At 38.3% G+C, this 1,111,322-nt stretch overlaps 41 protein-coding genes and 2 long non-coding RNA genes across 62 annotated transcripts; 13 read left to right on the forward strand and 30 right to left on the reverse strand.

Moving 5' to 3' along the window:
• The first annotated feature begins 2,846 nt into the window (after positions 1–2,846).
• ankrd67 (ankyrin repeat domain 67) lies at positions 2,847–15,977 on the forward strand. 2 transcript variants are annotated; one of them, XM_022679791.2, is made up of 5 exons: positions 2,847–2,991; positions 8,604–8,878; positions 10,366–10,918; positions 13,650–13,946; positions 15,559–15,977. In XM_022679791.2, exons 2-5 carry the CDS (start codon positions 8,625–8,627, stop codon positions 15,727–15,729), a joined length of 1,275 nt encoding a protein of 424 aa, XP_022535512.1. In that variant the 5' UTR covers positions 2,847–2,991; positions 8,604–8,624; the 3' UTR covers positions 15,730–15,977. The 2 variants fall into 2 exon arrangements, with proteins under 2 accessions (XP_022535512.1, XP_007232156.1); XM_007232094.4 differs by having other exon boundaries at positions 8,623–8,878.
• LOC111194783 (uncharacterized) lies at positions 2,964–18,547 on the reverse strand. 3 transcript variants are annotated; one of them, XR_007440637.1, is made up of 4 exons: positions 18,204–18,547; positions 15,135–15,221; positions 6,324–6,456; positions 2,964–3,052 (listed from the first exon to the last, which is right to left on the reverse strand). It is a non-coding gene; the product is annotated as an uncharacterized LOC111194783 (long non-coding RNA). The 3 variants fall into 3 exon arrangements; XR_007440635.1 differs by having other exon boundaries at positions 3,019–6,456; XR_007440636.1 differs by lacking the exons at positions 2,964–3,052; positions 6,324–6,456 and adding an exon at positions 10,820–10,907.
• A 3,594-nt stretch (positions 18,548–22,141) lies between these two features.
• Positions 22,142–31,809, forward strand: ccnl1a (cyclin L1a). 3 transcript variants are annotated; one of them, XM_007232092.4, is made up of 11 exons: positions 22,142–22,501; positions 22,699–22,773; positions 23,845–23,954; positions 25,898–26,018; positions 26,322–26,386; positions 28,317–28,416; positions 29,168–29,272; positions 29,406–29,547; positions 29,702–29,810; positions 29,969–30,067; positions 30,861–31,809. In XM_007232092.4, exons 1-11 carry the CDS (start codon positions 22,244–22,246, stop codon positions 31,276–31,278), a joined length of 1,602 nt encoding a protein of 533 aa, XP_007232154.2. In that variant the 5' UTR covers positions 22,142–22,243; the 3' UTR covers positions 31,279–31,809. The 3 variants fall into 3 exon arrangements, with proteins under 3 accessions (XP_007232154.2, XP_049339250.1, XP_007232155.1); XM_049483293.1 differs by lacking the exons at positions 29,168–29,272; positions 29,406–29,547; positions 29,702–29,810; positions 29,969–30,067; positions 30,861–31,809 and adding an exon at positions 26,661–26,674 and having other exon boundaries at positions 22,158–22,501; XM_007232093.4 differs by lacking the exons at positions 28,317–28,416; positions 29,168–29,272; positions 29,406–29,547; ... (1 more) ...; positions 29,969–30,067; positions 30,861–31,809 and adding an exon at positions 26,661–28,028 and having other exon boundaries at positions 22,159–22,501.
• Positions 31,810–50,151: 18,342 nt separating this feature from the next.
• Positions 50,152–206,331, reverse strand: lekr1 (leucine, glutamate and lysine rich 1). Its single transcript, XM_022679792.2, has 13 exons — positions 206,213–206,331; positions 201,236–201,318; positions 183,722–183,936; positions 145,464–145,583; positions 126,522–126,685; positions 120,020–120,205; positions 109,759–109,840; positions 95,539–95,616; positions 87,136–87,339; positions 71,952–72,045; positions 64,820–64,984; positions 63,959–64,171; positions 50,152–53,043 (listed from the first exon to the last, which is right to left on the reverse strand). The coding sequence occupies exons 1-13, from the start codon at positions 206,214–206,216 to the stop codon at positions 52,723–52,725; spliced, it is 1,929 nt and encodes a 642-aa protein (XP_022535513.2). The 5' UTR covers positions 206,217–206,331; the 3' UTR covers positions 50,152–52,722.
• On the forward strand, positions 113,027–114,238 carry LOC111194784 (uncharacterized). Its single transcript, XM_022679793.2, has 2 exons — positions 113,027–113,328; positions 113,415–114,238. Exons 1-2 carry the CDS (start codon positions 113,083–113,085, stop codon positions 114,078–114,080), a joined length of 912 nt encoding a protein of 303 aa, XP_022535514.2. The 5' UTR covers positions 113,027–113,082; the 3' UTR covers positions 114,081–114,238.
• A 38,617-nt stretch (positions 206,332–244,948) lies between the features above and the next one.
• On the reverse strand, positions 244,949–283,179 carry LOC103046797 (TCDD-inducible poly(ADP-ribose) polymerase). Its single transcript, XM_007232089.4, has 6 exons — positions 282,955–283,179; positions 277,738–278,533; positions 259,729–259,915; positions 257,947–258,134; positions 251,498–251,758; positions 244,949–247,003 (listed from the first exon to the last, which is right to left on the reverse strand). Exons 2-6 carry the CDS (start codon positions 278,523–278,525, stop codon positions 246,556–246,558), a joined length of 1,872 nt encoding a protein of 623 aa, XP_007232151.2. The 5' UTR covers positions 278,526–278,533; positions 282,955–283,179; the 3' UTR covers positions 244,949–246,555.
• Positions 283,180–325,477: 42,298 nt separating this feature from the next.
• Positions 325,478–326,122, reverse strand: LOC107196896 (cyclin-dependent kinase 5 activator 1-like). Its single transcript, XM_015600979.3, has one exon. The coding sequence runs from the start codon at positions 326,120–326,122 to the stop codon at positions 325,478–325,480; it is 645 nt and encodes a 214-aa protein (XP_015456465.3).
• Positions 326,123–329,645: 3,523 nt separating this feature from the next.
• ssr3 (signal sequence receptor, gamma) lies at positions 329,646–333,991 on the forward strand. Its single transcript, XM_007232086.3, has 5 exons — positions 329,646–329,925; positions 331,679–331,805; positions 331,921–332,019; positions 332,805–332,936; positions 333,695–333,991. Exons 1-5 carry the CDS (start codon positions 329,793–329,795, stop codon positions 333,759–333,761), a joined length of 558 nt encoding a protein of 185 aa, XP_007232148.1. The 5' UTR covers positions 329,646–329,792; the 3' UTR covers positions 333,762–333,991.
• An 89-nt stretch (positions 333,992–334,080) lies between these two features.
• Positions 334,081–587,318, reverse strand: kcnab1a (potassium voltage-gated channel subfamily A regulatory beta subunit 1a). Of its 3 annotated transcripts, XM_049483592.1 has the most exons (15): positions 587,217–587,318; positions 582,631–582,709; positions 422,540–422,583; positions 402,239–402,276; positions 393,217–393,296; positions 392,978–393,022; positions 387,017–387,061; positions 379,222–379,265; positions 372,700–372,786; positions 353,044–353,129; positions 349,661–349,781; positions 343,896–343,990; positions 343,659–343,779; positions 340,956–341,044; positions 334,081–339,699 (listed from the first exon to the last, which is right to left on the reverse strand). In XM_049483592.1, the coding sequence occupies exons 1-15, from the start codon at positions 587,278–587,280 to the stop codon at positions 339,610–339,612; spliced, it is 1,128 nt and encodes a 375-aa protein (XP_049339549.1). In that variant the 5' UTR covers positions 587,281–587,318; the 3' UTR covers positions 334,081–339,609. The 3 variants fall into 3 exon arrangements, with proteins under 3 accessions (XP_049339549.1, XP_049339548.1, XP_007232147.2); XM_049483591.1 differs by lacking the exons at positions 582,631–582,709; positions 587,217–587,318 and adding an exon at positions 537,858–538,228; XM_007232085.4 differs by lacking the exons at positions 582,631–582,709; positions 587,217–587,318 and adding an exon at positions 486,354–487,055.
• Positions 334,081–766,126, reverse strand: LOC125804584 (uncharacterized). The gene is made up of 2 exons (XR_007440702.1): positions 765,985–766,126; positions 334,081–337,444 (listed from the first exon to the last, which is right to left on the reverse strand). It is a non-coding gene; the product is annotated as an uncharacterized LOC125804584 (long non-coding RNA).
• Positions 590,388–602,590, reverse strand: LOC103029583 (vomeronasal type-2 receptor 1). Its single transcript, XM_022679794.2, has 6 exons — positions 602,277–602,590; positions 599,525–599,816; positions 597,949–598,830; positions 594,582–594,809; positions 594,313–594,436; positions 590,388–594,157 (listed from the first exon to the last, which is right to left on the reverse strand). The coding sequence occupies exons 1-6, from the start codon at positions 602,516–602,518 to the stop codon at positions 593,067–593,069; spliced, it is 2,859 nt and encodes a 952-aa protein (XP_022535515.1). The 5' UTR covers positions 602,519–602,590; the 3' UTR covers positions 590,388–593,066.
• Positions 614,209–653,956, reverse strand: gmps (guanine monophosphate synthase). The gene is made up of 16 exons (XM_022679796.2): positions 653,631–653,956; positions 646,527–646,705; positions 643,019–643,133; positions 639,911–640,008; positions 639,662–639,765; positions 635,931–636,124; positions 632,942–633,107; positions 632,012–632,163; positions 630,346–630,519; positions 628,793–628,898; positions 627,855–627,970; positions 626,947–627,072; positions 621,938–622,053; positions 620,789–620,919; positions 619,230–619,402; positions 614,209–618,214 (listed from the first exon to the last, which is right to left on the reverse strand). The coding sequence occupies exons 1-16, from the start codon at positions 653,655–653,657 to the stop codon at positions 618,113–618,115; spliced, it is 2,079 nt and encodes a 692-aa protein (XP_022535517.1). The 5' UTR covers positions 653,658–653,956; the 3' UTR covers positions 614,209–618,112.
• On the forward strand, positions 660,297–677,107 carry slc33a1 (solute carrier family 33 member 1). Of its 2 annotated transcripts, none has more exons than XM_015600826.3 (7): positions 660,297–660,390; positions 662,161–662,923; positions 664,444–664,646; positions 668,464–668,648; positions 670,209–670,326; positions 670,937–671,152; positions 673,015–677,107. In XM_015600826.3, exons 2-7 carry the CDS (start codon positions 662,203–662,205, stop codon positions 673,180–673,182), a joined length of 1,611 nt encoding a protein of 536 aa, XP_015456312.2. In that variant the 5' UTR covers positions 660,297–660,390; positions 662,161–662,202; the 3' UTR covers positions 673,183–677,107. The 2 variants fall into 2 exon arrangements, with proteins under 2 accessions (XP_015456312.2, XP_007231608.2); XM_007231546.4 differs by having other exon boundaries at positions 660,299–660,551.
• On the forward strand, positions 677,994–688,279 carry c18h3orf33 (c18h3orf33 homolog (H. sapiens)). Its single transcript, XM_007231545.4, has 5 exons — positions 677,994–678,224; positions 679,401–679,460; positions 683,602–683,755; positions 686,146–686,306; positions 687,635–688,279. The coding sequence occupies exons 1-5, from the start codon at positions 678,117–678,119 to the stop codon at positions 687,905–687,907; spliced, it is 756 nt and encodes a 251-aa protein (XP_007231607.3). The 5' UTR covers positions 677,994–678,116; the 3' UTR covers positions 687,908–688,279.
• plch1 (phospholipase C, eta 1) lies at positions 696,836–846,910 on the forward strand. 5 transcript variants are annotated; one of them, XM_049483588.1, is made up of 25 exons: positions 696,836–697,194; positions 720,390–720,496; positions 776,288–776,434; positions 782,268–782,511; positions 788,006–788,135; positions 789,561–789,731; positions 795,466–795,559; positions 801,778–801,981; positions 802,174–802,294; positions 805,875–806,046; positions 809,977–810,084; positions 812,304–812,465; positions 818,501–818,563; positions 823,961–824,058; positions 827,357–827,454; positions 827,851–828,030; positions 831,999–832,106; positions 832,210–832,334; positions 833,174–833,258; positions 834,514–834,660; positions 835,965–836,044; positions 837,488–837,547; positions 841,199–841,562; positions 842,987–843,014; positions 843,380–843,467. In XM_049483588.1, the coding sequence occupies exons 2-24, from the start codon at positions 720,442–720,444 to the stop codon at positions 842,995–842,997; spliced, it is 3,027 nt and encodes a 1,008-aa protein (XP_049339545.1). In that variant the 5' UTR covers positions 696,836–697,194; positions 720,390–720,441; the 3' UTR covers positions 842,998–843,014; positions 843,380–843,467. The 5 variants fall into 5 exon arrangements, with proteins under 5 accessions (XP_049339545.1, XP_049339546.1, XP_049339542.1 ...); XM_049483589.1 differs by having other exon boundaries at positions 842,990–843,014; XM_049483585.1 differs by lacking the exon at positions 842,987–843,014 and having other exon boundaries at positions 696,837–697,194; positions 843,380–846,910.
• A 3,336-nt stretch (positions 846,911–850,246) lies between these two features.
• Positions 850,247–858,840, forward strand: LOC103040346 (extracellular calcium-sensing receptor). Its single transcript, XM_007231544.4, has 6 exons — positions 850,247–850,477; positions 852,441–852,717; positions 854,445–855,278; positions 855,930–856,139; positions 856,473–856,596; positions 857,455–858,840. Exons 1-6 carry the CDS (start codon positions 850,308–850,310, stop codon positions 858,357–858,359), a joined length of 2,520 nt encoding a protein of 839 aa, XP_007231606.4. The 5' UTR covers positions 850,247–850,307; the 3' UTR covers positions 858,360–858,840.
• Positions 858,841–865,610: 6,770 nt separating this feature from the next.
• Positions 865,611–870,006, reverse strand: LOC103046178 (extracellular calcium-sensing receptor-like). Its single transcript, XM_022679798.2, has 6 exons — positions 869,740–870,006; positions 869,209–869,500; positions 868,277–869,077; positions 867,918–868,148; positions 867,092–867,215; positions 865,611–866,891 (listed from the first exon to the last, which is right to left on the reverse strand). The coding sequence occupies exons 1-6, from the start codon at positions 869,955–869,957 to the stop codon at positions 865,993–865,995; spliced, it is 2,565 nt and encodes an 854-aa protein (XP_022535519.2). The 5' UTR covers positions 869,958–870,006; the 3' UTR covers positions 865,611–865,992.
• Positions 870,007–873,136: 3,130 nt separating this feature from the next.
• LOC111194788 (extracellular calcium-sensing receptor-like) lies at positions 873,137–877,605 on the reverse strand. Its single transcript, XM_049483640.1, has 6 exons — positions 877,332–877,605; positions 876,925–877,216; positions 875,930–876,727; positions 875,553–875,783; positions 874,974–875,097; positions 873,137–874,406 (listed from the first exon to the last, which is right to left on the reverse strand). The coding sequence occupies exons 1-6, from the start codon at positions 877,547–877,549 to the stop codon at positions 873,508–873,510; spliced, it is 2,562 nt and encodes an 853-aa protein (XP_049339597.1). The 5' UTR covers positions 877,550–877,605; the 3' UTR covers positions 873,137–873,507.
• A 2,122-nt stretch (positions 877,606–879,727) lies between these two features.
• On the reverse strand, positions 879,728–886,118 carry LOC125804594 (uncharacterized). Of its 3 annotated transcripts, XM_049483641.1 has the most exons (6): positions 885,960–886,118; positions 884,082–884,187; positions 882,723–882,935; positions 881,527–882,615; positions 880,819–880,987; positions 879,728–880,486 (listed from the first exon to the last, which is right to left on the reverse strand). In XM_049483641.1, the coding sequence occupies exons 3-6, from the start codon at positions 882,931–882,933 to the stop codon at positions 880,360–880,362; spliced, it is 1,596 nt and encodes a 531-aa protein (XP_049339598.1). In that variant the 5' UTR covers positions 882,934–882,935; positions 884,082–884,187; positions 885,960–886,118; the 3' UTR covers positions 879,728–880,359. The 3 variants fall into 3 exon arrangements, 2 of the variants coding, with proteins under 2 accessions (XP_049339598.1, XP_049339599.1); XR_007440716.1 differs by lacking the exon at positions 885,960–886,118 and having other exon boundaries at positions 884,082–885,932; XM_049483642.1 differs by lacking the exon at positions 884,082–884,187.
• Positions 886,119–895,811: 9,693 nt separating this feature from the next.
• Positions 895,812–899,970, reverse strand: LOC103034808 (extracellular calcium-sensing receptor-like). Its single transcript, XM_007231525.4, has 6 exons — positions 899,691–899,970; positions 899,274–899,565; positions 898,237–899,034; positions 897,910–898,140; positions 897,284–897,407; positions 895,812–897,148 (listed from the first exon to the last, which is right to left on the reverse strand). Exons 1-6 carry the CDS (start codon positions 899,909–899,911, stop codon positions 896,250–896,252), a joined length of 2,565 nt encoding a protein of 854 aa, XP_007231587.3. The 5' UTR covers positions 899,912–899,970; the 3' UTR covers positions 895,812–896,249.
• Positions 899,971–906,584: 6,614 nt separating this feature from the next.
• Positions 906,585–910,446, reverse strand: LOC107196860 (extracellular calcium-sensing receptor-like). Its single transcript, XM_015600813.3, has 6 exons — positions 910,210–910,446; positions 909,793–910,081; positions 908,751–909,545; positions 908,386–908,616; positions 907,964–908,087; positions 906,585–907,887 (listed from the first exon to the last, which is right to left on the reverse strand). The coding sequence occupies exons 1-6, from the start codon at positions 910,425–910,427 to the stop codon at positions 906,989–906,991; spliced, it is 2,556 nt and encodes an 851-aa protein (XP_015456299.3). The 5' UTR covers positions 910,428–910,446; the 3' UTR covers positions 906,585–906,988.
• A 3,921-nt stretch (positions 910,447–914,367) lies between these two features.
• Positions 914,368–924,248, forward strand: LOC125804585 (SH2 domain-containing protein 4A-like). 2 transcript variants are annotated; one of them, XM_049483594.1, is made up of 5 exons: positions 914,368–914,523; positions 914,761–914,822; positions 920,988–921,078; positions 921,859–921,992; positions 922,117–924,248. In XM_049483594.1, the coding sequence occupies exons 1-4, from the start codon at positions 914,385–914,387 to the stop codon at positions 921,879–921,881; spliced, it is 315 nt and encodes a 104-aa protein (XP_049339551.1). In that variant the 5' UTR covers positions 914,368–914,384; the 3' UTR covers positions 921,882–921,992; positions 922,117–924,248. The 2 variants fall into 2 exon arrangements, 1 of the variants encoding a protein (XP_049339551.1); XR_007440703.1 differs by lacking the exons at positions 914,368–914,523; positions 914,761–914,822 and adding an exon at positions 919,235–919,287.
• A 6,769-nt stretch (positions 924,249–931,017) lies between these two features.
• LOC103035129 (extracellular calcium-sensing receptor-like) lies at positions 931,018–935,111 on the reverse strand. Its single transcript, XM_022679801.2, has 6 exons — positions 934,849–935,111; positions 934,453–934,744; positions 933,403–934,200; positions 933,022–933,252; positions 932,513–932,636; positions 931,018–932,400 (listed from the first exon to the last, which is right to left on the reverse strand). The coding sequence occupies exons 1-6, from the start codon at positions 935,067–935,069 to the stop codon at positions 931,502–931,504; spliced, it is 2,565 nt and encodes an 854-aa protein (XP_022535522.2). The 5' UTR covers positions 935,070–935,111; the 3' UTR covers positions 931,018–931,501.
• Positions 935,112–939,480: 4,369 nt separating this feature from the next.
• LOC107196884 (extracellular calcium-sensing receptor-like) lies at positions 939,481–944,406 on the reverse strand. The gene is made up of 6 exons (XM_015600824.3): positions 944,163–944,406; positions 943,625–943,916; positions 942,630–943,427; positions 942,116–942,346; positions 941,542–941,665; positions 939,481–941,310 (listed from the first exon to the last, which is right to left on the reverse strand). Exons 1-6 carry the CDS (start codon positions 944,375–944,377, stop codon positions 940,412–940,414), a joined length of 2,559 nt encoding a protein of 852 aa, XP_015456310.3. The 5' UTR covers positions 944,378–944,406; the 3' UTR covers positions 939,481–940,411.
• Positions 944,407–947,964: 3,558 nt separating this feature from the next.
• Positions 947,965–955,342, reverse strand: LOC103045872 (extracellular calcium-sensing receptor-like). The gene is made up of 6 exons (XM_015600815.3): positions 955,052–955,342; positions 954,211–954,502; positions 952,070–952,900; positions 950,815–951,042; positions 950,495–950,618; positions 947,965–949,531 (listed from the first exon to the last, which is right to left on the reverse strand). Exons 1-6 carry the CDS (start codon positions 955,297–955,299, stop codon positions 948,618–948,620), a joined length of 2,637 nt encoding a protein of 878 aa, XP_015456301.3. The 5' UTR covers positions 955,300–955,342; the 3' UTR covers positions 947,965–948,617.
• Positions 955,343–957,819: 2,477 nt separating this feature from the next.
• On the forward strand, positions 957,820–963,695 carry LOC103045576 (extracellular calcium-sensing receptor). Its single transcript, XM_007231561.3, has 6 exons — positions 957,820–958,067; positions 958,836–959,145; positions 960,110–960,922; positions 961,525–961,752; positions 962,375–962,498; positions 962,620–963,695. The coding sequence occupies exons 1-6, from the start codon at positions 957,841–957,843 to the stop codon at positions 963,522–963,524; spliced, it is 2,607 nt and encodes an 868-aa protein (XP_007231623.3). The 5' UTR covers positions 957,820–957,840; the 3' UTR covers positions 963,525–963,695.
• A 5,540-nt stretch (positions 963,696–969,235) lies between these two features.
• LOC111194789 (extracellular calcium-sensing receptor-like) lies at positions 969,236–973,597 on the reverse strand. The gene is made up of 6 exons (XM_022679802.2): positions 973,371–973,597; positions 972,858–973,158; positions 971,966–972,739; positions 971,561–971,782; positions 971,311–971,434; positions 969,236–970,978 (listed from the first exon to the last, which is right to left on the reverse strand). Exons 1-6 carry the CDS (start codon positions 973,568–973,570, stop codon positions 970,065–970,067), a joined length of 2,535 nt encoding a protein of 844 aa, XP_022535523.2. The 5' UTR covers positions 973,571–973,597; the 3' UTR covers positions 969,236–970,064.
• A 9,058-nt stretch (positions 973,598–982,655) lies between these two features.
• LOC111194792 (extracellular calcium-sensing receptor-like) lies at positions 982,656–986,621 on the reverse strand. Its single transcript, XM_022679812.2, has 6 exons — positions 986,382–986,621; positions 985,889–986,189; positions 984,704–985,477; positions 984,211–984,432; positions 983,966–984,089; positions 982,656–983,652 (listed from the first exon to the last, which is right to left on the reverse strand). Exons 1-6 carry the CDS (start codon positions 986,615–986,617, stop codon positions 982,739–982,741), a joined length of 2,571 nt encoding a protein of 856 aa, XP_022535533.2. The 5' UTR covers positions 986,618–986,621; the 3' UTR covers positions 982,656–982,738.
• Positions 986,622–988,102: 1,481 nt separating this feature from the next.
• Positions 988,103–991,918, reverse strand: LOC103045267 (extracellular calcium-sensing receptor-like). Its single transcript, XM_022679811.2, has 6 exons — positions 991,661–991,918; positions 991,071–991,371; positions 990,115–990,900; positions 989,592–989,816; positions 989,369–989,492; positions 988,103–989,085 (listed from the first exon to the last, which is right to left on the reverse strand). Exons 1-6 carry the CDS (start codon positions 991,894–991,896, stop codon positions 988,172–988,174), a joined length of 2,586 nt encoding a protein of 861 aa, XP_022535532.2. The 5' UTR covers positions 991,897–991,918; the 3' UTR covers positions 988,103–988,171.
• Positions 991,919–993,552: 1,634 nt separating this feature from the next.
• LOC125804546 (extracellular calcium-sensing receptor-like) lies at positions 993,553–997,531 on the reverse strand. The gene is made up of 6 exons (XM_049483379.1): positions 997,301–997,531; positions 996,857–997,157; positions 995,864–996,649; positions 995,346–995,570; positions 995,139–995,262; positions 993,553–994,830 (listed from the first exon to the last, which is right to left on the reverse strand). Exons 1-6 carry the CDS (start codon positions 997,510–997,512, stop codon positions 993,917–993,919), a joined length of 2,562 nt encoding a protein of 853 aa, XP_049339336.1. The 5' UTR covers positions 997,513–997,531; the 3' UTR covers positions 993,553–993,916.
• Positions 997,532–999,334: 1,803 nt separating this feature from the next.
• On the reverse strand, positions 999,335–1,003,592 carry LOC103035652 (extracellular calcium-sensing receptor-like). Its single transcript, XM_022679984.2, has 6 exons — positions 1,003,319–1,003,592; positions 1,002,849–1,003,149; positions 1,001,884–1,002,669; positions 1,001,501–1,001,725; positions 1,001,258–1,001,381; positions 999,335–1,001,094 (listed from the first exon to the last, which is right to left on the reverse strand). Exons 1-6 carry the CDS (start codon positions 1,003,567–1,003,569, stop codon positions 1,000,181–1,000,183), a joined length of 2,601 nt encoding a protein of 866 aa, XP_022535705.2. The 5' UTR covers positions 1,003,570–1,003,592; the 3' UTR covers positions 999,335–1,000,180.
• A 1,990-nt stretch (positions 1,003,593–1,005,582) lies between these two features.
• LOC111194793 (extracellular calcium-sensing receptor-like) lies at positions 1,005,583–1,009,252 on the reverse strand. The gene is made up of 6 exons (XM_022679816.2): positions 1,009,014–1,009,252; positions 1,008,551–1,008,851; positions 1,007,640–1,008,425; positions 1,007,259–1,007,483; positions 1,006,923–1,007,046; positions 1,005,583–1,006,632 (listed from the first exon to the last, which is right to left on the reverse strand). Exons 1-6 carry the CDS (start codon positions 1,009,244–1,009,246, stop codon positions 1,005,719–1,005,721), a joined length of 2,583 nt encoding a protein of 860 aa, XP_022535537.2. The 5' UTR covers positions 1,009,247–1,009,252; the 3' UTR covers positions 1,005,583–1,005,718.
• A 1,929-nt stretch (positions 1,009,253–1,011,181) lies between these two features.
• LOC111194791 (extracellular calcium-sensing receptor-like) lies at positions 1,011,182–1,023,394 on the reverse strand. Of its 3 annotated transcripts, none has more exons than XM_049483376.1 (6): positions 1,022,666–1,023,394; positions 1,014,569–1,014,869; positions 1,013,663–1,014,448; positions 1,013,236–1,013,460; positions 1,013,035–1,013,158; positions 1,011,182–1,012,368 (listed from the first exon to the last, which is right to left on the reverse strand). In XM_049483376.1, exons 1-6 carry the CDS (start codon positions 1,022,899–1,022,901, stop codon positions 1,011,455–1,011,457), a joined length of 2,586 nt encoding a protein of 861 aa, XP_049339333.1. In that variant the 5' UTR covers positions 1,022,902–1,023,394; the 3' UTR covers positions 1,011,182–1,011,454. The 3 variants fall into 3 exon arrangements, with proteins under 3 accessions (XP_049339333.1, XP_022535530.1, XP_049339334.1); XM_022679809.2 differs by lacking the exon at positions 1,022,666–1,023,394 and adding an exon at positions 1,015,069–1,015,346 and having other exon boundaries at positions 1,011,183–1,012,368; XM_049483377.1 differs by lacking the exons at positions 1,011,182–1,012,368; positions 1,013,035–1,013,158; positions 1,013,236–1,013,460; positions 1,013,663–1,014,448; positions 1,014,569–1,014,869 and adding exons at positions 1,018,526–1,019,821; positions 1,020,603–1,020,726; positions 1,020,800–1,021,024; positions 1,021,289–1,022,074; positions 1,022,199–1,022,499.
• A 117-nt stretch (positions 1,023,395–1,023,511) lies between these two features.
• LOC111188222 (extracellular calcium-sensing receptor-like) lies at positions 1,023,512–1,034,462 on the reverse strand. The gene is made up of 11 exons (XM_022679810.2): positions 1,034,263–1,034,462; positions 1,033,817–1,034,105; positions 1,031,977–1,032,792; positions 1,031,562–1,031,857; positions 1,030,547–1,030,954; positions 1,028,389–1,028,679; positions 1,027,906–1,028,206; positions 1,026,567–1,027,352; positions 1,026,129–1,026,353; positions 1,025,898–1,026,021; positions 1,023,512–1,025,756 (listed from the first exon to the last, which is right to left on the reverse strand). Exons 1-11 carry the CDS (start codon positions 1,034,460–1,034,462, stop codon positions 1,024,843–1,024,845), a joined length of 4,650 nt encoding a protein of 1,549 aa, XP_022535531.2. The 3' UTR covers positions 1,023,512–1,024,842.
• Positions 1,034,463–1,040,686: 6,224 nt separating this feature from the next.
• LOC103044641 (extracellular calcium-sensing receptor-like) lies at positions 1,040,687–1,046,121 on the reverse strand. The gene is made up of 6 exons (XM_022679817.2): positions 1,045,827–1,046,121; positions 1,045,147–1,045,435; positions 1,043,658–1,044,473; positions 1,043,307–1,043,531; positions 1,041,861–1,041,984; positions 1,040,687–1,041,769 (listed from the first exon to the last, which is right to left on the reverse strand). Exons 1-6 carry the CDS (start codon positions 1,046,024–1,046,026, stop codon positions 1,040,868–1,040,870), a joined length of 2,556 nt encoding a protein of 851 aa, XP_022535538.2. The 5' UTR covers positions 1,046,027–1,046,121; the 3' UTR covers positions 1,040,687–1,040,867.
• A 527-nt stretch (positions 1,046,122–1,046,648) lies between these two features.
• Positions 1,046,649–1,051,218, reverse strand: LOC103044334 (extracellular calcium-sensing receptor-like). The gene is made up of 6 exons (XM_022679814.2): positions 1,050,997–1,051,218; positions 1,050,571–1,050,859; positions 1,049,296–1,050,105; positions 1,048,809–1,049,033; positions 1,048,358–1,048,481; positions 1,046,649–1,047,733 (listed from the first exon to the last, which is right to left on the reverse strand). Exons 1-6 carry the CDS (start codon positions 1,051,200–1,051,202, stop codon positions 1,046,829–1,046,831), a joined length of 2,559 nt encoding a protein of 852 aa, XP_022535535.2. The 5' UTR covers positions 1,051,203–1,051,218; the 3' UTR covers positions 1,046,649–1,046,828.
• Positions 1,051,219–1,052,967: 1,749 nt separating this feature from the next.
• On the forward strand, positions 1,052,968–1,057,442 carry LOC107196882 (extracellular calcium-sensing receptor-like). Its single transcript, XM_022679804.2, has 6 exons — positions 1,052,968–1,053,285; positions 1,053,560–1,053,857; positions 1,054,673–1,055,506; positions 1,055,690–1,055,911; positions 1,056,112–1,056,235; positions 1,056,333–1,057,442. The coding sequence occupies exons 1-6, from the start codon at positions 1,053,062–1,053,064 to the stop codon at positions 1,057,226–1,057,228; spliced, it is 2,598 nt and encodes an 865-aa protein (XP_022535525.2). The 5' UTR covers positions 1,052,968–1,053,061; the 3' UTR covers positions 1,057,229–1,057,442.
• Positions 1,057,443–1,060,045: 2,603 nt separating this feature from the next.
• On the forward strand, positions 1,060,046–1,064,609 carry LOC103044051 (extracellular calcium-sensing receptor-like). Of its 2 annotated transcripts, XM_022679803.2 has the most exons (6): positions 1,060,046–1,060,404; positions 1,060,774–1,061,071; positions 1,061,370–1,062,203; positions 1,062,611–1,062,832; positions 1,063,033–1,063,156; positions 1,063,255–1,064,609. In XM_022679803.2, the coding sequence occupies exons 1-6, from the start codon at positions 1,060,055–1,060,057 to the stop codon at positions 1,064,148–1,064,150; spliced, it is 2,724 nt and encodes a 907-aa protein (XP_022535524.1). In that variant the 5' UTR covers positions 1,060,046–1,060,054; the 3' UTR covers positions 1,064,151–1,064,609. The 2 variants fall into 2 exon arrangements, with proteins under 2 accessions (XP_022535524.1, XP_049339331.1); XM_049483374.1 differs by lacking the exon at positions 1,060,046–1,060,404 and having other exon boundaries at positions 1,060,423–1,061,071.
• A 522-nt stretch (positions 1,064,610–1,065,131) lies between these two features.
• LOC111194790 (extracellular calcium-sensing receptor) lies at positions 1,065,132–1,075,244 on the forward strand. 2 transcript variants are annotated; one of them, XM_022679808.2, is made up of 6 exons: positions 1,065,132–1,065,275; positions 1,071,435–1,071,732; positions 1,071,949–1,072,782; positions 1,072,930–1,073,151; positions 1,073,872–1,073,995; positions 1,074,090–1,075,243. In XM_022679808.2, exons 2-6 carry the CDS (start codon positions 1,071,460–1,071,462, stop codon positions 1,074,983–1,074,985), a joined length of 2,349 nt encoding a protein of 782 aa, XP_022535529.2. In that variant the 5' UTR covers positions 1,065,132–1,065,275; positions 1,071,435–1,071,459; the 3' UTR covers positions 1,074,986–1,075,243. The 2 variants fall into 2 exon arrangements, with proteins under 2 accessions (XP_022535529.2, XP_022535528.2); XM_022679807.2 differs by lacking the exon at positions 1,065,132–1,065,275 and adding an exon at positions 1,070,568–1,071,024 and having other exon boundaries at positions 1,074,090–1,075,244.
• Positions 1,075,245–1,079,066: 3,822 nt separating this feature from the next.
• Positions 1,079,067–1,083,843, reverse strand: LOC111191709 (extracellular calcium-sensing receptor-like). Its single transcript, XM_049483689.1, has 6 exons — positions 1,083,450–1,083,843; positions 1,083,075–1,083,357; positions 1,082,166–1,082,981; positions 1,081,846–1,082,067; positions 1,081,610–1,081,733; positions 1,079,067–1,079,980 (listed from the first exon to the last, which is right to left on the reverse strand). Exons 1-6 carry the CDS (start codon positions 1,083,650–1,083,652, stop codon positions 1,079,067–1,079,069), a joined length of 2,562 nt encoding a protein of 853 aa, XP_049339646.1. The 5' UTR covers positions 1,083,653–1,083,843.
• A 3,393-nt stretch (positions 1,083,844–1,087,236) lies between these two features.
• Positions 1,087,237–1,090,397, reverse strand: LOC103025769 (extracellular calcium-sensing receptor-like). The gene is made up of 6 exons (XM_049483743.1): positions 1,090,173–1,090,397; positions 1,089,780–1,090,062; positions 1,088,866–1,089,681; positions 1,088,541–1,088,762; positions 1,088,335–1,088,458; positions 1,087,237–1,088,233 (listed from the first exon to the last, which is right to left on the reverse strand). Exons 1-6 carry the CDS (start codon positions 1,090,373–1,090,375, stop codon positions 1,087,320–1,087,322), a joined length of 2,562 nt encoding a protein of 853 aa, XP_049339700.1. The 5' UTR covers positions 1,090,376–1,090,397; the 3' UTR covers positions 1,087,237–1,087,319.
• A 5,963-nt stretch (positions 1,090,398–1,096,360) lies between these two features.
• On the reverse strand, positions 1,096,361–1,099,513 carry LOC103036480 (extracellular calcium-sensing receptor-like). The gene is made up of 6 exons (XM_022667315.2): positions 1,099,315–1,099,513; positions 1,098,907–1,099,189; positions 1,098,000–1,098,815; positions 1,097,676–1,097,897; positions 1,097,394–1,097,517; positions 1,096,361–1,097,292 (listed from the first exon to the last, which is right to left on the reverse strand). The coding sequence occupies exons 1-6, from the start codon at positions 1,099,509–1,099,511 to the stop codon at positions 1,096,379–1,096,381; spliced, it is 2,556 nt and encodes an 851-aa protein (XP_022523036.2). The 5' UTR covers positions 1,099,512–1,099,513; the 3' UTR covers positions 1,096,361–1,096,378.
• A 6,913-nt stretch (positions 1,099,514–1,106,426) lies between these two features.
• On the reverse strand, positions 1,106,427–1,109,706 carry LOC103043427 (uncharacterized). The gene is made up of 5 exons (XM_015600807.3): positions 1,109,505–1,109,706; positions 1,109,164–1,109,353; positions 1,108,118–1,108,663; positions 1,107,838–1,107,952; positions 1,106,427–1,107,322 (listed from the first exon to the last, which is right to left on the reverse strand). Exons 1-5 carry the CDS (start codon positions 1,109,696–1,109,698, stop codon positions 1,106,562–1,106,564), a joined length of 1,806 nt encoding a protein of 601 aa, XP_015456293.3. The 5' UTR covers positions 1,109,699–1,109,706; the 3' UTR covers positions 1,106,427–1,106,561.
• Between the last annotated feature and the right edge of the window lie 1,616 nt (positions 1,109,707–1,111,322).

Consider the following 1,111,322-nt stretch of genomic DNA (forward strand, 5'->3'; position numbering starts at 1 on the left):
AAAAAAATAATGCGCATCTGTACCAATACTGCTAACTCTTCCTAAAATCATTACTTACGATATTTTGGTCAAAAATGTTGGTAAATTCCTATTAACAGGCTCTATGTTTTTAAGGATGAACACAAAACCAAGTCCAGGCCAAAATTTAGGCTGATTGGGAATTGTCACGGATGACCCAGGCAGGGAGACGAGGAGGCGGACAGAAGTGCAGGTAGGGTGAAAATAAATAATAATTTAATAAATAAATAACAAGAAAACAAGGAACAAGTAACATGAAACAAAGATACACAAATAACCAATAACCAAGACAAATAAGGGGTTAACGATAACAAAACAGGGAGACTAAAGAAACAAACGAGTAACTGAAACAAGACTAAAATAACTAAACAGAACAAGGATAACCAAATAATAAAATAAACCAAATACTAACAAACAAGGAACTAAAACAAGACAGGATTAACTAAACTGGGCAAGGAAGAAAAGAAGCAAAATAAACAGCAAGGAGCTAGAAGTAGTGATGGGTCTAATGACCCTGAAACCTCGACACATGCGCCGAGCTGTCAAGGCGAAACCCCGTGTCGGTGCGCGTATCAAGTTAAGGAAAACCACGTGACCGATACACTTCCTGTATCGTTTGGTAGCGATGGGTCTGACGACACTGGAACCTCAGCGCATGCACCGAGCAAACAAGGCGATCCCCTGTGTCAGACCGCGTATCCTTTTAAGGAAAACCACGTGACCGATGCATTTCCTCGCGCAGTTGCTTGCAATGACTTTCTTAGTCCAGCAGATGTCGCCATTAAGTGATACAGCAACACAGTTTCAACACAGTGTCGATACAGTTTGGGAAATGTTAGTGATGGGTCTGACGACCCTGAAACCTCGACACATGCGCCGAGCTGTCAAGGCGAAACCCCGTGTCGGTGCGCGTATCAAGTTAAGGAAAACCACGTGACCGATACACTTCCTGTATCGTTTGGTAGCGATGGGTCTGACGACACTGAAACTTCCGCGCATGCACCGAGCAAACAAGGCGAACCCCTGTGTCAGACCGCGTATCATTTTAAGGAAAACCACGTGACCGATGCATTTCTTCGCGCAGTTGCTTGCAATGACTTTCTTAGTCCAGCAGATGTCGCCATTAAGTGATACAGCAACACAGTTTCAACACAGTGTCGATACAGTTTGGGAAATGTGCCATACACCCAATGAGGCTTCATCTGCCCATCACTAGGAAATGTGCCATACACCCAATGAGGTTTCATCTGCCCATCACTAGCTAGAAGTAAAACGAGATAAACACTGAACTAGGAAACGGGATATGAAAACACAGAGAACCGCTGAGAGACAAAAAGACATGGGAAGGTGCAAAGACCGACCGAGACAAAGTGGCAGAGGAGTGCTTTATAGTAACATGAAACACACTAGAATTGGAAACACCTGGGGAAGGGGCGGAGCTACAAATGAGAAACAGGTGGAAAAGTACTGAGACGGGAGACACAGGGGAGCACAGGTCACGTGGGGAACACACACAGAGACACGAGACGAGGCCAAGATGTGACAGGAATTTTGATCTTAATAATTGTTTGCAGAGTCAGAAATATATACGCAATGGATGTGCAAGCATTTGTGCTGGGCTTTTATCACAGGGCATCTTATAATATGATATGATATTATCGCAAGATAATTCTGGAGAATACTGGAGATGATAAAATAAGCAAATACCAGAAATTACCAATAAAACCAATATTCTTAATCGTAGGTTTACCCTATTGTGGATTGATGAAGCAACAAAGTAATTAATAAACAGCAACAGTAAGCTCCCCCTGCAGTTTATGTAGTGTAATTCACTTTCACACCACTGCTATAAATACAAATTGCACTTTGAGTGCCCCTTATGAAAAACTGTAACAAAGAGTAATCTTACAAGATTTTACAGAATTATGATGCAATAATGTTGCTTTAACCTCCTACGACCCGAACTCTTGCATGTCATAATTTTTTTATTTCTCTTTGCTATTTGGGCTAATTAGCACCTAATTAGTGTAAAAACAAAGAATTATCTTTTTACAGGATGTCGTTTCTGAGAAAATGAGGACTTTAGTTTTATTTTTCGGTAGAAAACAATGAAGTTGCAATTAGTTATTATGTGGAAAACATGTATTTTGTGCAGGAACACAGAAGCATTTTTTGCCTGAGTGCAAAACAAAAGTAGAAACAACAATTGTGCTCCTTTGAGCAATATGGCTCATTTAAAACGCTGCTTCAATACGAAGAAATAACAAAGTAACAATCATAAACATTTATTGTATTTACTGTCTACTTACATTACTGAACAAAATTGAAACTGTAACGTGTTAAACTCTTCTGCCACCACCAGGTGACAGTATAATGGCCTCATACGAGGACACCAGGCCCTTGTGGAGCAAAATTTAATGTTGTGGTCTAGACAACCCAAAATGTTATGTTTACAACATGTGGACACCAGGTCCTAGGAGGTTAAGGCTGCTTAATTATCTTAATCTATTTTTTAACTTTCATTTGTATTCATCATTTTAAACTTCTAAAATCTTACCTTCTTAACACTGGTTAGTAAACCACATTCAGCTGCTGTTCACATAAAAATTCCTCTATACGTATAGTCTTTAAGTAATACAACTCTTCCTTTGGATCTTCTGGTGTAGTGTATGTGCATGTACCACAGCACTGTCAGACATGCGCTGTGGCTTCATTTCCAGATCCAACTCACACTGCTCTCCCCCTCCTTCCCTCCTCCCAACAACATGCCATCAAATAATAGCATCAGCCTCTGCCGAAAAACCAGCTCTCTCCATAGCAACCTCACAGGGACACGAAAAACACGTCCAGGGTGGCAGCAGGCGGAGCGGACAGCGTTTCAGCTCGGTGAGGAGGGCAAGGTGTTCCAGATCCTGTTTAACAGATGACAGAGGGGAGATGATGGACCACCTGCTGCTGTAGCTGCTCTGAGAGGTACTGTAACTTCTGTCTCACTTCGTCCCCAGGGACACACGGCACAGCGAGATCCTGGTTTCTGAAGAGTTTAAAGTGATAATTTAGTGAAAAATGTGATTTACACTGTTTAACCCCCAAACACCAAATACAGGCAACCAGCCAAGACATGATTGATTGATGATTGATGGATATCAGCATTATTCACAGTATATGCCTTAATAATTAATTAATATTAATTAATAGTCTTGAATCGAGTATGTAATAAAGTTGGGTATAAGCTCAATATCAGCAGATATTGGAGGGAAAACGCTAAATAAATCTGAACTTTTTGAATGTAATTAATTGAGTCTTCCTTCCTGAGAAGAGATAAAGTATTAAGGTGTGCCCCAATATTAATGTACTGCCAAGTTTTTGGGTTTGAATTATGTTAATTTAATAAAACTGTCAAAGTTGATACAGTATCATACAGTATATCCATTAAACAAAATCAGAATTGGTAAGATTTTGAGTGTGCTTATTAAGAATGCTGGTACCCCAAAATGCAATGTGAAGCAAAAAGGGAGGAGCTAGTTTCATGTGGACCAATTGTTGCAATAAATGGCAGCAGTGACAGTGGTGGAAAATTTTATAGGAATGTCTGTTGACAAATCAAAACTTTATTACTTTCTGATTACAAATCAGTATGTGACAGGATATTTCAAGTTTTGGCCTTGTTTCAGTATTCTGTGAGCAACTTTCAAGCACTCTTTGGGCCATTTTTGCTAGATCTGGCAACTCCGAAATGCATTAAAAAATAAATATAATGTAAAACCCAAGTCCTCTCTTTATTAGACAGCCTATGCTAATCTAAATACACATTTTAAAGCAAAATTATTTTAGAATTGGTAGGTTATGATCCTGGGCTCCTCGTACACTACGACTATGTCAGTTTACTTGTCAGTCATCTTTCCAATGACAATTTATCCACTCATACATGGCCAGTTTCTTATCTTTTTGAATGAGGAGAAATCAGATATAATATTCTAATAAAAATTTTTAGCATTTGGATCCATGATGCAAAAAAACGTGATTTCAAGCCTATAGCAGCCCTGCTTTCCTCCACATGCAGCATAAACAGCAAACTGATTGGCTCTTTTAGTTAAAGAGCGGGACCTTATCCTTAAACGAAGGCTGGGTTGAGCATTAATTGATATAATATTAATTGATGTAATTGATATTCTTTACTCTAAAGCTGGTATGTTAGTATGTTTCTATAGTTTTTTGTGCTCACATAACACATTCAAACTGTTAAGTTTAGCATTGAGTATATACCTTTTAGTATTAGTATTAGTTTTAGTATGCAGTTGTGATGGATGACAGCCTACTGTTTTTACAATTAAAGCACCTTGATATAAAGTTTTGTGTTTTTTAAACCACTGTCTGTTTTATAGATATCAGTAAGCTAGAAACTATGTAGCAGTGTAAGAAACCATTTACTAAACAATTGAGCATGACTTTTAGACATGTTTGTGTTGATTCAGGTGGTAGTAACTGGTCTAAATAATCTTAGACAGAGGAATTTGAAGCAAATGTGTGATGATGTTGGCATGCAGTTTGCATGACCCTGCCGGAAATTCCATCTTAAGACCAGCTGGCAGATGATTTCAGATGGTCTAAGCTGGTCTTTGATGGTCTAAATGGTGAAAAAGCTGGATACCAATATGAAAAAATACCCTAAACTGGTAAGACTGCTGGTTAACCAGCTCTTGGCCAACAGAGTTTATGTGGATTCTGGTCATGCTGGTCATGATGGGTGACCAACTTGATGCTGCTACTCAAATTCTGGTCATTCTGGTTATTGGAATTTTTGGAATTCAGTGCTTCTTAGCTCCTCCCATTGTTTCACTAATGTTTGTAAAGGCAGACTGCGTAGCTAGGTGTTTGACTTACACAATAACACCAATAATTAAGATGTGTGCGTCCCAAAACTTTTGTCTATATAGTCTAGTTTATATAATGACTGCTAACTGATGTGGTATAAGTAAATTGTAAGCTACATCTCAGATAACAAAGAACGTTAGAAGAAGGTTAGCCTGTAACGTTATAGAAATAATGAATATAGAAATGTGTTGCATAATATTGGTTTGCATCCTAAAGTTTTAAGAACATTCTTTACACAATGTTCCCAGCCAGACCAATACCAACATTATGGAAAAGTTAAAAGCAATAATATATAAAGTTGTAAGAAAAAGTATGTGAACCCTTTGGGATTACTTGGATTTCTGCATAAATTGGTCATTAATTGTGTTCTGATCTTCATCTAAGTCACAACAATAGACAAACACAGTCTGCTTAAACTAATACCACACAACAAATATATGTTTGCATGGTTTTATTGAACACAACATGTTAAAATTTAGAGTGACGGTGGAAAAAAGTATGTGAACCTTTGGATTTAATAACTGGTTGACCCTCTTAAATAACTAGAAAAGTTTATGGAAAAAGTTCTACTCACCCACAATCGTTAACTGGGATGAGACTTAGAGCTCCAGTGCAAATAATGACTACAAATTTAGACATCCTTTCCATAGACAAACTTTTCTTTGATGACTAATTGGATTCATCACTATACTATATTTCTTTATGGGCATGACTAAGAAGGCTTTATATAAACGAAGAGTCACTTTGTCATTCGTTTAGAACTAATTTGAGCTCTGAAGTCTTGCCATCAATTCTTATCCCCCATATGGTCAAAAGTGCACACGATCCAATTTTAATCGATAACGAATAATTATTTGGACTCCATGTCCAATTACACCCTTTCTATGACCTCAGCACACAGTAAGACTGTGTATGTAATGCCTCCTCACCTTTTAAAAAGCTCTACAAAAGAAAATTAGATTTGATGCAAGAGCTATTAATAAGCTTTGGACTCCACTTATCTCTGTCTTTATAAATTCCTTTAAGCAGACTGTAATTATAAGGATGGGATGTAACGTTCAGCACTGTGAGGAACATTTAGGAATAAATAACAGTGCGAAGGACCTGCTGGATTGGCTGTTGTCCGCCCACGCGCTTCCCAACTCCCACACCATGACACGCCACTCCCGCCTCCTGCACCCCCACTGCTCACAGCGCTGCTTGGCTTGCACACACTCTCATTCACTGGCACAGTGTTATATAGAGCCTGGCTGTGATTTTGTACGAACACTGTGTACTCTTGCATGTGTCTGTGTATTTTGTGTGGGCATTTTTGGTATTTTTCAAGACATTGCAAAAATCCTACATTTTCTTAGATTTAAATAGCATCTTTACAGACATGTATGTACATATAAAAAGGCCCTGTAAATTTTTTTTTAGTGCATACTTACAGAGGTAGTGTTCCTCTTGGTGAGAGATCGTCGACTGCTGTAGACTAGAACCGTGTTGTCATTTGTTGTTTGTGATGAAACGGTCATGTTTGACTGTGGAAAACTTGTGGTGACTGCATCCATATTGTCTTTTCTGTGGAGCAAAACATTGCATTAACTTCTACAATTTTCCCCAACAAAATTCTCCTTTCACTCCAACCCTGCATTTACACGGACCATAGACATCTAATACATAGACGCCACATAGCCTGCCTCCTGGCGTGTCAGTGTGGCCGCCATATTGGCAACCATACGTCCCCAGTGCATTAATTTACACTGAGGAAGGTGAATAATACACCTATAATAATCACAACTTTTACCCGATTTTCACACAGTTTGGTTTGTTATAAAAAGCAAAAATGTAGTAATGATACAGGACGCTGTTACACATTATGAATATTAAATATGAGCTTTCATGCTGGAATACTTTATATTATGCTCTTTACCAAAGACAGACATATGCAATGGCATATTAATACGTGTATAAATTAATTAATTTTATATTTATATGTACAGACACACACATATATGCATAAGCTAGCCTACCCCAAGCCTGCAGTACCAATGGACCTTAAAATATTAAAATGTTGAGTTATCTAAAACATAAAGTAATATGATAATATAAGGCTATATTTAGGCTAGTTGTACTACAGAGGTTCCAATATTACACCAAACAACTACTACCTCACAGAGCAGAATGTGCTTATTCATACTCATGATACAAAGTTTTGTTTCATGGAAATGGACATTTCTGTAAAGCAAGAACATAAGACCATATCCTTTATTAAAACAGATACTCTTACTGTTAATTTACAGATATTTTTTACAGTGTAGGATCTGTAAAGGAAGTAGTTAATAGGACTATCGAAGTAGTGAAAACCAACACAGCATGTAATCAGTGTAGTTTAGAACAGTTGAAATATATAATCAGAAAAACAACAACAAGGATTAGGAATAGGAAAGTTGTTCCAGAGTTGAGGAACTTTGGTAAAACATTAGACAAATTATTATTATTATTATTATTTTTTTTTTTTTTACTTTTTAGCAGCAAACAAAATGTGTCATGCTTTGCCCCACTCTCCCTGAGTTACGCAAGACCTTCATCTAAAATTTTGGAGCGATCTTGAAACACCATGCCAGGAAAATGCATGAAAGCCGCTTTAAAAAGTCATTCTGCTCAGTCATGGCCACAGTGTCTCCAGATTGTATTACAGCATAAGAAACAGAGATCAGTGGAGTCCAGCCAGCTTTAACTGGGAGATTTAGAACATGACCAATAGCTGTTGGCGCAGTTGGAACAATGACATTATGCATTATGTAAAAGTACTGCAGTGATTTATCCTAACTTGGAGATTTATCTAACAGAGAAATGCGGCCCGCGAAGGGTGTTGTAGTTAAATAGATGATGATGGACCTGAAGCACACCTGTTAACAATCATCGCCACCTGCTGGACGAATGTGTTTTACCACATATTTGTTGCATGTTTAAGAAAGTCAAAAATAAGAACAGAACAAATTACAGTGATTAGCTATACATTAAAACCAGCAACAGGTGAAGTGAAAAACTAATGTATGAAACTAATCGAAACTAACCGGACCAAATATATTCAACGTAATCGTGAAACATAGTGCCAACTCTGGGTTATATCAAAAGAAATAGAATTAGATTCAAATCAGACACAAAAACTATTATGTAGAGGGGACAGGTGTGTCACTTTAATTTTAAACGTCTTTTTAGCAGATGAAAAAAAAACTAATAGGCACACATTCTGTACATATTTTTACTTTTAGGGGTGCTGGGACTTATTTTAGGAGTGCTTGAGCCCCCCTAAAAGGGGGTTGCGACGCCCCTGCATGATGTTATATATTTTGAGGTTTTGATGTTATGGCTGATTGGTGTACATCAAAATAGGGCTGTCTAAAATATATGCCTACAGTATGACACAATAATTAGCATCTCTGCCATAACCTGTGGTCACTTATGGTACTTTATTCACCAAAGATCCACAGGGGGCAGCATTAGCTGATTTTCATTATGTATACTTGCTCTCAGCTAGATTCACAGAAGCAAAGAGATAAATAATTGATCAGTAAGTGTTTTTGTGTGTGTAGCATATTAATTATAGCTGTGTCTGAAGTGCATGTCACCATATTTCCCATTGCTTTAACATATTCCTATTATATTGGAAAGCTTATCCTCTTTTCAGAAAGTCTTTTCGCAGACAGTCTTATCATTTCCAGATATAACTTGGTCGTGCAGGTATGATGGCGTTTGCTGGGCCTGAACTGCAGTGGAAGTGGACAGCGTTGCACGATGCTGTATCTCTGCATGCTGTGGAGAGGAGGATAAGGACGGCTGCAGCCGCTGCTGCTGTGAGCAGACAGTGGAGGCTCCACAGCCGACCCCGGCCCCAACACACAGTGCTGGATGAGCGCAGGCTGCACCATGCTGCCTGGGAGGGCTGTCTGGAGCAGGTGAAGACCCTGCTTGAACGAGGCATTCCTGCTAACTGCCAGTAAGCAATGACGTTTAAACAAGCAGTTTTTTAATTTCTGTATTGTTCACAAGGGCTGGGGAAAACCACTGATGTCCCAAATAGATTTGATTCAACAGATATGAATTAGTTTAGGTTTGATTTATCTTCAATTGTTACAGGAGAGGGAGGTGGTGGATCCAAGTGCAGGGCAGAATGGAAGGTCTTATTTTAATTATATATGTTTACTCAGGTATATTTATAATGATTTGTATAGTTGATGAATTATGCTTTAACATTATTTATATTGTCACTTCTTTTCATACTTATTTGAAACATAAATAATGTGTGCATGTGGAAAGATTTGAACTAGCCGGAGAGTGAGTTGAAAAAAATTGCCTCAAAAGAGGTGTAGAAAAAAAGGCGGGAAATTGAACAAAGGAAATGTCTTTAGGAATTCAGCTCTCAGTCTGACAAACAACCCCCTTACACTTAACCTTGTCTTAGGTTTCTTTTATTACTTTCTTTTCTTGATGTATTTTTTTTCAATACCCTCTTTGACCAGTCAACCCTCTCTGCAAAGGGGATTCTGGGAATTTAAATTTCATGCCCTCTGTCGCCAAGCTCCCCTGCTGGTGGCCAGTGGTGCAACACTGCATTTCACAACAATAACAGTTTTAATTGTAAATAAATAAATAACAAATAAAAGACAAAAACAGGCATTTTAACAATAGCCCAAAATATATTATATAAAACAGAAAATCTCTAATAGAGAGAAGAATACTCCTGAGTGAATCTAAAATAAATGGGTTCAAACAGAGCAATTGATCAAAATCCGAGTTTATAAATGTTTAATTATCAAACAAAGAGATCTAAGGTGACCAAAGTGGTTGGCCAGCATGACTGCAAAGATCCACCAGTATGACTAGAATGACCACACTGATCTCCTACCTAATAAATGATTTGGTCTCATTGATCATGCTGATAGACCAGCTAAACTAACAAACTTAATTGAAAACATACACTAAGCTGATCAACATCTTAATCAGTATGCTTACCAATATACAGTATTTTCTTGCCTGGATGACCAAGTAGTTTACCACCTTTACCCTCAATAACTAACCAACTTTAGTTATAGCACTCTGCAAAAATATATGTGAAAAATGATGATCAAGTGAAATCCTCTCAAATTCAGTATAAATATTTAATTCTAAAATGATTAATGCTGTAATAATATCAGAAATAATAGCTTCAAACCTATTTATGTGATTTAATCTAATAAACGTTTTTCATGTATTGGCAGATAATTTAGTTTGTTAACAAGAAATAATGGTTAAAATAAGCCAATGCCAATACAATAAGATGAAATTCAATTCTATCAACAATGCAAAAATAAGAAATTGCATATTTGTAAACTAGATTTAAGAGGAATTCACTTGATAAAATTGAAAATTGTGTTGTGCAAAGGCTGGCCTTGAGCTGTATTTTCAGCAGGACAATGCTTATATGCATGCTGCTATCCATTCCAGAGACCCTCATGGCTGGACAGCTGCCCACCACGCTGCTTTCCGAGGCCACCTGACGCTGCTCAGATTTCTGCTGCAGGGTGGAGAGATGGAGGTGAACTGCCGAGACTTCTTCAGCTGTACCCCGCTGCACCGCTCCTGCATGGGGAGCAACACCGACACCACAGAGTACCTCCTCCAGAAGGGGGCGTCCCATGAAGTGCGCTCCAGCTGTGGTCAGACCCCCCTGCACCTGGCAGCAGCTAGTGGTAACCTGGGCTCAGCACGGGCTCTGCTGCAGCACCTGGCTGCTCCTGACCCGCAGGACTTCCACAGGTGGACGCCGCTCCACTGGGCGGTTTTCGGGGGCTGGGGAGATGTGGTGGAGCTCCTGCTGGATAACGGGGCAGATGTGGAAGGGGCCAGTGGTGGTGGGGTAACTCCGCTACAGCTAGCAGTAATGGTGGGCAATGAGCCGGGTGTGAGACTCCTGCTCCATCGGGGGGCTGATGCCAACCTCAGAGGCTCGGGTGGGCGCACAGCGCTGCATCTGTGCGCCTGCTCAGCTGAGAAAAAGGTGATTTCAGGATTGTTTTTATTTTAATTGGGTGATATTTTAACAATTCAATTCAAAAAGATACAAAAATATATATAAATAGCTAAAAAAGACGTTTAAAGAAGTATAAAGATGTACTTCATATGTACCTACAATGCCAACTAAGAAAATGCTAATTGCAGACAGTACAAACCCTATTCCTACATTTCAGGCCTGCAAAACATTCCAAACAAATGTAATGGAAGAAATGTAGGTGATAAGGATAAAATATATATGGTAAGTAAGTATATTTAAGGAATAATACACAAAATGGAGTGCTGTAATGTGTAAAATTGGCACTGCTGTAGATCAGCACAGCAGTGCTAATATTACACATTACAGTACGAACCTCAAATGTATTATTGCAGTCATACCACAGTTCCATTATTGCTGTTTATCAAAATATTTTAAATTAAGGACGAGAACAAAAAAAAAAGAAGTTCTGTTTGGTTATAAAAACTCCACAAGGTAAAATAGTTCCATTGCTGCTCTGCTTGTAGCTGCACTGTTTGGCTTGTAAGTGCTGCATCATTGCTAGGTTACCTGTATTATATGTGGTGGAGTAATACATGGAGAGCTTGGGTTACAGTGCATTACCAGCTGATAATGGCACTCATAGAACACCTGTCATCCAATCACATTGCAGAGTCCGAACTAACTGTGGTAGAATATTACTTTAGCCAAACAAATAGCCAATTATACTATCCCCTCATGCAAGACCAGTCAGTGACCTAATTAATAAGATCTCTGATGCTACAGGCTCAGAACTAAAGATGAAAAGGACCAGACTGTTATAAAAAGTGTCCAAAATCCAGACCATCTGTTATGGTAGAGGTGTGTCACTTGCAAAAGAAAAGTGCATTTAAGTATATATTTTAAAAGTATACTTAACATGGAAAAGTAAATACATATAGCATTAAAATTAATACATAATGTACTATTTTGAAACAACTTACGACAATTTAAGTATATTGCAATTGTAATTAAGCTATATAACTGAGCCTGTGTGGACTACTAGGGTACAGCTGAAGGCCTGTGATGGCCATTATCTGGGTTTTGTTCAGGAATTGAGTGGGGTGGGCCTGAAGCCCAAAGCACCTTTTGTCTCCCAAAGGGCCTGTTGATCACTGAAAGTAAGATCAGCAGGGGTCAGAGATTACAGAGGTCTGTCATTTGCATTTGAAGGCAGTCGAGGTAATTGGTAAACTATCACCTATTCAGGAGACTAGGAGTTCTCACCTTGTAGTCTGTGGTCTGATAATGTGTGAACAAAAACCCCAGGCTTCTGGTCATTTAGGACTGAATGGCTCCAGCCTTACTATACACCCTGATTGATGGACCTATATGTTATATTCATGTTATATTCATATTTATTTAGCAGACCTTTGCTTTCCATTAAAAAAAAAAAATCTTACCTGCTTTGAATATGTAAATACGAATACGAGTGCAAAGATACCACTGAGCTTAGTTGTCTCTTTCTAGAATTGTGAGTACATTTTAAGTACAGAAGCATTTGACTCATCAGTCAACTTGATTATCATTAAACTGTTTAAACTATTTAATCAGCAGGAATCTGATTTTTATAGATTTTCAACACAGTGTCATTACATCAAAAGTCTGATAATGTGTTAAAACTGAAAATTTACTAAATATTACAATACAAAATTGACCAACAATTAAGACACTGTTGATTTAACCTCTACATTTGACACAAATAAGATTAACATATCTCACCGTCTTCTACATGTTCTCTACTAGAGGAAGTGACATCATTGATTGTGGGTCACGTGTTTTATTAGATACAACTATTTGCAGATTTTTATGCAGTTTCATTATCAGTGGAAACTAAGCTGAAAAAAAAACAGTGAACATTGGTTTAAATAGGTTCATGGTTGTTTATTTGCTTCACAAAATTAGTCCTGTTCTACTGGCAGGACTTATCTACAAGACTAGACAAGCTGTGTGTGCATTTACCCTGCTAACAGAGAAAGTTATAAGAACATTTAGCAGTGTTTTAAAATGGTTCCGGGAAAGTTAACCTGTAATCACGTTACAGAAATAATGTTACATAATAATGGTTTGCATCACAACGTTATTAGACATATAAAACCTTTATCAAAACATTAAAAGTAACATTACCAAAACTAAAAATAAAAAGTGATGCGGCAGTGACGTTACAGAACGTTAAATAAAAACTTCATAAGAACATCCAGGAAACATTCTGAGTGAACATTCTAGACTATTAAATGTAACATTTAGAAAAAGTTCTACTAAGGAAAAACTGTTAGCTAAATATACATCCCTTTTAGCAATGGGTGCATTAGAAGGGGAGTACACAAACATTACGACATACATTTCTATTTTTTATTATTAGTTGTAGTATTTGTTATTTATTATGTCATTCTAAAAAAGGTTTTCTGCTATATATCTCACTAACGCTGCTTTGCAACGTCTGTGGATCTAAAATAATCTGTAAGGACTTCATGTTTATCTCCTGGCCGAGCTGTTTGTACTGTGTAAATGCCACTGCCAAGTGCTTGGTAGAGACTCAAGGTCTCTTTGCCCTTTTGGCTTGGCCATGCTGTCAGTGCATCATCGCAGTGCAGGGTAACAGATGGTCTTCTGGGCGTGTGAAGCTCTCTCGCTCTCTCCTGAGCACTGTTTGATCCTCCTTCCTGTTTCCCTCCTTATTTCCCTCCATTTCTCTGCTCAGATCCTGCAGCATCTGCTAGCAGCTGGGGCTAAAGTGTGCGTTCGGGACGGGGAGCAGGCCGCTCCGCTACACCTGGCCGCCCTCGCCGGCTCCAGGGCGGTGGTCCACCTGCTGATCCTGAACGGAGCCGGGCTGGAGGACAGGGACAGTCTGGAGATGACCCCGCTGCACTACTCTACGCTGAAGGATAACGATGAAGCTGCTAAGCTCCTGCTGCATTATGGGGCACAGGTGGACGCTGCTGAGAGACTGGGGAGGACTGCGCTGCACCTGGCGGCAGAACGAGGCCACTGCAAGGTGCTGTACTGCTGGCACTGACACTATGTTGTGCTGCATGGTGTTTGAGTGTATAGTGTGATGGTTGAAGTGTAGTGATTGTCACAATTCAGTTACAGTATGTGAAAACTAGGGATATAGTACTTAAGCCCAGTCTTGGTCCTAAGAAGGAGCTGTCTCTGTCTTGTCTCAGTGTCATTTGGACTCGATCTTGTCTCAATCTTAATGTGAGGTGGACTCGTAAATTGTTGCTGACAGAACAGACTTCTGCTCTGTATATTATTTAATGTTATATTTTAGAAAATATTCTACAAAATATGTAATATAAGGATATATGTCAGATCAATAAGTCTCTGCCTTGGACTCCACTACCAAAAGTCTTGGCTTTGACAACAGCACTAGTGGAAAATGTGTCTACTATTTTTAGATGCTTTCAAAATGCTACAATATGTATAAAATTCCTATTCATTACCACAAAAAATGTAGAATAAAACAGATTATTTACATTTATACAAATACACACAATAATTGCTAAACAGCAAAAGAGCCATGAGGTCATTTGATTTGGCCTGCTACTGCTAGAATGTTACTTTGACATACCAAAAGTCATGGGACAGCACTATTTAAACTGATAATAAAGTGTTACCTCAGAAGATGACTTGGGAACAGCCACACAAAGGTCAAATCCAATTTCTCTTTTTTACCCCTTGTTTTAGATTGTAACCTTTCCCTTTGACATAGAGTTTTTAGTAACTTCTATTTTCTATTTTTCCATTCCACCTTAAATGCTGCTAAATGCTCCATTAAAGGTGGAACAAGAAAGTAAGCTAGCTAGTTAGCTATTGAGGCAAACTACTACCAAGTTTATATGCTTTTTATGAAGAAATTGGTCATAAAGCATTGAAACTACACATTAAACTTAAAAAAAATATATATATTTTTTTACAGGAAAAATACTTATTTATGGGTTTTATATACCCCTAATATAATATTTATATATAATATACCCCCCACTCCTCCAACCTATCAGTACACCCTACCCCTAGACATGCACAAGCAAAGTACTAAGTGGTAGGGCAAGGGGTGGGCCTAAAACTGTTAACTTCCAATTAAAGCCATTGTACAGAACCACATGTGCAACACACTTAAACATTGTGCTGCCATCTCTTTCGCTAATAGTTTTTTGTCAGCTGTGTGGAGCTTACTTACTTTTGCAGTCTGCCAAATAGCATGGTAGGATATTTAATGATGCAAGAGATGTTCAATGCTGTATGCCTATAGGGACATCTTGAAAAGCTTAAGAAGGAGTGAAACAAAAGGAGTGCAGATTAGAAAACCACACTGTATACAGTATACACGGCAGGCATTCAAAACGTATGTTTATTGTACAGCTATTACAATAGCTATTACAGCAGAAAATATCATGCATCATTTGGTAACCAGTTGGTATAGCATATATCATGGAGTCCCACATGGTTCTACTGTAGGGCCTATAATATAAACCTGATATTAATAATTACAACACTGTAGTTATCACTGTAATCAACTGAGGTGTGCACTAGTAGTAGACAAACAAAATTTGAGAACCACCAATGGATGTACGGTTTTCATCATCAGCCTTTGTGATCTACAGGTCCTCAGCGTTCTGCTGGAGAGCGGTGCAGACCTCTCACTCAGAACCAAGTGGAGGGAGACAGCGGAAGACGTGGCTAAAGTGCACGGGCAGTCCGGATCCCTTCACCTGCTCCAGCAGCACAGCAAAGCTCCAGCCAAAGCACAAACTACAGGCCGTGATACCACATGACAGAGGGAGAGAGAGAGGGCAACAAACACCAGCCAGTGGGAGAGCTGGGTTTAGGGGGGAGTTTAAACACAGAATCTACAGGGTTGTAAAATGTCCAGAGAATGTGTACTTTAGTGACAGTATGGGTACTACGTTAAAATCTTACTCAGTCAAAACTCAGTTAAAGGAATTATGGAGCCATAAATATGCCTGACTGAATATCAGAATAGATCCAACTTTGAACACACTTGGATTTATATATATATATATATACGTATATATATATATACGTATATATATACGTATATATATATATATATATATATATATATATATATATATATACGTATATATATATATATATACGTATATATATATATACGTATATATATATATATATACGTATATATATATATATATATATATATATATATATATATATATATATACGTATATATATATATACACTGCTCAAAAAAATAAAGGGAACACTCAAATAACACAATAAAACTCCAAGTAAATCAAACTTCTGTGAAATTAAACTGTCCACTTAGGAAGCAACACTGATTGACAATCAATTTCACCTGCTGTTGTGCAAATGGAATAGACAACAGGTGGAAATTATTGGCAATTAGCAAGACACACTTAATAAAGGAGTGGTTCTGCAGGTGGGGACCACAGACCACTTCTCAAAACCTATGCTGTCTGGCTGATGTTTTGGTCAGTTTGGAATGTGGGTGGTGCTTTCACACTCGTGGTAGCATGAGACGGCCTCTACAACCCCCACAAGTGGCTCAGGTAGTGCAGCTCATCCAGGATGGCACATCAATGCGAGCTGTGGCAAGAAGGTTTGCTGTGTCTGTCAGCGTAGTGTCCAGAGGCTGGAGGCGCTACCAGGAGACAGGCCAGTACACCAGGAGACTTGGAGGAGGCCATAGGAGGGCAACAACCCAGCAGCAGGACCGCTACCTCCGCCTTTGTGCAAGAAGGAACAGGAGGAGCACTGCCAGAGCCCAGCAAAATGACCTCCAGCAGGCCACAAATGTGCATGTGTCTGCACAAACGGTTAGAAACCGACTCCATGAGGATGGTATGAGGGCCCGACGTCCACAGATGGGGGTTGTGCTCACAGCCCAACACCGTGCAGGACGCTTGGCATTTGCCAGAGAACACCAGGATTGGCAAATTCGCCACTGGCGCCTTGTGCTCTTCACAGATGAAAGCAGGTTCACACTGAGCACATGACAGACGTGACAGAGTCTGGAGACGCCGTGGAGAGCGGTCTGCTGCCTGCAACATCCTTCAGCATGACCGGTTTGGCAGTGGGTCAGTAATGGTGTGGGGTGGCATTTCTTTGGAGGGCTGCATGTGCTCACCAGAGGTAGCCTGACTGCCATTAGGTACCGAGATGAGATCCTCAGACCCCTTGTGAGACCATATGCTGGTGCGGTTGGCCCTGGGTTCCTCCTAATGCAGGACAATGCTAGACCTCATGTGGCTGGAGTGTGTCAGCAGATCCTGCAAGATGAAGGCATTGAAGCTATGGACTGGCCCGCCCGTTCCCCAGACCTGAATCCGATTGAGCACATCTGGGACATCATGTCTCGCTCCATCCACCAACGTCACGTTGCACCACAGACTGTCCAGGCCGCCTGTCCGCCACCTCATCAGGAGCATGCCCAGGCGTTGTAGGGAGGTCATACAGGCACGTGTAGGCCACACACAATACTGAGCCTCATTTTGACTTGTTTTAAGGACATTACATTAAAGTTGGATCAGCCTGTAGTGTGTTTTTTCACTTTAATTTTGTGTGTGGCTCCAAATCCAGGCCTCCATTGGTTAATAAATTTCATTTCCATTGATGATTTTTGTGTGATTTTGTTGTCAGCACATTCAACTTTGTACAGAACAAAGTATTCAATGAGAATATTTCATTCATTCAGATCTAGGATGTGTTATTTGAGTGTTCCCTTTATTTTTTTGAGCAGTGTATATATATATATATTAATGGAAAAATTAATGTTTTATTTGTTTGGTTGTAGTTAATAGGGTGTACTGGTTTTTGCTTAAGGACTAAGAGCCAAGAGTTTCATTAAAGATTAATATATTTATGTATATTTAATATATATTTAAATGTGTTGGATGGTCAAATGAGATTCAGATGTGTATTGATGTAGTGAAAAACTGGACAAAACCACATATTTAGATATTTTGGTAAATATTTTTAAATGTTTATTTTTATTTTTGTCAACAAAATGGGAGAGAAAATATCATAATTTAACTATATATTTCACTATGATTGTGTTGAATTTGTGCACAATATTATGAACTGATTATATGATGTGGTATTGGCTTCTGTCATTGCTTTCTTTATAAGGGTTTATTTGTAATGTTAGCTGTGTCTGAAACTGTGCCCTATTCACTATATAGTAAGTGCAGTTCTTCAGAGTTAACCAATTTTGCTGTGGTGTCTGATATGGGGGCCATACATTCACCTGGCTAGCTGCCGCGATGAGTTGGTTACATATGGAGGATCATACCTGCCAAATCAAAAAAATATTTAGAAATTGAATTATTACAAGTGGAAGCAAACAAAGAAGAAAAGAGGAGTATAAAAAAAGACAAGTAAATAAATTAATAAGGGCCATAAAATCATAAACAAATTAATAAATTGAACAGAAATAAATAATTAAAATAATTACAGCACTTGTATATTTGTACAGTTTATTCCTTACATTCCTGCATTTATATACTCTTCAATGTATTTGTTTATGTATTAGTTACAATTTTCTTATGCCTATATTAAAGTATTTGTATTTTACTGTACGTATATTTGTAACTTTTCTTCAGTTTATTCTTTCATTCTTTGTTTCATTTATTTATTCCTGAACTTTTATTACAAATATTACATAATACAAACATATATACATTGAATAATACATAAATGCAGAAATGGAAGGAATTATATTGTAATTGTACAAATACATACTGTAATTGGTTTATTTATTTATTAATTTCTAGGCTGAATTTATTAACTTTTTATAGCTTTTTTGTTTGTTTGTTTCCAACTGTATTGATTTTGTTGTAACTCTTCCAAATTAAACTTAATTTTTTATCTTTTTTAACACAGAATCTAAGAAAACATATATTTAACTATATATTTAGATACTGATCAATCTCAGGCAGCTTTGCGTGATTTTTTACAAAGTTTCTAAGCCGAAGATGGTTAACTTTTTTCTGTTACCAAAACTCATGTAACAATTAAAAAGCATGTTTAAAAGTTAGTCAACTAATTTCTTTGATTTTCTCTCAAGAACTTTTTATTTTAAAGAAATGGCTAACTGCATGTTCAAATAATGGATATTTATGACAAGAAATCCCTATACATGCAGGCACATTGTATTTTTCTGGAATATGCAAAGCCATTTTTATCTTTTAAAGAAGACCCAAACCTGAAATTGATAAAATGTATTATCATGTGATTTATTAAACAAATAGGTAAAAGTGGAAAAAAGTTATTTATTTTTTTCTAGAAAAAAAATTATTATTATTATTATTACTATTAGGAGCACAAATAAAATGTGTATTTGAACTTAAATATTATGAATTTATTATGCAAAAAGCATATATGGGATTTGGAGTCGCACAACAACGCAAAAAAAATACATTTCTGAAGGATTTTAATACTTATATTTCCTGGTAAAGTTTATAGTTAAAGAGTGGGGACAGGTAGCAAATGTTCTAAGTATGTTTCAGTGTTCCAAGTGTTCTTTATTTAGTGTATAAGACGCTATGCCTAATAATAAAATGTATTTTAAAAGTTATTTTGTGTGCACATGTATTTTCCTAGGGACAGAAATACTCTATAATAGTAGAGTACATGTCCTCTCAATAGAGTTAAATCACTGTTCTGTGTTTCAGTGTTTTAGCTCTGGGGGGAGAGACCTCTGTACTGTTAAATATCTCACTCACACTGTCTGAAGAAGCACAACCGCACCTCGGTTTAAGGCTCACACAGACGGAAATACACCGGTTTCTACGAATTAAGCTGCGCGTCGCCCTTTAAACCGTATTAAACTCAGTGTCTTGTTGTCGTCAGGTCCATATATAACCCGGGGCCTGTTCTTCTCCTCTGTTCCCGGAAACCGTCGCCCTCCGCGGACTGACGTCACGGTCACGTTTCGAAAGCAGAGCCGCGGAGGGATACACTCTGCCTTCCGCACCCGCTTCCCGCCTTCGACGTCACGGGAACTAGTTTCGTGACTCAGGCTAATTCAAAATCGCGAAATATCAGAAACGGGTCCAATAATACAAATAAACACAATAAAAACACAGAGTTTATCCCTTTCACTCGTTTATATCTTAATACACATGATTTAATTAGAAAAGCCTGTTTTTCATGTTTCATGTATGATATTTTGGCTTCATCAAAAATTAAGAAATGATTAAACAACTGTAACAATGTTCTTGGCAATAAATCCAAAGCCTGTTAATTTCTCTTTTAAATTTGTAAGGAACATGCATTTGTAGGATAAGAAGCAGAGCTGAGTATGTGGGCTGCACCCATGAAAAATTAGCGAAATCGTCTATGCCATTTTCAAACAGTTTATTCTGTCATTGACTCGTTCGCTGTTGGATGATCTGTTGGGTGTCATTTTGTTGGGACGCCCACTTCACGGCCTGTCTCTGATATCCCCAATTATATGGAACTTGGCCATCAGTTTGGAGATACTGCTATTATTATTCTCACTCCAAATAATGATACAACTTGGTTTTGGGGAACACCAGGTTGAAGTTGCCCAATCATACAGGCCCTATCCATATTAGCCAAACATGGCATTATGCTGATGAATGGAGCAGACACCTACTTACCACTGTAAACAGGCACCTGATCGGTGATGCCCTGGTGGTACCAGAAGCTCAAGACAAGAGTCAATAGCAACTGCAGAATAAGCTGTTTGGCAAATTTTTAGGGGTGCAGTCCACATACTCAGCTCTGCTGCTCATCTTACAAATGCATGTCCTTACAAATATACTGTTGTTAGAAAATGTATATTGTAAACAAAATATATATTGTTTTAAAAAGATAGACTTTTTTTGATTGACAAGCAATGGAAATAAACTGAGCTTTAAACAAATTGTGTTACTGCACTCTCTACTGTAGCATTTATACACTTACACACAGCACATTCACACTTTCATCATAATAACTAAAAACGATACAGAAACACAGAGACCTCTGTAACTATTAAAGGTCTTTTCTTTAGAGAAGTTACAGATAAATCCAAAGAGCGGTGAGTACTGGAGTACAGGAAGAGGTCTGGCTGACCCACATGGCAACATCGCTCAGCTTAACATTTTTTTAGGGATAGAATTTCTATAAAACTAATTAATTTAAAGCTATGTAGTCTTTGCCTTGGTGTTTTATGGTAAATTGTTGTGCCTGTTGTGAATTTATATTAAAAAAATCACATTTTTTATATTATGAACCAAACCATTCCTCTGATTGTGGAAACTTGTGTCTCTCCACTCTTCCTCCAGATTCTGCTCCCTTTATTTCCAAATGAAATGCAAAATTTACTGATGGTCAATGATGGTTTGGAGAGACATGTTATTTGCGGGTGTTGGTCTGCTGTGTCCAAAGTCAGTGTAGTGTTTTTTCAGCATTTTCTTTTCTCTGCTTAGAACTTTTATGAAGATGCAGATTTAATTTTCCAGCAGGACTTGATACACTGGCCACACTGCCTCTTATATACAGGCCCCACTCTTATATACGGGGTTCCTACGGTAATTAAAAACCTGGAAAAGTCATGAAATTTGAAAATAGCAATTTACAGGCCTGGATAAGTTTTGGAAAAATAACAATAACCAGAAAATTTTGGAAAAGTCATGGAAGTTGTGTCTACAAATCTTTTGTTTCATTTTATCGATAAAGAAAATCTCTTTTGAGCGAACAAATACATTAGATCAGAGTTGGTTCAGTAATTTAGCCCTACACATTGGAGCTTTCAGGATCTGACACACATTTTATTATTAAATATTGGGTTTCAACATATTATCTGACTCATATATACTACTATACCTACTATAATCAATTTTTACTATAGTTTTAATTGATTTTTGTTTTTATCGTTCATTTCTGCACTGATGTTTTTAAAAATCCCATGGTCATGAACAGTTGCCTTAAAGGCATGGAAAAGTCATGAAAAAGTAATGGGAAATTATGGGTTAAAAGCTGTATGAACCCTGTATATAATATGGAAATTTTCTGAGATTCTGACTTCTGGGTTTTCCTAAATCGCGTATATAACATATGAGTTTCACATTTTGACCTGATTACTGAAATAAAGCAAATTTTAAGTGAGGGACTAGTGTGTAAATATGAGCCGGCCCTATATCGCGCGGATGTGTACACTCTCCCCTCCTCCTTCTCGTGCTGCTGCGCTGCGCGGCTGCTGATCTGATCTACGTCAGTGCCGGTCGGTGGGTCCGCTCGGTCTGTTCTTCTGTCTCTGGATCTGCTGAACTCGCGCTGATGGAGGCCACGATGGCTGCGACTCCGGCGACCACCGCCACCCCTAACCCGCTGCCCGGCGGCGACGCGGGGATCCTGATCGGGGACCGGGTTTACTCGGAGGTGTTTCTGACCATCGATAATTCCCTGATCCCGGAGGAGAAGCTCACCCCGACCCCCTCCATGCTGGACGGCCTGGACCTCCACACCGAGACCGACCTCCGCATTCTGGGCTGCGAGCTCATCCAGGCCGCGGGGATCCTGCTGCGACTGCCGCAGGTAAATAACGGGGGGAATAAACCCGCCGAGCGAGGGCTGAACCGGGAGTAACCGGCTAGACCCGCCGCCGCCGCTAGCTTTAGCATTAGCGCGCCTCTCCTTTAGACAAAAACAAAATGGCGGTCTCTCCGGGTTCGGTCTTAATGTGCGGATTAAAGCTTGAATTTCTGTCTAAATGTGGTTTATTCATTTTACAGGTTGCCATGGCGACGGGGCAAGTCCTATTCCACCGGTTTTTCTACTCCAAGTCGTTTGTGAAGCACAGTTTCGAGGTAAGGAGCTCAGCCGGCCGGCTGTGGGGCTGAGGGTTTAGATAGTTATTCAGGCCCGGCTGCGTAAAACCAACGCAACACCACCGGCAGCCATATTAGACAGCGCGGGGAAAGCCAGCGCGCATGCGCACACACTTATTCACACTTACTAATACTCACTCGTATGTGGCATAACGTTCTAAAGTCTAGACAAATGACACACAAGTTAAATTATCATAAGGTTATAAACCTTATTTTCCTCTTATTATATTAATAAGCATTGTGTCACTGTTGGATTACTTAGCTTTTTTTTAGCAATGATTATCTCGATCAGCCTTAACATTTAAATTTTTTTAAGTAATTGAACTTGATAATAAGCACAAAAAGTCACCTGAACCTGAGTTTTTCTTAAATTAACTTATACTTCACTCATTCTGAGACGTAGAAATTGCTTAGTTTAAAAAAGCATACCAAAGAATAGCTTAGTCCATTAGACATCTTATTGGTTATCACTAGTAGGATGTTCCATTTAGTGATGTGCACTAACTAGTAATGACAGATCTATTAACCTATAAAGGCATTCTGACTAGACATATTTTAAAAAGTATATTTTTGATTATTCATGTGCTGCGCTCTCATTTGCAATGACTTTTTTATTTGAATAAAAAAACGACCCTATTATTCAGCTATAGTTATTTATAGAAATGTTATAGTAACGATTCTATATATCTTTACTAAGTTATGAACGGACGATATGGCCAAAATTTTATCATGATGACAGGTCTTAAATTCGGTCAGAGGGATATTCTGCTGTAAGTAATCACACACTGTTAGAGCTGGTTGATATGGCAAATATTACGTCACATATGTTGATACGATAATATTATTTTTATTATCTGATAAACTATAGATAAAATGAACAGCGTTTCAATCTCACGTAATTGGGGCACTAACAGAAACTTAAAACACAATTTATGCAGATTTGTACAGTTCAGAGTTTGTTCTTCTGCCCACTCTCATTTTGTGGCCTCACTGCCTCTCTTGGTTTTAGCTACATCCTATATTACCTCACTGTTTCTGTTCCCTCCTCAGATTGTTGCCATGGCCTGTATTAATCTGGCCTCAAAGATTGAAGAAGCCCCACGTCGAATAAGAGATGTCATCAACGTTTTTCATCACTTGAGACAGATCAGAGGCAAAAGGTGAGCAGTCTAGTGCTTTTGTTTTGTCACATTCTCGACTGTTTCTTCTGTTTGTTACCTGTACCAACAACCTCCCACCTTGACAGATATGTTTCATTGTGTAACATTTAACGTCATCACTTAACATAAGTGAATCAGGTATATTTTAAACATGTTTACTGTGACTAGTCTCTGTGCCTTTGTTTTTTTTTTATAGAATGTCTTGATTTCAGTGCCTTTTTGTTTGATTTATGTACTCTAAACCATTTTAAGACTTTTCAGTTTCATCATCAGTCATAAGTTGATAGTAACAGCAAGGTAGTAATCTGCTTACCTGAGCAAGATAAATGCATCCTGAACACTCAGTACATTAATCAAGCAGTATTGAAAACTATTTTTATATATCGTAGTAATGTTTAAAAAAAAAAGGGATAAATTTAAATTATAAGTGGGTAGGGTTGGGTGATAGGTTTGTTCAACTGAGTAAGAACTGAGGTATTAACTTGAATTCTTTTTTCCCTTGCAACCAACTAACAGCGACCAGCTACATTTACCAAAGCCTGGGTGATGTGGAATGGTACGTAGAGATGAAGCAGTCGACATGGCAACAGTGAGCGAGGTGTCGCTTCCCCCCGCTCCCCTGGGAGACGCCAGTGGTCTGAAAGCGGTCACTGGGAAATCGGGGACGACAGGTTGGCCGCTGGTCCCGAAGCGCCTGGGTGACTCCTGTGTCTCAGTTTAAGTTTTTTTCTGTCTTTGCTAACACGGGTGATGAGTGATTTATATAAAATCATTTTACAAGCCAAAAAATAGACAAACCCACCTCATATCACAGCTTTCACAAAAACCACACACCTCAGATTAGCCAGTTTTAGTTGTACGATTTAAGACAGGGAAGTTAGCAGGGCTGTTTATACCAAACACTTCATCCTGCATCCTCGCTTGTGATCATTTGTGTTCCCACACTCTTTGGACTCACATTAGTTGTATAGTTAGTTGTCCACACAGTGTAATGCTCAAATATCTTTGGCACAATGAGTATGTTGTCTACTTGTATGTTGTTGTGAGTTCATGAAGTTAGTCATGTTAACAGTGAATTTTGAAAGCTCTCAAATAGATATCAAGCTTTGTGCAGATATGTGTATATATATTTTTTAGTTTTTGTTTGGTCTTACTATAGTGCATTGTATTTAAATTTTTATAGAGCCAAGAGAAGTAGCAGTATTTTCTATTTATTTTGACTGTCCTTATTTTTTCGGAGAACATTTCTTCTCCACTCTATTTTATGAGCAAAGTTATTGTAGTTTTGTTTTAAGGAGTTCTGTCATTCATGTTACATTCTCATTAGTTTCGTTATTCGCTAAATGTATAAGTTAAGATTTTGTAAGATTTGTGTGTTGATTGAATTGTGACTAAACGTTGGATTTGTGTTTTGTTTGTATATTTGGTGTTTGTTTTGCAGTTTGGTTTTATTGTCCTAAAAGAGGGCAATGTGAACAGTGTCTGGTATTGGAATCTTTTTTTTTAGAAAATTGGTAATAGGTAAAATATTTTGAGTGTTTTGTAGCTCCATTGGCTATAGTAGGTTACAGTAGGTAGGTACAGTCACTAGATCACTAGACACTGTTGTTGTTGTTGGTCGGCATAATTAGTGTTTTCTCTCAGGATTGTTTTTTGTCTGGTCTGACTCGTGGTCATGATTCATTGTGCAAAGGTGTCGTTTTTGCAAAAGCTGTGATGTGGGAGAAGGCTGTTTATTCCTCACTTGTGGCAGGACTAAAAGATTTCTACTGAAATTACAGGAGTCAAGAGATGGACCTGTTGCCTTTAGTTGGTTGGAAGGGCAAAAAAAGCAATTATTTTATTTACAAAAAAAAAAACAAGCAAAAAGGCACTGTGTCTGTGGTTGATAAATGTTTGGGTTGGGGGAAACAACTTTTTATTTTCGTTCCTTTATGAATCAGGAGTTCAAGTCCATTGATACTTGATCAGAACTACATAAACACGAAAAACCAGGTGATCAAAGCCGAGCGGCGTGTGCTGAAGGAGTTGGGTTTCTGCGTCCATGTGAAACATCCCCACAAGGTGAGTTAAAGTCTCTTTGCCTTACACGTCACTCGATACTCGATAGTAGACTTAATAGTCTAGTTATAGAGGCAGTAGCAGTGCAAGTCTTGAAAATCCTGTTCCTCTAGAGGATCCAGTGACCCAGCAGCACAGCTGCGCCCTCTTTATCTCTGTGTGAAATTTACTTTTAAAAAGCAACTATTGACGTAAAGTGATCAGACTCCAGTGCAGCTGTGGTTACCACACCTGTGCACAAATAAACCCCGTGGGGGTCAAACCGCACCCTGCTGTGGCTTAACGTTCCGTGTCGTCTGGTTTCAGATCATCGTCATGTACCTGCAGGTCCTCGAATGTGAGAAGAATCAAACTTTGGTCCAGACAGCCTGGTGAGTACTTTACCCTACTCGATTAGGAGTCTAGACGCTCTTCGTGTTCCCAGCCCACTAAATAAGCCTTGATACTGTAATTTTTCTCCACTCCTCCCCTCCCCCTTTATACACTTGATGGACTTGTTTTTCTTCACTCAGACATGTCTGTCTTTTATTTTTCCCTTTATTTCTTTTTTTATTCATGGCTTGAGTCTATAATTTCGTGAATGAAATAAAACAAAATGGAGATCTCAGTTTAACTTTGTCCTTTCTCTCTACTCTTTGATTAAAGGGTAGTCCATGATGGTAAGTGTCATAAAGAACCTCTGAACTCTGCTCCTTCAACCACATGACCCCAGGAATCTCCCCCCATTGGCTGCCCGTTTCGAGACGGCCAATCCAGTGAGAGCTCTCTGCCCGAGAATCACTGAAGGGGGGCCTTTCCATCTGGCAACATCATCTTGTTTTCTTGGGGTTGTCCAAAAGGATTTGTATTTTGTTACATTTTATTTTTTGTCTGAACTTCTGAAGTTTTGAAATAAATGCTAGCACAGATTATTTTTTCTTTTATTTTTTTATATATTAAGCACACTTTACCACTTAAGCAAGTAGATATTCTGCAGTAAAAGTGCTGTTTTAAGAGTGTATGTATTTTCTTATATCATTTTTTTTCTATTATTACTATTTATTTATTGTCCCCCTTAAATAGTCATGTGTGCTTGTGTGTTCACACTGATGTGGTTTCTAGAATTGTCTTCCAGGGATCGCCATCCTGCTCAGGCTTTGCCTCCAAGGATCCATTTTTTTTTCGGCTATTCCCTTTTCTGTGTTGATCAATTCTAAATGACGAGTAGGAAATCAGGCTTCTACATTTAAGCAAACAGCTTTAATTAAGTATATGTTTTAAAGTAAATCATCATCAGTGTAGTGTTACTATGCTTCCTGTTTTTTGATCTATTGGATTGTCAATGATAAATGCATCATTGTGCAACACTCCCACCACCCATCTGTCCCTGTGTCTGTTCAGAACACTTCGTAACCAATCTCTAGCAGTTTTAGAACTCCATGCCTAAGACTACCCATTCAGTCAATCAGTCTGTCTATGTTTTTCTGTCTGGTAGTCCGAGCTTAACTTTGACTCAGTCCTGCGCTGCTTTGGGACACGTTAGTCTATGCTCTGGTGGTTGCTGCTGCTGGTGCTCTCTTAGTTTTTAGTCTCTTGCTTTTGGCTCTCGTTTCCCCAGCAGACAGTGCATGCCTGATGCTGCGTGTCAAGTTGCATGCCATCATCTGTGTTCCTGTCCTTTGTCCTGTGAAGCCTGGAGACCCCTGTGTTGCTCTAGTCCCCCTCCACCTCATTTCACTTCACAGAGGACCATGCCATTTGCTTACGGCAATGGAAAGTCAATCTATCGTTGGCTTGGTGGCGCAGTCTCTTGCTTCTTGCAGGTCAGGCAAAAACGGGCGAGATTAGATGCTTGCAGCAGCAATGCAACTCCAGAACATACAACCTGTTTTGTTATGAACACGTTGTAGTAGTGACTGTGTTTCTCTTTCTTTAGTTTTCTTGCATGTGATGCTGTAATAGGTCAGAATAGTTTTTATTTTTGGACCTCATTTCCCTGATGACCCACGCAGGCTTGTTTGTTGTGTACATGTTCAGAACTCCAATGAACCATTCCAGTGTGAACACTCCCTCCATCTGTTCTGCATGTAATCTCTGTACACGGCAAATGTGGAGGCTTCCAGGAGTAAAGAGAGTGAAAGGAAAGAGAGGGAATGGACAAAGCTAAACATGAGTCTCCTTATAAATGTTTCCTATTTGCACTGCATCATGAAAAGGGGAAGGGAGGGGAGGATGGTGTCTCTTGTTTGAGGGAGGGGTGGGTTTCAGTGGTTGGAGCTTAGGGAGATGTGGCAATTTTGTGCTTCACCTTTTGTGTTACAGGAACTACATGAATGACAGTCTGCGCACCAATGTGTTTGTGCGGTTTCAAGCGGAGACCATCGCCTGTGCCTGTATATATCTCGCCGCCCGAGCTTTACAGGTACTACTCGCAGTGTAACTGTCATCACCTCTTCCCATTTCTGAATACTGAGAAGTTCAAAACTCATAAATTTAGTGAGCAGCTTTTTTTTTAATTGTGGCCACATGACTAAATAGTTTAAGCTAAAAATCCTTATGTAACATATGACCCAATTTCATATCCTGTGTTTTAGCATTTAGTTCTAGAAAATCACGTCAGCAAAAAATATTTAATTTAAATTACAGCATTTTAATGGTTGGAACAGAGCTGTAGAAGCTAAAAAATGCACTTTTAAAAGAGTTGGTATATCTCCAGCTCTAACCCAGCACTCCTACATTCTGTTAAAAAGCTCAGATGAACAAACACACATGATGTGGCCTCTTGGATTAAATGTATGTAGTGTTTATGTAAAATTATTATAAATCTTTATAGTAACACTTAAGTAATGGTATATCAATTACATTACAATACTGCAGTAATGAACATTTCAAGTGGTTAAGTGATGTCACTACTACTTATTGACACTAGTTTAGACATTATTAAGTAATGTTGTTACGTACTGTAAGTGTCAGGTAAACTTTGCTACTATACCTTGAGACAAAGCTATTAAGTAAGAAAAGCAGAGCAATTTGTCGCAGGTTAATAAAGATTTGGTGCTGTATGATCCTATTTTTCATATTTTTAAAGAATTATCGTCCTTGTGATGAGTGTTGTTAGGCTGCAGTTGTAGCTGTTAGATTGTGTCCCTCACACTGTGCATCGTATGTTTCAGTTTCCTCTTCCATCTCGGCCACACTGGTACCTACTTTTTGGAGCCACAGAGGAGGAGATCAAAGATATCTGTATTACCACCTTGAAGCTCTACACAAGGAAAAAGGTAGGACTTTATTTCATGCATACATTGACTTTTATGTAAATGTGCATGTCAGATTTTCTTTTACTGTGTGATGTGTGTATGTATATTTTTGTCTCTCCTCATATTAATGGCATCTGTTTTTTTTTTCCTCTAGCCGAACTATGATCAGTTGGAACGCGAGGTTGAGAAGAGGAAGGTGGCTCTGCAGGAAGCTAAGCTGAAAGCTAAGGGGCTGAACCCTGACTGCACACCAGCTCTTTCCACGCTTGGTGGCTTTTCTCCTGGATCCAAGCCATGTAAGACCCACTATCTTTGATTTAACTGAAGTATAATGTAAATACTTTTGTTTTTGTTTGTTTTTAAGCTTCAGCAATAACATCATATGATTCATAGTTTTAGTTCATTTTCATGTGTCATGATTTTTTTTTTTTTGTTTGTTGCTACTGGCAGCTTCTCCAATGGTGAAGGCTGATGAGAAGTCTCCAAACCCTCAGATTGTGAAGACTGTGAAGAAAGAAGCTGAGGATCGGTCCCAGGGCTCTAAGAGTCCTCATAATGGGTAAGGGCTCATTGGCTGATTAGCAAGTCTGTTGTAAGGTGGATCAGGTGTGTTTGGGCATAGAATACCTGAGAATCTGTTTAGATAGCTGGTTTTGGAAGCCACTGGAAATGTGTTGGAATTGAGCCTGAGCTGCTTTTCTTCTGTCTTCTCCACAGGCTAAGGAAAGAAAGTAAACTGGGTCGTAACAGTAGAAGTGGGAGCCGATCTCGTTCCAGAACTCGATCACGGTCCAGGTCACGCTCTCCAAGACGACAGTAAGCACTTGTCTTAACTAGGCCTGTCTTATCAGTTTAGTGCATAATGTGGATAGGACCTCAATTTTGGCATTATTTTTGTATGTTTTATTCTGGGAAAATATACAGCTACCACTAAAGACCACTACAGTTCCTAAAACAGTTCCTCTAATGTTGCTATTTACAGGTATATATTTGAGTAAATTTAAAATGGTTGTTGTTTTATTCTATAAACTATGGACAACATTTCTCCCAAATTCCAAATAAAATAGTCATTTAGAGCATTTATTTGCAGAAAATTAGAAATGGCTGAAATAACAAAAAAGATGTAGAGCTTTCAAAGAGTTCAGAAATTAATATTTAGCCCTGGTTTTTAATCAGTTTTCATGCATCTTGGCAAGTTCTCCTCCACCAGTCTTACACACTGCTTTTGGATAACTTTATGCCTTTACTCAAATTCAAGAAGTTTAGCTTGGTTTGATGGCTTGTGATCATCCATCTTCCTCTTGATTTATATTTAAGAGGTTTTTAATTTTGTAAAATCAAAGAAATGTATAATTTTTTAAGTGTGGTCTCATTTTTTCCAAAGCTCTAAGTTTTATGTCTCTTTAAAAGAGTGCGATTGCATTTAAAATTACATTATTCCCGGTTAGTTCTGGGACAATATATCATCCAGACAATAGTTATTGTTACCGATCTGCATGTAACATTTTAGCTTTCTGCTTAAACTCTGTATGCCGCATTTAAATAGATTTTTAAAAATACTGCTGTTTAACTGGTAGTTCATCTTCTTTTTGTTTGTATTCCTCTTTAGTTACAACAACCGGCGCAGTCGTTCAGGGTCCTACAGCTCCCGCTCCCGTAGCCACTCGCACAGCCGCAGCCCGTCACCGAGGCGGCATACCAACCACGGCCCCCCCTCCCCTCTCCTGCCGCACCTGAAGTCCAAGCAGCGCTCGGATGATAAGGTCCACAGTCGCCACAGCCACAAGAGGAAGCGCTCGCGCTCTGGCAGCAAACCGCGAGGGGAGCGCGAGAGGGAACGGGACAGAGAGAGGGAGCGGGACCGCGCCTCGTCTGACCTGAGCTCCAAAAAGCATCGGCACGAACGAGGTGGTGGCAGCGGGGGTCACCACAGGGACCGCCGGGAACGGTCACGCTCATACGAGCGATCACACAAGAGCAAACACCACAGCAGCAGCCACTCGAGCCACAGCCGCCATCGACGCTGAGAAACGCAAGCAAAGCTGTCTGAGTGAATGAATGCAAGTTCGTCTGGCTATGTGCGTCGAGCGGGTCAGAGTTTAACGCCAGATCTGACCACAATCTCCCTCATTTTACATTTTATTTGTTTTTTTGTTTTGTTTGTTTTTTGGTAAATCTTTTAGTTCAAATGTAAAGTGAAGGACTTGAAATACATATTTACAGTGTAAAGAGATTAAATGCTGACATGTTGCAAAGAATGCTTTGATTTATAAAAGCATCATTTTGTTGAAGTGTTTGGGGAGGGGGGAAGTGAATAATTTAAACAATTATTTCAGGAAAGACTTCAAGACTTTGCACGGGTATAGCTATATTTACAGAACGTGTTTCCTCTACAGACAAAGAACACGATTTCCCAAGGAATAGACCATATTTTTTTACAGCAGGATGCAGACTTTTTTTCTTCAATCGTGGTGACTTTGTTACACTGGTTTTAGTCTGCACGTGTTCACGTTGGATTTTTACTCAATAAAAGGAAAAACTGACTTATTCTTACTGTATTGATGTCTTTGTGTATTTCTGTTTTCCTGAGACTACTAGAACACTCACTTTCAATAGTTTTTTTTTTTAAGACCACTGTTAGAATTTCCTCTTAGAGCTATAGATACTGGATGCTACTAAGTTTTTTTTTATTTTTTATTTTTTTTTTTTTATTAATAATAATAGAAAACAGTCCAATGTTTAAATTGTATGGAGGTGCAGTTAAAATTCTCAAGTAAAATATCCAGTTAACTTACGTGGGTTAGAAAGCACTTTAGTTCTGGGTTTGTTTGAAAGAAAAGTAAATTATTACTGAATCCAGGATGAGTAGAATGCCGAGTCACAAGCTTTGATTCATTTATACTGTGTTATTCACAACTTCCAGTCTAATTTGCTGGTTAATGGGCATTTAAAAGTACTGATTATTATTAATTTAATGGTAGGAAAAACTTTGCTTCTCTGCTGATCACACGTAAACACCAGACACATTGTTTTGTTTGTGTGAAATATAGTTGGCTATAATCTGAGGTTAAAGCGGCAGCTTTTTTTTTTTTTAAAGCAGAAAGAAAATATATTACAGAGCAATTTAGATTTAACTAGCATTAAAAGTACTTTTTCATATGCTCTGTGCAATTACGCCACCTTAAGACTGTCACTTTAACAGTAGTATTCCTGAGTTAGAATATTAAAATATATAATTAATGGTATACGTGTGCTGGCACGGCCATTCCTGCAACATATATATTAATATTAATTCTCAAAAACAGAGCCAAAGTGATCTGGTAGGCTTTAATTAGATTTTTTTTTTTTTTTTACTTATGTACTTAAGTCACAGGATCCAGCACTGTTTGCTGGTTATCTAAGGTTCACGTCACAACACATTGGCAAAGACAAAATATATGCTAATTAAACAAATCAAAATGAGTGAAGTAACACCTAAATCAAGCAAAAAAGTCACTGTTTTTGGACACAAGAATCACCAGTGAAGTCGACTTTTAATTGATCTTGTAATTCAGAGGATCCAGTGATATTCAGGTGTGAAATGTACACAGAATAAGACGTACAGGGTTCTGAACAGATATATTTACCAGATATATTAGTGTAATAGAGGTGGGTTTCTGAAAAGCCCATTCATTTTCCTCATAGGGAAAAAAAACGCTTAGACACGGAAGCTATATGAGGACTACAGAATGACGCATGACTTCAGTGCTCTACTAAAGTCACAGCACAGCTGCAGGGATCGGCAGGAGACTCTTTTCGGCGCAACACCAGCAAATTCAGTGGCCGTGTGTTCTCACAGCATATTACACACAGCTGATCCAACTAATGAAGAGCTGAGGTTGTGTTGCAGCAGGAAATCACTAAAACAGGACAGCGTTACTCCCGAACCAGCTTTAAATGCTGAATCACATGTTATCAGTGTAGCTGAGACGAGTGATAGTGGCGTGTTCGGCTTTTCTGCGTGATACCTGCACATCCTGATTTCACACCCTGATTATACTGACAGACCAGCTACACCAGTTAATTTAAAATACATCATTTACTGCTGCTGGAGCTCCTCATTCAGCCCGTTTACTCTACAGCCTTTCTGGATTTTAGAGCAGTTTGTTTATCTTATGAAGAGTCTGATTAAGTTTATTAGGCAGTGAAATAAATTAGAGATGGTTGGTGTTTTTGGCTCGTTCTTTTAGTTTATTAAGCCTTGTTAAGGTTTGACATTATAAAAGATTTGTGTGGAAAGAAAACCCACATTAAGCCTTTTTACATGAAGTGTTTTAGAAGCTTTGTTTAGCAGAGTTAGCTCTGGGGTTCTGGAGTAACACTGTCCTGCTAGTAGTTTTCCTGCTGTATCACCTCAGCCAGGGCAGATAGTTAGTTGATTAGTTAGTTGATTATTTGGATTAGGTGTGCTGTGATTAGTACAAACTAATGACAGTAATTAAATACTAAACCCGTGGGCAGCGCTGCTCCTGAACTGAGAACCACTTAAGCTGCTACCGTCACCGTTCTAGTTTGCGAACCTAATTTTGAACCGGTTCGCAATGTTTCCACCAACAAAAGTAGGTTCTGTGTTCTGTCGAAATGTCCTACCTTATCAAGCCGTGATGCTCTAATGTATGTTTAACTGTAAAAATACAAAAGTACTATTTTAGTGCATGTACCCAGGAAAATTCCAGTAGATGTACGTTATTAGATTTGGATTGCATAAATCATTGTATCATGGCAAAGTTATGGCAAATAGAGCTCATTAAAACTGCTTTTATATTTATTTATGATAGTAATTGTAATTTTACATTTTTTAAACCCCCCTAAAAAAGATGAATTATAAATAAAAAAACACGAGAAATAATTAAATTGTGTAGTTCAGCGCATTTGCAGTAGCTTTGGGAAGCATGTATCGATGGGTAGGACAATTCGACAGAACACCGGTGCTGGTGTCAGGTTCCCGAACGGTTCTTTGCAAAAAAGCAGATTCCGTTCTGGCTCCAAAATCTTGCTGATCTGGAACCAGCGAACCTGTGACACCAGCGGCCAAAGGGCGGGGTGTTGAAGCGTCTCCGGTTGTTTACAAACCTCACCTCCATTCACCCACATTCACATACGTAGTGAGTGACTGCTTAAAGCAGTGGAAACACGGGCCAGTTCTTAAAAGGTTTGCAGGTTCGGAGGAACCGGCTCTGGCACCAGCACTTTGTTGGTGGAAAAGAGATATTAGTGATTTTCCACCGATGTAGAACCATCACTGTTCTAGTTCGCAAACCTAATTCTGAACCGTTTGCCGTGTTTCCACCAACAAAAGTAGGTTCCGGAACCAAGAACGTTCGTTCGCAGCATCTGTGGCCGTGTCTGAGAATGCCCAGAGTTCTGCTGAGGAAACAGTGATTACTCTCGATTTGGCGTTCTCCAGAGTTACAGGAAAAACTTGAAAGGAGCACTTTACTAGAGGGAGAGAGGGAGTATACCGGCGTTTTATGATTTGCTAGACAGCGTGCTGGGCAGTAGGTCATCTAACCAGATGACGGCGGCGCTAAATTCGACCACAGCAGCGTCCATTGCAACCCTGGCTTTCCGACTTCGTCCACATCAGCTAATAGTGCTGGTACGTTTACTGATGTGGCGTTTTGACGGTTCAACTAAAACTGGTGAAAACGTGGCCCGGTTCACTGAAAAGCACTGCTGTTCTTATAAGTCTGTTAAGAGGAATAATAATCCAAAACGTGATCTGGTCAGAGTTGGCTGCAGTAGCGCAGAATCGAGTCCGCTGCCGCTGTGCTGTGACGTCTCTGGCATTTTTCTAATTACGACTCCTAAACGATCTCGTAATTCAGAGGATCCAGTGATGTTTAAACATATTTATTTAGGTCAGAACCTCTTAGACACGGAACCCCAAATATGAGCATAAACAGCATGGCGCCGACTACAAAATGATTTTGCTCAGTTGTAACACATGGTGCTGATATTTATCAAAACAACAAAATGTACACTTACTCTTTTTTAAACATTACATATTTGCGGTAGGGGTCGACAATATGATCATAAATTAGTTTTCTCAGTTGCTTTGATGCATTTCTCAAATTAGAATTAATATTTGCACCACACTGTAGGCATGTCTTAATACAGTATGTATAAACAGAACCACCCAATGGATGAACAGATAATGCTCATACTTCCCTCTAAATCCTTTGTTCATTACCCAAGGGTATGTATTTATGTCAGTAAACTTGTCAGATGCATCAAAATAAAGAGTTCTTCAGTCATCGATTATGAACATGTGATGATGTATCAGTTTACCCTATAAGGATTTACTCAGTGCTAGTGTTTTGAATGCTAGCTTCAATTGATGCTGTATTTAGGTGTTTTAATAATACAAAGTGCAAAGTTGCAAAAAGTGCTCTGTAAATAAACACGAATTATATTTGTTTTAAATCAATAAATGTACACCAGACATGCACATCATCTTATTTTCAAAAAGGAAATGTTTAAAAAAAAACATTACCTTTTTGAAAATAAGAAATCCAGCAGAGGGAGCCACTGCATCAGGAAAAATCTTATTTGTAGTTGGTCTGAGCTGCTCCCATTAAACTCCTCCTGCCAGCCTCAATTTAGATCACCTAAATGGCACAGCTACAGCTGCCAGCTACTTCTCACTGAAGCCCCTGTTTAAAGATAGAAATACTCAACATGGATTCTTCATTTAATATTTTTTTAAATCTGGGCTGTCATTAGAGCTTTAACATTTTATGCATATACAAAAAAATAAAACAACTAATTAGCAATTTCAGTTAAATATATCATATAGCGGACAAACAGTGATATTTGAGGAGTTGCTTAAATTTGGCCACCTCATCAGAAAAATGATATCAATATTTAGTAGATCCTCCTTTTGTAGAAATAACAGCCTCTAAATGCTTCCTACAGCTTCCAATGAGAATCTGGCTTCTGGTTGAAGGTATTTTGGACCATTCTTCTCATAAAACATCTCCAGTTCAGTTGGGTTGGCAACCCAAGTGAGCTTGGCATTTGTGGAGGAGTCTCTGGTGTGTGTGTATATATATATATATATATATATATATATATATTATTTACATTGTGCAAATTAATTGTTATTATTTTAAGTTAATAATGTAATTATGATGCCCGACCTATTTGAAAGTACTTTGTTTTACTGCTTCATTCATATTAGTGACTTAAATTTTACCGTCAAAAATTTGAGCTGGATCAGTGTGTTTCTTTTCAATTCAATTTTCAATTCAATTTTATTTATATAGCGCTTTTTACAACAAAGGTTGTCACAAAGCAGCTTTACAGGAAAAACAGGTCCACGCCTCTTATGAGCAGCACCACAGAGATGCCAATTTTATGGTGACACAGTGGCAAGGAAAAACTCCCTTTAAGAGGAAGAAACCTTGGAAGGAACCAAGACTCAGTCAGAGGAACCCATCCTACTCGGGTTGACCCGCTCAGTACAAACAAATAACAAACAACAAACAAATAACAGAACAAAAACAGTACAGAGAATTAATGTGAACTATGGCTAATATAACAGGTACTAATTTATGAATATAAGAATGTGATGGGCACAAACTATAGAGCTATGGCTAATACAGAAACAGATACTGAGTGTGTTAATGGTAATCAGTGCAGGGTTGCAGAGCCGGAGAACGACACAGCGGGCAGTGGAGAGCCAGGCTGGGAACATCAGGAACAGGGCATCTCCATACATGTAAAAGAGATAGATAGAGAAAACAGAAAGGAAAGAAAGAGAAACAAAAAGCAGAAGTTAGAAGGGCTGTGTGATAATTCTGAGTAGAAGGACAGGGCTGATTCCTGAAAGCTGGAACCACAGACGGACGCATCCAGGAAGACCGGCCGGCCAGGCGTCTCAGCACATGTGAGAAAGATAGAGAGAGAGAACAGAGAGGGGAGGGAAGAAAAAGGGGTTAGAATGGTTTTATAAAACTCTGCTGGAGTGGGATGGGCACTGGTAGCAGCAGCTCAGGACATGGGGAGAGAAAAAGAAAGCAGATGATTAGGACAGGGTTTATATTTGCTGGATAAGCTGTAAGAGGAAGAAAATTGTAATGAGACATTACTCAAAAGCTTGAGCAAATAGAAATGTTTTGAGTCTAGATTTAAAGATTGAGAGTGTGTCTGAGTCCCGTATATTAATAGGGAGGCTATTCCAAAGTTGGGGAGCTTTGTAAAAGAACGCTCTTCCTCCTGTATAGTTTTTTCTAATACGCGGGACTAATAACAGGCCAGTGTCTTGGGAGCGGAGTGAACGCGGCGGATTGTAAGGAGTAAGGAGTTCCTGTAGATAATGCGGGGCCAGACCATTAAGGGATTTATACGTCAGGAGAAGTATTTTATAATCTATACGAAATCTAACAGGTAGCCAATGTAGGGATGAAAGAATAGGTGTAATGTGATCGAACTTTCTAGCTCTGGTAAGCACTCTTGCGGCTGCATTCTGAACTAGCTGGAGTTTATGGAGTAATTTATGTGGACTTCCAGCCAACAACGCGTTGCAGTAGTCCAGCCTGGAGGTTATGAATGCATGTACCAGCTTCTCAGCATCTTCGAGAGAGAGTATACTGCGGATTTTAGCTATATTTCTTAAGTGGAAGAATGCAGTTTTGACTATGCTACATATGTGAGCATCAAACGAAAGAATTGGGTCAAAGATGACCCCAAGGTTTCTCACAGTTTTACCAGGTATAATTAAGTGACCGTCTATGTCTACAGTATTAACATTTATGTTTTTATCAATATTAGGACCTAATAGAAGGACCTCAGTTTTATCAGAATTAAGTAAGAGAAAGTTGTGTGTCATCCAATTTTTAATGGCTTTAATACAGTCTGTTATTTGATTTATACAGAGCTCCTCGTTGGGTTTAGCAGATATGTAAAGTTGCGTGTCATCAGCATAGCAGTGAAAGTTAATACCATGCCTACGGATAATTTTACCCAGTGGTAGCATATAAAGAGTAAAGAGTAATGGACCCAGTATTGATCCTTGAGGGACACCATATTTTACTCTAGACTGATAAGAGCATTCGTTATTTAAGTAAACACACTGGAATCGATCTCTCAGATAAGATCTGAACCAGGTGAGGGCTGATCCTTTAATTCCTATAAGATTTTCTAACCTATCAAGTAGAATAGCGTGATCTATGGTGTCAAAGGCAGCACTTAGATCTAGCAGTACAAGGATGGCATTACTGCCCCTATCAAGAGCTGAAAGTAAATCATTAGTTACTCTAAGTAGAGCTGTTTCAGTACTATGGTTTTGTCTAAATCCAGATTGAAAAACCTCATGCATACTATTACTTTGTAGATACAAGCGCAGCTGGTTAAACACAATTTTTTCTAGGATTTTGGCTATAAAGGAAAGATTAGAAATTGGTCTATAATTAGCAAGCTCGCGGGGGTCCAGATTTGGCTTTTTGATAATGGGCTTAATGACCGCCAATTTAAGAGAATTGGGTACGTAGCCCATGCTAAGGGATGAATTTACTATTTCTAGTAATGATTTTCCCACCTTTGGCAGTGCCTGTTTCAATAATTGTGTGGGTACTGGATCTAATATACATGATGTTGATTTTGATGAGTTAATTACACTAAGTAAATCTTTTTCTGTAACCGGGCTGAAACACTCTAGGTGTGTCTCAGAGCTGGAGCAGCATTCATCAATATCTATAAGTAAATTTTGGGGGTGATACTGAATTTTTTGTCTAATGCTATTAATTTTATCATCAAAGAACTTCATGAAATCATTACTATTAATGTCGACAGGGATAACGGAGCTAGTTTGTTTTTGACTGCCGGTGAGTTTAGCCACAGTAGTGAAAAGGAATCTAGGATTGTCTCTATTTTTCTCAATAAGCGATGAAATATACTGGGATTTTGTTTTAATTAGGGCTTTTTTGTAGTCTGTGAGACTATGCTGCCATGCTAGCCGGAAAAATTCTAGTTTTGTGTGTCGCCATTTACGTTCAAAGTTACGAGCGGTTTGTTTTAATGTACGTGTGTGGTCATTATACCACGGTGCTAGCTTTTTATCCCTGATTCTTTTGACCACAAAAGTCTTATCTACACCCAAAATGCGACAGTAACACTGTATTCCACTGTGTTGTGGTTAAACGTTAGCGATTAATCGCAAGTTTACATACAACAGGAAACATATAGGAAATGGATCTTGGATTATCCTTGAAATCCTTAATTATCCCTCGGTTCTGTTTATGATCTACAAATGTGTCGCAAACATTACAGGGCCCAGCACACCTCTCCATTCCGAGGAGCCACAGCAAAATCCAGCTGCTCTTTATATCTCTCCACACATCAATCATCTTTGCACTATTCCAGAACCTCACTGCTTAGTCTATCTATGTATAAACGTCTAGGCCTGTCCCCAACATGATAAAAGTTTAGCTCAGTCTAATACAGCAGACAGCCTCTGCACCTTTCCTCTCTTTCTCTACCTTTCTCTCCATCTCTGTTTTTTTTCCTGTGCTGTGGTGATGTACTCAGTCTTCTCACTCATTCAGCCAGAGAACAGTGTGCGGGCAGCCGCCTCCGCCGTGTCAGAGGACAGGAACATATCTCTCCTCTCGCCTGTGCTTCTCTCTCTCTCTCTCTCTCTCTCTCTCTCTCTGTCTCTCTCTGTCCAGAACGCCTACATGAACCTTTATTCATCCTCACTGCGATACTGAAACTGGCCTAAAGCTCAGTCGCAGACCTGTCTGCGTCTCCAGTCTCATAATACATTGGACAGATGTTATGCTCAACTGCTTTTTCTGATCTGCTGTTCGTGTTGAGTGATAGCTCACAAAATATTCATACCTTAACCTGGTTCACCTGACGGATCCCAATACCATATGTTGTGCCAGTTCACAGCTTTTCTGAACTAGTTCAAGTTCAGTTCATACATGCTCAAAGTGAACAGTTCACGTTCAAATTTCACAGTTTTAATTCTGAACTACTAGTTCAAAGTTCAGTTCATTTTACTTTTTTCGTGAGACATTCAAATAAATACTTTTTTTTCACACTACAAGCTAGAAATCACTATACGTTCTTTGAAACTGCTCGTTGTAGACATTTGCTCATGACACTGCAATTGTGGGTTTCTTACCAGGTGAAGAGGAGAATCGGTGTCTGTCTACGTACATCACTTCCACTAGCCATTTTTTAAGATTGCAGCTCTTTCTCTCACTCTCGTCATTGGTCTCTCTCTCTCTCTCTGTATCTCTCTCGCCCTCGCGCTCACCACGTCGTTGCTCCTTTCTCTCTCTCTCTCTCTCTCTTGCCCTCGCGCTCCACGCTCTCCATGTCCTTGCTCCTCCCTCTCTCTCTCTCGCTCTCCTCGTCGTTGCTCCTCTCTCTCTCTCTCGCCCTCACGCTCTCCGCGTCCTTGCTCCTCCCTCTCTCTCTCTCTTGCCCTTGCGCTCTTCTTGCATTATGTACCCATGTAAACTGCAAAAAAACAATGAAAATTGTTCTTCTTCATGTGATTTTCACCTCAGTTGAACAAGAAATAATACAACAAACTAACATTACAGTAAATGAATTGCCTCACGTTACATTAGGCTTCTTGTTAAAAGTTAGTCTACAAAAAATTCTAGGTGAACCCTATTTCAGGTCAAGATGACTACTTTGCACTTCTGCACATGCTCAGTTTGACTCTTCAGTTGAACGGGGTCTAGTGAGCAATTATGCAGGGGTTATAAAGGAGAAATCCAGAGTAAAATGGACTTTTCGTGAAGTAAAACATGATAAAAAGTAGTACTTACCTTTGATGAATAGCACACCTCCGTTCTCCCACAGTGTTCCCAGATCCTGAAATTTTAACAGTTTGTCCAAACACCCCTCAGACTAGGCGACACAGGGTATAATTTGCCCGATAAATCCCTTATTCCACTGCTATCCAGGCTCAAAGTTGCTCCACACCTTCTTGCTAGAATCCGAAAGAGCCCTGACATTTAAAATGAGACGTTAATAACTTAAAAAGTGCACAAGATGCTTATTAAAACCACTGTTTATGTCACGTAATGGTAGCTTCAGCTCCGAGCACTGCCATCACTGTACTGATAATAAAACAAAAGCAGGATAAACTCTTTTTACCACAAGACAAGCATATAAAGCTTCAAAAAGCATATAAAGCTTATAAAGGAGACAATTTCATCTTGGCACATGCTCTCCACAAGTCTTTCACACTGCTTTAGAGTGACCTTAAAGCCACTCCTGGCACAAAAATGGACGCAGTTCAGCTTGGGTTGATGGCTTGTGACCATTTATTTATCTTCCTCTTGATTATATTTCAGAGGTTTTCAATAAGGTTTAGATTTGGAAATGGGGCTGACAGGGGATGACAGGATCTTGATCTGGTGGAAGTTCATCCACACCTTAATTGACATAGCTGTGTGGCATGGAGCATTGTATTTTTTCATTAATTTGACTGTTACTTATTTTCTGCAAATAAGTGCCAAAAATGACAAATGTTTTTTATTTGCACTTTGGGACAAATGTTGACAGTAGTTTATAGAATAAAGCAAAAGTACAGGCTACTCTCAGGCCTCAGGAGCATAGCACAGCAACACAATTTCAATATGACCACTATTCATTTATTCTGGTCTCATTACAGGGAATATAATAGGCTGAACTCCAAGCTTTTAGGTCAAAATTTACTCTGATCATTAAAAAAATCTATCCTAGTTGCCCAGTAAAACCTGAGCTGTTTTCACTGTTGGTGAGCTAAAGCTGAAGAGATGAAAGTGTGTTAGATGGTTTAGAAATGAACTGTGTGTCGTTAGAGCGCTGGAAGCAGTGCGGGGGCAGAACTGTAAGAGATGTAAAAGCGTTCAGGCCTGGGGCTGAACATAACACATGTTTGCACGCACATACACTCTTTCGTGTCAGACGAGAAGCAGGTGGGTAATAACTAGGTGTAATTTCCATTTCCTGAATGCATGTAAAGAGGTGGCTGGTAACTGGTTCCATTTACTAATGGAAGTTTCTTTGCAGTACAACCTGATAAACCCTTTCAGTGTGTTTCATAGCGACTGTTGTCGCATGTAGTGTTTTAAATGATCAGTTGTTTTTTAATTCACTGATGACTGACAATTATTCTAGCTAGCGAGGACAACTGGCTACAGGAAAAGGAAAAACAGTGAAGTTTATAGAGACAGCAGTTAACTCAACAGAGTTGAATTTTTGCGGTTTTCACTCCTGATCTCAGGTAAAAGTAGAGCTAACTAACATTCATAGGAAATTCTCTATTGCTGACCGCTCCACAGTGCTGATATAGTCCCAAAAGATCTCAACTAAACACCAAGCAAACCACATCTATAGCCCCATCTGAATAAGATTATTTTCTCAGGGGAACATCTGTGAAAAATATTTTACGCTTCTACTCAGTGATAAAACTCTTGCATCTGGACTGCAATAGAAAAAAACAGTGAGTTTTTAGGCTTTCTCTGTCACATGACATCGCTTTCAGTAGCTCCTCCATTTTCTCTTGCTGTTGTGTTTACATAGATCTCAAAGTGTGATTACGGTGTGTGGCAGTGGACAAATAGCTATTTGTCAAAATGCAAAGAGATCTAAGTCCGGACGGGACTAAAATTACCGGAGGAACACAAAGTTCAGCAGGTAATTCAGCCTGTAATTTTCTCAGAGGACGTCTGAGAAAAACATGTACATGGTCATACTGGACGGGAATAAAATCACAGAGGACCCACCATAAAAGAGAAAATTATCCCAGGACCCCCTGAGAGACTATCCAGTCCAGATAGGGCTTAAGACAACCTGCAAGCTTTTGGGACAGAAAGGAAAGACCTTTTCCATATAAATCAAGTGCAGGCAGGCAGTGGTCTTTCCTGTCTCTCTGTAGTTTGTTTTTCCCTCGTCAAAACAAGAAACGAGTGTGTTACTTTGAGGATTCCCCCCCCTGGTTTGGTTTTACACAAGAAAAATTGCAAATGCAACAAAATGCAACACAACAAACTATGTGAGAACGCTGTCTCCTCTGATTGATCAGAGCTGTCTGGAGTGAAGCTAGAAAATAAATACAGCTATGTGAAGCACTGAGCTCCGCACCAACCTGCTTTTAGTGTAAAAACAGCTTAGCATGGAACAGCAGCAGAGACAGCTTTAGTTCATTGCTGTAGTAATTATTTGGACAATAAATCAGGTTAAACTGCACCTGAACAGCCGTTTAGCTCAAATATAAGGAGTATGTTTAATAGTTGGGTCAGATCGAGGTCGGATCACATTCTCACCACAAATGAACAGCTCTGGAGTTTGGTTGAGACCGAGACGAGACCACCTTCTCACTCGGGTCGCCTGCCACACAAACCAGAGTGTGAAAACACCCTCAGATGTCATTAGACACTTTTTATTTTCTCTACAATTTAGAAGGCCAATTACTCAACCCACTCACTAGGCGTCCCTCTATCACTAGTGATGCCCCCATTACAGTATGAGGGTGAAGACTAACACATTCCTCCTCCAATATATGAGAAGTTAGTCACCACCTCTTTTCGAACTGCAGCTGATGCAGCATTACTGGGTATCCAGCACCCTTGGAGGACAGTAAAGTAAAGTACAGTAAAGTGTGCTCCCTCAGACTCCGGCTGCTGATGGCAAGCAGTATGATCTGCGACACAAATTGACATTTCTCAGATCATAGTGGCGGCACCTTATTCCGCTAGACCACTCAGAGCCCTCCTTACTCTGCGTTCACACTAGAACATGACTAGTCGCTCGTGTCGCCCCGCGTTTGTTGCTTGTGGGCGTGTCAAAGCTCAACGCACGCGTATATCATGGTCCAGGTTCCGAAAAGAAAAAAGGCACAAAAATTGTGTATTAAATATTTGTATTAAATATGTGTTTGATAACTAAATTAACAACACTTAAATGGTTAAAAATAAATAGATTTTAATATGACATGGTGAATTTGGTGTTTTTTATGTATATATTTATGTATATATACCTTTACCATCCAGTCATTATTATTCCTGCTTGAAAAATATACATTTTGGAGGGAAAATATGGTATAAATATGAGGAAACGCTCGGCCACTTTACTCTGCAGCTCCCGGGCTTTCTAGACCCTTGGCCGTTTCTGTGTGGTAGGTTTATTTGCATGAAGTTGAGAACATTTCGGAGATAACAGGAATACAAAAGGTGGCCAATCTTTCAAATTGTTCTTGGAAGCAGAAGTGTACTTATCTTTATTTGAACAGGGTTGCCCAAACCTTCGCACATAGCCGGCAGCATCTCTCCAGTACTCCTCTATTGCGTAATGATCTGTAGGCATTCTGAACCCATCTGTTGACTGCAGGGATGGTGATTATGGGTGTAGGCAGGAGGAGCTTAGGAATGCTGGTTAATGACAGTGCATCTGACAAAAACACACACACACACACACACACACACACACACACTTCACACACACACACACACACACACACACACACACACACACACACACACACACACACACACACACACACACACACACACACACACTTCACTCTTGACGCATGTACATTCCGGCTTAACAATGATCATATTTATGGAGTAATTTTGAGCGAGGGCGTGAAGGCCTGTGTGTGTTGGTGTGAGCAGAGTGTGTCACGAAGGTTACAGAAAGAGAAAGCTTTCAGGAATCAGTCTCACGATACACTTTTGTCCTAATTGAGGATTAGTCACACAATTTCCCCCCCCTCCCACACACACACACATACTCTCTCTTAGACAATAACCTTGGCCCTATTTTCTACACGTACGCTTTCAACAGAAGATCTTTTTTTTTCCCCAGAACCATCTCTTCCAGTGTCTTGTTGGCTCTTTTATTAGTACATCTAATTAGTGTGTGTGTGTGTGTGCATGTGAATGTGTGAGTGTGTGCATGTTGTTTTATCGCAGTGGGACCTTTCTGTAGAGGGCAGGGGAAAAAAATAGCAGGCTGTTTTTCTCATTGATGTGACGGCCTATACAACCCAGGGGTTTCCGTTTTATACACAGCTGTGCTGTGAAAACAGCAGTTCCTATTCATCCTGCACCTCACGCTTATGCAATGCACACACACACACGCAGGCACACACACTCTCTCTCTTTTACACGCAAGTGGAGCACTAATAGTGGCGCTGTAATAGAACATGGTCTATTTTAGGAAGGGGGACACTGTGGTTCTTATTCTTAGTGCAGCCAAAAATAATAATCATTGACATTATTAATTACAGGATAATAATGATTTCTAGTGTCCACTTAACCAGCTTCATCTAAATTTTAATATATGTATGATATATGTATGATTGTCACCCCATGCTCTCAAAGCTCAATGCATGGGGGATTGCTCAATGTATTTACTCATCTAGCCCACACCTCGTCTGGCAGTAGTCCTATTCTATTGGCAATACCTCTGTACAGTAATTAGACAAACTGTTTGTTTGAAAACAGTGATTTCTGTACTGGATACTGGTCTCGAGTTACCTTTGGCGTAGCTTTCTTTTAAATAAATTGATTATGATGGTGGAACATTCCTTATGTTATGTTCCTTAATCCACAGTGTCACGTGTACCACAGAAATATGTCATAGAAGGCATTACTACCCAAAGTGGACAGTGCAGTTGTCACGTCTTAGCCTTGTCTCATGTCTCTGTGTGTGTCCCACGTGACCTGTGCCCCTGTGTTCTGTCTCAGTACTTTTCCACCTGTGTCAATTTGTAGCTCCGCCCCCTAGCCCCAGGTGTTTCCACTTCCCTTGTGTGCTATAAAGCCTTCCTTTGTCTCTTGTCCTTCGTCGGTCTTTGCACCTTCCCATGTTGTTTTGTCTCCCAGCGATTTTTTTGTATCTCTAGTTCTAGTTCCTTGCCTCTTTTAGTTCAGTGTTTATCTTCACGTTTGTTTCTTGTTTATTTCCTTGCTCCCTAGTTCCCTGCTTAGTGTTTTGCTTCTTGTTGTTTCTCTTGTATATATCCCTGCCCTGTTTAGTTTTGTTTATTTCTCGGTTATTCTTGGTAGCTTCTAGTTTCTTGTTTATTCCTTGTTTATGTTCTTAGCTCTGTTTTGTTTCTTTGTTTATTTACTCCCTGTTTGTTTATATCATTAGTACTTCTTGTTAGTACTCTCATTAGTTTGTTTAGTTTATGTTCTCTATGAACCTATACAGACATCAAAAACTGATATCATTGCTTTTCCTGTAAATTACCTGCTCGGCACCTTCTCAGCATGAACGCAAAGGTCAATTTTCTACACTAAGAGGTGCAGAAGTGTTGCACGGTTAAAAATTCAATCCGCCAGAGCACATCTGCCATTAAAGCTCCACTAGGTAGGATTGAGATTTTGTGCTTGTGGGCTCCACCTACAGTTGTAGAGTGTAATAAATGTTTCAGGTGGATTAGTTTCTCTTTCTCGTTTTCTGGCTTTCACAGACATATTCACTCTCTTTCCAGCTTCTGCCAGAGTGTCTGTATGTTAGTTTGTAAAGAATGACCAGTAGAACTGTTAGAACTAACGGTCGGAAAGCAGGTTGCAGTTCTTGCGAGCGTTGGTCGCGGCCACCTCGGAAAACTTACAGAGTCTAGTTTGAGCTCAGAGGAGCTCCGGCACAGACACGAGAGCACCACTATTCCTCCTATTACACCTCAATGCAGCGCTGCAGTGAGTTTCAAGCTGTAATTTTAGTTCTTTAAAAAGATCAAAAATCAAGGAAATCCTACCTAGTGCTGCTTTAAAGGGAATGACAAGTTGACATGCTGATGGTTTATACCTATGAATAATAACATAGTATGACTTGACTTGCGAGCATTTTAAGCCAAGCATCGCATACTTTTCACGTCATTACGACAACAAAGACACACAGACACACCCTAAATCAAGCTGCACGGTGCACGTTGAAGGCTTGTCTATAGACTGATAAAATAGGACCTAGAGTTACTCCAATAAAAGCAGGATACATGGTTTTTAAAGGTTTTACTCCACTAAAATCCACTTTTTCTTGTTCTTTGTGAAATACTATAGGTCTCTCTGAGTTGTACATGCATGTATATGCATGCTGCATATGAAACTGTTTCTCAGACTCTCTTGTCTGCAGTAGCTAGCAGGGCTAAATAGAAACACCTTAGCACTCACATGGCTCAAATGGCATTCATTTATACTAGAGACCACAACTACACATTTTAAAATGAATTAAAAAAAAATGATGGAATGAGACCTTTAATATTTAATACTAATATGAGACCTATAATATATATATATATATATATATATATATATATATATATATATATATATATATATTTTTTTTTTTTTTTTTTTTATTATGTTTTTATTTTTTATTTCAAGTTTTTCCCCTTTTCTCCCCAATTTACACAGCCAATTACCCAACCCACTCATTAGGACTCCCCCTATCACTAGTGATGCCCCAACACACCAGGAGGGTGAAGACTAACACATGCCTCCTCTGATACATGTGAAGTCAGACTCCGCCTCTTTTCGAGCTGCTGCTGATGCAGCATTTCCGAGCAGCCAGCGTGCTTGGAGGAAAGCACAGGGGCTCGGTTCTGATACATCAGCTCACAGACGCCCTGTGCTGCAGACATCACCCTAGGAGTGATGTGGAGAGAGCGCCATCTACCCACCCGGAGGAAGCAGGGCCAATTGTGCTCCCTCTAAACGCCGGCCGCTTGATGGCAAAGCTGCATGAGTGGGGGTTCGAACCTGCGACCTCACGCTCATAGTAGCGCTGGACCACTCGGCGCCCAATTCTTGATTTTTTTGAGAAAGATACAATGAATGAACAGATGTCCCAATACTTTTGTCCATATAGTTAGCAGTGCTAGACAAGCCATTCATACTGTTCCTTAGCTCTTCTGCTGTTAGATAGTCCTGTTATTTGGCTGGACCCTCCCATACTGTTACTGGCCTAAATATAATGTGACTGAGATTGGCAGAAGGACAAGTGTACACACACACACACTCACACTCACGCAGAGGGGCTTCTTTTTCTTTCTGGCAACACTTGAGTGACACGCACAGAATCACACGTACTGTATCAAAGCCCATACACAGAGGAAGAGCTGGCAAGGCTAGGGGGCAGGAAGTGTGCAGAGGGGCCACACGCCGCACGCTACCGTCCAGGATGAAAGCAGTCAACGTCAAAGGTCAGAACGGCATCTGGGTCACGGGTTGGTGTGCGTGTGCAGGTGGCACATCGCAGCGTGCCCGCGGCGGCGAGATAAGGAACGTTAACTAGGAGGGACAACCTTCCTCAAACACACACACACGTCAGTCAGGAAGCTGATGTGTGCCCATGCAAATAACACCCTTTGATCAAGGGTATTTCCTCACAATTCTCTCTGACACACACACACACATACAGACACACATGCAAGCACAGATGCACAATCAAAAGTGTAAAGGCATCAGTTCAAAATGTAAAAAGTTGAATGCAATGAAAAAAACATTTACACAAAGAAATAAAACAATATATAAGCAAATATGCAATCAATCCATGTCCACAGATATGCCAAAAGTCATGGGATTGCAATACATACATTGACCTTGAATTGTCAGAGTACAGAGTGCAGCCTGGGATTGCACAAACCTGTATAGGTTGTGAGGTCTTAACTTGTGAATAAGGCTGGACACTGCCTAGTGTGCTGATGGCAAGGCGATGTTAATTATACAGTGAGTTCGAGCTGGAGTGAGGCCTGAATGATGATGAATAGGACATTCCATTTCTGAATTGTGCTAGCATTTAATCACGTGTGTTCTTAAAACACATCATAGAATACATTATCTCCCACAGTGGACAGTGCAGTGGGTGGTAATGATTGTAACTATTTGTCTCACAAGTGCGAGAGCAGAGAAGAGACAGATATAAGGAGATCTGAGCAAGGGCAGCAGCAATAACAACCCGAACAATCACGTTTTTGTGCACTATTAAGACCACAAACACTATAAACTATTCATGAAGTTTTAATCAGATTTTATCAGTGATTTAAATTATGCTTTTGAGTCTGAATTTGACCTTCAGTTTTGAGTAGTTTGGTCTGTCCCCATTCAAACAGACAGGTGTCAGGTCTTCTATGAGTGGAGATTAGTGCCTGACTATATTGCAAAGATGGCCACTAACAGAAGAGGCTTGCTAATAAAGACTGATAAATTGCTTAAATAGACCTAAATAAAATCAAATTTAACTAAATGCAAAACTATTTTATTTACATGACCATTAAATGAATTATGAATGAAGAATTGTTGTGCAAAGCAAGTAATATAATAAAAAACATAAATTAACTTGGCATAATTACAAAAGGTTCAAGTCTAATTAACTCAAGTTTTCAGTAAACATTATTAAAGAAAATTTGAGGCAACAAATAGTCTCAAATTATTTAAGTAAATACAACATATCCAGGTTTACAGTGTGGTCACAAGGGAGCAAAAGAATGTGAAATGGGGGAAAACAAGGGTGATGGGCAGATGGAGAAACTCAAGTCAAATCAACTCATGTGTGCTGCTGTTCTCCATGATAAAATGATGATCTTTCCGCACGCTCATCTTCAAATTTAGCAAAAGCAGAGTGGACAAGAGAGAAAGGAAAAGAGAGCAAGAGAGAGAGATATATATATAGAGAGAGGAGGGGTTCAGCATGGAAAGAGCTCATGCATGGAATGACTGATGTCAATCACACAGGAAAAACCAAAACAGACGGACGGAGACCGCTGGGGAGAATGTGTGCGTGTGAGAGATGAATGGGCGGTGTGTGAGAGCATCAGTGTATGTATTTGTATTTATACACTTATGGGGTCTGAACATTCTCTGGCAGACAGAACAAAGAGAAAGATATGACGACATTGGTTCTGGCTGAAATGCCATATGTATTTTAATTGTGAATAAGAGCATGCAGGTTTTGGGGCTTTTACTATACCAAGGTATTGGATTAAAGACAAGATTAAAAAATAGGCATATAAAGACAGTATAACGCAAAAAAATAGGCCACTATTTTCTTGTAAAATAGCGTACAAAACAACGTAAGAAACAGAGGTCAAGCAGTCTAGGGTCATACACTGTAAATGCAAAAGTCAGGGAGCAGGATAAGGCAAAGTCAAAATATATCAGTAACAGAAGACAAAACAAGAAAATGCTTTGCATGAAAGCTTGAAAATTAGAATCAATACTCGGAAAGGACACAAAGGAAGTGAGGGGTATCTATACACGGGAAAACAGGTGTGAACAATCATTAGCTTGGTGAGCTGGAACGCTGTAGTGTCACATGAGTAGAGTGTGAGAGTTTCGGTTAGAATGCATGAGTCCAGAGTGACAAGTTCAGGGTTTAGGTCGTCAGGACTGACAAAGTTTACTTTTTGTCCAAACGGTACAGACACAAAACAAAATTAAACACTGCCACCAATCTTTACACACTGTATAAACTATTAATAAATCATTGATAGTGTTTTTAAATATAGATACAGTATTGAAAAGCAGAATATCATGCTACTTCAGTATATCAGTATTTTCTGATCTCTATAAATAACATTACAATTTCGTGTTATTTCCACTAACATTTCCAATGCATTATAGGACCAATTTTTTCATGCATTTTAGATTTTATTTGGACATTATATTTGGGCTTTATATTCGAAACGCAACCATAATTCATAATTCTTTACAAATGCATGATAAATGCAGTCTTTAACAAATGGCCTAAGAATTTGTTACAGCAGCAAACACTTTTTTAGCACAGTCCCTGTAAATACTGTACCATATCTCTCTCTTTCTGTGTGTATGTGTGTGACTGCGTGACAGCTCCAGGCTTGTGTGTTGGTTGTGGGAGGCAGCGGTTGGGAGAGTGTGTATGTTTGTGTGTGTGCGTGAGACAGACCTTTGGTCTCCTAGTTATGTGCGAGTGTGTGTCGGGGGAGAGTGTGTGAAAAAAGAAAGACCTTGTAGAAGGCTGTTGTTTGTCCGTGTAAGTGTGTGTGTGTGTGTGTGTGTGCATGTGTGTGTATTAATGAGCGCATTTGTGTACCAAGGGAGGTGGGGAGTGTTTAGATGTGTGTGTGGCTTGGGATCAGTTGTCACGCTCTCTCTTTCCTGTTCCTCTGAGAGACAGAGAGTATGCGTGCATACTTCAGTGTGTGTGTGCATTTGAGACAGCTCCAGATGGATGCCCTCTTTGCCTATGTATGAGTGTGTGTGAGTGTGTGAGTGTGTGTGTGTTAAATTCTTGTGAGTGATGCTTTCTGCAAACGACTGTATATAAGCATGGAAAGTGCCACTACAGGTCTAGTGCCTCTGCTGGCTGGTTGCAGTATGATAACTGCCCATCCCCGTATGGTTTAATAAAAAATAGCCCCCACTCATTTTTCTCCTCTAAAGTGTCTATCTCCAGTATCTCTGCTAATATTACCATATTTTAATTTTACCCCAAGAAACCAGTTTTTACGCCTTATTCTTCTACATCTTGAGAAGGTGGGCCAAACTAGTGCTGCACGATATTGAAAACAAATTAAATTTTTTCTGCAATATATATCATGATATTAAACAATGAAGGACCCATGATGTCACAAGCCCCACACCCAACCGCGCGACCGATCAAGAGCTGAGTCAGCGCTGAGCACTCAAAACCCGAGGAAAACAAAACAGCAGTAATCAGCCCTTAAATCAGGCATTTAAATGGATTTTTAAAAAGATAAAATAAATATGTGAATACAGCTGTAACTGGAAATATCTGCACAAAACTGCTGGACTGAGGTGCACAGCTTTCAACACATGCCCATGTTTACAAGCACGTGCCCAACCATGTGGATGGAGGCCATGCGGTTACTCCTGCACCGCACAATAGTCACATCGTCCTGCAATGTGACTATTGTGAATGTGCACATCGCGATGGCGATTCTTAAACGATATATCGTGCAGCCCTATGCTACGCTTAGGAAAGACGTGATTGACAGCCTTGGCTGAAAGAGATTGGTTGTCTGCAGAACCCACACAGCACCCTTTCTGTTCATTTTATGGAACAGCGTGGAACTTACATGAACTGCATTTTTCTGTTGAAAAATTTGCTGTTCAATGAAGGCAGTCTGAGACACATTCTGCTCTCTACTATGCAGACTGAACTGGAGTCACGGCATCCAAGTTTTTTACAGTCAATGCTTTCTACAATCCAAAAGCCCATCAATTTTTTAAACACTAATGTTGCATTAAAGAAATTTAATGCAACATTAGTAGCCCACACATGGAATCAGGCATGGTGTTAATAAGTTGCAGTTTATCTGCTCCCTCACTGGAGAATACACTTTAGAGGAGAAAAAATAGATGAATAATGGGCAGGGTTGTTCTGCCTATGAAACGTACAGTATTTGAATGGGCGAAACTTCACTATTGAGAGATGTTGCGCTGTCCCTGATAAATGGCACCTCTTGAGCCTCAGCGCTTGTTCTTCCTGCCCATGGCCACGCTGACCCGCTGCCGTGCCTCGCTGACTGAGAAGCCTCTGTCTGTGTGGAGTCTGGGCAGGGTGTGTGTTTTAGAGGAGGGTCCATGCCAGGACGCTGTGCTTTTGCCCCCGCCGACCGTGTCTCTGACAGCTGGATGACTCAGGCTGGGGAGGGAGGGCTGAGTAAGGCTCTGGGGGTCGGTCACTGTCCTCCTGAGCCCTAGCAGCTGCTCTCTGGCCAGGGTCAGGGCAGCTGTGAGCTCAGCTCTCTCCTCACACTCACGCCTCACCGTCTCCTGCAGCAGGGCGTTCTACAGACAGAGAGAGAGAAAGTTTGTTGGTCTTTGAGATAAACTGAACATTAGGAATCTATGGGCAATTTCAAACCTAAAAGTCAAACCCAGAGTCCACGTAAAGGTTCATGTGTTTGTAACATTGTATAGAGAACATTCAGTCCAGTTAGTTCTGGTTTAACACTGAAGTTTAGCAACTAATCGGACAAAAAAGAATTTCCTACATCCTGTCTTCAGCTTCTATATGGCTGGAATCTTCATATACTTGATTCTCATTGGTTTGTAGACTGATATAAATGGTACACATAACACATCTCTTTTACTAGCTATTTGTTTAAGTCTTGGTGCATCCCAGTCTGTTTATGTTCCACAAAGAACCATGGACTAGCCTCTCTCTACCTAGTTAACCCTACTGATCCAACCAGACTGTATTTGTGCATTGTTGTTTGACTGGTGTAATTGTGTGCTGTCTGTTTTAAGTTTAGGTGGCTGTTTTGGCCAGGCTTCTCTTGGAAAAGAGATCATTGTGTCTCAATGGGACTGACCTGGTTAAATAAAGACTAAATAAAATAAATAAAAATCTAGCTGATGAGTGTTCCCTTCCCAAGAGGAAAAAAAATAGCAGATAAAAGGAGGAGAAAGCATATACAGTATATAAACTGAAAAATGGACCTGCATAAAAGCTATGACATTTTTTGGCCCATTTACATAACACGGAAGGCAAAAGGTGTGAAGTGAGTTGGTGTAAAGGTTACACTAAGTTAAAATCGTATCTGTTTTTCTTCTTTATATATAATTTTATTACAAATTTGTGCCCATTTTCTCCCCAATTTACATGGCCAATTACCCAACCCACTCACTAGGACTCCCCCTATCACTAGTAATGCCCCAACACACCAGGAGGGTGAAGACTAGCACATGCTTCCTCCTCTTCAGATACATGTGAAGTCAGCTACTGCCTCTTTTCGAGCTGCTGCTGATGCAGCATTGCTGAGCAGCATCACAGCACATATGGAGGAAAGCGCAGTGACACGATTCCAAAACAACAGCTCACAGACGCCCTGTGCTGCAGACATCACCGTAGGAGTGATGTGGGGAGAGAGCACCATCTACCCACCCAGAGGGAGCAGGGCCAATTGTGCTCCCTCTGAGCGCCGGCAGCTTGATAGCAAAGCTGCCTGAGCGGGGGTTCGAACCTGCGACCTCCCGCTCATAGGTATCTGTTTTCTTTTACATTTCAGATTGCAGCGACTCGGTTCCAATACATCAGCTCACAGATGCGGACATCACCCTTTGGAGTGATGTGGGGAGAGAGGGTCATCTACCCATCCAGAGAGAGCAAAGCCAATTGTGCTTTCTCAGGGCTCTGGCAGCTGATGGCAAGAAGCATGTCCGGGATTTGAAAACAAAAAAGTTGACCAGTGTGCTCATGACAAGGTGACGTGAATTATAAGAGTTGGAACAAAGTCTAATTGGGAGTGTCAGATGGATGGGACATTACATTTCTGAAGTTAAAATCATTTAACTTTCCTTGATCCACATTGCCACGTGTGTACTGGCAAATGTCATGGGACAGAAAGTAGCATCACGTCATTTGGCATGCCAGCGTGTAGTGGGAAAAATATTCAAATATGTCTCCTATAAATGCTAATAATGAACAGCTTACATACTGCAGTGTGAAGTACAGTAAAAGAAGCGGGCAGATGTGGCATCCTGGGTGCAGTGGGTTTGCGTGTTAGTCGACTCTCCTCATGGCCTGATCAGCATGATCTGATTAATTAGGGGTGGAGTGTTTGTGTGTTAAGTCAGATGCTCCTGTGTCTCTGTGGCTCTCAGCACTGTTAGCGCCCTGCTGGAACTATTCCAGAGCAGCTCGGAGCTGCCGTGCGAGATACTCTCTCTCTCTCTCTCTCTCTCTCTCTCTCTCTCACACACACACATATGTATATATCCACAATTTTCTTTAGAGGGGTCAAGAAACAGTCTCCTTGTGGTCTTCTCACACCCACACATCAGACATCAGACGTATCCAAAATACACACACAGAAACAATTTCATCAGCTCAACCCCCATTCACAGGAACACCCTATGTACACACACACACACACACACATACAAAACCCACTCAACGTTATTGTAGGCCCCTCTCACACAGCCAAGCCCGCAGACATGTGTGTGCCACATTGAGACCATTACTGTCTGCACACTGAGTGAAAAACTGCACCTCCATGTGGCCACACTCAGGAATTGCAGCACTGCAATACAGCCCAAAGCTTGAAAACAACTAACCCAGCAGTGGAAGGCAAAAAGAAAAACTTCTAAACTCCTTTCCAGCTGCTCTCACATCTGGATCCAGCAGAACATCACTTTAGGCTAAAGGAATACGGTGAGACGTGTCTTAGCATTCATCCATAACTGCTAGGTGACACCTGTGCGGTTGTGTGATTCATTACTAGTGCATTCTGGTCATGTGTGCAAGTCCAGGCTATATCAGTGAGAATCTGAGACATTTTGTGGGGTGTAGGTTAGCTAATGGTGGCTAAAACATTACATTTTTTGCTGTATACTTTTAATACATCTGCTCTTGGTATTCAACATCCATCTTCAGGCCATTTTTCTCCATTGTTCATGGTAAAACGCGGTAATAGCGGAGGATTTGTGGTCCACGCCATTGTTGAGTGTGGTTTTACTTCCAGTTCCTCCCATCACAGCCTCACTTTTAATTAAAAATGGACGTATGTCTTGCTGCCTTTAGAATTGGGGTAAAATATGGTGCCTACAGAATGGGACAGTCCTTTCCTAGGGACAGTGCACATGCCTTCAGAATGGTACAAATGTTTATAGTGACAGACTTATTCATGGGACATAATATTAGTTCGTATTATTTTAATTAATCTAAGTGCACTGTTTTTCATAACTTCACAAAACAATTTTGAGTTTCTGTTTTAGCTATTTCATTTTCAATATACAGGCTAGACAGATACCACTCTGAAAAAAAATAAATAAAGAGATCACCTAAAAATAATGTTTTTCTTTGGTTTTACCAAATTAAAAACCTCTGGAATATAATCAAGAGGTGATGGTCACACGCCATCAAACTGAACTGAACTACTTGACATTTTGCACCAGGAGTAAACGCATAAAGTGATCCAAAAGCAGTGTGTAAGACTGGTGGAGAAGAACATGCCAAGATACATGAAAACTGTGATTAAAAATAAGACCACTTAAAAATTATGAGTTTCTTTGATTTTACTAGAATCTAGAATATAATCAAGAGGAAGATGGATGATCACAAGCCATCAAACCAAGCTGAACTGCTTGATTTTTTACACCAGGAGTGGCATAAACTTATCCAAAAGCAGTGTGTAAGACTGGTGAAGGAGAGCATGCCAAGATGCATGAAATCTGTGATTAAAAAACAGGTTTATTCCACCAAATATTGATTTCTGAACTCTTAAAACTTGAAACTATAAATTTGAACTTGTTTTCTTTGCATTATTTGAGGTCTGAAAGCTCTGCATCTTTTTTGTTAATTCATTCATTTCTCATTTTCTGCAAATAAATGCTCTTAATGACATTATTTTTTATTTGGAATTTGGGAGAAGTGTTGTCCGTACTTCATAGAATATAACAGCAATGTTTATTTTACTTAAACATATACCTATAAATAGCAAAATCAAAGAAACTGATTCAAAAACTGAAGTGGTCTCTTATTTTTCTTTTTTTTCCAGAGCTGTATATATATTTTTTAAACTTTAATAATATGTCCATGCTTTATTAAACAGTGATATTTCCCTTGGTTTTTGTGACTTGAGCTAAAACCACGAAAAACACGCTCCTGCTGACCACAGTCCAACATTATTTCCACTGTTATGAACAAACAATGATGTTTTCCTTTCAACTGATTTAATCCTGAAACCCAACAAACACACAAACACTTGCACACACACACATACAGATCTGCTCACGCTTAACTAAGCATACACTAGTGTGTGTTGTGTGTGTGTGTGTGTGTATTGTGTGTGTGTGTTGGTAAAGGTTGAACTCTGTGAGGGCATCTCTGTAGACACGCTGACCTTTTCTTCACTTCTGGTGTACTGTGTGTACCCACACACACACATACACACACACCAACGGAGTCACTGGGCATCAGAAGCAGCCAGTCACAACACAGTGGTGGAGAGATGGTGAATCCTGCAGTGCAGCCTCTTCCTGCCCCCTGTCACCTCATATAGCTCAGCGCTACCCTGGCACTGCCACTGGAACGGGCACACAGGGGCACAGTCTGGTGTGTGTAACTGAACTTTACTTGCCCCCCATCCATAAATGCTTTGTTTCATATCTACTTATGTGAGACTGGACAAGGTTTGAACTGGTGTTGTGTGGTATACTGGTTTATCCGGTACACTGGTTTTAATTTTATGTCTGGTATGCATTTTTCATATATCTCCATACTACTAGGAGCACTGCAGTGGTGTAACACTGCCAAAGAGCCATAGTGTGTACATATTGCTAGCTAACACTAGCCAGTTAGCATAACAAGCTAACATAGTCTGGACAAAATCATCTGATATACAGTAAGAACAGCAAGTTTTTCTCTCTGTATAGGTGTTTGAGTAAGTTTGTACAACAAAAGGTTCTCCAAAAGTGATAAGTGATATTAATATCAATCCAAAGGAAATTTGAGTAAGTGGTCTCTACTGTGCAGATTCTGGTGGTTTGATGAGATGTGATTTTGGCTTTATTTCTGTACAATAGATACAATAGATACAGAACTTAAGGGACAACCATGTTGTACATTCTTAAATACAGTCATTGGTGCAAACAGATAGACAGACATTCCTAGGCCCAATCCCGTTTCATCCCTTATCCCTACTCCTCTGTTTTGCATGTGCACGTCTAACAAAGAAGGAAATTGTAGGGCTAAAATTTTTTTTAGCCCTCTTAAAACAGAGGGCTATGAAAATCACTGGCAAGATAGCAGCACAATAGGCAGCCAAAGAAACTCAGAAATCTTTGTATTTTTCTTGTTAAAAATTATGAAAACCACATTGTTACCATAATTTAATGTGTAGTTTCAAATGGTTTGGGCTATTGTCTTCATAACAAGCATAAAACAATTGCTAGTAGTTCATTGAATGGGAAAATAAATAAAATGTAAGCTAATAAATACTCATTTTATCATCCCATCAAAGAGGGATTAACCTTAAGCAGCAGCTAGGTTGCTGAACTTTAGAGCTCCACTGCTATATATCTGTATTGGGTGCTTGAAGGGTTGTCCCAATTCTTAGAGAGAGGATTTCAAGGGGTACAAAAGAGTCTTTAGCTTCCATGAAACAATGGCAAAAGTAACGGGACACAAAATTGATATTCAGCATAATATAAACTGAAATTCTGCCATGTCTTTCTTCTTATTAAAACTAAACAGTAACAACTACCCCAAAACAGATCATATGGAATGACAGCCGCTGAGTTGAGACGAGTTGAGATGGGTTGAGAAGCAGACCGTCAGAGTCAGATCTAATACCAGAGCCAGGAGAGGAGCTTACGGTGGAATTCTTGGCTGCCTGTGGCTCATTTCAAAGCAAATCGTACTCTGTATACCTGCACAGACATCAAGAGCCAGAGAAATGAAGCTGAGCTCTCAAGGTTCAGACAGAAACCTGCTCCTGGCCTCCTCTCTCTCAGGCACTCCCAGACTTCACACGCCAAACCTGAGCCATCTAACACGCTTCTGAAACCAGCAGAGGAGGATTAAAAAAGCAGGACTGAAAAAAGACAAAGGCAGAAAGAGTGGGAGAGAGATGAAGAGAGAGAGAGAGAGATACAAAGAGCGAGAGATAGATGGACACAGATCTCTTCTAAAGGATGAAACATGAAATATCTTCAGGCACTGGTTTAATGTCACGGTCAGATCTTCGGTAGCTTTCATGTAGCCTTAAAAGGGAGGGAAATAGACATTTATCTGTGTAAGGAGAGATAGAGTGAGTGAGAGAGAGACTGAGAGTGAGCGAGGGATGAGGCCTGCATGTGCTAAGGTTGGTATGAAGAAGTGCATGAGCTGTAAAATTTACGCCACGACTACATGAACTGGAGAGGCGCATCGGTGGGTAATGGTGGGAGAGACTGGGATTGGGGATTAGGTTACTGGGATTGCTGCTGCTCTGTGAGTGAGAGAGAGCAAGAGAGAAAGAGGGAGAAAGAGAGAGAGAGATAAGTCTGTTTGAGGCAATTCTGCACTGACACGCATGCCTATATCTCCAGGGGGCAGTCTGTGGTTAGAGTCACGACAGTCGCTCAGCTGTCTCGCTCTTTTTTTTCTCTTGCTCTCACAAAAAACTTCTCCTCTTACAGCTGTTTGCTGCCCTCTCCCCCTTGCTCTCTGCTCTTCTATTTTTTTTGTTCTCTCTCTCTCTCTCTCTCTCTCTCTCTCTCATTCACTCTACCTCACTCTCTCTCTCTTTTGTTTGTATGCTTTCTCTTATTTTCTTTCTCTTTCTCTCTCACTTGTCTGCTCTTTCCCCCTCTCTTACTCTCTCTTCCCTCTCTCTAATCTGTCTATTCTCTCTCTCATTTTCTTTCTCTCTCCCTCTCTTACATATGTATGCTTTCTCTCATTTTCTTTCTCTTTTTCTCTCACTTGTCTGCTTTCTCTCTTACTCTCTCCCCCTCTCTCTAATCTGTCTACTCTCTCTCTCATTTTCTTTCCCTGTCTCTCTCTCTCTCATTCAGTCTCCCTCTCACTCTACCTCTCTTTTGTATTTATGCTTTCTCTCATTTTCTTTCTCTTTTTCTCTCACTTATCTGCTCTCTCTCTCTCTCTTAGTCTTCCCTCTCTCTAATCTGTCTATTCTCTCTCTCTCATTTTCTTTCTGTCTCTCTCTCTCTCTACTTTAGCTGTCTGCTGCTCTCTCTCTACCTCTCTTACATATGTATGCTTTCTCTCTTTTTCTCTCACTTGTCTGCTCTCTCTCTCCCTCTCTCTAATATGTCTACTCTCTCTCTCTCATTCAGCGGTCTCCCTCTCACTCTACCTCTCTTTTGTATTTATGCTTTCTCTCATTTTCTTTCTCTTTTTCTCTCACTTGTCTGCTCTCTCTCTCTCTCTCTCTCTCTCTCTCTTACTCTATCTCCCCTCTCTACAATCTGTCTACTCTCTCTCTCTCTGTCTCTCTCTCTCATTCATCTGCTTCTCTTTCTCCCTCTCTTACATATGTATGCTTTCTCTCATTTTCTCTCTCGCTTGCTTTTTCTTTTAGTTGTCTGCTCTCTCTCATTCAGCTGCCTGCTTCTTTCTCTCTCTCTCTTACACCTGTCTGTTCACTCATTTTCTCTCTCTCACAGATATGATTCAGCTCCCGCAAGGCTTAAAGTTTACCATCCCGACCCAATCCACCCAAACTCTCACCACCCCACCCTAATGCTCCCTTAACCCTTAGAAGTTGGACTCATCATCAGTAATAACAGAATCTGCCAGTCGTTTAATATATATATATATATATATATATATATTAAAGGCTTTTTTTATATTACATATTTTACACAGTGTAACATTTAACAGTCACTTAAAAACAGTCACATCATTTTAAAAACTCACACAGACAAAGGACAAACTGACACACACTCACACACAGACACAGGACAAACTAAAGGGTGCAAGATAGGCTGCCTCCATCTACAGCTCTGGAAAAAATAAGAGCCCACTTAAAAATGATGAGTTTTTTTTTATTTTACAAAATGTAAAATATGGCATTTAACCAAGAAAGAAAGATGGATGAACAGAAAAATCAAACCAAACTGAACTGCTTGAATTTGTGCACCAGGGGTGACATAAAGTTATCCAAAAGCAGTGTGTAAGACTGGTGGAGGAGAACAGTGTTCATTTTCCTCAAATATATACCTATAAAAAGCAAAAACAAATAAAAATAGCAAAAAATATCAAAAACACTGATTCAGAAACTGAAATAGTCTCTTAGTTTTTTGTCCAGCGCTGTATATGATGTCTCCTTGCTGCTGTGGCAAGTCTCCAGTATCTCGTGTGGCAAACAGGCAAGTATGTGAACAGTTACATTCACAAACAGCCGGTTGTATATGGGAACACATTGTCAAACAGCAAATAAAATCTCTGTAAACTTGTGGTTGTGGGAATGGGACCTGGTTTAATCTCCAGGATGAGTGTCGGTGGCTCAGGTGCCCTCGGGTGTTGAGGGGGGTCAGTAGTGGGATTATATGCCCATACTGTTCATAGAACAGGATATATTACATTAATGCACAATTCAAGTTGCCCATTTGATCTAGCCATTGCTCTCTATCTTCAGCAGAGTGCAGTTTGGAAATGAAGAGTGTGAATGAGCTTAGCAGACCGGCCAGTGTTCTATTCTGTCCTGTGTCTGTGTGTAAAGGCCTCGGCATACTTCCAGCGAAACAAATTTCGTGAGCATTGCACGAAGTCAAGCGCGCTTTCGCGAGCTTTCGAGCTGGCATACTTTCTGCGGCTTCGCTTTGCCTGTCTCGCATGCTCCACAACTGCAGGTGGTGCTGTTACGTTAGTAACGCTTAGTTTCATGACTACCGGAAAACCATCGCGCTCTGTCTAAACAAGTTCCGGTATGGCAACGTGTGAAATACTCGAGGTGTATAAACATACCCTAGAAGATTTCTTCAAAATCGTCCATGTTTGTTTTCTTGGCACGCCTCTTTTTTAACGACCAATCATAGCCTTTGTCGCGTTGTGTCTTCGGCCGTGGAGTTCGCCCAGCTTCCATGTGCACGACACGGGGAACGAAGCCCCTGTGCGACGTCCGCGTCTGTTCGTTTTCTCCGCAATTACGTCACATTGTTCGCTAGAGCCACGCGAGCGTCGTCTCCGCATGAAGTATGCCGAGGCCTTAAGTCTGTGTCAGTTTGTCCTGTGTCTGTGTGAGAGTGTGTGTCAGTTTGTCCTGTGTCTGTGTGTGAGTCTGTGTCAGTTTGTCCTGTGTATGTGTGTAATTCTGTGTCAGTTTGTCCTGTGTCTGTGTGTGAGTCTGCGTCAGTTTGTCCTGTGTCTGTGTGTGAGTGTGTGTCGGTTTGTCCTGTGTCTGTGTGAGAGTGTGTGTCAGTTTGTCCTGTGTCTGTGTGTGAGTCTGTGTCAGTTTGTCCTGTGTCTGTGTGTAATTCTGTGTCAGTTTGTCCTGTGTCTGTGTGTGAGTGTGTGTCAGTTTGTCCTGTGTCTGTGTGTGAGTCTGTGTCAGTTTGTCCTGTGTCTGTGTGAGAGTGTGTGTCAGTTTGTCCTGTGTCTGTGTGTGAGTCTGTGTCAGTTTGTCCTGTGTATGTGTGTGAGTGTGTGTCAGTTTGTCCTGTGTCTGTGTGTAATTCTGTGTCAGTTTGTCCTGTGTCTGTGTGTGAGTGTGTGTCAGTTTGTCCTGTGTCTGTGTGTGAGTGTGTGTCAGTTTGTCCTGTGTCTGTGTGTGAGTCTGTGTCAGTTTGTCCTGTGTCTGTGTGTGAGTCTGTGTCAGTTTGTCCTGTGTCTGAGTCTGTGTCAGTTTGTCCTGTGTCTGTGTGTGAGTGTGTGTCGGTTTGTCCTGTGTCTGTGTGAGAGTGTGTGTCAGTTTGTCCTGTGTCTGTGTGTGAGTGTGTGTCGGTTTGTCCTGTGTCTGTGTGAGAGTGTGTGTCAGTTTGTCCTGTGTCTGTGTGTGAGTCTGTGTCAGTTTGTCCTGTGTCTGTGTGAGAGTGTGTGTCAGTTTGTCCTGTGTCTGTGTGTGAGTCTGTGTCAGTTTGTCCTGTGTCTGTGTGTGAGTCTGTGTCAGTTTGTCCTGACGTGCTCTTCGTTTTCTCTCTCTCATTGTCTGATCAGTGTGTGTGTGCTGATGCAGTGGCAGTGCTGGGTTAAACTACACTCTGACTGTAATATCCTCTGAGGTAGAGCTCCTGCCGGTATCAGATCCTTCTGCTGTCACGCTGAACACATGCTGGAACACAGTGCACTGAGGCAGTGGTCACACAGTACCTTCCACAAGTAATTGAACAGTGAAGTCAAAAGTTAGATTTGTGCAGTACTCAATGAAGCTCTATTAGAGTTGGGCAATATAAAGGTAATACTGTATACCACAGTGTTAAAACCTTTTAACAATATATTCAAACGAGGATGATATTTCAGAAATCCGATGACGAGTCCGACGTGTCAAGTTTCTGTCTCTATAGTAACAGGCAAAAATAGCTTATTAATTCATTTGCAGTTAGGATGGCCACAGGATGGGGGCGCTCTCTTAATTTGAGTCGCTCTCTGAAAAAAGGTTGGATATTAAACACAGGATTGTTGTTTTTTTTCTCACTGGAGTTGATGACCTCACTAAAAAGTGAAAGTGAAGGAAGTTAAGGAAAGTCACTAAACCTGGGTAAGTAAAAATGGTAAAAATGTTTCAATCATTAGACTGAGGGTTTAAAATTCACCTGTAAACAAACTAAACTTTGTATTTAATCATTGTTCCATTTAATAATAACCCAGAGTTTGATTGTATTGTAACCACAGGAGGTAACCACACAAGGTAAACACAGGATTTGTGCAGTTTATGCAAATGGAGAAAAAAGCAGGGACTCGGTTCCGACACATTAGCTTACATACGCCTTGTCCTGAGTGACATCACCCTTTTGGAGAGATGTGGGAAGAGAGCACCATCTACTCACCCAGAAAGAGCAAGGCCGATTGTGCTCTCTCAGGGCTCTGGCAGCTGATGGCAATATGCATAACCGGGATTTGAACCAGCGATCTCCAGAAAAAAATGTTTTTTCTTAAGAGTAACCCCTGTTTTTTTTTACTAGTGTAAGATTAGACACTTTCACATCTTTTTTGGGAAATTATAGTGATGGTGACCAGCAGCAGGGCACCTTTATACATCATAAAGTAGCTAAATAGATTATTCTACATGTTTGTTTGTGTGTTTGTGTGTCCTACCTCTTCTTGCAGGGCTGAGGTCTCGTTTCCTAGCTGCTGGAAGTCTCTTAAGGTCTGCTGCAGCTCAAGCGCTCCCTGCTGGTGCTCATGTATGTTACGCTGGGCATCCTTTCGGACCTGCTGCACCTCCTCTTCTCGCTCACGCACCTTTACCTCCAGAGCTGACACCTTTACCTCTAGCTCGTGCACTGCAGATTGCACCAGAACAGGTAGCTGAGCAAAGAGAGAGAAAGAGAGATAGAGAGATGCTCACAAGCATTAATGCACACAGTTTGTATAGTTTGGTATAGTCACTGTACAGAAATACTGCCTATTAAATAGGAATAAAGTAGTGGAACTGTGTTCTTTGGAATGAAGGAGTTCCATCCAGTACTTGGGAGCTGAGGATGAGATAGGGAGGTGATCATCTAACATTTTGAGACTGAATATAATTTAATCCTCACAGCAATGCTCCAAAAATGCACTTCTTCCCGGGACAGTAGACTCAGTTAATTTGACAAAAATTATAAACTCTTTTTAATACCCTTTACATCTCTGGAAAAAAAAGAGAACACTTAAAAATAATGGATTTCTTGGATATTACCAAACTAAAAACCTCTGGAATTATAATCAAGAGAAAGATGGGTGATCACAAGCCATCAAACCAAGCTGAACTGCTTGAATTTTGCATCAGGAGTGGCATACAGTTATCCAAAAGCAGTGTGTTAGACTGGTGGAGGAGAACATACCAAGATGCATGAAAACTGTGATTAAAAAAACTGGGTTATTCCATCAAATATTGATTTCTGAACTCTTAAAACATTATGAATATGAACTTGTTTTCTTTGCATTATTTTGTGTGTGTATGAGTGTGTGTGTTACCTGCTCCTGCAGCTGCTGGTATTCAGTTTGGTACTTGGTGATGAGCTGTTGGTGTTTTTGTCTCTCAGTGTCAAGCTTTAGCACAGTGTCTCTCCTCCACTCTCTCTCTCTCTGATGCAGGAGCCTCTCTCGCTCAGCCTGCTCCTGCTGCGCACAGGCCTCTAACTACACACACACGCACACGCACACACACACACACACACACACACACACACACACAACACAAAAAGCATCAAGCAGTTTTTTTTTTTTTTTTTTTACAGAGAATGGTTTTGATGAAAATGAATAGAATAAAGATTTCATTCCACATCATTTTGGAGCTTTTAAATTGGTCCATTCATCATGGAATCATGACTCAATATAAAGAACAACTGCCAAATTTGCATTACCTCAAAGAGTGAAACACAGAAAAATGGACATACAAGGTTTCTGTAAATATATATATATATATATATATATATATATATATATATATATATATATATATATATATATATATATATATAGTACATCTATCCACGTGTTAAGCATACAGAAGTAGCACTGCCTAGTTTAACACTGACATTATGCTTTTAACTGCTTTCAGAATAAGGGAACAACAGGGTAGACTACATACCATCACTGCTGAGCAGAAACCTATTATCTCAAAAAAAAAAAATTTACTGGAGAAAGAAAAAAATAGGTATTTAAAAATGCATAATTTTTCCTTCCAGTCATTTGGAGCATTTCTACCAGTATATTCTGACACAATTCTTGACACATAACAATTATTGTGAATTATATCACATTTTATATATATATATATATATATATATATATATATGATCATAAAGGCACAGTACCATAAACAGCAAAAAGTGTTGGATACGGTCCCTTTAATGCTGACCTTCTTCAGAAATGGAACTCTTTTGCCTAAAGTGGGAACTTGAGTATCAGTAAAGGGGAAAAACACTTAAAACAATTATAAACAACAGAGACTGGGCTGGTGGCACACAATGCATTCTTTGCTGACTATGACCAAGGCCACCATGTTGTGATTTAGTGTGTGTGAGAAACACTGGCTGTGTGATGGTAGATATTGTGTGTGTGTGTGTGTGTGGGAGAGGGAGAAAATGATTGTGTGGATGGAAAATAAAAACGTGTGTAAGAATGAAACACATGAGTGGAGCCGGGTCACGGATAGGGGACTGTGTGTCTCAGTGTGGGTCTCAGGGAGTCAGTGTGTGTGTATATGTGTGTATGTGTGTGTGTGTGTGTGAGAGCAGGAGGATTTCAGTGCTGTGTGTGTGACTGTTTGGCTGGGAGCGGAGGTCCGTGTCAGCTACAGGAAGTCAGTGGGATTTTTGGGCAGAATCGAAAGGCATTCCTCTTAAAGCAGCTGCCGTGCCGAGGGCAGACCTCAACTGCCTCCACACAAAATACAAATTATAAAAATAAAACAAATAAAATGAAGCTCTGGACAGCAGGGGTGTGAGTCTGCTTGTGTGCAGTGGGTGGATTATCCTGTCTTTGTGGCGTTTCTTCTGCTATTTAATTGAAGGCTTTATAAAAGCATTATAGCAGCCCTGTTGGCCAGTCATTTAATAGAAATACCCTTTGAACTTGTACTCAATTAAATTCAAGTCAATTAAATTTATACCGCTGTTATACACACATACACACATAAGTGTATAGTATAAAACACTTTTAGTTTTGTTAGCATCAAAATACTGTGGTTTTAAATAATGTGTTATGGCCCAAAATGTATTCAACATTAGCCACATTTACTGAGGCGTGAAAAAGTATTTGCCCCCTACAGATTTCTTTTGTTTTTGCTTTTTTTTCCTACTGATTTTTTTTAGATTATCAAACAAATATTTATATCAGATAAAGATAACCTGAATTTAATAGAATTTTACCTTTTATAAATGATCATTTTATTTATTAAAGGAAAAAAACTACCCAAACCAATCTAGCCCTGTGTAAAAAAAATTTCCCCCTAAACATAAGTCCTGGGGATCCTCAAGATGTTTGTTGGTAAATGTGAGATGGGTCGTTGTGTTCTTTTTGGTCAGCAGTGTTTTTTGTCCTGGAACTCTCCCAAAGATACCATTTTCCATCAGACTCTTTCCTATTTTAGAATCATTAACACTGGCATTAACTCAGACATATGAGAATGAAGTGCAGTTCTTTTAAATGTTGCTCTGGGCTCTTCTGTGACCTCCTGGATGAGTCGTCCATGCCCTTTTGGAATAATTTCGGTCGGCCGGCCACTATTAGGAAGGTTTACAAGTGTTTTTTTCCATTTTAGAAATGATTGGTTTCACTGTGGTACACTGAAGTCCCAAAGCCTTAGAAATGACTTTGTAACTTTTTCCAGACTGATAAATGATCACTGACTTTGTTTTCTCATTTGTTTTTGAATTTCGTCAGATTGTGGCTTAATGTGTTTTTTTTTAGATCTTTTAGCGGCTTCCTGTTGTCAGACAGGTTCTATTTAAGTGATTCCTTGATTCTTGTATCTAGTGAAATTAAACTATTGCTATTAATTAGTGTTGGGAGACCCATTAGGCAAATAAACAATGCCAGGAACCATTAGTTATATTAACTTTGGTTATACTACCTTTTAGTAAAATAAGTTATCAACACGTTGCATTTTACACCTAAATAGTAGACATTAAATAAACGTAGCATGAAAATAACAGTTATATTTATTTCCTTTTTTTTAAGGCAACTGATTTCCCAAATTGTAATAAGTAAAATCAACTTATCAAATATTGGTCAACTGTGATACTGGTTAATAACTGACTGAACTACACAAATGAGGTAGGCACAATGTAAAAAATATTTTGTTGGACCCCTTAGATGTATTTGGTTCACATATAACATGTTATTGACTTTCACTGATAATACAGCTATCTCACATAAATTAAATGAGACCAAATAAAAAAAAAAGGTGCAATTGTCAATATATTGTTTTTAAGTTGGTGAGAGTTGCACCTTACCTTTACCTCAACTAGGTATATCACATCACCTTGCTATGAGAACACTGGCCAGTGTTCAGTCTCACTCACAAGATAACACCTCTCACTCCAGGCGTGAGCATTTCTAAGCCACCCTATGAGGTAACACTTTAAGATGTACAAGATTTATGTTCTGCTATCCCATGACTTTTAGCATGTCAGTAGTGCATTAAAACAACTCAGTTTTAATATATCATTATTTTAATAATTATTTGAATCTATTTAAGGACAATATTCTTACATATAAACAATCCAATGAGCAGTAAATCACTGTATACCTACAACTGGGTCATTTCTCTCTGTTACAGACAAATTTCATCAAACATCAAACTGCTGTAAAGCCACATGATATCCGCCTGTGCTTTTCATGGCTAACCTGAGATTAGCATAAACCCAAATAGGTTCCAGAGTCTGAGTGATCTGGGTCATCCTGCCCTGCCAAGATACTGAAATAACTCATGATTTTTGGGTTGAGCTACAAGGGCAGGATGACCCTAGTGCATTGAGGACAACTTCAAGACCTTTCTGAACGCCTCTTTATTAGGATTCCAAGGTGTTCTGTTGCTGTGCCTCTCTGTTTGAGAGAGGATTATTTGGAATGCGCTGCTATCATCTTTTAGTCTGGTAAAAACCCTGCTTCTTTCATCATGTAGTATTTGTATATAAGAAGTCATGCGTGTCTGGAATTGGAATTTTTGCATTCCAAGTAAATTTAAAGTTACACATAACGATCTAAACTAGAGTTTAAGGTAGAAGCAAAATAATTTTCTGTTAATGAAATATTGCAATGATATTCCAGATGGTTATTATGGTTGTATGGTGTTGGTAGATGTTTGCTATGGTGCTGCTGACCTGCCCAGTGGTTACTAGGTGGCTGGTATGGTGTCTCTATGTGGTTCCTATGGTATCCTAGGTGGATGGGTGCTATGGTGTGTCTATGTGTCTATGGTGATTGCTATGGCATTTTAGGCCGTGTCACAACGTTGCTTAGTAGCTGCTAGGATGTAGTTATGGTATGCTATGGTATTCTAGGTGGTTGCTAGGGTGTAGCTAAATGGACATTAGATGTGTGCTACAGTGTGTCTATGTGGCTATGGTGATTGCTATGGCATTTCAGGCAGATGTCACAATGTTGCTTAGTAGCTGCTAGGAGGTTTCTAGATAGTTATTGTATGCTATGGTATCCTAGGGGGTTGCTAGGGTGTAGCTAAATAGACATCCGATGGGTGCTACAGTGTGTCTATGTGGCTATGGTGATTGCTATGGTATTTCAGGCAGATGTCATGATGTTGCTTAGTAGCTGCTAGGATGTTCCTAGATAGTTATGGTATAATATAGTATCCCAGATAGTTATTGTATGCTATGGTATTCTAGGTGGTTACTAGGGTGTAGCTAAATGGACATTAGATGTGTGCTATAGTGTGTCTATGTGGCTATGGTGATTGCTATGGCATTTCAGGCAGATGTCATGATGTTGATTAGTAGCTGATATGATGTTCCTAGATAGTTATTGTATGCTATGGTATCCTAGGTGGTTGCTAGTGTGTAGCTAAATAGACATTAGATGGATGCTACAGTGTGTCTATGTGGCTATGGTGATTGCTATGGCATTTCAGGCAGATGTCATGATGTTGCTTAGTAGCTGCTAGGATGTTCCTAGATAGTTATGGTATGCTATGGTATCCCAGGTGGTTGCTAGGGTGTAGCTGCTATGGCATTTTAGGCAGATGTCATGATGTTGCTTAGTTGCTTAGTGCTACAGTGTGTCTATGTGGTTATGGTGATTGCTATGGCATTTCAGGCAGATGTCATTATGTTGCTTAGTAGCTGATATGATGTTCCTAGATAGTTATGCTATGCTATGGTATCCTGGGTGGTTGCTAGGGTGTAGCTAAATAGAGATTAGATGGGTGCTACAGTGTGTCTATGTGGCTATTGTGATTGCAATGGCATTTTGGGCCGATGTCACAATGTTGCTTAGTAGCTGCTAGGATGTTCCTAGATAGTCATGGTATGCTATGGTATCCCAGGTGGTTGCTAAGGTGTAGCTACAATGGCGTTTTAAGCAGATGTCATGATGTTGCTTAGTAGCAGATATGATGTTCTAGATAGTTATTGTATGCTATGGTATCCTAGGTGGTTGCTAGGGTGTAGTTAATTATAGACCATTTCAATGAGGGAAAACAATAACAAAGCTACTGCGCATGTCTGTTCCTTCGACGCTTCCGGTGGCGCTATTTTCAAGTATACAGCTGTCAAAATGAGAGCGCATATTTCGCTCCCGAACACAGAACAAACACGCTATAGTCAGAAATTAGTAAAAAGTGATCAAACCTCTTCTCCTGATCCTTTTGATAAGGATTCAAGAGGGACTTTTTTTCCTCTGATTTAAAACGCTTGCCAGAGGTGACCTACCCAGATGTGAATCACTACCTTGTTGAAACGGAGTTTGTTTACACCAGACAGGCAGTGAAAGCGCACCGCAGTTTGGACGCTTATAATTACTTTCCCAGTGGAAAAGTTGGGAATATTTGTTCCTATAGTAGAGAGGGCATCACTATAGTGTATGGTGAGGTTGTAGCAAGTCAAACGCTATCCAACACGTACTCTGCATGATTTATAGATAAGAAGGAGGGAGAAGTTGTGAGCGGACACTGTAACTGTATGGCAGGTTAACAGTGTGAAAAACGAAAGCAGGCGTGTTTACTAAGAAGGACCAAAAATGACATAAGTATAAATAAATAAATGCAATTAATGTTGAAATATATAAATATCTAAATAAATAAATAAATAAATAAATAAATATATAAATAAAAAAATACACGTATAAATAATTGTATAGGTAAATAAATAAATAAATACATATGGGGAAATGTGAAAATAAATCAATAAATAAATGTAGAAATGTTAAAATAATAAATAAATAAAGAAAAAAATAAATAAATGAATAAATACATAAATGAAAAAAAAAACATAAATATTGAAATAAATAAATGCACATATAAAGGAATAAATAAATAAATATATAAATAAGAAATGTAATTATTCATTTATCTATTTACCTATACAATTGTTTATGCATGTATTTATTTATATACATATTTATTTATTTATTCATTCATTTATATGTGCATTTATTAATATATTTATTTCAACATTTATTTATTTATACATTTATTTATTTATACATGTATATGTGCATTTATTTATTTATACTTCTACTTATACTTGGTCCTCCATAGTTTACTTGTTAAAGGAAATTGAGAATCTGCTGGTAATGACCTGATTTTCAGTGTTTGTGACTCTCAGATTAGATGAAGTTTGCAGTCATGTTGCAGCAGTTATTGTGGCTGTGGAACAGTGTGTAAGGGCAGGTTTAAATTAAATTACATCCGCTGTTTTGAACGCTGTTTACAGCAAAACGGAAGTGTCCTAGGAACATCTACGTCACTTCCTGCGCTCATGAATATTCATCTAAAATGGTCTAGACATTAGATGGGTGCTACAGTGTGTCTATGTGGATATGGTTATTGCAATGGCATTTCAGGCAGGTGTCACAATGGTGCTTAGTAGCTGCTAGGATGTTCCTAGATAGTTATGGTATGCTATGGTATCCCAGGTGGTTGCTAGGGTGTAGCTGCTATGGCATTTCAGGCAGATGTCATGATGTTGCTTAGCAGCTACTAGGATGTTCCTAGATAGTTATGGTATAATATGGTATCCCAGGTGATTGCTAGGGTGTAGCTAAATGGACATTAGATGAGTGCTACAGTGTGGCTAAGGAGATTGCTATGGCACTTCAGTCATGATGGTGCTTAGTAGCTGCTAGGATGTTCCTAGATAGTTGCCATGGTATCCCAGGTGGTTGCTGGGGTGTCTCAGATGAATGTTCCATTGTTTCTAAGTGGTTTCTGTGGTACTCCAGTTTGCTGGTTGAGTGTTCAAATGTATTTGTTTTGTCAATACAAACTAAGAATAAGATAAAGATGAAGATGGTGAAAAAGATGACAACAGAAGCATAATATAAATGTGCAAATGTGCAAGAATAATAATTTAATGTGCTCCAGTCAGTGCAACAGTAGATTCCCTCGCTAAAAAATAGGCTCATCCATATTAAAAACACCTCTTACCTTTGACCTCTCCACATCAGCGGCCTCCAGTCTCCTTCTGAACACGTCCTTCAGCTCCTTCAGCTGCTCTCTGTGAGCACGATCCAGCTCCTCCCTGAGGAAGCAGATGTTGTTATAACCCCGAGCACACGAGCAGCAGCCGGGCTAACCAGCTGTTTTTAAATGCACAGGGTAACGGCTTCAACCTGAGCGAGCGAATTATCAAATCCGAACGTCCTCCAAATCTGATGAAAAGCCCCGCGCTCATCTTTGATTTGGAGGGCCCGCATGCTCTCAGGAGAATTAGCATGCTGCGGTCCATTTCAAAGCCTGGCATCAGCCTGCTCTTTAATACTGCAGGTTATAGCACAGGGATATTCATATCACTGGGCCTGGAGGAAGCCCTGAACACACACACACACACACGAATACACACACATATGCATACACAAAGACTTCAAAGACCCATCTGAGGAGCTTCACAGATATGACATATTTGCATACATGAATACTCTGGCCTGTTTGATCTTATGGGGGATAAAGAGATCCTCCACTGTTACCCATCTGCTGCCAAATGTTTTTCTCTGTGTTTTTAAACCCAGGGCTAATGTTAGCACTACAATGAAATTGCCTCGTGGGAGACAATGTGGAGGCTAATCCTTTAAACGTGGCTGACACAGTGCTAGCAATAACAATGCCTGGAGCAACTGTATGCATGAACAAGGGTCGTGGCAAAGGTCAAGAAAAAGACAGCAGATTTTGGACAGTCCAGACTTCTACAAAAAAGATGTAAAGTTTGAGGCAAGCTTGTTTATGTAGTTCTGACTTCTGTGTCTGTTTTGGACTGATTTACTTTCTTTAAATGTTACTTACATTTGTTTCTTCCTAAATAAAGAGTAAGTAAAGAAGTAACTTTTTCTTCTGGCCAATGGAGATGTCCTACTAGATCCTGAGTCACTGCTCTGCAGGGTAAGCCTGGATAAATTGAATATAATGCCTTAAAGTTTTTAAGTAATATTTACTGAAAACTTGGAGTTAATTACACAAAGAACTTTTAGTTTAATGCCTTTATTTGTATTTTGGTAACACTTTATAATAACTTTCATTAATATACCATTAACTAATGATTAATTTCTGTTATTTTTCACATTTTAAGAAACTAAAAAGTTGCTATCACATTGGTAAATAGTAATGAACGCATTGGCAACATGAACTGCAATTGATAAATATTTGCCCAGTTTTAAATTTGCATTTATTAATTTAACAAAGCATTAGTTCATCAGAATTTGAATATTAACATATGCTCACACACAACACTTATGTGTGAGCATATGTTAATATTCAAATTCTGATGAACTAATGCTTTGTTCACATCTACTGATCATTAGTTAAAAATATATTAATGAAAGTTATTATAAAGTATTCTGCAGTCAGGTAAATAAAATAGGCTTGTAATTAGTCTTCTCTTTGACTTAATTTAAGTAAAATACAGATGAAGAAAGAAAAGGCTGTAGAGAGAACACTACAGTATAGAGCCTGTATAGAGTATAGAGAATGACAGTTGGATTTGCACATCCGTGTCATCAATGGCAGACATGTGCTTCTATTTTTTGTTTTAATTTTAGAAGGGGCAAAGCTCCTAACAAAATCACCTGCCTTGCCATGATAGGAATTAACTTCTGACTGTTAACTGTTGTCAGGGTTCAAACCAGCCTGTAGGGCACCTGTGTTTTTCATTGCCAAAATAGCAATAAGCCAGAAATTTACCTAAACACACCTTATATCCAGACCACCACCCATATCGGCGCAGATATATTTGTATATTTGCTCCATCGCTATTTAAACAATGCAGGTACACATCATGAAAATAGACTGCTGGCAGGGTGTAAGATAGCAATGATCATGATGACTTGCCTTGCATACGGTGTAAGATATATAAGCCCATAGTGTATCTGATATGCTGTGCTTCTTTATTTTACAATGAGGGAAACGTGATTGCCACCATTTTCATCTCTATATCTAGAATTGCCAGTATAATATCCTAGACTCATGATAAACATGAAGCTATTGACTTTTTTTCATGTCCTGCTTTACATACTATTTCCACAGATATGCAATATAAGATCAGTGTGCTTAATAGATAAATAGCTAATATTACACTAAAAGTGTCTCATTTGTACATTTTGGTCTATTTGGTTATCTACTTTAATGATTTTTTATGTTTGATGATGGTTCATGTCAAATTTATGCAGAATTATAGAATTTCTAAAGGGTTCACAGACTTTTAGCACTTACATTTTTAACACTTGAAGAGCGGGACCCCTCAATTACCTCTGTGTATTTTGCACACTGTATAAGTCACTTTTTTGGCAGTCCATTTTTAAGGCAGTGCATGATGAGTTGTGTAGAGTGGGAGACAGACAGCACTGATGGAGCCGAGGCAGTGGCGGGTCTGGTGACGGGGCCATCAACTGGAATGACAGTTTAACAGCTCCCTTTTTCACTGAGGCTCAAACATTCCATCTAGCAGGCACACACACACACACACACACAAACACTCGCACTGTGACAAAAACACTTCAGCCACACTCCTTTGCGTGATAAAGGATCCCTCAAAATATAAATAGCCCAAATAAAGCCTCTCAACCATGTCATCACGCAATACACACACACACACACACACACACACACACACAGCCACTCAAGTGCGGCTGGGTCAGCATACCTGTGATCCTGCAAATTCCTCTGATGACATTTACATCCAGCAGTGTCGTCTCATATTAACTAAGTAGCCTTCATAATATTTATACTCTAAATGTGTCTGATATTTGCCCGACATGCCAGCTCTTATTCATACCCACTAAAACATGAACCATGCTCCCCAGAGAGAGAGAGAGAGAGAGAGAGGGAGTTAGAGGAGAAGGGGGAGAAGGACAGGGAGAGTGGGATGAATGTGTCATCTTCATGGTAGGAACGTCTGGGTGATGGATCGTGAAGATGGCCTATATTAATGTTACATATGTCTGGAAGTCCTACCAGACTCTGACAGACTCTTTCAGGCTGGACCACGGGTTTGTCTCCTGAAATGAAGCCTGGAATGGCCTTGGATTTTTAGGGGGGATTTTGGGGATGGCAAGGCAAGGGGGGGGGTGATGTTTTGGTGTCCTGAGATAAGCCCTGTGATGTCTGCGGCATGCTCTCTAGAGATTTGATGAAAAAGGCTCTCAGGGAGCTGGTGGATAAATGGGTAATGGGCACGGCACTCTAAAGTATGGACATGGCTTTCAGCACATCACTCGGAGTCTGTGGGATCAAATCAACTGTAGCACATCGAAGTGGCAGATTCAACCCAAACACTGACAGAAGAGAAGGTTGGCATGTGCTGGGAAAAGTGCTCAAAGAAGTTGAGCGAAAAGAAAATTCTGAATTTATAGTAGAACTATGGGGTTTCAATATTAGAATTAATTGGCTTACTGAATAATTGTCCTCTTTTGAACTCTGGTTTGTCACACATAATGTTGTGTGCATTGCAATACTTTGAGCAAAACTGTCCTCTTACACTGCTGATTAAACCTTCACACTCTGCTCTTACTGGTGCAATGTGCAGTTAATGAGGATTGGCCACCAGGCTGCTCCAATTTAGCCACGAAACCTAAACACACTAAAATGACAGGTGTTCATTGTCCAGCCTCTGTATATGTGCAAACATTTTTGGACACCCCTTATGATGATTGCATTCAGCTACTTTAAGTTGCACTCATTCCTGACACAGATGTGCAAATGCACACTCACTGCAGAAAAGCAATTCCAATAGAATAGAATATGACTTTCTGGTGTTTAAAACCTCTCAGAATCGAACATGGTGGTTGGAAGAGGTGAGTTGAAGATAAGAATTGAAGATGAGGTGAGATGGCCCAAAAGGGTCTTCTCTGGACAGTAGAGACAGTTACCCAAACAAAAGTAGGACAAACTTTTTTAATACCCTTAATTTTAGAAAATAATAATAATTGAGCAGGTGTCCCAATACTTTTACCCACATGTTGTAGACAGTTATTCAATAATGCCGAACTGTGTGTGTGTCATGCATCAATGTGAACAATAACTTGTGGACTTTATTAGGGCTAAAGGTGTGTGCTACTCAGAATTGCCATTCCACCTTAAAATGTGCATTTGCTCCAGAAGAGTCAAAATACCACTACTGCTAAAATTAAGGTGGAACAGGAAACTCTCAAAAGAAGGTGGTGAATAATTAGACAGATTTAGTCTCATAAAACGTCTAATATAAAACAACAGTGAGCCAGGCCCGATGAAGATGCTGCACTGCTTTAACATTTAACATTGTTTTGTTTAGAGTCATTTATTATTATTAGATATTTGGAAAGTTTACTGTACTATCCTGTACACTTTTAAAAAAGGGCAAGTGTGCGGTCAGATCACGCTGATTGGATGTTAACGCTGAGTGTAAACAGGGCCTAATTGTGCTGAGAATGAGTTCACTCACATGTCCAGAAAACAGGCAGTCTGGCCTCGTTAGAGGAGAATGTCTGTAGGCAGCAGCGTCTAATTAGCAAAGAGCCACAGATTAACGTCATTAACGAGAGACAGACAAGCTGCTCTGACTGACAGATATATCATTAGACACCCTGTCAGAGAGAGAGACAGAGAGAGAATGAGAGAGAGTCTGTAACACATTTAGAGAGAGAATGACCAAGAGAAAGTGAGAGAGAGAGAGAGAGAGAGAGAGAGAGAGAGAGAGAGAAAGAAAGAGAGAGTTAGAGGCAGAGGTAGAGGCAGTGTCATTCGAGAGAGAGATACAGTTAGATATAGACAGAGGTAAAGGCAGTGACTCATGTAGAGAGAGAGGTTGGCCTTGTGTTACATTGAGAGAGGGGAAAAGGCAGTGTCATTCAAAAGAGAGATAGAGTTAGATATAGACAGAGGTAGAGCATGTGTCCCATTGAGACAGAGAGAGAGAGAGAGAGGCAGACTGAGAGAATTAGAAAAAGATGTAGATGCTCTTACACATTTTTAGACAGATAGAGAGAGACACACACACATTTCAAAGCAGTGGTTAAGGCGGAGAGTGAGAGATAGAGACATAGGCCATAATACATTCAGAGAAGCTAAAGGTGAGCCAGGCAGAATGAGGGAATAAGTGTGTGTGAACCATGTTACCAGAGACAGAACTCAAGCACACACACACACACACACACACACAAACACACTCTTTCTCAGGCGCAGACTGAATGACCTCAGGTTCCCTTCAGATTACTGGAACAGACTCACATACAAAGATGGAGAGCAGAGTGGAGAGGCTGAAGTATTTGGATTTTTTGAGATTGGGACATGGGACTATTTTTAATATTTTGTCCCATGACTTTTGTCACATCTCATGTAAGCTAAAGAACACTGCACTGATCTGTAGGATATGAATGCATGAAGTTACACTTATATAGTGCCTGTCTAGAAACCCAAGAACATATTTAAAAATTATGTTTTTTTTAAATGCAGCCATTTATACTCAGTACTCATCAAAACATGCTTGTGAGAACCGGCAACCACTCTCAACTGGAATCCATATCTGGGCATACAGTCATGCACACGTACATTAGAGTATCTTATTTTTCTGGGCAATTTAGACTACGCAATTTACCTGATCTCCATGTTTTTGGACTGTGGGAGGAAAACAGAGCAGCCCGGAAGATACCCACACAGACCCAGGTGAGAATATGAAAACTCCACCTATATAGGGACTTGAACCCAAGACCCCAGTGCTGGGAGGCAAACGTTCTAACCAAACCCCTGCACTGAATGGGGAGTTGCTTGTCTGTTTTAATGGACAATTGATATGAGTATGCTCTCCCATTACTTTTGGCATGTTAGTGTTGTTTGGATGAATAAATGTACTATGTCCTCAAAGTCATTGATAAGGTTTTTAGAACACTATGCAGTTTGACAAATTGTTGGGGCATGTCTTGCTGGAGCAACTGTGACCAAGACAGCGAGCCTTTGTTATGCATCAAGAGCCACGGTATCCAGGGTAATGTCAGCATCCCACCAAGAAGGACCAACCACATCCAACAGGACTAACTGTGGACGCAAGAGGAAGCTGTCTGAAAGGGATGTTTGGGTGCTAACCCGGATTATATCCAAAAAACATAAAACCACGGCTTTCATTGTCCAACCCCTGTAGTTTACATCATTCACACTTTCAGTACCAGCTGGTTCTTTGCACATTGCAGTGACCAGCCCCCCTTTAGACTGGGAGAAACCCAGCACCATGTTCTCACCAGCAACAAGACAGGGTAAGTCAGGGTTAAGAGCAGCTTAGTCTCTGATCTGCATTTGTGGTGATCATCTCAATGTCAAGACCTTGGGTTTTAGCCATCTAAGGCATCTAAAAAACACACACACACACAGTCACACGTGTGAATGATGAGACTAATTTGGCTGGCCTCCTCTTAGCCCAAGGGAGTCATCTAATCCAGGCCTGGTCAATGTAAGTGGAAAAAGGGTATTAATCCATTTCCGTGCTGCACATGATGGACCTGCAGGAGCCCTGTCAGCACGCAGGGCCAACAGCCAAACTGGGAGAGATTAGGGACAGAGTCCCAGTGTGAGCGCACCTGCTGGAAGAGCCTGACGTGACCTGAGATTCCCTCACACACTCTCAAGCTCAACCTCCCGTACAAATAAACTGACATGCTACATGTCTATAACCAGGAACTAATATTGTGTCTCATGACCTTTCTCATTGTTGAAGTGAGTAGGATCACCATGGCTAGACCCAAAAGGCTCTCACACAAAGAGGGCCTTCAGAGAAAGATAAATTGAAAGCTGAATTATTTGGGCACAGTAACAAAAGACATGTTTGCTAGAAATGAATCACAGCATTTGAGCACAACAGCCCATACTTAAAAACTTTGGAACAGAGCTGGGTTCAGCAATGGGTGTGTTCAGGAAAGTAGTTGAAGGCATTCATTCCCTAGGAAGGATGTCCACATGCCACACTCAGACATCGTGTCATTTAATTCTAATTGACATTGAAATATTGTTTTTATTATTCTTTGAAAGTAAACAAGTAAACACTCCCTGATTGAGACCGATGAGATGCTTCAGAGAATCAAGGCTACAAACACCCATTTGTCATGCTAAATTTAATGCGTGGCACGTCCCTGTTTCTCTTATTAATGCTCGTTTGATGAACAGTGACATCACTCTCATCTCTAAAACAAAGGATCACTTTTTTGAGCTCACCCTCTCTACCTCCCCCTCCATCTCTGTCTTGAGCTCGGTTAGCAGGTGTGTGTTGGGTTGCTGGGTTGCGTAGTGTGTGTACGAGAGAAGGGTCTGTGTATGGTCTGTGTGACCCCCTCCATAAGCATGTGAGTCCAGACAGCGAGCCGCCGTTCACCACTGTCACGTTCTGCGCTGCCCTCACTCTCCTGCTCTGTCTCTCCGCACTGCAGAAATGTCAACAGCTCCATTGTGAGCGGGCCGAGCGGATGAAAGAGGCCGTTTGTCCTCGCCACTCTCTCGTTACACGCGGGTGATAACAGCCGCGCAGCCGAGGGAGCAGGCGTGCGTGTCAAAAAGGGGGCACCGAGCGTCCACCCCAGGGGTCAGACAGGGTCACGTGAGGATGCCGGGGCCGGCTGAGCCTGCGTTCTGTTCCAGTAAACAGACAGACACACGAGTTTTCACATCATGAGAACATCTTCAGAGGTTATTAGTTAGGGCTGGGCAATATGGTCACATATCACACATCATCTTATTTTACTGTCCTTATTATTAGCTTCACTGAGCAAATAGGAGCACTTTGTATTCTACAATTATATGAAAAAAATGATGCATAAAATTTACATTCAAAAAGATTTGCAACTTTCTGCATTTGCTTTTTTAAAATAAATTTAATTTCAGATAAATTTAAGTAACTTCAACTCGGTTTCAAGAGTTAAACGTTACATCCTTTTTTTTATTAAATTTTACTGAATTTATTTTTGCGGAATCAATCCTTTCTTTTAGTATCCTTTACTTAATTTCTGCGTACAATATTACCTAATTACAATTACTTCATTTATACAATATTACACAAATAATTTATGAAACATAATATATAATAATTCCTGAAATTCAAATATTTTTAGTTAAAACACACATAAATGAAGTAATTGTAATTAGGTACAGTCATGAAAAAGTTTGGGCACCCCTATTAATCTTAATCATTTTTTGTTCTAAATATTTGGGTGTTTGCAACAGCCATTTCAGTTTGATATATCTAATAACTGATGGATTGAAATGAGGTTCAAAAGTGCAAAAGTATGGGCACCCTTATCATTGTATTGATTTGAATACTCTTAACTACTTTTTACTGACTTACTGAAGCACAAAATTGGTTTGGTAACCTCATTGAGCTTTGAACTTCATAGCCAGGTGTATCCAATCATGAGAAAAGGTATTTAAGGGACTTGCAGCATCCTTCACCAACTTGCAGGCGGTTTAGTGTCTTCAAGACAGTCCAGGGTTGGTCATGACCAGAGGCAAGGCTTTTATTTGGAATGATTCCTCTCAACATCCACTGGGCTGCTTAGGCTATTCCACTGATTGAGCCATTCAGTGACCCTGGCATTGGCTGCTGTGCTTATCACCAGTGCGACTGTGGCTTCCAATAAGCTTGAAAAGACGTTATTTAATGACTAGTGATTTTTGCCCTGTGGATTTAAGGGGGACAGGTGGTACTGGATAGTTTTAGTGCACCCAGTCACTATCCTGCAAGTCTTATTTAGGATTAGGTTGATTCTGTGGGCATGGCAGGATCTTCTCCACACTGGGCAGGTGTGCTCAGCAGTAGAAGAACACAGGGCTAATGCTGTTGTTCACAGCGTGCTTGTGTAGGCTCAGCACTTGGAGCTTGTTAGTTGCCATAGTAAGCTACTTCTGGTGGAGAACCTGGCTTTGTCTTCTTGCCAACAAGAATCAGGTCTTCCTAGATGCAACGACTATGCTTATTTGACTAAGTTGTCGTTATTTTCAGTGTAATTCAGAGCCTAAATCTAAAGTTTAAAAGCTGAGAGAAAAGCCTGAGGCTTCTTAACACCTGCAGAACATGCAGCTGCAGATTACTGGAATAACTGTCTGTATTAACAGACTTTAGCTGATCTCCCCATTTAGCAGATCAAGATTAAGCTTTCTGCATTGTGATCCATTGTCTTCAGTACACAAGCATGTTTAATTAGATTATCAACTGATCATCTGTGTTCTAATAGATATGGACTGGAATATTCTGGAATCATCATTCTACTGAACATTAAAGGCAGAAATGATACAATTAACTTCCATTAAATTGATTTTCTTTGTTCATCAACAAACAGCATTCAATCTACATTATGTTACATACCTTGTGTCAGACTTGCTGTAAATGTTGGATGATACACTGTAAGATCTGTGGGATCAACTATACTAAAAAATGTGACAAATCAAGGTGGTTTTGATTTTGAATTATGCAATGGGCTTCAGTACAAAAAAAGCAGCTGTTTTTGCCATTTAACTCCTTTACTCCCTTGGCTGAAATGCTAAAAGTTAATACTAGGCCTACCAAAGAAGTGGAAAAGGCATATTTTATTATATTTATTTGTCCTTGTCCTTGATATAGTTTATCTTTATCTTTTATGTCATAAACTAGCAAATAAAAATAAAGCATGTCATTTTTTTGTTTGTTTCACAAGCCCTCTTCATAAATGGAACTTTAGCAAGTTTCATTCTGATAAAAATAATAGGGGTGTATATAAGACTTGTTTATGCATTTACACAAATAATGTAAAACATTTAATCAATGCATTCTACAGGACTTTTAAAATCAATAGTCTCATGTGCCTAAAAGTACTGAGACATCTGTACAGTTTATAAAATCAAATCTACTAAAATGAGTCCTACTTTTCCTACTTATGTTAGAATAACTAACTATAACTATATTCTACTAGCTTTCTACTAGATTGGAGCACTGCTGTGAGGATTGCATCTTGAAAAAGCTCATTTTTAAGTAACCAAAAGCAACATTTTAATGTTGATGTGAGGCTAAAACAGAAAAAAATACACTGTTTTTAAAAATATGTCTAGAGAGACATTTTCTAACAGCTTCTAGCTATTTTCTGCTCAAAGTGTGATTTGCGCTTACAGTATAGGAGTTAAAGTGAATTACCCTCTTCAACTGTAGGGGAAACCCAGGAGCAAATAAATACATATAATACAACTCCTTGCATACTGCTGCTTTAACCCCTTAGCAATCCAATGCTTATTACATACTATGGTGTTTTATTTAGTAATTACAGGCTTTCTGTGTCAACTGATTCATGCAATTCTACGATTATAGAGGTGTATAATGACATTTTAATGAGCAGTTAAGGGGTTAACAGGCAGAAACCCAAAATGTAATTGGCTAGATTAGATGTGGCTGGGTTAAACACTGCCTGCACTTGTATAAAAACAACGATAACAGAAAAGTCGGGCGGAGAGTGTGTTCAGGTGGGACAAAAGCAGAGGGGCAGGGCAGAGGTGATTAGAGGCACAAAGAAGGCTGATGCAGCAGGCAAACAGCTGGGAATACACAAATTTACACACACACACACACACACACTGATACACACAGAGAGCACACCCTGTTACCACCAGGTGATGATAAACAGGTAAACCTCAGGAGACTCGGGCAGAGCACGTATACAGGGCAGATCAGACAGCAGCTGGGACGCAACAAAACCACACAACCACACACACACACACATACAGTGGAGACGGAGTAGTGTAAAGCGAGGGTGTGAGGAGCCTGAGAATGTAACAGTCAGCGAGAAACATCACTTTATTCCTACTGTAGATTCACAGGTGTGTAAAAGTGCACGGGCAAGGTCAACGACACAGAGAGACCAGACAGACAACAAACAACAGCTGGGAAACGACAAAAGAGCACACACACAGACATACACACACACACACAGGTACACAGGTGGGAATCGCTGCAATTAAAGCCTAATAAAGGACAGGGCAGACTGGAATTGCAATAGAGCTAACCTGGAAAACAGGTGGAGGAGGAGAATAGACTAAGAAACAGAAAGCAGGTTCTGGAAGAGCTGTGAGAACTGGCACAATGCACCACTACACACACACACAAACACACACACACACACACACAATGACTATGGCCTGACTTGACCCCATTGAAAAAAATTTACATAAAGGGTGAGAGAAAGAAAAAGAGAGCACTGAGAACTGCATTTTACACCTGAAACTAGGGCTGGGCCACATTGTAAAAAAAAATTATCTCTAAATTCTACAAATATATGAAGAATCCTCAATTAATTATTTTAGTTTTTACATAACAACAGCAGACAGCACCATTTAAATTGATGTGTAAGCTACTGTGTCCTTTATATAAATTTAATTTTAAATGTATTTGTTGTTTTTTACAAATACTAAGCAGCCCTCTTCAACCTTACACTTTTATATTAAACAAGGTGTAAATATAACCTCATTGTATTTCAGTTAAGAAAAAGTGTAAAATATGAAAATCACCAAAACATAAAAGAGTTCTTCTACTGAGATTCCCTCTGGCAGCTTTTACAATCAAATTAAAACTGTAATTTGAATAACTTTCCAGCCGTACCTGAAACACTTAAAAGGACCACATGTCATGTCAAGACAGGAGGAACTAGTATGTGTCACATGAATTTCTGCACCAGGAGTGGAGTGTGTAAGACTGCTGGAGGAGAACATGCCATGATGCATGAAAACTGTGATTAAAAACCAGGGTTATTCCATTGAATATTGATTTCTGAACTCTTTAAACTTTATGAATATGAACTTGTTTTCTTTGCATTATTTAAACCTCTAAATTTGTTTTTTCTTATTTCAGCCATTTCTCTCATTTATTTTTCGCAAATAAATGCTCTAATGACAATATTTTTATTTACAATTTGGGAGAAATGTCCATAGCTTATAGAATAAAACAAACAAAGCTCATTTTACTTAAACATATACCTACAAATAGCAAAATCAGAGAAACTGATTCAGAAACTGAAGTGGTCTTTTAATTTTTTTTCCAGAGCTGTATGTTTAACAATGGCTTATGGCATATGGCTAGAATCATCTGTGTGAACAAAGAAGCGACGCTGGTAGAAATCACATCCACATTTAATACTGGAGAGCCCACACACATATCCCACAGGTCAGTGCTGATTTCTTTAGTGTCTGCTGGAAATGGCAAAGGTCACGGGGCATGATACTAGTATGGATTACATGACTTTTTTTTATGTTAGTCAATGAAGAAACGAGTGTACACCATATACCAGAGATACATACAATGAATAATTAAATACATGACAATGCGATGCAGGTACATCCGATAACAGAATGTGTGAAGAAACAAATTGTGTAAAATTGCAAAATCGGTGAGCTTCCCAGAATGTTTGTTCATGGAGGCCAACCGCCCCCGCAACAGACCCGATAGAACGAGTAAGGAGTCTGTAATCGAGGCAGACTGATGAGCTGTTAGTGACAGGTGAGCAGGCCCTGACTGGTGTTACAGACACAACAAAGCCAGACGAACATACTCAGACGAACCTGCAGACATTATCGTTAAAGTCTACTGACTGCTCGCTTACGAAATTGCAGCCTACTAAAACTGTCTGTCTGTCTGTCTGTCTGGAGGATGCTTGATGTGAACAACCTGAGCTGTGTTTAATGTTCTGCGGTGGGAGCTCCGTGCCCACGTCTGTGCTGAATGCTATGGTTTAATGGTTGTTGTTATGGGGCTGTTTGTTTGCAGGTCTCTGAGGAGTGGGTGCTTTAGCAAGGAGTCTTGCTCCAGCGGTCGTGCTGTTCTGTGGAGATGTGGGCCGTGGACCGAGGGAGCGCAAAGAATCACAGATCAGGCCAAGACAAGCCCCGTAAACACAGAGACAGAGATCATTACTTCAGCAGACACCTAAAAAAATGTGTTTCTGTCTAATGTGTCATGAGTGTAAGTATTGGGACACCTGTTCATTCATTGCTTCTTTTCAGCTCATCCATGTTTCTTCCATAATCAAGAGCATTAACCCTAGAATGCTAACGCTGGGTGATTTTCACGCATACAATATTTTCATGTGTTTTTTATTGTGTTGGTGGTGCTGTATGAGTTGCATGGGACTTTGGGTAGCTTCAGGGCGCTCACTGATGTTATTAATGTCATGGTTGATTCCCTCCTCCCATCTATGTTTTTTTCAAGAGGAATGCGTTCAGATGATTTTTATCTGACATTAGTGATGGAGAGTAACATATTTTATGGGTGTAATTTACCGATTTTAGTGTTTGTGTGTTTAAATTAGGCGCTCACATGTCTCAGTAATGGGTGGACCAAAGACCAAGCTCCCAGCAGTATTCTTTTATATTAGGACATTACCTTATTTCCAAAATTTCATCCATGGTACACTGTAAGCTCAAATAAGTTAAATTTACTTAAAAACAATTGAGGAAACCCGTTTCCTTAAAAAAGTTAAGTAATAGGTAATGAAAACTTAAGTTAGCATAACTTAGAACATCAAGTTATTACAACTAAAGGCAAAGTTTACTTAACTTTTTTAAGACAGTCAAATTTGCTCAATTTTTTTAAATAATGGGGAATGAAAACTTGAGTTAGCATAAATTAAAACACCAAGTTATTACAACTAAAGGGGAACTTGATTTATTTATAAGGTAGCCCAGGGGAAATCACTACACACTGATGTTGAGTGTTTGTCAGAAACTGTTGGACACACCCAGTATGCAAATAGATTGTGACAGAAGCCAATGGAAAAGAATCTGTTAATGGCAACAGACTAACAGACGTCTATTATAAGTTGGTTCAATTCAAAGATCTCAGTTTGAATGTATAATATGTGCCCACAAAAGTTCAACTAACTCAAAATAGTTGAGTATTGTTAAGAAATCTCCAATTTTATGTAAAACAGAGTTCAAACAACATATTGGGTTTACAGTGTACCTTTTTTATTTGATGTGATGTATGTTGTAAAATTAAAGAAGGGTTCCAAAACTAGTCATACAGTGCAAACTCAAGGTTAGTGATGTTGTTACTAATTTTAACGTCAGTTTTCTAGGGTTAAAAACAAGTTTGACCCCCAACTACGCCTTTTGACATCAACATTTTCTATGTTTCTGTAAAGGATTTGGTTTTGGAATACTGCTTTCAAGAACTGATTCATGATTTAACAAAGTGCTGGATGGAGCTCCATCACTCTGGAGAACTGCACAACTCAGTGATAGGGCCTCTACCATTCTAGCCGACTCCAAGCATTGGGCATGGTGACCTTAGGGTAATTAGTAGCTGCTACAGAGCATTCATTTTTATTGACAGTGTCTGTCTATGGACTGTCTACATACCAAACTGTTTTCAAAGGTTCTTAATGCTCGAAATGCCACTTTAAAAAAAATCTTATAGTGTGGGTATGTGATGATCAAATGATGATTAAGGACCATGGATGCTTGGACACGGAGGTGTACAGATTCATAATGGCATCCTAGGGCACATTTACTCACATTTCTTAGTTTACAGAAGCTTAATTTGCAATAAATCTGGCAACTGGAGAAACATTTGCTGTGTGTGGGCGAGCATTATCCTGCTGAAAACTGTCATTAGAGGCAACACATGTGGCTACCAGATCACTAAACTGCTAACTGTTAGTGTCCCTTGTATAACTACTAGGGCTAATAGACTGTCGTATGCAATGGCAAACCAGATCATCCCACCAGTAGCTGGGGCAGTGTGTCACTCTATAGCAAAGGCAGGATTGAAGTGCTCAATATCAGGTCTCCATACTCAAACCCACCCATATTGGATCCAAAAGAGTCCATAGATTCACTGCTAAAGACAATATTGTTCCAGTAAAATGAATTTAAGTGCATTGTAGGTAGGAGGTATGACTAGCAGCCCTCAATCTCTCACCAAGAGGTACACTACCTAAAAGTAGTACCTGAGAGCCTTTTTAAAGAGAAGCAGTGGAACATGTCAGTGCCCCCTTGTGGCTAGACCCATTGTCTAATCAGACCCACCTGTAATCCTTTACATAACTGCCTGAGACATAACTGCAAGCAGATCTGGGGATCCCCCAGCAATCTGTGGTACGTTATTTATTTTGTCAAGTGTTCAAGTGTTTGTGTGAGACTGTGTGTATGAACATACCTCCCCTGCTGCAGAGTGGCGGAGTGTGCATGTGCGAGTTGCAGGGCAGCTCTAAGCTCCTCCCCCTCGCCCTCTGCTCTCTCCAGCTGCCGGGTCGCCTCCTCCTCCTTCTGTTGCCACACCAACAGCTGCTGTTGCAAAGACTCGCATCTCTGTTTGCATGAAGACCAGCTCGCCTCCTTTTCCTTCAGGTCCAGGGACAGCCTGTAGGAGGGTGTGAACACACACGTATGACAATTAGTACACACTCATGCTACACTGTACACATCCAAACCAGACTGTACACACTCACAGGTGCATCAAAGGGGATGCATAAGCAGATACACTACATGCCTAAATATTTGTGGACACCTCTGGATCCATTTATCTAATTCAGTGTACACAACGCAAAGGTGTAAATGCACACAGAAGCACAGCTTGTCAAATACCTGTAGAGAAGTTCCACCAATAGAAGAGGACTGTAGTGAACTGTAAAAAGGATCATGGAGCAGCAGTGTATAAATAATGATCATGAAGTGTGTGATGGTAAAGAGCTTGGGGAACCGTGCCCAGCTAAGCTCCACTGGACCGATTAGCACAACTGGGCAATAAAAGCAAGAAATCTCGGCCTTTACAAGAGAAGAGAGTGGCTGAGGCAAAGACCGTCTGAACAGAGACACTATCGTTATTTTTAAGAGACTAAAGCCCCAGTTTAGCAATTTTTATGTTCTTTTGAGTTGTTGGTGGGGGATTTTGCCACATTTAAGGTACAGTTAAGTTCACTCAAAGCCTGTCTGTCTCTCTCTCTCTATTGCTTCCTGATTATCGTGCCATAGTGCCCACAGCCCTATCCCCAGGGGTATGCTACACTGGTGGAGAATGCGGACTCTACAATGGAGCACAGTGCAGGGTTTCCTCCTGGAGCCTAGTAGGGGTGTGCCATATTGTATGGTATGCAATAATATCGCCAAAATTTTTCAATATCGTGAATAATATTATACCCTAAAACATTGTGCCATATCACCCACCCCTAATTATCACATCAGGCTGACAGATTATCTCTGTCCAGTATCATCTTTTTTTTTTTACTATTTTACTACTGGATATACTGAGATATTTGGAGTGCATTATTAATAGTACTATGGCATTCTGGATCATTGACTTCTGTCATAAATCTGAATTTTTTTTTTTAAATCTCAGTTAAGTTAAGGGTGTGCCATATCATATCGTATGCAATAAGAAAATGTAATATTCATTTTGGTGCAGTAGTGTATTCTTGAAATCCTTTTTTTAATTCAGTATTTCATCATATCGGCAAGAGTATCGTTATCGTGAAAATACCATGAAATTGTGATATTATTTCAGGGCCATATCGCCCACCCCTAGAGCCTAGTCATCATGAAGATTGCTAGAGCCCCAGTCACACAACACATCGAGGATAACAGAAAACCTGGAGTGGATCCATCAGCTGCAGCAGCAGGCCGAACCAGATCGCCAGCAGTGGCCGTGGATCCCCTCCCAGAATTGAACTGATGTGTGGTGCCATCAACCAAAGCACTGCAAGGTGGAATACAAGCTCACCGGCCCAAATTTCTGCTGTTGCATCCATCCTGACAAGAAACACGAGCTGCTCTACGACCTACATGGCAACAATGGCGGAGAGGTCTCCATTAGGGTCTCTGAAGATGGACTCCCCATTGCTACCCTCTACACACATTAGATGCAGGGTTCCCTGTCATGTAACATAGTCCTGGCCAGCCCCAAAGCTCTACTTGACAGCATCAGCCAAAGGACGAGAATGGCTCACCAGGATCTGGGGGTTGATGCTTTGGACAGCTTTGGACAGATTGGACTTTCCCAAAGATGCAGCACTTGTGGTCACATGTAAGGACAGCCCAGTCTTCCTAGTGACCAAGGGCTGAGTGGAGGCCAGGCTGAGAGCACAGAGCCTCCACAGGCCATTAGCCAGCAAGGAGTGTAACCATGGTCTCGATGGCCACACAGTATCCCTGGTTGTGGTGAAAAGTGACACAGATTTTTCTGTCCAGCTTCGTTGGATGCACCAATGGCCATCTGCCCACCAGGTGTGAATGAGTGGGCCCATCCCATTGTTCTTTAGGCAGTAGGGTCTCAGGGTCAAGCAGAAACACATCTACTACATTCAATGCAGTTGACGTGCATATCCTGCAGGTCAGTGTGACATGGCTATCATAGCTTTTATGGCTTTCACATGTCATTTGACAGGAAACACTGTGGTATGTTAGTTTATATTCACTCTGTAACGCTGCCCTAAACTGGCTGTGCCCCACCCTGTGTCTGATTACTGCTCTAATCTGTGTCTAGTTATACTGTGTGTAAGTTTCTAAGTGTGTATATAGAGTGTGTGTATATATACCCTGCTGTTCTCATTGTTTCTCCGTCAAGTCTTGTATACTCGTTAGCTGCAATCCTGCACTTTGTTTTGTTCTCCAGTGCAGCTTGTCAAGATTTCCTCATGTTTTCTCGGGTTCTGCTCTACAATTATGGATAAACCTGTCATTTAGCTGTCCGTCTGTATTTTGACCCTTGATGAGGATTTGCTTCTGTTTCCAATCAGTGTGCTATGACTCTGGAAAAGCCTAAAAACAGAAAGAAGCCTCAGTGCAAACACTCTATACTATATAGATAGAAGTATTGGGACACTTGATTATTTATTGTTTCTTCCTAAATCAAGGCAGTTTATAGTTAAAGGAGAACTCCGGTGTAAAATGGACTTTTGGTGTTTCGCCAGGAGGCAGGTTATGCAGAATCTATGTATATATATATGTCTATGTCATTATCAGTACCGTGATGACGGTGCACGGAGCTGAAGCTAGCATTATGGGATGGAAAAGGTGTTTTTTAATAAGCTTCTTGTGCACTTTTTAAGTTATTAATGCCTCATTTTAAATGTCAGGGCTCTCTGGATTCTAGTAAGGAGGTGTGGAGCTACTTTGAGCCTGGATAACGGTGAAAAAAGCGATTTATTGGGGGAAATTATGCCCTGTTTGGACAAACTGTTAAAATGTTTGGATCTTGATGTGCTATATTAATAAAAAGGTAAGTACTTTTTATCATGTTTTACTACAACAAAAGTACATTTTACATCAGAGTTCTCCTTTAGTAGAGTAGAGTAAATAGTTTTTGTCTATATTGTCTAGGGATGGTTCTACTAGATTTGGAAGCATTGCTATTAGCATTTGATTGCATTCAGTTTCAAAACTGTTAGGATGGTCAACTGATAATAATTAACACCACTCATCCCCAAACTCCCAACTCATCCCAAAAAAAAGTATAAATTGTCCTTGATGCCTTTTGGTCTGAAGCACAAGGAAGAGCTGGAATACTGATTCATCTGATCACAAAACATGTTTCTACTGTGTGATGGTTCATCCCAGATGCATCCAAAACAAAAAGTTGATGACACTTCTGGCCATGGTTAAAATACTGTAAGGTTTCTAAGGCTTCTGAAGCTATTGTTGAATGCCAATTAGCCTTTGCATTGCATTTTACATAGTAAAAATCCTCCTTAACTGTGTTTGAGAGCTAAATAAAGCATCAATTTCTGATCTCGCAAAAGCCAATGCAGACCTGGATGAGTTTTGAGATTAAAAGATACTTTCGGCCTTTATTTACAGAGATTTGTTTGGTGACTGAATTCCAGTGTTAGCAACATTAGCCAAGACTCTCCCATTGTAAACAAAAGAAGCACATGTCAGTTAACACACACGTCTTAGCTGATGGACTACATCTGGGTTCAGCGATCAATCAAGTTCATTTGATTTTTCGCCAAAACTACTTCTTTAGGTTCATGTATAGATTCAACACACCTATGCGCAGAAGCTATAAGCTACTGGCCTGATATTTATGGACATGTTGTGTAGAGCAGCGGCTCTGGTTGTAATAATACAGTAATAATGCTGGTACTTTCTGTCTCCAGGTCGTTGTTGAGTTTGATAGGAGCTTGTGGTGGGGCTAATGAGAATGTGCAAATGTCATGGATAAACAGTTCGGTGAACGGAGCGCCGGCCGCATCTGGAATTCACAAACAAGCACTGAAAACGGTAAAGCTTCACACATGTTCGATATAAAATCTCCCATCCAGAATGAAAGTAAGCTGGGTAAGACACATTCGCGCACACACACACACATATCTATACACCCAAAAACACATGGGATGTGCGTGGGTTGAAGGGAACACTTAGATGGGGGAGGGCCCTCTGAATGGAAAGATGAAGGAGTCTAACGTGTCAGAGTGTTGGGAGAGGTGGCGGTGGGTCAGATTTAAAACAGATTAGACGGGTGGGCGTCGTCAGGATAAATCATTTGTGTCTGTGATGGGCTGAACTGCTTCAGAGGGTCCCCCGCTGAGGAGTGCTGAAAATTAAAATGGGCTTTTGGAATGAGTAATGTTATTTAAAGTGCGGGTATGAAAGAGCCAGTAAGTGTGTGTGTGTGTGTGTGTGTGTGTGTGTGTGTGTGTGTGTGTTGGTGTGTGTGTGTGTAACCTGAAGCTGGGTGAAAGTGAAGTTCTTCCATCTGCCACCGCTCTGGCTCACACGCAGCTGGAGCTCAAACACACCACAGAGTTTAATATCTCTACAATATATATCAGATCAGTGCAGACAGAGAGAGAGAGAGAGAGAGAGAGAGGGAGAGAGGGAGAGAAAGAGAGAAACAGGGCAGTGGGGAGCAATACATAAGATAAATGTAAGACTAATAAGAGAAGTACTAAATTAGACAAGGTGAGAAAAGAGAGCTGGAAAGAAATGATGGGTAGAAAATGAAAGAGAAGGAACAAAGAGAATGAATGAGAAGAGAGTGAGTAAGAAAGAAGATAATATTGTAAAAGAAAGGCATAACAATAAAAATCAAAGAGACAGAGTAAAAAAGGGCAATAGAAAAAAATAGATAAAGAGGAAGAAAAAAGAGAGAGAAAAAAAAGAAAAATAAAAGAGAAGAAAGAGACAGATACAGAGAAAAAGGTGGAAGAGACAGAAAGAAAGAGAAGCCTCTGACTGCAAGGTAAAGGGGTGAAAGACGAGAGGGGGCAACAAAAGAAGGACATAAGATAAAAAGAGAGAGAAGAGGGAGAAAAAATAGAGACTGATACAGAGAAACACAGAAAAAGGAAAACAAGCAGACAAATAAGGGGAGAGAAAGTGAGAGAGATTGTGTGACAGACAGGAGAGACAGACCAAAAAGGGAGAGAGAGACACAGAGAAAGACATAAAATGAAAGAGAGGGAACAAAGAGAATGAATGAGAAGAGTGAGTGAGTGAGTAAGTGAGAGAGAAGAGAAGATAATAATGTAATGAAAGACATGGAGAAATAAAAATCAAAGAGATAAAAAAGGGGGAAAGGAAAAAGAGAGAAAGAAGAAAATTAAAGGCAGAAGAAAGAGACAGATTTCGAGAAAAAGGTGGAAGAGAGAGAGAAAGAGAAAGAGAAGTCGCTGACTACAAGTTAAAGGAGAGAAGGATGAGAGCAGGAAACATAAGAAGGACACAGATAAAGAAAGAGAGAGAAGAGGGAGAAAAAAGAGAGATGAATGAAAGAGAAAATGAGACAAGAGAGAAAGAGAGATAATACATAGGATAAATGTAAGACAGATAGAAAAGGAGAAAAGAGGACAAGAGATAGAAAGAGACTGATACAGAGAAACACATAAAAAGGAAGACAGGCAGACAAATAAAGGGGAGAAAACATGAGAGAGAAATAAGGACTGTGTGACAAACATGAGGAGAGAGACCAAAAAGAAGGGAGAGAGAGACAGACAGACAGAAAATGAGAGACTGAGGGAACAAAGAGAATGATTGAGAAGAGAGTGAGTAAGAGAAGATAGTAATGCAAAAGACAGACATAGAGACAGAGAGAAAGAAAAAGAAAAAGAGAGAAAGAGAAAAAAGATTAATTAAAGGCAGAAGAAAAAGAGACTGATACAGAGAAAAAAGGTAGAAGAGACAAAAAGAAAGAGAAGTCTCTGACTGCAAGGTAAAGCGGAGAAGGACATAAAGGGCAAGTTAAGAACATGAGAGAGAAAGAGAGACTAAAAAAAGAGGGAGAAAGAAATGAAAAAAAAAAATCATATATATGTAAATACTGAATATTGGAATTAATTGAAAAGAAGGGAGAAAGGAAAAGAGAGAGGGACTGAGAGAGAGAGAGGGTGAGAGGATGGGAAGGAGTGAAAGAGACAATGTGAGAAAAGAGAGATGGAAAGAGACACAACAAAGAGAGAGAATGATTGCAGAATTAGAAAGAGAGAGAGACACAGGGAAGGACAGATAATAAAGAGTGAGATAATAAAGAGAAATAAAAAGAAATAGACAGATGCAGATACAAAAAAAGAGGAGGAGAATACTTGCAGAGGAGTGTGTGTGTGTGTGTGTGTGTGTGTGTTTATGTGTGTGTCTTGCTTTATCAGGCTGTCATCTGCAGCCTCCCTCTTTTCTAGCTCATTTCCTCTCGTTCCTCCGGTTCTGTTCTTTCTCTCGATGGGGTTTCTTCATTAACCATAGGCAAGGTTTTGAACAGAGCTGATGAAAAGGTCTGCATCATTTCCTCATCAACGCTCTCTATTACATCACCAGTCAGTAAACAATCACATGACTGTGATGATGATGTAATACGTCGCACTAATGAGGAGCTGATTCCTCCCATTCCAACCCATTCAGCTCAGCTAGTTTTAACTGGAGCTTCTCCACTTCTGCACTCTCTCTTCCGTCACTGCCACTCTCACACACTTCTCTAAAGTCTGATGTGCAGTATCCACTGGGAAGACTCAGACACACACACACACACACACAGCTGGCAGCATCTCAAAGCCTCAGCAGGAATGTGCCTCACTTCACGCAGAAGTGCTTACAGATCAAACCCACTGTCTATATATGTCTCTATGACACACACACACACTTACAAACAGTCATACACCCTTAGGAACAATAATGCAGCACACTATAAAGAATGAAAACACCACACACACTCACACACTCATCCTCAAGGACAAAAACAGTACACACACACACAACAAAAGACACTGAAAGACTGCAAGACTTTACTGCAAGATTTACTTGATTCAAAATATGGACAAAAGTATTGGGACCCCTCTCGAAAATGTTCGCAACCCATTTTAGTTTTTTTTTTTTTTTCAGAAAATGCAATATTTTTTTCCCATGTTTTTTTTGTAATTACACATGTTATTATACACGTTTATTTTCTTTGTGTGTATTGAAATAACACAAAAAAAAAATCAGAAGAAAAAAAAGGCAAATTTGACATAATTAAAAATAAATAAATAAATGCAAAAACGTGATGGATCAAATTATTGGCACCTTTTTTAAAAAAAAAGTGTTTGTAAATAACTTTTAGCATGTGCTGCTCCTTTAAACTTACCTGTGGCAAGTAACAGGTTTGGGCAATATAAAAAAAAAATCACACCTGAAACCAGACACGGTTGACTCATTTCTTACAATGTGCACACAAGCATAGAGCAAAAAAAAATAGGAGAAGAGAACTGTCTGAAGACTTGAGAACATTGATGAAATGTTGCACCTTGGGTTAATCCGTATGACAGAAAAGCAGCTTCACTCAGGATCCAAAGAAACTCAAGCTGCCCTGCAGGCTCAGGGTGCATCAGCCTCATTGCACACAACCCATCAACATTTGAATGAAATGAAACCCTATGTCAGGAGACCCAGGATGACCCCACTGATGACATTCTAGACAGTGTTTTTGAAACAAAGCACAATGTTATCTAAATCCCACTTAAAATTGCAGCTGACTTCAGTTATTTTTCCAAAGGGTGTGCAATTAAATATTAGATTTAAGGTGCCAATAATTTTGTCTGGCCCATTTTTGGAGTTTTGCATGAAGTTATATCATGTTTGGCTTTTTTTCCTTTTGCTTTTTGTGCTGTTCCATTACACAGGAAATAAACATGTGTATTACAAAACATGTAATTGTAATTATCTTCTGGGAGAAACAAAGCTGATAAGGTGCATAAGGTCAATCAAAAGCAGTGTGAAAGACTAGTGGACAGCATGACAAGACGCATGAAAACTAAAAATCAGGAACATTCCACCAAATACTGATTTCTGTAATCTTAAAAATAGCATTTGTTGTCTCTAAATTAATATGAACTTGTTTTCTATGCATTACTTAAAGTCTGCAAGCATGGAATTTCTGCAAATACATTTTTTTATTTGGAATTTGGAAGAAACATTTTAGTACTTTATCAAATAAATACTTACTTTACTTAAAACATATACATAGTAAATTGAAATAGTGAAATCGGTCTTTTTTAAGCTGGTCTATTATATTTTTCTGAACTTGTATAGGATGATAAAGGGAATAAAGGGAATATGATGAATCCAGTAAATGTAATGCAGTTCTAGTTCTTTTTACCTTATTATGGTGGCACTCTGTTCTTCAATCTGCTGCTGCTTCTTAAAGCTTTCCTCCTCTTCTTCCTTCTGTCTGCTCCTAGAATAAAACAAAAAGGCAGGCTGTAATTTTATATTCAATATTAGATCACTGGAAGAAGTTGAGAAGTTCATACTGAACTTTACTGAACCAGAAGTTCATATCACTACAATGTTCAGAGCAGAAATTATGAATTTTTAGTTTATGAAAGCATTTTTGTAGAAGGAATACACTTTTTATCTTGCAAATTGTTGAAATAAAAATGGACAGAATGGACATTAAATGGAAATATACTAGTAATAACTATAGACTATTGTTTTTTACACACACACACACACACACACACACACACACACACACACACACACACACACACACACACACACACACACACACACACACACACACACAGCATCTCTAAATCCTCTTTCGTGCATTGTGACTGGCTGGCTAATGGAGTGACCTTCCTGCCACACGCAATCAGGATCTAGGCTAAGCTTTTCGTGTCTGGGCCCCGTCTGAGCAGCCAGGGGCCGCCAGGGGTCCCCCGTGTTGTTAAGAACTCTCTCCCCTGCCAGCAAAACCTCTTGGCACCTGTGATTAACATTTCAACCCCTAACATCTGAAAACAAACAAAAAAAAAAAAATTATTTCACTATGAATGTGTTGCTTCAATGCTGTTCTGCTATTTAATGGTATTTGATCACATTATTCTTATTTATTTCATATTAACTTAGTGAGCTATTAGTATTCAAATATTTTTTTAATAATTGAACACAATTTGCTTTGTGTGTATAACTGGAATTTATCGACTATTTTGTTTAGTTTATTTCAGTTAATCACATTATTATTTTGTAGCCAATCACAATTATTTACAAAAAAATGTGTAAATAATCACAATTGATCACACTTTTGTGCGTATTATCTTGATTACTCTTTTTGTTCATCTCTGTGTGTAGTCAATCACAATTATTCATAACATTTTTGTCAATAACCAACATAAATCACACAATTTTAACGTAGTTCATCCTAATTAACCACACTATTTTGTGTGGATAACTGAAACTATTTAAATTATTTTGTATAAGTCATCTTGATTAATCTAATTCTTTGTGTGTAGCTAATTGTAATTATTAACAAAATGTGTAGTTCATATCAATTTATTTGTTGGTAGTCAGCCACAATTATTTGCACTATTTTGTGCAGTTCATTTTGAATTTTCACATTATATTTTTATAGTATCCTTAAGACACCATTACCAGACATTATTGAGCAGCCAGCAGCACTGAGGAGAGTTCTCAGACGGTAAATAAAAGAGTTTAGTTAGTTAGTTAGAGTCTGCAGTGTGGAGCTACGCTACATTAGAGCATCAAACATGCCATAATATATGACACTAAATCAAACTATAACTCAAAATGCCCTGTTTTACTCCTGGGAGAACCAAAAGCATTTCTTAGTTTTTAATCCAGCACTGAACAGCACGCTCAGAACTGAGTACAAACAGGCTCAGATCAAGATCATATTGGAATTGGTTGATACTCAGCATTATCAGACTCAGATTGGATCAGAAGGCAAAAAAAAAAAAAATCAAAACCACATTAGCTAAACACAGCACAAGAAATGTCAGTTTCTCTTCATTAGTGACTGACAGGCTCTGGTCCCTCCCTCTCTCTGAAGGTCAGGGTGGAATGGAACAGTGTTCCCGGCTCGGGGTTGTTTTGTTCGTTGTCAGTAAAATATCTCCATCATGGCAGCAGCAGGGCTGCCCCAAATCAGCCTGGAAGAGTCAGTCTCGCCCCACGGGGTCTGGATCTGCCCGGCTTAGTTGGGGCGGGTGTGGTGGGGGGAGTATTTGCTGTGTTACGCCTGATGGTCGTATCTACTGTTTTGTTGTTGTTATTGCTTATAGTTGGCCGGAAGGTTCTGCCGAGCGCTGTGCCACGCTGCTATCTGACAGCGGGTTAAGATAACCTTTTATTTCCTCGCCTTTCACATGCCAGCAAGGCACCAGAGATAAGAGAGAGACAGGGAGAAAGAGAGAGAGAGAGAGAGAGAGAGAATAACAACATGACCAGCATGTACGAACAATCAGACTAGTACACACACACATTACATCTACATTCAATGCAGGAGACAGAGCGCAGAATTCTTTAGCTTCCATAGGCAAAAGTTACGAGACACCATATTAGTTCCTATACACTATTAGGATGTAGCATTTTAGAATGAGGCACACTGCAGGACAGGAAATAAGAACAGAGTTTAAGTACTGTATTTTTCACACAAAGGCACACTTAAAATGATTTCATTTTCCCCAAAATCTCCAGTCAGGTTGTAAGGAGCAGTAAAGCTGAGGTGAAGCGATATACAGGAGTTTCAGTGAAGTTTCTCCAGTAGCCCTAGCATTTCCTGCTAACCATGCTAAGCGCTAGCTCTTTCGCCATTCAGAGGTAAGTATTATCAGCCTGTAGCCTGGTGCTAACCCCAGCTAGCACTGCTGGAGTAGCATTAGCATTAGTCACTAACCGCACTAAGCGTTAACTCTTCGCCGCTCAGAGGTGAGTATTATTAGCCTGTAGCCTGTTACTAACTCTGTCTAGCACAGCATTAGCATTAGTTGCTAACCGAGCTAAGGGCCAGCTGACTTGCTGCTCAGAGGTGAGTATTTTTGGCCTATAGCCTGTGTGTTAACTGTGTTGAAACAAGCTACGTGGAATGAATCACTAGCTCATATTGCACTGGCTTACCGGAACACACAGGGTTGCTCAGTGTAGCGCTGTCAGGCAGCGTTAGCTGCTAAGCACGGCTAGCCCTAGCGGTTAGCTGCTAATGCTAAAGCTGCTGCACCCTGCCTTTGTGAAAATCTAAGCTTATTGTAAATAAATGGATGCACTTTACCCACATAAATTCATAGTAAAAAGTTATGGGAAACCGTACTAGTTCCTGTGTACTATTTGGATGGAGCATTTTAGTGCTGCCCGTTTACGTTGAAATAAAAAAAGAGTATAATTTAGAATGAGGCACACTGCACAACAGCAGATAAGACCACCTTCTGAGTTCACCTACTGTATTTCATGCACTATAAGGTGCACTTAAAATCCTTTAAGTTTCCCAAAAATCATCAGTGCGCCTTATAATCTTGTGTGAATTCTTTCCAGTCAGGTTGTAAGGATCCGTAAAAGCCAGAAAAACACTGGGTATGTGGGTATATTTAAATACCCATCCCTAGTCTTTCCCCATCTTAATACCCTTTGACACTCCAGTACCCTTAGCATTGATCTCTCACCCCCATCTGTCTGTCTCTCCCTGCCTCTCTTTGCTATAATAACAGTAGATGCTGCTCTTTGAGGTTCGGTAATTGGGACCAAATGGGAGCGGGAATCTGTGGCATGTGAGGGCCTTCTGCTCCGAATGCACACAAACACACAAGCACGACCATCAGGAGTCACGACATGCAAGAAAAGAGAGAGAGAGAGAGAGAAAGAGTGGTGGAGCTAAAAGCGAAATATGCAGTTCCTCTCATGTCGAGTGCTACCTGACCCCAAGCTGATCAGTCTCGGCCTACACACTGAAAACAGTCAAGATGTAATGTGGGGAATTAAAGCTAAGATTAAAGTAAAAAAATAAATAGAAAGTTTGGTAAACCAAATAAATACATTATTGTTTTTTTTTATTTATTTATTTGAGAAATAATGTTAATTTATTTGTAGAATTTAGTTTCTCCTCACCAAGTCTCATTATTTTAAACAATTTATCTCAGCAATAAATACGTTTTGCTGTAAAAGAACAGATACAGGTTACCTTAAATCCAGTATAATAAAACAAGTATGGCTCATTATGAGAAAAAAAGTTTTTTGTGAGATTACCATTATTAAGTTCTATTTTATACAACCTGGTTTTGGGTGATAACTATAAACAATCCTAGGCAAATACAGCTGAGTTTCTTTGATTTTACCAAACTGAAAACCTCTGGAATATGATCAAGAGGAAGATGGATGATCACAAGCCATCAAACTAAGTTGAACTGCTTGATTTTTGCACCAGGAGGGGCATGACATTATCCAAAAGCAGTGTGTGAGACTGGTGGAGGAGAACATGCCAAGATACATGAAAACTGTGAATAAAAACCAGGGTTATTCCAGCAAATATTGATTTCTAAACTCTTGAAACTTTATAAATATGAACTTGTTTTCTTTGTATTATTTGAGTTCTAAAAGCTCTACATCTTTTTTTTGTTATTCCAGTCATTTCTCATTTTTTGCAAATAAATGCTATAAATAACTTTTTTTTTTATTTGGAATAAATAGCAAAATCAGAGACTGATTCAGAAAGTAAAGTGGTCTCTTATTTTTTCCAGAGCTGTATAGACACTATACTGAATATTTGAATGTCTTGATACCTCACCAGCTTTTTGTTGTGTATGCAATCAAATCCTAACAGCAATGTTCCAAAATATAGTGTTAAACCATTTCTGGACAGTTGAAGACTTACTCCAAGACTTACTTGATTTTTGGAAGAAATGGAAGAATGTTGATGGACAAATTGAGAATGAATTTTCCAATAAGTTCATCTATATGGTAAACAATATATCGGTGCTGTCCAATGAAAAACAAGTAACTTCACAATTTCTCGTTTTTTAATTTACTACAAGATTTTAACACACAAACGGTCCCTTCTAATGTGCCAAAATATCCTGATGAATATACCAATAGAAAACCTTAAAAATTACTTGGAAAAAAGTATTTTTATATTGACTTACATTAAAATTAAAGAAGGTTATATCTTTTTCCTGTAAAGTTGCAGTTTTGAAGATACATTAATGTCATTAGACAGCTACGATATTCACATGTACTATTGGTGTCATGCACAAAACCTTGTATCTCCAAACTGCCACTTTCAATGGAAGTTTAAAAAATAATTTATTTTAAGTTATTTGAAGCATTTCTATTGGTCCATTCATCATGGAATTCTGACACTATATAAAGAATTCATGTTATATCTTGTGCAGTTTAGAAAACAGTGATTTAAGGGGTCTGACTGTAACACTATGTTTCCAACTTGTCTCAAATGCAGTCAAACAGCTAAGACATGTTTGGTATCTTGGTTACAGGTATCATAGCTACAAGGCTAACACAGCTATCAAGCATTGGGAGTGTATGGACACCAGTCAGCATTATATTACTGCTAACCACAGTAGCCTCGCAGCTCTAGTAAAAAAAATGACGAACAGACACTGAGCATGTCCTGACTAAAAGGGGAGACAGGACATTTCATTATCTGCCCTGCTATCTCTTCAAGATAGAAACAGTGAAACGGCCGAGGGTCATCAGCAGTGAACTTCAACAACATTTCTGTGTAGAACTACTTCACGGAAGAGTGCAGTGTGTAGATGACGTGTGTGTGTGTGTGTGATTGTGAGTGTGTGTGGGTCCTCTGGAGTCTGATGGTGCAGTCATGCATAACTACTGGTATGCCTGCAAGGAATTTGTGTGTGTATGTGTTTCTTAGTCTACTGTCTACCATATCTCCACAACAATACTGAACGAAAACTATCACTATCACTTTGTCCCTCTCTGTCTGTCTCTCTGTCTCTCAATCTGTATGTCTCTCTCTCTCACTTGCTCTTTCTCACTCTATGTCTCTCTCTTATTCTGAAAGTCTCCCTCTTTTTCTCTCTCTCCCTCTCTGTCTGTCTCTCTGTCTCTCAATCTGTATGTCTCTCTCTCTCACTTACTCTTTCTCACTCTATGTCTCTCTCTTATTCTGAAAGTCTCCCTCTTTTTCTCTCTCTCTCACTCTGTAAGTTTTTCTCTCTGTCTCTCTCTCTCACACACACAATCTGTATGTCTCTCTCTCTTTCTCTCTCTCACTCTGTAAGTCTCTCTCTCACTGAAGTCTCTTGCTGTCTCACTTTCTCTCACTCTCTAAGTCTCTCTCACTCTGTAAGCTTCTGTCTCACACACACTGTCTCACTCTGTCTGTCTCTCTCTCACACACAATCTGTATGTCTCTCTCTCTTTCTCTCTCTCACTCTGTAAGTCTCTCTCTCACTCTGAAGTCTCTTGCTGTCTCACTTTCTCTCACTCTCTAAGTCTCTCTCACTCTGTAAGCTTCTGTCTCACACACACTGTCTCACTCTGTCTGTCTCTCTCTCACACACACACAATCTGTATGTCTCTCTCTCTCTCTGTAAGTCTCTTTCTCACTCTCTAAGCCTCTCTCACTCTGAAAGTCTTGCTGTCTCACTTTCTCTCACTCTCTAAGTCTCTCTTACTCTGTAAGCTTCTGTCTCACACACACTGTCTCACTCTATCTCTCTATGTCTCTCTCTCTCACACACACAATCTCTTTCTCACTCTGTAAGTCTCTCTCACTCTGAAGATTTCTTGCTGTATCACTTTCTCTCACTCTCTAAGCTTTTGTCTCACACACACTGTCTCACTCTGTATGTATCTCTCTCACACACACTGTCTCACTCTGTATGTCTCTTTCTCTTACACACACTGTTCAGTTCAGTTTAGTGGTGCTTTTTTAGCATGAATGTAATTACATACACTATTGCCAAAGCAATTAATCATACAAGTAAACAGATATTAGAAAATAATAATAACAATAATAAAATAAATAAATAAACACTCTCTCACTCTGTATGTCTCTTTATCCTCCTCTTTTACTTTGTATGTCTCTCTTTATCTCTTTATCTCTGTATGTCTCTCTCTAAAACCCTGTATGTTCCTCTCACTCTTTATCAGTCTGTCTATCTTTCTCACTCTGTCTGTCTCTCTTACTCTTAAGTCTTTCACTGTCAGTGTCTCTCTCTCTCTCTCACTCTGTACCTCTCTCTCTGTCCCTTTCTCTGTATATGTCTCTCCCTCTCTCTCTCCCACTCAGACTTCGTATGCGTCTTTAAATTACCCTTAACCGTTTGTGTCGTGTTACAGGGTTACCACGGCAACAGGGTGCCTCGGCAACACAAACAAACCTGTGAGATGTGTGTGTGTGATGTGGGGTTAGAGGTCGCTTGGTTGTTATGGGAACACACACAGCACACAAACAGCCCTCTTTCCTTCCATGATCTGGAGATATCAAAGCTTTGTACATGGACACCCACACACACACACACACACACACACACACCATGGCCTGGAATCCAACACATAAAGCAGTCTGACAAAAGTCGTGTCTGAAGGTAGATCAGGGTCAGCAGGTCAGAATCTGGCCCGGCCCGGTTCTCCTGCTCTCTTTAGAGAAGTTTAGTATTAGTAACAGTTACACAGCATTCTGTCTAGGAATGTTGTAATCCAATCTAGGCATAGTTTAAGCTACTTTAATTCCAAACTCTGCTGAACCTTTGCTATAACCATAGTGTTCAGAGTGCCACCTGGTGTCCTTAACACACCCTAACCAGACAGCAGCACTGAGGAGAGTTCTCAGAAAATAAATATAAGAGTTTAGTTAGTTTAGTTGAGTCTCTAGTGTAAACCTATTTTTCAGTGGAGCATGAAAACATCCCATAATATCTGGAACTATATAAAACTATAGCGACCTTTATCATGATTACATCTCTGCTGTTTGTAACAAACGAAACTGTGTGAAAATCGGGTATAAAATGGAGAGTTGTGATTATTATAGATGTATTAAACACCTTAATCAGTGTTAATTAATGCACTGGGGAGCGCTGGACAGGAGAGCTTGCTTTGCTGTGCAGCCACATCTTGTAAAGTGTCCCATAGCGCCACCTGCTGTTCTGGGGTGATGCATTTGTACGAGGTAGGGTGTATTTGTGAGAAAATCTCAACCCGAGTTTGTGACTCTGCTAAAAGTGTACCAAAAGTCACGTAATTTACAAATGGGCTGTGCGTGTTCGTGAATCATGACACGGCACTGTTTGAAAATCATGTTTTATTTGTTTTATTTATTGCTTTCTGCATTTGTAAAACATGTTATATTTGTTTGTTAAAAGTAATTTATTAGAAAACAGCTGTGTATTTATTTGAAGTTTACATGTATATTTACAACCATCAGGTTTTGTGTTTGAAAACACACTGTGTGTGTTAGATAGTCGAGTTTTGTATTTATAAATGTGTTGTGTTAGTATCATATTTGCAGAATACGTTTTCTTTATTTGCGTAATTTTGGCACTAATTTAGCTCCATAGATTACTACAGACTTGTAGCTCTCCAGCCCAGAGGGTTGTTGAACCCAATTGCAGAAGGAAAAATAATAATAATAATAAATAAACACACTGCTCCTCGCGAGAGATTATTTACTGGACTTGAAGAGCTTAAATTGCACAAATAAACAGAAAAATAATATTCTAAAATGTTTGTCTGGTGGTGTATATGTGAGGGATAGATTGGGTATGAAAAATTAAAAAAAAGAACAAACGTAAAAAAAAAAAGACTGAACTAGTTGATGTGTCTGAGAGCACTGGGCCACAGTGAGTAACACAGTGAGGGTCTGTGGGAGCGAGGGAGGGAGGAACAGAGAGCTGGAATGACAGAGGGAGGTAAAGGGAGGATGGATGAAGTGCAAAGCAGCTCAATCTAGTCAGCAAAAAGGTTTCATCCCTTTGGCAGGTCAAACAGCCCGAAAGAGAGAAAGAAACAGAGAGAGAGAGACAGAGATGCACTCACAGCATAAGTCCCTGCAGTGATAAGAGAGCACATTTAGATATACATTTCCACTAAGTGTGGTAAAAAAAAAACGTCTTGGCGGGGAAGGTGGAATAAAATAGCCTCTCAGTGTCAGGAACCGAGATGGATGGGTGTTACCCAAGTGAGCAATCCTCCAACAGCGGCTCCACACACCCACAGAGTTTAAAAACACATTTGACCGGTGTCAGAACCGGCAGATAAGAACGGGCAGAGAGAAGATAAAAATGGCTCTAATGGTCTTTGAGTTGGCGGCACTTTGAGGAAGTGAGCACTACAGTTTTCTTGGGATGAAGATAGATAGAGAGAGAGGAAGAGAGAGAGAGAGAGAATCTTGACATGGCCCAGACTTCTCTATCTCCTTTCTATTTCTAAAAATGGATGATGACAGCATGTCTCTGTCTGAATCATCTAAGCTGCAAACAAGTGCTGGAGTGTTGAGTCCTGAAAAAAAAAAACTTCACTCAACCCTACTGTTGTATTTATACCATGGTACTCATGGGCTAGACTCTGGGACAGGTATGGACCTAAATCAATTTAATTAAGGTCTTAAAGTTTAAAACATTTGAGAAACGTTTCACAGTCTGTCTAAATTCACATTATCCACTTTCATCCTGTGGTTAATCTTAAAGAGAGTAAACACAATGTAAACAGTAACATATGTGAAATTCATGGCAGCAATGTCTTCTGAAAAAATGTTGCTAATCTATACCAGATAGCTAATATTCATTAAAGTAATAATAGCCTAGTTCATACTACACAATTTTAGCCCGTTTTTTCAGCCACAGACTGTTTTTTGTACCCTGTGTTTAGTTCTTGCATGCATTTAGACCTCACGTGCATTTAGTCCACGCATGTGTCTTGTCCTCATATGTGTTTAGTTTTCACATGCATTTGATTCTTGCATGCATTTGATTCTTGCATGCATTTTGTTCTAGTGTGCGTTAAGTTCTTGTGTGCATTTGTTTTTCGCATGTGTTTATTTCTTACATGCATTTGATTCTTGCATGCATTTTGTTCTAGTGTGCGTTAAGTTCTTGTGTGCATTTGTTTTTCGCATGTGTTTATTTCTTACATGCATTTGATTCTTGCATGCATTTTGTTCTAGTGTGCGTTTAGTTCTTGCATGTGTTTGTTTCTCGCAAGCATTTATTTCTTACATGCGTTTAGTGCTTGTGTGCGTTTGTTTCTCGCATTCGTTTATTTGTCACATGCATTTAGTCGTTGTGTGCATTTGTTTTCACATGCGCTTAGTTCTCACGTGCGTTTAGTCCTTGTTTGTGTTTGTTTCTCACATGCATTTAGTCCTCATGTGCATTTAACTCTTACGTGCACTTGGTTGTAAGGTGCATTGAGTTCTTGCTTGCATTTAGTTCTCATGTGCGTTTAGTCCTTCTGTGGTTTTGTTTCTCACATGCATTTAGTCCTCACATGCGTTTACCTCTCGCGTGCACTTAGCTGTAAGGTGCATTGAGTTCTGGCCTGCATGTAGTCCTCGGGTGTCTTTGATTCTCATGTGCAGTTATTTCTTGTGTGAGTGTAATCCTCGCATGCATGTAGTTCTTACGCACATTTAGATTTGGCTTGTGGTAAGTCCTTGCATGTGTTTAGTCGTCACATGCATTTAGTTAATGCAAAAAAGAAACGTTGACCATAAGAAGATTAATTTCTGGAGGAGTGGACTGAACACTTATTTATTATGTGTTTATTAAGTAGGCTTTTAAAAAAGCACAAAGGCAACATGTCTAATTTGTAAAAAAAAAAACATAGACACTGTGAAGAATAGAATCGTGAGGTTCCACAACTTTGAGACCAAACATATTAAACTTTACACAAAATATGCAAGTCAGAATCCTCACAAACGAAGTTTTACAATAGTGTCTTCTTCTGGTCATTACAGCTTTAGTTTCTTCCAAGTTTAACAAGACAAGGTGTATTTTCATCACTAAATTGCCGTGCTTTTTTGCACATACACTACATGTCCAAACAGAGCTGGGTTCTCTGGAATGATTGTGATATTTGAGTGCCTCTAGTTTACACAGTCCATAGACACTTGCGTCTCCAGCTTTTCTTCCAAACTGAAAGTTAATTTTATGGCATTTGTCACCACTTTAGTGCAAAAACATCCTCTACCCCACAAAATTCACTCCAACTCAACTCATACTAAAATTAGCTCCATCCCTCACTGCAGAGAATGATGGAGTGGAGAGTTCCACTGCTCCACAGGCCAATTCTAATGGGCTTTATAACCCTGTAGCCACTTGACACAGGGCATGGTGACCTTGTGCAGTTGCTTAAAAGCGGCCCATTATGCTGGCAAAGCTTTTCTACTGAGATTATACAAGCTGTGTGAAGGCCTGTGCCAGCCATAAGTGAACATTATGAGTTAGATGAATACACACTATGACTATGATTAGCACTGTACTTATTTAAGGCTTCATTTCAGAACCTTATTAAAGGAAAAAACTTTGATAGAAAAATGTGTACAGCTGGGCAAAAAATGACTAATATACTAAATATAGTATATATTTTTAATTATATTAAATATTAATCCTTTCAGACCCTGTGTCCATTACAATGGACATTATGTATTTTCTTTTTTTTTTTGTTTGTTTTAGGTTTTGTTGCACTTGACACTAATTAAGACTGTTGTCCTTCAGAATAGACCATAAACCAGCCAAGGGTTTACAAGCCAATGAAACAGTAGCTGAGTTCCGCCCACTGCACTGGAAATAGAAAGCAAATCATTGAGATGTTAGGAAATGGGAGCACTAGAACCAACAAGACAAAGTACGAGCTAATTTTTACTAATTTAATATAATTTAAACACTAATCATGTTTATTTGACAGTTTAGGGATGGCTCGTGAAATAAAATGTACATTTAAATTTAACAATATATAAATTAAAATGAAAAAAAAAATAGTTGTTTTATATAGATTTTATAATAGAATATTACGTGTCCTCTTTGGTGCTAATTACAGACCGAAAACAGCATTCTTATATTTTTCTATAACTCGAACATACAGCTTTGGAAAAAAAATAGAGACCACTTAAAAATAAAGAGTTTCTTTGATTTTTACCTAATTGAAAACCTCTGGAATATAATCAAGAGGAAGATGGATGATCACAAGCCATCAAACCAAACTGAACTGCTTTAATTTTTGCACCAGGAGTAAAGGCATAAAGTTATCCAAAAGCAGTGTGTAAGACTGGTGGAGGAGAACATGCCAAGATGCATGCAAACTGTGATTAAAAAACAGGGTTATTCCACCAAATATTGATTTATGAACTCTTAAAACTTTATGAATATGAACTTGTTTTCTTTGCATTATTTGAGATTTAAAAGCTCTGCAACATTTTGTTATTTCAGCCATTTCTGATTTTCTGCAAATAAATATTCTAAATGACAACATTTTTATTTGGAATTTGGGAGAAATGTTGTCTGTAGTTTATAGAATAAAACAACAATGTTAATTCTACTCAAACATAAAATTTTACTCAAATAGCAAAATTGGAGAAACTGAAGTGGTCTCAGTGTAATTTGGGTCTAAAAGGGTTAAATATAAGCTAGCTGCACTTTTAGGGTATTTCCCTGATGTAGTAAACAGTACTGAATTACGCTGTTGGAGATGGTGAAATAAAGTCATCTTTATTTATTTAATGACAAGGTTTCCAAGACACAGTTTGCACTAGAGCTCCCCGGGGAATATAAATATGAACCTATTGGCATCATGCCTGATGACTAATGTGTGCTAAAGGGCTTTAAAACCCCTGAGTATTGAGCTGTGGGGCAGTGGAACTGTGTTCTCTGGAATAATGGAGCTCAATCCAATACTTTAGGGATGAGTTGGGGGGGTAAGGGTGAGGTAGGGTGGTTATCATCCAACATCCCGACCTTACTAATTTGTCTCTTGCGACTGTATGCAATCAAATCCTTACAGAATTTTCCAGAATCGAGTAGAAAGTGTTCTCTGGACAGTGGAGACAGTTACTCCAACAAAAGCAGGTTAAACTCTCTTTAACATACTTGATTATGTCAGAAACAATGAATGAGAAGATATCCAAATGCTTTTGTCCATATACTGTATTTCTCACATTATAAGGCACACTTAAAATCCTTCAATTTCATCAGTGTGCCTTTTGTATGAATTTTACCAGTCAGGTTGTAGGGAGCAGTAAAGCGACTCCACTGTAGTACAGCATTATACAGGAGTTTCAGTTTAGTTCTCCAGCACCGGGGCTGGGAAAGGATTAGCATTAGCATTAGCCACTAACCTCTATTTCCCCATTCAGAGGTAAGTATTATTGGCTTTGAGCCTGCTGCTAACCCTGGCTAGCTCTTCTAGAGCAGCATTAGCATTACACACTAACCACGCTAGCTCTTTCACTGTTCAGAGGTGAGTATTATCGTCCTGTAGTCTGCTGCTAACCCTGGCTAGCACTGCTAGAGCAGTATTAGCATTACCTGCTTATTGTTAGCCGCTAATGCTAATTCTCCAGCCTCAGTGCTGGAGAAATTCGGGAATTTAAGTTTACGGTAAATAAATGGAAGTGCTTTACTCACCCAAATAAACAGTTTTTAAAAAGAAAAATCTGTGTAGCGCTCATTTGACTTTTTTTATTACAGTTTTGTTTGCATAATTTTGCTTTACTCAACTTAGTTAGCTACCCCCGCATCACCCCCAGTGGTGAGCATTTAACACAGACTGAGGTCTGTTGTCCAACAGAATTGACATTTATTTGCCAAACAAACAGCAGCTTAGCCCCGCCCACTGCATTGAACAAAAAAAAAAAAAAAAAAAACATTTTGAGTTATTTTTACTGCTTAGGGATTATTTGTGAAATAAAAAAGTTATATAAAATAAAAATCACAATGTTAAACAAATGATTACACTTCAATTACAATAACAATACAAATAATATATGTATTTTTGCAGTGCATTACGGATAGAAAACAGCATTCTTCTTTTTTTCATATTTATCATCACTGGAACATAATTCAGGTCTGAAAGAGTTAAAATGCGTCTTATAATCCAGCGCTTTATTTTTCAACTTGTAGTGCAAAAAAACGATGGAATAGGTACATTACTAAGCCACGTCAGCTGAATGATAGTGCTAAAGTTAGGCCTGGTTCTGACCTGCTATTCACCCTCCTTATTACATTCCACCTGGTCTGTATGTCTGTGTGTGTGTGTGTGTGTGTGTGTGTGTTGTACTATATTAGCCATCGTTCACAACCTAAGTATAGATGTGACAAGTGATGGAAAATAGTTGTGAATGTGAGAATAAATGTGTCTGTTTACGTGAGTGTGTGTCTCTCTGTGTGTGTGAATTAATAAATGTAGCGAGAGTGTATAAGTCTGCTCATGTGCGGGAATGTGTGTGTGGTGAGAGAGTGAGAAAGAATGTGAGAACGAGTGTCTCACAGAAAAGCTATGTTATTTGTGTGTGTGTGTGTGTGACAGGGTGGTAAAGCATGTGCATGCCCTTGTAAATGCATGAGGCTAGACAGGTGTGTGTGTGTTTAGGTGTGAAGGTGTGTACACTCACTTTAGAAGCCCCTCCACACGCTCTCTCTCACTGAGACTCCTCTCTGACTCATCCCGCAAGACCTCCAGCTCCTGCTTCAGCTCTAGGAGAAAAATGACACTCTAAAATTAGCCAATTAAAAACAAAACAACCAATAACATCTAATAACACTCACAGATATGATATAAGGGGATTCAGAATGTGTTTATTAAACATGCATTAAACAGATATACAGAAAAAACAGATACATTAGGAGAGAACTCCTAAGGAAAACTCTGGTGTAAAATTGACTTAGGTGTAGTAAAACATGATAAAGAGTAGTAACCTTTGTTGAAAAGCTTTCTGAGATCCAGTAATTTTATTCCGTTTGTCTAAACACCCTTTAGACTGGATGATATGGGCCATATTTTGCCCCTGCAGATAAATAGCTTTTTACACTGTTATCCAGGCTCAAAGTAGCTCCACACCTCATTGCTAGAATCTGGAGAGCCCTGACATTTAAATCAAGGCATTGATAACTTTAAAAGTGCACAAGAAGCTTGTTAAAAACCACTATTTACAACCTGTAGCGTAACCTACACCTCTGGGCACTGCCATCTTAAAGTAAAGTCATGATCAGTACAGTAAAAAAAAAGTGATTTTTCTGCAGAGGCAAAATCCATTCTCCATTCTATCCATTCTAAAGCATGTTTGGACAAACGGAATAAAATTACTGGATCTTGGAAAGCTGCGGGAGAACAGTGGCTATTCAACAAAGGTTAGTACTCTTCATCATGTTTTACTACAACCAAATCAAGTTTACACCGGAGTTCTACTTTAAATTTAAGAATATTAATACACAATTCGTTTACCAGTGTAATTTAACACTGGTACATTTACTCATGGCTGGTTTTATTTTGCGTAGAGCGGGTGGGCTGGGTCTGGAAGAAACTGTGTTTTTATTACGAACTGATGAGTTTTTATGTGCCAGAATGTCTTCTTTTTATGCAAGTGTTTTTAGGACCTGGCAGTTATACTTGGTGGAGAGACAGGCCTCCAGTATGTCCATGTACTGGTTTCTTCAAGAGCCTGTGGTCCATGGAGCCCGCCTGGCCATCGCGGAAGGTTCCTTGTCCAAAAGACTGATAGAGGTGGGACTAGTTACTGTGGAGCATCTCCTAAAGACTGTTGGTACGACCCTGGATGGTGTGGAGGAACTGGCTCACAAACTGGGAATACGGTCAGTCAGGGTCGTCTCTCAGATGCTCCGCCCGGATCCCCTTCAGCTCTTTAATTCTCCATCTTTCCTCCCTTTCCTCTGCTCCGCCTGATAGCTGATAATACATATTTTACAGCATCTCTCTCTCACTTTCTCTCTCTCTCTATCTCTCTCTTCCTGAAAAATATGCTATGTACAGTTTAAATAGCAAAGACACTTTAGTGATCTGGAAGTGAGGTATGTTCAGGTAAATTTCTGCCCTATTGCTATATTTACAAAAGAAAACAGATGCACCACTGACTGATTTTAACTCTGACTACTTACACAAGCTCCACGATGCGTGGATCAACATAGATTCAATGCAATTGTAACTCATCTATTGACAAAAGCATCCAGATAAACAGGCGATCTGGCAAACATGGCTGTCCCCAGTTGATGACTTTTATTTTTTTACATTTTGATGCAGCACAACAATTTGTAGTGGAACAATTCATAGTGGAGATGCTGTGGTTTCTAAACTTCATTGTGTATATGAATATTATGTGGATATACATTGCGTTTCATAAACGTGGCCTAATACTTCCATTTGGCAAATAAACAGGACTAATTGAGCCTATCGGGAACAGAAAAGTGCAGAGAAACAGCAAAACACACACGCACACACACACACAGCAAGTCCAGCAGAGCCTGAAAAGGTGAGTGGCTGCTCCTTCCTGCAATGCAGCGCAGAACGAGACGCCCTGACCTCTCTCTCTTTCTCTCAGATTCAATCTCTCTTTCTTTCTCTCTCTGTCTCAAAGCCTTCAGCTCTCTCTTTATTAGCCTTTGTCATCTTACATCTCTCTCTTTTTAAATCTGTCCTTCTAAAGCATTTCCAAAACAACCATGTTCTCTTCATAAATATTTATTCCACATCTAAATATAGTGAGTTTTGATCACACTGCTAATACGTTACTAAAGCCAGCACTGTATGCTGTGTAAACTCAATGTAAATCAATACAGCAGTGCTTGAAAGTCCACATTTCAGCATAAATATGACCTAAAACATAATTAGATTTTCACAAAGTCCTAAAAGTAGATAAAGAAATCCCAGTTGAACAAATAAGACAAATATATCATACATGATCATTTATTTTTTTGAGGAAAATTATCAGATTTTACATATTTATGAGTGGCAAAGTAATCTTCAGAGTTAGAGAGATGAGACCAAAATAGAATGTTTTTATTTAAATGAAAAGTGTTATGTTTGGAGAAAGGAAAGCACTGCATTCCAGCATTAGAATCTTGTCCTATCTGTGAAACATGGTGGTGTAAGTATCATGGTATCATTTAGGCCTGCATTGCTGCATCTGGGCCGAGACAGTTTGCCATGATTGATGGAACAATGAATTTTGAATAATATTAGAGAATTCTACAGGAAATTGTCAGAACAAGACAATGACTCTAAGCAAACAAGTTGTTGGCACTTTTTAACTGCACTGAACACGATTCTCTACATAACACACAACAATCTGAGATAAAGTCACATGTTTGCCATGTCAAAACACTGCCATTCAACATGACAAAACATGAGCTAATTGGACGATATATGTGCCACCTGGCCAAACACCTCATTGGTTAATTGTTGGCACTTCAATCAGGAGGTAAGCACTATAAAAAGCCCACAGGTGAGCCTTTCTTTTATAACAACAATGGAAGCTGCTGCAGAGGGAAGAAGAGGCAGGGTAAGAATGAGAGGTGGAGGAAGATTTAGAGGTAGGGGTAGAGCTGCTAGAGGAATTCAAGGCCAAAGAAGACAACTTTCAAATGAAATCAGAGCAACCTTAGTTGATCATGTCATCAACCATGGGGTGACATCCGGACGTTTAGACTGGAGAACAGGTATGTAACCAAAATTTATTTCACATTATGTGGTACACCACATGTCTTAGTTGGGGGTATCAGTTGAGTGACACCTGTTTTTTTGGCTACTATGGCTGATGTCATGCACTAACTGTACAAATTTCCTGATTATTTTCCTGTACTGTGTGTGGAAATACCTTTTAGGCAGCATTGTCCAAGCCCTGTATATATATATATATATATTTTTTTTTGTTTCTTTTTTCTAAAGGACTGAGAGATGCCACCATGATGGAGGAAGGGGCCAAATGTTCACCGCGGTACAAGAAGCTGCCATTGTAAACTTGGTTAGGGCAAATAATGAAATCAGATTACGAGAAATTCAAAGCCACATCATCCAAGAAAACACAATATTCAGCAACATTCAACAAGTCAGTCTTTCTACATTGGCTCGCATTCTCAAGCGAAACCAAATCAGAATGAAACAACTTTATAAAGTGCCTTTTGAGAGAAACTCTCAAAGAAACAAAGAGCTCAGACGAGCATATGTGGATGTAAGTACAATATTGACTACAGCACACATTGTTTACCAGCGTACTGGATAACACCATGTTCACTGATTTTTGTTCTTTGTTTTTAGACAGTACTGGAAATGGATGCTCATGCAACTCCACATGAGTTCATCTTTATAGATGAGGCTGGGTTCAACCTAGCAAAGACCAGAAGAAGGGGAAGAAATGTCATTGGCCACAGAGCAATTATAAATGTTCCTGGCCAACGTGGTGGGAACATCACAATGTGCGCTGCCATCTCCAATATGCATGGTGTCCTCCACCGCCATGCCAACCTTGGACCATACAACACAGCCCATATTCTCACATTTCTGGGTAGACTCCACAACATTCTCATACCAGAGCGAATGAATGACGCAGACCGTCACAGAAACAGGTACGTTGTAGTATGGGACAACGTGAGCTTTCATCGTGCAGCCACAGTCCAAAACTGGTTTGCTGACCACCCACCATTTCTCGTGCAATACCTCCCACCATACTCACCATTTCTGAACCCCATAGAAGAGTCCTTTTCAGCATGGTGGTGGAAGGTATATGTCCGGCAGCCCTTTGTGCGCATGACTCTTCTGCAGGCTATGGAAGAGGCATGTGATGAAATTGATGTGGGTGCAATTCAGGGATGGATAAGGCACTCAAGACGCTTCTTCCCTCAATGTCTGGCAAAGGAAAATATTGCCTGTGATGTGGACGTGGCATTGTGGCCAGACCCAGCTGTACGGCAAGAAGCTGTCTAATTATTTTTCTTGCCTCTTTTTTCTATTTTTTTTCTTGCAGATTTCTTTTGTATTTTTTTTCAGTTTATTGTTTTTGTGAGCATATTTTTGTTTGTTCCAATGTATTTCTGCTGCATTGCATTGACTTGTTTTACTGAACAATAAAATATTCAGCAGCATCTGTGTGTGTCTGCATATATTTCTGTGCATGTGAACAATCTGTATTATGGTTAAGCTTACTGAAGGTGACAGTGCTTTTCATTATACCCAGCAGTGTGTAGATGGTTAGACAAAAATCTGGTAACCTGAAGGAAGTGTGTCTTAGTTGGTGCAAAAGTTTGATTTTGATAATGCTGTATTTAGTTTTGCTTGCAGTGCTTCATTTTGCAGGATATATAAGGTGTTTTGCAGTTTGAGTGTGTGGTTTCGTGAATTGTGAAAAAACTGTAATAGGCTAGAATTCCTCCAAATTTGTGTGTAGGACTGATCAAAAGTTACCAGAAACATTTAGCTGCAGTTATTGCAACAAAGAGTGTCCCTGAAAAGCAAGGCTTCACATATTTTACCACTCACAAATATGTAATAGTGAATAATTTTCCTCAATAAATAAATTACTCTTTCAAATGACTGTAAATCATTCTAATCGTCCATTCATCATATTTGTTACACCAAATAAAGAACTGTTGGCATTTTCAAAGGTAAAATAATCATACACAGTTTTGTATAGTAACATGTTAACAATATATGCAATTACAATTATATTGTAACAGTAATTACAATATTACTCTCTGGATTAAATTATTAATCATATATCATAACACATTATTTAAATATATAAAGGACTTCATATAAACTGGGACCTGTTTTCTTTCTTTCTTTTTTTTTGCTGTTGCTTCTGTTGCTGATTGAAGTGTAGCTGTTTTTATTATGAGCGATTAAAGAGCAGAGAAAAAAGAGAATAGCAGGATGAGGAGGAGGAGAGTGAGAGTGAATTAAGCAGAACTGGGCTGAGTGTTCCTTCACAAAAGAACAGCAGGACCCTTCCTGCACCTGCGGCTTAGAAGGAAGTGTTTATCCTGGCCGCTGAATGTGTGTGTGTGTGTGTGTGTGTGTGTACGAGGAGCAGTTTGTTACCGCACATTCACATTGTATCCCTGCTTGGCCTCAGAATTAACTGTGTGTATGCTTGTGGTAGAACCTGGCAGGGCTGGACCTGCTGTAGGTCGTATTGTTCTGTCCTGTGAACATTTGTGTGTGTGTGTGTTTGTGTGAAGTGACCGTCTGGCTGGATGACCGTTGTTGAAAGGCTGAGTCAGTGTGGTGTGTGTGTGTGTGTGTGTGTGTGTGTGTGTTTATTCCCTGATGAAAGTGCTCTCTGCTGTGCAGACCGTGTCACCCTGACATTTTCTCTTCAGGGGAGAAGAGGCTTATGAAGCAGAGCTCTTTCTGAACTGCAATACGCTGATAATTGCTTTCTGGTCACCGTGACATGACCAGAAGAGGCAAAAAGCAAGAGGTGCAAACACACACACACACACACACACACACACACACACTCAGAATGGCACAGCTTTATACTTTGGCAAATCATCGGGTCATAAACAAACATCCATTGTGTAATGCATGTTTAAATATTATATATTTAGCTCTGAAAAACATTAAGAGACCACTTCAGTTTCTGAATCAGTTTCTCTAGTTTTGTTATTTATAGGTTTATGTTTGAGTAAAATAAACATTGTTGCTTTTTAAGACCTTTTTGAGACCTCAATAAATATAATTTAAGAGCCAAAAGTGTAGTCATAATTCTGTTAATTCTCTCCCTGATAACGTTAGCTAACTTTCTCGCCACTAATGTTTGCTAGTTTTCTGCTAACCCTAGTTCTATTCTTGGTAACGTTAACTAGCTCGCTTTAGCTAGCAAAATTTTGTATGTGAGCTAACTTGATGCAAATTTTAGTTAGCTTGCTGCTAACATTAGTGTGTTAGCTAGCTCACTGCTAATGTTAGCTAGCATTCTGCTAATCTTAGTTCTATCCCTAGTATGTGAGCTAACTTGAAGCTGTTAGTTTGCTTGCTACTAACATTAGTGTGTTAGCTAGCTCGCTGTTAATGTTACCTAGCATTCTGCTAATCTTAGTTCTATCCCTAGTATGTGAGCTAACTTGATGCTAATGTTAGTTAGCTTGCTGCTAACATTAGTGTGTTAGCTAGCTCTCTGCTAATGTTAGCTAGCATTCTGCTAATCTTAGTTCTATCCCTAGTATGTAAGCTAACTTGAAGCTAATGTTAGTTAGCTTGCTGCTAACATTAGTGTGTTAGCTAGCTCGCTGTTAATGTTAATCTTAGTTCTCTTCCCGGATTAGATGTCTATGATAGGCCACTGTGTTTTCCCACCGGCAACATTTCTCCCAAATAAAAATATTGTCATTTAGAGCATTTAGCTGAAATAACAAAAAAAAAAGATGCAGAGCTTTTAGACCTCAAATAATGCAAAGAAAACGAGTTCATAATATAAAAATAAAGTTCAAAAAACTTCAATAAAGTTTTTTAAAGAGCTCAGAAATCAATATTTGGTGCAATAACCCTGGTTTTTAATCACAGTTTTCATGCATCTTGGCATGCTCTCCTCCACCAGTCTTACACACTGCTTTTGGATAAATTTATGCCACTCACTGTCCTTCACTCTATTAGACAGTCCTATCTATAGCTGCTCCACCAGGCCTGATTACTTATTTGTAGAATAAAAAAAATCACTTAAATAGAACCTTTCTGAAGCAGGATCTCAAAAAACAACACATTGCGCCGCAAGGTGAGGAAATAAAAGAACTGATGGGAAAACTAAGTAATTGACATCTATCAGTCTGTAAAAGGTTACAAAGTTATTTCTAAGGATTTGGGACTCCATCGGATCACAGTGAGAGCTATTATTTATAGATAGATAAAACATAGAACACTGGTGAACCTTCCCAGGAGTGGCTAGCCGACAAAATTTATTCCAAAATGGCATGAAGAACTCATCCAGGAGGTCACAAAAGAACCCAGAACAATATTTAAAGAACTGTAGGTTTCTCCCACCTCAGTTAAGGTCAGTGTTAATTATTTAATAAAATAAATTGTCTCCATGGAAGAGTTTCAAATCAAAAAACACTGCTGACCAAAAAGAACACAACGGCCCTTATCACATTTACCAACAAACATCTTGATGATCCCCAAGACGTAGGGAAAATATTATTTGGACTGACGAGACAAAAGTGGGCAAAAACACATAATTTAAAAAAAAAGCACACCATACTAAATGTAAAACATGCATAGTCATGCTTGAAAACCCTCTAATGTGGTTGAATTAAAACAAAGAATAAAAGAGTGGATCAAAACTCCTCCTCAGAGATATACAAGACTCATTGGCAGTCAGTAAAGCTTGATTTTCATGTTTTTCACAGCACTCTATATGGTTAATGCTAAAGTGTTGAGGCATTCTTGAGTTATTCAGCTGAGAAGACGATAAGGTGAGATTTGTGTGTCAACCGCGGCACCTTCATAAGCACGTCACTTTAAAAAAATATATATATAAGATATACGATGCTTTGAGCTTTAATTAATGTAGCTAATTAAATAAACAAGAAAAATTCTTGATAATTTTTTTTTTATTTGGGGCATTGCTCGCCCCTAATAACAGCTATGTGAAAGTGCAGTGAAAGTGTTTCAGTGATTGTAGCATAAAGACACCTGTCTGGAAGCTCCAGTCGCTGGTTAATCAGTATTCCTTGGCAGATTTAAACAGGTGACATCATTCATCGACCAGGTGATGCAAAGCTTTGAAATTTGCATCAGCTGGCCTTTCCCAAAGATGGCTGTGAACAAGCCGTAGCCCACTAGCAAGCTAATTAAGGTGTGGGATCTGGCTAAAAGTTATCAGAGTGCTTGATTTCCACTCACTTAACTTAAAAGAGTGTCCAAACTTGTAATACACTGTATTTATATATATAATCATAGTATAGCCAAACCTAACTTTTAAACCTTTTTAAATCTCTTTAGTATTCCTATGAAGCATGTACTATTGTAAAATAAAACAAAATATACAGCTCTGGGAAAAATAAGAGAGCGCGTTAAAATGATGTGTTTTCTTGATTTTACCAACTTGAAAACCAATTTGGAATATAATCAAGAGGAGATGGATGATCACAAGCCATCAAACCAAGCTGAACTGCTTGAATTTTTGCACTAGGAGTGACATAAAGTTATCCAAAAGCAGTGCGTAAGACTGGTGGAGGAGAACATGCCAAGATGCATGAAAACTGTGATTAAAAACCAGGGTTACTCCACCAAATATTGATTTATGAACTTGATTTTTTTGCATTATTTGAGGTTTGAAAGCTCTGCATCTTTTTTTTATTTCAGCCATTTCTCATTTTCGACAAATAAAGGCTCTACAAGTTAATTTTACTCAAACCTATAAATAGCGAAATCAGAGAAGCTGATTCAGAAACTGAAGTGGTCTCTAAATTCTTACAGAACTGTGTAAAAAAAACATTTTTTTCCTGAAAAGGTATAAAAACAAACACACATACACAAACACAGTCTGATACACACCCTCCAGCCAGTGCTATGTTTTCAAGGTGGGAAAAAGGCACTCGGACAGCTACACTCTGTGTTCTCGGTTCTTAGGCAATAAATGCAATTCTCTGCATGACATTAACTCAAACACTACTCGCTCTCTAGCTAAGCATTACATCTCTCTCTCCACCTTTCTCTCTCTTTCACTCTGTAGCAGCAGGTTCCAGAAGCCGCAGCTCCTGCGCATTAGCTGGTGGAGGTTACAGGCTCTTGGCTGGCTGACAAGAGCAACATTTCCCGAGTGTTAAATGCCCCAGCGAGACTTCAGCATGAACGCAGGAGGGCTGCCAGAGGAATCAGCGGGACGAAGGACAGATTACTCCCCCACACACCTGTCATACACACTAATACACACACACACATACACATTCGCAAACTCACAAAAGCTACCTTTGTAATGTTTCCATGTCATTTCTCATTTCTTACTCAATTAGACCAGGATTTAACAGACATTTTAAAAAATACAAATAGATTAAAACATTGAGTGTTGACGTACTAAGAAGTAGCAGATAAAATGTGAGATATTTAAGCAATTATACACAAGAGGCAGTGATATAATGTGTGCCTATGACCGCAGCACAGCAGTGCCAATATTACACATTATAGCACAAACCTTAAATGTATTATTTTGATTGTACCACAGTTCCATTATTACTGTTTATTAAAAGATTTTGGGTTAAAGAGGACGAGAACATATGTAAAGACAATCTGTTTGGTCAAAATTGTTTCATTGCTGTTCTGTTTGTAGCTGCGCTGTTTGGCTTGTAAGCGCTGCATCATTGCAAGGTTACCTGTATGTGGGGGAGTAATTACACAGAGAGCTTCGGTTGCATTTCAGGTGCATTACCGGCTGACAACGGCACTCACAGAGCACCTTTCAGCCAATCACATTGCAGTCTCAATTATACTGTGGTATAATTGGTAATAAACTGTTGCTAATATTTACGTATCTACGTACGGTATGTTATATTGCCTCTAATTTATAGAGAGTGTTAGGCTAAACTTAAGTGTGTTAAATGTAATCTATGCTGAGTGTTTATTCCTGTATTATATATTTGTATTGTAGTGTATATAAGACATTTCAGTATTTCTAGACTGATCTCTCATTTCTCACTGTTCTAGACTGATCTCCTGATTGACATTGATTGATTAAAAGAGGTGTCCACAAGTATTTGGACGTATAGTGTAGTTTCCAGTATATCAAGTATATTTTTGAAGTAATTTTGGCACAGAAAATAGAGTGTTAATGTTAAATGTACCTTCCAAATGTACAGTTTTTGTTATTATTATGTTATTATGCGTGTGCAGGTAGTTTGTACAGATACTACTAAGCATACATTACTCACTCTGGATGTAGGACTGGGCCTGATGGTTCTGTTTCTGCAGGAGCTCCTGTTTCTGGACCTGGTTCTCCAACCTCTGAGCTTGAAGAAGACTGGCATTCAGGCTCGACTGCAGCTCCTGAACGTCCTCCTGAAGTTTTACAAGCTCAGCCTCGGCCCTGTCCACTTCCTGCTGGAGTGCAGCTTGCTCTGAAAATAAAAAAAAGTATTGGATTAGACTGATTGGTGGTTGTCTTGGTGTTCTATGGTGGTTGTTATGGTGTTGCTTTAGTATCCCAGGTAGTGGTTTTGGCACTGCTTACTGGTATGTAGTTACTATGGTTTTGCTAATGGTTGTAAGGTTGTTTGATGTGGTTGCTAAGTGTTGCTAAGTGTTGCTAAGTGTCTGTATGTAATGCACACATTTCAAATATTACAAGCCTAATGTTGAATCTATATTAAAATAAATGCAATTAAAAAAATGTTTTGTTATATAGTGCTGACATGCCCTGATGTTGCTGATTTTTTTTTTTCTACTGCAGTAGGCAGGGCTAAGCTACTGTTTTATTGGCTGGTTTATGATCTATTCTGATTGGCTACAGGTCTTAATTAGTGTTTTTGTGCAACAAAACATTAAAAAAAAGAAACTACATGATCTTCATTGTAATTGACACAGGGCCTGAAAGGGTTAATACACATCTTTTATTGAGCAAATAACCACTTATTGTTAATATTATAGTTTCAAATTTGAATCTAATTTTCTACAGGTGTATTTGGCATTTGCACACTACTGTCTCCACAAATAGTATAAGGTAGTATTGTGTTTTCTACTGAAACGTCTTACGCATGACCTCCAGATCACACTGCAACTGTTGCTACGTGCCTCGCCGAGCCAAAAACAATATCGTTTATGTATAACTCATTCGTTTATGAAACAAAACAAAAATCTGTCTTATATCACTGAAGAGTTGATGAAAACACCTGTCAGACCTGTGAGTACGAAAAAAAACAACAACCAAAAAATAGCAATGAAAAAATTACGCAATGCAGAGAGCAGCAGAGGCTTTTCTTTGACGCAGAGAAAATGCCAGAGTGCTTTTACTGCTGCAACTGACACAGGCCTTCTAATATCAACAAAGCTGCTAATGAAACAGCCAGACACACACACACACACACAGCGGTGTTACTAAAGTCTGGGCTTGGCACACTACTGACTGACGTGCCACAGTTCAAAGTATGGACATGGATACGCTACTGTTTTAACTCTTTCCCGCCCTCACACACACACACACGTTTTGTAAACGTGTGTGTCTCTTTCTTCTCAACCTCCACCTCACTCTCTCTTCTTCTGTACCTCCTCTCTTAGTTTCTTCTTTCATGCCTTCCGCTGTCCGCCCTTTTCCCTACCTCATATTACACCCTCTCCTCTCCTTCTCCTCTCTCTCTTGAACTTTTCTTTCCACATATATCAACTCTCTTTCACCTCTTCTCTCTAGCTCCTTTTACACACAGAGAGACCTACAGTATACTGTACAGTGGCCTGTTTAGCCTTGCGTATGATATACATCTCGGCAAAAAAATAAGAGACCACCTACAAACTGAGTTTCTTTGATTTTACCAAATTGAAAACCTCTGGAATATAATCAAGAGGAAGATAGATGATCACAAGCCATCAAAGCTAGCTGAACTGCTTTAATTTTCACACCAGAAGTGCAGGCATAAAGTTATCCAAAAGCAGTGTGTAAGACTGGTGGAGGAGAACATGTGATTAAAAAACAGGGTTATTCCATCAAATACTGATTTCTGAACTCTTAAAACTTTATGAATATGAACTTGTTTTCTTTGCATTATTTGAGGTCTGAAAGTGTTTGTGTGTGTGTGTGTGTGTGTGTGTGTGTGTGTGTGTGTGTGTTTAGGCTGCAGTACGCTGCTCCTCCCTGTCAAAGTGTCTAGACTTGTCTCAGACTCTATGAGCTCATGGTTAGTACAGGGCCAGATGCTTCAAACAGTACAGCATACAAGTATACCTTAACCAAGAACCTCAGTTCTCTACCTCACTACCTCACCAGCCCCGACTCTACTGCAGTTCCTCACCAGCTGACTCTACTGGACGACATCACCAGTGCTGACTCTACTGCATTAACTCACCATCCCTGACTCTACTGCAGTCATTCCCCAGCCCGTACTCTAGCTCAGTATCTCACCAGGACTGACTCTACAGCCCATCCTCACAAGCCCTGATTCTACAGCACTACTTCACCAGTGCTGACTCTACCTCAGTACCCCACCAGCACTGACGCTACCTCAGTACCCCACCAGCCCTGACTCTACAGCTCTACCTTACCAGCCCTGACTCAACCTCAGTACCTCACCAGCACTGACTCAACCTCAGTACCTCACCAGCACTGATTCTAAAGCACTACCTTACCAACCCTGACTCTACAGCACTACCTCACCAGCCCTGACTCTACCTTAGTACCTCACAAGCCCTGACTCTATAGATCTATTTCACAAGCCCTGATTCAAATGCACTACTTCACCAACACTGACTCAACCTCAGTACCTCACCAGCACTGACTCTACAGCACTACCTCACCAGCCCTGACTCTACCTTAGTACCTCACAAGCCCTGACTCTATAGATCTATTTCACAAGCCCTGATTCAAATGCACTACTTCACCAGCATCGACTGCAATACCTCACCAGCCCTGACCATACAGCTTTACTTCACCAGCCCTGATTCAAATGCACTACTTCACCAGTGCTGCCTCTACCTCACTACCCCACCAGCACTGACTCTACAACACTACCAGATCTGAATCTACTGCATGACCTTTTACCTTGCTCTTCTCATTCTCTTTCTCTATCTTGCTCTCTGTCTCCTCCTTTTCTACCTCCTTTCTTCTATTTCTGTTTTTCATCTCTACCACTCTCTACTTCCTCCTACCTCCTCTCTTGTTTGTACCTCCTTTCTTCCTCTTCTCCTTCCCATCTCCACCTCATCTCATCTCACTTCCCTCCTTTCGTTCTGTTTTCTTTTTTCTCTCCTTTTCTTCTTTATCCTTCGTCTTCTTATCCCTCTTTATTACTCTCTTTCTCTCTCTCTCTCTCTCTCTCTCTCTCTCTCTCTCTTTCTTCACATAACGACGGAAAGTAGGCAGACAGGTAGCAGCACATAATTGCACACCTACGCCCATATTGGTCTGGCCTGGCCTTCACCCGCCCACACACACACACACACACACACAAACACACACACACACATACACACACACACACACACACACACACACATACACACACAAACACATATACACACAAAACCCACAGACTTGGAGTGAGTGTCATGGCCCGGAGGCTATTCTCCTGATATATGATGCTAGTGGGAAAGCAGCTGCATCTCATGGCTCAGGACAAAGACAGAAACACACACACACACACACATTTAAAGACAGTGGCGGAAAACGTATATAGGGGAAAAAAAGCTATTTGCTGCAACACTCAACACTCCCTTTAACTCCTGAAAACAAAATACCTGTGCCGTGTTTCAGAGCGTCACGGCTTTTTGGACCCACTCAACTCTGAATGACACACACATACACACACACACATGCATAAGTGTGTGGTTTGGCAGGAAATTGGCAGCTGTAGAGAACGTGCGGCAGGGTGAGAGTGGAGCTCCACCCCGTGGGGTGAGTTTGAGGTGAGCTTACCCGAAGGCATCCAAATCATCTGTTAAACAAAACTACCCCAACCAGACACACACACTCTCTCACACACACACACACACTACACTCACACATGTAGGAGCAGACGCACAAACACATAGAGTATGCACACAAACACACACACACACACACCTCTGTTTGCGTTTGAGAAATGTGAAATGATTTGCATGCTCCAGCCCCAGCGATGCTGCACTAAACAAACACATGCATGCAAACGGCAGGACTGCAGACGCACAGAGCATCAGAGCGTCAACATCAGCAGCACAGGTCTGACAGAGGGGATTCAGATGCAGCAGTTTAGAAATATTAAAATAATAAAACAAACAATAAAACAAAAGTTTTATATGTGTATGTATAGCAGGGGTGTAACGGGACAGTTATTCACAGTGGCACAGTATTAGTATAAATATGGTCATTTCACAGGGGCATGGCCACAACACACACTTGCTTGTTTCTTTCTCTCACTCCCGCTGATGTATTGAACTGTGGGAAAATTTTAAAACCCATGGTCTGTTAAATAATTTCTTTATTAATTGCAATTGGAATAAAATGATTAAAATTATGGTGAAGATCTCATGATGCACTGAATCATTTCCTAAAGAATGATAAACAAATACACATTAATTGAAATTTGAGATGTCATCATAAACTGAATTCTTTTTTAAAGACTGGTAACAAATCGAAATTAATTGAACTGTGCAGATATTTCACTGTGCAGTTAATATTTTAAAAACATGGTTATCAAATAGAAATTAACTGAGATTCCATAATGCAATAGATAACTTCCAAAAGAATCTTAATCAAATCGTAGTTTAATTTAGATGCGTCTTAAAAAATATATCATTTTTTATGTAAAAAAAGCTAATGGCTAATACAAATACAGATAGTGGCAGCTGGTCAATGCCCCCCCCCCCCCCCCCCCCCCCCATCAAGTGATCCAGAGACGGAAGCTTTCAGAAGGAAAGCTATAGGATCAGAGTTCTAGCGATGTGGAGCACTAGTGAACTAATAAAAAAAGTTAGAGAATAACTTCACAAACAGCATTGTTTAATTGTGTGCATTTGTGTGTGCATGTATGCTTAGCGTCTGGTAGAGCGGACAGAAAGTGGATCATACCTTTTTTCTGTGGCGAGTGTACACTGCTATATGTTTGTTCGTAAGATTTTAACATTTTTTAGCTTATCAGCTTAAGTAAGCAACAAAAACACTTAAAAGGGTCTAGTTATGCCCATTGTATTTAGTTAATTTATGCGTAATTGTGAATACTTTCTGTTTGTGGGGTGTCGGCCTGGTGGGAGTCAATGGAGCTCATTCAACTTTTGGTAAACTTTTGGTGACCTGAGGCTGCAGTTTGATTGGGCTACGTCAGATTTTTGACAGAGCTGCGTCACAGTCTTTAACATTCTTGATGCACTGAATCATTTCCTATTGGACCCTAACTGAATCAAATCATGGCAATTTGTGAAATCTTCTAAATCCCTGAATCATTTACAAAAGAATTGTAGTTCTGAGGGCTAGGAGTAACAGCTTTTACTGTAAAGTTATAGCACTCTCACAAAGGCACAATGAAAACACTCTCATGCTTTCTGTCCCACTCACTGTCGCTGTCAATCTGTACTCTCTCCATATCCTCTCCTCCCTCTCTTTCTCAATATATCTCTCTCTCACCCACACCCAATCGCTCCGACCCGACCCGTTCTAACTCCCACACTCTGATCTGAGCTCTCCCAGACCCATTACCACCCTGTCACACACCCCTCACACCCCCACACAGTATCATTACACTGCAATTATCTCAGCACCCTGAGTACAGACAGAACATACACACACAAACACACACACACTACAACTTCTACAAAGTTCTCATATGCAGTTACACCGTTAGGTCTAAAATAAGTTCATAATAACAGGGATATGCAGAAAGCTTTGTGCTTCAAAAATAGTCATAACACCTCATTTCAAATAATGTAGTCTAATCTTATTCATTTAAAACTGATGTGCGTAAGTTTTGGGATTTGGGGCCCTTTCTGGTGAGAATGGGTAATTGCACCGAGCATGTGGAAGTATGTTTTTAAACAGGGTGAGTTTTTTCTCCATTTAAAGCGGATAAATCTGACTCCTGATACGGTTGTCAATTTTGTCAGTGTAAATAAATGAGCTACTGAGGTCTGAGTTTCCCCTTCTGAAGTCTCCAATGCTCCACCAACAGCTCAAGTTGAGTAAAACTGAGCCGGATCCTCTTTAAGAGGCTGCACGTGTGACGTAAGTACGTAAAGACGTGTGACATGGCCAGTAGAAGAACTTACGCGAAAAGTGACCCGACACCCCAGTTTTTAGAATGAATATATTAGGCTTAACAGGGATGATCGTTCCAAAACACTGGTACCATTAAACACAATTTTTTATCCCTTCTCCACCCACTCAGAAATGCTTCTGTTTCAGTTTAGAAACAAAATACACACTGCCACTTTGACATTTAAAACATTTTAAACCAAATTACTTCAAATGAAACTACTCTACAAATCCCTTTCAGTGTGTTAGGCTCTGGATATGAGGTGGGGTGGTGACTACCCAACATCTTTACTAATGCTCTTGTTGCTAAATGCAATCACATCTTTACTGCAAAGCTCCAAAATGTAGTAGATCTATTAGATCTATTAAAGCCTGCTCTGGACTGTAGAGATAGTTACTCTAATAAAAGCAGGATTAACTCATTTTAAGACCCTTGATTTCAGAAGAAACAATGAACGACAAGGTGTATAATAAGGTTTGGTACAAAACAAGTGTGTGCTGGTCACCTGTAGATGCAGTACAGCAGTGCTGTAGGATCTGTGCTTTACTGGTCTCCCACTGCTCTGAGTACAGAGTAAGCTGCTGCCTCACGTCCCCCAGTTCAGCAGCTGAATCCCGAAGCAAGACCAGAGCCTCCCGCAGAGTTCCACTCTGATGCTGGCATACAGCCCTGAAACACATACAAACACATGTTATGTAGATAAAAGAGTGCCCTCAAAATCACATCACAATTAATTTTTACAATTTGAGGACTAAAGCAAGTGAGTAATCTAATATTTGCATGGTTTATTTTGTCCCATTCTTCCTGCAAACATGTAATCGGATTTTTGGGGATGAGGCCCTTCCATACATAAGGTGCACCAGATTATTAGGTACATTAAGCAAAACAAAACATTCAATTAATTCAGACTTTATTTAATTCGTTAACATTAACAATAACTATAAGTTTAACAGTTGTGTGATTTCAGCATCAAGATAGTTAGCGTAACTCGACCCGGCACTGCCTCCTTCTTCCAAGACATGCCAAGTCCCACCTTGGACGAACACTTTATTCTCGCAAAAATACCTTTATAAAATATTATTTAAGTATCGCTAACATCATAATTGTAATCACCTGTTTGAAATCGCATCAATATTTATTATTTACTTTATCACAAGCCCTTAATTAACCTGGTATCAACTTCTTATGGCAGGAAATGCAGTAATAGATGTACAGCTCTGGAAATAAACAAGAGACCACTTAAAAATTATGAGTTTTTTTGTTTTTACCTAATTGAAAACCTCTGGAATATAATCAAGAGGAAGATGGATGATCACAAGACAACAAACTAAGCTGAACTGCTTAAATTTTCGCACCAGGGGTGGCATAAAGTTATCCAAAAGCAGTGTGTAAGACTGGTGGAGGAAAACATGCCAAGATGCATGAAAACTGTGATTAAAAAACAAGGTTATTCCAACATATATTGATTTCTGAACTCTTAAAACTTTATGAATATGAACTTGTTTTCTTTGCATTATTTGAGGTCTGAAAGTTCTGCATCTTTTTTCTGTTATTTCAGCCATTTCTCATTTTCTGCAAACAAATGCTCTAAATGACAATATTTTATTTTTGGAATTTGGGAGAAATGTTGTCTGTAGTTTATAGAATAAAACAACAATGTTCATTTTAGTGGACATAACATGAAATATCTTAGGATCAAACTGTCTGTAATGAAATAACAGTCCACACTTTAAAATGTTCCATACTGTCCCCGTCTTTTCTGCTCTGTGGTTGTAATATTTATAATCTCATTGTGTACTAGCACAACTTGTACCCATTTTACTTCATTTTTAGCTCAAAATAAACAATAACACCGCCCTCTATGTCAGCGTGATCTGTCATATTTCTGCTGGTGTGAGGGAGGAAGCTCCAGCCCAGTTGAAATGGGCTGCAGTGTTATGTCACGCTGAACTCCTGACGTCAGCCAGCCCCCGTCCAAAACAAGCACATTACATTATCATCATGAGACAGGGTCAGATCAGAAGTGCCTGACTGGTCAAAGAACAAACACACACACACACACACCATTGAGCACACACACAAAACAGAAACACACACTCAGAAACATACCCAAGCTTACACTCACGCTTAAGGCATTCACTAGAGACACTATAAGAGTACACCAGCAACTAGCGCTCCCAGCATCGCCCCATAAACAAACATACACAAACACACACTCATCCTCTGGCCTGGGTGCCATGGTGAGAGGCAAACAGGATTGCAGGGAAAGGATAGGCAGGATAGAGAGAGAGAGAGAGAGAGAGAGAGAGAGAGAGAGAGTAGAGAAAGAGGACAGTAAAGGTATATTCACACAAGTGCTGCACAGTATATTGTTTCAGCATCGTCATCGCAAAGTGTAATAGTCACATTGTAGGAGAAAAAAAAGAAAAACATCTGATTTTGAGGAAAAATAAAACTAATTACAGAGAGCCCTACCAAGGTCACAGAGGGCAAATGAATACATTACACATATAATGCCAAAAAAAAGCTTAATCCAAAAATCCAAAAGGCTCAAATTAAAATTTTTATAACTATCTACTAGGCACATTATATAGCTCTGGAAAAAGATTAAGAGGCCACTTCAGTTTCTGAATCAGTTTCTCTAAGTATTGCTATTTATAGGTGTATGTTTGAGTAAAATGTTGTAAAACAATGTTGTTTTATTCTATAAACTACAGACAACATTTCTCCCAAATTCTTAATAAAAATACGGTCTTTTACACTGAAAAAAATGTGGAGTAGGATTTACTTAAAAAAACCTTGTACACGTTTTACACACAGAAATACTAAGTAAATTTAACATAGCATTTTTTTAAGTAAAATTTACTTGCATCTCCTTACAGTTTTTATTAGTAATACCAAAGTAAAATTTACTACTGAAAGCAAGTATTTTTTACTTAGTTATATTTTGATTAAAAATTACTAGTAAAAACCTTGTACACGTTTTACACACAGAAATACTAAGTAAATTTAACATAGCATTTTTTTAAGTAAAATTTACTTGCATCTCCTTACAGTTTTTATTAGTAATACCAAAGTAATATTTACCACTAAAAGCAAGTATTTTTTTACTTAGTTACATTTTGATTAAAATTTCTGGTAAAAAACTAGTACACATATTACACTAAAAACTCCAAGTATTTTGTTAATAATGGGCACTGCTTAAAACACCTCCCTGAAAAATGAAGACACACAATATCCACAAAATATAATTTTATTTTTAAACACAAAACACACAGTAGTGCTTGAAAATATCAACCCTTTTATTTGAGGCAAAGCTACAACGTTTACACAGCCACCTCATGGTGGGACACCTAGGGTAAAAAATAAAAATAAAAAACTTGTAAAATTATATTTCTGGTGCACAAACGCACATGCGCGCACACACACACACACACACACGCACGCACACAAGTAATTACTGAGGCAAAAGGTGAAACCCCCGCGGAAAAGCGCTGGCCAAGGGCATAGTTACTGAGGCAAGTAGCTAATGCTAGTGAGGGCCATATACTACACAGTAAGCTCGGCTAGCCTCGTGGTAACTGAGCCAAGTAACGTAAGAGAACGGTATTCCGTACACATTTTCGGTATTTTCCGCGTTTGAGTGGATATTACGAAAATACCCGAGTTCAAATAGGCTGCAGTGATTGGCTAAACTATGGAATATCTGCCTAGCAACCAAAATAAATTTTGATTGGTTACTTTTGGACCAATAGTTTTAAAGAAAACCCCAAAAACTGACCTCAGTCCTGTCACCAGTGTGCATCAGTATTCCGTACACCTGCAAACAAACAGGCAACGGTGTTCCGTACACCTCAGATTTCCGCTCGTGGTGGCTGTATTTTGCAAAACTTCACCACCTTTAACATATGATCTTAGACTGACATAGATGCTTAGTAAAGTGTTTGTCAAATGGATTTGATAAGTTGTCTATGAATTGAAAATAAATTGTGCTGAAGCTGCAGCACAAAATCTCAGCTGTCTATGAGTGGTGAAGTGGAGCTGGAGTAAGCTCGTTTTTAAAGTAAGTTATAAACAATGATTATTAATTCCTCAATCAAATATTACAACAAATGCTGTTAGTTGGATGCTTAACGTTGCATTTTGGGTGAAATGCGATGTTAAAAGTGGGTAAAACCATACGTGAACTAGTCGATAAAGTTTTCCCCACCCCTTAGCCTCAGCGTTGTTAACCCTTCCCCACCCACCCGTTTTCGGCGACGCGGGCGGTTCCTCCCTACCTAGCGGAATTTCAAGAGAAAACACAACGTGGATGGTCACTGACCTGTTTTAATGGAAAGAGGACGGGTTGACAATGACCCCAGACATTATTTCAAATATAACAATAGTTTATTATTAAGTATTTTATTGTTTAAATGCTCAACTGTACGGAATACTGAAGTGTACGATATACCGTTCTCTTACGTTAGCTAATTCTAGTGAGGGCCATAGACTACACAGTAAGCTCGGCTAGCCTCGTGGTAACTGAGGCAAGCAGTTAATGCTAGTGAGGGCCATATACTACACAGTAAGCTCGGCTAGCCTCGTGGTAACTGAGGCAAGCAGTTAATGCTAGTGAGGGCCATAGACTACACAGTAAGCTCGGCTAGCCTCGTGGTAACTGAGGAGTTAGCAAATGCTAACGGGAGTCATATAATACACAGTAAACATGGCTAGCCTCATGGTAACTGAGAGGAGGTAGCTAATGCTAGCGGGAGAATAGACTAGGGCACTTTGTCATAAAGCTGGGGGGTTAGCTAAATGCTATCCGGAGAAATTAGCAAACAATAGCGGTGGCCAGGCGCCGAGTTAATTAGCCGCGGTAGCTAACGCTAACACGATACCGGGGCGGCTCATATTACACACAACACACTTATACCCATATCAACACTCTTATACCCATATCACATTATACACTTCAACATTTACTTATTTCCCACCTGGATAAAAGGATGAAGAAAGACGCGTTCAGCAATCATCTGACAGGCAGTACCTGTTATCCCAGAGCCACACTCTAGCGCCCCGCATTAAGTTGGGGCGTGTCTAACGTCTGACGTCACACGAGCGTTCTTTTGGCAACATTTTACTTGAATTTCTTTAGTTAATGTAATGATGACAACATTTCAGTAATTTTTACTACAGTTACTACAGTTAAATTTACTGAATGTATTTAACTAAATGGGAAGACACACAATTACGCAGAAACTCCAAGTATTACACTGAATTATACATTACATTTTTGAGTAATTCTCAGAATTGATGTTTTCATGTAGAAATTACTTTAATTGTCCTTGTTGTATTTACAAAGTCAAAAAATCATTTTTTACAGTGTAGAGCATTTATTTGCAGAAAATGAAAAATGGCTAAAATAACAAAAATACCTTAAATAATGCAAAGAAAACAATTTAATATTCATAAAGTTTTAAGAGTTCAGAAATTAATATTTTGTGGAATAACCCTGTTTTTTAATCACAGTTTTTATGTATCTTGGCATGTTCTCCTTTACCAATCCTACACACTGCTTTTGGATAACTTTATGCCTTCATTCCTGGTGCAAAAATTCAAGCAGTTCAGCTTGGTTTAATGGCTTAGTGATCATCCATCTTCCTCTTGATTATATTCCAGAGGTTTTTAATTTGGTAAAATCAAAGAAAAAAATGATTTTTAGGTGGTCTCTTATTTTTTTCAGAGCTGAATATAAATATTCCAAACATTGATATACAGAGTGCATTATTATATCATTATGTTAAATAACTATGTCTGGAGAAATCTTACTAATTTCTAAATTCTTAATAATATTAAAATATATGTTGAAAAATCTTTTTTTCAAATATTGTTCAGCCCCAATTCACACCGCACCAGCAAAACAAAAGGAGTTTTCTCCTCCACCATCAGCTAACTTTGGGGAATGTATGTCACCTAAGGCATTTTCACACCTGATAGTCTGGAACAGAGTCCGCATCAAGGTTCTTGTACACTGTGTACATTTGGTTCTGTCAGTTTTAATTTCAAAGTGTTTAGTGAGCAGAGTAAACAACCACATACTGTGGTCATCTGATACGTGGGCTATGTCTCTCTATATTTCATTTTGGTTTCAATTGGTTTGTAGGATGTTATCCCTGCTGGTGATCCCGAGAAAAACACATGCTAGTACCCTAGTTAATGCATAGTTAATGCATTAGACAACCATCATTAGGGTATATTTTTTCTGGATGACTTGCTTTGCCAGGTGTTGTGACAAATTCTTGCTCTCTGTTAGAATCCGACTCCCTTCAACGTACAGGTGTGTCCTGCAGCAGAATGAAAGTAAAAGAATATCTTCAGGTTCCTCTTACTGTTACAGTAAATAAATTAATTCCCAGTCTAAGCGTTTGTGTCCATATTGATCTATGTGTGAGACATGCCTGCACACAAAGGGTAGTCGGATTTCAGCAGACAAACCAGACCATGGTTTAATAGATTCGGACCGACACAACCTCTTTTGGCTGGATCAAAGTTTTAATATTTGGTCTTGACTGTGGTTCACAGTCCCTTTCACAGCTGCTCCTTTGGTTTGGATACAAGCTGAAAGTTTTCAACCAATTTTTTATCATTATATGTGAAATCTTCTCTCTTGTTCTCAGATCTTGGGAGGTATACAGCAGTAAAAAAAGTGGGATTCAAATCACTGTGCTCATATTGTCATGGTTCGGCTTTAGAACATAGTTGTTGTAAACACCCAGCATTATATACAGTGTAAATGGCAATGTTAGTATCCTAAACATGTAAATCTGTAAATACCTCATTTAAAAATGAATTAAAATGATTAGAGAAGTGTTAATGGTATCAGAATTGTTCATATGAATGGGGATTGGGAAATTGGCCTTTCAAATGGGATAGAAAATGGGAGATAATTAGAAATAAATCTGAAATGTGTCTTATTGTCTCAATCAATACGTCTTCATCATGTATTTTAAGGTCCTTTTTTTATGAATCTAAGAGTGCTTGCGTCGTGATTTTGGTACGTTTATTCAAACTTTTCTGAAGTGCAGGAGCATTCCAGTTATCTGTACTCTGGACCACTGCAGATGTGGAATCTTTCCGCTTCTGGTGCCATGTGTAGGGTCACATGTGACACATGAAATTGTGCAATGTGAAAGCAAAGCACCAGTGATTATTAGCTCCTTCCTCAAAAAGAGCCCAGAATCAATCCTGGGTGCAGACCCAATTATTCATGACAAGTGTGGAACGTCCTTTTGGGAGTCATTGGAATGGTATTATTATTATTTGTTTGTATGGTTTTAGCAGTTGATCAGCTGATCTGGTTGGTTGGTCCTGTGTTCAGACCCACTTACAGCCTGCTGCCACTCCTCAAAACTTTACCTACTTACCTACTTACAGACCTTCTAACAGCTTCTACAGAAGCTTTCCTCCCTCTGAACCTCCTGCAACTCCAGCATCCCCTGCATCATGTTCTCTCTACTTTTTATTCTTTCTTTCTTTCTCTCTTCTCCTTCTTCTCCAATTCATTTTCTCTCGTTCTCCACCCCCCGCTTCCCCCCTCTCTCTTCCCTTTCTCTCTTTCTGAAGTGTGTCTGGGCAGCACATGTCCTGCTCTGCTTTCATGCGTGCGTCTGCTCCGCCGCTGACCTGCTTCTACCAGAGCTCCCAGAATGCCACACGGCCCGCCCCAGAAAACATGACCTCATCCTTCATCAAAAGCGTCCTCAATATTAACCTTCATCACACTCTCCTCCTCCTCCTCGCTCTCCTACTCCTCCTCCTCTGCTGCTGTGTTCTTTCTCACAGTCTGATTGCTCTTTGTTGAAAGAAACAGCTTTCTCTTTCTCTCTCTCTTATTCTGTGCCTCTCTCACTCGCCCTTGCCTCTGAACTGCCGTGGCGTAGTCTATAATCAGCTGTGACCCTTCTGACTCCTGAAAAAGCCAGAGCTCACGCTACAGCGAGGCCGAGAAGAGCCGCCGCACATACCTTAGCCTGCACATGTGGAACACAGACACACACACCAAAGCAAATATGCATCAAATGCGAGCAAGTCTTTCAGTGTGTGTGTGTGTGTATGTGTCTAGAAAAGTGGAGCACTTAATTTTGCTTGATTTCAGACAATTTCCACATTAATAAAACTGAAAAACATTGGCAATTATATGCATTTTCATATGTTCATATTTTATAGTTAATTAATATATTAATATATTAATAATAATGATTAAAGACTGAAAAATAGACTAGAAAAGTTATGTTTTGATGTTTTATTTAATATTTACCATATTTGAGAGCAAGAAGAAGTGATTAAAAGAAAAGTAATTCCATGCTTAAAATAACACAGAATGGTTCAAATTCACTTCCAGGTATTCGTTATGGTTTGCTTTGTGATTGCTATGGTTTTCCAAATGGTTGTAGCTGTTTGCTATTGTGTTGCTAAGTGGTTGCTTGGTGGTTTCTATAGACTCAGAGTTCCTATGTGTTTGTTATGATGTGGCAAAGCTTTTGCCATGTTTTCTTAGCTGGTTGAATTGGAGCTGATAAATGGTTACTACATGGTCACTACATGGTTACTACTAGGTTACTACATGGTTACTACTAGGTTACTACATGGTTACTACTAGCGCTGATAAGTGCTTGCATTGGTATCTCAGTGGTTAGTCAAGTCAAGTAGTTTTATTCTCAATACTTTGAAAATTAAAATTCTCAGCAAGTACAGAAAATAAGATTACAAATAATCTTAAGAATGGGAGACACAATATGTACAATACAACAAGGACACAGATAGACATGCGTGAGACTAAAGACACAAGACAATAGTGCAATAGTGATGGGGAGGTGATTAAAGAGGGAATGACAGTACAAGTATGAACAGAACCCGTATAACTGTAGTGCAAATATAGAGGTACAGTATAAAGCTTAAGTCTGGTAAAGTAAATGAGAGCGTAAAGTTAGAATGGTGTTGCTGATTCCCAGAATCATTCCAGAGAACTCAGTTCCACTGCTCCACAGCTCAATGCTGAGGGGCCTCATACCCCTCTAGCCCATGCCTTAAACATTGATGAAATTGACAATGATATGGAACAGGAGCTAGTATCGTGTACCATGACTTTTGCCAGGTCCCTTGGGAGCTAAATAAGGCTTCACTGACCTGTGGGATATGGGTGGTGTGGGGTCCTCTTCAACTGAATATTAATGTATAAGACTTCTGCCAAGACAGTTCTAGTCAAATGCCACCACCAATCTTTATCACCCACTGTGCTGTCCACTTTGGGTGGTAATGCATTCTATGATGTATTCCCGGGACATTGTGACACTGTGTGGATCGAGGAATGTTTAATGACCACACTACAGAACTTCAAAAATGGAATCTACCATCCATCTCAGTACAACTCCCATAATTCATGTCACCCTGCCATTAACACGCTAGACAGTGTTTAACCTTATACTTAACTAGATAACACCTCAAAACTCACACAGGTATGAATTTTTCCAAGCCTTTTCCCTGAGGTAACACTTCAATAGTTACTGTAAATTACAGGTGCATCTAAAAAAATAGAATATAATTGAAAAGTTAGTTTTTTCAGTATTTCAGTTCAAAATGTGTATATTGTGAATATTATATACATGTATTACACACATGTATTTATTTTATTGTTGAAAAATTAACCAATGAAAACCCAAAAGTCAATATCTCAGAAAATCTTTATATTATATAAGACCAATTGTTACTTTTGGCAGTGTGGGCAATGTGCCAAGTCCTGCTGGAAAATGAAATCTGCATCTCTAAAAAGGTTGCACGAAGCGGTGTAAGAATTTCAGGGAAAACACTGCACTGCACTGACTTTGGACTTGATATAACTCAGTGGATCAACACCAGCAGATGACATGTCTCTCCAAACCATCACTGATCATCAGTAAACTTTACATTGCATTTCATTTGGAAATCAAGGGACCAGAGTCTGGAGGAAGAGTGGAGCAGCAAGAGTGGGCTTTTCTTTCACACACACACAGACACACACACACACACACACACACACACACACAAACACACACACACACACACACACACACACAGAAACTCAAACACACCAAGATCCATTAGGGAGTCAGAGCAGTCTCGGGCTGGGTTAGCGAGGGACCGGTTTCATCACTATGTGATTTGCTTCTCGGCTGTGATGAATCTGGTGGCAGTTCAAAGATGTAAAGGCTGCTTTAGAGAGCGTCTACTTAAAAGAGTGTGTAGTCTGAAGAGTGTGTGCTTAAAAGAGTGTGTGCTTAAAATGGTGTGTACTTTGGAGTGCACTTTACCATCTTCAGAGGAACAGAGAACATCAGACGGGGAGGGGGGAAAAAAAAGTCGAGTTGAAAGACTCGACTCTCATTTATCAGATCCAGAGCACTGAACACGGCATATACTCTCTCTCTCTCTCTCTCTGCCAATCTCTTTCTGTTTCTTTGTTGCTCTCCCTATCTCTCTCTCTCTTTCTCTCTCTCTCACACACACACACACACACACACATAAAGATCACACTCTTGTAACGATCATAGTCTTTTAGATAAGCCACTACGGGAGCAATTCCTCCCTGTCCACCACTGACACGAAGCCAGAGAGAGATAGAGACCGAGCAAGAGAGAGATAGAGATAGAGAAGAGAGAGTAATAGAAAGAGAGAGAGAATAAGAGAAAGAGAGAGGCATTTTAACATACATGAAACATTAGTGCCTCCACCCAGGCAGCAGTGAAGTGGGAACACGGAATAGACATGGTGTTTTCGCAGGGACACTTTTTGACGGCGCGCAGGGTCAGAGCGCACTGAACTCCATCCCTACCCAAACATCTCTCTAATCATACTGCTCCAGTGTGAGAGACAGGACAGAACGCCCCACACCACACACTCTGTAATAGCACTCACTCCCTGCTGCAGAATGCCTTACATCAAAACACGCAAAGATAAATGCAGTGGATAAAACTAAACTAAAAAAGGAGAATATCATAATCAGTCATTATTTTTCATTGCCAATATAGAGATATGGTCCTGTTCCATTGGCAATACTTGTACGGGAACTAGACAAGCTGTGTGTGTGTTTGTATGTGCATTTGCATATCTGTGTCAGCAATGAGTTCAGCTGCAATTGGCTGCATGCAGCAATTAGCAGGGGTCTCACCAAACAATTGGCAAATACAAGTTTAATAAGTTCAAGGACTGAGAAACAAAAACATGAGGATACTAATCAAATACTGATTAAGGCTAGGCCCCACTTCAGTGTTTAAATATACCCCCTTTAAGTTCATTTGTTCCCAGAAAAATGTGTAATATATATTATACAACAGTTAGTTCCGACCTCGCAATCTGATTGGTTGAGAAGTGTTCTAATCGTGCCGATATTTGTGATAACAGCACAGCCTTCTCACACTAAATCTGAATCACTTCACAGACCGCCCAGCCAATGCACGCTCGCCTGCAGTGCTGGTTTGTCTTTTGTGGAAAAAAAAGAGTAAGAAAATCCATCAGTTACCTCGGCCGCAGTCTGATAGCTGAAACAGTAACCAGCCAAGCTGGCTAAGCTAATGCTAAGATAAACCAAGCTACACTAACCTAACCACAGTCCAGCCAGCTAGCTAACCAACACCACCCAGCAAAACAGGCAGAAATGCTTTCAAATGAAGATGACTCCACGGAGCAGGAGGAGAGTTTCAGCGTTATTATAAGGCCCCCTTAATTCCTAATTTTGATTTTAAGCTAACATATAAACCATATGCAGTTTTGTAGCTACAGTTCTGTTACAGGAACTACTTTTTTAGGCACAGTTTGTAATAAAGCATATTCATTATACATGTTTTAATGTTTTATTTTCTTTATTAATTTTGTAAAAGAAAAATGTTGTACAAAAGCAATATAACTTCTATTGCTTAAGTGTACTACTGCTTTTAGTATACCCTGATTCAATCATATTGGCCTGTATTATGATCACTTTCACTATTTTTCATGCACAGAACACCATCATACACCATCAACTTTTCAATTCATAGCTGTACATATGGATGTGCTTAAACTGTCTGGACCTTAACACTGAACATATGCCCATCATCTACTCACGTTTATAACTCATAATCTGTTTCTGCATTTGCTATAGCTCCACATTATCTCTCTGCCCATTCGTTTTTTTACGTTATTTGTTTGTGCTGTCCTGGTCAACCAGAGGAGGATGGGTTCCTTTTACTAAGTCCTTTTTCCTTGCCACTTTTGCCACCATCACTGTGGTGTTTACTCATAAGAAGCTTGGACCTGTATCTCTGTAAAGCTGCTTTGTGGAAATATTTGTGGTAAAAAGTGCTATATACATACACTTGGATTGAACTGTATTGAATCATGCTGGTTATAAACCCTTATAACAGTGGTGGAGTCAAATGTTAAGATTACAGCCATAGTGTCCTGTTCAATAGTTAAATTAACAGCTATCTAACTAGAAGTTAATTAAATTACAAGCAAATTAACCAGCTTGCTAACTTGACACTGTCCTCATGCATTAAAACATGTTTATTTTTTTGTTTTCTGGTCACCTCATATACATACTCATATACATATAGCATTACCTCCAGTAACCAATACACAGGAACACACTTTAAGTTACGTAGTGCACAGTCCTCAAAAAAGTTTCCATCAATTATTAAATTAAATAAAGCCTACATACTAACCATATCATTCAGTGTTCAGATAGTATTTATTTTAGGTGCAGCAGATACTAGCATTGAGGCTAATGTGCATAAAATATAAGATGTTAAATTCAACAATTAAGCAGATAAAATAAGTGCAATCACAATTTACAATTTACATTATGCACTTGTATTTGTTACGAATGAGCAGGGGATGGACGTAAGTGCAGTTTATATATTTATTTAAACAAACAAGATAAATCAAACAGTAAACAAAAACGCGGGTAACGCAAAAACTAACAAAAAAAAAAGGCTAGGATGAAATAAATAAATAAAACACAGAATAACTATAATTACACTAGAAACAAATACTTAACAAACTATGAAAACTAACTACAATATCAAGACAGACCTGGATACAGGGGACCACGGAACACAAAACTAGAGTACACGGAAGACAAGGATACAAAGATACAAAAGATACAAAGATACAAAAGACTCGACACTGAACATCCAAACAGAGGGGCTTAAATACAAGAGGAGAGTGAGAAACACCTGGGCTAGGATGACGAGGGGGCGGGGTTATAGACAAGACACAGGTGAGAACACTAATAGCTAGGGCAGGGCTGGGGCGGAGCTAGGGTGGAGACAGGTACAAAAACAACAACACAAGCACATGGCTGGGAACACTTGACAGGAAAACAGAGGGGCAGGAGCACAAGAGACCAAATAAGGGAGAAACAGAAGACAGACATGGGCTAAAGTGTTACAGTATTAAGGTCATGTTCATCTGCATTTCAAAGCAGCAATGTGATTAATCAACCTCTGATTGAAGTCAGGCATGTTCCTGACTAGATCCTTCTCCATGGAAACCATGAACACTGCCATGGTCATTTCTATTCTTTGTAATGCTGAAAAAACCTCTCTCAATTTCAGCCATTGTTGGAGTGGTTATGATGATGTTTAACAGGGTCTCAGAACACCTGAAGGTTAAAGGTAAGCAGCAAGACCTATTGTATTGGAGTAGGTAATAGGGATGTGTGATAAAGCCGAATAGCTAGCTTAGCACAATGCTAAGGTACTGCAATGCTACAGGTGAGACTGGTGAGAAACCTTTAACAACAACTAGTGTCTCATAATTATTACGAGGTGCTCCCTGGTCCTAATTTAAGTGGAAGAAGAAACTGGAACCGCTCTAATGGGTCCACTCCACTCCGGTGCAGAGTGGTACAGTGTCATATGACACGTCCTTGGTGATTATTTAACCCTCAGTAGTGGAAAACCTACCCAGGTTACGTATGACACAAGCATATGTAAGAGGCAATTGTGAGGCCTCTGAAACCATTCAGGTTGCATTGAAGGTTGGTGCTTTATTTCTAGGCCATGGTTTGGATCAGCTTTGTGTTTATATTGTAAATAGCCAGAGACAGAGACAAAGACAGAGAGAGTACAAGAGAGCACAATTGGTCACAATGATGCCCTGTCCCCCCATTATTCCCATTATAATGCTGATTGGCACAGGCATCTGTTGGCTGATGTGTCAAAGCTGCAGATTCGGGACTGCCTAGTGATGCTGCATTGGCATGAACTGGAAAATACGTGTAGTATAACTACACTATAACTATAAAATCAGAGGAGACATGTGCTTTTCCTCATGCTTGTAGTGTTGGGAGAATTGCAAGTATTAGAAAAAGTCCTAGTGAACAGGTGAATTAAATTATGGTACCACTTTAAAATAATGCTCTTTTATAAAGGGTTTATAAATAGCTTGTAAATGAGTTCATTAATGGTTATTATTAGGTTATAAATCATTACTAAGCAGTTACAACACATAAATAGAAGTGACAACAATGGCTGCCGTGTACCAAATACTGATTCCACATTAATTTATAATCTTAAACCTCAGATCTTACTAGATGCTTATCTTCCTTTGTCTTTTCCATCAGTCATCATTAACATTTCAGTTAATATTCATAATGACATATTAAATAACTAAACTGACTTTCTATATTATTTTATTACATATGTTTAAAAAAGTATTTACACTGTTGTTCCTTCTATTTATGTGCTGTAAGAGCTTATTTATGTTTTTAAAGTATGTACAACCTAATTTATAAACATTAATAAATTCCTTTTTGAACTCATATTTATTAACTCTTTATAAAGGAGCTTTAAAGTGGTTAATAGTAATTAGCTGTCAATACTCCATATGCACAAGTAGCACCACCCAATGATGCTTTAAGCAGCTATCAGCCATAGGTGGCAATGACATCACTGGGGAGTAAACTGCCCAGCGCTTGATGAAACAGCCAGCGCTTAGAAAGCTGTGCCACTCCAGATCCCCTTTGCTACGTTGTTTTTAAGTCTTAATGAGCATCATTTTTTCAGTTCTCCTGAAATTGTTTGTTTTCCTGCCAGGTTTTAGAGCTCTAGCTGCTGTAGACAGTACTGTGAGATTTACAGTTAGCTGTGTGGCACTCAGACCAATATTTAACTATATAAACAATTGTACAACATTAATTTAGACAAGCAAAGTATGAGATTCCAGTCTGGCAGCATAAACAAAGCTTGTGGATTTAAAGTTACACAACAAGTACACTGTGAATATACTGATTAACCCTCTTGTTGAACATCAGCACTTCACTCTACTAGCACTGTATGTCTGGAAAGACCTTGATGCTTAGAATGTGTGTGTGCATATGCATATACAGTACATGGTGTGCATGTAGTGTAAGAACACTTACACTAGATCTACTTTTCCAAACAGTAAAGATGTTAAAGTTATGAAATAACACATATGGAACTGTGCCGTGACCGAGATTCGTTACATCAAAAATGGTAAGATCCCATCCATCTTCTATATTAGATTCTTCAAAGTAGCCCCCATGCTTTGATGTAGATTTACACACTCTTGGCGTTTTCCCAAACTGCTTTGTGAGAAGCCTCCTGGGACACTTCTCCAACAGCCCTGAAGATTCCCCTGAAGCTGAATATTCTAGATACACTGAGCACTTGCTGGCTACCTGAAAACCACTTGAGGAAAGAACAGGGCTTTAAAAATAACTTTTTTTAATGTCAAATTCAAATGTTTTCAGTCTACAGCAGAAATAAAGGGATCTGCCTCACTGTTCCAATACTTTTGGAGGGGACTATATACAAACAGTTGCAAGAAAAACTATGTGATTTGACTTGTATGAAGCTGGACAGACAGACGGTCTACAAATGGAGAAAGTTCAGCACTGTTGCTACTCTCTCTAGGTGTGGTTGTCCTGTAAAGATGACTGCAAGAGCACAGCACAGAATGATCAATGAGGTAAGGAAGAGTCCTAGATTGTCAGCTGAAGACTTACAGAAATCTCTGGCACATGGTAACATGTTGACAAATCTACAATAAGGAAAACATTTCATAGGAGGAATGGATTGCCGTCATCAACGGAAAAATGAATTCCCAAGTTTACCAAAACATTTTGCAGGAAAACTTAAGACCATCTGTCCTCCAACTGAAGTTCAACGGACGGTGGATGATGCAACAGGACAACGACCCAAAACATAGAACTAAAGAGGAATGATCCAAAATTCCTCCTGACTGTTGTGCAGGTCTGATCTGCAACTACAGGAAACGTTTGGTTGAGGTGGAGGTTCAGCCAGTTATTAAATGCAAAGGTTCACATACTTTTCCATCCTCATTATGAATGTTAACATGCTGTGTTCAATAAAACCATGCAAACATATATTTTTCTTGTGTTGTGTTAATTTAAATAGACTGTGTTTGTCTGTTGTTGTGACATAGAGGAAGATCAGAACACATTTAATGACCAATTTATGCAGAAATCCAGGTAATCCCAAAGGGTTCACTTACTTTTTCTTGCAACTGTATATTCCTGATCACACTGTAAAATAGACTTTGGGTAAGTTTCCCATACAGGGTTAAGCCTGGTCATAGACCGTATGTTTTCAATTAAAAATGTTGTGTGGTCCAAGACTAGACTTAATCCTTTTTTTGAGAAATTGCCCCAAAATATCCAGTTTTGTAGACATTTGCTCATCCAGCATTTCCTTTGTAATAACAGCAGGTTTGTTCCCTCTTTGCAGCAGGAAATTGTAAAGCCTTCTGATACAGTGTATATATGGTGTGAGAAAACGTGATGTGCAAATGTGTCACTGCTGGTCCAGAAAGCATAAATCAGAACCTTTACAGAACCCTGAGGAACAAAGGAGAAAGAGAGAGAGAGAGAGAGAGAGAGAAAGAACAAGTGATAAAAAAGCATGGGGAAGAGGACGATTAACGGAAAAACCCTTTCCACTTCAAACTGAAAACAGCGTGCTGACACGGCCTTTGTCACGCCAGACACACACTCACACACAGACATTTAGCCCACATCCTCCAATACAGCGTGTCCTCCAATGGGCTGCTAACCCAACCCACTGGAAAATGGGGTGCACTGAATTATCAAACATAACATTTTATCGAGATGTGCTAGTCCGCTAATTAAAGCTTGTGAAACATCGTTTAATTTTAAATTGATTAATTTGGCCAAAAAATTAAGGAACATTTATTAATACAGAAATGTTTGGTATTTGAGTTGTATATATTTGCTATAGCATTTCTGTGAGGATTTAATCAGTGACAGGAGCAACTTAAAGTAGCCAAATTCATTCATTAGAAGGTGTGTCCACAAACAAATGATATGTATACTGACCTATCTGATTTATTCACCATTATTTGCAGATGCAGTGCCACGCGTTTTCAAAAACTGCATTTTTACTCACATCCTATCTGGATTATTCAAAAACTATCTGTACAGTATTTGCCCTTCTTTAAAAATATTTTTATTTCAGTCCTCACAGAGAGACGAAAACACTTGGGTCAATAGAACCTCATAAAGGAACACATAATGAATTATGTAGTAACTTAAAAGTGTTAAACAAACCAAAATACTCTGGTGATATACTGGTGATTCTGATTAATTTATCCTGTGCAACAGAACAGCTCTTTTGCTTCCATTCCTGGGGCAGTCCTGATGAGAGCCAGTTTCATAATAACATTTTTGATTTTCTTTGCCACAGAACTTTTTTTTTTTTCAGATTGACTGACCTTAATTTCTTAAAGTAATTTTTACTTATGTCACTAGTTCTTGCCATAATATGGATTAGAACATTATTCAAATTAGGCTATTAACCGTTTACCAACTCTACCTCTTCACAACTTTACAACTGATGATCTTAAACACATCTTTTAATTAATCTACAATGCTGAAAAATGTAATTGCAGGTCACTATAAAGTAAGTAGGGGTGGGACAATATATCAGTATCACGATATAGCATATGGTTTTAATCGTATCAAAACGTGGCATCAAGTATCAACATGTTCATTGAAACTCACAAAGATCTGTCCCAAATTTTTACGTAACTGAAGTTACTGCTTCATTACTCCACATGGTGGCGCTAATCAAATGAATAAGGTCAACCTGTGGCGAAGAATATTGGTTGTCAAATTCCGTAAAAGTGACACCAATAAATTCATAATTTCTGGTATTTGCTTATTTAGGAGTATTTTATCCTCTTCAGTAACACAGATGACATAACGTATTGCAGAGATCACAATATTGTGGTATCATCATTAGCTTGGCTAACATATTGTGAGAGTATCTCATTGTGAAACGTGCAAGCATTGTGATGTCAGCATTTTCATAAAGTTTCCACAAAGAATTTCCTGAATCCACGTTTTCCAAAATCTCCACCTTGCAGTTTTATTTTTCATATATATATATATATATATATATATATATATATATATATATATATATATATATATATATATATATATATATAGTTTTATTTCTAATTTTTATCCCTTTTTTTGCCAATTTACCCTTTGGAGTGATGTGGGGAAAGAGAGCGCTATTTACACACCCAAATTGCCATTATGCTCTCTTAGGGCTACGGCAGCTGATGGCAAGATACATGAACAGGATTCGAACTTGGGATCTCCTAATCATAATGGCAGCACTTTATAGCCCAAAAATTGCATGGTTTAAAAAAACATGTGGGTACCACTTTAAAATAAGACTACCTTTATAAAGGGTTTGTAAATGGTTTACAGTTTGTTAATGATTACTAATTAGGTTGTAAATGCCTTACAAATCATTAATTACAAGTTATAACACATAAGTAGAAACGGCAATAATATATATGGCTGTGGGTTCACTCTTTGGCAAACAACAGGTCATTGTTGCCCTTTCTACGTATGTGTTATAACTGATTATTAATGATTTTTAAGGCACTTACAACCTAGTTAGTAACCATTGATAGACTGATTGTAAACCATTTATAAACTCTTTAAAAAGGTAGTCTCATTTTAAAGTGGTACCAAACCTTGATTAAAAAAAAATCCAGATATATTTGAATGAGGCCTAAGATGCGGATATCCCTCGCTGTTCTTGATGGACTATAAAAATCCAATAAAGTAAATTCAGGGTCAGCTGCAGCACTCGGCTGTTTTTCTCTTCTCTATTTCTGCTCTCAGTTTCACACACATTTACACACATACAGACACAAACAAACATTCACACAGGCACAAACACACGCAGACACACAGTTCTTTCCCCATCTGCAGTGTTTTTCCTGTCGTGCCGTGGTCATGGCGGCTACTGTGGACACTCCACACACAATCTCGCCAGCTCAAAGCTTTTCTTCTTTTCTCTCTGTTCTGTCATTCTCTCTTCTTTTTTACAGATGAGAGAGAGGTACTGTTCTTTCCTTTGCTTACCTGAGTCTCGAGCGGCTGCTGCGCTCATTTGCTAGGTCTGCTCGTGCTTTATCCCTTTGCACCTTCACAGCGTCCAGCTCACAACTCACTGTGGACACCTGCTGCACCAGATCCTTCACTCTGAGGAAGACAGAAAGATTCAGAGAGAGAGAGAGAGGAAGAGAGAAAGAGAGAGAAGCTTGTTGTTGACAGGAGGTGGTAATTATTATGTTGTGCTCTTTATATGGAAGAATATAGCTGGAATGGAAAGCCTCTCATGTTAATTTTCCACATATAAAACGTTATATGCCTCTATCTTTGGAAGTGGAAGAGGCTGAATGTGGAGGCAGATTTCTGCTGAGGGTTCCAGAGAAAAGGACTCTAAAGTCTCTAAAGTGACAGGAAATTGCATGCCAAAGCTAAACATTAGCAGAAGTAGTGGGACAACCCTGTTAATTACTGAATTCGGGTGTGTCCCAATACTTTTTTCCATTTAGTATATATGTCATATTAAATTAAAGCTGTATTGCTTTAGTTAATGCCCCAGGTCCAATAAACCGCTTGTGTATGGGCTTAGTCAATTTTGGCTATAGTTGAAGCTTTTTTGTACCTCATATCTTGAGTTTTAGGGAATTTTGTCACATATTCTAAATAAATGAATCCGTATCCAGGACCATTTTTGGGCTCATCTGAGGGCCAAGAGGAACATTTTTTTTTTAGCTGTGGACTGATTGCATAATTCCATACCTCTCTTTTTCTCTGAGTGAATAATTGAGAACGCTTTGGTCATTTGCTGTTCTTTTTTCTATTTTACTCTTATAAAAAAACACTCACACAGTGAGGAACAGCAGCAGGAGTTCCTCATATAAAGTGCTGTTCTAATATTACCTAATGTTTTTGCAGGTAGGACAGAACGAGACAAGCATTTGTCTCCACAGAGCTGAGTTACTGCCACTCCAGCTTTTTATGCTAATTGGCTAGTGTAAGCTGACGGTGCTGTTGTACGCAGTGCTCCATAGCACTTGTAGTGGTATGGCTGTATGTGAAAAATGCATATTGCAGGGGAATTTAAAACCGTTAGACTGGATTAACCGATATACCATCCAGCATTATTAAACTGCAGTGACAGTTTGTGGACAGTTACATCGTTTGAAATGAACATATATATATATATATATATATATATATATATATATATATATATATATATATATATATATATATATATATATATATATATATATACATATATTTGTTTACGTACCATGCTGTTAAAAAAGCAGTATAAACGTGCCTTACATTTTCATGTACTCACAACAAGTGCACGTGTGTGAATGTGAGTAAGAATAAAAGATAAGATTAAAAATAATAAATGTTAACATACCCATATCTACAGCAGTTATCTCCAAGCTACTAAGCTAAAACAATAACGCAATATTGTACAAACATCAACATTATCCCTTACACTTGTTCTCAAAACCAATGAACATTCACTTCCTTCTTAGTCTTCATCTGAATGAATGATGTAAGATTCAAAAAGTACAATATTGCCAAAGTAATCCTTCTCTTTATTTGTGTTATTTTACTGACAAACCTATTTAGGTAGCTTTACCTATAACCCTAATCAAACAAGTGATGGAAGTATGTAAAATGAGAATCCGAAAAAATATATGTTTCTTTCCTAGATTGTCTTTGCAGACAGCATAAACACAAGCTATTTCAGGTTCTGTCTGCGCATTTTCATTTAATTTATTAATATACATCCATATTTCAGCCTTGCAACTTTACAGGAAACATTGAAGCTCAGCTCGCTGGGATCACTGAATCACTTTAATTTTTATATTTCTAGGCACATTCAGAAAGCCTGTGTTCCCTGCTTCATGCTTCCCTGCTTCCCTGCTTCCCATGCTTCCCTGCCACTGCCAAAAGTAATTGTTTTGAGACACTGATTTTTGGGTTCTCATTGGCTGTAAACCATATATTCATTAGCAATAAAAGAAATAAACTCTTTAAATACTGTCAATCACTCTGTGTGTAGTGCATCTATATGATACATGAGTTTTAAATAAAGTATAATAAATAAAGTAACTTTTCAATGAAAATATTTTTAAGATGCACCTGTATTTAGGTTTATACTGTCTGAAATGAAATAAAGTCAAAGTAAATATAAAATATATATATATATATATATAAATATTTATATACATACTCAATTATTTAAAAAATGCTTTAAAATCTTGTTAGTAAAATAATGCCATACACTTCCCCCCTATCTCTCTATTTTTGTGCACGAGAAGGAAGAAGCTTGTAAATGCTGCAGTCAGCCTGTGAGAAAGCTCCTCGGGTGTTTAACAGAGGCCTATATAGGCTGACTTCCTCACAGCTCTTTTGTGTTAGGAAATTATGGTATGTATGAGGTCATGTCCCAGCACACATGCACGCACATGCTTGCCGTGGAAAGATGATTAGCCTGTCTTGATGCAAGATTCTTACATGAGCCACAAACAGGAATTGATGTGACAGCACGGTGGGAAAACACCAGAACATCTCCTGTTCACAGTTCCGACAAACAGGGACGTGGCTGAACACATAGCGTACACTCCAGAATAACCCAGCCTGGATTACTTCCACAACCCAGCAGAGCTGCGCTACTGCATACCCCAACACACTGGATTAAGCTGACCCAGCACTGCTGTGTTATACAGTATAAATAGCTCGACATGCTGAAGTTATAGTTACCATGACTGAGGACTGGAATGTTTTTTCATTTTTTTTGTATGTATACAAAATTATATTTTCAAAAGTATCGGGACATCTGCACTTTAATTTCTTCCTCTGAAATCAAGCATGTTAAAAAGAGCTTTTCTTCTTTTTAGAGTAACTGTCTCTACTGTCAAGGGAAGGATTTTAATTCATCAGAACACACTGTGGATGAGCCTTATTTACAATGTAGCTGAGCATTACACAGGAGGGAATAAAAACATAGTAAGAATACATGGATTATTAAAAAGTAAAATCATAAAAATACTGTAAATGTAATTAGAAATTGGTACCTAACCTTCAAACGATAAAACAAACAATTTCAAACAGGCCTACCAAATCAAATAATTGAATAAAAAAACTAATAATAAAAAAATGAAAAAAAAAATGAAATAAAATAAAGTGTACATGAAATAACTAAAAAAGGATAAATGTATTATTAAAAATAAAAACATAAAAAATACTATATGTTTTATTATAAAATGAAGAACAATAAAACAATATAGCAAACAATTTCAAACAGGCCTACTAAATAAAATAATTGAATAAGAAAACAAAACTAAACTAAACTAACTAACTAAAAAACTAAAAAATAAAGTAAATACTAAGTGTAAATTAAATAACTAAAAATGATAAATGTATTATTAAAAAAGTAAAATAAACAATATCATAAATTTTATTAAAAATGAATAATTAAAAAGAAAACATTATAACAAACAGTTACAAACAGGGCTACTTAAAATAATTGGATTAAAAAACAAAAAAATAAAAAAAAATAACTTAAATAAAATAAAGTAAAGAATAAGTGTACATGAAATAACTAAAAAGGATAAATGTATTATTAAGTAAAAACATAAAAAACTATAAATTAATTAAAAATTATGAATACAAATAAAACAATAAAACAAACAATTTCAAACATATAAATAAATGAAATACTTTCATTAAAAACAACTAAAAATAGACAAAATAGATAATGAATGTGTCACAGCTTAGCCCATGTGTTTCTCTCTCATTTGGTCCCTTGTGCTCCTCCCCTCTGTTTACCTGTCATGTGTTTCCCAGCCATGTGAATCTGTTGTGGTTTTGTACCTGTCTCCGCCCTAGCTCCGCCCCAGCCCTGCCCTAGCAATTAGTGTTCTCACCTGTGTCTTGTTTGTAACCCTGCCCCTTTGTTATCCAAGCCCAGGTGTTCCTCACTCTCCTCCTGTATTTAAGCCCCTCCGTTTGAGTGTTCAGTGTCGAGTCTTTTGTATTCCTGTTTTCCGTATATGTGTTCACCAGTTTGGTATTTTGTGGTCTTTTGAATCTCTGTTTCTTCAGTCCAGGTCTGTTGTTTTGATTTCTTAGTATGTGTTCCAAGTTTGTTCATTTTGTATTCTAAGTGTTATTCTAGTTTTTCTGTTTCTTGTTTGTTTAGTTAAGCTTAGTTTGGTTCTTAGTTTTCTTAGTGCTTTGTTTTTGCGATACCCGTGTTTGTTTTCTGTTTTGTTATCTTGTTTATTAAATAAATATATATAAATATCTGCACTTACGTCCACCCTCCTCATTCGTAACAGAATACTAGACAGAATAGTACATGACCTAACTAAAAAACATAAAAGGAAAAACTATGAAAAACAAATATACCAGTAATGCAATGTAACATAATAATAGAAAAAAAAACAAATCACATTAATATCAAAGCAATACAAATATATTACATAATGCTTAAGATTTTGGAGTACTGTTGTGAGATTTTGGTTTTATTCAGGTACATGAGTGCTAATGAGGTCAGGGTGTTGGATGATCACCACTCCACCTCATTCCCAACCCCACAACTCATCTCAAAAGTATTGGATGGAGCTATACTGTTCCGGAGAACACAGTTCCACTGCTCCACAGCTCAATACTGAGAGGCATTATAATCCTCTAGCCTAGCTGTGCTAGCTATGCTATGCTGCTAGTGCCATGGTTCATGTTTATCTACCCCAGAGAGTCCTATTCTATTGGCAGTTCCTGTCACAGGGACTACACAAGCTTTTGGTGTGCATTTGCACATCTGTGTCAGCAATGTGAAGTGGATACTTTTAATCATTAGATAAGATACACAAACATTTGAATATATACAGTAGTGTATGAGAACAGTTCTGGCACTGGCTAAATCCTTTCCTCAAGATTTCAATAACACAATACGTTCCAGCTCTTTCAGCCTGTGCGGAACTATGGGTTACCCAGCACCATCAGAACACAGCATTCCCAACTCAGCCTACCCAGATCTGGCTGCTGCAGTAAAGCAGAGCTAAATATAAACCAAAATAGAGATTACTAAACATGAAATCAAACAAAATGAAACATTTGCTCAGATTTTACCTAATTTTATTTTAAGGGTTTTAAAAAATACTTTTTAAAGTATGTATTAACCACTCAACCTTTTTAATAGCTCAGTAAAACCACCCAACGACAATACATTTAGCTCAACAGTGCTATTCTAATCATACATTTACTTCAGTGCTGCAATTTTAATCATATATTATTTACCTATTTTAGTAATATAATCACCTCAGCAGAACTGAATTTATCTTATTAGTGCTATTTAGGTCAATTGTAACTCAAATTCACACAGAGAAAGGCAGCCATTCTCTTGGTAAACAAACAAGGCTAAGGCTAAGTTAGCTCAGCTTATGTTACTATCTTATTTTATGGCTCATATCTTTCAGCAGGAAAACAGACAGTTTGTAAAGTTGTAATAAACTAATACCAAATGTAATAAATGATGCTAATTTTTTTATTTTGTAGTATTCGTGTATATAGTGCAAAAAATAAACTTTTTTTCAGCTCCCTGTCATCCCTTCTTACTCACTCTCTGCATTGTACACAGCGGTGTCTGGGGCATGCATTAAAATAAACTTGTGGTGTCAATCGATTAAATCATTTAATCAGATAAATCATAACAATATTCTGTGATTAACTGTGATTAATTGCACATGTTCTTCTTAAGACACAAGTTTTTAAAGTGGATATTTAAATGTAAATAAAAGAATGAATGCAAGGAATCGATTATATTTATATCAATTATATTTAGATTAGTGTGTCAATCAAAATACTAGTATATACTTGTATGTTTGAGGGGATATAAAACCAACATGTAAACATCTCAGCTTTGTTGTAAGTAAATCTGAATTAGAACTTAATTTTCTGAGTATAGAAATCTCAGAAAGTGTTTGGTATTGCACACATGCTTACAGTAGGGGGATGACCATTTAAATAGCCTGGGGGTTAATATATAATGTCCAGTATTTAGTAATGGGTACACTGTCCCTTTAAGAGCTCTTTTTGCTAAGTGGCCAGACATGTGTGTAGCTACACTGAGAGCGTAGAGAAAGTGTGTGTTGTATTATGGAGACCATTGGACCAAGCTCCTTTCTTTTATTTCTTTTATTTATGTACCTAACGGCATAAATGTGCTTTGGTGCTGCATTGGTTCATGTATTAACTAATAAATAAGTAAGTCAAATACCACCAGAGCTAGTCTAAGTGTCCTATCTGCTCCATGTGCTTTGTGTTTCACCTGCCCCAAAGCTTATCAAACATCTGGGTCGGAGCTGGAAGTCTGAACCGAGACCGACTCTGGAGTGTACCAACTGGAAATCGCACATGGGGGATGTCTCTCTTATTTTGTTGTCCGTGTTGGAACTTTTCAGTCATTCAGCAAGAAAAAAAATATATGCATTGGGTTCAAACATAGTAACGTAATTAACTGCATAAAAAAAACAATGCTTTACTGATTCTAAATTTATTGCCTGCGTTAACGTTAACGTTTAAACAAATCATTATTCAACCTTTCACCTATACAACCTTTTTTTGTTGCTATTTTTCCACAAATAATTTCAGTTGGTAAATATTCTGTAGAGTAGAAAAGGGAGAACCTCTGTGAAAGTGAGGTTAATTATACACAAGGGTCATTAGAGTGCCCTTAATCCCACCCTAAAAACAACCAAACAGTGCTTAATCAGTCAAACATTGAACTCCATCGAACACTCCACAGACCTACCCAAACACATCTCCATCTTCTTACACACACACACACACACACACACAATTGATTCAAGCTGTTCTTCCTTAACATCAGCCAAGCAGGGCCGTAACCGTCAAACCCAGGGGCGATCTATCGTTTGTCTATGTCCACAGTCATTTATGTTTCTCTCACTCTCTTTCTCTCACACACACACACGCGCAACACAAACATACCGAAGCACATGTGCTCTCAGACAAAAGCAATCAACCCAGACAAACAAAGCCCAGGAAGAATAGAGGGAACAAACACTTCTTCACCAGTCTGACCCACAATAACAGGCAAAGGACAGGCCTGCATCCGTCACACACACCTAATTCTGCACTCTGCGTGAGAGGAGAACAGAGAGACAGCGGCATGTGGACAGAGAATTAGATACCAGCTGTTCACACTCTGAGCCACGCACTTCCACACCCAACTACTGCTTCCTTTCGCATGCAAACTACATGCAGGCAGCAGCGCTCGGCTGCGAAAACACAGGTATATGGAAACTAAATTACTGTTTTTACATTCATTGATAGAAGCAAAACACGGCAAGAAGTTCATGGATAAGTTTTAGGAATAGGGGGAAATGAAAAGAGGCTCTATTACTCTGTTGGAGCCTCTAGACTGGATACAAGGTGAGATGGTTGGGCATGCAGGCATGAAAGTTCTGTATGGCATCCTGCAGCACATTCACCCTGGACAGGGGGAAAAATAATAATAATAATAATAATAATAATAATAATAATAATAATAATAATAATAATAATAATAATAACTGATTATTAATCATTTTTAAGGCATTTACAACCTAATTAGTAACCATTAATAGACTAATTGTAAACCATTTATAAACACTTTATAAAGGTAGTCTTATTTTAAAGTGGTACCAACTGGTTTTTAATTACAGTTACAATCTTGACATGTTCTCCTCCACCAGTCTTGCACACTGCTTTCGGACAAATTTATGCCACTCTTGGTGCAAAAATTCAAGCAGCCGAGCTTGGTTTGAAGGCTTGTGATCATCCATCTTCCTCTTGATTATATATAATTAGGTTTTCAATTTGATAAAATTAAAGAAACACATCCTTTTTAAGTGGTCTCTAATTTTTTCCATATTGTCAAATTTTCAATTAAAGGCAGAAGGCAGAGGCAGAAACCAACATGCCGACTCATTTGGTAGCTCTGCACTCTTCTCCCAAATGCAGTGCATCTCAGATCACCTTCATTGACACTTTAAAATCTTGGAGAAAGCCTTCTCAGGACAGTAGAGACAGTTACTCCAACAAAAGCAGGATAGATAAACTCTTTTAATACCCTTCATTTTAAGAAGACACAATGAATAAGCAGGTGTCCCAATACAATGACCATATTGTGTATGAGAGCCCAAAAATATTAAGTTTCACATATGTTCACATGTTATCATAGCACTGAGCTGTAAGCAAAACGTGTGAGTCTATGGAAGTGTCTGGCCAGCACAGCTTATGTGGAATGTGTGTGTGTGTGTGTGTGTTGGTGTTGGTGGTGGGGGGGGGCTACAGTAGCACTGGCAGATGTTAGCATCACTATGTCCTAGAATGGAGATGAGTGTGGGAGTCATACACACCCTGTCTAGTTAGTCCATATATAAAGTCATAAAGCACTACAGAGTCAATGGTTTGTGTGTATGTGTGAAGTGTGAGAGAGGAGATAAGAGTCGTGATAACAGGCTGAAAATCGCAGGCTGAAACCACGTTGGCTGCCGTTTTGCGTGTGTGTGTATATGTGTGGTGTGTGCATGTCTGTATATGAGCATACGTGGGAGGAAAGAGAATCGTGATAACAGATAACACCTGCCGGTGGCTATGGCCGCAAATGTGTGTGTGTGTGTGTGTGTGTGTGTGTGTGTGTGTGTGTGTGTGCGTGTGAATTGCTGCATGTATTCCAGTAATTTGGTATGAACATGTGTTGGAGTGGGGTACTTGAGCAGCTGTTCAAGAACATGTATGTGTGTGTGTGAGAGAGAGAGGGAGAGAGAGAGAGAGAGAGAGAGAGAGAGAGACGGAGAGAGAGAGAGATTAAAGGAGAGTGAGAGAGAGAGAGAGAGAGAGAGAGAGCATGGTCATATATGCAGCTCTGGAAAAAAAAATAAGAGAAACTTATTAACTTAAAAATGATGAGTTTCTTTGATTTTACCAATTTGAAAACCTCTGCAATATAATCAAGAGGAAGATGGATGATCACAAGCCATCAAACCAAACTAAACTGCTTGAATATTATCCAAAAGCAGTGTGTAAGACTGGTGGAGGGGAACATGCCAAGATGCATGAAAACTGAGAATATTTCTATCTGGAATTTAGAAGAAATGTTGTCTGTAGTTTATAGAATAAAACAGTAATGTTAATTTTCTCAAACATATACCTATAAATAGAAAATTCAGAGAAACTAATACAGAAACTGAAGTGCTCTCTTTATTTTTTTCAGAGCTGTATGCTATTGTGAGATTGTAAGAACCCTTGTGATTTCCTTAACCTGTGGAAATACACTGCCCAAAGTGTAGCCTCTAAGAGCATTTTATTGGGCAGTGGTGGAGGAATATTTAGGCCCTCTTGTGGCAAGATCCAGTGTTTATTCAGACCACATCAGTAATTATTTACATATCTGCCTAAAGCAAAACTACAGGGGAGGGAAAAAGTATTTGCTTCTTTGCAGATTTCAGACATCTATATCAGACAAAGACAATTCGAGCAAATACAAAAAGCTGTTTTTAAATAATAATTTAATTTATTATGGGAAAAGGCAATAAAAAAAACTAGCTCTATGTGAAAAAGGGATTGCCTCTTCGCATCAAATAACATTTTTGGAAAGTTTAATTTCACTTGGCCTGTCTCAAATTTCCCAGAAAACATCTTGATGATCTTTAGAGCTTGCTAGGAGGGTCCTAGCATTATATTACATAGGTGTTTGCTTGCGTGGGTGGTATAAGTTTGCTAAATGGTTATTTGTACTTTATATAGGCTTTATATAGTCTTACTAGCCTTATAAAAATAACAAAAAATATTGTTATATATTGTTTAATTCTTTTATATTTTGTTTCATACTCTATAATAATAGAATACTATAATAATGTCAAGATGTCAGAATGCTTTATCTACTGCATTTTTTGTCTCTTTCACGTCTCAGAGGGAACAGATACTTAAACCCCCCCCCCCCCCCCCCCACACACACACACACACAGCCCCCCCGAGGCTGCCTTTTCCCTGATCTGGCTTGCTGACCACTGGGGACAGATGGGTGAGTGGTAAGAGTCTGGACAGCTAACATGGGCACGCACGAACACAGACATGCAATGCAGCCCAGACGTACAGTCCACACGCACATTCTTATCCACTCACTCGCTCACATGGGCCGACAGACAGAGACAGCGGAAAACACGCACATATATACATGCACACATGCTTGCATGCATTCACACAGACATGCAAGCTGTGAGCTTCTCCACACACACTGGTATTTGTTGTTTAGAGCCTCAACAGTGACATATTGGGGCAGATTAGAAGTGGGCATTATGACAATATGTTACAGTTTTTAGTGACTGGTTAATCATGTTTTTGAAAACAGGGCTCCTTTTGTCAGAACAGTACAAACAATTCACACAGTCACACATACATAGGAAATTATTATGTTTTTAAATGATAGACTTTCGAAACTATACAACTTATAAAAACACAATGCTTTTTTCTTATGATACATAACAGGTTCAAACCGAATCTGTCTGAAAACTCTGGACAAAATTAAGAGACCTCTTCAGTTTCTGATCTTGCTATTTATAGGTGTATGTTTGAATAAAATGAACATTGTTGTTTTATTCTATAAGCTATGGACAACATTTTTCCCAAATTACAAATACAAATAGATGCAGAGCTTTCAGACCTCAAACAATGCAAAGAAAACAAGTTCATATTTATTAAGTTTTAAGAGTTCGGAAATCAATATTTGGTGGAATAACCCTGGTTTTTAATCACAGATTTCATGCATCTTGGCATGTTCTCCTCCACCAGTCTTACACACTGTCTTTGAATAAATTTATGCAAAAATTCAAGCAGTTCAGCTTGGTTTGATCGCTTGGCATCATATATCTTCCTTTGATTACATTCCAGAGGTTTTCAATGTGGTAAAATCAAAGAAACTCAGCATTTTAAAGTGTCCTCTTATTTTTTTCCAGAGCTGTATTCTTGATTTTACTTTATTCACAGGCATTGTTAGAATAAAATACATGTATGAGCCAATCCCACACATAACATTAGTATTGTCCACTGATGGAAATACAGTAGTACAGTAATCCTCTCCATACTAAAACCATAATAAATGCATTAATATGCATGTCTGAAGATTGCATTTGGCATGGAAAAACACATTATATTACGTATAATCACATAATATTTGTGGAGAAAAAATAAAACAAAAGCATGAATTTGGAAAATAAATAGATAAATAACACCCATTAAGAGCAATGAATTCATGCAGGATTGAATCCGAAGCTATTTGCAATATCATTAGAAAAAATATTTTATAATTTAATATAAATGTATAGTAATCCATAGTATACTGACTTAAACCTCCAGACATCATGTCTTTTTATACTGTTATGCCTCCTGATATGTGTCTAGATTTGCAGGTGTGGTATTATGGAGGGTGGTGCCTTAAAATGACAAAGAAAAGACATTATGTTAGATTTTAGTGTGTAGAGAGGTGTGTTTGGTACTGTGTAAAGTTCTGATAAAAGTATGATGATAGGGAAACTGTTTATAATCCAGATCTGAGCTAAAGTTTGTTTCTCTAATTGTGTGATAACACTAATGTTAATCTGTAAGCAATTGGAAAAACTGTATTGGTTTTATGATAAACCATATCATACTATGCTTGTTTAAGTTAAAGTACCATTGATATTTTTAGAAATGTATAAAAACTGAGCAACTCAGCAAATTTCTAGGGCAGTTTGGTCCAAATTCAGACTGGATCTGAGCCCAGCTTCCCATTTTACGTTTTTAGCCTACAGTGACTGAAACTGAATCGCAGTAAACATCTTTTACGCTGGCTGTGCTGAAACTCAAACTGCTGACTAATGAAAGTTTATCAGCCCACAGGAGCAGCTCCATGCCGCACTGCCTGTGATCTAATCATTATTGGGCAAGTTGCAGAGCTTTCACTGGAACTGCACTGTGTCTGTACCACAGAATGATCAGCCACTGATCTACTCAGCATACAAAGCTGAGGTAATCACCCCTTTACGCTGATTTCTCATGAATTCATGTAGTCATTTTTGGAGCACTGAAAACAAAGACACCCTTCTAATCACAGTTCTAAAGAAGAACAAGAGGTGCAGTGTTGTCCAAAGTGTAGATTCAGCTGAAAGGAGGTTCTAGAACCCTGTAGGGAGCCTCTAGCCTGGATGCAAAATGAGATACGGTTGGGCATGGAGGCCTTTATCAGGTTCTGTATGGCCTCCTGAGGCACATTTATCCACAGATGTTGAAGATCCTGCACCTACATAGGTCGCTGATGCCATAAATGCTTGATTGGTGATAAATCTGGTGACTGGGCAGGCTTAGAAAGTGTTGCAGTCTGGAAAATAATTCATGGGAAACCCTTGCTGTGTGTGGGTGAGCATTGTCATGCTAACAAATGACAGTTGGAAGCCCTGCACTCTATATTCTATACTCTATACCAGGGTTCGGCAATTAAGTTTGGCCGCAGCCAATTTCCAAAATTTTCCAAGCCATTACATGGTGGGCCACAAAAGAAGAAAATCTGTTTTGAAAAATGCAGTGTAATGGGATGGAGTGCTACAGACTAATAGAGGGTTGTTGAACCCAATTCAAGAACAGTTTATCTCAAAGCAGGTAAACCCAAGAAGAAAGGAAAAAATTAAATAAATAAGGACACCGCTCCTCACATGGGATCGAATCCGTGTCCCCAGGGTCGCGATCCAATACACTACTGCTGCCCATGCTAGTGAATTAGGACACGGAAAGGGCAGAAACTAAAGTTACACCAAGTTCGACAGAGAAACAGGGGAATAATGTGAACAAAAAGCTCACCAAAGAAGCTTTTTTTTTCACTATCATTCATTATAGTTCAAACAACCTCACGGGCCAGACGTTTCATGCTTGCTAGCATGTTGTAGAGGATATCTAGCAGTAAATGTTCTCTCACCAAGAGGTACACTACCCAAAAGTGTATTTCAAAAGGCAGTATGAGAGGGTGTATTATGCTCTCTTGTTCCAGTCCTAGGCAAGTCCCAAGGTGAGTTATCTTTTGTCAGAAAGTGTAAAAGTCATGAATCAGCCTGTAGCCCGCTGCAAACCCCAGGCTAGCACTGCTGGAGCAGCATTAGCTTTACTCACTAACCGCACTATATTACTCGCTAACCGAGTATTGTCGGCCTGTAGTCTGCATGTTTACATGTTAAAATAAGCTATGTGGATCAAACAGCTAGTTAATATTCCCCCTGGCTTATCCAAACTTTCAGGGTTCCTCAGTGTAGTACTGTCGGGCGGCATAAATGCTAATGCTGCTTAGTGAAAATCTGGAAATCTAAGCTTACTGTAAATAAAAAGGAGCAATTTACTTACTCTAATAAACATAATAACATCAAGCGCTCATTTGATTTTAAAAGATTTTTTTCTTTTTTAAGATTTTTTTAAGAAAGCTTAGATTTACTGCTGAATTAAAAGGAAAACATGGCGAAACCTCTGTTCCTTACTTGTGTCACATAATGTGCCTTGTAATCCGATGCGCCTTATGTATGAAAATAGATCAGAAAATAGATGTTTATTGATAGTGTGCCAAATTATCTGGTGCGCTTTATAGTGAGAAAAATACGGTGACAAAAACAAACTTGTACTGTGTAAACCAAAATCACTATCTAAACGGATGTGCAGCAGTGGCATGAAAGGCCCACCCTAACTGATGGCGCATTGCTTTGAACTGTATAAAGCTCGTTGTGTCCATATTAATGAGAAAACTTTTTTAATTACGCTAGGAGCTCGGCTCCATTAGCACTAAATCTAATCCTCAGTAATTGGATGTGAAGTCATTCACTCTGGTTGCACTCCTTCAGAATGACGAGCAAATTACAAGGTAATGTGAAAATTACACTGGGGTTTACATGCAAATATCAAAGGGCAGGAACGTGAGGAGCGTGTGTGTGTGAGTGAGGAAAGTGTGTGTGTGAGAGGAAGAGTGTGTGTGTGTGTGTTCCAGAGTACTGTCCTGTCTTTGGTTTTTAGTGTTATTTGCTTGAGTCTAGGCATTGCTATGGCATCAGTCCTGGCAACCAAACATCATAAAAACAAAACACGATGAGATAAATACAAACACACAGGTGACAGACAGACAACCAACCACAAAGACACACACACACACACCACACACTCATGTACATACTCTCTCTCAGCAGCACGTGTTTGCCGTCTGAGCTGTTTTAATAGGAAAAGTTCCACACAGGCAAAGACACACTTCCCTTCCCTGAAGCAGAGTTTTTTTGTTTGTTTGTTACAAACCTCATGCGAGCTCCTGGAGAGCCTGGATAAAATATGAAAATCATATGCATCACATGCTCGTAGCCTCAGAGCTAGTGGTGTTGTGAATTACGGATAATCCGTGAACTGTACAGATTGACCCCTACGGATGGGGATGCATGTGAATGTGAATCACAGATTGATTGCCATATTTTAAAGGAGCAATATGTTCTTTAATGCCAGTAAATGTCATACAAAAGCACCAATATTTTAGATAAATAAAAAAACATATTTTTCGCAGTATAAGACACACTTAAAATTAAAATCGTTTCATTTTCCCAAAAATCGTCACAGTGCCTTTTAATCCAGTGCGTCTTATATATGAATTTTACCAGTCAGGTTGTAAAGAGAAGTAAAGCCACTCTGCTGAAGTACAGTAGTGTTTACACAGGAGTTTCAGTTTAGTTTTCCAGCACCGGGGCTGGAGTAGCATTAGCATTAGCGGCTAACTGCTATTTCCCCATTCATAGGTTAGTATTATTGGCCTGTAGCCTCCTGCTAACCTCGGCTATCACAGCTGGTGTAGCATTAGCATTACCCGCTAACCGTGCTCACTATTACCCAGTTCAGAGGTGAGAATTATCGACCTGTAGCCTGCTCCTAACCCCGGCTAGCACTGCTAGAGCAGTTAGCCGCTAATGCTAAGGAAATTTGGTAATCTAAGCTTACTGTAAATAAGCGAAAGCGCTTTATTCTCCCTAATGCTGCAGATAAATCTGTGTAGATTTACATCCAGCGCTCCTTTGATTTTAAAAGAAAGTCTTTTTTAAATTACAGTTTTGTTTACTTAGCTTAGCTTTACTTAACTTAGTTAGCTACCCCCCCTCCAACACCACCCGAGACCTGCTGAATTACATGTTTCTTATAGTGTCTCTTAAAGTGCACCTTATGTATGAAAATAGACCAGAAAATAGATGTTCTTTAATGGTGCGCCTTATAATACGGTGCGCCTTATATTGCAAAAAATATGATATATCTGTTAGCATCATGCCTCTGACCTTGCTGCTATATATTACTTCTTGTAAAGAACATACACAAGTACCTGACAGTTCTTTAACATATCAACAGTATGTTGAGATTTTCTAGAATTTCTGATTTGGTTCATTTCTGGTTTGTCTTCATTACATTTTGCAACTAATATTTTAAAAGCTTCTTTTTAATATCCTTCACCAACTGAAGCCGTCTATTCCCACTGACCACCAAAGTGAGATGAAGTTCACAGTGTCAAAATAAGTCATTACTACTGTACAATTAACTATGTTAAAAAGCCACAAATACAAACCAGCACATAGACCGTATTAACACATAAAATCACTTATACAAATGGGACATGTCAAAAAAAAGTCACAAATAATACAAATGTGAATCAGTAAAACAAAATGCTTTCAAACCTAAAATTGCCTCTTTTTTTTTGCTATTGGAATCTGTGACCAAAAACTACATTCGGATCATGAAGCATAAGTTTAGTAATCTGTTAAAGCACTACTTGCAGAACATGAGCACCACAGAGCACCACAGCTGTTTATACTGTCCCTGTTGTCATCAACGCCACCACTGGCACAAATCTGGCATGAGGAATTCAGAACCGTGCGAGTGTTGTGTATGTGTGTCACAGCTTATCTCCGTGCTAACAGGAGCTGCTGGAACATTCATCAGACAAGTCAGGGGGAAACAGGATTACACACACTGACACACTAAAAAAAGTCTTTGTTTCAGTCTTGCTGCGGTACACTAAGACTGCACAATGTAGCATTTATTAACTCTTATAATTCCATCATCCTTTACCAATGCAAATATCAGAAAGTATCACAGATTAGGCATAACTCTTATAATTAATGTAGCTATATATACACATCCATTCATCATTCAATTCTGATACAATGTAAATAACAACGGCCAGATTCACATTATGTCAAAAATGCAATGTACAAACAAACAATAGCTCTAACAAGACCAGTTACAATAATGATGTAATTGATGTAATACAATATATGACCACACATGACCTCAATAATCTTTGCTGACAGTAATATTGCCCATCGTGTTTACTTATCAGAAAGAGAGCATTAACATGTACGAGTTGGAATATCAGAATGTTGAAATGTTTGTTTAAAAACAGCTTTTATATTTTATTCATATTTTATTATAAAAAAATTATATTCCACTGTCAAAATATTTTTAATAGTTATTAAAAGTTCTTTGTTCTTGTGTATTTTTGTCAGGTAGGAGTAGGAAGGAGACGAGGAGACTTGACACACTAGATAGTGATTTATTAAACAACAAACAAAAAACAAAAGAAAACAAAAAACTATACATGGGGATTGAAAAAACAACGTAATCTTACTGACGTTAGGACGTACAATCACGGACAGGGGAAACAGGTACAAGGGGTCTATTTATACGCATGGACAAGGACAGGAAATAGGAAACACCTGGAACCAGGTAACAAGGGGGCGGAGCTACAAACAAACAGGTAAGCACACAGAAGACAGGGGTGGAGACACACGATAAACACAGGGCATTGACAACTTTTCGCATATCAGTAGCACGAAATGGTCTTAAAATGTTCACAGTATTGTGACTAGCGCTCAGAATCACAGGGCACCAGAAGTGGCATAAAGTTTTTCAAAAGCAGTGTGTAAGACTGCTGGAGGAGAACATGCCATGCTGCATGAAAACGGTGATTAAAAATCAGGGTTATTCCACCAAATATTGATTTCTGAACTCTTAAAACTCTATGGATATGGACTTGTTTTCTTTGCATTATTTGAGGTCTGAAAGCTCTGCATCTGTTTTGTTATTTGTTATTTTTCATTTTCTGCAAATAAATTTCCTAAATGACACTATTTTTTTGGAATTTGGGAGAAATGTTGTCTGTAGTTCATAGAATAAAACCACAATATACATTTTACTCAGACATATACCTATAAATAGCAAAATCAAAGAAACTGTTTCAGAAACTGAAGTGGTCTCTTATTTTTTTCCAGAGCTGCATACAGTGGGAGAGTGTGATACTGTATATGTATTTGAATTGTCACAGTAGGCTCCAAACTGAAAAACATTGCCTGTGTCCCAATATTTTGTCCATACAAGTTACTTTAATGTAGAAACACAATAATACATTAGCGACCCCTCAAAATCAAGGCTCAAAGTGTTTTTCCACAAGATCCACCAATAACAGTAGCATACAGGAGCCTCATTTTTCTAAACAGCTATCTTCCTGTAAACTCTGTCTGCCAGTGTGAGGAAATGAAGGGTGGCATGCAAAAATATTATTTTTGTGGTGACAGCCACCTTCTGAACAGAAAGAAAAATACGACTATACAGGCATGTGGCTTTTTGTCTATGAGCGGATTTTTATATATTCCACATCATTCAGCAATCAGCTTCCAATCCCACTGACAGGAGACCCACTTCACTACTGGGTGTGAGTGAATTATCAGGTTACAATCTGTGCAGTACTCTCACCAGCAGGTGTTAATTGGATTGTTGCCTAATGATGGATTTTGATGAGTTTAAAATAACAAATCAGAAACAGCCCCAACACAGCTGTCACAAACATGATCAACACAAGCAATCAGTAAAAATCTTTAAAAAAATATTTAGATTAAAAGAATTATAATAATAACTTGACCACAACTATTCTCATTCAATATGTTTTATTTATTTTTTACTATTTTTTACTTAGTAAAAAACTTACTTTTTTTTACTATTGTTTAATGCATATTGTGGTGTTTTAATGCAGTTTTCTTTATAGAAAAATAATGGTAAAGTATTAGTTTATTCATATATTAAAACCCCTGTATTGTGATATGTATTGCATTGCATGAGTGATTACCATTAAAAAGCCCTAAATATATGCACAATAATAATAATAATAATAATAAACAAAAAGGTAACACTTTCTTCAAAAGTATAAAGACACTCTATGTAATATTCTAAATATATTATTAATCGCTCATGAATTATTCTGGTCTTGAATATAATATTGGTTATAGTCACTTATAATGTTTTATAACAGGTCTTTGTGCGCTTCAAGTAAAGTGGCACACTTTTATTGTGGGACTAGATCATTAATGATAGATATACACTATTTTAACATACATATTATAAGCACAACTTAAAAAGTATTATGATAACAAGTCATAATGCATGATTACGGTGGCCGAGAAAGCCCAACGCAGTGCAAATTGAAAAGCGCTGCAAAAGCACAAAACACATCCATCAAAATTACAACACAGGCGCAGCAAATAGAAAAACGCGCTGCAACTAGAAAAACGCGCTGCAAATAGAACCACAACACAACGGAAGTGAGTCACAACACAACTGAAATTTTCCCGGGGGCCCTTAAAAGATACTGTACCAGCTAAGCTGCGTCTTCAGTAATGTCTCGGACTTCACTATGTGTACAAAGGACAATAAGTGGCAAACAAGGCGTTTTGTGAAGCAGAACTTTTAATAAACATAACTTACTTTTCAGAAGCTTGTTTGCCACTTATTGTCCTTTGTATACAGCTGGTACAGCATCTTTTAAGGTCCCCCGGGAAAATTCCGTTGTGTTGTGACTCACTTCCGTTGTGTTGTGGTTCTATTTGCAGCATATATATTGAACATTCTTAGGTTAAAATAATGCAGGTTAAACTTACATTACTTATTTAGAATTGAGCGTTACATAAGAGGCATAAGACATAAGAGGTCAGTCAGAAACTTAACTGTACCTCTGATGTATTTATATGAATTAAGATGGGCTGGGTGGGAAAATCCTGGAGGCTGACATGTATGTGCACTGTGTGTGTGTGTGTGTGTGTGTGTGTGTGTGTGTGTGTGTGTGTGTGTGTGTGTGTGTGTGTGTGTGCGCGTGTGTGTGTGTGTGTGTGTGTGTGTGTGTGTGTGTGCGCTTTACTGTTCTTTCATCTGGTAATATGATATCACTTTTAAAGTTCTCTGCCATGCTGAGCTTGCGGTGAGTAGAGGTCAGCTCACTGTGTGGATAAGAGTGTGCCGTTACCCAGCAGCATGCTCCCTAACACACACACACACAGCCCACACACACGCACACACACACAGACACACACATACATATGCAGCACTGTCAGCACAATGCCCACTCGTCTCCTGTTTGCCTGGTTGCTAACGGTAACAAGGAGAAGACAGGAAAATAACAGTGTTATTGAAATCTAATTACCACACAAAGCATCCTAAGAGTAATTGGCCCCTAAATTGGCTTCTTTAGTATTCGGGATATTGCCCGTGACACACACACATAATACACACACACACACACACACACACGCGTATTTCTGTCATCACGTCAACTGTGGCCCCAATTACAGCAGTCAGGACGCAGCGTGATGCAGTAAACCAGATATGACATATGACAGTCTGCTAAACTACGCAACTCCCCGAGCCTGAATCAGAAAACAGTGCAATTAGGAGAAAGGACGGGATGAATTACTCTGCAGGTGCACATCCCCACATGCGTGTCTGAGAGAGAGAGAGCGTCAGCGCGCATGAGCGAGACTGTTCACGGATTCTAACATCATAAAGTCATAATCTTCAACAGGAGAAGGGCCTGGAGATGTGGAAAGCTGGGATGTTTAATGTGAACTGGGGTCAAAACACAAGGCGTGTTTTGTTCCATGGAAAACAGAACCACCCCCCACCCCACACACACACACACACGGGGCTGATAATATTCCAGAACACTGTACTCAACAATAATGCACTACTGTGCTCTAACCTGGGACCAACCCACGTCCCCCAAACAATGCTGCTGAACAGTTACTGGTAAAATTACCACATTAACAGTTATAGCAATAACACAGTAACAATCTATAATAATACTACTACTATTTATTTTTATTTATTTAATAGTTTATTTAACATTACTGTAAATGCACCAGAATTAGCCTAAAGACTATTTTTCATCCGTTGTCCCTGGACAGATCTTGAAATTGTCTACCTAAAAACAACATGAAGATTAAAATGAACAATGCAAATATAAAAGAGCAATAAAACAGATATATCACAGTGTGTAAGTTTGCTAAAATACAGCTGTAGCTAAAAAGACAATCTATAACTAAATATACTTTTACTAAAGGGAAAAACAAACAAACAAACAAACAAACATTTAAATATATTATATTATATTATATTATTACTATTATTACTATACTATTACACCGAGTGTAATCTGATCTCTGATACAAAATACTCTCAGAACAACCAAAACAGTAACCAAAACACGATTACATAGCTTACAACATACATATTTAATAACCAATGCCTCAGACAAAAAAAATACCACAATAACCTTGGCAATAAGTAATAATATTTTTTTACTTTCAAGTTCTATTTATTTTATTAAGATTTTTTAAGATAAGCTTATGAAGTTTCTTACATTTAGTAGAAAAAAATATGTGAACAGTAACTTACCAATACCCTGATTATTTATAAAATAATAACAATAATAATGTGACAAAATATAAATTGTAACAAAATATAAATAATCCCACAAAAAATACCATAAATCTGAAATGCAGACTATTTAGTGCACATAAACAGTCACACAAACAGTTTATAAATAAATAGCAATAAATAGCAATAAATAGCAGTAAATAGCAAAACAAATACGAAATAGATTTTAGAGTTTTTTTATTGCTTTAATTATTCCTTGTGATATTGTATGCATACTATATGATATGTCACACACCTGGTTACAAACTGCAGTTTTACAGTAGTTTTTGGCATTAAATACTGTTACAATGCCTGATATACAAAAAAGAAATCTTAAATTTTTTGTGATTTTAATTATACTATAATCACTTTTTTTATATTTTTATATACTACAATCAAAAATAAAGAGTGTCATTTTTAAGTTCTATTAGTTGCATTTCTAAACATTAAATATCTCTAATGGTTCAGATTCCACACATCTGCCTCTAACATTCAGGTGTTCTAGATGTTCTTCAGCACCAGGATCAGGTGGGTCAGATTAAGGTCAGAGCTTATTTTATTAATAATACATGCATGCTTTCAAACCCAGAGAAATCAGATGTGCTGAAGACCTGATCTGAGTACTGTGTTGTAACTGGGTGTAACTGCTGATTTCTTATGGGTGGAGGGAAATGAGATGGTGCAAGCATAATTAAAGCATAGTATGCTGTATATGAGAGGCTGTGTGTCATAGTGATTTCACAAATCACTATAACACATATCACACATCAAGAATGAGATGTTGGAATAAAACGTATTGTGCCGCACCCCCAGGAACTCCCTTAAAATGCTGAGAAAACTATTCCTGCTGACTCTATTTTTTATTTACCTCATATATGTACAGTACATGATTATGATATTACAGTGAAAGGATAGGTATATTTGAAAGACAGCTTTAGTTCATGTTGCAACTGGGCCCACACACCCATAGATTGCTGAACTGGGGTTGGTTTCGCAAAAACAATCAAATTTAAGTATGAGTTAACAAAGTTCTTAACGTTACGAAGCTTTTAGGAAACACACACCCTGGTCTCACTAATGCCTGATTGGTGATGAATCTGGCAACCAGGCAGGTCAAGAAAATTTCTATATGGTTAAGATATTCCTGTGAAACTCTTGCAGTTTGTGGGTGAGCATTATCCTACTGAAAGAATGCAAGTTGGGACTATGAGAGACAAAATCTGTGATACCACTGACCTGATACCACTGAGGTTTCATTATATCACAACTAGAGGTGACTGACTGTTGTATGCAATGGTTCTGCAGATCATCACACCAGCAGTTGTGGCAGTGTGTCTCTCACAGCACCACAAAGTCTTCACACTCAAACCTAACCATAGTCAGACTCCAAACAGAACCTGGATTTGTTGCTTAATGCAAACCTTACTCCTAAAGATTTCAAGCGATTTGACTGTTGCAGACAAATGTCCAGTGTTGGGATAAAATCGTAAGAGTCTTCGTAAGAATCGTTCAGTCTAAGGTGGTTAGGATTTAATCATTTAATAATCTCGTAAATTTTAAGACTTGGCTTGCGCAAATACTGATGTTGACAATGTCAACAATCAATAGGAGAGCTATGGGAAGCCCCAAGGCAAGCGCGGGAACGTTTGCAAAACTGGACATGGATGAGACTCCGGCGAAGTCTCGGAAAACCTGGCTCGGAAAGCCACAGCTCTTCTGGAGTGTACAAAAGGAGGAGAAACTGGTGGAGTGAGTAAGAGTGTCTTTTTGATGTGTCTTCTCTGTATAATAATAATAATACAAAAATAATAAAAATAATCTTAGAAAGAATCTAGTTGCAGTGTTAAAAAAGAGTCCCTCTGCAAGATCCCCAATTTTTGTAAATTCTTAGTCTGTGACCAAAAAGTCTGTGAGTTGTCTTTAGATGTGAGAGGGTGTCAGACTTTAGTCTTTTCACAGTCTTTTTGAAGTCATCTAGTGTAAGGATAGCATTAGATGATATGGTTCCAGTCTGCAGCAATTCAGGATTCTCATTAATGACAAAACTGCAAATGAAGGTGGAAGGGGCTGACAGACTAGATCCTGACAATTCTGCTTGTCTCAGTACAAAATTGCTCCCCTTTGAAAGTCTGTAAATTGGGCAAAACACCTTTGAGTGCACTGTAGAGGCTTGCTTAGCAATTAACGATCTCTCACCAAGGGGTACACTACCTAACGGAAGCGGGGAAGCAGTTTTTGCTCTCTTATGGCAATACAGAGTGTCTAATCTGACTTTGTCTTCTGTCTTGAGACATAACTGCATTAAGGTGGTTTTGCAGCAAATTTGGGTATATTCTGTTTTGCAACAAATGTAGCAGAATAAATTAGGGTTATTCTTTCTCTATATAGGTAAGGAATCAAACCTTACAGAATCTTAAGTACCCGACAATCTAATAAATCTAAAAAAATCCATCAAAACTGTCAAAACAGATTTTTAAAATCTTTCTTATCTTTCTACGACCAAATCCTCGCGTGCTAAAGTAGAGGAAACATCCGGCTAAAGGTTACAGGTCACTGACAGGAGTATGGGCAGCTGTCACGCTGCAGAGACATTGCAATCCTGTCATCTAAGCTTCCATACATCAGCCAAGTCTCATTATCCCTCAGTTGACCCTCTGACCGTCTGCATTAACTTGATCCTGGCAGAGGGCCTTAAGACCTTCGTGAGGAAGCCTTGGGTTCACAATGGGGGGCAATCGACCCTTCTTATATATCCTGAGAGGCGACATCAAACTGATGGAGGGTTTCATTTAAGCCCAGAAGGTGGGCCAAGGGCCACACGCACACACACACACACACACACACACACACCCACATAAACACAGAGCAGGTCATCATGTGGCCACTGTGTGACCTCAAGGCGTGCAGAGCATGCAAATGCTTCGAACACCCGCTGCTCCAGACGACCACAGAAAAACCCACCACACACACACACGCCCCTACACAACCTCACAAACATACCCCAACTCACACACACATATACGCTACTCAAACACACGCAGGGTGCTGCAGTCAGCTTCACATGAACACATTTACAGAGAATTAAACAGCGAGGAAACCAACTTCAGCTCTTTTACTTTGATTCAGGGGTCCAGCCACAGCTGGGGGGCTCTCTCCATTCATTTTGGTAAGACCACAGCTCTGGCACGGTGCAGCTCTGCACACACACATGCTCAGTTAACCAAAGCGGTCAGAAGCAATTCAGCTGAAGCACAGCTGCAGAGAGAGGACTCACTTGATTTACTTGATTAAAGTCTGTACATCACTTCCACATGGAGTTCACACACAACATGAGGTGGGGCAGAGACTCAAAGCTTTACGGAGGGGTAGCAACCACAGCTGCTTTGACTGACTGTAGCCCACTTTACCAAGGGGTAAAGATCTTTAATTAAATAAATTCTATTAGATTCTACTCCGTTTTGTTTAGTGCTTTCCATAAAAGGCATTGTTTTGTGACCAAGACAGATACTTTCAGTTCTGTTCACTTTGATATGATTCAATACAATTCAGTTCAATTCAAATGAGCTCAAATGTTTCAGGTATTGAAAAGTACATATTAAGTTAGTAGCTAACCTGTACATTTGAGTTAATAGCACCACTTTTTACCTGTACATTTGAGTTAGCTGGTGAACTTTCTTCCTTTACATTTGAGTTAGTAGCTAAGCTTTTTACCTGTACATTTGGGTGAGTAGCTTAGCAGGGTAGCAGCAAAACAAATTTTTCCCCCTATGCATTACATATGCATGCACATTCTACCATTAGAATTGATTTAGTAGCTTTTTTTACCTGTACATTTGAGTTAATAGTTATAATTTCTACCTGTACATTTGAGTTAATAGTTTTACTTTCTACCTTTACATTTAAGTTAATAGGTAGGTTTTTTTCCTGTACATGTGCGATAGTAGCTAAAAAGTCTACCTCTACATTCAAGTTCTACCTTTAGAACTGAGTTAGTAGCTAAACTTTCTACCTGTTCATTTGTGTTGTAACTAAAATTTTTATCTGTATATTTGAGTTAGTAGCGAAACCTTTTTACCTGTACATTTGAGTTTGTAGCTAAATAATCTACCTCTACATTTGAGTTAGAGTCTACAGCTAATTTTTTTTCAATACATACACATTTTACCTTAAAATTTAAGTAGCGAAACCTTTTACCGATACTTTTGATTTAATAACTATATTTTCTACCTGTACAATTGAGTTAGCTAAATATTCTATTTTATTATACTCTATTAGCTAGGTTTTTACCTGTACATGTGCGATAGTAGCTAAAAAGTCTGCCTCTACATTTGAGTTAGCAGCTATTTTTTCCCCTATGCATTAACTATGCATGCACATTCTACCTTTAGAATTGAGTTAGTAGCTAAACTTTTTACCTGTACATTTGAGTTAGTAGCTAAACTTTTTACCTGTACATTTGAGTTTGTAGCTAAATAATCTACCTCTACATTTGAGTTAGAGTCAACAGCTTAATTTTCTTTTTTCCAATTCATACACATTCTACCTTAACATTTGAGTTATTACCTAGGCTTTTTAACTGTTCATTTGTGTTGGTAACTAAACTTTTTATTTCTACATTTGAGTTAGTAAACCTTTTACTGATACTTTTGATTTAATAACTATATTTTCTACCTGTACAACTGAGTTAGCTAAATATTTTATTTTATTATACTCTACTATATTTTATTCTGTTTAGTGCTTTACAATAAAGGAAAAAACTATGACAGTTTCATTTTTCATCAAATTCAGTTCACTTTGATTTGATTTGATTCTGGTTCGATTTAATGTAATTTAATGTAATTACATTCAATTCAGACAATCCAGCTCTTTTAAAAACAGGCCTGAGATAGTTAAAAAAACTTTTTTTGTTTTTAATACAACAGATTTTAGAAGAAACAATGAATAAGAGGGTGTCCCAATACTGACCACATTGTGTATTTTTAAAGATTCTCGTGACAGTCAGTTAAATCTGCACACTCACTGGCTATTTATTAACTGTATGGTGTGTGTGTGTGTGTGTGTGTGTGTGTGTGTGTGTGTGTGAGAGACACTGCGATTGTCTCTGCACTCCCTTTATAACTTCCTCAAAGAGAACATTAGCACTGTCCAGTGTGTGTGTTTGAGCGTGTGCGTGTGTGTGTGTGTGTGTGAGAATGAGCAAGTGGATGTTCGTGTAAATCGTGTGGAGAACAACAGAGCGCCCACGTTCTGCCCACTTCCACTTCCTTTATAAACCACAAACGGATTGTGTGTGTGTGTGTGTGTATGTGTGTGACTGCGTTCCTCACTCAGACACACCACATCTGACACACATTCTCTCACACACTCTCTTGCATGTGCGTGCATACATTTACACACACACAGGCAAAAACAGTGAAATCAAACACTCTCGAGCATATATATCTACATAGGTTATATGTCATAAATAACACCTATAGTTTGATCTCACACTCAGCAGAGCAGCTGAGAGGAAGAAGCAGCTAGGCTGCCTCCATTATGACTGGTTCCTCTCTCACATACACACAGACAGCGTTGGCACACTTTGCGTGCATGGCACAGTCAAACTCAAAGTTTCCCACGTCTTATAGATGGCCGATACGGAAGTGAGAAACCACCAGTGCGTCTACACTGGCATCTACATCACTGTCTCACACACACACACACACACACACACACACACATACGTGCACATATCCAACTATTTACGGTATTTTATTCACATACTTTTGAGTTAACTGGTAAACTTTCTACCTGTAATTTTGAGTTTATGGTAAATTTTTTTACCTGTACATTTAAGTTATTAGCTATACTTTTGACCTGTACATTTGAGTTATTAGCTATACTTTCGACCTGTACATTTGAGTTAATAGCTATACTTTTGATCTGTACATTTGAGTTAATAGCTATACTTTCGACCTGTAAATTTGAGTTATAAGCTATACTTTCAACCTGTATATTTGAGTTATTAGCTATACTTTTAAACTTTACATTTGAGTTATTAGCTATACTTCCAAACTGTACAAATGAGTTATTAGCTATACTTTCGACCTGTACATTTGAGTTATTAGCTATACTTTCGATCTGTAAATTTGAGTTTGTAGTTAATTTTTTGACCTGTACATTTGAGTTACTGGCTATACTTTTGACCTGTACGTTTGAGTTATTAGCTATACTTTTGACCTGTACATTTGAGTTATTAGCTATACTTTCGACCTGTACATTTGAGTTAATAGCTATACTTTCGACCTGTTCATTTAAATTAGTAGCTATACTTTCAAACTGTACATTTGAGTTGTTAGCTATACTTTCCACCTGTACATTTGAGTTATAAGCTATACTTTTGACCTGTACATTTGAGTTATTAGCTATACTTTTGACCTGTACATTTGAGTTTGTAGATAATTTTTTTACTTGTACATTTGCGTTAATAGCTATACTTTCGACCTTTACATTTGAGTTTGTACTAATTTTTTTTTACCTGTACATTTGAGTTATTATTTATACTTTCAGCCTATACATTTGAGTTATTATTTATACTTTTGACCTGAACATTTGAGTTATTAGCTATACTTTCTAGCTGTACGTAAGTTAGTAGCTAACAGCTAAATGTATTTTCCATATGCATTACCTATGCATGCACATTCTACCTTTAGATTTGGGTGAGTAGCTAAATTTTTTACCTGTACATTTGACTTAATAGTTTTACTTTCTACCTGTACATTTGAGTTATTAGCTATACTTTCTACCTGTACATTTAAGTTAGTAGCTAGGGTTTTTACCTGTACATGTGATTAAGTAGCTAAATAAAATAGTCTACCTCTGCATTTGAGTTAGCAGCTGAACGTTTATAATTTTTTCTAACTACGGCATGCACGTTCTACCTTTAGTTTTCAGTTGGTAGCTAAACTTTTTATCTGTACATTTGAGTTAGTAGTTAAACTTTTTACTCGTACAATTAAGTCAGAAGGCAAACGTTTCTTTCCTATACATTACCTATGCATACACCTTCTACCTTCACATTAGAGTTAGTAGCTAAACTTTTTACCTGTACATTTGAGTTAGTAGTTAAACTTTATACCTATACATTTAAGTTAATAGCTAAAGTTTTTCTGAATGCTTGAAGCAGTAACTAAATTTCCAACGTGTTCTATGCATAAGTTTGTAGCTTAAATTTGCACCTGTAAATTTGAGTTAGCAACTAAACTTTCTAACTCTTCAAAAATTAGCATTCAAATATATGTAGAGTGAACCTCATCTCTGAAGCCCATCTTAAATTAGAGTATCAAAAGAATAAATAACACTCATATCTAGCAGTTCATCAGCATTTAGGCACATGATCAGCTTGCCACTGTTTTATCATCCTTTCATCTCTCACACTTTCTCACACTTTAACTAAAGCACCGTGTAAGGCTCTCTGATTATCTCTGAGCTTCCTGCATCAGTTTCGTACAAATTCATTTCGTGTCTCTCTCTCTCTCTTTCTTTTCCTGTCTGATTCTCGACATGCCTCTCTCGTTCTGATACACGACAAAAAGTTCACCAGCAGGTCGCCAGAATATCTGAGTCAAATCGAAACCCCCGAGCGAGCCGACAGTAAAACCTAGGCGTGCGTTGTTGTTTTTATAACTGGTGATGAAGAATGTGTTTGGTCATGACTATTTAAAGTACACTTCCCTCCACTTATTCTACAGTTCAACAAAGTCTAATGCCTACACTATGCATATACTCACATATAAAACTCACATTATATTTCACTGCTCCTGCAGGACTTACAGAGCAGTCTGATAAATTCAAATATTTAAATATCAGAGTATTTAGATCTATGGTATAATTGTACATCACTACCTCTTCAGACAAATCTCTAATGATACAATTCTTATCATATTGCAAATTATTGAGTAAATGGTTAAAATACTAAATTAATACATTTAGTAAAACTTAATAATTTCACAAAACTCTAGCCAACAATTGTCACGCCGCCGTGTTCTCCTTTCACACTACCAAACTCCATTTCCCAAAATCCCATGAACAATGACATCAACAACACCCGCTCACCTTCACCCAATCACATTACGCTCCGACGCTCTGACTCGCCTGTGTTTTGAGTTAGTTCTGGTTCATTCCCCTCTAGCTTCCTGTATTTACGGCGGCCGTTTGTAAACAAACATCGCAAGGTATTGTCGACTCATGTTGCATACTAAGCGTTTTCCTGTGTACTGTTTTTGCCTTCTCGTTACGACCCTGTTTTCGGATTATCAGTTAATGTCTTTTGTTTTGCCCTTTTTGGATTTGATGTATGGTTGGACTGTTTCTCGGTTTCGAACTCGGACTGTATTTTTGACTACGTCTTCTGTTATTGGTGAGATCATTGTTTGCCTGGCTATTCTGTTAGCAGTATCTGTTAGCCTTCCTGCTAATAAACCAGTTTGTACTTTTAACTCGGCTCGCGTCACTCCTCACTACCTGGCGTTACAACAATTTTAAGTTGCACTCAGGTTTCATGCATTGAAAAGAAGACATTAGAAAGTCAACCTTTTACTAACTGCAAAGCATGGAAGTGGAAAAGGATACAATCTGTTTGTAGCTTTGCTACAGCAGGGCCTGGCAAGCTTTCCAACATAGAATCCATTCTAAATATATAGTCTTTACTGTACCACAGGGTGCTTAAGGTAAATGTGAGAATGTCAGTCTAAAAACTGGAGCTTAAGCGGAGGAAGACCATGCAACATGACAATGACCCAAAAAAAGTGTTTCCGTAAAATTCTAAATTATATACAGAAATCAATGTATTTTTTTTTATTTAATACATATATTTAATGAGGAATACTCTTTTATGTCAATGTTATTTTTTTTATTATTTTTTTTTTTTTAGCTTTGTAGCTGCAAACATGCGCTGGTTCATCACAGATATATTGCACTCATATTCATGTACTGCTAGTTTATACATTCTTGTGGAGAAACTGGTAAGTTAAATCATAGATGTATGAATGTGCATTTTCTTTAACTGTATAAATGTCTTTAAATATATTTTACTCATCAATATTAATTAAGTTTGCCACTGTTTTTAGAATTGTAGTTGTTTTATTCTGTAAACAACAGGCAACATTTTTTTTCAAATTCCTAATAAAAATATTGTAATTTAGAGCATTTACCTGCAGAAAATGAGAAACTGCTGAAATAACAAAAAAAGATGCAGAGCTTTCAGACCTCAAACAATGCAAAGAAGACAAGTTCATATTCATGAACAAGTGTTAAGAGTTCAGAAATTATTATTTAGTGGAAAAACCCTGTTTTTTAACCACAGGTTTCATACATGTTGGCATGTTCTCCTCCACCAGTCTTACACACTGCTTTTGGATAACTTTATGCCACTAATGTTGCAAAAAATCAAGCAGTTCAACTTGGTTTGATGGCTTGTGGTCATCCATCTTCCTCTTGATTATATGCTCTTGGAAATCAAAGAAACTTTTTAAGTAGTCTTTTTTTCCAGAGCTGTATATTAATAATGTTTGAAAGTAGATAAAATATCGATATGTCCATATTCTAGCTGTTTTTTTTTAAAGAGATTCATGATTATTATTTCAAAAATAATATGCTTAATTTCTGTTGAGCATCACTATAACAGTATGTTACTCAGTTACTTCAGCTTATAGAGACAGTCCTGGTACTGAGCATGATACCTATTCAGTATCATGATTACTGCTTAGGTTGCTTTTAGTGATCACATGTGGTGTGACTGTTAGCCACAGTGGAGACGTACAGATAGATTCACAATTACACTGATATACACACACACACACACACACACACCCATGGTGGCAGATTCTTCAGTCTTGCGTGCTCGGCATTCCTGCCTCGGCTGACGCAGGCTATGGGAGGTGTTGGTGTTGAGAGGTTTATATTTGACAGCCGATCGCTGATTGCTGCGCAGGTATAATTACGCAGTGCTGTGGCGTCACACCAGCGCAGACGCATGCATGCATGCGCACCTCTCACACTCTGACTCACACGGTAATTGCCGGCAGCCGTGAATAGCTGTAAAATGCCTGTAGACTGACAGAGAGGAGGCTATCTGTGGAATACACATTCAAGCACACACTCTACGGCTACGTGATCTTATGAGGTATCGGCACTGCGAAGACGGTTAACGCACACTACACTGCTTAGCCCTCACCATCCTCCATCCAATCAGATGGCTTCTTAAAGGGATAGCTTAACTCACATTTAACGCACATGCTATTAACATTAGCTGTCAGGTAATACGAGCTTGGTGCCTCAAGTCTGGTACAAGCCGAGGCTGGTAGCTTGATCTACCAAAAACATCAAACCAATTTAACCCTGTGTGAAAAAGTGTTTGCGCCCTAAAATTAATAACTTGGTTGTGCCTCCTTTGGCGACAACAACTGAAATCAAGCTTTACTGTTAACTAGCAATGAATCTTTCACATCTCTGCGGAGGAATTTTATCCCACTTATATTTGCAGAATTGTATAAATTCAGCCAAATTGGAGAATTTTCGAAGATCATGCCACAGCTTCTCAATCAGACTTTTAATAGGCCACTCTAAAACCATCATTTAGTTTTTTTTATATATGCCAGTCAGAGGTGGACTTGTTTGTGTGCTCTGGATCATTGTCCTGCTGCAGAACCCAAGTACGCCTGAGCTTGAGCTCACAAACAGATGCCTGACATTCTCCTTTAAGATTGTCTGGTAAACAGCAGAATTCCTGGTTCCATCTATTACAGCAAGTTGTCCAGACCCTGAAGCAGCAAAGCAGCCCCAGACTATCACACTACCACCACCATGTTTTACATTCAGTATATGATGTTCTTCTTCTGAAATGATGTGGTAATTTTACGCCATATGTAACTGGACACACACATTCCAAAAAATTCCACCTTAGTCACATCAGTCCAAAGATTATTTACCCAAAGGAAACCATTGTCAACCAGTTTCTGTCTCATTATTGTATCAATAACACTGACATTATCTGAGGCAAGACCTGCAGTTCTTTAGATGTTGTTCTGGATTCTTTTGTTACCTCCTGGATGAGTTGTCCATGCCCTTTTGGAATAATTTTGTTCACCAGTGTTCAATGTTTTCTTCATTTTTGAATAATATTTCTCACCTTGGTTGTAACCTTTTTTTCAGACTGATAGATGTCAATTACTTTTGTTGTCATCTGTTTTTTTATTTATTCAGATTAGGGCATAATGTGTTGCTTTTTGAGACTTTATGTTGTCAGACAGGTTCTATTTAAGTGATGTCTATTTAAGTCTGAAAAATGTTATTATGACAAAATTGCAAAACAAAAGAAATCTGTATATATATATACAGCTCTGGAAAAACTAAGAGACCACTTCAGTTTCAGTTTGTTATTTATAGCATAGGCGTAGGAACCGGGGGGGATGGGTGGGACATGTCCCACCCAATATTAGAAACAGGTGGATTTGTCCCCCCCAAAAATGATATCAGTTCACTCAGGTCAGCTGTACTATTAATGAGGAGACAGACCGGACCAATCACGGAGCCGGTTCAGGTATTAAGTCACGCCTCTCAGTAGAAACAGCCAATCAGCTTGCTGGTTTTGCGGCGCGCGGAGCAGAGGCAGTTTGCTGTTGGGGAAGCCCCGCCCCCTCGCTGTGAGATTTAGCAGCGGGATCGGGACGCAGCAGCTTCAGCTGATTTTAAAACAGATATGGATATACGGAGATTTTTCTAAAAGAAAGGTAACGATAGGCTAACCACTTCAACTGTGATGATATGTTTCTGATAGCTGGTTAAAAATACACGTCTCTGAATCAGCACACAGTTTAAACCCACTGTGATTAATAAACTGCAGCTGTGTTAGTGTGTAAGCTTATCTTTGGAATTAACTAGATTGGGAGTCAGGGTTAAAGGAAAAAAATAAAATATATATGTAATGTTTCCCTGTACCTGATCAGCTAATCACTTTAATTTTCAAACTGTTTATTCATTTAGGATTACAGGACTTACTGTGAGCTATAATGAACGAAAATTGATTTAACTAACTAGTTATCTAGAAGCTGGATGTAGATGATCGCCAGAATTTCGTACAGTACTTTAAGTTGGTAGTTTAAAGCAGTTACTTAACCCCGATCACTGCCCTAAACTAGTGTTTTCCACCTGATCAGCTAATAAACAGTCATTTACTGAGTTTACCTGTTAAAATCCTTTAGCCCCCTATGGAGCCTAAATTAATCATGTATATCCACCAGAGGAAGCTCTAGAATATGCAGAACAGTTTTAATATGCAGTAGAATATATAAGAACTGGGTTGAGAAACACTGCTGTAACGTGACTTCTGTTCATTTGTATTTCACAGTAAGACCACATATCCTGACGTTTATAAAAATCTCTATGAAACGTAAAGTTACATTCTTTTACATAAAAGGACACCATCTTAAGAAGAGCTCTCAGTAGAAAAAAATAAGTGTGCAGGAGAAAATGTAAATATACAGCTGACCTGAGCGAACTGATATCATTTTTGGGGGGGACAAATCCACCTGTTTCTAATATTCCCCCCGGTTCCTACGCCTATGATTCCACAGCATTTATTGTCCAATTTTATGGCAAATTTTTGTGGTTGTCCAATAACTTTGAGTCACGCTGTAAACAACATACAGTTTTAAACAGCATTATCTTTTTCAAAAGCGCTTCATTAACTGCCCACTTACAGCACAGAGATGTGCTTGGAGAGTGAAATCACTTATATACACATAATGTAAAACCCAGGCAGGTGGATAAAACCGCTATGAAACTACATCATGGTGATGTCTCTGAACTAAACATCTAATTAACATAGCCCCGCCCCATAGACAGCTGCGTTACATCCCATTCAGGCCCTGCTTTTCACAATGTAATATACTTTTTTCACAAGAATATACTGTAAACAAAACGGTTTATCAATATGAAATTTACTGTTGACAAGAATTAAACTGTAATATCTTATACATTTGCAACTGTTTATTTTACTGTGAAATACTGGCAGCATTTTCAAACTGTTGTTTTTACAAGTGATAATATACCTTACCGTGAAGCCATTTACAAGATCACTGTATTTTTTACGGTGAAAAAATGGCAACCACAGCTGCCAGTTTTTCACCGTAAATTTGACAAGATTTTTTTTTACAGTGTATATTTCACATCTTAAAATGGTAAAAAATATAATTGACGGCATGTTTTTTATTTAAGGTTTGTACACCGTGAATAATACAGTAATGTGCTATTTTTAATATGACTGTCCAATGCTGTCACCATTTCAGCTCTTCACCATATATTTCACATGTTAAAACAATTAAAATTAACATTTTTCACAGTTTTTTAATCTATGGTAATTCAATGTTTATTCTACAACAATAAGCTTCTTCTTGCTTTACGGTTTATTTCTGTTGCCATTTCACAGTTTTTCACTGTAATTTTCACGGACATTTTTTACAGTGTAATAATAATAATAATAATAATAATAATAATAATAATAATAATAATAATAACAATAATAATAATCTGTTATATTATTTAAAATATTAGGTGATAACTGAATTTTTTTGTCATATGTACATAATTCAGACATTGCTTGCATAATTTTTCTAACAACAGTAGCTGTAATGTGGAGTAACATGTTTAGGTTGTAAAATCACCTTATAATAATAATTTACTTTTAATTAAAAGTAATTTCCACAAATGTTGTTCTAGGAAACTATTGGGAGGCCTTGGGTTCATATTGGCAAATGTGTCCCCCCCAATATCAAGCCCGCTCCTACGCCCTTGATTTATAGGTTTATGTTTGAGTAAAATGAACAGTGTTGTTTAACTCTCTAAACTACGGACAACCATTCTCCCAAATTCCAAATAAAAGCATTTATTTACATAAAATGAGAAATGCCTGATATAATAAAAAGATGCAGACATTTCAGACCTCAAATAATACAAAGAAAACAAGTTCATATTTATAAAGTTTTAAAAGTTCAGAAATTAATATTTGGTGGAATAACCCTGTTTTTTATTCACAGTTTTCATAGATCTTGGCATGTTCTCCTTCATCAGTCTTACACACTGCTTTTGAATAACTTTATGCCACTCCTGGTGCGAAAATATAAGTAGTTCAGCTTGGTTTGATGGCTTGTGATCATCCATATTCCTATTAAATATATTCCAGAGGTTTTCAATTTGGTCTCCTATTTTTTCAGAGCTGTATATTGGAAATGTGTTTACAATGAAATCAGTTATTTTCTGTTTATAGCTTATATATGTTTTTTTTTTCATTGAAAGGGTATATATACATATTCAGAATTGCTGTCCAGCCCTCTGTCTCCCCACCTGCGATCATCATACACATCCACAAATGCTTGCACCCACACAAGCACCGCTTCATTGATCTGTACGTTTGAGCAGCTCCCACACAGACTGGCTCGTGTTGCTGAGTGGAAGCTGAGTAAAACGCTCCACTTTGGTTCAGTAACGGGAGCAGAGCTGGGAGTGGGCGTCCGCAGCTCGGGCCGAGGGGAGTGGGTTGGAGGCTGCATTTAGATCGTGGTCCACGCTGCAGTGGGAGGAGGGAACACGCCGTTTTACAGCCGCCGCTAAGAGAGCTGACACGTGGTCACTCCAGTGGGAGGTGGAAGTGTGAGCAGAGACAAGACAGACCAGGGAAACAAAGTGTGTGTGTTTTCTCTGAGTGTGAGAGTGTGTGTTTGTGTGTGGGCAGCATAGATAAGTGTCTGAGGTTCTTGGTGACAGTCACGCACTCAGAACCATCATAGAAATTGCCCATAACTGTGTCCATTAGAGACGAACAACAGAAGCCGAGATAAAGCCTTTACCAGGCTGGAGTGTTGACCTGACAGATACTTCAGGATAGCTATACTCTATGTTTAAATGTTTCTGGGCACAAACATCTAGTTATCATCTAGTGCTTGTGGAAAAGTACTTTTAAAAGAATAGGACTCTCTGGATCAGATAAACAAACAATAACCTATAGGCCTAATGGCAGGAGTGGGCTAGAGAGGTGTAAAGCCTCCAGCATTGAGGTATGGAGCAGTAGAACTGTGTTCTCTGGACTGATGGTGCTCCATCTAATATGTTGGGAGTCCGGAAGATGAAAAGTAAAGAAAAAAAGTGAGCTGGTGGTCATCCAACACTTTGCCTCCAAATTTACCGTATTTTTTACACTATACGGTGCACTTAAAATCAATTAAATTTCCCAAAAATCATCAAAGCGCCTTGTAATCCAGTGTGCCTTATGTATGAATTTTACCAATCAGTAATTAGGGAGCAGTAAAGCCCCAGGGCTGGAGTAGCGTTAGCATTACCGCCGTTCAGAGGTGGGTACTATCGGCCTGTAGCCTGCTGCTAAACCTAACTAGCACTGCTGGAGCAGCATTAGCATTACCCGCTAACCGCGCTAGCTCTTTCGCTGTACAGAGGTGAGAATTATCGGCCTGTAGCCTGCTTCTAATCCTGGCAAGCACTGCTGGAGCAGCATTAGCATTACCCACTAACCGCGCTAGCTCTTTCGCTGTACACAGGTGAGTATTATCGGAGCCTACTCCTAACCTCAGCTGGCACTGCTGGAGGAGCATTAGCATTGTCCACTAATGGTTAGCCTTAGTGCTGGAGAAATCCGGGATTCTTAGCTTACTGTAAATAAACTGTAACGCTTTACTCACCCAAATAAACTGTTTTCAGGAGAGAAATCTGTGCAAATTAACATCCAGCACCTTTTTGACTTAAAAAGAAAGTCTTTTTTATTACAGTTTTGTCGTCGGTCACAATCATTCTACGATGTACTCTACGATGTACCCAAAGCAATTCTACGATGTACTCTTGGTTCAACGACCAGTATTAAGCACCATTCACACTTATACAACTTTCCGTTCCCAAGCCATTCCCTGAGGTTGAGACTGCACGATCAATTTACATACGGCTATATCATGGCTTTTGGTACAGAAGTGTACCTTAATTTCTGCATTTCTGCAAGTTGGTATGTAAAAGTATGTAAAATAAAATATGTACCACTTTGTAATGTTGCTATTTCTTCGTTTTGGTTATGTTCACATTACCAGGCTGAAGTGACTCAAATCTGATTTTTTGCTCAGTGTGGCTCAGATCAGATATTTTTACTAGGCTGTGTTTCAAATCAGATTTAGGTCACTTTCAAATGTGCTCTTAAATCAAATATGTATCCGATCCATAGACAGAATCAGGGACAGATTTGTTCACATTACACACAAATACAGCTCACTTTTATTTGTGAATCGGAACCGTCAAGATAGTCTAATCCGATCTAAACAAAAAAAATTGGATTTGAGCAATGTGAATTATAATGTGAACATAGCTTTTGGCACCAAGGATACAAAACAATTAAGTGTCTCAGATATTATATAGTCCCATTCTTCCTGCAAACACATCTTAAAGTGTCTAACAGTACGGCTTCATTTTTGACACATTTCTAGTTATAAAATTCTATAGTGTATGTTATGTAATGTAATGTATTGTAATGTAATGTAAAGCCAGGTCAGCCCCTGGCTTTTGGACTACAAAAAAATAGCACAAATTTTTAACAGGTCAAACATTGAGTCATATATTAGATGGCTTGGGTCTATCTGTATAGAATGTAAGCCTAATGATGGCCTGTAAAGGCACACACCATCACACACAACCACCTGGAACCTGTTTATGGGCACACTTCCTGAATGGAAAGTATTTCAGGTTTAGCATTTGTACCACACTGCTGGTCTCCAGTTCTTTGGAAAGTTTTATTCATGTGACTGGATAGATCAAAGTCATTTACAATGTTTTGGCAGTGTTGTCAGAGGAGGAGTAAAAAGGGCTTGACTAATTTAATGGCGTGGCAGTGTTAGAAACATCTCATAGTATTTAAATGACTGTCACTGTACTGCTTACTCCCCTGCTCTCACACAATGACGAGTTGAGCTACAGTATCTATTCCAGAGGTCACTGACAGGTGGACCAGAAAGGTTAATTGTGTGCCTATTTATAAGTTTGGCATGCAATGGATGAGAAATTCAAGTGTCTCTCATTTTCTTGGCAACAGTTTCAACAAACTGTCGACCACAAAGGCCGTGGTGTTTTGTTAGGCTTGTCCAACCTCATAACAGTTTCTACAAAAAAGAACACATTTATGAGGAGCATGGGTAGAGCAAAGGAATCAGTAGTAGTAGAGTCTGTATTAGTAATACTGTTGCAGAAAGTTTTGTATACTGCTAATAAGATAATAATTGTTGGTTCAAATATATTTTATTGTCCAACCCTTGCTTCAGATCATGGAATGATGACTGAACATTCTCCCACAAGACTTTTTGGAAAAAGCAGATTGTATGGTTCTGTCAGTAGTAATGGTAAGTAACAGAAAGTTGGTATGATGTTCTTATTGTGAATATTACCTGTTTTCCTGAAGTTGATGTGCTGCTTTCAGTTCCTCCAGCTGAACACAGGAACGCTCCAGCTGCTCTCGGACCACACTCTCTTTCTCAACACTCCCTCGCTCTCTCTCAAGCTCTCTCTCCACCTCTCTCAACCGTTTCTGCAGCCGCTGGAACTCGTGCAGGATCAGGTAGCTCACACCACAGTACTGGCATGTAGTCTCCGTTTGCTCCATCTGAAAAGACACACATAGTTGCACAGAAATAATGCTAATTTATATGCAACAACAAAGGATCACTTACTTGTTCAGTAAGCTAAAGATGCTTTGCATGTATGTGTCATTACTATAACTACTATTACTATAACACATTTGTTATGCTTACCTTATTTTACTGCTTGTACCTAATTGTAAAATCAGACTCAGTAATGCAGACATTGCAAGAATTTGCAATGTGCACATAATCAAATCTTGTACTGCTAAGCAATATAGAATATTCTTCATGGACATATCTGTCATTGCCATTTTTTAAAATATTTATTAAATTAAATTATGAAATTTCACTATATCCACCTGAAGCAGCATTACAGAATGTTTTTACTTATCATTAAACATAAGAACATGACCAAAAAAGCTACACTTAGCTGATACTGCTGAGCCTCTGATACTTGAGGGATCTGTAATCCGGAAAAACTTTAAATCCCTCTATCTGTCCGCCTAACAGCAGTTTCCCAGTTTGAGTGATTCTGGTCTAAACACTTAACACATACAGTGCCTTGTGAAAGTATTCACCCCCCTTTACATTTTTCACATTTTGTTACCTCACAACCTGGAATTCAAAGGGAATATTTGAGGGTCTGCATCATTTAATTTACAGACCATGCATACAACTTTCAACATCTAACTTTTTTTTTATTGTGAAGCAAACAACAAATAGGACAAAATAACTGAAAACATCAGTGTGCATAACTATTCACCCCCGTAAGTCAGTACTTTGTAGAGCCACCTTTTGCAGCAATTACAGCTGCAAGTCGCTTTGGATAAGTCTCTATGAGCTTGCCACATCTTGCCACTGGAATTTTTGCCCATTCCTCATGGCAAAACTGCTCCAGCTCCTTCAAGTTAGATGGTTTCCATTGGTGAACAGCAATCTTCAAGTCTGACCACAGATTCTCAATTGGATTAAGGTCTGGGCTTTGACTAGACCATTCCAATATGTTTACACGTTTCCTCTTGAACCACTCAAGTGTTGCTTTAGCAGTATGCTTTGGGTCATTGTCCTGTTGGAAGGTAAATCTCCGCCCTAGTCTCAAATCACTGACAGACGTAAACAGGTTTTGCTCAAGAATATCCCTGTATTTAGCACCATCCATCTTCCCCTCGACTCGGACCAGTTTTTCAGTCCCTGCTGCTGAAAAACATCCCCACAGCATGATGCTTCCACCTCCATGTGTCACTGTGGGGATGGTGTTCTTGGGGTGATGAGATGTGTTGGGTTTGCGCCAGACATAGCGTTTTCCTTGGTGGCCAAAAAGTTCAATTTTGGTCTCATCTGACCACAGTACCTTCCTCCATACAGTTTGGGAGTCTCCCACATGCCTTTTTGCAAACTCGAAACGAGCCTTCCTATTTTTGCCTGTAAGTAAAGGTTTTTTTCTGGCCACTCTTCCATAAAGCCCAACTCTATGGAGTGTACGGCTTATTGTGGTCATATGAACAGATACTCCAGTCTCTGCTTGGGAACTCTACAGCTCCTTCAGGGTTACCTTTGGTCTCTGTGCTGCCTCTCTGATTAATGCCCTCCTTGACCGGGCTGAGAGTTTTGGTGGGCGGCCCTCTCTTGCCAGGTTTGTTGTGGTACCATGTTCTTTCCATTTGATGATGATGGATTTGATGGTGCTCCGGGGGATCATCAGAGATTTGGATATTTTTTTATAACCCAACCCTGACTTATACTTCTCTACAACTTTATCCCTCACTTGCTTGGAGAGCTCCTTGGTCTTCATGGTGTTGTTTGGTTAGCTTAATGGTGTTGCAGCCTCTGGGGCCTTTCAGAAAAGGTGTGTATATACTGACAGATCATGTGACACTTAGATTGCACACAGGTGGCCTTCATTTCACTAAGCATGTGACTTCTGAAGGTAATTGGTTGCACCAGAACTTTTTAGGGGCTTCATAACAAAGGGGGTGAATACATATGCACATGCCAATTTTCAGTTTCTTATTTTCATATTTTCTTTATATACATATATTTTTTCTCTCATTTCACTTCTAAAACGTAGACTATTTTGTGCAGATGCATCACATTCAATTCAGATAAAAAAAATACATACAGGTTGCAATGTAGTAAAATAGGGAATTAATCCAAGGGGGTGAATACTTTTGCAAGGCACTGTAAGTGAGGTTTCGGTCAGTCAGACTTGAGTGTGTTTTGTGGTAACCAGAATGCTATCCTGCTAACTAAGCTAATGCTAACAGGCTTCTCTCTCCTGATTCTCAGAAGTTAAACATTTGTGATTGGTATACTGAAGATTACAAAGTATTTTGACTGTTTTCAGGTTATAAAATAATACCTAAGTCATGTGATACTGAATACTGCGGTAATATTTGAGATGGTAAAGGTTTGCTAAGACATAAAACCACTGGGGTATATATTTTTTATTCTTTAATCATGAAGTGAGTAAAACCTTGTAATGCATAATGAAAAAAAAAGCGGCTGTAATTTTCAATGGAAGTCAAGGTAAACATTTTTGGAACACCTGAATCATTATTCCATTTGTCATAAAATTAAGGCATAATATAAGGAACAACTGCCGGACCCACATTATCTCAAAAATGAAAAAAATTAAATAAAATGGGCATACATACAGTTATAATATATCTGCAGAAATATCCAAGATTACAACGGTAGGATATTCAGACCAGATTTGTGTGGTTTTACATGGTACACAAATTCTTTTAAAAAATACACATAATAAATTCTCACTAAGAAGGCTGACTGGAAACTGCTAAACCACACATTCAGGCCCCTGTCTCACCAGAACAGCCATTGTATGAACATCTATCTCTTAGATCATTTCCTCTCAACTTATGACGCAATTTCATAAACTGCCGCCATCAAGGGAAACCTAATGGTGGAGTTATAATGGACTGTTCAGTGGAGGAGTGAGCAGAGCCCCCTCTTTCTTCCTTCACTCAGTGGAAAAACCAAGCATGTCATGCTCTGCAACCCCACGCCACCCTGAATCAGCAGAGGCATCAGTGAGTGATTTATAGTAAAGACTGTTACACTTGCTCTTCCAACAGCTCCTCTGCTTTCTATCTGACTTCAAGAGGAAAGACATTAATGGCCCAGTCACAGCTCAGGCATTTGGCCATCAAATGTGAGTAAAGTAGGACTGGATGAGGCATGGATGGGAATTTTTTCTTTGTTTTTGCATGTGTTCCAAGCTAAATGCTTTCAGATCTGTAGCAGAAATGTAATATATGAGTAGAAGAACACGAGGAAACACGAAACATAGCTTTTAAATAATAACTCAATTTACTGAAGATCTCATGCATTACCCAACAGAAAGAGCCAGGGTGTAATAAATAGGTTTACAGCAATCAAACACTTCTAGATATAGCTAGATTTACAGCTCTGGAAAAAAATAAGAGACCACTTAAAATGATGTGTCTTTGATTTTACCATATTAAAAACCTCTGGAATATAATTAAGAGGAAAATGGATGATCACAAGCCATCAAACCAAGCCGAACTGCTTGAATTTTTGCACCAGGAGTAAAGGCATAAAGTTGTCCAAAAGCAGTGTTCAAGACTGGTGGAGGAGAACATGACAAAATGAACAAAAACTATGATTAAAAAGCAGGGTTATGTAGCTAATATTGATTTCTGAACTCTTAAAACTTTATGAATATGAACTTGTTTTCTTTGCATTATATGAGGTCTGAAAGCTCTGCATATTTTTTGTTATTTCAGCCATTTCTTATTTTCTACAAATAAATGCTCTAAATGACCATTTTTGTGGGGAATTTGGGAGAAATGTCGTCTGTACTTTTTAGAATAAAACAAAAATGTTCATTTTATTCAACTCATCTTTGCATGTTTACCTAAATCCAGATTTTACCTTAATTTTGTTTCTTTTACGCCATTGGGAAGTGTCTTTTCTCCTATGCTTCTCATCACTATCTTGCTGCATAACCCAAATGCAAGCTGAACTTTAGTCCACCTTGGGACAAAAAATAATATTATTACTGAGCATAACAATAATTAAATTGATTAATTTATTAATTTATTTCACATGCCATCACTATTTACTTTGTTTGATCTGCTCTCCTTTAAACACAAAATCACAAACTTGTCCAAACAAATAGGGGGTAGTGTGCTAATTTGAAAGTACATTAGTTTTTAGTCAAAATAATCAATTCACTCAGCACCCTGATAACTCAGATGAGTTGTAAAATGGGTTTATCTATGGGTAATTGATTTCCTGTGTCAGAAACACCTAATATTAATTTATACAGTGCCATGGTTAAATTAACACTTACAGTGCTGATTTACCAACCAGTGGTAATGTAAAACTAATGGTGCTGATGTAACACTATCAAATTTGCTGTATGAGTAACCTGTGAACTTGAGAAAATGGAAATTTACAGCTTAGAGTTAAGGTATAAAGTTTCTCCCACACAGGGCCGGAGGGAGAAAAAAAAGATTAGCCTGTTCAGAATGAGTTGGGTTTCAAAGTGAACATGGTAAGTTTAGGTGAGTGTAGTGTGGGAAGTTATTTAATACAGCACAGCTGTCATATAAGCAAGAGGTGCCTGCTTTGAGGAAATTAAATTTAAGGTGCCTCCAAACTTTTGGTTACATTTGTTTGGCAAGAAAGGTGCCAAATGGGGAGGAATAACTTGATTCCTTTAAGAAATATTATCATTTAAAAAGTGTATTTTGTGTTTTATCAGGCTGTTTTTCCCCCAAAGAAATAACAAGTGACTATGTGTCCAAATACATTTTAATACCAAAATATATTTATATATTTTTTCATTTACAACTTCACTTTACTTATTTGACTATCAAATAAACACAGTACTAACCTGAATTTGGATATTCTTATATTCAAATATTTCACACTTTCTAACTAAACGAGTCTCAGAACTGTTAACTGTGACTCTATTTATTTTATTTTATCATTTAAATTTAATATCCCTGCTGAATATATCTGGGGGGCTGGGGGTGGAAGAGAGATGGAAAGAGGAAAATAAGGGTAAGAAAGAGATAGAGAGAGAGAGAGAGAGAGAGAGAGAGAGAGGGCTTGCACACAACCCTCTGGCAGCTCACTGAGCCTGACCCTGTCTCAATAATAGTCTGTCTGTGTCCTCTCCACACACACACACACACACACACACACAGAAGCACGCAAAACCCCTGATCCTTTGCCTCCAGGAGGCGTGTGGATATTTGCACGAAATCTAAAAACAAACCCTCCCCCTTCTCACACACCCACCACTAACACACACACACACACACAAGCACACAGACAGACAGACTTACACACACGCACATGCCAACCCTGAGGGGAGTGGGTCCGCTACCAGTATGGGCGGCGTTCCCGTGACAGAGAGGGCCCCGGCGGGGACCCCTGCCTCCGGCACTGACACATCGGCTTAGCACTCACACACACACTCAAAATCCTCCTTGAGCACAAGCAGTCACACACGCAGCCTCCGTCACACTGTAAACGGGTGGAGAGTGCAGAAAGGACAGCACTGTCCTCTGAGGCTCTCACTGCTGCCTGGCAGAATGACAGCTCAACTTCTCAAACTTTCCACCAGAAAATCCTAGAAAGCACACAGTAAAACCCACACTCAGTCAATATACTGCCTGTATATATTCAGTGCAGATTCAATATACAGTTAGCATACATTCTGTATACAGCCAGGGTGTACAATTAGTGTACAGCTAGTGTACAGTCAGTGTGCAGTCAGTATACATTCATGTACAGGCAGTACACAGTTGTGTAAATATGTAAAAAAAATATATTAGGACACGATACTAGTCCTAAACATACAGCTCTGGAAAAAATTTAAAAGACCACGTCAGTTTCTGAATCAGTTTCTCTGATTTTGCTATGTATAGGTATATGTTTGAGTAAAATTAACCTTATTGTTTTATTCTATAAACTATGGACAACATTTCTCCCAAATTCCAAATAAAAAATATATAATTTAGAGCATTTATTTGCAGAAAATGAGAAATGGCTAAAATAACAAAAAAGATGCAGAGCTTTCAGACTTTAAATAATGCAAAGCAAACAGGTTTATATTCATAAAGTTTTAGGAGTTCAGAAATCAATATTTGGTGGAATAACCCTGGTTTTTAATCACAGTTTTCATGCATCATGGCATGTTCTCCTCCACCAGTCTTACACACTGCTCTTGGATAACTTCATGCCCCTCCTGTTGCAAAAAGTTCAAGCAGTTCAGCTTGGTTTGATGGCTTGTGACTATCCATCTTTCTCTTGATTATGTTTCAGAGGTTGGTAAAATCAAAGAAACTTTTTTTTGATCTCTTATTTTTTTTCCAGAGCTGTATGGTGTATTGCTGTGAAGCGCTGAAACTTTTATATAAGTTTGTTTATGGTGCCATAACATTTTTACTTGCCACATTCTTTTAAATATAGATATGTTAATTTGTAGATATTAAATTAAGTATAAACTATCAAATAATTGTGGATATAAACGTGCAGACATAGGTTCTCTGTGTATGTAATTCTGTAAGTTTTGCTCCTAATTTGTGAGCTATATTTGGGCAAGGTGCTTTAACCCCAATAACTGCCACTTGCTCTGAAATATATATTTTGTTGGTAAGGTCTCATAATGGTTGTGGCCATTTATAGAAATGTTCTACATTGGCTTCAGACAAAACTTGAAATGAAAACTTATTGTTTCAAAGTAATTTTGTGAGAGAAAGAAAATACACAAACCACTTCATTGCTCATTAACAGACTATGACAAAGATACATCAAAGTGCATCTTCACAGATTTATGATTCTTACGTCTTTAAAAAGGTTAAAAATGGTAAAATCATGTCCAATTTTTTTTTACATCTTCCCAATATCTTTAACAAAAGTACTGAATATAAATTCTGAAATTATTATGAAAGGTTAACAAGTTGCTGACGGAAAGTGTGTCTCGCCAAGAAAGGGCCATAATTAATTTAAAAGAGCCCTTTTTGTCATATCCGCCATTGTGTTATTCACTGCAGGCAGGAAGGAACACTTTATAGACAAAGCCCATCCATAGAAGAGCCGACCCCCATCAGCCCCCCCACACTCCACCCCCTGATTCACCCCCCACGTCTGCTTCCATCAAATCCCACAGTAAAACTGGGTCACTGTCACACGCACGCAACCCCAAATACCTCCCAAAATTACTGCCCCAGCCTCGACCCACACCCCCAACCCCCAACCTCCAGTCCATCTACCACGCGAACTCAGCCGTTCAAAAATTCCCCCACACACAACAACACATTTACACCCACTCTCAGGTCTTTAGCCGCCTGTCAGACTGTGCACTTCTGTCTGATTTAACAAGAATACAAAGAGTGTAAGGGATTATCTTATTTTATTTGATTGCAGACAGAAGAAACCCAAGATATTTCATATTTTGTCTGCTCAACTTCCATTTATTTGTTAATATAAATAAATTCCTGCATTCCCTCTCTGCAACACATTCAGAAAAGTTGGCATAGGGTACAAAGGGAGTATTTACAAAAGGCTACGACTTTGTAAGTAGTTTGGCTAAACATTGTGGAGTTTTAATCCTGTATGAAGCTTCAGTATGTGTAATATACAATCTGAAAAATCTAATCCAATATGAATTGTCAGTATTCAGAGTTTTACTCTCTCACTACAATTGCAGAGTTATGTAATCTAATATGAATTTTCATTTTTATCATTTTTACAATCTTGCAAATACAATCCAGCTACTTTTACAGTCTAGCTAATAATTGTGAAGTCATGTACTCCAGTATGAATCTTCAGTATGTGTAGTTTCACCGTCTAACTAACAGTTGTGCCGTGATATACTTCAGTATGAATTTTCAGTTCGCACAATTTTAAAGTAATGATACAAAACTCCAGTATGAATGTCACACGGAGCTCTTTTGATACCGGCGCCAGGCGCCGATACACCACTAACACTAACAGTTAATGCCATACATACTTTTCATGTTGAGCTACTGCTAATTTCCAGCTAACCAACTCTGTGGGTGCACACACATTGTTTGTAGCAATAGTTTAACAAAAGTACCACAATATAGTAGAATAATCACACACACACAGGTTTTCAATGTTTTTAATAACTTATCTTAGCGTGGTGAGGGGGAGCCACGTTCGTTTGTTTGTTTGTTTGTCTTTTCTCTCCTGCAGCACTTCCAGGTGACCAAAGGACCAGAACTCTGGAAGCCAGCTGGCTTTGTAGTGCCTGCCTCGTTATGATCCATGATCTCATCCAATTGCTGTTAATTAAGAGTAAATTAAGGGTTGTGAAGAGACTAGGGTTTTGTAATGTGAACGGATGTGTTGTATGTAATATGTGTAACCATTTGACTATTTGTAAATCTTGCCATTGTTTTGTAAATTGGGAGATTAATGGGGTTTTGTAGGTCTGCAGCTGTTTAGGGTTAATTGTAGGGGAGGGGCTAGTTGGTATTTAAGCCCTTAGAATGGGGGGTTGGGCGGCCATTTTGCAACGGCAGTTTGGGTTGTAGTTCTGAGCTGTGCAGTTTGTTTTTCAGACTGGGAAGTTTGTACTTTATGTTAGTTATATGTTTGTTTTCCTTTTGTTAGTTTGATTGGCCTATATTATTTGTAGCACTTTGAAATTTCAACTTTATTTTTGTTCATTTTTGTTTTGCTCATTTGTTCACTTTTGGCACACTCGGACTGTAAATAAACACCTTCCTTGCTTGGAGTTGCAACTTTTGGCTGTGTCATCATTTTGTCACAGAACCCACGTGACAATGAATCTTCAGTATGTGTAGTTTTACAGTCTGACTAACTGTTGTGGTGTGATTAATTACAGTATGAAATTTCAGTTTGCAAAATTTTACAGCGTTTTATACTAAAAGCCAATATGAATCTTCAGTATGTGTAGTTTTACAGCCTGACTAACAGTTGTGTTGTGAATTATTCCAGTTAGAATTTTCTGTTTGCAAAATTTTACAGTGTTTTGTACTAAAATCCAGTATGAATCTTCAGTACGTGTAGTTTTACAGTCTGACTAACAGTTGTGGGGACAAAAGCAGGCTGTTTTTTTATTTTGGGAGAAACAATAAATTACAAAGTGTCCCAATACTTTTGTCCTTACAGTGTTTGCTCATTGTTGTTCATTAATTGCTGTGACAATTGAACTTTTTATCCACAAATTTGTAAAAAATTAACAATGGGCAACTTTTTTCCATGTCCAAAAAAATCATGTTCATCACTTTCAAACCTTTTTTTACACAAATTTACTAAGTCTAGTATTCTTGGGTGAAATGACTTCAGATGTCAAGAATGGAAAGAGACAAAAAAGCTGGTTCTTGTGTGCGTGAGTGTAAGGGTGCATTTCCAGTCTCTTTAGTACAGAACCATCTACAGAACAACATCATGGACACCGCTGATCACGGAAGCTTTTAAGAACGGATTAAGCATTCAACGGACTTATCCGTGCTTTTCTACTAATTTCCCTAAATTGTGTTTTCGAGTGAGTGGGCAAATGTGTGCATATGTGTGTGTGTGTCTATGTGTGCATGTGTTTGTGTGCGAGAGAAAGAGGGCGGTTCGTGACTGCAGCTTTGTAGATGTTCACGCAGATAAAGACCCCCTGTGGTGCTCAGTGTAGCATGAGCCAACGCTGAGATTCCTCTCATCTGGACCCCACGGCGCTGGCACATGACACGAGAAAAGCCTGGCCAGGGCAAGGGAGGGGCCAGCAGGCAGTCGGGGCAGGAGATGGATGGGCGTAGTTATTCAAATACACACAAATACACACACATCCAAACTTCTCTAAAGCTCTGTTCCAACATGGGTTAGTTTTACTTTTACTACAATTCATGTGTTTGATGGTAAGATGGTAAGAATCTCTATTTCCTTTATGAATCTTTAACTTATGTGGTACAGTCTAAACATTCTTAGATTCATACTGGAATTTGTCACTGCACAATCATTAGTAAGTTGGTAAAAATGTGTATACTGTGACATTGATGCTTTTATTTACACTGATGCAATTATTAATCAAACTGAAAAACTATGCACTCTGCAGATTCATACTGGAATAAATCATTCCACAAGTATTAGTCAGATTGTAAAACTACACATACTAAAGATTTGTACTGTAATAAATCATTCCACAATTGTTAGTAAGACTGTTATTATTAGCCAAATTATTAGCCAAATCACTGAGTAAAAAAACAAAATTTGTTAACCCTGTTCCTAGAGGTACTCTATACTGCACATTCATTGTGTTCCCTGCTGCCAATACACTAGATTATACTATAATGAAGATTTATACTGGAATAAATCACTTATACTATTATTATACATACTGTAAAACTACACCCTCTGCAAATTCATACTGGAGAAAGTTTTAGCCAGACTGTAAATCTACACATACTACAGATCTACAATGGAATAAATCACGTACACAGTTACCAAGATTATACATACTGTAAACCTACTAAACACACTACAGATTTATATTGGAATACATTACTCCACAATTACTATTATACATACTGTAAAACTACACATTCTGCAGATTCATACTGGAATTAATAACTCCACCATTGTCACACACACTGTAAAATTACAAACTGTGCAGATTTATACTGAAATAAACCATTCAACAAGTATTACACAATAGTGCAAAACTACACACTCTGAGTCACAGTTGATAAACTCTAGCCTACTCACTAGAGTAGGGAAAGTGGGACAATTTTAAATAATAACTGTGTGAGAAAATCTGGCAGTGGCTTGAACTTGTGGCTGACCGAACTATCAAAAACCACAAATGTTATTTTTTTACTAACACTTAAAACTTAACCCACATTTTATACTGTATTTCTGTGTTTAAACTGTGACTCATAGGATTAGCTGATTAGCCCAGCTCTGGGTCACAGTAATCATTGTATAGGATCATTTTTATGACCCAGCCTGTTGGCTCATCTCAACCTAGTGTTGCTAGGTCAGTTCAACCCTGGTGTTGTTAAACAGTGTCACAGGGCTGGGTTGGGAAAATGTGGGCATGTTTCTGACCCAGCAGTTTTGGTATTGTGTAAACATCTGGGAAATGACCTTTCAGTCAGTCAGTCAATGACATGGCAGATTGTCCTTTGGGGAAACAGGGGGCATAGAAGAGAATGCCAACTTACATGTTAAGATATCTTATGTAAATAAGTAAAATGGTCATATGTATGGAGTTCAAAAAAGTTTAAATATCTGCATTCTTTGTTTAAAACCCAAAACAACAAAATATTTAAGCCTCTATAGAGGACAGAGGCAAACCTGTGCTCTGGACGGGAAGAACAAAGAGGCGCTCGGGTCAGGGAGGGGGCAAGCCAGCTCATTGGGAATGGATAGGGAGGGGGGGCAGTGCCAGTGAGGGGGCAATGTACTGGCACGCAGGGGCGAGGAGTGGGGGCTGGAGAGAGCCAGGAGCAGCCATGGGTGAATTTGACGCCTGGATGAGCCTGTCCCCCATTTCTCTATCTCGCCCACCCCTTTCGCGTGGCAGAGGGAAAAAGGCCAATCGGCAGGAAGAATCACCTTGGGCTGCGAGTCGGGCTGTGAGTCGGACTGTGCTCAATCACAGAGGGAAACAAACAGGCAGAATGAGAGGCTGAGTGAATAACAGCAGCACTGTCTGTCTGTCTCGCATGAGACAAAGAGATAAACACCAAACACACTGTCCTCTCCAGCCCACGGGACACATGGTCTAAAAGCCAGAACAGAACCAGACACCTGTAGGCGAGAACAGGACAGAACAGGAACAGTTAGGCTATCCGTATGTCCTGCCACAGTCTGAAGTATCACTAGCCTATTATCCCTTTAAGCTCTTTTCCTGCCAGTGTTGCAATGGAACATACACTATATGGATAATAGTGTTCAGACTCCTGTGAGGATTTAATTTAATTTAAATTAGTGACAAGAGAATAAAGGTGGTCAGGACGTGCGAAAATGCAAGATTATTTTCACCACCACAACTTGTGTAGGTGGCAAACTCAATGGAACAGTCACAGTCTAAAGTAAATCGCTGTTCTACAGTACGAACAGCAAAAAAGTAGATTTTCAGTCTCAATCACTCGACTACCCCACAGAAAGTAAGAAATAGCTAATTACAGTGTATTACTTAATAAAAGTGTATGCTGTTTCAGGATAGATTTATTAAAGGGTCAGACCGGACTAGATCTAAATAAATTTAATGCAGGATTTAATGCTAATATCAGTATATCAATATATCATATCAGTATGTACAATGTATTTATTGACACTGTAATGTGCTTGGCCAAATGGCGTTTCATGAGTGCCGGCAGTTGGTAATGCACTGTAACCAAAGCTCTCCATGTATATACAGGTAAACTAGCAACGCTGCAGAGCTTACCAGCCAAACAATGCAGCTACAAACAGAGCAGCAGTGGAACTATTTTAACTTGCAGAGTTTTTATAGTTCAACAAGATCGCATTTTCTCATCCTCTTGAACTCAAAATCTTTCAATAAACAGTCATAATTGAACTGTGGTATAATCACAATTATATACTAAAGGTTTGAGATATAACATGTAATACTGGCACTTCTGTGCTGCTCTACAGTACACTGCCTGCAGCCTTGTGCTACGTTCACAGCATTTCTTCCTTAATACTAAGCTTTTGATTAATGTATATTTAAATGTAAATAAAAGAATTAGGATTAGAAACACTTACATTTGTATTAAAAGCTATTTGTATTAATCACAACAATATTCTGTGACTAAATCCTGAATACAATAATGATTAATTTTTTTTAATGCTGGTACTTAACTGTTTTTTTAAGAAAGGGACAAAGAATGGTGTAGTATGGTTTACACCTGGCAGACTTGATCCTTTTTTTACTGTATTATAATATCTCAGGGTAGTTTTGATGCTTCATTAGCTAGAATTCTTATTGTAATGTGCTGAGGGACTGAGTTACTGTAGAAAATAAACCCTAGTGTAGCTCAATATTCCACACTTTCAACACCTTGAAAAGAGGTAACATGCCATCTGCTTTGTTGTTTGTTGTTGTTTGTACATGATTACACAAGTGCAAGAGAAAGAAAGAGAGTATAAACTTCAGCATAAATAAAAGATTATCTACCTTCTGAACTCAGCAGTAAATATTGCTGTGTTATATTGCTGAATAAAACTGCAAGTGCATACATTTTTCTCAATTAGGGTCCCCGACTCTCTGACTTTTGCTCAGCACTGCACTATACAGTGTCTAAATATTAGTGGAAACCTTTCTAGTGAATGTTTTTAGCTACTTTAATTTGCACCCATTGCTGACACAGATGTGCAAATGCACCACTCAGTGTGCACCAACCCTGTACTTTTTGAGTTGCCATGAAGCCGTACATACTCGAGAGAGGCTGGGGCAGCTGCAGCAGCACTGGGGAGGTAGGCAGGGGTGGGTCAGGGAGAGAGCGGCTGGGATGTTTGGCTGTTGAGGTGGGGAACAGGGCTGGGGACGGGACGATAAGAGGGATCGTGCTGCACACGTGCGAGCGCTCTTCTCCCTGGCCTCCTAAAGCAGAGAGCGCTGAACGCAGACTGGTTTTTAAAGGCATCCATTATTTAGAGGGTGCGGCGCAGGAGAGAGGGGCACCATAGTGGGCTGCAGTGGGATCTCTGTGGAGCGTCTTCTCACGGTGGAAGCGCTTTGCCACGCTCTCATCAAAAATGGATAGCGGGGAAAGGGCTGTCCTACCGCAGCTGGTCAACTGTAGCACGGAAGCCAAGGAGAGGGGGGAGAACAGAGGGGAGCTGATCAGAGTTAATAAGACAGTGCAGATGGAGGAAGATCTTTATAGTATTGTTAGTGTTCAATTGATGATCACATTAAGGTCTGCTTTAATTGAACCCTTAAGAAAAGTGCTGACATGTGGGATAATTTCAATACACAAACTTAGCAGGGTTAGGAGCAATTTAATCAATTCAATATCAACAAAAACAATTAATGGAAAATAATAACCGTATTTTTTGCACTATGAGGGGCACTTAAAATCTTTTAATTTTTCCAAAAATTGACAGCACATCTTATAATCCAGTTATATACAGCGTTATACAGGAGTTTTAACAACGTTTCTTGAGCCCCGAGGCTGGAGCAGTATTAGCATTAGCCGCTAAGCGTAGCACTAGCTCTTTTGGCATTCAGTATGGTGAATAAATCAGGCTGTAGTCTGTGTGTTAACTGTGTTAAAATCAGGTAAACTCAGGGTTATCTGACTCAGTGTAGCCGTGTCGGGCACATTTACTAGCACTAAGCACTGCTAACCATGGCTAACACTGCTGCTAAATGCGCTGCTGCTAACTGTGCTGTTGAAAATATTGAAAATCTAAGATTAATGTAAATAAACGGAAGCGTTTTACTCAAATAAACCCAAATAAACAGTTTTCCAGACAGAAATCAGTGTAGATTACAGTGCGACATCCTTATTTCTTACTGTTGTCGCTTAAATGCACTTAGAATCTGGTGCACCTTATGTATGAAAATAGATTTTCACTCATAGAGTGCCTTATAGTCTGTAAAATATGTAAAATAATCAGTTTTTCCTACCAGTAAATGATGATTACAGTCTATGTGGACAAAAGTACTGAGACACCTTCTCATTTATTGTTTATCCTGATTTTAAAGTTTAAAGTAACTGTCTCTACAACACATGTAAGGCTTTCTGTTATATCTTGGACCATTGCTGTGAAGTTCTGATTGCATTCAGTGACAAGGACTTCAGTGAGGACAGGATGTTGGATGAGCTCCATCCCACCTCAACCCCATCTCCTCCCCACATCGCCAACTCCTTAACTCATCCCAAATGTATTGCATGGAGCTCCATCATTCCAGAGAACACAGTTCCACTACTCCTCAGATCAGTGCTAGAGGGCTTTATACCTCTACAGTCCACAGCTGGCATTAAAGCAGGCATGGTCTCTATATGGACTAGACAAGCTGTATGTGTGCATTTGCACATCTGTGTCAGCAAATGGGTGCAACTTAAAGCCGCATTCATCAGAAGTGGTGTTCACACACTTCTGGACAAAACAGATCTGAATTCAATATGCAACTTATTCCAAACGCTAGGTATTATATTATAAAAGGACAATACCTTATTGTCAACATGTCTGATGGCAGAAATGTGCTAGAGTGGGATACAGCACCCAGAATTGATATGATCTCCATCCAATACTTTTGGGATGGTTTGGGAAGTTGGGAATGAGGTGTGGTGGTGTTCATTAATCTTCTCGAGACTGAATGCAATCAAATTCTTAAAGCAATGTTCCAAAATCAAGTAGTAAGCCAGAGACAATTACTCCATCAAAAGTAGGATCAACTCTTTTTAACACCCTTGATTTTGAAAGAAACATTGTATGAGCAGGTGTCACAATACTTTTGTCCATACAGCAAATTTGTAGAAAGTAGAGTAAATGCTTATAAATAAATGCATAAACTTTAAATCGAATAAAAGTGGCTGGTTGCTGTCAGCTGGCTGATTTCATTTCCATAATGCTAAGTGTCTTCTACCAGTTCTCATTCATTATTGCCAGCATAAGCATGTCAGAGTCAACTTGATTTATTTAAAGAATTTTGCAACCACAGCTCAGAAAAATCAATAAAACATTTGGCACTGTGTCAAAATCTATGAAAGAATCACTGTTTTTCTAGCCCACTGAACTGAGCTGCGGAGGAAAATGTTCAACATAACTATAGCTATTTTTACTCTCCTACTGAACCAGTACCTGACCTCCCTCTCACCCCACTGCACTATAGAATGAGAGTTGAGTGTCTGGGCAATGGGCTGCCAACTGTGTGCCTATCAGCCTGCTTAGATCTCGCCAGTCTCTGGGGCACAGTGGCAGGGCAGGGGAAAGGCAGCTCAAGGCCAAACACACTACCTAAATGCGCAAATGTGGCCTAAAAAATCCCCATCTGATTAATTGTTAATGAACTGGGTTAGAAGACTGCATGTAACATGCAACATTATCCATTCTTACACAAAGAAAAGGGTGAATGAAGAAAAAATAAAAATGTCAAAAGCTATTTAAATGTAACCTACAATTATGGTACTAACAAAGGAACTGCATTAAACACAAACAAGAAACTAAATAAAACTTAATGTAATCACATTTATAGAACTGTGCTAAAGGCTTTAAGTTGAAACAAATGATACAGATGTAGGGGAAAGGTATATATACAGGTAATCAGGTAAACTAGGTAACATAAAGTTGAAGTAGGTTTTACAGCTGAAATGAACATGCACAATGTAAAGCCTGTCCACTATGTGGTATGCAGTATTTTAACAGTACGTTAAATTAAAATCATATGGAGAAGCAGAAAGCTAAAGTAGGCTGCCTCTTTTTGGTAAACAAAAAAATGCTAATGCTAAGTTAGCTCAGCTAACATTAATTATTATCCTAGCCCTATGGAAAACATAGTTTAAACTGAGTAAAGTGTATCTAAAGGAAGTTGAATTTGGCTTTTGTCAGCACTCTGCTGGCTCACTCCATATTTACTCCAACAAAAGCAAAAACACTAACCACTAACCGGCAACTTTTTGGGGTGGTTTTCAGAACAAGGATTAGGCCTAGTCTTAAGTAATTTGAATACAGTAAACAGGCATAGACTGGGAGCATCAATAAAATGTGTGCGTTTGTGTGTGAGTGTGTGAGTAGTCACTGTCCTACAGCATCTCTAATTGATGTATCTTACATTCTAAAATGGACAAGATGTCCACCATCTGGTGATCGATACATTTGTCATCCCAAAATCCCCTGCTATTATTCTTTTCTTTATAAGCCTTGAGCTACCCTATAAAGCTCCTGCCTAGAACGGCCTTGACACCCCAATGGCATTTTACTGTGTTTTTTTTTTCTAACATTATCCTCTGTTCACTTTTGTCCTTCCTTATTAAACTGAACAATTCTCCACAGGAGTCTGAGATCAGCAAGTACAGCGAGTATTTTCGAGCTGATTGCTGCCCGTGTGGGTGGAGAGAGAAAGTGAGCAGGCAGGAGAACGTGAGGCAGACTGAACAGAAAGATCTTGGCTGGAACTAACAGAGAGTTCTAAAGTACAAACAGCGTGTGCACAGAGTGGAAACCGGGAAGATGCTATTCAGCGTAGCCGCTGGGTACTGCTTACTGTTCCGACACTTCATCCGACCTAAATCCCCATGCAGGAACACTCATCAAGCCCACCACTGAGTCATTAAGTCCCCTTAATTACAAATCTGACAGAATTACAAAAGAGATCCCAGTGGTCTTTACCTGCTGTATTTCCACAGGCAGGGGGTGGGACGGTTTGTACATCTTTAGCTCACAATCCAGTGTCTCACTCAGTCGCTCGTCACCTGAGGGAGAAAAGGCAAAGATAATAAAGTAAGAAATAATTCATTAACTCTGGGTGTATTCACATGATTTACAGCCTTTTTCATATTTCATATGATGAACTTCATCAACAGCATAAAATAAAACATCATGAAATCGAAATTAGAGAAGTTGAAACGAGGGATCCAAAAGTAGGAGGAAAGGTAGATTAGACCAGCTAATGTTAAATTTGACTATTTAATCCACATGTGTCAAACACAAGGCCCGCGGGCCAAATGTGGCCCGCCACGTCTTTTTATGTGGCCCGCGAGAGCTTGTAAGATCTTAGTGTCTATAATAAATAAGTCAGAAGCGTTCTTTGACCAAAAAATACATTTCCCACAATGCTTGTCGATTGTATTACCCGCAAAGTTACGGCTTACTGCCACTACACGGCAGTGTAGTCATTGATGTGGAAACCCTGCCGGAGGGAAGGTGTAACTTCGCGGGTGGAATTGAGACATATAAATGTTTATCCCATAATGTCCAGAAAAAGAGAAGTTGATGCAGACGGACGGCTGTGCTTCAAGGCGAAAGACCGGTATGCCTTTTGTGTTACGAAGAGTGTTACTGACCAAAATAAACGCTTTTTAGGAGAGATATAAGTTCTGTGTAAATATTTATAAGACAATAGCTGACAAAATCTGTTTTAATGACATCACTGGGACAGCGCTAGTCGCAGTTTCACCGCAGCAAAGTACGAGGACGTGAATCACTTATCTAACCAGCCTTTACTAATTTCTGCCCTCAATAACCCTTTCAATAACCTCCAATAGCCTTTAATAGTCTTCAGTAGCCTTCAACAGTCTAACCTTGAAGCCGTGGTGTGTCCACTAAACTCCGTAGTTATAAACATCCTGAGGTTAGCAGCGCGATAACTGACCTGTTTATAATGTAATCCCAGCAGTGACTCATGCTCTAAACGGCTGCTGTTAGGTGATTGGGCTGAAAGATGAACTGTAGAGAGCTGTATTATTCGGTTACAAAAATCTTTATTTCATACACAGAAGAACTTAAAAATTTTAAAAACGCTCCAGACTGGCTGAGCTGAGCCCTGTAGCCCGTGGCTGGGCTGTAGCTCTGACTCAGTAAAGACTGCGGACTTGTGGTGCTGCTGCTGCAGCTCCCACTAGTGGTTGGATGAGGAACTGCTAAATCTGAGGAAATGCTATGTTCTTAACAGCTCACAATTTGATTTTATATTTATTAAGCCTTATTTCAGTTAATAATTTCAAAGTTAATATAACTTGATGTCATGTCATTTCTATTCACTTGAATAGTTTGGTTCTTGATTGATGGAGTTTTTGGATTTCATGACATGACAAATTAAAAGGATTTATGTTAATAGAGCAACAAGCAAACATTTTTTCCATGCAACTGTAATATTTGATTGAATAAATAATATATTGAGAGTTATTTAACATTAAGGAGTAATTACATTCATTTACATATATTACATTTGGTTACATTTTATTACATTTATAAGTTACATCTGGCCCTCGGAGGACAGCCAATATGCCAATGTGGCCCTCGGCCAAAATGAGTTTGACACCCCTGATTTAATCTAAAGCCTGTTTCACACTTAAACCAGCACCACACATTAACACATAGGGCCTTATCTTACACCCTGCACAAGATGTGTCATGATGCTCATGGCTATCTTACAGCCCGCCAACGATCTATTTTCATGTATTTTTTCCATTGGGTGTGGTTGTCTAGACATGAGATGTGTTCAGGTAAATTTCTAGCATTTTGCTATCTTAACAGCGGATAACACAGGTGCACCACTGCCCGATTAAAACCCTAACAACAGTCAACTGTCAGATTAAGAATTTTAAAAGTTCACAAGAAGTATATTAAAAAAATAACTTGATAGAATAGAATTATCTACATCTCCGGATGCCACTATCTTAAAGTAAAGTCATGATCAGTAGAGGCATGAGCTTGTAATGTTGATGGAAGTACATGTTGTAAACATTAAAAAAACAGTTGCTGGGATGTGTGCTGTGCTCGCACTGCAGCTTCAACCGGCATAACAGTGGAAAAGGTGAACGGAAACGAAGACAGAATGGTTTACTTTAAGATGGCAGCACTCGGACCTGTAGGTAACACTAGTTAACGTTTTTGATAAACTTCTTCTACATTTTTAAAGTTCTCAATGCCTCTAAATGTCAGGGGTCTCCAAATTCTACCAATGAGGTGTGGAGCTAGTTTGAGCCTGGATAACGGTGTAAAAAGCGATGTATCTGCAGGGGCAAGAATATGCCCTGTATCACCCAATCAAAAGGGTGTTTGGACCAACGGAATAAAAATTGCTGGATGTTGAAAAGCTGCGGGAGAACGGAGGTGTGCTATACAACAAACGTTATTATTCTTTATCATGTTTTTTACACTGGAGTTCTGTAAGGGAATGGCAAGTGGCAAACTAATTGGTTTACTGCACATTACACCCAAATCAAACCCATGATTAATTAAGAGAATTAGTACATGCCTTTTTCGTGTTTCGAGCCGTGCCAGGCGTACTCTTTGCGTCCTTACAATACCAAACAAATCAACACAACCTAAATCAAGCTGCGCAATTGACTAGTTACCTATAGATCTGCTAAAATAGGGTCCTTGGACTCAGGACACTGTTCAGCATACCACAATGTGCCACACAGCAATCTAACAATACTACAGTACAGTACTGAAGTCATATGAGGATGCAGAAAGGCACAGTAGGCAGTCAGCCTTTTGGTAAATAAAGAGATCATGCTAAGTTATCTTAGCTAACATTACAGCTCATTTATTTCAGCTGGAAAACAAACAATGTAAAAAGAGGTAGTAAACTGAGTAAACTGATAGCAGTAATGATAAGCGATTGTAAAAAAATATATATTACATTTAATTTATGGAAGTAGATGATATATGAACTTGAACCTGGAATTTGTCATATCACTGCCAGCTACCTCCAACATTTCCTACAAGCTTTCAAGTAAAAAAAAATCCAAACAAATTTTAATAGTTTGCCTTGTCAGCTTCACTTCTTTTGTTAATATGCATCCACGCCTACATTTCTGTACTGTTGAACATCATAACACATGTTTGCACAAATTATTTACTGCCCAGACTTAAAAAAATTGCAGGAATGCCAGAATGGATGTATATCAATAAATGTAATGAAGTTAAAAAGACAAAACATGAAATATTTTGGATTCATACCGTCTGCAATCAAATAAAAGTCAAAGTAAATGAAAGAAACGCTGCATTTTCTGATATGTGACGGTACATCAGACTAACTAGAACAGGGATGGCGTGCAAAAGGATCAAAACAACTCGCCTGGCAAAGACTAGTGGCCAAAAGCAGCAGTCAGCTGAAAGGGGCTTGCTACCATTAAGTGTGACACAACGTACTGTATGTCCCTCCAGATGAGCAGAGTGAAATGGAGTGAAAAGACATGCAGAGGGGCTGAAAGCTCATGAGCTGTACTGCTGCAGTTCAGGCCTCACATGCATCAATACTGCCTCATTAAAATCACAGAGTACAGTAATGGGTGAGAAGTATTCTAGTAATAATTGTCCTTGATTATGAGCACTTTTAAGAAAAGGACTGGTAAAAAAGAATGATTCACACACTTTCAGAAATAAAGAACATTAAAAATAGTTTATCCTGGTTTTGTTGGAGTAACTGTCTGTACTTGTCCTGGGAAGAGTTTCTACTAAATTCTGGACCACAAATAATAGGTTTATTTTTAACAGCTTCAAACTGTTCTAATATATTGGCAGTGTATCTCTACAGGGACTGGAAAAGCTGAATGAGTGCATTTGTACATCTGTCTCAGCAATATGTGCCATTTAAGAAGCAAAGTGATGCCCACAAACATTTGGACAAATAGTGTGTACGTTGATTTCCTGAATATGCTTTGAAAACCACAATAATGTATAACCACTTAGCAGTAAGGCAGTGAGCAATAGAAGAAGGTCATGTGGTCTGATAGGTCCAGATTCACCCTGTTCCACAGTGCAGTACAAGCATGTGAGGGTAGTGCTATAATCTGTTGTTGCAGCAGTTGGTCAGGTCTAGGTTCAGCAACAGTATGTGCCCAAAGAATGAGATCAGCTGACTACCTGAATATACTGAATATAGACCAGGTTATTCCAACAATGTTTTTTTTTTCCTTGGTGGCAGGGGCATACTCCAAGATGACAATGTCAGGATTCATCAGGTTCAAACTGTGAAAAACTAAAGAGAGACCTGAACCCCATTGAGAATTTTTGGGATGTGCTGGAGAAGATTTTGTGCCATTTTCTAAATCTCCTATCAGAGATCTTGAAGAAATGTTGCAATACTGCAGAAGCTTGTTGAAACAATGCCACATTGAATGTGTGCCATAATCAAAGCTAGGGTCGTCTAAGCAAATATTAAGAGTGTGTTACCCTTTTTTTGTCAGGTAGTGTATATTATATAGCAATATTCCATCATTTGTGCAATTTAACTATTTAGGTTAACCCAACAGATCAAAACTTATTCAAAATACACTGTACTCTTATGAGCCTGTCTGCTTTGTGTTTCTTTTGGTTTGAAATGCTACACTGATTTTGCATAATGTAGCTAGTTAGTTTGGTTAGCTGTTAATGTTATAAAAAGTTACATAGTTACTTGAGGTTGAAATGTTAAAATGTTGAGAAGTAAAAGGTCCCACAAAACTGAAATACTTCAGTAGAAATACACAAAGCTGGCTAACTACTAACTAACTAGTTACCTAGGTTAGCTACCCACTATCCAAAACAGTGTTTACAACTAACTTAGTTAACAAAAACTCCTCCTAACCTTTCTACACTGTGCTTTACACATGTTTAAAATATTAATAAATATTTTACATACTGTATTGTACATACCCATAATATCTGTGGTTTGCACATAAAACCCGAATATAGTTTTTAAATCGCTAATCACTGCTCTTTATTTAGCCTGGCTAGGTTAGCGGTAAGTTTATGTGAATCACGCGCGCAGACGCTGACCGTCACCATTGGAAACGGGAGAGAGGCGCGAGGGGGGGCGGGCGGACTGGAGAGAGGAGGGGGTGTCACTGCGCAGCCGCAGTAGCGCTCTGTGGATGTCCATTACGTCACCTCATTGAAACGCCGTTTTTATTTTATTTATATATTTAAAACGTGTTTTATTTATTAATTTACTGATGTTCTGGGACGGGTGTCCCGCTCAGCGCCCCGGGCCGGACCAGTTCAGAAGACCGGTCCCGTGTTAGGGGGTGGGGGGTTCTGTGGGTCGTGTCCGCCTCCTGCGTCGTGAATGAATGAACCCCGCGTGAGTCACGCTCTCTTCGTGACGCTTTTATCCGCGCGCGTGTACAGAAGCAGCAGCAGCAGCGGAGTGTGTGTGTGCGTGTATGAGAGAGGGCTGAGTGTGTGTGCGCGCGCGCGTGGTGGCGTGAGGGCTTTTCAGACAGGAGGAAAAAAAATCCTCGAAGCCCTGAATCGACTTTCCGTGACTTTCCCAGGCTAAACCGTGGCACGCACGCGCCCCATCCCCCGCCTTTGCACGAAGAGAAAGAAGGGGATTGAGTGTGTGTGGGGGGGCATTATGTTAAGGACCCTGTAAATGCAGTATTGAGAGCAGACTCAGGAAGAGCGTGGGCTATTTGCCCAGGGCTCTCTGCTCATTAGGCCTGTATGACACCATACTGGTGCACTGCAAAAAACGATTCTTGAGCCCAGTAAACTTTGCTCATTAATATGAGAAGATTTTACCTAAAATTATACTTTTTGAACTATGCTTAATTAAAACAGTATGTACAACCCAATATTTTGTGTGTTTATTTTGTTTAGAAATTTGGAGAAATATTGCATGAATATTTGAGTAAAATCAACATGATTTGAGCCCAGTGATGTTTGCTCATTATAATGAGAAGATTTTACCTAAAATTATACTTTTCGAACTTTGCTTAATTACAAAAATAAGTACAACCCAATAGTTTTAGTGTGTATTATGATAAGATTTTGTTACGCCTAACTAAATATTTTAAGGCTGCTTGGGAGACCACGAGGCACTGATACAAGTACTTATCTCCACTGATGAAGAACTTTTGGAAGGCAGCGAGCATGGACTGCATGGGTAAGAGCACAGTGACTGATTATTTTTGAGATATTTACAGTTGTGAGTTATCTGTGTAGTTTAAGTTGGTTTTAGAAACACGGTGCTTCAGTGAACTATGTTGGCCTGCAGCTATAGGCAAGCATCAAACCGAAAGAAAGGGCAAATGTAGCTAGCTAGCACGTAGGCTAACCACCCGGGTGGCTAATCCGGCACTGGGCGCGTACAAACCGGGCTGGGCCGTCATGCTAACACCGCATTAGCGACCCCGGTGAGTAGACCAGAGTCGGTCTAGCTGGCTTAATCAACTTATTTTTAGCGTGCCGTAATGCTAACACCGCGTTAACGTGCTGTAATGCTAACACAGCGTTAGCGTGCACCGCATTAGAGACCCCGGTGAGTAACGCCAGATCAGAGTCGGTCTAGCTGGCTAATCAAAGTATTGTTCGCGTGCTATAAGGCTAACGCATGTTAGCTACAATGATTGGCCACTTCAACCCCTTTTTTACATTCTCCTTTTCACTGAGCAGCTTGGTGCACTTAGTTCTATAATTATCAGTGTTGGGAATAACAGCGTTATAAGTAACGGCGTTAGGTAACGACGTCATTTTGTCAGTAACGGGATAAAATAATTAATTACTTTTCCTGTCGTTACAACGCCGTTGACGTTACTGGTGATTAAAAGCAGTGCGTTACTATATAATGATATAATAACAGTAATTCGAGCGGACCCCTGCCCAGGCTAGTGAGTAGTAACAGGTGTTTCACCATGAACTGTGACCTATAGAGATCTGTGACTCCAGGTCTAAACAGGTGACAGTTCTCGGTGTAACACCTGTTGAACTTGACACGCTCTTAACACGCCCTGGCCCGACGGCGGGCCAGATAAATATAATAATTAATATCTGGCTGTGTTTATGAATAATTACAGGCTCAATATATCAATGACAGCCTGCTGACTCTCAGGATTACGGAGCTGCAAACCGTTTTACTGTCGGATGTACGGTTCCTGAATAAGAGTGCGTTAGACGGTTCGGTCTGTGAACACGCTCTTTGATCCGCCTGGGGTTACTACAGGACACCCCTCACAAGCAAACAGAGAATATCAGCGCGTACCTCAGAGTCCGGGCTTCAGAACCCCTCCAAACATCACAACATCCATCAGTCCAGTCTCCAGTAATCCTCATATCCGAGCACTGCTTTTAGAAAAAAATATTATCAACTTTAACGGTTTATTTTAGGAGTTTCTCTTTGTTCTACAGCGATAAACTGCGCATGCGCGTTTCCATGGGCTTCAGCCTGAGAAAAAAAAGAGGTCTGGGCTCAGCCAATCAGGTGGCGAGTTATGCGGGACAGAGGTGGTAGCCAATCAGAGCCAGTGTTTTTACACGTGTGCCGAAGCACACCTGTGACACTCTCTGTAACTGTTTACTTTTTGCTTTTGCTTTTTTTTTTATAAAAAAAAAAATGTTTTTTTAAAGGATTTTATTCTGCTCTATTCTGATGTGCAATAAATATAAAAAGTTATGTACAAACACCTTTCTGATCTACTTATTTCAACTGACTGTAAAAATGCTTTTTTTTTCAGTAATTGGCTTGCAGGTTAGGGAGACAAAGGGATAAAATATTATTTTTGTTTCTACACTTACAGAGTTTTTGCAGATGAGCATAAAACACATGTATTTCTATAATTACAGACTGTTTGTTAAAAAAATGGAGTTCATTTGAAATGGTCTAAGACTTTTTTTTAACTGCTTTTAAATATTTAATGTTCAGCTGCTCAACCTGCTGTCTTGCTCATGTTCATCTTACAATATTAAGTTAAGTTAATATTAAGTTTATTCACTGGACAAAGACATTTTTTTATGTGAAGGCGTAAAGAGATTTTTTTTGTACTGTCAGTATTAAGACTTTTTGAAAAAAGGACAAAAAAACTTTTCTTAGTTTTATTTAAGAATATGGTGCAACATTTTTGCAAACGTATTATTAAGTATTGCCAGTTTAAGATTTTTGTTAAAAATTAGTAAAAAAATATTTGTTGGTTCTATGTAAAAATATGGTGCAACATTTTTGCAACCTTATTATTAAGTAATGTCAGTTTAAGATTTTAGTTAAAAATGACTAAAAAATATTTGTTGGTTCTACGTAAAAATATGGTGCAACATTTTTGCAACCTTATTTTTAAGTAATTTCACTGTAATTTTTTTTTGTAAAAATGACGAAAAATGTTTCTATGGGTTTACGTAAAAACATAGTGCAACATTTTTGCAAGCAAATTATTAAGTAATATCAGTTTAATATTTTAATTAAAAGTTATCAAAAAAGATTTGTGGGTAACACTTAAAAACAAGCTTGCAAAAACGTTTGCTCTCATATCTCCTGTTCTTAGAAAAGCAAGGTGGGTTTATTTGGGTGATGTTGGCTGAAACACAAGCATTGAATTCAGATTTAATTGATGATGATTATAATCAATTAAAGGATCTGCTAAATATTTATGTAATTTTGATGTATTCTGTTAGGGTCCCCAAATTTACGCACCTTTCTAATTCTGTTAAAAATAATTATTGCACATTTTCTGTGGCATGTTGTTTTCTCTGACTGGTCAGAGCTGTCTGGAGAGGTAGCCAAAAAAGTAAATATAGCGAAAAGATTCTATTATCTATAGTATTCCAGCGCTTATATTTGTGCAGTGTGAAGCTGCTTTAACACAGAACACTGAAAATGTGCTGCTGTGCTTTCAAATACAGTGTTTTCTAATAGGATGTGCAGTACAGATGTTGGTAAATGGAGTCTTGTGGCTGCCAGTAGTGAATGCAACACAGACTACACGTGTAAACAGCATGAAGCAGAGACACATTTGTTCATAGCTGTGGTTATTAGCGTTATCTGGCTAATATATCAAATTAAAAGGAGTATATTTGATAGCTGGTTCGGACCCACAAGCGAACCGCTCCAGAGTTTGTTAAAATAAATTAAGACCCTTATTTGTCTCCTTTCACATCGATACCAAGATATTAAACAGCATTATCTTATCACATTTTTGTCCATATCATACATCTCTACTATCTATCTGTCTATCTACAAAATAATCTACAAAATGAAAATAAGCTCATAAACGAAGGAAGACATGGTATACTAGAAATAATTATGAATCAACGATAATAACAACAATAATATTAGAAAGATATGGATTTAATTAGAGTATCTTTGAATGGTTTTGTCTATTCTCCTTTTTTCTTTTTTTGCTTGAAACCAAATCAACGCCATGAGCTAAGGTGCATATGGTCTAACTTTGCAGCTTTTCTACAGTAAGAGCATACAAAACTTATACCCTACATCATTAAAATGACTACATATCTTAATATAAGACTCTTATTTAAGTCTTAACAGAGCATTATACTTCTAGTCCTGGATTACCCTGAATTTGAATGGAGATTGTCCATTGAAGGTTAATGGCAGTCCAGGACAAGGCATTCGTAGGCATTACCTAGATAACAATTGTTGGTTAGGAGAACATTTTCTGAATGTTACAGTTTGTTCAATATGTCACATTTTCTGGATGTATTTGGAATGTTTTTATTTAATGTTTTTTAATGCTTGCTACAAAGTCATTTGCATCAATGTTTTAGGTTTTCAAAATGTTCCAGGAACAATATGTGCTATAATGTTAAAGGCTAACCTTCCAGGAAGCTTTTCAAAACATTGCTAAATGTTCTTAGAACGTTTTATGTTAGCTAGGTATACAAGCCTAGTCTTGGGCTTGGAAACCTGGCTCCATTAGATAGAGCTCCATTACTCTACACTGCAATGCTGGCTACTGAATGTTTTCATTAAAGGGCTGTTCAAATACTTCTGGACAGTACACTTGCTGGAATAAAAGCTATTTTTATGCTGTTTTTTTCACTGCTGAAAGCCAAACCAACGAGCCAGAACTGCTGGAGCAGTAGTCTGATAACGGAGGAGCTGTGGGTTTATTGCATGTCGTGTGATTGGACCGACGCTGATGAGCTGTGTGAGGGAGAGTTTATTAGGCCAAACCCAGGCACGCAATAGCGTGTGTGGGAGCACATCATCTAAATATAATCCTGCTGAGATAAGAGTACGGAGTGCATGCGTGTGAGTGAGTGAGTGTGTGCGTGTGAGTGTGTGTGAATAAAAGCCGTTGAGCACTCTGTACGGACTGATACCTTCCCCATGAAAAGGGAAATGAGAGCAGTGAAGTTAAAAATAAAGCAATATGAGCAATTCATTGATAAGATTTCACTGGTCTAAAGATGATGAGAGTTAATCTGACACCAGTGATGTAACTGTGTAATACAGATACTCCCATCCATGTACAAGAACATGAACTGGGTTCATGTGTTTGAATATGATGTATGTATATGTATATATATATATATATATGAGGTTAATATGGAGGTTTGTTATAAAGTACATTACCTGAAGGAAATGCAGAATGGATATAGCCTATAATTGGAAGAAACGAAGGATGAAAAAAAACAATAAACTAAGGGACTTGCTCTGAGATAGTACATGCAGTTTGGTGGCTGCTGGTACACAGAAACTCTATGGCTTCAGAGTGTTTAAAAATGAATGGGAGTAAAGGGGAAGAAAAAAGGGCAGATAATAAAATAACAAAAAGATGAATGCTTTAAAAAGGTTTGTAATTTTGTGCCTCATGCATTCTTAATGAAAAATAAATGTAGGTGTTAGACGTGTGAATTTGAGTCCGAATGTGATTGACATTTTTAAAATAGTTTTTTTTGTTTTATTTATATCCTTATTAGCTGCTATCGCAATAGCTGCTTTTCTTCCTGAGGTTTAACCGACATTTCATACACAACAAATATAAATCACACGTCACAGTTAAATACACATAAAAATGATTAATTCGAATAAATAAATAAACAAAACAAAAAGCAATCAAAACAAAACTAAAAAAGAAAAAGACCTATACAACCTATAGTTGTATAGTAGGTGTGCACAAATTCAGGCACAATACATACACAATATAAGGATAGTAGGATTAAGAGAATTACAAAGAAAATGTATGACTGCAAATTACTATTAATTACTAATTACCAGACTTGTGACTTGACTTTGACTTGACGTCCCTATTTTTTCCACACCATTTATGACAATTTATTACAATATGGAGCATTTTTTATTGATTTATGACAATTTATTACAACATGGAGCATTTTGTATTGATTTATGACAATTTATTACAATATGGAGCATTTCATATTAATTTAAAAAAATAAGTCAAGTAAAATGAAGTAGTTTTATTGTCAATACTGCATACAGTATGTACAGAGAATTGAAATTACGTTAATCTCCTTCCCAAAAATTACATCAAATACAGAAAATAAGATTCTAAATATAAAGAATGGGAGACACTATATGTACAATACAACAAGGACACAGATAGACATAGGTGAGACAGAAGACCAAAATGCAATAATGATGGGGGGGTGATTAAAAAGGGCAATATTAAGTAGAATAGCTTAAGACTGGTAAAGTGAATGAATGTGTAAAGTTCTTAAAAGTTCACAGTTGTAGTTCTATTGATTTATGACAATTTATTACAACATGAAGCATTTTCTATTGAATGCATGGTGAGCTGAAGTGGAGCCGAAGTGGGAGCCATCAGCGGCCGAAGTCAGAGAGAGCATAAATGGCCATGGTTTCTCTAGGTGGGTGGGTGGACAGCACTCCTTGTGTGATGCTGGTAAGCATAGGTGTTTGTTGACTGAAGTAACAGATCTGGGGATGCGGCACGTTGCCTACCCAGTGATTTTGCGTCAGAGGCAGTTGAACAAGAGGCGGGGTTTGAACTCACCTGTATGGGAGAAGACGTGCTAATCTTTACCTTTCAAGAGTCAGGGCCGTTACTAGTGATAGGGGGAGTCCTAATGAATTGGTTGGGTAATTGGTCATCCAAACTGGGAAGAAAATGATTTTGAAGACTATTTATAGACACTATTATCTCACAGAGGAGTTTCTTCTGATCACAGTCAGTCTAAAATAACCAATAATTACTTGATTGGTCTTGAATATTTAAAATTACATTACATTTGGTGACTTGATTAGGACTTTGAACTTATCTGCAGCAGTAACAGACACCAGTGAAGAAGCAGCAGGATGCTCACAGTGCAGGAAACCACTGTTAATCTCTCACGCTCCCCCACACACACACATATACACACTGACACACTGTCTGCACGCTATACCACCAGTGCCACGCACACTCCTCCCCTTCTGACCAGTGCACTGTGTGATTTGTGTGAATAGTGCTTGAACAGATCAGCCTGAGATGCCTGAGTGTCGTGACTGAAGTAAAGAGAAGAAAAGACTGAGGACTGTTCTGTCCTACAGACAATGCACAGTCCCATAGACAACTATTTATGTATACTGTAATTACGGTTGTGTATTTCTAAGCAGACAACAATATAGTTATCTGATTTATGTTTAGCTTTTTATTTTTATATTTATATTTCTGTTTCTGATTTCACTGTTTCACAGTTTTCAACCTTTGTTCATTTTACTGGGTGAGGTGTGCAGTGCACACTCTTTCAGATATACTTTCTTAGTCATTTTGAGCTGCACTCATGTTTTTCATTTCTTATTACTACCAAATCCAACTCTCTATTTTCTCTGGAAGCCACCAAACTAATCTAACCAAGTTCTAATCTACGAATGTACTGGCCCACACTCACCAAATTGTTATTTCACCAAATTTTCACTTCTTATTCCTCATTTATTTTCATGCCCAAGCCATAGATTTTCTTTAAGCCAACAGCCACCATACTTAGCTGTTTTCCCTCAGGGTAGGTACCTGAGCTATAGTCGATAGCCATAATTATCAACACTTTTCTGTTTTAAATTTTTTTTCTCTGTCATGCCTCCTCAAGACATTCATTTTCACATGTGCCTAAGCCATAGAGCTTCTGTGCCCCGACAGCTTTTATACTTCAGGTTTTTATACTTCCTTTAAGGCAGATAACTGAGCTCTAGACCACAGGCATACTGACCCACACTAACCTTATTTTATCATCTGATTTAATTTTGCACATGCCAAAGCCAACAGCCACCAAACTACATGTACACACAGTACAGGCCAACATTTAGGAGACACCTTCTCTTTTTCAATCCGTTTTCGTTATTTTCATGACTTTTTACATTGTAGATTCTCACTGAAGGCATCAAAACTATGAATGAACACATGTGGAGTTTTATGTGCTTACCAAAAAAAGGTGAAATAACTAAAATATATATATATATATATATTCTAGTTTCTTCAAAATAGCCACCCTTTGCTCTGATTACTGCTTTACACACTATTGGCATCATTCTCTCAATGAGCTTTAAGAGGTGGTCACCTGAAATGTTTTTTTTTTCCAACAGTCTTGAAGGAAGGAGTTCCCAGAGGTGTTTATTAGCACTTGTTGCCCCTTTGCCATCACTCTGTGGTCCAGCTCACCCCAAACCATCTGGATTGGGTTCAGGTCCGGTGACTGTGGAGACCAGGTAATTTTTTGTACAAGTACATAAAACTCCACATGTGTTCATTCATAGTTTTGATGCCTTCAGTGAGAATCTACATAGTAAATAGTCATGAAAATAAAGTAAATGCATTGAATGAGAAGGTGTGTCCAATCTTTTGGCCTGTACTGTATCTGTTTTTTCTATCCAATCCCAAAACAAGAATCATGATAGTTTCTTGACGGTCCCAGCACTGAAGACCTAGTCTAAACTAGTCTAAAACTAGTTAGACAAAAACTAGTCTAACTGCACTAATCAGTCTAGTGCAGGTGATGGAATACAAACAACCTTATTCCAGTGCAAAATGCAAGGTGCTAGTTGTTCACCGCTGAATCCTTCTTTGTCCTGACTGAAAGGACTTCTCGGGCCACTGCCTGTGGTGTCCAATTGAAACCACACTGAGACCCATAATTAAAGAAGATTACGCAGTTGTACTCACGAACTAGGCTGTACTCAGCTGACTGCTTCACTGTAAAACTGGACTTTGTTTTCTATCATCATGTCAAGCAATGAATGATCATTAAAATCCTAAAAAGTAGATAAATGCACCCATTTCAGATAGTGGATAGAAGAAAAACAATATTGCAATGTTAGCACATTGTTTATTTGTCTGTTTTGGCAGAACGGGTTAAGTACCAAAAAGCGTTCTTCATTAAAAAAATGTTGTTACAGAAAGGGCGTAAAAGGGGAAAAAACTTTTTTGGGGACATAGGCCCCAGTCGTTTTAACAAACCTTGAACACATTAGTGATGTGGGGTGGGGGTGTCTAGCAGCCTCACACTTTTGGAACATTTAGTTTTTTAGTGCATTGTAATGCATGCAGATTAGCGCTGCTGCTACTTAGTGTACTTCCCACACCAGCTTAACAGACCAGTCCCAAATCACTCCAGGGGGCCTTCACTACAGATCAGGAGAATCTCTCACTATTTTAATAAACTCCTGAAGACAGAGCTCTTCAAAGAGCACTTACTCTCTTAACACCTCTAACTAACTCTAACTACTTCTAACCTCATTTCCTTCTTCCCCTCCTTCACTCCTCTATCCCATTATTTCTCTTTGACCTCCTTTAGGCCCTATCTAAAGATGTTTTTACCTTTAACTTCTATTACTTTTGTACATGACTATTGTAGGTCGCTTTGGACAAAAGCGTCTGCCAAATGTAATATAATGCAATGTAAATGTAAAAAATCCTTTAATAATCGGCAGTGCGCCTTACAATACAATCTGGTGCACCTTATGTATGAATTGCCTATTAAAGACATAGCATTTCTGCACTGTGCCTATGAAATCCAGTCACTCCCAGTGGTGTAAAATGACCTCACATTTGTTCTGTGTCGGCATCCGTTATAGAGGTGGGCGGATCAATTCAAATATCGAATATATATATATATAGAGAAAAAATTTAAAAGAAAGAAAGAATTATCTAGTGAGGGGAGAATTTTTATTTTATTTTTGTATTGCCATTTCTCCTTTCTATGTCTAAAAAAAGTTTTATTTTCCTAATGTTAAGGCAAACTTTTTTTTACTGTTCCATTGTTTATAAACAAAAATGTTGCTTGTGATAATAAAGTATTTTGGCAAAATTCTATCCTAGGACTTTTGGATCCTTTGGATCTATGAATCTTAAATAAAAAAGTATCGGTATTGATATTGGCATACTGGCCCTGTACTTACATGGTATCGGATCAATACTAAAATTCTCAGTATCGCCCACCTCTAATCCATACCCTGATTACATCAGAAAAACATGGCAACACCCTTAATCTCTTTGATGTAGACATCCTTAGTAGTGTACAACATTTAAATGAAAAACATAAAAGGGTTTTTCCTACGAAAACGTGGTGCATACTCCACACAGTTTTTACACAAAGATTTACAATATTGTTAGAGATACTAAAATAAAGTTTTATGAGGGGATTTTTGTGAGAATAAAGTTCAATTGTTTGTTTAAGGCGGAAGCTGCTGTGTTTTGGGACAGTGAGGCTACACCGGGAGAGTTACACCACTATCTAACACCCCTATCTCAATGCTTGATGCTGTGGTTAGTATTGTATTTAATGTCTTACAACTGAACAATGTGGAGAGTTGTTTTTTAATGAGTTGAATAAAGTTTGACTTATCTGACTGTTTTGTTCAATTTAATGCGCCTTCTAACCTGATGCACCTTATATTCCATAAAATACGACATTCTCTGGTGACATCAACAACACAGTACTTTTGGAATAGAGTTCTACAAGGGCATGTGGTTTTAAAGAGGCATAAATGATACTTTTTAAAAGTTTACACAATAATGGAAAAGCTACGTTAATTAACTTCCAACAACTAATTTCACTACATGAAATTATTAGGAAATTACAGTTTGATGCTAAAAACATTATTTTATGATGATGTGAGAAGGTATTTCAATACAATAAAAAGTGACCAGCGATCCTATCTGTTTTTTTTTTCTTCTGAGTTTTATATGTAATACTGGTGTATTAAACAGAGAGAGAGAGAGAGAGAGAGAGTTTTAAAGACATTTTTTAAGCCAAAACACTCTCAAAACTTTGAAAACATAATTACGTTACACAATTGTTAATATAGTGCCTTTCAGGAAACCCAAGGATGCTTTACAATCATGTTCATTCAGCACTCATCAACCTTGCCGCCCTGTTACTGTCTGTGATGTAGTTTTTAGTACATGCATTAAACTTGAACTTCTGGATTGGGCGTCTAGTTCCCGTCTCCACCAATGTGAACAGTTCTCACTCAGTTCCTCAGGAATGGAGCATTTCACATCAATCCACTGTGGAATTACTTTGTTACAGACTTAACCATGCATGACATTTTAAAATTGGGTGGAATTTCCCTTTAAGCACATGCTACACACCACAAATACACGACAGACGTCATCAGTAGCCTATTCTTTCATCCTGACATTAAAACAGTAGATAGGCTTTAGGCTTGCCTATCCAACCTGCCCAACGCTGCCTAGATCTTGTCCTGCTGTGTTTAGTCCCAGCCCTAATCCAGCACACCTGCTCCTAGCATTCATTCACTCCTCCTGAAGACCTTGATGAACTGGATTGGGTGTGTTTTAAGTCTGGGACTGGAGCTGAATTGGGCAGGGTTGGGCATTAGTGCCCTGAGAAAGCTGAAAGCTGAAATCCTGAATGTCCGTCCCAGTTCCTCCACATTTAGCATGAAAATCCCCTCACACACACAGACACACACACAAAAGAGACTAATCTGTTTACACCATAATCTGCCTCCTCCCTTTTTTGCACATTCATCGAAAGTGGCTTTTCTAATTTGCATCTTTCGCCAGCTTTTCCTAAAGCACCCGCGGGTGGAGCTGTGTTTTAGTGGGCCGCTCTCCGGCCGCCTGTCCTGAAAACCTGATCCCTATCGGCGGCTATCTCCAGCGGACCACCCCGGAGAAGCTGGAGGACGACAAGAATGCTCTCTGCCAGTAAAAGAGGAGGATTCTTCCAAGGAAACTGAAGAGAGAAGGTGGGAGGTGGAGATTTCTTAGGTGACAGCAGCTCCTTTCTTGAATAAGAGTGAAGTGAAAGCCGACTCCGTGACGTTGTAGGAAGACTGTTAGTGTGAGAGGTTGTTGTGGCGGGAATGTAATCAGACACTTGGAAAGGAGGAAAAATGTATGAAAAAGAAAACACAGAGACAAATGGGAAATGGAACGTGGGTGGGTGTGGGGCGATTGTGATCTTGTATCATCAGGTGGAGATGCTACGTGTGTGTGTGTGTGTGTGTGCACTATGGCACATACAGACCCATACTGTAGTTGGCACATCAACAAAGTACTGACAGTAACTACTTGTGTCTACAATAAATTATGTAGTATAAAACTCGGACATTTAGATGGGAATAGCTCTTACCAGCAGTGGTGAGGTCATTTGTAGTACAGGATGTTTATTTGAACAATTTAGAACTGATTGATGAATGATTCAAATGGGAGCGGCTACTCGATTTATGTACTCACGTCATCTTCAAAAAACATGTGTGTCAGGCCTGGTGCTAAAAGCGCTCCTGTTTCTCCCACACTCCGCTCTAACGGAGGTTCTCCATCTACCAACTACACTACCCAGAACGCACCACCCGCTGACATCACACACACCCCATCAAATGACGCATCACATGCTTCCTCCAGGAAGTCCTAAGTATTAATCACTGCCACTATAAAAGAGCTTCCTATGCACACACCTGTGTCGAGTATTGTTGGTTTATCCTCATTACAAAGGGATATTGTTCTCTATCTCTGTATTTTTCGTGTATGATCTTGTTCTTTGTTTTTTCAACGCCGATTTTCACCTGCTCCTTTCTGTTTGGATTTACCGTGTTTGATCTGTACTGTTTATCGTTTCTGACTTTTTTTCTACCCCTGTATGACTCAATCCTTTAATAAACTATAAAATCTGTATCTGTGAGTGTCTGAGTCCTGTCCCTACTCTGACTATGTGATGATAACCAGTATTATTAACTTACTTATATTAATAATACCATTTCAGTAAAAAAAAAAAAAAAAAAAAAATATATATATATATATATATATATATATAAAAGTATATAGCAGCTACATGTTCAGAACCTTTTGTAGGATATACTGGGATATGCTACACAATGACTTACCAAAAGCTAGCAGAAGTGAAGCACGTCCTGAATATATAAGTTGGATTTAAAAAAAAAAACTAAGATGTCTGTGCTTCGCATAACAAAAATATATGCCTCCTTAAGAAGGAGTGGGACATAAAATTCTGTGAAACAGACACAAATATATACACATCATTGTATCCTCTTCACTAACACAAATGTCATGAAGTCTTGCAATATATTGCATATTGCAGAATCACAGTATCAGATATTGAGATAATACTAAATCGTGAGATGCCCAGTGATTCCTACCGCTATTCTCGAGAGCCTCCATACTTTATAAATCTATGAAAACTCCTTTTCCACAGTATTTGACCTGATATTTGCCCACATGTCTATTTGCACTTGATTAAAACAACATGTGGTTATTTTAATGGCTCATTTTTTTTAGCAGGTGAGCACACAATCTAGAAATTAAATTACAAAAAAAATCCCCAAAACCCTGAATCTTTGAATAGGGCTTAAGATAGCAAAGCTGTTTTTTAGCTATAAATTTAAATTACACTGTTTCTCACTGTGGCCCAAATGTTGAGCATTCAGCTGATCATCCAAGACAGGTCCTTTACACAAAAGTACATGTAGAAAAATCAGTTGCAGATACTTCCAGTCACACAAGACCAGACTCTGATCTCTATGAATGAAAGCCAGAATACTGAGAACTGAAGAACAGATATTTCATATAAACATATTTTAAATCAATGCTTAAATCTTCCTCTTCAATTTTTTTTCCGACCCAGGTCCTGGAACCCACAGCTCTGCAAACCTGATCCAAATAATCAGCCTATTTGATACCCATTATTGAGTTACCATAGTAAAAGTATGTGTGTTAAAAGCAGGAAAAGCTTTTTAAGCTCTAATATGTGTAGCAAAATGCGTCCCCATTCCGTTGTTGAGAAATGCTGATCTACCCTTCATTTTTTGCAATAACAAGAAATAAAAGCACTTTTTTTAAGCAGCAAAACAAAAATACACCAAATTGTCCAATAAAAGTCATAGTCCATTTTGCTTCTGACCAAAACTCACTTGACTCAAAAATCACACCATACACACAACCTCCAAACTCATAGGTTGGAATCTCCAAAGAAGACAACAAGGCAGCATTTTCTCATATATTTGCTCTTGTTTTCAGACTCATTCTCTGTATTTCGGTGCCATTAAACAGTTAAGATGTTGTTGTGGCGCTCACCATTATTTACTTGTTGTTTAAATTGGCTTTAATTTGGCCTCTAACTTTTAATTAGCCCTTTTGTTTCAAGCTTTGCATTTCCATTTCAGTCGCACGTAAAGACTTGGCTTGCTCCTGCGTGCCAACAGGATCCCTGGCCAGGCGAAATGACTGACTTAAACTGACAGAGAGAGAGAGAGAAAGAGAGAGTAACAAACAATATAAAGCCTCATTTTCCTCCATCCTTAATCTCAGAGCTCTCATGGCTGCAATAACTGTGTTAATGACAAGTTTTACTCTGTCTGGAAGCAGAAGTGTCAGCGAGTTTGAATTGAAAATCCTGGTTAGAGGCTACAGCAGTGCTGGAATTGGTAACAGGGTCAGTTGAAACACTGTTATGATTTTTAATCTGAATGTTGGGCCTGTTTACCTTTGCTATTAAATGATCATAAGTGGACAGCAAGAAATAAACCAGATAATTTATAATTTTATATAATTTTTTGAATAAATGCACATTGTGTGCTGCTGTCCAAAGCCATAAAGGATCATCCAGACTGTTCTCAGTAACAAGTCCAAAAACAAAGGTATGCAAAGATCTTGAAGCAACATATGCTTTTCCCAAAACCTTGTTCAATTTAGAATACAGTTCAATTTAGAATACAGTGCACAATTCAAAGGTATTTCTGTGAAAAAAGAAGATACCACATGCAATCCTAACCTGTCCTCAACAAAGAATGTGTGGAAAATTGGTGAAAATTTGTGGGAAAAAAATGTGAAAACAATGTTTGCAATGTTTCACACTTTAAAAAGGTGTTTGCATAAATAAATGAGACAAAATAACACATGAAACACTTCATCGCTTGTTATCTTTTGGGTAATATATATGTTATATCTGTACTATATGCATTCTGACTGTAATGAAATTAAATAAAAAACACATTCATTTGTTTGTGTTTGTACTTTCCATACTGTGTCCCAACCTTTTCTGATTCGGGAAAAACAATGTAATTGAGTGCTTAATTCTAACACAAAACGACCGTGTACAAAGCTGCATAAGGAGTAAATGAGCTCTGTTTTGATTGGCTGGTCTGTGTTGGGCCTTGTTCATTGACTGGCATATAAATGGGCGTGGCTAAACTGTTGTAAATTGAATAGATGAAATTATGTGAATGAGTTTATCATGACATCAGAGGCATTATGGTTTTAAATATTACTTTAAATTCCATTAGATTAGGAAATGCTTTTGACTGATATTGTACACAGACACATGGAATTACACTGACATGCCAGATGTCATGGGATAGAAACTAGTATCACGGCTTTCCTCATAGATAGATTTCCTCATGATGCTGCACAGACCTGTGGGTAATGTATGCGGCGTGTCCTACATTGAATCTGGATGTTGAATCTGGATTGTTACCACCCGCTGCACTGTCCACTGTGGGTGGCAATATGTATGATATATATGAGGTTATACCCAATACATGCATCACATCGATTTAGCATGGATTGAGAAATGGTTAATGTACGCACAACTTTGGAAAGTTAACATTCTATCCATTTGCCCTCACTATCAGACCTCACTCCATCTCCCATAATTCACGTCACCTTTCCATGAGCATGCTGATGATTAGTGTCCACCCTTAATCCCAAGATAAGACCTAACTATTTATACAGGTGTGAGGAAATATTTTTTTTTCCTTTCATAAGCTGCATCAACTTTGTCCTCAAATGACACAGTTATCTCTATATATTTAAACTCCTTGTTTGTATTTAAGTACAATACAATATCTTTCAACAATTTCCATTCAGCCCATTTGGCAAGATGTGATGTCTGTGTTTGTTCAACATAACCTTGCCCCTCACAAACAATCCTAATTGACCTTTTGCCATCAATAACAGGCATTTAATTAACCTCTATATGCTTTTTTAAATCAAGGTCACCTGCTAAAAAAGACCTGACCTCATGATCATGTATCAGATTAACAGGACTGAAGAAGAAAGCTAAGAAAATTCATCATTCTAATTTTTTTATCGCTTCTGAAGTCTCTGCATTAAGATGGACTTGGGCCTGTTAGCTTATGTAGTCCTGTTTATCGACTCATTTTTAATTTTTTCATTTTTTTTTAAACTGACAATTTAAGTGTTGTGAGTGTGAATATGTTGCAGGCCTGAAATGCAGGAATTGATGTTTATACCCATGAAGATAAAACATTATGACCATAAGGACTAAAAAAAGACCAGTGATGGGAATAACGGCGTTGTTACGGGGGTGATTAACACAAAAGTAACACAATAGTTACTTTCACTGGTAACTAGTTACTTTTATAATGGAGTAACTCAGTTAGTAACTCAATTACTTTTTAGGAGATGTAACTAGTAACTATAACTAATTACTTTTTCAAAGTAACATACCCAACACTGAAGAAGACCAACACAAACTGCAGCAACAGATTAACTTCCGTCTCTGACCTTACTTCTACAGGATGGAGCAACTAGGTAGGAGTGTGTAAAAAAATGAACACATTGTTTAAAAACTCCAGCAGCACTGCTGCATCTGATCCACCCATACCAGCACACCATGCACTTAAACAGCACAACTATGTCTATCAGTGTCACTGAGGTGCTATTATTAATGACTCACCTTTCAAATAATAGCTGCTCTGTGGTGATCCTGTGGGGTCCAGAACAGGGTGAAAGTGTAATTATAAAGCATATAACAGGCCGGGATCACACTGCTACACATCTTCCAATGTTAACTTATATAGACCTGGTTTTTGACTCTAGGTCTGGATTTTAGACTGGCCTTCTGCTCCATCTCAAGCACACTCCATGAATGATACACCCCCAGCCCACAACCCCGTATAATCAGCCTCCTGAGGCCACAAATGGATCCTGTTCTACCCACTACACCACCTCATGAAACCCCCTATAGTTGACGTGTGCGTGTGTGTTGGTGCGTGCCAACCAGAAGTTCCAGAAGGGATTTCCTGTGTTTCAGAGTGTGTGTATGTGTTTATACTAGAGTGTGTGTTACGTGTGTTTGAACTGAGGTCCCTCAGGAAAGGTGCGGATGTGTAATACGAATAGATGACTAATATCTGACAGCCAGTGCTGATTGTTTCATTCATGATAAACAGCTGATGGTAGTGAGCTACTGGATAAGTCCAGTTACAGTCCAGACTGGCCATGTTCAGGATTAGCTTAATAAGTGATGATTCCCCGGCATTAGTTACAGTTCAATTATTTAGGTACTAAGCGTAGTTTTGGACTAAATGAGTATGGATCAAAACAACTGGACCGAGACCGGCTAGTGGAGGTGGTCTCAGCCTGGTTCCAAATGAACTCTGGAGCACTTTGCTTTCGGTAAGAACGTGATCTGGTCTCGATCCAAACCAGCTATCAATCTATCTAATCCTTTTATTTGAGCTAAACTGCTGATAAGGCACAGTTTAATCTGATATATTAGCAGGGTAACACTAATTAACACAGCTATGAACAAACTCTGTCTCTGCTGCTCCATGCTGTTTACACTTGGGGTATGTGCAGTGGTCTCTGCTTACAGCTGTGAGATTCTGTTGTTTCACACTGCACAGATATACACACTGGAACACAGAATCTTCTCGCTATATTTACTGCGCCAGACAGCTCTGACCAATCAGAGGAAACAAGATGCTCGCATGGTTTTTAGGTGATTTAGACAGACTCATCAACTGAGTCTGAACCAGAGAAACAAACTACAGGTGTAAAAACGCCAATAAGCATCATCTTGTCATTGTCATCATCTTGTTATTGTAATGTGCTCAGCTAACCTGTGTGGACAGTGGGCGGTGTTAGACGCGGTTAGAATGGATGGATCTTTGCTGTTGGGGACACATTGAGATCTCTAAATATGGTTTGAGTGATTGGATTACGATGTGTCCTTGAGACACATAGAAACTTTGTACTGGCCTCTGATTGGTTCACCCATGTGGTCAGCAGCCACACATGATTCAAATATCACCATGTTCAATGCCAAGATTTAGCTCAATGGTCTGTAAAATGTTAAATATAAAGTTTGGGTCTAGTCCACATTCACTTTCAATGGAGGTGCACCAAGCTGATGACCAATTTAGGATCAATAGATTTTTAATATTGAGCCATTGTAAAACAGTATGAACTCTTAACTGTTAAGAAATCTGTGTTAATTAAACAGTTATAACTTTTCTTTGCTATCTTTGTAACACGCTACGCATTTTGCTAGCTAATTGAATAACTGTGAACATGGCTGACTGGAGAACAGCTGTTTTACACATACATGTGTAAATGTGTGAGATTGTATGCTGTAAATGTGTGCAGTAGTTACATCCAGATCCCCTTATCTATCTATCTATCTATCTATCTATCTATCTATCTATCTATCTATCTATCTATCTATCTATCTATCTATCTATCTATCTATCTATCTATCTATCTATGCTTATGGAACACATATATGCAAATGCACACATACAGCTTGTCTAGTTCACATATATAAGAGACAAGACAATATGTATAAGCAAGTTGATGGCAGTATGAACTCTAAACTGTTAAAAAATCTATGTTAATTAAATTCTTTTAACAGTCCCAGTGGTTCAGTGTTTCTTTGCTATCTTTGTAACACGCTACGTATTTTGCTAGCTAATGGAAGAACTGTGAACGTGGCTGACTGGAGAACAGCTGTTTCACACTTAGCGTACAGCATACATGTGTAAACGTGTGAGATTGTGTGTGTGTTCACATGCATGTGTGAGCATGTGTTTTCATGTGTGTTCAGAATGCACACGTATATGAGGGCGAGTGCATAGTACAGCGTTAAGAAGAAAGGTAAACTCTCTGCAACTTTAATGTGTGTGTGTGTGTGTGTGTGTGAAGAAACCGTAGGTACTTGTATCTGTATGGCGTTCAGCAGGGTGGCATGACTGTGATTAGTGTTCCGCGGTCTGAATTCCTCGGGGTGTTGAATCTGTAATGGGGTCTTTGATACAGCCGTTTGATGTGAACCGTTTGCTGATGATGTGTGTGTTGCAACTCCACACACGCGTACCGGCGTGAACGTGCCGGCCGCTGCTCCTGAATGAGCTCAGGGCCGTGTGTGTGTGTATGTGTGTGTGTAAGAGCTGATTCTTGTCATGATAACTGTGATGAAACTGCACTCTGCTCAGCCTGGGAACGCTCATTTCCTCCACACTACAAAATACAAAAACCCAGAGACCTCAAAGGCCTTACGCCATCTTTCCCTCAAATCCTCTTCCTCCTCCACCCAGTTTCTCTTTCTCTCTTCTGTCTTACTTCAGATCTTGTGAAGAAAAAAAAACACTGTAATATGAACATCTACTGATTAACACAGGAGCTATCACATTTACACATTATAGGACAGTATTTAACAACAAACTTATAATAGAAAACATATGTAAAGCATGTTATATGGGTTATATGGGATATATGGGTCATTCCACCAAATGGGTGCCATTTGCTTGTTGTAACGTTTCCAAAATAAAATAAAATTAAAAAATATTTTTTCACGTCTGAATCTAATAAAACATGTGTTTAACTAATCAAACTCAGCACTGGTCAAACTCAGGCAGCTTTACTTAATTTGTTACAAGGTTTCTGAGCTGAATATGGTTACAAAACTCATGAGACATTTAAAAAGCTTGTTTAAAATCAAGTCCACAAAATCCTTTTATTTTCTCTCAAGAAAGAAAAAATAATTGATGTTTATGACAAGAAAATCACTCCTCTTACTGGCACTCATTCCTGTTACTGAAACTCACTGCTGTTACTGGAACTCATTCCTGTTACTTTTTATGTTTTGGGTAACAGGACTGAAAGTAACAGGACTGAGTTTTTAGCACAGAATTAGCAAAAACATAAAAATAGCTAAATGGTGGCTATGCTAATAGCATGATATTACTGTAGCAATTTGGAGTAGTGGGAAATCAAACCTCGGAAAAATGTCTATTCGGTTCTGCATAAACCAGATTTTGGAGTGTTATAAAACCAGAAAATCAAACTGTTATCAAATGACACCATTAATTTCTTAAATAAGCCTTTCTATACCGTTAATGAAATACGTATGAAGTTAACTCTGGTTACTGGTTACTGGTTTTAATGGTTTCACCACAGTTTCAGCGAGGTTGAGGGTTAATAGAATTGATGATGAGTCAATGAGATATTCCCATTCTTGAATTACCTGCAATTCTTGTAATAAGAATTTCTTTTTTTTTTCTTTTTTCTTTTACAGTCTGTAATCTTTTAAGCCTAATCTTTCTATCTCTCTTTCGCTTGCTTGCTCTCATTCTCCTCCCAGTGTGTGTGTGTGTGTGTGTGTGTGTGTGTGTTTGTGAGCATATTGCTGCATTCCTGTAGGGCTCAGTATCCTGTTCCTCCTGTGTCTCCACCTCCAGCGTGAGCTTCACGCTGAGCGGCACGTACACTCCGCCTGGGACGCCCACACACACACACACACACACACACACACACACACACTCAGGCACCCACTGTGTCCCAGCACCTCCCAGTCCTCTGTGCTCAGGAAGTACACAGTGAAACACTGGAAAGGGGCAGAGGTTGATCTGAAGTGTTCATGAGATCTGCATTGATTTTTTTTTATCAGCTTTTGTTTTATGTTGCATAATTTTTATCTAAGCCGTTCTCTGAATGAGAGCCAACACAACAAAGTCTGGACTTCTGTCGGCCTCAGCGTACACTGTAATCAAAGATGCGTAAAGTTCCCACCTCCCACTCATTACTCTGTAGGTAGAAGTACAGATAATAGGATTTAAAATACTTATGTAGAAGTTGAAGTATCAACTCAGGCTTTTTACTCTGTAAAAGTACTGGTTTTATAAAAGTATAAAAGTAACAGAAAATGTAAGGGGAAAAATATGGCATTAAGTACAAAAGCTGATTCACAGGAGCCTATAGTTGAACTAACCCCCCCCCCCACACACACACCCCTCAAAAACCCACATTTTTCTAAGGACTATAATGAAAGAAATTGAAATTGAACATTTAATGTATTTAAGCACAATATAAATATATTAATATCTTTATACTAGACTACATGCATCTGCTATGTTCTTGCTGGTGTGTGTGGGGTGACGTGATGTGCAGGTGTGATGGATATTATATAAACCAATAGGGTGTCGGAATGGTCTCTGTTTATACATCTCATCCAACCACAATCAGATTTACTCTATCAGGATGAAGAGATTTATCTATATAGGGTTTTGTTTTTAATGATGATAAGCTGGAACAAAAACAAGCTGAAATGAAATAGGAGTAATGAGGCATTTTTGAAATGTAAGGAGTAGAAAGTTCAGATAATTAAAGTATAGATTGAAAATGTATAGAGTAGAAGTGTATGCTAGAACCACCCCCGCACCACCCCTCACCCATTAACCCCCTTACCAGAGCCACACCCACTAGATCAGTTGAAGAGCCGTCAATTTAGTCCGCAGAATTAGCCAGCAGACTTTGTCTGAAGGAGGAATCTGTGGTAAGTCAGGGTGGGTCAGTGGCAAGACAGCCGATAAAGGAAATATAAGTTCTTTTAAAAAATGAGTTTTATGTTTCTATCATAGTTAAGCTAGCTTAACTAACTGAGCTAGAACAAGCTAAACACTAATGTGGTAACATCTTTTTTTGTATAAAAGTGACAGAGCCCCTAAACGGGATAATTAAAGTATAGATTGAAAATGTATAGAGTATATAAGTAAGTGTATGTGTGGAAACTTTTCAAAACATTGCTAAATGTTATTATAGCATTCTCTATTAACTGGGATGTCAGCATTCATATCACAACATAGGCTAATACATAAGCCTATTAAATTATTTTTGGATTTCTGACTTTAATCTGAAGTATTTCCAACAGTTTCTGAAAATAATCACTAAAATATTAGCTGTCTATTATTTCAAAAGGTTATTAGAACAGTTGTGACAGTCTAAAAATGCATATATTAATTGTAAATAGAAGTAAATTAAATAAGTTGGAATTGTAAATCATTTAATGCTTTGTATTACTGCCAGTCCTCCTTACAATACTTAAAAGAAGTGATGCAGTCTCCACACTTTTCCTATTGCAGGACAGTCCAGTACTCCCTACTGTCTTTTCCCACATTTAAGCCCTTGTAATGTGTGCAGCATGTGGTTTAACATTGTCTTGTTAAAAATTGTATTGACCTCCCTTGAAAAGATGTGTTCTCGAGGGCATCATAGATAAGTATTAATGCTGCATTAAAGAAGTATCCTGCCTCATCCATATCATGACAGACCCAGACTCTTAAACTTGTTTTAAAGGTGAAACTGATAACAGTCTGGATGGTCTTTTTCTTCTTTGGAATGGCCACAGTACACTTTGTTACAGTACATCCCAGATGAATTTTACACAGTAAAGATATAGGCGATTTTTTTTTTATAGTATTCACTTGCTTTTTCCATAAGGTTCTTTAAGCTATCCCCCATCACCAAATGGTTTAAAAGATGTTAAAAAAAACATACAAGCTGTTTTGTTGAAACTATGTTACATCTTGTTTGAAAGTGAAAGGTGAAAACAATCATTTTGATATGGTTGAATTTTTAAATCAAATTTCCAACTAAATCTATATGTACTTTATCTATTGTTCTATAAACATCTTTTCATCTTGTCGCTTTTCACATCTCCTCAGCTCTACATAAGAGCCAAGGTTATTCAGTGTGCTCAAACCTGGCTTGCATCCAATGGGAGGGAATGAAGTGCTTTCTTTCATTTGCATGTTCTCAGCTAACAGAGAACGTTATAAGAACCTTTATCGATATCTTGAAAAGGTTCCAGGAAGTTAAGCATGTAACATTACAGAAAAAAAAATGTTCCAGGAACGTTCAGAGAGCCTGTGATGTATTCAAAAAGGAACATATTATGCAAAACTCATATTTTGTGTGCTTTTGTATTTCCACTTGGGTCACAACTGCCCCTATAAAAAACTCCAAACACAACAAACTCCAACAAAAATGTATTATAGACTTGTTTTCTGTGAATCAGTTGAAAGAGTTTGGTGTCAGGAGTCATACACTTCTATGAGCTGTTTGGATGGCTTCCTTATTGTGACATCACAATAAGGAAACCTGCTAGAACCACCCCGGCACCACTCCTCACCCATTAATCCCCTTACCAGAGCCCCACCCACTAGATCAGTTGAAGATCCACTATTTCAGTCAGCAGAATTAGCCAGCAGACTTCGTCTGAAGAAGGAATCTGTGGTAGGTCAGGGTGGGTCAGTGGCATATCAGCAGATAAAGGAAATATAAGTTCTTTTAAATTATGAGTTTTGTGTTTCTGTCATAGTTAAGCATGCTAGCTTGTTTGTGTTTTGACATTTACAATATGCTAAACACTAACGTGGTAAACATGTAAACATGCCGTGCAACATCTTATTTGCATAAAAGTGACAGAGCCCTCAAACAGCTCATTCTGAAAGAAACTAAAACTGGCAAGAACAGAGCTAATAAGAATTTTTTGAACATGTTTTGTATAGCCTAAAGACCTATTCTAACTTGTGTAAAAACAGGTAAGTCCCCTTTAATGATCTGCATCACAATGTTCCCAGCCAGATTAATACTAACATTTTAGAAACGTTAAAAGTAACATTCCCAAACAAAACATTTAAACATTGACAAGTGATGGCAGTGATGTTACCACTTTTACCACCATTTAAAAATGTTAAAAACATACTAAGAGGATTCAGAAAACTTGACAGAATGAGAATGTTAATTGTAACGTTCAGAAAATGTTTAACTAAACAAAAACTGTAAACTGGATTGGTTTATATGGTTGGCTGGTAATTGTTCATGATACACTAAGGGTGTGCTCTCTGTCTTTCTCTCTCTCCCTCTCTCTTGCTTTCTCTCTTTCTCTCCCTCTCTCCCTCTCTCTTGCTTTCTCTCTGTCTTTCTCTCTCTTGCTTTCTTTCTCTCTGTCTCTCTCTTGCTTTCTCTCTTTCTATCCCTCTCTTATTCTTCTTTCTCTCTCCCTCTTTCTTGCTTTCTCTCTTTCTATCCCTCTCTTATTCTTCTTTCTCTCTCCCTCTTTCTTGCTTTCTCTCTCTCTCTTGCTTTCTCTCTTTCTATCCCTCTCTTATTCTTCTTTCTCTCTCCCTCTTTCTTGCTTTCTCTCTTTCTCTCTCTTGCTTTCTCTCTTTCTCTCCCTCTCTTATGTTTTTTCTCTCTCCCTCTCTGTTGCTTTCTCTCTACCTCTCTTATGCTTTTTCTCTCTCCCTCTCTGTTGCTTTCTCTCTACCTCTCTTATGCTTTCTCTCTCTCTCTACCTTTCTTTTGCTCTCTCTCTCTTTCTCTCTAACTCTCTCTCTCTCTCAGTGGGGGAAGTCAGAGTCCTGGGGGATTTGTGTTGAGGCCTTCTCTGGGGAGAACAAGTCAACCTTTACAAGAGACCAAAACTGCGGTCAGTGTGACTTTCTCTCTTTACCAACAAACACTGAGACACTACACTTTCACTGTGTGTAGAAACACGACTAAATAACAACTTTACAGATGTAGTAAAAAAAAATCCTTATTACTTTCAATTTAAAAAGATTGTATTTTAAGTAATTTTAAAGAATAACTTTTGGTCCATTTACCTTGCAAAGAACATCTGCCAGACTCTAAATACTACTGAATACATTCAACTACTTTAGTTTAAGTTTCACCCACTGCTGACACAGATCTGCAAATGCACATTTACAAACACAGCTTGTGTACATACTGTAGAGAATTGCTGCCAATATATTAGGACTCTCTGTGAGCAGTAGATGCTACAAAAGCTAGTCCCTCCTGGATAATAGAGAGAGTTACTCAAACAAAAGCAGGCTAAACTCTTAAATAGTAGAAACAATACATGAGTGGTTGTCCCAATACTGTGTGTCCACTTCTGTGTGTCTGCTGTGTGTCTAATCCTTTAGGTCTTTAGGCTTTAGACCTTTTCACATTAACTCCACCTGTATACACTGCTAATGAGCTTTCCTAATCTCACCCCTTCCTGTACATTCTCTCTCTCTTTCTCTCTCTCTTTCTCACAAATTTTTTAATTGTTCTTTTTTGGCATGACTGCTTCAACTATAGTGTTGCCAAAGCACACAGACTTCAAAAGCTGAACATGTTTTGTGAAATAACAGGTGAGAATGAATGATTTTTATTAATGCAGTTGCTAAGAAATAATAATCAATCTTAAAAAAAAGAACAATAATCTATTACTGTAAAGTTGGTGTAGTGTGGAAAACGCCGTGCTTTTTCCATTTACGTTGACTTATTTAATTGCACAATGAAATATGAACCGAATATAAAGTACCAGTCAACAGCTTTTCATTCAATGGTTAAATAATTTTTTTTATCATACATTGTAAATGAAAACTAAAGTCATCCAGACTATGAAGGAACACATAAAGAATCATGTAGTATCTTAAAAGTGTTAAACTAACCTCTTATCTGGGGTGCTGTTAACTTATGGATTAAATTATCCTGTACAACAGAGGCAACTCTTGCTATTCTTTCCTGGGGAGGTACTGATGAGAGCCAGTTTTATCATAATGTTTTTGATGTTCTTTGCGACTGCACTTGAGGGTTCATTAACTATTGGCAAGTTTAGCACAGCTATTAACTGAAAGCTATTCCAAGCTATTAAAGCTGTTAAATTCAGTGATTCCTTATTATTTTATTTCTTTCTGTGTTGTATTAATACTAAAGTCATCCAAACGTAATAACAATTTAATTATTCCATATGTTTCGATGCCTAAGATTGGATGACTTTAGTATTAATCTACAACACAGAAAGAAATACAATAATGAAGAATCACTGAATTTAAGGTGTCCAAACTTTTGACTTTTGGTACTGTATTTCATGTGATACCACTTACAACGTTACTGTGCAGAACACAAGTCTTATGTTCACCATATCCAGAATAGGTGTTGACTTCTCTGGGCTTCACACAGCAGAAACAAATAAATATTCCAGATCCTTTTTAGAAGAAATGGACACCACAGAGAGCAAGGCCAACTGGGCTCTCTCAGGGCTCCGGCAACTGAAGGCAAGCTGCATGACCAGGATTCAAACCAGAGATCTCCCAATAATGGCATCATTACAGTTAATTGGTAAATGCTTTACTGTCTCAGCATTTTTAGAAAGTCTTAGCATTTTCCATTCTGTCATAACCTTAAGTGAACTAAGGCTGTACTGTAGTAGAGTACACTTGTTGGCAATGTACAGTAGAGTCTACAGTCCAAGCGTGTCAGTTGGGCATCAGCGTACTAAATAAAAGGATCAGGGTGAAAGGGTTAATCTGTTCGTGATAAGGCTTTAGGTGGAATGGGGCATTCGGTGACATCTTCAGTACTGGCAAGGTTTTGATGTTTGGAACTTGATGGAGGATCAATTCTGGATCAAAAGCACCACTCCAACTTATCCCAGAGTTATTGGATGGTGCCCCATCATTCCAGAGAACACAGTTCCACTGATCCAAAGCTCAATTCTGGGGGATTTATACTGTTTTAAATGAGGCTTGCCATTGGACACGGTGACCTCGTCCAGTTCATATGCAGCTTGTCCCGACCATCCCATTCTATTGGCGGTGTTGTTCTAAGAATATTATACACTGACAAGCCAAAATTCCTGGAAGTATGTTTGAACACAAGAAGTTTGGTCAGTGTGCTCATGGCAAGGTGACATGAATTATCAACGTTCAAGTGATAGTTGGTGCCAAATGGATAGGAGAGACATTTAATGTGACATGGCAAAAGCCATGGGACACAATGGTAGTTCTTATACCATTACATAAAACACAATTTAGCTGTATTTTTATATAGCACACTTAAACTAAGGCATAAAGATGATGATACCCATGTACTGGGAGCTGGGATAGTGGGCGGTCTGGTTTTTACCCCAAAGACTGGGTTGAGAAATACACACATATACAGTACCAGTCAAAAGTTTAGACACCCCTTAAATTCAGTGGTTTTCCATTATTTAAAAATGTTATGCATTGTGGATTAATTAAAAAAAAAGTCATCCAAACTATGAAGAAAAACAAAAACACAACATGTTTTAGATTCTAGATTCTTCAAATTACCACCTCTTGCTTAGATGAGAGCTTTTGCACATCTCGGAATTTTCTCAGTCAGCTTTATGAGGTAAAATCACCTGGAGAGTTAATTACTTGAATTTCTTGCCTTTTAATGTGTTTGAGAACATCAGTTGTAAAGTTGTGAAGAGGTAGAGTTACAAGTATACAGTGAATAGCTCTATTTGAATAATGTTCTAATCCATATTATGGCAAGAACTACTCAACTAATTAGAGAAATAACTTTAAAAGTGTCTACAACATTATGATGAAACTGGCACTCATCAGGGCCACCCCAGAAAGAGAATATCAAAACTTACTTCTGTTGCACAGGATAAATTCATTAGAGTTTCCAGCCTCAGAAACTAAAAGTTAACAGCTTAACCCCAGATAAGAACAGCCTAAATGCTTCACAAAGTATTTTGGTTTGTTTAATACTTTATATTTATTACATGATTCTTTATGGGTTCCTTCACAGTCCAGTTCCTTCAATGCTGTGAAGAAAAGCTAAAAGCACTGAATGAGAAGGTGTGTCCAAACTTTTGATGGGAACTGTAAATCAGCACTGAATGCTGTAACAGAACGCTGCCTCACAAAGACCAAAGACCTTAACTCCAGTTCGATCAGTCTGTCCTCAGCCAAACGGTCATGCATGCTTTGACTCCAATCAGCCCTCTGCCCTTCTAATGAGCCTGTTGTTCCTGGAAATCTGGTCTTGGCCTCAACACCCCCCCACCCACCTCAGACCAAAATCCTCTAAAACCCAATTAGAGAAACAAAGGATGACAGGCACCTCAAAGCTGAGGAGGGCAGAAGAAGAGAGAGAGAGAGAGAGAGAGAGAGAGAGAGAGAGAGAGAGAGAGAGAGAGAGAGAGAGAGAGAGAGAGAAAATGAAGGAGCAAGGCCAAATCTCCATTGTTACAGTCACCAACAACACGACACCACCATATCACCATCCAAAATCATCTGGTACAAACCAGAGCAAAGCAGAGAGAGAGAGAGAGAGAGAGAGAGAGAGAGAGAGAAAATGAAGGAGCAAGGCCAAATCTCCATTGTTACAGTCACCAACAACACGACACCACCATATCACCATCCAAAATCATCTGGTACAAATCAGAGCAAAGCAGAGAGAGAGAGAGAGAGAGAGAGAGAGAGAAAATGAAGGAGCAAGGCCAAATCTCCATTGTTACAGTCACCAACAACACAACACCACCATATCACCATCCAAAATCATCTGGTACAAACCAGAGCAAAGCAGAGAGAGAGAGAGTGCAGATTCCAGACTGTGCTCTATTTACTACACAGTGCAGAATTTTAGGATTTTGGGGGTCTTCCAGTTTTAAACAGTGTCCAAAAATACACTCAAACTAAAAATAAAAGCTTTATTATTATTTGTATGAATGAAAATGGTTCTAAATGTGTTTGAATGTGTTTGATTTACTTTATATAGACCAAAATACTGGGACATTTTTATTAAAGGACAATTAAGGATTATATTTTCTGTAGTAACTCATAACATGATCAGGATGTATCGTCAGATATTAAGGAAACATGATAAAATAAAGCACCAACAGCTTATGACAGCAGAGCTTCGGCCAGTATTTTCTTATTTGAAATCTGTGAGGGATGTAGCCTCTAATTCTGCCTACTGCCTTTCCTCCAGTCCCATTTCCACACTCAGGGTTGCCAGGAATCAAAAACAGCACACAAACGTGTGATACAGCCATGGTAAGGGTCAAATTGACTTTTTTTTGTGCTGAACAGGTAATCAGTGAGCTTCAGTAAGTTTGCTAACCTTAGCAACCTTAGATGGGCATTTTGGCCATTAAAATGATCAGCTACAGAGTAAGACTTGTCATCGCTTGCCACTGTTTGTCAATCTGGCAACCCTTGTAAGTTTTGCATCTGGATAGGAGCAGGTGGGGCAGAAAACTCTCTCCAGTGTTTAGAAATCGGACTCTTATAACCATTTCAAAGTGCTGTTTATTAAGCTACAGCTCAGACATGAGCATTGTGCAAAACATAGGTTAATGTTTATGTGCTCCAGAGAATCGTTTTCCATTGGCAGTGCTTTTCTACAGACTAACTGCTTGAAAGAAGAGCCATTTCAAGCAGGAGACCTATTTCTCTTTTAAGTAACAGAATGCATTCGTTACAAGGCACATCCAAAACCTACATATAGTGTATGTGGTTGTCTAAAGGCTAGGCTAAAAGCTAAAGCTACCATCTCTTATCTCCAACATCTGAGATGTTTCAATATATGAATTTCTATATTAATTATTATGAGCAGCATATGTCCTATATGGTGCTCCAATTGTGAAATAGTGATTAGTGGCCATATCTGTTCCCTATACAGGGTTCCAGTGTAGGTTTTAGAGCTTTCACAGTGTAAGGAACCGATAAACAGGGGACCGTTCAGAATTCAGCTATGGAAATTGAGTCTTAAGCTTGGAGGCACGTGCGTGGCAGACTGACCCCTGAAAGCCACTTCCTCAGGGCAGGGAGCGAAGGTCATGTGCAGCAGGCTTTCTTCAGGTTCAGGCAGAGTTCACCAGGCAATCCGGTGCCTTTATTTGGGCCGCCCTTGCCCACTCTGCCTGGGCTTATGGTGGAGATTTGAAACGATGAGGAGAAAGCTGGGGCTGGAATGTTCATCAGTTGCAGCTGGGCAAAGCTGGAGCAGGAAGCACGGGGGATTTAGGCCTGGGCTGCTCCTTGGCACCTGAAAACACACACCCACTCTGGATGGACCCTCGTGCCTCTGATTTGAAGAATCAAAGTCATTGTGTCGTGATGGCAATAGGACGAGCAGGAAAGCCATGGAATGGGAACTAGTGTTGAGTCTCATGATTTTTGCCATGTCCAAGGAAAGCTTATGAAGTCGGTGGATGCCAGAGTTGCTTGTTTAATTGTCACGATCATTACCACCCACTGCACTGTCCACTGTGGGTGGTAATGCCTTCAGTGCCATATTCCTGGTCATAGAATGTGACACTGTGAATCAAATCATTTTAAATGCCTGCAAACCTTTTGAAATGAAAGTTGGTTCCTATTGTCCCATCTACAATATCTGGCTTTTATTTGTTGCACAAATAGAATGTAACATCAAGTAAACAAATGAACAAAAAAAAACTGTGCAGGGAATGTAAAAAAAAAAGCTTAAAAGAGGCTTGTACAAAATACTTTCCCGACAAAAAATTCTAAGAAAACACAGAGAAAAAAAGACCAAGAAAATGAAATAATACATAATCACAAGAATATACACAAATACATATTTAGTATTTGGATTGGTTACAGTGAGAATAGATACATTTTAAGCTGTTTATTTAAACTAATGATGCTAGTGCAGATTTTTAAGTGAGTTGGTAGGCAGTTCCAAATTAAAGGCCCTCTGTGAGAAAGTGTAAACTGTCCACTTATTGTTCTAAAAAAAAAGCAGCACAGAGGTTATTAGAGGATCTTGTGGAGTTGTGATGAACTTGAAAGTTGTATTGAACTTTTTTTTTTCATAACAATAAGTAAGAAGGTTATTGGTAAAAGAGAAAATAAACTGACATTTGAAACTGGTTAATTTCACTTTTGTAGCTGGAGATTTTAAAAAGTAAATGATAGGAAGCACCTCACAACTTACTTAAGTGTCAGCTGTCCTCTGAGGTAAGATTTAATGATTGATGTACATCTAACGTACATCTGTCCTATGATGCCTCCAGACTTGGAACAAATGAACCACAAGAACAATGAACCACAAATCAAACACTACATACACAAATAATGTCAAACAATGACAACTGAAAAACAAAGGATTAATAGACTGCAGACGGACAAAGAAAACCTGGAGGCAATAATAAGGGAGGTGTGGTCACAAACTCCATGCAGATAATGGGTGTGAACCAGTTATAAGGTACATTAGCCTTTTAACTCGAGAACAAAAGAACTAAAGGACTAAACCAGTCTTGGTTGATTGAGAGTTTTATTTTGTTGGGTTAACGGAAATATTGCATTCATTGCTGCCAACTTTTCCGCTTGCGTCCAAACGATTCCTTTAAAGTGAAGAATTTCACACGCAAGCGTGCCCACGCAGCTCACAACGACACACCTACCTATTCATAAAGCGAAAGCAGTCAATCTGTGACACAGTGACTGTAAATGATTTAAATGACTGTGGTTTACCCACATCACATCCAGCAGTGGGCTTCTACAGAGCTGCATGCTGGGACCTGACAGCTACAACACACTCAGCTAAAACGCTGTGTACGCTTTGTGGCAAAAGTGTTAGGACACCTGCTCCTGCTTATTTGGTGTTTCTTCTGAAATCATTTGTATAAAAAAGGATGGTCTCTACAGTCAAAGGAAGGCAAAGCATGATTTTGTCTTGGTAAATATTTAATGAAATAACATTGCTGTTCCCATAAATTACCTGCTTGGGCACCTCACAGTGTGAATGAGCAGGTCAGTTTCCTCAGCTGAGGCATGTTGGACACGTTTAGGTACAAGGGTTGGACAATGAAACAGAAATCTGGTGGAAACAGGAGAGTTAAGGTGCACATTGAATTCTGCCATGATTTGGGCAGCCATGGTTTTATGTTTTTTGGATACAATCAGGGTTAGCACCCGAACATCCCTTTCAGACAGCTTCCTCTTACAGCGTCCACAGTTAATCCTGTTGGATGTGGTTGGTCCTTCTTGGTGGTATGCTGACATTACCCTGGATACCGTGGCTCTTGATACATCACAAAGACTTGCTGTCTTGGTCACAGATGCGCCAGCAAGACGTGCACCAACAATTTGTCCTCTTTTGAACTCTGGTATGTCACCCATAATGCTGTGTGCATTGCAATATTTTGAGCAAAACTGTGCTCTTACCCTGCTAATTGAACCTTCACACACCAGGCATCTCCAATTTAGCCATGAAACCTCCCACACTAAAATGACAGGTGTTTCAGTTTCATTGTCCAACCCCTGTAGCTGCGCCGTTAGAATAGCAATCCGCCAAAGTCAGAGCGCACCTGGATCTTAACTCATTTTTGCTTTCTTTAAAACGGCCCCGGGTGTCCATAAATATTTGGAAACACAGTAAATGGGTCAGAATACAGAAGGAAAACTTTTATATGTTGGTTATATATTGGTTTCTGAAGACCTTCACATTGGATCTAACGAATGTTGGTCATTCTTCCCAACTTCAGTCCAAACTTAAGAACTTTTAACCTGTTTCTGGAAGTTTCCAGATCTTTCCTCGGAGGACGAATTCACCGTGGTTCTCCTTCACACTCGCACACTTTTACGCTTTTGCCTGGCCCAGCTGATCCGTCCCCCGGGGGCTGCTAAACGAGAGGGGGGCTGTGTGCCAGCGATAATTCCACAAGGGCAGTCAGGCAGACAAACAGCCTGACTGCTCCAGAGCTGTTAGTGTAGGGGGAGCCTTCGAAGATAGAGAAAGAGCGAGAGACATCAGAGCAAGAGAAAGAGAGAGAGGTGGGGCGACCTGCATTATGCTCTGAATAAATAAGGCCTAAAAGCTGCTGCAAACAGACAGTCGCAAGGACGGACTGAAAATCAGGTAGGACGTCCTGTTCTGTATCTTTCTCTTTCTCTCTCTCCCTCCGTCTGCCCTCCAGAACATCACTAGCTTTATCATCTTTCAAGCTCTGGTCGGGCAGTAAAGAAGGGACAGATAAAGAGAAAGAGGGAATAAAAAGGACAGAGCGGGAGGGAGGTGTGTTAGGCATACCAGAGAGAGGAGAGCAGAGGGAAACTGAAGTCCCCCCGGCTCGCTCCAGGGTGGGGAGCGTTCCCCTGCTGCCGCATTCCCTTTCTCTCTCTCTCTCTCTTTCTCTCTCCAGCTCTGGGATTCATTAACCATGGAGATCAGGAACCCAAGCCCACTGCAGGGAAGGGAAAGAGAGAGAGAGAGAGAGAGAGAGGATGGGTGCCGAGCAAAGAAAAAGGGACCTATTAAAAAGACTGATCAAGCTGACTTTATCACGTATCACTGCTAACATAAGCGCCGTCTATAATGCCTTATACATTAATCAGGAAGTGCTACAGTACCTCATGATACAGCTTGGAAACACCCATACCTTTATTGTATAAGCTCTGAGGTGTTATCGTGTGAGTAAGGTAGTATAATACCAAGGTCAAGGTCAAGATAAAGAGGACGGATAGTGGGTGTCGGTTGGGTGTAATATATAACATAGAAGGCATTACTTCCTGCAGTGGACAGCGCAGAAGGTGGTAAGGATTGTGACCAGTGGCGTCTGGCTAGAATTGTCCGTGTAAACAGATAAGCGACTCTGGAAGAAATCCCATCCATATTAAATATTGCAGACACAGCTGACTTGACCCCGGCAGTTAAATAATAAGAGCATAAACTTATCACACTTACAAAAGACTGGTAAAACATTTTTAAACCAAATGGCTACAGTGCCATGAAAAAGTGTCAAACATAGTTTAATATTAAACAAATATAACCTGAGTAAATATGTATAAAAAACAGTTTTCAAATGATGATTTCATTTATTAAGGGGAAAAAAATCCATTCAAACTAACCTGGTCCTATGTGAAAAAGTAATTACTCCCCATGAATTAACGAGTCAGTAACGACTAACCTTAACTTTTTTGAAAGTTCAATTTCACTAACCTTAACCAGACCTGATTACTGCCATTTAAAAAACTTAAATAGAAACTGTCTGACAACACGAAGCAGCTTAAAGATATCAAAAAGCAACACATTATGCCCTGATCTAAAGAAATTCAAGAACAGAGGAAAAAACAAAGTCAGTTATAAGGTTTTGGGACTCCAGGAGGACACAATGAGAGCTATTATTTCCATTATTGTGAGTGACCGGCCTACCAAAATTACTCCAAAAGGGCATGGACAACTCATCTAAAAAGTCCAAAAAGAACCAAGAACCAGTATATAGTAAGTTTTTTGTTTGAGATTGATTGTTCACCAATTGGTCTACCAATGCAAAAAAAACTGACTAAACTGATCAAGCAGCAAGTCGACTAAGAGGGTTGACCAGTATAACCAGCAGGACCAAACCAATCAACCAGCACAACCAAGATAACATAAGGTTAACCTATGGGGTTTGGAACATTATTGTTTACCACAGGGTGCAGAATAATGTATTGCTTTAAAGGTCATTTCAGGGTGGAGGGGTACATTCAGGTCATTGTAGAAAAAAAAAACTAAAAACTATTTTTTTTTAAAGGAGAACTCTTATAATGAATGCAGCTTTCCGAGATCCAGTAATTTTGTGTTCAGTAATTTTTGCCCAGCACTTAAAATGAGGCATTAATAACTTAAAAAGTGCACAAGAAGCTTATTAAAAACCTCTGTTTACATCCTATAAGGCGAGCTTCATCTCCGATTGCCGCCATTACTCCTCAGAGCTGAAAGTTAGCAGTATAGGTATAGATGTAAACAGGGGTTTTTAATAAGCTTCTTGGGCACTTTTTATGTTATCAATGCCTCGTTTTGAATGTCAGGGCTCTCCAAATTCTACCAATGAGGTGTGGAGCTACTTTGAGCCTTGAAAACGGTGTAAAAGGCGATTTATTGGGGCAAATTATGCCCCATGTCACCCAGTCTGAAGGGTGTTTGGACAAACTGTTAAAATTTCTGGATCTCGGAAACCTGTGGGAGAATGGAGGTGTAAATGGAGGTGTAAAATGGACAGTTCTCCTTTAATGCCTAGTTTTTAATGTCAGGGCTCTCTGGATTCTAGCAAGGAGGTGTGGAGCTGCTTTGAACCTGGATAACGGTGTAAAAAGCGATTTATATGCAGGGGCAAAATATGCCCCGAAGCACCTGTTGTAAAGAGTGCTGGACAAAAAGATTACACAAAATTTCTGGATCTGGAACTTTTATCATGTTTTATGACACCAAGAGACCATTTTACACCAGAGTTCTCCTTTAAGATGTTTCACTTCATGGGTATCTTAACATGAACTAAATGTTACACACATTATAACTTCAGAATCACTCTGACTGACGTTTATTAACATCTTAACCACTATTATACCTGCTTAAAAAACATCACAGGACTTTTCCTTTAACTTGTTTCTGAACCATACTGAATACACTGAACATGGAGGTGTAGCAGCATGCTCACTTTTCATTGGCCAACAGAATCCATTTAGACCTTTACTAGACTGTAACCTCCCATATGTACTATCCTGCTATTGGTGCTAACCGTCCATTGTGACATCTGCAGACTAGAAGCAGAAGCTGGACTCGCTGAGGCTGACGATTGTGAGCAGTGGTGGAGGTAGTAGTGTAATCTAACCCTGCCTGTATTTAGTAACTCTGTATGGAGGAACACAAAAGGCAGCAGTCAGTGGAACAGAGGGGCAGGAGAGCGATGAGCTAACAGCCCATTTAGACGCAGTTCAGCACTCTGACTCAGACAGGCCCGCTCGGGTAAAAGCTGGCTCATATTTCACTGCTCCATTAGGAGCTGCCTGCGTCCCACGCTGCTACCGTTTCGCCGTGAGCGGAGGCCCGGCACGGCCCGGCCCGCGGTTACTCAGCCAGACTGACAGAGGAGGCCTCCAGCCTAAAGATCTACAGCTACAGACTGCAGCCGTCTGAGAGCAGAGCAGCAGCCTCTATCAGCACTGCAGATCATAAACATTCACGGCGGGTGTATAAGAACACGTCGCTGAATCACGTCAGTACCAGAACAGAAAAAAGCAGTGAGCAAAGTCACGTACAGAGCGTCCATACACTTACACTACAGCAGCCCACACTGCCTTCACATTTTAACCACTACACCTACAGAGCTACTGCTGAAAATCACCAACACTATCACAATTTAGTACAGGTGTTGCTAATAATACTGTATTTTAGTGAGCAAATTTGCTAAGAGTATTGCTAATAATATCATATTTCTGTGAGAGTATCACCAATAATACCAATTTGAGTGAGAGTATTGCCAATAATAACATATCATAGTAAGAGTATGGCCAATAATATAATATATTAGTGTGGCTATCACCAAGACTACCACATTTTAGTGACAGTATTGCCAATAATATAATATATTAGTGTGGATATCACCAGCACTACCATATTTTAGTGGATGTATCACTAATAATGCCATGTAATACCATGTAGAAAAATGTATACTATTTGTAGTAAAAGTATCACCCATATATCTAATTTTAGTGAGAGTATTGCTCATAATATCATTTTTCTGTTATATCACATTTTAGTGAGAGTATTACTATTCATTTCATATTACTGAGAATATCACCAATAATACCTCATTTTAGTGAGAGTATTGATAATAATTTCATATTACTGAGAATATCACCAATAATACCTCATTTTAGTGAGAGTATTACTATTCATTTCATATTACTGAGAATATCACCAATAATACCACATTTTAGTGAGAGTATTGACAATAATATAATATATTAGTGTGGATATCACCAACACTACCACATGTTTTTGAGAGTATTGCCAATAATAACATAGTTTAGCAAGAATATTGCCAATAATATAATATATTAGTGTGGATATCACCAACACTACCATATTTTCCTGGAAGAATCACTAATATTACCATGTTTTTAGAAACATGTATATTATTTTAGTGAGAGTATCACCCATAATACCTAATTTTAGTAAGAGTATTGCTAATAATATCATATTTCTGTGAGACTATCACCAATAATACCACATTTTAGTGAGAGTATCGCCAATAAAATACTATTTTAGTGAGAATACGACCAATATCATTTTGTAGTGAGAACACTGGAAATAATACCATATATATTGAGAGTATATATGTGAGTTATAGCACGTTTTTAGTGAAACCATCACCAATAATACTGTATTGTAGTGAGCATATTGCTAATAATGCTATGCTTTAGTGACAGTATTGCTAATAATATCATATTTCTTTGCGAATATTACAAGTAATTCCACATTTTAGGGAGAGTTTTGCCAATAAAACACTATTTTAGTGAGACCAATATCCTATTGTAGTAAAAAACACTATATATTACATATATTGAGAGTATTGTGAGTTATAGCACGTTTTTAGCGAGAGTATCCCCAATAAGTTTATATATTAGTGTGGATCTGGCCAGTAATACCATTTTTTTCTCAGCATCGCAATAAATAATGCGAGTAAAACACTGCCACAATTTAGTATGAAAAAATCACATTTTTGAGTATTGCTAATGGCATATTCTAATGTGGATACTGCCAATATCATCATATTTTATTAAGAGTATCAGAAGTAATACTGTATTTTAGTGAAAGTATCACCCATAATACTGTATTTCAGTGAGAGAATCAACTATATATTTTAGTGAGAGTATTGCCATTAGTACTGTATCACATATAATAGTATATTTAAGTGAAATTATTGCCAATAACAGTTTATCTTAGTCAGAATGTTACCAATAATAACATTTTACTCCAAGTATCACCAATAATACCATATTTTAAGGAGAGTATTGCCAACAATAACATATTTTAGTAAGCCCATTGCCAATAATATAATATATTAGTGTGGATATAACCAACATAACCATATTTTACTAGAAGTATCACCAATAGTAAGAGTAACACCTATAATAATGAATTTTAGTTAAAGTATTGCCAATAATATTATATTTCTGTGGGAACATCCATAAAAATAATTTATTGTATATTATATCATATAATTTTATGATATCATTGATAAAACCCTATTATAGTAAGAGTATTGCCAATAAAACACTATTGTAGTGACATGTATGACCAATAATATCATATTGTAGTACAGTACTGCTACTAATGACATATAGAGTGAGTTATATCACATTATATCACAGTATTGCCAATAATATCATACTTTAGTCACAGTTAACCAATAATACTGTATTTTACTGAGAGTATTATGAACAATACCATATGTTAATAAGACTATTGCCAATAATACCATATTTTAGTAAGAATATTGTCAATAATACCATAGTTTAATACCAATACCAAGTGCCAGTACATCATGCTTCTCACAGAGCTAAACATAAATTGTGCATTAACCCAAGCGAGTCAGTTCTGAATTTTGTTTTTTTATTTGTTACATTAACTAACATAAATAATTTTTTATGAACAAAAGGCACACTGTTCAAATATAAACAAGAAAACATATGTACAACTTCTCACAAATTAAGTATGGAGATGGCAGGGGGAGGGGCGTGAGTCTTTAAAAAAAGAAAAACAAAAAAAGAAAAAAAAAAACAAACAAACAAACAAAAAAGAATGTCAAAGCTTCAATGACGTCAAGCGCCAAGTCCATGTGATGGACCACCAGTGTCTCAAAGTTCAGAAGGGGGAGGGGCTTTCTCTGCAGAGTCACAAAATCACATTTCCATACACGCCCAACAGCAGTCTGTTTAGAAGTGAAGATGGGTATGACCTGCATCCACATGGTCAGGGGCACGAGGAGACGGGCACTAAACGGTCTCTCAGACTCACAAACACATGTTCCCACACACACTCACTCACACACACACACACACTCCTAAAGGCCCTGTCCCACTGCGATTGCGTCTAAATATCCACTAAAGTACGTCCAAATTTATCAGAAAACACTGCGTCCACTGAGTGAATGCGCTGCATCCAAAATATAGACGCACTGCGTCCAAATGGTCACGTCCATATTCAGTCTAAATTGAAGTTGGACGCCGACTTCCAAATTTGTACGTCGACTTCCACTCTTTGGACGTCGACTTCCACTTTTTGGAAGTCGACGTCCACTTTTTGGACGTCGACTTCCAACTATATATGGTTGTTTTTTCTAGTGAATCATCATTTCTTCTTGAGCTACAAGAGAGAGCACATCTATTCTCTTCTACACAACCATGGACCACAGATTCCTTGCAGTGATGGTGCAGCAGCAGAACATACTCCTCCATGTGCTGGACCAGACCGGGAGGAGGAGGAGGTGGCAGCAGGAGAGGACTGTTCCTCGGGGGCTCGAGCTGGTTCCTCGGGAGCTGGAACTGCCTCCTCGGAAAATCGCTTGGCGGCGGCCGTCTTAGCTGAACCCTTCCTCTTGGCTGGCATCTTGGAAAGTGTGGAAAAGCGATGGACGCCAGAAAAATATTTTTATGGACTTCGACGTCCACCTGTACGTGCCGTCCAAATATCCACTAAAATACGTCCGTACTGCGTCTAAATATCCACTAAATTACGTCCATATTAGTCGCCGTCTATTCCGAAAATTTTGGGAGGTACCAAAACCACTTTTGCGTCTAAAGTGGACGGCAACGTCTAAACTACGTCCACTTGGACGGTGCCGTCTAAATATCCACTAAACTACGTCCAGATTGCGTCTAAATATCCACTAAATATCCACTAAACTGCGTCCACTGAAATTTGGACGTACTTTAGTGGATATTTAGATGCAATCGCAGTGGGACAGGGCCTTAAGACACTGGAGTATGGAAGCTTGGTGGCCACACACACACACACACATTAACACACACTCTAACACACATTAACACACTCACGCATGTAAACTCTCATGATTCATTCCGTACCATCCAAGACTTCCAAAATGAGTGTACAAGCAGTCACCCTCACAACACACACACACACACACTGATGTGCCTACAGCCATGCACGCAGATCCCAGGCCCAGTTGTGTCCGTAAGGTCCTCAGATGGCCACAGTGCTGGCCACCTCCTCGTACTGGATGATAAAGTAAGGGTAGCTCTGATCGTCGTTAAAAATGACGAAGATCTGAGGGTCCATCCAGTTGTCCACGCAGGAGTCGAAGAGGTCACTGGAGGGGTCGCGGGGGCAGAGCGGCGGCGGCCGGCGCATGGACGGGTTGCCCACCGTGAAGCGGCCCGTCAGCACTTTGGCCAGGAACATGTAGTGGACACCGCGGGACGAGCGCTTGGAGAAGTTGTGCGAGTACACGGCCTTGCGGGCGAAGTAGCTGCCCTGGCCAAACATGGTGGCGTGCTTGCCGCACACGCGCGGGTCGAAGTTGTGCTTGCAGATGCCCTCCACCACGTCCTGCGAGGTGCCGTGGAACAGGTGTCGCTCGTTCAGGAGCCGGTCCATCTCCGTCATGTGCCGAGACATATACTCCTTCTTCCTGTAAAGAGGAAAGAGGAGAACAGAGGATCAGACAAATGCTCTACAAACCCACTGATGGTCAAGATATGTAAATAAAATACATATAATATAGTAAAATACAACAAAGTGTTTAAAACCTTTGTTTAAAGCCAACATTTTTGAATATCGTGAACGATATTATACCCTGAAATATCGTGCCACAACACTCACCCCTAATTGGCACATCAGGGTACTACTTTTTTGCTGTTATAAGCAAAAGAAAAAATCACACGTTTCTCATTTCCTATTAAATATCTACTAGAGACAGATTATATCTGTTCAGTATCATTTATTTCACTTTAATCCTGGATATTTGGAGATATTTGGAGTGCGTTATTATTAGTATCATGACATTCTGGATCATTGACTTCTGTTACAAATCTGCGAAAATTCTTGTATTTTTTTAATATCTTAGTTAGAGGTGTGCAATATCATATCGTATACAATAATAAAATGTAAGTTTCGATTTGTTGCAGTAGTGTATTTTAATTTTTTTTTTTTGTCATATTGCCAAAAGTATAGATATCACGATAATGCCATGAAATATCGTGAAATTATTAAGCCCACCCCTACTAAAAATACATAAAATATTGTCATTTTTATCATAATTATCTTATGCCCGCAGACCTGCTCAAGAAGCTCTAAGAATCATCAGGAAGCTCACGGCACACAGCACTCAGTTTTCTACCATGCTTATCTGCATACAACAAATGTTCTGCAGCATCAGTCCTTTCAAAGCCAATTTCCAGCTTCTGTCCAGGTCTAGAACATCCACTCCAGCTCAGGAAGGGCTTCATGATGAACTGAATCAGCTACTGGTAGTGATATTGTGGGGAAAGCTCAGGCAGGGAAACCCCAAATCAGTCCAGGAGTGGTTTCCAGACTACATCAGGGAACCACTGATGTAACCCCAAAGTGATATTACTGAAACAATATGCAAACTGCTTCAGCCTGTGAGCAATATGCAAATAGGTGAACCCGGCGCACTACTGAAACTGCATTTCCGAATCATTAGTGAGATCCACATGATGTTACTGAAAAACCAGAAACAAGACCTGAATGACACATAACTGTGAAACCGTGTCACTGAAACGCGTCCTCGAAACGGCAGCGCAGCTGAAAAACTGGGACAAACAAGCTCACATGAAGAGAGGATGCAAAATCTACCAGCAGCAGGATGTGACACAGCAGCACCTTCAGATACTGAAACATGTAAAAAAAACCCACAGCCTTATTCTTTTTAATGATACTAACAACAGCTTACTTCAGTGACCTGTATAATGATCTACACTATACAGACAGAAGTGTTGGGACGCCTGCTCATCCAATTATTTATACGAAAATCAAGGGTATTAAAAAGAGTTGATCTTTTTTTTTTAAATAACTTAATCCACTGTCCAAGAAAAAGCTTTCTAGTATTTCTTGTTACAGCACTGCTGTGAGGATTTGATTGCATTCAGTGTTAGTGAGCTGAAGGTGTTAAATGTTCAAACCAAAGCTCATCTCATCTTCCAAGTCTTGGATTGAGGACCATCATTACAGAGAACACAGATCCACTGCTCCACAGCTCAATGTTTGGGGTTTTTACAATACTTATATAGACAGACCTTAGAAGCTGTGTAAGTGCATTTCCACATCTGTGTCAACAATGCTGCTAACCCCGGATAGCACTGCTGTTGCAGCATTAGCATTACCCGCTAACTACGCTAAGTGCTTACTCTTTTGCCACTCAGAGGTAAGTATTATCGGCCTGTAAGCCTGCTGCTAACCCCTGCTAGCACTGCTGGAGCAGCATTAGCATTACCTGCTAATCGCGCTAGCTCTTTTGCCGTTCAGAACTGAGTTTTATCGGCCTGTATGCCTGCTGTTAACTCCTGCTAGCACTGCTGAAGAAGCATTAGCATTACCCGCTAACTTTTGAAAGAATTGGTGAGAATTATCCTTACTAGTGTCGCATAATGTGCCTTAGAATCCAGTGCATCTTATGTATGCCAATAGACCAGATTTTTTTTATTTATGTTTATTGATAGTGTGCCCTATATAAAATATACAGTACATTCAGTGTTAGTGAAGCTAGAATGCTAAATGTTCAAAACAAAACCCAAACACAGCTCAATGCTGGAGGGCTTTAGACCACTCTTATAGGCTCATTTTATTGGCTGTACTTATCTACATGGACTATACAAGCTGTGTGAATGCACGTCAGCAATAGTAGCAACTTAAAGTAGCTGAATGCAGTACCACAACAGCAGTACTTGGACTGAAAATGTACTATGGCTCCTATTGCTTGCTATTGTCTTATTATCTTACTCTTGCTCTTGTGCTGTAGGCATGTTCTCACACTGAGAAACAGGAGGGGATCTCAGGGCAGCGTGCTGAAGGCTACCCTGGAGGCAGCAGAGAGATCAGAGTGACCAAAGTGTGGGTCATAGCTTCAGGAGCAGCGAGCTCCCACAACTATTGTTACATGACCAGCGGCAGTACACCATTAGACTCTGACTGCAGCCCTATTGTTGCTTGCGGAGGGGGTCAGTGTGTGTGTATGTGTGTGTGTGTGTGCGAGAGAGAAGGACAGAGAGAGTGTGTGTGTGTTTTTGTGTGCGTGTTTCTGTGTATCTAGTCCAGCCAAGCATGCGGCCACGACACCGCCTGACCTCTGCTGACCCCCGTAGCTACTGACCAGCCGCAGTCTGTCACTGTGCCGAGCTGTGTCTGTCTGATTCACACTCTCTCCCCCTCACACTCACACACACACAGAGCCGTGCTGACCCCGGACGGCCCTGCCGCGGGTTCTGTTTCGCCTGCATTAACAATTGCTTCTCTCTCTCGTTCTCTGCTGCTCTCTCACCACCTTCCTCTCATCCCTCGCTCCCTGCAGTGCACTGGCTTTCTGCCTGTTTCACCTTAAATCTTCTCTCTCTCTCTCTTTCTTTTTTCTGTCCCTGCCTCACAAACACACACACACATATACGCACACACACGTCAGAGTATAAAGATAGTGCCAACACACTGTGTACCTTCCAATCCACAAGACCTGAACATGTTATATATGGCCCATTCAGACATTATACACACTGTGTATGACTGTGCATTGGAAAGAAGTTGGCGATATGATACGCATCACGATATAGGGGTTACGATATATGTATAGGTGTAATGTCTTCAATTAAGCAACAATACACAGGAGGGAGTGTTATAATATGTAATATTGGCACTGCTATGCTGTAATATTGGCCACAGTGCCTCTCAGCCAGTCACATTGCAGGGTCGGAAGTAACTGTGTTTTATGAATAAGTTTACAATGTAAAAAAATCATAAAGAGGAAGAAAAAACACATTGAATTGGAAGAGGTGTCCAGACTTTTGACTAGTACTCTATATAACAATAGTCTACCAAAACAATTCAACAAAACATTGGGCCAAAGGTTTTCCTTATTTTTGTCACTTTTTTCAATATCATAAACCGTAAATACCAAATAAAACCTTAAAATCAATTACAAAACTACTAAAATGTAAAAAATACAAACACACACACACACATAAATACACACACCTGCAAAAGCTACCTGAAGCTGCAGCATGAGTGAGCTCAGTGTCAGTGCATACACACACACACAAACACACACACACTCAAACCACAGTGAGTCAGCAGCAGCAGCAGCAGCCCACCTCTCTGCCACCTTTCCCCCCTTAGCCCGTGTTTCCATGACGATGGCATATTAAAGAACAACAGCAGCATGGCACCTCGCAAACCCCAACAACTCGTCCTCCCACACACACAAACACACACACACACACACACACACACACACAAACACACACATACATACACACACGCCAGCGTGACTCCTAGCACCTTTTCCTCCCCCACAAACTTCCTCTGAGCGTGTTCCACATTTCACACACACATGCTTCAGAACTTCAGAACTTCATTTCTCGCACACCTGCAACACACACACACACACCTGCTTCCGTACCACGGAAATTCAGCGAGGACTGTTACTGAACAAGCGGTGAAAAACAACAACAATAAAAAAGCAAAAAAGAAACTGAGTGTTTTCACTCCCTCCTACAGGGCTGCCCACTCTGAGGCCTCTCTGGGGGGGCATAGAAGCTTTAAACCCCTTTAAAAAACATGGCTCTGCTTTCTCTACTTTATTGTTGGGTAATTATCTATTTTATAATTTTATATTTAATAAATAATAAATCGTATTGCTTACAGTTTCAAAATACCCTGACGTTCCATTTTCATTTCCAAAGTTGTATAGGCATATGTTTACCAGGAATCTGTTGTGACCGGCAGCTTCTGGCTAGAATTGTCCATGTGACCACACTATTATATCCACATTCAATAAAGAAGACCTCAACCCCCCCCCCCCCCCCCCAACACACACACATCATGGGGACATGACACAAGTTACTGTCCAATGATACCTATCTGTTATATATAGCAGCCGCTATATAATGATTCTCACCTCTTGTATTTCTCCCAGAGAAAGGGGTTCTGCACACGCAGGATCTTCAGGATGCGGAATTTGGTCTCGGACACGGTCTTGTGGAAGAGGTTGTAGACGGTGCGGTAGCTGCGGTCATCGCGGGCGACGGGCACCTGAACAAAGTCCAAACTCTGGCTCATGGGGACCCACGTCTCGGGGAACGCCCGGGGGGCGGTGGTCGACGTCGGGGAGAGAGGTTGTGGTCCTGACGCTTCCAGAGCGTAGAGACCACCTAGAGTTCTGCAGACAGGAGAAGAACATTGGTGGTTAGTAGAATGCTTAGTGCTCACTTTATTATTACAGTATATTCATTCAGTCAGCAGAAGCTCTTATCCAGTGCAGAGACAGAACTTAAAACTACATGTAGACCACTAGATTAGATTCATATTATAGTGCTTAAGTATTAGCGCCCATTTTAGAACACATAGGCCTTTTCTGAGGTGAACTGGGTGTGATGGAAAACAAAAACCTCAATCCAAGGCAAAGAAATGTTAGTCCAGCACTAGGATTCAGAAACAATGTTGTAAAAAATAAATATATGAATAAAATGACAATAAACGAGTTATAAATACAGTACAGGGGTGTGCCATACTGTATTATACACAATATCGTTGCCAAAAATAGCCTGAATAGGCCATCAGGTATAACGTTTTTGTTGTCTGTAGCAAAAGGAAAATTCACACTGTTCTCATTTCCCATTAAATAATATCAGCAAGATATCTGATTTTATCTGTCCAGCATTATTTAATTCAGTACCTGGATATACAGCTCGGGAAAAAATAAGAGACCACTTAAGTTTCTCAATCAGTTTCTCTGATTTTGCTATTTATAGGTAAATGTAGAACGTGTTCTACAGTTTTCATGCATCTTGGCATCATGTTCTCCTCCACCAGTCTTACACACTGCTTTTGGATAACTTTATGCCTTTACTCCTGGTGCAAAAATTCAAGCAGTTCAGTTTGATTTGATGGCTTGTGATCATCCATCTTCCTTTTGATTATATTATATTCTGTTACAATCTGGTAAAATCTTAATTAGCGCCGTGCCATCATCGTGACCGGCATCATCTGGATCTGAAAATTGTTTCAGATCTTTCATGGGACATGGCAAAAGTTGGGACATACCTGACAAAATAATCATTACTATCAGCAGGATCATGTCATAATGTTCGTTTTAAGTCATTTTTAAATGACTGGTCTAGACCTACTGGCCCACTGGACTACTGGAAACTAGGCTAGAGCACATTGATGGGCGTCTGAGGACTGATTGGGTGAAGCAGGATGTTCTCGTGAATGAACTGAAAGTACAGACCGGGCAAGGAAACGCTGCTTTGCATTTTTTACCTTAACTTGTGCAATCAAATCAACATCTCTGTGGAACTCAAAGCAGCTGGGCTGACTGATGCTCGTCTGAACAGAGCTTCAGGGTACAGGGGAGGTGCCAGGTTTGTAGAGCAGTTGTGCCCGTGGGAGGGGATAGGGAGTGGGGTGGAGGGGGGGGGCTTTCAGTCGGGGTCAGGCCTTAGTGTTCCACCTCGTCGTGACACTGTGTATCTTTTTAGACTCCAGCCAGGTAGACGATATTGCTTCAGTCAGCGTGACTACTTACTGACTCATCCCCTACCTGAGCTCAACTGAGCCCTCTCTCTCTTTCTATCTCTCTGTCTCTCTCTTTCTATCTCTCTCGCTATATCTCTCTTTCTCTCTCTCTCTCTCTCTTTCTCTCGCACACATGTTGTGCCGACTGTCGTTCCTAGAATTGCAGAGGATTTATTTTCCATATGTTTCGGAGAAGCTCCCAGTAGGAATGAGGAAATGGAGGAGAAATGGAGGGAGGAAAAGAAAGGGAAAGGGGGCAAACGAGAGAAAAAATTCTGAATAAATCCATTTCTGAGTACGTGTCTGTGTGTGTGAGAGAGAATCCAGCTCTTTATTTAGACTGTAAAACTCAAATTAGTCAATAAAGTCAAAGTTGTATGTAAAACACTACTGAACTATTTTGAGTTTTTGAACATTTGACCATATTTTGTAGCTTTATTCTTTTTTTCACGGGATCTGTGTGGTGAATTAACTAATAATTAATAATTAATATAATATGACTTCATTCTACTGGCACTGGAAATTTCTTTTCCATTGGTTTCTGGCACCATCTATTTGCATACTGGGTGTGTCCTCCAGTCACTGACACTGACACCAACCATCAGTGTGTAGTCAATCTCCCCAATCTACTTTTGGTAAACTTTCCGGCCAAATATAATAGTTAACTGTCTGGCTTATTGTAGGCTTTAATAAAATAGTACTATTTATCTTATTATTTATTTTTATTGCATTTTTTATTTATTTAATTATGCTGTCTGCATTTGACATATAGCTAATATGAGTTATACTTTTATGAAATAAGAGTAAAACTAGGTTTAAAACTCAGACATTTTGCAGTAAAACAAACACTATAAAATTTTCTATGAATATTTCAAATCAGTATTTTACTTTTTTACTGTTTACTAAACAAAACTACATAGAAATCAGTTTTATTCACCTGAATGTAAAACTTAAAGTAGAACTATTGTGCAAAGCAACTGATTAAGACTTTTTTTTTTTTTAGGCAACCAGTTTTCTTACATTTTTTAAGTAAACTCAACTCATCCAGGATTACAGCGTATTACATGATAACAATATATCTTACTGGGTATGTGATCATACATGTATGTCTGTCCGTGTATGTATGTCTGTGTGTGTGTGTTAGAGAGACAGAGAGAGATTTATGCCGCTTGCTGAGCAGTAACTGGCCTAGTGTGGGCAGAAGCACAGCCAAGCTGCCACTCAGGCTAATGGCTTCCACCCCTGAGCTCAGGACAGCTTGTTCCTGCCACAGCGGGAGCCTCCAGCTGCGAGGCCCAGAGTCGCTCACACCCGGCGCGGGGACACAACCAGCCCTGACCCCCTCAGCACCGGGGGAACATGCTCACAGATACACAGAGCTTAGAGCAGCAGTCTGACACGTATTTAATCAGACACATTTAATCCCACTACAAATTATAAGCAATTTTTAGCATTAGCCTTAACGCTGTGCACTGGAGCTTCGATGCTGATGTTGCTAATGATCAATGAAGGCTTTTAAACATAGAGTAACAGGCTTAAGTAAGCTTTAATCTGCTTATGTGTGTTCTCACATTGTATTACATGCTGTTGGGTAGGAGACAAGTGAGGGCAAAAGCGATTTTAAGCATAGCTAAAAAGATTTTTACTAACTAATTGCAATTTTATATAGCTAAAGAAAGGTTTTTGAGAGCTTAAGACAGTATTAAATAACTTAAGACAGTTTTAGATAGGTCAAAACAGTTTTAGACAGTTTAAGACAGTTTTGGGTGGCTTAAGACAATTTCAGATTTTTAGATAGCTTAAGACAGTTTCAGATAGGTTAAAACAGTTTTAGACAGTTTAAGACAGTTTTGGGTGGCTTAAGACAATTTCAGATTTTTAGATAGCTTAAGACAGTTTCAGATAGGTTAAAACAGTTTTAGACAGTTTAAGACAGTTTTGAGTATCTTAAGACAGTTTCAGATTTTTAGATAGCTTAAGGCAGTTTTGGATAGTTTAAGACAGTTTAAAATAGCTTAAGACAGTTTCCGATATTCAGATAGCTTAAAAATGTTTTGGATATCTTAAGACAGATTAAGATAGCTTAAGACAGTTTCAGATTCTCAGATAGTTCAAGACAGTTTTGGATATCTTAAGACAGTTCAAATATCACATCAAATGTCACGTAACTAAAGATAGCTAGAGACAACGTATTACAGTAAAATTATTGTTGCAGTTGCAGAAAATGTTCCTATAGCTAAACACTATTATTGCCCTGTTAACATTCTTTTTTTTTTTGTACTGTTTTTTATATTGTAAAAAAAAAAATGTTGTGGAATAAATACATGATCAAGTATTGGTTTGAAATATAGCTGTTAGATGTTAACACCTATCAGCTTCCTACATTCTTTTCCTCTATTCATTTTTATCTACAAACACAGATTAAATTTTGATAGTACTGCATCTCTAATAATAGCAAGGTTACACCACAGAAACCACTGAAGAAAGCATATAAGCAGTTGTCTATTTGAGACCACTTCTCAATTCAGTGCATTATCATGCAGGTGTGGGATTTAGGTACTCTCTATTCTCTGACTCAATGTCTCTTGCTCTACTTTCAGTTTGCCATATCAGATGGTGGAATAAGCCTCTCCTTTGGCTTGACGTAGATGATACATTACCAAAATATAGAAATTGAAAGTAAACACCCTACACCCTACTCCTAGACCTACATACGCAAAACAGAGGGTTAGGGGATTGGGCCTTAGCATGGTTTAAGTATATTTGTTTAATAGTTACAGATTACTTTTAGCCCTTTTAGCAAAGCTAACCACAGTTAGCATTGTGCAAACTGAAAGAAAAAGTAGAGTAATAGAATGGGGAGTCCCTAAATCACCTGCCTCAAAATTAAATTGGGATGCTGACTGCAATAGACGTGTTAATGTGGTTTGTCATGTGGTTTCTACGGTATCATGTGCTGTTCAGTTTCAAATAGCTTAAGACAATAATGGACAGCTAAAGACACGTCTTGCTCAGCTAGAGACGATTTCTGTACAGCAAAAATTTAAAAATGTACTTTTATACATTTTACATATTTGTCATAGTTTTTGACACATCTTAAATCAATGAACCCTCTGTGACAACTTTATTTTTAGGACTGTACTTGAACTGGCAACCTGAGCTACTTCTTTCCACATTTGGCAACAGATACAGCTCTGTGTAAATGAGAGAAGCTGGTCATAAGCTTCACGCCCTGCACAGTCCTGACCGGAGGAGTTGAGGAACAGATGCAGCAGTGAGAGAGAGAAAGAGAGAGAGAGGGGGGGAAAAGGAGTAAAGGGGGGTCTGAACTGAAACCGTCTGGCCCAAAGAGCCCTGCTTCCCTAACAGTCACGTTCCTCTCGAGTTCCCCTTGCTCCACCAGTCTGGAACCAATTTACGTTTCTCTCCTCACTCCTCCATTCTTCCTGTTCTCACATCTGCTGCTCTCTGTCTGTTTCGCTCTTCAGAAAATGAGAGCCGGAGCACATCGCTCTGTCCGGCTGTAAAAGCAGGATGGACAGCCAGCAGGACGGACAGTGGCAGGTATATGAAGCAACAGCAGCACAGCGTTCCTGAAGTACGAACAGTACCCAGACACTCTGCTGAGAGACTGGGAGGGGAGGGGGTCTTGTCTCTGGCAAGCATGAGCCATTTTCTCATACTGGTTTTGGTTCTGGAGTGTATAAACTGAGAGAGGGGCTGGCATTTATTACAAAGTGAAAGTGTAAAGTTCATTTATCAGTCAGTACTGGATATGTACTGTGTGACTGTGAGATTCAGTATAAAGGTTGGGTGCTTTCTACTCCTCATACTTTCACTACTGAAGGTATTAAAGGGGAAGTTCATCCAGACCCCAAACTATATTCACAACTAAAGGTAGACAGACCAAAATCAAAGGAGCTGAGATTCAGAAAAAGAAAAAAAAAAGATTACTTAAGGGTTATTTAGTAAAGGTAGTGGCTCTATACAAGCCCTATACCATGACAGCTCAATAGAAATTATTATTTATATACCTGGAGCAGCATGTATGTGAAAAAATAAATAAGAGACCACTGAAAAATGAAAAGTTTCTTTGATTTTTACCAAATTGAAATTCCTCTGGAATATAATCAAGAGGAAGATACATAATCACAAGCCCTTAAACCAAGCTGAACTGCTTGAATTTTTTGCACCAGGAGTGGCATAAAATTACCCAAAAGCAGTGTGTAAGACTGGTGGAGGAGAACATTGAAAACTGTGATTAAAAAACTAAGTAATTGAAGAAAATTTTAATTTCTGAACTCCTAAAACTTTATGAATATGAACTTGTTTTCTTTGCATTATTTGAGGTCTGAAAGATCTGCGTCTTTTTTTTTATTTCAGCCATTTCTCGTTTTCTTCAAATAAATGCTCTAAATGACAATATATTTTATCACAGAAACCAGGAAAGCAGGGTTCAGAAAAACTGATTCGAAACTGAAGTGGTCTTTTATTTTTTTCCAGAGCTGTACATTATGGTACTAAAATTTATGTAGCACCAACACGGGTTCTGACTTTATTATAAACAGTATAATAACCCTTTCCCACTAATATAAACCACCACCTTGGTCAAGCGTCAACCACATTAAATAACATGCATATTTTGCCCACTCATATAAACATTATATAAATACACAATTTTACGTGTAAGACAATCACGATTAATCGGGTTTACCCACAATGTTTGTGGTGGTTAATAGCGAATATTCTTCTTTGGGCCTGGATAGAGGACGAGGCTGTGTACGACTGCTTGTATTTATTACAGTTTTTTTTATATAAAAAGACACTCACTGTAAATATGGGGAGAGCCTGACAGAGGACATGAACAGAGGCCTTTTCTTGATCTGACGGCGGAAGCCGAAGACGGCGTTCTGCTGGAAGCCCTCGCGGATGTTCAGGATGTACTGGTTCTGTAGGGTGATGAAGCGCACCTCCTTCAGACCCCGCCCGCTCGCCTCCTCGATTAATCGCACCACCGGCTGCGGGACACAGAAGAACGAGTGAGTTAGAAGAATACAGAGAGATGAAGTGCATGAAAAGCACAACAGACAGAGACAAAGAGAGAGAACAGCACATTCACACAGTTCTCGCGCTCCCACTCGCTTCATCTGGAGTGCTAGTCAGCCCGCATCCATCGCAGGAGATTTGGGAAAGGAAATAAATAGATTCATTTCGAAAAGGAACGCTTATGCAATGGCCTGATTTCAGATGGCTGTGTGTGGGCAGAACTCAAAGCGTTTTCTCTGATGTGTGGATGTGTGTGTGGATGTGTGTGTGAGTGAGATACACACATTCAAAACCCTAGAACCTGTGACTGAATATTCCTAATAGGCAAACAGTTCACAACATTTAACCTTTTTAATTTAAAAAATGTAAACTTAGTTCATATTAATTCTCTATGTAACACCTTTGTTTCGAACAGTTTAGAACACAGCCCGTGTTCAGAAAACCTGATACTAGACTACACTCCCAAAAAAATACAAAAAAAATTAATAAACGTTTATTGTTTTAAAACCTGACATTTACACTGCTCAGAGGATTTTCCAACATGGTTTGCAATAACTGCAAAGGTATGAGGGACCACTTTGCATAATTTACTTTGCATAATATTTACCTTGCTTAATTATTACCCATGCTGGATGTTCTGAGTGGAGCATTTAGTAGTGGTGTAGTGTGTAGTTTTGTGAGGCTGTTAAAAGACTAGTTTGGCAACAAATCTTTATTGATTAACTACCTGACGCATTTGATATCTGATGCCAGATATGAAGATACGCAGGTTGATCAATCAAGACATGTTTGATATCTGATGTGTGTTTATTTGGTGTGCTTGATTGGTTTAGAGAGGGAGATGCTAAGCTAATGCTGCTAATGAAATCAAATGTAAATAAAAAAGCTAAAATCTTCTTCTATTATTGACATATAATAATAACAGTATCGGCCGATAATTGTGTTTTTTATAATCTTCCGCCAATATGGACAATATTTGAAATCGATACTTCCTGGTATATTTATTGTATAAGTGATGCTGACCACACCACCACAATAGGCGTTGCTTTAAAATCAACTGATTTAAGCTCATTTTTTGAAGTTATAAACTTATACCAGAGTGTCTGGTCCCTCTGTAAGATATAAATGTGTATATTGTCATTTTTTAAAGTTATAAACTTATACCAGAGTCTTTGTAAGATATAAATGTGTATATTGGCATTGGCACAGCAATCCCACATCGGTGGATCTCTAAATAATATAAGTAACATATATTTTATACAGTGGACAATACAATGGGTAATAATATTTCTTTTTCTCACGATTAGTGTAGTGTTTAATAGCTTCCACAGGACATGGTAAAAGTCACAGGACACAACACTAGTCAATGTCAATTCATTTTTGCTTTGGTCAGCTGATCTTTGATGGTCCAAAGCTGGACATTTAGGCAAAAATGTATCTTATGCATACTGCTAAATCAGCTTACACTCTTTTATTTGATTTAAGCTGAATTAGGTCAATTAACAAAGGTCATGCTGGTCGTATTGATCTATTGATATCTATTGATATTACCAATCAGTGCCTCACCTCTGAGTACTCCCTCCAGCCGAAGTTGTCTCTGCAGTAATACTTCCACACTGTGAGGCAGCTAGGGGCGGGGTTTGTGCTGGAAGGCGTGGTCCCGGAGCTGGAGGCTGTGGACAGACGCCTGACGAGGTCAAACTCCAGGTCACATACTCTCATGGCACTGAAGTCTAACATGAACACTCGACCCCTGTGTAGAGAAGACAGACAAAAACATGGTCAGCATACATTCAGTAGCCTATAATAATTCCAAACAAATACTCCAAACTTATACTTCTAAAGTTCTGAACGATCAGCTATAACATTAGTACCAACTGATTCTGTCACCACAACAGATCAGAGTCCTAATACCTTAAATGATGCAAAAAAACAAGTTCATATTCATAAAGTTCAGAAATCATTATTTGGTGGAATAACCTTGGTTTTTAATCACAGGTTTCATGCATCTTGGCATGTTCTCCTCCACCAGTCTTACACACTGCTTTTGGATAACTTTATGCCACTCCTGCTGCAAAAATTCAAGCAGTTCAGTTTGGTTTGATGGCTTGTGATCATCCATCTTCCTCTTGATTATATTCCAGAGGTTTGTAATTTGGTAAAATCATAGAAACTTCTCATTTTGAAGTGGTCTCTTATTTTTTAGAAAGCTGTATACTGGTAATCAATGTTTTTTACTTATGGTACTAATGTTATGGCTGATCGGTAAATTGGTGAAATACATCACTGCTGTCACCACGTCTAATGGAATGGACATGTGGTTGATTTATGTTTGAAGGGGCCAGTGGAGACAGTTCCTCTCCAGACAAGTCAGACACAGACAGACTGTGTCCCCTGGGCAGAGAGAGTGAGGTTGACCTCGCTAACTGCTCCTGCCACACACTTCCCCCCAACACACACATAACACACACACACACACACACACGCATGTGGTCCTCAGCTTTTTAGGTCAGTACTGGGCTAGACAGCCCACTCTAATAACAGTCTTATCGATCACACTCACTCTCAAACGCAAAGCGGATTACAGGTCGAGGGTTAAAAGTCTGACCGGAGCTGTAAGCTCAAAGCCAGAGCCGATCAAGGGGAACTGGCTGGGCATCCCACACACGCATGCATACACACACAAAACCCTGTTCAGACATGAAGTAGACCTGTTTTCCAAACCTGTCTGTTCGAGCTCTTCAGGGAAAAGTAATTCTCAGGGAAACGCCTCAAACCAGGCCAACCAAATAAATTATATTTATTCATATGAATAGATCAGTTTTTATTTGAGACAAAAAGATGCTTAAGTGTTAAGTATTTATATTTTTTTACCTTACCATAAGTCTACATATTTCTTATTTGTTAGAAATATTGTATTCCCCTATATTTGGGAAGTAGAATTCACACCTTTAGCCACTCTTTACACATGCATTTCTGGACAAGCTGAGAGATAGATACAGCTTACATACAAGCAATTCAGACATACACACTGTCCTATAGACAAGAGTGGCGGCTAATCTAGCCTGAAATGCAAGGTGTGGATGAGCAGTACTGCTGCTATAGAGGACCATTACATAACAATATCAATGTGATCATTAAGAATAAGGGACACTCTTTACACATGCATTTCTGGGCAAGCTGAGAGATACATACAGTATATAGCTTACATACATAACTTTCAGTGAATGTGAGAAGAAGAAGAATGTGGACTGGTACTGGAGTAATATTACCGGCACATGAAAACTGATCTGACTGTTCACATTCATGCCGATTCTCCACAAATCAGACAAGTATCCAGTTTACAATAAACGTGGTTCAAATCTGATTTGAAAAGATTTGAGGGATTTTATGTGTGCACACAGTCCACTGGTGGAAAATCAGATATCGCATCATGTCACACGTTAAATTGGGTCATGCTCCAGAAAAAAAAACAAATGAAGCATCAACGACTTCAAACAGATGCTGGTGCACCACAAAGAACGAGCACGCTTTGAAGGAGTGATATCCGACCCAGCACACCTACACTTCAACTCTGTTCTGCCTCTCAAAACACAGCACCGTCAAAGGCCGGACTGATTACCTGCCCGGAGCACATTTATGAGACTCTGATACATCAGCGGTCAGTAACATGATCCCACTGTCAGTCCATCCATCCATCCACCCACTGTGGTCTCAAGCTCAATGCCATCAGAGTCAAACCTGAACTGATAATAACTCACAGTGAATACAGCATATGAGAGAACGGCCAGACAATAGAGAATGAATCATGCCAGGCCGAGAGACACAGAGAAAAAGGCAGTCAAAGAGAGAGAGAGAGAAAGAAAGAAAGAAAAGAAAGAGAGATAGACAGACTGCATGTTAAAGCATGGCAGACAGACGCTGGAAGGAAGGGTGGACAATAAATGGACGAGAAAAACCCTCACCAAACCCAACAAACACACAGCAGACAAGTACGACAGAGACATGAGCTAGACTAAACAGACCAGAGAGAGAGACTCGCGATGGCAAAAACAAATACGGCTACATAATTAAACAGTGACAGAATCATTCTGGGCACCAGCAGGGCTCTCAGACTGGAGCTGGATGCAATTCAGACATACACACTGTCCTATAGCCAAGAGTGCTGGCCAATCTAGCCTGGAACACGAGGCCTGGACGAGCAGCACTGCTGCTATAGAGGACCGTTACATCTGTTTTTACTGGTTTAAAACCAAATACATAACAATACCATTATGGTCAGCCATTATAACATATTGCCTCTTTTATATAAGAATAAATGCTATGAAAAACTTGAAAAAAAAATTATAATAGGGATGTTTACTGAATATAAGCAAATTAAAATGAATTGACTAAATATTTTACATTTTTGATTCAACCAAAATTCAGCCCTTAATAATTCTATGTCCAAATGTTTTGGAACCTCTTTATAATATATGCATTCAACTTAGTTTTATGAGGCACCCATTGCTTACACAATTGTACAAATGCACAATGTACTTGTCTAGACCCTGTAGAAAAGTATGACCATGACATTGGCTAGCACCAGTCATGGCTAACACCAGACATGCCTAGCACTAGGTATGGTTAAGACCAGACATGGCTAGCACTAGTTATGGCTAGCATCAGACATGGCTAAGACCAGACATGCCTAGCACTAGTTATGGCTAACACCAGACATGCTTAGCACTAGGTATGGTTAAGACCAGACATGGCTAGCACTAGTTATGGCTAGCATCAGACATGGTTAAGACCAGACATGCCTAGCACTAGTTATGGCTAACACCAGACATGCCTAGCACTAGGTATGGTTAAGACCAGACATGGCTGGCACCAGACATGGCTAGCACTAGTTATGGCTAGCACCAGATATGGCTAAGACCAGACATGGCTAGCACTAGTCATTGCTAGCATCAGACATGTCTAGCACCAAACATGGCTAACACCACTCAAGGCTAACACCAGTCAGGGCTTTAAGCAGACATGGCTAATATCACTCATGGCTAACACCACTCACAGCCAAAACCAGCCATGGCTGGCAGCAGCCATGGCTAGCACTAGACATGGCAAGCACTAGTCATTGCTAGCACAAGACATGGCTAACACCAGACATAGCTAACACCAGTCAAGGGCTAGTGTGGTATATAGCCTCCCAGTATATTGAGCTGTGGAGCAGTAGAGCTGTGTTCTTTACAATAATAGTTAGGGAGCTGTGGATAAGCTTGTGTGATCATCCATTATTCTGTTCTCACTAATGTTCTTGATGATTAATGCAATCAAATCCTCACAGCAATGTTTCAGAGTCTAGTAAAACAATGTGTCCAAATACTGTTGTCCTTGTGTTTGTGTGTATTTGCTTTTCTTTTCTACCTCTTTCTCTCTCTCTCTCTCTCTCTCTGTGTACGTGGAGAATGGGCTATGGCTTGTTTTTGCTTGCGATGTTTTCCACATCAGATCTTACTTACTCTTCGTCTGGCACAGAGTCAAATCTGAGCGAGCAAGAGATGGAGAGAGAGAGAGAAAGAGAAAGAGAGCAGCCAACATTTTCTTCTCTGGAGTCAGCCTGCACTCTCATTTCCCTTTCTGTGGCCACTTCAGTCAGCGAATCTGTGCCGCTCGTGCTGCTTGCACGTACTTATCATTCCATCTCCTCTACGTTTCACCTCTCCGCCAGATGGCTGCTCACTAGCTCAGCTCTTCAGACTTCTGCCCACCAAGCAAAACTAAAACAACACACAAAAAAAAAAAAAACACCCACCACAGCACCAAGATGCTCCAAGCAGATGCTAGTGCAGACTGAGGGGCTTGACACTACGTTCCGGTTCTAGTTGTTGGGAATTTTGATAAATTGCAACTTCTGTATTGTTATGTCTGAATTTGGTACCAGTTTATATCACAGAGAAACAACAGAGAAGAATAATTAAGTGATGATGTAGGAGAGATATGTGAATAGTACAAAAAGATACAGGGACGCGTCCAAATTGTGTACTAATTATTAATACTAGCTAGGTTTTAACTAAGTAATGTAGAAGTTAAAATAGTGCTGGGCGATATACCGGTTCATACGGTACATCGGAGGGAAAACAAGAACTGGTATGCATTTTTCTCATACCGCCATACCGCTAGAGGCACTGTGGAGCGCTGTGTGTAGAAGCACACAGTGAAGAACATTGCTGCCAAAGAAGCATGCTGGGACAGAGCACTAGCTAATGCTAGCCAATTAGCATAACATGCTAACAGACTGGAGTTGATAGAAGCTCAGCACTTTGGAGCCTAAACACTCATCTTTCGCTCCATCCTGCCTGAGAACAGCACTTTATCCCACAGACGAGCCCAAAAATCCCACAGATGACTACACAATCATTTATTCAGCAAGTGATAAAACTCCCTAAAACTCGAGCATACGAAGTGAGCAGTAACTATAGCCCTGTGTAAATATATAAATACTGTAGCTTGAAGGGTAATATTAATGCACACTGAACTGAATGTATTTGTTTACTGGAGAAAGAAGAGAATTGTGGGAATTGTGAAAAGACAGTATTTTAATATTGTAATGCCTCTACTGGCTTCAACTATTTATTAAAATATTTAGTTTTGTAAAGGAAGCCGTGTTAAAGTTGTTGGCGTATCTCTTTTTGTGGTCTATTGTTTATAATCTTCAGCTGTTTTTCTGCTAACATAGTCAGATTTTTTCATATATTGTTTATTTTTTTAGATAAATTAAACCCAATAGTAATCAAAGCCGTCATTTTAAGCCTTAGTGATTAATATTATATGTACTCCTAACAGTATAATAAATCACAAACCTATATTAAAGCCCAGTCATAGAAAAAAAATAAATAAAATGCACTCAAAAAATAAAAATACTGTGATATACAGTAAAACCGCCAGAATACTGTGATATACTTTATTGGTCAAGTCAAATACACTCAAACATCAAGACTGTACATGTAGAACTAGTTGGTTTTTGAGCATAGTTTCTTTTAACGGACTCTATAGCCTCACTACTTAGTTTAAAACAGAAATCCCAACAATATTCATCCCAAAATATTGGTTGGCGCACCATCATTCTATAGACACAGTTTCACTGCTCCACAGCTCCATACCAATAGATTCCTGTCTATTATCTCCTCCAGAGAGTCCTATTCTATTGGCAATACTTATATACAGGGATTAGACAAGCTGTGTGTGCATTTCCATTTATTGAAATGGGTGTCTACAAACATTTAAACATAAAGAGAGAGAGAGAGAAATAGAGAGAGAGAGAGAAAGAAAGAGAGAGAGAGAGAGAGAGAGAGACGCTAAAAAAGAGAGAAAGAGAGATACTAAGAGAAAGAGATCATTATCACAGCATTATGTCATTACTGACCAACTGAATTGAGTCAAATACAAACATATGCACCCGACCACACGTAGCTTCTCTCTCTCTCTCTCTCTCTCTCTCTCTCTCTCTCTCTCTCACACACACACACACACACACACACACACACACCCCGCTGGGAACATTCCCTGTCAGTTTTGCCTTCACAACACATCTCCCATCCCCCAAACACACACTCACACACACACACACACACACACACACACACTCACACACACACATACGCAACCTCCCTGTCTAACAGAAACAAACACACAAAGTGCTTACACTGGAACACACACACACACACACGCCCATTAGCCACAGACACACACCCCACAGAAGCACAGAAACAGCACACACTGCTCTACAACATGTCCAGGACTTCCTGTGCTGGGCACACACACACATACACACCACATCCAGTATATCTGTAGGGAACACACACACACACACACACTCACACAGTCGTCATTATCATCAGCGGCAGTCCGTAAGTGTGACTGCAGCTGAGGAGGAACTTACAGTAAAGACCACATTTAGATACAACATGTACAGGAACTGAAGCATGCACACACACACACACACACACACACACATACACACAAACACACGCACTTATACATCAACTGCATATGCAAATGTTCGTTGACATCAATTCTAACAGACACGTTCATCAACACAGCTTTTCTAGCTTGACTATCTAACTTGAGAAGGCAGGATGAGGAGGGATTATTATTAAACATCGTGATCTTGTGGCTGTGACTAACCCTCTTGTGGCTGAATGCAACCAAATCCTTACTACAATGTAGTACAATAGAAAGCCTTCCCAATACTTTTGTCCACATTGTGCATGTATCAGATATTGGCTTTGGTCCACTGTTTCTACATATCAGTGCATTCTGGTATTAAAATAGAGAAATTGATTGGAAAAAAGCAAAGCTGAGTTCTGATGCTGTGAGGATTTGATTGCATTCAACCCCGAGAGCAGTAGTATGGCGAAGTACTGATGTTGGACGAGCCATAGTGGCAAAAATTTACTTCCATCACTGCAAATCATGAAATTCCACTGTTCCTGCATTCGGATCTGCATGCTGAAAATCTTTATACCACCTAGTCCATGCGTGCCACGCTGGACATGCTCTCCTCCAGAGCATCTCATTCTGTTACAGTAGCTGAATTTCCTCATTAGAACGGGTGACTGGATATGTTTAGAGTTACAGTTAGAAATGTTAGAAACTCACACAAGCCTAACCGACTACACCCTGCACAAACCAAAACATAAAATGCAAATCAGTATAAGATCTTTCTCGTCACTGTCACACCTCACTGCATGCCTAAACACACACACACACACACACACACACACACTCATACACAAACACAATCTTAAGGAGTCATCAGTAGGTCATCAGAGAAGCAGAGAAGTGACTGGTCATGAGTTCCCCATTTGAAAGCAACCCAGTCACAGTTTCACACTCCAGTGTGTGTTTCTGCTCAAAACGCTGTGTCACTGGTTTCAGCACGGAGCTGCCGAGTCACGGAGCGTCTTCCAGAAAAACACACTTACACACACACACACACACACACACACTGACCGGCATCAGAGTCGCTCCATGCTCACGATTTCCTGACATCAGCAGTGTAATCTCTGTAGCTTAGAAACACACACACACACATACAAATATGCACAGTCTTCCCCAACCATCAGTATCAGCACTGTTATAAATTCATCTTCCACTTCCTGATGCTGCAGCTACAGGGGTGACTGCAAACTTTCAGCAATAGCAAAACACCATGTTAGAGGTAAAAAATCTAAGTATTACAATGTAATGCTTTGCAAAACTGTATAGATTCTCAAAAACACAGTATTAATATTCATGAACAGTTTAAATGCAGGTTAAGATGCCATTGTTTTACTAGTTTTGTCATGTTCCATGGAAGCTTAAGAATGCTACACTTTCCTGTAGGATAACCCGTAAGTTGCTTGTCTGTACACACAGAGTGTATCAACCTTAAAAAATGGAATGTCACCTTGCCATGAGCACGCTGGTCTGTATTCAGCCTCTTTTACAAGATAGCACCTCACAACTTATGCAGAACATATGCGTGACATCTCTTGGGGTAGCACTTTATTATTAGTTTAGTTACTGCTGTCCCATGACATTTAGCATTGCAGTGTGTAGAGCTGTCTAAAGAAGACACGCAGAGGTTCACTAGTTGTTTATCTTTTTTTACATTAAAATCTTATAAATCCTTCATGTTCCTGTTTACATCTCGACGAGACATGGCGGCACCCTGCTTTTCATAGTGTTCAGTTGCACCCACAGCACTGTACAGTCTGGTACTGTGTTGTGGTACAGTGATGAACAAGCGATACACTGTGTAGCTCCACCCTAAACTCATCAACCATCAGTTTTAGCCTTTCGCTTTACTGTAAATACAGCTGCTCTCGATTTATCAGAGACATGGTGGGGGGGAGGCGGGCTGCACGAGCCTGAAATGCAGAAATGAGAATGCATGTTCAGGTAAGAGAAATACAGAAGAAGAAACAAAGAATGAAAAAGGGAAGAGAACAGAAGGATTACGGTAAACTAGTCTGTGCGTTTTGTGGAAAAATTGAGAAAGAGAGAGAGACACACACACTGTAAATATATTTTGCTGTCATAAAGAAACCTAATAACTAAAATAGCAACATTGAAGGAGGAAGACAAACCTTTATAACTTTCAAATAGAAGTCAATGTAAAAAGATTCTTAACATTATGTTAAAAAATTAAAAACGAGCAAATGCAGCCAAGAGACAGTATATGCAGTATCATATATGCTTAAATATTTATGTACACCCACCCATGCTAATGAATGTATTCGGCTTCTTTATGCTGCACCCATTGCTAATGCTGACACAGATGTGCAAATAAACCCTTCCATAGATTCCAGTCCAGTTCAAGTGGAGAAATCCTGCCAATTGAAGAAAACGCTCTCAAAACTGATTAATAAACATGAACATACTGGCACCATGCCTAATGTCAGCTGTGGGCTAGAGGGGTATAAAGCCCCCAGTATTACTGACAGTCTTGATGCAATCTTTTTGCAATCAAATTGTGACAGCAATGTTGTGAAATTTAATAGAAAGCCTTGCCTGAACATTGTGAACGTACAGTGTGGACAGAGAGTAAAGGATTATGGGATGAGGCAGAACGGCTTGTTCCTTCAGAACAACAGCCTGTTCTAACGCTCCACAGTGTGTGTGTGTGAGACTGTGTGCCAGGAGGAGGTTAAAAGATGACACAGTGACACACAATGAAAATGCACACACACACAGACACACACACACACACACTGGTTCAATAATTTATTTATGCTCTGTCACTCGACGCTGTGTGACTGCAGTGCAGCAGGAGGGAGCTGGGGAGAGAAACCACGCAGCTTCAATTTCACAACACAGAGTAGTTTCACACACATACACACACAAACAGGTTTTCCTAACAGCCTGCAGTACACCATACACAATACACACACACTTCCATACACATAGCCCCACATGATCACACAAGTGCAAAAACATACACCAACACATATATACACTCTCTCTATCTCTCTCTCTCTCTCTCTTTCTCTCTCTCTCTCTGAGAATGTGACCCTGAAGGAAGAGAAAAGAGAAGGTGAGAGGAGAGAAAGATCAATGAGGAGATCAATGAAGGACTGATGGAGAGAAAAGTGAAACGTGACATGCAGCGGACAATGCAACACAGAGGGAGGACAAGGCAGAGGTATATATATATATAGTTCCTGCCATGGTCAGTTTACCCACTGACTTTTGACATGTCTTTTGGTGTATCTGTATCTACATGGACAAAAGTGTAGGTTTTTAAAAAATACTGTACTATTCTCTCACCCTCCCTAATCTGGTCTCACTTTAACTCACCGTGCACACACAAACACAAACACACCAGCCACTTCCTCCTGACTTTCCCATTAGAAAAAACCTGAGCTGCCCGCATGCCACCCTCACACACACACCCAGCTATGTTGTCACACCTGGACAAAAACTAAAACACACACACACACACACACACAAACCTAAACCAGACTGCTTGACCTGCAGATAAAGCAGTCACGTCATTCATGACTTATGGGTGGAGAGCGTTGCAGTAATGTGCACACTGCAAATACATAACAGACACACACACACACACTCACACACACACACTCACACACACGCAAGTACACGTGATGGCATTTTCTAGGGCAAAGAGCATCGAAACACATCTGCACTCAGGAAGGACTACAGGAAAAACAGAAACAACATATGGCTCATGTTATTTTACTTCAATTTTAGTCCTTTTAACTAGTCGTTTATTTAAAACAAATAAATTACACCATCCATACAAATGTTCTTATAAATGTATTCAGCTACTTATGCTGCACTACTCGCTAACACTATTAATGTGACTAAATGCAATTAAATCTACACAGAAATGCTCCAAAATCGAATAGAAATACGTTATTTTTTTAATACCATTGATTTCAGTAGAATCAGGTCTTTTGGGGTGTCCAAACATTTGCACACAACTCAAAAAGTAGGTCAGTGTTACATCTCCCCTAATGCTGCTGGTACTCTTTCAATGTTCTCCATAATCTTCACTGCTTCAGGCTAGGTCGTGACATCAGATCTGAGGGCACTGAACTGAATTCAAAAAACAAGAAGGAAATCAGCTGAAACTGGCAGAGAGAGAAACGCTGAGTGTGTGTCTCACTCTGTACCAACACTTTCGGATGAAACGTCCCAGTACACGTGAAATACTGCTGACCAACATCAGCTGTCATAAAGTGGTTATGTAGCCTAATAACAGCAGCGACAGTAATGAGTGTAATAAAAAGGTGTGAAGGACAGTAGCTTGGGAAGTGCTCAGGGCTTTCCTCTCTTCCTCCTGAGGAGATCTGAGGGAGCGAAGGAGCTGCCGCCAACGCTCCCAGCTTCCCCTTTTTGTTTCCTTTACTGGGCCGGAGAGTTGGGTTGCATTTCTCACTTCCTCCCCACGAATAACAGAGCATCTCAGGCAAGCAAAATGTTCTGAACCTAGAACACGTTCTGCTAAAACCAACGGAAATGGAGAGACAGTTTGTTCGACCAACCCAGGACCTAACGGTCTCACTCTCTCATTCGTTCTGTCACGCTCTCTAAGTGACAGATGAACAAATACAAGATGTTCCTCTCAATGGGTTTCAAACTGTGTGTATTTTCTGTGATAAACAACATAAGAGTGAGGGAGTGAGAGAGAGAAGGAGGCTAAGAAACCCTTCTTGTGAACAAGAAATAAAGAGAGAAAAAAAATTATGATAGAGAGAATAATAAGCAAGATAGAGAGAAGATAGACAGCGTGCAACAATATAAGAAAGAAAATGGAGAGTGAAATAGAGAATGAGAAAAGAGAAAGAGTGAGATAGAATAGAGGCAAAGGTAAAGACAGAGTAACAGAAAAAGAGAGAGGGAGAGAGTCATAGGGAACGAATAAGCAAGAATTAGAAACATAAATATAGGACAAAGATAAACATAAAAAGGTAAATAAGTGTGAGTGAGAAAGGGAGGTAGAAAAATAATGAGAAAAAAGACAACAAGAGAAAGAAAGATAAAAGTGAGCAATAATAAGAAAAAGAGGGGAGAAAGAGAAGTACAAAGAGTGAGCTCCAATGGGAGAGACCAATTGGACCAATGAGACCAATGGGAGAGAGAGAGAAAGACTGAGAGAAAGAGAGAGAGAGATAGAGAGACAAAGGGAAAGTGTATGGAGCTCCATCGTTCCACAGAGCACAGCTCAACACTGGAGGGGGTTTATACACCTCTAGCCCTGTCTGGCATTAGAAATGATGCCAACAGGTCCATGCCTATTATCTACTCTAGAAAAAAGGTGTCCAAAAAGATTTGTTTTTTTATTTATTTATATTATAAATACATTAGAATGTGAATTAATAAGTGAGCAAGAGCTCTACAGTTGAAGGGGTTAAAGAGGAACGTTCCAGGAGACTTTTGAAGTGTTTGATGAGAGGGCGGAGCCTCACCTCGCCTCTGTGATTCATTTTATGACCCGACTGACATGATATGTCCTCCATTTACTCACGCATGCACACACACATTCGCACGGATGGGTGCTGGCACACACACACACATAAACACTCACTCACTCACTGTCTCCTGGGTTTCGGGTGAGCGTGCCCTGGCTGCTTGGCGAGAGAGTGTCACACAGTTCTATTACTCCGCTGTTCTCACGGAAGCAGAGCGATGAGGGTCACACAGTGACACGGAGGGGTCATAAAATCACCGGCTACTGGTTACACAATGTCTCCGGTTCCGGAGTTCAGGGAAATGACTTACTATCTGTCCTAATAATTATTTCAACAGAAATAAACCGATCAACAATATTAAACTGATCAGTTTGAGTTATTTAAACTACAGACATTACATTAGGAGGTTAGGATGTTTTAACAGGGTATTGTAATGACCATTCCTTTATAAAGGATGTATGCACATTATGTCTGATCTGTCTCATGCCCCATTAAAAATGCACTAATATCCTATAAGAAAGGGCATATAAAAACTTCACAAAGCTGTTTTTGTGTGTCTGTATCTTTAAGACTAAGACTAATACTTTCCAACGTCTGTCTTCTATGATGCCTGATTTAACAAAGATTTCAGACTAATACCCTATATAAGGTCATTCTGAAAGCCAAGTCCCCCTAAACTGCAGTAAATTGAATCAGCAGATGTATACAATATGTAAACACAGATTTCTGTGACATCACAAAGCTGTTTTTTGTTTTTATACCTTTAAAAAGGATGCATGTAAATAACATCTAAATAGTCTATTTGGTTAGCATATATTCTGCTTTACTTCCAAAGAAGCCCAGAATCAAGTAATTCTCAAAGCTCTAAAGTCTAAACTACTAAACTACTGTATACAGTATTTGTAAATATTTTGTTTTTTGTGACATCACAAGGCTGTTCTTCTCAGCTACCGTAGACTGAATGTGAAGACATGTAATCACAAATACTATGCATTAAAAGTTGACCATTTTTGCAGCTTTGTCTTCACATGTTATGACTGAAGGTTTATTACAATATAACATTTTTCATTAAAAAATGAAGCATAGCATTTCATTTTTCCTGAGATTGGCTTTTTAACCCTGTATGGCATGAATTATATTTTAGGGGAAGAATTTTTTTTTGTTGTTGAAGTTTGGGAGTCCCTGGGGATATAGCTGACCTAGATAAATCTAGAAATTTGACTTTTGATAACAAGCTGATTTGAATCATTTGAATCAGGTGTTTTTTGAGCAAGGAAGAACCCAAAACATGCAAGGTAAAAGGAGGTCTGTAGGACCACTGCTTCATCAAGATTATTATAACAAAAATGGTCTGACTGCACAAGGCAACAAATATAAATGTATGTTAGTTTATAGCAAGACTCTAAGAAGATATTAAGAATATAAACATCCAAATATAATTTTATTAAATATTCTTGCACATATTTTTATGTAACTGATTTCATAGTATTGGATGTAGACAAGCCATGTAACATTATATTAAAGGCAGGTAAGTAGGTAGGTAGATAGATAGACAGCCTGAGGGCAACACTATACTATAGAGGATTAAAGGGGTGCCCATTTCAGTCTATTCATCTCCTCATGGCATGTTTAACTGTGAATGGCAAAGTAGTAGAAGCAGCAGCCCTTTGCTCTCCAAGACTGTTGGCAGGTAAAGCTAAACTCGAGTCAAACTATAATGGCGGCAACGTGACACCTGATAAGAAGCTCAGGTAAACACACAATAGACTCGGACCGCTCACACGCACACACACACTCTCACACACTCATAGAAACACACAAACACCTATCTATACTCCTGAGGTCTTTCCTGGAACCGGGCGCAGTATCGACCATATGGACCCGGTGCACCAAACAAACAGACCCCCTGCAGCTGGCAACTGCAAACAGAGAGCAACACAAAGCAACAACACTTATCTCCTGAAACCCCCCAGGGGTTCCACTTTACACCCCCACCCCTCTACAAACACATACATATACACAGCGGGGGGCTTAAGCTAAACACTTAACAGCTACTTCTGAGGTGGCGGAGAGCCAGCGGTAGTTAGATAGCCTAGCCGTTAAGGGAGAAACAAACAGACAATAGCCCTGTAGTGGACAACTGTTAAGGACAGCCATTAGGAAAGCAAAGAGAATAGAGATGGTATCATCATTAATGATTGGTATCAGTATTGGCCTGATATACAGTCAGATCCTGGATCAAATCTAACCTAAAACAACAGCTAATGTTATTATCCATGTTAGCTAAGTTAGCTAGCTGTTTCATCATCCTGTCAAGTACATAAAGTACAGTACTAGATTTGATAGCCTAATAGCCTACATTTAGACTATATATTTTCTTAAATAATTAAATAAATGTTAATCAATATGATTTTAGTTGCCAAAAGGCAAAGAATTTCATATATCTGATATAAGCTTCTTTAATTCAGAATCTGACATGCTAGTCTAATGTTTATAAACAAACATTGGACTCGTACAGCCTTCCATAGGAACTCGAATGTTGGAATTTTCAAGCACCACAAGGGACATATAATATATTATAAAGGATTGCCATAAAAACTCAGTAAAAGCAGTAGTAATATAACATGTTTTATCATTTCTATCTCATTCTGAGTCTCATTTTATCAGTCATACAGCTCTGGAAAAAAAATAAGAGACCACTTCAGTTTCTGAATCAGTTTCTCTGATTTTACTATTTATAGGTATATATTTGAGTAAAATGAACAATGTTTTTTATCCTATAAACTACAGACATTTCTCCCAAATTCCAAATAAAAATATTTTCATTTAGAGCATTTATTTTTATCCTCAGAAATCTGAATAAATGTGAATAAATACCCACAGCCCAGACATATCTCCCAACCCACACGTGACACATATAGGTCTTCGTGTGCTTTGCCAAGACAAATCATTTTGGTTTAGAATTGGGTATGACCTCCTTTAGTCAATGAAAAACAATAATAAACTTCACCACAGCGCTGAATTGTGGAGAACCTTTTCGCCATTTACGCCAGTTTTACTGTAAATGTTTGGATAAGCTATTTCTCTCTGTTCTGGTATTTCATCCGCGAGAACACAATGTTTCAGACCTCCCTACCTCTGAAAAGTGTTATGAAAACACTGACATCACGCTGGCTGTTAGAAAATATGCTGCAGTTTGGCAAGACTCTATATTTAGGTCTGTTTTAGCCATTACGCACGCTCATATAATAGCTAATGGTGTCTAACATTAAACTTTGTGAAGAATGATTGCTTTCTCTTCCTTTTTTTATTGTTCTTTATCAGTCATTGTTATCAGTTGAAGTTAGTTAGCATTAGCTTAGTTAGCAGGAATCAACAATCTGTTGCTGTAGGACAGACAGAAAGAAGAAATCAATTATTTTCCTGTAGTTTTGGACCTGTATCTTACCTCGCTAAGCTAGCCTATTCTTCACTATCTTGATTACATGTCCATATAGTATAAGACTGCTTAGTACAGCTGCAGTTGACTATCTGACATGAATATTAATAATAAAAACTTGAACGACTGGTGTTGGGAGTGACAGAAAAGCTAAATGTTACAGGTTATGTCGTGTTTGGACTCGTAGTCAGCTACCTAGGCTTAGACATGTCTTGGCTGATTGATTGTCTCAGAGTCAAAACATTTTAAAATGATATTAATTATAAATCTATATAAGAAGTGAAGGGATTCCATTAAAACCCCTCAATGCTCATTTTAAATCTTGGTGGTCTTTTAAAATCTATTGAATCACATATATATAGATATAAAAATGTTGGTTTCACTCTCTAGTCTCTCTGGCAGCTATAAACTAATGAATAAGTAAAACTAATAAAAAATCTGACACAAGCATCTGCCCAAAAGTCCCATCTCGGTGCAGCCCTACACTGAAATGTATCACTACACCCATAAAAGGCATCCTCGTCATCATATGGTCATATTTCCATGACAAGTCATCAGGGCTATCCTCTGGGAGCTGCGTCAGCTGCTAGAATAATAAAAAAGCAGCAGGGCTGGGTCTCCAATGCTGTGTCAAAACCAAATGCCCTTCATTCCACAGGGACCTTCTGCATACAGATCCACCTCTAGGCCTGAAGAGGAAAAAAACACCCCACCTAAACAAAAACAGCCTTGTTGCTTAGGCCAAGTTCTCCACCACAGTCACTTGGGCATTACGAATACCTCCCGCTGAGTCTCTGCGGTGCACTAGTTAACCCTTTTAGCTCAAAGAGTCCATCATTTTTATATAATTCATAATCCCATTCCATAAAGCATGATCCTTTATCCATTTAATACAAAATGTACATAATGCTTACATGCTGTTGTAGGTTAGAAGAGTGTTTGAGATAAGCGCCCTGAGCTGACACTCAAGCAACAAAGAAAAATGTTAGCCTAGCTACAGCTAGCCCTGCCACAATAAGATTTTTTTATTTTGATAAAATAATGTCTGATAGCTGTAATACACTGGTGAAGAAATTTATAAAAAAAAAAGAAATAGTAGGTACTTTGTTACCTACAACCAACCTTACCTTAAACCTCATTTAAGGTAAAATGGAATCAGAATGTCTAATTAAATTAATAAATAAACAGTTTTTATTGTCTTGATATTGTTCCACTCAACTATAGTCAATCATTTTAAATATAAGGTGAAGTGCACAGTCACAGCTGAGTCATACAGAGGTATAACCTTTTACGCTTATATAATAATGATACTGCACATTGTTGGTTATGGTCACTGGCTGGTTAACAATTAGAGACCTTTATATGTATATATATATATATATATATATATATATATATTTTTTTTTTTTTCAATAACCTGAGATTAGAATGTCTACAGAGAAGTGTTATTTAAAGTGCCTACTACATAATATATATTTAAAATCTCTAAACATAATAAATACAATTAAAACGACTTTTTTTGCTGACATGCAAATGCCTTTTAGTTCACAATGGACTTCAATATAAATGTGGAGCGTTTTCGAGCATTTCTGTTGGTCCATTCATCATGAAATTCTGATACGATGTAAAAAAAAAAAACATCTGACAGATTCTCACCATATCAGAAACTGAAAAACGGACGGTTGTGGAACCAACAATTTAAATGATATCAGTCATCATACCAGCCCTGAAACCTCATATCAGTCACATCCATCTTCAGTACAGTAGTTACTGCGTCATTTATAGTCATTACTGAAATTAAAGGCCGACAACTAATAACTGAATGGGCATGGAGGTCAAAAGCTCAATGTGTGTGTGTGTGTTTCTGTGTGAGACAGAAAGAGAGGCATGTGGACCATCCCACACTGAGATGGAATTTGCATAAGCTTGCACAGTGGGTGTATGAATGTGTGAATGTCTGTATGTGTGTGTGTGTGTGTGAGTGTGCGGGCACATGTGCGTGTGTGAGGCTCGTTTATCCGTGTATGCGTGTATGTGAGTGTGTGTTTATGAGATACGGTCTATGTGAGGCTGTCTCTGTCTGTGCTAGACGAGCGTGCGACTGTCCCTGCACCAGTCACACTAAGTATGTGTGCACGCCTCTGTGTGTGTGTATGCCTGTGTGTGTGTGTGTGAGTGCAAGTGAGTGACCGCACAAGGCAGAAAAAGGTCACACAAGTTCACAGCTCACAGCCGTCACCACCGCACTTCCCTCGGTCTCAGAGTGGCCGGCGGAAGGCTTATGTGGCAGGAGGGGGGAAGAATGAGGGGGAACACACCTCTCAAACTCCAACCTAAACTTCCCGTCTGTTACACACACTCACACACACCTGTTTTTTTCTTTCCTGTGACCCTGAGGCTGCCCCCATCACACCCTCACACACTCGCACACTCACACACTTGCACACAATCCCTGCCTTTAAGCGCTAATGCTCTTAAATCTCACTCTCCACACTACGTTATGCCTCCCAGTCTGGCCTAGAAACACTTCACAATACTTTTAGCCAAGCGGCCCAGCCATCACTGAAGCGTGCTTCCGGATTCGAGCGGGAAAATGGAGCACAAACAAACCAATAAACCAGCAAGAAACAAACACGCAAACGGCTGTTAAAAAAAGAAAAGAAATGCACTTACAGGAATTTTAGCCGGACTTGCTCATTGTCCGGATTGCAATAGAGTCTTTCCAGCTGCTCCTGTGCATCATCCGCTATGCTCTGCCACGCATTCGTTTCCGACCGCCGGATCTGCCAGTGGTACGGCAACACGGTGTGGTGCCGCTCGCAGTCACTACCGTAAAAGCACAAGCCCTGCAGGAAGTCCGCACAGATGTCTACGCCATCACGCTGGTGCGTGTGGTACTGCAGCTGGGTCAGCAGCTCAAACACAAGGTCCAGCGAGGCCTCCTCGCTCTTGTCCCGAAACAACTCGCCCTCCTGTGCTGGGGCGGCATCCCCCAGTGGTTCACCGGGGGCAAAGAGATCAGCTAGTGTCTCCGAGGGCACGGGGGCAGCGACAGGCGCCGGCACAACGTCCGCCGCGACGTCCGCCGCTACATCCGACGCTGCGTCGCCTGCCTGTGCCTCCGTCCCTGCGTCCCTGTCCTTTGTCCGCACATCGCTTATAGTGGTCCGTTTCTCTATAGTGGCAGCGGCAGCGGCGCAAGGGGCCACAAACACCCCATCCCCGGCCACCAGTAGCGTACTCAGGAGTGGCTCCTGCAGTGCCCGGAGGCACTTGGCGTCCAGTTTCCTCTGTGCATGCTTCTTTTTGAAGAAGGGCTTGACCAGTGGGATCTTATCCATGATCCCCAGGTGCTGCTCGAACTGGCCGTCCTCAATGGCCAGGCCAAGCGACGCCTCCTCCAGGACCTTTTCTCCATCACTGCTCTCCTGCTCCTGCATCACAAGCGAACTCTTCTCCATGGTGGACCCTGGTGTGGGAAGATAGAGAGAGAGGCTAGTGACTGGTCTGGTTCGGGCTTTAGGCTCGGGCATTTATTGGCTAAAATATGTTACTAGAGATGGGCACCTCTAAGATTTACTTTGATACCTCATTACATTGATACTACAGTGTTATATGCTATAACAATAGACATAAACAACAATTACAATGGAAATTTATATAATTATACTGATACCACACTGTCCACTGCTAGGTTTTACATCAATACCTCTTCAACCACATTTAATTTTTACAATAACCACTGTTATAACAGACTCCAAAACAGGTTCAACAGCAAGAAATTCTACTTCTTCTTTTTATTTCAAGCCCCTATATTTACTTCCTAATTCCCTATTTTTAGGTAATTTAACTTCTTCCTCTTCCATCACTGACCTCATTTGCATGCTTTCATACCTCCTAAACTTGGTTTTTGTTCTTAAGCCAGCAGATCTTAGTCTAACCCTCAGATCTTAAGTAGGTTACAATAGCTTTGAGACCAGATCTGCATGAGGAGTCTCTTCCAAATGTCTTTCCAAAGAAACAGGCTGCATACTTTCACATTTGGTTGGTTATCATCTGTGCTCACAAACAAAAAGCTGATTTGGCTGGTTTCGTTCGAGAATCAACAATGTCAAAGTCTTAGTTAATTATTTCTAGTCACAACTAATAATACAGATCAGCTACTTAACATCTTGAGGACACATTTAGGCTGTTTTCAATGTTCCACTCTCATGAACCCTCCTACAGCGCCACCACAAATCGCAAATCTGCTGCAGACCAACAGGGTCAGAAGAACAGCTTAAAAAAAGCCTCGGTCCCAAAGCTGGCTGCTGTACCTGCTGTGAAGCTCCGCTGTTCTATATGAGGCTACTCCTGCTCCTACTTAAGGCAGGCACTACCGCATTGCAACAGCCTGGCCAAGCTTAAATCTCCCAGCCTCTGGAAACAGAAAGCGCCGTGCTCAGTAATCAGACTTTGTACCCTGTAAAGTCACCGGGCTGTCATATGGTGTCAGCAAAGCCTGATCATAAGTCATCAGCAGGTCAGGTGAGTGAGCCAGAGCCTCATACACACACTCTCAGTCTCCTGTGTGCGCTGGGTGTAGCTAGGTTTCAGAATATGTGAAACCTTTCTCCTTTCTTGAGAAAAGATACGGTACACACGCACTTGTGCAAGCGCGCACACATACACACATTTCATCACACCAGCACTACTAATCCAACTTAGTTTGTACTGGAAACAACTCACGTTTAAGAGATCAGCTATGCAATAGTAATAATATCACATATACAGTAGAGGTGTGCCAAAAAATCGATTCACATAAGAATCTTGATTCTCATTTACTACGATTCAGAATCGATTTAAAATGTCCCAAAATCGATTCTGAGGGGCGGGTTTTGGACTGATTTTGGGCTGGGTATTTTTGTTGGACCTGGCAACCCGCTTGTCCCTTCAAACCGAGGTCTCCCAGACCCACACAGAGCGTAGGTGTTTGAGAATCACCGGTAAGATGGCAGAACAAGCACTATATTACCTTAGATTAACGTGTAGTTTTAATGTTTTATGGCAGAATGCTTCATAACAAGCATAAAAAAGATCGCTAGTAGTTAGTTTCAGTAACTGTTAGCTAGCTAACAAGCTAACTTTCCAGTTCCACCTTAAATAACGCTACAGGTGGCTGCAGGCTGCAGCATTTAAGGCGGAACGGAAAAATAACAATAAGCTAATCAGAGCTCATTTCAGCTCCTCATCACAGAGGAATTAAGGAATGGACAATATGAATTAATTTCTCCACCTCCTGCCCCCTTTCTGAAGAAATACAACGACCTTAAATTAACTAGTTAATCAGCAGCTGCTCCTGAACTTTAGCGCTCCACTGCTATCATCACATCAGCCCAGCAGCGTCACCTACACACCACCGCTAGTAGCCTGGTAATAAAGCAGTGTTATTTATTATTTATTTATTGTTCATTAACGTCATTGTGATATCCCAGTGATTCCTCTGTCACTGAGGACCCACATTCCTGCACATTTTATTGTTTTTGTAACACATTACTTGCTCCAGGACCAGTGTATATTATGGAGGGTTTTTTTTTCAATAAGATTCATAAGCCAGAAGCAGAAATTTTTATAATTCAAATCGTTTTGAATCAAAAATCGATTTTGAATCGAATCGTGGCCCCCAAAATCGGAATCGAATCGAATCGTGAGATAGTAATCGATTCCCACCCCTAATATACAGATCTATTAAATCATCTCATTAAGTCATATTTCCAGGACCACATACTGCATGTAACTTGCAATGAAATTTCTGTTAGTTGTGTGTTTGATTGGTTTTGATTTACCAGAACATGAATTTTCACTCTGTATTATCTATAAATATTTTTTTTCTACTAAAAACTTCAGTTACAGATATCCATATTACTTTTTACAAGCAGAAATTGCAATCCCAGACACATACATGTTATTCTGACAAGTAAAATATTATCATTATTATTTAAAAATAGAATTATTGAAATTATAGATATCTAACATTATATTATAGATTTCAAAAAGTGCACGTATCCTAATGCCCATGAATACTAGTCAGACCTGCATTAGAGATATGTTAAATTAGCATTTGTACTATTTTGTACTATTTGTACTATCTTTCACATATTCACAGACATGCAGTCCTAGATTTTATTAGTCAAATTTTCACTACTACTACTACTACTAAAGTCATCACAAATATCTGTAACTTGAGTTTTTACAAGTACAAAACGTACAAAACATGTCAGATACAGACTTCCACAGATCTATGAAGTCATTCTGACTAGTCACATTACCAGGACTACATATCCTCCATGTAATTATGACTTGACATACAGTACCACTAATATACTTGGAATTTCACTCTTCCTTATCTATAATTAAATAATTCTGTATGACATCAAACTGTTTTATTGTTAAACAGTATTAGTGACAAGGTATACCTTCTAACTAGTAAAACCTCTCTTTTACAGCTATTAACAAGGGCTTTCTTTAGTAGTTTTAGAAGTCAAATGATTAATACAGGCTGTAGATTAGTTTTTGCTAATATGATTTGAATTTAACAGCTTTACACACACTTCATCACACCACAGCAATACCTCGTTTGTACTGGCAACAACTCACATTTGAGAAATATCAGATCTACAGATCTATTAATCATCCCGACTAGTCTTATTACCAGAGCCACATACTGTATGTAATTTGTAATGTAATTTCTATTGATAGTCTTTGATTTACATGTAATTTCACTCTGTATTTTTTATAATTACATTTTACTACAAATATCCATATCACTTTTTTGGAAAAAAAATTTAAAGGCCACTTAAAAATAATGAGTTTCTTTGATTTCACCAAATTGAAAACCTCTGGAATATAATCAAGAGCAAGATGGATGATCACAAGCCGTCAAACCAAGCTGAACTGCTTGAATTTTTGCACCAGGGTTGGCATAATGTTATCCAAAAGCAGTGTGTAAGACTGGTGGAGGAGAACATGCCAGGACGTATAAAAACTGTGATTAAAAATCGGGGTTATTCCCCCAAATAATGATTTCTAATTGATTTCTAAACTATAAGCATTCTTATCACTAATCAAAACTGAAACAAAAGACATCTAACATTATATTATTTTAATCACAAAACAATTTTACAGTAAAGTTAGGACTTGAGAGTTGTTAGGATTTACTGTGATACTGGTGTTAATTTAAAATAAAGGGCCTGCCATACACACACACACTCTCTCACACACAGTCACACACTCTCACACACATATAGAGAGGGTGGCACCAGAGAAACAGAAAGCTCCCCCCCCCAACCCCCCTCCTCCTCCACTCCACCAACCACTGTAGAGAGAAAGAGAGTGAGCTCTGTTCTCTCTCTCTCTGTATTCTCTCTATCCGTCTGTCTCCCTCGTTTTTAACCCCCTGCTCTGACACTCCCGGGCGGGCCGGTACCGGGGCTCAGTGCCGGTGGTCGTGCCCCGCCTGTGAGCAGCAGGGTGGGCTACTGAACACAGGCAGGGCCGCTGCTGCTGCCTACGTGCCGGCAGCCGGGCTGAGCTCGAGCAGCTCCGCACGTAGCGCCTGCCTCCTCGCTCTCGCTCTGGTGCGCGCGCGCACACGCGCACACAGGCACAAAAATGATCCCCCAGAACCGAGCTATACACTCACAGACAGCTGTATAAAGACAACTATAAAACCCAACACACTCACACACACACTCAGACCTGCGGGGATCATCCAGCTCTGCGAAGAATACAGAGGAAAACCCGATCTGATAATAATCCTAAATCAATGTAAATAAAAAAAACAATAAAAAACAAAAAAAGTACAATCCGTCAGAAGAGTCGCGCGCTCATGGCTCGGTTCGGTGCGGTTACCTGTCCGCCCGGTCCAGGTGTTCTCCTCCTCCTCGCGCAGAGCCGCGAGACAGACAAAGCGCTCATCCACCGCGATCCAGCCGGTTCCGCAGCGCACTGAACTCAGCCCAGCTCCCAGCGCCTCTATCAGACCCGTGCGCGCGCCCGCGTGCGTGTGTGTGTGCTTCAGTGTGTGTGTGAGCTCCAGCTCTAGCGCGCACGCTCTCTCTCCTATTGTCTCGGCACGTCTCTCGCTCTTTCTCTCACCGGCTGTTTCTCTCTCTCTCTCTCTCTCTCTCTCTCTCTCTCTCTCTCTCTCTCTCTCTCACTCTCTCTCTTTGGGGGCGGGGCCTGGACGTCCCATTTAAAAAAAGAAAAAAAAAAAGAAAAAAGAAAACAGGAAGAGCATGCGAGTTCATTTTGCTCGTGCATTTTTCATACACACACCAGTGACTATAAATAATAACGATAATATATATTTTAAATAATAAAATAAAATAGGAAAAAAAGAATAAGGGTTATTATATCAAATATAAATAGCTAACATAAATAAATAATATAATATAATAAATAATATATAATGTTTTTTTTTCTTCTTTATTTCTTTATTTAATTTATTTTCAACATTGCAGATTAATAACAAAGACAGCCACACAATTAAGGGACACATATGGAATTATATATCCACAATCCCTTTGATCTAAACCCAGCTGAGATGGTGATTTGTGGATGAGCTGGAACTACTGGTGACTCATGAACATCTACCTCATGAAGACACTGAGATTAAAATACACCAAGGATAAATCTGCTACTTAATTAATTCATATTATAAACCTTTAATAGCCTTGTTAAGGTGGAATTAGTGATGAACACACTAGAGAAATAAAGCATGGAGCAGAAATCCTCACAAGAAGGACAGAAGACACCTTTTCAGAATAACACGAAATCAGGCGACCCCTACTGGAGGGAGGGAATCACATGTAACTAAAACCCTGCGTGCAAAAGGGTCTGATAGAGCTAATGCTGTTTACAGCCTCAGGACACGCTACAGGAGATCCTCTCTCTCTCTCTCTCTCTCTCTCTCTCTCTCACATACACACACACACACACAACACACTCCCTCATACACACAAACACACACACATACAGATCATAAAGGGAGGACTGAAAACTGCTACTGAGAATAAATGATTTTAGATCTGGGACATAGCTGGCTGTAGTAGCTAACAATGCTACAACAAAGCTAGCAAGTAAATTGTGTAATATATTATATTATAAAAATACAAAGGGGAAGTCCACAAAGTGTTTTAAATTAATTTAGTCTAATCATCGTCTAACAATCTAATAGCATTTCATGCTTGTATTATTGCATGAAACTGATTAAGAATATGCATCCTGATACCTAAGAAAAGGGTTACACAATAATGGTTTTATTTGCAAAACGAAAAAATGTATTTCAATAAAAAAAAATATTAATGGCAGAAAGTTAGAAAAAAATGGGCAAAATTGAGCCATAAAATAAGTCATTTCTGTATATTGTTTAATAAGTTACTCATTTAATAATTGTAAAAAGGCCTAGTCCACATTCTCATACCAGAACTTTTTTTGTATCTGCAATACTTAAAATGTTAATTTTTAGAAGAGCACTTTCTATATACTTTTAATTTGCCTTAACAAATAGTTATGAGTTTTACAGTAACGTTAACTTGTATGTCATGAGTACAGTCCACCTTAGTAGGTCTCACATAGGTCTCAGCTAGGCCCCATGTACAGTGTACATCCCAGCAAGGGCAAAGGTTAAACTACCCCGGTCCCATTACTGACCCTAATGGGATCCCACCACTAATATCCATATATGGATTCAACATGGATCCCATGGACAAAACTAAATATTTCCCAGTTGGGCAATATTCATACGGGCCTCACGTGGGCATGTTTTCAGTGTAGTTTCCAGAATAGATTCCAGTATTTACATTACAATTGAGATTTACTTCTAGTTTATTTTATTAGCATTGACTTTGCATCTCAGAAGACCTGAGCAGCTTCACTGATACTGGTTTTGTATAGCAAATAAAATGACTATGTTTGTGTTGTAGTCAGAGCAACCACTGATTCCCATCTCTAGCACTGTAAGCAAATCAGATTTGGTTAGTTTCTTCAAATGGCCCATTTCTCATCAAACCCCCACCCTGAATGCATTTGTTTAGTGGTGGAATTCCCAATTACACTACACTTGCAATGACATAACGTATAGTAACGTATACACAGTACACAGACATGCCATGCAAATGTCATGGAACAAGGCACTAGTATTGTGTCCCATGACTTTTGTCATGTCTATTGGGAACTAAATAATGCAGCACAGACCTGTGGAATGTGTGTGGAGCCTACTGCATTCATTGTAGATGTGATGTCTGCGACATTTTGTTGCTTGGTTGTTTATATTGACATTTCCAGCCAGATGTCGCCGGTCACAATCATTACCACCCACTCATTTTTCTCAGCTGGATTTCTCTCTGATAGTTGTTGACAGGCTGAGGTCTGAGTCTTGCTGTTTGCAATATGAATATCATGTCTTTGCGTTTTCTTAAACTTGCCTGGCATAGTGGGCTAGACATGATGCTAACAGTTGAGTTCAGCAAGGTAAACAAGGTTAATCAGTCAGACACAATCACACTACAATTTCTGGAAGACATCTGTGGACATGTTTACATGCTGTATTAATATGCAAAATACTGCATAATGCATTGTTATCCACAATGACAGCTGATTTGTGAATGTTTAACTGGAATCGATCAACTCAAGCGTGACATCACTCTCATGTTCGATATCTGAGGTACATGGAATGTGGCATAAGCCCTGAAATGCTTTTTTTGTTTATGCATATTAGCTTGGAGAGTATTAACCACGATACTAATGTTTTTATCAAGCTGGATTATTCGCTGATAGTTGTTGACAGTGTTGATATACTCCAAATTTATTTAGGTTAATATTTGGGTATCCAAATTGTGAGGGAAAACCAATTTATCATCTCTCTGCCTTTTTATCCGCTGTGTGTTGGAGTGTGGGGCCAGTTGCTAAGGCAATAAACTGGCCATTAATACCATGAAACCAGTTACTGCTGCAACCCTAATATATACAGCTCTGGAAAAAATTAAGAGACTACTTCAGTTTCTGGACCAGTTTCTCTGATTTTGCTATTTATAGGTGTATGTTTGAGTAAAATGAACATTGTTGTCTTATTCTATAAACTACAGACAACATTTCTCTCAAATTTCAAATAAAAATATTGTCATTTTGAGCATTTATTTGCAAAAAAAAATAGAAATGGCTGAAAAAACAGAAAAGATCCAAAGATTTTAGACATCTAATAATGCAAAGAAAACACATTTGTAGTCATAAAGCTTAAAGAGTTCAGAAATCAATATGTGGTGAAATAACCCTGTTTTTAATCACAGTTTTTATACATTCAGGCATGTTCTCCTCCACCAGTCTTATACACTGCTTTTGCCACTCCTCGTGCAAAAATTCAAGCAGTTCAGCTTGGTTTGATGGCTTGTGATCATCCATCTTCCTTCTGATTATAATCCAGAGGTTTTCAATTTGGTAAAATTAAAGAAACTCATATTTTTTTCCTGAGCTGTTTATATACATATACATATAGGCCTGTATATATGACACACCAATACACTGCAGCATTGTGTATTCATTCTTGACCATGTTCTTTCAGTTCTGTTTCCATTCACATTCTGTCATGTTTATCCTGCCCATTTTAGACATTATAAACACAATGCCTCTGTCTGCTCCAAGGACGTCTGGGGGCTTTGACCCCATGACCTCTTCATATCGAGAAGCTGAGTGCCCATAATCAGATGTAAACGCATACATAGAAGTAGGGTAGAGAGGGGTTTTTTTTTAAATGACCTGTTGCTGTTGGGTTTGCAGTGGGGGATTTATGAAATGCAGAGTAGGTGTGTGTGTGGGGGGGGTTAACAGAGGGCTGTAGGTCCGGGGCCAGGGCCTCGCAGTGTGCGTCAGTGGGGGGGCTAATGGGGTATGTGCCCTGGCCAAAACAAAGAGCCTCCCGTTGTGCCTTTGCCCAAAGAAGACAGGAAGAAGGAAACAATGCCCCGTTCTTGAGCTGTCACAACCCCCCACATAAGTCCTCCTCCACGGCTCATCTGCACATGAGCAGAGACCCCAGCGGGCGCTCCTCGTGCTCTGATCAAAGCCGTGGTCGGGCCATGCCAGACTTTTCAAGGGGGCCACCAAAGATGCAGGGAAATTACGGTCTAAGGTCAGCCCAAACATTCTGAAAGCCAAAGCCATCTCTCCCCTTGACCCTAAGGCCTCTGATCCCAACCTGCCCTCCACCTCCCCCTTACCTTACACTCACACACACACACACACAGAGTTTCAGATCCACCTCTTTTGCAAAGCTTTGCCTCATTTACGTAACAGCGTGACTCATCCCCGGCTTCTGCTTTGTCATTTCGAGGACAAAAGGCAAAAAGGCCGTCGGAGTCTCCTCGCAGGCAAACTGATAGCTGGATGAACGCCAACAACTCTCACAAGCTTTTGAGAGGAAAGCGCTGAGAGGACCCGAAAGGAAAGAGAAAGACTTGGCCCAGTCTAGGTGGAGGCCCCGACTTAACAAGCTCGAACAAGTTGCCATTTAGGTGTTACAGTACTATTAAAACCTCTTATTCGGACAGAACTACAGACTATTGACATATAGCTTTTCTTATTAAACAAAATCAAAACACATTATCATGTTTAAATGTTTGCAGACACCCATTATAATTTTATATTTAGTTCAGAAAGTTCAGAAAGCTTAAAGTTCAGAAACAAATATTTGGTGGAATAACCCTGGTTTTTAATCATAGTTTCTCCTCCACCAGTCTTACACACTGCTTTTGGATAACTTCTGGAGCAAAACCTCAAGCAGTTCAGTTTGGTTTGATGGTTTGTGATCATCCATCTTCCTCATGATTATATTTCAGAGACTTTGGTGAATTTGGTGAAATCAAAGAAACTAATTGCTGTATATATTTGTGCAATGTGAAAGCGCTTTCACACTGAATGTGGAAAAGGTTTAGCATGGAGTGACAGTGAAACTGGCATTATTTAGTAGCTGTAGTAATTATCTGGGTTATAAATCAGGTTAAACTGCACCTGAACAGCCATTTAGCTTAAACATAAAGGGTATATTTGATAGTTGGATCGGATCATGGTCAGATCAGTTTCTCGTTAAAAAAATGAACAGCTCCAGAGTCCACATCCTCTCACAGTTGTTTTGGTTCCTGCACCCAAGTGAGATTACTGTTGAAATGAAACACACCAAGGGTGCAAATGAAGCAAAGTCTATTTTAACCAGACGAAGTAGTGCTGGTGTAAAAATACCTTTTGATTCACATAAACCTATTACCACTTTTCCTAATACCAGGCGTGATCTACAGGGGTATAAATTCCCCAACATTGATCTGCGACTTCTAGAAAATTGATAAAATTTAACAGAAAGTTGCCGTGTTTGACTCATAGTTGTCCTGTGGACAGATTCTCCAACCTTAGTTGGATTTCTGCAGCTCCTCCAGAGTGACTCTGGGCCTCTTGGCTGCTTCTCTGACTGACGCTCCCCTTGCTTGATCTGTCAGTTTGGGGGGGGAATGTTTTGGGAAGTTTGCAGGTGTTGAATACTTTTTCTATATTTGAATGATATATTGAACAGTGCTTCTTGGGATGATCAATGCATTGGGATATGATTTTATAACATAACCTTGCTTAAAACTTTATCTCTGATCTGTTTGATGAGTTCCTTGGTCTTCATGATGCTGTTTGTTCGCTAGTTGTTCTCTAACAAACCACTGAGGCCTTCACAGAATAGGTGTTTACTCACAGCTGGACTTTATTAACTAATTAAGTGACTTCTGAAGGTGGTTGATTGCACTGGAATTTATTTAGGGGTTCCAGAGTAAGGAGGAGGTGATATATTTTGCACGTCACACTTTTCAGATTCTTATTTGATTAAAAATAATTTTAAAAACATGTTTCATTTGCATTCCACTTCACAATTATATGCTATTTTTGTTAGTATCACTTAAAATCTCAATAAAATACATTTAAGTTTGTGGTTGTATGATGACAATATGAGAAAAGGTGAAAAAATATGAATATTCATGTAAGCCACTGTACTACAGGGATTTAGTGACAGGCATGTTCTCCACTGTACCACAATGTTATACAGATGTGGTCCACTTCACATCAGCTCTAACTTGACTGTGTTGATCTCAGTGACTGAATTATGCAGAATGTTTGGGGGAAAAAATCCATTTAAGGATTCACTCAGTCCTTCTCATACAAACCTGATCCAGAAGCTGATCTTAGATCTGTATGAAAAGACTTTAATGCGTTCCAGCAACAAAGAGAGTGCAATGGACATGAGCCAACATGCCATGTTTAGTGGCAGCACAGAGAGCTGGAATTTTAATGACCCCTGTAGAAACCCGCCCAGCAGGTTGCTGTCTCCAGAATGCCACGCATGCCTCCAAGACAGGCAACAGAAACGGGAGGGTAAAAAAGAGAAGTTTACCTGACTTCTGCCCTGGAAATCACTCCGACTCACAGAGCGCAGAACAAAAAAAAAAAAAAAGAGCCAACTCTTGTTTTGATTCCTTGTTGGAAGAAAAAGCACAGCCGTTTCTGACCTGAGTCAGTCACAGTGACTAATACTGATACAAAAAAAAAAAAAAAACAACAACGATAAGATCTGATCTGACACCTCACGCAGGACCAGTGGAACAGCCTCACTCACTGTGTGAACCAGTATGAACGCCTCACGATGACCTCAGGAAAGTCCTGTATTGTTCTGACGACTAAGCGTGAAAAGAGTCCCCATCATGGAAAATATAAAGGTGTGACATGACTGTGTTTAAATGACTAATAATAAAAAGTCATTTTTTTCCGTTTCTAAATAAGTGTCAAAGATGAGTATACTCAAATATACATGATACACAATACAGAACTGGCTGTTTTTTTTAAGTGGCTATGATGGACACTATTACCCACAATGCAAAGCAGAAGGGAAAGGGAGGAGCTACTCATGTCTGTATGTTTGGTGCATCCCAGTTGTGTGCTAATTGCTGAGTATTAAGTACAGACAATACACTGCAAAAAATATATATATCTTAGCAACTGAAATGATCCAATTATCTAATTATTATCTAATTTCAAGGCGATATACAGCTCTGAAAAAATAAGAGACCACTTCAGTTTCTGAATCAGTTTCTCTGATTTTGCTATTTATCATAAACTAACATAACCTATGGACAACATTTCTCCCAAATTCCAAATAAAAATATTGTAATTTAGAGCATTTATTTGCAGAAAATGAGAAATGGCTGAAATAGCAAAACAGATGCAGACCTTTCAGACCTTAAATAATGCAAAGAAAACAAGTTCATATTTATACAGTTTTAAGAGTTCAGAAATCAATATTTGGTGGAATAACCCTGGTTTTTAGTCACAGTTTCCATGCATCTTGGCATGTTTTCCTCCACCAGTTTTACACACTGCTTTTGGATAACTTTATGCCTTTACTCCTGGTACTCCATCTTCTACTCCATCTTCCTCTTGATTATATTCCAGAGGTTTTCAATTTGGTAAAATCAAACAAACATCATTTTTAAGTGCTCTCTTATTTTTCCTGAGCTGTATACATTATTCAGCTTCATTTACATATATAAGCCTCAAAGACACATGTTTACTGTAGAACTATTGCTGTGTTTACATGTTGCCTTTGGAGATAATCCCCTTCCTGTGCCTCATGGCAGTACCCAAATCAGCGGTGGCATGCACTGCTATGGCATAACTGGAACAGCTGTGGCGTGCCTGGCTGTGTGTGCGGTGATGATGGTGTTTGCCGTCCTGGAAGAACCTTAAGCACCTGCTAATGCCTCTAATTGTGGGTTTTGGTGTAATTATGGGATTTGTTGAGCAGAACTGTGTACACCAGGGATGCGTTTGGTGCCCATCTTTCAGAAACATCAGTTTTAATCTACAGCTTTTGGCAAATGTTGGGAAAAGTAAGCTCTTGGTGGTTCTCTGAATTTTCTGTTGCTCAATTAAATAACATGTAATATAATGTATGGTTTGCTATTTGGGGGTGGGACAGTGGCGCCACAAGTAGCATACTGTATGTGTCGGATAGCTCTAGGTGCTCCAGTTCTTCTCCGGTTTCCTCCCACCTCCCATAAACACATGGTAGGAGAACTAGCTGTGATAAATTGCCTCTAGGTGTGTGTGTGTGTGTGTATGTGTGTGTGGTACCCTGTTATGCACTGGCACCCTGTCCTGGAGGTAATATTACCTTGCTCCCAATGATTCCAGGTAGCCTCTGGACCCAACTTGACCATTAAGAAGGGAAAAAAAGAATGAAACTGAATAAATAATAATAATTATTTTGTGCATTTTTCTTATTTTTGGTTTTTCTCACTCCTTGACTAAACTGTAACCAATTCCTGTATTTCTTATTAAAACCACTGTCACCTGTATATACAGCTTTGGAAAAAACTAAGAGACCACTTTTGCAATTTATAGGTATATGTTTGAGTAAAGTGAACATTGTTGTTTTATTTTTATAAACTACAGACAACATTTCTCCCGAATTCCAAATAAAAATATTTTAGTCATTTGCATTTGCAGAAAATGAGAAATGAGAAACAAACCTTTCAAACCTTAAATAATGCTAAGAAAACAAGTTAATATTTATAAAGTTTTAAGAGTTCAGAAATCAATATTTGATTAAATAATCCTGTTTTCTAATCACACTTTTCATGCATCTCGGCATGATAGCTTTATGCCACTTCTGGTGCAAAAATTCAAGCCGTTTAGCTTGGTTTGATGGCTTGTGATCATCCATCTTCCTCTTGATTATATTCCAGAGGTTTTTAATTTGGTAAAATCAAAGAAACTCATCATTTTTAATTGGTCTCTGTATATTGCACGCCTGCTTTCCTAGCCTACCAGCCACCAGCTCATGACTCAGCTCACTGCCCCTCACACTTCCTGAATGGTTCGCTGCTCATGGAAATATGATACATCAGTGATACATCAGTATTCAGGATCTTTTCCACACGATTTCTCTCCTTTGAAAATTGCATGATCGACCCTTACTTACGATCACATGAACAGATTGGGGACATCCCTCATATAAATGATACATAATATTTCTTAAACAGGTTCAAAATCCAGTTAACTGAATCACAGCTGTCAATATTGTTGCCTGACTGGGTGAAATGTCACTCGGTAAGACTCAGGATGACTCATGATTCTGCATTAATCCTCATTTCTCTGTTTCTCTTCAGCTTTCATTTCTCCAGTCTGTGTGTGGCCGATGTGGACAGTGTGGACAGCTGGCAGGTCAGTCTTATTTTCCTTTCTCTCAAGGGCAGCGCTTTATATCAGGCTGACTGGGCCCTTTCCTTTCTTCTGCTGGCAGAGGAGCGGCGAGGCCCTTCGGCTTTCCTTTCCTCTCTGTCATTAGTGCTTGTGAGTGGCGTTCACTCGAGGATCCCGTTCCAGTAACCTCTCAGGAATTCTCCTCTTACGCCACGCAGCTGATTGGGTAACGCGGAGCAGCACACGCAGGCACGCACAGTCGCTGAGCTGAGCATTATGCAGGTGTAGGGCCTGTTTGCCTGGTGCAAAGTCAACAGCGTGACTGCGTGCGGACGGGGCCTGATGTCACGTCGCTCGCACGCTATCCCCTCCACCCCCCCTCACTCTTTCCTGACACCTTTCCTTCCGTGAACGCATCAGAGGAAACAGCGGAGTGAGCAGTAAACTGACCCTAATTTTTTTTTTTTATGTGGAGATGAGCAGCATGCTGACAACTGTCCACTAACTATCACTGCTGCCTACATTTGTAAATGAGGAGACACTTTTTAATGAGACAGACCTTATTATGGCATTATAGATGGTTAATAATGAGCGTGATGTTTAATAATTAGGTCATTAGCGCCCTATAAAACATTAATTAGCCAGAAAAGAGAAGAGTATAAGAGTAAAATGACAGCTTGAAACTCACTGCAGCGCTGCATTGAGGTGTAATAAGAGGAAAAGCGGTGCTCTCGTGTCTGTGCCGGAGCTCCGCTGAGCTCAAACCAGACTCTGTAAGTTTTCCGAGGCGGCGGCGACCAATGCTCGCGAGAACTGCAACCTGCTTTCCGACCTTTAGTTCTAACAGTTCTACAAGAACTACTGGTTCATTCTTTACAAACTAACATACAGAAACTCTGGCAGAAGCTGGAAAGAGACCGAATATGTCTGTGAAAGCCAGAAACGAGAAAGAGAAACTAATCCGCCCGAAACATTTATTACACTCTGCAACTGTAGGGGGAGCCCACAAGCACAAAATCCCAATCCTACCTAGTGGAGCTTTAAAAAGCATGTTTAAAAGTAAATTCACTAATTCCTTTCTCTCAAGAAAGTCTTTCTTTTAAGGAAATGTTTGACTGCATGTTCAAATAATTGATATTTATGACAAAAAAATCACTCCTGTTAATGGCACATGTTCCTGCTATTTTTTCAGTGTTCTAAGAGTTTTTTTATGTTTTTAACTACATATATTACGTTTGCAATTAGGTCAATGTATAAGACACAATGCTTAATAATACAATGTATTTTAAAATTATTTTGTGTGCATATTTAAGATTTTGCAAGTCTTGTGATAGACACTCATTTAACAGTAAGTTAATCCATGGAGTCAACAGCTGGTTGATCCTCCCTGGCAGCAACAGCCTCAACCAAGCACTTCCTGTAGCTGTGGACCAGACCTGCACTTCAGTCAGGAGGATTTTTAGCCTATTCTTCCTGGCAGAACAGATTTAGCTCGGCCATATTCCTTAGACACCAATCCATAACATATGAAACTCTAACTTGGCGCAGATTTTGTTTTTGGTCATTGTCCTGTTGCATTACCCAACTTTTACTGAGTTTTAGCTGATGCACAGACATGCTAAAATTATTCAGTAGAGTATGTTAATATACTTGGAAATTCAACATTCATATTTATGTGATAATAGTGTTTTTTATTGATTCATAAGCTTTTTAAAGAGGTAGTTCTATTATGTGATACATTTAAACTGTCATTTTCAATTGGTAAAGTTGGAAAATGATCATCTCATATTCAAATCTAGACTTACTTTTGTGTTCATCTTTGTAACAGGGAACGTTCTGACTGGTCAAAAATCTCAAAAATCTTAAAACCATCAAACATTAAGTGTTTTTATTATATCTGCATAACCTGAAATGAAATGGGTCATGCATGAGTTCTGGCCCACATACACTTATACTTGCATCCAGCCCATACATGACCTTGGAATGAAAATGAGGACTTTGTCTGATGCTGGCTGATGAAACACAGCTACAACTTGCTACAGCTGAGACAGTTTTGGCCCAAAATAGATATCCTATGCAAACATTTGTCATGGTAGTTTGCATGCAGGCTACGTAGGGTCCGGTGACCTAGGGTTCAAGTGTGTATGGTACAGCTGGGTAGCTAGTTTTGGCCCACAGTGCACTTTATCATTGCTGTGAGTGACCCATAAGTGCCCTGCATTGTTTGCTATATCATTTTTCAAAAAGTAAAGTAAAGTCCCTGGACTAAAGTCGTATTCTCCACTCAGTTTCTAGCCTCCAGAATGACTGCTAGAACAGTGCACTGCTCTGTAAATAGGGCATATTTGATAAAGCTGCCTTTACCTGTCTGAGCTGTTGTGAAAGGGAGCTGACAGGTCTGGTGTCTGAGATGTTCCAGCTGTCTGTCTGTCTGTCCATCACTCACTCTGGATGTCTGTCTGCAACCTGTTCCCATCAGGTATCCTGATACACACTGCAGTCATCTGCCTCATCTTCCATAGACACAGGGATGGGGGGAGATATGATGAAAGACAGGGTAATAGTATCGGAGAGTGGGGGAGAAAGGCCTTGGGTTGAAACAGTTGCGGGAAATAGGTTACAACAGTATGGAAAAAGCAAATAACAACAGTATTTCTTACATCCAATAACAGCTGAGAGAACCACATGAGCAATAGATTATTTGTCATATTCAGTATTATCACTTAAAACTTCAAACTGTGCAAAACAGAAGCCGAATATTGACAATGATACACTGTGAATGTGCATTGTCATCAGACAAATCAATATCTCAAACCTTTTTTAGAAGAAACAGGCACAATGTCCTCTGTACCAAAGACGCAAACGACCATCCAGACTGTTATCAGCCACAAGTCCAAAAGCCAGGGTTTATCATTGTAGAGTGTCAGTACACATCTGTGATTCAGCATTATTGCGGAAAAGTACATCGAGACACACCATATTATCTTGATGCCGGTGGAAAGACAACGCGAAACCACATGCTGCACACATTATTACAAAGGCATGGCTGCTGAAAAGAAACTGTAAACCCAGAAGTTGTTTGAACTCAAATGAATAAAGTCTGTTTTACAAAAATATATATATTTTTAAACAATACTCAACTATGTTGAGTTAGTTGAACATTTGTGTTCTGACACTCACCATCAGTGTGTAGTGATTCTCCCTGGGCTGCCTTACGTAAACTCGTAGACCATACATTATGAATGATTGTTTGGTCTCTGTGTTGTAGGCTGTGGGAGCAAGCATCATTTTCTGAGCTGTTATAGTAACTTTGTGTTGGCTGTGCTCTTAATACTGTTCATTCTTTGCTTTTTTTTCTTCGTCTACTGTTCTATGAGTATTTAAAAAAAATAGTAGAACGAAATCAAGAAGACTAAATATAAATCTACAATTTTTAATTAACTGACCATCACATTCAAAGTAGAATTATTATGCAAAGCAATTGATATAAATAATAAAAAATATATACCATTATACATTATATATTTTGTGTTCTGTTTAAGTTGGTGGAGATTATATTAATTATGTATTTCTTACTAAAACCAATGTAATATACAGTACTTGATAAAAAAAATAAAATATATACGTTCAGGAAAATCTTAATTTTAAATATATATGTATATGTATTTGTTAAGTTCACTGTTCTTAAAAATTATATTACATTAACTTACAATTATTATTAGGTAACTGGTTACAATAAAAGTTTTGAGGTTAGTCAACTTATTGGGTTTTACAGTGTATGGGACTTGGGGAAAGAAGCTGTCTCAGAACATGTTGGAGGCAAATGCAGGAATTGATAAATATAAATATATAAATAAATAAATACATACATTGAATAAGTAAAATAATTTTGAATAATAAAAGTTAAATTAATTAAAATAAAAGTTGAATTAAGGGAAAACAAGAAATATCAAAGTAAATGTAAGAAATTACTTTTTTTTTTTTCATTTTCCACACATTTGCTTGAAAGGGACATTATGAAAGCAGACAGACTCATCTTTGTAATGAACTTAAGCTCTGACGCGCACATGTGGAGTAGAATGACAGATTTAAGGAAGAGATCAAGCTTTGGAATAAGCATCCTCATTCCTCTGTGACCTGCATGGGAAACAGGAAGCATGGTGATTTGTTCGTTGACTGTTTTTTAAAACCCCAAATGGACATGGAACTGGTGATTTTGATAACAAACAGCTTGTCGCCATGACAAAGATTCCTATTTGTGTTGAGTGTTTGGGAAAGTCCCTGAGACGGCCGGCTGCTGAGGCTACTGTAGAGTTTTATGTAAAACATTTAAAACTATAACTTTATGTAACAGCTTATATACAGTAGTTTGAATGTGACAATATGTGATAGGTCACCATATATGATAATGTATTAATAAATGGGTAGGTCATTCAGCATTCTAGGTCTTTCGAAATGGTCTTTGTTTAATTCTTGTTTATTTTAGTGGGACCACACAGGACTTATTAGGAAGTGGCTAAGAAATTATCAAAACATATTCACAATCTCTGCACTCTAAAAAGAGATTTTTTATTTTAGTCAGGAGAACTAATATTATCAAGTTGAGTGATCTTACCGGCCAGAACAACTCAATAAAATGAGTGTGGCTTCTCCCTTACTTACCCTCTTTGTGTTGTCTGTTGCCCAAAGCTAATTTAACCTAGGTGTGTGAAATAAATGTGTTGGTTTTTAGATCTTGTTGTTGTAGACTATGAGAGTGAATCACTTTTGTTCTGTGTTCCTAGTCGTCACAGTATGTTGGCTTGGAGCTGCAGAGTTCACTTTTGGGCTGTAGTTCACAGTATTCTGCTGTCAATATTGGGAGTTCTATAAAAACATACTAAATATGTTAAGAATACCTATATTAAATGAACAACGTTCTATAAGTCCACAATACTTGAAAAAAGCTGTTGAGTTAATTTAACTGCTATGTAAACAAAACTCATTAAGTTGATTAAACTTAACTGATTCAAGTTGTAAACTAGCTTTGACTCAGTTAAGTTAAATAAACTTAAAATTTTATATATTTATAACTTAACTGAGTCAAAAAAAAATGATTATGTGACTGAGTTAATTTGAGCCAATGAATCATCTTTTTCAGTGAGGATGAGTTGTCCATGCCCTTTCGGTAATTTCGGTAGGTCAGACCTTCCTGGGAAGGTTCACCAGGGATCCATGTTTTCTCTGTTCGTGAATAATAGCTCTCACTGTGGTCTGCCAGAGTCCCAAAGCCTTTGTAAAAACTTATTCATTGGCTTAAATTGACTCAGTCAAATAATCATTTTGCTTTGGTTCAGTTAAGTTGTAAATATATACCATTTTAAACTCATTCAACTTACCAAGTCAAGCTACCATTTAGATATGACTCAGTTCAGTTATAAATACATACTATTGAGTTTCATTTAACTCAAAAAAGTCAAAGCTAGAAAGTTACTGGAATCAGTTAATTTTATCTGAAATATATATATATATATATATATATATAGGTAACATATTTAGCATAGTTTTATAGAACTCCCAATACTGACAGCTGCATAAGAGTGAATTCTATAACTCTAAACCAACATACTGCGATCACTGAGAATATAAAAAAAATGATCATTTTTCTCTTTCACCCTACAAAACACCTGGCAATCAACATATACATTGCCTAGGATAAGGTAGCTTTGGACAACAGACAACACAAAGATGGTAAGTAAGAGCACGACCACACGCAATATGCAAATATATGGTGCCAGGAGCCTTATGGGAAAGCTGTATGAACCAACACTGCAGAAAGAGCATTGACGTGTAGTAAAACTAAAAGTTGGTTCTAATCACACTTTTAGCAATTTTAAGTTTTCATGTTGAATTCTCTGAACTCTTTTTACTGAGGTGTACTGGACGGCAAGTTCACTCAACTTGATAATATTAGTTCTCCTGACTAAAACACAAAGGGACTCATCTTTTCTTGCATTTCTTCAGATTGGAGCATAATGTGTTGCTTTTTGAGATCTTTTATCTGCTTCATGTTGTCAGACAGGTTCTAATTAAGTGATTTGATACTTGATTCTACAGGTCTGACCTGGTTGTAGCTAGTAAAATTGAACTCAGCTGTCCAAAAAATATGGTCAATCAATGAGTTAAATATATCTACACTCTAAAAAGTGATTTTGTGTTTTAGTCAGGAGAACTAATAATATCAAGTTGAGTGATCTTACTGGCCAGTACAACTCAATAAAATGAGTTCAGAAAACTCCAACCTGAAAACTCAAAATCAAAACGATTGTTGAGCCAATGAAAAACTTAATTTCAACCAACTTTTACTATACTACACACGCGCCAATGCTCTTTCATCAGTGTTGGTTCATACAGTTTTCTTATAGGTTCCTGGCACCATATATTTACATTTTGGGTGTGGCTTCTCCCTTACTTACCATCTTTGTGTTGTCTGTTACCCAAAGCAACCTTATGCTAGTCGTGCGTTGGCATAATGTATGGGTTTATTGATAGTCTTTTGTGTTGTAGGCTATGAGAAGAAACCAATTTTTTTTCTGTGTTTCTAGTGAACACAGTTTGATAGCTTGGAGCCGCACAGTTTACTTTTATGCTATATTAGAAGCTCTATAAAAATATGATAAATATGTTTTTTTGTATATATATATATATATATATATATATATATATATATATATATATATATATATTTACAACTTAAATAGTAAAATAGAGCAAATGAATATTTTTTTCAGTGTACAGAAGTTAATACTACAATAAATAAAATATTTGGCAGGTAAGCGTTACTAAAGAATTTCAAATTTAGCACACTTTCTGGGTGTGCTAATTGTGTGTCATTGTTAGCTTCACCCACACACCCACCCCTGCAGTGCCATAGACTACCCAGACTAAAATAATCAGTCCAGTCTAACAGGAGTTCACTGCTGAGCAGCAGGTTTGGCACAGTTTTCCATGATATGATGATGACTCTGTTTTGTCTTAAATAGAGATGAATCACTCCAGTACGGTGGAGTTACACACATTCTCCAGTCTGCCTATGTCTATCAGATGTTTGGTAGGCCTGAGAACGTTGATCATTCAAAAGTTTGAACAACTGCGCCATCTAGTGTGCTGTGTAAGCCAAAGCAGAATCCTTAATACTTATATTCTCACTTATACAATGAGTGCTTCAAATGTTCACCTAAAGCTTTAATGTAAAAAAAAAATATTTTTGTAATATCTCTATAATTTGGTAGATAATATAATATTACATTTCATTTATTGAGTGAGACTAGAGTTAGGCTAAAATTAAAGTCATGGGAAAGCAGTATATAAAATAATCAGTAAGTGTTCATACCTCAGGGTACGGCTTGGGGACACCCACACCTGTATCATTTGTGAGGTGCTATCTTGTGAGTGTGAGGCTTTCGATTTCTTAAGTTTTTTAAGAGAACATTCTTCAATCTACAGCATCACATTCATACTGGGAATTCATCATACATCATACATACCTACAGTGGAAAGTGCAGTGGATGGTATTGAGCGTGTGTGACCGGGCTAAAACCCAGAATTGGCCAGAATTGTCTATTCCTTCCAAAATCAAAAAAGGGTTAAATTCAGGAGACTCGACACACATATCTTACAGGCCTGTGAAACATTCTTTATTTAGCAATGGGACATGGCAAAAGTCATGAAGCATGAAACTATAATTATATACTAATATATACTGTCCCATGACTTTTGGCATGTCTGCATATTTCTTAAACTGTTCATGGTGAAGAGGTAAATATTAATTCAAAAATAGAAAGGCACATCTTTTATAACTAGTAAAGTAATAACCTTTAATAAATACACTCAAATCACAAAAATGATTTTGTGCTTTAGTCAGGAGAATTAATATTATCAATTTGAGTAAACATATCGGCCAGTACAACTCAATAAAATGAGTTCAGAGAACTTCAACCTGAAAACTTAACAACGATTGTTGAACCAATAAAAAAAATGGGGTTTCAACCAACTTTTAGTTACTACACATGTCAATGCTCTTTCTACAGTGTTGGTTCGTACAGCTTTCCTATAGGCTCCTGGCGCCATATATTTGCATACTGGGTGTGGCCTCTCCCTTACTTACCATCTTTGTGTTGTCTGTTCCCCAGAGCTACCTTATCCTGGCCACATGCGCACCTGATATATGTTGATGGCCAGGCCTCAGTGTTGTAGGCTGTAAGAGCAAGTCACTTTTGTTCTTTGTTTTTAGTGCTCACAGTATGTTGGTTTGGAGTTACATAGTTCATTCTTAAGCTGTTACTATTAGCAGTTCTATAAAAATAAAAACAAGTTAAATATGTTGAGAGTACATATACATATATGATAAATGAACTTAGTTCTTTAAGCCTACAATACTGAAAATAAGCAGTTGAGATAGTTAAACTAGTGTTGTGTGAACAAAACTCAAGTTATCATCTAGCTTTAGGATTCAAGGAGATTTTATTGTCATTCGCATTACATGTGGTACATGTGGTGGAACGAAATTGTGATTTCACGATCCAGTTCACACCCGAGAGCTGTTGTTAAAATAGATATATAGATAACAATATAAAATAATACAATAAAAATAGAATATAACAAAATAGATAAAGATAAATACACACACAAAAAAAATACAAATAGTAGGCAGAGTAGACAGGTAGCAGCAACATGAAGTCCAGAGTGCAAGTTTTGCTTCAGCATGATAATGGAATTAGACTCAGTTAATAAACTAAAAATTGATAACTCAGTTAAGTTGAGCCAAGGAATATTTTTCAGTGTAGTAATCTCCCTAAAATATACTGAAAGGGAGGAAACTGCTAGACGACCCACAACCCCCAAACAAGTGTGCAGCAGTGAAATAGTCCATATTTACACAATCACACACTTTCGGTCTCTTTCTATCTCTATCTGTTCTCATAATAAAACTAAAATAATCGTGCAGCTGGAGAACGTCATGTTATGGCGTGGGCAGCGTACACAAAACCCTATAGGAGGTCATTCTTCCTCCATATCTTTACATTACAGACACTCACTCCCGTTAAAGACACAATGGCAAACCCTTGGGTGCTCTGCACGCCACTCGCTCCCTCCCCCCACCTCCCACATCCCTCACGCACATGCACATGCAAACACAACTCAGGTCACACAATAGGACAAAGCCGGAGTGCATGCGCTGGGAGACGCGTGTTTCCTTGACTTGTTGACACAATGGCAATCGCCCTCACGCTCTCCGCTCACTTCTATTCACTCTCAGCTCACGCAACGGCTAACACACACAACCGTGACATACTGTCACTTGCTATGCTGGGACTTATATATTTACCTCACAAAGAGACACATTTATTCATTTGTTTATTTTACATACATGTCTGAGGCCTGGTATGTGAGAATGTCCCTGACTCGTGACTATTTTTAGTTAAATATATGTGGTTATCTGGGCCCAATCCCATTTCTCTTTTGTACTTTTACTCCTTGTTTTCAAGTGAACTTTTTCCTTTGTTTTAATTCGATTTGATATATTTATTTAAATAACAGGGAAAATACACATTAATTCATAATGTAATTTGCCAGATTTAGCCAGATGGTTAATTTCCAAATTCCAAAATCGTTCTTTGCAACAGAGTCACCCAGTCTATTGTCATGTCTTGCGTCTGCATTGTTTTAATAGCAACGACCAATGTGAATATATATATATATATATATATATATATATATATACACCAATGGGTGTGGTGGTGTGGAAATGAGGTGTGTTCAGATAAATTGCTGGCATATTGCTATCTTGGCAACAGAAAACACAGCTGCGCCACTGAATGAAAACAACCTAAACAGACATGAATTGTATCCCTGCAATTGCAGTGTGTACACACTTCCACTTGCTAAGCACACATGCTCACACAGCAGTGCACAAACCCAACTTTTCATCAACAATAAATAAAATATAAAATAAAATAACATTATTCTACACCAACACAAAATTGTCGTATTACTTTTCTTAGTGTTAAATGACCTGCTTGTGCACCTTCACAGTGTTAACAAGCAGGTCAGTTTCCTCTGCTGAAAACCTTTGGACACGTCCAGATTGCTGCGCCCCTGAAATGGGATTTACTGAACAGCTTTGTAGGGGTTTACAGCTGATGTTGGTCACACTATTTGCATATTGGGCGTGTCCTCCCACCTCACACTCACCATCAGTGTGTAGTCAATCCTCACAGGCTGCTTCTCTTGGGATTTGTATGTGGGGTATGTAATAAGTAGCTGTCTAGCTTTTAAATTAAAGCTTGTAAAAGCCAATGTCTGTACATTAACCATTTCCAGGTAGTTGCGTGTTATGTAGTAGGTATAGTACTCCGGTTCCAGGTAACTATTTCCGATTATTTTATGCACTGCTATCCCATGACTTTTGGCCTGTCAGTGTGGTGAAGTGGAGCTATGCTGCAGGTTAGAGTGTGGGGAGTGGGTTATATCTCTGGTCAGAAGCAGGACTGGCTCTCTGGACTAATTTCAGAGCACATTAGCAAGAATAAGACATTTTAGTTTCCAGTCAGCAGAGCCGTAAATCACTGTTTACTGCTGTACTGTACTGTCTGCTGTCAGATTCTTTCAGAACGCTCTGTTTCTTATGAAACATTGGTTTTAGCATGGATGCTTTTGCTGCTAATTGAATTTCCTGCTCAGAGATAACAAAGGTCATCTTGATTTGACCTGACTTGTCATATGCGGTCAGTAAATTTAGCATTGCTGCGAGAATCTGGCCAGATGTACCGCAGCCTCTTTCAGAGCTTCCCTTTTTACATATAGGCTCTTCCTAATTGGCCCATGCTGAGAACCACAGGGTAGTTCCTGCTGTGGCCTATATGTTCTTCTGTCTTCAGAATGTATGTCATATATTTGTAAGAGAGGCAAAAAATGTTTTTTTTTTTACTTTGAATAGAAGTCTATGTAAAGGTATTTTATTCCAATACTTTGAGGTGAAGAACAACCTTTAGATTCACATTATGCCACAAAGTGAATTATAACATTACAAAAATGCTGTTACAATAACAGTGAAGTTAAGAAGGTTATTGTATTCTCTCTGAAAATCGAATTAAATTAATCATTTGATCTGATTATCATGAGCTTTCGTAATTTCCCCAAACAGGTTATCTGTATGCAAACGTGTTACTTATTTTTAGATTTATTATTTAACAAGCCTTATCTTCCATAATAATGAATGGAGTGCTAAATTTGGGGCCCCTTCTACTGTGAGGATGATAAAAATACACCAGCAACACTTAACCAAGCACACAGGAAACAACAGCAACCATTTGTTGCTGAAACAGTGTGGAGAAAGATTAAAGCATATTAATGTTTAATAAGCACAGTAAGAACAGTAATGTAATGTTTTATATTATAGTTTATAGTACTTTAGCTTTTCATAGTAGTCTTGGAATAAATACATTATAATAACTTTAACTTTAGTTAGACCTAATTTTAACAAAAAACTAAATAATGTTAGTTGAGGCGACTAGTTTGATACAGTTTACAGGGCAATTCAATATTCATTTTTCAGCTGACTTAATCACATTAAGAAGAACCATTTTAATTTTTAATTTTGTGTGAACTGAATAACCATACATAATTGAATATGCATACTTTAATTGCTAATGATAGGTTGTAAAATTACAGCTAATTATATACTGTAACAAGTATCAGTTTAGATGAGAAGTGAAACACATACTATAAATATACTGCAGTTCTCAACCAACATAAAATCACACTAAATAGTAAAACAGATAAAAACTTGCTCTTACAGCCTACAACACTTCATACAAGCATTTACTCAGTACATTATCATTTATTTCAGTAGTTAAGAGAAGATACCCTGAGGGGAACCACTTCACAATGATGGTGAGGGAGGTCACGCCCTTTACGTGTAATAGTGGTGATGGGAACCAATGGGAAGAGAGTGAGACTGACTGACAGAAAAACTTCTGGAGGAGTGATCTAATGTGATATAATTACCTCTGAAATTAAGTTAAAAATATTATTTGAATTAAATTGTTTATTCTAATTTGTTTTAATAGGGAATTAATTTGATTTCAGGCAAACTGAGATAAACAGGTTTAAACCAGAAAGCATCATACATTTTTCATTAGACCAACATAAAAATGCACTTTAAATCAATGACGTGGCTGTTACACTTTTTTCAGTGTAGGCGTGTCAGCTGTTTTTACTGACCATGCATTGCATTCTACACTGTACACAAAAAGTGATTGTGTTTTAGTGAGAATTAATATTATGAGTGAACTTATAATTAATTATATTGAGTGAACTTACCGGCCAGTACAACTAAAAAAAAATGAGTTCAGACAACTGAAAACTTAAAAATGTTTGTTAAGCCAAATAAAAAAATATATATATATTTTTTTAACCAACTTTTACTATACTGTACATGTCAATGCTCTTTCTACAGTGTTGGTCCATTCAGCTTTCCCATAATGCTCCTGGTACCATATATTTGCATTTTGGGTGTGGCCTTTGCCTTACTCACCATCTTTGTGTTGTCTGTTGCCCAAAGCTACCTTATCCTAGACTTACTTTTTTGAAATATATCTTTTAATTATTAGGTCTCAGAATTAAAGCCTGTAAGAGCAAGTAACCATTATTCTATGTTTCTTGTTGTCACAGTATGTTGGCTTGGAGCTGCAGAGTTAGTTCTTGTTGTTGTTTCATTATTATGATATATTACAATACTTCAAAAATATGTTAAATATGTTGAGAATACCATATTTGTACAAATTTTTAATTAATTAAAACTATTGTGTTAATTAAAAATGTTGTTGTGTGAACAAAACTCAGTTAAATTGAATTAACTTAACTGATTCTAATCACAATCCAGCTCTGGCTCAGTTAAGTTGAAGTTAAAGCAAAATGATAACTTGACTGAATTACATTGAGGCAATAAATCTTTTCAGTGCACATACATACATATATATATATATATATATATATATATATATGTATACACACAGACAGGTGTTCTCAATCTATTTAGCATATTTTTACACAACTACTAACATTAACAGCACAGTTCAGAACACAGAATAAAGGTGATTTACTCTTATCGGCTATAACACTGATGCTTAGCATTTAACCCTTAGATGCATAAGTGGGGTCAAAAATGACCCCGAGGGTGGTTATTCTTCAAAATCTCTGAAATGAAAAGTTTTTACACTTCCATATTCCAGGTATTCCTCATTAAACATGTTTTTGACTTTAGGCCATTTGAATTTTTAAAAATGTTTTTATACATTTTAAGAAATTGCAGTTTTTGTGTCACTACCCCAGTTTTCCATAAGTGGGGTCAAAAATGACCCCAAGCATTTCCTATAGAATCTCAAGGGTTTGCTTTGGGAATCTTTGATTCTTACCAACTGTGACTGTCAGGCTACATGTTCTGTCCCACTTGCCTGCATTCTCACCACAAGGAGGTCAGCAGCAGCAGCATACATGTAAGCATTATCTTCATTTATCAACTCCATGCCTTTTCTCTCATAGAGTATCATGCTGGCCAACAAAGTAGACACTAGTTAGCTAACTACAAAATAATCTTAGTAGTAATGTTAGTATTGTGTTAGCTGGCTTACTTAGCTAGCTAACATTACACTAGCTTAGTAAACTAGCTGATATCACTGCATTTGTTATGTAGAGACTCATTGTATTCATGATTCCTTGTAATAAAAGCTAACCTGTTAGGTTACCTACAATATCATTATTTATTTATTATGTGTGTGTGTGTGTGTGTGCGTGCATGTGGGTGCACATGCATGTCTATGCTTTTACTTACATATAAATGCGCAGACATTTACTTAGATAGTGATTTATTGTTTTGTGTGTCATTCAAACATTGTCTGTTTTATGTTTTCTCATCTAGACTATCATTGCTACTGTACCGAAGGTACACCGAACCTACCAACCTACATCACAGAAGCAATGGGAAGGTGTGGAGTGACAAAAACTGCAAACCAGCAATAGGGAGAGAAGAACAGAGGGCAGACAGAAGAGAAAGAGGAGCCAGATGTGTCCAAGAAACAAAGATCGCAAAGCCACCAATTGCTGTTGGAAATGCAGTACACCAGTGTGCATTGATTACAGCCAGAAGCCAATAGTTTGTGAAAACTGCACACAGTTAATAGAGAAAATAATTTTGTGTGGGCAAATGTAAGTGGACAGTGTTCTGATATTATGTATCTTCATTTTCTTTTTGTCCTGCAGACACGTGAACATACTAACAATAATTTATGAAGATTTTGATGTTATTTTTGGTGAAAATGTAAACAAAAATTATAAATATGCAATATGTTTAATGTAAAATCCGTCTTTGTTGACCCAAATATAATAAATATAATCAGCTTTAACAAAAATCAAAGGCATTTTTTTTTTGTTCATTGCAAAAACACATTGAATCTAATTGGGATCAATTTTGACCCCACTCATGGAAGAGTGTAGGTATTGGTCATCCATGCATCCAAAGGTTAAGACACACGTTGCAATACTGCATGCCTAGGATAAGGTAGCTTTGGGCAACAGCTAACACAAAGATGGTGATGGAGAGGCCACACCCAATATGCAAATATATGGTGCCAGGAGCCTATAGGAAAGCTGTATAAACCAACGCTGGTAAAAGAGCATTGACACATGTAGTGTACTTGCTGTTAGCTAAGCGTGTAAGTACACACTCGGCTGCTTTGCGTATCCTGAGTCTGTTTGAAGTGTAGGTCGTGCACGCCCTTCAAAAATTAACGTAACGCATGCGTGAGGTGTAATACACACAAAACCGCTAGGGACAGTGTATCTGCTAACCAGCATGCATGCATCGTTCAAATCTGGAAGCCCTTTGCCATGTTTACATTGTGTAAGTTCTAAAGCCCTTTCAATGTTCTGCCCTCTAGTGGAAGCCTCCAGTTACATGCGTTGCACATAGGCTAGTATGCTCTCAGTCACATTCACAACGCAGCCGGTTCTCTACGTGAACGCAAACAGCAAGTAGTGTTTCTACTCTAAAAGCTGGTTGAAATCACATTTTTTTCATTGGCTCAACAATCATTTTTAAGTTTTCAGGTTGGAGTTCTCTGAACGCATTTTATTGTGTTGTACTGACCAGTAAGTTCACTCAACTTGATAATGTTAGTTCTCCTGACTAAAACACAAAATCACTTTTAAGAGTGTATAGACACGGAAATGCATCCAGTGTTGGGTTCAAAGTGGTGCTTACAGGAAAGATAGGCTTTAAAAAGCTTCCCTATTTTTTCCGCTTTACATAGAAGCTGCTCTTTATTGAGTACAATGCAGTGGAATTCCCAATGTGGTCTATATGCTTTCCGACCCAAACACATACGATACACTGGAAGTCCCACATAGCCCCTACAGGTATAGCTGAGATACAGATCACAGCTGCAGCTGACAGGGAAGCAGTGCTATCAAAGGGCCCAGCAGCAACAAGAAGCTTCTCAAAGTCTGCACAGACACAAATACAGAAACATGACTCACTGGTCATTGTCTCTTATCACAATGAGACATTCAGCACAGGTCCAAAACAGGTACGATCAATGAACCACGCTTACAGGATCAAACCCCATGCAATCATCTCCCACATCACACAGCTTCCGTCACACACAATACCACTGACTTAAATGATCAGATACCTCTGAGGATTTAGAGCTTTATCAGGGTTATATATAGAGTTATCAGCTTCACTAACTGTTATCATCCTTGGAATTACTGCTGAAGAATGGAAAGGAAATGTGCTGTAGCATATGGACAAAAGTGTTGGGACGTTTGCTCATTCATTGTTTCTTCTGAAATTTAGAGTATCACAGTTGTTTGCATTTGCAAAGACCCAAAAAACTAGTACTTGAGCCAGTGATGGCACAGTTACTTTAAAAAAGTAATCTGATTACTGCGTGTGTGTGCTCGTTTTAGCCTGTTAGCTCCCCAGCCTGTTGTTATTTTGGCATGGTTGCAGCCGACAGCAATTATTGCAATTTTCAACAACAAAGCAATGATACTTATGTAATTTGTTAATAAGGAAATGTGCAAAAAAGTAGATTTTTTTTATTTACAATTTTCATCCCCCTTTTACCCCAAGGCCAACTACCTAACCCACTCATTAGGATGCCCCAACACCAGGAGGGTGAAGACTAGCACATGCCTCCTCTGATACATGTGAAGTCAGACTCTACCTCTTTTTAAACTGCTGCTGATGCAGCATTACCGAGTAGCATCACAGGAAAGCGCAGCAACTCGGTTCTGATACATCAGCTGACAGAAACCCTGTGCTGAGTGACATTCCCCTCTTTGGTGTGACGTGAGGAGAGAGCAAGGCCGATAGCAAGCTACATAAACAGGATTTGAACCTGTGATTTTCGGATCATAGTGGCAGCACTTGGCCTGCTGGACCACACGGAGTCCCTCTTGGCTGAGTAACTTTGATCTAATTACTGGATTGTAAATAATAACGCCTTTGATTACTCGTTACTAAAAAAAGCTTTGCCTTTAGCACAATTTTGGGAGTAATTAACTTAAATAGCCTTTGTTACACTACAATAACTTGTTACACTAAACACTAAGCTTAATCTCTGCCTTAGACTCTTGGGGCCCTATTTTAGCGATCTATAACGCATTAACTAATTATCTTAATTAATCATGGGTGTGTTTTACGCGTAACATAAAATAAAACAATCAGTGTGTCACTTGCCATTCCCTTTTAGAGGCAGGTTCGCTCTGACTTTGGCGCGTTTGTATTTTAACAGCTGTTCAAGTTGAGTGAACTTACTGGCCAGTACAACTCAATAAAATGAGTTCAGAGAACTGCAACCTGAAAACCTGAAAATGTTTGTTGAGACAATAAAAAAATGTGATTTAAGCCAACTTTTATTATACTACACGTATCAATGCTCTTTCTACAGTGTTGGTTTAAACAGCTTTCCCATGAGGCTCCTGTCACCATATATTTGCATATTGGGTGTGGCTTCTCCCTTACTTACCTTCTTTGTGTTGTCTGTTGTCCAGCTACCTTTTCCTATGCGTGCAGTAGTGTAATATGGATGGTGGTTGCCAGGCCTCAGTGTTGTGGGTTGTTAGCCTCTTCTACTGTCAGAATGCTTATGTATATTAAAAAAAACTAAGTTCTCAAAGCTCACAGTATGAAGTTGTTGAGAAAATTAAGCTATTGTTGTGTGAACAAAACTCGGATAAGTTGAGTAAACTTAAAATTGTATATTTGGCCAACTTAACAGAGCAATTGGTCTAGCTAAATTGGGAGAAAAATCTGAGAAAGTTTGAGATAAAATTCTAAAAAAGGGATCAAACTCAAAAAAAAAAAAAGTAAAAAGAGTTGATTGAATTGTCAAAATTTAGTGCATTTCTGAAGATTTGATTGCATTAAGCCTCAAGAAATATAAAGTATAGAGTACATCCCCTCTGTCTATAGAGTATATACTGTAGGGTATGGATTTTCCAGCTAGGTTTTGATTGGTTGGCGCTCAAATGTGGTCATTTCATGTTCTAAGTTACGCCTCCAGGCAACCCAAAAGCTTCTAAAACCCCAGATTTATGACCACTGTTAACCTCGTGCACTCAGAGCTTAACGATCTGCACACATGCACACACTTTCCTTTCAACGTAAATACATCTGCATGTCTTTCATCACAAATTCAGAGATTAGCAGTGAGTCTGGGGCTCAAAGGTCAAGCCTACTCCTGGATTTGAAGGGGTAATGGACAGTAGTGCAAATTTATAACAGCCCTGACCTTCAGGAATGAGCTGACTGTGGCCTTATTATGTGTTCATCTAGTCCTACAGTTGTGTGAAAAACACCCCAGCCAAAGAATACATTTTGATGGTGTTTGAGGCATACTGTAAAAAAATCTTGTAAATTGAAATAAAGTTAACAGAAAAAGTGTATATAATTATAGTAATTCATTATGGAAAGAATTACAGCTTATTACTGTACACTGAAAAACCCAATAAGTTGACTAATTAAAAAAAAATTTTGTAACCAATTACCTAATACATTTTAAGTTCATGTAATAACATTTTTAAGTACAGTCAACACAAAGATGGTAAGTAAGGGAAAGGCCACACCTAATATGCAAATATATGGTGCCAGGTGCATTATGGGAAAGCTGTATGAACCAACACTGTAGAAAGAGCATTAACATGTGTATTATAACTAAAAGTTGGTTCAAATCACAATTGTTCATTGACTCAAAAATATTATTTAAGTTTTCAGGTTAAAGATCTCTGAACTCATTTTATTGAGTTGTACTGACCGGTAAGTTCATTCAACTTGATAATATTAGTTCTCCTGAGCATGGCTCATCTCGTGGGTGGGGTTTAAACAGTACAATATGAACAACTGTCAGACACCAATATTTATATGTAAGCTAATATCTAAAAATTAATGCCATGTTTTTGAGAATATATATATATTATCACTAAATATCGATATCTCAATATTTTCTTACACCCCTAGTAAATAACTACTTTCTAAAAAGTATATTCAATTCACTTAACTGAAAAATTCAACTCCACCTTCAAAACTCACAGTCTGTGCTTCAGTGTGCTGTAGATTTTTACAGACACAGCTCTGTGGATGTAATCTCAGGATCTGTTATTGGCTGTGCCAGCTCTGCATGCTCCGTGTGGGATTAGGTTCTGAAACACAGGCTTCGTGAGCAGCCCGGCCCTCCTGCCATTCAGACAGACCCTCTATCAGAAACCTACATCATAATGCAGCTCTCCCACCCGACTATTCCCTCCCAACAATCATGATGAAAAGGTCCAGCCAGTGCCTCCTGAGCTCTCGGTTCTGTACGTTTACCCACAGGGTTGTTTTTGGTTTCTGACGGCCATGTCGAGTTTGTTTTTCCATCTCCTGCGTTCCTCACACGCGGAGTCGAGGCTGCAGCGAAACACGGTGACCTTTCAGGAGAAGATAGACGAGTGGGCCTTTCCTCCGCCGCCAAAAATGTCAACACCTCGTGTTTTTATTCGCATGCTTTTTTTTCGCTATTTGTTTTTGAGAGTGAATTTGCCAGGCCAGGCTGACCTCATGCTTTTTCCCATAAGAAAACTGTGTTTCTCTCACTTCACAGCGCAGCTATTTCAGTCTGAAAGACACAGGGGAAAACTGAGTTTTTGTTTTCTTTAAATAAAAATAATGACATGAATAAAAGGGCAACCTAATTAGCAGAATCAGAAGGGTAATACAATCCTTAACCATAGCTTCACCCAGTCCCAACCCTAACTAACTCTCCACCTATAACTTTACCCTAACTTAATTTGAATCCTAATTTAACCCAAACTCATCCTAAATCCTTACCATAACTTAACCCCAACACAACCATAACCCTAAACCTACAACTTACTGTATACCCTAACTTATCCTGATCCCCAGTTTATCCCAGACAAATCAAGTCTCCCTGAAGCTGCGGGAGTCTCCCGCATTTGGGTAGTGGCTCCCTGATGCCCGCGAGTCACATATAATCTCCCGGAATTCAGAAAGAGTGCCCCAAACACACACACAAGCGACAGACTTTTTTCTCTAATCGCGTGTGGGAAGGAGAGAGAGAAAACAGAGAGCGTTCTCTGTGTTGTCTGTGAGACAGCCAATCAGTTTTTAGTGTGGGCGGGCTATGTTTTCAGTGAGTGAGAGAAAGCAGATCATGGCGGAGGCAATATTAATAATTATTGTAATATGATATGAAATGTTTTTGATGTGCAATTTTTTGTGATATTGTAACTGTCAATTTTTGTCAAATAAAGGGACTAGGGGTAACCTCCCTGAAATCAACTTTTGCAACTTGGGATGTCTGTTATTCCTAACCTAACATAACCCTTATTAACCCTACCCCAACCCAAACTCTAACTCTAATTTAACCCTACACTGAAAAAAATAGTGTGCTTGATCTACTTAAAAAAATCATGTCAACGTTTTGCATCAGATAATTAGGTAGATCGAGCAAGAGTAGTCATTGTATTTACTACTTAATTTTCTCCAGTAGTGCTAACATACTTTTTCAAACAGTTACAACTTAATTTTCTCAAGTAGGGCTAACATACCTTTTCAGGTAGTGTCAACTTAAAAGAGTCTATTGACACTACATGGGAAATTTAAGTATTGTCAAATTGTCTGCTGAGTTAACTTAACTGTTTAATTGGTCCTTTTTAGTTAAACAAAACATACAGTTCCCTCTACACTTCTTACAGCAGATAAAACAGTAATGTTGTGATCAGTAGAAGTTCTTATAGCATAACAAGTGCATTAATTAATTTTAAATCTGTTTTTTTTATTGATTAAAAACATTGCAATTTATCACCTTCCTTGCCCTGAAACCTACTCCAATCTCTAATTCTAACTTTAAAAGTTCTGAAGATAAATGATGGACAGCTCCATCGCTCTCTGTCTCTCTGTAACAGACACTAGGTTAAAGATGAGCTGGTGTGAGTGGAAGAGTCCGGCAGGCTGGGCCTGTCTTCCTTCCTCCTCACTTCAAACGAGAGCGTGAGAGAGACGGAGGAAGCTGACTGAGAGCGGACAGATAACACTGGAGAAAATAAAGTCCTCCCGTTTCGTGTGACCTTCATCACAGGCACACGTGCACTCACCGGAAAATACTGTACTTCCCTGCTATTTTCAGATCTCTACCCCACAAAATCAAGATCATCTCATGGCCATCTCATCAGTCCCCAGACCTCAACCCAGGTGAGAAAAGCTGTGGGGTGAGCTGAAGAGGAGAGGGCATAGGAGAAGTTCCAGGACTCTGGAGGATTTAGAGCAGGGGTGTCCAAACTACGGCCCGCGGGCCATTTGCGGCCCGTTTCCTTTTTTGGATCGGCCCGCGAGGTATTTTAGAAATAGAATGAAAGTTGGCCCACTGTTAAGCAGGTTTTTAGAATGTGAGATTCAAAGTTCGAACGCTAGGTGTCAGAAATGGGCCAAAGAGTCGGAGAGGGTGCGCATTTCTAGCGCAGAAAAACGGGGCAAAAGAGTCTAAAAGTGGAGAGGGTGCGCATTTCTAGAGCAGAAAAACGGGCCAAAGAGTCTAAAAGCGAAGAGAGTGCGCATTTCTAGCGCAGAAAAACGGGCCAAAGAATCTAAAAGCAGAGAGGGTGCGCATTTCTAGCGCAGAAAAACGGGCCAAAGAGTCTAAAAGCGGAGAGAGTGCGCATTTCTATCGCTGAAAAACGGGCCAAAGAATCTAAAAGCAGAGAGGGTGCGCATTTCTAGCGCAGAAAAACGGGCCAAAGAGTCTAAAAGCGGAGAGAGTGCGCATTTCTAGCGCAGAAAAATGGGGCAAAAGAGTCTAAAAACGGAGAGAGTCCGCATTTCTATCGCTGAAAAACGGGCCAAAGAATCTAAAAGCAGAGAGGGTGTGCATTTCTATCGCTGAAAAACGGGCCAAAGAGTCTAAAAGTTGCCGTAATTAAGGAGTTTTATATTAAGAGACATCATGAAATTAAACATCAATTTGAAAAATCTTAGTTTACACAGCACTGTCAAAGATAGAGATAGTAAGTCAAGTAAAATGGTGTGTAAATGAAATAATCAGGAAAAAGTATTATTTAAAGTGGTATATTTCATTATTTGTTTTATTACAGAGTCTGTGGCCCGTGACTTCAAATATATTTCTCCTTCTGGCCCCCAACAAAAAACGGAGGTTGTACAAAGTACAAAGTACTAACACCAGGGGTGCCAATCATTTTGGCACACATGATTTTTTTTAAACAATTTATTAGAAGCCAAAGAACACATTTTAACCAGGGGTGCCAATAATTATGGAGGGCGCTGTATCCTTTCACTGCAATACTGTAATCTCTTACATATATCATCATTACATTTATACCTGTAAAGATGTAACAAATCAATATACATGTGTCCTATCACCCCTTTCTGGAAAAAAAAACAATGTAACTGCCTTAAGTAGCTTGTTTATGTTTAGTTTAGTTTATGTTCTTATAAGTATATTTTCTTATATTAATGATTAAAAATGTTAACATTCTTAAAAAATATGACTGGGTGGTGCTAAAAAAAACACATGCGATACGAAGTTTTCCAGAATTAAGTGAGGATGGGCTTAATTAACACATTAATTCCTGGTATATTCATGCACTGAATAAAGCCTTAATTCCATTCATCTTCATTCATTCATACAGACATTAGTTAATGGTGGCTAATTTAACCTTACAGTTATTAATACATAACTCATGTATTTGTTCCTGTATATCTATTAAAAATATATTTTTCACAGATGAATCTGAGTGTTCCCACACACACACACACACACACACACACACATTCTGCTATTGCGCAAGCCAGTGTGATCAAACAGGACGGAGCAGTGCCAGATACTGCACCCCCGGAACCAAGAATTAACACTCAGGTTAAAGCACATCTTCAGGGAAATCCCAGGCAGCATCATTTACCTAATAATGAACTCCACCTTCAACCCCAATCATCCTACACACTCTCTCTCTCTCTCTTTTTCTCTCTCTCTCTCACACACACATTTCTCTGCATTTCTTCATGTTTTCATGCACATGAATGCACATGTCTACCTGATGCTGCTGAATCATTTATCACGCTCTGTGTTTCTGCAAACTAATAATCCAGGGGCTTCACAGAGACGGACAAACACTCAGGGACAGAGAGACAGACAGATGACGACCAATTATTCAGTATTTGGGGTGTACTGATTCCCCAAAGTTCCTATAAACCTACATATTGAGACCCTGCCTCCTTATATGGGGTCAATACATTTCTGCTTCATTTTTTAAAACATTGACTCTTTGGCCTCATCTGGAGACTCTGCCAGTAACATCTAGTGGTCACATGACAATATTACACTTAGTTGATTGTAAACAAGATGGTGGGAATCCCAGTCAAAGGTTTTTACAGTCAGTCCAACAGAAACATGGGCCAGGTAAAACTTTTCATTGGATTTGTGTTTGAAACTAGTTTATTTACTTACTGTAGAAAGCTAAAATGTTGTTTTGGACTAATTGGCTCCTTCTGATGAACTTTTTTTGCAAAAAAAACTTTGTGTGCAAAAAAATGTTTAACTTTTACAGTTGTTAGATCCTACTAATTCCAAATAGCTAGGAGAAATAAAAAATGCACATAATTCTTGTTCACATTTCAGTGTTTCAGCCCTGAATGCTTTGTGAATACAGCAAAAAGTAGGCCAGCCAACACCAGGAGGGCACCAGGAACACTAGTGGAACATCCATGACTAAACAAAGTTACCCCCCCTCCCACACACACACACACACACACACATAACCCCCCTAATTAGACCAGGGCCTTTATTTTGCATTTTTTAACAAGTCAATGCAAAACCAAATGCTGCACACATTACAACAGCATGGCTGCTGAAAAATGGATACAGGTACTGCACTGGACCTGTCCCCAGCAGAGAACTGTGTGGAGAATTTAAACAAAAAATGCAATGATAACCCTGTATTGTTGTACATCTGAAGACATGTTTGCAGGAAGAATGTGGAAAATTAGGCATGAAACATTAAATTGCTTGGAATCCTAAGTGCCTAAACACCTTTTAATCATATATTGAAAAAAAGGAACAAGAGAAATTGGGAATCGGTCCAACTTATTTTGGAATGTATAATAGGCCTGAAATGCAGGAAACAGTTGTGCAGACAGAATGTGAAACATCTTGGGTTCAAACTGTCTGCAAATAAAAAAAAATAAAATGAAAATATGAAAATAAATGCAATAAAATAAATGAAAATAAATGTATAAAACATTGTTCTTTTTTTTCAGTTTCCATACTGTCATGACTTATTTTTTTTATTTTTTTATTTTTTTTTTTTGAGGGGGGGTTGTATTTTATTGACTTTTTACTCAACTGTTATTGGTGTATGTATAACGTGAGGGCTTGATAAAAAGCTCTGGCCTTTTGAACTTGTTTGTCTTGTTATTTTCCAGTGCCGGGCATTTGCGTGCCGCAATCTGCCAACCTAATCCTCTGGGTTTCCCCCTGAAGAGAAGCAGTGACACTACAGTAGCTGGAGCCGCACTTAAGTAGCTCAAGATTGGGAGGGAGGAAGAGAGAGAGATAGAAAGATAGAGATAGAGAGAGAGAGAGAGAGAGAGAGAGAGAGAGAGAGAGAGAGAGAGAGAGAGAGAGAGAGAGAGAACAACAAACTCATCCTCGCATTGTCTTGGCAGGCCTTTTGGCAGCAGGAGAATGCTTTGCCTTCGCTTCACTGCAGCGGCTCTAATCCTTAAAGCCAGAAAGCTCTGAGCACTGCAGCTCCTTCTGGTGTGAAATGAACTTGGGTTGTAGAGAAATATGATAACAAATATGAACTCCAAATCCAAAAAATAGCTGATGCTCCCAACAGGATTACAATGCTAGTGACAGGGGCATAGTGCTGCCCATGCAGAGAAATCACTATTTTTATTAACTCAAAGTAGCTTCACACTTAGTAGAATTCTGAGGATTCTGATATTTAAAAAATTTAACAGGTGAAGCAAAAACCAGGGAGTACAGGTTGTTTACTGCTCATAGTAAAACTGTAAAACATGGTAAAACTATAGTAACATGGTAAAAACATGGTAATCGTGGTACAACTTAAAAAAAAAAAACATGGTAAACTTGGTAAAAAGCATGGTATACTTGGTAAAACTTTAAAAACATGGTAAACATAGTAAAACTGTAAAAACATGGTACAAACATGGTAAACTTTGTAAAAACATGGTAATCATGGTAAAATTTTAAAAACATGGTAAACATATTAAAACATGATAAAACTATAATAACACAGTAAAACATGGTAACAACATAAAAAAACATGGTCAAATTATAAAAAAAAGAGTAAACATGGTAAAAACCTGGTAAAACTATAAAAATGGTAAAGCATGGTAAACATGGTACAATTAAAAATAGAATTTTTTTTACCATGTTTTATAGTTATAGTTTTACCATGTTTTCATAATTTTACCATGTTTTACCATTTTTTAGATTTACCATGTTTTATATTTTTACCATGTTTTTAACGTTTTATAGTTTTACCATGTTTACACCATGTTTTTATAGTTTTTAACATAGTTTTACATTTTACCATGTTTACCATATTTTTTACCATGTTTACCATGTTTTTATAATTTTACCATGTTTACCATATTTTTTACCATGTTTACCATGTTTTTATAGTTTTACCATGTTTACCATATTTTTTACCATGTTTTTATAGTTTTACCATGTTTTTACCATGTTTACCATGTTTTTTATAGTTTTACCATGTTTACCATGTTTTTATAGTTTTACCATGTTTACCATATTTCTTACCATGTTTTTATAGTTTTACCATGTTTACCATATTTTTAACCATGTTTTTATAGTTTTACCATGTTTTGACATGTTTACCATGTTTTTACCATGTTTACCATGTTTTTATAGTTTTACCATGTTTACCATATTTCTTACCATGTTTTTATAGTTTTACCATGTTTACCATATTTTTAACCATGTTTTTATAGTTTTACCATGTTTTGACATGTTTACCATGTTTTTACCATGTTTACCATGTTTTTATAGTTTTACCATGTTTGCCATATTTTTTACCATGTTTTTTACCATGTTTACCATGTTTTTATAGTTTTACCATGTTTACCATATTTTTTTACCATGTTTTTATAGTTTTACCATGTTTACCATATTTTTATAGTTTTACCATGTTTACCATATTTTTTACCATGTTTTTATAGTTTTACCATGTTTACTATATTTTTTACCATGTTTTTATAGTTTTACCATGTTTACCATATTTTTTACCATGTTTACCATGTTTTTATATTTTTATCATGTTTACTATATTTTTTACCATGTTTTTATAGTTTTACCATGTTTACCATATTTTTTACCATGTTTACCATGTTTTTATATTTTTATCATGTTTACCACATTTTTTACCATGTTTTTATAGTTTTACCATGTTTACCACATTTTTTACCATGTTTTTATAGTTTTACCATGTTTGCCATATTTTTTTAACATATTTTTTACCATGTTTACCATGTTTTTATAGTTTTACCATGTTTACCATATTTTTTACCATGTTTACCATGTTTTTATAGTTTTACCATGTTTGCCATATTTTTTACCATGTTTTTATAGTTTTACCATGTTTTGACATGTTTACCATGTTTTTACCATGTTTACCATGTTTTTATAGTTTTACCATGTTTACCATATTTTTTTACCATGTTTTTATAGTTTTACCATGTTTACCATATTTTTATAGTTTTACCATGTTTACCATATTTTTTACCATGTTTTTTATAGTTTTACCATGTTTTGACATGTTTACCATGTTTTTACCATGTTTTTATAGTTTTACCATGTTTACCATATTTTTTACCATGTTTACCATGTTTTTATAGTTTTACCATGTTTACCACATTTTTTACCATGTTTTTATAGTTTTACCATGTTTACCACATTTTTTACCATGTTTTTATAGTTTTACCATGTTTGCCATATTTTTTTAACATATTTTTTACCATGTTTACCATGTTTTTATAGTTTTACCATGTTTACCATATTTTTTACCATTTTTTATAGTTTTACCATGTTTTGACATGTTTACCATGTTTTTACCATGTTTACCATGTTTTTATAGTTTTACCATGTTTACCATACTTTTAACCATGTTTTTATAGTTTTACCATGTTTGCCATATTTTTTTACCATGTTTTTTACCATGTTTACCATGTTTTTATAGTTTTACCATGTTTTGACATGTTTACCATGTTTTTACCATGTTTACCATATTTTTTATAGTTTTACCATGTTTACCATATTTTTTTTACCATGTTTTTATAGTTTTACCATGTTTACCATATTTTTATAGTTTTACCATGTTTACCATATTTTTTACCATGTTTTTATAGTTTTACCATGTTTACTATATTTTTTACCATGTTTTTATAGTTTTACCATGTTTTGACATGTTTACCATGTTTTTATAGTTTTACCATGTTTACCACATTTTTTACCATGTTTTTATAGTTTTACCATGTTTACCATATTTTTTACCATGTTTACCATGTTTTTATAGTTTTACCATGTTTACCACATTTTTTACCATGTTTTTATAGTTTTACCATGTTTGCCATATTTTTTTAACATATTTTTTACCATGTTTACCATGTTTTTATAGTTTTACCATGTTTACCATATTTTTTACCATGTTTACCATGTTTTTATAGTTTTACCATGTTTACCATATTTTTTACCATGTTTTTATAGTTTTACCATGTTTACCATGGTTTTATAGTTTTACCATATTTTACCATGTTTACCATATTTTTTTTACCATGTTTTACCATATTTTTTACCATGTTTTAACATGTTTACCATGTTTTTATAGTTTACCATGTTTTATAGTTTTACCATGTTTTAACATGTTTACCATTTTTTATAGTTTTACCATGTTTTTACCATGTTTTTATAGTTTTTAATATAGTTTTACATTTTACCATGTTTACCATATTTTTTACCAAGTTTACCATTTTTATAGTTTCACCATGTTTTTATCATGTTTACCATATTTTTATAGTTTTACCATGTTTACCATATTTTTTACCATGTTTTTATAGTTTTACCATGTTTACCATATTTTTATAGTTTTACCATGTTTACCATATTTTTTTACCATGTTTTTATAGTTTTACCATGTTTACTATATTTTTACCATGTTTTTATAGTTTTACCATGTTTTGACATGTTTACCATGTTTTTATAGTTTTACCATGTTTACCATATTTTTTACCATGTTTACCATGTTTTTATATTTTTATCATGTTTACTATATTTTTTACCATGTTTTTATAGTTTTACCATGTTTACCATATTTTTTACCATGTTTACCATGTTTTTATAGTTTTACCATGTTTACCATATTTTTTACCATGTTTTTATAGTTTTACCATGTTTACCATGGTTTTATAGTTTTACCATATTTTACCATGTTTACCATATTTTTTTTACCATGTTTTACCATATTTTTTACCATGTTTTAACATGTTTACCATGTTTTTATAGTTTACCATGTTTTATAGTTTTACCATGTTTTAACATGTTTACCATTTTTTATAGTTTTACCATGTTTTTACCATGTTTTTATAGTTTTTAATATAGTTTTACATTTTACCATGTTTAATATTTTTTACCAAGTTTACCATTTTTATAGTTTCACCATGTTTTTATCATGTTTACCATATTTTTATAGTTTTACCATGTTTACCATATTTTTTACCATGTTTTTATAGTTTTACCATGTTTACCATATTTTTATAGTTTTACCATGTTTACCATATTTTTTTACCATGTTTTTATAGTTTTACCATGTTTACTATATTTTTACCATGTTTTTATAGTTTTACCATGTTTTGACATGTTTACCATGTTTTTACCATGTTTTTATAGTTTTACCATGTTTACCATATTTTTTACCATGTTTACCATGTTTTTATAGTTTTACCATGTTTACCACATTTTTTACCATGTTTTTATAGTTTTACCATGTTTACCACATTTTTTACCATGTTTTTATAGTTTTACCATGTTTGCCATATTTTTTTAACATATTTTTTACCATGTTTACCATGTTTTTATAGTTTTACCATGTTTACCATATTTTTTACCATGTTTACCATGTTTTTATAGTTTTACCATGTTTACCATATTTTTTACCATGTTTTTATAGTTTTACCATGTTTTGACATGTTTACCATGTTTTTACCATGTTTACCATGTTTTTATAGTTTTACCATGTTTGCCATATTTTTTTACCATGTTTTTTACCATGTTTACCATGTTTTTATAGTTTTACTATGTTTTGACATGTTTACCATGTTTTTACCATGTTTACCATGTTTTTATAGTTTTACCATGTTTACCATATTTTTTTACCATGTTTTTATAGTTTTACCATGTTTACCATATTTTTATAGTTTTACCATGTTTACCATATTTTTTACCATGTTTTTATAGTTTTACCATGTTTACTATATTTTTTACCATGTTTTTATAGTTTTACCATGTTTTGACATGTTTACCATGTTTTTATAGTTTTACCATGTTTACCATATTTTTTACCATGTTTACCATGTTTTTATAGTTTTACCATGTTTACCACATTTTTTTACCATGTTTTTATAGTTTTACCATGTTTACCATATTTTTTACCATGTTTACCATGTTTTTATAGTTTTACCATGTTTACCACATTTTTTTACCATGTTTTTATAGTTTTACCATGTTTGCCATATTTTTTAACATATTTTTTACCATGTTTACCATGTTTTTATAGTTTTACCATGTTTACCATATTTTTTACCATGTTTACCATGTTTTTATAGTTTTACCATGTTTACCATATTTTTTACCATGTTTTTATAGTTTTACCATGGTTTTATAGTTTTACCATATTTTACCATGTTTACCATATTTTTTTACCATGTTTTACCATATTTTTTACCATGTTTTAACATGTTTACCATGTTTTTATAGTTTACCATGTTTTATAGTTTTAGTGGAGTTATGTGTCATAACTAAGTTTTGGGAGTGAGCCACGCCCTCACTCCTCCCACTTCCATCCCTATTTAAACCGTCACTTCCTCTCTACCTACTCATTGAACAAACCTCGCACCCACCTCCTCCCCATCTTCCTCCTTCTTTAATTTTATTCTCTTCTCATGTTTCTCTTCATGAGAGGGGGGGCTTCGGCTTCACGCTTTACAGCGAAGCTGCCCCGAACTCCATCCCAAATACTCTGAGTTCGCTCCCCCTCTTTCTTCTTCTCTGCCCAATCAAGGGCGTGGGTCAATACTAGCAAACCATGTTTTAACATGTTTACCATTTTTTATAGTTTTACCATGTTTTTACCATGTTTTTATAGTTTTTAATATAGTTTTACATTTTACCATGTTTACCATATTTTTTACCAAGTTTACCATTTTTATAGTTTTACCATGTTTTTATCATGTTTACCATATTTTTATAGTTTTACCATGTTTACCATATTTTTTACCATGTTTTTATAGTTTTACCATGTTTACCATATTTTTACCATGTTTTTATAGTTTTACCATGTTTTGACATGTTTACCATGTTTTTATAGTTTTACCATGTTTACCATATTTTTTACTATGTTTACCATGTTTTTATAGTTTTACCATGTTTACCACATTTTTTACCATGTTTTTATAGTTTTACCATGTTTGCCATATTTTTTACCATATTTTTTACCATGTTTACCATGTTTTTATAGTTTTACCATGTTTACCATATTTTTTACCATTTTTACCATGTTTTTATAGTTTTACCATGTTTACCATGTTTTTATAGTTTTACCATGTTTACCATCTTTTTATAGTTTTACCATGTTTACCATGTTTTTATAGTTTTACCATGTTTACCATCTTTTTATAGTTTTACCATGTTTACCATCTTTTTATAGTTTTACCATGTTTACCATCTTTTTATAGTTTACCATGTTTTATAGTTTTACCATGTTTTAACATGTTTACCATTTTTTATAGTTTTACCATGTTTTTACCATGTTTTTATAGTTTACCATTTTTTATAGTTTTACCATGTTTTTACCATGTTTTTATAGTTTACCATTTTTTATAGTTTTACCATGTTTTTACCATGTTTTTATAGTTTTTAATATAGTTTTACATTTTACCATGTTTACCATATTTTTTACCAAGTTTACCATTTTTATAGTTTTACCATGTTTTTATCATGTTTACCAGTTTTTATAGTTGTAGCATGTTTTTACCATGTTTTTATAGTTTTATAGTTTTTTTTAATAGTTTTTATTGTTATATTTAATCTTCTTTTATTTTACATCTAATCATTTTCAGATCACCACTCTAGTTTTAGAAAAAACACAATTACACTTGACTCTAAATTACAGACCTAAATGAAGCATGTTAGAGTAAAATATGAGTCCAGATTTGCTGTAGAGATAATCACAGTGGAGAATTTCAATGATTATAATGTCAGTGTATGTAGTTATATAATAAATAAACAGAGGCCACACAAAGCAGTTTAAGTTTGAACTGATTTTATACTTTATTTATTAAGATTTTCAGACAGAGGTAAAACATTTCATAGCTAATTTTCTCTGTAAAACAGGAAGGTTTAGAGAAACTTCACTTCAGCTGCCATGAGGAGAACTGCCGTTCCCATGCTCTCCTGTGTTCCTGAAAGTTAGAAAGAGAGGAACATCCTTTCCACACAGTGAGATCTTAGGTGGCGGTCTCCTGCTGTTGAGATTTACCTGCTCAGGCTCCTCCCCTTTCTCTGCCTTATCCTCTGTTTCTTTAATTTAATGTACTGTAACATTGTTTTAAATTAGTTCTGTGAATCTCAATAAGCATGTCTCTCTATTATACAGATTTTTTTATTAGATAAACTATGCATTTAGTAAAAATTTAGCGATATGCACTTGATGAGTAACTCTGTCTGAGTAACACAATATTAATATTATTTAAGATTATCTATTTGAGTTTAAAAGCGACCATTAAAAACAGGCAACCATACTGGTCATAAAGGCGCTCTTATTATAGTAAAAAATTTAAATCATATTTAAATTTAAAACATAAATCTAAAATTATTCTGGCCAATGTTAATGGCTATTAGTTATTATAATAATTTATTATAAATACTTAAATCTCCCCAAATTATTGACATTGATCAGGTCTAATATTCAGTTTAATAGAAATAAAGCTAAATAGCTAGATCCGGGTCCGAGCCCCTTTTGAGCAAGCCAGTGGCGACAGTAGCAAGGAAAAACTCCCTCAGATCAAGAGGAAGAAACCTTGAGAGGAACCAAGACTCAAAAGGGGAACCAGTCCTCCTCTGGTCGACACCGGATAGCAAAACAGATCACTAACTAATATCTCATCTCATCTCATTGTCAACCGCTTTATCCGTGAAGGGTCGCGGGGGGGGGCTGGAGCCTATCCCAGCAGGCATCGGGCGGAAGGCAGGATACACCCTGGACAGGCCGCCAATCCATCGCAGGGCAGACAGACACAGACAGACACACAAACACATTCACTCACACACTCACACCTAAGGGGCAATTTCAATCAAATTCCAATTAGCCTGAACGTGCCGGAGAACCCGGAGGAAACCCACGCAGACACGGGGAGAACGTGCAAACTCCACACAGAAAGACCAGGGTCGCCCCAGCCGGGAATCGAACCCAGGCCGTCTTGCTGTGAGGCGGAAGTGCTACCCACTGCGCCACCGTGCCGCCCTACTAACTAATATATAATTAATAAATAAATATATAGCCCTTGTTTATCAACTGTCTTCAGTCCACCATCCGTTTCTCTTTCCAGTCTCCTGTAAAAACCTGATCCACCTATTTCTAGCTCACGTCTCGTCCTCAGGTCCACTTCTAGTCTCCAGTCTGTCTCTCTTGAGTCACATCATTGTCCTTCTTCCTATCCGTGTTACTGTCCCTGTCCTGATCTCGGTCCCTCCCAGTGTCAATCAATTCCTCATTTTCCATCACTGTCTTCCTCCTATTCCATGTGTCTGTCTTTCACAAGTCCTCCTTTCCTGCATCAGCAGTTCCTCTCCATCACCTACGCTGCCACCAAGCTGGAGCAGTGAAGGCTAGCATGTGCCGCCTCCAAAACACATGCAGCCAGACACTGCAGCTTTATGATCTGTCGCTCACAACGCTTCACTGATCAGCTGAATGTGTCTGGAAGTTTCCTGCCCTGCAGACCAACCAGTTCCTCCACGTCTTTCTAATGTCCCAAGCCTGGTCTGGTTCTGTCCAAGTGTCCTGCAAATGTGAGTTCATTCTGAACTACTTATAATAATTATTATTTTAGTAATATTTGATGGTGTAGTCTACTTTTTTTGTTCTTATTTTAGTTTTAAATCTGTTTAGTTTCTCTTTAATACTATGTTACACTGGTTGCCTTTATTCCTAGCAGTAATAATAATTATTTAATAGTATGACGTGTTTCCTAATAAGTGTTTTAAAAGTAAAATATAAATTAATGAGCCGTCTCTTTCTTCAGGTCAGAAATGACCTTGGCGAAGACATGTGGCGAGATGTTGATCTCCAGCATGTTCCGGCTCATGCGCTGGGTGATGTTCAGTGTGCGCTTCCAAAATGTCCGCCTGTCCGTCTTCATGATGAAAGGCAGTGCTGGGTAGGAGATCTCATGACCGATGTACGCATACGATACATACAGGCAGGAGAGGAGCACCGCCCGCAGCTCCTCCACGCTGGCCATCTCCGCTGACACAGTGTCACGCAACACCATGTAGAGAAAGGCCACGGTGCCTGAGCAGATGAAGGGCTGCTGCTGATATCCGAGCACGGTCAGCGTCGTGTCCACGTTGAGGATCCAGAACGGGGGGACGGTGGGACGAAGACCCGTGAGGAGTCGACAGCGGCGGCACAAGTACTCTCCTACCAACCGCAGCAGCCGAGAGCAAAAGGTGTTCCTGACGACCGTCCAGTGAGTGAGAGGGACAGGTGTGGAGGTCTGTATCTTCCTCCTCTTCACTGGTGAATCTTCAGGAGCTGCAGGAGTTCCGGGTGTCAGCTGGGACCTGCTCCTCTTCATTCCCTGTTTCTTCTTCTCCTCTTCTCCATGGATGAGATGATGAACCTGCACCGATGAGCTGGCCATGTTGATGATGATGATCCTGCTGGTGTAGAAGGTGTGTGGTGTACAAGGTGTGTGGAATGGAAAGTGTGTAGTGTAGAAAGTGTGTGGTGTAGAAAGTGTGAGGTGTAGAAAGTGTGTAGTGTAGAAAGTGTGTGGTGTAGAAAGTGTGAGGTGTAGAAAGTGTGTGGTGTAGAAAGTGTGTGGTGTAGAAAGTGTGTGGTGTAGAAAGTGTGTGGTGTAGAAAGTGTGTGGTGTAGAAAGTGTGTGGTGTAGAAAGTGTGTGGTGTAGAAAGTGTGAGGTGTAGAAAGTGTGTGGTGTAGAAAGTGTGAGGTGTAGAAAGTGTGTGGTGTAGTGTAAGTGTAAGAACCTGTTGTTGTTGTTGTTGTTGTTGTTGATGTGGATGGAATGGAACTGTATCTGGATGAGGGTCAGTTAAAGTGGAACCTGTGAAGAATAAAGTACAGTTTCCTGTCAGAAATTATTAATTCAGTTTTTACATATTTTTATTCTTTTATTTTTATTTCTACATTCATTCTAACTTTGCAGAAATAGAAAGAAAATGTGACATCTACAATATTTACTCACAGTCTGTCTGTTCCCCACCTACTCAAGTTATAAGGAGAATGAACAGAATACAGAGCAGCCAGTCAGATCAGAGATCATTTACATATATCACTCTCAAAAGCACTTTATCAGGAAAACAGGTTGTTTAATTAAAAGCAATACAGAGAGGCTGAAACACTGTAAGCTAAATGGGGATATGGAACATTTAACAGTTACGGGTTTAACTTTAATAAGGCTGAGTTTAGGTGAAAACACAGTAAAGTTAGTAGTAGATGTAGTTTATGAGGAAGTTTGGAGATGGTTAGGATAGCTGTGGGTATTTAGTGCTGATATAGTTGCTATGGTGACCAGGTAAGCTATTTTAACTCATAACAAACTGTCATATATTAGTCATATATTTAAATAAATGTATTTATTTTACCTCAGCATTTAAAGACCCTCTCTCAGACTGACGGTGATTCTGTGCTAAATAAAGCTTCTCGGGTTTAGGCCTTAATTTACTACCTTAATCTAATTAAAACACAATTAATTTTCACCAGATCAGATAAAAATAGCACTAGAATCTTACATTTGTTCACACAAATTATATACACACAGATAACCTGGATATAAATATCCATAAATAATAAGAACTACAACAACAACAACAACATAATAATAATAATAATAATAATAATAATAATAATAATAATAATAATAATAATAATAATAATAATAATAATAATATAAGAAGAGTTTTCCTGCTTTTAAACAGTAGTTTATTTAGCTAGTGTTTTATTAGCCTTTGATTAGCCTGTAGCTAATGTTTGTTTACACTTTGGTTTGATCCTCTTATTAATACATAAATGAATATAAATTATATAAAAAGTGTATTAATACTCACGGTGTTGTGTGGATCACCAGTGACTTGCAATAGAGCCACTGGTGAAGGTGTAGAGGTGAGCTGTAGAGCTGAGTTAGAGAGCAGTAAAGCACAGTGGTATCTCCAGTTCAGTAAAGCACTGGTCTGACTGAACACAGAAACACAGCTGATTTAATAGCGCTGCCATGGCGACCATATAACTCTGATACTGTTTACTTTCAACACGAACAGCAGATATACTTTACTAGAATAAAAGTCACCAAAATATTTATAATACTACTAATATTACTACTACTATCAATAATAATAATAATAATAATAATAATAATAATAATAATAATAATAATAATAATAATAATAATAATAATTGTTATTATTATATAGATAATGACAACAATAATAGTAATAACGTTCATTAAATATTCAAAACAAACTATTGCTCATGTAACATAAAATTAGTATTGCGGCACCATTTATTAATAAAATACACTAATTATTACTATAATACCAATAATTCCTTTAATAGAAAGTATTATTATTATTATTATTATTATTATTATTATTATTATTATTATTATTATTATTATATTCTTGTGTTATTGCAGGTTTTGTACATGTTATTAGCATTATTACTGTTATTGTTGTAATTTTTGTATAATAATAATATCTTATTATTATAATTATTATAATTATTATTGTTGTTGTTGTTGTTATTTTTATATATGTTGTATTATTGCAAAAATGTTCTGTACATTAACATTATTACTATAATTGTTGTTAATACTTATAATATATATTATACGTATACATATACATTACATTACTGTATACGTATACATATACATTACATTACTGTAATAATATTAATTAATTAATAATTAATTAATAATAAATTATTATTATAATTATAATAATAATAATAATAATAATAATCATTATTATTATTATTATTATTATTATTATTATTATTATTATTATTATTATTATTATTATTATTGTTGTTGTTGTTGTTGCTGTTGTGCGTTATTTATTTTTTTACGTCTTATTAGCATTATCAAGGTTTTCAAAAGTGAAGTGTAAAAAAAGCAAAAAACTAATGCTTGCCAAGCAGGTAAAGCACAGGCTGAAAAAGGCCTGACCAGAAGCAGCAGCGTTGTGGAGATCAGGGTCGTGGCCATAAACCTATGTTTAGGGGATAGTGGCTAGTCTCTTATAAACAGGTTCTGTAAATATTCACACGCAGGCAGTCTCCCTCTTGTGGTTGTCAGGAATACTGTCGAGGAAATGGATGAAAAAAAATATATATATTTTTAATAAATTAAATTAACATTGGACTTTTTAAATCTTCTCAGGACTAAAAAAAATCGAAAAAAAAAGATTTCCTGTTGATAATCTAACAATATAAACTAGACCATCAAGCTACTTACTAGACCTCAATCTCTTAAAAACTATTCACGTGGTCGGTCAATATAACAGTAATTGTGTACTAACACTTAACTGCTGAGTAAGCAACTGAAAGGGGAATTTTGGTGTGTTTTGGTGTTACTCCACGGTGTTATATCAAGTCCAAAGTCAGTGCAGTGTTTTCCCTGAAAATCTTACAGCACTTCATGCTTCCCTCTGCTGACAACTTTTATGGAGATATGGAATTCATTTTCCAGCAGGACTTGATTTTTGGCATTTTTGGGATTTTTTCATTGAATAAAATAAATAAATGCTTAAAATAGATCACCCTGTGTGTAATACATCTATATAATATGAGTTTCACATTTTGAACTGAATTGCTGAAATAAAGTAACTTTTTAATGTTACACAACTTTTTGGAGATGCACTAGTATATTAGATTGGTGATTCTCCCTTTTAACACAGCAAGGAGTTGATTCTTTTACTGAACTAAAAACTAAACTCAGTATAAAATAACTCCTGTTTGATAACTGCTATACTATTTTAATGCAGAGATTACTTTTAGAATAAGGTACAGGCAGATCTGTTCAAACGGTTCGTTCACTGAAACGAACCGATTCATCTCACACGTGTCAGTCAGTGAGTCCGTGATTCAGTGAGTCAGTGATTCAGTGTGGTGTGTGTGTTGTTCCGCCGGGCCGGCAGGCTGCGCTGGTGCGGCGGGGTGAGTCCGGGTCTGGGCTTGTGCTGACGCGGCGCTGGAGCTTCTCTCTCTCAGACCGGGGAGAAGATACGTGTCAGTCCCTCTTTCAGCCGCAGACCAGCAGCAGAACAGCAGAACCAGGATCAGGATCAGAGCCATGGCACCTAAAGGAGGCAGTAAACAGCAGTCTGAGGAGGACCTGCTGCTGCAGGACTTCAGCAGGAACCTCTCCGCTAAATCCACCGCGCTCTTCTACGGGAACGCGCTGATCGTCTCCGCCATCCCCATCTGTGAGTTCTCCACCACATACACACACTGATACTGGAGCTAAAGTCTCTGTAGAGTAAAGTCTCTAAATTCTCTGTAGTTCAGTTCAGGTTATTTAGTGTTTAAATCTCGGCTTTGGTGCAGTAAATGTTTATTATATTATTATATGTTTATTATAGTGATAAATGCTCTGTGCGGTTAGCTGACGTTAGCTAACCTAGCTAGCTTAACGTTAGTTAGTTAGCTTAGCTCTGTAAATCTATCAGAGCAAAGAACATTGGATGAACGTTAGGTTTGTTTTTTTGTTGTCTTAGCTAGCTACATTGTTTATAGTTGATGATTTGCAAAAGAAAAAACTCAAAACAACATTTATTTAACATTACCTAATAGGCATCGGTTAATGTTGAAATTCTGACATTGAATGTACGTTCATTTAAAGGTTTTGAATGGTCGTTGCTCTTAATCTACATTCTCATATTAATATTTTTATTAATTACTATAATATACACTGTAAGACCACAGTACAGGCTATAATAATAGAATACATATTATATAAAGATAGGTAATGTAGGTTAAGTAAGGATTAAGACAAACTGTAACTTAGATATAAAACCATAAGGTCGTCACAAGTAAATTCTAACGTCGGAACGTGAACGTTGACTCTACGTCCTTTTACTGAATGGGAAAGGACCAGTTCAGATAACGTTAGGTTAGTTAAGCTGACTGTAGTTTGTTTATGCTGTGGTTTATTAAACCATAGATTTTTTAAAATAATTTCACAAAAGTAACTAAGCTATGTTTCCTGATACTAAGGTAGTTAGTTAACGTTATACTTATCTTTTTCTATACTTAACTCTAGCTATGCTAACGCTAACCTATAAAACTAAGAAAACTGTCTCAATAGCCAGCTAGTGCCTCTCGCACTACAAAAAACATGGTGTAACAGTTAAAATAAAAAGTGTATTGTCTTAATAGTACTATATATGCAAGAATAAGTAAAGTTTGTTTTCTTTTTTCTTTTTTTTTTGAAAAGGTTCAATTAAGTTTTGTAAGCGTAATGCACCCCGTTTATTAAAGGACTGATTCGCAAAAAATCTAATTTAGTTAAGTTAGCTAAACTAGCTAATCTAGCTTTTATGTTCACCATGTTCCCCTAAATGACCATATGTATATGGTCAGGTAATACTACCAGAGTTAGCTTGTCATTTAGTTAATTCAAATTCGCACTTAATTGTCAAATAGCTCAATAAAAAGTGCCCCTCAAACAAAAAAGACAAGTTATCTTAAAAAAAAAACTGTTTCTGTTCTTCACATGTTAAGAATAGTTTAAATGCATGAACAAGGTTTGTGATTAAAAATAAAATATTAAAAATATACATTCGATATACAAATTCAGTGTAATACACCCTGTCTCTTAAAGGAATGATTAACCAAAATCAGATAAAATTTTCCTTACATATATTGGTGAATCCGTACATGCTGGTTGTGAAAAATTGGCATCGCAATTTTTGCCTTACTTGCCTCATAGCTCCAGTGCAAAAATTAAACTTTAGACATTTTAGAGACATTTAAAAGTGGCATTGTGTAATTGAATACAATTTAATTGTCCAGACAAGGAGTGTTTTTATTCTTCTTCATAGTAGCATTTGGAACCTAGCATTGGGGAAATGCATTCATCAGTATTAAAATAAAAATTTGATGATGCTGTTTAAGTGACTGCTGTTACTGAAGCTCTGTCAGCACAGCTAATGGTTTTTGTGTGGTTCATATTCACAGGGTTGTTCTGGAGGATCTGGCATATGGACCTGGTTCAGTCTGCAGTTCTCTATGCAGTTATGACTCTGGTCAGCACATACCTGGTGGCCTTTGCTTACAAAAACGTCAAGTTTGTCCTCAAGCACAAGTAAGTTGTCCCTGATTTAATCTTAAGTTTGTTCCGTTAAAAATCATTCAGGTGTTGGGAATGTGATCAAAGGCACCCAGATTTGTGTGTAAAGTGTGTGCTGTGTGTTTTTTAGGGTCGCTCAGAAACGTGAGGATGCTGTGTCCAAGGAAGTGACCCGCAAGCTGTCTGAGGCAGACAACCGCAAGATGTCCCGCAAAGAGAAGGACGAGAGGTAGAGTCAGACTTATTGATTCACTGGTTAGACCACTGAGCTAATTAGATTAGGGTTGTTCTGACTTTAAAATCAAATGGAAAATCAATATTAGCTAAGCTTAAAGTTCACATTGTTCACAAGAAAAGACGTAAAGTGACATTCCTCTTGGATTTCTCTAGATCTTGTCAATGTTGAAAGCTTTATTTACAGTTGGTTGAACTGATCACATTAGTTATAACAGAGTTAATGATTATTCATTACGTTTTAAGTTCATTAATTTATTAAGTTTCATTAAGAGAATCACATTCTCTAATTTTGTGGGGTTTTCTTTTTATTTGACTTGATTTTGGTTATAATGTAAGGATTTGTGTGACTTGGGGGTTTTGTACAATTTTCTGTTCAGTTCATTTTGACTATGCAGAGTTTATATATACACACATATATATATATATATATATATATATATATATATATATATATATATATATGTATAACCCAGATTTTGCAGTATCTGTTTAATGAGTTATGCTGACAGTGGTAAATATCATGTAAAAAATCTGTTATGTTAAATATGTTATAAAATGACTGAGCAGTTTTTGCAATAGAAATTTTCTACATACTACAATGCTGTGTTTTAAATTAGTTGTAAGTGAGTCATTTTTAGGACCAAAACTTTAAATGATTTAATTTATCTTATTTTAAACATTTTGTAATTATTTATTATAATTACAGATATTTATTTGTAAATCTGGTTAGTATATGTTCATTTTAAACATTTGTTGTAACTGTGCTCCCATTTCCAGGATCTTGTGGAAAAAGAATGAAGTGGCAGATTATGAAGCTACAACATTCTCTATCTTCTACAACAACACGCTGTTCCTCGTGCTCGTCATCGTCGCCTCTTTCTTCCTGCTGAAGAACTTCAACCCCACAGTGTAAGAGCTTTTTACTGAGCTTAGTAAAAACAGTAGCATTTCAAAATTCAGCCTTTTTTAAGGCAAAATAAAACTAACTTGATTGCAGACAAATATGAAAAAAATACATAATAATGTGCGTATCTTGTGTGAAACATTAAGCATAAGATTTTTGAAAGGATTGTTTAACAATATAAAATAAAGATGATACAAGACTGAACAATAAATGCAGGTAGAAAATTACAGTATGTTGTTGTCTTTAAGTCGTTTCTAAATATCAAATCAACACTTTTTGGTAAAAATTTTCGTAAGTAGGGTAAGACTGCTTTGTGTAAGTCTATTGTATAAAATATTATTGGAGAAAAACAAATGTAACGAGTGAACACATTTCGATACCATTTTAAATAGGGGTTCTATCTGTATTACAAATATTTAGAAGGGAAAAAATTAGGGAGACTAGTGCTGCTATTGTATCTCTGGTCCTCAGCACACCAGAAACTTCCCTGTAACTCTGGTGAAGCAAGATAATGCTTATGGGAATTTGTGTAACTTATGAAATGTGTGTAAAATCCTGCAGTAATGCTCAATTACCTCAGTCCACATGCTTCTCTAACTTCTAATGCAGATTCTGTATCTTTTAGCTTAATAAATGCGCCATGACTTTAGTGGTATTCCACTTCTTAACTGTAGAAGGAGAAAGAAATGCCAATTATTGCATAATGCTGCTTTTAAATTGCTTTACAATTTTTATTTTATATTTTTTTCTTTCTGAAATGCAGGAACTACATTCTGTCCATCAGTGCCTCCTCTGGTCTCATCGCCCTCCTGTCCACAGGATCAAAGTGAGAAACAAAGAAGAATGAATTGAGCAACACAAAGTATTTTGGAGGGGCACACAAGGGGACTGATTGGTTCAGTGGGGGTTGTTTTTGTGGGTGGCACCGTGGGTGGAGGAAACAAGCATTTCATCTGTGGACTTTCATGAAATTCATGATCAGTGGATGCCAAGGGGTCATTTCTGACCTTCACCCTTCTTTTCTTTTTATACAAATAAATGAGAATTGACCAAAAATAAAGGTGTGCCTCTCATTTGTTTATTTAGTGGGATGTTTGGATGAAAAGGACTGATATCCAGGTGAGAAGAGACACAGACACACAGCGAGAATCACTGACAGTCATTCTGCATTTTTATTTCAAGCATATAATCTAGATCTATGTACTGTATATATTTACAGAAGTCACTGCGTCTATTCAAAGAGAAAAAAAAAAAAGCATGATGTGAATCAACACCTCAGATTCAAAGCAGAGATTCGTCCAATAACAGCCTGTACAGTTATACAATCTGTACAGAGTCTCACCAAACAGTATTACAAACCTTTAAAAACACATTTATCACCTCAATATAGGATTTCGTTTTTTGCAAAACACTAATTTACACCCTCGATATCGCTCTCTTTCACACTCGGTCTCTGGTGCTGTCATGTATATTTATATAATATTATATTCATGGGAAATGCAAAAGCCCTATGTTTCACAAGCAGGTTAGTATCAAGGCACTCGGTACAGAAGTGAGTAACAGTATCACTATAAAACGCACCCACACTATAATGGAGAATTGTTGTGAATAATTTAGGTGAAAAAAAGGAAACATTTACAGTTTTTAAAATCACCACTGACAGAAAATGCACTGACTGTACAGAAAGGTAATGTTTTCAGTGATGCTTGAATACATTAATTCAATATGCTGTCACATGACTGCTTCTGGAAGAACAGAAATCAGGTTAGAACCGTTAAACCCCATTCAGGATCATACTTAAAATATAATATGAACAGTAATTCAGAGAGTTCTGAAATGAAATGTGCGCCTCACATTAAACTGTGGTTGTTTTATGAACAAGGTCACAATGTCTACAACCAAAAATACACCCTTTTTATTTGTTTTACAAAACCTTAAAGCTCCACTAGGTAGGATTGAGATTATGTGCTCGTTTGCTCCCCCTACAGCTGTAGAGTGTTATAAATGTTTCAGGCGGATTAGTTTCTCTTTGTTTTCTGGCTTTCACAGACATATTCGTTCAATTTCCAGCTTCTGCCAGAGTGTCTGTATGTTAGTTTGTAAAGAATGAACCAGTAGAACTATTAGAACTAAAGGTCGGAAAGCAGGTCGCAGTTCTCGCGAGCGTTGATCGCGTCCGCCTCGGAAAACTTACAGAGTCTGGTTTGAGCTCAGAGGAGCTCCGGCACAGACACGAGAGCACCGCTATTCCTCCTATTACACCTCAATGCAGCGCTGCAGTGAGTTTCAAGCTGTAATTTTACTTCTTTAAAAAGATTTAAAAATCAAGGAAATTCTACCTAGTGCTGCTTTAAGTATTAGGGGTGGAATAGTACACATATTCAAACCAAGCATTAACAGTAAAAGTTGTAATTTTATACAGTTCATCACTTCTATCTATTACTGTCTCATTAGCGCACAGTACTGTCCAACTTTTTTTTATGGACATGTTTCCATTATGTTTGGATCTAGGGGTGGGACAAGACCTAATTTAACTTACTGAAGTTGCTGCTTCATTACTACACATGGAAGCACTGTAATCAAATGAAGGTAATTTGTAAACCTGTGGTGAAGAATATCGGTTGTCAAATTCTGTGAATCTGACACTGATAAATCCATAATCACAGTAGCGTGATACCACTGCTATCATAGGAAAAGTATCGTGATACATTGTAAGATGCCCTGTGATTCCCACCCCTAGTTAGATGTAAAAAATACTGGACAATGTCATCCTGCAACATAAAAAATGGAATATATTTTGGTTGGCTTTGTCATTGAATAAAAGTAAAGGATTTCCAAACCATTTGTGTTATTCATAAGCTTTTAAAATTGAAGTTCCATGATGCAGCAGCATTATATGCATTATATGCACTAATATGCTGGTAAAGTATGGACTATTTTAAGTAGTTTTTCCCTGATGTTTGTTAAACTTGTTTAAAATGTACTGGTCTTCCTTTACTGGGATGGTCCTGATGAGAGCCAGTTTCATCATTACGTTTTTACTGATCTTTGTGACAGCACATGAGGATACTTTTAAAGTTCCTGATTTTTTTTTCAGATTCACCTTCATTTCTTCTAATTTTTTTCTTTACTTAGTTGAAGAAAATACTTTCTTAACGTAGTTATATGTTTAGAACTTTAGTCAAATAGGACTATTCACTCTTCACAACTTTACAACTGATGCTCTCAAACACATTAAGAGACAAGAAATTCAAGTAATTAACTCTTGACGAGTTCAGCACAGCTGTTAACTGGGAGCCATTCCAGGTGACTGAAAATATAAAACAATTTGGGTTTCTTTAACACATTCTTGTTTTCTAAATAATTCCATTTGAATTTCTTCATAGTTTGGATGACTTATTAATGAAGTATTAATCTACAAAGCAGACATTTTTTAAAGTAATGAAAAACCACTGAATTTAAAGTGTGTCCAAACTTTTGACTGGTACTGTAAGTGCCATCACAATCAGCCATGTGGTAAAGTTTCTTTAGGACAGCACATTTCATACCAGCTCTCTGAATGACTTTTTCATCTGTAAAATTCTAATATAAATAGTATAGTATATATTTTTTAATGTAAAATGTTAAATATTTATATATTTTTAAATGACTTAAATTTTATGATGAATAAATTTAGTAATTTAGAATGAAAAAAATAACACCTTTATTTTTGCTAAATCATTTTTAAAATAAAAATATAAATCTTTTGGACAGTTCAAAAAGGTTTTTTATCACTATTGATAAACTGATCAGTATTTTTGTTTTTGTAATGTTGTAATTACATTTTTAACATCTTTAAATATATTTTTTGGGATAAAAAACAAACAAACAAAAAAAATCACACACATTTCCCAAGTCGTACCACAGTGTCAGAAACCACGTAATCAAGTCCAGCTCAGAGCAGTGTGGAGTAATGTGATGATCTGTGCATGCAGTTCAGAGATGATAAACTCGGTGATTATAGGCTTTCATTACTTGTTAGCTACGTTAGCGTCGTAGCTCCAGTGCAAAACTGAAGAAGTGAAGAACTTCAGACACCGATCAGGTCTTGGCTGAGTGACTACATTTGAGTTAAGGTGGAAAATGTGTCATTGTCTTTTTGTTGTTAAGGTGCCTCTTTAAGGATGAGCAGTAACTATCATGATAAATCATTCATAGAGAATCCACAGAGCTGTGGAGTAATAATATGGCTTGTGAAGAGAAAAGGAGAAACACAATCCACACCAATGAGGCAAAAACACACACAGGGGAGGAGAGGAGCACCAGCTGCCTATCACTTCACCTGAAACTGACCTATCATGTGCAGAGATACAGATAAATCCAGTCAGGCACCCCTAATAAACAGACTGGAATCAGGGAAGAAATTGTCTCTAGGTTTTTTTTTGTTCACACAGCAGGTAAAAGTGTCCCAACTTGTGTTTATCAAATGAGATAAAAAATAATATAGTTTCTTTGATTTTACCAAATTAAAAACCTCTAGAATATAATCAAGAGGAAGATGGATGATCACAAGCCATCAAACCAAACTGAACTGCTTAGATTTTTGCACTAGAAGTAAAGGCATAAAGTTAGTGTGTAAGATTTCTGTTGATTGATTTCTGAACTTTTAAAACTTTATGAATATGAACTTGTTTTCTTTTTTTTGTTTTGCTTTATTTCAGGTCTGAAAGCTCTGTCTTTATTTTGTTATTTCAGCCATTTCTCATTTTCTGTGAATAAATGCTCTAAATGATAATATTTTGTTTTGTAATTTGTGAGAAATGTTTTCTGTAGTTTATAGAATAAAACATCAATGTTCATTTTACTTAAACATAAACCTATAAATAGCAAAATCAGAGAAATTGATTCAGAAACTAAAGTGATCTTTTTTTTATTTTTTCAGAGCTTTGTATAAGCTTGAGCTGAGTGATATGATAAAAAACAGACAATAACAAAATATCACAATATTTAAAGACATTTACAAGTCTTTATACACAATATCACTATAATAATCACTGTTAAAATGCAATAGTAGCAACAGATCCTCAGAAGCTCAGAAGTTATTTAAAAACTCTGCCATACTTAGTACAGTGATTATTATTTAAAATATACTGCAATACCGTTTAATTCCAATTAAACAGAACTAAGTACACTCACTGTAACAAAATGTACAGTTGGGTCCATTTTCTTTAAGCACTGATGATATGCTGGATATTTAAAAATAAGGTATATTGTCAATACAATACAAGAAAAGTTATCAGGACACAATAAAATAGTCATATTGCCCACCTTTAATTTAAGCCACTTATATATGCTTATTGTGAAATCTGATACATATCTAATTTAAGGTAATGCGACTCAGTCCAAAAAGCCAGTTAAAAATGTATATGAATTTTAATTTTAAAAAGAAAAAAGGACAGTGAAAAGAAGGGGACATGGACAACAGAAGTGAGTTGGGCTTTCAGTGGCAGGATAGCGAGGTAACCGACTTTATATATATTTTATATTTGGGGTTCAAACTGTTCAAACTTAATAAGAAAGCTTGCGCTGTGTTTCTAATTATAAATGCTTAAAGCTTAAAAATCACAGCCAATACCAATTGTTGTATTATTTTTTACAGCGAGTTTAAAGGCTGGATAGCTCCTGTGATGCTGGAGAAGATGAAACCGAAACTTCACGTGAAGCCAGCTCATTAGTGTGTGCGTAAACTCCTAAGAAACATATTGGATAGAGGTCAAATTAAACAGATAGAAAAAAAATTACAAAACTACATAAAATGAAAAAAAAAAATATATATATATATCTTATTTGGGACACTTTTTTTTTACCTGCTGCGTGAACATACAATAGTAGCCTTCCTCACACAATCCCAGCAATGAATGTGCTAAAATGTGCTGGTTGTTCCTTAGATTCTATTATGTACACGTCTCTGAAGATCATTTATAAGCTATATAAATAATATATTGAATATAATCAGGTAGGCTGAGGTTGGTTTGCATGTATTTACACGGTGTGCCAGTTGCGCAAAATATCCTTCAGATACACTTTCTACACTACGTTTCAGAAGCCAGAAGCACAAAATGTGGTCAGTCGCACGACTAACGTCAGTAATCTGCGATGCGATCAGTAATGCAGGCTGTTCTGGAACAGGCAAAGGCTGGCGAAATGGCAGCATCTACAGATGCACGGAACTCGCCTCTTCTTAAGTTTATGGCAACAAAGCTCCCATATATGAACAGCAGAGGGCGACATGCTCCACGCCTCCGGCCCCTGCGACCCTCTGCGAGTCTCCAGTGGCTCCTGTGCTTCACAGTTTACTGAGCAATGGGGTAAGGACTAGGGGGGAGGGGGCGGAGTCTGAGGGTGCAGATGCGCAGCTCTTGACCTTGCTACATGACGACTGGTGCAGAGTGTTGTCGTTCGGTCGGTGGTTCTCGTGGTTCTCGTCATCACCGTGCTCCTCGCTCGGCTGCATGGTAGCTGAGGGTAGGGACCTCCCAGTAGAGTTACCGGGGGCAGGTATGGGGTAAGGGGGGCTCATGCAGACATGGCTCAGCTCTCTCGGGTTCCTGTGAGAGGCCAAACCCAGGAGGAAGAAGAAGAGGAGGAGGAGAAGGAGGAGGTGCTCTGAGGAGGCCGTGACTCGTCCGTAATGCGTCCCTATGAGCGGTAGTCCTTCTTACTGTAGGGTCTGTTCCCAAGTATGTGGTCGATTTCAGACACTATGTGTGAGGTCATCTTGGGAAGGACCTGGTTAAACAGAAAATAAAAAAACAAAATAAAAGACCTAGGAAGTAATTTTGGTCATATTTATGCATCAAGTAATGGAACTTTTAAATTCTAAGCATATGACTGCAAAGTAAAAATTGCAATGTTTCTAACATTTCCTTAGACTATATTTGATAGCAGACAGAATGAAGTTATGTCCAGAACTGAAACTGATTTCCCTGGGCTCTGAGGCACCTGGGATGTATTATCACTAGGGGTGTGACGAGACACGATACTGGGTTCACGGGAACAAGACGAGACGAGATTTAAAAATAAAATTTTAAAGAAAATGTCAGAGTTTTATTTAACAAAATCATATAATGCAAACTTAACAGACTGGTTTCTCTCACACATTGATTCTATAAGAAATAGAAATACATTTCTAGGTCTTATATAGTGCAAACAAAAAGTGCAAACCACAACCAGTCATATTAAGCCTATGGTTTGTTTTTTTTCTTCTCCTAAATCTCTTGTAATTTAACTATGCATAACCATAACCAGTCATATTAAGACTATGCTTGAAATGCAAACAGAGACAGAACATTTTTTTAAGTACAGTACAGAGCTAAGGGATCAGTACAACTGTGAAACAGTCACGTGTCACATGATTTACTTACAGTATTTACATATGGTTTGTGTCTTGTTGGTCACTCTGTTACCGTTTATTGTTTCCACTGGAGCCAAAATGCAGCCAGATATACAACTTAAAAGTAGCAGAAGCATCTTCTGTGCAAATGCCCAAATTTTCCTCTTCTGCTGAGAGCTGCTCTCACTGCCCAGCCACCACACTCGCTGCTATCGCTACTGGGTTGCCAGATCCCTCCTAAAAAGTCCACGCTAAACTGTTTTTATTCCCCGCGAGACAGGTTTAAGCTTGACGAGAAATATCGTCACGTTTTTCACGAGATCTCATCACACCCCTAATTATCACATATTAAAAAAAACAACATGCAATCTGATAAGAAGAAAAAGAAATGGACCAAGAAATGCAGGAATGGCTTTACGCATATAAACAAATGAAATGAAGTAGAGACATGAAAACACGTAATACTGTCTGTAATAAATAAACATGTATATCGTCAATGTCCAATGAAAATCAAATACCTCCATTGTAGTTGCTGTTCTAGAGATATATTATTATTATATTTCATTGGCAATATGTAAGAACTCTACCCCACTCACCACTGGTCAGTAAGTAAACTGAAATTTGGACGGTCTTTATGTGTCTCTGGGCTCACCTGAATGGCTCCCAAGTTTTCTGTTAGCTGCTCTGGGTTGGAGGTTCCTAGCAGAACAGAACTCACGCCTTCATTCCTCAGACACCAGGCTGATTGGGCACACACACACACACACACACACACACACACACACATACACATATACACATGTACACACTTTGTGAGCTTAGCCATATAAAGTGGTACACACAAACAGTACTCAAAACTCACTACAGTCTGATCTTCTGCTTATAAACAGTAGGGGGCGCCATAGAACTAAATATGTCCAGGGAAGTGAGCAGTAAGGGCATCTGCTCCAGAAGAAAATGGAAAAACTAGACAGATTTCACTCAAAAGTGGACAAACAGCCGCTGGGCTAAATTCAGTCAGAGCAGAAGTATCAAACCCCCTGCAGGAACCACAGCTTTACACTACTTAAGGACACACAATTTAACCCTCTCATGCATGAATTATAATAAACTCAGTCAGGAGTGTTTTTATACATCCTTAGGGATGTAAAACAAGGTTTGAAAAAAATATATATTCTATCTTTATTCGATAAAGAAATATTTATCTGTCCACTCAAGTGTACTTCATGCATTTTTTGTTGTAAAAAAAACACAAATGTAATTCAGTTATACAGTTGTAATATGGTATTCTGTTGGAATAGTGGAACTGAGGAGGATATTGTGACACAAGAAAATGTCTCTGAACCGTAGAACCTTATAGAATCTTGATTGTGACTGGTATTATCATACTGTATTCTTGTCAAGTCTCTGAACTGTTAAGTGAGCATATTCTCTTATAGTATTTTATAGCATGTATCATATTTCCTGTCAAATCATGCTTGTTGCTAATTTCTGAGACTATTTTCTATGATGGTTGCCAAAGCATACAGGGCACAAAGCTACAAGACACTGCATGCAGATGTACTTGGTTCTTCGTGTGCTGGCATTTTATACTTTCTTGAGCTGGGGCCAGTGGTTTCCAGGGGCATACTGGATATTGGGGTGCCCTTAGTTTCAACAGCCTCATCTCCTTCATCTCCGTTCCTCAGCCTCAACTCCCTCAGTAACATTTCCAGACTCACCTTCACTATCACTGCTTGACCCTACTTCTCTGCTTGCAACTGTCTGTACTGGCAGACATTCCTCAATTAAAGAAGTTGATTTACAGCCAAAACATTAAACAATATGAATTATTTTAAAAACAACACTGGAAGTAATTGACATTGCATAAAAGTTGAAAAATAGCTAATGATGCATGATGTACAATTAAGTGGACAGATGATTAATCTACAATTCCCTCAAATATAAAATCAAAATTTCGAAAATCTTTACATAATATGTCACCTTAGATGTTACTTGATGTAATTATATATTTTTTTACCTGCAGTGATATAATTTTATAAAAGGTAGAAACAAAAATAGCCAAGGTGTTTGGTGGTTTTCCCTGTCTGCCGGCCATCTTGATTTCATTGACTTCTTTTTCCCATTACAATGACCAACCAATGGGATTTTTTTGTATAGGATGATGCAATAGCTTCCACTACAGTGGACTATATGCAGCAGTGCCCAAAATTGCAAGCATATTTAAAGAAAAAAAAAATTTAAACAGCTGTACACTGTAGTGACCTCTATGCATGAAAGGGTTAAGAATGAGCCTAAAGCCTTTCTTCTAGATTTTGGCAAGACAATTTGATTAAACAAGAAGAACATTAAAGAGGCCGTGATGTTAAATCATTAGTCGTGAACTCCTCAACTCATTCTAGAGCTATTGAATGGAGTTTCATGGTTCTAGAGCACACAGTTCCACTGTTCCACATCTCAAAGCCGGGGGTTTATACCCCTCTAGTCCACACTAGCATTAGGCTAGTTAAACACATTCTCATTCAGTGTTTTTATTGTTTTTTTCCCCCTCAGTTTCTTTCCTAGTCATCCAGACTATGAAAGAACGTGTAAGGAATCATGTAGTAACTTAAACGTGATAAACAAACCAAATAAATACTCTGTGAAGAATTAAGGTGCTCTTATCTGGGGTGCTGTTACTAACTTGTGGTTACTAAGGCTGGCAACTCTGATGAGGTAACTGTTGCTCTTCCTTTCCTGGCATGGTCCTGATGAGAGCCAGTTTCATCATAATGTTTTTGATTATCTTTGTGACTGCGCTTACAATGTTCGCCACCCTCTGCACAGCGCCACTACCAGGCAGAGGAGCTCATTCAGCGGCAGACTGCTGTCCTAGCAAGACTGTTCAACTCCTCTCAGCACAGCAAACTGAAACCGAAGACTCTGTGAAACTTTTTCACTCTGGCCCATCTGGTCACTACATGGACACACCCCTCATCTCAGCAGACACACTCTAAGAGAGTGTGACTTTTACATTACATTATTTTGCACTAGTAGTTTTTGCACAAGCTTGCACTGCAATTTTTTTTATTTAAATTATTATATAACTGTGTACTTGCACTTTTTTATGGCTGGCATCAGTTACCCTCATAATATGCACATCAACTGGTGTTCATTGTCTACTGTGTTCAACTGCACTACCTCCATTACACACTACAGACTGTACTTTTATACTATATATATATATATATTTTTTTTTTATATATAAGTATGGTTTTATCTTTTCCTCCCTTCATCTCCCTTCATCCAGCTGTTTTAGAATGGTCAGAACTGTATTATTTACAGTCTTAAAGGTGGCCAGGTCTAGTCCACTTACCTACAGCCAGCTGAGGCAGAGTGCAGCCCAGCTTCTCAGCAATGTGAGCCAACTCCTTCAGCTTAGCCTGCTGCTTCCTCCCGTCCTCACTCATGATCTTATCCTTCAGCCACTGGTACGACTGCAGCGGGAGGTGGAGAAGAAAACACACAGTCAGAAGGACACACACTCACGAGAACATGCCATCACCAAAAAGCACCATCAAAAGCATTCCTGCTTTCTGAACAGTGTGCATACCTTCATAGAAGCTCTGGAGGACTCTGGGATGCCATTTTCATACTTTCCAGTGATGATACCACAGGCTAGTGGAGACCAGGTCATGGCGCCTACACCTACAAATTCACACAGAAATACATTTATCATTAAACTTAGCAAAATAGTTGCAACCAAAAGGAGGCAAGCAACAGAAATTAATCACATATGTCATCCAGAAGTTCTGGTGTAATGGTGTGGGGTGTGGTGGTTTTTACAGCAACAACCATTGGCGCCACCATTTTAAATACACAGTCTGCTGCACTATTCCAACAGAACAATGCTAATCCACATTCTGCCGCTATTTTAAGAACTTGCTTTGAAAACACAGATGCTATGCCATGGCCAGCTGCATTGCCAGATTTATCCCAGATTAAAAACGTCTATAAGGCTGTTAGATGGGCTATTAACCCTCGAACCCTACCACAATATTCACACGAACTGGGAAAGAATATTCCAGCTGCATGGGATGGATTATCACAGGAATCTCTATGTTATCTGACATGTTGCATTACACATTTATTACACACTACTTCTGTATGTTCAGCTCAATGAATATGACCAAGATTTGCCTTATACAATGGCTTGCAAAAGTATTCATACCCCTTAAAATAAAAAAAAGTCACCTTACAACCACAAACTTATGATTTATAATTATATAAAAATCTGTAGTCGCTGCAATTTCAGCTTCAAGTCTTTTGGGGTATGTCTCTTTGCTCATCTAGAGACAATTTTTCTTTACAAAATGGCTCAAGCTGAGTCAGGTTGTTCAATAGGATTTAGGTCAGGTTAAGGACTTTGACTGAGCCATTCTAATACATGAATATTCTTTGATCTAAACCATTCCACTGTAGCTCTGGCTGTATGTTTAGGGTTCTCCTTTCCAGTCTCAAGTCTTTTGCAGCCTCCAACAGGTTTCTTCAGGTTTTATTTAAATCCATTCACCTTCCCATCATCTCTGAGCAGCTGATCAGCTTCCCTGTCTCTGCTAAAGTAAAGCATCTCCACAGCACGATGCTGCCACCACCATGTTTCACAGTGGGCATGTTGTGTTTAGGGTGATGAGCAGTGTTACTTTTCCTCTACACATAAGCTTAAGTACTTTAAGTACATTAAGTTGAGCACTTTAGTTAATTAAGTCTAACGGCACCTACTTCCAGATGTTTGCTGTGTCCCCTACATGGCTTGTGGCAAACTGCAAAATGGCACTTTTTATGTTTTTCTATCAACAATGGTTTTCTTCTTGCCAGTCTTCCATAAAGGCAAGATTTGTGGAGTGCAGGACTTAGCACGGTTTAGTTGTCCTGTGAACAGATTCTCCCACCTGTGCTGTGGATTTCTGCAGCTCCTCTAGAGTGACTATGGGCCTCTTGGCTGCTTTTCTGACCAGTGCTCTTCTTGCTCAGTCTGTCAGTTCGGAGTTTGAAGTTGTATAATACATTTTCCATTTTTGGATGGTAGATTGAACAGTTGAAATGCCTAAAGCTTCTGACCTGTCTGGTGAGTTCCTTGGTCTTCATGTAGCTGTTTGTTCGCTAGTGTTCTCTAACAAACCACTGAGGCCTTTACAGAAAAGGTGTTTATATTTATACTGAGACTAAATTACACACAGCTGGACTTTTTCAACTAATAAAGTGACTTTTGAAGGCAGTTGATTGCACTGGATTTAATTTAAGAGGATCAGAGTAAAGTGAATGAACTAAATACTTTTGCATAGATAGATAGATGATAGATAGATACTTTAATTATCCCGAAGGAAATTTAGGCATCCAGCAGCAACAACACAATACAATAAGAAACAGATTCAAACATAAATTAAAACAGAAGAATAGAGAAAAAGAAGAAGAAGAAGAAAAAAAAAAAAAAAAAAAAAATATATATATATATATATATATATATATATATATAAGGCTATACAAAAACGTACTATACAAGGTAAGATACATATCTGTAAACAGAGCAGTGCAGTTGTTGCTGATGTTCATTAAATAATTAACAGAGCAAAGTGCAGTGTGCAATGACATTGATTATGAAAGTGGCTGATGTGACATAGAAATATAATATAAATATGCAACTGTAACAAATATAGTTCTAAAAGGAGATTGTGAATATGTGAATACCCCATACCTGTCAAGTCTCCCGTTTTGGCCGGGAAACTACCGTATTTTACTCCTCTTTCCCGCCGTCCTCCCGTATTAGTATTTTCCCGTAAATTTCCCGTATTTTATTGAAATAAAAAAATATATATTATTGAGGATACAGGGCACTGACCGCTCTGTGTCTCTTAACCAATCGTGGAGCCGGTTCAAGGAGAAAGTCCCGCCTTTCAGGAGAAACAGCCAATCAGCTTGCAAGGAGGGTCAGTGTGGGGAAGCCCCGCCCTCCTCGCTGTGAGTTCAGGCAGCTAGTTGGAGCTGCTGATGTTAAAACATACATGCAGCGATTTTTCTAAAAGAAAGGTAACGGTAGTCTAATCATGGAAACTGTGATGAGATTTTTCTGATAGCTGCTTAAAAATACTCCGAAATAAAACACACAGATTAAACCTTTTAAAATAAAAAAAATACAGCTTGTGACTCAGTTTAACTAGAAATGTGGAGAGGACCGAAATTAACTGAACTGATCAGGTGTGGAGTGATCAAAAGGAAGAAGTATTAATTAAAAATTATTGTGTAGGCCCCTTAGGACTAATGTTTTACTGATGGAATATATCTGGTCCATGTCCTTTTAGTAAAAGCTCATAATACCATTTTTAGGTCACCAACAGTCATTTTGCAGAATTTGTGCACTCTTTGTTCAATTTTAAATCCATTAAATAAATAAAAAATATATCATATAAAAGAGTGCATTTATTACAAAAAAGACATGAAATCTTAAATTAAAAAAATATATATAGAAAAGGGTTTTTAATTTGGCTGTATTAAAAGAATGACATATGTAGGAATGTCCACAACATGTTCAGATTCTGATAATCTAATTGTAGTGTGTAAGTGGTTCACATGTGGTTATTTTAGATTTTTTGTAAACCTGTTTTAAAATGTAAGAGATACTGAACCTTCGTTGGGCTGGTGGGACAGCTTTAAGCGGACAGAGGAAAATATCAGTAGCAGCATCCCGTCCCCGATGGGAGGAGTTAAAGAGTCTGATGGCTGATGGCTGTTGTGCAGCTCTGTGACAGCAGTCTGCCACTGAACACACTCCTCTGCTTCATGATGGTGGTGTGAAGTGGGTGACTATCATTGTTCATGATTGAAAGCAGTTTATCCAAAGTTCTTCTCTCAGCTATTGTAACCAGAGAGTCCAGCTCCATTCCAACCACTGCCCCGGCCCTCCTGACCAGCTTGTCCAGCCATCATGCATCTCTCCTCTTCATGTTGCCTCCCCAGCACACCACAGCGTAGAAGAGAATGCTGGCCACGATTGATTTGTAGAACATCTGCAGAAGCTTCTTACAGATGTTAAAGGACCGCAGTCTCCTCAAGAAATAGAGCCGGCTCTGTCCCTTCCTGTACAGGGTGTCTGTGTTTGTTGACCAGTCCAGTTTGTTGTCCAGCTGCAGACCAAGGTACTTGTAGGTCTTCACTGTCTCCACATCAACCCCCTCGATGGAGACTGGCTGCAAGGGTAGTCCAGACCTACGAAAGTCAACCACCATCTCCTTGGTCTTGGATATGTTTAACTGCAGTTGGTTCAGTCGGCACCAAGCAACAAAGTCATCCACCTTTCTCCTGTACTCCTCCTCCTGACCACCCTTCACACACCCAACGATGGCAGTGTCATCCGAGAATTTCTGCAGATGGCACATCTCAGAGTTGTACTGGAAGTCTGATGTGTAGAGAGTGAAGAGGAAGGGGGAGAGCACAGTCCCCTGTGGTGCTCCAGTGCTACTGACCACAGTCTCTGATGTGCCGTCAGTGAGCCTCACATACTGTGGCCTGCAGGTGAGGTAGTCTGTGATCCAGGACACCAGGTGAGGATCCACATGCATCTTCACCAGCTTGTCTCTGAGAAGTGGAGGCTGGATGGTGTTAAAAGCACTGGAGAAATAAAAAAAAACATGATTCTCACAGCACTACTGCCCTTGTCCAGATGAGAGTAGGTTCGGTGGAGGAGGTAGATGATGGCATCCTCAACACCAATCTTCTCCCGATATGCAAACTGGAGAGGGTCCAGTGCATGCTGTACCTGGGGTCTGAGGAGTGGGAGAAGCAGTCGTTCCATGGTCTTCATAATGTGGGAGGTCAAAGCTACTGGCCTGAAGTCATTGAGCTCACTGGGGCGAGGTTTCTTGGGAACAGGGACCAGGCATGAGGTTTTCCACAGCGTTGGAACCCTCCCCAACTGCAGGCTCATGTTGAAGATGTTCGACAGGGGTAATCCAAGTTCAAAGGCGCAAGCCTTGAGAAGTCTTGGGCTCACCTCGTCAGGTCCAGCTGCTTTCCTTGAGCGGAGTCTCCTCAGCGCCCCTGTGACCTGGTCTGCAGAGAGGTGGAGGGTGGAGGTGGGGGGTGGCAGACTGGATGTGCTGACAGTCTGTGGGAGGGAGACCGGTGTAGCACTCAGAAGAGGTAGGGAGGTGTCCAGTGGGGCAGAGGCTGAGGTTGCTGAGATAGCAGGACAGACAGAAGCAGGTGAGGATGAAACAGGGCAATCAAACCAGTTATAGAAAAGATTGAGTTCGTTCGCTTTCTCCACACCACCAGCTGTTGCACTATCACTCTTTGGCTTGCACCCTGTGATTGTCCTCATACCGTCCCAGACCTCCTTCATGTTGTTAACTTGTAAATTCTGCTCAACCTTCTTCCTGTAGGTCTCTTTAGCCTCCTTTAAGCAGGACTTGAGTTCACGCTGGATGTTCTTCAACTCCTCCTGGTTCTTGTCTTTAAAGGCCCTCTTCTTTTTGTTTAAAAGGTCCTTTACGTCACTTGTAATCCAGGGCTTGTTATTAGCAAAGCAGCGAACAGTTCTTACAGGAACCACATTGTCCATGCAAAAGTTCAGATAGTCAGTTGTGCAGTCTGTTACCCCCTCAATGTCCTCACAAGGACCTTTTAAACAAAAAGAAGAGGGCCTTTAAAGACAAGAACCAGGAGGAGTTGAAGAACATCCAGCGTGAACTCAAGTCCTGCTTAAAGGAGGCTAAGGAGACCTACAGGAAGAAGGTTGAGCAGAAGTTACAAGTTAACAACATGAAGGAGGTCACACTTTGCAGATTTAAATGTGATCATAATTTTAAAATCTGTTTATACTCTTTCTGGTAACCGTTATCTTTCTTCCGAAAAGCACTGCAAACCAAAACTTCCTTCTGGGTGCAATCATTTTTTACACAGTATAGCAGATCATTGTTCATGTGAATGAATGGATGGTTAGCAGATAAGAGAACAGACCGGATACGTGCTGTGTGACAGCAGACATATGACACTCAGAGGGATGAGGCTGTCAATCTGCAGACATGACACTAATATTCATCATGCTCGCCATAAAACCTGACAGAGACGCAGAGAGAAAAATGATGGTAGAGAAGCAGAGAGAGAGAGAGAGCAGGAGAGATAGTGAGAGAAATATGGAGGCAGGGTGAGGGAGAGAGAGGGAGCGAGAGAGAAATTCTGAAAGCGGCCAAACACACATTTACACACTGCGGACAGAAAGCTGAATGAATTAGCAGTTCTGACACTAGGCAGATGGAGCGCACTGTATATCGCAGATGGAGTAAGATGCTGTAGAGGCGGGCGCTGATGATTGACACCTGCCTATCTTGTGGTAGAGCTCCGGCAGCTGCACCTCCACTTTCTCCCTCTGGAAGAGATGATACTCAGCCTGTTCACACACCGGCGGGATGAGGTTAAACTGCCTGGCCACGGAGTACGCCTCCTGGAGAACAAGAGACAGAGAGAGAGAGACAGAGAGAGAGAGACAGAGAGAGAGAGAGAGAAATGTATGTAGTTTTAACATTTTCAAGTAGAATTATGGAGAATTTGCATTTCCTGCTCTTGAGTTAACCTTACCACTAAAGAAAACATGGGACACATGCATTTCTGGACAAGCTGAGACATAAAAAAAAATTCCACAGTGCAGTTTTTCACATGCTGAACCCAAAGTAGTAATGAGGGTCACACTATTCTTTATTTTATAATCACCATGATTTTGAAGTTGCTATCTTAACTCCAGCATATTCTTTGGGTCAAATCTTATTTTAAACATGCTGAGGCAAAATAAAAAACTGTTCTATGGTCAGATAAATCAGAATTTGACATTTTAAATTGGCCCAGAGAAGACACTGGTGCTTCTGGATGGTTTTGACAAATAGCTTCTCTTTTGCATGATACAGTTTCTGATTCTTTCGAGAATATTATGTACTGCAGAGGGTGGGATATGTCAGGGTGCAGCAAGGAGAGGCAGAGGCCCATGCAAGAGTTATATATTTAACTAAATAAGAAAACAAAACAAAACATAGACATTAGAACAAACTAAAACAGAAAACAAAGAACTAGGAACCATGACTGACGTCAAGACGTACAACTGAACTGAATTGGCTGTAAGTACACATGGAGGAAACAGGAAACAGAAAACACCTGGGGACATGTAATGAGGGGGTGGAGCTACAAATGACACATGTGGAAGCACAGAAGACAGGCCAGGAGACAAGGAGAACCACACAGAGGGCCATGTGCTAGGGAGCACATGGCTAGAAAAAAAAAAAAAACATTAGGAGACTGGAAAGAATACAGTGACAGAAGAGGAAGAACAGAAATCAGGACAAGAATGTCTTTTCACAATTTTACAGTCATGTTTTTTTCCAAAATTGTCTCTCTAATATGATGTTTTTTTTGTTGTTGTTGGTGAAGAAGGAGACATTTATACAGGTATCAATGTGAGCATGTGAGGCGTTTCAGGGACAGATGCATTCACATTACACACAGATACAGCTCACTTACATTTGTGAATGTGAACCGTCAAGATTCCCAAATCCGAACTGAGCAAAACATCCAATTTGAGCAATGTCGCTTGTAATGTGAACGTAGCCTAAGTTGCACATTGCTTCTACTGCAGCTATGTTTTAAAGCCAAAATCCACAGTTAAATTTTATTGTATTTAAATTCTTTAGACATAAATATTTCTGATGGTGTGATGAAATAGATAGACAGATAGATGGGGTAGTACAATAAGAGAGCACAGTAAGAAATATAAGACTATAGAAGATTCTAAATATATTAGATTTAAAATATTAACTATACCTTATAAGATATAAATAAAAAATAAATTAATTAATTAAATAAATAAATATGATTATGGAAAACACATTATGTTTACATTTGTAGTAAATGTGAATGAGATCTGTTCCTTTTAAGTTTTTCTGGATCTGATTTAAAAAAATGCATGTGTTGATGCCTGGTGTAAACAATCAGAGCTGTAATAAAATAGAGCAGAATCATCATCAGCATGACAAGATAAGCATCAGATCATCAGTTCTTTGCAGCAGTATAGAGGACATCTGGCCTGCAGGCAGTGTGCAGTGTGTTTTGCTTTATGCTTTGTTGTTCACACATGATCCATAGAAGCTCACTCTCACACACACACACACACACACACACACACACACACACACACACACACACACACACACACAGCTCTTTATAACACAATCAACAGTATCATTTAAATCTCGCACGCTGGGAACTGACAGGGGGTGTATGGTTGTGTAGGAGGGACGCTGGTTGGCGTGACACCAGAAAGCCAGGCATCGTGATCACTGTTGCACAAATTACAGGTCATTACTGCCTCTGCCTCACCCGGCTGTGCCAAGCGCCAAATCCGCCTCACTGAAATTAATGATGCCAGCTAAATTACAGCGCTCTCCTGTTCGATTGTTGGCTCCACACCCGAAACACACCGTAGCTCCGTCATTAGCGGACATGCCATCAACATACACTGCCATTACAGCGGGAGAGCTGATAAAAACAGCTACCCAATCACAGGCCTGCCACAGGGCACCCCGGTGCCCCCTGAACCCCCTCAGAACAACTTTATTTAGCTTCTGAAAGAAGATAACAGTGTGTCCACAGTCTGAGCAGCAATCGGCCCGGTGTTTAGCTGGAGATCACAGCAGCGATATGGACTGCTGGGAAGATGGAGGAAGACGCCTCAGTGCCCCCTTAGGCAAAGCATGTACTGCTGTATGTGTCTTCATTGCATTTAAAGCACTCCTCAACAACAAAAAAAAAGAAAATAATCTTGTATCTCTAACACAAACATTGATATTTTTTAAAATTGAGTTTATTGTAAAATATTATATAACTTATTTGTTTCTTTGGTAACACTTCTTTGGTAATACAGCCCACGTTTTAGGGGGGACGCCCCCTTTACTTACAGTGTAACTTTTCTGGCTGAACCAGTACATTCAAAATACTTACTAATACCGGCTCCTACAGGTACTTATTTGTAGGTATTAATATAGAACAAGAGAAGTAACTATATAACTGTCACACGGGTTGCCAGATTGACACAGAGTGGCAAATGATGTTAAGTCTTACTCTGTAGCAGATCAGTGGATTTATACGCTTCAGGGTCCAAAATGCCTGCCACTACTACGCTAGTGGTGGTGGAAAATCATCCAGCTTTGGTTTACCCAGCAACCTTACTGAAGCTAAGTGATAACCTGTTCAGCAGAAAAATAGCCACCTCACCCATTTTTATAGCTGTAGCACACTGTTCGCATGCTGTTGTCTATACTTGACAACTTGGGGTGTGGAAATGGGACTGGGGGAATGGCAGTGGGCAGAATCAGAGGCTACAACCCACACAGATTTCTGTGACATATAGCTCAAATAGTTCAAATAAGAAAATACTGGCTGAAGAGCTGCCAGTGCTGAAACTCAGCATGTTTCCTTAATATCTGATGATGCATTCTGATTATGTATGTATGCGTCCTTACACTGCAGTTTTATATCTGGGTAAAGGAGGATGGTGAAGGGCAGAGCTGACACTGGGATGTATTGGGCTTTGCTGCTATCTCTACTGGAACACCTTTTAGCTAATCCAGATAATGTACTGCCGCACTCTTCACTCAGCCTACTCCAGTGAATTAAAGTGAATGGGGGTGATGGACAGGTGTGGAAAATTGTCACCAGCTCACCATAATTTCCATGGCTGTCCATCGGGAGGTCCCCCAGTACATGGCCATTCCCTGGTTGATCACGTAGGTCATCGCCCTCACGATCTCTAGAGAGAGAGATAAAAAAACAAGCATACATTTAAAGACACACTCACTGGATGCGTTAGAAACAGCTGTAAAACATTTAGGTTTGAAATTGTACAAAAAAGTTCAAGAATACACATAAACCACTTACATGAATAATTCAGTGGTGCTGGAAGTTCTGATAAAGTGACCAGAGGGTAGAAGTACAGTGTAGGTGTTTCTAATAAAGAGGCCAGTTAGTGCATTTGACTTGACCCGCCTCCCTTCATCCCTTTCAGATGATAACAGTACTGAACCAGGTTTTAACCAATACAAAAATACACCTATAGAAACAGCGAAAGCCACATTTGGATGAATCGCAAACAAAACCATGACAAAGAGGAGTAGAACTGTACCACTCTTCATGCTCTCTCACTCCGGGGAGAAAGAGAAACAGAAAAGATAAAAGAAAACAAGAAAAAAATAAGTGTTGTAATTTTAGAGATTAAACATGTTCTTTAAACCCAGTTTAATGAGCTCAGCTGCCATTATATACTGGCATGCCAAAAGTTATAGGACAGGAACAAACTACAGGTGCATTTCAATTAATTACAATATAGTTGAAAAGTTAATTTATTTCAGTCATTCAATTAAAAAAGTGATTCATTACTCACAAAGTGATCTATGTCAAGTGTTCATTTTTATAAGCTTGGTGATTATGGCTTACAGATGAAAACTCATAGAAATAGAATATTGTTTAAGACATGTTAAAAATATATACTTTAATGCAGAAATATAAAGTATGCACAGTATATGCAATCAATACTTGATCAGGACTTGTTTTGCATCAGTTACTTTAGGCTGTCACGTCTGGTGCTGTTAGCTCCTCTGTCCCTTCCACACCCAGCTCTAACGGAGGTTCTCAGGTTAACAACTACACTACCCAGAATGCACCACCCGCTGACATCACGCACTCACCTGATCACGTGACACCTCACCTGCTTCCACCAGGAAGCCCCGAATACTGATTACTGGCACTATAAAGGTGCAAGCCAAACAGACTTCATCGCCGCGTATTGTAGGTTATCCTCATACAAAGCGTTACTTATCTCTTGTCTCCGTTTACTTTGTGTATGACCTTGCTTTTTGTTTCTCGACGCCGATTCTTGCCTCTGCCTTTGATGTTGGATTGTTTGTGTATGACCTGGACTGTACTTTCACCACCGCCTCTTGGATTATCTCTGATACTGGATTGCTTGTGTATGAACTCTGGACTGTCTCTCGTTTATGGTATGGTTTTGTCTGCATTGCTCTGTCTACTGGTGATCACCCTTGTTTTTGTATCGACCCTGATTTCATCTGTTTATTATCATAATAAACACATTTTGTTTTTATCAGTATCTGCGCTTGTCTGCTATTCTGTTCTGACCATGACAGAATACGCGGCCGTCCTAAATCAGATAGCAGATACTGAGGCTATTAGATCTGGTTTAGCCAACCAGGGGAGGCTACTCGGTCAGCACCAGCAAACGCTCGCTGGTGTGACCCAAGCTGTTTCTGAGCTAGCCCGCCAGCAAACCACGCAGCAGCAACAACTAGCTGAGCTGCTAGCTCACCTCAGAGGCGTAACTGAGCCTAGCCCTAGCCCGTTAGCTGCCCCCAGTATGCCCAACGCTAACTCTTCTGTGCCTGGATTTTCTGTCTCTAAACCGGAGTTGTTTGATGGGGATCCGGAAAAATGCAGCGGTTTTCTTTTACAATGCTCCGTGTTTTTCAGTAATTCACCGCCTACAACCGATAAAGCTAAGATCGGTTTTATTATCTCACGGCTTTCTGGTAAGGCACTCGAGTGGGCTACAGCTATTTGGGAAGACCTTTCTGGGGCTAGTTACACTGACTTTTTGGCTACTTTCCGCTCAGTTTTTGATCATTCGCGTTATGGACAGTCTAATGGAGAACTTTTGCTGGCTCTTAAGCAAGGTCAGAAGCCGGTGGCTTCCTACGCTCTGGAGTTTCGCACTCTCGCGGCTGGTAGTGGGTGGAATAACGCTGCGTTGATCAACGTGTTTAGATGCGGACTTAATCCAGATATACAGAGGGAATTAGCCTGCAGAGATGATTCCCTGACCCTGGATCAGCTCATTTCACTGTCGATCCGGTTGGATCAACTTCTCTCGCGCCGACCCAAGATCAGTCCTCGCACTCAACACACTTCTGTGTCTCTGCCCCGCGCTCCCACTCCAGAGAAAGCTGCGCTGCCTGCCCCAGAACCCATGGATATCCAGAAAATCCGGCTAACTCCTGAGGAGCGGCAGCGACGAATCCAGCTTCGCCTATGCCTTTATTGTGGAGAGGCCGGGCATTTCAAGGCTGAGTGTGGTCTCCTGACCCGACCTGTGAAAGCTCCAGCCCTGGGACAGCGCGTGGAGTGCTCTCCACGCGCTAACGTGGTACGTAAGCACAACACAATCCTTCGCTCTAAATGTTTTTCTTTGCCTGTTAATATTGTGTTACCTACTGGTATGCTCTCTGTCCCAGCGCTTGTAGATTCCGGGTCGGAGGGGAACTTCATCAGCCAGGACCTAGTTAAGGAGCATGGAGTGCCCACCAGAGAACTTCTACGTCCATTAGCCATCCATGCTGTTGATGGAAAGACTGTCCGCTCCGAGCCGGTTACCCTGCAGACTCTGCCCATCACTCTACAAGCCAGCGCTCTTCACTTTGAGGAACTACCACTTTTCGTGCTTCCCTGCACCGAGCATCCAGTTATCCTGGGCATGCCATGGCTGAAGACCCACGATCCCACTGTCTCCTGGCGCGATGGGGATATCACGGTTTGGTCTACTCACTGTCATGAACATTGTTTAGCTCTGGATAGTTTAGTTATTCAGTCAACTTCTGTAGAGAGTCCTGAAGTTTCTGATCCTATTGTTATACCCCCTGAATATTCAGATTTTTTAGAAGTGTTTAGCAAAGAGAATGCTACTAAATTGCCTCCGCATCGTTCTTATGACTGTGCCATTGACCTAGTGGAGGGTGCCACCCTACCCAAAGCTAGGGTCTACCCCCTTACTTTAGATGAGGAGAAAGCTATGAATGATTACGTTACCGAAGCGTTAGCTCAAGGTTTCATTCGGCCGTCGAAGTCCCCTGTCGGTTCTGGGTTCTTCTTTGTGAAGAAAAAGGACGGGGGACTGAGACCTTGTATAGATTATAGAGGGTTGAATGCTATAACAAAAAAATTTGCCTACCCATTGCCTCTCATTCCTAGTGCACTCGAGCAACTACGCACGGCCTCTTACTTCACCAAACTCGATCTCCGCAGTGCATATAATCTTATCCGCATTAGGGAGGGGGACGAGTGGAAAACAGCGTTTACCACTACTAATGGCCACTATGAGTATCAAGTTATGAGCTATGGTCTCGCTAACGCCCCCGCCGTTTTTCAGTCATTTATGAATGACGTATTCAGGGACATGATTGGGAAATACGTAACACTTTTTATAGACGACATTTTGATCTATTCCCCCGATCTTGAATCACATGTCAAGCACGTTCGTTCTGTTCTCCAGAAGCTGTTAGATAACAACCTTTATGCTAAAGCCGAGAAATGCGAGTTCCACCTTCAGAGAGTCGCATTTCTCGGCTATGTCATCAGCTCCCAGGGAGTTCTTATGGATGATTCGAAGGTAGATGCCGTTACTAGTTGGCCTGTTCCCCAATCTATCAAAGACCTCCAACGCTTTTTAGGATTCGCGAATTTTTACAGGCGTTTCATACGCAACTTTAGTGCCATAGCAGCTCCCCTTACAGCGCTAACTAAGAATGCCACCAAAGTTCTTAAGTGGTCTCCTGAAGCTGACAAGGCTTTCCAAGAGTTAAAAGCCGCCTTTGTTTCTGCCCCCATTCTCAAACATCCTAATCCGGATCTACCTTTTGTTGTTGAAGTTGATGCTTCTAATACTGGCATTGGTGCAGTACTCTCCCAACGCAGCGGTTCACCGCCCAAATTACATCCCGTAGCTTTCTTCTCAAAGAAAATGTCACCTGCGGAGCGTAATTATGGGATAGGGGATAGAGAGTTGCTGGCTGTAAAACTAGCTCTAGAAGAGTGGCGTCACTGGCTGGAAGGTGCTGCACACCCATTCACCGTTCTCACAGATCACAAGAATCTAGAGTATCTCCGTACAGCTAAACGCCTAAACCCCCGTCAAGCTCGTTGGTCATTGTTTTTCTCCCGTTTTAATTTTTCTATTTCATTTCGTCCTGGTAACCGTAATACTAAGGCTGATGCCTTATCCCGTGTTTTTAGTTCCCCAGACGACACATGCCACGCTTCCGAACCCGAACCCATTCTGCCACCCACTGTTAAAGTAGCAGCTATTAGATGGGAACTAGATGATCTCATTCAGAAAAGTCAAGTTAACACACGTATTCCGGAGGGTTGCCCTCCTCACAAGATTTATGTACCTGAACAGTTTCGCGATCAGCTCATTGGCTGGGCACATGCTGCCCTTACTTCCGGTCATCCAGGTGTTACACGCACACTACAATTAATCTCAGCTCGGTACTGGTGGGAAACCATGCGAGCTGACGTTCAAACCTTCGTAGTTTCTTGTTCAGTCTGCGCACAATGCAAAACACCCAAAACCCTTCCAGCCGGTAAGCTATGTCCCCTGCCTGTTCCTGAACGACCATGGTCACATATTGCTGTAGACTTTGTTACTGATTTACCTGAATCTGAAGGTTACACAACTATCCTTACAGTGGTAGACAGATTTTCTAGGGGAGTTAAGTTTATCCCTTTTCCTGCACTTCCTACTGCTCTTCAGACCGCCCAAGCTATATACACACACATTTTCAGACATTATGGGGTCCCGGAGGACATTTTGTCAGATAGAGGTCCTCAATTTACTTCCCGGGTATGGAAATCATTTTTTGAACATTTGGGTGTACACGTGAGTCTCACTTCTGGGTTTCACCCCACTAGTAATGGTCAGTGTGAGAGAGTAAACCAAGAGTTGGGAAAGTTTCTACGGTTATACTGTTTCAAGCATGCTTCTGAGTGGTCACAATATTTGATTTGGGCTGAAATAGCCCAAAACTCCTTAACTAACTCCACGTCTGGTCTCACTCCCTTTCAGTGCATTCTGGGTTATCAGCCTCCGTTAGCTCCGTGGACAGCGTCGTCCACTGAGATTCCCGCTGTTGACGACTGGATGAAGCGGAGTGAGCAGGTGTGGGAGGAGACGCATCAGCAGATCTCGGAAGTCTTACGGAAATATAAGGAGCAGTCCGACAGACACCGTGGTACCACCCCCCAATACCAACCCGGAGACAGGGTGTGGTTGTCGACCCGGGACTTGAGGTTTGAGGGGGCCTGTAGGAAACTGCTGCCTAAGTATATTGGCCCATTTAAGGTGTTGTCTCAGGTTAACGAGGTGACTTATAAGATTGAGTTGCCAGCTCAGTACAGAGTGCATAACTCGTTCCACGTTTCTCTGCTCAAGCCTCTTGTCCCAGGTCCGCTTGCTGAGGGTGTTCCAGATGACGTGCCGCCTGCGGCTGTGGAGGGGGAGGATTCGTCTACCTATGCGGTTCGAGAGGTGTTGGATTCACGCAGGCGTGGCGGTGTGCTCCAGTACCTCATAGACTGGGAGGGTTACGGCCCTGAGGAGCGTTGCTGGGTTGCCGCTGGTGACGTGCTGGATCCTGCTCTACTGGCCGAATTTCATGCCCGTCACCCTAGTAAGCCTGCTCCTAGACCCCGTGGGCGTCCCAAGCGCTCACTCTCTTCTTCGGCTCCGGTACGTAGGGGTTCCCAGTCTCGCAACCCCCGCCTGCCCGGCACCTCTGAGGCTACGCCTGGTCCTCCCGCCGGTACTCCCTGCCCGTCGGGTGGACGTCGTCGTGGTCGTCCCCGTTCCGGCTCCGTTCCGACTCCCTTGGGGGGAGGTACTGTCACGTCTGGTGCTGTTAGCTCCTCTGTCCCTTCCACACCCAGCTCTAACGGAGGTTCTCAGGTTAACAACTACACTACCCAGAATGCACCACCCGCTGACATCACGCACTCACCTGATCACGTGACACCTCACCTGCTTCCACCAGGAAGCCCCGAATACTGATTACTGGCACTATAAAGGTGCAAGCCAAACAGACTTCATCGCCGCGTATTGTAGGTTATCCTCATACAAAGCGTTACTTATCTCTTGTCTCCGTTTACTTTGTGTATGACCTTGCTTTTTGTTTCTCGACGCCGATTCTTGCCTCTGCCTTTGATGTTGGATTGTTTGTGTATGACCTGGACTGTACTTTCACCACCGCCTCTTGGATTATCTCTGATACTGGATTGCTTGTGTATGAACTCTGGACTGTCTCTCGTTTATGGTATGGTTTTGTCTGCATTGCTCTGTCTACTGGTGATCACCCTTGTTTTTGTATCGACCCTGATTTCATCTGTTTATTATCATAATAAACACATTTTGTTTTTATCAGTATCTGCGCTTGTCTGCTATTCTGTTCTGACCATGACATAGGCTTTAGGTCAGTTTTTGGCAGTGTGCCAAGTCCTGCTGGAAAATCCACATCTCCATAAAAGCTTCTCAGCAGAGGGAAGCATGAAGTGCTGTAAGATTTTCCAGGAAATAATTTAAAGGCTTTAAAAAAAAATCACGACAGGTGTTTTATGTTGATTAGCTGATTAATGTGACACCTTGAGTCTACAATACTTACAGTAACTTGTATGTGGAATTCAATTTTTTTGAGATACTGGTGCTTGTGTTTTAATTGGCTGAATTATTAACATGAAAAAAACAAAAATTTAGATCACTCTGTGTGTAATGAATCTATATAACATGAATTTCTCTTGTTGAGTTGAATTGAGTTGAAATTAATTAACTTTTCAATGATATTCTTATTATTACATATTATTTATGTTTGAAGCAACTAAATTATCATGTCTCATGACTTTTGCCATGTCCAATAAAAATGAAAGAACCCTGCACTGACCTGTGGGATATGTGTGCGGGGTCATCTGCATTAGATGTGGATGTGGATGTGATTTGCTTGACTTTTAGCGTGAACAATTCTAACCAGATGCAACCGGTCGTGATCATTGCCACCCACAGCACTGTCCACTGTGGGAGGTTTTGCATTCTATAAAGTATTCCTGGTACACATGTGACACTGTGGATTGAGGAATGTAAATTGCCCACTATCAGGCCTTACTCCAACTCCCATTATTCACGGTGTCTTGCCATGAGCACACTGGCCAGTGTTCATCCTCACTCAGAATTTGAAGTTTGCTGAATGTGGTTGAGGACATGTCCCTGTAGTCCCTGTCCCTGTCCCTGTGGTACCCTGTAGTGAATGTTCCATTAAATAACAGCCTTACGCCAAAACAAAAGTCTCTTCTCGTGGTCTGATTTAAGTGTAACTTGGGGCTAAAGAAGCATTTTTCTCCATCTGAATGTCTTTCATCTCCTTCACTCACTTTCTCCCACCCATCCCTCAGACACTCCCCCCACCATCACTCTCTCTGGTATGCACAGGGAGGAGGCAGTGCGGAGGTTTTTGTGCTGCATCGATGGTCCAGGAGCTGCAGTCCTGACTCTTCAGTGTATGTGACGCATATTAAAGCTCCCCATAGAGCTCATCCCTCTATCATTACAGAGCTATAGGACTCTGCAGGGCCCTCACACACCTCCTCTCATCATGTCCAAAACTCTGTCCTGTGCAGAATCAGCTACTATCCCTCAGAGTCCCACCAGAGATCATACATGTGCATATAGACTAATAATTAAGAGACAGCTTCCAAATGATTTCACTATTTATAGGTATATGTTAAGTCAATCAATTAGCCAAATACCAACCAAAGAAAACAAGTTCATATTTACTTAGAAACAACAACAATACTAATGATTTTTATTGCTGCTTTCATGCATCTTGGGATCCTCTCCACCAGTCTTTCACACTGCTTTTGGGTGACGTTTTGTGACTCCTGTCGCAAAAAATCAAGCAGTTCAGCTTTGTTTGATGGCTTGTGACCACCCATTTTCCTCTTGATTACATTTAATGGAGATTGGGCTGGTAGTGGGTACATAAGTCTGTGGCTTGTACGCCTCTCCAGATCTCCGTCTAACTATTAGGCATCCAGGTGTTGGACAAAGCTGAAATTTGGACTCCACAGAGAAGACAATCTTACTCAAGTCCTCTATGATCCAATGCTTATGCTATTTTGCAAATTCAGCTTGTTCTTTCTGTGCACTTTGTCATTATTTTTGTAGGTTACTTGATGTCTTTCCGCAGTTGCTGACTGACATTCGAATAAGTTGAACTGAATCTTATAGAAAACCTCTGGAATATAATCAAGAGGAAGATGGATTATCACAAGCCATCAATCGAAGCTGAACTGCTTGAATTTTTGCACCAGGAGAGGCATATGGTCACTCAAAAGCAGTGTGAAAGACTGGTGGAGAGCATGCCAAGACAGGTGAAAGCTGTGATTAACAAATCAGGGTTATTCCACCAAATATTATTTTCTAAACTGTTCCTGAGTAAAACATTAGTATTGTTGTTGTTTCTAAATAATTCTGATTTTTTTTCTTTGCATTATTTGAGGTCTGAAAGCACCGCATATATATATTTTTTTTTTACCATTTCTCTTTTTCTGAAAATAAACGCTCTTAATAAAAACATTTTTTTTTGGAATTTGTCAGTAGTTTTTAGAATAAAATAGCAATGCTCATTTTGCCTTCAGTTCCAAAAAAACAAAATTCAGTTGATTAAAAATGAAATAAAATTGCAATCATGCTACAGGCATCAAGCTGCTCTGCTGATTTAGAGATAAGAACCTGCTTGCAGCCCCAAATACAATCTAATGAGCTTTGAAAGCTACCTGGCATTTCAGGCACATTAGCAACACTGTGCGCTTCATATGACACTAACAGCCTCTGTAATGATGAAGAACAGCGAGACACTGCGATCAGTTAACTCAACTGAAACATTAATGAGCCTGTTAAACTCACACACCTCATCTTGCTTTACAGCTCTGCAGAGAGAGCTCCCAAACTGTGCTTTGATCAGTGTATTTCTATCCATCATATATATGTATGTCACACCCTTCTAATGAATGAATTAGGCAGCTGTAAGCTATATGCCCAATAGCCCAAGTTAACAATTGAACAATAAATATGGTACCTAAACAAAGTGGTCAGTGAAGAGATGTGAATGGTCATCTCATCTTCCTCAAATGCACCATTGGAATATTGTTCCATTGTTGATTATGATGGAAAAGAGTCTCAACTAGGTCTCAACTCAGTCCCAACTACCATGGTCGAAAACTGTGATGCAACTGCACTCCACACATGGCCCAAAAGCCATGGTGCAACTAATGCCAAGTTCACACTACACGATTTTAGCCATGTTTCACAGTTGCAGACAGTTTTTCGTTGATCATCGACAAAAGCTCTGCTCGGAGGCAAATTGGGAATCTCTTGCCACTAGCTCAGTCATATGGTGTAAACTACTGAAGGACGCTCGCCGAACCGTCACAGATTGATCACTGAAGAGTCGCAGACAGCCAGCAAATATTTGCCATGCTAGATATCTCACCCAGTCGGCGACTGGGAGTTAGAAGCAGAGACTACCTACAGCCAATGGGATCTCGTAGAAAGAGAACCTCAGGTCCAAAACACATCTCCTGCTTTACTAGAGCAGTTTATGTTGAGTCTGACCACTTTCTCTCTCCTGGTTATATCAGTGAATGACTGTAAATCACTAGAGGAAGCTAGAGAAGCGAGTCCTCTATGAATGAGGTGAATGGAGGAAAAAAAGCTAAAAACATAAATGAAAAAATATGAATGATTTACTTGTTCTAAGTATTTCTTTAATTTGAGTACAATAATGTATTTATAATATAATATATAATATATAATATATATATAATAAAGTACAATAATGTATTTTACAAAAAAAAGCTAACAAAACATGCCTGTATATTTTAATTTTTGTACAGTAAACAAGTTGTAGACAATAAGGACACTGCATCTGCAGCTGGAGTTAAAGGCAGAGCAATAAGTTTAAAAGGTTTATAACTGGAGTTTAAAACCTTAAAACATTATGTCTCCGGTAATTAAACATTTTATATGGTTTTGTGTTGAGGACATAAGCACATATTTCAGAAAAAAACTGATCACACATTTATAAACTCTGAGTTTACTCAGTTGCTTCATATGAACCCATTCATTTTGGGCTCACTGCAAGTGCGTACTCTCCTCTATAGACTCCAGATTGTAGAAAAATTGCCTCTTTAGTTGTATATAGACCTGAGTTTGGAGCCCTAGAAAACATAATCGTGAAAAACAAACGTGTTTCTGGAGAGCAGCCAGGTGAGTCTACAATTTCCCACGGTGAAAAATTGTGTAATTTGTGACCCTGTGTCGCTAATCAGTCATGTAGTGTGAAAGTCTTGACAACTGAAGGACTCACGATTACAACACAACCACTCACGTAGCGTGAACAACACAACAACTGATGACTCAAAAAGTTGAGTAGTGTGAACCAGATATATCTTGCTACCCACAGGCAGAGCTTAAATATAAAGGGGGGCAGGAACAGGATGTGAGTTCAGAGAAACTAAACATGGTCAGTTACCAAGATGGCACAGCTAAAATCAGATGTTCAGCAGTGCTGATTGAGACAGTATAAAGGAATTTGACCTTTAGCCTATGGCTAAAGGTTGGAACATCATGTGGGTTGCTGTCTAAAGTCTTTACTGATTATCCTCTAGATCCAGAAAGTCCAGAAAGCAGGAGACGTCAGCATTTACCATCATTTACAAAGAAATGCTTTAAAAGACCAATATGTAACTCATTTTCAGTTGTAAATGATAAAATGATTAGGTTTTATCATCAGATATTAAGGAAACATGTTGAATGAAAGCACTGGCAGCTCTTGTCAGCAGGGCTTCAGCAGTACGTTCCTATTATAAGTGTGCACTCCGTCCCGGATTTTGTGTTTGTTTTGTCCTCTGTCTCCACTTGCTGCTTGTTCCCCAACACTAACTCCACCCCCGAGGTTGCCAGCACCCACTCTACACTACAGCGATTGGTGCTGCAGCAAAGGAGCTAGCTAGCAGGGCTGGTTCAGTTAAACCTCCGCTGCTACACAGCTTAAAAAGCCTCAGCACGTCTCAAAAAAGCTCAGTGACTAAAGAAGGAATATAACAAAAGTTAATATTGGCAGTTGCCCTGCGATGGATTGGCGGCCTGTCCAGGGTGTATCCTGCCTTCCGCCCGATGCCGGCTGGGATAGGCTCCAGCACCCCCCCGCGACCCTTAATGGATGAAGCGGTTGATAATGACTTGACTGACTTGACTAATATTGGCAGTGAGTTGAAAGTTGGAGACTTAGAGCTCAAAAAGACTACAAGACCGACCCAGACCGATCGAGGCACTCCCTCGCGCTCCCTCTTGTAAAATACAGTCAATATATAACGGTGATAAATACGGGTGATAGAAGAGTTTATAATGACTGTATTTCTCTTCTCCCTTCTCGCTTGTACTCCAAGTTCTCTGCCTCTACTACTACTCTAAACTTTGTATAGATTGTGTAGATTCAGCATGCTGAATTTAGCAACCCGAGGTAGTTTCATGGCTGGGGAGGGGTGGGCGGGGCTGACTACTCTCTGTGGTGTTTTGAAATTGGACTGCTGTAGCCATTTCACACATACGCTCTCAGTTCCTAAAGAATGTACCTTTAAGTAAAAGATATTCTCCTACACAGCCCAACACACACCAACACACCACCACCACCACAATGCTAGTGTCACTGCAGTGCTGTATATGAGCCTCCACCCAAACACCCCTAGCTAGCTACTCTGTGGTGGTTTATCCTGTGAGGTCCTGACCAATGAAGAACAGGGTGAAAGGATGATAATAAAATATTCAAAGATACAGATACAGAACTACAGTCCGTAATTTTAGGCTCAGTGGAGCTGATAAGAAGGACAGTGACTGTAGAAAGACTGCAGACTTGATACAGAAGAACATCAACTAAAGCAGCAACTTAGCACTTCAAACACATTAAGCCATTGTGCATGCTCTTGGGATTTAGAGCACACGGGTTAAACAGGACTCTATGAGGCAGCAGGATGGACTCTTTGTTGTTTCTTTGGCCTGAAATGTGAGAAACTGGGAAGCGTCTGAATGGGAAGAGGTTTCATGAGACACGCTAAGTCTCAGCGACCTTGGCAAACAACACAGCCTTTTTGAAATGTAAAAGAGACGAGAGCCAGCCAGCAGAAAAGAGCAGCGCTCTCGTCCGCATGCACTCCACCGACACGTGTGCGTGCATTTGTAGTTGGAGGAAAAATAAAAAAAGCCATTAAAAAGGAATCACGCAAAGGTGCAAGGTGTATAATAAAGTGATAGAAGGCAGCTAGAGGGAGAATGAGCGAGAGGAGCTGAGTAAAAGAATGAGAAAGAGAGAAAGAGAGAGAGAGAGAGAGAGAGAGAGAGAGAGACTGGATGGTACATTATGTCAGATGGTTGTTTTAATTAAACACTATGAAGGCCAGAGCGAGTTGGCTGAGATATCCCCTGATCCTCCTCCTCTCTTACCTTGGGCAGTTAACACAGGCTTCATTACAGTCTGAGCCAAAACTGATATGTCACTGCTCCTCTCCTCTCTTTCTCTCTTTCTTTCTCTCTCTCTCTCTCTGTCTTTTATTCACTTTTAGGGTAGAGATATCACACACTGCAAGTAGTTGGGCGCCACAAATTCAGGCTTGTGAAAAAAATCATCGTTAAATGAAAATATGTAAAGCATGTTATTAGACAATGCCAATGCAAAAGTAACACATTTGCTTAAGAAAAATATATATCTCCTATGCAAAATTTGGAGTGTGCGTCTAAACCATGTATTACAAGTTGGGGGTAATAAAGTTATCAAATCACACCACCAATTCCTTGAAAAACACTCTCCATAGTATTTCATATGAAAGTTTCAAATAATATTTCTGTAGGAATTATTGTATATGGCAAAATTTTGCCCTCACAAAAGACTCCACTTCCCAGGATACACCTGCATCTACCTACCGAATGTTCCTGAGCATGTGATGCTATGGCGTTTTAGCTCGCCGGCCTTCTAATTAGTTCACATGTCCTCCCCAGCACTAGTTTCAGCCCTTCTGTGCCCAGTATTGAATTTATTCCCATAGATGTTCTACCTCACGTTTCTTTTTTTCACATTTTTAACCGTTTGTTACCGACCCTTTTTTGTATCTTTGACCACCATTTTTGCCTTGCTCTTTTGTTGTTTATTTATCCTTCTTTTCATCATTCCTTTAGAATACTCTTTAGCCGTGCTCTATTGCTTGGATATGCTAATTGGATTTCCTGTGTATGAACTCCTTGCCTGCTCACTCTGGTATGTTGTTTGTTTATATGGCCCTTTGGTTACTTATCTTGCCTGTCCCTGACTATTCTTATAAGTTTTATTCCCTATTTAATTAATTGTATTGTGTTCGGTCTCCAAGCTTGTCTTTCTTATGTTTGGCCACCATGACATGTACTGTATATAGACCAGAATTTAAACTACTATAAAATAAGAAAGTCAAAGGATTATCAAAAAACACCACAAAAAAAGTCTTAAAGAACAATAGTAATATTATTCATTATGTATGTTTCAAGTAAAAATATGGTAAAGAATATGAATTCATACGATTGCAATTGTAGGAAATTTGCCTGTTTATTTGTATATAGATGAAAGGATTTTGATCCAAGAGTTTGGAGTCTTATAAAACATTAAAATCAAAGGGTTATCATATCACACCACTAAATTTATAATATCATTCTCATGTATTCAAGTTGACATGACTGTAGCATTTTGGAGTAATTGAAGGTCAAACTTGAAATTACCCATTTGGTTTTGAATAAAGCAGAAGTTGATGATGTTGAGTGTACTCTCAACCGGAAACAACTATCATTTACCTAGAACAAAGTGAACATGGAAACTCCACCCAGGTATGGACTTGAACCATGAACACCAGCACTCAACATGCCACCATGCCACCACCACTATACCAAATGTATTAAATGCATCTATCAATGATCAAAAACCAAATCCTGTGTCAAAATCTAAAATATATGTTAAACAGTAACTGAACAGTCAGTTCTGATAGCTGATGTGTTGGATGTGGACGCGTGGCTCTTTGATGTATAAGAGCAAAGACAGCCATTACATCTACGCCAAACCAAGAGCCTATGAAAAAGCTAAATTCCTATGTCCTATGAATGTTATTAAGTTAATTTTAAGCTGTGGTCACACTAAATATTGGCACTTCGCATTGGTTTACGATATGAGTATTGTTCTAAAAGAGTGGTCATCAAAAAGTCCTAAGTTATGCTGTTGTTATCATGCTAAAAATAACAATTAATGAAAAACTGTGTATGGTTGTAAGGACCGGCTCCAGGGCTAGGCACACTCCAGCCACCAGAGGGGGGCAACGGGTAGGTTCTGTAGGCAATCAGGCCTAACCAGCAACACCTGTGGCCTGCCTTTAAAAGAGGGAGAAACACCAGGCCCCCAGCTTTCCCCTTCCAAAACGTGCCACCGGAAGTGTGCTGCTAAGGGATGAGAGGACCATTTGTGCAAAGCTATCCATTCACTTCCATTCATTTTGGGGTGTCTTTGAACCAATAATAAATGTATTTCCAAGCCGTTTTCGATTATGACACAGCCCATGTTCTTTTCTACAAAGAACGGATTTTCTGCCATTTGATCCATAAGATTAATAATCTGTTCATAGCTTTAGAAAATAACATTTTTATACAACTATGCTAACGATGACGTAAAAAGACAGCGACCCAAAATACCGCGCTGTAATGTTTGGAGAAGTTGCTCCTCTTAATTTAAAAGTACAGAGCTGATTGAATGAGAGCAGGGTCAAAGTAACCTCTTATTATGCAAATATAATGCTACTACTATCAGTTAATACATTGTAGATAGTAAGATAGTAGTAAATAGATGTAAGATAGACTATGAGAATTATAATGTAGAGATATAACTGTAATTTATATTACACATTTATTATTCTTATTACTGAGTTTCTAAATCCTTGTTATATAGATAAACTATGAATATTCTTCAGTAAATCCGTGGACTAATATTGGCTATCAGTAATTCTAGTTTTTATCTGCTGTTTATTCAATAAAAGCCCCATTATGGGACGGAATGGAGCTTTTCTCACTGTGGAGTAAATAGTTCTGTGCAGCTCCTATAAACAGTACGGTTGTTTGCACGGCACGCGGAAGATTCGCGTCATGCTGGCGCCTGCGCAGTCTCTCACTTTCCCGGTTAACGCCCCACGAGAAGCCGATCAGGAAGTGACACGATTGGCCTCACCTGGCTCCGTTGAAATCAGCGGGATGGCTTGGTCCAGTTAATATATACTGTCAATGAGAAACACAGACCAGCAGTTGCTGGTTCTTTGTGTGTGTGAGCAGCCAAGTGGCTGCTATTCCTTCTTTTGGGCTTCTGAGTCTCTTAAAGCTCTTTTCTGTCATTCCTCTCACCAAAAGAAAAGAGAAAAGAAAAAGAAAAGTATCAAAGTTTAAGTTTTCATTTAACTGGTAACTGTCTCTCTTTCTGTTACAACCTTTCAGTTTCCTGTTTTTGTTGGAGGAACCATTTTGTTCAGTTTGTCCATTTTTCCTTTCTCCTGGGAAAGCCAGCATTCTCCCCAGCATCCTTTGTTCTTTTCCCGCCAAAATCCCCACATTAGGTGTGGGCATTTCTTTTGGTTTCCACCTGTTTTCAGGATCCACCTGCTTTGCTAGATGAGTTGTAAAGTGCTTGTCTAGCAACAAGACGGTCTGGGTTCAAACCCCTGTCCCACATTATTATTAGTTTACCCTTGGGTCCTATTAACTACAGTGGCTTGCAAAAGTATTCATACCTCTTAAACCTTTCCACGTTCTGTCACCTTACAACCACAAACCTAAATGTATTTTATAGCGATTTTAAGTGATAAAGACAACATGTTGCTTAAGTGTAAAGTGGAACAAAATGATACATGATTTTCAAAATTTGTATCAAATAAAAACCTAAAAAAAGTGTGATGTGCAAAAGTATTTAGTCTAAAACCTTCACTCTAAAACCTCTTAATAAAATCCAGTGCAATCAACTGCTTTTAGAAGTCACTTAATTAGTTAATAGAGTCCAGCTGTGTGTAATTTAGTCTCAGTATAATTACACCTGTTCTGTTAAGTGGTTTCTCAGTGGTTTGTTAGAGAACACTAGTGCACTAGTTCCAGCAAGACAATGACCCTAAACATACAGCCGGGGCTACAGTGGAATGGTTTAGATCAAAGAATATTCATGTGTTAGAATATTAGAATGGCCCAGCCTTAAATCACATTGAGCTTCTGTGTTAAGACATTAAAACTGTTGTTCACAGACTCTGTCCAATCCACCTGTTTGAGCTTGAGCTTTTTATAAAGAAGAACGGAAAAAAATCTCAGTCTCTAGATGCGCAAAGCTGGTTGAGGCAAACCCCAAAACACTTTTCAGTTGTAATTGCAGCGAATGGTGGCTCTACTAAGTATTGATATAGGGGGGCTGAATACTTTTGCATGTCACTTTTCAGATTTTTATTTGATAAATTTAAAACCATGTTTCATTTTTGTTCCACTTCATACTTATGCAATGTATTGTGTTTGTTCTAATCACTTAAAATCTTAATAAAATACATTTAAAATTTTTGGTTGTAAGGTGACAAAATGTGGGAAAGTTCAAGGGGTATGAATACTTTTGCTAACCACTGTACCTTCCTTTACTAGGTAGCTTACCCAGTTAGGAGGCTTAGTTGTGAATCATAAGCCCTAGGTTCAACCCACTATTCTGGGTGAGGCCTTACAAATGCATTTGGCTGCTTTGGTTTTGGCCAAAAACCTGGTGCAAAATTTTAGTGCATCTTTAATAAGGACCCAGGTTCTTTTTATCACTGTGTATGAATCTCACTTCCTCTTTTTCTTTGTCTATGCCACCACTCTCTCTTTATCCTGATCCATGGCTATATGACCTGTACACACTTAAGGTGTCAGAGCTCATTTCTGCAGTGTTGCAGTGTTCTGTGTTCTTGGTTCTCTGACACGGCGCTGAGTATAATAGGGCTGTGTAGCGTTTGAAAGGCTCGGGGAGACTGTGGCTGGCTGACAAGTCCTTTTCTGAGAGTGGAGTGAAGGGTCAGGCCATTAGACTAACTGCACCCCGGGGACTGCTCTGTACCAACCGGCCACGTTTCCATGACTACCTCATTCACCACAAGCAGGAGTCAGATTGATGCACACCTACGTCAACCTTTTAGTTGTACACAACCTGATCTGTCGTACATTCTGTACCAACGGTGCTGGAGGATAAATCACTAGCAGACTGATGGAAGTGTTTAAGGCTTAATTTTTAGAAATATGTATTTTTTTTTTAAATAAAAACATTTTAGTAAAAGTTACCACCTACACCTACTTTATACTATTGTCTAGCTTGTTGTCGGCCCCATCTTTGTCACCAAAATGTTTTATATTTATAAAATCGGTCAGTGAACAGACCTATCATCTACAGGGGTTGAACAATGAAACTGAAACACCTGGATTTAGACCACAGTAATTTATTGTTCTGACAGACAGTTCTGGTGGAAACAGGAGAGTTGTGGTGCACATTGAATTCTGCCGTGCTTTTATGTTTTTTGGATACAATCTGGTTTAGCACCCGAACATCCCTTTCAGACAGCTTCCTCTTACAGCGTCCACAGTTAATCCTGTTGGATGTGGTTCGTCCTTCTTTGTGGTATGCTGTCATTATCCTGGATAATGTGGCTCTTGATACATCACAAAGACTTGCTGTCTTGATCACAGATGCTCCAGCAAGACGTGCACCAACAATTTGACCTCTTTTGAACTCTGGTATGTCACACATAATGTTGTGTGCATTGCAATATTTTCAGCATAACTGCTCTTACCTGTGCTTAATTGAACCTTCACACTCTGCTCTTACTGGTGCAATAATGTGCAATTAATGAAGATTGGTCACCAGGCTGCTCCAATTTAGCCATGAAACCTCCCACACTAAAATGAGAGGTGTTTCAGTTTCATTGTCCAACTCCTGTATGTCATCGTATCTATCTCACAGTACCATTTGTTCCATTTTTGATGATGACGGAAGAAAGAAGAGTCTATGAGACTTTCAGTGCAGGAAAATACAGCGTTATTCAGAGCTTCAGCTCTCGTGATTGACACAGCCTAAAGAAATTTGACCTTTAGCCTACAATACCAAGCTATATACTGCACTGGATACTGTATACCAAGTTAGACAAGCTTGTTGACCAACATGACCAACAAGTTCAAATGTTTCTACCAGCTTGACCAGCGTAACCAGAGTGACTAATCTGGTTGACCAGCATTACCAAGTATGATAAAAAATAAAATACAAATGAAACATACATTATGCTGAGCAAGAGCTAGTTAACCAGCAAATTTACAAGAATTGGATATGCTTTCACCTGGATTGGCAGCTTTTTTTATCCACTGTTTCCATTAAAGACCAGCTTAGACTACTTAAAGCCCAATAAACAGCAAAACTGGCCTTCATTGTACAAAATAAATAAAACAATGAAAAAAATGGAACACATATAAGTAAGTAATATTCTACGTTGACCAATAATATCCTATTTTACCTATCACATATCAAAATTAAATAAAAAATAATCATCTAGCTCAAGGACTTTCCCTGACTTTCACTGTGTTACATCTTTTATCTTAGTATGGAATAATTTGTATTCTAAAGCCCAATCCAATTTCTCTTTTGTACCCCTACCCCTTGTTTTAGAGTGCAACCCTTCCTCTTAGACTAGAGTTGTACTCTGGGAAGGGTGAAATTGTCCCACTAAGAATTGGGAAAACCTCTTAAAAACCTGTAGGAGACCCAGCCATCTGCTTGTTAATTAGTTCAATCTAGGGCATTGTATGTTTTCAATAAGGGGGTAATTGGTGCAGCAATGAATTCATATTTTCCATTATGTAATTTCTATGTGATGGAAGCTGAAAGTAGCTTTTATTTTATTTATTTTTTCTGTTCCACTTTAAATGCCACAGCCTCTGCAGTCTGTTGCACCATTTAAGGTGGAACTGGAAAGTTAGCTAGCTAACTAGCTAATGAGACAAACTACTTGCTTTTTTATGCTGGCTATGAAGACAATGGCCATAAAACATTGAAACTACACATAAAACTAAGGTAATATAGCTGGTGATTATCATAATTTTAAACAAGGAACTTACTCAAATTTGTGTTGTTTGTTTTAGTCACTTGTGCTGCCATCTTGCCAGTGATTCTCATAGCCTTCTGTTTTAAGTGTACCTCTTAAAAATCTCAGCTTGAAGAGCCATGAAGCCCTAACACCTCCCCCTCTAGCCTAACCAGAATTGGGATACCCTACCCTTAGACATGCACAGGCAAAACAGAGGAGTCGGGCAAAGTGGTAGAGCCAAGCGGTGAAATAGGATTGGGCCTTAATTAAAATTCCTCTTTGTTTTAATTTAAGACTTTGCCCAGTTTCCTTACCTTCCATTGGCGTGTTGCTGTCAGGCCGGTTGGCGAAGACCACATCCACATATTCCAGCTGCAACCTCTGGAGTGAGCCTTTGAGACCTGGAAAGAGAAAAGAAATGAGAGTTGAAACAAGTGGATTTAAATGTGAACAGAACAAATATGAATAGACTAATTCACACACACACTCAGGCCAAACCTGACCATTCAAGACATGACCTCCATAAGACTTCTGAAGATGTAATGTAAGTAACAGAATCCTGTCCTGGCCTGTATGTTGTAATGTGGATTCTACATGAGCAGCATTTTAAGGTTTGGGTGACCTTTACCCTGTTGCTGGTTCACTGTATACCTTCTTTGAAGACCAGGAATACCCAGCAAGTCCTGCCTGATGTTTTGGGGATATTCTGATTCAGCCATCTAGCCATTACAATTGGATTTTTGTCAAGTTGTCGTTTTCCCTGACATTAACACTTCACTTATGAACTGACTGATCATTTACTTGTTCGTGACTTAGGCTTGACTAATTGAAAGCCAGTGCTTTTACTTAAACTCAACTAATGTAAAGTTTTCGGCTAGGCTTTGACTTGACTAATAATATGTGTCAATCTTGTCTTGGATTTATCTAATGTAAAGTACTTTATGGTGTTGCCTTGAACTTGAATACCACACTAGTCTTGGCCTTAACTTAGACTCAACTAATATAAAATTTCAGGCTTGACGTGGACTTGACTAATTTCTTGACTAAGTCCTCGTCGTTAAATTGACCAATCAAAAGTCTCAATCTTGACCTGGAAATCATTTTTTGACTTGGACTGAACTAATATAAAGTCTTCACCTTGACTTTGACTCGACTAATCTATAGTATTGGAGTCACTGTCTTGACTCCATTAATCTATAGTATTGGTCTTGACTCTGACTACACTAATATAAAATCACTATCTTGACTTTGACTCCATTAATCTATAGTATTGGTCTTGACTCTGACTATACAAATATAAAGTCACTGCCTTGACTTTGACTCCATTAATCTATAGTATTGGTCTTGACTTGGTTTATTCTAATATAAAGTCTTCACCTTGACTTTGACTCGACTAATCTATAGTATTAGTTTATTCTAATATAAAGTCACTGTCTTAACTTGGATTTAACTACCAAAAATCAAGTTTTAACTTGGTTACAACTTTTTGTATTACCCGGCAAAACTCTGCTCTGAATCTTGCTTTGACTCAACTAACTTTAGACTTAATTGTCTAAAAGTCCTTGTCATTAAATTGACCAATCAAAAGTCTCAATCTTGACCTGGAACTCTTTTTTTGGCATGTTTTGTATAAAATGGTATCGGTACAGGCTTGTACTGGACTAATTTTAAGTTCTTGGTTTAAAATGGACTTAATATTGACTTATAAAATGGTTCTAGTCTTGTTTTGGACTGTACTAATATTCTCTAGTATTCACCTTGACTTGGATTTAACTCATCTATAGTCTTGGTCTTAACTTAAACTCAGCTAATATAAAGTTTTGTTAATTCTTCATTGTTCATTTACTTTTTTCATTTGACAGATACCACTGTAGATGAAGATATTTAATCCATATTTTTCACTTCACCAGTCAATGGTGGTTCTAATTATGTTGACTGATCGGTGCATCTTACTAATTGGGAAAGATGATGCTTCTAAAAATAAACAAACGCCAGCAAGAACCAGTTGCATGGTGAAATTAGATTCTAATTGCCCCAAGATTTCATTAATTATTAGTAACATAAGCAGCTCTCCTGGTGCCTGACTGTAAGAGCTTTATTCTGGATACAGGAGAGGCAGTGGTGGCAGCTCACATGAGGCCTACAGGACCACTGTGAACACACCCTTCACTCCGCAGCTCTGTAATTTCCTGTGGAGTCCTGCTGGAATTCACTATAGCCCTCGGTCATTAGCCCTCGCCACTGACCTGCGTGCAGCGCTACACACCTGAAGAGTGAGCAATTACTCTGCTCTCTGTAACAGCGATTCTCTCGCTCCAAATATCCTTCAGCCTCTGTGTTTCTGGCTCACAGCGTGGAACACGCTCCCGAGAGCTTTAATAGTACAGTGTTATTTAATAGCCATCATCAGTACTCTGAACTCTGCTCTCTCCAGACTTACACTGTCTGTACTGATCCTCCAGTAGTTCAGCTCTGATACTGAACACAATGAGGATTTCCCATCTGTTGCATAAATAGTGCCATAACACGTGTTGTGGATGTGATATATATTACTGTGATTAATGCATTACACATGTATTTACAGTACAAGTAAATTTTTTTTCATCTATCAAATATACTACATTTAAAATTAATTACAGCTTTTTTAAATCTCATTTTATGGTCTAAATTGTGACAAGGTCTCTCTCACTCTGGGTCTTAGTCTTGACGTCTAGTCTGGACTATGTGATATAAAGTCTTGAATGTGAGTTGAACTCAACGTCTATAATGGTATAAAATAAAGTGTCAGTGTTGCCTTCGACTCAAGTCTTGCAATTAACTTGAGCTTGACCAATTTAAGTCCTTGCCTTGAAATTGACTAGACAAATTTAAAGTCTTGACCTTGACTCGGACAGGAATATTTGTATAAAATAGTATTGGTTTTGACTTGGACTGGACTAATATTTAATGTCTTCACCTTGACTTTGACTCTACTTATCTGATCTATATAATATTGACTGATCTTTAGTATTGGTCTTAACTTAGTTTATTCTAAAATGAAGTTACTTTCTTGACTTTGACTTAACTAATCTGTAGTATTAGTCTTAACTTGGTTTGTTCTAAAATTAAGTGACTGTCTTGACTTTGTCTCAACTAATCTATAGTATTGGTCTTGACTTGGACTGGACTAATATGAAGTCTTCACCTTGACTTTGACTCGACTAATCTATAGTATTGGTCTTAACTTGGTTCATTCTAATGTAAAGTCACTGTCTTGACTTTGACTCAACTAATCTATAATATTGGTCTTGACTTGGACTGGACTAATATAAAGTCTTCACCTTGACTTTGACTCGACTAATCTATAGTATTGGTTTTGACTTGGACTGGACTAATTTAAAGTTACTGTCTTAACTTTCACTCGACTAATCTATAGTATTGGTCTTAACTTGGTTTATACTAATATAAAGTCACTGTCTTGACTTTGACTTAACTGATCTGTAGTACTGGTCTTGGGTTGGACTGGACTAATATAAAATCACTGTCTTGACTTTGACTCGACTGATCTTTAGTATTGGTCTTAACTTGGTTTATACTAATATAAAATCACTGTCTTGACTTTGACTCGAATAATTTATAGTATTGGTCTTAACTTGGTTTATTCTAATATAAAGTCCCTGTCTTAACTTGGATTTAACTACCAAAAATCAAGTTGGTTAAACCTGGTTAAAACTTTTTGTATTACCCTGCAAAACTCTGACTCTGAATCTTGCTTTGACTCAACTAACTTTAGACTCAATTGATAAAAAGTTTCATTCTTGACTTGGGCTTTATTAATTTAAAACCACTTTAGTCACTCAGTCTTTTACTTAAATTTTTGATCTTGGCATTGACTTGGCTAATATTGATTTGATTAATATTTTGTCTTGGGTTTAACTAATCAAGTAAGTGTGGTGTTGCCTTGAACTTGACTTGACATATTGTCTTAGTTCTGACTGATTTAATGTCTTCATTCAGACTGGACTGATATAAAATCTTGGTTTTGACTTGAACTTCAGAAATCTCAGTTTTAAGTTGAGCTTAACTCATATAAAATCTTAGTAAAACCTTGTTAGACTCTAAGTTTTGCTTTATACTTGAACAAATATAAATTTAAGTTTAAAGTGATGTAAATCTTGGCCAATACAAAGTATATACATTTTTTGAACTGTAACTCAATGTGTCCAGGTCTCACACTCCTGTTTTACAGTATATTACAAGGCAGGTGTGCAGTGTGCAGCGTTATTAAAGAAAAGGTCCAGTTTACACATTATTCTATCTGCCCCAGTGTGAGAGTCTATTGTCTGCTGTTGGCAGCGAGGCCACTGGGTGTACTGCTCTGGGACTTAGTGCAGACGCTACAGTCTGTGCAGCATATGGGCAAACAGCATTTCTGATAAATCCTGAAGGACCAGTGATTCTGTACACAAAACAGAGTGGAATCTGTGCTGATGAAACACGGGGGCCGATTTACACACATTTAATATATATATTTAATAAAACGCTTGAGCTAATGAATCTCCAGAAACACAATGTTCTCACATTGTACTGTGTGTATGTATTTGTGTGCCTCAAGCCCTGACCAGACAAACATTTGATCCCAGCTCAGCGGTGAAGACATAACAAGCCTCCTCTGACACGCAGCAGATGGAGAGAGGAGTCATACATGTGTGTGTGTGTGTGTGCGTGTGTGTGTGAGAGAGAGATAGAGAGATAGAGAGTGAGAAACACTGAAAGAGTGAAAGCTTAGCAGCTTGTCGAGGTCTAAGTCACTCTGACACAGAACAAACTGCAGGCCCGAGGCAAGACCCGCAAACACAAGTGCTCATTTATTCTCTCTCTCTCTCTCTCTCTTTCTCTCTCTCTCTCCCTCCCTCTCTCTCTCTCGTGCACTCTTAGTGTGTGTGATATCTAGGCCAGAGCTCTCGGTGTGTGTGTGTGTTTGTGCTGCTCTGAGTCCAGCCCTCTGTCCCTGAAGCAGCACATGTACTGAACTCTGCTCATCCGCTGTGCGCTTCCTCAGACTCCGCCCCTCTGAGGCTGCAGGTATCAGTTTAATGAACAGACAGGTGTTGTGGGCGGTCCTAAACATCCCACACCGCCATCTATTGTACTAAAAGCTCTGCTCTCCCATCAAAAAGGTGATGAGCAATCAGTATCTCAAGTACTGTTCAGGGAGAGAACAGACTGTGTGTGTGTGTGTGTGTGTGTGTGTGTGTGTGTGTGTGTGTGTGTGTGTGTGTGTGTGTACACATCTGACTTCATGCTCTCTTTGTTTTCTCGTTCTGCAAATAGAAAAGCTTGAGAAAGTATCTAAGCCAAAATTTGTAATAAACTCAGCATAAAGTAAATGGTTAGAAATGATATAAATCTAACTATTTATAATTATTTTGTGTCAAGTAATCTTCTCTAGCTCTGTATTTTATCAAGCATTTTCAAATACCTGATATTCTGAATATTATTCTGAATATGGTATCTTAAATTTTTTGTGACACTGCCCCCAATCTAGAATCCTGGTGCTGACAGTTTACTTTAAATTGTACACAGCTTTTTGATCAGACATGGTTTCTATATAGCAAATCATTAAAACACCATAGCAGCCACCTAGAAACCACTTAGCAACACTATAGCAACAAGTTAACAAAATCAGAGAAACCACTTGAAAGCATTGGTGCGACTGCCAATCATCCACTTTGGAACACCATAACAACCAGCTTACAACACCATAAAAAATTCACCTGGTATATGAAACAACATAGCAACACCATAGCAACCACACAGCAAATGTCTCCTAGCTATATGGGATTAGCGGGACCCAACAAAGACCTTGGAAAAAAATGACATCCTCATATGGGGACAGTTTTTACATTTACAATTTTAACATTTAAAATGTATTCTTGCCATTTGGGATCCTAAGGACCCAATTAGTCCAAAAACTCAATTTTAGCTTTCTACAGTAAGTAAATAAACTAGTTTCAAACATAAAATGTGGATGATTATTTTTTTACCTGGCCCATGTTTCTGTCTGGACTGGCTGTAGTAACGTTTGGGCTGAATGAAATGTTGTCATGTGATGATTTAAAAGCAGTGGATGATTCATTAGGTAGCTTGCAGATGACATGACTCTCCAAACCATCACTGACCATCAGTAAATTGTGCATTTTATTTGTAAATCAAGGGAGCAGAGTCTGGAGGAAGAGTGGAGAGACACACAGACACTAGACACTGCTTGAGGTCTAGAGTGAAGTTTCCATCAATCAGTGATGGTTTGGAGAGACATGTCATCTGCTTGTGTTGGTCCACTGTGTTTTGTCAAGTCTAAAATCAGTGCAGTGTTTTCCCAGAAAATCTTACAGCACCTCATGCTGCTCTTTGCTAAAAACTTTAATGAAGGTGCAGATTTCATTTTCCAGCAGGACTTGGCACACACTAATTTCTTGAGACACTGATGTTTGGGTTTTCATTGGCTGTAAGTCATAATCATCAACAATATAAGAAATAAACGCATAAAATAGATCACTCTGTGTTTAATACATCTATATATAATATGAGATTCACATTTTGAGCTGAATTACTAAAATAAAGAAGTTTTTCAGTGGTGTGTGTGTGTGACTTTTTGTCAAGTCTGTAAAACACCCAAGGAGACATAATGTACAGAGTCTGCGTGTTCGTTCTGCTGAAAAAAGAGACACTACTCGCTTACTGAATTTCCTGCAGCAAAGCACTGCAGTCACACACACACGCCCACACACACACACACACAAACTCTGAAACAGCCGCATGTGGGTGTGTGTGCATTTATTACAGATATACTTTACCTTCTATTATATGTTTTCTGGAAAGGCCCCTCTCTGTTTCAGCCCTGTGGAGACACACAAACGCGCACACACACACAGACAAAATAAGCTGGAGGCAAACTCATTCAACTTCAGCATCTGTGCCCAACTCCAACCTGTCTGTTAGACTGTTCATCAGTCTGTCCTTCTGTCTGGCTATGTGTTCATCTGCAGGACCATTCATTCACCTGTCTGTCTGTCAGTCTGTCTATATATCTGTCTGCATGTTATGTGTCTTTCTCCCTGTCTGAATGTCTGTCTGTCTTAATGTGTGAATGAACTTTCAGCCACTGTTTATCTGTTTGTCAATATTCCTCTCATATTTGTTTTTATTTGATTATGAATATTTTTGTAATATTTGTGTTATTTCATGTAAGTAATCTTAATGTCAGTTTAAGTCTAAGGTGTCCAAACTACGGCCCACGGGCCATTTGCGGCCCGTTTCCTTTTTTGGAGCGCCCCACGAGGTATTTTTTGAAATAGAATGAAAGCTGGCCCACTGTTAAGCAGGTTTTTATAATGTGAGATTCAAAGTTTGAACGCTAGGTGTCAGAAACGGGCCAAAGAGTCAGTCGGAGAGGGTGCGCATTTCTAGCGCAGAAAAACGGGGCAAAAGAGTCTAAAAGGAAAAAAGTATTATTTAAAGTGGTATATTTCATTATTTGTTTTATTACAGAGTCTGTGGCCCTAGACTTAAAATATATTTCTCCTTCTGGCCCCCAACAAAAATAGTTTGGACAACCCTGGTTTAAGTGAACAGGAAATTTAACATGGGACTCTTATTTTGATTGAGTGAAGGATTAGAAAGCACGGATTCACACAGTTGTTTGACCGTGCTTACTGTGTTTGGAATTATTGGAAGTAAATTATTTTGAAATGACATTTTTCTCATATAAAGACCATTTTTTGTTGTTGAACTTACTGTTTCATGTGTCCATTACTTTTCTGAGTGCTCTTAAATCCTGAATGACACAGATACTGTATCTAACATATCATAACATTAGCCAAAAAAAAAAACTTGGATCAATACAAGAGGAAGGACATTCAGCTGGGAAAAGGAACAGAACGTGAATGAAGCTGAGTTATGGTGAGAGTAAATGAGCCATTCTTAATATTATTGGTGTTTTGTAAGTACAGCTTTCCTGCTAACAGAAGCTAACACTTCTACTGGTGCTGTAAAGGAGTTTAGCCCAAGAAACTCTTGCTCATACTGCCTTAATTGGTCGTTTTGACCTTCATTTAAGATTAATTAGTGGATGAAGGTACTCAGAAGGACTACTGAAGGTCATTTTTAAAGTTTTTTTTAAGTTGCATAAGTTACTCAGAAGTGTTTGAAAGTCCCTTTAAAATGATTGCTTTAGGCATTGCATAGTTCCAAGATGGCGGATCAGTTGTGTCATGCACAAGCTCTGTGGCACACTTTAAAGAAAAAGCAAAAGGAGCAGCTCTTTTGACACAGATACTGGATCTGCTGCCATAACAGGACACCTGCTGATTCATTGTTTCTAATGACAATTATTAGAGTTAAGAAAGAGTTAACTATGCTTTTGTTGTAGTCACTGTCTCTACTGTCCATGGTAGGTTTTCTACTAGGTTAAGGAAGAACATTGCTGTGAAGATTTGATTGCATTCAGCTTTCCCAACTCATCTCATTGAATTGAAGTATTGGATGGAGCTCCATCATTACAGAGAACTGTGGGCTTTAAACCCATTTAGCTCATAACTGCCTGGCATTAGGCATGGTGCTAATAGGTTCATGCTTTTATATGATACAGAAAGTTTTTGTAATTTAATTGGCCCGTATGCCAAGCTGCATTTGCATATCTGTGTCTGCAGTGGATGCAACCTAAAGTTGCTAAATGCATTCAAAAGTAACGGGTGTCCACAATGTTGTTGTTTTTTTTTTTGTACATGTAGTGTGTATACAGTACATACACACTCAGGATTCCTCCCTCAGCCTGCAGCTCACTCAGTCCCCTCCTGTTACCCAGAAATCGTGCACTGTGTCCGCAGGACTGCACGACTGCATACCAACACTCTGATTAATATTCAAGAGGCAGGATTCTGGTTCTTTAACCTTATCATCGCTCCCTCTCCCCTCCCGTAGCGAGCGGGGGACTATCTCCTCCAGCCCTCCACAGGCTGAGCTGATAGAAACGCTGCTGAGTCATCAGTGCAGTGTGATGATGGGGGATTGGGTCTCAGTGAACCCGGTTGTGTGGGTTTAGTATAATCCCACTGTCTGGCTCTGAGTGGAGCATGTCTGATGTCTGTGTCACTGACTGAACATGAACTTTGACCTCTTTTAAATGTCTGTGTTGCCCCTTACAGTAGTTTTAATAAAATGCTGATCAAGCACATGTTAAGATTTTACATTTCAGTCATCCCACTTTTCCCGATAATTGTGGGAATTTCTCAGATGAAAATAGTGGCTCTGTGATTAACGCTATCAATATGTGAGAAACCAGGAAATAGTATATCGTCGCTGTCCAATGAAAAACTCTTATCTCCATTTTTGTAGATTTTTAGTTTCTACATAATTTGAACAGCCAAACTGTCCCTTACACTGTGCCAAAATTTAGAAATTAGAAACTATTCAAAATGACCTGAAATAAACTCTTTTTACATTGACTTCCATTGAAAGTTTAATTTTTTTTTTCCTCTCTCCTTTAAAGTTGCTGTTTTGGAGATAAGTGTTTTTCATTGGACAGTGACGATATCAGTGTGCTTGCACAGCTTTTTTGTGAGCAAGTTAGATTAGATGAGTGACAGACTATATTATCACCCACCCTGTGCGAATCGTGTTGCGATACTCATTGCTATCTTACACCCCACCAACAGTCTATTTTCAGGCCTTTCACCAGTGTTGTTTAAATAGCAACAAGGCTTTTGAATGGCTGTGGTGATCTGGAAATTGGGTGTGTTCAGGTACATTTCTGCCATATTGCTATCTTGGCAACAATAAAAACCACCTAGACAAATGTCAGAAGTCTGACGTTCATTGCTATCTTGCCATTGAATTGCATGTACAATACGCTTGTTACGCACACATGCACAGGCAGCAGTGCACAAACCCATAGCACATGCTATAAGACAAAATATAATCCTACTTAAACTTAAAATATAAGTCATTTTCATATTAACACTATTTTTTATGTTGTAAATGACCTGTTCATGCACCTTAAAGGAAATGGCAAGTGACACTCTTGATTGGTTTATTTCACATTACACCCAAAACACACCCATAATAATTAGAAGAATTAGTACATGAATTTTGTGCACTTTAAACCATGTTAGGTGTACTTTTCCTGTCGTTACGACAGCAAAGACACATTTACATGCTCTAAATTAATCTATGCATCGCACTATTGATGGCTCACTTATAGATCGCTAAATTAGGGCCCTTTGTGTTGATTGAACATTGGCAAATACTATATACTATGTAGGACATCTGAAATGGGTCCAGTAGAAGATACCAATTTTATCGATTTTTGCACTGGCGAGTTGAGCTACTCATTGATTTGTGCTCTGTAGCAGCTTGGTGTATGCGCTGACCCACAGTTTTGATTGTTTTAATGTATTTTTATGTGTTAATACATGTTTATACATGATAATTCTGTTTTCTTTGCGTGCACTAAACAAATCCAGCAGCAACAGCAAATCCAACTATTATGTAAAGATTTAAAATCAAACCATCATAAATTTTATCTAAATTGAAAAATTTTATATAGTTAATAGTTAGTTGGATATTCACATTTGTCAGGAAGTAGCAGGGTGTGGACGCAGAGAGCGGACGCAAATGCAAGTTAAAAATTAAACAACAAAGAAACAAACAAACAAAAGACCTTAAACAGAAACTCTGAGACCACATAAGAAAGAAACACAACCTGAAACGACACAAATGCATACAAGACCCGAAAGAGAAAACAGGAAACACAGGACTATAAATACAGACTCAAGGCGGGAGAGGAAACTGGGAACATCTGGACAAGGTAACGAGGGGGCGGAGCTATAAATGAAACACACAAAGAACGATCTGGAGAATGACACACATATTTAATAGGTGTAAGCATTTTTTATTAATTGGTGCACATCACTGTGTGAGATTTATAAAATATCCTCAAGACAACATTTAAAGAGCCTTCCTGTCATGTTTTAAAATGTCCTGCAAGCTAACTGGAAGCGATTTGACTTTCTGTATTTTTTTTTTTCTCATGCAAAATTTAACAAAAATAGATAAGATCAGTAGTTTTTCCTTTTTAAAACCATGATTTTATCCATTTTATAGATTAGCGTGTCATAACACTCAAAACAAAGGTTTGTTGTGAGACTCTGTGTGAGAATATGTGCCGTCATAAACTGCTAAGTGGTAATAAATGTCAAACCTGAGATCTCATAACACATAAATGTCATAAATCTCTCATGATAAAGTTAGTCTCATACACAGTGTTTCAAAAACCTCACATATGAAGTCATAAACCCATACCTGTCATACTGTCACGAAATGTTGTGATGTCATTACTTTATTATCCTCACTTTTGACCTGACACCTTAATCTCTAAGCTCATACATTATCCACATATGATGTCACAGTGAAGTCACTCTTGTTTTCTAATACAGTAAATCTCTGTAAGTTGGCATCTCCTGCAGAACTGCTGAGGTAAGGATGATATAATGGCTTTTTAAGTAGCTGACAGATGGTCATTATCCAACAGCATTTATATCAATCATCATACTTCTCCACAATCCACTGACCTGGCTGCCTGAAAGGCTTCAGATATCGCTGTGGGTTAGTTTTAATCATCACTACTTTCAAACATGAGAATCGTGGCCAAATACTGCTGCATAATAATGCTCCATATGATTTGCAAGTTGATGAGGGTGCTGCATGAGAGATAAGAACTGGCTGGCTGATGTGTTTTCTGAAGCATTTTTCAGAGGCTTCAGAGAGCCAGCAGTGCTCTGATTAAAAACTCAGTCACGAAAAGCTGGAAATAAATGAGTGGTTTGTGGAATTCAACAACATTTTATCCTTTAATATACACTTACCATATTTTTTTTTAAAATCCTTTAATTTTCCCAAAAAATTGTCAGTGCGTTTTATGTATTAATTCTACCAGTCAGTTTATAAGGAGCAGTAAAGCCACTTCGCTAAAGTACAGCGTTATAAGCATTAGTCGCTAATCACAGTGCTAACTTTTTCGCAGTTCAGAGGTGAGTATATCGGACTGTGGTCTGTTTACCATGTTAAAACCAGCTATATGGGACAAACCGCGAGCTAATAGAGCCCTGGGTTACTGGAACACTCAGTCCTCAGTCTAGTGATATCAGTTACCGTTTATGTCCGGCTAGCACTTCGGTTAGCGGCTAATGCTAATGCTGCTGCACTCAGCCTTAGTGCTGGAGAAACTTCACTGAAAACTCATACTTATACACAAAATATTAGAAATCCAAGCGTACTATTAATATACAGAAGCATTTTAAAGTACAGAATTATAAGCATTAGCATTAGCCGCTAACTACAGTGCTACCTTTTTCACCGTTCAGAGGTGAGTATATCAGACTGTAGTCTGTGTTTTTATCATGTTAAAACAAGCTATATTGGACAAACCGCTAGCTGATAGAGCCCTGGCTTACCTGAACACTCAGGGATCCTCAGTCTAGTGATATCCGGCACCATTTATGTCCTTCTAGCACTGTGGTTAGCGGCTAATGCTAAGGATGCTGCACACAGCCTTATTGCTGGAGAAACTTCACTGAAAACTCTGAATACTTATACACAAAATATTAGAAATCCAAGCTTACTGTAAATACACAGAAGCACTTTAAAGTACAGCATTATAAGCATTAGCATTAGCTGCTAACTGCAGTGCTACCTTTTTCACCGTTCAGAGGTGAGTATATCGGACTATAGTCTGAGTGTTTATCATGTTAAAACAAGCTATATGGGACAAACCGCTAGCTGATAGAGCCCTGGCTTACCTGAACACTTAGGATTCCTCAGTCTATTGATATCAGGCACCATTTACATCTGGCTAGCACTGTGGTTAGCGGCTAATGCTGCTGCACCCAGCCTTAGTGCTGAGGAAACTAAACTGAAAACTCACTGATAACTTTTTCACCGTTCAGAGGTGAGTATATCAGACTGTAGTCTGTGTGTTTACCTTGTTTAAACAAGCTGTGTAAGAAGAAACACTAGCAGATAGCACCCTGGGTTACCGGAACACTCAGGGTTCCTCAGTCTAATAATATCCGGCACCATTTACATCTGGATAGCACTGTGGTTAGCGGCCAATGCTAAACTGAAAACTCATACTTAATACAGATTTACAGAATATTGGAAATCTAAGCTTACTGTAAATAAACAGAAGCACTTTACTCACCCAAATAAACAGTTTTCAGGAGAGAAACCTGTGTAGATTAACATCCAGCGCTCATTTGACTATGAATTTTTTTTTTCTTTTTTAAGAATTACAGTTTTGTTTACTTGGGTTCTTCTCCCTAGCTTAGGAGGGAAACATGGCGACACCCTGGTTCACTTTGATGTAGGCATCCTTACTAGTGTTACATAATGTGCCTTATAATCCAGTGCACCAGAAAATAGATGTTTATTGATAGTGCGCTTTATAATCCGAAAAATATGGTAATGTACAACCAAAAAAAAAAAAAAAAGTTGAGTTGGGACAGTATGCACAATAAAATTTGTTAAAATTTCCTTTGACTTTTATTTGATTGTAGACAGTATGAACCCAATACATTTCACGTTATATCTAAAAAGCTTAATTTCATGTATTAATATACATATATTCCTGCATTGCAGGTCAGCAACACATTGCAAAAACAGTGGAGATGTGGATTATTTAGAGTTGGTAATGAGGTGAAAAAACATGATTTGAAACCAATGTTTTTAATGATGCTTTGGTACAAAAACAGTACGCACAAAAGACGAAGTCTTTAAGAAGCACATATAGAACTAGTTAAAAGTTTGGACACACATTTTCATTCTCATCCAAACACATAAGGAATCACATAGTAAACTGTGTAGAAGTGTTAATGTCTTACACAAACCAATAAACTCTGTGAAGCATTTAGGTGCTCTTATCTGGGGAGCTGTTAACTTGAGGTTTTTGAGGCTGGAAACTCTGATCAACTTATCCTGTGCAACCCAGGCAGTCCTGATAAGGGCCAGTTTCATCATATTGTTTTTTGATGGTCTTTGCGACTATAGCTAAGGAAACTTTCAAAGTTCTTGTAATGTTTTTTATTCTCTAACCTTCATTTCTTATTTTTTTCTTTACTTAGTTGAGAAGTTCTTTCCATAATACGGATTATAACATTTTATAAATAGAGTTATTCACTGTATGCCTGTAACTCTACCTCTTCACAACTTTACAACTGATGCTCTCAAACATATTAAGAGACAAGAAATTCAAGTAATTAAATCTTGACAAGTTCAGCACAGCTGTTAACTGAAGGCCATTCCAGGTGACTCTACCTCATTAAACTGACTGAGAAAATACAGCCAAGATGTGCAAAGCTGTCGTCTGAACAAGAATCTAAAATATTTTACATATTCTGGTTTGTTTAACATTTTTTATTTACTAAATAATTATATATGTTTCTTCACAGTTCGAATGAGTTTAGTATTAATCTACCATGCAGAGCATTAAAAAAAAATAAAACACAGAGAAAAAAGCACTGAATTTGGGGTGTGTCCACAAATTTTACTGGTGTTATGTGAGCTCAAGAAATGGATGACAATATGGATTACACTTACTTTCCTCCCCAGTAGAGCTTGGTGGTGATCACTAAACTGGATCTCCTAGAAACAGAGAGAAAAGGAAATATCATGAGATACAGAGAGGAAATATAGCAATACATTGGTGTAAAAAAGTGTTTGGCCCTTCATGATTTCTTTTGTTTTTGCATGTTTGTCTTAAATGTTTCAGATTAAGTAAACACAAAATGACATTTTTAAAGGAAGGTTTTTATTATTAAGAGAGAAAAAAAATCCAAACCTACATGACTCTGTGTGTAAAAGTGTTTGCTCCTAAATCTAATAACTTGGCCCACCCTTAGCAGGAAAAACTGCAATCAAGCATTTGTGGTAGCTTTCAATGAGTAATTTGCAGCACTGTGGAGGAATTTTAGTCCACTTTTCTTTGCAGAAGAATTGTTTTAATTCTGCCAAATTGGATGATTTTTTAGTGTAACCCGTCTTTTTAAGGTCATGTCTTAGCATCTTATAGGTTTCAGGTCAGGACTTTGACTAGGCCACTCCAAAGTCTTCATTTAGTTTTTCTTCAGCTATTCAGCTTCCTGTGTGTTTTGGGTCATTGTCCTGCTGCAGAACCCAACCTCCTTTCAGCTGGAGGTGACTTTTTGGTAGACCTCCAAAGAGCTGCAGCATCATCTTGCTGCAGATGGTGTCACTGTGCATCGGTCAACAATACAGCGCACTTTGCACAAGGAGAAGCTGTATGGGAGAGTGATGCAAAAGCCATCGAAAGCCATTTCTGCAAGCACGCCACAAACAGAGTCACCTGAGGTGTGCTTTTGCTCTGTATTGTTGACCGATGCACAGTGACACCATCTGCAGCAAGATGATGCTGCAGCTCTTTGGAGGTGGTCTGTGGATTGTCCTTGACTGTTCTCACCATTCTTCTTCTCTGCCTTTCTGATATTTTTCTTGGCCTGCCACTTCTGGGCTTAACAAGAACTGTCCCTGTGGTATTCCATTTCCTTACTCTGTTCCTCACAGTGGAAACTGACAGGTTAAATCTCTGAGACAACTTTTTGTGTCCTTCCCCTGAACAACTATGTTGAACAATCTTTGTTTTTAGATCATTTGAGAGTTGTTTTGATTAGCCCATGATGCCACTCTTCAGAGGAGATTCGAATAGGAGAACAACTTGCAATTGGCCACCTTAAATACCTTTGCTCATGATTGGATAGACCTGGCTATGAAGTTCAAAGCTCAATGAGGTTACCAAACCAATTTTGTGCTTCAGTAAGTCAGTAAAAAGTAGTTAGGAGTATTCAAATCAATAAAATGATAAGGGTGCCCATACTTTTGCACCGGTCAAATTTTGGTTTATACATATTGCACATTTTCTGTTAGTACAATAAACCTCATTTCAATCCTGAAATATTACTGTGTCCATCAGTTATTAGATATATCAAACTGAAATGGCTGTTGCAAACACCCAAATATTTAGAACTAAAAATGATTAAGATTAATAGGGGTGCCTAAACTTTTTCATATGACTGTATATATATATATATATATATATATATTATTCACTGGCAACTAAAATAAATTAAAGTAAATGTTTTAGGATATGGTTGTTGTAAAGAACATTTACAGAATTATTGTGTATTTATTTAGGCCAAAGTTTACTCTACAAATGCTGTAATAATCTGTAATTGCTCTGTATTAATTACTATTCTTATTAAAAAATATGTTGTGATATTTCTGTAATTTTACAATCCTTTAATAACATTTTTTTTTGCTGTTAACTTGCTGTAAAGATTTACAAAAAAAAGTTTTTACAGTGCAGAACAGACAACAAAGTAGAGCACGGCAGCACTAGAGCTAACAAGGAAAAGTAAAAGCTCCTTTTTTTTTTCTTTTACCAAAATTGTGTAATTAAGAACACATTCAACGATGTTTGTTTTACTGTATAGAGATGTTTTGTGAAATAAAAAGGCTTCCAATAAAAAAAGTAATTAAATATTATTGTTTTAAAACATTAGAGTTGGCATTACAAAAAGCATTCATATATTTTCTTATATTCATAGATTTTTCCTTTCTTATCATATATTTTTCTTATAATTCAGGTCTGAAAGGGTTCATGTAATAATACTGGTGATGAGTCAGCTCCTGATGAATTCATCAGTGTCTCGAGCTGAGTGTGGATGTTCCTTTTGCAGAACAATTATCTTCAATCAGCAGGTCAGATAACAGACGGCAGTGGTTAAACTGGGTTAAATGGTGGTATAATCTGTGAACTGGGCTGCTGTGGTGTAACTGGAGGAGCAGATGCGAGAGCTGCAGTGTATTAATCTGCGCTAAACTGTCCTGTGTAGCTGATTTGGCAGCAAACTGGAGGAAATTGGAGCTGCTGCTGATTAGAGCATACTCAACGCAACTGTGATTAGAGCATATTCAAATCAGCCACACAAACACATACACACACACACACACACACACACACACACACACACACACAGGACACAGTAATTAACTCTCCGTTTCTGATATATATGCGCATACACACTACCACACAACACCAAAACCGTCCACGTCCAGCAGCAGAGCATGATGGGTACTGTTTACTGATACACTTCCATCCACTGACTTATGGAGTATGTGCAAAAAAACACACTCAGGTCACACACCAATGTGCAGATACACACACACACACACACACGCATGCACGTGGTTTGCACAGTAACAGATGGAGGCAGCAGAGTAATGGACTGTGTGTGACTCAGTGACAGCGGCTCAGCAGCACTATCTCTTTTGGTATGCAAAAGAACAGCCAGCTGTAGACTCATCAAACAGCACAGACACACTCACTCACAGGTGAGAGAGAGAGTGAGAATGATAGAGAAAGACACAGGAAAAGACAGTGCCATCTCTCATCAAATCTAGTGGCAAGAACTGGAGAACAAGAACATGGCTAGAAAGAGCATCCACAGCAAAGCCAACAATCACTTTAAAGGAGCTGCAGAGATCAGTGCCATGTTTCATCTATGGTTTGGTTTTGCAGTGGCATCAATTTCCTATGTCCACTACATCAGCCTCAGTAACATTAATAATAATAATAATAATAACATTAATAATAATAATAATAATAATAATAATAATAATAATAATAATAATATAGCACCTTTCATACATAATAATGCAGCTCAAAGTGCTGCACAATAAAATGAAACAAAAAACAGAAAAATGTAAAGCAATAAGTATCAATCAACCAATATCAATCAAACAAATAAAAAACTATTAAAAAGTGAAAAGTAAAGGTTTAATGCAATAGTATAAAAAATAAATAAATATTGAAATAAAATATAGAATAACACAAACATAAAAATTAAGAAAAATAAGAACAAGAACAAAAAAGTCAATCAAATAAAAAAAAACCCTTTAATATATAAACAAAAAATAGAAAATAAGCTAATAGAAAGCTAAGCTAAAAAAGAAGGGTTTAGCTGTTTTTTTTTAACTAGTAACACTTAATGCCTGACGAATATTAATTGGTAAAGAGTTCCGGATTTATGGAGCATAAAACAGAAAGCTGCCAGTCTTTTTGTGCTTCATTCATCTCATTGAACTTTTGCCAAAAATAACAAATAAACCCTTAAATCACATCTGGAGTTTGGTAGAAAGCATCAGAAGCTATATTTATATTACCAGACTAAAGTAACAGCATTTTTCAATTTTTTTTAGCCTGATATTACGTGTCTTAAGAAATCTTGAGGATTTCTATTCAAGCATTAAATAAAAAGGTTTCATGTTTGATAAGAAACATTACTTAAAATCTTAATTTAACTTCATTTTTAAATCAATGTTTAAGGAAATACAAATCAAACAGTTCATGTCCTGCAATTGTTTCGTTTCATTCATTTTTATTAGTTTCAATGTCTGTTTTCAAACATGCAGAATTGTATTAGCAGAATTTGCAGGAGTTGATTTCTGTTATTCTCAAAACACGCAGTATTATCATTTTCTGGGTAGGAAACTAGCATTTTGTTATATGAGGCTCAAAAAAGGTGTGTGTTAAGGGTCTAAAGTGAATGATCTTCACATGGTACATAATATTCACATAATTATGCTTATAGTATTACACACAGACACATATTAGAAGGATAGAGTTGATTTATTGGGACGAGAACTGAGAGCAAGTTAACTTATAGATTATAGAGAGATAAAGATGAGAGAGAGAGAGAGAGAGAGAGAGAGAGTCAGAGTGTGATGATGAAAGGATGAAGAGACTCACATCATCACCTCCCTGTGATGTGATGTGTTATTTGTACGTCATTCCCAGTGGAAACACACTACACTCACTCACAGTCAGTTTGCGGAACATGTTACACACACACACACACACATGCATCAAACATGTAGCACACCAAACATCTCTGATTTGCACTCTGATTTACTGCCATCGACAACAGAGAGTGTGTGTGAGAGTGAGAGAGAGAGAGTAAGAGAGAGGGAGAGAGGGAGGTGAACTTGGGCAGAGCTGCTTCAGTGTGATGTATGAAGCTGACCCTGTTGTGATTAAAAGTACATATTGATGAAGGAGGGAGGTGGTGGGTGCAGTGTTGCTCAATATGAAAACAGGGTGAGAGTGGAGGATTGTTTATAAGGAGGAGAAGTTATGAGCAGGGCTTTATTACTGAGTAATAAGGCAGAGAACAAGAGAAAATTTGATGTCATGTGAAATAGACAGAAGAAGAAAGAGAATAAGCTGTGAAAGGGAGAGTGAAAGGGGTATATAGAGATGGATTGAGGGGAGAAGAATGAAAATGAGAAAGAGGGAGAGAATGGCAGAGAAAACAAGAACAATACAGAGAGTGTATGAGAGAGAATAAATGCAAGAAAATGAGAATGCCCAAGAAAATGATTGTGAAAAAGAGAAAGAAAGACTGAAAGAGAGGGAGAGAGAGATAGAGAGAGAGAAGGAGAGGGAAAAGAGAGAAAGATAGGAAGAGAGAAGAATAGGGCATAAGAGGAAAAAAGAGAAAGACAGGAAGAGAAAAGAAGAGGGAAAGAGAGAAAGATATGAAGATAGAAGAAGAGAGAAAGAGGGAGAGAGAAGAGGAAAAGAGAGAAATATAGGAAGAGAGAAGAATATGGAATAAGAGGGAATAAGAGAAAGACGGGAAGAGAAAAGAAGAGGGAAATAGAGAAAGATAGGAAAAAACAAGAAGTTGTAAAGGTAGGAAGAGGGAAGAAGAGGTAAAGAGAGAATGATAGGTAGATAGAAGAAGAGAGAAAGAGGGAGAGAGAAGAGGAAAAGAGAGAAATATAGGAAAACAGAAGAATAGGGCATAAGAGGGAAAAGGAGAAAGACAGGAAGAAAAAAGAAGAGGGAAATAGAGAAAGATAGGAAAAGAGAAGAATAGGGAAAGATAGGAAGAGGGAAGAGGAGGGAAAGGGAGAAAGATAGGAAGAGGAGGGAAAGAGAGAAAGCAAGGAAGAGTGAAGAGGAGGGAAAGGTAGGAAGAGAAAAGAAGAGGGAAAAAGAGAAAGATTGGAAGAGAGAATAAGAGGGAGAGAGAATAAGAGGGAGAGGAAAGGGGAAGAGAAAAGAAGAGGAAAGGGAGAAAGATAGAAATAGAGAAGAAGAGAGAGGGAGAGAGAGAGGGGGAGAGGGAGGTGTAGTAACTCTGGCTGCTGACACTGTATTCCTGTGTGTTCAGATTAAGATGAGTGACACTCAGCATCCATAGAAACACACACACATTAAATATTAGGTCTCTATATTAGATAAACAGGCACATGATAAACAGAAACACTGTTTTAAGATACACACACATTTCAAAGGGTTACTGGAAACACTGGACTCAGTCCTGATTTAAAGACCACTGGCATAAAAGAACCACTGTCTGTGTTTATAACGAATATGTGTCAGTGTGAACAGCCTCACTTTTACTCTTTTTTTTCAATGTAGAATCAAGGATGGTTGTTAAGTATTATTGACTTAAACTTAAGCATGAAACAAACCTCCAGCATTTCTTCTTAATGATATTTCCCAGGATGATCTCAGCTCTGTAAGAAACAGATGACAGACAGGATAAATCAGATTATAGCAGATATTTAAAGTAAAAATATATATATACAATTCATCCCATTTACTAGAAATGTAGTATTTCTTCTTAAATTCCAATATTCCATTCAAAGCTCATACGAAATGGATGCTTAAAGTATCACAAAATTGTTTTGGCAGTGTGCAGTTTGCTTACTTTCCCGCTGCGTACACCTCCGCTGTATCGAACAGGTTCACGCCGCTCTCGTAGGCGATAGTCATCAGCTGCTCAGCCACCTGAAACACACATGCACAGAGAGAGTTATTAGTTATATTCTAATTAGTTAATACTAGTACATGTTATCTAACATCATTATTTGACAGCATTTCTTCAGCATCTGTCTTTAAAACGTGAAATTAAGCAAAACTATACAGTATAACAGGACAACTGTATGAGATACAGTATCAGCTGAAGTTCTGAATGCTCTGAAATGTGTGTGTGTGTGTGTGTGTGGGTTTATGGTGTTTCTGAGTGTGTTTGTGGTTCTCCCTTTTAGGACAGACAGAAAGGTCAGAGCATCCCTCCATCACTCACTCACTCAGACTGAGGGGATAAATCACCTGCTGACGCTGAGCAGTGGGCACTAAGTGAATCAGTGTGTGTGTGTGTGTGTGTGTGTGTGTGTGTGTGTGCTCATTCTGTTTTATGATGAAGATTGCTTTGGAGGCGCATTTCAAAACACAGTCGCCTAATCTAATATAACTCTATTTCTCCACGGCTCTGAGGATAAACAGCTCCGCCCACAAATCCACAATATTCACATTCCACAGCACTGACACATTGAAAAGAGAAGAGGAGAGATGGAGAGAAAGAAAGAGTGAGAGAGACTGAAATTAAAAAGGAGGACAGATTAGCTGGTGGGGTTAAGGTTGCATAGAGAATTGATGAAAGAAAGAATTGACGAAAGAATGAAATAAAGAAAGAAAGAAAGAAAGAGAAAGAAAGAAAGAAAGAAAGAAAGAAAGAGAAAGGGAAGAAGAGATGGACTAGAAAGAAAGGAGTTAAAAGAAAAAGAGATAGACTAGAAAGAAAGAAAGAAAGAAAGAAGAAGAGATGGACTAGAAAAAAGACATTAAAAGGAGAAGAGATGGACTAGAAAAAACACGTTAAAAGGAGAAGAGATGGACTAGAAAGAAAGAAAGAAGAAGAGATGGACTAGAAAAAACACGTTAAAAGGAGAAGAGATGGACTAGAAAAAAGGAGTTAAAAGGAAAAGAGATGGACTAGAAAGAAAGAAAGAAGCAGAGATGGACTAGAAAAAACACGTTAAAAGGAGAAGAGATGGACTAGAAAAAAGGAGTTAAAAGGAGAAGAGGTGGACTAGAAAGAAAAAAAAGATAGAAAGATACACTTTGAATTTATTTTCCCTTTTTAGATCATTTACATGTTCACATGTTTAAAAAACAAGAATCAATCTCCAATTGGTGCAGCGAAGAACAAAATCAGAAACCACACCCATACACACATTAACATTTCACCACTGAAATGTTAATATTCCTGTATCGTCAACAGATTCAAAACTTCCATTTACACACCATTTTTCTTTAGCAATGTTATGAGTACTTTGATTAAAAAAAAGCCCTGAACCAGTTTTACTTTGTCTGTGTTCTTCCATACCGCCAGCTCGTCCCCTTTAACTCCTGGAGTTAGAGTACCCTCACAGTTCTGATATACCCTGTACTAGCCAGCTACTGAGAATACCAACTGCTGAAAAATGTCTGCAGAGAAAGGGGGCCTGAGTCAAACCAGCAGCTATAGCATGATTTACAAAAGTGATGCTTTAAATGTGCTGATTAGCCTATTGATTGATCTGTCTGATCTAAAACCAATGAACTGTGTTAAAACCTCAAAAGCCGACTGCCACTTCCCAACTCTGAAACCTGCCCTATAAAATGAGGAGCCAACTGTGCTAAATAAGTAGAGTTGAGGATTTGACGTTGAAAACAAGAGCTCATCCACAACGTAATGCTCAAAATAGAAGAGAAAGAAACTGAAAGAGATAAAGCCTAAGAGAAAGAAAGAAAGAAAGAAAGAAAGAAATGGGTTTAAAGAGAAAACAACAAAATTACAAAAAGAGAAAGATGAGTAATATTATTAAAGAAAGAAGGAACAATATGACCAATAAGGCTAAAAGAGAGAGAGAGAGCAAACCAACTTTGCTAAATGAGTAGAGTTGACGATTTGACGGTGAAAACAAGAACTCATCTACAACGTAATGCTTAAAAAATAAAAGAAAACTGAAAAAGATGAACAAAATATGAGAAATGGGTTAAAGAGATAAGACACCAAAACTTCAAAAAGAAAGAAAGAAAGAAAGAAAGAAAGAAAGAAAGAAAGAAAGAAAGAAAGAAAGAAAGAAAGAAAGAAGGGAAATATGGTTAAAAAAAGAATGAACAAAAATGACCATAAGAGAAAAAGGCAAAGAAAAATAGAAAACAAGTAAATGAAATAAAAAAAGGAAGAAGAGAGAGATGGCGGGTAGCATTAGAGCTATTAGCTGTGTACGTGAATGCGAGCCCCTCTGGCTGGGTCTGGTGCCATGAAACCCATTAAAGTTGCTGGACCTGTCTGAGTTTCTGCTCAGTGAACAGAACTCATTGGCCATGCAGAGCTGAAGCCCCGCCCTCCTCTCAGACCAGCTGAAACCAAGCCAAGAAACTTTCCTGTCAGCACTTGTCAGCCTGAACACGAATCCCAGCGTCACGCAAAAAGTGACTTAGCGAAATGAAGGTGACCCTCTCCAGCCAGAGCGAGGGAGAGAGAAAGAGCGAAAGAGAGAGAGGGGGGGAAGGCAGGAGAGTGGGAGAGAGATTGTTGGAAATGCACCAAAAATGAAGAGCTGAAGAGGTGCTGAGGAGGAGAAGTCGAGGAACTTTCTTTTTAGGGAGATGAAGGCTATATAAGGAAGATTCAGCAGAATTATGATGAGCTCTGTGAAAGACTTTTAGTATAATAACACTGCAGAGACTCAACTGGGGTGAGACTGGCCTTCCTGACCATGACCAGTATGATTAATGGGTACACGGGAACAGATCAGCAGTTTCACTTTTAGGGAATTCACACTTTATGTAGAAGTCCTAATAGAAAGTGAGCAGCAGCTGTGAATGGGTAAGGCACTAGGGGTGCTAGGATTACTCTGATGGTCAGAAAAAGGACAGCAGAGATAATATATAGAAAAAAAGTTAATTACTCCAAAAGGGCATGGGCAACTCATCCAGGAAGTTACAAAAAAACCCAGAACAACATCTAAAGAACTGCAGGCCTCACTTGCCCCAGTTAAGCAAGTCTACCTCTGAATGGCTAAAAACCTAAATGAAGGTTTTAGAGTGTCCTAGTCAAAGTGTGATTGAGATCATTGTGTGGCATGATCTTAAACAGGCGGTTCATGCAAAGAAAGGTGAACCAAAAGATGTGAAAAACTCATTGCCAGTTATGACAATCATTTGATTGCAGTTGCTTCCGACGGTGGCATAACTGTTATTAGGTTTGGGGTCAAACACTTTTTCACACAAGGTTAGATTGGTTTGAATAGAACGATTTTCTCAATAAATGAAATAATATATTTAAAAATGCAAAAGTGCTCGAAAGAAAGCGCAGCAATTTGGTTCCGATGCATCAGCTCACAGGCGCCTTGTGCTGCGGGCATCACCCTTTGGAGTGTCATCTACCCACCCAAGGAGAGCAAGGCCATTTGTGCTCTCTCAGGGCTCCAGTAGCCGATGGCAAGCTGCATGACCAGGATTCGAACCGGCGATCTAATGATCATAGTGGCAGCGCTTTACTACTCTGAGCCCCAAGCAAGAATAAGTACCACCTACTACAGGTGGTAATGGCTCACATGCAATTTTCCTGGTACACATGTGACATGTCTATGTCTGGCACACACATTTTTTTAAACTTTTTTTTTCACATTATTATCTTACAATGAGAATGCTGAATGGTGTTCAGTCTCACTTACAAGATAACACCTCACAACTTCTACAAGTGTGGGCCATTCCCTGTTGGAATACTTTAAAATCTATTTTTTTAGACTGTTTTCTCATGATATCCCATAGCCATGCCAGTGTACGTTTAGATTATTCAGATTAATTAAATAGCGCATTTAGATGTTTCCAGACTAGCTTGTACTCAAAGGCAGTTTTGACTATAAATCAGGCAAATGGGACCAAATGAGATCAAATTTCCTGTCCTACGAAAGGTGTGTGGCCTTCAGACTAACGAACTAATCCTGCCTGATTCCTGAATTTCATCCAGAGTCAACCTCAGTTAGTCTCACAGAGCTGACAGCTCTCTGCTGCCACAAACACACACACTCAGGCTAATACAAACGCACTCATGCATTCTCATACACACTCACTAATCTGCCTGCTGGCATTAGCCCCGGCTCCTGCCACTGTCCCCTGCCTCCTGACGTCCCCCATCCCTCCCCACAGTCAGTAAACTCGGGATGACAGCCGAGCCACAAACTACACTGTCACTTTGTATACAAAGCGTCCTGACGTCCGTCTCACCCCGGAACACAGCGCTGAGTCACGCTCAGCCTCCCTTTGGGTGTGTGTGTGTGTAGAGGATGTACAGGCTGTGTAAGAGGATGATGACCATGACAGCATGTCTTTCCCAAGCACTCAACCAGCCAGGAGACCGGCCTCCCTGCCGGAGGAAGTGGGGGCTCTGACCTCCAGGTCTTGGCCTGTATGATCTCTCCGGGGAGGAAGATAAGGACACTGCAAACAGCAAAGAGGCTGTTTACCAGCTCCTTCTCCACCTCATACGCCATCGGTGATGAATAAACATTAGCGCTGTTACTGGAACGGATTTGTCCTTTGAGGACGGACAAGGCCGTCGTCCCACATTACGTGTCCAAACTCGGGAAGACAATATTTTCTGTATTAGTTTCTTAGAGGGACGTCTGTGAAAATTATTTCACACTTCTACTCAGTGATAAAACTCTTGCATATGGACTGCAATTGAAAAAAACAGGAGGACCAGTGAGTTTTTTTTTTTTTTTTTTTGCTTTCTCAGTCACATGACATCGCGTTCAGTAGCTCCTCCATTTCCACTCGCTGTTGTGTTTTTACGCGGATCTCCGTGGAAAAGCGCGGTCAAAGTCTAATTTCAGTGCATGGCTGTGGACAAATAGGCCATAGGTGCATACTCATTCATACATTTAGATGAGTAGTAGCATGCAGTAACAGTTTCCCAACTAAATGGAAGAAGTTAAAAAGACGGTGATGGCTCTAGGGATAAAGAATCTCCTCAATCTGTCAACTCTATTACAGCAGAGGACGTCTGAGAAAAACACACACATGGTTGTTTCAGACGGGAACAAAATCACAGGGGACCCCCCCCATAAAAGAGAAAATTACCACAGGACCCTCTGAGAAGCTACCGTATTTTTCGGACTATAAGGCGCACTGTATTATAAGACGCACTATCAAAGAACGCCTATTTTCTGCTATTTTTCCATACATAGGGCGCATCGCATTATAAGGCGCGTTAAGTGACACTAGAAAGGGTGCCTATATCAAAGTGAACAGGGGTGGCGCCATGTTTCCCTTCCCCCACCGGGGGTGGTCGCTTGCCGGTGGAGCGTCTCAGTATACAAATCTAACGTTAGCTCTTTCAAAGTCAAACGAGTGCTGGATATTAATCTACACAGATTCCTCTCCTGAAAACTGTTTATTTGGGTGAGTAACGTGCTTCAGTTTATTTACAGTAAGCTTAGATTTCCAGATGTCCACTAAGGCTTGCTGCACCAGCGTTAGCATAGCTATCCGCTAGCACGCTAGCTAGTCACCTAAACTAGTAAAGTTAACCCAAACTTAAACGACAGCGTTACACTGAGTAATCCTGCGTGTTCTGGTAAGACAGTGAGATATTAGCTAGCGATTCGTCCCCCGTAGCTTGTTTTAACACGGTAAACAAGCAGATTACAGGCTGATAAAACTCACCTCTGAGAGAGTTAGCGCTTAGAATCTAGCTAATACTAGCCAGGCAAAGCAGCACAGACTTACAGGCCGATAACTCACCTCTGAACGGTGAACGCTTAGCGATTAGCATCTAACTCTAATAATACTGCTCCAGCAGTATTAAAAGTGCTAAATTTAGAAAATACTGATCTCTGAACAGTGAAAAAGCTAGCTAGCTAAGCGGTTAGCATCTAGCTAATGCTATTGCTGCTCCAGCCTCGGAGCGGCACGGCTCTGCACGGAGTGTGTGTTTACTGCTCCTTACACCTGACGGGTAAAATTTAGATAATACTGATCTCTGAACAGTGAATAAGCTAGCTAATGCTATTTGCTGCTCCAGCCTCGGAGCTGCACGGCTCTGGACTCTGTATAGCACTGAAACTCTGTATAACGCTGCACGGAGTGTGTGTTTACTGCTCCTTACAACCTGACGAGTAAAATTTAGATAATACTGATCTCAGTGAATAAGCTAGCTAGCTTAGCGGTTAGCATCTAGCTAATGCTATTGCTGCTCAGCCTCGGAGCTGCACGGCTCTGGACTCTGTATAGCACTGAAACTCTGTATAACGCTGCACGGAGTGTGTGTTTACTGCTCCTTACAACCTGACGAGTAAAATTTAGATAATACTGATCTCAGTGAATAAGCTAGCTAGCTTAGCGGTTAGCATCTAGCTAATGCTATTGCTGCTCAGCCTCGGAGCTGCACGGCTCTGGACTCTGTATAGCACTGAAACTCTCTATAACGCTGCACGGAGTGTGTGTTTACTGCTCCTTACAACCTGACGAGTAAAATCCATACAAAAGGCGCACCGTATTATAAGACGCACTGTCAATTTTTGTGAAAATGAAAAGTTTTTAAGTGCGCCTTATAGTCCGAAAAATACGGTAATCCCGTCCGGATAGGGCTTTATTTATACTCTTTATTAAACACTTTATTAAAGAGGCTGGCCTTCTGGCTCTATTACAGCAGTCTCTCACTCAGCACAGTCCACTGCTTCATGATGGAGATGTGCAGTGGCTGACTATCCTTTTCGTATCATTGTTCATGATATAGAGCAGTTAGATAATACTGTTGATACTGTTAACAGAGTGGTACTGGTTCTAAACTTAAAATTTTCAACATTTGGATCTATAAAAACAAGCATTTCACCATTTGAAAAATGTCTAGCAGTAACCTTACTGTTCTAGCTCCCTCCCTTTCCCACAGCATCCGTCGATACAGACTTTTCTCCTCTTCTTTCGAGCGTACTGAGCTAATCCTGCCAGCTGTGCTGTAAGATCTGAATTCAAAGTAAAGCCCCGGGGAAGTGAGCAAAGACTACAGACAACAAACAAATCACTTACAGCAACCTCTCAGGGACGTTACTGAGCTGCGAGCTGTGTTTCCCAAAGTGAGTGAGACGTCCCTGAAAATCCAGACTTAGTTAAAGACATAGGCCTAAGTTTCCCTAATGCCAGGTTCACACTATATGACTTTTTGAGACATCAGTCGTTATGCTGTTCACACTACAGGACTGGTTGTGCTGTAATCATGAGTTCTAAAGTTGATTAGAATTTACCACTACGTTACTGATCAGCAAAACATGATTTTTTTACTTTGGAAAATCACTGACTCACTTGCTTTCTCACCAACAACCCGTTTATCACAAGAACACACCATAACTAAAAACATGTGAAAACTAGAAAAGCCATGCAAGAGAATATCTAAAAGGAGAATACCCACTTGAAGTGAGAACAAAATGAATGGGTTCATCTGAAGCAATTGACTAAAATGTGAGTTTATAAATGCCTGATAAATTTTCTACTGAACTACAGCTCTGGAAAAAAAAGAAGAAACCACTTAAAAATGACAAGTTTCTTTGATTTTACCCAATTGAAAAGCTCTAGAATATAATCAAGAGGAAGATGGATGATCACAAGCCATCAAATCAAACTAAACTGCTCGTATTCTTGCACCAGGAGTGGGATAAAGTTATCTAAAAGCAGTGTGTAAGACTGGTGGAGGAGAACATGCCAAGATGCATTAAAAAACAAAACTGTGATTAAAAAACAGGGTTATTCCACCAAATATTGATTTCTGAACTCTTACAACTTTATGAATATGAACTTGTTTTTTATTGCATTATTTGAGGTTTAAAAGCTTTAAAAGCTGCATTTTTTTGGTATTTCATTTTTTTCAGCCATTTCTCATTTTCTTGAAATAAATGCTCTAAATGACAATATTGTTATTTGAAATTTGGACGTAATGTTGTCTGTAGTTTATAGAATAAAGCAACAATGTTCACTTTAATCAAACATATACCTATAAATAGCAAAATCAGAGAAACTGATTCAGAAACTGAAGTGCTTTCTTATTTTTCCGTAGTGCAGACATAATGATTTAATGGTTTAAAATTCAGTTATAAACATTTTATAAAACTCTGCTCTGCCTATATCTCCAACACCAGATAACCAACCAGTCAACTCAGTAACAGAAATGCTAGTGTCTTTACTGACTAAAACCTGTTTACTGTAGGAAATATATGAAATATACAGATACACTTTTGACTTTGCTTGATTAGTAAAACACACTGTTCTACCTTCTAATATTAAAGAAATACTCAGAACAAGTTTTTAGCCTTCACCTCATTCACCCCTATTCAAAGAGGACTCACTCGTCGGCTCCCTCTAGAGTTTAAAAGTCATATAACTTTGGGGAAACAGAAAGTGGTCAAACTCTCCATAAACAGCTCTGGTGTTGCAGGAGATGTGTTTTGCACACATGCTTTTCTTATTCTTAGATAGACTTAGATTTCTTAGGTAGTTGCTGCTCTTGACTCCCAGTCACTGACTGGATCAGATATTTAGCATGCCGAATATTTGCCAGGCGTCTGCGACTCGTCTGTGATCACTCTGTGACAGCTCTGTGAGTGTCTTTTACTAATTCACACTAGTACCACACAACCGAGGGAAGACCTAGTGATCCTCGATTTCCCTCCGAGCAGATTTTTTTGTCGGCGTTCAAGGAAAAACTGTCGACGGCTGAAGAACCAGGCTAAAATCGTGTAATGTGAACCAGGCATTTAGCATTTCAGCATAATGAGGACTGTTCTACTGAAAATAACAATGACTCGCAAACAAAGACGATGCTGATGATGTAGCATCTTGTGAAGTGTACGATTTCTGTTTCCTAAGCGAAAAACATTGATACAGAAAGCGCCTCTTCTTACCTCATCAGAAATCTGACCTCCAAACGTCACCCACGTACCTGCAGAACAGAGAGAGGAAGATCATTAACACCAGTTCCAACTGCTTCTGTAAGACTTCTTTACAGAACATACAGTACATTCAGCACAATGACTCTATAATGTGCTTTTACTGTAGTCAGCTGTCTGTTTCATTTACCACACACACACACACACACACACTCTCTCTCTCTGAATCTCTGAATTGCTCCATTTAACACATCTCATGTTATTATCCCCGACCTGCTAACTCTCACACACAGGTATAGTGAAGAAAGCAGGGGGTTATGAGAATCACCTCGTTGGTATTCTCCACACTATTCCCTCAAACCCCTGTAAGAACGGATTTCCAAAAGAAAAACGCATAAATTATACAATCCTCATACATTTTCCAGTGCAACACTAAGACTCTCATTCCTAAAGGGTGAAAGAGTTCTATAGGCAAGAATTTTAACCAATAAGTATCTTAATTGTGTCTAAAGCTGTCTATTTACAATTTAGGATTAGTTTTACCTTGAAAGAAGGGGTGGAGAAATGTAGTTTTAATATGTAAAATCTGTACAATTTATGTTTTTGTTTTACACAAAAAGTTAAGAAATAGCAGAATACTGTAAAAAAAAAAAGGGAAAACTCAAAAGATCAAGGCAACTTACTACATTAGATTTTTGAGTTTTGAGGCCAAATTAAACTTTTAATGTTTTAAGAAAACTAACACCACTTGTGCCAAGGAAAAGTCTTTGGTTATTTTTAATTAATTAATTAAATAATACATTTTTTAATTGTTTTTTTTTACATTTCTGAAATGATTTTTCAAAATCACTAAAGATGTCTAGAAGTAATTACATTACTATATATATATATATATATATATATGTTAGCATGGTTTTATTGAACACAACATGTTAACATTCACAGTGAGGGAGGAAAAAGTATGTGAACCCCTCGAGCTAATGACTTTTCTTAGAGCTAATTGGAGGCAGGATGTGATGAGATTGGATGTGTTGGTTAAAGCTGCCCTGACCTATAAAAACACACACAGCAGTTTTGAGTTTGCTGTTCTTAGGAAGCACTGCTTGATGTGAATCAAGCTGTGTAACCCCACCCAACCCCATAGGTTTCAATGGCAAAACAGACAAGTTTCAATCACGTTTTTTTCCAATATACTGTAATTCTACCTCCATTATTTAAATGCAGCAGCTAGTGTAACCTCTGCTTATATTGTTTCATTTTATATCCCTGCAGAATTCGTTTTTTAAAACGTTATTCAGCTCTATTTAAAAAGGTGTGGTTATTGTAAAAGGGCTGGGTTACACCTAGCCGGGGTGGGACCAATGACTGTATGGGTGGGACCAATAGACTGTGTGAGGGGCGGGGTTATTTAAATGAGTAGGCTGTCTCTCCACAGTCTTTCTCCCTCCTCTGGTCTCTACTGCGCAGACTCGGGTATCAGGATCGCCAACATGGAGGAAGATTTTGGCTTCATTTTCATTGAATAAATGGGAACGGCGACACAGCATCCATCTTTTTTACAGTCTCTGATTGGATGGCATCATTCAAAGACCCCTCTGTGGAAGCATCTCTTTTAGAAAGTGTGGCTTTAATTAATATTCAGTGTCACAGTAGGAAATGACAAATATGAAATGACAAAGTTTAGTAAGCAGTTTTTTAAGGTCTAACCACATCCACCCTGTGGTACTTATGAATTCATAGAACCCTCCCCAGCCTTTCTTCTGTGCTGAAGAGTCACCCTGACCCGTTTCCCACGAATGTCTCCCCAGAGAGCCCCTATCTTTCCTAAATACGAGACAGGTGACGGAAACTGCATACAGAAGAGCCAGTGCCAGGTATCCTGCAGTCTCATCACTTCAGAATGGCTGGAAACCACAGAACAGATATTCCCCACTAAAATCACACTTTTATGGGCCACTGGTTTAACAAAACTTGATCAGGAAAATCTATTTTTTGATAGGTAGTGGAATTTCCAGAATTTTGTTTATAATTTAAAAGGCAGCCAGTCCTTTAACTTAGCAGATGTATGCTAGTTACATTACATAAGCTAGTCCTCTTCGGCTTGTATTTTTTTTTAAATGGCAGGGATCCAACCTATCCCAACAAAATTTCTACTTAACCCTCAGAACTCTAGCCTGTTTTGGTGGTTTATATATATATATATATATATATATATATATATATATATATATATATATATATATATATATATATATATATATATATATATAAAAAATATATATATAGATAGATATATGTATGTAAATCATGAAAGTGCCATTCCAGAAAAATGAGTATTTTAATCTTTGATTTAAAAATATCTAAAGTCAGGGCTTTTCTAACATTTTCATTCAGTTACTTCTGTTTAAGAGCGGCATATAGGCAGGACTAACTACAATAGCAAATAAATATGTTTAAACTGTTAATATAGTATTTTGTAAAATACTTATACACATTCAGCTTCACGACTGTTCAGAAGTTTAAATCGCGCTACGTTTAACCGGTAGCACCGCAGTTTCCGCCTTCTTTTGACAGATCTGTTAAGGTGATTGGCTGCAGTAAAACATGATGGACAGCTTGGTCTGTCTGAAGATTGGCTTAATAAAAAGTGATTGACAACGAAAGTGTAGTATCTGATTGGCTGCAGTCGAAAATGACAGACACATGCTCCGCCCTTTAGCCACGCCCACTGGGGCTCCGGCCTGCAGCATTACCCTTCTCGAGATTTATCTTCCAACAAGACAATGATCCAAAACATAAAGCAAAATCTACAATGTAACGGTTCACAAATAAACGTATCCAGGTGTTCGAATGGCCAAGTCAAAGTCCAGACCTGAATCCAATGGAGAATCTGTGGAAAAAGCTGAAAACTGCTGTTCACAAACCAACGCTCTCCACCCAAACTCACTGAGCTCCAGCTGTTTTGTAATGAAGAGAAAAATTTCAGTCTCTCAATGTGCAAAACTGATAGAGACAAACCCCAAGCGACTTGCAGCTGTAATTGCAGCAAAAGGCGGAACTACAAAGTATTAAAGCAAGGGGGCTGAATAATATTTCACGCACCACTTTTAAGTTCTTTTTATTTCTAAAAAAAGTTTAAAATATCCAATAAATTTTGTTCCACTTCGCCATCTTGTCCTAAAATGTCATATCTTTATGTTTGAAGCCTTAAATGTGGCAAATGGGGCTGAATACTTTTGCAAGGCACTGTATCTGTATCTACTTCGTCTACCACTGGACTTCCCAGATCAGGAACAACAAGAGTAACAGTTTAAACAACACAAATTCATGTGAATCCTGGACAGTAAAGCAGTCTGAGAAATCATTTAAGGTTCCCTCAGGCTGCTTGTAGTGTCTGCGGATGGACGATTAAGGGAAAGCGGGTCTGAGGAACGATATCCAACCGCCTTAAATCTGCTGAACCTGGCCAGCTGGAGGGAGGAGTGTATAAATATAGCGACCACTGTGTGACACTGAACCTCGGCTGCAGATTCATTCTGACACACGAGGCCTGAATTTACCGTTCAGTACTTATTAAGCAGTGGGAATAGGGAGAGTTTTCTGCGGTGGCGAGGGATGCGGCGGCAGGGGATGCGGTGGGTGTGAGGGATGTGTATAATCTACCAATGGGAGAACTTATTACCATAATCCCCTCCATATACTGCAGCTCCCTGCAGCTGTGAGGCATAAAGCACTGAAAGTTGAGTTACATCACCAGGACGAGTCACTTGAGAACTGCTGGACTCAGCAAACACGCTTTTTTTCTTCTCTTCTCAAAGTCTCGCATGGAGGATTTGAGACTGGCTGAAAGGTCAGAAGTTGTTAAACATTTATTTGGATAAAGCCTGCTGCAGTGTGGGAGATAACAGCAGGCCTTTATGTTTTATTTTTTGCAGTTTTTAATGCAAATTGTGCATCATAGACAAATGTGTCCTGTGTACAGATTTTAAATGACTTTTGGCATCACTTTAAAAACAAATGATAAGTTACCCAATAGCACAATGGCCGCTATATTGTCACTCCTTAGCTGTTTTAGGTCTTGTTTTCTTCTTTTCATAGTTTTTCCTGTTCTTAGTCTCCACTTTCTTTGTTTTCTTCCCGCATGTGGCCCTGTTTTGTTGTTGTCTTGTCTCAGCCCTAGACCTGCCCTGTCATCAGTGTTCTGACCTGTGGTAGTTTGTAACCCCGCCCCCCTGTTACCTTTTCCAGGTGTTCCCAGTCTCTCAGTGTATATAGAGCCTCTTTGTGTCATTGTTCTTTTGGGTCTGTTGGGTGCTGCTGCGTTGTTTCGGGTCTTTTACTTATGTCAGATGTTTAGGAGAATCTCTCGCTATCTTTAATAAACTCCTGAAGACAGAGCTCTTCAAAGAGCACTTATTCTCCTAACACCTCTAACAACAAACTAACTACTTCTAACCTCATTTCCTTCTTCCCCTCCTTCACTTCTCTATCCCATTATTTCCCTTTGACCTCCTTTAGGCCCAATCTAAAGATGTTTTACATTTAACTTCTATTATTTTTATACTTCACTATTGTAAGTCGCTTTGGACAAAAGATTCTGCCAAATGTAATGTAATGTAATGTAATGTAAAGATAAATATTTTGTGTGAATTATTGCTTTGTTTTGTTTTTTACAATAAAAAAAAGAAAAATTTGTTTGGCAATCTGTATTGAATTCAAAGTTTTTTTTTTTATCTGTAACAAAAAAAAAAATAACTGATACCAGACCCTACCTCTTTTTTCCCCTTGTCCCTCTCAATCACTCATTCATTTTCGTCCATGTCAAAGTTCTAGAGCAACATCATAGCAACCACCTAGCTTTATAAAAATTCTAAAACCTGCTGCAAGTATGATGTTATTTTACAGTTCTGGCCTCAGATGACTCTGAAGCAATTACACAGAGCAGAGGAAGTAGCCAGCCACGGGGAAGGGTATTTCATCAAGGAGAGTTAAGAGTAAGTTCAGTGAGAACTGCATTCTGGGAAACAGCAACTGCATAACTGCTCATGCTTTTCATACACAGACTGAAAATGGAAGAGTTTTACGAGTGTTGCAGCCTAATAAATAAATATAATTTAAACAGGTCTAAGCAACAATTATACACCAGAAAGACAACTATTAGTACTAATACTATATGTAGTACTACTTGTATAGATAATAATAGTTGTAATATAATCTGTAATACAGTTAAAAAAATTGCAGACCTTTCGCTTATTACAAAATATAAAATAATACAAATAAATAATACCAAATACCTCTCTGTTTTCTGGTTAAATCCACTATATTTTGAATAAACATTGTTATGTACAGCCCATAATTTATTCTTATTAAATAAAAATATCAAAGTGTTACAAAATGACACCACTGTTGTCTTAAAAAAATCACTACTTCCACTAGAATTAATCGTTTCGAATTTCAGAGTTTCAAATAATATATCTCTGTAGGAAATTGGACTTATTGGATAGCAAACTTAAAAAACAAATGTGTGCTCATGGCAAGGTGATGTGGATTATTGTGTGAGTGAGGCCTGATAGTGGGTTCAGAAGATAGTTGGGACATTTCATTTCTCAAGTTGTGCAGTGTGGGTATTTAGCAATCCTCAATCCACAGTGTCATGTAGTTAGTGGGTATACGTCACGGAAGGCATTACCACCCACATGACATGGACTTTTGAGGACATGAACTATACATTCATTTGTCAGACTGAGTTAGAACTCAGTCAAATGAAAATGTAAAGGACCACTGTCATTCACAGTTCATGCAAGTGTGTTTAAGTGAAGCTTAAACAACGGCTAGCTGTAATACTGTATACCGGCTTTAGGGTGTTGAAGATACTCTGACTGTATACAGACACATCACTGCAGCAACAGACAGCAGTCTTTTTCAGGCCCACTGGAGCTGAACATCCCAGCTTAACCCCCCCCCCCCCCCACACACACACACAGAACACACACACAGACCCTCAGCCCCTCTGCTCAGTTCTTTTTTTACAGATTACTGCATTTTGTTTAAAAAAAAAAAAAAACTGCTGATTGGACAAATGAAAGCTATCGATTCAGGTTTCTGCCTGATTCTGCAGCCCTGCCTGTGTTCATTTAAATTCAATTACAGGCACTGAAACTAAGCCAGAGCACACTGACCCTGACCCACTGAAAAATCGATTTACTGGCCTCTCTCATGAAAGACTTAGAAACTTAGTAAAAACCCCAAAAACTTGCACTTTTAACTTTACTTTTTCTTATTTTACTCTTTTACTCTCACTCTACCTGTTCAATAATTTATCAAGGATTATCGTATTTATCTTATTTTTACTTTATTATTTTTTTTTTAATGTACTCAATAATAACAAGAATGTGAAACTTCTAGGGTTTAAAGGTTACGAATAGGTTTAGGTTTTAGGGTACACTCAAGATTAAAGTTAAAGGAGAAATCTGGTGTGAAATGGACCTAGGATGTAGTGAAACATGATAAGGAGTACAAACTTTCGTAGAATAGCCCACCTCTGTTCACCCTCAGCATTCCAAAATACAGAGCTTTTAGCCGATGCTCCCAACAGGCTTACAATAATAGTGATAGGGGCATAGCCTCAAAATTAATTCTGTGGAAATGCTTGAATTCGAGCTGCTGTTGACAATATCTCTAAAATATACATGCATTTCCACATAATTCATATTCCTCTATCTTACCTATTTGTTCATGCTCATCAGTCGACTTATCATGACTTAATTTTAAGATGGCGGCAACCAAAGAACTTCCTGAACGTACCGTGTGTATGAACAGTGTTTATAAACCGTGTTTATAAACTTTCTGTGCACTTCCAAAGTTCTCAGGGTCTCGTAAGTATACAAGCGCAGGCCAATTGCGGACTCGGACTCCCGCTGCTGATGGCGAAGCAGCATGACCTGGAATTTGAACTTTTTCTCATAAGAAAATCATCAGCTCTTAACTGTGGTCAATTTGTGTTCCAATTCCATGATGCATTAAGTGATTGTCTAATTGAGATGAATTACCACAATGATTTAAAACCCGAGTTCAGTTACAGAAAAAGAGTTAGAGTGAGAGTAATAGAGAAATAACAGGAGGGGAAAGAGAGAGAGTGACCCTGAAGGGAAAAGCCATGACAGAAAGAGAGAAACAAGGGAATGAAAGGGAGTAGATAGGGCGGATTCTGTGGATATTTGCTCCTCCTCCGGTCATAGATCATCAGGATCGATCGGGCTGTGCAGCTGAGAGCAGTGGGGAGTTGCTACTCTCAGTAGCTGAGCGTGTTCTGCAGTGTCAGTTAAACAGGCTTAAAACCTCAACCCCTCCACCAAACCCAACCAATGCCATCCTACAATCCTGCCTGTTAGATGTTTGAGAATGTCCAGATTTCAGAATAGGCTTTAAAAATTGTTGTTTTTTTCCTTCTGCCCTATAAAAAGCTCTCTTGGTTACTTTTGGGTAGTGTACCTCCAGGTGAGAGATAGATGACTGCTACAAATGCTTTAATCATGCACTCAAAGACATCTGGCATTGTTGAAAGACAATGGGAGGGTGGCATTTTGTTGGACTGAAAGAAACCTGAACACTACATTCACTGTTAATCAATCCAATCAATCCAATCACAGTTGCTTTGAATTGCACTGATTTGTAACTTAGGAACCTAGGAACCTAGAGCCTGAAGCTGACAAATCCAATTTCCAGGTTTGGGATCTGATAACGATTGGGTGAGCTCTTCAATCCTGCCTTAAGTCTTGCTGTTGAGTGACATATTGCCCCAACTGCTGGTGGGTATGATGGTCTGGGGATCCATCCAGATGACAGTCAGTTACCCCTTGTATTGATAGGAGGGACTCATATTCGCAGAATATCCTCCGTGTTGCCTCTCATGGAAGGGCTTCCAAATGGCATTTTTCGTCAGGATAATGGTTTTCCAAGAATATGTTCACCAGACTGCACAACTTACATGTTCTGATAGGTCAAAAGATGTATTGCGAGCATTATGGGTACATGTGTCTTCTGAAAGAGTTCTTTTAAAGGTGTTATTTTGGTTTCTGGACTTGTAATCATGTCTCTGTGGGTTGGAATGCCCTCAGGAACCGAGAACCTTCTAAAAGAAAGACAGACTAGTCTGCTTTGCTTAGGAGACCTTCCAGATCCAGGGCTCCAGAGGTGATCTTACAGTTGATGTGCTACAGACTGGACCATCCTCACAACTGAACCTCCAGTACAACTGGACTAAATTAGTCACTGCAGAAACTTCAGGACCATGCAACTGTCATCTCTCCTCAGGTCTTAGACTCCAACTTCAGACCAGAGGTAACAGAGAAGTTCTTATGGGGATAATTACTGCAGCTAGATTTTGGTCCGAAACAATACATTTAAATTTTAGAAACACATCAGTAGCATTTATATTCATATTCATTTTCTCTTCTGCCAGAAGATGTTCTACTTTCTAGTGGATCCTTGCCTCAGCTCTTTCTTAGAAGAGTCCTGCAGTCTACAGTTGGGCCGCAAAATCAAGACACGTCTGTTGGAGAAGGTCCGCTGTCCGGATGTCACTGGGAAGATTCAACCTGATGGACAGGTTCAAGTCACCAAGACCTTCAACAGATCCGCAAGGACAAGGTCTGTTTCTCACTTTGATCTTGACACCAGTGGAGAGACATTGCCTGGGCAGCTGAGGACCAAGAGGTGTAGATGCTGAAAGTTTCAGGCATCAAGCATCAAGCTTTCCAACATCATTCTTAGTTCAACAACGATGGATGGATGGATGGATGGATGGATGGATGGATGGATGGGCATATAGGGAGTAAGACAAATGGGTAGAGAGGTATGAAGTAAATGGTTTAAATGGGTAGGTAGATAAGCATGTAGACAGAGAGATAACAGAGAGAATAGGCACATAGATAGATGATTAAATAGATATGATGTAAATGAGTAGATAGGCAGGTAAACATATGGGTAGACAGAGCACACTATGATAGAAAAGCAGAGTATTATTTGAATATTAAGTGTTTCTTTGACAGCCTGAAGCTCCCCTTCTATGAAGTACTTAATGTCTTGCTAATAGGTTTTTATTAAATTTGGCAATTTAATCTTGCAAATACAAAACTACAATTTAAAAAATATTACCCAGCAGAGAAATAAACAAAGCACTATATATTTATCCACATTAACTCACCAGCGCAATTCTAATCATAAATCTACCTCAGCAGTTCTAAAGTAATTATGTTGCTTTGCAATGATAGTATAGTCACTCGTTTGGTAAACAAACAGAAGCTAAATTAGAAAAGCTAACATTACTTTCTTAGCTCTGTAGCTACAGCTTGTATCATTTACTGTATCTGTTAACAACAATGAAGCCAAAATATTCTGTCATGGCTGGAAAGGATTTAGATGTGTGCAGATTAGAATCAGATACTTTATTAAATAAAGCAACGATACAAGGGGTAGTCAGAACAAGCAGGCAAAAATCTGAGTGGAAAAGAACAAAAATAAGGTTGAATCAGTTTATCTGATTTTACTATTTTACTATAGGTATTTGTTTGAGTGAAATGAAAATTGTTGTTTTATTCTATAAACTACAGACAATATTTCTTCCAAATTCCAAATATAAAAATGCTGTTATTTAGAGCATTTATCTGCAGAAAATGAAAAATGGCTGAAACAACATAAAAAAGATGCAGAGCTTTTCAGACCTCAAATAATGCAAAGGAAACAAGTTCATATTCATAAAGATTTAAGAGTTCAGAAATCAATATTTGGAGGAATAATCCGTTTTTTTAATCACAGTTTTTATGCATCTTGGCATGTTCTTCTCCACCAGTCTTACACACTGCTTTTGGATAACGTTATGCCACTCCTGGGGCGAAAATTCGAGCAGCTTGGCTTAGTTTAATGGCTTGTGATCATACATCTTCCTCTTGATTATATTCCAGAGGTTTTCAATTTGGTAAAATCAAAGAAACTCATCATTTTATGCTGCTCTTTTTTGTTTCAATTTTAATTTGATATTCTGTACATGCATATCTATGTGTTCATTTCTTCATTTCATATCTATTTTTTTTTTATTTTTTTTGTGAGTGCGGGAGTGCATCCCTATACAGAAGCCTCCAGATACTCCAGCTTGCAAATGAATGTGGTGCCCAGCAGCATCGTGAGGACAATGACGGCACATTTTAGGACAGCTCACGGCAGAACACAGCAGGAGCTCTGTAACTAAACCCTCCACTGTGCTGCTTTATACACACCACAGCCTGTGTGTGTTTGAGCGAGAGAGAGACAAAGAGAAACAGAGAGAGAGAGAGAGAGAGAGAGAGAGAGAGAGAGAGAGAGAGAGAGAGAGAGAGAGAGAGAGAGAGAGAGAGAGAGAGAGAGAGAGAGAGAGAGAGAGAGAGAGAGAGAGAGAGAGAGAGAGAGAGAGAGAGAGAGAGAGAGAGAGTAATAGTCAGTAAAAGAGAGAGAGATGAGCAGCTAGTGTGTATTTCCCCACTGCTGTAGTTGGGTCAGACTGGCTCAGGCTAAACTCACTTTAGCTTGACTCACTTCAAAATAAAGGTCAACTCGGCCAAAACATCAAAACAAACTGCACAGAGAAGAGCCACGAAGCGGTCTCAACACCATGCCAAAAGTCATGAGACACCAGTATGTAAATTAATCATAAAGCATGTCTTATCGGATTGAGTTGAAGGCCTGATGGTGGCTGCAGTTGGTGTCTATGTTACCTTCTGCACTGTAAAACATTTAAGTCACTCCAACTTAAAATCATTAAGCAACTAATTTACTGGCCTTTTTTTAAGTTAGTAAAACTGTATGGCTCATTTGTTCTCTGCACTTATAAAATTAAGTTGACCTAGCAAGTCTTAAATATTAGTTAAACCTAAATTATTGAATCACTTCAACATAGAATTTATCATAGTTCTTTTATCATTACTTGCCAACAAAAGTGGAAATTAGTTGCTAAAACATTGAGTTAGATTAACAAACCAAGAAGTGTCAATAGAAAAAAAACTACTAAACTAAACGAAACAATTAAAAATATATATATATGAAAAACTTAACTTTTAAATATATAACTTTTTAAGTTTATTTAACTTAAATGAGTTTTGTTCACACAACAACAGCTTAATTATCTCAACAGTGTAGTTTAGTTTATTTAACATATATAGGTGGTCTCAGCATATTCAGCATATTTTTGTAGAACCACCAACACTGACAGCGTAATACTGGGGCAGCATTAGAGTGAACTCTGTAACTCCAAGCATACTGTGACGACTAGGAACACAGAATAAAGGTAACTTGCTCTTACAACCTACAACACTGAGGCCTGACAACCAACATATATATATGCCACTAATGCACGACTAGAATAAGGTAGCTCTGGGGAACAGACAACACAAAGACGGTAAGTAATGGAGAGGCCACACCCAATATGCAAATATATGGTGCCAGGAGCCTATAGGAAAGCTGGATGAACCAACTCTGTAGAAAGAGCATTGACACGTGTGTAGTATACTAAAAAATTGTTGAAATCACTTTTTATTTTATTGACTCAACAATCATTTTTCAGTTTTCAGGTTGAAGTTCTCTGAACTCATTTTATTGAGTTGTACTGGTTGGTAAGTTAACTCAAATTTATAATATTAGTTCTCCTGACTAAAACTCAAAATCACTTTTTAGAGTGTGGCTTTAATCTCCCTTTATTAGGCTGTTATAATCAGATTTGCTAAAATCATTAGTTCAATGTTCTGAAGCTTCCATAGGACTTGGCAAAAGTCATGGGACATGATATTAGTTCCTGTCTGAAAAGATTTAGCATGTAGTAATATTCACTCGGTACCACTTTAAATTAAGACTACACTAAAAAAAATAGTGTGCTTGATCTACTTAAAAAAATCATGTCAACTTTTTGCATCAGATAATTAGGTAGATCAAGCAAGAGTAGTCATTGTATTTACTACTTCATTTTCTCCAGTAGTGCTAACATACTTTTTCAAATAGTGTCAACTCAAAAGAGTCCATTGACACTACATGGGAAATTTAAATATTGTCAACTTAATTTTCTCTTGTACACTGCTGATTTAAAAAGCTGAGTTAACTCAACTTAAGTGTTTAATTTGTCCTTTTTATAAACGATCTGTTTAGTCAAATAAACTAACAATTAATCTTTATTTTAACACACACTTTCAAGTTAATAAAACTTTAGTAATATTCACATAACTTATCATTTTAAGTTAACCTTGGGTATTCTCAACATATTTGGTATATTATTATTTAACTGCCAATACTGACAGTAGAATAATGTAGCAAAACAAGAGTAAACTCAGTAAAGAGTGAACTCTGTAGCTCAAAGCCAGCATACTGTGATCACTAGAAACACAAAATAAAGACAACTTGCTCTTACAGCCTACAACACCAAGACCTGGCAACCAACATGTATATTATAATTACTGCACGCCCAGGATAAGGTAGCTTTGGGCAACAGACAACACAAAGATGGTAAGTGTGGAAGAGGCCACACCCAATATGCAAATTTATGGTACCAGGAGCCTATAGGAAAGCTGCATGAACCAACACTGTAGAAAGAGCATTGACGTGTAGTTACTAAAAATTCTCCCTTTAGTTATGCCGTTATAATCAGATTTCCTGGAATCATTAGTGCAATGTTCTGAAGCTTCCATAGGACTTGGCAAAAGTCATGGGACATGAGATTAGTTCCTGTCTGAAGAGATTTAGCATGTATAGTAATATTCACTCAAACTCAGTTTCAGAGGTGGAAAAAGTACTGAAAAAATTGTAATTAAGTAAAAGTACCTTTACTTTGCTAAAATTTTACTCAAGTAAAAGTACAAGTAAAAGTATCTAAAATTCTACTTGAGTAAAAGTAAAAAGTACTCAATTTAAAATGTACTTTGAGTAAAAGTTACATAGTTACTTTTATTTATTTGATGTAAAAAAGTACAAATCATAAATTAAATAACTAATAAATTAAATAATTTGGACCTTTCAGGCAGTATTTGTTCAGACCACCCCGTAAACCATTTTAAAGAACAAGTGGCATAGGTTTCTATGATCAATTTTTTTTCTTTACTGTTAAAAAGTAAAAAAGTTATGGTCATATAGGCGACTATAAACCATATTTTTATAGTTTTACAGTTCATTATTATTTTTTAACTTGCCATTGCTATGCTTTAACTGTTGTTTACATGTTTTGTTTTTTTACATTCAAGCAGATGTTTCTAATAAAAGCTTAAGGAATTATTATAAAAAACATGAAAACATACAAGGCGCATGCGCAGTGCCTTAAAGAAGCACATATCGATGGGTGGCATAACTACCCAGCTAACAGCTGATTTACACAGCGTCTCTCCCGCTAACCATAGTAAACACTGCATGGAGAAGTTCAGCTGTGCTACCACGGAGAACAAAACTTAATTTCAATTTTTTTTTAATTCAGACAATTAGTTTTTTTCTCCAGCATTTCATTTTTTTTACTTAGTAACGGGGAGTTTTCCAATGTAGCGGAGTAAATTACTTGTGTCAAAATGTACTTGAGTAAAAGTAAAATGACCTATTTTAAAAACGACTTTAAAAACTACAAATTACTGATAAAATAGTAAATGTAATTAGTTACTTTCCACCTCTGCTCAGTTTCAACACCTTGGGATTGAAACTTTTGGTTTGTTTCCTTTTTCTCTCTCTTGCACACACACACACACACACACACACACACACACACCTACAAGTATTTTTTTCTGCTAAACTGCCCCTCTGCCACCTGGCACAGCTGTTCCGACTGATAAGAGCTTCATGGATCAAATCATCAGTAGCGATGCTATCTTTACAGCTGCCTCGGGCCGCGAGCAAGTGATAGACTTTTCAGCTCGCTCTGAATGATAATAAATCCTCTCTGGGAATTCTCTGAAGTTTCACTCGCCGTTTCCTCAACTCAGAAATCAATATCAACAGCACTGTGTTCACTCCAGTCCCCAGAGCTTCCACTAATAAAGCTGAAACCCCGCCCACCGCCTCACAGTACACAGTCCTTTGTTTAAAGTCTGAACATTTTAAATTATTTGTCAATTCCAGTGTTGCATTTGTGTAATTTTTATTAAATATTTACTTCTGTATATATTTTGTTCTTATTTTATATTTGGAGTAAAGCAGTTTTTTTGATATTTGTATTGAGTTATTCTTTTTTACTGAATTAGATGCCATTTTCTGAATTCTGGTGTATTTTAACAGGTTGATAAACACTTAAATGTACCTACAAAAGTAAATTAATTCAAAGACAGATATAACTAATAAGTCCTCCTTCATATAGTCCATATATTCATTAGCCTGTTTCTTAGTTAGATAATGAAGTTATTGTATAGCTAATTTCTCCTCAACAATGACTTTATGGGAGCATTTTACTTGAAATTTTGGGAATTCCCTATTATTAAAGGAAAACCCCTGTTTACTTAAAGTTACAAAAGTAAATAAGGCAAAATGTATTTTTAATATTTAATTTTGAAAACATATAACAACCAAAAAAAAGGTTTTAGCAAAAGCTGGACTTTATGAGAGGGCAATGGTGCTCCTCCAGTTACCTCCTCCAGTTTCACAGCTTTCCATGTATGACAATGTACTGTATGTGATTAATATACTCTGAAACATAATGCCTTAAAATATAATATGATATAATTATATATATTTATATTTTCTAACTGTAGAACTGTAGAAATTAGGCTACAATTTAAAATCTTTGGCAAAATGTATATTTTCTAATGAAACACTTCAGTGGAAGGATAATTTCTAATGATCCATTCATCATGACATTTTGTACATATGTAAAGAAAAACGGCCAGTTTACATTAGTACATCAAAAAGCTGTTTCGGGGGCGCCGAGTGGTCCATCGGTCTAAAGCGCTTCCACTATGAGAGGGTGGTCGCAGGTTGGAACCCCCGCTCATGCAGCTTTGTCATCAAGCTGCCGACGTTCAGAGGGAGCACAATTGGCTCTGCTCCCTCCGGGTGGGTAGATGGCGTTCTCTCCTCACATCACTCCTAGGGTGATGTCCACAGCACAGGGCATCTGTGAGCTGATGTATCAGAACTGAGTCGCCGTGCTTTTCTCCGAGTGCGCTGTGATGCTACTCGGTAATGCTGCATCAGCAGCAGTTCGAAAAGAAGCGGTGGCTGACTTCACATGTATCGGAGGAAGCATGTGTTAGTCTTCACCCTCCTGGTGTGTTGGGGCATCACTAGTGATAGGGGGAGTCCTAGTGAGTGGGTTGGGTAATTGGCCGTGTAAATTGGGGAGAAAAAGGGAAAAATTTGAAATAAAATTACTTTGGCCTCTTTCCCTTATTAAAATCAAATATGAATAGCAGCCCATTAAATAACTGTCATGTAAATCAAATCACTTTTCTGTGGTAGTATTGTGGGTATTGTGGGTAGAGAGGTTGATTCTGTGTGTTGTGTTGTTGTTGTTATACACCGGACCCCGGGCTCCTTCATCACTCTCCCCTGCTCTCTGAAGTAAATGCACCCATTACAAGCAAAAGAACAAAAGCTCAGTCAGCTCAGGTCACGCAAGAACACACAGTCACACACACACACACACACACACACACACACACACAGATTTGTTGTGTGCTTTACCCAAAATGGGGTCAGTGAAGAGAAATCTGCTTTATGTAGTTTTGTTACCTTAAATGTTTAGCTTTGTAATCCTGCTGATGCTCCACTAACTGCATAGCACCCTTCATACACAGTGTATATACGGAAGTCAATGAAATTGAAACACCTGTCATTTTAGTGTGGGAGGTTTCATGGCTAAATTGGAGCAATCTGGTGGCCAATCTTCATTAATTGCACATTGCACCAGCAAGAGCAGAGTGTGTAATTAGCAGGGTAAGAGCACAGTTTTGCTCAAAATATTGCAATGCACACAACATTATGGGTGACATACCAGAGTTCAAAAGTGGACAAATTGTTGGTGCACCTCTTGCTGACGCATCTGTGACCAAGACAACAAGTCTTTGTGATGTATCAAGAGCCACGGTATCCAGGGTAATGTCAGCATACCACCAAGAAGGACGAACCACATCCAACAGGATTAACTGTGGACGCTGTGAGAGGAAGTATCCAAAAAACATAAAACCACGGCTGCCCAAATCACGGCAGAATTCAATGTGCACCTCAACTCTCCTGTTTTCACCAGAACTGTCCGTCGGGACAATAAATTATTGTGCGCTAAAAGCAGGTGCTTTAGTTTCATTGTCCAACCCCTGTATTTAAAGCGCTTAAATAGAGATAATAGTGTCTGTATCCTTGCTACTTTAGGCTCAGCACATTGCTAACTGCACTATGTAACTCTGGTGCAGTGGGCGCATCTCTTGTGAGAGAAAATTAGGTTGTATAGTTCTTTCACTTCAAGAGATGTTTCTCTGTTTCTCTTATCTTGTCCAGAAATGCATGTGTAAAGTGTCTCAAAGCAAATCTTGGATTCCTGACTGTTGGAGGAGCCTAGAAGCAAAAAAATACCAATTCTAGTATAATGCTGCCCTTGCTGTGCTGTTTCTATTCGTACTATCTTTATGATAATACATAAAGATATGTAAACTTTGAAGAAACAACTTGTCTTTACTAGTGCTACAATTCCTGATGCAAGTCGCAGATTACTTTGCAATGAGATGCAGGGCAAACTCTGCAGATTTAGTAAATGTTTGAACTGTATAGATATTAATATATTCGTTTAAAAAAGCAAACAATGTTAGCATGAACCAAATGATTAAACAAATCCTACTGTGGGCACAGGTTTAAAAAAGTTTACAGCAAGTTTAATCCAGATTTACTACAGATATGAAGCACACACACACACACACACACACACACAGACACACAAAACACAGCCAAACACTCCCAACAGTTATGCTGCAATAGTGGAGCAGTCTTTGCAGGCAGCTGTAGAATACTCCTGCGCTCCGTCTGCCATTAATAATATCTGAAAGAGCAGGTGTGTGTGTGTGTGTGTGTGTGTGTGTGTGTGTGTGTGTGTTCCCTGCTTTACAAACCTCTGAAAAATTACAAAAAGATAAAGAGACAAAAAAAAAAACAAAACAAACAAAACAACCAATCGGTTGCAAACACACACCAAAGCTTTGTGTGTATGTGTGTGTGTATGTGTGTGTGTGTGTGTGTGTGCCTGCAGGATCGAGGCTTTGAGTGATGGAACTTTAAGACAGGTTATTACACAGAGACTGAATAAAACAAGTCTCACAAAACCCTGCGCAGCGTAAACACACAGTCAACAAGAGAGAAACAGAGAGAGAGAAAGAGAGAGAGAGAGAGAAACAGAGAGAGAAAGAGAGAGAGGGAGAAACAGAGAGAGAGAGAGAGAGAGAGAGAGAGAGAAAGAGAAACAGAGAGAGAGAGAGACTTGACTACTTTACACACAATCCTATACAATTGTTTGTATGGATTGTTTTATGTTGAGTTGGAACATGAGCTGAAGCCCTGTCTACTCCTACCTTGACAATTTCCCTTCCTTTTTCTTTTTTTTTAAATGTTCACACACATATAAAAACACTGCAGCATTTGCACCAACAAGCCACATGTAGTAGGGATGCATGGTGATATCAGAATTATATCGGTATTGGCAGATAATTATTTTTTTTTATAGAATCATCTGCATCGATATGGTCAATATTTTAACCCTCCTGTTATGTTCTGGCTCAAATTGAGCCGTTTTAAAGTTTGAAGATCTAGGAAAAATAGTTTAAAGTATTTTTTTTAGTATGAAACTTCTTCTGCTTGCCTTAATTAGAGTAATCAACATATAATATGAAAATGACTCATCTCACATATTTGCAACCACCCCCTGCAAAAACTAAAACTAAAACAACATTGCAATGTTATGTTTTAATGTTATGTAAAACTACTGTTTTATATGTTGGTTTTTAAAAGTAATAAATTAGTGGAACATTAAAAAAAGGTTGAACATGTATTTTTTTTTTATAAAAAAAGTGAATTATCCTAATTAAACCATTACCTGTTATAGGTAAGGAACACTACTGCACTAAATATTGATTATATTGATAATAATTAGCAATGGAGTTAGCAATGATTATATTCACACTGCTTGTTAGGATTTTTTTCAGATATCTTTTGCATAATTAAACATGCGACAGGTCAATATGACCCGGGAACACCATTGCTGGTTCTGACCAATGAACATGGGTTAAACCAATACTTGCTGACGTCTTTATTGTATGTTTGAAAAAGATCAAGCGACACTGACTGCACTACAACAATAGGCCAACACTGGTTGCACTACTTTAAAATTCATTGATTTAAATATATATATATATATATATATATATATATATATATATATATATATATATATATATATATATATATATATATATATATAATGTAATATCAGATATCGGCCCAGAATTCCTACATCGGTGCATCCATACTAAGTTGTGTACTACAGGTCTGCTCCGGTCTGCTTTTTTAAACCTGCTCCTGCTGCTCCTGCTTGTTTTAGTTCCGTTAGTGCCTGCTCTCTCGCTTTTTTTAAATCCCACGCCCTCCTGCGACATATTCATTACTGTTGCTCACGCCCGCAGTCCTAATAAAAATGTAAACTAATTAAATTTTATTAATAAAATAAAATTTGTATTTGTACTTATGTATTTATTAAAACAGCAGTACAGCGCTGGATAAAGCTGTCCCATTTCTCACCACAGTCTGAAACACATGCCGTCAAGTGAACTGGAGATGCTGAAATTGTCCCATTGCTGTGAGCATATCGGTCCATCCTCCGCTTTGATATTTATCAGTAATATCTTGAAGGTTTTTTTGTTGCTTGCATTCGCTCTTAACTTGAAACTGCGTCTTTTTTCTTTGCAGCTTTACTTAAGAGCCAATCGTGAGTCTGTTATACTCATAAGGTTTGTTTTAGAATTACATTTCTTTGAGTTATTGTCAGTGTTAAATGCACTGATCAAAATTTAAGCAAGTAATAATTATAATGCAATTCAATGCATTATTATTATTATTATTATTTTTATTACTTATTACTGATAGTTTTTTTTCTTTTGTTCTTTATGCAAGGAAATCATTGCATGATTGATATCTATACTTCTATACTATTTATTAATTTGCAGGATTTTTCTACATGTAAAGGTGGTCATACATTCTGTCCCGCACCAGAAAATATTCTGACAGGTCCTATGAGTCCCACAGGACTCCCGTGGGAGTGCAGACCTCTATTGTGTACTATCAAAAAATGAGTACAGATTCCAAATCTAAACAGAGCTTTATATATAATAAAAGAACACTATTCACATTTATTAATTTGTTATATATATATATACATTTTTAATATGACTATGCTCTATTAGTATACACTCTAAAAAGTGATTCTGTGTTTTAGTCAGTGGAAACTAATTATTATTAAGTGGAGTGCACTTATCGGCCAGTATAACTCAATAAAATGAGTTCAGAGAACTTCAACCTGAAAACTTAAAAATGTTGGTTGAACCAATGAAAAAATGTGATTTGAACCAACTTTTAGTCACTACCTGTGTCAATGCTCTTTCTAGAGTGTTGGTTCATGCAGCTTTCCTATAGGCTCCTAGCAACATATATCTGCATATTGGGTGTGGCCTCTTCCTTACTTACCATCTTTGTGTTGTCTGTTGCCCAAAGCTACCTTATCCTAGGCGTGCAATATTATAATATAATATAATAAAACTTTTTAGAGTGTAAATGTGTAATATTAGATATCGGCACTCAACACACACCAATGAGAAGAGGCAGCCAATCAGGCACAACATATTCATAACTGGAATGACCGTCAACCTGGAGGACTGAGGAGTTGACCCAACACAGAGTGCCAATGGGGAGTCCCCAGTGGAAACCCATGCAGATACAGGTAGAACATTGAAACTCCACCCAGATAGGGACTTGAACCCAGGACCCCGAACCCCAGAGTTGGGAGGCGAACGTGCAAACCACTGAGCCACGTTTAATGGTGGATTAAGTGGGATGCCAGATGCAAAATATTGGAGGTATTTGGTGCAGCCAGAAACATCTATGCATTCTGACATCAGCATTTTCGTAAAAATCAGGTTTCCCCATCCACACAAAAACCCTGAAAACAGAGCTTTCATATACAGCATTATCCACCTCAGAGAGAATTTTTTAAAAGCTCTGTTTTCTAACGATCTAAAATGTCTTTTTTTGTGAACATAGATAAAAAAACTAATATACTGTTGAATATATTTTACTCACCAAGGCCTAGACAAGATACTCTCAATCCAGACTTCCCAAGATTCCTAAAGAAAGAGAGAAGAAAGAAAAAGTCAATATGTTTTAGAATAAATTAGAATACACATTTTTCATAAAACTAGACTTTAATAATATACCAAGCATTGGGAACTGTACCTTAATCTGTCATGTTTACAAGGTAGTCTATTTAGACAGGAATTACACTATATGGAACCCATATGTCATCCATCAGGAAGCAAGAATAGCATTGAAAACTTACTAAAAGTTACTTTATTTCAGTTATTCAGTTCAAAATGTGAAACTCATATATTATATAGGTGTATTACACACATAGTGATCTATTTTAAGCGTTTATTTATTTTACTGTTGGTGATTATGGCTTTCAGCCAACGAAAACCTAAAAAAATCAGTGTCTCAGAAAGACCAAAGCTCTCTTAACCATCGCTGATTGTGGAAACTTCACACTAGACCTCAAGCAGTTTGGACTGTGTGTCTCCACTCTTCCTCCAGACTCTGCTCCCTTGATTTACAAATAAAATGTAAAATGTACTTTATGATCAGTGATGGTTTGGAGAGTCATATCATCTGCTGGTGTTGGTCCACTGTGTTATATCAAGATCTTACAGCACTTCATGCTTCCCTCTGCTGACAACTTGACAACTTATGGTGATTTCATGGGTTGGATTTCATTTTCCAGCAGGACTTGGCACACTGCCCACACTGCCAAAATTACCAATTACCAATCTTATAAAATATTCTAATTTTCTGAGACACTGATTTTGGGTTTTCATTAGCTGTAAGCGATTATAATCATCTATAATACAAGAAATAAATGTTAAAAATAGATCCTTCTGTGTGTAATGCATCTATATAATACTGTATGTGAGTTTCACATTAATTATGAATTACTGGAATAAAGTAGCTTTTCAGTGATATTCAAATTTCAATTTAAATGCGCTAGTAGAAGAGAACGGAAAGGGAGGAAAAGAACGTTGGTTGACCATTTTGCTTGGGGTCCTAAAATGCCTCAAAACTACCCGGTCAGCGCTTTTGTCACTAAAGCAAAAATAGTGACAGTAATTGTCTAATATTGAAGAGTTCGCTGGACAGTAACTAAAACTGGATAAACTCTTTAAAAAATAACTTTTAATACCCTTTTAATAATTTAAGCATTTAACAATAAATGAAAAGGTTTGACAACACTTTTCTCTATATAGTGTACTTCTATAAACAATTTATATTAGAGATTTATGTCCAAACTGTACTGAGATCAGTGTTGATTAAACATGATTTTACAGTGGCTTAGATTTGCCTTAACTGACTGATTGAACCACACAAGCTCACACACACACACACACTGTAAGCCCGGAAAAGTTGAATTTACTTAAACAATTTGAGGAAACCGGTTGCCTTTAAAAAAGTTAAGTAATGGGTAATGAAAACTTAAGTCAGCATAAATTAAAACATCAAATTATTACAACTAAAGGGGAAGCTGATTTAACTTTTTTTAATTTTTTTATACTGTAAGACCGGATAATTTGAGTTTACTTAACTTTTTTAAGACAGCCAATTTGCTCAAATGTTTGTGTTGAATTTACTTGAAAAATTTGAGGAAAAACGGTTGCCTTACAAAAGTTAAGCAATGGGATGAAAACTTGAGTTAGCATAATTTAAAACATCAAGTTATTACAACTAAAAGGGAAGTTGATTTATTTCTATGGTAGCCCAGGGGGAATCACTACACACTGATGGTGAGTGTTAGTCAGAAACTGTTGGACACACCCAGTATGCAAATAGATTGTGACAGAAGCAAATGGAAAAGAAGCTGTTAATGGCAACCGACTAAGCTCAGTTGATATAAGTTGGTTCAACTCAAAGATCTCAGTTTGAATAGTACAGTATATGTGCCCACAAATATTCAGCTAACTCAAAATAGTTGAGTATTGTTTAGAAATATCCAATTTTAGGTGAAACAGACTTAAATCATTTGAGTTCAAACGACGTATGGGTTTACAGTGCACACTTGTTTCTCTGCTTCATTCCTTAAATAATTGTACGCAACACAAAGAGACACGATCCATTTACTCAAAGCTGTTACTGTAAGTTACTATAATCCAGCAAACACAGTGAACACAGTTCACATTACTGCCCTTTACTGTTTTAAACACAGCGCCGCAACACATTCTCCAGCAATCGTGAGTTATTAGCAGAAACAGTGCACTGGTAAGCTGTCAGTGGGGTTTATTTAGCTGTGATGTATTAGTGTTAAAAGTGGAGCAGCTTCTGTAGCGAGGAGAGCAGCCCGCAGGAAGAGCTGACTACAACAAACTGCTGACCGAGAGAAACAGAGTTACAGTACCGGAGAGAGAGGTCTGCAGTAACTATATAAACCCCATTGCTACTAGCAGCACAAATCAGTTCTTCTATATCGAGGTCAGAGTGAAGAGAGAACACACAAACAGAGAATGAGCAAGCACAGCTTTATATAAAACAAGTTTTATATAAAGTTTATAGAACAGGTTCCCACACAGGGATTAAGCCCAGTGTTGGACTACCTAGCAGTGCACATGATTCTTTAACTTTTGTAGATGTTTCTACAAAAAACTTGCATGTATTAGAGCTAAGTGCTTGGGAGATAGCTGGTTCGAATCCTGGTCATGCAGCTTGCTCTGAGAGAGCACAATTGGCCTTGCTCTCTCTAAACCTTTCTTTTAGTAACCTTTACTTAATTGCTGCATACAATATTACCTAATTAGTAAACCAAAAAAACAAAATATCATATGCCATCCATGTGTTGAGACAGTGAGATTATGTAAATATTTGAATTTTTAGTTTAACTAAAATTATATTTAAGTAATATCATATAAATAAAGTAATGGTAATTAGGTAAAAAAAAACAACGAACTGACATCATATAGGGGTTGGACAATGTAACTGAAACACCTGTCATTTTAGTGTGGGAGGTTTCATGGCTAAATTGGAGCAGCCTGGTGGTCAATCTTCATTATTGCACATTGCACCAGTAAGAGCAGAGTGTGAAGGTTCAATTAGCAGGGTAAGAGCACAAAATATTGCAATGCACACAACATTATGGGTGACATACCAGAGTTCAAAAGAGGACAAATTGTTGGTGCACGTCTTGCTGGAACATCTGTGACCAAGACAGCAAGTCTTTGTGATGCATCAAGAGCCACGGTGTCCAGGGTAATGTCAGCACACCACCAAGAAGGACCAACTAAATGCAAAAGGATTAACTGTGGACACTGTAAGAGGAAGCTGACTGAAAGGGATGTCCAGGTGCTAACCCGGATTGTATCCAAAAAACATAAAACCACGGTTGATCAAATCACGGCAGAATTCAATGTGCACCTCAACTCTCCTGTTTCCACCAGAACTGTCCGTCTGGACAATAAATTAATATTGTGGTCTAAATCCAGGTGTTTCAGTTTCATTGTCTAACCCCTATACATCTGTCCTATATAAGCCAATCGGTGTAAAGTATAGAAAGACTTCTAAGCTCACTTAGGTGATGATGACAGAGTGTAGTGAAGTCCTTTACTGTGCTGAGTCACTTATCTGCAGTATGAAACCCAAAATAGCCAGACTAAATGTACCATATACAATATAATACACATATGAACCTTGCTTTAGACTCTGGTTCAGACTTTTAGATGTGAAAACGCTCTAAGAGTGCGATCAGTAGCGACACTGGCTTCTACTATAAAAACCTGTAAAATTCTGCAAACCTTGTACTGACATTCAGAGAACGAGCTGGATGAAAGAAGCGAGTTTGGTGGAAATGAGGAGGGAGCGTGAGATTTGACAGGAAAGCAAATTTATCTCAGCTCTCGCTCTGACATTTCTGCTGTAAACAGTCAGCAGTGTGTGTGTGTGTGTGTGTGTGTGTGTGTCTGGTTAGGGTGGGTGTGAGTGCCTTAGTATGCAGTTCTGTATTCCATTTGACATAATTTGGGGAGAAAACAATCTCCATACAGAGACAGAGCGAGAGAGAGAGAGAGAGAGAGAGAGAGAGAGAGAGAGAGAGAGAGAGCGAAAGAGGTGGAGGGATTGAGAGGAAAAATAAAACAGATTAAATCAAAGCACAGATAAGGAAGAAGACGGGAACAAACACAACAGGACAGACAAGGACGCCCAAAACGAAGGAGAGAGGATTCACATGGAGAATGAGGATGAGACAGAGGATACTGAATAAATTCCACTCAGGTAGAACCAACTATAGATGAATAAAAAAAAAACTGACTTGTTCCAAACATAGTCCTAACTAATTCCCAGGGTAGAGGAACAGCCTCATTTATCATACATAATGAATAAATAAATAGAACTATCTGTGAAGATAAACACAACGCGCCTATTTTATTGCGTTTGCAGCATTTTCTAAACTAGTCTCTGGGATTACTCTCTAAGGGAGATCTTACACTGTAATGGATATTTAAGGACACTGTCTGAATCATTAAATTAAAAGTTGAAAGTGTCTAAATTCTCTTGTGTTTCGAGCACTACATAGTAAACTAAATGGTTCATGGCCAACCTATACAGTGCAGTATACAGTATAATTCTAATGAGACAGCAGGGATCCAATTTGGTCATAGTCATGTGACCAAGGCTCATGCTGGTGCAAATTGCCCTACATATTTCTAAATTGTAATAATAAAAATGGATATTTAAAAGACATTTTCTGACTGGTGTCACTAAATCATTTAAAACTCCTAATCTCTAACAACCTTTATATAGCCTTTCTCTGTTTTAGCTGATTTTTTTTTTTTTTATGATAAATGTTTTTGGTTATTTTTATTTTTATTTATTTTTTTTAGGTATCTTATTTAATGATTTTGGTATAATATTGGTATCTTTTTTACCTTTGCTTTTTCATTCTTTTCATTATTTTTTTCATTGATTTTGTATATTTTATTATTTAATATGTTAAGTTGGTTTTATTTATACATCTGTTGTTGCCTTTTGATTTCACATTTTTATTACTTTTGAGTTTCTTACCTATGATTTTAGGATTCCTCCTCTTACTTTTTTATTTGTATCTTATTAGTTTTATATCTTATTTTATAATATATATATATATATTTCTTATTAAAATGCTGGATCTTTTTATCTTGACAATCCCTATTGCACCAGGAGTGGCATAAAGTTATCCAAAAGCAGTGTGGTGGAGGAGAACATGATGCCAAGATGCATGAAAACTGTGATTAAAAACCAGGGTTATTCCACCAAATATTGATTTCTGAACTCTTAAAACTTTATGAATATGAACTTGTTTTTTTTTTTGCATTATTTGAGGTCTGGAAGCTCTGCCTCTTTTTTTGTTATTTTAGCCATTTCTCATTTTTTGCAAATAAATGACAATAATTTTATTTGGAATTTGGGAGAAATGTTGTCTGTAGTTTATAGAATAAAACAACAATATTCATTTTACTCAAACATAAACCTGTAAATAGAAAAATCAGAGAAACTGATTCAGAAACTGACGTGATCTCTTATTTTTTTTTACAGAGCTGTATATATCTACACAGACATGACTAACTATAGACACTGGCCCAGAATTCCAATATTGGAGTTGAGTGTAAAAATGGGGTTAAACCCCGGATTTATTTGGACAGTTAAAGTCTCAGTGATGGTGAGAATGTGTGGATGGGTAAAATCCCCAGAGAGAGGCAGAATCCCTGCAGTGTAACTAACCTCCTGCGTCAAACCCTCGCCTCACAGAGACACAGCAGCATGAAAACCTCATCACAGCACACCGGTTTACCTCAGGTTACCTCTCCAGGGAGAGAGAGAGAGAGAGAGAGAGAGGTGGATGGAGGGTGCGAAGGTGCTTTTATGTTTTGTGGAAAAGCACTTTATTTTTTTTTTATAATTTTTCTAAGCAGAAGGAAACGTGACCGAAACAAAAGTGTGTGTGTGTGTGTGTGTGTGTGTGTGTGTGAAAAAAATGCCCCAATTAAAGAAAAACAGCTGGAATGGAACACCGCCATTTTTTCCCTTTATTTTTACAGTTAATAACCAGAAATGGTATGAAATCCAGTATTCATAATTTGCAGTTAACTGCCAAATTATATATTGCCATATTATTATATTTTAAACGTACATAGAAGAAAAGGTTTACAAAGCCTTTGTCTGTAGTAAAGCAATGCTGGAACAGATGGAGTTACTGCATTCTGTGATGCAGTATTTACACACAGTCTTACACTTACACTTACACCAGTCTTACACACTGCTTTTGGATAACTTTATGCCTTTACTCCTGGTGCAAACATTCAGGCAGTTCAGTTTGGTTTGATGGCTTGTGATCATCCATTGTCCTCTTGATTATATTCCAGAGGATTTCAATTTGGGAAAAAATCAAAGAATTCATCATTTTTAAGTGATCTTTTATTAATCTTCTTTCCAGAGCTATAGGTTCCTTAGCTTCCATGGGATCTGGCTGAACTCATGGGACACGATTCTAGTTCCAAGTCCTACAGAGTAATTGCAAAGACATTCCTAGAGCACACATTGTGGTGAAACACTTTTAGTGTATATAGAGAATATAAAACTTGCCTTCTTAGCAGTTTTCATACAAACTTTCTATTAATAAGAACAGCCTTCTCACCACAGCAGCTCCATCCTGCCCTCCTGTTTCTCATAATCTCACACTCTCCACTAAAGATCTGACTCAGGATACCTCCTCCGGCTCCCAGCCTGCCGGAGCGCCGCAGGACGTCCCCTTTCTGTAAGCATTTAATGAGGGTGAGAGTGGGGCCTGCTGGGCCTGCAGGGGTGCGACGTCTCTGCTCTGTTGGTGGTGTTTTAGTGACGCTGCATGGAGGAGATCGATACCTTCTGGCAGTCCGGCCGAACTTCAGCATCCACCCCATCTGTCAGTCCACATTGGCCCATGCCACCCACATGACTTGTGGCAGCACAGACAGACTTTGGACATGGACACATGATTCTGGACATGCTTTACTTTACAGTTTAAAAGTGTGGATTCACTTTAGTGATTAATGACTACCCAACTAAAAAAAGTGTATATAGAATATTGTAAGGGCCCTCTAGGTTGTCTATAATAATGATAATCACTGAGCTTCAAATCAATAATCAGATCAACCAAGACTGATCTGAAACACAAGGACCACATTACCACAGTACTTCCTTTAACTAGTGGGGCATACTTACAGCCCCACCATAGCCACTGATTCGAACTGATTGCCCAGCTGTACCATCCCACTAGAGAGAGTGTTGTGACACATTTTGGTCAGCTTGGATTTTTCCTATGGACCAGACCAAATGAGACCAAACCAGACCAGAGTAAATTATACCAGACCAGATCAGACTAGACCACACTAAATAAAATGAAATGAAACAAAACCAGACCAAATGAAACTAAAATAAACTAAAGACCTTACAAGGAAAAAATAAACTAAACTAAACCTGGCCAGGCCAGACCAGACTGGACCAGACCAAAATAGACCAGACCAGGCCAACCTAAGCTAGGCTAGACTAGACCAGACTAGACCAGACCAGACCAGACCAAACCATACTAGACCAGACTTGAATAGAATAGACCACACCAGGCCAGACCGGGCCAAGGCAGGGCAGGTCAGACCAGACCAGATTAAACTAGAAAAGACTAGATCAGACCAGGCCAGGCCAAACCAGACTAGACCAGACCAGACTTGAATAGACCAAACTAAACCAGAGTAGATTAGACCAGAACAGACTAGAATAGAATAGACCAGACCAGGCCAGATCAGACTTAACCAGACCAGACCGGAATAGACTATACCAAAACAGACTTGATGATTTATGCAAACATCATTGGTAAATATAGTAACAATTAGTATATATATAGTAATGTTACTCTGAACTATTAAATTGGCATAGGTGAACACATTGGTGTCCATGACTAAATTAAGTTATTAATTAAACTAAATTAAAGCGTTTTTTTTTTTTTTTGTGCAATCTTAAACAGTATGAGATACACTGATCTAGGTGGTAAATGATCAATATGTTTCTGTAGCTGCAAGGCTAGACACTGGAAAAAACTCCTCTATTAACTTTATCATAAATATAGTCTCTCAGTTTGTATTCTTTTTAGGAATTTAAGGAACAGATATATGGATCTTCTTACACACACTCCATACATCTTACCCAGCTTTAACAGCAACAGGTAGCGCTCTATCTGCTCAGTATAACCAACCACTCGTACACAAGGTCCCACTCAGTGCTCAGCCTCAGGCTCGCTGGAGGCCATCAATTTTCAGACCAAGGCGAAAGCAGTAATGTGTTAAAGTGCTGAGTACATCAGAACTTCACTTTCAAATGGCAATTACTCTCAAACGCTGCACTGGACTCGCTGATACCCTTCAAGTCTAAGTCTAGTCTGACTGAAGTGGCAGTCATATTAAAGAAATAAAGACGCTGCAGTAAAAGCCATTAAAGCAAATCCTCATTTAGCAGAAAAGATCCGCCATATTTATCATTCGCTTTATTCATCATGAGCTGTCAGCAGGATATTACAGCTACGGCGCTTTAACAGAGTCTGGAATAATCTTTTCATAGCCTTTTGGCTGCTGAAGCACAGTGATGATTATAGAATGTGTGTTTAAGCTCCAGGTGCAGCAGATGTGTGTGTGTAAGTGTATGTGTGTGTGTGTTGGCAGGACATGTTGTAGAGGGTTTGTGAGGGTAGTGCACCTGAGCCCTCCTGAATCTAGGTTATGGTGTTAATCACAGAGCAAAAACATCCCCATTTGTGGAGCGAGGGGTCCTTACTGAAGGCCTTCACTTCATTTATTATAGGGCTGCCAACAATAATGCATTAACACATGCAGTTCATCTAGAATCTTTAATGTGTTAATCAGTTTTAACGCAAATTAATCGCATGACAAAATTGATAGAGCCTGGTGACACATTAGCAGTTTTATATATAGCAATATAAAACAACAATGCTTACTGCTACTGAATTTAGAAGGTAGATTATATTTTATTTATGCTGAAGTTTATGCTCTCTTTCTCTTTCTCCTTTTCTGTCTCTCTCTTACACATAGTATAGTCACACACACACACACCCACACACACACACACACACACACACACAGCCAATGGAACGTTTTCTCTTTTTAAGCTCTTAAGTGTGTGGAATATGGAGCTACACTAGAGTTTTTTTTCTACATTAAAACCCTCAGTTAAACTCTACCAAACCAGGCCATACCATACTTTATTAAACAAACCAAAATCAGACCATACAAGGCCAAACTAGAATAGACAAGATGAGACGAGATGAGACCAGACCAATCGAAAAGAAACAAAATCAGACCAGACCAGACCAGAACAGAAAAGACCAGATGAAACGAAGCCAGACCAGACCAGATCAAACTTTCACACTAGCTTTCATTTTTTCCAGTTGGATTCTCCATTAAATCCTTCAGTTAAACTCTACCAAACCAGGTCAGACAATACCAAATGAAACAAAACAAACACATAAACACACACAGCTGATTGCAAGCTTTTTCTTAAGGGCCGTATCTTACACACTTCACAAGGTGCATGGTAATGCTCATTGCTATCTTGCACCTCACCAACAGCCTATTTTTACACTTTGCACAAGTTTCTGGCGTATTGCTATCTTGGTGGCAGAAAACACAGGTGCGCCTCTGACTGATTGCGTGTGTACACCCCCGCTCCTTGTTTTCATTCAGTGGAGCATGTGTGCATGTGACGCAGGCAGAAGGCATTTACACTTTTTATCACTACATGGACAAAAGTATTGGGATTGGGTTTATTCATGGTTTTGTTAAGTTTGTCTGGCTTTTGTTGGAGTAACTGTCCTCAGGGTCACCACTCCATCTCTGCTATATACCCATCTACCCCATGACTGTTAACGATCGAGAGAGAAGAGCGAGCGAGCGAGAGAGAGAGACAGAGAGAGACAGAGACACAGAGAAAGAGAGAGAAAGAGAGAGAGAGAGAAAGAAAGAAAGAAAGAAAGAAAGAAAGAGAGACAGAGAGAAAGAGAGAGAGAGACAGAGAGAAAAAGAGAGAGAGACAGAGAGAACGAGAGAGAGAGAAAGAGTCCTAATCTTCTGGCAATACTTTTCTAAAAAGACTAGGCAAACTGTGTGTGTGTGTGTGTGTGTGAATTTAAAGCAGTTCATTTGTATTACATTATGTGAGTGTTTTGAACAGCTATGTGAGCATGGGATTTTAAAAATGTGTGTGTGTGTGTGTGTGTGTGTGTGTGTGTGTTTGTGTGTGAGGGGGCAGAGGCTGTATCATTTTGAGGATCAGTGGCGCTTCACACACTCAACACACTCGACAAGAGAAAAGTAATTAGAACAAGCACACATGAATACACACACACACACACCCCACACACACAGTCATAACAGCAAAACACACAGGAGGAGAGAGAGGGAGAGTGTGTGTGAGTGAGGGAGGAAGGTGAAGGCGAGGGATGAAAAATAAGAGCGAGAGACACTGAGAGATAGAGAGAGAGAGAGAGATTAGTTCCATTCTAACAGAATACTGATGAAGCGAGGGAGACCCCATCTGTGTCGTCATACTCCACTCACACACACACACACACACACACACACCTCCCCACGTCCTCCTCGGCTCCAGCGTGTGGGTGACTGTGTGAGCCGCAGTGAGCTGTGGGCACGGTGGGCTGTGATGGGCTGCGATTAATTAATTGATGCCCAGCACTAATTAGAGTAAGAAAGCAGCTCGTGAAGCGATTACCCACGAGAACTCGTTAAGAGGTGCAGAAACAGCGGCAAGCCGAGCACAAACTGGACATCTGCTCCTCCACACACGCCTCATCCTCCACCCAGAGACACACACACACTGACGGAGGAGTGATAGTGATTACATCCCACCGCCAAACACCATCAAGAGAATCAAGAGAAGACCAGAGCTATAATAAATATATTATAATAGTGTGATATGTTTGATTTGTGTTATATAATCGAATGAGTGTCATTACATAATTAGTTATCTAAAGTAATGTGCTTAAAAGTTTTCATACTCTCCTAATCATGAAAGACAGGGTCATATTTTAGACAGGGTAATGGCTGATCTAATTTAATGGAAAGATATATCATAGAAACTCTCAGTCATACATGAAGTTACATAGGAAATGAATGCGGGTCATTTTTGACCCATGTTGCCCATTTGAGGAGTAGTGATACAAAAAGGGATTTTATTCAAAAAGTAAGAAAGGTAAAAGTTAAATAATGATGTGCTATGATTAAAAACAAGTTAATTGAGGAATACCTTAAATTCTGAATGGCTGATTTAATTTATTGGTAAGATATATTATAGAAACTCTCAGCCATACATGAAGTTACATAGAAAATGAATGCGGGTCATTTTTGACCCATGTTGTGCATTAGAGGGGTAGTGATACAAAAAGAGCTTTTATTCAAAAAGTAAGAAAGGTAAAAATAAAATAAGGATGCACTATAATTAAAAACAATTTGAGTGAGGAATACCTTCCATTCTGAATGGCTGATCTAATTTAATGGAAAGATATATCATAGAAACTCTCAGCCATACATGAAGTTACATAGAAAATGAATGTGGGTAATTTGTGACCCTTGTGTGCATTAAAGGGGTAGTGATACAAAATGGGCTTTTATTTAAAAAGTAAGAAAGGTAAAAGTTTAATAATGATGTATTATGAATTAAAACACGTTTTTTGAGCAATACCTTAAATTCTGAATGGCTGATTTAATTTACTGGTAAGATATATGATAGAACCTCTCAGTCATACATGAAGTTACATAGAAAATAATTGTGGGTCAATTTTCACCCATGTTGCGCATTAGAGGGGTAGTGATACAAAAAGGGCTTATAAAAATAAAAAAGGATGCACTATAATAAAAAAGAAGTCAATTGAGTAATACCTTGGATAATGAATGACTAAATTAATTTATTGCAAAGATATAGAAAATTAAAACTCAGACGGGTCACTTTTGAACCATGTTGCGCATCAAAGGGTTAAGACTAGTCTTAATCTATGTTTTCTTTTCAATGAAGAATCTCCATTCAAAACGATCTGTAGTCCAAGACTAGACTTAATTTATGTCCTGTGTTCTTTCTCTAAGTGTTTTTTTTATTAATAGAATTAGGGTTAAGATAAAATAAGATTTAAAAAAATGTGTGTTTGTATGCAGCTTCTTGACCGGACATATGATTTCCGCATAGCAACAAGTTTGTGCAGAATTTTCTCCCCATAAAAAATGAATGAGGTACAACAGTTTTGGCACTGCAACCACCTGGGACACCATAAGAACTGTCTAAAAAATTCCCCAAGGCCTAGAAATATCAACCACTTAGCAGCATCCTAGCAACCTCTAAGAAATCATTTAGCAGTACCATGTCAAGTAGTTAACACCTGGGATACCCCAGTAACTATGAGTTAATTTTCTTCTACATGCTCCTAGCGGCCACAGAGATGCTTTCTAATAATGAAATCAAATAGGATACTTTACAGAATTTTTGTTGACACTGTTTTCCGGAGCAATTTAGAAGGTTATTCCTATTACAGAGGAGCAATAGTGTAGAGTTAGGTGTCTTGCCCAAGGACTCTTATTGGTGTACCACAGCATCCAGTCACCCAGACTGGGAATTGAACCCCAGTAGTTCACTGGAAGGGCGTTATCCACTGCCCACTGTCACACCAACCACAAAACACTAAAGTACACCAAATATACCTAACGGGATTTGAACCCAGACTATCAAGTTGCAAGTCCAATCACTACCTCACTGCACCACTCTATACACACTCTACATTCTTTCCTTATAAAATTATTTGATAAAAAAAAAAAACATCGCTGACTTGCTGTGAAATGTTGGGTCTGCTATGGAGCAATTAGTAGTGAAGGTTTTTAGTTTTACGTCCTTTGTCATGCTGTAAATTGTGTTTTACCCTTGAGATCTTGAAATGTATGGAGATACAGTATGTTCCACAATTCCAAGTGTGTTGCTTCAATGATACTAAAGCAGAAAAGGAGAAAAGACACTCTGTACTGAGTCACAGTTAAACGGACGAGTGAGCATCACTCTGAAGGCATTCTTTAATTCTTTAAGGTTGTAGAGACTCTTTATTGGCACTTTCAGACGATTTTAAATGCAAGATAACTCTCAAATAGTGTTTTTTTTTACAGTTAACGACCATAAATCTAAAAAGAGATGCTGAAGAAGTCTGAATTCAGATCTTCCCTGTATACAAGCTCAATACATTACTTCGGCATACGTTTTAAAGCTTTACAATACAGAATTAAATTCACAAATGCCACTTTCCTATTATTTCCCACGCCCTTGAACTGAAATGGAAAGAAAGGGGGGGGGGGGGGTTGGCAAACTCAGAGGTTTTGGGCAGTTGTTCGAGGCAGCTTTGCTGAAGCCCCCCCACACAAAGAGATACAGGAAGAAAAGAAAAGGAAAAAGAAAGACAGAGGACGATGGGGAGGAGGTGGGTGATAAGTTGCGCTTTACTGTGCAAAACAGAAGCCTTCGGTTAACCATGTCTATTAGTGCTGTGAACTTCTCTGGGCTTCACCATCACACAGTGGAAGCATGTATTTTGGTCAGACAGATCAGTATTCCAGACCTGTGGACAGATTCTCCCACCTGAGATGTGGATTTCTGCAGCTCCTCCAGAGTGACCATGGTTCTCTGTTTGTGGTTGTAAGGAGTTTGGTGACGAAATGTGAAAAAGTTTACTGTAATAAAGTGGTCGAAAAATTAGATATCTTAGAGGGTCTGTGATTACCAGAGTTGCTCAATTCCTGATATAAATAAAGCCAGAGCAATCTAACTACATTGCCTCAGCACTCCAAACAGTCTAGTAAGTTTGAACCCCATGTGTACAGACATTAAAGATCGGTTACATTTTTAATTTTATTTTATTGAGCATGTGGGAGAAATCAGTGAAATTGACAAACCGTTCTAAACCCAGCCAAAGAAAAAAAAGGAGAGAGAAAAAAAAGGAGAGAGAGAGACATAGAGATAGAGAAGTTCATGTACAGAAGCATTGGTTCCATTTCATCACTTCTTTTGTGAAGCAGGAAAAAAAAGCATCACCTCAAGCCGGGCAAACAGACAGAGATCAATCCGGGTGTGAAAGGCCAGCAGCCCACTTTCATCCGTACAGAATGGATGTGTGTAATAGAAACGGTCACCTGCTGCCCCCCGGGACCGAGACCACAGTCCCTGAAAGGCCTATTAAAGGCATATTGCAACATTTTTTTAATAGCAGGTGTGAAAAAAATCAATGGCCCGCTGGGACAGGAACACAGGGAACGCTTGAGTCGGCAGCGTTCACAGCCGTTCCCTATAGAGAGCAACAATTTGGCCCTATTCTGACTGGCTTTCACCCAATAGAGCTAAAGTACTGAAGAACTAACTGCCAGCTCAGCCCAGGAAAGTAGACTCATTTTAAATGTGTCATTCTAACACATTTAAGTACCGTTTTACAGAGGGAATATATGAGTATCTGGCATGGTTGGGATGTTGTGTGGCCCAGGGCCACAAGGCCACACAAAAAGGCAGTGTGTGTGTGTGTGTGTGTGTGTGTGTGTGTGTATCAGAGTGGGAGTTAAAACCATCTACGACGAATCGTCTACATACAGTGCCTTGCAAAAGTATTCGGCCCCCTTGAACCTTTCAGGCTTCAAACATAAAGATATGAAATTGTCATTTTTTGCTCAGAATCAACAACAAGCGGGAAACAATTGTAAAGTGGAGCGAAATTTATTGGATATTTTGGACAGAGATTAACCTTCCAACAAGACAATGATCCAAAACATAAAGCAAAATCTACAATGAAACGGTTCACAAATAAATGTATCCAGGTGTTAGAATGGCCGAATCAAAGTCCAGACCTGAATCTGATTGAGAATCTGTGAAAAGAGCTGAAAACTGCTGTTCACAAACCGACGCTCTCCATCCATTCTCACTGAGCTCCAGCTGTTTTGCAAGGAAGAATGGGCAAAAATTTCAGTCTCACCATGTGCAAAACTGATAGAGACATACAACGACCCAAGCGACTTGCAGCAGTAATCGCAGGAAAAGGTGGCGCTACAAAGTATTAACGCAAGGTGGGATGAATAATATTGCACGCCCCACTTTTCAGTTTTTTTATTTTAAAAAATAAGTTTAAAATATCCAATAAATTTCATTCCACTTCACGATTGTGTTCTACTTGTTGTTGATTCTTCACAAAAAATTAAAATTTCATATCTTTATATTTCAAGTCTGAAATGTGGCAAAAGGTTGAAAAGTTCAAGGTGGCCTAATACATTTGCAAGACACTGTATCAGGTGACCCTGATGACACGAGTTCGACCCTGTGTGATAAGCGGTGTGTTTACAGTATTTATGTATTTTTTCCTTTCTTCTTGGTTTTACCTGCTTTGAGATCAACTGTTCTGCAACTGGGTTCAACAACCCTCTGAGCTGAAGAGCTACTAGTGTGTAACACATTCATTTTACAAAACTGTTTTTGTTTCGTAATGGCTTGGAAAATATCTGTCCTGCACTACAATATTGATTTTAAAATTAAAGTTTAGGAAAAAAACTATTTTTTATGATATTTAGTCATTATATTTTGACATTTGACATTTATTACAAATACAGTTTGGTTTCTTAGTAAAGTTTCTTTTAAAACATAAAATCCTTTTATTTAAAGCTTCAAAAGAAATCCACAACATGTAGGCATGCAATATTAGGCAAAAACTGTCAAAAATTGAAATGCTTGTCTGTGTTGTGATCAGTTTGCTGCTCTTTGTTACTCCAAAATGACAAAATAAAAAAAAAAATCTAAATTTCTGTAAAAATCCATATTTAATGTTTGGTGATAGTATAAATCGAACACCATCTTAAAAGTATGTTTGGATGCAATTTTTTGATCCTAAAACAAGGGCATTGAGTCTTTGGCTTGTTTCCTTTCTGGGAGTCAAACCCTAATGTATGATGGGAAAAATGGTGTTGTTACCTACAACACTACACCAACGATCATTTAAAGCAACATTATATATAATGCTGCATACTGCACTATGTAACTATTGTGAAGTGAGCAGGTTTTTTATCTCTCAGCTTGTCCAGAAATGCACGTGTAAAGCATGTCCTTTAGAGGTGCCTCAAAGTCCAAATGATGTTTCTCAACTCAGGAGCAAGAGAACCTCACTCTCCATAAGGTTGCTTTCTTTAAAGGAACTTTAAAGAAACTATGTCTATGTCTATGTATATATATGTCTATGTTATTATCAGTACAATGATGGCGGCGCTCGGAGCTGAAGCTAGCCTTATAGGATGTAAACAGTGGTTTTAATAAGCTTCTTGTGCACTTTTTAACTTTTTAAGTTATTAATGTCTTGTTTTAAATGTCAGGGCTCTCCGGATTCTAGCAAGGAGGTGTGGAGCTACTTTGAGCTGGATAACGGTGTAAAAAGCGATTTATCGGGGCAAATCGGGGTGTGCTATTTATCAAAGGTAAGTACTTTTTATCATGTTTTATTACAACAAAATTACATTTTACACTGTTCTCCATTAATGTAGCCAATGTAAAAAGGAAGTGGTAACTTAACTGATATTCAAATTCAGATTTATCTTTAACACAGTGTATTTGGGAGGGCAACACATGTCTGCGGATGCTATCGGAGTATTAATAGCACCCCCTTTTGGAGAATCTTCCGCTGAATAGGGTGCTGTTTCCCCTCCTGGGGTTTCATTTCCACCGCCACATCCTGAGCTGTGCCACTTCCCTCCCCCTGCCATGCCAAGACTCAACAACCTGTGATTACCTCATATCCCCCCCCCCCCTCCACCTTCTGCAGAAGAGCCAGAGGATAATGGCTCGTCCACACACACATATACATACACACACACTGCTCCCACTCAGTAAATATAAGATCTTGACAAGTAAATGCATCTTAATATAGGCAATATCTCTCAGTATCCAGTTATTATAGGTTAATTTTATCAGCTATTATAATAAAATGATACGACACACTCACACTATGTGTCCAAATGTTTGTGCACACCCCTTCTAAAAGAGTGTTCAGCATATTTAAGCTGCTTACATTGCTGTAAAGCTATCCGCTCACCTGCATTGTGTTTGCTGAGGCTTGGCTGCTGCTGATTGGCCATAGAAACCTCTTCTGTAAAGCTCTCTACGCTATACTGTTCTTGAGCTAATCTGAAGACTACACAAAGTTTGGACCTCTGTAGTATTGTATTAACTCTCCAGAAAGTCGGTGACCTTTGCACTCACTGACCCCACTCTTTATGTTGCTTTCATTCCCAGTCACTTCCACTCTGTTATAATCAAAAACGGCATAGTTATCTTGAAAAAGAAAGCTGATTTCTTACATTACTTATCACTTCTTTAAAAAGTTACTTTATTGATTTCTTGATTTTAAAACTACATGTAGATTACAAGGTATTTTATTAGTTACATTGAACAGCTGCTGACAACACCCCCCAAAAACTCTACATAAAAAAACAAGATTGAAGCAAAAATATATCTGTTTTCTTAGGAAATTGACATAAAGTGACTTGGATTAGTAACTTTAAAGAAACACTACATTCTAAACCATATTATTTTCATAATAATAATAATAATAACTGAGATGTGTTCCTTTGAAGTAGTGAAACATACCAGTCCTGCTTAAGATTGTTATAACCTTTCCTAACATAAAAAAATACTTTAAAAAATGCCCTTACAGGCTCAATTGCAAAAATATTGCCCTACCAGGTGACGTCCAACCATTTGTGTCTCACCACTATCAGAGGAAAACTTCTCAGTCCAATCAGCTCTCCCTCCTGCCCCGCCCCTAAACCCATACATCACCCAGTGACCCCCCTAAGTAGTCAGCAAAAATCAGAGGCATTAGTTACCCTTTAACATGATTATGGGATCGGAAAATAGTAACTTGTTAGGTAACACTTTATTTTACAGAACACATATTAGGCGTTTATTCATGTCTTATTATTTGCTCAGTAAAGCCTTAATTAGACATTTGTAAATTATTCATTCACAACTTATTAGGTTTTATTTTGTGCAAGTGTTATTGGTGCGGAAATGATTAATAATGGCTGTATTGGTTTTCATAATGCACAATAAACAGCTATGTTAGCACCCTGTTAAGTAGATTATTAAGCATTAACTATTAGCTAAATCTACATGTTATTAGTGTTTTTATAATTGGCAGCAGTTTGACCTTTGTGAGTTTGTCAAGGTTATGACTGTGCTGGAGTTTATTTAGTTAATATGGGCTTAGTAAAACACTAATATACCAAGATGTGCACCATATTCTAAAGTGAGGTTCAATCAATCACAGACCCCTAATTAAACACCAATAACACTTACACAGAATAAAGCATAATAAGTAGTAAATATACATCATTTACAAATGTCTTATTAAGACTTTATTAAGCAAATAATAAGACATTAATAAGCGCCTAATTTGTGTTTCTTAAAATAAAGTGTTACCACTTGTTAGAATAGAGCAGGGGTTCTCAAACTGTGGTATTGGTGGTACTCCATGCATTCCAAGGTGAAACAGTGGAACTGTGTTCTCTGGAAAAATGCAATAATTCAATACTTTTGGAATGAGATTTGGGGAAGCTGAAAGTCTTGACAGTTTTGTTGTGTAATGCAATCAAATCCTCTAAACAAAGCAACAAAATAAAGCCTTTCCAAGACAGTAGTCTTATTTTCTTTTCTCTCGATCACCTCCGCGTACACACGCCCCCTCCTGCACAATAGACAGAAAGGGTCGCCCAGCAACCTCAGACTGAGAGGAGGAGTGGGCAGAGCGCTGAGGAAGGCGAGCTTGGCCCGGCAGGTCTGTGCAGTTTCTCTCTGCTGGCTCCAGGTGACCCTGCGTGGGCAATGCAGTCTCAGAGAGCGCTGCTGAAACGCTACTCAAACAACCCAGACGCCGCTGGCACCCAGCCCGAGTGAATGGAGGCGCAGGTGGGGGGGGGGGGGGGGCAGTGTGTCAGAACCTGGTTCAGTCATCAGCGGCCAGCAGAATGTGGACAGAGGGCCTGCAGTCGTACAGCTTTCACAGCAGTTTAGAAGCAAATGAGATGCATAATTCAGTGTTTCGTCCACACTGGCAAAATAAAAGCACTTTGAGCATTGGCAAAAAAAACAAAGCATAAGCATACTCAAAGCATGCTCTTTAGGAGAAGAACTACATCAGGAACTGGTGGACAGCAAGTGTAAATCTGTGGTACTGGCATGAAAGCAATTAAAGTTTTTGGAAGTCTTATGTTAAAAATGATGGCAGAAACCATAGACTGTGTATAGCTGGACAGAGCACCGTCTCTCAAAAGTGAAGCCACCACAGGTCGGGCGCCCCCTGCTGTTCGGCTGCAGAAAGCTGTGTAACTCCACCCATCCCCATAGGTTTCAATGGCAAAACAGACAACTTTCAATCACATTTTTTCAAATATACTGTAATTCTACCTCCATTATTTAAATGCAGCAGCTAGTGTAACCTCTGCTTATATTGTCAAATTTTTATATCCCCACATAATTCGTTTTTTTAAAACGCTGTTCAGCTCTATTCAAAACAGGTGTGGTTATTGTAAAAGGGCTGGTTATGGGCTCGGCTCGGCTCTGCAGCCTGTGACCTTGAGGCAGCCCTCAGGGGTGGGGTTATTTAAATGAGTAGGCTGTCTATCCACAGTCTTTCTCCCTCCTCTGGTGGTGTGTTACGGGGGCTATTAACACAAAAGTAACACAATAGTTACTTTACCACTCTATATCATAAAATCCAACATGAAACTTGCATACTTTGACCGGTGACCTGTATTTCTGAGGCTTTTCTTTTACTAGCTACTGGCAGACAACGGAGGCTGAGAAACAGTTTCATATACAGCATCATGTACAACTCAGAGAGACCTATAGTATTTCACAAAGAACAAGAAGAAGTGGATTTTAGCAGAATGGGACCATTAATGATATTATGTGCTAAAGAGAGAGAAATAGGCAAATCCTTTTTCTGAGGAACATCAAACTCAAACCAAAAGTTAGTCAGTTTAAATATTTATTTATAATTTACATCTAAATAAACTTTTGGTTGGAGTTTGATTCTGGCTTTGCGTGAATGAAGGTGATGAATTGGCCACTGGGATCAGAGGCTCCTACAAAATATAAAGTGCTCTGTATATCTTGTTTACACTCTTTTTTGTTGAGAATCAGTCAAAATATATATAAATACATAAGGCACTCCCTGCCCTCCCTCAACTGCTGTGTTGCTTCTTCTTCAAGTAAGAACACAGGCCTCTGTATTTTGAGAGCCTTAAAAAGCACTGAAAGCTGCTACTCAATCTTAGCACTCGCTCAATAGAGATACATCTAATTATAGCATGTTTTGGTACAAAGTGCAAATTTTTCCCACACTTGCACTTTGTGTGTCTGTAAAGATCTACATGGAAAATCCTCAATCAGGTTCTGCCGAGAGTCTTGCTCCCCGTAGCCAAACTCGGCCTTCGGTTTTCTGAGCAGTGTAATAATAATCTTCTGCAATATTAATGGCTTCCCATCGGTCAAGCTCTGAATTAATTTCCGCACTTTGTTGAACGGTCTTCAGGAGGGCAAGCGTTTCCGATGAGCGCTGCACCGGGTAACTGCAGGATCTCTGCAGGATCATTACACACTGTGCAGCACAAAGGCTTCGTCTTAAATGCCTGATGGATGATATGATACTGAGCAGACACAGCTTATCTACTGCTGCTACAGTACAGAGTTTCACAGACCGTGAAGAAGACGACTCAATTGCAGAGATGGGAGCAGAGATGCATGAACCCGGCCAATGAGATCGACTGATGTGGGCACAAGTGGGCACCAGAACTTTTTCTCCATGGTTGCATATGTTGTTCCACATAAGGATTTCAGTCATGGGTTCCAACAGGGTCAGTTAAACATGGTCTGTGTTTGGATAGTATGCTGCACACAAGGCCTAGATTGGACTCATGTATGATTAAGGTGGGTTGTAATAATGGGGTACATTTGGAAAGGCCAACTGGGTAACAATAACCAAACTGAGGACGACTTGTACACTGCCCATCTGTAACCCACCTACCCCACGTTGCACCCATGAGGAGGTTAGCCAGGGATTAGTTGGGTGGTGATCATCCAACACCCTGACCTCAGTGATGCTCCTGTTGCTGAATGCAGTCAAATCCTCACAGCAATGTGCAATGCTCCAAAACAATAGTAGAGAGCCTTTTCCAGACAGTAGAGACAGTTACTCCAACAAAAGCAGAATACATCTATTTAATACCCTTAGTTTTAAAAGAAAAACAATGGAATGAGCAGATGTACAGTGGTGCTAGAAAGTTTGTTAACTCTAAAGAATTTTCTATATTTCTGCATAAATATGACCTAAAAGTAGATTAAGAGATCCCAGTTAACCAAATGAGAGAAAAAAATTATACATGGTCATGTATTTATTTATTTGTGAGTGGCAAAAGTATGTAAACCCTTGCGTTCAGTATCTGGTTTCTCAATTTACAGCAATATCTGCAAATAAACATTTTCAATGGCTTGGAGAAATTGTATCCCATTCCTCAGATGTACAGAACAGCTTCAGACTCTGGGATGCTGGTGGATTTCCTCACATTAACTGTTCGCTTCAGGTCCTTCTACAACATTTCAATTTGGATTAAGGTCATGATTTTGACTTTGACATTAACTTTATTCTTCTTGACCAACTTTTGGTAGAACGACTTGTTTGCTTAGGGTCATTGTCTTGCTGCATGACCCACCTTCTCTTGAGATTCAGTTCATGTACAGATGTCCTGATGTTTTCCTTTAGAATTAACTGTTCCATCAATGAAGGCAAGCAGTCCTGGCCCAGTTGCAGCGAAACAGGCCCAAACCATGTTACTACCACTACCATGTTTTGCAGATGGGATAGGGTTCTTATGCTGGAATGTAGTGTTTTTCTTTTCTCCAAACATAATCCTTCATTTAAACGAAAAAGCTTTTATTTTTGTCTGATCTGTCCACAAAACTTTCTTCCAATAGCTTTCTGGCTTGTCTACATGATCTTTAGCAATCTGAAGACGAGCAGCAATACTCTTTTTGGAGGGCAATGGTCTGCCATATGCACACCATTGTTGTTCAGTGTTCTCTTGATGATGGACTCTTGAACTTTAACATTATCCAGAGTGAGGGAAGCCTTCAGTTGCTTAGAAGTTACCCATCTATCTCTTTAGGCACTTTTTCACCGGGATGGTGCCGGTGCTGTTGCCTAGTTCCCAAATGGTTCTTTGTGTTTCCACCGCAATATCACAGGTTCTGGGCCGGTTCCGTTCTGGCCCCACAATCTTGCTGTCTGGAACCAGCGAACCTGTGATGCGAGCGGCCAAAGGGCGGGACGTTAAAGCCTCTCCGGGGGACAGTTGTTTACAAACCTCACCTTCATTCACAGCTAAGAGCAGCAGAAGCAGCTAAATGAATGAAAATGAATCAACAGTGGTTCACCGAGGAGAGCTGCACAAGTTTCAAAAGGAGCATGGGCCGGTTCTTAAAACGTTCACAGGTTCGCAGGAACCGGCTTCTGCTCCGGCACCAGCATTTTGTTGGTGGAAAAAAGGTATCAGTGACCTTGTCAACAAATGACAAGCCTTTCTCTTGGAGTGATCTTTTTTTTGTAAATATTGGATAATTTTCCTCACCTAAAAATAAATGACCAAGTGTAATATTTTCTCTATTTTGTTTAGCTGGGTTATCTTTATCTACTTTTAGTACGTGTGAAGATTTGATGATGTTTTAGGTCATATTTTTGCAGAGATATAGAACATTTGTAAAAGAATCACAAACTTTCAACCATCACTGTACCAACACTGTTGCCCATAGAGGGTAAATCAGGCATGTCTGAGAAGAGAAAACATCAAACCATGAAACCTCGTGACCCATCACGGCTGGAGTTTGACACCCTGGCTCAAAGCTCTGGCAGATGAAAGTGCAGGCTGAGAGTGATGTGGACGGGGAGGGCATTAGAGTGTAAAGTAATAGCTCCACTGGCACAACTCTATTCATTTTCAGCAAGTGGCATTTCCCAATTTAAGAACGTCCATATGGTTTAAAGAGGAAGGCTGCCAACGGAGCTTGGTGCTAATCGCTAGCGGTCTCTGTAGGCCACGCAAATAACTCCTAATTCTCTTGCTGCACAACACACTGCTAACACAAACAAACTCACCCTGGCAGACTGTGCATCAACAGCCTTCAACTGCAGACGTCTCGCAAACAGCCTCAGTTAGCTGGCACACAGCCTGTGATGTGGTGTTTAGCCAGTAGCTAACTTTTTTTAAAGGAACGATCCACACTAAATGGGAGTGAGTGTGAAAAATGTCTACTGGAGTCAGATTTACCCACAGTGGTGACAATGTGTGTTACTTATATCAGTGAATATATAGCTTCCAATGTCCAAAATGCCCCTCTCTACTATGCTAGTTATGGTGGTAAATTACCCAGTTATGACTAGCAACTTTACTGAAGCTCAGTGATTACCTGTTCAGCAGAAAATATAGCCAGTGTGTTTGTTTCCACGGCTGCTGTTGTCTATACCTGGCAACCAGGTAAATAGGACTAAGGTGACTGGTGGGGGCAGAGGCTGCAATCCACACAGAAATAACCATGACATACTACACAGTTCAAATAAGAAAATACTGGCTGAAGCTCTGCTGACAAGAGCTGCCACTACATAAAACTTAGCATGTTACCATAATATGTGATAATCCTGATCATGTTATAAGTTACTACAGAAAACATAACGCTTAATGCTAGCATTTTCGATGACCTTAAACTAATTTATTAATACTTTTTTGATTTCCAAATGGAAATCACAGTCTGTGTTGAGGTTTGTAGCCTGTTAGCTAATGTTAGCTTACTTATCGAAGTCAAGCTAAGATCGATATCAGGCTGAAACACAGTTTTCTTTTTTTCTAGTGCAGCTTATGCTACTTCTCACCCGGATAACACCATATACGATAGTAATGATTTATGATGGTATGACAGTATAAAAAATGTGGACGCCGCCCAACTGTAGTCTTGATGTTAGATTTATGGCCCTGAAATGGACATAAACCACACCCACTAGTGGAAGGCCAGGGAGAATTGGGGTGTTTTTTATACTGCACAGCATCTCATCACCTACAGACTCTCTGCTGTACATGACCATTTAAACAATCAGATAACTAAAGAAATCCTATTGTGATCAGATTGCAGAATGTATTTAAAACACCCAGTAAACTAAGGCCAGTGCTATAATACTTAAAAATGAAATACATGCTAGATTTGCTTAAAAACACTGTAATTTCCAGAAAGCCTAAAAGGTAAGCTGTGGACAGAAATCAGTCGAAGAACCTTATCTAACCCAGACCACGAGAAGCAATCAAAGCTTTTCTGATGTAAAAACTAAAAAACTCTCCAGTTTACTCTGCAGAAGGCTGTTGTGTCAGGACGTTGCATCAGCAGACCTTCCTCCTCTCTTTTCACTTTATCTTGTATCTTCAACAAAAAAAAAACAACAACTTTGATTTGTATCAATCTGATTCATGTTCCTATTGATGTATTTTTAAGACTTAGATTGTTCTTATTATTTCTAACAGAACTTGTACAGACCCTCTGTGATCCACACAGCAGAAATGTAAGTCTGGATGAGTTGAAAAAGTTAAGTAATGGTTAACGAAAACTTTAAAAGTTAAAGGGGAAGTTGATATATATTTTTTGTTATACTGTGAGATCGGATAAGTTGAGTTTACTTAACCATTTTAAGGTAACCAGTTTGCTCATTTTTTTTTTGTAAGTAATTAAAACATTGATGTTACAACATAAAAGGAAGTTGATTTATTTGCCCAAAAATTCTATTCGATTTCATGATATTTGTAGGTATATGATTTCACTATATATGTAGGTATATGATTTCATTATATATTTGTAGGTATATGATTTCTCTATATATTTGTAGGTAATATGATTTCGCATTATTGGTTGCTATATAAAATAAAATGATTTTTTTTGTTTTATTCTATAAACTACGGACAACATTCCTCCCAAATTCCAAATAAAAATATTGTCATTTAGAGCATTTATTTGCAGAAAATAAGAAATGACTGATATAACAAAAAAGATGCAGAGCTTTCAGACCTCAAATAATGCAAAGAAAACAAGTTCATATTCATAAAGTTTTAAGAGTTCAGAAATCAATATTTGGTGGAATAACCCTGGTTTTTAATCACAGTTTTCATGCATCTTGGCATCATGTTCTCCTCCACCAGTCTTACACACTGCTTTTGGATAACTTTATGACTTTGCTCCTGGTGCAAACATTCAAGCAGTTCAGTTTGGTTTGATGGCTTGTGATCATCCATCTTCCTCTTGATTATATTCCAGAGGTTTTCAATTTGGTAAAATCAAAGAAACTCATCATTTTTGAGTGGTCTCTTTTTTTTTTTCCAGAACTTTTGGACGCATAGTTTGTAGTGTATTTTCTGTTTATTTCTGTTTTCTCTTCAGCAAACTGCTGGAGAAAAGCTTACCTGCATTCTCATCATTAGAGAGCACACTGTATAGTACTATACATCACAGATCACCTCCAGGGGTCCTAACCGGGGTCTGCTAAACATCAGCAACTTACAGTAAAAGGGAGCAGTCAGAGGAACGAATACAGTAGGGAAAAAAGCAAAAATAGGAAACCAAAAATGTTGAGTGCATTCAGCATGTTTTCCTCCTGCTTATCCAAAGCCTGACAGATAAGCAAAAAATAGCTGTACTGAAAAGGGGGCAACGAGGGGAGGAGAGGAAGCGAGGGAGAGTCGGAGAGAAAGGAGGGCATAAGGAGGAGAGGAAGAACAGGGAGCAGGGAAGATGAGAGGATGGTTCCCGGCTCTGTAATGATGGGTGAGGAGGTAAACTGACTGCTCCGGCTGCTTTTCTGCATCATTATCGCTGGAATCAATCCAGAGCTGAAGCTAAATCTTTAGGGTGGTTAAGTAATAGGCTGTCAGCTGATGTGTGGCTAGATTTAGGACATTTTTAGTGATACAAAATAGCATTTATATTAGTAAAAAAGCAGAAATGCCTTCATATTTACACATGATTATACATTATTACTGATCAATCCTCATGATTAAACCATAGGCTGTAGATTAAAGAGAGTATGTCCCTGTTCATTCCCATTCTGACTTTTCAAAGCAAAAAAGATGGTTGAAATGGATGCTGCCATCTGTTTTTTTTTTTTTTTTTGCACAGCAAAGGAAAATTGTAGCCAAAGAAAGCACAATAAAGATGGGGTGTTTGGTCATGTGACTACTTAAACCTCACCTATATTTCTTAGAAGCAAGATCTCAGCTCAGTGAACTACACACCAAGTTTCTAATACACAATAAACTGTTTATTATCTTGAAATTCAGCTCTTGAAAAAAAACAGACCACTAAACAGACCACTAAAAATGATGAATTCTTTGATTTCACCAAATTAAAAACCTCTGGAATATAATCAAGAGGAAGATAGATGATCACAAGCCATCAAACCAAGCTGAACTGCTTGAATTTTTGCACCAGGAGTAAAGGCATAAAGTTATTCAAAAGCAGTGTGTAAGACTGGTGGAGGAGAACATGCCAAGAGACACAAAGACTATGATGAAAAATCTGAACTGTTCCATTAAAAATAGATTTTTTGAACTCTTAAAACTTTTTGAAAATTAACTTGTTTTTTTTGCAGTATTTGAGGTCTGAAAGCTCTGCATCCTTTTCGGTATTTCAGCCATTTCTCATTTCCTGCATATATATGACAATATTTTTTACGATAAAGAGTATGACATTTTTTATTAAATAGTCCACCTTCATTCACCCCAGCATTCCCAAATACAGCATTTTAGCCAATGCTTCCAACAGGCTTACAATGCTAGTGATAGGGGCATAGTGTTGCCCATGCAAAGAAATCACCATTTCTACACCATTAACAAACTCAAAGTAGCTCCACACTTCAATAGTGGAATTCTGAGGGCCCTGACACTTAAATCAGTGCACAGATTGCTAAATTAATTCAGTGAAAATGTATGAATTCCAGCTGTTGCTGAAACTTTTATCATACAATTTATATCTATTAACTTCTTTAACGTTTCTTAGTTCTTAGTGCTTCGTTTTAAATGTCAGGGCATTGGAGTGAGTTTTCTACACTCTAAAAAACAGAGGTACGATATGAGTACTTTTTTGTACTCAAAGGTACACTCTTCATAATTGTACCCTCAAAGGTACAATATTGGTCTTTACAGGGTCAGATTTGTTCCCTCTGAAGTACAAAGTAACTTCTAACAGCAATAAGTACAAATTTGTACCATTTAACCAGTCAAAGGGTACATTCAGTATTCTGTATCACTGTACTAATGAACAGTATATATTTAAATTGCACATTTTTTATTTGAAAGCCAGACAATTTTGTATCATCAAGTTTTTGAGCCATTTTTAGTTGATGACAATGTTTATAATCTTTATAATCTATACTGGCACAAAAACCATGGGTACAAAACAGTACTTTCACTGAAAGGTACTTTTTTGAACCTTAATATAAGGTACAGCCCCAGCGACAAGCTTTGTACCCTTTTAAGTACAAATCTGTACCTATATTTCTTAGAGTGTATGTTACCTTCTGGCTCTCTTATTTTGTTAGGCTGTTTTATTTAGATTTGCTGGAGTCATTAGCCACAATCTGATAATGATTTATACTCTCTTTTCTCCAACATCCCTTTCAGACAGCTTCCTCTTACAGCGTCCACAGTTAATCCTGTTGGATGTGGTTCGTCCTTCTTGGTGGTATGCTGACATTACCCTGGATACCGTGGCTCTTGATGCATCTCAAAGACCTGCTGTCTTGGTCACAGATGCGCCAGCAAGACGTGCACCAACAATTTGTCCTCTTTTAAACTCTGGTACGTCACCCATAATGTTGTGTGCATTGCAATATTTGAGCAAAACTGTGCTCTTACCCTGCTAACTGAACCTTCACACTCTGCTCTTACTGGTGCAATGTCCAAATAATGAAGATCGGCCACCAGGCTGCACCAATTTAGCCATGAAACCTCCCACACTAAAATGACAGATGTTTCAGTTTCATTGTTCAACCCCTGTAGATTAGACCTACAGTATGTTTATGTATAATAACTTTTTGTCTTGGTTCCTCCCGGTGTTTCTACCTCCTCTAGTTCCGAGGGATTTTTTCCTTGCATCTGTTGCTCACTGGGGATTCTGTGTTGTATGTTCACCGTTTTGTCTCATTATTTATTCTGCCACCATATTTCTGTAAAGCTGCTTTGTGTGCGAAAACATCGGTTTAAAGCTTTATTAGGTACACATAAGGCAAAATTGACGTTGACACTTGGGCAGTTACTTAACCTGTACAACTGTAATAAATCTGTATCACCGTCACCTTTACCAGTAGTTATAATGCTATTACATGGATTATTAATGTGTAACTACACTGTTATTACAGACACTTTTTACAAAATGGGACCAATTCTTACCACAGGTTTCACAAAGTCTCTCAAATAGACTGACTTACTGAATACAGACAAGCCAGAACAACAATCCCTGCTCGGAATTCCCTTTTCTGGCAAAACCTGAGAACATAAAGCCTCAGTACTGCGAGGCAGAAGGACTGCAGTGACGTCTGTAGAGAAATAAACAAAATGCAGCAGCTCCCTGCAGATGCAGCAGTGATACTGCCAGCACTGGAGCTGTGCTGAGTTCACACTGCTCACAACAGACCCTCAGCTTCAGCTCATTTACAGAGATCTGCTCAGATATTATAGTAACAATAGGAAAAAGAAAAAGAAAGATACAGCAGAAACTCTGCCTCCTCAGCAGCACACTATCTGTTCAAAACTATTATCTCACTCTGCATAGATATACTACAAGGGTTTGGACAATGAAACTGCAACACTTGTCATTTTATTGTGGGAGGTTTCATGGCTAAATTGGAGCAGCCTGGTGGCCAATCTTCATTAATTGCACATTGCACCAGTAAGAGCAGAGTGTGAAGGTTCAATTAGCAGGGTAAGAGCACAGTTTTGCTCAAAATATTGCAATGCACACAACATTACGGGTGACATACCAGAGTTAAAAGAGGACAAATTGTTGGTGCACGTATTGCTGACGCATCTGTGACCAAGACAGCAAGTCTTTGTGATGCATCAAGAGCCACGGTATCCAGGGTAATGTCAGCACACCACCAAGAAGGACCAACCACATCCAACAGGATTAACTGTGGACGCTGTAAGAGGAAGCTGTCTGAAAGGGATGTTAGGGTGCTAATCCGGATTGTATCCAAAAAACACAAAACAACGGCTGATCAAATGACGGCAGAATTCAAGGTGCACCTCAACAACCTGTTTCCACCAGAACTGTCCATCGGGACAATTAATTATTGTGGTCTAAAACCAGATGTTTCAGTTTCATTGTCCAACCCCTGTACCTCAAGGTTCTGTGTTTTTAATAAACTACTTGTGCACTTTCGAAGCTCTCAGTTTCAGGAGCCCTCCCCCCTTTTATTCCATCTAGCATGGTCCAATAATCAATGCCTGTCATCACTGAGTCAGTTTACAAACATGAATTAATGATTTTAATACTCCAGGCCATTAGCGAACTGACATTCCCATTACTATCATGTCAAACGCTTTAAGAGAAAAAATAAGTGTTTTAAACAGTGGCCATCCCTTGTTGGCATCTTATTTTGCAGTCAATCAATCTTTCCAATGGTTCTTTAGTATTTGTAATGGTGATGTAGAACAACCACAACTCGACAAACGTGGATGCCTGAGTGCTTTTTTACCTAGCTAGAGGATTCTTCACATTGTTGCAAGGAATGAAGTTACACTTCTGTAGCACCTTTCTAGAAACCCAAGGACACTTTACAATTATAATTACAACCATTTATACCCAGCACTCATCAAAACACACTAGTGAGAAGTGGCAGCCAGTTGTGCACAGCGTACTCTCAACCGGAAACAATCGTCCACCTGGAAGATTGCATCCCGCACTGTGGAGCTTACCTAGGACAGAGTGCAAATCCAAATCCAAAACACACATACACACACAGACCAGGACAATTTAGAGAATTCAAGTTTTTTGGACTGTGGGAGGAATTCTACACAGACACAGGGAGAACATGGAAACTCCTCCAATATAGGGACTCAAACCCAAATTGATGGAAATGTTGACTTATTAAGATATTATTTCAAAGTAGGTGGTGCCTGGAGAACTATGTTAAGAAACTGTGGGTATAAACAGTGTTTTTAATAAACTATTTGTGCACTTACAAAGTTCTCAGTATTCTCAGTATGCACTTACAAAGCCCTTTTCTATTCTACCAATAAAGTGTTTAGATACTTTGAGTTTGGTAATGGTGTAAAAATAGTGATTTCTTTGCATGGGCAACTCTATGCTCCTATCACTAGCATTGTAAGCATGTTAAGAGCATTGGCTAAAAGCTCTGTATTTCGTCAGAACAGAACAAAAGTTTGTACTCACAATCATGTTTCAATACATACCAAGTTCATTTTACACCAGAGTTCCCCTTTAACCAGAGAATAGCTTGTGAAATACCCCTGTCCACCATATTGGGTGGTGATATACACACAGAACAACAAAGGTAACTTTTCAAATGGGCAGATAATGGTTCTTAAAAAGAGATACTGCATCTCCTTAATCTACACAGAATTATGTTTTTAAAATCACCCAGCAGATACCAATAAACTGGTGGAATAACCCTGGTTTTTAATCATAGTTTTCATGCATCTTGGCATCATGTTCTCCTCCACCAGCCTTACACACTGCTTTTGGATAACTTCATGCCTTTACTCCTGCTGCAAAAATTCAAGCAGTTCAGCTTGGTTTGATGGCTTGTGATCATCCATCTTCCTCTTGATTATATTCCTGAGGTTTTCAATTTGGTAAAATCTAAGAAACTCATCCTTTTTAAGTGGTCTCTTATTTTTTTTCCAGAAACTTGTAAAAGCCTGTAAAACCAATTTACAGTTTTCCAGTACAGAGTAAATTCTCTGATCCAGGGTCAGACTCTTCCACTGCTGCTGGTGACCTCAGTTGTGAAATGTGACACTACATCAGCACTGCTGGATCAGTTGATCTGCTGGAGACCGGGGCTGTGAAGGTGTTGAACATAAATAGCTGAGCTCGGCTATTCATAGGCGTTTAAGTCACATGCCACAACTGTTCAATTAGTCATGTGACTCATCTGCTCTCATTATTATTCCCTGGCTTTATAGAGCACACAAAGACACCAAGAGAAACAGGATTTAACAGCATGTATGATCAGCGGAACAGCCGGTTGGACTGTGACAGGTCCCTCAATCTCCCTCTTTCTCTTTTTTTTTCTCTCATTCTCTCCTGATTTATATCGTTCCACCAAAGAGATGGGAGAGGGGAAAAGCAATCAGGGAACAGGAAAGATTTCTACCTTTCTTATTTACAAACTGAGAATGAGAGAGAGAAAGAGAGAGAGACACAGCAAGAGAGAGAGAGGGAGAGAGAGAGAAAAAAAGAGAGAGAGAGAGAATAGGTTATGGTGATAAAGCCCAGTTCAATAAACTCTGGAGAGAGAGAGAGAGAGAGAGAGAGAGGAAGCTGATGGAACTCGAATCACAGGTTAATGATGCCTTTAGGCACCACCTCAGTATCAATAAACATTCAATAAATGAATTCGATTATGAATTAAATCCAGCCTACAGGATGTTGAATTGAATTAAAATTTAATTTTCTTTTAAAACAGAAATATAGACACTACAGACACTACCAATAAAAAGGGGCACTAAACCCCCTGATTCCAGCTCAGCTCAAAAATGGTAGGGGTAGTCTTGGAGGGCCACTGGGTGATGTATGGGTTTAGAGGCAGGGCAGAAATGAGAGCTGATTGGCTGAGCTGCAGCAGCAGCAGTGGTGTGCATCTGATAGCGGTGAAACGCAGATGATTGGACGTCGGGGGGGGGGGGGGGGGGTATGCGGTATTATTGATTGACTGATCTGCATACAGTGATTTGTCTGTGTAGAAAAGTACACAGAAACATCATCCTCGCCTATCACACAGCTGAACCTGAGAGGGCAATGCGAAGTGTTTTAATTCCGAAAGGGGGTGCTTTCCTTGGTGGGGGTGCAGATTTCGGTGTGCTTTCAAAATAAAAGTTTTTTTTTTTTTTTTTTTTGGGAGGGGGCGCCATATCCACGTATTTCGGCTCCTACGCCAATGTATAGCACCAATAACAATACTCAGCAAAGACAGAGTGCAAACAGGATTTAAATAGCAGAAAAAAATAACAGAAAAACACAGGTGCTGATGAGACATATAGCCCAGTTACAGTATAGAGAGCGGCTCCAGTGCCAGGCCCTGACACCAGTGTTAAACAGGGCCAGCCAGACCCCTGGTGGAGAGGGCAGTGTAAGGGCCAGCGAGGGACAGGAGGTGCTGGAGGTGGATCTGTGGAGATCAGGAAGCCGGTCACCAGGGAGCAGAGGAAGCTGGACAGAGACATCATCCAGCTCAGCTGCACGTGATAAAAATAAAAATGTGTGTGTGCTATAGTTTGGAATTATTTGCAATAATATTTTTTTGGTGATCTGTTTGTAACAATGTTACAAATTAATCACCGTACCTTAGAAACTAAATTCTTGTTTAAACTACTGTATATTAACCTCTTAAACTCCAAGCCAAATTTGACCAATTTCCGTCTGAAATGACATATGCACATTTTAAGGCTTTTCACTCTAATATTAAATAATTCAGAGGCAATTTTAAGTAAATACTAAAAGAGAATAGTATAATTAATAGTATTTTACGTAAGGAAATATCAAAATATGAAATTCTGTTTGTGCATAGAGTTTATTTTAGATTTTTTTTTAATTAATAAACTGGTATTAACAACATGTGACCTGTCAAGGGATGGGATGTACTTATTAGACACCAAGTGAAGTTATACAATCAGTGAAATTTGTGGGGAGCGAAGCACAAGTCTTGTGGAATCCATGCCTTGAAAAGTTGATATATATATATAGTAGGAAACAGGTGGTTTTAATGTTTTGGCTAATTAGTGTGTACACTGTGTACTGAACAATGTTAAATGTGCCATAACATTTTTTTAATCACAATTTAAAATCAAATATAATCTTTATTATATACCACATCTGCTTAATATTTTCCATAGACTCTTACTTTTCATATTATACCTCTTTTTAAACATGTTAAAATAGGTCTTTGGTTTATACAAAAGATGTTCATGAAGTTATTTCCACAAAATCACTCTCACATAAAGAAGAGATCTCACTGGCTCTATTTTTACCAGTTTCAGTCTCTTTCAGAATGAGCCGTTTAAGGGCCTTGTCACTTTTATTCAAATAAGTTTGGATAAGACTGGCTATTCCCCATGTTTACAGAGTGTTCACCACATTGTAGTGTTAGCTTGTGCAAAACAGCAAAACGTGAACAAGCTAGTTCATGCTTAACTGCGATAGAAACACAAAACTTAGTATTTAAAAGTACATCCATCTCCCTCATCTGCTGACTTGCCAGCGACAGTAGGTACAGATCCCTCAGTCAGACGAAGTCTGCTGGCTAATCTTGCTGTGAAATGTCTGAGGTTCCCAACCAGCAGATGTCATGGTGGTTTTATGCACTCTTCCTTATTCTGACATCAGCATAAGAGAACCATCCAAACGGCTCATAGAAGCAAATGATTCCTGACACCAAATTCTTTCAACTGATTAACAGAAAACAGATGGATGGATTTTTTTTTATTTGCACTTGTAGTGTTTAAACGGCAGGGAAGACCCAAGTGGAAATACAAAAGCACACAATAAAGTGAGTTTTGCTTAATATGTCTCCTTAAAACAGTTTTTAAAACTGCCATCGAACACACAGCTTGATTTTTAGGTCATGTCAGTGTGTCTTTGCTATCATAAATATGTACACCTTACACTGCTGGGAACATGCAAAATTGCAAATGCACTAATTCTCTTAATTAATCATGGGTGTTTTTTTGGGTAGAATGTAAAAAAAAAAACATCCAACCAACCTCACGCCCATCAGTGTAGATATATTCACAAGTGCCGTTGCTTTTTAAACGATGCTAGCGCAAGGTGCGAAAAGATATGTAAAGAGTGCAAGATAGCAATAAGCATCACCCATAGTGTACAGTCTATTGCATTTGTCACTTGTTATATTATATCTGTATCTACATTATACATTAAGTGACAGCTGTGTTGATTGGATTGTCCATTACCTGTGCTCTCGTTTGTCTCCTGCAGGCCGCAGCCTGTTAATGACGCGATTCATTGTTTTGCAAACGTTGGACACGGAATCGTTGGCTGAGCACTTTCTGCATTATTTACCAGCATGCTGCTGCGGTTCGCGGTGTGGAACGCTGCAGAGTGGCTATCAACACTAACAGCAGTAATGCGCTCACCGCCGGGACGTAATCATTCATTATTAAAGCCCCAGCAGCGCAGTGACAATAACGCCTTCCCGCGGCTGATTGCAGGAAACAGAACGCCGGGACTAACCAGAGGTTTGAGGAAGAACTTTTCCATTTCTTCCAGATTCAGCAGCTCGCAGTTCTCAGGAGGAATGCGGTGCGGAGTGGGTGGTGGCTGAGCGCAATTTGAGCGCAGGATAAAATCAGATTTGGTTCAGGGGAATAGAGCAGAGCGTCATGTGAGTGGGGTAGTGTTGTGCAAAAGTGCTTACGAGGTGGATCTGCTAAGTGGATGGGGGGCCAGAGGCCTGCAGAAACATAGGTAAGCATTATTGGACTAAAGGCTCATTACAGATTGGGTACCTAAGCATGAACGGCGTATAATTACTGCATGTTTTTGCGTGGATTGCTGTGGCGCGGCACGGCTAATGCTAATTGCGTCTCTCTTACAGAACGTTACAGAATCGGCGTACGGCCATTGTTTCACTGTTGTTATTAATTACAGGCCGTGGCCATGTGAAACCGGGTAATTTTATGCAGATTTATGCAAGGTTTACACCACGCTGCCTTTCTGGGAAACAAGGTTTTGAGTCATCCTGCAATGGAGCTGCCCAAAAGACCACCGACGCCCTGGAGCCTGGAGTGCAATTACAACCTGCGATGCTTCTCTCAGAGAGACCCTCGTCAGGGTAATTACACGTGTGTCAGAGCCACCGCAAAAGAGGATGCGCCACTATGTCACAAATAGACACAGAACAACGTGTGAAGGCAGGGAAGCAGATAAAACGAGTGAGAACTAGTGAGAGTGAGAAAATGAAGAAGAGATAATTAAATATAGAGATATTTAGCTGATGAATGTTTGTAAAGGCAAATATAGACATTTTAATAAACTATGAAACACAAAAAACAGGGTTTCATGAATGGTTAAAATTTTCACCGAAACGACATACCCCGTCCTAACGTACTTTGGCAAATTTAGTGAAAAATAAAAAGTGCATTTTGTCACATATCAGAGCACAATTTAGACCAATTTACAATGCCCATGCAATTTCCCACTGGTTTGAGTCATTTTTCATGGAAAAAACAGAGTTTCATAAATGGTCAAAATTTTGGCAAATTTGGTAAAAAATGGAAAAGTGCATTTTGTCACATATCTGAGCAAAAAATTGTCCAATTTACCATGCCCATGCAATTTCCCACTCGTTTGAGTCATTTTCCATGGAAAAAACAGGGTTTCATGAATGTTCAAAATGTGGGCAAATTTGGTCAAAAATGGAAAAGTGCATTTTGTCATATATCTGACCAAAATTTGGTCCAATTTACTACGCCCATGCATTTCCCCACTCATTGGGGCATTTTTCATAGAAAAAACAGGGTTTCATGAATGGTCGAAATTTTGGCGATTTTGGTGAAAAATGGAAAAGTGCATTTTGTTACATATCTGACTAAAATTTGGTCTAATTTACTTTGTCCATGCATTTTCCCACTCATTGGGGCATTTTTCATAGAAAAAACAGGGTTTCATGAATGGTCGAAATTTTCACCAAAATGACATACTGCATCCTTACGTATTTTGGCGATTTTTGGTGAAAAAAGAAAAGTGCATTTTGTCACATATTTAAGCAAAATTTTGTCCAATTTACCATGCCCATGCATTTTCTCACTCGTTTGAGTCATTTTTAATTGAAAAACAGAGTTTCACAAATGGTTGAAATTTGGCTAAAGCGACATACCACATACTTAAGTATTTTGGCAAATTTAGTGAAAAATGAAAAAGTGCATTTTGTCACATATCTGAGCAAAATTTTGTCCAATTTACCATGCCCGTGCATTTTCCCACTCATTTGAGTCATATTTCATGGAAAAAAAATCAAAAAATGTGAAAAATGGAAAAACTATGAAACACAAAAATGGAAATGAAAGTTGTCGAGTTGTGTGGACTCTAAGGGCTTAAAATGTAAATTGGTTGGCTTCTCTACAATGTATCTTTTAAATTTGTACATTTTAAGGTGATGAGGCTTGTGACATATATGTCAATCCTGATTAAATATTATTATTAAATATAAAAAAAAGAGTGCACTATAATAAATAATAAATAATAAAATGGTAATTAAGCCTTGTGTTATTTGTATTTAACGTCACTCACTTTTTTGTGATCCAGCTCAAATATTACCATCCTATTACAGTTGATTAAAATCAACTTTGTTTTAGTGATCTATTTTAGTGATGTACTTTAGTGATCTATAGGGCACCTGTCAAATGCGCATCACGGAGCTTGATTTATTTGGGGTGGTCCTGTGTCTTTGTTATCGAAAGGTACAAAAAGGTGCAAAAAGGTGAAAAAAGTACACCTTGCTCAGCTCAAACTACACAAAAGTAATGTGGTAATTCTCTGTGCTGACTAGTTTCATACTAGGAAACTATCAAAGACCAACTTTAAGATCCTTTAGAACCAGCTAAACCCGCAAAAGCTATTCGTCAACTGGATTTTTTCAGCACTGAATGAAACCTTCATGGAAACCGCATGCTCTTCAACCCCGAGCTGTTGGGCCAGCAGTGCTGTGAGTGGTTTTACAGTGATCAATCAAGGCAGTTTTGAAGCTTTCTGAGTAGAGTTCCACATCATAGACACTTTGAAGCAAAGCAAGTGGCATTTCAAGACTGAGAAGGTCATGGATTAGAGAAGCACAGTTATCCAGGCTTCAAAACCTTGATGCTAAGATGCTTTTGAGAAACTGGGCCCTGACTATTCGAGGCATGACCTCCACCACGAGACATCTGAAGGCATCATGTTGTATCTAGTACCAAGACTAATATAAGCAGCAGATCCTTAAATTTTTACTGTACATTTTGAGGTAAGGCCTTCATGAGCATCAGTGTGCCCTAGGTGGCCATGATCATGTTGGTGGTTTACTGGTTTTCCTATCTTTTGCTCACTTTGGGTAGAGACTCAAAATGCATAAATACTGTTGCCCAATGCACATTGGCCTCAACTTTAAACCTAAGCAGCCCAACAAACTGTCCTTTGCACAAGAAAGCAACAAGTCAATGTGAACAATGATCGGTGTCTGGATGGCGTGCTTCATCACACTGTTTAGCCACTTATCAATGTGTCCAGGCTCATCTGATTGGCTGATGTGGTCCTAACGTCAAATGATTACATCCATAAAACTAGTAAAATTAAGGTCTATGTTTTTATCTAAGCATTTTGTGACTTAAACACAACTCACAAAGGAAAATTTTAATTCTTGCATTGCACTATTTTACACTAATAAATACACTATCACTTAATGCTCCTGATTGCTTAATTATAGGATGAAATCTACATCGGTATCAGAAAGTACAAGAAAATGATATTTATTAATCCCTAGTAGGTACTGATCACTGCACACCAGAAACAACCCACAAGACCTTTCTGATTTTGGAGATGTTCTGACCCAGCTGTTTAGCCATCCCAGTTTAGTTCTTCCTAGTTTAGTGCCTCAGATGCTTGTCACAAAGTGACTGTTCGCTTTTGAGTGCCCATTCACTGATGGAAGGCACTATAAATGAAGATAATGTGGGATAAATAGTATGGTTGGTCGGCATTTACCAGTTTATTCATCTTCAGATATGAGTGTACGTAAAACATGGTCTCTTAAGTCTCTTAAGGTTATCCTTTAGCCTTTCTTGGAAAATGGCCAACTTGCCATGTTTCAGCCTGCAGTTCTCATTGGTCAGCTGCATCAGACCGCATAGCTGCTAATGGACGTGCTTAAGGACTTAATTATGGCTGTAGCAACTAACTGACAACATCAATAATGTCAATAAGAAAGAAGTGTCAACAATTAATTTGATTGATTTGTTGGCTTGATGAATTTTGTTTGGCTGATTAATATCACATGAACAAAGAGCAGAGATGTATTAAATACTAGAGAGCCATACTTGAGTAAAAGTACTCTAGTGCTGTATTAAAAAAGTCACTTGAGTAGATGTACAAGTGGTCTTTAAGCTCCACACTTAAGTGAAAGTACTAATGTATTCAAAATGTTTTGTACTTAAGTATTGTGAATAGTTTATTGTAAAATGCAGCACTGAAGTTTAAACTAAAGAAATTAAAGAAGTTCTCAGAGCTAAAGGTAGAATGGGAATAGTGAGATCTTCTTATAAGATCAGCTTGATCTCTTGATTTACTCAATGATAAGCAGCTTCATCAAAGCCTGTGACAGCGCAGAACATCTATTACTCTGGTTTTAGTGATAATGTGGGTTTGAAATGATTCCTAACATTTTATAACAATTTCAATCAGTACCAATGTAATTCTTCAGAGTAAAAGTATTAAACTTGTGGAAAATATGTAGTAAAGTAAATTAATACTGCAGTAGATACAGATACAGTATTTAATACTTAAGTACAGTAGCAAAGTTAATGTAATACTCCAGTAGATATAGATACAGCATTTGAGTACTTAAGTACAGTAGTAAAGTAAAAATAATACTCCAGTAGATACAGATACAGCATTTTAGTACTTAAGTACAGTACCTAAGTAGTTCTACTTCATTAATAACCATTTCTGCCAAAGGGCATAATGGAAACATAGAGAAAACACATTGTATTCATAGCAGAAGCTCAGCAGGGATGCATGATGATCGATGGAGATACATGAATGGGGCTGAAACTGGGGTCAGAGGTCAAGTGTCAAACATCACTGTCAATACATCCATCATTTACTCATCTATTTCTTCCTGGTCAGGGTCGTGACCAGGTTGAGTCCAGAGCTTATCTGAAAATATTGGCAAAATGAAATTAGACAAATACCCTGTGGACATGCTGATGATTAGTCAATTACAGAGTACCATACACACATACACTTTTTCACTTATTCACACTCAGACATATAAGACAATTAAGCATGGCCAGTTTACCATGCATTTTTGGGACTTGGGGGGAAATCAGAGGTCTAGATAAAAACAACATGAAGGAAACTCTGAAACTCATAAAGACAAAAGCAGAATGCCAATGGCAATAAATGGACGATCAATGAACCAACCTGTGTGGAGGCACTGTGATCAACTACAAAATGAATGGTTGGTTGTCAATGGTTGAGGCTTTAAGTGATAAACTACCACAAAGTAGCATGGAAATGTAAAGTGAAATGAAAAAGATGCATTGTTTTAAATTTTTTTATAAAATAAAAAACTGAAAAGTGTGATTTATCCCTTTACTCTGAACCCCCTAAATAAAATCCAGTGCAGTCAATTTCCTTCAGAAGTCACTGAATAAGTTAATAGAGTCCAGTCGTGTGTAATTTAGTCTTAGTATAATCAATACAACTGTTTTGTGAAGGCCTCAGTGGTTTGTTAGAGAACACTAGCAAACAAACAGCATCATTAAAAAAAAACAAGTAACTCGCCAGAAAGGTCAGAGATAAAGTTGTATATTAGTCTAAAGCAAGGTTAGGTTATTAAAACGTATCTTAAGCTTTGAGCATCCCAAAGAGCACTGTTTAATCTACCATCCACGAATGTAAAATGTATTGTACAACTGCAAACCTACCAAGACATATCCATGGTCCACCCAAACTGATCAAGCAAGGAGAGCACTGGTCAGCCAAGAAGCAGCCAAGAGGCCCATGGTCACTCTGAAGGAGCTGCAGAAATCCACAGCTCAGGTGGGAAAATCTGTCGACAGGACAACTAGAAGTCGTGCACTCCACAAATCTGGCCTTTATGGAAGAGTGGCAGGAAGAAAAACATTGTTAAAAGAAAGATGTAAGAAGTGCTGTTTGTACAGAAAACACGTGGAAGAAATTGCTGTGGTCAGATGAGACCGAAGTTTTGAATGCTTTGGCCTAAATACAAACTGCTTTGCATGGCTGAAAAGTAACCCTGCTCATCATACTGAACACACCATCTCCTCTGTGAAACATGGTGGTGGCAGCATCATGCTGTGGGGATGCTTTTCTTCAGCAGGGACAGGGAAGTTGGTCAGAAATTATGAAAAAATGGATGGGGCTAAAAACAGGGCGATCCTATTAGAAAAAATCTCAATAAAATACATTTATATGTTGCACATATCATTGTAAATGTTCCTTATAAATATTTCTGAAAGATTTATGGAGACAATCCAACAATTCCTTACTTTTGATGCTAAATGTGTGAATATGATCTCTGAACAACCTGTTATTTCCACAGGTTTCCACCAACTTATTCAAGAGCTAGTTGCCGAGATACAGCATATTCATCTTCCCGGCCATCACCATGCCAACACAAGGGACTAACGCGATTGGTCGACTTGAAAGGTATTGAAAATGTAACAGTGGGTGAATGAAATAATGATGTATATTCGCAACATATATGGCGTGTGGGATACTATATGCTACTATAGGTACTGTTTAAGGTGGACATGCTTGTTGTCATTGGGAACCAACCGGAACCCAACAAATCATCTTCCAGTGCCTTCCATTCCCATCTCTCAGGACCTCGTAAACACTCTATTCCCGTACCTACACATCCATACGTGCACCTGCTACAGGCGGAGCGATGGGGGAAGGGTCATGCTCCTCACAGCCACATGCGTACCAGCTGAAGAGCTGTAATTCAAGTTGCCATGACGATCGTTAATCTATAATATGTCGCCAGCTCACCTAGAAAAAGAGAGCTGAACACTGTGGGTGGAAATGTTCTCAAAGCATCTTCAAACCGAGTCCGTCTGCGTACAGCAGACAATGAGGACGAGCAGTCAGTATCAGTGCTGCTTGCTTGTGAAGCTTTAGAGAGGATTGTGTTAAAATAAATGAGGAAATGATCTATGTCTTTGCTATCATAACAACCTGAAAAGTACACCTTGCGCTGCTTGAAACGTGCAAAAGACATGTACTAATTTCTGTAATTAACTCTGGGTTTTTTTTGGGGGGGGGTATAATGTTCAATAAAACAATCAGTGTATCACTTACCATTCCCTTGCCAAGAGTCAGATGCATGCTGAATTTGTTGGATTGCTATTTCAAGGGCGCAGCTACCGGGATGTGACCAAACTCTCAGCAGAGGAAACTGACTTGTTCATTAACTCTTGTTCAGGCTGTTTATTGTTGATGTAAAAGTGTGCATAGCTGCTAACAGACATATGCTATAGGTTTGTGGACTGCTGCACATTTGTGTGTGCGTACCAAGTGGGGGTGCATTGCCAATATAGCAATGAACATCTGATTGTTGACTGTTGTCTATGTTGTTTTCAGTCAGTGGCGCACCTGGGTTTTCCATAGTCAGGATAGAAATACATAGAATACAGAATTTACCTAAATACACCTCATTTTAAGACCACCAAACCCATTATCAGCAGAGATATACAGTATTCACAAACACCATTGCTCTTTAAACTCAGGTGCATGGCATGAACATGTTGAGACTGTTGTTAGGGTGTAAGATAGCAATTAAGATTAACTTTTTAATAGACTGTCAGTCCATCAAACACTGCTTTCCTTAGGATTACTAGCAGAGTCTTTTATTATTTAATAATGATGGTGTGTAGTGTGTATTGTGGTCTGTGTTGCTGGCTTTTAAAACCATAGCAAGGATTGTATTAACACTATTGTGAAAACAAATAAACTAATGATGTGAAAATGTGGCACACTGATTTTTTGTTTTTTCGTGTATTGGAAATGAATAATCCATACTATGAAAAAAACATAAGGAATCATGTAGTAGGCTCTGATCTGGAGATAAGCTGTTGACTTCCCATTTCTGAGGCAGGAAACTCTGATAAACTTCTTCTGTGCAACAGAGGTAACTCCTGGTCTTCCTTTCCTTTCATTATAATGTTTTTATGGTCTTTGCAATGTCACTTGAGGATACTTTCAAAGTTCTTGATTTTTCGTTCTGATTGACTGACCTTCGTTCTTTAGAGTATTTTTTTCTTCACTTAGTTGAGTATTTCTTGCCATAATCTGGATTAGAACATTACTCAAATAGAGCTATTCACTGTATACCAACTCTCCCTCTTCACAACATTACAACTGATGCCCTCAAACACATTAAGAGAACACGAAATTCAAGGATTTAACTCTTGATAAGTTCAGCACAGCTGTTAACTGAAAGCCATTTCAGGATACTCTACCTCAAAAAGCTGATTGAGAAAATCCAGCCAAGATGTGCAAAACGGTCATCTAAGCAAGAGGTGCTACTTGGAAGAATCTAAAATGAAGAAGAAACATGCTGAATTTAAGTTGTGTAGCCTGCATATCTTCTTGATCTTCCAATAAGCATTACTTACATAATAATGTTCAATTCAAATATTGCCTGAACAGCTAAATGAATGTATGGGTTAAGTTTGGGTTTAGAATTTGCAGTTTCAGGTGTAGCACATGTTCACATGTCTCCACAGAGCATTGATTTACAGTGAATAACGTCTCCGGAACAGCTTCACCAGCCATGTAGAGGAAGAGCCACACATGATCACAGGCTTCACTGACAAATACCATATTGATCTGAGTGACGGAACAGGAGGATCGTCTCTTACGCTGGAGATACGTGCTTTTATCACTCATTCATGAGCAAAAGCCAATACATTTAGAGCCTCGCTCACACACACACACATATACACACACACAAACACACAATCATCTTATCTCCTGTCTTCGCCTCTAGTTAATGAAAACAGATTGCTCCCCCTAACCCACCTCTACAGGCTGTAAATTACCCACAATCACCAGGGCTTGTTGGAAGGTTTTCTTTCACGCAGAGGATTTTAATGGTTGATGCGTCAGCTAGATGTTAAATTTATACTAAATTTTAGTAAGGTTCTGAGAAATATTGCCCCTCTCACATCACTTTCATTCCATAATTAGGCAATAAACACGAGGTGGGAGTGCTATAATGAGATATTGGCACTGGTGTAATGCAGCACAAAGATCAGTACACCAGTGCCAATATCTCACGTTATGCTATAGAATAAGCATTATTGTGATTATACCATAGTTCGTATCGAGTTCTGTTTATTGTTATATTATAGAAAAAAGAGGACAAAAATGATCAATTTAAAATAGTTCCATTCTATCAGACAACAAACTGCTAAATCATCATCAACAGACTTTGTCCCCTCAACCATAATACTGTAGCTGTGGAACAGTTCATAATTTCCCAGTGATCAGGGTAAGCACAGTCCTTTGGGCAACATCCTGTGGGCAGCATCCTTTGAGCAGCATCCCAACGGGCAAAGTCACGTGGGCAGCATCCTGTGTGCAGCATCCCACTGGGTAGCATCCTGTGGGAAGTGTTCTGTTGGCAGCGTCCTGTGGGTTGCATCCTGTAGGAAGCTTCCTGTTGGCAGCATCCTGTGGCCAGCATTCTTTGGGCAGCATACTGTGGGTAGTGTCTTGTGTGCAGTGTTTTTGTGGGAAGCATCCTATAAACAATGTTCAGGGAGCAGCATCCTACATTCGGGCATCCTATGGTCAGCATCCTATGGGCAGCATACTGTGGGCAGTGTCTTGTGGGCAGTTCTTTTGTGGGCAGCATCATAGGCAATGTTCAGTGAGCAGCATCCTATGGTAAGCATCCTATGGGCAGAGTCCTATGATCCTGTGGGCAGCATCCTGTGGCCACCATTCTTTGGGCAGCATACTGTGGGCAGTGTCTTGTGGGCAGTTATTTTGTGGGCAGCATCCTATAGGCAATGTTCAGTGAGCAGCATCCTATGGTCAGCATCCTATGGGCAGAGTCCTAGGATCCTGTGGGCAGCATCCTGTGGCCAGCATTCTTTGGGCAGCATACTGTGGGCAGTGTCTTGTGGGCAGTGTCTTGTGGGCAGTGTTTTTGTGGGCAGCATCCTATAGGCAATGTTCAGTGAGCAGCATCCTATGGTCAGCATCCTATGGGCAGAGTCCTAGGATCCTGTGGGCAGCATCCTGTGGCCAGCATTCTTTGGGCAGCAAACTGTGGTCAGTGTCTTGTGGGCAGTGTTTCTGTGGGCAGCATCCTATAGGCAATGTTCAGTGAGCATCATACTATGGTCAGCATTCTATGGGCAGAGTCCTAGGATCCTGTGGGCAGCATCCTGTGGCCAGCATTCTTTGGGCAGCATACTGTGGGCAGTGTCTTGTAGGCAGTGTCTTGTGGGCAGTGTTTTTGTGGGCAGCATCCTATAGGCAATGTTCAGTGAGCAGCATCCTATGGTCAGCATCCTATGGGCAGAGTCCTAGGATCCTGTGGGCAGCATCCTGTGTCCAGCATTCTTTGGGCAGCATACTGTGGGCAGTGTCTTGTGGGCATTTTTTTGTGGTCAGCATCCTATGTTCAGCCTCTTATGGGCAGAGTCCTATGGTCCTGTGGGCAGTGTCCTGTTGGCAGCGTCACTGAGAGTGTGACACTGTTATAGGACTAGAGGAGGACCAACACAAACTGTGCAGCAACAGATTTACAGCTTCTGTCTCTGACTTTACATCTACAAAGTTGAGTACATCTACAAGAAGTGTCTAATAGAGTTGATACAGTGTTTAAAAACTCCAGCAGCACTGCTGTCACTGCAGTGTTAGGAATGACCTACCTCCTAAAGAATAGCTGCTCTGTGGTGATTTATCCTGTGGGTCCTGACCATTAAAACAAAGGATAAAAGGAGGATGACAAGATATGCAGAGAAAAAAAGATAGAAATCCAAAGTATCCTACACATTATTATAATGTTATTCTTGATCTGTATATGTATATTTAAAAAGTTTTGGTCAGAGCAATATTGGCACTCCTACAATGTCTCTCAGCCAATCACATTGCTGGCACGGGAGCTGTAACTGATTAATCACCTTGCCTTTACTCTTTCAGGTTTAAAAGTGAGCCTGTGATCAAGCGTGAAGCTTCTTAAATTGTTTAAACCATCATACAACATTCCAGCGAGCACACAAATCCCCAGTTTGACCAGCCAGCCAAGCATAGCCGTATTAAATTCTGTATTAAATATGTCTGCCGTTAGACCGTACCAACAGAGCATGCACCAAGGACACACTTCCACATTCTACAGCCTGCCAGCTCCCACACTCTATAGCCAGTGAATTACCATTTACTGTCTTAACAGCTATTGTAGGTACATGCTGAGATGCGGTCATAAGAGAGTGATATAATCAATTCTGATAATAGCCTCAGTAAAAGAAATAGCGTGAAGTATATCTTAAATCAATAGCCGAGTCTAGAGACAGCTCAGGCCTCGTACAGGATTATGCATCAGCGAAAGCCTCAAATAAAAAAATAATGTGATGTTCATAACTGGAACCAAATATGAAAGTGAGAAAAATGACTGCGGAGGAGAATGACGGGGGCAAACAGAGGCCAGAAAATAGAATACAGCGTTTTGGAGAGGCGGGGGTGTTTAAAGGTACAGTTATGTGAGTTACAATAAGGTAAAAATTTAAAACAAGATACTGGATACATTGCTTTCAAATCAAAGATAATAGATTATGTTCAGTTAAAAAAAACATATAAACATACAGCACACCTACACTAACATGGCAAAAGTCATGGGACAGGAACTAGCACTGTGTCTCATGATTGGGTGTGGGGTCAGCTGCACTGAATGTGGATGTGTCTTTTCACAAGGACATCACTATAGTTCTATGCAATGCTGCTCTATGCTGACTATAATCAAATCCCCACAGTAAAGCCCTAGTAGAAAGTCTATTAGAAAGCATTCCCTGAAAAGTAGAGACTAGAGAGTTCCTTCAACAAAAGCAGGAAACTCTTTTTTAATACCACTAAATACAGACCAATCAATGAAATAGCAGGCGTCTCAATTCTCTATTATACCTCCAAAACAGAGAAAAAAAATCTAGACAAGTTACTTATGTTGCAAACATCTTAAAGGATGGTGGATCATGCCAAAATGTACCTGAAGCTCAAGTGGCATCAAGTAGGGAGTCTATGCATACATGGTCTTTTGTTGAATTTTCAGGCCAACTTCTGGGTTTAACTGTAAATCTGCAAAGCTACAGAAAGTCAGTGAAGAAGGAACATCATGGCTTTGGAACTTTGAAAGACGGAATACAAGTTCGGGTGCAGATAGAGGTACACTGAACTCAGTCTTTATAGTCTATTATTTCCTGCAAAACCATTCCTGGTATTTAAGTTGGAGCTTTTATTTAGTAGTTTTCTATTTCCGTATCTTTCCCCTTTTTCTATAGTGTATATACCGTATATATTCTATAGTGTCTGAGCATTCTGAGAAAGATAATTCGTTTTTCCTGTGCCTTTCCATACTCTCGATTGTGTATTGTGTGTTGTGATATTTCCTCTGCACTGCAGTCAGTGCACAAAGCTTTATCCATTCTTTCCTCAGATTTTAATCACAAGCTCACATCTGTCTACTCTCATTACAGCAACATCTCCAACTCCCATAAGCCCTTTATTTAGCCTGCAGCTTTTTTTTGCTACTCCCTACAGCGCTGTAGACAGGTAAGAGCTTGGGGCTAAGCTGTGCTTTGTTTGACTGCCTCACATCCACCTCATCACTTAGGGCTTCCCAGGAGATCAGTTACCTTTGATGAAAAGGAATGAGCTATTTCCGGTAAGACATGAATACATGTAATAATACAAAAAGAGCTTAGTATAAAGATTTTAATGCTGCTGGAGGCTACAGTGTAAAGAAATGTCTGTAGCATGAAGAAATAAAGAGCATTTCTGTGCATGTTGGGTTGGTTTCTGGATGGAAAAATCTAGGCTTAATTCCTACCTGGGAAACCAAGCTTATTATTTCAAATGTTGGTGTACATCCAAATGCATTCATGAAAGAATTTAGCTATGTTCATGTGCATACAGCTTGTCTTGTCCCTGTACTACTGCCACTACTGCCAATAGAATAGGACTCTCTGAAGCAGATAAACAAGAACCTACTGGCACCATGTCTAATGTCAGGCGTGCGCTAAAGGGTATTAATGGCCTGCCTGGGGCTGTGAATCTGATGTCTGGATGAATGTTGAGCGCTGGCAAGCACAAACTCTTTTTGATGCATGTATCCTGCTGACTGTGGCTCTGATTTGTTACACCTATGCCTAGATTTGCATTACTTTGCTGTGCAATGCAAAAACAATTTCCATTCTATGCATGAGCATCATGAATCACAATAGGAAATGGATTTTGCACTAAGTACCAAGGCTAGGGCTACCAAAAAAAGAGATGGGCTAGGCTGAGATGTAAACCAAAAGACAAGCTGGGTCAAAAAGCCAGAGAAGTAGTCAATTACAGCCAAAAAGGGCAAAAACTACAACTGGCAAAAATGGCAGGAAACTGGCAGAGATCAAAAAATTAACAGGCAAAACACAAGACACAAGATTTACTGTTTAGTATGCAGTAGGAGGGTTGGCAATACAAAAAAAAAAAGTCCAAGGCCTTGCCTTCTAAAACTCATGCAACTGAGACCATGGCTACTGTCCATTATTGGCTGAAGGGCGGGTGCATTACAAAGTCCTCAGAGGAATGTGTATAATTGGAAATGTAGTCATTAGAGTTTGTGAAAAGAGGAGGCGGGCCAGAAAGCATGACAACTTGATGGTTTATGTTTTTTATATGTGAAGCTGTTCTGTGCTAACATCAATTTTTGGACAGCACTACACAAATAAATAAAAAAATGTTTGATTTTATTTGGCTTGATTAAATGCAAATTTGTTAAGCTGAAGTGGGGAGACTACAAATGGGAAGCAAATGCACTGAAGGATTGGAATGTTCTTATAACGTCTATGTACAAAGTAATTTGGAGGAGAGGGAGAGATTACTTTTTATAATTTAGTTTATTTCTAACAGCAATTTCCCATAACAGCTGCTCATCTATGAATTCATTAAAGCAACTAAAGTCTTGCCATTCTCGTCTTCATGCATCAGTGGGCTTTCATTTGCAGACCTTTATTTCCTAATTCACTGTTCTATCAAGGTTTGCCATCTTATTTATCTTTGTTTGTTTCACTACGAAGTGGCCCTGATATAATCTGTCCTGCCTGGGCTGTGAATCTGATGTCTGGATGAATATTGAGAGCTGGTAAGCAGAAACTCTTTTTGATGCATGTATCCTGCTGACTGTGTCTCCGATTTGTTACACCTATGCTTAGATTTGCATTACTTTGCTGTGCAATACAAAAACAATCTACATTCCATGCATGAGCATCATGAATCAATGCTTTTCTTTTAGCCTGAAGTCAGAAGACAGAACTGGAATAGTTTAGTAAATCAGGACAGTCATAGAGCCAAGATGACAAAGGCAATTCAGTTCTGTTCGATACGAACTAACTGAATCATCAATACTGTCTTTATACTCAGGCATTCAAGACCATGGAAGGATTTGTGTCATTGTGCAGCAAGCGGCACTCACCATGTAGCCACAGAACAAAGTTCTACAGAACTGTATTCCAGCCGTGGGCCAATCAGGCACAAGCGCTGGAACACAACTCTACCAGAAGGAGGGGACAAAAGCCCCCCAGGATGCATTCTGCCATCCTCAATACCCTCCCACCCATTTTAGCCCCACACTTTCACTCAGGCAATGTCACCAGAATGCCCTGCCACCACTGCTAGCTGGAAGGTGGTGCCTGGCATGATGGTTTGGATTAAAACTAAAGGAGCGTAAACAGATCCGACCAGTATCAGACCACCAGCCAAGGACCAGATTCTACAGACTTACGGGAAATGCAGGATCACTGTGGGAAACGAATATCAAAGGTATCTTAATAAAATGTAATAAATAGAGGGATCTTTAAAAGCTATGTAAAATAGACATCATCTTAGACAATTAAATGGTCAACAGTCAAGTTGTCACTGCTGGCAAAAACGTATATTTTAGTCCTCTCACAAAGGCGGTAGAAATTACTTCCTTTAGATAAGAACTGCCTTGTTGCTGGTTTGTCTTTTTAAGTTAGGGGTCATACTGCTGGATGACAGCAATTTGTGGGTGAGCATTGTCCTGCTGGACCACCAAGGTCCTGGTTGCAGGACCTTGTAAACATAAAGTTGGACTGTGAAGAACACCAAAGGTGATCTGGCATAGTACAAAATTGGGACTTGTGATGCAAGACAATATATACTGTACAGATAATATATATAGAGAAAAACAACAATACCTCAAACTCTAGACCTCTAAGGGTTAACCTGCAACAGTCTCTCAGTTTCACAGGATATCCCCAGACAAAACTTAACCCTGAACTGACAAATAGAAAAGTGAGATATGAACAATAGGACACAGCTTAAAGCTTGCAAAGAACTTCATACTGCAGAACATCGTCAGATAGTATCTGGGGAATTCTGTATATTCTTTATATCAGGCTGCCTCTGCATGTTACTTTTTACATCGCAGCACGGTTGGACACTTGTGAAGTGAGACACAATCACTGTCTAAATGTTGTCATGGAAACTACTGGAGGCTAACCATCAAGCAGCGAGACATTCTTTACGGCCACTTTATCCTTTATTTTAGGCAATTCAGTCAAATAAGGGGATTTATGGTCTAGGTAATGCAATCATAAATTATAGCCACTTGCCCTTAACATGCTCACGGGTCAAAATCAATACTGTGTAAGAAAACAAATTTCAAGATTTACTTTGAAGATTTATATTTTATTAATTTAATCATTGTTTGATGTGGGTTTTTTTTTTGCTTGCATGTCTGTTTAAGTTGAATGATTCTTTTAAGTGGTTAAAAAACACAGTTTATTTATTTGTAAAATATTTTCTTTTTGCTTAAGTGCTGAAGATGTCATTTAGCTATTTAAAAAAAATCAAGCAAATTAAAGAAAGAACTCTGGTGTAAAATGAACTTGGGCTGTAGTGAAACATAATAAGGTATGAACCTTTGTTAAAGTAGCCCACCTCTGTGCATAATTCCAGTGTTCTGAAATACAACACTTTTAGCTGATGTTCCCAACAGGCTTACAATGCTAGTGATACGGGCATATTGTTGCCCATGCAAAGAAATCACTATTTCTAAACCATTTACAAACTCAAAGTAGCTCCAAACTTCATTGGTAGAATTCTGAGGGCCCTGACGTTTAAAACGAGTTCTCTGGGTGCTATCACCTTGAAATTAAGTCATGAAATGTAGCCTGATGAGCATGAACGAATAGGTAGAAAAGAGGAACAGATTGCAACATCAATTCTGCGAAAAGAAGCATGAATGCTATAGAGATACTTTCACAGTGCAAATCCACGGTGGGCTGTTCAACAAAAGTTTGTTCTCATTCTCATGCTTATTTTACACTGGATTTCCCCTTTAAATGTGTCCAGGAATTCTTCGTCTACCATGTCATTTTGACATAACCCCACCACTTTAGGAAAGTAACTTTTAACATCATCACAGCATTCATACGGTTCACTTTTTAAGGGACTAAAGGTACTTTCTGCATGTTCGTCGATTAATAAGATTAATTTCACTTTTTTATTACTCATATCATCTTCATGATTTGTTTAAAGAGCTAAAGTAAAGGTAATATGTCCACACTGATGTGCTTAAATATCATGGTAATTAAAATATTTTAGACAACCAAAATGTGTCTTTGAAATAGAACAAGATCAGTTACCATGAAGGATTTAAAATGTTTTCTCAAAATGTTACTCTACTGTAGGCTAACCATGTTTTCATTTCATTTTTAATAGCTATATTTTTGCTAAAATTGTCAACCCTGACATTGTCTACTCTAAGGCAGTTTGTCATAACAAGGTGGATGCATGCAAGAAGGCAAATAAATAAAAAAAGTGAAATGAAATGAAACTTGAAATGAAAAGACCCAAAAGCCAGACCCGAAATGGTGGTCAATGGACGGAAGTTGGTGAAATAATACAGGACAAAAACAAAGATGACACAATCCTGCAGCTAATAATCTTTGTCCTGTAGTCCAGTCAACCACGTGTATCACATATTACATTTGCCAAAAGTCATGGGACAGCAGCACGTACAACCCCCAAATACCCTAACCCTGCACTCTAAAAAACAGAGGTACGATATGAGTACTTTTTTGTACTCAAAGGTACACTCTTCATAATTGTACCCTCAAAGGTACAATATTGGTCTTTACAGGGTCAGATTTGTTCCCTCTGAAGTACAAAGTAATTTCTAACAGCAATAAGTACAAATGTGTACCATTTAACCAGCCAAAGGGTACATTCAGTATTCTGTATCACTGTACTAATAAACTATATATATTTTAATTGCACATTTTTTTATTTAAAAGCCAGACAATTTTGCATCATGAAGTTCTTGACACATATTTCGTTGATGATAATATTTATAATATTTATAATCTATACTGGCATTAAAAACATGGGTACAAAAAAGGACTTTCACTGAAAGGTACTTTTTTGTACCTCAATATAAGGTACAGCCCCAGCGACAAGCTTTGTACTCTTTTAAGTACAAATCTGTACTTACTTTTCTTAGTGTGAGCATACTTGTGAAAAAACATCATAATAATAATAGTAATAAAAATTATAACATAAAAAAACATATGTGAAGCATGTTATATATATATATATATATATATATATATATATATATAGATATAAGCAATACAATAAGCAATATAAGCAATACAAAAGTAATATATTTGCTAGAAAAAAGGAAACTTGTGAGGCCCAAAACCCAAAGCCAGATCGAGACATGCCCAAACTCTCTCCCTTTCTCTCTCTGTCTCTGTCTCTCTCTCTTTCTGTCTGGTAATGAGGAGTGTACTGGACTGAAGTAGCCAGTCCCCCAGGCTGCACTGGGGCAGTGAGGTTTGGGGCTTCTTGAACCTGCAGTTTGTTCGTTTCAGCATTCTGCCCTTTCTAAAGAACACCAGGCCTCGGGGGCGCAGACCATCTGTGAAGTTAGTGTAACAGAACGCTGCTGGTTACTGAGTTTGCTGATGGAGGGAAGAAAAGAGCTCAGTAAGCTTGCTCTCTGGTCCAGCGGAATGATTGTATGCAGTCACCCAAGTCCGGGCTGTTTTTAACGCCAAGGGAAATTAAGTTTTAAAATGTTTATTTTTTCGATTTCACTTTTGAATGGGTTTTGATTTTGATTTAAATGATCTATGAATTGTTGTTACTGAACACGCTTCACAGCTTAAAGGTTACTCACCCTTAAATGAATAGAATAAAGGAGTGAATGTAATACTTTACTAGATACAGTACAAATCAAAAGTTCGGACACACCTCTTCTCATTCAATGTCTTTTCTTTTCTCTTTTTAAATTAATTGCAATTTTTTCCTATTTTCTTTCAGTTGTAGTTAGGCCAATTGTCCCACCCATTCAGCTTCAACCCAGCTGTTTATCCCCTATTGTGCGCTGTGGTGATTCCACAATGCACAAAGGAGGGTGAAGACTAGAACATGCCTCCTCCGTTACATGTGAAGTCAGTCACCGCCTCTTTTTAAACTGCTGCTGATGTATCACAGCACACTTGGAGGAAAGCGCAGCAACTCGGTTCTGATACATCAGCTCACAGACGCCTTGTGCCGATCAACATCACTCTTTAGAGTGATCAGGGAAAAGAGTGCCATCTACCCACCCAGAGAAAGCAAGGGTAGCACCAATCGTGCTCTCTCAGGGCACTGGCAGGTGATGGCAAGCTGCATGACCAGGATTCGAACCAGTGATCTCCTAATCATAGTGGCAGTGCTTTAGAGGAACAGGAACACAGAAACACAAACAGAAATGTACCCGAACACACCTCACTTCCAGATGCCACTTGGTGTAAATATATTTGTGCAAGGTGTAAAAATAGACAGTTGATGGGGTGTAAGATAGCAGTGAGCATTGCAACATGCCTTGAACATTGTGTAAGATAGGACCCCATGACGTTTGGCATGTGTGTATCATTTGTATCATGTATTTTTTAGCTTGTACTCATATGTACTTGCATGTTTTTGTCAAATGTATCAGAGGGTAAAATGTGGTTGTATAGGCAAGTGTGTGTGTGTGTGTGTGTGTGTGTGTGTAAGAGAGCTCCATTGAAATTCGACATGGGTTTAAATATCTCCCACATTCTTCAGAGATGGAAACATGCTGTTTTATTAATAGATTTAATATTAAAAATCTGAGCACAGACATGCTCCACTTCTTTAATTCATTTTTCCCTCTTTTTCTTTATCCTCCTCGCTTTTTTTTCCCTCTTTGCCCTGCAGCAGCACTTGAGTGACTAAACTTATTTCTGATATCAGTAAAAACGACTTGTGTAAACAAATAAACAAACATAAAAACAGTGAATAATTAAACTGCGTTATTTAAGCGTAAATTTAAAAGAGTAATTCATTTTCACAGCTCTAGCAGAGCGGACGCAATCCGTTAAATCAGGAGGAGTCTGCCAGGAGGACCCAGCTCCAAAAGAAACTGTCAATTAACCAATCAATCCATTACTGTCCATTCACAGTGAGCTCTGGAGGAGAACCAGTTGGCTTGTGTTTATTCAATTTTTCTTTCCAACAGATCTTGTGTTCTTTTCCCTTTCTAGAGAGATCCTGAGTTTAAAATCTTCTGGTTGAAAGTTGGTGTGCACATCTAAACTGTGTTTTACGGTAGCCGCGTGCACAGCAGAGCTGAGGGAGAAGCTGCTTGTGCATGTTTTGTGTGGCTTGTGTGTTTTCCTTTCTTTATTATTCTTGTCCTGCTTTTTTGCATGTTTCTCCTATTTAAAGCCTGTTTTGTTCTCCTTGCCATGTGCTCTCTAGCAGATCCTGGCTCTGTTTTGTTTCTGTCTTGTCTGCTCCCTTGTCTCTGCCTAAGCCCCGCCCAGTCATTAGTATTCCCACCTGTCCTGTTTGTTACCCCGCCCTCTTGTTTCATTATTCAGGTGTTCCCAGTCTCATAGTGTGTATATATATGCCATGAGTTCCTTTGTTCTATGTCATGCTTTTGTTTTATTTGACCCTGTTGTGTTTGGATCATTTTGAGGTTTGATTGCTGTTGTTTGTTTTATCAAAAGTCCTGACGAGTTTGTGTTCGATATCAATATTATGTTTTTCTCTAGACCCCAAGTCCATTTTACGCAGGATTTCCCCTTTAAATGTGTCCAGGAATTTTTCGTCTACTATGTCGGCCTGATCACTACCTCCTTACAGTTCACTTTTCAAGGGATTAAAGGCACTTTCTCCATGTTCATCAATTAATACAATTATTTTTGCTTAATATTTATCATATCATCTCCATAATTAGCTTAAAGATGTAAAGCAAAGATAATCTGTCCACCCTGTGGTGGTAAAATATCACGGTAAGTAAAATAATTTGGAAAACCAAAATGTGTCTTTATTTTGTTTATTTATTGTTTGTTTGTACATCTTGGTCTTTGTTTGTATTGTAGTCTTTGTTTTTAGTTCAAGAGTTTGTTTCTCTGTCCTTATTTTCGTTTTTTGTTGAAATGGAAAACAAAACTGACTTGCATTTGTATCCTGCCTCTGGAATGTTACAATTTGGTCATGCCAAAAGTTTGATCTACTGAATTATTGTGATTTTTAAATATAAATTTCTCAGGGTCAGCCATGCTAAACCCATGTGTTCTCTTTGTTAGCCACATCATCACATGTCAACAGTGGAAGCTTAGACCTGGGTATCAAACTCACAACCTGGTTATCAATGACCAAGCGCTCTAAAAACAACCACACACTACACCATGTGACGTCTGAACCGGTGTGTGCACCTGCATTATGAATAATGCTTTCAAATTTTAAGAGGGCTCACGACACTGTGCGGCCCATTCAACATGTGCTGGTTAGTCTGCCTTAACCTCTAATCCAACAGAAATATCCAGAGCAGAAGCAGTGCCTAAACACTGTGTGAACCCCACCTAAAGCCATGTGATCTCTTTATACTACTTCTATGCCTCTGTGTGTATTACTTTTGTTTTAACTGGCTAAAACTTGCTGTAACCCTTCGACAATGCCTGTAATACCCATCCAAGTTTAGAATTAAATAACATTTCATTAAATGCCCAATAACAGAACTCTGCAGAGGACTTTTAATTTGAAACAACCAGTACAGGAAGGAGATGCACACAAGCACTTCATGACTCTGAGCACTGGTGGACTCAGCAGTTCGACAGTACTAAAGCTATATGGAGACACAGAAAGCCACAGTTGACCCTATGTGTGTTAAATTTACACAGAAAAAGCCTAGAAAGTTTTTTAGTACACAGACAAATGCAAAGGTCAAGTTAGCTCAGCTAATATTACTATAATAGTCCTGCATAGCTTGCATATTTAAGCTTGAAAACAGGCGGTTTCTGAAAAAAATAGCAAACTGAGTAAACTGACATAAAATCTGAAAAATGCTGAATGTGAATGTGAACGTGATATTTAAATGCTCTAGCTGAAGGCACTATAAGTAGAGTGGCATGAAAAAATGTTTATTTCCTTTTGTTTATTTACTTTTTGTCATACTTTTCAGATTATCTTTAATATTAGACAAAGATAACCTGAATAAATAAAAAAAAAAATACCAACCAAGAAGAGTGTTTTTTTATTTTTTTGGAAATTTCACTAACTACAACCAGGCCTGATCGCTGCCAGAACTGTAGAATCAAGAAATTGCTTATATGTGAAGCAGCTAAAAGATCTAAAAAAAATTCTAAAACAGATGAGGAAATAAAGTCATTGATCATCTATCAGTCTGGAAAAGGTTACAAAGCCATTTCTAAAGCTTTAGGACTCCAGTGAGAGCTATTATTCACAAATAATAAATGAAAGAGTGTTGAACCTTTCCAGGAGTAACCAACCTACCGAAATTACTCCAAGAGGGCATGAACAACTCATCCATGAGGTCACAAAGGAACCTCTAAAGAACTGCAGGTCTCACGCACCTCAGTTAAGGTCAGCGTAAACAATTTAATAATAAGAAAGAGACTGGTCAAAAATGGTACCCATGGGAGAGCTCCAAAGCAAAAACCACTGCAAGCCGAAAAGAAAACATAGGCCCAGGACAGAGCAATGACCCAAAGCACACCAGCAAGTCCACCTCTGAATTACTTAAAAAAAAAATTATATTAAGGTTTTGAAGTGGCCTAGTCTAAGTCTGATGGAGACGTTGTACCCTCCAATGTGAAAATATTATAATAAAAATATTATAAGTAATGAACAATCCCTTGGTATTCAGGAACCCCTCCACCCCTCCACCAGCTGTTCAGAACTGCACCCATTAGGCGAGTTTAATGCCAGCGGTCATGTTGGTCCACATCAGGGGCTCTGGAGAAGACAGCTGTGTTTGGCGAGAGTGTTTGGCGTTGACCTTTCGGCCGGCTCCAGCTCCAGCTCCGTCTCCGAGAGCAGGAGCAGCGTGGAAGCCAGTGACCAACAGCTCCGTCCAAATCTGCCAAAAGGTCAGCTCTGTCAAGCCGGACCGCCATGTCAAAATGCCTCCTCTGAGATAAAAACCAAAGGTTAGTTTTGGTTAAACTAAAGAGGAAGATCAAGCCACTGCCACTGTCTGTTCTGTTCATTCGATTAGAGCCAATTATGATAAAGCAATAACTGTGCCATTAGTGCTCCATTACTGAAGACTTAATAGAGTTCAACTCAAGTTCATAACTGGAGCTTTTGTTACCACCCAAGAACTAATTATCGCATAGCACTGGGTGACGGTTTTGGGTCTGATGCTGAGGCTCAGTGGTGGGTCTGAGGTCGAGATAATTGGTTACACCTTCTCATTCAATGTTTTTATTTATTATTTTTTTTTTCTGCATAAATAAATACTAAAGTCATCCAGACTATGAAGGAATATAAGATGCCATGTAGTAACGTAACTTGCTGTTAACTCTGATAAACTGTTCTTGTGGAACAGAGGAAACTATTCCTCTCACTTTTTCCGGGTGGTCCTGATAAGAGCCAGTTTCATCATAACGGTTTTGATGGTCTTTTAAAGTTCTTGAAATCTTTTGGATTGACTGACCTTCATTTCTTAAAATATGTTTTTTCTTTATTTAGTTGAGTAGTTGTTGCCATAATCTAAATTATACCATTACTCAAGTAGGGCTATTCACTGTATACCTGTAACTCTACCTCTTTACAACTTTACAACTGATGCTCTCAAACACATTAAGAGACAAAAAAATCAAGTAATGAACTCTTGATGAGTTCAGCACAGCTGTTAACTGAAAGCCTGAACATTCCAGGTGACTGAGAAAATCCAGCCAAGATGGACGAGTTGGTACTTATAAAATATATTTTGGTTTATTTAACACTTTTTGTATACTAAATAATTCCATATGTTTTTCTTCATAGTTTTGATGACTTTAGTATTAATCTGCAATGCAGGAAATTGCACTGAAATTTAAGGAATATCCAAACTTTTGACTGGGACTGTATGTGCAATATTCATATCGCAGGACTTGCCATACCACACCAGCTCAAACATATAATCAAATTAAACATATCATGCTTTTTTGATGATAAAATTTGACTAATTTCACTTATTCTTCTTCAGTCTTGAAAACAAGTGGGACAATATATATATATATATATATATATATATATATATATATATATATATATATATATATATATATATATATATATATATATATCACTAGCATGATATATCAAATTGTTTCATTAAATATGGAATAATTCTATTAAGATATAGCCTCTCTAAAATCTAAAAATAAGACTAAAATAAGACATCCTAATTTGACTTTTTCAAGTCGCTGCTTCATTATTCATTAATCAAATGAATAGGGTAAACCTGCATTGAAGAACACTGGTTGTCAAATTCTGTGAAACTGTCACCAATAAATTCATAATTCCTGATGTTTATTTATTTAGCAGTATTTTATTTTACTTTGCTTGCTTACTTTAGTAACACAGATGTTGTGAAGTATCGTCATAAAGTATTGTTTTGATTGCTTTATATTGAGTATCGCAAACAACCACAGTATCGTGATATCACTGTTATCGCAAGATACCATGTGATTCCCATCCCTAGTCTTGAATACATATGGTTTGTTACTGTTATTGGTTTATTTCATGCTGTATCAGTACTTTGTTGTGATTTTTGGTGAAATCTGGTAAAATTCTGAGTTTTTTTCAAATATGACAATAAATATCACTGCAAAAAAACTGCACAATGTCTGTATATATTTTTTTCCAATGGCAGTTCCACATGCCATGCACTTCAAATGCACTTCAATCAATAGTCAGGAAGCATCCTGACCAACTGGTGACCCATAATCCTTTTTCTATCAGTCTGTACAGTGATTACAACAGTGTGAACCTCAACAACACAGCGTCGCCGTTTCTAAGAGACAGTGAAGGCAGCGTGTGGGCGTCCGATACTATTGGCACTTATCGTTGGCGGGCAGTATGGTCTCAGAGGACTGGCTGTTGATGTGTTTCAGGGGTGACGGTTTGGCAGGGCTTGGCTTTAATCAGTCTGGTTTCTCATGGGCTTCCGTCACATTTCCGAACTCTCAGTGTTGCTACTGGCGTCCCGAGGCTCCATTAACTGCTTGTTTGTCTGTGCAAATTGCGTTTTAGACCATTACAGTTCCATCTTGTTAGCATTGTGCTGACCTGTTCCTTGTTACTGTGCATTCAGACGGTTCTCGTTAGCTTGTACAGCTGGAAAATTGTCACATTAACTGCAATTACCAGTTTGATCATTAGTAGCTGGTAAATTTGAACAATGCACATTTTCTCCCAATGGGACAGTGGTGCCACTGGCTATGACCTGCCGTTGGTTAATTTTACTTTGGGTTTTTTTAGTGTGATCCAAACCAAAATACTATGATCTGGACCAAAGTACCAAACTATGGATGGTTTCCATGCAGATTAAAATGACCCCATAAGTGTAGAAAATATAGACAGACATGAAGCCAAAGTTGCCTACTCCATTGATAGGGTCACCCCCTTTTCCCAGAACGAGTGTCTCAGGCTGCCTTCAATGAGTTTATAGCTCAGCATAAAGGACCAGAAGCAAAGTGGATAATGTATATACTGTATATCATCATTTGTCCTGTATATGTAATGTTTTAACAGCAGTACAATACAGTACAATACAATTCCATGTATTTTATAATCATTTTTTTTATTACAGTACCGCAACACATCTCTGTTCTAACTCTTTCTACCAAAAAATAGGCCAGAAAATAAATTTAGTAGAAACATTGGCTGAGACCTAATACAGCACACGTAAATATGCTAATGCTAGCACTAACTTTAAGTCATTTTGTCCATATTTCTGTGACCAGCAGCACAATAACATCATATTATTAATAATAGGATGATTAACTATTGTTAGCTAGTTGTCTGACAGCTCAACTACAACTCAGCTACTCCATGTAATGCAGGCAGTCTGCTCCAGTCATTGCCTTCCAATGATATAGCAGAATAGGGTTTTATGCTGGAACTGGTTTCTGGGGGATAATACATATCAGCAGGGGGTAAAGTAACTGTTTAGAAATCAATATTTGGAGGAATATCCCTGGTTTTTAATCACAGTTTTCATGCATCTTGGCATCATGTTCTCCTCCACCAGTCTTACACACTGCTTTTGGATAACTTGATGCCTGCACTCCCGGTGCAAAAATCCAAGTAGTTCAGTTTGGTTTGATGGCTTTTGATCGTGCATCTTTCTCTTTATTATATTCCAGAGGTTTTCAATTTGGTAAAATCTAAGAAACTCATAATTTTTAAGTGATAAAAATTTTCCAATCAAATTCACTGATCAGCTACAGAGTAAGAGTGGTCTGGGGTGGTGGGGGTGGGGCAGAAGACATCGCAGACGTCATCCAAGTAGCCAATGAGCTTCATATTCTACACTACAGTATTTATTTCTGGGCCAGGACTTCACTGTGGTAGAATTACTGTGGTACGCTGTCAGTGATACGTGTATTTGATCTGCTGTAATAGTGAGATATCATTAATGTGTTTAATAATAAGAAAGTACTGTCTGCTGTTGTGTCATGACTCAAGCTCATGTAACCAGAGGTTAACTTGGGAATTTATGAGCTAAGCGCTATGCAGACAGCATTAGCTTCACCCGGGGAGGTGAGGTAATTATTGCCTGTGTTGCTAAGTGACTTTACTACCGTCCATTTTGCCATTTAAATAACCGCAGTTTGTATTAGTCCCATATGAATTTCTTATGCACCATCATATTCATCCTGTTCCTGCACATTACAGACTTCCTCCACTTTTGGAGACACAGACTAAGTTGAGTGTAAACTGTGGGAGTGAGCCATTTACCCATCTCCCATTGCGCTTCTGTCCCCAACACTTTGTGTAATGCGGTATTGTTACAAATTAACGATTAGTTGACAATGAAAATTGTAGACAAATTTAAATAATCATCATTGTCGATTATATCGACTAATCGTTGCAGCCCTACTATGCTGTCCACTGTGGGTGGTAATGCCTTCTATGATGTATTCCCAGTACACGTGTGACTGTGTGGATTAAAGAAATTGAATTGCCTGCACAACTTTCCAAAAGACACTGAATGTCCTCTAGATAAATCCACTTTCACTTTTTTCACTTTTCAGTTTTTCTGTATTTTGAGTTTATTCTATTTAAGGAATGTCCATTGAATTAGTCATGTTTCTGCAACACACTCTGACACACACACACACTCAAAAATACACACAGACAGATACAGTTCAACCTCAAAACAAGCCGATTCAGCAGAAACGTCTACAGAAGCTCTGCACCATCTCCAGTCTGCTGCTCTTATTCACATCACACACAACCTCACCTACACCTGAATCAACTTACAGCTCTATACACACACACACACACACTGCAAACACACGCTTACATTTACTGTGCATGTAGTACGCGTTACTGAAGGTGTCTGCGCTTTGTAATACAGGGATAAAGTACAAAGAGAGATATGCTGCACTGGAACAGAGATATACTCTCTCTCTCTCTCTCTCTCTCTCTCTCTCTCTCTCTCTTTCGCATGCGCTTTCTCTGTCACCCTCTCTGTGACAGTGATCCATACAGCAGGAACATACATGTATGTACATAACTGTAGTTACCACACATATACACAAAGTCCAGTTCCACTATACAGCGGCCAGAACACCACAACACAAAGTTCTTAAAAGAGACAGAGAGAGAGAGACAGAGAGAGAGAGAGAATAGTTGAGTCAGACACTGAAATATGCAGTGTGAAGAAATGAACAGAGACAGAAATATTGACAGTCAAAGAGGGAGAGAAAGAAAAAAAGAGAGAGGGGAGAAAAAGAACACGGCAAAATCCAGAAGTAAGTAGCAGAGTGAGGGATGTGTAAGATAAGAATAACATAGAAGTGAAATGAAATGATGCTGCAAAGATGATAGAGAGAGAGAGAGGTGTATAAAGACAAAGCTTAAAAAATGCTGAGCGTGGGATAAGTAAGAAAAGAGGGTGTAAGATGGACGTAAGATGATGTTGAAAAGATGCTAAAAATCTGAGAGAGAGACAAAGAGAGATAAAAATGAAAAGCATAATAGATGCTGAGTGAGAAAGAAGTTAGTAAGGAAGAAAGTAGAAAGTGAGATGGAAGAGAGATTATGCTGCTTAGATGCTTAAAATCCGACAGAAAGAAAAACAGAGAGATAAAAAAGACCAAAATACAAATAAGGGAGAAAGGAAAATGGAGAGTAGGCTCAACAGAGAGAGAGAGAGATAAAGACAAAGTTTAAAAGATGCTCAGTGAGAGACAAGTAAGCAGGTAGGGGGTGAGATGGAAGTGAGATGATGCTGCAAAGATGCTAAAAATCTGAGAGAAAGACAGAGAAAGATGGAGAGAGATGTAAAAAGACAAAGCCAAAAGGATGCTCAGTGAGGGAGAGGTAAGAAAGGTGGGAGTGAGATGGAAGTGAGACGATGCTACAAAGATCCTAAAATCAGGGAAAACAAGCGAAAGAGACAAAGATGTAAAAAGACACATTAAAAGATGCAGAGTGGAGGAGAAGTAAGAGGGGAGTGAGATGGAAGTTAGATGATGCTGCAAAGATGCTATAAAGAGAGAGAAAGAAAAAAGCAATGAAAAAGACACAGCTAACACGATACTGAGCAAGGGACAAATGAGTAAAGAGGGAGTGAGATGATGCTGCAAAGATGCTAAAATCAGAGAAAACAAGAGGAACAAAAGGATGTAAAAAGTAAAAACTTAAAAGATGTGCAACAAGTAAGTAAGGAGGAATTGAGATGGAAATAAGATGATTACGCTAAAAATCAAAGAGAAAATGTAAAAAGACAAAGCTAAAAGGATATAAAGTGAGGGACCAGTAAGTAAGAAGGGAGTGAGATGAAAATGAGATGCTGCTGCAAAGATGGTACAAATCAGAGAGACAGAGAAAGATATGTAAAAAAAGACAAAGCTTAAAAGATGCAGAGTAAAGGACAAGTAAGTAAGTAAGAGGGGAATGAGATGGACATGAGATGATGCTGCAAATATGCTACAAAATCAAGGAAAAAAAGAGAAACATAAATAGATATGTAAAAAGACAAAGCTTAAAAGATGTTGCAAAGATGTCAGAGAGACAGAGAAAGATATGTAAAAAAATGACAAAGCTTAAAAGATGCAAATTGAAGGACAAGTAAGTAAGTAAGTAAGAGGGGAGTGAGATGGAAATGAGATGAAGCTACAAAGATGCTACAAATCAAAGAGAGAGAGATAGAGACAGATGGAAAAAAAGATATTAATCTTAAAAGATGCTACAAATCAGAGAGACAGAGAAAGACATGTAAAAAGATAAAGTTTAAAAGATGCTCAGTGAGGCACAAGTAAGTAAAGAAGGAGTGAGAGAAGTTTGATGATGCTGCAAAGATGCTACAAATCAGGGAGAAAGAGATACAGACAGTTGGGAAAAAGACATTAAGCTTAAAAGATGTTGCAAAGGTGTTACAAATCAGAGAGACAGAGAAAGATATTCAAAAAGACAAAGTTTGAAAGACGTTCAGTGAGGGACACGTAAGTAAAGAGGGAGTGAGACGGAAGGGAGATGATGCTGCAAAGATGCTACAAATCAAAGAGAAAGAGACAGAGAGAAAGCTGTAAAAAGACAAAGCCTAATGGATGCTCATTAAGGGAAATGTGATGCTGCAAAGATGCTAAAATCGAGCAAAACTAGAGAAAGAGACGAGATGTAAAAAAGACAAAGTTTAAAAGAAGCTCAGTGAGGGATAAGTAAGTTAAGAGGGAGTGAGATGGAAATAAGATGAAGATAGAGAAATGTAAAAATACAATGTTTTATAAGATGTTGAGGGTGAGAGATGGAAGTGAGACAGGGCGAAAGTTTAACAGAGTTGAACAGAGGCAGAGTGAAAATGCAGAGTTAAGGATGGACAGGTGGAGAGATGGGTGGATGGATGGATGGATGGAGTAGTGGATAAAGCAGTAGCAGGACGTACCGGTACTTCATGCCGGTGTGCTTGCCGGTGGACTCTTTGAGGGAGATGTGGTGTCGGGGGGTGAAGGAGCCGAAGCTGCGGGCGATGATGGCCACAGTGCGAAACTTGGCCCGCGCGGCGTTGACCACGCTGGGGCTGGTGGAGCTCTGCTTGACATGGTCTCCGTTCCGCCCCTTCAGACTGTGCTCGGTGCAGGCTATGGACACCTGCATCACGACCGGCAGACGCACAGAGCCAGGAGGGTCCGCAAGAGGAGGAACGGAGTCAGTCCGGGCAGAGGGTCCTGACTGCAGCAGAGGATCCGCAGAGCTGAGTGTGTGTGTGTGTGTGTGTGTGTGTGTGTCTCAGAGAGAGTGTGAGAGGGGGTCCACGCGGTCCACACAGAGGCACAAAGTTAGTTCCTTCTCATGCAGGGGTCCGGATGCCCTCCTCTGCAGTGTGTGAGTGTGTGTGTGTGTGTTTCAAAGCCTGCCCATGTGGATGCGTGCATGTGTGGCTGTTAAATGAGGTTGAGCGTGTGTGTAAGGTGTGTGCGTAAGTGTGTCTATGTGTGCATGTGTGTCTATGTGTGTGTGTGTATGTGTGTAAGTGAGCAGGAGTGTGTGTGTGTGTGTGGAGAATCTTCACGCAGACACACACACACAGAGCACTGAGCGGATCTTCAGCAGGTCAGTGAGAAAAAGCCTGTGTGCTGGAAGAAGAGGAGGAAGAGGAGGAAGAGGAGGAGGAGGGAGCGCTGTCAGGACCGTCCAACACATCTCAGCTTCAGCATATTCCACACCTCTCTCTCTCCCACTCTCTCTCTCTCTTACTCTCGCGCGCTCTCATACGCGCTCGCTCGCTCGCTCCTGACAGCCAACCGGAATGCACTTCTGCTCTAGCGTACTGCTGCTCTGCTCTCTCTCTCTCTCTCTCTCTCTCTCTCTCTCTTACTCTGTTTCTCTCCCCTCTGTTGTCTATCTTTCTCTCTCTCTCTGTTTAACTCTCTCTTTTCTCTCTTTCTACTTTACGCTTTCTTATTCTCTTATTCTTATACTCTTTTTTTCTCTTCCTTTCCTTCCTTACTCTCTTTCTCTGTTTGTTTATGTTCTCTTTCTTTTTCTGTCTCTATTTTGCTCTCGCTCTCTCTTATCTCTTTCTCTTGTTTTCCATCTCTTTTTATCTCACTCGCCAATCTTTTTCTTTCTCTGTCTCTCTTTTTCTCTCTCTTTCTCTGCTTGTTCTCTCTCTCTCTCCCTTTCTTTTTCTGTCTCAATAGGTTTTCTCTCTCTTTTTATCTCTCTCCAGTTTACTTTTTCTCTCTCTTTCTCACTCTTTTTCTTTGTCTCCCTCTCCTTTTATCTCTATCTCTTTCTCTCATTTTTTTTCCTCCTCTTTCTCTCTTTGTTCTCGCTCTCACCTCCTGTTTATGTTCCCTTTCTTTTTCTGTCTCATAGGTTTTCTCTCTCTTTTCCTCTCTCTAGTTCTACTCTTTCTCACTCTTTCTCTTTTTCTCCCTCTCTTTTTATCTCTCTCACCAATTTAGCTTTCTGTGTCTCCATCTCTCTACTTTTCTCTTTCTTTCTCTGTTCTCTCTTACTCCCTGTTTATGTCCCCTTTCTTTCTCAATATCTCAATAGGTCTCCCACTCCCTTTTTCTCCCTCTCTCTCTTTCTCTCTCTCTCCAGTTTTACTCTTTCTCTCTCTTTCTCTATGTCTTTTTATCTCTCTTGCCAATTTTGCTCATTCTCTTTCTGTCTTTCCATCTCTCTCTTTTTCTCTGCTTGTCTTTTCTCTCTTGCTATCTATCACTCTCTCTACCATGTCTCTCTCTCTTTCTTTCTCTCTTTCTCTCTCCCTGTTGCTCTCATCTCTTTGAGGGGTTACAACACAAGCCCCCAAGTTCAGTACACACACACACACACACACACACACACACACACACAGAACAGAAAAGAAAGAAAGAAAGAAAGGAAGGAAGGAGTACAGTGGCAGTATTAGCAGCAGGTCTGAAACAGAAACCTCAGATGAGACAATTAAATCAGTCTGAAACATCAGTGTGGGAGGAGCCTAAGGGAGCTGAATCAAACCCAACGAGAGTAAAACAGCTAAACGCAGAGTTACACATCCTGAAAAAAGTCACGTGTTCACACTGAAAACCACACCGGATTAATAAACACCTACTCAGTCTCACTTCAGTATCAGTGTATGTGACGTGCACCTGCATTCACACAGGTGCTTTCAGTGAGGTAGTGTTCATTAGGATGCTCTTTCAGAACGAATATCTCCTAACTGTGAAAAAAGAACTAATTTTAATATATATTTTGTTGCTGTTATATAAAGGTATTCTTATAGTACATTTATTACACTATTATTACATATAGCTACTTAATTACACAGTCAATAATGTGATATTTGACATTATATATTGCAAAAATTACATATTTAGATCATGGCAGCCACAAAATAAACTTAGCAGAGGCAGTGGCTGCAAAGTTTCACCCATATGTAAATATAATGTCACATGACTTTTGCCATGAATCATTAAAGATATTAAAGCTTAGAAAGGGGATGTGGTTTCTGCCAGAGGTCACACAGACAATTCTAGCCAGACACCACAATCAGTACCACCCACTGCACTGTCCACTGTGGGTGGTAACAACTTCTATGATGTATTCTTGGTAAACAAGTGATACTGTGCGGATCGAGGAATGTCAACTCCCATAATTCATATTACCTTGCTATGACAACACAGGCCAGTGTTCAACCTCACACACAAGATAACAATATACTATATATATATATATATATATATATATATATATATATATATATATATATATATATTTGTATGTATTAGTGTGTGTAAATATAATGTGTGCACTGCCTGAATGGAGCATCCTGGCCCAAGAGAATTAAAAGAGTACTGTATTTGTTTTGCATTCATAAGAGGCTATAAATGTGCAGGTGTGTGTGTGTGTGTGTGTGTGTGTGTGCATATGTTCACACACACACACACACACACTCCCAATACCTTCTGTATGTAGGACACAAAATTCAATCCTCTAATTCTCTCTTTTTCTTTTTTTTTTCTTATTGGCAATCTGCCAATCTGCCTGTTCTGACTGACAGCTCTCTGGAGCATTAGCAGTATTAATGAGAAAGAGAGAAAGAAAGAAGGAGGGATAGAGAGAGAGGGAGAGATGAAAAAGATAGTGTGAGAGACGGAGGATGGGGAGGTGAGGAAGATCAGACTTTGCACTAATGAATGTGTGAGATTAGCAGTATAGCCTAAGAGATAACCTCCAGACATACACCACTGATCACATTCACACTAGTGTGCCAGCAGCTGTGTGTGTGTGTGTGAGTGTGTGTGCATGTGTGTGTGTGCGTGTGTGTGTGTGCATGTGTGTGTGTGTGTGTGTTTGTATACATGTTTGCTGGCGAGTGTGCTCATGCCCATACGTATGTCACACATGGGTGAGGGCTACAGATTGCTGTTATATATATAGTCCACTATTTAAGCACATTATGAATCAGCTCCACCAGTGACTCACTGATTATGGCTCTAATATTTGACCTGGAATTAATCTCATTCTTTATATATATAACATATAGTGCACTGTGTGCAGTTCAGGGGAACTGTGGAAGTCACAGCTAATATAGTATGCTGTGGGGTTACAGCTCATATGCTGGTAAGAAAGGCAAATCCAAACTCTCATATGCCATATAATTCATGGTCCACTGAGTTCCATTGGATGATTGCTATAAATCATGATGCATTATGGGAGTTTTAAGCGCCCTAAAAATCACGTTCGATTTCTCCTTACAATTCGGATACTCAAAGAAAAATGGCCGACCCACTCAATAGTGCCCTAACTAGTAACTTTTGAGCCATTTCAATACCCAACTGTATGGTAACTGAAACAGTCGGTCATTTACTGATCGACTGCAACAGATCCAAAGAAGTATGGAGTGCTTTTAAAAATTACAGACTGGACATTGATGTAACGAGAGAACACATTATATATGGGACTTTTAACTTAGATAAATCATGTAAAAAAAAAGGACTGCCTTTTGGTTGTGTATATGCACTATTGTTAATCAAATATGGGTCACTAGATGCAAAATGACCACAGAAAATGTTTTCTTATAAATAGTGATAAAGTGATCAAACAGTGCATAGTTAAACTAAAACAGAGACAAAAATATAATAGACAAAAGAAAAATAATGTTTCATGGGACTTTTTAAACTGCTTATGATTTAATGACGATAGATAATATATAGTATTCGAGAGTTTAATAAAATATCATGAACTGTGTAATTACATGCTTGTTCTGAAAGGTAATTTGTGATGTATATGTTTTCTGTACTTGATGTTTTGTAATATGTATTTTTTTTTCAATAAAGCTCTTTAAAAACTCCAATGACCCTGAACATACAGCCAAAGCTACAGTGGAATGAAAAATGGAAAATTGCTGTTTCCAACCTGGCTGAGCCTGAACTAGTTTGCAAAGAAGGATGGGTAAAAAACACTCAACATTTTAAAATGTCTTTAGATGCTGTAATTGCAGTAAAAGGTGGTTCTACTAAGTATTGATATAGAGGGACTGAATACTTTTGCTTTAAACAGCCCAGTTACAATTTTGGGTGCAGACCCACATATTCAGTACAAGTGTGAAACACCCTTAAAAGAAGCACGACTCACGTATTGCACGTATTGCATCTCTAATTCAATGTTCCCAGCCCGCTGTTACCTATTATCACACAGCTGCTAATCAATGGCATATCAGCTCTGCAGTTAAACAGAGCTATGAGCTCCAGATTGCAGATCAATACCGACTTAGTGATCAGCGGAGTGTATAAATGTTACTGTTATTAGTTCCAGTCCTGTTCAGAACGTCCGCTTTAAAAATAGAATAATCCGCTTTGTGACAGACAGAGTTTCCCTGGTAACAAGAAAAGGCAAAACAATGTGTTCACAATAACCACCTTCAGAAACATGTTCATTCTCACTGTGATGTTTTCTGCATATTTTAGCGTACAGTGGAACACGCTGGTTCTCCAGATGACTCCTGCTATTGATTTCTAACACAGATTAGCATGTGAATGGAGACCCGAACGCCGCTCCGGTTCCTCAGCTCGAGTCTCACTTCCCACACCCAAAGGCTCCGAATAATACAATTACTGCACGGACCAATAATCTCCATAATCACGCAGTGCAGTGGAGCGTTCACTCTCGGCTTACTGTTCCAAACGAACTGAAAGGTTTTTCAACCTGCAGCTGAGGCCTCCACCTCACCAACGTCCTCTCCTTTATTTTCCCCATCACTGATGTCATCAGCGGAAACATACACACAATGCTGAAATTGTAAAAGTGGTCTCAGCTGTGGTATGAATGTGATGAGCACTGAGAACTCTTGCTAATCCAGACGTTGGTATAGGTCACATACTGTCCCTGTACGCTACTGGCTATGGCCCTGGCATGACTGGTGGCTTTAAGTGTGATGGACAGTGCTGCATTGCTAGCTGGCAGCAGGGGGACTGGTAGACATAGGGGAGGAAATGGTAGAGTTGGATCTCAAATCTCCAACTCCCAGAATACCCGGCGGTGGTCAGCGTCAACGAGCTGCACCTGTGGACTACCCTATATAAACCTCAGTCAAACCAGACCTCACTGTTGCACCTTAGCAGAGGGGTGACTGGTACTAGAGGGTATAAAAAGAAAAGAAAAGAGAAGAAAAGAAAAGAAAAGAAAAGGTGATCTCAAAAAAAGGAAAGAGATCTAAAAAGAAAGCCACACAAAAAAGAAAAGAAAAGGTGATTTCAAAAGAAGAAAATAGGTCTGAAAAGACAGCCACACAAAAAGAAAAGAAAAGAAGCTCAAAAGAGAACAAAAAGAGAGGACTGAGCTGTGCTCAGACAGTTTTGAGTTTGGTTGTGTTTTAGTTTGGTTTATTTGAAGTTGAAAGCTGTCTTTTGTTGGTACAAGCCATTTGGTGGCATTTCCTTTGTTCTGTTTCCAGCCTTTTTTTCCACACCCATTCTCCATTCTCCTTGGAGAAACCTTTAAAATTATTATCTTAAAACTATTACTAGAACTGAATAATACATAATATAACTATATCTTTATAAGTATATAAATATATATATAAATAAATCCATTGTATATTCATATCTGCTCTGCACTTGGATCCCACACCTACCCCAACTGTACCATTAAGCTCCTCCGGTACCATTACATTGCTTTAGGTATCAACTTCATTCTGCTATTAAAGGGTTCTACTATAAATAAAAAGTTCAGTTCTGTTGGGGCCCAAGCATCAATTTACACCTAAATTCATCACCATTGTTACATGCTCTACCTAAAACAGACCACAACCATGATGGTAATGTGACAGTATGGATAAGGTGAATATAAAATACAACAGAGTGCACAGCCAGATAACTCTACAGACAGAACTGCAAAGCTGCTAGAAGCTTTCAATAAAAAAAAAGTTCATTAAGTTCATCATTGTTATTTGCGAGTGATAAGATTGCGTTTATGAGTCTGGACAGAACATGAGATAGAGAGAGCGAGAACGAGTGAGAGAATGAGAGAGAGAGATAGAACGAGAGTGTGAGTGAGAAAACAAAAGAGAGAAAGCAATAAACCAAGAGAGTAAATGAAAGAGAGTAAGAGAAAGAGAGAGAGAGAGCTGAGAGAGAACAAAAAGCGAGATAATGAGAGAGAGAAATAGAACAAGGGAGCAAGTGAGACAATGAGAGAGAGAGAGAGAATAAGTGAGAGAATAAGAGGAAGAGAGAGAACAAGAAAGAGCGAGAGAGTGAGAGGGAGAACGAGAAAGTGCATGAGAATGAGAGAGAGAGAATGAAAGACTGAGTGATGGGCTAAGTAATAGAAAGAGAACAAGAAAGAATGAGAGGGAGAACAAGGAAGAGCGTGAGAATGAGAGAGTGAACGGAAAAATGATACAGAGAACATGAAAGAACGAGAGAATGAGAATAAGAAAGACAGTGAGAGAAAGAATGAGAGAGTGAGAAAATGAGAGTGAGAGAGAGTGTGATAAAGACAGAACAAGAAAGAATGAGAGTGAGAAAGAGAACGAGAAAGAGTGAGAGAATAAGAGTGAGAGAGAAAGAGCATAAGAATATGAGAGAATGAAAGAATGAGTGACAAAGAAAACAAGAAAGAATGAGAGAATGAGAGTGAGAGAGAGAACGAGAGAATGAAAGTGATAGAGACAGAACAAGAAAGAATGAGAGAATGAAAGTGAGAGAGAATGAGACAGAGTGAGAGAATGAGACAGAGTGAGAGAATGAGTGAGAGAGAGAGAAAGAGAGAGAGAGAGACACCTCCAAAAGAAATCTGAATCTGACTAGAAAAAAAAAATATTTCTCAATATATATTTCCCATATTTGTCAAACATCAATCTGTGTACAATCTAAATATGACAAAAGAGGAGTAAACTATGGGAAGAGCCGAAACTAAATCAAATATCCCATACTGGGAAAACTACGCTGCTCTGCTAGAGATGTTAGAAGACAAAAGAAAAAATATATATTTGCTTTACATTTGATGCACGCCACTTGCAACAAGAGTGAGTGGCACCAGGCAGGCCCCCTTACACATTGCCACTGCTGTAGACTTCAGGGGCCTCCACACTGGCCTGGGAGCCCAAGAAGGTGCCTGTTTTGCCTGAAATGAAGGGACTACATCCAGTACAGTTACTGTGTGTATAATCTCTAAATGTTTTTCTTGCTCATGTTCTTAGAGAGTGTTTTTCTCTCAGTAGGTCATCATACTCTAAACTAGTTTCCACTGCCGCTCTCTCTGCTTCAGGATGTAAAGTGCTGTTGTTCTTCTGAAGGCTACTCTACTACAGGCTAAAGGACGCTCTCCGCTCTGGGCTGTTCTGTTCTCTACTCCAGGCTGATTTCAGCAGTGCTCATGTCTGTAGTGCTGCTAAATCACATTTGACACACGAACAGAACGGACAAGCTGTGACACCCAGCCGACTGTACTGCAGGGACATGTGCATTCTCCATGTGATGTGCAGCAACTGTTTACCATCTAATTGGGTTATATAAAAATGAGCTATAAATGTGGGAATGGTGGAGAGACCAGCAGTAGAAAGAGCTTTCCACAAGGGCAAAGTAAGTCAAACAGAATAACGTGATTGGAGTAAAAATTCAACATGAGTTACGGCATTCAATGTTTTCAAAACCCATCCGGGAATGTCTTCTCTAGTGCGATCATTTACTCAATCTACTCTTTTACTTGTCAGGTCCTTGTTCACAGTGCTGGTGCTCCAACCACATCTATCACAGACTGTTGAAAAATCATAATAATAATAGTAATCATAGTCAGAGACATCACCTGGTATGGGCCTCTGGAGCCCTGAAAATAATGTTTGTAGCAAAGCCACCAAATTTTTTGTCACGTTTCGGTCATCCTCTTCATATATTAGTGTTTACAAACTTGTCCCAAATCACTCTCTCATGTCTGAATAGAACTCAGAGTACTTTATATAGTACAAAGTACTTAAATAATGTGGTGGGCAAAAGAGTGGTCAAAATGAGCAGGGTCAACACCGGTAAATGATAGCAAGAGGGAATTAACATACCATATACGATACACAGTGCAAGAGTCATACACAGGCAAGGCAACATCAGGGTCGGAAAGTACAAAAACAAAATCGGAAATGAGAGAGATAACACAGGAAAGAAAAACATGAGGAAAAAAAAATCAACACTCGCCAGGGGTATGTGTGAAGTGAGGGTGTATATATATAGTGTAGTCCACAGGTGATCTCAATATTCAGGTGATCTCAATGCTTGTGCAGTGTCAGGTGATCGTGAATAGGTGAGATGTCAGTGTGTGGTGCATTCTGGGTATCGTAATCCGAATGTAGGAAAAACAGGAGTGCTTTCAACGCTGCACTGCCTCTCGAAATGTACTCTTTGGTGACATCAACAATATGGCGTACTTTAGGGCAAGAGACCTACATGGCGCGTGGTTTTAAACAGTCACGGTTTTTGGGACACAGCCATCTTCGCTGCCTACAAGATTTACCCTCCCCCCCAACGTCCCCACGAACCAGAGGAACCTTGGAAGCTAAAAAATGCTGCACTGCTGCTGGTCAAGATCATTGCCATTACAGTACTTTAATCTATGAAGAATAAATAAGAGCATTGTGAGAGCATTGCAATTATGAGCATAAAGAAATGAAGAGAGTACCCGAGTGCAGAATTTAAGGACCTGATTGAAAACAGCAGAAAAAAACAAAATGCATATCAAGCCATGAGTCACATGATTCACTTAACAGTTGACATGGACATATTTGGTCTTAAAGATGGTCTGATTATGTCACATATAGGGCCTTCATTTCATTCCATGGAATTTTAGCTTAAAAGACACTACTGCCATGTTAAATGTTATGGGACAGGAACTTGTAGTGTGTCCCATGACTTTTGACTTGTCCCTTGGAAGCTAAAAAATGCTGCACTGCTGCTGGTCGAGATCATTGCCACCCACTGCACTGTCCACTGTGGGCGGTAATGCCCTCTATGATGTATTCTCAGTACACACCCCTACCAGACCTTGCTCCGACTCCCGTAGTTTGCCTTGCAATGACCATGCTGGCCAGTGTTTAGCCTTACTAACAAGATAACACCTCACAGCTTATATACAAGTGTGGGTGTTCTCCAGAATGTTGTGTCAAATGACAAACAAAAAAGTGTTAAACAAACCAGAATATGTTAGATATTTTAGATACTTCTAAAAAGTAGCAGCTCTTGCTTAGGTTAGACAGTTTTACACATCTTGGCTGGATTTTCTCATTCAGTTTTATGAGGTAGTCACCTGGAATGTTCAGCTTTCAGTTAACAGCTGTGCTGAACTTTTCAAGAGAATATTCTAATCCATATTATGGCAAGAACTTCTCAACTAAATAAACAAAAAACATACTTTAAACAATGAAAAGTTCCAAATATTTTGAAATTATACTCAAGTGCAGTCGCAAAGACCATCAAAAACATTATGATGAAACTGGCCCAGAAAAGGAAGACCTAGAGTTACCTCTGTTGCACAGGATAAGTTGATCTACTGGATGGCATTTGACAAGGTGACTTTAGACTCATGCTAGCCTTCAACAGAATGTCCTGTATTACGGCAATGCTTCATATTGAGTGCTAATAAAGAATCTCAATTGGTCTTAATGGATCCGCAACTGTGTCCACATATTGACACGACCCCGAACCAATCCTATGAACTCTTCATTCCCATAGTGTTCTGTTTAATGCTGACCATGTGCCAGTAGCAAGGACAAGCCAGAGCTGTGGACTGCTGGAAAAATGAGCAGCTTAGCCTTGAGGTGTATGAAAGAAGCATGATGAGAAATATTAGCCAGCCTATCTCTCTCTCTCTCTCTCTCCCTGTCTCTGTCTCTCTCTCTCTCGCTCTCTATCCTCAAGGGACAGGACAGTTCACTGACCTGTTCAGTGGTCTGATGTATGCCAGTGGGTCTGTGTAAGAGTTTGTGTGTGTGTGTGTGTGTGTGTGTGAATCTGTGTTTAGAAGTCAGATCCTAAAGAAAGGCTACTACAGCCCAGTAGCTAAGCCTTATATACTGTATATACCAGCAAACAGGGCCAGCTCTTGTATTCTAGGTCTTTTCCCAGGAGGGGTGAGTGTGTCTTATCAGAAGAAATAGAATCATTTACATTCAAATGAGACACACAAATTATTATCCACAGGGGACGGGTGTGTTACTTTCATTTTAAACGTCTTTTAAAATGAAAGAAGATGAAATGAGAGACATTTTTTAAATCAGAAACACCTCCCACAGCTTAATTTTCCATTATCTAGTCTAATTTAAATAGATGAAAGCTGAAAGCTACTCAAAACTCAGTATAGATAACATTAATTAGCTGATACACATACAGACAGTACTAGTCTAGCACCTCACCTTTAATATAAACGCACAAAAACCAGAAACAGCAGCTCAGCTAGCCTCTCTCAGTTCATCCAGTTTAACCAGTGCTTAAAAAGCATCAAACTACAACAGCATACAGAGTGATGTTTAAAGGAGAACTCCAGTCGGTGTGAAATGGACTTTTGGTGTAGTAAAACATGATAAAAAGTACTTACCTTTGATTTTATATGGCACACCTCCGCTCTCCCACAGCGTTCTGAGATCCAGAAATTTGAACAGTTTGTCCAAACACCCTTCAGACTGGGTGACACAGGGCATATTTTGCCTTGATAAATTGCTTTTTTCACCGTTATCCAGGCTTAAAATAGCTCCAGAAAGCCCTGACATTTAAAATTAGACATTAATAACTTAAAAAGTGTATAAGAAGCTTATTAAAAACTAATGTTTATATCCTATAAACATCAGCTCAGAGGGCCGCCATTACTGAACTAAAAAAAACAACATAGACATATATATATATATATAAATATATACTGTGCATAGCGTAGTGGCCGGCGCCAGGAGCCAGACTATGCGGAGTCTATGTATATATATGTCCATGTCATTATCAGTACAGTGATGGCGGCGCACAGAGATGAAGCTCGCTTTATAGGATATAAAAAGAGGTTTTTAATAAGCTTTTTGGGCACTTTTTAACTTTTTAAGTTATTAATGTCTTGTTTTAAATGTCAGGGCTCTCCTGATTCTAGCAAGGAGGTGTGGACCTACTTTGAGCTGGATAATGGTGTAAAAGGTGATTTATCGGGGCAAATTATACCCTGTGTCGCCCAGTCTGAAGGGTTTCGGACAAACTGTTAAAATTTCTGGATCTTGGAACACTGTGGGAGAACAGAGGTGTGCTATTCATCAAAGGTAAGCATTTTTATCATGTTTTGCCACACCAAAAGTCCATTTTACACCAAAGTTCTCCTTTAACTTTGTTCGTTTTTTCGCGTGCACCCAGTGTGCGACAGCGTGGAAAGAAAGTAATTTACTTTATTAGGTTGGAACATTTTAGCTAATTAGAGACAAACTTCTCTTTAAAATGTAAAAAATTAATCCATAACTTTATGCTTTCAATTTTGGGGTGTTGCAACTCCTTTTAGGTGTGCTTAAGCCCCCCTAAAAAAGGGCTAGTGACGCCCCCTTCCTCCACACTAACCTCATTTTAGACTTCAAACCCATGATTCTGTGCTGCAGGAACAGCAAGTGTTCGCAGCTGTGAGTCCGCTGTAGAGTTTATTGTTTATAAGACTGTGATTTCCCACTACCTATCCTGACATTCATCTAATGAAAAGAGATCTAATTACCCACTGGGAATAAACAACAGAAAGAGAACGTTTAGTTTTTGTGACTTTTTGTGGCTAAAAATGTTGGACTGTAGACTTTCTTTTCATATTAATGAACGCTGCATGCTTCTTCTGTCTCCCACAGATACTCAGTTTTATAGTTTTGGGAAAGTAACAGGGTCTAACTTAACAAATAATTTAGAATTTATTCATCATATACAGAAGTAAACTCAAATCAACACTGTCTAGAGTTGAAAAAAAAAAACGAAAATAAATATTTTAAATTAACAGTTTTGAGAGCTGTTCCACCTGTAGAGCAAAAATGCGTCAACTTCTTGAACCATGTGATTATTATTCAGCTATTTAATGAGATCAATTATGCAAAACCCACTTTTTCAGTGCTTTTGTTTTTTTTCACTTGGGTCTCGACTGACCCTATAAACACTCCATGTGGGGGAAAAAAAACAGGAATCATTTGCTTCTACAAGCCGTTTGGATGCTTCCTTATTGTGCAAATAACCACAGTGACATCACTCCTCACTTGTCAACCCCCAACAAAGCACCACCAACTAGATCAGTTGAAAATCAGCTATTTCATTTTGGATGAGAACCTCAGACAGTACAGAGCCTGACTAGCCAGCAGACTTTGTCTGACTGAGGGATCTGTATCTACCGTCCATAGCAAGCCAGCAGATGAGGAAAATGTAAGTTCTTTCAAACATTAAGTTTTGTGTTTCTATGTTAGTCAAGAATGAACTAGTTTGTTCCTGTTTTTCCATTTAAAACAATCTAACACTAAATTTGCATAAAAGTGACAGAGCCCTTAATTGGTTCACTCTGAAAATAACTAAAACTGGCAAGAACAGAGGTGGTGAAATCTCTTCTTTATGTGAGAGTGATTTTGTGCTTCATAAACTTAATGAACACGTTTTGTAGAGCCCATAGATCTATTTCAACTGGTAAACATTTAAAAAGAATTATGGAGTCTTGCTCCAACAAGGTTCTATTTTAAGGACTTATACATACTCATATATACAGGGGTTGGACAATGTCATTTTAGTGTGGGAGGATTCATGGCTAAGTTGGAGCAGCCTGGTGGCCAATCTTCATTTATTGCACATTGCACCAGTAAGAGCAGAGTGTGAAGTTTCAAAAGAGGACAAATTGTTGGTGCACGTCTTGCTGGCGCATCTGTGACCAAGACAGCAAGCCTTTGTGATGCATCAAGAGCCACAGTATTTAGGGTAATGTCAGCATACCACCAAGAAGGACCAACCACATCCAACAGGACTAACTGTGGACGCAAGAGGAAGCTAATATAGTTAATATATCACTCTGTACTGTGATGAATTCATTCTAAAATGCAAAATTAACTCTTGTTGTACAGTTTGTTTACTGTTGTGAATGGCATTTAGGGCAATATAACTCATAAAATTTACTTAAAACTCAAAAAAGAGTTACTTAAATTTAACACTTTAAAATTTTGAACTCCTCACTGTAAAGTAGGTAAAATCATTAATTAAAAGAAACATTTTTGTATATACAGTATATTTTTTTTTAAATAAAATGTCATTTAAAGCTGTTCATCCACCGCAGACATCGTATTTTGGCCACCCAGACGTCCTCTGAGTGCCGCTGACCTACAGCAACACCTGACAGCGTCTGATCCATCCAGCTGATCTCAGATAAAGAGGAGCTGTAATGATGTCACTTCAGTCATGAGAGCCTGAGAGCAGATCACGGCTTCTCCAGGTTCAAGACGAGGGCTGAGGGTTGTTCTGAGGTACAGACCATGAAGATCAAAACAGCTGACAAAAAACCCTGACAGCTCAGTCTCTGCCATTACATTACAGTGACAGATGATTGGGTGTGTGTTTAAGTGTGTGTGTATGTGTGTGTACGTGTGAGTTGTCTGCACGTTTGTGTGCTTTGGAAGTACTCTAAAAGCTCAAGTAAAATCGATGTATCACTGCTCACATATTCTATACATTCTTTATCCAGACCTGATCTTACAGTATGGGCCCTATTTTAGCGATCTACTGTATAGCAGCTGGATTTAGGGCATGTCGGCATGTGTTTGGTATCGTGAGGGCGCAAAAAAATATGCCTTGCATACACTGTTAAAAAAAAAAAGTATAAAAAATTGTAATTTTCCAGCAGCAGGGGAAGCCAGAAAATTAAATATATTTATGTGGATGGCACTTTTTTTATAATGAGAAGCAGGAATGAAAAGGAGCTAAAATGAAATAGGAGTAACGAGGCTATTTAAAAAAATGTAAGGAGTAGAATGTTCAGATAACTGTGTGAAAATGTAAGGAGTAGAAGTACAAAGTAGTCTGAAAAAAAAATTACTCCACTAAAGTATAAATAACCATTTTTTTCTTAAAGCAGCACTAGGTCGGATTTCCTTGATTTTTTATCTTTTTAAAGACGTAAAATTACAGCTTGAAACTCACTGCAGCGCTGCATTGAGGTGTAATAGGAGGAATAGCGGTGCTCTCGTGTCTGTGCCGGAGCTCCTCTGAGCTCAAACCAGACTCTGTTAGTTTTCCGAGGTGGCCGCGACCAGCGCTCACGAGAACTGCGACCTGCTTTCCGACCTTTAGTTCTAACAGTTCTACAAGGACTTCTGGTTCATTCTTTACAAACTAACATACAGACACTCTCAATCCTTCCTAGTGGAGCTTTAAGTAAGGTAATGAAGTATTCATACTTAATTACTTGACACATTTGAGTGTAAACGAAAATGAATGGGAGCCAATGGGAGGAAGAAGGGATGAAACAACAACAGATAGATGAGTGCAGGTCAGTATGGCTGTGGATTAGAGCTCAGTTACCCGGCCTGATGGAATTACAGTACATGGACTTTGATGGCTGTCAGGAGAAAAAAACTCTATTGTCTGGTCATGTATGAAAATGAATACAGGAGTGTGGGTCAGTCAGTATGACAGGGGATTAGACCTTGAGGACCTGTCCTCAAAAGAGGGGATGCAATTTCTTTTGATTTGATAGGGACCAAAATAAATGTATAAATTAATGGGAATATAGAGGGATGACAAGAAAACAACAAATAAACAAGCGCTGACATCTCAGAAACTGCAGGACGCAAAGGTTGACAGAAAAATAATTGGGAAAAAGAAAAAGAAGAGTGTAATTACGCAAGCTTCCATTATTACTGTTAATAAAAGAAGTGTGTGTAACCTGAACCGTGTCCTCTGCCACACACTCCAGAGTACCCTCCCAGCACTGCCGCCCGTCACTCAGCCCCTGTCCACGCTAAAGCACGCCGGCTGAAGGGATTACGGTGTGTATTTTCGACTGGATGATAATTGAAAGAGTAATTGTGGATTCCTCCTCACTCCTTCTCTTCACGTAAAAGAGAGCTGGCTGTGTAAACAGATGGTGGGTTATGGGATTGGAGGCTGTTGTGTAATCAGCAGAGCTTGTGTTGATTTTTCATTAAGCTATTTGTGACGGCACAAAGCAGCTAGCGGGTTCTGCTCAAGTTGAATGAGATGGTTTTGTCAGTACATACATTATAGAGCAGGTGTGGTTCTGCTCTATCCCTCTCTATAGTCCAGCTATAGTTGAAGTATTGTAATGTTATGCAATAAAATACGATTAAATTAAAATGAATAAAATAAAAACATACATTGCCCTTTATAAGTGAAGAACAACACCACAACACTTGGTACTGAGCATGCATCAAGAGTGCCAATGGGACTTGATACAGCCTTAGTCACCAGGGAGGCTGCAATGACTCTACACACAGTTCTAAAGCTGAATAAAATTGAGTTAGAATAAAAAAATATGTAAAATTGTTAATTTTTTTGAGTTCATTGTGTAAATGAAATTACAACTTGAGTTCAAGGTGTTGAAGAGAGTGATGAACAATGCCCATTGCTATCTTACACCCAGCCAACAGTCTATTTTTAAACCTTGCACCTGTTCCATTTAAATAGCCACAGAGTTTGTGAATATATCTAGGCTGATGGGCATCGTGGTCTCGATATGAGATCTATTCAGGTAAATTTCTGGTGTATTGCTATCATGGCAATGTAAAACACAGGTGAGCCGCTGTCTGAAAAAAAAACTAGACACGTCAACAGTCAGGTGTTCAAATAGCTATCTTGGCAATTAATTGTCAGCACAGGCCCATCCCCAACATGCATACAACTGCACTTCTTACACAAAAATGGACATGCAGCACTGCACAAACCCACAGCTTGTGAACTGCACTAATACATTAACAATAAACAGAATGAATGAGTGTGAACGAGCAGATCCGTTTCTTCTGCTGAGAAGCGCTGGACATGTCCAGGTAGCTGCGCCCCTGAAATAGCAATCCACCAAATTCAGAACAGACTGATCCAACAAGTTAAGACCAGACATCATCTTAGGTCAGGTCGACTTAGAGGATGTACACAACTCACTCATAATTGGTGAAACAGCAGGTGATGATTTGTGCTAGTTAAGGAATAAAGACTGGAGTTCAGACTGGGGGAGGCTGAGATATGCTGACTGAGAGCTTCAAAAAACTTAGATCAGTATGAGCCCCTGTAACTGATTAGAAAGTGCGGATAAGTTCAGCTATGCAGATTTAAAACAATAGGGTTATATGCACCGATCACTAGTCAAAAATAAATTTTTTTACAAGTAATGTTGCCGTTAGTCAGTATTTGACATTTTTGGTTAGTTTTGTTATTTGTTGATGAAAAAATAATCAATTTGATCATAGTTCTTGTTCTCAAGTTTCATTTTTCACGTAGTTTTCATCTTGTTTTTGTCATAAAAAATAAATTATCAATGAGTGTTTTTTTTTTTTTTTTTGTGATAGTTTGTCATGGCTGCCACTATGATTTTTGAGTTCTTTGGTTCAAATCCAGAATTGTGCTGCTTCGGCATCAGCAGCAGAAGTCAGAGAGATCACAGTTGTAATTGGCTGTGTTTCTTTCTGCACTATAACTAAAAAAGTTTCCAACTTATAAACACACCCTGTTTAATGCTCTACATATGTTTTTAACCACTCACTAATTAATTAGGTTACATACTTCCATTAAGGGACTAGATCACTAATGATTATAATGTATTACAAACACAATTCATCACGCAAAATAAACATGGCTATAATGGGTTTTGCTTTTTTAAAATATTTATAGCCATGTTTATAATGCCTTATGAATGCATTATAATATGTTATGAATGTGTTTATAGAGTCTAATAGAGATAACATGTATAGAAAGTGTTACAAAAATAATAATAATACTAAAAGAAACATATCAGGCACCTCAAATGCACGTAAACTGTTTACCACTACAAGTTCCACATGAATGAATGCAGTAGCGTGAAAAATGGAATATATAACTATATGTTTATATATTCATTGGTGCTGTATCATAGTTGTGCACCTACAGGTACACAACTGCAGAAGGTGCTAAGAGCAGGATTTTGAATGGTCTGTGCCCGAGAAGTGCATTTTGATGGTGTGTTTTTGTGTGTGTGTGTGTGTGTGTGTGTGTGTGTGTGTGTGTGTGTGTGTGTGTGTGTATGCGTGTGTGTATGCGTGTGTGTGTGTGAACATGCTTGGCCTCTGGTTGGATGCAGAAAGGGATGAAAGTCATTGAAGTCGGTGGAGTGCTGGTGGAGTTGTGAGAGCTGCAGTGTGGGAGGGATGCAACAGCCCACACACTACACACTCTCAAAGAGTGTGTTTATCTAATCCATTCACACACACACACACAGCCACATACACACACACACACACACCTGGAGGACAAGCGTAACACCACAGCACTGTATAAATTGTAGCCAAGGATATATATCAGCCGTTTATATGCAAATCTAAAAGCAATGTACAGCAACGCATAAACAACACAGCAGTAGACCAGTAGTAATCTCATTCTCAAGGCTAACACTCACTGGACACACCCCTTTAGAGATTCACAGCATCATATAGCCGTTAGCATTTGATTTCATTCAGCCACAAAAGCATTTAGAAAGGTCAGGAACTAAAGTTGTATGATCACCACTTCACCTCATCCCCAACTTCCCAACTCATCCCAAAAGTATTGGATGGAGCTCCATCTTTACAGAGAACACAGTCCCACTGCTGCACAACTCAATACTATCCCACATCTGCCTGGTAGTGTCTTAAAGAGACACTAAAACCTCTTTTAGAGGCTGTACGTGTGACATAAATACATAAAGATGCATGATGTGGTCAGAAGAACTCCCGCGAAAAGAGACCCGACACCCCAGTTAAATATATTCGGCTTAGCAGGGATGGTTGTTTCAGCACACTGGTACCATTAAACACTATATGTTTTCCCTTCTCCAATCAGAAATGCTTTTGATTTCAGTAAAAAAAAACAAAAAAAAAAACACTGCAAAATAGTGCAGCAAAAAATAAAGACTGCACTATGTCTTTCAAAAGTGCTTTATTTATTAGTATTTTTATTTAAATTATATTTAATTTAAGATTTTTAAACAAACAAAAAGGTTATATTCCAAGTGTAATGTCTGATTATTCATAAAAAATTCAATGTTTATTGCTCTTTCAATGCTTTATTGTGCTATTACACAGTCTCTGCAATATATCAGAGGCTTAAAATGATATTAATATAGTTTAAAGCCATTTTTTGTGCAATATATTTCATCTTCCAAACCAAAAGCGTTATTCACGAGACAAGCCTAATGAGTTCACCCTTACTAATGAGTTCACCTATCTTTAGGGGTGGATTTTGTGTAAAAAAACACATTTTTCAACAATTACAGGCTGTAATTAGACTGCATAGCTAGCAGAGTAAAATTAGATTCCGAGGCGATTTTAGACACATGAATACACACACAAACACACACACACAGCTACATTTACACAGTGTTGCCATGGTAATTCCTAAATGAACTGCAGTGTGACCTTGGGCAGCTTCATCACACCTGCAACAAGATCCTATTTTCTTGTGAAAATCTCTCTCTCTCCCCTTTTTTTCTCACTCCATCTCTAGTCTACCTTTCCTTCTCTACATTACAGTCCCCCTTCACTTTGTAACTCCTTTACACATGGGATAACACTAAAATAAAAACGTCATCAGACAGGACCTACTATTTTGTTCCATGACTTTTGCCATGTCTGAAGGAAGCCATAGAACAGTGCACTGGGATATGGAGTCTGCTGTGTCTTCTATACTGAACTGAACTGCATCTGATTGCAAAAACATTTCTACCCAGACATCACACTCTGGATCATCCCGTAATAGAGAACAGCAGGATGGATGTACTGTAGCCACCATGTTTTCTCAATTTTTCTTCAAGTACATGGCAGACATGCATTTCTATGCATCTGGCAAAACAGTGCCACCAGTGCCACCTCTAAATGAGAGCGGCAGCTTTAAGATACTGTAAAATAAAGTAAAGCTGCACTTTAAAATGAGGCTCCTATAATAAAGTGTTTATAAATAGTTTATAAGGGTTTTTTATGGTTAAACATTTACAAGTTGTACATACTTTAAAAACATTAATAAACACCTCTAAACTCTAAACTGTGACAATGCCTTTTTTAAAGTTTGCAATAAAATAATATAGAAAATCAGTTTAATCATTTAATATGTTATTATAGTTAAATGAATACATTTATTAACAGAAATGTTAATAATGACTGATGGAAAAGACAAAGTAAGATAAGCATCTAGTAAGATCTGAGATTTAACAGTATAAATTAATGTGGAATCACTATTTGGTACACAACAGGGCCACTATTCTATTTATGTGTTGTAACTGCTTATTAATGGTTTATAATCTAATCATACCACAGTTAGATCCGACCATGCAATGTTTTGATTGGCTGAGAGGCGTTTTATGAGTGACATTATCAGGCGATGTACTGGCAATGTACTGTAACCGAAGCTCTCCACCACATACAGGTAATCAAGCAACGATGCAGCGCTTACAAACCAAATACAAACCAAATGTGATGTTATTAAACACCACTGGGGGGTGCTGGATCCCACATTACACACTTTATCAACCACCAATATCAGGTTAGGATTTGTTATTATTAAAATAAAAGCTTAAGTGTGTATATCTTCCAGTTAGTATAGAGTTTTTTTAAGCTGAATGTAAGGTAGACTCTTGTAATTCTGCAAGTCTTGTAGCTGGGGGCGCCGGATTAAACAAAACTTTAATTCTTAAAAAAAAACATTTTCTTTCAGTCAAATGAGCGTCGCACTTTATTCTACACAGATTTCTCTTCTGAAAAAAAAAACGTTTATTTGTGTGTGTAAAGTGCTTCTGTTTATTTACAGTACATTTAGATAACTCTTGGAGTTTTTATAACAAACCCGATCGCATTTTCTCATCCTGTTTAACTCAAAATCTTTTAATAATCAGTGATAATTGAACTGTGGTATTATCACAATAATACACTCGAGGTTCCTGCTATAACATATAACATTGGCACTGTTGTGCTGATCTTCGGCACTTGGCCTGTGGCCAAGATGAGTGACAATATGACATGTTATAGCAAGAACCTCAAGTGTATTATTACTTAATTAATAGTTATTAATACACTTCTTTATAAACTACCCTGAAAAAAATGATGCGTAAAATTTACTTTAAAAAAGTTTCACAGCTTTCTGCATTTGCAAGTAAATTTAGTTTCAGATAAATATAAGTAACTTCAACTCAGTTTTAAGACTTAAACTTTACATACAGTAAATAAGTGAACTGAACTTCAGTCAATCCTTTCTTTTATTAAACTTTACTTAATTTCTGCATACAGTATTGCCAAATTACAATTACTTTATTTACACAATATTATTATATATAATTTTTTGTTAAAACGCACATTCAAATATTTACATAATCTCAAAGATTTATTTTGTAAAGAGACCCTCAGTCTCACTGTCTCAACACATGTATGGCATGTAATACATTCTTTTTAGTATACTAATATAAAGAATGTATTACATGCCACACATGTGTTGAGACAGTGTAATATGTGTGTCTCAGGAATTTCAGGAATTATAATAAATTATGTATCATAAATTATTTGAGTAATATTGTATAAAGGAAGTCATTGTAATTAGGTAATATTGTATGCAGAAATTCAGTAAAGTTTACTAAAAGAAAGGTTTGATTGAAGTTCAGTTCACTTATTTACTGTATGTTACATTTAAAGCTCCACCTGGTAGGATTGAGATTTTGTGCTCGTGGGCTCCCCCTACAGTTGTAGAGTGTAATAAATGTTTCAGGCGGATTAGTTTCTTTTGTTTCTCATTTTTCTGGCTTTCACAGACATATTCGGTCTCTTTCCAGCTTCTGCCAGAGTGTCTGTATGTTAGTTTGTAAAGAATGAACCAGTAGTCCTTGTAGAACTGTTAGAGCTAAAGGTCGGAAAGCAGGTCGCAGTTCTCGCGAGCGTAATATTTCGCATCTTTTTTTTTATCAGTGTATTTATAAAAAAAAACAATTCTAAATTCTAAATATTGATTCTCATTATGTTAAACACTCAGATTAAATCAGTTGGACTGAGATAACCCTGTAAAAGAGGCATCAAAGCACATCAAACTGCTGTTGAGCTTAAACCACATGTTAAGTGCTACAGTTCCAGTCTTTTTTTTTTCCTGGAAACGATAAAAGCCCCCAGTGCTCTCGCTCCTCACAGATCTGTTCAGCGGTTATTGCCTGCGGCAGCTCTCAGTTCACCACCCTGAAACGATCATGTGCTAAAAGCTGCTGCCGCTCACAGCCGACGCAAATCAAATCTGACAACAGCAAGGTAGCATCAGCGACAGCCAAACAAACCCCGTGACCCCCGGAGCGCGGCGCTCCGCTGTTGCGGCGGCGGGTCAGCTGGACGAGGGCGAAATGGATTTGGATAATTGGATGTAATGAAAAACACCTGTGCTCTGTTTCGCACCCCCCTCTAGCAGGATCTAATTTCATGCTCTAATCGGTTTTTAATTAGCTGGTAATGAAAGCGAGTGAGTTCCACCACTTACAGTACAGTAGCTGATGTCGGATTCAGTGAATGTGTTTAAAAAAAAGTTATTGTACAGTATTATAGTTATTTTATTGTGTTCACTCTCTTCCACTGTGGGGAGATGGAGGAGAGCAGGTGTAGGAGGCAGTGTTTTGGATAAAAGCTGGAACTGCTGTGTGAAGTGTTTTGTTTGCAAGCTGAAAAAGATAAAATGAAGCGTGATAACAGTAGCCTGCGGTATGTTTGTGTGTGTGTGTGTGTGTTTAAGAGAAACTAAAGGGCAATTCCAGCAAAAACAATATTTCAAACCTCTAAAATCTGCAGCTGATGGGTGAAGTGTTCTGTTTACAAACTGAAAAGATAAAATGAGTAGTGACAATGGTAGATTTTAGAATGTTGTCATCTTTTTGTTTGCTGCATTTTCTTAAAGGAGGACTCTGGTGTAAAATGGACTTTTGTTGTAGTAAAATATGATAAAAAGTAGTGCTTACCTTTGATGAATAGCACACCTCCGTTCTCCCACAGCATTCTGAGATCCAGAAATTTTAACAGTTTGTCCAAGAATCCCTTAGACTGGGTGACACGGGGCATAATTTCCCGCAATTAATCGCCAGGAGGAAGGCTATGTGGAGTCTATGTATATATATATATGTCTATGTTGTTTTCAGTACAGTAATGGTGGCACTCAGAGCTGAAGCTTGCGTTATAGGATGAAGAGTGTTTTTTAATAAACCTTTTGTGCACTTTTTAAGTTAATTAAATGTCAGGGCTCTCCGGATTCTAGCAAGTAGGTGTGGAGCTACTTTGAGCCTTGAAAACGGTGTAAAAAGTGATTTATCAGGGCAAATTATGCCCCGTGTCACCCAGTCTAAAGGGTGTTTGGACAAACTGTTAAAAGTTCTGGATCCCGAAACGCTGTGGGAGAACGGAGGTGTGCTGTTCATCAAAGGTAAGTACTTTTTATCATGTTTTACTACATAAAAAGTCCATTATACACCGGAGTTCTCCTTTAATGTAGTTGTGCTGTCATCTTTTTGTTTTGTAAATGTTGTTGTGATGTGCCTTTCTGGGCCACCGTACTAAACAAAATCTAAGCATCAGCTGCCTTTTGCAGATCTTCACATGAACATAAAAGTCTACGTCACCACCCTATTCTACAACCGTGAAGCCTGAGTGACCTCAGCCCCGTTGCAACGAGGCAAGCAAACCAATCAGTTGCCTAGGGCTGGTCTGGGTCCCTTAGAAGCAACAACAAACTGTGTGAGGCCCCCTTTAAATTCTGAGATGGTTTTGCTTTGAAACCCCCAAAATGGCTTGAAACAGCCCTGGATTACCTACAACCACTAAATGTATCCAATGTAACAAATGTTTAAACCTTGCTCCCAGCTTTGATCCAGATATTTAGATAATAAACACCATTAAAAGTCGCCTGAGAACTAAAATTGTCTTCTCGTTTAAAAAAAGTGCATAAAAAAAGTAAAAAGAATGAACAGTAAATCAGTGGCTACAGTGTTGCCATGTGGTTGCTAGGCAGTTGTGCAGTGCTATGATGTTGCTAAGGATGGCAATGCTATTCCAAGTGATTTACTACGATGTTGCTAAGGATTGCTTAGCAATGTAGGTTTGTTACAGTGTTGTCAGGTAGAATAACTCATAACAAAAAAGGTTGTCACCTGGAAACCATACATTGAATCCAAAAGCTGTGCATCATTACATCACTCCCAATTAGACAAAACAACAACATTTTTACAGCAGGGTTCTGCATTGCTAGGCAGAAGCATCCATCAGGAATGTGCACTAATCAGTAATAATCATGTTTCCATCTTCCTCCAATCACTGAAGGAGGCAGAAGAACATGAGTTCCATACCTAAAGAAAAGTACTTATACTCCAGTTGAGGCATGATGTATGATAAGGTATGATTTATAACAAATGTCTCTAATGTGAAGTATGCATTGTTACGATATCATTTGTTTAGATTATGTGAATATCAATTCTAATTAGACATAGCAAAATATTTTCTCCATCTTTGTATGATAAAAAAAATAAATAAAAAAAACAGTTTTGTGAGGCTGCAGTTATTTGGATGTTGTTTTGGGTCTTTTTTATGACCTCTTGGATGAGTGGTCAATGCACTCCTGGGGTAATCACTGGATAATAGCTCTCACTGTGGTTTGCTGTGAGTCTCAACACTTTAGAAATGGCTTCATTACCGTTTCCAGACCTTTCCAGATAGATCTTAACTACTTTCTTTCTCATTTGTTTCTCAATTTCTTTGGATCTCGGCATGATGTCTAGCATTTATAAGTATCTTTAAGTGGACTTCACTTTGTCAGGCAGGTCCTATTTAAGTGATTTCTTGATTGAGAAAAGGTGTGGCAGTAATCAGGCCTGGGTGTGATTAAAAAAAACTCAGGTGTGATAAAACCACAGATAAGTTATGTTTTAACTTGGAGGGAGGGGACAAACACTTTTTCACACAGAGCCACAGAGGTTTTTTTTTTTTTCTCTGTTTAGCATTTAAACCTTCATTTAAAAACAGCAGTTTGTGTTTACTTGTGTTGTCCTTGACTAATATTTAAATTTAGTTTGATGATTTTTAACACCACTTTATTTACGCCAATGGACGTATGGTCTGAAATTGAGGTGTTTTGAGCTAAATAAGTGATGCGCCATTAATATACCCAGCTGGCACACAACCGACCTTCAAAGTTGAAATGTGGTTCAAATATGACTAAAGTGTTGTCTGTTGAATTAACATTTAATGTTCAATGGTTGTGCTAAGTTGAAATTTTAACGTTGAATCAACATAATGTCCTCAACCTTCTGCCTTTTGAATCAGCATTTTACATTTCATCACAATATCATTTCTAAAAATGGTTGCATGGAGGAATGAAACAGTGTTTTACTTCTATTTGCAGTAACTGCTTTTTAATTTAACATCATGTTCATGTTCTAATAGTTTCACTGTTTTAGTGTTTTTGAGATCAGATGTTGAATCAGAATGGTAGTGGTGGGTAACTTTCGGTATACTCAGCTTTACTACAGTGATGTAAGTGTGTTAACACTTTGTTAATCATAGGATTTTCTAATTTTAGAAACTATGGTTTATTAAAGGTCGAACATATGACGTTGAAACAAAGTTGCCATATCAACGCTGATTCACTTCTCAAAATCAACACCAAATCCAACATTGATTTAACCATAAAATCAACGTTGATCAATGTTGACATGCCAGCTTGGATAGCAATCCACCAAAGTCAGAGTGCTGATTGGTTCATTTCATGTTACGCCCAAAACACAACCATGATCAATTAAGAAAATTTGTGCATGCCTTTTGAGCATTTTGATGCACGCAAGGTGTACTTTTCCTGTCGTTACGATAGCAAAGACCCACTGACAAGCCCTAAATTAAGCTGAGGAAAACCTGAAAAAAAAAAACAGTTGACAGCTTGCCCAAAGAACGCTAATATAAGGTACTTAATGTCAAGCTTATGATGCTTTAAATACTTTAATTAGATGTTTCATATATCATGTTATGCTGATGGCAGTTTGGAGAACTTCTGTAGTGTGATTACACTGAAGTCATTCATGTAACATTCAGTATTTTTTTTTTTGCTGACTGTAATTCAAAGCTGAGTTCAGCTTGAGTTTCTTTCTACATAAAGGCACAGAACTATATGTTCTATTCGTACTTACACCCTGGAGAATACTCAGAGCCATCACTTATGTATGTGTGTGTGTGAGAGAGAGAGAGAGAGAGAGAGAGAGATTTAGTGATTTGTTCTGTGAGTCTGATCTGGAACTGTGTGTCTGTTCAGATCTGATTAAACCCTGGAGGACAACCTGTCGCCTTACCGGTCTCATCCATTCTCAGCTGCTCAATGATGCTAACACACACACACACGCAACACACACACACACACACACACAGCTGACATGCAAAAGTGTGCCATGCTTACTTGATGAAGACCCCAGAGTCCATGAGTGATGTTTAGTGATGAGCACACAGGTAATTATATAAAAGGTAAAAGTACACAGTGTGTCTAAAGCTGCTAATCCAACAGTCTTCTGAAATTAGTGATCAGAATTAATTAATGTATAGCAATATACATTAACTCTACATTTTTGCATAATGTGGAATTTTGCATAATTTTTTGCAAAACTGTGTTTTTGTACAGTAGTTAATATGTTCCCTCTTTTTTTTTCTAATTTTTCCCATTTTCCCATTTTTCCCATTTTCTCCCAAATTTACACGGCCAATTACCCAACCCTCTCACTGGGACTCCCCCCTATCACTAGTGATGCTCCCTCACACCAGGAGGGCGAAGACTAACGCATGTTTCCTCCAATACATGTGAAGTCAGCCACCGCTGCCACCGAAGTCAGCCATGCTGCTGATGCAGCATTGCTAAGTAGCATCACAGTGCACTCGGAGGAAAGTGCAGCGGCTCGGTTCCGGTACATCAGCTCACAGACGCCCTGTGCTGCGGACATCACCCTAGGAGTGATGCGGGGAGAGAGCGCCATCTACCCACCCGGAGGGAGCAGGGCCAATTTTGCTCCCTCTGAGCGCCGGCAGCTTAATGGCAGAGCTGCATGAGCGGGGGTTTGAACCTGCGACCTCCCGCTCATACTGGCAGCGCTTTAGACCGCTGGACCACTCGGCGCCCTATGTTCCCTCTTTTAATAGAGCCTGTCATGACTAATATTTAAATTGACTGACAAACATGCAAAAAAAAAAAAAAGAAATCATGATGGGAGCAAACAATGTTTCACACCACTGTATCTTTATAAGATTCATTTTGCGACACAGGCAGAAGAGGGAAAATGTGAAAATAGACTGTTGTTGGCATGGTGTAAGATAGCAATGAGCATCAGGGCACACCTTGTGCAGTGTCACTGGTGCGACATTCAGTGTATTGTCCTTTGAAAGTCTCTTAAGTGTCTTTAGCGTGACATTCACTGTACTTTCTTTTGGGCATCACTGTCACTGGCATAATGTTAAGTGTACCTTTTAAACATCAGTGTGCACTTATTTTAAAATTTGCTTTAAGTGTCTTTGGTGCAACATCTGTTGTACTTCCTTTTGAAAGTCAAATTTTTGAAAGTGTCATAGGAGCATTGAAGTTTATGTTTAACTCCTAGGGGTGTGATCGCGAGATTAAAACAGACGATATTTCTCGCCAGGCTTAAACCTGTCTCATGGGGTAAAAAAAAACAGTTAAGTGTGGACTTTTTAAGAGGGATCTGGCAACCCAGTATGGATAGCGATAGAGTACGGTGGCTGAGCAGTGAGAGCAGTTCTCAGCAGAAGAGGAAAATTCGGGTATTTGCATAGAAGATGCTTCTGCTACTTTTATACATAGTTAAAAAATAGGGTTATGCATAGTTAAATTACAAGAGATTTAGGAGAAAAAAAACACAAACCATAGATTTAATATGACTGGTTGTGGTTTGCACTATATAAGACCTAGAAAAGTTTTATTTATATTTTTTATTCTTATTTCTGTTTCTTATAGAATCAATGTGTGAGAGAAACCAGTCTGTTAAGTTTGCGTTATATGATTTTGTCAAATAAAACTCTAGTTTTTAAGCCATTTTCCATTTTTGACGTTTTCTTTAAATTTTTATTTTAAAATCTCGTCTCGTCTCATTCTCGTGAACCCAATATCATGTCTCGTCTCGTGATATTAGTGTCTCGTCACACCCCTATTAACTCCTATTGGTCAATTGTGCTACATTCATTTTGCTTCCATCTAAAAGTCTTTTAAGTGTTGTTCAAGTGTTGAAGCATTCAGTGTCCTTTTTATGACAGTAACTAAAGTGTCATTTGTGCAACATTCATTTAGCTTCTTTTTATATGTCATAAATGCAACATTCAGCCTATTTTCTTTAAGTGTCATTGGTGTGACATTAAATGTTCTCTATTTCTTTTTTTTTTTTTACACCTGCTTAACCGTGACTGGTGTACTTTTCAATATGCTCTTCATTTATTTTTCACTCAAGTCGCTTCAATCACTTTTAGTGTCATTAGTGCGACTTTCATCTGACCGCCACTACCTGCTTTCTTCTACATCTCTTGCTTAATTGAAGGGATAGAGAAGTACAGAAAGGTAATAATGATGATGGAGAGAGTGTGAAAATGAGAGAGGGAGAGAAAGAGAGAGAGATAGAGAGATATATGTAGAGAAAGAGAGAGCAGGATTACGACCCGGTCATTACTGGAAGCCAATTTTTTTTGTGTCCAACTGGTAGAAGCCTAAGTGAAGAGAGAACATGAATGGGTTTGGTTTAATGGATGGAGTGAGTGTGTGTGGGTGGGTGTGTGTGAGAGAGAGAGAGAGAGAGAGAGAGAGAGAGAGAAAGAGAGCATGAACCACTACAGTCATATATTTCCAGGATTAGTTGGAGTATTAAAAGCCTTTGAAAAGGTAGAGTAAAGTAATGATTAATTGCAGCCAGTTGGACTCAATAGAACAAAGAAGTGGAACCAGTGGCTTTTTTAAAATACAGACTGAAATCCATTTCCATATATTAATTTATATATGTAAAATGGCTGTTGACCTTGTTGGTCCTGTCTTTTCATTTTGGTTTGAAATGCTGTGAATCCTGTTCCAGACCAAAGAAGCAAAATTTGATCCAAATGCAAAAAAAAAGTGGTGACCTTGGTTTGGATCTGTTTGGTTGGTGTGGCGTAGTGGATAACACTACCGCCTGCTTGTGAGCTACCACATCATGTCATGTGGGAGACTGGGGTTCAATTCCCTGTCTGGATGACTATACTGCTCTACACCAACAAGAGTCCTTGGGCAAGACTCCTAACACTACATTGGCGCAACTCTGTAATAAGAATAACTTTATAAGTGACTGAATTAAAGCAGTGTGAAAAGACTTTTTTTAGATGATTCAGATTTTTGGACCAATTACATTAATTTAAGGCAGACTATCTGATGATAAAAGAACAGGTGTAGTGCCAAAATCCCTGTAGTGACTCCCCTTCTCATATACATACATCATGCAGCAGTGTGGATACAACAGATTACAGTGCTGGTGATTCCTGTATCTACTGTAACTGTAGATTAACCCTTATTCATAAACAGAAATAAAAGGAATCTAAGAATAATCTGTAACACTCTTTCTGTTGTGTGATGCATTTGAACTCTAAGTAAGTCGAATTCTTGTAGGAAGGCAGAATTCGTCACAACACCTGGAAAAGCAACTTGCTCAACTGACAATGATCTATAATCATATAAACCAATCAGTGTGAAGTATATGGAGACACAGCCCACATAGGTGATGATGTAGAAAAGTTTAGTTTAGTGTATTTTAGTGCTAAACTGCAGTGTCAAACCAATAGTAACCATACTAAACCGAATAAGTGTGATGTCGACGAGGTTTGCTATGATATTACAAATGATTCCAATAGGTTGGGTTCAATAGTTCTTTCTCTAGGCTCACAACTAAACAAAGTACAGCTAATTCTTTACATTTCCAGTTACTTTGTTTGTGGTTTTCTATCAAATTGGTTGTGTTTTTGGGGGCTACTTTAAAATGTGCCAAGACTACTGCTTAATCAGTGTAAACTGGTTTAAATAGCTAGAAATGGTATTGTATTTTTCAAACTATATATTTAAGGAAGGAAAACTTGGCGATTAATTCCTTTCTAGTGTCGCATAATGTGCCTTATAATGCAGTGTGCTTTATAGTGCCAAAGATACGGCATATATAAACAGGATAAACAGTTAAATGGGTTGTGGGATTAATACTCGGGTTTGCTGAGTATCTGTTACATTGGGCATGCTCTCTGTCACTCTGTGTAGTGTGTTCTCTAGTGTGTGTGTGTGTGTGTGTGTTTACTGCATGGACCGGTTAAAGGCAGAGGTCACATTCCAACTGTTTCAAACACAAACAGTGAGTGTTGGGAGTTGTTGTAAGAAGGAGAGTAGACAGTAGCTGGGAGGGGGTGGATACAGTATATTTACACTGTTTTCTGTATGTTGTATGTTTATGTGACTGTAGTCTGCACTGTTGCATTGAGTTTGTTGCATATTTATTGTGTGTTCAAACTTTTATATGTCTGTGTGGTGTTTATTGTATTCACATTATGGATTCAAAATATATTGCCAGTGCAATGAGTGCATGCACAGTTACAATACTACAGAATGTGCAGTATGATACACAAGACAGAATAAATCACACACATCATGCTTTTATAATGCATGATACAAGTGTTGTATGTTTCCATGACATTTGACCTGTCCGATATAATTTAATGGACTCTAAGATGGCATGCACAAAGGGCTTTATTAATATCACAGCATTGTTGGATCCAACTATTGTGACTTCTAGGGACATTTCTGTATTTTTCTTTATTATTATAAGCATAAAATATATTGCAATGACAGTTATTTTCAATATGGCGCAACCCTAGTTCACACTGTTGTCTTTTTGCCTATGCGTTGTTGTATTTCATATGTTTAATTTGTTGTTCTGTGGATGTGAATGAGCACTGAGTCTCGGGGGATCTGTATGTCATTCCTCACGTGGTTGAGGCTGGAAAGAATGGCAATAAAGTTGACTTGGACTTTTATACACACACATACCAGACATACACACACACTGTGCACAGGTGGCCAATGCACAATGCATGACAAGCTGTCTTTTGTATGTTTATGTGTGTGTGTGTGTGTGTGTGTGTGAGAGAGAGAGAGAGAGAGAGAGAGAGAGAGAGAGAGAGAGAGAGAAAGAGAGAGAATAAGAGAATGTGGGCGAGTTAGAGTCCTCTCAAATGGGGACGAAGAGGACTAATTATGACATTTTGACACTGCCATGACAATATGTATGTGTATTTGTATATGTGTCTTTGTATGTGTGTGTGTGTGTGAGTGTGTGTGTGTGTGTGTGGGCGATACCTATTCACAGGTTGACTCACTCAGGGTATAAGTACTTCAGACTCTCTCAAACTCCATCCTCTCATCTCTCTCATCCTCTAAATCCTGCTGTAGCCAATGACTCACATACACACACACACACACACACACACAAACACACACACACACATACACACACATACTCACACACACAGCAAAAGCTTTGCAAAAGACCAACAAGAAGACGAAAGTGGGAACAAACTACTTATACCTGTGTAAGATATATAAAGAGAGAGAGAGAGATAAACCTCTTTTTATGTCAAATTTACTCAACATAATGATAGATGGATGGATGGATAGATGTGCGGTGACTCAGGTTTGTGGACGGATGGTGGAGTGGGTGGATGCTGGTGTTTCAGGGTGCCTCCATGTCTATGTTTACTTCTGGCTCATTGTTCTTCATAAAACCAGTCAAAACTAATTCCATCTTCTATCTGCCTTCCTTAGAGTTACTGACTGCCCACCTGTCCCGCCTGAAACTGATAGATGCTTGACCCTCAGGTCTGTCTGGCCGGACTGATGGAAGTTTCTGGAAGTCAGGCTTCTCCATCCATCACCCACCACAGTGATCAGCAGCCAACCGTTTAGTTTATGCCACCTGCCCCTGACTAGTTGCTCACTCTCCACTACTCTATCATGTTGAACTCCAACAAGGACGTTTCTAAGTGCTTCCACTGCTGTTGATCACCTTAATATGATAGACCTATTGGCTGTATAATGACATCATCATTCATTTATAAGTGGTCTGACCAAAGGAGGATGGGTCCCTACTTATACATATATATAAGTGTTGGTTCCTCTTTAGGTTTCCTCCTCCAGTTCTGAGAGAGTTTTTTTCTTGCCACTGTTTTTCACTGTGGGTTATACGTTTTATGTTTTGTCAGATTTTTTGTCCTGCTTTCAGATTTCTGTAAAAAACACTTTTGGTGAATTTGACCAAAACCAAAACATCTGTAAAACTTCATAATGTTAACGTCCACTCAGCATGAAATTCTAACATTGCTAGATGTTGATATGTTTATGGTTTTCAGTCATGGTGTTAAGTAATCAAAATTTAAAGTTAGTGTGTTGTTGGCATTTGATGTTAGAACTAAATGCTGTTTTTGGGTGGAAATGTGACTTTGATTTCTAACCAAAATTAAACATCTGTGCAATGGTGGCTTTTTAAGACCACATCATTTTCTGACTGACATTAGAGTCCTGCTGAGTGTTTTTGAGAGTTATTATACTATATACACATTTTAAAATGCGTTAAATGTTTATTTTTTGAGTGATGCCGTTGAAAAACCAATTGTGGTTCAACGTGTGGTATACCAAATTTATGAAACCATTTCATAATAATATGTAATGATCATTTTACAGCATTGACCAGATCTGTTACAGCATTGTGTCCTATGAGCATCCCAGATGTGTGTTTACTTGCAGACCAGCCATAACATTAGCACCACCTACTTAGAATTATATAGACCAATATAGACCAGATATGACCAATCGAGGCACACTGTAAACCCACACGTTGTTTGAACTCAAATGATTTAAGTCTGTTTTACATAAAATTGGACATTTCTAAACAATACTCAACTATTTTGAGTTAGTTGAACATTTGTGGGCACATATATACATTCAAACTGAGATCTTTGAGTTGAACCAATTTGGTTGGACTGGATGTGTCCAACAGTTTCTGATACTCACCATCAGTCTGCAGGCTCCTGACTGCAGCATATGTTAGGCTGATTCGGACTCCAGGGCCTGAGTCCATGCCTTCTGCTCGTCTACTCATTCATTCGACCATCCATGTGGAAACATCTACCGAAGCATATCTAACTAGAGAGCGCCCCCTTGTGGTGAATATAGGCAATACACAGCTCCACTGGAAGACTGTTTTACGGCAACTGTAAACCCAAGAGAGAAGACCACCACATAAATAAAGCTACACCCACAGATTTCTAAAAATGACCCTCATTGGCTTTGAGAATAATTTTTGAGCCTCTATGGACAGTACTTGTTTTTAAGGACAGTGTGTACATGTGGGGGGTGTAATTAACAGTATAACAACATGGGTGGTCAGCAAAGACTCCATATCGTTTGGCCAGGTTTGGGAGCATTGGGTTCTTCAAGACCTTTAAGGTGTTTATACCATGGGTTCACAAACATTTCGTAGTATAGGGTTTTTTTGATAGAAGCAAAGGCTTCTTTACCTTTAGATCACCAAAGCAGACACTATGGTGAACATAAAGCATTGCTAAAATATTTGATGAGTTGAAGAGTTAAGGATAAGGTGGGGCGGCAATTATGCCAACCTCCTGACCTCTCTAATGATCCTGTTGCTAAATGCAATCGGATACTCACAGCAATGCCCCAAAATCTAGTAGAAAGTCTTCTCTGGACAGTAGAGACAGTCACTCCAACAAATTCAGTTATAATTATCAGCTTCAGACACGTATTTCAAAACCAATTTTGGATGATATACAGTTGCAGTAAAAAGTGAATGAACCCTTTAGGATTACTTGGATTTCTGCATAAATTGGTCATTAAATGTGTTCTTCATCTACATCACAACAAACAATAGACAAACACAGTCTGCTTAAACTAATACCACACAAAACATTATATGTTTGCATGGTTTTATGGAACACAGCATGTTAACATTCACTGTGCAGGATAAAAAGTTCATAGGCCATACACAAACTCTGTCTAGCACTCTGAGCTATCTGAAGAGGAAGATGGTGAAGAATGCAACCCAGAGGATGATGCATCTTTGGATGAAGAAGAAGAGGAAATCCCTCAAACTGACAGAAAGACACTTTTGTCAAAAAATTCAAAATTCAGACAGCAACCAGGGAAGAACAGCAGAGTTAAACATCATAATGATTACTCCAGGGCCAAAAAGATATTCAGCTGCCCATGTATAGGACATTTCATCCACCTTTCACCTGTTCATCACACCAACCATCCAAAAAAAATCATCCTGGAAAAGACAAATATGGAGGGTTTCTGGAAATATGGAGAAAACTGGAAAAATATGGATGAGATTGATTTTTGATATTAGCGGTTGTATATAAGTCCTGAGGTGAGGCTACATATAGTTTTTGAGATGCAGAGAGTGGAAGGGTAATTTTTAAAGCCACAGTGCCGCTAGAAACATTTTATATATTTTTTATATAATATTTTATATAATAGCAATAATAGTAAACCTTTACTGTGTAAAAGAAAACTGTTATGACAGTTGGTTTGTGGTAAAAAAAAAAAAAAAGTGTAATACGGTTTTTGGTGATTGTCTTTTTGTATTGTTTAACAAAAAAAAATACATGATAAAAAATGAATTTAATTAAGTTGAATTGATAAATAGCAGGTTGTTTCATCATCCAATGGATATGGGGGCGAGTAACACAAAAGTAATGCAATAGTTACTTTTACTGGTAACTAGTTACTTTTCTAGTGGAGTAACTCAGTTAGTAACTTTTTGAAGAAGTAACTAGTAACTATAACTAATTACTTTTTCAAAGTAACGTGCCCAACACTGGTCATTTTTGACCCGTAGGACAAGGGGAGGTAACAGATGTTAGGATCGCACAAGGGTTAATCGTGTGCTCACTATAAGAAAAATAAAACATTAATGAGATGCTCGCAGATTTTATCCGATTTAATTGTGAATTTGGCATCAGTATTCATCAGTATAAGTCTGGGCTCTTATGGGTTAACTGAATAAAATCATGAACATCAAACCTAACTGACATAAAAAAAGCAAGGTGTTCTCCTACTTTTGTCAGCCAGAGTATCTTGTCAGTGTCATCGTGTGCTCATAAATGAGCAGCTACGGCTCCATGACCTGAGAGGCAGCGAGTATTCTGGGATGTCTGATCGTGCACACAGTGACCGGGTCAACGTGCAGTCAGTGACATTAAACACCATCACGGCGGTATGATTCTGAAACACTATAATGAAAGTCAGAGCGATGCACCGGGAGAAGGTGTGAGCGGCTGAGGAGACGTACTGTAAATGTTTATACCGGCGGCCGGGTCGGGTAACGGTGAAACGCGCTACGCTAAGGGCTAATTTGTCTGAAGTGAACTTGTTTAAGCTGACAGTTTTGATAGAGCATGTCATCAATCAGTGCTGAACGCTCTAAGAGCACCATTAATTATTTCTACCCAAATAAACACGGGCTGATGATTCTCTAAAACAAGCAGAACAGAGAACAGAGAGTGAGCTTTATTTACACAGAAAGCACACACACACTCACACACACACAAAATCCCAAAACATTATAACCACCTAACAATTAAGCCGTTGATTTTCCATCTGCCGTCACAACAGCTCAGTTTACAAGGCCTCTAAAGAAGAAGAAGATATCTGTGGTTTACGGCTTGGGATACAAAAAATAAATAAATAAATAAAATAAGCAGAGCATTAAGCAGGTGGCGGCACTAATAATGAACTATAGATAAACTTTATCTCTCCCATCTTCTTTTAAATCAACAAATTACACGGCTCTTATCTCTGAGCACTCGTTCTGAGCACATTTCTTTGTGCTCTAAATAAACTCATTTATTTCTGTGAGATAAGCCGTTTCTCCACAGAGGGAAGCGAGATTTCATCTTTTGCCACATTTAAGTTTCTAATGAAACAATGCTTGAATGAGTTTTTCATAAAATCGAAATGATAAGCTAAAGTTAATATAAAGTGAAAAGTGAATGGCTGGTACAATTGGGATAGCAGTATGTAAATTGATCGTGAAGTGTTACCCATCACAGAATGTCTTGGGAACACCCACACCTGTATACATTGCCAGTCAAAAGTTTGGAAACACCATATATTTAGTGCATTTTCAGGAACCGAGTGGTAAGTGGAGATCGCTCCCTCCCCACATCACTAAAGGGTGATGTCGATCAGCACAAGGCGTCTGTGAGCTGCTTTATCAGAACCTAGTCACTGCGCTTTTCTCCAAGCGTTCTGTGATGCTATTCAGCAATGCTGCATCAGCAGCACCTCGAAAAGAAGCGGTGGCTGACTTCACATGTATCAGAGGAGGCATGTGTTAGTCTTCACCCTCCTGGTGTGTTGGGGCATCACTAGTGATAGGGGGAATCCTAATAAGTGGGTTGGGTAATTGGCTGAGTACAACTGGGGAGAAAATGTGGGGAAAAAATGTAAATAAAATTATATTTTAGTGCATTTTCATTATTTAAACATCTTCTTGTGATGTACACACACAAACACACTTCTGATTATTTGCGAATAACACTTAAGAAACAAATTTGATTGTTCTGCAGTCTGAACGCTATTTTATTATCTTTACAATTAACTAATGCCATACTAACACTGATGGGAGGGAGGTCCAGTTGGCACCATGTTGTTTATGCCCATATTTGGTATTCCGTATCTAAACGAAATTTCTCTAAGGGTGGAAGAAATGGGCTTTTCAAAAACATTCTGTGGTAGATAAATATGTTTAGATCGCTGGATTTCTCTGAATTACGAGATCGTTTAAGAGTCGTAATGAGAATAATGCTAAATGTGAGCTAATGCTACAGTGCACTAAACTGATATCATCATTCGTTTTGGTTTATTGTTCTTTTTTACAGAGGATCATTGAAGTATTCAAATATTAAAAAAAACCCACTTTCAGTCTGGTTGTGTTGAGCAGTATAGCCTGTGTGTTATATTTAGAGCGTGTAAAAGGCAGATAATAAGAGAGCGTGAACATTAGCAGCTCAATGGTCTTCAATTTTGCTTCTGAAATAGCACCTTCACACGGGTTTAATTGTTTATTTACATAAAAAAATGTTTTGTACTAATTACAGCACACCTGATCAACTAATCAAATAATCAGCAAAACACTAAAACAAGCAGGACGTTAAATATGGACACAACTTCAGTAGACTAGTGTGGCTTAAATTTGGATTTCATATGGAGTTTTTATTTTTTTCCAAGTCCAGACTACCAAATATTAATCTGGATACAATCCAGATAAGATGGTAGAGACCTTTAAAGCAGAATTTTGCTCTCATACACACATAACAGCCCTGGATCTGAGCAGATACTATAACAAAAGCCCTGCAGAGGAGCATTCAGATCCTGAAACATGGAGCATTTGGTGCAGAGATGGTGTACTCTGTGTTTGATTATCAATAAATTACATAATGACTCAGATCTGTGAGAGGATCTCCTGCTCTGAGGTTATGTAACAAGAGAGAGAGAGAGAGAGAGAGAGAGAGAGAAGTGCAGAAAGTTAATGGTCATAATCAATGATGCTGAAAACCTAATACCATGACTAGATCTCAGACAAGATTACACTCATTCACATACACACAAACACACACAATCTCGTAACTGATAACTGATCTCACGTAGCAGATGTAGAGCAACACTAATACGGATTTGGCTGAACTCTGTGTGTAATTGCCTTCCATTCATGCCTGTTTCACACACATGTATTAGTAAATAAAGCGTTATTGGATTAGTTTGTGTGTGTTCCCTTATTTGTATAAGTTCTTATTGAAGCTGAATGAATGCAGTGTAATAAACAGATTTGGAGATGTGCCCAAATGCTCAATAATCCATATATGATGTAACCAATATACGGGGTTTGGACAATGAAACTGAAACACCTGTTTTTTTTTTTTTTAGACCACAATAATTTATTGTGGTGACGGACAGTTCTGGTGGAAACAGGAGAACTGAGGTGCACATTGATTTCTGCCGTGATTTGATCAGCCGTGGTTTTATGTTTTTTAGATACAATCCGGGTTAGCACCCGAACATCCCTTTCAGACAGATTCTTCTTGCATCCACAGTTAATCCTGTTGGATGTGGTTGGTCCTTCTTGGTGGTGTGCTGACATTACCCTGGATACGTGGCTCTTGATACATCACAAAGACTTGCACAAAGACAAACAATTTGTCCTCTTTTGAACTCTGGTATGTTGCACATAATATTGTGTATTGCAATATTTTGAGCAAAACTGTGCTCTTACCTGCTTATTGAATCTTCACACTCTGCTCTTACTGGTGCAATAATGTGCAGTTAATGAAGACTGACCACCAGGCTGCTCCAATTTAGCCATAAAACCACCCACACTAAAATGACAGGTGTTGCAGTTTCATTGTCCAACCCCTGTATGTTAATAAGTTTATATATATATATATATATATATATATATATATATATATATATATATATATATATATATATATATATATATATGTATTTTTTTTTTTTACATACTGTACATATAAAAGTCTACATTTGTAACCCCCTTTTAATGATGCCACTAAGACCAACCTTTACTTTTCACAATTCTGCTCACCTGTGTTTCTTTTGTGATGTGCTAATAAGCAGTTAGATAAGAGGTAATTAAATAAGGAGTATGGGAGCGTAGGAAACACACTGTGAATCACTGATCTTCATCATTAAGAATCACACTGCTTGTTCCAGCGCTGCACAGAGCACTTAATCTGATCGTTAGGCTCTGTTCTTTGTAACGGAGGTGAGCTCATTAGTGAAATCAGACATTGAGCAGGATGACAATGAACACCTGCAGATACTGAAATCTCTGTATAATTGCTGAGTATCAGCAGTTCTATCAGTTCAATTCCTGAAATGTAATCATATTTTTAGTTAAAACACACATATTACACATAGTATACTAAAAAGAATGTATTACATGCCATCCATGTGTTGAGAAAGTGAGATGTGGTCTGTTTTTACATTGTATTGTTTACAAAATAAATCTTTGAGATGATGTAAATATTTAAATGTGTGTTTTAACTAAAAATATTAAAATTTCAGGAATTATAATATATTATGCATCATAAATTATTTGAGTAATATTGTAAACATTAAGTAATTGTAATTAGGTAATATTGTATGCAGATGTTAAGTAAAGTTTACTAAAAGAAAGGATTGACTGAAGTTCAGTTCACTTATTTACTCTATGTAACATTTAAGTCTTGAAACTGAGTTAAAGTTACTTAGATTTATCTGAACTTAAAAAACTTTAAAAAAGGGCAAATGCAGAAAGCTGCGAAACTTTTTTTAAGTAAATTTTACTCATCATTTTTTTTAAGTGTTCCCTTCATTCTGAGGCAAGAGAATACAGAGCAGCCAATCAGAACAGGGATTATAAACACATGTATTTTTAAACACATGTAAGGTGCATTTGGGGATCTCTAGTTCTGTGTAGTTTTAATTTACAGATTATTCTGTTTAAACACAGCTGATTTAACTCAGCAGTTATAATGAACAGGTTCTGTCACTGTGTCAGAGCACAGGAATCAGCACACTGTGCTGGACTCTAATCTTCACATCCCTAAGAAAAGAAAACAGAAATTCTATGAGTGCCAATCCTCTATGGAGAAGCTCAGTGACCCCTAATGTATAGTGTAGAGTTACAGAGCACAGAAGTTCACCTGAGACAACTGAGAGGAGGTTCCCTGGCCTGCAGGGTCTTCTCAGGACATGAGGACACATGAGAAACTTGAGTGACCCTTGGCTCATGGCTCAGCACTACTGCAGAGAACTAACACCTCATCCACATGAAAAGGACAATCAAAAAACAAGAATTGGTGTCAGAAGTGGTTCATGTAGAGTAAAAACCCTGCCAACTCTTTTCTCATGAATTGATTGATCTCAGACTGTTATTGCATCATCTACTGCTTTTTAACCCCCCCCCCCCCAAAAAAAAAAAAATCTGTCAGTAAACAAGGTTTTGGACCAGCCTATTTTCCAGTACTTTTTTTTTTACCTTACAAGTCTGACTTGCAGGTACAAACTCAAGTCTGAAGGTCATTCTACAATTGGAACATCTGCATACCTGATAATGATGCCATATCAGTTGAGGGAAAAGCATTGTTTACAAATTTACAAACATTTGACCATTTTATTGGATGCAAATCTAAAAAACTATTTTTTTCCTAAAAATATTTAAAAACTTGGTTTGTAACCCAACAGAACTATTTACATAACATACAGTGTATCACAAAAGTGAGTACACCCCTCACATTTCTGCAGATATTTAAGTATATATTTTTTATTGGACAACACTGACAAAGAAAAATGATGCTTTGACACAATGAAAAGTAGTCTGTGTGCAGCTTATATAACAATGTAAATTTATTCTTCCCTTAAAATACCTCTAACTAATATACAGCCATTAATATCTAAAAACCACCGGCAACAAAAGTGAGTACACCCCTAAGAGACTACACCTCTAAATGTCCAAACTGAGCACTTCTTGTCATTTTCCCTCCAAAATGTCATGTGACATGTCTTTAGTGTTACTAGGTCTCAGGTGTGCATAGGGAGCAGGTGTGTTGGTATTTTGTAGGACAGCTCTCACACTCTCTCATACTGTTCACTGGTCACAAAGTTCCAACATGGCACCTCATGGCAAAGAACTCTCTGAGGATCTTACAAGACTAATTGTTGCAACAACCTGAACCTGAGCTGCAGCACAGTGGCCAAGATCGCCCAGCGTTTTAAAAGTTTTTTTTAGTGAAGAATACATTTACACTGTTATTTAAGCTGCACACAGACTACTTTTCATTGTGTCAAAGTGTAATTTTGTCAGTGTTGTTCCATGAAAAGATATGCTTAAATATCTGCAGAAATGAGAGGGGTGTACTCACTTTTGTGGTACACTGTATTTTCATCCACCATAGCACTTATTCTGGTGCAAAATGCTTTCTGGGATGTCGGACTGTTCCAAGTCCACAGAACTCAGACATGCGCAAATGCAAACAAAGTAATTTTTTAAATAAAGAAGTGGGCAAAAGAGTGAACAAAACGAGCAGGGCCAATATCGATAAACAACCGCAAAAAAGGGAATAAACATACTATACATGATAAACAGTCCAAGGGTCATAAACTGGCAAGACAATATCAGAGGGCAGACAAGACCAGGATCAATAAATACAAAAACAAGCAAATCCAGGCAAGGAAAACACTTTATACAAGGAAAAGGCTGTCAAAACTCAGCAAGGAGTAAGTGAAGAAAGGGTGTATATATAGTGAGTGTAACAGGTAAAATCAATATTCAGGTGATTGGCTACCTAGAAGTGATGTATGCAGTGTCATGTGATTGTGAACGGGAATGATGTCAGTGTGTGATGCATTCTGGGTATCGTAGTCCGGAGACTGAAGATCGCAGGTAGAGCTAAACGTGGGAGAGACAGGAGCGCCAGGCGTGACAAGTCAACTCTCGATAAATCCCTGAAAAACTCAGGAGGAGCAAGAACACAGCGAGGGATTTGCACTATACCTGGCTAGCTGCAAACAGGTGACTCACTCACAGATTAAAGTATCACTTGCCATTCCCTTTAAGAGCCAGGTGCCTTCTGACTTTGGCGGATTGGTATTTTAACAATTTTATTTTATATTCTGTTTATTGTTGATGTATAGCTTGGGTTTGTGCACTGCTGCACATCCTTGTGTGTGTGAGAGCTGCCAAGGTAGCAACAAATGTCTTTGCTGACAGTTGACTGTTGTCTAGGTTTTAATCAGTCAGTGGAGCACCTGTGTTTTTTTGTTGCCAAGATAGCAAAGCAACAGAAATTTATCTGAACACACCTTATTTCCAGACTCCCCCAACCATCGGTGTAGATATATAGTACAGGCCAAATGTTTGGACACACCTTCTCTTTTTCTTTATTTTCATAACTATTTACATTGTAGATTCTCACTGAAGAATTCAAAACCATGAATGAATTATGTACTTAACAAAAAAAGGAGAAATAACTGAAAAATATATATATATGTATATATTCTAGTTTCTTCAAAATAGCCACCCTTTGCTCTGATTACTGATTTGCACACTCTTGGCATCATTCTCTTAATGAGCTTCAAGAGGTGGTCACCTGAAATGTTTTTTGGTCTTGAAAGAAGAAGTTCCCAGAGGTGTTCATTAGCACTTGTTGCCCCTTTGCCTTCTTCACTCTGTGCTCCAGCTCACCCCAAACCATCTGGATTGGGTTCAGGTCCGGTGACTGTGGAGGCCAGCTATTTTTTTTGTTAAGTACATAAAACTCCACATGTGTTCATTCATAGTTTTGATGCCTTCAGTGAGAATCTACATTGTAAATAGTCATGAAAATAAAGAAAACACATTGAATGAGAAGGTGTGCCCAAACTTTTGGCCTGTACTGTATTCATAAGCACTGTTGCTATTTAAGCAACGCAGGTGGAAGGCGTGAAAATAGACTGATTGCGGGGTGTAAGATAGTAATGAGCATTGTGACATGCCTTTTGTAGGGTGTAAGATATGGCACAACTACAGACAAGAGTGCAGATTAAGAAACAGCTTCTGTGTTGTCTTCCATCTTCATGTTGTGTTGATGTCTGTCTTTATGAGGTACTATCTACCACCCCCTATAGCACCATCATCACTATCATCATGCTAGTGTTTCAGTCTCTTTCTTTTCATCTGTGTGGATGGAAATATTTTCAAAATAAAAGAAGGGAAATGTCTGTTCCCAAAGTATCCAGATTAATGCAGACGTAGCCTAATTATCAGACCTACAGAGTTATAGTATTACTGAAGTGGAAGTTTACTCAAATATATGGCAGATTCCACACAGGATGACCCCATATACCCTCTGAAGGCATGTCAGACTGTCCCGAGGAACCCTGGCCCAGATCCTCCTCTCTGATTGCACAGCTGATTAAGTATTAAATGGGGACACCTGCTGATCCCTGCTTAAATATTCACCAGTTTTCCGAGATGAATAAATGAAAAGCGATTGGCGCAGAGTTAAACCGCATCACTCAATCGGCCCATTAGCAGCCGTTTGAGTTGAAGCACTGGATACCCACTCTCTTATAGCTACAGTACATAAACACAGGAAGAGGAGGGAGGGACTTAGCAGGGGGGTGGGGGTGAATTACAAGGGGGTCTCCCTGTTATGCTATACAGCACAGTATCACTGATTAGTAGTCATGCATTCTAATGTATATGTACACTGTCTGTTTATAATGTGTGTAAAAGAGTGGCAAAAACTCTTTCTAGTGGAAAATTAAAAGATAAATAGGTGTATCATCTTTTACAAAAAAAAAAAAAAACGTACAGTCTTTAAAACTCCACTAGGTACGATTGAGATTTTGTGCTCATGGGCTCCCCTACAGTTGTAGAGTGTAATGAATGTTTAAGGGGGATTAGTTTCTCTTTCTCGTTTTCTGGCTTTCACAGACATATTCGGTCTCTTTCCAGCTTCTGCCAGAGTGTCTGTATGTAAGTTTGTAAAGAATGAATCAGTAGTCCTTGTAGAACTGTTAGAACTAAAGGTCGGAAAGCAGGTCGCAGTTCTCGCGAGCGTTGGTCGCGGCCACCTCGGAAAACTTACAGAGTCTGGTTCGAGCTCAGAGGAGCTCCAGCACAGACACGAGAGCACCACTATTCCTCCTATTACACCTCAATGCAGTGCTGCAGTGAGTTTCAAGCTGTAATTTCACTTCTTTAAAAAGATCAAAAATCAAGGAAATCCTACCTAGCGCTGCTTTAAGTAAACTTGAGTCAAACAAATATTGTATTAAATTAATAAATATTAATAAATATTGTATTCTATGATGTGTTATTATTATTGACATTTTGTTTATAATGTGAATTATAATTGTGAATGATGAAGGAATGATGATGAAGTTACAGTTATATAGCGCCTTTCTAGAAATCCAAGGAGGCTTTACAAACATGTTTTATACACAACCATTTGCACTCATTAACCCAAACACCGGTGAGAAGCTGCAGCCAATCGCGCACAGCGTACTCTTAACCGGAAATGATTCTCCGCCTGAAGAAATGCATCGGGCACTGAATCATATATTCACAAATAAACATGCATACTTACACCCACACACACCAGGAGTATCCCATTTTTCTGCAATTTATATATGCTCTATAAAGTATTATGAGTGTGTTTATTCAGTCTAATAGACATACCATTCATAAAGTCAAAGTCAAAATCAAAATTATTTCTAAAGCACTTTTAAAACAACTCCATTAAATCAAATCAAATTACATTAAAAGCTAAGGAAAAAAATGAGATTTAATATGTGACATTGGGTACCACTTTAAAATAAGACTACCTTTATAAAGAGTTTATAAATGGTTTACAATTAGTTTATTAATGGCTACTAATTAGGTTGTAAATGCCTTAAAAATCATTAATAATCAATTATAACACATACGTAGAAAGGGCAACAGTAGTGAACCCACAGCCATCTATTGTTGCCCTTTCTACTATGTGTTATAACGGATTATAGATTTACAACCTAGTTAGTAACCATTAATAAACTGATTGTAAACCATTTATAAACCCTTTGTAAAGGTAGTCTTATTTTAAAGTGGTACCAAAGTAGTTCTATAAAAACTAAGATCTACTTTCTGAACTTTACTGAGCTACATAAAACTGATAATACTGCACAGTAGACTCAGTAAAATCCTGCAATAAAATGATGTGATAAAGTTTCCAGATTAATTGCATGTGTTAACACGTTAATAAATAAACACAAGAAAGCATGCTCACTAATAATATATTGTATACTTTTTGTAAGGGATGTTAACAACATGAAACATTTTTTTTTTTTTTTTTTTAACAAATAGCCTAATAAGGTGAGAAATCACTGTGGAAATCTGTCTGGCACAGGCTGGAGCTGGCACAGGCTGGATGGCTGGAGCTGGCACAGGCGTGTAAATTAGTGATAAAAATCAAATGTGTCACCTTCGTTTAATGGCACGGCGCAGTGGAACGTCATTAAACCAGGAATGATACTATCTCCGTTCAAATCAGCGATCGCAGCCAAGGCTTCTTTGGCACTGCTGCTGCTGCTGCTGCCCGGTCACTCTGTAACTGTGGCTAAAGATAGAATCGGCCCGGTCACTGATCAGACCTGTGCTATTGCTAAGAATTATCAGTAAAAAAAAAATCTCAGAATTTATCGTTATCATGAGCACCATTATCAATCATAACAGAACAGAACTGAGAATAACAGCAGCAGTAATTACAGCCAGACACACACGAGACACAGTGCTTCAGGTGTTTGTCCATCTCTGGGGATTTTAAACACACTAATAAATAAACACAAATCTCTCTAATCAGCAGGAATACGGCGGGAAACCAGCGACTGATCAGAGGATATAATGAGCAGCGCTGGGCTCTGCACTGTGGAAATGGCAGAGCATTCCTCCAGCTGATAAACACAGATAAATCACCAGCGTTCCCGTACCCTTATAAGGGCTCCTAAAGCCTCTCATTAGCATGAAGGGCATGATGCATTACAAGTGCAGTGAGCGGCGGCCGCGCACTTTAAAAGGCCCTACCAGCGGATTTTACAAGCAAACATCAGCCTGCTGTAATCACACACGCACTCAACTAACCCACAACTACAACTACTGTAACAACTCCAAACATATACATGCATCTGATCAGAGCTTTCTAATCTTCCTCTTATGTTACGGGTCATGTAATGACCCGTCTTGAAGTTTGAAGATCTAGGAATTTTTTTTTTCAGTATGAAACTTCTTTTATATAAATTGTATTGAATTTTCACATGAGTTACAAACAATCAATACATCACATACACAATTCTATCCAAAACAAGATACAAAATTTAAGAAAAAATTCAAAAACTTAAAAAATTCAATTTTTGTCCAACAACCTTCTTTTTTTAAGTTCAGTAATAACTTGTTTATAAGCATATGTACTGGAAATATTACAATTGTCCATAGCAAGAGCACATCGAGTCTTCCACAGGCTGCATTTGACAATACATATGACCAACCACAATATTTCTTTTTGAGAATCTGTGAGGTTTTCTGTAAAAAGTCCACATTCAATTTTAATTTGGTTTTTACATTAAGAGTTATTTTAGCATTAATTTGATTTATCTTCTTCCACACTTCTTTCGATCTTTGGCATTCAAATAAAAAGTGATCTAATGTTTCTATTTGCTGACAATTTGGAACAACACAGACAGGGCTAAAGTTCCACTTTATCAGGTTCTTAACCGGGACTCTGTTTATGAAACTTCTTCTGCTTGCCCTAATTACTGTAATCAACATTTAATATACATGCACAGGGCCAATATTACAAGGAACACCATTGCTGTTCCTGAAAAATGAACATAATAGTAGGGTTAAACTGAAGCTGAATTAGCTTTACCTGAGGAGATAATGATATGTTGTCATATGTTGGCACAGTGCAAGTATTATCCAAAACTCAAATATATATATATATATATATATATATATATATATATATATATATATATATATATATATACATATATATATATATATATATATATATATATATATATATATATATATATATATATATATTCAAAAATACACTACTGCAACAATATATATATATATATATATTTTGCATACAATATGATATGGCACACCCCCTAATTGAGATATTAAAAATACAAGAATTTTATCAGATTTGTAACAGAAGTCAATGATGATAATAATGCACTCCAAATATCCAGGATTAAGGTAAAATAAATGGTACTGGACCGATATAATCTGTCTCTAGCAGATTTATAATGAGAAAAAAGAAGAATGTAATTTTTTCTTTTGCTAAAAAAACTGATGTGAAAAATAGGCGTGGGTGATATGGCAAGATATTTCAGGGCATAATATTGTTCACGATATTCAAAAATGTTGGCAATATTATTATATAGTATACACAATACATTTTTAATTTCACCTAGCTATTTGGAATTAGTAGGAACTAACCAGCATAAAAACAAAAAAAAACTTTTTTTTTTTTTTTTTTTTTTTTTTTTTTGCAAAAAACAATGTCCTTATATGAGGACAGTAGTTTATTATAACATTTAAAAATTGTACTCGTCATTTGGGATCATAAGGACCCAATTAGTCGAAGAAAACTAAACGTTATCTTTTTACACTTAGTAAATAAACTAGGGGCTCCAAGTGGTCCAGCAGTCTAAAGTGCTGCCAATATGATCAGGAGATTGCCAGTTCGAATCCTGTTCATGCAGCTTGCCATCAGCTACCAAAGCCCCAAGAGAACCGAGTCACTGCGCTTTCCTCCGATTGCGCTGTGATGCTACTTGGCAATGCTGCATCAGCAGCAGTTTGAAAACAGGCGATGATTGACTTTACATGTGTCGGAGGAGGCATGTGGTAGTCTTCCTTCTCCTAATGTTGGGGCATCTCTAGTGATAGGGGGAGTCCTAATGAGTGTGTTGGGTAATTGGCCGTGTAAATTGGGGAGCAAATGGGAAATTCTATAATAAAATTATAAAAAAAAAACGTAAATGAATTTGTTTTAAACATACTGTAAAATTGGATGAGGATTTTTACCTGGCCCATGTTTCTGTCTGGACTGGCTGTAGAAACCTTTGACTGGGTTTCCCACCATCTTGTTCTCAATCAATTGGGTGTAATGTTGTCATGTGATCACTAGAAGGTATAAGTAGTGCCTCCATATGAAGCCAAAGGGTCATTGTTTTAAATACATTAGTATCATGGTGCAGAGGGGTATTAGTATGAGGACGCAGGGTGATTTAGAAGAGTGATCAATCATCAGGAATCGTCTCGCAGTGGGTGATTGTTCCAGTCTAAAGATTCAGTTACATATCAGTGGTGTTATAATTACAATTATTTTAAAGGTAAGTTAAATTTTGTAACACATATAAAAGAAGTGTTCTGCACAACAGCACATGTGGATGATTTTGATATTTAATGTTCTAAATGCCTTATAGCAGTAAAATTGTATAGTATATTTGTTTCTGCTTATTGATTAGTTCTCCAGAGTTTCATCCTGGTCATACAATGTGAGTTTCACTGGCTTGTGATTGGTCTGTGTGTGTGAGTGTGTGTGTGTGCGCACATGTCCGTCATTCGCTGTGACTTTTACGCTTGACAGTGGCCTCAACAGGGCAGAAGATTCGATCGCTCAAACGATCTCCACATTTACTCCACTCGACCAACCGCACACTACGTCCCCATCCACACACACGCGCCCTGGAGCTCTGCACGTCCCCCATATGTTCAGCAGAGGGCTCTAACCCTAGTGCCCTACATGACATTGCCCTGTCACATATGTCCACTGTCCACCTCTGAGGAATTCCAGCCCCAACTGCTCATTTATTTCTGTCCATCTGCTGCTCATCAAGCGGTCAAGTGTCTCAAAAAATGCTCCTGTTCATGCAGATCTGAGATCAGCTCCAGCGCACCAGATCCTAAACTCCACTGGTATTAGTGATTAAAGACAAACTGGCCTCAGGTCAGCATGAAAAAGCTGCACTTACTGACACTAACCTGTGTCCACCTAAACTGTCCTATTACCTCAGTGGATCAGAATTGGGTGCATGTGTGTACGGATGTGTGTGTGTGTGTGTGTGTGTGTGTGTGTGTGTGTGTGTGTGTGTAAGCCCTCTCCTGTATTTGGACATGGATGATAAGTCATGTCACTCGCCCAGGAGACAAAAGCTATTTCTGACAGCGAGTGTTAATTTGGAAAAAAGGTGGAGGGATAAGAACTGTCTGTTTCAGTGCTCTGGAAAAAATAACAGACCACTAAAAAAATGATGAGTTTCTTTGATTTTACCAAATTGAAAACCTCTGGAATATAATCAAGAGGAAGACGGATGATCACAAGCCATCAAACCAAACTGAACTGCTTGAATTTTTGCACCAGGAGTAAAGCAGCATAAAGTTATCCAAAAGCAGTGTGTAAGACTGGTGGAGGAGAACATGCCAAGATACAGTATATTAAAACTGTGATAAAAAACCGTGTTATTCCACCAAATATAGATTTCTGAACTTGATGAACTTGATATAAATATGAACTTATTTTCTTTGTATTATTCGATGTCTGAAAGCTCTGCATCTTTTTTTTGTTATTTCAGTCATTTCACATTTTCTGCAAATAAATGCTCTAAATGACAGTATTTTTATTTGGAATTTGTGAGAAATGTTGTCCGTAGTTTATAGAATAAAACAACAATGTTCATTTTACTCAAACATATACCTATAAATAGCAAAATCAGAGAAACTGATTGTCCCGATACTTTTGTCCACACAGTGTATTTTCTTGTGGGTTTCGACTCTAACTCAAACATTACAAGTCAGCCACGGTTGATTGGTTGATGCAACAATTAGGGTTGGATGAAGAGACTGCAGTAGAGTAGCTTTCCAGGAGAAAGACTGGAGACCAATGGTCTTTATTTGTTGTCCAATGTGAATGTAAGGACTATTTTGCTCTTTTTAACTTCTGGCCATTGGCGGTTGGCTGTGGCACCCCAAAGACCAATATCATGATAACCCATGACCTAGCCTATGGCCAACATCTAAACCCTAGGCTAGAAGCTACCTCACTAACACCCTTAATCCAAATGGGTCTTGAAATCCATCTTGACATCAGACCCTTAAGCTGTGGGCACTTGATGCGTCTCCATCCAGGAAAAGCAGACAGCAGCCAGCTGTTTGTTCTCTTCTGTTGGGTTGCCATAGCAATAGGCCTGGTACAAGATGACACCCCCAACTCAACCTCGAGCGCCTCGGGAAGCGTAACCTATATACGGGTTTAAAGGAGCAGAAAGCATACGGAGGAGATGGAGAGCAGACGCTCGGGCAGAGATTCAGTCCAGTCACTAGAAAGCGCCAGCAGCTAAACCCACTCGACCACGAGGAGAATTGAAGAAGATCAGCAACAACAGGAGGCAGTGGGGGCTTGTGGGACTTGTGGTTTTCCTGTAGAGTATACTACAGTACCGGTGTGGTGGCTGTTGAAGAAGGGGGATCAGGGGTTTCAACAACATGGGAAGTAATTAGTCGAGATCGAAACATGAATAATACCAACATCTTCCTCCACCTCCTCTTTCTCTTCCTCTCTCTGCTCAGACAAATGCCCAGAGACTGTGTGGGTGAGAACCAGAGCTCTGTACCACTGGAGTTTAGAAAACATGCTGCTGCCACCCACTCTAATAGTGTAGTTCACAGCCCATTATTAACTGAACAAAGAGCTCAGAAACAGTAAACCCATGATTCTCCAATCAAAACTGAACCAAACATCTTCATTATTCTTCATTATCACTTTACATAAAAACATAAAAACAGAAAGAAATAGTGGTTAAACTTTGGTTGAGTTATTCTGGATTATGTCTGCACTGCAAAAAGATCTTATCTTAGCAAGTGAAATCTTCTTTAATATCCTAATAAATATCTAATCTAAATATCGATGTAAATATATAATATCTCTTTTAAGATTTTAAGAGAAATATCATAAGAACTATTAACTTTCTTTTACCTGTTTTAAGTGATTTTAATTACTAAAAGTGTCTTTTTACTAATTGTCCTTTATTCAAGAAATAATAGATGTTTATAGAATGATAATATATAATAGAATAAAACACTTTCAGTGGATAAAATGAGTAAAAATACAGTATGTTTCTAAAAGGTTGAATAATCATATAATATCCTCACAAAAAAAGGAAAAAAAATTGTTAAACTCCGAAGCACATTGAGGGTAATCCTAATTTACTAATTTAAATAATAATAATAATAATAATAATAATAATAATAATAATAATAATAATAATAATAATAATAATAATAATAGAGGAATTAAACTAAGTAAATATGAATATTATATAGAATATATTAATACAATGATAAAATAGATCTATATATTTTAACAAAACATTTGCTTTAGTTTTCTTATGTTTTAAATATGTTTATGATTTCAGAGTGCCTAAAACTCTTAAACTTAAACCTTTTTAACTTTTTTACAGTAAGAAAAAGTATTTTATGTTAGTTTATGCATGTCACTCATTTAATACAACATTGTATTAAATCTCCTGTTGTGTTGCAGGACAAACTAAACCTTTAAACAATTATATTATATGTGTTCATATATATTTTGTATCATACTTGTGTATACAACACAATAAATATGGAAGCAAACATTGTTCTTTAGACTATGTCCAAAATCAATCAGCTATGTTTACAAAAAAAGAAAAAATGAAAAGTGAACACACCCTCAATATCCTGGCTATGTACACTAACCCCGCCAAGCAAATCATGTGACTTGATCAGCACTACAACAATTATTTTATGTTACTATTATATTTTATATTAAATAAAATAATAATATGACAATATTTTATCACATCGTATTTTCATATTGCATCGACAATATTAGCTTTAATAAACATCTCAAGGATCACAAGCTACTTAAACTTTTATTGTAACTAGTTAGTTCTTTATCAGCAATAGCAATTATCAGTTATAAAGGTAGCATTGTCTTTAAAAAAAAGTATCGAATGTTTGAATGAATCTCCCGGTCCTGCTATGATGAGTACAGAACTCCAGCACGTACCTGTAAGCCATGCCGGTTCTGGCCCGTACCGAGTCCTGCAGGGAGACAGCGTGTGTGTTGAGGAATTCCTCCAGGTGTTTGAGCTCCAGGTGTGAGTTACCCCTCAGGCCTCCCCAGCACATCAGCGGGGGGTAACCTCTCCCCCCGGAGTTCTGCCTGCCAAAGCGGGGCTGCCCCCTCTCTCCGCTTGTCTTCTGCCCCGCCTTGGGCTTTGGGTTCGGGATGTCGGAGCAAGTTGCCTTGTATAAATACATCTCTCTCTACACGCCGTCCCACAGGCTTTGTCCCAATCCCAGTCCGAACTTTAGCCTGGGGCCTCGCTGTTAGCTCAAAAAGCCCCAGATGAAGTCCAAAGACCCTTAAGAGAAATCCAGAGAGCCAATGAAGTCTGAAGACCCTCAAATGAAGTCCAGAGACTCCCAATGAAGTCCAAAGACCCTCAAATTAAGTCCAAGGAAAGTCAGATGAAGTCCAGAGAGCCCCAATGAAGTCTAAATACCCTCATATGAAGTTTAAAGACCCTCAAATGAAGTCCAAAGACCACCGTTTGACTCTATAGGCCTTCCAATGAACTACCAAGAGCCGCAAAACAATATCCAAAGATGTTGAAATGAAGTCCAAAGACCCTCAAATGAAGGTCAGAGAGCTCCAATGAAGTCTAAAGACCCTCAGATGAAGTCCAGAGACCCTCAAATGAAGTCCAGAGAGCCCCTATGAAGTCTAAAGACCCTCAAATGAAGTCCAAGATGTTCAAATGAGTCCAAAGAGCCCAAATAATCCCAAGGATCCTCAAATGAGGCCCCAGGAGACCTAAATAGAGCCTTACTATATAAAATAAACAAATACTTGCAGTTGGTATTCCTCAGAAGTCCAAAAACTATTGTCAGGAGTTGAGAGTAGTGACAGATTTCATCTCTCTCTTTGTGTCGGTCTCTATCTATCTATTTCACTCACTCTTCTCTCTCTCTCTCTTCATTTCCTCCTGGTTAGATCGGCTTAGTTCAGTTTCACTCTCCACTAAACACCATGGGAATCTGGGACATTTTTCCCTCCCTCCCTCCATCCCTCCCCCTTCTCTCTCACTCACTCAGCTCACCCCCTATCTCTCTCGCTCCACCTCTCTCTCTCACTCTCTCTCTGTCTCTCCATGTCTTGATCGTGTAATATTTTCATTTATTTTCCTGCTTTCTTTTTCATGCCCATTTCACGCAGCAGGACCGGTGCTAAGAATCCTGACCCCCGACCCGTGGGCTGTGCTGCCCGGACCCCCTGACAGTGACATCATGTCTGGTCAAGTGGATTGTGGGAATGTGTTTTTGTGTGTGAACTGTTTCCCATATCGAGAGTTTTCAGTAAGATCGCATGCCTCACGGTCTTATGAATGCTCCCAACACAATCCCCCCTCCACCCCAGCTCTGAATACCATGGAGAACATCCAACACACACACACACGCAGCAACACAGACGCAACACAGAGAACGCTACACAGACGCTAAAGTGCACACACCCTCAGAAATACCCAAACAAATGAACCGACACGCTGGTAAACACACAGCGTAGGGGGTCTGCACTTTCTAGACGAGCACAAACTACAGCACTTCAGAGAGTGGTGGTCCGGGTGGATGTGGTCCACTAGCAGGGGTCGGAGTGGAACAACTGATGTGAGCTTCCACATGAGCAGCAGCTGGGATCGCAGGATACAGCAATGCTTTTCTTTAAGGTTATTTTTAGCTGACAGACAGGGACACAGAATTATCCAGAGGGGTTTTCACACTCAAAGGGCTTTTCCTGCTGCACTGTATACATTATTGGACACTGTTTCATCTCCAGCCTGGACAAATCGCATCTACCGCTGATGTTCGTAACTCACTCATGTTGCACTACTACTGTATTAACGTGTGTGTGTATGTGTGTACTATTTTGTGACTTAATTATTCTTTTCATATAATTCTCTATGTAATTTTGAGGAAAAGTACTGCATTTAAGCCCCTATGGGCTTTCTGATTTTCCCTGCACATGTTTTGCTCTCACTACTATAATGTTCATCTTAGTTTGCTTCTTTCTATAACATGTGTGCAAAAATAAATAAATTAATTAACATATATAGCCCATATACTAATGTATCTCAACAAAATAGAATACCATTGAAAAGTTTTTGTCTTTATTTCAGTAATGGAGAAAAAATAAAAGAGCACTTAAAAATGATGAGTTTCTTTGATTTTACCAACTTGAAAGCCTTTGTAATAAAATCAAGAGAAAGATGGATGATCACAAGCCATCAAACCAAGCTGAACTGCTTGACTTTCTGCACCAGGAGTGGTATAAAGTTATTCAAAAGCAGTGTGTAAAACTGGTGGAGGAAAACATGCCAAGATGCATGAAAACTGTGATTAAAAAAGAGTTATTCCACCAAATATTTATTTCTAAACTCTTAAAAATCTATGAATATGAACTTGTTTTCTTTGCATTATTTGAGGTCTAAAAGCTCCTAAAAGTCCTCTGAATGACAATATTTTTTTAATTTGGAATTTTGGAGAAATATTGTTCATAGTTTATAGAAAAAAACAACAATGATCATTTTACTCAAACATATACCTATATCAAAATCTGAGAAACTGATTCAGAAACAAAAAGTGGTCTCTTTATTTATTCCAGAGCTGTATTATATAAATGTATAACACACTGAGTTTTTTAAGAGTTTATTTCGTTTATTGGTAATGATTATGGTTTACAGAAAGTGAAAACTCAAAAATCAGTGTTTTAGGAAATCAGAATATTGTGGCATGGAAGAGGAAGGAAGACCCGTGAGACTCATGCTGAATGCTCAACAGCTCCTTTATTGAACAGGCTTGCCACTCACTTACAGTCTTTAACAAGACTAGGAGAGCTAAAACCGTTAACCCACAGAACTAAAATAGCCCAAAGGCCACCAACCCAGCTGTGTGTCTCCCAGATGGCAGATCCAGAGTGGTGCCCACCCTCTCTGCATAACCCCTCCCAAGGGAGATGCCCCACCCCTGTCATCCTCACACACAGGAGAACAGAACCATGCCTACAGGCAGCCACACACACAACCCAGAGCCGCCACAATATTATATAAGACCAATTGGTACTTTTAGCAGTGTGGGCAGTGTGCCAAGTCCTGCTAGAAAATGAAATCCACATCTCCATGAAAGTTGTCAGCAGAGGGAAGCATAAGGTTAAGCATAAGCATAAGATTTTTTGGACTTTGGATTTGATATAACAGTGGACCAACACCAACAGATGGCATGACTCTCTAAACCATCTCTGATCATCAGTAAATTTAGCATTTATTTGTAAATTAAGGGAGCAGAGTCTGGAGGAAGAGTAAAGAGACACACAGTCCAAACTGCTTAAGGTCTAGTGTGAAGTTTCCACAATCAGTGATGGTTTGGTTTGGTGATATATCTGATTTAAATGTGTATTTGGTCTTTTTAAACTTGCATTTTTTACGTGGCTTCAAGAAATTATCATGACCTAGTGTAAATGAGGTCATTCTTTGTCAGATTATATTTGGCATATTTGGCAGATCAGTGTTCAGATCATGCCCAAATTAGCTAAAACATAAAAGTGTTATTCCTACAATGGTATCTGTCAATGAGTGGGATATACACCCAGGTCTTCAAGCTTGTATGTTGAAAGCAGGAACATGTACAAGTGTATGTAATAAAAAAAATACAATGATAGCTATATTGCAGGTTTTGCAGTGCTCAGTACCCCACATCACAACTTTCACAACTTTTAATTATTATTATTTTGCATATGCACAAGATGTAATCTAGCTAATTTCACTGAACAACACTGAAATACTCCTTTCAGACATATCCGTGACCGACTCAGAGCAGACAATGTGAGCTGATGAAATAATGGCATACCAATGCTGCTCACTCACAGCCCTGTTTCCATTTCAGTCCTGTAGAGCAGCACTGTCAAAACCTTGACCCAGGGGTCAATCCTGACCCAGTGTCAGCTTCTCATTTGTCCCAGTGCAGCAGCTACAGAGACTGAGTGACAGGTTAAATAAGCTGTGGAATTCCAGACACACTGGAAACACATTTTATTTATTTATGTATTATTTTGTGCATCTTTCCTTGTTACTCCTTAAACAGTAAAATCTTGTTTCAGTAAAGAAATCAGCACAAAACATTGTTGTTTTCTTCAGTTCTTCTATTGCCCTGCTTATTTGGAACAATGCCAAAAGTCATGGGACTTTGCTGTACTTAAATTGATCATTGACCAAGTGATCATGTGTTAGCTGAGGGGATGTCTTGTGAATGCCCACTCCCGTATAAGGTGTAAGATGTTACATCTGGCCAGGGTGCTCATGACAAGGTAATCTGAGTTATGGAAGTTGGAAATTGGAGTGAAGTTTAATTTCTGTAATTAACATTGAAACATTTGGGTTTCAGTAAAAGATAATATGAGACCAAAGATCCACATTTCAGCTTTTGTTTCCAAGCATTTACACCTGGATCTGATACACTGTTTAGAAAATAGCAAAAGTGAGCAAAGAAAATTTGTTGAACTGGATCAAGTTACTGTCAAGTGTGTTTTGTTGCCCAGGTGTGTCGTGATATTGATTACTCAAACAATAAATAGCACTGAATGTCTACAGTCAGATTTGGGTTTTATTAGTGCAGACTGTGCATCTGTAGTTAGAGGAGTAACCAGCATGAAAACTGACAGTCGTCTATGGGTGTAAAAGAAGCAACTGTGAAGCTCAGAGAAATTTATCAGAGCTATTGCTCAACTAGTGGTCATGGCTAGTACTGCAGTTTGGAATGTCCTGAAGAAGAAAGTCATCCCTTGTGTACTAAGCAACAGATGTTGAACGGGTAGACCAAGGAAAAACACAGCAGCTGATGACAGAAACTTTGAAACAACTGTTGGTGGCAGGAGTGAAGGTATCACAATCTACTATTTGCAAAAGACTAGATGAACAAAAGTAAAGAGGCTCCACCAGTAGATAAAAACTCTATTAACAAGGCTAATGGAAAGACCAGGCTGGAATTTTCCAAGACAAAAGATTATTCTTTACCAGTGTGATGGAAAGGCTAAATTTAGGAAAAACTAAAATGTGATCGTGATTCCAGCTCCAGCATGATTAAGATACCAGTTCATCTGTGACACACATTGGAGTCAAAAAATCATCTTTTAATGTCAAACCCAAATGTTTTTAGTCTACAGCAGAAATAAACCAATTAGCCTCACAATTAGCATCCTGCAGTGAATGGTACTGAACATGATCAGAAATGTCTGGCTAGAATTGTCCATCACATCCATATTCAATGCAGGAGCAGGAGACCCCACACACATATCCCACAGGTCAGCATCCTTTAGTGTCTACAGGACAGGGGTCGGCAATTAGGTTTGGCTAAAGGCCAGATATTTTCCAAGCCATTACGTGGCAGGTCACAAACAAAAATCCGCTACAGATGAGTGGCTCTCCAGCCCAAAGGGTTGTTGAACCCAATTGCAGAATAGTTCATCTCAAAGCAGGTAAACTCAAGAAGAATGGAAAAAATAAATAAACACTACGCTCATCACGCAGGATGGAACTTGTGTCATCAGGGTCACGATCCAATACACTTCCACAGCCCCAGCTAGTGAATTGGGACACAGCTGGGGACAAATGCCCTTATAAGGAGATAGGGAGCTCAAGAACGGTCACGCTGAGAAAGACAGAGAGACTGGGGAAGGATATGAACAAACACTGACCGGAGAAGCATTTTTTTAATTTTCTATTGTTCATTATAGTTCAAACAACCTATTGCCAGCCCTTGCTGATGCAAGTTCCTGCGCACTCTTAAAGAACTTCTACTTGATTTTGACAAGTTTGTTTCTTCTTACCCAGTCTGCTCACTTTCACAATGCTGTCTGCGTGCAAATGAGAAAACAAGCAGCATATTGACTGCAGAAGCTCCGGCGCTCATCATCGTCTCTCTCTCTCTCCCTACATAATGAATTTCCATTAGAGATAATAACCTGAAATTGCGCAGCTAACTGGATTAAGCATTGGGAAACTCCAGGGAGGATTGTTATTTAAAAGAATGCATTATTTAGCAGCGTCGGCCTGCAGCCTATCCCTACAGCCTTTACAGCGTTTACTCCAGCATCAAGAGGCGTCAGGCCCATCATCGAGAAGGGTGTCATGTGTTCTCGCTGTATCAGTGTTTCTGGGTCATGGTAAATGGTAAGTCATGCCTCCAGCACAATGACCCACAAAAGCTGCGTGCATGTTTAAACGGGCTCTTGTTAGGCTAATCACAGCACTTTGCGGCAGAAGAGAAAGGCTAGATGGCCCATCCATCAAAGTCATGTTCCTTCGCTTAGCTGTAGAATTGAGGCCTATCATGTTTTGGCCGGTTTAGCTTATCAGCTTTCATCTCAAGTACCTCTCTCATTACTTGAGTCTAGACTGTAATAAAGGGGTCTCAAACTCGATATTTTCTGGTCCGCTACTTAAAATGAAATTTTTTAAGAGTTTTTAAGACGCACACTCTCCCCGTCCACCAGCACAATGCATCCTATTCATCCTATTTCAATTGAGAGCCGTCGCCGCATGCCGGTGTCAAATTGCGCTACCCATCGATATGTGCTTCTTATCACCAGTGCACATGTGTGAACACCCATTTTTTTTTAAATGTTTTTCATGTGTTTTTTTAATGGTAATTGTACTTTACCTGGGTGCATTAAACAACCGGAGCCCCTGTCATTATTTGTCAGAGTGTTTAAAATGTGTAAACGATAGCTAATAATAAAAGTAATACGATAAATACAATAAATAAAAATACAAAAATGGGCTCTAATCCTGTATTCCCTTACCTGTAAAAAATATTTAAAAAAATAGAAAAACGGGCTTTGATCACCTCTATTCTCTTAACTATACCCTGATATATTCATTCAAGCTTTCGAAATATCCTACCGAGGCTTCTGCAGTGAGCATTTTTATATATGGCACTTTTTTTCTGGTATTTTTGCGTGTTCTGTCGAGTTGTGCTACCCTGTCAATCCATGCTATCCTTTGGTGTATACTTAAAGTTAAAAATACAAAAGTTATGGTAGTAAGAGTTTATTATAATCAGTTTTTTATTTAATTATTTTTTTTTATTTATTGTTAATAATTGCCATTTCACTTTGAGAGTATAACGACTGTCCAGGTTGTTAAATGCACAAAAAATACTAGAAAAACAGAAATATTATAAAACACAGGAAATGATAAAAAAAAAGTAGGTTAGCGCATGCACAGTGTCTTTAGGAAGCACGTATGGATGATTAGCATAACTTGCAGAACACCGGCATAGCAGAATGCGTTAAAGAAAGCCCATTCACTGAGTCCTTGTTCTGATGCGGCACACCTGCCCCCTTTTTTAGAAAAACATATAATAAAGCCCTAAAATGAATTAGTTAACCAGCGGCTAAGTTGCTAAACCTTAGCACTCCACTGGTATAGTTACATCTGTATCAGATGTTTGAAGGGTTTTCCCAATTCTTAGTGGGAGAATGTCACTCAAAAACAAGGGGTAGGGGTAATAAAAGAGAAATGAGATTGGGCCCAAGTCTGTTCGTCAGTAGTGTTTTTGTAGCTATATGGCTTAATACTGGCAGGTTTGGCAAACTGATGTTGACCACACCAAGACAAAAAAACAAGACTCACCACTATTCTGATTCACACCTTTATGGTCTGGCATGATTACCCACCAAGTTTCATTCCTGTCAATTGATTCCTATGACTTAACATACACGTTACTCCACATCCAGAATTTTACTACATTCTACTACATTAACAGAATATATAGCGCTGGAAAAAATAAAGAGGCCACTTAAAAATGATGAGTTTCTTTGATTTTATAAAAAATTTAACCTCTGGAATATAACCAAGAGGAAGATGGATGATCACAAGCCATCAAACCAAGCTGAACTGCTTGGATTTGTGCACCAGGAGTGGCATAAAGTTATCCAAAAGCAGTGTGTAAGACTGGTGGAGGAGAACATGATGCCAAGATGCATGAAAACTTTAATTAAAAACCAGGGTTATTGCACTAAATATTGATTTCTGAACTCTTAAAACTTTATGAATATGAACTTGTTTTCTTTGCATTATTTGAGGTATGAAAGCTCTGCGTCTTTTCTTGTTATTTCAGCCATTGCTCATTTTCTGCAAAAAAAAAAAAAAACAATGTTCACTTTATTCAAACATATACCTATAAATAGCAAAATCAGAGAAACTGATTCAGAAACTGAAGTGGTCTCTTAAATGTTTATATTTAATCATATTTGGATCAAAAATGTTTTCTAATGCAAATCATAAATAACTGTTTTCTGATTGGCTTGCTGTTATAAACAGTTTAGGCAGGTTTAGGCTCAGACCACACCCAGAGTGGCATAATCAGCAACACCTGTCACAGAGTCTGTTATAACTAAATGCCATCAGTCCTGCAGAGCCGTGGGCTTTAAGCACATCCATTAACCTTGACGAAAAGGTTTCCAAACTGAAAGAGGCTTAAGACGGCCCTGCTAGAGCTGTAGCACATAAACACGTCCAGCACAGAGACGAGACGGCAGAACCAACAGGGATTTAGACCCAGTAATTACAAATTCACTGCGTCCCAGAGGAGGATTAGGAACTCAAGACCAAACTGTCCCCTGAGGGCCTCCGTCTCACTGCGGCGTCCAAAACAAACACAAAGAGTGACCTACAGTCCCAAACACAGCAAAGTGACTTTAACCTGACCTCTGTCTCCTAATGTCACTGCACTGCGTCATAGAGCTGTAGATAAAAGAGAAAAGTTTCAATAATATCAGTAAACTATGCTGCAAAAATAAAATCAGTGAACAATATGTAATTTTATTACTTTAAATACTTTTAAACACAGTATAACTACCCATGTGACTCTCAATACACCACAACACCCATATAAAATAATTAATTTTAATAAAACAGTCTGGTTTATAAAATAGGATAAATTTTGGAACAAAATAAATTTTGTGAGCCCAAGCTGCTCAATGAATTAGAGATATTACAGGGGAGCCGATCAATTCCATGGGCCAATTCCATGATGAATAGGAAAATAAAAATACTCAAAATCACATAAAATCTTTTTGCTTTACTGTACAGCACCAGTCAAAAGTTTGGACACACCTCCTCAGTCAATGTTTTTCTATTTAATTAATTTCTGACATTGTAGATTAATTTTAAAGACATAGAAACAATTAAGGGACGCATATGGAATTGGTGTTCGTCCTCCACAATCCCCTGATCTAAACCTGATGAACTGAGATGGTGATTTGAGGTGATTTGGGATGAGCTGGAGCTTCACAGTGTAAAGGAAAAGCAGCAACTATTGTTCAGCACCTCCAGGAACTCCTTCCTTCAAGATGCTGAGAAAACTACTCCAGGTGACTCTCCCTCATGAAGACACTGAGATTAAAATACCAAAAGTGTGCAGACCTGTCCTCAAAGATAAATGTGATACTCAGCAGAATCTAAAATATAAAAAAAACATATTCTGGTTTGTTTAAAACTTTAATTACATTTTAGTGGTTTAAAAAATGCAAAATTACAGAAATGGTGCCAGTGTCTAAATACATATGGACCTGACTGTATAGAACTTGTTGAGGATTACAAAATTAGCTAAATTAAATGGGCATGGTAGAGGGGTATCTTAGGGTCTTTAAGACACATTAAATGATTCTAGAATAATTTTAGTTCTCTCATTTTTATTCAATCAGATGATGCTTGTTTTTTACAATTCTACAGACAACAGGCAGTGTTACTTTCTCCAATTATTATGTTTCATTTATTTACAACTAAAATGAATAAATCATTCAATGGAAAACTGTCCAATAACAGCATGTAGTTCTGTGTACATTCATGTAATAAATAAATAATCACAGGCAGATCTGATCCATCAGTCAGTAACCAGTAATGTTCTGCATATGTTTCGGTTAGTGAAGAGAACAGAGAGATGAACAGAGCAGTGGAGAGGTACTGGTCTGTGATTGGTCAGCGCAGCGTGGGTGAAAATTTCAGCCGTGTGCGGAGTGTTGGCAATGCAGGCCTGTAATATTAAGGGTCATAACTTCAACATACTCAGATTTCACAAGCCTAATCCCATTATCCACAGAGAGAGAGAGAGAGAGAGAGAGAGAGAGAGAGAGAGAGAGAGAAAGAGAGAGAGCAAGAGTGACAGAGAGAGAGAGAGAGAGAGTGACAGTGAGAGATGGAGAGAAAGAGTAGGAGCAAAAGTTACAGAGAGAGAGTTATAAACATATAAACTTATATAACATAAGTTATATGTTAGTTCAGTTATAAACACACCAAAAATACCAGATTCTAATACAGAGATAATCAAATAAATCATATAATGGAAAAAACAAAAATATCCAAACAATTAATTACAATGATAATTAATGTAGCAAATTATTTATGTATATGTAAATTGTTTATGTATATGTGAATTATGTATGTATATGTAAATTGTTTATGTATATGTGAATTATTTATGTATATGTAAATTGTTTATGTATATGTGAATTATTTATGTATATGTGAATTGTTTATGTATATGTGAATTATTTATGTATATGTAAATTGTTTATGTATATGTAAATTGTTTATGTATATGTGAATTATTTATGTATATGTGAATTGTTTATGTATATGTAATAACTGAACAAATGTTGTTCTTTTTTTTCAATTAATCATTTAATCAATTAATGCTTTGGCAATACTGTTATTTACTATGGTCATGCCAATTAAGCTTATTTGAATTTGAGAGAGTGACAGTGAGAGAGAGAGAAAGAGAGAGAACAATAGTGACAGAGAGAGAGGGAGCAAAAGTGGCAGAGAAAGACAAAGAGAGAGAGAGAGAGAGAAAGACAGAGAGAAAAAGGGAAAAGAGAAATAGAGATCTAGGAGGGCCCTATCGTACACTCTGCGCAAGCTGCGTTGCAATGCTCTTTACTTTCTTACTTACAACTAACAGTCTTATTTCACGTCTTTAGGATTATATCTCCGCTGATAGGTGTGGTGGTCTGAAAGTGAGGTGTGTTCAGGTAAATTTCCTGTGTGTTGCTAAAAAGCAGGTGCTCCACTGACTGAAATAAACCTAGACAACAGTCATTCCTATAGGTGCACCATGTGTGCAAACACGGACGCGCTGCATGAGCGCAAACCCGAATGCATGCACACGTTTACAGCCTGAAAGCCCAGGTCAGTGCTCCTCTGCTGAGACGCACAAACCACCCCGCTGTTAAGATACAAACGTGCCAAAGTCAGAGCACACTCGCCTCGTAAAGGGAATAGCAAGTGACACACTGATTTACTGGTTATGCACAAAACACACACACATGTAGTACATGCTGTGCAAGGTGTATTTTTTGCGATACCAAACACACACTGACACCCACTAAATCCAGCTGTGCGCGGAATTGACAGCTGCTACATAGATCACTAAATTAGGGCACAGACAGAGAGAGAGATAGAGAGAAGGAACGACAGAGAGAGAGAGAGAGAGAAATAGAGAGAAAGGGAAAGAACCTACCCACACTGCAGTCTAATGCAGATAGATACTGTAGGTCTCAGATCTGCATTATCTCAGAAATGACCTTCAACAACTTTATTAGAGCGCTTAATAAATAATTCACACTAATAATACTATTAACACCACTTTTGGTTTGTTTAAGACTTTTTACTACAACTTTACTACATGATTCCTTATGTGTTCCTTCATAGCCCTAGTGAAAAAAAGTAGATTAAAGTACACTAAGCATTATTATGTTATAGTGCACTAAAGTGTTCTTGTAGCCACATGATTAATCCGTATATTTAAAGAGTGCTAAAATGGAACAACTTTTTTTGTACTTATTACACTTTAATTGTATAAAAATAGCACAAAAGAAATCCAAGGGCGTAGGAGCGGGCTTGATATTGGGGGGGACACATTTGCGAATATGAACCATAGCCCACCCAATAGTTTCCTAGACCAACATTTGTGGATTTTTTTTTATCACAAATAATCATTTTTTTCTGTATTTTGTTTATAATTAGTTACATCCAAAAAAAGGTGACTTTATAACCTAAATATGTTACTCCACATTACATTTAATGGTGTTAAAAAAATTATTCATGCAATGTCTGAATTATATACATAGCACAAAAACTGATCAGTTATCAGCTAATATTTAAAATAATATAACAGATTTGGTTATTATTATTATGTATTGTATGTCAATTCTGTTTTCTCCACTCTTTTAAAAAAAAAAATTCTACTGAGAGCACTTCTTTTTACTGAGAGAATGTAACTACGTTTCATAGAGATTTGTGGCAGAAGTTAATATAAACGTCAGGACATGTAGTCTTACTGTTAACTACATATGAAAGTCAGGATATATCAGTGTTTCTTAACCCTTTCTTAACATATTCTATTGCATACTCCCACTGTTCTGCATATTCTACAGCTTTCTCTGTTTAAAGGCGCTTAATAAAGTAAGTGGTGGTATGATGTGTCTAATAAACTGCTGGATATACATAATAATTAATTTAGGATCCATAGGGGGCTAAGAGATTTTAACAGGTAAACTCAATAAATGATTGTTTATTAGTTATTATCAGTTGGATCTGATGGAAAAAAAAAAAGTTTTAGGGCAGTGACCAGGGTTAAGAAACTGCTTTAAACTACCAACATTACTCAGTGTTGTAGTAAATTCTGTCTATCCCTTCCAGCTTCTAGCTAACTAGTTAGCTAAATTAATTTTCGTTCATTATAGCTTACAGTAAGTCCTGCAATCCTAAATTAATAAACAGTTTGAAAATAAAATAGTGATCAGCTGATCAGGTACAGGGCAAGTTTTTTCTTGAACCTTGACTCTCAATCTAGCTAATTCCAAAGTTAAGCTAACTCACTCACACAGCTGCAGTTTATTAATCACAGTGGGTTTAATCTGTTTTTTGATTCAGAGACGTGTATTTTTAACCAGCTATCAGAAACATATCATCACAGTTTTCATGATTAGATACTATTACCTTTCTCTTAGAAAAAAAATTTGCCGTATATCCATATCTTTAACCCTGGAACTATTTTAAATATACTTAAATAGCATTTAAACATACTACTTCATGTATTTAACCACATATTTTAAGTATGTTTACACTATTACAACTATCTCACTATTATACATCAGGAATATTATAAAAATTGATGTTAAATCGATTTCCATTCGAGTACAAATACACTTCTTGTTCCTGTCTTTTGTAAGCATCACACTTGAAGTATGAAAATATATTTTAATATACTGTTCTACAAATTTTAGCGTGTTACAAATTTTCTCTCAATTTTATAAATGTGGTAATTTAATTAAATTCTAAAAAAGTTATATGATACATTGTACTTGTGAGCTACTATAACAGTTGTTTTTCACCAGGGAGTCTGAATGACTTCAGTATTAATTTACGATGTAGGATAAAAAAAAAAACTAAAAAAAAATGTATTACAAATAAACATTTTTATGACTACTGATGGATTGTGCCATATATATCATACTGTCATGTTCAAATGAGACTTTGTTGTATTTAGTTTTATTCTTAATTTTGTTTGTGTGTGTAGTGAATGCAACATCACTGGTATCCTGTTTAGGTGTAAAGTGAAGTAAAGTGAAATAAAAGAGAGTAAATCCACCGTCTCTTCAGGTGGGCTCTTCTGCATTCCACTTAGGTGTGTGGGAGAAAGGGAAACTTAGTTTCTTTGTTAGCATTTTCTAATAAACAGTCAATGGACTTTTATACAGTAAAGTAAAGATTTACTAATGAACAGTGATTTTTTTTATGTTTATGTCCAAGTTTATGGCTGTTGGCTGTTGTATCAAGTAGAATGGCAACATGCTACTGAATAAACATTTTTACAAAAAATGAATTTTACATCTTTATTTTACATTTATATATTATTTTATATATAGTTAACTACTGATGTGACGCTAAGACTGAAATCAATTTCAAGCACCAAAACAGTTTATCATAAAATATATTTTTACTTATTGAGACAGCTGAGACATTTCTGAATATTTTGATATAAAATATGTGGGTATTATTTTTAATGAAAGTGCTTTTAAAGGCAAAATTAAGAAAATATCCAAAAATCGAGCTAGAGCCCTTAGTCTGGAAAGGGTTCATTTATGATGTAGGATAAAAAAAAAACCTAAAAACATTGATTGAGAAGATGTGTCCAAACTTTTGTAGAAATACAGATTCAAATACAGGTTCGAACCCCAGCTCATGCAGCTTTGCCATCAAGCTGCCGGCGTCAGAGGGAGCAAAATTGGCCCTGCTCCCTCTGGTTGGGTAGATGGCGCTCTCTCCCCACATCACTCCTACGGTGATGTCTGCAGCACGGGGCGTCTGTGAGCTGATGTACCGGAGCCGAGCCGCTGTGCTTTCCTCCAAGCGAGCTGGCTGCTCGGTAATGCTGCATCAGCAGCAGCTCGAAAAGAAGCGGTGGCTGACTTTACATGTATCGGAGGAAGCATGTGTTAGTCTTCACCCTCCTGGTGTGTTGAGGTATCACTAGTGATAGGGGGAGTCCTAATGAATGGGTTGGGTAATTGGCCGTGTAAATTGGGGAGAAAATGGGAAAAATTAGAAATAAAATTATAAAAAAAAAGAAATACAGATAAATCTAATGTACAGTATGGACAGAAGGCCTTGTCTGTATCCATGTCTGTATACTCATTGTACACATCAATAATAAAAACATGGTTCTTTATTAAACTAGTAGTGGTTCTTCTGTGGCAGGAGTGAGCAGTTGCGATCTTGAGAGAACCAAATTCCTGCACAGCTTTCTAATAATCCTGTACCAAAGCTAAAAAAAAATCAGGTGATCTGTATCAGGTGTGTTTGAGCAGAAAAAGCACAAAACCCACTAAAACCAGAATTGCCCACCCCTGTTCTACTGCATTACTGGACAATATTGATCATAAAAAGCCTCTTAAGGTATAAAATTTTCCTTAAACATTGTCAGAAATATGAAGCATCAAAGATGAGATAACAACAAGGCCATCCCAGGATGTACAAACAAAGAGGGGAAGCGACACGCCGTTTCAACACAACAGGGACAATGTGTGAAGGGAGTGGCATCTCAGATACCATGCGGCTAAGCATTGCCCACGTGCAAGCTGAGCAAATAAAAGAAGCAGCTCAGGATGAAACTCTACACTGATCACCACCTCAGTCCCAGCACGACTGATACTGGTGACCACACACTCACACACACTGCCATTCCCATTTACACACACCCACCTCTCAATCAGTCAGCTCCACAGATCTATACATCACACTTCAGACGACTAGACTCTTAAAAATAAAGGATCCTTAAAGTGGTCTTAGACTTTTGATTGAGTTTAGAGCTCTAAATGGAACAGAACCTTTAAAAGATATCAGTGGTTCTCAAACCAGTTTTAGGATTTCCCTGGACAGATCATAGCTTATGTAATAGAGTTTATGCTTAAATACCTACCTTGTTTGGTCTGGACCAAAGATGTAAATGGGTCCACAAACCAAAATTTGGTCCAAACACATGATCTGGTTTGTTTGCAGTGTGAAAGCATTATTTTACAGGAATAATTACTGGAAGATAAAGCAGTTTATCATCACCCAATAAACAATAGAGGAAGAAAAGGAACCAATGTTCTTACAAAATCCACCTTCCCTTAACTTTACACTTTCTATTCGCTAGAACTTGGTGATATGCTACATATCACAATACAGGAGTTACAATTCAATATATTGCAATACTGCAATATATTATGATTGTAAAAAAAACACAAATAGTACAAAATAAAAGAAAAGATTATTTTTTTCCCAGTCAGAACAGTGGAATCTGAGGACAGATTACAGCACTGCAATCTAGTGGGTGTGGTTTTAAAAACTCTGTAGTTCTCTTATAATTAACATCAATTTTATAAACCATTAAACTGAACCCTGTGGGATTCCAACCATTTCTCTGTTTTGGGAGAAAATACTTTTGCTTTTTTATGATATGTTTATTTTTTATATGATATATTTATTTACACATACATTTCTTCATTCACAAAAGCACTTAATAACTTGAGTAACAAAGAAAAAAACGTATTGCTTGGTTGATATGAATTCAAAGAACTTATCATCAATTCATAGTAGTTTCTGTAGTAGTTTAGTAGCATAATAATAATAAATCTAGGATTCAGACACACTAAATGATCCACTGTCTGACATCAATCTTTACATCTGAACTAACTAAAAACTAAAAAATTGATACTGTGTTTTTGAAAAATGTGGTGCACTATAAATGCATGTATATCCTGTATGATTACAATTTCTGTATCTACTGTAACTGGAGATTAACACTTTAGAGATTTATCAACAGAAATAAAAGGAATCTGATTGGAATCTGTTGTTTCTGTCATTCTCTTGCTTGATGTGAATGCGCATATAGAAAGTCAGATTATGTCAGAGGTGCTGAATTCGGTACAACACCTGGAAATTTAACTTATTGAACTGAACTATTGAACTATACAAACTACAACTACAGCTAATGTCATTTTGTACAAAAAAGAATCCCGCATTGATGATGATAGCTGGACATAGCAAAGTTCTCTAAGCCAGACCCACTAAACTGCAATGTAAAAACCCATACTATGGAACCATCAAACCAAATGTTTGCAGTAATGCAACAAACACATATCAGCCACACTTGGTTGGGACACTAAGGCTTCGTTCATAGTAGAAGACACATTGATCAATTTGTTTGGCTATATTGTCGGTTCACATTCACAAATGTACGTAATCTGTATCTGTGTATAATGTGAACGAATCTGTCCCTGAAACGCCTCACATGTGCACATTGATTGCTTCTCCACAAACAACAAAAAAATTTTAGATTTAAGAGACGACTCGTAGCTTTATAATAGGAAATGGACGCATTTGTTAGCAGCTCATATGTGGAGCATCTTTTGCTGGAGTGGAGAAACAGCTGGTCTGAGGTACATGCTCAGGTCGAAGAGGCGAAAGAAGGCCAGGCAGCTTGCTTTTGCTGTTTTTGTTGTTTGCAAGAGATGTGTGGGTATGAGATAAAAGCACGTCATGCCTGCGTAAAAGCAATATATAAGCATATATTTATTAAATTAACTAAAATAAAAAACAGCAACTAATTCAAAGCATTAGTCTGTGTTTTTTAGTTGCTACAGGACTCTTATCTGACTGACAGCTGTTCTAACCAATCAAAGCTTTCTAAAATGGCTTCTGCCCACATGTCTGCGTGACCATTCTCCTGATTTTTGAAGGGTGTAGTAATGAGTCTGTAAGCAAAGTCGCAGGACAATCGAACCAATCAGATTCATGATTTTCACTCCGGGGGCGGGGCCATGACTGTCTAGCCCCCTTTCTCAGCGCTCTGCCTTCAATGTGAAACTAATTTACAATAATAAGCCACTTAAATGGTGAGTTTTTCGTGTGTACTCAATGTTTTGGCCGACCTTGCATCTTGTAGGCATACAAACGAGTGATATTTGTGTAGGAAAATTAAGCAGTGATTAAGTCGAGACAGAGAATATGTAGTGCTAATATAAAATTATGTGTAGGTTGGCGGGTGGAGGGGCGGGGGGGATTGAGTTGTTGCAGAAGGGGTACCTACTATATTAACTGCATGCAACTGGTGTACAGTAATTTACAAAGGCAACAAGCTCTGATTATATGCAGCTACACAAATTATAACTATAATATTCTGTGCTTAGCTAGTAAATTATTGAGCACAACAATCCAGACGCATGAATTCCAATTTGATCGTTCACATTCATGTCGCATGTCCATGGATCGGATACGTATCCGAACAAGGACCACATATGAAAGTGACTCAATTCTGATTTGAAACAAACAAATTTGGCACGTTCACGCAGCCATGATAAAATGTGATCTGAGCCACACTGAGCACAAAATAAGATTTGAGTCACTTCAGCCTGGTAATGTAAACATATTCAGTTATGGAAATTTCTCTTTAGGACTGGTCTGAGAACCACAGTTTTTTTTTTTTTTGCAGTAGTAGTAGACTACATGAAGATTCTTCCAATTGGATAATTGGAAAGGTTCTTCACATATCATTACAGTTACAATATTTAGAACCACATGACTTTGCCCCAAATAATTTGCTCCTGTCTGGCTCCTTTATCTTTAAGAGTGAGGTTCCCAACGGCCAACGGCTCCAGTATCCATGCCCAACACAGCATGCTGTTGGGTGTTTGCCCTGCTCCAGCACATGCTGTACAGCTCTCGGCTTCTGATTATCTGATTGAGATACCGGATCCAGCGTGTTAAAGCAGGGACAACACCAGCGTATGTTGGGGGGGCATCACAGAAGGAGGGTTGGGTAACACTCTTCTACACATCTGACCACACATTCCCCACTCTCTCTTTCTCTCTTTCTCTCGGAGTGATAAGAGTGTTAAGCTCACCGGTACGGCATGCCAGTCTGGAAGGCCACGCAGTCCTCTTTGCCTCGGCCGCACAGCTTCAGGTACCAGTTGGTCTCGAGCTCTCTGATTAGTACTGCCCTCCGTGCACGAGCTAGCGCCGCCTGCTGGCTGTGGCTGTTAGTGCGCCCTTCCCGGGAGCTGTCCTGGGTGCTGTTGCGTTGGGTACGGCTGGCAAGGGAAGCGATGGACTGCCTGCGCTGCCTCGAGGTCTCCTCTGGACCTCCCCGGCCCACGGAGCTGCTCCGGGCTGCGATCATGACTGGGAAAGACCTGAGAACACCATCCCCCGACTGCCCGATTGAGGGGGCACGGGGGTACGAATGGATATTCTCACCTCAGAGCCAGAAATTCAGTCAAACTCTGGTATACAAACTGCTCCTACTCGGGTACAAACCGTTCTCCTCATTGGCTGTCTCTTGTCTCTCTCTTTCTGGCTGTGCCTGATCTTAGCCTTGCACCTCTCTTATAACCTCCTCCTGTCCTCAAGCTGAAACTGGATCTGGCCGAGTGCCGGTGGGTAAGCCTGTGGAACAGGGCTGGGAAGGGTGAGGTTAAAGCTGGGTGAGGCAGAACAACTGCCTTCTAAAAACTCTCTCTCCGCTGGGGCCGGTAACAGGGCCGGTAACAGGGCCTCCAAGTGGACGTCAAGCCAAGTCACTCATACCTCTCTGGGTGTCTCTTTAAAACGCTTCCAACAACAGGTCTTCATTTCAACAGTTCAGGTAGAAACTGTGCACTGTGCAAAAGTAATGACCTAGAAGTCCTTATCTGTCTGCAATGTATTTTTTGAAAGAAAAAAATAATAATAAATAAGAGATCACTTCAGTTTCTGAATCAATTTATCTGATTTTGCTATTTATAGGTATGGTTTTGAGTAAATGAAGATTGTTGTTTTATTCTATAAACTACAGACAACTTTTCTGCCAAATTTCAAATAAAAATATGATCATTTAGAGCATTTAGTATTTGCAGAAAATGAGTAATGGCTGAAATAACAAAAAAGACCTCAAATAATGCTAAGAAAACAAGTTCATATTCATAAAGTTATGAGTTTACATTTTTAGAAATCAATATTTGGTGGAATAATCCTGGTTTTTAATCACAGTTTTCATACATCTTGGCATGTTCTCCTCCACCAGTCTTACACACTGATTTTGGATAACTTTCAAGCAGTTCAGTTTGGTTTGATGGCTTGTGATCATCCATCTTCCTCTTGATTATATTCCAGTTTTTTTTTTCAATTAGGTAAAGTCAAAGAAACTTATCATTTTTGAGTGGTCTCTTATTTTTATCCAGAGCTGTGAAAGATGTGGTATGATATTTACTGTTACTAATAAATAAAGTAGTTAATAACTGAACTAACATGTTTAGGGAAGATACCGTACGTTGGCTTCTTCAGGTGGAAAGCCTTCCAAGCACCTGGCTTGTAATCAGTCACTCACTTACTCACTCACTCACTCATGTTTAGCATTCTCCAGAAGATTCTTCACAACAAGGTGCTATAAATGCTCAACTAGCATTTGTTGTGGTGCTTTGTGTCAGGGACACTGTGTGTTGCTAAGAAGGTTGTTTAGAAACTATTTTAGTTCTAAAAAACTGATACAAATACAGATATATGATGTTATTTTCAATTAAATAAGTAAGCAGTATTTTATCCTAATCAATATTTAGCATGATCAATATGTTATCTCTAGTTAATTATTTTAACTGATACATACAGTGGTGCGAAAAAAAGTGTTTGCCCCCTGCATTATTTATTTATTTGTTTTGCCTGTTTCTCACTCCTAAATGTTTCAGATCATCAAACTAATTTGAATATCAGTTAAAGACAACACAAGTAATCACAAAGTGCAGTTTTTAAATGGAGGTTTTTATTATTAAGAGAGAAAAAAAACTACCTACAAGCCTACATGAGGGCTGACTATGCGTTTTAATAATGAAAATAAATCTATAGTGTCTGTTTTAAGATTAGAACAGGCTAATCGAATCATCTTAGACCAGGGTGACGTTGAGGATGTTTAGACTGGGGGAGAATGAGATATGCTGGCTGAGACCAGCATGGGCCCCAGTAACTGACTAGAAGGGCACATAGCTTTCTGACCAAGGAAGTTGGAATCTGTATGCAAGGGCGTAGGAGCGGGCTTGATATTGGGGGGGACACATTTGCCAATATGAACCCAAGCCCACCCAATAGTTTCCTAGAACAACATTTGTGGAAATTACTTTTAATTAAAAGTAAATTATTATTATAAGGTGATTTTACAACCTAAACATGTTACTCCACATTACAGCTACTGTTGTTAGAAAAATTATGCAAGCAATGTCTGAGTTATCACCTAATATTTAAAATAATATAACAGATTATTATTATTATTATTATTATTATTATTTTTATTATTATTATTATTATTATTATGTATTGGCATGTCAATTCTGTTGTACATTTACATTTTCTCCTGCACTTTTATTTTTTTCTACTGAGAGCTCTTCTTAAGATGGTGTCCTTTTATGTAAAATAATGTAACTTTACGTTTCATAGAGACTTTTATAAACGTCAGGATATGTGGTCTTACTGTGAAATACAAATGAACAGAAGTCACGTTACAGCAGTGTTTCTCAACCCAGTTCTTATATATTCTACTGCATATTAAAACTGTTCTGCATATTCTAGAGCTTCCTCTGGTGGATATACATGATTAATTTAGGCTCCATAGGGGGCTAAAGGATTTTAACAGGTAAACTCAGTAAATGACTGTTTATTAGCTGATCAGGTGGAAAACACTAGTTTAGGGCAGTGATCGGGGTTAAGTAACTGCTTTAAACTACCAACTTAAAGTACTGTACGAAATTCTGGCGATCATCTACATCCAGCTTCTAGATAACTAGTTAGTTAAATCAATTTTCGTTCATTATAGCTCACAGTAAGTCCTGTAATCCTAAATGAATAAACAGTTTGAAAATTAAAGTGATTAGCTGATCAGGTACAGGGAAACATTACATTTTTACATTTTATTTTTTTCCTTTAACCCTGACTCCCCATCTAGCTAATTCCAAAGATAAGCTTACACACTAACACAGCTGCAGTTTATTAATCACAGTGGGTTTAAACTGTGTGCTGATTCAAAGACGTGTATTTTTAACCAGCTATCAGAAACATATCATCACAGTTGAAGTGGTTAGCCTATCGTTACCTTTCTTTTAGAAAAATCTCCGTATATCCATATCTGTTTTAAAATCAGCTGAAGCTGCTGCGTCCCGATCCCGCTGCTAAATCTCACAGCGAGGGGGCGGGGCTTCCCCAACAGCAAACTGCCTCTGCTCCGCGGGCCGCAAAACCAGCAAGCTGATTGGCTGTTTCTACTGAGAGGTGTGACTTAATACCTGAACCGGCTCCGTGATTGGTCCGGTCTGTCTCCTCATTAATAGTACAGCTGACCTGAGCGAACTGATATCATTTTTGGGGGGGACAAATCCACCTGTTTCTAATATTGGGTGGGACATGTCCCACCCATCCCCCCCGGTTCCTACGCCTATGTCTGTATGGATGTAATTTTTCCTTTGAATCATTTTCCTTTATTGTTAATTATCCTTTGCCTTTGTTTTGTCTTTAAAGAGTCTTTGAATAAACTGGCAAAGCTACTTTTGCACTGTGACTTATTGTTTGCTTATGTTGTATTACACCAGATACAGAATAAACCAGGATCTCCTTTGACTAAATCTTTTAACCCTTGTGTGGTGTTCATATTTTTGTTACTCGTTTACTTTGTTACTTGTATTTAATTCAGCAAAATTAAGCAATTTTACATTAAAATGCTTTACACATGCTTGCTTCACCTAAATTGCAAGCAATATAAACAGCTTACATGGTTAATATTTGCCCTTTACCTTTCTTATGTTACATTTCTTTCAAAAAGTGCTACTCTTTTTTTTTTATTAGTTTTTTTAATAAAATGTAAAAGGAAATGAATTTAACCCAAAATATGAGTAGAAAATTTGTTTAGTTTCAAATTTACAAATGAATCAATGTTTATTAGCCCTTGGCCAAACATACTGTATGTAATATAAATGTGTGTGTGTGTGGGGGGGGGGGGGGGTTTACAGTGTGTGTTTATCGAAAATGTGTTTTGATAAATGTTTTTCACAAAAAATGAGCCAATGCCAATGAGTTTGCTTTAGAAAAAAACTTTTTTTTTTATCATTTGATGAAAAATGAAAACGGGTCCCACAGACCCGAACACCACACAAGGGTTAATGTCCAAGTTTGATCAACATTAAACAATTCCCAATGTACTTGTATGCAGTAACTGAATAAGTGTGTAAATCAGCAGGGTTAAGCAGTGTTGCTGTTCCATGCAGATCATACCTGGAGCTTCAATAAAGAGCAATGAAGGACTGCGGATCTTTAAAAAACAAAAATGTGTTAATAAAAAAGACATTTCATTATTTTTTCATTATTTTTTTAAATTCTCTGGTTATGGTGGTGGTTGGGGGGGGTGATTGATTTCAGCTCTTCCTTCTAAATGTTTATACATGCAAACATATCACTTCTGCACTACAGTCAACAGTCGACATTTTTACACTAACAACAGTCTTTGTAATGTCATATGTTACTTTACAACATGTGTAATGCCCTGCTAAGTGCAGTTCAGCCACTGACCTATAGTCTTAGAGTCTCTGTAAAACACAAAATCCACTTGTGATCCTGTGAAAACCTATGTAAACATGCTGAGGTGGGTAATCCAAGTCCAGAAAGTAAAAATCCACCCCGGAGGGCAGCTCTGCTGTGGCTCCATGCCTTAATTTGATCGAATAAATTGGTGTTTTCCATTTACATAATCATTTTAATATTCAGGTAGCTGCAGACATCCAATAATTTATATTGAGTGCATATAAACACACTCAACGACTACAGGAAAATAAAAGGTGTTTTTTTAACTATATATTGACATAAATATCTAAATATCATGGAATATGGGACTAGTATTGTGTCCCATAACCCCCTAGTATTGTGGGTTATGTATTTGGGATCTCCTGCACTGAATGTGGATGTGATTTTGCCAGAGTCGCTTGTCTGTTTCCACAGACAATTCTATCCATATGCCATCAGTCACTATTATTAACATACACTGCACTGCGCTGTCCACTGTGGGCGGTAATGGCCTCTATGACATTGATTCAGGTCACCTTGCCATGAGCATGCTGAGCAGCATTCAACCCCACTCACAAGATAGCACCTCAACAGTTGCACTTGACTTGACTTGACTTGTGGTATGGTATGTCAGTACATGAGTTTTACTCTACCAAAAGCTTCCAGTAGAACCCAAACAGCCATCAAAACCCCAGGTCACTCACTGCCATATTAAACAAGCTTCACAGCCAAAACACACATACAGTAAGTATGTGAACCCTTTTGGATTACTTGGATCTCTGTCAAAATTAGTCATTAAATGTGTTCCATACAATTTAATACCACACAAAAATGTATATGTTTGCATGGTTTTATTCAATGAGGTGAGGAAGAATGCCAGACTGTAACCAAGACATTTTGCTGGAAAACTCAAGACCATCTGTCCGCCAACTGAAGCTCACCAGAGGATGGATGATGCAACAGGACAATGACCCAAAACATAGAAGTAAATCAACAACCAGATGGCTTCAACCAAAGAAAATACGCCTATAAGAGTCCTGATTTCAACCCAGTTAAGATGCTGTGGCATCATGACCTCAAGAGAGCGATTCACACCAGATATCCCAAGAATATTCAGCTGAGCTGAAACAGTTTAGTGAAGAGGAATGATCCAGAATTCCTCCTGATCGTTGTGCAGGTCTGATCTGCAACTACAGGAAATGTTTGGTTGAGGTTTTTGCTGCCAAAGGAGGATCAACCAGTTATTAAATCCAAAGGTTCACATACTTTTTACCCCCCTTACTATAAATGATAACCAATTTATGCAGAAATCTTAGAAATCGCAAAAGGTTCACATACTTTTCCTTGCAACTGTACATACACACAGTTTTTTAAAGCTGAAACAGAGGCCTTCTAAATTTATCTAGAGCTTAGCACACTCTACTCACACCATTCCTCACTTCACAGGATCACACGCATTTCCTGTAGAAGCAGCTTTTACCCCCTGACTCCACTACAGTACCACCACTGCCGCTAAACAGCGCTAAAGCACGTCCGGGGAGTAGCGTTTCAGCCTGCAGCAGCAGAGTGGGAATAACTCGCTTACTGAGGAGAAATACACTGTATATACAGTATATACATAACAGTACATATATACATAACTGTACATAAAGTGATTAGCATCACATGATTTAATCATGATTAAAAACATGACTTACAAAATATAAAGTAAATGACGGTTCTTCGCTGAATTCTGGGGTTGAGAGAGAGAGAGAGTTGTAGATTTAATCCATATTTCAGCTTAAATAAAAAGTTAGCGAGCTACTTTCTGAACTAATAGTGATGCTGTGTTTATATCACTTAATAAAAGCATTAATATGTCTCCAAGCACTGTAAATATGGCACTAAGGCAATCCAGATCGGAACCAAGACTCACAAGGATGTGTAGACAACTTTAGCCCCATTAAAACCTGTTTTACAAACTCTTACGTGTATGATGCACAGCAGTGTTACTTAGCTTTTAACACACAAATCAGTGAGTTAGTGCTGGGCACTTATGGTCTACAAAATAATCTTTGATATTTTCGATTATAATCAATTCCCCCCGCTTACTACAACTACAACTAGGTTTGTCTACAGATGACAAAGAAATAGTTCAAAACTAGGTTTACCTAAAAAAAAACAATTTATATATATTTAATTTATATATATATTTTTATAGAAATAATGCACTAAACAAGTCACAGAAGAATCTTTGAAGGAGATATTATTATTTTTTTTTTTTCATAATTAATCACAGATCCTTACCAGAGAGCAATGAAGCTGCAGTTTTTAGAAAAGGTAGGATTTATTTTTAGCTAATATAGCTAATATATGCTTTATCCCACCGGGTGTGTGTGTCGAAAGTGCTGGAACTCGGACTGAGCGGAATGAAAATTTGAGTCTGTGGGTAACCAAGGTAACCAAGGTAAGACAGATAAACACTTCAGAAAGGAGCAGCGTTTTCGGATATTTTAGATTAAACAGATAAAAGGTCTGTATGTAAAATCACGATTCCTCCATTTTGAAAATCAAATTAAAACTGTAATTCGAATGAACCGAATTAATCTGGAAAATCACCCAGCACTACACTGAGTGTATTTACATACACTCAAAAATGCATTCATAATCCGATTAATGGAGTTGTCTGATTATTTCAGACACTATATGAATCCATACTGATTTCTTACATAGAAGTATGGTCTAAAAGTCAGATTAAGAGAGATGGATTTTAGCTTTTTTAGTAGCTTTATAGTGTCTAGTACACTGTAAAACCTAACTGCATTTACTGAACTAACTAAGTTAACTTAACTTAAATATTACAGAAACTTGGCATCACTTATGCTAATAAAGCCAAACTCAAGAATGATTTGTTGCCTTCTTGCATTTATAGCTGCTCTTTAAAAAGTGTTTGTTTTAAGTGTTCGATATCAGTTAGTGTAACTTAAATCATTTAAGTCGATCGGTTTCCTCAAATGAAATAAGTTGATGTTGTTTGATAAAAAGTTCTTATAACTACAGCCTATTTACTTTACTTTACTTTAATTTTTAAATGAGTGAGCTTAACTTGATTTGCTGGAGTTGTGTAAATACAGTACATTTAAGTACTACATATACAAATACTACAAAAGATTAAAAAGAAGAAATTAATTTAATAATAGTTTAAATAATTAAAAAGAAGAAATTAATTATTAATAATTGTTTAAAACATTTAATCTGAAGAAGATTTGATTTCTTTTTTAGAAGACTTTTACTGTGACAAGAGATTTTTTTGTTGTTGTTGTTGTCACTGTTTGTGGTCATTTATAAAAAGATTAATTATTTTTTCAATAGTAATTAATGTCATTGATGGTTTGTTTTAGTTTAAAAGCTCTAAATCTTCAATTTTTAAAGATTTCGCTCCCCTTTTTTAGGTACAAAACTGTTAAAAACACTGTTTTTGGAACAAACGTTTATTTGATTGTTGTGCTTTTCTTACATTATTGTTAATGGTTCTATAGTTTGGTTTTTGAACAGTGGAGATTAGCTAGGAGCTAGCTAGCTAGATCACTAGCTGTACTGTCTTAGCTCCCATGTGAAACACAGTGTGGTCAATGCAACAAGTGTTTAATTCATGTGTGTGTGCATAAAATGGTGTAATTATTGCCGAAAATGGTTCTGATAGTAAGGAAAATAATTGGTTAATTAATTAATTACTTGTAAATGTTGTATTTCATTTGATACAATACAATAGTGAGGAAACCACTTCTCTGTGTGGGCTGATCTTTCTCTCCCCCTTTTTTCAGAGGTTCTACACGTCCACAAACAAACGTAAGGTTAGTATAAAAAGCAATACAATAACGCAACAGACCACAGACCACATCCTTCTGCAGAATCAGCTCACAAGGGGATAAAAACAGAAAAAAAAACATAACAAACCATCTGAATATAAAGCTAATTAACTCTCGCGCTCACCATAAGACCTCAGAAAGAGCTGAATATGCAAATGACTCAGCATGCTTTCTTGTTTTGCCCCTGAAAGTTTCTCAGTGTAGTGGGGAGCTTAGTCCCCCATTGGCTGCCTGTGTGAAAAAGTTGTAGGAAGTTAAAGCTGTTGCAGTTCTAAAGTGTTAAAATGCGGCTGGTGAGGGAGGTGATTTCACGCTCCACCGCATCGCCGAGGAGGAGAGGAGCGAAACAGCTGCACCAGCACCCACAACAGCCCTGAAGAAGTAATGATCGAGCGGGGATAGGTGCTTTTAGTAATTACCTCCTCTATATACTATATAGGTGCTGTGAAAAAGTATTAGCCCTATACAGATTTATATATTTTTGCTTTTTTATCATACTTACATTTTTTTGATTAACAAATACATTTTAAAATCAGAGAAAGATAACCTAAGTAAATAGAAAATGCATTTTTAAAAGATACTTTTAATTATTAAGGGAAGAAAATATACACACCAACCTGGCCCCTGTGTGAAAAAGTATTTGCCCCCTTAATTTAATAACTTGGTTGTGTCACCCTTGGAAGCAACAACTGCAATCAAGCTTTACTGATAACTGGCAGTGAGTCTTCCACACCTCTGTCAAGGAATTTTGTTCCACTCTTCTTAGCAGAATTGATATAAGTACTAATTGATTATAATTTTGAGCAGGAAACTGCCTGTTTAAAATCCACTCCAAAACCTTGTTTTTTTTTTTTTTAAGCCATTCCGATGTGGACTTGCTGGTGTGCTTCAGGTCATTGTCCTGCTGCAGAACCCAAGTACGCCTGATGTTCTGGTAGGGAGCAGAATTCACCACAAAGAATTTGTTCTTAAGGCACCCAAATGGCTAGCTAAACAAATACACAACATACAGAATACGTGCTATATAGAATTATTATATGTATTTTGTTTATATTGCTGCGTATGATAAAATACAGTTGCAGGAAAAAGCATGTGAACCCTTTGGGATTACTTGGATTTCTGCATGAATTGGTCATTAAATGTGTTCTGATCTTCGTCTAAGTCACAACAATAGACAAACACAGTCTGCATGTGTGCATGGTTTAATTGAACACAACATGTTAACATTTACAGTGGGGGAGGGGCATAAAAGTATGTGAACCCCTAGGCTAATGACTTTTCTAAGAGCTAATTGGAGGCAGGATGTGATGAAATTGGATGTGTTGGTTAAAGCTTCCCTGCCCTATAAAAAGCACACACAAGTTTTGAGGTTGTTGTTCTTAAAAAGCATTGCTTGATGTGAATCACGCCTCACACAAAAGAGTTCTCAGAAGACCTACGTTCAAGAATTGTTGACTTGCATGAAGCTGGAAAGGGTTACAAAAGTATCTCTAAAAGTCTTGAGGTTCATGTGTCCACGGTAAGAAAGTCTATCAAATGGAGAAAATTCAGCACTGTTGCTACTCTCCCTAGTCGTGGTCTGAAGATGACTTCAGGAGCACAACGCAGAATGATCAATGAGGTGAGGAAGAATCCTAGAGTGTCAGCTGAAGACTAACAGAAATCTCTGGCACATGCTCACATTTTTGTAGACAAATCTACGATAAGGAAAACATTAAACAAGAATGGAGTTCATGGGGGGACACCATGGAGGAAGCCACTGCTGTCCAAAAGAAACCCATTGCTGCACGTTTAAAGTTTGTAAAAGAGCACCTGGATGTTCCACAGCAGTACTGGCTAAATATACTGTGGACAGATGAAACCAAAATTGAGTTGTTTGGAAGGAACACACAACACTATGTGTGGAGAAAAAAGACACAGCACACCATCATTAACACTTCATCCCAACTGTGAAATATGATGGAGGGGCATCATGGTTTGGGGCTGCTTTGTTGCCTCAGAGCTTAGACAGGTTCCCGTCATCCACGAAAAAATTCCTAAGTTAACCAAGACATTTTGCAGGAAAACTTAAGACCATCTGTCCTCCAACTGAAGCTCAACAGAGGATGGATGATGCAACAGGACAATGACCCAAAACATAGAAGTAAATCAACAACCTTCAACAGAAGAAAATACTCCCTGACTTGAGAGTCCTGACCTCTACCCAGTTGAGATGCTGTGGCATCATGACCTCAAGAGAGCGATTTACACCAGATATACCAAGAATATTCAGCTGAACTGAAACAGTTTTGTGAAGAGGAATAGTTGCTGCCAAAGGAGGGTCAACCAGTTCTTAAATCCAAAGGTTCACATACTTTTTCCCCCACTCACTGTGAATGTTAACATGTTGTGTTCAATAAAACCATGCAAATATATATATATTTTTGTGTGGTATTAGTTTAAGCAGACTGTGTTTGTCTATTGTTGTGACTTAGATGAAGATCAGAACACATTTAAATGACCAATTTATGCAGAAATCCAAGTAATCCCAAAGGGTTCACATACTTTATCTTGCAACTGTAAATGTGTGAATCTGCAGTAACTCAGCTCCAGAATAAACAGTCCAGAATTTACCCCCCTCCCCCCCACACACACACACCTTGCTCTGAACCCCTTCCCAGAGGGTCACCTTCTTGAATATGAGTGCTATTGCCAGAGCTGAATAATTCACACTGGTAATGGTTACCTGCTCTGGGTCTACAATGTGTATCAGACAGGGTTATGGAGCTGCCGGCTCTGGGTTTGGTGCTGGTTAGTGGGATGGAAAGAGAGGGATCAGACCGAAAACGGAGAGGGAAAGGACATCAGAGCCTGACGTGGGTGAGTTCGCGAGTGGCAGGAAGGAAACCTAAGCAGCGGTCAGGTCAGCGCTTGGCCCGGTTACAGAGGTGAGAACTCGTCGCTCAAGTACGTTCACGGCCGTCGGCTGAGAGGGTCAATTTGCCGGGAAATCCAGCAACGGGTTCAAGTCCTTGGCAAATTGATGGCTATCGGTGGACAGCGAAGATCACACAAGGTGGACAAACAACACAGGCACTTTTGTTTTGGTTCTGTTTAAACTAGACTGGAAATGCGTTGGCATGTTGGCTTCCTGATGTGTGCACAATAAAACATAGTGAACACAGTAAACACAGGAATTTAGTTAGAATAAGTTATTAAGAATATGCCTATGGTTTATTGAAAACATGTTCATGGAAAATCGCTCTTAAAAAAAGATAAAAATTTCACCAGCTCTATTCTTGCCAGTTTAAGTCCCTTTCAAACTGAGCCATTTAAGGGCTCCGTCACTTTTATGCAAATGAGCTATAACTGCCCATGCCATGTTTAAACTGAGAGTTTACCACATGTTAGCATTAGCTTGTGCTAAATCACGCAAAACATGAGCAAGCTAAATCATGTGCAGCCTGTTTTTAATCTAGTGCCACCTGAGGGTCCGAAGATCACCAGCATCCAATACTGACTGTACCTTTCAGCAGAGGGATTTCTCCATATTCTCTGAATCTTTTGATGATTTTGTGGACTGTAGGTTTCCATAACGATACATAGTGTTTATTTTTAATCATATAAGACATTTTTGTTCATTCATGTGTATGTGTGTTTTCACTCAGTTGCAAACAGTGTTTGTGATTTGGTGGAGTGTTAAATGTTATATAATGTTTTTATTACCCTACTTACAACCTATTACAATCTATTAATTCTGCAAACAATTTTGATCTCATAGTAATATGTTGTATGAGGGACATTCCAGGATTTTGGTACATTTCAGGGGTGGTCACTTCTGGAAATTTGATCTTTAATTTGATCATTTTTATTCATATATTTATTAAATACAGGTAAAAGACTATCAAACAGTTTGATTTGTCAAGCTCAGGTATCAAAGCAGTTTTTTAAAATTAGATTATGCAATATATTTGGTAACGTACAGTAACAGGATTGCGAGTAAGAGGGTTGCAAATCTAGGCTAAGTTGTGGTTTACCCCAGGAACAGATGCTAACTGTAAAATGTAGCTATGTATACAAGATCAAGGACAAACATGGTTATATAAGTATATAAAGTAAATTTTGACTCTACTCAATATTAGTCTTACAATATGAGTAACAGGGTTGCGTTCACTGAGTGACACACACAACTTGGACAAACATATTTGGAAAAAATGTTGAAAAATCTTAGAGCATGTACTCTTGGTCTTGCCATGTGGGCAGAAAATGTCCTTGTGATGTCACTTCCTTTGTGCCAGAAGACAAATATTTTAACTCTTTCTCTGCCAGGTAAAATTCCTTATGGTAACAGGGTTGCGCGTATGTTGTGGGACACAACTTAATAAAAACTGTAACATGCAATACAATGTAGACCAAAGAAGTTGTTTTCATAATTAAAGGAGATGCATATCAACAATATACAGGAGGAAGTCATTTATTTAGAGCTTATTTTAATTGTTAAATTTGCCAAAGGAGTTGGTCACCCAATGTGTGGGACAAGAGAAAACGGCCATTTTTTGAGGTGGTCCAAAGGTATTTGGTCTTTTGAATAATATCTAAGGAGCTTGTTTTTCCGCCATATTTTACAGTTTGTCTTATTACACGTACATTGTTCACAAAAAATAGTCATTTAGATATTTTGGATATGTACATTCGAAATTTAAGTGATGGAACAGGAAATGTTCCAAAATCCGGAATGTCCCATAATATACTCTGCAATATTTTACAAGTTTCTGCAACACAAATTTATAAAACTTTTGAATGGAACTTTTGAGCTTTTAAATTTTTGAGTATAGTCACTCACATATCTGTAACTTCAACTCCCCCAATATCAGTAAGAGAAGAGGATACAGGTAACTCCATACGAAGCAGAGTATAGCCTATATAACTCACTTTACATGACAGCAACAAAACCCTACGGCATCCATATCCATGTAAGCCTATCACCTAGCTTTCTGGGGCCATAAGCAGTGACCTGGCTACACTCACACAAATGAAGGCGCTTCCTATGAAAAAAAACAACAAATGCCTCATTTGGTTCCATAAAAAGAGTGTTTGTAAGAACCTTTACATCAAGAGACCATTCCAATATTAACATGGGGCCTCTTTCAGCAATAACTTCACACTTTTTTAAATATATATTTCAAATGTATTTACAGCATACAGCACTTTTCACAAATGATTATGTCACAAAGATGCTTTACAGAGATCCAACCCTCTGGGGGCTGATGAAAATCTCAACCCTTCTTCATAGCCTCAAAGTCCAAGTAACTTCAAGTCAAATTCACTTTTACAATATTCATATGGAAAATATTGAGTAAAATTAAAGATTATAAATGTTTGATACTTTTTATACCAAAAAATCATCTCATCATTTTTCAGCACCACTGACACAATTTGAAAAGCTTTAAATTCCAGTTTTAAGCCTTTTTGTGAGAAAGTGGCATGTACACCCAACCACCAGTAAAGGGCCTGGAGACTGCAGTGGAAGAGCTGCTGAATCTGGGTCAAAAAACTCCAAATCCCAGAATCCCCAGTGGTAATCAGTGCAGACCAGGTTCAGCTGTGAAACACAGCATAAAAACCCCAGCCAAACCTTAGTTCACTGTCGCACCTTTGTAGAGGTGTGACCATTAACAGTGTGTAGAAGAGAAGAAAGATCTTAAAGGAAGCCAAAAAAAGAAAACATCTCAAAAAAGGAGTTCACCAAAGAAAAAGAGAGGCATTAAAAGAAAGCCATGAAGAAAGAAAAGAAAAAATCTAAAAAGATTTCAAAAGAAAGCAAAAGGGTCACAAAAGAAAGAAAAGATATCTTAAAAGAAAGCCACACAAGAGAAAATAAAGATCTCAAAGTCTTTTAATAAGTTTCTTTTACATAAACTCTTTAACTTTAATAAACTAAAAAAGAGACAAAAACAACTCTGCATTTGAGTCTACCCACAATACCATACATTTTTTTTAAATATAATTTTATTTCTAATTTTTCCCATTTTCTCCCCAGTTTACACAGCCAATTACCCAACCCACTCATTAGGACTCCCCCTATCACTAGTGATGCCCCAACACACCAGGAGGGTGAAGACTAGCACATGCCTCCTCCGATACATGTGAAGTCAGCCACTGCTTCTTTTCGAGGTGCTGCTGATGCAGCCATCGCACTCGGAGGAAAGCGCAGCGACTCGTTTCTGATACATCAGCTCACAGACGCCCTGTGCTGTGGACATCACACTAGGAGTGATGTGGGGAGAGAGCGCCATCTACCCGCCCGGAGGGAGCAGGGCAATTTTGCTCCCTCTGAGCGCCGGCAGCTTGAAGGCAAAGCTGCATGAGCGGGGGTTCAAACCTGCGACCTCCCGCTCATAGTGGCAGCGCTTTAGACCGCTGGACCACTGGGTGCCAATACCTTAACATTTTTAGCTTTAAACCTTTAATGCCCACTGATGTATTAGTATTAGTGGTTTGATTTAGCAATGTAAACACAGAGTCACTACCATTAAATTCAGAATGTAGATCATTTGGTTTATAGGGATGGTCACCTTATCAAAAATGCAGGAATGCACCAACATTTACAGTTTTAGAATCATGATTTTTTTTTTATCAAGCTTAATCACAAAACACTTTTGTGATTAATACAATTAATTTTAACTGACACCACTAATATAATTCAATTTTGCCAATCTAACATTGATTATTTTATTTGCATTTAAATATGCATTATTAAAAGCATCAGTCTTAAGAATATCATTGTGATAAATCAGATTTTTAATCACCCGTTGTTAAAGTGCACATAATAGATAATACTGACGTTTCCATCCAACTGCAGGCAGGGGGTGTTCTGATCTGCTGACACGAGCACTGAATTAACAGGCCTGGGGCTTCAGACTTTATGGTCATTAATCAAACAGGGTTTGAGGGGAAATATAATATCTGCAATAGAGCAAAAAGAGATAGAGAATCCTCCCTGCAATCCTCAAACACATTCCATTCCTCTGGGTGACGTTTCCAACCTCTGTGGGCTGAAATCCCGGCTCATGTTTTGCTGTGTTTATTTGTTTTTCTCAGCCTGGCACAGAGATAAGAGCGGAATGAGAGCGAGGGACTGATACACTCGCCAACACGACCAGTTTACTCCAACACAACTCACTACACACAGGGTCAGAGCTAAAACATGGATGGCCGGGGGTTCCCTGGAGATGGAATTAGGAAGAACAAACTCTTAAAAATGCTGCAAATTATTTTGTAAATCATTTTTGGTGTAGGGGTGGGATAACATAGAAATATCATAATAAATGTATAGATACAGCTCTGGAAAAAAATAAGAGACCACTTAAAAATAATGAGTTTCTTTGATTTTACCAAATTAAAAAACCTCTGGAATACAATCAAGAGGAAGATGGATGATCACAAACCAAGCTAAACTGCTTAAAATTTTTGCACCAGGAGTAAAGGCGTAAAGTTCCAAAAGAATTGTGTAAGACTGGTGGAGGAGAACACGCCAAGATGCATGAAACCTGTGTCTTAAAACTTTATAAATATGAACTCTGCCCCATAAACTCTAAAACTTTTAAGTTATGAGCCCGAGCCTGATTTAAACCCAATATCTTTTAGTAAGGAGAGCATTAAAACTGAGCTTTTAAAGAACATTTTCGGGGCTGTTTAATTTAGCGAAATCTGATCAGAATTATGTTCATTTCCATTGCAACACTGAAGAAGCACAGACCTATTATTTAAAAAAAAATGTTTGTTAAGAACAGCTACACACAACGCTGCAAGTCAATGCGTAATGCAGACAAGTGGAGGAGCTCACGTGTGATTATAACATTGTATCTTGTGTAACTTTTATTTAAAACACAGTTTGATTGGTTGCTTAGCTATATTGTGATTATCGAACCAAAACTTCATATAAAATAAATATATCATTAAAAACAACGCCTCGCGTCACAGACTACTTTCTTGAGCTCGACCCAACCTGGCCCAAGAAAAGTAGTGGAAAATCTCGACCCGAGTTTGGGCGGGGCCTCAGGTCAGGTCTGGTTCAGGCAGAGAATCTAAGCTGTACCACAAACTAATGGAAATTTGAGTGGAAGGAAAAAATGTGATAGAAAAAGATGCACAAGCAACAGAGAGAATTTTGGAGAGAGTCACAAGAAGTGGACTGTCAGTGCATCAAGAGCCAACGCACACAGACATATCCAGAACTGTTGCTCTGAACTGGGCTGTTGTTCAGTGCTCTAAAGTCCTGTTTTTAGAGGAAATTACAACAAAAGGACAGGAAAGTAAATGAAAAAAAAAATGGCTATATGGGCTCATTTGTTTCACTTGATTTTTATTTACTTTCCTATCCTTCTGTTGAGTTTATCAGCAAGGATTACATTACAGCTTTAACAGTTCACTACTCTTACTCTTTACTATGTTTTTGTCTTTTTTTATAGTTAACCCTGATTTTATGGTGTAACTGTCTCTACTGTCCATACTATACTATACATAGGTTTTATTCTAGATTTTTTTAGCATTGTTGTCAGGATTTGGTTGCATTTTGAGGTCAAACCCTTAATAGAGATCAGGATGGGGGAGGGTGGAGGATGCTCCATTGTTCCAGAGAACACAGTTCCACTACTCCACAGCTCAATAAATGAACTTGTGTGTTTATACCGCGTGTGTCTATGTGTGAGTGAGCATTCGCTTGTGTTTAAGTGTGTTATAGCCTTTCTCTTTCTAGTAATTGCACTCCTGCCAGACAGACAATCAGACAGATCATATCATCCTCCTTCGTGTCACATTTACATATCCAGCCGCACTGCCCGACACGCACCGCTCACCAAGACGCCAGGCTAGGAGTCCACTGCACTGTCTTTAGACTTGATAATAAAACACAGTGGATCAACACCAGCAGATGACATGTCTCTCCAAACCATCACTGACCATCAGTAAATTTTACATTTCATTTGGAAATTAAGGCAGCAGAGTCTGGAGGAAGAGTGAAGAGACACACAGTCCAAACTGCTTGAGGTCTAGTGTGAAGTTTCCACAATCAGTGATGGTTTGGAGAGACATGTCATCCAGTATGTGCAAAAAATCTATATGAAATATAAGAGTTTATAAGGTCATCAAAAACATTTTAAGGCCATCAAAAACACGATGGAACTGGCTCTCATCAGTACCAGCCCAGAAAAGGACGAGCAAAAGTTTTTTATGCTGATAATTCATATTTTGAATATCCAACATATTCAAGCAAGCATCTAAACCTATAATGTGGTGTGAAAATGAGCTGTGATTACCACTAACAGAGGGAAGAGGATACAGCCTTCGCCTCCAGTGTAAAACAAAAGGAATAGTCAAGAAAGACAGAAATATCAGAGGGAGGCTTGGTGCCAAGTAACAAGAATCCAAGGACTTATGTGTTTTGTGCGACAGCCCACTCACCCCCCCCCACCCAACAAACAAACATCCTTTTGAGCTTTCCATACAGCAGCTGTGAGCAGTCATGCAGTTGTGCAAACTGCCCTGATTCCAAAGACTTGGCACGTCCTTCAAATCCCATAAAGCTCCTATGATGGACTGGCAGAAGGCTGTCTAAAGCTGCAGAGCCGGAGCTTTGTCCAAAGCATTAAAAAATTATATTCAGCACGAGCGTTCACTCCAATGAGTCATATTAACCAGAAACTCAGCTTTACTGCTGTGCTGCAACAACCTTGGCAACCACAGTGGCTTAGTGGTTAGCACGTTCACCTCCCAGCACTGGGGTCTTGGGTTCAAGTCCCTATCTGAGTGGAGTTTCCATGTTCTTCACGTGTATGGATGTGTTTCCTCTGGAGACTCCTTTCGGTTTCCTCCCACAGTCCACAAACATGGACATCAGGTAAATTGGATTCTTCAAAATGCCCAGAAAAATATTATACTATATAATACATAATAATGTTTAATAATAATTGATCTGTTTAAGTTTGTGTGTGTATAAAATGTTTGTATGACTGTGCCCAGGTTCTAATTGCTATCAGAAAGCCTGTGATTGTTTTAAATTAGTTTTTTTAATAAGTTTATATTTTATGTTATTTATTTTTTTTATTCATTTTAATTATTTTTATTATTTGATTAATAATTTTTTTTCCCATGATTCCCATGTTCTTAGTTTATTCATATAAATTTTATAATTTCTTATCATTCCTAACCTTTTTATTTTATATTCACTACTATTATTTTTTTCTTCTATTATTTTTTATGCCCAAAACACACCCATGAATAATTAAGGGAATTAAAACGCCCTTTGCGCCGCTGGAGCTGCGCAAGGCGTATTTTTCGCGCCCTCAAGATACCAAAGACACAGGACACGCCCCTAAATCTAGCTGCGCAAAAAACAATTAACTAGTGCGCTATAGATCATTAAAATAGGGCCCTGTGAATGCTATTAGGAAAAACCCTAAAACAACTATTAATGATATTACCAACAACCTCCAGAGGGCGGGAGAGAGGTACCACAATCTACTGTTCTAGATTTAATGAACAAGAGTACAAAGGCTTCACCAAAGGATGAAAATATGTCACCTCAATTGCTCTGCATTGATGCAAAGTAAACATTTTGTGTTAAATGTTCAAATTCAAAGAAAGATGAAATCAAACTAATCGGGGGATCCTTAATCATGCAGCAAGATAATGACGCAAAACAGTCTGCCTGGAAAAGCATCACAGAAGAAGAATACAGACGGTTAGTGATGTCAGTGGGTCACAGACTTGATGCAGTTACTGCTAGCGAAGGATTTGCAACTCAATATTGAGTCTTATTCACTTTAATATACTTATCTTAAATAGCTGTAAATAAAAGCTGAAATGTTGATCTTTTGTTCTTTTATTGTATCAAACCTAAATGTTTTCAGTCTACAGCAGAAAGAAAGGGATATGCCTCAATGTTTCAACACTTTTTGAGGGCATTGTGTATTGCCATTTTTAAGTTTCCTCCAGAAATTGGTTTAAAAACCTTATTTATATACTATATAATAAGAAGGTGCGGTTACACTTGATGTAAAGTAGTTCTTAGCCAGTCAGCTAACATTAGTATAGTTAGACATGCTGGACTCGGAGGTTAACCTGGGCCGTACTATTTTCAGTTTATCTGAACTCTAAACAGAGTGAACATAGCTGAGCTCCGTTACCGTAATCTGACAGAAATATAAATGGTTTATTAATAATACTGATGTCACAGTGTTAATTATTAATGTCAAAAATTAAAAAACATTCAGAGGCTCTGGCTTTTATCCAGAGTAGTTACCGAATATGACTAAGGGTGCTTTCACACCTGCCTTGTTTGGTGCGGACTTTCTGACTTTTCAGTTTGGTCCGAACCAAAGTAGCAGGTGTGAAAGGGGCCGCGAACCACGGTCCGGACCAAAGGACCAAATTTTGGTCCGACCAAGAGAGGTGGTCTCGGTCCGGATTTTCTGAACCATGGTCCGGTTCGCCTGCAGTGTGAAAGCACTTTTCTGGACCAATTGCAGGAAGCTGAGCAGGCGTTCCTTAACAACGGCAGCAGAAGAAGAAAAATAACCAACTACTACTGACTGCAGCCTGCGGAAAGGCGGAGTTAAATGTCCAGCGCATCCAGTCCCACCCACTTTGTCCACGTCAGTCTCGCAAGCTTGTAGTGTATACACAGTATTTAAGCCGGACGACGCGGCGCATTATATTTAAAGTCCTCTAACTGCCCTGTACATTGTTTACTTCTGTTCAGAGGCGGAACTAAGACATGCCGTTTACAAAGTGGGCGGAGCTGGACGCACTGGACGTCCAACTCCGCCTCCCTGCAGGCTGCAGTCAGTACCCTCTCAAAATAACCGGAAAAGCAGGAAAAATGAGCCGTGGATACAGCTGCTTCAGGACGAGCACTGTGCCTAAAGTTGTTGCTGCTGCTGGTTTAAAAACACAATAGCAGCAGCACTACTATGGAGACGAAATTAATCTGTTCATTCATATTATTCTGATCCTGGAAAGGCTTCCTGCCAATTGAACCACCCGCTGAATTATTAACACGCCAACGTCAGACGCATGTCCTTCTAAAACCAATCAGCATCAAGTTAAGGAAAACACATCAATACGTAAGTGTTACATGTGAAACATATTCTGTGTAGCTGTTTTCTTGTGTTGTGTTTTTTTTCTCTTTTCCCTGGTCTTCCTCTGCTTCTTTGCCTATCTCTTTCTAATAGGTGGATTGCAGTGCCATTCCAACTCGACCCTCATTGACCTCTGCTGTTCTGCCAATCAGAGAGCTCTGTTGGTCCAAATGGGGGTGGGACCACCTGTTTATAAGCTGTTCCAGGAAGTTGGCCGCTCTCTCTCATTTTTTTTGACTAATTTGTGGTGCTGGGTGCTGTCCCCCTGTGTTCTCAATTTGTTTTGCCTACTTCTAGGCTAGATTGTTAAAATGGGATGCTTTAACCCATTTGTTCTGTTTTCTCCCCTCTTCTAGGAAGGGAGAACAGGTTAGATGTGCGCGCACCTACATTGTGCACACGTAGTTACCTGATTGTCTAAACACACCAGGTTAGAGGGCGGGTACCACCCCCTGTAGTTATATTAGCCTAGCCTAGAGTAGTAGTTAGTACATTTTTTTTTTCTTTCATCTTTAGTTAGTTTAGATTTTCTTAGTAAAGCTTAGTGTAGAATGTTTTATTATTTTCTTTTCTTTGGTACTGTCCATGTTCTCCTCTTCCCCCCCCACCCCCCCCCCCCCCGTCAACCCCCTTTTATATTACCATGTTTGGCTTTTGTAGTTTGATCCTGTGATTAAAGTACAAGTAAGAGTCTATGCTGTCCCTCTCTGGGTTGTTTGTCATGCACACCTCACAATTGTTACAGTACCCACACTTTTAATTCCCCTAGAGTATGTTTTCCAACAGTGGGATTGTAACATAAGTGATGATTAGAGGATGTAGGAGTATCACACAAAGGTCTTTGGCGCGCTCCCTAAACTGCAGTGTGAAAACAAAAATAAGCGGACCAAATATATACAATGTAGCAACACATGAACTTTGGTTCGGACCACGGTCCGGACTTTCAGGTGTGAAAGCACCCTTAGTGATTAATGTGTTTAATGAGTGATTATTGATTTGTTTTTGGTATCAATGAAAGGCAGACAGACAGTCAGTGTGTAAAACATTCTTAAATAAAATGATAATTGAGCCTTAAAAAATAGTCCTTAAATGTTGAATGTTCTGCATCTATAAATGAACAACACACACGATAAACACGACTGATAGGGTTCTTTGTGCAGAAAGCTTGTGTCAAAAGTCATGGGACAGTGTTATTAACCACACACTGCTTGTATTTGCAATAAACTGAAAGCAGAGTCGATTTAAAATGCAGACATAGCTGTCCTTTTGTGTTGGAATTAAAAGGCTAATCGCTTTACAAGCTGTTTCAGCATCATTTAATTCTCTCATTATTGCAGTGAGAGCTTGTATAAGAGGCTAGGGCACAGCAAACACTGCGTAAGAGTGACTGATATTTCCCTCTGAGATTCACACAATACACTAACCTAACTACCGAGAAGGACAGTAATCATAAGAAGTGTCAGAAAGTAATCTCATACTAATTTTGTGCGACAGGTGGGGGAATCAGTGTTGAATTAACGGATAGGGGGAGGATAAGGGAAAAAGTAGTTGTTTTTAAAGAGCCACTAAATGATGAACCATATTTTTTCCATAAATAGCTGAAATGTGTTTATGTGAAGTAATAAAATATACCAGTCCTGCTTTAAGATTTTTAGATCGTTCAATCAATAATACCTGCCAACCCCCCCCCCCCCCCCCCCCTTGCTGACGTCCAACCATCTGCATCTCACTGCTATCACAGGTACACTGCTGCTGCGGCTGCTGCAGCTGAGCCAATCAGCTCTCCCTCCTGCCCCGCTTCTAAACCCATACATCACGCAGTGCCCCGCCCAGACTATCCATTTTACTTTTTTTGCCTTTTTCAAATTTGAGCTGAGGGGACTTAGTGCCCTTTTAAATAAAACATATTGCTTACTATTCTAAAGTGTCCTCGTAGCTTTATTTATGACCAAATGTAGCAACAAAATTAAATATGTTTATTGGCCATTGACCCCAGCTGAAATCTGATTGGCCCTCTGAAGTGCCCCGTCCTGTCACTCATCTGTCCTTAGCCCAAGAGCGATGATCAGACTGTCCATTGTGATTAAAGTTTACGTGGGAGAGTTGTTCTGATGTTTTGAAGTGACTGTATTTGTGAAAATGTAAAAAGGGTTAAAAAATGAATAAAATGCTGGATTTTCTCACATGCTGTGTGTGTTTATGAGTATGTTGTCTGTGCATAATAGAAATGCATATTAAAAAAATTGGTAAGGAGATTTTTAAGAGTTAATCTAAAAATATAAAATCTCCAATCAAAATTTGAAGAAGTGATGGACATGACAAGTAGATGCACCAGTCATTTCCTATAAGAGTGCACCTGGCTTTTAAAGAGAATGGCCAGTGACACACTGATTGCTTCATTTCAGGTTACACCCAAAACACACCAATGATAGTTTTGTGAGAATTAATGCATGCCTTTTGTTGTTTTCAGGTGCATAAAGATTACTTTTCCCATCGTTACGATAGCAAAGACGCACAGACTCGCCCTAAATCGAGCTGTGATTAAGCTGTCTGCTAGCATGGTAAAAGTGTTGAGTCAATAATAAATCATTTAAAATTGTAGATTTGTAATTGCTCTTTCTTTGAAAAGGAAGATATAGTAATGTTTAAAAAAAAAACATTATTTCGCCCCAAATGGGCAAATGTTTAAAATTGGTCACTATCAGTTTTAGCCATAAATGCTAATTTTAGTGCATCCCTAGTAAAAATATGAAGCTCCTAGGTGATGCAACTGTCTAAGCATTGGCTCCATCCCCAAGAGATTGAGAGTTTGATGCAACAACCATTTGTGTATGACGTTGAATAGGTTATTATGATCCCCACTCTTTGGTACGTTGGACTGCCTACGAAGAATCTTGTTATCAGAGTTGTCGGTTAGCGCTCAGCTGTCTAATAGCACTGTGTTAGCGAGGATGCTATTCATCAGCTGACAACAGGAAAGTCTGGAAGATCTCAAAACCTAAACATATCTATCCTAAGGGGCTGTGGGATCACTGCCATACATGAAGACCTTTCAGCTCGTTAGCTCAGCTGCCATTGTAACCACAGCCACTTACACAAGCTCTCATGGGCTTCCAGTCTCAGCACATAGTGACACCACATCATGATGGTCCAGTAAACCGAGCTATTAATAGAGATTCATCCATCTGTAGACCAGGAGAGATAGAGCGGCTCTTGTCCACAGCAAGACATGTTTCTGGACATGCTGTGACTTTTAGCAGATGGGTCATTTTGGAAGACCTTTGAAGATGCACCCAAATGTTCAGTTCAGTTCTATTAAACATATCCAAAACATCCAAAACAGTACTTATAGATAGTTAATGTGTCTCAATCTACAGAATTAACACTTTGTGTTCAGAGCTTAATTACTCAAGAGTCCCTTCACTCATCAACATAATCCATATATGGTTAGAAAGGGCAGAATGTACTCTTTCTAAAAACAAAAAAAAGTAAAATCCCCTTTAAAATTCCTTGTTTTATTCTTCCATTATAACTCTATTTATTTGCTCAAAACACATAATCAGAAGTATTTACATTCACCCTCAGGTCTCTGAGTAAATCACATGACGTCATCATTGCCACTGATTCCTTAAAGCAGGGGTCACTAATAAGCGAACCGCGGTCCGGGTCCGGACCCAGAAGTTGTCCAATCCAGACCCAAACCGATAAACTACTGAGAAGGATTTAATTCTGACCATGTTCATTTAAAACGGTGGAACGTTTATTGTCTTTATGGTTTACATGCTTTACAGCGCAGTAAACTCACAGACCAATCACGTGTGCTTTAAGATCACCAAACGCTCTCCTCAGCCAATCAGATCTGTGCAGATGCGAGAGCGCGGAGCCACACAGGCGAAGGTGAGAAGTGGGAGAATAAAGCGCCAGAAAATAACTTTAAAATACTACAGTTATAAAACATTAACAGTAATGTAACTGAGTGGTGTTACTTGGAGGAATTAAAGAGAAACAACCGAGATAAGAGTCCAAAATATTCCACTTTACTTCACCTAATCAGAAATCCTCAGCAAGAAAAAAAAACCCTCGCTCGCAGCAGCACTCTCTCTGCTCCCAAAACAACCCTACCTCAAAACTAAGGCAACCCCCAGGGGACAAAAAGCATTGGCAACTTCCCCAATCAGTTTTACCCACAACATATATAAGTCTGATACAGTAATAATATTAAATAAAATAAACTGCTGTTTTTTGTTTTGTTTTAAGTTCAGCAAACATTTCTCCATATATTGTACGATTTATCATTCATGTAATTATTATCATGACAGGCAGGCCTAAATCTAATATAAATAAAGTTAAATAGAATAAATATAGCCTTTTGAAACAAAGTGAACATACAGATTCACATTATTAGACTCGATATGTTAAATTATTGAGGGTGTTTCTATTTATTTTATGATAGGTTGATAATATCATTATTGTGACAGGCCTATTTAAAACAATAAATATTGTTGAAATATACTAGTATGTGTAATTTGTTTTGTCTTTCAGTTGTTGATAAAACACTGACAGAACTACTATCGACGTCTTCAGTAAACAGAATAAAACACTGAATTATAACACAAATTAACATTGGCGACGGTCCGGACCTAAGCCTGATGAAACTGGACCAAACTGAATTCTAATTAAATACCCCTTCCCCACAACAAAAAAAATACGTACATATAATATTTGCTTTTTCGCAACCAATATCATTTACTTCTAGTGCTTCCTACATATTTATGTGATATTTCAAACCAAATAATATCAATAAATTACTCAAAAATGTCCACAGAAAAAGTGTGAAACTACCTGCACTCAAACTAAACCTAGGTATGCTTGCACATTTTTACTAAGTATTTAAGTAGTTATTTTGCACTAAACATTTTTATTCATATAGTTTTATTGTGTGTCCTTAATAAAAGTGTTTTTCTCATCATTTTGGGGAATAACTCTTTATTATAATATTTGTTGTTCTTATAAGCAGCTGAAAATAAATATCTATTATAGTAAATCAGTTTTGTTATTAGTTGGAATATTATTGGCCATATTGGTCCTGATCAAAATACTGAAAGGCACAGGCTGCTCTGAGTGTCAGGTTTTTAATAATCTACATGTAACAATACAGAAGATGAGAAGACGGCAGAGATCCTTAATTACACAAGTCTGTGAGTACAAATATCCTAAAATAATCTCTGTAAATATCAGATTGCCTCATTCACATGTAACCAAGCAACAACCAGAAGCTGTCAAAAAGAAGCAAGCAATTTTAAAATTACAGCAGCTGAACAAAAGAACGTTAGATAGAGATAAAAAAAAAGGGAGAGTGAGAGAGATGTGAGTGGATGTGAGTTATTCGCGCCTGACACTCTGGCTGAAACTCCACCCTCTTTGACTAGGTCTGCCTAACAGCAGAGTGATCTATAATCTGATTGGCTCAACAAGAGTACATTATAATATGCAGCCGATGGATTGGCAAGCGTGAGAAATACCATGTGTGGCGTGTGAGCGTGTGAACTCTCAAAGCGTGAGACTTGAGAACACTGTATTAACACAGTAATGCACTATGTGAGATGTGCGCAGTAGCAGTGGAGCCTTAGCTACCCTACCTGTAGAGCATCTTCAGTCTTCTCCATCCATCAGAACCTACTGCCTCCATCCTCTGAACCCCCACAGTAACAGACACTCCTGAGAAAAATGATGAAATTTACAGTACTATACAAAAAGGACAAACACTTTTTGGGTGATTCTCATGAAGCTGCAGGGAACATGTCCAGGACAATTTTTTTATAATCAATACTTAATTCATAAAAACTCTGATATTGTGTGTAAAGCAAATAGGGAGTACTGTATGGATCAATTGTTTTCATCATCATATAAAATGATTTTTATATAAATTAAATAAAAAATATATGAAAATTACAGTTTATTACCGTTATGTGTCCGTAACCCTTCTTTCTAATTTTAGGTTAAACCATATAAAAATTACTAAGCATATAAAATAAATAAAATAGAGTAAAGTCATTTAAAATATCTATATTTATACATAATATAAATATTTTTTGTGTTAAACAAAAAAATGTACTTGATTTTAAACAAAATATCTGTGTCCGAACAAATTTTTTCTCATTACCGTTTCATGATTTCACCCCCCTATAAACATTACACTGTGCCTTTAAATTGATCAGCTATCCCATGATGCATCACTTCAGAGACAAGCTTCAAAATGGAGATAAGGTCAGTTGGTCACTCATCTCTCCCTTTGAGAAATCTGTGTTAATATTGATAAAACTGTCCTCAGTTACACTGTCTATTATCATTACTGTTATGGATTAATACTCATTACATTAAAAAATATAAAAAATAAATTATTTCATGAATATTATCACAATATAAGGCTTTGACATCTGGCAAAGTTATAGGTTGTTAGCATATTAGCATTTTAAGTTATTTGTGAAATTAGCCTAGAGCATCTCATTACCGTTACGCAATATTCTCATTATCATTCATTGTGAGGGCCATAATGGTAATGAAAACCATTGAGCTGTTAATGAGATTCTTATGTAAGACTGCTAAAAGAGTCATTTAACAGAGTTTATTTGATCATTTATGGTAATTCATTATATATATATATATATAATCAAAAGAGTAAATATATATATATATATATATATATATATATATATATATATATATATATATATATATTTACTCTTTTGATTAGTCTAATGGTTATTATCATTTTTTGAAGACTGACAGAGTTTGAACGCAAGAAGGCAGCAGCCAAGGCTAGAGTTTCTTGAAATTTGCTTGTTTTTCTGGTTCCATGTTTTGTTACACAATTGCCTTAACTAAGTTTCATTACCGTTACATTTATTCTCATTACCGTTTTATTGTGTTCTCATTACCATTATGGATCTAAAATTTATTTTTTTTTCTAAATGTTTCACATCTTATCATAACTTTTGTTCATTTTACTATAGTATATCCCTCACCTGTTGTCCACATGAGTTTTTGATCAAACATATTCTAAAATTATTTCCATTAATTAAAAAATTAAAATATATTTTACAAATGTTGTATCGGTAATGAGAGTTTCTTAACTATAAATAAGTAAAAAAACAAGATCAAAGTATTTTGTCAAGGACTGTGTTGTTAAGTTGATGGAATATGTTGTGGAAATATGAAATTAATCATCAAAAAAATGTTTTGAACCATGGATCTAGCTTCGTCATTTTCTGTAACGGTAATGAGAATTATTCTGGATCATATAAGCTTCAAATGATAATAAAATTCTATTTAAAAAAATATATAAAAAATAATCAATATAGTAAAATACACATTCTATTTTAGCTTCTCAACTTGAAAAAATGCTGCAATGAGGTGAAACACTTTTTTATGTTAATGTGAAGGTCTTCATGAGAATCACCCTTTTACTGTTTACTATAAAATTCAGTATGTGTCCCTTAATTGTTTTCATGTTTTTAATATTAATCTACATTGAAAAATACAGAAAAACACTGAATGAGAAAGAGTATTCAAATTTTTAACACCTACTGTAAACACATACTTATATATTTATTTTCAAAAGCATCAAAATAAAAATAGGTTAATTTTAATACATTTTTTTTATTTTTATGCATTACTAAAATCAGTATGTGCACTTACATTCACTTTAATCAATTCAATCAGAGTCTAATTCAGTTGTAAGTTTGAGTTTGTGTATTATTAGAAATATCCTCTTCTCCTCTCCACACTACACACAGTCTCTTAAACACTCTTCACCAGCAGCTGGTGGAGCTGTGAGCGTGCTGATGGAAAATACGTGTTATGCCGCATTTGAAAGGTATGCATAGTAGTGCCCCCTGCAGACCACAAGTGTGTGTGTGTGTGTGTGTGTGAGTGTGTATGTGTGTGTGTGTGTGCCACTAAGAGACAGGCCTCTCTCTCTCTCTCTCTCTCTCTCTCTCTCTCTCTCTCTCAGTGATATTGCCACAGTAAATCCACCAGTGCTGAGTGTTCCCATTATTAAGATTAAACATTAAAACATTAAAATTATACATTAAATATCATGTGTCATAAAAATGAAACTTTAAATTTAAAGTATTTAATTTCATTGACTGAGCCTATATGACATTCAAAATGAACAATAAAATCTTTGGAGAAAAATAAAAGTTTTTTCAAAAACAAATAAAGGTATGTTTTAAAAATCTCACAAATCGTTTTTTTTTTTTTTTTTTGCATACGATTTACCTCAGAGTTTTGCGCTGGTATTTACATCACACCTGAGTTGACTGTGTTCCAGTTAAACATTTCAGGTAATTTTCAAACAGTTTTTAAAATGCTAAAGACCACTAATTGGACAGGGATTTACCTGTGTTTTATAACAAATCCAATTAAAAAATTTAACACTTTTTATGTCGCATGTTATCGTTATTAGCATTGTCCCAGATTAGCAATATTAGCATGGTATCAGGTTCTCATTGTAAGCATTGTCCCAGATTAGCATTAGGATTGTCCCAAAATAGCACTATTAGAATTGTCCCATGTTATTGTTGTGAGCATTGTCCCAGATTAGCACTATTAGCATTGTCCTATGTTATTGTTGTTAGCATTGTCCCAGATTAGCACTATTAGCATAGTCTTAGGTTAGTACTATTAGCATTGTCTCAGGTTATCATTGTTAGCATTGTCCTAGATTAGAACTATTAGCATAGTCTTAGGTTAGTACTATTAGCATTGTATGAGGTTATCATTGTTAGCATTGTCCTAGATTAGAACTATTAGCATAGTCTTAGGTTAGTACTATTAGCATTGTATGAGGTTATCATTGTAAACATTGTCCTAGATTACACTATTAGCATTATCTCAAGTTAGCATTCTTATCATTGTCCCATATTAGCACTATTAGCATTGTCTTAGGTTAGCGCTATAAGTTAATAACAACACATACAGTACCAGTCAAAAGTTTGAACACACCTTTTTATTCAGTTTTTTTCTTTGTTTTTATTTTTTTATTTAATGTCTTTTCTACATTGTAGATTAATATTAAAGATATCAGAACAATTATGCGACACATATGAAAATACAAAAGTAAACAAAAAAGCAGTTTGGCCTCCACAATCCTCTGACCTAAACCCAACTGAGATGGGAGAATTGGGATGAACCAAAGTGCCCTATTGGCTGCTCTTCTAGTAGGAAAAAAAGTAAATTATGTGTGTCTCTTCACTCTTATAAAATGTAAAATTTACTGATGATCAGTGATGATTTGGAAAGACATGTCACCTGCTGGTGTTGATCCACTGTGTTTTATCAAGTCCAAAATTAGTGCAGTTTTGTTTTCCCACAAAATCTTACAGCACCTCATGCTTCACTCTGCTACTGACAACTTTATGGAGATTTTGTGGTTTGCAAGCCATAATTCTTAACAATAAAAGAAATAAACGCTCAAAATATATCATTCTGTGTCTAATACATCAACATAATATATGATTTTCACATTGTCAGCTGAATTACTGAAATAAAGTAACTTTTTTTTCGTAATGTAATTCTAATTTTTTGAGATGCATATGTATTTAAGATGTATTTTGCATTGTTTATACAGTTAGGAATCTAAAAATATATAAAAAAATATTTGTATTTAAAATGTATTCCAAAAATCTGGAAAAAAAAATCAATCTGTGAATCAAATTGAATCATGAATTGAATTAATTGAATCGTGTGCAGAGTGCATCGTTACACCCCTAATATTAATTGTATCCAGAGTGTAGTCATTGCTATGTGAATGGCTGAGGCATAAAGAAATTCAGCTCAAATTTAAAGTGTCAATAATTGCATTAAAATAACATAGAAAAAAATAATAATAATAAGATAGATCCAGTGTCACTCTCTTTGCCAGTTGTTATTTACAACACACGTTATTTAAAACGCTACTATATTTGGTTTTATTTAAATACATTAATTTATTCATAACAAGTACTTAGAAATGTGTACTAGAAACCCTCCCTGCTTTAAACGTCTGATGGCATGCACCACAGCACCTATAAACAAACCCCTCCCTCCAGTACTCCAGAGTCACATGTTCAGGTTGCTATCACCACGGCACAGAGGTAACCCAGTCACTGCAGGAAGAGCAGTGATCTAGTCACTGATCTGCTGTTATCCAGAGATATCGACGGGGGTATTAGAACCTTACCTCTGAGGGTCAGGCCAGCGCTGTGTTCCTTCTTTACTTGTTCACTCAGGAGGTGTGTGGCCATTTGGCTTGACTGCTTCCAGGATATTCAAACACTTCACACACACACACACACAAACACACGCCGTGTTCCTCAGACATGCCGGGCCCTCCCTTACACAGAGTGTGTTGTTACACGTCCAATTTTAGAACAATATCATCACACAGCTAAAGTGGCAAGTGGTGCCGCTAAAGAAAAACACACAGACACACACACACACACACACACACACACACATAAAAATAAAGAGTGTGTTTACTTCCCCCTCAGAACACAGCAGCCCACACTGAAGCCCACACCACACTTCTTGGTTTCCTCTTTTCCAGCATTTCAAGACTTCTGTTACAGTTGTCATTATTCGTCTATAGATTGTGTGCTATGCAATATTATAAGTCACATGTGTTTATAGAACTTGTTCTCTCATAAGCATGCCCACGAAGTTATGGGTCAATAAAATGGGCTATGCCTGGCCTTGGTTAACCGCTGGTGGGTTATGAAGGGGACACTGAGGCCTGCAGGAGGCCGCATTCACAATCAGGTGTTGGTATCCATTATACCTCTTTTTACACAAGTTAGAATATAGCTATGGGCTATACAAAACATGTTCATAAAGAGATCTATATATACAGCTTTGGAAAAAAAATTATGAGACCACTTCACACTGTAAACCTGGATAAGTTGAATTTACTTAAAAAAATACAGGAAACCGGTTGCCTTAAAAAAGTTAAGTAATGGGTAACGAAAACTGTTATACTGTAAGATCAGATAAGTTGAGTTTACTTATTTTTTTTAAGGCAGACATTGTTTTTAAGTAATGGGGAATGAAAACTTGAGTTAGCATCAAGTTATTACAACTAAAGGGGAAGTTGATTTATTTGTAAGGTAGCCCAGGGGGAATCACTACACACTGATGGTGAGTGTTAGTCAGAAACTGTTGGACACACTCAGTATAGATTGTGACAGAAGCCAATGGAAAAGTTGGTTCAACTCAAAGATCTCAGTTTGAATGTGTATATGTGCCCACAAATGTTCAACTAACTCAAAATAGTTGATTATTGTTTAGAAATCTCCAATTTTATGTAAAAAAAGACTTAAGTCATTTGAGTTTAAATAACGTATGGGTTTACAGTGCAGTTTCTAAATCAGTTTCTCTGATTTTGTTTTATAGGTATATGTTTGAGTTTTTTTAACATTGTTGTTTTATTCTATAAACTACAGACAACATTTCTCCCAAATTCCAAATAAAAATATTATAATTTGGAGCATTTATTTGCTGAAAATGAGAAATGGATGAAATTACAAAAAAGATGCAGAGCTTTCAGACCTCAAATTATGCAAAGAAAACAAGTTCATATTCATAAAGTTTTAAGAGTTCAGAAATCAATATTTGGTGGAATAACCCTGGTTTTAATCACAGTTTTCATGCATCTTGGCACATTCTCCTCCACTAGTTTTACACACTGCTTTTGGATAACCACTACTGGTGCAAAAATTCAAGCAGTTCAGTTTGGTTGGATGGCTTGTGATCATCCATCTTCTGCTTGATTATATTTCAGAGGTTTTCAATTTGGTAAAATTAAAAACCTCATCATTTTTAAGTGGTCTCTTGTTTTTTTCCAGAGCTAAAAACACTGAGACAAGCGACACCGCAGTATCTTAACCAGTAAACCTAACAAATTGAATGTTCTTAGAATGTAATTGTAATGTTCAGAAAATGTTAAACTAACCAAAAAATTGTTAGCTATGAAATCTGGTCAGCAAGTATAAAATTCTGCTGTTGTTGACATGATAGCTCTATTCTTGCCAGTTTATGTCCCTTTCAGAATGAGCCATTTAAGGGCTCTGTCACTTTTATGCAAATAAGATATTGCTGGCCACACTCCATGTTTACTAAGCATATACTATGTTAGGGATAGCTTATGCTAATGGAAAATAAATGGTGTTAGCATCTCGACCATTGTGTAGTGTGGAGTAGAGCTTCCTCATATGCTGACTTGGCATGGACAGTAGATACAGATCTCTCAGTCAGACGAAGTCTAAACTCGGTACAGATCTTCAATCTGATCTAGGGACTGGGGCTCTGGTGTGGGTGACCGGTGACGTGTGATGGGTAAGGGGTGGTCCCAGGGTGGTTCTGTGTTCTAAGTTTTCTTATTGTGACATAAGAATAGAGAGCCATCCAAACTGCTCAGGATTTCTGGCACCAAAATCTTTCAAGAGATTCATAGTGATCTATCTTCTTGAATAGCTAACTCCTTATCATAATATTGACTTAAAATAGCCAGGTATTTGAAGTCAGGTCACTAAGTAGTTCTACTTGTACTGGTGGGCTCAGTTGGGTGGTATGGGAAGGTCAACTGCCCCCATAGTGGAAAAGGCATCCCTAAAATGCCCTATAGAGTGACATTTATGGTACGCCTCTAAAGTGCCCCACTGGCTGCTTACTGAGGGAGAGCATAGCCATTTGAGCTCTCTCGGACTCCGGCTGCTGATGGTGAAGAATTTTTTCCCATGTGACTTTGAAACTCATCCCAATAACAGTGTTAGCAAACAACAATTGCTAGTGGTCATAATAAGCTGTATTAATACAAGACTAGTGTTGCGTCCCATGACTTTTGCCATGCCCTATGATCTGTGGGATATGTGTGTAGTTCTGCTGCATTAAATGTAGATGTAAATGTTATTTTTGCCAGAGTCTCTTATCTGTTTGCATGGACAAATCTAGCCAGACACTGCGGGTCATGATCATTACCACCTACTGCACTCACTGTCCACTGTAGGTAGTAATGATTTCAATGATATATTCCCAGTACACATTCCATTGGCCAAATGATACAATATGTTGCTTTTTTACAGAAATATTTGATGAATTTGTTATTTGAAATCATAATGCTGTTCCTGTAGATACCATCCTCTTTTCAGTGTCAGCCTTTAAACAGATGATTATACATTTGTTTGACATTTGCTTCCAACAAGCAATAGTATTGTTTAATAGATGGTATACTGTTACAGTATGTACCATGTAATCATTATTTATTTACTTAGTGCTGCTCTAAGGTATAATAAACAGTTACTGATATACTGATACTCATCAATGTTGCAATGAGTTTAATGAAGAGAGGAGACCTTGATATTATCATGACTTTATTTTTTGTCTGTAATGAAAGCCAGTAGCAAATAATGTATACAAAACAATGTATAATATATTGCAGCTCTAAATATTTATATATCTGAACATGCTTGTAAAAATGGAAAATAAGTATCATACATTCAAATGAGAATCATCATGTCATTTACATTTGTTTCATAAAAATATAATCCAATAAATACACTCATTAACAAAAAGTAAATAATAACGCACGCCAGATTTCAGATATGTAAATTATTACAATTTATGTATTTATTTATTTATTTTTATCCCATTTTCTCCCCAATGTACAAGAACAATTAGCCAACCCACTCATATGGACTCCCCCTGGTGAAGACTAGCACATGCCTCCTCCGATACATGTGAAATCAGCCACCGCCTCTTTTCAAACTGCTGTTGATGCAGCATTGCCGAGTAGCATCACAGCCCTCTCGGAGGAAAGCGCAGCGAATTGGTTCTGATACATCAGCTCACAGATGCCTTGTGCTGATCAACATCACCCTTTGGAGTGATGTAGGGAGGGAGAGCACCATCTACCCACCCAGAGAGAGCAAGATCAATTGGGCTCTCTCAGGGGTCTGGCAGTTGATGGCAAGCTGCATAAATGGGATTCGAACCAGCGATCTCCTGATCATAGTGGTAGCACCTTAGTCCGCTGGACTACTCAGAGCCCAAATGATTACAAATATTATGTGATTAGACACTAAGTCTTGCCACAAAAGGGTTTTCTACCACTCACTGCCCTATAAAAGAAGCTCTCAGAGGCTGCATTTGGGTAGTGTACCTCTTGGTGAGAGATCACTGACTGCTAGACATGCTTCCTTGATGCACTCAAAGATAGTTTGCCTATTTTACAGACTTTAAAATAGGGTGTGTCATTGAACCAGCGGTGGTTTCATGAAAAAAAAACCCTGGACTGATATGGCCTAGAACCTTATTGTCTTTAGCCATAAATTCAGGTTATGTTTTGGACCCAACAGTGGTTGGGTTTGAGTATGGAATCTTCATAATCATTTATAAGCACTTCAAACTTGCCTTTGCTGTGGAGTGACACACTGCCCCAACTGCTGGTGTGATTATCTAGGGAGTCATCATATTCGACAGTAGGTCCCCCCTAGTAGGTCCCCCCAGCTTTCAGCAGGATAATGCTCACCCACACATCGCAAAGGTTTCCCAGGAATGTCTTTGCCAGATTGCATCACTTTCTTGGATGCTTGGTCACCAGATTCATTGCCAATCAATAATTTATTGGTACAGTTGGGAGTGTGCAGAATCTACAGGCCCAGCTGCAACATCTGTGGGCAAATGTGCCACAGGATGCCATACTGGATATGCATGATTTCCAAATAAATGCATCCTTTCGCTCTAATATTAATAGTGTAATGACTTACATAAATCATTATTACATTGACACATATAACGATTCATTCCATGCCAACAATGAACATCTTTGTGCGTTATGTTTTTGTTAATGAGTGTACGATAGAAAAACTAAAGTTCTGCTTTTGTAGAAGAAATGCAAAGGTAGGAATTTGGACATGAGCCAATAGTTTATCTGTGCAGTTGTACAAATACATGGGGCTTTTGTTTGATTGTTGGTAGCCACAAGTCACTGCTCCTGAAGATCTACCTTCTTGGTGAGTTAACTCTCAACCTTGACTGAAAACATCTGAGCTAGATCACCAGATAATTCTACATGCATTGGTGGGCTTGGGTATGGTTGAAAAAGCATCAGTAAAGTGATCTCTAGAGTGGTAAAAAAGGGCCATTAGTGCTCTCTCAGATTCTGGCTGCTGATGGTGAAGCTGTGATCATAGTGATAGACCACTCAGCGCTTCTAATAATGTATAGTCATATCCTTTTGCAAGCTGGCAGAGCCCAATGCCATAAAACATCCTAAAGTGTACCTGAGTATACGTGAAGATGAGTCGGATTCATCACAACACCTGGCAAACCAACTTTCTACTAACATTCTTCCAACCAATTAATAGAAGTATAGGTTGACCAAATGCACACAATCTAACAAAGACACAAAAACATTGGTGCGGACCCCCATTCCCATTTCCAACAACTGGGCTGCCAGGTATAGACAACAGCACAGCAGACAGCAGTGTGCTGGAGCCTGTTCTGCTAAACAGGTAATCACTGATCTTCAGTAAGGTTGCTGACCATAGCAAGGTAATTTACACACAGTAGACACATTGCAAACGTATATATTCACTGATCAGCTACAGAGTAAGACTTATCGTAGCTTGCCACTGTGTCAATCTGGCAACCCAGATTGTAAGCTTCGCATCTGGAGAGTAGTGATTGGGGCTTTCGCTCACATTTATCACTGATTGTTCCTTTAAATTAGGCATGTAAGATTTGGGCTTGAGTTGAATTCTGCAGGAACGTAGATCTCCAGAAGTAGGGTTGGTCACCACAGTGTTAGACTGATTTACAGACATCAAGGAAGTGCATTACTCATTTGATCATCCCTGAGAAGCAACCTAGTCATTTTAAACACGCTTTCTTGTCGTGTTCTTTTACATCCTAGTCGATGTGTTTAATAGCCTACCATGCTGACTAAATGAGGTCCCAGGTTATATTAGAGGCAGAAATACAGTTTCTTCTATCTTTTCTGTGCGAATATGATGATAGAAGGAGGTTAGAGTCACTGTCAGTCGTCCACTGATACTGTGGAGATGGTGGTGCCATTACCGTTGGCTTCTGTGGAGAGTGAAGCAGATGAAGCAGATGCACCGGTGGTCTTGGAGTCGCGGAGTTTGGGCCTGGTTATCATCATCTCCTCCTTGTTCCTCTCGGGTTTGACCAGCAACACATAGCACTTGGGGAGGAAGATGCACATCAGGAGGCCGAAGCTGGAGGCCAAGATGGCGAAGATCTGCACCGCCACCATGAACTTGCCTCGAGTGCTCAGGTAAGCAGGCACGAAGGAGATCCAGACGATGAAGAACACCAGCATGCCGAAGGTCACGCACTTGCCCTCACTGAAGTGGTCCTCCAGCTTGCGTGCCACAAAGGCAAACATGAATGCTATGAGCGCCAGCAGGACGTCGTAGCCGAACACACTGCAGATGAAGATGATGTTGCCCGGGTCACACTCCAGGATGATCTTGATGTTCTGGGCCGCTGTGTTCTTCACTGGATGTGGCGGGAGCAGGATCAACCAAACGGTGCAAGCTACAGCTTGGATTAGCGTGCAGATGATCATCATTATCCTCTGCTGGCTGGGTTTGATAGGGTCGATGTCGTTTTTGGGTGGGGGCGCTGGTGCGATGACAGTTGTGTCCGGGCTCTGCTCAGACGCAGCCGCCGCTTCTTTGGCCGCCTTGGCTGCAGCTTTGGCGGCCTTCACAGCCCTTGCCCTGAGCATCAGCAGAGCGGATTTACCCATGAGGGACGAGAGGACGATGGCGAAACCGACCGCTAGCGCCACCTGGCTGGTCATGCAGGACCAGGGCCTTGGCTCTCCCAGGAACACAATGGAGCACAGGAAGGTGATCACCAGCCCCAGCAGCAGGGTGAAGCTGAGCAGCGGGTCATTGACCTGCACCAATGGCGTGTTCAGGTACATCAGGAAGACAACAACCACTACTACGGTCAAAAGTGCCCCGAAAACAGCAATGGCAATCAGAGTGATGCCCAGAGCCTCTCCAAAGTCCAGGAACTCGATGGTTTTTGCGACACAGGCGTCTCGGTTGGCATTGGACCAGTAGTCTTCTTCACACTGAATGCAACCTCTGGCATCTGTTAAAAGGAGTAAAAGAGGCTTCAAATGGCCAATCAGATGTCACCAATTTACTGCAATTAAATCAAATGTTGTTTGCAACTACTTGCTTAAAGGGATTTAAGAGTTTAGTCTTAGGAAGCTATACATATATTAGTACATAGCTGTTTCTGACCTGTAGTGTTGGAAATCTCTCCGTCTGCACAGGGGATACAGTCGAAGCAGCAGACGGGCTCCCCCTGCCTGATACCCATCCTGGTCCCGGGCTGGCATCTCTCACTGCACACAGAGCGTGGAGTCTGCAAGCCAACAGAAGAGAGCGACACTGAGTAACCCAGCAGCAACGCAGGTAAAAGAATATTTCACTCAAATTCTGCTGTATTGTATCATCAAATGTGTCTTATTTGGAGGTGAACATACTGGGTATAGATGGAGCTCACTGACCTGCAGCACATCGTTATTCCAGATGATGGAGGTGTTGTCGATGGTCAGCTTTTCTCCAGCAGGTGCTGTGCTGTTGTAGAATCCGATATGGGAATACTTCACGCTGCCGTCAGAATTCCTCTGCCAATTCAGAATCTCGTAAAATCCCGTCACTTCACCATCGTTAAAGAATATCTCCTCTCCGGTGTGAGGAACATTAAAGCGCAGGTTCTTCAAGTAGTACATCAGCTGAGGAGGGAGAACAATGTTACACCATTATACCACAGAACAGGCTTTCCAGGAACAGTATGAAACATGAGGAAAGTTTCAAACAAGTGTGTTTTCACAACTATTGATGTATTATGATTTGGGTTAATAAGGTTTCTTATGGTTTTGGATTGGTTTATTTTGGTTTTAGTTTGGAGTTGGGTTGGGTTGGGTTTAGGGTTGGGTTTGGTTGGGGTTGGCTTGGGGTTAGGTTGGGGTTGAGGTTGGGGTTGGGTTGGGTTTGGGTTTTGGGGTTGGACTGGGGTTGGGTTGGGTTGGGGTTGGTTTGGGTTTGGGTTTTGGGGTTGGACTGGGGTTGGGTTGGGTTGGGTTGGGTTAGGGTTGGGGTTGAGTTGGGTTGGGTTTGGGGTTGGTTTGGGTTGGACTGGGGTTGGGTTGGGGTTGGGTTGGGTTGGGGTTGGGTTGGGTTGGGTTGGGTTTGGGGTTGTGTTAGGTTGGTTCTGTTTAGATTTGGTTTTATGTGGTCTTGTTTGGTTTTGCTTTAGTTTGGTTATTTTTATGGTTTTAGTTTGGTTTCTTTTGGTTTTGGCTTTGTTTTGGGTTTAGGTCTGGGTCTGGGTTTGGGTTTTATAATTTGGGTTGGGTTGGTTCGGTTTAGGTTTGGTTTGGTTTGATGTGGTCTGGTTTGGCTTGGCTTGGGTTTGATTTGGTGTTGTTTCACACAAGAAAAAATACAAGCTCACAAAAATGCATCATAATACACCATTATCTCTGCTTATCGAACAAAAAAGTAAATAAAGGACAGTTTATTTGTACAGTTTATTATGGGACAAGCCAAGCAAGCAAATGTCAACCTAAACCAAGCCAAACCCAACCCAGCCAACCCTACCCAACCCAAAGCAACCCAACCAAACCCCAAACCAAAACCTTAAGAAACCAAACTAAACCAAGTCTACCCAATTTAACCAAACTAAAACCAAGTGTAAACATTCTACAAACTTTACAAACCTTACTTTACTTTAATCAGCTGCTCTGATTTATTAAACAGCACTTTATTTCTGCTTCTTTCTGTTATTGTTTTCCTTTGAAGGTATAAATTAAAAGAAAATGCTGGAATAAACAGAAAGTGCAGTAAATGACACATTTTTCATAATATCATGTACTACTTATTATGCACTGTAACATAACATTCATATATTTCCACAGTAGACACTAATATATTTATTAACACAGCAAAGAAAGGTTTGGCTTAATGTGCAATAATGTGTAATAATAGTATTCAATTGCTATAGTGTTCAAATAACTGATTCTTAATGACCTTTATGCAAGTTTTATTGCAGTGTTCATCATGAAGCTCCCGTAGGCTTTATTAACTCATTCATGTGTGTTAGATTAGGACTCTGTGAGCAATTATTGCTCAATAAACGGGACTGTTCTCAGCATAGAGAATGAAGGCTTATCTCATAGACTATTATAGATCAGTAATTTTCAGCCTGTGGGTTGCAGCCTATGAAGTACTGTGCTACTGCTGGGGGATGTAGCATAACCAAAATACTATAAATTATACAATAAATATTACTGATGTGAAAATATCTTTGTTTATTATTGGGTTTGTTGGTTGGTATCTGGATAAGACCAAGCTAGATAAAAATATATATAGAAAGATGCATTTAAACCACACACAGATTCAATCACCCAGACATTCGAGAAATGATCTAAGATGCATTTAAACCAGATATGCTTCCAAAACACTACATGAGCTGGCCTGAGACATATTCTAAATCAACTCATAACTAATATTAATATTAGCTAATATTAAGCATTGGCTAAAAGCAATATATTTCGGGATACTGGGGGTGAATGGACATGGGCTATTCAACAGTCCCAAGTCCATTTCACACCAGATTCATATTTTCTAGTGAAAGACAATGTAAAATCATTCTCTTTTTTAAGGAATGTTTTATGTATATTTTGTGGTAGTTGTTTTGTGTGCAAATACAGCTCTAATAAAAAATAAGAGACCACTTCTGTTTCTGAATCAGTTTCTCTATTTTGGCTATTTATTGGTATGTGTTTGAGTAAAATAAAAATTGTTTTATTCTATAAACTACAGACAACACTGATGCAGAGCTTTCAGACCTCAAATAATGCAAAGAAAACAAGTTCATATTTATAAAGTTTTAAGAGTCCAGAAATCAATATTTGGTGGAATAAACCTGGTTTTTAATCACAGTTTCATGCATCTTGGTATGTCCACCAGTCTTACACACTGCTTTTGGATAATTTATGCCACTCCTGGTGCAAAAAGTCAAGCAGTTCAGTTTGGTTTGATGGCTTGTGATCATTTATCTTCCTCTTGATTATATTCCAGAGGTTTTCAATTTAGGAAAATCAAAGAGACTCATTATTTTAAGTGGTCTCTTATGTTTTTTCCAGAGCTGTATGTAGTCTAGTAAAAAATATTAGTAGAGCTGGCTAAAGGTAGAGGGCGGAAGAGCGAGGTACAGGGAAGTAAAGTGAGTTAGAGTGAGGTAGAGGGAGGCAGAGTGAGATAGAGGGAGGTAAAGTGAAGTAAAGAGCGGTAGAGTGGGGTACAGCAAGGTAGAGTAATGCAGAGTCATGTAGAGGTCCACAATGAACTCTACCCCCTTATAAGCCAACCTATTTGTCACCCAAGCAATGAAAACTGACGTTTTGAAAGAACGGGTTACACTAGATAGCAGTAATAATGCTGTGAGGTGTTGTTTTTAGCAAATAAACACATTTTGGTAACACTTTAAAATAAGACTACCTTTATAAAGGGTTTATAAAGAGTTTACAATTAGTTTATTAATGGTTACTAATTAGGTTGTAAATGAATAATCAGTTATAACACATACGTAGAAAGGGCAACAATGACCTGTTGTTTGTCAATTAGTAAATCCACAGCCATCTATATTATTCCTACTTTCTACGTATGTGTTATAACTGATTATTAATGATTTTTAAGGCATTTACAACCTAATTAGTAACCATTAATAAACTAATTGTAAACCATTTATAAACCCTTTAGGTCATTTTTTAAAGTGGAACCCACATTTTAAGCTAATTTTAAATCTACAAAAAATACTGCTTGTTTTCACAGTTTACTTTGTGCTAGTTTGTGCATGTAAACACTCACTTGCCACGGCTCAAAATTAGAGATGTTAGCACAAGAACCACCCTGGAAAGGTCCTTTTCCGGGCATGCAATACTCCAGGTTATGCAGAGCATACGCCACAGCATACACGGCCTTATATACGTTATAGGTCAGCCTCAGCTGGGACACGTCTGAGTATGTGCTGCTCAGCGACTGCAGCTTCTCCTTGCCGGAGCACAAGCCGTCCGGTGTTCCTCTGACAGATGCTTGGGATCCTGTCCCGTTCCCAGCCTCTCTTGATGCCCTCAGAGACCGGGTGTTTCTCAGGGCTTTACTGTAACTGAGCGTGCAGTTGAAGGCCGTCTCCCAGAACTCCTCAGTCAGTGCATCCTGGTAGGGGTCAATCTTGAGCAGGTGCTCCTGCAGGCCCGGGATTTCCGCTCGCTGGATGGCAAATCCAAGGGTGCCGCCCAAGACCGAGTGGATGTCAGGCTGGCTGGCAACAAGGGCCGAGGTGACCCAAGACTCGCTGGCGATCCAGGTACGGTTGGTGACGTTGTTGCGGACCAGCTCCCCTATCAGGGGGCTCAGGTCTACGTCGGAGGAGAAGACCACCACTATCTTGGCCGTGGACTCGGTGACGGTGCGCACAATCCGCTGGATGCTCTCGGGCGAGGTGAACTTGGGCAGAACTTCGGAGAAAGAGATGCACACGCCCGCTTCTTCCACCACCTCCTTGAAGCGCTTGATGCCGTACTTGCCGTAGTCGTCGTCTGATGCGATGGTGCCTACCCAAGTCCAGCCGAAGCGCAGCACCAGCTGAGCCATGGCTACTGACTGGTGCTCATCACTGGGAATGGTGCGCAGGAAGGTGGGGTACTGGAACCGGCTCTCCAGCACTGAGCACGAGGACGAGTAGCTCACCTGAAAGAACAGAGATAAAGAAATGTTGAGTGCTTGTGCTGCATTTTAACCTATTCAGCCTACAGTTCAGCCCTGCCCATTTACCCGTTTTTTTTTTTAGGAATGGATGGAATGCAACATTTCTTATTTAACAATAACATACAGCTCTGGAAAAAAGAAGTCCACTTAAAAATGATGAGTTTCTTTGATTTTAACTAATTGAAAACCTCTGGATGATCACAAGCCATCAAACCAAGCTGAACTGCTTGAATTTTTGCACCAGGGCTGCAGGCATACATTTTTTCAAAAGCAGTGTGTATGACTGGTGGAGGAGAACATGCCAAGATGCATGAAAACTATGATTTAAAACCAGGGTTATTTTCTTTGCATTATTTGAGGTTTGAAAGCTCTACATCTTTTGTGTTATTTCAGCCATTTCTCATTTTCTGCCAATAAATGCTCTAAATGACAGTATTTTTATTTGGAATTTGGGAGAAATGTTGTCTGTAGTTTATAGAATAAAACAACAATGTTCATTTTACTCAAACATATACTTATAAATAGCAAAATTAAAGAAACTGATTTAGAAATTGAAGTGGTCTCTTAATTTTTCCAGAGCTGTACATACACTTGTATCTCTTTCAATTGTTTAAATAACTTTAATAATAACAAATAGTCAAGTAATGGGTAGTGAACAGTGTAAGTTAGGCCCTGCCTGTGGGAAATAGTAGAGTCCGAGGATTCGAGCCGTAGCGATGGACAGGTCACACCCGCCGGCCCCGACCAGAGCCGCCAGTGGAGCCCCGTTCCCACAGCGGTAGTTGGGTACGGCCTCGTCCTGCCCAGTCAGGTAGGTCAGAGTGCCCTCTACTGCCTTGGAAATGGTGAAGCAGGAGTCGTAGATGACGTAGCCCAGATCTGTGTTGGGCAGCAGGTCGTTCCGCTCGTTTATTTCATTGATGGCAAAGAGCATCGTCTGCGTCCAGCGGAAGGTTCGGAAATTAAACCTGAGTAAAAAAAAACATGAAGATTGGGTCATAGTTTGATTTTGTTAAACAGGACCTGACTGATAGATCTAAAGACTGATAATATATATTATATGTATGTTTGCAAGGATTTATTTAAGTATTTTTTTTTATATTTTTTTTTTCTCATTTTCTCCCCAATTTACATGGCCTCTACTTTGGCTTTACTGCCTCTTTTCGAGCTGCTGCTGATGCTGCATTACCGAGTAGCATCACAGCGCACTTGGAGGAAAGCGCAGCGACTCAGTTCTGATACATCAGCTCACAGACGTCTTGTGCTGCGGACATTATTTAGAGAAAGCAAAGCCAATTGTGCTCTCTCAGGACTCCAGAAGCTGATGGCAAGCTGCAAGAGCAGGATTTGAACTGGTTATTTATGTACCCAATTTTCTCCCTATTTTTTTAGTAGAGCCAATTAACTCACCCACTCGCTAGGACTCCACCCTCACATCCCTTGCAATGTTTCTAACATTAGGGAGGACAAGCGCATGCTTCCTCCGATACATGTGAAGTCATGTCAGCCCTGCCTCTTTTCCAACTGCTGCCAATTAATGTAGCATCACTGGATAGACAGCACTTTCGGAGGAAAGCTCCGGATCCCCAGCTCTGATACATCAGCACACTAGTGGCTCTAGGGACAGGGCCACAGGGTTGAAGCCAGTTGAAATCTGATTGCCCCCCTAAAGTGCCCTTGTTTTGTCACTTATCTGGCCTTTTGCTAAGCAATTATCAGATTAAAGGTGGGTGCAAATCCATGCCCAAACACTAGGATTAAAGCTTCCATAGGGAAAATTTTAATTGTGAAAAAGTAAAAAGTAAAAAATGCATGTACAATTGGGGAGAAGATTTTTTATGATTTTATAAGTAATTGAGTGTGTTTAAACGTTTACATAAACATAAAATATGCAATTAAAATAGTAGATTAAATGAGTATATACACATAGAAGCAAAAAATGAAGCAAAAACAGAAGAGCAATTTCAGCAGCAAAAGATTTTAGCAGCAAAATCCAAAACGAATCCACACAAAAATTGCAAAAAATAATAAAGTAGCCAAATATATTTTAAAATTTGTTATATTATTTTTTGTTTTGAATTTGCAACACTTTTTTTATTCTTAAATTTTTTATTGCAGTTTTACTTTGAATATGGTGAGCCTTTGATGGCCCCTTACTCAGAAAAATCCTAGATCCTTAACTGCATCAGCATCAACAGCAGCATGTGCTGCCCAGCATCACTATAGAACTGAGGAGAGGAAAGAGCGCCCTCTATCCACCCAACGACAGTACGACCAATCACAAGTCTGCTCTCTTAGGCTTCGGTTGCTGATGCTGAAACCAGCACGAGCTGGGAATCGAACACGCGATTCTCTGGTCACGCCATCAGCGTCTTGGTCTACTGAGCCACTTCTCATTTTATGTTGTGGATTAAAAGACTAAATTAAATCACATCAATGATCAAAGAGCTAAAAAGTAATATTAAAAAATTATATATATATATATATATATATATATATATATATATATATATATATATATATATATAATTTGGAGCATTACATTCATGAAGTTATGAATATATATATATATATATATATATATATATATATATATATATATATATATATATATATATATATATATATATTAATTATACTTTTGGGTGGAAAAACATACATCAGTATTTCTGTTTCACTGTTTCCTTGCAGTTGAACGAAACAGAAGGTTAACAGGTTGAATTTTGCATTTTAACCTTGGTGCAGTACCATGGTTCACCAGCAGATGTAACTGCAACACAACAAAAGTACATACAGAAGCAGCGCAGTGACTCCAACACAGTGGTCAGTCACAAGTAGACAATTAGTATATGACTGGACTGACTTTTTTTATTTTGTCTGACTTTTTTTTCTCTTGACTTAACCAATAAAGTTTTCATTAAGTCAATTATTATATCCATTAACTGGTCATTTTTAGCAGGTTATTTTTATAACTGAATATTCAGGAGCAGTTATATAACCCAATTGGTGATCACTGGTCTGTAGTACATTAAGATCATCTTTATAATACTTTTGATGGGTTGATGTAATAGAAAAGGACTTTGAGGGTACATGTAGGAGTTATTGCAGCAACTGTAGCTCCTTAGGTTGATGTATATCGCCTTAAATAGTCTTATAAAACCTTGTTATAAAACATAGTTCAGTGTTTCTCGACCCAGGTCCACTGTTCTGCGCATTTTAGCGCCTTTCCTACTTCCTACACACCTATTTTAACTCAATAATGGGCTGGTAATTAGCTGATTAGTTAGCTTTGGTGAATTGGGATCAGGAAAAATACATAAAACCTGAATCAGGGTGGATTAATACTGTAATATTTCATACTTTCTCTGCTTTTCTACAACAATTTTACTTTTAGCATTCACACTGACATAAAAAAAACAGTCTCTTACCACTCACAGCCAGATGACACAGGCACAGACGAAGTGTTGCTATCAGAGGAAATCAGCCGGTTGTGCACAGCAAACATCCCCCCTATAACCACCTTCTTCTTCTCCACATTCTTGTATCCATTCAGGTTGAACTTGGCCTTCAGTTTGCAGCTGGCCTCTCCCGCAGTGGAAGCACAACACAGCCACAGCACACACAGTCCCAGCAGCAGCCCGGTTTTAGCAGGTAATCCAGATAAAGCCATTTTAGATGGAGAAGCTGAGGTAAATCATCTGTCTGTCTCTGAGCAGAACAGGTGTGTGGAACTGTACCGGAGCAGCTGTTACTAACGCTTCACACCCCAGAACATCTCAGGGGAAACAGGGGGATGAATGTGACAAAACATGTATATGTGTGTGTTCCCTCATGTGAAGACCAGAAGACCATACATTTTGTGTTTATTATATTGTAGGTTATACAGTATAATACACTTCCAAACCTGAAGTCATTTGTGCTCTAATGAATATTGTTGCTGCCCAATGCAAAATGTTGTATCTTCAAAATGGTGACTTTAGAGGAGCATTTTCTAAACTTTAAATGGAAGTTTTAATGGAGAAGACAAAAAAACAGCCAAAAATGGAGAATACATGTTTTTCTTTGGACAGCAGTAATAATACTTATTGCAAAATGATGTTATGTAATAACAAAAGTTTGGGAGAAGGACCACGCCCGAACTCTACGTTCTAACTCCACCCCGTATCAATCAACCGTCCTATAAATACCTCCCCTAACTAACTATCTCTCGTGACGAAAGTTCGCACCAGTCGAATCTGCTGCTCGAATCTTGCTTGCCTCCGACCGTGGACCTCACTCACTGCCTCTGACGAGGACCTCTTCCCTCATAGCCAGCCTGTCTCTGCTCCTGCTCCGCCTCGCCGGGCTCATCGCCCGAAGTCAGTTATCTCCATTCCTGCTACTCCGGGTTCTACTCCGGCTTCTACTAATTTTTCCTCCCGGGTCACCGCTCCTCAAACACACTGCAACGAACTGCACATACCTAAAGCCGCCGCTGACTGTCAAAAAAAAATAAAAAAATAAAAAAACTTAATCATGTAATTTACGTTAAAATGGAGTTATTTTCAGAAGTCTCTGCCTATTTATAAAAGCAACAGACGTAGTTCATTTGTTAGAGTTCGTTTGTAACATTTCTAACATTTAAGGGGTTTTTAATCACAAATTGCAGCCAATGGCTACTTTCCTTACTGAGCAGTTGGCAACACTATTCTCCAACCCGTCCCTTCCAGCCAGCCTTTCTCCTTCCTTTACTCTGTCAATTCTCTCCCCGCCTCCTCTCTCGCCGTTTCTCACCGGGCTGCAGCACCCGCTCAGCTCCTTGCTGGAGCTTCCTGACCTTCATTCTCCATCTACAGCGCCGCCCCCTCTCAGTTCGCGCTGCGGCTCATCTCCAACACTGGAACCCTGCTACATTCCAAGACGCCCCGGATCTGGAACTTCATTGACGTGTGTTTGCGGGACGAAGCTCCCCATCCCGCGATGGGCCTGGCTGTCTAAGGCTGACGTGGTTTCGGCTTTCAAAATCCTCCCTCTCCATCCTGACTCCTGGCACCTTTTCAGAGTCCGTTTTTCAGTTCACCTTGCTTTCGGGTGCAAAAGTAACCCCAAGCTTTGACTCCTTTGCTAAGGCGCTCTGCTGGATTTGCTTAACACGGGCCCCAGTTCGTGCTCCACCTCCTGGGTAACTTCGTCATCGATCCTCCTTCCTCGCCCCTCTCGATGGGTCTTGAAGCCATGACCAGCGCTTTCACTCGCCTCCGTGCCCCGCTGTCGGAGAACTCCGTTGGTCCCTCCACATCTCTCGAGTTTCTTGGGATCTTTCTGGACTCCGCCTCCTTTCAAGTCTCCCCGCCCGTACCTAGCACCGTCTTTCCCCCCTCGGCCACTTTATTCACAACCCAAATCGAACCCAGGGTCGTTCTTTCATTTCCCGCCTCCTCCGCTTGGCTTTTTCGTCCGAGCCCTCCACCATTCGTTATGCTCAACTAATACTGCACGTCAGAGCTCCATTTCTGGCTGTGCCTCCTCTGCAATCGAACGGGTTTTTCTTCTACGCCAACGCAGCTTCCAGCTCTTTTGATATTAAGCTATTCACAGATGCCGCTCCTTCCTCTGGTCGCTTCTGCTTGGCCGGAGAACTTCATCTGCTCCGCCGCGCGATTCTTCTGCGCTCTCTGGACATATATGCGGTCCTCGTCGCTGCCCTCCTTTGGGGACATGAATGGTCAAAAATCTTTTCTACTCCACTCTGATCAATCTCGCCGCAGTCCACATCAAAAAAAGTTGCTCCAAATCGCTAGAAATCTTGCCTTTTATCCGTCGTCTCACTTGGCACTCCATTAAGCATCAGTTCACCACTAAAGCTGTTCACACCTCAGGTCCATTTAATTCTATCGCTGATAGAATTTAATTCTATTCTTTTTCATTTTCAGTTACAGAAATTCAGATCCTTGGCTCCGCATGCAAATGCAACCCAACCTCGGTACCTTCATTTTCACAAACTACACTTCACCTAACCCCCGTGTAAACAAACTGATCTTCCAAGCTCAACAAACCATCCTTTCAGCCGTCCTTCTACTTAGATTCCTCAGATGCTCAGAATTTACTTCCTTTAAAATCTCCCACAACTCCTTCTCAGCCCCTAATTTCAGATCTCATCATCCTTGACTCAGATACCCTTACCTTCAAGAATGAAGCAAACGGACCAAATTGGCAAAAACCACGATCCTCCATCTATTCAAACTTGACTCACCCCTCAGCCCGTACGAACCACTCGTCCACCACTTAATCTCCGCCTCTTTCAACAAGCATCACCTTTAGATCCTCTGTTCACAACGGAATCTAGTAGTATAATCTCAAAGCACTGGTTCCAACACATCTCCGTCGCATCCTTTCTCCCAGTAGTTACTCACCAGATCAATTCTCCGCCCACTCAGTTCACATTGTGCAGCATCCAACGCCTCCAGACAAGGAATCTCCGAGCACACGATCAAGCTCCCCGGCCGGTGGTCTTCCCAAGCTTATAACCTATACATCCGTTCCCAACCAGACGGTTTGAGACAGGCTCATTCCAAACTAGCTTCCACACAAGCTCCAATTTTGGGGATATAACCGCATGCTTCTTCAAGCACGCAGTTCAGAACTCCAGCCCAAATTTCCCTGAGTTCCCTCCCCTTTTTCCTTCTTCTTTCTCTACTTCTTTAGGCGTGGTCCGCACTTAGCAAAATGATGTTATGTAATAACAAAAGTTTGGGAGAAGGACCACGCCCGAACTCTACGTTCTAACTCCACCCCGTATCAATCAACCGTCCTATAAATACCTCCCCTAACTAACTATCTGTCGTGACGAAAGTTCGCAACCCACCTCCCCCCCAACAACCCCCTTTTTCTACTCTTCCACTTCTTATTAAATAAAAAGGGGGGGATATAACTGCACGCTTCTTCAAGCACGCAGTTCAGAACTCCAGCCCAAATTTCCCTGAGTTCCTTTTCATGCATCTTGGCATGTTCTCCTCCACCAGTCTTACACACTGCTTTTGGATAACTTTTTGCCACTCCTGGGGCAGAAAAAATACAAGCAGTTCAGCTTGGTTTGATGGCTTCTGATCACCCATCTTCCTCTTGATTATATTCCAGAGCTTTTCACTTTCATAAAATCAAAGAAACTCAGCATTTTTAAGTTAAATGTCTCGTATTTGAGAATGTTACTTGTGGTCCAAGTCACTGATTACAATACTCTAAAGAAAAAGGCCCAATCAGTTAAGACTGGTCAAGTTGGTCAACTAAGGTGTAGTGTTTAGCTCTCGACCAGTATAGGGTATGTTTGTGTTTGATTTTGATGATTCACTGGTCTAAAAGTATGATCAACCTGACCAAGCTTAACCATGTGGATGACCAGTATGACCAGCATCACAAAGTGGCTCGACCAGTATGTCTAAGATAGGTGAATAAACATAATCAGCAAGACTAACATGGTCAACCGGCTTGGATAATACAGAGTCAAACCTAGTCAAATATTTAAAACTTTGAATATTAAATTAACTGGTTTTCAATAGTAAACACAATGACAGCATTTGCGCTGTAGTCATGGTAATCCCTGGTTATCAGCAAATTGGCCATTGTGACATCACAATGCAGTCACATCACAATGGCCAACCACCAATGGGCTACCATCAAAATGGCCATTAGTACATCACAGTGGAGTGGCATCACAATGGCTATTATGACAACACAATACCCATTACGACATCACCAGCCCTGTTATGACAATGGCCATTGTGGCATCACAATTGTTTTCCATCAAAATGCCCATTATGGCATCACCATGGGCTATCATTACAATTGCCATTATGAAAACAGAATAGGTACCATCACAAAACCCATTATGACATCACACTGAGGAGTTATCACAGTGGCCATAATGAGATCATAGTGGCCATTTAAACACCACAAGCAGTACCATCACAATAGCCATTATATCATCACCATGGGGTACCATTACAATAGCCATTATGAAATAACAGTGAGCTGAAAAGATGGCTATTATGGTATTACGATGGCCATTATGACATCACAGTGGAGTGCCATCGCAATGTCCATTGTGACAAAACAATACTGATTAGTACATCACTAGTCCCATTATGACACCAAAATGACTATTATGTCATCACAACTGTTTTGCCATCACAGTTGCCATTATGATATCACAATGGAGTACTAGCCCATTGGCCAATATGACATCTCAATGATGTGCCATCACAACATCCATTAAGACAAAACAATAGATAACATCTTTACACCCATTACATAATGACATCACCATGGGTCCAGCACAAAGGGTATAATGACATCACAATATCCATTATGACATCAAAGTGAAGTACCATTACAATGGCCAGGTTGCCATCACGATAAAGTACCATTAAAATGGGCATTATGACATCACGCTGAGGTGTCAGCACATGAATTGTAATGGCATGTCAGCATATTATAATCAGAGGAGAGTTTTATAGGTTTGTAGGTTTTAAACACTACATTAGCTGATCTGTAGAATGTGAGTAGATGTGTTTATGAGGGTTTAGGAATCAGATATCAGTGTTTTTTATTCTGACCACTCATTCAGAGTGTCTCTTAACCAAGCAGATAGGGTTGCAACGGTATGAGATTTTCACGGTATGATAACCGTCTCAGAAAATACCGCGGTATCACGGTTATCACGGTATCACAGTTTGTTACATATATTATTAAACTGACCCTTAAAGAAATTACAACAAAGGTTTTTTGTTCAATTAACTATTTATTGTAGAAACCTGGAACAACTATATAGATAATGTCTCCTTAAAAAAAATAAACTGTACACCATTAGGTGAAGGAAACCAGGTTTTTCCACTACTCTTAAGGTCATTAAGGGTGTATATAATTATATATATATATATATACACACACACACACACACACACACGTGTCACACATTACATGTCCTCTAAGAAGTAAAGATCCTGTGTTTAAACTATTCAGTACAATTATTTAAGTTTAAATTATTTAATATCTGATAAACTGAGCCTGGGTCAGTGTCTGATCAACAACTGTTGTAAACGTCCGTTTTACTGCCAAGTTGGTATATAACCAGATAGAGGGGATTTATTTCTGAGTCTGGTTTTAACACATGAAAAACAGGCACGTCAGAATTTGAAAATGAACGCATGTAAATGAATGGCGTCTTTCACATCCAGTCCGGCGAGCACCTTTACACGGACACGTGAATCCGTCGTAGCACGCACTTCACGCCTGTACCTGCGTGCCCAAATTGCGGATAACTCAGCGCTTTTGCGGGCGCTTACCGCATGGGTTGTGCACGACTACAAAGAGATTTTATTTATGTTCAGGTTAAAATTATAAACTAAACACATACTTTGCGCTGCAGAGCGGGGTGGTGTTCTTGGAGATGGGAGAACAGGTTTGACGTATGTCCACCTTTAGCTGTGACTTTACGGCCACATTGATTATAAATCGGATAACCATCCTCGGGTGCGTTCGGCGGGTCTCTGAAATAGTCCCACACTGCTGATTTTAGTTTAGCCTTTTTTTAGGCGGACGGAGATTTGTTTAGTCTGATGCACTTTCTGCTGTTCTCACCGCTGTGTGCTGAGTAGCTGAAGCGGAGCAGAGTTGCGCATGCGCGGGTGAGTTTCTCCGCTGGCTTGCGTTTTACCGGTAATAAGCAAACACACACGGTATGATAACCGTGCATTTTAATACCATGGTATACCGTGAAACCGGTTACCGCTGCAACCCTACAAGCAGAGCTCCTGATTATCCACTAAACTAATACACTCTTATACTGTGAACATCTGAACAGCATGACTTGCTTTAGTCTGTCAGATACAAACAGATCAGAGCAGCGCAGGAGCGGTTGGCACGCTCGAGGGACATGATGCGCCCTCACAAAGACAAGATAACATGAAACGCTGAGGGGTTTGATTTAATTGAGATCAACATGCACCGGCGTTCTCGTTGCCGCGTTCCTCCAGGGCCTTTTCAGAAGAGAACAGGCATCACTCCCGCCACACAGCTCCCTACAAGGCCTGCTACTGTATCCCACAATCCTGAGGGACAACGATGTTTTGAAGGGGAAACGTGTCACTGCATGTCTTTCAATCAGCAGAGAGCAGCGCACCTGAATCCTGACACACACACACACACACACTCACACACACTTCAACACACATGAACACATCAACGACAAACAGCCTTCCAATTACATTACGCTAACTGTTATTAAACCTAATGACAGAACGTCACAGATTTCATGTTTGGAACTTGGGTTTGTGGGTTTTTGGTGCTAATAAGTGTGTAAAAAGAGATTTTTTTAGCCCCAGGCTCATCATATGATCATGTGTAGTGTGGGCCACTCTTTTATTTAACCTAAAAAGACTCTTTAAATTTTGTGTAAAGTTCCTTACAGCACTTTGTCCATCAAGTCCCTAAAAGACAAATACTGGTCATCCTGAGAGCATCACTACTGTACGGTGTGCGAAATCTTCAAAGTCTTTGTTCATCTCACCTTATTTACAGAATGTAGGAGTACTAGTTTAGTGCCTGAGATAAAACTGGATGCTTTTACAGGTCTGTTCCAACAATTTAACCATTCAAACACTTAAATGATCCATATAACTAGTTAAAACCTGATTTCCAAAAAAAAAAAAAATAAATAAAAACATAAGTTATGAAACTGTTGTTGTGTCATTGATGTTATATCAGAATTTTAACAAAAAAATGTAGTCATTTGCTCACAGTAAGAAAAAAACAATATTTAACCAATATTAAACCAAATGGATCTGGGCTCTTGTGTGTTAACCTGAAATGTTGTCAATAGTATTTAATGATTTGTAAAAAAAAAAAAAAAAAAAAAAAAAAAATTGGGAGAATTTTAAAATGTCAAACATTCAACAATGTTTTAGTTGCAAAGCTGCTTCTTCAAAAACTTCAGGTCTCGGCTGACCCTAATTTTAGCACACGCCATCTGTACTATTTGTCGAAAAATGTTGTATTTATTATTATAATTCATTTTAGTTTTGATGTAAAATATTATATAATAATAAAAGTGAAAGCAGAAAATACATTTATCCAGCTTAAAACACAACTGAGGCCAGTAGCATCTCTGAAATTATAAAAATGATTAAAAATAATGTCTAGACAATAACAGTAGAAAGTGACTTGGGTAGAAGTATCAATATTGTGGCAGCTCTGGGTTGTGTGTGTGGCTGCCTGTAGGCATGGTTCTGTTCTCCTGTGTGCGAGGATGACAGGGGTGGGGCATCTCCCTTGGGAGGGGTTATGCAGAGAGGGTGGGCACCACTCTGGATCTGCCATCTGGGAGACACACAGCTGGGTTGGTGGCCTTTGGGCTGTTTTAGTTCTGTCGGGGAATGGTTTATAGCTCTCCTAGTCTTGCTAAAGACTGTAAGTGAGTGGCAAGCCGGTTCAATAAAGGAGCTGTTGAGCATTCAACATGAGTCTCACGGGTCTTCCTTCCTCTTCCACGCCACAATATAATAAACTACATACAGTAGACACAGACTAACTTATAGAACTGGAGTGTTAAAAATGAAATGATGATCTTCCAAATTAAAAGTCCAGTTATAGTAAACATACCGTCACAGTTACAGTTACATCATAAACTAGCTTTGGGTGAATTACATTATAACTAAGCTAATTTGAATATAAATTCAAACACAAGTCAAATACATAATTATCCTTCCGCTTAATTCATAATCTATAATGATACTTCTAGTAGAAGTATAATTATCAAACTGAGTAAATGTGAGTATAGGTGTCTCTTATACAAGTATAAGAGACGAAGAGACAGTAACTGGAAAGCTACCTGTATTTAAAGATTGTGTATGTGGGTGGAGCTACAGTAGGTACAGGTATATAAGTAAATATCCTAGAGAGAGAGAGAGAGAGAGAGAAAGAGAGAAAACACAGTATCCAACTCTTACAGTGTGTTAAAAATCTGTGCGATTAAGGGTATTAGGGTAGCAAGTTGTAGGATAGCAAAAACAAAACACAAAACATGATATGCAGGGCAGCACAGTTTTCACACGGTTAACGTCTTTTTTATTGGGTTTTACTGTGATTATATTTGGTTAAATCATCCGGAAGTTTCTGACAGTGTCAAACAGTTGACATTAACTGCTGTGTCCTAAAATAAACAGTTATTATTATTATTTTTAAATATCACAAGATAATGCATTTCCTCAAAATTGAAATAAACCATCACGAAACGATGTACCTTTCCTAAAATACTGGGTTCTTTTCTTGATACTTTCATTTAGTAAACCAAAGTAAAGTTTTATTATACAAAAAAGACTATCTTTAAGTAACCACTACATCAAAAAATTACATTTTTAAATATTTGACTTAATACTTCATACTTAAAATGTGTTCCTGAACTTGAACTGAAAATAATCACTTATTTATTTTTTTACACTTTCGACTAATACACTATAAAAAGGAGCAAGTTTTATCTCCAGCACTAACCCAGTACTAATGATGGACAGAATGCTGTAAGAAACTTTACACATCTTTTAAATGACCTGTGACACCTATGCCACCATGGGTTCTTTTTGGTTAATATTTTAAAAGATATTTTAAAAATATTTTTAAAATGAAATATTTTGCTTATGCCTTAATTAATTATTTTGTCATATTATTTAAAAGTACCACTCAGCCTTTTAAAAATAATGACCAGTGTAAACCTTCTGACTGATTTTGAAATATTAACATTTACTTTAGATGCACAGAATAAATAAAAAGAGTATCTGTTTTATTAGACTTTTATATTATATACATAATATTTTAAAATATTAACTAATTTTCCCTTGTCACTTTTAAAAAGTTTTAAATACCAGGAACCAGAAGAAGAAAAAAATGTAATAAGTTAGCATTAATAAAAGTGAAATATACAGAGCATAAAAAACATTGTTGTAATTGTAATGTGTTTAAAGATATGCACCACCTCTCTATCTTACCCCACCCACACATTCAAGCTTTCTCTCTCTATCTTGCTCGCTCTCTTTCTTACAGACACACACTCACAAAAAACAATGTGTTCTAAATGTATTACACAACCTGCATCTAAATACAAAAAAGTCCAACAACTCCTAATTTAATAGAAATATTAGAAACATGGTATTTTTCTGTTTGTAATTTGAGGGATGTGGACAAAAGTTCCATTAGAAAGGCACTTAATTTGTGTCTGTTGAAAAAATATTTGCAGTTTAAAACATGAATTGAAACAGAATGGATAAGAAAGCTCTATTTAATTTTCAGTTACAAAGCCTAATGTGGGGTTTTCTGTTTTTGTGGTTCCTCCACTGGGACCAGTATGCTGTTGACTGTTAGTAACAGGCATGCAGACTAAGCACCCAGTGCTCATACAGTGAACACTAGAGGGACTCTTCTTCTCATTGAGTCGTTCTCCCACAATCTGAATGCATATGAATGTAAATGAATAACTGGACCCCACAGTTCTAGGACCCTATGTTTTCGCAACACTGCCGCCTAAAAAAAGTGGTCTTGGACACAATGGATTACAGTCGGAATGTGAATCAAGTTGTGGCCTACATTTAATGTATTAAAATAGATGTTTTGAATTAGACATCAATGTAATCTACACATATTGTGAATGTATAAGTTACCTAACCTTAGCCTAAAAAGCATTACAAGCGCCTAACATTACTTGTTAGCCTAGGATAGCTTGCTTCAAAACATCTATTATTAGCCTGTTAGTTATGTTTTTAATGAAAGCATAGTGCAATATAGTAAATAGTTCGGCTTAGCACATAGATTGAAATATAAAAGATGACAAAGAATATGTTCACTACGTTTCAGTACATTAAATCAGAGTAGCGTAGGCCTACTGTCTTCAGTGTAACGCTAATTACTTATGTAATCAATACTGAGGTACCATATAGTTAAGTTAATTATCTTGAACAATACGTGTTGTCATTGGTAATTTTTATCGGCATATAACTAATTAGGTTATGTTTGTTCCATCTTCAGTATAAAAGCTGCATGTATCTAATTTTTGGGTGAAATAAACATTAAAAAGTGTAAGTAGTTAGCTAAATTGGTAATATTTGGGTGAAATAAGCCTTTAAATATATAACTAGTTAACGAAAGTGGTGATATAATTTAAGGTGTAGTAAGTCGTTCATTTCGCTAGGTGGCAGTGTCGCGAAAACATAGGGTCCTAGAACTGCGGGGTCCTTAAACTGCAGTCTCCGGGGCTGCAGCTTACACTATTAGTGCATTTAAGGTGGAACTAAAACTTGCTAAATGTGAGTATGAGGTAAATTTACTAAAAATGAGAGTCATCTTGTTTAAGTACTCTAGCAGCCTCTAAGAACACTACATGAGAGAACAAATAGACCTTGTAGCTAAATGTTGTTAGCTTGACTAAAACTAGTTTTTTTTGGAACTGCTGGTCAAACTGTCAGTTTTAAGGTGGAATTTAAGGTGGAGGGGAAAATGCTAAGGCTAACTTGTTTGCTAAACATAAGCGAGATATAAATTACTAAAAAATACAAAACATTATGTTAACCTACACTATCAGGCTCTAGGAGGGCGACATAAAAAACAGAATTATCTTACTATAAACACAATGTAAATCTCCTTTACCCATAGCTCTAATGGCTTTGGTTGGCTTAGTGCCCCACCTTAGCATGTAGCAACTGTACTTATGTACAACAATTTAGACCCAAGTAATCGATTTTTAAAATGAGTTGCCAACAATTTTAATGACAGTGTAAGTCCAGCGTCTTAGCCTACTAACCTTCAATCTCCCATTCTGAACTATTTTTTATCTAAACGTATTTTTCGCACTATACAGTGCACTTAAAATCCTTTAATTTTCCCAAAAATCGTCAGTGCGCCTTATAATCCGGTGAACCTTATGCATGAATTTTACCAGTCAGGTTGTAAGCAGCAGTAAAGCCACTCTGCTGAAGTACAGCATTATACAGGAGTTTCTCTTTAGCTTTGAGGCTGGAGCAGTATTAGCATTAGCCGCTAACCACAGCACTATGTAAATATCTATATATCTGACTGTGGTCTGCGTGTTTACCATGTTACCGTGCTAAGTTCTGCTAACCACGCTAAAATATTGAAAATCTAAGTTTACTGTAAATAAATAAAAATGCTTTACTCACCCAAATAAACAGGTCAGGAGAGAAACCTGTGTAGATTAGCATCCAGCGGTCATTTAACTTAACTAAGATTTACAGTTTTGTTTAAACTGCTCAAACCCAACACAACACAACCCATTCAGCCAACCAAGAACTAATCATGCAGTAAATTCACAACACTGATTCAGAATGAAAGTTAAACATGGACTTCTTTATTAAAGCTCAGATTTCATACAAATTTCAATTCTTCAGGAAACTGCATGCAGTGGCTTGGTTTTGAGGCACAATACTAAGGAGAAAAGAACAGCTTTGTTCATTCTTATACAAAAAAGAACCAAAAAAAAAAACGAAGAAATTGGAACAGAATTGCATAAATCAAACTGAATACCATGTCATATTGCAGTTCAACCCACTACTTATTTAAAGTTCAGTTTACTGGTGTTTTCTTTCCAAGTAGACACATGTAAAATATACACGTAAAAAGGCGACAGAGAGTCATTAAGAACACGGTTTGCAGTTAAGACGAGGAACGAGTCCACCTTGCATTGCTTAAATTTTTTTTCCGCTTTTCTTTTGCTATCCAAACAAGAGGATTCTGAAATGAAACATACAAAGACAATAAATAGCTAGGCATGTTACTCATCATTATGACACTTCAAATCGTATCTACAGCCGAAAGATTCGAGTGCTGGGCCTGGCATAGCTTTGTTTTCGCCCAAACAAACCTCTACGTAGAGTCGAGGAACAGAAGCACAAAAGACCCTCCGGACCCTTCAGATCCTTATTTGGGTCCACAAGCACCATTCTGCCCAGGTGAGGGTTCCATTTCATTTCATTTCAATTCATAGCTTATGGATCAGTCAAGAGAAGAGCTGACTCACGGCAATGCCCTTTCCCTGTCCCTCAAAACTCCAGCCTCCTCTGTCTGGCCACGGGAGGAACGCCTCCACTACACAGAGGAAAAGCACCAAGGCCTTATGGGTTAAAAACAAGACGCAGTTAATGTTAGAGCTGGGCAATATTTCCTCAATAATTTATTGTGGTTGGTTATAATGATACACAACATGCTTGTTTTCCTGAATACAATGTGGGTATCATTTTTATCAAAAATCAATCATTTTATTTTAAACTGAAATCGAACTAAATTGACATTGACACATTTTGCCATTTCAAGCCAAATACTTCGGATTGCCAAATATTCAGTGCATTTCTAATTTGGATAGCACTTTTTAAAAATCTGACACTAATCTGACACTAAAATTCAAAATGAGCAAAGTATGTATTGTGAAAAAGTCTTAAAATATCATGATGATAGATGCATGTTTGCCATATTACCCAGCTTTAGCTAATGTGCAAAAATGAGTCCCATACACACACACGCAAACACAAACAAACAAATACGTATGCATATGGGAGCAGCCACGGTGATGACCACGTGGCCATAAAGACCAGGATGAGGGTTTGGAAAAGAAAAATATATTTACTAAATCAGACACCAATTATTTATATAGATATATTTACCTTCTCTAATCGATGTCTTATCATAATCATCAACTTTCTTTTCATTAAAAAGCAAAAAGACAAAATATGCAGCACATGTTAGTTTGCTCTCCACTGTGGGAGTGTCAGTAAGTTTGGGCAAGATTCATGGGCCCGAGAAAAAAAAAAGAAAAAAAGATAAAGAACCAGGCACAAAATCCAGGAAACTTCCAACTCCCTGGGAAGCTCCTTCACAGCAGAACGTTTCTGTCTAAAGCTACATCCACACGTATCTGGATATTTAAGAGGAAAAAAAAGAGCTTGCACAAGACCGCTAGCCCTGTAGGTGACGAAAGTACCTTAAAAACAGAGACATCGACACCACAGGAGAAGAAAGAAAATGCACTGGTTCAATCCCAAATTTCACACAGCTCCCTAAGTAGTGTGTACTATGCAAGTCATAAAATTACAAAAATCTGAATTCTAAACTTGATGTATTTTATTATTTATGTGAAAATCTAAAACATCAAGTGCTATCTTTGTCCATGTGTTTTATGACTTGCGTAGTTCACTATATAGTGAGTATTGGAGTATTTAAGATTGAGTCAGAAACACGCATGCTACCTTTTGCTTGTCCACACAAACACAACACTGAAAACAGAGCTGTCACAAAATTCTAGCTTTAAAGAGTATTTCCTAAAAGCTTTGTTTCCAGTGACCAAAAATGGAATTTTAGCGTAGACAGAAGGCCAAAAAGTAAAAAAAAAAAATCCAGATACGTGTGGGCAGGGCCTAACTAGTCATGGATCTCTCTATGAGATGGAAGCCCTTCAGCTCCTACCAAACGGATGAAAAATCCCAATACTGGCAAGCAGTGCATAATAATCTTGAATTTTGCTGAAGTAAGATCAGTGTTCATAAGGCTTTATAATGCTAAATCTTTTATTCCAAAAAATAGTTTGTTCCAATATTCCAACAAATATCAGTAGTCCTAACACATAAAATACAGCCATACAGAAATCTCTAGAAATATTGACATACACTATATTTCCAAAGGTTTGTGGACACCTCGTCTATCTATGAATCTGTGAATATCTATGAATGAATGCATTCAGCAACTTTGATGTTTAGCATCCTTTGCTGAGACATACAGCTTGTCTAGTACTTGTACAGAAGGGGACACTCTGAATAGACGTCAGATAAACATCAAACTACTGGCTACTACTGACACAGTTCCTAAGGCCAGGATTGGGCTAGAGGGTATAAAGTCCCCAGAATTGATCTTTGGGGCAGTGGATCTGTGTTCTCATACTTTTGGGATGAGTTTAGGAGCTGGGGATGAGTTTTGGGGTTGAGGATCATTTAACCTCCAGAAATTCTCATAGTACCTTTTGTACCCCTTGTATAAAGTCTACCATGGACAGTACCCCAAAAGTTACCCCAACAAAAGCATCATTGACTCTTTTTAATACCCTGAATTAATAAGATTTATAAGCAAGTCTCCCAACAATTGTGTTCATATAGTGTAGCATCTACATTTAACAACTGTAAATTGGAAATGATTATTTATTTGTTAGGATACATTATTGTTTTGAGATACCAAGTCAACATATTTACATTTGTACCTTCATTTCTGCTGTTTTTCACTTTTTGCCTTTTTGTGAACTGGGCAGCTCTTCTTGGTACTTGGACAAATAATGATGCACAATGAATGGACCAATAGAAATGCAACAAACTTGAGCGTTGGAATACAATCTTTCTACATTGATGTCCTTTGAAAAGAGGATACACAAGAGGTGGGCTTCCATGCCATAATGTGAGAATAACATGACTAGAATAGGGGTAAAAAATATCTTAACACAGCGGTAGCTCTCTGAGCCCCTCAGCCTCAAATAATCAACTATATTTGGCAAATAAACTTTAAGAAGGAAAAAACAAAAAGGAGAACCCACACAACACACTGATTGGTCACATCATGAATGGGTGATTGAGCTACTACTGCCTGCAGCTAACTTCATAATAAATACCGCCAGAAACCTCAGAGAGAATAATAAAAAATATTCAAGAAGCCAGCAGTGCACCAGAGCCGGTTCATGAGAAAAATAAAGCAGCGATGCTGGAAAACCTCTTGAAACGATTGACTGCCTGTCAACAAGCTGTTCACTGTGCGTCATGTGGACACAACGGCCTGCCAGAATCTGACCTTTGACGTTTTAGCATTAGCAGAGAAAAAAAAAACAAAAAAAAAAACTGTCACAACACAGATGGCTGATACCTGAAATAAATGCAATAATTGTACCATCATTATAATCAATGATGAGCTTTTAGTAATAATAATAATAATAATAATAATAATATTAATGATAATAATAATAAAAGCCCCAAAAAATGAGGCAGTGTTGAAGTAGCGGCTTCGGGTGTGTGCTAATCACAGTACTGCCTGCCATCAAAGGGAATGTTGTGTTCTCTGTAGGTTCAAGGGGTTGGGGGGGGGGGGGGTGAGTTGGAAAGGGTGGCAACACCGGTATAGTGGGATAAGGGGATAGGAAGGGAAGGGGAGGTACAGAAAGAAAAAAAAACAAACAAAGAGAGAGAAGTAGGAGAGCCAGTCCACTCTACTCCCACTCTGTGGTTCCTGGAGGTTTGGACGTGAGATCGTACATCACCCTGGAGATGCCTGGGATTTTCTTAATCTCACTGACCATCTTCAGCACCACCTGCAGGCAGAAAAGAGCAGTGAAAATGTTCAGGTCAGATTGAGTGAACTGATTTTAGAGAATGTTAGAGCATGGGTACCTCCTTCACCAGTGTCTCTGGTAGCCATGCACTTTTATCTCTTCATTAAATTTGTAAATTTCATTTTATGAAAGTATTTTCTCATCATGCTTAGAGAATAGTTTCGTGCATGACCACTTTGTCAAATATTTGGACACACCCACATCTCATTTAATTATTTTTCCTATTTTGATTATTTTCTGTATTGTAGATTAAAATGAGACATTAAAACTATGAAGGAAATCATTTGCAATTATGAAGTAAACAATAAAAGAAGTGCTAAACACCCTTTGTTTTGATGTCAACTTTTAGCTTCAGCTTCAGGAGATAGAACCTAGAATGGTTCTCCAGGAGTTGTAGAAGTGCTGAGCTCTTGTTTACTCTACTTTTCCTCATTCCAAACCACCTGGGTTGGCTTTTATGTCAGGCGTTTGTGAAGGCCAAACTACAAAGTGTTCTTTGGTTTTGAAGTCTTTAAAATGTTAATCTACAATGTAGTAAATAATGCAAATAAATAACAAATATTAATGACCCTGTGTGTCAAAGCTTTTAACTGGTACTGTATAAAAAACAGATCTGAAATTGGCTGAGAAACAGAAGACAGTGGCACATGTATACTTTAAAGCAGCATTATCCAAAGAACGATTAAAGGAGAACTTTAAAAAGTCTTTTTAATAAACAATCTGCGCACTTTCAAAGTTCTCAGTGCTTCGTTTTAAATGTCAGGGCCCTAAGGCACATCCATGACTACAGCAGAAATTAACTATGAATGAACTCCTTAAGGCCCTTTCACACAGCGGACACATTTTTCTGGCATAAAAATCAAATATCATGTTTAACAGAGTGAAATGTTACACAGACTCTTCTTGTTTATTTGGACAATTTTGGAAAATCGTCCAAAACAGACCCATTAACCATTCCAAACTCAGATACAGGGGTAGCTGGATCAGTACTCACTTCCTCAGGGATGTGGTTGTCGGGCGTGGCGGGAATGCCGGTCATGAAGTCACTAGTGATGAAGGTTCTAATGACGACGGAGCGCCTGCAGGAGGGCTGCTTCTGCAGAGGGTCGCGGTCGAAATGCAGCGGCACCAGGATGACAGGCATCTGACTGATCTTACTTGAGTAACCTGAATACACACAAAAATAACCTGAGTAAATATAAAAAGCAGCTTTTAAATGATAATTTATTTTCTTAAGCGAAAATTTATATTCAAACCAATCTGGCCCCTGTTTGGAAAAAGTATTTGCCACCTAATAACTTGGTTGTGCCACCATTGGTGGCAACAACTGCAATAAAACATTGGTAAAAACTGGTAATTTTGTTCTTCTTTTCTGTACAGAATTCTATTAATTCAGCCACTTTGAAGGGTTTTCGAGTATAAACAGCCTATTTAAGATCATGCGACAGAATGATCTCAATCAGACTTTGACTAGACCAACCCAAAACCTTCATTTCATTTTCTTTAGCCGTTCAGAGGTGGTCCTGCTGCAAAAACCAAGCATGCCTGAGCTTAAGGTCACAAACTGATGGACAGACATTCTCCTTCAGGATTTTCTGGTAGGTAAGTAGAATCAAGATTTGCAGTTATTTAGTTCTCTTTTGTGACCTTTTGGATGAGTTGTTCATGCCCTTTTGGAGTAATTTCAGTAGGCTGGTCACTTTTAGGAAGGTTCACCAGTGCTACATTATTTCTCCACTCGTGAATAATAGCCCTCACTGTGGTTCGCTGGAGTCTTAAAGCCTTAGAAATGATTTCTAACCTTTTCCATATTAATAGATGATCAATGACTTTCATCAGTTCTTGAATCTGTTGCTTTTTGAGATCTTGTATTCTGCTTCATGTTGTCAGACAGGTTCTATTTAAGTGATTTCTGTCAGCAATCAAGCCTGGTTGTGGCTCGGCTTTCCACAAAATGTGGTCAATCACAGTAAATTCATGGGGGGCAATTACTTTTTCACTTTAGGGCCAAGTTTGAATCGATTTTTCCCTTATTTTTCCCTATTTATGCAGGTTGTCATTGTATGATTTAAAAAATAAAAAAATAAAAAAAAATATATAAAAAAAGAAAGGAAAAGCAAGAAATCTGTAAGGGGCAAATACTTTTTCACTGCATTGTGTAACAATATACAGTATTGTCTTTGTTAATTTCTGTGTTTCTGTAGTTTTGGCTTTATGAACTGCTGACTCCAGTATAAAAATGTGTCTAGAAGTGACTGGACCTGAAACACAGCTGTTTATTTTCAGGGTACAGACGTACTACATCTCCATACACTGCTTCTGACTCACCACTCACTCTCAGTTTTACCTCACAAGGCTGCATACTCTAGCTCATAACACACAACTCTGGTTCTACAGTGTAAACTTTCCAGACCGGTCAATTCTGGAAGGAAATTAAAGTGGAGCTTCTTAAAAAGCCACTTTAGGGCAAAATAAGATGCATTTTTAGGTCATATCAATACTAAATGAACCATCTCTACATACTATAGACCATGTGAGTAACTCTGCTCTTACCAGACTCCCTCAGAATAGAGTGGGCCACAAAGTCTGCCTGTCTGAGCGTGCTCAGTACACCAGTGGTCAGGAAGGTGGGAGTGATGTCTGTGGGAGGTTCCTTTACGTGTGATCCGAAGACGTACACAACTCTACAGGAGAGAGAATAAGGGCAGAGAGGACAGCAGTTAGAGTTAGGAACATTTTACAATAAAAGGTACTTATGACCGAATTAACAATTATTATTTATAATTATTATTCATTGCATTACAATAATTTTTTAAATAATGTCTATATTGATTATTATTTAAAATATCCTTAAGCCTTCTTATTTAATGCTAAATAATGGCTTAACTAGTGTCAATTAATAATTAGTTTAGAGACAACTTAATCTTTTAACAATGTTTATAACTGTCGTAGGTACTGTTAATTAATGTAACCTTAGTGTAAAGTGTTATGGTTGTGGTCCAAATATCTCAATACCAATACTGAAATTATACTATTGCAAAAAGCTAAAATATATTTTTTATTTGCTAAAATATGTTTTTTACTAGAAAAGATCGATGTTTATTGTTCATTTCAAGTAGAATATAATATTTTTATGGTATCTCTTTAATAGGGTTAACTCTGTGAGCTGTATGAGAGGAGAACCCCTCCTAAAATTTGTTACAAATATAGGACAAATGCCAGAGACATCTCTTCAGCAATGTTCTGATTCACTAAATTGGTGAAAAGCAGACAAAACCAGAAAACAAGGCATTTAAAAGGTGGAGGTGAATTACCATATGATCTGTGAGGTGTTTGGACGCATTGAGTGTAGAGTCAACTCAACAAGTAAAGCGGTTCATGAATCGCTTGAGTGCAAATTCGAATTAATGATTCAAAACATTGTCCCTCACCTCAACATGCAATTGGGTTAAGTAGCAGTACTAAATAAATTGGGCATTATAGAGTTATTTTTTATGACTGGGTATTGAGGTACTTTTCTACTATCAGTAAACTATGCAACACTATAGCCTACAAGTACAGGATTGTCTTTCTATAATTACCAAAAAAATGATCATTGGGTTTACACAGGTTTGGTTTATGCAGCATATTTTTAAAAAGCTTAAACCAGAGGCAGCAAAAATTAAAACAGGGAGGTGACTAGGGGGGGGCATGTGGGTTCACCTGTTAATGGAATGGCAGATACGAGGAATGAGTCTGGCGAGGAACATGAGCGATTCCCAGTGAGGAGCTTCTTTACTGGTCAACCCACACACATAGCTGTATGACCGTGAGTCGCCCTGTGCAAAACAAGAGAAACAGTACAAAACTGTCAGTATAAAAAAAGAACAAAAAAAATAAATAAAAATACTAAAATGAATACCACAACACATCTTTACATACACAGATCAGCCAAAACATTAACACCACCTAGTTTCTACACTCACTGTCTGTTTTATCACCTCCACTGACCATATAGGATGCTTCTCACAGAAAGCTTTTGATTGGGTATCTCTGGTTGGTGGACTATTCTCAAGGGTTCATAGACTTTCTTTAACCAATAAATCACCATTCATTTTTCTTGACTTTTTTTAAGCCTTCACAGCAAATTTTTAAACGTTAAAACATCAGTGCAGACGTGCAGACTTTTTGAAGCAGCTTATGTCCTTGAGTCTCTGCCTTATATTAGTCTGAATGAAGCCAGACAGCATTAAATCAGCATTTTTCTCTCACTGTGCAAATTTACAGTTATAGTGCAGCTGAAATTCCAGTCTGAGTAGGATCCCACACAGTCTGCTAGTTAATGTGAAGAAAAGTGATTGATTTGCCCAAATGTTAAACATTTTTTTATTCAACGTTAAACAATTTTTGTTTTTTTTTTAAACAGCTTTTCTTAGTCTTTAACCAGAAATACAAAGTTTTGTAGAGCAAATTTCCATGACTTTTCTAATATTTCCTGGGCATTTTTTATTTTTCCAAAACTTATCCAGGCCTGAAAATTCGCATTTTCAAATTTCATGACTTTTCCAGGGTTTTCATAACCCTATGAATTTAGATTCTCAGTCCAGCTGTGACATTGAGGTGTTTAAAAACTCCAGCAGCACTGTGCTGTGTGTGATAAGTCTATACAAAGAACTCGTATTGATTACATGATTACATGATTACACTGTCAATGTAATATAAATACAATTTTTACACCATAAAATATATTTGTTTACTAGGACTGCACTTTTCCTTGTTATTGAATTACACTTCCTCTGCAGTCATACTGAGAGACACTACTCCATTTATATTTTTTACCAGACAGAAGGCGTGACGTTTTAAACTCATAAAACTGCACGGATGACCTGATTGCTCACTCTCAGTATTCAGTTCTTCCACTGTTCTCCCTCTCAGGGCCTGGGCTCTGAGCAGCAGAGTAAATTTAGCAAATTTTCTGCGGTCCCGGGACAGGAAGTGTGGGGAAAGAACACCCAGCCCTGCTCCAGTATGCTCAGTCATGGACGTAAACAGTAATTGAGGCTAAAGTCCCATTCATGATTATTGCAGAAAGCTTAAAGCAACCTCAAGCACACGGCTGTGCACATTTCATACAAGCACACAAACAAGCAATGAAGAAAAAAAAAAAAGACAAAAAAAAAATAAAAATAAAAATGCACCAAGAAGAACTGGAATTAACCAAAATGTGTGAATGTAATGATGATATGTAACTGACTCTAAAACTGTAAAACAAATGGCTGCTGAAGCTGGCGTCTGTCAACTGGACAAAATATCTTCAAGACATATTCATAAGTCCATTGTCTCTCACTACACTACCCAAGAGCAGTCTCTAAGAGTCTCAAATGTAACAATAGTACACTTAGTACAACAGTACACAAAAATCCTTACGAGAAAAAAAAATAGATAATATATATATATATATATATATATATATATATATATATATATATATATATATATATATATATATATATATATATATATATATATATTTCCTTCAAATAAATCAAAAATAATTTTAATTGTTAGACTTGTTAGCAGTGTAATACCAACATACACTTCTAGCCATCAACCACCAGAGCAACCACTTGGCAATACCTAAGCAACCACCTAGGATACCATTCCTAGCAACTGCCTAGGAACTGCCTAGGATCCAGTTAGCAACACCCTAGCAACCATTTAGCAGTAATATGGCAACCACCTGAAATACTGTTGCAATCACATTGTCACACGACCCATTACATACCCCATATATAAGTACCATTGCAACCACTAGCAACATAGCAACAACTGGAGCAACATTAGCATCATCTGCTAACCGTGCTAGCTCTTTTGCTGGTAAGAGGTGAGTATATCAGACTGTAGCCTGTGTGTTTACCGTATTAAAACAAGCTACTTGGGACCGACTGCTAGCTCAGGGTTCCTTAGTGTAGCGCTGTCGGGCTGCATTAGCCACGAACCACTAGCAGTTAGCCTCTAACGCTAATGCTCCAGCCTTAGTGCCGGAGAAATTTGTGAATCTCAGCTTACTGTAAATAAACAGCAGCGCTTTACTCACGCAAATAATTTTTATTTTTTTTTTACAGGTTTGTTTGCTTAGCTTTACTTTACTCAGTTAGCTACCGCCTCCACCACCACCCAGCGGCGAGACCTGCTGAATTAGTAGTTCCTTAAACTGTCTCTTAAAATGCGCCTTAAGTATGAAAATAGACCAGAAAATAGTCATTTATTGATAGTGCGCCTTATAATCTTGTGCGCCTTATAGTATGAAAAATACGGTGTAAATTAATTCTACATGATGTACATGATCTACAGTTACAGACAGCATTTTAAAGACAATTTTTAAAGACATAAATGGTGGCAGCTAAACAGCAGATTGATCTTGGCATTAATATATAAATAAAACATGAATCAGAGTTTAATATCTGTTTGATTCTTCAGCCAGTCCTGGTTTAAACTGAGAGGAGAGAGAAAATCTTCACATCCTCAGTATAAACACATCCATTATTCACAAACTCCAGCTGAAAGAAGCTCCTCTGCTTCAGAAGACAGCTGTATATGATCTGACTGTACTGACAGTAAACAAAAGCTTCACACCGCTTCCAAAATCCAGACTGAACTCAGCGCTGAAGCTAGAGTGAACACTCGGCTGGGTAAATATTGTGCAAGACGGACAGAGAGGAGAGGGAAGAGAAATGCAGACATAAACAGACTGAAATAGACTGTCACAATGACTGAGGTTAACCACAGTGTAACTACACACAGGCACACACAGGCACACACAGGCACACACAGGCACACACAGGCACACACAGGCACACACAGGCACACACAGGCACACACAGGCACACACAGGCACACACAGGCACACACAGAAATAAATTGAGCTGCTCAGTCAGTAAAGGACAGAAATTAGTTTATAACTGTGGAAAAAGAGACACAGACCTTATTTAACTCACTAATGGCACGTCTAGACAAACTAGCACACTACAGACCAATTGTAGCAGCAACATGGCCTTTTTCATGGACTACATTTTTGTAAACTCCGCAAAATGAAACTATGCAGAAACATTAGAATGCAAAAGAACCTATATAAGGCCTGCACCATAACGAATGTTTGCAACTAATACAATAACAATATAACTTACAACTAGGGGTGTGCCAGATCGTATCGTATGTGAAAATATCAGCAACAATTTTGAATATCGTGAACGATATTATACCCTGAAATATCGTGCCATATCACCCACCCCTAATTATCACATCAGGGTACTACTTTTTTGCCGTTTTTAGCAAAAAGTTCACACTTTTCTAATTACCCATTATATATGTACTAGAGACAGATTATATCTGTCCATTATCATTATTTTTACTTTTGTTATAAATCTGAAAAAAATATTTTTTTTTAAATATCTCAGTTAGCCACATCATATTGCATGCAATAATAAAATTCTAAATAATTTTTCTAATTCAATGTTTTGTCATATCGCCAAAAGTATCGTTATCGTGAAAGTACCATGAACTATCGTGATATTATTTTAGAGCCATTTCGCCCACCCCTACTTACAACTAATACAAAATCACCTTTTTAACCCAAAATAGTCCATGGTGACATAGGTCACATCCTTTATAAAATGTAAAAAAAAAAAAAGGTCACTACATTATTTTGTCCGTCATTTTATCTTGTGAAACCCCTAACTGACATATAGTGAACATCCTGGGAGCATCACAGAACAGTGTGTGAATCTGTGTTCATTCATCTGGCCTTCTTTACAGAATGTACTGTAGGTGAGCTGGGTTACTGCTGGAGATAAAACTAGTTCCTTTAAAAAGTGTATTATTTGCTTCTACAGCTCTCTTCCAAACATTTAACCAATTTTAATGAATGTTGTACGGTAGAACTAGTTCTGACGCGATTTCTGGAACAATTTGTTAATATCAGCTATGACACTGTTGTGTCATTTATGATTGATCAAATAGACAGCATGTGCTCACATGACTGTTTAATGAGCTGCGCACTGGTTTTATCTGATTCAGGTTTGAAATTAAGATCAATATTCAGAAATGGGTCTGGGCTCATCAAAAAAAAAAAAAAAAGAAAAAGAAAAAGAAAAAAGTTAGCATATAAAAATAGACCAATTGCCAATTGCCTATTGTGTTGATAGAGCTGTTTGCTGGAGTGATGGACTGTCTGTGTGTAAAGTTAGTGGTGTTAAAAGTCTCTACTCTTCTCATTATTTTACACATTTTACTGCGCTTAAGCTGCAGAAGGTAAAAAAAGCTGATTGGTAAAATATTTTCTTTGGAATACCTTGCAATTTATGCAATTTATGACTTTAAACACTGTTTAAATTCTTCAGTGGACCTGGGAATGAATGAATGAATGAATATATATATATATATATATATATATATATATATATATATATATATATTCTTGAGCAATGTTACTTGTCTGTGTATTAAGCACTAGGTATTGGATGGTGGTATTAGGGACTCGTGGATAGTAAGAGTACAAGTCCATTAGAATGGCATCGGGCCTGATACTGACACCAGTAATCGGCAGAAAAAACAAATAAGATCTTAGAGGGAACACTAAAAGTAATTACATCAACAGTTTTCCTGAAATCCTAAACCCTAAATGGCTATCCTGCAGCAGAAAAGGACAAAAATTCCAAAGGACGATGGCTCACCTGGACACCCACGGTTTTGATTGGCAGCAGGAAGGCATTTAGTGAATGAAGGCTGGTGATCTGCATCAGTTTCTCCTCCTCCTCATCTGATATGCAGGACTTCACTCTCTGCAGCAGAGTGTGAGGCTAAACAGAAAAAGAGCCTACTGTATTACATACAATAACAAATTACTGTTTATTGATGTGCAAATATAACAAGTGCAGAGGTGGGGGAAAAAGTAATAGGTTGTTAGCTAGACTGCAGTTCTTACTTTAAAAAAAGTGTTTTTATATTTTAAAAAAGAGAAGACACAATGAGAATGCATTACTTTTTTTATGCATTATTTTAACTGCCGTTTAAAACATGCAGGAACATGAACTAAAGCAAAGATTTAGACAATGCAGGCATATTACATTTCCAGACAGGCACTGCATGAACTACATAGATTATATCCGTTGCTTGGACTAAAAAGGAATTTAAATAGAATTTTATATTGAAAGGAAAATCCACTCTACAACTAGGGTTAATCTCTGTCTGGGAATCAGTCCCTAAATGTCCAAATGTTTGTGGACACCCATTCTAGTAAATGTTTATAGCTACTGTCAGTTGTACTCATTTCTAACACAGTTGTGCAAATACATATACACATACACACACAGCCTATCTAGTACCTGTAGAGAAGTAATTCTCTCTGGAACAAATAAACATAAACCTATTGGCACCATGTCTAATTTAGCCAGATGTGGACTAGAAGGAATAACACCCCAGAACTGAGTGTATAATATTGTAAATTATTGATTTCTGTCAAAAAGCGCATTTTCAGGTCAAATTTTTGGATAAAATTCTTGCAAAGGCTGGAATTTAAATTAATATACTATATACAATTACATACAATGTTTGTTATCTTAAAAAAGAAAATGCCTCCTACCTTTTTAACACTGGCGGAGAAGTCTGTGATGATTTTCAGGATGTTGTTGGTCTCAGCAAAGTCTTTGCAGACGTACGGCTCATCAGCACAGATGACTCTAATGGCCAAGCCTGGACCTACAATTCAATCACACACACAGAGGGTATTTTACAACCGACAATCCAGACCAGAGTCTGCACTAAGGTTCATGAGGTTGTTACAATTTGTAGATTTGGTCTGGTTAGTTTTGTTTTCATACTGCAGTTTAGTGAGTGGCCATTCTGTCGTCATCAGCTTTGCAGGCGAAGTATCTCTGTATTTCATATTCATTGGTTTGTCGAATGTTAGTTAGGAGTTCGGCAAGCTGCTTTGCCAGATGTTGTGTCTGATTCTAGCTCTCTGTTAGAATCCCAGCAGCCAAATGAGTGTACAAGATTATCCTCAGACTCCTTTTACATTCGATTATTAATAAGGGTAAATCTACTGTAAACAGTAAATAAATAATAATAAATTAATTCTCAGTCACTCTAGAGTGATATGTTAGTGGTGAGAACGTGATCTGACCATAATTCGACCCATCTATCAAATATACACCTCATATTTGATTGCTGTTCAGTACACAGATAGTTACCACAACTATAAAAAAAAAAACTCTGCTAGTGCAGTTTGTTGGGCCAAATTTTGATGCGTATAAGTTTTCTTCTGTGTGAAAACAAACCAAACCGAGGGTGAAAATGCTCCAAGTAAACAAACTCATCCAACTCATTCGGACCAAAGATGTAAACCTACATGTGTGAAAACACCCTTAATCTGTGCTGGACACTGGCTCTCCAGGTTTGGAACTGAACTCCCCTAGGTAAGTGTTTCTCACTAAAGGTGGAAAGATAAACTAAACAGTGATCCACAACTCTTCACACTAGCCGTCTGTGAGGGTTTGTGAAGCCCTAATTGGTACTCACCAGGGAAGGGGTGTCGAGAGACGATCTCCTCGGGGAGCCCCAGCTCTCGACCAAGCGCCCGAACTTCATCCTTGTGGAAATCTTTCAGCGGCTCGATTACTTTCCCCTGGTGGTCCACGCCACACACACAGACAGAACCACAGAGAAAGAGACATGATAAGAGACAAAGATAAGCATGATTTTCTCAACTCCATGGAAGACAGTACATCCCATAAGTGCAGTTTCTTTCTGCTGGCCCACAGTGGGAAACATTCTGATGAGAAAGCTGCTGTTCTTTGCGAGACTGAGATTACACTCACACAGGAGACACATTCAAACCCTGTCTTCAAGCCTCCGTGCTGTATTACATCACTACCAAATAAGAAAATGTGAATACCTCATTTTTTCTCACTATAAGCTGCACTTAAAATCGGTTAATTGTCCCATAAATAGTCATTGCGCCTTATAATCCAATAAAAACATTTAAAAATATGCTGAATAATGAACATAACTGAAATTATTGTAATAAACAATATTATTGTCATTATAAGACCATTAGATTAAATGAATATAATGATAACAGAACAGAAAAAAAGCAACTATAGCATTGGTCTGATATTGCATGAGTGGCTAAAATACTGTTCACTGTTATAAAAGTGAACAAACATACAAATAAACTTAATAGATGATATCACGATGATCAAATATTATTGAGGTAATTTCTTTTTATTGTAAATGATAAATTAGTAATGTTATTTATCATGACAGGCCTATAAAGAGCTGATAAAATGTATTTTATATTGCAATTCTTCACAATATTTTGTATTCTTCCATGAATTTAAGCAGAAATGTGATCAGATCAACTTCTAATTGCTAAACAGAATTTTGTTAAAACAAACAAATTACATTAGAATAATTAGCACTCCTTTTTGCTAGAGCAAAATATTTAAAGCTGTAACTTGAAGCAATATTAGGGGTTTCAATCAAAAGTGTGGCAATCCAGTATGAGTTTTAAGACCAGGTAGCAGTTTCAAGACCATAAACTTGAATCCTTGTCATCCGAGTCTGGCCTCCCACAACCTTTATGATAGTGTGCCATGCCTTAATCAAACGAAATTGATGAAAAATGAAGAAAAATGTTTAAAATGTTTAAATAGTTAGTTGTGGAGTTCTGCAGCTCCTTCAGAGTGACCATGGGCCTCTGGGCTGCTTCTCTGATCAGTTCTCTCCCTGCTCGATCTGTCATTTTGGGTGAACAGCCACGTTCTTTGTAGGTTTACAGTTGTAGAATACTTTTTCCATTGCTGGATGATCGATTTAACAGTGCTTTATGAGATGCTCAAAGCTTGGGATATGTTTTTACATCCTAACTCTGCTTTAAACGTCTCCACAGCTTCATCTCTTTTGAGTTAAAGTGATATGAATAGTTTTGCAAGCCACTGTACTACTATCCCAAAGGAACACCACTGCTCGCTCAAGACAGGAGCAGGAAGATTTTCAGGTTTTACATTACTGAAAAAGTGAATACTGAAAACTTTTAAACACTGGTGTGTAACTGTACTATCAGGTCGTACCTCATCTCTGAGTTTGCGGATGAGCTCAGTGTCATTGTGATGCGTTTTGATGACCTCAGCTTTGCCACTGGCCAGGTGGGAGGCACTTTCGATCAGGTCTGGTCTGAGTGTGCCCTGTGCCAGGTACACCTCCTCCGGTTTCAGATTCATCTCACCAATCACCTCATTCGCTACCTGGACCAGAACACATGAAAAATAGAAATCAATTAGGAAAAGAAAAAAAATACTAACAATTTTGGCCACTTCATTCAATGAACACACACAAGAACAACAGACTGATCCACAGGTTAACATATAAATCAATATAATTATATACAATACCAGTGAAAGGTTTGAACACACCTCTTCTCATTCAATGTGTTTTTTTTCTTTATTTTATATATATATATATATATATATATATATATATATGTGTGTGTCACGATTCTCTAAATCCTCGATTCAATTTTATTTCCGATTTTATGGTCACAATTCGATTCTCGATTTTCTTTTTTCTTTTTTTTTACAGCAGAGAGGCCTATGCCAGTTTTAGATTAGTCTATGGTCAGTCATTGGTTTGATTCATCAAATTTACAATATCTTATATCAAAAGGTGAGCTTGATATAAGTGATGCAAAGTGATACAAGTGATCTGTAATACACCACATTAGGCACTAATGGTCAAATTTAAATAATTTAAGATATATGTAATGCCATCTTCTGGCTTTTTTTTGGTAGCAGTAGTGTGCACAGCAATGTGCAACATAACAAAATAAATAATAATAAAATACAGGAACAGTGCTTGCGTAGCTTAGAGGGAGGGATCGACAATCATCTTTTTGACTTCGAGGCTGACATAATTTCGATTGATTTCGATAAAATATTGAAATCTTGACACCCTCTGTACATTTTGTAGACATTAAAGCTATACATTTGGGTTTAGGTCAGGGGATTGTAACTTAAAAATTAATCATAATCAAAATACATTTTTTAAATCTAGTAGTTTCCTGTATTATTGAGAGGGGACAGCAATAATAGTGTTGTGTGGTTTATGTCTGGCAGACTAAATCATTTGTACTATATTATAAGAGACAAAGCGATTTGGAGAATAAAACCAAAAATCAACTAAAACTATAATTAAAATGGATTATAGTAGGTCTAAAATGAATCAGATAAAATGTTGACACCCAATTTTTAATAATAAAATGTGTCAGATCCTGAAAGCTCCATTGTGCAGAGCTAAATTACTGAATTAACTCTGAGCTGATGTATTTTTTAACTCAAAATAGATTTTCTTTATCGATAAACTGAAACACAAAGATTTGTAGACCAAATTTCCATGATTGTTCCAAAACTTTCTGGGTATTTTTATTTTTCCAAAACTTATCCAGGCCTGGAAATTGGTATTTTCAAGTTCCATGACTTTTCCAAGTTTTTAGCCCGATGCACACCAAAAGAATTTAACTATACATTGCGTGATGTGGACAGCAGCAGCTGTGCAGCCTTCTGATGATGATGATTAAAACTGAGGAGTGATGCGGAATCGCAGACGCATGAACGCAGGTGTATAAATGTGCCATAGGCAACGCGTTGACCCGACGCAGTTGTAGTATGAACCAGCTTTAAGACCACTATGAACTGTCTTTGCCTGGTTTTGATGTCCTGGGTCTAGGCTTTATCTACATACCTTGACAAACGTGTCTCCAATGATCTTCCTCTTCTCCTCAGGGTTGGTGGTCATGTTGAGGGTCTTGCTAATACGTTTTCTGGGAGTGCGGTCTTCTTCAGAGATGGGCAGTGTTGTGGTGCCATTGTAGAAAGTGTGTGCTGCGTTTACCACTACAAAAAATAAACGGAGAGAATTTGGTATAAGTCACTCTATATTTTATTATTATTATTATTATTATTATTATTATTATTATTATTATTATTATTATTAATCTTTTTGTATATATGTACATAGACTGTTTGGCAGGATATCCTAAAAATGCATATTACATTTTTTTAATAACTTATTTTTTTTATATAAAACATTACATTGACCATCACCCTGCAGCCACTACATTTGTATTACATATATTATTTTAATGACACAGCTTTAAATACACTATATAGACAAAAGTGGACACCTGGGCACTCATTTACTGTTTATGCTGCAATCAAGGAACGTTTAAAAAAAAAAAAAAAAAAAAAAAAAAAAAAATTATATATATATATATATATATATATATATATATATATATATAAATTCTGGATTTGTTGGAGTAACTGTCTCCATTGTCCAAGCAAGGCTTTCTACTAGATTTTAGAGCATTGCTCCAAAGGAGGCTTTGGTTGCATTCAATGAGAAAACCTTAGTCAGGTCAGAATGTTGGATGATCAGCACCTCACCTCATCCCCATCTCTCCATATCATCCTAAAAGTACTAGATGGAGCTAGATCACCAACAAAGTTCAATGCTTGAGGGCTTTAAGCCCCTCTAGCTCATGCCTGGCATTAGGCAGGGTTCCAATAGGTTCATGTTTATCTGCTCCAATCAGCAACAGGTTCAACATAAAAAGCTACTGAATGCCTTCATTAGACAGACTGTCCACAAACATTTGTACATATAGTTTACCTTTAAGTTTAATGCCGAGTTTGGTGAGCGCCTCTTCCACGCTTTGGCTTTCTCTCTTCCTCATGAAGCCGTTATCGATGTGAACGGCGATCACCTGCTCCTGATTCAGAGCCTTATTCAGCAGAGCTGTGCACACAGTGGAGTCCACACCACCACTCAGCAACACCTACACACAAACACACACAAACGAAGATTAGTAGTTAATAGGTCAATCTACCTAAACAGGGTACAAGCCTAGTCTATGACTACACTGTATTCTGAATAAAGATTTTCCAGTGAAAGAAAATTAATCTACAGGTTGAGAGTTCAGTTCCTGTAAAAAACTGGGAGTGTGATTGCAGTGAAGATTGTTGCTGTGATATACAGTAGATGTGTAGTGCAATTTTTTTCTTGCTATGGTGGTCGATAAGGTATGTTTTAATGCTATTTTTGTCTAATGTCTTTTGGCTAAATGATGGATTAAAAAAACGTTTGTCTAAATTTTAGGAGTCCAATTTACAAAAAGCTTAAACCAGATAAGTTCATAAATCATAATTATACCCTAGGGATGTCCCAATTACATTTTATTTTGAGTATCTACAGAGTTCCGATCCAATACTCACAATTAATAAATATTTTTTTATTCTGGTATTTCCCTGTTTATTAGGTGAAAAAACTGTAATAATAGATTAATGCGGTTTAGGGTGGGTGGGTTGGTTTGAGAGAGTGGGTGAGAGACAATCTACAGCACAGGTCGACAGTTTGGAAGAAAATGAAGCGTGGATAAAGCCTACCAGCCATCAGCTCACAGCTCACACTTCCTGTACGATACATCCGATCGTAGAAATTTGATCCAGATCTTTTTCACCCGATTCAGACCCTTAGAAAATGACGTGATCGACCCAAATTTGCGAGCATGTGATTGAATCTGGGACATCCCTAATATACACTATTAGTTTTTGATTATGATTGTGCCAAAGTTCAATTCATATAGCACCTGGCATAATTGCAAAGACACTTTCCAAAGAAAAGGAGGGAGAAAAAAATAAAAAATGAAATGAAATGAGCAACATAGTCAGGAAAAGGGGCATTTATTGTCGAGGCAGCTAATCTAACTATGAAGTGCTGTGCGAAACCCTGGGGCTAAATTTGATACATTTCCATAGAGTGTTCCTCATTTATTCAAATGTAACACCCGACCTATTCAAAATTTGCCTAAAATGTTGGTCCTATATTTAATCACAGATTTATAGTATATACATCTTTTTTAAATATTTACTGCAGTCACAGACAGGCTAATATTTCACGCCCTTAAAAAATATATATTTACAAAACATAAGGCAAAGCATAATAGAAAAGGCAATGGCTGAAATAATCTAAATCCAATATAGGCCTCACTATATTCACTGGAGATAAGGCCCAATTTACTGCAGCTGAAGGAGGCAATCACCTAGCTTCAGGAAAGAGCACAGATTAATTGGAGCTTTTAATTACTTGCCCTCATACCACACACACATGCAATTAAGCATGTGACCACACACACACACACACACACACACCATAATACAGTGTAGCTCTGTCAACTCCCTGGATTACTGAGAAATAAGAGGAATTACAAGAATTAGCCTGCTAATAGTGATCAGATCTGAGCCTGAAACTGTATGCATTTAAATGAGGTCATTAGATCCAATAAGATTTCTTTGTTTCACTAGGGACCTACACACACACATACACACTTACACACACTCGCACAAATGTAGCCCCCAATTAATTAACAGCCTAGTCTAGTTAATTGTGGCTCTTTTGTCTGTAGTTTTTAGTGTCTAAATGCTAGGTATGTGTTAAAGCAACACATCTTGTATTTTTAAAACTTCTCAAAATCGCAATATTAATTTACAATAAGATTTTTTTTTTTTTAAAGAAAAAAAAAAAATAATAATAAATAAATAATAATAATTATGCGCCACCCGCAACCCTACGCTGCAAAACGCTGCATAAGCAAGCTTACTTGAGGGCTCATATAGGGCAGTCAACAGAAAAAAAAAAAATTAACAATTACTAAATATGTCTGATAGCATCCACAGTAATGAACAGAGGAGGGGCTTATGGGCTTTAATCTCCACAAGAACCACACCCTAATTGATCCTCTTCAGCAACACAGATGCCGTGAGGTATCGTAGAGAATTATTTTGTTATAAATCGAGTATCACAATATCGTGATAATATTATCGTCGGTAATGTATCATGATATGGTATCATGTGATGCCCAGTAATTCAGTAATTGACAAATTTGACACCCCTGTTTTGAGCCTCTATTGGTCAATACTTTAACTAGGGATTCTGTGCCGATGTCAATGTCAATACAGATATACAGTGGCTTACTGTTGGAGGCCTTCCAGCAAGACAATGACCCTAATCTCAATCTCGGTCTCTAAATGTACAAAGCTGGTAGAGACACAAAAGACTTGCAGCTGTAATTGCTGTAAAAGGTGGCTCTACTAGGAGGAGGGGGGGTGAATACTTTTGTACATCACACTTTTTAGATATTTATTTGATTAAACTTTCGAAAACAATGTATAATTTTTTTTATTCCACTACAGAATTATGTATAAATACCTTTAAAAGCCACTGTATGTAATTCCAAAGATCTATTTGACTTAACTTCTTTATGTCTAATCTATTGGACTTCATAGAAAATCTCTATGGTGGTAGGATGTAGTTGGATACTGCATGCTGAACATTACACTGTACTTGCTACACAATCCAATTTTTCATTTGTTTTTCTTATCTTCTATATAAATGGATTTCTTTATTCCACATAAAGGATTTTCAGTGGTTATGTGATGGGTGCATTGCATGCGCGCTCAGTACGGTCATGAGATATGTGCTCTATAGCTACAGTACAACATTTAAGAGATAAGCTTCAGATACTGCACGTGTCTTAGCTGACTGACTGGCTGCTTAAATCCTAAAACTGATTTATTGCTTTAAACTGCAGGCTGCTCCTCACCAGCACTTTGGATTTGTCCACTTTCTCCTGAATTTCACGGATGCAGCTCAGCTGCCTGTTCTGAACGGTGAAGTTGCTGGTGCAGCCGGCGATCTCGAACAGGAAGTTCCGCAGCATGTCCATTCCCCGCTCCGTCAGATCCACTTCGGGGTGAAACTGTGTGCCGTACAGCTTCTTCTGTTCATTAGCAATGCCTGAGAAAGAGAGGGTGACATCATATCAGATTCATAAAATTAATCAACAAACTACAAAAATACGCACCTTGGTCAGTTCTTGCACTGAAATGAGGGAAACTCTGACTGGATTTAAAGCTTGCGACTTGTGAGACTGTGGGTTTAAAGGCACACTAGGTAGGATTTCCTTGATTGTTGAACTTTTTAAAGAAGTGAAATTACAGCTTGAAACTCACTGCAGTGCTGCATTGAGGTGTAATAGGAGGAATAGCGGTCCTCTCATGTCTGTGCCGGAGCTTCTCTGAGATCAAACCAGACTTTTTAAGTTTTCCGAGGCGGCCGCTCGCGAGAACTGCGCCTCTTTCGAGAACTGCGACCTGCTTTCCGACCTGTATGTAGTTCTAAAAGTTATAACAAAATACCCTTAAATAGAGTGTAAATATGTGATATATAAGTTGAGTTAAAGTGTTTGTTTTAACTGCTAAAGCTGTAGGCTAGCTGGCGGAAGCTAGCAGCGATTAGCATTAGCGATTAGCATTAGCGATCGGGTTAAATGAGTAAATATATCATGTTAAGTGTAAAATATGGCTGTTTGTAAGCTTAGCTTGCAGTAAATTTCCCCCAAACTTAAATATAAATATTAGTCTGGGGCTTGTTAAAGCTTTTACTGACACTGTGCTTTTGTTTTAATATTATTTCATGCTGTGCTTGTTTGGTGGTGAGGGCTAACATGCAGGTGGATTTTCCACTATTTATGTAGTACATAACAGTCTACTGTTTATGTTAAAAAAAAAAAAAAAAAAAAATTATATTTTGGAGGCCTGGATTTGGAGCCACACACAAAATTAAAGTGAAAAAACACACTACAGGCTGATCCAACTTTAATGTAATGTCCTTAAAACAAGTCAAAATGAGGCTCAGTATTGTGTGTGGCCTACACGTGCCTGTATGACCTCCCTACAACGCCTGGGCATGCTCCTGATGAGGTGGCGGATGGTCTCCTGAGGGATCTCCTCCCAGACCTGGACTAAAGCATCCGCCAACTCCTGGACAGTCTGTGGTGCAACGTGACGTTGGTGGATGGAGCGAGACATGATGTCCCAGATGTGCTCAATCGGATTCAGGTCTGGGGAACGGGCGGGCTAGTCCATAGCTTCAATGCCTTCATCTTGCAGGAACTGCTGACACACTCCAGCCACATGAGGTCTAGCATTGTCCTGCATTAGGAGGAACCCAGGGCCAACCGCACCAGCATATGGTCTCACAAGGGGTCTGAGGATCTCATCTCGGTACCTAATGGCAGTCAGGCTACCTCTGGTGAGCACATGGAGGGCTGTGCTGCCCTCCAAAGAAATGCCACCCCACACCATTACTGACCCACTGCCAAACCGGTCATGCTGAAGGATGTCGCAGGCAGCAGACCGCTCTCCACGGCGTCTCCAGACTCTGTCACGTCTGTCATGTGCTCAGTGTGAACCTGCTTTCATCTGTGAAGAGCACAAGGCGCCAGTGGCGAATTTGCCAATCCTGGTGTTCTCTGGCAAATGCCAAGCGCCCTGCACGGTGTTGGGCTGTGAGCACAACCCCCATCTGTGGATGTCGGGCCCTCATACCATCCTCATGGAGTCGGTTTCTAACCGTTTGTGCAGACACATGCACATTTGTGGCCTGCTGGAGGTCATTTTGCAGGGCTCTGGCAGTGCTCCTCCTGTTCCTTCTTGCACAAAGGCGGAGGTAGCGGTCCTGCTGCTGGGTTGTTGCCCTCCTACGGCCTCCTCCACGTCTCCTGGTGTACTGGCCTGTCTCCTGGTAGCGCCTCCAGCCTCTGGACACTACGCTGACAGACACAGCAAACCTTCTTGCCACAGCTCGCATTGATGTGCCATCCTGAAAGAGCTGCACTACCTGAGCCACTTGTGTGGGTTGTAGAGTCCGTCTCATGCTACCACGAGTGTGAAAGCACCACCAACATTCAAAACTGACCAAAACATCAGCCAGACAGCATAGGTTCTGAGAAGTGGTCTGTGGTCCCCACCTGCAGAACCACTCCTTTATTGAGTGTGTCTTGCTAATTGCCAATAATTTTCACCTGTTGTCTATTCCATTTGCACAACAGCAGGTGAAATTGATTGTCAATCAGTGTTGCTTCCTAAGTGGACAGTTTAATTTCACAGAAGTTTGATTTACTTGGAGTTATATTGTGTTATTTGAGTGTTCCCTTTATTTTTTTGAGCAGTGTATATATATATATATATATATATATATATATATATATTTTTTTTTTTTTTTTTTTTAGGGTTAAGACAGTGCTGTATACATTTATTACACTCTGCAACTGTAGGGGGAGCCCCCTAAATTTGGTCACTAATCACAACTTCCAGCTTTGCACCAGGAGCCAATAACAAAAAACACAAGAGGGAAGAGACAAAGGCCATTTTGGGATGCTTTATGGATGACTGTGTTGCTTTAGGTAAGACTTTAAATGTGTGTCTCTCTACATGAAGTTACTGTGGTTGGTGGTTTGCCATGCCAGTCAATTCATTGCTTGTACTGTGGAGCTCCACATTAAGCACGTTTCCATTTGATATAAATGTTTATAACAACAATTACCAACAATCCTATAACAGTATCCAAAAGTATCCTTATACTTTAAGGCTATAAACAATGAAAAATGCACTTCAATTTCATAATGAATCACTTGTTTATTTAGGCAATCAACAGTGAAAATATTATTTTCTAAGCGGACAGCAACAAAGGAAATATTCATCACTTTACTTAAATGGGTTTTTAAGTATCTTTACTAAAATACTTTTCATATACTGTTTTTTTTGTTGTGACTTTTCACTTTTAATTTGGCTGCATCTTACTTTTCACTACTTTTCACTTTTTCACTACATTACTGGAAATATATCATTCCTGCTTGTGAGGGCTGAGTGGGAGATCTGTCATTTCTCTCCAGGCCCATGAGAGTCAAAGCCTGAAGAGGCAAGATGAGACCCACCCACCTCCCCTCCATATAGCGGAAAGAAAAACACTTGTGTGATCAGTTTCAGTCAAAAATGACGGGCATAGCCTCCACCCTTTGCTTACGCCCACTGGTTCTTTGGCTTGTACCAGCGGGATTTTGCAAACAATGCAACTGCATAACATTTTATAAACAGAACCATGCAATCGCAAGTTCCCAACTATGCACATAGTCAAATTTTTCAATCGTGATGAATTGTGTGAAGGTGCTTTGTTACACCGCTATTGAAAACAACCACAATAGCCTATATCTCCTTGCTAACCGTATCACAATATACTGATATGAATCATATTAGTAATTACTTGCCTAATATATTGTATGGGTTAAGAGAAATCAGGACAGTGATGACACTAATCTACTCATCAGTGCAGAAAAATGTCAATACGCTAATAATATTTTTTAATAATTAACCTAATATACAACCCTCTGCCTGTTTTAAAGCATAGAAAAATGATCTACAACAATGTATTACTAAGATCATTATTTGTACTGAGTCAGAGTAAAGCATGCAGATTACAGTATTCTATGCCTACCTGCAATAATGTTTCCAGACTGAGCGACCACTTTGAATCCATCTGCCACTTTATCCACACTGTCACCATGAGTCAACAGCACCAGCTCCTCCTTCTGTAGACCCCTGTAGACCCAAATACACACAATACACATAATTTAATATACATATGTAAAGCTATTCAAGTAATATTTCACTTCAAAAGCAGTTTGTGATAAGTGAAGTGCACGGAAACTTGTATGGACTTTGATATTTGATAATTAGCACATACCTGAATAGTGAGCAGGAGTTGTCAATACCAATACTGAACACGCCATCTTCTCTCACACTTTTTCTGTGTACTGTTCCCCCAAACACTTTATTCATCATCTATTCCACATAAACAGACACGGAATAAGTTAGTATTGAAAACATATTAAAATAAATTCTGTATTCACCTTAAAATTTAACCTCTAATCTTAAATGAATCAACAAAAAAACAAATAAGCAAAGCACTGCTATATATAACGTACGTTCACACCTGCTCACTTCATGTGACTAGTACCTGGATTGTATCTTGATTTTAAAATCATACGCATTTACACTTGAAAGTGAAACGCATTTCCAGTTAACCAAACTGAAATCTGAAATCTGATTGCTGTGTGGGATGAAACATGTGAATTCACTTGTTACTGGTGTTTCAGTTGTACTGTAAAGGTGTTTTTGGTTGTCAAATTTGTTTACACTACTAACAAATGTGACTCAAATGAGTCTCAGACCACCCTCTGAGATGGTCTGAATGATGGATTTGTATTTGCCTTAAATATGTATTTGGTGTGTTTACACTTGCATTTTCATGAGGCCTTGTCTAGATATTATTCGGATACTCAAGATGCATGAAGTGACCAGGTGTTAACAGGATGGGTGATAAAATGTTTTAGATTTTTTATTGTAAAACCACCATTAACATTTATAACAGAAAAAGGGCCCTAAAATAGTATTGTAATGGTGATATGACAAAATAATGAATTAAAAATTATTTTAAGAATACACTACTGCAACAAAATGAAAATTTAATGTTATTATTGTATACAATATGATCTGACACAGTCCTAACTGAAATATAAAAAAATACAAGAATTTTATAAGATTTGTAACAGAATGATCCAAAATGTCATGATACTAATAATGCACTCCATATATCTCCATATATCTAGGACTTAAGTAAAATAAATGATACTGCACAGTACAGAACAGAGTGAATTTTTCTTTTGCTAAAAAAAAAAAGTAGTACCCTGATGTGATAATTAGGGGTGGATGATATGGCACAATTTTTCAGGGTATAATATTGTTCATGATACTGAAAAACATTGGCGATATTATTGCGTGCGATACGATATGGCACACCCCAAATTTTTAATAGCGTATTTTTCGCACTATAAAGTGCACTTAAAATCCTTTAATATTTCGAAACATCGTCAGTGCTCCTTACAATCTGGTGCACCTTATGTATGAATTCTACCTTCAGGTATTAAGAAGCAGTAAAGCCCCTCTGCTGAAGTGCAGTGTTATAAAGAAGTTTCAGTGAAGTTTCTCCAGTACTGAGGCTGGAGCAACATTAGCATTAGCTGCTAATCGCAGTACTAGCTCTTTCATTGTATATCAGACTGTGGCCTTCATGTTTAAAGTGTTAAAAAGCTTAGTGGCATGACACGCTAGCTGATATCAGCCTGGCTTACTGGAACACTCAGGGTTCCTCAGTGTAGTGCTGTTGGACGGTATTTACCGTATTTTTCGGACTATAAGGCGCACTTAAAAACTTTGAATTTTCACAAAAATTGACAGTGCGTCTTATAATACGGTGCGCCTTTTGTATGGATTTTACTCGTCAGGTTGTAAGGAGCAGTAAACACACACTCCGTGCAGCGTTATAGAGAGTTTCAGTGCTATACAGAGTCCAGAGCCGTGCAGCTCCGAGGCTGAGCAGCAATAGCATTAGCTAGATGCTAACCGCTAAGCTAGCTAGCTTATTCACTGTTCAGAGATCAGTGTTATCTAAATTTTACTCGTCAGGTTGTAAGGAGCAGTAAACACACACTCCGTGCAGCGTTATACAGAGTTTCAGTGCTATACAGAGTCCAGAGCCGTGCAGCTCCGAGGCTGGAGCAGCAAATAGCATTAGCTAGCTTATTCACTGTTCAGAGATCAGTATTATCTAAATTTTACCCGTCAGGTGTAAGGAGCAGTAAACACACACTCCGTGCAGAGCCGTGCCGCTCCGAGGCTGGAGCAGCAATAGCATTAGCTAGATGCTAACCGCTTAGCTAGCTAGCTTTTTCACTGTTCAGAGATCAGTATTTTCTAAATTTAGCACTTTTAATACTGCTGGAGCAGTATTATTAGAGTTAGATGCTAATCGCTAAGCGTTCACCGTTCAGAGGTGAGTTATCGGCCTGTAAGTCTGTGCTGCTTTGCCTGGCTAGCATTAGCTAGATGCTAAGCGCTAACTCTCTCAGAGGTGAGTTTTATCAGCCTGTAATCTGCTTGTTTACCGTGTTAAAACAAGCTACGGGGGACGAATCGCTAGCTAATATCTCACTGTCTTACCAGAACACGCAGGATTACTCAGTGTAACGCTGTCGTTTAAGTTTGGGTTAACTTTACTAGTTTAGGTGACTAGCTAGCGTGCTAGCGGATAGCTATGCTAACGCTGGTGCAGCAAGCCTTAGTGGACATCTGGAAATCTAAGCTTACTGTAAATAAACTGAAGCACGTTACTCACCCAAATAAACAGTTTTTTCAGGAGAGGAATCTGTGTAGATTAATATCCAGCACTCGTTTGACTTTGAAATAGCTAGATTTGTATACTGAGACGCTCCACCGGCAAGCGACCACCCCCGGTGGGGGAAGGGAAACATGGCGCCACCCCTGTTCACTTTGATATAGGCACCCTTTCTAGTGTCACTTAACGCGCCTTATAATGCGATGCGCCCTATGTATGGAAAAATAGCAGAAAATAGGCGTTCTTTGATAGTGCGTCTTATAATACGGTGCGCCTTATAGTCCGAAAAATACGGTACTAGCGTTAAGCGCTGCTAACCACGGCTTGCGCTGCTGCTAGTGCTGATGCTAACCACGCTGATGAAAATACTGAAATCTAATCTTACTGTAAATAAACAGAAGTGCTTTACTCACCCAAACAGTTTTCAGGAGAGAAAGCTGTATAGATTACTATTGCCACTTAAAATGCAGCTTATGTATATAAATAGACAAGAAAATTGATGTTTATTGATATTGTGCCTTAAAATATGGTGTACCCTCTTTATGATTGGTGAAATTTGAAATTAGTTCCTGATTCTCATGTACTTGTTCAAATACCAGAGGCAGGAGCTTTTCTCACCTGCATGCCATAGCAGATTCCCAGGACAGGCTTCCCAATGGTGAATATAGCCGGGTCAAACCAGGGGGCATCTTCTGCGTAGACTGAGTTTGGACCGCCAGATATGATGATGGCCCTGAGAAAAGAGGAGCATACAGTATTTAACACACAGTGAACAGTACATGCTAAACCAAGCACTGTCCAAAACAGCCTGACCACGATATAAACACTGAGGTCTGTTTCACGCAAACTGCTGCTTTTACTTCTGTAACAGAGTGGAACAAATGTTAAAAAGCAATATAAGGAATGGTTCAGAGATTTTTTTACATGTACAATACCTACAATTTAAAGCTCCACTAGGAAGGATTGAGATTTTTTGTTTGTGGGCTCCCCCTACAGTTGTAGAGTGTAATAAATGTTTCAGGCGGATTAGTTTCTCTTTGTTTTCTGGCTTTCACAGACATATTCAGTCTCTTTCCAGCTTCTGACAGAGTGTCTGTATGTTAGTTAGTAAAGAATGAACCAGTAGTCCTTGTAGAACTGTTAGAACTAAAGGTCGGAAAGCAGGTTGCAGTTCTCGCGAGCGTTGGTCGCGGCCGCCTCGGAAAACTTACAGAGCCTGGTTTGAGCTCAGAGGAGCCCGGCACAGACACGAGAGCACCGCTATTCCTCCTATTACACCTCAATGCAGCGCTGCATTGAGTTTCAAGCTGTAATTTCACTTCTTTAAAAATATCAAAAATCAAGGAAATCCTAACTAGTGCTGCTTTAAGTAAATTTCAACTGGCGACCAATAAGCCAACCGATAAGTCAAAACAAAATTTTTTGTCTTTCACCTAAACTGAATAGAGCTTAACAAGGTGCTGCCACTATGATCTGAAGATACCATGCGATAATACGAATTCCAGACCTTGCTGCTTGCCATAGTTAGCTGGTGTATGAAAAAGCACAATTGGCCCTGCACAGGTGTCTGTTGGCTGATGTATCAGAGGTGGGGAAGCAGCACTTTCCTCAGGGTGTGCTTACTGCCGGGGATCCTGAATCAGTGGCGATTCAAAAATTACATGCATCAGAGGCGTTATGCGCTTGTCCTCACCCTCTTTTGCTCAGATCTGATTTAGCCATCTTGACATTATATTCACAAATGTAAGTGATCTGTATCTGTGCGTAATGTGAACAAATCTGTCCCTGAAACGCTTTGCATGCACACATTGATACGTGTATAAATGTCGCCTTTTTCACCAACAACAAAAAACGTCATATTTGAGAGACGACTCATAGCTTTTTAAAGGGAAACGGATGAGTAGGCAGCTCATATGTGGAGCATCTTTTGCTGGAGTGGAGAGTAAACAGCTGGTCTGAAGTTCATGCTCAGGTCGAGGAGGAGAAAAGAGGCCAGGCGGTTTGCTTTTGCTGTTTTTGCAGCTATACAGTAGATTCACAGCTGCACCAAAGAGATGTGTGGGTACGAGAGAGAGAAGCATGTAGCGTAAAAAAAACGCATGTATTTTGATTTGATCAATCACATTCATGTTGCATGTCCAAGGATCAGATACGTATCCCAATTTAGGATGGTAGTGACTCAAATCTTCTTTGGGAGGAAAAAAAATGGATTTGGCAAGTTCACACAGCCATTAAAAAATCTAAGCCACACTGAGCACAAAATCAGATTTGAGTCACTTCAACCTGGTAATTTACAACGAGCCTAACCCTGCGTTCACACTGGAAAGCGACAAAGCGACAGGGCGACAAGCGACACATGAATTATGACGCGGTAAAGCGACATTCTGACCCGATTGGCTTCTAGCTTTTCTTTGGACCCATCACATACAAGGCGGTCCGACGTCCTCAAGCTTCTGCTCTCTAAATTTCTAGTTTTTTTCCTTGTTTATTCTGTTGAGTGGGGTGGACCCACGTTGATCTGCGGGAACGGCTGCGTTTCCAGCGCAGGTAAATCACAGAAACGCCCAAGCAAGAGTCCAGCAAGTTTGGGAGTTACAGCTGGATAATAAATGGGCCAAGCGATTCCTTTTTTTTGCCTTTTTTCTTGTCGGAGGCTGGACCATGATACACGTGCACATTGAGCTTGACATGCCCACAAGCGACAAATGCGGGGTGACACAAGCGACTCGTCGTGCTCCAGTGTGAACGCAGGGTAAATGTTGGGTCATTGTTGGTGAAAGGGGAGTTCATATGATTATTGTGGAATTAGATAAAAAAAGAGAAAGAATGGCAGTATGTTGTGTCAGCTACCGTATAGGATTCAAGTTTGCTTAAAAACACTTATTTTTCTCTTTCCTTCACAACAAAGCAGAGCAAAATACTAAAACAAACCTAGCATTTCTGGACTATAATTATGTAGAGAGAATTTTTACTGTTTGTCCCAAAGCGCATCTGCTCAGCACTCTACGTATTCCAACTCTACCCAAATCATAACAGGATAAAATTGCTGATTATACAGCCTTCGAAAGTGTATCAAGGCCTTAAGTGTTTTTTCCCTGCATTTTACAAAGCAAATAAACAAACTGTAAGCCTTCCTGTTTATTCAATCGAACAGCTGGAACCAAAATAAATCCCACTGGAGTGCACGAATCCCCAGTATCTCTGGCTTGAACATGAAAAACCCAGTGAATTCAACATGTTCACTTTCTCTTTATATAGCCTCACAGAGAGACCAGGACAGAAATGCAATTCACACATTTATTCACACCGTATGGGGTAAGGATACATTGCCTGCACGCTGGCGAATGTGTGTGTGTGTGTGTGTGTGTGTGTGTGTGTGTGTGGTGTCTCAGCAGGACTCCTTTTGTGCTGTTAGGTGCTATGCCACTCTGGCCAGCGAATGCGTGGGCTGGCTGGGAGAAGCACGATAAGCAGGGCAGGAATTAAAAGGAATCAACAACGTTCCTACAGGCAAAAGTACCATCCAAAAAGACTTCAAAAACAAAAACCAAAAGGAGCCTGGGAATTTACTCTTTCTGCCGGCCAAAAGCCCAAAAGCAGTGTTGTACTCTGTCAAAAGATCACACTGATTGCATAATTTTCTTTTTTCACTAAAATGTTATCCATATTTTTAGGACTGGGCCAAAATATTGATATTGCAATATATGACATCTACATATCTACATGTTTTATACTTGGAGTTTTCCAAAAAAATAGTTTCAAACAATCACAATCTATCGTTTTGCTTACACTATCACAATATATTATGATATACGTTATATACTGTACGTATCATATATCGTAATACAAGTCGAATTGCCAAGTTTCACTGTAGCTAAAACACACCTCTAGCTCAGAAGATCTTGGTTATAAAATAGGAAATGTTAGTGGACAACTACAGATGGACTGATCCGTGTTTTTTGAGGGTGATTTGGATCTAATAAAGGAGATGCTATTTTAACACTGCTAACACTGGACTCAGAGAGAGTGTGCATTAATGGAGATGAAATTGGCAACATTACAATTAAAGCTGCTGCTTTAGTAAATGTGCTTTTAATACAGATGAATATAGCCTCTCATTCCTCACCTGAAGCCCTGTTCTCTAATGGCGAAGGCGGGGGTTTCTAGGGGCAGGATCTCCGACTGGACGAACAGCTCTCGCACTCGCCGGTCAATCACCTTCCCGTACTGAGCCCCAGCATCCAAGATGACCACGGCCCCCTCATAGTCACACAGCGCATCTTTCGGCTCGCTACTGATATCCAGCTGCAAGAAAGAAAAAGCGCAAATCCATCAAACCATCCAGGCTAAGCAGTATGAGCTGACATTCATTAAGCCTCGTGATGACATTAAGAAGCACGTGAGTGGCGTGAGACGAGCATGACTGCATGACTCCGGTCTTAATGGACGTGTCTCCTCAGGTCAGCACAATTGTGGACACATGAAGCTCACACAGGTGATACATACCACACATCAGGCACAAACCCAGCTATGAAATGTGTTGGGTTGACCACAGAGATGATCCACACGGACCCTGCGGATGCTAGAATCAGTCTTTACAATGTGCTGTGAAATACTGTGAAATGTGTGATGTCTGTATATATGTAGGTGCAATTGTGCTGCCCATTTTACACACACATATATACATACGCATATATGCGTATGTGTGTTTATGTTGCTCAGATCTCTAGCAGAAGCTGCTGTAGCCAGAAAAACGCCTGGGACCTACCAGATGCCCTGTTTTTACAGCCTCACTGTCAAAGCGCCGACAAAAAAAGTGTAGATATAGAGAGAGTAAAGCTCTTTTTGGCTTAACACAGAGTTTGTTTATGGTTAAAGTCCCGCCCATCAACATAGAGCCAATCAGCTAGCTTGTAATGGCAAAAGAGGAGGCGGGGCAACGTGGCGCTAGTGGGAAAAATAATTTTGGTTCATGGATCACCAATGTGGGTCAACTGTGGAGCTTCAAAAGTGGCAACAGCAAAAATCGGTTAAACACTTTATTTGAAAACAAATTAGTTAAATCATGACTGTGTGTACTAGTCTTGTTGCCTCAACAGCAAGATCAGGAAATGTTACTTTACTCTGTTTTTGTCCAACTTTAAACAAGGTGCGAATGAGTGTATAAAACTCATAACAGTGCATTCAAATTCAGGAGAAAGGAGCAGTTACTGGTAATTGTATAAAACATGGAAATTTAATAAAAGCATATAACATTATGGCAGCAGAAAAATACACAAATACATACAGCGGTAATCTTTGGGATGGTTCTGGGACGCCCGTGAAAAAAAAATTGTGAAAAAAAAGTCTGGAGCCGTGTTTTAAGATGAATATATTTGGCTTTGCAGAAATGGTTGTAGAAACACACCAATATCATTTATTAGAATATTTTGTCTCCTCCACACTCAATTATGATTTTTTTATTAAAAGCTGTGTATTCCTAAGGACTGGTTTTAAATATTCAATCCACTTGTGTTATGGACAGAATTAAAATACTTAAAAAAAGTATTACATAATTTCTTTAAATCAATACCCATGTAAATATTTGTACTGGTGAAACAATGTTTTTCTTTCTTCATAAGACTTATATATTACTTTATTAGCATTATAAATCAAAAGTAAGCAATAAATGCCCTGTTGTCGTTTTGTTATTTTTAAACAGAAACAAGACAAAAGAAAAGCAACTAACCAAAAAAATGAAACATAACCTTCTGCCACCACTACCTTTTTACTTGCCATCTATAATTTCTTCAGATATCTGCAAGGCTACCATTGATAAACATTAGGTCTACAGTCACTCATGTCCTTTTTATAAACACGTTTGCTCAAACCACACACAGCTCTTCTGAATGGTATGACTTGCTGTGAACTATAAAACAAACAATTTTATTGTGTCTAAAATGGCTCACCAAGTATAAAAATGATTCATTTTTGCCAATACGCACATGCCAGGGGTCAGTGGTGTAACACACATTTCCACTGGACTCTGGAGCAGTGGAAACGTGTTCTGTGGAGTGAGTAACCAGCCTTCTCTAACCAAAATGATGTATATTTGATTCCACAAAAAAAAAAAACTATCTTTTAAGAATTTGTGGCCAGAATTATAGACTGATCTAGTGTATTTTGTCGCTGTCCAATGAAAATCAACTATTTTTAGGTCACTACATAATTATTACACACAAACTGTCCCTTACACTGTGTCAACATTTCTTGACCAATAGAAATTCGCCTAAATTACTTGAAATTAAGTCTTTTAACACTGGTTCCAATAAAAGTTAAGCATGTTTTATCTCTCTCCTATAAAGTTGTAGTTTTAGAGATACTTGCATTTAATTACACAGCCATGATATACACTGTATTTACAATTAATAAAAAATATATATTCTTCTCTAAAACCAGATGCATCTAAAAAAACATATTGACTAAAATATTTAGCTACACTTTTGTTTATTTCTTCTTAGGGTTAGGGTTCAACTCTGTAACTCAGCACAATGCAACATTCTCATTTAAAAAGCATCAAAACTATACCGAGATAAACAAAAAGCAGCATTATATATTTTGCATAATACTTTATTCATACGCAGATCAAACTGAATGCAGAAGAGCCACAACATTAAAACCAGCTCTGTATATACATTACACTGGTCAACCTTAACTTTATAACCACTTTCTTGATTCTGATTTTTTGTAGCTGGTTTTAATATTCCCCTAACATCATTAATACTAGATTTTTTTATTCAACATTTGTTTAACTGAAATAACTATACCTTTTTTTAAGCAAATAGAAGTGTATATATTTGTATCAAAAATCCTATTTGAATTATATTGTAAGGTGCCAACAGATTCCCTCCACTAAAATTCTTCCATCTATTTTTAAGGGCCAAAGAAATCTGAAAGCCAGCTGGACACATTAAATCTCTACCATTCTGTTTGAAAATTTCTGCAGGCGCTGTAATGCAGAGTCACTAACAATTCATTCATGTTCCAGAGAGGGCCTGTACCTGAACTGAGTGGCCAATTCAAAAGCGATTTAGTGTTCAGACGTACCAGTTCAGCCAGTCACGGGTCCTCAATACTGTCCAATAACAGTTAATGACAAGATCATTCAGGGCCATTTACAGCTGGGAGGAGAGCTAAACTGCAGTCTACAGTGATGTTATCCACTACACACCACCAACCCTGTACTGCCTTTATAACCAGAAGATACTTATTTTCTACATCAGATTGAGTTCAAGCCAATTGAAAATACAAATAAAGATCTATTCAGCACTTTTCAGTAGGTCACATGGGTCACACTGCAAGCTTTTAATAACATTAGCTTTGTGCGATCCACAGCCGACTATACAGTCACAACTACTGTCAGATTTAACTTGTGAACATTTAACGTGGCTGAACCCGTTTTACACTGCATGCTATCTATATCTGAATGCTTAATTCAAATTAGTCATCTTTATGGTGCATTTCATACACTAAAGTATAAGCAGTCAGCTGAAGCTTGTGGATGCCATATGATTAACTTCCCTTAAAAGGAAAGAACAAATACTGTAAATATTTTTATTGTTGCATTAAACCTATAATGTTGATGAAAAACAAATCTTTATTTAACATTTCTTAATAGGCATCAGTTAATGCTAAAATTCTCATATTTAATCAGCGTTCATTTTTCATTTTAAGACTTGTAGTTAGGGATGCATCGATGTGGTAATTCTGGCCCGATGGCGATATTGGACATTACATTTCTGCCAATGTCGATATACACATTTATAACTTAGAGAGAGACTATACAGCGCGGTATAAAACGAACTTATAAAAAAAAATAAGTAGAAAGTAGCTTGAAATCAATGATATTAAAGTAGTGTGGCCAGTGTCGGCCATTTGTTGTAGAGCAACAATTGTTACTTGGTTATTTTCTGGCATTCAATAAATACGTCAGCAAGTACCGGTTTGATATATTGGCTGTATCAGTTGATGATTCTTAAAAAAAATTATATATATTTTTTTAAAGCTTTAATGGTTGTGGCTCTTCCACACACACACAATGATTATCGCCAATAAAATTACCAATATTATTATTATTAGTGACTTTTTCAATGCTCCTTTCTACACTGCAAGAGCACAGTCCAAACTACTCAATATATTAATTAAAGCTGAACAATGTAATAGATATTTTATCATATCGTAATATATTTTCCAAAATCTTGTTTAACTGGATAAGGAGGTAATGGGTGGTGGAGAGCCGCCCAGCCACGCGGCATTGATTTCTCGGCCGCAGGGCCGCTTGCCTCGCTGAGAGTCTGACGTTAAGCGACGTTTAAGGGTTAACTCTACCTAGCACTCAGTCCTATATATTTATAGCTAAGTCTCTGGCCGTTTCTCAATCTGCGTTCTTGTCTGTACTTGTGTTCTTGTGGACTCGTAAAACTGTACACAACTAATACCCGGATGTGTTCTTGCTCCTCCCACTTTATAGAGGATGCATGGAATGTGACTTGTGTGAACTTCTTACAGCCCGATAACCCAGAATGCACCTTGCTGCAGTATCAGTGTAATGCAGGATGAGAAGGTACATAACTGTAAGCACCTGTACTTTTTCAAAACAGTACTGCTGTGTGCTAAAATAATGTTTTAGGTTATTTTTAGGCGAGTATGTAGGGGTTTAGACTTCAGATATGTGGTTTATTTGATAAGAAAGCGGCTAGGTGAAAATGTGCTCCTATGTTTTCGGAACAACGCTTTTAAGTACATCAAGTACACAGACAGCTGTTCCAATTACAGAACAACCGTCCCGCTTCCTCCCGTCCTCGGGAGTCCGCAATTGCGATCCGAACTTCCCAAGTCCGTACTTGCCATGTGTACATTTGTTTTTTTGTGTTTTAGAACTGTAATATTGGCTGTGTGGGAAACAGGTAAGCGTTCTTTGCTGTAGTGCTGTTAGCCAATCAGAGGCGATTTATTTGAATGCATGAATATTCATGAGCAAAAGCCAAAATCCTGTCTTTTTTCAGAGACCAGTTCAGTGATCTAAAGCAGGGCTAAATAGAAACACCTGAGCACTTTTTTTCCATGACCCTGTACTTTTGATATCTGGGTTATTACTTCTTTGCGGTTCATCGTGTTTCTTCTGCACATTATTTGCAGTGTAACTTTCCGTTTATTGAAAACACACACACAGTGCAATGTTGTAGCTGTGCAATATTCCTGTATCCTTTAAACCTGATATCAGGTTAGCTAAAGTTACTCAAACCCACACCAGAAGGCTAAAAGTCTTCTATAAATTAACTAATGTAAAGAATTACACTGCACCGGTGCTCCATTTTCAGTCAGTATACAGACTCAGCTAAACATGAGCCGTGGAGTAAAACACTCCCCACGTGGTTAGAGGATTAAACTTTCCCTCACAACTTTTTATAAAGCCTGATACCATCTTTACACCCTAAACCCAGGACTGAAATCACTCAGAGCATGAAGAAAACACGCAGCTGTGTTTAAAAACGACACTAAAAACGCAAGGTGTGCGGCGGCCTGGCTGTGCCGGGGCTCGGTCTCAGTGCTGAGGCGGGCTGAGGGCTGAGGTCAGGCTGCATGTCGCGCTGAGAGCCGCCGCCAGACTCCGGGTCGCTAACAGAACTCTAATGGTGTTTAAACTCAGCTAGGCTCGTTCAGCTAGTTCAGTTTAACAAACTAGATAACCACGTGAGGAAACAAGCACAGCCCCCCATTTATACAGGCGTCTCCCAGCTAATAAAACAGCAGTTATGTGCGTTTCAATGTGAATAAACAACAAATAAAACTCCCAGCGTGTCTCAGTTAGCGTTAACCGGCTAGCTAGCGCTGTATTAGCATTAGCATTAGCAACACACTAGCCTCGTATAGGCGGCAGCTGTGTTTAGCTAGCTAGCTAGCTGGCAGTATTAGCGCAAAGAGCCTCCACCGAGGGGACCACCCACTCGAATATGTATTCAGGGGCTGGTCTGACATTAGAAGGCGCATTCTAATGGAGCATTTGTGCAAAATCATGGTTTATAAACGTTTAAGATCAAACGTTTCAGTGTAGCAAACACTTTTAAAGTTTCTCAGCTCCAGTTAAAAAAGCATGTTCTCTCCCTCTCTTAGTCGTAACTTTTCAGCTCAGTGTAAAATTATAGTTTTTTTAGGCATAGTGTTTCCAATGCAAAGAAGTCACTATTTTTACAAGCTCAAAGTAGCTTCAAACTACGTTCAGTAAAATTCTGAGGCCCCTGACATTCAAAACAAGGAATTCAGAACTTTGAAAGTGGACAAGTAGTTTATTAAAACACTGTTTATACACACAGTACCTTCAGATAGATCTCTAGGTGCCACAATCTTGGATTTAAGAAATGATAAGTAGACTGATGAGCACAAACCAATATGCAGGATAGGGGATCAGATTGCAATATTAATTCAGTGGAAATGTATGAATGTTAGAGATATTTTCAGCAACATCTGAAAGTCCTTATAATGTTCAGTAGCAATAATGCTAGACAGTGAATATATTGGTAAAAAAAAAAAGTTGAAATATACAAGTACACGAAATAGTTCATCATAATTTTTTAAGTTAAATAAGTATTTCTGGACAAGTATTTAATTATCTACTATTTATAATTTGAGTGTTAGTCCTGCAGCTCTATTCACTCCCATTTATTAAGTACTTACTCGCGGGCTCCTGCTAGCGGTTTCAGTCATTTCTAATATTATAACGAGAGATATGAAGTGGGCAGTCTCGCCATAAAACATCGTCTCAGTTCACCTTTTAGCTGGTTAGCTAGTTAGCTTGCTAGCTAGCGCCCCCATAAACTGCACTTTCAAGTGTGCGACACCCCTTAAAATTACGAAAACATGTTTTTATAAGTATAAAAATGTGAAAAACTACTTAAACAGGTAGAAACGCGTTAGATAAGCAAGTTAGGTTAGCTAACTATATAGTTATCTATCTAGCCATCTGCAGGCAGCTAGCCGCCAGCAGGAGCGACCCAACGTTAAGTTTTAAGCCGAGAGAGGCGGGCCCTAGCCGGCTAGCGCTCCTCCGCTCAGCCCGGGCCGCCGCAGCCACTACTGCTACTACTAGGGGCAGCACCGACAGAGCTCAGCCGCCAAAGGCTGCCTGGTGGCGGGCAGCGCTGCGCCCCGCCGCCGCGGTCCCGGAGCTTTGTGTAGGAATGCGTGTACTGACCTTGGTATCCCCGTTACACAGCGCCATGAGTGCCTGCCTGAAGGGACGCGGACTGCTCTGTGATCACCGGCTCCGGGCTGCTGCTCTGAGAGAGAGGGGCAGTCTGATCTCGGTCTGAGATCAGTCTAATTTTAGTCTGATCTCGGCGGCTGGGCTGATCCTTCTTCTCCCACGCTCCTCTCTCTCTCTCTCTCTCTCTGTGAGTGTGAGTGTGAGTGTGGTCAGCTCGCCTGTTGCCCCTCTATCTATAAACTGACTGTCTGACTGACTGCTGCTCTGTGAGTTTCACCCAGAGATCAGACACTGGATCTTCAGACTCACTCTGACTGAAGAGACCGTCTGTCCGAAAGATAGGAGGAGTTTTGGTCTGGTAGTCTGAAGTTTGTGTTCAGAGCTCTCTGGGCTGCTGTACACCACACAGCATGTGAGCCTCATTATTTCAGAATCATTCAGAAACAGAAAAAAAAAGGCCGGGGTAAAAAAAAAAAGTCATTATTTTAAGAAATATTATCTTATTATTTTGAGAGGTACTATCACATTATTTTAAGAGATATCATCCCATTATTTAAATAAATAGTGTCATTATTTTGACATACTAAGTCATTATTTTAAGAGATACAATCTCTTAAATTTTCTCTTAAATATTTTGAGATAGTAAGTCATAATTTTTTAAATTGTCATTATAAAAAGTCATTATTTTAGATACTATCTTATTATTTTTAAATAGAAAGTCATTATTATGTCATTATTTTAAGATAGTAAAGATAGTTGAGATTTTTGAGATACTATTTCATTATGTGGAGATAGTAAGTCATTTTTTTAAGATAATACGTTTTTTTTTTCCAAAAGCAAACACACTTGCTATCTCAAAATAATAAAATAGTATCTCATAATAATGAGACAGTATCTCAACATATTGTGATTACAAAACAGAAGAACCTATTCTCAGTGGTTTGTTAGTTTGGCGATTACTAAAAGTCTTGGTTTTGACTCAGACTTGACTACTAAAATTCTTGGTATTGACTCAGACTCGACTACTAAAAGTTTTGGTATTGACTCAGACTCAAATCCAAAAAAATGTCTTGGTATCGACTCAGACTCAACTACTAAAAGTTTTGGTCTTGACTTAGACCCAACTACTAAAAGTCTTGGTCTTGATTTGGACTTGTCTACTAAAAGTCTAGGGCTTGACTCAGACTCGAGTACTATATGTTTTGGTCTTGACTTGGACTTAACTACTAAAAGTATTGTGGTTGACTCAGACTCGACTACTAAAATTTTTGGTATTGACTCAGACTCGACTACTACAATTTTTGGTATTGACTCAGACTCGACTACTAAAAGTTTTGGTATTGACTCAGACTCGAGTACTATATGTTTTGGTTTTGACTTGGACTTAACTACTAAAAGTCTTGGTTTTGAGTCAGACTCGACTACTAAAAGTCTTGGTATTGACTCAGACTCGACTGCTAAAAGTCTTGGTTTTGACTTGGACTCGACTACTAAAAGTCTTGGTTTTGACTTAGACTGGACTACTAAAAGTCTTGGTCTTGACTCAGACTCGACTACGAAATGTCTTGGTTTTGACTTAGACTCAACTACTAAAAGTCTTGGTCTTCATTCGGACTCGACTACTAAAAGTCTTGGGCTTGACTCGGACACGCCTATTAAAAGTCTTGGTTTTGACTCAGACTCGACTACTAAATGTCTTGGTTTTGAGTCAGACTTGACTACTAAAAGTCTTGGTATTGACTCAGACTTAACTACTAAAAGTCTTGGTCTTGACTTGGACTCGACTACTAAAAGTCTTGGTTTTGACTTGGGCTCGACTACTAAAAGTCTTGGTATTGACTCGGACTTGACTACTAAAAGTCTTGGTTTTGACTTGGGCTCGACTACTAAAAGTCTTGGTATTGACTCGGACTTGACTACTAAAAGTCTTGGTTTTGACTCAGACTCGACTACGAAAAGTCTTGGTATTGACTCAGACTCAACTACTAAAAGTCTTGGTATTGACTCAGAGTCAAATACTAAAAGTCTTGGTATTGACTCAGATTCAAATACTAAAAGTTTTGTTCTTGACTCGGACTCGAGTACTAAAAGTCTTGCTCTTGACTCGGACTCGAGTACTGTATGTTTTGGTCTTGACTCAGACTTAACTACTAAAAGTCTTGGTCTTGACTCAGACTCGACTACTAAAAGTCTTGGTATTGGCTGAGACTTGAGTACTAGATGTTTTGGTATTGACTTGGACTCGACTATTAAAAGTCTTGGTCTTGATTCAGACTCAACTACTATATGTTTTGGTCTTGACTTGGACTTAACTACTAAAAGTCTAGGGCTTGACTCAGACTCGAGTACTATATGTTTTGGTCTTGACTTGGACTTAACTACTAAAGGTATTGTGCTTGACTCAGACTCGACTACTAAAATTTTTGGTATTGACTCAGACTCGACTACTAAAACTTTTGGTATTGACTCAGACTTGAGTACTAAAAGTCTTGGTATTGACTCAGACTCAACTAATAAAAGTCTTGGTATTGACTCAGACTCGACTACTAAAAGTTTTGGTCTTGACTCGGACTCGACTACTAAAAGTATTGGTATTGACTCAGACTTGAGTACTAAAAGTCTTGGTATTGACTCAGACTCAACTAATAAAAGTCTTGGTATTGACTCAGACTCGACTACTAAAAGTTTTGGTCTTGACTCGGACTCTACTACTAAAAGTATTGGTATTGACTCGGACTCGAATACTAAAAGTCTTGGTATTGACTTGGACTCGAATACTAAAAGTCTTGGTATTGATTCAGACTCCAGTACTAAAATATTAGTATTGACTCAGACTCGAGCACTAAAAGTTTTGGTCTTGACTCGGACTCGACTACTAAAAGTATTGGTATTGACTCAGACTTGAGTACTAAAAGTCTTGGTATTGACTCAGACTCAACTAATAAAAGTCTTGGTATTGACTCAGACTCAACTAATAAAAGTCTTGGTATTGACTCAGACTCGACTACTAAAAGTCTTCGTATTGGCTCAGACTTGAGTACTAAAAGTATTAGTATTGACTCAGACTCGAGTACTAAAAGTCTTGGTATTGACTTATTACAGTCTTGGTCTTGACTCAGACTCGGGCTCTAACGGTCTTGATTACAACACTAGGTCTTTTAAAGTGACTATTGTGCATGTGCACATTTAAATAATGATGCTGAAATTATATATTGTGCAGCCCTGTTTTCATTCAATCATTTCCACATGATTGAGAAGTCTTCCATACATGGCGAAGAGCATGTTATACTGAATAATAATTACATGTATTATAATACATGTTAAATTACAATAAATAATGTTTTTTTTATTCAGCACTGGATTCAGTAATACGTGATTTTTATTTTGTTTTAGTGACCACAAAAATAACCAGCCTTCATTACATTCACACAGAAACATTAAACCTTTCCGTTTTTTTTTTTTTTTTAGAAATGCCGCTGAATAAAAGCTTATAGGGACTAATTAGCCTGAGCTTATTTGTATAAATGGACTTTAGTAGCTTTGTTGCACGCATTGTTAAGCAATAAGCATTTCTTAAATATATTTTTTTTGTTTAATCATCTTAAAGACATAATCAGGTTAGAGATGAATGAGTGCTTTATAGTGAGACTGCCATCTGGTGGAAAAATAGATAACAGCACATATGAGGATTTAATATCTTCTCCTTTCAGTTAAGAACAACACAGTGTTTTTAGATTTGTATGGATGTGGAGATTTCATGTGTGTGGAGATTTTTGGATTAAATAATCGTTAAAATGAATATATATAAATTAATAAATAATGAACTAAAAAAACAAACAGACAAACTGTTTTTATTTTAGTTCATAACTTAAATAAATAGATAATAGTTAATAGGTAATTATGAATATACAACCCCTAAGAGCATTCTGGTGAACCACAATCATAATTTTCAACAACTACATTGCAAAAGAATTATAAATTCTAAAAGAAATAAAAAATAAAATTAATTAATATTAATAAAATAATTCATATTCAACCCGAATGTGCCAGCATTAAAAAGAATGACACATTGCACACAGTGTGAATAAAGCTCAGCCACAGGCCTAGTGAGTTATCACTCTGGCCTGGTGCTTCAGCTAATGCAAATTAGTCACGTGTATTCTGACTTATTTGAATATGGTTAAAAACAGATAACTGGTTTTACCAGAAAACAATAGTAACTAAACTGAACGACAATATATTTAAAACAATTAAAACGTTAATTTCAAACAAAAAAAAAATCAGTTTTTTAATAATGTAATGCACATTAATGTTTTATGGTTACGGTTTAAAAAGCAATACACATTGAGATTTGTCTGTCTTTGAAATATAGGCAGTCAGGATATTCATATTAACATCATTTTATTTAAACCATCACTCTTGATGGCTGTATTCATAATTCTGAACACATCCAGCAGTTATTATTTTTTTCCAGCTTACAACTATTAGAATATTAACATAAACTTTATACATCATTTAAAACTTCTAAAAGTTTGCAAAGTGGCGTCGAAGACCTTCATTTATGTTTGGAACTGTACATTATTTGTTTAAGTGTAAGCGTTCCACTCATCACATGTTCTGTCCCACTCTGCCCAATCACATGCATTTAAATCTCTCTTTTTTTTTTAAACTAAGTCCATGTGGCGGCCCACGCTCCACACACAGTCATTCATTATCTCTGCTGGACGAGTATAGGGAGGTCCTCACACAGTAGATTAATAACAGGATCTCCAGAAAGCTGCTTTTGGATTGGAAGAAAGAAAAGACAATATACCGCATTTTCAATAACTCTGAATGGATGGAACTCTATTATTTCAAACTTCACTATGTGCCCAAATGTTTGTGGACAACACTTATAATGAATGCATTCAGCTACTTTAAGTACTTTATTGCTGACACAAATGCACACTTGCAGCTTGTCTAGGCCCAATAGCGAAGTACTGCCAATAAAAGATACTGTAAACACAAACCTATTACCACCGCCAACCCAGCTAACAGAGAAAGTTCTAAGAATGTTTAGCAATGTTTTAAAAACAAATTCCAGAAAGGTTAGCCTGTAACATTAAAGAAATAATGTTCAGGGAACATTCTGAAAATGTGAGACATAATAATGGTTTATATCCAGACATGTATAAAGTCCTAGAGTTGTAAAATGTTCTATTAAAAAGTGACTTGTGTACAAGCGTTCTTTAAACTCCACACTTAAGTGGAAGTCAGACAAACCAAGTCTCCCTGAAGCTGCGGGAGTCTCCCGCATTTCGGTAGTGGCTCCCTGATGCCCGCGAGTCACATATAATCTCCCGGAATTCAGAACGAGAGACAGACTTTTTTTCTCTAATCGCGTGTGGGAAGCCAATCAGTTTTTAATGAGGGCAGTGTTTTTTCCCCCTCCCGGACGGGATTTTCTTCAGTGAGTGAGAGAAATCAGATCATGGCAGAGGCAATATTAATAATTATTGTAATATGATATGAAATGTTTTTGATGTTGTGCAATTTTTTGTGATATTGTAACTGTCAATTTTGTCAAATAAAGGCTTTTTTTCCAAAAAAAAAAAAAGAAAGAAAGAAGGAAAGCAGAGGCAGGGCCTTACAAAAAGAAAAAAGATAAAACTCATTTCACCTCTGAATACTCTAAATTTAATTTAAAAAAGTAAAATTAATTCATATAAAAGTAAAATTTCTTTTTTTTCATATTTTTTGTTTTGTTTTTGTTTTTTGGCTTTTGCAACTTGGGATGTCTGGGAAGTACTAAAGTATTCAATGTTTTGTACTTTGGGTTTTTTTCAGTAGTTATTTTAAGCATGATGAAGTAAATGTTTGATCCATTGCTGATTTTGTAAGTTTGCCCACTCCTGTCCACAGACTCATCAGACAACCTCCTTCCGTCCGCCAGGACATTCAATAAATGGGTTGTGGCTGGGTCTTCCAGCATGACAATGATCCAAAACCTACAGCCAAGGCAACAAAGGAGTGGCACAAAAAAGAAGCGCATTAAGAAGCACATAGAGTGGCCCAGCACAGTCTACAGACCTTAATCCCATAGAAAATTTATGGAGGGAGTTAAAACTCCAAGTTGCTAATTGACAGCCTCGAAATCTTAAAGATTTAGAGGTAATCTGCAAATAGGAGTGGACTAAAATTCCTCCTGACGTGTAACAAACCTCATTATCAAAAACTACAGTCTGACTGCTGTGCTCTCCAACAAGGGTTTTGCCACCAACTATTAAGTCTTGTTTTCCAGAGGGATCAAATAATCAAATTTCTTTCTGTAAAATCCTAATAAATTTACATAATTTATTTTTGATATTCTATCTCTTATTGTTAAAAAGAATATACCCTTAAAATTATAGACTGCTCATATCTTTATCAGTGGGTAAATCAGCAAGTGACCAAATAATTATTTATTTGTTAATTAAATAAAAATCATCAGGGGCAACTTGAGATGAGATGAGATTATCGAACAGATGAGATTTCTGTACTGAATAAATTTATGCATTTACTGTAACTATAAACGGTAAAAGAGAATATGAATATGGATAGTTTTCACTCCTGTGTCAGAGTGGTGTTAGAGAGCGGAACCCAAAGCACCGGGGCTCAGAGACACGTCATCTGAAGCGGCCGGAGTGGTTTGAGTGCTGCACCAGTGCAGACGCTGCGCTTCCTCGGTTTGTGGAGAGTGAAACTTCAGGAGCAGAGAGAAAACAGGAGGGTATATCTACACTAAACACCCCGCAAACACACCCGCACGCTAAACACACCGCACACACCTTCACACAGAGCATAATAGACCGTCTCATTTACCTTAATTCACTTTAAACCCTCGCGCCTGCATTCAGAACCGACATGCCGTACGGTGTTTCATCATGACAGGTACACTATTCACTCTCTCTCTCTCTCTCTCTCTCTCTCTCTCATTCTGACTATCTTTCTCTATCTGTCTTTCTCTCTAAAGATCTCTATATCTCTCTCTTTTTAGTCTCTGTGACTCTCTTTCTCTCTCTCTCTCTCTGACTCTATCTCTGTCTGTCTCTCTCTCTCTCTCTCTCTCTCTCTATCTGTCTTTCTCTCTAAAGCTCTCTCGACCTCTCTCTTTTTGACTCTATCTCTGTCTGTGACTCACTCTCTCTGACTCTATCTCTCTTTCTCTCTCTCTCTACACCTTTCTCTGTCTCTACCTTTCTCTCTCTCTACCTTTCTCTCTCAATCTTTCTCTCTCTACCTCTCTCTTTCTGTCTCTCTCTCACTCATTCTGACCCTTGACTCTCATTCCTGCCTTCACACTGACTCTTTTCTCCTGATGTTTTTACTTGTACTGGTATTGTATGTAATTGTAAATCATGTTAGAATGGAGTGTCAGTAAGTCAGTAGTCCAGTGTGCACCTGCTTCTTCATGCAGTTTGATCATTTTAGTCTTTAGACAGCATGCCTCTCATCAACAGAAACAAACATAACAGCAGGACTACAGTGGAAATTCCAACAGAACAAACAAAATCCAGAAGGATTTCTTTTATTGGCTAAACTGAGAATGTTGCTTTGTTGACTTTAAAACAAAATAATTCATAAATAGTAATGAAAAAACACTGACATGGAAATCACTCTAATGGTAAACCACTGAAAGACAGAAATGGAGACTAGAAATATGATAGCCATTTTAGTATGAAAATAATTGTGGCACAGAGTTTGGGAGGGCTTTGTAACTCATGGTTTGGTAGCTCCAGTATGCACACTTTCCATTTCCCTTTTGGCTGGGATTATTTATTACGTCATTTTGTTTTTGTGGTGATTGGTGGATCGTTGTTTACCCACCTAGTGAGGAGGTAGAAGGTGGATAATAGTTTCTGGTAAAGAGCAGAGCCATTAAAAATATACATTTTTAGTTAATTAGTAAATTAGTTGCCCAGTTTTGTTGTTCCACCCCCAGTGAAGCTGCAATATACAAGGAGTCAGAACACAGTAAGCTAATTATATTGGTGGTTGTAATGAAAGTCTGTGCACAGCTCAGTCTTATCAGGGGATGCTTGGAACTTACTGTTATACATATTTCATGCTTGCATTTGTCTGCTACAAAAATAAAATAATTTCTCTCCAGAGTTGATACTGGTGGATTCAGTTCCTATTTTTGCATTTTATGAATATTTATGTATAAGCTTTAGCAGATATGTTTGTGAGCGATATCATATATTGGCATTAGCTTAGAATTCCAATATTGGTATATATCTACCAAATGGGCTAACTGAGCTAAAATCATTACAAGGATTAAAAAAAGAAGCTGTGCTTAAACTCCTTATCTGGTCATTGACAGGTGAATTCTGTGACACAGTCAGTTTGTTTATGATATAAAGTTTGTGATACTCTTATCACACTCTTATTTCACACTACAGAATATCTGCTTACTCATGCTGCATGTACACTATAGACTATCTTTTATTTTGCTTAATCATTCGACTCAGAACTCCCGTTCTACCCATTCTACTTACAGGACATTTACAGGCACAGCTGGTTTGAAGCCCTGCAAGCAAACATGGAGCTGTCTGAGTCCGTAAGGCATGCGAACGGGAGGCAGAGGAAACATGTGGTGGTCATGAGTGATCAGGAAACTGTAGATGATGAAGAAGCCCTCATTCAGGACTCGGTCAGCGGTGACAGAGCCCCCAGAGGTCACTGCAGTATCAGATCAGAACTGGGCAATGTGTCCCTGCTGCTTTTCCTCTACGTCCTCCAGGGAATTCCGTTAGGACTGGCCGGCAGCATCCCGCTGGTCATGCAGAGCAAGAACGTCAGCTACAAAGACCAGGCCTACTTCAGCTTCGTCTTCTGGCCCTTTAGCCTGAAGCTGCTGTGGGCGCCACTGGTGGACTCGCTCTACATCCGGCGGTTCGGCCGGAGGAAATCCTGGCTGGTGCCCACTCAGTACCTCCTGGGGCTCTTCATGCTGGGGCTGTCGTTCACCGTGGACTCTCTGCTGGAGCAGAACGGATCAAAAGGACCAGACGTGGTCAGCTTGACCGCCGTCTTCTTCATGCTGGCTTTTCTGGCAGCCACACAGGACATAGCAGTAGACGGCTGGGCGCTGACCATGCTGTCCAGAGAGAACGTGGGATACGCTTCTACCTGTAACTCTGTGGGCCAGACTGCTGGATACTTCCTGGGGAATGTGCTGTTCCTGGCTCTGGAGTCAGCTGACTTCTGTAACAAGTACTTGAGGTTTGAGCCACAGCAAAAAGGGATTGTTACTCTGTCAGGTATGATCTGGTAGTTATTATACAGTCTCTGTGATGTAATGTAAGCTTAAGGAAGCTGGGTGGTCCTAAAGTGGGTATTATGATGATATTTTACTGTTCTGTTTTTAATTATATGTTCCATGTTTTTAATTATTATTGTTTTCCTACATTGTAAATGAATACTGAAATAATTCAGACTAAGAAAGAACACATAAGGAATCATGTAGTAGCCTGTGCAACAGAGGTTTCTCTTGCTTTTCCTTTCCTAGGCCGGTCCTGATGAGAGCCAGTTTTATCATAATGTTTTTGATGGTCTTTGTGACTGCACTTAAGGACGCTTTCAAAGTTTCAAAGTCTTCAAGTATATTTTTATTAGCTTAGTTTAGTAACTCTTGCCATAATATGGATTAGAACATTACTCAAATAGAGAGCTATTCACTGTATACCACCAACTCTACCTCTTCACAACTTTACAACTGATGCTCTCAAACACATTAAGAGACAAGAAATTCAAGTAATCATCTCCTGACAAGTTCAGCACAGCTGTTAACTGAAAGCTATTCCAGGTGACTCTACCTCATAAAGCAGCCAAAATGTGCAAAGCTGTCATCTAAGCAAGAGGTGCTACTTTGATGAATCTAAAATATAAGAAATATTCTTCTAGTTTGTTTAACTTTTTTATTTTTGTTTTTAATAATTCCATATGTTTTTCTTCATAGTTTACTATAAATCTACAATGCAAAAAATATTTTATCAAAAAAGTAACTTGAGTAGAAAGTGAAGTGTTCTTTAAGCTCCACACCTAAATGGAAGTAATAAAAAAATAAAAAAATGTAAGTACTTAAGTATTGCAAGTAGTTTATTGTAAAATATAGTACTGAAGTACTGAAAGTAAAAGTACAGCACTGTGTTATTTAGAAATCACAGAAAGCAGTGGAAATTGTAGAACGGGAGCAGCAAGGTCTTCTTACTGATGAGCAGCTTTATCAATCCCGGTGACAGTACAGAGCATCTACCGCTCTGGTTTTAGTGATAATGTGGGTTTAGAATGATTCTGAAAACATTTTTATAATTGTAACAAGTAATGATGCAGCTCATAAAAATGTATCACAGTAAAAGTATTAAACTTAAAAAAATGTATTGAAGAAAAAGTGGAAGTAGGAGAAACAAGTGATACTCCAGTAGATACAGATACATTCAGGAGTTGCATAAAGCATAACTGGACAATCTCTATCGGTGAAGGTAATGGTCATCTCTCAGCTGGTGAAACAGAACTGGCAGTTAGTGTTCTCCAAGCATGTTAGGCTGTGCAATGACATTTTGGCTGGGATCAATGAATTCATAAGTTTACCCTACTTAATTCTTATATTACCACTTAACCACTGCAGCAATGTAGATTAAAACTCACACTTTTAACTTTTTATTGTCCTTTATCGATTCATGGAAATCGCTGCATTGGTTTATTACGAATAATCATGCTACTTTTAATTAAGTGTAATTGATATGTTTTACATGCCCATTTTTTCTTTTGTGTTCATCAGATTTCCTGTTTTTCTGGGGAATCGTGTTTATGGTGTCAACTACTCTTGTGGCCATCATAAAGAAGGAGGACAGCAGACAGCAGCACTCCAAAAAAAGGATGAAAGAGGAAACACATGGAGTTCTGGAGACCTATAAACAACTGTTCTCCATCATTAAGATGCCTGCTGTCTTCACCTTCTGCTGCCTGCTCCTCACATCCAAGGTATTCAGTTATCGACATCTTCATTTGAGATATTAAATAAATAAGCAAAATAATTGACAGAGTACATAGATTCTATATGACCCTGTTTATACCTGGGTTTTTACACTCTTTAAGGTGCAATAAGTATTTTATCATGTAAAAATGAATATTTTCTAATAATACAAATAACTAAATCTAACATACTGGCACGTTGTAAGAATACAAGGAAGTTTGTAAGCTATAAAATGTCTTTCTTTCACCAGCCATTGGGTTTGTATTGTTAAAGTATTTGAAAGTAAACTATAATGTAGAAAAATACTACATATTGTATCTTTAAGATGTTTTCTGACAGTCTACACAATCAATATAAGTAAGTATAAGTATAAATAAGTGTTCTAGGACTAGAACTGTTTAATTTATAGGCACCACAATCTAGTATTTAAATGGAATTTTGGCTATTTGTTGGGTTAAATTGGTAATAGTGATACATTTAATTTAATTTTAATATCTTTAAGTATTTTCAAATAAACCTTTTAAAGGCTTTTCAGTAACAATACTTCATGAAACCTCCTCTAGTTCATATTCTGCTTGAGTATACAGTGGGGGGGGACTGGGGGGATATGGCCCTAAAATATCTTTTGGCGATATGACGAAATACTGAATTTAAAAAATGATTTCAAGAATACACTAGTGCATCAAAATGAGTAATACATTTTCTTATTGCATGTGATATGATATGGCACACCCTTAACTTAGATTTTAATTTTAAAATGTCAGAAATTACTCAGATTTGTCCAGAATGTCATGGTACTAATAATGCGTTCTACATATCTCCATATATCCAGGATTAAAGTAAAATAAATGATACTGGACAAATATAATCTGTCTCTAGTAGATATAAAATGGGAAATGAGAACAGTGTGAATTTTTCTTTTGCTAAAAACAGCATAAAAGAAGTACCCTGATGTGATAATTGGGGGTGGGTGATAAGGCTTGATATTTTAGGGTATATATATCGCTCACAATATCGAAAAATGTTGGCGGTATTCTCGCGGACGATACGATATGGCACACCCCTAGTATACAGCATCAAGATTAAGGTGTGCAATTTTAGGTAGAAAATGGGAGAAACTGGCTTGGAGAGGTGAATAGTATCTGGATTGTAGGATTTACACTGATTACCTTAGTAGTGATGTTCGACATAGAGAGAGGGAGCAGTTTTGCTTGTTGAATTTGCCTTGTAGAGGTAGATGAGTTCACCCTGCTGTAACAGTGTAAATAATCTCATGCATCTTAGATTACCTCCTGAATTGGTTTAAGTATTCAGATTTGTGACTCTTTTAAATGCATCTTATGTGTGCTTATTATTATGTGTGACTGTTATATAATCCTGATACTCAGGACACATGGAGGCCCAATCCCAGCTATCTAACTATCAAGCTAACTAACTAACTTTCTCATTCCACCTGAAATGGTGCGTCGCATCGCTGCGGCATTTAAGGTGGAAAAGAAAAAAAAAAGTTAATAAAAGCTCATTTCAGCTTCCCATCATAGAGCAGTTATGGAGTGGGCAATAATAATTAATTCCTGCACCACTTGCCCGCTTTCTGAAGACATACGATGCCCTAAATTTAACTATGTAACCAGGAGCTAGGTTGCTGAACTTTAGCGCTTCTGAGAGCACAATGTCTGTGTATTAACAGTTTGAATGAACTGCGTTTTTGTGCGCACTCGCCGTTTGTGTGCTATAGGGTTGTTTTTAGCACACTGCACTAGGGCTGCAACGATTAGTTGATATAATCGACAAAGTTGGTTATTTAAATTTGTCGACTAATCGTTATTTGTAGCAGTACCGCATTACACAAAGTGCTGGGGACAGAAGTGCAATGGCAGATGGGTAAATGGCTCAGTCACACAGTTCAAACTCAACTTAGTCTGTCTCCAAAAGTACCCAAACACAACAGATTAAATATTTACTCACAAAATAATCACTACTTTCCATGTTTAAACCACATCTACACATTAAAATGCCTTTTAAATCTCATGTTCAGCAGAAGTGGAGAACATGGCGGAAATAATCGTTGACTAATCGACTAATAATTTTTTTTAAAAATCGGCAGATTAGTTGACTACCAAAATGATAATTTGTTGCAGCCCTACACTGCATGCGCTCTCTGTGTTTGGCACATTTATGTGCGTTTCATGCAAAGTATCGGAAACAAGCCCAAAATATTTTTTGACCTTTCGGTACTCGGTAGTACCGAGACATTTCGGTTGGTGCCTTTTTGGTATCGAATTTCGATACCCAGCCCTACTCAACAACAAGGGGTAGGGGTACAAATTAGAAATAGGATTGGGCTGAAGTCACCAGGTGTAAACAGAGTGTAAGTTTTTAAGCCCAGGTTGTTGGTTTTAGTGGTATGAAGATTTGATTGATCTTTGACATCTTTGAAATTTTCACCTATGATGTTTGGCGTTCCTTTTTATTGTGTATTTTTGTGCAAATATCCATTATTGACTGCTTCACATTTTTCGTTCTCACATTATCTTTTCCTGTTTCAGTTTATTGAGCTTAATAAAAGACAGCGTCACGTGTAATCTTGCCAAAGAAGTTTAGAGGTTTACTCTGTTTATCCTTTCTCTGTTTATCTCACTGGAAATGGTTGATTCTATTGACTTTGGTCTGACTGGGAGAAGCACTGTATTGCCAGTAGAGGTGTGCCAAAAAATCGATTCACATAAGAATCTTGATTCTCATTTACTACGATTCAGAATCGATTTAAAATGTCCCAAAATCGATTCTGAGGGGCGGGTTTTGGACTGATTTTGGGCTGGGTATTTTTGTTGGACCTGGCAACCCGCTTGTCCCTTCAAACCGAGGTCTTCCAGACCCACACAGAGCGTAGTAGGTGTTTGAGAATCACCGGTAAGATGGCAGAACAAGCACTATATTACCTTAGATTAACGTGTAGTTTTAATGTTTTATGGCAGAATGCTTCATAACAAGCATAAAAAAGATCGCTAGTAGTTAGTTTCAGTAACTGTTAGCTAGCTAACAAGCTAACTTTCCAGTTCCACCTTAAATAACGCTACAGGTGGCTGCGGGCTGCAGCATTTAAGGCGGAACGGAAAAATAACAATAAGCTAATCAGAGCTAATTTCAGCTCCTCATCACAGAGGAATTAAGGAATGGACAATATGAATTAATTTCTCCACCTCCTGCCCCCTTTCTGAAGAAATACAACGACCTTAAATTAACTAGTTAATCAGCAGCTGCTCCTGAACTTTAGCGCTCCACTGCTATCATCACATCAGCCCAGCAGCGTCACCTACACACCACCGCTAGTAGCCTGGTAATAAAGCAGTGTTATTTATTATTTATTTATTGTTCATTAACGTCATTGTGATATCCCAGTGATTCCTCTGTCACTGAGGACCCACATTCCTGCACATTTTATTGTTTTTGTAACACATTACTTGCTCCAGGACCAGTGTATATTATGGAGGGTTTTTTTTCAATAAGATTCATAAGCCAGAAGCAGAAATTTTTATAATTCAAATCGTTTTGAATCAAAAATCGATTTTGAATCGAATCGTGGCCCCCAAAATCGGAATCGAATCGAATCGTGAGATAGTAATCGATTCCCACCCCTAATTGCCAGTACAGCAGTGTTGCTGGAGGAAGTTGGGAAGTGTCTTGCTCAAGAGTAAAACCAGGACATTCCAAATATGGTAGAAGGATCCGTACCGGTGACCTTCTGGTGGCTAGTTTATTTGACTAGTCACCCTTCAATGACGGCAGTAACAGTAGTAGTAACTCTTTCTCTCTTTCTGTCAGATGGGCTTTTCTGCAGCAGACGCTGTAACAGGACTAAAGCTGGTGGAAGCAGGTGTGCCTAAAGCTGAGCTGGCTCTCCTGGCTGTTCCCATGGTACCCCTGCAGATTCTGCTTCCGGTGATCATCAGTAAATATACAGCTGGACCTCGACCTCTTGACATCTTCTACAAAGCCTTTCCTTTCCGGTGAGTTTCTAGGAAATTAAACATCTTACAAAGTTAGTGACGCTTTAACGATGGCAGTATGCTGTAGTAAATGTTTATAGTGATCTAATCACTGATTAACAGATGCGAGCAAAAATTGTAGAAAGTTGTGGGACTGTACAGTTACCTGCTATGGCTGCAATGATTAATCAACATAAGTAACAGTCAATTTTAACAATTTATTGACTTAAAATTTTAGTGGCGATTATTTGTTGCTTTGTACTTGAAACTGCTGAAACACAGTATGGGATGGGCACAGGTTGCCCATTGTATTCACAATCAGATATGGCCAAACACAACAGATTACATACTATATTTGCTCACTAAAGCCAATTTATACCTTTGCTCTAAATCAACAATCATGATTGTTCCAGCGAGCCTTAGTACAGATTAGTCGATTAGTCATGATTATTTTTATCATGCCATCCATTTGTTCTTCCTTTTAGGGCCCTAGAATGATTTTGCATAACATTTTGATAGCTGACGTACCTATACAAAAAATTACCCAGCATATTATAAGAAACATTCACACATGCAGGATGTTGTTATTTTTAGGAAATTCTACTTAAATGTCTTCAGTTAGGAGCAAATATTGAGCTAATTTATTTATTACTTTGAATTTGACCATGTTTTGATAAAACATTTAATGTCTTCTTTGTGAGAAACATTTCCTGAGAGGAAAACGTACTCAATGTTTATTTTTATGTATGTAAATTGCAATTAAGTTTATTATTTTTATATATTATTTATAATATTGTTTTTTTTTTATTAGTATTTACTTTTTTCAGCATTAAATTTTCCCTTTGCATTGCGCTCTTGAATTGCCTCATTAACCCAAGTTGCCAGGTTTTTTAGTTTTCATGCAAAACTGGGCTTGTTTTAAAGTCGCAGCTGAAATTTCAATGGTCACAAGGTGTTTGTTCTTTAGGCCACTATTATATTTATCATGGCTTCCAAAAACCTTTAATTGCAAATGGTTTAAAATGAAAATGTGCTGTGTTGTGAATGTCTATGGCAACTTTAGATATAGTGCTGGTTTAAAGGTCTGAAGGGTATCCTTAAGACAGACTTTTTCACTGGATTTGGCAACCCTCACTCCAAAGAAAACAGAAGCACTATATGTGGGACTTAAACACTATGAACACTATGAATATGTTTAAATGTATAAGGAGCGGATATACAAGGGTTGCGTAAGTGTGTTGTTTTGTCTCTTATTTGGTGTGTTTACATTTTTGGAGACGCAGAGAGTGAGCCGTATGTGTCACACATTAACAAAGCGTCAACTATAAAATTCCATGTTGACAATTTTTTATAGTTAAAATTGATTTTATGTTGACTAATGGTTGCAGCCCTACTGCAATGATGTGGCACTGGCATAGGCCATGCTGTGGACAATGCGTTGACTTGATGCTGAAGTATAAACCAGCCTTAAATATCAGCATGTTGCACATCTTAATGCCTTGGTATTTAAAGGGCATTTAAATTCCACATTCTTCTTTTTCTTTTGTTCTGAAATACTTGATCTTTCAAAACTCGTTGCAGCTTGCTGATAGGTCTGGAATATGCTCTGCTGGTGTGGTGGACTCCCAGTGTGAAGCATGAGGACGGCTTCCCTGTGTATTACTATGCTGTAGTGCTGCTCAGTTATGCTGTGCATCAGGTGAGTTAGCCGGATTTAAGCAATTATGTTGGTCAATTCATTATAACATTTTTAATGCAATGTAAAGAACAACTGCCAGATTCACAATAAGTGTATATTCATTAATAGCCTTGGTAACCTAGGTATTTTAATCTTATTAAAGGGTCATCCAAGGATTCCTTTCTAAAAGGAGGGTGTTCTGTATAGAACCTGTTTCTGTTTTTGTCATTTTGTTTTTAGTTCTGTATGGAAGCTTTTTAAAAAAGGGCTTTACATAGAACTAAAAAAAGGATTACACAATTATTCCCAGTGATATATCATTTGTCAGTAGTGTGTAAAACTGTGTTTAATCACATAGGTAGCTGGCCTTGCACACCATACAACAAGCCGATTGTTTGTATATAGATTTTTATATAATGTAATAACTTGGCTTTATTGTGACAGTTGCTATTCCATTCAGAATGCTAGTGGTCTTAACTAGTGGTCAGTATGCCTTAAATCTGAAAGAGATCTAAAAGTGACATGTATGCACATTCATACTGATTTAGATTCTAGATTCATAAGCAGTAGTGTAGTCTTTTAATTTCAATAGCAGGTTCTTTAACATGTAACTCCTCTGTTTCTCCACTAGGTGGCACTGTACAGCATGTATGTGGCCTGCATGGCTTTTCATGCTAAGGTAAGCGATCCACTGATAGGGGGCACTTATATGACTCTGCTGAACACAGTGACCAATCTGGGGGGAAATTGGCCCTCCACTCTCGCCCTGTGGCTGGTGGACCCCCTCACATCTAAAGAGTGTCAGGGAGCAGTTGGCCAGACATGTGGGTCTCCTGAAGAAGCTGGGGTAAGTGGACTTGGCATCAAGATTCAAGATTCAAGATTTTTATTTAGTGTCACGTCACAGAGTACAGGTGAACATGCGAGTGAAAAACTTGGCGGCAAGTTCCCACTAGTATGCAGACAGTATGAAGCATCGTCATACTACCAGTGATTTGTAATAATGTGCATAATTCTACACACTGCATAATCAGTCAAACTGTACATTTAGCCCTGCAATATATAAATGTTATATGCCTCCATTTAGTATCAACAGTTGTAGCAGTGGTAGCAGCACAGTAGTAGCAGTAGTGGTAGCAGGAGTAATAGTAATGATTGCAGCACCTATACTACTAGTAGCAGCAGTAATAGCAGAAGTAGCAATGACCGTAAAGTAGTAGTATAAATAATGATAGTACTGGAGGTAGTATTGGAGTAGTATTGGAAGTAGTAGTATAAGTAATGGTACTTAGTAGTACATAGTAGTATTACTAGTAATAGTAGGGGTAGTGCGAATAATAGTAGTTGTACTGCTACCACTCATAGTACTAGTAGCAATGGTATTAGCAGTAGTAGTGACAGTAGCAGTGTTAAAAGTATTAATAGTAGTAGCAGGAACCCTATTACTAATAGTAGTAGTAGTAGTAGCAGCAGTAGTTACAATAACAAGTAGTGGGAATAATAGCAGTTGTAATGCTGCTAGTCATGTTTCTCAACACTTTTCCTGCATATTCTACTGCATTCCCACTGTTCTGTGTATTCTAGAGCTTTCTCTGCTTTAAATGACCTTAATAAAGTATGATGTGTCTAATAAACTGCTGGATTTACATAATGACTGATTTATGCTCCATAGGGGGCTAAGGGATTTTAACGGGTAAACTCAGTAAAGGATTGTTAATTAGCTGATCAATTGGATCAGGTGGAAAATACACAGTTTTAGGGCAGTGACAAGAGTTATGAAACTGCTATGAAACTACCAGCATCACCCAGTGTTGTACTGGGTGATAAGCTATCCTCTACATCGAACTTCTAGCAAACTAGTTAGCTAAATGGATTTTCATTCATTGTAGCTTACAAGTCCTGCAATCCTATATTAACAAACACAATTTGAAAATGAAACAGTTATTGGCTGACCAGGCACATCAGGGCAAGTTAAACATTACATTTTTTTTTTCTCAAACCTTGACAATCTATCTATCTAATTTCAAAGTTATGCTAACTGACTAAGCTGCATTTTATTAAGCACACTGTGGGTTTGATCTGTGTGTTTTGATTCAGATGTGTATTTTTAACCAGCTATCAGAAACAGTGTCATCACAGTTTACATGGTTAGCCCACCATAGCCTTCCTTTTAAAAAAATCATATGTTTTAACGTCAGCTGCTGCTACAGCCCGCTGTTAAAGCTTGCAGTGAGGGTGCTTCCCTACTCACACTAACTCTCCACCACGCTTCCGCAAAACAACTAAACTGATTTGCTGTTTCTCCTGAAAGGCGGGACTTTATCCATGAACCGGCACCATGATTGGTGTTTAGAGCTTTCCCATTCACACAGTGCTCAGTGGCCTGTCTTCTGATGAATCCTTTTTTATTTAATATAATACGGGAAAATTGAGGGAAAGCAGTGGTAGTGACAGTAGCAGTGTTAGCAGAAATAGTGGTAGAATTAGCATCAGTAGTAGATTCAGTAGTAAAGTATTAGCAGTAGTTGTAACTGTAGGGATTTATGTTTAATGGAATTTCTGAACATTGCTAATTCTGAATAAAAACTGCAAAATGATTAATTCCTTCATCTGCTTTCAGTGTAAAATGTTTTTTTGCTACTTTAATTGTGGAAATCTTAGATTTTTTTGTTTTGCTTTGACTGACAGTTATTTTTATTCTCTCTGCAGTTGTGTGTTAAAGAAGGTGGCATGTGTGTGACGGCGCTGGATGGCTACTATGTGGAGTCTCTGGTGTGTGTGGTAATTGGCCTGTGTTGGTGGATATTCTTCGGGAAGAAAATGAAGCGGTTACAGGAGGAGAGCCCAGCAGCGTGGCACTGCAGGGTCCGCAAATAGCACTAATACAAATGGACACAATGAGCCCAAAGCCTCGGACTTCTAAAGGAACTGTTCAAATGCTAACATTGCTAACAATGAGTGAAAGCCAATCAGAAGGAGTAAGTTTTCCAGACTGGATTTCACTCATCTGCAATGTCAGTGTATTTGAATGAAGTATGAGTTACACCTGTACACGTTTCCTTCTTTTCAGGATGCCTTTGCTCCTCCTCTTACTCTGTTTCTCATACATGTGCTTTCCTTTCCGGACTCTGGTTCAGTTTTAACTGGACTGAGAACTTCCATGATAAAAGAGAAATATTTATCCTTGTTCAGATGACAACGGTACAGTTTTTGTGTACTGTTTCATCATTACTGTGGCTGCTTCCTCTCCATCTCTAAATCGGTTTTTAACAGAAAAAAGGGCACACACACACACACACTATTAGTAATTCACGATAGGTTAAAGTTCTGTACTGTAATATACTGTATTGACAAGGTAGCTGCTGCTCCATATTAATGTTCAACCATCAGTTCTCTTTGCTGAATATACAATCACACTGTCTGTTAACTGTAACCTGAGTTTATTGTGCCTTGTGATTGTTTTTTTTGTTTTTTGCAGTTTATAAAAATTCTTTACGTACAGTAGGACCTTTTTTAATAGAGTTGTTTGGTGAAAAATCAAATTATCCGATTTCTTATTTGTACTAAATGCTTTTGATCAGCCAACATATGTATTCTTTTTTTTTTTAGCTTGGAAAAAGAGATGGTAGGATAATGTTGCCTACAAACACTGGACTTCATCAATTTTACTTCTGTACTACCTGCATAAAAACTTCAAAACACAGACAGATTGTTTTTTTTTTTTTTCAGGGTGTTTTGAAACACGGCAGGGTTGCACAGTATTGGGCAGAATGGCATTGCAAAAGTTTGTTGTTCTGGAGTACATTTATATACTATTTCCCAAAATTAGTTTTTTTCTTTAAAATGGTAGCCAATGATCGAACATTGCATTATATTACTAATTTGACTTTTGTACTGTGTATTGAAGATTGGTTCAAAATAATATAAATTAAGCAGAAAACTGCAAATTGAGTAATTCAGTTGCTGCGTTCGGAATCACTCCCTCTTACAGAAATAGTTGTAGTGCTGTTCAAAATCTGAAGATTTTATACATTTTATTTCCTGTGTAGTCCACTATTAAGCACCCATAATGAAGCACAAAATGTAGTGTACAAATGTTAGAATTATACACTGGAATTCCCAATGTATACCATAAAATGTAGTGCGGTGGTGTTGCGTTTAACGTCCTCAAAGCAGCACAAACAAGGATTGTTGTTTGGTTGGTCTTTTTCTATTCAGTTTTATATATATAGCAAATGCTACATAGTTAATGGCGAATGCGTTAAATGTAGTGAAACTTGCAATGTTACAGCAGCACAGAGAAAAGAACAAAGAAACGGACAGAGAAACAGGTCAGGAAAATATATAAACAAATAATAATAAATCTATATATACAAATTGTTACAGAAAAAATATACTGAAATATAACAAAAGGAAAATATATACATTTATATACATCTTTTTGCGGCAGTGCTATGCCCCCATCACTAGCATTATAAGCCTGTAGGGAACATCATGTTGTGGGTAAACGGAGGTGAGCTATTCGACAAAAGTCAATGCTCATTTTCAGGTTTTGCTAAACTACAAGCCCATTTCACACTGGAGTTCTCCTTTAATGAGTGAACTATTCCGAACACAGCCGATGTAAACGGTGTGCCTTGTAAGGCAAGTGTAGTAAAGGTGAAGTGTATTAATATACGACTGAAAATGCTGCCGCAAAGCTAACGCCTATTAGCATGATTCATTAATTCAGTTTTACGTTTTCTCTAATTTGTCATTAGCAATTAGTTGTCCTGCTGTTCCACTTATTTCTGTTAGAAAGTATAGTAGTATAGTATACATTATCTAATTTCAGTTTTAGCTAATAAGGGTCTTCATGTAACGCTACTATATTGAGTCCTGTGTTTGTTTGCAGTGTTAGCCTTACACCATATTAGCACATATCAAAAATAACTAACCTGATCTGCTGCATTTTAAGTGATAAACCATGATAATTTGATTATTTCCCAGGCTATTCCTTTAAAGAATGTTTACATCTGCAATGTGGTCAAATATTAACACCAGCCAACATTAGTTTTATCTTTTTATTCATATTTCCTGCAATGAACCAAAAGGGAAATTGTTCAACAGGTCACTCTGAATCAAATTTAGTCTAATCTCAATAGATTCTGTTTCATTCTGTTGTAAGGAATAAAGCATTCCTTCATGTCTGAATGCTAAGAATACCTGTTTTTGGTTAGCATTTACTAGCTACTGGTCTCTCCACAGTTTTAGCTAGCTAAGCTAGGTCGCTTAAAGTAACAGAGATAATGTATAAGCAGCTTAATGCTAAATAAAACATATAAACCATTTCAAAATATGTAGCTATGGTAGCTAGTTAGTGTTTGTGAGTTAGGCAGGCTATCACAAATATCACAGCTTTGAGGAGTTCAACTTGAGGAATAAGCTGACTGAAAATCCTAATGATTAGCAAAGCTGTTAACTGCTAACGACTGTTAGCATGATGCGTTGATTAGGGATTCACTGAATATACCAAAAAATATTCAGCCAAAAATGGCTTTTAGGGTTTGTCCAAATAAGAAATAGTGAAAAATGTTGTTATAGTAATTAAAACAGGGAGAAAAAGTTCAGTATTTGTTTTTTGGCCCAGTGTCTCATTTTGTTTAGTTTGGATTATAGAAACATTTTAATTTAATTTCAGTGCATCACTAGCGTTAATGCAAAGTGATCTCCCATTCGTTATTAGTGATTGTATGGAGGATTGTTTGGTTGCCCTGAGACTTAAGAGGGTTTTTAAAGTCGAGATTACGTAGGTTACGTATGGTCTGGCTATGCATGAAAAATGCCTTATTCCATGCCTTTTTACACATTATATTTATGTATTTGAATGTGTGACTGAATTTACCTTACCAGCTAATTACAATGTGTTTAGTGAAGGAAGTGTACAGTAACTGTGTTTGACAATTTTTACCAAAATAAGATGTTTTTTGGGTAATTTTCTTTAATTTAAACATTCGGTAATGGAAGTATTTTCATAATGGCAACTTTAACTTGGCTGATGTCATAAGCTGCATTCCAAAGCCTAGGCTGCAGTCGAGGTATGGCGAGTTTTTGGTCAAATTTCCCTTTGAAGACTCTCTCACTAGCCTGTTAATCACACATATGGAATATATTGGTCTAACAAGGCTGTGGGGTGACGCCTCCAGCAAACATTTGTGTTATGGTGACATTGTCTTGTAAAAATCATGTTTTTTTTTTGTTTTGTTTTTTTGTTTTTTTTATTACAAAAAAAAATCATTATAAATATGAAAACTAACATTTTAAAATTAACTTTGCCCCTGAGGCTTTGTTTTTTGCTGAATTGTGGCCATTTTTCTGTGGGGTGACTGAAGATCAGGAAGGATACATCAGTTGTGTCCTCAGAATGCCAACTGTAGTCCATCTTGGCTGCAGCCTATAGGCCTTGTAATGCAGCAATAATAGCAAGTCACCAGCACTTTGGAAAAAAAAAAGGATGCACAGGATAACGGTATCTCACTAAAAGAAGTACAGTTTAAAAGAGTCCAAACAACTGTTAGATTCATAGCTATTTCGTCATTTATAATAAATATGCTTTTTTTTGTCACATGCACCTGAAAATCAATGTTCATGGTTGTGAGTAAACAGTTTTTAAGGGGCAGGCCGCAGCTACTTGACAAGTTGAAAATATGTTTTAAATGTTCTGAGGAACATTTTAGCTGCTTTCCCAAAGTGTAACATTTATGAAAATCAAGAGCATAAATTGTATGAAATTAAAAGAACATTGTGCAACACTGAACATCAATCCATTTGTATTGTTCTTTACTTCTCCTGCACTACACTTAACATGTTAAATTCTTTTAATTGTTTTTTATGTCAGGTTTCACTGGAAAAAACACAGAATTTTAGTCAGACATGACTCTTCCTGTACCAGTTTTCTCCAGTTTTCCAAATCTTTTGAAGTTGTAGGAAACAGTACTCTTCATCAGGCTTCATCTGTAATTTCTCTAAAGAAAATACATTTACTTTTCATATTTACAGAGTTCTCTTTGTTGTAGATGTTGTAGAGAAACTTCATATCCTTAATAAAATAAAAAAGTTATTTTTGCAACAGAGTGAGCAATGCACCATTTTTTTTTTTTTTTGGTTGTACCTCGGTCAGTGTATAGTTTCTTAATTTATTTTTGGACTGTTTAAGGCTTAATGCAAAAAATTGAAAATTGTATGTAAAACTTATTATTTGATTTATTTAAGTAGTGCAGTGTACAAGAAATAGGTTTTAATTTTTTATTTTTACTCTGCACCTAACAATTGAATTTATAGGAAAAAAATTAATCTTTTCTTTATTTTCAGATTTTTCCATTTTTGCATTTTGCAAGGATTATACCATCAGATTTTTGTTACAAGATTGTGTTACAAAAAATTGACAAATCTGAAAATCGAGAGAAGATTTATCTTTTCATTTTTCTTAATAATAAAAAATAGATAAAACCCATTTGTTCTTTACTCTACTGAATAAAAAAAATAATAAGTTTTACACCCGATTTTCTATTTTCGAATTTAGCTTGATACAGTGAGAAAATTAAACTGCTAAACGTTACATTGACCCACCTCGTATATATATATATATATATATAAATTATATATTAAAATCTTAAATCTTAGTATTTAACAGTAAAGCCTGTGTTAGACTGTGTTTATCTCTGCAGTCTCTGGATTTTTAGGCTACAGCGGTTTGCGGTACTTTGGGCCCTCTCGCTTGCCGTCTTCAGCGGGGGCGGGGTCTGAGTTGTAGTTTTTACAGTGTAAACAACATGCCGGGCTCGTGTAGTGAAGAGGAGCAGCAGGAAGAGCAGAAACAGAGTTTTAATGTGGTCACAGTGGTGTCACAGTTTGCGGATGATAATCTGACTCTGGTGCGGGTGAGTAAATCCTGGAGAAAATAACAGCGCGGTTCATGTTATAATTTATTATAACATTATAATGCACAGCCAGCTTCATACACCTGCATTCTGAACAGCTCCTCTCTGGATTCAGATGATCTAATCTGGGTTTGGTGAAAAGCTGCTCATCCAGACTAAAACATAACCTAGCTTCACTTCATTGTGATTGTGTAGCTAAAGAATTTAAAGTACCAGCCAAAAATTTGGACAGGCCTTCTCATTCAGTGTTTTTTTTAATTCATGTATTTAATTCATTTTCTATATTGTGGATTAATAATAAAGACATGGAAACTATTACGTCACAGGTGTGGAATTACCTAGTAAACTAGGTAATTCCTGATCTGAAGAAATTCTAAAACAGATGAGAAAACCAAGTCATTGATCATTTATCATTTTGGAAAAGATTACAAAGTAAATTCTAAAGCTTTCAGACCACAGTGAGAGCTATTATACGCAAATGGAGAAAACATGGAATAGTAGCTGGCCGAACAAATTCATTCCAAAAGGGCTTGGACAACTCATCCAGGAGGTCACAAAAGAACCCAGGACAACATCTAAAGAACTGCAGGTCTCACCTGTATCAGCTAAAGTCAGTGTTAATGATATAATAATAAGAAAGAGACTGTGTGAAAATGGTATCCATGCAGGGGATTCAGTATTTTTCTCAATATGGTGTAGGTACCGTGCATGTAATAGAGAGTTCTGTTTTTTAGAACCTAGAAACTACTTTTTTTACGTTTTAAAAATAAAAAAATGTGAAACAAACCAGCATGTTTTATACTTCAGATTATTTTAACATAGCCTCATTCATGATGCGTATTTAATAATATTTGAATTTCAGTAATAATAAAGAAAATTAAATAAAGAAAAAGAAAAACATTGAATTTAATTGAATCCAGTCTTATGGATGGTACTGTATTACGTAAAACTGTGAGACTCTTTCACGCGATGAACAGACACAGAGATACAGCAGGACTAAATCTGAAAGTGTCCAGAATCCAAGTGAAAATATTTAAAATTAGGTCACTGGCTGATGTAATCATAAGAATCATTAAACATTCACATTAGCTCACATTCTCCTAATGTTTCATAAACACCTGTATGTTTTTTCTTTACATTTAAAGAATATATACCGTATGTCTGCTCTGTTCACAGAACATCAGCACAGGACTTGCAGTGGCCGGTGTGCTGGTCATAGCGAGGAGCATCAGACTGGTAAAGCAGAAATCACTGACTTTCTATTTAGCCAAGATCAATTTGCCAAGCATTAAATAATAACTAGGGCTGTCAAATGAACTCAACAGTTTTTTTAATTAATCTTATGACGGAGCTGGAACGGCGCTGCTTTGCTCACATCAGTGTTTTGCAGAGGTGGAAAGTAATTAATTACATTCTCAAGTTACTGTAAGTGAGCAGATTTTAGGAGTAATTTGTAATTTTTAAAGTAGTTTTTAAAATAGGTAATTTTACTTTTACTTAAGTACATTTTGGCCCAAGTAATTTACTTTGCTACATTGGAAAACTCCCAATTACTGAGTAAAAATGCTGGGGAAAAAAAACAATTGTCTGAATTAAATTAAATGAAAAAAAATTGCACGGATGCTTGCACGTAGAATATTGAGGCAATGACTTCCTCATGCAATGCAAAATGTGCCCCGCCGGACAGAGCTGTCAGCTTTCAAAACTTCCACATCAAACCTGAGAAAGCATGTGGTGGTAAGTATTTTTATCATTAAACAATCTGCTTAAATGTTAAAAAAAACATGTAAATAGCAGTTAAAACATAGCAATGGCAATTTAAAAAATAATAATGAACTGTAAAACTATAAAATACCAGTTTTAATCACCTACATTACCATAATGTTTTAATAGTAAAGAAAAAATGGATCATAGAAACCTATGCCACTTGTTTTATGGGGTGGTCTGAACAAATAGGTCCAAATTATTATGTAGAATAATAGTTCATTAAAAACAATTTAATTTATAATTTGTTTTTACTTTTTTACATCAAATAATTAAAAGTAACTATGTAACTTTTACTCAAAGTACATTTTAAATTGAGTACTTTTTCACTTTTACTCGAGTAGATTTTACTCAAATACAATTTTTCAGTACTTTTTCCTCCGGTGTTTTGACCTTCAGGACAGGCATCATCATACACATATTACATCACACAGCCAAACTTGCAATACATAACACAGCACAGGAACACCATTCTGATATCAAAAACCAGTGATTAATACAGTACATCTCGGAATACAGTTAATATGAGGACTAACATGACTGCTAACCTGCTGAGTTTGGCTGTTAGCTAGCACTAAATTTATAGCTGCATTCCTGTGTTCTGAGATCAGTAAAGACTGGCCTGATCGAGAACCACCATCCACATATCATATCAAACCCACAACCTACTAATCTAACCAGCTCAGTGCCAGTCATCTGTTAACAAACGTTACAAACAATAATTCAACTCGGAACACAGCTAGCATCGCCGGTTCGCGTTTCATAATAAAAGCTTATAGTATTTACCAAATATTCATGAAAAAAATTATAAAAAACAATAAGAACCGATATGTTTTTTTTTATTTGGACTGTTTTGCCATTTTTCAGGTGAAAATTTTTAAATATTTACAGCGGCTGTTGCTAACTGATATTCATTACTGTTTGTAATGAAATTGTACAGTTTAAAATACTTTCTTAGCAAAAAGTAATGGACGCAAAAAATGTGATGCATTTATATTAATGTATCACAAAGCATGTAATATTTTTTTTTTTTTTATCGCCTGACAGCACTAATGACTACAGTAAAGAACTATTGAAATTATATAAGTATATCGGTTTAGAACATCCACAGTGTTTAATTGTTCCATACCGTTTCCCCTAAGCCGTGTTCACACAGATGAAATGGTCTAAATCAGATTTTTTTTTTTATGTGACCTCTATGCTTATGTTCCTAAATGTCAATATTTTTGATGATAAACTTGAATGCTGATCTGGCAGTTCTGAGTTTCAGTGCTGTGCATCGGATGTGCATCACGTTTTAATACCCCCAAATAGGTGGCTGACATCAGAAATGGAAATTTGAAATTTAGAGTGTCAAGAGTCAAAAGATTGGACACACCTTCTCATTCAATGTTTAATTTTTTTTTTCCTACATTGAAAACATAAGGAATAATTTAGTGAACTTGATGATTTAGCATATATATACACTGCTCAAAAAAATAAAGGGAACACTCAAATAACACATCCTAGATCTGAATGAATGAAATATTCTCATTGAATACTTTGTTCTGTACAAAGTTGAATGTGCTGACAACAAAATCACACAAAAATCATCAATGGAAATCAAATTTATTAACCAATGGAGGCCTGGATTTGGAGCCACACACAAAATTTAAGTGAAAAAACACACTACAGGCTGATCCAACTTGAATGTAATGTCCTTAAAACAAGTCAAAATGAGGCTCAGTATTGTGTGTGGCCTACACGTGCCTGTATGACCTCCCTACAACGCCTGGGCATGCTCCTGATGAGGTGGCGGATGGTCTCCTGAGGGATCTCCTCCCAGACCTGGACTAAAGCATCCGCCAACTCCTGGACAGTCTGTGGTGCAACGTGACGTTGGTGGATGGAGCGAGACATGATGTCCCAGATCAATCGGATTCAGGTCTGGGGAACGGGCGGGCTAGTCCATAGCTTCAATGCCTTCATCTTGCAGGAACTGCTGACACACTCCAGCCACATGAGGTCTAGCATTGTCCTGCATTAGGAGGAACCCAGGGCCAACCACACCAGCATATGGTCTTACAAGGGGTCTGAGGATCTCATCTCGGTACCTAATGGCAGTCAGGCTACCTCTGGTGAGCACATGGAGGGCTGTGCGGCCCTACAAAGAAATGCCACCCCACACCATTACTGACCCACTGCCAAACTGGTCATGCTGAAGGATGTTGCAGGCAGCAGACCGCTCTCCACGGCGTCTCCAGACTCTGTCACATCTGTCATGTGCTCAGTGTGAACCTGCTTTCATCTGTGAAGAGCACAAGGCGCCAGTGGCGAATTTGCCAATCCTGGTGTTCTCTGGCAAATGCCAAGCGTCCTGCACGGTGTTGGGCTGTGAGCACAACCCCATCTGTGGACGTCGGGCCCTCATACCATCCTCATGGAGTCGGTTTCCAACCGTTTGTGCAGACACATGCACATTTGTGGCCTGCTGGAGGTCATTTTGCAGGGCTCTGGCAGTGCTCCTCCTGTTCCTTCTTGCACAAAGGCGGAGGTAGCGGTCCTGCTGCTGGGTTGTTGCCCTCCTACGGCCTCCTCCACATCTCCTGGTGTACTGGCCTGTCTCCTGGTATACTCTAAGAAATATAAGTACAGATTTGTACTTAAAAGAGTACAAAGCTTGTCGCTGGGGCTGTACCTTATATTAAGGTTCAAAAAAGTACCTTTCAGTGAAAGTACTTTTTTGTACCCATGGTTTTTGTGCCAGTATAGATTATAAAGATTATAAACATTGACATCAACTAAAAATGGCTCAAAAACTTGATGATACAAAATTGTCTGGCTTTCAAATAAAAAATGTGCAATTTAAATATATACTGTTTATTAGTACAGTGATGCAGAATACTGAATGTACCTTTTGGCTGGTTAAATGGTACAAATCTGTACTTATTGCTGTTAGAAATGACTTTGTACTTCAGAGGGAACAAATCTGACCCTGTAAAGACCAATATTGTACCTTTGAGGGTACAATTATAAAGAATGTACCTTCGAGTACAAAAAAGTACTCATATCGTACCTCTGTTTGTTAGAGTGTAGCGCCTCCAGCCTCTGGACACTACGCTGACAGACACAGCAAACCTTCTTGCCACAGCTCGCATTGATGTGCCATCCTGGATGAGCTGCAATACCTGAGAACTTGTGTGGGTTGTAGAGTCCGTTTCATGCTACCACGAGTGTGAAAGCACCACCAACATTCAAAACTGACCAAAACATCAGCCAGACAGCATAGGTTCTGAGAAGTGGTCTGTGGTCCCCACCTGCAGAACCACTCCTTTATTGAGTGTGTCTTGCTAATTGCCAATAATTTCCACCTGTTGTCTATTCCATTTGCACAACAGCAGGTGAAATTGATTGTCAATCGGTGTTGCTTCCTAAGTGGACAGTTTAATTTCACAGAAGTTTGATTTACTTGGAGTTATATTGTGTTATTTGAGTGTTCCCTTTATTTTTTTGAGCAGTGTATATATATATATATATATATACAGATTTCATTAATTAAAATGCTATAAGTAATTTGTGTTTCAGAGTTCAGATATAATTTCTTGGCATTTACATTTTCTTTTTTGCTTGGCAGATTACAAAATTCAGCTCTCCCTCTGAAATCCCGACCCGGTTCATCGAGAGGAGCATCAGTATCAGGGGCAGAGTGAGGAGAGTAACTGAGAGCGGCCTGGAAGTGGAACACGTCCCAATTTATGTCCCTTTGGTTTCTCCCCTGCTGACTAAACGTAAGAGCACAGACACGCCCCCTCCCCTTGACCTACACCTCTAAACAAAACCCCACTGTGCCCCCCCTAAAGATCCAATTAATCACTCATCATTAAACCTGCAGATTCACTCCGCAGCTGTCAGGGACCACCACTCTCGCCTGAACAGCTGCCTGCAATTATCAATTAATCCTCACTGTGAATCCCATTCTCAGTCTTTTGGGATTGAAAACACAAAGGCCCGTCTTTGCATCTGTCTGGCGGGTTGTTTGGGTGACATTTTGTATTATTATTTTTATTTTTTTTCACATGGTGGTGCTCGTGCCTCGGCTTGTTCCAACCTGTTGTTTTTATTAGCATTTTATTTCTTTCAGCGAAGCATCTGAGAACACTCTGTTTTAACAGCTGGCACTCAGAGCGCTCACACATCTCCTTTTACTAATTCAATCAGAGAGTTTGAGCGCTAAACATTTGCACGTTTACAAGATTTTGTTTCAGCCCACTTTGATAAAATATTGGCACTAAAGCAGTTAGTGGAGAAAGACGCGCTGGATAATTGAATTACGGCTCAGCTGTAGCTTGAAAGCCATTTAGATAGGCTTTGCTCGGCTCTGAATAAACCAGAGATCAGCTTTTATTGCCAGCTGAAGTGAAAATAAAAGGATTAAGGCTTTCATTTGGAATTGATGGCCATGTCTGACTAGTGTATTTATTCTCTATGGCCGTGCCTTAAATTTTGTCTACATAGTTTTTTTTGGTTTATCAGTCAGCACAAAATAGATTTTTACATTTTTAATATTTATTTGTTTAGATTTCTTTCTGATTTAGCTATGCCCGTTACCCCAGCTGATGCTAATGCAGCATTGCTGAGTAGCCAGCACACTCGGAGGAAAGCGCAGTGACTCGGGTCAGATACATCAGTTCACAGACGCATTGTGCTGATCAACATCACCTTAAGAGTGATGTGGGGAGAAAGTGCCATCTACCCAACCAGAGAGAGCATGGCCGCTTGTGCTCTCTCAGACTCTGGATGCTGATGGCAAGTAGCATGACTGAGATTCAAACCAGCGGTCTGCTGATCATAGTAGCAGTGGTGTTGTCCTTTGGACCACTTGGAGCACCAAAAAAAACAGTATTTAGATATTTTTTTTGTGATTTAGGATCCTTTGCCTACCGTGCCTAATAGGGGTGCTAAAAAGTTTTTAATGATATTCTAGGCGATATGACAATACACTGAAAATATTTAATTAATTTTGAGAATATACTACTGCAACAAAATAATTATTTTGTATAGAATAATGGTTTTAAATATTCAGAAACAAAAACATCTGTAAACCTTGTGTGTATTTTGTAAACAACAGTAAAATGTACAAAAGTAAAAAGTACTGTTGAAACCCTTAAAATTATCACAATACAATAAAATACGAATATATTGTCCAGCTGTCTACAGATATTTTATTGAATCAACTGTTTAACTCTTAATAGAGTAAGCACAAAATTAAAAATGAATTAAAATTTTGATGTATACATCAGGATGCAAAGATAATCAATTGTGTGAACTGGGGGTCATTAAGTTCAGATTTTGTTTATAAAATGTGGCATAAAGTTGTCCAAAAGCAGTGTGTAAGACTGGTGGAGAAGAACACAAGATGCATGAAAATTGTGATTAAAAGTTTATTCTGCCAAATATTGATTTTTGAACTCTTAAAACTTATGGAAATATAAAATATGAACTTGTTTTCTTTGCATTATTTGAGGTCTGAATAAAAAAAAACAAAAAAACATTTATGTACATTTCAAATGTAATGTATACATCAGGATGCAAAGATAATCAATAAAGAGTACTAAAATGTACATCAAGAATTATTAACAGTGGACAATTAATGTCATTACTATTATTATACAAAACTAAACTTTAAAAAAATGGTATTTGTATTAAAAACTCTTAAAACTTTATGAATATGAACTAGTTTTCTTTGCATTATTTGATGTCTGAAAGCTCTGCATCTTTTTAGTTTTTATTTTCAGCCATTTCTCATTTTCTGCAAATAAAAGCTCTAAATTACAATATTTTTATTTGGAATGATTCAGAAACTGAGGTGGTCTCTTAATTTTTTCCAGAGCTGTATATCAGAAGTTTTCTCTTGTGCTAGAGTTTCTCTGATGTGTATAAGAGCTGAGACTTGTTGTTTTTGTCAGGGTGACGTTATTCTCAATAATCCTGTTCATGTAATGAACGATCAGTAAAAACATCTTCCTTCTGGAATCTTTTTGAAGTCGAGCACCTTTAAGCCCTGCAGCTCTTTCTCCATCGTAAAGGCACTTTAAAATGCACTCATGTGGAACCTGGTTTAAGAGGTCAGCAGACATAGGTGACTAAACTAGCTGACTCTTCTTCTTCCCCCCCACAGGTCAGCCCGTGGCCTCCCTGGATGTGCGGCTGGCCGGGGTGGAGCTGACCCCGCAGGGCCAGGAATGGCTGTCCCAGCGGCTCAGGCCGACCCAGGCGGTGTGGCTCCGGTTGATCAGCCGCCAGGAGGAGAGCCTGCACTGCCTAGTGTCGGTCAGCAGGGTGGGTCAGACAGCAGACACCCAGAGGTCACACCACACTGTGAAACAGGCTCACCTACCAGACTATTACCACTACTGTCTTCTATTGATTCATTGACCTTAAATTTAAATAATATACAGTACCAGTCAAACGTGTGGACACACCTTCTCATTCAATGCTTTGCTTTATTTAAGTTATTTTTTACATTATAGATTAATATTAAAGATATAGACGTGTGTAGTAAACAGTAAAAAAGTGTTTGTCCTCCACAATCTCCTGACCTTAACCCAGTGGTGGAATATAATCAAGAAAAAGAAGGATGATCACAAGCCATCAAACCAAGCTGAACTGCTTAAATTTTTGCAGCAGGAGTAAAGGCATAAAGTTATCTAAAAGCAGTGTGTAAGACTAGTGGAGGAGAACATGCCAAGGTGCATGAAAACTGTGATTAAAAATCAGGGTTATTCCACCAAATATTGATTTCTGGACTCTTTGAATTTTATGAATATGAACTTGTTTTCTTTGCATTATTTAAGGTCTGAAAGCTCTGCATCTTTTTTGTTATTTTAGCCATTTCTCATTTTCTGCTAATAAATGCTCTAAATGACAATAATTTTATTATGAATTTGGGAGATAGTTCATAGTTTATAGATCAAAACAATGTTCATTTTACTCAAATATATAACTATAAAAAGCTTAATCAGAGAAACTGATTCAGAAACGAAAGTGGTCTCTTAATTTTTTTCCAGAGCTGTAGTTTTCTCATTAACAAGCCCATTTATGGGGTAATTAAAGCAGGGAATCTACAAAAATGTGCAGAGCAGGGTTCCTCCAGGACCAGGGTTAAAAAACATTTATCACAAAGGATGCTGCCCAGAGAGACATTGCCTACAGGATGCTTCTGATTGGACACTGTCCACAGGATGCTTTTACCTGGGTATTTCTAGTTTTTAGTTGGTGGATTATTCTCAGTCCATCAGTGACACTAAAGTGTTTAAAACCTCCAGCAGCACTGCTGTATCTGATCCACTTGCACATACAGCACAACACACCATAGCACCTCATACACTGCTACCATGCTAATCAGTGTTATTAAAGTACTGAGAATAATGACCCACCACCCAAATTAGAAGCTGCTCTGTGGTGTTTTTTTCTCCTATGGGGTCCTGACTATTAAAGAACAGGGTGAACGAAAGGAGAATAAAAATAAAGCCTGTACAATTAACAACAATTCATAACAACATTATTATTATCATTATGATAACTGTGTTAATTCTAAGGCTAAATTACTTTTTAATAATTTTTGTCTCAAGAAATAAAAACTCTTTTTTGTTTGCCCAAACCTGCAGGGTTCCATCTTTACCACATGTATCAATGAGGAGCTTCTGTGGTTGGGTCTGGGGAGGACCGCCCCTCTCCAGGGTGTGGACCCTCACTCTCGACTCTACTTCAAGATCCACAGGCGGCTGCTGAAGTCTGAGCGGAGGGCAGAGAAAAAGGGGGAAGGCCTTTGGAAAGAGGAGAGTCTGAGGGAGAGGATCAGTCAGGCCCTCAGCAGCAACATAGTTGTTGCCACAATTAAGAGAATGCTAAACTGGATGTCTAGAACTAAGGACCGGTGATGCCCTGATATAAAAATCTCTATGGACCACATGGCAAAGTGGAAATGTCAACTATTCAGAACCACTGACTGGACATAATATGTTTTAATATTCATTGAGAGCAACATATGTTGCCTTTAAGATTATTTTCCCAGGGTTGTTCATTCACTTTTCAACAAGACACTAAATTAAAAAGATGTGGCTGTGGCTGGAAGAAGAGGCTACAATACTGGACTGACCTGTCTGCAGTCCCTACATGTCTTTAATAGAGAATGTGTGGAGAATTTTGAAACACAAATGTGACAAAGACAATGTCATACTATTATACTTATACACTACAAGACGGGTTCATACTGCCTACAATTAAATAAAAGACAAAGGGAATTAAAGAAATACTGTAGTTATTTGCATTTCCATACTGTCCTAACTGTGCTGTATGAAAGGATGATACACCATCCAGTACTTCACGGATGAGTTGAAAAGTTAAAGATGAGAATGCATTTAAAACCTCAGTTATAGAAAGTCTTTCCTGGACAGTAGAGACAGTCACTCCAACAAAAGCAAGGTAAACTCTGTTTAATATACTTGATTTCTGAAGCAACTATTTTGCTTTGGCCCCAGTATGCTGTGCAGCTACCATTGTTTTTTGTTTGGTCTTATTAAGAGGTTTATGTTTTGTGTGTGTGTGTGTGTGTTTATGTGGTATATATGTTTGTTTATACTGTATAATGAGATTTAGTTGTGGTAATTCCACTGGCAGAGTGTTACTTTTGGTGTTGGGTTGGAGGTTGGATAAGGGTCTCCACCAGTGAGCTGCTAATTTACAGGTATTAGTGAATCGTTGCTTGTGTGGCTTTTGCACTCTTTTCTGTTATTTGTTTAAAAATGTTGAGGAGAGTTACATAGAGTTGAGAATATGACTCCATAGGTGTTAATTGAATCTTATAGTAGACTTTCTTTTTTTTATTCAACATTTGACTTAGTCTTTTAACACTGATGTGGAAATATAAATATATTTTACACTTAAAGTGTTGGTTTATAATCTTTTTTTTTGCTGTTAGTTATGCCAACACTTTGTAAAGTGTTAATTTAACTTCAATTTACATAAATTAATTTAATTTAAAATGTAATGGTGTTCCCATATGCACATATTGAAATTGTGAAAGTGTTGAATTTGCAGTATATATACAGTATACAGGCTTATAAATATTGTGACACAGTGACACAATCTTCATGATTTGGGTTTTGCATGCCACCACACTGGATTTTAAATGAAACAACTAAGATGTTATTAAAGTTTAGTCCCTAAGGTTTAATTTTAGAAATTACTTTGCAACCATTGCCTCATTTCAGGAGCTAGTCATCCAATCAGTACCTGTCTCATTGTAGTAGCGCAGTCAGATCGTTTTAGTCGACTACATTCTTATGATAATTAGTCGACTAAAACGAAAAACATTACAGATGACTAAATTATGACTAAAACTGAATGGCATTTTCGTCACAAGACTATGACTAAATCAACTATTTATATCAAAATTTGTTGTAAAAATGAACACTGCCAACATTAGCCTAAAAAAAGAATAGATCTATCAGAAAAATGGCGGCAATGTTAGAAGTGGCCAAATCAACACTTTGGTACATTCTGGGAAAAAAAGAGCAAATCAAAATAGCCTGGACTATTTTCAACAAAATATTAAGAATTAACATTTTATTTATGATAAAGTTAATTTGTCCAAATACTGTTACTGAGTCCATGAAGTAAGGAGGCTTTGTAGAAAAATGATTGCAATTCTTACAGCATCATAGGATATTTTTGTTCAACCCTTTCAAATAAACCTGAAAGTATACACTCAGTTGTTGCATTTTAAATCAAGAATGGTGGCATGCAGAGCCCAAACCATAAAGATTGTGTCACTGTCCAAATATTTATGGGCCTAACTGTATGTATAACTTTTTGCCATTTCTAGGCTTAGATTTTTGCTCAGCCATTAACATTGGAAAATTAATCCTCTTAGCCTCCTAGCCTTTAAACATGACAGGCTGGAGCTGGTTTAGCCCTAAGACTAGGGGAACATACTGTATATAACATACTGTACATTAATAAGCCCAGTTCATCTCTAACACTGAGCGTTAAGGGGAGTTCTGCCATCGCCCTGCTGTTTGAGAGTCTGCTTCTTGATGGTGCTTTGAAGCAGCTAGCACTTGTCAAGTCTGGATCTGTTGCTTTTCACACTTACTTGCATATAGTAGCCTACGTCTTCACAGCTGCAGGCGAGAGAGGCTTCTCATGATGTGTGTTCAAGCCAGACAGAATAAACTGCCTTCCATACAGGTTCATAGAGCTCGTATATGTCGTTCTAAAGACAATAGGTGTGTTTAGCCTCTATTTGTGGGGGCTTAATCACCCAACAATCACCCCTAAAATGTTTTTCTTTGGTGTTTTTTAATAGAAATGAAAGCGTGTCCTTGGTAAATGTCATTACCCAATAATGTCATTACCCAATTTACCCATCCTATTTGCTGAAAACCTAATAGTTTGTGTGTTTAAATCATGTCCTCAGCATCTGTAGATGGTTGTAATAATAAAAACAAGAGAATCTCATGGATTCTCATATCACTGCTATGCTGATGAAACTTAACTAATCTTTTCTTTTTCTCCTTCCAACACTCAGGTTTCATCCCGCATCTCAGCATGTCTCACCTATGTCTCATCGTAGATGAGTTCACATTACCTAAAACTCAACTCCAGCAAGACTTACCTTCTGTTCATTCCACGAACTACAGGTCTTCACCACAATCTCCCCATCTTCTTTGATAACTCACTAGTTCCTCCTCTGGCTTCCTGTTGCTGCCCGCATCAAATTAAAAACCCTGACGCTGGCCTACAGAGCAGAAACGGCCCAGCTCCTTCATACTTGATGGCAATGGTCAAAGCCAGATCTGTACCAAGAGCTCTTAGAGCTTCCACTTAGGCTCGGCTCGACCCACCATTCTTTAAGACCAACAGAAAACAAACGTCCCGATTCTTCAGCAGAGTCACTCGCTGTTCTCAAGCGCCGTCTGAAGACTCATCTTTTCAAAGAGTTCCTAAACTAATGTAAAAAAAAAAATTATCTGTATGAGATGGATTGTCACACGACACCATTAGGAACCTCTACAGCTCCATGGTTTTCAGCCTGGCATGTTTTGTTACGCATGTATTACACACTACTGTACTACCATAGCTCAATAAATATGATCATGGGATCCACCACACTGGATTTTAAATGAAACAACTAAGATGGAATTAAAGCGTAGACTTTTAGGTTTAATTTTAGAAATGTTTAGAAATTGCAACCATTTTCCTGCAACGCCTCATTTCAGGAGCTCAAAAGCTATTTTTGGGGTTTCATGGGATACAACCGTATTAATGCTTAATAAGTTAAGCAGGTAAAATGCCTGGAGTTGATTCTAGGTGTGGCATTTGCATTTGTAAGCTGTTGCTGAGAACCTATAGCATGCGATTTAAAAAAATTGAACTGTATGAGATGGATTATCACAGGACACCATTAGGAACCTCTAAATCTCCATGGCATTAAGCCTGGCATGTTTTGTTACCCATCACAGGACACCATTAGGAACCTCTACAACTCCATGGCATTAAGCCTGGCATGTTTTGTTACTCATGTGTTACACACTACTGTACTACCGTAGCTCAGTAAATATGATTGGCCATATCAGTCTAAACTTTAAATAAATTATTGTTCCTGGTCATTTTTTACCTTCCGTCCGAATAGCATTCGATCCAACACTATTATTTTTTTCAGTGATTTCTTTGAGGATGAGTGTATGAAAAATATATAAGACCCTTAAAACTGGTCTAATTTGGCTCTGATACAAGAATCTCAGCTGCTCATGACCAAGAGCCTATTATCCTTCCCCATCTACTCACATCCCTACTTCTACAGTCCTCCACTGAAGAAGGTGGAGGAGGAGCCCATTGTGCTGCGACAAAGCTGATGGGGGTCAACTGGAGCACTGGTAGAGACAATTGGGACAGGGCTTGGGCGGGGGTTTGGGGGTCCTGTTGCCATAGAAACGGCAAGGCCAGAAGACGAAGAATGGGATACCCCATCAAGGTCCTAGAGGCCTCACTTACAAGGAGGGGGCATTGTAAACCGAAAAAAGAGCTGTGAGGGGAATGAGAACAATCAGAACAACATAGACGAAAAAATATATAAAGACTGTAGAGGAACATGTACACTATGGTTATATTCGATATATATATGATTTTTTTTATTGGAATGAAGTCACAGTTGTCTGCCACGTTGTCAAATCCCAGAAAAAAGGTGGGAAAAGAGTTACTATTATTGGTTAGACCAGCCTTGGTCTTTGTCTCAGACTGCCTTCATTGAGTTTACAGGAGCAAAGCATATTTTCCCCCTGGATACCCAGTGGATTTACTTTCCGTCCTATTATAGTACCAGAGCTCATCTCTGTTTACCGCTGAGAACTAAGGCTACCACGGTTCAGTTTAACCCCTGAGCTGCTGCGAGAGATGACTGTGTAGACCAAGTGTATCATCAATGTTAGTACATTAAGTGAATTGAGCATCATTTAATGAGCTCACTTGCTGGTCTTGCTATGCTGAGTTAACATCCCTGCCAGGCATTAAAACCTTCTTCTTGTTCTTGTAACAAAGAGAAAAGCCAGTTCAGGAAGAGTGGAGCAGCAGATCTCAGTGGGGATGTAGAGTAAAGAGTCCAGCAGAGGCTTAAGCAGCATTCTGCAGCCCTCCCAGTATCTCCAGAGCCAGAGGAGGTCTTGCGTGACTGATGGAGGGGGGTAACTTGTTGCTGACTCGGCAGTGTGTGTGTGTGCATTCTGAAAAGACATGTGATGACGGAGGGGTAGCTTATGTCCTCTGTTCTTAATCGTTACATGTTCACACTAGAGTTGGCAGTTTAGTAATTACACCTACATTATCCCCGTACACACCTACCGGCCATAGAAATGCACTAAAATGTGCATTTTTTGAGCAACAAAAACTTACAACCAACTTACTTTGTTGTTTTCAGCCAATCTGACAGATTTTTCCTCCTCAACTGTGCATCGGTTAGCTTTTGGACCAACCAAATTTTGGGCCAAAATTTTGGCACCTTACATACTGGCTTTAATCATAACTGTTGCAGATTTAGCGGGATCCCTTATTGGGTTGATGGTGCTCTCAATACTTTAAGGGCGTTTTCACACCAGCACTATTTGGCCAGGTTAAAAATGGACTCTGGTTGGTTTGTACCCTTATTTCGATTCGATTGAGCAGGTATGAAAACAGGGTGCAGATCAAAACAACCAGGTCTGGTCCCAAATAAACTCTGGGGCGGTTCACCTGAGATTGTGATCCGGTCTGAATCCGACCCACCTATCAAATATACACCTTTTATTTGGGCTAAACTGCTGATAAGGTGCCGTTTAATCTAATATATTAGCCAGATAACGCTACTTAACACAGCTATGAACAAACGCTGTCTTAGTTGCTCCATGCTGTTTATTCACAGTCGTACAACGTTTAACTCTGACTAAAAAAACATTGAAGCTCCCTCCTCATTTTTGGTTCTCTAAAAATGTTTGTGAAAGATCTCTGTGAGCCTGAAGAATATTTTAAAAGCTTTAAAAACTTTTGTTTGATGTAAATCTCCATAACATTCTACTTTTACCACTTCTATATAAAAAAAACTTCAGTAACCTAAAACAATGCTTCTACCACGCATCTCTGATTCTTTAATTCTGAGGAGTGTGTAATAATGTACTGCCTTTCTTTTTACATTTTTAAACATTGCATTAGATACACTTACCTTGACCAAAGAAGCTGATCCTGGGTCAGTAATTCAGTGACCAGTGACCTTCCTAACCCCTTTCCTTCCTTTTTTCTGTTTTCTGATCTCTTTCCCATGTATTGAGATGCCCTGTTCCTCCAGTTTCGTCCCTACTCTACTACTCTGCTGCCCTGCTGCCTGCTGTGATGCTCTCCTGCTCCGGATCTCTTTATTGATTCATTCCTGCCACATTGGACAGCTGTACATATGGCTGATTTAGCTGCATGGACTTTCACACTGACTTTGTCTGGGTTGACCAGAGGAGGCTGGGTTCCTCATTTTGAGTCTTGCTTTCTCTCATCCTGAGGGAGCGTTTTGTCAAAAGAGGCTTAGTATATCCTGGTCAAGCTGCTTTGTGACAACATTTGTTGCTATATAAAACATAGCACAAAAGTAAAAAAAAAAAGTTGTTTTGGTAGATATTTGTTTTTGTTGAAACAATGTGTATTGGCAGTAAATATAATGTTTTTCATATATATATATTTTTTTAAATGGAACATGCATTTGTGGGATGAGCAGCAGAGCTGAATATGTGGATTATACCCTATGAAAAATGAGCAAAATCTTCTATGGCATTGCTTAACAGCTTTGTCTGCTGTTGACTCGATTGGTGTTTGATGATCTTCTTGGGGTGTCTTCTTCTTGGGAAGTTGGCCTTCAGTTTGGAGATACTGGTACCAGGGCTTGCTCCAAATAATGCTACACCTTGATTTCAGGTAACACCAGCTTAAAGCTGCTTTATCGCACAGGCCATATCCATATCAATCAAACGTGGTATGATGCTAATTCTTGGAGCAGATATCAACTGACCATTGTAGCAGGGCCCATGCTTACAGGTGCTGCACCAGGTGGTGCTGGAAGCTCTAAACAAGCCACAAATACATGTTTCTTACAAATGTGGGACTGTTTAAAAGGGAAATTAACAGGCTTTTTAAGGCTTATAGTCAAGAAGCATTGTTACAACAAAGAAATAATCTACCAAACACAAATTTCTTTACTTGTTGTGCTATGTTTAATTATAATTTAAATGAATTGAACTGATCCTGGTGAAAGCAGTGTGAGGTCAGCAGTGTATGGAGCAGATTTGGGCAGCAGGGTGGAGGGTAAGTGGGTGGAGGGGGTGGAGGGGGTGATCTGGAGGAAAGTGACCCTCCTCCTACTCTTTGTTGTGTAAATGTGAGCAGTGCCTGTGGCCGGGTCCTGGCCTCTGATTGGTCCTGTGGTTTGAACAGTAAGGCATATGAAAACAGTGAGCTGGCGGGCTGAGTGTCAGACTTTGAACTGGCCGAGTTCCTGACTGGGAGAGAGGGAAACTGTGGGAGGGATCTGAAGAAGGGCTCTGGAGGAGGGAGCAGTAAAGCACTGCTGAAAAGCCTGGGAAAGAGCCTCTATTGTCTGGGTGAAGAAGAGTAATGAGGAGACCGTCTCTCCTCACTGAACTGACTCCTGGGAAACTTGTCTTGTCTCCATATTACTGTCCTGTTTTTGTCCAGATGAGCAAGAAGGTGTGAAAATGGCCGAAAAGTTTATTTATGTCAGTTTATTTGCCTGTGGGAGTTTTTTATTATTAAATAAAAACATATATGCACACTTTCCTGATTGCTTATATTCATTTTACTAATATTATTCTAACTTTATTCTTTTTTTTTGTTCTGTCAGCATATAGAAAAATATTGAAACGATTGAACATTCCTGGTCAAATTATAGCTTTTGTTGATTTTTCCATACAAACAAATATAGCCCAGCACTATTTTACTTTCCTTTTAAAAAAATAAAACACACTTTCGTTTATTTTTGTTTCATTTACCATATTGGATTGATTTTTTTCAGTGTTTGTTTAATATTTTATGTGTAAAAAAGTTTAGTTTTTTCCCAACTATATTAAATTGTGTTTTATATTTTTATGAAAATTAAATTTATTTGAATTCTCTATATAACGTGTTATTTTTTTTTTCAACAAAAAAAGGGTGACCAGGGGTGCCTAAGCATGTGTATACCTACACAATAAACCTAACCCAAACTAAAACATATGTTTTAATTAAGTATTACATAGTTATTTACATACTGTGGGTTAAGTGATTAACTTTATTCACAAGATAACACCTCACAACCTTAAAACTAAAAAGTAATAAAAAAAAATAGCAATGGGTTAAGAGGATAGTTAATCATACAGTAGAGAGAGTATCCTAACTTGAAAACAGTTTTAACAGCCACAAATTAGAGCATTTATAGCAAGCTTCATGGACTTGCTAAAAATGCAGTCTGAAATAACTCAATACAACTTAGTAATTGGACTAAACAATTATGCCATATTTATAGCCTATAGCCTTTATTGATAAGAAGTACTAGAACTTTATATTATAGAAAACGTTTCATCATTTACCAACACAGGACAAGCCCTGAATGGTGGAGATTAGTTCAGTAAAGGTAGCCTAGGATTGGGAGGCTGTTAAAACTGCCTAGGTCATATATTATTTTGAGTTATAAATAGTAAATAAGGCTAAGTCACACTCTTGAAACAGTAGAATATATGGATCTGATCAAATTAGATTTTACTACAGGTGGCAGCATCAAAATTGTAAAGTTTTGACAATTTCCATTATGACTTTTTTCACTTTAAAAAAAAAAACTTTAATTACAGACTTTTTATGATATGAATTTAGCACAAAGAGTTGTTTTAACTGGAAGATAACAATAAACAAACTTTGAACACATTAATGAATAACTCATTTTGGTAAATAAATAGTTACCAAATAAAATAATACTACAAATCAAATAAACAAATGCAAGCATACTTAACGATCTGTATCTTTGACAGCCAAAACTTTACAAAGTATATGAATGCATGAGTCTCCATATTTTGGTAATATATGTTCATATACAACAGTTTGAACACCCCTTGCCACATTTTTTAAAAATACGAATTATCATTTAGATATGCAGAAGTTTTATCTCTGTAGAGAACAGTTCCACTTTTATTATCACAGAAAACAACAACATATCAGCATGTCATTATACAAGTGTCCCTCCTCCATGTCCCAAACTGTGTGCTCCTGCTGTCTGGCTTTAGTTGCCCAGCTGAGAGACTTAGAGAGAGAGATATAGGTTTCAGAAATCCTCCCCCACCATCAGGTTCCCATACACCTCCTCACAGAGGCCAGTCCGTTCCCGAGAATCCACCGCGGCTTTTCCCCGCAGCCCTGTTTCTTCAGCGACTCCCGTAGAGTTTGAATGGGAGGTGGTGCCGTGACCCTGCAGCTCCGTGTGACTGCGGCCAGTGGAGCAGTAAACACTGCTTTTCCATGCTCTCTCCCGGGCAGAGACAGACCCTGGAAACGTGCTGAGAAGTTCCGACAGAAGCTGCAATGCTTTCCTTTTTTGTGAACAAGGAATACTTCTGTTAACTGAGCGGAATAACCTGAAAAAACAGCCTGCTACTGAAGAGAAACCCAAGTAAGTGAAATAGTTAAGTTGTTATTCAGTGTTCTTTGTTTAGCAGGTGCAGTTATCCCAGAACTCTCCTTCTGATGTGAATATAACATTACATGTGTAGGAGAGCTTCAGTTTTCCAATTATTAGATTGTAAAACGAGTGCAGAAAAAATTGAATTATTATTTTGTTTAATATTGCTGGAGGAGTTGATGATTGATGGTAAATAATCTGTTGGTGCACCTGTTCAGCCCTACTGTAGTTACAACTTCCATCCATTCAGCTGTTTTTTTTAGTAATGTTTTTTTCCAATAGTTATTTTGTGAGTTTGTTTGTTTGTTTTGTTTATATTGGTTGGTTTTGTTCATTAAAAACAATTCATTAAAATCTAAAAATCTGCCTTTTTAGTTTGTTAGAACTCATTAAACCGTTTAAAAAATCTTTTAAACGTAACAATTAAGGCTCTGGACTGGGATTTATTTTATACGTTTTGATCTCTATGATGCTCAAAACAACTTTTCGTTTTCTCTTAATCAAACAACAAATAAAAAAACCGTTGGAAAAAGAAACAAGAAGCTTGCGCTTTTGTTTACCACCTGTTTTAGGGCACGCCCCGCCCTGCTGAGCTCTGATTGGATAATATTTAATATCGCACTCTGCCCGCGAAGTACAAGAGACGCTTTTAGCCAATCACAACTCAAGAGGCGGGGCGTTCCGGAATACAGGTGTGGGGACGAGGAAGGATAAGCATATGATACAAAGTGAAGCCTCGCTGCATGAAATCTGAAGTGTTGTGGGTTATTATATCAAAATAATGGATATTATTCTTCCACAGTACATTTATACGCAGTTACTCTTTGCTGTCTGTGTTTTTTAGCTGCTTTGTAGTGTTGTTTGTGTGTTGTGAAGTTTTTTCAGGGTCGTAAAACTTGTAAAACCGTTGCTGGTCTTTATCCCGGTTGTTCCTGGACAGGAGTGTGTTCTGTTTACCTTCCTTGTTTCCTAAATAGGCGCACTTCCTTGAATCTGAACAGGTCATAAAAGAAGCCTGTCACACTAAAAAGATTCAAGCATTTCTGAAGTTGACATAACCCAGATAAACATGCCTGTTAGGATCAGGAAAGGTTAAACATGGGCCAGATTTGGGTTGTACGCTGCACATAGGGCCTAGATGGGACCCAAGTGAGATTAAGGTTAGCTGTACATGCTTAAAAGCAAAAAGACGCATTCATTCCTTTTTGACCATTCACATTCATGACGCATGCCTATGGATCGGATAGGTATCCGATTTAGGACCACATATGAAAGTGACTCAAAAAATTAGATCTGAGCCACATTGAACAAAAAAATCTAATTTCACTTCAGCCTGGTAATGTGCAAATGCAAATGTCCCAATAAAAAACACATACAGTACAAACCCACTCAAAGCTAACAGTTAACCCACTAAGCTTTAAATGGCATAATCTCTTTGGTGAACTTGAGGTGTCCATTTAGTGTCTTCCTCATTTAGTCATATTGAAAAATGACTGTTGAATCATTGTCTAAGGTGTTGCTGTGACTCTTGCTGACAACACCTGGCTGGTTTTAGATGGTCTAACATGGCCTTAGAGGGTGAAGGTGGTTAAAAAGCTAATAATTAAGGTGAACATTTTTTGACCAGTTTGGTCATGCCACGCAAAGCACAGAATCTAAGATGGTCAACCAGATTAAACAGCTTGACCAGCTTGAACTGGACAGCTCAGTCCGTACTAAAGTTCTTTAGTTCTTTAAATGTACTTAAAGATGGTGGTGTAACTTGGTGTAACACTGTAAAATGACACATTGGCTAGGATGTTGCCATAACATGATTTTTTACAGTCTTACACTGGTCTCTGTGCAAGTAAAGGCATTGATGTGCCCACTAAATTTGAGTCAAGTTTACTGAGCTCACACTGCGCTGATAAGTACCTGCAGTGTTTACATCACCTGTGCCTGGATCACAAGGTGTCATATACAGCCAGTGGCCACTTAGAGAGGCACACCTGCTCTGTAGCTTAACCTAATAGTACATAGTAGGATATAATTTAGACGTTCAGATGTGAAACTCTTGTGCTCAGAAGTTGGTTGACACAGGATAACATATTTTGTGATATTTTTGCACAGTCATGTTGTGTTTTCAAGAGCAGTTTCCAATGAAATTCCTCCTTTCAGTGTTAGAAGTTTGGAATCCCTTGTTGCGCTAATATTTAGTTGTTAGTTATGGTGGTTTTATAGCAGAAAGTTCGGAAAGGAGTCCAGTTTGGTCAAGTTCTGGACACTGCAGTTTAGTGAGGAAGCTTAAAGAAATGAAAGAACTTTGATATACCCTGTCATCACCACCTACATGGGCTACGTCTCCCGGTACTTTACACTGACTGGTTTGTAGAATGTTGTCAGTTCGCAAGATGCCTTTCCAGGTGTTGTGTCGAATTCTGCCTCCTTGCCAAAGGCTGATTCCACTTCATGTGCAGATGCGTTCTTAATCAGACTTTAATTACTTTTTTCTCTCTTTAAAAAAAGAATACCTAACAAGGAATGCAGCCAGTGTGCAATAGCTAAAGAATAAGGTGGTGAACAATACTTTTTTAGAAGCCATAGTCTTATTTATTATACTTTTCAACGTTTTCTGCTAATATTGGCCCAAAACTGATACATGGATAATATGAAATTAAACCTATGCAGCTTATTCCTTCACTATGGTCACAACCAGGTCACTCTTGAAAAAAGATACCAGGCTTCAGGCTCAGTGCTGTTAGTCAAATGACTTTGGAGCTCAACTGTGGTGCCAAAAATGCGGATTATGACTTTAGAACTTAGTGGATTGTAGCTTGCACAAAGTCATTTGCACAAAATATCTGGGCCTTCATGCTTTGATATGACAGTGATCAGAAAAGGTAATAACACAAATATACAGAAAACATCGAGTCCTGCGTGTAAAAACTCTATTGATTACTGAATAAAATCAAATCCTCACAATGATGCTCCAGAATATAGTAGAAAGAAATGAGCAATGAATGAGCAGGTGCCCCAATACTTTTGTCTGTATAGTGTATAAACTAAAGGTAGGATTATATAGCAGGTATTTTGTGTAATAAAGAACTTGCAGTTATACACACACCGTTGGGGAATGTCCCGTCCTACATGTGAAACAATCTGGTCCTTGTCACCATGATACAGATACATTCTCCGCTGTGTGTGTGTGTGTAGGAACGTGGAGGGTAAAATGACTCCAGTGTTTGGTGAATATCAGCTTGCGGGGCGGCTCTGGTGAAGCGCTGGGCTGGAGCGGGGCCTGTCAGTAGTGGTGGAGGCTGCTGAATTATTTAACCTTTATTCTAACGGAGGCGAGGCGTGTTGAATTGTGTTCTTTGTGTTGTCAGTGTCACTGTGGGTTCCACTGACTTTGAGACTTGAACCCAGAGCCTGGGTCAGTTCATTTGTCAGACTTTTAAAGGGCCCATCGCCTCCATTTTTCCCCTTTGAGATCAACCTATAACATTTCAGTGTGTTTATGTACCCAAACAGGTATAAAACCTTTAAGTGCCACTGAGCATATAGAAGCATTTTATTGTTCTATAATTACAGACCACAGTGCTTCTGCTTCTCTGCATACTTTATTATTCTGCTTTTTCCTCACATGACTACCTCACAGCAGCTATTGTTTGGGTGGTGGGTCATTCTCAACATTACTGTGACTGCACTGGCATGATGGTGGTGTGTTAGCAGTGTGTGTTGTGCTGGAATGAGTGGTTTAGATACAATAGTGCTGCTGTGTTTTAATTAGCTTAGTGTTACTGCTGGACTAAGAACGGTCCACTAACCAGACATATCCAGCCAACAGTGTCCTGTAGGCAGCATCTTGTAGGCAGCATCCTGTGGGCAGTGTCCTGTGGGCAGCATCTTTTGGGCAGCATCCTGTGGGCAGTGTCCTGTGGACAGCGTCCTGTGTGTAGCTTCCTGTAAGCACAGTTTTGTGGGAAGCATCTTGTGGGTAGCTTCCTGTAAGCACAGTTTTGTGGGAAGCATCTTGTGGGTAGCTTCCTGTAAGCACAGTTTTGTGGGAAGCATCTTGTGGGCCGCATCCTCTGGGCAGTGTGCTGTGGTTGGTGTCCTGTAGACAGTGTCTTGTGGGCAGCATCCTCTGGGCAGTGTCCTGTGTGTAGCTTCCTGTGTGAAGCGTCTTGTGGGCAGTGTTTTGTGTATAGCTTTTTCTGGGCACTGTCTTGTAGGCAGCATCCTCTGCAAAGCCTCCTGTGGCTTTTGCAGCCTACAAGAGGCTCTGCAGAGGATGCTGCCTACAAGACAGTGCCCACAGAAAGCTCCTGTGTGTAGTGTCTTGTGGGCATGCAGCAAAAGGCAACTGCTCTAAGTGAATTTTACTCATTCTAAATTTTCCACTTTTTTTTAAACTAATGTAAAAACCTAGTTTGAAAGGTGGACTCTTGTAGACTCTAGTAGAAATCAAACCTTAATTTGATGACTGTAGATAAATTATAAATGTAACTTATTAACTCATTGCTCACATATTTTAACAGTGTCGCAACAGATAAGCTGCTGTCTCTGACTTTACATCTACAAGGTGGAGCAGTTAGGTAGGAGAGTTTAATAGGGTGGACAGTGTGAAGGCACAGTGTTTAAAAACTCGAACCTGCTATAGTGTAAACTAGGGTTGCAGCGGTAACCGGTTTCACGGTATACCGTGGTATTAAAATGCACGGTTATCATACCGTTTGTGTTTGCTTATTACCGGTAAAACGCAAGCCAGCGGAGAAACTCACCCGCGCATGCGCAACTCTGCTCCGCTTCAGCTACTCAGCACACAGCGGTGAGAACGGCAGAAAGTGCATCAGACTAGAGCTTAGATTCTCTGCCCGAACCAGACCTGACCCGAGGCCCGACCCGAGATCGGGTCCGTTCGGGCCGAGATTTCCCACCACATTCCTCGGGCCGGGTCGGGTTGGGCTCTAGAAAATAGTCTGAGATGTAGGCATCTGTTTTTTAATTATATATTTTATTTTTAAATAAAGCTCTGGTGTGATAATCACTATGTTAATGGTAAGTAACCAATTATTATTGTTAATGAAAACGAACCAAATAACGAAAACTGAAACTTAACTAACTTAATTATAAGCGCTGTTTTCACTCCCACAGTTCTACAGCGGGGGTGTTGTGCCGAATCTGTCCGCGAAGCGGGAGTCGGATTGAGCAGGGAGTCGGATTCGGCATAACAGCGGCAGCACGGCTGCACCTCGCGGCCCGCGGTGTTAGTTGTAAGCGCTCGCGATAGCCGCAAAATACGACAGAAAACACTGAGAAACTGCAGAATTATGTATTGGACTAAAATGAGCACGAGGAGATAAAAGAGAACCTTTACCTGTGAGTAGCTCACATCAGAACACGCAAATCTCTCTCTCTCTCTCTCTCTCTCTCTCTCGCACGTGAACTTCTCCGCACTGTGTTTAGCTGCTCTTAAAAATAATTTTAATTAAATAATAGTTCTATGCTTCTATGTTAGTGTTAATTTACATAATTCTGATCATATTTCGCTCATTCAAACAGCCTGAAAACAGACTTGTAATCTTGTAATCAACAAGCTTGTAATCAATGTGGCCGTAAAGTCACAGCTAAAGGAGGAAATACATCAAACCTCTTCTCCCATCTCCGAGAACACCACCCCGCTGTGCAGCGCAAAGTATGTGTTCAGTTTAAAATTTTAATCTGAACATAAATAAAACTTATTTGTAGTCGTGCACAACCCATGCGGTAAGCGCCCGCAAAAGCGCTGAGTTATCCGAAATTTGGGCACGCAGGTACAGGCGTGAAGTGTGTGCTACGATGGATTCACGTGTCCGTGTAAAGGTACTGGCCGGACTGGACGTGAAAGACGCCATTCATTTACATGCGTTCATTTTCAAATTCTGACGTGCCTGTTTTTCATATGTTGAAGGTTTTAAGTAGTGAAAGCCTTAAAATAGAAATCTCTATTGTGAGGATCATGTCAGAAATAAATCCCCCCTTTCTGCAGTATCTGGTTATATACCAACTTTTTTTTATATATACACTCTTAATGCCCTTAAGAGTAGTGGAAAAACATGGTTTCCTTCACCTGATGGTGTAGTTTCTACAATAAATAGTTAATTGAACAAAAAAATAATAATATATGTAACAAACTGTGATACCGTGATAACCGTGATACCGCGGTATTTTCCGAGACGGTTATCATACCGTGAAAATCTCATACCGTTGCAACCCTAGTGTAAACAGAACTGTGACTTTACTGGTGGCTCAAAGAAGGAATTACACAAGCACTTCCTGACAGTAGGGGAGCTGAGGCACCAGAAATGCCAATTTTTGCATAATTCTGTGTAAACAGATCTGGATAGTTAACTTTTTTATAGATGTACACTACCGTTCAAAAGTTTGGGGTCACATTGAAACGTCCTTATTTTTGAAGGAAAAGCACTGTACTTTTCAATGAAGATAACTTTAAACTAGTCCTAACTTTAAACAAATACACTCTGTACATTGCTAATGTGGTAAATGACTATTCTAGCTGCAAATGTCTGGTTTTGGTGCAATATCTACATAGGTGTATAGAGGCCCATTTCCAGCAACTATCACTCCAGTGTTCTAATGGTACAATGTGTTTGCTCATTGGCTCAGAAGGCTAATTGATGATTAGAAAACCCTTGTGCAATCATGTTCACACACCTGAAAACAGTCTAGCTCATTACAGAAGCTACAAAACTGACTTTCCTTTGAACAGATTGAGTTTCTGGAGCATCACATTTGTGGGGTCAATTAAACGCTCAAAATGGCCAGAAAAAGAGAACTTTCATCTGAAACTCGACAGTCTATTCTTGTTCTTAGAAATGAAGGCTATTCCATGCGAGAAATTGCTAAGAAATTGAAGATTTCCTACAACGGTGTGTACTACTCCCTTCAGAGGACAGCACAAACAGGCTCTAACCAGAGTAGAAAAAGAAGTGGGAGGCCGTGTTGCACAACTAAGCAAGAAGATAAGTACATTAGAGTCTCTAGTTTGAGAAACAGACGCCTCACAGGTCCCCAACTGGCATCTTCATTAAATAGTACCCACAAAACACCAGTGTCAACATCTACAGTGAAGAGGCAGCTGCGGGATTTTGGGCTTCAGGGCAGAGTGGCAAAGAAAAAGCCATATCTGAGACTGGCTAATAAAAGAAAAAGATTAAGATGGGCAAAAGAACACAGACATTGGACAAAGGAAGACTGGAAAAAAGTGTTGTGGACGGATGAATCCAAGTTTGAGGTGTTTGGATCACAAAGAAGAACGTTTGTGAGACGCAGAACAAATGAAAAGATGCTGGAAGAATGCCTGACGCCATCTGTTAAGCATGGTGGAGGTAATGTGATGGTCTGGGGTTGCTTTGGTGCTGGTAAGGTGGGAGATTTGTACAGGGTAAAAGGGATTCTGAATAAGGAAGGCTATCACTCCATTTTGCAACGCCATGCCATACCCAGTGGGCAGCGCCTGATCGGAGCCAATTTCGTCCTACAACAGGACAATGACCCTAAACACACCTCCAAATTGTGCAAGAACTATTTACAGCAGAAGCAGGCAGCTGGTATTCTATTGGTAATGGAGTGGCCAGCGCAGTCACCAGATCTGAACCCCATTGAGCTGTTGTGGGAGCAGCTTGACCGTATGTTACGCCAGAAGTGCCCATCCAACCAATCCAACTTGTGGGAGCTGCTTCTAGAAGCGTGGGGTGCAATTTCTCCAGCTAACCTCAACAAATTAACAGCTAGAATGCCAAAGGTGTGCAATGCTGTAATTGCTGCAAATGGAGGATTCTTTGATGAAAGCAAAGTTTGATGTAAAAACAATGTTATTTCAAATACAAATCATTATTTCTAACCTTGTCAATGTCTTGACTCTATTTTCTATTTTCACAACGTATGGTGGTGAATAAGTGTGACTTTTCATGGAAAACACAAAATTGTTTGAGTGACCCCAAACTTTTGAACGGTAGTGTATTTTGTGGACATTGTGTTGTTTTTCATTTTTCATTATGTTTTTCCATGAAATCTGCCCTTTAACCACCCTGCCTACTCATGTAGCAGACCGGCCAAAGCCAACACTGTGGGATTATGGAAATATGCCATGTTTCATGTTTCCAGAAATGTGAGAAACATTATTAGATGCCCAAAGACTGCTTTGTTTACAGGGCTGTTGTGGAATAAAGCTGCTGGTCATTGAACAGACGTATACAGTGCGGCCTTTTGTCCCTGTAGAAACAGAATAGGAGTACAGATATAAGAACTGTGACCCAGTTTATAAGACTGTTGTTGCTTCGAGGGGAATTCTACTGTTGTGTTTAGCTGTTTACTTTTGCTCTTGTTTTAGATAATAGTATCATATGGTCCTAGAAATGATTTAATCATGTCTGTTTGAGATTACGTAACATTCCTGTTATGTAAGGGACAGCATTTAGCCATGTTTAACAAAAGTAGTTAAAATACTTTTTTTTACCATAAATATTGAGCTTATATTGAGTTAAAATAAATATAATTAACATCTGGTGTAGTCAACATTTTACCCTTTTATAAATAGATGAGGGTTTACTTATGATAACCACAATATAACATATATGATAAATATGATAAACACAATAGAAGACATTTATTTTACAGAAATTTTGGTCAAAATGTTATTTTTTACACTTCGAAGGTTGTGTTTGTTAATTTTCATGATTGTGTCAAATTGACTGAACCGAGTTCATTATTTTTCACAAACAAAATGAACAAAGCAATATATACGTGACCAACAAACAGTTAATTATTACACATAATTTGATATTGGAAGTAAATTAAAAACAAAACAAATAAAAAACACTGTTTTTAAAGTGACAGTCTGTAAGTTTTGGTGATGCGGTTTTAGTGACCTCTCTGGTGAGAATGTGTAATTGCACAGAGCATGTCGAAGACTCCGTACACTGATACCATTAATTTTACTATATATTGTTGTCCCCTCTCAACTCAGGAATACTACTGCTTACAATTTAAACAATACAACATAGAGACTGCTTTTTTGAACTAAGTGGACAAACCAGCTCATTTACATCAAAGCTGCAGCCTGTTTATTTATTTATTGTTTTTATAATTTTGTTTCTAATTTTTTCCCATCTTCTCTTTAATTTACACGGCTAATTACCCAAAACACTCATTAAGACTCGCCCTATCAATAGTAATCCCCCAACACACCAGGATGGTGAAGACTAGCAAATGCCTCCTCTGATACAGTTGTGGTCAAAAGTTTACATACACTTGTAAAAAAACATGGGCTCATGAGAAGTCAACAGCTGTAGTCAATCAGAATCACTTACAAGAAGTGAAGAGGCCATGACATGAAGCTAATTTGATTGACACAACTCGCTACATCACCAAAATTGACAAATTTTGTTGCTGTATGTATATTTTTGACCCAGCAGATTTGGTGACATTTTCAGCAGACCCATAATAAATTTATGAAAGAACCAAATTTTATGACTGTTTTTTGTGACAAACATGTATGTGTTCCGATCACTCTATCACAGAAAAATAAGAGTTGTAGAACTTATTGAAAACTCAAGACAGCCATAACATTATGTTTTTTTACAAGTGTATGTAAACTTTTGACCACAACTGTACATGTGAAGTCAGCTACCGCCTCTTTTTAAACTGCTGCTGATGCAGCATTGCCAAGTATCCAACAGGGACTCATTTCTGATACATCAGCTCACAGATGCCTTGTGCTGAGCATCATCACCTTTTGGAGCGCTTAGCCCATTGGACCACTCAGAGCCTGTTTTTTTATTTAAACTGAAAGCAGTAGTATTCCTCAAGACCAACAAAATGTTAATTATTAAAATATTTTGATTTTGAAAAGAGACTGCACCACAGCTCTAGTATTCCTCTGTATGCTCTGTGCAATTACACATTTTCACCAGAGAGACACTACTGTATTTGACAGTGACAGTTAGTGAGAGGGTTTACAGTTACACTAGGGTGGGATGAGTTCTTTGGGGGTCTCAGGAGAGGGGGTGGTCCTGATTTAATGCACAGAGTGACAGAAGGTTCAGAGGTTCGTTCACCCTTGATCTATTTCAACATGCTGTTACCACCCTCAGAGTCAGTGTGTGAGGCTAAATGGGTGCATGCTGCTCTCTAACACACACACACACACACACACAGGAACGTTTGTGAAAAAAATCAATAATGTCACTAATGGAACAACAGCACATATGCCCACAAAAAAGACACAATCTATTGGTCCATTTCTTATGAATTATTTACGCAAGCTTAAGACAAGTGGGCAGATCAGAACACCAGAGAATATATGATATAATTGTATTGCATTTTATTTGTATTTGTAATTCTTTTTTTAGGCTATATCTGCATTCCAAAGCAGATATATTAGGATATATTCCAAAGCATTATTAGCAGATATATTCCAAAGCATTATTAGGGCTGACAGCCCTAATAAGTGCGTATTTACACCTGCAGTCTGTTTCTCTGGTCCAAAATTGTTAACTCGAAGTGTTTGCTCCTTGCTTTTGGTTTAGTTTTACCTCAGGAAGTTTAACAAAATTTGTCACAATGTGATTGCGTTTTCCCACTTGTTGTTTAGAACTGTCTGGTTTGAAGCAAGAAAGTAAATACAGGAAGAAGCTCCTGTGTTCTTGACTTGCATGTATTTCAGTGCAATTTTGCTTTGAGCAGCAGCAAAGACAGCATTAGCATTTAGCTGTAGTAATTATGTGGGTAGCAAATCAGTTAAACTGCACCTGAACAGCCGTGTAGCTCAAACAAGAGGAGTATATTTGTTAGCTTTGTCGCATCTAGGCTGAATTATGTCTTTGGGATGGATGTTTTAGTCGGCACTCGACTGCAATTTCACTTTTTAAACTTGCCCAAATAGATCACAGCAAGGGTTTAAACGAACCAGAGTCTGATTTTAACCTAACCAAATGTTGCTGGTTAAAAAAAAAAAAAAAGTAGTCAATTAGTTACACAATTGTAACAGTCTAACGAGGTTGGTCCACGTCATTCATCAGTGGGCTGTTTATAGCAAATTATATCATATAGCATAGCATATACTATGCAGAATGATACGTATTTTAGCACATAGCAGCTTATGCTTTAGACTATAGGTTTAGTTTATACCAGTTTACTTCTTATAACAGCCTATAGAATAGCATAGTACACAACGGCCCTGTTTCTGGAAATGTCCTGCTCTAGAGACTTTACTTCCACTCCTTATTTAAAACACCTGATCCAGATAATGAAGGCCTCATGGAACATCTCTCTATTAGAAGCAGGTGTGCTGCACCTAACATCTCCAGGGAGAGGGATCACCTAGGCCAGGATTAGGTATTAATATTAGACAGGTGTTGTTTATAGAATGCAGTAGAATGTAGTATTGACTGTAGTAAGAGGATTACTCTTATATTTGTTCATTAATTTCTCAATTAGTAGATTAAAAATTTTGCTATCTTAAAATACTGAAATACTGAAGCTCCTTGTGTTTCAGTCCTTCACCAATAAAAGTAAGTAGGTCAGACTGGTATGGAAACATACACCTGCTGTTCCAGTGGAGGTATTTACAGTGCATAGCGGCTTTCAGTGCCTTCCAGGTATCACATAGCATCTCTGCTGCTTCCACAGTGTTACCTGGTAACACAGGACACTCAGTGTTCCCCTTCAGGTTCTATACACAGTGTCATTTTTCCTAAACCCCATGAAAGCTTTATTCACGGTGTAGAGCAGTAATCCTCAGTGTTCAGCGCAGACCTGCAGAATTCCAAACGGCAGCAGCAACAGATTATCCCTGCTGGCATTAGAGCTGCTCAACTCGCTATTTCTCACTTTTTCACTCTCACACACTCACTTACACTCTCTCACACACTCTCTAACACTCTTTCACACTCTCTTACATACTCTCACACACTCTCTAACACTCTCTCACACACTATCACACTCTCATACTTTTTCATACTATCACACATTCTTACACTCTCTAACACTCTCTTACACTCTCTCACACACTCGCTCACACACTCACACTCTCTCAAACACTCACTCACATACTCTCACACTGGCTTACACTCTCACACTCTCTCACACACTCACTCACACACTCTCTCACACACTCTTACATACTTTTTTTACACTATCACACATTCTTACACTCTCTTACAATCTCTCACACACTCGCTCACAAACTCACAGTCTCTCACACACTCACTCACACACTCTCTTAGATACTTTTCCATACTCTTTCTCATTCTTACACACTTTCTTACAGTCTCTCTCATGCTCCTTCTTTTTTATTTCTACTGCATTTAGAAAACTGGGTTATTTATACTGAATAAAACTAATAACTTGAGTTGCAATATTATATTCTTAAAATTCTTACATTTTCTTAAAACTCTTATAATATTTTTTACTCTAGATCAGGATGATCATCAGAGGTGCAGTACCTCACGGTAATCTGTGTGGGTTGTAGCCTCAGCTCACTTCCATTCTGCCTGTCGCATTTTCACATTCAGTGTTGCCAGGTATAGAACACCACAGCGTGCAAACACAGTGTGCTGCAGCCATGGAAATGGGAAGCTGTTTATTTTTCTGCTGAACAGGTAATAAGTGAGCTTCAGTAAGGTTGCTGGGTAAACCATAGCTGGGTAATTTATCACTGAATATATATATATATATATATATATATATATATATATATATATATATATATATATATATATATATATATATATATATATATATATATATACTAATTAGCACAGAATAAGACTTGTCTACATAGTCTTTGGAAATTGGACTCAAGTAGCCATTTCACACACTCCCTTGCATTTATTACTGATTGTTCCTTTAAAACATTTTGTCATATAGCCAAGAGAATATGTTTTCGCTTTATTGTCATTAGCAGTGTTAGGAGACTGGGTTTATAGTATGTGGGAAGGCTGCATGGAGTAAGGTGAGGTAGAACTGGTCCCAGGTGCTGTGTTTTGCTCCTTTTGCCTCTGGCCAGGCCAAAATGAACTTCTAATATTGGGAAATAGAAAAAAGGTAATCAATCATCTTTGACTCACTGAATTAAGTTTTTGGGTTGTTCTGCTCTGCTGAGAGCCTTGAATGAACAGCTGCTGTCATTCTCTGCCCTATTATCTGTGTTTTATTAAAGCACTGCAATAGATCTCTTTCGATTGTTGAATGTTTTTTTAATGAGTGAAATAAATAGTTAGTTACTCAGATTATGAATCATTCCATTACCATAAGCTAAATATCAGTGGAAATCTGTGGCTAGACCTTAAAAAGAGCAGCAACTTGACTTTCAGAACATGCCTTGCTTAAAACCAAGTTCCACTATTCACCTTCTAATACATGCATGAATCTAGTTTAAGTTGCACCCATTGCTGACATGATGTGCAAATGCACACGCACAGCTGGTCTAGTCCTTACACAGACGTATTACCAAAAAAAAAGGACTCTGTAGGTTAAATAAACATGGACCTATCAGAACAATGCTTAATGCCAGGAATGGGCTGGAGGCGTATATATCAAATCCTCACAGCAATGCTCCAGAATCAACTAATAAAATAGAATCAGGAATAAGTCTTCTTTAATATCCTTAATTTTGGAAGAAAAGGTTTGAAAGAAACAGATTTAGCAATACTTTTATCCATATAGTGCACACTCAAAACATACATACTTTATACATCAACTGTAACAGAATTTAAAGGGGCGCTCACACAGTTTGTTGTTGCATTCAGTTCATAACCAAGTGTTGCCTGGGGACCCCTGGCTAGCTAGGGGCCCTAGAAAATGTATTGGTTTTCTTTGCTTCTTTGCTTTGTTGCAACTGGCCTGATGCCACTATGTGCAGTAATGAAGCAGTAACTAGATTACCATTTTTTTTGCACTATAAAGCGCACTTAAAATCCTTTAAATTTCCCCAAAATCCTCAGTGCGCCTTTTAATCCAGTGTGTCTTATGTACAAATTTTACCGGTCAGGTTGTAAAGAGAAGTAAAGCCACTCTGCTGAAGTACAGGGTTATACAGGAGTTTCAGTTTAGTTCTCCAGCACTGAGTCTGGAGTAGCATTAGCATTAGCTTCTAACCGCTCTCGCTATTTCCATGTTCTGAGGGGAGTATTTTCAGCCAGTAGTCTGCTCCTAACCCCGGCTAGCACTGCTGGAGCAGCATTAGCATTAGTCGTTAACCACGTTCGCTATTTCTTTGTTCACAGGTGAGTATAATCGGCCTGTAGTCTGCTCCCAACCCCGGCTAGCACTGCTGGAGTGGTTAGCCGCTAATACTAATGCTCCAGCCTTAGTTCTGGAAAAATGTAAGAATCTAAGCTTACTGTAAATAAACGGAAGTGCTTTACTCACACAAATAAACAATAAATAAATTTTCAGAAGGGAAATCTGTGTAGAATAACATCCAGCGATTGTTTGACTTCAAAAGCAAGTCTTTTTTTTATTACAGTTTTGTTTACTTAGCTTAGCTGTACTTAATGTAGTTAGCTACACCCCCCACCACCACCCAGCAGAGAGACCTGCTGCATTAGAAGTTCCTTATAGTGTCTCTTAAAATGCGCTTTATAATCCAGTGTGCTTTATGTTTTACAATAGATCAGAAAATAGACGTTCATTGATAGTGCGCCTTATAATACGGCGCGCCTTATAGTGGAAAAAATATAGTTAAGTCAATTGTGGGGAAGCATTTCTTAAGGAGATGAAAGCACCTACTGTATGTGTCAATAAAAAAAATATTTTTGATGCCATGTTTCAACGATATACTGCAATGTCGCTGTTTTGTCTCACACCTATTCAAATCATTTTTGAATGTATTCTGTGCTGGTTTTTTAGTGCTTATGAAAATGTGTATCCCCTGTGTTTTTATGTGATTTTTACTGGTTAGTGAATGGGTACAGCTGGGAACTGTGTCTAGCAGTGGCCAATTTAAAAACAGCTGTGCAAAGATAATAAAGGAAATAAGCTATGAGCTTGGAATGGCCCCAATTATAATCCAGGCACGTATACAATTTAGATATACTCTATGATGCCTGAGCCAAACAGTCCGGATAATCATAAATAGTGGGAATAATAATCATGAAATTTGTTCCCTATGGAGTTTATATTCCATATGCTCTCCTCAGTCTGTTCCTGCCACCTCTGAGTTGAGTCTGGGCAGGTCTGGTAGAAGAAGAATAGAAAGAGGGCGATAAGAAGAGATTTGGAAAGAGGAAAAGGCTTGAGATGAGATGATTTGGTCTGAGATCTAACAGAAGCGAATGCTAATGCAGCGACTCTCCACAGGGGAAGGGGCGATTGTGTTGCCCAGAAGAAGCTCCTCTATGATTGGTTTATCAGCGAGAGCTTTGCGGTGGAGCGAGAAGCTTCACATTACCACCCTGACACTATAATCATTCTCCATTTCCCCCTCCGAGCAGATAATGCCTGATCACGGAGACGTCTCCTTCTTAACTGATCGCTTGCTGTGCCGCACATTCATGCTGTAATATGAGGTGCCAAGCACGTGAGACAGCTCCTGATTAGATTCTCCTACACGTCCTGCCTCGGCTGATACGGTTTGACAAGCGGAGAACCCTGCGTACACGACCTTCATCTGCACAGGCTGCTCACCTGCTGGGCCAAATAATGGTTAGGTCTAGATTAAGAGGCCCCCCCCCCCCCCCCAGGACCAAGTACTGGAACTTTTCAAAACTAACTTGCACTACACACCCAATACCTGCACACTCTCATTACCCAAAAACCGTGAACTTTAAGAACTTTACGCACTCATTCACTTTACCAGTTGTGTTAAAGCAGGGAAACTGCTTTCATAGGTCAAATAACCAATTCTCCCATTTCATGTATAGAAAATCTGTTCCCAGCATTTCTACTCAATTAAGCTTTGCCAATTAACCCACCCACTTATTAGGACTTCCCCATCACATGCAATGTCCTGAATTTTTAAGGGTGAGAAAAAGCAACTTGCCATTCCTCATTATACATGGGACACAATACTACTTCCTGTTTCCTTGAGAAACATTTTTTAAATATATAGATCCATATAGAACTTTTTTAATTTAAAGGTCACTTGAATGATCATTGTTCTATATACTGTAGAACTGTTATCTTTACTGAATAACCCTTGAACAATGCTCTCGTTTACAGGGTATAATCTTACCATGCCCTTGAGACCCAACATCCACAAACAGTGATAGATGTCCAAAACTGGGGGCTGAAGACCACTAGACCAACAGAATTGCAGCCCCTGCACCCCACCCACCAACATCAATACTGCTCCCTTAACCACTGAAGGCCAGCCACATTTATTTTCCAAACAGCAGGGTCTCATCTGAGTGGCTTTTAAGATGGAGGACACTCAGGACTTTGACCTTCGGAATCTTACAGAAACTCTTTCATCATCTCCAGAGTTATTCCTGTACTTCATCATCCAGCAGCACTTTACTAAAGAGCCCTACTGCTCACTTTATTGGTCTTCTCACTGCCCTCATGTCTGGCTTTGGCTTCACCCCCATAAACCAGACATACTTCTGCCCTTTATATTTTCATTCCGGAAAAGACCAGAGTCTACTGGATTTCTATAAAACTTAGCCCACTGATTAATGTCTTATCATGACCTTTACCCCTGCCTCTGATTCTACCCCAGATACACAACACATAAAAACAGACCAGTACTCCCCTCTATCATTCAACACTGTAAACAGGACATCTTCATGTATTGAGAAATTAAATGTAACATTTTGAACATTTTTAGAGACAAAAAATGAAGACCACTTTTGCATGAATAAAATGGCATGTACCAACATCTTTATTAAGTTCACAGTATATAAATAAGATTTTACAGCAAGCTTGTGGAACTTTTTATACACTACAAATAGGGTTCTCCATTTGATTTTTACTAAATTCGAACCAAAAAATAAAGTAAATAAGAAATAAACTGTATTTTTCACCTTATGTATGAATTCCACCAGTCAGGTTGTTATGAGCATTAAACCCACTCCGCTGAAGTGCAACGTTCAGTTTCAGTAAAGTTTCTCTAGCCTGAGGCTGGAGCCGTATTAGCATTAGCCGCTAACCGTGCTAAATGCTAACTCTTTCACTGTTCAGAGGTGAGCATTATCAGCCGGTAGCCTGTGTGTTTACCGTGTTAAAACAAGCTACATGGGATGAACCGTTAACTCAGGGTTCCTCAGTGTAGCACTGTCGGGCGGTTAGCCGCTAATGCTAATGTTGCTGCACCCAGCTTTATGGGAAATCTGGAAATAAGCTCACTGTAAATTAATGCAAACGCTTGATAGTGCACCTTATAATCCAGTGCGCCTTATACTGCGAAAATACAGTACTCTAAATGCCAAATGAGTACCATTTCTACTATCTTCTAAAAACAAGTAATGGACATACAAAAATAAGGCCTTTTGGTACCACTTTAAAATAAGGCTCCTTTATAAAGTTTTTAAAGGGGTTTATTAATGTTATTCATAAGGTTGTATTTAGCAGTCACTTACATATATTTTAATAACATATCTGTTATTAACTTTAACTACCCAGATTAATAATGTATCCAATAATCATAACGTGGTGTATATTACCATAAAGAAACATAAAATAACTAAATTGACTTTCTATATTATTTTATTAGATATGTTAATGCTGGCTGATGGAAAAGTGTAACAACATAATTAATATAATAATACAACATAATTAATATGTTTTGTTTGATAAGTATTTAGAACATAATTAATAACCATTAATAAACACTCTTGTAGACTTCCCTAAACCCTTATTTTAAAGTGGTACTGGACCTTTTTTAGATATATTATTTTTGTAATTATCTGCACATACCCTGGCAAAATGTGATTTTGTGTGTTATTCAGATTAACTACTGTTATCATGATGCATGAACTTACTGGCCAGTACAGCTCAATAAAATCAGTTCAAAGATCTTTAACCTGAAAACTTTAAAGTATTTTTTTTTCACCATAGGCAGATGATTTATACTAACACATCAGTATTAGTTCTTAAAACATACATATTTCCCGTTGGGACCAGGCACCATATATTTTTGCTATTGGAGTGTCCTCCTCCACCTCCTCACTGAGGCACAAATCCATTTGTCATTTGTAGACCTTGTTTTCTTCTTCTTGGAACTGAGTTACACGGGGAGTGGTTGAATCCTTCTCCAAAGAAATAAGACAATCCTTTACTAAAAGGATAAATAATAAATCATCATGAAAAATGTATAAAAAACACTGCTCATTAGCTGCTATTAGTGGTGCCATGTAGGCGACCCTGACAGTCTGTTTTGTTGCAGAAGAGTGGTAAAGTTCAGCAACTTCACTGATTACCTTTATCTCTTTTTCATTCCACCTTAAATGAATTTGAACACATGCAATCAAGCAAAACACTGGTATAGGGCTAACAATGAAATTGTGTGGGGCCTTAGTGTCACTGTGTTGTTTTTCACCTGAAGCTACCTCCTCTTTGGTGTGTATCTATACTTTATATATTGAATAGCTGCCAAACCTCAGTGTTGTAGGTTGTAAGAGCAAGTTACCTTTATTCTCTGTTGTTGATAGTGACTGTGTGTTGGCCTGGTGCTGCAGTGTTCACATTTTGGTGCTTCCACAAGATTATGCTGTCAATGTTGGCATATTTTTAGAAAAAAAAATTAAAATACATTTCTGTGATTATTCATATATGAACTAGATACGTTGAGAGAATGAGCCATGCTAAGTAAACTTTCTGCACCTGTTGCCTATCCGTTTCAAAATGATTTATGGGTAATTTCCACTGGGAGAAGTTCCGGAAGGAAGCAGGAACTCACCGTGTTGCGAGGCAGTGTCCAGTTTCACCCCATTTCAACAGACCAGTGTGAAATGGGGTCCTGGGGTCAGAATCATAGACGATGATGGTGGGAAGCAGTGAGGGAGCAGGAGGGTGGGCAGTTCCATCAGGTCCTTTGTTCTGACTGTGAAATACGGCCCGTGACTCATCGTCCGGCTCTGTCTGGGAGGAGGCTCATCACTCGTTTGTAGTTTTAGGATAAGCCAGTATGCATTATTCACCTGAGAGCACGATTGCTTTGCAGTGGAAGTTCAGACGTGACCAATGTGATTTGGTTGGGTTTGATTCACATTAGCTGTAAAGGTCCTCACTGGAAAAAAGAAAACACTGTTTTAGAACTAATACTTAAAAAAAAAATGTTTTTTTTTTTGTATTTAATATTAAATGTTAAATGCTGGTCATTTTTTTCCTTCAGCCAGAATGAACACTCTTATTGTTAAAACTCTTAGCAAAAAATAATAATTTGACTTGTGAAACTAAGGATATATTAGGTATATTGCAATTGTTTAAATAGAATTTTAGAAATAAACTCTGTTTGTATAAAACACGCTCTCATATTTATAAAATCTTATTATACCACAGTTAGGCTAAGAGGAGTTTTATGAGTGCCGTTATCAGCCAGTAATGCACTTTAACCGAAGCTCTCACTATATTACTTCGACACATACAGGTAACTTATCAGTGATGCAGCGCTTACAAGCCAAACAGCACAGTTACAAACAGAGCAGTAATCAAACTACTTTAACTCACAGGGTTTTTATTACCAAAAAGATCCTAACAGATCCTAGACTATTTTTGGTACATAAACACTCACAAGATGATTTAGACTTGCGATTTGCACAATTGTGATACTCTTGTACTCTTGTAAATAAACTTCTACATTTGTAAATTTTGTGAAACACTATTTTTTTTTTTTGAATATCTTGTTTTCAGTGGAAATCAGTGGCACTGTCTCACCAAACTCTGATTGGAGTTTGAAATGTTTGAATTGGTTTGGGACTGAGATCTGGTCCACTTTATCTGGAGTAATTACTAACTTCAGACGAGGTCAGAGTCAGAGTCAGAGTCAGGGCTGCCTGAAACGCCGCTGTAGTGTTTTTGGTTATGGGTTCAGGGTGACGCTAATGAAATTCCTGCCATGGGAGCGGACCACCCTTGTGGATTGTTCAGAGCAATCAGAGGAAGGCTGGAGGAGTTAGTGTGATTGCTTGTGAAGGGCAGTTTGAGGAGATTTGAGTCTTCTCTCAGCCTGTTGAATGTCTTGTTGCCTTTGCCCCGTCTGATTAGCAATCATAAATGATTATTTCTTGTGGAATAATGCAGTGACCTGCCTTTAATCAAATGTGCCCTGGAATTTTAGTATAAACAATCGGAAGAGGTGCTTCAAGAGAAAACACCAGCATGGGTCAACCTAATGTCTCTGCAGAGAACAGAACGTCTATATAGAACATTATGATGAAAGGGCACTAAGCGCTGCCACTATGAGCTGGAGGTTTGAACACACACTCATGCAGCTTTGCCATCAAGCTGCCGGCGCTCAGAGGGAGCAAAATTGGCCCTGCTCTCTCTGGGTGGGTAGATGGCGCTCTCTCCCCACATCACTACTAGGGTGATGTCCACAACACAGGGCGTCTGTGAGCTGATGTATCAGAACCGAGTCGCTGTGCTTTCCTCCAAGCGGTGGTTGGCTTTACATGTATCGGAGGAGGCATGTGTAGGTCTTCACCCTCCTGGTGTGTTGGGGCATCACTAGTGATAGGGGGAGTCCTAATGAGTGTGTTGGGTAATTGGCCATGTAAATCTAGTGTATTTGTGTAGCACTTTTTACAAGTAATAGTAACAATAATGAAAGTATTGATGACAACAGTGATAGTTGCACACAAAAATAGGACTTTTCGGTCAGTAGGTGTCTGCTCCAAGAATCGGCATCATGCCACGTTTGACTGATCTGGATAGGGCCTGTGCGAAAGAGCAACTTCAAGCTGGTGTTCCACAAAACCAAATTGTACCATTATTTGGAGTGAGCCCTGGTACCAGTGTCTCCAAACTGAAGACCAAGTTCCATATAATGGTGGATATCAGAGACAGGAAACTGAAGAAGACGACACCACAAAAAGATTGTGAAACACCAAACAAGTCAATGGCAGAATACGCTGTTTGGAAATGGAAGAGGTTTTAGCAATTTTTTCATGGCTGAACCCACATACTAAGCTCTGCTACTTATTCTTATCCTTACAAATGTGGCTCCATTTAAAAGACAATTGATCGGGCTCCCCAATGCTATAAGATGTATTGCCAAGAACCAATAATAAATAAATAATAAAAAACAATAAAGAAATAATCTACCAATCACAAAATTCCTATCCCAATTACCATCTGTGCTATGTTTTTAAGCTTTTCATAAACATTTCCTGACTGTATTTAACTGCCCAACTGACTAACGGACTTCTATTCTAAGTGAATTTTGAATTAACAGGTTTTCCAAACAAAAAAAATGTATTATACACAGTAATATTGATACACAATGATATTTGAGAATTATATCTTTATCGGAAAAGACCAGTATTTCAAAACAATATTTACTGACATATTTATTGTTGTTTATTTTTTGGAAAAGGACCAAGTAACACTGACCACACTACTACAATTGCCCAACACTTGGTGACACTACTTTAAAATTCATTGCTTTAAGCTCATTTTTAAGTTTTACAGTTAGAACATTCTAACAGGAAGTCTGTTAAGTTGTAAATGTGTATATCAGCATTAGCCCAGAATTCCCACATTGGTGCATCCTTACACAGTGATCAGTGATTAACCATATGCTGCAAGAATAGCCCTGCAGTATTCTTTTCAAACATGTGGTTTATAAACGGTAGGAGTGTATAATATAATACTATTACACTACATATAAAAGGCTGCATTCTTTTTTCAATACTGATCATCTTTTATATTATCTCCACTGCGAACGTGTGTCAAATTACTGAAGAGAGATCCTGTTACACTGCCCTTTAACCTCTCTTACACACACACACACGCACACACACACACACACACACACACACACACACATACAATTTCACCTTCTCTTCCCTCCTCCCCACCTCTGTTTTCTCTCTCACTCTGCTTTCTGTTGTCTCTGTGGTTTGTAATCTCATCAGCACAAATACACACATCTGTCACTTTCAATCAGCACTGTGTGTGTGTGTGTGTGTTTTCAACTGGCTGAGAAATCTGTGTTCATGCCTTTTAGATTTCATCCTGTTGTTTGGAACAGCTTCTTTATGATGTCAATACCAGAGATAACTATACCAAGGATGATAGAGAGGATGCTGATAAAGATAAAAATAATGAATTGTTCTTGTGGTAATAATGAGAACAAGAATGATGATAATGATGATAATAAAAATGATTGTGATGATGACATTGATAAGGCTCAAGATGATAATAGTGATGATAGTGATGCTGGTCGTAATAAAGATGAGAATGAGGGTAATGAGAATGATGATTCTGAAGGTAATAATGAGAATGAGGAAGATAAAAATGATGATCATTCAATAATGATGGCAATAATGAAAATAAGATTGATGATTTTTATGATAACAATGAAGATTATAAGGACTGGGCGATATTGATCACAAACTATATTTTGATATATTTTTCCTGAATTGCGATATACAATATATATCTCGATATTTTTTTCATCCCATTAGGTAATATCAAAAAGATACTTTTGAGACAAAGCTACATGTTCCAAATTTTATATTGATACTTTTATAAATCAGTGCTGTATCCTCTATATTAGAGTAGCCTCAACAACTGAAAGTCATAATTACTAATTATACTAATTATAAACGCACTGTAACGCAGCAATATAAACGATATTGTCTCGTCCTATATCGCATATGAAAATATACCGATATTTTTTTAATCTCGAAATATTGCCCAGCCCTAATGATTATGATGTAATAATGATAAGGATGATCAGTTTAATGGTCATAATGAGGATAAGAATGATTATTATGAAGATAATAATAATGAGAATGAGAATGTTGAGGATGATGGTAACAATAAAGATACGAATGATGATTATGATGGTGTGGTGATGATTGTGACGACTTTGGTAATGATTTCAATGTTTATTCTGAAGGCTATAATGATAATAAGGATGATGATTGCATTGGTAAAAACAATAGTGATTATAGAAACGATGCTTCTACTGCTGATTCTGATATTGAAATGCCTCATAAATATGTTTTGTGTTTTTATCTGATCCTCTTCTGCAGGCTATTCCTCTCTCAAATCCTCCATTACCACTCCATCACCAGCTGGTGGAGGATGGACCATCCCCAGTACTGCCGGCACTTCCTGGCGGACAACAGCACCCTTCATGGTCAGTTTATGGATTATTTAGGTCATTCGTGCTTCTGAATCCCACACTATGTTATAAAGGGTATTGCTGATTATTGGTATAGGAGGTGTGACTTTAGAATGTCTTTAGAGTGGAAAAAATGTGGTTCTAATGTTGGATTTGGGGTTCCATTGCTTAATACACTTACATAAAGAGACTAATCAAAACACTAGGGGTAACAAAAAGTAACAAGTAACAAACGAGTAACAAAAATATGAACACCACACAAGGGTTAACTTAAAAGAGATTTAGGAGAAAAAAACACAAACCATAGGCTTAATATGACTGGTTGTGGTTTGCACTTATTGTTTGCACTATATAAGACCTAGAAAAGTTTTATTTTTATTTTTATCCTTATTCTATTTCTTATAAAATCAATGTGTGAGAGTCTGTTAAGTTTGCGTTATATGATTTTGTTAAATAAAACTCTAGTTTTCAAGCCATTGTTTCATTTTTGACGTTTTCGTTAAAATTTTATTTTTAAATCTCGTCTCGTCTCGTTCTCGTGAACCCAGTATCGTGTCTCGTCTCGTCTCGTGATACTAGTGTCTCGTCACACCTCTACAAAACACTGACAAAGCTGGACTTCTGGATTTTAGTTGCACTTATAGATGCATTTATGTTTAAATAGGTAATGTGGGTATCTTGTTTTCCTTGTTATGAACAGCACACTTAATCTACTAGCAAGCCAAAAAGAAGAGATAATTATTCATCACATTATTGACCAGATACTGAGTCAAGTTTGGACTTAGACTGTGGATTTAGACTGGCATGCGGTTCACATAATTGGACACAGGGGGGCACACTTTCACATAGTAATTAAATGATCAAGAATAGGCTTTATCTCTTCAAGTCTTTCTGATTTTATTGAAGCTTGAAAAAAGCACCAGGACCAGTGTACCAGTGTAAAGCATATCATCACTGTCCAATGAAAAACATGTATCTCCAAAACAGCAGCTTTACAGGAGAGAGATGAAACCTCCTTGACTTTCAATGGAAGTCAATGTCAATTTTGTGAGATTTTCTATTGGTCCATTTATCAATATATTTTGACACAGTGTTAGGGACAGTTTGTGTGTTCAAGTTATGTAGTAAACTGAAAATTGACGGAATGGAATTTGATTGCACAGTAAATAAATATACATGTACTGTGTATATATATACAACATAAGGACAAAAGTATTGGAAAACCTTCTCATTCAGTGTGTCTTTTAAAATTAATGGGATTCAAAAAAGAGTTTAACCTTTTTTGTACAAGATTTTGGAGCACTTCTGTGAAGATATCATTGCTTTTAACTGCAAGAGCATTAGTGAGGTCAATGTGTTGAAAGATCCCCACCACTCCTCATTATCTCCAACTCTCCACTGCTTCACAGCTCACTACCGGGGGTTTTATGTTTGTTTTATGGTCCTATTCTTTTGGCAGTAGTTTTCTACAGAGATTATTTTATATAGAGCTCTGGAAAAAAATAAGAGACCAATTAAAATGATGAGTTTCTTTGATTTTACCGAATAGAAAACCTCTGGAATATAATCAAGAGGAAGATGGATGATCACAAGCCATCAAACCAAACTGAACTGCTTGAATTTTTGCACCAGGAGTAAAGGCATAAAGTTATCCAAAAGCAGTGTGTAAGACTGGTGGAGGAGAACATGCCAAGATGCATTTCTCTCATTTTCTGCAAATAAATGCTCTAAATGACAGTGCTTTTAGTGTCCGCAGTTTAAAACAACAATGTTCATTTTACTCGGCGCAGAAATTGTTGGGTAAAAGAATATAATTATTGTATCTTAAGATCATTTAAACGCCACTGACATAATAATAATAGAACAGCATAACCAAGCATTTAAACACGTTCAATGCATAGATTAAGAAATATATACTTTTCATCACCTACTTTATACCTTTGGTATTTCATGACTGACTAAAATACTGTTCACATTTACATACCTGAACAAACTTACGAATAAACTCAACAGATGATATCATAATTATCAAATATTACTAAAGTCATCAGCATTTATTATATGATAAGTAGATGATAATATAATCGTTACAGGCCTATTTGCAACTTAATAAAGTAGCGGAATGCATTCATTAGAAAGGGTGTCCACACATATTTGGACATACAGTCTTTGTGTACTCACATTTATATGACGGAACATAATACTGCGTGCTCCTACACATATTTTTAATTTTTAAGTAATTTGTAGGATTTGCAACCCCTTATCTGTTAGATGCTGATATGTGGTGAAGTGCTGCAGCTGAGATTCTTTAGGATCAAGCAAAAAAAAAAGAAAAAAAAGAAAATTCTGCATTACAATGTCATTAGATATATATTTAGAACTGCTCTCCGCAGCTTTGCGGCTGCTTCACAGCTCGTTTGTGTGCTGTCAGATTAAGCCTGACTGATCCACTGGAGGCGAGAGTGGAGCAGACAGCTGTTCAGGCTGTTCGCATTGTGACACCGCTACATTAAAGCAATGGCTCAGCCACGAATCAAATGAACCTGATTTAACGTTTACCCTGGAGGCAGTCGATCAGACAAAGCATGTTTAGAATGTTTGGAATCTGAAGCTCACTTCTGAAGTTTGGAATCAGAGATGCTAGGCTAACATGCTAACAAACAGTAGACTGAGACAGTCGTTAAAAATGTTTTTATGTAAATGTTATCATTCTTAACTTTAATGTAATGTTTATATGACCTATCCAAACTACTTTACTTAGTGACTGCTGGCTGGTTGCAGTATGATGTGTAGCCCCACACATTCCTATAGGTTTCAGTGGCAGCACACAGCCCCGCCCATTTTTCAACTAAATTTTCCTCTTAAAACTGTCTTTTTTATCTTCAGTGTCTAATTCTATTTTAATATTCCCTATAATAATATTGGGGTGAGACATTCCCCCCCCCCCCCCCCCCCCCACTTTGACTTTCTAAGGTTACTGCTTCATTTCACTCCACATGGTGGCGCTAATCAAATGAATCACATGATCTACAAAGACGGCATTAAGTATTATAGAGAGTTGTCTTGTGATATATAGAGAATCGCAGAAACACTGTTTGTGATGTCATTGTTATTGTAGGCAACAAAAATATTGTGATAATATAAGATTGTCTCGTTCGGGCTGAGAATTCCCATCGCTTTCCTTGGGCTCTGTTGTGTCAGGCTCAAGAAAATTGTCTGTGATGTAGACCTACGTTTTTTTTTTTTTCCATTTTCTCCCAATTTAGCTAGGCCAATTGTCCCACCCATTCAGTTGCCACAACACAAGGAGGGTGAAGACTAGCACATGCCTCCTCTAACACATGTGAAGTCATGTGTAGAGCCACTGCCTCTTTTCGAGCTGATGCTGATGCAGCATTGTCGAGAAGCATCACAGCACACTCGGAGGAAAGCGCAGCGACACGGTTTGGATACGCCATCTGCCCAAATGTGGGGAGAGAGCAAGGCCAATTGTGCTCTCTCGGGGCTGCAGCAGCTGATGGCAAGCTGCATGACTGGGATTCGAACCAGCGATCTCCTGATCATAGTGTCAGCGCTTTAGACTGCTAGACCACTCGTAGACCTACACTTGGACTCACAATGACTCACAAGTTTATGAGGCGGGCTGAGTCTGGCTGGATTTTTTTTTGGACCCGAGCTAAACTAATATTGCCACATTTTTTATCCCCAGTAAATAAAACAGATTCATGACCACAGTTTAGCCCTGCCCACTCACAGTGAAATTAAAAGTAGAGTTTCAGCCTGGGCTGCTTTTTAAATAAGGCACACTACAGGACAGCCAATCAGAACACATATTCTTACATACAGTATATCAGTCTCAAAAGTTGTCAAAACTGTGTGATTAGTTCTATGGTTTAAATATTGATTGAGGATTAATTTTCTACTCTTTTTGGTATAATGATATAAACAGACTTTTGGACCAAAATAAATGCATGGAAAATGTAGCAGGTTGTTTCAGTTTGTGGCAGCAGTGTGATGCTTTAAATATGTAGTCTAATACAATCCTATATCACTTTTTACACATTAGCTTTAATCAAATACTGTACATTTACAGTACTGCTGACATTAGCTATAACAGCCTGCACCTTTCCGGTGTTTGGCATCTGGACTGGGGCTCCTCTCATCATTATTCAGGATATCAGGTGTTGGGTTATTGCACTGTCAGGTGTTGTCTGGCTGAACAGTTACAGGACATTGTGGGTTGAAGGGTGATGTGTGGCGGCAGGCAGGGCGTCCACTCGTCTGTTCTGAGCTGCTCTGTCTTCCTGTTTTACACCACACTGCTCAGTGGCTGTGTAATTTAGCCCTCATAGCCTAAAAGCTTTTATCAGACAACCTGGAGGGAGAGAGAAAGAGAGAGAGAGAGAGAGAGAGAGAGAGAGAGAGAAAGAAAGATTGACCTGTCTAGAGAAAGGATGAGAGTGTGTGACAGTGACAGGCATTGGTATCCTTTCATTTATCTGCTGTAGAATCTAGAGTAAGAGCAGCTTTTGCTGGTTTCTGGTTCTACAGTAGATTGTCTAAACTTGTGTTTGATGGTTAGGGGTGTTTTCACACCAGCATTATTTGTTCTGCTTAAAATGGACTCAGTTTGATTCAACAGGTGTGAAAACAATAATTGCACTCTGGTGCAGACCAAAGCTCTCAAAAGAGGTTCCTTTGGGGTGAGAGTGTTATCAAGCCTTAATTCACCCGACTATCGAATTTCTTCCTCATGTTTGAGCTACACAGCTTTTCAGGTGCAGTTTAAACTGATTTATTACACAGACTATTAATACTACAGCTTTTAACTACTGCATCTCATTAGTTAGTTGTTTTAACACTGGATATGGGATGTACAGCAAAATCAAATTTTCTATGTTTCTACTGCACTACTATACGCACTGAGCTGAAACAAAAAACCTTCTTGCTGTATTTTCTTTCTTTCTCCCGCACGAATGAGCTCTGACCAGTAAGCAGAGACCACATGCGCATCTGGTTTGTTGGAGTAGAATGTGTGTTTGCATATAAAGAGAGTGTGTGTTGTGCACATGTTGATAGAAGAGGGAATAATGTTCCCACTGGCAACACATGAAACACACACACACACACAGACATCACAGACACACACACACACACACACACACACACAAACACACACCCTTTGTAGTTCTAATGGCAGGTATGGATCTCTGCAGTTATTTATCAGCACAGCATTGAACACCATTTTTTACCAAATTAAAAATCTCAGGAATATAATCAAGAGGTAGATGGATGATCACAAGCCATCAAACCAAACTGAACTGCTTGAACCTTTGCACCAGAAGTGGCATAAAGTTATCCAAAAGCAGTGTGGACGACTGGTGGAGGAGAACATGCCAAGATGCATGAAAACTGTAATAAAAAACAGAGTTATTCCACCAAATATTAATTTCTGAACTCTTAAAACTTTTATGAATATAAACTTATTTTCTTTAAATTATTTGAGGCCTGAAAGCTCTGCATATTTTTGGTTACTTTGATAATTTTTCATTTTCTGCAAATAAATGCTCTAAATGACAGTATTTTTCTTTGGAATTTGAGAGAAAGGATTTTATAGTAGTTTATAGAATAAAACAAAAGTGTTAATTGTACTATATAACTATAAATAGCAAAATCAGAGAAACTGATTTAGAAACAGAAGTGGTCTCTTCATTTTTTTCCAAAGTTGTATACATATTTGAGCATTTCAATTGGTCCATTCAAAATGGAACTTTCTTAGATTCACATTATATATAAATAAACACACACAAATAAAGTGGACGTCTTGCTTCTTCAGACAGTATTGATCTTGTCACCTACAGTTCAGTCCAGTCTACTGCCCATCAATAGCGGCCTGCTGCCATCCTGTCCAGCAAAGTCACACTGATGTCTAGACCCTCTGATCTTCTTTCATCAGCTGAATGACAGTGTCCTATAACCTGTCACACACACACACACAAACACACACACAATGACTTCAGAGACGCATTCATACATATTAACTACACAGGCATGAATACACACACTAAATACTCCCACATACAGACCCAGCATATACACACACATTCACATATGACATGATGATGTCATACACACATTTACACACCCACATAAAGACACACACACACTCACACACTCACATACATGACTAAATATGCACACACACACACACACACACCAGCACATACATAGACTCACATATGCTAATGACATCATACATGCCCACTGACATATATGAGCACTCACTCACATGGTTACGAGGCACACACACACTTTCACATACATGATTACACACCAGCACATACACACGTTCACGTATGTGATGACGTCATATACACGTGCACACACACACACTCTCACATACATGATTACACACCAGCACATACACACATTCACATACATCCACACCCGCTGACTACATACACACAAACACATGCACATACATGGTGACTGCATACACACATACACACACACACACACACACTCACACACACCCACACATGCACACAAGACACCCGTAATGCTGCTAGATAGGGAAGAATCTGCCCCCAGCCATATCTGACCAATCTGATAACTGTCAGTACTGACAGATGCACACGCACACACACACGCACACACACACACACACACACACACACACAGTCTGTTCAGCAGACTGATTAGAATGCATTGAGCACTGCTCTACTGAAGCCTACAGCACACCCAAGCTCTCTTTCTCATACACACACACACACACACACTATTTGATAAGTCTTTATTTCCCCATTGCTGCTGCTGGTATGATGAATGAAGGGCCACTGAATCGCAGGGGAGCGCACAATAGGGCAGAAGTCAGACGCTAACAGTCATTTTCGAGGTCTGTGGGCTGATCCTCAAACACACGCACACGCACACACACACATGCGCGCGTTGCACGTGGATGTGGTGTGGAAGGAGAATCTCCATTGACAGAGCAATTTAACACAATGCGATGCTTTTCCAGTGCTGGAGAAAAATGTCCCCGTGGGTTTATGTAAGCGCTAAAATGAGGCCAGTAGAGGAATGCTGCTCTTATCCCTGCATAGCCTCAGAGAACCACGGACCAGCCCCACACCCTGGACCGGGTGTGTATTGGTACTGTTTGTTTGTTTATCTGTTTGTTTTTTTGTTTTTTTTCTCATTTACACTCTCCACCACCACTCCAACACACACCTCTGTTCTAGCTCCAGACAGCTTAACAATTAGTTGACTGGTAGAAAAACATGAAGAGGTCTAGTGCCTCTGCTGGCTGGCTGCGGTAATATGTGTAGCCCCGCCCATCCCCATTTGTTTCAATGACAGAACAGCCCCTTTAAACTGTCATTTTGTTTACAGAGTTAAATTCCAACAGTTAGTTTTCTAACTTCTATGCTAATATTGAGACGTTCAGCACCCTCATTAAATTCTTCTGGTCCTTTAAACTGTGCTGTAAACTCAGTGAAGGCTGTCTGAGACACTAGCGATCTACAGGGGAGCTGTCAATCGCATACCTCACAGGTTTATTTACGACGTGTCAGTGTGTCTTTGCTAGCGTGTTGACAAGCTTTGGAAGCTGTCTGCTCCAGGGGCTGTGTGTGGGGTCATGTGGTTGGTTCATTTTGTGTCGGGAAAATGAACAGAATCCAAAATCACAGGACGCCACATTTTGTAACACGACTGCTTTGGCTTATCACTTTACTCTTACTGCTTTAATCAGTACATCATTAAAAATCACCCTTATCATAGGACTGGTTATATTACTTATTACTAAAATAAACTTAGCTTCTATGAATATGGGAGCTGTCAATCGCATACCGTGCAGCTAGATTTAGGACGTGTCAGTGCTTCTTTGCTAGCGCAAAGACAGGAAAAGTATGTAAAGAGCATGCACCGTATTTTTCGCACTATAAGGCTCACTTAAATGCCTTTCATTTTCCCAAAAATCGTCAGTGCGCCTTATAATCCAGTGCACCTTATTTGTGAATTTTACCAGTCAGGTTGTAAGGAGCAGTATTGGAGCAGTATGAGCATCAACTGCTAACTGCAATAAGCGCTAGCTCTTTTGCTGTTCAGAGACGAGTGTATCGGACTGTAGCCTGTTGCTAACCCTGACTAGCACTGCTGGAGCAACATAAGCATTACCCACTAACCGTGCTAAACGCTAGTTAGCTCTTTCTCCATTCAGAGACGAGTATATCGGACTGTAGCTTGCAGCTAACCCTGGTTAGCACTGCTGGAGCTGCATTAGCATTACCTGCTAAGCACTAGTTAGCTTTTTCACCATTCAGAGGTCAGTATATCGGACTGTAGCCTTCCCGCTTACCGTGTTAAAACAAGCTATATGGTACAAACCACTAGCTTATATCGCCCTGGCTTATCCGAAACACTCAGGGTTCCTCAGTGTAGCGCTGTTTGGGTAGCCTTAGTGGAAATCTGGAAATCTAAGCTTACTGTAGATAAACAGAAGCACTTTACTCCCCAAAATAAACAGTTTTCAGGAGAGAAATCTCTGTAGATTAACATCCAGCACTCGTTTGACTAAAAATAATGCGTTTTATAAGCCGGAAAATGCGGTACTAATTCCCTGACACACAGAAAAGTCTATTTAAGTCTAGTAAGATATTTACAGTAGGCCCAGCAAAAAGCTTTTAGACTCACTGTAAATATGAATTTATTAACTGTATTCGTTTTGGAGTGGATTACCGTGCATACAATTTTTTAATAGTTTAATGAATAAATGTGAAATGTTTTCTGATCCCCATTCACGTCTTCTGCACACGTTTCCTAAATGAAATAATAGCCATTTAACTTTTCTTTCTCCCTCTGTGAACAGTTTCATAAGACAGTGGCCCGCAGCAGCAATTTTACACTTCATTACACAATCAGTGTGAGCATTCATCACTGAAAAAAAGAGATTCCTGTGAAATGATCTGGTGTGTGCTCCAAAATTAATAGGACAGTTAAAATAGGCCTGTTTTATTTATTATTACAGCTCCAGGTGTTCTCTGAAAGACACCTGCACTGTTAAATTTGTGCGTGTGGGGGGATTAGTTTGTGGTCCATACTTATCCCCACCTCAGTTTAAGCCTGCTTAGTTTGAATATAGTAATTGAATAATTGATAAATAGTAAAAGTAAATGAATTAATAATGAAACTATTCTCAGCTGAATTACAGTCATACCCATCTTATTTTCTATTATTTAATGGAATAATAACAATTTGCTAAGATTGATTCCTATGAGATATACTCAGCTCCTGACTGGTAGAAAAGCACAGAGGGGTCTAGTGGCTCTGCTGGCTGGTTGTGGTGTGATGTGTAGCCCCGCCCACCCCCATATGTTTTACTGATAAACCAGCCCCTCTACACTGTCATTTCACTAAAAGTGTTTCAGAAGTTAGTTTTCCCTTTGCTAATATTGTTTTTAAATCAGTTTTTTTTCTGTAATTTTATAAGAAGATGGGGTTACACTTATGACTAAAGTAGGGCTGTACGTTATTGAAAAAAAATCACATTGCATTGTTTTTTTTTCCAGTGATATATATTGCGATATTAAACAATGTAGGACCTATGGTGTCACCAGACCCGCCCTCACCTGCACGCTGTCTCGCGTCAGAGATCCGGACTGACCGAGAGCTGAATCAGCGCTTTAGAGTCTGCTGATCACTCAAAACCTGAAGAAAAGAGCAAAACAACAATAATCAGCCCTTTAATCAGGCATTTAAATGGTCTTTTAAAATATAACTTAGTGTTTTTCTGGGATTAAAAGCATGATTTTGGCTGTAACTAAAAATATCTGTGCACAGCTTTCGACAGCTTTTCGATCTGTACACCTGTTTCCTCTCCCCCTCTCACTCGCACTTCTCGGGCAGCAGCAGTCTGTCACTCACACAGACACAGAGACAGCACTGTTCACTCAGAAAACTACAATGCTGTGTATCTACTTGTTTCATGAATCAAAACATTAAAACATGAAGTGTTTGATTTAATTGCTTTAGGTGACATCACACGTCATGCGATGTGATTATTGCATATGCGCACATTGAGATGAAGATGCTTAATCGATATATCGTGCAGCCCTAGATTCAAGTGATTGAATCTAGTGATTATTGAATGGAGTGATTATTTTGCTTATTACGATAACAAGCTCAGCTTTCGATGAGCTTATTGAGTTCTGCCTGTTTTACTAGAGTTACAAACTGTAGTTAGCAGCATCATGAGCCTGGAGTAGCAATAAAATCAGTGCTTCATATTAAAGTCAGTGGAGTGTTAGAATGATTTTAAAGATGGTATTTTATGGCAAATATGATACATAATGTTGCTTTAGGCTTTTGGCTTTGTACTGATGTTTTTGGCTATTTTTTAAGGCAGAAGACACCAGTTTGTTTAATGGAGGCCTAATATTATAAAGCTCTGTGTAAATGTGACTGCAGCCCCTCGTGCGCTCCACATTCTCTGGCTCGTAGAATTCAAAGCGGATGCGCCTGCTTTAAAAAAAATCCATGGTGTGATCTATTTATGAGCCACACTGCCTTTTTCTTTGGCTTCAGCTTCTCCTCAGTGCTGTAAAGCCTGGATCTCACCACTGCAGTGCGTTAGTGTGAACGTTCAGAAATCTGTGTATATACTGGGGAAAACACCAGTCATGTTTACATGGTTAAACTTACAGTATCGCTAAAACAGGATAATTATAACAAAACTGCTATTTTGTTTAAGTATTGGATGGAGGCTGAATGCAGTTGCAGATAGTTGGTTGAGGCAAACACTTGGGGTGTGTCCCAATTGTATACTAATACTAAGTACTAATACTAACAAGAATGATGTGGTATAGATTACAGTGGCTTGCAAAAATATTCATACCCCTTGATGGTTTTCACAACTACAAACACAAATGTAATTTATTAGGATTAGAAGTGATTGACCAACACAAAATTACAAAAAGTAACAAACAGTTGTGAAGTGGAACAAAGATTTTCATCATAATTACTCCATCCCCTGAGGTAACACTTCATGATCACTTCAAATACTGCATGTCAGTATATTTCACATATTAATTAAACGATTCTTTGAAGGTTGGTCATCCTAAACACATTAAAAGTAATGTTTAAGGTGAAATTTGTAAGCCGTGGATCTTCAGGTAGTTTGGGGACCACCGGCTGATCTGTCAGCCCTTTCGTAACTAAAAAAAAACAATCTACTGAAGACCACCCCGGTGAGTAAATCCACCATCTCGGGCAAGAAAATTGCCTGGCAGACAAAAAGTCTGTCTGTGGGAGACAATCTCACAAAAACACGGATCTGTGAAAAACGTCTGAAACTGTGTCCTGACTGTGTGGCTTTTATTTGGGCTTTGCTCTTCACTAAAGAAAAAACATCAGCACCAGCTTTATATACGATGATAGAGGCCTCGACCCTTTACAGGGTACAAAGCAGCATTTCCCCCAGAGGAGCTCTGTCTGCAGAATGGAAGTAAATATCCCTGAACAAAGCCCAGGGTGTCTGCTCTGTGTCCTGTACATGCTCTACCTGCTTGATCAGCGTTACCTGCTCTATCTGCCATATCTGCTCTGTATGCTCTGTATGCCTTACCTGTTATACCTGATCTGTCTGCTGTATCTGCTCTGTACGCTCTGCTCGATCTGCCTGCTCTATCTGTCTTTTCTGCTCTGAATGCTCTACATGCTCTACCTGCTTTACCTGATCTGTCTGCTCTACCTGCTCTTATCTACCTTATATGCTATGTATTGTCTACCTACTTTGCCTGCCTTACCTGCTCGGTTTGCTTTACCAAATTTACCTACACTTTAAGCTCTGTCCTATCTGCCTTATTTGCTCTCTGTTATTACTGCTCTACCTGCTCTATCTACTGTGTCTGCTCTTTTTGTTCTGTATGCTCAGTCATCCTGGTCTGCTCTACATGCTCTATCTGCTATTTCATCTCTGTCTGCTCTATCTGCTTTGGCTGCTCTGCCTGCCCTACTAGTCAGCTCTATTCACTCTATCTGATCTGTATGCTATATCTGCTCTGGTTACTTTACCTGTTCTAGCTGCTCTATCTACTCAATGTGCTCTATCTGCTCTATTTGTATTGTCTGCTCAATCTGCTCTATCTGCATAGAGTATTAATGAGTTTACAGTCCTACAGTAGATCTAAATCAGAGCAGAGAATGATCTTTATTTCAGACTGTAGTGTCTGCAGCCGGTGACGCAGGTGCTGCTCCACCAAACCTAGAATCACTGTTGTTCATTCTGCTGATTTGTTTGTGTAACATACACACAGACACAGAAACACACACACACACACACACACACACACAGAAACACACACAAATCAAGGTCGAGGAACACAAGTGGGTCAAACCTGTCCTACTCTGTAAACCATCTAAATACAAGCAGGAAATCAGAGTTAACAGAGAGAGAGAGAGAGAGATAAAATAGGGTGACAGAAAGAGTGAGGAATACGAAGAGAAGGTAAGGGAGATAAAAGTAGTGCGTGAGAAACTAAGATGGTAAAACAGAAAAAGAGTGAGAGATAAAAGGTTGATAAAAAGAAGGAGAGAAACGAAAAGAGGATGACGTTAAGAGATAAATTAAAGAGTAAAAACAAGAAAAGGAATGATTTGGATAAGAAATGAGGGAAACAGAGAGTGAGATATAAAATAGGGTGCGAGAAGGGGGAGTGAGAAAAGGTGAGAAAAAGAGTGAGTTAGAAAAAATAGGGAGAGAAAGAATAAAAAAGAGAGGGTGACAGTGAGAGAGATAAAAGCGTGTTAGGCAGGTAAAAGGGTGAAAAGTGAAAAGTGTGAGAGATAAGCAGGTGTGATATAGAGGCAGAGTGAGTGGGAGAGTAGGGATAAAAGCAGATAAAAGAGGAAAAAGGAAGAGATGGGATCAAAAGAAAGGGTGACAAATAAGGGAATAAAAAGGTAAAAGAGTAAGGGAGGTAAGAAGAAGGGAAATGAGACTGAGAGATATGAAGAGGACATGTAAAAGATAAAAAAGAGGGTGAGAATGAAATAAAGTGAGAAAAATGTGAGAAAATGAAAGTGTAAAGAAAAGGTGTATATATACCCTCTTCTCTCTCTCTCTCTCTCTCTCTCTCTCTCTTTTTCTCTCTCTCTCACACACACACACACACTCACTCACACACATACACATTCATATACATACATACATACATACATACATAATCCTCTCTGTCTGTCTCTCTCTTTCTCTCTCTGTCTTTCTCTCTCTCTGTCTGTCTTTCTTTCTCTCTTTCACACACAAACACACACACTCACACACATACATACACATTCATATACATACATACATACTCCTCTCTTTCTTTCTCACGTACACACACATACATATTGCATAGACATAATTTCTCTCTCTTTTTCTCTCTCTCTCTCTCTCTCTCTCTCTCTCTCTCTCTCTCACACACACACACACACACCTACAGACACATTAATATACATACATACATACGCCTCTCTCTGTCTCTATCTCTCTCACACACATACATATTGCATAGACATACTTTCTCTCTCTCTATCTGTCTCTCTCTCTCTCTCTCTCTCTCTCTATATATATATATATATATATATCTGTCTCTCTCTCACACACACACACACCTACAGACACATTTATATACACATATACATACTCTTCTCTTTCTCTCTATCTGCCTCTCTCTCTCTCTCGTGCACATTCAAACTCACACACACACACACATATCTGTGCGCACCAGGCACACGTACTTGCGCGAACAAGCCACTCAAAAAACAGCGCAAACCACAGATCACAGAGTCTGTGCAGAGAGAGAGAGCGCGCGAGAGAGAGAGGGAGAAAGAGAGAGAGAAATAGAAAGAAGCGCGCACGCTGGAGTGAGCTGAGCGCTCTCAGTGAGTGAGCGCTGGAGTGGAAGGGGGCTGTTGGAGAGCTCGTGGATTTCTCTGCTCTTCATGGATCTGAACGGTTGATTGTATTCCTGTGAGGAGCAGCTTGTGCCTCTTCTTCCTCTTCCTCTCCTCCTCCTGCTACTTCTTCTTCTCGTTCTTCTTGTTCTGAGTAAGAGACTCCAGAATTGGAAAGGTCTCCAGAGTTATATGGAAGAGCTCAGTGACCCCTGCCGTGTCCACCAGCCCTTTCCGCCTGACCGTCCGGGAAGGGTCTCGGGGCTTAGCAACATGAGCACGCTCTGTCATCTATAATGGCAGAACTAGAAGTTATGAAAAACCTCAGCTTTGAGAGGGGTGAGTTACTGTTTCTTTATGTGTTTTCCTCTTATGTCTTTGGTTTCTGTGCTAGAGATTTTGCGCTTGAATTCTTGTAAGGTCAAGCTACCTAAAGCAGCTCAACTTTATTTGTCCCAGTAAACAGAAACACACATTTGTATCCAGTGCTTTGGTTCTGCTTGTGATGCTCAGTGCATGGCACCATTGGGTCAGTTGGAGAATGCTTATTTGGCACTGTTTGTGATGCGCAATGGTTGGTACGTTCGATTCCTTTGGAAAAGGCATCTTCCACAATATCAGTTGTGCATTAAATGATCAGTACCATTGAGTTTATAGGAAATTGCACCTTTAGCAAGCAAAAATTGAGTTTATTAAAGAATATGTCTTTGTGCTTAAGGGACAGCACCATTGGAGATGGCTTTCTTGGGGCTTTCCTTCGTGCCTCCTGGATAGCACCACTGGGTGTATTGGAGAGAGTGTTTTTGTCACTGTTTGTGTGCAAAGTTATAGACCATTAGGTCTATTGAACAATGCATCTTTGGTGCTCTTCTTTGTGCCTGACGGACAGCACCATTCGGTCAATTGACAATGCTCCTGGTGCTGTCCATGGTGTGTGATGTACAGCACCACTGGATCAATTGGAGAATGCTCCTATGGTGCTGTCCATGGTGCGTGATGCACAGAGAATGTGTCTTTCCTTAAGCACCATGGACAGCACCATTTTTGCCTATACAAGACAGCGTCATTGGAGCTTTCTTTGGTGCCTGATGGACAGCACCACTGGGTCTATTGGAGAGTGCATCTTTGTGTAACAGTATAGACCATTAGGTCTATTGAAAGATGCATATTTGGTGCTCTCCGTGGTGCCTGATGGAGTGTACCATTGGATCAATTGAAAAATGTGTCTCATTCTGTATTGAAGAATGCATATTTGGTTGTGTCTGTGTGTAATGGTATAGAGCATTAATGGTATAGACCATTAAGTCTATTGAAAAAATCATCTTTGGTTTGATTTGGTTCATCAGTGGTTCAAGATGGTCAGCACCATTAAGTCTACAGGAAATAATGATAAAGAGAGCACTATTGAGTCTATAGGAGGTTCTGTCTTTGTAGCTGTCCATGGTGCTGAAACACAGCTTAGCTTACAACGCCTTTATTTCTGCTCAATTTATAGATTATCTTTCAGGGATATTTTTTTCTAAGTTCTAAGCACAGAATCCCCCTTTATTACTAACACTTACCTTTGCTGATCCACCTTAAGCCACCTGTGCCCTGAGCTCAAACTGCATTAGCAAATTACACCACTGGCTGAATCGGGTTATCACTCGCTTTAGATGAGTGAATGGGCTTCTATGGGTTTATAAATTTGCTGCTGTTCAGAGTAATCCCAGACTGTGTGGACTGTGTGTTTTTATAGCAGAAATACACACAAAATATATTAATTAAACAAACAATCTAAACAAAGATTGAAACAATGAAATAAATGCTTGCATTGTGGCTTGTTTTAAGTGGCTTGTATTGTGCCAAAAGGTCACTAATTGGAAGTCTCTGTGCTCAGTAGGGCATAAATGCAGATTAATGTGGCAGTAGATGAATTATTGACGCTAATTAAGCACAGTTATTAATAATTCCCTGTGTTCTAATGCTGCCTAAGCAGAAGACGAGCTGTTGCGTTGATCATCTCATGTGTTTATGGCTGTATGTAAACATCAGAATGTACATTATTATTATAAAGCATCAGCGATAATAGAAAATTGATTTTTATTTATTTATAATTCAAATACAGTCAAATAATAATAATAAGAAAAAATAAGATGTGATTTCCAGGAAATGTTATAAAAATAGTGTAAAATATAAGATATATTCAAACACACACACATACACACACACACACACATACACTCAATAACCATATATAAGGTCCTATTTCCGTATACCAGGTGATGACAGCAGTAGTGATGCACACATGCTCAGTGTTTAAGATGTGAAGCTGTGTTTTTATGTACGTCACTCTGGAACATGATTGGCTTCATCTGTCATCTTTAACAGTGCCATCTCTGAGCTTCAGTCATGAGTGACTGATTGCTTTCTGAAACAGTTCCTCATTTCTCCTTCAGGATCACGTCATCCAGAGACAGAGAAACATGTCCTGTGCTGAATGAACATCTACAGTGTTGGATTAACTCTCACAGAAATGGATTAACTCATACACTGTTCAGTTAACTCTTACAGTGCTGGGTTAACACACGTACTGTTGAATTAACCAAGTACAAATGCTTGGTTATCTTACTTAAGTAGAAATGTTGGTTATTTATGCTTTACTGGAGTAATTATTATTCAGACGACTTTTTACCTTGACTTCTTACATTTTTATACAATTATCTGTTATCAATTATCACCCACCACAGATCAGCTGCTCATCATCCATCTTACTCTCCACTACAGATTACATCCAAGCTTACATGAACTCTAACTGCTTCCATTAGTGGCACTGCTATACTCTTGAATATAGAAAACCTATGTGGATGTATAAAGACTTTTTAAAATGAATTAAAAATCTGTTTTACCAGTGGTAGGATGGTCCCCTCTTAAATGTGAGTCTTGGTCCTCCCAAGGTTTCTTCCTCCTCCTGCAGCTCTGAGGGAGTTTTTCCTTGCCTCCGCGCTCACTGGGGGTTCTGTATTCTGTATTTTCTATGTTTAATGTTTTGCCTGATTCTTTGTCCTGTGATCACGTTTCTGTAAAGCTGCTTTGTGACAACACCAGTTGTAAAAAGTGCTATACAAATAAATTTGATTTGAATTGATTTGATCTGAACTTTCTACTCTTTACATTTTAAAAATAGCCTTGTTATGCCTATTACATTGTAGCTTGTCATCCAGAGAGAGTGAATCTGATTGTGTTTGGATGTAGAGAAGTATGAACATATACCATTCTGACACCCTATTGGTTTATGCATGATTCATTACACCTGCACATCATCACGTCACACTCCAGCAGATATATAACATAGCAGATGTATGTAGTCTAGTATAAAGATGAGACTCAAGAGAACTCAAGCTTTCGAAATGTCCCAACTAAGCTTCTTTAATATATTTACATTCTACTAAAATACATTCATTTACAATGGGTATATATGCAGCTGAAACAGGGAGCCTAGTGCATCCCTAATTTTGTCCTTAATGGCATTTTTCTCCTTACATTACTTTTATGTTTTTATTAGTTTTGAAAGCAGTACTTTTACAGTGTTACTTAAGTAAAAAGCTTGAGCTGATACTTCAACTTTTAAGTATTATAAATCCTAGTAGATAGATAGATAGATAGATAGATAGATAGATAGATAGATAGATAGATAGATAGATAGATAGATAGATAGATAGATACATACATACATATATACATACATACATACATACATACATAGATACTTTATTGATCCCCCAGGGGAAATTGTAGACATCCAGCAGCAGGTAGGTATAATACACAAAGTTACAAAAGTATAAAATATAACGATACATATAAATACAATAAAATAAGAAGTAAAATGTAAGGTATAAAAGTAACAGTACAGTCTTTAGTGTGTGTGTAATGAAGAATGGAGGTAGTGCAGTTGAACACAAAAGACAATGAAGTATATCTATACTTCTACCTACAGAGTAATAAATATGTGAATGCCTTTACACCTTTGACTATTACAATAATGGATTAACTCTCTTAGTGCTGTTAAATTGATGTTTACAGTTATAATTTAGCAAACACGCTATACTGTTAAATTAACCCCTACAGTGTTGAATTATTAGATAGAGTGTTGAATTATCTCTTACAGTGATTGATTAATAACTACACTGTGGAATAATAAGGTCAGTGTATTACAGTATGGGATTCATTAAAACAGAGAAGGATTATCTTTTACACTGTATGATTGTGTGTGCGTGTGTGTGTGTGTAAGAGAGAGAGAGAGAGAGAGAGAGAGAGAGAAAAGGCAGTAGGATCACTGTACTCTACATAAGCATGAGCTTGTTTTTTGGTGTGATTTACGGATCAGATAGCAGGTCAGTAGGTTCCTGTGAGGCTGATAATGCTGTGTGTGAGTGCTCAGCCTGTACTGGAGTATGATTGTGCACAAGTGTGTATTTATACTGAATAAATGCATGTGTGTGTGTGAGAGAGTGTGTGTGTGTGTGAGTGTGTGTGTGTGTGTGTTAGACTGTGCTGATGGCCACATTGACTTCCCCAACGAGAAGAAAATGGCTTTTTCATGTAAAAGTGTTTTTTTCTATGTGCTTCATAATGACTCTCTGCAAGACTCCCTGTGCTCCAGGGCACAGAGCCAAACGAGCATCCGCCTCTTCTCTTCTCTTCTCATCTCTTCTCTTCTCATCTTGAAACATCTTTTCTCTTCTCATCTCTTCTCATCTCATCTTGAAAGATCTCTTCTTTTCTTTTCTCTTCTCATCTCTTCTCATCTCATCTTGAAAGATCTCTTCTTTTCTTTTCTCTTCTCATCTCTTCTCATCTCATCTTGTATGTTCACTACTCTTTTCTTTCTTTCTCATCTCTTCTTACCTCATCTCCAAAAAAAAATGATCCCACTTCTATCTATCTATTTAAATGTTCTCTTTTCTTCCACTCTTTTCTCTTCTTGAAAGTTCTCTTCTTTTCTTTTCTCTTCTCTTCTCTTCTCGTCTCATCTTGTATGTTCACTACTCTTTTCTTCCTTTCTCATCTCTTCTTACCTCATCTCAAATGTTCTCTTCTCTTCTCTTCTCTTCTTGTATGTTCACTACTCTTATCTTCCTTTCTTGTCCCTTCTTACCTCATCTCAAATATTCTCTTCTCTTATCAGCTTTACTGTTCTCTGCTTTTCTTTTCTCTTATCTTCCTGTCTCTTCTCATCTCATCTTGTATGTTCACTATGTACTCTTCTCTTCTTATCCCGTCTCTTTTCATCTCATCTCATATAGTCTCTTCTCTTCTCTTCATGTCTTTACGTCTTATCTTGTCTCTTCACTGTACATCTCTTCTTATCTTTTCTCATATGTTGACTACTTGTCTCAGCTCTTGTCTTTTCTCATCTCGGCTCATACTTTGCTCCTTGTCTCATCTGTTCATGTCTTTTTATCTTTGTCTCTTGTTTTCTCTTCTTGTCTTGTGTCTTTTTTTTTTCTTTCTTCTTTTTCTCCTCTCTTCTCTTCCTGTCTCTACTCATCTCAATTTGTATGTTCTCTTTTCTTTTCTCCATGTGTCTTTATATCTTGCCTTGTCTCTTCAGTTTACATCTCTTCTCATCTCATATCGTATGTTCACTACTTGTCTTCTCTCTCTTAATGACTTCATGTCTTCTCCTCTTGTCTTTTCTCTTCTCTTCTCTTCTTTTCTGTTGTTGTCTCTTTTTGACTGGTCTCATCTTTTTTTTCTTTTCATCTTGTCTCTTGTCTTCACATGTCGTCTCTTCTCTTCTCTTTACCTCTCTTTACATCTCTTCACTTCACTTCTCCTCTCATATCTTCTCTCCTCTTGGATCATTTTCTCTCCTCTCCTCTCTCTCTTTACCCTCTCGTGCTCTCTCTCTCCCTTCACTCTCACTCCCACTCTTATTCTAATTGGAGTTTTTGGCTGAGGATCAGATTTGCACACTGCTCTCGGAGGAGCTGCACTTTGCTTTTCCTGCAGTCTGTTAGTGTGTCTGTGTTTTTGGTGCTGCTAAATATGTTTGAACCCTGAGTCTCTCCTCCGTGTGCTGTATTATTGATCAGTAGTTCTGAAGGCTATAGTTGTGTGGAAAATGAAATTTATGTAATTGTCACACTTTTCCCAAATGTAGAGGAGCAGTGCAGACGTGTTCAGTGTCTGAAGCTTGCTTCATTAGTTGTTGCCTGGAGCTATGAGGTTACTTTAGCTAAAAGTATCGAATGGAAGAATACCAAATTGGCATCATTGGCAGAAACAGCGTATCTAAGCGTCACTGTTCAACTTTCTGAATAAAATATTTTATGACTAAGGTCTGAAGTAAAAATTTTATGTGAAAAATCTGAATTAATTTTTTTGAGGCACTTAGTGAGATAATTCTTGAGATTTATCATGGCAATTGTTTTTGTTGAATGCAACTAAAGTTTTTATGTATTGTTTTTTTATTAACTTTTATTTATTGACTTTTCACTAATCACAATAAACATCCCCCACGCTTTCTATACCCGTTGCACTAACAGGAAGTATTTATAACCTTAAAGAATGACAGAGTATAAAATCATAAAAGCACTTAAAACTGCATTATTCTACAAAATTTATTTCAATAAAGTTGGGGCGCTTCATTGGAATTAGATAAAAATTTAATTTTTTCAACCTATATTCAATTGAATACACTACAAAGACAAGATATTTAATGCTCAAAAAGATTTTGCAAATATTCACTCATTTTGAATTGAATGCCTGCAACAGATTTCAAAGAAGTTGGGTCTCTGTTGTCATATTTTTGCGCTTCATAATACACCACACATTTTTAATGGGAGGCAGGTCTGGACTGCAGGCAGGCCAGTCTAGTACTCACAATATTTTTTCTATTAAGCCAAGCTGTTGTGACACAAGGCAGAGTTTTAACTTGCACTTGTAGATGAAGTGATGAAATGTGTTCACTGACGACGGTTTTCTGAACTGTGCCTGAGCCCATGTGGTAATAGCTGTTATCTGTTACAGGATGGTGTTGATTTTTAATACAGTGCTGCTGAGGGATCAAAAGTCACGGGCATTCAGTGTTGGTTTTCTGCTATAACTTTATTTGGATGGCCCATTATATATGGTTAACAATCATTCAACTAACATTCAATTGAATGTCTATTAAATGCTACTGAACAAGTTAAATGTAAATGATTCTGTATAGAACTCTAAACCAAGCCTAACCTCAACCATGAGTCAAACCTAAAACCCAGACCTAACCCAAACCTAAGTCCTTAAATCTATGCCTAAACCAAACCCTGAATTGTTAAGGCTAGAGTTTAGGTTAGAGTTGGATGGAGGTTACTATTCAATAGTGAGTCATTTAATTTAATTTAAGTTATTAGCTCTTAGTGTGTTTCAATTAAGCGTTTTCCAGTTTTAGACGCTAGGTCTCTTTTAGACCACCCATCCTGCGTCTCTTGTGAACCATTCCTGCACCATTTAGAAGCTTTTAGACTGTTGGTTGGTGGTAAATTTGCCCTTTAATGCTTGTTCATCAGCCTTTCTTCATAGCTGTAGTAATTATTTGGATAATAAATCAGGTTAAACTGCACCTGAACAGCCGTTTATCTCAAATATGAGGAGTATATTTCATAGTTGGTTTGGATTGAGGTCAGATCACAATTTCCTACATAGATGAAGATCAGAGCACATTTAATGACCAATTTATGCAGAAATCCATGTAATTCCAAAGGGTTCACATACGTTTTCTTGCAACTGTATAATGGACTATCCAAACACGTGATTCCACTCTTTGTGGATTTACTAATTTACAATTTTTGCACCAGTTTGCAGCAGTTCCAGCTAAGTTATTAGCTCTTAGTGTGTTTCAATTAAGCGTTTTCCAGTTTTAGACGTAAGGTCTCTTTTAGACCACCCATCCTGCGTCTCTTGTGAACCATTCCTGCACCATTTAGAAGCTTTTAGACTGTTGGTTGGTGGTAAATTTGCCCTTTAATGCTTGTTCATCAGCCTTTCTTTGTGAAGTGGGAGAGATTAGGCAGTTCCCAGAGGTTCCTGTCTCTGCTCTTCATGATAGCGCTATCAGCAGCCTTCCATCCGCGCTCTGCGTGAAGACACATGGCAAGAGGGGGTAGGATGTGAATCCACCCCCCACCCCAACAGGTCGACCCGGAGAATTCTCTTAAAGCCCCCATCCACCAGCCCACCAGCTGTACCGACGACGGCGCTTTGATGTCAGTCCTGGGAGCTGGCAGTGGGAACGTAGTCAGAAGTACAGTGGTGAATTCATTAGCGCTGTGTGGAGTTATTTTTACTCTGATGGTTCGCCCGAGCCCCGGAGGAGATGGTGTTCCTCGAGCGGCTGGAGCCGCGCATTACCATTGTTTGTAGCTAAAGACTCAGCGACTGTGATAAGTTTTGCTTTCCCTCGTCTGCGCTGCTCTTTGTGTTTTTTTTGTGTTGGGCTCTGGTGGGGGTGTCTCTGTTCTCGACGGAGAGCTTCAGCCAGGAGACGCTTTACAATACCACAGCGCCGGGGAGCTATCCGTGCGCCTTAATTAGCGAGCTTCAGCGTCCTGTTGTGCTGAACTCTCTCAGCAGTCAGTACAGAGAGTGGATTCCCACGCTGCAGTCAGAGCTTCCTAAATACATCAAAGCTACACATATATGTATTGCTGTGTGTTTGGTTCGCCAGAAATAATTAATTAAGTATATTGCAGATGTACAATACAATGAGCATTAACTGAACAACTTGCTAACTTACGTTCACCCGTTTTTAGGTGCATTATAAAAACAAAAGTGAAGTCTGAAAAGTCTATAATCTAAAAATATTACGACTTTTAGCAATTTGTAGTTCTATACTTAGAGGTTGTAGTCCTGTATTTGTTTCTCTGCTTACTTCACTATCCTTCTGTCACCCTGTTCTTCAATTCTAATAACCCTACTGGACATGGGCGCAGATGGCACTGGGGACGGGGGGGACATGTCCCCCCCAGATTTATAGTGACCTCATCCGAAATCTATCATCTACAAGCATAAACGTTGGGGTTTTAATTTAATTAACTGTACGTTTGTGGAATTCTGTGTTCCACAATGCCCTCGTTTTTAAACTAGGAAGCGTTCAGTTCAGAGGTTACATTGTTCGGAGCTCCGTGTTCCAGTTCCAATGTAAATTTAACGCACCTTCTCAAGTCCGGGGTTCTGAGCTGGTAACTGCCTGTAGACTACAGACAGAGGCAGTTACCAGCTCCTTACGGTACGTGTCCACTAGCACTTTTTTCAACGCAATCCGCTGCGCTGGATCTCCTTGCTCGTTTTTGAATTAAAATGAAGCAACAGAAGTAGACAGTCATAAGTTTAATATTTTTATTTTTTTACCAACCTCACTGTAACCTATAGCTCTATAAATCCATATTCTGCCGCTTTCAGCTTCTCTTCTGTGGTTGAAAGGCGCCTGTTCTGTCTGTGTGTGTGTGTGTAAGAGGCTTGTGTAAGTGTGAAGACGCAGCCTGCTCTTCCCTCATTGGCTGGACGCAGCCTGCTCTTCCCTCATTGGCTGGACGCAGCCTGCTTTTCCCTGATTGGCTGGACGCAGCCTGCTTTTCCCTGATTGGCTGGACTGGACACAGTGCGGCGGCCGGATTTATTTGAATAAAGTTGAGCCGGAGGGCGGAGCTGCGTTAAACACTGCGTTTAACATTGTCTTCCTGGTCTTGCCTAGGCTGTAGCAATGAAGAAACAAAAAACAATAACATATAACAATAACAATATTCTAAAGTTTATTGCAGCATATATATATATATATATCTATACGTATATATATATATATATATATATATATATATATATATATATATATATATATATATAATTTTACAGCTTGGTCCCCCCCAGTTCAAAATTTCCATCTGCGCCCCTGCTACTGGATAAACCAACACAGAGCAGATATTGTACTATTTGGATGGTGGGTGGACCAGATATGCCATTGGTTCATAGCTGTAGTAATTATTTGGATAATAAATCAGGTTAAACTGCACCTGAACAGCCGTTTAGCTCAAATATGAGGAGTATATTTCATAGTTGGTTTGGATCGAGGTCAGATCACAATTTCACCACAAACTCAAAACTGCAGCAGAATCCAATCCCTTTCAACTCTGTTAGACATGCCTATTTAGCTGCTTCACCTAGTAGGAGGAGGCTGCCCATAGGACACTGCCCACAGGACGCTGCCCACAGGACACTGCCCTCAGGATTTGCACAGGCATGAGTGGCGACATGCCGCATTGAGTGTGAAAACAGATTATCATGTAGAATCGACAGAGATGGTATTGGTTCATAGCTGTAGTAATTATCTGGATAATAAATCAGATTAAACTGCACCTGAACAGCTGTTAAGCTCAAATATGAGGAGTATGTTTGTGAGGGCATTTGGGTACGATTGAGGTCAGATCACGTCCTCACCACAAACTCAAAACCACGACAGCAGTGCTGCTGGTGTTCTTAAACGCTGTGTCCACTTACTATCCACTATACTAGACACTCCTACCTAACTGCTTCACCTTGTATATGTGAAGTCAGAAACAATGGCTGAAAATCTGTTGCTACACTGTTTGTGTTGTTTATCCTGTAGTTCTTCATCATTGCCCACAGGACGCTGCCCACAGGACATATGCCGCATTAAGTGTGAAAACTTAATAGAAAAAAAAAAAAAAAGAGATGCCATTGGTTAATAGCTGTAGTAATTATCTGAGTAATAAATCAGGTTAAACTGCACCTGAACAACCAATACCTCAAATATGAGGATTATGTTCGATAGTTGGGTCAGATTGAGGTCAGATCACGGCCTTACCACAAACTCAAAACCACAATAGGAGTGCTGCTGGTGTTTTTAAACACTGTGTCGACTCACTGCCCACTCTATTAGATACTTGTACCTAACTGCTCCACTTTGAGAGTCTGTTGCTGCACAGTTTGTGTTGGTCATCCTCTTGTCCTTCATCATCAAGACTGAGGTGTTTAAGAACTCCAGCAACACTGCTGTGTCTGATCCGTACTCGTATTAGCACAATACAAACTACTAACCCATCACCACACTTTTTCTTTTAGCATTTTAAGGTACTAAAACACATCACAGTTAAGGAGGAAGAGGCAAAAACACAGGTATCCATACCTTTTCCAGTACCGCAGTGCCACTGATTTGGTATTAATGTATTGGTGTATGAGGTGGTAGAAGCACAGGCGCTGTAATGTAGTTCTCTGCAGTTTAAGGGTGTACAATTAATCTGAGATGTGGAATCTGGGTCAGGATGATGCATCTCTCCTAAATAATGTAAAGATGCCTCCAAACACTGTTCTTCCTGAAGAACTACAGCATAGACTGCCAGTGCTTGCTCTTCTTTAACACAGTTAATTCAGCTTATAAAGTGCTTAATACACTGACTTTCTAATGAAATAGGAACTAGAATCGTATCCCATGACTTTTGCCATGCCATATATCAGCTAAAGAATGGTGAACTGACATATTATGGAATATATCTGTGGAACATTGTATATGGATGTGTTTTCTGACAGAGTCGTTTATTTATTTGCAAGGACCATTCGAGCCAGATGCTGGTGGTCATGATCATTACCTCCTACTGCACTGCACTGTCCACTGTGGGTGGTAATGCCTTTATGTATTCCTAACACAAACGTGACACTGTGGATCGAGGAATGTAAATGCCCACACAATTTCAGAAATAGATTTTTTTTTCTATCTGGCAAATGCTTTTGGCATGTCAGTATAATTAGCTGACAACCCTTAAAAGAGTCTGGATTTCTGAACAGGATTTTATATTCCAATGAATAAAATCCTTCTATTACAACGTTTGCCTTTTCAGCAGATAAAAAGCTGGAGATAAATCTTGCTGGAAAAGGAAAGATCCAGCAGTAGTACCTGTGTTGAGACCTATATAGGCTGTGGAAACACATCTATATTGCAGCATCCCAGACTAAATGTTTCATCAGCAACGACTAAACTGACGGTTTGAAACCGTTAAGAACCGTTTTTAATAAATGATTATTTTTTATATAAGTCAGTTCAGTTTAGATCATTGACTTCTGAATGTACTGAAGATACTGAAAAATTGGGAACAGGTTTAAGGGTTTTTTGACACCTGTATTTCATTTCTCCACTGGCAAAAACTTAAATGCACCAAAAGTAGCCCACAAAAAAAAAAACACATAAGCATGTTGTCTCCTCTGATTGGACAGAGCTGTCTGGTGTGGGAGTAATAAAGTAAATACAGGAAAAGGGTTCTGTGTGCTTTGAAACACATTGCGATGGCATTAGTTCATAGCTGTAGTGATTATGTGGGTAATAAATCAGGTCAAACTGCACCTGAAGAGCTGTGGAGATCAAACTTGAGGAGTTTATTTGATAGTTGGGATCATGTTCTCACCACAGACAAACCGCTCTGGAGTGCGTTTGGAACCGTCCTGAGACCACCTGCTCTTGCGGATCTTGGTACGTTTTGTTGTTTTTGTCCACACCTGAGTGCGACTACTGTTTTCACACCTTGGTTTTAACCAATAAATAGTGCTGGTGTGAAAATGCCCTAACACTGTGAACTTTCAGCTCAGCGGTCTCACATTTCTCCAGCAGGGGTGGCATGGAAGCAGCTTTTATATGTGTTAAAAATAAGTAATGTGGCACCAAGTGGTCCAGTGAGTTAAGGGCTGCCACTATAATCGGAAGATCTCTGGTTCGAATCTTGGTCATGCAGCTTGCCACCAGCTGCCGGAGCCCTGAGGGAGCACAATTGGCCTTGCTCTTTCTCTGAGTGGGTAGATGGCGCTGTTTCCCCTCATCATTCCAAAGGGTGATGTCGATCAGTACAAGGCATCTGTGAGTCGCTGCGCTTTAATGCTGGTTACTAAGCAATGCTGCGTCAATATGATCCATTGAGATCATTGATGTGATCCATAAAGGTCTCACCTCACAAATTACAGGACTTTAGGTAAAAGATTTACTACTAATATTAGTCTTGGGGCCAGATACTTTTGGACCTTCAAAGATCTCACGGTGGAGACCATGCCGAGGGGGGTCTTACTTAGTATTGGACAGGTGAAGGAGTAGGCAGTATGATGTTATTTTGTTGTATCGTTACACATTTTCTTATCATATCAACAGTATACTTTTTAAAGCATATCGAAGATATCGTGATTTTATTACAGAGAGTGTAATTAGTCCATGTTAATTGAATGAAGTACAGGACAATTTGAATAAAAATAAAAGAAATCAGTATACTAAAAGTTGGACAGTGAATAAATTGTAAATTTTAAAAATCTGTTAGTACAGATGTGTACTGACTGTTTTTTGTTTACATTGTGAAAATGTAAAGGTAAACATTAGCTCTATCCGGATTGGATTATTTTATCAGGGGGGCATCTGTGAATAATATTTCACACTTCTACTTAGTGATAAAACTCTTGCGTCTGGACTGCAATTGAAAAAAGTGAGTTTTTTTGGCTTTCTCGGTCGCATGACATCGTGTTCAGTAGCTCCTCCATTTCCACTCGCTGTGTTTATGTGAATCTCTGTAGAAATGCGTGCCCAAAGTGTAATTACGGGGCGTGGCAGTGGACAAATAGCTATTTTATTAAACGCGAGGAGACGAAACTCAGAGGTGTGCGTCCGGACGGGTCTAAAATGACCAGGAAGCCTGTAACTTTCTCAGAGAACGTTTTAGAAAAACACATATATGGTTATACAGATGGGAATAAAATCACAGAGGACCCCCCATAAAAGAGAATTTACCCCCAGGACCCCCTGAGAAACTAATCCCATCCGGATAGGGCTTTTGTGATATAATATTTTTTGGCCTAGAGAGGTGGTACTAATGTTATGGCTAATATTTATATCATCCACCAATCTTGGCCTTGAAATTGAAATATCAAGCCCTGAGAATCCTTTTAGTCTTGGCTTACGCTCACTGTTGGTTTTGTACAGTGTGTCATCCGGTTAAGATACTCTTATCTTTTTCTTTCACCTCCCCACTCTCTCTCTCTCTCTCTCTCTCTCTCTCTCTTCCATCTGTTCGCCTTTTGTCATCCCTCGCTGACCACCGCTGTCCACCCCCCCGTACTGTAACGCATCTGCCCAGAGAACCCATTATGCACATTTTCTCCCATTAGATCTTCTAAGCAAATCCGGCTTGGCTTTGTTGAACTCATCCACAAAGGTTCAAAGGCGCTGTGTGAATAGCGTGAATAGCATTTCTGAAAGAGAGAGAGAGAGAGAGAGAGAGAGAGAGAGAAGTGAAGAGTGGACATGGCTGCAGAAGGGTGCACACTGGTGTTCTGGGAGTATTAGCTGTGGGTTCGGAGGGCATGGAGCTGTTTATACCCAGCAGGACCCCTTTGTTGGCCCGTAAGGTTTATCACACTGGGGGCGGTGAGGTGGTCCCAACCAAGAGCCGCCTGGCTTATGTGGGTAAGTGGTGTAGCTTCTGTTGAGGTTAGAAGAAAAGCACTCTTATTTATTAATCTATTGCCAGAGGTAAAAGAAAAAGAAACCCAGTAAAGATAACCTGATGTGAAAGAGACAAGAACGTCAATATTTAAATTTTCATCAGCAGAGGAAGGTTGTTAGACTTTTGTCAGTTTTTGTTTGAGATGTTTTTGGTCTAAAAGAAAATGCAACACTTAGAATACGAGATGTTTGAGCTGTTTTTACATTAGTTTATTGAGGAAAATTATGTGAAACTGTGTTTACAGTCAGGTGATTTAAACAAGAGAATGGCATGCAAGTTGAGCATTCAGAGTAAGACCCATCGTCGCTTGCTACTGCTTTTCAATCTGGCAACCTGTGTAGGGAGGAGCAGGTAGGGAAAAAAAACTCTGTCCAGTGTTTGGAAATTTGACTCCTTTAGCCATTTTACATTATTGCTTGCATTTATTGCTGATTGTTCCTTGAAATAGTGTTTGTTATTTTAGGCAATTAAGACAATATTACAAAACAACACACATGTTTTAAGTAAAAAAGGATGTATCAAGTGCATCGGGTCCCATCCAAAAATACAACGCAGCATTTCAATATTTGATGTGATAGACAGCGTCTGGAAGAAAACAGTCATCTGCAGGACCACAATCACTACGTCCTTTCTGTTTATTACATGGAGTAGCTGATTTATAGTGACATTATTTGAATGGCACCTTTTCTGTTAACATTACACAAACACTACAAACTGAGAATATAGTGAAAAAATGTGCTTGGCTTCTGTGGTGCAACTCAATTTCAGCATTTTGTGACAGGCTCAATCTTGGGGAAGGAGGTGGGTCTGGCCTGTAGGCTTTACTGTGCAGTGTGAGTTGCACATTTGATAATTTTGGCATCATATTTAAGAATGAGGGGGTTTGGAAGCAGAGAATCCATGTTTTATACAGCCAATGAGTTTTCACACTAAGAAATCCTGTTGTAAAACAAATCTCTTTAGGGCAGTAGAGAGAAGAAACCTGTCCAAATGTTGCTTCAACTTGCGACACATAAAGACAGTGTAAAATATGAGTTGTCTTGGGGTCACTAGCAAGAAACCAAAAGTGCAAGTGGTCCTTTTAAGACATGTCTCAACATACACTGCCTGGCCAAAAAAAGTCACACACTCTTTTCTATTGTAGGGTTAGACCACTTTTAGCCTTTTGAATGAGGCACACATTCATTGTGGCATCGCTTCCACAAGCTTCCTGTTTTCAGAGTTTTACACATTTTTCCTCAATATCTTTTATTTGATAATGGGAGATTTGAACCAGCATTCAAATCCAAGAGGTCTTCTTTAGCACATGCCAAAAAAATTCTCAATGGGGTTAAGGTCTGGACTCTGTTGTGGCCATGTGTTAAAAAAATGATAATCTCATGCTCCCTGAATCACTCTTTCACAATTCCAGCCCCACGAATCGAATCCTGGCATTGTCATCTTGGAATATGCTATCAGGGAAGAAAATCTATATTCAGGTAGTCAGCTGACCTCATTGCTTGGGCACGTACTGTTGCTGAACCCAGACCTGACCACAGGATGTGTCTTTCCACATGATTGTTTAACAAATGAGAAGCTACTCACTGCATCAGTTAGGGTTAAAAAATAACTTGTTGCCAGCTGAAACATAATCACCCATGGAATAATTATCCAAATGGAGGCTCTTAACTAAGGTATTTGCCTAGTAAATATATTTTTTCTTAGCCAGGCATTGTATTTTACAGCATATAATCACTTTTTATTCAAAGCAGAACAAGGAGAGCAGTACAATCCACTAGTGTCAACATGTCTAGTTGTTGTATCTTTGAGAATAACAGTAAATCCCATTGACAGATGCTCTGATTTGTCCTCAATCTCCTCCTTGAGTACCGAGAGGTTTACCCGCCAGAGTTATGCAACATGACCACATGTTGAGAGTCTACAGCGAGACTGTGAGCTTGTCAAGCATTAGCCAGATGTTGTTATTTACATTAAGCTGGACATTTTTAAATGCTTGCCATCCATAGTCCAGAGTTCAGATTCTGCTGTTTTCATGTAGATGTGTGTTTACATTAACATAACAAAAGTCTTAGAATGGTATTATGTGTTACCTCACTGGGTGACATGGGACTGTCTGCACCAAGGTGTTATCTTGTGAGTATAGGCTGAACACTAGCCAGTGTGCTCATGGCAAGGTGATGTGAGGGATGGGAGATGGAGTGAGACCTGACAGTTGGTTGCAGGTGGATGGGATCTTATTTCTGATTTCCGATCTTATGCAGGGATTTAACAGTCTTTGAACCACAGTGTCAGGTGTGTAGCATGGATAAGTCATACAGGGCAAGTCATAACAAGTTCAGCACAGCTGTTAACTAAAAGCCTTAATTCCAGATGACTCTACCTCATAAAGCTGTCTGAGAAAATTTAGCCAAGATGTGCAAAACTGTCATCTAAGCAAGAATTGCTACTTTTCTAAGAATCTAAGAATTTAATGTGTGTCCAAACATTTGACTGGTGCTGCATGCAAAAATAACGATCTATACTTAACATTGGAAATCATACACATTTGTTACTGGCATATTGCATCAGCATTTATGCCTAATGAGGCAGCGATGGACAGAAAATGTGCTGCCCACTTTCCTATAACTGGATATGTGTGGACGTCTTCCTGGGAGCAGAAAGCTCCGCAGAGGAAGTGAGTTTGACTGCGTTTGCATAAAGTATTTTTCCAGGCTGTTTAAAGAGCTGAAGCCCAGTATGCTCTAAAAAAACTGTAGCCATGCTGAACAGATGGTGGTAAATGTGATAATGGGACAAACAACAACAATATAAACACAGCAGAACGGGGTCTTTTCGAAGGCTTGGCGAGCTCCGGATAAACATTTCAAGCATTTAAAATGTAAAATTTGAGAGTTAAAGGAACAATCAGTACTCAATTAGAACCCTGCTGCCCCCTCTCCAGACCTAAAGTTCATGCGGGTGGCCAGATTGGCACACAGTGGCACCCGACAACCTGTTATACTCTGTAAGCTGATCATCAAAGTATATGCTTGCAATGTTTTTATTGTTTGCGCAATATAAACAATCAAATGTAGATTTTATATACAGCAGATTAGTTAGCTTAATGCACCCCAAGTCTATTACACATAAAAACCCACTACTCTAAAAATACACACTCTGAAGTTGGAGATACTACTCAATATAGAGAGGAACGTTTGGTTTCTGTCATATATATTTCTGTCACACTAGTTGCTCCTGATTATGACTGCTATAAATTCATGCAGCACACTGTTTGCGTGCTGTGGTGTTCTATACCTGGCAAAGCGTGTGTGGAAATGGGACTGGGGGAATGGCGGTGAGCAGTTTCAGAGGCTACAACTTGCCACACAGTTCGAGTAATAACATCCTACTCCACCCTACTTCACTTAACCTCACTCTAGCTTACTGCACCCCACGCTACCTCACTTTTCCTCACTTAACCTCACTCTGCTGCAGCTCACTCTACCTCACTACAACTCACTCTAATTTACTTTCTACCTCACGCTACCTCATAGCAGCTTGCTGTACCACACTCTATCTTACTCAACCTCACTCTGCATTGCTCTACCTCATTACACATGGATCTACCTCACTCTACCTTACTCCACCTTGCTTTACCTCACTCCACCTCACTCTGGCTTGCTCTACCTTATACCACATCACTGTACCTCACTTTTCCTCACTTAACCTCACTCTGCTGCAGCTTACACTACCTTACTACAACTCAGTCTAATTCCCTTTCTACCTCACGCTACCTCAATCCGCATTCACTCTGCCTCGGTCTACCTCACTCTTCATCATTGTGCCTCACTCTACATCACTCTACGTTGCTGTACCCTATTCCACATGGTTCTACCTCACTCTGCCTAAATCCACCTCACTCCACCTCGCTCTGCCTTACTCTACCTCATTCCACATTGCTCTGCCTCACTCTGCTTCGCTCTACCCCACTCTACCTCACTCCACATTGCTCTACCTCACTTACCTCACTCTACCCCACTCTACCTCACTCTACCTCACTCCACATTGCTCTACTTTGCTCTACCTCACTCCACATTGCTCTACCTCACTTACCTCACTCTACCCCACTCTACCTCACTCCACATTGCTCTACCTCACTTACCTCACTCTACCCCACTCTACCTCACTCTACCTCACTCCACATTGCTCTACTTTGCTCTACCTCACTCTACATCACTTTGCCTCACTTTACATTGCTTTGTAAAGCTCTGCCTCACTCTACTTCACTTGACATGACTCTAGCTTTCTCTACATTTCTCTACCTCATTCTATATTGATTTTGAGTTTGCTGTTATTTATGTTGTTATCACAGCTGTTTTAATATGTTCCCTGTGAAAACTGTAAAAACCCAATACCAATAAAAATATGATTTATATATTACAGCCGTAATCACTGATATAAAAAAATATTCTGTTTTTGTTGGAGTAACTGTCTTTACTCTCCAGAAATAGCTTTCTACTAGATTGTGGAGCACTGCTGTGAGAATTTAATTGCATTTATTTCCACAAGATCATTCATTTGATCCTAAATATTGAATACAAATGCAAATTCAAATATTGAATCCACATTATACTGTTTCTGGATGACTGATGCCAATACGCATTTACTAAACCAGTGGCTGATTTCCGTTTAAAAAGAAATATGTGGCTGTTTCTAAAGCTTAGTGTTTATAAATAGTCTGTAATTCCCTTTTTTGATTTACTGAAGTTTACACGCAACAGTGCACTGTCTAATTTAAAAAGTCTTTCTGTAATGTGCAGTCTTTAAGTGCATTTGTGAATGTGAAGTTGCTTTCTGTTACTTGAAACAGTTTTTTTATTCTCTGAGCAGTGGTTTGTGTAATGAGGGGGTTGTAATGTGTAATTAGATGGGAAATAGAGAATGCATGTGTGTGAGAGATGGAACAGAGGTGCAGGAACTGCGTTTTTGAAGCGCAGTGATGCGGGCAGGTGTGTATTGTGGGTTATTTATAGCTGGGCCTGTGCTTTTATTGGCGGTTTTCTGTGTGTTTGTGTGTGTCTGTGTGGTATATTTACAGAGCAGAGCTCTCAGCACTGCTTAGAACAGTGTTGCTAAACATTTCAGTGCTTGGTGATGATCCAGGCTCCTTTGCCAGAAATAGCTCGGTGGTTCTGTTCTTAAATGGCTGACAGAAGGAGAACCGCATGTTGTTGTTTTTTTGGTGCCAATTTATTTTATTCCACTTGTAAACACAGCTGGGCTTCAGACCTGAATCACAGCTTTAAGCTGGTGCTTTTACTGGGCGTGGCCTCGGGGTGATTGTTGACAGTTAATAATAAAGTGATGACGGCTGCTGGCGAATAACGCAGTTTGATGGTGATGCATATTGAATGTTTGTTGCTGTGAAGTGAAGGTTATTTTAGTTATTTAAATAAGGAGGGTGTACCCTGCAGAGGGCAATGATGGCATTTAAATTTACATTTATATTGATGTTATATATATAAACAGCAACCTTACAAGGTTGTATTATTGAATTTAACAATTTGCTTTTGGCCCCTAAAGTTATAAATGTTATATAAATGTTAATTAACTGTTTTTACATACCACCAACTTCTATCTGTAGTAATTTAATGGACCACAAAACTCAGTCCATTACTTTAAGTTTCAGCTTCCTGGAAGTGTTTCCTGGTGTTTGTGCTTGTAAACATGTTGTAAACACAGTTTCCGAAGAGAGGAAATCATGCCCTGCTTCAGAATGTCACAGTACAAATGTTGGATTTCCTGTTTCCCTCAATTAGAGCTGGGTTGTATACCGGTTCATCTGATTTACCAGAGAGGGAATTAAACCTGTATGCATTTGTCACATACCACCACACCATTAGAGGTGCTGCAGAGCGCTGTGTAGAACAGAACCACCAAAGAAGCAGACACAGCTTGCTTTCTAACGCTAGCCAGTTAGCATAACAAGCTAATACACTGGAGTAATGGTATTTCAGCTCTGTTAAGTCAAACACTTCATCCTGTCTGGAGAGAAATGAGAACAGCACTTTATCTGAAAAGCTCCTGCTGCTGTTTCTCACTGTGAGAGTGTTTTTATCTGTGTAAAACAGAAAAACAACAGCAAACAGCAATTATTCACTCAGAAAGAGAATTATGGAATTGAGCAATCAATCCATAGCTTGGAGAAAAGTTCCTCTCGTCCCCCAGATGAGCCCAGAATCGGTCCTGGGTACAGAATAATTTATTCAGCACAAGTAATAAAATTCCCTAAAACTCAATACAAGGTGAAAATAAACTTCAAGAGCAGTAACTATAGCCCTTTTAAATATATTAACTGGAAGAAGAAGGGAATTGTGGCTGATTTTAATACTATAATGTCTCTAGCTAATGGGTTCAAGAATAACATAGTGTAAATTGATATTAACCTTGTGTCTTACTTGTGCAATAAAGCTTTTGAGAAATATCTCTTTTGAATACTTACATTTTGTATATTTTAGTACCGTTTATAGTGTTTATGGAACTATTTAAAATATTTTTTGTTTTGTAAAGAAAGTTGTGGTAAAGTTGCTAGCATTTCTCTTTTTAAGGTTTATGGTTTGCATTCCTTAGCTTTTTTTTCTGATAATAAAGTCTTCATATATTGTGTACTTTTGTGGGACAAATTAAACACAATAGTAATCAAAACCTCAATTTAAAACATTAGTGTTTTATATTATATGTACTCCTAACAGTAGAGTAAGTCACAAATCTATATTAAAGCCCAGTCATAAAAGAAAAATAAATAAATAAATAAAATAATACTGTCATACACAAAGAAACCATCAGAATCTTGAAAAATACTGAGATATACAATTAGAGCCCAGTGAATCATACCCCCCACTGCCAGAAGCACTACTTATACAGCTCCAGACCATGATGCTACCACCACCATGCTTGACTGTAGTCTAGAAACTTTCTTGGTTTTCTTGATACTCCTGACCAGGGCACTGCTAAACATGCTAGACACCATCTGAGCCGACCAAGTTTATCTTAGTCTCGTCAGACTACAGGACATGGTTCCAGAAAAACATGATTTTGGACTGCTTGTCTTCAGCAACTGTTTCAACTGGCTTTTTTGTGCGTCAAGTAGGGGTGTGTCGAATCATATCGTACACGATAATATCGCCAATATTTTGAATATCGTGAACAATATTAAACCCTGAAACATCGTGCCATATCACCCACCCCTAATAAACACATCAGGGTACTAAATTTTTACTGTTTTTAACAAAAGAAAAACTCACACTGTTCTCATTTCCCATTATATATCTACTAGAGACAGATTATATCTGTACAGTATTATTAATTTTATTGCAGCACTGGATATATGGAGATATATCGAGTGCATTTTTAGTATTCTGCACTAGTGTATTCTTGAAAAAAAAAAATCAATGTTTTGTCATATCGCCAAGAGTATCGTTATCGCAAAAATACCATGACATATCGTGATATTATTTTAGGGCCATATCGCCCACGTCTAGTGTCAAGTATGACATTAGTGATACAGATAATCCATAATTGTAGCTCATTACTTTCATACAGCTGATGAACTCTGCTTAGGGGGCTGTGAACTATGAATGTGGTGGGCTCCAACTTTATTTAGCACTACCCAAAAGCTGAGAACAACACTAGACTTTAGCCCCAGGTAAGATGTGGGCTGGGTTAGGTTCAGCAGAACAGGACATAGCTTAAATAATACAGAAATTATACAGCAGGAATGCAGTCCACAAAGACAGGAAAACAGACCTGTGTGTGTGTGCGTGTGTGTGTGTATTATGCATATTCTCTGCTGTGTGTTTCTGATGGTACTGAGGCGCTGTGCCTGTGCGCTGTGCTTTTGTTGATCCAGGCATCAGAGAGCCAGAATCTTTATGACCCAATTATTCAGTGTTTGATATCTCTCTGCTCGGCTCCTTACAGCACAGCTTTGATCTGTGCTCGCCCGCTCTCTCTCACTCTCTCTCTCTCTCTCTCTCTCTCTTTCTCTCTCTCTCTTCTTCCCTGTCCACCACATCACTCTCTCTCTCTCTCTCCGTTCTGTACCTTTTCTTCACACTGGCTTGCTCTCTCTCTCTCTCTTACTCTGTTGCTCTCTCAGCACCTCAGTAGGTTTGATGAGGACATTTCGCACCTTCACCCCTGCCCCCTTCCCATTAGCTCTGTCTCTTGTTGTCTCTTTCACTTACACAATATGCACTGCCATCTGGATTTAACTAAGCAAATAGTAAGAGCCTCCCATTGGATGATTACTCAATCAGCTGGCAACAAGTTGTTTAACCCTAACTGATGCAGGGAGTAGCTTCTCATGTGTTAAACAACCATGTGGAAAGACACTCCTGATCCTGTGGTCGTGTAAAAGATGTTTAAAATATTTACATGCATCAAGCAGAGAAACATCTATGGAGATTGGGAACAATGGGGAAACATCATCTCAAGAAAAAAAAAAAAACTTGAATAATCGTGAGCGGCGACCAGCTAAATGTTAAGTGAAATCAAGTTGGTAGAAAAATAATGTTTATTAGTGAAATTAAGATCTTATCCACTCGTACAATGCAAAGGAAACCCAATGGATTGGTACTAAACAGCAGTGTAGCCTTAAGAAAACCACTAATCATTGTGGTTAACTGGCAAAAATGGCTTCAATTTTGACTCTGGAGCAATGAAGTAAGGTCATGTGGTCCCACCTGCTTTCTTAATGGACTCCATTTCCGATCTCTGTGATGTGTTGGTAATGTCCAGGTAGCTGCACCAATACCAACCTGCCAAAGTCAGAGCTCACCTGGCTCTTAAAGGGAATGGCAAGTGACATGCTGATTAGTTTGTTTGCACGTTACGTCCAAAACGCACCCATGATGAGTTAAGAGAATTAGTATTCTCTGGCATGTTTTGAGCTGCACAAGGCATACTTTTCCCAATGTTACGAGAGCAAAGACACATCCTGAAGCAAACTGCACGGTGTACAGTTGATGGCTCGCCTGTATATCACTAAAAAAAGGGCCTCATATCTACATTTTTCACTTTCTAATTATTTAAATCTGGAAGCTGCTCTTTCTGTTGTTCATGATTCATTTCACTCTAAATGGCTGAATAGAAATTATTGGGATTGAAATCGGATATTGATCAGTGTATATAGTATTTATTAAAGTGAGGAAAGTGTCAAATTATTGATTAATTATCTGGTCTACCTTAAAATCATTCAATAACTACATCTTATTTATTTATTTTTTTTTGGCATAGCATCAACAAAACTGAACTCTCTTTTCATGTTTTCCAAACTGGAAGGATGGAATAAATTTTTCCATTACCCTTTTTTTTCTTCTTCATAGCATCTGTTTACCTGCTTTTACTCAGCTTCACAGTCAGCCTTTTGGCAGCTTTTATGGGCTCAGCCGTTGGGAACTCCACAGTGATGTCTGTTTTAAACCAGTTTCAGTGTGAAGTTCTGATTGATTGGCTTTACAACAAGCTGAGAAAATGCCAAGCCCATGCTAAGCTCTGGAGGACTTCATCCCACCAGCTCTGCTGACAGAGACAGAACTCCATACTGAGTGTAGAAACGTTACCAGTGTCTTACTGATATTGTAGTGTAGCTTGTATTGTGCTGTCAGCTGACTAACCACTGATTCACCATTAAATGTGTGTCAGCCTCCTCCTGCTGCTTTGATTATTGACCTGTTTTGGACTACTGACCTGCCTTTGGCTAGTTGCCTTTGGAACAGTGGACAGTGCCAGATACACACAAGGCTCTATGGAGCTGGAATGTACCAGTGGCGATTGCAGTTCTTGACTCAAATCAGCGTTCCTGGCGCATGCATTCATGTCTTATTCAAAGATCTCTGGGCTTTCTTGCTCATCCCGCTTTGCCTCGTGGTCCATGCCCAGTTCTCTCAGCAGTAAGAGGAATCACTCTTAGCCTTCAGCCCTCCTAGCTCAGACTAGAGCTGGACAATTTGTCCATATTATATTATTATTATTGTGTCATGATACATTTCTATATTGTGTTTTTTTTAGTAAAGTCACACACTAACTGCACATGTACAAACAGCATGATAAATATTAGGAATCAAAAATAATCAAAATCCAGTTTTTGCTACACCAACTCATGCATGCAGCAACAGAGGTAGCTATATTTACTGCAGACTCTGATCATATGACACTATGAGCCTGAAGTGAGGTACATCAACCTAGAGTGAGGAAGAGAGAAGTAGAGTGAGGTAGATCAAGTTAGAGTGAGGTAGAGTGAAGTACAGCAAGGTAGAGTGGGGCATAGCGAGGTAGAGTGAGTCAGAGCAATGTAGAGTGAGGTAAAGGGAGAGAATGAGGCAGATCAAGGTAGAATGAGGCAGACCTAGGTAGAGTGAAATAGAATGAGGCAAATCAAGGTAGAGTAAGGTAGAGAGAGGCAGAGCAAGACAGATCCAGGTAGAGTGAGACAGAGAGGAGTGAGGTAGAGCAAAAAAAGAGCAATGTAGAGTGAGGCAGATCAAGGTAAAGTGAAATAGACTGATGTAGAGCAAGACAGAGCAAGGTAGAGTGAGGCAGATCTATGTAGAATGAGGTAGAGCATGTTGGAGTGAGGTAGAATGAAAAAAGTGAGACAGATCAAGGTGGTGTGAGGTGGAGCAGGGTATAGTGATGTTGAGTAAGCAACAGTGAGGATAAATGAGGGAAGAGTGAGGTAGAGCAAGGTAGAGGTGAGGTAGAGTGAGGTGGAGGTCCACAGTTAACACATCAATCACATCAATTTCTTTCATCAAGTGTCAAATAAATCTTGTTAAATCTTAATCCTATTTTTTATGTTTCACTTTAATATTAGGGTATCCAACAAGATACCACAAATCCAAATTGTGTCTATACTGTAACCCCTAATAAATATTGTCTATTGAGAAGATTTCTGTAAATTTCATGATACAGTCATTTTAACCGTACCACTCAGCTCTGTTTTAGACCATCACAGAAAAAGGACGTGCAAGTCGACCTTGGCTGGCATTAGGGTTTGCACATGTTTTGGACCACAGTCCTGCCGTGGGACAGTTGTGGTTTGGGCAGTGATCCGTGCCATGAACAGACAAAGCAGTGCAGCAGTGCTGAGCTGTAAAAGCCCAGCGGCGCTGCACTTTCTGACATCAATTCAGTCTACCTGTTGTCTGCAGACTTTATTACCTGTTATAATCCCTCAGTGAGGTTCATTCCTATTAGTCTGGACTCCAAACAAAGCATAAATTTAAGGAATTAGCATTCATCCTTACTATCCCAAAATACAGTCATTGACCTAACAAGACAATCACTGTTAGAATTATACAAAATTGGAGTGAAAGGATGCATTTATTTGGGAAAACTGTACAGTTGAAAGTAGGCTCTGGTACCTAGCTGGGCTGCATCTAGCCTGGAAACAAGATGAGATATGTTTGGATATGGAGGTATGTATTTTTGTATGTGGCTACAGAATGTTCTGCACATATTGCTGAACTGTTAGTGTCTCTAATGTCTCTATGATTCCTAAATTTCCTTTGGGATCTATCTATCTATCTATCTATCTATCTATCTATCTATCTATCTATCTATCTATCTATCTATCTATCTATCTATCTATCTATCTATCTATCTATCTATCTATCTATCTATCTATCTATCTATCTATCTATCTATCTATCTATCTATCTATCTATCTATCTATCTATCTATCTAGTATCACTTTGCTAGTATTGACCCACGCCCTTGACTGGGCAGAGAAGAAGAAAAGAGGGGGAGCGAACTCAGAGTATTGGGGTGGAGTTCGGGGCAGCTTCGTGGTAAGGCGTGAAGCCGAAGCCCCCCCTCTCATGAAGAGATATTGAGGAAAAAATATAAAATTAAAGAAGGAGGAAGATGGGGAGGAGGTGGGTTCGAGGTTGTTCAACGAGCATGTAGAGAGTAAGTGACGATTTAAATAGGGAAGGAAGTGGGAGGAGTGAGGGCGTGGATCAACTCCCAAAACTTAGTTATGGATACATAACTCCACTTATAGGGATAACCCACTGTTGTAACCGATGGCTCTCCAGAAAGTCCACCAGCAGTTGGGGCTGTTTGTTGCTCCACAGCAAAGGCAGGATTGAAGCGCTCACCACAAGGCCTCTATACTCCAAACTGACCCTCATTGGATTCCAAACAGAACCTAGGTTCATTCATAAAGTTCATACCATTCATTTAATCCAAGTTTCTCATTCATCCCAGAATAGTAATAAAGATGACTGACTGGTTGACAGATGGCAGTTTGTCGAAATGACCTTTCTGCTTTTTTCAGCTCAAGAAAACATTGTTTTTCTGGGAAAAACTCTTCTAGCAAGAGCCAGTGACTAATCAGACCACACCTGAAATCAAAACCATATCAGCCTAAGACATAACTGCATGCTGAGTTTTGCTGCAGTCCATGATGTGTGAACACACACACACATATAGTAATTCAGTATGTCAAATTCTAATTATTATGGGTGTTTTTCTTAAGTTTGACCTCCCATTACTCCAAAATGCTACAGTAAAATCACCTGATTCTTATATCATAAGTCATATATGAAGGCTTCTTCAAGGATTTAATGGTGTAATTTGATAACAGTTAGATTTGCTTTATTTATAGGACATCAAAATCTGAATTATGCTAAACTGAATCAGCATTTTTCCTGGATTTGACTTCCCACTACTCCAAACACAGCTTTGGTAATATCACTTGAAACAAAAACCTTGAATACACGAGAATGAGATCTTTATGAATTTAGTGGTTTGATATGATAAATCTGATGATAAAATGTTTTATAGGACTCCAAACTCTAGTCTATACACAACCAATTTTTGTACATTTGCCATCCTATAAAATTGTTCAAGACTTCAGTAGTGTTATTTGATATTCCTTTGATTTTCTTATTTTATAGGAGTCTAAATTCTGGTGTGTATATATATATATATATATATATATATATATATATATATATATATATATATATATATATATATATATGGTACTTTTGTATTGCCTGTATCTATTAACATACTTTACATATTTTTTATTTTAAATGTCTCATTATTATGATTACTATGATTATTATTATTTTGTGGTGCTCTATACACAGTGCTTTTGACAGGAGCTCCAGCACTGGTTTTAGTACATTTGTCAGCAGTCGAGATGGATGTAGGATAGGGAATGTGCCGTCCTTCAGATCCGCACGCTGCAAATGAGTCAGCGTCCCCAGCGGAGGGGGTCTTGGCTAAATCCTTTCACCCAGAGTCGCCCCCTCTCCCTTCAGCCGGATGATCGCTCTGCCTTCCTTGCCTCTGTCCCTTGGTGACTGAGGCTGAAGCCCCGTTGCGCTAGGCGTGCTAATCGAGCGTGAAGGTTTACTCAACACAGAGCTAATTGGGATTTAATGAAGCAGAGGGGCATGGGGTAATGATAAAAGTGTTAAAGAGGAGGAGAAAGAGGAGGAGGACAAGTACTAGGAAAATAAACAGTAGAGAACGAGGGTGCCAAAGGACAAGACCAAGGAGGAGAGGATTTCAGTACTTCTTAAAAAACGAGATGTGTTAAACATTATGTTATGGGAATATTCTCTAAGACCAGTGTAGCGTAGCGTTAGGATCCTAACTTGCTTTAGGATTTCTGGTCAGTCACCTCATTCTGCTTGAGGATTTTGGAAGCTCCGGACTTAATAGTATGTTGGCTTATGGGAGTGCTGGCTTATGTAGATCACCTTAATTACTTCAAACAAGTCAGTTAAACTTATTTGTTAGATTTCTTTGAGCAATGCTATAGAAGAACTCTAACCACAAATAAGAAAAGGTTGAGACAGTGTGGGAAATTCAAATAAATAAAAAACCCTGCAAACACGTCTTAAGGTATGCAGAAGTACGAGATTGTTGTTGTCACATTTTTTATTGTGTGAAAATTTTCTACACGTATTTTATTTGGAACAAGTCAGGACTGCAAGCAGGTCAGTCCATATTTTGAAGCCATGCCTTTGTAATATATGCAGCACTGGTTTTGCATCGTCTTGTTGAAAGATGATTAAACATCCCTGGAACAAATAGGAACAAAACACTGCGACCACTTCTTTTGGTCAGATCAAATTCTGCTTTTTTAGTCTGGACAATTGACACTAAAGCTACGTTTACATTACCAGGCTAAATGACTCAAATCTGATTTTTTGCTCAATGTGGCTCAGATCTGATTTTTCTGTGCGAATGTGCCAAATCTGATTTTTTCAAATCAGAGTAGAGTCACTTTCATATGTGGTTCTAAATCTGACACATATCTGATCCATGGACATGTGACATGAATGTGAACGGTCAAAACAAAATTTATGCACCTTTTTTTAATGCATGCGCTACGTGCTTCTCTCTCATACCCACACATATCTTGGTGCAGCTGTGCAGCTATAGCTAAAAAAAAAAAAAAAACAGCAAAAGCAAACCGTCTGGCCTTTTTTCACCTCCTCAACCTGAGCTTGAACTTCAGACCAGCTGTTTGCTGTTTCTCCACTCCAACAAAAGATGCTCCACATATGAGCTGCTAACTCATCCATTTCCCTTTATAAAGCTACGAGTCGTCTCTCAAATATGACGTTTTTTGTTTTTGGTGAAATGCCTCATATCGATGTGAGGCATTTCAGGGACAGATTTGTTCACATTACACACAGATACAGCTCACTAACATTTGTGAATGTGAACCGTCAAGATAGCCAAATCCTATCCAAGCAAAACATTTGAGCAATGTGGACTGTGATGTGAATGTAACCTAAGTCATCATTCATATCTACTATATTGGTTAGGACCAAACTAAAAAGTTAGATAGTCAAGGCCAAAGAAAGTTGGTGTTAAATGATTCTTTGGGCATGTTCACACTTAAAAGTGTTGACCGAAGTCTGAAACGTTTATTTTTTACACTACTTCCTGTACTTGACACTGGTTTATTGAATGGTGGGTTTCAGACATTGACAAAGTTGACTTTTTTTTTAGATGTGCTGAATTCGGCCACCCCCCCCCCCCCCCCAGAATCCGTCTCCCTTTGAGTGCATACATGTCTCGCAGCAGAATGTGTGTAACCGATTCCTTTGAATTACTTTTATTTCTGTTTTATAAATAGTGAATAATCTACAGTTACAGTAGATACAGGAATCACCAGCACTGTAATCTGTCACGCTAATCCTTCTGCTTGACAAAAGTTCATTTAAAGAGAGGAGAGTGCGATATCGGCACAACACCAGTTCAATTTAATGCATGACTACAGCCTATATGCCTTACCATCCTGTAAATGATTTGAAAGTCTGAGTGATCAAAAAATAATAATATATGTTTTCTCACTGCAAACGAACCGAGACTAGACCAAACTTAAGTAATTTGGTCAGAATTGTGGTCTAAGGCACATTTCACACCTCTGACTTTAGTAGTACACTGACTGAAAAGTCAAGTATGAAATCACATGTCCACTCATCTGTGTGCTATTTAAACTTTAATACTCCAATATTAGTTTTTAAAAGTGGTTTGGGTCGTCGTGTTCAGGTACAAATCTTTTTACTTATTCAGTTATTCAGCAGCGCCGGGAGGAATAATATGTTCCGCTCTAGAGAAGAGCACACCCAGCACTTCCAGTTCCCAGATCCACTAATGAGCCAAAAAATGACAGAAAACAGAGTCAAGAAAATAGGTAAAAGAGAGAAAGAAAGATGGGGTGTGGAAGGAGAGACAGTGGACAAAAAAGAGAGTAGCACAAACAAAAGAGAAATAAAAAGTTACAGAAATGGAGCAAGAGAGAAATTGACTTAGGGGAAAAAAAGAAAGAAGGTGAAGAAAAATGAAAAGAGAATGCAGAAGTAAAAAGAGTAAGAGAGAGACAGAGAGAGAATGTTAGAGGAAGAGAGGTGATGGACAACAAGAGAAAATGGGGTGGAATGAAAGAAGAAAATTAAAAAATGGAGTTACAAGGAAAGGGAGAAAGAGAGAAATGAAGGAAGACAGAAAGTCAGGGTGAAGGAAAAGAAAAAGATAATGCTGGGGTGAAAAGTGTATAAGAAAGACAGAGAAAGAGAGAGAGAGAAAAAGTAGAGAGTAGAGAGGTCAAGAGAGAAATAAAGACAAAAGAAAGGAAGATGGTGTGGAAGAAGAGAGATGATAGACAAAAGAGAAAAAGATGGGGTAAAAAGACGTAAAACCAAGAGAGGATTATTATAAAACAGTTTGGGGAATCAGAGCTGGAACCAGTTGGTTCTGGTTTCATTGGGATGTAAATCAATAGTTCTCTTGATCCCACAGTGAGAACCTCTCACAGGTTCCAGCAGCACTTATTGATTTATTCTTAACCTGCTGTTGCATAACACAGCTAAATTACACGAGAAAGGTGTGTGTGTGTGTGTGTGTGTGTGTGTGTGTGTGTGTGTGGAGGTGTAGGAGGACTGGATGGTTTGTTACTGATTCTACATACATTTGATTTTCCTGCCAGCAGTTCTACAGTAGAATGAAGGTAATGATATCACCTCCTACAGTTATACTGCTCAACCCATCACACTGGTCTAGAGAAACTACAACACTACTATGTTGATACTGTAGAATGCTATAAATGTTCTTATATTTACACAATTTAGCAATTATCTCATTCTTTCCTGTGTTCATTTAAAAAAAAAACAGTCAAAGAAAATTCAGATTCTAACATCTAATGTGGTGGGCTGTCCAATATTGCTCATTAACCAAGGGAAAGGCTAATTCTCATTGAACAACAAGTTCCTTTTAAATTTTATAGTAAGTTAATGGCAAAATTACAGCATATTACTGTATAATAAGAAAAGTTCATGTAATGTAATTTACTGTAATTGCTTTTTTCTGCTATAAATAAATTCATCATAAAGTTATAAAGTTATTTTTTTTTATAACCATAACCGTAATTTATTAGTTTGGGTGTTTATTTCTGTTATATTTACTACATATATATTACAGCTCTGGGAAAAAAATAAGAGACCACTTAAAATGATGAGTTTTTGATTTGACCTAATTCGAAACCTCTGGAATATAATCAAGAGGAAGATGGATGATCACAAGCCATCAAACCAAACTGAACTGCTTGAATGTTTGCACCAGGAGTAAAGCAGCATAAAGTTATCCAAAAGTAGTGTGTAAGACTGGTGGAGGAGAACATGCCATGATGCATGAAAACTGCAATTAAAAACCAGGGTTATTCCACCAAATATCGAATAGTTTTCGTCTGAGAAATGACGAAATTGATATGTGGAGTCAAATATCATCAGCGCCAATTATTAAAACCTGCATGGTGTCACCAATCAAATGGGCTGGTTTAGTAACACAGATGCAGTGAAGTATCATAAAAGAGCATTTTTAATAGTCAGCAAACACAGAATATTACTGCAGATTCGCTACAGTATGTCGATATGTTGAGTATCGCAGTGTTGCAGAAACCCTGTGATAAATTATAATTAAATAATATAAATTAAAAATAATTACCTGATTTTACAAAGTTGCTCTGCATTGTTCTGTCCAGTGAGCAGTGTGTTCTAGATATAGATGCTAATATTATATTCTATATGAGATTGTTGTAAATTGCCCACCTGTTGTTTCTACCAGTTTCTACCCTAATATCACAGGGTAAAACCAGCCCCAAGGCTAACTGGAACAGAGCAGTGATGAATATGGTGGCTGGTGACTTATAAGTTACTTAAAGTGTGCAGTAGGTGATGGGCTGTGATTGCAGATGTCTATAGTGTGTAGAGTTGTGAGGCAGGTATAGGTAGAGGCTATAAAGTGGTCAGTAAATGGATAGTAAGCATTAATTGCTCCTGTAGGATTTGCTCAGTAGAGCTTTCGGCATGCTGTTCTTGTATCGCGCCTCATCTTCTGGTAGAAAGTAGACGCAGAGTCAGGAGGGAATCTGCTCTTTTCTTGCCGCCCTAATTATTTGCTCTTCAGAACACAGGCTACGCGGAGAACTCCGCTGGATGGAACGCTGTTGGACTAGGAACCAAACCGGCGCTCAGATAAAGACTGGGAAGTAGAAAAGAAGTAGATAAGTTCGAGAAATCCAATTAGAAAGTGCTGTCGACAGACTTTCTCCCCGAGAACATTTTAATTCACTTAGTGCGGTTTGAAAGCACGGGCTGGATCTGTGGCCTGATTCTTTCACTGTGTGAATACTTAGCCTAAAGATGGAGATAAGTACTGGTACAGTTACATGATCAAAAAAAAAGATCTCTCTTTCTATTTCTCTCATACCCTGTTCTCTTTACAACAGCTTAAGGATGATCATTAAAGTGAAGGGAAACAATTTTCCTCTTACCCCCAAAATGTAGTCGATCATTCATTTATAATTGGAGATTCAGTTTTTAAAGTTTTAAGGTGTAAATGTTTTCAGTACCATTATCCAGAAAACATTGTTTCATATTTGTTCATTTAAGACTTGTAATGTAAGTGTGAGTGAGCAGGGCACAATACTGCTGGAAAATGAAATCCGCATCTCCATAAAGGTTGTCAGCAGCAATGCTGTAAGATATAACAGAGTGGACCAACACCAGCAGATGATGGACATGTCTCTCCAAACCATCACTGATCATCAGTAAATTTTACATTTCATTTGTAAATCAAGGGAGCAGAGTCTGAAGGAAGAGTGGAGAGACACACAGTCCAAACTGCTTGAGGTCTAGTGTGATGTTTCCTCAATCAGTGATGGTTTGGAGAGTAATGTCATCTGCTGGTGTTGATCCACTGTGTTTTGTTATCAAGTCAGTGTAGTGTTTTCAATAAAAACCTTACAGCACTTCATGCTTTCCTCTGCTGACAACTTTTATGAAGAAGCGGATTTCATTTTCCAGCAGGACTTGGCACTCTGCCCACACTGCCAAAAGAATCATTGGGTCTTATATAATATTATAATTTTCTGAGACACTGATTTTTGGGTTTTCATTGGCTGTAAGCCATAATCAACAACAATAAAATAAATAAACTCTTAAAATAGATCACTCTGTGTGTAATACATCTATATTATATATGAGTATCACAGTTTGAACTCAATTACTGAAAAAAGTAACTTTTCAATGCTTTTTAAACTTTTTGAGATGCACTAGAACTAAAAAGCCTTTGAGTGTTTTTTTAGTAAAGATAATGATTTATACGGAACCAGGAAAACTCAAAGAAGCATTTAAATCCATAAAAAATAAAATGGTAGGAAATACTGGCAGCACACAGTTGCAAAGTTCTCAGCCAGCATGAAGCCACATTTTCAACTTGTTCTTATGGTCTAAGAGTCAATTATTGTATAAGCTATAACTGCGTACCCAAGAGAAAGTAGCCCTGTAGGATAGACTCCACACTGATGGTGAATTACGGATGGGGGTCATGCTCCATACTCCATATTACTTCTGGTTGGTTTATTTGATCATACCCATTAATATTGATGGTTTCTCCTATTGTCGTTATGGTGATGCTAAATGGTTGCTAAGTGTTGCTAGATAGGATTTTGCTAGTTGGTTGTTAAAGTATCCATTGCATAGTTGCCATGATGTTAGTATTGAAGTGGTTACTATATGATTGCTGTGGTTTCCCTGGTGGTTGCTGTGGTGTTCCTAAGTATTGAAGAATGTTTAGCATAGAAATAACCCATAATTACAACAAAAAGTAACTTTGTTGTGGCTGTGCTCTAAAATAATCACAAAGGATCACCAACATGGGAAATGGTCTGTGATGGACGGGTCTTCAGTCAGTAAGATCAATTTTGACCAAAATAGAGGAAGAGCTAATTAACTGTCTATTTTTACCAGCTACCAGATTGCGCCTGTGAAGGCAGTGTTAGCGTTAGTGTTAGCCAGCCTCTGTTCTCTGTCCCATCATCAGGCCTCTGTTTAATCCGGAAGCCCTGTTGTTTTGTTTTAATATCTGAGTAAATAAAAAACACATAAAAGCAGAGCGAGAGAGGAAGAGTGGTCGTCCCAGTCCAACCTCGGCCCACTTCCACTATCAGCGCTCTGCAGACTGGGCTCCAATCCACAATCCAATTAGTGCAGACAAGTGTATAAAAGACAACGCTCTCTCTCTCTCTTTCCCTCTCTCTGTCTCTCTCGCTCTCATCCTGTCATTCTCTCTATTGCCCCCCCCCTCTCTCTCTCAGTAGGTGATGGGTTTATGGGTGATGGGTAAAGGGTTGAAAGGGAGGATTCTGGACATTGTGGTGCCCGTAATCTGAGTCGGATTCTGGTGGAACACAAGGGCCCTGTTTGCGTTATTTTTACCCATAATCCCTCCACACCGGCTCCTGTACGAGCTCCAGTCCCCACAGGCTCAAACCTGAAATCTGTACTGTGTGAATTGGAGCACACTGACCACTGTCTCTCTCACCCCTTTCTATTTCTCAGAAAGCATCATATCTTTCACTGTCTTTCTCTCTCTCCCTTAGTTGATTTATTTGGTGGTGTGTTTACACTGATGTGAAGTGGCTGGGTGAAAAAGCAAATGCTGTAGCTGTCCACTGTCATTACCACACACTAAAGATCCATTAGACACAACAGCACTGGCCTGAAATGTGTACAAATTACCTACGGTTTGTGTGTGTGTGCATTTGTGTGTGTATGTGTACCTTGTGATACATATACACACTATTGTGTTTACATTTATGTATGTATGAGTGTGCATACACAGTTGTTCTATAATATTCCTGAATATTCCTACAGTATTCCATAATATTTCCATTCTTTCTACTCAGAATTTCCATTTAACATAATACAGTAAGTATTCACAGATAGTGGTTGCTATGCAGTTGCTATGGTAGCTGATGTGGTTTACTGTGTTTTACTAGTGTATTTGAATCATTGGGACATGCAAACCTTGCACCCGAGGCTGGTAACTCTTGTGCAACAGAGGTCTCTCTAGGTAACTCTTCTTTTACTGGGCCGGTCCTGATGAGAGCCAGTTTCATCATAACATTTTTGATAGTCTTTTGGTGGGATTTGATGGATAATTGAGAAATTTAAGTAATTAACTTTTGATAAGTTCAGCACAGCTGTTAACTTAAAGCCATTTCAGGTGACTCTACCTCATAAAGATGACTGATGACTGAAAAAATCCAGCCAATATGTGCAAAACTGTCATCTAAACAAGAGGTGTCTACTAATCTAAAGAATCTAAAATATAAAGAAACCATATATATAGAATCCAATTAGTGCAGACTGGTTTCTTCATATATGAAGAAACCATATTCTGGTTTCTTCAACAAATTTTGTTTACTTGATAATTCCATATGTTTTTCTTCATAGGTTGGATGACTTTAGTATTTGTTTACAATTTAAGAAAAATTTAAAATAATACATTTCAACCACTGTATATAAGGTTTCTCCAATCTTTTGACTAGTAGTGTAAATGTCAATATAACATCAATATTTTAGCCAGTCTAATGCATCAGTAACGATGCTTACATTTACAACAGACTGCAACAGATTAATGTACGCTACTCAAAAATATATGTATATATATATTTTTTAACAGCATTTTGCAAAGTTTCTGACTTGAAGAACAACTTGCTAAACCTAATATACATCTCCCAGATTAATTAAATTATACCAGAAAAGTGTCAACTTCCATTAGTATGCTATTATATTATTAGTAGTAATAAGAGATTTTAATCTTATAGTAATAGATTAATAGATTGTTTATTACAGTTATTTCTTGGCAGATGCATCATTACTGTAACAAGCCTTTTTTCACCCCATTCATTCCTATGGGAAACATTCAAAGAAGAAGAAATGCTATAAAACGAGTAACAATACACCATAACTATAATAAACAGAGTCTAAAGCTACTGACCTATAGCAGCATAGAAACCACAGCATTATTCCAGCTGTTGGGCCCCAGTGTTACCGTTTATCCAGCTGCTGTGCTGCAGTATTTAGTGTTATCCACATTACTGCTCCATCTGATCCCATTATTGCAGACTGGGAGTGAGGGGCAGACGAGGGGGTACGGTAAGCGGGGTGATTATGTTGCATAAGGCAGAATGAGTGGGTGAGTAGTGTGTGTTTGTTTGTGTGTGTTATTTTTGAGTTGGATGGTGAGGTGTTTGAGGAGCCTCAGGCTTGTTTCCACACCCACAGTGGGCTGGGGGAGAGGGAAGGGCTCTTTAGACGTTGTGTAACAATCTTCTCTGCCTCCAGCGAAACGTCTCCAGCACCCAGTGCTGCGACTGTACACGTGTGTGCATATGTGTGTGTGTGTATGTTTATGAGTGTGTGGATAATTGCCTGTTATTTTATTCCTTACCAAAAAAGCTTTTGTGCAGCGTCCAAATGGTTGTGTGTGCTCTATTTTAGATAAAAATATACAGTATTTATATCATGCTTATTATTTTAGATTAGAAAAGGCTGAGAAATATTGGCACAATTAAAAAAAAAACTATATTTAATGAAAGGTACAATATGTTAAATTATAGGAGATTAATTATGTTTTGTACCTATTTTTAAATAAAATAGGTACACTACATTGGCAAAAGGATTCGCTCACCCATCTAATTCATTAAATTCAGGTTGCCATCACTTATATGACCACAGGCATATAAACTATAAAATCAAATACCTAGTCATACAGACTGCTTCTACAAACATTAGTGAAAGATTGGGTCTCAGGCTCTCATGAGCTCATTAAATTTCAGTGTGGTACAGTGATAAGTCCAGTTGTGAAGTTTCCTCACTACTAAATATTCCACAGCCAACTGTCAGTGATATTCTTCTAAGTAGAAATGCTGGGAATTAAATCACTTTACGTAGACAGTTAATTTGCATGGTGTGCAGTGGATATTACTGGTTTAATAGACATATGTGTTTGAATCGCTGTAATGTGTCTCATACCACCTTCTGAAGTGGTTTGAGTGATCAGATTTGATCAGTTTTAAATGCGTCTTGGGTGAGTTTACACTGGTATTTTTTATGTGGACTTATTCAGATATAATCCTGATATTCAAGCTGTATAAAGTGACCAGGTGAATGGTGCATGGGCTCTAAAGTTTTTCTATTATTACTACTATTGCCAAGACTGCTTTTACAGCACTACTGAATGTAGAATCATATTTACTAAGACTAAAATGAAAATAAAACTTAAAAAGAGAAATGCCGACAACTCTAACACGGCGTTTTTCAAAACCATTTGATGACCTCTTTGATGCGCAACTAACATTCAACTAACATTCAACTACATGTCTGTTAAATGCAAATGAACTAAAAGGTGAAAGTGATGATGATTCTCTATTGATTATAACCCTACATTCAACTCTAATCCAAACGCTTATCTTAATATTTTAGGATTGGGTTAAGGGTTAGATTTTAAGCTTAGGTTAAGGTTAAGGTTAGGGTTAGGTATAGGGTTCGATTCTATTTTGAATCATTTACATTCAAAATATGGTTATGTTATATTCAATGGACATTCAATTCAGTGTTAGTTGAATGTCAGTTGAGCATCAACAAGGCCATAAAATGGACCATCCAAATAAAGTGTTACCAAATATTTTAAATAGTTCCTGTAATTTAAACCTCAGTATTTAATATCAATTTACAATGTTATTTTAAGCCAAGAAATTACATTATTCAATTACTGTTTATTAGTCACAATTCTTGATTCTTTTTTTTCTCTAGTTAACACATAATCTATGTAAAATTTCAGTGTGCATTAATATTATCCTTTAAGCTACAGTATTAAAGTATTCAGAAGGGCTTCCAAATCCACATTATCATTACCAGAGTGGTAGATGATCTGCACTGTCAACATCAACACTGAAAGCCCGGATAAATTGAATTTACTTAAAAAATTTGAGGAAACCGGTTGCCTTAAAAAAAAAAAAAAAAGTAATGGGTAATGAAAACTTGAGTCAGCATAAATTAAAACATCAAGTTATTACAACTAAAGGGGAAGTTGATTTCACTTTTTTATTTTTGTTATACTGTAAGAATGGATAAGATCAGTTTACTTAACATTTTTAAGGCAGCCAGTTTGCTCAAATGTTTGAGTTGAATTTACTTAAAATATTTGAGAAACCGGTTGCCTTAAAAAAGTTAAGTAATGGGGAATGAAAAATTAAAACATCAAGTTATTACAACTAAAGGGGAAGTTGATTTATTTCTAAGGTAGCCCAGGGGGAATCACTACATACTGATGGTGAGTGTCTGTCAGAAACTGTTGGACACACCCAGTATGCAAATAGATGGTGACAGAATCCAATGGAAAAGAAGCTGTTAATGACAACAGACTAAACTCAGTTATTATAAGTTGGTTCAACTCAAAGATCTCAGTTCGAATGTAAATGTGCCCACAAATGTTCAACTAACTCAAAGTAGTTGAGTATTGTTTAGAAATATCCAATTTTATGTAAAACAGACTTAAATCATTTGAGTTCAAACAACGTATGGGTTTACAGTGCAGTTTCCAACACCTGATTTCAGCATTTTACAGTCCAGGGAGTTTTATCACTTAAATCAATCAGCTGAATAAATTTGTCACCTGAATAAACGATTCCTCACCGAGAACCAGGCTTTTTTCAATTTTCAGGATGTATTATGAGGCGCAGAGATGTGTCTATTGGCCTCTCTAGAACACACACAGGTAAAGTGATGATTTATGCAGTAAATATTTGTTCCTTAGGGTTTGAGAAACATTAAGCACCGCGTATCATCTGCTGAAGGGTAGGCTGGTGTCTTGTGTGAGGGAGAGATAGTGTGTGTGTGTGTGTGTGTGTGTGTGTGTGTGTGTGTCTAATATAGTGCCTGCAGCAGGTACAAAGACCCAGCACCACCCCCCACCCAAAGTAGCCTCAGCACAGACTGTCCTCTTCATCAACCCGGCTCTGATGAAGACTCTTCAGGCTAACTGTGCTGCAAACGAAGCCCACACGTGAGAGGGCACACTCAGAGATATGCTCTCTGTATCTATGTCTTTGTCTATCTCTATCTCTCTCGAGCACTCTCCCGTTTTCTCTGAGAGGCAGAGCATCTTCACAAAGTCTTCACTTTGAGGCTGTGAGAGACTCAGCCTGTGAGTCTGACTGTGCTGTGAGTTCAGCTCCCGGTAGGCGCAGCATCACTGGCTGTTAGGAGGATGAGTGCGAGGTTGCAGGCGAGCTCCGCAGTGTTGCATCAGGGAAGCTCTCGCTGGTGTTGAGTGAGAGAACTCCTCGTGTTCTGCTCCACTTCTGGAATTTAGCGCAGATCTGTTGGTTCTGTGTCCCAGACTGTTCCCTCAGGCCAGTCTGTAATCGACTCCATCCCTCCGGGTGGAGATTTTGAGATCACAGGAGAGTAATAATTTAATCTCAGAAGAGGGACACTTAGTAAAATAATGAGTGAGACTTTTTTAGATCGTTTTGTTTGAGCACTTGAGATGCTTTGTAGATTAATTTACGTTTAACTAGAACTGTGACAACAACACTTTTTGTTTGTACAATTTATTGGGTAACACTTTACTTGGATGGTCCATTTGATGGCCTCTTTGATGCTCAACTAACATTCTAACATTCTAACATTTAACTGCATGTCTATTAAATGCAAATGAACTGAAAGGTGAAAGTAAATGATTCTCTATTGAATATAACCCTACATTCAACTCTAATCCAAATGCTTATCTTAATATTTTAGGATTGGGTTTAGGGTTAGACTTTAAGCTTAGGTTAAGGTTAGGGTTAGGTGTAGGGTCAATTTTAGGGTTGATTAAGGGTTAAGGTTAGGGTTAGGTTTAGGGTTAGGTCCTATTTTGAATTATTTACATTCAACATTAAGTTAAGTTAAAATGAATGGACATTCAATTCAGTGTTAGTTGAATGTCAGTTGAGCATCAACAAGGCCATAAAATGGACCATCTATGTAAAGTGTTACAATTTATTGTGCCAAAAAGAATTGCAATAAACCTAGGTGCAAGGTGCAAAAGGATACAAAGTCATTTCTTAGGTTTTGGGACTCCAGCAGAACACAGTGCTGTCCTTGGATAACTTGCTGTAATATATGGAACCAGTAATTCTGCTGTTTAACACGCAATCCTGAAGGAGAAAGTCCGGCCATCTGTTTGTGAACTCAAGATCAGATGTACTTGGGTTCTGCAGCAGGACAATGATCCAAAGTACACAAACAAGTTCACCTCTGAATGGTTAAAAAAAAAAAAGGTTGGAGTGGCCTAGTCAAATTCTGATTGAGATGCTGTGGCTAATCTTAAGGATCAGGATGTTTATTCTGGAAACTCTCCAATGTATCTGAATTAAAACAATTCTGCAAAGAAGAGTGGAGCAAAATTCCTTCACAGAGATGTGAAAGACTCACTGCCAGTTATTGGTAATCACACACACATGCTGCTGTATTTTTGTTCACCAATCAAATCAGTGCAACATATGCACAGCAGATATATTTACTAGGGGTGGGCGATATGGCCCTAAAATAATATCACGATATTTCATGGTATTTTTTGCGATAACGATACTCTTGATGATATGACAAAAATTTCAAGAATACATTACTGCAGAATACAAAAAAATGCACTCGATATATCTCCATATATCCAGTGCTGCAGTAAAATTAATGATACTGGACAGATATTATCTGTCTCTAGTAGATATATGATGGGAAATGAGAACAGTGTGAATTTTTCTTTTGCTAAAAACAGCTGATGTGATAATTAGAGGTGGGTGATATCGCACAATATTTCTGGGTTTATTTTCGTTCACAATATTCAAAAATGTTGGCGATATTATTGCGTACAATATGATATGGCACACCCCTAATATTTACATTAGAGTGAACAAAATAGTAAATTAAAAAAGAAAATTACAGAAGAATTGTTTAGAAAAATTATGTAGAAAAAGAGAAGCTCACCTTTTTTTATATAGTGCTTAATTCCTGATTGATGTTAACCACTAAGGTGTTTGGCCAGGTGGCTCATACTGTATATTGGCCAATTAGCTCATGTAACTTAGTGCTAGTTACAGTATATTTACTGTAGGTAAAACACTATAGGTAAAAAGGCATAAATCACCTTGCAGCACCGATTGTTGCTATTGCCACAAAAATACTATCATGTAACCTGCTCTGCCCTGCCAGCAGATGGGTCCCAATAAAGCAGCAGCACAATGTGGCCAATTACTGTGCTGTTCACCTCCCAATCACAGTGCTGCACATCGACCTGCCAGCTAAAAATACCTGCAGCTTCAGCCCCCGTCCTCTCACATTTCTGAGTGTGTAATTCTAGTTTGGCTGGCATCCATTTTTGCCTCAGTTGTCACTTATCATCTACTCACTACTGTGTGTGTGTGTGTGTGTGTGTGTGTGTGTGTTTATGTTCACAGTTGAGCGATGTATGAGTGTAATGCAGTCAGGCACTCAGATGGTGAAGCTGAAGAATGGCTCCAAAGGTCTGGTCCGCCTCTTTTACCTGGACGAGCATCGCTCCTGTATCCGCTGGAGACCGTCACGCAAGAGCGAGAAAGCCAAGAGTAAGACGTCTCACACACACACACACACGCACACACATGCACAAGCACACACACACACACACATTTAGTTTTCGTTTTCTTTTCTGTTTGTCTACATCTTGTATCTTTATTTATTTATTTATTAATCATATTTTTCACACTATAAGGCGCACCTAAGTTCCTTTCATTTTCCCATAAATCATCAGTGCGTCTTTTAATCTGGTGTGCCTCATGTATGAATTTTACTAGTCAGGTTGTAAGCAGCAGTAAAGACACTCTGCTGAAGTACAGCCTTATTCAGGAGTTTCAGTTCAGTTCTCCAGCAGTATTAGCATTAGCTGCTAATGCTAGCTCTTTCACCGTTCAGAGGTAAGAATTATTGGCATGTAGCCTGCTTCTAATCTCGGCTAGCATTGCTGAAGCAGCATTAGCATTACCCGTTAACTGCGCTAAGCGCTAGTTAGCTCTTTCACCGTTTAGAGGTGAGTATGTGTTGGACTGTAGTCTGCACATTTACTGTGTTAAAACAAGCTACGTAGCGTAGGACGAACCACTAGATAATATCACCCATGTTTACCAGAACACTAAGGGTACCTCAGTGTATTGGTGTTGGGAGGCATTAGCCGATAACCGTGGCTAGCGCTAGTGGTTAGCTGCTAATGCTAATGTTGCTGCACTCAGCCTTAGTGGAAGTAAACAGAAGCACCCAAATAACCCAAATAAAAATGTTTTTAGGAGAGAAATCGGTGTAGATTAAAATTTAACACGTTTGCCATTAAAAGATCATGTTTTTTTTTTTTTTTTTTTAAGAATTACAGTTTTGTTTACTTAGCTTAGCTTAATAGTGTTGCATGATTCGCATTATAATCCAGTGTGCCTTATGTATAAAAATAGATTAAAGAAATAAATAGATGTTTATTGATATTGTGCCTTATAATCTGGTGCACCTTTTACATACATTTTTGGTTAAGTGTAGTATAATTGTGATGTGTCATTTATATTTATTATGTATGCTATGTCTGTTGGACCTCAGGAAAAATAGCACACACACACACACACACTTCTGGATTTTTTTTTATGTCATTTAAAATATATGGATTTTTTAACTGTAGTTTTTTCTCATAGTTAATTACATTAATTATTACATTTAGATTTAATGTGGACAGGTTGAAGCTTATACTGTCAAAACTGACAAAAGACAGATGGCAATCATTACAGTAGACCACATTCATGAAGCGCTGCAGGCAGCAGATGTGGAAAACTCAGTTCCAGATAGAAAAGATGATCCGCAGGATTCTGCTGTAACGGTCTGAACAGCTCTGCTGCTGGTTTGAGCTAACTATAGCTGCCTAGGCTGTTGGAACAAAACCCAGGGGAGGATTTTTCACTTTCTGAACATGAATTTTCCACCAGTAACTGTGCAGAGCTGTGAAAAAGTTTAACACACAGCAAAAGTCCTGTTCAGACGTCTTCATGGCCTGATTCTTTCTGTACTGACCATATAAAACAGATATGTGCAGTACCAGTCAAAATGTAAATGTTATTTATATATTTCTTTATTTAATTTATTTTCTACATTGTAGATTAATATTAAAGACGTGGGAACAATTAAGGGACACATACAAAATTAAATAGTAAAAAATAAAATAAAAAAATAACACTTTCAAGACGCTGAGAAAATCTTATGAAAACACTTAGAAAATACCAAGAGTGTGCAGATCTGTCCTCAAAGCTAAATGTGGTACTTAGAAGAATCTAAAGTATAAAACATATTCTGGTTGAACACTTTTTGTTTAAAAATAATTATGCATGTGTTCCTTTATAGCTTTAATCCAGTAAATCTATAATGTAAAAAAATTACCAGTGCTAAACACTGGCTGTCAATAAGGACATGCTCCACATAGACCATATAATCACAAATCTCAGAATTAGTGCTAAAGATTGCTTTAAATAAAAGTACTCTTTGTGAAATAGCAATGAAACTGTATACAACTTTAAATAAACAAAAAACAAAAGATAAAACATATATACAGTAACTACCATCCAGATAATTAGCAGCAGGTAAAGGCATTCAGACATATAGCTATAGTTGTAATTTAAGTTCTGCACACTCTTGGTATTTTAATCTCTGGAATCATCTGGAATAGTTCTATTTTGTGTTTTAAATCATGAAAGAGCAGCAAAGCTGTATTTCTTCAACCAAACACGTTTTTTAATCTGATAATCAAATCCAAACATGCTGAGTTTTCCAGGAGTTGTACACAGGTTTGCAGCAATTCTCAATGCTGCAGCTTCATGGTTTTACATTTCTTGGAGGACCTGCGTGCTAAAAAATGTGAAATATTCGCACAGATTTTTTTTTTCATTAACCTGTTTGCACCAGATATGACTTGACATTTTCAGAAAATTGTTCATGCCGAAAAAAAAAAATACAAAACTGGCCAGAATGTGTCCAGGAGAACTGAATCAACTGTGAGATGAGGTTTTAAATTCCAGTTACTGTGGAGCTGTGTGAGAAGAATACACAGTGAGTTCTATTAAAAAATATAGTTGTTAGTAATCACAGCTGACTGTTATCATACCAACGCCAGAAAGTGTGATGCAACTGGTGCAGAATTTATGTTGCCAGGAAAATTGTTGAATTTTTATTTTCTAAAAAAAATAATATTGGAAATTGCATTGGCCTGAAAAGCTTCTGTATTTAAAAACAGTTTTTTTTAAATAGGTTTGCATTAATCCATATAAAAACTAGGGCTGCAATGATTAAACGACATAATAGACAATGCATTTAAACATATTTTCATTAAATGCGATTAAATCCCATGTTTAGAGCCTATGCTGTCTTTGAAACGATAGAGAAAAAGCAGAGAGTGAGTTTAAGCTGAGTTGCTGTTGCTGTACTGAGAGCAGGTAGAGGAAGGGCTGATCACGTGACTGTCGGCTGTATTGTGTGTATTTTGGTTTATATTTTGTTCAGTATATTTATCCTTAACATTAGTTTATTTACTCAGTATTTTATCAGATTGCCAAAAATATTGTCAATATATCATGATATTATTTAAAGCATAACACTGGTATAAATTTTACTTTGGGTGTAGCAAAACATAAAAAAGAATACTAATCTTTGTTAAATAGCCCACCTCTGCTCTTCTACAGCTTTCTGAGATCCAGTAATTTTGTGCTTTTTGTCCAGCACTTTATGGGCGCTTTGGGTCATCCACTTGCCCCAGAGATTAGGTTACGCTACGGCATGTAAATAGTGGTTTTTAATAAGCTTTTTGTTCACTGTTAAAGTTATCAATAGCTCGTTTTAAATGTAAGGGCTCTCTTACCAGTAAGGCGTGGAGCTACTTTGAGTCTGGATAACAGTAAAAAGTGATTTATTGGGGCAAAATATGCCCCACAGCGACCGTTGTATGTGGCCATAGTGCTGGGCAAATAGCACAAAATTTCTGGATCTCAGAAAGCTGTGGGAGAATAGAGGTGGGCTATTAGACAAAGGTTAGTACTCTTTATCATCTTTTGCTACACCAAAAATTAATTTAACACCAGAGTTCTCCTTTAAGGGGCCATATTTCCTAACCTTAATTAGGACAATTGTGTTGTATTTAGGGCTGCAATGATTAGTCGATATAATCGACAAAGTCGATTATTTAAATATGTCGACTACAAGTTTCATTGTTGACTAATCGTTAATTTGTAACATTACTGCATTACCCAAAGTACTTGGGACAGAAGTGCAATGTGAGATGGATAAATGGCTCACTCAAACAGTTTAAATTAAACTCAGTTTGTATATTTACTTACTAAATATTAGTGCATCCAGACATTTAAATGCCTTTTAAATCTCATGTTCAGCTGTTTTCATTGTTTTTCGAGATTGGAGAACATGGCAAAATAATCGTTGACTAATCGACTAATCGAAAAAATAATTGCCAGACTACCAAAATAATCATTAGTTGCAGCCCTAGTTGTATTGTGGACAACAACCCAGTACAATGTCAAGGGCTCTCTCTTTCTTTCTCTCTCTCTCTCTCTCTCTCTCTCCTTCTCTCTCTTTCTCTCTCTCTCTCTCTCTCTCTCTCTCTCTCTCTCTCTCCTTAGCTCTGTCGTGTTCCGGAACTGCATGTATGAGATAAGACACTTTGTTAGCTTCCATTTGCATAAATTAAAAAAAGGAGCAGATTTGGAGTGGAGATGGCACTTCCTGTTGGCAGCTCTAATGTGACGGAGCTGCTCCGTTCCGCTGATGGAGATCTGGGATAAGATAGTGATTAGATGGTGATAGGAGAAGCTCAGATGTTTATCAGCGAGTGCGGAACACTTCATACCTGAATTGGCGTTTGGGTTTGTGAGAATTGACGGGGAAGTCACAGAACTTCCTGTTCTGTTCGGGTCACGATAATCATCTGATAAGGCTTTTGCCTACAGCTGTGTCTTAGAGAGAGAGAGAGAGAGAGAGAGAGAGAGAGAGAGAGAGAGACTGAGAAAGAGAGAAAGACAGAGAAAACCCTCATTACACTGGTTTTTTCAGACAGATCTAAGGAAAACAAGTCTGTGAAAAATAAGAGGACAGATTGTGTCCCTGTAAATAAGCATTTAATCTCAGAGTTAAAGAAGTTGATATATTTAATACAGACAGCACATTTTAATGACAGCCTCGCACTTCACTTAAATAAATATTGCAGTTGTTGCACTTGCTAATTTTCATTTAATCACCAGTAATAAGACAGATTTCAAGATATCAGATATCAGATTTCCCCTGTTTTTAATGAACTGAATAGTTGAATCAGGTGTGGTGGGAGCAGAAAAAACACTAAATGTGCAACAGGACCGGAATCGAGAAATACTGCTCTGTGTAGGAGTAGGAATAAAACCATGTATACAATATGTGCATGGAACTTCATAAACTATAACTATAAGTCTATAAAACAGTGTTTCTCTGTGTTGCCTCAGGGCAACATTAGGCAGTTTGGGCCAGTTTCGTTAAGGCAGTCATGCTAAATCCCTGTTTTCTGCTCTAGCACACCTGACTCAAACCATCAGCTTGTTATCAAGCAGCTGCAGCAGTTTATAATCAATCCATCATGTGAATCAGGTATGATAGAGCAGGGATGCTGCTCCCTGAGGCCAGGATTGAAAAACACAGAGTTAAAGTTTTAAGAGCAGTGAAATGCAAATGTGACCAGCTGGACCAAGCCAGCATATAGGGACACTCAGCAACACAAAGCCTGCAACTTGCTCTTACAGCCTTAAACATTGAGGCCAGACTCTTAGTTAACTAGTGGAGAATGATGAGAAGGTTTGTTTTTATACTGTGCATTTTATGTATAAAAAGCATTTTTGGTTGATTAATATACATTGATTCCAAGTGGGTGACATGTTCTTCTTTCCTAAAAAGTAAAATTTATGTTATAGAATGTTAATCCAACCTATATGTTAAATAAACATCACATTTAAGCTATTTTCTTACCAGGTTTACAAGTTTCTAAGCTGCACTGTCAAAAATAAGGATGCCTTGCATTCATTTCTTGGTCCCTTTCACCCTAACAAAAAAAATCAGTGGATGGTTCTTAAAAGAAGGATAATATACAGAATAATGTAACAATGCAAGGGTTAATATAGAAAAATAATACAAATAAAATTAAATAATACAAATAAAGAAAAAAACATGTCTAAACTTTGGACCAGTACTGTATATTTAAGAAGTTGATTTCTCTTTTTTTTACAGTAGAATAACCACTGGATGGTCTGTGGATAGTAATAGAGTAAGGAACAAAATGTGCATTGATATTTTTTTAAGCCTGAAATTATACTGACTTGCTTGTTCTGTGGCCGCTCTGCTCTTTCACAGTTACCATTGACTCGCTCTACAAGGTCACAGAAGGTCGTCAGTCGGATATCTTCCATCGTCATGCTGAAGGAAACTTTGACCCCGCCTGCTGCTTCACTATTTACCATGGGAACCACATGGAGTCTCTGGATTTGGTGACATCTAACGCGGAAGAGGCTCGGACGTGGATGACGGGACTCAGGTACCTGATGGCCGGCATTAGCGATGAAGACTCACTGGCCAAGAGGCAGCGGACCCATGACCAATATCCTTTCTTTACAATGGATGGGAGGACATGTGATTTTATGCTTTTGATTCTTTCAACCTTTACAATTCTAGAGTAATTCCTGTAAAATTACATTTTATTCACGTTCTAGGTTAAATGCTACTTTGAACAGAATTTTATCAGTGTAAAAGAGTTGAGCTAACTTCGACCACGAAAATATAAATTACTCTAAATGTACAAAGTGTTTTTATCACTACAGAGAGCTGTGGTTTTACAGAACTAACCAATGTTACAAACTAAGGAGTCTTTGTTGAGAAGGTCAGAGAGAAAGATGAAGTGAGAAAGTAAGACAGAGGGTGTAGTGGACTGACTCAGAGATCATGCACGTCTGGTTTGAAGGCCCAGTGCTGGAGGAATATCTGTACTGTATCAGGCTCTTCAAGCAGCTTTAAAGAAGTTATGTCTTACACAAGACTAGAACTTGCCTGAACAGTCCGAACAGTTCTACTCACGTCTAGAATAAAACTAAAATATTGATCAAAACCTGAACATTGCCATTATCACAGCATGCTCTGCAAAATCTAGCCCTGTAAAGGTTTTTGTTTTCAACACAGTACTACTCTACTCAGCCATAGAAGTTTGTAATTCAGCAAACATCTCTTCCTCCCAGCTATAGTCCAACATTTCTGATTCACCCAACTGTACACCAACAAAGTTCTGTTACACACAACCATGCCCTATCATACTATATTCCAATGATATTCATTCCTTTTATATCATAGTCCACTGAAATTAAGTCATATCATACTATATTCCAATTAAATTCAGTTCTATCGTACTATATCTCAATGAAATTCAGCCCCAAAAAAGTCCTACTCAACTGTATTCCAACAAAATCCATCCTATATTCCAGCCACCTTAGTCCTATAATACTATGTTCCAACAAAATTCAATCATATCCAACTGTAGTCCAACATAATTCAGTCCTGCACAACTATATTTAAACATAATTCAGTCATACCCAACTGTATTCCAATTAAATTATGTCCTTTTATGCTATATTCCAGTAAATGTTGGTCCTATCATACTATTTTCCAACCCAGTTCAGTCCTTCCTAAAGGTATTCCAACAAAATTGTTCTATATTTCAACAAAATTCAGTTCTACTCAACCATATTCCAATAAAATACAATCCAATTTAACTGTACTCCAACAAAATCCATCCTATTGTCCTATCGCACTAAAAGTCCAGCAAATTTCAGTCATATCAAACTATTTTCCAACAAAATTCCCACCCAATTATATTCTAATAAAATTCAGTCCTATCATACTAAAAATGTAGTCCTATTATTTTATGTTCCAACAAAATTCAGCCCAATTGTTTTATATTCCAAGAAAATTTAGTCCCACCCAACAATAATTCAATAAAATGTAGTCCTTTCATACAAAAAAAAATCTGTCCTATTATTTTAAATTCCAACAAAATTCTGTCCCACCCAACTATATTCCAATAAAATTTAGTCCTTTCATACTAAAAATTCAGTCCTATTATTTTGAATTCCAACAAAATTTAGTCCCACCCAACTATGCATTGTTAAGAATTAACAACATTTTGGGATATGAACCACACCTCAATTAACACCCGCCTCTACCCACCCTCATCTTCATCACTCACCTAGCTGTTGGGGGGACCTGGCTTGAGAACTGTCCCTGAACTGTACCCCAAGCAGCATAACCACAGTTCCCCTCCCATGCATCACGCAGGCGAGGTCCATTATAGCAAAATTCCAATTAAATTCAGTCCTATGAATGAATAAAGTTCAATTTATAAAGCGCCTTTCTAGAAACCCAAGGACGCTTTACAATTTACACATTTTTACACACAACCATTCATACTCAGCACTGATCCACACAACGGTGAAAAGCAGCAGCCAATAGCACACAGCGTACTCTCAACCGGAAACGACCATCCACCTGCAGGACTGCATCAGGCACTACAGCATTTACCCAGGACAGAGTGCCAACCCATATCTGGGCAAACAGTCATACATACATTTACACACACAGTTACACACACACACAAGCTTACATACATTCCACACACCTTACACATACACACCAAATCAATTTAGAGTATTTAATTTTCTGGGCAATTTAGAGTATTTAATTTACCAGATCCCATGCAGACACGGGGAGAACATGAAATCTCCTCCCTATAATACTATTTTACAATGAAATTCAGTTCTATCATGCTATATTCCAAGAAAATTCTGTTCCACTCAACTGTAGCCCAACAGAGATCTATATTACTGAATTACAACTGTACTTCAGAACACTTATCTGACCAAACACACAGGTATTTAAGTGCCTACAAGTGTCTCAGTTCTCCTCTTCCTCTTGTTTGCACTCCTCGTTTGTTGTGACTCATGATCTGAATACGTATAAAGCATGGTTTGCTAAAGAAGGCACACACCATACGCCTGCTGACACACTTATCAAAGCCTCTATTGTGCAATGCCATCATCTATGACACACTTCCTGCATACTCATGCTCACACACACGCGCACATGAATACAGAGATGACATACACACTCGCACACACACACACACACACACACGCTGATGGAGGTTGACACTGAGCTAGAAGCTCTGCAGCCTTTTCGTTAGGAGGCAAAGAATGACTGACACACACACACACACACACACACACACACACACACACACTAAAAAGAAAAGGAAACAAATATACACATGCTTGCTCACAGGCTCTGACTTAGATTAAACACCCTAGGGTGGAGTTATAAGTAAAAAAAATAAAAAATAATTAACTTAATTTCATTTTTCTCATACGTTGCTTTAATTACAGTTATTATCAGTTATTATCAGTTATTATCAGTTATTACAGTTATTATCAATTATCAGTTATTACGACTCTGTTTCACTATATTATTGGAACACAACCACCCGCTGGACTTGGCCTTAGACGAGTGGATCATAATTTAGCTAGAATATAAAATTGTGTTGAGACACAGAGAGGGATTCTAGGATTAGAGGTTTAGGGGTGCTGAGCATCCAACAAACCCAGCCTTACTATCTAAATTTTCTTTAGATATACACTACATTGCTGCTATTGTTGCTGATAGTTTTATAGGACCTAAAATAGGGCCCTGTGGGGTGCCACAAAATATGCTATAACTATATGGTTACCAAATAAAACTCAATATTTTAGGATTAATAAGGTCTAATTCCTGGAAAAAGGTTTAGGTTTGTTATTTTTATAATCCAGCAGTTGCCAGTCAACCAGGACATGAACTCAAATCAAGGACAATGAGACACCAAAACAGCCAATTGCTGTTGGGTTAAAGCATTAAAAAGAGTTTTGCTTGAGGTACGGAGTCGGGGAGCGAACTCAGAACAATATATTTGTGCTGGAGTTCAGGGTGGCTTGTGGGGGGTTCACAAACCCTGCCCTCCCACTGTTAGGGCATGTAATGGAAAAGAAGGGAGGAGACAGGGTGGTGGTGGAGGGTGCGAGGTTGTTTATCACAAAGCTTAGCTAGAAAAGGAGGGTATAGACAACCATATATACACATATATAAACATTCACATATTTATACAGAATTTGGCCTCCACCTTTAACCCGTCCATGCAGTGAACACACATATACACTAGTGAGCAGACATGCCTGGAGTGGTGGGCAGCCATTACTGTGGTTCCCGTGAAGCAGTGAGGGTTACAGGTCAACTGCTTAAGAGCCTACCAGTGGCAGCAAGCCAAACTTAAATATCAAATCCACAATCTTATCGTCCAGAGCTCTAACCGCTTAGCCGCCACTCCCCAAATGTAGAGTATTCATAGGGCTCTGGAAGAAGAATGTGGTCCATATCACAAAATGATTTGACTTAATTCAAGTAATACAGTACCAGTCGAATGTTGGGACATACCTTAAATTCAGTGTTTTTTTATTATTTTTAAATGTTCTGCATTGTAGATAAATACCAAGGTAATCCAAAACATTAATGAAAACATATGGATCTATTTAGTAAACAAGAAAGTGTGAATCAAATTATATTTTAGATAATAGGCACTGCTTGCTTATATGGCAGTTTTGCACATCTTAGCTGGTTTTTCTCAGTCATTTTTATGAGGTAGAGTTATCTGGAATTCAGGCTTTCAGTTAACAGCTGTGCTGAACTCATCAAGAGTTAATTACTTGAATTCCTTGTCTCTTATTGTTTTTGAGAGCATCAGTTGTGAAGTTGTGAAGAGGCAGAGTTACAGGTATACAGTGAATAACTCTATTTGAATAATGTTCGAATCCATATTATAACAAGAACTACTCAACTAAGTAAAGTAAAAATGCTTTAAGAATTGAAGGTCAATCAATCGGAAACATTTCAAAAACTTTGAAAGTATCCACAAGTGCAGTCACAGCAAATACCGTCAAAATGGTGAAACTGGCACTCATCAGGACCATGTCTGTTGCACAGGATAAGTTTTTCAGAGTTAGCAGCCTCAGAAACTACAAGTTAACAGCTCCCCCAGATAGGAGCACCTAAATTCTTGGTTTAACACTTTTTACTACAAATTTACTACATGATTCCTTATGTGTACTTTCATAGTCTGGATGATTTCAGTATTCATTTACACTGTAGGAAAAAAAGTAAAACATTGAATGAGAACATTGAATAAGTTGAAATGATTTTTAATCAAATGTCATATATTTTAATATAGATTACTGTCAGCATCTGTCACTGATTTTCTTTTATATTGCTAATTTGGATTTTGGAATTATATTGTATTGACTGACATCACATAATATATTGTGGTTTCACTGTTTGATGTATTGCCCAGACATACATGAACAAATGCTAATGCACACACACACACACAGACACACACACACACTCTCTCTCTCTCGTTGATATGTTCTGCACTCTAGATTTGGCAGCATTAGGACCTCTCTTGTGGCCAATAAAGGCTGTCTGTAATAGAAAATGAAGAAGATGAGCTCATTGTAGATCAGGTAGAGTGCACAGGCCTCTGTAAAACTGCACACCCAGCATAACCCATAATAATAATAATCTAATGATCATATAAAGAGGCAGAAGGTCACATTAGTTTGTTCACTGGCATTAGGTCATAACAATTCAAAAAATGATTAACAACCTTTCAAGGTTAAGGATTAAAAAGCATGTTTACATGTTGAATTATTTCTCACTTTTAGCTCTTTTAGATTATTTAGAAAATATTGTAGAAAGCCTTAATGAACATTCGAGGCAGTTATTCCACCAAAAACAGGATTAACCTCTTTAAATACCTTTAATTTGAGATGATGTTCCATTACATTTGTCCATATAATGCAAGTATGGGATTTTACGATTGTTGTGTAAAGATTTGATGTTGATGAAAAACATATTATTACATGTGTATTTTAGTGTTTCTCTCCAGAAAGCTAATTAGCATAATCATCGCAGCATAATTGGCACTTGTCACAACTTTAAACGTTTCAATTCCTTAATCCTGATTGGACGTGGATGAAGCAGACGTTTGAGGAGGCTGACAAGAATGGAGACGGCTTTCTGAACATTGACGAGATTTACCAGCTGCTGCACAAGTTGAACGTCAACCTGCCTCGCCGAAAAGTGAAGCAGATGTTCCAGGTAAGAGAGAGAGAAACTTTTAAGGTTCCAAAAAAAAATCCAAAAACTTCACAAAAAAAGAGCAGCTGCTGTCAAGTTTTGGAAGACTAGCACATTTCCTTCCAGAATGGAGTTACACAAGAGATGTCTCCTGTCTCTGTAGACAAGCTGTTTTTCTTTAAAACTGGCAGCAATGAAAGGCGTTTAAATAGGTCTATGGGCTCTACAACAAATGTTCATGATGTTCTTTCACAAGTCTTTGCACAAGTCATTTTCATAAAGACATTTCACCACTTTATTTTTGCCAGTTTTCATCTTTTTCAGAATGAGACCTTAAAGGGCTCTGCCACTTTTATGCAAATGAGCAAATAATCACTAAGTACACAGTTTGGGCATAAGACAGAGAAAGGCACTTTAGACATTAAACTTATTAATATTAATTAATACATTAATTAACATTAAGGCTAAGTAATGCACTATTATTCATTTCCCTCGCCCTCATCATTAATTCACCTCACAGCACATTTCCTTGGCTTCGGTTCAGTAATTCGAGACTATTTGTGAAGAAAGGGGCTGAGTTTCTGCTGTTATTGAGCATTAGATATCTGTGGGTCCTCTGAGAAATATATATATATATAGAGAGAGAGAGAGAGAGAGAGAGAGAGAGAGAAAAGATGAGAAGAATACCGGATCAAATGGAGTGGAGATTTAACTTGATTTCTGTCCAAAGCCGTTTGTCCTGTTCGGATAAACAAAGTTGTGTCAGAGAGATGACACAATGTTATGTCAGTCTAACTTGATTAGGGATCAGTGTCAAAAACAGTTTAAATCAAAATACATTTTATATATACAGTATAAGCAGTAACCAATTCAAATCAAATTTGTTTGTAAAGCAATTTGACATCTAATGTTATCTCATAGCAGCTTGGTAGAAATTGTAATTCCCAAACTTTCCAGTTAAAATATACAAGCTATTCAGCGCCAAGCCCTAACATTTTTTTGGTTTACCAATAGTGTGACTGACTGCCTTTCTCTGTAAGAATTTCACCTGCATGTGACTGGAATAGCACAACTGAGGTAAATCTATGATAACAAATGCACTGCTGTGCTAGTTAAATGTGGATTAGAATAGCACTGCTGAAATATAGGTGTGGTTAGAATAGCACTGTGGAGGTAAATGTATTGTGCTTTGTTGGCATTTTTACTGGGATATACAAAATATTATCTGTTCAATAAATATTATTAATAGTAGTTTTGTTAAACAAATCAAGACAAAAAAACATTAAAGCAAGTGCATTTACTCACTGCTGAAATGAGGGGCAACATTGAATGACAACCTGCTAAAAAATGTTGTGAATTTGTTGTAAATTTTCACGCAGTCCATATTTGAGAATTTGTTTACTCTTGAACATCTTGTTAATGTTCTGAATTTGTATAATATCACAGGAAGCAGATACCGATGACCAGCAGGGCACGCTAACGTTTGACGAGTTCAGCGTATTCTACAGGATGATGTCGTTAAGACGAGATCTTTTTCTGCTACTCATGTGCTTCAGTGAGAAGAAAGATCACCTGACTGCTGAGGAGCTCGGCAACTTCCTACGAGCGGAGCAGAAGGTATCTTTGATTTCTTGATTTCTTTATGATAAAAAGTAAAAATATAATGTTTGTGCTTTAGTTTACCTGTAGGATGGAAATAATGTGGTGCAATATGAAAAATGCTCCATCATTTCACTAAAAACAACCAGGCCTGATTACTGCAAGATGCGAAAAATAAAAATGATAATTTAAATAGAACCTGTCTGACAACATAAATCAGGATAAAATATCTGAAAAAGTCATCGACATGTACAAGTCTGGAAAAGGTAACACATTTATATCTGAGTGAGTCATTTTTGGAGAACACATGAAACCCTGGTGAACCTTCCCAGGAGTGACCGGCCTCCTGAATTTACTCCATAAGGGCATGAACCACTCATCCAGGAGGTCACAAAAGAACCCAAAACAACATCTAAAGAACTGCAGTTCTCATTTGGCTTAGTTAAGGTCAAAAAGTTAAGGTCACAAAAAGTACATCATACTGAAAGTCAAACATGGTGGTGGTAGTGTGATGGTTTGAGACTGCTTTGCTGCTTCCTGTAATTGATGGAAATGTGAATATTTTAGTCAAGGTTGGTCTGAACAGAATGTTTTTTCCAGGTCATGAAAGGGGAGGGGCCCTAAACTTCCATGGCTCTTTTAGAATGGAGTGCCCCCCCTGGTGGCCACTCACAGGACTTTACACTGCAATGTAACAAGAAAACACACAAAAAGCCCATACAAAATCACATTTTTACGAGGCATCTGTGGTTTGGTGTCTGTTTGCTGTGTACAGTGCTGATTTAAGAAATGAGTGAAGATTATATGATACGTCCTGTGTGATATGATATGTACTGTGTTATTAATATACACAGTGTCAGGCTGTCAAGCTTGTTGGCTGAGAATCAGTTCTCCATCACACTGCAGCTCTTTCCCAGCCTGCTTTCTTAGAAAAGCTGTATAGAGATAACAGTGCAGTGACTCGACCATTAGCCACACTTTCTCTTTTTGCATTGCATGCTTTTCTTTGTGCTGGGATTCTGTTGGGACAGAAGGCCTCGGGCTGTTCTCTGCTTCTGTCATTCTGTCAATCTCTTTCTCTCTCTCCCTCTCTCTCCCTCTCTCTCTCTTTCTGTCAGTCTCTGTCTTCCATTTCAGACTTGTGTCATTTTATGTCCAGTTTACTGTAGAAGTTTGAGAACACATTTGTTTCTTGTGAAACATGAAATCTCAGGATTCTTAGCATAAATATATAGATTTGAAGCTTATTTGTGGACTGCTGCTAAAAATACCCTGTTATTATACAGTATAAAGGTAATATGGTCACATAAATAAACACATATTTGTTTGCTCTCAGTAATTCTCTTTAGACCAGAGACTGTAAAAAAGATGGACGCCGTGTCGCCGTTCCCATTAATTTAATGAAAATGAAGCCAAAATCTTCCGCCATGTTGGCGATCCTGACACCCGATTCTGCGCAGTAGAGACCAGAGGAGGGAGAAAGACTGTGGAGACCAGCCTACTCATTTAAATAACCACGCCCCAGAGGGCTGTCTCGCAGTCACAGCCTGCAGAGCGGAGCGGAACCGACGGTCTGTTATTGGTCCCGCCCATAATCAGCCCTTTTACAATAACCACACCTTTTTTGAATAGAGCTAAATAACGTTTATAAAACAAATTATGTGGGGATATAAAAATTTGACAATATAAGCAGAGGTTACACTAGCTGTTGCATTTAAATAATGGAGGTAGAATTACAGTATATTGGAAAAAAACTTGATTGAAAGTTGTCTGTTTTGCCATTGAATCCTATGGGGATGGGTGGGGTTACACAGCTTTCTGAAACCGAACAGCAGGGGGCGCCCGACCTGTGGTGGCTTCACTTTTGAGAGACGATGCTCTTTCCAGCTATACACAGTCTATGCTTTAGACTGTAAAGCCTTACATTGTCAAACTGATTAGGCATGGTTTAATGAGGAATTCATAATGGATTGGAGACCAGTTACAGGTTTAAGAGGCCAGTTAAGAAGTGGTATGTCCTCGAGTCAATACTACTACACTTTCTTGGTGAATGGACCAATACAAATTTCTCAAAGTGACATAAATAAACTATTTTTCCATTGACTTCCATTTAAATTTAAGACAGTTTTTATCTCTTTCCTATAAACCTGCTGTTTTGGAGAAACTATATTTTCGGACCATAGGACACACTTAAAATAATTTAATTTTCACAAAAAAATTTACAGTGCACCTTATAATTCATTGCACAATATGTATGAATTCTACCAGTCAGGTATTAATGAGCAGTAAAGCCACTCTGCTGAAGTGCAGCTTTGTACTGAGTAAGTTTTCAGTAACGTTTCTCCAGCACTAAAGCTGGGTGCAGCAGTATTAGCATTAGCCGCTAACTGAAGCACCTAGCCCTTTCGCCATTCAGAGGCGAGTATAGTGGACTGTAGCCTGTGTGTTCGCCATGTTAAAACAATCTACATGGGTCAAACCGCTAGCTAATAGCTCCCTGGGTTACTGGAACACTCAGGGTTCCTCTGTGTAGCGCTTCCCAGCGGCATTTATGCCAATTTATGTCGCACGCTGGTTAGTGGCTAATGCTAATGCTAGTTCTGCTGCACCCAGCCTTAGTGCTGGAGAAATGACACTAAAAACTTACCCGTAGACAATTAATTGGAAATCTAAGCTTACTGTAAAAAACAGAAGCACTTTACTCACCCAAATAAACAGATTTCAGGAGAGAAATTAGTGTAGATTAACATCCAGCGCTTATTTGACTTTTGAAAAGAAAATGTTTCTCCATTAGAAGGAAAACATGGCGACACCCTTGCTCAGTTCGTTGTAGGCATCCTTACTAGTGTGGCTTAATGCACCTTATAATAAATTGAAAATAGACCAGAAAATAGACCAGAAAAAAGACGTTCATTGATAGTATGCTTTATAGTCCGGATTGCCTTTTGATTGATTTTATAATAGGTTATAATTATTGTATTTATCGCCTAGAGAGGCCTAGTTTGCACTGGTTTTGATAAAATCATCTAGTCTGTCTTTAATGGATGAGCATCTTTTACAAACCAAAAACATTCTTATTTGATTAAAAAGGGTTTTAGAGATTTTAGAGTGCTAGGCATCCTAAAACATAAAAAAACATGATATAAGTCGAATAGATTTGTTTCCTTTAGTTCACTGCTTTAGTTGAGAGTGCCCTGAGCTTTTGGAAAATGTCCAGCGTAGATTGGCAGAAAAAGAGAGTGTCTCTGTGAGGGGCTTTATAAAGGCTGGCCAGCTGCGTCCGCAGACAGACCCCGCTGTGGTGCTAAAAACAGCCTCCCTCTGTCCCTAAAGAATAGCAGAGAGAGTGACCTGAGAGGGGGGGTGTCAGTGGGGGAGTGATCTAAGAGTGAGATATAGACAGTAAATGATGGAAAAGCTTAGAGATGCGCTTAAGTTATGGGCTCCCAGAACATTCAGCAGTGAGGAATGCATAAAGTGTGCGCTGAGAGATGCATTATGCATGCGGCGCAGTGGAGGTTTCTTAATGAGCTTCTTATGTGGGTTTCCCAAACACATTAGCTGCACTGACTCTTAGGAGGAAAAGCAGAGCTGGAGAAGTTCATAAATCCATACAGGATCTCATACAGTGTATCGACAAAAGTGTTGGGACTGCTACTTATTCCAAAAGAGAGGGTGAAATAAAGTTTATAAAAAAATGACTAGATCTTGCTTTTGTTGGATTATACTGAAAGCCTGGTGATAAAAAGAATTTACTTTAATTATGTGAGAAAACTGAATGCCCTAAGATTTTAAAGTAAAGACACTTTTAACTGAAAACTTGAGTTAATTAGACTAAGAAACTTTTAGTTATTATGCCTAAATCGTAAGTACATTTCATTGCTTTTTATTTTCTTGTTATATCAATTGCTTTGCAAATTGTTTTTACTTTGAATTGTTGAATTATTATGATCAGGTAAATAAAGTAGATTTGTATTTAGTCTTCTATTTGATTTAATTTAAGTAAAATACAGTTTTAGACAATTAAATAAATAAAGAAAATGCTTTAGAGTTAACAGAATAGCACATGATGCTTGTTCTTACAGCCAACAACATAGAGATCAGACAGTTAATAACAGTATATGATCTGCAAGATTACCTAAAGTAGCCTTGGAGGTAATCACCACACACTGATGGTGAGTGTTAGTCAGAAACTGTTGGACACACCCAGTATGCAAATAGATTGTGACAGAAGCCAATGGAAAAGAAGATGCCTATGGCAACAGAATAAGCTGTAAGTTTATAATAAATTATAATAAGTAGATTTAACTCAAAGATCTCTGTTTAAATGTACTGTACATGTGCCCACAAATGTTCACCTAGATAAAAAATAAGTGAGTAATAGGGGTGGGCGATATGGCTTTAAATAATATCACAATATTTTAGGGTATTTTTGTGATAACGATATACTTGGCGATATGGGAAAACTAAAATAATTCATTCATTTCAGGAATATAGTATAATAGTATAACAGAATAATCATAATGTGGCAAAATAAATAATATAGCATAAAATAATATAATGCAGCAAATAATATTGCAGAATATTTAGTGCATGCATTTAAACTGCAAACTAAAACAATTATACAATAAATACACTTAAAGCTTCACAGAAATAATAGACTACTTTTAAGACAGAACAGCCCTATTATCACGATATGGATTTTTAATATCATGATATTTATGTGTCACGATATATTGTATACGATATAATATTGCCCACCCCTAGTGAGTAATGTTTGGAAGTATGAAATCTGACATAAAACAGACTTAATTAATGTTATTATTAAGTAAACAAAAAGTGTTAAATAACCCATAATATGTTTTAGATTTTAGATTATTCTAAGTAGTACCTCCTGCTTAGATGACAGCATTTTCTCAGTCAGTTTTATGAGGTAGAGTCACCTGAAATTCAGGCTTCCAGTTAACAGCTGTGCTGAGCTTACCAACAGTTAATTACTTGAATTTCTTGTCTCTTAATGTGTTTGAGAGCATCAGTTGTAAAGTTGTGAAGAGGTAGAGCTGGTATACAGTGAATATACATATTTAAAAGAAATGAAGATCAGTCAATCAGAAAATCTTCAAGAACTTTAAAAGTATCCTCAAGTGCAGTTGCAAAGGCCATCAGAAATGTTGAATGATGAAACTGGCACTCATCAGGACCACCCTAGGAAAGGAAGAGCACGAGTTCACTCTGTTATACAGGATATGTTTACACGAGTTACCAGTTTTAAAAACCACATGTCAACAGCTTAACCCCAGATAAGAGCACTGAAAAGCTTCACAGAGTATTTTGGTTTGTTTAACACTTTAGTACACAGTTACTACATGATTCCTTATGTGTTCCATCTTAATTTATAATGTAAAAAACATTAAAAAGGAAAAATAAATTAATTGAATGAGAAGAGGTGTGTCCAAATTTTTAACTGGTACTTCCAGTATTTGAATATTCTTTTTTATCATAATATTATATTATCATTATATTAGACAGAATGGCAAATTAAATAACAATAATATTGTACATTGCAATAATTTTTTGGACACTATGTTGGCTAGATAAAAGGATTTATTGTGACATGGAGAAATAAATTAAACTGGGAATCATTTTTTGTCTGAATGTCTGCTGACCCTAACTCTCTCTCTCTCTCTCTCTCTCTCTCTCTCTCTCTCTTTCTCTCTCTTTCTCTCTCTTTCTCCTCCACCCAAACCCCCAGATGACCAACGTGACGGCTGAGTACTGCCTGGAAATCATCGATAAGTTTGAAGTAACTGAAGAGAACAAGCAGAAAGGAATTCTGGGAATTGAAGGTGAGCTGTCAGTCACTCACATTTGAGTCTTTATTTGTCATATGGCCCTCATGCTTCATTTCAACCGGCATTATACAGTATAGCTGATATATTATACATATCTTATGGCTTTTTAGTAGAGATGTCCAAATTCATTTTTAAAAGATGGGAGTTTTGAATATTACAGTATGGACCACTGATATTAATTATCATTATAATAAAACCCTCTCTTTTTTTTCCTTTTTTTGGAGCGGTGGAACTGTGAATGATGGTGCTCCATCCAATAACTTTGCGATGTTAAGGAGACGGTAGGGAGGAGTGGTGATCTAATATCCTGTCTTTAGTAATGATCTTGCTGCTGAATGTAATGAAATCCTCACAGATATTAGGTCCGCCCCAAAAATGAAAGAAGAAGAGTAACCTCTGTTGCACAGAATACGTTCATCAGAGTTACCTGAGTACAGTATATCAGCTCTACATCTTCACAACTTTACAACTGATGCTCTCAAACACATTAAGAGACAAGAAATTCAAGTAATTAACTCTTGACGAGTTCAGCACAGCTGTTAACTGAAATCTGAACATTCCAGGTGACTCTACCTCATAAAACTGACTGAGAAAATACCAGCAAGAGGTGCTGCTTAAAACAATCAAAAATATATATCTTATTCTGGTTTGTTTAACACTTTTTTTTACAAAATTATTTCATATGTTTTTCCTCATAGTTTGAATGACTTTAGTATTAATCTACTCAGAATCAGAATTTCTAATCAGAAAATGTTAAATAATAAAAGAAAATCACTGAATTTTAGGTGTGTCCAAACCCTTGATTGGTACTGACGTGTATTTTCAAGGTTTTTTTTTTTTTTAAGTAATGTGAACACAGCCCTTCCTGTCTGAAGATCACCTAATAATATTTGGTGATCCCAATATTTGTACTTTAAATATATTACACTGTATTTTCTGTAGAGGCTCCATTACTAATATTACTAATAATACTTCAATTCTGTGCAAAGAGTGAAATATACATTATCAATTTAATTGCATTTTAAGTCTTTAAATCAAATATGTTCTAATATTCTAGGCAAAACTCAGTCATAAGGTCAAAAATGTATATCCCATATTTTCTAGAAAAACAACTTTCAATGTATCTGCTTACAGAAAATTTCATAACGAATGAGCTTCATAAAGAGACAGAAAAACAGACTGTTAGATAGACAGACAGACTGCCTGAATGAGGTTCCATATGAAACAAGATACTGTAGCTTCCCCCAGGCTGTGCTTGTAAATGATAAAATAGCTGAGTGTTCTCTCCTCTAGTAAAATATATTGATAGAAAAGCAGACAGGTGGATAGATAGATGGTGGATTGAAGAGATGAGCTAACGTTAAATGGATGAGCTGTCACTGTGTGTGTGTGTGTGTGTGTGTGTGAAAGTCTTTTTAAGTTAGATTAATTTGTATTCAGTGTTGCAGACAGTTGTGGAAATGGCCCATAAACTAAAGAGGCGAAGCCAATGACATTATAACAAGCCAGCGGCAACTCTCAGAATAGGACCACTCGGAACAGGTTGTTCTGTTAGGTGTACGTAAGTGAGTGTGTGTGTGTGTGTGTGTGTCTGTAAAAGGAAACAGGGAATGTATAAGTGCTGTTTAAAGATCGTTTTTTTTTTTTTATTGCATTTGGTGAGTTTCAGTCAAATTAAATATTTTTAATCATATATTTTAACTTGTGAGATGAGTGTTCTTGTCACACACCTAAAAGTGATTTCCCTTGACTAAATGTTAAATGTTTATATGATTATGGCAGATTTGTGCAGTAGAATAAGGGAAAGCTGTGACCCTGGGTGAACTGTGGGTGAGGATGATGAAAGCTGGGTCTGTCTCTGGAGAATGGTGAGGGTGGTGAGTGTGACTGGCTGTAGCGGCTGGGTGGCTAAAGCTGCTGGAACTGATGGGCTCGGACTGCAGTGTGTTAGCGCTGCACAGAAAGCCCTGCTGTGATCATGTCTCACTAACCACCCCTGCAGAGACAGTATAATCCTTTCATTCACTTACTGACTTCTCTGTGTGTGTGTGTGTGTGTGTGTTTAGTAATAGAGAACATTTATATGAATCTAAAGTCACAAATACTTCTTACATTGTAAATTAATACTGACGTCATGCAGACTATGAAGAAACACATAATACTGTGAAAAACATTTGGGTGCTCTTATCTAAAAAGTTGTTAACTTGAGGTTTTTGAGGCTGGAATTTATCCTGTGCAACAGAGGTAACTCTTGGTCTTTCTTTTCCTGGGACGGTGCTGATGAGTGCCAGTTTCATCCTAACATTTTTGATAGTCTTTGCTGCTGCACTTGAGGATACTTTCAAAGTTCTTGAAATTTTCTTCACTTAGTTGAGTAGTTTTGGCCATAATATGGATTAGAACATTACTCAAACAGAGCTATTCACTGTTTACCAACTCTACCTCTTTACAACTGATGCTGTCAAAAATATATAATTACATAGTAACAAGTGGACTACCTCATAAAGCCGACTGAGAAAAGATAGATAGATCTAGCTATGGGTTTTTCACATAGGAATGGATGGATTGGAAAATGTTGTCCCCTATTTACGATATACATAAGTACAAATGATGTCATTATGGTACAGATAATCAAACAACACCCAACCAACCACACAGGGAACACAAGCAACCACTAAGCACAATAGCACTATAACAATAAGACCCTAGTCACCACACCCTAAAGAAGGTCATAACCACTTACTATAGGACAGGAAAAATATCCTATTGTGTGTTTATCTATTGGAAACTATTATTTGTTTTCTACAGAAAATGCATTTTATAATTTTAGATATTGTAATAGATCATAGATACAAAAATAAAATAGAGCCTTTTGGTTTTTTTTTAATGGTTTTTTTACCTGGTTAAAGGGCTCATCTCATTGAAAACATTTTGTAGATGGTTCTATGCTGCACAATACTCAAAACAATGATTTAATCAATAGCGTATAAAAGTAATTTTGTCTATTATAAATATGCAAATATTGCATACTTGTTTTAGGGCGTTCTATTGGCCTCTCTTGTGTTTCTCTCTCATGTGCTCCTGCCCTCTGTTTACCTGTCATGTGTTTCCCAGCCATGTGCTACTGTTGTGTTTTGGTCCTGTCTCCGCCCTCGCCCCACCCTGTCATTAATTATTTGTATATGTAAATATATATATATTCTGCATTTACATCTATTCCTCGTTGGTCTAGTCTTATGTTACATATGAGGAGAAATAGATGTAAATGCAGAATATATATATATATATATATATATATATATATATATATATATATATATATATATATATATATATATATATATATATTGAATAAACAAACTAATAACTCACAAACAAACAAACATGATAAACCAAAGCTACAATGAAAACAAACAGAAGAAGACTAAACTTGAAAACAGGAATCTAACAAACAGCATGAGACACAACAAACCTGACAAGACCACAGACAGCAAACCAACCAACAAAAGACTAGACAAGGAAGACTTGAAACAAAGGGGTTTATATACACGATGAGGGAACAGGAAACTGGAAACACCTGAGGATCAATCAAGAGGGGGCGGGGTTACAAATAACTGATGACAGGGGGCTAGGGCGGAGACAGGACCAAAACACAACAATAGCACATGGCTGGGAAACACATGACAGGTAAACAGAGGGCAGGAGCACAAGGGACAAAGTGAGGGAGAAACACAAGCCAGACCTGGGCTAAGCTGTGACAGTGTTCTTCCTCTGTTTGGTTTGGTTTCACACAGGCACAAACCTAAACGCACCAAAAATGCGCACCAATAAACCACACAAGCACATTGTCTCCTCTGATTCGTAAGAGCTGTCTGATGCGGGAACAAAAAATGTAAATATAGCGAGAAGATTCTGTGTTCCAGCGCATATATATCTGTGCGGTGTGAAGCTGCTTTAACACAGAACACTAATTACCACAGCTATGAACAAACACTGTCTCTGCTCAATGCACATGCGGTCTGTGCTGAGTTCACTACTCGCAGCCGCACGACTCCATATACTACGTGTTTTTCACAGTTCACAGTATTTTTAATAGGACGCGGCAAGGCAGATGTCCACATAGTAAACGGAACCATGCAGCTGCGAGCAGTGAACGGAGCACTCACAGTGCACGTAAACAGCATGGAGCAGCAGAGACAGCGTTTGTTCATAGTTGTTGTAATTAGCGTTAGCTGGCTAATATATCAGATTAAACTGCGCCTTATCAGCAGTTTAGCTCAAATAAGAGAAGTGTATTTGATAGCTGGGTCGTGGTGAGCCAGTGGTGAGATCACTTTCTCACCACAAGTAAACCACTCCAGAGTTCGTTTGGGACCGGACCGAGACCACCTCCTCTAGCTGGTTTTGATCTGGTTCTTTTGATCTGAACACAAGTGAGATTACTGTTTTCACACCTGCTCAATCGAACCGCACTAAAGGTACAAACGAACCAGATTCCTTTTTAACCAAACCAAATAGTTCTGGTTATTCTTTATAGAAATAAGAATAAGAAACCAGAGACTAGAGTATAAGTGTGTTTCTTGTTTTTCTGTGAAAATACATGTGTTCAGATGCTTATATGTGTGTGTGTATAAACGTGTCTGTCAGTCAGTGCCAGTTCAGAGAGTGTGTCATCAGCGGCTGCCACTGCCGGGATCAGAGGAACATTAGCTGCTTATTGTGTGTGTGTGTGTGTGTGTGTGTGTGGAGCAAATTCATTCACAATGCTGCAGCTGCTATCAGCCTAATCAAACACACACACACACACACACACACACACACACACACACACACACACTCAGTCTGGCCTATTGCTTTAGATCACACTGCATTTTGTGATCTAACTTTTAAACACTGCTCAGCCGAGTGCAGAACTTGCTGTGAATGTGTGTGTGTGTGTGTGTGTGTGTGTGTGTATGTGTGGATAAGATAAGATAATCCTTTATTAATCCCACAATGGGCAAATTTAAATGACTAAACAGCTTTGAGTTGATTATCAAAAGATTATCATATCTGCTCACAATTCTTACAGGGGGTTTATGCTAATGTTATTCACTGACTGTGTTTCTTTTTGGGTGCCAAACAAAGTTGTGATGTTCTTTTCTTTTCTTTCTTTTATGTTTTGTTCTTTTCTGGTTTTGTCTTGTCTCTCCTGGTCTTTTCCTTTCTTCTCTTCTCGTCTCTTCTCTTATGTATTGTCTATCTCCACTCTTCTCTTTTCTTTTTCTCTCTTCTCGTCTTGTCTCTTGTCTTGTCTTCTCATGTCCTTTTTTCTTGTCTCGTCTTTGCATTTCACTTCTCTTCTTGTTTTTTTCCTGCTTGTCTTTTTTTATCACTTCCTTTTTCTTTGCTTCTGTTCTCTTGTCATCTTGTCTCTTCTCATTTTATCTTCTTTTCCTGCTTTGTCTCTTCTCCCCATGTCTATTTTCTTGCCTCATCTGATCTCTTCTCTTGTATTCTCATTTTCTTGTTTTTTTCTTCTTATTTCATTTTATCTTGCCTTGTGTCTTCTTCTTTTCTCATCTCTGCTTTTGTTTACTTTTCTGTTCTCTTGTCATCTTGTCTCTTCTTATTTTATCTTCTTTTCCTGCTTTGTCTCTTCTCATTTTGTCTCTTTTCTAATCTCTTCTTGTCTCTTCTCTTGTCCTCTCACCTCATTTTGTCTTCTTATCATTTTTTTCGTCTTCTCATTTTCTCTACTTTTCTTTTCTTGTTTTGTTTATTCTTGTCTTATTTTATCTTGTCTTGATGTCTTGTTTTTTATCTTATCTTTTCTTACCTCTTATGTTCTTGTTTCTTCTCTGTTTCTATTCTCCTCATCGTTTTTTTTTTCTTGTCTTATCTTCTCCTGTCTTTGTCTTTTTCTTGATTTCTTGATCTTGTCCCATGCCTTCTCTTCTCTTGCCTTCTTTTTCTGTGTTTTTTTTCCTCATTTTGTCTCTTCTCTACACTAATCTCCTCTTCTGTCACTTCTTGTCTCTTTTCTTTTTCTCTCATCTCTTTTCTTTCTCATCTCTTCTTGTCATGTCTCTTCTCTTATCTCCTCATATCATCTTTTTACATCTTTTAAACTTTTGCCTTCTTGCCTTGTATCTTCTCTTCTCTCCACCTGTCCTTGCATCTCTTTTCTTCTCTTGTCTTCTTTTCTCATCTCTTTCTCTTCTGTTCTCCAGGTTTCACTAATTTCATGCGGAGTCCTGCGTGTGACGTCTTTAACCCTCAGCATAACGAGGTTAATCAGGACATGGATCAGCCTCTGTGTAATTACTTCGTCGCCTCCTCTCACAACACTTACCTGACTGGAGATCAGCTCCTGTCCCACTCCAAAACCGACATGTACGCCTGGGTCCTGCAGGCAGGCTGCCGCTGCGTTGAAGGTACGGAAACCCGGTCTTTTAAAGTTACGTAACATTTACATTTCAAAGAGTTCGCTTATGCTAATATGCTAGTGCTAGCTGTGAAACTTCACAGATCAAATGATGAGTCACAACAGCCCTTGGCAAGCTTTGAGTTTTTAAATATCAGTGATTTGTTTCTGTTTCTGTGTGTGTGTTTGTGTTTGTACACAGTGGACTGCTGGGATGGTCCAGATGGTGAACCCATGGTCCAGCATGGATACACACTCACCTCCAAAATCACCTTCAAGTCTGTCATCGAGACCATCAACAAATACGCCTTCGTCAACAACGAGTACGTACTAACATGATTACGAGTCAATCAGCGGGAACATGATTTATCTTCCAAGTGAATCAAATGAGTCATTAGTTGCAAATTAATTTCTCTATATCAGCCTTGTTGATTCTGCAAAGACAAAATGCCTTCTATGTGTGTGTGTGTGTGTGTGTGTGTGCGCTGCTAAAACAAATGTAAGCATTAGCTTTCATTTCTACCTAATGAAAACTGTAACTCAATTATATAACAGGAGTTCTTTACTCAGCTGTTGATTTTGCTGTAAAACACACAGCTCTGGAAAAAATTAAGAGACCCCTTCAGTTTCTGAATCAGTTTCTCTGATTTTGCTATTTATAGGTATATGTTTGAGTAAAATGAACTTTGTTGTTTTATTCTATAAACTACAGACAACATTTCTCCCAAATTCCAAATAAAAATATTGTCATTTAGAGATATATTTACAGAAAATGAGAAATGGCTGAAATAACAAAAAAAAAAAGATGCAAAGCTTTCAGACCTTAAATAATGCAAAGAAAACAAGTTCAGAAATTAATATTTGGTGGAATAAACCTAGTTTCATGCATGTAGTCATGTTCTCCTCCACCACTCTTACACACTGCTTTTGGATAACTTTATTTCACTCCTGGTGCAAAAATTCAAGCAGTTCAGCTTGGTTTGATGGCTTGTGATCATCCATCTTCCTCTTGATTATATTCCAGAGGTTTTCAATTTGGTAAAATCAAAGAAACTCATCATTTTAAAGTGGTATCTTATTTTTATTCAGAGCTGTATTGTTTATGACCTCTAACTATAAAGGTTATTGTGTGGTATGTGCCACATTAGCTGGTGTAAAGAATTTCTCATTTACCTACTTCAGACATTGCAGTATGCAAGCAAGACTCTGTAATGATAGTATTGGTTTCCCTTTACACCCTGAAGAAAAATACGACCTCTCTACCACCTCAGACAACATGCTTCTTTTACATTCAGTGACAGTTCGGTATCTCTCAGCTTGTCCAGAAATGCATGTGTAGAGCGTGTTCTTTTAAGGTTTTAAGGTGTCTGCTACCAGATTCACACATTAGCTTTTTCTTAGCTTCTGACATCGGAAATGTCTTGCTGATACAATTCAGAGGACTTCGAGGAGATGTTGTGAAAATTTCTCATTTGAATTTCCAATTTTAGGAGCAGCATAATTTATTCAGGTCTCGTTTAAATGCAGTCATTATCGCTGTTGCCGCCACAGGTTAAGGTGTAATGGAGGAACGGGGGTGACGAGGGGCTGGTGTGGAATTAGCTGGAGGAGCTTGTTGTGTATTATTTGGTGAAGCTGAAAGCAGTAATAATTGATGAGATGTGACGGAGCTGAGGCTTGGCACGAGGCCAGCTCTCCGTCAGCTGCCAAATACAGCTACCTGTCTGTTTCTTGTTGATAGTTTATCATTAGACAGCCACCTGCTTCTGCTAATAGCTCGACATAATGGCACTGACGAACCTTTCACATGCGCATCACATGCAAATTACGCACGTCTTTCCCCATGACACCCCACCCCCTCCCCCAACACACACACACACACACACTTTCTCTCTTTCTCTTTTCTCTCTCTTTCTCACTCACTCACATGCCATCATGTCTGTTGGATTGAGTCACTTGCTTGCACGTCTTCATTGACTCAATCACACCATTTTTTTTTCAGTGCATGGGTTTTTTTTAGTGCATAGATATACTGTCATACTGGTCATCCAAAAATTGTGAAATTGTGCAGTATTTCATGTGTTATAATGTATTTTAATGTAACAATAATTTTATTGATTTCCATATTGTGGTGGACCGGTAGAGGGTTTCTATTGGTTCATTCATTATGATTGTTCTACACATTATAAAATAACTTTTTGTCCTTTACACTTATATTAAAAGCTTAGGTCACTAAGGTTAAATTTAGATTTGGAGTTAAGCTTAGAATTGCTACTATAATATGTATTAATTTTGTAATATACACACATCTATATATAATAAAATACACTACTGTACAAAAGTGTTAGAGTCTTTTAAAGGTGTAGGAAACAGTATTCACCACTCTCTGATATCACATGTAATTTCTCTAAAGAAAATACTTCTACCAGCATAATGTTCATTTTAATCTAACCTCTGATACACAGAGGGCATTATGAATATATGTTGAAAACCTGTTGTTTTGTTTACTGATGTCTGCAGAAATCTGGTGAGAATTCCTTTTTTCTTTTTTTATTGCAGTATATATCATAGAAAAAATATTGCAATGTCAGATTTTTTTTTTCAATATCATTCAGCCCTGCTGTGAAATATAAAAAAAAAAACACGTACAGATTTACTCTTAAGAAACTTCCATCTTTCCCACTCTGTCCACTGTCAACTTGATCTGTCTCTGGAGTTTATCACCCACAGGGCTTTCCCAGCTCTCTGACAGGCCTGACATTAAGATCCCGCCTAAACACATTTATTCCTTTTCAAATACAGAATGAAATATCACTTTAGTTTTAAATGAAAAGTTCTGGTTTCTCTGTGCGTTCCTCTGGGGCATTTCTGATGCATGTTACTTCAAACCTGTGGTGTGAAATGACCTTTCAGACTGAAGTGTGCTCATCCTGTTAAAAATGGAGCTCTTGTAAGTGTAATGTGTTGTAGCCATCGGCCAAAAGTGTTATTCTTTTTTCCTGTTGAAAGTAAAAAATATTTCCAATATACTTATACTACATTTTTTAACAAACACAATTTAAGAATAAAATTTAAAAAATATTTTATTTCAGTCTAGCACTTTGATAAGTCTGGCATAGTAGAGCCACATGACTGTCAAAGCTAGCTGATGGATTAGTAATGTAACATAAAGATTAGTAATGTAAGAAAAAAAAGCCATGAAATACAGTATTTAACATTTTGTTTGAGCAATAGTAAAAAATGTTTTGTTTAAAAACTCAATTTTTTTAAAATATAAACCTTATATAAACGCTCATCTTGGCTGCTTTTTTTCAGACAGATTTATGAGGTAGAATCACCTGGAATGGCTTTAACAGCTGAACTTATCAAGAGTTAATTACTTACTAACGTACTTTTTTTTTATTTTAATGTGTTTGAGATCCATATTATAGCCAGAACTACTCAACTAAGTACAGAAAAATATACCTTTAGAAATGAAGGTCAGAGAATGAGAAAAAAAAATCTAAAACTAAAAGTATCCTCAAGTTTAGTCGCAAAGACCATCAAAAACATTATGATGAAACTGGCTCTCATCAGGAAAAAATAATAGAAACATTGAATGAAAAAGTGTGTCCAAACTTTTGACTGGTACTCTATTTTATCAAGCAGAATTTGCAGGCTATCTAACAGTACCAGGAACATAAATTCCTGTGTTCAAAAAAAGGCAACACGTTTCTAAAGATACATTAATTACTATAGACTTTGCTTTTATTTAATTCAGTTAAACAAAATATGTGATAAAACCTGGGCAAAGAGGATGATAGAGAGTGTACCTGCTGTATATAACAGTTATTAATCTGTATTAAACTGTATTAATCTCTCTCTTTCTCTCTCTCTCTCTTTCGCTCTCTCACCCTCTTTCAGATACCCAGTCATCCTGTCCATAGAGAACCACTGCAGTATCCAGCAGCAGAAGAAGATTGCTCAGCATCTGAAGGAGATCTTTAAGGATAAGCTGGATGTGGGAGAACTCCTCCACAGAGATTCCAAACAACTGCCCAGTCCCAACGGTCTGAAGGGCAAGATCTTACTGAAGGTAAAAAAAAAACATACCATTTTAACACATTAATAATAACACATACTCAGCCTGTTCGTTCAACTCTTAATGTTTTGTCCATTCTTTATTTAATGTATAGTACACATACAGTTCTGTAGATAATGTATCTCAGCAGTAAATGTGTTACTTTTAACCCTAAATTCAAATAATATAAAGCCAGTCATCAGTAGTTAGAGAAGGTGAGGGAGGATATGTTAGTTAGTCATTTGTTACCCAGCCTCCTCGTTAAGTTTCCCGGGTGTTCCTTGTCTGTTCCTGTGTACATGTAGCCCTGTATATGTAGTGTTTCTGTAGTGACTCCCACTGTAAGTTTCTTACCCAAACCTTCACAGATGTGCTTATATGTTCGATCTGCAGTTCAGTTTGATCTATACCGTTTTGACTACCTGTGTTTTTGTTCATTGGTTTGTTTTGAGTTTATACACTAAATAGCTTGCATTAATGTCCAGTCTCCCTGCCATCTGTGACAAACACTGTGTATCCTTGTTTAAACAAATAAACTCATACTGTGCAGATAACTAGCACCACACATACTTCTGTGCAGTACTGTATGTGGACATTGGCAATTCTAATCTCTTAGTCCATACTGTATGTATATGTGTACAGAACTAATGCTATTCCCTTTATTCTATTCCTTTTCCTTATATCAATTATTGTCAGAACATGCTGGCAGCAGCCTGTCACCGTGAACACCATTACTGTGTTTCAGTGATAAAACATCCCACCACATTTTCTTCAGATTACTTAGAATATACTGTAGATTTCCTATAGTCTAAATGTTTTATGAATATACCAAGGAATGGATGGATGGATGAATGGATGGATGGATAGATACTTCTATAAAAGATCACTAAATAAATGTGGAAAAAATACATTTGTTGTCTTTTTCAAGGTTTTGCATAGTTTTTGGCAGGGCGGTAGCATATAGATGTAAAATATGATGTTCAGTAATTACGTTAGATATCACAGTGATGATATAAAATAGAGAGAAAGCAAAAACAAGGCCTTAAAGCTAGCAGACCAAGAGCTTATGGATTGAGCAGCCATTGCTTATTGATCTTACCGTATTTGGCTTACCATAGTACATAGAAGGCTGTTTATCCTGCTTCTTTGCAAAAACTAAAGAAATAACTTAAAACTAAGTGTCAAAAAAGTGCTTTTAATGATAGAAAAAACTGTCCAACACACAGTGTAATGAAATAAAATGAGCATTTGAGCATTTGTTGGTGTCCAAGGGAGTGAAAACCATTTCTTCCAGTGCCAGTGGTGGTGACCCACTGTCCCAGCTCATCATATAATTAACAAGCCACTGTATGAGGTTAGCATTAGCACCATGCGCTCTGGATCTGAGCGTCACTGTCCACACTGGTGGAATGTCAGCGAGGTGTTGACACAAACAGGGCAGTGCAGGTTTTGCACGTCACCCTAAACAACAGGGTTCTGGGCGATGGTTAAAGTAGGTTAGGGCAGATGGCAGCGCCAGCCGGGCTCACTGTGGGACCCTCACAAATGAGGATCCGGGAATGCCTGCCTCCTGAAACAAAGACGGCCCCCTACTTCCAATTATAGACCCCGTCAAACCCCTTCCTGCTGCAGGGCACTGCACTTTCACTTTTAATAAACCTGCCTCCCACTGAGTACACGGCCTGGGCCATCTTTAATATTTTAACATTCGCAGCTCAATGGAATGAGCAAACACATTCATAGTACTGCCATACTCTGACTCAGAGCATGTCAGCTTGAGGTGATATTTATAAGGAAATTGAAGTTTCTAAGAAATGATAAATGATTAAACATTTAGACTGAAATGGGCAATATTTATTGAGAGGTACACATACAGAAGTAGTGCGTTGTGGGTCGAAATGTATAATACAGAATGACAGAGCTGTAGAGGTTCCTAATAGGAGAATGCTAATGGCCTGGACGTGCAACAACATGTGACAAGTCATTATGAGTCACTCTATGACAGTCTGGCACAATACCATTGCAGTCTTTGGAGACATTGGTGTGGTTTTAAAAGCAGGTGTCATAATGGTCTGCATGCATGTGGTCCTACATTGTGCAGTCGTCTGCCAATGGTGTTGGCACTAACCAAATGACTCATGGAGGGCATCACTGCTTGTTGAATCTCCACAATTGTGTCTGTTGGGTCACTCTGTACATGCCTTCTTCTATCTGCTGCCATCAACAGCATGCTATGGTTAGGGTTGGAGTTAGCCCTAACGCTAACACCAAGCCTTATAATCCAAAACTCTCTCAAACTCTTCGCAAACTACTTAAATTTCACTTAAACCATTTTCAGTGGAAATCATTACTTCACATCAGAGAATGCTACCAACAGAATGGAAAGCACAAGCAACTGGACGAATTATTCGCATGTGTCATTCTGTCAAATCTACCCACCAAGATTTGTTGCTGTAGATTGATTCCTACAGGTTGCAACCTTTTTTTTAAGTGAGTGTAATAAAGAATAAAGTGTAATCACATTTACTCACTCACAACAAAGAAAGCCACAATGGTTCAGTGCCTCTTCAAATGAGATTTATCCTTTCAGAGTTGAAAAGCTCAGTATCGATTTTTTTTCCTTCTTAATCACCTCGTCCTTCACAAAGAGCAAACTGAAACCTGAAAGACAGAGAAAGAAAGAACGAAAGAATCACTGAGAGAGGTGGACAGAAGGAGAGACATGGGTGTGCTAGCCTTATGAGGGGTATTAAAGAGCACTGGTGCCCTCCCTGGGCTTCATAGACGAAAACATTTCCTCTGACTGTAAAGAGGCTGTTGCTGCTCACACAGGTGTGTGTGTGTGCTGTGTGCGGGGTGAAGTTAATTAGCAGCCCTCAATGAGTGAGTGTGTGAAGTGAGTGTGAAGTGTCTGGTGAGAGTCTGCTAATCAACAGGTGGGAAGTGAGCAGTGTCTGCCCTGTGGGACAGTGCCTCACTCTGCCAGACGAGTTTACTCAAACCCAATGGAAATGGGAGCTTTACTGAGCAATAAACTAAATAAAATAACCCTCCACTTGTCTAACATCCTGACCTTGCTAATGACCTTATCACTATGTGCAATAAAATTCACAGTGATGCCCTCCATGGCTAATTCTGTTAGTGCCAGCACCATTGACAGACGGCTGCACGATACAGGACTACATGCATGCAGATCATGATGACAACTGATTTTAACTCCACAGCAATCTGTGGACTGCAATCTCCAAAGACTGCAATGGTGTCAAATCCGTAAATGACATAGAGCAACACCTAATACTATAGATATATTACTTGCTCCAGAGAGTCCTTTTCAATTGACAATGCCTCTCTACATGGACTAGACAAGCTGCATGGGTAGCCAATATGGCCCTAAAATAATATCAGAATACTTCCAAATACTTATATTTGTGATAGTAATATTTTTAGGGAAATGACATAACAGAAAAATACTATCAATACAATTAATTTTCACAATAAACTACTGCAAAAAATATCAATGTTTTAAAAGTTCTATTTAGAATAACAGTTTCAGTAAACGTTCAGTAAGATAAGTAACATTTTGTTGATTATGTAAACAACAGTAACTTACCAAGTATTTGTATTAAATTAAAATAATATAACAAAAATAATAAAATAATAACAAAATTTTCAATATTTATTGTGTGCATGTAAACTGTAAACAAAACATAAATCATAATACAATAAATAACCTCAATACTTAATAAATAGCAAAACAAATACAGATAAAATGTACAGCTTTCAACACAGAATGTTACACTTTTATCACCTTTTGGATCTTTTATTGTTTGGAAATTGATAACAACATTATAATATAATTCAGTCCAAATATTTCAATTGCATTGTTATCTAAGTTCCATTACATCATCTCTCTTTCTCTTCTTCTCTCCCTCTCTTTCTCTGCAGGGTAAGCGCCTGCCTCCGTATCTCTCTGCGGACGCTGAAGAAGGGGAGGTGTCAGACGATGACAGTGCAGATGAGATCGAAGATGACTTCAAACTGAAGAACAGCACAGTAAGGCCTTCCACAGGAAACACACACACACACATTTCTCTGTTCTTTCATTTCATTGTTCACACTCTCCCTTTCGCGTCTCACTCTCTCCACTCGTCCACTTTTGATGGACTCTCATGCACTTTTTGTTTGGGCTGCCTGTGGGCAGATCCTGACCGTTTCCAGCAGAAGCTCCATCAATCAGTGCGGAATCTCTCAGTGTGGCCCTTTGTGTGTTAAAGAACACACCACGTTTCAGCACACAATAACACTATCACTGGATAAACCCCACGTCTGAAAGCCCTCTCCTCCAGATTAAACCCTGCACTGCATTAAACAGCTGTGTTTAGATGGTAAATAATCCACACGTGGGCAATAATGAAAGTATTTAGTCATGAGGGCTATAGATGCTTCAGTCAAACAGGCATACTTATCAACATCTGCCAGTTACTGCCAGTTTCATTTAAATAAAATGCAGTTCTACATTAAAGCAGTATCTTTTGTTTTTGTTTGTGTTTTGTTTGTGGGTTTGTCCAGTATTCAAAATTACTATTATCAATTTGTGTGAAAAATGAATTTGACTATTTGACCAATAGGCATATTATTAAAATACATGTATTTTATCATCTTAAAATAATAATCTTAAGAAAATAATATATTTAGTGACAGTCTGTAAGTTTGGGGATTTGGAGACCTCTCTGGTGAGAATGTGTAACTGCATAGAGCATAAAATTCTGTTTTTGAAGATATTGTTTTGTTAATTTTATGTATTTATAAAATACTTAAAAAATAAAATGTAGAGATTATCAATTATATCCAACAAACCACACCCCTCTGTGTTTAGAGTACATATATTACATTAAAAATGTACTGCCGGCCAAAAGTTTTAGAACTCCCCTAGTTTTTCCCCTTTATTTTTGCCATTTAAGCTCTTCAGGTCCAGTCAATAACCGGAAATGATACAAAATGCATTGAACTAATTTAATTTAATTAACATTTATATATATATTAGAATTTAAAAACGTAGTAGTATATAGAATATTGTATCTTTGATTAACAACTAACTGCTGGTAAGTAGCAATGGAAATAAACTGAGCTTTGTAAATGGATAAAAAAAATGTTAATTTACAATGTCTTTATCTGTAGTAAAGCAGTGATGGAACAGATTGTTCACTCTACCGCAACGTTTACACACTTACACACAGCACGTTCACACTTTCATCATCATCACTAGAAAAAGACCCAGAAACACAGAGAACTCTTAAAAGTAACTATTAAAAGTCTTGTCGTTAGAGAAATTACAGATGAAGCCATAGAGCAGTGACTACTGTTTCCTACACCTTCAAAAGACTGTTGGAAACTGGAGAAAACTGCTGCAGGAAAACGTCTGGCTGAACCACATGGCAACAGCACTTTTACATCAGCTTAACACTGGAATAAGTCTCAGTTTCAGCAGTGAAGAGAAGAATTAGAGGTCTAAACGGTGAAGTGCAGTAATACACTTATTGCTAAGATGACTCAAATGCAGCTTGTCTGAGTCATACAGCACTACTACTGGGTGTTCTAAATCTTTTGTATAGATGTTTTGGAATGGTCATGCCAGTAAACTGACACAATTAATTTGATTAGATGGTCCCCTCACTACTCAAGCTCAACTACTGCTTTCAATTTAAAAGAAACATCTTTGGGACTGCTGCTTTAATATTGTACATAATCATTCAGTAGCAACTAAATATTTGAAATTGGAAGCTAATATGTAAATGATGTAGTTATGAGAGGAATTAACCACATTTTGACTTTAAGTGCTCTAATCAAACTGCTTCCGTCTTCTTCTGCACTGGATGTCACCCGAGACAGGTTTAAACCCTTGTTTTTCACTTTGAGGAGTCGCCTCTTTAATTAGAGTTGATTGCGTTAATTGCAATTTCAACCTGCCTGACGTAATATCCGTTCATAACCGGTGATTAACATTTAACAGTCCACACGAATAATCAATTAGAACTCCTTACACTCGAATAATCAATTAGAACCCCTTACACTTCACCTGATTAGTGATCTCCAACTTGTGAATGAATTAATTCTTTTAAATCAGTTCTTTTGGGATATCTTCACACAGATAACAGACACAGATTTTGGAATACTTTAATTTATTCTTTAGAATGAGGTGGGGTGAAAGTGTTATTAACTGTGTAAGCAGTTTTGTGGTTTGTAATTGCTCTGTTTTGTTGTTTCTCGCACAGTCTAACGGTCCCACACAGCACATGGTTGAAACTCAGATCAGGAAGAAGCTGGACTCTCTGCTGAAGGAGTCTCAGATCGGTGATAAAGAAGATACGGACAGCTTCTCAATACGAGCCCTGCTCCGAGCTACACATGAGGGCCTGCACAAAAACCTGCGCAAGGTAACACATTGTTCTACGAGCAAACATGCGCCATACTGCATAAACTAATATAAATATCTATTCTATTAAAACCCCATACACTGTGGAGGATTAGAGGGCTACCTAATCATATTTAGTATGAAGACTCTACAGGACAGATAACAGATATAACCATCTATCAACCAATATCTCCAATTTAAGTACCTAATTACACTTACACACTTGCTCTATTAAATACTAGGATTGCAACTGTTAGTCAACATGATTGACAATATTGATTAAAATAAGTCAACTCCAAATTTCAGTGTTGGCCAGAGGTATCAACTAACAAAGTACAAATACATTGAAACCTTACTTTTTCACACAAATATCTCAATCTCAAATAGTCTCTTTACTTCCATCTCATTTCAGCTTGTTTTCATACCGGCTTCTTATCGTTTAAAAAAAGAAAAAAAACTCCACTATCTCCATCCAGATAGAGGGTTTTGCCCCTTACATTACTTTTACTTTTATACTTTAAGTAGTTTTGAAACCAGTACTTTTACACTTTTACTTGAGTAAAACGTTTGACTTGATACATTACCTTCTACAGAAGTATTTTAAACTCTAGTATCTATACTTCTACCTGAGTAATGAATACTTTTACTATCTTTGTTGTTGACTTATTGTTAAATTGTTCATTTGAAAGGGCTGCTCACTCAGTTTACACTCGTCTCCATCATATAAAGTATATTGTCATTAATTATCAGCATATTTCATGCTTACATATCTACTGGCCATTTAAAAGGCATTTGAATCCCACTTTCAACCCGCATTGGCAAAAATAATAATTGATTAATCAACTGTTCGGAAAAGTATTCGACAAATTAGCCAACTATCAAATAATCATAATCATGTAGATAGGCTGCATGATTTGGGCAAAATATTTAATTGCAATTTTTTTTTTTACAGAATATTGCAATTTAAATTGTGATTATTTTTTAATATATTAAACCCTAAACCTGTATTAGTGGTTAACATATCTATCAAATATGATTATAAACTTCTTTTCACATAAAATATTCTGAGGTTTCTCAGATTAAATGCAATTGTCAGTTTCAAGGAACAAAAAAAATATATAAATAAATACTAAAACACTATGAGCCCAAAAACTACAATCCAGCAGTCTATGGACTACAAATGCAGTGACGTCATGTAGCACGTGCCACAACGATGTCACACATATCCGGAAGAGCAGGCTGCGTCTTCACAGACACATACTTGCAGGCTATTGGCTAATTCAAATCACAGCTCTTGCGATTGAATAATCATGTCCATTCAAATCATGATTTCAATTAAAAATGATTAATTGTTTAGCCCTAGTTGCAGCCCTACTAAATACAGTTACAATATCCTACTTTTGTTGGAGTAACTGTATCTACTGTCCAGGACAGGATTTCTACCAGATTTTGGAGCTTTGCTGTGAGGATTTGATTCTGGCATTCTGTGACAACAGCGTTAGTGAGGTCAGAATGTTGGATGATCACCACCCCACCTCATCCCCAACTCATCCCAAAAAGATTGGATGGAGCTTTATCATTCCAGACAACAGTTCCACTGCTCCACAGCTCAATTTCTGGTGGACTTATAACCCTCTAGCTCATTCCTGGCATCAGGCATTGTGTCAATAGAAATATTGTGTTTTTATCTGCTTACGATAAACAGATAAACAGATAAACAGCATTTGCAATAGGTGCAACCTAAAGTAGTAGAATGCATTTATTAAAAGGGGTTTCAACAAACATTTAGGCAAGCCACCATGACAGGCTGTGGTCTGCTGATTCTCATAAGGATTGCTTGACTTATTTTTAAGGTTCTTAAAAATATGCGCTGTTGTTTAGGTTCTTCTTTGAGTTGTGATGGTTCTGTATATAGTAAAACCTTAAATGACTTCCTCTTAAGAGTGTGGTGTAGTTCACACCCAGCCAAAGCATGTGAGGGGGCACACTGCAGGCTTATGGAGAGCATCACACACTGCACACAGACACACACACACACTGCAAAATCACTGCAGCAGTGCCGCTGTTTCATATTTTATACTTTATATTTCGCTCCTGCCTCCTCTCTCTCTTTTTCCTATTATTAGACCTGGCACTCCCAAAACATCCATTTTAATGAGGCATCTGGAATGCGCTCAGGGTGTTTCTCTTCCTGTAGCGTGTGTGTTATCTAATCTACTTCTCCTCATGGTGCATGCGTGTGTGTATCTGCGTGTGTGTGTGTTGCCTGTAATGTATAATGTGTCTCACTGTTTTGCCTCATCTGGGCATCTGTCTTCGTATGCATATTAAATCACGTGTACACTGCCAGAAATCAGTCTGATTTCTAATTTTCACATTGTTTAATATCCATGAGCTCATCTGCATTAACTTATCTTAACAACACATCAGTCACAGGTCATGTGACAAGGAATAAAGAAATAGATACAGGATGGTTTTCAAGTTTTATAAACAAATCTTTTATATATATAAAAGCACATCAATGCAAGGAACCAATCAGATGTTGTTATTATTACTGTATTATTACTGAAATGTCTCATGAAGAATTTAAATTTAGCTTAAAGTGTAACAAAGTTAGAAATTAAACATTACATGCATAATTACATTGGTAAAAAAAATATTTTGTCAAAGTAATTAATCCTTTTAAGACATATACATCTATTATTTACCTATAATATATCAGGTGTGGGTTTTAAGCTGTAAAGCTGTGTTCTCTAGAATGATTAATCCCTATGCAATACTTTTGGGATGAGTTGAGGGTGGGCTGGAGTGTCGCTCTTGTCGCTAAATGCAATCAAATTCTTACAGCAAGCTCTATATAAATCTAGCAGAAATCCTTTCCTTGACAGTAGAGACAGTTACTCCAACAACACCATTAGAAAAAAACATTCAACAATGAATGAGCAGATGTTCATATACTGTACGTTTGTTCATATAGTAAACATTCATTATCTGCAGATTTACACTTACTGCTGATGTAAATCAGTTTAAGCCATTTTTGAGACTGCCTGTGGATTTAATACAGTAATATGTCATTATGCACCTACTCTTTAATTCTTTCTTTCGCTCTCATTCATTCTCTCTCCCTTTCTAGATCTATTTTGCTCTCTATCTCTCTATCTATCTTCCTCTCACTCTCTCTCTTTCTCTCTTCATCTTTCACCCTCTCTCGTTCTCTTTTTCCCTCTCTAAAGCTCTCTTTTCCTCTCTCTCTATCTCTCTCTCTCTTTCTCTCTCTCTCTCACACACACACACTCTCATTCTTTCTTTCTATTTCTCCCTTTCTCTCCCTTACTCTTTCCCTGACTCTCTTGCTTTCTCTCTCTACCTCTCTCCCTTTCACTCTCTCTCGCTCTTTCTTTCACTCTCTCTCTCTCTTTATGTTCCTCACTCTCTCTCCCTCCCTCGCACTCTTTCTTTCACAATTTCTGTTTCACTCTCATCCTTCTCCCTCTCTCTCCCTCTTTTATCCTCTCTTTCGCTCCCTCTTTTCCTCTCTACCGCCCTTTTGCTCTCTCTCTAAAACTCTTTTTTGCTCTCTCTTTCTATCTATCTTACTCTTTCTTTATTTCTCTCCCTCTCTCTCTTTCTCTCTCTCTCTCTTTCTCACACACACACACACTCTCATTCTTTCTTTCTATTTCTCCCTTTCTCTCCCTTACTCTTTCCCTCACTCTCTTGCTTTCTCTCTCTACCTCTCTCCCTTTCACTCTCTCTTGCTCTTTCTTTCACTCTCTCTCTCTCTCTTTATGTTCCTCACTCTCTCTCCCTCCCTCGCACTCTTTCTTTCACAATTTCAGTTTCACTCTCATCCTTCTCCCTCTCTCTCCCTCTTTTATTCTCTCTTTCGCTCCCTCTTTTCCTCTCTACCGCCCTTTTGCTCTCTCTCTAAAACTCTTTTTTGCTCTCTCTTTCTATCTATCGTACTCTTTCTTTATTTCTCTCCCTCTCCCTCTCTCTCTCTCTTTCTCACGTGGAAAAATATGATCTGACTATTTGTACTATTTTTATATTAATCAAAAATGTTTCTAAATACAAATATGTCTAAATGTATGTATGATAAAATTAGTAAATGTATTTTAGTGTAATATGTTTAATTAGTGGAATTGAAATGTGTCTACATTAATTTAGAGCTATGGGAATGGGGTGAATATTCAATATCCATTCTCTTCCTTTTGGCTGTGTTATTCCCTGTGGCGGTATTCCCGCTGGGAACAGTTTGCACATCTGAATTTATTCCTGACAGTGTAGTCTCTATAGACTGGGGCCAGTCGTTCTCAGCTTATTGGGCACAAATAACCCTGTAGCATTTGTTCCCCCTTCCCACACACACTCACACACACACACACACACACACACACACTTACCCATACATCATACGTTGTGGAATGTTAGCTTTTAATCAGTTGTGGGCAGTAACAATTTAAATAGAATTAATAACTTTACTGAAGATTGACCATTATGTGAGACTATATGTTTTGTTCTCCATTACAAAACAAAACTTAAAACAAAAGAAGCACACATCACTATTTTGAGGGTACACCTTATTTTGAATTAGTTTTAAAGAGTCTTGTTGAACACCCAGTAGCTACCAGCGCATGCGTATAGTTAACATGAGTTTAACAGTGTAAATCTTGGGTATCTCTACTTTAACCCTTGTGTGGTGTTCGGGTCTGTGGGACCCGTTGTCATTTTTCATCAAATGATTCTAAAAAAATATTTTTTCTAACTCAAACTCATTGGCATTGGCTCATTTTTTGTGAGAAACATATATCAAAACACATTTTCGATAAACACACACTGTACACCCCCCCCCCCCCCCCCCCAACCATTTATATTACATACAGTATGTTTGGCCAAGGGCTAATAAACATTGCTTCATTTGTAAATTTTAAACTAAACAAATTTTCTACTCATATCTTGAGTTAAATTATTTTTTTTTACATTTTATTAAAAAACGAATAAAAAAAGTGTAGCACTTTTTGAAAGAAATGTAACATAAGAAAGGTAAAGGGCAAATATTAACCATGTAAGCTGTTTATATTGCTTGCAATTTAGGTGAAGCAAGCATGTGTAAAGCATTTTAATGTAGAATTGCTTAATTTTGCTGAATTAAATACAAGTAACAAAGTAAACGAGTAACAAAAATATGAACACCACACAAGGGTTAACTCAAGTAGATTGTTTAGGTACTTTATTTTATCCAGTACTGCTCAGATGTTCCCTTACACACTGATCCCTTAAACACATCATCTCTCTCTCTCTCTCTCTCTCTGATGATTTATAACTATGAAAGAGGAAAAGTGTTTATAGCCACTGGCAAAAAAAAAAAAATCCTGTGCTCATTGCTCTGCACTAATGACAATATTTCAGAGAAGTGAGCAGAGCAGTGCTATATTTATTTATAGAGTTCTCTGATTAATCTGTCCATCTTGTGGATCATCACATCACTATTCACCCAGAAGGACGTTTTACTTTATAAATAGCAGCTACATAAATCTATATTATGAATCCCCTCTCTACAATTAAACAGAGTGTTGGGTCATTGCGGAGTATGTACCTGCAGCCGTGAGCTTAGAGTGCATTTATTCAATGCCTAATCTGACCTTCCTTCATTCTGCCCTGATTGATGTTTTTATTAATTATCTGAGTTAAAGAAATTTATCACCAGACTGGAAAATCCCTTACTTACTGAATTGTGTTTTAATGGAATCATATTTTAACGAAGAGAAAATGGGTGGTAAAAAGGTTATTCAGATCATTTTTTTGTACTTTTATTTATAAAGGAAATGTAAATCAACACAAATTGAGTATTCCGCTCTGCATTAAAATTCACTGAACTTTGCTCACAGTCTCTTTGATTTGGTTTTCTTGCAAACAGCAAATAGAGTTAGCAAACTGTCTTACTGTACTTCAGATTTTTATCTGTCTTAATGAATTAAATGCATATTAAAACATAAATACAGCACGTTGGTTTGATCTTTTTACTGAACTGCTGTCTATCCTTGTGGTTCCCAGAATTCCAAAGAGGGCTTGAAGAAGTCTCAGAGTCGATCCTTCATCAGCAACCTCAAGCAGAAGGTGAGACAAAACATTTAATATTTTCCTAAAGAATAAAGAAATAAATAACCCTTTAAACGACTAAAACTTTTACATAATTCCATCATAAACCCTTTAGTTGAGTTTTAAAGATTACATCTACTAGGTGGATCAGTTAGAAAGGAGTGTCTAATAGAGTGGGCAATGAGTGAACACAGTGTTTAAAAACTCCAGCAGCACTGCTGTGTCTGATCCATTTATACCATCACAACACACATTAACATTTCATACACCATCACCATGTCAGTGCAGTCACTGCAGTGCTTGAGAATAAATGACCCACCACCCAAATTATAAAAGCTGCTCTGTGGTGCAAACAGAGTAAAAAAAAAGGATAGCAAAATATGCAAAGAAACAGTACAGATTACAGTCTCTAATTATATAGAACAGTACCAGTCAAAAATTTAGACACACCCTACATTTAGTGTTTTTTATTTTTATTTGTTTTACATTTTCTGCATTGTAGATTAATAATATAAAGAAAAACATTGAATTATTTGATAAACAAAAAAAGTGTTAAACACAGTTTTGCACATTTCTGATGTGTTTGAGAGCATCATTTGTAAAGTTGTGAAGAGGTAGAGTTGGTGGTATACAGTGAATAGCTCTATTTGAGTAATGTTATAATCCATATTATGGCAAAAACTACTTAACTAAGTAAAGAAAAAATACTTTAAGAAATGATGATCAGTCAATCCAAAAAAGCAAATCAAAATATTATGATGAAACTGGCTCTCATCAGGACCATCCCAACAAAGAAAGAGCAAGAGTTATCTATGTTGCACAGCATAAGTTCATTAGAGTTACCAGCCTCAGAAACTGAAAGTAACAGCTCCCCAGATAAGAGCACCTAAATGCTTCTTCACAGAGTATTTTGGTTTGTTTAACACTTTTAAGTTACTACATGATACCTTATTATTATTATACCTTATATTTACAATGTAGAAAAACTTTGACTGGTACTGTATATGATCAGTGGAGCTGATCAAATAAACAATGGGCGTAGAATAAAAGGAAGTAGTGTGAATGTTATGAATGAAAAAGGTAAAAGGAGTACAGAACAGAATACAGTTTCAGTCCTATAGGCACAGAAACAGTCTGGATTAGCTGAAAACTGATTTAATTTACCACTGTTTTTGTTGATAAGCCCTCACAAACATTAAATTAAAGTGTATTGCTCAGTAATTCAACTTTAATTTCTTATTTACTTCATCAAAGTGTCATAAATATAAACCGTATATAAACAGAATATAAACAGAGAACATATACCTCAGTGAATCCACTCACTGTATGTAAGAAACTCTGCAAGAGTCACTGTAAATAGCTTCTGTCCACTTATCTCACTTTGTTTCTTTTGTGGTGTTGTTTATTCATTTATGATCTTATTCAGCCATGCTCTGAGCATCTCCCCCGCCTCCTCCCAACTCTCTCTCTCTTTCAGTTTTTCTGCTGTGGAGTGTTAGTGTGAGTCAGGGTGGTCTTAAGGCAGTGTTTGAGATTATACCCCCTGGCTGCGCTAAGCGCTGAGAGAGCAGCTGAGGGACTGGGAGACTAATCGCTATTGATAAGTGTGGAACGGCTGCTAATGAAGTGCCAGTCATGCTGATCAGAGCCCATCAGCTCCCCTCTGCATGCATATTCACTCCCAATTAGCTATTAATGTTATTATATACTACCAACTTATATACTACCACAGTGCATTTAAACAGCAATTAATATACCTTAGGTGGACCAAATTCTTTCTACAAGTACTTTTTTATCCTGCGAAAGTAAAGGGATTTCATTCATAGATGGTTAATTGATGCAAAATGTTTTATTAATCTCCTTGAATTAAAGCAGAAACCTGCACTTCAGTTTCATCTTAACTGATTCATTTAAAACCCACTGATTTGGTGTACAGAGTGACCTGACCTGACAGTAGTTATTTACACTATATGGACTCAAGTATTGGAATAACTACTCATACTTAGGTTGTTTTTTGTTTGTTTGTTAATTTTAAAATTAAGGATCTAACACAGTCCATTTGAAAGCTGTGTAAAATTTATTACAGCACTTTCCTTTTCACTTAACTCATGACATCACTAAGGGATATCTATTGAACCTCTTGGTGCATCACAGGACATTGTGAATATGTGATCATCTGACCTAATTTACAGACTATAAGTAAACTGGGTTAGGGCTTAAGATAAAAATAGGTCTACTCAAATGCATTGATGATAATGTTTTATGTTTCATATGACCAGTTCTGGCATGATTTCTACAACAAAATTGAAATACAAGACCAAATAGTCTTATATTATGAAATGAATGAGGGGCTCAGTTAATTTATCTGATTCAATTGTTCAAGTGTTGACAAACTAACATGAATTAAGAACTGTTTATTAGTTTATTAGTTACCGTGAATAAGACATGAAGAAGTATATTAACAATGCTTAGGTAATGTTAATTAAACACAGAACAACGGCATTAATTAATGTTATCAGTTTAGAATTTTGCTTTCATATCCAGAACTGGATCTGGGCTCTCAATCAATCAATCAATCAATCAATTAGATTTATTTAGTGCTTTGTAAAACTGATGTTGCACAAAGCAGCTTTACTGAAATGTGTAATCTAGATAGAGAATCAAAACCCTCTCTCAGAGCGGGAGGAGGATTAAACCTTGGGAGGAACCAAGGCTCACATGTACCTTATATTATCACATTTACTATTAAAACTAATATATAGGGGGGACCCATCCTCCTCTGGTCAGACAATTTATAAATTAATGTTAAAAAGTCATTATACTGTACATCCACATAAGTCCAATACATTAATGTAAATAGCCACACCAGCAGTGGAAGCCATTGTTAGTGTTCATGTGAACTTTGAGGAAATTTGTGGTGAAGAGGAAAAACTAGTCTGAGTTCCAGAGACTTCCGTCAGTCTTGCCGGCCAGGTAACTTAAGAATCTGAGAGTTGAACATCCATCTGTTTCAGGCCAGATAGGTAGGCAAACAGTAACGCAAAGGAAGGCAGAAAGATGGAATTAGTAGCTGATGACACCAGAAAAACTGGCATCCACCCACTCCAACATCAACACACCTTTTTATTGTGTATCCTTATTTTGTTGGCGTAACGGCCTCTGTTGTCCAGGAAAGACTTTCTACTACATTCTGGATCATTGTTGTGAGGATTTAATTGCATTTAGCTACAAGAATGTTAGCTAGTTTAGGTCCATACAATAGTATTGATGGAGCTCTATTAATTAGAACACAGTTACGTTGGTGCCACACACCACCGGTCATGATCATTACCACCAATACTGCACTGTCCAGTAGTAATAGGTGGTAATATTAACCTGCTGTGGTGTATTCCCAAATGAAGTATCCCATCCTTCTATCAGATCTCCTCACTTACAAGATAACACCTCACGAGCCCCTGAGGTAAACACTTCACAATCAAGTTACATACTGCTGTCCCGTGACAGTGTAGCCTTAGCTAATCAATCACATTCAGTTTCACAGGAATTCGATTTTTTGCCAAACTTTCATTTAATTATGTGTCTGACTATTTTTACTGGTCTGGGAATAATGTTGTGATGTGTATCTAATTCAGAGTAATGGTGTTTGTATTGACAGCCTGTTAGGTGTGTGTGTGTGTGTGTGGACTGCTGCTGGCCTGACGTTTGGTAATCACTGTTGTTATTACTGCTGCTGTAGATCAGTCATGGATTATAAACACAGAGAGTAACTGCTTTGAGGAAATCACAGGGGGCCAAAGCACCTTGCTGTTCATCTTGTTATTTTGGTTGTTTTATTGAACCTGTCCTTCCTTGGTCTTTTTTCATCATTTTTATGAGAAAATCAATGGCTGTGATTGGGCCGATAAGGCACCCCCTGTATAAGTATGTGTGCATGGCTCCTTCCTGGTGTCTTACATGCTGCCTCTGTAGGTTTCGGTGTGTCTTATTCGATTTTATTGACGTTGTGTTAGATTGCGATCAGGCTCCTGTGTTCCAGTGTCTCGCTGTGTTTCGTATTATATGGGACGTGTTTTCCAGTCTATTGCACTCGTTTGTTCAATTCATTTCACAAGCTGTTTTCTGTTAATTACTAAGGAAATACTTAGCAAATGTTATAGCTGTGATAATCTATCTCTTTTAAATGCATAACCATATAATTATAACTATAACTATACATATATCTAAAAATCTAAAAGCAAACACAGCAATGACTTTGGACTTGATACAACACAGTGGACCAACTAACATGCTGTGTTCATTAAAACCATGCAAACATATACTTTTTCTGTGTAATTAGTTTAAGCCAGAGACTGTAAAAAAGATGGCCTACTCATTTAAATAACCCCGCTGCCTCAACAGAGCTCACACAGTCTATTGGTCCCACCCATACAGTCATTGGTCCCACCCCGGTTAGATGTAACCCAGCCCTTTTACAATAATCCCACCTTTTTGAATAGAGCTGAATAACGTTTTAAAAAACAAATTCTGTGGGGATATAAAATTTGACAATATAAGCAGAGTTTACACTAGCTGTTGCATTTAAATAATGGAATTAGAATTACAGTATATTAGAAAAAAAAAACGTGATTGAAAGTTGTCTGTTTTGCCATTGAAACCTATGGGGATGGGTGGGGTTACACAGCTTTCTGCAACCGAACAGCAGTGGGCGCCTGACCTGTGGTGGCTTCACTTTTGAGAGACGAAGCTCTGTCCAGCTATACACAGTCTATGGTTTAAGCAGACTGTGTTTGTGTATTGTTGTGACGAAGATCAGAACACATATAATGACCAATTTATGCAGAAATCCAAGTAATCCCAAATTGTTCACATACTTTTTTTCTTGCAACTGTATATGTATGTATATATTACCATTTTATTCACAAAGCCTTATGTATTTTATAATGTGCTGTGTGCTAAATGTGTTTCAAACCACTTCATGAAGTAGTTTGAGTGATCAGATTTGATCTGTTTTAATGTTTCTTATTTCAGATCCTGAAATGGTTTAAATGGTCAGATTTGTATCAAGTGATGGACCGCTTTAGCTCCTCTTTACATGGAGTAGCATTACACTTGCTGTACAAACTGAAAAAAAAAAAACCTTAAATCTTCTGTCCTGTAAACTCAGTTTGAGACCACCACATGTGAGTGGGTGAATTTTTCACTGGGGAACATGTATAGTGTGTATGTGAATCTGTATATTTATAGATTTGCATTTGCACAATAATGCATGCGTGCTTACACACACACACACACACACACAAAAATAAACTGTGTTTTCCGTTAAGCCTTCTTCAGTGAATGTATATTCCATGTTCACATATTGAAAGAGGTTTATGTGTGTTTGTGTGTGTGTGTTTGTGTTATGTTCTTCCACAGAGGCACTCCAAATCGAGGCTGAAATGTCAGAGTGTTGACACAGATGAGGACGGGCAGCAAGAAGCATCCGGAAAAGAAGGAGGAGGACAGTTCAACAGGTAGGCTGTGATTGGCTCTTTCAGCCATGACATTCCTACCTGATTGGTCATCACAATGACACCGCAGGATATAGACGAAGCACATTTAGGGCACGTCCACACTGAGGCAGAAAACAACTTGGTACATGTCATTGACTTTTTTGTGCACCTCTTATAGTTGTTTTTAAATTCATATTAGAAACAAAATGGAAAAACTGATGTGTAGTTCGATGCACAAAAAACCCTGATTTAAAGTTTTGCATGATTCCAAAAGACAAATTTAAGAAAAAGAAGACAAAAAATGGGTTTAATGGGTTTTTATGTTATCTAAGAAGTTGTAAAAATGGCATCCTATACCCAGATACATTACTTTAGTGTTGTAACTGTATTGTTCCATCTACCCATATAACATGCTAGGACTTAAAGGTGTCATTTCACTAGAAATCATTTAGTTCTTGCTCTTTTTGAAATACAGTAGGGCCCTCCAAGTTTAGGCAGGTTAAACCTTTTTTTTTTTTACCTCTTATTGCCTCCATTAGCCAATAAAAGAAAATAGATAGAAAATCCAGTGAATCAGGAAAAGCCCCCAGACTGACATTAACCCTCAAATTAGGATTCATGGCCTCACCCACCTTAGCTTGCGACCGCCCAATGCAGACCTGTGGATGAAGGAAGTGTCACAGTGCTGTTAGCCAATTAGAGGCAAGATATTTGCATATGATGAATATTCATGATTAACAGCCAATATCCGTCTGTTCTTCTCCGTCCAACTAAACCAGCCTGAAACAGGAGCACCAGCTCACAGTGCATTCATTCATTCTAGAGACCTCCACAAAATTAATTAAAAAACTATTAGTTGAGACATTTTAAGCATTTGATCTAATCTGACAGTATAGAAAAAATAATATGACAGTAATTCCGACTGATACAGAAGAGCGAGGATAATAGTAATAGTAGTAGAAATTATAGTGCAGCTGCACTTAAATAGCGGGTTGATATGTATATGATTCAGAGTGGTACAAAACAAAAAAAGAGTATATCGTCGCTGTCCTATGAAAAACACTTATCTCCAATTTTTAGTTTACTAATTAATTTGAACAGACAAACTGTCTCTTACACTGAGCCAAAATTTCTTAATGAACGGACAAATAGAAACTCTTTAAAATGAACTGAAATTAACTCTTTTTACATTGACTTCCATTGAAAGATTACAAGTTTTTTCTCTCTCCTGTAAAGTTGCTGTTTTGGAGATAAGTATTTTTCATTGGACAGCAACGATATGGTTAATAGAAAGTTTATATAGTAATATTTTCACAATAATTTTGTGATAGGAAAGGAAAACTGAAGTGTCCAATCACATTTATTATTTGGACATATTTCTGGTATTTCTTAAGGCAAAAGGGTTGACATTTTATGTTAAATCTCTTCGAAGACACAGTAATTTAATGTTTTTCCCCATAAGGAGGTGTGGTTTTCCTCTGATGATGCAGTGTTCTCTGTGTCTATAATAAGATTCATGTTTGTTGATTTTCCTGACTGTTGTCTTGTAAAATCTTCCAGTATTACTTTATATATTTTCTCCAGTGTGTTTGTTTGATCTCCAGCCCAGACTGTCTGGAAATGCGTCATGGCCTTAGGTCTTTATGACGAGTGGGAGGCAGCTATTCTTTTGCTTTTAGGTCAAAATAAGAAGATTTAAAGGAGGGAATGAGGAACTGAGGGAAGGAGGAAGAGAGGGATGGAGGGGATTGATGGGACAGAAATATCTGAATAGGAAGAGGGAAGCATGGCATAGACTGAGTTAACGTTAGACTAAGAGTGACAGACTCATTTAGAGAACACTTAACACGTCACATGTTGGCCATCTGTGAAATAGTAGTTTGCATGCTAATAGTGTGTGATTTTATTTCTAGTCATTTTGCTCCATTTCTTTCATCACTGTCAAAGTGTGAGTTTGGACTTCATCAGATATTTGTTGTTAATTCTGAGTAGTAAATTATTTATTACATTTTACAATTGTTTATTTATTTTTGTTTGCTTTGCCCCAGTCCCAATTTAAATCTACTATGAAATGAGTCAAAAATCCAAAAAAATACTGCAATACAATCTTTGCACCATATTAGACTTCCTCTACCATTAGACAGGTTATTTGCCCTTTGAGCCACATGCATGCATTTCTGGACAAGCTGAGAGATACAGAACTCTCACTGAAAATGAAATATGCATGTGGACTGAGCACGTATCATAGTAAAAGTAATAGTACAGGATTTAACTCTTATATGACTCAGTATGAGAGCAACACAGTGATTTTAAAGTGGCCATCATTGTTGTCATTTATCCAAAAAAAAGAAAATTTGTGTAAGCATTTTGTAAAGGAATCAGGAATTGATTTCAGGAATTGATTAGTAGCTGCCTGTCTGGCTGCTGATGTTGAACGAGGAAAGACATCATGCTGTTTTTGGATGATGGAGCTGCTGCCAAGTGTATCAGCAGCATCAGGAGTTCCCAGACTTGGCAGCCGTAACTACAGTACAGAAATTACCACCAGGACCTCCAGAGGATGTGTGTGTGTTCTCTGTCTTTTTCTTTTTTTCTTTATTTTTCATTACTTCTTTCTCCCTTTTACTTTTTGATATCTTTACTTTATCTTACTTTTGCTTTATATCTTTCTTTTTTCTTTCTAGTCTTTCTTGGGTTTTTACTCCCTTTCTTTCTTTCTTTCTTTCTTTCTTTCTTTTCTCTTTTTTACTTGTCTTCTCTATATCATTTTTGCTTTCTATACTTCTTACTTTGTCTTTCTTTGTATTTCAACCACATTCTGTCTTTCTTTTTTTCTGTTTTGCTTTTTAACTTATTCTAACTTATTTTTTTTCTTTAATTTATATTTCGTTCTTTTTTTTTTCAACCACATTTTCTGTCTTTTTTTTCTGGTATTCCTTTTCTGTCTTTCTCTGGTAAAGGAAACACGTGCACAGTTAGGTGTTATCTGGTTAGATCTGGCAGCGTGTGCATGTCGGCCTCCACTGGTCAGCTTTGATGCTCTGGGGTGACTAAGCTGCTCTTTTGATGTTGGTCACTCCTTCTGTTCCATGTCATATTGTGTATGTGTGTGTGTATGCCTGTGTGTGTGTATGCCTGTGTGTGTGTATGCCTGTGTGTGTGTGTGTGTGTGTGTGTGTGTGTGTGTGTGTGTGTGTGTGTGTGTGTGTGCGTGTACATGTGTAAGAGCAGGCAATGAGTAATTACACTGATGTCTAGTGGCAAGATACATCACTCATTCTCTTTTGTGTGTGTGTGGTGTGTGTATATGTGTTTATAGGAGTGGGGGCAGGAGGAGGACGATGAAGCTCAGCAGAGATCTCTCTGATCTGGTTGTCTTTACCAACTCTGTGGTGTCTCAGGAGTGTCTGGATGAGGGTGAGATTACCTCACTGACACACAAACACACACACAATACAAGTATCCTACAAACAACACGCATGCATTTGAAGCATGCTGTATAATGTATGATGGCAAATTTAGCTGTTTAGCTGTCTTTTTCACATTTTAGTGTATTGTTTGATATCTTACAGAGCATAGGTACACTAGACACCCCTTCTAATGCATGCATTTTGCTACTTTGGGGTTGCAACCATTGTTGCCAATAGTTTCATGTTTATCTGCTCCAGAAAGTCCCATTCCATTGCTAATTTTTTATTGCTAATATCTGTATCATATCTAGATATTATTTGACCGATTATTTTATTAATTTACATATTATTATCATTATTTTATTTCTGCAGTACATCTCTCTTTCTCTTGCTCTCTCTGCAGGTTTTGTGGTGAATGTGCTTTCGTTCAGTGAGACGCGAGCACAGCAGCTGGTGCACCACCGGGCAGAACGCTTCCTTACTTTCAACCAGCGGCAGCTCTCGCGCATTTACCCCTCCGCCTACCGCATCGACTCCAGCAACTTCAACCCACAGAACTACTGGAACGTAGGCTGCCAGCTGGGTGAGGACACAGAGCTCTGAGGGCGTTACTGCATTAAACTGCAGGCTTTTTAATCAGTTGATAATAAGAGCTATAACTACTAATAACAACAAAGTATAGCCAAAGTAAAGATTGTGTCAAAAGGCTCAGTACAATACAGTACAATACAATACAATACAATGTATAAAATAGCAGTATAATCATAAATATAAAAAAAATGTAAACACTGAACAGTAGCATGGTGTAATGCAGCCCTGGGGTGCAACCATATGTTAGCATTGTCAGGTTAACTAGTGCGTAAATGTACATATGCACACACACACACACACACACACATATATATATAGTGGCTGATTCAAACACATACACACAGACCTACTCTCTAAGAGGTATTTCTGTAATTCAGATGTGTATTGCGTTTGCACTTGCACAGAAGTGTGGGTTGAGGATCCCACTCACTGCATATCAAACTCTCCCACATGTCCCTCACTCATATCCTGTTCATATCAGTTACACTGCTGATTAAAAGTTTGGAATCACTGGACATATTAATAATAATAATAATAATAATAATAATAATAATAATAATAATAATAATAATAATAATAATAATAATAAATAAAATAAAATAAATAAGTATTATTATTATTATTATTATTATTATTATTATTATTATTATAAATCAGGCAAAAACATTATCTTTTTGTTTGTCCATTAAGAACGAACTCTAAAGAAAAACTACATATACAGGATAGGAAATGTTTATTTAGTCATTAACACATTATAACTAATAATAGAATAAATACACATAATTGTCAAAGATAAAGTAACATTTTTTCTGTGTTCATTTAAACCTTTCCTTAGCTTCCTTCCTTAACCTTAACTTCCCAAGAGGAGTGGTTAATAAAGATGTGTTATTAAACATAGTGATGTAAATACACATTTATATCTTTTGTATAAAAGTGTTCGATTTTTATGCTAATTTAAGTGTTCTTTCTGAGCATATACATTTTTGCATTATCAAGTGTTAAATAAATAAATAGACAGAAAAAACTGTAATTACTCTTTAGAACACATTTTTTATAGCCCAAACCTTTTGAACTCTTAGTTTTATTTAGTTAGTATAAAACCTTTTTGTAATAAATAGATGAATAAAAATGTTTTGAAATTGCTTAAATTAATATTTGTTTTTATGTTGGCCCCCAAGGAAAGAAGATGAAGAGAAACTAGAGAGACTAGATTTTTTTGTGTGACAGCAATGATCTGCATCTGCATCCAACGTATCTTTCTAAAGTCTTTATTACTATTAGTCTTTAAAATACTGATTCCGGGGTGTGGTCAGAGGAAGCTCAGAGGTATTAGAATGATCTTTTGTATGAAGTCATACCCCTGTCCTGACTCATGCTGCTCAGATATCTGGCCTTTAGCACTGACCCCCTGTCCTGCAGTGTTTATATTGATATTCTAAAAGCCTTTAAATACATGTACCTGCTGTCTGAGTCAGGTTTCTGTAATGAGTCTTTCTACACAGATGGATTATTTGATTAGACACATTTTCATCTGTGACCCAAAGAACCACCTTCTGACCCCTGAGTGTCTGTGGGTTTTTAGGACGTTACCACTTACAGCACCATCTGCCCTCTGCTGCACACACACACACACACACACACACCATCTGGTTCTGAGCATACACACACTAATGTGCTCCTGAGCACAAACCTTCAGATGGGGACTAAAGTCTGGACAGATGGAAACACACACACACACACACACATGCAAACACGCTATACACTCTGAGACTAATAGCTGTGATAATTGCTCCACTTATTGCACTGAGTGCCTGATGACTTTCCAACCTAAACACAAAACACCTGGAGAGAGAGAGGGATAGAACCTATTCTTACACTTACAATGCTTACAAAGACAAAACATTTTTATCCGAAGGGGAAAAAAAGATTAATTGCCATTAAATTGGATCATTTCACTTGCTAATGACCCACCTCATACTTAACTTTGGGGATGTATTCTTATGATCTAAAGTCTGACATTTCACACGTTAGACATGCAGACGGTTCATATATCCAAACAGTTCCAGTGTTTATCAGTCCACATAGCTGTCTCCCAAAACTCTGTAGTCTTATGCAAATTCTCCTGGCATATTTTAGTCGACTTTTGATGTTCCTTCTCCCCAAGCTGGCCTATGGCCCCCAGAAAATGACTGCTTATGAATTGAATGCAATGGCAAACTGTGTGAGAGGCTGTTTGAATTCTGTGATGGTCAATGCAGGAAAGTACAACAATACTGTTATCAGTATCCCCATCAAGGGGTCCCCTCTCACTAGTTACTTACTGTTGTATATAACCAGACTGGAACATGTTCAGCAGTATCCATATATACCAGCTGTCCACTGTCTTTAACAATAGAATGAATAAAGCTGCTGACTAACTGACATTAATTTCTCTTTTAAATCATGGAAACAACACACCAAAACCTTAACCTATCCCTTATATTTGACAGTATTTGATTAACTTAACATGCCGTTACTATAAATACCCATCATAAGTTTATAATCATAAGCAACTCTATAGCATGCCGTTTAGATAACATATCAACTGATTAGCAACACAAAATCCACCAATCATTTGGAATAGCAACCATTCTAGCAACCACCTAGAATACAACACTGGCTAGTTAGCAGCACTATAGTAACCATTTGGAATATAATAGCAGCCACCTAGCAACCCCATAGCAAGCTCCTTGGACATCATATAAGCTGCTTAGCAACACCAGGGCAACCATATGGGACATCTTAACAGCCACCTAACAACCACATAGCATCCACCTGGATCCAATGGCAACCCCTAGCAATCATATAGCAACCATCAAGTATGAACCACAGTTTCTTCAGAAAGTTATTTTTTCTAACTGTTGTTTTTTAACAGTTAATAAAAACAGAACGGACAGAAAAAGATGTGAGAGATAGAACAGAGAACTTGGGGAAAGAGAAACAATGACACGAGATGACAAAGGAGACAAAGAGGAAAAAAAAAAACAAAGACCGAAACAGATGTCAAAAGATGTGATCAAACGAGAGAAAAGCGAGAGAGCTGAACAGTGCGAGCAGGCGGGCGTGTCCGTTCTGTTCTGATGGAGTAATAAATCAGCCTGAATTGGACTTAGCAGAACCGCAGCTGAGTAGCTCATCTACATCTTGCTTTGTTTACCGCTCTACTCTTGTCTTTAAATGTTTATTTGTTTTTCTTCATTGCCACAGAAAATTCAACCATTCAGCAAGTTGGACAAAAGTATTGGGACACCTACTACTTCATTGTTTCTTGCTAAATCTTTGTCTCTACTGTCCACAGAAGACTTTATATTAGATTTTGGCAGAGTGTGGCATTAAGGAGCCACTAAACCCTAAACCATTTTTTTCCATTAATAGCTGAAATATGTTCCTTTGACGTAATAAGACATATAAGTACTGCTTAAAAATGTATAAACATTTCTTAACCCTTAAAAAGTACTTTTATTGTGGTAATTTCTGTCTCTGCAGCGCCCTCATTGAATCAACTGTGCTAAAGGTGTGGATGATGTGTCCGTGTACTTTGGTACGCAGACACATCACTATCAGAGGCTCACTTCTGCTGCTGCTGCTCAGCGAATCAGCTTTCTCTCCTGCCCTGCCTCTAAACCCATACATCACCCAGTGGCTTAAATCAGGGGATTTAGTGTCCCTTTAAGAATGCACCCCAACTCTTCAACAATAATGGATGGAGCCCCATCATTAAAAGAAACCCAATTCCACTGCTTCCCACCCTTATAGTGTGTCAAGTTGTGTGTGTGTGTGTGTACATTTGCACAACTGTGTCAGCAATTGGAGCCTGAAAATTACTAAAGAAATTTATTAGAGGGGTTGTCCACAAACATTTGATCTTATACTGTAGGGAAAGTAAAGAAATAATCTATTATATATTTCCTTTCTCCCCAGTGGCTCTGAACTATCAGACAGAAGGCCGTATGATGCAGTTGAACAGGGCGAAGTTCATGGTAAATGGAGGAATTGGTTACGTCCTGAAACCGCCACCCATGTGCAAAGGTATGGAAGTGTCTGATGAAAAATGGATTGTGTTAATGACTCTTCAAGACCGGTTCACATATTATTATATCTACTGTAGCTCTTGTTTGTGGCTCCATTGCAGGTTCCTTCAACCCCTACAGTGATGATCCTCTCCCTGCCTACCCGAAGAAGCAGCTGGTACTGAAAATCATCAGCGGGCAGCAGCTCCCTAAACCTCCGGACTCCATGCTGGGCGATCGAGGGGAGGTGTGTTAAAAAAAAAAAGGCATCTCTGATAATGTATTCTAAATGATGGCAGATTAAATGTGAAATACATTTCTTCTTCCAGTAATAAAAAATGCTGCCACTACTACAATTTTAACCACAATTTAGACTAACACAGGCAGTTTTTTGTTCAAAATGCAGGGTTGTTTCATTGTAAAAAGTCTTTTGTGACTGATTCTCAGAGATATGACTATTATTTTTTATTATCCAGCCTAATTTTTCCTAGTTATTCGTTGGCATTTTGTTCAAATTTTTCTGTTACCTTAAATTGTACAGCAGCTGTAGGTGACAAAATGTATCTGCTGCACTGTTTAAAGTAGAACAGGAAAGTCTACTACTAATTATAACAGTTTTTTCCCTTATTCACAGTCTCTGTTTAACTCTAGCTCTGTACTGTGTATTACAATTCCTGTCCTGGAATTCTATGTGCCCTATGTATTTTACTCTTCTTTCTCTTTCATTTGTTCTTTTTTTGTGATCAACTTTCAATTTGCTTTTTTTTTTAAAACAACAGGGGTAGGGAAGGGAAAGGGGAAGCAGACAACATCATGCAATAAATTGGACACAGACAATATTTAAATCAGAGATAAAATGATTACTAAAGTTACTGATTACTGATTGTTGAGAATTTAGCTTTGTTCATTATAGCTGTTAAATATTTTCATTCTATATTTTGAGAACTAGAGATGCAAAAACTCATAACTGAAAGTTGGAGGAGGGGAACTCCAAAGTTGATTTTTAATCTTTAAATCAGATTTGAAACAACACTAAAACCAGTTCTCGCTGCCTGTCTGAACAAAGCCTTCATGTTTATGTTCCAGATCATTGATCCATTTGTGGAGGTGGAAATCATCGGTCTTCCAGTGGACTGCTGTAAAGAACAGACACGGGTTGTTGATGATAACGGTGTGTATTTATGAGCATGCTTGTACGGTCAGTGTTACGTTTATTAGTTCAATTTTCAGATAGTTTGATAACCAGAAAATTTGGTGGAAATGAGTTTTCATCCACTTTAAAAAAATTTGGGTGGAAATTGATTTTCATTGAATTTTCAAATCCTCAAATTTTTATTATCTTTTTTTTATTTTATTTAATTTCAGGAAAAATGAAAAAGCTTAACTTTAATTTCAGATTTTTGATCTTGTAAAAAAAGTAGATTATAAAATCAGAATTTTGTTACAAGATACAAAAATCTACTGCACTACTCTGCTTACAGATATATCTTTACCTTGTATACTAAGTTTTTTTTATAGCCTTATATATTTTCTATTCTTCTTTGTTTTAATTTTTGTTTGAATATGTTTCTTATTGTATTGTAATGTTGCTGCTGGATGCCTAAATTTACTTCGGGATAAAGATAGATAGATAGATAGATAGATAGATAGATAGATAGATAGATAGATAGATAGATAGATAGATAGATAGATAGATAGATAAATAGATAGATAGATAGATAGATAGATAGATAGATAGATAGATAGATAGATAGATAGATAGATAGATAGATAGATAAATAGATAGATAGATAGATAGATAGATAGATAGATAGATAGATAGATAGATAGATGATGGATGGAGGATGGATGGATGGATGGATGGATGGATGGATGGATGGATGGATAGATAGATAGATAGATAGATAGATAGATAGATAGATAGATAGATAGATAGATAGATAGATAGATAGATAGATACTTTATTGATCCCAAAGGAAATTTAGCAGCCAGTAGCAGTTACACAACAAACAAACAATAAGTGTTGTACAATAAGAGAGCACAATGAGGGATATAAAATAAAACTATAAAATAAAAATTCTAAAACTGAGACTTTAAAATATATACATAAATATATAAATACAAAAAGCTAAATAAAGTATCTATCTAAATATCTATCTAAATGATAAAATATCAAAATGTAGTTTTTCCTAAAATTCAGAAGAAATTATTTCTTTTTTGCTAAATTAAATGGAAAAAAATATTAAGGTTTTAGATACAATTTTACAATCCTAATATTGTCAGAAAATAAAACTGATCATCTTAAAACTGACCCTGTTTGTGGTAAAATATGTGTATGTGGCTTTAAACCTGTGTTAAAATTTATTTCTTTATGGTTCTGTGTCTGTGTGGTTACATTCGAACATGCTGTTCTCTTTCTTACGCAGGCTTTAACCCTGTTTGGGAGGAAACCCTGTCCTTTACCCTGCACATGCCTGAGATTGCAATGGTTCGCTTCCTGGTGTGGGATCATGACCCTATTGGCCGAGATTTTGTTGGCCAGAGAACTGTGGCCTTTAGTAGCTTAATGCCAGGTGAGAGAGAATGTCAGCTTCTTTTTTTACTTATTTTTCTTCTTCTTATTCTTCTTTATGTAGCAGCAATGTTGTTCTCTAACAGTGTGCAATAGATCTTTTCAATGACTGTTATGTATGGTGTCATCGGCACTACCAGAACAATAAACAGTTGCACAGCTGTAGCACAAAAAAACCCAAAAAACGTATTAAGTGTTTACAAATTTACAAAGAAAAGTTAGGATAAAACTGTTGTGTCCAAGATAGCAGCTTTCGAGGTGAAGATGTGGTGGGGTTGCAAATGTCTTAGCTGCACTCTTTGGTCTAACATGATATATAATAACATTATTTGCTGGTGCAAAACATTCAGAAACACGTCTTATCCAAATAAATTGTGGGAATGCCTTAAAGTCTTGTGAAGAATAATATTAAGTCATAATCATAAAATCTTAGGCCAGAATCTCAGGGAAATCCTATGTAATTTTGTATTATTTTTTGTATTTTGTCAGAATAACTAACATCAGGATAAATACAAACAAACACTATGTTGTGATTGAATCAGTTAATAGTCCTTTATTAAAATAGTTAAGGTAAGCTGCTGCTGGACCGATGGACAGATTTTTCAGTAATGACCAGCTTATTATCCTATTATCTATCATTGACCAACTACAAATCAATAATTTGTGTAATTCTTTGATTTGTGCATTCTAATGCAGTGGGGTGACTTACAGGCAATAGCTTTAAATGTGTTTGTGCTTTAGAAGCACTGTATATTTTTATACAGACCTACAGAGGTGTCAAATAATGAAGTACAAATACTACATTAACTTACTTAAAATTAAGATTTTTTATACTTTACTGGAGTAATTATTTGCTTTTACTTAAATGCAAAGCTTGAGTTGATACTTCAACCACCTAATATCTATACTTTTATCTGAGTGACGTATGTGAATATTTTTGATATATGTGCAGATCTATGCTCTGTATTGTACACACTGCCACTCTGGGACAACATAATTTCCCATTGGAATTAATAAAAAAGTTTAGATCATCTTAGACAAAGGAAGCTGGACACAGGCCTGAATTGTAAGCCCTTGAGTCTGGTGTTTTGGATTCAGATTACTGACACTGGCAATAAGTATTCCTCACTGAAAGTCCTTTTTAGTCCGGAACAAAGCTGTGCCTGTGAAGAATGGCCCAATCCATCTTTTTCATTCTCCGCCTGATCCTGATACTGATTTAGAGCTTCATAACTTCTCACCTTTTGTTCATAACTCGTTCTCTCTCTTATCTTTTTCTCAATCTCTTATGCACACACATTACAGGTTACAGACATGTGTACCTGGAGGGGATGACGGAGGCATCTATTTTTGTCCATATCTCAGTGCATGATATCTATGGGAAGGTGAGTTGCCCTGTGATCTTCCCTGCTTCTCCCTTAGCAGCCTCTAGCTGGAGACAGCTTGATTTAAACTAGTGTCCAGATGAAAAATGATATTTTACCTTTACACTGAGCACCACAGATTGCCCATTTAATAAAGTGTTTTAGTTCTAGTTCCAAAAAAGTTGGGTAAAACAGAATGCAATTATTTGCAAATATCAATGACCCATATATTATTCACAGTAGAACATAGAACATTAAGTAAATCATTTTTACCATTTTATGAAAAACAAGCTTTGGGACCAGAAAATACAGCAATATGTCTGCATTTGCCTTGACATATGGCTCCTACTCTGCATTATTCAGCTTTAACCTGCATTTGTGGATTATGTGGTCAACTGAGTTTTCATACACATTGATTTCTAGATGTGCTCCTGAGCCCATGCAGTGATTTTCAGCACAGCCAGTTATAATGCATTGGTTCCTGAGGGCCCAAAGATTACCAGCATCCAGTACTGCCTATGGGCCATGTCCCTTGCACTCAGAGATTTCTCCAGATTCTCTGAATGTTTTGATATATATTATTGGGTATATTATATATACCCAGCCATGTGAGTTATTTGCAGCTGTATTCTTTTATTACCACATACTTAACAAGCCTTTATTAAATGGTAAAAAGTCTTACTGTCAACATCTGAAATGTCTTTTATTTTATATTGTAAATAAAATATGCATCTATGAGATTTGCAGATCATTGCAATTTTTTGTATTTTTATTGTACATTTATTTAGATTTTACACAGCACGCCAACTGTTTTGGAATCGGGGTTGTACTACATGCTACCAACAGACTCAATCAGTTTTACAATTCCCTAATGTCATTCATTTGTACTCTGTTTTAAGATGGCTTATGCTTGGCTTCTGACTGGTTGACAGCTGGTTTCCATCTTTGCCAGGATTTTCTCAATTGTAGGACTTTAATTAAAAAGACAAGTGGCAACAGCGCAGTTCAATGAGACAGTCTGTCATCCAAGCTGTCATTTCTGTAACAACGTAGTTATCACTCAGGAAGCAGTTTAAATAAGTGCATGAATTTATGCACAACAAGAAAGATAATGTAAAACTGATTGTGGTGCATTAATCGTTTATTTTTTATTTATTTATTTAAAGTTAAACTGCTTGTTAACTGCTTGTTTAAACCTACCTCATAAGAAAGCTGGTGCATAGACAAAACAAGGTGTTGTTGAGTGTGTTTTAAATGAAGAGACAAGCGTCAAAGATAATGTCAGTTCAACCACAGCATTTACAGCATTTTAATTAAGTCCACTGAGAGCTATGTACCTGTGGCTGTTTGGTGAGCTTCAGAAAACAGAATTGATTTTGGCTTTGAAATCTTAAGGGAGATGGATTTTTTTTTTTGTGCCGCCTGTTATCATATTGAAGTTCCTTCAACTTTTCTACTTTCCAGTGGAGTCCTCTAGTCCTCAATCCCAGCTATACCATATTGCACTTTCTAGGAGCTAACAAGGTATCCTGGGTATACTGAATGTGCTGCATGGCACTGCATGATGCTGTTTTTAATGTAAATGTGACTTACGACTGTGTTAACAACACACTGCCCTGCTGAAAAATTCACATCAAGACTGGCTTTTGCTGGTAGCTGTGTTTGGTTGGTCTAAGCTGGTTTTTACTGGCCAAGGTGGTTGAAAAGGTGGCGGTCATCTAGGCGAAAACATGCCCAATATTGTTAAATTAGCTGGTTAACTAGCTCTTGAGGAGCGAATCGTATTTTCAGAGGTCTCAAAGGGAGCGCTGGTTTAAATCTTGGGTCATGCTTCCTGCCATCAGCAGCCGGAGTCCGAGAGAGAGCAAAATTGCTCTCCCTGCTCTCCCAGATTGATGGTGTTTTCTCTCCTTATCACTCCAAGCATGATGCTCTTCAGCACAAGTGTCTGCTAGCTGATGTATTAGAGCAGGGGATCTGCCTCTTTCCTCTGAGTGCATTGTCTGCCATGCAATAGTGCAGCAGCGGCAGCTGTAAAAGAAGCAGTGGATGGCTTCATGTGTATCAGAGGAGGCATGTTCTTCACCCTTTAGTGCTGGGGGCATTTTCTGTGTTTAAAGTTCTTTAATTTTCCCAAACATCGTCAGTGCGCCTTATAATCCAGTGCTCCTTATGTATGAATTTTATCAGTCAGGTTGTTAGAAGCAGTAAAGCCACGCCGCTGAAGTCCAGCATTATACATGAGTTTCAGTTCAGTTCCCCAGCATTAAACTTGAGACTGGAGCAGGATTACCATAAGTCGTTAACTGCGCTAAGATCTAGCTATTTCGCTGTTCAGAGATGGGTATTATCGGCCTGTAGCCTGCTGCTAACCCCGGCTAGCACTGCTAGTGCAACTTTAGCATTACCCATTTAAACTCTTTCGCTGTTCAGAGGGGAGTATATCGGACTGTAGGCTGCATGTTTATTGTGTTAAAACAAGCTATGTGAGACACACCGCTAGCTAATATCACCCTGGCTTAACAGAACACTTAGCATTCCTTAGTGTAGCGTTGTCCGGCGGCATGAACCATTAACTATGTCTAGCCCTAGCAATTAGCTACTAATGCCTTAGTGGAAATCTGGAAAAATAAACGAAAGCACTCTATTCACCTAAATAAACAGTTTTCAGGGGAGAAATCTGTGTAGATTAATATCTAGCGCTCGTTTAAATTTTTTATATATTTTTTTTTACAGTTTTGTTAACTTAGCTTAGCTTAGCTTTACAGGTCTCGCCACCCAGTGATTGATGTTGGTTGACGGTCATGGTCAACAACCAATATGATCAAGCATGACCAAAACCATTGCAGACCAGCTAAACAATCAAACACAAAACACCAAACATACCCTGTGTTGGCCAATATCTACACTTGATCACCAACTTAACCAGTTGGACCATTTTGAGCTGGCCTTGCTGGGTTTTTTTTCAGCAGGCTACATCACCCTGTGTGTGAATCGTGTCTTATTTCTGCTGTCTAGCTGTTTGGTCTCTGTTATTATGTGTGCACTATGTCTGTTGAGTATTGTCTGCTTGGTTTAAATGTACATTGATTTTCTTACAGTATTGGTTCTATGTTTTGGTAGCTGAAGTGTTTTAAAGTGCAGAAATCTCAGGGTTGTAGAATGCTGACACTGAGAAGTTTGCTTAATTAGACTGTGCTGCCATCTGTAGGTCATGACCAGTAGATGCTCACTCTGGCATCTCACCTAAGAAAGGCAGAATACAAAACAGAGCAAATTACAAAAAAATAAAAGTCTAATTTTATATTTGACTATCCAGTAGGATTGCAACATGGTATGATTGTCTTATGGTCTTATTGTCTTATGATCCCCAGTTTTATGGTCTTGAGCATTGTACAATTCTTCCTCTACTTCTTCTTATTATTTATATACATGATAGTTGACTGCTATAGTATTTCATATTGTATTATTTTGTTGAACACAAGCCTTGCCATAGCTAAAATCTTGAAACTGAAATTGAAAATAAATAATATTAAATATAAGAAAGCTACACATTAGGCGAATATTTTTTTAACTCTTTTATTTCCATCTTATGATTATTTTCATTATGTATTAATTCACTGATTTCTCAATCAATCAATCCAATGTGTATTTTTTAAAACTCTATAAACAACAGCAAATAGATGGGATTCTTAGTTTGGTTGCATTTTTTCTAACACTGATATTAAGCAATCATACATTATCTGGCTAGCTGGCGATGTGTGAATACCTGACATGGTATTCTGCTACATCTCAAGCACAGGCCTGTATACTAAGACTTCTTCTAGCAGTCTCTGTATGTAAAGATTTACAATCTCGATTACATTTCCATTATGAGAAACAAAAATGGTAATTAATCGTCCAGCACTATATGATGGTATACCTAACAAAGGTACAATATTTCACTGCAATCCTACTATACAAGTGAATGATCAAGCCATTTTAACTAATAGACACAATAAACTATTGCGACTCAAATGATCTTAATTGTTTATCAAATTCAAGTGTAAATAATTAAAACATTGTCTCTTTGGAGGATGATCAGAAAATATATTGAGATCTTTTGAGTTTTATCCTCCAAACATCTTGTTCAGTGTGTTATTGCTACAACATTGCATGTATGCATATGTGTAAAACAGTACTTTACTGGTCCATTATAGATGCCCAATTAACACTCAAGTGACATTCAACCAACATTAACCTGATTTTTTTTTTATCAAATGCAACTGAACACTCGGCTGAATGTAAATTATCCTTAACACTGCTTAACACTAACCATAACCTTAAATGCAGTAACAGTAATCCTAACATTAAAACCTAAACCTAAAATTTGAATCTTAACTCTTAAAGGTTAAGGTTAGGGTATAGAGTTAGGATTAGGTGTATGATTGCATTCAGTAGAGAATCAATTACATTCACTGTATTTAAATAAAAAAATAAATAAAAGGCACCCTTAAAATTGTTTAATTTCCCCCAAAAACGCCAGTACGCTTATAATCCAGTGCGCCTTATGTATTAATTCTACGAGTCTGGTATTAAGAAGCAGTAAAGCCACTCCGCTGAAGTACATAGTTATAAGTTTGAGTTTGCAGTGAAGTTTCTCCAGCACTAAGGCTGGGTCCAGAGGCATTACCATGTTAAAGCAAGCCATGTGGGATGAACTGCTAGCTGGTAGTGCCCTGCGTTAGCGGCTAACATTAACATCCAGCACTCAGTTGACTTTAAAAAAAATGTTTGTTTTTTTTAAGAATTACATTTTTGTTTTTTACATATATGCCTCCCCCAGCTTCCCCATTAGAAGGGAAATGTGGCACTTGTTCACTTCGATGTAGACGTCCTTAATAGTGTCACTTAATGCAACTTAATAAGCGGGTGTGCTATATGAATTAAAATAGACAAGAAACTAGACATTCATTGATAGTGCACCTTATAGTCCAGTGAGCCTTAATAATCTGAAAAATACGGTAACTGTGAATTCAGTTGCATTTAACGGACATTTAGTTAAATGTTAGTTCATCATCGACGAGGCATCAACAATGGATCGTCTAAATAAAGTGTTACCAGAACAACACTGTAAAAGTTTTATTAGCTACGTCACTAATTAGTACAATTCCTCTTCTGAATCTTCTTCTCCAGGGTCGTCAGTTGCGGGGTTTCCGTGGCTTCTTCAGCAGGAGTTCCAAGTGTTCTGTGGACACACATACTGGTGTTCCACCGCGCAAGCGATCCATAACCAATCACCTGCTGCGCAGAACTGCTAGTGCACCTGCAAAGGGTCGCAAGAAAACCAAGATGGCGCTGTCTGAGACCTCGCTGGACAAGGACAAAAACGACAGCAATGGGGACCTCAAGCAGCAGGCTGTGGAGAAGAGAGTCGGTCCAAGAATGGCCCTCCAGCACCGGCCAGCCTCCATGCCCCTGGACAGGCTCCTACAGAGCAGACTTACCCTGTCTTCCCCTGAAACAGACGGAGCCGACCCTGGTGCTGACACAATAATTGGTGAGATTTATAACCATATTTTACAATCAGACAGCTGATATTAATTACAGTGTTATTTAATTTTATTTAAGAAGCACTGACATTATTGAATATTAGATGTAATAGAGCCACACACCTAAAAGAAAGTAAAAATATACAGCAGATTCCAAAATCGAACTGTCCAGCAGAGGTGGCAAGTAACAAAAGTATAAGTACTGATGAAGCACCTGTTTTAAAAGTACTTTTAAAACATGCATTGTGGTGCAGTCTCTTTTTAGAGTGGATGGATCTTGTGATTTTAGCAAAGACTTTGTTTTCTTTTTTAGTATGTCAGCTCTCTTAACTTTTAATTCTGTGTTATGTGACGTTTTGTTTTAGAATAAATATATATGACGCGGTAGAAATGGTAGCAGGTACTTATTGATGCTATTTATTATAATAGTAAGCTGCTTTAAATTGAAAGAAAAAAGTCTTAAGGACTTGCTTTAATATTTTTGTTAAGTAAGCTTGTTACGTTTACTTCTACTCCCTGCATATCACAAGTGAAATCTGTACTCTTTACTCACTATGTTTTTATTATGTTTTTTTATTAAGTTTCTTTATTGCACATTAATTAGGCAGCAAATTAAATAATTGAAGTTTTGGTTTGTGTGAAAAACAAACAAAACTGAGCTTCTGTTCTGACGGATAAATGTGATGCAAAAGTGATGAACTGACAAAACGTAATTTCTGGATTTTATTTCTACCACCAGTTTTTAAAACTGGAAACCAACACAGTTAAACATGAGTGTTTTTTTATTATTTGAACTTTGGTATAATGTCTACCTAATAATATAATGCCAAAAAATAAAAACAAAATAAGGTTTACAATAAAAGACATAAACAGGCTATTAATGACCATCAGATGTTTAGAGTATCAGAGCTGAGAACCAATTATTATCACATTTAATATCTGTAAACTGAATTGAACTGGCAAACTCAGTAGTTTTATTAGCTTAGTTTTTGCTGTACAGTAAAGCAGACATTAAAATGTCATGATGCTGCAGCTCTGGCATAAATCATTATTCATACTCTCAAAGCTTTTCTTTAAAAAACATTTTCTAGCTTGAGTATTTATACTTTTACTTACAGTAGATATGGGACTTGAGTACTTCTGCCACCTCGGCTGTCCAGACAAAGCAAATCCTAAATCAGTAAGGTGAATTATAGATTTTGATATATCTAGTAAACATATCCTTCTCTTGTATCATGCCTGTGAAAAGGTCATATAATGTTGACTCATTGCAATTTTCAATTCACGTACTCTTCATTGTTTTTCAGCTAACTGTGCTGTTATTCTTTACTAACCCTCGCTTTAAAGTATTTCAGACTTGCAGGCTTTTCTTCCTCAATACTTTAACTTGCCTTTGTCTTGTTCTGTCTTTACTGTTGTTCCTTCTTTATAGTAGAAAACTGACTAGGAAACCCCTACAGGTAATCCACAAGCCTTACTCAGGTTGACTCATCCAAAACATTCCAGTATTACATCTTTTCACTGATGTATTTCTTTTTTTTATTTCTAAATGTTTAAAAAATATATTGTGTGTGATGCTTCATTTATGAGACAAAAACTGTATCCAGTCATATCGTCCAAAGTGTTCAGAAATTATTTTTGGAACATTAGTGATAAAAACAAAAAAACAAAAAAAAATCAAGATTTCATTTCCAACCTCCCCCTCACAGTCGTACTTGGTGGTACATTCCATTTGTCTTTGTGTGCTTTTGTTGAATTTGGTGTTGTTAGACGTAGTCGACATGCTGTGACTGCTACTGACTCTTCACTATGATGTCTTCAACAGATGCATTCCAATTGGAGAGACCCAGGTCTATTTCTCTGGATCTGCTCATCGAAACCTCTGCCCACAAAGACCCTGACGATGCCCTCATATATGAAGTCATCCAGGACAATCCCACAAAGTCTGAAGAAATGGGTGAGGCCTCATACTTCGTCATTGGCGGAAGAGGTGAATCTACCACTGACAATGACCTCCCTGAACATCTAGACCATCGCTTCATCCAGCAAACCAAAGCTGAAAATTTTACTGCTTTTCAAAGGCTAACGGATAGTGTCTCCAGTCTCTCGGATCAACCTGACTGTCAATTTAGCTTGCAAACAGACGGGCCCCAAAGAGACATTTCCAAAAATATCAAAGCATCCAACATGGCTGCCCATTCTACTTCCTCCTTTTCAGGGGCTCATGCCCAATCTCCACTTCCTTCCACAGTGTATCAGCCTAACCAGCAAGGTCGAATGTCTATTCAGGACAGTGCCCTTTCCCGCCTTATTGATGCTGTCTCCTTCTGCAATGATTACGACACGTGTGGGTCCATATCAGCTCTTATAGATCAGTTTGAAATGACCAATGAACAAAGTAAGCTCAATCTGTCCAGTGGCTCAAACCAGACTTCTAAGTCTTCTAAACTGTCCATCCCACAAACAAACAACAAACTTTCCAGCACTCCACTGAAGATTATACAAGAATCCACTCAAAAAGCATCATGGCTTGCAGATAGATCCGTCCTGTCTAGTCCTGAAACCACTGAACCAGCTGTTTTTACAATTCTAGACGAAGAAGTGCTCTCTCCTGTCCCTATTTACGATACTATTGACCATACCATTGTCTGTAATGATTCAGAGACCAACTTGACAAAATGTGTGACATCTATTGGTAGCCGAGGTTCCTCCCCAAAATTGTTGCCTGTTGAAAGGGCAAAAGACGGTAACAGTGCCTGGATACCGTATAGAGATGAACACTATAAAGACCACCACCAGTCTACTAGGTCTTCCAGTATCTTGGCATGTGGAGGTTACAGAGAAACCTCAGTAAACAGTACAGTCTCCGACCGCTTTCTTATGTGTCAGGGTTCAGCTAGCAGTAGCTTGATGGAAGTGGAAATCAACGTGGATGGCGATCCTCTGGATACTTTGACCCTGGCATCCTCATACCAAGACCGTCAGTGGAGCAGTGATCTAGGACTCTCAAACCAGCTTTCTCCTCTCCACAGACTATCATATAAACCTTCATCCTCAATCCATAATCCCTATATACCTTCTCCATCAAAATCCTTGTATAAACCCCCTGGCATTGCCCACTCTGCAGAGTCATCACCCTTTTATAGGCCTTGCCAGCGCCCTTCACCACACAAGCCTCTTGTCTCCAGCACTTTGCATCAGCATGGCCATGCCATTACCAAACCCCAGTCAGACCCCAAGTTTTTCAGCTCTGCTAAATTTCAGTCTGCCAAGTACAACAATGACTCTTCCAACAACAGGCACTGGGAGACTAGGGAGAGGAATGACTTGACCTGTAGGACAGAGCACTTGCAGAATGGGTACTCGTCTTCTGACTGTCTTCTAAGGACTCAAGTTAGTAACCCTCCACCAGCGAGGGATTCCTACTTGCCGGTCTCTGATTGTGATATGAAGTACAGTTCTGTGGAATATGGAGCTAGCTTTGCTCCTCCAAGGCAATATTCCATGCAACAAAGCCAAGCCTTAAAACCAACCCCTCCTGAGGGCTACAATGGAATCTACCTTCCTCAGACTCCTAGTCCATGTAAGTCCAAGAGTCTGGGTGACTTGACATCTGAGGACATCTCTTGTAACTTCCAGAGCAAGTACAAGGTCATCAGCCGCAGTTTCATCACTCCTGCCATGCAAGAACAGAGACGGAAAAATGGCTTGGCCAAACGGCCAAACTCTACTGACCCCTTGACTGAACAACTTCGCAAACTTGTGACATTGGAAGAGACGGATTGCCACCGTCCTTTCCACAAGCAGTTCCAACACACTCCCAAGCCTCTGTCAGTGCTCCCTCCAGTTCCAGCCAGTTCTGCAGTTTCTACAGAGGACCAGGAGGACCCTCCTCCATTCCTTTCAAGAAGGCTATCCTCTCGAAGTCAGAGTCGGGTCCGCCACATAGCCAGCCGTGCTAAAGAGAGACAACAGGAAGCACTCAAACGACCTGTTGGGGGCAGCTCTGAGGTGGTGCTTCGCAATAAGCCAGTTTCCTCTCAAAATCTCCTCATCAACAGGCATTCTACCGGTTCCTACATCGCCGGTTACCTGGAGCAAGTGGGGCCAGAGGATCGGGGCTTACCTGAGGGTTCCTGCACGACACTCCATTATGGCTACAGAGATCAATGTTATGCTGATGACTCTGTGCTGCCTTCCGATTCCTGCCCCACCTCCGAACCTGAGGTTTACTTCTTGCTGAGACTTTGACTTTAGCCTCTTCTCTCTGTCTTGCCTGTACTTGTACTTGCTACCAGTGTGATTTCACTTCTAGTTAGAAACAGTTTATCAGTCTCTAAGGTACTAAGCTACTCACACTCTACCAGCTTATTGTCGAATATAAAGTGCGCTTTGAGAACACAAGTCCAGAGACTAAATGACCTAAATCAAAGCTTCCAGCGTTGTGTAAATAGTACAGCAAATCCTGATCAGTAAGTTTTTGGTCCTAGATGCACTACACCAAATTGCTACTGTATCAAGCTACTTTTATCTCTGTCCATCTGAACCATGTTATGTGTGTAAATGTTCTTGTTTGGAAAAAAGTATTTACTGTAAAGGAAAAAAAATAACCAGGCTTACTGAGGGTTGTTTTTTAAAGACATTTTGTCTGGGTCTTCGATTTGTCTCTTTCTAAATGTCAATCAACCGATGATTCTTAGAGGGGCCTCTATTTTAAAAGGTATCTTTTCTTCAGTCTTCCTGCACCCCTGTTTTGTTATTTGTAGGTCTGTGTTTGTTGTACATATATTGGCTAATTTGCCTTTATTTAAGGCCCTATGGGTTTTCTGTTTGAAACTGAATGGTGGTGTTACATTTCTGAAACAGCATGTGGACCGTGGACATGTTGAGCATGACTATGCACAGATGGGTAGATGTATCTGTGCCCTGATTTTGCATAGAACTCTTTGCTTTATTCCATGCAACTCACAAGAGAAACCTGCCTGCTCAGATCTGCTTGCTCTCACTCTCTTAGGCATGCATTTTCAGATTAATATACACTGCTTCGTAATCAGAAAAAAAGAAACTGTGAGGTTAAAGTTTTATTTTTGTAATTGCTTTGATACAGATTTCCAAAAAGAAGAAGATAAATGGTCTAAATATTTGTTTTTTTTTTTCTTTCCTTTTAAAAAGGGAGCACTGGACTGAGAAGTCACAGTTATGGGTTACACACTGGACAAAGCAATGGTTTTGTTGTTATTGTTTTTTTTTTTTGTTTCTGTGTTAAAGGGTACCCAGATCATTCTTTTTATTATTGCTCATCGAATGTCTATGAGCATTTTCCTACCAATGCAATAAAATTCAGTTTGACATTAAATTAATTGACTTGTGTGTTCAAACATCATTTTCTTTTTTTTTTTACTCTTGTGTTGCCTTGTGTTCTATGACTTTATGCAAAGATGAGTTATAAACTCTTATGCAAAGGTAATGCCTCCAGAGATGTGATGCCTCTCAAATTCAAATTTCAATTTCAAATTCAAATTCAAATTTTAAGCTACATTTTTAAACTTTTAAACTACACAATTTAAAGTGCAGAATATCTTGGTAGAAAGACTAAGTTTTACAATATAAAAACCTACAGTAAACTAAACACAATAATGTAAAAATAAATTAAAAAAAAAAATCTCTCACAGATATATACACTGACCTACCACATTATACTAGTTCCTGTCACATGACTTTCCACGTCTTTGTTCTTTTGAAGAGTATTAATACTTACAACAGAAAGTTATGCATGCCTTTGTGCTAAGTTTTAAAATAACATGACAAGCAGACAATTATAGAGTACTAGAGACCCAGACATGAGTAAAAGTGCTCTATCAAAAAAAGTGACGAATAGAAAATGTAATGTTTTTTAAGCTCCACACTAAAATATTCAACATTTTGTACATAAGATTTGTTTAAGTAGTTTATTGTAAAATGTAGTACTGAAGTAATGAAAGTAAAAGTACAGTACTTTGTTATTAGTGTAGTTATATAGAAAGCAGTGGAAAGTTCTCAGAGTGGCAGAATGAGAGCTGATCTTCTTATAAGATCAGCGTGATCTCTTGATTTACTCAGTGATGAGCAGCTTCATTAAACCTGGTGACAGTGCAGAGCATCTGTTTCTCTGGTTTTAGTGATGATGTGGGTTTGGAACGATTCTTAACATTTTTATAATTGTAACAAGTAACAAGGAATCACATAAAACATGTAACAGTGTAAAAGTATTAAAGTAATATGTAGTGAATTAAAAGTGGAAGTAGGTGAAAAAAAATAATACTCCAGTTGATTTAGATACAGCATTATAGTACCAAAGTACAATAGTGAAGTAGTTCTACGTCATTACTATATTTATTTCTGATAAGGAATAATAGTAACTTTAGTTCTTGCGTTATCCCAGTGTTAAGCCAAACATCTCGCACTATGTGAACAAAAGTGTTGGGACATGGGTTTATTTATTGTTTCTTCGAAAATCAAGGATATTAAAATAGTTTATTCTGCTTTTGTTGGAGTAACTCTCTATACCGTCGAGAAAAGACTGTCCACTAGATTTTGGATTAGCATTGCTGTGAGAACGTGATTGCATTCATTGACAACTGAGTGTCAGTGAGGTGAAGATGGTCACCAATCAACCTCATCTCCAACTCTCCAAACCATCTTAAGAGTACTTGATGGAGCACCATCATTCCAGAGAACACAGTTCCACTGCTCCACAGATTAATGATGACATTAGGCATGATGCCAGTAAGTCACTCTTTATGTGCTTTAAAGAGTTCTATTCTATTGGCAATGTTTCTTTACAGGCCTGCCATAGTGTCTGTGCATTTATGTGCATGAGTGCTGGTAATTTTTTTCACCGGTGGAAAATAAAAGGCACTAGAATATTATTATTGCATATTATAACACTTCCTGCTAGAAATACAGTACCAGTCAAATGTTTTTAATTATTTCTTTATTTTATTTATTTTCTAGATTGTTGATTAATATTAAAGACATGAAAACAATTAAGGGACACAAAGAAGGTGTTTATTCTCCACAATCCCCTGATCTAAACCTGATCAGCTGAGATTGTGATTTGGGATGAGCTAAAGCTTCACAGCGTGAAGAAAAAGCAGCAACTATTGTTCAGCACCTCCAAAAACTCCTTCAAGATGCTGAGAAAACTGTTCCAGGTGAGTCTCCCTAATGAAGACACTTGAAGGCCTTGCTCTCTCTGGGTGGGTAGATGGCGCTCTCTCCCCACATCACTAAAAGGGTGATGTTAATCAGCACAGGGCATCTGTGAGCTGATGTATCAGAACCGAGTCTCTGCGCTTTGTTCCGAGTGCGCTGTGATGCTACTTGGCAATGCTCAGCAGCATCAGTTCAAGAAGAGGAGGTGGCTGACTTCACGTGTGTCGGAGGAGGCAGGTGGTAGTTTTTACCCTCCTGGTGTGTTGGGGCATTACTAGTGATGGGGAGAGTCCTAATGAGTGGGTTGGGTAATTGGCTGAGCAAAATTGGTTTGAAAAATTGGCTTCTAGTAAATACATTTAAAAGTATGTGCACACCTCTTGTAACTTCTTAATAGAAAAACATTTTAATACAATCCAAACCATTTTTCATGAGTTCAGAGTCCATGATCACAGAATTTAACACAATTGTGAGAAGCACAGCTTAGTTTTCACAGCTGTGCAGTGCACTCAGTGGAGTAGTCCACCTATATTTCTCCAAAACAAATGGGATTTTTTTTTTACTTTTCACTTTATTCTTTGAAGTCACCTGGAATGTCTTAGTTAACAGCTGTGCTGAACTTGTTAAGAGTTAATTACTTAAATTTCTTACCGCTTAATGTGTTTGAGATCATCAGTTGTAAAGTTATGAAGAGGCAGAGTTGGTACACAGTAAATAGCTATATTTGAGTAATGTTCTAATCCATATTATGGCACAAACTACTCAACTACGTAAAGAAAAAAATACTTTAGGAAATGAAGATGGGTCAATCCTTTTTTTTTTAAGTATCTTTAAATTCAGTCACAAAGATTATCAGAAACATAATGATGAAACTGGCTCTCATCAGGACTGTCCCAGGAAAGAATGAGCAGTTCTCTCTGTTATACAGGATAAGTTCATCAGAGTTACCAGACTCAGAAACCTCAAGTTAACAGCTTAACCCCTGATAAGTATTTTCTGTTTTTTTTTTTTTGTTTAATGATTCAATATCTGTTCATTCATAGTCCGTATGACTTCATGATTCATGTATAATGTATAATTCTAAACTAATTATGTACATATTCACAATTATATTAGACTCATAATTCATAATATTTTATCAATATGACCTCAAATGTTTTTTTTGTACAGTATCTTTTTACAGTTTCGTCTCACACTGCTATTGTTATTTTATCAATTTCAACAATTACAGTAGACAATTTAACCTCAGTGTCCCACTGCATCTTTATTCAGGCATGTGATAATCAGTAAGTACTGAGCAATTATGTCTAATTCTTGGACTGGGACGTGCATGGCATGCTTTGCACCTGCTCATACTGGTTCTTGATTTGTTATTTTTTTGTTATTCTCTCTTGGGACTGTGTGTGGGGATTAGAAATAGCCACACACACAGATTGTGTGCAGGCAGAAGAGGGCAGGCCGGGGAGGCTGGAGAAGAGCTCATGTCTGCTGCAGTCGCCCCCCCATGCCTGCCTGCTCTGGCACTGCTGCTGTGGGCGGTGTGTGAGGCTGTAGTGGGCATGCCTGCAGAGGAGCAGTGTGTGTACTTGGACAGTGCACAGCATCTGGACACTGTCGGTCTGTCTCAGGACGGTGACGTGGTCATCGGGGCGCTCATCAATGTCTATATCCTGCCTGAGACGCTTGACCTGAGTTTCACAAAACAGCCCAACCTGCAGTCATGCTCCGAGTGAGTGAGTTCCTGGATCTCTACACTCTCTAATAATGTCTGTGTATGTTTTTTAAGCTTTTTTCACAGGTGATTACGGACACTGACTTCATCAGACTTCAATGTATAACCCAGGACCAGGATGCCACTTTGTTTGGCTGTTTCTTTCGGGTGTAGATGTCGGTCACACCACCACCACTTACTTTGTTGCCTTCCTCTGCTGAGATTTTAAGCTGATATAGTGTCAAACTGTCCCAATCTTCTTAAAGAATTTGCTTCATTTTGGATCACTTGTACATTATTGACAGAGCTGTAAAAAAATTAGGCCAAAAACATGTTTAAGTATTTCACAACAATAAATTGCAATTTATTTAGTTATTTGTACATTTCTGTAGATGAAGTTATATTAAAAAATATATCAGTTTCATGTCACAGTAGAACTGAAGCTAATGTAAAGTGGGGTCCAAAAATTTGAAAAAGATACAGCATTTAAAAGCCTGTAAATATTTAATATATAAATATTTAATAAATATGCCTGTTATGTGTGGCTGCCACACAAAAAAGCTTGTATCTCCAAAAAACTTGTCAAAACTTGACAAAAGAAGAAGAAAAAGCTGCTTAAATTAACTGAAGTCAGTGTACACAGACTTAATTTAAAGTAATTTAATGTTGGAGCCTTAATGTTAAAGTTCATTCATAAGAAATTCTAAAACAATGTAAAGAACAGCTACAAATGCAGATATAAGTTTTGTCTGACAAAAACAATATTTTACAAATACTGTATATTTTGCACTCTTGCAAATTAAACATGCTTTAAATAATTATGTGAATAAGGCCACACACAATGGCACATTTGTTATGTTTGTTATGTAAACTACTGTTCTAATATTGTAGTGTTGCTTCCATTCACCCATTTTTAAGGCAGTTAAATTACTGGGTACATTAAACAGATTTTTAAAAACAGAAAAAAAACTTTTCTAAATTATTGAATGAAAATTAATTGTTAGTGAAAATTAACATTATATACTTTGTTGTTTCTTTGTGTTATAAATGTTATAACATTGACACATAAACATCATATTTGTCAAATTATAATTTTGGGAATATATTCATGGTGTGAAAAAATGCAGCCTTCTGTTTTTATGCACCGAAGACGTGGAATATATTACCAATACTCATCTGCCAGGAATCTGTCAGATTTATATATGTTTACTTTAGAATTTAAGTAAGTTTGTAGTTTTACCTTATTTTATTATGATATAAAATTTTATTGATTTTTTTTTAGATTTTGTTTTTTTTTTCTATTTTTTATATTATTTCCTTATTTTATTATTTATTATGTAATCATACTCTTTTTAGGTTTTCACTTTGTACCATAAAGTACTTGATGTGTATTTTAATATATGATAGGGGCTAATAAAATAATGCTTATAATAATGGAATTATAATACTTATTAGTAATACTTTTTTTTTTTGTTGAAAAACTGTTGCAAGACAGCAGATTCATGCTGTAGTATATACAATACACAATGTTTGTTTAATTATATAGTTCTTGTATTATGTGAGATTATAATGGTTTGTGTCTTAAATACATATTTTTAATAATAATAATAATGTGTAATAACCATATAATGTATTACAAAATGAAATTATGCTTTTCAGTTTTAACTATTTTCCATTAATTCATTTTTTCATCAGTTTTTTTTTCTTCATAAAGCCTACTGAAGAACCTGAATGGACCTATAAAAAAGTAAAACACATCAGGCATTAATATACTGAAGCAGAAATGATATCTTGCACTTTAAACGTACAGTCTGTTACTTATTATGGTTTTGTTGTATATTAAAAGGTCATACAATTAGATCCTGCTAATTTCTAGCCATTTCTTAAAAAAATGAAATAGTATGATTTTCTGCCCTGTTAAATATCACCATCAGTACATCTTTAACTCATGGTTGTGCTAACTGTCTCTTTGCTGGCTCAGTTTTCAGGAGAGTCCTGTGCAGTGGGCTCAGGCGATGGTCTTTGCTGTGGAAGAGATCAACCGAAACCCCTCTCTGCTGCCGGGGGTCCGGCTGGGTTACCGCATCATGGACAGCTGTACACGTCTCCCCTTCAGCCTTAGAGCAGCTCTGTCCATGATCAGTGGAGGAAACGGCACCTGTGAGACCACGAGACCCGTCAAACTCATCATCGGGGATCCATCATCAACCCAGTCCCTCATTCTCTCCAAAACTCTCAGCCCCTTTAATGTGCCCATGGTGAGTATCATCCCACTGGGTTCACATAATGTACACATAACTCATAGGAACCCCTTTCTACATGAGTCGTACGTCAGTGGAGATGTGTATAGAAGTTGTACAGCTGAAGAGTGATCTGAAGCTGAATAACAGGCTGTATAATAGGAGGGCAGATGGAGATTCAGTTGAAGAGGCTGATCAGGGGGTGGAGGAGGCTGATTACTTGGCACAGTTGTTTTGGGAGCTGGGACAGAGTAAACAGTGGATTGTTTGAGAGTTCTTGAGTCCTGGGTTGAGAATCTCTGTAATTAAAGAAACCCTGATCTGTGCAGGTTTACCGTTTTTTTTAAGTAATTGTTTTCTGAATGCACGGACCTAACTATTCTCTAAAACATGTATTTTCTATGTTATAAACCCTTCTATTATCTTTGGGGTAAATTTGACCCCATTTCATGTTAACCGTCTTTAAAACAATTGACATATTGACATAATTATATTTAATCAAATAAGGACAACAAAGCAAACAAAATGAACATATTAATTGAATATAATCAATATACATTTTTAAAAACATACTGTACTTTTATTGCTTTCAGTAAATCACTTAAATAAAGATGTAAAATTGTTCAGATTTACCATTCCAACCTAAATATTGCTAATTTACCATTCCACCTTAAATGCTTCCCTATTTACAATTCTTACATACTTAAATACTGCTAATCTACTATTCAAAGTTAAATACTGCTAATTTAACATTCCACCTTAAACACTGGTAATTTACCAGCCCCCTTTAAACACTGCTCATTTACCATTGCACCTTAAATGTTACTGCGGCAGCACACAAGATTTGTTTTTCAGGTGCTTTTAAGTGGACTTTAGCTTTTAACGTGGAACAGAAAATTCTAATAAGAATTAGTTTGTTTGAGTGGTTTGTAATTTTTAAAATGTTACATTTCTGCACAACATAGGCAGAAATGTATAGAACTTATAAAGCACTAAACACTCACTGCGCATTTTTAAGGTGAAATGTAAATGTGTTTTAAGGTGGAAGGAAAAGTGTGAACAATACATTAAAAGTTTCTTACTCTGGTGTCTGTAGTAGTGAGGAATTAGTTTACTGTAGTAGTGAGGGCAAGAAACATAATTAATTCTATAACATACAATGTTATGGAATTAGGGTTTTTAATCATACCCTTTAGTTTTATCTGCACTGTAAACTCATAATTAGTTTGAACTTAATTTAAGTCTGTTTTTTGTTACTCAACTACTCAATTACTCAACTATTTTAACTTAGAAGAATCAATTTCTCACACTTACCGTCAGTATTAAGTGATTCCTCCCCAGACTACCTTAAGTCAGCTTGTAGATAATATGGTACAAGTAACTGCCTTGCCTATATATTGAAGGCTGTAAGAATAAGCATAATTTTTTGAGCTGCTACCTCTGTGTTAGATGAGTTATATACTGTTTTCTCTCTTTCTATCAGTATTTTCAAATCTCTATTTTAATCTATTTATTCATCTGACCATAACATTTAAGGCAGAATTATTATGCAAAGCAATTGCTATAACTATAACAAATTATGAAATCAATGGAATTTACTTAAAATTTAGGTGTAATAACTAAGGGTTTTTAGTCTAAATAACTGAAGTTTTCAGTAAACATTGCTTAAACAAAGATTTTTCCTCAAATAAGTGAATTCAGCTTATCCAGGCTTACAGTGTGAAATGGCCCTTTTCTCCCTCCAGATCAGCTATCTGGCTACATGTTCATGTCTCAGTAACAAACGTGAGTACCCCAACTTCTTCCGCACCATCCCTAGTGATGCGTATCAGGCCCGCACCATGGCCCAAATGGCCAAGCGCTTCGGCTGGACCTGGGTTGGTGCTGTGGTGGCAGACAACGACTACGGCCTGCTGGCGGTTCAGGCGTTCCAGGAGGAGACTAAGGGTACAGGGATCTGCCTGGCCTTTGTCAGGACACTCTTTCGGGAGCGACTAGCCAAGGACGTGGCCCGTGCAGTGTCGGCCGTGATGGCCTCATCTGCTCGAGTGATCCTGGTGTTCGCCTGGTATGTGGACGTAGAGGTGTTCCTCACTGAGCTTGTTCGTAGGAATGTGACAGACCGCCTTTTCCTGGCCAGTGAGATCTGGAGCACTAGTGGCCGACTCCTTAGTAACCCCCAGCTGTACACCATCGCACAAGGCACGCTGGGTGTGGCCATCAGAAGTGCCCCCATCCCAGGGTTTGATAAACACCTGCAGCAGCTCCATCCCTCCCGTTACCCTCGGGACACACTGCTCAGGGTGCTGTGGGAGAGGAGGTTTGGCTGCAACCCCTTCTGGAACTCTTCGGCTGGCTCTCAGGGCAGCTTGCCGCCCTGCAGCGGAACAGAGAGCCTAAAGGGGGTTCAGAATGGCGTTACGGACGTCTCCAACCTGAGAGTCACTTATACCGCCTATTTAGCTGTTTATGCAGCAGCACATGCACTTCATTCTCTGCTGGCCTGCACTGCAACTAACAGCTCTGACCCCAGCGTGACCCCAGGCTGCTCTTCTCCAAATAACATTACTCCAGAACAGGTAATGCTTTATTTCTTTAGAAATCATGATAACAAAAAAAATATCACAGAACAAAAAACACATTTCTGGTAAAGAAGATAAACAGAAGGATAAAACTATAAACTTAAAAAGGAAGTTACTGTAGCAGGATTTTTATCAGAATTGATTATTGGGCAATTTGTATTGAAATTAAAAAAATATATAAAGGGCAGGAAAAAAAGCTACAGACTACTGAAAATCAAGAAATACAATTGTTTTGTTCCAACAATAATGATGCATTAAATAATTAAAGTTACTTATTTAGTTTATTTTATTTAATTAATAAATTAAATAAAGTACTAGTTTTATTAGTTTTTATTAGTTTTTATTTATTTTTAAATATTAAGTGTATATTTCAAGAAATTGCCTTCTCACACTTTTACAAGCTTGTGTTAGTGATTTTTTTTCTTATTGCTACAGCTGCTACTGCCATTATCACCACAATTATCACAATTTCTACAACTACTACTGCTATAATATTTGATAAAAAACAAATACAGTATCTATATTCTTTCTACACAATTAACACTAAATAATTCCATGTGTTTTTCTTCACAGTTTGAATGCCTTTAGTATTAATTTACAAAGAAAAAAAATTATAATAATGAAAAAACACTATTTTTTCTGTTTTAGGTCTTGGAGCACCTTAAGCTGGTGAACTTCACCACCCAGCTTGGGGAGAAATTTTATTTTCAGGACGGGGAGACTCCAGCTGTGTATGACCTGGTGAACTGGCAGCGGGGCCCTGGAGGGACCCTGCAGTATGTCCTCATCGGCAGAGTGGAGGGCTCTCAACTCATCATTAATGATTCTGCGATCAGCTGGCCAGGCAGTTCGGACAAGGTGAAGTTATTTTCCACTGGAAAAAAGCATTAATTAGAGTTAAATAAATCAAATTTATAAGGTTAATGATTTCAAACCATGGCAAAATATTTTAGCAAATAGTGTAGCTGTGGCTGAATGTTGAGAGTTTTTAGTTTTCAGTGGGAATTATGATAATTTGTTGTCAGTATCAGTTTAAAAATAATTTTCAGCTCATGAACCTATGCTTGGAAAAATGCCAATTTTAGATATGTTTGATTTTGGTTGCTTTAAATTTCATCATATGTGTTTGCGTAGTACAAACAGACCGGTTCTAAACATTCTAGATTTTCTGTCTGTCTCTGCTGTTTTCAGGTGCCTGTGTCAGTGTGCACTGCTCTATGTCCTCCAGGCACACGTAAAGCCATAAAGAAGGGACTGCCGGTCTGCTGCTTCGACTGCCTGCCTTGTGCTGAAGGCGAATTTAGCAACATCACAGGTCAATAAAAGTCCTTTTACTTAACATGACCCACAAATTACCACAAACATGACTTCTGCTCATATCATCTGTACTGTAAAGCCAACTATTTGTTTGAACTCAAAGTCTGTTTTATGCAAAACTTGACATTACTCTATTACCTATTACATTAACTATTTTTAGTAAGGTGAACATTTGTGGCCACATTTACATTCAAACTGTGACATTTGAGTTAAATAACTTAAATACGTTTTTTCCTTCTTTTTTTCAATTGTTTTTATATTGGCTTTTATATTGGCACAAGCTCTTTGCATACTTGATGTGTCCTCACTTTTCTAACCCTCACTTATCAGTACGTAATGTCTACCTCACATGCTATCTTAAGTAAACTTGTATTTTTTAAATAACTGCCTGACCTCTGTATTTTAGGCTATATAAGCAAACCAAGCACTTCAAAGTATTTCAAATCTATAATTAACTTAAATGAAATAAAAAGAAGACTAAGGAAAAAATATTCAAAAACTCACCTGACCATATAATTTAATATTAAGCAAAGCAACTGCAATTACAACAACAAAACAAAATACAATTTAGGCATGATAACTGAACGTTAGTAAACGTTATTATCTCATAATTTATTATTTAGAAAATTTTACTTATCCAGACTTACAACAGATTACACAAATTTGATCTCATAGTGTATCATGCCCATTCAGTTATTATGTGATTTTTTTTTTAAATTCCATATAAAAATTGGGCTCAGTCAGGAGGTGTGAGATAGCCATTCTGTTCATAAGCATGAAGTGCACTTAAGGTTTTAGTTCACAATTATGCACTGGTGATTCATTGTAAATGCTTCTTTTAAATGTCTTTTCATAGGTTCTTCCGAATGCCACCACTGTCCTCCTGAATTCTGGTCCAACAGTCTCAGGAACGCATGCATTCCACGAGAAGTTGAGTATTTATCCTTCAACGAGACCATGGGCATCACTTTGACGACCGTGGCTGTGACCGGTGCCATCACGACTGCAGCTGTAGCTGTGGTTTTTGTGTACCACAGACAGACTCCTATTGTCAAGGCCAACAACTCAGAGCTGAGCTTCATGCTCCTACTGTCGCTCAAACTCTGCTTCCTGTGTTCGCTGATCTTCGTGGGTCAGCCCTCGACGTGGTCGTGCAGGGTGCAGCAAGCAGCGTTCGGCATCAGCTTTGTTCTCTGCATCTCTTGTATCCTGGTCAAAACCATTGTGGTTCTGGTCGCCTTTCGCTCATCCAGGCCGGGATCTGCGGGTCTTATGAAGTGGTTTGGACCCGGCCAGCAGAGGGGAAGCGTCCTGTTCTTTACCTCCATCCAGGTGATAATCTGTGCTGTATGGCTGTCACTCAGCCCACCATTACCACAACGCAACTTTGGTATTCAGGGGTCAAAAGTCATCTTAGAGTGTATGGTGGGCTCTGTGGTGGGCTTCTCCCTGGTGCTGGGCTACATCGGCCTGTTGGCAGCCGTCTGCTTTCTACTTGCCTTCTTCGCCCGGAAGCTTCCAGATAATTTCAACGAGGCCAAATTCATCACCTTCAGCATGCTGATCTTCTGCGCTGTGTGGATCGCCTTCGTTCCAGCATATGTCAGCTCTCCGGGGAAGTACAGCGTCGCTGTGGAGGTCTTTGCTATCCTGGCTTCAAGTTTTGGCCTTCTGGTGTGTATATTTGTCCCAAAATGTTACATTATCTTACTGAGACCGGAAAACAACACCAAGAAATTCCTGATGGGGAAAACTCAGTAGCGAATGCATTGGTTTAGTGTTAAAGAAGAAATCTGGTGTAAAATGAACTTGGGGTGTAGTGAAACATAATAATGAGTACAAACGTTTGTTAAATAGCCCACGACTGTTCACTCCCAGCATTCCTATATATATTGCTGTTAGACAATGCTCCCAATAGGCTTACAATGCTAGTGATAGGAGCATAGTGTTGCCCATGCAAAGAAATAGCTTTTTTTTACACCATTAACAAACTCAAAGTAGCTCCACGCTTCATTGGCAAAATCAAACAGGAGTGAATAGCTAGGACAGGGGAACACAGAATGCAAAATGAATTCTGTGGAAATGCATGAATATTACTGATATTTTCAGCAACAGCTGAAACCCATGCTTTTCCACAGAATGTCCACAGAACCTGTGCACTTTTACCTCACAGTGCCTCATTTTAAATAACAGGGCCCTCAGATTTCTACCAATGAAGTGTGTAGATACTTTAAGTTTGTTAATGGTGTAAAAATAGTGATGTCTTTGCAAGGACAACACTGTGCTTCATATCACTAGCATTGTAAGCCTGTTGGGATCATCAGCTGAATTCTTTGTAATTTAGAATGCTGGGGGGCAAACGGGCAGTAATAAAACTGTCAACATGCATCATTCTGCTTTTTAATTTCTTCATTAAAAAAAATAAGAGACTATGTATTAATAATTATGTTTTTTCTTGAGTTTACCAAATTGAAAACCTCTGAAACATAATGAAGAGGAATATGGATGATCACAAGCCATCAAACAAGCTGAACTGATCGAATATTTGCACCAGGAGTGGCATAAAGTTATTCAAAAGCAGTGTGTAAGACTTGTGGAGGAGAACATGCCAAGATGCATGAAAATTGTTGTTATTACACCAAATATTGATTTCTGAAATCTCAAAACTTTATTAATATGAACTTGTTTTCTTTGCATTATTTGAGGTCTTTTGTAATTTCAGCCATTTCTCATTTTCTGCAAATAAATGCTCTAAAGTACAATATTTTTATTTTGGAATTTTGGGAATTTGTTGTCCGTGGTTTATAAAATAAAACAAAAATGCTCATTTTACTCAAACATATACCTATAAAAAGTAAAATCAGAGAAACTAATTCAGAAACTGAAGTTGAGCTGTAATTAAAAAAATATATATACAATTGGTTTTATTCCATACAAATTTTTACTATACATACACTATGTATATTACTTCTAATTGTAAATAAATCACTAAATGTCCTTTCACCAAACTATTTTGCTGATCTGCTAGAAGTATATGAGCCAAGTAGGCCTCATTGGTCATCTAGTCCCTAGTGATGTTCAGCTAGTGGAGCCCAAATCTAGAGCCAGATTAGATGAAACAATCTCCCAGATGATGCCAAGTATGCTTCACACATAGCTGTTTCCAAATCATTAATTTAATCTTTTTAAATCTGGTTTACTATTATTGAATCTTAATTTATCACAGCATTTTATGACTCATATTTCTCGTCATATTTTTATATTTGCATGTGTTTTTTTTCTTGCTCTAATGCTTAATTTTCTGTATATGATACACTAAATAAAACATACATTTTAATGTAGCCCCTGAGCCGTTATGTACACCATGCAATTTGTGCAATGCAAACATTAAGATTAATATACCATAAATAAATTAATTAATAAAATTACACAACTGTACTGTGTAAAATGTTACTTTTTTAGGTATTTAATAGGGTTAATTTCTTGGATTGATAACTGAAGTACTGTAAATATATGGCATATGAAAGAAAATGGTTATTGTTTTTTATGTTACTTTTGTTGATCCCTTTACAGATATAAATACAAATTAAAAAATATTAGTATTTTTATGTGTGGCTTGGCTAAAATCACCTTCCAATAAAAATCGAAATATTTTTATAATGTGTTTGAGATTTATTACAAATATTGCAGACAGGTAATGCAGGCAATTGTACAGGCTGAAAATATGGACTGTAAAAATGAAAGAAAAAAAAAAGTGTTGATAGAGTGGATAGGAGATCGGTGTGTATATTTATATGTATATAGAGGTTTAATATACTTTTTTCTCTGTAACTAAAGACCTATGGGCACCTCAGGCCTTCGGTTTTACTAGTCCTAACCGACTTGCTTAGATAGATGTAATTAAAAAAAGAAACCACTAAGAAAAAATGTTTTGATTAGACAATAGTTCTTAACAATTAACTTAATGGTAAAATAGGGAAGTAGAGATAATATATAAGTGCTATAATAATTATTCTGTGTTTGAAATGTGCTAGAGAATAAACTTGCCTTTTAAACAGTTCAACAGACTCATTATATTTATTCCCAGCAGTTAAAGTCGGAAAATCTGCAACCATGGAAATGAAAGCTGTAAGCACATTAACCCAAACAAGATTTATTTTCTGCGTCTCTCACTTCTCTTTGCCTGGCTCATTTCCTCTTTTAATGGATTATATGGAGTTTCAAGTGGGTAATGATATAGTGATTAAGTCATTTAATTACACTTGCTGCTCACATAGACGTCTAATTATTTTTTTACTATAGAGGTTAGGTATAAACACGCACTAAGAAGATACATTATTTAGAGACATTATTTCTCTAAACACTGAATGGAGAATAGAGGTTTTCAACCTGGAATAAATACATGGTTGCTAATAAAATGATAGACATTTAAAAAAAACTGTCTGTAATTACTTAATTTTTTCCAACTTATTTAAAAAAAACACATTGAATAATGTGGCAGGCCACAGACTCGAGTGTTTCAAAATGCTCTGATTCAGAATATTCAACGGTTAACACTAAAACAACAAAGCAAAAAAAGAGGTAAATTCTGTGCCATCCTGTTCTCAAAAGACTTGTGTGCATTTGTAACTAAAATAATATTTAGGAATTGTAATGTAGTTTGATCTTTGTGTATGTGCACAAATTACGGACACATCCCAGACAAGCAAAATAGAATACTTTAAACAGAGAATGTTACTTAATACTAAACTCAACCTACATCTACTGCATCCTAATCTCAAAAACAGTGTCTGTTTTACAAGGGCACCTTGTACATGAAAAAGGGCACCATCAGTGTTAAAACCTACAATGCACTATGATCTAGGCCCCATCTGCCACTTTCAAATCGTTCTGGACCCATCATCCACATGTGGGGCCAATATGGAACCTGTAGACAAAACCTTCTGGTTCCCTGTTGAACTACACATACAGGCCAGAGTACAGAGAATACAGCTTAATTCTATTATAAGAGTTTTATAAGATTTATAAGATTTATTTAGGGCACTAAAATATGTTTTTAACCACAATTTACCCATTATCATAAATTATTACAAGAAAGAATACCATTTTATCATTTTATCCAAAGGCCATTTAGTGGTGCCTTTTCAGCATGAGAGGTGGGGTGGTTGGGTCTGGAGTTTTTTACAGGACAATTCGTTTTTTTTTTTAGATGGGCAACAGGTTACCTACACCATGTGAATGCTGTGTTATGTGTCTGCTTCCAGATGGCATTTTTTTATATAATTTTACTATTGGTTTATGTCATACTTATTTAAAATGATGGTACTCTAGAATTCATATTGGTACTAACATAATTAACTTTTATAAGACAAAAAAACCCTGAGCATAACATAAAAAATCTATTCCAAGTGTATTCTAAGTGTAACTGAATGGCTGTGTTAATAATATTTGGTGAATTTCTAAATGGGTCTGGCGCCACCTAGTGTCGGTCAGCGAGTTGCAGCGGATTCAGTGCAGCCTCAGTATTACAGTGCAGATTGTCATAGTAAGTACAGCTTCAGCAGCTCAATAAAACTACAAATAACTCTTTAAAGTGTTGGGATATAACTCTTGCACTCTTGTTGCCTTGAAATACATGTAATAAAGACCAATGTACCCTGTTGGCGTGATATTTAACATTTAAAGAGTGATATGCGAACATTACCCTGTATCTTTAGCTACAATAGATTGAAGTACTATGTAAACAATTGACTGCAATTCCTTCATGGAAAATGAATATAAAAGTAAGTAATATTTTTGTTAAAATCCTTGAATCAAAGCTGTTGTGTGTGTGTATATATACACACACATATATATATATATATATATATATATATATATATATATATATATATATATATATATATATATATATATATATATATATATATATATATATATATATATATATATATATATTATATATATATATATATATATATATATATATATATATATATATATATATATATATATATATATATATATATATATATTGTCACTTATTTAGCTTTTTTTCCTAGCTTATTTATCCTGACTGTGTTCATTCCCAAACACATTTACATTATTCAGTAGATAATTAATAGAAAAAAATATATATTTCTAAACTTTACTCTTTTTTTTAGTTTATCCAAACACTTTTTAAAATATATTTCTTTTGTACATTTAGAACATCTTAAGTTAAATTAACGTTACTTGTTTTATGACTCTTTATGTTGAAGAATTCGATATTTGGGTATAACTCTCATTGTAAAACAAAAATAAAATAAGGATATTCAGCTTATATTTTAGGACATTTTCTGAATTAATCAGTTTATACTAGAAAAATAGTTGAATATTTTGGTAGATTTTTTGTTTGCTAAAATCATTTTAACAAATAAACGAACAGCCTGGTCAGAATTAGCCTTAGTTAGTTTTAGTAACAGGTCAGTGTTAGTTAGCTAACTACTACGATCCTCATCTTACTGTGAAAGGGTTTTTCCGCCAAAACATTTCTCTCAGATTACCAGTGTAACAGGAGTTGGGTGGTGTGTGAGGTGGTTCCTCTTTTAAATGTGAATGGAAACACAAAGATGAAAAAACTTAAAAAATAAAAAATAAAAAAATTATTTTTTTCATAATTAATCTAGTTTCTGGTCAGAATTAGTCTCTCAAAGTACTCCTAAGTTAGTTTCTCTGTAAAATAATATACCAAGCTAGCTAATTAAGCTAAACTAGCTCATTTATCCTGACTGTAAAACGAATGTTAGATGACTGACTGTGGTAAATTATTTAAATACGTTTATAAAATTCAGTAATTATTATCTAATTAATGAAAAATGTTCATATTTCTAAACTCTATATAAATAAAAATAATGTGGGTGAGGCCAAACGCTTATTAAAATGTATTTCTTTTGTATATGTTGTGTGACTTAAATGTTTTATGGGTTTTACGTTAAAAAATGTAAGCTATTTTAGCATAATCTGGAAGTTACACGTTTAACTAATAGTTGAACATGTTGAATATTTTTTTTGTTTGTTTTTATAAATAATTTACGAAGCTAGCTACTTAGCTCATTTGTCATGACTGTAAAAGGATTATTGATTGTGGTATAATATTTAAACACATTCCAATAATTTATTGATTAGCACTATTTAATTAGAAATATTAATATTTCTATACTTTACTCTATATTTTATTTATAAAGATGCATAAAAGGTGCATGTGAGCCCAAACATTCTTAAACATTCTTAAAATGCATTTCCTTTATACATATTTTACTTATATTAGCTACATGTTTTATGACTCCGTGGGAATAATTCTGCATTTAACCACATAAATTAGTCATTTAAAAAAGAGGATGTTCAGCTTACATTTTTAGTACATTTTCTGAATTATTCAGTTTATACTAGCGAACGTTGTTGAGCTGAAAATGTTAGTTTTTTTTATCAGAATTAACAATTAAATAGTTAGCATTAGTTAGCATTAATTAGTTAACATGCTGCTGTTTCTTAAAATAACTGTCCAAGCCCACTGTTGTCCAGTCTCTGTCTAGAAAAAAAAAATCAGTTCCCATAGCAAATTAAAATTATGACCCATGAAACACAAATAGAAAACTTGAGAATGATATATATATATATATATAAATACTGCAACAGGAGGAGGGGTCAAGATTGGTTTGATTTGATTTGATCTGTTTGAATATCTTATTATTAAATAAAGAGTATAACTTATTGTATTATTATAGGTGCCTGAAATTATTGTGCCTTATGATTTTGTGTTCAGTGTCCATTGTTGTAGATAAGGAGATCTGTGTAAGGGCTAGGCGCTACTGGTGTTCTGTCGAGTTGTGCTACCCATCCAATTTATGCTTCTTACCACCAGTGCGCCTGCACAGACCTTTTTTTTTTTTTTTTTACACGTTTTTAAGATGTTTCAGTTTATGTTAATGTTCTATGACTCACTGTCATTCATTGTCTGATTGATACAAAAGTGTAAATAGCAATTCATAACAAAAATAGCAATAATAAAATAATAAATAATAAAATTGCATTAAAAATGCAAAAAATATATTTAAAAAATACAAAATATATATAATCACGTCTCATTACCTTAACTTTACTTTTTAAAACAGTGACTTAGTTAGCTAGCTCATTCTTATATCCAGTTGGAAGCATATTTCTAAAAGTGTGCTTATTTTTACGTTGAAATATACACTAGGGTAGCACGATTGGACAGGGTAGCACAACCGGTCATAATACCGGCCTTTAAAAAAAAAAGCGGGAACCACACAAGTTTGGTAAACCATTCAAATTTCCCTAAATATATTTATTAATTATTATTTTAAAAATTATGCTCTGTTACACCTTTTTAACAGCCGCTTGGTGTCACAGAGGTTTTTTTTTAGTGTTACACGTGGGCAAATGGAAAGTCATGTTTAAAAAAAAAACTAATGTATGAAGTGCGGGATTAAGCTAAATAAAGGGAAATAACAGCCCTGGTTTCTGAATGTTCTGGGGTATATTTTAGTAGCAGTATTTTACTAGACTACATTCTCCTTATTAAAGTAGGCTAAGTATCCTTTTTAACTCAAAGGCTGTTTTTGTTTGGAATTAGAGCACCGCGGTATGCTGCAAAAACCCTAATTGGTCACTTGCGCTATGGCGCTCCAAACGGAAGTGAGTTTACACAGAAGTGTCTAAACCGGAAATGCAGACCCTGATAACGAGAGAAAGGCCTATTTATAACAGAATACTGGCTATAGCATTTACCTGGACTTTTATTATAAAATTCAAACCCTGTGTAAGCGAAAGGAAACTGATTTGAAAGTAAAATTGTGTTTTAATATTTTTTTCTAAGACCTATGAGATGAATTGATTACTTGTAAGTAAATGTAAGAGAATATAAAGAGAAATTCATAACCTCATGCAAATAAACCAAAATGTCAATAATTACCACATTCTTTCCTGTGCTTAATACTTATTGTGTTTTATTGCTTCATTAATGACTGTTTCTTATATTCTAAATGCAGATGAGCTAAAATGGCTGGAGAATATCCTACTTCACGAATAGATGATGCAGGTGAGTCCTTTTTCAACTTAAAATGTATTTTGCTTGTATGTGATTTATTATAGCATTTATCATTAAAAAAAGAGTAAATCTATTTATTTTTGGTACATATCACACATGCATGGTTATGATTCATGGTACAAGATCTCTAAAACTGATTTACTTGATAACACTGAGGGATTGTACAGTAAAAAAACTGCACCAAATAGCACAGCTAAGGCAAACAGTACACAATCTCAGCTCTCTGGGATGTGTTCAGTATAAAGGTCTCATTATTATAAAGTTCTTTGTGTACAGTCTGTTCTCCTATTTGGCCATCATGTTCTTCTTTGTGTTCCTCTCTGGTCTGAGTAAGATAATGTAACACTTTGGGGCAAAGATGCACAGTAGAAGCCCGTAACTGGAGGCCAGGATAGCAAAGACCTCCACAGCCACAGTGTACTTCCCTGGAGAGCTGACGTATGCCGGCACAAATGCAATCCACACAGCACAGAAGATCAGCATGCTGAAGGTGATGAATTTGGCCTCATTAAAATTGTCTGGAAGTTTTCTTGCGAAAAAGGCCAGCAGAAAGCAGACGGCTGCCAGCAGGCCGATGTAGCCCAGAACCAGGGAGAAGCCCACCACAGAACCCACCGCACAGAGCTCTACTACCCGAGCTCCAAGCTCACCTCCTGCAGTTTCTGTGGGTAGAGGTGGTGCCAGTGCCAGCCACAGCACACAGATCCCCACCTGCACCATCGTACAGAAGAAGATACCTGCTCTCTGCTGAAGAGGACCAAAGTACTTCATTAAGTTTGATCCAGGCAGAGTTGCTCTGAATGCAACCAGAACCACCACGGTCTTACTGAGCACACAGGCCAGACACACCACAAAACTGATCCCAAACAGAGTATGACGCAGCATGCAGGACCAAGGAGCTGGACGGCCAATGAAAGCCAGAGCACACAGGAAGCAGAGTTTGAGTGAGAGCAGCAGCAGGAAGCTCAGCTCTGAGTTATTGGCGCGGACCAGGGGTGTATCTCGATGACGGAAGAAAGCGGCAAAGACTGTACCAGTAAGTGCTGCCCCAGCAACAGACAGCACAGCGAGGATAATGCCCATGTTATCCTGAAAGGACAGAAATTCCACTGTCATTGGGATGCATTCTGTCTGACCAGTGTTGGGCCAAAACCGCTTTGGGCATTTGATGCACTCTGTAGAATCTGTGAAAAAAACATGGTAAGGAAAAATACATTTAATTAATGGTGTTTAGTGCCTGTATTCTTTAATTAAATAGTATTTTCTTTACACATTAAAATTCATTAAAATATATATCTATTCAACTCTGGTAACAATGTGTAGTACCAAAGAGAAGGCTCAGATATGAAAATAAATGTATGTATTCAGGATGGATGTAAAGTACCAGTAGTATTGCTGATCTCTCCTGCTGCACAATGAATACAGTCAAAGCAGCAGATCGGCTTCCCCTTCTGCACAGCCTTCCTGGTGCCCGGGGGACAGCTCTCACTGCACACAGATACTGGCACCTGTACATGAGAAGAAAATTTCTGTTTTAAAAAATGTTAAAGTGAAGGAGAAAAGACCCTTCCTTTGCCTTAAATAAACATTTAAACATTTAAATAAACATAAAAAATGCTTGTACACAGGCTCATAGCATACTTTTCTCACACTTGGTCTTGGTGTGAGACTGTAGAAGAAAATGGTTAATGGGTCAAAGATGAGATTTTAACTTTTTAGAGTCCTTATTTGATATGGTGAAATAAATGCATATTCCAGCAGATGTGTTTTTTTTTTATATTAATATTATTCAAGACACTTTCAGTCCCCATTTTTGCAGTTTTCAGTTGTCATTCAGTACAACGTTAATAAAGACCTGGATTTTGAAATGAAATCAAGTTATTGCCACGGGGGACCCCTTAACACACACACACAAGCAAAGAGTATTTTAGCGTTATTTGATAAAAATGTATTTTTACTGACATAGTACATTAAAGAACAAAAATGAATGTCATTCAGTACAACACAGAAATAGTAAGTTATTTTTATATACATGGTTAAAGTAACAACAGTAACACATTTTTTCTGTTTTTATTTTTATCTGTTGTAAGAGATATACTAAACTTATACATTTTAAATGGCTAAATAAGTTGTGTGTATATTTTTCATTAATTCGTGTCAACAACATAAAAATAAGCAAAATGCTGAAAATAAAATACATGCATTTTTACCTTGTGATCCCAGCCACCTCCCCAGAACACTTTACTGAGGTCTAACTGAAAGTCTTCCCCAGGTCCTCTCGCTGTGTCAAACTGCCCCACTTTGACAAACTCTGTTTTATTTTCTGATCCTGTGTGCCAGTTAATGATGTCGTATGAAGCAGTTGGGTCCCCGTTCTGGTCAAAATGTACTGGCTCACCCACTGGTGTTGTGAACTGTACTGCCTTTATGTAGTGTAGTAGCTGACAACAAAATAACATCTTCAAACAACTTATAATGTTACACAGTGTAATCTAAAACCAGAGTAAAGCCCTACACAAATAAAATGATCCTATCATTGTTTATAATGTACAATGTAGTTTCTTATTACCTGATTGGGTCTAACTGGTTTGATATCAGGACATTCTCCATTCTCTAAAAGCCCTTTGCCAGGCTGACAGTCCAGCATGTCCTGAATTGCATTGGCAATAGCATATACAGCCTTATAAACATTATACATTACGTCAAAGTAGGCATCTCCCTGCTCTTCCACTTTCTCAAAACCTGTACACTGTGGACGTGGTGATCCAGATTGGGTTTCCTCCCCAAATCTGCAACCAAACACCTCCTCCCAAACATTTTGTACAAGTTGCTCCTTTAAGTGCTCCTCTGGGCTAAGTGATGTTAGATAGGAGCTCAAACCCTGGATATCCACTCTCTGCAGGGCAAAACCAAGGGTGCCTACCAAAAAGAGGCCGCTCCATGCAGAATAGTAGCTGGAAGTGCTCCAGGCTTCAGTTGCAATCCACTGCTTGTGAGTCACATTCTGTCTCACTGCTTCTCTCAGCAAAACCTCTATATCAGGACTGATGGCAAAGGTCACCACCACATGGGCACTGGAGCTCTGTATTCTTTGCACAATTCGATTAATCCTGCTCTGTGCATGAGATTTTGGGATGACCTCCATATAGTCCACACACACGCTTGATCCTTGCAGTTCCTGTACCAACAGTTGAACACCACTTTTTCCATAAGCATCATCTCCATATACAACCCCCACCCAGGACCATTCCATCAAGCGGAGGAGGCGAGCTATTGCTTTTGCCTGGAAAGCATCACTTGGAACAGTACGCATGAAAGTGGGGTACTTGGTACGGTCACTGAGACATGCACAGGAAGCAAAGTAACTAACCTGGAGGCAAGGAGCAACAGAAAATAAAATTCCATCAGTTAGAATGCATATCTTTCATTTTGGATTGAGTATATATCTGATTATGTCATAACGTAACAGCAGTGTAGTGGAACTAAACCAGTAAAGCTTACCATGGGGATGCCAAAAACACCAAGTGTATCTGCCAGCACGATTGAGGCAGATGAGCGAGCATCACCAATAATGACAGGCACAGTGGGAGCCCTGGTACACTCTTCTCCAGACACTACCTCCTCTTTCCCCGTCACCAGTGACAATGCAGCATTCAATGTACTGCCCTCACTCAGACAAGTATCTACAGCCAGATAGCCCAGTGTAAGATTGGGCAACAGGGCTGGGTCTCGGTTGATTTCCTCCACTGTGAAGATCATTGTCTGAAGCCAGCGATACGAGCGCAGTTCAACACTGGAGAGAGAGAGAGAGAGAGAGAGAGAGAGAGAGAGAGAGAGAGAGAGAGAGAGAGAGAGAGAGAGAGAATTGTTAGGAATATGAATGGTTTGGACTAAACTGAAATAAGAATCCAATTATTTAAAATAAATACAGTGTGTTTCTGTAAAATACCTTCACCAGACAGGTCAAAATACTTTTAAATGAAGATTTTCTAAAACATTTTGCCAGAGTGAAAAAAGTCATGGTATACTCACCTTTGGCAACGGCCCGCTGCTGCTCTTTGAGTAAATATTTGATTAGGCTCAGGAGCCTGAGTATGAACAGGAAATAGGCCTCCAATAATAACGTCTCCATCTTTATACAGGCTTCCTGGCACGGACCTGCTCTGCAGAGTACAGGACAGTCCCAGATAGTGCACCCATACTGGATTAACCAGGAGCATCAGCATCCATAGCCAAGCATCTGCTGCCATCCCCTAACAAGAAATGGACAGCAGTCGTGAGTGAAATGAAAAGGAATGTGAGGCCTCACATATGCAGAGAAAGAGAGGAGGATCCTGTTTAATAGAGGTAAATTTGCCCAGGGCAAAAGTCATTAGGGGTAATTGTGGCACCTTCAGGTGGATCAAAGTAATTTTCCAGCCCACAAATAACAACAAAAACTGTTATTTTCTGTGATGATTTTTTATACAGGAGTGAGTGAACATAAAACTTGTATTAACAGCGTCTGAAAAAGCATAAGTTCTTGAGTGTATAGAGTTTTACACAAATATTTGGGTTGGTTAAAGGTTATGTAAAGGTTAACTACAAACTCATCAGTGTGGCTTATGCAAGGTTTGGAAACTTTAAGAAAGGCATTAGTTTCGTTTGATTTATTTGACATAGTAGGTGAGTTTGTGCAGGTCAGTTGTATACATAGACATTGCATAAACATTTTGGTATACTCACCAGTTCTGCTGGGTTTTATTTCTCTTCCAGTATGGATTTTTTATGTACCGCCAGACCGTAACATAGCTGAAAAAAACTGTTTTTTAACAGGCACCAAATTATATAATATTGCTAGAAGCACCGCAGAGCACAGCAAAAGAGCATACTGGGAACAGTTTGCTAGCTATTGTTATATAGGTTAGCATAACACACTTTAGTTAGTTAGTCTGTTAGCTAGCAGCTGGGAGAAGCTCTGCTGCTTTTTTGTGGACCTGGCTTCGCTTGTTTGGTCAAGTGGGAAAGATGGACTCAATTATATTATATGTATATTAAAAACACACTTTCACTGACTGGAGTGAGGGCACTGTATTAAGCTCACCACTGTGGAGTGTGTGCATAAATGCTCGTCTGGCACTGGCCTGCATGGAGAAAAATCATCTTCATGCAGAAAAATGCAGAAGAGAACTGCACAGTTGATCCAGTCAGTCGAATAACGAGCACAAACAAATAGGTAGGATAAGAAAACAATCTGTTCCCCTATCTTACCAAGCACTTTTTAATTGGGTTTTTTTGAAGTGTGAAATGTGATTAAGAAACTGATGCTCAGAACTGTGGAGTTGGAGGATTTGGAAGACCCATATATAATTGGCAAGAACCTGCATAAAAGTTTAGCTGAATCAGGAACGTTTGACCCTCACCAGTGACCTCATCATAAAACTTAATGTTGAAGGTATGCTACAAAATATCTAGAGAAGCTAGTTGAGTTATTGCATGGGTGGACGTAGACCTGTTACATTATTGATGGATCATACAATATACAGGCATGAATTTTTACTGATTTCAGTATTTCTCTTGTGCTAGTCAGGCAATTGCATTCTTGTAAAAGAGCCAGTGTGTCAGCTTGTTTAAAAAAAAAGTTTTTATTTTTGTTTGTTTATTATATTTAACCTTTTTTATATTCTAATTCCACTATCTGAATATTCTTAATAACAGTTAATTGCTTCATAAAAGTGTACAATTAAAATATTTTGCAATTATCAAGGCATAAAGACATTTATCACTAGTATTGTCCAATATAAGCATTCAACATCATGACAGGGGAAAATGGATTACAGAAAATACAAGCTTCTGTAATGGGCCTTAGAGTCTTAATAAGTAGACCTTCAAGAAAAAAGAATAGGAAGATATTAAAACCACAAAAACCACAAAAACTGAAAATTTTTAAAGTCTCGAATTTTTGTCCAGACCACACTCATGATTTGGATTTTTCTTTACCACTGTGCATAAAGATTTGGTGAAAATCTGTTTTTAATATTTGATTAGATATAGTGACCGTGATTACTATTTTCTTAGTCAAAAAGATATCATATCATTTGATAAAACCTTTGTATAAAACTGTATTTCATTCAAACCATCAGTTCATAACTTACGATTTACATAACCAACACTGATTAGCTTTTACATATGTTTTTCAGTAATAGCACTCCTTGATCTCTTGAATCTATGGGGAACAATTACATTTTCAATAAATAACTACTATGACATCAGGATAATTGCTCTGTTTCCCAGCCGTGGAGACTGCAAAGCCTGGGTAAACTCCTGGGAGGATTCAGACTGTACTCACTCTATTGCCTGGAGCAAAGCAAAACAATGTAAAGATGCATTGTGTATGGCCATTCTACTCAAAAATATTCCTAAAAAACCCACAGGTTATGGCTTCTTTATTGCCATGGAACTCTGAAATTGAACCTGAAATGATTTTCTTCAGTTTTTTTCTTTAACATCAACTTTTTATACTCCTTTAAACTGTGAATGAGCAGTAAAACTTAGTCTAATGGCAGGGGCTCATATATTATATTTAAGTTATAAAACTGAATGTCTTTTTACTCTCAAGTCAAGTCTGTCCTGCAGATGGCAGTATAAGCTTGGCTTTGAACCAGCTGCTCATCCAAAATCTGAATCTGATTATAATTATATATTATAAGTCTGTATGAGGGTACCCTTCGGACCTCCGTTTTTAAAACCCAGCCTCTTTATTTACATGTACTTTACATGTAACAAGTTTTATTTCATGTATATAAATTGGTTTTATACAATAATTAAAACAATTGTACAAACAGGTTTTCTTTTTTTTTTGCTCCCATAGAGGGCATTTTGGGGAATAGAGACATTAGAGCAATAACTTATGTTTACTATTTTATGTATATTCTCCCTCAGCACTTGTATGGTTTAAGGTTAATGAGACATATTTGTGTGAGTAGGCTCAAAGTCGTTTTATATTTCTTCATAGCAAGCTGTAATGCACGGCATGCAGAGACCATGCCATGTTCCCTAGATAATACGATTTTTTATTATATTAACAGCATATTGATCTCTTAATCTAAAAGTGTTGTATTTAGAATGAGGGTGAATTGGAGAATTTGTCATTTTAAAGCATTTCCTACAGCAGTAGCATGCACAGATATGCCCACTGAATCATTCTTCATTTAAAAAGCTACAAACTTTTCAGTCTAGCGTGCCAGCTATAGGGATTTCATTGAACGAAAACCTGCTCACCAGGTTGCTGATTATCATATTATGCACTGACACCCAGTACATTAACCCTCTTTATTCATCTCTACCGTACCTTCAAGACATTGATATGTGGAGCTGCTTGTGTTAGAAAGGGCCAGTGTGACAAAAAACATACAACATGCTCAGATGTTTTAAAAGAAAAAATGTGCAGACAGGTTAAAGTGAAAGCAAAATGTTTATTCACTTTGTTTATAAAGATATCAAGACATTTTGTTAGAAATATAGGATTTTGTGTATATTTATACATTGGCTACATACATATATTGTTATATTATAGCCAGATTGACTGGATCTGATCTGACCTTTTCATGGTTGTAGACCTCTTGGACCAGAACTGAGGAACTGCACTAAAGGAACAAAATAGAGGAGCAATACATATTTGTAGGTTTTAATGTACCTTTTCTTATACAGATAAATGTTAGTAACATGAAGGACACTTTAGTAACATTAAGGACATTAAGGAAACTCTCACTTACTACTATGTAACTAAGACAAAGGTTTTTTTTTCTTAATTTGTATTTATTATTTGGCTATCATGTTCTTCTTTGTGTTCCTCTCTGGTCTGAGTAAGATAATGTAACACTTTGGGGCAAAGATGCACAGTAGAAGGCCGTAACTTGAGGCCAAGATGGCAAAGACCTCCACAGCCACAGTGTACTTCCCTGGAGAGCTGACGTATGCTGGAACAAAGGTGATCCACACAGCACAGAAGATCAGCATGCTGAAGGTGATGAATTTGGCCTCATTAAAATTGTCTGGAAGCTTCCGAGCAAAAAAGGCCAGCAGAAAGCAGATGGAAGCCAACAGTCCGATGTAGCCCAGCACCAGGGAGAAGCCCACCACAGAGCCCACCGCACAGAGCTCTACCACCCGAGCTCCAAGCTCACCTCCTGCAGTTTCTGTGGGTAGAGGTGGTGCCAGTGCCAGCCACAGCACACAGATCCCCACCTGCACCATCGTACAGAAGAAGATACCTGCTCTCTGCTGAAGAGGACCAAAGTACTTCATTAAGTTTGATCCAGGCAGAGTTGCTCTGAATGCAACCAGAACCACCACGGTCTTACTGAGCACACAGGCCAGACACACCACAAAACTGATCCCAAACAGAGTATGACGCAGCATGCAGGACCAAGGAGCTGGACGGCCAATGAAAGCCAGAGCACACAGGAAGCAGAGTTTGAGTGAGAGCAGCAGCAGGAAGCTCAGCTCTGAGTTATTGGCGCGGACCAGTGGTGTATCTCGATGACGGAAGAAGGCAGTGAGGACTGTTCCAGTAAGTGCTGCCCCAGCAACAGACAGTGCAGCGAGGATGATGCCCATGTCGTCTTGAAAAGACAGGAACTCCTCTGCCATTGGGATGCATTCTGTCCGATCTGTGTTGGACCAGAACCTCTGTGGGCATTTTATACACTCTGTGGAGCCTAGAGGGAAAAAAATGAAAAACATTAGGGAGGTATTTAACATTTCTGCTGTGAAGAGGCAGTTTTGAAATTTGAAATTACTGGGATTAGTTTCAAATTCCATATTTTGATTTTTTTCCTAACCATGTAATTTTTAAAGATTTTTTAAAAATGTAATATCATAGATTGTATATCCATTTAATACAATTAAGGGAATGACATGGGTTAGCCTGCGGTTGGAGGAATCATTTTAGAATGGGTCACAATGCCAGCAGTTGGTTAGATTAATTTTCTTAACATTTAAAAGTAAATATTTTAACCAAAAAAACATGCATTTGTTCATCAGTATGTGAAAAGTATGTTTAGCTACATAAAAACATTTATTGTTTTTAATTTACTTACTTTTTAACATTGTTTTAATTCATTGCCTCACAGGAGCATTAAGCAATTAAACCTCTTTTGTTAGGGGAATAATGATAAAGTTTTTAATAAAATATTAAAACACAGTGTTACATAGAGGAAGAAGTGATACCAGAACAAACTCAGTATTTTTAGAATTGAACAATTAAGAGCTTTGTGAAACAGTACCAGTAGTATTGCTGATCTCTCCCGCTGCACAGTGAATACAGTCAAAGCAGCAGATCGGCTTTCCTTTCTGCACAGCCTTCCTGGTGCCTGGGGGACAGCTCTCACTGCACACAGACACTGGTACCTGTACATGAGAGAGGTCCACATTTTGATCAACTTCGCTGAAATGAATATATATCCTTTTGTTTCACTGCATTTTGTTCTACATTTTACATTTAACTACTCATCTCCTTATTTGACTATATTCTTCCACACACTGTGAATTTACTGGATATATGATGTTCATTGCTTTATCTTTACATATTATTATTAATGGACAGCTATCAAAGCATTTTATTGCTTGTCCTACTCTGTATTAGCAGGGAAAAGTAATTGAGCCATTCTTACACACATACATTAATACATGTTTGTAGTATCATTTTGCTGCACTCAGTTGTTACTATAAGAAACTGCTCACTGATTTAGTTCCTTAAGCTGTTGATATGTCATCTCCCAAAACCATTCCACTCCCTCTTTATAAAAGAGTAAGCAATATTTAGAAGATAATGTCCGAGACAGATTCATGCAAAGCATTCTTACCTTGTTACCCCAACCTCCTCCCCAGATCACGTTCTGGAGGTCCAGTTGAAAGTCTTTATCTGGTTTCCTTGAGGAATCAAAATTGCCAACATTGGCAATCTTCACTTTTCCATCAGGCCCTATTTGCCAGTTAACAATGTCATATGAGCCAGTTGGATCCCCATTTTTGTCAAAATAGACAAGTTCACCTGTTGTTGTTGTGAACTTTACTGCTTTAAGGTAGTGCAGAAGCTGTCAACAAAAAAGTTTATTTAAATTTATTCTATAGACATGTACTTTTAAGACATATATTTTCATAAATTTAGACTACTTATAGTTGTATTTTAGATGGAAGAAGAATAAGCCTTGTATGTGTGTCAGTCTAACTTTCTTTGTACCTGTTCAGGAATGATTGGTTTTATCTCAGGACACTTTCCATTCTTAAATGGCCCTTTTCCCGGCTCACAGTCCAACATGTCTTGAATAGCGTGTGCAACAGCATACACAGCCTTATAAACATTATACATGCCATCAAACTCAGCTGTCTGTACTTGGTCTGTTATCAAGTTTGAGCACTGTGGTTTTAAAAGTCCTGACTGGCTATCTGTGGTAAATTTGCAACCAAATGCCTCCTCCCAAACATTCTGTTCCAGCTTCTCTGTTGGGTAGTTCTCTGTGCTGAGATTAGTCACATAAGAATTAAGACCTTGGACTTCAACACTTCTTATGGCGATTCCAATAGTGCCCACTAATGAGATGCCACACCATGCAGTAAAGTCTGCTGCTGTGCTCCATGACGTAGGGGCAATCCACTGCTTGTCTGTGACATTTCTTCTTACTACTTCTCTCAGCAGTGCCTCTGCATCTGCAGTAATGGCAAATATCGCCACCACCTGAGCTTTGGAGCTCTGTACCCGCTCTACAATTTGCCTGATCTTGCTCAGCGTGTGGGATTTGGGGATAACCTCCATGTAGGCCATGCACACATCTGAACCTTCCACTTCATTCATTAACAGCTGCACGCTGCTTTCCCCATAGGCATCATCTCCGTAGATAACCCCCACCCAGGACCAGCCCATCAGACGCAGCAGGCGGGCAACGACTTTAGCCTGGAAAGCATTACTGGGTACAGTGCGCAGGAAAGTGGGGAACCTTTTTCTGTCACTGAGACATGCACAGGAGGCATAGTAGCTGACCTGGAGACAAAGAGAACAGAAAACAAAAGCAGAGAGCTAGAAATGACATTGAATCAGTCAGAAATCTTTTTTTACTGTAACATAAAAAAATAGTACTGTTTTATAATCTAATTATATTAAACATATGTGAAATTATATTGATAAATGTAAGTACTAAAACACTGTAGTGGTGAATATTTTTTAATTTTGCCATTTACCATGGGGATGCCAAATACACCTAGTGTATCTGCCAGCACGATTGAGGCAGATGAGCGAGCATCACCAATAATGACAGGCACAGTGGGAGCCCTGGTACACTCTTCTCCAGACACAACCTCATCTTGCCCCGTCACCAGTGACAATGCAGCATTCAATGTACTGCCCTCACTCAGACAAGTGTCTGCAGCCAGATAGCCCAGTGTAAGATTGGGCAACAGGGCTGAGTCTCGGTTGATTTCCTCCACTGTGAAGATCATTGTTTGAAGCCAGCGATATGAGCGCAGGTTGACACTAAAACAGAGAGAGATTTTTGCTTGACTAAATGGGTGTGTTTTTTTTGATAAACATAAAATTCATAAAACAACAAATTCCTAAATTCTTGCCTGTTAAAAAAATGTATACTTACCTTTGACATTGATCTGCTGGTGCTCTTTGTGTGAATGTCTGATAAGGTTCAGGGGGTTTAAAATGAATGGGAAATAGCCCTCCAATGATCACATCTCCCTCTTTATACATGCTTCCTGATATAGACCTGCTCTGCAGAGTGCAAGACAGTCCCAAATAATGCTCCCAAACTGACACAACCAGGAATCCCAGTGTCCATAGCCATGCATCCACTGCCATCCCCTAACAAGAAATGGATAGCGATAGTGAAGGAACAGAAACGTAAGGCCTCACATATGCATAGAGAGAGCAAGAGGAGGATCCTCTTTAATAGAGGTAAATTTGCCCAGAGCAAAATCATTTTGTCTAATTGGGACAATTCCAAGTGGATCTAGAATAATTTTCTAGTCCACAATTTAAAAATAAATAAATGTGTGTTTAACTTTCTACAGGAGTGTGTGGCCCCAAGTGGTCCCTAAAAATAGACCACACCAATCTGTGCAAACAAGATAACTTCAGACAAATCTCACAACCCTTATTGTATTGTGTCAGTTCATTCTCTGATGTCCAAATGCTCTAAAGGTTACAAGTTGGAAACTCTGAAATAGACACTGGAATTTATTTCTTCACCTAAAAAATGCATTGTTTTTGTGTTCTGTAGTCATTTCACAAAATTACTGTCATATGTTTAATGTATGTTGCATTTGTTCACAGAAGTTGTTATCAGAAGTGACTTGACTTGAGACTGGAACATCATTACATATATTAGGCCCTCTTGAGCTCCAGCAGCAGTTGTTTTTTCTTTATAGAGATAAAGTATTACAGGGACACTATCATAGTCAAATATCCCTATCCACTACACTGTAAAAAAAAACACGTAAAATTTACGGTAAAATACTGGCAGCTGTGGTTGCCAGAATTTCACCGTAAAAAAAAACGGTTACCAAGAATTATACTGTAATATCTTATACATTGCAACCGTTTATTTTACGGTAAAATTCTGGCAACCACAGCTGCCAGTATTTCACCGTAAAATAAACGGTTTCACATGTATAAGTTATTACGGTATAATTCTTGTCAACCGTAAATTTCATATTCACACACCGTTTTGTTTACAATATATTGTTGTGAAAAAAAATATATTACACTGTAAAAAGCCTATAGTATTTACAGTAAAATAAACGGTTGCAATGTATAAGATATTACAGTATAATTCTTGGCAACCGTTTTTTTTACGGTGAAATTCTGGCAACCACAGCTGCCAGTATTTCACCGTAAAATAAACGGTTGCACATGTATAAGTTATTACGGTATAATTCTTGTCAACCGTAAATTTCATATTCACACACCGTTTTGTTTACAATATATTGTTGTGAAAAAAAATATATTACACTGTAAAAAGCCTATAGTATTTACAGTAAAATAAACGGTTGCAATGTATAAGATATTACAGTATAATTCTTGGCAACCGTTTTTTTTACGGTGAAATTCTGGCAACCACAGCTGCCAGTATTTCACCGTAAAATAAACGGTTGCACATGTATAAGTTATTACGGTATAATTCTTGTCAACCGTAAATTTCATATTCCCACACCGTTTTGTTTACAATATATTGTTGTGGAAAAAAATATATTACACTGTAAAAAGCCTATAGTATTTACAGTAAAATAAACGGTTGCAATGTATAAGATATTACAGTATAATTCTTGGCAACCGTTTTTTTTACGGTGAAATTCTGGCAACCACAGCTGCCAGTATTTCACCGTAAAATAAACGGTTGCACATGTATAAGTTATTACGGTATAATTCTTGGCAACCGTAAATTTCACATTCATGAACTATTTTGTTTACAATATATTTTTGTGAATAAAAGTATATTACACTGTAAAAAGCCTATAGTATTTACAGTAAAATAAATGTGATTGTCAGAAATAACCGTAAAAAAATACATTACAATATGCCCTAACGTTGCAGTAAAAAGATAAATGTACTGTTGATTTCAAGTTAGAATTTAAATCCATATTTTACTTTATATATACACAATTTGTGCCATATAAAGAAACTGTTTGCCATATAATCCATATAAATTACACTTCTTTTTCTTTTTTTATGAATTCAGTCTGTAATATAACAACTGATTTATTCCATATACATTTCGTTAAGGTTTGGCCATGAAGTATGAGGGTTTTATCATGAAATGAACATACTAATGTAACTATTTCACATCTAACATATATTCAAGAAGATTTGTTTATTAAAGTGTGCCGCTGTTAAATAAGTTTTGTAATCAAGTTAGTCTAATCTACAGACAGTTTAAATACAACAAATACTGTCAGATTAATATTTATTTTGTTAAATCCACAATGAATCTGCATTATGTAACACCATCTTGCATAAAATCAAATAATTACATCAAGGTCAAAGTTGTATTAAACATTTTATTGATCAATAAATTATTGATCCCGTAAACAAAATTCTGCTCTTTATTAAATGATTACAAAATAACAACAATAACAATTGTTTTGAAACTGCTCAGTATAACAGTAATGAAAATGTGCATCTTGCATAGACTCAAAACAATAACCTCAGTGACTCTAATCACTTGTTTTCGATTCCTGAAATTACTATAAAATTGCCATAAAATCACCTGGTTTGCTAAACAAAACCACTGACCTCATAAAACAGTGTAATATAAAACTTGTATCTATATAAACTATAGCAGCCATTTTCCAAGTAAAAGTACACTTACAGTGATTCTCAGAACTTCCAGTACTTTTTTGGTACAATTTTAACAACAATTTTAAGTCACTGTCCACAAAAAAACATATAGCTTCTTTTTTTGTTGATTTTTACATGCTGTGAAAAATGTCGGAGCAATATGTTCCAAAATCACCTGGGGGGTAAAAAATCTTTACATTAACCTACACTGGAATTAAGGCACATTTTTAGCCTCTCCTGTAAATCTACTCTTTTGGACATACTTCTTTTTCTTTGGACAGTGACAACATGGAACATACATTGTACCTTAACATATTGTCCATAAGGAATGTCTAGGTCCACTCATGGTCTGCAAGGTCAGCAATAAGAGTGAGGACTCTGGGATTGACAGGAAGTGCTTTCTTGTTTTTCTTCCACTGGACTTTGGTGCCTCTTTCGGGATTTATCGAGAAGAAACACCTTGATAAAAGTAAATAAATACATTAATTACCAAACAACAACAAAAAAAGACTGTGTTGATTGAAAGTTTCTCAACCCTTATTAATTAATATTATACAATTAAATATGAGCTTAAACCCAACGTTTCCTTAATATCTGATGATATATGCTGATCATAAGTTTTTGCACAAACTACAATCCTGTAGCCATTTCACACACTCTCTCTAATTTCTTACTGATTTTTTGTTAACTTTAATTTATAAATTAGGTTATTTTTACTTGTTTAATATATAAACAGAAACTGAACAGTCATAAAACAGGTGCCCAAATGTTTTAGAACAAAGAAATTATACCTTTGAAGGAACTCAAGTGTTGACCGTAGTTCCACTGGGTAGTGTATGTTGAAACAGTAGTAACTGCCAAACAGCAGACAGAAGGCAGGTACGAAAGAAGTGATGTGGTCGTTGACAACCTCTTGGTCGATGCTCAACATGAACATCCCAGCAGTAAAGCAGGATGACCCTAAAAAGATTAACAAGGCCAACAATAAAACAAATAAATAAACCTCAATAAAAAGGGATTAAATTAGAGTGAGTGTGTGAAATGGCTACAAATTTACATTTTGTGTAATAACTTGTATCTTATGAACAGCCAATCACTGAGCTTCATTAAGATTCCTTGAGTTCCTTTATAATGTGCAAACAGTAAAAACACTGCAAACTTATACATGACTTGTCTTTGCTTGCCAATGTGAGCTTTGCATCTGTTGAATGGTGAGCGGGGCAGAGAACTCTCTACAGTGTTTTGAAGTTGGACTGCTGTAGCCATTTCACACATTCCTCACTTTATACTAATACAATTGTACTTGCTAAATTGGACATAACAAATGCCATTTCTACACTGAATTTAGCCATTGGTTGAGCTTGGTACCAGGCAAATTAATGGTCAGTATCCATAAACTGTACAACATTACCTGTAACAATGTAAGCCAATAGTAGAATAGGCTGTCAATACACCAGCAGATTTAGAGAGTTTGGTTACACTTTTTGGGCTTTACTTACCACACACAATAATGCAGGGTGTTGCTGGCAGCTTCTCCATCTGAACCTCTCTGGCTAGGCATGTCTTATCGACATAATGAAACAGGTTATCCTCTTTTTCACCAAAATGAGCCAGTAAAAGAAGTACCATCTCGATGACATCTCCTGGACAACCATCCAATTGGCCTCTCTCAGTCTGAAACTTGATAAAAACATCCAGAACCTGTTTGTGTTTTGGTGCATCAACAGTTTTAAAGAAACTTAAGAGGCGTCGACACTTCTTGTCCACGTTGGCATGGAAGCACTCCATTAGACTGACACCAGTAAGTTCTTGGAAGTGTACTACCATTCCAGATTCCTTGAACAAAAAGGGCCACTCTTGGGTTAGTTGCCTTATGCTGGTCCCCTTGTTGATGTCTTTACGCTGTGTGTAAAAGGTGCATTGTACCAATTCTTTCACGTCGTCTGTACTGTAATTCATCTCTTCAAACATAGTCTTCATCTTTTCTTTTTTTTCTTGCTGACTATCCTCAGTCTCAGAGAGTGGCAAATATTTCAGCTCCCACTTTACACAGCCATATGTGTCTTGAACACTTGCTTTGTGCTCAGCTGGAATTTCCTCTGTGTCAGATCCATCTGAAACTGCCTTACGTTTTTTTATCTTTGATGTGTTGGGTCGTTTGACATTCTCAACTCGTGCCTGAAGTTGCTTGACCAGTGAATGATATCCAGATCCAACTACATCACCCTCAATTACATCTTGTAGCGATTTAGGATACTTGGCCACCATTCTTTTGCCTATCTCTGTAGTGTTGTGTTTGGTCGGGTTATTACACACCTTCATAATTTCAGAAACCACAATTCTAATCATCTCTCGTCGTAGCCGTGGACTAGGTCTTTTCTGTCTTTCCAGACTTTGCAGTAACTCTTCAGGGAGCTTTTGCCATGGTATTTGAAAACTGTCTGCCCAGCCTGGCTGAAAAGATGAACTGCCTCTTGGGGATGATGAGGTAGATGTGGTTGACAATGTTGAGGGAGAGGCAGAACGTGGAGTGGAGCATGCAGAAACTGGAGAGGGACATACCGAGGTTGGAGTTGGAGTGGCGGAATCTGTAACAGACATTTAAGCATTGAATAAGGTAATTTGCTGTTAAATTACTAACGTCTATGTCCTGGAGTGATCACAGTTTTTCACTGTTACACATTAACAGACTTACTGTTCTGCGCCCAGGAAACAACAAGTCTTCTGGCTTGTATTGGCTTCAGTGCTGGCAGCAAGTCTCCTTCTGTAATGTACTTCAGATCATCTGTGGTCTCTGCACCAAGTGCCTTCAATGTGTCTATAACTGAATTCAGAACTGCTTCAGGAAGATCAGGAAACACTGCAGTAATGGCACTGCTTATCTTCTGTATTTCTGATTCTGCCATATCTGTCAGATACACAAACACAAAAACACCTTTGTCCAACTGACATCTAAGTATCTACTGACAACACATTGTGCTTCAATGGGACTATCTGATATCCATTCTTCATGTAAGATGACAATGGCCACATGTCAATCAGGTCATTAATGTGTACACAATGCAATCTTCCACTTTCATTTTTCACAGAGTACATATGGTAGTGTGGAAGAAATTCCACTGAATATACTCTCATCAGAAAATGAAGTGCTGAACAATCTTTCACTACAATGAGAATGATTTCACCAAATTCTACTGAGTCGTCATTCCTAATGACAAAAAACTGTCCCTTCTTGTATGTTAATCCATTATACTGCACATCTCCAGAAATCTTTGCATTTATTTCAGTGAAGCCAAAGTGGCAGACTGCATCTTTAACTTGTTGACTGTAAAGCTCAGAGTAAAACGGTGAGCTGTTTTTTATTTGTAAGGATGGAGGACTCACTGAACCAGATGAAAGATAGGCTTGAAGCATCTGATGTCTTTCTGAAAGACTGAGACACAGATTTTTAAAGTTCTTCAAATGCCTTGCACATCTTTTAAAGTAACTATGTTTGCTCTCAAAGCGCATAGTCCATAATCGGATCAGTGGGCCAAATTTTAGAATCAATCCTGGATAGTGCCGTAAATAATGATGCTTTGGTCTCAAGTTGTTTTCTGGAAACAGTGACGTCCTTGAATCTAAATATTCTTGAATGAGGGCATCCAAGTAAGCAACTTGAGGCCTTGAAATTTTCTGAGCACAAACCAAATCAACAATGTCTTTCAGTTGTAGAGTTAACTGCCACACCTCATCTTGTGGATCCTGCACTCTGTCTCCAATTATTAGAGGCAACAGCCTTAGAAAATTCCAATTCTGTATAGCATGACCAGAGAGCCTAAGTGTTTTAGGACTGACCTCACATGGCTTGGAGGAAGCATCTGTGGATGAATATTTGAACTGTTTAATAGACCTGTTCAAAATGGAGTATGTGAACCATTTCTTTTTCTTCACAAAATACCTCAGGTAAAGTGCAACATCATAAGAGAGGACACCTTCAAAGAGGTCATGGCCAAGACAAGGGGGCAAACCAGGCAGACATACATCATAATGTTCCAAAGAATTAAAGACTGACCTGAACTTTATTCCTTGAACATCTGGCACATTTTCATCCTCTAACTGATCAACTGCAGACTTGTAACTTTCAGTGGTGCGCTCTGGTCCACATGAAGTTGGGTTACCTTGAAATTCAGTTCGAGAAATTAGACAGTATCTGCAGAAATATTCTGAGGAACTGAAATTTTCTGTAAATCCACCAACACAATGAGAGCCCAAGTTGTCTCCAGCAATGCAGTAAAGAGTTCCCTTAACAACGGTTTCATCTGCCATTGTTATCCCTGTCTCCTCCAGGACTTTCAAATCAGACACCAACTTGGAAAAAACGTTGGCATGGCCAAATTCTTTAAAGTCCTTCTCTCTACACAGCAAAACCAGCTGCATGTGATCAACATTTGATCGAACATGGGGGGGCAAATTTAGTAGTGAGAAGTACACACCCAATATTTTGTGCTTCTTTTTTGCAGAACCCAAAGGGTTCACCACCTCAAATGCATCCTGGTATAAGACCAGTTTAAGACAAGTTGGATTTTCCTGAAAAAAGGTGTTGGATTTAAACACTTTACCATCTTGGCTGTCACAGAGAACATCTGGCACGGAAACATCATTACAATCTACTGACATGAGCACCTGCCAAAAATTGGATTCTAGCATACTCTTCAAAGTGTTTAACACAGGAACATAATATGCAAATCTTTCTGTTCTGTTCTCATCTCTGCCTAAAAACATGCGCTTAGGTTCCACGTAATTAAACATTTTTTTAAAGCTCTGGGCTCTAGAGTATGCTGTTCTCATAGGTCCTGTGTGGCAAGCTGAGAACAAGTCAGATTCTTTCACTGTATCACAGATTTTTTCAATATCTTCATCTGATACTGACAAATCTTTCAGTAGCAAGTGTAATCTATTCAAAGTATAGGCCTGTCCCAATTCATGTATATTCTGAATCTCTTCAACAATGTTCTGAATAGTAGACGCTGGAATAAGATGCTGCCCCTGTAATTTTATGTAAAACATACACACATTTCTAAGAAACAAGTCACTGAAATTAGGCGCGTCCCCAAATGCTTCTTCTGCATGTGAAACACTGGCAGTTTCTTCTGCATGTGAAACACTGGCAGTTTCTTCTGCATGTGAAACACTGGCAGTTTCTTGGTGGGTAGCAACATTATGCTCACTTGTAGAAGGACATTCAATATTTGTATTTGTGAATGATTCACAAATCATATTTACAGAACAGTGTCTGTGTTTTCTAGACATGTGGGAAGTAAATGAAGATTTTACAGTGAACACAGTTTTGCAGCCTCTTACTGGGCAGCTCACAGCACGTCCCTCGACTAAGTGCTGCTTTAAGTGAGCAACCAATTCTTTGACTCCATCACACTGACGTTCACAAAGTGAAACTGTGCATTTAAGTGATGCTAAAGCAATACCCTGGGCAACGGAGGACGTGGCATTATGTTGGCGATAGAAGTGAGATTTTAATGCTCCATATCCAGAAAACACCTGCTTACAACCACTTTCAACACACTTGAAAATGCACCGTGGTTCATTGCGATGGAGCTTGCAATGTAGAACATACGCTTTTAGAGACTGAAACGATGCTCCACAGATGCAACACGAATACATGTTCAAACAGGCATGTATCTAACACAAAACGAACGCATTATCATTGCAATGTGGACTGAAATATGCTGAAGCATGCTTGGAAACGGGAACTGCTCATTGTAAGCACCACTAAGCCGAGACAATTCACACTAGCTTCTGTAGCTACCTTATTTAGCTTGATAGTTCACTTTAGTTTGCTAGCTAGCTAACATGGTATATGCTCTGGAGATGTTAACACAGCTGGGACACAAACACCTGAACAGTATCGTTTATATCACACAGAAATGTTTACCTCGTTAAAACAGACTTGACATGAACTGCAGAGCTCCATCAAGCACACACAGACATGTTATTCGAGAGGAGACCAGCCACTGACTGCAGCGTGAAGGAGAGTTGTCGTAACGCTGATCCTCCCGCCTTCCAACAAAAAGAGCCAATCAGCTTGTTGCTTTTGCAGAGATCGGAGGAACCCCACCCCCCCTCCCCCCGGCTGTAAATATTTGCGCAGGCGCAGTAGCCATAACAAGCCGAAAAAATCTAGTTTTTTGTGCTTTTTTTAAGACAAACGCTACAAACTGTTCATAAGGATTTTAACAGATTTTACTAGTGATGTAAAATATGTTGTTCAAATGATAATTACACCTTCAGACTAGAGTATATTGGTCTCTCCTCATTCAAACAGATAGGAGGCTGGTCTTGTATGAGTAGAAAAAACACAGCAAAAGTGACCGCCGAAACCGAAAGCGCTTATTGGACGGCGCCCACATGAGGCGACTGTTAGTATTCAAAATCAGGCGCGCTTTCTCTCCACAGCCTGTATTACAATTTGAAATGCATGTTGATACATTTCCTTACAATTCACTTAATTTCAGCTTGGAAACTAAAACAAAATGCATTTAAAACATTTATTTTTAAAAAAGTGATGTTTCAAAAAACCAAACAGTGTGAAACCAGTCCCTATTGCTGCCCACAATCTATTTACATATGAAAGTGATCTCAGATCAGCAGGAATAGTCCATTCAACAAATTTGATTTGATGTTGACCAAAGTACAATGAAAGAAATTTAAAAATGTAATACTTGCTTCTTCAAGATGCCATGAAACAGACAAAACATTCTATGGAAAACTTAAAAAAAGTTCATAAATTATTTTAATTATTTTAACATTGTACATTTTCCCACTGTGCGACTAATTAAAGGATTAACTTGTCTGTCTTATCTTAGCCCTTTCATGCATAGTGGTCACAGTATACCCATATTTGTTGTTTTGTGTCTAAGCTCATTTCTCTATGGGAAAAATGAACATTCTGTGGTAAAAAAAAAAAAAAAAAAAAGTGTTCAGAACCCTAAACGTTTTATTCTGTGTGTATTTTTCTCCAGAACACCACCGTATTCACTCAATTATAAGATCGTTTTAAGAGTCGTAATGAGATTTTTGCTTACTCTATGCTAAATGCTAGTGCGCACTGAAGCTAAGTTAGCAGGTTATTAAAACGGCTACAATCTGCTCGTATCACGTTTTGGATAATTATTCTTCTTCAAAGATGATCAATAAAGTATTGAAGTATTACTAGTAAAAGTATTATAAGAGGTAAAACTATATATTTGCAGTGCAGACTCTGTTAGAGCTTCTAAAATGCAGATAATAAGAGAAAGCGAGCAGCTAGCTCAGTGATTCTCAGTCAGAACCAAAGATCTATCTAGCTAGATGAAAATAAGGGTCTAAAAACTTAACATGTTTTTTTTTCAATTTAAACCTATTATGAGGAAAAAGCTTAATGTGGCTTAATGTACTAAAACACCAAGTGTCTTTTTTCTTTTATTAAGGATCTTCTGCAGTGTAAATGACATTACGTCCCCGCTTGAGAATCCAGATAAACACTAGCTTCTGCTGATAACTGCTTTTATGGTCCATGATAGTCAGAGAGGCTGAGAAGCTGCACATTCAGGAGGAAACATAATGCTACCCTGGTAAACAGGCTGGGTTGAGTAGCTTAGCCCTTGACCAGCAAAGCATATGACCAAATTTGAGTTTAATGGTTTAGATGGTCTGTTAGTATGACCCTGGTTGACCAGTTTGATTAGTGCTCATAACCATCTGATTCTCTAATTAAGCATGCTAATAGCACTGGGCTACACTGGTGAAGCAGGATACAGCACTTAAAGCTTGGTTCTGGAGTACCACTGTGCTGCTTGTGTCAGTGTTTCCTGCTGTAACACCCCTAGCAAGGGATTATTAATTGGATCAGATGTGCTGTAATTAAACAATAAACCTGTGGGCAGCATTGCTCCAGTACCAAGTTTGAGAACCACTGAGCTAGTCCATATGCACAACGGTCCAGAGTGGAGCTGGGCATAATCCACTGAACAAATGTCTGTTTGGGCGATGATTTAAACTCACATACACATTCATTCTGGCACTGGACCGTTGTGCCTTTGGCCAGATCCATTTATCTGATTTGGTGTTCTGGTTCAGATTTACTCACTGCTCACTTTCTGTTTAGTACATTAAACCGCATTAAGCCTTTTCCTTATAAAAGATTTAATGGGAAGAAAAGACTCTTCATCTTCATCTAGCTAGATAGAACCACTGAGCTAGCATCTTGCTTTCTCTTATCTGCTTTTTTGAAGCTCTAACAGAGTCTACACTGCATATTGATCATCTATGAAGAAGGATAATAATCCAAAACATGATACGATCACAGTACAGCACAGCTGTACATTTAATAGTGCGCTATAGCTAAGCTCCAGTTCTGTGACATCAGTTCAGTGCGCGCTAGCATTTAGCTTAGCGTTAGCAAAATTCACATTATAACTATGAAACTATCTAATAATTCAACAGATCCAGTGATATTTGGGAGAAAAATGTACACCGAGTAAAACGTATAAGGTTCTGAGCACATTTATTTACCACAAAATTTTATAGAGACAAGTTTTTGAAAGCCCCATTAATTTTGCCCATAGAGAATTCAGCTTTGACACAGAACTCCAAATATGGGAATGCGAGGACTACAGAATGGCAATGACTTCAGTGGTCTATGGCTGAAAGAAGTTCAAAAGACCTCCAGGGATTTCTGTAAAATTCTTTTATAAAAAAACACCTCAGGTAATAATTATTCAACAGCCTTTAATTTTCCATTTTCCAAGTTTCCAAGTTTCGGTTTCCAGTCATTAGGTTGTTAAAGCAGTACTTGTGAACTGTCAAATAAATGCTGTGTACTGAATAAACACATGAATAGCTCTTAAATGATTACTTACAAAAATCTTATGAGACAGAAAACCATGTTGTCATAAATCAATAATTCAACGGTTAAAACATATTTTATTGATTTGCAATTGTTCTACGCATAATGGTTTCTGTATTGAACTGTGAAAAAAGCCTTGTAAAATATATATTACTTATTTTGTAAAAAGGGCAAAAAATCACAATGTTGACTGTTTTTTGTGACCTGCATATTAATGGTGAAAAGAATATTATTCATGACAAATAAATGTAGAAATTACAGTTTTAGCCGTTATCCAAATAATATGGAAATTTATTAATGGCTTGTATATTTAACAGTAAAAAAAAATATTATTCACAAAAAATGAATGAAGAGATTACGGTTTTGCCTGTTGAGTAAAAATACGGAAATGTAATAATGGCTTGTATATTTTACAGTAAAAACATGTTTCATTCACAAAAAAAGAATGTAGAAATTATGGTTTTGCCTGTTGAGTAAAAATACGGAAATGTAATAATGGCTTGTATATTTTACAGTAAAAACATGTTTCATTCACAAAAAAAGAATGTAGAAATTACGGTTTTGCCTGTTGAGTAAAAATACGGAAATGTAATAATGGCTTGTATATTTTACAGTAAAAACATGTATCATTCACAAAAAAAGAATGTAGAAATTACGGTTTTGCCTGTTGAGTAAAAATACGGAAATGTAATAATGGCTTGTATATTTTACAGTAAAAACATGTTTCATTCACAAAAAAAGAATGTAGAAATTACGGTTTTGCCTGTTGAGTAAAAATACGGAAATGTAATAATGGCTTGTATATTTTACAGTAAAAACATGTTTCATTCACAAAAAAAGAATGTAGAAATTACGGTTTTGCCTGTTGAGTAAAAATACGGAAATGTAATAATGGCTTGTATATTTTACAGTAAAAACATGTATCATTCACAAAAAAAGAATGTAGAAATTACGGTTTTGCCTGTTGAGTAAAAATACGGAAATGTAATAATGGCTTGTATATTTTACAGTAAAAACATGTATCATTCACAAAAAAAAGAATGTAGAAATTACGGTTTTGCCTGTTGAGTAAAAATACGGAAATGTAATAATGGCTTGTATATTTTACAGTAAAAACATGTATCATTCACAAAAAAAGAATGTAGAAATTACGGTTTTGGCTGTTATCTAAATAATACGGAAATGTAATAATGGCTTGTATATTTAACAAAGAAAAAAATTATTATTCACAAAAAAATAATGTAGAAATTACGGTTTTACCATTTATCCAAAAAATACGGAATATTTCTGTTATAAACACAGTGCAAGAGAATTTTACGTTGAAATAATGTATTTTTTCCAGAGAAAATGTGTAAAAATTAGTGTATTGGATGATATATGAATTTACGGTATTTTGTTGTTACCGAAACAGTATTTAGCCTTTTTAGCGTTTACAGTCTTTTACTGTCATGGTTTGACAGTTTTTCACCGTAAATTCTACTGACATTTTTTACAGTGTACCCTTACTTCTAACAGCTCTGGAAACACTCTGAGATACAGTCTTCTTCACCAAGTTGGAGTTGAGAAGTTACAAATGAGTCTGCATTAGGCAGTGGGATGAATTGAACATCACTGGAAGGCTTTAAAAGAATTTGTTAGTGGCATATGGTCATGCTGAGTCTCCTTCTGTCACTGATAATGTTAATAAATGTCTTTTGTCTTTATTTATTAATTTCACTATCATCCATCACAGAAAACAGTTTCGGGAAACATGCACACCCTTTAGACTTTCAATACAACACACAATCTGGAAAGTATTTTCATAACAACACTTATATTTGGATGTTTATTTAGTGTTAGTTAATTATTAAATGTTAGAATACCTGAAATAACCCAGAGCATGGGACAATAATTGTCACTCCTGTCCACTCCTGTTTACTCCTTCCACACTCCACTCTACCTGCAATCTCCAGCCTCTGGACTACGATACCCAGAATGCACCTTACCATCACTTCATCATGTGATCACATGACACTGTATGCGGCACAATCAGGAAGTCAGTCACCAGAATATTGAATTCACTTGTTTACCCCACTATAAATACACCCTTACTCTACACACTCCTCGCTGAGTATTGTTTGTTTTATACATTTTACAAAGTGTTATCCATTGCTTGTGTTGACGCTTTTGTGTGTTTTTTTTTTTCTTATTTTTTTAACCCTGATTTTAACCTACCCTCTGATATTGCCTTGCTGTGTTAGACCCTTGGACTGTCTTTGATAATTTATATATTCAACCTTTAATGATGTTTACTGGTGTTGATCCTGCTTGTTCTGACTACTCTTTGTATCACCCCTTTATCTAATAAAGTATGTCCAGTCATGACACAATACTCGGCCACTGAACAGAGAGCAGATGCAGAGCTCCTGCCCAGTTTTAACAAGTCGTCAACCCTGGAACATATTGGAGCATGCTTCTTGCACTAATGTGGTGTGTAACCATTCCACAAAATTAACACCCAAAAGCTTTGTTCTCAATGTCTCTATTACTTGCAAAACTGGTGTTTTTTTGTGTCCCAGCGCTTGTAGATTCTGGGTCGGTGGGTAACTTTATCAACACTGACCTGGCCCAGGCGAAGTGCATCTCCACCAAGTTGATGCATCGTCCCATCTCCATCCGCACTGTGGATGGGAACAGTCAAAAGAAAGATCACATCCTAGTCTCCCTACTGTCAACATAATTGTTTAGTATTAGACAAACTAGCTATTCACTCCACTTTGGCTTAAAGTCCTGACTTTGTTGATTCTCCTGTTTTTCCCCTTTAATATTTAGATTTTTTGGAAGTGCTTAGTAAGACGAATGGCACTAAATTGTCTCCTCATTGTCCTTATGACTGCTCCATAGATTTGATAGAGGGCCAAAGCCTGTGTTTACCCCCTCTCTCATGACAAAGAACAAGGAGGAGTAGGTTAGTGAGGCACTCATACTGGTTTTATTCGGCCGTCCAAATCCCAAGTTGGCTCTGGGATCTTCTTTGTTAAGAATAAGGATGGTGGATTGAGGTCCTGCTTCAATTACCATAGTTTTAAAGGCATTACTTGTGAGCAGTGTTGGGAGTAACGGCGTTACTTTTTTTCAGTAACGAGTAATCTAACTAATTACTATGACTGTAACTATAACGCCGTTACCATTTCAGACACCCCGTTACTGCACGTTACTTTAGCCATGAACTTTTTTTTTAACTTCGCTTTGCCCTGGTTAACCCCTCCTCTTTCCGGTGAACTTGAGCTTCTGGCCGCTGTGCCTGTGGTTTGGCGTGGTGAAGTGAGGCACAATTGTGACGATTTGCGTGCTCTAATCAAATCAGTGATTGCCTTGGACAGACCAAGTTCCGAATTAAGGACGTTAAGCTCTTTTTAGCTGCTCCGGTTTATGAGGTGCTGCTGCTTTCTCTTTTAGAGCTTAGATTCTCTGCCCGAACCCGACCTGACCTGAGGACCGACCCGAAATCGGGCTCCTATTTTTATTTTATATAAAGCTCTGGTGTGATAATCACAATGTTGCTAAGTAATCAATTATTATTGTTCACTAAAGCGAACGAAATAGCGAAAACTGAAAGTGAAAAAACATTTGTGTTAACTGAATCTAATAAAAACGGTAATTAAATGGAAAAAACATAACTATCTCGAACTGTATTTTGTGTTTATAAAACTAACTAAAACAAACTGAAATTACTGATAGAATACCCTCATTTTTGTGTTTAATTTATTTATAAGCGCTGTTGTACAGCGGAGTTGTACAGCGGGCGGTGTTGTGCCGAGCGCGCGGCACCTCGTGGTCCGTTAGTTCTTGTGTAAAGCGCTCGCGCTAGCCGCAAAATACGACAGAAAACACTGAGAAACTGCAGAACTATGTATGGGATTACAATATGAGCGCCAGGCAGATGAAAGAGAAACAGGAGATACAGTGTGTGAGAACATTTACCTGAGTAGCTCTTACCAGAATTCTCTCTCTCTCTCTCTCTCACGTTTCTTAGATTGATCTCTGATGTGAAAACTAATAAACACTAGCAAGCCCACCCTAAAAACTTACTGAACAGAAAAAATAAAAACAAAATAAAATTAAACTATACTAAAAATGTAATCATGTAGCTCTGGGCGCACGTGAACTCCTCTGCGTTTGACTTGCAGCGCTGTGTGTAGCTGTTCTTAAAAATCATTTAAATTAAATAATAGTTCTATGCTTCTATGTTACAGTGTTAATTAACATAATTCTGATCATATTTCGCTCATTTAAACAGCCCGAAAACAGACAGGGCTCATAATGACAGTTCATAGTTCGGGTTGGGTCGGGCTCGGGCAGAACGTGCACGGGTCGGATTTTTTGGGCCCGATCTAAGCTCTATTCTTTTTTGGTGAAGCTGTTATATTAATACCATTTTAACGGTCATTAGATTGTTGTTTTTGTCCATTATTTTGTTTTATATATATATATATATATATATATATATATATATATATATATATATATATATATATATATATATATATATATATATATTTCCTTTGAGTGTGGCTTGGTTTGTTTAATTTCATCCCCAGACGTGTTTTTCCGTTTTTTCCATTTTTTTCAGTATTACAAGTTTTAGTCATTTTCTTTGGTTGTGTGGAGAATTTCGTTTTGTTTTTTTGAAATTCGTTAGATTATATTTTTGTCAACATTTTGGGTTTATTTTCGTTTGGTTTTTTTTTTAATAATTTTTAATTTTTAATTGATTTCCTTTTTTTTGACGGGCGAATAATAAAAAGTAACGCTATAGTTACTTTTACTGGTAACTAATTACTTTTATAGTGGAGTAACTCCGTTAGTAACTCAGTTACTTTTTTGGAGAAGTAACGAGTAACTATAACTAATTACTTTTTCAAAGTAACGTGCCCAACACTGCTTGTGAGTTCGCTTATCTGCTTCCCCTAATTACAGTTGCCCTTAAACAGCTACGAGGCACATCCTATTTCTCCAAGCAGAAGATTGATATGAAACTCCTCTCATTTAAGACAATTTTATTACTCGCTTTAGTTTTAGCTAAACGAGTAAGTGAGCTCCAGGCTCTGTCAATCCATCCGGCCTGCATACATTTCAGTGTGGATGGCTCTAAGGTGGTGTTGCGACCCAACCCAGCCTTTGTACTGAAGGTATGGGATGCTGCTTATACATGTACCACTCTGGAGCTTAAAGCCTTCCATCCTCCGCCCTTCTCATCTGAGGAGGAGCGGCGGCTTCATTGTCTGTGTCCTGTCAGAGCTTTACGTACGTATAGTATAGACAAGTCTAAAGAGTTCAGGGACTCTGACCAATTATTTGTCTCATGGACCGTCCCCCGCCAGGGTAAACCTGTTTCTTCTCAGCGCTTGTCCCATTGGATGGTGCAAGCCATCAGCTTAGCGTATGAAGCCAGAGGCCAGCAGGCCCCATTAGGCCTAAGGGCCCACTCCACCAGGGGCATGGCTGCTTCTTAAGGGTGTCTTATTACAGGACATTTGTGCAGCTGCCAGCTGGGCTTCGCCGCACACCTTTGCCAGATTCTATCGGCTTGACGTCACTGCAGCACCAGTGGCACACTCTGTGCTCAGTGTAGCAAGATAGTTAAAAGATTGGCAGAGCTGGTCATGCATTCTGTATAGGTCAGAACATCATTATTTAACCATTTCTAGGCAGGCAGCACGGCTTCGGAAGGCATGCAATACGGGAGTTGTCTATATCACTCCCATAGTGAGATACAGAGCGAATGTTGAAAGAGAACGTCCGGTTACTTGCGTTTAGGGGGATGCTTTGGACACGAGCCTCGGAGTGGGGCTGTTTCAGTGTAGTGGGTCTCTTCCTAAGCCTTACCCCATAGCTTTCTTTCCGCCTGAACTTACAGCTGCAGAAAGCAATTATGGTAACGGTGACCAAGAACTCCTAGCTGTCAAGATAGTCTTAAAGAATGGTTTTATTGGTTGGAGGGGGCTGTACATTCTTTCACAGTCCTCACCAGTCATAAAAATGCAAAGTATCTCAAAACTGTCATACGCCTTAGTCTCCGACAAGCCCGCTTATCTCTATTTTTCTTTGTGGGAGTTGAATGACTCAGAATGCACTACAGACTACGATACCCAGAATGCACCTCACACTGACTTTACTTTATCATGCGATCACATGACACTGCACATGGCACTACCAGGAAGCCAATCCCCTGAGTATTGAATTCACCTGTTCAGACAGCTATAAATGTACCCTCACTCCCCACACACCTTACCAAGTATTGTTTGGTGTATCCACTTTACAAAGCGTTATCCATTGCCTGCTCGTTCTGACTACTCTTTGTATCACCCCTTAATCTAATAAAGTCTGTTTATTTCATCTGCTCGTGTCCTGTCCAGTCATGACAATATTATATTCATTGTCTGGAAACTTTGTAAATACATTGCATTCCACAACCTTCACAGGTCCCAGCGACAAATAGTAGCAGCGCTTTTATTTGAGGTACTTTAAAACTGTATGTTTTGTACATATACTTTATATTAAGACTTTTTACAGTATGTTTGCATATCATGCAGCCTTACCTATGTCCTTTGGTATCTCTCAATGCAAATGCCTGTTTTTTTGTGTAAAATCTCTTAAAAATCCTCAAGGAAAAAAATGTGAAAGAAAATAAATATCATTCATTTTTATATTTTGACATGATTTTTAGCAATAAAAAAACAAGAAAAGGCTTAAAAGTGCTATTGATTTTAGAGCAGACGGGTTAAGAGGAAAGCAAAAATTGTATTAACCTTGTGTACTATGGCATCATGACATTTTCATGAGAATTGTTGAGTACATTTTGCTTGTGTTTTCAAGATATTTATTTTTTACTTAAGTTATGTATAATTCTATTATACATTATTAAATGTATGCATGTGTTTATTTTACTAAATATAGCAAGAACACATTTTAGTATCATGTAACCATTATGGGGAAACATACTAGTACTTGACAGTGCTGTGGTATTCAAAATCATTATACAGAATGCCACTATCACTGGGGTGCCCAATTCTGGTCCTATGATCCTTCAGCCTGCAAAGTTAAAGGTCCAACTCTATTCTAACACACATGATGTAAATGATAACAATAAGTGGCATATGAACGTTATAATCACGTTGATTGGAACAGAACTCCAGGATGGTAGACCTGTAGGACCGGAACTGAGCACACTAAATGCACAAAATGAAAAAGATTATACACACATTTTGTACATAGAGGGAACACAGTCTAACTATGTTAGCTAACTTTTTATAGTCTCTCTTGTTGTTTTTTCTTGTGTGAAATCTCTGTATCGACTTATTTGGCCATCATGTTCTTCTTTGTGTTCCTCTCTGGCCTGAGTAAGATAATGTAACACTTTGGGGCAAAGATGCACAGTAGAAGTCCGTAACTTGAAGCCAGAATGGCAAAGACCTCCACAGCCACAGTGTATCTGCCAGGAGAGCTGACGTATGCTGGAACAAAAGTGATCCACACAGCACAGAAGATCAGCATGCTGAAGGTGATGAATTTGGCCTCATTGAAATTGTCTGGAAGTTTTCTTGCGAAGAAGGCCAACAGAAAGCAGATGGATGCCAGCAATCCGATGTAGCCCAGAACCAGGGAAAAGCCCACCACAGAGCCCACCGCACAGAGGAGCACTATACGGGCTCCCAGCTCACCTCCTGCAGTTTCTGTGGGTAGAGGTGGTGCCAGTGCCAGCCACACCACACAGATCCCCACCTGCACCATTGTACAGAAGAAGATACCTGCTCTCTGCTGAAGAGGACCAAAGTACTTCATTAAGTTTGATCCAGGCAGAGTTGCTCTGAATGCAACCAGAACCACCACGGTCTTACTGAGCACACAGGCCAGACACACCACAAAACTGATCCCAAACAGAGTATGACGCAGCATGCAGGACCAAGGGACTGGACGGCCAATGAAAGCCAGAGCACACAGGAAGCAGAGTTTAAGTGAGAGCAGCAGCAGAAAGCTCAGCTCTGAGTTATTGGCGCGGACCAGGGGTGTATCTCGATGACGATAGAAGGCAGCAAGGACTGTTCCAGTAAGTGCTGCCCCAGCAACAGACAGTGCAGCGAGGATGATGCCCATGTCGTCTTGAAAAGACAGGAACTCCTCTGTCATCGGGATGCATTCTGTCCGATCAGTGTTGGACCAGAACCGTTGAGGACACTTCATGCACTCTGTGGAGTCTAGAAAAAACAGAATTAAGCAGAATGGGGGAGGTATCTTAACATTTCAGCTGATCAGACAGTTGGATTAAGTTGATTTAACTATCTTTGTTACATAGTGTTAAATTAACCATTCTGATGGTTATGAAACACTACCAGTAGCATTGCTGATCTCCCCCGCTGCACAGTGAATACAGTCAAAGCAGCAGATCGGCTTTCCTTTCTGCACAGCCTTCCTGCTACCCGAGGGACAGCTTTCACTGCACACAGACACCGGCACCTGTACAGCAATGAGAGAAGTCTCCATTTTTTTTTACATAATGCACATTTTACACTTAACTCCTCTTTTCTACATGTATCAAAAGATACAGAATTTTTGGGGTATCTTCATATCTTCTAAATTATATGTTATTTGTTTTGAACATACATATGAACTTAACATATATATGTAAGAATGCAACAAATATGGATTTCAATTCAATTTTAAATGAGGGTTTGGCTGGGCCATATAATAAACAAAAAAAACAGATCCTTTATTCTGTTTTTATGTGAAAATAACACATCCATATTCTTTTAACACAGGTCTGTATTGTGATGTGTCATCAGTCACTATGTATTTCACAGAGAATGATATGCATAAGTGATTCCTATTAGTTAGCCCAGCAAAGCTTTTTTTTATCAATAAATAATTATGAGGTGGGTAAACATTGCACAAGAAAGACTTTACACAAGTGATCTTTATAAATAACTGTATTATACAGATTTATTCACTGTATTCTTACCTTTTTACCCCAGCCTCCTCCCCAGACCACATTCTGTATGTTTAGTTCAAGATCTTTATCTGGTCCTCTCGAGGAATCAAAATTGCCAACTTTGACAAACTCTACTTTTCCTTCAGACCCAATTTGCCAGTTAACAATGTCATATGAACCAGTTGGATCCCCATTGTCATCAAAATAGACACGTTCTCCTGTTGGTGTTGTGAACTTAACTGCCCTTATGTAGTACAGAAGCTGCCAAGAAGATAAGTTATTTAGTATATTATTATTATTATTGTATTTGGATTCATAGAGGACATTGTGATTGTCCTGAATGAATTTTCTTTGTACCTGTTCAGGAATGATTGGTTTTATCTCAGGACACTCTCCATTCTTAAATGGACCTTTACCCGGCACACAGTCCAACATGTCTTGAATAGCATGTGCAACAGCATACACAGCCTTATAAACAGCATACATGCCATCAAATCCAGCTGACTGTACTTGGACATTTCCCAAGTTTGTGCACTGTGGTCTTGAAAGGCTTGACTGGTTTTCTTTGTCAAATTTGCAACCAAATGACTCCTCCCAAACATTTTGTTCTAGCTCCTCTGTTGGGTAATGCTCTGAGGTGACATTAGTCAAATAGGAGCTCAAACCTTGGACCTCATCACTTCGTATGGCTATTCCAATAGTGCCCACTAACGTGAAGCCGCTCCATGTAGTGTAGTAGCCTGCGGTACTCCAGGCTGTAGGAGCAATCCACTGCTTATCTGTGACATTCCTCTTAACTGCTTCTCTCAGCAGTGCCTCTGATTCTGCAATGATGGCCAAAATCACCACCACCTGAGCCTTGGAGCTCTGGATTTTCTCTACAATTTGTCCAAGCTTGCTTACTGTGTATGTTTTGGGGATAATCTCCATGTAGGCCATGCACACGTCTGAACCCTGCACTTCATTCACTAACAGCTGTGCACTAGTTTCCCCATAGGCATCATCTCCGTAGATAACCCCCACCCAGGACCAGCCCACCTGCAGCAGCAGGTGAGCAATGACTTTAGCCTGGAAGGCATTGCTGGGAATAGTGCGCATGAAAGTGGGGAACCTTTTGCGGTCACTGAGACATGCACAGGAAGCATAGTAGCTGACCTGGGGACATGAAGCATAGAGAAAAAGAGAACAGAGTCTATCTATGAATTACAATTAATCTGTCAATATATATGAAATTTTAAATATTTGTCTTGAAATTAACTGTTAGTTAAATATAAATACAAAAAAGTAGTAAAAGTAGTTAAAGTAAATTTTAATAAATAAATAATAATATTAATTAATAAAATGAATTAAACATATCTGAAATTATTTTGTTAAAATTACAGTTTGCCATTTACCAATGGGATGCCAAAAACACCTAGTGTATCAGCCAGCACTATTGAAGAAGCTGAGAGAGTATCACCAATAATGACAGGCACAGTGGGAGCCCTGGTACACTCTTCTCCAGACACAACCTTCACATTCCCTGTCACTAGCGACAGAGCAGCACTCAGAGCACTGGCCTCACTCAGGCATGAGTCTGCAACCAAGTAGCCCAGTGTGAGATTGGGCAACAGGTTCGGGTCCTGGTTGATTTCCATTACTGTGAAAATCATTGTCTGTAGCCAGAGGTATAAGCGCAGGTTAACACTAAAACAGAAAGAAATGTTTGGAACATTATATCCTTTGTAAAGACCTAAAACACCCATATATGTACAACTTACAATGCAAAATTCTGAAATGTCTTGAAAAGGGAAAATATTACGCATACTCACCTTTGACACAGACCTGCTGGTACTCTTTCCGTGAATTTACGATCAGGTACTGGGCCTTTAAAATGAACAGGGAATAGCCCTCCAATGATCACATCTCCGTCTTTATACAGGCTTCCTGAGATGCATCTGCTCTGCAGCTGTGTACAAGACAGTCCCAAAGAGTGCACCCAGACTGGTCCAACCAGGAATCCTATTGCCCATAGCCATGCATCCACTGCCATCCCCTAACAAGAAAGGGACAGAGATAGTGAGTGAAAAGAAAGGGAGAAGGAATGCAGTGCCCTTCATATTCAGAGAGAGGAAGACCCTGTTTAATACAGGAAAATTTGCCCACAGCAAAATTAGGTAATTGGGGCAACTCCAGGTGGAGTAATGTTCCTGCCCCTAATTAGTATTTAATAAATTGTTGTTGTTTTTTAACTATTTATACAGGAATGAGTGGACATAACCCGTGGCCTTGTAGATTTTGGAATGGCTAAGTGTGTTCCCTGACCTATTTGTTTTAGGAAATTTCTGAAAAGTTGGGCATTTAAAACAAAATCTGTATATTTTTCATTTAGATTTATTTCATTGCAGACAGCATGTGACATGACCTGGTGTTCCTTTCCAGCAACTGTGAAGGTCACACTGTCCCCGAAATAATTTGGTGAAGGCAACTGTTCTGTGAGATCATTTGTTTGGGTACTTAAGGGCTGTGCATCTTTCTGTAGGTGAGAAGTCTTGAAGTTCATACAGCCTGTTTTAAGTTGTTTATTTCTCTTCATATCGTTTAATTATTCTTTAAGTTACCTGTTTCTAGCCCCTTTTTTATTTTGGGCACATTTTTTTTTGGACTGGTTCAGGACTTGTTTTTGCACTTTGCCATTCTTCCACATGTGGAACAAATGCAAAAGCAATGAATAATCAGACTATTAACTATGAGATTTTCACAGTATAATAACAGAATGATAACAATAAACAGCATTAAAAGCATAAGTACTTAGTTTTGTATTAAGCCTACATTTACGTTGTCATGTGCATCCAGCAAGGCCATACACTTAGACCACCTCGCTTCCCCTGTTTTGCAGAAAGATGCTTTATTGGGGACTGACTACTCCTGCCGACTTCCTTGGGGCTTTGAGGTGGTGGTCTGGCTGTAATCCTGGGCAGTAAAAGATACAGGTTGAGGATAATGTGTACAGTAACTAATGTGAATATTAGTAGGGAAGAAAATCGCTCTTTAGCGACGACTGGAGAGACACTGAACCTCACGCTGTACATATGGTCTCATATATTTAATAGAGAAATGGCCAAAAGTGTCCTGAAATGTTTCAAGAAAATGAAATGTTTCTTATAGAAATGTATTGCAACTACACATTTTGTTAAACACATGTTTATTACTTTTGTGTGCATTGGAACACACAAAAAAAAAATTCACACAAAACTCCAAAAATGGGTTGGACAAAATTATTGGCACCCTCAACTTCATATTTGGTTGCACACCCTTAACTGGAATTTTTGACCACTTTTTTTGTAAACAGCATTTGTTTGTTTTTTTTTTTCATTTTGACGGGTGCCTCTCCCAACAGCAATGTTAAGATAGTGTTTAATAGGATTTAGATCCAGACTCATTGCTGGCCACTACAGAACTCTCTAGCACTTTGTTTTCATCCATTTCTGGGTGAATTTTGAAATATATTTGGGGTCATTGTCCTGCTGAATTTGGTGATCTTCAGATTTCATGATGCCTTGCACGCAGTCAAAGCATCCAGTGCCAGAGGCAGCAAAACAACTCCAAAAAATCTTTGAACCTCCATCATATTTGACTGTAGGTATTGTGATCTTTTCTTTGTAGGCCTCATTCTGTTTTCGGTAAACAGTAGAATGATGTGCTTTAACAAAAATCTCTTTCTGGGCCTCATCTGTCCAAAACAGACCTGCATGAGGCTGGGTGGAGTGTGAGTGCAGAATTGTGCTGGATGAATCCTAATAATTTAGTCTTTCTATGCTGCCGATTGTGGCTGGTTGAAATAGTGACATGCAGATGTGTCAAATCCCCTTGTCCTACAGGTAGGCTGACAAATTATGAGATACTATTCAAGGGCTGTTTTTGTCAGGACATTATTCTACCAATAACCCCAGTGTGTCCAGAACATGAATAATTCACAGGGCTATGATCAAGCCTACCAGCATTGCTTTGGGCAACTTTGAAAGAAGTTCCCGCGCCAGTTGAAGATGGTTCCAAGGGCAGAGGCATCTGTTTTCCCAGAAGGATTTTGGCTTACTTAAATACATTTGGACATACTGCAGTCTAGCTTTTTTATGTCTCTGTTTCATCAAGTGGTGCACTACTAGGTCTCCTGGCATAGCATTTCTTTTTATTCAAATGTTGATGATAGTTCGGGCTGACACTGATGCATCCTGCGCCTGCAGGACAGCTTAAATTTGGAACTGCTTATCCACCATCCACATTATCTTGCATTGCAACCTTTCTGTAGTTTTTCTTTCCCGTCCAACTACAGTTCCATGGGTTGTAAAGTTCTTGATTATGCTGCACACTGTGGACAACATCTCTGGTGATGGACTTGTAACCTTGAGATTGTTGATATTTGTCCACAATTTTGGTTCTCAAGTGCTCTTTTTGTTCTCCATGCATAGTGTGGCACACACAGATATACAATGTACAGATTGAGTTTCAATTGTGATTTTTAAATTGCCCACACATGGTTACTGCTGCAATCCTAATCTGAATTTGTAGACATGCCTGTTAGCGCGTTCTCCATGTCCATCTCTCCATCTTAATAAAAATACCACAACGCTATGATGATTTTTAACTGAGGCCAATTGAACTGAGGCCAATTACATCCATTTTGTTATGACTCTACAAACTTTTAAAGCCAAAGCTACTGTATTATGGGCCTGCCAACAGCAGATACATTGAGATCTGAGGCTTAATTCTTAAGACAGGTTAAAGCCGTTTTTAATTATTTCTCAATCTGTAAAGAGGTGAGTTTAAGGCTTTCTATTTTGTGGCCTTAGATTTTCTCATGCTTGCAGCTGGTAATGTGTACAGAAAAACAATCCTTATGACTGGATTATTTGGATTATGACTATGATAGGAATATTTGAGAGATGCTTTACAGGTTGAAGTAGAGATAACCAAGTAGTGGTTTTTCAGCAAACCTCCAGTATTATGGCCTGGCTATTGTACGCTCTTGGTTGAGACAATGTTATGTACACCAGCCCGGCTTGGATCCCCTTAAAGTCTCTTAATGTTAAGAATAAAAGACGCAGTGGGTGGGAATTAAGATTTCTTAAAATATTTTAATGTTTCTGTTTGTACTACTTTTTAAATATAAAACTATAAAAATGCATTTAACACTTATTTTTCAAAATGTCAATTATATGAAATGTATTGGTTTTATCTATTACACTCAAGAGTTCTAAACACAAAACATGTTGACCGCATGTAAATATTTTTTTCAAGTCACAGAGCTTCTTAATCGGTTGAACCTATGGGGAAATTAGGGACAATTACACTTAGTAATAATAATTGCTGTGACATCATGATAATTGCTCTGTTTCGCAAATGTGTTTAAATTCCTGGGAGGTTTCAGGCTGTGCTGTTTTTATTGCCCAAGGCATAGCAACACCCTGTAAATCTTGCATGCAGGCAATTAGACAATTAGGCAATCCCTAATGACCGTCAGGACTGTGTCCAAATACCAAATAATGTTTATTGCCTCTTCCTTGCCATGTAAATCTGAAATTGACCCTGAAATGTACTACTTCTGTAAGACCAACTTTTCAAATTCTCTCTAAAAAACAAAGTAATAGTAACCGTGGCCTAAAGAGAGGGTCCACTACATGGAGGTATTAATCATATAGCTTTGCATTGATATTAAAGTGATGAAATTGACTGGCTGACATAAATTACAGCATTTTGAAACCAACCTACACTTTTTTGCATGGCTACACAAATTCAGAGATCAATATTGGCACTTAACCTGCCAGTGAGACAGGACAAAAAAGCAGTCCCTAAGTGCAAATTCCATGTGAAATGGCATGGAGCTAATCTCCTCAGCCTTGACGTTTTCATTTTTTTATCATTATGCAGGGGCGCTGCACTGTGGTCCCAAGCGGTGACAATGGCCACTTTGCCATTGTCAGGCTTAAACAACTATGTTGCTGTGTCATGTGGTGACTAGGTATCAACAGGGCAATTGAATCATTGGTAACAGTGCATTGTCTGTCTCCTTAATAAAAAAAGACTAGGGCAGCCTGCCTTCAACCCTGCTAACTAAGACTGGCCATCCTGCCCCTGGAAGCATCTTCAACTGGCGAGTTACACTAGCAGTTTCTTATTGTGACCTGTGAACTTTTTTTTTTTTTTTTTTTTTTTCTTTTTTTTTTTGGCCCAACCACCACCCCCCCTCTTCGGAGGACAATTAATACTTTATTTTTATTTATTTATTTATTTTATTTTATTTATTATTATTATTATTATTATTATTATTATTATTATTATTTTTTTTTTTTTTTTTTTTTTTATATATATTTTGTGTGGATATAGTTGTGGGAGTTCAGGGTTGGAAGGATCGGAGTGTGAGGTACAGGAGGGGGGTACAAGAAGAAGAAAAAGAAAAAAAAAACTAAACAAAAAACAAACAAACAAAAAAAAATAATAATAATAAAATAAAATAAACATAAAATAAACAAACATACATATATACACATACTCACATATCTAACTATACATATGCTTATACATATACACACATACATAAATATACATACATATTAATACATACACATAAATACATACACACACACGCACAGTTACTTCTATTCTATTGTTTTTTGCAAAAATATGTCATGTGTTACGGATTATGTCATGAAATGCCTACCACAATGGAGGCAAGAAACCGCCACCATGCCCCTGTGATCCAGAGGCAGATAGGGAAGAACCCAGTGGACCCAGACCATCCACAGCCCATTAGGAGCCCAGAAGACCCTCGGCCACACATCCCGATGGTAACCATGTGCACACCCCAGATGAGGACGGGGGAGACTCCAGACGAAGCCCCCATGGCAAAGAGCAAGAGTCCAGAGAGCCAAAGGAAGCGAGCACCCCCTGCACGAGCCGAGCATGCGGCCCCCGAGATCCCAAGCACCCGGGAACAGCCCGACACCCGGCAGGCCCCCCCCCCCACGCCAAGGGGGCCCAAGCCACCCCCAGGCCACGGCCACCAAGGGGGCGGGCCAGAGACCACATTAGGGCATCCGGCCACGCACCCATGGACCCACGGACGCCCACCCCCCCAGGAACGGCAGTGACGATCGGCGGAGAGCAGCGTGGAGCGGTAGGGAGGGCAAAAACCCGCCCTACGCAACCATGTCCCACAGGTGTCCATGCTCAGTCAGCCCCAAACCCAGGACCAACTGTTCACGCCAACTGTGAACTTCTTTCAGAGTGGCCTAAAGCAATGCTGGTAGGCTTGATCATAGGCCTGTAAATTATTCATGTTCTGGACTCACTGGGGTTATTGGTAGAATAATGTCCTGACAAAAACAGCCCTCAAGTAGTCTCTCATAAACTGTCAGCCTACCTGTAGGACAAGGGGATTTGCCACATCTGCACGTCACTATTTCAACCAGCCACAATCGGCAGCATAGAATGACTAAATTATTAGGGTTCATCCGGCACAATTCTGCACTCACACTCCACCCAGCCTCATGCAGGCCCTATTACTGTGCCACCCCTCCTAACAAAACCTGAGTCTACCCAGCCTCCCTTATGTTACTTTAGCTAACCTTGAGCAGAATTCGGCTCAGGCCCAAACCCACCCACTTCATGTCAGTTAAACTTATCAGATATCAGTCTGACCAGTGTGGAAGCATAAGAAACTGTAAATTAAGTTGGCCTGCTTTGGTCCAAATAAAAGTGACAACAGGTGCATCAGAGAGGTTGGTTGACATTCTTTTATTTAACTTCCCAGTCCAGTTATTTTGTATGATCATCAATTCCAATTCCAGTTCTTTGCAGTATGCCAGTTGTGAAGGGATTGACATATTTGTCTAGGGATTGCATCAGTTCCAATTCCTGATGCACAATACTGTCACACTTCTGTGTTCTTGCTCCACCTCTACTGTCCCAATTTACAAACCCAGATTATACAGAGTAGCCAGTTAAAATGTTGGTATTTCTGGAGCAATTATATGCCTGGCCCACCCTTAAATAATCAGACTCAGAACAGGCTTGCTTTTGAGTACACATCAGTATCAGGCCTGCCCTCATCTTTGGCTATATTTCACAGTTAATTGGGTAATAAAGGTGGAAATGCAGCTGCAGAAAGTTAAAATTCTTCCCTGCATCTAACTGCCTTTGTGGCTCTGCTGCAGCTTACACACAGCAATTCAGGCAGTTGAAACAATTTGCAGTCATGGATTTTTCCTATCTGGTCATAAATAATTTTTCCTCACTACCTGACCTTGAAATGTGACATCTGCCATGCTTTGCATGTAGCCACATCTATTTAAGATATGCAATATCTCCTTTTTACTGAACTATTTAACCAGACCCTGTTCTGTTGGTTATAACCTTTTACTTAGGATGTGTGTTGCTGTTAATGGTTAAAGCACACATTAGAATAACAATGCATAGGACTGTTGTCTCTCCCCTACAATAAAAATATAAAAATATCCTTCAAGCCATCACTATATGGAAATATTAGCTATTAGAAAGGGCCAGTGTGAAGAGCAATGGAATGGTACTTTTTTGAACATGTAGTCATGCAGAAGTGTGTCCAAGGGCAGAGCAATAAATAAATAAATTATGAGCAGACAGGTTGAGATAAAAGCATTATTGTTATTTAACATATTTATTATGGCATCTTTACATTTTCACCCAAAAGATCTTTGTGTACATCTTTGTGTGTTTTAACATATATTTACATATTTAATACATTTACATGTGTTTATATTTTACTGAATATAGTAAGAAAGCATTTTGTTCAAATGTCACCATTATGAGAACTAAAACTTCTTGACAAGGTTGAGTATCCTAGTGATCCTTCAGCCTTCATCAATTTAGACATCCAATTCTAAAACAAATCAAATGGAGAAGTGAATGGAAGCAGGGAGTGGCATCTGAATTTTTGAGGATGATTGGATATGAACTCTGCAGGTGGTACCCCTCTAGGACTAGAACTGAGCGTCCTTGCACTAAAGGAACGTAATTATGCAGCAAAAATGATTAGTCTTAATAGACCTTTTTTCTTTTGTAACAGAAAGTACGCAGAGAGGAAACACTATGTTTACTATTTGGCCATCACACTCTTTTTAGAATTCCTCTCTGGCCTAAATAAGATAATATAACACTTTGGGGCAAAGATGCACAGTAGAAGGCCGTAACTTGAGGCCAAGATGGCAAAGACCTCCACAGCCACAGTGTACTTCCCCGGAGAGCTGACGTATGCTGGAACAAAGGTGATCCACACAGCACAGAAGATCAGCATGCTGAAGGTGATGAATTTGGCCTCATTGAAAGTATCTGGAAGCTTCCGAGCAAAAAAGGCCAGCAGAAAGCAGACGGAAGCCAGCAATCCGATGTAGCCCAGAACCAGGGAGAAGCCCACCACAGAGCCCACCGCACAGAGCTCTACCACCCGAGCTCCAAGCTCACCTCCTGCAGTTTCTGTGGGTAGAGGTGGTGCCAGTGCCAGCCACAGCACACAGATCCCCACCTGCACCATCGTACAGAAGAAGATACCTGCTCTCTGCTGAAGAGGACCAAAGTACTTCATTAAGTTTGATCCAGGCAGAGTTGCTCTGAATGCAACCAGAACCACCACGGTCTTACTGAGCACACAGGCCAGACACACCACAAAACTGATCCCAAACAGAGTATGACGCAGCATGCAGGACCAAGGAGCTGGACGGCCAATGAAAGCCAGAGCACACAGGAAGCAGAGTTTGAGTGAGAGCAGCAGCAGAAAGCTCAGCTCTGAGTTATTGGCGCGGACCAGGGGTGTATCTCGATGACGGAAGAAGGCAGTGAGGACTGTTCCAGTAAGTGCTGCCCCAGCAACAGACAGTGCAGCGAGGATGATGCCCATGTCATCCTGAAAGGACAGAAACTCCACTGTCATTGGGATGCATTCTGTCCGATCAGTGTTGGACCAGAACCGGCGTGGACACTTTATACACTCTGTGGAGCCTAGAGAAAAAAAAATTACTAAATGAGGAAGCTATGTTAACATTGTTAACATTCTATCTTTCAGGTGAAACATTACCAGTAGTATTACTGATCTCCCCTGCTGCACAGTGAATACAGTCAAAGCAGCAGATCGGCTTTCCATCCTGCACAGCCTTTCTGGTACCCGGGGGACAGCTCTCACTGCACACAGACACCGGCACCTGTACAGCAATGAGAGAAGTCTCCACTTCAATAACAGAAAATATTAAATAACCTCCTGCTATACATCTGTTAGTTGTATTAGGTGTGACTGAGTAAATGGCAAAAACTTGATCAGATACAGGCCTATAAACCAGTATAACTTTTTAACACATATTATTTATTTCACAAGAATAGATTTGTTTTTACTTACCAATTTATTTGACCTCTTACCCAAAACTATTGCACAGCCATTTTATTCTGGAAAAAAGAATTGGATTATAAAGTTTTATTAGACAGATTTGTTGAAAGCATTCTTACCTTTTTGCCCCAGCCTCCTCCCCAGACTACATTCTGGATGTCCAGTTGCAAGTCTTGATCTGGTCCTCTTGATGAATCAAAACTGCCAACATTGACAATGTCCACTTTTCCTCCAGGCCCTATTTGCCAGTTAACAATGTCATATGAACCAGCTGGATCCCCATTGTCATCAAAATAGACCTGTTCACCTGTTGTTGTTGTAAAGTTTACTGCCTTTAGGTAGTGCAGAAGCTGCCAACAAAATTCAGTTATTAATCTAACCTGCACATTTAAAAGATCCATACAGAAATATGTTTTACTTATTGTAGTTATTTTCATTATTATATATCAACATTTTTAGAGAAATCCCAGCCGATTATTTTTACCTGTTCAGGTATTATTGGTTTTATCTCAGGACACTCTCCATTCTTGAATGGTCCTTTGCCTGGCTCACAGTTCAACATGTCTTGAATAGCATGTGCAACAGCATACACAGCCTTATAAACATTATACATGCCGTCAAACTCAACTGTCTGAACTTGAATTTTCAAGTTTGAGCACTGTGGTTTTAAAAGTCCTGATTGGCTATCTGTGACAAATTTGCAACCAAATGCCTCCTCCCAGATGTTCTGTTCCAGCTTCTCTGTTGGGTAATGCTCTGTGCTGAGATTAGTCAAATAGGATCTTAGACCTTGGAGCTCAACGCTTCGTAACGCTATTCCAATAGTGCCCACTAACGAGATGCCGCTCCATGCAGTAAAGGCGCCTGCAGTGCTCCAGGCTGTAGGGGCAATCCACTGTTTATCTGTGACATTCCTCCTAAATGCTTCTTTTAGCAACGCTTGTACTTCTGCAGGAATGGCAAAGATCACCACCACCTGAGCCTTGGAGCTCTGGATTTTCTCTACAATTTGTCCAAGCTTGCTTACTGTGTATGTTTTGGGGATAATCTCCTTGTATGCCATGCACACGTCTGAACCCTGCACTTCATTCATCAACAACTGCACGCTGCTTTCCCCATAGGCATCATCTCCGTAGATAACCCCCACCCAGGACCAGCCCATCAGATGCAGCAGGCGGGCAACCACTTTAGCCTGGAAGGCATTGCTAGGAATAGTGCGCATGAAAGTGGGGAACCTTTTGCGGTCACTAAGACATGCACAGGAAGCATAGTAGCTGACCTGGAGACATGGAGAACAGAAAATCGAGAGAATAGAGCTTAGAAATCACATTAAATCTGTCAGAAGTTATACATTTTACTTTGGTGAAATTAACTGTTAAGATAAATATGAAAATATAGTAATATTCACTAAATTAATACTTATTGACGTAATATCAATAAAATATACAGAAAAATGTATTTTAAAATAAATAAAAATATGTAATAATTTGCCATTGTAGTGGTGGTTGTGAAAGTTTGCTGTTTACCATGGGGATGCCAAAAACACCTAGTGTATCAGCCAGCACGATTGAAGAAGCTGAAAGAGAATCGCCAATTATGACAGGCACAGTGGGAGCCCTGGTACACTCTCCAGACACTACCTCCTCTTTTCCAGTCACTAACAACAGTGCAGCATTCAGAGCACCAGCCTCATTCAGACAAGTGTCTGCAGCCAAGTAGCCCAGTGTAAAATTGGACAACAGGTATGGGTCCCGGTTTATTTCCTCCACTGTGAAGACCATTGTCTTTAGCCAGTGGTATAATCGTGGGTTAAGACTAAAACAGAAAAAGAGCATTTTTTTAGTTTTATGTTATAGCCCTTGGGAAACTGGGGGGATTTTCTATATATGTAACCCAAAAAACAATAATTTCTGACATTATTGCCAAATATCACGCATACTCACCCATAACAATGGCCTGCTGGTACTTTTTCTCTGAATATATAATCAGGTTCTGGGGCTTTAGCGTGAATGGCAAATAAACCTCCAATGATCACATCTCCCTCTTTATACAGGCTTCCTGAGACAGACCTGCTCTGCAGACTACAAGACAATCCTAAAGAGTGCACCCATACTGGCCCAGCCAGGAATCTTATTGCCCATAGCCATGCATTCACTGCCATCACCCAAGAAGAAAGGCATAGAGACAGCAAATGAAAGGAGGAGGTGCAGTGCCTTACCTGTTTAATACAGGTTAATTTGCCCACAGCAAAATTTGGTAATTGAGGCATCTCCTGGTGGATTTCAATTAATGTTCTTCTCATAAACAGCATCTAAAATGTTTTTTTCTTTAATGACCTTATACAGGATTGAACGTTCATAAACCGTGAATTAGTAGATTTTAAAATGGCTCCTAACCCAAATATACTTCCCTCCAAAAGAATTGGAATAGTTATTTTTGCTATAGACTAAAAGCTAGATGCACCGATACCACTTTGTTCTTACCGATACCGATACCAGTTTTTCTGGTATCGGGCTGATACCGAGTACCAACTGTCTTATCCTGAATAAGACATAATAACCTGATTGGCTGCTCCGCAGTTTCTGACTTTTTTTAAAGATCTGTTAAATGATTGGCTGCAGTAGATATTGATTGACAAGGAGCTCCTGTTAATGTTAGAATTATTCAGTTGAACATGTAATGATCAAAATATGGTAAAAACAAGGAAAACTTTTCAGTTTTTCTATTTTTATTGTTTATTACAACATATATGTGCAGTGTTCCTTTTAGAGCAGTAATTCTGCTCCGTACCATTAGCGTTCGGCTCGGTTAGCAGGTTAGTCAGGTTTGTTTGTTTACGTTTGCTGTTTAAGCAGAAAGGCACGCTACTGCAGTAGCTCTTGCTATGCTGCTCCATTTTGTCTGTATGTTCTACCCGCGCTGTTTACCCTGCTATTTTTTACTCCCGCATTCCAAATCCGGAAATGGTATCAGCCGATACCCATTGCCGATACCGATACTGTGTGTAAGTGAATGTGAATGTGTACTGTGAATATAATACAAAAGATCTACATTCCATATTGTATTTCTGAGTATATACATCTGGATCTAAAACACACCCTTTTTTCTTCAAGACAAGAGAATCTCAAAACCAAGGACCTTGAAAAAGCCTCTAAATCTAATGACATTGTAGGGGTCTTATTTTTTGAGGACCTATAGGACTATGTCCAAATGCTGCAAATGTTACAAAGTCTTCCATGCTATGTAACTGACCGGCTCGATTGGGAGGGCAGACTTAAATGTTATGTGTTGGAGCTCTGGGTGGCTTGGTAAATAAGTGAAGCTGGTCCCCCAAAAGTTGATGGTAGACAAATGTGCATGGCCTGCATTGGGCGTAGGTGTATGGGAATGGATTTAGATGTGGTAAGTTTTGGAGGACCAGCAACTGAGAATTTGCAAAGTGAGTTAGAGAGTTAGACACTGAAAGGAGCCTGCTCCAAGGTGTGAGCTGAAAAGAGGGGTTGGTTAAAACCAATGATTAAAAGAATTTGGTGAAGGTGGAAGTAGAACCAGATGAGTACCAGGTGGTCCTGACTGTAGTAAAGAGGGGGTGATGAGGAGATGTGCCTTGTGCAGAGTTGGAGACAGTGGAGAAGAGATTAGTAACAGAGATAACAGTTTGAAGAAGTAAATGGCCAGGGTTTTTTCCAGTCTAATATCTTGGTGTAGAATGGGCATCTAAGATATGGATATGTGAATAGCCAGGGTGGATTGATGGTTATGAATGGCAGAAGGTGTGATTAATTCTAAATAGTGGATGAAGTTCAAGAAGGCAGTGATTAATATGTTTTTAATTATGACAGATTTGGCAGGTGAGTATTAGCCATAGCACAAAAGGAGGTGAGAGGAGACAGGTAAGCAAGGGAGTTGTCTGTGCAGTTCATTTCTCTGGATGAGTAAGGTGACATAGTGATGACTGGAAAATGTGTAATAAGATACATGGATGAGCTTGTGGAAGATTGCTGGCAGGTAAATGCCCAAGCACTGCCATCCTGTCCAGTAGGTAGAGAGTGTTCAGCAGGAAAGGGCTTTCAGGGTTATGTAACACGAGAGGAGTCTGAGGAGTGCAAGCGGACATAAGGATGAGGTCTTAATATGGACAAACCAGTGTTTGATGATGTCTGAATTTAGAGAAACCAGCATGGGATGACAAAACAATGGGAGGCATGAGAGTGCAAAGGCGAAAACAGAGCATTGAGCAAGAGCTGGGGCCTCATGTACTAAAGGTGCGTACGCACAAAAACATTGAGTACGTCATATTTCACGCTCACGGTCAGATGTACTAAATGTGACTTGAACGTGAGAACGTTCGTTTCCCCACGGCACTTTTGTTTCGGGCGTTTACGTTTTTTTGGACGGATGTATTGTGTTTATGTCATTTGGCGACACTTAGAGGTGATGCATTGAAATTACAACTATTAAGATATCCTTTATGCACACATTGTAGTAAGCATTATTGGGTAAAATGAAGTAAAGTAATCAGAAAATTTCAGTTGTTGGAGTTGGAGTTGTTGGAGATGGCAGTGTTGGCATTGGAAAATATTGCTAATGGCCATATTCATTGAGAGCGCATTTTCCGTGACCATTATATTTTTTTGGCCCATGATGATGACTAACTTATAAACTGTTTTAGATAAGAGGATAGGACAAGCTGTGTGCGTGACGGGTGGCTTCTTGGTAAGCAACTCATTTAAATGAAAGCATTTATTATCCATTCTAGAATAATACATTTAAAACATGGGTAATTATTGGGTAATTACATAGACTGTATATAGCTGGACAGAGCATCGTCTCTTAAAAGTGAAGCCACCACAGGTCGGGTGCCCCCTGCTGTTCGGCTGCAGAAAGCTGTGTAACTCCACCCATCCCCATAGGTTTCAATGGCAAAACAGACAACTTTCAATCACGTTTTTTCCCAATATACTGTAATTCTACCTCCATTATTTAAATGTAACAGCTAGTGTAACCTCTGCTTATATTGTCAAATTTTTATATCCCCACAGAATTCAGTTTTTAAAACTTTATTCGGCTCTATTCAAAAAAGGTGTGGTTATGGTAAAAGGGCTGCTTATGGGCGGGACCAATAACAGGCCGTCAGCTCCGCTCCGCCCCACTCTGCAGTCTGTGACCGCGAGGCAGCCCTCAGGGGCGGGGTTATTTAAATGAGTAGGCGGTCTCTCCACAGCCTTTCTCCCTCCTCTGGTCTCTACTGCGCAGACTCTGGTCTCTGAATCGCCAAAATGGCGGAAGATTTTGGCTTCATTTTCATTGAATGAATGGGAACGGCGACACGGCGTCCATCTTTATATACAGTCTATGGGTAATTATTAGTTATTGCGCTATGCGTCTTGCCACACTTTTCTTTCTTGACTTGCATATTATACTCTAGCATATTATTATTGTTATTATTATAACATTATACTCTGCGTAATTGAGGGAAGAGTCATGGCAGGTGAGATGTTTTCTTGCACTTGCGCTTGATTTCAAGTTAATTGTGATGTACTAAGAGAAAGTACGTAGGATTCTGTCTACGCACGGTTTGATAAATCCGGATTTTTTTGTGCGGACGGAACTTTTCAGGTCTGAGCATACAGAACATTTTAGTAGGAAGTCCTCGCAAGTCTTAGTACATGAGGCCCAGTGATGTTAGTAACGCGTTACTCTAATCTGACTCTTTTTTTCAGTAACGAGTAATCTAACGCGTTACTATTTCCAATGCAGTAATCAGATTAAAGTTACTTATCCAAGTCACTGTGCGTTACTCTCTCTCTCTCTCTCTCTCTCTCTCTCTCTCTCCACCTCACACACACACACACACACACACATCGCGTAATCCATAAAGTAACTAGGTTTTTTTTAAGGAGTAATCAGTAATCGGATTACTTTTTAAGTAACTATATTTAAGATTAAGTAACTATACCATCACTGCTCTAGGCTGTGTCATATATGCTTATCAGTTTAACCCTCTATTGTTTCCTGGGCTTGTAGAGCTGATGTCATGTAGGATTTTCTGGTATGAGAGAGGCAGTCAGACAGCTTGTCTTTCTTAAAGCTTTTCTGAATTAGTTTTTTTTCCGTTATGATCAACAGGAAGCCAGGTATGCGCCGGTCGCTGTCGACGTCCAGCAGGGATGAAATTATTCGCTGGTTTAAAGAGGAGCAGACCCTCAGAGTTTGTTTACAGCAAGGCGAGAGTCGAGTTGCCCCCTGGTTTCATGGTGAGTTCAAAGTGTGGACCATCTGTGAGCTTTAATCCAAGAAAAACCTCTCTCTCTCTGTCTAAGTGTTCTGCTTATAATTACTGGGTTTGTTATTATTATTATTTCAAAGGATTAATGCTATTTCTTTATATTTGTTTGCAATATTACTAACATAATAAATAATTATCTTACAGTCAATAAATTGAAATACGTGATTAAATGTTTTTGATTTGAGCTCTTTCTCTTTGTACACAGGTATTATTACTCGTGAGGAGGCGGAGGATTTGCTGAAGTCAGGCAGCGCTGGAAGCTTCCTGGTCCGTGTTAGCGAGAGGATCTTTGGATAATCTTTCTTACAGAACATAGTCTATGACTCCTGCAAGTTTGGGCAAATTTCACTGTATTGTTTATTTTATATTAATTGTTTTTTTTTATTCATGTTTAAAATTAAATTTCTCATGATTTTCCCATAATGCCAAAACAGGTCCACTACCATTTGAAAGAGTCTGTCCTAGGCTATGACTCCTGTAAGTTTGGGCAAATTTCACTGTATTGTTTATTTTATATTAATTTTTTATTTTTTTTTACTCATGCTTAAAATTAAATTTCTCATGATTTTCCCATAATGCCAAAACAGGTCGATGACCATTTGAAAGAGTACAACATAGGCTATCACCTCTGCAAGTTTGGGCAAATTTTACTGTATTGATTATTTTATAATAATTTAATTTTTTTTTATTTATGCTTAAAATATTTTTTTTTCATGATTTTCCCATAATGCCAAAACAGATCCATGACCGTTTGAAAGAGTCTGTCCTAGGCTATGACAAGTTGTACTGTTTTGTTTATTTTATCTTATCTTCATTTTGTTATATTCTATTTTTATTGTATTATTTTATTTTGTTGTCTTACTTTATTTATATATCTATTTTAACAACAGCTCTTGGGTGTAAACTGAATCGTGAGATCACAATTTCGTTCCACCTCATGAACCACATGTGATACGAATGACAGTAAAATCTCCTTGAATCCTTGAAAACAGGTCCAGTACCATTTGAAAGAGTCTGTCCTAGGCTATCACCTCTGCAGGTTTGGGCAAATTTCACTGTTTTGTTTATTTTTAATACTTGCTAGTATCAGATGTAAATTCATTCTCCAATAAGCCATCACAGGGCCACTGTGAGGCAGTCCTATCAGTTCCTCAGGCTATCAGCACTGCGTATTTCTGCAGGTTTCACTATAGATAGCCCCTTGCACTTGAGGTATTGGATTTAAGGTGATGGTTTTAAACTCACACCCCCTGTTTCTAGCACAGGTGTCTTTAACAGGTGATTTCTAGACTAGACTGTTTAGAAATATGCTGAGCAGTTTAATGGTGGAACAGTTAAGTGGACCTTTTTGTTTTATTTGTTTTGGCATTATTGGAAAATCATGAGAATTTTCATTTAAAGCATGGATTAAAAAAATAATAATAATATAAAATAAACAATACAGTAAAATCTACCCAAACTTTCAGTGGTCATAGCCTAGGACAGACTCTTTCAAATGGTAGTGGACCTGTTTTGGCATTATGGGAAAATCATGAGAAATTTAATTTTAAACATGAATAAAAAAATAAAACAAATTAATATAAAATAAACTAAACAGTAAAATTTACCCAAATTTGCAGGAGTCATAGCCTAGAACATACTCTTTCAAATGGTAGTGGAACTGTTTTGGCATTATGGGAAAATCATGAGAAATTTAATTTTAAGCCTGAATAAAAAATTATAAAATTAATATAAAATAAACAATACAGTGAAATTTGCCCAAACTTGCAGGGGTCATAGCCTATGTTTTACTCTTTCAAATTGTAGTGGAACTGTTTTGGCATTATAAGAAAATCATGAGAAATTTAATTTTAAGCATGGATAAAAAATAAAAAAATGTATATAAAATAAACAATACAGTGAAATTTGCCCAAACTTGCAGGAGTCATAGCCTATGTTTGACTCTTTCAAATTGTATTGGAACTGTTTTGGCATTATGGGAAAATCAGTAGTAATTTAATTTTAAACATGAATAAAAAATAAAAATAAAATAATATAAAATAAACAATACAGTGAAATTTGCCCAAACTTGCAGGAGTCATAGCCTATGTTGTACTCTTTCAAATGGTAGTGGACCTGTTTTGGCATTATGGGAAAATCATGAGAAATTTAATTTTAAACATGAATAAAAAAATAAAACAAATGAATATAAAATAAACAATACAGTGAAATTTGCCCAAACTTGCAGGAGCCATAGCCTATGTTGTACTCTTTCAAATGGTCACGGACCTGTTTTGGCATTATGGGAAAATCATGAGTAATTTAATTTTAAACATGAATAAAAAATAAATAAATATATATATATATATATATATATATATATATATATATATATATATATATATATATATATATATATATATATATATATATATATAAAATAAACAATACAGTGAAATTTGCCCAAACGTGCAGGAGTCATAGCCTTGGACAGACTCTTTCAAATGGTAGTGAAGCTGTTTTGGCATTATGGGAAAATCATGAGAACATTTATTTTAAGCATGAATAAAAATAAAAATGAATATAAAATAAACAATACAGTGACATTTGCCAAAACTCGCAGGAGTCATAGCCTAGGTTGGACTCTTTCAAATGGTCATTGATCTGTTTTGGCATTATGGAAAAATCATGAGAAATTTAATTTTAAACATGCATACATTTTTTTTTATTAATATAAAATAAACAATACAGTGCAATTTACCCAAATTTGCAGAGGTAATAGTCTAGGATGGACTCTTTTAAGAGGTACTGGATCTGTTTTGGCCTTTTGGGAAACTCATGAGAAATTTAATTTGAAGCATGGATTGAAAAAGTAATATTAATATAAAACTCTCTCTCTCTCTCTTAAAAACCGATGGGATTGTTATGGTATTATATCAAATAGATAATGTACTGCACTAAATCTACAGTGAGGTGAGTTATTTTAATCCGTTTTCTTCTCGTTTCTGGGCTTAATGTATGTCTGAATTAATATAACCGACTGAAACGTGTCTGTCTCTCTCTGTGTTTTTTAGCGTGCTCTCCTCCTGCGCGTCTGTTTACCGTAAAATCGCGCGGATAGCTTGACTCCGGTAAAACACCAGCATACTCCTTAATAACTGCCCACATCTTCCCCAAGGTACACAATAAGACACTTCAGCAGACACAGCCGGCCCATCGGGAATCCTCACGAATCTCCCGATTAGCCACTCCGGGCCTGGACACACTGACAAAGTTGTAATTAACTGATTTCCAATTTCCAGTCTTCATTATTCATCTTTTAATAATGCTTTTTCCGCCCAATTCCTTTAGAGGGGAGTGCAGACATATGTTCTCAGTCTTCAAACTGATTGGGCATAAAAAAGGCAACTGCAAATTTCATATTTCTTTATTTGTGGATTTCATGCATCTGTTTGCCAGTATTCATGCCCTTAGTGCTGTCATTATCAGCCAGCATTGGCAGAGCAGCCAAAAAATATTGAGAGCATGTGTGCTGTTTGACAAAAAGGTTAATTTATATAAAATAAAAAAACACTTGAGGCTTGTAGTGTAAAGACAGCCACTGACACTGGTGATTTTTTTTTAGATTTTATATAACATTTTATTATTTTATTGTTTATTCTATTATAATTCTGGTCTAAGTGATTCCTAAATGGCCAGTGAGTTTATTTAATTGCGACTGAATACAGCCCAAACACAAGGTGTGTTAAAAACATTTTTTTTAGTCCGGTGTTCTGTCGAATTTTGCTACCCATCGATACATGCTTCCCAAAGGTACTGCGCATGCGCAGACCTACACAATTTAATTCTTTCTCGTGTTTTATGTATAATTAATCTGGTTTAGGGGGCGTTATGTGCATTAAACAACCTGGACGCACTATCATTGCACAGAAGTGTAAATGGAAACTAAAAATTACACTTATTATCATAAATAAATACAAAAGCAGTTTGTAATGAGCTATATTTACTATAACTTTGCCATGGTACAATGAATTATGCACTCCAAATCTAATAACGTACATCTACTGGAATATCACTGGGTACATGCCCTAAAATAGTGCTTCTTTTGTATTTTTACAGTTAAATATTCATTGGGGCAGCACGGTTCGACAAGGTAGCAGAATTCGACAGAACGCCGGCCCTCTTTCTCCAGTCCAGCTCCGCCCGCCCTCTCATCAACAGACTTTTGGAAGAAACCAAAGTCACTGGAAAAGAGGGGGAGATCTGAGATTTTGAGGCATGATATTTAATATAATTAAAATAATATATTTCACCGTTCCTATTAAATTATGATTATTTACGTTTATATCTCACGTTTTAATACAATATAACATATAATGAATATATTAAAACACACAAATTAAAAACCTTTCGGGCAACAAAAAAACCCCGAACCTAGTTTTGAATGGTCGTGGCTCCACTCCACTGAATCAGTTAGCCACAAGAAAGACGTCCTTTTCTCCGGGAGCTGCATGGGGACTGCAGGAGTCCAAAGCCTCGCTGTGTTTTATGGGGAACAGTTATTAATATTGGGTCAAATAATCCAGTATTTCTTCACTCTGGTGCTGAAGGTCCGCTGCGCTGCTCTTTACTATGTTTCCATTTAAAGCCCCTCAGTCTTAAAACAGAGGCACTAGCGGGCCTTCAGCACCGATAGTGATTATTACCCTGCCGGATTAGATCAGAGCAGCGCGGCGGAGCTCTGTAAGTCCCGGTGAGTAATTTAGTTAGCTGACTGTTTCAGCTCTCGGTGAAGCGCGGTCTTATTGTGATACTTAAACGGCGCTGGGTGTTTGTTTCTGAACGAGCAGGTGCTGCTGCAGGTAATCGAGCTAACTGTAGCTAATTAACTTAGCCAGCCATCCTCCACTCGCTAGCTCGCTAACGTTAGCTATCTTACAGCGTTATTCGCCATTAACACGCTTTAAATAGTCTTACCAATATTTAAAGACTATTTAAAGCGTGTTAATGGCGAATAACGCTGTAAGATAGCTAACGTTAGCGAGCTAGCGAGTGGAGCATGGCTGGCTAAGCTAATTAGCTACAGTTAGCTCAACCGGCTAAGCTAATTAGCTACAGTTAGCTCGATTACCTGCAGCAGCACCTGCTTGTTCAGAAACAAAACAAACACCCAGCGCCGTTTAAGAGCTGATTCACGACCTTCTCTCCCAGCACAGGGTGTGTTTTTCTCAATCAGCAGCAGCTTTTAAACCACGCTGTAGTTCAGTAATAAGATCTCGTTTCACCGAGAGCTGAAACAGCCAGTTGGCTAACGGTAGTTAAAATACCTAACAGGCCTGAGAGCTCCTCTCGGTACTCCGGTCTAATCCGGCAGGGTTTTTGTAGATATTTAATTTCTGAATCTTATTAATACTGAATTAAAGTATGGTAATCTGGCTAATGTTAAAAAGTCAACTAGCTTTTTACCAAAACACTTTTAGTTAATTTATACCTAATTTTAGCGGTGTGTTACCACAAGACGAATAAAACATAAATAAAAAAGGGGGGGGGGGGGGGGGACGTCTGCGCGTGCGCGAATGTTAGCGGCCGTCTGCGCATGCGCCAATATTCGCAAATAGTCGCGCATGCGCAGATGGCCGCTAATATTCGCGCACGCGCAGACGTCCGTCCCCCCCCCCCCTTTTTTTTTTTATTTATGTTTTATTCGTCTTGTGGGAACACACCGCTAAAATTAGGTATAAATTAACTAAAAGTGTTTTGGTAAAAAGCTAGTTGACTTTTTAACACTAGCCAGATTACCATACTTTAATTCAGTATTAATAAGATTCAGAAATTAAATCTACAAAAAACCCTGCCGAATTAGACCGGAGTACCGAGAGGAGCTCTCAGGCCTGTTAGGTATTTTTACATACTGTGAATCGCGGTCTGTGAAGTTACACCCGCAGCTAACCAGTGACTTTAAAAAACAAATAAACACAGCTGTTACTGGACTTTATGGGTTTTAAAAAATGAGTTAATTACTTTTAAAAGACTAGGCTACTAATGTTGGCCCTGCTGAGTCCAGCTGATCACCCAGAAATAAACATTACCTATGCTGGTCAAAAGCTATTTAAAGAGCTAACCTCCCAGGGTGTGTTTGTTTGTTTTTTTCTGGTTTTGAGCATTTTTTTAAGGAGGGAGTGTACGTCTGTGCTGCAGTAGAAGAGTGTAATTTTAGAAAAGTTGCTGTATTTGTCTCACTGTCTTAGATAGTATAGACTTTAAACATGTTACTAAAAATTAACACTGGACCGTGTTTTTAAATACTTGCCATTCTGGATGTCCTGAACATTTTCATGCATATTTTTTATGTTGGTTAGTTTTATTTATATAAAGTAAGACCTGTAGATCTACTTTATTGGATAAATTGATACAGCTACCATGAACTGTTTTGTTTCTGTTCTGTAAAATCAGGCCCAGTTCCAAAAGACACAACATCCTCAGTGTCCTGGAGCTCCAGCTGAAGCACTGGCCACTCCACCTTCTCCATCCCCACCCAAAAGAGGTTGATGAATATATGTTAATACATTAATAGCTTAATATTATTACTCTATTTGTTCTTATTACTGACTTACCGGGGGAACTAATTAAGGGACGGATCACACACAGAGAAATGTGTTGGCAGTGCTGTTGCTAATTGTACTGAGTGTCTGCAGTGTACTGGGAGGATTGTGCTGGGTGCTTATTGTTTCTCAGGTGGTAAATCATGTTTGTTGTTGAATGTGCATTTTTTTTTTCCTTCCCATCTTGTAAAATCCTGCCTTTGCAGTCCACTTTAAAATATTTCCAAACAGAGAGGTGTAATACGCTCTTTCGATCTTACAGCTGCTGCTCACACTGCTAATAAATAAAAAACAAACACAGTTGATTTTATCGGAGCGCCAGTACCCAAACCCGACTGACTAAAACTTTCAATCGTAACCACCTTACACTTAACGATTGAGATGACACGACCGCAACTCAACTGCAGCTCGACTCTAGCCAGACTCTCGTGATTTTATCCTGACTCTGGAAATTTGTCTGCAACTGTGAAATCATTGGAAAATCGTTAGGTACCTGAACACTCTTCTCTCTTCACCCTTAATGTAGCAGCTACCCACTGAATAACTGTTTGCCTGTTCTATAGCGGCTGTAATTTCCTTCTGTCTGTTTCTTACACTCTGTAGGTACTTATATATTTTTTTAATTGAACGTGGCAGCGTGCCGACACTCACAAGTATTGCAAATGTTGGGATAATTTTCAGCCAATTTAACTTTACTACAATGTGCTCTGTGTACTCTGCAGGTACTTCTAAGGCAGCTAGTTGAAGGCGTGATTGAGGTCCATGCCAGAGGGGTTCTGCACTGTGACCTCAAGCCATAGAACATCCTGGTTCAGATGTACAGTTAGGAACCACGCCTTCATCTTCTGTTCTTCTGGTATGGGTTTTCAGTGAACACTACAGGCAGAGAACTGTCTTCGTAGAAGCTACCATTACTGAATAGAGATTCAGGTCAAAAACATTCCTTAACGCTCAGTCACTGTCTCTAATTTACTTTTCAGGACCTTCCTCATGAGTGGTTTACCCATGAGGCCAAATCCTCCACAGTGTTGCAGATAGGAATCATCCTGCTGTGTGTGAGAGGTGACCCTTCAACACCAGCACGGAGATCACCTCAAAGAAGTCTCAGATCATCTCTCCACCATCTGCTCTATGACCCCTGGCTAAGTATACACCACGACACAGCCACCACATCAGGCACACCTCAGTCAGGTACCATATAAAACAATAATAATAATAATTTAAAAAAATCTATATTTTCAATCTCTAGTTTAGAGAGTTCTCTAGTAGAGCTGGGCGATTAATCGATTTTATCGATAAATTCGAATTTATAGTTAAGGACAATGTGTTTTTATGAAAATCGATTTTCTCTGAGTTTTCTTTTTCACCACAGACGCTCCTCTGTGGGCACAGAGTGAGCTTAGCTAGCTCCCTCCATACCTCCCTCCCTCCAGCGCGCGCACCCCCCGCCCCTCCCTCCCTCCCTTGCACGCACAAACACACACGCACACACACATACACAAAATACATGACGGCGGAGCTTAAGAGCAACTAGCTCCGTGATCTGGAGTTGGTTCGGTTTTGCGGCGTCGGACGTAGACCAAACAGGTCCTCGCTGTAAGGTGAATCAATTTATCACTATACCTTAAACAGAACCATGTAGCGGAGTGGGAGAAGTGCTGCTACCAGCAGCAGCAGCACCAGTTCACCATTCAACGTTAAACAAGGAACTGTCCCTGGCACATCTTCCAACCGTGTACCAGGTTTTGTATGCACTACAAGTTAAGATGTTTTGCATATTCATGAGAAAAGATCTCATTTTATAGAACACTGGCACTTATTTAAATGCTTTGTTTTGCAATTCTAGCCCAATAGGGAAAAGAATTTACTTAAGAGCATATAAATTGTACTTGTTTTCTATTGTCTACTTTGTAAGTTTTATCAAAAAAGGGCACCATTTTATTTATTTCTATTTGTTTTTAAGGGTGTGTTTATTTATTTATTTATTTTTTAAGTTTGAGGGTGCATTGTGTCAGTACCTAAACTATGTTGGAGAAAGCTTTCTAAAAGTCACTAGATGTTCTCACTGTTTACAATAGTTTTTTTTTGCTTGTTTCTGGTTGCACTTTAACCACAAATGGAACATTTTAAGTGAAAACAAATTAAATAAGAACTAGTTTTTAACCATTTCTTTATAATCTTTAGTTTGATTTTTAGTAGGGGGAAAAAATCGATTTAAATCGAAAATTGGATTAAAGAAAAAAAAAATCTAAGATTTTTTTTTTCGGCCATATCGCCCAGCTCTATACTCTAGTTTAGAGGGTTTTTTTTTATAAAACACACCTAAGGAAAATAGCAGGTATTAATAAAGCTATTGATTCCATACTTTTAAAAAGGTAATTTTCTTTAACTATATAAATGTTTTAATCGTTTTGTGTATTGTATGCTTTTAATTGCTTCCTGTTTTGTATTTGTGTTCATGTACTTAAGGCTTTAATCCTTTTATCTTGATATTGTTTATCTTTTGATGTTTATTAATCACTTAACTGTATTTATCTTTATGTAGTATACTGTTAGTGTTTTAATCCATACACTTTTTGTATATATTTCTTTTATTGCTTAGTTACTTGCTTTATTAATGGTTATTGTATTGGTGTTTTAGTCTTATTTTGGGCTTATATTCATTAAAAACATTTTAACGTTTGTCTTTTAGTGCTTTAATCAATTAATATTGTACTTACCTTTTACTATTTTACTATTAATCTTTCTGTACTTAATTATACATTATTTTTTATTTATTTTTTTATAAAATTAAAGGCGGGTTTATTAATTGTATGTCTTTATACAGGATTTTATATTTGCATTGTATATATTTTTGTTTCATTTAATGTTTATGCTCTTTGTCTTTTTCAGATTTTTACATTTTTAATTTGTGTATTGACCCAAGGAGTATGGGTTCCTCTCAAGGTTTCTATCTCTCTTTCTGAGAGAATTTTCTTTGCCGCTGTCTCCTTTGTGCTTACTCAAAAGAGGTTTGGACACTTTTTTTTTTTTTTTTTTTTTTTTTTTTTAAACTGTTCTTAATTTTGTTTGTTTCTTAACTTTGTCAATAAATGTTTTTTTATTGCTATCACTTTTGTCTGTTTATTTGATCACACTATCGCTAAGTTTCTTGAAATGTGTTTATGGAAAAAAAATAATTTTAATATTTTATTAAATGTGGATTTGATGCCCACATTCAACCACTTTTTAACACTTCAACTAAACACTGAAAGAATCAATCAGAAATTATTGATTTATTATTAATGTAATGAACAGAGATGTTCTGAAGTTAAAAGCTGATTATCCCAGGTGTCTCATATTCCCAAATATGATAAGGTTGATAAGGTCATGTCAGCTCCAAGGACAATTTCAGTTTTGTATTCCAGTGAAAGTTATTCCTTTAATTGAATTTATATAAATAATGTATCTGGTAATATACAAAGGCTCTCAGTGTTGTTACACCTTTTTGTTATACTTAAAACCAAAGTGTAATTTTCAACAACTCTATGTGATGTTTGACCACTTAGGAATTACACTGACATTACTTCTACAAGTCATGGGATAGTAGGTTTGAGGCTGATCATGAAGTGTTACCTCAATGTATTGGCCAGTAATTTATTATTGAAGGTTATTCATTCAAATTTATTGTGACTGGTGGTCTGCCTACAATTGTCTGTGCAACTCTGAGAAATATCTATATACAACTTTTAAAACGATTAAAGCTTTGGGATTTACATGTGCAAAATTAAGCCCTGCATACAGAAATATACTGATAACTTTCTGATGCTTTAAAAAATAAGAATCAAAGGAATCAAATTCCAAAAGATAAGCATTAGCATTTCAGAAGTACTGTCCGAGGTCAGCATACACACTAGAAGAACAGAGAAAACAAATCACAGTTCTTACAGTCTGCTTGTCTTACCAGGTTCCATGAGACACTGCAGTATCCCTTTATTCATCCAATAACATAAATTATACATTAATAAAACATTTGTTTTATTAGAAATACTTGTTCAAATTACAAATTAGCACCCACAACTCCACAGAGGTTGGAGGACCATAATTTAATATAATTATATATTTAAGTTACATGATTTTGAGCATATTACTACATTATTTTGCCTTTCAAAAAATGCCAAGTGAGCAAATCAAATCTAAAACTTTTTTTTTTGTTCCCCCTCTGCATGTGATACATAGAGATCAGTAACATCTTTCAGTACAAATGGTCTGTAAAAACAATATGAAATTTGAAAAGGAAAAAAATACAAGCTACAAAAAATGTAACTTTCAAAATAAATTCATGGTGATCACTTGATTATGACAGAAATGGACACCTGCTAAAACCACATACCTATCCTTTTGGTTTGAGGTAAATCTGTCTACCACAAACCAAAATATACAATTACAGTAGAGGAATCCTGCTTTAAGATATTTGGCCTCAGATGCATCAGTAGCACTTTACAATTAATTTACATTGTTTAACCATACTTATGTTAGAATGCCTCAACTAATTATTATTATGACACTAGTTAAGATATTAATTCCTACAAAATGTTAAAACTGATATCGCAATTCATCTTTATTTACAACATTCTTAAGCATTACAATTTAGAAATGTTAAATAATATTTACCACTTAATGTTTATTACAGTCGTAAGTACTGTTATTTTTTACCCTGATTGTAAAGAGTTACAGATGCATCAGTAGCTGGGTAGAACAATATGAATATGACTGCTGTCTAAATAAATTAAAAAGGCTTTTTTTTTTACGGCAGCCTCACGCTGACACAGGGTCCCAAGCAGTGATGTTAGTAACGCGTTACTCTAATCTGACTCTTTTTTTCAGTAACGAGTAATCTAACGCGTTACTATTTCCAATGCAGTAATCAGATTAAAGTTACTTTAAGTCACTGTGCGTTACTCTCGCTCTCTCTCTCTCTCTCTCTCTCCACCTCACACACACACACACACACACACACACACCGCGTTCCCTTCCCCATCCCCCTCCGCTCTCCCCCAATCACACGCGTCTCGCTTTCTCCCCTGTCTCTCTCTCTCTCGCGCTCGGCGTGTTTTTAGTTTCCGCCCATTCTCGTTTTTCCGCCAGTTCTCGGGCTCCCTATCTCTTTATAAAGGCGGGTTTTCCCGGCCACGTCCCAATTCACTAGCCAGGGCAGCGGTCTGCACAGATCTGATTGGCAGAGGAGAGCGTTTGAAGATTTTACACCACACGTGATTGGTCTGTGAGTTTCCCATGCCGCAGAGTGCGTATACCGTAAAGACAAGAAAATTTCTGACGCTTTAAATGAACACTGTCAAAATCCTTCTCAGTAGTTTATCGGTTTGGGTCCGCATTGGACAACGTCTGGGTCCGGACCCGGACCGCAGTCTGCATATATGTGATCCCTGGCCTCGACCATATACACGGTTTTGTTTTATCAAACCACTCCCTGCTGCCCTGCAGAGAACAACAGGTTCAATATTCAGTTTTACAGTGTTAAATATGTCAGGTCAAGAAAGACTTTCTTTATTTTATATTTTTTTTATAAAAACAAGTATTTATGTTAAGTGAAATCAAGAAAGACCATATTTTATTTTTTATAAAAAAAATTATTTATGTTAAGTTAATTCAAGAGAAATGGTCTTTTAATTTTATAAAAATAAATAGTTCAACTTTAAATGTCTAGAGATACATTGATGCTGTTAAAAATGCTTTTTCCAATAAAGGGAGTATTGGCAAAACTGGTTATAATTTTTATGTTAAGGCGGCGGGACGTGGTGTGTGCAGCTGCTTAAAGTAACTAATAAAGTAACTTGTAAAGTAACTTAGTTACTTTTAAAATCAAGTAATCCATAAAGTAACTAAGTTACTTTTTAAAGGAGTAATCAGTAATCGGATTACTTTTTCAAAGTAACTATACCATCACTGATGAGGCCCCTGGTCTGAAAGATAAGTCTGCGGCAGGAGCCGGAGTGAAGACATCCAAACTAGAGATTGAGGGAGGAGGACTGCCATAGGCAGGGGTAGCTTCCTTATCTTGTTGCATCAAGTGTTTAGCTGGGGGACACTGTGAACTGCTACAGGAAGCCATGTACTAAAGGTGCGTATGCCATATTTCACGCTCACGGTCAGATGTACTGAATTTGACTTGAACGTGAGAAAGTGCGTTTCCCTACGGCACTTTCGTTTCGGGCGTACGCATTTTTTTTTTGTATGTATGTATTGTGTTTTTGTCATTTGGCGACACTTAGAGGCGATGCATTGAAATTACGTCTATTAAGATATCCTTTAAGCACACATTGTAGTAACGCCATTATTGGGTAAAATAAAGTAAATTAATCAGACACTTTCATTGGCTTACAGAAATAATCGTTTTACGTGTTTCCACTTAGCCTAGATTATATAAACATGCATAAAATTTTGCGCTGGAGTTGTTGGAGATGGCAACGTTGGCATTATTGGAAATATTGCTAATGGCCAAATTCACTGAGAGCGCATTTTCCGTGACCATTATGTTTTTTGGCCCAGGATGATGACTGGCTTATAAGCCATTTTAGATTTACAAGAGCATAAGAGGATAAAAAAACAAGCTGAGTGCGTGACGGGTGGCTTCTTAGTAAGCAACTCATTTAAAGCATTTAAATGAAAGCATTTATTATCCATCTTAGAATAATACAATTTAAAACATGGGTAATTATTAGTTAATACGCTATGCGTATATATTAATAACAGTAATTATTATTATAACATTATACTCTGCGTAATTGAGGGAGGGGTCGTGGCAGGTGTGATGCACTTGGGCTTGATTTCAAGTTGATTGCGATGTACTAAGAGAAAGTACTTGGAATTCTGCCTACGCACGGTTAGATAAATCCGGATATTTTGGCATACAGAACTTTTCAGGTCTGAGCGTACGGAACATTTTGTCTGATTAATTTACTTTATTTTACCCAAATAATGCTTACTACAATGTGTGCTTAAAGGATATCTTAATAGTTGTAATTTCAATGCATCGCCTCTAAGTGTCGCCAAATGACAAAAATACAATACATACGCACAAAAAAACGTGTACGCCCGAAACAAAAATGCCGTGAGGGAATGCACTTTCTCACGTTCAAGTCAAATTTAGTACATCTGACAGTGAGCTTGAAGTATGGCGTACGCAATGTTTTTGTGCGTACGCACCTTTAGTACATGAGGCCCCTGGTATGCTATGAGAGTCTGAATAAAGAACCAATTCCATTGAATCTTGAAAATACAGGTAAGTCAGTCAAGAGTCATATGTGAGATTAGAGGGACTGAGAGACAGGATTTAGTACCAGATGATGCTGCAGAGAAAAGGCATAAATGAGAGAGTTGGAGCATCCATCATTGATATTGATATTAATAATGACTGCTACATTCTCAGAATGCATGGAAAATATGTGCCACCTGGGTGTTCAAAGCCAGAAGAGGGTGGTGGCAGTGGCAGCATGCAGGGGTAGCTGCCTCTTCTTGGTTCATTGAGGGTCCAGCTGGGGAAAATTCTGCACAGTAGAAGGGAGCCAGGAGTACAAAGCATTTTATTTTGGCAGAATGTGAAAAGAGGACTTCATCTTCCTGGAGTGCCACCTGGAGGATGACCAGTGCCAACTGGAGGCTGACCATGTTTTAAATGGAACGGGCATGTGAATCAGGAAAGGGGAGAGTGTTCCTGAGCAATGGGGCCAGAAGGAGAACTGTCTTTGTGTCTGGAGCACAGGACGTATACTGGATACCTACAAGGTGATGACGGAGCAGGCTTCCTCCTACTTGCACTTGGTTCTAAAAGCTCACATTTTCTCCTAGCTGCTGCACTTCTCCAGTGAATGTCACTTAGCTTTGCTACTTGTACTGGACACAGGCCAGGAGGCCCGTTAGCATTGCATTGCAGTAGCCAAGGCATGAGATGACCACTGCTTGCACCAAGAGTGGTGGGTGTTAATTATTTGAACACAAAATAATTTGAACACAAAATAATTTGTGGGCCTACCACAAATTATTTGTGCTTAGAGCACCCGAATGGCTAGCACCGGCCTTGCCCCTACTTACCATATTTTCATTTTGGTAAACCAGGACACCTGGGAGCGGGGGGGTCCACCTAATTTGCATAATACATGTTTTTGAAGCTGTAAAGGATTAAGGTTGTGGGAGTGAAAAAAGTGTGTAAAAAACATCCTAAATATGTTAGAAATGTTGCTTGTTAAATAGGCCATCACTTTTTTACGATAACTTCATTTTTACGTGAATTACATAAATGAGTTTTTTGCTGCGTTCTTAAACGTTATTATAAGAGCACCAGTTAGCCAGAAGTGTTATTTTACGTTTTTTTTAGGGTTTTTTTGTTTTGTTTTGTTTTATTATTTTTTTACGTTTTCTTTATTTTTAAAGCTATCATAGACAAATTGTTCAATGGTTCAACAGATATTTAGCTTTTTACAAAGAGGCAGACACTGTGGAGGAGGTGAGTGACAAGCTATATGGTGAATAACATGAGAGATTGACTGAGACTGTGTGATTTAAATTTAATATTTAATGGTCCAATGAAGGTAATTTAAAACCAGGACATTTCCTCACTTTTTGAAAAAAAAAAAAAAAAAACCCGGGACTCCCGGGACAGGAAGTGAAATACGGACATGTCCCGGGAAATATACGGAAGTTTGGTCACCCTACCTATATATCAATGTCTTTCTAGCTTACAGATTTCTGGCTTTATGTTTTTATGTTCCAGGGTGGGAGGCTCATTGACATGCTGAATTGGTAGGGTATGGTATATAAGATTGCTCCTGGGTAATGCATTTTAGTGAAGAGGGTCTCTAGTTACTGAGCTACATCAAGACCAGCCATGTTGCCAATCGGGGTGAGGATGAGATGAATGTCCCAGATGTTCTTCCAATGCACCAGCAAAGCCTGTTATTTGTTTTAAGCACCATTTCTGTATATCCTTGATCCAGCATTATAAAGAAAACCAGGTACTCTAGGAAGATTTAAAGAAAGCACCTATGCTCTGTGACAAAATTGCTTTACTTTATTGTAAGAAAGAATAACAGTACTTGTGGTTAACACTCTCCAGTAAGATACTTATTTTTTTAATTAGATTGTGCTTAATCACTTGATATACTTGAGCTCTCATGCAAGTCAGTGAATGTGAGTTCCAGTCTGCCCTGCAGATGGCAGTGCTAGACCTGTTTTTGGATCTGCTGCTGATCTGACATTCATGAAAGTCTTTATGAGTGTACACACCATAATTCTTCCTATAATCCTCTATACCATATAATTTTACTTCTTGTATTGATTTTATATGTTTTATATGCTTTGTACAAAATCACATACCACCTTGACTTCACAATTTACAGGAATTAAACGATCTGCTGCTGAAGTTTTGTTGCCAGATTCCATAATAATTAGGATTTCAGAGATGGCCAAATCAGGTCCTGAAAGTAGAAGTCCACACCAGGATTTTGTTCCAACTGCCTACATCTTCTATGTCTCCGATACACAGGAGCTGGATTTGTGACATTTGTTGGATTTGTTCTGATTACCCTTGATATTCAACAAATTATGGACAATTCCCAAAACTTTACCCATAGACAAAACAGTTAAAAAAAGTAGGTACAACAGTTAATTTTAGTTGTTTTACACTTTACTGATTATACACTGATAACCAATGTTTTGTCATCCTTCATTCATTGAGACAATTGCTTTTAACACATAACTGTTTATAACTGTTATAGCTGTTTATAGCTGTTTTTAAATTACTTTTTTTGCTATTTTAACATGTGGTCAAAAATGCATCTGTCCAAAGGAGAACAGAAATGTTATAAAGTAAATTACGAGCAGACGGGTTGAGATCAAAAGAAAAACAATCGTTGATATTTTTATTGTGGCATCATGACATTTTCAATATATTTTTTACACCTTTGTTGTGTGTGTTTTTACTGTATGCTTATTATACAAACATATATTGCACAACACACATTTTGTACTCATGTCACTATTATTAGGAAAAAAATCCTACTGATCTTTCTTCAAATTAAATCTAACACGCCTGATGCAGCAAATGAAAGCAGTAAGTGGCGTTGTGGAATTGTAGAGTCAGGTTTATTGGACCTGAACTCCCCAGAGAGGAAGACCTCTAGGACCAGAACTGAGTACCTTTGCTCTAAAGGAACAAAATGATATACCAAAGAATATTAGTCTCAATTGATAATTTTCTGCACATAAGGTCTGTAACAAAATATGAGGTGGGAACACAATCTCGCAGTGTAATATAACTTTTTGTAGTCTCTCATTTTCTCATCTGTGGAATCTCTTAATTTTGTTTATTTATTTGGCCATCATGTTCTTCTTTGTATTCCTCTCTGGCCGGAATAAGATAATGTAACACTTTGGGGCAAAGATGCACAGTAAAAGGCCATAACTTGATGCCAGGATAGCAAAGACCTCCACAGCCACAGTGTACTTCCCTGGAGAGCTGACATATGCTGGAACAAAGGTGATCCACACAGCACAGAAGATCAGCATGCTGAAGGTGATGAATTTGGCCTCATTAAAATTGTCTGGAAGTTTTCTTGCAAAGAAGGCCAGCAGAAAGCATATGGCTGCCAGCAGGCCGATGTAGCCCAGCACCAGGGAGAAGCCCACCACAGAACCCACCGCACAGAGGAGCACTATTCTGGCTCCAAGCTCACCTCCTGCAGTTTCTGTGGGTAGAGGTGGTGCCAGTGCCAGCCACAGCACACAGATCCCCACCTGCACCATCGTACAGAAGAAGATTCCTGCTCTCTGCTGAAGAGGACCAAAGTACTTCATTAAGTTTGATCCAGGCAGAGTTGCTCTGAATGCAACCAGAACCACCACGGTCTTACTGAGCACACAGGCCAGACACACCACAAAACTGATCCCAAACAGAGTATGACGCAGCATGCAGGACCAAGGAGCTGGACGGCCAATGAAAGCCAGAGCACACAGGAAGCAGAGTTTGAGTGAGAGCAGCAGCAGGAAGCTCAGCTCTGAGTTATTGGCGCGGACCAGGGGTGTATCTCGATGACGGAAGAAGGCAGTGAGGACTGTTCCAGTAAGTGCTGCCCCAGCAACAGACAGTGCAGCGAGGATGATGCCCATGTCGTCTTGAAAAGACAGGAACTCCACTGCCATCGGGATGCATTGTGTCCGATCAGTGTTTGACCAGAAACGTTGAGGACACTTCATACACTCTGTGGAGTCTAGAAAAAAAGGCAGGTTTTTCTTTCAAATTACTGTGTTAAGCTTTTAATTTCTAATTTTGTCATCTTTCAAAAACAGTGTTATTCTTTCTTCAGTAATATATAACAGTACCAGTAGTATTGCTGATCTCTCCCGCTGCACAGTGAATACAGTCAAAGCAGCAGATCGGCTTTCCCTTCTGCACAGCCTTCCTGGTGCCCGGGGGACAGCTTTCACTGCACACAGACACCGGCACCTGTACAGCAATGAGAGAAGTCTCCACTTTGATCACCTTTGATCAGTTATTATATTACCCCCTGCTTGGTTATGCATCATTATTTTTCATATTCACTTTTGCACATTTTGACATATAAACTTTGATTTGATTAAAAATGTATATGTTACAAATATAACACCCACATGCATTCAGTACAGGTTTGTGTATAACTTTTCAGGAGTTTTACTACATTTATTACATTTACACAGATATTCCTAAGCACTATTAGTTACTGAATTATCTGCTCTCTAGCATAAACCCTTAATTTATTCAAAAATGATCTGGGAAATAATCACACACAAAAAATGCATGAGTAATCATTAGAAGTAACTGTATTATACAGATTTATCCCGTGCATTCTTACCTTATTACCCCAGCTTCCTCCCCAGACCACATTCTGGATGTCCAGTTGAAGGTCTTGATCAGGCCCTCTTGAGGAATCAAAATTTCCAACATTGACAAACTTCATTTTTCCGTCAGTGCCTATTTGCCAGTTTAGAATGTCATATGAACCAGCTGGATCCCCATTGTCATCAAAGTAGACACGTTCACCCGTTGTTGTTGTGAACTTCACTGCCTTCAGGTAGTGCAGAAGCTGTCAACAAAATGCAGTTACTTAGTCTAACCCACAATTTCAAATCATGCCTGTAGACAGTTTTTTTTTTCTCGAAATTTAAATGTATGGTTTATTTAGCTTGAATAAAGATTAATCATTGTATTTGTCCCAGTTTGGTTTTCTTTGTACCTGTTCAGGAATGATTGGTTTTATCTCAGGACAGTTTCCATTCTTAAATGGCCCTTTGCCCGGCTCACAGTCCTGCATGTTTTGAATAGCATGTGCAACAGCATACACAGCCTTATAAACATTATACATGCCATCAAACCCAGCTGTCTGTACTTGGATATTTCCCAAGTTTGAGCACTTTGGTTTTAAAAGTCCTGACTGGCTATCTGTGGTAAATTTGCAACCAAATGCCTCCTCCCAAACATTCTGTTCCAGCTTCTCTGTTGGGTAATGCTCTGTGCTGAGATTAGTCAAATAGGAGCTCAGGCCTTGGATCTCAACGCTTCTTAGCGCTATTCCAATAGTGCCCACTAATGAGATGCCGCTCCATGTAGTAAAGTAACCTGCAGTGCTCCATGATGTAGGGGCAATCCACTGCTTGTCTGTGACATTCCTCTTAACTGCTTCTTTTATCAACACTTCTGTATCAGCACTAATAGCAAAGATCACCACCACCTGAGCTTTGGAGCTCTGGATTTTCTCTACAATTTGCGTGATCCTGCTCTGTGAATATGATTTGGGTATAACCTCAGAGTAGGCCATACACACATTTGAACCCTGCACCTCATTAATCAACAGCTGTGCACTAGTTTGCCCATAGGCATCATCTCCATAGATAACCCCCACCCAGGACCAGCCCATACGGTTCAGCAGGCGAGCAATTACTATAGCCTGGAAGGCATTGCTGGGAACAGTGCGGATAAAGGTAGGGAACCTTTTTCGGTCACTGAGACATGCACAGGAAGCATAGTAGCTGACCTGGGAACATGAAGAACAGAGAAAAAGAGAATATAGACCTAGAATTCACATTGAATCAGTCAATATTTCTTGCATTAGTAAAATTGTAAAGATTGTAAAGAAGATACATAAGAAAAGGGAGTAATATTTAGGAAAGTAATATGTATTTATCTCAATGTGATTTCATATTAACTTAAATAATATAAAATTATGTTGTTACATTTATATAACCAAAATTTTTGCGAGTGTATTGGTGCACAAGTTACGACTTACCATAGGGATGCCAAAAACACCTAGTGTATCAGCCAGCGCTATAGAAGAAGATGAGAGAATATCACCAATAATGACAGGCACAGTGGGAGCCCTGGTACACTCTTCTCCAGATACTACCTCATCTTTCCCTGTCACTAGTGACAGAGCGGCACTCAGAGCACTGGCCTCACTCAGGCATGAGTCTGCAATCATGTAGCCCAATGTAAGATTGGGCAACAGGTTTAGGTCCCTGTTGATTTCCTCCACTGTGAAAATCATTGTTTTTAGCCAGAGGTATAAGCGCAGGTTAACACTAAAACAGAGAGCGAAAACATTTTTAAAAAATGTTATTGCTATTGGAATGCCTGAGAAAACCAATGATTGATTTTCTTGCCACAGGAAATAGCATGCACTCACCTTTGACAATGGCCTGCTGGTACTCTTTCTGTGAATTTATGATCAGGTTCTGGGGCTTTAAAGTTAACAGCAAATAGCCCTCCAATGATCACATCTCCTTCTTTATACAGGCTTCCTGAGACAGACCTGCTCTGTAGCTGTGCACAAGACAGTCCCAAAGAGTGCACCCAGACTGGCCCAACCAGGAATCCTATTGTCCATAGCCATGCATCCACTGCCATCCCCTAACAAGAAAGGCATAGAGATAGTGAGTGAAAAGAGGAGGAATATAGTGCCTTACATATGCAGAGAGAGAGGAGGATCCTGTTTAATACCGGTAAATTTGCCCAGAGCAAAAATGTGTAATTGAGGCAACTCCATGTGGATCATTATTAATAATGTCCCTGCCCATAAACAGCATCTAAAGTGTTTCTATTTCCTTGATCATAAACATTGCCCAGTAGAGTTTGGAATGGTCCTGAGTGAAGAATTGTAAATAGACCATATCATGCATACAAGTCAACTAAAGAAAATCTTCGAACCAGGGACTTTGCAAAACCCTCTGAATCTAATTGCATTGTCATTCCATTGAGTCATTTTGTCAAGACTGTTAAGCCAAGGAATTGGGAATTGGGTGCTGCATTTTGGAGATATTTAGATTTAGTGCTCAGTTTTAAGCCAGTTAAAAGTCAATTTTATTAATCATTCTTCAGCCGGTAAAGAGGTGGGTTTAGAACTCAGACATCAGACATGGTACTCATTGTGCCAGCTCTTATGCCATACACAAATACTAACTGATGGCAATAGCTGGAGCAAACCAGTTCTCCTGACTGTGTTTCAGAAGGATTTGAATTTATTTATAGGCAAAATTATTCTATCACAGTTGCTTCTAACTAGACAAATTTATACAAACTGTCATTTCTCTAGACATCCTGCTACGGGGAAATGTCAGCCTGCTTGAGAATCTTTATATCTTGCAACCTGATGGGCTGCATTAGCTGCGTCGCTCTATTTTGCGAAGGAAGAGAGAATCAGCTGGGATGTACAAAGGAACAAGGCTGTGTTAACTGTGTCCTGCATAGAAAAAGGGCTGCATCATGCATAGATGAGATACATTATGCAGAAGTAGAGGGTCATATTGTATGTTCGATTTGAAGGACACCTGAGTCTGTTGGAAGAGAGCTGAGCTTGTTGGAGGTCTGTTTGACCTTGAGCATTGATAGAATGGGCCAATGCCCAATTCAAACAGAAAGCATTGCCCTGGCCTGGCGGAACAGTGGGGATAGATTGTTTACAATCATGAATCCAAAGAAACTTCAGGCTGATGCATGTGGCATGTCTATGTGCAGAGGTCTGGCAAGGTGGCACAGGCAGTGGCCACAGAATTACAGCAATTTAACTTGAGACTAACTTGCTTTGTGGACAAACAGGTAGTGGCTTGTTTATGACTTTTAATCCGAAAAAAAAATTCAGGCTGATGCATGGAGCCGGCACATAGAGATAATTCTGATGTTTTATCAGTCAGGGATTCTTAACCTAACCCCTCCCTCCCTTCACAAAACAAATGATTGTCAGCACTTCCTAAAATTAAGAACATTTTACTCACTTAATGTAAAAGCACAATGTTCCATGTGTGGCTTAGTAGGGCTCATGGACAGTCGCAAATCAAGTTCCACAGTGAGACAGTTGTTTTTCAGATATCTTTTCAAGGCCATTGAACTGAGAAGTATGTTAACAATGAAATCCAGAATTTAGACAGAAAGTGTTCTGTAAACATCTGTAAATCAATCAGTGATTTTTCTCTTTTAAAAGATATTTCTGTTGGCTTTGCAGAGAAAGGATTTCATATCCTTTCTCTTACCAGTGGCCCAGGTGTTTGACCTCCATCATTATCACCTGCTACCCCTTCTGGGACTTAAGAAGCCCACAAGACATTGCCAGGCATCCCGATGCTGGGCCTTTCGTTCTGGCTGGCTCCAGGTCTACTCCATCTGCTTGGTGTCCACGTCCAGGTCCCTGTGCCAAGTGTAGGCCCGACCCAGCCCGAGCCTATGCACGTTCTGCCCGAGCCTGACCCAACCCGAGCCATGAACTGTCATTATGAGCCCGAGCCCGACCCACCCCATAAACTGGCTGTTTTTGGGCTGTTTGAATAAGTGAAATATGATCAGAATTATGTTAATTAACACTGTAACATAGAAGCATAGAACTATTACTTAATTAAAATGATTTTTAAGAACAGCTAAACACAGTGCTGCAAGTCAAACGCGGAGGAGTTCATGTGAGAGACACAGAGAAAGACAGAGAGAGAGAGAGACTTGCGTGTTCTGGTGTATGAGCTACTCACAGGTAAAGGTTCTCAAATACTGTATCTCCTGTTTTTCTTTTATCTCCTCGTGCTCATATTCTAGTCCCATACATAATTCTGAAGCTCCCTCAGTGTTTTCTGTCGTATCTTGTGGCTAGCACGAGCGCTTACAACTTACACCACAAGGTGCCGCCGCGCTGCCGCTGTTGTGCCGAATCCGACTCCCTGCTGAATCCAACTCCCGCTTCGCGGACAGAATCGGCACAACACCCCCGCTTATAAATAAATTAGTTTTTTCACTTTCAGTTATGGTTATTTGGTTTGTTTTCGTTAACAATAATAATTGGTTACTTAGTAACATTGTGATTATCACACCAGAGCTTTATTTAAAAACAAAAATATAATTAAAAAACAGATGCCTACATCTCAGACTATTTTCTGGAGCCCAAGGTCGGGTCGGGCCTCGGGTCAGGTCGGGTTCGGGCAGACAATCTAAGCTCTAAGCAGCAATCAGTTAACACATAGCATAAATCTGTTTCCATACCTTCTGGGTCGACTTATCAGCTACAGTGACTAGTGGCTGATTCTCGGCCTGAAACAGAACTCCCCACATTCATACGACAATCAGAGGGTGTGTAGAACATTCATCTTTACAATAACCACACCTCGGTCTGGCACACATCCTTCTGAGATTTCAAAAGTCAGTACAGTGGGACATTTTCCTTTAGTATACAGTGTTGCATAGAGTCATTTGTAAGTATCAAGAAGGCCAATTTCAAGGACAACTCAATTGCAGTCAAGGGCCCCACCACCTGGACCTCTGCAGCATTGTGGTTTAATTTAACGCTGGCTTCTATTGGAGTGTCTAGCAGTTGAAAACAAACACAGCACTTGTACTTACAAAGGTATTCTTACACCGTATAAGGCAAAATTTTTTAACAAAATGCAACAAAGCCAAACCCATACTGTTGCACACATTAAGACGTGTTTTCAGAAGAAATGGTAAAAAAAACACAACTTCATTGCTTGGTGTCCTTTGTGATCAAATTGTGTGAGTTGTAGTCTGCCCTGCAGATGGCAGTGCAAGACCTGATTTTGGACCTGCTGCTTTCACTTCTCAGTCTATGACATTGTTTAATCTGTCACTTTGCCTTCAGTGATAGTTTTTACGGGCTGTGGAACATATAGATGGCTTTACTTTTGGCAAACGTTTAGAAGTTTGGGCCTACTGTACTAGAGAAGGAGCGTGTTAGACATGTAAGACTACATGCAACAGTCTGCAGAGATATTTGAATATGTTTCTGTATGTGTTTGACATGTTCTCCAACCAGAAAAATAAGATTATTAAATGATATAGTAAATATTTCCACATTTACTTTAATAACAAATCGATTATATATACATATATAATATACCATATACTATACAATATCTTTAAGAAACTCCTGAAGACAGAGCTTTTCAAAAAGCACTTATTCTTGTGACACCTCTAACAATCAACTTCTAACTATCTATCTATCTATCTATCTATCTATCTATCTATCTATCTATCTATCTATCTATCTATCTATCTATTTGTCTGTCTGTAATGTAATGTAATCTATTTTAAAATACATTTGTGTGAAAATATTTTCTAAGTTTTCTTAAGTTTCTAGGCCTATGAAAATCATGTTATCAATTTAGTTTTAATTACAAACAATATTATTACCAGAAGATTTTTTTGTTTTATTAACCCAATTTATCAGATAAATCCTTCTACATGATGAAAATGTGGTAGACGTAGAGTTGCAAAGATTTTAAATTGTACATAGTGACATTGATCATGGTTCTATTTTAAATAGATATTTTGTATTTCTAAAATAAATGAATTATTTTAGAAAAATAAATAAGCTTTACCTCATATATGCTGAAGCTTTACCTCTTTCTTAAAAGAGTGCTTATGTAATGATAAAAGGGGGGAATTTTGTGGCGTGGTTTAATAACTTGATATTTGAAATATTTAACTACTTATCATGCAACTTAACAAGGCTGCACCCGATAACAAAGATTTAACTGTGTTTAATATGTAATATGTATGCTGTGATACCCAGTGTGTTATCATAGTTTTCTTCGTTCAACTGGACAATTTCCCTGTATTGAATAGAGCAACTGTGTATTTAACAGAAATAGCACATTATAAGCATACAAGTTAAGGTCAAAGCAAGATGTTTATTCGCCTACTTTATGGCATTATGACATTTTTGAACAAAAACATCTTCATGGACACCTGTGTGTGTTGTAATGTGTACATATAATGTATTTTTTATTGAAATTATTTGTCATGTACACAAAACAACCAGTAGAGAAATGTGTAAAAAAAATCCTGCTCACATGAAACAATAAAAAAGAATATATAAATATGTATAAATATATAAGTATAAACATTATGTTGTTTTTTGTTTGTAAAGTACTAGTCAAGTTTGGACACACTTCTTCTCATTGAATGTGTTTTCTTTCTTTTTAATATTGTTTTACATTGTAATTTTAATATTGACATCAAAGCTATTAGGCAACATATGCAGAATTGTTTTGTAAGGTGTTTAACAAACCAGAATATGTTTTATACTTTAGACTCATCTAAGTATTTTCTTAGTGTCTTCATGAGGTAGAGTCCCCTGGAATATTTTTCTCAGCGCTTAAAGGAGTTCCTGGAGGTGCTGAACAATAGTTGATGCTTTTTCTTTACACTGTGAAGCTCCAGTTCATCCCAAATCATCAAATCACCAGCTCAGTTGGGTTTACATCGGGGTATTGTGGAGGACAAACACTTTTCTTATTGTTTACTTTATAATTCCATATGTGTTTTGTAAATGTTTTCATGTCTTTTATGTTAATCTAGAATGTAGAAAATTAATTGTATAAATCGTTAAATGAGGAATTGTGTCCAAACTTCACAGAATGGAACTAATACAATTACTAATCTAGCTTGAACACCTGAATGAACACAGTGAAGAATGGCATCTGAATTTAGGGGGCTGGGTTGATTGGAGCTGAACTTTTCAGGGTGGTAGACTTTTTGGACCAGAACTGAGCGCATGTGAATTAAAGGAATGGAACAAAACTATTAGAAATTTTACTCTTAATAGATGCTTATTAAATGCAGATAAAGGCTTCTAATAGAAAGGACAAACAGGGTGAACAAATGCTATCTGTGTAGGATGGATTCTTTTTACAGTCTCACATATATATTCTCTCACTTTTATATTCTCAGGTGAGAAATCCCCTACTTAACTGTAGCTACTTGGCCATCATGTTCTTCTTTGTATTCCTCTCTGGTCTGAGTAAGATAATGTAACACTTTGGGGCAAAGATGCACAGTAGAAGTCCGTAACTTGAGGCCAGGATAGCAAAGACCTCCACAGCCACAGTGTATCTGCCGGGAGAGCTGACGTATGCTGGAACAAAGGTGATCCACACAGCACAGAAGATCAGCATGCTGAAGGTGATGAATTTGGCCTCATTGAAATTATCTGGAAGCTTCCGAGCAAAAAAGGCCAGCAGAAAGCAGATGGCTGCCAGCAGGCCGATGTAGCCCAGCACCAGAGAGAAGCCCACCACAGACCCCACTGCACAGAGTAACACCACTCTGGCTCCAAGCTCACCTCCTGCAGTTTCTGTGGGTAGAGGTGGTGCCAGTGCCAGCCACAGCACACAGATCCCCACCTGCACCATCGTACAGAAGAAGATACCTGCTCTCTGCTGAAGAGGACCAAAGTACTTCATTAAGTTTGATCCAGGCAGAGTTGCTCTGAATGCAACCAGAACCACCACGGTCTTACTGAGCACACAGGCCAGACACACCACAAAACTGATCCCAAACAGAGTATGACGCAGCATGCAGGACCAAGGAGCTGGACGGCCAATGAAAGCCAGAGCACATAGGAAGCAGAGTTTGAGTGAGAGCAGCAGCAGGAAGCTCAGCTCTGAGTTATTGGCGCGGACCAGGGGTGTATCTCGATGACGAAAGAAGGCAGTGAGGACTGTTCCAGTAAGTGCTGCCCCAGCAACAGACAGCGCAGCGAGGATGATGCCCATGTCATCTTCATAGGACAAAAACTCCACTATCATTGGGACGCACTCTGTCCGATCAGTGTTTGACCAGAACCGTTGAGGACACTTCATACACTCTGTGGAGCCTAAAGAAAAACAATTTAACAGATAGAAGGAGGTATATTAATATTTCAGATAATCAGACTAGGTTGCTCAGCTTGTGTAAAAAGGCAATTATTATTTTTTTTCAATTACCGTGTTAAGCTGTTGTTAAGATTTCTTTAACACTGTTAAATTAACACATCACATGGTTCTATAGAAAAACAATGATGCCTGAACTCAAAACTTTTATTTTGAGCAACAAGCTGAAACATTACCAGAAGTATTGCTGATCTCCCCTGCTGCACATGGTATGCAGTCAAAGCAGCAGATAGGCTTTCCCTTCTGCACAGCCTTCCTGGTACCCAGGGGACAGCTCTCACTGCACACAGACACCGGCACCTGTACAGTGATAACAAATAAGAAAAGTCCCCACACTCATCATCTTCAAAGAAATTATTCTATAACCTTTTGCATTGTTGCACGTCACACTATACACTTCACAACTACACAACTACCCATACCCAATGGTATTCATATAATAAATTACAGGTTTATCTATAATATATTCTATGATCTCATTTTATTTTTGAGATTTTATATTTTATATATATTGTCTTAATAATGTTTTGTCTGCAGAAAGAAAGTTTGAAATGCATTTCAGCTGCTTGAATCATATGTGACTTAGTACATGACAAAGTTTGATTTTTGTTAAATGTTTGGGGTTAAGAGGGTTGGTTACGTTAAAATATGAGCCATATCATGAACAATGAAAGAAAAATAACATATTTAACACAGGCCTGTATCATGACTAACTGTATTATACAGATTTATCCAATGCTTTTTTTTTACCTTGTTACCCCAGCCTCCTCCCCAGACCACATTCTTTATGTTTAGTTGAAGATCTTTATCTGGTCCTCTCGAGGAATCAAAATTCCCAACATTGACAAACTCCATTTTTCCATCAGGCCCTATTTGCCAATTAACAATGTCATATGAGCCAGTTGGATCCCCATTGTTGTCAAAATAGACAAATTCACCTGTTGTTGTTGTGAATCTTACTGCCTTTAGGTAGTGCAGAAGCTGTCAACAAAATGCAATTTCTTAACAATTACTTTGTCTAATATACAAATGCATATTTTGCCTATAGACATGTATTTACACCAGTTCGATATTAAGACTTGTTTCTACACTTATTGTCTATTGTTTCAGCTCTACTGAACATATAGGACTCCTTTGTATTGCTATAATTACAGAGTAGAAACAATTTCATCACAATAATCTGAGAGGACTGTATAAGTTTACATTTGCAGTGCATTTAATCAATCGTTTTTTGTTTTTGTTCTTAATTGAATTTTCTTTGTACCTGTTCAGGTATTATTGGTTTTATCTCAGGACACTCTCCATTCTTAAATGGTCCTTTGCCCGGCTCACAGTTCAACATGTCTTGAATAGCATGTGCAACAGCATACACAGCCTTATAAACAGCATACATGCCATCAAACTCAGCAGCTTGTACTTTGACATTTCCCAAGTTTGTGCATTGTAGTTTTGAAAGACCAGACAGGCTGTCTGTGACAAACTTGCACCCAAATGCCTCCTCCCAAACATTTTGATGCAACTCCTCTGTTGGATAGTTTCCTGTGCTGACGTTAGTCACATAAGAACTCAGACCTTTGACCTCAACGCTTCTTATGGCTATTCCAATAGTGCCCACTAATGAGATGCCACTCCATGCAGCATAGTAGCCTGCGGTACTCCAGGCTGTAGGAGCGATCCACTGCTTGTCTGTGACATTTCTTCTTACTACTTCTCTCAGCAATGCCTCTGCATCTGCAGTAATGGCAAATATCACCACCACCTGAGCCTTGGAGCTCTGAACCCCCTCTACAATTTGCCTGATCTTGCTCAGCGTGTGGGATTTGGGGATAATCTCCATATAGGCCATGCACATGTCTGAACCTTTCACTTCATTCATCAACAGCTGTGCACTGCTTTCCCCATAGGCATCATCTCCGTAGATAACCCCCACCCAGGACCAGCCCATCAGACGCAGTAGACGGGCAATGACTTTAGCCTGGAAGGCATTGCTGGGAATAGTGCGCATGAAAGTGGGGAACCTTTTTCGATCACTGAGACATGCACAGGAAGCATAATAGCTGACCTGGGGACATGGAGAACAGAAGAGAACAGAGATCTAGAAATTACATGCACTTTGGTGAAATTAGCTGTACAGATCGTTAAAATATATTAACGTATTGACATTAATCAATATTATAACATTAACAAGACATATTATATTGGTAATGCAAATATTTTCTGCCATTGTAGTGATAGATACTTTTAAAGCTTGCAATTTACCATGGGGATGCCAAAAACTCCTAAAGTATCAGCCAGCACTATCGAGGTAGCTGAGCGAGCATCACCAATAATGACAGGCACAGTGGGAGCCCTGGTACACTCTTCTCCAGACACAACCTCATCTTGCCCCGTCACCAGTGACAATGCAGCATTCAGGGTGCTGCCTTCAATCAGGCAAGTATCTACAGCCAGGTAGCCCAGTGTAAGATTGGGCAACAGGTTTGGGTCCTGGTTGATTTCCCTTACTGTGAAGATCATTGTCTGAAGCCAGCGATATGAGAGCATCTTAACACTGAAACAAAGATAGAAAGAGGTAGAAAGAGAGAGAGATACAAATAGAGTATTATTTATGGGAAAGCTTCAATAAACTTAACAAATAAAAAGTTGGAAACATTCATCAAGCCATCCACAAAAAATAATATTTTTAAAATCCCAAATCGTTCTTTTAAAAGTCTAAAATAATGTAAAAAAAAGGGATAATCTAAAGATTGTTTCTTCCACATATTTTTTCCTATAAGAAAAGTCACACTGTACATACCTTTTACAGAGGCCTTCCTTTCTTTGGGTGAACGTAAGGTCAGGTGCAGGAGCTTCCCAGTGAACAGGAAACAGACCCCCAAGAATCACATCGCCCTCCTTGTACAGCTTCCCAGTGGTTGATCTGCTCTGCAAAGTGCAAGGCATTCTCAATGAGCACACCCAGACCGGCCAAGCCAGGAGACCCAGCACCCACAGCCATGCATCCAAAGCCATCACCTGACAGGAAAGGGAAAGAGATAGTGAGTGGCACATATGCAGATAGGGAAAGAGAGAAGGAGGCTTCTGTTTAGTAGAGGTAAATTCGCCCAGAGCGAATTTAATTAATTTGGGGTAATTGAGGGAAGTCCTAGTGGATTTCGAGTAATTTTCAGGCTTATGAAAAACAACTGAGCAAGATGCCATTTAATAAAATAAATAAAACACTTATGTGTCTGGGTTATTTAAGACTTTGTCTTTTAGTGAACAGTTTTCATGTCACATTTAGTTTTTCCAATAATGTTGTCACCTTACTTACTTACTTCACTCTTCTTGCTTTTACATAAACTTCTGCAAATAAAAAAAAAAGGTTTTGTTTGTTTAATGTCCTTTATGGGTAATACACATTTGTTCCTGCAATTTTGGGCCTGCTACACATTCCAAAAAAGTTGAGTTAGGTAAGTCTAAAAAACTATTTAAAACAGTTAATGTCAACAAGAGGTGTATTCATGTTTTGGTAAAAAAAAAAAAAAAAAGCAGTAAAGATGGGCAGATATATATATGTTGAAAGGTATTAATTTATACTTCTTATCCAACCATAAATATATTCACTCTATTTGGATGGAGGGCCAAAGGGGTCAGATCACGGATACAAGTGGCCGAAATGAGTTTCCTCCGCAGGGTGTCTGGGCTCTCCCTTAGAGATAGGGTGAGAAGCTCAGTCATCCGGGAGGGACTCAGAGTAGAGCCGCTGCTTCTCCACATCGAGAGGAGCCAGTTGAGGTGCCTTGGGCATCTGATTAGGATGCCTCCTGGACGCCTCCCTGGTGCCCCCGCGACCCGACCCCGGATAAGCGGAGGAAAATGGATGAATGGATGGATCGTGAGAATAATCTAGATTTATCTAGAGGTTCTGTTTGATCGATGACAAACCAGAATAAAAACAAGCTGAAATGAAATAGGAATTACGAGGCATTGATTGAGTAGAAAGCACAAAGCAAAAATTGTCCAGTAAAGTATTGATAACCAAAGTAAGGTAACAAAATATTTGTACTTTGTAACTAGACACCTCTGGCCTTTATAACTCACAAGGGAAATGGACTTTGGTCAGAGCTCTGCTGCTAGCTGTTTTCAAAAGATCATGACAGACTTTAGGACAAGTCTTACTGTCACACTAGCTGCCTGCACAGGGCAAAGTGAAATCCTGCCATCCATCCATTCAGCACAAGCTTTCAGTCCCTCTGGATCCTCCAATACTGCCAGAGTGCCTACCCCTGTTGCTGAGGGGTAGGCACCTGCCCTTACCCTTGAGGGGCTGCTAGGGGCCTCGTCCTGTTCACATTCCTTTCAGACTTAGAGGCCTGCAGGACTTTGTGACTGACAATCACATAAACTTTGGGAAGGGTGGTGTTGTGTAGCCCAGAGTGAACAAGTTGCTCTGTGTTACCTCAATTTGTGGTCTGGCCTGTCTTATAACTTGTACCCAGAAAAAAATGTTGAGATTTTAAAATAAGTTATGGAGCAATGATGACCCCGAACTTTTGAGTGCCTACTACTGTGCCTCTTCTTACAACAAAGTTTGATAATGTTCCATTATATCCAGAAAATATGCCTGTGTGTATTATTAAGCATCCATCCATGAGTGCCCTTTTGCTGTTCAAATAGAAAATGGTGTAATTATGAATCATTCCAAACCTAGCTCCTTTTTTAAAAGAACTACAACATAATCTCCATATATCTGTGCTACTATGTTATAGCAAGTGTGCGGACAGATACCTGCAGATGTATCTGCAGTTGCTGAAGAATCACAGGAGGTCGGTTCTCTGCCAATCAAGAGCCTCAGGGGCAATTCTTTCATAAATTGTAACAAATATCTCAATGAAATTCACTAACACCATTCTGGTTGTAGAGTCTCTAATTGCTACCATAGTTTTGCTGTGTCGTGGGGGGATTTTAAAGTAGACCACACAGTTCAAGCATTAACTCCCTGGAGCCAGAGTACAGCACTGATCCTGGACCTGCAGTGACAATCCCATAAATATGAAATGAACCAACCTCTCTGTGACTCTTTGTGGGATGGCACGTTTGTTTTATGGAGCAGATGGGCTAATTTAGGTCTCTGTGGAGATGACAGCATTGTTTATGTTGTGTGGTGTCTCTGATTGTTTTACAGTTGAGAGAGAAAATATTTGCAGCTCTGTTGATGCAAATTATCCAGCATGTTATTAGATGTTTATGACACCAATTACACATACAACCCCTTTTAACTTATAACATCGTCTTGATGTGAGCTGTTATCAAAGAACCTGTGCTTCTTATTGTAGTTACAGTAATTTTTTCATATCTTTCTCTCTCTCTGAAAAAAAGTTAATGATCACACCCTCAATCTTTTTTTCTGATTATTTATCCTTACAATTTCTTTCTAATTTGTGTTATTCTTGTTATCTTTTGCATTGATTTTTTAGACAAGCTTGGTAAACCTAGCTGTAGACTACATTTTAATATAAAAAAATATTAATAAAGTTAGGCCCAGTGACACAATCTTCATTATTTGTTTTCTGCATTCCTCCACATTTGATTTTAAATGAAACAAATGAGATGCAATTAAAGTGCAAACTTTGAGGTGGTTGAAAATTGTATCTTTTAAAGTGTTTAGAAATGTTAACCATTTTTCTACAAAGCCTCCTTACAGTATTTCATGGGATAAAAAGTAATGTATAGGCTGAATAGGCTATTTCCTCATTAGTGCATACTCAGTTAAGCAGGTAAAAAGCAGGTCTGGAGCTGATAACAGGTGTGGGAAAGATATTGGAAATGTAATGAGTGGGCAAATCAAGAGTCTGTTACATTCTGGTGGTGAGCTCCGGAACTCAAAAAGGCCTGGACATCCACGGAAGACAGCAGTGGTGGATAATCGCAGAATCCTTTACATAGTGAAGAAAACATTCTTCACAACATCCACCCAAGAGAAGAACACTCTCCAGGATAGAGGTGTATCAGTATCTCGGTCTACCATAAAGAGAAGACTTCATAAGAATGAATACAGACCAGTTCTGGAACAGCATTCTTTGGACAAATGAATCCCAGATCAACCTGTAACCAGAATGTTAGGAAGGAGAAAGTATAAAAAAGTTTTGGAACAGCTCGACACAAAACACCCCACATCCTCTGTTGAACATTGTGGTGGCATGAGCGTGCATGGCTAGTGTTTATTGATGATGTGACAGAAGACAGAAGGATGAATTATGTACTGCACAAAGATTTACTTTCTGCTCAGATTCAACCAAATGCAATAGCAACCCTTTTGGAATATTTTGCAGAAGTCAAGAACAAAACCTGATGTGTTTCCATTGCTTAAGACAGAACTAAAGGTAGAAAGACCCACAAACCAGCAACAACTGAGAACAGCTGCAGTAAGGGCCTGGCAAAGCATCGTAAAGAGGGAAACAGTATTGTACAGAATACTGTAGACATGAATTAATGCATGTGAGTTCTGCGATGTCCTGAAGATGGCAGTGTTGGACTTACATTTGCATTTTCTGTGGCACTTTTGAAAAAAAAAAAACACAGTCACTTCCTAATACTGTTTTGTACACATTTATTCACACAGTTACAGCCTCATTTATTCTCTCTCTCTCTTATTTTATCAATTATAAAAAAAACTGTTACTTATCAGAAAAAAAGATGAAGAGTTCACAATGTATTTTTTTATTTCTATGCTGAGTAAAGTCTTCACAAATGTAGATAATTAGAAATTAATACAACATACTTACATTCTTCTATATATATATATTATTGATTTATTATTTAGTTTTTATGCTAAAACATGATGAAACAGCAGAATGAGATCAATACTCTGAAAAACATACTAAAAAGTAAATACAAAAAACAATAACTGTTGATTTGTCGAGACCAATGTTTTTTTTAATTATTATGTTGAACATTCTTTTATTTATTTTAACAGAAAAAAAACATTACAGTGACATATGCATATTGCTTATCATTATATTGGTTGCATGATGCCAATAAAAATATTTTTTTTATTTACTGTATTTTTAATTGTTCGAAAAACTATTTAAATTATGTTTATTTTATATTTACAAAATATTTATCCTCACCACAGCACACATTCATGAAATAATACATTCTAAATATATTATTTTAAGTTGCTCAGTAGAAAAAGAAGACTTTACAAACTGTCTGAGATTTACACACACATTTTTGTACTTTGAAAGTACTTTGAAAAAAAAAAAAAAAGCTATTTCTTCTGTGTTGCTCGGCCCATGATGGCCTTTTTGGTGTTCCTCTCAGGGTGTAAAAGGATGATATAGCACTTTGGGGCAAATATGGCTACCAGCAGACCAAAACTAGAGGCTAAAATAGCGAATACCTCTACAGCCACTGAATACTTCCCAGGAGAGCTGATGTATGCAGGTACAAAAGTGATCCACACAGCGCAGAAGATCAGCATGCTGAACGTAATGAATTTGGCCTCATTAAAGTTATCTGGAAGGTTTCTTGCCAAGAAAGCCAGCAGGAAACTCACTGCAGCCAAGAGACCAATGTAACCTAACAGAGTCGCAAACCACAGCACTGAACCCACAGCACACTCAAACACAATCTTCGAGTTAATGTAGCGAGTGTTTTTATAGGGTGCTGGAGATGCCGTAGCCAGCCAGGCTGTGCATATACCCACTTGGAGCGCTGTGAGGACCAGCACTGTGCCCCTCTGTTGCACTACTCCAAACCACTTCATGGCACTGTTTCCTTCTGGCCGAGAAGATTTGAAAACAGCCACCACCACCATGGTCTTAACCAGGATGCTGGAAACGCTCAGCACAAAGCTGATGCCAAACGCCACGTGTCTCAGCTGGCATGTCCACAGCTGTGGCTGACCGATGAACAGTAGCACGCACATGAAGCACAGTTTGAGTGACAGCAGAAGCAAAAAACTCAATTCTGAGTTGTTGGCCCGAACAACAGGGGTATTGCGGTGGCGTGCAAACACTGCCAGAACCCCAGCGCAGAAGCAAGAGCCAAACAGGGAAGCTGTAGTCAGTGAAATGCCGAGCGGCTCCTCGTAGGACAGGAACTCCACCTCTTTAGGGACACAGTGGTCCTTCTCAGGACTAGACCAGAACTCCTCAGGACATGCGGTACACTCGATAGAATCTGAGAGAGAAAGAAAGAATTCAAGACCTATTCTAGAATTGCATTCATCACTTTAGTACAGGAACATCAGAGCCAGAAACACCGGACCTAAGAACAGCTTCTTCCCATGTGCTGATAAACTAGTAACACCAGCCACACCAACCATAACCTGAACAACACAGAGACTGAATACTGATCACTATATACACACTGATCGCCACCAGTATGCATACCTGCCTGCTGCGCTAGTACACTAAGCTGCTATTCTCATACTTGCACTGTTCATTTTGTTGTATGCACATCAAGAAATTATATCACTACACTACATATTCTCTGCAGTTAGTATTAGCTGCACCATTTACATGTGACATGTACTTGTTTTTATTGCCTGCTGTCTATTGTACTCCTTATTCATGCACTTTGTGTCTTGCACTTGTTTTGTCTATCTTTTATCTATATTTTGCACTAATGTCCTTCTGCACTGAAGACCTAGCCTAACAGTGTTTTTTTGGTAATGTACAACCCAGTATCAGTACAATGACAGTAAAGTAAAGGGTGGTGGAAGGGCTCTGAATGGTCTATAATGATTTGAGGATCGCTGGTTTGAATCCCAGATGCTGCTGCTTGCCATCAGCAATTGGCCTTGCTCTCTCTGGGTGGGTAGATGGCCATTTACTGGCCATTAATACATAACCTGTATTGTAACCATTTTTTGTTACCACTGTTTTTAGATTTTATAAAGTTAATGGACATGAAAATATATTTCACAGACGTATTAATTTAATTGTTAAATAATTAAATCTGAAATTGCATTTTTAGGAAGAATTATATTATACACAAAAGTCTTAAACTTTATTAAAGCTTCTTGATACTAGAGCAAACACATAAAAAAGCACATTACATGTACTCCAATTCTTGATTGAAAAGACAGACATCAAGAGAAAGGATTGGGTAAAAAAAAAAGTGACAGGGCAAAAAGATCACCTGTTGCATTGCTGATCTCTCCATCGGCACAGGGTAGACAGTCAAAGCAGCAAATGGGCTGGCCTTTCCTCACGGCCTTTCTGGTGCCTGGAGGGCAGCTTTCACTGCATACAGACCTAGGTGCCTGAGGAGATGAAAGAACTGGTTCATCAAGAGTTATTTACTCAGGATGTATATTTCTACATCATCTTATTCATTACGTACATTGTCTGTGCTTGTGCAATTATATTTCACAGCATTTGCTTAAACATGTGATAACTAAAGAAAAAATAACAATTAACAACTGCTGGGATGTTATTTTATGTTAGAAAGGGATTTACTTTCTCTGTTTCGAAGTTCCAGAACAGTGCATCCTCATCTAGTGTGAGGACATGATCTGCCTGTGCGGCCTCATCCACCACACCAACTGTTCGGACTCTAATAGACCCATCCACATTTGGCTGCCAGTTCATAACATCATAAATTGCCAGGGCATTGCCATTGATGTCAAAAGATACATGATCCCCAAAGCTGGTAGTGAAGTTCACTTTCTGCAGGTAATGAACAACCTGTACAAGAAAACAGTCAGATGACACAGGCCTGAATATTAATAATAGTGATTACAGTGGGCTTGGGTAGCCATGGATATTCTGTATTTCTTCTTGAGGTACACTTAAATAAACTTCATGTCATTGATGGCAGTGAAATCCCTAGGTCACATTGTCCCAGAAAGAGAAAAATCTCCATAAACATTGTAACATGTAAATAAAAAGCATACCTGTGATTATTTAACATTGTGATTTATTTATTTATTGAAATACACTGCCTGGCCAAAAAGGTCATCACCTGGATTTAACTAAGCAAATAGATAAGAGCCTCCTTTTGGATAATTACTGCATGGGTGATTGTGTCTCAGCTGGCAAGTTATTTAACCCTAACTGGTGCAGTGAGTAACTTCTCATTTTTTCACAATCATGTAAAAAAGACACATCCTGCAGTCATGTAAAAGACTTACTATGACTGTGCATTAAGTACAGAAAACACCTAAGAAAGGGGATAGAGCTGTTTAAAAAGTGGAAGGACCCAGTTGAGAATCTTTGGTCCAAATCTCCAATCATCAATACAGAATCTTGGCGAAAAATTTATGTAACTCTGGGCAGAAATAAATGTCGTGACATTGCAGAAGCTTGTGGAAATTATGCCACAGCAGTGTATAAATACATTTTTAAAAGGCCCAAATTTTTATCCTTTAAAGACTTAATTGTCAAAATTAAGCTCAAATTGACTGGAACAGTATGTGTCTAATAGGAACATATATGAAAATTCAGAATATAAACCGGATATTTAATTGAAATTTAGCTTGTAGAGTGCATGTTCAGCATGTTTATTAAACCTAGCTAAGATAAAAGTTAAGGTTTCATGCTTCAAAAATGCTAAAAGCTATATCTGTCCTGTGTTGTTTATCTTCGAAACTGATCAATATCATCTATAATATGACAGAAGGATTAAAAGACTTTATATGAAGCATACATTAATGTTTTTTCTTATTGGAATGTGCTAGATTGGTTTTTCCGTTTCTGTGCATGTGAGACTCACCTGCCAGGGCTGTAGAGTGTGTAAGCTGGCACAGCTTTGGCCTTTAAAAGGCCCTTTGCCCTCCTCACACTGTGTCAGGTCATGCAGAGCATGCGCCAGGGCATAAACAGCCTTATACACATTATAGGAAGCCCTTAGCTCAGACATGTCTGTGTACGCTGTGTCTGTGCTGCCAAGGTCTTCTTCTCCTGTGCACTCTTTCATTTCGCCTTTTTCATCACCCTGCACACCTCCAGAACTGAATGTACACTCAAACATCTCCTCCCAAAAGTTCTGCACCATATTGTTTGTTGGATCTCTGTCAGGCCGAAGGCGAAGCAGGAACTCTCTGAGACCCCGGATCTCCCCGCGGCGTATGGCGATACCAAGTGTGCCCCCGAGGAAAGGCAGCAGACGCTGGGTGAGGAAGACAGGCGAGGTGGACCAGGCCTCACTAGCAATCCACTGCTTGCCTGTCACTTTCCTCAGAGCCACTTCATCCATAAGGGGCAGCAGGTAGGCCTCAGTGGAGATGGCCACCACCACCTTGGCAGTGGAGTCTCTAATCACTCTGACAATGCGGCCTATGTCCCTGCGGTTGTTGTCCCGTGGCAGCATTTCTGAAAAAGCCACACAGCCGCTGAACTGCCTCTGTACATCCTGGTGAAAGGCATGAGCAGCGTTGATACCGTAGTCATCATCACTGTACACCAGACCCACCCAGGTCCAGCCAAATCGTTTCAGAATCTGTACAATTGCACGCACTTGGAAGTCATCACTGGGGATGGTTCTGAAGAAAGAAGGATACTGATGCCTGTTGCTGAGACAGGAGCAGGTGGCAAAGTAGCTCACCTTGTGAAGAAAGAGATAAAATATATGTTTTTTAAGAAAGGAACACCAAAAGACATGCTGGGTAACAAAGTTTTTCCAAAAATCCCTTTTGAGCTTATAATAAATGTCTCTACTAACTGTGTCGTTACACATTAACAACCCATATAATAGTGGAACTACTGGTGAAGTATGAATTGTTAAATCCAATTTGACTTGTGTATAATGTGTGAATTTTCACATGTATTACTGTGTGTAGAATAAGTTGTGTATATTTATATTTCTCCAAAAGCATTTTATGATATGTAATCATTATTCATATTTTATTATGGTAAGATGGACAAAATATTCTGTTATGTCTAACTGACCTTCATACACATATGTAATTACATAACCTTTATTGTAACTGTAATTAAGTTGTTATTACACAGATTGTTAGTGTGTACCTACCTAAACAGTCATTAGGAACACTTTTATAACATGGGACCAACTTTTGTTATGGATTTTTACTATTAAAAAAATCCAACTTAATAAAAATAGTTTTAAGATGAAATTTTACAATGTAACACACAGAAGGGAGAAAAAATAGGAACTACTAACTAAAATAATCAGTCACACTTTAATAAGGGTACAGTAATTAATATTGCTCATGGCAGTAATATAGATTATTATTATGCAGGACAAATTTCAGGGACCTCTGACAATTAAATGGTTCTGTAAATGGATTAAAAATAATGTATCAACTACTTAAATAAATAACTGAAACTAGTTAAGACATTATTAAACATTACAACATTTTCTAAAGAATGTTGTAAATAATTACGTTTTGTAGTGATTATTAACAATTAGTTGAGACACTCTGTCATAAGTACTGTTCATTAATCTAATGTAATCTATTGTAAAGTGTTACCAGATAATCTTTAGAAAAGGAAATGTAAAAGATGCTACCAATAAATTCTAATTATCCACTGTAAAAAAGAATATGCTAAAAAAAATAGGTACACAGTAACTTTGCCAATGTTAAATCAGCACTGTGATTGTTGAAATGTAATATTTGCATTTTAGTTTTAATTTTGCACTAGAAGTGCTGACTGACAAATTTCCTGTGTACCACATTTTCCAGAATATTTTCTTTCTGAATCATCCGAAAGCATATTGTTACCTAAAGTTTTGTTAAAACTTGATAAATACAGTAATTCAAAGTTTGATAAGTTTGATTTTTACAGTTTGAGAGAACAAACAGAAGGGAGAAAAATAGGATCTACAGACTTCTCATAAAATGACATTTCTTCATTTTCTACAAATAATAAAGCAGACATTCCCTAAATGTGTACCATGGGTACTCGAAACAGCCCCAGAACACTAGAGATAGCAATAGAGTGAGTGGATCCCGGGTCCCCCACTATCCCAATCACCGGGGGAGAGCCGGTGCAGTCCAGGCTGTGAAGCGTTTGATCGGTTCCACTGATCAGGGCCGTGGCGGCCCGGAAGGCAACCGCCAGCTTCACACAGTTATCATACAGATGGTAGCCCAGAGTGATGTTGGGCAGCAGGTTGGGGTTTCTGTTGATCTCATCAATGGCAAAAGCCATAGTCTGTGCCTGCTGGAAACTTGCCATATCAAACCTGAAGCATCATCAGAGAGAAGGAAACAGATTGCATGAGCAAAATGACATGTGAGAACTGTTTTACGCTTTCAATTACTGTATATAAAACATAGTATATTGTCAGTGTCACACAAAAACCTTGTATCTCCATAATTACATTTAAAAAGGAATAAACCCATCTTCAAGTTTGGTGAAAGTTCATTTAAAATTGAGATATTTCTATTGCTCATATTGGTTCATTATTTCATTTTGACACACTTTAAAGTGTAATGGTCAGATACTGATTAAAAATCAAACATAATGGAGATAAAAGGTATACATATATAATATAAGACATCACAATTCCTATAATGCCCTTAATGCACTCTCCTAGACATTTAACACTTAGCAGTTAAAAATCACAAGAACATGCATGCAATCATAATTCAGTTACTCAGTTGATAAATATTACACATTAAACACTTAAAGAAACTCCCTCAGTTGCTTTCTCAGAACGCTTTCTAGGAACACTTTCTCAGAACACTGAGAACATTAGGAACACTAGATTACAGTCAGTCTGTGAACTCACTGTTCACAGTAGGGCTGTTCTGGTTCCGTGGTGAAGCTAAGCTCTGGGAACACGGTGAGGAAGTGGACCTCAAACAGGCCCCCCAGAATCACGTCTCCATCCTGGTGCATCCCGTTCAGCTTAAAGTGGCCCCTCAGCTCACAGGAGCCTGAGCCTGGCGCTGAACCTGGGGAAAGGGGTGTAGAGAGGGAGAGGAAGGCTAAAGAACTCCAGACCATGTAAAGATATATGCAAGAAACAAGGCACATCGCTCTCTCGCTCTCTTCTGCGTCTCTCCTGCACTTGGTCTTCTTTCCTGGTTTGTGGTAAACATGGAGGTGAAGAATATATACAGCTGGTGGGGTCATGTGGGCCTCTGTGGAGATGATGGCATGGTTTTATTTATTTATTTATTTGCAATTTTTAAATCATTTTTAGTAGTGTTTTGCTTTTTATTTATAAGTGCTAATATGTGTGCATTGATTTATTGCATATTGTTGCTGTCCAGTGATTTTTTTTATTTTTAATTTTTTTTTTTTGTTAACATTAATTTTTTTTTTTTTTTTTTACATTGACCTTCACTGAAAGTGAAGAATGTTTTAGCTAAGAATGTTTTGGAGATACAGGTTTTTCCCTGGACAGCGACGATATACAATGTATACAATATATAATGGTCTGTATATGTCGAATTAATAATTTAGGTTTGATCTGGCATATGATTTTAATATGAAGTTTTAATGCTTTAAATAAATATTTAAGAATATAATATATGTTGAAAAATATATGTTCATATTTTAAAGCTTGTATTAATATTTTCACTTTTATTCTAAGAATATATTTTATATTTTATTTTTGGTTGTTTCATCTTCCTCTAACCCCCTCTGTTTTCTAGTCTTATTTCTATACTAAGTAAAAGTACAGGGTAAGCATCTGTATATCAGCATTTAGGACTCATTAAATTAATTTATGAAATGAAGTTTGTTGCATATTATGTGTAAAAAAACATTTATATGCAATTTAAATAAAATAATAACAATCCAAAACAAACATATATTTCACAGAAATAATAAAAGGCCAGCAAGGGCAATTTTACATGCCAGTGATAGTACTGTCCTGCAGATGGCAGTGTTAGACCTGGCTTTGCTTAAGTTGAACACCTGTGTACCAGATAGTCTGGCCTAAAGACTCACCTGAGTGATTACCCTAGTGTTCTCTAAACAACATGACATATACATTCCTGAATTGTATAAACACTTCATATGTCTATATATATATATATATTCAGTACACTACATTTTACTAATTGTTTTTTTTTAAAGTTAAAACCCCAGTCATGTTTGGAACTCCTGTTTTTAATAAAACAAACAATTCTGTTTAAAATGGTATTTCTTTTTAACGTTGCAGGTGTTAACTAATTTTTTGGAAAACTTTTGACAAAATGTTGTGTGTCAAGAACAGAATGAAACAGGACGAGAATGCACAGAGCTGTGAGCTAAGGAAACTGTATAACAATTAATAATAATAATAATAATAATAATAATAATAATAATAATAATAATAATAATAATAATAATAATAATAATAACAATTATAATAAATATTCTTATTATTATTGTTATTATTAATCTTATTATTCTTATTATTATTGTTATAAGAATATATATTAAAATCCAGAAGGCCTTCTTTTCAAAAAGGGGTAATCAAATTTAGGTACAAGGTAGATAGATCCCTCATCAATACATTCCTATAAACATATATAATTATAGTGTATAATTTAATCTACTTTCTTATTTCTTATTCATTCCGTGAGTTCCAAAAAACAGTACATATTAAAAGAAACATTCTGAAATCAATTCTGCCATATATAGCAAATCAACCTACAATTTTAATTTATGTTTGTAAAACATATTTACTGTACCAGTCGAAATTTTGGACACACCTTATCACCTCAATCTTTTTAGCATATAATATAATATATGTAATATTAAGGAACACAAGCAGAATTATTCTGTAAACAAAAAGTGTTAAACAAACCAAAATATGTTTTATAGTTTAAATTCTTTTAAGTATCACATTTATTTTTGAGGACATATCTGCACACTCTTGGTATTTTAATCTCAGTGTCACCTGGAATAGTTTTCTCAGCATTCTAAAAGAGTTTCTGGAGGTGCTGAACAATAGTTGCTGCTTTTTTCTTCATGCTGTGAAGTTCCAGCTCATCCCAATTAAATCACCTCAAATCACCATCTCAGTTGATCAAATTTAGGAGATCGTGGAGGGCAAACACTTTTTGTTTACTGCATAATTCAATATTCATGTCTTTACTATTAATCTACAATGTGGAAAATCAATAAAATAAAATAAAACAAACATTAAATGAGAACAGGCGTGAACAAATTTAGACTGGTACTGTATTAATAATGACTAATTTGTCAAATGATTCCAAATGTGAATGACAATGTATATGTCCAAAAACTCACATAATAAAAAAATATTAGTTAAGTTCTTTTTTTCTTTTATTATTTGCCGGTAATTGACCTCCGAGATTTGTATTGTTATTGATGTGCTTTAGAAAACCTTAATTTTTTAGGCCTAAAATGAGCGAATGTGAAAACTGACTCCTGTAAAATGAAATGTATATTCCAGAGATGTTTCTGCTCAATTCTCTGCCTTCTTTCTCTCTCATTGGTCTCTCGCACCATCAGTCAGCGGTGTCACAAGATGACACAACTCGTCTTTTATAAAGAGCCTTCCCATTTTCCATACTCCTTTAGATGGGGTCATGAGTGGGCATGATCTAAGTCTATTTGATGCCTGGAAATATGCCAGTCTGTGCACTGGTCCTGCTGACCTTCTTTTTGTTTCTCTTGCCCTTGGTTGAGTGCGGTAGTGCATGTCAGAGGTTAGGGGAATTTGTTCCACAGGTGCTGGAGACGGATGGTGATGTTATTATTGGAGGTCTTTTTCCTTTGCACTATATAGCTTCTGAACCTGACCATGATTTTACTGCTCAGGCACAGAGTACCACGTGTACAGGGTGAGTGAGCCTGGAAAAATGAAGACATGTCTTTTGAATGGAGCAGGACAAAGTGTCTTATGGGCAGGATTGCCCAAGTACAGGCAGGCATGGAGGTACATGTACTTGAACATTGAAAATGGATGCAGGGATGAATCAATGAAATCCATTTTTTTTGGGATTACATTAGAGAAAATTAGATTAAACTTGTTAAATGCTGATATAAATACAAACTAAACAGAAGTGCAAAGTACATATAGGGAACATATAAGTGCAAATGTAATGAGCAAATGAACAAACAAGGTAGACTGAATGTACTGCATAAGGTGCAAAAATGAATAGAATGCACAATTGAAACAGTGCAAAGGGCAGAAAGATGTTTCAGTGAACATTATGCAATTTAGTTGGAAAAATGCATATTTTGTATTTGTAAAAAATGTGTAAAAAATGCATTTGTTTTTTATGATATTTTGTGACATCCCATGTAGATCCATTTGCAATTTTAGATGTCAGTATACTTTATTTTGATCAATAATATTTAATTAAAAAAATTACAGTAACTTATATTTCAGATTTTTTTTGCTTCAGATGCTTTGTTTCTTTGTGCTTTATTAGACCTTCTTCATTTGCACCTAAACTGATAAAATATTTTAACTGCCCTAAAAGTTTTATGTATGTTTTGTGTGATATTTTGTGATACCCCATGTTGTCTTATCCTCTAAATGTTACATTCAGTTAATACATCAGTTCAGCTTTTCTCTTCTACAACTTTTCTCTCTCTTTCTCCAGGTTTGACCTAAGAGCCTTCCGCTGGGTCCAGACCATGGTGTTTGCCATTGAGGAGATAAACAGGAACACCACACTTTTGCCAGGGGTGACACTTGGTTATCGGATTCTGGACAGCTGTGATCATGTCCACACCAGTCTCCAAAGTGCACTCTCTCTGGTCAATGGTTCTTCTGCCTTTCAAACTGATCAGTCAGCAGCAAGTCGCCCTCAATGCCTCTCCAGGGCTCCAGTTCCTGCTGTCATTGGGCTGGCTTCTTCCACACCAACCCGAGCAGTAGCCGACATTTTTGGACCCTTTGAGATCCCTCTGGTGAGCTTGGGATTAGTCCTTAATATTGATTTTAAAAGAGGGGCAACACGGCTTGCAGTGGAAAAATTAAGCTAACAGTAAAGAATTTGACCTAACATATAAATGTTTAATTATTATACTATAGTTGATAATAGTACATTTTTTCTTTGCATCTTCCATTACCATTTTATTTGTTCAGATATAAAGTTTGCTGGTTTGTGCTATTTGTATTAATTTGTAAGTTACTCGGGCTTGTGTAGTGTAAGATTGTATACTGCAGATATTTGTTAGTTTTACTCTTAATCCTGACCCATGCATTATTTTATTGGGTTATTTAGTGGATCATTACACAGTTTTTGTGATTTTTCTTTTTTACTTAATGCTCATATTTAAATTGAAATCTAACTGTATTTGATTACATAAGTCAAATAGAATTACTATCATGGGTGTGTAATATAATAATGGGTACAATTCATATATATGTGAGTATGCATGGGGGTGCAAATCTTATATTTAGATATTTAAATAAAATACAAAATGCAGCCTAACTGTTTGGAATTTTCACTTCAGAAAACCTGTCACGTTAAAAACAATACTTAACAACTCCATCTGAACAGAAGCTGTGTTAGCTCTGCAACATTTTTTTTTACGTTTTTTGATGCTCTGGCCATTTCCCCTTGTCAAACTTAGACATTGCTGCTTACACTAATTATTGAATAATTTGTTGGTTGGTTCATTTGCATCTATATATACTTTGTAATAAGATATTTCTCTTTTTTTAAATTGTATAATATTTATAAATGAGCGCAAGTGAATTGTGAATATTTGAATAACTTTTTTAAGTGTTTTTTATTGCAATGCTGCAATCATTTCATTTAGTATTATTCTTAATTTTTACCCTTTTGATCAAACTATCAGTTTATGTACCCACTTGTTAAGCTAACCTTGCCCTTTATTTTCTCAAACTCTTTATCTCTTTACTTAGATCAGCTACTTTGCAACCTGCACCTGTTTGACCGATAAGAGGGTCTACCCCTCCTTTCTACGTACTGTTCCAAGTGATATTTTCCAAGTGCAAGCACTTGTGCAGTTGATGGCCGATTTCGACTGGCGTTGGGTGGGCACACTGGGCACAGATGAAGACTACAGTCGTTATGGCATCCAGGCCTTTACTGAGCAGCTGGAGGCATGGGGTGGTTGTGTGGCTTTTCACCACACCATCCCCAAGGTGCCCACTCCAAAGCAGATTGGTGCCATTGTTGATGCCTTAGAGGTCTCCACAGCTCGGGTCATTGTGGTGTTCGCCACAGAGGGCCAGCTCCTGGATCTACTGTTAGAGGTGGCACGCAGGAACCTGACAGGCTTGCAATGGGTGGCTAGTGAGGCCTGGGTGACTGCTACAATCCTGACAACACCAGAGCTCCAGCATGTGCTGTCTGGGACACTTGGGTTTTCCTTCAGGGGTGCCAACATCTCTGGATTGGCTGAATTCCTCCTGACAGTAAGGCCCTCACCTAGTCCTGGGTCTGCTTTCACTAATCAGTTCTGGGAGGAGCAATTTGGCTGCAGGCTGACTTATGGAGACAGTGAGGATTTAGGTAGGCCGTTCTGCTCTGGCCTGGAAGATCTGAAGCTGGTGGACAGCAGCTACACCAATGCAATTCCAGTGCGGGTTTCCTATAATGTTTATAAGGGAGTGTATGCCATTGCTCATGCTCTGCACAGCCTTCTACAGTGCACACCTGTGGGCTCAGACAAGATAGGCTGTAACACAGGGTCTGAGTTTACACCTGGACAGGTAAAATTACTTATTATTACAGTTTAGTGTTTTTTACTAATCTGCTGTAGATTTTATATACATAATATTTGAAAATATTTTTTTTATTTATTTATATACACTATTGTGCACCAATCAAGTATAATATTATGACCACAGCCTTTGTTTTTACACCCATTAACCATTTTTCAGCTCTATTAAGTAGATAGGAGCACTTCGTAGTTCTATAATTACAGACTGTAGTCCTTTTGACCACCTGTGACCATCTGTGAAGGACTGGAGAATGACCAACACAAACCGTGCAGCAACCGATGAGCTTCTGTCTCTACATGGTGGACCACCATGCCAGTGTCACTCAAATAATATCTGTTCTGTGATAGTCCTGTGAAATAAAGGAGGGTGAAAGGTGAAAGTATGCAAAGAAACAGAAATACTGACTACTTTCTACAGTAATTATACAACTACAAAATGTCCTATATTATCAGTGGAGCTGAAACCAGGGATAATGGGTGTACATTATGACAAGGAGCTGGTCATAATATAATGCTCGATCCATGTATACACAATATAAAACATTTGTGTTTAATTCAGCTTTAAGACTCTCGCAATTTAAACCCTGTTAGTTGCTTCACCACCTAAAGAGTGTGAACTTCACCAACCAGTTTGAAGAAAAAGTGTATTTTGACCACAATGGTGAGCCAGTGCCCCTGTATGACATGATCAACTGGCAGAGAAATGGCCGAGGTGGAATCCGGTTTCAGACTGTGGGTGGCTATGATGGTTCAGCCCCTCTTGGGCAGCAGCTCATAATGGATAGAAATTCAATAGAGTGGACGGGAAGGCAGAGCCAAGTGAGTTTGTTTGTTGTGGCACACAGTAGGTTCGGTGCAATTCAGGACAAACATTTTACCAAGCTATATTTCATACATCCTTGTGGTAGAAATCTTAGTGAAATTGTCACATTTCTATGCAATAAATTGTACTTTTTTTTCTCTGATTAGAATTTTAGTCTTACCAAGCATTGTAAGTATAAGATTATTTAGAATCACTTTATTTTATTTGGATGGTCCATAAAAATGCCTCATAAATGCTCTAGTAACATTCAACTGCATGTCTATTAAATGCAACTGAACTCCGAATGAACCATCCAAATACAATGTTACAGATTATTTTGCTTTACTAAAAACATCAATCAGTCTCACTTAGAATTTTTCCCTTTTTTTAAGTACTTATTTTAGTACAAATTCAAGATATAAAATTGGGGATTCAAATTCATTCAAGTCTTTCTTCAAGGACTTTAGGATTTTTTCATTTTTATTTTAGACTATTTTAAGAAATCTTAATGAGAAAAAAATTGCTTACCCCACTGACAGATTGTTTTTGCTTCATATAAGCATATATATGCCTCAATTTTATATTACTTTATATATTATATTAATGTTCAAGCTTACAGCTGTATATGCCTCTTTGTAGGTACCTGTGTCTCTGTGCACGTCCTCATGTCCTCCTGGAACTAGGAAGGCCACAAGGCCAGGTCAGCCTGTCTGCTGTTTTGACTGCCTGCCTTGTGCTGAAGGGGAGTTCAGCAACACATCAGGTAGACAAAAGTCAACATTAAACATAACTATGAAGGAATTGTGGTAAATCTTCAGGCAAAACATTTAACTTTTTTGTTTTGTTTGTTCCATTTTTATTTTTTTATTTGTATTTTTTTTCAGGAGCCACAGAGTGCATCAGGTGTCCAGTGTACTATTGGTCCAATGTTGAGCGGGTGGCTTGTGTAGCTGGTATAGAGGAATTTCTTTCCTTTCAGGAAATCATGGGTATCGTCCTTGTTACCCTGTCCCTCCTCGGAGTTGCGGCAGCGACTGCTGTCTCAGTGATCTTTTTCCTCTTCCGGGCCACACCTATTGTCAAAGCCAACAACTCAGAGTTGAGTTTTCTGCTTTTGCTGTCTCTCAAGCTCTGCTTTCTGTGTTCTCTGGTGTTCATGGGTCGACCTTCACTGTGGTCCTGCCAGGCCAGACAGGCAGCGTTCGGCATCAGCTTCGTCCTCTGCATCTCCTGTATCCTGGTCAAGACCATTGTAGTGCTGCTGGCTTTTCGTTCCACCATGCCTGGGTCCTCCTCCCTTAAGCGCTTTGGGCCTCCTCAGCAGAGAGCCTTCATTGTGGGTTGCACTGCAGGCCAGGTGATCCTCTGTATGTCCTGGCTGGCACTAGCACCTCCTTACCCCTACAAGAACACATCCTATCAGGGTGGAAAGATTGTGCTGGAGTGCAAGGATGTATGGCCTCTGGGCTTTTATCTAGTGCTGGGTTACATTGGTCTCCTTTCATGTGTTTGCTTCATTTTGGCCTTTTTGTGCCGTAAGCTTCCAGATACATTTAATGAGGCCAAACTCATCACTTTCAGTATGCTAATATTTTTTGCAGTATGGATTTCTTTTATACCGGCATACAACAGCTCCCCTGGAAAGTACACAGTAGCAGTGGAGATATTTGCCATCCTTGCTTCAGCTTTTGGACTGCTGTTCTGCATTTTTGCTCCAAAATGTTACATTATTCTGCTGAGACCTGACCTCAACACCAAAAAAGGAATGACTGGGAAAACAGGCAAATGAACTCTTGATTTATGCTACAGTTTTCTGACATTCATGAAGCAACATTTCATCATAGTTCACCCATAATGTGACCAATCACCCCAAATATGTATGGCACTTGTAAGTCTGCATCATAGGTGGGTGTATCTACACAACATATGCAAGCAGATGCTCTATTACACTCATTGAATTGTATTGGGTTAACTATGAATATTACTATAAACAATAATGATGTTCATGTAATATATGTATGCTAATAAGCAATAAAGTTTATTTTGTGAGCAATAATGTCAGACTCTCTGCCTGAATTACTCACATAATCTTTCATTAGGCTTATTTGATAACCAACAAAATAAACAAGAATCAAGTTTTATTAATAAATAAATGAATTTGGATTTACCAAGTTGTTATATTTATAAATACTACATCAACCTTTTATACAATGATATATGCACATGCAGTTTACATTATATCAGATACTGAACACCTAATAAAAATGGGTGTTACAAACTTTACAGAGAAAAACATGCAAATACATGTTCATATGGTATAACTATTGTGTAACTCAATAAGGAAAGGATAAGTTATAATACTTAACATCTGAAATATTAAATGAAATCCTTAAATGTTGTCTCACGAGTAATAAATACTATTTTATTACTAATACTACTAAGAGAACATTTATATTTACCAAATGCAAATTATGGCTCTACAAATAATCTCTATCTGCAATAATGCACTTGTTTACTTCAATAAGCACTACGTCCTACAGAGATATACTGTGCCCGTCACTTGTATCTCAACCATTCACCAGCTTGCACCTGTCTTTTTAAGGCCTTCCCTTACATGCGTTTTTGACTGATATCTCGCGTTTTTTTGCTGTTGACTGTATGGGTTCCTGTTTTGCTGAATCACGTGACTGTGACACGCTTGCCTTTGAAGCTTGCTGCTCCGACGCTTCCGTCGAAGCTTTGTATCGGATCGCAGCCATGTGCTGATTCTGGCTGATTGTTTCGACTCATTGTGTCGATTCTGCTGCATTTCTAGCCCAGTGCCGAGGCTATTTCGCAGCGATGTTCAGTTGCGTGGTGTTTCTGCGTGTTTCCATCGCTCTGCCAGGAGCCCGTGACTGAGTTTTGTAAGTTTCAATCTAGAGGTCTGGGCCGGTCTGCTGCTTTAGTCCCTTAACCGCCCTCTTTCACCTAAAATCACTTGTTTTAATCCCGCGACAGTCGTCCTCTTATGCTTTTCTGACGCTCCGCCCACAGTCCTGATATATTTTAAGTTTAGTGCTTGACATTAACTTATGTATTTATTGAAACAGCAATGTAGCGCTGGATAGCCTGTTCCATTTCCTACCACTGTCCACACACATGCCGTCGCATAACTGACGTTCCCCCTTATATAATCAGAAACTGAATAAAAACTGTTAGTTAGCGCTGAGATTGTTTTTATAAATAAAATAAAGTTAAAAATAAATAAATTATCTCAACACCCCAACTATCTTATTGGGGCAGGTGAATCGGAAATGCTGGAACTACTTCCTTTTTTCTTAACAAATTTCCCTACGTGCCAGTTGTGCCTCTGTGCGTCTGGGATTAATACTGGAAGAAACAAAAAAAAATATTTCACAAAATTAAATGTGTTAATGTATGCATTATTTTTCTTATTGTTTAGTATTATTTATCTTACTCTTTTTCCCCGTTCTGTTCATTATGCATGGAATTCATTGCGTGATAATTATAATTTCTAGATTTTCTATATTTGTTAATTTGCCGACTTATATGTATGTGTGGTCCGACTCCTAAATGAAACGTTAAATTCTGACCTGTGCTGCAAGTTATTTTGACGCAGGACGTGTTTGTGTGTGTGTGTGTGGCGCTATTAGCAATGCTTTTATTGGCTTTAGACCTTGCTGTCCGCTATGGCCTCTAGTGATGGGTTTGACGACCCTGAAACCTGGGCACATGCGCCGAGCTTACAAGGCGAAACCCCGTGTCGGTGCGCGTATATATACGGCGTATATTACGGCGTCTTGAAATCATACGGCGTATATTACGGCGTAAAACCCACACAGAACGGCGCATTTTACACCGTTCTTTTCTATAAAAGGCGTCTGGTCCAGGCGTTTTTTGGGCCTTTTGGCGTTTCATATCTGACGACGCTGAAACCTGAAAATGGGACAGCTGATCCCTTTTAGATAGGATGTTGACTACCGTTGAACTGAGCCAATCACAACGCTCACTTTCAGCACGTTTCAGAACATTACTATCACACACAGCTAAAAATTCAGATATTCCAATAAAATCCTGTTTACTCCCAGCCGCATTTTTGGCCGCATCTCTGACCAGTGACTCTGGCAGCCCTGTCTGACCTCCGGCCTTATGAGGGATTCAGTTCCTCATCAGTCCCTAAGTTAAAATAAATAAGTAAATAAATGAATTAATTAAAATTATATATATATATATATATATATATATATATATATATATATATATATATATATATATATATATATATTATAAATAATATATGTTTTTATATGTATAACATGATACACATAGGGTCATAAATATAGTTTTACTGAGCATACGGTTTATCTAAACTATAAATTATATTACTGCTTTACTGGCTGTTTAATTACATAAGGAACCTAGTTAATTAATATGTTTATGACGTATATTTGGGCGTTGCCTTCCCCATTTTCGCGTGCTCTGTGGGCGTGGATGCAGTGATGTCATTGGAAAATCCTTAAAAGTCTTCCGGAGTAGGATACACTGATGTAACCTCCTTTGGAAGCTTACTACAGGTGGATTTTAAGCGGCTTCTTTCGTCTCCTAAGGTATTCGGACAGGCGGCAAGATGGCGTCACGAAATCAGTTTCCGGGTCACGGAGGAGAGGAGGAGGATCGGTAGGACAAAGGAGACACTGGCTGCGTCCGAAATCGCGTACTTAAGCAGTACGTACTGGATTGGGGTGAGTACGCACTGCTTGTCGAGCAAAGCAGTACGCTTTTTCAGTACGCCAGACCGCAGTACGCACGCAGCCTCGGACGCACTACATCCACCATCTTACCTCTGACGCCCTTTCACCTCTCACCCCTCCTAACCAGCGGCACACTTTACAGAGCTTTACCCTAATTAATTTCATTAAAATCCCCTAATTAATCAGCTCTTATTAATAAATAAACCCCCAAACTGTCCTATTTAATAAACACTGACTGTAAATAAAACTTAAAATTAATATTTCCTCAAATATGAAATATTTAATAATAAATATGAACAGACTGTTTAATATTCATGAAGTATATTAATAATACTTGCTTATGCAACAAAACAATTATCAAAAAGTTTCAAAGATAAATACCAAAATGTTAATTAATTCCTGCCTTTCCATTTCACCTCAGAATTTCCTTTTCTAGCCTAAATATTTAAACACATGATCCTTATTGTTATACATTATCTTTTACTGACTGCATTAAACATAAAGGCAACATATATGCATTACTGATGTAAATAAAATATGCTAGAACCAGTCAGTTTCAGGAAAACTGGGGATCATATTTGGCAATAAAATGTAAATTAAAAAAATATTTTAGTTATTTTATTTAATATAATTTTTCCCTCACTTGCATATTTACACAAATACATTTCTCACAAAATACAAGAATGACAAGTCTTTAAAGTAGCTTTATTTATTTTTTTTATTCATTGTTCATTTTTCTCCCTCTCTTCATCTTCATCCTCTCGAGTAGGAAGGATAGTTGAATCTGAAACACACACAGATTAAAACAGTTTAGCTTGGTCATTAAACAAATATAATATAAATTCTGAACAACATAAAAGTCTTACCATCCTGGCTGGTTAGCTAGCTATTTAATAAAACTAAATAAAATGGTCAGATTTTGGTTATAATTTATTAATGTGATTTTTGGCAACCAGTCTGTCTGTCTGTTGAAAAGCCTCTCTGATATCAGCAGCCTTTTTTCTCAGATGAGTTTATACAGACTGATCAGTATTAAGTTAAAACTGCCCCAGCTCCTCAGAACTGCAGCAGTATACAGGGCTGTAGTGAGTTAGTAAACGCTGGTGCTGCAGAACAGAAGATTAATAAAGAGTTGTGATAAGTTTAATAACTCTAGCTAAGCTAACTGATCTCAGTAGCACAGGGCTAACGCTGCTCAGTAAAGCAGTTCAGATACGAAAATAAAGATATTCTGTCTGCAACAGCATTAATAACAAACCCACACCCCTATAACTCGCTACTTTAACTTAAACTAACCCTCATAAATCTTTCATTTACAGCCTGATATCACAAACAACCAAAACAGTTTATATATCTGAATCTCCTCACCTCGTAAACTTCTCTCTCTCTCTCCACTCCTCTCCTCCGCCGCTCCGCCGCTCACTGACGGGTCACTCAGCTCAGCGCGGCTCCCGGTGGATTGTGGGAAATATTAGCGGGTGAAGTGTGCTGGGCTTGTATACTTAAAAATGTCTCCCGGTGCAGTACGTCATCCGGGAACTTTTCGCGTACTCAAACTCGCCTACTGCGCATTCGGACACACTACCCGATCTCGCATACTGCTTTTGCATACTGTTTAGTATGGAAGTACGCGATTTCGGACGCAGCCACTTTTGGGGTTTCTGGACGCAGCCCCTGTGTCGTGCGCGTATCGTTTTAAGGAAAACCACGTGACCGATACAGCTCCTTGCATACAATTGCTTGCAATGACTTTTTAAGTCCAGCAGATGTCACAATTAGGTGATACAGCAACACAGTTTTAACACAGTGTAGATACAATTTGGGAAATGTGCACAAATAACTTTAATAGTTCACAGATAGCTTATACACACAGTACTTCTACGCAATTCTCCAGGTGCCAACATTCTAAAAAATAAACATCGGGTAAAAGCGCTGTATTTCAGAATGACAAACGTTTTTGCTCATTATCATGTTTGATATCAAGTCCATTTAACGATTTCTCTTTTAATGCTGAGCTCCCGTACACTTACCTGCTCATCTTTATTACAAACAAAATTTACTTTTTCTGCACTGACTCATAGTGCTTATTGTTTTATAACGTTTTCAATTTTCGTTTAATAATTAGTTATATTTGCAAAATGCACACGGCTGTAACAATATGGTGACAAACGCCGTAAAATACATTTAATAAAATGAAAGCTAACGTGATGCCTCCAGCGACTGTATGTCCAAAATGTAAAGATATTTCTCAGGGACCATTGTTACTGTAATAAGTTTGAGAACCACTAATTTGGACCACGCGTGGCACGCTGCAAGTAATTAGTGAATAGCAATTTGACTATGCATGCAAGTAGGCAAAAATAAGCAGCCACAACAGCATGTCAGTCGCCAGGTTCTTTGGGTAAACAAAACACCTTTTCATTCAATGTTTTTCGTTATTTCTTTATTTAATTTATTTTCGATGTAGTAGATTACTATTAAAGACAAGCTAACAATTAAGGGACATTATGCAATGAACAAATAAGTGTTTGTCCTCCACAATCCCATGTTGTTTACTGTTGTTGATCTCCAGGAACTCCTTTAAGACGCTGAAAAAAACTACTTTTGTGTTTACAAATCAATTTCGCACGTGTTCCTGTGTAGCTTTAATTATTCAATGTTACATTTTAAAATACAATAAAGTGAATTATAGATAAAATTAAAATGTTTGGCGGCCATATTACTCATTACAAATTAAGGCCCAGGATGTTGCTAATGTGGAACTTCCAGGGAAGACACTTAAAACAAAAAAATTGTGTCAGCCTACTGTTTCTACTTCTGCAGTACAGTTAAATATCCTCATTTAAAAAAGAACATCTCATTCTTGAACTACTTTCTTGATTAATAGGTTGGAACATGCAAATTCAAAGAATTTGCATCCCCATGTATATATAAACATTTTTCATTAGTTTTCCTTTATTTGCTTTATTTATTACGTTTATTTATATGTTGTCTTCTTAAAGGGGAGTTCCACCAACTGTTCAGCGTCATTACATTATTAATATATACAAGTCTTTATTTACATGTTTGCAGTTTATTATACGGTTTTTAAAAAATCATAAAACGATTACTTTAATAATGTTCTCTTACTCAATTACATGTCAGATACTGATGTAATTAAGACAGTGTCCAAAAACAAACATTATAAAATAAATAGATAAATTGTCTGCGATGTTGAGAATTTACTCATGATAGAGCAGCCATATGGCAGCCAACATCTTGGCATTACACAATTTAGTTTAAGGCCGGGTTGCTGAATGTTAGCATACGAGCGTTTCAGTACTTTTCAGTGTTTATTTTAGAAACAGCGCATGGTTTGTGTAGCGATTTGATATGCGACGTTTCTAGAGTTTTTTTTTTTATTTTTATTTGCATCGCGTCAATCTTTGTGAATTTTCTGCGCGTTAAAAATATATCTCGCTTGTGGTGTCATTCTTACTGTGTGTAAGGTGTTTCTGACCATCTTAGAGCCTACTAATGTCACATTTAATGAGAATTATATTACAATGCAAGATTAAGCCTCTGGTGTGAGTATCTCAAAGAGCTTTAGATGGCAATTTAGCCATAAGATGTTTCTTGGTATTCTGTTCTGGCTTAAAAATAATAATGAAACATTTAGGAACAAAAATGCAAATAATCAAACCGAAGCTTGAAGCCAGAATTGCAAATATCTCTACAGCTACAGTGAACTTTCCAGGAGAGCTGACATAAGCTGGGATAAAGGTGATCCAGACAGCACAGAATATCAGCATGCTGAATGTGATGAATTTGGCTTCATTGAAGTTATCAGGCAGCTTCCGAGCCAGAAAAGCCAAAACAAAACACAAAAGAGCTAAAACTCCAATATAGCCCAGAACAGCCCAGAAACCTACTGCTGAACCCAACCCACATTCTAATATTATCCTTTCCTTGTAGTGATTTAGATTTTTAAATGGAAAAGGGGGCGATAACGTTAACCAGATAATACAATTTAGGACCTGTATAAGAGTGAAAGCAAGAACACTGAGTCTCTGCTGTGGAGGCCCAAACCACTTCATTACATTACTGCCTGGAAGTGTAGCTCTGAAGGCCATTAACACCACTATTGTTTTCCCCAGAACACAGGAGATGCAGAGGACGAAGGTGATCCCAAACGCTGTGTGACGCAGCATACAGGACCACTGGGAGGGCTGACCAATGAAAGTGAGTGAGCAGAGAAAACACAGAGCCAGTGCAAAAAGCAGCAGAAAGCTCAGTTCTGAGTTGTTGGCTCGGACGATGGGAGAAGTTCTGTGTTTGTAAAAGACACCAGCCACAGACAAAGCCATGATGGCCCCAGCAACAGAGAATGCTGTCAGGATGATGCTCAGAGTGCTGTCCCAGGACAGGAACTCAACTGGCTTTGGAAGGCAGCTGTCTCGTCTTTTGTTGGGCCAGAACTCAGAAGGACAGTGTATACAATCCAAAGAGTCTAAGACATTACAAAATAATGTTAGAACCATATAATACACTGAAAAGTTTCATAGTTGTTATTCACATAAGTTACAAAAAATAAGGTTGGTAAATAACGACTAAGTAATTTTCTTGCTACCGTCGTCATTGAATTTAGAAATGGTTGGATTTTATAAAGAATATTGGGCTGCATTACTGGGATATAGATACATTGTTAAATAAAATCTGAGAACAGAAATATAGCATGCAGTAAAGTGTTTACCATTTTACTCACTATGTTTTATTATATAAACTGAGAGCGAATTGTGGTAACATAATCTCCATTCAGCATTATGTAATGTGATACACAACCTGTCGTGTTACTGATCTCTCCCTCTGCACATGGTATACAATCATAGCAGCAGATGGGCTTTCCTTTCTGTACAGCCTTCCTGGTGCCCAAGGGACAACTTTCGCTACAAACAGACACCGGGACCTGTACGAAAAACGTTGGAGAAACCTTTACAATTAATTTCATTCGTTTACAATTATTCATTGAATTACGTGACGAGAACGAAATTAAGACTGTAAATGTAAGAAATGATAATGTGTTATACTGTACATCAGTTTGTCCTCCCATCCAGCTAATAGCTCTATTCATACTGAACTCTTGGCCTCTGGGTTTGGATGAGTCGTAGAGGCCCACTGTCATAAAATCCAAAGCCCCATCTTTTTTAAACTGCCAGTTTATGAGCTCATAGACAGCCACTGGATCTCCTTTGGAATCAAATGAAACCGGAAAGCCGTTCTTAGTGAAGTTCACCCTCTTTAGCTGGTGGAATATCTACAGTGGCAAACACAATTTTACTATGAGGTGCACATTTTTGCTTCAGGCTACATGATGAGTGAAATTAAATAAATGACTAAAATCATGATTTCAACATTATTGTTATATATTAGGCATCGTGGTTGTACCCGACTTAAACAGCACAAAACCTTACTGGTTTAAAATGAAACAGTTTTATACCTGCAGGGGTGAGAGTTTAATAGTGCGATCGCATTGTGTATCATTACAGATTGCTCCGTGAATGGCATGCGCAATGGCATACGTGGCTTTATACACCATGTTACTGATGCGCAGCTGCGACGTGTCTGTGTACGGGTTCTGCACCGCACTGATATCCTCAATGTCATCACATTCCCGCGCACTCGTCTTGCCTTTTAGGCTACAGCTGAATGTGCGCTCCCAAAACTCCGTTAACCAGGGGGATTTCAAAGCTTTGGCTGGAGTTAAATCTAGAAGAAACTCACGAAAACCTGGAATCACTGCTCGGGGAACGCAAAACCCCACTGCCCCAGCGCACATGTTAAACTTTAGAAATTCTGGATCTGTGATCCAAGATTCACTGCCTATCCACTGAAGGGGAGGCGGCGGATTTCGTACCAGTTCTTCCATGATAATTCTCATATCCCCTGATGAGAGAAAGGCTACAATTACCCGAGCTGTTGATCTGCGGATAACGTTTGCCACTCTCTCCAGTTTGCTACGCGGTTGTGTTCTGTAGTAGGCCTCCGAGTACTCCACGCAGATCCCCTCCTCCTGCGCAGCTTTTAGAAACGAGGCCATTCCATTATTCCCATAATCTGAATCACTGCGCACTGCCCCAATCCACGTCCAGCCAAAGTATTTTACCAGTTTTGCCAGGGCAGCAGCTTGGTGGTGGTCACTAGGTATGGTCCTGAAGAAGGCAGGATACTGGCGTTTATCACTCAGACAAGCGCATGTTGCATAAGGACTCACCTGTTTTTCAGTCAGTATAAAAATAGGATACATTACGTTTTAACACTGAGTACAAGCCATTCTTTTTGGGATATGTGATGAATAGTGTTTTAAATATTAACAAAGAGTTAATATTTACCTGAGGAATCCCAAATAGACCCAGGATTCTAGCCATGCTGATTGACGGGGTGGAACCAGACTCTCCTACAAGAGCTGGTACAGCCGCAGCACCATATTTTGAACAGGAATCAGAGTCATTGAAAAATCGCTCTATGCCGTTAGCAAACTGAAATGCTACTTTGATGGCCATCGGCACGGCAGCGCACGAGTCGTGCATCTCGTATCCTAATGTAATTCCTGGTAGGAGATCTGTTCTGTTGTTGATCTCATGGATGGCGAATTCCATGGCACGCGATAAGCGCAGTTCCCTAAAGACCATACTGTTGAAAATAGAAAAAAATATATGAATGTAAAACTATAAAAAACGGATTCTCTAAATTTCAGTGTAGCTTTTCACGTGTCATCGATACAATAAATATTAAGACTACAAGATATTTAGTGAATATAATCAAGCAAACAAAAAAAAACAATAAAAACAAAAGACATGGTTACAAATTTCATCATTATTGATACCCCCCTTACACACACGGACCTCCCAGAGCACTGTAGCTGCAGTGGCTGCGTGGTGTATGTGTTCTGTTCATATCTCAAATAGCTATGAATAGAGAAAATGCCTCCAATCACATAATCTCCATTCATAAAAAGACCTGGCAGCTGAGGCTCAGCCATTAGCCTGCAGCTGACCAGGTTAGTTTTACATGCTGCTGGGTAGATCCCAGCCATCCATAGCATTGACACAAATAAAATCAGATTTAAAGTGAGTTGCATTGTGTGCTGAGTGGCACCTGGTACATTGAATGTCTATTGTTACTGGGTGTTTTAAATATTCACTCAGCTGTGATGTCCTGAAAGTGGGCGTGAATAATAATTTTCCGACCGTGGGTGTGTCTTTGGCACTGGAGGTCATTGCGTTAATCATAATGGCTATATATTTGTTTTATTTTAATTATGATACAGAACATGTTGGCCTTATATATTAATATCCACAACCAGTATACTTAAAGTTACTAGATTCTAGATCAAGAGGTGGCCCTGACCCTCTGCAGTTGGGATATATTTCAATGTCTGTGTGTGGCCTTTTGCTCCATGTTTTCCTAACCTGTTTCCAAACATGATTCTAGTCCAGGGCCTAATAGATTACATTTTTTTGTCTTTCTGCTCTTTCTTCTTTATGTGGACGCATGCAAGAGTATCACTGCCCTGCATATTTTAGCGTTTTGTTGCTGTTACAATCTCAGTTTATCTTAGTAAAAGCTCATCAGTTTGTTCATAAATTGGATCAGGTGTGTTGGAATTAGGGGGAACTCAAAAACCTGAAGGTCAATGGAACACATTTTTTAAACCATCAGTGGCTGAGATACTAATATATTTTGTTCCAAACTGTTTCATATATTGCCTGGAAGCGTTCAAACTGGAAAAGAACTTTTGAAGAACAATGCAGGGTCATAATTTTGTGCTTTCCATGGTGTTGCTTAATGGTTGCTGGGGTATCTTTTTGATTTGTATAATGTTCCTAAATGTTTTGAAGATAAGACTTTTACAACCTTCTATATTTTAAGTGACTGCTACTGTTTGTTGCATAGTGGTTGCTAGGCAGTTAATATGGTATCCTGGATGACTCCAGTGGTGTCTCAGTAGCTACACATATGCAGTAAAATGGTTGCTGTGATACCCCATGTCAGGTGTTACTAGTGTATTTCTGTCACTGTGACTTTTGCTCTCTTTATTTATAAGGAGGATTAAATCACATAAATGCATTGCTGCACAGTCGCCAAATTACAAGTCCAAATTATACAAGCAGATTACTTAGATAAGGAAAGGAAATGTGTTTCTTATAAATAAATGTGCTAACCACCATTGTTGCAGTTTATCTTGGTGAACTCTGGGGTGTGTCAACTTACAAATGTATGTATATATATATATATATATATATACACTGCTCAAAAAAATAAAGGGAACACTCAAGTAACACATCCTAGATCTGAATGAATGAAATATTCTCATTGAATACTTTGTTCTGTACAAAGTTGAATGTGCTGACAACAAAATCACACAAAAATCATCAATGGAAATCAAATTTATTAACCAATGGAGGCCTGGATTTGGATCCAACTTTAATGTAATGTCCTTAAAACAAGTCAAAATGAGGCTCAGTATTGTGTGTGGCCTACACGTGCCTGTATGACCTCCCTACAACGCCTGGGCATGCTCCTGATGAGGTGGCGGATGGTCTCCTGAGGGATCTCCTCCCAGACCTGGACTAAAGCATCCGCCAACTCCTGGACAGTCTGTGGTGCAACGTGACGTTGGTGGATGGAGCGAGACATGATGTCCCAGATGTGCTCAATCGGATTCAGGTCTGGGGAACGGGCGGGCCAGTCCATAGCTTCAATGCCTTCATCTTGCAGGAACTGCTGACACACTCCAGCCACATGAGCATTGTCCTGCATTAGGAGGAACCCAGGGCCAACCGCACCAGCATATGGTCTCACAGGGGGTCTGAGGATCTCATCTCGATACCTAATGGCAGTCAGGCTACCTCTGGTGAGCACATGGAGGGCTGTGCGGCCCTCCAAAGAAATGCCACCCCACACCATTACTGACCCACTGCCAAACCGGTCATGCTGAAGGATTTTGCAGGCAGCAGACCGCTCTCCACGGCGTCTCCAGACTCTGTCACGTCTGTCATGTGCTCAGTGTGAACCTGCTTTCATCTGTGAAGAGCACAAGGCGCCAGTGGCGAATTTGCCAATCCTGGTGTTCTCTGGCAAATGCCAAGCGTCCTGTACGGTGTTGGGCTGTGAGCACAACCCCCATCTGTGGACGTCGGGCCCTCATACCATCCTCATGGAGTCGGTTTCTAACCGTTTGTGCAGACACATGCACATTTGTGGCCTGCTGGAGGTCATTTTGCAGGGCTCTGGCAGTGCTCCTCCTGTTCCTTCTTGCACAAAGGCGGAGGTAGCGGTCCTGCTGCTGGGTTGTTGCCCTCCTACGGCCTCCTCCACGTCTCCTGGTGTACTGGCCTGTCCCCTGGTAGCGCCTCCAGCCTCTGGACACTACGCTGACAGACACAGCAAACCTTCTTGCCACAGCTCGCATTGATGTGCCATCCTGGATGAGCTGCACTACCTGAGCCACTTGTGTGGGTTGTAGAGTCCGTCTCATGCTACCACGAGTGTGAAAGCACCACCAACATTCAAAACTGACCAAAACATCAGCCAGACAGCATAGGTTCTGAGAAGTGGTCTGTGGTCCCCACCTGCAGAACCACTCCTTTATTGAGTGTGTCTTGCTAATTGCCAATAATTTCCACCTGTTGTCTATTCCATTTGCACAACAGCAGGTGAAATTGATTGTCAATCAGTGTTGCTTCCTAAGTGGACAGTTTAATTTCACAGAAGTTTGATTTACTTGGAGTTATATTGTGTTATTTGAGTGTTCCCTTTATTTTTTTGAGCAGTGTATATATATATATTTGTACACAGCACCAGTATACATACATATATACATATATATACACAGCACCAGTCAAAATTTGGTAACATCTTATTCACTGTTTTTCTTTTTTTATGTAATTTATTTTCTACAATATAGATTAAGATTAAAACCATTAAAACTATTAATTGATGCATATGGAATGATCTAGTAAACAAAAAGTGCATGGCCTTCACAATACCCTAACCTAAACCCAACTGAAATGATGATTTAAGATGAGCTGGAGCTATAAAAATATAAAATATATTATATATAATAATACATGTGTTTTGCAATAGTAAAGCCAAAAGAGCGATTTACGAACCATAGATGCAGCGCAAGAGTGGGAGTGAGAATTTAACGTTTCATTTGCGGGAGCGAGAGTTTAATCAATCCAGGCTATGCGTGAGCGGGACCACACATACATGTAGAAAATTCCGCAAATTAATAAATGATCTAGAAGTTATAATAATCACGCAATGCTTTCCATGCATATGAAACAGAAGGGGAAATCAAACAGTATGCTTAATAATAATGCTAAACAATACGAAGAAAAACAATGCATACATTCACATATTTAATTGTAATAATTTTTTTATTTTTGTTTATTCCTGTATCAGTCCCAGAGGCACAACTGGCACTTAAGGAAATTTTAAAGAAAAAAAAGGGAGCAGTTCCAAGTTAACAGGCAAAGCAAGCAAACTAAGATCACTGATAAATATCAAAGCGGAGATAGAGCGACAATCATGGGATAATTTTAGCATCTCCAATTCACCTTACCCAATAAGGAACGTTGAATTTTATTGTGTTATTATTTATTTATTTATTTATTTTATTTTAATTATTTGTTTATTTTATGTTGCTGCATTAACGAATAGAAACTTCAGTTTCCGATTATATGAAAGGCCACCTTCACTGGGGCGACAGCATGTGTTTGGACTGTGGTAGGAAATGGAACCGGCTATCCAGCACTACAGTGTTATTTAAAAAATACATAAGTAAATTTCAAGCACAAAATTTAATCAATTCAATTCATAGCAGGGCTGTGGGCGGGAGCGGCAGAAAAGCCTAAGTAGTGGGCGGCGCTGGATTAAAACAAGCGGTTTTAGATGAGAGGGGGCGGGAACGGGACTAGAACAAGCGGCAGCTGACCGGAGCGGTTTTAAAAAGCAGACCAGCGCAGACCTCTAGAGTGAAGTTTACAAAACTCAGCCACAGGCTCCTGGCAGAGCGGTGGAAACACACAGAAAACATCACGCAACTAGCTGAACATCGCTGCTCGGCACTGGGCTAGAGATGCCGCAGAATCGACACAATGCGCCGAAACAAAAACAGAATCAGCCTGAGTCTGCACACTCTTGCGAGTCGAGATAAAGTTTTGACTGAAACATCGAAGCAGCAAGCTTCAAAGGCAAGCGTGTCACAGTCACGTGATTCAGGAAAACAGGAACTGATACCGCCAACAGCAAAACACAGCGAAAAACAAAAATCAAAAAACGCCAGCAACAGAACAGAGAGCAATACAAACCAACACAGCTATGGAGACGGGCAGGAGCGGCAGAACTGAGAGCAAGGAAACGCCAAAGGGCAGAAACGACCGTACAACCATGCGGCAAACGAAACAGAGCCTGCAAGCAGAGAAGGGCGTGTAAGGGGAGGTCTTATGAAGACAGGTAGAAGCTGGTGATTGGTTGAGATACGAGTAACGAGCATTGGGGTTTCCTGCTAGTACTTAAAGCTTATGGTTTTCTGAAGTCCACGCTATTTGGAGACAATTAAAAAAAATGCATTTTAGGCGTCATCAACACAGCAACATCTTTTGTAAAATAAAAACGTTTCCTGTTAACAAACTAGCATGAATTTCTTTACACAAATCATAAATAGCTCTTACAAAACATACTTTCCAGAATATTGTAGCTGCAGTGGCTGTGTGGTATAGTAATATGATATAAATTTCACATGTTGCTGGTCTTAGTCCAATCATCCACAGCATTGATATAAACATAATCAGACTTAAAGTGAGCTGCATGGTGTGCTTAGTGGCTCCCAGCACTTTAAAGGCCAGGATGACTGTGTCACTGTTCTTTACATACCCATCCTACTGTGATTTGAAATTAACAATGAGTAACTTGGCACTAGAGGTTTGATTATGTGTTCATTAAATTTACCGTTGCCCTTTTCTTTTTTTACTATGCTCTTTAGTAATGTGTCAACATAAGAAGCAAGTATTGAAGTAGGCCTCTCAAGACATACTAATTTTGTTCAGTATAACTTAATTTTAATTTAATTTTTTATATACTTTTTCTTAATAAGAAAACAAAAAAATAGTTCATAAATATCAGTACAGGCCAGTAGCATATAGTAGCAACAGTTCAAACACCCAAGCTCAGGCAGGCCACAAAAAAGCAAATAAGTACTGTGATAAGTCCACAGCATAAAATTGTACATTCATTTTATATTATGGTAACTTTGACAGTCTGCCTTACTTTGCATTCAGTTGCAGTATAGCAATCATAGGAGTGTAATAAAGGTCACAGATGAAAATTGGGAAAAATATTTATCTATCATTTCTCTATCCAGTCATTGCTAAACCTTACTATATAGTTGTATATAAATGCTGTTTACGTGTAGTTTCCCTTTGTAATGAACTGAATTCCTGTATTGAGTATGTGGTTTCGGACCTTTCCTCACTTCAAATGTGTTTCAATTCATCGATATTTCTAGAATGACTTGCATGGACAGCACTCTTAGTCATGGCATAGCATTACAATATATTTAATGTCCTGAGTTACCATTACAAAACACAAACCGTCTTCTTCTTTTTCAACCAATTTTCAGTTTATTTATGGGCCATTGTCTTGTTGCTTTTACACAATTATCAACAATTTACACTATTAGTGTTAAATTGTCTAAAAAGTGTTACATTTTATTAAATAAATACGTAAATAAATAAATGATTAAATAAATAAACTCAGCATTCTTCCTAATATCTTATTGGGTCAGGTGTATTGATGATGCTGAAATTCTTCCATCAGCGTGTGTTGTCGCTCCATCTCTGCTTTGCTTGCTCTGCCTCTTACCGTGGAACTGCTTTCTTTGCTCCTTACAATTTCCTCGAGTGCCAGTCTTACCTCTGTGCGTCTGGGATTTAAGGAATAAACTTAAATGTAAAATCTCATACAATTAAATAAGTGAATGTATGCATTGTCTTCTTGGTATTGTTATTATTGTTTTTTTGTTGTTTTTATTGTTATTATTTTATTTATATATTATTTTCCCCATTCTACACCATTGCGTGCTTATTATACCTTCTAGATTCTTTATTAATTTACGGACCTTTCTATATGTGTGATCCCGCTCAGGCATACCCTAGATTGATTAAACTCCAGCTCCCGCCAATAAAGCGTTAAAATCTGTCCCGCGACGCAAGTTATTTAGACGTGGGAATTTAGCCCTTCACTAAGCATGTATTTTGTTTTGCCTTGCACTGCTGCCGGCCCTGTTACCTGTAGGTGTTTGTTGTGATTTGCCACTGCCTATAGGCACGCCGGTAACTCACCATAACACGTTTTCCTTGGGTTTCTATACTCTAGTTTCGTTTTCAGCTGTCCTGCGTCGTTTTTACTGAGCGCTCGAATTAGCGTGTGCTCATGTATACATATATGCCAGGATGAACATGCTGTATAAAGGGACTGCCGTAAACAGTTGTGATTGCTTTTTTTACAGGCATGTATCTGGCTTGCAGAACTTGAGTTTAATGATGCCGCCTCTCACAATTTGTCCTTGTCGATGCTGTTGCTTTTTTATTTTCTAATGAATTTCTTAAGGCCTGCTGTTTGGCGCATTTTGCGATCATGGTTTGTCACGCTTTTGTGCGGACGACGTGCCTCACTGATAAGTATCCGGTCCGCTACAGCTTTAATTGTTGTGGCTTCATCTCTTCATAGTTACTGTTTGTGCTAATGTTATTTTTCCTGGTCCTTTTCGTCTTGGGATGTTCTCCAAAGCATGCCTAGTCTGTTTCTTTGCAGAATTTCAAAGTGTCAAAGTTCAGTGTCATCCTAGCGGTCAGTGATAACGGAAGGCCTTTTAGTGTCTCATATGTAAATATATTCTTTTACTGCAACGACGTAAAAAATACTAATTATTTGAGTTCATGTGTTATCCTAGCAGTCAGTGATAATGGAAGGCCTTTTAGTGTCTCATATGTAAATATATTCTTTTACTGCAACGACGTAAAAAAATACCAATAATGTATGTAAATTGAAATACCACAAAACTGTGTTAATTTAATGTGACCCATGGCAATGTTTCAAATGTTTCATTGGAGTTGTAGTCCGGCGCAACTCAACCTGTGCCCGCTTAAATGCTATATTAGACAAGTTGTCCGTGCTGCATGTTATCTCTGGCCGTGCCCGCTGTAATGTTTTACTAGACTCGTAGTCCGCGTTGCTGCGACCGCGGGCCGTGCCCGTAATAAACGAATTGGACTGACACGTATAGGTCGCGTTGCTGCGACCGCGGACCGTGCCCGCAATAAACTTATTGTACTCGTAGTTAGCGTTGTTGCGACCGCGGACCGTGCCCGCAATAAACTCATTGGACTCGTAGTCCGCGTTGCTGCGATCGCGGGCCGTGCCCTTTATACCAGTTGGATCCCTAGTCCGCGCTGCTGCTTTAATACCTATTGGGCTCGTAGTCCACGCTGCTGCTCTTATACCCAATGTTCATAGTCCGCGTTGCTGCTTTTATACCCAATGCTCATAGTCCGTGTCGCTGCTCTTATACCCAGTGAGTACGCGTTGCTGCTCTTATACCCAATGCTCATAGTCCGCGCTGCTGCGATCGCGGGCCGTGCTCGCTATTATACCCAATGGATTCAGTCCTAATTGCTGCAATTTTTGCTGCCCATCTTAATTTTATTCAATTTTATTGAATTAGTATTTATTAAAAGTAAAGCATGTCCTTTAACTACTACTCGTATTAGCTATTGCAGTTGAATTACTGGTGACCCCCTTTTACACAGGTATGCACATATCATTTTTTATGTACTTGGAACATCCAGGATTAGATATCTCCAAATTGAACAGCATATGGTCCTTACCTCAAAGACCCGGACTTGCCTCGTGTTTTAAAATGCATCTTTTATTTACCAAATGGTTTAATGACACTGTTAGCTTGTAGACAGTATTTCTGACATTGTGTTAAAATGCAGTTATTACTTTCAGAATAGATGTTCTTTCTTACTTGACCGTGATCAGGTGCATAGGCATGGTATTTTTCGAATTACAAATTCAGGAGAAACTCTATTTGAAGCTACATAAGCTTTCTCAGCGCACATCGTTTAACATCGTTAGCAAACACTGGAGGCGGTTACTTTCGAAATGTAATTACATCTTGCAACCATTAAATTCCAGATGCCTTAAAGGGCTCTCAGCCTGCAATCAATGCATCATTGGCCTTGTAGGCCGCGATAGCTGCCATTGACAATTGAGCACGAAGCCCACGCTATCTTTCATTCACTATTTGGCTCTTAGCCCCACTGTCTGTCATGCATCATTGGGCTAGGAGCACGCGCTCTTTGCAATATCCGCTATACACTCATAAATTAGGCATATAATGAGCTGCGCTTGAATTCGTAGACCATATCGAAGTGTGCACACTGAAAACCGAAATAATGGAAGCCATTAATTATTGCACTGATAAAACATATATTAACCTAGCATGTCTTCTGTTTCTTTTCAAAATATGCCACCATGTAAAAGACTTCTGGTGGGTAATTATACAATTTTTGAGGGGGTTGGCTCCGCCCCTTCCTCCTACATTTGGCAGGATGTGCCAGGTTCCAGATGATGCATACCCGGCCAAGGATGGGGCATATGCCAAACACTTAATTTACTTAAATTGTTATCTAATACATTGTTTTACTATCAAAATTAAAGCTGTTATTGCATTATTGCCCCAGGAGTCTTCCTGGTAGAACTGAATGGGTCAATTGAATGGGGCAATTTTGGAAAAGCATAATTATGTTATTTTAATGTTTACAATTTCAGTGTGTTCTGGAACTAATTGTATTGGTGGTCCACTGATTAAAGTAACAGTGTACATGCAGGTATAGTAAGAATAATTTGTTGATGAAGACTGAAGCTATTGGGACCAAAAACTGTATTATTTGTTTCATATTGGCCACAGTTTATCACAAGACATACAAATACAACATAACAACAAAACAGATCCCAGATTAACATGTTACAAATCAAACAATACCTAAATGTGTTATGCTGACATGTTAGAATGTTTTATGCAATTAGCAATAAAGTAGTATATGTGCAATATAAAATCTACTTTATTACTTTATTATCATTAATTAAAGTCCTCAAAATTAACAGGTGCTAAGCCATCTTTTTACCTTTTTATTTGGTTTCAAAGAGCTTTAGATGGTACTTTACCCATAAGGTGTTTCTTGGTATTCTGTTCTGGCCTGAACATGATTATAAAACACTTGGGAGCAAAAATGCAAAAAATTAAACCAAAGCTTGAAGCCAGTATAGCAAATATCTCCACAGCGACTGTAAATTTTCCAGGAGAGCTGACATAAGCTGGAATAAAGGTGATCCAGACTGCACAGAATATGAGCATGCTGAATGTGATGAATTTGGCTTCATTAAAGTTATCAGGAAGCTTTCTGGCTAGAAAAGCCAAAACAAAACAAAAAAGAGCCAAGAGGCCTATATAACCCAGAACAGTCCAGAAACCTATCGCTGAACCCAACCCACATTCTAGGATTATTCTTTCTTTGTAGTGTTTTAAATTTTTCAAGGGAAAGGGAGGGGATATTGTTAACCAGAGAATACAAATAAGGACCTGTATGAGAGTGAAAGCAAGAACACTGAGTCTCTGCTGTGGAGGCCCAAACCATTTCATGACATTACTGCCTGGAAGTGTAGCTCTGAAGGCCATTAACACCACTATTGTTTTCCCCAGAACACAGGAGATGCAGAGGACAAAGGTGATCCCAAACGCGGTGTGACGCAGCATACAGGACCATCCAGATGGCTCACCAATGAAAGTGAGTGAACAGAGAAAACACAGAGCCAGTGCAAAAAGCAGCAGAAAGCTCAGTTCTGAGTTGTTGGCTCGGACGATGGGAGACGTTCTGTGTTTGTAGAAGACACCAGCCACAGATAAAGCCATGATGGCCCCAGCAACAGAGAATGCTGTCAGAATGATGCTCAGAGTGCTGTCCCAGGACAGGAACTCAACTGGCTTTGGAAGGCAGCTGTCTCGCCTTTTGTTGGGCCAGAACTCAGAAGGACAGTGTATACAATCCAAAGAGTCTAAGACATTACAAAATAATGTTAGAACCATATAATATACTCAAAAGTTTCATAGTTGTTCACATAGGTTACAAAAAATATGCTTGGTGAAAAACGAAGTAATTTTCCAACGTCCTCAGACATGGTTGCTACATTAGAATATTGTGCTTCAGTAGACTGTTATATATACATTGTTGAATAAAAACTGAGAACAAAAAGGAAGCATGCAGTAAAGTATTTTTCCATTTTACAAATTATGTTTTATTATATAAACTGAGAGCCAATTGTGGTTAAAAAAAAACTCCATTCAGATGTATGTAATATGATACACAACCTGTCCTGTTACTGATCTCTCCCTCTGCACATTGTATACAATCATAGCAGCAGATGGGCTTCCCTTTCTGTACAGCCTTTCTGGTGCCCAAGGGACAACTTTCGCTACAAACAGACACCGGGACCTGTACGAAAAACGTTGGAGAAATCTTTACAATCAATTTAATCAATTTACAATAATTCAATGAATTACGTGATGGACAAAAATGTAGACTTTGTAGTGAATGATAATGTGTTATACTTTACATCAGTTTGTCCTCCCATCCAGCTAATAGCTCTATTCATACTGAACTCTTGGCCTCTGGGTTTGGACGACTCGTAGAGGCCCACTGTCATAAAATCCAAAGCCCCATCTTTTTTCAACTGCCAGTTTATGAGCTCATAGACAGCCACTGGATCTCCTTTGGAATCAAATGAAACTGGAAAGCCGTTCTCAGTGAAATTCACCCTCTTTAGCTGCTGGAGTATCTACAGTGGCAAACATAATTTTACTATAAGGTGCAATTTTTTGCTTAAGGCAACAAAATGATCTCAACATTGATAAAAGCTGTGTAAGTACAATTTTATTGTTATATATTATGCACAAAATGCATGTTGGTTTCACCCTACTAAAACAGCACAAACACTTTCCAGTCAGCAAGCTTTCCAGTCAGTACTGTTATGCGCTGAAAACTGATATGCTGAAAAGTGTTGTATAGTGATATTTTAATGTATAACTTAAACTGGTTTAAAATTATACCTGCAGGGGTGAGAGTTTAATAGTGCGATCGCATTGTGTATCATTACAGATTGCACCGTGGATGGCATGCGCTATGGCATAGGTGGCTTTATACACCATGTTAGTGATGCGCAGCTGCGATGTGTCTGTGTACGGGTTCTGTAGAGCGCGGATGTCCTCACTGCCATCACATTCCCGCGCACCCGTCTTGCCTTTTAGGCTGCAGCTGAATGAGCGCTCCCAAAACTCCGTTAACCAGGGCGATTTCAGTGCTTTTGCTGGAGTTAGATCTAGAAGAAACTCACGAAAACCTGGAATCACTGATCGAGGAACGCCAAAACCCACTGCCCCAGCGCACATGTTAAACTTTAGAAATTCTGGATCTGTGATCCAAGTTTCACTGCCTATCCACTGAAGTGGAGGCGGCGGATTTCGTACCAGTTCTTCCATGAGAATTCTCATGTCTCCTGAAGCAAGAAACGCCACTATTACCCGAGCTGTTGATCTGCGGATAACGTTTGCCACTCTCTCCAGTTTGCTGCGCGGTTGTGTTCTGTAGTAGGCCTCCGAGTACTCCACGCAGATCCCCTCCTCCTGCGCAGCTTTTAGAAACGAGGCCATTCCATTATTCCCATAATCTGAATCACTGCGCACGGCCCCAATCCACGTCCAGCCAAAGTGCTTGACCATTCTTGCCAAGGCAGCCGCTTGGTGGTGGTCACTAGGTATGGTCCTGAAGAAGGCAGGATACTGGCGTTTATCACTCAGACAAGCGCAGGTTGCATAAGGACTCACCTGTTTTTCAGTCAGTATAAAAATAGGATACATTACGTTTTAACACACACACACACACACACACACACATATATATATATATATATATATACACACACATATATATATATATATATATATATATACATATATATACGTATATATGTATATATACGTATATATATATACATATATATATATACGTATATATACATATATATATACGTATATATATATATATATATATATATATATATATATATATATATATATATATATATATATACGTATATATATATACGTATATATATATGTATATATATACGTATATATATACGTATATATATATATATATATATATATATATATATATATATATATATATATATATATATATATATATATATATATTCACACAGAGTTAATATTTACCTGAGGAATTCCAAATAGACCCAGGATTCTAGCCATGCTGATTGACGGGGTGGAACCAGACTCTCCTACAAGAGCTGGTACAGCCGCAGCACCATATTTTGAACAGGAATCAGAGTCATTGAAAAATCGCTCTATGCCGTTAGCAAACTGAAATGCTACTTTGATGGCCATCGGCACGGCAGCGCACGAGTCGTGCATCTCGTATCCTAATGTAATTCCTGGTAGGAGATCTGTTCTGTTGTTGATCTCATGGATGGCGAATTCCATGGCACGGGATAAGCGCAGTTCCCGAAAGACCATACTGTCAAAAATAGAAAAAATATGAATGAAAAACCATTAACCAAAAACACAGTCTCTTCATTTCAGTACAGCTTTTTAAGTGTCATTAATACAACAAATATTATGACAGCAAAATATTCAATGCATATATTCAAGCAGAAAAAAAACAATTTTCATCATTATTTATACCCCTCTTTCACACACACAGACAGACCTCCCAGAGCACTGTAGCTGCAGTGGCTGCGTGGTGTATGTGTTCTGTTCATATCTCAAATAGCTATGAATAGAGAAAATGCCTCCAATCACAAAATCTCCATTCATAATAAGACCTGGCAGCTGAGGCTCAGCCATCAGCCTGCAGCTGACCAGGTTGGTTTTACATGCTGCTGGACAGATCCCAGCCATCCATAGCATTGACACAAATAAAATCAGATTTAAAGTGAGTTGCATTGTGTGCTGAGCGGCACCTGGTACTTTGAAGACCAGTATGCCTATTGTCACTGGGTGTTTTAAATATTCACTCTGCTGTGATGTCCTGAAAGTGGGCGTGGATAATCATTTGGCCCATGGTGTGTATTTGGCACTGGGTGTTTAGCTATGTATATTCATCATCACAGTGGCCATATATTTTTTAAGTATTTGCTTTACAACAAAAAGAAATAATGACTGTCAGGACTGATGCTCCAAAAAAACTGTAGGCCTCACCAATTCTAGGAAATATTAGAACAGAAATTAATATGTATACTGCTTTGTTTCTTTTTGATTAAAAAATATATATATATTTTTTGATTCTGATAAAAAAAATGTTGATGTGTAAATCAGTAATATTGACAACCAGTCTAATTGTTAAATTAAATTACCTACTTTGCTTGTATGAAAAACTGGATAAAGATAAAGAGGTGGCCTCAGAGTAAGTCCCTGACTTTCTGCAGTTGGGATACATTTCAGTGTGAGAGGCATTTTTTAGGTCCAGGACCTAATAGATTAGAACATTTATTTTTGTTTTTCTGCTCTTTCTTTCTCAAGTAGGCACATGCATGCATACTGCTATCAGCCTGGACTCCACAATGTTTAAGAGAAATGTCTACAAAGTAGGACAATAACATCCCACAATCTACCTGTGCTTTTCACACAGTGAGGTTAGTGTAGGAAAAATGGTTAGACCAGTGGTTAACAATTCTGGTTCTGGAAAATCATGTCCCTTTATTGCTGTTACAATCTCAGTTTATCTTTGTAAAAGGGGTGTTGGAATTAGGGGGCGAACTCAGTGGATATTTTGGGCTAGAGTTCGGGGCAGCTACGCTAGGACGCGAGAAGCTGAAGCACCCCCGCGATGAGAGGTAAAGAAGAAAAAGAAGGTGGAAGACGGGGATGAGGTGGGTGCCAAGTTGTGCCACACGCAGGAGGAGAGGAAGTGGGGGTTTAAATAGGGCTAGTGGGTGGAGTAATGGGCATGGATTATCTCCCAAAACTTAGTTATAAATAACTCCACTATGTGTTCTTATAAACAAATGTGCTAGCAATAAAAACACAACACAGATTGTGGGATTATTTTGTTTAATTTATATTTTGTCATTATTCATAGTGAAAATATATCATCATATAATTATGCCACAGGTTGACTTAAAGTAGTCATATCTGCCATTTGCAAATTATTATATTCTCTACTTCTATCATTGTTCAATTCATTGTTAAGTCTTTCAGTGTGTTTTTGCCTGGGTTGTACTGATTTTAAATTATTGTTTAATGATGTAAAATTAACATAAAATAATAAGAAAAAAATATGTTTCGTAAAAAGGGTCCCTTTGGAATCAAAAGCTCTGTTACTTGTTATTCATTGCACAAAAGTTATTAGTAGGTAATATATTGTCTAAAAACAGAATAAATTATTGACAAATCAGCATTTCATCCAATATAGGTATCAGAAAAAAATGTGCATTTTGGTAATTTGATGTAATGAGTTTGCATAAATCTCCAAGTTATTTTTTTAATTGTGTGAGTGTCTTAAAGAGCTTTAGATTGTACTTTACCCATAAGGTGTTTCTTGGTATTTTGGTCTGGCCTAAAAACTATTATAAAACATTTGGGGGCAAAAATGCAAATAATCAATCCAAAGCTTGAGGCCAAAATTGCAAATATCTCAACAGCAACAGTGAACTTTCCAGGAGAACTGACATAAGCTGGAATAAACGTGATCCAGACTGCACAGAATATAAGCATGCTGAATGTGATGAATTTGGCTTCATTAAAATTATCAGGAAGCTTCCGAGCCAGAAAAGCTAAAATAAAACACAAAAAAGCTAATAATCCTATATAACCCAGCACAGCCCAGAAACCTATTGCTGAACCTAAACGACATTCCAGGATTATTCTTTCTTTGTAGTGTTTAAAATTTTTAAAGGGAAATGGAGGTGAAATTGTTAACCAAAGAATACAGATAAGGACTTGTATGAGAGTGAAAGCAAGAACACTGAGTCTCTGCTGTGGAGGCCCAAACCATTTCATGACATTACTGCCTGGAAGTGTAGCTCTAAAGGCCATTAACACCACTATTGTTTTCCCCAGAACACAGGAGATGCAGAGGACGAAGGTGATCCCAAACGCTGTGTGACGCAGCATACAGGACCACTCAGAGGGTCGACCAATGAAAGTGAGTGAGCAGAGGAAACACAGAGTCAGTGAAAAGAGCAGCAGGAAGCTCAGCTCTGAGTTGTTGGCTCGGACGATGGGAGAAGTTCTGTTTTTGTAAAAAATAGCAGCGACGCTTACAGCCATGAAGGCCCCAGCAACAGAGAATGCTGTGAGTATGATGCTCAGAGTGTCATCCCAGGACAGGAACTCCACAGGCTTGGGGAGGCAAGTGTCTCGCCTTTCATTGGGCCAGGACTCAGGAGGGCAATACACACAATCCAATGAGTCTAAAAAATTAATAAACAACGTTAGAATCATATATCATATATAATCAGGACATAAGGCTATCTATAACATTACAAATGGTTGCTACATTAGGATGTTCCTCTTTGTAAAGAGGGCTTAAAATGTGTGGCTAGTGTGTCATTGTGCATAAATTAAGGAACATTTTGTGGCATCTTCAGTATTATTTTTTGCAGTACAAAAAAGAACTGAGAATACTTTACTCTATTGACTGGGCCACAATGTTGGTAAAATTTGCGTTCAGAATTATGTAATATGATACGCAACCTGTCAGGTTACTGATCTCTCCTTCTGCACATGGTATACAGTCATAGCAGCAGATGGGCTTTCCTTTCTGTACAGCCTTCCTGGTACCCGGGAGGCAGCTCTCACTGCACACTGACGCCGGCACCTGTACATAATACGGGACAGTTAAATTAACGAAATAGTGGCCAATTTATGCTAAATCAGCATATTGCTTTATAAAGAGTGATTGGGTGATATACTGCACCTCCGCCTGTCCCCCCACCCAGTTGATAGCTCTGCTCATACTAAACTCTTGGCCTCTGTGTTTGGACGAGTCATATTGGCCCACTGTCATGAAATCCAAAGCCCCATCTTTCTTAAACTGCCAGTTTATGAGCTCATAGACAGCTACGGGATCTCCTCTAGAATCAAATGATACTTGAAAGCCGTTCTTCATAGTGAAGTTCACTCTTTTGAGTTGGTCGAGTATCTGCAGTGGAAAATATAATTTAATGTCAAGGATCACAGTTTACACTGTTTACAGCGTAGGCCGCAATTATGGTTTAAATAATGTAAGTTACAACGATTTACAATCATTTACAATGCACAAAATAATAATAATAATAATAATAATAATAATAATAATAATAATAATAATAATAATAATAATAAATAATAATAATAATAATAATAATAATAATAATAATAATAATAATAATAATAATAATAATAATTGTATCTTTACAGGTGTGTAAATTAAACTGGTTTTAAATCAAGTGCATTTATACCTGCCATGGAGCAAATTTAGTGGTCTTGTCGCATTGTGTATCATTACAGATTGCACCGTGGATGGCATGCGCTATGGCATATGTTGCTTTGTACACCATGTTAGTGATACGCAGCTGCGACGTGTCTGTATACGGGATCTGCAGCGCGTGCATGTGCTCACTGCCATCACATTCCCGCGTGCCGTCAGAGGAGCCTGTCTTGCCTTTTAGGCTACAGCTGAAAGAGCGTTCCCAAAGCTCTGTCAGTAGGGGTGATTTCAGTGCTTTTGCTGGAGTTAGATCTAGAAGAAACTCCCGAAAACCTGGAATCACTGACCGAGGGACCCCAAACCCCACTGCCCCAGAGCACATGTTAAACCGCAGAAATTCTGGATCTGTGATCCAAGTTTCACTGCCTATCCACTGGAGGGGACGCGGTGGATCTCGTAGCAGTTCCTCCAGGAGAATTCTCATATCTCCTGAAGCAAGAAACGCTACTATTACCCGAGCTGTTGATCTGCGGATAACGTTTGCCACTCTCTCCAGTTTGCTGCGCGGTTGTGTTCTGTAGTAGGCCTCCGAGTACTCCACGCAGATCCCCTCCTCCTGCGCAGCTTTTAGAAACGAGGCCATTCCATTATTTCCATAATCTGAATCACTGCGCACTGCCCCAATCCACGTCCAGCCAAAGTGTTTAACCAATCTTGCCAGGGCCGCAGCTTGGTGGTGGTCACTCGGTATGGTCCTAAAGAAGGCAGGATACTGGCGTTTATCACTCAGGCACGCGCAGGTTGCGTAAGGACTCACCTGTTTTTCAGTTAGTAAAAATAAGAACAGAGAAAAGAAACGTTGTTACAAATTGTGTGTTTTAACAGTTTTACCATTTTGTTGTAAAAAAAAAAAAAAAAGAATCAAATGTTGTACTTTTACACGTGAATGCAAATAAATTGAAACTACGCAGTAGTCTTAAGATTTACCTGTGGAATTCCAAAAAGACCCAATATTCTGGCCATGCTGATAGATGGTGTGGAACCAGACTCTCCTATTACAGCAGTAACAGCCGCAGCTCCGTATTTTGAACAGGAATCAGAGTCATTAAAAACTGGGTGCACACTATTCGCTAATTGAAATACAACTTTAATGGCCATCGCTACGGCAGCGCACGAGTCGTGTATCTCGTATCCTAAAGTAATTCCTGGCAGGAGATCTGTTCTGTTGTTGATCTCATGGATGGCGAACTCCATGGCACGAGCGAAGCGAAGTTCTCTAGAGTCCATACTGTTTAAAAACAAAAACAACAACAAAATAAATCTTCAAGTAAAATAATTTCTTCTGACAAATCATCTATCCTATTACTACATTAATCCAAAAAATACTACTGCAAAAAATATTAGCGCACAATTAATTACACACAAAATGTATACATGGTTATGCAATTCCCTATTAGTTGCATTAATCCCCAAAAGTACAACTGCAAAATATTACTGCACACATCACACACAAAAAATATACATGGTTATATAATTCCTCATTAGTTGTACTTCCTCCCCACCACACACAGACAGACCTCCCAGAGCATTGTAACTGCAGCGGCCGAGTGTTGTAGGTGTTCTGGTCTAATCTCATATAGTTATGAATGGAGAATATCCCTCCAATTATAAAATCTCCATTCATAGAAAGACCAGACATTTGAGGCTCAGCCCCTAGCCTGCAGCTGACTGGGTTAGCTTTACTAGCTGCAGGGCAGATCCCAGCCATCCACAACAATGATACAAATATCATTAAATTCAAAGTCAGCTGCATTGTTCTTAGTGACCCACAGCACTTTAAAGGCCATACCAACTCCCACTGTTCTTTAAATACCCACCCTGCTGTGATGTCCTGAAAGTGGGTGTGGGTATGTATTGGGCACATGGGATTTGATTGCGTAGTCATATTAATCACAATGGCCATATTTTTTATGTCCTTGCTGAACAGCAAACTGTTTTAATGGCTATTATGTATTGTAACTGCAGTAACAGCATGCCTCACTACTGCCAGGAAATATCAGAAAATAAATAAATCAGTGTATATACCTCCCAGATTGGATAATACTGGTATAAAAAAACTATTCTGAACCACTTACTTTCAAAACATGCTGGATACATGCTTTTGCAACTGAAAGTGGAGCATTTAGGATTGTATTTAGGTAATCATTTTGCTTAACTGATACCACAGCATTTCAGTAGGGTTAAGATTAAAGATGGCCCAATCAGTGTTACTGAGGAGGATAGTAATCGCTGATTATCTTTCAGTATGATTGACTGATCTTTGATACTAATCAAAGGCAGGGCTGGATTAGGCTTGAGTCAGATATTATTCTTTACAACAGACTGATGATGATATATCAGTACAGGTAGTGGAATTCAACACTGGCCTTGCAGTGGATTCTGCAGCACCTTGCAATATATACTTGTGCATCTCCAAAAATTAGAATATCATTGGCATGTTACTTTATTTCAGTAATTTAGTTCAAAATGTCAAACTCATATATTATATAGATTACACACAGAGGGATCTATTTTAAGCCCTTATTTATGTTCATATTGTTGATGATTATGGCTTACAGCCAATGAAAATGAAATCTGCATCTCTATAAAAGTTAGAGGGACGCCAACTACTGCAATGGTTTGGCTCTCCAAACCATCTCTGACATCAGCAAATTGTGCATTTTATGTGTAAATCAAGAGACCAGAGTCTGGAGGAAGAGTGGAGAGACACACAGTCCAAGCTGCTTGAAGTCTAGTGTGAAGTTTTCAAAGCCAGTAAGGGTTTGGAGAGCCTTTACTAATTACAAGGTTTTCAGATCATAATACAGCAACATGACACAAAACCCTTAAAAAAACATTTCTGTATAGCCACAAAAACATGCACGTATGCTTGTTTTCCACAAACACAATGGCCAGGGGTCAGAAAAAATCTACCCAGACAATTTAGAACTGATATGGAAATATAATTTGTGCATCTTCTACACCAACATGATAGCAATATCCTAGAAATGAACAACAACATTTGAAATTTGTGTATTTTTATTTAATTGATAAATATGTATTTTTTATTATTCATATAGTGAAAATGTACTATACAACTGCTGTATGTGCACGTATAGTTATTAATATTTAGTCTTCAATGTATTCTGGCAGTAATTGGGTTTATTTGAAACTGAATGTAATGATAAATTTGTGATCTAAGATACTTCACTTTGGGATATAAAATGACTTGTTTGACTTTACACACAACTTCTTTATAAACATTAATTAATGGAAAACACAAATGCAAGCCAACAAACACAAACAGATCTCAGATTAGTGTGTCATATTAATATTTCATATAGACAGCACAAATTGTTGTCAACCAATAAAAAACAAATATATAAAAAATATATTATTGTTGTTGTTGTTGTTATTATTGTTGTTGTTGTTGTTATTATTATTATTATTATTTGAAAGGGTTTGTATTGTGTTTGTAACAGGTTTTGTGAATCTTATGCACACTGGAGAAGAGGAGTGGGCAGCAGGAAACTTATTCCAGCACATTTTGCTGTTTTTCCTGCTTAAATAGGCCTACTACACCTGGCAATTTACAAGGGAATGAAAGAAGATGTGCTTAAACAGGAGACACAAAGCTGTGCAGGAATCTGGTAAACCAGAATAGAATTTCCCATCCCTGCAGTTGAACATGACATTAGGTTGGTTGCAAAGGAATATTGCAAACATTATGTAAATACAAGCATTTATCAAGGCTCAACCTCCATGTATCCTTTTGCAAATTGTGTGTAAGGGTTTCAAAGGGACTTAGATTGCACTTTTCCCATAAGGTGCTTTTTGGTATTTTGGTCTGGCCTAAAAACAATAATAAAACATTTGGGAGCAAAAATGCAAATAATTAAACCAAAGCTTGAGGCCAAAATAGCAAATATCTCTACAGCTACAGTGAACTTTCCAGGAGAGCTAAAATAAGCTGGGATAAAGGTGATCCAGACTGCACAGAATATGAGCATGCTAAATGTGATGAATTTGGCTTCATTAAAGTTATCAGGAAGCTTCCGAGCCAGAAAAGCCAAAACAAAACACAGTACTGCCAAAAGCCCTATATAACCCAAAACAGCCCAGAAACCTATAGCTGAACCTAAGCGACATTCAAGGATTATTCTTTCTTTGTAGTGTTTAAAATTTTTAAAGGGAAATGGAGGTGAAATTGTTAACCAGAGAATACAAATTAGGACCTGTATAAGAGTAAAAACAAGAACACTGAGTCTCTGCTCTGGAGGCCCAAACCATTTCATGACATTACTGCCTGGAAGTGTGGCTCTGAAGGCCATTAACACCACTATTGTTTTCCCTAGAACACAGGAGATGCAGAGGACGAAGGTGATCCCAAACGCTGTGTGACGCAGCATACAGGACCATCCAGATGGCTCACCAATGAAAGTGAGTGAACAGAGAAAACATAGAGCCAATGCAAAGAGCAGCAGGAAGCTCAGTTCTGAGTTGTTGGCTCGGACGATGGGAGAAGTTCTGTGTTTGTAAAAGACCACTGCCACAGATAAAGCCACAAAGGCCCCAAAGACAGAGAATGCTGTGAGTATGATGCTCAGAGGGTCCTCCCAGGACAGGAACTCCACGGGTTTGGGGAGGCAGCTGAATCGCCTTTCATTGGACCAGAACTCAGGAGGGCAATGCTCACAGTCCAAAGAGTCTAGGAAATTATAAAATAAAATTACAACCAAATAATTAAGACCACAATAAAACCATTAAACATCACGCAACAAATTTTAAGTACTTGTTGAGTAAAATATATTTCACTATTTCTCATGCCAACTCAATAATATCAAGGATATTCTTCTGTATTATGAAGTTAATATCCATACTTACTGTGTATACTGTGCATTTTTAATGTAAAAATCCATTGTAAAGATTTGGCACTAGAATGCTCTAAACACTGACTCAAAGTTTTGACAGTAGAAAAAAAACTTTCTATTTAGATTATGTAATGTGATACACAACCTGTGGCATTACTGATCTCTCCGTCTGCACATGGTATACAATCATAGCAGCAGATGGGCTTTCCTTTCTGTACAGCCTTTCTGGTACCTGGGGGACAACTCTCACTGCACACTGACACTGGCACCTGTAGGAAAAACGTTGGAAAAATCCTTCATAATGGGTGAAAATACAATTAATGTGATAATTGACAGTATACTTTTGCATTACCTTGGTCTGTCCACCCATCCAGCTAATAGCACGACTCATACTAAACTCTTGGCCTCTGGGTTTTGATGAGTCATATTGGCCCACAGTCATGAAATCCAAAGCCCCATCTTTCTTAAACTGCCAGTTTATGAGTTCATAGACAGCCACGGGATCGCCTCTGGAATCAAATGATACTTGAAAGCCATTCTTCATAGTAAAGTTCACTTTCTTGAGCTGCTCGAGTATCTACAGTGGCACATAATTTCATGACAAGAGTCACTGCTTCAGCATGAATTAATAGTAATCCAAATGTATACATTTATATATATATAGAATATAGAATATGAAATTTAAATCTACTCAAAAAATTGCACAGATAAGCATAATTATTTGTTTTGAAGGTTGAAGTCACGTTACCTGTGAAACCATGACTATACCTTCACAAAAATCCTTGATGTTTAGCTATTTTGGTATTTTGTATACAATTATTAGACGCATATGTTTGTCTTAAACTAGTTCTACACAAAGCTATTTCATACCTGCAGCGGTGAGAGTTTAATAGTGCGGTCGCATTGTGTATCATTACAGATTGCACCGTGGATGGCATGCGCTATGGCATACGTGGCTTTATACACCATGTTAGTGATGCGCAGCTGCGACGTGTCTGTGTACGGGTTCTGTAGCGCGCGGATGTCCTCACTGCCATCACATTCGCGCGCACCGACAGATGAGCCCGTCTGTTTTTTTAGGCTACAGCTAAAAGAGCGCTCCCAAAACTCCGTAAACCAGGGTGATTTCAGTGCTTGGGCTGGAGTTAGTTCCAGAAGAAACTCACGAAGGCCTGGAATCACTGACCGAGGGACCCCAAACCCCACAGCCCCAGAGCACATGTTAAACCGCAGAAATTCTGGATGGGATATCCAAGTTTCACTGCCTATCCACTGAAGTGGAGGCGGTGGATTTCGCACCAATTCTTCCAGGAGAATTCTCATATCCCCTGCAGCAAGAAACGCCACTATTACCCGAGCTGTTGATCTGCGGATAACGTTTGCCACTCTCTCCAGTTTGCTGCGCGGTTGTGTTCTGTAGTAGGCCTCCGAGTACTCCACGCAGATCCCCTCCTCCTGCGCAGCTTTTAGAAACGAGGCCATTCCATTATTCCCATAATCTGAATCACTGCGCACGGCCCCAATCCACGTCCAACCAAAGTATTTTACCAGTTTTGCCAGGGCGGCAGCTTGGTAGTGGTCACTCGGTATGGTCCTGAAGAAGGCAGGATACTGGCGTTTATCACTCAGACAAGCGCAGGTTGCGAAGTGACTCACCTTTAATTCATAAATTGAAAAGAAAACAGCATTTGAACATGCAGCTCTTGCTTTATGGTATGATGCTTCAGTCACATACACAAAACATAATATATATATATATATATATATATATATATATATATATATATATATATATATATATATATATATATATATATATATATATATATAGCACAGACATGTTAAAGATTGTTCAACATTCACCTGAGGAATTCCAAATAGACCTAGTATTCTGGCCATGCTCATTGTTGGTGTGGAACCAGACTCCCCTACCAGAGCTGTTACAGCAGAACTTCCAGATTTAGAACAAGATTCAGAGACATTAAAAACTGTCTCCACGCCGTTTGCTAACGCAAACGCAACTTTGACGGCCATCGGCACTCCAGCGCACGAGTCGTGAATATCATATCCTAACGAGATTCCTGGTAGGAGATCTGTTCTGTTGTTAATCTCATAGATGGCGAACTGCATGGCACGGGCAAATTGCAGTTCTCTGAAGTCCACGCTGTTTAGAGACAATTAAAAACAGAAAATGTATTTTAGGCGCCGTCAATTCAGCAACAACTCGTATAAAATCAAAGTTTCTTGTTAACAAACTAGCATAAAGGAATATTTAAACAAATCATTAATAGCTGTCACAAAACTTACTTTCCAGAACATTGTAGCTGCAGTGGCTGTGTGGAATAGTTGCTTTGTTCTAATATCATATAATTATGAATGGAGAAAATCCCTCCAATTATAAAATCGCCATTCATTGAAAGACCAGGCAGCTGCGGCTCAACCCACAGCCTGCAGCTGATCGGGTTAGTTTCACATGTTGCTGGTCTTAGTGCAGTCATCCACAGCATTGATATAAACATAATCAGACTTAAAGTGAGCTGCATGGTGTGCTCAGTGGCTCCCAGCACTTTCAAGGCCAGGATGACTGTGTCACTGTTCTTTAAATACCCATCCTACTGTGATGTAAAATTAACTGTGGGTGTGAATTGGGCACTGGAGGTTTGATTATGTGTTCATGTAATTTGCCATGGCCCTTTTTTTTTTTTACTTTACTCTTCAGTAATGTGTCAACATAAGAAGCAAGAATGTAAGAAGGCCTATGTTGTTATAACTTAGACAATCCTGAGAAATTAATAGAATAGAAATCAACATTTACCTGTCCAGTCATTGCTAAATGCTACTGAATAGTTATATTTATATATTGGCTACATGTAATTGCTCTTTGTAAGCAACTGAATTTGTGTCTTGAGTATGTGGTTTCCAGACCTTTTCTCCCTGCAAATGTGTTTAAATTTTAGATTTTTAGAATGATTTACATGGACACCAGTCTTAAAGTCATGCCATAGCATGACAACATATTTTATATATTTACTATTTGTCCTGAATTGAGCATTACAAAACACAAACTTCTTCTTTTTCAACCAATTTTTAAGTGATTTATGTGTGTGTTTTGGGCCATTGTCTTGTTGCATTACACGATTATGAATAGTTTACAATATTAGTGTTAAATTACCACTAAATGTTACGTTTTATCACCCATTGTGAGCATCAAAGCATCTTGCCATCTCAACCTGGTATAGCAGAGATTACCAAGGTAACACAGTGAGATATAAACATTATAGGAGTCAGGCACTTTACTGAACAGTGTTTCATGTCCTTCACTCAAATTCTTTGTGCAGGTAGACTTTAGACTTTAAAGACCCCAGTGCAGTCTCAATTGTGTTAAGAATATTTAATTCCCCTGTCCATCAAAGCTTTAAATTACCCCCTATAATGACCCTCTATAATGTTGTATTTAATTTTATGCATTATTTTTTTTCATTGTGAATTAGATATGTTTTATGTGTTCACTGTCATTTGTAATTTAACAGAAGATACATTATGCACTTAAGACAAACGTTCTTTGGGAAAATAAACAATCTTTTTCTGTTAAGCTTGTGTACTGTAGCTCTTATTTCTTCAAGGATTCCAGGGCATCCAGGCCATGAGGCAGTAAAGAAGATACAAACCATGTTTTTTTCTCTACTGTGTATCAAAGGTATACAGTATAAGGTTGTGGTATTTGTGTACAGTGTGTACAAGTTAAATTTGACTCTCTGTATTGTTCAGTTGATCTATTTACCAAATCACCTTTAGCAAACTGGGCATATAACTGCACATGACATGCTCTGCCCTGTGAAAGACACCAAGTTTTATGGTTTCCCTGTGTTCTAATTTATGGTCATTTCTAAATGCGCGGTAGGTTTTGCAGTCAATAGATGAGTGCCACTGTGATAGAAAAAAACAGGCACACACAGAGAGATGTGACATTGAAGCAATCACTTCTGGATAGTTCTGAGATATGTATGTTTTTCATACATACGTAAGGGATAAGTAAAGCAGTATGTATTTTTGGAAAGAAATACAATGGTATAATATTGTAAAAAAAAAAATAAATAAAACATGAGATTCAATGTTATTTTTAAATCTAGATTTTGTAATTATATATAATTTAAACATGTCATACACAGCTGCCACAGCAAGACATATAACTGAATGTTGCAGTTTAAAAAACAGCATAATTATGTATGTTATTTTAATGTTTAACATTTCAGTGTGTTCTGGTACTGATTCTATTGTTGGTCAACTGATTAAAGTAATAGTGTACATTCAGATATAATATAGAGAAAAAGACTGAAGCTATTGGGACCAAAATCTGTATTATTTGTTTCATATTGGTCACACTTTATCACAAGACATACAAATACACCAAAACAACAAAGAAAACAGATTCCAGATTAACATATTATGAAGTAATGAATATATAAGTATGTTATGCTGACATGTTAGAATGTTGTATTTAGTGATAAAGTCAAAAGTTATGTAAAAGGTTATGTAATTCTACTGACATAGAGTACAGGCCAAAAGTTTAGACACACCTTCTCATTTAATGCATTTTCTTTATTTTCATGACTATTTACATTGTAGATTCTCACTAAAGGCATCAAAACTATGAATTTGGAGTTATGTACTTAACAAAAAATGACCTGGCCTTAACAGTCACCTGACCTGAACCCAATCGAGATGGTTTGGGGTGAGTTAGACCACAGAGTGAAGGCAAAGGGGCCAACAAGTGCTAAACACATCTGGGAACTCCTTCAAGACTGTTTTTAAAATATTTAGGTGCCTACCTCTTGAAGCTCATTGAGAGAATGCTAAGAGTGTGCAAAGCAGTAATCAGAGCAAAGGGTGGCTATTTTGAAGAAACTAGAATATATATATACATATTTTTTTTGTTATTTTACCTTTTTTGGTTAAGTACATAACTCCACATGTGTTTATTCATAGTTTGGATGCCTTCAGTAAGAATTTACAATGTAAACAGTCATGAAAATAAAGAAAATGCATTGAAAAAAAGAAGGTGTGTCCAAACTTTTGGCCTGTACTGTTCATTTTCACATTTTGCTATATAAAAACAAGGTTATTATCATTAAGTAAAGTACTCAAAATTAACAGGTGCTAAGCCACCTTTTTACTTTTTATTTTGTCTCAAAGAGCCTTAGATGGTACTTTACCCATAAGGTGTTTCTTGGTATTCTGTTCTGGCCTGAACATGATGATAAAACACTTAGGAGCAAAAATGCAAATAATTAAACCAAAGCTTGAAGCAAGTATGGCAAATATCTCCACAGCGACTGTAAACTTTCCAGGAGAGCTGACGTAAGCTGGGATAAAGGTGATCCAGACTGCACAGAATATGAGCATGCTGAATGTGATGAACTTGGCTTCATTAAAGTTATCAGGCAGTTTTCGTGCTAGAAAAGCCAAAACAAAACACAAAAGAGCCAAGAGGCCTATATAACCCAGCACAGCCCAGAAACCTATCGCTGAACCCAACCCACATTCCAGAATTATTCTTTCTTTGTAGTGTTTTAAATTTTTCAAGGGGAAGGGAGGGGATATTGTTAACCAGATAATACAAATAAGGACCTGTATGAGAGTGAAAGCAAGAACACTGAGTCGCTGCTGTGGAGGCCCAAACCACTTCATTACATTACTGCCTGGAAGTGTAGCTCTGAAGGCCATTAACACCACTATTGTTTTCCCCAGAACACAGGAGATGCAGAGGACGAAGGTGATCCCAAACGCTGTGTGACGCAGCATACAGGACCATTCAGAGGGCTGACCGATGAAAGTCAGTGAACAGAGGAAACACAGAGCCAGTGAGAAGAGCAGCAGGAAGCTCAGCTCTGAGTTATTGGCTCGGACGATGGGAGATGTTCTGTGTTTGTAGAAGACACCAGCTACACATACTGCCATGAAGGCCCCAGTGACAGAGAACACTGTCAGGATGATGCTAAGAGTGTCATCCCAGGACAGGAACTCCACAGGTTTAAGTAGGCAACTGTCTCTTTTGGCATTGGGCCAGAACTCAGGGAGGCATTGCACACAATCTAAAGAATCTAAGAGATTAGAGAAGCAAAGTCAAAATAAAAACAGATGCAATTAGAAAAACATATGGGAAAGGATGGACAATAGACAATGGCAAAGATTGAAAACTAAGGCAAAAAAGCAAAAATAGGGTGGTAAAATCTTCATTCACAATTCTGTACTGTGATACACAACCTGTGCTGTTACTGATCTCTCCTTCTGCACATGTTATACAGTCATAGCAGCAGATTGGCTTTCCTTTCTGCATGGCCTTCCTGGTGCCTGGGGGACAGCTCTTACTACACACTGACACTGGCACCTAAATGAAAAACATTAGACAGAAGCAAAACGTTGAGAAAGCAGTGTATTAAGAAATTAATGTGTTTTTTTTTCTTATTCAAGCCTGAGGTGTATTCAAAGAGGACGTTGGTGTGGTACCTCTGCCTGTCCCCCCATCCACTTGATTGGTCTGTCTATACTGAACTCTTGGCCTCTTGGTTTGGATGAATCATATTTACCCACTGTGACAAAATCAACTGTGCCATCACTTTTAATCTGCCAGTTTATGAGCTCATATACAGCCACAGGATCGCCATTGGAATCAAAGGTGACGCGATAACCATTCTTTGTTGTGAAATCCACACGTTTGAGCTGGTCCATTATCTGCAGTAACACACAAACTTTTAAATCTGTGAATAGGATTGTCGTTTTGAAACTGTGAATTTATGGGCATTGCTACTAAAACAATTATATCATTAATTAACACGGAAATTACAGAAATATTTGGTATGGTATGGCCTGTTTTAAAAATATATATGTACCTGCCATGGGGCGAATTTTTTGTTTTTGTCGCATTTTGTATCATTACAGATAACACCGTGAATGGCATGCGCTATGGCATACGTGGCTTTGTACACCATGTTAGTGATGCGCAGCTGCGATGTGTCTGTGTACGGATTCTGCAGCGCACGGATGTCCTCACTGCCATCACATTCGCGCGCGCCCTCAGAGTAGTCCGTCTGGCCTTTTAGACTACAGCTGAAAGAGCGCTCCCAAAACTCCGTTAGCAGGGGCACTTGTAAAGCTTGGACTGGATTTAAATCTAGAAGGAAATCACGGAGGCCTGGAATCACTGACCGAGGAACCCCAAACCCCACTGCCCCAGCGCACATGTTAAACCGCCGAAATTCTGGATCTATGATCCAAGTTTCACTGCCTATCCACTGGAGGGGAGGCGGCGGCTGTTTTACCAGTTCCTCCAGGAGAGCTCTCATTTCACCTGAAGCAAGAAAGGCTACTATTACCCGAGCTGTTGATCTGCGGATAACGTTTGCCACTCTCTCCAGTTTGCTGCGCGGTTGTGTTCTGTAGTAGGCCTCCGAGTACTCCACGCAGATCCCCTCCTCCTGCGCAGCTTTTAGAAACGAGGCCATTCCATTATTACCGTAATCTGAATCACTGCGAACTGCTCCAATCCACGTCCAACCAAAGTGCTTGACCATTCTTGCCAGGGCGGCAGCTTGGTGGTGGTCACTAGGAACCGTTCTAAAGAAGGCAGGATACTGACGCTTATCACTCAGACACGCGCAGGTTGCATAGTTGCTTATCTGTAATTCATTCAGTAAAAGAAGATAAAATACGTTATACGTTAAAAGAACAGTTTGTTTTAACTCACGTTCTGGAATTTTTACTCCGAACACACGTATAGTCTTTTTTTGAACCATTAAAAAATAATTAACAATTTAGCGATCCATTCTATCAGTTATACTACACTTTTCATATTTACCTGTGGTATTCCAAACAGACCCAATATTCTGGCCATGCTAATTGACGGGGTGGAAGAAGACTCCCCTACAAGAGCTGGTACAGCTGCAGCTGCAGATTTTGTGCAGGAATCAGAGGCATTAAAAACCGTCTCCACACCGTTAGTAAATTGAAATGCAACTTTTATAGCCATCGGCACGGTAGCGCACGAGTCGTGTATTCGGTATCCTAATGTGATTCCAGGCAGGAGATCTGTTCTGTTGTTGATCTCGTGGATGGTGAACTCCATGGCACGGGCATAACGGAACTCCCGGAAATCCATACTATTTAAAAACAACAAGACAGACAAACAACATTAGAATGAATGAAATATTTACCGCTATTTTTAGTATTTTCATAATTGACTAAAATAATAAGCAAAACATTTTTAAAAATTATAATTCCTCTAAAACTTCAGCAGAATTCCCTAGCTGTCCGCACTCACAGACAGACCTCCCAGAGCACTGTGGCTGTAGCGGAATCCTGGTGAAGGTGTTCTGCTCTGATTTCATGTAGTAATGAATGGAGAAAATCCCTCCTACTACAAAATCTCCATTCATTGAAAGACCAGGCGGCTGAGGATCAGCCAACAGCTTGCAGCTGACCCAGTTAGTTTGGCATGCTGCTGGTTTAAACCCAGACATCCACAGCATTGAAAGAAATATCATTAAAAACACAAATATCATATCATTAATGAGCTGCATGGCAAACTCATTAGTTCGCAGCCCTCTAAAGGTCAGGGTGGCTGGCATTAAATACCCAGCACCCTACCCACTGTAAGTTAATGTGGGTGTGCGTTCAGACACAGGAGGTGGGGTTATTTCATGCATGACAGCAATTGTTTTGTATTTTTGTGTCTATTGTGGATTGATGGTTTAATTTAAAGCAACAAAGGGGCAGATCTTAAGGTATAGTATATACTACAAAATAATTTCTGATATTGACAAATTACAGGAATATAGGATGAAGGGATTCAAAGTTTTACAATACAATAAAAAATCAACGTGCTTTTGATATCGCTGCAGACGCAGACCAGATCCCCACATGGGGGGATTAGATCGATTCTAAAGGCCTGTGAGTGACAGGGGCACATTTTTCTGATTCTAGTCTGTACAAACTAGCTAAAAATACTTTCATAGTCTGAAGGATGCTGTTGCAGCCCAATTCAGCTGAGTCGTTCCAACTACCACTGCAGACAATACTCTAGAATTTCAGTTCCTAACATTCACATTTCAGTGTTTTAATGGATCAACCCCTAATCCAATTCTAGTTTTCTATTCCCATATAAAAAGAGATCATATTTTCATCTGACCGAAGTAAGCTTTGAACCCATGCTCGTGCACACGAGTTAGCTGGTCTTTATACGGTAGCTTTCACACAATGTTCCCACTGATCCACTGTGTGACAATTGTGTGCATCAGGACTGGTTAAATGTAATGTTTTTATGTTGTGTTATAGTGTCTATAGATGCACTGCAACTGCTAATATTCCTTTTTAATAAACACCTTGCCTAATATTAGAATTATATTAGAATTATTATAATACTTTTTTATTTTATATTAAGAATGTTCTGAAACATGAGGTTATGAAGTTAACCACGGTTTGGAGAAAGACGCGACCTTTTTGCAAGGTCCTTAATAAAATTAAATGGGCTAACGTTAGTTATTAATTTAATTAATTTAATGTATTTGTTGTGCTTGTGTTGTGCTCTTTATTAAGTAATATTTAATCAATGAATGCAAAGATTTTTGTCAACAGTTCGTATTAATACTGTTCCAGGAATGGTCAAGGAGGCAGTGGCCTCGGTTGGAACACTGGTTATTAATGGCAAGCAAGGTGCCTGTTGGGTGCTTGAGCAACACCCTTTACCCTTACTGCTCCCAGGGATTGACAAGCGGGCAGCTGATAAGACAAGTCTCTCTTATCGGCTGGCATAATTACTGGTACTTAGTGGTTGTGGACATTTTAACATTTTATATTCACGTTATTTACAATAAAATACAAGCTGTACGCATATTGTTGGTATGTAATACACATGCACACATGTTGTCATATTTGAGATTAGTCAGTGTTCATTTAAAATTAGCGAGGTGTATAGTGTGTGTGTATTGTGTGTCTCTAGCAGCGGAACTCTGACCATGGATAAACTATATTAACTAACTGCACTACAACTAATTCTGATGTGGCGGTGAACGTCCATGTCGATTGGAAAGAAAAATGTAGAGAGTAAAGAGAAAAAGTGAGAGAGGGAGACAGACAAAAAGTATATAGCCATTATTTTGAGCCATGTCTGTCGTTTGCGAAAATAGCGAGGCTAAAGAACCGGCAATTTTCACAGGCCTCAATTGTTGCCTTTGGTGTTATCTGATATTGGATGAATAAATTATCAATAATTAGAAATTATGAAAATAAGGACTCATAGGATTTGCAATATGCGTGAAAAAAGTGTTCGGTAATAAAAATGAACCTAAGAGAATGTAAAACCTGTGTCTGTTTATTTTGTGATTCCACATAAACTCAAACAGATCAGAGAGTTCGGTCAAATAAACAGAAATATTCAAAGGTTACTAATTTATATTCTCAATCATACTGTATAATGCAAAACCAAAGATTGTATGTATAACAAAAAAAAAAAGCACAAGGGGAAAACCAGAAGAGAGCGTGATAAACTGATGCTGTAAAACAACACTTTTCATGTCTTAGAGATTTAGTAATATATTAACAATGTAATTTAATTAATATATTAAGCTTTATTTTCATATGGATAATATTCTTTACATGTGTATGTATCATCATTACTCTTTGAATATGGTGAAAGGTTTCCAGGTTTCTTTTTCAATTTCTTTAAGACTTTTAAAGAGCCTTTGATGGTACTTTACCCATAAGATGTTTTTTGGTATTCTGTTCTGGCCTGAAAACAATTATAAAACATTTTGGAACAAAAATACAAATGATTAAACCAAAGCTTGAGGACAAAATTGCAAATATCTCTACAGCTACAGTGAACTTTCCAGGAGAGCTGACATAAGCTGGGATAAAGGTGATCCAGACTGCACAGAATATGAGCATGCTGAATGTGATGAATTTGGCTTCATTGAAGTTATCAGGCAGCTTCCGAGCCAGAAAAGCCAAAACAAAACACAAAAGGGCCAAAAATCCTATATAGCCCAGCACAGCCCAGAAACCTATTGCTGAACCCAACCCACATTCTAATATTATCCTTTCTTTGTAGTGCTTCAAATTTTTTAATGGAAACGGGGGTGATATTTTTAACCAAAGCACACAAATAAGGACCTGTATGAGAGTGAAAGCAAGAACACTGAGTCTCTGCTGTGGAGGCCCAAACCACTTCATGACATTACTGCCTGGAAGTGTAGCTCTGAAGGCCATTAACACCACTATTGTTTTCCCCAGAACACAGGAGATGCAGAGGACGAAGGTGATCCCAAAAGCAGTGTGACGCAGCATACAGGACCACTCAGAGGGTCGACCTATGAAAGTCAGAGAACAGAGGAAACATAGAGTCAAAGAGAAGAGCAGCAGAAAGCTCAGTTCTGAGTTGTTGGCTCGGACGATGGGGGAATTTCTGTGTTTGTAGAAGACACCAGCTACAGATACAGCCATGACAGCCCCAGCAACAGAGAATGCTGTGAGGATAATGCTCAGATTGTCATCCCAGGACAGGAACTCCACTGGCTTGGGGAGGCAGCTGTCTTGCTTGGTGTTGGGCCAGAACTCAGGAGGACAGTGCATACAGTCTAAAGAGTCTAACAAGACACAAAAGCAATGTCATATGTATGCTTGTTTTGTAAATGCATGTAAGCAGTAAAATTATGTTTTAGAAGGACCTGCAACATTCTTAAGGCACATTTAATGATAACAGGACACCTTTTCTTTTACTATTTTTCTTTTATTATTTTACTAAGGTAGAATTTGAAGTCAAAGAATGTGCTTAGTCACAGATTAACCACTGGGAAAACTAGAGTGATTACTTAAATATGTTAAACGATGAACATAGTAAAACCTGTATTCAAAATTGCTTATTGTAATACCCAACCTGTCATGTTACTGATCTCTCCTTCTGCACATGGTATACAGTCATAGCAGCAGATGGGCCTTCCTTTCTGCATTGCTTTCCTTGTCCCAGGAGGACAGCTCTCACTGCACACAGACACTGGGACCTATAGGCAAATTACATTTTAAATTCAATTCCTTCATATCAAGCCTTTAAAATAAAATTTAACAAAACAGTTTGGGTTTTTTTTTTTCAATTTATAACAAACTGTTAAGTTGGCCACATGGTTCAATTTTAACTTATTTAAATATGCTGTCGTTATTTTTGTCTGAAGTTTTGAAAACTCATTATTTGTATTTAAATACTGTTACACTGTACCTCTGTCTCTCCACTGACCCAGCTGATTGGTCTGCTCATGCTGAACTCCTGGCCTCTCGGTTTGGAAGAGTCATAATGGCCCACAGTCACAAAAGTCAAACTTCCATCTCTCTTAACTTGCCAGTTTATGAGATCATATACAGCCACGGGATCGCCACTGGAATCAAATGTGACCCGGTAACCATTCTTTGTCATAAAGTTCACTTTCTTGAGTTCGTTGAATATCTGCAATGGCATAAATAGCCAATAGCCAATAGCTGTACATTAAAATGCAGAATTTAAAACCAAATATTTATGTTTATTTCCGTGTTAACCCTTTTGATCTATGAGTTCTACATTTGATTTTGAAATGAAACAAATGTAAACGAAGCGATTTTATACCTGCCATGGTGCAAACTGAATGGTCTTGTCGCATTTCGTACCATTACAGATAATACTGTGGATGGCGTGTGCTATGGCATACGTGGCTTTGTACACCATGTTAGTGATGCGCAGCTGCGAAGTATCTGTATACTGATTATGCAGCGTATGGAAATCCTCACTGCCATCACATTCTCTCGTGCCCTCAAAGAACCCTGTCTGCCCTTTTAAGTTACAGCTAAAAGAGCGCTCCCAAAGCTCCGTTAGTAATGGTGATTTCAGTGCTTGGGCTGGAGTTAGATCTAGAAGAAACTCCCGAAGACCTGGAATAACTGACGGAGGGATGCCAAACCCCACTGCCCCAGAACACATGTTAAATTTAAGGAAATCTACATCAGTAATCCAAGTTTCACTGCCTATCCACTGAAGGGGAGGCGGTGGTTCTCTTGCCAGTTCTTCCAGCAGGAACTTCATGTCACCTGAGGCAACAAACGCTACTATTACCCGAGCTGTTGATCTGCGGATAACGTTTGCCACTCTCTCCAGTTTGCTGCGCGGTTGCGTTCTGTAGTAGGCCTCCGAGTACTCCACGCAGATCCCTTCCTCCTGCGCAGCTTTTAGAAACGAGGCCATTCCATTATTTCCATAATCTGAATCACTGCGCACTGCCCCAATCCACGTCCAGCCAAAGTGCTTGACCATTCTTGCCAGGGCAGCAGCTTGGTGATGGTCACTGGGAACGGTCCTGAAGAAGGCAGGATACTGACGTTTATCACTCAGACAAGCGCAGGTTGCAAAGGGGCTGACCTGTAGTTCAGTTAGTAAAAACAAGCATCCATTAAAAAGTCCAGGTTTACATTGGGCTACATTTTCGAACCATAATAATAAATAATTATGAATTAGGCATATTTCAAATTGGCTACAATATTCACCTGTGGGATTCGAAAAAGACCCAGCATTCTGGCCATGCTGATTGAGGGGGTGGAAGAAGACTCCCCTACTACAGCTGGTACAGCTGCAGCTACAGATTTTTCACATGACACAGACACATTGAAAACCGGGTCTATGCCATTAGCAAACTGAAATCCCACTTTGATGGCCATCGGGACGGCAGTGCATGAGTCGTGTATCTGGTAGCCCAACCTGATTCCTGGCAGGAGATCCGTGCTGTTGTTGATCTCGTGAATGGTAAATTCCATGGCACGGGCAAAGCGCATTTCTCTTAAGTCCATGCTGTTTTGAGACATTAAAAAAACATTTTAAAATATGCACATACTTCCTAAAAATAAAAACACAATGAACAAAAGCACACAATAAAATAAATGCTGCATATAAATTAATCATAATCATAATAATTAATCATATCAAGTACTACATAATCCTGCTTTGACAAACCTCCCAGAACACTGTGGCTGTGGTGGTATGCTGGTATAAGTGATCTGCTCTGATTTTGTGTAGTAATGAATTGAAAAAATTCCTCCAATCACAAAATCTCCATTCATAGAGAGACCAGGCTGCTGAGGCTCAGCCCACAGCCTGCAGCTGACCGGGTTAATTTCACATGCTGCTGGACTAAGTCCAGTCATCCACAGCACTGATACTAATGGCAAACTTGAAATGAGCTGCATGGCATGTCCTCTGAAAAGGAGGTAGCATCACAGTGATTTAAATAGCCACTGCACTACAACGTCTTGTCCGTAAGTGATTGTGCACTTGGCACTGGAGGCGTGGCAACATGTGTAAATGAAAAAATAAAAAAAAATAAAAAGCCATTGCGTGATATTGTGGCTTTCTGCTTTCTGTATCAGTGGAATAAAAGAAAATTAAGCCGTTTTATTATTTGAGCCAAGAGAATAAGAGATTCAATACTTTATGTTAATAAAATTAACACACAAACATGTGCGTAAAAGTTTTACTAGCTTATTATATGGTGAAGAGAACGTTTTTGTTTGTCCTCTTTTTTTGAGTAAAATGACGAATTCTTTTCAAGTAAAAATGTACTTACGAAATATGTTGCTTGTAGTTTTTTACTTGAACATTTCCAATTTAAACATTTTTAAACATTATTAACATACTTTTCCCATGGCCAACGTATATAACTGCAATTGTCTTTGTCTACTATTGTCAACTTTTTTTTTTGTTTCCGATATCTATCCGCAGTTTTCTATTATGAATTACTTAAAATTACTTAACATTTTTCTGCTGTATACACCTTTACACCAACAATGGTTCATTTACATTTGCTCCAACATTTTATCAAATGCTTTTTTAGTGAAACGAATTCAAAAAAGTGACCTAAGGAATAAATTCATATTTAATGTTTTTGTAAGGAAAAAGAAAAGTGTCCTTTTCACTTTGTGAAAAGGACAACTACACCTCTTCTTTTCACAGGCCCTGTGAACCCTTTCCTATCCCCTTCATTTTTGTGATAAAGAACTTCGCATTCACCACCACACCATATTCTCTCTTAGTCTGCGGCTTCAGCCTGCCTGTCCCACACATTCCAGGCCGTGACGCACTTTCGTAAAAGAGTTTTTTTTGTTAACTGTTAAGTCTAAGATTCATGGTAAGTATAAAACCCTTGCGAATTTCCAGGAAGTATTCCATGATTTGGGATATTGTGGTATAATACTACTACTACTACTACTACTACTACTACTAATAATAATAATAATAATAATAATAATAATAATAATAATAATAATAATAATAATAATAATAATAATAATGAGCTTTCTCATAAATTAGAATAAAATATTCGAATTTTCCAGCTGTAACAAAGATTGGAAATTGATAGGGTTTCTTTCAGTTTAATATTTGTTTGTGTTTCTGCCTAAGATGCAGCGTTGTCCAATTCAGGCAGGCAACAAAGATCGGGTAGCAACATTTTTCCTCAATATAAAAAAGCCGCATTGTGATGATCCAGGCCTGAAATCCTACGATGTGAGTGTTAGATTGAGGAGGAGGTCTTGCTGGAGCAAAAGGTACTAGACATCCAGGATTATTGTGAAATTATTGTGAGCGTTTATGGGACCTCTTCTGCAGTTTAATTGTGAACGTGGAACATCGAAGGAAATGCAACCTAAATAAAGTAATGTCACTAATAATACATACTAATGCAAATAAGGAAGCCATACAAATCCAGTTTAAGACATAATTTCCATCATATAGACTTAATGTTGCAGCTTTTAGCAGCCAGTGACTTTAAGTTAGGGTGCAATACCTAGACTCATTGTGCAGATGACTTCAGCACCATGGCTAGCAACATTTGCCATCCTCTTTTCTTCTTCTCTTCTGTAATATTAAATGGAGCAGGCTGATTTGAGAGACAAGTCTATTTTTTATTTATTTTTTATTGATATATTTGTGGCATGCTGGTGTTGTGGAAAAATAAGCCCTCAGTAAAATACCATTAGTGCTTGTAAACTAATTAGAAATGTTGTGTCCATGAAAGATTTGGAGGTATCCTTTAAAGCAAATGAGAGTTTGAAGTAACCACAGCCTTTGTATTTACGTTATCCCCATACACTTTAATAAAGCAAACATTTAGGTAAAATGTACAAGACATTTTATAGGTTCAAAAATACATGACAATGAAAAAAATAGCATAGTATTAACTAAAAGGTAAATACATTTTATATGTATTTTGTAGACACACAATATGAATAGATTATTACATTTTATGATGCATTAAAAAGATGAAATACAAAATTAAAATAAAGATTATTTCAACTGATCATATATAAGGCAAGAACTATATATTATTATTTTCTTCATTACCAAGTGCACTGTACTCTAAATAAGGAGAACAGTCTTTTGTGACTTCCTTAAATGTTTCAAAGAGCCTTAGATGGTACTTTGCCCATAAGGTGTTTCTTTGTATTCTGTTCTGGCCTACACACAATAATGAAACACTTGGGAGCAAAAATGCAAATTATCATACCAAAGCTTGAGGCCAAAATTGCAAATATTTCCACAGCTACAGTGAATTTTCCAGGAGAGCTGACATAAGCTGGGATGAAGGTGATCCAGACTGCAGAGAATATGAGCATGCTGAATGTGATGAATTTGGCTTCATTAAAATTATCTGGAAGCTTCCGAGCCAGAAAAGCTAAAACAAAACATAAAAGAGCCAAAAGGCCTATATATCCCAGCACAGCCCAGAAACCTATTGCTGAACCCAACCCACATTCCAGGATTATTCTTTCCTTGTAGTGCATTAAATTCTTCAAGGGGAAAGGAGGTGATATTTTTAACCAAAGTATACAGATAAGGACTTGTATGAGAGTAAAAGCAAGAACACTGAGTCTCTGTTGTGGAGGCCCAAACCACTTCATGACATTACTGCCTGGAAGTGTAGCTCTGAAGGCCATTAACACCACTATTGTTTTCCCCAGAACACAGGAGATGCAGAGGACAAACGTGATTCCAAACGCGGTGTGGCGCAACATACAGGACCATTCAGAGGGCCGACCAATAAAAGTGAGTGAGCAGAGGAAACACAGGGTCAGTGAGAAGAGCAGCAGAAAGCTCAGCTCTGAGTTGTTGGCACGGACGATGGGAGAAGTTCTGTGTTTGAAGAAGACAACAGCAACACATACAGCCATGAAGGCCCCAGCAACAGAAAATGCTGTCAGGATGATGCTCAAAGTGTCATCCCAGGACAGAAACTCCACTGGCTTGGGGAGGCAGCTGTCTTGCTTAGTATTGGGCCAAAACTCAGGAGAGCAACGCTCACAACCCAAAGAATCTAAAAAGCCACCAATGTAAAGTTAGAACACTGTCAGACTTCTACAATATTTATGTATCACTTAAATAAACATAAACAAAAAATATTTCTTGTTTTTTTTTATAGTGAAAAGCTTAAAGACAAATGTTCTCCTTCAAAAAACGAATATATCTTAAATGAAACCACTCTGTAAACTATATATTAGAAACGTTTCACCATTTGTTTCATTATTATGAGTCTACATAAATTCAGAAAAGCTGTTTAGTGACATTTTCTATTGGAAAAATGTATATACAAAGTATGGTAAATATTAAAGAAACAACAATGCTAAAACTGAACTGACCTAATGTGAAAATGTTAAAAGGCTTGTTGTTTTTACAATTTTTTATACTATTATGTTTGTTTTTGTCTGCTTATTTTGTTTTTGCAACTTCAGAAACAATTGTGGGTTTCCCAAGCACTCCCAAGCTCGCAAGACGATTCTTAAGTGGTCCTGCCAGCTTAATACTGAACACTCACTCTCCATGTTAGGATGTTCTTAGCGCTAAATTGCTTTTGTAAAACTGGGCCCAGATGTGTAGGTAAGCCAATAAAGGTGTTTAGCCACATAGCAGGAGGTGAAGAATAAAATTACAAAAAAGAAAAATTATTCAAATTAATTCAAGATAATGTATTGTGATACACAACCTGTGCTGTTACTGATCTCTCCTTCTGCACATGGTATGCAGTCATAGCAGCAGATTGGCTTTCCTTTCTGCACAGCCTTCCTTGTCCCAGGAGGACAGCTCTCACTGCACACAGACACAGGGACCTAAAAAAAATAGAGGTTTGAAAAACACAACATTGCCCAGTAGTCTGGTCACTTTTGTATTCATTGTTTTACTGTACCTCCGTTTGTCCCCCGACCCAGTTGACAGGTCTGCTTATACTGAACTCCTGGCCTCTCGGTTTGGACGAGTCATAATTGCCCACGGTCACAAAATTCAAACCTCCATCTTTTTTAATTTGCCAATTTATGAGCTCATAAACAGCCACAGGATCTCCATTGGAATCAAATGTGACCCGGTAACCATTTTTTGTTGTGAAATTTACTTTTTTGAGTTGGTTGAGTATCTGCAGTGGCACATATAGTTTCATTAAAGGTCATGAAACGGTGTGTGCCGTCTACAAAGAAAGTGAATCTTAAAGCTCACTAAATTGGTTTATTATTAAATTATATTATAGATATATCAATATACATTACAAAAACAAATTAATAAACATGCTCGGGACATTTATTTCTAAACAAAATTAGTTTAAATAAAGCAGTTTATACCTGCCATGGGGCAAATTTAATTGTCTTGTCGCACTGGGTATCTTTACAGATAATACTGTGGATGGCATGCGCTATGGCATACGTGGCTTTATACACCATGTTAGTGATGCGTAGCTGCGACGTGTCAAGGTATGGGTTTTTCAGCGCACTGATATCCTCACTACCATCACATTCCCTTGCGCTCCCAGAAAAATCCGACTGGCCTTTTAAGCTACAACTGAAAGAGCGCTCCCAAAACTCTGTCAGTAGTGGTGATTTCAGTGCTTGGGCTGGAGTTAGTTCCAGAAGAAATTCACGAAGACCTGGAATCACTGACTGAGGGATGCCAAACCCCACTGCCCCAGAGCACATGTTAAACTTTAGAAATTCTGGGTCTGTAATCCAAGTTTCACTGCCTATCCACTGAAGGGGAGGCGGTGGATCTCTAGCCAGTTCTTCCAGCAGGAACCTCATATCTCCCGAAGCAAGAAACGCCACTACAACCCGAGCTGTTGATCTGCGGATAACGTTTGCCACCCTCTCCAGTTTGCTGCGCGGTTGTGTTCTGTAGTAGGCCTCCGAGTACTCCACGCAGATCCCCTCCTCCTGCGCAGCTTTTAGAAACGAGGCCATTCCATTATTTCCATAATCTGAATCACTGCGCACTGCCCCAATCCACGTCCAACCAAAGTATTTTACCATTCTTGCCAGTGCGGCCGCTTGGTGGTGGTCACTCGGTATGGTCCTGAAGAAGGCAGGATACTGACGTTTATCACTCAGACAGGCGCAGGTTGCGTAAGGACTCACCTGTTATTCAATAAGAATAAAAAGAAGTAAGGATCGTTATTAAAAATGCACACTCTGATTATTGATTACTGGATTGATTAAATGCAGTGTTACAGCTTAAACGAAGACTACAATATTCACCTGTGGGATTCGAAAAAGACCTAGTATTCTGGCCATGCTGATTGAAGGGGTGGAAGGAGAGTCTCCTATTACAGCTGGTACCGCTGCAGCTGCAGATTCTACACATAATTCAGAGTCATTAAAAACGGCGTCTTTTCCATTAGCAAATTGAAAGCCCAGTTTGATGGCCATCGGCACAGCAGAGCACGAGTCATGTATTTCGAATCCTAACATGATTCCTGGCAGGAGATCTGTTCTGTTGTTGATCTCGTGGATGGTGAACTCCATGGCACGGGCAAAGCGCAGCTCTCTGAAGTCCATGCTGTTTAGAAAAAGTATTAAATAGTAGTACAAATATTGTTTACGTATTTATACTAAATTTTGCGTTTAGTACACATATTCACACGTCTATACCATTCGCAGCAAGTAACACATGGAAAAATACGTCCTAAATAAATAATAGAAAAAAATCATAATTAATATGTCATTTAAACAGTATGTTGTGCCAGCTCCAGACAAACCTCCCAGAACACTGTGGTTGTGGCGGCAGGCTTGTGTAGGTGATCTGATCTGATCTCGTGTAGAAATGAATAGAGAAAACACCTCCAATCACAAAATCTCCATTCATAAAAATACCAGGCTGCTGAGGCTCAGCCCACAGCCTGCAGCTGACCGGGTTCAATTTACTTGCTGCTGGTCTAAAGCCAGCCATCAACAGCAATGACCCAAATGACAAAAAACTTAAAATGAACTGCATGGCATGCCAGGCGACTCTCAGTCCTCTGAAAGGTTGGATGCAATGCAGATTCTAAAATAGCCACTTATAATGGCCTGCCTGTAACTGTGGGTGTTAACTGGACAAAGGAGGCGTGGTTTCATATCAAATGCAAATTCTAGTGATGGTCATGTGTCTCTGGTTTACAATAGGAAACGCAAATGCGTGGTCAATCCTATTAATTTAGCTTTTAAACTTTTCATTTGAGAATGTTTAGTTAGAGTGTTATTGATGCTAGTAAAATATTTTTTTAATTTGACATCTACATAGTATTTTAGCTGGCCAAAATGAACATCAAATAGTAAAAAATGCATTCTTACAAATAAATCAATTTCCCTTGATTTAATAATTTATTTCCTCCATCTACCAGTGAAGTACTCTTTGTGCCACTGAATTCAATAGAAGCCAAAAGCATTACTGACCTATCCCTATGCTTATCAGATTTTCATAAATGTATGTTAATTTATGTTGCCTTCCATAGAATTAGCACGTCAGATTTTTTTTAACAAAAGTGGCTATTAGCGACAACTATAAAAATGCCTTTTTTAAAGTGTTTCTCAAAGGCCATCTAAGTCTTGACAAACATAAATAATGGTAAGATTTTATAAACGCACATGCTCATATTTATTATTGCCAACAAATGTATTATGAAGAGAGACATAAGCAGTGGAGATTAGCAACTCAGCAGCTATAGCTCATGGTCACATGGTCAAAGAGTTGTGGGTTTGAAGCCTGGGTTTTGCAAGATGTCACTGAGAATGTGCCCTTGAGAAAGGCCCCTAACCCTCACTGCTTCCCATGTGTTACATCAATAGCTGCTCATTGCTAGGCATGCACTAGCCATGTTATTGTGTGTTCACTTATCATTGTGTTTTTACTGCAAGGACAGGACAGATTAAAGACAAAGGCCACAGTTCATCTGTGTCCAATACTATGGTAAATATAGTTGCCTCGTCTTGTCTTTAAACTGAAGTTGAAAAGACTGTCAGTCAGGGTTGTTCAAAATGTAGAATTTAATTTATTTTAATTAATGAATTTGAATGAATTTGAATTTAATTCAATGCAATTCAGAGAAATTATTTTTATGACAAATGAGTGAGAATGTGATAGTTTTAACATACCTTTTTCTTCGATAGCGATAATTATGCAAACATTCCCTTTATACTGAATTATTAGCAATATCTTCAACTTCAAAGTAATCAAAATAAACAATGGTTTGGTAAATGCAATTATCATGTATTGGTGTACTTTACAAGCTAAAGTTGTTGCATCTAATGGTCAACCGTTCCTGAAATGGCCTAAAAAATGGCCAAAAATAGAATAATTAAACCAAAACTTGAAGCAGGTATTGCAAATATCTCTACAGCTACATTGAACTTTCCAGGACAACTCACATAAGCTGGGATAAAGGTGATCCAGAGAGCACCGAATATGAGCATGCTGAATGTAATGACCTTGGCTTTCTTTAAAGTTATCTGGAAGCTTCCGAGCAAAATAGCCAATTTCATGACATTACTGCCAGGAAGTGTAGCTCTGAAGGCCATTAACACAAATATTGTCTCCCCCCCACCCAGCTAATAGATCTGTTAATACTAAACTCTTGGCCTCTTGGTTCTGATGAGTCATACTGACCAGTTGTGCCATCTTTCTTAATCTGCCAGTTTATGAGTTCATAAGCAGCCGCAGGATCTCCTTTGGAATCGAAATTGACGCGATAAGCATTCTTTGTTGTAAAGTTCACACGTTTGAGCTGCTGGAATATCTGCAAGTTACAACAAAAGACAAAGCGTTAGCATGCAAAAATCTGTAAGTCCAATAACACATTTAATCAATTATATTATTTTATATAAATGCTTCATGAACTCATATGTGCCATGTTAGTGACACGTAGTTGCGACGTGTCTGTGTACTCACTACCAGACCACCTTCTCTCTTAGTCTGCGGCTTCAGACTCAAGTCACACCCATTCCAAGCCGCGGTGCAACTTCATAAAATAGTTCTTAGAAATTTTGATGTTTCTCTTTTGTACTGTTTATGAATCATTATCTGAACAATTTAAATAATTATTTACCACATTTTACTAGGTGTATTATTATTATATATCTTTTTTTCTTAACTGTTGATTCTAAGATTCCTTGTAAGTGTAAAACCCTTGTGAATTTCCAGGGAGTATAATGATAATAATAATACATTTGCTTTTTTATGTCAGAATAAATTATTAGATTTTTTTAAAGCAACAGAGATTGGAAATTGATAGGGTTTATTTCAGTTTAATATTTGTTTATGATTCTGCCTAGGATGCTGCTCATGCATTGTCCAATTCAAGCAGGCAAAAAAAATGGGTAGCAACATTTTTCTTCGATATAAAAAGCCGCATTGTGATGACCCAGGCCTGAAACGCTACAATGTTGAGGAGGGGGTCGTGCTTGGGCACCAGCTATAGAGCAGAGGCCGCAAGAGTAACGTGTAAAATTAAATGAAAGTCTGTTTCTGGGGACCTCGTCTGCAGTTTAATTGTAAACGTGGTACTTTGGAGGAAATGCAATCTAAATATAGTAATGTCACCAATAATAAATATATTGCAATTAAGAAAGCCATACAAATCCAATTGAATACATAATTTCCATCACTTAATAGATGCAATGTTTCAGCGAAAAAAAGATTTTAGTTCATTTGTAGCAGCCAGTGACTTTGAGACAGTAGCTTTTGGTTATGGTGTAATACCTAGACTTATTGTGCAGATGACTTCAGCACCATGGCTAGCAACATTTGCCATCATCCTCTGTGTTTTCTTTTCCTCTCTTGTAAGTTCAAAGGGAGCTTGCCCAAAATTAACTAAAAAATAATGAATTAAAAACAGATATTAATTAAAAAATGTATCACAGTCCATGCACACCAAAGAGCATGGTTGTCAAAACAGAGGCCAGTATTACAGAGTTGTTCTGTTTATTGAAACATTTGGTATGGCACATCTATATTTTTAATTAATAATTGCTCATAAATTGAAAGCAATCTGGGACAAGCTAGGGATGCACTGCTGAAAACACTATTGAATCTAACACTATAGAATCTAAGTCTAGAGTGTGCCTGATTAAGTAACAGGAATGATAGATATGAAAGGCATTCATGGTATGCTGGTGTTGTGGACATATAAGCCCTCAATAAAATACCATAAGTGCTTGTAAACTAATTTAAAATGTGTCCATAAAAGATATGTAGGTAACGTTTAAAGCAAATGAGAGTTGGACGTAACCACAATCTATTTACATTATTTCCATACACTTTAATGAAGCACACATTTAGGTCAAATGTACAAAATACACTACAATACAGAAAACATGCAATGTTTAAAAAAGTAAGAGAGAACTGTAAAAATAGCATAGAAAAAAGGGGAAATAAATCACATATATTTTGTTGACACAGATTATAATATACATAGTTTACTAAATTAGAAATAGAAAATTAAAATAAAGATGATTCTAACTGATCATATATAAGCAAATACTATATATTATTATTTTCTTCATTACCAAGTGCACTGTACTCTAAATAAGTACGTGTTAATTTTGTGACTTTCCTAAAATTTTAAAGAGCTTTAGATGGTACTTTGCCCATAAGGTGTTTTTTTGTATTCTGTTCTGGCCTACACACAATAATAAAACACTTGGGAGCAAAAATGCAAATTATCATACCAAAGCTTGAAGCCAAAATTGCAAATATTTCCACAGCTACAGTGAACTTTCCAGGAGAGCTGACATAAGCTGGGATGAAGGTGATCCAAACTGCACAGAATATGAGCATGCTGAATGTGATGAATTTGGCTTCATTGAAGTTATCTGGAAGCTTCCGAGCCAGAAAAGCTAAAACAAAACATAAAAAAGCCAAGAGGCCTATATAACCCAGCACAGCCCAGAAACCTATTGCTGAACCCAACCCACATTCCAGGATTATTCTTTCCTTGTAGTGCTTTAAATTTTTCAAGGGAAAGGGAGGTGATATTTTTAACCAAAGGATACAGATAAGGACTTGTATGAGAGTGAAGGCCAGAACACTAAGTCTCTGCTGTGGAGGCCCAAACCATTTCATGACATTACTGCCTGGAAGTGTAGCTCTGAAGGCCATTAATACCACTATTGTTTTTCCCAGAACACAGGAGATGCAGAGGACGAAGGTAATTCCAAACGCTGTGTGGCGCAACATACAGGACCATTCAGAGGGCCGACCAATAAAAGTGAGTGAGCAGAGGAAACACAGGGTCAGTGAGAAGAGCAGCAGAAAGCTCAGCTCTGAGTTGTTGGCTCGGACGATGGGAGAAGTTCTGTGTTTGAAGAAGACAACAGCAACACATACAGCCATGAAGGCCCCAGCAATAGAAAATGCTGTCAGGATGATGCTCAAAGTGTCATCCCAGGACAGGAACTCCACTGGCTTGGGAAGGCAGTTGTCTTGCTTAGTATTGGGCCAGAACTCAGGAGGACAGTGTATACAATCCAAAGAGTCTAAAATATTACAAAATAATGTTAGAACCATATAATACACTGCAAAGTTTCATAGTTGTTATTCACATAAGTTACAAAAAATAAGGTTGGTGAATAACGACTAAGTAATTTTCTTGCTACCGTCATCATTAAATTTAGAAATGATTGGATTTGATATAGAATATTGTGCTGCATTACTGGTTAGTAAAGTTAGAACACAGGCAGACTTCTACAATAAGGCTACATATCATTTAAACAAACATAAATAAACAAATTATTCAGCATGCTTTTATAGGGAAAATCTTAAAAACAAGTGTCAGCCTTCAAACAGTAATATTTGCCACATGAAACCACTCTGTCCACTGTATATTATACATTTCTAACCATTTGTTTAATCATTATGGGTTGAGATAAATTAAAAGAAGCTGTTTTGTGCCATTTCCTATTGGAAAAAATATATATATAAAGGATGGTAAATATTGAAGAAATAGCAATGCTATAACTGAACTGACCTGATGTGAATATATTAAAGGGCTTGCTGTTTTTGCAATTTTGTTACTATTAATCTTGTTTTTGTAAGCTTCAACTTAAAAAAATAGGAGTTTCCGAAGCACTAAGATGATTCTTAAGTGGTCAAGCAAGTTTTATACTGAGGACACTCTCTCTTTCCATGTTAGGATGTTTTTAATGTTAAACATAATTTTGTGAAACTGGGCCCAGATGTGTAAGGAACTGACAAATATAATTAGAAAAAAGAAAAATGAGTCAAATTAATTCAAGATCATATATTGTGATACACAACCTGTGCTGTTACTGATCTCTCCTTCTGCACATGGTATACAGTCATAGCAGCAGATTGGCTTCCCTTTCTGTATGGCCTTCCTTGTCCCAGGAGGACAGCTCTCACTGCACAAAGACGCCGGCACCTAAAGACAAAAAAGCGGTTTGTTATCAGAAAAACGCTTAATTGCCTCATTTGTATTAATTGTTTTACTGTACCTCTGATTGCCCCCCGACCCAGTTGATAGGTCTGCTGATACTGAACTCCTGGCCTCTCGGTTTGGACGAGTCATAATTGCCCACGGTCACAAAATTCAAACCGCCATCTTTTTTAAGTTGCCAATTTATGAGCTCATAAACAGCCACAGGATCTCCATTGGAATCAAATGTGACCCGGTAGCCATTTTTTGTTGTGAAGTTTACCTTTTTGAGTTGGTTGAGTATCTGTAGTGCCACACATAGTTTAATCAAAAGTCATGAAACTGTGTGTGCGGTCTACAAAGAAAGTGAATCTTAAAGCTTGCTAAATTACTTTATCATATATATATATATATATATATATATATATATATATATATATATATATATATATATATCAATATACAAATATACAAACATGCATCAGATATATATAATACATTAATTAAAAAAAAGCTCGTGACTTTTACTTCTGAAAAAATGGTTTAAATACCGTAAAGCAGTTTATACCTGCCATCGGGCAAATTTTATGGTCTTGTCGCACTGGGTATCGTTACAGATAATACTGTGGATGGCATGCGCTATGGCATACGTGGCTTTATACACCATGTTAGTGATGCGCAGCTGCGACGTGTCAAGGTATGGGTTTTTCAGCGCACTGATATCCTCACTACCATCACATTCCCTTGCACTCCCAGAAAAATCAGTCTGGCCTTTTAAGCTACAGCTGAAAGAGCGCTCCCAAAACTCTGTCAGTATGGGTGATTTCAGTGCTTGGGCTGGAGTTAGTTCCAGAAGAAATTCACGAAGACCTGGAATCACTGACCGAGGGACCCCAAACCCCACTGCCCCAGAGCACATGTTAAACCGCAGAAATTCTGGATGGGATATCCAAGTTTCACTGCCTATCCACTGAAGGGGAGGCGGTGGATCTCTTGCCAGTTCTTCCAGCAGGAACCTCATATCGCCTGAAGCAAGAAACGCCACTATTACCCGAGCTGTTGATCTGCGGATCACGTTTGCCACTCTCTCCAGTTTGCTGCGCGGTTGTGTTCTGTAGTAGGCCTCCGAGTACTCCACGCAGATCCCCTCCTCCTGTGCAGCTTTTAGAAACGAGGCCATTCCATTATTACCATAATCTGAATCACTGCGCACTGCCCCAATCCACGTCCAACCAAAGTATTTTACCATTCTTGCCAGTGCGGCCGCTTGGTGGTGGTCACTCGGTATGGTCCTGAAGAAGGCAGGATACTGACGTTTATCACTCAGACAAGCGCAGGTTGCGTAGTGACTCACCTGTTATCTCACCAATAAGAATAAAAATAAGTAAGGATCGTTATTTAAAATGCACACTCTGGTTATTGATTACTGGATTGATTAAATGCAGTGTTACAGCTTAAACTAAGACTACAATATTCACCTGTGGGATTCGAAAAAGACCTAGTATTCTGGCCATGCTGATTGAAGGGGTGGAAGAAGAGTCTCCTATTACAGCTGGTACCGCTGCAGCTGCAGATTCTACACATAATTCAGAGTCATTAAAAACGGTGTCTTTTCCATTAGCAAATTGAAAGCCCAGTTTGATGGCCATCGGTACAGTAGAGCACGAGTCATGTATTTCGAATCCTAACATGATTCCTGGCAGGAGATCTGTTCTGTTGTTGATCTCGTGGATGGTGAACTCCATGGCACGGGCAAAGCGTAGCTCTCTGAAGTCCATGCTGTTTGGAAACAGTATTTTAAAGTAGTACAAATATAATTTATGTATTTATACTTCATTTTACAGCACGTATCACACGGCAAAATAAGTCCTAAATAAATCATAGAAAAATCATTAATATGTTATTCAAACAGTATGTTGCGCCAGCTCCAGACAAATAGACAAACCTCCCAGAACACTGTGGTTGTGGCGGCAGGCTGGTGTAGGTGATCTGATCTGATCTCGTGTATAAATGAATAGAGAAAACACCTCCAATCACAAAATCTCCATTCATAAAAATGCCAGGCTGCTGAGGCTCAGTCCACAGCCTGCAGCTGACCGGGTTCAATTTACATGCTGCTGGTCTAAAGCCAGCCATCAACAGCAATGACCCAAATGGCAAAAAACTTAAAATGAACTGCATGGCATGCCAGGCGACTCTCAGTCCTCTGAAACGTTTGGATGCAATGCAAAGCCTAAAATAGCCACTTATAATGGCCTGCCGTAACTGTGGGTGTTAACTGTACAAAGAAGGCGTGGTTTTATATTCAGTGCAAATTCTAGTGATGGTCAGGTGTCTCTAATTTACAATAGTAAACGCAAATGCGTGGTCAATCCTTTTAATTTAGCTTTTAAACGTTTCATTTGAGAATGTTTATTTGGAGTGTTATTGATGCTAGTAAAATATTTTAATTTTACATCTAAGTATCATTTTAGCTGGCCAAAATGAACATCAAATAGTTACAAATGCATTCTTACAAATAAATCAATTTCTCTTTATTTAATTATTGAATTTTCCAACTACCAGTGATGTACACTTTGTGCCACTGGATTCAATACCCATACCCACTGGATACAATCCCACATCATGACTGACCTATCTTTGTACTTACCTTTGCAGAGGTGTTATTTTCATGACATTCTTCATTCCTTTACCCCAAACATAGTTTTAAACATTGTGGACGAAATGTTCTATTTCAAAATCAGTTCTCAGATCAAGCTTTCTTGAATGTTCATTTGAAAACCACTGGCAGTCAAGGCAAGCAAAAGAAATGTTTTTATTCTGGTGACTGTTTAATGAAGGTCAGTTATGCAAAGTCACTACACAGTAGAGTAGTGTACCACAAAAATGGAGTAGTCATTTTATAAAAATATCTGACTAAAATACGTTCTAAAATTAGACATCGTTTGACATGGGTGGTATATAATATATTTATGTTGCTAGTAGTATAATGTATCTGATGCAATTTTTTTTTGCCTTCCATAGAATTAGCACGTCAGAGTTTTTAACGAAAGTGGCTATTAGTGACATCTACTGGTTTTGAGATAGAACTGCACGTGAACTTCAATAAGTGCTTAGTAAGTTATAAATTGGTAAGAATATTCTAGAATCACACCTGGTACCCCTTTAAGAATGATATTTGATTAATGAACTTTAACAATGTATTTTTTGAAGTGTTTCTCAAAGGCCATTTAAGTCTCCTCATATATGAATTATATTAAGATTTTATAAACGCACATGCTCAGATTTATTATTGCCAACAAATGTATTATTGATCATCATTGTGAGATATAAGCAATGGAGACTAGCAATTTAGCAGTTATAGCTCATGGTCACTAAGGATTGTGGGTTTGAAACGTGGGTTTTGCAAGATGTCATTATTAGGCCCTTGATAAAGGCCCCTAACCCTCACTGCGTCCCCGGTGTTACATCAATAGCTGCTCATTGCTAGGCATGCACTAGCCATGTTATTGTGTGTTCACTTATCATTGTGTTTTTATTGCAAGGACAGGACAGGTTAAAGACAAAGGCCAAATCCCATATGTGTCCAATACTATGGTAAATATAGTTGCCTTGTCTTGTCTTTAAACTAAAGTTGAAAAGAGTGTCAGTCAGGGTTGTGCAGAATTTAGAGTTTAATTAATTTCAATGAATGAATTTCAATATAAATTGAAGTTGAATTTAATTTATTGCAATTTACATAAATTATTTTTTTTATCACATATGAGTGAGAAAGTGATACTTTAAACATACCTTTTGCTTCCATACAAATTACTTTTTTAAACTGTACATTAGCAGAAAAATGTAAAGCTCAAATTTAAAGCTCTGTTTTTTTTATGTAATCCTAGTTCTATTTAGTTTAGTAATTGTATGGTTTTTAACGTTTTGTGTCATTAACATCTAATGTTATTTCAAATCAATTTGTGTTTTTCATTTACAGTGTGACCTTTTAATCATTCCAATGATTTACATTTTGTGACATAAAACATAGAGATCATCATAAAACTGAAAAAAGGGAATTGCAATGGTTATAAAAGACCTTCTGATAAGAAACCCTTATCAATATATATTTTTGTAAATATCTCAAAGAGCCTTAGATGGTACTTTGCCCATAAGATGTTTCTTGGTATTTTTCTCTGGCCTAAAAACAATTACAAAACATTTGGGAGCAAAAATGCAAATAATTAAACCAAAGCTTGAAGCAAGTATTGCAAATATCTCCACAGCTACGGTGAACTTTCCAGGAGAACTAACATAAGCTGGGATGAAGGTGATCCAGACAGCACAGAATATGAGCATGCTGAATGTGATGAATTTGGCTTCATTGAAGTTATCTGGAAGCTTCCGAGCCAGAAAAGCCAAAACAAAACACAAAAGTGCCAAGAGTCCTATATAACCCAGCACAGCCCAGAAACCTATTGCAGAACCCAGCCCACATTCCAGGATTATTCTTTCCTTGTAATGTTTAAAATTTTTCAATGGAAATGGAGGGGATATTGTTAACCACAGAATACAAATGATAATCTGTATGAGGGTAAAAGCAAGAACACTAAGTCTCTGCTGTGGAGGCCCAAACCATTTCATTACATTACTTCCTGGAAGTGTAGCTCTGAAGGCCATTAACACCACTATTGTTTTCCCCAGAACACAGGAGATGCAGAGGACGAAGGTGATCCCAAACGCTGTGTGACGCAGCATACAGGACCACTCAGAGGGTCGACCAATGAAAGTAAGTGAACAGAGGAAACACAAAGTAAGTGAAAAGAGCAGCAGAAAGCTCAACTCTGAATTGTTGGCTCGGACAATGGGAGAAGTTCTGTGTTTGTAGAAGATAGCGCCAATGCACACAGCCACAAAGGCCCCAGCAACAGAGAACACTGTCAGGATGATGCTCAGAGTGTCATCCCAGGAAAGGAACTCCACAGGCTTGGGGTAGCAGCTGTCTCGCTGAACATTTGGCCAGAACTCAGGGGGGCAGCGTACACAATTTAAAGAGTCTAAGAGATCAGAAAAAACAGTGCTATTTAATATACAGAATATTTAATATCTTTAAAATCTGTAATTTGCCCCATATTTTAGACCTTAGTACATCACAATACTAGAATGCATTTTCATTTAGTATTAATATGAATCACAACCTGTGCTGTTACTGATCTCTCCTTCTGCACAAGGTATACAGTCATAGCAGCAGATAGGCTTTCCTTTCTGCACAGCTTTCCTGGTCCCAGGTGGACAGCTCTCACTGCACACAGACACTGGCACCTAAAGTAAAAAGAATGTTTCAAGATGCAAGCTCTTCCAAGTAAGTATCAAAATGTATGTCCCAAGGGAGATCATCTGCTTTGTTCAATGTAGAGTGTGTACTGTACCTCTGTTTGTCCCCCCATCCAGCTAATAGATCTGCTTATACTAAACTCTTGGCCTCTTGGTTTTGATGAGTCATATTGGCCCACTGTGACGAAATCAATTGTGCCATCTTTCTTAATCTGCCAGTTTATGAGTTCATAAGCAGCCGCAGGATCTCCTTTGGAATCGAAATTGACACGATAACCATTCTTTGTTGTAAAGTTCACACGTTTGAGCTGCTGGAGTATCTGCAAGTTACAATAAAAGATACAATTTTAGCATACAAAAATCTCAAAGTCCAATGACACATTTTATCAATTAGTCAATTAATCAATTTGCGCATAATTGAATGCTTGATGATGGTATATGTGCATAACTAGAAGAAATATGCATAGTCATATAACCTGTGTACTGTGCTATGAAGGTAAATACAATTAGATTTAAATGAAGCACAGTTATACCTGCCAAGGGGCGAATTTAGTGGTCTTGTCGCACTGTGTATCATTACAGATTACACCGTGGATGGCATGCGCTATGGCATACGTGGCTTTATACACCATGTTAGTGACACGTAGTTGCGACGTGTCTGTGTACGGGTTCTGCAGCGCGCGGATGTCCTCACTACCGTCACATTCCCGCGCGCCCTCTGAATAGTCAGTCTGTCCTTTTAGGCTACAGCTGAAAGAGCGCTCCCAAAACTCTGTCAGTAGATGTGATTTCAGTGCTTGGGCTGGAGTTAGGTCTAGAAGAAACTCCCGAAGACCTGGAATCACTGACTGAGGGATGCCAAACCCCACTGCCCCAGAGCACATGTTAAATTTAAGAAATTCGGTCTCTATTATCCAAGTTTCACTGCCTATCCACTGGAGGGGAGGCGGTGGATCTCGTGCGAGTTCTTCCAGCAGGAACTTCATGTCACCCGAAGCAAGAAACGCCACTATTACCCGAGCTGTTGATCTGCGGATAACGTTTGCCACTCTCTCCAGTTTGCTGCGCGGTTGTGTTCGGTAATAGGCCTCCGAGTACTCCACGCAGATACCCTCCTCCTGCGCAGCTTTTAGAAACGTTGCCATTCCATTATTACCATAATCTGAATCACTGCGCACTGCCCCAATCCACGTCCAACCAAAGTGCTTGACCATTCTTGCCAAGGCAGCAGCTTGGTGTTGGTCACTTGGTACCGTCCTGAAGAAGGCAGGATACTGACGCTTATCACTCAGACACGCGCAGGTTGCATAGTTGCTGACCTGTTATTCATTAAATGGGGAAAAAGGGAGAACAGTGTATTACTTAGATGGGATTCCCACGTTTTTGCATAAGGGTTTAGTTCGTGTGATTATTTAAAAATATTTTTTAAAATATATTCTTAATTCATTATGTTAAAGTATTAATTAATTAAACCACTGCGTATTCCAGAACAAATAGTTATAATATATCTGAGCAAACAAAATACACCTGGAAAATTGCTTGCACATCAATATGTGAATAATAACGTTTGTGAACCTAAATAAAGCAATTTGGCCCACTTACCCACAATTGCCCACAATTCATTTGCATCAATTTGCTACATTTAAGTCACGAAAATTCAGTGTTTTTCTCCTAATTTCAATTGTCAAATTTGCTTAATAAACTGTTTCCTGTATCCTTTTGTTAAAAAAAAAACAATTAATCAATGTAATTTAACAATACTTAAGTTTAGGCTACTTATTAGCATCCATGTTTTAATGTACATTTAACACCGGATTGATTCATATAGTGGGTGCGTATTATCACACCTTTTACTCTAGCAAAAAATATCACCTGTGGAATTCCAAACAGACCCAGGATTCTGGCCATGCTAATTGAGGGTGTCGATGCAGACTCCCCTACGAGAGCTGGTACAGCCGCAGCTGCAGATTTTGGACAGGATTCAGAGTCATTAAAGGATGACTCCAAGCCATTAGCAAACTGAAATGCAACTTTGATTGCCATCGGCACGGCAGAGCATGAGTCGTGTATCTGGAAGCCTAACGTGATTCCTGGCAGGAGATCAGTTCTGTTGTTGATCTCGTGAATGGTGAACTCCATGGCACGTGCGAAGCGGAATTCTCTGAAGTCCATACTGTTTAGAGAGAGAAAAAGTAACAAACAGACATTACAAATTCAACGTTTCTTTACAAAGTGTTCAGATAGTGTTACCTGGTGCATTTCCATCACAGCTTGCCTGCAAGGACATTATTTGACACAACATATAAATTCTTTTTAACGCAAACTGTTGTCTACTTATTGTACACACAAACAGACCTCCCAGAACACTGTGGTTGTAGTGGAAGCTTGGTGTAGGTGTTCGGTTCGGATTTCATATAGTAATGGATGGAGAAAATCCCTCCAATCACAAAATCTCCGTTCATGGAAAGACCAGGCAGTTGAGGATCAGCCCACAACCTGCAGCTAACCGGGTTAGCTTTACATGTTGCTGGTCTGAGTCCAGTTATCAGCAACATTGACACAAATGGCATCAAACTTAAAGTGAGCTGCATAATCTGCTCAGTGGCTCCCGGCACTTCGAGGGGCCAGGAGAGCAACCTCAAAGTGCTTTAAATAGACACCTTGTTATGATTCTTTGCAAACAGCCGGGGGTGTAAATAGTTTATAAGGAGGCGTGGTTATGTATTCAGTGTCAATCAATAGTGAAAAAAATATTGTGTGTCTCTAGTTTAAAGTATGTCTTCACTGCAGCATTTTTTTTGCTACATGATCATTAAAAAGGGCAACATAATAATAATAATAATAATAATAATAATAATATTTATATGGCTTGGATTTCATGAATCCAAACTGTTGAATTGTTGGAAAAAGACGGTCGCTTTTTGGCTTATTTTTTTTATTTTAAATTTCATTTGTTAAATCTACTATTGCACAAAAAATAAATAAAAAATTAGAAATAAGTAAATAGCACATAAGATGCATAACACATGTTTATTAGGTACATTTAAGTCAGCTTTCAAATTAAAGCTGCCATTTTATTCATGTTCTCATAACATGGGGTCTTGCACATAACGGATATGTCATGCCAATATTGTTTATTTTTTTATATTGTATATATGTTTGAGTCAGAATAAGTGTACAATAAACATATTTAATAGAAGAAATGCAAGACTTCGGTACACATTTTTTGTAGTTTACATATTTTTCCCATGAACACATGGTCAAAGTTGTCAAACTATTCACAGCGTAAAAATACATATAGCTACAGCTACATATATTTTTTACTTGTGTGATGCTACAATGTTTAGAAATGTATTTATGTATTTATTGATTGATTGATTGCCAAAAGTAAATAATCCAACTCCAGTTCCCTAGACAGCAGAGAATGATAAGTGCAGATCATCTGTTTAATTACTTAAAATTTCCTGTGGTGTAAATTTGCTAGACTGATAAAAATATAATTTCTATCGTTACTTATGTTTTAGACAACGCGCACACGTGAAAATTACATGTCCTTGTGATATATTACGTTCCAGGGTCGTTTTCTGTAGTGCTGTTAGCGCACAACAAGGGCAGTCAACGGCCCCAGTTAGTGTAATTCATTTTTCATATAGGTATTTATATTAGGATATATGATGCATGTGTGTAATTTATTTGTGTATAGGTGGCATTAAATACCACTGGGTGGTGGTGGAGGAGCAGAGGCAATTGTAGGCTATAAGCTGAGTACCCAGCAAGAGACCTGTCTTTAATGTTCTTAATTTAAATTATTTTTTTGTTTCAAATTAGTTTTCACACACATTTACCAGTTTATCCTAGCCCTCAGCACTTGTGTAAATTTTAAAATGGATACGTGTTCTTGTGAAGCTGTATATCCTATCGCTATCTCCAAATTAATGGTACTGCCTGTAATCTAAACCACAGGCATGGCATAATTGAATGAGAACAAATATTTTGCACATTTGGTAGTAAGTAGATTATTGTTAGTACCAAACATTTACAATTGATAAAACATTATATAGCTTCTTTACACATGCAATTATATTGCAAAGCACACTTCTATCATCTTAAGCCCAGTAGAATAATGATGCATTGCATAATATGCTTGAGTGACTTTATTTATAAAGATATCCTTAAGATACAATCCCATTCTATGTAGAATTATTTTTCTTTCCCCATTAGATGTTGTTTGGTATTCTTCTCAGGTTTCAGTAAAATAATGTAACACTTTGGTGCAAATAAGCAAAAAAGGAGGCCAAAGCTTGAAGCTAAAATAGCAAATATCTCCACAGCAGTAGTTAATTTACCAGGTGAACTGACATAGGCTGGCACAAAAGCCAACCACACTGCACAAAATATCAACATGCTAAAGGTGATATATTTAGCTTCATTAAAATTCCCAGGTAATTTGCGAGCCAGAAAGGCCAAAATAAAGCATAGACAGGCTAAGAGGCCAATATACCCTAGCACACACCAGAAAGCCAGATCTGAGCCCACACTGCAGTCCAGAATGATCTTGGAGTGTTGGTACTGTGTGTTTCTGTACGGGAATGGAGGGGAGGCTATGAGCCAAGCTGTACAGATGATGATCTGGACTAAAGTGCAGCTAAAGATGATGATCCTCTGCTGCACAGGCCCGAGCCATTTCATCACATTGTTTCCAGGCCGGGTGGCTGTGAAAGCAGCCAGAACCACTAACGTTTTTCCCAGGATGCAGGAGATGCAGAGGGAGAAGGTGATGCTGAAAGCAGTGTGGCGCAGCATGCATGACCAGGAAGTGGGCTCTCCAATAAAGATCAATGCACACAGGAAACACAGTGTCAAGGAGATCAGGATAAAGAAGCTCAGCTCTGAGTTGTTGATGCGCACTATTGGAGTGTTCCTGTGGTAGAGAAAAACTGCAAAGACAGCTAATGCAACACAGGCCCCTACTACAGAAATCACTATCAATGTCACGCCCATTGCATCATGGGAAAGGTATTCAACAACCTTGGGAATGCAAGATGTTCCATCAGCATTGGACCAGTAATCTTCAGGACATGCCATACAGTCTATTGAATCTTTGGGGAAAGCAATAAAAGGGTAGCAATATCAGTTGAAATAGGAAATAGATAAATTGCTTGAAAAATAATTTAACTCTTGCCACCAACCTGTCTGATTACTAATTTTGCCACTGTCACATGGTATACAGTCAAAGCAGCACAGAGGCTCCCCACGACGGACAGCCTTCCTGAAACCTGGAGTGCAACTGTCACTGCAAATAGATACTGGCACCTGTTTTGCACAACAACAACAGCAGCCAGGGGTCAGTAAACATCTGGTAATGTAAAAAAGTAGAATTATTATTTACATTGTTTTTAGAAAAATACATCTAGAAAAGAAAAAATGAAAATGCATTTATTTGCATTTTGGGACCAAACCCTTCTCCCACTCACTCACATGAAGCTGCTTGATCCAGTCTGAGGACTGACCACTCCCATCCAACTTACCTCCATTTGACCCTACAGAACTTCAACAGGAGGCATCTCATGTACTGAACTACATTCTGAGAGCAGCTTGCCTCAGTCTGATCTCCAGGCCATGTGAGAGCTATGTCATAAATGATCAGCTCTTTCCCGACCTCCTGAGCTTCATCGTACAAGCCCACATTGACCAGCTCGATATTGCCATCTCTGCCCTTCTGCCAGTTGATCAGGTCATAGGATGGGATCGAGTCACCCTTTGCATCAAAGTTCACCAACTCTCCTGAGACAGTGAAAGACACTTCTTGGAGGTAATGCTGGAGCTATAAAACCAAAGAACAAAAAATAGGAACAAAGAAGACCAATGATATTGCACCTGTAATACTAGTTTTGCCTATTAATTCTTATCATTTTTCGTGAAATTACATGGGACAACTGGTACCTGCCATGGGAAGACTTTGGTGTTGTCTGCACAAGTGGAGTTACTGAATGGGCCTCTTCCAGGTCGGCAGGAAATGAGATTATGTAGGGAGTGAGCAATGGCATACACACCTTTATAGACATTGTAAGTAATGCGAGTGCTGGAGGTGTTCCAATAGGCTGAGTGCTGCGTTTTGATGGTCTCCTGCCCAGTGCAGAAGGGCAACTCACTACTACTGCCTGAAGAGAAGGGAGTGCAGCCATAAATAGCCTCCCACAGCTCTAGAACCAGGGGGTTGGTAGGGTATCTCTCTGGGTTCACTGTCATCAGATATTCCTTCAGCCGTGGGATGTTGCCTTGCCTTATCCCAAACCCAATGGTGCCACCAAGGTAGGGGTAGAAATTGCTTCCAGTGAACACTGCAGCTGTCACCCAGGCCTCACTGGCTATCCATTGGATTCCAGTGACATTTAGTTCCATGAAGTCCCGCATGAAATGAGTGAGGTCCCCCTCCCCAATGAATGCAACGACAACTCGTGCACTGGAGCTGTTCATCACTCGGATGATTTCAATTGTCCTCTGTTTGTTATACAGGGAGGGGATCATCTCTTGGTAGGCCACACACACACCTGTACCCTCCAGCTGCTTCAGCAGGTCCTGGAGAGCAGAGCGTCCATATGCATGGTCCCCTCGCACCACTCCAATCCAAGTCCAGTTGAAATGAATCAGCATCTTTGCAATGGCTTTTACTTGGTATGCATCACTGGGGATCACCCTGAAGAATGTGGGGAAGTCTCTCCTGTTGCTGAGGCAGGCACAGGATGAGAAGTAGCTGATCTAAAATAGAGATACATAAAATATTAGATAAGATTTTTACTTTTGGGACTAAATAATTAACTTCAAGGCCCTGGATATTATAGTTTTTTTTTTTTTTTTTTGCAATATAGAAATACATTCATTAACTAAATTAAAAGTTTTTTTTTTTTTTCATATTTTTCTGTGTGTAAGGGAACACAATGGTTTGTTTTTATGTATAAAGCAACTACTGGCCATATACAATCATATTAAAAATAACAAAACTTACCACACTCATTCTAGTTAAAGGATTTTACTGTAGTATTTGTTATTTTTTAGTTACTTCTTTACTTTTTCGATATTAACTTTTTTTTTCTCTTTGACATTTTATTGTGTTATTATTTTCATGGTTTTATTGCATATGATATCTACACTTTAATTGAACTATTATAATTCTATTCGTCAGAATTGAGTTTTTCCATTTTCAAGCTACTGTATCTGTACTTTGTACTGACTGAGCTACATTGTAAAGAGTATCACCTTTACTCTTGACTTCACACACAAAACAAAAATCAGGATATGTATATATTAAATATGCAGTAACAAATAGTTTGGCATCACATCTCTTCAATAGGTAATGAAAAATTGTAGCATGCTGCAAAAATAACATTGTAACATATTATACAACATCTAATTTGCCATTTTCTTGTCATTTCTTCACTACAATATGTCAAACTGCGAACAAACCATTATTTATGTTGCTAATAAAATTTACAATGTACAATGTGTAAGCTATTACTGAAAAACAGTATTAATAACATGACATGTGATCGGAAATGTTTGACCAGCGATATTGTGGAAGAATATGTCTTTTAGTGCTGAATTTTGAGAAGGCTGTTCATTCAATACCATTCTTGCAGTTACAAATATTTAAATGCTGGTAAAAAGGGATACACATACAGACACAAACAGGAACTAAATTAATGCTCAGGACATGTGAAACGTTTGACAATTAAACATTAATAACATACAGTACATTTTACATGACTCAGCGTCAAATGCTTACCATAGGGATTCTGAAAGGCTGTAAGACTCTAGATATCACTATTGACTCGGCCGACCCAGATTCACCGATGATGGCCAGCATGGGGCTAGCAACAGAACACATGGGCCGATCCGCCTCACTTGGCCCGTTTAAAACAGCCAGACCTGCTCTCTGTGCAGCGAGAGGGTATGTGCAGGAGTCAAATATTTTATAGCCCAGAATGTGATCAGGTAACAGCTCAGTACTGTTATTAATCTCATCTATGGCAAGCCTCATGGCCAGAGCCCAGCGCAAAGCTCTGGGATTTAACCTTGCATTGAAACAGCGAACAGAAGTGTAAAAACATTTTTTTAGCATCTAATCTGTTTAATCTGAACTATTTATTTTAGGGCTAAACTGAATATAAGACATTGGGTTCCAGCACACTACTTGAGTTATCCATGTGATATTTAGTTGGACAGTCTCACCCGTTGCACTGCAATTGTCCTGGTTTATAAGTAAAGTCTAGGTCTGACTTTTCCAGATTAAAATGCAGAGGGAAAATTCCCCCTATGATGAAGTCTCCACCAGCCATAAAGCCTGGTTTAAAGTCATTTTGCAGGATGCACTGAGGATCCAAAGCTTTGTTGAAGGGAAGAACCAGGATCGACAGGAGAAGCAGAGTCATTGTCTACTGTGCCTGACTCTGTGCAGATAGGAAAGGAAGGGACTAAGGTGTGTCTTTTATGTCATCTGCAATGTCAGCATGTGCCGATGTCACATGACATAACCCAGAATTACCATCCCATTTGACATTTTATTTGCTCTTGTGCTTTTTTGTGTTCAGTACTTAGAAAATGCTTATACCTAATTCATATCATAGTCACAGCATCTATAGATGAAAGTGATATTGCATATCTTTAGCAAACGAGGAAATTATTTAGTGCCTTTCTAGACACCCTTGGACATTTTACCATCCTATTCTACACACAGTCATTTACGTTACATTCACATTACAGTGACAAAGCATTTTCCCCTCCACTATGTATAATGGAGACTGGCTGCATTCAGTGGGCATTGATGTAAGACTAGCCATTCCAAAAACTTTTAATTTATTGTTTTTGAGATATTCTTATTGAAATGAATTAACTCAAATGTTTTGGGTCAAACCAAACTAGATGTTTGAATCATCTGTCTTGTATTTATCACCTGCAGACAATGTGTTGCCCATGATTCAAATTTTAGGTAATGCAAGTTGTTTTTTTAAAAGAGAAAATAGAAAATAGGTAAGAATAGTATTCTATTCATTCTTATTTTCATTTCTTATTATATTATCTTGATCTCTGAATACTGTTAAAATGGAAAGTACTGTTAATACGGTTTGATAAATGTTTCCTTCTGATTATTTTTCCATTTTCTCTAAATGTGCATCATTTTCACAATTATCAAAACCTTTAAAGAGGCATTATGTGAGAACAGGTATTTTTGCTGCTGGGCCTGCTTTAGAGGTGGGCATTATAATAGTTCTACCAGGAAGACTCCAAAGGCAAGAATGCAATACTGACAGCTTTAATTGCGATAGTATTAACACTGTATTAGATAATTTATGTAAATTAAGTCTTTGGCGTAGGCCCCGTTGTCGCCCCAGGTATGCAGCATCCGGAGCCAACACCCAAATGTGATTTAATTACCCACCAGAAAGTCACTTTTCTGGTGGCATATTCTAAAAAAAAATTATAATTCATTGCTTCCATTAATTTAGTTTTCAGTTTGCATACTTTGATATGGTCTACAAATTGAAGCGCAGCGCATAATTAGCCTATTTTATGAGGGCATAGCATGGTTTGAAAGCCAATACAAGCATTGCTGATAGCGCCACAAATTACCAGTTAGCGCAAACTCCTAGCCCAATGATGCATGACAGCGTGGGCTAAGAACCTAATAGTGCATTGAGGATAACATGGGCTTCGAGCTCAATTGTCCATGGCAATCATGGCATTGATTGCAGGCTGAGAGCACTTTAAGACATGGCTGAAATTTAATGGATGCATGATGCAATTAAATTTAGAATGTAACCGCCAGGAGTGTTTGCAAAAGATGCTAAACGAAGTGCGCTGAGAAGCTTATGTAGCTTTAGAAATAGTTTCTCCTAAATTTCTACATCGAAAAATACCATGAACACCACTGCACATTAAAAAAGAAAAAATATTATCTGTGCATACCTAAAAAAAGGTCACTAGTAGTAGTTAGTTAGTAGTAGTTAAATGACATGCTTTAGTTTTAATAAAATCCATAGTTGTCTGGTAATGTAGCCAACATGTTCATTACATCATTAATACGTGTTAGATTTGGAAGCATGGAACCTACAGTTTCATTGCAGAAAACTAGGTTATGCAACATGTATGGTCACAAGCCGCGAGTGTAGGGCAAGCTGCAAAATCGAAGAGCTCGCTGTTAACGTGGGCATATTTTAAAAAGGGCACAGCATAGGCAACATAGTCTATTAATTCAATAAAATTACATTAAATTCAAGCGGGCACATTCGCAGCAATTAGGACTATGAATCCATTACCGGAGTCAAGCTATCCGCGCTTCGGAAATTTCTAGTCAAGTCAACCGCGCTTTAAATTTAGATGCGCGTATACGCGCGATTTTACGTTAAACAGACGCGCAGGCGGAGAGCACGCTGAAAAACACAGAGAAGGGGAGATCGAAACGTTTCACTCGGTTATATTAATTCAGACATACATTAAGCCCAGAAATGAGAAGAAAACGGATTAAAATAACTCACTGTAGATTTTGTGCAGTACATTATCTATTTGATATAATACCATAACAATCCCATCAGTGTTTAAGAGAGAGAGAGAGAGAGAGAGAGAGAGAGAGAGAGACAGAGAGGGAGAGAGAAAGAGAGAGATTTATATTAATATATATATCTTTTACTGTTTTGTTTATTTTATATAAATTTTATTTATTTTATTCATGCTTAAAATTAAATTTCTCATGATTTTCCAATAATGCCAAAAGAGGTCCACTACCATTTGAAAGAGTACAACATAGGCTATCACCTCTGCAAGTTTGGGCAAATTTCACTGTATTGTTTATTTTACAATATTTTTTTTTATTTATGTTTAAAATATTTTTTTTTTCATGATTTTCCCATAATGCCAAAACAGATCCACTACCATTTGAAAGAGTCTGTCCTAGGCTATGACTCATGTAAGTTTGGGCAAATTTTACTGTATTGTTTATTTTATAATAATTTATTTTTGTTTTATTCATGCTTAAAATATTTTTTTTCATGATTTTCCCATAATGCTAAAACAGATCCACTACCATTTGAAAGCGTCTGTCCTAGGCTATGACTCCTGGGAAAATCATGAGAATTTTCATTTAAAGCATGGATTTAAAAAAATAAATTAATATAAAATAAACAATACAGTAAAATCTAACCAAACTTGCAGTAGTCATAGCCGATGACAGACTCTTTCAAATGGCATTATGGGAAAATTATGAGAAATTTCATTGTAAATATGAATTAAAAAAAGAAAATTAATATAAAATAAACAATACAGTAAAATTTGCCCAAAATTGCAGGAGTCACAGCCTAGGATGGACTCTTTCAAATTGTAGTGGACCTCTTTTGGCATTATGGGAAAATCATGAGAAATTCAATTTTAAGCATGAATAATATACATTAAAAATAATATAAAAATAAACATTACAGTGAAATTTGCCCAAACTTGCAGGAGTCATAGCCTAGGACCGATTCTTTCAAATGGTAGTGGACCTGTTTTGGCATTATGGGAAAATCATGAGAAATTTAATTTTAAGCATGAATAAAAAAATAAAATTTATATAAAATAAACAAAACAGTAAAATATTAATATATTAATATAAAACTCTCTTTCTCTCTCCCTGATGGGATTGTTATGGTATTATATCAAATAGATAATGTATTGCACAAAATCTACAGTGAGGTGAGTTATTTTAATCCGTTTTCTTCTCATTTCTGGGCTTAATGTATGTCTGAATTAATATAACCGACTGAAACGTGTCGGTCTCCCCTTCTCTGTGTTTTTCAGCGTGCTCTCCGCCTGCGCGTCTGTTTACCGTAAAATCGCGCGTATAAGCGCTTCTAAATTTAAAGCGCGGATGACTTGACTAGGAATTTCCGAAGCGCGGATAGCTAGTCTCCGGTAATCCATTGAGTATAAGCAGGGGTGTAGCAACAAATTCAGGGCCCGCTACACTCTCAAAGTCAGTGGGCCTCTATCCATGCCAGTACACAAGGAACGTGAGCGAAAAAATAAAAATCTGGATTTTCATGGGCCCCTCTCCCTACTCGGGCCCTGGGTAGTCAGGTCCACTTTTCCCCCCACTACCACGCCCATGAGTATAAGCGCCGGCACGGCCCGCGATCGCACTACGAGTCCAATGGGTATTAGAGCAGCAACGCGAACTCGAGTCCAATAAAGCATTTAAGACACAGTCAGTCACAAACAGTGCGGTATGCTAAGTGATCGATTTATGGGTCACATTAAATTAACATACGTTTGTGGTATTTCTATTTACATTATTTGTAATTTTGGTCGTCGTTGTAAAAGTATATTTACATATGAGAGACTAAAAGACCTTCCACCATCATCGACTGACAGGATGATATTTCTCAAATATTTGTTATTGGACACCTTGAAATCAAGTCATTCTGCAAAGAAAACATATGACAGGGGAAACGAAATTCATTTCAAAACAAATTTCAGGGACGACCAAAAGAAGAATAAAGGGCAGACTTTGCGCTTGGAGAAAAAAAACCCAAAACGAAAAAAAAACTGACATCAGCACAAACTTGTAACTGTAAAGCGATAACAATTATAGTTAGATCGGATCGGATACTTATCATTGAGGCACGTCATCCGCACAGCAGCGTGTGAAAGCAAATCGTGATCGGCAAATGCGCAAAATATCAGTGCCACGTTGGCCTTATCACCTTATTTTATTTAGTTTATTTTTTTACATTAAAAATATCCACTATATAAACTTATTAAGAGTGTGTAGGACGTTACATCATCAGATAATAGAAAAAAAACATGCTTAGCAATAATAAAGCCCAAGAGCGGTTCACGAACCATAGGTGAAGCATGAGAGTGGGACCTCAAATAAACCAAAAAAAATTGCGCTGAGTAAAGTAGGGGGCTAAATTCCCGCGTTTTATTTGCGGGAGCGCGAGTTTAGTCAATCCAGGCGTGAGCAGGATGTAGAAAATTCCTTAAATAAATAAATATCTAGAAATTATAACAATCACGCAATGACGTCCATGCTTAACAGATGGGAGATAAATAAATAAATAAATAAATAAAAATAATAATAGCAATAACAAGAAAATAATGCATACATTAACGAATTCAATGGTGTAACATTTGAAATTTTACATTGAAACAACGTTGAATCAACATTAATGTTGAATGGTTGTGCTAACGTTGATATTTTAGGGTTGAATCAACATAATGTCCTCAACCTTCTGCCTTTTGAATCAGCATTTTACATTTCATCACCATATAATTTCTAAAACCAGTTGGGTGGAGGAATTAAACAGTGTTTTACTTCTATTTGCAATAACTGCTTTTAATTTAACATCATGTTCTAATAGTTTCACTGTTTTAGTGTTTTTGCGATCAGATGTTGAATCAGATTGATAGTGGTGGGTAACTTTCGTTTTACTTAGCTTTACTGCAGTGATGTAAGTTTATTGTTAACACTTTGTTAACCATAGGATTTTCAAATTTTAGTGAACTATGGTTTATCAAAGGTTGAACATACGACGTTGAAACAACGTTGCTAGATCAACGTTGATTCACTTTTCAAAATCAACAGTTGATTCAACCATAACATTTAACGTTGATTCAACGTTTATTCAACGTTGAAAGGCCAGCTGGGGGTGATAGGGCAATTTTGGCATCTCCAATTCACCTGACCCGATAATGATATATGTAGGAAGGGTTTTTTTATTGTATTATTTCATGTTGCTGCACAAACGCACCACTAACGAATTAAACCCATATTTTCTTTCCAGTTTCTGGTTATATGAAGGGCCAGTTTCACAGACAACATTTGTTTGGACAGTAGGAAATGGAACAGTATAGAATTAAATTCCAAGCACCAAATTTAAATAATTCCATTCATAGCAGGACTGCGGGCGGGAGTGGCAGAAAAGCCTATGTGGTGGGCAGTCGCGAGATTAAAACAAGCGATTTTAGGTGAGAGAGGGCGGTAAGGGTCTAAAACAAGCGGGAGCGAGCAGGAGCGGGTTTAAAACAGCAGTCCGGATCAGACCTCTAGAGTGAAGCTTACAAAACTCAACCACAGGCTTCTGGCAGAGCGGCGAAACACGCAGAAACACCACGCAACTGAACATCGCTGCTCGGCACTGGGCTAGAGATGGCAGCGAATCGACACAATGAGCCGAAACAAAAATAGAATCAGCCCCAGTCAACACACGAGTATAAGCCGAGACAAAGCAGCGACAAAGCAAAACGCCAGCAAAAGAACAGAGAGCAATACAAATCAACAGGGATCCTACTAGCAGGAAACTACGAACGGACGGGCGAGAACGGCAGAACTGAGAGCAAGGTAACGCCAAGCCGCAGAAACGACCGTGCGGCAAACAAAACAGCACTTGCATATAGAGAAGGGCGTGTAGGGGGAGGTCTTATAAAGACAGGTGGACGCTGGTGATTGGTTGAGATACCAGTGATGAGCACAGGATTTACTTGCTAGAACTAGGCTGAAGCTTGTAGTTATAAAAAGTCATAAAAGTTTTGAGCTTTATATGTGATGATGTTTTATTTAAGGGTGTAGAAGTAGTTTTACACTGTAATGATTGTACTGAAGTCTCTGACACAGGCATAATTGGCAAGATATTTTTTAATAAATTAGATGGCAGCATTATTGGCTTCATAAACAGCCTAAAATGGATACATTTAAATCAGTTAAATACATGAGATAATAATACAAATAAAAATCAACAAATTATTAAAGCAAATAAAAGCTATTTGTTAAAAAATACAATAAAACTAAACAGTATATTAAACTTTTATTTTACAGCTTTCCCCATTAGATGCTGTTTTGTATTCTTCTCAGGTTTCAGTAAAATAATGTAACACTTTGGAGCAAATAAGCAAAACAGGAGGCCAAAGCTTGAAGCTAAAATAGCAAATATCTCCACAGCAGTAGTGAATTTACCAGGTGAACTGACATAGGCTGGCACAAAAGCCAACCACACTGCACAAAATATCAACATGCTAAAGGTGATATATTTAGCTTCATTAAAATTCCCAGGTAATTTGCGAGCCAGGAAGGCCAAAATAAAGCATACACAGGCTAAGAGGCCAATATACCCTAGCACACACCAGAAAGCCAGATCTGAGCCCACACTGCAGTCCAGAATGATCTTGGAGTGTTGGTACTGTGTGTTTCTGTATGGGAATGGAGGGGAGGCTATGAGCCAAGCTGTACAGATGATCATCTGGACTAAAGTGCAGCTAAAGATGATGATCCTCTGCTGCACAGGCCCGAGCCATTTCATCACATTGTTTCCAGGCCGGGTGGCTGTGAAAGCAGCCAGAACCACTAACGTTTTCCCCAGGATGCAGGAGATGCAGAGGGAGAAGGTGATGCTGAAAGCAGTGTGGCGCAGCATGCATGACCAGGACGTGGGCTCTCCAATAAAGATCAACGCACACAGGAAACACAGTGTCAAAGAGAGCAGGATAAAGAAGCTCAGCTCTGAATTGTTGATGCGCACTATGGGAGTGTTCCTGTGATAGAGAAAGACTGCAAAGACAGCTAGCGTAAAAAGGGCCCCTACCACAGATATCACAGTTAGCGTCACGCCCATTGCATCATGGGAAAGGTACTCAACAACCTTGGGGATACAAGTTGTTCCATCTGCATTGGACCAATAATCTTCAGGACATGCCATACAGTCTATTGAATCTTTGGGGGGAACAATAAAAAGGCAGCAGTATCAGCTGAAATAGAAAATCTGTAATGCAGCATAAATAATGAAAAAGATTTTGACACCAACCTGTCTGATTACTAATTTTGCCACTGTCACATGGTATACAGTCAAAGCAGCACAGAGGCTCCCCACGACGGACAGCCTTCCTGAATCCCGGAGTGCAGCTGTCACTGCAAATGGATACTGGCACCTGCTTTCAACAAGCATAACAACCAGGGGTCAGTAAAGATCAGTTCACGGCCTCTTTATGTGGTAATAATTCAGCATACATTTAAAATATAAAACAATATATGCATTTGTCATATAAAGTATAAAAAGTATAATACATGTATAATATAGTTATGATTGGTAGGCAAATTGTGGTAAATATAAATATGTACACAAGGTATACAGAATATTTATTTTCTACACTGTTGATCAATATTAAAGACATAAAAACAATGGTGAAACGTTTTTTTTATATTATTCGTCTTTGTTTATCTTTAGGGCAGCAGTGTTGTTGTTTAACAAAATATAAAAATTTTACAAAATGAAACTACAAAATACAATTTAGTACATTTGTACTAGATAAATGTTTTAAAAGGCTGAAAATGATCAAAAAAAAGAATTTGAGACAATAACAGTGTTATTTTACCGTTCATAACTGTAAAATGTTTAAATTAACGCAAGAATGCCTAAAGTAGCTGTGGCGATAATTACAGGTTATCATTGTATAGAAAAAATTACAGTATATTATAGATACTGAGATTAAATTTACATTATACATACTAAACAAATACTACCGCAAGTTTTACATTTTAGTGTTCTGTTATAGTTTAGTAAACACATGTAAAAATATGTAAAACATAAATTACAGTGCACATATGTACTAAAAAGATGTGATAAATATATGATACAATAAACGAAAAATGTGTGATACTTATCAATTTTGTTTCAATTTTTTTTTGGGGGGTTTGAACCTAGTAGTTTGTAAATACTGTGTTCCAGTCAAATACTGTGACCTGAACATACACATTATAAATGCTTCAAAATAAATAAACAAATCTTTTTACACTTTTCCTCCTGTGAACTGTCTATTGCACAGATGTATTATAAATATTTAAACGTATTTATTTGAATATGGACATATACGTATATTTAATAAAGCTTAAATATTTATAATATTTCATTTCAAAAAGTCTATACTAAATTGTTTGAAGAGACTTTACTTATTTATGCTATTTATTCTCACGTGTGTTTACCTGAAATCTTTATATTGCCAAATATCAGATTTTCGTTTGGGTGCCATTTAGTACCTAATCTGAATAATCAGTTCTTTTCTTGAATAAAATCAGGTGTGCTGCTTGTGTCAAAGTGTGCAGTGTTTCGCATCTGGTCTCCCACTCACTCACATGAAGCTGCTTGATCCAGTCTGAGGACTGACCACTCCCATCCAACTTACCTCCATTTGACCCTACAGAACTTCAACAGGAGGCATCTCATGTACTGAACTACATTCTGAGAGCAGCTTGCCTCAGTCTGATCTCCAGGCCATGTGAGAGCTATGTCATAAATGATCAGCTCTTTCCCGACCTCCTGAGCTTCATCGTACATGCCCACTTTGACCAGCTCGATATTGCCATCTCTGCCCTTCTGCCAGTTGATCAGGTCATAGGATGGGATCGAGTCACCCTTTGCATCAAAGTTCACCAACTCTCCTGAGACAGTGAAAGATACTTCTTGGAGGTAATGCTGGAGCTATAAAGCCCAAGAACAAATAGAAGTGGAACACACATCAAGTATAATGCTCATGTTTAAAAAATTCTATGATAATTCTGCCAATTTCTTATTATTAATTGTGAAATTACATGGGACAACTGGTACCTGCCACGGGAAGACTTTGGTGTTGTCTGCACAAGTGGAGTTACTGAATGGGCCTCTTCCAGGTCGGCAGGTAATGAGATTATGTAGGGAGTGAGCAATGGCATACACACCTTTATAGACATTGTAAGTAATGCGAGTGCTGGAGGTGTTCCAATAGGCTGAGTGCTGTGTTTTAATGGTCTCCTGCCCAGTGCAGAGGGGCAACTCACTACTACTGCCTGAAGAGAAGGGAGTGCAACCATAAATAGCCTCCCACAGCTCTAGAACCAGGGGGTTGGTAGGGTATCTCTCTGGGTTCACCGTCATCAGATATTCCTTCAGCCGCGGGATGTTGCCTTGCCTTATCCCAAAACCAATGGTACCACCAAGGTAGGGGTAGAAATTCCTTCCAGTGAACACAGCAGCTGTCACCCAGGCCTCACTGGCTATCCATTGGATTCCAGTTATATTCAGTTCCATGTAGTCCCGCATAAAGGGAGTGAGTTCTCCCTCAGCCGAGAATACCACCACCACTCGGGCACTGGAGCTGTTCATCACTCGGATGATTTCGATTGCCTTCTTGCTGTTATACAGCAAAGGGATCATCTCTTGGTAGGCCACACACACACCTGTACCCTCCAGCTGCTTCAGCAGGTCCTGGAGAGCAGAGCGTCCATATGCATGGTCCCCTCGCACCACTCCAATCCAAGTCCAGTTGAAATGAATCAGCAGCTTGGCAATGGCTTTTACTTGGTATGCATCACTGGGGATCACCCTGAAGAATGTGGGGAAGTCTCTCCTGTTGCTGAGGCAGGCACAGGATGAGAAGTAGCTGATCTGAAATAGAGATACATATCTCACAAACCTTTTACTATAAAATGTGCAGGGCATATTTACCATTTATACTGCAGGATTATGATGGCTGGGTTTATTATTTAGCAAGTATACAGAAACAGTGATTAAGTTAAATAAGTGTGTACATTTTTCATACTACAGTAATAGTAACAGTTTTTGGAGATTAAGAAGTATTCTGAAAATTCTAATATTCTATTTTAAAATGAATATAAAACAAATGGAACCACTTCTCAATAATAATGATCAATCATAGATTTAGAGATACATGTCTATAATATGTTAACATTCTAAAAGTAACAGTTCTAGAAGTACAGATTTTGACAGATTACAGTTATCTATTACCAATTTTGATATTTTCTTTGTTACCCTAAAGTTCATATTATTACAATCTACATTGTGCTGATTATACATTTAATAAAAAAAACAGTAGTATTCATGTAACAGATTATTCCAAACTTTTAAATATTTAATTAATTGGTATCCTTACACAATCTTCATGTACAGTTAAATACAAGCAGCAATCTTTGTCTCTCACTCACTCCCACACACACGCATGCACACATACAAATGCGCAATTAATTAAGGGTCACTGGGGTATGCAAAACATTTGACGAGGAAACATTATTTAAAAAATGATTCCACACAGAATGCTTACCATTGGGATTCTGAAAGGTTGCAATATTCTTGAAACCACTATTGACTGAGCCGACCCAGATTCACCAATGATGGCCAGCATAGGGCTAGCACCAGAACACATGGGCCGATCAGCCTCACTTGGCCCATTCATAACAGCCAGAGCTGCTCTTTGCCCTGTCAGAGGGTATGCACAGGAATCAAATATTTTATAGCCCAATGTGTGATTGGGTAACAGCTCACTACTGTTGTTAATCTCGTCTACGGCAAGTCTCATGGCCATAGCCCAGCGGAAAGCTCTGGGATCAAACCTTGCGTTGAGAGAGAGAGAGAGAACAGCAATTACAAAGTTAGTACAAATGTTTAACATCAAGGGCCAGTTTGCCAGACAATGAAGTCTTGTTTTGGACTACACAACATTTTTAACTGAAGGTTTACCATGTAAAGGAACATCATTAAAACTGGCCCCAAATATTGGTGAGACATGGATTGAAACATACATTACAATATATACAGTGCATTATCTACTGTGACTTATTAACATGCATAGGCCCAACTGTTGAATCAAAGAACAGATTAGATTTACACAGAGAAAAAACTAAATATCTTATATACCATGCACTATTTAATTTAAAACAAAGCTTAATAGGAGATTAAGATAAAACCCCACCTAACAAATTGCATTTAGACATACAGTCTCACCCATTGCACTGCACTTGTCCTGGTTTATAAGAGCAGTCCAGATCTGGCATTTCCTGATTGTAGTGCAGAGGGAAAATTCCCCCTATGACGAAGTCTCCTCTGGTCATGAAGCCTGGTTCAAAGTCATTCTGCAGGATGCACTGAGAATCTAAGGCTTTAGTAAAAGGGAGAACCAGGACCCACAAGAGAAGCAGAGTCATTCTCAGTGCCTGACTCCTTGTGGTTAGAAGACAAAGGGCAGCCAGGCATGTTTTATAGGCCGCCCTCAATCTCGGTATGTGCCAGTGTCACATGACTTCACCCACAGTTACAATCTAATGAGACATTGAAGTTTTAATATTTTCTTTATTTTATGCATTACAGGCAGTATTAAAGCAAATGTTACTTTTATGGTTATTTTTTCATTTCAGCTTAATCTATATTATGATCCTCACAATGTTCAGGCTGAGGCATGGATTTTAAAAAAATTAATATTACTATAATAATAATAAGATTTTGGGCTTAATAAGTGGCTTAAGACAGTGGGCTTAAACATGTGGGCTTACAACTGGCTTGTTTAACTGTTTAACAGCAGTTTAATACAGATTATTACAGTACTGTGGGTGGTCATAAAAGCTACGCAGTGTGTTAAATGGTGTGTGGCTTGGATGTATTTTGACCTAATAATGTATGTTTACATGTGTGCTCATAATGTTGGTATGAAAAAAAAATCAATCTATTTTAAATTCTTTCATTTAAGAGTGAAGTCAGTTTTACATTGTAATGATTGTACTGACAAGGATAGTCTTTGATTTTGTGTGGCAATGATTTCAAAATTATTTTATTACAAATGAGATCAAACACAATATCACCACAACATCTTGCTTCAATAGCTGTCCTCAAATGTATTCCATATAAATAATTTAAATAGATGTGGATCATGATAATTATCACAACAGATTAGTTTAATAAAAAAATCATAATTAAATTTTACATGATAAATGTATATGAAATGTGCAACAATTATTTTACTGCTTTCCCCATTAGATGCTGTTTTGTATTCTTCTCAGGTTTCAGTAAAATAATGTAACACTTTGGAGCAAATAAGCAAAAAAGGAGGCCAAAGCTTGAAGCTAAAATAGCAAATATCTCCACAGCAGTAGTGAATTTACCAGGTGAACTGACATAGGCTGGCACAAAAGCCAACCACACTGCACAAAATATCAACATGCTAAAGGTGATATATTTAGCTTCATTAAAATTCCCAGGTAATTTGCGAGCCAGGAAGGCCAGAATAAAGCATACACAGGCTAAGAGGCCAATGTAGCCCAGCACACACCAGAAGGCCAGATCTGAGCCCACACTGCAGTCCAGAATGATCTTGGAGTGTTGGTACTGTGTGTTTCTGTACGGGAATGGAGGGGAGGCTATGAGCCAAGCTGTACAGATGATCATCTGGACTAAAGTGCAGCTAAAGATGATGATCCTCTGCTGCACAGGCCCGAGCCATTTCATCACATTGTTTCCAGGCCGGGTGGCTGTGAAAGCAGCCAGAACCACTAACGTTTTCCCCAGGATGCAGGAGATGCAGAGGGAGAAGGTGATGCTGAAAGCAGTGTGGCGCAGCATGCATGACCAGGAAGTGGGCTCTCCAATAAAGATCAATGCACACAGGAAACACAGTGTCAAAGAGAGAAGGATAAAGAAGCTCAGCTCGGAGTTGTTGATTCGCACGATGGGAGTTCCTCGATGGTGTAAAAATATTGCCAGAACAGCAATTGTTAAACAAGACCCAGCAATGGCTGTCACCATAAGGACAATGCCCATTGTATCCCTATGGGAGAGGAACTCAATTATTTTGGGGATGCAAGCTGTTCCATTGGTATTGGACCAGAATTCTTCAGGACAAGCCATGCAGTCTATTGAATCTTCAAAAACAAATGCAGAGTAAATTAAATATTATTTTATACATTTATTGTACACTGTGCATATATATTTTTGATTTATGCACCATAATAATTTTTATAACTGAGCACTTCCATCCAAAAACATACAAACCATTTCTCTCTTTTACTTACATAAAAAAATGTTCTTTATTCTCACTTATATTTCTTAATTCATGAAGACACTTACAATAACAATTTCAAATAGTAAAGAAAATAATAGATTTCTCACAAATGAGAGAAATATGAAGTATGTGAAAGTGAAGGGCTCATACTGCATATATATTTTTATTTTATTTTTTGGTCCATGTAATAGCTGCATTATCTGCCATGCAAAATAAACCTTTGTATTTTGTGTATACTTTGTTCTCATCACTGTGTCAGTTTGTGAACCAATAGAACGGAACCAATAGAAATTGTACAAAATGACTTGAAGAAAATATTTTTCTATTGACTTTAATAAAAAAGGTTTTCAGTTGTTTCTTTTTGTTAAATTTGCCATTTTGGACATACAGTGATTTTATGCAATGATTAGTACCTGCACAGTTTTTTTTTACTTACTATTTGCACATGGATAAATTAATATTATACTAATGCATGTTCCGATACCTGTCTGATTACTAATCTTGCCACTGTCACATGGTACACAGTCAAAGCAGCACAGAGGCTCCCCATTACGTGTAGCCTTCCTAAATCCTGGAGTACAGCTGTCACTGCAGACAGATAACGGGGCCTGTTAAAAACACACACACACAGCGGTCAATAAAAAAGTAAAATTTGAATGAAGTCAGTTTTTATATATTTGATATATAGTGCTATCCTATTAATTCTCCTAATGGATAATTTACAATACATTTTTGCACAATTGCATGTTGCATTATACTGTATAGTAGCTAGCCAATTTATCAAGAAATTTCCTTTATCTTTTTATCTAGTCAAAAATGTTTTATCACATTTTCTCCACACTGTCAGTGTGTTTAGACTTATTACAAGTACATTTAGTTTTACATTTGTTTATCAACAGATGGCACTCTAGTACAAAACACTATAACCACCTTGCCTTGCTCTGATTACCAGGCCACACAATTGCTTGATCCTGGATCACCAGCTCTCTCCCAGCATCGCGTGCACCGTCATAAAGACCCACTTTGACAAATTCAATGTCTCCATTTGAGTGTCTTTGCCAATTTATCAGATCATATGAAGGAATTGAATCTCCTCTGGCATCAAAGTTGATTTTTTCACCAGAGACTGAGAAAGACACCTCCTGAAGATAATGCTGAAGCTGTTATTTTGAATGAGGGAGGGGTTACAAATAAAATATTATTAGTATGTATTTCCTTATATTTACATACATTATATACATACTGTAAGTTTGTTGACATTTACCACCAATTATTATAAATAGGAATTTAATTTTTTAAATGATTATCAGATAAACTATGGTGGTGTCATAGTTCCCAAAGTGTAATTTAGAATAAAGAGAAGAGACATAAATAGAGAATAAATAGAATAGAGCCTGGTAATACTAAACTGAAATAATTTACCTGCCATGGATGTATATTACTAATGTCTGGACATGACAAATTCTCAAAAGGCCCATTTCCAGGCACACACTGAAATAGATTATGTAGGGAGTAGGCAATGGCATGCACTGCTTTGTACACATTATAAGTGACACGAGGGCTAGAGGTGTTCATGTAAGCTGAGTGCTGATTGCTGAGGGTCTCCTGCCCTGTGCAGAGGGGCAGCTGAGTGCCAGTGCTGGAAGGGAAGGCTGAGCAGCCATACAGAGCCCCCCACAGTTCCTGCACCAGGGGGTTTGAGGGATACCTCTGTGGGTTCACCGTCGTCAGATATTCCTTCAAGCTTGGCACATATCCTTGACGGACAGCGAATCCAATTGTACCGGCTAAGAAAGGGTATGTCTCTGCTAATATTGAGGCAGTGACCCAGGCCTCGCTGGCTATCCACTGGATCCCTGTGATGTTTTGATGCATGAATTCACTTAGGAAAGGGTAGAATTCCCCTTCGCCAGAAAACACAACCACCACCCTTGCTGTGGACTTTCTCATCACGTTCAGGATCTCAAGAACCCTCTCTCGTCTGAAATCTTTGGGGATCATCTCATGATATGCCAGACAGATGTCAGTGTTTTCTATCTCTCGCTTCAGCCCTTGTAAAGCAAACCTGCCGTAATCGTGGTCTTCGGTGACCACGCCTATCCACGTCCATCCAAATCTTCTTAAGAGTTGAGCGACAGCTTTCACTTGGTAATCATCGCTTGGGACTACTCTGAAAAACGTTGGGAACTGTTTTCGATCACTGAGACAAGAGCAGGTTGAGAAATAGCTTATCTGAAAAAAACAAACATACATAAAAAAACAGACATTTTACCCATAAAGCCCAGATGTTAGAACTCTGTATATGTAATATATGTACTGAATGTAAATAGGTAAATGGGTTGAAAAGATTTTAGATGCTAAAACACACTTTTAAACTGAGCTTGTATAGCCAGAGGTCACATTAACACAAAATTCACAACTATGCAATCATGATATTCATTGTTCATCACTTCATTCATTTAAGTAAAGGACAGAGTGCTGGCAGGAACTTTTCATATATTTTAGAGGGTCTCTCACACATCATCAGTCATTATGGTCTATACATATGCTTTGTAAAAAGCTTACAATACTTTACACTTAATGTGATTGATACGCATATAAAATAGAACGTGCACCGGGGGCATATTTAACACAATTTCTACACACACGCATAACATTATTCAAGCATATGCAAAACAAGATAGGAATACTCCTTACCATAGGTATTTTGAAAGTCTCCATTGTTCGAGAGACAACAATGGATTGAGAAGAACCAGATTCTCCAATGATGCCGAGCAATGGGCCCCCACCAGAACAAGTAGAGCTTTGAGCACTCTCTTGATCATTCAGTACAGCCAGGACTGCCCTCTGAGCTGTGACTGGGGTGGCACAGGAGTCAAAGATCCTGTAGCCTAATGTGTGGTTGGGTAGCAGGTCTGTATTGTTGTTGATCTCATCTATGGCAAGACGCATGGCAAGAGCCCAGCGAAATGCTCTGGAATCAAACCTGCAGTTAATTATAGAACATACAATTGTTACTAATGGCAAACTATATTACATATTGCAAGAAATGTAAAAAAGGAATAAAAACACAGAAACCATTAACAAAATCACAAATTACATCTTCACATTAAAAGCTCTAACCCTTGACATTGTGCTGCTGAAGGTTTGTTTGTGTAATCAGTTGTTGGTAGTTCCACTCTGTAATGCAAAGGGAAGATTCCTCCTATTGTGATATCTCCATCTGCCATAAATGCAGGCTGATCAAAGTCTCCCTGCGCTGAGCATTTGAATGGAGCAGATGTAGCTGTGCAGGTGAGAAAAGTCACGGGAAGAAATAGATAAATCATAATGACCACTTCCACAACGACAAAAGCAGCTCTGCCTTGCTTTTATATAGGAGGCTTGACTTCCATCCTATTGTGATTGGTATCTCCCTGGGTCACACTGTTAGTCAGGTGATAAAACACTACCCATCTTTCGTACACGCTTAGTCAGACAAGAATGCACCAGAAAACAAATCTGATAAATATATTTTTATTATAGTTGACAGAATCTTTATATTTAAAAATGAATTACAAGATTAAAAGTAACAGTAGCTATTAATAGGACATAACATAATTTAAACTTAAAATGTATTTTTGGCTAAAAAATGTGTTTGCAATTCACTTTTCAAAAGACAATCAGTGATGCGATTTTTAGTTTAGCAGGTGTGCAAATTTATTTTTAGCTACAAGGTTAATTTGTTCATGGAATCTTATAACCACAAATTAGGAAAAAAAGCAAACAAACACAAAGACACACACAAAAATAACAGCTGTAATCAATAGTACAAACTACATGACTGACTAAATACATGGACATATGTCCTGACTTTAGGGCAGTTTCTTCTGCTAGTGTTAATCTGCAGTGCTCTTTTGTCCATATTTGGAACTAACAAAGTTTCATACAGTGTCAGAAACCACATACACTGCCTGGCCAAAAAAAAGATTTCCACCAAAAATATTTGGTTGAACCGCCTTTAGCCTTGATTGCGGCACACATTCACTGTGGCATTGTTTCAGTAAGCTTCTGCAATGTCACAAGATTTATTTTAATCCAGTGTTGCATACATTTTTACCAATATCTTGCATTAATGATGGTAGAGTCTGACCACTCTGTGGTGAACAATCCATGTGTGAAAATGATGATCTCATGCTCCCTGAACCACTCTTTCACAGTTCCAGCCCCATGAATCCTGGCATTGTCATCTTGGAATATGCCCCTAGCATCAGGGAAGAAAAAATATTCAGTATATTCAGCTGACCTCATGTTTTTACCACATACTGTTGCTGAACCCAGACCTGACCAACTGCAGCAACCCCACATCATACTCAGGTGGTGACTTTTTTTAGGCCAGGCAGCATATCTATATATTTTAGAGATTAAAAGTTTGAAGAATGTGATGATTTAGGCAGCCCGTTTGCACAATAATAATTTCTATAGGCTTACTTTTTAGCAACATTAGACTTGTAACTCCTGTGTTAATTCAATGGAGCAACCTAAATGACACCCAAAAATGTGTGGCTTTCAGACAAAATTTGGGGTAAGGACAAATTGTGTACATTTCAATTCCTGCCTATTCTATGAATTAAACTTGCAAACTTGCAAAACAGAATATTGGTTCATTGATGACATGAAGTGGTCCAACATCTTTTCAGAAGACATTTTTTCCATTTTCCATTTTTCTTTATAAAAAAAGACAACTGCATAACTTGTTAGAAATAATTCTAATACAGTTTATGTGGGCTAAAAATATAAAATAAATATATTCCTCAGAGAAAGAAAATCTGAAATTCTGTTTATCATTCATATTGATATTAATATATATATCATCCACTGTTTATTATATAAAAACAGCAGTACGGATTATAGTATAAACTCAGTGGAACAAATCAATGCAATAAATAAATGCACAGTGGTCCTAGGACAAATAACTTTAAAAGAACTTTGAGAAAATGTTACACGATAGTTAAGCATTGCCACTAAAAGTAATCAGATTTAGACACTAGGCTTATCAGCAACTGAGTGATCTTATTGTGTAATAATGTTGAAAGGAGGAAGAACTTACATCATTGGTCCATGTGATTCTTTACGAAAATCAAGACCATCCCTCTCAGTGTTAACTTATTTAAGCCCATCTGTGCCCTCTTGCCATTCTGTGTCAGTTATGGCACACTATGCTTGTCTGCTCACATTTTGCTTTCTACTGAACATGCCTATATGGTGTCAGAATACAAACAATGATAAGTGCATCTACCAAGGAGAAGAAGGCACCCAAAGTTTCTACCAGGATGGAGATGTGATTTTGGGGGGCTTGTTCCCTCTGCACTACAGCCCTATCACAACAGTCTCATCTTTCCAAAGCAAACCTCCTCCGACTGAGTACAAATAGTATGTAAATATTTTATGTCGAGATGTCAAAGAAATATATTTACTGGTTTATATTCAATCATACATGAATGTCACTGTTATGATATACGTTTTATAGTGGTGCAATTGTCATGAAATGTTTACTAAATGTGTTATGCTTGTGGCAGATGGTATTTTTAATGGTTTAAAAACAGAAAAAAAGCAACCACACATTTATGTTTCTGAAGCATGACTTTGGAATAGTTTAATAGCTAAGAAGAATTTATTGTTGTATTATTTGTCAATGATGCTGTAGCTTTGGTGCTCGAACCCTCAGATGGATAAGGACTATGGCATTTGCTGTAAATGAGATAAACCAGAGACAAGACCTGTTACCAAATCTGACTCTGGGCTATCACATTCGAGACAGCTGTGATGAGGTACCCTTGTCAGTGAAGGGATCCCTGGTCCTGGTGAATGGGCAGCCAGACACAGGGCAAGGATCCAGCTGTGCAGATGTACGCAGACAGCCCTCTCCAGTCATTGTGGGAGATGCAGCATCAGGGGTTTCCATGGCTGTGCTGAGAACACTGGGCTCATTCAGTGTGCCTTTGGTAAGGAGAAAGCAAAAATGCAATGGTATGAATGAAGGCAAGTTATGTGTAAATGGAGTGTAATTATAAAAAAGGAAATTCATTGCATCACTATTCTATCACTATATACAGCTCTGGAAAAAATAAGAGACCATTTAAAAATTGTGATTTGTAAAAAAAAAAAAAAAGTGTTTATTTGATTTAACCAAACTGGAAACCTCTGGAATATAATCAAGAGGAAGAAGAATGATCACAAACCATCAAACCAAACTGAACTGCTTGAATTTTTCTGAATTTCTGAACTCCTAAAACTTTATGAATATTAACTTTTTTTTTAAAAAGCTCTATATCTTTTTTGTTATTTCAGCCATTTCTCATTTTCTGCAAATAAATGCTTTAAATTACTTTTTTGGGGGGGGAGAAATGTTGTCCGTAGTTTATAGAATAAAACAACAATGTTTATTTTACTCAAGAAACTGAGATGGTCTCTTCATTTTTTCCAGAGCTGTATATAGTTTACTTACTGTAGACATTGAATGTGTTTATACACTTTATAAATAGGAAAAATATGTACATAAAATTTGGTGCATTAATTTTTTACAGTGTTAGTGAGGGTTATATATAGGGCCTATCCCATTCCATTTCCATATACTCTAGTCTCCCAAACACTTACTTCTACTACACAAAATAGCACTCCAACATGTAACAATTTAGGTTGTTGTGGTCATTAATATTACTGTCAGTGATCCAACTTCAGCTAGTCAACATACATGAACAGCAATACATTTTGTTAATGCCTGGCATGCTTACATGTTCTTTTTTCTGCATTCACCCAGGTGAGCTACTTTTCATCCTGCTCATGTCTGAGTAACAAGAAGGAATTCCCCACATTTATGAGGACAATGCCAAGCGATGAGTTTCAAATTAAAGCTTTAGCAAGGCTAGTGCATTATTTCCAGTGGACTTGGGTGGGGCTTATAGGTGTGGAGTCGGACTATGCTCGCTTTGCAATCCAGCTCTTTCTAAAGGAATCAGCCAGGTATAACGTGTGCCCTGCGTATGTACACATCTTCCCTGTTTATTTGTCCAAAGAAGCACTTAGAGACCTGATGCACACTATTCGGTCTTCCACTGCCACAGTAATAGTCAACTTTGCTGTAGAGACGGACCTGCGGACCATCTTGACAGAATGCAAGCGACAAAACCTTACCCATCTGCAGTGGATTGCAAGTGAGGCTTGGGCCACCTCAAAGGCCCTGTGGGGTGATTTTAATGATATCTTGAAGGGAACGCTGGGTTTTGCCATACGGAAAGCAGAAATCCCAAATCTATACAGTTACCTCAGAGAGCTGAATACCTCCAGTATTCAGGCTTCTCATTTTTTAACCGAGTTTTGGGAAGAAACATTCAACTGTCGGATCAATGGGTCCTTAAACACCCATATACACAAAGAGGGTGTGAAGAACAGAGGGCCATGCAGTGGAAGAGAGAGTCTGGATGATGTGTACAGTCCATATGCAGATGTGACCCAGCTTAGAGTCAGCTACAATGTGTACAAGGCTGTATATCTTATAGCTCACGCCTTGCATGATATGAGCACATGTGTTCCAGGAGAGGGCCCTTTTCAGAATGGGACGTGTGGCAGCCTGAATCCCATTCTGCCATGGCAGGTGTGGTATTGTGTTATGTTTGTGTATTTTGTTTGTGTGTATTTTATTACGATTCATTTAGTGTTTATAGTGCAGGTGAGGCCTTCACAGTGCTAACAAATTAGTTAAACATTTATGACACACTTATTGTTGGATATGTCTATATGACTTCCCATCAGTCTGTCCTTTTAATCTTTCCCCAAGCTCCTGAGCTACATGAAAAAAACAAGCTTCACAACGCTGGGAGAAGATGTCCGCTTTGATGAGAATGGGGACCCTATCGCCTCTTATGATCTGATGAACTGGCAGGTGGCAGAAGATGGCTCTCTTTTGCTGGTCAAGGTGGGGTTCTTTGATGCCTCACTAAAGGAGGACAAAGACCTGGTCATTAATGAATCGATGATTATGTGGCACAGAGAAAACAAGGTTTGTCCTATTTCATTCATTGGCAGATTGTCATTTATGTGGCTCCTACTACCTCACATATTATACATGTTTAAGACTAACTTAGAAGGTACTGTGTTTCCTAACTTTACATGGCATGAAACTGTTTGTTCAGCTGGATTTATATTAGGGTTATAAGTGAAGGTCTTGTGGACCTGTGCTCCATATGCTGTGGTCCACAGGCACCAGAATCTGTCTGCAGCAAAAGTTGCCTGCCAGGCTCCAGGAAAGCCAGGCGAAAGGGTGAACCCATATGCTGCTTTGACTGCATACCGTGTGGCGAGGGAGAGATTAGCAATCAAACAGGTGTGACTTGATCGACTTTCTTTGGTATATTTTGTTATTTGGAAACATTGTATATTATAAAATTGAACTACAACATTTTTCATCAATTCCATCACAGACTCAATTGACTGTTTGAGATGTTCAAAGGAGACGTGGCCGAACCAAGCCAGAGACCAGTGCATGCCAAAGACCCTGGAGTACCTGTCCTTTCAGGAGCCCCTGGGAATAGTTCTCTGGGCTGTTTCAACCTTTGGAGCATTTTTAACTGCAGCGGTACTTTTCGTGTTCGTGATCTACAGGAAGACCCCCGTCATCAGAGGAAACAACATGGAACTCAGCTTCCTGCTTCTCCTGTTCCTCTGTGCGTGCTTTCTGATTGGTCTGACATTTATTGGGAAGCCCTCTAACTGGCTGTGCCAAATCAGATACACAGCCTTTGGAATCAGTTTTGCTCTTTGTATCGCCTGCATCTTGGCTAAAACTATAGTGGTTCTGATGGCTTTCAGGGCCACCCTTCCAGGCAGCAATGTCATGAAGTGGTTTGGTCCGGCCCAACAGAGGCTAAGTGTCATACTGTGCTCTTGTGTTCAAGCACTAATCTGCATCATATGGCTAACTACTAAACCTCCTTCTGCTGCCTATAACACTGAGTTTATGAGTGCTACTATAATTGTTGAGTGTAATGTGGGGTCTGAGCTAGGATTCTGGTGTGTGTTGGGATACATTGGCCTTCTGGCTTGCATGTGCTTTTTAATAGCTTTCTTCGCCAGGAAGCTCCCTGATAATTACAATGAAGCAAAATTCATTACATTTAGCATACTCATCTTTTTTGCTGTGTGGATAACTTTCATCCCGGTATATGTGAGCACTCGTGGAAAGTATATGGTTGCTGTGCATGTGTTTGCCATCTTAGCATCTGCTTTTGGTCTCCTTTTGTGTATATTTGCCCCAAAATGCTACGTTGTGCTGCTGAGACCTGAAAAAAACAGCAAAAAACATATGATGAAAAAATGAAAATGTTAATTTATATTATAATGATTATACTGTTCATTCATACTGAAACTTGGAGTCATATACTGAAACAATTTTCAATATAAGCCTGTAGACTTAACTAAACAATAAACAATAAACCTCAAAAATCTTTGTTCTGTAATTTCTGCACAGCTTTATTACCAACAGGGTTAAACAAAACATATACAAACATATTTATTCTAGCTTGGCAATACAAGCTTCCTTAGACATCAACAGACTTCAATAAGCATAATTGCAGGATCAATATAATCACCTTGTGCCTACATTCAAGTTAAGAATGGTTGCTGTTTATGTCTGTCTTTATGCACCACACACTATTTGTCACTGCATTTTATTAAAAGAAGAACCCAGTTAGATCTCTAGCAGAGACTTGTACCAACAATACAATTTGTTCTATTAAAGGGGGTCCACACATTAATCATTCCATTGAGACTATTCTCACTGAAGGCATTAATCAGAGTAACAAGCTATTCTGGTGGTCATCCAGCATCATAGAAAGTTAGTAACTATCGATCCATTTCTCTTGACCACCAAATTGCAATATCAGGAAGCCAAAAATACTGTATCTACTACTAGTGGCTTGCAGTTGACAGCATGAAGACACAAAGGCTTGATGAAAAGGCCATGTTTATCTGGTAAATTAGGTAAATATCAAGAGGGTCAACAAATTGTTGTATAAATGTCTGTGGCAGAGGCTGAAACTACAATTATAGAAAGACTATAGTTTAGGTGGCTCACATTGAAGTAACAATAGGTTGAGCAGAGAATTCCAGGAGACCATGTCCCCAACATGTTCAACCAGCAACTGCTGGAAAAAATCCAAGTACAGAATCTTGAGCCAATGATCCACACATACAGTAGAAGCCAACTTCATCTTCAAACAGAAGAAATGCTGCCAGCTCTTAAGGCAAAAAATGGTTCACACTAAGAAAGGCAGGCAGGCAGGCAGTCTACAGGGGAACCCCATTCCATGAAGCTCTGAATGCACTGTTCTTGCATTCGTTCTAAATCACTTCCACATTGTTATAATACCACTGATAGTGGACAGTAGAATACTTAGTAGTAATGAAACTCACAACTAGACTTGTTCACCAAGCTCCTGAGACTGTGCCCATGGAAGTAATTGGAACCTGTGTTTAATGATTTGATTGGATGATGGGTGAGTGCATACTTTTGGCAGTGTAGTGTAAATTAATAATATAGTAATAAAGACTCAGTACAAGGCCCGAAGCTCTTGTAACAACGTACAGAGAATTTACAAACAGCAGTTCAAATCACTAATGCTTATAAGCCACAGCTGAGACTGGTGTGGGGCAGAACTCACCAAACCAGATGGTCTGTGCCCACACTGTGAAATTATGGGGGCCCTGTACCCTGGGGCAAAACTAGACCTGTCAGGAGTGGTGTATGAGGCCTTGTAAAAAAGGCTGGATTAGGCACTGGAGGGACTCTGGGAACAGACACATGAATATGGGTGGATGGCTTGGGGAACGGAGCAGCTGGCACAGGGACCAAAGTGGATACTACAGGGACTGTAGAGGGTCGAACATCTGATACGGAAACTAGAGTTGTTAAAACCACTGCCACAGAGAACAAAGTGGACAAACCATTGACACAGGGAGAGGAGTGCAGCCCTCTTTGAAGAACTGAACAGGGCCCTGAGTAGAGAAGCCTGCGAGCTGGTAGAAGCAGACAATTTGGGAGCCAGCACCACAGTGGTCAACCTGGGAGCCAACTCTAGGAGTGATGACTTACTAACAGGCACTGAGGGAAACAACCTGAGAGCCAGCACTGGAGAATTCTGCATTACACAGAACTTTCAGGCTTGCTTGTAGTCCTTCTCTAGGTCATTTGGCAGTGCTATGGTTTCTCCAAATGACTTGCAAACCACCACTGGGCCACTTACATTTAATTTTCCTACTGGCTTTCAGGACACCTCTACGTGTAAAAAAGATAAATAAATAAAGAAAAGACAATAACACAAAGTCAAATAAACAGGTAAACTAATCAGAAAATAGTAACTATACACAGATATGTCATAAAGAACAGGGTAAACACAAAGGCTTGAAGCCGTTCTAGTGCAGTTCTAATCTGCTGTGCGACAGATGACTGCATGTGTGGGGTGAAGCTAAACAAAGCATATGGTTCGTCCCTGTGCAGAGCCCTCTGAGTACAGGAGAGGGAGACATTACAATCTCCTTTTTTAAAATATCTTGTACCAATTAGATATTGGAACAGTCAACAAGGGTTCACTTACCTTTTCTAATTGTGGCTTAGATAATGACCAAATCACATGTTTTTAATAATTAAAACAGACATCCAGGTAAAGGTTTATTTTTTGCAACAGCAAAAAGGCATTGAAATAATAATACGAAATTAAATTATTCTTGGGTGAATCTGCTCTGAGTGAAATCTACATAGTAGCAATTAGCTGAATGCTTTTTAAAATATATAGATTGTTTAAAATTCAAATGTACATTGGTCTCTTGTAAGATATGTAATCGTCACCATAAAGTGACACTGTGACACTGTAAATAACTACACAAATGAACACAAAATACATATGCATTAGTAAAATAGCATATATAAACAACAACATTGTGGCTTTAGGAGTGTGTCATGTTGCAACTTCAAATTACGATAACTAGTAAGGTATAATCTTCAAATATGGGTAAACGATGTTCGATTTATACCTATTAAACAAAGTTAAAGAAGAATATGGAAAAATATATCCCCTTATTATCTAGAAAAAAAAAACAAAGATCATTATCCAATAAGCTTAGCTGGGGGTGGCTTTATTGTAGAACAATGCTGAAAGGAGAAACAACTAATGCCATTGGTTCGCATCTGTCGTTGGAAAAATTCAAGGCCATCCCCTGTTCATTCTTGTCCTTTATATGCCAATGTGTGCTTTACTACCAATGTGTGGCAGGTATGGCACACCATGCAATTGTGTTCACATGCTGGTTTCTGCTTATTGTGCCTATGTTGTGTCAGTTCATAAACAATCATCAGTGTATCTATCAGGGGGAAGAAAGGAATCAAAATTTCTACCAGGATGGAGATGTAATTGTGGGCGGATTGTTCCCTCTGCACTACACCCCGGTGACAACAGTGTGGTCTTTCCAAAAGAAGCCTGCTCCCACTGAGTACAAATAGTGTGTAATTGTTTATTTACTGTTAAGAAGTTAAAGAAATATATACAGTATATATTGTTTGATCAGTTATTTGTACAAATTGTATTCATCAGTTGGACTGAATTAAGTGCAGTATTATGTTACAGTTGTTGTCACAAGAAAACCTTTTTTTCCTGAAATTGAAATGAGCGGAAGGGATATACGTGATATAACTGCTTTATTCTTTTGTGCAGTGGTGTAGAAATGGTCACTCATTGTAAAAAGGCAGCTGTTAGGGGGCATTTCAAAATTCTAAGGTTTTTTATTTGTACAATATATCTTTTCACATAGCAGAAAAATATTGAATTGCTGAAGTTTTCATGCATGAAATGTGTATCAATGTCTTTGCAGCTTAAATCCACGAGCTCTCAGATGGATGAGCACTATGACCTTTGCTGTGATGGAGATAAACCAGAGAAAAGACCTGTTACCAAACCTGACTCTGGGCTATCACATTCGGGACAGTTCTGATGATATTCCTACGTCTTTGAAAGGGTCACTGCTCCTGGTGAATGGGCAGCCGGACATGAGACAAGGATCCAGCTGTGCAGAAGTACGCAGACAGCCCTCTCCAGTCATTGTGGGAGATGCAGCATCAGGGGTTTCCATGGCTGTGCTGAGAACACTGGGCTCATTCAGTGTGCCTTTGGTAAGGAGAAAGCAAAAAAGCTAAAATGAGAAAAAAAAATCAATAAAACACAATAATTACTTATTATTAGGTTATTAAATATTTATGTTTTCATATGAAAAAAAACGTAAAATAAGTGTCGGATCATTCTTTACTTTTCAGTGCAGATATATTGAAATTGGCCTTTTCTGGTTAATGTTTTTAACTTTTTAATTAATATGCTTGCATTTACAGAAAAATAGGAAAAATGGTTTGTATAGTGGTGTTTTAATAGGATTGTTTGGCCTGCTTACATACTGTTTAATTACGTCCCCTTTAGGTGAGTTACTTTGCATCCTGCTCTTGTCTGAGTAACAAGAAAGAGTTTCCTGCATTTATGAGGACGATGCCAAGCGATGAGTTTCAGATTAAAGCTTTAGCAAAGCTGGTTCATTATTACCAGTGGACTTGGGTGGGAGTCATAGGTGTGGAATCGGACTATGCTCGCTTTGCTGTTCAGCTCTTTCTAAAGGAATCAGTCAGATATGATGTGTGCATTGCATATGTGCACTTCTACCCTGTTACTCTGTCCAGAGAAGCACTAAGAGAGCTGTTGGGCATTATTGAGGCCTCTACTGCCACAGTCATACTTAGTTTCTCTGGGGAATTGGAGCTGCAGACCATCCTGAAAGAGTGCAGACGACAAAACATCACCCATCTGCAGTGGATCGCCAGTGAAGCCTGGGCCACTGCAAAGACACTGTGGAGTGATTTCAGTGATATGTTGCAGGGAACGCTGGGATTTGCCATTAGGAAAGCAGAAATCCCAAATCTATACAGCTACCTCAGAGAGCTGAACACCTCCAGTCTTCATGTTTCTAGTTTCTTAGGTGAGTTTTGGGAGGAAACATTCAACTGCCGGATCAATGGGTCTCTAAACACCCATATACACAAAGAAGATGTAAAAAACAGAGGGCCTTGCAGTGGAGAAGAGAGTCTGGATGATGTGTACAATCCCTACACAGATGTGACCCAGCTTAGAGTCAGCTACAATGTGTACAAGGCTGTGTATGTAATAGCTCATGCCTTGCATGATATGAGCACATGTGTTCCCGGAGAGGGCCCTTTTCAGAATGGGACGTGTGGCAGCCTGAATCCCATTCTGCCATGGCAGGTGGGGTATTTGTGAGAGTGCATTTGCAAATCCATACAAAAATGCTACATTTTAAAAGAATTTAAGGAGTTTAAAACTTCGTCAACTAGTAAATCCATAAATAGCTAATTGCCACTTATCAACTTTCTGTAGAGAACTTGTTGATTCAAATCACATCGATGGGTACATATATATATAAAAAAAAAGGGCAGATGCTTCAGCTTCAGCACCTACTTTTTGCTTTGTATTCTAAGTATGTTTTGAATTTTCTATTGAATCAATCTTCTGTTAGATTTTTGCTATATTTAGTTCTGTATGCAAATTTGCCTTGGTCACAACACTAGGGACACTAGTACACGTTAATAGGAAAAAACTAATTATTACAAAAAATTGCCTGTTTGCCAGTAAGTTCTATCCTTTCCCTAAAGCTTCTGCGCTACATGAAACGAACAAGCTTCACAACGCTGGGAGAAGATGTCCGCTTTGATGAGAATGGGGACCCTATCGCCTCTTATGATCTGATGAACTGGCAGGTGGCAGAAGATGGCTCTCTTTTGCTGGTCAAGGTGGGGTTCTTTGATGCCTCACTAGAGGAGGACAAAGACCTGGTCATTAATGAATCGATGATTATGTGGCACAGAGGAGACAAGGTTTGTCCTATTTCATCTATAGCCAGATTGTCATTTATAAGGCTGCTTCTTATTCAGATATTATACATACTTGCAAGTCACCTAGAAAGTATTATGTTTTATAGTGTTAATTGGCATAAAACTGTTTGTTCAGCTGGATTTATATTAGGGTTATAAGTGAAGGTCTTGTGGACCTGTGCTCCATATGCTGTGGTCCACAGGCACCAGAATCTGTCTGCAGCAAAAGTTGCCTGCCAGGCTCCAGGAAAGCCAGGCGAAAGGGTGAACCCATATGCTGCTTTGACTGCATACCGTGTGGCGAGGGAGAGATTAGCAATCAAACAGGTGTGACTTGATCGACTTTCTTTGGTATATTTTGTTATTTGGAAACATTGTATATTACAAAACTGAACTACATCAACATTTTATCAATTCCATCACAGACTCAATTGACTGTTTGAGATGTTCAAAGGAGACGTGGCCGAACCAAGCCAGAGACCAGTGCATGCCAAAGACCCTGGAGTACCTGTCCTTTCAGGAGCCTCTGGGAATAGTTCTCTGGGCTGTTTCAACCTTTGGAGCATTTTTAACTGCAACGGTACTTTTCGTGTTCGTGATCTACAGGAAGACCCCCGTCATCAGAGGAAACAACATGGAACTCAGCTTCCTGCTTCTCCTGTTCCTCTGTGCGTGTTTTCTGATTGGTCTGACATTCATTGGGAAGCCCTCTAACTGGCTCTGCCAAATCAGATACACAGCCTTTGGAATCAGTTTTGCTCTTTGTATCGCCTGCATCTTGGCTAAGACAGTAGTGGTTCTGATGGCTTTCAGGGCCACCCTTCCTGGCAGCAATGTCATGAAGTGGTTTGGTCCAGCCCAACAGAGGCTAAGCGTCATACTGTGCTCTTGTGTTCAAGCACTGATCTGCATCATATGGCTAACCACTAAACCTCCTTCTGCTGCCTATAACACTGAGTTTATGAGTGCTACTATAATTGTTGAGTGTAATGTGGGGTCTGAGCTAGGATTCTGGTGTGTGTTGGGATACATTGGCCTTCTGGCTTGCATGTGCTTTTTAATAGCTTTCTTCGCCAGGAAGCTCCCTGATAATTACAATGAAGCAAAATTCATTACATTTAGCATACTCATCTTTTTTGCTGTGTGGATAACTTTCATCCCGGTATATGTAAGCACTCGTGGAAAGTATATGGTTGCTGTGCATGTGTTTGCCATCTTAGCATCTGCTTTTGGTCTCCTTTTGTGTATATTTGCTCCAAAATGCTACATTGTGCTGCTGAGACCTGATAAAAACAGCAAAAAACATATGATGAAAAAATAGATATATTGTGCTGGACCCCTACTTTCTTTATATAAAAATAAACATAAAATTGTTAAATTCTTATGCAGTGTAAAAATTGATTGCAATAAAAATGATCCTTTAAAGGTTTGGTCTGTCCTTTCAAAACCTGCACATGGCAGTATTAGACAAATGTTATTAAATACATTTACTGGAAGGTACAACAGTTTACAACAAAACAAAAGATTGCAGATATGAGCAATTATGTATTATGTTGGTAAAACGTGTTTTGCAGTGCATTATGGGTGCTTGATAGTGAATTTTATAGGGAATAAACTGTAAGATTGTACTGTTAATTTTAAATGGAACTACATAATGGCTAACACTCCATATAGTGCACTATACCTATCTATCTATTTATATAGACAGATAACCAAACTTGTCCTGAGAGTCCTCTAGTAGAAATATTGCTATTACATTCAATAAACAATTTAGTTTCTATCTTGGAGTTCTATCTTTATTTCATTATTTAATGTTAGCAGGCGCATATCAAACATTTCACGTACTGGTTTTACTGTGTTTGACTATATTTTACTTTACTCTTTATTAGGATCTGTGAATAATGAAGAAGCTTTGGAGGAAGTATTACTTTGCTTTAAAACAAGGCCCAGAACTTCTGTGGTTCATAGAGACTTTTTCCACCAAGAAAACGCCTCTCTGCAAGTTATATTTTATAAAGAACTAATATAAAAGGAAACTACACTAAACAACTCCATTACAAAACTATATCTTTTAGCACATTAGCTACCTATCTATCTGAAATTGGAAATACATGGCTTGCTATTTGATTTATAACTAAAAACTAATAATTAATTAGCTAGGCTTGGTCTGTCTGATGACTGGCTTAATAAAAAGTGATTGACAACGAAAGTGTAGTATCTGATTGGCTGCAGTCGAAAATGACTGATACATGCTCCGCCCTTTAGCCACGCCCACTGGGGGGGGGCTCCGGTCTGCAGATGGATCATTGGCCTGTCTCCTGATTAATACTGTTTTTTTTTTTTTGGTCTCATTTTGTAACACAATACGAGAAATTTACAGGAAAATACGAATATGTGAAGACTGCGGAAAAGAGGGGTAAAAACTGTAGTATCCAGGCCAAAACAGGTATGACTTCACACATTACACATACACTGACACAAAACTGCACTTTGGGCAGTAAGAGCCAAACGGACAGGTGCTCCAGGCACTGGTAAGATCAGGCTCCCCACAGTAGGATATAAATTAGCTAGCTAACAAAGCAGGCTAACGTTACCCCCCACTCGTTTTGACGTTAAACTAAAAAAATAACCTGTTCACGGTTAATCAACTGGCTGGGAACCGGGTTTAGCTAGCTTGCTGTCTCTTTGCTAACGTTCATCTGGCTAGAATGACGGGCTGGTTAATATAAACATGACTAGCCTTAGCCAGCTAACTAGCACAGTAACCTACATCTTAAATTAAAATGGTGATCTCTACTGATTTTGTAAATCCATTCACGTGAAGTACAGGATCTTTGGGGAGACTATGGAAGGTTTGACCTCTATTAGATTTCTTTCTTTAAAAATAAATGCATTTGGGAACGCAGCAGTGAGACGACATTGCTAGTAACGTTACCCAGCGGTACAGTTCTACTTTCATATCTCATTTTGGTAGATGATGGTGATGAATGTGAATAAAGCATATAAGTTATAATAAAAACTGCTCTCTCTTTATATTAATTTACTAACTATATCAATCACCAGCTCAGCTTTTGTGGCTAGTCGAATGGAATTCAAGACCCCAATATTTTTGTGTCGTGTTAAAAAAATGTTCCCGCAAAAATATCCTCTTTTTAAAATTTGTGTGATACTATGGAAGCCCATTCCCGCCACCTAAAAAAAATAAATAATCCAGCAAAATGTTTTTTTATTATTATTAAGTAAACTGCTATCTCAATATTTTGAGATACTAAGTCAATATTTTGAGATACTAAGTCAATATTTTGAGATACTAAGTCAATATTTTGAGATACTATCTCAATATTTTGAGATACTAAGTCAATATTTTGAGATACTAAGTCAATATTTTGAGATACTAAGTCAATATTTTGAGATACTATCTCAATATTTTGAGATACTAAGTCAATATTTTGAGATACTATCTCAATATTTTGAGATACTAGTAGGCTGTACAGAGACAGAAGCAGGTGAGACAAAGATGCAAAATGGATACTATCATTGAGGACTACTTCAGACGTGGATTCACAAATCATGAAATATTGGAACTTTTAGAGGAATCACACAATATCAAAATAAGCCTCCGGATCTTGGACGAGGCTGAAGTTAGCTTCTTATTCGCCAGTGTCTTATTCAGATTTCCGTTCCACCTTAAATGCTGGCTGAACATTCATGCGGCCGCCTGTAGATGTCGCATTTTAACAGTAAAAAACAGCATGTAAGCAAAGTGCTGTGAAAACGCTCTGAATAAAGGGGAGAACACAATGCGAGGGACAGAGTTTAACTCTGAGTGAAATATAATGTAAATAAAATTAAATATGAATTAAAACGTTATTGCTCTCACTTTTGGCCTAATTCCCAGGTCATTATCTACAGGTGGCCGCATGTATATTCAGCCAGCATTTAAGGTATCTCAAAATATTGACTTAGTATCTCAAAATATTGAGATAGTATCTCAAAATATTGACTTAGTATCTCAAAATATTGACTTAGTATCTCAAAATATTGAGATAGTATCTCAAAATATTGACTTAGTATCTCAAAATATTGAGATAGTATCTCAAAATATTGACTTAGTATCTCAAAATATTGAGATAGCAATTTACTTAATAATAATAAAAAAAAATTCCTGGAGTATTTTTATTTTTTAGGTGGCGGGAATGGGCTTCCATATGATACACTGTATTACATTAGTATATTGTTTTAATTATTCTGTACATTTATGACCCTGGGTGTGATTTAGCTCTAGTGGTCCCCTGCAGCACCATACATTATAACACAAATAAACAAATAAACGTGGTCCCGCCATTATCACGCAGAATGAAGTGCATATGAGCACTCTGTACAGGTATGAGGTAGAGGTGGGCGGATCGATCCAAATATCGATAATATCGATACCAACGCTGGTATTGGTATTGAGCAATACTCGTGTAAAAATATCGATATTCAAGCTTTTTTTCTCTGCCGCACGCACTGACTGCTGCGCACGAGGATTCACCACAGTCTACTCTCTGGTCTCTTGTTGTTGCACATGCGTCACATGGCTCAGCAAAGCCAGCCAAACCGCCACGCAGGTAGGCTCAGCCTGGCCCCGCCCACTCAGCGCTCTCCTCCAGTAGACACGCCTCTACCTCAGGAGATTTGTGTTGAGTGATATTTTTTTACACTCTGTTTATTTAAGAAAAACTTGCATTTGAATTGCACTGAAAGGAAGACAATTCCTTATTTTTTTATTGTTTTTCCAAATGACAATTCTATTAAAAAAAGAAACAAAGAAACAAAGAACTAGAAAAGATGTCTAGTGAGGGGAGAATTTTTATTTTATTTTTTTATATTTTTTTATTATACATTTAAACTTTGTTTTGTTACTGTTCCATTGTTTTTAAACAAAAAATGTTGATTGTGATACTAAACTATTTTGTTATCACTTACAATGTTTGGTGAAATTATATCCTAGGTTTTTGGATCATTTGGATCTATAAAGCTTAAATATTAAAAAGTATCGGTATCAGTATCGATATCGGCAATACTGGCCCTGCGTTTACTTGGTATCGGATCGATACCAAAATTCCCGGTATCGCCCACCTCTAGTATGAGGACGATATTTATTAGTGTATCCCCCCACCTGCTGTTTGTGTTTGGTATCACTGTCGATAAAAAAAAATCAGTTCTTGACGCTGCAGGCAAGCCTACAATAATGCTTAATTTTGTAATAGATTTAACAGTGTAATAAATAAAACAATTAATGTAAATAAATATGGACCGATCAGTGTTTTTGGGGCCGATTCCGATCGTCTTTCATCTTGATAGGCCAATCGCCGGTACCGATCTTGGGCGGGGCAAAATGCCACATTAATGCCACACAGGTGCCAGACAAACCTTAATTACATCCACACCTAAGCAAACACTGGTAATTTACGCTGATAGCAAATAAACAAAGGGGGTGTTACTGACCAATATAAACACTTTTCAGGAGAGATATAAGTTATGTGTAAATAGTTATAAGACACCAGAATTTTTAAATTTATATACCAATACCGCAGGAATCCAACATCAGCCACCTCACAACCTGTTTTTCGGAGTTAGCTTACTGCTTAAAATAGGTCATATTTACTGTTAATATATAACTAATAATATATTATTTTATTAAGAACAACAGTAATGTAGAGCTGTTATTCTTTCAGCTAGAGCTTAGATTGGGCTAAAAATCCAGCCTGACTCTTCCTGCCCTCATAAACTGTTATTACGAGCGCGGACCTAATTTAACTCCGCATTTTTTAGTAAGTAACGTTACAGCAATAAAACGGAGCTTTTAACTAAATTTCAAAATAGTTGGAATGAGCGAGATCTGTTTTAATGATGTTAATAAACAGTACAACACGGAAGAAGACTTTTTTTATTTTGCGAAACTGTAAAAGCGCTGTGTATTTTCCGCAGTGAGGACGTGAATCACTTATCTAACCAGCCTGTACTGATTTCTGTCCCCAATAACCCTTTCAATAAACTCTAATAGACTTTAATAGTCTCCAGTTGTCTTCTACAGTCTTACCTGGCAGCCGTGTCCACTAAACCGCGCAGTTATAAACATTCTGAGGTGAGCAGCGCGCAAACTGCAGCGTGCCTTTAATTTTATCCAAGCAGAGCTGCGGCTTTTTCAGCGGCGTCCAGCCGATACGGAGTGGAGGAGCTGGAGTGTGAGCACACAGAAACTGCAGAGAGGAGCGAAAACATATCCAGCCCTAAAAACACTGACTTTAGTCCTCTGCTGTTGTTAGCTTGTGAGCTAACTAGCTTCGTGACTGATGCGGCTGTTTGCTGCTGAGCTTGTCAGCTAACCCAGCTCTGTGACTGCTCCTGATGTTAGCTGCTGTAGAGAGTGGTATTATCCTGTTATTGTGGTTAAAACCTTTTTCTTTTCACCGTGAGGCGCATTAGTCCTACATATGAACTGTAAAAACGCTCCAGACTGAATGAACTTTGCCTGTAGCCCGTGGCTGGGCTGTAGCTCTGTGACTGGTGTAAAGACAGCGGGGCTTGTTCTACTGCTGCAGCTCCGGCTAGTGGTTGGATGAGAAACTGCAGCTTCCTGTGAGCGAACAGTTTCTCCGGCCATCCACACACAGCTCTGATTAACGGCTTAACGCTAAACTCCTAAATCAGATCGGCTAAAATCCGAGGAATATAGTCCGATCGCCGATACCGTAATTTGGCAGAAAATCGGCCGATACCGATACACTGCCGATCGATCGTCCGACCTCTAAATGTAAAGATAATCTTTGGTGTAGGCCCCGTCATAGGTCCAGGTCTGGAACATCTGGCCCTTGCAGATCCTGCTATACATAGGAGATAGGGGTGGAGTCAACCCCCAAGATGTAAACTAAAATTACCCACCAGAAAATCATTTTCTTGGTTCACATATTCTGAAAAGGAACAGAAAATAACATAAATACATTAATCCGTATTACTTGAGCAAGCATGAGATATATAGATTCATTGCTGAAAGCCAAATTATGCACCATGTGCAGCTATGAGACCGAAGAAATCTCGCTTTTAACATAGTCATATTTAAAAGCGGGCACACCTGTGGACGCAAGCAGTGTGGACAAGAGCTTTGATCTGACCCAAATAAATATGACCCAACTTGACCGGTGCATGTTCTGCCCTAGCCTGACCTGACCCGTTTCCTAAAACTGTCATTATAAACCCGAGCCCGATTTACCCCTAACAATAATTAAGTAAGTAGAGCTTTAAATCTGACCGTTTATCTACAATTTTAAGTTGTATGTGCCTGTACCTCCTCATCTCTGCCCCTAAAAGTTCCCATAGTCTTCCCTTGCGGATTCGACCGTACCCTGCGCTACCCCCAATACCCTGCACTATTTTATAATAATAACAATTATTATTATTATTATTATTATTATTATTATTATTATTATTATTATTATTATTGTTATTTGTGGGGGGGTACATTTTATCCAAAAGCACTGTGAATGTATAAAAGCCACTCTGCAAACTCTGTAAAAAAAAACCTAAAACATTTGATTTAATGTCTGAATTTCAACACTAACCAATGCCTACTAGGCAATGTTGAATCAATATTGTATTTTCTTCTTCAACATTAAACGAAGTTATGCAACCAAATAATGTTTATTTAATACCTTAGCTTTTATGTTAAAACATTTTCTGTACTTTTTATCATTTAAAAAATGTACGTAATCTTTAAGCAGTCTAATATTGGATATATATAATATTGGATAATAAGCATGATCCAATCAGCTGATTAGCAGCTGGAGGTCTTATTGTAAAATAATGCTGCCAGGGGTAAGAACTAATGCCATTGGTCCACATGCTTCTTTGGGAAAATTCAAGGACATCCCCTGCTCAGTGTAGACGTATAAATGGTTATTTGTGCACTCTTACCGGTTTGTGTCAGGTATGGCACACCATGCTATTGTGCTCACATTCTGTTTTTTACTTAACATGCCTATGTGGTGTCAGTCCACACACACGGATGAGTGCATCTATGAGGGAGAAGAAAGAACCCAAAATTTCTTTCAGGATGGGGACGTGATTCTGGGGGGCTTGTTCCCCTTACACTATAGCCCTGTGTCATCAGTGTGGTCTTTTCAAAGCAAACCACCTCCCACTGATTACAAGTAGTATGTGACTGTTTATATTTTGAGATATATATTTACTGCTGTATTGTATTGATTTATATTGATTGATTTATAATTGGTTAAATATTTATGAATACTTTATTGTTGTCTCTTCTACAGCAAAACATTTTCAACAATATCTGATGGTGCACTGGTCTTGAAATATTTACTACATTTTAACAATGTGGTTTAAATGGTTTATACAGTTTTTCCAATGTTTTGTCGTGGCGGTTTTCCAGTCTAGTTGTAGACTGTATTTTCCTCTTAAAAGAAGATACCCATTTAAAATGCTGTAATATTCAACCCTAATCCCTGTTTTGGAAACTGCTTAATATGTATTTGTGAATAATGTTTGAGAAAATGTCCTAACCTAACCAAGTTTACATATGAAATATTTGTCAATGTGTCTGCAGCTTTAGTGCCCGAGCTCTCAGATGGATGAGGACTATGACCTTTGCTGTAAATGAGATAAACCAGAGAAAAGACCTGTTACCAAACCTGACTCTGGGCTATCACATTCGGGACAGCTGTGATGACATTCCTACATCTTTGAAGGGGTCCCTGGTCCTGGTGAATGGGCAGCCAGAGATTGGTCAGGGTGCCAGCTGTGCAGAAGTACGCAGACAGCCCTCTCCAGTCATTGTGGGAGATGCAGCATCAGGGGTTTCCATGGCTGTGCTGAGAACACTGGGCTCATTCAGTGTGCCTTTGGTAAGGTGAAAACAAAACAAGCATGAATGTGAAGTTCAGTAAATAGTCCATTATTTTATTAGTTTATGTTTTATTTAAAGCAAAAATGTTATTGAAATATATATATTTTTGGTTTGTTTATTCATGTAACAAACATGTTGGTATACACTAGAAGAAAGTGTTTTATCCACAATAATGCTTGGCTTGCATAAACGCTTCTTAATTATATGCTCTCAGGTGAGTTACTTTGCATCCTGCTCTTGTCTGAGTAACAAGAAGGAGTTCCCTGCATTTATGAGGACGATGCCAAGCGATGAGTTTCAGATTAAAGCCTTAGCAAAGCTGGTCCATTATTACCAGTGGAGCTGGGTGGGAGTCATAGGTGTGGAGTCGGACTATGCTCGCTTTGCCATCCAGCTCTTTCTAAAGGAATCAGCCAGGTATAATGTGTGCCCTGCATATGTGCACTTCTACCCTGTTACTCTGTCCAAAGATGCATTGAGAGAGCTGATGCACAATATTCAGGCCTCCACAGCCACAGTCATTCTCAATTTCTCTGGAGAGTCAGAACTGCAAACCATCCTGCAAGAGTGCCGACAACAAAACATCACCCATCTGCAGTGGATTGCCAGTGAAGCCTGGGCCACCTCAAAGGCCTTGTGGGTTGAATTCAGTGATATCCTACAGGGAACACTGGGATTTGCTATACGAAAAGCAGAAATCCCAAATCTATACAGCTACCTCAGAGAGCTGAACACCTCCAATATTCATGCTTATAATTTCCTAACTGAGTTTTGGGAGGAAACATTCAACTGTCAGGTCAATAGGTCCCTAAACACCCATACACACAAAGAGGGTGTGAAGAACAGAGGGCCATGCAGTGGAAGAGAGAGTCTGGATGATGTGTACAGTCCATATGCAGATGTGACCCAGCTTAGAGTCAGCTATAATGTGTACAAGGCTATATATCTAATAGCTCACGCCTTGCATGATATGAGCACATGTGTTCCCGGAGAGGGCCCTTTTCAGAATGGGACGTGTGGCAGCCTGAATCCCATTTTGCCATGGCAGGTGTGGTATGTGTGGGAATGCATTTGTAAATCCATTTATTTAGTAATTGTTGGAAAATCAGTTACTAATGCAATATTGATTGGTGTTCATCACGTTAACAAGTGTTGCTATGCTATCCATCAGACTGTTATTTTATCTTTCCCAAAGCTTCTGAGCTACATGAAACGAACAAGCTTCACAACACTTGGAGAAGATGTTCGCTTTGATGAGAATGGGGACCCTATCGCCTCTTATGATCTGATGAACTGGCAGGTGGCAGAAGATGGCTCTCTTTTGCTTGTCAAGGTGGGGTTTTTTGATGCCTCACTGAAGGAGGACAGAGACCTGGTCATTAATGAATCAGTGATTACATGGCACAGAGAAAACAAGGTTTGTGCTATTTCATCCATAGGCAGATTGTCTTGTATACGACTGCTTCTCATTCAGGTATTCTGCATGTTTGTGGCTCATTTAGAAAGTATAGTTTTTTGTAACTTAAACTGGCATGACACTCTTCCTTCAGTTGAATTTACATTAGGACTTTAATTCAACTCAGATGATGAGAAAATGTTTTTTTGTTTAGCAGAGCTTTTCTTCACTCTATTTCTCTCTATATATATACACTATTTAATACATCAGATACATATTAACCTATTTGCCAGAGATGTATACAGTAAATAATTTTAGCATTGGGCTGTGGAAAAGTAAAACAGTATGCTCGGAATAAGTTTGTAATAAAGTGGGGTGGTGAAAATTCATTAATAATGCTTTTGTTGAAGTAATCAAATTAAATGTAATCAAATCCTTTAATTAATTCAAAAAACATTAGACAGCCTTTTTGGACAGTAAAAACAATGCCTCCAACAAAAGCAGAATTAGCAAAATACTGTTGATTGTGGACAAAGTCAATTAGCAGGTGTCCAAGTACATTTTTACAGTACAGTCTCAATACATCTGTGCATCGTATATTTATAAAAAAAATATGTAAACACTCTCCAAAACTGTAAAGTGGTTCAGATTTCCTTTTTCAGTGTGAATGTTGTATGGATTTCAATGTATAAAAGAGTGAAATGTCGTGTGGACCTGTGCTCCATATGCTGTGGTCCACAGGCACCAGAATCTGTCTGCAGCAAAAGCTGCCTGCCAGGCTCCAGGAAAGCCAGGCGAAAGGGTGAACCCATATGCTGCTTTGACTGCATACCGTGTGGCGAGGGAGAGATTAGCAATCAAACAGGTGTGATCGACTTTCTTTGGTATATTTTGTTATTTGGAAACATTGTATATTACAAAACTGAACTACATCAACATTTTTATCAATTCCATCACAGACTCAATTGACTGTTTGAGATGTTCAAAGGAGACGTGGCCGAACCAAGCCAGAGACCAGTGCATGCCAAAGACCCTGGAGTACCTGTCCTTTCAGGAGCCCCTGGGAATAGTTCTCTGGGCTGTTTCAACCTTTGGAGCATTTTTAACTGCAGCGGTACTTTTCGTGTTCGTGATCTACAGGAAGACCCCCGTCATCAGAGGAAACAACATGGAACTCAGCTTCCTGCTTCTCCTGTTCCTCTGTGCATGCTTTCTGATTGGTCTGACATTCATTGGGAAGCCCTCTAACTGGCTCTGCCAAATCAGATATACAGCCTTTGGAATCAGTTTTGCTCTTTGTATCGCCTGCATCTTGGCTAAAACTATAGTGGTTCTGATGGCTTTCAGGGCCACCCTTCCTGGCAGCAATGTCATGAAGTGGTTTGGTCCGGCCCAACAGAGGCTAAGTGTCATACTGTGCTCTTGTGTTCAAGCACTGATCTGCATCATATGGCTAACTACTAAACCTCCTTCTGCTGCCTATAACACTGAGTTTATGAGTGCTACTATAATTGTTGAGTGTAATGTGGGGTCTGAGCTAGGATTCTGGTGTGTGTTGGGATACATTGGCCTTTTGGCTTGCATGTGCTTTTTAATAGCTTTCTTTGCCAGGAAGCTCCCTGATAATTACAATGAAGCCAAATTTATCACGTTTAGCATGCTTATATTTTTTGCTGTCTGGATAACTTTCATACCGGTATATGTAAGCACCCGTGGGAAGTATATGGTTGCTGTGCATGTGTTTGCAATCTTAGCATCTGCTTTTGGTCTCCTTTTGTGTATATTTGCTCCAAAATGCTACATTGTGCTGCTGAGACCTGAAAAAAACAGCAAAAAACATATGATGAAAAAATAGTGTTCTGTTAAAACACTGGTTAGTGCACAGATATAATACCTATACAAACAATAAACAATGACTCTATAAAGGTTTGGTGTATTTTTTCTGCACAGAAAAAATGACAGTATCAGAAAAACATAAACTGACATCCTCAGAGTAAAAATAAGGCTTGATGATGAATCGATATAATAGATATGATGAGAAAAACTTCATTGTACAGCATCAGTATATAGCTTTGTGAGTAGAATAAGTTAGGTTTAGGACTGAGTGATTACAAAATGACTACAAAACAAATATTTTAATGAGCAATTGAGATAAAATTATACAAAATGGTGAAAATTCGAACAAGGCATAATGTTAAAGTATCATTGTTTATTTGTAAAACCAGAACACAAAACAAAACACTGACATGACAAAGGTAATGGAATAGCAGTTTGTACATTGAACTTAGAAGACGGCTTTTGGGAATGCCCATAACTATAGAAGTTGTCATGTGTCTTGTGTATCTTAGGACTAAGGATAAATGCTGGCCAGCTTGTTTCTGGCAAGGTAATGTTAGCTATTACTAAGTTCAAGCAAGGTCTGATAGCCGGTGGTAGCAGGTGCAATATTATGAATCTGGTCATCTTTTATATTTTATAAAAGTTAGTATGAATAGTTTTGAATATATCTGTATTTATAACATATTGTAGGAAATAAGAAGTAAGTGACATGAAATGCCTGCCAATGTTGGGTTGACAGTATAGTCAAAATATAAGTATTTTTTAAATTACACTGCAGAAGTAGAGAGAGTGACATGAACAAATATTGACAAGTATAATGTTATATATTTTTTAAATAGGCAGGTACTAGCCTTTTTGTATTCCAGAGAGGCCCTATGTTGGTTTTCTGTGGGCAAGCTGCACACTGGAATGTCCAGTCAGATCCAAATCAAGGTCACTGTGGACCAGCCTAAGCTGGGCCTAAACTGGACCTGCACCACTTCATGCCCTGTATGTCTAGTGTTTAACATAACCATACAAATTCCAAACTGGGCCACTGTGGGACAGCCCAAATTCACCTTGCACCGTTTAACACCCATTTGGTTTGTATGGCTTTTATGTAATTGTAACGCAGGGCAATTGTGAGTGAGTCCGAATTTTCCCTGCACTATTTTATAACCTAAAAGGCTTTAGTAGTGTCCTCTGTCCAGCTTTGCTATTTTTATATTTGTGGCAACTTCATTGCTTCTGCAAGGATACAGATGGTACAACTCAATAATGACATTAACAACAATACTATTATTATTATTGTTGTTGTTGTTGTTGTTGTTGTTGTAATCCATTCATTTAATAACTGTATAATAATAATAATAATAATAATAATAATAATAATAATAATAATAATAATTGTTATCAATATTTGAGGTTTGATTTTAGGGTTTTATTCGATTTAATTTGTTTTATTGATTAAATTTATTAATAAAATATGTACCAGACAAAACATAAGTACACAGTAAATTTGCCATTTGTACAATTTAACACTGAAAGTGTTGATTTAACGCCGGCAAGTTTACTGTGTAGGGTATAAAAAAAAGTTTTTTTTTTATTTTTTTTTTTTTACGGTTTTTGAGCACGTATTTGAGTGACAGATTTTCAGATCAATGATAGCGCGGCATGGGCGGGCCTTGACGGTGTGACCTACATTTTGATTGGTCGGTTTAAGAGCGGGAACTCTCTCCCAGTTCGGAGACTGTTGGTAAAACGCTGCTGTAAATGATCAGAAATTCACAAGGTTTATACTCTTATATTAACGTTACCGTTTATTGCTCAAATATTATAAATATTTATAATTTTTGCTAACATAAGATAAAAACATTAGCTTTTTTTTTTTTTTTACCTCTGAGGTCAGTGTGCTTGATATAGTTAACGTTAGTTAGCTTACTTAAAGGAATTCAACACCAAACTAGAGGAGATTCTCTGAGGTAATTGTAGCTAACAATGCTAGCTAGTTAACCTAGCTAAGATATTTAGCTAACCTGGCTACTGGAATTCGTTAAAGAAGTGTTTCAGGGGACAAATTCTGAGTTTGAAAGGCAAGTAACGCTATCCTGATATTTTTAGACATGTAAATAAAGTGTTAGCTAGTGATATTTAGGCAAAAAAATGTTGGGTGAGTGTAAGAAGTTAAACTTGTAGTTAGCATTTAGCTTGTCTGTTAATCTCTAGACATAAAGGTCTAACCTGTGTAATAAGGGGTCGGGAAGTATTTTTCTGCCTTTAAGTCCATCTCAGATACTCGTATTTATTATCTATTTTGTATTATGGGATTTTTTTTTTCTGTTCACTTCTGTTTTGAAAATATATGAAATTACTGCAAATTAAAGGGCAACATATAAATATTAGGTGGGACACTATGTTATCCAATAGAAATATCAGTAACATGTATGTATTTGACATTTTCACATGTAAATGAGAGTAAAACATTAAAAATAGAGACAGGGTTAGCTACATTTTACACCCTACAACTCCTAAACCTGCGGTTTAAAGGAGAAATTCTTTATAAAATGGACTTGGGGTGTAGTGAAATATAAAAAGTATGAACATTTGTCAAAAAGCCCCCATCCCCCCAGCATCCTGAAATCTAGCACTTTTAGCCGATGCTCTCAACAGGCTTACAATGCTGGTGATGGGGGCATAGTGTTGCCAATGCAAAAAAAAAATTACCAAAGAAAATATTACCAAGCTCAAATAAGCTCCACACTTCTTTGGTGGAATTCTGACTGCCCTGACATTTAAAGTAAGGCACTGAGAACTTTGGAAAAAACAGATAGTTTATTAAAAAAGGCTATTTACACACAGTGCCTTGATGTAGTTCTCCTTCTTGTTGTAGTACCACCTTCTTTAAATTAAGCCATGATAAGATTACTGACAGTTGGAGGTTTAGGATAGGGGAAAAGGAATTCTGTGGACATGCTGAAAAAATCTCTACAATAGTCATGCATTTTTACAGAATTAATCTTGTAATCTGTTCCCCTATCCTACCTAGTAGTTAGTTCTTGTTTACTGCCTTATTGTAACAATTTTAAGCGTGGAGCTACTTTGAGTTAATGGTGGGGAAATAGTGAGTTCTTTGCATGAGCAACGGCATGCCCCTATCACTAGCATTGGGAGTATTGGCTAAAAACATTGTGTTTGGGAATGCTGAGGGAGAATGGAGGTGGGTTATTTTTCTGTTACGGAGTACATCATGATAGCGCACCTCGTTTTAATCCTTCAGTCAGATCTAATTTACACCTAAAATAAAACTAATGACTATACTTGGTCTATTTTTAATCTTTCTAAATTGCTATTTTAATAAATGTTAAGATAAAAATGCATACAAAAACATAATGTTTTAGAATACATCTTATTCTTTTCTCAATATGAAGTGAATAACTATTTCAGAAATTGTAAATACTAAGCTACTATTGTCTTACCCTATTGAGGCATTAGACTTTATTTTCTTGGACAAACAATCATTTCAGGAAGGTATCTCCTTGGAAAAAAAACAACATAAAAGTATCTTAGAATAACATCCAGCCTTTGTAAATGTTTCCTATAATATAGTTTTTGTAATTTTTAGTTTAATATACATACGTCAAACTATCAAAATGTACTGTGAAAATTGGCCTTGGGCCTAATTGTTTAGCTGTCCTTACCCTTAGGAAGTACAAATGGCTGGGAATTACACAAAACAGTCCAAACCAATCAAACAAAAAATCGGCAGATTAGTTGACTACTAAAAAAGTAATTAGTTGCAGCCTTACTTGCCAAAAAGAAAAGCTTTAAGTTCTAAGAATGAGCCTTAATAAGTTTAAAATTGAAATGCTTAGAGCATATATTATTCACATAAATGCCAATACAGTAATAATGTTGGATTGCTGAATGAAATTAAAATTTAAAGATGAATGTTCAGAGACTGAACTCAAATATATGGCCTTGTGCGTGTGGTGCATCATTGTGATACATGTGATTAAAGAGTTTTATATGACTTTATATAGGTGTAAAATAAGTAAAGGAGTCAGAAGGACAATTCTAGCAAATAATTATGTTTTATTTTGTGTTGGATATCTTTTTCATTACATAGCATGTTTTGGATTTTTCCCCATCATATGCTTTTTTGTGTTTCTTTCTGGTTTTATTAGAATGATGTAACACTTGGGCATAAAAATACAAAAAAGTAAACCAAAGGCAGAAGATAAAATGGCAAAGATCTCTACAGCTACAGTGTATTTGCCAGGAGAGCTTATATATGCAGGAATAAAGGTGATCCAGACTGCACAGAATATGAGCATGCTGAATGTGATCACTTTAGCCTCATTAAAGTTATCGGGCAGCTTTCTGGCTAAAAATGCCAACACCAAACAAATCACAGCGAGTAGGCTGATATATCCTAGGACTGAGTAGAATGCAGCATCCGAGCCTGTGTTACATTCTAAAATTATTTTTTTATTACTTTGCTCAAAAAGTTTATTTGGAAATGGTGGTGAGATCTTTAACCAGAGAATACAGATGACTACTTGAATCACAGTACATGAACACACAATGCCCCTTTGTTGTGCTGGCCCAAACTTTGCTGCCATATTGTTACCAGGCAATGTTGCTCTGAAAGCAGTTACAACAACTATGGTTTTTCCCAGCACACAGGAAATGCAGAGGGCGAAGGTGATGCCAAATGTAGTGTGGCGCAACATGCAAGACCAGACTGTGGGCTCCCCGATGAATGTGAGAGGACAAAGGAAGCAGAGGATTAGCGAGACAAGTAACAGTAAGCTCAGTTCTGAATTATTAGCTTTTACTATTGGTGTTTCTCGGAAATGTATGAACACCACCAGTGTAGAAAATGTTAAACATGCACCAAACAGTGACAGAGCCACCAGAACAATCCCCATTGTTTCAGTGTATGACAGGAACTCAGTGACTTTCATAATGCAGCTGTCCTTTCTCTCGTTAGACCAGTACTCTATTGGACAAGACATACAGTCCGCTGCTCCTATTCAGGGAGAAAAAAAAGTTTGTTCAAAAGCATTAAACAGTTATTCAGTGTACAAACAGACACTCGTATGTTAAGGGTCTTGTTTATGGCGTATACAGTGGCTTGCAAAAATATTCATGTACATGTTGTTACCTTGCAACCACAAACTTAAAAGTGTGTTATTGAGGATTACTGTGGATTTCTTTAGCTCTTTCAGAGTGACACTGGCCGTTTCTCAATCTGCGTTCTTGTCTATACTTGTGTTCTTGTGGACTCGTGAAACGTCATCAGTCGCAGCCCAAGTACTGTTCAAATTCAGAAGATCACAGTTAGCCAAGTACACAACTAATACCCGGATGTGTTCTTGCTCCTCCCACTTTATCGAGGATGCATGGAAGGTGACTTGTGTGCACTTCTTACAGCCCCAGAATGCACCTCGCAGCAGTATCAGCGTAATGTAGGATGGGAAGGTACATAACTGTGAGCACCTGTACGTTTTCTAAACAATACTGTGTGCTAAAATAATGTTTTAAGTTATTTTTAGGCGAGTATGTAGGGGTTTAAACTACAGATATGTGGTTTATTTGTTAAGAAAGCGGCTAGGTGAAAATGTGCTCCTATGTTTTCGGAACAACGCTTTCAGCTCCTCTAAGAGGGTGACGTCATCAAGTACACAGCTGTTCCAATTACACAAAAAACGTCCCGAGTCCTCCCATCCTTGGGAGTCCGCACTCGTGATCTGACCTTCCCAAGTCCGTACTTCACAAGTACGGGAGTACAGACTTGTGTACTTGTGTATTGAGAAACGGCCCATGTCGGCTTTGCTGCTCCTCTGACCAGTTATCTTGCTTGGTCAATCATTTGTCCAACTGTTTGTTTGCAGTTGTGGAATACTTTTTACATTTTTGACTGATGTTTTTACCGGTGCTTCTTGGGATGCTCCAAGCTTGGGATATGTTTTTTATAACCTACCCCTAACCTAACCCTAACCCTGATTTAAATAAAGCATCTTTATTATGCAATTTGTTCACTAGTGTTCTCTAACAAACCACCGACGCCTTCACAGAACAGGTGTATTTATACTGAGATTAAGTACACACAGCTGGACTAATCTAGTGACTTCTGTAGGTAATTGTTTGTACTGGACTTTATTTAGGGGGTTCCAAATAAAGGGAGCTGGAGTAAATTTTTGCAAACCATGTATAATTTTTGTTCCACTTCACAATATGGGCTACTTTGTGTTGGTCTATAGCAGTAAAATACCTTTAGGTTTGTGGTTGTAAGGTGACAAAATGTGAAAAAGTTCAAGGAATGAATACTTTGAAGCCACTGTATATGCTGTATTTCAACTCCTTAAAATAAGGTGCTTACAAATGTTCTTTTTGCTATAAAAGAACCAGTTATTGATACTTGTAGGCCAAACCATGTTTGCAATAGATATGCATATAATTGTGAAGAACATCTTAACGGTTTAAATATGTTTAACTAAATGTAAAAGTTCTGGGCTAATTTAAAGGTTCTTCATTCTCACACATCTTGATTAAAAACATAGTTGTTTATGGAATCAATGGTTCTTTATGGCTCTTTTGGCATCACTCAATTTATTTGAATCACCTTTAAAAAAATGTAGTTAAATGCATACTGCACCTGTTGTATTGGATATGGAGCCATCAGCACATGGGATGCAGTCAAAGCAGCAAAAAGGCAGTCCTTTTATTTGTGCTTTCCGTGTTCCATGTGGACAAATTTCAGAGCAAACAGCTTTTGGAGTCTGGTATATTCAAAGTATAAATTAATTGGTATAAAGGACAGAAAAAACTGTGACAATAAAAAATATGAGACAAATATGTTATATATTACATATACATGTGTATTTCTTTTACCACATTTCCTTTGTTCCAAACAATCTTGTCCTCATAAATTACAAGGTCATATTTTCCGTTTGCAGAGGTGCTGAAATATCCTACTGGAATATGTTGTACTGCCCCTTCTCTCAGCTGCCAGTTTATGAGTTCATACGAAGCAGGTGGGTCTCCATTCTTATCAAAGTAAACCTCCTCCCCAAATTGGTCCACAAAATGCACATCTTTTAATTGCTCACTTACCTAGTGAGGCAAGAACACACAATCAGTCAATTCTGCATAGCCAAATAACAGGCTGCTTTTTTGAAACCTAATGACACTCAGGTAAACATTTAGCTCACCAGTTTTGGTGTTATCGCTGATACATTGAGACACTTCCTTGACACATTGCTACCAGGCATTTCACAAAATACCACACGATGAAGTGCATGTGCGATTGCATATACTCCTTGATAGACATTATATGCAATTCTGAGTTGTGTGACATCAAAAAATTTGTTTGTGTAATTCACCTTCTCATTTCCTGTGCATATTTTTGTTCTGTTTGGTAAAATATTTACTGAAGACAGAGGCTTACAGCCAACCATTGTTTCCCAGAAGTCACTGACAAAACTGGAGTTTAATTCTTGGTAAGGGCTAATATCTCTGAGCACAGGTCCCAATTTGAGCATGGCCATTTTTCGGACCACAAATCCAATTGTCCCTCCAAAAGATTTGAACATCTCTGGAGTGGATGGTCTGTCTGCAGTTACCCAAGCTTCACTCGCAATCCACTGTATTCCAGTAATGTTCTGTTTTAACACTTCTTGCATTAAAGGATATAGATCTCCCTCTGGCACAAATGCTAAGATCACTTTTACACTTGATTGTTTTATCATTTCCACCACTTCAAGGATTTTACTTTTGGGATACGTCCGCAAAATTGTGCCAACAAATGCAATGCAAACTCCAAGAGTCTCCACTTCTTTTGTGAAAGCTGTAATCCCGTTACGTCCGTAGTCATTATCAGATTGCAGAGCTCCAATCCACGTCCATCCAAATCGTTTTACCAGGAAAGCCAGAGCCTTTGCTTGGTGGTAGTCACTTGGTATTGTGCGAAAGAATGTGGGATATTTCCTTTTGTCACTTAAGCATGCACATGTTGAAAAGTAACTAACCTATGCAAATACATAGAAATCAAAGTTTATAAACACGTTTTACATTAATACATATTTAACAATATTTTGCAATAGTGTGCTTCTGAGTGTTACCACTGGCACTTTGAAGGGCCCAAGCGCTCCAGCAACAACTAAGGACTGTGTAGATCCTGACTCGGCTATAAGAGCTGTAATGGGAGGTGGATGACACTGAGATCCCTTTTCCTCAGACCCGCTCACCAAAGTCAGAGCAGCTCGCAAAACATTACTAGGAGAAGCACAAGAGTCTAACATTCTGTATCCCAGAGAGATGTTAGGAAGCAAACGATCATCTCTATTTATTTCATCTATTGCAAACATCATGGTCCTTGTCCATCGAAATGCTCGCAGGTCAAACCTGTGGTAAGTGTTAGGACAGAGAAGACAATGCATAAAAATTATACAGAACTCTTCAGGTACATTATCAGTACAACTATAGGTTAAACTCACCCTATGCATTGAGGTTTAGTTGGTGTTGTGTCAAAAGAAACAAGTACATTCTCCTGCTTGTTAAAAATAGGAAAAATCCCTCCTATCATGAGGTTTCCTTCTTTAAACATATCTTGCATTTTAAACTTACCCAAAATTTCGCATGCAGAGCATATTTGAGTGCAAAGAAATAAACATAGCTGCAGTATAGTGAGCATATCCATAGCTGCCCAGCAGCTCAGAGAGGACAAGAATAAATGCTCCCCAATATATATATACAGCTTCGCTTGCTGTGTGTAGCTGGTTCTTTCCAGTAGAGTGGGTTTAACTAGAGGGCAGCAACATGGAACTGAGTGTGTTTTCCTTGGAGGCAGGAGGTGCAGAACAGTAAGAAAAAAATACAGTATCAAATTTTCATAATTTTTCATGGTATTTCATTTCATTATTTTTTTTTTCTCCCCTGGGAACCAGAGGGCTTTAGACATACTGCTGCCGGCTTGTCAATCACTCTTTCGTGTTGTTTGACTGGTTAACATGTTATAAAAGTTTGCGACTTATTCTTTTGTCAGAATTAATTAATTATTTATATTTTTTTATGCCAGAAAATATTTTAATAACCGTGATATAATCTTTAAACTCTATAATCTGGCAACTACAAGCTGGAGTTTTGATATTAATAACTGAAGACCAGAGTAACGTATGTATATAGTACACATGTCATAACGAACAGCAGAATGTACTTTATCAGTGACATCACTCTGTTAACAGTGATTAGTTCAGCTTGGCAGAAAATGTTACCATCACCTGCTAGCTGTTAGCCATCTCCATTGACACCAGCAGTCTGTTTAGCCTTGATAGCTGCAAACGTCAGGACCTACCCAATTATTACAAAACATCAATCTTTGATTAAAAAACGAAAATAAATGCACCTTGGAAAAGATAGTTAGAATCGTTAGTTAGCCATTAGCCATTAGCCATAGATCAGCCATAGCTGATCTGCTATTTTTGGCTTCATAATAAAAGTCCTCAAGTCAGATTGTATTAATGCAAATATGTATACTACACATAATATAAAACCTATTTTTTGTTTTTATTTGTACTATTTAATTTTATTTGGACCTTTGGACAGATAAAATAAAATTAAATGCAGGGCTGGTATTTTTTCATTTCTAAACATACATTTTTATAATATTTAAAAAAACAAGAAGAAAAATACCAAATTAATAGTTTTCATAAGCGTATTTTGTTTGATTTGATTGTTTACTTATATATATGATTATTCTTGTGTTTATTCCTGTGCTTATTCGATCATCTGTCATTTTTGAACATTTATCACTGTAAATGACTTGTGGCTTTTATTTTGAAACCAGTTCTTCTACATGATCTTGCCATAAGGCTAAGTGACCAATGACCAAGCATTTGGAAGTGGAGGTTTGACCACAGTACATTTCAGTGGGCACTGGCTGGGAGACGATAGTATGTGGCCCATTATTTGCTACCGTCTCTGGGCCAGGGCTGGACATAACCTAAAAGGTTCATAGTAGAGGTGGGCGATACCGGGAATTTTGGTATCGATCCGATACCAAGTAAACGCAGGGCCAGTATTGCCGATATCGATACTGATACCGATACTTTTTAATATTTAAGCTTTATAGATCCAAATGATCCAAAAACCTAGGATATAATTTCACCAAACATTGTAAGTGATAACAAAATACTTTAGTATCACAATCAACATTTTTTGTTTAAAAACAATGGAACAGTAACAAAACAAAGTTTAAATATATAATAAAAAAATATAAAAAAATAAAATAAAAATTCTCCCCTCACTAGAGATCTTTTCTAGTTCTTTGTTTCTTTTTTTAATAGAATTGTCATTTGGAAAAACAATAAAAAATAAGGAATTGTCTTCCTTTCAGTGCAATTCAAATGCAAGTTTTTCTTAAATAAACAGAGTGTAAAAAAATATCACTCAACACAAATCTCCTGAGGTAGAGGCGTGTCGACTGGAGGAGAGCGCTGAGTGGGCGGGGCCAGGCTGAGCCTACCTGCGTGGCGGTTTGGCTGGCTTTGCTGAGCCATGTGACGCATGTGCAACAACAAGAGACCAGAGAGTAGACTGTGGTGAATCCTCGTGCGCAGCAGTCAGTGCGTGCGGCAGAGAAAAAAGCTTGAATATCGATATTTTTACACAAGTATTGCTCAATACCAATACCAGCGTTGGTATCGATATTATCGATATTTGGATCGATCCGCCCACCTCTAGTTCATAGCTCTATGTCAGAGCAAGTTTGAGCTGTTTAGGTTGTTTAAGTGCAGCAATAGCCTAATATGTTACCCAGAATAATACTTCAGCTATGAACAAACACTTTCTCTACTTCTGCTCTATGTTATTCTGTTTTTTGGACCTGGTATGTGCAGCGCTTGCTGCTTATGCTGCACAGCTCCACTTACTACATAGACATCTCATTGAAAACACTGTTTGAGAGCATAGCAGCAATATTTTCAACTTTCAATATTAAAGCAACTAAAGCAACACTGCTTTAGTAATATTTGTATCTTGAAATTGTATAATGTCTGTGTTCAATATATAGTATAATATTGTCTGCTCCCTCTTCCCCACCCCTTCCCTGTTGGTAAACATTTGTAAAACAAATTAAAAAGTGATCACAAAAAAGCAAGTTTACACTGCAAAAATATACAGGCTGGTCTGTATATTTTTGCAGAACCTTATTGCTATATAAACCATCTTGCTCTCGTGCCAGACAGCTCTGGCCATTCAGAGGAGAGAACATGCTCGCATGGTTTGTTGGGACAAATTTTGGGACATTTAGGTTTGCGCCTGTGTGAAAACAAACCATGTGGGAAAATGCTTCTAATAAACAAACTCATCAATTGGTTTGGACCAGAGAAAACATATACAGGTGTGAAAATGCCCTAGGAGTCACAGTGCCTTTTTTCCTTGAATGGCTGGACTTGAATTGTTGTTGCACCATTCAGACAAATTGATCAAACTTTAGAGCCCTGAAATTATAAATCACACCTAATGGAGGGTGGGGGTCAGAGCACATGTTACATTGCAATGTATGCAGGGGATTGTAATGCAGCGGGCAAATATTAGTAGAATGCCAAAATAATATCACAGGCAGGTTGTGGCAAAATCTAGAAAATCCACAAAATTATTTTGTTATACTATTTATATTGGCACAAAAATTGCCAATTTTAGCAGACTTTCAAAAGTGTTTCATTGTTTACTTTGTTGCTGGCTAGTTTGTAAAGGCTAGAATAAGAAATGCATGAAATTAATATACTGTTAAATAAATATAAGTGCTAATTTAGAAACTCTTTAAGTAGAAACTGACTGTGGTTTAGGCCCTTGGTGGAAGTTCAGTGATCTCATTATGTTGAGATTTTAAGTTATACATTTGAGAATTTCTATTAATAAAAACGTTCTTGCAATTTTTAGAAATATTCTCATTATTACATCATTCTGAATAAATTTTGAATTAAAATGAGAAAAATAGGTTTCCATACTGCAGGGAATAGGCTCTTTCAGAAAAACAGGAAAGAGAGTCCTGTAAAGATTCTCTATTTTATGGCTTTAATTTCAGTGCATATGGTCTTCATAAAAATGTCAAAACAACAGTGATATTTTAGAAAATCGTAATTTGTGTGAGATTTAAACGTAAACTTTTCCGTTACTTGTGTTTGTGCTGCATAATTGTACCATAATATTATAATGTAAATATTATGATGAATCAAGTATTTAATCATAAATTGAAAATACATTTTATTGCACTTTCTTCAGGTGAAAACATAAACATCTTGTGAAAACATCATTAGGGACAATTCTGTGGAATAGTTGGGTTTCATTTTTTGTTGAAATTTACATTACCCGGCATGTTTTGTATTTTTTCCCATCATATGTTTTTTTGTGTTTTTTTCAGGTTTTATTAGAATGATGTAACACTTTGGCATAAAAATGCAAAAAAGTAAACCAAAGGCAGAAGATAGAATGGCAAAGATCTCTACAGCTACAGTGTATTTGCCAGGAGAGCTGATATATGCAGGAATAAAGGTGATCCAGACTGCACAGAATATGAGCATGCTGAATGTGATCACTTTAGCCTCATTAAAGTTATCGGGCAGCTTTCTGGCTAAAAATGCCAACACCAAACAAATCACAGCGAGTAGGCTGATATATCCTAGGACTGAGTAAAATGCAGCATCTGAGCCTGTGTTACATTCTAAAATGATTTTTTTATTACGTTGCTCATAAAGTTTATCTGGAAATGGTGGTGAGATGTTTAACCAGAGAATACAGATGACAACTTGAATCACAGTACATGAACAGACAATGCCCCTTTGTTGTGCTGGCCCAAACTTTGCTGCCATATTGTTACCAGGCAATGTTGCTCTGAAAGCAGTTACAACAACTATGGTTTTTCCCAGCACACAGGAAATGCAGAGGGCGAAGGTGATGCCGAATGTAGTGTGGCGCAACATGCAAGACCAGACTGTGGGCTCCCCGATGAATGTGAGAGGACAGAGGAAGCAGAGGATTAGCGAGACAAGTAACAGTAAGCTCAGTTCTGAATTATTAGCTTTTACTATTGGTGTTTCTCGGAAATGTATGAACACCACCAGTGTTGAAAATGTTAAACATGCACCAAACAGTGACAGAGCCACCAGAACAATCCCCATTGTTTCAGTGTATGACAGGAACTCAGTGACTTTCATAATGCAGCTGTCCTTTCTCTCGTTAGACCAGTACTCTATTGGACAGATGATACAGTCTGCTGCTCCTATTCGGGGAGAAAAAATATGATAAGAAATATTACACAGTTATTCATTATTATAAAAACACTATGTAAAACATCCCTATGTAAGTAAATGCTTAATGTACCTGTTGTATTAGATATAGATCCATCAGCACATGGGATGCAGTCAAAACAGCAGACAGGGAGTCCTTTAATTCTTGCTTTCCTTGTGCCAAGCGGGCAGATTTCAGAGCAAACTGCATTTGGAGTCTGACAGATTTAAAGTACATTTTAGAAAATGCAAAGTACAAAAAATGTAATATTATGGGCTGTATTATGTTATTTCTATTACCAAATTTCCTGTGTTCCAAATAATTTTGTCCTTATAAATCACAAGGTCATATTTTCCATTTGCAGAAGGACTGAAATATCCTACTGGAATATGTTGCACTTCCCCTTTTATTAGCTGCCAGTTTACGAGTTCATATGTAGCAGGTGGATCTCCATTCTCATCAAAGTAAACCTCCTCCCCAAATTGATCCACAAAATGCACATCTTTTAACTGCTCACTTACCTATTTAAAAAAGAGAGTAAAGGATATAATGTAATGATATACTGCAATTAGAAGGCCTAATATCACTCGAATAAGATGCAATGGAAAGCAGAAAACATCTCACCCGTTTTGGAGTTATATCTGATACATTGAGACATTTCCTTGACACATTGCCTCCAGGCATTTCACAAAATACCACCTGATGAAGTGCATGTGCGATTGCATACACAGCTTGATAAACTTTGTATACATCTCTGAGTTGTGTGACATCAAAAAATTTGTTTGTGTAATCCGGTTTCTCATTTCCTCTACATATTTTTGTGATGTTTGGTAAAACATTTACTGAAGACAAAGGCTTACAGCCAACCATTGTTTCCCAGAAGTCACTGACAAAACTGGAGTTTAATTCTTGGTAAGGGTTAATATCTCTGAGAACAGGTCCCAGTTTAGGTATAGCCTTCTTTGGGACCACAAATCCAATTGTCCCTCCAAAAGATTTAAACATCTCTGGAGTGGATGGTCTGTCTGCAGTTACCCAGCCTACAGTTGCAATCCACTGTATTCCAGTAATGTTCTGTTTTAATACTTCTAACATTAAAGGATATAGATCTCCCTCTGCAACAACTGCAAGGATCACTTTCACATTAGATTTTTTTATCATGTCAACAACTTCAAGCAGTTTACTTTGGGGATATGTCCGCAGAATTGTGCCAACGAATGCAATGCAAATTCCAAGACCCTCAGCTTCTTTTGCAAATGCTGCAATCCCATATCGTCCATAGTCATTATCAGATTGCAGAGCTCCGATCCACGTCCACCCAAATTGTTTCACAAGAAGTGCCTGAGCTTTAGCTTGGTGGTAGTCACTTGGTATTGTGCGGAAGAATGTGGGATATTTCCTTTTGTCGCTTAAGCATGCACAAGCTGAAAAGTAACTAACCTTTTAAAATACATGGACATCACAGTTAAAAACAATTTTCACACAGGTGCATCTTTACATTCAAAATATTTTTGACATAGTACTGTTTTGAGTGTTACCATCGGCACTCTGAAGGGCCCAAGTGCCTCAGCCACAACTAAGGACTGAGTAGATCCTGACTCAGCCACAAGAGCTGTAATGGGAGGTGGATGACACTCAGATCCCTTTTCCTCAGACCCGCTCACCAAAGTCAGAGCAGCTCGCAAGACAATAGTAGGAGAAGCACAAGAGTCCACAATTCTGTATCCCAGAGAGATGTTAGGAAGCAAACGATCATCTCTGTTTATTTCATCTATTGCAAACATCATGGTCTTTATCCACCGAAATGATCGAAGGTCAAATCTATGGTCAGTGTTTTATACAGAAAATAATCCACACAGTTAATATAACAAATTAATATACATCAGCAGTAATAGCAACATTAATGTGTTAAACATTATATTACTACTCACCCTTTACATTGAGGTTTAGGTGGTGTTGTGTAAAATGAAGCAAGGATATTATCCTGCTTGTTAGAAATGGGGAAGATCCCCCCTATCATGATGTCTCCTTCTTTAAACACATCTTGCATTTCAAACGTACCCAAGCGTTTACATGCAGAGCATATGTGAGTGCAGAGCAGAAAGCATAGATGCAGTATATTAAGCATACCCATGGCTGGACAGCAGCTCAGAGAGGAAAGGAGTGAGTGTTTCTGCTATATATACATGTTCCCTTGCCATACATAGCTGGTTCTTTCCAGTGGGTTGGGTTTTGTTAGGGGGCTGCAACCTGGAACCGAGCATGTTTTTCTTAGAGGCAGGGTTGTTTTGTCACAGTATGGGTTTAAGTTTTCATAGCCGTAAAAATATGTATACGTTCAGGGCAGTCTACTGCATTTTAGTTTACTCATTATAGTGTTTGAGAAGGGCTACACAATGATTCCTTTCACCTTTCATTGTTTCGATATTAATATTTATTATTTACAGTCCAATATGTCTTTGACCTCACACTGGGTTGTCCACTGAATCCACAGATAGTCCAGTTTATTCTCCAAAGATCATCAGTTTAAAAGCTGGATGGATGAGGCCGGTGGCTGGCTGATGCTAGCCATTAGCTTATCATGAACGCTCTTGCCGCACTTCTGCCTCTACATGCACCCCTTAAGAGTACCTCTCTTTCAGTCCTCTTTTCAGTAAACACAGTGGTTCTTAGCAGGTTTAGAGCTCGCAGCTCTGCTTGTAGACCGCCTATGAGGTCTTATTTTTTTCTGATTTTGCAGTTACAGAAGAGTCTGGCACTCATTGGTTCTGGTTGCTCTGGCAGTGAACATTTGCATGATTTCAAGTTCCGGTCATTTTTTAGCAACCATTTCAAACAAAAAACACAGTGTTTTGTTTGCAGAGTGGCCTCTGCAGCTAACCGCTCCAGCTAACCATTCCACCAACCGAATTACAACAGGATATGATTAGCACCCCCACATGGAATAATGAAGCAGTGACTCCCGTGAGTCACATTGGAAGGCGAGTGTTAGGGAATTTAGAGCTCCAATGTTTAAAATAAATAAATATTGATATTTCATGCCGCGTATTCATTATGTATGACAAACAAAAATAATACTATATATTGCTGTGTCGGTATACTGCTCCACCTCTACTATATAGATGTTACCTTGGCACCTTGGGGAATGGAGCCTGAAAGGTAATGTAACAGTTGTAACAGTTGGCCTACAAGAAGAACACTAATACCTCTTTTTCATCAACAAACTGCTGGTGCCGGAGCCGGTGCTGGTTCCTCTGAAACTATGAACTTTTAAAGAACCGGCCTGTGTTTCCTTTGCTTTAAGGAGTCACTTACTACATATGTGAATGTGGGGGTGTTCTCCCAAAAACAGAAACAGAAGTTAGGGGAAGATTTGAATGCCTTTTTTGTGATACTTAAACGCCCTGCCCTTTGCCCGCTCGCATTACTGATTTGCTGGTTCCAGACTAGCAAGATTGTGGGGCCAGAATAGCACCTTCTTTGCTGGCTGAGAACCTGTGATTTTGCGGTGGAAAATTTTGCCCTGGGAACTTGGCACCAGCCCTGGCATCATACCGGTGGAAAAGTGCCCTGTCTGACCACTATGGTCCAATAAGACTGTCGCTCATTACTGGACACAAGGTCTACTTTTTAAGATTTTCTTTAAGACTTTTCTCTCCGGACAGGTCCCATTGGCCCCTGCCTCAAAAAATGGACTCAGGTTCATAGAGGATCTTAATGGACTGTTTCCTGGCTGTCAGGAACACAGTGGAGCATGCTACTGTATGTAATGTAATGTAATGTATGCTAACCAGTGAGAACTATTTTTTCAGCGGTGTGCATTGTCATCTGTCTCCCTACCTAATGAATTTTCCGTGGTGCAGAATATTATTCAGTACTTCAGCACTTGATGGACAAGGATAAGTCCGGCTGACCTTAAAGTATGTGTTGTGGCTGCGAGATGTTAAATACTCATTAGCTTTCATAAAAAATTACTTCAGACCCCTCAGGGCTCCCCATAGCCCTCAGTGTGATCTATATAGACCGCAGAAGTCGTGCGTCATTCTGTAGTGCTTGTATAGCTTCCGTGTCTAAGTGTTTTTTCCCTATGAGAAAAATGAATGGGGTTTTTAAAAACCCACCTCTGTCACATTCTGTGGTAAATAAATCTGTTCAGACCTCTGTACATTTTATTCTGTGTACATTTTACTCCTGAACATCACTGGATCCTCTGAATTTCGAGATCGTTTAAGAGTCGTAATGAGAAAAATGCTAACTTTAAGCTAATGCTACAGCGGAGTGAACTGACCTCCCGGCGCCGTTACAGAGATTAGCAGGGGACTGGTTTCGGTGCAACACCAGAGAACTCCAGCCGTAAGTTAGGAGCATTTTACACTCAGCTGAGCCTAATAATGAACTAACTGCGCTTAAAATCACTAAAACAGAACAGTGATACTCAGAACCAGCTGTAACATGTTTTAACATTTACTCTCTTTATTATGCAGTGAAATAAATAGGTGTTTCTGGTTCGTTGTCGCCTCAGTGAGGGCAGGTAGTTAGTTGATTAGTTCTGCCTTTTAAAGCTCTAACAAAGACTACACTGCTCAACATCACACTGCTCAACATTACTGAAAGAGTTTTCACCTGTTTAAATGCTGTAATGATCCTCTGTGAAGAAGCATCATAATCCAAAACGCTTTCTGATGGGAGTTCACTGGTGTTGTGCAGAATCCCGTCCGGGGTCAATTCCAGCCACGGTGCTGTGACGTCAAGTTAGCATTTTTCAGATTACTCCCCTTAAACGATCTCGAAATTTAGAGGATCCAGTGATATTTAGGAGCTAAATGTACACAGAATGAAACGTACAGGGTTCTGAACATATTTATTTACCACAGAATGTGACAGAGGCCAGTTTTTGAAAAGCCCATTCAAATCCCGTATTGACTTGGACGGCTTAGACACGGAACCCCAAAGGAGCCCCAAATAAGGGCACAAACAACAAGGCGCAGACTACAACATGACAACTTCAGTGGTCTATTTCATACTGGACTTTTAAACCTCTGCCTCATGCCTGACTCTTCTCCCATTACCCTTGTGGTGTACCTTCCAAGCAGCACTTGTCAATTAGGTGACCGAGGTCATCACTGTGGCTAGTGCTGGGCGATATAACGATATCGATTTGTTTCGCGATAATTTTTCCCTCGATGACGATGATAAGCCTGTGCAATAGAATTCGATAAACATTCATTTCCATTTCCGTCTAAGTGGCGCGGCAAACAACGAAAACACAACGTGTAATCAATCCAGAAGATGCTGGAGCAAATTAATAAATAGTTAAGAAAATTGTAATAGTTATTCTCATGCATGCAACAAAAAACCCTAAAGAATAGTGGAGTATGGCCCGACACACGCAAACAACCATAGTGTTTGGACTTTGGGAATAAACGGCCGCACTGTTCAGCACGTTTTAAATAAATTTTAAGTAAATTTTAAGCACTAAATGTAATTAATTCAATTTATATTAGGACCTCGGGGCAGGTGCTGCAAAAATGTGTATGTGGGGCGCGGATTAAAGGAAGAGGTTTTTTTGCGGAGCGGTAACAGGACAAAAACACCTTAAGAATGATGTCTAAATGACTTTCCTCTAATCTAATATAATTTAACATGGTTTAAGGATATAAAATAATTTCTAAACAAACGAACTTTTTAATATTGAGCTTATGGCCCAAGTGCAAAAACACAAAATCATTTATCATTTAGATTATCTGCCTGAACGCGAGCCCGAACCCGAGCTTGAACGCCAGCCTGACTCAGGCGCTGCATGAACTCGGGCCGGTCGAGAACACCGCTTTCCTCTCAGATTAGGCGGAAGAAAATGGTCTTTTTTTTAATGTAACAAATCACACTGTGATTTTTGTGATATTTCCCCAATTACAGCTCAGCTGCGCGTTTAAAGCTCAACGCATGAATTAATCGGTGCGCTGTGCGCCGCGCGTGCTCGCGGGGGATTTGACGCGTCTGTCAAGCAAGTTAATGGACCGTTTTGGGGGCAGAGATTAAGAAGTACAGCAGGTACATCTCAGATTTGTAGTTTAATGCTCTACTAAATTACTGGCTTTAAAACTGGCTCATGATATGGTCGGTTCTGGCTGGATTTTTTCCTGCCTACAGGCTGCATTTGACGGAAAGCAGCTCCTCAGTCAGACAACAGTGTCAGCATACAAATCGTGTGCGTTTCCTACAGGACAAACCATTTAAAAGTGCAGATAAACTCATTAAAAAATCACACAGTGTCTGTCTGGCTTAAAATACTTTTAATAAGGTACAGCTTTTAAATTAATAAATCAACATTCATTAAAAATCCGTGAGAAGTTCTGTATGCTAAATGACAAGCTAAGCTAATAAGCTAATAACATTTAATAATAACAGAAAAATAGATATGAATTTGGAAAATAACCAACTAAAGTGAGCTCAAAATACAATAATAAATATAATCTAACGAATTTCAAAATATAAATTAGAAATATTGAACTTCAATATTAAATTCAACTTCAACTACAAAAAACGCAAGGACCGATAGAACATAACGAACAGAAAAAAATAAATTTGAAATTGGAAAAAAAGTTCAAAATGCTAAAAGAAATAAAACCTAACGAATTTCAGAATATAAAATCTAAATATTGCACTGCAGCAGTACAAAAGCCTAAGTGCTTAAACAAACAAACCAAAAAACAGCCTATCACAAATCATTTTTTGAGCCCGACCCAGCTGAGGAAAAGGTGGGAAATCTTTTTTTTTCCGGCTGGGTCTTGGAAAACTTTGTGGTGAATTAAAGGGGCCGAGTTGCAATTTTTGTTTTACTTTAATCAGTTTTTAATCCGTCTTTTTAAAAACAAATATTCCAATATTGGCTGCCAATCAGTGCCCAATATTCTGAGCTCAAAAAACGCTATTCGGGCCAGCCCTACTAATCTAATATAATTTAACATGGTTTAAGAATATAAAATAATTTCTAAACAAACGAAATATTTAATATTGAGCTTATAGCCCAAGTTTTTTTTTCAGTCATGGAAAATTGGAAAAAATTGGAAAAAAGCCCGAGTTCATGCAGCGCCTGAGTCAGGCTGACGTTCAAGCTCGGGTTCTGGCTCGCGTTCATGATTAATTTGTTTTTTTAAAAACTAATATTGGAATATTCGCTACCAATTACTGCCAAATATCCGGAGCTCAAAAAATGCTATTCGGGCCAGCCCTAATAATTATGGAGATACAGAAAAAAATATTGTGATAAAACTTCCATCACTCCCTTATTCTCTCACTAATAAAAACAAACCTTTAAGTGTGACACAAAGTGATTTGATTTATATCGTGATACATATCGATATCGACTGATATGGAAAACTATATCGTGATAAGATTTTTTCCCATATCGCCCAGCTCTAACTGTGGCCAATATGACACTGGGTAACACACCCCCGTTAAGGTGACATGTAATTTAATGAGAGGAGTTTTAGATTTTTGGGCTGTCCTCTAATTACTCTAGTAACTAGTGGTGTATTTAATCTCAAATTGGCAAAAGATGGAAGTAAGAATAATTCAAATTAAAAGAACAATATTTCCTACATTTACTCAAGCTAAGATATTTTATGGTTTGTCTGATTAGCTTCATTTAATTTGTTAATGCTCATTCATTCCTGCATTTTAGACATGCCTTCTAGCATTTTACTATTTTGTGAAGTTGCCATTGCTTCTAGATCACTTAAAAGACAAAACAAAAATCAAACCAGATTTCCTGAGCAGTTTAATAACAGTATGCACTGTAGAGAAAAAAGAAAATCATTCTTTACCATTCTTTCTTTGAGGATAATTATTTTTAAATTGCTCCATCCTAACGTTTTGGATTGGTTGCATGCCAGAAACACAGGAATGAATGCATATTAACAAATGAAATGAAATAAAATGGTGTTGACTGGATGAAACTATATCATCTTAAACATATATTGTATACATTAAAATAAAGTCACTTTTTTTTTCTTACTCACATTTTCCATGCTTTCCCAAAAATGTATTTTAGGTGCTAACATTTACATCAAATAACAACATTAAGGACAGTTCAGTAGAGTAATTATGTTTTATTATGTGTTGGATATCTTTTTCATTACATAGCAGGTTTGAGATTTTTCCCCATCATATGTTTTTTTGTGTTCCTCTCTGGTTTTATTAAAATGATGTAACATTTTGGCATAAAAATACATAGCAGTAAACCAAAGGCAGAAGATAAAATGGCAAAGATCTCTACAGCTACAGTGTATTTGCCAGGAGAGCTGATATATGCAGGAATAAAGGTGATCCAGACTGCACAGAATATGAGCATGCTGAATGTGATCATTTTAGCTTCATTAAAGTTATCGGGCAGCTTTCTGGCTAAAAATGCCAACACCAAACAAATCACAGCGAGAAGACTGATGTATCCTAGGACTGAGTAAAATGCAGCATCTGAGCCTGTGTTACATTCTAAAATGATTTTTTTATTACTTTGCTCATAAAGTTTATTTGGAAATGGTGGTGAGATGTTTAACCAGAGAATACAGATGACTACTTGAATCACAGTACATGAACACACAATGCCCCTTTGTTGTGCTGGCCCAAACTTTGCTGCCATATTGTTACCAGGCAATGTTGCTCTGAAAGCAGTTACAACAACTATGGTTTTTCCCAGCACACAGGAAATGCAGAGGGCGAAGGTGATGCCAAATGCTGTGTGGCGCAACATGCAAGACCAGACTGTGGGCTCCCCGATGAATGTGACAGGACAGAGGAAGCAGAGGATTAGCGAGACAAGTAACAGTAAGCTCAGTTCTGAATTATTAGCTTTTACTATTGGTGTTTCTCGGAAATGTATGAACACCACCAGTGTAGAAAATGTTAAACATGCACCAAACAGTGACAGAGCCACCAGAACAATCCCCATTGTTTCAGTGTATGACAGGAACTCAGTGACTTTCATAATGCAGCTGTCCTTTCTCTCGTTAGACCAGTACTCTATTGGACAGATGATACAGTCTGCTGCTCCTATTTGGGGAGAAAAAATATGATAAGAAATATTACACAGTTATTCATTATTATAAAAACACTATGTAAAACATCCCTATGTAAGTAAATGCTTAATGTACCTGTTGTATTAGATATAGATCCATCAGCACATGGGATGCAGTCAAAGCAGCAGACAGGGAGTCCTTTAATTCTTGCTTTCCTTGTGCCAAGCGGGCAGATTTCGGAGCAAACAGCTTTTGGAGTCTGACAGATTTAATGTATATCTTAGATAATGCATAGTAAAGCACAGAAAATAAACATTTATGCGGAAGAAGTTAAATTTTTATATATATATATATATATATATATATATATATATATATATATATATATATATATATATATATGAATACATTTACTACCAAATTTCCTGTGTTCCAAACAATCTTGTCCTCATCAATTACAAGGTCATATTTTCCATTTGCAGAGATTCTAAAATGGCCAACTGGAATATGTTGTACTGCCCCTTCTCTCAGCTGCCAGTTTATGATCTCATATGTAGCAGGTGGATCTCCATTCTGATCAAAGTATACCTCTCCCCCAAATTGATCCACAAAACGCACATCTTTTAATTTCTCACTAACCTAGTTAAAGAAGAGAAACACATATGTAATGATATGCTGAAAATCTTCTCCCTAATAATAACCAAAAAATGCAGTAAATGTATCCAGCAAAAACCAGCTCACCATTTTTGGGGTTATTTGTGATACATTAAGACACTTTCTTGGCACATAACTCCCAGGCATTTCACAAAATACCACACGATGAAGTGCATGTGCGATTGCATATACTCCTTGATAGACATTATATGCAATTCTGAGTTGTGAGACATCAAAAAAATTGTTTGTGTAATCCACCTTCTCATTTCCTGTGCATATTTTTGTGATGTTTGGTATAATATTTGCTGCAGTTGAAGGCCTGCAGCCCACAATTGTTTCCCAAAAGTCACTGACAAAACTGGACTCTGTGACTTGGTAAGGGTTAATGTCTTTAAGAAGAAGTCCAAATTTAGGCATGGCTATCTTTCGGACCACAAATCCAATTGTCCCTCTGAAAGATTTGAACATCTCTGGAGTGGATGGTCTATTTGCTGTTACCCAAGCACTGCTCGCAAGCCACTGTATTCCAGTAATGTTCTGTTTTAACACTTCTAACATTAAAGGATATAGATCTCCCTCTGGAACTATTGCAAGGATCACTTTCACTTTTGATTTTTTTATCATTTCCACCACTTCAAGGATTTTACTTTGGGGAGATGTCCGCAAAATTGAGCCGACAAATGCAATGCAAACTTCAACCTCCTCCACTTCTTTTGTGAAGCGTGCAATCCCATATCGTCCATACTCATTGTCAGATAGCACAGCACCAATCCATGTCCATCCAAATCGTTTGGCTAAGAGAGCCAGAGCCTTTGCTTCATGGTAGTAACTTGGTATTGTCCGGAAGAATGCAGGATATTTCTTTTTGTCACTTAAACATTCACAAGTTGAAAAATAACTAATCTATTGAAATACAAAGAAATCAAAGTCTATGAATAGGTTTTACACAGATACATGTTAAAGATCTTTGCAGTAGTGTGGTTTTGAGTGTTACCATTGGCACTTCAAATGGCCCAAGTGCCTCAGCCACAACTAAGGACTGGGTAGATCCTGACTCAGCTATAAGAGCTGTAATGGGAGGTGGATGACACTCGGATCCCTTGTCCTCAGACCCGCTCACCAAAGTCAGAGCAGCTCGCAAGACAATAGTAGGAGAGGCACAAGAGTCTAACATTCTGTATCCCAGAGAGATGTTAGGAAGCAAACGATCATCTCTATTTATTTCATCTATTGCAAACATCATGATCCTTGTCCATCTGTATGCCCGCAGGTCAAATCTATCATTAGTGTTTGGATAGAAGAGAAAAAGCACATAGTTATTATTAATTTCACATTTCTACTTATCAGTAATAGTATACATTATTAAAGAATTACATAAAGGTAAAATTATATTATTACTCACAGTTTACATTGATGTCTAGGTGGTGTTTTCTCAAATGAAACAAGTACATTTTCCTGTTTGTTAAAAATAGGAAAAATGCCACCTATCATGATGTCTCCTTCTTTAAAGATATCTTGCATTTCAAACTTACCTAAGAGTTTACATGCAGAGCATATTTGAGTGCAGAGCAAGAAACACAGATGCAACACATTGAACATACCCATGGCTGCCCAGCAGCTCAGAGAGGAAAGGAGTGAGTGCTCTCTTATATATATGTATGTGTTCACTTGTGTGACTGATCCTTGCCAGTAGGACTGATTTGTTTAGAGGGCTCCAACCTGGAATTGAGCAGGTTTTCCATAGAGGCAGGTAGGTTTACTTGGATTTTCATGGGTTTTGGAATGTTCTGAATATTAGAACATTACATTCCACACATTGCAGTTCACACATTCATGTTTACATGACTACTATAATATTAAGTAAAAAAAAACTTTTATTTAACTGGAATGGGCTTGTCTTATTGATATACCTCAGAATAAAGACAAAAAACAGAATAACCATATTTTTCATAATTCTTTTATGGTAATGTGGCCTCTTTCTTTCTTTCTGTAACCCATTCGTGCAGTGTGTTCCTATACACACACATGCCCAGAGTGGTGGGCAGACATTGCTGTATTGCCAAGCAGGGCTGCAGCCATAGATTATTTTTGTAATCGAGTACTCTACTGAAAAACGATTTGATTAATCGAGTAATCGGATAAAACATATTTGCTTGGTTAAAGAGCAATTAAAAAGACACAAGAGAAAACAAGACATTTTACTTAATAAAATGAATAATTGCATTTTATTGTGAGCAAGGCAGTTGTCAAAGTTAGTTATTGCTATGCAACATATTTGTCAGTATTTCCTGCTTTGAATCAATGTAATGTTTCCCTCTGGTGGCCTTAACTGGAATACACATTGACTGGCCATATGCTCAGTTCTTCCACACTGAACTATGGCTGTCCTGTTGCACATGCTTTTTATTCTGACACATGATGTTGTGTTGGTAGCATCCTTGCTTTGAAAAGTTTGCTTTGAAGAAGAGTTTATACGCAATTCAAGCAGTTGGGAGTTTGAGAGTCGTCGCATTGTATGGGCTTTAGGAAGCGGAATGGTTTTGACGATGTATTATGCACCATATTGGTCATGTGGATATTTTCGTAACACGGTGGTGGCAGTGCATAAACGTAGGTGCACGTCAGTGACATGAACAACCAGGATTGCAGACCGAACATGTAGCAAGCAGTGATTTCCTTTGCGAATCTACATTGCAAGTACTTTTTCAGCCCAAAGATACATTAAAAAGGTCCTGCAACCAGTGATGTTTTAGTTTCTGAATGTGCACAGTGGTGTGCTATTCTAAAAGGACAATGCTTGTCTTCATATTGCTTTTGTATCAAGAACTTGCCTTGACGACACAGATGCTATGTTTTGGCCAGGTGGCATGTAAGCCAGCTAGGGAATCCACTGTGCCACCTGTCCTCATACTGCTGCTTGTCTCAAGAGCTTGCTTTGAAGACACAGATGCTATGCTTTGGCCAGGTGGCGTGCAAGACAACTCGGGAATCCACTGTGCCACCAAGTGCCCTGGAGGTGCTTGGCAAGACAACTAGGGAATTCACATGTATGCCCAGATATGGATTGACCATCTGTGCTTGTTCAGTTCAGTAGTCCAGGTGGACAGTCGTTTCGGTTGAGAGTATGCTGTGTGTGATTGGCTGCTACTTCTTACTGGTGTGTATTGAGTATGTGTAGAATGCAATTATAAATGTATTTGATTGACAGAAAGGTAAAGGTAAGTAAGGCAGGAAGGTTGTCCATTCATGTGCAAGCAGTTAAATCCACTCCTGCTCCCTTGTCAGGAGTTCCATTGTTCCTTCTCCCATGCCAGTGGTTCTTTCTGCTCCTAACTGCCAGTGGCTCCAGCTCCCATTCTAGCTGTTTCTGACCTCATGCCAGGAGCTCCTTGGTCCTCCACCCCGGGTCGGAGGCATCTGCAGCTCAAGCTTTAACTGTGAGCTCCACGTTTTAATCTCCCTGGTGAATTCCTAACTTAATGTTGGGCTTCTGTTGGCATTTCCTGCAATGGTTCCCAGGTTGTCTGCTTCTACATTGGCTCCCAGGTTGTTCGCTCCCATGCTAGTAGTTCCATCCCGCCCTGCTCCCCTTGCCAGCAGTTCTGTTGACCCTGCTTCCAACTCCTTACTACTAATGGCTTCATGCCACTGGGTCCAGCTCCCATGCCATCCACTGCAATTCTCTTTGAGTTCCACACTTTGGTCTTTCCGGTGAATCTCTTTCCCATTTTCGGCTTCTATATGGCCTGGTTTTACCGAGGGCTCAGCATTTTCTCACTGTGAGATGAATGAGAAATGAGCGTTTATTGTAAATACGCCCTCTGCTGGCCGCAGCAGGGGATTGCACCTTGAATGACTATATTCTACACAGTGCTTAGGCCAGACTCAGCTTCTCACCAAAGGATCTTTTTCAGCACATCATAATGAAGTAATGAGGATTCTTTAAGCACTACACTTTATGGTGTATAGTTCTTGCCTGTTTTGACTCTGATTATGGACCTGCCTATGATATATCTGCCTCTCTGTTTCTTGACCTCTGCCTGCCTTTCTGCTAATGAGTACAGCCATAATAAAGCCACTTGGCAAATGCAGCCTGCCTCAGCTCTTTCATTTAAATAAGCTTTGCACATTCTTTGACTTTTTTAAACCTAGAGCTAAAACGTCATCCGTTTACTACATCTCAATAAAAAATACTAACAAATGAAAATATTGGGCCATAAATACAATTATGATATGTCACAAATATGACTTTTTTGTTATATCACTTTATATTTTTATATGGGAGAGCAATGTGTTTTAATACATGCGACTTATTGGTTTCTAAAATCATTTACTTCCGCTTTAACATAACATACATTCAACATAATGTATACTATCTTCTTCACATATACACATAATTAGATGTAAAATGGTTTGAAATTTTTTGTTGCAAAATGCATGTTAAGACAGTTTGGTCTTATTATAAACTTTTAAAAATGTTGATCTATTCCAGTATTTATGCAATAATCATAATTGTTGTAAGTAGATACTCACAGGAAGAGAAAATCCATTACAATTGTGCTTTAGATCATGTAACCAAAGAAGTGTAAGTAATTACTACCCACTTCTGTTTCTGACAGTAGGGGAGGTGCAGTCTAAAATCATCAAGTTAAGCTGACAGGATAAGTTGACAGGGTGCACAATACATGACTCACACAACATATACAAGGTGCAGACAGTACACTGATTTCTGAGAATAGTTTTGTAACATGGCTTTAAAGGCATATCCTGGGCGTAAACAGTTACAGACTGATTTGTACGTATGATTACATTTCTTAGAGGCCTTTTTGGTGTAGGCCGTACCATGCCTGTTGCTTTTCACCGTTTTGGCTCTTATAAAATCTCAGGTATAAGCGTTTCATTAACATGGTTGTTTCTGTTGCTTACTATTGTTATTTAGAAATCTGGTCTGATCATTTTAACAGTTTATAACACTGTTCAGCTGTGTTTCAGTGTTTTATTCCTTAAACTTCAGCAGTAATCTAAAAAAAAAACAAAACATAAGTTTAGTTCGTGATTGAGAATTGATTTAACAGGAGCTAAAGACATTCTTGCTCAGTAACACAATATGCAGAAAGATCTTAGTAGTATAGTAGTAGTATACCCCTACAAAAATTATATTTCAATTCTACCATTTTTTTCAAGTAAAAATATCTATAGTGACACAGAATGACACTAAATACACTAAAAACACTAAATACATTCACAGAGAAACATAATCAGTATCAGTCAAATTGTTCATAGTAAAGTTTTCATCAGTTCTGTTTCACGAGTCAAACACAGTTAAAGCAGCTAGATGTTCAAGTGAAAACAGATAATTTTGCAGTCATAGTTGTAGTCCATATCTTACCCATAGGATTACCTGTCACCCCTTAGCAATTTCACAGTCCTGAAAAGTCCAGACCTTTATAGTTTGCACCAGGTATTGCACCAATAATGGTTGTTTCCCTCCGAGGAATAGACAGGTACGTTCTTTTTTTCTGCTGGATATTTTGCACATAGAAAGTTGCAACACAATGCTTTAAACATTCATTTTAAGTACAGAAAATATCAGTGTAGTCTAAATACTTTTTTCAGGTGGATTTTTTGTTTTTAGAATGACCCCAACAATAAAGAAAATTTAACATTGCCATTGGTCATACTACCATGACACTCCTAGGGTTCATTTGACCCTTAAAACAAGGGAGAATGTTAAGAATATTCAAGGGTTAAGCAGTACTTAATTCAATGCATTTTTATTACATTTTTATTTTTTTTTCACCGGTAAAGTGAAAAGTGTTAATTAACTTAATCTACAGTGACATCTGCCAAAGAGTAGAATTTATTAGGCAGCAAAAAAACCTGTCTTGAAGGTGATGTGTTTGTTTAAAGCTGGAAAATGGTCAATCAAATAAATTTGAGCTACTTTTACAATAATTAATACAATAATCTTGTGGGTTTTTTCCTGGTATGCAGTGGTCAGTACCTACATACATACGTTCAAGAAAGGCCAGCCAGTATGGGGCCTACAGGTGCCATGGGCTCCTTAGTGCTGGTTGTGAAAGTCATCATCAGGAGTATAGATAAAGGTTATAACTGATTTTACAGATTTCTTACCTTCAGAGGGCCAGTGCAGCTGCAGGTTTTCATTCCAATCAAGCAAAATCATATCATTAGTTGGTATTGGTGCAATAAAATATTGATATATCAATATACAGCTGTGTTCAAAATTATTCAACACCCACTGCTGTAAAGTGTTTTAGCAAGTCTAACATTTATTTTTATCCTGTTCACAATCACATAGAATAAGGACTTGTATAGTAGACAAAATTGTTCAACCCCTTAGTAATGTAAAACATGTAAAACATAGTACTTAGTATAACTCCCTTTGGCAGTAATAAGGTCCTTCAGACGTGAAACATAGCTCAACACAAGAATCTTGCAATGAGCAAAAGGTGTCTTAGCCCATTCCTCATGGACAAAGGCATCCAATTATTTGGCCAGTCCAGAACCTTCCAGCCCTCCTTCTGTAACCAAGCCATGGTAGATTTGAAGATATGCTTGGGATTGTTGTTTTATTGAAAGGTCTAACATCTTCCAAGCTTCAACTTTGTCTCTGACTGCATGACATTTCCAACCAAGATCTCCTGAGTTCATGGTACCTTCTACACTGTGGCTATTCTCTGTACCTGAAGAAGCAAAACAGAGCATGACTGACCCGCCACATGCTTCACATTAGGCAAGGTGTTCTTTTCTGAATAAGCCTTGTTCTATCTTCTCCAGACATGTCGCTGAGCCATAGGCCCAGAGTTCCAATTTTGTCTCGTCGCTCCAAAGAACAGTATTCCAAAACCTTTGTGGTTTGTCCATGTGGTTTTTGGCATAGTGGAGTCAACTCTTCTTATTCTTTGGAGTCAGCAGGCATTAAGGCCTTCATCTTATTGTTTAGAAACTTGAGTACCTCCCTCTAATTAGCCCTGCTCCTCAGCTGTCAGCCGGGGATTTTTCTCCAACTTTTGTTTCAGGTACCGGACAGCACTTGCCGACAGCATCTTCTTTCTGCCACGCCCAGGTAGTGTTTAGTATTTAGCTTTAAACTTGCAAATTAGGCTTCCAATTGTGTCTCTTGAAATGTTTAATATCTTTGCTATCTTTTTATATCCATATACTTGCTAATAAAGAGCAAATACCTCCTATCTAGACTTCTTTGAATATTACCTGGACTTCACCATGTAGCAAAGATTAAATAAACAATAAACTCTCCAGAAGGAGCTGAGTATCTAAGTCATTTTAAATCTGCGTAATTGCTGCACATTATGGTTCTGTTCACATCTACAGATGTGTTCACTGCCTGATTGAAAAAACCTGATTTAAAAATTCTGTTCTTGAGAGTGGTTTTAGAGATCGTTAAGGGGTTGAATAATTTTGTCAATGACGAATTCACAAAAAGGACATTTGTTGGTATATTAGAAATTATATTATTGAAATTTAAGCTGCATTTGTCTATTATACAAGTACTTATTTAATCTGATTGTGCAGATTAAATAAAATAAAAATTCTGCAGTGGAGGTTGAATAAATCTGAACACAGCGTTATATATACTTTGTTTTGCATTGCTGTATCTACTAAAAAACATAGACTTTTTATTTTATTTACTTATAATATTTTATACATATAATAGTATGTTTAGTGTTGAGCTTTTCTGAAGTATGATTGTAACAATCACAATATATCACCTTTCTTACAGTATTTTAATACATTGTGATATGCTAAATCTTATCCCTTGTATCATATTGTAGCGCCAATTTCTTGTCAAAACACAACCCTGTCAGTTGGTTGAAGACTGACCAGTTGATTAAACAAATGGAATCAGGTGTTCTTCTGTTTGCGTAGAATGAAAACCTGTAGCCACCTGTAGCCGGCAAATAAAAATGTAGTACGCTTTATAAATAGCATAGTGAAAAAGCAAATGCGATTCAGTGCCTTTTGTAAATGAAAGTTTTGTTTGAATTCTTAAGTCATTGTTATACTCTTGGTCTCCTTAGTAACAGATACACAAGTTGTTGGTACTCAGCTGATTACAGACCAATCACTTTCTCTTTTCAATGCTTTTGTGTTTGTGATTTTACGTGACCTTTTTTGTAGTCCATATGTCGGAAACTGGACAGAGGGCAGAGAACTGAAAGATATATCTGAAATCTAACTGTAAAATTAAAGCATGTACATCCAATCATCATTCCTCTGATGTGATGCTGTATGCTTCTGAGAATGGCATCAAATTACACTTACTATACAATCAGTATGTAATTCTGTACAGTAAGGGTAGCACAGCTCTCAGGTCTCTTGGTGCTTTGGCCTGTGAATGCATGTCATTTCCTTTTGCTAGAAGCGATAGCTAAGCTACAAGCACAAACCAAAGATAGGATCTTTGAATTTAATCTAACAGTATATTAATAATAATAATCATTATAATATATTTTCACTACACTGTGCAAGTAAAAATGTGATAATTTTTATTCTTTTTTTTAACTCAGGTGCTGAGATGTTTCAGTGACACCCTGTAACAATTCTTTATTTCATTATATCAGTGGAAAGTTACACCTTTTGGTAGAATCAGTGTTGTTTTGGTCCTTACAATTCAGAACGTACTGACCTATATAAGTATAACAACTGTATACAATTATGTAAGGTTATTTTTAAAATACATTGTTGTACCCCAGCTTTGATAAACAGGTTCCATACTATCATGCAGATGAACATGAGTATGTTTAGGGATAAATAACAGACCACAGTCATGGATGTTTTTCTGGCTAGTAATCCTATAAAAAAGAAAACAACAGTTTGGCTTCTAAACAAGTCAATTCCAGGGCAGAAGTTTATAGCTAATCCTGAACCTTCTCCTAGATTCTCAGAAATGTGGTTTATTTTCATGGTGAATGGGAGGAAACTAACTATCAAACTAAGCACACATGTATAGGCCTGGAACAGCATTAATGCAAGAACACTGAGTCTCTGCTGTGGAGGCTCAAACCATTTCATTACATTGCAGGTTGGAAGTGTAGCCCTGAAGGCCATTAACACCACTATTGTCTTTCCCAGAGTGCAGGAGATGCAGAGGATGAAGGTAATGCCAAATATGGTGTGGCGGACTTTGCAGAAACATCGGGATGGTGGCAAAGTGACTGTAAGTGGACTAGGAGAGCACCATGTAACTGTAAAAAGCAGCGAGAACCTTAGTTTGATGTTGGCATTGTGGCTTGGTGTGTGTCTCCGTTGAGATATGATGAAAAGAATAGATGTTGTACGACAGAGTAGGAAGAGTGTCAGAGCTGTCAGCAGCAGTCCCATTTTTCTTCCAGAGCTTTTCACCTGTGAAATATCTTCTGTGACATCTACAGAAAATTGGAAAATATGTCAATCATTTTGGGAATATCTAATTTTTGCCCTTATATATTAATGTATAGCGCCATCAACACACTGTTTTCCACCAATCTGTTGGCTCTTGTTTCTAGGTAAAGAACCATTTAATCATCTGTTCTCTATTACTAACAGTCACTAAAGATCCAAAGGTCTAAGGCCATCATTTAAGTCTATCATGTTATAATTTATTCCTGGAAAAAAATAAATTTTTGGGAAAACAATGTGGACATTGTCACTGCATACTTATGAATGCTGAAAATAATGCTAAAATACTTTACCATGATGAAATAGTGAATATTTAATTGATTATATATTTTATATATTTTTTTATCAAATGCAAATGCTGTCTGATATATGTTGCAGTTAAAACATTGTTTTAATGTAGTGAGCAAAGACAAATAGAAGCATTTTCAGTAGTGGCCTCAGATTGTTGTACCCCATGTTAAAAAATATGGTATGATACTTTTAAATAGAATAACACTGTTACCTTTTTGGCATCTTGTAGTTTTGTACGTTGAGAGGTTTGTGTTTAAGCAGCTTCCAGTTGTTTGGCTTTTGTCTGCTTGTTTTATCAATAAGTGCTTCAGGATTAGAAAAGTGTTCTGCAAAAGAAATTAAAGCAATATGCATATCATTCAAAAAGTACAAAAACATTTTCTATAAATTCCATCTGAAGCATTAGGGACACTAATGAAACTTATGTGAGCTTCAGTGAGTTCATGCTGCTAAATAAAATCACTCCACACTTTTTATTTTGTGAACTTTACCTTCAATGTGAGAAAGTCCATACAGAGAGCACAAGCATAATCACATCTCTCTCTGCTCTCCTTTATTACAGTGTAGATTCTTCCAGTCACATGGTTCTTATGGGTGAGAGTGCAGCCGTGTAGCAGGGCAGCAGACACCCAGGCAGAGGGCAGAGAAAGGCTTGTATAGAATCTGTCTAAAAGCCTCAGAGTAAGTAAAAGTTTAGCCAGATGTGGCATTTCAGATGTTAAAACACCATGTTCTCCATTCAGCGTTTTAGTTTTCTCATTCAAACTGGGTAAGAGAATCCAGGCCTCAGTCATGGGCCACAATTTGATTATAAAGCATATCCACCTTCCTCCACTCAGGAACATAGAAGCAGAGGACAAAGTCATATAGTTTGTCCTGGTCATTGAATGTCTCTGGGCGTTAAACTCATTCACTGCCCTGTTCCATTGATTGGACCCATGTTTCTGCAGCCGATGCCATGCCACAAGCCTTAAATTGTTGCTTCTCATATTTCTTTGGAGGACGGTCAAACAATCACAGCTGGAAATGTGGGAGACCTGTTTAGAGGGAGGGAAATTTTCGTTAGGCCATATTTTGTGACCTGACAATAGAGCAGTCAGTAACACTTCCTAAAAAAACTGCAATTATCATACATTATGAATGTCTTTATAATAGCTTGTAATGATCACCATAAGCTTGTATAATACCTATTAAGTTCTTATAATGACATACTTAACAAATTCTAAAGTACAAGATATTATAAAACCTCTCCTCATAAAGTCACATACTTGTATTTTATAATGTGTTATTTGTGTTTCACTATTATGGTAGTACATATGAGTTTTTATACACGCTTATGACAATCAGTATAAGGTATTATGCCCTATTATACATTATGCATACAGGCTTTACACGATCACTGTAGAATTAGTTTCTTCTCATTTGTAAATGTACGACATACAACTATATTCTAATTACAGATGCACGTATTTTAATTTAATATTAACCTGAACATTTATAGTTATACATAAATGTTATTTACACATATGTTTCTCACCATGTGTAGTCTTTTAATGACTTTGACATGCTTTGATGTGAGGTGGCTGCTTAGAGCCTGCCAGTTCTGGGACTCACAGACACTCAAAGACAAGCACTGGTATTCTGAACAGACACCCTGGAGAAACACTTTGTTTCCATTAAGTGTCTCCACAGAATGCAATGCTTTACATCGTTCTGCTAGAAAACACCTGCAATGAGAGAACATATAGAATACATCAGTGTCAGCATCAATTAAGTGTGGTAGATTCATAGCACACAGTGTCCAGTGCATAGTTTGAATATATAGTTTTATTGCAAGCATGAAAACAATAAAAAATGTAAAGTAAAAATCATACTCACCATCCATATTTCTCTGTGTTACTTTGTATGTAACCATGTTCAATAAAACCAAAGCGTTTGTCAACTTCGACAAAGTTGGCAGTTTTTGCCACCAAATTACCATCATTTGGAGTTTTTCCCAACAAAGCTGATGCATGGTGGGGATACAGTGCTCTTGTCAGAAGAGCAAACAGAACCAGAGCAGCTCCTCTCATCTCAGAGGCTGGGCTCAGGTGAAGTTCCAGAAGATAAGGTCTTCCTGGTTTTATAGCCTCTCCCATGTGACCCAGGTGAAAGGGGCAGTTGATTTTTAACACAATGGGGCCTATTCCCCGAGGTACACTTCAAATAAAACAGGGACCACACAATGCTTCAACTAGCTATTTTTAAAACTTAAATTATTATTTATGTTTCCTACATAATTTCATTGGATCTTCAGTTGTAATGCTTAATGAGTATTATACACAATAGAGGCCTAGATTATAAATGAGCACTATTGTATTTGGTCCCCAGTCAACCTGCACTTAAGTACCTATTAAACACATCTGAGCTTAAATTAAATTTAATACATTCTATTTAGTTTAACCTTAAAGTGGACATGAAACACTTCAAGTATTTAGTATAATTCACAAGATGTATTTTCACTCTAACAAATTTTATAAGTTTAACAGTTGTCAGTGAAGCGGAATTAAAATAATAAGCAATCTAAATGTCATTTTTTTAAGTAAGGGCAGCGCCATCTTGTCCCAGCGCTGAAGGTGACGTCACGAGGTTGGTTCTCGAACGCCTCACTACTATAATCTATGAGAATACCGTAATTTAGATCCTCAATAGATCATAAAATCCAAACCAAAAATCAATGCAGAGCGGGGGGGCACTTTTGTATTGTCCCTGTGTGTAGTAATACTGGGGGTGGTGAAATTTAATAGGGTGAGGAATGAGAAATATTCACTTTCACTTTCATACCTTCAGCGGGGGCTCGCAGCGCTGAAGCGTGAGAATCCTCCGGTTAGCTGTAATGCTAGGGGTTAGTGACGAGCACTTTCTAGACCAGGACTATGTGATGGAGAGGGGTTTGAGTCAGGAGCATTAGCGCCGGATAAATAAGCTGCAGTCCGAGGCTTTTTTCCTCCGTTTTATTTTTCCTCAGCTGATCAGCTGGGATGTACAGACCGTCCGAATGGGTAACGTTACTATGAGAGCGGCAGCTGTACGAGCCAAACGGAACGAGCCAAACAACGCGCTCACCCAGCAGAGCAGCGAGAGGTACCGTTACCGAAAGTCTAGATAAAATGACAATTTAAAGAGAACATAGCTAGCGTTAGCTACTTAGCTAGCTATCTTATTATAGCTAGCCAACGCTAGCTAACTAGCTAACACTAACTAGATAAAGCTACCCAGTAAGCTTTCTAACTTCTAAACTGAACGATTTATCAACCAAACAGCGCCGTGGTGTTTCAATATCCACTTAAATCATGTTCGTTTCATTCAGTCTTAATAGACTCTGGACTTTGCATGTTAAATAGCTAAATGTATATAAACTAGCTGGTTAACTGGATGGTAGTACCTGCTGTGGACGCGCTGCAGGGTTTCTGCATGGCTCCACGTAGAGAGAGAATAAACACTCCCAAAACCCCTCGCTCTCAGAAAAGCATCTGAAAAGTTCTGCTCAGGTTTATACAGGAAGGATCTCTGAGTAAATGCTCCATGTTAGCCTAGTTCAGCTTCATCTTCATCCATAATCTCCACAAACAATAAGCGCTTCTCCTCTAGCTATATGCCTGGGATCTTAAACCAACCAACCTCGTGACGTCACCAGTGCTGCACGGGCAACATGGC

The sequence above is a fragment of the Astyanax mexicanus genome, chromosome 9 (assembly GCF_023375975.1).
Source record: "Astyanax mexicanus isolate ESR-SI-001 chromosome 9, AstMex3_surface, whole genome shotgun sequence".
Taxonomy (NCBI): Eukaryota; Metazoa; Chordata; class Actinopteri; order Characiformes; family Acestrorhamphidae; genus Astyanax; species Astyanax mexicanus.

Excerpts from the sequence above, each read along its gene's own strand:
- ankrd67 (XM_022679791.2), top strand. The coding sequence starts at position 8,625 with ATGATGGCGTTTGCTGGGCCTGAACTGCAGTGGAAGTGGACAGCGTTG. Across the intron at positions 8,879-10,365 it reads GGCATTCCTGCTAACTGCCA|AGACCCTCATGGCTGGACAG; the intron begins GTAAGCAATGAC and ends TATCCATTCCAG. Across the intron at positions 10,919-13,649 it reads CCTGCTCAGCTGAGAAAAAG|ATCCTGCAGCATCTGCTAGC; the intron begins GTGATTTCAGGA and ends TTCTCTGCTCAG.
- ccnl1a (XM_007232092.4), top strand. The coding sequence starts at position 22,244 with ATGGAGGCCACGATGGCTGCGACTCCGGCGACCACCGCCACCCCTAAC. Across the intron at positions 22,774-23,844 it reads TTGTGAAGCACAGTTTCGAG|ATTGTTGCCATGGCCTGTAT; the intron begins GTAAGGAGCTCA and ends TTCCCTCCTCAG. Across the intron at positions 26,019-26,321 it reads ATGTGAAACATCCCCACAAG|ATCATCGTCATGTACCTGCA; the intron begins GTGAGTTAAAGT and ends GTCTGGTTTCAG.
- LOC111194784 (XM_022679793.2), top strand. The coding sequence starts at position 113,083 with ATGTTCACCGCGGTACAAGAAGCTGCCATTGTAAACTTGGTTAGGGCA. Across the intron at positions 113,329-113,414 it reads TCAGACGAGCATATGTGGAT|ACAGTACTGGAAATGGATGC; the intron begins GTAAGTACAATA and ends CTTTGTTTTTAG.
- lekr1 (XM_022679792.2), bottom strand. Across the intron at positions 109,841-120,019 it reads GGCCCAGTCCTACATCCAGA|AGCTGAAGCAGGAGCTGGAG; the intron begins GTGAGTAATGTA and ends TTTTTCTCCTAG. Across the intron at positions 72,046-87,135 it reads GCCACTCTGCAGCAGGGGAG|GGAGGAGCTGGATCGTGCTC; the intron begins GTATGTTCATAC and ends CTGCTTCCTCAG.
- LOC103046797 (XM_007232089.4), bottom strand. The coding sequence starts at position 278,525 with ATGGAGAAGAGTTCGCTTGTGATGCAGGAGCAGGAGAGCAGTGATGGA. Across the intron at positions 259,916-277,737 it reads CAAGTCCGGCTAAAATTCCT|GGGTCGAGTGTTCATGTTAG; the intron begins GTAAGTGCATTT and ends TTCTCTACACAG. Across the intron at positions 258,135-259,728 it reads GCTGGAGGGAGTACTCAGAG|CCGGTGGTGCGATTAATCGA; the intron begins GTGAGGCACTGA and ends TGTGTCCCGCAG.
- LOC107196896 (XM_015600979.3), bottom strand. The coding sequence starts at position 326,122 with ATGGCCAGCTCATCGGTGCAGGTTCATCATCTCATCCATGGAGAAGAG.
- ssr3 (XM_007232086.3), top strand. The coding sequence starts at position 329,793 with ATGGCACCTAAAGGAGGCAGTAAACAGCAGTCTGAGGAGGACCTGCTG. Across the intron at positions 332,020-332,804 it reads CGCAAAGAGAAGGACGAGAG|GATCTTGTGGAAAAAGAATG; the intron begins GTAGAGTCAGAC and ends TCCCATTTCCAG. Across the intron at positions 332,937-333,694 it reads AAGAACTTCAACCCCACAGT|GAACTACATTCTGTCCATCA; the intron begins GTAAGAGCTTTT and ends TCTGAAATGCAG.
- kcnab1a (XM_049483591.1), bottom strand. The coding sequence starts at position 538,111 with ATGTATTTATACAAGGCAACTTGCTCCGACATCCCGAACCCAAAGCCC. Across the intron at positions 422,584-537,857 it reads AGAACCGGCATGGCTTACAG|GAATCTTGGGAAGTCTGGAT; the intron begins GTACGTGCTGGA and ends CTCTTTCTTTAG. Across the intron at positions 343,780-343,895 it reads CCTCCAGAGCTTCTATGAAG|TCGTACCAGTGGCTGAAGGA; the intron begins GTATGCACACTG and ends CTCCCGCTGCAG.
- LOC103029583 (XM_022679794.2), bottom strand. The coding sequence starts at position 602,518 with ATGGCTTTATCTGGATTACCTGCTAAAACCGGGCTGCTGCTGGGACTG. Across the intron at positions 594,437-594,581 it reads GGAATAACGATGTGCTGCAG|ACTCCACGCTCTGTGTGCAG; the intron begins GTCAGTGAGCTC and ends GTTGGCTTGCAG. Across the intron at positions 594,158-594,312 it reads AGAGATTTCCAACACTACAG|ATGCCAGAGGTTGCATTCAG; the intron begins GTCAGAAACAGC and ends TCCTTTTAACAG.
- gmps (XM_022679796.2), bottom strand. The coding sequence starts at position 653,657 with ATGGCGCTGTGTAACGGGGATACCAAG. Across the intron at positions 643,134-646,526 it reads ATTAGAGAACAGGGCTTCAG|GGCCATCATCATATCTGGCG; the intron begins GTGAGGAATGAG and ends CTCTTTTCTCAG. Across the intron at positions 636,125-639,661 it reads GTCTGGAAACATTATTGCAG|GCATTGCTAATGAACAGAAG; the intron begins GTAGGCATAGAA and ends TCTCTTTCTCAG.
- slc33a1 (XM_015600826.3), top strand. The coding sequence starts at position 662,203 with ATGGAGCTGTCTGAGTCCGTAAGGCATGCGAACGGGAGGCAGAGGAAA. Across the intron at positions 668,649-670,208 it reads TACAAAGCCTTTCCTTTCCG|CTTGCTGATAGGTCTGGAAT; the intron begins GTGAGTTTCTAG and ends AACTCGTTGCAG. Across the intron at positions 671,153-673,014 it reads GGTCTCCTGAAGAAGCTGGG|TTGTGTGTTAAAGAAGGTGG; the intron begins GTAAGTGGACTT and ends TTCTCTCTGCAG.
- c18h3orf33 (XM_007231545.4), top strand. The coding sequence starts at position 678,117 with ATGCCGGGCTCGTGTAGTGAAGAGGAGCAGCAGGAAGAGCAGAAACAG. Across the intron at positions 683,756-686,145 it reads TTCTCCCCTGCTGACTAAAC|GTCAGCCCGTGGCCTCCCTG; the intron begins GTAAGAGCACAG and ends TCCCCCCCACAG. Across the intron at positions 686,307-687,634 it reads GCCTAGTGTCGGTCAGCAGG|GGTTCCATCTTTACCACATG; the intron begins GTGGGTCAGACA and ends CCAAACCTGCAG.
- plch1 (XM_049483585.1), top strand. The coding sequence starts at position 720,442 with ATGGACCATCCCCAGTACTGCCGGCACTTCCTGGCGGACAACAGCACC. Across the intron at positions 788,136-789,560 it reads AAGTGAAGCAGATGTTCCAG|GAAGCAGATACCGATGACCA; the intron begins GTAAGAGAGAGA and ends ATAATATCACAG. Across the intron at positions 810,085-812,303 it reads TCAAACTGAAGAACAGCACA|TCTAACGGTCCCACACAGCA; the intron begins GTAAGGCCTTCC and ends TTTCTCGCACAG.
- LOC103040346 (XM_007231544.4), top strand. The coding sequence starts at position 850,308 with ATGCCTGCAGAGGAGCAGTGTGTGTACTTGGACAGTGCACAGCATCTG. Across the intron at positions 850,478-852,440 it reads AACCTGCAGTCATGCTCCGA|TTTTCAGGAGAGTCCTGTGC; the intron begins GTGAGTGAGTTC and ends TTGCTGGCTCAG. Across the intron at positions 856,140-856,472 it reads GGCCAGGCAGTTCGGACAAG|GTGCCTGTGTCAGTGTGCAC; the intron begins GTGAAGTTATTT and ends TGCTGTTTTCAG.
- LOC103046178 (XM_022679798.2), bottom strand. The coding sequence starts at position 869,957 with ATGGCAGCAGATGCTTGGCTATGGATGCTGATGCTCCTGGTTAATCCA. Across the intron at positions 868,149-868,276 it reads AACCAGTTAGACCCAATCAG|CTACTACACTACATAAAGGC; the intron begins GTAATAAGAAAC and ends TTTTGTTGTCAG. Across the intron at positions 866,892-867,091 it reads AGAGATCAGCAATACTACTG|ATTCTACAGAGTGCATCAAA; the intron begins GTACTTTACATC and ends TTTTTTTCACAG.
- LOC111194788 (XM_049483640.1), bottom strand. The coding sequence starts at position 877,549 with ATGGCAGTGGATGCATGGCTATGGACACTGGGATTCCTGGTTGTGTCA. Across the intron at positions 875,784-875,929 it reads AACCAATCATTCCTGAACAG|CTTCTGCACTACCTTAAAGC; the intron begins GTACAAAGAAAG and ends TTTTGTTGACAG. Across the intron at positions 874,407-874,973 it reads AGAGATCAGCAATACTACTG|GCTCCACAGAGTGTATAAAA; the intron begins GTACTGTTTCAC and ends TTTTCCCTCTAG.
- LOC125804594 (XM_049483642.1), bottom strand. The coding sequence starts at position 882,933 with ATGGCAGAATCAGAAATACAGAAGATAAGCAGTGCCATTACTGCAGTG. Across the intron at positions 882,616-882,722 it reads TGTTTCCTGGGCGCAGAACA|ATTCCGCCACTCCAACTCCA; the intron begins GTAAGTCTGTTA and ends TGTCTGTTACAG. Across the intron at positions 880,487-880,818 it reads ACACTTGAGTTCCTTCAAAG|GTGTTTCTTCTCGATAAATC; the intron begins GTATAATTTCTT and ends ACTTTTATCAAG.
- LOC103034808 (XM_007231525.4), bottom strand. The coding sequence starts at position 899,911 with ATGGCAGTGGATGCATGGCTATGGGCAATAGGATTCCTGGTTGGACCA. Across the intron at positions 897,408-897,909 it reads GAGGAGGCTGGGGTAAAAAG|GTGCCGGTGTCTGTGTGCAG; the intron begins GTAAGAATACAG and ends ATTGCTGTACAG. Across the intron at positions 897,149-897,283 it reads GGAGATCAGCAATGCTACTG|ACTCCACAGAGTGCATGAAG; the intron begins GTAGTGTTTCAT and ends TGTTTTTTCTAG.
- LOC107196860 (XM_015600813.3), bottom strand. The coding sequence starts at position 910,427 with ATGGCAGTGAATGCATGGCTATGGGCAATAAGATTCCTGGCTGGGCCA. Across the intron at positions 910,082-910,209 it reads CCAGCAGGCCATTGTTATGG|TCTTAACCCACGATTATACC; the intron begins GTGAGTATGCGT and ends TTTCTGTTTTAG. Across the intron at positions 908,088-908,385 it reads GAGGAGGCTGGGGCAAAAAG|GTGCCGGTGTCTGTGTGCAG; the intron begins GTAAGAATGCTT and ends ATTGCTGTACAG.
- LOC125804585 (XM_049483594.1), top strand. The coding sequence starts at position 914,385 with ATGATCAACAGGAAGCCAGGTATGCGCCGGTCGCTGTCGACGTCCAGC. Across the intron at positions 914,524-914,760 it reads AGTTGCCCCCTGGTTTCATG|GTATTATTACTCGTGAGGAG; the intron begins GTGAGTTCAAAG and ends CTTTGTACACAG. Across the intron at positions 914,823-920,987 it reads GCAGCGCTGGAAGCTTCCTG|GCCCAGTTCCAAAAGACACA; the intron begins GTCCGTGTTAGC and ends CTGTAAAATCAG.
- LOC103035129 (XM_022679801.2), bottom strand. The coding sequence starts at position 935,069 with ATGGCAGTGGATGCATGGCTATGGACAATAGGATTCCTGGTTGGGCCA. Across the intron at positions 934,201-934,452 it reads GTGTTTTTGGCATCCCTATG|GTCAGCTACTATGCTTCCTG; the intron begins GTAAGTCGTAAC and ends TCATGTTCCCAG. Across the intron at positions 933,253-933,402 it reads AACCAATCATTCCTGAACAG|CTTCTGCACTACCTGAAGGC; the intron begins GTACAAAGAAAA and ends TTTTGTTGACAG.
- LOC107196884 (XM_015600824.3), bottom strand. The coding sequence starts at position 944,377 with ATGGCTTTGGATGCATGGCTGTGGGTGCTGGGTCTCCTGGCTTGGCCG. Across the intron at positions 941,666-942,115 it reads GAGGAGGCTGGGGTAACAAG|GTGCCGGTGTCTGTGTGCAG; the intron begins GTAAAAAAAAAG and ends ATCACTGTACAG. Across the intron at positions 941,311-941,541 it reads GGAGATCAGCAATACTTCTG|GCTCCACAGAGTGTATGAAG; the intron begins GTAATGTTTCAG and ends GTTTTTCTTTAG.
- LOC103045872 (XM_015600815.3), bottom strand. The coding sequence starts at position 955,299 with ATGTGCCTTGTTTCTTGCATATATCTTTACATGGTCTGGAGTTCTTTA. Across the intron at positions 951,043-952,069 it reads ACACTCTACAGCCCTGGCAG|GTTGTTCATTACCTGCAGAA; the intron begins GTGAGTCTCACA and ends TTTCTTGTACAG. Across the intron at positions 950,619-950,814 it reads GGAACTTCGAAACAGAGAAA|GCACCTAGGTCTGTATGCAG; the intron begins GTAAATCCCTTT and ends TCATCTCCTCAG.
- LOC103045576 (XM_007231561.3), top strand. The coding sequence starts at position 957,841 with ATGCCTGGAAATATGCCAGTCTGTGCACTGGTCCTGCTGACCTTCTTT. Across the intron at positions 960,923-961,524 it reads CTGAGTTTACACCTGGACAG|TTGCTTCACCACCTAAAGAG; the intron begins GTAAAATTACTT and ends AAACCCTGTTAG. Across the intron at positions 962,499-962,619 it reads GGAGTTCAGCAACACATCAG|GAGCCACAGAGTGCATCAGG; the intron begins GTAGACAAAAGT and ends ATTTTTTTTCAG.
- LOC111194789 (XM_022679802.2), bottom strand. The coding sequence starts at position 973,570 with ATGCTATGGATGGCTGGGATCTACCCAGCAGCATGTAAAACTAACCTG. Across the intron at positions 972,740-972,857 it reads GTCTATTTGGGATTCCTCAG|GTGAGTCCTTATGCAACATG; the intron begins GTAAATATTAAC and ends ACTGAAAAACAG. Across the intron at positions 971,783-971,965 it reads TTAAACTCTCACCCCTGCAG|ATATTCCACCAGCTAAAGAG; the intron begins GTATAAAACTGT and ends TTGCCACTGTAG.
- LOC111194792 (XM_022679812.2), bottom strand. The coding sequence starts at position 986,617 with ATGCAACTCACTTTAAATCTGATTTTATTTGTGTCAATGCTATGGATG. Across the intron at positions 986,190-986,381 it reads CAGCTACAGTGCTCTGGGAG|TATGGTCTTTCGGGAACTGC; the intron begins GTCTGTCTGTGT and ends TATTTTTGACAG. Across the intron at positions 984,433-984,703 it reads TTAAACTCTCACCCCTGCAG|ATACTCCAGCAGCTAAAGAG; the intron begins GTATAATTTTAA and ends TTGCCACTGTAG.
- LOC103045267 (XM_022679811.2), bottom strand. The coding sequence starts at position 991,896 with ATGCAGCTGACTTTGAATTTAATGATATTTGTATCATTGTTGTGGATG. Across the intron at positions 991,372-991,660 it reads CAGTTACAATGCTCTGGGAG|TATGGACTCTAGAGAACTTC; the intron begins GTCTGTCTGTGT and ends GTTTTTAAACAG. Across the intron at positions 989,817-990,114 it reads CTAAATTTGCTCCATGGCAG|ATACTCGACCAACTCAAAAG; the intron begins GTATAAATGCAC and ends TTTCCACTGCAG.
- LOC125804546 (XM_049483379.1), bottom strand. The coding sequence starts at position 997,512 with ATGTTTATATCAATGCTGTGGATGACTGCACTAAGACCAGCAACATGT. Across the intron at positions 996,650-996,856 it reads GTCTATTTGGAATTCCTCAG|GTGAGTCACTTCGCAACCTG; the intron begins GTGAATGTTGAA and ends TATGAATTAAAG. Across the intron at positions 995,571-995,863 it reads TTAAACTCTCACCGCTGCAG|ATACTCGAGCAGCTCAAGAA; the intron begins GTATGAAATAGC and ends GTGCCACTGTAG.
- LOC103035652 (XM_022679984.2), bottom strand. The coding sequence starts at position 1,003,569 with ATGCAGCTCATTAATGATATGATATTTGTGTTTTTAATGATATTTCTT. Across the intron at positions 1,001,726-1,001,883 it reads AAAAATTCGCCCCATGGCAG|ATAATGGACCAGCTCAAACG; the intron begins GTACATATATAT and ends GTGTTACTGCAG. Across the intron at positions 1,001,382-1,001,500 it reads GGATGGGGGGACAGGCAGAG|GTGCCAGTGTCAGTGTGTAG; the intron begins GTACCACACCAA and ends TTTTTCATTTAG.
- LOC111194793 (XM_022679816.2), bottom strand. The coding sequence starts at position 1,009,246 with ATGCAGCTCATTTCAAGTTTGCCATTAGTATCAGTGCTGTGGATGACT. Across the intron at positions 1,008,426-1,008,550 it reads GTCTTTTTCGAATCCCACAG|GTCAGCCCCTTTGCAACCTG; the intron begins GTGAATATTGTA and ends ACTGAACTACAG. Across the intron at positions 1,007,484-1,007,639 it reads TTCAGTTTGCACCATGGCAG|ATATTCAACGAACTCAAGAA; the intron begins GTATAAAATCGC and ends ATGCCATTGCAG.
- LOC111194791 (XM_049483376.1), bottom strand. The coding sequence starts at position 1,022,901 with ATGCAGTTCATTTTAAGTTTTTTGCCATTTGGGTCATTGCTGTTGATG. Across the intron at positions 1,013,159-1,013,235 it reads GGGTCGGGGGACAAACGGAG|GTCCCTGTGTCTGTGTGCAG; the intron begins GTACAGTAAAAC and ends TATTTTTTTTAG. Across the intron at positions 1,012,369-1,013,034 it reads AGAGATCAGTAACAGCACAG|ATTCTTTGGGTTGTGAGCGT; the intron begins GTTGTGTATCAC and ends GTGGCTTTTTAG.
- LOC111188222 (XM_022679810.2), bottom strand. The coding sequence starts at position 1,034,462 with ATGACTCTGCTTCTCCTGTCGATCCTGGTTCTTCCCTTCAACAAAGCT. Across the intron at positions 1,027,353-1,027,905 it reads GTCTGTTTGGAATTCCACAG|GTCAGCAACTATGCAACCTG; the intron begins GTGATATTTTTT and ends AATGAATAACAG. Across the intron at positions 1,026,022-1,026,128 it reads GGATGGGGGGACAAACAGAG|GTGCCAGTGTCTGTGTGCAG; the intron begins GTACAGTACACA and ends TTTTTACTTTAG.
- LOC103044641 (XM_022679817.2), bottom strand. The coding sequence starts at position 1,046,026 with ATGACTCTGCTTCTCTTGTGGGTCCTGGTTCTCCCTTTTACTAAAGCC. Across the intron at positions 1,044,474-1,045,146 it reads AACCTTTCAGAATCCCAATG|ATCAGCTACTTCTCATCCTG; the intron begins GTAAGCATTCTG and ends TCTCTATTTCAG. Across the intron at positions 1,041,985-1,043,306 it reads GGCCTGGAGATCAGACTGAG|GTGCCAGTATCCATTTGCAG; the intron begins GCAAGCTGCTCT and ends TGTTGAAAGCAG.
- LOC103044334 (XM_022679814.2), bottom strand. The coding sequence starts at position 1,051,202 with ATGATTTATCTATTTCTTCCCGTGACTTTTCTCACCTGCACAGCTACA. Across the intron at positions 1,050,106-1,050,570 it reads AGACTTTCAAAATACCTATG|ATAAGCTATTTCTCAACCTG; the intron begins GTAAGGAGTATT and ends TGTTTTTTTCAG. Across the intron at positions 1,048,482-1,048,808 it reads GGCCTGGTAATCAGAGCAAG|GCCCCGTTATCTGTCTGCAG; the intron begins GCAAGGTGGTTA and ends TGTTTTTAACAG.
- LOC107196882 (XM_022679804.2), top strand. The coding sequence starts at position 1,053,062 with ATGGCACACTATGCTTGTCTGCTCACATTTTGCTTTCTACTGAACATG. Across the intron at positions 1,053,858-1,054,672 it reads GCTCATTCAGTGTGCCTTTG|GTGAGCTACTTTTCATCCTG; the intron begins GTAAGGAGAAAG and ends GCATTCACCCAG. Across the intron at positions 1,055,912-1,056,111 it reads TGTGGCACAGAGAAAACAAG|GCACCAGAATCTGTCTGCAG; the intron begins GTTTGTCCTATT and ends TGTGGTCCACAG.
- LOC103044051 (XM_022679803.2), top strand. The coding sequence starts at position 1,060,055 with ATGCTGAAAGGAGAAACAACTAATGCCATTGGTTCGCATCTGTCGTTG. Across the intron at positions 1,060,405-1,060,773 it reads GCTCCCACTGAGTACAAATA|CTTAAATCCACGAGCTCTCA; the intron begins GTGTGTAATTGT and ends ATGTCTTTGCAG. Across the intron at positions 1,061,072-1,061,369 it reads GCTCATTCAGTGTGCCTTTG|GTGAGTTACTTTGCATCCTG; the intron begins GTAAGGAGAAAG and ends CGTCCCCTTTAG.
- LOC111194790 (XM_022679807.2), top strand. The coding sequence starts at position 1,070,801 with ATGGCACACCATGCTATTGTGCTCACATTCTGTTTTTTACTTAACATG. Across the intron at positions 1,072,783-1,072,929 it reads ATCCCATTTTGCCATGGCAG|CTTCTGAGCTACATGAAACG; the intron begins GTGTGGTATGTG and ends TCTTTCCCAAAG. Across the intron at positions 1,073,996-1,074,089 it reads AGAGATTAGCAATCAAACAG|ACTCAATTGACTGTTTGAGA; the intron begins GTGTGATCGACT and ends ATTCCATCACAG.
- LOC111191709 (XM_049483689.1), bottom strand. The coding sequence starts at position 1,083,652 with ATGGATATGCTCACTATACTGCAGCTATGTTTATTTCTTTGCACTCAA. Across the intron at positions 1,082,982-1,083,074 it reads GGCCCTTCAAAGTGCCAGTG|GTTAGTTACTTTTCAACATG; the intron begins GTAACACTCAGA and ends GTATTTGCATAG. Across the intron at positions 1,081,734-1,081,845 it reads TTTGGAACAAAGGAAATGTG|ACTCCAAAAGCTGTTTGCTC; the intron begins GTAAAAGAAATA and ends TGAATATACCAG.
- LOC103025769 (XM_049483743.1), bottom strand. The coding sequence starts at position 1,090,375 with ATGGGTATGCTTAATATACTGCATCTATGCTTTCTGCTCTGCACTCAC. Across the intron at positions 1,088,459-1,088,540 it reads TTTGGAACACAGGAAATTTG|ACTCCAAATGCAGTTTGCTC; the intron begins GTAATAGAAATA and ends TAAATCTGTCAG. Across the intron at positions 1,088,234-1,088,334 it reads ATCTATATCTAATACAACAG|GAGCAGCAGACTGTATCATC; the intron begins GTACATTAAGCA and ends CTCCCCGAATAG.
- LOC103036480 (XM_022667315.2), bottom strand. The coding sequence starts at position 1,099,511 with ATGTTCAATGTGTTGCATCTGTGTTTCTTGCTCTGCACTCAAATATGC. Across the intron at positions 1,099,190-1,099,314 it reads CCTAGACATCAATGTAAACT|ATTTGACCTGCGGGCATACA; the intron begins GTGAGTAATAAT and ends CACTAATGATAG. Across the intron at positions 1,097,293-1,097,393 it reads ATCTATATCTAATACAACAG|GAGCAGCAGACTGTATCATC; the intron begins GTACATTAAGCA and ends CTCCCCAAATAG.
- LOC103043427 (XM_015600807.3), bottom strand. The coding sequence starts at position 1,109,698 with ATGAGAGGAGCTGCTCTGGTTCTGTTTGCTCTTCTGACAAGAGCACTG. Across the intron at positions 1,107,953-1,108,117 it reads TGGACTTTCTCACATTGAAG|AACACTTTTCTAATCCTGAA; the intron begins GTAAAGTTCACA and ends TTTCTTTTGCAG. Across the intron at positions 1,107,323-1,107,837 it reads AACTACAAGATGCCAAAAAG|ATGTCACAGAAGATATTTCA; the intron begins GTAACAGTGTTA and ends AATTTTCTGTAG.